Source organism: Furipterus horrens, unplaced genomic scaffold, assembly GCF_987537825.1.
Source record: "Furipterus horrens unplaced genomic scaffold, mFurHor1.1.pri manual_scaffold_3, whole genome shotgun sequence".
NCBI lineage: Eukaryota > Metazoa > Chordata > Mammalia > Chiroptera > Furipteridae > Furipterus > Furipterus horrens.
Window position 1 is genome coordinate 75912945 of NW_028327173.1, and position 1073148 is coordinate 76986092.

The window sequence follows — 1073148 nt, forward strand, 5'->3', positions numbered from 1 at the left end:
AGCATCCAGCACTGTGAACACATTGCAAAACTCTGCCTTAAAGAGACAGCACTCTATAAGAGGAACTTCTTTTCTCATCTGGATCACCAGGAGCATGAAGTTCCTGCCTTGAATAGTTAGAAAGGATCTATGAGATCTGTCTGCCTTGCTAATTGGAATAAGAAGGATGCATAACACTGTCTTGGCCATGATCCTCAAAGTTGGGCTGTAACTGGCAAGTAGGTGATGCTGGCTACCAGGTTTGTGGTGTGAAGCAGAGGTCACCTATGGGGAAAGGAGGGTTGCCTTGGGGAGCAAAAGACCATCTGAAACGTCAGGTGGTAGGGAAGTGGGTAGAGAGAAGGGAAAAAAACTTGAAGAAAAGGGTTAACAATGGAAAAAGATATGAAAGGTCTAGCAGGTTTGGGAGGTGAGAATCTGGAATGTTTCTTTAAGCTATTAATATAGTAGGGAATGGAGACTACAGAAGAATTAGACTAAACATGTGGCGGAACTACTGAGGACACCACGTCAGTTCAGAGGAAAGTAGCAATAACTACCAGGCCTTTAACTTCATTCAGTCTTTATGAGGAAAACAGCAGGTTTTGCTGAGATGTTGAATATGACTCTAATGAGACTTAGATTCATTTTAGGGCTGTCTTATAAAATACGGGATAGTACTGCATGGGAGGGACATATGCGAAAATCATTATTTATTGTTTATTTAGAATTCAATTTTAACTAGGCATCCTGTATTTTTATTTGCTAAGTCTGGCAACCCAGATTGAGTTTACAGTGCACACTATCATTACTTATATAAAATGAATTAGTGAACCCACATAGTGGGTTTTGACACACGCCTCCAATTCTTTTTCCTCTAAGGACCTGGGGGATGGGGAGGAGATAACCTTTTATATGTGTGCCTTCAGAAAGTCTCTCTTTATCTCAAGTCTTGATCCCACTGAATATACCACATGTGGTTTGTGAGCCACAAGTCACACCCACTGTGCTATGGCGGCCCCTTATTGTTTCCAGGTCATTATTGCTAAGTCTTTATCTCCCTTATGCATTTACTCTAAGTGCAGTTGTTCAGTACCAGGTCTGTAAACCTGTATAAATTAACTTCTTCAGAAGGCTTTGTTTGCCTCCAGAATACGCTTCAAAAGGCTTAATAACCTGTATTCCTCCTTAACTTAGGAAAAGCTACACAAATCTACATCCCATCCTTTTTCTGCACCTTAAGCATTCTCTCTGTGGTGTGGCTTCTCAATTGCTCATGCGTGTTCTCCCTCTCCCGCTGCAGGAGATCATCCACACCTTTTAGAGGATTCAAGGGGCTGTGGAATTTTGTTTCCATTTTCCTTCCCCTTGGCTGACAATCTCACTCTCTGCAATGATGTCAACTAATGACTACATAATCAACTGCAAGCTCAACCCTGCCCACACCAGCATGCTTCATCAGAAGAGACAGAAAAACCTTTTGGACCCACTGATTGCAAGCCACTCCTAAAAATGAGTGATGGGAGGTGAAGCACCCTGCAACCACAGGAAGTAGTTTTACACTGGAAAAAAAAAAAAAGAGTACTCTGCAGGTGGTTCCTCTCTAGGGACGTTTGAAGGATAACAGGTTGTGGAATCATGGAAGGGAGTTCTGCTGTGAAGGGATGATGCAGGGAAAATACCCCGTTTTCAGAGACAGTGGGCCAGTGGAGATTATCTGTGGTTCAAGAAAAGTAAGAAAAGTTGCTTGAGGCCTGTTGGAGGATGGGGAGAGAAAAGGGAGAGCTGTTCTGTGGAGGGTGGGTGCCTGCATTAAACTGGAGCTGAGCCTGACTGAGATGGAGCCTTTCCTCCCTTCGTTTCTATGAGCTTACGGTTTTGTGGTTTTCCATAGTCATGGAAGCTAATATTTCATGGGTGGGTACTATACATTCCCATGTCAAGGACAAGAGCAGCAGCGCTTAGCCAGTGGTAAACCTGAGAAGGATGGCCATCTCGTGGGGGAAGCATCTGAAAAGGCAGACTTGGTCAGTGCAGTGCATTCTTTTCACATTAAAGCTTCAAATTAGATGATCGACTAGGTTAATTTTCCATGGGGTATAGGATTCAGTTTGCATTTCAAAATCAGAGTTCATTAAATTTGCATTGCAGTTGATTATCTTCCATTAAGAAGTTTCATTACTGGGAAATGTATGTGCTTTGACACCTCCTTAGTTTCAGCGCTAAGAATGCAAATATAGGAGTTTCCTATTGATTTCATTGAATTTCACAAAAATCCTAAACCCAAATTTTATTTTAAATCCTCATTTCATTTTCTTGAAAAATTAGTACCACTATCCTACCAGTAACTATGAAGTGGGGCAAGTCTAGAAAACTATTATAAATTATATAATGAACAAAGAGCAATTTAATGAATCAAGCTGCTTTAAACAATATTTCTATTTAATTTAGCAAATGCATGATTCAATACTTTTAGGGGATAATTTTACTTATAAATATATTTGGAAGTTAGGTTTTGTTTGTCATATTTTTTTTCAAATGCCACCATATATCTATGCATGTTTTTAAAGCTATGTTTCAGATCGATAACCAAGGGGTGGTACATCAGATCACAGAATCTGAGCTCTGGGCAACCATCAGTCTATATCACAAAAACATTTAAGAAAGAGAGTCCTGACTGGGCAGCTCAGTTGGTTAGAGCCTCATTCCAATATGACAAGGTTGTAGGTTTGATCTCTGACCAGGGCGCATACAAAAATCAACCAATAAGTGCATGGGTAGATGCAGATCAACGTTTCCTCTCTCTCTCTCTCAATCACCCCCCTCCTCTCTCTCTAAAATCAATTTAAAAAACAAAAGGAAAAAAAAAAAAGAAAAAATCCTTTGAAATACCAAGTTAGTTTTGCAGAACTACAAACTTCTCCCAACCAGCTCTGGCTTTGAGTAATATAGGTGACTCCCCCTTTTAAGGCAAGAGAGAATGTTCAAAGGTAAATGAGTTTCCAAGAAAGATTTCATAACTTCTAAACTTTTTTTTTAACCTTTCACTTGCAAGAGACTAGGATTCCTAAAGGTTTTAACCAAAACTGTTGAGATGTGGAAAGTTCTTACTCTTTTTTTAACTCCAACGCCGGTGAGCCAGTGCCTCAGGATAAGAGCTGTAGAGAAGGGGAGATATTTGTGAGGCCTAATAAAAGTTTATGAGCATTCTACCATGTTTCTAAATTTCATTGTAAGCCACAGATTGTCCTTTCTGTTTCCTCAACTGTGAAATGAAGTTTAGACAAGACACGGGAGTCCCAGAGTAGAAGATGGGCACTTGAGAAAGAAAACTGTGTCTCCTTTAGTAGTATTTTACTAAGGCAAAGCATGAACTGTGATCACCCTGTCTATCCACCTGTCTACGGTGTATAACGTTCCAGAATTAAAGTGCTGGCTCTGTGCGGGAGCACTATGGAGGTCACACACACCTTCCAGCTACCTCTTGGTCCTTGACCTCAAGGATCTATGGAAATAGCAAGAACCCTGAAGACATGTTTTCACAGCCTTGGGTTTGTGATCCTAGATGCTGCCACAGCCACATGTTCTCCTTGTGTAGTGTCTCAGAACCAGGAACTGAAGAAGGAACCAGAGAATCATGTCCTCGTCACTAGAAGTAAAGGTTCCACTAAAATGCCTTTTGAAGTGATTGGGTTTTTCTCTGGAAGGGCTTGTGTAGGAGAATCCAAGTAGGTTAGGAGACAAGACAAATAATTACCAATGATTAGAACCTAGGCAAACTGGAGAGTCAATACAATAGAAGTTTATACAGTAGAAGGGTAAGATAAACCTTACACAGAACCCAGATGCAGATTCAGCTTGAAGGGGTTCTCAACACTGGCAATACATTAGAACCACCTGGGCTCTGCTTTAATCTAATTCTAATACCCAACACGTCTTCATACCAGCTGAATCCAGACTTGCAGTATGGAGATAATTATATTTAAAATCCTCCCCAGGTGGCTCTAATTCTTAGACCAAATTGAGAAGCACAGAGTTAAAGATTTCTTAAACAAGTCCAACTGGGACAGGTAATAGTCTCATCCCAAGGACCAGAGCTTACCCATGGTAAGGACAGGGAAGGAAATGGATCACATCTGGGTAGGAAATAGAGTAGAAGGAAGCAGGTGAAGGCAGAACTTGATAAAGAAACTTGGGCAGCTGTAAATACTCTGGTTATAAAACATGTCTTTGGGCTCAGGAAAATGGAAGAGAATCTGATCCTCAGCCTGTGTTAGTCATGTTGCTAACATTCCTTGGTTTACATAATTCCCTCCCAGTGTTGAGTTCACTCCCTCAAGTGCCAAGCTTATCAACAGGGATCATGGCGCTGTGGTCTCCTACTAAACAACCCTTCCCCCCACCACCCTGCCGCCTCAAAGTCCCTGAATATGGGTGGGCTCAATTATCCACTGCTTGAAGTACCTACATACCCACATCGTCCCTTCTAGTCTCCATGAATCCAACACAGAGATATTTCAGATCTGCTCCACATCTCACAGAAGCAAATTTTAGTGCCTTTATGTTTCCCTCAAAAGTATCTTTGAGCATGGTACTAAAAGCTTGGCACCTTCCTTCTTGTCTGATTATAAATATGTTTAAAAGCAATAAATCCTATCAAAGCCATCTTGGAGAAGCTGGTAACCAAGAAGAGATGTATGATATTCTGACCAAGTTCAAAGTACTTAGCAGATGTCATGATTTTCTCTCAGCATGATTGGCTCTATCTTCTTACCATAAACCCAGGTAATTTCTGTTGCTGTAATAATCCTCTTGGATTAATAGATTGTAAGTTCTTCCCACATGATTGGAACTATCCTGTCTGTCACTATTATACCTTCTGAGCACCACTCTGATTAAGCTGGTCTAGTAATTGAAGTTCTGTGTGATAACTCTGGAATCTATTATTAAACCAATTTAGAAACCACCATCTGTTTTGAGTGTTGACGTCAGCAATTTCTAGGTTAGGGGTTCTGGCTGTAATAGTACTCCCAAAATTGACCATTACAGTTAAAACAAAACAGCACTAATCGAATTAGTTTTCCTTTGACAACTATATTCTCTTTCATACTCCTCTCTTGCCTTCACTCTCCTAAACCAATGTTCTTAAAGAAAGCATAATGAAAACACAGCATCTCTCTCACATCACTTTTAACTGAAAACCTTCGTTATGTTTATTGGAAAGAAAGCCTTTCAAATGAGACTTCTTTTTCCCTTTCCTCTTCCTCTTCTTCTTCCTTCTTCTTTCTTCTTCTCCTTCTTTTCTCCTTGTTCTCCTCCTTCTTCTCCCCCTCCCTCTTCTCTTCCCTCCTTCGCTCCTTTTATCTTTCCTTCCTCCTTCCTTCCTTCCTTCCTTCCTTCCTTCCTTTTCTAATGACTCAAGGTCCAGCACACACCCAAACACATACTACTCAGGGTCTGGCATTCCTGGTGTCTGCCAGAAATATCACAACTCAAACATTTAAGTTTTCCCATCCTGAGAATGGTTCTTTAGATCATGAAATCTTTTTATTTTTTTAGAGCAGTTCCCAGCAAAAATCAGGAAAAAGTACCTAGAGTATTCACATATCCCCTGCCCACACATGCACAGCCTCCCCATTATCAACATCCTGCACCAGAGAGGTACATTGTTACAATTTCTAAGCCTACATTGACACAACATTATCACCTAGAGCCCACAGTTTACATTAGGGTTAGCTCTTGGTGAATGGAAGCATTTTAGCAAAGGATTTTACAACACCTGCTATATAATTTGGGCTCTCTTAGGTCTTATAAATTGATGCTTTTCCTATATCCCCCATCAAAGGGCAGACAATATAAGAGCAGGGACCTCAATTCCAAGTTCTGTATAATTCCAACAGCCTTCAATATTCTGTTGTTGGAATATTGTTATGCTATTGTTATGGACTTATATTTATCATAAAGTTCTAGAATAGAAAAAATATACTTACTTTAAAGTTCTGGAATAGGCACGAGCATGACTTTATTATTTTTAATTTTTAATTAAATGTATTGGGGTGACACTGGTTAATAAAATTATATGGGTTTCAGGTAGATATTTCTACAATACCTCAGGCAGAAGCAATGACTTCAAAAAAAGCTATCAGGGTTGTTTTCATGACACCTTATGGGAGAGCTTTCAGGACAGGGATGATTGTCCTGACCCCTAAGGCTATAAGGTGGGCCAATTGGATGTATTGACATCACTTAAGCAGTGCCAGGTTCAGGATATTCAACTCAAACCTGTAGTGTGACAGCATCAAAAACTGGGGTAACAAGTTACAAGTGTTGCTTAATAAGAAGCGTCTTGTTCCTGCTTCTTTTATTACATTTGGATCCTTAATTTATTTCTATAATAGTCTTAGTTCCAAAGCAAACACATTTCAGTTAATGTGTACTTCTTATCCCAACCAGACCCTGACGGTTGCACTTCGTGGAGACTCAGATACACCACAGTTACTGCTGACTTTCTCATGGTGCAATTGGAAGAGGCCTTCATTTTTAAATGATTCCAAAGTTGAATATATTGTAGAGGGCAGTTTCTCAGGGAGCTCATATGGAGCAAACTGTAGCTTATTATTTCATAACCCCTGAAACTCCTGCTAACACGCTGAACTCAGCAAATATAACTTCTTGGACACTGGAATCTAAGACAAGAAGAGGGCAGCTGGTACTTTTTTAAGTTTATGGAAAAGTAGGTTCTCTTTTCGGAAACCATGACTAATTTAAGTGATCATGAGAGCCTGAAAATTAACCTTTCCAATGGCTTGCCACAAGGAATAAGGGCCATTTCAATATAACCAAGAAGACAATGTCTTTTTGTTTGTTTGTTTGTTTGGCTTTCTTAAAAATAAAGCTTGGTCAAGTAACTGTAAAATTCTATTTTAAAACTTACTATCCTTGAAGGGTAAAATTAAGGGTGTTTTTTTCCCATTATTTTTACTTCTCTGTATTGTCTTAATGTTCCCTAATAAGTGTGTGTTGCTCTTATTATTTTTATACCTTGTTTATAAATACATATATATGTGTGTATATATATGTACACACACACAATATATATACATACACAAAGAAGCTTCATGGTTCTCATAACACATATTAAAACTTTCCTTGAGTATCATTATGCACTAAAATAGGAGTAAGCAGGTCGATTTATTTTAGTGATATTGCAAAGCATCCTAAACCAATTGGCCATTCTCGATCAGCCTCCAGAGGCTACAGGAAGTAAGTAGTGTGCAGATAAATGTTTAATGACCAATTTTCCCAGGAAAAATAAAAGTCCTGATTTATAGCATTTGCTTATTTTCATGGTGGATTTCAAGTTACTCTGTGATGTCACAGAATGCAGAGTGAGCACAGTGACCTCCTTGGGACCCATATGGACCAGTGTGAGCAACTTCTACACACCACTAGGACAATGGGTACATATACACGCATACGCATGTGCACACACACTCCCCACCAGCAGCAGTATGTTATAATGAAAGTAAATCTGAGATGGATTCTATAAACAGTTTTGGAAAAGAGGCATACGTGCTCTTAGAAGGCAGGTCAAGTCTAGTCACTGCCCTTTTGGGCACCAACCAGCACTTTCTGGAAAAGGCTCACATGAAGCACATAGCCCCAAACCCTAGTAGCAAGGTTTGGTTTGCTTCCAGTGAGTATCAAATGACAGAATCAGGGCTAAACAAAATGCTATTGCAGGGAGTGTAAGCAACAGGCTCACAGCCTATCTGTGTGAGGGCAGAGGTGTCTTAGACTAGTCCCAGCCAGTCCATGCATATGGAACACAACTGGTCTCAGCAGTCAGAAATGTTTTCTAACATCCCTTACGCAAAATCAGAAAGCCTCTGCTGCTGATGGAGACAGCCAATGAGGGAAGCCTTGAAGGAGCTACCACCTTTGAATTGTGGAACAGAGGACAGCAACCACTAATGAACCACTTCCTGGGAGTGGGTGTTTCTGGTCAGAGTACATAGGAACCAGTTGAGAGCAGAGATGAAAACTAATGTCTGTACACCTTATGAGATGTCTGTCCTTTCAGAGCATGTAAGGTCTTAGGGTTAAGAAAAGCTGGATGCCAGCCTGGTCCCACGCATCCCCCAGGGTCTGCCTGCTGGGGCAGCATCACTCTGCCTAGCCCAGCTCTGCACAGGAAGGGAAAGCCAGGAGCTGAGAAGGCTTTGAGTCCTCTGATTGCTCCATGGCCATGCTGACCTGCTCTCCTGGTCTCCAGATTTGCCTGAGGGACAAGTTCCTATTTGTTCTGAGTCTATTCCCATAATCCTGGGTAAGCAGCTAAGGCTTTGGGAGCACAGAAAGCTGTAGGGCAGAGTACAAGGGTAGTCTTCTTGGGAAAAGGGGAGGCTAAAATGATAGAGGACAGCTGAGCAGCCACAGAGCACTAAGGCTTGAGCATCAACATCCAAGATACATTGTTTCCACCAGTTCATTTTACGGTATGGTGGCCCTTCTCCAGTAGTCATGAGTCATGTGCCCTAGGCAAGTCTTCAGGTCTTTTGAACCTCTGTTTTCTCATCAGTGAAATAGGGAATGTTACCCTTTCCTCAGGGAGATGGTGTAATTAATTGAGTAGTTAACGGAAAAGAGATGCTATTATGCTGCCACATGCATTGCAGGCCACTCAGATTGTCAATATTATTACTAATCTGGACTAACTGATACCAGACTAAAAATCATAGCCAATTTCATGTGACAAGAAACTCTTTAAGGACATGGAAATACTCCTTATTTCCCTAAGTTTTCTTCTTCCTTCTCCTTCATGCCTATCATTTATTCTGAACCCAATTTGTTGAATCACGTTATCAATTTATCAAATTATGATATTCTTTTTTGATTCTTTTTTTTTAATCATTATGTTGATTCCAGACTTGGGAAATATGGGAAGCTCTGGGAAGAAATGGGGAGACAAGGCAATGCTGGCATCATTTTTGCACACTAAATAAAATTTTTAAAAAGCTAAAAATAACTCATGGATTATTCAGAAAAAGATATAGATTTGACAATCTCAGACTGTCATTTTTATTTCTGCAAGACTATTATGCCTCCTACCGTTTTCACATAGTTTTTAAATTTTATTTTACACATGCCAGCAGCAACCTAACTGTCACAAGCAGTTTTTTATTGCTATGCTATCTCATGTCAAGAGATTTGTTGCTGCTGAGAACATCTTCAGGGATAATGTGATTTAATAATTATTATGCCTCTGTAAGTAAATATGTAAGCACAAACATGTGCAAGAACATAGCAGACACTCTCAATGTTAACAAAGATTTTTCAATTTCTAACAATTGGCCCAAATCTCAGGATCTTTCTTTGTTCTTTCTGTTTGTCTAGTTCCCTCTAACGCTCTGATTATACACGCCACAAAAACAGCCAGTGAGGTCTGGCTGGCAGACTTGTGACCACAGCAGCCTCCTACCCTGCCAGCCTGCCTGGGCCTGGGTGACAGGGAGGTGAGCAAGGGCACAGCACCGAGCTGAGCCGGCCAGGGAGGGGGGGAAGCGTGAGCCCATTTGCTCCCTGCCCCCTCTGCCTCTTAGGAAGAAGGCTGTGACACTAGCAGAAGCTCAGGTTTCCCATCACGAGACCCCCTTCCCTGGAGGCCTGGCTCTGCAGGATCTCAGGGCTGTGGTTGCCACAGATGCAACCTTTGTAGCCTTCCTCATGAGCACCTCCTGGGTGACACCTGGGATTGGCTGGCCCCAACCAACAGACAGCTTTCTAACCCAGACTTTTCCCCAAGGCACCCAATTAGGGCCTCAGGACTGAAAGGCAGATGCTAGTCAAATTCCTATTTTTGTCAGAAGAGATGACGAGCACAGTCAAATAAAGAGGGTGATGAGAGAGCTCATTGGAGACATTTAAAAGTCTGCTCAGCCAAAGGCAGGTATATGGGTTCTAACCCACCTCCCAGGTCTGAGCACGTAGGGGCCTTAGGGAGGGGTGGCCAGAGCTGTTACAGCCAGAGGGTATCTGTGTTACTTAGAAGCATCTCAGGATCTCTACCCTCTGCCCATTGAGTGGGGTGAGAGAGCTACACAGCGGGAGGGCTTCATACCTTGCAGAACTTGCTATCTCCGCTAAAGCTACAAGGAACGATTACCCCCACAGCATAGGTTGGGCAGACTAGAGAATGCTCTGAACCTGAGGGAGCAGAGACCATGGCACCCCTCCGTGAGATTCATTCCCAAACATACACAGTTTTCATTTTTAGAGGCAAAGATACCTTCTTGAGAATTGCATAATTAAAAACAGACCCACTAGAACCATAAAGACATAGATGGCCTCTACTAAAGGAGAACATATCCCCCCCCCCCCCCCCCCAATAAAATGGCTTGCTTAGCTCCTGGAACGAGGAGGAAAAGGTAGAAGGTGAGGCAGGGACAGCAGGGATTGTGAGAGGTGAGGAGGCGGGAAGACAGCCTCCGGAAGACAGGGTTTGGCGGTGGGAGGGGAGTTCTGCTGCAGGGAGAAGGGGAAGAGCTCTACTCACAGTCTCCCGTCAGGTCTGACTTCCCTCCGGGGTGTTGAGCGACAGCCCTCCAGGCCCCTGATCCTGCTGCTTTCCTGCTTCAGGTGTGCGGGGAGCAGGCTGCTGAGTTGGGCTCCACCAGGTTCTAGGCTCAAGGGGAGAAAGCGGCCTGTAATCTCACGTGTAAAGACACTCTCTGATTTACCACGGTTCAACTCACAATTTTCGACCTTACGACAGTGTGAAAGTGATACAAATTCAATAGAAGCTGCACTTGGAATTTTGGTTTTTGATCTTCTCTGGAGCGACGACATGCACTAGCTATTTTGTGAGAGGCTGGGCAGTGGCAGCGACTACAGCTCTGAGTCAGCCCCGAAATCACAAGGGGCAACAACAACACTCTATACAGTGTATCAGCTGTGGTGGGTGATTTTGGCAACTGTTGGCTAATGCAGATGTTATGAGCATGTTTAAGGGAGGGAGGCTGGGCCAAGCTATAGTGCTTGCTAGGTTGGGTGTATTAAATGTATTTTTGTGTTATGATATTTTCAAATTACGATGGGTTTATCAGGACATAACCCCATTGTAAACTGAGGAACAACTATAGCCTGTACTTCTCAAATACCCCCAAGACAGTACACACACACACACACACACACACATATGTTTATATATATGAAGATATATATATATACACACACACACATATATGTTTATATATATGAAGATGGTGGTGTATGCAGACATAGCTCACCACTGCATAACCACATCAAAATTACAACTAAAATATAGAACAACCATCAGCCTGAACCGTCAGAAGTCAAGTTAAATGGAATTCTGATGGTTACAGGATTAAAGAAACCACATCCATCGAGTTGGATAGGAGGGGTGCAGATGCAGAACAGGCTAGTCTCTCACCAATGTGTGGTGAATAAAAATTCGGGAGGGATATCTCAGGAGTGAGGAGTCCAAGCCCGACACCAGGCTCCCCAGCCCAGTGTTCCAGTGCCAGGAAGATAAGTCCTCACAAAAACCAGTGGGGATTGAGTTGGTAGAAGAAACTGCTAGAGCCCCAAGCAGTTCCTCTTAAAGAACCCACACACAGACTCACCTACTCAGACTAACTCCCTCTGAGCTCCAGCACCAGGGTAGCAGCTTGAAAGGCGGCAGTGATTTACAGGGAGAAACTCAAGTGTCTGGCATCGAGGCAAGCAGAAGCCATTGTCTCTTTTTTAACACTACAGTATTCCCTCACTTATCGTAGGTATTATGTTCCAGACCCCCCCGCGATAGGTGAAAATCCACAAAGTAGGAACCTTACATTTAGTTTAGTATTTATATATATTTTAAGGCTTTAAAACCCTTCCCACACACTTATAAACTGTTCCCCACTCCCAGTCCCTTATTAACTTCCCCACTCCCTTATTAACATTTTTCACACTTTTATAAACACTACTTATGTTCTTAAACATATTCTACACTCTTAAACCTACATAACTTTAACAGCATATGTATACAGTACTGCAAAATCCCGCAATATAGTGAAAAATCCGCGATAAATTATAATATTTCTTAAAATCCTGTAATACGGTGAAGCCGCGATAAGTGAACCGTGATATAGAGAGGGACTACTGTACACTCACAGAGCCAGCAAGCTGGTGCCATATCTGAGACTCCATCAACCTGGCTAGCAGTGTTTGACCCGCCTTGGAGATCCCCAGAGATTCTGCACCACCCAACTTACAGGCCCACCCAAGATGCTTTTCCATATGAATGGCTGGTCTTGGCTGATACTGTACAACTTCCTAAATCTTACCCAAGCAACACCTGTCCTCAGTGAATTCCAGGCCCAGCACTAGCAGCAGCCTGTCTAGATTCACTGCTTGGCTTCGCCTGGGAATCTCCAAGCCCAGCACAAGTAGGGGCCATCTCAGATTGCTTTACAGTTCAGGCAGGGTGGCCTCAGGCAAAACACAGGTAGGGGCTGACCTTGGCCTGCACTACCCAGGGAATAGTAGAGCCTGAGCACCCAGTGGGCAGCTATAGACCATGTTTAAGTGCCACCACCCTGCTGATGCACAGTTGATCCTCCACAGAGGGTGGAGATTGGTGATGAGTGGTCACAGCCAGTCTTTGCAGCTGACTGGCCTGGGTAAATCGCTGCCATTGAGCTGCCAACACCAACCAAGGCTCAACTACAAGAGGAGGGTATATTCAGCCCACATGAAGGGTACCCAGATTGGGGGATAGGGGAGGTTGTATCACTGGATCCTACAGAACACCTACTACATTAGGCCACATTACCAAGACACAGAGTCAAAGCAGCTCTACCTAATACAAAGAAACAAATACAGGGAGGCTGCCAAATTGAGGAGGCAATGAAACATGGTCCAAATGAAAGAACAGAACAGGACCCCAGAAAAAGAACAAGACAAAATGGCGACAGCCAACATATCAGATACAGAGTGCAAAATACTGGGGATTATGATGTTCAGAGAAATGACTGAGTACAGCCACAAAATAAAGAAAGAAGAAAAGATTATATGAAGTGAAATAAATAAAAATATACAGGAACCAACAGTGATGGGAAGGAAGCCGGATTCAAATCAATAATTTGAAACAAAAGGAATAAATAAACATTCACCCAGAACAGAAAGAAGAAAGAAGAATTGAGAAAAATAAGGATAAGCTTAGGAACCTCTGGGACAACTTTAAACATATCAACATCCAAATCATAGGGATGTCAGAAGCAGAAGAGGAAGAGCAAGATTGAAAACTTATTTGAAAAACAATGAAAGAAAACGCCCCTAATTTGGTGAGGGAAATAGACATACAAGCCCAGGAAGCACCAAGTCCCAAACAAACTGGATCCAAAGAGTACCACACCAAGATACATCATAATTAAAATGCCAAAAGTTAAAGATAAAAAGAGAATCTTAAAAGCAGCAAGAGAAAAGCAGTTACTTACAAAGGAATTCTCACAAGACCATCAGTGGTGTTCTCAAAAGAAACTTTGCAGGCAAGAAGGGACTGGCAAGAAGTATTCAAAGTGATGAAAAGCAAGGACCTACACCCAGGATTACTCTGTCCAGTAAAGCTATCATTTAGAATGGAAGGACAGATAAAGTGCTTCCCAGACAAGGTAAAGCTAAAGGAATTCATCATCACAAAGCCATTATTAAATGAAATGTTAAAGGGACTTATTTATGAAAAAGAAGAAGATCAAAACTATGAACATTAAAATGACAACAAAGTCACAACTATCAACAACTGAATCTAAAAAATAGAAACAAAAACAAGCTACACAAACAACCAGAACAAGGACAGAATCATAGGTATGGGGATCCATTTGGAGGGTTATCAGCTGGGAGGGGAAAGGGGATAAGGGAGGAAAAGATACAGGGATCAAGAAGCATAATTGATAGGAACAAAAAGATGGGGGGATGTTAAGAATAGTATAGGAAAGGGTGAAGCGAAAGAACTTACATGCATGACCCATGGCCTTTAACTAAGAGGGGGCAGGGATTGCTGGAGGGAACGGGGTTACCGAGTGAAGGGGGGCAAAAGGGAAAAATTGGGACTACTGTAACAGCATAATCAATAAAATATACTTTAAAAAAAAAGACAGATGAATGCTGATGGGAAAAAATAAAATTTCTAAGTGAGTAGGAAAAAAATTTTTAAAAAGCACACACACACACATATTTACATATACATAACCAATGTTTATATCTATAAAGATTAATGTTTTATAAAGATCATTTTACTGATTTCTCCTTGGGGCTTTTGCTCAGCCCTTAAAGAAAGAAATGGTATTAAAGACTAACATATAAACCCTCTATTAAAAATGTCTCTTGCTTATAGTTTGAATTGTGTCCCCAAAAAAGAGGTATTGAGGTCCTAACCCCTAGTAGTACCTGTTGAATGTGACCTTATTTGGAAAGAAGGTCTTTGTAGATATAATTAAGATGAGGTCATTAGGCTGGACTCTTAATCCAGTAGAACTGCTGTCTCCGTAAGAGACAGAATGCCATCTGAAGACAGAGACAAACATAAGAAAGGTGCCCATGTGAAGACAGAGGCAGAGATCAGAGTGATACGCCACGAGCCAAAAATCACCCAGGGCTACCAGAAAGCTGAAAGAAGCCAGGAAGGATCCTCCCCTAAAGGATTTTGAGGGAGCATGAACCTGCCGACATCTTGATTTTGGACTTCTAGCCTCCAAAACTGTGAGAACAAATTCCTGTTGTTTTACACCACCTAACTTGTAGTACCTTGTTACTGCAGCCGAGGAAACTAAGAAACCCTTTCTTGTCCAAATATCAACACCCTTTACTCTGTCTTCCCTGAAGGTGAGTTCCTTCCCGAGACACTCCTTGGATCAAATGGAAAAAGGGCCTGATGGGCCTACTCTTGGTTTTCCAGATGCATCTGAGGCCTAGGGTGAATGCAGCTTACTCTCTTTAGCTGGAACTTCTCTGAAGTGTGTCAATTTTTCTAAATGTAGTAGACAAAGAGATCCCTAAAAACTTATGTTCAAAATTCTCATTTTCAGCAGCACTTACTGACAAACTATTATATGCTACTCATGATTTTAGACTGGAAGGATAGACTCAAATGCAGTAGATGTTTTCTGCCTTCAAGTAGTTGATGTTCTTGCTGGAGAGAAGAGAGTAAAATTTACTTTTTAAAGTGTACTCTAAATAATCGTATCAATTAAACATTAAATGTAATTTAAGCAGCATACAGCTTGGTTCTGAGGGAGTTCAGAGAAAGGACTTAGAGCTGTCAGGAAAGGCCTCATGAAAATGGGGTGCAAGGGGAGAAGTGAAGGGCATAGCATAGCCCTGCAAGCATTCCAGGAGAAGGAGAAAGGTGGAATATCTAGGGACAGTAATGCATCCACCTGCCTGCAGTGGAAGGCCAAAGAGTCATGGGGAATACAACTGTTTCCAGATTGCTAAAGGACTTGAAGTCCAAGTGGGAGGAAAGTCCATTTGCCTCTAAATTGCTAAGGAAAGTGGACTGCTCTGCAGGGTAAAATTGGCAGAATGATAATTAGTTAGTCCAACTCCAGGATGTGATTTTTATTCTGTTTCTATGAGTTTCTAAAATCCTTAGGGCCTAGCAGTAAGTATTCACTTGCGAGAGTAATTCTCAAAAGATTAACAGAGCATTGAAATGTCATGGTGACTCTCCAAAACATTTCATCCCTCCCCATCATAAACATAATCACAGCCTACGCCCCCACGCGTGGTGGGGAGGAAGGCTGGAAATATATGAGGTGTCTTAAGTGTGTTCTCAGAGATAGGCTCCACAAATAGCCCTGCAAGCATTCCTCAACCAAGAGTTATGGATGCCAGATGCTGTTAGCAGCTCGTGACTGCGAAGACCAGAAACAGAGGCCTTAGTGATAGCACTACAATCTGGGTCCTGGTGTTAAGGCTCTTATCATGCTATTCACCCACCTACTAAGTGGAGAACATTCTTCTTTCCAGGAACTGCCCACTTATTTTTGTGTTTCGCTGTTTGCATACTCAGTCTGTGAATGCGAAGCAGCCGAGTTTTTTAGGGTCCTGAGCTTCAGAAAATCACTGAGAAGGATTTCCAGAATGTTGATCTCACTTGCGTCCTGGCGTCTGAGAGTGGAGACCCATGGTCCTCAACACCAGCCCACACACCAGGGGAGACCTAAGGATGAAATTTTTGAAAGTGTCACTGTGATGTTTCAATGCTCTATTAATCTTTTGAGAATTGTTTTTGCAAGTGCATACCTGTCTCTGGTCCCTAATGATTTTCAAAACTCATAGAAACACTATGCTCTCAGCTACAATTTTTGGTAAGGCATTTATGACAAACCGTCACTCTGTCCTTTTCAAAGGCCTGGAGCTGCATGTTCTTTGGCTCTTCTTTCTACTCAGGGTGGACTGGGAAACCTTCCAGGATTTGCTACAAGTGTCCAGGCATGTTCATCACTCAAGTTACTATCTGAAGAAAGTCTGTGTGTAGTTATTTTGCCACCTTCATGCTAGGCCTGGAGATCTTACCACCTGAGCCCCCTGGTGAGGGGAATAGCACCACCTGGGCCCCGAGACAAGAATCCAGGTCAGAGCTTTGCCCCGTGTCCGCTTCACAGTTTCCCAAGTGAAGCAGAACCACCTCTGTCATATCTGATCCCCCAGATATAACATAGCCTCAAATATAAATGATTTCTTATTATCAACCAAGGGTTAGTCAACTTGTCCTGTAAAGAACAACATAACAAAAATTGGGGGCTTTCTGAGCCATATGGTCTCTGTTATTACCATTCAATTTGCCATGGTATTGCAACAGCAGCCATGGACAAGATGTGAACAAATAAACATGGCTGTGTTCCAATAAAACTTTATTTACAAAATCAGGTAGTGGGACACAGTCAGTCTATAGGTCATATTCCTGTTATAGATGTATATATACTTAACTATTTTTGAACAACCTGCTATTATTTTAGAAGTTCTTGTTCAGACATCTTTGCTTTTCCTGCCCCTGGTAGACATGGGCCAGTGTTGTGTACACCCATTTTATACATGAGGCGATTGAGGCTCACTAATAACTGGTTCGATGCCAGCAGTTAGAAAATTACAGAGTGGAGATTCAGACACAGGCCTTTTGTTTCAAAGTCTCACACATCTTCTCCCATGCCAGTATTTTGCAAAATGTGTCACTCTCTGTTGATTGGTATTATGGGAACAAGTAATTCTGGAGTTAAATAAGTTTGGAAAACTCCACATTACTCAAAGTTAAGGAGGCTTTCAATGTTTATTATGAAGTTCCAAGAGGGGATTATAGCATGCTGAGTTTTCCAAACTGCACCTCTCTTACTCTGCTTGTCAAAGCAGCTCTTAAAACTCATGCTTCTTGGGTCAAGGTCTAGGAGATACTTCACTAAGCATAAATACAAGCTGCAAAGAAGATATTTCAGAGAAGAAGTATCAGACAGAGATATCAGACAGGTTAAGGCCCCATGGAAGCTTACCTTAAACAAAGCATGGATTTTTTTTATCAAACCTTGACCCAGCAGAGTAATAACTGAGTTAAACAGGGACAATCACACCCTAGACCCAAGTTCAATCCAACCAAGGTAACTGAAAGGAATGGAGAGGGAAATGTACTTGGCTCTTCCCTGACTGCATCTGCCTCTGCTTTTTCTCATCCCTTGAAGGAACTGCTAATCTGATTGGTCACAGTCCAACTTGATGGCTGGGCCTCTTTTCCCTTGTAATCTCTTCAGCAGAGGGCACAGGACCTAGCCAAGATGCAGTATGGGGTTTGGTTATAGTCCATAGTTTCTGGAGAAATACTCTTTTTTATGATACCAGATGCCAATTACAAATGGTATGTTACATTGAGTAAATCAAATAAGTGAGTGTCCCTGAGAGAGGTTTTGATGATCTAAGGCAGGCCCTTTGACTGGGAGCCCAAGAATCTGTGCACCCTGAACCAATTGCTCAAGGTCTGCACTCACCCTCTATCACCAGATTCAAGAATTAGGACCAACACATCTGGACAGGACTGCCGAGAGTGAGAGTTAAAAATGTGACTTCACCCTAAGTGAAATCCTGACTCAGTTTACTAATAGTGTTTCCCTTTGTGGATGAAGATGTGTGGAGGAGAATGGCACCTGAGCTTTGGGGAACAGGGGCAAGAAGCACATGGAAGAAGGGAGCACGGCTTTGGTTTATAACTCAGCCACCATGTCTCACTTGAGTTTGATGTCTGTACTGCCTCTTGCAAGGCAAAGGAGTGTATGCTAGTCAGTCGAGGTCCTCTGTCTCTTCATTTTCTGCTACCTTACCAGGGAAAATTCTGGATGTTGAGGACGTTTCTCCCCTTAACCTCTGTTAAGGAATATGAGTCAATAAGCAGTTAATGAGTGTGTACAATTGCAAGAAGATTGAGAATTATTGCCTGTGAAAGAGATTGTGGGAGAAGTTGACCAGAAGGTGAGGCAAAACTGGGATGACGACGTCCTTGACAGAACACGGACAAGAGAGCAACAGAAGTATCCTCCCCTTCTTTTGTGAGTCAGCGCTCCTTGTGTGGGGAGGGACGGCAAAGGGTTTGCAAACTCCAGAGGCCACAGAGTGTATCTGCAAGAACAGTACAAATCTAGAACACACAGCATTTATTTTCATAAATAATGTATGACCTTATGAATCTATCTTAAAACATTTCTGGAACAAATAATGCACATAAAAGAGAGGAATACGTTTATAATGCATTTATTTCCAAACATCTTCCTATGAGCAAACAATCGGTTTTTGGTACTGTAGTGGGCTATATGATTTGCCCTACCCCCGGCAAATGTTGCCATGTCCTAATCCCCAGAACCTGTGAATGTGACCTTATTTGAAAAAGGGATTTACAGTTGTAATTAAGGGTCTTCAGATGAGGAGATCATTATGTACACCAAAAACACTAAATTTTTAAAAATGTATACTTCTTAAAATTCAAATGCATACAGAGAGTTGAGAGAGAGATCATTCATATCGAGCAGCTGCAACTCTCTACCTCCGTGTACCAAGACCTCACATCAGGCCCTTTAAACAGACCTGATTTCATCTCCTCTCCTGATTCTGGAACAGGCCGAGAGCCCCTCCCTTTGTTTCAGAGAGGAGCATTGTTGGGGTAGGAGGAGGAACGGCAGGTGCAGAGAAAGAGAATCTTTTCACAGAACATACCATCCAACCAACCAACCAACCAACCAAATTAAATGGTGTGGAAGGTGGTCACAGACTTTCACCAGCAATTTGACTTGTGCTTCACAGTGAAAGAATGAAAGTAATGCTACCATACTCAGCTCCATGCTCTCACTCTGCTCCAAACAGTGGGAACATCTCTTCAAACACCTTAGTCCCCACACACTGCGGTGAGATTCTGTCTGGCTAACCTCTTGTGTCTGTACTCTACAGTGCAAACCTCTCTTATCCCTGCCTCCCCATTAACCTTGTACAATATTTTAATTCTCTCTCAGTTTCATCATCTACAAAAAAGCTGCTTGTTTACCCAAGGTTGACTTCTGCCTCGCTTGAGAAACTACAAGGGAGAGGCTGAACCCTGGGGGAGGTCTAGGGAGGACAATTTGGTTGAGAAAATTATCTGGGTTCTTGACTTGCACAATTGGATGGAGGGCTTTTTTTTTGTTTGTTCATTTTAATCAATTAGGTCAAAAGGCACAGCACGTTTTGAAAGAATGAAATGACCAAAATGTACTTTTTCCCCAGGATTTGAATGATCCCAATTCAATTATGTTTCTGACAGGAACTTAATTTTACTAGTAAACAGGTAACCAGCAAGAAGGCAGCAGTAAGCAAGTTCTCGTTAGAAAGCAATAGGCAATGTTCTCAGTAGACACTTCTCAACTTTCAGGGTCTTGTGCTGTATTTTTCCATTATGAAAAAAAAATTACTATGCATAGAAAAAAGAGAAGCTGGAAATTACTGCCAAAACAGATCAGTTCCACCAAAAATGCACCAAAGAGCACTCTTTTCTCTGCCCTGGAAATTATGTGGCTGTCTCCACCCTTCTAAATTACACTGTCCTGATACACTTTATTTTCCCACTAACTATACAGAATGGATATATTAGCTGATAACATGGCCTGTGTTACTTTTAGCAGGACATGTTTTTTTGTTGTTTTGTTTTGGTTTTATTCCCAAGAACACACCCAAGTTCTGCATCACATGGCCTTTAGAAACAATGGCCAGCATTTCTCCATCCTTTGCAAAAACGTGATGCCCATCCCTTGTCTCTTACCAGAGTGGGACCCAAAGGCTTCAGCAAGAATGTATATATGTAATATATACAGTGCTGAAGAAGGGGTAGGTTAATATTGCATTTGGATTTTTCCCAATTTGTGTGTCTTCCTCCCTGTATGCCTTCATAAATATTCCAGAGCCTTAGACAGAGAAAACAGAGACAGTGGAATCAGTTTCTGAGTTAAAAACAGTCACAGCCTCAGCATAAAAACAGCAGCCAACAGCCTCAACACTGGTCATGATTTGGGTCTAGGTTGGCTTGGGAAGAAATCCACCAACATGAGAACCTTAGCTGATCCCAACACTTATTTCCCACTGAAATGGAAGCATTGGACTACTAAATGGTAGTTTAGAATAAAGGCAATAATTTGTTTCCAGCTGGTACAATTGTTTAATTAAATGCCTGCTGGGTCTCCAGAAGTAATATTCTCCTCTCCTCCACAACAATGAAAATTACCCCATCTTGGGAACCACTAACTCAATCCATACAAAATGTTCTCACCTTGAAGTATACGATTTTCAATGACAGTAATTTGCCATATGGAGAAATAAAAAATAATTTCATAGATACATAGTAAACTGGAGGGTGAAAAAAAATCTTAACAGAAGGCTGAAGCCATGGCACTATTGTAATAATTATTCTTCTAATGTTTTAATCAAAGGAAGCAGCCTGTTCTCTCCCCTCATCTATATTCAAGCCACCACACTTCGTAGGTGTTAATCTCCATGCCTTCAGGCTGTTAGAAGACAGCGGAAATTGGCAGTCCCTGAGTTGGAGGACTGTATGATAACAGTACCTGGCACTGCCCTTAATTATCTCAATTATGTAAATGTGTGTTGTTTGTCAACAGCTAGAAAGAGAAGAGACTGTCAGGCAGGTTCAGGCAGTTGTGGAGACGGGTTTTAGGTGTAGTTTTGGGCAATGAAGATTTCCTTTCTGTTATTTATTTATTTATTTTTACTTTTTTAAAGAAGGGATTTTATATTTATGAGAGTGAAAGAAGAAACTAAGAAGTTACCCTTAATCTCAACTAGGATGTATTTTCTTGAAGTCATTGGTCCCATGTTGTTTCGGTAGGTTTTATTCTTCTTCCTAATAAGTGATAAAAAATATTTAAATATATAAAATTGTAAATGAATAATTAAAAATGTTATTCACACAGAAAACAGGGGATGCAAGTGATTTACTTTCCAGGAGCTAAACAAATAAATACAAATTAAATAAAATGTAAAAATCAGTAGACATATTTTCAGATGCAACAGGAAAGCATTTTGGGCTATCCATGTAAAAGAAAACAATACTACTTAGTATTCGAAACCCTAACATTACCTGATCTTTTTCAGAGAAGTATGGAAACTTATATAATAAGAGTCTTGGTCAATTTTCCAGTTTTTTGGCATAAACAACCCCCGAAACCCAGTCTAGTCTATCCATCCAGAGACCACAGAAGTGAATTTGACCACTGGCAATTGAGTTATTACCAGTCACCAAACACACACAGGGCATGTTCCCATATCAGCAACAGAAGAGAGAAAGAAGAGCCTGGGTTGTTTTTCTTAGGCCACTACTAGGGAATGTGTGTGCTCTTGTTACCTACTCTGATTCAAGCTTCTCTGACTGGTTCCCAGCCACGGGGGCTGAGCACAGCCAGAGCAATCACTGGAGGAAGAGGAAGCAGGCAGTGGCTTGCCTGGACATCTAGGCTTGATTTTCAGCAACCTGTGCTGCAGTCTCCTCCTCTGTTGAAATAATGCTCTGCAGGCTGGTTTTTACCAGCCAGTTCTGAAAGCCTTGTGCTGGCCCTTGCTGGAGGGGCCTGGAAAAGTATGGAAGCAGAAAGGAGACTGAGTAGAGACTGATATGTTACCATTCTGCCAAAGCATCGAAAAGAATTGGAGTTTACTTTCTAAACTCCACAGGACTGTTCTGGAAGAGTCCTCACGTAGCAGGACAGCTGAGTAGAAAGAGCAAAGTAACCGAGTTAAGAAGCTGTTTGTTTTTGTTGTTGTCGTTTGTTTTTTCTGACGAGCTTGGGGATTTGGGCAAGTCATTATTCCCTAGCTGGGGAATTTGGGTAAGAATCAACATTTCTAAGCCAAATTCCTTACCTGTAATATGTATTTAATACAACACACCTCTTATTGAGTTATTTGTAAGAATTAAATCAAACAATGTATGGAAAAAAATGTATAATCTAGAAGTGCTGTACACATATAATTTCTCCCCATTTCTTTTTAAGGTAAATACTGCTTGTTTTCACTGAAGTGCTGAGTATGCAATCCTCACAGAGCAAATTTTATTCTTAGATACACAATGCCCAAGATTTTTTGTTCAGCCACCTACCTCCTTGGTCATGTGTTAGAATTTAATTCCATGGGAGAAAAAAAGAAGAATCATCTTATAAGACTTTTGTTGTTGTTGTCTGTTTTCTTGCTCTTAGAGAGAGAGGAAAAGAGAAAGAGAGAGAAATATCAATTGCCTGCCTTCTCATACACACCTTGACCAGGGATCAAACTCCCAACCTGGGTATGTGCCCTGACCAAGAATCAAACCCATTACCTTTCAGTCTATGAGATGATGCTCCAACCAACTGAGCCACATTGGCCAGGGTGAGTTTGGTTTTGTTTTAACGTTAATTGGAAATGAGGCCAAATCAAGTGTGTTTGAGTTTTTCAGCCTTAAGAGTACTGAAGAGAATTTAGTTTGCCATGTCCCTGATCAGAGAAAAGTTGCCTGGGACAGTGGAACCTCTTTCTAGCCTGGCTGAGCCATGAGATGGGGAAAAGGGGACCATTTTCACAGGCCTCTTCTTCTTGCCCCCCCCACCCCCTTGGTGCCTGGGCAAAGAGCAGAGCCAAGATTATCTCTTCTTCTTCTAACAATATTTTAGTAGTTGTAGGGTTGACAGATATAATACATAACACCCAGTTAAATCTGGATTTCAAATAAACAACAAACACTCTTTTAGAATAAATATGTCTCAAATATTGCTAAAGCTGGTAATCCTACCCTGTTGCTTGAGACAGCAGAAACATGGATTCATAGAAATTTTTTTAAAGAAAAACCATTCAAGTGTCTAATTTAATCTGCACTTATTTTTTTTATTTTTTTGTATGAGGAAAAGGAGGCCTGGAGGGGTGAAGCTGCACACCCTCCTAAACAGCAGCAGAGCCTGACATAGAATCACCTAAAAGAGCTGACTTTCTACCTATAGCAACTGTGTAACTGATATTTTCATTTCTATTTTTTTAAAGATTTAATTAATTTATTTCTAGAGAAATGGGAAGGGAGGCAGAAAGAAAGGGAGAGAAACATCGATGTGTGAGAGATGCATCAATCAGTTGCCTCTCCCACATCCGCGACTGGGGGCCTGGCCCGCAACCCAGGTGTGTGCCCTGACTGGGAATTGAACCAGTGACCCTTCAGTTCATAGTTTGGTGCTCAATCCACTGAGCTACATCAGCCAGAGCATGACCGATGTTTTTAAGAGTGATTAAACACACAGTGCCTTCAATATTTTCTGTATATTTGTTCATGCAAACCCAAGAAACTATTGAGCTGTGATCAGTGGCTGCTGCTTCTACACCAAAGCCTTGGAATGTTTGTGGCCAAGAGAAATAGCAAGCACTAAGAGGTTAATGCTGGGATTTGGGTTAAGGTCACTTATTTAACAGAATTTCTACCACAACCTAACTTGATTAGGTCATCAAGCAAGGAAGAGGTAGATTAAAGAGGAGTAAGTAAAAAGGCAGACCAGGATAGGACTTTTACCTCAGAACTCAAAACTAGAGTATGTGTTTTGGCACAGTCTCATCCTTTGACCTTTGTCCTTTGACTTTGACCTGCCTACAGACCAAGGGTTCCCTAGCTTCATTCCCATTCCATAGCTGGTGTACATGTGGGCGTACCCAACCATCACAGGAGCGCCGTTTCTTCCCTAAGAATTGGCACTGGAAATTGTTTGGAAGCCGGTTGCTACCTCAAGGTCAAAGCGTACAACAAAAAAATTGGGCAGCATAATGAAAGCTGGATTTGAGAAACACTGGAACGCTTACTGTGTTTTAGGTAGATACAGGGGGAAAGAGATGATACTCAAAGGCTTCATTTTCATGAATATAAACCAGTACCTTTCTCGGCAAATATTTTCACCTTGTGCTATGAGACGCTGGTACACACAGAACATTTTTAAACGAATGCTAGGAGACAAGCTTTGTCTCATCACCTTTTCCCCACACTTCAGAGCTGGCCAAAACACTCCGACTCTGTAACTGGCCAAACCTCAATGCCTGAGAAGTGTTTTGGAACTGATCGTTATTGTACCGTCTTCCGTGACTTGCCTTTAACAGCACACACTGCCCCCCAAGGGACTCTCCCCTTCGTGTTCAGTTAGCACCGAATCTTCTTGGCAAGGCTCTCAGTGACTGCACAATCTCACACCTGCCAGCACTGGAAAGTTCTGGAAATAAAGACTCTGTGCCAGACATTCCTTTGGAGCACTTCACTCCACCCAGTTCCTCATTCTCTGGTCCATTAGATGGGTAACCGAGTTCTTGAACTTGGTGAAACTGTTTGCAGTGATAGTAGGCAAAGAGCATATCCAAGAACTGAAGTGCATGCCAAGGTCCCCGAGTTCTATTGCTGGCTCTCCTGCTGCCTTTCTTATTGCCTCACTTTTGTATCACACCTCACACTTCCCAAAGCGCCCTCGCATCTGCTCTTCCTTTGTTCTTTATGACAGCTCTATGAGAGTGAGTGGGCAGATTCAGACCAACTAACACATTTGGAGGGTTTCCCTCATGCCAGGTCTTCTGCTAGGCATTTTCATATATTTTATCTCATGTGATTCTGCTGACAATTATGCAGTGTGGGTAATGGGGAAATGCCCACCATGCAGATGAAAGACTTGAGGATCAGAGAGTGAAATGCTCCAGAGCTGAAAGCCGACACTTTTTCTGTGCTACATACAATCTATTTTAAATTCTGTGCCTCTGTTAGAATTATTTCCTTAACTACAGTGACCCCAAGAAATGGCAATACAGTATATGCAATTAAATAATATCTCACAGTATAAAAACCATAACCAGTAATTATGGCCACACCTTGTTCCACACACCCATGCGTGGCATCCTTATTCCTGGATGGGGATCCAGTCACTATATCCCTTCAGGTGGGTAATACATATTGAAGTTGGAGGAATGCTAGGTGTTTCTGCTAAAAGCTCCTGGAACACTCTTAGTCAATCTTCTCTTTAGTATTTTATTAGTAATAAACTACTAATTGTTAAAATTATTTTTTTTTTGATACTTTACAGAAGTAACACACAATAAGGTGTAAAAGAAAGAAGCTAACCATCTACCCAATCCCATCACCCAACACTAACCAATACTGAGAGTTTGCTAGGTATCTTGTGCACAAAATTCTCCTTGATCATATAAATATATAAGCTTATACATATATTTATGAGTTTTCTGGCTTATTTTTCACTGGAAGAGGATCATACAAAAGATAAATGAACAGGAGAAAAAGTTCATTACACACAAACATGGGAATTTCACAGTAAAGAAGGGAAAATCCAAATGGGTGGTTAGGTCCCAGGGCTTACATACCATTTTAACAAGGGGTGATAAAGTGTGGAAAGTGACAAGATAAAGGAAAGGGGATTTTGACTTCTAGAGGTGGTAAATTGTAGGTAGGTAAATACGTAAGAGAAATTAATGCAAGATAATGGTTAACTTAGTAGGTTTACCTATGCAAACTCAAGTTAGTGCTGCCTCCAGCAATGAGTTATGTCTTCTTCCTGCTATGGGAGAGGGGAGAGGGGAGCGGGGATGCCCTTACAAAGGGAAATATCTGTGTTGCTACAAGGCAGAAAGGGGAGGGCAGAGAGTTTCTCCTATGACCTCTCCAGCTCAGAATAATCTTCATGCTAAAGCGTCATATTTGGGGGCAGCATATTTTCATCTCCTTTAAATGCATGTTCTTAAATACTATTTCTGTGGGATAAATTCCCTAGAGTACTGAGTTTAAATATATTTGCATTTTATTTTTTATAGATGTGGCCAGATTACTTTCCTAAAAGACTATAAGAATAGTTCACATTTCAGCCAGAAATATAAATCCATAAACACCCATCTCTTCTCCATCTTGGCTGGCTGTTGGAATTTGTTGGTGTGTTTTGTCAACCGAATGGTGTAAAGTGGCACCATATTGTTATTTTAACTTGCATTTTCCTTCCTACTAGGGAGGTTAAACATCTTTTCAATAGTTTATTAACCAAATGTGTTTTTCTTTGAGTTCCCTGTAATTGTTTAGTTGTTTTCTCTCTCTCTGGAGTGTTAGCTCCACCACAGGTACCATGTATGTCTTGTTATCCTGCCGGTTATTTGTGGTTCCTAAGATAGCTGCTGGCAAACAGTAAAGGCTCAATAAAGTCATTTAAAGAATAAGTGAACATCCTTTGACTCAGCAATTCTCTTCCCAAGAACTATAATTTAAAAAATAGTGCCCTGACTGGCGTGGCTCAGTGGATTGAGCACCAGCCTGCAAACAGAAAGGTCACAGGCTTGATTCCCAGTCAGGGCACATGTCTGGGTTGTGGGCCAGGTCCCCACTTGGGGGCATGTGAGAGGCAACTGATCAATGTTTCTCTCACACATTGATATTTCTTTCCCTCTCTTTCTCCCTCTCTTCCTTTTTCTCTAAAAATAAATAAAATCTTTAAAAAAATAATTTAAAAACATTTAAAAAATAGCAATGGATGTGTGAAAGGATTTATCCATAAAAATATTCATTATAGTATTGCTTATAACTAGAAATAAAATAGGTAATTATATTGGATATGGAAAGAAAATAACTATAACAGCTAACATTTATTTAGTAGGAATTAATAAGCAGTATGTTTAAAGTTTTTTTAAAATAAATTATCCTGTTTAATCCACACAGTATATGGTTAAAAAGCAATTATAACACTGTATGCACAATATAATCCTAATTGCTTAAAGAAATGTTTCCATGTTCATCAACAAATAACTGGAAAGATATATAAGGTCTGTCCGGAAAAAGTCCAGCCATTGCTAATATAAGGAGAGCAATTTGTGCGACATCGATGTAACCTGGCAGCCAAGGAGAGTGGACTGGAATGTGCATGTGTGAACAGTGACAACTTCATTGTATTAGTCAGTGGGGGTGGTTGACACCACTAAGTGAGCATGTGCACTGTGTGGCCATTGCATTCAAAATGACTAAGTAGAGCAAAGAATCATCAACTCTTGCATTAAGCTTGAACATTCCTCCATGGAAACTATTTGGATAATTCAGAAGTCCACAGCTATGGGCAGCTGGTGATTGGCAGCTTCATAATGACATCACACCTGCTCATGGATCACGTCTCATGCAGAGTTTTTAGAGAAGCATCAAATTACCCAGGCGACTCAGCCCCCACTACAGCCCAGACTTGGCACCCTGTAACTTCTGTCTTTTCCCAAAACTGAAATCACCTTTGAAAGCAAAAGAGATTTCAGGCTGTTGATGAGCTTCAGGAAAATATGACAGGGCAGCTGATGGTGACTGGGAGAACTGTGTGAGGTCCTACGGTGCCTACTTTGATGGGGACTGAGGAGTCATTGTCCTATGTACAGTGTTTCTTGTATCTTGTATCTTCTTCAATAACTGTCTATTTTCCATAGTATGTGGCTGGATACCTTCTGGACAGACCTTGTATACTAAATGTTAGGAGTAGTTTCTTTGAGTGATTAAAGAAATATTTTATTTTTTGCTTATACCTACTTTTATCTGTCTTCTCCATTTGTAATAAGAAAAATAATGTAAAAAAAAGCTATCCCTGAAAAACAATCTAGTATCTAGTGCTTTCTTCTTTTTTTTTTAAAGTGTGTATATATACTATATATGTATATGTTTAAAAAGATATATACATATACACATTAGCCCTGGCTGGTTTGGCTCAGTGGATTGAGCGTCGGCCTGCGAGCTAAGTGTCGCTGGTTCGATCTTCCAGTCAGGGCACATCAGAGAAGGAAAACTCTGATTCCAAAAAACCTCCGCTGCCTTGCGGCATACCTCTTCAGGGGAAAGGCTAAGGGAGTAAACCCCGACAGAAAATCCGGAGCCGGAGTCCCTAAGGCGGTTTGACGTTGTAGTCAACACCGGCAACTCCTACGGCGCACCTGAAGCCAAGCTGTATTGACTCCGTCTTTCCCTTGGACCCTTCAGCTGCGAAGAGAGGGGGGGTCTGCTGCATGGGCAACAGCAGACCCTCCATATCACCCTGCCCAGGCTCTGTAGCTTCAGCTTCACTGGAGAGGACACTCCAGCGTCATCGCAAGATGTCGATTCAACACGGGAGGAGACAGATACCGTGTCACTCCCAAGTCGGACTGCACAGCCATTCTCGGCGGTGCAGATAGACTCTTAAGAAGTTACACCATCGTCTCTCGAGACGGACAGCTGCCGGCGACATATACACATATATGTATATAAAAACCAAATAAAGTACTACAATAAAGAATAAAGCTGATAAATATCCAACAAAACACCTCACTGGCCATCTCATTATTCCCAGGTAATATATGTCCTGGGGTTTGTTTCCCCACGAATGAGGTATATTTGTCTCCTTAGTCTTTAGGGTTGTCCCAGAGGGCCATTAATCATTCTTTCTGAAGCTCAGAGAGAACCCTCTGGAAGCAGAGAGAGGTGTAACAAGCCCGCCTGCCTCAGCAGCAGGGATGAAGGTGCTTAGCTACCCGGATGGAAGCAGGCGCAGGTGCTGAAGGAATGATGAAGGGGACCCTGCTTCGTGGACCACACTGTGGGTGAGGCCCCACCCACCCCACTCACACCCTGGAAACAGTACATGCCCCTCTTGTCATGTGAAACTGATTGAGGTGCTTCTCTCTGTGGAAATCAGGACTGGGATCCGGAGAGCAGAGTGTAACATGAAAATGCAGAAGTAACTGATAATAGAACACAAGGAAAATTTTCCCTTAGCAGCAAAGACACCCAGCAAACAAACCAAAAATTAAAATTAAAATGTTAAAAGTGTACTCTGGTTTTCTCATGTGTTTCACCCCGAATTCCCTTTCTGAGTAGCAACAACCTCAACAGAAGCTGCCACAAACAACCTCCCATTCCCTGCCCTCCAAAAACTCATGGGCTGAGTCAACGTGTGTTGATGTAAGCTATTCCTACGGACCTCAAACAAAGCGATGGCCCCATCCAGGGGCTTAAGGAAAGCTGTATAGAGGCACAATGTGAATGCCACAAGGTCAACTTCCAAACGATCAAAGTAAAAGCTTTCACATCAGTATGGAAACCAGTCAAACCAGTCAAGGCTCCTTCATGGAGCCTTGGTCAAAGAGGCCATCATCTCTTCCTGCTGTGCCCCTCTCTGATAGTTCAATGCCAGTGAACTAAGGTCAGGTGTCCATGAAAATCAGCCTAGAGGGTCAGGGCGTATTCATACACATCCTATAAATACTCTTAAAATAATTTTCCTTTGCTCAGGAGACCTGGGTCTGCTGTAAACTAACTAGCTGCCTTGGCAGAGGCAGCGGTGCCCCCTGAGCCCAGGTCCTCACCTAGAGAAGGAGGGATGGATCTACCCTTCCCCCAAAAAGATCCTGTTCGTTTTTCGATGTGTTTATTTATCCCAGCAAGCTGCTCCCTGTTCTCCTACCCCTGACCTGAGAGTGTGCCTTGGCAGGCCTGCTCCTGACTCCAGACACACTGGGAAGGAGGTCACAAAGGGTCCATAATGGCTGAGAAGGCAGGAGGCAGGTGCAGAAGCAGCCAGTTCTCCCTGGAAAGTCTCCCTAGATGTCCAGTCATGGGGATATTTTCCCAAGGTGGCTGCGTATGACACACAGATCATCCCCCAGCACTGACTCAGGAAAGCTGGTGATTCATTTTCAGAAGTTTGGGAGCCAGGTGGCTTCCCACTGGTAGCTTGAAATCAGCCAGAGGGTAATGAACCATGAGGTTAGTTAGCTAAGGTTGCTAACAATGGGGACTCTTTTGGTAGTTGTTCAACTACCCCAGCACACCATCACTACAGGCAGCAAGTCCAGTGTGTGGACGAGAGTGAGGCCTGGGTTCCCCTCCCAGTTCTTCCACACACCACGTGAGAAACTGGGGCAGCTCCTTAACCAGCCTGTGCCTCTGCGTCCTTCTCTGCAGGATAATGATAGAAGCTATAAAAGGACTAAATGAGTTAATTTATTGAGAATGCTAAGAATTGTGCCCAGCACAATGTAAAGTACTTTCCAGTATTATCTGCTTTAATAACCTAGGACACAGAATGGATTGAGAAATAATTATCAAAAAATAAAAGCAGGAAAACCCCAAACACCTGAATTCTTAACAAACTAGTCTCAGGGGTCAAATGTGACTGGCTACTCAAAGATATCTGATGATAGAACTATTCACGATGAGCCAAAAAAAATGAATGGAAACACAAAAACAAGGATTCACCAAATAGGTCGAACGAGTATGTGTAAAAATACGTGATGACTTGAGTGGCTTCATCTGTTGATTTCCTCTCTAACACATAAGTAGGAGTGGAAAGGCAGGGAATCTTGGTAAGCTAACAGACTTTTAATGTCCATCTGAGAGGCCAAATTTCTACATAGCAGTTATTCAGATGATGTTTTCATTGTGTTTAGAAAAACCTCTTAAGAGCATTTAATTCACAGATGCAGAAACCTCTGTAACTTCTCATGTATTTGCAAAGCTGCTGTAGGAGCCAAGAACTACTGCAAGGTAGTAGGGCTTTTTTGATTGTTTGTTTGTTTGTTTTTGTTTTTCCTTCTGAGAAAAGTACTATTCTGTTGAAGGCTTCGCTCAGCCAGGTAATCACAGACAAATATTCACATTTGGATTTCTGTTTCCCGGTTTTCTTCCCAGCACTCTGGGCCCCCTGCCTTCTTTCAGACTCCATGACTTAAGATATTCATTATTTCAGGGACAGACTTTGCCAAGAGCATTTTGGTCTCAAGCAGAAAACAAAAATAGATGCACTTCGAAAGTGATCCAAGTGTTGTTATGTTTCTGATTTTTGGATCCCACCCCCCCCAGCCATTTTATAAGAAACCCCTGCTGCCTGAAATAATCACCTGAATCTCCTGAGAAGCTTTAAGTCATGTTAGACAATTAAACAGATTCCTGGCATAACTCAGGCCAGCTGTGTATGTGGGTAGCACGTAAGCACCCAGTGAAGCCAGAGGTACTTATCGAAGGGCACGCGGCAGGTGTAAGCAGCATTTCAAAGTTGCTTTGATAATATCCCCATGACTTCTTGTCAGCATGATGCTCTCAGCACAGTTTTCTCGAGAAATACCTTTTGTGCTGACAGGGCCACGTGGGCTTTGACCTCAGCCTTGTGTTTTCATATTTAATAAATTTGAAGAAATCGGAGCTAGAGGACATTGCTCCAAAGACATACTTTCTTCTTCTGTGATTCTCTGCAGCATAGGGTGTGCCTGAGAACTCATGCAGGGGTGCTTCTGAAATGGGATAATCCTGGCAACAAGGAGAATAAATGCACTGTCTGGCCTTCAGCACTGACCTTTGCCTAGACAGGGTTCCTTGGAGGCACTGAAAACCCATGAAAGAAGAAACACCATAGTGCATGTAAAAAGAACCCTTTGGCCTTAAATACATGCTGCAGGTGTAGCTCTGTGTCTCTGAAAAACAAGCATATAGAAGCAAATGTGAACTTTGTGTGCCAACATCAGATAGACAAAATGGAATAGTGGGAATGTATGAGCCTTATATATTAATTTGTAAGCAGACTTGTTACAAAAAGGATTTGGGCAGCCCAAATGTTTTACAACAAAAAATATGTAAAACTTAAGACAAGTTGTTTGGGCTTTTCTCTTAACTGTGGTATAATACACATAACACAAATTTACCATATTAACCATTATTAAGTGTATAGTTCAGTAATGTTAAGTACTTCACATTGTTGTGCAAGCAAGCAATCTCCAGAACTTTCTCATCTTACAAAACTGAAACTTTATACTCATTAACAATTCCTCATTAACAAGTTGTTTTTAAAATCAAGTTTGTGTATTAATGAAATAAATACTTTAAAAATTAAGCACATTGAAGAAAGAGATGGAAGAGGACACATAAATGGAAGGATATACTGTGCTCATGGATTAGAAGAATTAGTATAGTCAAAATGTCCTCACTACCTGAAGAAATACACAGATTCAATGCAATTCCTACCAAAATATCAATGAGATTCTTCTCAGAACTAGAAAACAATACTAAAATTTACATCAAACCACAAAAGACCACAAATAGCCAAAGAAATCTTGAGAAAGAAAATATCACACTCCCTTATTTCAATCTATCTTACTAAGTTATAATAATCAAAACAGTATGATACTGGCATAAGAAGAGACATATAGATCAATGGAACAGAATGGAGAGGCCAGAATATGTAGCCAATTAATTGACAACAAAGGAGGTAAGAATATGCAATGGAAAAATGGGAATCTCTTCAATAAGAAGTGTTGGGAAAATTGGGCAGATACATGCAAAAAAAAAAAAAAAAAAGGAAGAAAAGAAAGAAACTGAACCACTCTCTCAATTCCATATATAAAAGTAAACTCAAAATGGATTAAAGACTTAGTTATAAGACTGGAAACCATAAAACTCCTATAAGAAAACCTATGTAGTAAACTCTTTGACATCAGTCTTAGTAATATGTTTTTGGAAATGTCCCCTCTAGCAAGGGAAACAGAAGCAAAAGTAAACAAATTGCAGTACATCAACCAAAAAAGCTTCTGCATAGCAAAGAAAACCATCAACAACACAAAAGACAATCTACAAAGTGGGAGAAGATAGTCATAAATAATATATCCAACAGACATTTCTTTAAAGAAGACGTGTAGATGGCCACCAGATATATGAAAAGATGGTCAATGTCACGAATCATCAGGGTAATGCAAATCAAAACCACAATGAGATATCACCTCACACCTGTCAGAACAGCTGTTATCAAAAAGTCAAAAATAACAACTATTGGCAAGGATGTCGAGAAAAGGGAAACCTCATCTACTCTAGGTGGAATTATAACGTGCTGCAACCACTATGGAAAACAGAATGGAGATTCCAAAAAAAAAAGAACTACCAAATGACCCAGAAATTCCACTTCTGGGTATTTATCTGAAGAAAACAAAACAGGAATTTCAAAAGATATATGCACCCCTATGTTCATTGCAACATTATTTACAACCTCCAAGATATGGAAGCAGCCTAGATGTCCGTCAGTAATAAATGGATAAATGGATAAAGATGTGACACAGACACACACACACACAATGGAATATTTCTCAGCCATAAAAAGGAAATCTTGCTATTTTCAACAATGTGGATAGACCTAGAGAATATTATGCTAAATGAAATAAGGCAGACAGAGAAAGGCAAATACTATATGTGGAATCTAAAATCAAAACAAAACAGACTCATAGAATCAGAGATCAAATTGATGATTGCCAGAGAGGGGGTGAGGATGGGTAAAAAAGGTGAAGAGAAATATAGTCAATCTTTTGATAACTCTGCATAGAGACAGGTGATTATTAGACTTAATGTGATGATCATATCATAAGGTATATAAATGTCAAATCACTATCTTACACACCTGAAATTAATATAATTTTTATGCCACCTGTGCTTAAATAAAAAATTTAAAAATAAATAATGTCCCATATTTTTTTTAATGAGCAAAATCTAATGACCTTTGTTTTTCAAGGACAGATTTTGACATGGAAACATGTAGCCTACCAATCTAACAATTTCTTTTGACACCATGAAAAAGACTGCTGAGGGAATCGGACCAGAATGCCATGAGAGTAGGCAACAGCAGAAAAAGTCTGTGACTTTAGTACATAAAAACCACGTGATGAGGTTCAGTACATTGCAAAAGCCAGGCCACAGTTTCACTGGAGGCCTTCCAGCAGCCACTATGAAGAAAGACTTGCAGTTACAGGAATCAAAAGCAAATTCATTGCTGCTGTCTTGAGACCAGCCAGGAAACGAGTTTCAGGAAAAGCAGAGATTGAAGGGTGTTGGCAAGAGATGTGTGTGAGATTAGGACAAAAAAGGCTGTCAATGAATCAAAATGGGATGAACCGAGGGCAGGAGTTGAGAGAGTCTAAATGGAACTAGAGAATCCTTCCAGAATTCATGGATGGAACGATAGTATGCAATTTACTTGATCTGGGCTGGGAGTGAGGCATGAAGACAGATCAAAAGATCCTAATTATAGAATGCAGAGCAGGAAGTAAGGAGCTAGGTCAGGAGAGAATGCTGTCTCAATGTGGAGAAGTTCCTCTCAGAAATAACCTACTTTATACCCAAGCCTGTGGGTATAAGAAGAAAACTCACCTTAAAGTCTATTTCTAAGCTGAGTGCCTGAAGTCTATAGCCCAATGGATAAGTCACACTTCCATATTCCCCATTCCATAATATACATTGCACTCTAAAGGGTTCCAACATTATATCCTAAAGAGGAACAACCAGAATCTACTAAAAGAAAACAGAGAATTTCTGTTAAATTTCAAGCATAAACAGAGATGAAAATCTGTCTCTTTGGACTGGTAGCATAGATGGTGTGGAAGAGAAAGTTTTCTCGGATTCTCGAAAGACACTTTTAGAGCTACAGAAGAGAAACAGTCAAATGTAGATGTTTCTGACAGCATCTCACAGCTTTACTTGGAAGAATTTTAGCAGTATTTTCTGAAATTTGGAGAGTTTTCAAGCATATTCTATGGCTTTTTAAAATAAAACTCTATCCTATAGAACTAGGATATCACTTATACTTTATAGAAAGGCTCAATTGCACTTTGGCTGTAATAGGTGCCAGGGAGCACGGGTAGGTCCCCGGACAAACTCCATTGTTTACTAGCTACGCAACATTGGGAAAATCACTTACCCTCCGACCTTAAGCTCTCCATCTGTAGCCTGGAGGTGATAATATTGTCTTATGAAAACCACCAGAGAAATGTGAATTGAATTGGATACAAGAAAGTGTTAAATGAATTTAAGAACATAATATTGACCTTCTAGCAACATGGCAGATGAACCTGATGTGGCCTGGATTCCTCCAGTAACACACACACTCAAATGCTGGACAAAATCTAACATTTAAAAATGTAGAGGGAGAACTGAACTTCAAGGAAAATACGGGAAACTGCCAGGTGCCAGAAGTGAAAGAAATCAAAGCCAGAAGAGTGAGTACGAGCTGATGAGAAGCAGCCGCCTGGGTTTCCGCTGGGTTTCCAAGTTCCCAGATGCAGAGCCATGAGTCTCCGTTGCCCCTGAGAGAAGGGGTAGACAGTTTTCATTTAGATAAAGTCCTGAGAAAAGAGCTACCCAGCTATTAAAAGGGGCTGTATTAGTCTGCTCAGGTTACCAAAATGCAACACCATAGACTGGATAGTTTATGAGAAATTTACTTTCTCACAGCTGGGAAGGCTGGAAGTCCAAGATCAAGACACTGGCAGACTTAGTTTCTCCTGAGGTCTCTCATCCTAGCTTGCAAATGGCCAGTTTCTCCTCGCATCCTCACAGGGCCTTTCCTCTGCATGCTCATCCCAGGTGTCTGTTCCTCTTCTTATGAGGATGCCGGTCCTATGGAATCAGAGCCCCATCCTTTCGACCTCATTTAACCCTAATGACCTCTTTAAAGGTGCTGTCTCCAAAAATAGTCACATTCTAGAATATTGGGCATTAGGGCTTTTATATATGAATTTTGGGAGACACAATTCAGTTTGTAACAGGGGCTGACAAAACTCTATACAGGCTCAGAGCAGCAGTAAAAAGCTTAAGAAAGCTTGCCACTTATCAGGGACCTTAGGTGGGAAGAGGGAAAGTCACCAGTGAGAGATAAAGGTCCAAGCTTGTCATATGTATGGGTGTGTACTTTGAGCTTACCCCCGCTGCATGTTGTGGGAGCTGGAAACCAAGAAACTACCATAAGACACTGTTCCAGGGACACTAAAATTTCTAAAACCCCATCAGAAACTTAAAAAAATAACTAATCTGAGCAAAAGTTATTTTATAACCCAGGGCATGACACAGATTGTTTTTAAATCCTGATGACAATTAATTTATAAAGTAAAAAGAAAAAAAAAATACAAACTACATAAAAATACTACGATAAGAGTCGTCAAATGCAATAGATCAATGGTTCTCCAAGTGTGTTCCCTGGACCGGCGGCAGCCTTAGCATCACCTGGGAACTTGTTAGAATGCAAATTCTTGGGCCCCAGCCAGACCCTCTGAATCAGAAACCCTGGGAGTGGGGCCCAGAAATCTGTGCTTTAACAAGCCCTTCGTGGGATTCTGATGGCTGATGAAGTGTGAGGAGCACTGCAACAGAGAACGAGCGTTCCAGCTGCTGCGGAACTGGACACTTCCAAGCGACAGCTGCTGCCCTCTCCCTAGTGGTCAGTGGTGTTGGCACTCATGCCATCAGTCACACCATCCATTGCTTTTCCCTGTGGGCACATATCCAAATCGCAGGTCACCTCCTTTCATTCCTACGAGACTTTCTCCCTGGCTCACTAATTTCTGCCCAGGACTTGGCACATAGTTGGTGCTCAGTATGTTTTTACTGAATGAAAAAGTAAATGAGAACTGCATGTGTTATTGGGCTATGTTCTTTTTAAAAGTCTCTAATCCCACATTTGATCTTTAAGATGAAGGTGGTAGGCTGCTTTCTCCAACATGGCTGGACCTGAAAGCATGTCTATAGGGCATAGAAGGCAGCTTTGCAGAAGGATACTCTTATTGGCTTGCTAGGGCTGCCGTACGAAAGTGCCACAGACCAAGTGGCTTAAATAACAACCATGTATTGTCGCATAGTTTTTTTTTTGTTTGTTTAATTTTTCAATTACAGCTTTTCCAGTCAATACTATTTTGTATTACTTTCAGGTGTACAGCACAGTGACAGTTGTACTTTACAAAGTGATCCCCGCTATTTCCAGTACCCATCTGGTAGCATACACAGTTATTACAATATCACTGACTATATTTCCTATGTTGTACTTTACATTCCCCCCCTGGCTGGTTTGGCTCAGTGGATTGAGCGTCGGCCTGCGAGCTAAGTGTCGCTGGTTCGATCTTCCAGTCAGGGCACATCAGAGAAGGAAAACTCTGATTCCAAAAAACCTCCGCTGCCTTGCGGCATACCTCTTCAGGGGAAAGGCTAAGGGAGTAAACCCCGACAGAAAATCCGGAGCCGGAGTCCCTAAGGCGGTTTGACGTTGTAGTCAACACCGGCAACTCCTGCAGCGCACCTGAAGCCAAGCTGTATTGACTCCATCTTTCCCTTGGATCCTTCAGCTGCGAAGAGAGGGGGGGTCTGCTGCTTGGGCAACAGCAGACCCTCCATATCACCCTGCCCAGGCTCTGTAGCTTCAGCTTCACTGGAGAGGACACTCCAGCGTCATCGCAAGATGTCGATTCAACACGGGAGGAGACAGATACCGTGTCACTCCCGAGTCGGACTGCACAGCCATTCTCGGCGGTGCAGATAGACTCTTAAGAAGCTACACCATCGTCTCTCGAGATGGACGGCTGCCACCGACGACGACTTTACATTCCATGACTTTTGTAACTTCTCAATCCCTTCACCTTTTTTACCCAGTCTCCCAGTCCCCTTCTCCTCTGGAAATCATCAATCTGTTCTATTTTCTCATAGTTTTGGAGGCTGGGAGTCCAAGGTCAAGATGCAGGCAGGTGTGGCTCCTTCTGAGCGCTGTGAGGGAGAACCTGCTCCAGGCCTCTCTCCTGGCCCCTGGTACCTCAGTGTTCCTTGCATTATGATGATGTCTTTACATCATCTTCTCTCTGTAGCTGTTTCTGTTTCTTCCTATGACATTCCTTCTGTAAGGATGCCAGTCACAGGGACTCACCATGTGCAGTATGGCTGCATTGTAACTCAACTAATTATACCTGCAACAGCTCTTTTTCCAAATAAGGTCCCATTCTGAGGTACTGGGGTTTAGGACTTTAACATATGTATTTAGGGGGATAAAATTCAACCCATAACAGATACATTTACCATAATACATAAAGTTTTAAATTATACAAAAATTTTAAAACAATGTGGTATGTAATTTATGGATGCCTGAATACATAGTGAAAGTATAAAAACATGATGGGAGGGAAAAAGCCAACTTTAGCATAGCACTTTCTTCCTGGGAGGGAGAACAGGAGGGGATGGTTGAAAAAGAGATCATAAAGGGCCTGCAATGGTATCTGTACCATTCAGTTCTTTTCCGATATGAAGCAGATATTGCTCAATGTCAACATTTCTTAAATGTCCATGGTGGGTATTATTATTATTGTTATTGCACATTAGAACAAAATAATTTGTCTGTGTATTTGAGAAAGCAGCATTAGGGAAGAGGTGTTTCTTGCTGTAATGAACATGACATTAAGATAAACCCAACTACAAGGCAATATTAAGTGTGTGCAGGTGAAGACATCAAGGTGTGCCAGATGGCAGGTGATTGTATGGAAGGACAACTACAAGGGACTGAAACCAAGAGCCAGGCAGGCTGCAAGGGGGATGGATGTGTCCCATGTTGGGCCACCAGTCACAGGAGATGGTGGATCAGGTAGATTAATACAGACCAACTCCAAGTTCAGCAGAGAAGGCAAGGCTGTGGCAAAGGTGTAGGTGAGATCAAGGGGAGCCAGTCCTAGTATCACAGTTCAAAAAGACAAGCATCCAAGAGTCAAACTTGCTCCAGGCAGGAAGCTAAGATTAGGTGCCAGAATAGGAATTCCACTCTGTCAAGCATGCCTGGATGAGGAATTCTGCCTTAGAATTCTAGGGAAGAGGTTAGATTCCTACAACTTCACAACTGAAGCTTAAAAAGTGAATGACTGCAGTTTAGCAGAGGCACCAAACCAGTTGGCACATGGGTGGTTAGTTTTCCCCACCCCACCCCCCCCATGGCACTGCCAGGAGAAAACTGACCTAAGGGAGGAGGGCAGGGTGTGAGCCCTGACCCATCTGTGCTTAGCTGGGAAGACAATGCTCACCAGGCCAGAACTAAGCACTTTATACACATTCTCTCATTATCCTCTCAACAACTCTATGAAGTTGTTTTTATTACCCCCATTTACAGAGTGGACACTGAGGCTTCAAAAGCAGTATCATTTGCTGGTAACAAGTAGCCAGCAAAACTGGGATGCAATCCAGTCTGTGTGATTTCAGAGCTCATGGTCTCAGTTCCTGTGTTTTAGGGCCTATTTTCATTCACAACAAAAATACTTGCCTGAGTTTGTCTCAGGTGCTGGAGATACAGCATTGATGAACTCTGACAGTCTCTCACTTAATGGTGCTTATGTTCTAGAAAGGAGCTCACCAACCCCATCTTACATAGCAAATGTAGGATGTCCCAATAATCTTAGTCTGACTTCTAAGAAGAATGGGAGTGAGGGTGGGGGAGAATTTGGGGGGAAAGAATTGCAATCAAGAAGTTGTATAGGCAGGAGATCCTGCTACATGGGAAGGCCATGATTTCTAAAAGACACTCCTAATCGTTTTCGATGTGACAAAACTGGAACAATGACCTCTGAGCTAAAAGGAAAAGAAGGAGCCTGGTCCCGATGGAATGCCCACTGACATGGAGAGCCTGGTCTGGCCAAGGCACCCAGTGATTATTATTCCAGCTTGAGCAGAAAAAAGTCAATTCAAAAATTGCTTGTTCATGTCATGGTAAATCCCTAATGCTTTTAATGAAAATTCTTCTCCTTCATGAAATATTTTCTATTTTAAAGAAGAACAGCAAATTAATACAGCATTTCCAATAGCCTTTAAGTCAGGTTTAATTGGGGTAATTCCCTCCAGTGAATCGAAAGATGACATTCGTCTTCATTGCCCGGGTGGAATGTTAAACTGGAAGCAGGGATGAAATGTCAAGGTAAAATAATGCTAATAATTATTCTGAATGTTACATTCTCCTTGACCTTGGAATTTAAAGGGCCAAAATGAAGGCTTTTTGTCAAAAGTCAAGAAGTCATCTAGAGACACTGCTGACATTTATGATTAATGTAATCTGGGATTATTAGGAAAGAAATGCAGAATATGATTAGTTTCTAGTGTCCCAGTAATTCATTTTATATCATTATAGAAACCATATAGTGTAGGGACATAAAAAGAGCTGACATGCTGTGGATAATCCTAATCTCTAGAAATTTAAAAAGGAAACCTCTGAAGACAAGTAACACTTTTTAATTAAAGCAACACTGACCAAATAATTAAATTTATAGGTTTGAAGTAAAGGAGGGAAGAAAATGACCCCAGTCTAAGGGAAAATAATGATTTCTTATGCACAGCACACACACGCACAAAAGAAGTCAGACCTCTATCTGCTGGGTCCTGTCGCTTCAGAGAATTTTCTGGTTCATTTGCAGTGACAAGAGAAAGTGGCGCTCAGGGAAGACTCCCCTGGGCCAGGGCCCCAAGCTGGCAGTTCCAGTGGCCCCTGAAAAATGAGACTCTGAGTGAGAGCGAAGCATGTCTGCAATAGAAAGGATGGCTTTCAATATTTGTGGAGGAAAATATAGATTCTGCTTTAAATAAAACGTTGGCTCCAAAGCTCTAGCTAGAAGTGTGCAAAGGTAAAGGGGAATCCATCTGCTCATTGTGACCTGGTTTCTATGCCCCAGGTGACCCCTTCTCAGCATCTCATCTCATTCCTCACCCCTCCTCTCACTCAGCCTGAAGCAGGGATGTGGCAGGGGTGGAAAATTGATTCCTAGAAAGAAAAATAAGAAACATTCAAACACAACTTTAAAACAAAGCAAAAAAGAAATAAGCCTTTTAATAGAGAAATATAAAATATTTTACCTACTCATTTTAAATTAAAAAATTAGAAATATGAAGTGTTACATGAAGTGATACGTGTATTTAAGCAATATAAATTCTGATATGGGACTAAATCACATATCATATATGTGTATGATGTATATTATATGTATATGATGTCTATCTGGAAAAAGTCCAGCCTTGTTAAAATAATGAGAATGGTTTGTGCTACCTCGATGTAACCTGGCAGCCAAGGAGAGTGGACTGGAATGCACATGCATGAACAATGACAACTTCACTGTACTAGTCAGTGGGGGTGGTAGATGCTGTTGAGTGAGCATTACTGTGTGGCTATTGCATTCAAAATGACTGAACAAGTAGAGTAATGAATCTGCATCAGATTTTGCGTTAAGCTTGAACATTCCTCGATGGAAACTATTTGGATGATTCATAAGGCTTTCAGGGATGGATGCAATGAGTGCCCTGCAAATAAAAGTGTGGCACAAATGCTTCAAAGATGGCAGAGAATCTGTTGAAAGTGATCCACAAGTGCAACAAGCAGAACACCTGAGAATGTTGAACATGTATGGGCCGCAATCAACAAAGATCAGAGACTGAAGCCCTGGCTGCTCTGTCTCAGTGGATTGAGCGTCGGCCTGCGAGCCCAGTGTCGCTGGTTTGGTTCCCAGTCAGGGCACATGACTAGGTTGCATGTCAGGTCCCCATTTGGGGACACAAGTGAGAGGCAACCACACAGTGATGTTTCTCTCCCTCTCTTTCTCCTTTCCTCTCTCTCTCAAAATAAATAAACAAACAAACAAACAAACAAACAAAAAAGATCAGAGACTGACAGTGTGAGAACTAGAGGCTGATCTGGGGAATCCAAAAACAACTGTGTGTGAGATTTTGATGCAGAATCTTAGCATGAAACATGTTGTGGCAAAATTCACTGTGGCTTCTGCTACCAGAGCAAAAGGAACATCATGCTGTAGTTGCTAATGACTTGTTTCAAACTGCTACCAATGAACAAGATTTCTCCAAGGCCATAACCAGTGGTGAATTGTAGGTCTATGGCTATGATCCAGAAACGAAGTCCCGGTCACCCCAATGGAAGTTGCCTGGGTCTCCATGCCCAAGGAAGGCACAGCAAAGTCACAGCAAGATCAAAACCATGTTAACTGTGTTTTCTGGTTGGGAAAGTGTTGTCCATCATGAGTACTCCCCTCCAGGCCAAACAATTAATAAGGAGTACTACCTCAATGTTTTTCGTTGGCTGAGAGACATAATACGATGAAAACAGCCACAGCTATGGGCAACTGGTGACTGGCAGCTTCATCATGACAATGTGCCCGCTAATGCATCATGTCTGGTGTAGAGATTTTGGTGAAACATCAAATCAGCCAGGTGATTCAGTCTCCCTACAGCCTAGATTTGGTGCCCTGTGACTTTTGGCTTTTCCCCAAACTAAAATCACCTTTAAAAGGAAAGAGATTTTAGGCCATTGAGGAGATTCAGGAAAATACAACAGAGCAGCTGATGGTGATTCCAACAAAGGATTTTACAGAGGGTTTTGAACAGTGGAAGAGATACTTGGAGAACTGTGTGAGGTCCCAAGCTGCCTACTTTAAAGGGGACTGAGGTGTCACTGTCCTACATGCAATGTTTCTTATATCTTCTTCAATAAATATCTCTATTTTTCATATCACATGGCTGGATGCCTTCTGGACAGACCTCATATACTTTTTATTTCCTCGATTTCTTCCCCAGAAGGGACAGATGAGAGGTAGTGAGAAAACAGAAAGAAGAAGTGAAAAAAGGTGAGCAGGGAATATAGAGACAGAAATGTGGAAGGGAAAGAAAGGCAGAAAGAGAAAGCATAAAGAACAGACCCACCTGGAGGGGCTTTCCTTATAGCCTAGAGTATATCAGTGGTGCTTTTGATAGTTTTTGATTAGCTCCCTAGAATTTGAGAGCAGATTCTCTGGTTTAAAGTCTCATTCTCATTATCTTGCCAGTCCAGCCCTAAGTACTGGTGGATTTCTGTGTTGGTGCACATATCAATACATTCCTCGATTTACACTGGGCTTACATACCAATAAACCCATCAGAAGTTGAAAATATCACGTCAAAAATGCATTTAATCCACCCAACCTACCAAACATCATAGCTTAGTCTAGTCTACCTTAGACATGCACAGAACACTTTCATTAGTGTACAGTTGGACAAAATCATCTAGCACAATGAATATACTGCAGAGTATCATTGCTGAACCTTGTGATCACAGAGCTGACTGGGAGCTGTGCTCACTGCCACTGCCCAGCATCACGAAGGTGTAGCTACTGCATATCCTAGTCCAGGAAAAGGTCAAAATTCAAAGTATAATTTCTGCTGAATGTTTATTGCTTTCATATCATCATAAAGTCAAAAAATTAATAAGTTGAGCCATCGTTAAGTTGAGCACTGTCTGTATAAAATCTGCGTAGGCAAAAAAAAAAAAAAAAGGCTTGATCTTCTATGGGTTTGTAATTGTCTGCATTTACATCACAGGAATTTAGCATTATAATAAATAAATAATTCAGGGGACGTGAAGAGAATCATTATTTGAAATGAAGTCATATGGGCATTTCTTATGTTATATGGAAGGTACTTGTGAAAACAAATGAAAGTAATGTACTTGTAAAATCCCAATGAGGTTAAGAAAATTACAATAGAAAAGCTCAATAAAACAATGCAGCCAACACAAGAAAAATAGAAGCCTTTAAAGCATCTGGGAGCTGAGATGTGGCAATAATCACAATTTGCTCTACTCATGCCAGCCCCTCAGATGTTGTCTTAAATAAACACACATTTAAAAAGACATCGCCAGCACCTTAAAAGGCATAGCTATGGTCATTGTCAAAAAGATAATAAAGGAAACATTATCTCAATGTCAGAACTTATCCTTGCCACGTGGCAGCTGGGAGGTGTAATGGTGACCACTAAAACCTTGCAGGTAGCTTCATTTCATTTCCATCAACATTCGTTGTGGACCATGTGCAGACATTGTTCTAGGCCTGAAATATGGTGATGAATAAGCCACCACGCTTGCCATCCTCCTGGTCCAACAGGGGAGACAGACAAGCAAATGAGCCATGAAAAGACATTGTTGTGAGTACACAGACATAAGCACGGAGTGCTAAGGGAGGAGGAAGAGAGGCACATACCCAGTGTGTCTCTGGGTGGGAGAGGGGTGATAAGACTTCTCTGAGAAGCTAACTCTTGAACTGAAGGTTTAAAGAAAAGGAGTTAGCCATAACCAAATGGAAGAGGGGGGTGTCTGAGTGGCTGTTGGGGCGGGTAGACTGTGGGGCATGAGTGCGAACTCCTGATAGAGGCAAACACTCCGCCCAAAGGTGTCGCAGCCCACTCCTCAACCATTGTCCACACAGTAACTCTAGTGACAGCCTAGCAGTCACCCTTGATCCCATTTATCTTCCTCACTGCTCACAGCTAATCATGTCATGTTGACTTTATTTCAAAATGCATTCCAAATCTGTCTAGTCCTATCTGCATGTGACCTCCTAGTTACTGATAGAAGCCCGGTTGTCTTGCCTCTGGACTCTGCAGTAGCTTCCTATCTTTTTTTTCTTCTTTTATTTTATTGATTATGCTGTTACAGTTGTCCCAATTTCTTTTCCCCCTACTCCCCTCCACCCTGTGACACCACCTCCCTCCAGTTGCCCCCCCTCCTTAGTCCATGCCCATTGGTTGTGCATATAGTCCTTCTCAACATCTTCCTGTCTACTCCACTCCCTCCTGCGATGCTTCTTAATCCCTGCACCATCTCCCTTCCTTTTCCCCCTTTCCCCTCCCCACTGACCTCCCCCCAATATGTTCCCCATACCTATCATTCTTTTCCCACTCTTGTTGCCTGCTTAGTTTGCCTTTGTTCCCTAGCTTCTGTTGTTGGTTGTTGTGATACAGTGTTTATTTTAATGTTCATAGTTTTGATCCTCCTTTCCTAAACAAGTACCTTTAACATCTCATACAACAGTGGTTCGGACCTAACAAACTCCTTCAGTTTTACTTTGTCCTGGAAACACTTTCTCTGCCTTTCTATCCTAAATGACAGCTTTGCTGAATAGAGTAATCATGGTTGTAGGTTTTTGATTTTCATTACTTTGAATATTTCTTGCCTGTCCCTTCTTGCCTGTAAAGTCTCCTTTGAGAAATCTGCTGATAGTCTGATTGGGACCCCTTTGTACATGAGTCTTCTCTTCTCTCTTGCTGCTTTTAAGATTCTCTCTTTATCCTTAATTTTTGACATTTTGATGATAATATGTCTTGGAGTGGTCCTCCCTGGGTCCAGCCTATCCAGAACTCTCTGTGCTTCCTGAACCTGTAAGTTCATTTCCTTCCCCAAGTTAAGGAAGTTCTGCTTCATTATTTTTTCACATAATTTTTCAATTTCTAATTCTTCTTTTTCACCCTCTGGCAATCCTATAATTCGAATGTTCGTTCACTTATAGCTGTCCCAGAGGTTTCTGACCCTCTCATCACATTCCTCACTCTTCCTTTCCTCTTTCTGCACTGGTTGACTGTTTGTTCCCTCCCTATGTTCCAATTTGTTGATTTGATCCATGGCTTTCCCTTCCTCACCACTTGTCTTGTATGTATTTTTGTTCATTTCAGCAGGACTAGTCTTCTTTCCTTCCCTATCTTGGTTCAGCCCTGGTGTTAGGTCCGTAAGCTGCCTTATGACTATAGCTCTGAACTGAGCCTCAGAAAGATTCACAATTTGTTCATCGGTCAAGGCCTTTATTTGTTTATTCGTTAGCTGTGTGATTGGTATTTCAATCATTAATTCCACCATTCTGACCATTTTGTTTATCTTTCCTTCTTGGGCGGGGCACTGTCACACCTCCTACGCTATATTGGGTGGAGCTTTGTGTGCTCGTCACAACCTGGCGACCTTTCTCACCACACTGTGGTGCTTTGCGTGGGGGCGGGTGTACAAGATGGATTCCTGCTGTTCCTCTCTGCTGAGGAACCGGGAGCCTCCTCTGTCCCCACAGTCCAAGACAGTGGGGTCTGCCTTCCCCGGAGCTGGAATCGCCAGCCGATGGGTCTGGTCTGCAGCCAGGGCCGGCTCCCAGGTGCTTCTCCCCTCCCCCCAAATATGGGTGTGTGCTTACTGGGTCCTGCTGTTTGCTGCCACGGCTGCTGCCTCCAACACAGTTCATTCATCTGCAGTTTCGCCTTTCTTACCTATCCGGATGAACACCACTTGAACTTCTTATTATTTTTGGTTTTGCAGTAGTTGGTAGTCCTTAGTTGTAGAGGGAGACAGAGCGTGTCAGTCTATGCCTCCATCTTGGCCGGAAGTCCCAGTAGCCTCCTATCTTGTTGTTATGGGCTGAATTATGTCTTCCACCCCTCACCAAATTCACATGTGGAAGCCCTAACTCCTAGTACATCAAAATGTGATGGATTTGGAGATAGGGTTTTAATTGATTATGTTAAAATGAGTTTCTTAGGGTGAGCCCTAATCCAATCTGACTGGTGTCCTCATTAGAGGAGGTTAGGACACACAAAGAGACCCCAGGTATATACATACCTGGGGAAAGGCCATGTGAGCTCACAGGGAGAGGGCAGCCCTCTGCATGCCAAGAAGAGAGGCCTCAGAAGAAAACAACTTTGCTAACACCTTGATCTTGAACTTCCAGGCTCCAGAACTGTGAGAAATATTTTTTTTGTTTAAGCCACCCAGTCTGTGCTATTTTGTTATAGCTGCCCTGGCAAACTAATACACTTGTCTTCCTGCTTCTATTCATGTCCCCTAAAATCCAGTATCCAGGAGCAAAATGATACCACATCATTACTCTGCTGAAAATCCTCTAGTGGTTTCCCCTATATTTAGAAGAAAATATAAACCCTTTGTCCTGGTCCAAGAGGTGCACAAGGGGAGCTGACATCCTTCAGATTTCAAATTAAATGTCACTTCCCCAGAGAGGGCTTCCCTGGTCCCTAATGTAAAGGGCCCACCAGATACTCTCAGCATATCAATGTACTTTATTTTCTTCATGGTATCCATTACCATATGATATTTTCTAATTTGTGTGATGGTTTATCTCTATACCTCCCCCACCTTCATTTTACTCCAGAACCTTCATCTGTCACATCTGTCTCTTGAGTTCAGAACACAGTAGATGCTTAAACATTTTTTTTTTTTTTTTTGATAAATGAACAAGAGCAGAGTGCATGACCTAAAGCAAATTGTATGTAATTAAGGTTGGCTGGTGGATAGAAAGGAAGGAGCCTGTAGAGGTAGACAGGAGTCAGAATATAAAAATTCTTATATGAGGTATGCCAACAATATCGTGGCTGAGCAGAGTTAATACTTACCCACCATACCTGGGGTCTACTGTGCATTCTGGTCAGTGTCTCCATAATTGCTATACAGTGTTCAAGGACAACTGAAGCATTATCCACTCACAAACTCTGCTTTATAAGAGGGTTCAGGGGCCCTGTGGAAAAAATAGAAACCCTGAACCCTGTCCACAATTGGGGATCAACACCCACTAACGTAACTGATGGACTCTGTGGAGGAGGGGCAGGGCCGGAGTTTTTAGAAAACAAAGCTGTCAACAAAATATCGCCAAGTCAAATGAACCTGGTGGAACGGGCTAGAGTGGGTGACTGAGCTCGAGTGAGATAAAGGTGGCGGGGGTCGGCATACAGCCTAAGGTTTAAATTTTCACTTTCCCCTACCCCTCCTAGAGTATCTGTGTGCCATGGAGGAGGAGCTTTATGGGAAAATGCCAAAAATGTCTTACTAATGGCCTGGTTCCTCTGTGGTGGGCCTTTCCCCCTCCAAGAGATGGACATCTTCAGCTGTAGAAATGATCAAGGGCTGGAGATGGGAAAATAACAATAACATTTGTAGAGAAAAAATCCCTCAAAAACAGGGAGAGAAGGTGGATACCACAACCAGGCCTGGCAGACCCTTTTAGAGCCCTGGAAATGGAGATGTCAGTGGAGATGGGCTAATGAAGAGAGAGTCCCAGCTGGAAGAGGGGGAGGTGGGGTAGTCATGCTGAATCCATGCAAAGCTGTTCCTCTCCCCTCATTGTTGGAGATCTGAGGAGGACTTGAAAAGTGGAAGACTGGGGACATGTGTAAAAATGACTCTACTTAAAACTCAAGTTAATAGGACAGCTAGACATTTTTTAATTTGAGGAACCAGTGAAAATTTCAAAGTGAGAAAACAGTAACTTCCATTTTAGAATATTACTGGCTGGTGAACAGAAGATGGACTGGAGGAACAAGAGGCCAAATCTTAGCCCCATGTACCTGGGAAGCTCTGGCCCTCTCCAAATTTCAGCTCAGTTTGACCACATAATTTGTATGATTCTCAAGAATTATACAGTAACTAACTGTTAGAATAAAAGATTCCCTTCACTTAGCATCACCAGAAAACTAATCTCCATTAAAAAAAAATAAAAAAGCAATGCTCTAATATCTATAGACACTGCCATTCCTTAAAACAGCTTGTAAATATATCAATACTAAATTTGGATATTCTGTTTTCATTTAAAAATTATATTTTCTAATCTGATAAACTATCTTCATCATTAAATTTGGCCCTGAACCACTTCCAATTATTTGTCAACCTCCAAAAGCAAAGATTTGCCAATTTTACTATTTAAAAAGATCTGAGACAGTCCTAGCTGGTGTGGCTCAGTGGACTGAGCACTGACCTGTGAACTGAAAGGTCGCTCTTTTGATTTGATTCCCAGTCAGGGCACATGCCTGGGTTGCGGGCCAGGTCACCAGTTGGGGGCATGTGAGAGGCATCTGATCGATGTTTCTCTCCCACATCAATGTTTCTCATCCTCACCTTCTCCCCCATTTCCCCTCTCTCTGAAAATAAATAAATAAGATCTGTAAAAATCTAAGACAAGTTTTGTCTGCATTTATTTTAGAGTCAAAACTGGTTTGAGCAACATTGTTTTAATAAGCTTATAGTCTCAAAAAGTGATGAGATGGTATAATTTCTATCATGTGTATTTTTTTAAGTCAGACTTATGATTTTATATCACATGATATTTTTGTGTGCATTGGAATGCTAAAAGGCAGAAAATATGCATATATGTATATATTTCATGCATTGAGGTATAGTCAAGAGTCTAATGGAATACTTCTAGAATCTCATTATTCTTGAGGATATGGGCCAAATAAAATATAACTACAATACATGCAAACTAGCCACATTATAATTAATCATTCTGCTCAGTTTTATTTCAAAAAATAAAGCAAGTGATAGCATTTTTTTGGTTCAGTTTCTAAACTTCCACTGCTTAAAAAAAACGACATTAATTTGGATACATTAGTACACATTAATGCAAGATCCCATTAAACGGTCATAGAGAAAGCCCAATTACTTTTGTTTCTAAGAGCACATCTTTTCCTGGTTAACCCACAATGACTTCAACCAATTCAGAGAAGGACAGATAATAGCTGCAGACCGTAAAGCTGATTCCCCTATTGTCCACTAAATATATATTTTCTACAAAATTGCAAAAGATTATTTCTAAAAATGTACAGTAAAATTCATAAAATATGGGAGTGGTCTTTAAGAAAATTTACTGTTGGAATTAAGTATATTTTAACAGCATTAGTACCAGTTACCCAGTTACACAATATATTTTTGAAATACTGTTGCCCAGGTATACACCACTTATTGCTGTGTAAGAGTTGATGCCAGAACACACTTCAGATAAGTTCAGCATTTTAAAAATCTACTAAGAGACAAACTAGGTTAGAAATTTTTTCCAGCTTTAGTGAGATATAGTTGACATATAACATTGTGTAAGTTTAAGGTGTACAACGTGTTGATTTGGTACATTTATGTACACTTATAGATTATGAAATGATTACAACTATAGTGTTAGTTAACACCTCTGTCATGTCACATAGTACTTAAATGTTCTCGCCACACACACAAATAAAGATAACTACGATTTTGTGTTTGTGTGTGTGTGTGATGAAAACATTTAAGATTTATACTGTTTGCAACTTTTCAAGTATTCTATCCTTCCTGGCTTTTTTCACTTAGCCTAGTGTTTTTAAAGTTCATTCATGATGTAATGTGTATCAATAGTTCATTCCCTTTTTTATTGCTGAATTGAATGGATATGGCATTTTGTCTATTTATTCACCAGTGAATAGACATTTGGATTGTTTCCAGTTTGGGGTTATTGTAAACAATAATGTCATAAATAACACACTCAACTCTTTGGGTGGCCATATGTTTTCATTTCTCTTGGGTAAATACCTAAGAGTGTTATTGCTGAATTTATTTAAGTCTATGTTTAGCCTTTTAAGAAAATGCCAAATTGCTTTCTCAAGTGGCTGTACCATCTTATATGCCCACCAGCGATGCATTAGGGTTCCAGTTTCTCCACATCCTCATTACTTGGTATTGTTGGACTTTTTGATTATAGCTATTTGAGTGGTTGTGTAGTGGTATCTTAATGTGGTTTTAATTTGTATTTCCCCATTAACTAGCAAAGTTAAGCACCTTTTCAAGTACTCATTAGCTATTTACACATCATCTTTGGTGAAACAACTATTTAAATCTCCTGCCAACTTTTAATTGGGTTATTGTCTTATTTAGTTTTAAGAGAATTTTAAAATATATTCCACACATAAGCCTTCCATAAGATACCACAAATATATAATTTGCAGTAAGATATATGTATATTCTGTGTATGTGTCTGTATTTGTATTTTCTGGGTACAATCTTTTATCTGATTTGCAAATATTTTGTCTTAATCTGTGGCTTTTCCTTTTTATTTTCTTAATGGTATCTTTTGAAGAACAAAGGTTTTTAATTTTGATAAAGTTCAGTTCATCAGTTTTTTATGAAAGGGGACTTTGGTGTCTGCTTAAGAAACCATTGGCTAACCAAAGGTCACAAAGACTTTCTCCTACGTTTTCATTTATAACTTTTAGGGCTTTAGGTCTTACATCTGAGCCTATAATCTATTTTAGGTTCATTTTTGTATACGATGTGTGATTTAGGTGAAGACTTTCTTTTTTTTCTATGAAAAAATGTCCTATTATTCCAACACCATTGTTGAAAAGGCTGTCCTTTCTCCCACTTATCTGCCTCATTCTCTTGCCAGAATTCAGTAAACCAAAAATGTAAGAGCTTATTTCTGCATGCTAAATTTTGTTCCATTAATCTATGTTTTTCCCAAGCTAATAATATAGTCTTAGTTGATATTCCTTTATTTTGAGTTTTGAAATTGGGTAGGATAAGTTGTCCAACTTTGTTCTTTTTCAAAATTGTTTTGGCTATTCTAGGTCCTTCATATTTTCATATACATTTAGGATCACTTTGCCAATTCCTACCAAAAAAAAAAAAAAAAGCCTGCTGCTATTTTGATATGGACAATGTGAGTCTATAGTTGAATTTAGGAGAATTGTCAACTTAACAATATTGAATACTCCAATTCATTAACATGAAATATCTCTCCACTTACTTAGATATTACATTTCTATCAGCAATGTTTTTCAGTTTTCAGTGTAAAAACCTTGCTCTTCTTTTGTTACATTTTTCCTAAGTATTTTATTCTTTTAGAGGTTATTGTAAATGAAATTGTTTCCTAATTTCATTTTTGTATTGCCTGTGGCTGAGACATAGAAAACAAATTATTTGTGCATAATGATCTTTTACCCTGGAATGTTGCTAGACACTCTTATTAGTTTTGGTAGCTTTTTTGTAATTTTCTTAGGACATTCTGTATAGGATCATGTGTCCCAATCTAGATGCCTTTAACTTCTTTTTCTTACTTTATTTCATTAGTTAGAACCTTCAGTATGATATTAAATAGGATTAGTGAAAGCATTCAGGTCACTATTAAGAGATTACCATTAATTGATCATGTGAGGGTTTTTTTTATCCTTTATTGTATTAATATGGTATGCTAAGTTAATTAATTTTTGGATGTTAAACCAATTTACTTGGTCATGATGTATCATCATTGTTTTGGATATTTCTGTAATCAGTTTTCTAATATTTTCTAAAGGTTTTTGGATCTATGTTCCTAAGGAAAACTGTCCTGTAGTTTTCTTTTCTTGTGACATCTGTATTTGGCTCTGGTATCAAAGAATCAATTGGGAAATGTTTCTTCTTCTATTTTCTTAAAGGGTTTGTCTGGAATTTATATTATTTCATCTTTAAAGAGCTGATATAATTTACAGTGAAGCTATTTGGGACTGGATTGGGTTTTTTGTGGTCATATTTTTAGTTACTAGCTCAATCATTTTACTTGTAATGCTTTGGTTGAAATTTTTTATTTTTATTTTTTCTTTAGTTAATTTTGGTAACTAAAGCCTGCCTGGGAATTTGTCCATCATATCGAAGTTGTCTAATTTTTTGGCATAAAGTTATATAATATTGGTATAACTTCTTTTCATTTCTGTAGGGTCAGTAGTAATGGCCCTTCATTTATTCCTAATTTGTATCTTCACTCTTTTTTTCTTGGTCAGTCTAACTAAAAGTTTATCAGTTTTCTTCATCTCTTTGATTTCATTGGTTTTTCTCTATTGTGTGTTCACTTTCTTTTCATTAATTTCTACTGTTTATTGTATCTTTCCTTCCATTTGCTCAGGGTTTAATTTTTTTCTTTGTCTGGTTTTGAGACCCTCTTCTCTAACATAGGTATTTAAACCTACAAATTTCCCTCTAACTACTACTTTATAGCTGTACCATAGTTTTTGGTCCTGGCTGGTTTGGCTCAGTGGATTGAGCGTCGGCCTGCGAGCTAAGTGTCGCTGGTTCGATCTTCCAGTCAGGGCACATCAGAGAAGGAAAACTCTGACTCCAAAAAACCTCCGCTGCCTTGCGGCATACCTCTTCAGGGGAAAGGCTAAGGGAGTAAACCCCGACAGAAAATCCGGAGCCGGAGTCCCTAAGGCGGTTTGACGTTGTAGTCAACACCGGCAACTCCTGCGGCGCACCTGAAGCCAAGCTGTATTGACTCCGTCTTTCCCTTGGACCCTTCAGCTGCGAAGAGAGGGGGGGTCTGCTGCATGGGCAACAGCAGACCCTCCATATCACCCTGCCCAGGCTCTGTAGCTTCAGCTTCACTGGAGAGGACACTCCAGCGTCATCGCAAGATGTCGATTCAACACGGGAGGAGACAGATACCGTGTCACTCCCGAGTCGGACTGCACAGCCATTCTCGGCGGTGCAGATAGACTCTTAAGAAGCTACACCATCGTCTCTCGAGACGGACGGCTGCCGACGACGACGAGTTTTTGGTAAGTTGTGTTCTCATTTTCATTCAGTTCAAAATGTTTCTTAGTGTCTCTTTTGATGTCTTCTCCTATCCATGAGGTATTTAGAATCTTATATTGTCTAATTCCCAAATATTAGGTGAACCCCAAAATTTCTTTGTTCTTGATTTCTATTTTAATTCTGTTATAGTTTAATGGTTTCAATCATTCTAAATTTACTAATATTTGTCTCATGGCATAGCATATAGTCTATCCTAGAAAATATTTCTTTTGTACTTGAAAAGAATATATATTATGCTGTTGTTGCATGAAGTGTCTTATTCATGTCATTTTCTTCCATTTAGGTCAAGTTTGATAGCATCATTCAAATCTCCTATATCTTTGCTGATTCTCCATTTAGTTATTCTCTCAATTATTGAAAGAAAAGTTTTGAAAGCTCCATCTTGTATTGTTGAATTTGACATTTCTTTTTTTTCTCTCTCAGATTTTGTTTTGTATATTTTTGGGGCACTGGTATACATGTTATTCTGTATCTACATGTATTGATTCTTTTATCATTGTTAAATGCCCATCTCTGTCTCTAGTAATACTTTTAAAAAAATCCTCACCTGAGGATATATTTATTGATTTGAGAGAGGGGGTTAGAGAGGGAGAGAAACATTGATGTGAGAGAGAAACATTGATCAGTTGCCTCCCCTATGTTCCCTGACTGGGGATCAAACCCTCAACCTAGGTATGTGCCCTGACCAGGGATGGAACCCCCAACCTTTTGGTGTACAGGCTCCAAATGAGACCCCTAGACAGGGCTCTAGTAATGCTTTTTGACTAAAGTCTATTTTGTCTGATATTAATATAACCACTCAAGTTTTACTATGGTTACTATTTGCACAGTATATCTTTTTAAATCTTTTCTTATTCAGTATATTGCCCTTAGACTTTAAAGTGTTCTTGTTGCAGACAGCATATTGTTAGATCTTGCTTTTTCATCCATTCCAGCAATGGCAGCCTTTTTGGGGGGTGTTTAGTCCATTTATTGTAATCACTGATTTGGTTGGATTTACATATGCTATTTTGCTATTTTTTCCATGTGTCGAGTCTTTTTTGTCCCTCTGTTTCTCTTTTACTACTTTATTTTGTGTTAAATAGATATTTTGTACTGTGCTAGTTTATTTCTCTTTATTTTTTAACTCTTTTTAAATCTATTTTCTTAGTGGTTGCTCTGGGGATTACAATATGAATCTTAAATTATAACAACCTACCTCAGTTTGACTGACTTAATTCTGATAAAATATAGAACGTTTGCTTCAATGTAGCTCCATTTCCTCCTCCTCCCTTATGTTATTATTGCCACATATATTACATGTACAGTAAGTCCTCGCTTCATATCATCGATGGGTTCTATGACTTTAAGCAAAACAATGTATAACAGAACCAGTTTTACCACAGGTTAGCTGAGACAAACAGGAGTTAAGTTCCTATGGCCCCTCATCAATGTCATAACATAACATCACCAAAGGAAACAAATTTATTCAAGTACCTGCTCTATGTATATCATGAACCCAACAATACAGTGCTATAATTATTGCTTTATACCATTTTAAATCTTTTAAAGAACTTAGGAGAAGCAAAGAAAAATTTGTATAGCCTTATATATTTACTCATATATTTGCCATTTCTATCCCTTAGTTTTATTTTCTTCCCCTATATTTTCTACCTCAACCTTCTCTAATACTCCCCTCAAAGTAGCCCAGACACAGGAAAACATGATGATACCACAGAAAATATCCTGAAAGCCAGATTTCTGATATAAATTCTGAAAGAAAAGAAAAAAAAACTTGTACAAAAATGATTCAAGTACCATTTTCCTAAATAGCCTCTTCCCATGTAAAATGAAGGAGCATCTTGGCCAACTGTTTCACATTCTTGTGTTGAGGGTAACTTACTACAACTCATGGACCTCATCCTTGAATAGTTACTGATTTACTCCTTCCCAGGCATACTCTTGGCAATCTCATTTGCTGTACATTTCTAAAATCTAGATGTTTCCCTTTACCTATCAATAAGCTAGTTCATTTCCTAGGTATAATTACTTGGAATAAACTTCCTAGATATTTTTAAATGAGGGGGTTAGCTAAAAGATATCTTTCTAGCCTGCAGCAATTGAACTCAGACTGAAATCTATATTCAACACCTCTCTGGGATAAAATCCTTCTGCATTCAAACTGTTTCAACTCTGAGATAATTAATTGAACTCTTAGAATTCTAAGTTTGCATTCCAAAAAGAACAGTAAAATCATCATTCTTGGACCTGTTAAAACATGACTAAATATTTTAGTAAGATATAATTATGGTTTCAGGACATCACTAAAAAAATATTCCTGTATGTCATGTTTGTTTAATTACATGTATAAACCTATGTATGCAAGTGCTTCATAAACATAAACACATATTTTCTTTTTATGTGTTCTTGTTCTTGCTGTTACTGCTAGTGGTTTGGAGTTTCTTAAAAACACTTCCCATATAGCTTCTCACTATTTTAAAATAGAAATCAAATGTTTATAGGTATGAGATCTGTAACAGTAGGGTTTGCTTAATTCACAGTTGGAAGGAAGGAAGGAAGGAAGAAAGGAAGGGAGGGAGAAAGGAGGGATGAGAGGAGGGAAGGAAGGAAGGGAGAGGGAGAGAGAGAGAGAAGAGATGGATGAAGAAGGAGAGAAGAAGAAAGAAGAAAGAAAATATAGGGTAAGAAATGCTAGTGAGAGATGGAAAACAATTACTTGTGTTTCAGTCCTTCAATTGATCTAATTATTACCCAAGAGAGCAAAACCCTGGAGCCTTGAAGAGAAGGAAGTATAGAGAATGGGGTTCAGAGGAAAGTCTAAAGAAATTGTATATTAGTCACCAAGGTGCTTTAATTAAAAAAGGTAAAAAGGACATTCTTCTCCCTCTGAACAAAAGGTCCCTTGAAATGGAAACTAATGATATCTTCAGGAAAATAAAAAGGGTTTGATGCAGAAAATAACTAACATCCTACACAGTAATATTTTGTTATTGGCAAACAGAAAGCAATAGTTCAGAATTTATCAAGCTTATCAGTTCCACCTAATTAAGAATATAGCCAGAGGGTATAGTAAACTGAACTCTAATAACTCACTTCTAAGCTCCTGGCCCCAATGAAATTTAATATCCTTCTTGAAATGTGCATGGTGGTCTCTGCTCATCTTGACCTTCTTCCAAAAGCAACCACAAGGAAACACTCTACTCTGTTAAGGCCAATGATGGAATTATTTAGAGATGATATTTATGTTGTCTATGACAGACTCTTGGGTCCATTCACCCTATTGTCAGAGGATGCATGAAATTTGTATGTGAGTCTTTGAGGGAAGAGGTCTATAGAATCTGGAGGAGGATAATTTAAGAATTTCTATGTCAATTGCTGCCACCAACTCCACTCCATTCGTTTCAAAATGAAGCCCAGTGTTTCCGCAGAAAACATCTCCTTTCAACTTAGAAGATGCTTCAGTGTGAAAGTTACATGTTCATCAGGGTGCTTGAATGAAGGTCAAGAAATTTTCTCTAAAGCTTAAATTATAAACAGTGGAAATAGTTGGCAAATGAAAATTCAAAGACTCTCAGGCTCCCTACTTTTCCCCCTCTTCTATCCTTGTCCCTAACTCTCTCTCTTTTCCTTTGACAGCCACTTCTTATCCCTTTAATCTATGGTCATAGGTGACAGTGTTGTGTCCATATGTTGAAGTCCTTAACCCACAATGTGATGGTGTTTGGAGATGGAGCTTTTGGGAGATAATTAGGATTAGATGAGGTCGTGATGAGAGTGGTATTCCTATAAGAAAAGGAGGAAACCAGACCCCCCTTTTTCTCCACCATGGCACAGAGTGAGCAGGTAGCATCTACAAGCCAAAAAGAGAGCTCCCACCAGAACCCTCCCACCAGCACACTCATATGATTTCCAGCCTCCAGAACTGTGAGAAATAAAGGTCTGTTATTGAAGCATGCAGCCTGTGGAATTCTTTTATGGCAGTCCAAGCAGACCAAGAAAGGAAAATGTCCTGAAGAAGGGATGGTCATTCTCAGACCATAACTATGTGTCCTATTGAGATATGGATGGTCAAAAGAGTTGACAGCAAGAGGAGCAAGACAACATGAGTTAGGCCAGCAAGAAACCTCTGCCAACAGTGGATATAACTAGAAGGGCCAGGTAGATAAGTAAGTCAGAAGCAGGAAATTTACTTCTCAAAGGAAGTGAATGCAGAAGGGTTAGGGATGGGGAAAAAAAGGTGAAAGGATTAAGAAGTACAAATTCCCAGTTATTAAAATAGTCACAGGGATGTAAATAACAGCATAGGGAACATAGACTCAAACTTTGTAATAACTATGAATCGTGTCAGATGGGTACTAGACTTATTGGGGTGATTACTTTGTATAAATGTCTAATTGCTATGTTGTACACCTGAAGCATTATAATATTGTATGTCAACTGTAATTTTAAAACATATTTTAAGGAAACCCACACAAAAAAGGAAGTGAATACAGCAGGGAGTATGCAAATGCTGGGATAAGTGAGTGGGTACGCTTTGGCCAAGGACTCACAGAACCAGAGAAAGGGACCTAGAAAAGGGGAGAATTAGAGGCAGACACTGACTTGTGATGGAAGTTGTCTCTACTCAGAACATCCTTGACCTGCCTCTGGAAAGGTTGTTAGGGTCCTACACTCTATGGTTTGGGATCCTCTACAACGCCCTTGCATTGTAAGTGATCTAATAAATGATCCTGGGAGTGGGTTGTGCCCCACAGGAAGTGGTGATAATCTGGTTTCATAAAGTCTGGAAACTCAGAGGTAAGAGAAATGAGAGATCGCTGAACCACCCTTACTTATGCACATGGGGAAACTGAGGCCCCAAAAGACAAAATAACATGTCGCCCCCTACTGCTGCCCAGAATTATGCAATTAAGAGTAACAAAGCTGATCAAATTACAAACTTACTGCCCACTTCAGCCCTCGCATACTACTTCATGATACCTTCCCTTACGTAGTATCTGGAGACTGTTACACATTACTTTGGCTTAGAACTCACCCTACTGTCCAGGCACAATCTTGTGTCAAAGAATAATTCTTTTTTTAAAAAAAAATACATTTTATTGATTATGCTATTACAGTTGTCTCAAGTTTTCCCACTCTGCCCCTCTGTGCCTGGTACCATGCTTCCCTCCAGCAATCCTCCCAATTAATTCATGTCCATGGGTCATTCATAAAGGTTCTTTGGCTTTCCATTTCCTATACAATTCTTAACATCCCCCTTGTCTATTTTGTACCTACCAGTTATGTTTCTTAATACCTGTACTTCTTCCCCTTTCTCCTCCTTCTCCCTCCCAGCTGAAAACACTCCAAATGATCTCCATATTTATAATTCTATTCCTGTTCTGGTTGTTTGCTTAGTTTATTTGTTATTTTTAGATTCAGTTGTTGATAGTTGTGAATTTGTTGTCATTTTAATGTTCAGTTTGAACTTCTTTTTCATAAATAAGTTCCTTTAACATTTCATATAATAATGTCTTGGTGGTGATGAACTCCTTTAGCTTTATCTTGCCTGCGAAGCACTTTATCTGCCCTTCCATTCTTAATGATAGCTTTGCCGGATAGAGTAATCTCAGTTGCAGGTCCTTGCTTTTAATCACTTTGAATACTTCTTGCCAGTCACTTCTTGCCTGCAAAGTTTCTTTTTAGAAATCGCTGATGGTTTTATGGGAACTCCTTTGTAGGTAACTCTGTTCTTTTCTCTTGCTGCTTTTAAGATTCTCTCTTTATCTTTAACCTTTGGCATTTTAATTATAATGTGTCTTGGTGTGGTCCTCCTTGGGTCCAACTTGTTTGGGACTCTCTGTGCTTCCTGGACTTTATGTCTATTTCCTTTGCCAAATTAGGGACATTTTCCTTAATTATTTTTTCAAGTAAGTTTTCAATTTCTTGTTCTTCCTCTCCTCCTTCTGGGACCCCTATGATTTGGATGTTGGCACATTTGGAAATGCCCTAGAGGCTTCTTATACTATCCTTGTTTTCTTTTTAATTCTTGTTTCTTCTTTTTGTTCTGGTTGAATGTTTATCTCTCCCTTATATTCCAAATCATTGGTTTGAATCCTTGCTCCATCCAATCCACTGTTGGCTCTCTGTAGATCTTCTTTATTTCACTAATTGTAACCTTCATTTCTTCCTCTATGTTGTTGCCATACTCGATGAGTTCTTTGAGCATCCTGATCACCAGCATTTTGAATTCTGCATCTGATAGATTGGCTATCTCCATTTTGTTTAGCTCTTTTTCTGGGGTTTGTTCTGTTCTTTCATTTGGGCCATATTTCTTTGTCTCCTTAATTTGGCAGCCTCCCTGTGTTTGTTTCTGTTTATTATGTTTAACTGCTTTTACTCCCTGTCTTGGTAGCATGGCCTATGTAGAAAAGGCACCTGTAAGTTGTGTGGGGCAGAGACTTAGGTAATCGCCAGGGTGGGGTGACCCACTTCACTGCTCTGTGGCTCTGTGTGTTGGGAGGGCTCAGAGAGGGGACGTGCTGTGGCCTGGCTTCTGGAGGTTTTCCTGGCGCCCTGTTTCCACTCACTTCAGCCACTCCCCATATGTGACTGGCACCCTTTCACCTGTTTCCCTGGTGCTGCATCTCAGAGTGGGTGAGTCTGTGTACATTCTAAGACTGTGCGGGCCCTTTTGAAGCAGAGTCTCCTGAAAATCTGGCACTTTCTCCTGTCCCCTCCAACCCCCACTGATTTTTACAGCCAGGAGTTATGGGGATTTATCTTCCCAGTGCTGGAACCCTGGGATGTGCAGTCTGGCCTGGGGCTGGGATCACCAGCTCCCAAGTTATCCCTCCCGATTTTTATCCACCACCTGTGAATGTGGGATGCCTGTGCTGCCGACTTTGCCACCTCTCCACACCATATCATGTCTCCTTGCCTCTCTGCCTGTTTCCACATCTCTGTCCCTCCTACCCAACTGGATGAATGTAGCATCTTTAAATCCTTGGTTGTCTGACTCCCATGTAGTTCAATTTTCTGACATTTCTGGGTGTTATTTGTTTTGAGATTTAGTTGTAATTCTCTCTGTGGTTGAGCAAGGAGATGAAGTGTGTCCACTATGCCTCCATCTTGATGGAAAGTTCAAAGAATAATTCCTTAATGGAGAAGCACCTTGGGGCAAAATTATAAAGGATCTAGATGAAAGACTATGGAATTGGAATTTGTCCTATAGGTCAAGTTTCTTAACATAAAGTGTTAAAGGTCCCTAAAATTTATAAGTAAAGACTGTACATACATGTGTGCATGCATGCATACACATTTCCCAGGGAAGAGTTTTTGTTTTTTTGTTTAATCTCAAATAGGTAAAGAGCCACCATTTGAGATAAAGGGGCATTCTTAAAGAAAATTTTGAAGCTGGAGCATGTCATAACCTGGAATCTTTTCTCCTGGATTACAAAGAAGTTGGGATTTTGCTTCTAAAGAAATATCTACTTTAAACAACCATCCTTACTTACTTTTAAAGAACCTGGGGATTTTTTGCCCCTTTTACCCTTTCAAAGAATTATTACCTTCCTAACTGCTAGAAACGCTGTGTAGGCAAATACCTCTAGGAATGTAACTTGCATTCCTCCTGAATGCAGCCGCACTGTCAGGACAAGGAGGCCCATTCGTAGTTCTGGACACACCAAGGACAGTGCTCTGGGTGCTCAGCAGAGAAAGCAGAGTTCAGAGTTCACCTGATGTTCTGGGAAGCCACACGCCAGTGTCTTGTCTGCATTTTCACCAAGCGTGGCAAGAGTTTCCTCATTCTAGTTCATCTTTAGGGCTTGCCCTCAGCAAAATTTAAAAGTAGGAAAAGTTTGCCTGCCTTAGTTTTTGCAGCCTTCCTGGCTCTGGGCTTCTAAAAATTGAGTCTGACAGCTAAGTAGTTTGTGGTTTTCAAATCATATTGCTTGTCTCACTATAAAAATCCTCCTTTTAACCAAGCCCTTTCCTCCTGTTTTATTGACATAGCGAGTCCTCCCCTCTGTCACTTATGTGCTGAGAAGTAGATTCGCAATCAGGTCTGGGACATTTGTGCCTTTGGAAATTTACATCAGTGTGTTACTTTTCCCATGGGTGCTGAAGGGTAGGATTTACCTCTAGATGTAGAATAAAAGTCTTTATGGAGAGGGGTAATACTGTCAATAAGCTGTTTGGAGAGGTAGGGACATTTTCTGAGTGCTTAAAATCATACCAGAGGGTCTGCCTCTAGGAAAACGCTGCATGCACCTGTAAGCTGAACTACTGGGAATATTCCTGTACACAAAACAATATTTGGGAGGAAAGTGATGAACCCTAACTCCGAAACAGTTGCACAGTAATCACCACGGAGTCTTCTCAGATACATATTTTAAATCTGTTGACAGTCCTTCTGTAAGTACTAGTGTGTATATATGACGAATCAATCTATTTAGCACTATAAAAAGGCTGAAGAAGAAAATTTCAGTTCTATAAGAAAATGTGTATTAAAAAAAATACAGCTGTTGCTTGGCTCACAGTTGCAACAAGGCATGTGAAAGATCGTTTTACACTAGGACTCCCACAAGGAACTCTGAAGAGCCAGGAATCATGGGCTCATTTTTCATACAAGCACAGAATTGTTTTAAATCGCTTCCATACAATTTGCAGAAGTCCTCTTAATGCAAACCAAACTCTTCTGAGTTCAGTAAATAGCAAACACAAAATAACTAAGCCTTTTCCGAAATACTATTTCTCCACAAACCTTGAAAGCAGGGGAACAGAATACCATTTTGGACCCTAGAGAAGCCCAAAGCCAAGCCCTGGATCATTCCCCTTGGTCACTGGGGAATGTGAGCCTTCACCTTGATTAGCTTCTAAAAAGTGGCAGCAACCTGCCACCCCCAATTTAAACCTGACATGGTTATTCCCATGCTGCTTCATCCTGGCCAGAGAATGCTGCCAAGTTTTCTGTGTTCCTAAAGGCTGAACAAGTATGGCTTACAAAAATTCAGTGTGACAGAGGGCTTCAGATCACATGGTGTGTCTTACTGTAGAATTCTAACGTTGTAATCGAAACAGAATGTTTCTGTGAAATCTAATTTTGCCAAACTAGTTACAAGCAACAGGCATTATCAAACAGGAAATTCCGTAATTCAAATAGACCATTTATTAACTTTCTGCAGTTTGGAAAAATCCTCAGTGGGATTTGAGTTTTTCCAGTTTTCTTCTGCATGCATTGATTCACTTTGTGACGTACAAAGGCCCTCTCCTGACTTTAAATTTCATTATTTCGACAAAACTCAAAACAACTGCCTCCCCCCCAAGGAAGTAGCAAAGCATTCTAAAATGACCTAGATGTATTCTTGGACTCAAGATGGCAGAGTAGACATGTCTGTGGGCCCTTCTCTCAAAAAATAATCCCTCAAACTACCCAAAACAAGAAAGATATGGAAAGACAACATCTCTGTTTAATGAGACAGAAGACATCTGTAACAGAAACAATGATGTAAAAAGACAGAAAGAAATGGAGTAATAGAAAATACTCTGCAGAGGAGGGAGGATTCAAACTACAGTGTTTGTAGGGGTGACAATGCTAAGAAATAAGCCACTTTTTAGGTCAGAAATCCAGAAATGCTCAGGTTTTGAAGACATCAGTTTCAGCAGGAAGGAGGTACATATGAGATAGGAGATAAACTCAGGAAATTCTTTGGAATTCTACATGGAAAACTAGCTGGCCCTGATCTCCTTCTAAATCTCTATTGAGGGAAAACTCCAAAATGGAGAAAACAGCAAACAAATACCACCCCCAATCCCCACCCCACCCCAAATCTTGGAGGAAACAATGCAGAAACCAGAAGAAAACTTCAAAATGTTACATTCATGAAACAAGAATAATATTCTATTTAATAATTATTATAATAATTGACATTTAAGAGCTCATGGAAGTTAAAAATATGAGTCAAACATAAATTCAATAAAGAAATTGGTAGATAAAGCAGACTTTTTAAAAAATGATAAAAATGATCAATAGGAAGAAAAGGCAAAAATATGAAGAGTTAGACAAGAATGTCTAATATCCAAATAATAGGAGTTCCAGAAAGAGAAAACATCAGGGAAAACATCATAATAATACAAAAATAATTCTAGAACTGACGTAAGTAAAGCTGAATCTACAAGTTGAAAATGTCCATTGAGAGAATATTTTTAAATGACCCACATCAAGATACATTATCCTATTTCAGAACACTGGAAACAAGGAGCAGACGTAGCACTTCTAGAGAGGAAACCTGGGTTACACACAAAGGAGTCAGAGCGGCACTAGGCATTGTGTAAGTCTGCATGAGCTGCCATAACAAAAGCCATTGACTGGGTGGCTAAAACAACAGAAGTTTATTTTCTCACAGTTCTGGAGGCTAAAAGTCCAAGATCAGCATGCTGGCATGGCAGATTCTGGTGAAAGCTCTCTTCCTGGCTTATAGACAGCCACCTTCTTGTTGTGTCCCCACTTTCTTCTGTGCATGTGGAGAAAGGGAACTATTTCTCTCATGACCCCATTTAATCTTATATTTAATCCACATCTGAATTTTAGACAGCTTAGACTATAGTTGGCATCTCAACAGCGACATTAGAAGCTAGAAGATAATGGAGAAATGCAGGGGAAACAGTAGGCAGATAATTCCTCACAAACAACAATGATGTTCAAAGGAGACTGCAGTTACAAAACATGGCTAATGACTACCACCCACAAATTTACATAACATAGAAACAAAGGCTTCATACATGGATTTAATTTTTTTAGAGTGATATAACTAAAGTGAGAGTGTAGAGGAGACAAGAGAAAGGGAAGTATAAGAGTTGAAATACTATGTATCAAGGAAGGTACTCGGTAACATCTATAGCTTTACAGGTTGTTGCAGATATACTCTAAGGTGACCTCAGTTCATCATGCCCTTGTATACACCCCTCCCCTTAAGTGTGGGTAGAAGCTGTGACTTGTTTCTAGCCAACAGAATTTTGCAAGGGTGAAGTAATTTTGCAGATGCAATTAAGGTCTCAAATCAGTTGATTTTAAGGTAAACAGAGGAGATTATCCTTGTGCTACAGAATTAATCAGGTGAAAGCTTTCAAAGAGAGATATTCTGCTGAAAAAAATGAGAGGGCCAGGTGGCAAAGAACATCAAGTGGCTTTGAGGAGCTGAGAGCAGGACACAGAAGACAGCCAGCAAGAAAGCAAGGAACCTCAATCCTACAACTTGAAGGAACTGAAATCAGCCCACATGCACATGAGCCTGGAAGAGAATTCTGAACTCAAGAATGGAGCTGTGTACAGCTGTGTGATGCCGTGAGCAGAGGACACAGTGAATCTAGACTCCTGGCCTACTGAAGTAATGAGCTAAGAAATGTATGTTAAATTAAGCCACTAAGTTTTCAGCAACTTATTATCCAGTGATAGAGTTGATTATAGAATGAGGTAAGACTTTGGAGCTATTGGGATGAAATGTATTTTGCATGTGATAAGAACATGAACTTTGGAAAGCCAGGGTCAGAATGCTATGAACTGAATACTCCACCTCCCTCAATCATTTACTGAAGCCCCAACCCCTAGAGTGGCTGTATTTGGAGATGAGGGTCTCTAAGGAAGTTATTAAGGTTAAATGAGGTCATAAGCATGGGGCCCTGATCCAACAAGATTAGTGTCCTTAGAATAAGCGACATCAGAGAGCTCACTTACTCTCCATGTGTGTGCATGCACCTGGAAGAGGCCATGTGAAAACATAGTGAGATGGTGGCTATCTGAAAGCCCAGAAGAGAGTCCTCACCAGAATCTGACTTGGCCAGATCCTTGATCTTAAACTTCTAGCCTCCAGGACTCTGAGAAAAAAATTATATGTGGTTTGTCACCAGTCTATGGTATTTTGTGATGCTAGCCCAAGTCAACTAACACACAGTCCAATGCTCATGTGTTTTGTAGTTGAATATAGTAATTTTAAGTTTGTTCTAGTTACTTAAATTTAAGAAAGGCCTTTTAAAGTATATTTTATTGATTATGTTATTACAGTTGTCCCAGTTTTTATCCCTTTGCTCTGCTACACCTGGTACCCCTCACCCCCCAGCAACCCTACCCTTAGTTTATGTCTATGGGTCATGTGTGTAAGTTCTTTGGCTTCTCCATTTCCTATGCTATTCTTAACTTCCCCCTGTCCATTTTGTTCCTACTGATTATGCTTCTTAATACCTGCACCATTTCCCCATTTCTCACCCTTCCCCCTCCCGGATGATAACTCTCCAAGTGATTCCCTTACCTATGACTTTTCTTATTCTGGTTGTTTGTTTAGTTTTTCTCTTTCTTTCTTTCTTTCTTTCTTTCTTTCTTTCTTTCTTTTTTTTTTTCTTTCTTTCTTCTTTCTTTCTTTCTTTCTTTCTTTCTTTCTTTCTTTCTTTTAAGATTCAGTAGTTGGTGTCTGTGAGTTTCTTGCCTTTTAAATGTTTATGGTTTTGGTCTTCTTCTTTTTCTTAAATAAGTCCCCTTAATGTTTCATGTAACATTGGCTTGGTGGTGATGAACTCCTTTAGCTTTATCTTGTCCGGGAAGCACTTTATCTGCCCTTCCATTCTAAATGATAGTTTTGCTGGATAGAGTAATCTTAGTTGTAGGTCCTTATTCTTCATCACTTTGAATACTTCTTGCAAGCTCTTTCTTGTCTATAAAGTTTCTTTTGAGAAATCAGCTGATAGCCCTATGGGAACTCCTTTGTAGGTAACTCTCTGCCTTTCTCTTGCTGCTTTTAAGATTCTCTATTAACCTTTGGCATTTTAATTATAATGTCTTGGTGTGGTCCTCTTTGGGTTCAACTTATTTGGGACTCTCTGTACTTCCTGGACTTGTATATCTATTTCCTTTGCCAAATTAGGGACATTTTCTTTATTTTTTCAAGTAAGTTTTCAATTTCTTGCTCTTCCTCTTCTCCTTTTGGCAACCCGATGACTCAGATATTGTCATGTTTGGAGATGTTGTAGAGGTTCCTAAGCCTATCTTTGTTTTTTTAATTCTTGTTTTTTTCTTTTTGTCCTGGTTGAATGTTTATCTCTTCTTTATGTTCCAAATAATTGGTTTGAATCCCAGCTTCCTTCCCTCCTCTGTTGGTTTTCTGTGGATTATTCTTTATTTTACTTAATGTAACCTTCATTTCTTCCTTTATTTCTTGGCCATACTCAAGGAGTTCTCTGAGCATCCTTAACACCAGTGTTTTGAACTCTGCATGTGACAGGATGGCTATCTCCGTTTCACTTAGTTCTTTTTCTGGGGTTTTGTTCTGTTCTTTCATTTGGGCCATGTATCTTTGTCTATTCAATTTGGCAGCCTCCCTGTGTTTGTTTCTGTGTATTAGGTAGAGCTGCTTTACTCCCTGTCTTAGTAGTGTGGCCTATGTAGAAAAGGCACCTATAAATTGTGTGGGGCAGAGCCTTAGGTAACTGCCAGGGCAGGTCACCCACTTCACCACTTTGTAGCTTGGTGGGAAGGACTTGGAGAGATGACAACACTGTCACCTGGCTTCTGGCAGTTCACCCAGTGCTTGCTCCATTTCCAGTCACTTTACCCACTTCCCATGTGTGATTAGCGCCCTTCCAGCTGCTGCCCTGGTGGTGGTGAATCCTAAAGTGGGTTGGTTTGTGTATGTTCTAAGATTATGCTGGCCCTTTAAGTGGCAAAAATTTGGTGGTTTCTTCCACTGCCCCAACCCCCATTGATTTTTCCAGCCAAAGGTAATTGGGGTCTATCTTCCTTGTGCTGGAACCCTGGGCTGTGCAGTCTGGCCTGGGGCTGGGATCGCTCGCTCCCAAGGTATCCCTCCCTTTCATTCAGGTGCTACAGCCTCTCTGTGCTATGCCACCTCTCTCCCAGTTCCATGGCTCCGCCCTCCTATCTGTCTGAACGAATGTCGCCTCTTTAAATCCTTGGACTTCCATACAGCTTGATTTTCTGATGGTTCTGAATATTATTAGTTTTAATATCTGGTTTTAATTCTTTCTATGATTGTGCAAGAAGGTAAAGCATGTCCACCTATGCCTCCATCTTTACTGGAAGCCCAAGAAATGCATTTAAAAGAGAAAATATACTTGCTTCATGGAAGGGAGCAAAGAAAATAAGATCTTCCTTAATATAATATATGAGTACAACTTAAGATTGCTATTGCTAGTGAATACTGATGTATTGAGAAAATAGCAAAAATAAGGAAAAAAACTCAATAAAGCAATTTATCTGATAAGGATGCGCACTAGGAGTTTCATACAAGGATGGTGACTGTGGTATTACTTATCATGATGAAAAACTGGAGAAAAGCTAAATGTCCAATAATTAGACAATTAGTTAAACAAACATGTCACAGCCATAGGATGAAATATTATGTAGTCATTTAAAATCAGTTTTAGAGGAATAATTAGCACCTTAATAATACATTAACAATATTGTTAAGGGGAAAATGTTCTGGAACAGTATGAGCAATACAATTCAAATTTGAGTATACATATATTTATGAATGATAAATATCACAATGCCAATGGTTATCACTATGTGGTGGAATTATAAGTAGTTTTATTTTCTTTTAGGACTTTTCTTCATGTTCTAAATATTCTACAATAAACATTTCTTGCTTTTGTACTGCATATGTATACATGTTTTTTATTTAGAGTCCACATTATGATAATTTTGCTCTCATTCATTCTCAGAGAATTTGACAAGTTGGTTCCTATATTTTAGTACAGCAGGTAAGTCCTGATTTCATGGTTCTGTCTAGCATACTCTTTTCTTCTAGTACATAAGAAGTGCCAGTGGGCGCCAAATCTTGCTAATCACAATGGCAAAGGGAATGGTGGTCACCATGACACAACGGGCAGTGTAGGAATCCAACCTGGAGCTTCACAGCTTCTGCTGTGCTAGGTTGCCCACCATGTTCTCCTACTGTGCATTGCTTCCAAGGCTGGGCAGTATGGTAAGAACATAGCAAACTCTTCTATTGTGAACTTCCTTGTTCTTCAGGAACCCTAAGGGTTTAGGCAATGCTTTCTTCCCAAGATTTAAATAGCATTCCTAAAGAAGAGAAAACTATCCCCCAGCTATCCCAGCCTTCCTGTTCACTCAACCCATTTCTTCCTGTTTCTTCTCCATATAGCAAAGAACTGGCTTCACTGAAAGAAGAATAGCAAGTAGTTAAAGAGCCTTTTAAAAGGAAGATTGTACCCAGGAGTTGGAAAAATGGTGAAACTATAGCAGTAATATTGAATTTGTTTTCAGATTTTCTTTCACCAGTGTTAGCTGAAACTATTTCAATAACCATGAGTTTAATTCATTAACTCACAAAATTATCAAAAAATTTTGATACCATTTTAATACCTATTAAAAACAATCTAGCCTCATTAAGAAAGGAAGGTAAATAGTATAGACAGTAATTGATAAGCCTACAGTCAACTGGAAGTGATGTTTTTTACCTCACAAACAAGGCAGATGAATATGCTACAATCAGTGACACCCTAAAGCTTCTGCGTGAACCATCAAATAAATGATGTCTGTCTTTAGACTTTCTCACTAACCAGAGTCCCCAAGCCACCCCAATGTGGGACTCTCTCTTCCCAGTCCACCCAGGGACCAGAAATCCTACCACAGAATGGCCTGGCAAATAACTCAGGCAATAGGGATGTAGGAGTGATCAATGTCTCTAGGAGCCACTCAGATAATCCTGATAGTAAGAGGGCCTTCCCCTCTCCTCACCCTCACTTCCCGCTCGACTGCTCCTCTCCTTCTCCCACCTCCAATCACCTCTTACAAAGCAGCAACCTTAACTAAGCACATGGAGGAGCACCTGTCCTCAGACATGGGATGCAATGTTGTACTGAGATGCAGAGAAGGGTTATAAGCAATGAGCTCTGTGTTCACACCACTCTGAATCCCAGCAGCATATATTACTGCAGCGGACCTCAACAGGGAGAGGAGGAGCATCCCCCTCTCAGAGGAAGATTTCAGAATACAGAGACCAGGCATGGGTAGCTGGCAAAGCATGTTGAATTGATCTAATGTTTATTGACAAAAACTCCAAAACAAAGCTTAATAATAGGTTTAGCAGCTGGGGATACATAGAGGATAAAGTAAAAACATATTAGATGGGTTTGAAAATGTTGACAAACACAGCAGCATTGCAACTCAAACTGAACAAAAGAAAATCTAATAAGAGCTCATAGGGAATAAACCCATAACACTTAGTGAGCAAGCATTTAATCAGCAATGTTGTATCTTTTTGTGAAACCTTTAGTAGTACCACTGGGTATAAGGACTCCAGGCAACATCCCCACAGCTCCCTAGTTCTTAACACTTCTTGAGACATCTTCTCTCTAGAGACTCAGCAGGGTTGAATTCCGTTTTTAATTTTAGTTTTTGAACATGGAAAAATAGACTGAATGGTGTTATGGGTTCATTTGTGTCCTCCCAAAAGATATGTCGACATCCTAACACTTAGCACCTCAGAATGTGACAATCTTTAGCAATAGGGTCATTATAGATGTCATTAGGTTACAATAAGGTCATACTGGGGTATCGTGGGCCCTTCACCCAATATGACTGGAGTCCTTGTAAAAAGAGAAGAGACACAGACTCACAAACACACAGAGAAGAATGTCATGTGACTTCAGAGGCAGAGATTGAAGTGATGCATTTATAAGCCAAGGATCACCAAGGTCTACCACAAGCCAAGAAAGAGTCCTCTGCTAGAGTCTTCAGCAAACATGGTATTGTCAACCCCTTGATTTCAGATGTCCAGCCTCTAGAACTGTAAGACAATACATTCCTGTTGTTTTAAGCCACCCAGTTTGTGGTATTTTGCCACTGTGGCCCTAGGAAAGTAATACAAATGGTAAAAACAAACAAAAACTTATAAGCAACTTTCCTCCAATAATTTATAATTAATGCAAATCATCCACCATGCAGTTGATATGAATGAGAATTATGAGGAATAATGGCAGCTAGTGAGTTTCCTGCACATAAAATACAAACAAGGCAAGTGTTTCATTTCCAGAACTCAGAGTAGTGAGCTCCTCTGGTGAAGATGTTCAAACAGGTGGATGCCTACTCAGCAGAGAGGCTAGAAAGAATTTAAGATTATTTTTGTGAAGAGCTGGACTCTAGAAACACCTTAAATTGTTTCACCAAATTCTATGCCTCTGTCCATATGCTCCCTCATGAGGGGTGTGCAGAACCCATGTGGAATCAGCCTAAACTTGGTCAGTTATCAAAGAAAAATGCAAATGTTTGGCAGGTTGTGCAAAAAAGCCTGGCATATACCTTCATCATTTATATCATTTCCACCTGGAAAATATTCTAGGCCTCCAACATAAACCTCTTCCAATGCATTCCAAATGAAGGGCCACATATTGAGCACCTACTACGTCCAGATTCTGTGTTCTTTTATACTTGTAGTCATACTTAATATGTGCATTTACCCCAGGATGTGCTGCATTATCATGACTAAGGTACTATGATAACCTTTCTAGAAAGACAACATAGCTTCTCTCAAAAACCATCCTCCACGGGCAGATAAATTATGCTCAGGTTTGTGAATCGCTTTGACTTTGACCCACAAGATGTTCACTTGCAGACACAAGCCAACCTGGGATCTTGTTCTCATAGCTGAAGAAGTGGGCCAGGGAGAGGTTCCAATACTAGAAACTGGGGTGGTACTGGCAGCCCACATCTGGGATCGGTAGTGGTGGAGGACGCAGGACATTATTATTCACTCTCACTCATTTAAACTCTCCAGTAAGCACCATGAAAACAGATGCTGTGCAGGATACACAGGGATCTAATTAAGGGCATGGGCTGTTTTCCTAAAAGGAAAAGCTATTATTATCCATTTTAATTGTAACTGCTTGGCTTGTATAGGGCATTTTAAGAATTTCTTACAAAATCAGAAGATATGTGTGATTTTTAATAAAGCTATGGATGGTATAAAGAATCATGCAATTACTAACACCTGTGTTCCCACTTCCCTAGTTTAAAAAGCAACTGGCATTTCCCCCCTCCTCTGATGTAACTCCCAGAGTTTTAGAAGTAACCTGAAAAAAAGACTAATGTAATTCTCCAAATATACAAGGCTGAGTTGACTAAAACTGGCTAAGACCTGTGGAAACTATAGAACAAAATGTGCCCCCATTCCTTTTGTCTGTGACACCTATCCACCCTCAGAAGTTCCCAAATCAGCTTGTTTAAATACAAGGTTTCTGATGACCTAGCAGAACAGCCCTTGTCCTTGTGTGACTATGGGTTGGAGACACCCCTGTCCACCCACACCACCCTCTCCAACTCAAACCCACTGCCGGGTGCTCTACTGGAGGGTTCACCCATCCTACATTCCTTCCCATTCTCCACACTAAACAGTGCCAGGTACAGAAGTAATACTAGGAGGAAAGGTGGTACCCCGGAGTAAAAGAAACCCCAACCCCATAGCATGTCTCTAATAGGCGATGATCATTTGCATGCCCAAAGTAGAATCATGCGTGAACATTAACAAAATTCTAGCCATAATGACACAGGAACAGATCCTGCACATATACATGCCCTAAGCTAGAGCTCCTGGACCTCCATGCTGAACCTCCCAAAAGGCTCCCGTAATCATGCTGCTGGGATCAACTTTTCCCCATAGGAACTCCTGCCTGCCAATGCTAGACTCAGTAAAAATATCCCATGGCATTCAGTAGATCCATTTCCTCAGGATAATTGCATCTTTCAAATACCTTTCTGGCATTTTAAAAGATAAAGATGAATCATACATCTTTGTTTTCAGAAAAAGGAGTCTATTTCTGTGATCTGGTGGCTAAAAAAGTGCTCCATTTTTTTAAGTTGAGTTCGAAATGATCATTATTACTAATAGATATTACTAATATCTATTAATTGGTCCCAGATAGTTAAAATACTTTTTGTTAATGTTATTCATGTTAAAACATTTAACCATCAACTGATGATGAATAAATACACTGTGGTATATCCATACAATGGAATATTATTCAGCCATTAAAAGGGAATGAAATACTGATAAAAGCAGAGACAAAAGGCCACATATCATATGATTCCATTTATACTAAATAAGCAAATCCATAGAGAGAGAAGGCAGATTGGTGGTTTCCAGGGCTGACAATGGAAGGAACGGGAAGTGCCTGCTTAATGGATAATGGGTTTCCTCTTGGGGTGATGAAAAGTTCTGAATTAGATGGTAATGGTCACACAACATTATGAATGCACTTAATGCTACCAAATTGCACACTTTAAGATGGGTAAAACAGTCAATTTTACATTAGATGGTATAGTTTATTACAATAAAAAATTACTTACCCTTGGAGTTTCCATTTTCTCAATTATATTCTCAGATCTATGTTCTTTGGTATGTTAGAGGAAATATATAATAAATTTTTTCATAAAAATATTTGCAAATGAGTATAAGAACCACCATGCTGAGCACACACTCAATGGCTGAAATTGTCTATGGCACCAAAACCCTGGGACGAGATATTAAAGGACAGCTGCATGTCCCCACACATGACAATACTCACAGCTTCTCTTGTTCTCTCTCCACCTCCATCCCCAGAGAAAAACAGGTTGTAAAATAATTTGCTAGTTTCAATTTACAATCAGAACACTATTTAGAAGCATAGGCAGCACTTGTACTTGTTCTTAATGTGTTCTAGGTACTTGATATGCTGAGAGCACAGGATGATTTTTTTCACACAATTGAATTCCTTAGGGCTCTATCTTCTAGACCATTCTGTTAGTTTAAAACACACTATTGTGCAAGCATTGTGAAGTCCGCCTGTGTGCCTGCCTAGTGGGGAAAGAAGGGCAATATGTTTCACTGTGATGAGATTTTTCTTTTATTTAAATCACTTAAATTTCAAACTACATTTTTTATTTCTTTCAACAACATCAAGCCTTAGCAAGCCACTTGCTTCTCTGTTTCTAGGAACGAAGACTAGAAATCCTAACACGAGACATTAGCTCCAGGGAGTTGGTCTGGCAGAGTAATAGATCTTCAGAACTGCAGTGGCAAAACCTTGCCTGAGCCTCCTCAAGTCACAATAGAGCACAGTAATTCTTTTATTGAACCAGTAGCATTGAAGTTGCAAAGATATCTAGGCAGAAAGCAGTCATGGCAGCTCCTGAGACAGATGAGGTAAGGAACCATTCAGTACCTGCCCTGATGGGCCCCAGTGCTAAAGGTCAAAATAATAGGTTGGATTCGAAAAAACAGCTCAGACCCAGAGCATCACTGACACCTCAGAATCGCTTATTTGAGCTGTGATTGCTCTTATTTCACATGCAAAGAGCAGTGCATTAGCAACCCGATGGTGGTGGACCTTTCCTGATGGATTCCTAGGAGTTCTAAAGACTCTTGGCTAAATTAGCTCCCTCTCCAACCAGCCTAATAAGGTTTCAGCTGCCTGACAAGCCCGAATACAAGGAGAAATGAATCCCAACAGAAAAGCACAACTATTTTGGGGGTTTAATGAGAAGAGAGGGGAAAGAAAAAGAAAGAACAGCTTAGACATCAATATAGTTGATACCTTTGAATATCATTTTTTTTAACCCCTGAAAACTCAGAATCCTAGGTCTGGGGGTGATATCAGAGGTCAACTGTTCAACATGCCGGATTAGTTGTCTGCTGCAATATAACAAATCGTTACAAAACACAGTGGCTTGAAACAACAAAATCTATTATCTCACAGTTTCTGTAGGCCAGGAATGCAGGTGCTGTTCACCTGGCTCCTCTGCATCAGGGCCTCTCACAGGCTGCAGTACAATATTGGCAGGGACTGCACTCACCTGAAGGCTGGAGTGGGGAAGGATCTGCTTCCACGCCCACACAGGAGATTATTGGCAGGAGTCAGTTCCTCCTGGGCTGCTGGGCTGTTGGACGGGGGGAGGGAGAGGGGCCTCAGTTCCTCATGAGCTATTGGCCACATTTACACCATGTGAGTCTCTCTATACCAGTTTGTAACTGGGCAAACTGGGGCCCATTCACGTGGTGCCTTGGTGTATGACCCAACAATTAGTGTTGAGAGAAATAGGTCTTTATTTATAATATTCCAACCCTGGGGGTGCTGGTAGCACTCCTACTCGAAGCCCTGTTTTCCCATGACACCCTGTACTTCCCTTGCTCCCCCAAACCAAGCCCAATAGTTCCCCATTCCATATCTGTCAGCTCTCTCCCTCAGGATCTGGGATATGATGTCACCAGCCTCCGTATAATAGTCCAGGAAAGCATGTCCTGTGCTACAGTGGATCATGGTGAAGACCAGGAGAGGCACAAGTCCTAAGAAAGTGTCGTCTCCGTATGTACCGAGTTGCAAGAGTCCAGGAAGAGTTCAGGTCTGCAAGGCAGAATCCTCGGTGGCTTTGGAGTCAGCAAGAGCAGGCACGACCAAAGCAGCAGCGTGCCTGCTTTCTTACCAGCCCAGGCCCCACGGCCAGATCCTGACTACAAACTGCATAGCTGCTTGCTGCGTGCTGCTTCCCACATGGCTCCTTCATTATGGCATCCCCTCTCCGCATCATGGCTGGCTGCCCTAATTTTTCCATGCCGATCCCGAATTTCCTATGTGATCTCCTACTTGGCACTATATGTACTGATTGTACTGCAAGTCAGGTAGACCTTCTACCGGGTGGCAGCACAGCCTCCCTTCAGGAAAGGCATAGCAACCACCTTGCCATTTTTATGAAAAGTATCTTAAGCCCTATCATCTGCTTCCCCTCTTCCCCCAACCACCAACCATGGCCTATGTGGAATATGTGTTCCCCATTTCAAATTCACAATACGGCAGCTGGCTTGACCAAGCAAGCAAAGGAGAGGGCAAGGCAGGAAGTGTGAATGAAACAGAAGTCACATTCTTTTGCAAGCTACTGTCAGAAGTGCTATCCCACTTTTTCTATTTATTAGAAGTCACTGGGTCCATCCCACGCTTCGGGGAATAAATTACACAGGGCATGCACCCCAAGAGGCAGCGCCACCAGTGACCATTACATATTTCTATCTTCTCTCCAGGGTCCTCGCTGGCCTCTGCTCTAACTTCCTCTGCTTGGAGGAGCAACACACTGCCTCCAGAAGCTCCCAGCTCATTTCCATTTCAGAATCCCAACTATTTAAACTGTTCTAAAAGTGAACTGGCCTGCCATTGCTTGGATCCCTGAGTCTATTAAATACCTAGAAACTGTTAAGAGACCCTTGAATTCAGATATTTATAAAGAACATGTTTAGAAATGGTAATTTTGCTCATGAGGTAAGATCTGGGCAGAGAAACCATTCCGTTATCCTAAGGGGAAGTTCTCTCACAACCATTAAAGGTGATTGCAACCATCTCAAAGTATTAGAGGCAGCTGGGAGAAGGGCAAGCAAGCACCACACCAGTCATATGGCCAAGGTCCGCTAATCAGCTCTGACCTGGATTTTTCAAGCCATGTCATGGATGCACATAGGTTTGTCTGCTTGTCCTTACAGCTACTGGGGAGGCTGCAAGCAACTGTGGACGGTGCTGTCCTTAATAGAGGTTCAAAGGGAGGGTGCCAACAGCAGGTGCCTGGGCTCCCAAGCATCCTAGAACAGTCTATAAAAGGTGTGAGGCAGCTCTGGTGATAAGAGAGAAAGGACTTCCAATTGATCAGGAAAGAAAAAGGCCGAAGGATGACAACCCTGAGGACACAGTCACGTTGTAAGCCTCAGAGGTCTTGATTTCCCAGGAGGATGGGTGCTGGTCGGGCTGGGGTAGATAAGCATAAATGTGGAATGAGGATAGGCAGCTGGAAGGATAAGAGGGGATAAGAAGCCTGTGCCCCAAATGCATTCTATTCCTTTCACTTCCATGGTCACATTAGTGTTTTTTGTCACACAGACACGTTTAAAATGAAGAATACATGTGGGAAATGGGTCAGAGTGGGGGGCAGGAGGACTAAAGAGAATCGCATCATGAGTTTGTTTCTCATTCCATCTGCTTTATGTTGTTAAATTCTGTGAATGGCATCCTGAGGCCTATACTAGTGAACAGTAACATTATTCACTAGCTTAGAGTGTGTGCGGTTAAAATGTAGCTAACCAACTTTTTAAAAAGCACCTAATGTATTAGTAAAAATTGACTCAGGCAGATATGGGTCTCAGATGGGAAACTGTATGTAACACTTGTAACCTAGAAGCAGGTGGCACCTGAATCAATCCGCTGGAAAGGTTACTTTTGGTCAGAACAATGGTAAGTAAGATGGTTGCTGGTGGCTGTGTGATCTCGTTTCTGTCACCTTCACTTTTTAGCTTCTCTCTCTGCCTTCAACACTCTTGTCAGAAGTGAACCATGACAGTGACCTCTCCGTTCTGTGTACTTGTCCTGAGCTCCCAGGGTGATGGCCACCACCCACCCAATTGGGGTTCAATTTTTGTTTTAGGCTGAATCGTAAGGATAAGTAATGAAAATACAAGGACTTTATCCATCCCCTGACTCTGGTAGCACATTCACTGTGCTCACTTAGCCTCGAATGCTGGGTCACCAGTAGACAATGAACACAGATTGGACCCAGTGTTAGAAATACCGTTCCTGGACCGCTGAGAGTGCACAGGGGCGTGTCCTCCAAGATATCCTGCCGAGGACCAGTAAGCATTTGCCCTTTAGAGATACATAAATGCTCGTGTGAGCAGGAATATAACAAATATGAACCCAAACTTGCCACTCAAACTCCAAAAGTGCTTTTTAGCAAATCAAAAGTTTTTTGGGAGTACAGAAATATTTGCACAATAAACCTAAATTAACACAGGAGCTGTAGACTGAAGGCTTCCAGAGTCCAAGAGGCCTCCAGGCCAGTGAACTGTCATCGCTGGTCAAAATGGCCAATCCACATCCAACCTTTTCCCCCTCAGTGCAGATCTGCAATATAGGTAAAAAATTCAACAATAGGACATTAAATATTTCATGGCTGAAATTAAAGGAAAATTAAGGTGCCTTCAATTACTCTAATCTTAACTCATATACGTGGTACTGTTTTCTTTTATGAGCCCCATACTCCATGGCTCACACATAACTAATATAGCATTTTGTATTTAAAAAATTTTTTTGCTTTAAAGAAAAACCTATCAGTAAATGAGGAGAAGGGGGTCACAGAATGGTTTCTTCTCCAGTCTTTTTCCACCAGAAAAAAGTACATGGTGGGCTTCTCCAGATGGAGGCTGAATAAATCCTCTACATGGCTCATCAGCTGGTTTCTTGTGCAATTTGAGATTCTAATAAAACCAATCTATGCTTCTGTTTCTGGCCTGACTTAATAACTTACTAATTGTAATTGACTAAACACCAGGCATCAACTCACACATGTCAAGACTCATTTTTATCACCACCTTGGATCTATTGTGTTCTATAGAGAAGCATGTCGGGAAATGTCCAATGGGCCACCAAAACATGGCAGACCTGAGGTCAATATCATGATCGAGAATATGAAGCCAGATGGTCTAAGGGCCAGGGGACAGGAGCAGGGAGCTGAGGTCAAGCAAGCTGAGTGAATGAGGTCATTGAGTCCAGCCACTATGATTGAACGTTTTCAGTGATGAGTAAGTGAGCACAGTTTCTTCGAAGAGCCAGAGCTGGGGCATTAGCAGGGGTTGGAGGGTGTTAAAACAGGACTGATCTCATATATAGGCCAACCACCCAGTACCTCTGAATATCTTCATTTCTGAATGCACCTGGTCTCTCTAATCCCCACAATTGCAGTTCATTGCTTTGGGGGATGAGGGAAGGAGGGTGTGTGACCATCTAAAAATACGAATTTATCTAGATTTAGGGAAGATAAAGATGTAAAGGGGCAACACAGCCGAGAGCACTTTGGCCCATTAATAACCAGTGTCACCATTAACTAGGATCTTCTTGAAGAACTGGCCTGGAGAGAGGTTAAGTATTGTGGCAAAAAGTCTTCTGTATTTAAAAGACCCCACGACTTCTGCTTCCTAATTCCATGCTTTTCCCAAGAATATCCAACTATCTTTATATGCGAATTATTCGGATACAATATCTCTCTCCATTGTGTTTCAGTGACAAATAGAAGATTGTGTCATTTAGGAGCATCTACAAAACTAGCTCCCCCCTCAACCCCCCCAAATCTGTTGAGTAGAGTACTATGTGCCAGGGGCTATTCAAAGAACTAGAATGAGAAAGGCAGATAAGAGCTTGTCCTTGCTCTCAAGAAGCTTGTCCTGAGGGGCAACACACCCCTAATCTAGACCCCTTGTGAAGAGGCATTTTCATACATTCTCCATAGCTCCGTTTTTTTCCTTGGCTTCTCTTTCCTTGCTACATCGTTAACCCCTCAGCAACAGGAAGCCTAATTATTTATGAGCTTAGTTATCTTTTCCTCACCCCCATCCCCTCCTCCTGCTCACATGTGCACTGGGCCCAGCCAACAACCTTTGCCTCAAATCTCTGAGAAGGAAGAGGCTCTTAGCAGAGTCTGTCCCCATCCCCATGAATTTGCTAGGACAGATTTCCTCTCTCAACACTGTATTTATTGCTGGGGCATGAAACACAAATCTACAGATGCCTTTTCTACTCGCCTGCTGTTAAGAGCCTGCTCAATAATTTAGTGCTCTCTCCCTTAAGGACATTGGTTTCTGCTAGCTGTTCCATGAGACATTGTGGGATGAGTTCTGGGGTATCCTGGATCCTTCCCACCCTCTCTCTGCTTCCCTTGCACTTGGCTTTTGCAGGGGTTGGTTTGCAGCTGCAAAGCAGCTCCTTAACTCTTGGGCAGCCACAACCATTACTGCTCTTTCACAGACAAAGTATCATACTGTTCTCTCTCCCCATTAGATTATCACAGCAAATTGACGGTTACTTAAAAAAAAAAAAAAAGAAGAAGAAGAAAAAAGAAAAGAAAAAAAAAGCTATCACAATAGGAGACCAAAGCCTGGCAACAAATAAAACAAAAGGAGCCACCAAGCTCTTTAATTAAGGTTCATGAAGGCATGTGAATCCTCGCTTTTAGTCACCCTGCTGTGCCTCTGCCTGATTAGCTACAATGCATCTGCTGGGTTTCCTGGTATCCATCTGCACTGCTAGGGAGAAATGTATTCGGGTCACCATGATTCTCAATAAGATGGCTCAGAGGCATCAGCTGTAGATAGACTAATGGTTATGCATGTCGACAGAGTGTTTCCTGCACTCCTTGCTGTGTTGACATGCAAGTTCACACCCCCTTACCCATACCTGGGATTAACCCATATCCACACAGATGGCCCAGATGAAATGCTTACTCCCCAGCAATCTGAAGCCATATGATGACTCATTTTGCTGCTGTAATGATTAAAGCTGAAAGGATGTCTTCCACTTATCCATTCTGCAATGACTCAGGCCGCAGAATTCCTCCGTTCATAGATTAAAAAGACACGAAAATTTGGATCTTTCTGCATATGACAATATAAGGGGCTTCATTTCAATGTGTCATGAATGTGTGTCTGTGTATACAAGGATTCTTTCTCACCAAGAAAAGCACAGCCAAGACTGAAGTGGTCAATGGTCAAGCTGTTTAGACAGAGCTTGCTGTGCAACTGAAGTGAGGTTGGCCCTGTGTGATTTTAGTTTCCCCAAAATGCTCATTTGCCTTGCTTATAAAAAGTCGTTAGCACTATGTAGATCCTAAAATTCTTTACTAATATGACATTTTGTGATTCAATAACACTGATCCCTAAACTCAAGCTGATAGAATTTGAATCAGCTGAGCTGACCCCCTATACAGAAACTCAGACATCTGAAACTTAAAAATATTTTCCTAAAACTGGTAAAATGCAATAAAGTCTGGAGTCTAGTTAATAGTAATGTATCAACGTTGATTTCTTAGGTTTGACAAGTGCACTACAATAGTGGAAGATGGTAACGTTAGAGAGAACTGGGTGAGGGGTGTATAGGAGGTCTGTATTATCTTTGCAACTTTTCTATAAATCTGTGATTATTCCAAAATAAAAATTTTTTAAGTTTTTAAATATATATTTTACTCAGTTGGGTATAAATAAAAACAGCATTTAGTTTAAACTGGGTGTTATGAGTAACATCTTGCCAGCCATCTGATTTCAGAAAAGACAAAGTAATAGAGAGACGTGGGTGGAAATGTTGCTCTAGCTATGAATTTAATGCCCGTATTCATTAGATCAGTTAGTCACAGCTTGAACATTTTGTTGTCTCTCCATTGTCTGAGGAGGGGCCTCAGCCTTTGAAGAATTTCACTTTTTTTTTGGAGAATTTCAGATTCCATGCCTGAACTATGAGGAAGGTAACTGGTAAAAAACACTAGGGATAAGATAAACTGCAGGAGGAATTTCCCTTATACAAAGAGACCAAACCAGGAAACCTAAGTGCGGAGCTTTATAAATTCTGAGAGCTTATTGGCAGGAATGAACTAAGAATTGCCACTGCATACTAGGGTTCCTACTAATGTTCACACTAGCGTATCAATTGGGGTTAAATTTGGTGCAATTATCATTAGCCTAGCCCTTCTCGCCCACTGCAACACTTTATAGAACTCATAGTGGTAGCTCCAAAAGACACTTAGAAATGACCTGACCCATTGTCCTCCTGAGGTCCAGAGGTGGGTTTTGAATTAAAAGAGGACACACAGGAGGAAGGACTTTGAATAAGTTGCTGCATAATTATAAGGTATCATTATCATACTATGGATACCATGACCATCCTCTTGTCTAAGATCACACAGCTGCTTAAACCAAAGAAGATTCAAAACTCCAAAGAGCCTAGCATGGGTCCTTGTAATTTAATTATGGACAGTACTGAATCCCACACAAGGAAGTGTTTAATAAATAATCAACTGATTGCAATGTGGATTCTTTAATCCCAAGCCAGCAGAGTCTCACTTTCTTCTTTGGGAAGAGTGAAGCCTGAAGAGAGAAGCCCTTGTTTATCAATTTGAAAAGGGAGCACGGCAAAGCCTGCGTTTATTCCTGGGGGAGGATAATGTAACTGTTATAAGCTGCTGTGTCACATCAATTTAAAAGTAATTTTTCTGAATTAAGAGAAAATTGAGTGGGGAAAATGCATCCTTTTGGAAATTTAATTCCCAGATGAGTATTTATATGCTGATACTCTTCACAAGTACACAAGCAATAAGATTCATGTGCCAATAACATCAACCAGGACAGCAAAAAAAATCAATCTTTAGACAGTCATTTTCCTCCCAGTCTTACTCTTCTACCCACGTACCCCCACTCCTCTTGATCTTACCAAAAGTCAAGCCAACTCCTTTAAAAACAGATAGGCAAAAAATAATCAAGTTCCATGCTGAATATCAACAAAATCCATGGCAATAAATGGGAATAAAGCACATTTCATTTCATATTTAAATGTTAAATTGGGTGCTTATAATACCCCTGATTTAGCTTTTTTAATTAAAAAATTCAAGCTTTACTCAACATTTGCATATTCATGCCTCTATAATGTGCACTGATTGCATTAAAGGCAGAGAAAAAGCATGTAAGTGCAGTACAAATCTAGTTACTCATCAAGGGCACCATCTATGCATGCATAGCTAAATATTTCCAAACAAATTAACATACACCCCAGCACAGGTGCTCTGGCCCCACAGCTCCCACCAGCTATTTCAATCCTACTTTTCCTTCCATCAAGAGCCAGAGCATCAGTTTTGAAATTTTATAATTTGGTGACTTGTAGAATTAGTGGGTCGCTTTGCCAAAGTCACTGATCAGTGACTAACTCATTTACCAGCAATAGTTGTGTAGGGGGGTGGGCTATTCAACTGCACTCTGTTAAAAACCAAAAAGACAGCTTCCATCTTTCAGCAAGACCTCCTCCAGCTGTTTATGGTTGTTAGTCATAGGAAGGGGTAGTTCTCCTGCCTGAGAAGTGAATAGCACTGACCAGGCATGGTAGACACTATTAATAGCCCACCACCAGGCAGTCCCCTCTGACTTCTTGCTCAAAGAATCAAGACTATGGTTGGAGGTACAGGGTGCCTAGCTCTTAGAAGTAGGCCATGTTTTGTCTAGCCAGAGGTTAAAAAACTACCCCAAGGCCAAATCTAGCCTACCATCTGTTTTTTGTTGTTTTTTTTTTTTTAAAGATTTTATTAATTTATTTTTAGAAAGAGGGGAAGGGAGGGAGAAAGAGAGGGAGAGAAACATCGATATGCAAGAAGAACAATTGATTGCCTCTTGCATGCCCCCAAATGGGGACCTGGCCCGCAAACCAGGCATGTGCCCTGACCAGGAATTGAATCAGCATCTTTTGGTTCACAGGCCAGCACACAATCCACTGAGCCACACCAACCAGGGCTACCATCTGGATTTGTAAATAAAATTTTATTAAACATAAACATGACCACTCATTTACCTGTTGTTTATGGCTGCTTTCATACTCCAAGGACAGATTTGAGTAGCTTCAACAGAGAATACATTGCCTATAAAGCCTAAAATACTGACTACCTGGACCTATACAAAAAACATTTGCCAAACTCCAACCAATTTCCCAGCCTCCCTTGCAGCTACAGAGATGTAAGATTGTATACAATAGGTGAGAAAGATGTTACCAAGGGCTACTTTTGGATAACAGAATAAATAATAGACAGAGTCACTAAAATAAGAACCATGAAAAATCATCAGACTTGGGGAGTAGACTACAGGAAGGAAGATGTAAGTTCAGGACAACTGTGTATATGATTTAAGGTACTCTGGGGAAGTCAAGTAAATACTTCAATATTCAAGTCTAGACTCCAAGGTCAATTGCTTCTTTAATTCAAACAGACTCTTCATGAATTTTGTCCCCTCCAAATTGTTATCTCTAATAACTCCTCTTGAACCATTACCTCCTTCTTATAACTCTGTCATAACTTTGTGGCTATGGCACTAGCCTCTGCTGTTTCTCTTACCATTCCCCTCATTGCTCCTTCCCTCTCTTTTGCCTGCCCACATTTGTCCTTCACTCCTTACACCGAGGAACTCCTTTTGTGTTTACCATCAAGCTTTTTTACTTCTTTCAACATTCTCTCACTGAACATACTCATAGATCTTATAACTTTCAAGGAAATAACTCTCAAATTGGCATTTCTAGCCAAGAATTTCTCTAGCTCTTGACCCATCGTTACCTGTTATGTATCCCCAAGTAGGTTCCATGCTAGCAAATCAAGCTCTATGTACTTAAAATATTTATCTTCCCTAAAATAGAGAAAAGACACTGGCCGTAGAGTGGGAATTACTTATTTTGAGTCCTGACTTTGAGCCTTACTAGCTGTGTGACCTTTAGCAAACTTCCTAATTTCTCTGAGCCACGGTTTCATCATTTCCATGTAACTCAGAAGAGGTACAAAGTCCCATTCATGGGTGTACACACGATGAAACAACTGGTTCAGAATAAGTGGTAGGGAAACCAGGAAACACTTTGAGGGGATGACAGTATTTGAGTTTGAAAAATGTGGAAAACTTCAGGAATCCGCAAGTCCTCCTTTCACAGGACCTGTGTAACTTAAACATGAAAATGTGTGTGGGGAGCATACTCTGACTTGCAGCCTTCTGTTAGGGAGGCGGGAAGATCTGAAAGCCAGATTTGCTTTTGTCCTATGCTCCCAGCTTCATTTGATACTTGCTCAGTTCCAGCCTCTGCTTCAGTCTCCATGGCCTGTGGTAAGTGGTGTGTATCTGACTCACTTTATCCTCTGGCTATTCCTGAATCCTGGGCTTCCCAGTGAGCTCAAAGTTGACCTCAGGTTTGCATCTGTTTTTCTTAGGTCTTAACCTCTCTGATAAATAATAATAATAACAAACCACCACCACCAACTGTAAAAAGGAGCTTTACAAAGAAGCACTTAGAGTGGGCTTACATCAAGTAAACCAGAGAATACAGACAAGAAAACAAGAACAATTTTTGAGGGTATTCACGCTGGCAGCAGTCAGGAAGCTGCATTCTGGGCCTTGCTTGCTGTGGTGTGGCTCCTGCTGGTCACCCTGAGACGCCAAGCAGAGGAAGTAATGGAAATGAGTGTCCTTGGCCTCCTTTCTGTTTTCTATACTCCATTTCTATTTCGAGTTTGCTGAAAGATCAGCTTTGAGCCTTCATGTCTGACCTGAGATGAATCCCATACTAAAGAAAGCATTTCATGACTTCATAAACACTCAAAGGCCAGATTCAGAATACTTGATTCATCTCCCTTTAAAAACCTTTTCAAGGGAGCTATCATTTCAGAGACCTGTGATGTGGTCTATCTATTCCTCCTCCTTAAAAACTTGATCTAAGAAAGAACTGGATCAGAGAAAGAAAAAAATAAACAATTTCCAAGCCAGTGTAGTTCCAAGACACAGAAAGTAGAGTTGGAATTCCTTGTCACTCTCTCAGGACTGGGAGCTGCTCAGGAAGATTGAGTTAACCCAGAAGCTGAACTCCTCTACCAGCGTCTTAGGGCAGAGTTCTTCCTTTGTAGTGACGACTAGATAGTTCTGCCAGCTAGCGTAGGGCCGCAGGCCTGGCATTTGAACAGGAAGTGAGGCCAATCCTAAATGAAATCAAACTGTGAATAAAGGAGGATTAAAATAAAAAATGACAGCATCGTTCACAGAACTAGTGCATGGCACAGCTGCCCGAAAGTTGCTGCCACCTTGGACATGAGACATGAAAAATTGCCTAGATAGCAATTGGCTGAGGAGGTTGCGAGAAGCACATTTGTCTGCACTGTGTCGTGCCTATGACGCTGGGAAGGTAAGAGGGGCTGGTGAGAATGTTGACAGGCTGATAAGTTTCTTTGGAAACAGCCTGTAAAGGCTGCCAGGAATGCAGGAAGCTTAATGTTTCAATCCAAAAGCTCTGCTCCCCATGCTTTACAACCACAGCAAGATGATTTTAAAATAACTATTTCAGAAAGGACATTGGATTAGAAATCTGGAACTCTGAGCTCCAGCTCTGGCTCTGGCTCTGCTAATTTGTTGTATGACCTTGACAAAATGTTTCACTTCTGCAGGCACCTGAGGTTAAAAGGGCATTTTCTGCTTGGAGGGGAGAGGACAGGAGGTGGTAGGAGAATGCAGAGGGGGTTGGCAGGGAGGGATGAGACTTGGTTCCTGGGATGCTGGGCCCAGGCTGGGGAGGCCTGAGGCCCAGACAGCAGAGAAATGCAAAGCAGGACCTAGCCAACACTGCTCCAAATCTCAGCTAAAAGATTTCCACCCTAAGTGAGTTGAATGGTGGCTTTCCAAAAGATATGTCCAAGTTCTAAGCACCAAGTCTTGTGAATGTGATCTCATTTACAAGCAAGATTTTTGCAGACATAATTAAGTTAAGGATCTCATGATCAGGTTATTCTGGATTCGGCTTATTCCTAAATCCAATAACAAGTATCTTTATAAGAAAAAAGCAGAGGGAGGTTTGAGAGATTCACACACACAGTGGAGAATACCACAGGAAGACTGCGGAAGAGATTGGATTCTGCAACCCGAGTTAAAGAAACCTGGAGACCCCGGAGCTGGAAGAGGGGTGGGAGATGCACCTGTAGAGACTTTGGAGGAAATGCAGCTCTGCCAACACCTGATTTCAGACTTCTGTCCCCAAAAACTAAGAGAGACTATGTTTCTGGTATATTAAGCTACACAATTTAGGGTAATTTATTATAGCAGACTCAGGAAACTAATACAACACCCTTGTGAAAAGAACAGTCTAGCTTCTCTTCCTGCCCTGGCCAGGTGGGTCAGTTGGTTGGAGCATCATCCCATGCACCAAAAGATTGCAGGTTCAATTCCAGGTCAGGGCACATACCTAGGTTGCAGGTTCGATCCCCCATCAAGGCGCATACAGGAGGAAACTAATTGACGTTTCTCTCTCACATTGATATCTCTCTCTTTCTCTCTCTCTCTCTCTCTCTCCCTTCCTCTCCAAAGGCAATAAAAACATTTCTCCAGGTGAGACAAAAATATATATACAATAAAAAATTAAATAAATAAAAGATTACTTTCCCTTAAAGTCTTGAAGATTTTCATTTTAAGCAACTTTGAGCCCCAGTCTAAATATGGGTAGAGGGCTGAAATGTCTCCCTAACCCTATCAACGCTATGTTGTTCCCAGAAAGAAGAGGACTTGCTGCTTTCCATTGACCCTGAAATGAACACCCATGGGTAGAAGTGCTTGCAGCCACTTGGCGATGGTGCTGGGAGGAGACAGGGCCAGAAAGGCCAGTAATGGGTCATTTTTGGTGTGAGTTCTTCATTACTTGTGAGTGCCATCCTCAGCCAGCACAGGCCCATGTACACTCTGTTTTATAATTAAAACTGCCACTACACGACCATTTATGAGGATGCTGTAGGACTTTTTACACGCCGGTGTTACCACCCATTCTTCACATGGGAGTGAGATTCATCCTCAAGTCTCATTCATTCCTTGATTCATTAATGCAACAAATATTTTCTCAACCCCTATGGTTGGCACTGCCTAATTGGTGGTGACCACCCCCATACTGTCACCCAGTTGCCCTTGTGGTCCGTGATGTGATTTACAAAAGCACCTGGCAGGTATGTGACGGTAAGTAGGAGAAATGAGTATGGCCCTAGTATAACTTAAAGCTAACTGGCTGACCAGCAACTGAAGGGGAGAGAGCGAGCAGGAGAGGGAGAAGAAGAAGGAGAGGGAGAGAGAGAGGGAGAGGGAGATGCTGCAGTATGAAGTTGCAAAGATGTTTCAATTTGTCAAGAAAGTTGACATGATTACTGATGTAAAATGCCCACTAGGTTTTCATTACTGAATTTGCTCTCTGTGTGCCAGGACTAAGAGAACTTCTGCATAGACCTTCATTCAGGTAGAACGATTTTTATAGAAAAGTTCTTGGGAGAGAATGTGGAGGGGAATCAAATGTGGTTCACAATTTAATTGAACTTAAGTGGTTTGAGAAAGGGAACTACAGAGATACTTTAAAAGGCCTCTTCCTTTACCATATAAACAAGTTATTGTGATCTTAATTGCACATTTAAAATTTGGAGAGTTAAATTTTTTATTTTACTTTTTTATTTTTAATTGTGGCAAAGTACAGATAACATAATATTTACCATTTTAACCTTTTAAGTGTACAGTTCAGTAGTGTTAAGAATATTCACATTGTCATGCAACCAATCTCCAGAACTTTTTCATCTTGCAAAACTGAAACTCTATACTCATTAAACAATTCTCTGTTCTCCCCGCACCCCAGCTAGTCCATGTGAACCACCATTCTGCTTTTGTCTTTATGAATATGAGTACTCTACATACCTCATATAAGTGGAATCATACAATATCTGGCTTTTTGTGAATGGCTTAGAATAATGTCCTTAAGGAAATAATAACCTTGACAACTACTTATTGTCATTTGGCATTCTGTCCTCAAGGTTCATCCAAGTTGCAGCATGTGTCAGGATTTCCTTCCTTTTTAAGGCTGAATAATATTTCATTGTACGCATTACTACATTTTATTTATCTATTGACTTGTCAATGGATATTTGGGCTTCTTCCACCTTTGAGGGCACACATAATGAGTTAAATGTTTAATTCTTCTTTTGTGGCTAAAATACTCCCTGTACTTTTCTTTGCATACTTTCATATCTTGTTCAGAACTAAAGTACACCATGTAATTTTAGTTATGAATGACCTTGAAGGTATTCCTGGAGATGTAAACCGATCCTTCTCAAGGGGTTTCTCTGCCACCCATTTTCGGCCCAAGGGCACATTGATGAAACAATTTCTAGCCATTGCACTCCTGTTTGATCGTCAAAAATGCGTGTAGCCTTTACCTCTTCACGAAAGGGCCCTGTTATACACACACCAAAGCTGTAACTGATTCCTGTCACCTAGTCGCAGACATTTAGATTTACTGTGGCAAATACTGTAGTGTTCTAAAATGGTGTTTCCTGGAACTTCCAAACCCTTGGGTCATTCTAATGGATTTTGAGTTGCATGTCCTTTCTGGTACATTTTACAAAAGAAAGGCTATATTTCTCATTCTTGATTTCTAAATGAGGTCCTCTACTACCTCAGCCTAGCCTGAAAGAGAAATTTTTGGGTTCACATTTCCCCCCAAACATGTTCAATAGACCTTTTGAGTATTCTTGCATATCGTGTTGATTTTTAAAGATAGTCATTAATTTCTGTTGAAAGCCTAAAGCCCATTTTTTATGCCATGCAGGTGGTCCCAGCCCAGGGAGAACATGAGACCAACTACTCCACTTCAGAGACTGGGGCGAACACAGAGGCCACTATAGGAATATACGGACCAGTTCCTTCTCTGTCACCACAGCCCTTTGCTAGATTGCCCTAGATGTCACATTAAAAAAGAGGAAGGAGAGTGGTGAAACTACCTAAACTGATCACTTACCTGTGTCATTAAAGAGATTCACACTTTGCAGTTATTCAGTGAGTGACCTTGGGCCTGTCACCAGAGAGGGGACCTGACCCTGAGTGGGTCTGCCTAGGGCCAGCCAGTCGTGTGTGTGTTCTCGACTTTGAGCAGGAAAGATTCTACAATACGAGTCAGATGACTATGAAGGTACATTTATTAAAGCTGGGGACAGTGAAACAAGGACGGGCTTAACATAGGAGAAGCAACAGGGGAGCCTAGGCTGGGTTGCCTTAGCTTACTGGGAAGTCAGAGAGAAGGGGACCTTGGAGACAGGTTCAGGGGATTAGCCTGGATCTAGCTACTGCTATCCACTCCTATTCTGATTGCAAGTCTCCAGGTCCCTTAGAGTTTAGGAGATGCATGCCTGTGGGGGAAGAAGAGGGAAGGAGGAAAAGGGAATGGCACTCCTCAGAGGAGAGAGCATACGCATGCTGGGTCCTTTGTCTTGAAGCTTTTTCTCTCTCTTGCAGGTAGGAATCTTAGGGCAGGTTTCAAGGGAGGGTTTCTGCACTATATTCATCAGTTTTCCAGGTGTGCTTTTTTAGGGTCATGGTCTCCAATACTGGTCAGTGACAGGCCAGGGGGTCATTAGTCATTGCAGCTGGTCCTGCATCGCCCACCTGGTTTTTCTGCTTTTCTGGGCCTGGAGCTGAAATACAGCTGAGGCCTAGATGCTCTCTGCAAGGAGGTGAACTTCTGTATCTGGCTATAAATTCCTTGGCCATTTTGTTCTGCTATTTGTCTGTTTCAGCTGTCCTATCCTACTTTCCAAGGAATCTTCCTAGCTTCTTCCTATCCTGTCTCAGACTCACCAAATAATCCTCAATTTCTTCATATGTAATAAAGGATTGATAGTGGTATCTACAATATTATGTTATAACAATTGAATGAGTTGACATTTATAAAATGCTTAGAATAGTGTTTTGCACACATTTGAATCTCAATACATGCTAGCTATCACATCAATATTACTAGATTACTAGTTTGGACTGGATTAGAACCATTTTCCTATCCTTTCCTTTATCACTTGTTCCCCCTCCCCAAATTACCTATTGAGGTCAGAGCCTTCTAAAGGAGAACAAATAATTTAACAGTAAAATAAATTACCTGCATTTCCTCTAAGTGCATGTGCAAACTATATCGCATCAGGTTCAGTTAGGGTGCTATTAATATTGGGGAGTAATAAGAATGTATTAGTCTTTTCAGGCTGCTATAACAAAATAGCACATACAGGGTAGCTTATAAACAACATAAAATTATTTCTCAGAGTTCTGGAGGCTAGATGTCCAAGATTAGGGTGCTGGCATGGATTCTGGCAAAGAATCAGAGAAAAATGACTTCATCAGAAAAACACAGTAAATTTCCAAAAACTAACCCCAAAGAAATGGAGATATAGGAACTGCCCAGTGAAGAATTCAAAACAGTTGTTCTAAATATGTTCAGAGAGCTACAACAGAACTCAAATTAAACAATATAACAAAAGTAGAAAAACAGTATAAGAACAAAAGGAGAAGTTCAACAAGGAGTTAGAAAACATATTTTAAACATACAAACCAAAAGTTTGGAGGGAAAGAATACAAAGAATTCAACAGAGAACTTCAAGAGCAGACTGTATTGAATAGAAGAAAGAATTGGTAAGCACAAAATATAGATTACACTGGGAAACACAATTTTCGTTGAGTTAGATCTGACACTTGTTTTTGACTAACTTTGGCATCTGAATCCAAAAATGACCCCAGTTTTTCTCTATAACATCAACTTTTTAGGGTACAAGATACCTTCCCTTTGTCCCAAAAATCATACAAAATGTACATACAAAGGGAAAAAAAGAAAAAATTACCTCAATATACTGTTTATTTAGAGTTATTTTATTCATATAAAGGCTATATGTTGTTACTGTAAGTCAAATTGTGTATATGTCGTAAAGTTCTGCTACCAAACATACATATTAAGATATTTTATCTTTTCAAATGACAGGCTAGGAAATGCCAAAATGAGATACTTGAAACAGTCTTCTTCAGTTGGCAAAGCTTTAACAAATTGCTTCATGAGACCCAGTTTTATGTGCATAGGTGGGAATACAATGTTCTTTCTGTCAACAAGTGACTCATGTGGAATGTTTGGATCACCAGGTTTGAGGTCAGACCTTGGAGGCCAATTTGACTCCACCTAATGCTTCTCATGAGCTCTGTTGTCCCACATACATAGCAAACAGGGGTACTTGGTGTATCCATGTTGTTGACCAAGAAGGAAGCAAACCATTTAAGGTCAACGTAGATGATCCAATTGTGCTTGTGATATTGTAACAGATCAATGACTCTCTTTATGTCTTCATATTCTTCAGGAAAACAAACTCAATGGCTAATTGGGACTGCACCAAATAAACTGCCATTGTGGAGGAGGACACACTTCAAGCTCTGCTTTGAGCCATCAATGAACAGTCACCATTCAGTTGCATTACAGATTGGAATTCCCAATTCCTCCATTAAACCATGTATGTTATGGCAATACACAAAGCCACCATCACTTTGAAAGTACTGCAGAAATGTACTTTCTCTTAATCAAAAGTAGGATACCTTCGCTCCTTTTTCAAACAAGTTTTTCTCATGCTGTCTTGATGCTAGGAGTTCTGAAGCCTTTTTGGGTAGTCCCAAATCTCGTGCCAAATCATTCAACTCATGCTGATCAAATCTCTTATCAACTGAGTCATCTTCAATTTCAAAATATTCATCATTGCTGTCACTTAGTTCTTCACCATACTCCTGTTTTTCAAAAGATGGTAGTTCAATGAAAACTGGCACTGGGATTTCAGCTGAATGAGGCACTGGGTGTTTAGCTGATGGTAGACTAGGATCCTCTATTTTACATTTATTTTTCTTGTTGATGTATTCACTCTACAAAAATAACAGTTACTTGAATGATCTCTGGGTTCTCGCCAAACCATAGGCATACCAAATGGCAATTTATCACGTGTTCTCTTCATTCACATCTGTAAATTCTCAACACACTGCTTGCACACCTTGTGAGGGGCCCAAGACTTATCTTGATCACCAAGTTTTACTTTAAAATATGAAAAATAGGCTTGCCTGATAAATGTGCTAATGTTTGTCCTTTGACTGGGAATGGTGAAACTGCCACAGATAGAACAAAATGAATCAGGGTTGTTTAGGCACTTATGACAAGAAATAGCAGAGACAGACATGATATGAAGGAAAGGAAATAAGTATGCATGTAAATTAAAAAATAAATTCTGCTAACTCCTTGTATACAGAACTCGGACTACACTTCGGAATACGATTCACTATATAGAGCGGCACCAACCTCTCACCACACTGTCTCATGTGTAACTGAATAGCCTAGACAAGTATGAACCTGTTGCTGCTTTCCAAGGTCATCCCCCACCCCTCCCCACTCGAGGGAGGTTTGCTCTCAGCCAATAGGAGAGCAGTAGTGCTTCCCTTGATCCAGGCTCAATCCAGCCTACAGTGGTCGCATTAGGATAAACTGTACAGAAAAATTTGACGTAATAGAAGAAAACTAACTGCAGTTTTGAAATCAGTATGCCTATTTTAGTCTAAAACAGCTGAAAAATTGAACTCACCAGGAATTATGTTAAAAATTGTTCCCCTGTGTTATTTGAAATTATCCAATTAGAGAAGCAAAAAGAGAGAAGAATGAAGAAGACTAAAGAAAGCCTACAGGACTTATGGGATACCATTCAGAGAAACAGTTTACATATCACTGCAATATTAAAAGGAGAAGATAAGGAGAAAGGGGTAGAAAGGTTATTTAAAGGAAAAATGAGAACCCCAAACCAAGAGAGAGATTTTGACATCCATGTTCATGAAGCTAATAGGTGACCCCAAAATTTCAATCCAAAATGATCTGCGTAAGATACATTATAATGAAACAATCTAAAGAAAAAGACAAAGAAAAAATTTAAAGCAGCATGAAAAATAAAATCCCTCATACACCAGAACCCCATAGGGTTATCAGTGAATTTCTCAGTAGAAACTTTTGCAGGCCAGGAAAGAGTAGGCTGATATACTCAATGTGCAGAATGAAAAAAAAACAAACAAACAAAAAACCTGCCAACCAAGCATACTTTACCCAGCAAAGTTGTTCTTCAGAATGAAGAGGACGTAAAAATTTTCCCTAAGAAACAAAAGCCGAGGGAGCTTATCACCATCAGACCTGCCTTACCAAGAAATGGTGAAAGGAGTCCTTCTCAAGTTTAAACAAAATGGTACTAACTAGTAACATAAAAACATGAAAATTTACAATACACTGGTAGAGTGAAGTAAATAGATTCAGAACACTCTAAGACTATAATATAAAGGTGTGTTAATTAATTAAATCTAATATAATAATTAAAAGACAAGAGTATTAAAAGAAGCTATAGCAACAATAATTTCTTAGTGAATGCACAACATAGGAAGATGTAATCTATGACATCAAAAATAAATTATAGGAAGAGTAAAAGGATAGGATTTTTATTTTTAAATTATAGGTGGCCTACAATATTATATTAGTTTCAGATATACAATCCCATGATTAGACATATATAATTATAAAGTGATCACCCCAATAAATCCAGTAACCATCTGACACCATATATAGTTATGACAATATTATTGACTATATATCCCATGCTCTACCCTGTATCCTGTGAGTATCCTGTAACTACCAATTTGTACTTCTTAATCTCTTCACCCATTTCACCCATCCTCCCAATACCCCTCCCATCTGTCAACTGTCAAAATGTTCTCTGTATCTATGAATCTGTTGCTGTTCTGATTGTACAGTTTATTTTGCTGTTTAGATTCTACATATAAGTGAATCATCTGGCATTTGGCTTTCTCTGTCTGACTTACTTCACATAGTGTAATACCTTCTAGGTCCATTTGATGGGGGACTCAAATGCTGGAAAATTTTAGTTTTGGATAACAGCTAATAAGCTTTGTAGTCAATGTATGTAAAAAGCAGTCCCACCTTTGTGCCTCAGGAGGGCTGCAAGCAATCAGGATAGTATCTGAGTCATAGTGCTCCAGGGCACAAGGACCTCAGCCCAGGACACAGATGGAAGAATGCTGCTGCTTTTATCTGATTAACTTTTCCCTGAATTCCAAACACCTTATCTACTCTTCTCCTTATAAAAAGGACCCATTTATACTGGAATTTAAGACAGTCTGTTAGGGTACAAACCTGCTGTCTTCTCAGATCACCAACCACCCGAATAAAGCGCCCATAAAGATTCAATCCCTGTCTCTGCTTATTGGGTCTGGTAGGTGACAGGCAGCATGAACACTGGCTTTTCCAGTTTCACGTTCATGTTGCAGATGGCAAGATTTCATTCTCTCTTATGGCTGAATCATATGTCATTGTATTTATACACCACTTCTTCTTTATCCATTCATCTATTGATGGATACTTTGGTTGCTTCCATATCTTGACTATTGTAAATGATGTCAAAATAAACATATGGATGTATATGTCTTTTTGATTTAGTGTTTTGGGTTTCTTCAGATAAATATCAAGAAGTGGAGTTGTTCGGTCCTTCTTTGTACTTTGTTACAGTCTTTGTTTTAAAGTCTATTTTGTCTGGATGAGTATTGCTACCCAAGCTTTTCTTGTTTGTTTCCATTCTCATGAAATATCTTTTTCTATCCCATTACTTTCAGTTTGTGTGTCTTTCCATCTGAAATGTGTCTCTTGTAGACAGAATATGTAAGGGTCTTATTTTGTTATCCATTCAGTCACCGTATGCCTTTTGAGCATTTAATCCGTTTGCATTTTAACTAATTGTTGACAGATAAGTATTTATTGTGATTTTATTGTCCATATATTTTAAAAATCTTTTTTTCTTCTTAAAGATCACCTTTAACATTTCTTGTAATACTGGTTGGGTGGTGATAAATTCTATCTTTTTCTTGTCTGTGAAGCTCTTTATCAGTCCTTTGATTCTAAATAATAGCTTTTCTGGGTAGCGTAATCTTGGTTGTTGGTCCTTGCTTTCTATCACTTGGAATATTTCATGCTAATTCCTTCTGGCCTGCAAAATTTCTTTTGAGAAATCAGCTGGTAGCCTAACGGGATCTCCTTTATAGGTAATTAGTTGTTTTTCTCTTGCTGCTTTTAAGATTAAGATTTTCTCTATGTTTTCAACATTTTAATTTTAATGTGTCTTAGTGTGGGTCTTTTTGGGTACATCTTATTTTGGACTCTGCACTTTCTGGACTTGAATGTCTATTTTATTTATCAGGTTAGGGAAGTTTGCTGTCATTATTTCTTCAAATAGATTTTCAATTTCTTACTTTCTCTCTCTCTTCCCTTTCTGGTCCTCTCATGATGTGAATATTGGTACCCTTGAAGTTGTCCCAGAGGCTCCTTATACCATCCTCGTATTTTTTATTCTTTTTTTTCTTTTTGCTCTTCTGATTGAGTGTTTTCTGCTTCCTTATCTTCCAAATTGCTGATTTGATCCCCTGCTTCCCCTAGTTTACAGTTGATTCCCTGTAATGTTAGAGTTTTTGCATATAAAGTTATCACTTTAAAATAGACCATTATGTCTCTGTTTCAAGTACATCATAGTGTAACCAGAAAACAAAAACCTATGGTAGGATAAAGACACAAGATAAAGAGAAGGGAATCATGATATATCACTATGAATACCATCCATTCACAAAAAAAGGCCAGCAAGAAAAGAAGAAAGAAACAAAGAACCTATAAAACAGCCAGAAAACAGTAAGATGACACTAGTAAGTCCTTACCTTTCATAACTACTTAAATGAAAATGTACTAAATTCTCGAATCAAAGGCACAAAAGAATAAACTATTAAAAAAACAACAACTATATACTGCCTACAAAAGACTCACTTTTTCAAGGACACATGTAGACTATAAGTAAGATATTCTGTGCAAATGGAAACCCAAAAGAGCAGAGACAGCTATACTTATATCAACCAAAATAGTCTTTAAGTCAAACTGGTACAAAAGACAAAGAAGGTCATTATATATAGATAAAGGGGTCAGTCTCTAAAGACACTAGAACAATTGTAAATATATATGTGTCTAACATTGAAGCACCTAATATATTAAGCAAAAACAAACAGACCTGAAGGGAGTAAGAGGCAATATTACAAAAATAATAGAAAAATTCAATACCCCACTTTCAACAATGAGTAGATCATTTAAAAAGAAAATCAATGAGGACACATTTGGACTTGAACCACACTTCCCACCAAATGGACATAACAGATATATACAGAACATTCCATTCAACAGCAAGCAGAATATAATTTTCAAGTGCACACAGAACATTCTCCAGGTTAGAGCACATGTTAAGTCACAAATCAGTCTCAGAAAATTTTAAATGATTGAAATCATACCAAGTAGCTTTTCCTATCACAATAGTATAAAACTAGAAATAAATAACAAAAGGAAAACTGAAAAATTAAGACAGCATGTGAAAATTAACACACCTCTGACCACCCCCTGGCCATGATTACATTAAAATTGAAATATAAAATATCTTGAAACTAACAACAAAGGGACACAACATACCAAAACTTAAAGGATGCAGTAAAAAGCAGTGCTGAGCAAAATGTATAGTGATAAATGCCTAAAGAAAAAAATTTTAAAGATTACACACACACACAAAAACTAACTTGACATTTGAAGGAACTAGGAAAAGAGTAACAAACTAAGCATAGAGTTACCAGAAGGAGGGAGATCACAAAGATCAGAGCAGAAATAAATGAAATAAAGTATATAAAAATAAAAAAGACAGAACTAAAAATTGGTTTTTTAGAAAATATAAATAAAATTGATAAAACTTTAGTTATACTTACCAAGAAAAAAGAGAATTCAAATAAACAAAATTATAAATGACATAGGAGATATTACAACTGATAGCACAGAAATATAAAGGATATCAGAGACTACAGCAAACAATTATATGCCAACAAATTGTACAACCTATAGGAAATTGATAAATTTCTAGAAACATACAAATCTACCAAATCTGAATCATGAAGAAATAGAAAATCTGAGTAGCCCAATAACAAGTAAGGAGATTGAATCAGTAATCAAAAACTTCTCAAAACAGAAAAACTCAGGACAGATGGCTTCACAAATGAATTCTACCAAATATTTAAAAAAAAATTAATGCCAGTTTTTCTCAAAGTCTCCCCAAAAAAAGTGAAGAGAGGAAAACATTACCAAACCTATTTTATAAGGCCAGCATTACCCGATACCATAGCTAGATGAGGGCATTGCAAGAAAAGCAAATTACAGGCCAGTATCCATGGTGAATAAAGATTGCAAAATTCTAGCACACCAAATTCAACACCACATTAAAAGGATCATATACCATGATCAAGTGGGATTTATCCCTGGAATACAAGGATGGTTCAACATATGCAAACCAATAAATGGGATACAACACATTAATAGAATAACATATAAAAATCATGTGATCTTTTCAATAGATGCAGAAAAAGCATGTGACAAAATTCTACATCCATTCAGATAAAAACTCAACAAGTTGGCAATAGAAGTAACATACTTCTATGTGAAAAACCCATAGGTAACATGATACTCAATAATGAAAGGTTAAAAGCTTTCCCTCTAAACAGGAACATGACAAGGTTGCCCACTCTCAACACTACTATTCACATAGTACTGGAAGTCCTGCCATAGCAATTAGGCAAGTAAAATAATAAAAGGGACCCAAATCAGAAGGAAAGAAATAAGTTGTCTCTGTTAAAAATATGACTTTTATATGGAAGATTCTATAGACTCCATCAAAGGACTGCTAGGCCTTATAGAGGAATTCAATAAAGTTGTAGGATATAAAAGCAACATAAAAAAATCAGTTGCATTTCTATACACTAACAATGAACTGTCTGAAAAAGAAATGCATAAAACATTCCTATTTACAATTGCATCAGAAACAATAAAATACTTAGAAATAAATTCAACCAAGTAAGTGAAAGATCTATATACTGAAAACTATAAAACATTGATAAAAGAAATTAAAGAAGACTCAAATAAATGGGAAACTATGCCATGTTCGTGTATCATTAGAATTAATACTATTAAAATATCCATACTACCCAAAACCATCTATAGATTTAATCCAATGCCAATTAAAATTCCAATGGCATTTTTCACAAATAGGAAAAACAGTCTTAAAATTTGTGTGGAATCACAAAAGACACCAAAGAGCCAAAGCAAGCTTGAAAAAGAACAAAGATGGAGGCATCACATTTCTTTATTTCAAAAGTTATTACAACGCTGTAGGAATCAAAACAGTATGGTACTGGGATAAAAAAAAGAATTGAGAGCTCGAAAATAAACCCATTCTTATTTTGTCAACTACAGAGCCATGAATATTCAATGAGAAAAGCACAGTCTCTTCAATAAATGGTTGTAGGAAAACTGGATACCTACACGTAAAAGAATGAAACTGGACTCCTATCTTACACCACCAGTAAAAATTAACCCAGAATAGATAACGGCCTTGAACATAAGATCTGAAACCATAAAACTCCTAGAAGAAAACACACAGAAAAAGCACTTTGATATTAATCTTGGCAATAAATTTTAGGGTATGACATCTAAAGCAATGGCAACAAAAGCAAAGATAAATAAGTGGGATTACATCAAAGTAAAAGGCTTCAGCAAGAAAAAGAAATAATCAACAAAATGAAAAGACAACCTACTAAATGGGAGCAATATTTTGAAAACCATAGATCTGATAAGGGGTTAATATCTAAAATATACAAGAAACTCATACAATTTAATAATAAAAAAACCATCCAATTAAAAATGGGCAGAGGACTTGAACAGACATTTTTCCAAAGAATACATACAAATGGGAAACTGGTACATGAAATGGTGTTTAACATCATTAATCAGGGAATGGCAAATCAAAAACACAATGAGGTATCACCTCACACCTATCAGAATGACTGTTATTTAAAACAAACAAACAAACAAACAAACAAACTAGAGATAACAAATGCTGGGAGAGATGTGAAGATGTACACTGTTGGTGGGAATGTAAATTGGTACAGCCACCATGGAAAAATAGTATGAAATTTCTCCATAAAATAAAAAACAGAACTACCATATGATCCAGTAATCCCAGTTTTAGGTACTTATCCAAAGGAGGTGGAATCACTATCTGGAAGAGACATGTGCCCCTCCATGTTCACTGCAGCATTACCAAGACATGGAAACAACCTAAGTATCCAGCAAAGGATGACTGGATCAAGAAGATGAGATACACACATACATACACACACGTGATGGAATATTATTCAGCCATAAAAAGAAGAAAATCCTGCCAGTTGCGATAATGTGAGTGGACCTTGAGGGCATTATGTTAAGTGAAATAAGTCAGGGAAAGACAAATACTGTATGATCTCACATGTAGAATCTAAAAGCATCAAATGCATAGAAACAAAGAGTAGATAGAACAGTGGTTGCCAGGAGCTGAGGGTGAGGTAGAATGGAGAGATAGATATTGGGCAATGGGAACACACTGTCAGCTATAAGCTGAGTAAGTTCTGGAGCTAATGTACAGCATGGTGACTGTAGTTAACAGTATTGTAATGTATACTTGGAGGTTGCTATAAGAGTAGAGCTTTCATGTTCACACCATAACAACAACAAAATGGTGAGGGATTTGTTAACTCATCTTATTGTGGTAAATATTTTCCTATACATACAGGTATGGAATCATCACGCTGTCTACCTTAAACTTACACAATGTTTTCTGTCTCTTATATCTCAATACACCTGGAAAAATAACACTAATCTCATTCATGAGGGCTCTGTGCTCATGACCTGATTACCTTCCCAAAGCCTCACCTCCAAATACTATCACCTTTGGGGGTCAGGATTCAAGCTATGAATCTTGGGGGCCATATTCAGACTGTAGCAGGGAGCAAGGTTGAAAACACTGAGGAATTATAAAGAAGACCCAGAAAATATGGCTGGCATAGGAACCGGCCTATTTTCCAGTTTTGTCTGGGTGTTGATTGTGCCAAGCTGTGGTGTGCCATCTGGGATGGAAGGCTGTTTGTTAAACCACATGGGGTTAAGGAAGAATGGGGCACCAGCCACAAAGGCCTTTCTTCGTTATGTCCCCCATATTAAGTCTTATCCCACCTTAGTGTGACAGGTGAGTTCTAGAAACAAACAGTCCTCAGCCCTCCGCCCGCAAGCTGCCTGTCTCCATAGTCTGGTCATTTATGTTATAACCAGACTTCCTGTTATTCCTTCCTGCTAGACTCTTCCACTAATTCTCAATGAATACCCTGAGCTGGGCCTTCTCTTATCTTTTACGTAAACAGACTTTAAGGGTAATGAAAGGAAGATGTTGGCTTTTATGGCTCACAAAGCTGCTCACAGATAGCCAATGGAGCACCCCCACTGCTGTGCACTGTCCAGTCAAACACTTCTTTCACACCACGGTGACCTTAAACTTCGGGAGCCAATGATGAACTCTTAAAGAGGCTGTAACATAAAGAGGCATGCTTGTAAATCATAGGTTTGTGTCCCACATCCGAAACCTGACACCTTTTGAAAATGACAAGGATAGTCTTTTGAGTGTCACCACAGAACAATTGCGGAGAGTTATGATGTTTCCAGAGAGTGGAATCAAACTGTGAGGCTGACAGAGAGTCCCTCTTGGCCTCTGTTTTTGCATTTGTAAAATAAGAGGGTTGGAATAGTTGGTCATCCAGCACTTTTCAACTCTTACTTACTATGATTCTGCTAATATTGGAGGTTACATGGGGTTACCAAATCCTTCACAGATCCAGACAAGGAAGAGAATTGCGCACAGGCTAGTTGGCTGGGTGCTCTCCAGGGTGGATCCCACTGGTTCTCACCTAGTAGTTGAGGATACTGGGCATAAACCACATTCATGCCTTCAGTTCATACTTAGTGAGGGTCTGGCCTGGCCTGACTCTCCTGTATTACCATGGCTGATGAAATGACTCTCCCATCTCTAGAAATAAATGCGGAGGTGGAATTATCAGACAAAGAGTTTGAAAAACTAGGCACAGATGGTTCAGCATTTCGCTAACACTTTCTCAGACTTTTCCTCCTTTTTCTTCCTCTTCTTCTTTCTTCAAAGAATGCAATTAAAGGAACGCTTTGAGGTAAGACCTGGTCTCAAATCCCAGCTCTGTCACTTACTGGCTTATGACTTCAGTCAAGTCACAGTATTCCTCTGAACCTGGGTTGTTTTCTATAAAATTGGCTGTTTTAAAAATTAGAGAAGATAATGTATAAGAAGGGCCTAGAACAGCAACTGCACAAAATAAGTTCTTAAAACCCAGTGTCTATTATTATAACAAACTTGTTTTGATACTCTAATCTCTAAAAACTTTGGATGAAGTCAAAGAAGGACCAGCACATATAGTGTGTCAGGGTGATATTTTGGGGAATTATCCAGGGAACTTCCTTCTTATCTTAGGTTGCACCTTGACTCTGACAGCCAAAACTATGTTCTCTGTGTCAAATCTTCCTTTCCCAGTAATCGTCAGTGAGTCTCCAGTTTTATTTTCTTTCATCCTTGCCTAAAACTGGCTGTGTTCCCCCAAAGTGACCTTAGCTTACCCCATCCCTAAAGCAAGCTTTTGGGCCAATCAATGGTCAAGCTCTAGAAATTCTTCTTAAAATCACTAACAAATCCTCTGAAATGATATATTTTGCCATAGATGATCAAATCATCCAGATCAAACATACATGAAGCAATAATATTTAATTTTTAATTGCTATTAATTATAAATGAGTGAGAAGATAATCTCATATCTGTTCTGACCTCATTTTAAATTCAAAGCAAGCAGGTTGTGATCACAACACACTCTCCCACACTTCCAGGATTAGCAGGATACTAAGACAACAGACAAGGATTCATCAAAAACAAAATCCCGAGTAAGAGTTTGAATAACACACAGACCATGTCTGGGATTTAGTAAATCAAGAAGGGTCACTCCCTTACCCTACCCGCCGCACCCTCATAGCCCACTGCTCACACTTAAAGTGTGCAAGTCTCAGCCAGCTGTGGAGAGGGCCCTCCAGAGAAGGGGTGAAATATGTAAAAATGTTGAAGAATGGAAAATTCCTAACAAAGTCCTTTACAAATCTATGTGCATTATTAGTGTTTTACAAGCCTGTACGATTCAATTATTCCTTTTTCTTAATCACTGTCTTTGAACAGCTTCCTCTCAGTGGTTTGCCTACAGGCCCAAGTGACATGGACTCCCAAGTCCCAGCTGCTAAGAACAGGCAGGACAGCCCACAGCTGCTCCCAACCCAGCACCAATGAGCTTTTTGCTAAGAAGGAAGCTTGCCTTGAGAGAGCAGTCCTAAATCTTGGCTGCACATTGCAATCACCTGGAGTGCGTTAAAAACTATTGATGAATGGGTCACAGGTAGCACGATGGTCCCCAAACTTTGCTACATATTAGAATCCTCTGTGGAGCTTTTAAGAGCCCTAATGCCCAGGCTTCACTCCAGACCAATGACTTTCTCTGGAGGTGGCCAGATATTGCCACCAGCGAAAAGGTTTGTCCCCACCACCGCCCCCAAGATAGAAATCAAGAGAAGAGGTGAAACACGCAGAAGAATGGTTTTACTGAAAACAAAGGGGAGGGAAAGGAGAAAAGGAGGCAGCTTGATGCATCAAGGGAGCGCACACTAATAAAGCAAGAACATGGCTCCCGAACGGCTGCAGGGGCTGGCTTACATGGCCTCAGTTCCTCACGCAGGTACTACGTAGGTTTCTTTGCTTTCCAGGTTCCCAGGAGAGCTGCTATCACCGCCCTGAGTCCAAGCAGAGCTCTTTGCTTTTCAGGTTCCTGCCTTTACTTTCCAGGCCCCCGCCCCCGTGAGCTGGTACCCACTGCGCATGCACAGAGCCGAGCTCTTTGGGGAGGGCCTGAAGAGAAACTTTAAACTTATCTAGAAGAGAATCAAAAAAATTGAAAATCACTCCCATCTGTTTACCAGAGGTTCAGCCTCTCTCAGTAGTTCTTAAACTTCTCAGGTGATTCCATTGTGCAGCCAAGATTAAGAACCGGTGTGTTCAAGATTCAGCTGGGAATGGTCAGGGTGCGAGCTGGCAGCGAGATTTTTCAAGTTCCCTGGGAAACTTCCATGGACTGAGCCCTGCACGAATGAAGGCCTGAGCAATGGTCTCAAACAAGGATGAAGGAGATGTGCCGAACCAGACACGCTCACATGGGGAGTACTGCAAAAGGGGAGCCACACTCGTCCTGGACGGGCTGTGGGACTTCAGGCGGATACAGTCTGGCATTCACTGCTAGCTGCCTGCACGACATCCATGCTTCTCTTTATTCTTTGCTAATAGAATACCTATCTTGTTCTGGTGACCATGTGCCCAGTTTTAAACACTACATTTCTCAGCTTCTTTCAACTATGAGTAATGTGATAAACATCTGACCAATGACATAGTAAAGGTCATAGGGTGAGACTCTGGAAAAGCTCTCTTAGAGGAGCCAGCTCAACTAGATGCGTTTTTGGCCTTTGGCCTTCTCATTCCTGCCTGAAGCACAAATGAGAGGCTGGAGATTAGACAGCCATCTCGTAATCAAGAGCACACTGCTGCCACACACTGAGGATGCTGGAGCAGAAAGCTGGAAGGAGTCTGGGATTCTGCACCACAGAGAACCACCATCCCAGCCTATCTACAGTCTTCTTGTCTCTGAGACAAGTACCCCCTAAAGTGTTTAAGATCCCCATCCCTTGCTATGTCTGTACTGGATGAGAAGAGATGGAGGAGATAAGAGAAGAAGGTAGCCACAGCAAAAGTAAAGAGGAAGTCTCAGTGGAAAGTGTGAATTAAAAACAAAGTGGGAAGAGACAGAGGCATTGTGGCAGAGAATATTTATATTTTAAGGATAAATACTGGAAAATGCCATTACTTTTATTTTTCTTCTTCGTTTGTCACTTGTTAGTTCCATGAATCTTTGACATTTTCCTGAATCTGGCTGTCAATTTTCATGACTCTACAATTAAGGACTGCGCCATTTATTGTATGCATATGTAAACTATATACAGATGCAAATAAGTGAAGCCATTGTTTTTCTAGCATTTTTGAGCACAGGACATTTTCTTTAACCCTTGCCCTCAAGTGATAGTTTATAGTTTTCTTTCCTGTTAAAGACTGTTAGTTCCTGTGGATAAGACTGTTTCCTTTACCTTCACATCCCCATCACTTACCCAAGCTTAGGACATAATAGACATCATTAAATATTTGGAAGAAAGAAAGGAGGAAGTATGGGTGTGTCAATAAGGGAGCGGGAAGATTTCCTGATAGGGAGAGAAATTTTAATGGGAAAGAATAGTTTTTAAAGAACTTCCCGTGATGGTCACTAGGTGATGAAGTTGGCTTAAGACAGTGTTTTCACTCAGAATGAAGATAAAATGACTTGTTTTATATGGGACATTTTGAAAGTTGGGTCTTTGTAAATAGTATTGTTTCATTATGGAGTTCAGTTCCTCTCCACTTCTAGGTTTATTCTCTGTGTTTTGTCAAAGATTCCTGGGAAGTTCTTTAAAGAAAATATGGTCACCTTTAATTTGTCTTTGTCTCATTATTAGCAGGTCCTGTCTCAATTCCACATAGATTAGTGAATTATTTCCAAATATTGATAATTCTAAGGAGTTATCAATGAGATGATTCCTGGAGAGCACCTTCTATTGTGCCTGGCAAAATGAAGAAAACATTTTGATTAAGAACAATACATGTCTTCCCAGAGTGGTTTTTTAAATGTCTGTTTTAGCTAGTGGCAAGAATTGAGACTTGTTGAGATATTCTAGTCCTTCCATGTGTTATTTCAAATTCTTTGAAAAATTATCAAAGATAATTATTGCTTTAAGTAGTAAATTGGGTTTGTTTCCATTTTTCCAATGTTTCCCTTTTTCTCCTCTTTATCTCTAATTCTTTCCTTTTGTTGAATCCTTTTTGACAAGAATATGACTGGTCATAATAGGTCACAGTGTGGAAGAGGACGTGGCAGCAGCTGTGAGAACCCTAGTTTTCTGGGCTGTCTTCACGAAGAACAGCGAGCCTGCTCTCACTCTTCTGGTGCTTTCTTATGTGAAGAGGGAGTACACTTATGGCCTCTTTTTTTCCTTTTTTTAAAATTATATTTTATTGGTTATATTGTTACAATAATTTCAATTTTTTCCCCTTTGCTCCCCTCCACCCAGCACCCCACCTCCCCCAGCAATCCCCCACCAAATCCATGCCCATGGTTCGTACATACAAGCTCTCCCGCTTCACCCTTACATATATTCTTCTTTTTTTTTAAATAAATAAATTGATTAATTAATTATTTTAACAATAAAAAATAACAATCCCTCCCTCTCAGATATTAAGACCCTTTATAATCTTATAAAGGACAATGGGCGAAGGTCTCAAGCTCCTCTAACTGCTTCAAGATGGACATGGTCATCTTCCTACCTACCCTTGGGTCCAGAAATCCCTAATAAGAGTAGGGGCGTGGAGGGGAGGGTGGCCTTCCCACATGGGGAAGGATCGTGCAGACTCCAGGTCAGTTGGCTCTCCCCAGACAACGGCGTGCTTGGTTTATGGCCTCTTTTTTTCTTAATGTTTTGTGGCTCATGGTATCAGAAATTTGCTGACAGTGAAGCATCTTAGGAAAAAGCTAACAACACATAGAAAAAGTACATTCATTATTTTGTAAATGCCAGGGAGAATGATCGTGGGAGGATGTGGAGACCCAGGAACCTTAGATACTTTTAGAAAGTAGGTGGAAGAATTAGTATTAAATAAATGAAATGACCTCACAGATAATTCTCCTTGCAAAAACCATAGTTAGATAATAATAGCAAATACTGGTGTAAGTATTATTCTTTGTAACTCTAAAAAAAAAAAAAAAAAAAAAAGAAAGAAAGAAAAGAAACCAAATACTAACATTTAAGAAAACTTACTTTAGTGAATCTAAATAATTTTAAGAGCTTTTCAAACTTAATTTTCTGCCCAGAGAAGTGAATTGCAATTCAAAGCAAATCTCCATTGGTAATTTAAAAGTTATCCCCAAAACTGTTTAAAAGCTTTCCATCAGTTCAAGTGATACATTCATTCTCAGAAGATGAGTTGTAAGATTGGTGTTTGTTAAGTAAAAGTATTTGAATAATTTTGAATGGGGCAATGATTTAACAAATTAAGAAAGGAAGGATAGTTGTTAGGCGATTAACACTATAGCTTTTAACAATAAATGTGGTTTTGTTAAGTTACTTCAAATAACCTGCTACACAACTTTATATTACAATGCCAAGATTTCCAGGATTAGGACACGCACAAAAGCTATAAAACTCTCCCAAACTTTCAAACATTTATAGCTGCTAGTTACAAACACCCAGAAAGGAACATTGGGTATATATCAATACCCAAAATAAGGCATCTGTTGCCTACATTGATTGACTTAACCTATCTATACTCTGGCATTTATTTTAATTTGGAATGAGAGTGAAAATTAGTTAGCTTGGTCAGATGTTGATTTAGCACCCTTTCCAGTGCCTTTTGACCTATTCCATGTGAACATAATAATAAATATAGACAAAATGATAATATCCAGCACACAATAAATCCCACTTTAAGGGAAATAACATATAAGGAAACCAACCGTACCCTGGACTAATTGATAGAAACAAGAGTTAAGTTTCTAGGGTATATTTCTAGTCAAATAAACATCACCAAACTTTTAAATAAGTACCCCACACACTTCTAATATTAAACACGGAAATAAATATGAGATAGACGTACATTTCACCCATTGATTCCAGTTCAGAGTCCAGATGGCTGGAGCCTCTGCCAGCAGCCTAGGGCACAGGTGGGACCATCCTGTACAGGATGCCCTTCCATTGCTGGGCCACTGACTCACACCCACATTCACTCAGATTGGGATAAGGTAGACATGCCAGTTCACCTCACATGCACAGCTTTGGGATGCAGGAGAAGCTGGAGTACCCAGAGAAAATCCACACAAACACGGGGGAAAAGGCAAACCACACAGGACAGCTGCTCCAGGTGGAATCAACTTTTTTCATCAGAGTTGTAACAAAATGTAAAGACGTTATTGGAGGACCTGCTATATGGAGAAGCCCAGTCAGCTGTCCAGGCCTCCCTTCCACAGCTCAAGCCTGAGGAAATCAATACTTTGTCAGGCCCAGGTGGGAACTCAATTTAATCCTTTTATTGAATAATGAATTTGTGGATAACTTCAAGTGTGGTTCAGACAGAACTGTGAATGTTGGGTGCTTATTTCTGGTTTCTCTGAGGTAGCATTACAGTAGCAGCACTCTTATTAAAAGTCAGTTGGTTGGCTCATTGAAATACCTGGTTAAAGTTGAGGAATAAAAAATGACTTTAAATATACAAATGTTCATTTATTTGACAATCTTTTCCTGTAGAACCAGCATTTTCTTTGATCATAGGTCTATTGACTGGAACCATCTTTTTTTTTATAAAAATATTTTAATTTTTTAAAATTACAGCTTCCATTCAATATTATTTTATATTAGTTTCAGGTGTACAGCATAGTAGTTAGACAGTCATATACTTTATGAAGTGTTTCCCCCAATATTACATCCCCATGACTCTTCTGTAACAACCCGTCTGTACTTCCCAATCCCTTCTCCTTTCTCATGACGTCCCCCAACCCCTCCCTTCTGCCAACCATCAGTCTGTTCTCTGTATCTATGAGTCTGTTTCTTTAAAAAAAACTTTATTTATTGATTTGAGAGAGAGGACAAGGGAGGGAGGGAGGGAGAGAGAGAGAGAGAGAGAGAGAGAGAGACATCCATTTGTTGTTCCACTCACCCACACATTCATTGGTTGACTCCTACACGTGCCCTGACTGGCAGGACAATGGTCTAACCAACTGAGCTACCTGGCCAGGGCAGTCTGTTTCTGTTTTGTTTGTCTGTATATATTGGTCTTTAGTGGAATCATCTTTTTGTATAAACCACATCCATAATTACTACCTTCAATTTTCTGTTTCTGTTTCTTTAAAGAGGAGTAAGAATTGAATCAGGTGTGAAGAAATCTGGGTGCCGGATCCTCATGCCCTTGCACAGCTTTTCCCTCTGTTACAGGAATCTTAACGTTTTTGTTAGGAGCTCATCATGGTTACATCTTTACGAAGCATTCAACTTAGTTTCCACTGAAATCAACACCACACATGACGTTCTTTCCAAACTCACATTTCACTTCTCTAATACAATTTAAATAAATTACATAGTTATCCTAAGTAAAGTGTCATGTGTCATTCTGGGGACAACTGATCCATGTTTTGGGAGCAGAAGTCTGGGCACAGTACACAGCAGCTCTCTGGGCCACATGCCATGTAAGCCGTTTCACGCCTTTCAGGGAAGGCCAGCTAGTCAGCGTGCCCATTAAGAGGTGGCTTGCTACCAGAGCTTCTACTGAACATCCTAGTTTGGATATGTGTCTTTTGAGAAGTGGTGTTTATTGCTCTGGGACTTTGTGTTCCATGTGTTTCCTTCACTTTTGATTTTTTTCATTTTTCACTCAGTGTAACAATGATAGAATCATCTGTGCCGGAATCGCTTCAAGTGTGCACAGAGTGAGGGCTGAGAGAGCACTGCTGTCTGAGGGTGGCTCAGTGTGTCCTGGCATCTCCTGGCGTGGTCTGTCATTTGTCACAGCATAAGAGCCTTATCAGGGGAACTGCTATTTAGACAGATGAAAGGGGGCAATTGGGGGCTTTTGTGAGTCTGGAGTGATCTGTGCGATAGGACTATTCTCTCCCATTGGTTACTCTGGTTTTGGCTAATACAATAAAATATCTTCGGACACTTTTATTTTAACGTGTGCCATTTCCCACACATACTCAATAATACATTTTCTTTAGTGATAAACGTTCTCCTCCCTTTGTTTTGTTTGGGGGTGTGAGATGTGAGAGAAGGAGGGCTGTGCGGGGGTCACTTTCCTGTTGATTCATCTTACAGAACTCATGAGTTCTGGTGTGCTCTATGACACAAAAACAATTCTGAGTTGTTTCTCTTTTTAAAGAAATGTTTTAAAACAGCAACGAGATTCCACTATACAACTATTAGAATGGCTAAAATTTTTTAGCAGTAATAATACCAATTGCTGGGGATAGTGTGGAGCAATAGGAACTCCTTTTCATTGTTGATGGGAATACAAAATGGTGTGGCCACTTTGGAAGACACTTTTGCAGTTTCTTACAACACTAAACACTCTCACCATATGATGCAGCAATTGTGCTCTTTGGTATTCATCCAAATCAGTTAAAACTTAAATCCATGCAAAAATCTATATGAAAATGTTTATAGCAGCTTTATATGTAATTGCCAAAATCTGGGAGCAACCAAAATATTCTTTAATAAATAAATGTATAAAAAAGCTGTGGTATATCCATACAATGAAACATTATCCAGTGATAAGAGTAAGCTGCCAGCCACAAAAAGACATGGATGAATTTCAATGCTTATTGCATTCTAGATGAGACAAATATGGAGATGACAAGCAGGCCAGTGGTTGCCAGGGACTCAGGAAATGAGGAACTCAGAGGATCCAAGGACAGGATGCAAAATGTGACCAAAAAAAGAATCTGAATGTGTCCCAAATGCATGAAACAATCTCACTGAAGTGGAATAATCAGGGAGTACCTACCTAATTAACTGTATAAACGAGTGGTTTCTTTAAAACTAAGAACTGAACTCCGGTTGATAAAGTGGCGTCCCACAGTGGTACAGGCTAACAATTCTGACACTGCTGTAAGTGTATCCTGCAACAGAACAGTTAGGTTAATGGATAGTTAATAGGTGGTGGGAGCCAGGTTTCTCACTGCTGGAGTGAGAATTTACATATAAGCAAGGAGAGGAGTCTTGAATAATACATGCAGTAATAGTTTAGAGTTGAAGACATGAGCATGAACTCCTACTTTTTAGTTTAATATAGATACATATTATTACATACAGAAATATTTATAGAAATTCATTTACAGAGGGTGTAGTAGTCTACACATATATTTCTTTGTTCTGTCGGCTGAGAGTATCTAAAAGCAATGACAGCCCCACAGCAATGGGCATACTTAGCACCCAGGTATTGGTTTTAAATGCCATTCTCTAACAAACGGAACCAGGACTCCTTGGGGAAATGGCTGATTCTGCCTGGGACAAGAAATATGCAAAATAAGCCTGGAGCAATTTTCAGTCCCAGAAAGTAAGGAAGTGCTCAGAACAAAACAACAACAGGAACAAGCACCACCAAAACACCACACCTACAGAAGTACATCAGAGAGACAGGAACCAGCTGAAGGAACTCCCAGAGGCCAGAGCTGGACGGTTTGAGCAGGAAAATAAATAAAACAGTATTGGATTATTGCCCAAAATATAAAATAAGTATCCATGAACCCATACTGATATAAATTACTGAGTAAATAAACAAATGGGGAGAAAGAATTCCAGGAGAAGAGCCCTCAGTTCTTCACACAAATGCTGTTTTCAGGCAGTTGGGGTGGGACTCCCTACTCCATTAGTGTGGGCTGTGCATGGTGACTTCTCCCAAAGAGGGCCTCCGCCCCAAGTCGGTAGGCCCCTGGTTGGTTAGCACATCGCCAGAATGATCTCTAGCTGAGCTGGCCAAAGTTGGCCAAACTGTGAAGAGGGTGAAATGTTTTTTTCTTCTCCGCTGGGCTCCTAGGACACTTTTTTGGATGTCCTTCAGCAGAACAGAGCTGTTCCTCTTATCATGGAATGACGGTAAGCTGATAAACTCCATCACCATGATTCTATCTTGTAGAGGGAGCCGCTGACACCCAAACTCCCTGTGGAGCTTGCTGGCATGAGCATCTCTGCACTTCATCCCAGACCCCCTCAGACAGGTGGGGAGGGGGTTCAAGAAAGTGGGAGTCAGGGGCACAGGGCCAGGAATCTGCAGTTGTACAAAACTATTTCAGGTTATTTCTATCATTGGTGTTAAAACTTGAGAGGACAGCTATAGAAATTGGCTATATTGCTACCATGTAAGTTAAATGCTTAATTTAGTAGAGGTTATAAACAATACCACATGGAAAACAATTAGTCTATTTCAGAATGGGGAAATTCTATAAGACACCTAACTTGTTTTCTTTCACAAGACAACAACATAAATAAAAAGAAAAGAAATAAAAACCGACTTTACAGTCATTACCAATGTAAACTAATTAAACACAATGGATCTTGTTTGGATCCTGATGCACACATATCAGAGGCCACACAATATCTTAAGACTGTTGGGGAAATGTAAACACAGACTATATTGATAGTGTTAATTTTGCTCTGGGAGTTATATAAGAAGATGCTGCTCCTTATTTTTAGCTGTACACTTAAGTTGGGGGGGGGGGGTTTCGTGATGTCTGCTATTTGTTTTAAAATGCTCCAGCAAGGTTTAAAAGTGGGCAGTGGGTGTAGGGAAATAGATGAAACACGTGTGGCAGAAGGTTGGTGGCTACTGAAGATGAGTGGTAGGTACGTGTGATTTGTTGTACTCTAAACTTTCGGATATATTTGGAAATTTTTATCGCAAATTGTTCAGAGGATCTAAGGAAATAGGAATGCTACAGAACAAGTTGCCAAAGGTGGACTTCTAGGAAAGCAGTCTGATAGTTCCTCAAAAAGTCAAACATAGAATCAGCATATGACCTAGCACTTCCATTCCCATGTATGGACCCAACAGTATGGAAGACAGGGACTCAAGCAAATGCATGCACATTCGTAGCAGAACTAGTCACAAGAGCCAAAAGAGGGAAACAACCCAAACATCCATCAACCGATAAATGGGTAAGCAAAAGGTGGTATATACCACAATTGAATATTATTCAGCCATAAAAGTTATAAAGTTCTGATACATGTTACAACAAGGATTAAAAACGGTATGCTAAGTGAAATAAACCAGACACAGAAAGACAAATATTGTATGATTTCATTTATATGAGGTATGTAGGATAGACAAATTCATAGAGATGAAAAGAAGAATAGAAGTTACCAGGGGCTGGGGGAAGAGAGAATGAAGAGTTTTTGCTTAATGAGTGTAGAGTTTCTGTCTTTGTGATGAAAATGTTTTGGAAATAGAGGTCGTGACCACACAACATTGTGGATGTATTAAATGCCACTGAAATGTTCACTTTAAAATGGTTAATTTTATGTTATATGAATTTCACCTTAGCTTAAAAATAAAAGGTGGGTTCTAGCCAACAGGAGGGAGGATTCCGAGGGGCAGTGTCAGGGCCCCTCCCATGATCTCCTGCAGCATCGCTGAACTGTGGCGCTAAATCAAGCTATTCTCTCCATAACCGAAGGAAATGCTGTGTGAACAAGGGAAAATGTAACAACTGACGCCCGACATTTATAGGACACCATATTTTATAAGCCTAAACAACATTTTACCCACATGAGCTTCTTTGATTCCTTAGAGAGAATTTTTGTGTGTGATTATATTAACTTGGGTCTAGAGTCTTTACTCCAAGGAAACTTCTGTTGAGGCTTAATTAAATGAAAGCCACAGAATCAGACTGAATTTTACTACATTATAGGTTACCACTGATACCATTATTCTGTTTAGCAATTAGATCCTTGAGATAGTGGAGTAGGGGCAGCAATAACTGTCAGCAAAAACGCCTTCCCTAGTACAAATAAGCCCTCTCTGAAGTCCAGAGAATGTCTCGACACTAAAAGTAAGCCAAAAGTAAGCTGAAAAATAAACGGTGTCCTGCCTCTGTACTCACTGAAAGCACTGGCCCAAGGCACTGCCTGACGTTAAGTGATAATTCTCCATAAAAGATGAATCCAAGGATTACATTCCAACTATGACTGAATTTCAGTAATTTCGTTGTCTTTGTATGCTTTCTTGCAGGACTTTATTATCCCTTTTCCCTTCTAAATCTGATTTTTATTCAATGTCATAAATATTTCCATTCCTTTGCATAATTATTCTCCCCTGGATTCACTTTGAGGGTCAGACTGTGGGTAATATGATTGAGAATGAACAAGCCATACTTTATAAGGGGTTGGCCTTTGTTGGTAGCCTGGGGTGTGTGAGCTGTTGGAGCGGCCCAAGAGGTGACAACATGAGCTAGATGGAAAGGTTGCCTTAGAAAGTTAAATTTCTCACCATCAGAGTCCTCCTTTGTCCCAGGAATATTGAGGCTGTCACCCTAAAGCTAGCCTTGGTCTTTTGCCAGTAGATGATCTTTGCATTAGTTTTGTTGTTGTTATTGTTTTGTTTTTTAATGTAGCTGAAACAGATTTGTCATTCCCAGAATGGACATGGTCTTAGAGGGGAAATTGTAGAAAATTTATTTTTAAAAAGAAAAAAGACTAAATTGAAAAATAAGATGATAAAACCACACAGTGTGATTTGGTAACTATAGAGAAAAAACTACATTATAATTTTCCTTTGGAAAATTGGTCAGAGCGAAACTAACCCAGGGTGTAATTGAACAATATGAAAATGAATGTGAAGCTTCAGCATTCAGGCCTGTATCACAGATCTGGGCATGTAGGAAGGAGGGAATGAAGCCAGGATCTGGGTGAAAGTCTCCCACTCTGCCCCATCAAGGCCCCTGACTCCTGAGAAATTCAGGAGTGGGATGGGTGTTACTGATTACCACCAACTCTCATCCATAGGTGCTGCACTTTTATTCATCAGAAAGAAAGACAATGAGTTTTGCCCGTGTGTTTTCAAACATAAACTCGTATCAGGGTAAAGTTAAAGAAAAACTTGGTAAAGTGACGAACAACACAAACAGAGGCATGGATGCATGGAACAGACAGACAGCCATGGGGGTGGGGTGGTTTGGGGGGTGGGACTAGATGAAAGAAGAGGAAAGGATTAGCCAAAGAACATACATGCATCACCCATGGACACAGACAATGCTGTGGTGATGGCCAGAGGGAAGTGGGGGCAGGGACTGGGAGGAAGAGGGAGAAGGTAGGGGGCATGGAAACATCTATAATAGCATCTGCTATAGAGAAAAGAAAAATTCAGACAGGCTGCCGCACTTTTCTGCTAGATAATGTCTCTTCCTACTTTCAAATGTAAAAATGAGGTGCAGGAAATGGAACAGGTTGTCTAATGGAAACTGACCAGGTCCCTACACACAAACTAGGTGGGAAGCTGCTAAGAAGGGGGACTGAGCCCTCAGCGGGGGAAAGGCTCAGTCTGGGGCAAGTTGGCTTCTGCCACCTCTTTTACTTCTTTAGGTCCTTTTTCTTTGTTTTGGGTTCTAACTCACTGCTGTAAGCCTCAAGTCCAGAGCCTTCTTTAAGCAATGCTAAATGGAATTTATTAACATTAAAATTTTTTTCATTTAAAAAGATGGCAATCTTCTATGTAGGGCAAATGATATACATTTTCCATTTGTGATACAAAATTTTGTTTTAAAATAGATAAATGTATGTTTCCAAAGTGTTTGGTTGAAAGCAAACCAGTAAGTAAACAATTCTGCAGTGGTACTTGGCTGTGACATAAGTCATAAGGTTTGAGACAAAGACTGTTTGTTAATGACAGCTGATATTAAATCAGCATCTACTATGGACAGGCCACTGTGAGGAGCACTGATCCATCATGATCCTGCACGGGAGGTGTAATGAGCCCCATGTGACAGAGAAGGAAGTTGAATCTTTAGCTTAAATTGTGTGGTGAGAGGTCATTCAGTAAGAGAAGCCAGAATCCGATTCAGGTCTAATGGCCAAAGCACTGTGCTTTCTGTCACATGGAATACACTGCTTCTGGGTTCTCCCTTGCAAAGTGGGGGCTGTCCCATCCGAGCTGTGAGAAGAGAACCCCGTGAGGGGTGTTTGCCCTGTGTCCTTCCCAGGCGACATCTCAGAAGTTTCCTCTACTTCCTTCTCTCCTCATTTGGGTCCTACAAGAGCCAGGACCTGTTTTCATTATTTTCATTCCTAGTCTGAACACTTCTTCTTTCTCCCCTGAACCCGACTTCACCTCTGTCATTATGAAAACACCCATCTCCCACCATCTGGTGCTCTAACAAGTTTTGCTGGGAGGAGGCAGTATCTGAGACCTCAGTGCGAATTAAAACATATCAAAGGGTCCAAGTTTCAAAGTCGTCAGACCTTCCTTTCAATGAGGAGGAGCTCTATCTTCAGTCGTGCCCAAGCAAGAGATTAGCAGCTTGAAATCACTTTGACAGTGTCAGTTGCTCTATTGTATACCACAGGGAATTTTAATTCCAATCTGTGAAATTGTAATTGCTTCTCAAGGAGAAGCGAGGAATCCTGGGTAATGGCCACAGCCAAGCTCAATGTCAGAGTTGCCAGTTGCTGCCACATCAGATATTACTTGCTGTTATTCAAAAATCACTCCAGCTTTCCATATGGGAAGTTGAACTGGGAGTGAAAGCAAATTAACAGAAACTGTCAGCTGTTCAGAACAGCACAGACAGCAGTGTGACAGAGGTGGGTGACCTCCCGTGAAAAAGGTAACTTTCTTTCTTTTTATTTTTATTAAGATAAAGAGTTTCGCAAACAAATTTCATCACTTAAGGTATGCCGCTAAATGATGTCATTGTTAAGCAAGAAATTATCTGGTCCGTGACACAATAAGATTAAAAGCTGCCAATTTCTATTCCCTCTTTCCTGGAAAGAGGGGGGGGGGGGCGCGGAAAGTGGCCCTAAAGAGCAATTAAAATAATGAAGATAACAAGTCCATGTCAGATAGATGTTCGCAATGGATTAAAATTACCTGCCATCAAAGTTAAACTGTCTGAGAAATTGCTTCCTGGCTATATTTGGATAAAGAGGATTTGGAGCTACCACATCTGATCACAAAACATTAAGAGACAGAGAAAATTATCTGCAAAGAGAAAGACGCTACCACACTGTGAAGACAGGGGGAGTTCTGAGAAGTACTAAGTGGTTCTGAAATTAATTTTTTTTCTACTGAGGGTTAGAAAGAAAAGAGAGGGGGCTAAATATAATTGATTAAGAAGAAGATAGTCTGTGGCATTTCTTTTTGTTTTAGATATTAGAGAAAATTCAGACTTGGGCTTTACCTTTCATCATTTGATATTTTTAGGGCAAATTTTCATGTATTGAAATTTCATGTCACCTCTCCCTCAATCCTCCAGAACTCAACCCCACCTTTCACCTGGCAGAACCCACTCACCTTTCAGCAATCTGGTTTCTATCCCTTACTTGCCCCACAATTTCATGACACCTGCCCCTGCCCCCTTCCACGTGCTGTACCTCGATCTTCAGTGGGCTCCCCCTTCCTGTAGAAAGCTCCCATGGACCCACCCTGTCTGAGTGAGACGACCCTTCCGGGCTCTGATAATTACTTGTGCTTTCTGCTTCCAGTATGTGGGTTAAAATTGCCCCCAAGCTTCCAAAAGGTGGAGACAGTGTCTATCTTGTTAATCTTTTTTATTTTTTTATCCCAATGCCAAGCACAGTATTTGGCACATATCGAGTGCTTACCACCTAAATATGTCAAGTGGTCTTTTTCTCTTCAAAAGGCTTCATCACAAATCCACAAAGGATCGTGGCTCCCAGTGGCCTCGCGGTACCCCCAGGGCCTCCTAACTGCTGAGCTGCCTCTGTTCATGGACTCAGCGACGTGGCTGATGCCCAGCCCACCCCACTGTGCGACACACAGTCCTGTGTGCTGCAGACCCACTGAGAGCAGTGGAGCAAACTGGTGAAGAACAGGACTCTAGAACCACATTGCCTGGGTCTTGACTCCACCACTTAGCAGCTAATGACCTTGGACAGGTCACCTCTCTATGCCTCCGTTTCCTTCAGGGTGATTATGAGAATTAAATGATCTCATATGTTTAAAGTGCTTGGGAAAGTACCTAGCTCTCTAAATGGTAGCTACTCTGATGATGACAATGATGGTGGCAGTCAGGAGGAGGGGCATGTTATTATTTACTATTACTGTAACTGCTACATGCATCAAAGGTATTTTTGGCTACTGTTTCAGTTTGCCTTTACTATTGTGCTAACAAACAACCCTCAAATATGATTCCCAAAACCAATAATGGCAAATTGCTATGACTTCAGTTTCCTCCAAAATAGTCATACAGGACCCTTCTCCTTATTTCTGTTCTATTCCAGGTCCTCCTACCATCTCCATTCCTGCTCCTGCTCTGACAATAGAACAGAAACTCCAACCCTACAGCTTAGATGTGCCCTCTTGCTGCCTCAGAGAGTGCTTCCTAGCTCCAGTCCCAGGTCCCAAATCTTAACCCCAGCTACCAAGTGCTGAGAAATTGTCCCTACTGATTGAGGAGGAGTTAGGGTGTTATCATCTAAAATTGTATAGCATGAAAGGCAACACTTATGGTGACAGAATGATGGAGTGAGAAACCCTGGGTGGTCCTGGCCCTGGGGGCTGTCAGTGACTCAGTGGGTGGCCCATCGCCTGTATGCACTGAGCAGTCCTAGGCTGCCGCAGGGAACCTCACCCAATCAAAGGTGCCAAAGCTGGTGGAGAGTCAACAGGGCTGTTGAGTCAGTCTTAAGAGGAAAATAGGAAGGGCTGTGCTGTTTCAGTTATGGCGAAGGCAGGGATTCCAGATCCGGTGCCTAAAATCAAGAGTAACGATCACTATGTCACAAAACATAACACAGCTGTAAAAAAGATCTATAAACTCAGGAGTGTAAGAAATAGAAATTCCTTTTTATGACTCCCTAAAGTTTCTTTTTATAACTCAGCTTTTTCTAACCCCATTCCAGGAGAGAGGTAAGAGTCCACCTGGGTCAGTTCCGTACAGCACTGCCTATGCTTTCTTTTGGGGGTTGGGACTAAGAACTCAGAGGTGGAGACAGCTGCAAAGGACACCTGGGGCCCAGGCTGGCGTCAGCTCCACAGGCATTGTCTTCATTGCGAGGGGAGCCTCGCAAGATGCACTGAATTATGATACAGCTCTGGACACAGAGAAGTCCAGAGTTCCACCCAAAAGCATCTCAACACCAAAGAGAACAGTTGGGATGCTTGTTTCAAAATGATGCGAACTACTGCGAATATTCTCGCTGTTCTGATTTTTGTAATAATCAGGGCAGGCTAAAAATTCGCTATATTAAGGCCATGCATGTGTCCCCAGACCAAGTTCTTTCCCTGGGTCTGGTTTTATAAATGCTGGTGATAAAACAAAAACAAAAACAAACAAACAAAAATGATGCGAACTAGAGGAATAGCCTTCAACACGTCACTTGACTCCCTCTAACCTCAGTTTCTCTGTTGATAAAATAAGAGGGTCCAACCCCATGGTCTCCTCGAGCCCCTCTTGCTCTCATTCTAGACTGACCTGCAGGGCTTGCCGCCCCTGCCTTTTCAAGTGAGACTAACTCCCAGGTGAAGAGGAGAGACCCACACGGATTCCCCTTTTACCAAACATTGAGAAAGAGCAGCCTTTCTGTGCAGCCTACTCAGATCTCAACTCAAATGTCCAATATTATTGTAAGAAATTTAAAACTCCCTGACACATTATAGAGAAACAGACTGTTTAGGATTGATTACCAAAGGGCAGCCGGTGGTGACTTCCTGGGAATTTACATTTGTGACTTCATACTGGGTTGCCGTAGGTTTTGCTTTTAATATTAATGAGCACTATGGCAACTCCTCAGATAGACAGCTTGACTTTGCCCCATAGTATGAGGGAAAACTGGCATTAAATAGCTTTCCCCCCCACTTTCCTTCTAATTTGTATGTCTAAAGGCATTAAAAATATCTTTCAATTTGAAATACAATATTGTTAGCTACTGAATTTTCTTTAAAAAAAAAACAACAATTTTATTTATTTATTTTTAGAGAGAGGGAAAGGGAGGGAGAAAGAGAAGGAGAGAAACATCAATGTGTGGTTGCCTCCTGCATGCCCCCAACTGGGGACCTGGCCCACAACCCAGGCGTGTGCCCTGACTGGGAATAGAACCAGTGACCTTTTGGTTCACAGGCTGGTGCTCAATCCACTGAGCCACACCAGCCAGAGCGCTACTGAATGTAACTCTGATTGCCCCATTGCATCCTGGTTTGATAAGATTAAATTTTTTAGACTGGCATCTAACCAACTTTTACTTTTTATAAGATTGTTTTGAAATTTTCAACCTTTCTACTATTAATATCTTGGAGGAGGTTGTGTTAAGAGGGAGAAAGAAAAGAGGGTCTTAATCAGGAGCATGAGAATCTTACCCTACATGGATGGGGTTAGAGATCTTAAACTTAGGAGGAAGGTGTAAGAAGAAAAACTGTTGGAGAATCAGAGATGAAGAAGATATGAGATCATCAAAGCCGAGAAGTGATCAAGGGCAATGGCCATGGTAAACCTTCCTTTGGAAGTTTGCAGACCACTCTTTTCTACGACACAAAACCCAACCCCATCTCAAATGTGTTTCCATTTAAAAGTATATTTTAAAAGATCTTTTTACTTTCTCTAGATGGAAGCAGACTTGGTAAGCTCTATCATTTGGTTTCTATTCTGTTCGACTTCTGGTTGTACTCTCGGATATGGAACCAAATGCGACATGATGTCAACCATATACTCAACGCAGTTTCCTGGGTGAGAGGCTGTGCTGTAGTCAGGATCACTCACTGCCTCAAACAGTGTTGTGATCAAATTAAATTTGGGTTTTTCCAGACCTGTAGACATGACAAGTTTTAACACTTCAATGAGCCAATATTCAGGAATTTAGAGTTGTCCTCTGAAGTTTGGAATCGAGGGCCGTGGGTCATGAATTGGTGTCTTGAGCAGCAGAAATCACACTGGCAACACACACACACACACACACACACACACACACACACACACACCTAATACATTAGAAATGAAAAACCAGGAGCATCTGCTCTCTAGGATCACAGCACAGGTGGCTTTTTGGTTAAGTACTCACATCCATGTATTGAGAATAGAGTATACGAATTCTTAACTGAACAGGCGTATTAACAGAATCTGAGATACAGGAGATCAAAATCAGAAAGCTGAGCCTCTCATTTGAATCACAGTCAATAAGCGGAGAAGGGAGCAGGTGCGGAGGGATAGAGGGTTGCTAGGTTCCCAGAATCTACTCAGTGTGAAAGTGCCGAAGCAAAGATTAAGGGTCAGTGATGCTGAACTAGCAAGATAGGAGCTTGACTCTTACTGAGGCACTTTCTTAATTAAAATAATGGTGGGATCCACACATCGGTTTTAGTTATGTTACGGCAACAACTTTAAAACAAACCCTCAGTGTTAGCAATACTAGTGTCAGCAATAGAATGACAAAAAGCCACCAACAACTGGCTGTGCTGAAGCTTGCTAACAGCTCTCCTGGAAATGGACAGATTTACAAGCTTGGCAGCATTTAAAAAAACTCCAGTGCAGGGGTAGGGATTTAACTCTCCCTAAAACTTGCTTCATGGTCCCTGGGAAAGTGGTCACTGCATTGCCTGTTTCCAACAGTGTCAGTTTAGGGTTAGGTGAGGGATGCCCCTGGGCCTGCAGCAGCAAAGGAAAACAAACCATCCCCCACAGAGTCACTGCTTGTCTTTCCACACAGGAATCTCCTCACGGCCTGCAAGGTTTAGGAGCCTCTTCAGGGGCCTACAGCGACTTTTCCTGACTATTGAAGAAAGTCTTGATTCCTTAGAACGGCATCAAAACCCTTCACAATGTGACGTGAGCTTCGTTCTTAGTCTGATTTCTAGTTACTTCTCTTATAGAGTCTTCACTCTCAACCTCGCCATGCACTTTTATACCAAAATGCCTTCATTCCTTTGGTAAAATATGCGTAACGTAACATTTATCATTTTAACCATTTATAAGTATATAATTCAGTAGCATCAAATATATTTACAGTGTTATGTAATCATCACCATTTTTGATATGTAAAATCTTTTCATGGTACCCATTTCACTATACCCATTACAAAATATGTCCTCCGTCCCTCCTCCCCTCAACTCTCAGTAACCCTTATTCTCCTTTCTGTGAATTTGTCTATTCTAGATATCTCATGCAAGTGGTATCATACCATATTTGTCTCTTGGTGTCCGGTTTATTTTACATAGCATAATGTTTTCAAAATTCATCCACATTGTAGCACGTATCAGAACCCTTTTTAAGGCTGAGTAATATTCTATCGTATTCTATCGTATGCATGAACTACATTTTGTTTATGCATTCATCCCTAATAGACGTTTGTGCCATTTCCACCTTTTGGCTATTGCGAATAATGCTGCTGTTGGGGTAGAGATGTCTGTTTGAGTTCCTGTTTCCAACTTTTTTTTGGATATATAACTAGGAGTGAAATTGCTGGGTCATATGGTAGGTTTAAATTTTGGAGAACTGCCAAACTATTTTCCACAGTGGCTGTACCATTTTACATTTCCACCAACAATGTGTAAGGGTTCCAACTTCCCCACATCCTCATTAACATCTGTTTTTGTTATTTTCCAATTTTTTTTTTTTTTATGGCAGCCACCCTAATGGATGTGAAGCAATATCTCACTATGATTTTTTCTTTTTGCATTTCTCTAATGAGAAATGATGTTGGACATCTTTTCATGTGCTTGTTGGCCATGTGTGTGTATCTTTGAAGAAATGTCTATACAAATCCATTTTTTAGTTGGGTTGTTTGCTTTTTGGTTGATGAGTTATAGTTTTTGATACAAAGGTGGGAAAAGTAGGTTTGTAGTTGTAAGTATGTGAAACACAAGTTTATTCTTGTATTATTTATTAATTATTGTTTTATTTTCCATATGGATAATTATAAACCTACTTTTGCTTACCCCTATATTCTGGATGTTAATTTCTTACCAGAAATATGAATTGCAGATATTTTTTTGTATTATGTACATTGTCCTTTTGCTTTCTTAATGTTGTACTTTGATGCACAAACTTTAATGAGTCTTGTTTATCCATATTTCTCTTTTGTTGCTTGTACTTTTGGTGTCACATCTATGAAATTGTTGCCAAATCCAACATCATGAAGATTTTCCACAGTATTTTATTCTAAGAGGTTTATAATTTTATATCTTAAGTTTATTTAGGTATTTTACCTATTTCAAGTTAATTTTTATGTGATATGAGGTAAGGGTCCAACTTTATTCTTTTGTATGTGTATATCCTGTTTTCCCAACATAGTTCCTTTTATTTATTTATTTATTTATTTATTTATTGCTTTTCTATTACAATTGACCCATCCCCCCCCCCTTGCTCTTCCTCACACCCCGCCCACCCCTTCTACCACAGTCAGTCCCCACCCCACTGTCCATGTCCATGGGTCATTTATCCATGTTCTTTGACTAGACCCTTCGCCCTCTTACCTCCCTTCTCTCCCTTCCCCCTCCCCGCTTGTCACTGTTAGTCTGCTCCTTGTTTACATGTTTCTCGTTCAGTTTTGCTCTTTTGTTTGTGTTGTTCATTAGTTTCCTGTATTAGTTGATATCATACGGTATTTGTCTTTCATTGCCTGGCTTATTTTGCTAAGCATAATACTCTCTAGTTCCATCCATGTTGTCGCAAATGGCAGGAGTTTCTTCTTTCTTTCTGCTGCATAGTATTCCTTTGGGTAAATGTACCACAGTTTTTTGATCCACTCCTTTACAGATGGGCACTTAGGTTGTTTCCAGCACTTGGTTATTGTAAATAGCTCTGCTATGAACATAGGGGTGGATAGGTTTTTTTGAATTGATGTTTCAAGATTCTTCAAGTATAATCCTAGCAGTGGAATTGCTGGGTCAAAAGGCAGTTCCATTTTTAGTTTTTCTGAGGAAATTCCATACTGTTTTCCATAGTGGTTGCAACAGTTTGCATTCTCACCAAAAGTCCACTAAGGTTCCCTTTTCTCCGCATCCTCGCCAGCACTTGTTGTTTGTTGATTTGTTGATGATGGCCATTCTGACTGGTGTAAAGTGGTATCTCATTGTGGTTTTTATTTGCATCTCTCTGATGGCTAGTGATGTTGAGCATTCTTTCATATGCCTATAGACCCTCTGTATGTCCTCTTTGGAGAAGTGTTTGTTCAGGTCCTTTGCCCATTTTTTAATTGGGTTTTCTATCTTCTTGGTGTTGAGTCATATGAGTTCTTTATATATTTTGGAGATCAATCCCTTGTCTGAGGTATCATTGGCAAATATATTTTCCCATATGGTTGGTACCTTTTTCATCTTGCTGATGTTTTCTTTTGCTGAGCAGAAACTCTTTAGTTTGATGTTGTCCCATTGGTTTATTCTTTCCTTTATTTTGCTTGCCTTAGGAGATACATCAGCGAAAATATTGCTATGTGGGACATCTGAAATTTTCCTGCCTATGTTTTCCTCTAGGGCTTTTATGGTGCCACAGCTTACATTTAAATCTTTGATCTATCTTGAATTTATTCTGGTGTAGGGTGTAAATTGGTGGTCTAGTTTCATTTTTTGCACATCCCTGTCCAGTTCTCCCATCACCATTTGTTGAAGAGGCTCTTTTCAGTCCATCTGATATTCCTTCCCCTTTATCAAATATCAGTTGACCATAGAGACCTGGGTTTATTTCTGGGCTCTCTGTTCTGTTCCACTGATCTATATGTCTGTTCTTATGCCAATACCAGACTGTTTTGATTATAGTGGCTTTGTAGTATAGTTTGACATCAGGTATTGTGATTCCTCCTACTGCGTTCTTCCTCAAGATTGCTGTGGCTATTCGGGGTCTTTTTTGGTTACATATAAATTTTTGAAGTATTTGTTCTAGGTCTGTGAAATACGTCACTGGTATTTTAATAGGGATTTATGTTGAATTTATAAATTGCTTTGGGTAGTATGGACATTTTAAAGATGTTGATTTTTCCCATCCATGAGCATGGTATATGCTTCCATTTATTTGTATTTTCCTTAATTTCTTTCTTCAATGTTATATAGTTTTCCAAGAACTGGTCTGTTACCTCCGAGGTTAAGTTTATTCCTAGGTACTTTATTTTTCTTGTTGCTATAGTAAGTGAGATTTTTTTCTAGTTTCTATCTCTGATATTTTATTGTTGGTGTACAGAAATACCTTCAACTTCTGAACACTTACTTTGTACCCTCCTATTTTGCCAAATTCACTTATTAGGTTGAGTAGTTTTTTTGTGGAGTCTATAGGGTTTTCTATGTACACAATCATGTCATCTGCAAATAATGATAGTTTTACTTCCTCTTTTCCAATTTGGATGCCTTTTATATCTTTTTCTTGTCTGATTGCTATGGCTAGAATTTCCAAGACTACATTGAATAGGAGTGGAGCCAACACAGGTCTTAAAAAAACTGACTTTTCTCTATTGATTGGTCTTGGCAGCCTTAAAAAAAAATTTAAATAACCATATATGTAAGGGTTTATTCCTGAAATCTATTTATTTTCTGTTGATCTTTATGTCTATTCTTTTGCTAGTACCATATTGCTTTTTAAAAAGTATATTTTATTGTTTTTATAGTAGTCCCACTTTTTTTCCCCTTTGTTCCCCTTTGCCCATTACCCTCCTTCCCTCCAGCAATCCCACCCCCCTTAGTTCATGTCCATGGGTCATGCACATAAGTTCTTTGGCTTCACCCTTTCCTATATTATTCTTAACTTTCCCCTGTCTATTTTGTACCAAACAATTATGTTTCTTAATCCCTGCACCCTTTCCCTATTTCTCCCCTATCCCCCTCCCAGCTGATAACCCTCCAAATGTTCCCCATACCTATGATTCTGTTCCTATTCTACTTTGCTTAGTTGGAATTTGTTCTTATTTTTTGGATTCAGTTGTTGACAATTGTGAGTTTGTTGTCATTTTAATGTTCATAATTTTGACCTTCTTTTTCTTAAGTAAGTCCTTTTGACATTTCATTTAATAACAGCTTGGTGATGATGAACTCCTTTAGCTTTACCTTGTCCGAGAAGCACTTTTTCTGCCCTTCCATCCTAAATGATAGCTTTGCTGGATAGAGTAATCTTGGTTGTAGGTATTTACTTTTCATCACCTTGAATACTTCTTGCCAGTCACTTCTTGCCTGCAAAGTTTCTTTTGAGAAATCAGCTGATAGTCTTATAGGCACCCTTTTGTAGGTAGCTCTCTTCTTTTCCCTTGCTGCTTTTAGAGTTCTCTCTTTATCTTTCACCTTTGGCATTTTAATTATGATGTGTCTTGGTGTGATCCTCTTTGGGTCTAGATTGTTTGGGACTCTCTGTGCTTCCTGGACTTGTATGTCTATTTCTTTTGCCAAATTTGGGGAGTTTTCATTCATTATTTTTTCACATAAGCTTTCAATTTTGTCCTCATCCTCTTCTCCTTCTGGCACCCCTGTGGTACAGACGTTGGCACATTTAAAGTTGTCCCAGAGGTTCCTAAGCCTTTCCTCATTTTTTTCAATTCCTGTTACCTCATTCTGTACTGGTTGACTTTTTTCTTCCTTATGTTCCAAATCATTGATTTGAACCCCAATTTCCTTCTCTTCACCATTGGTTTTGTGTGGATTTTCCTTCGTTTCATTTGGCGTAGCCTTCACTTCTTCTCTTATGCATTTTCTTTTTTCTTCCTTATGTTCCAAATCATTGATTTGAACCCCAATTTCCTTCTCTTCACCATTGGTTTTGTGTGGATTTTCCTTCGTTTCATTTGGCATAGCCTTCACTTCTTCTCTTATGCATTTGCCATACTTAAGCATATTTGTCAAGCCTGTGAGCATCTTTATCATCAGTGTTTTGAACTCTAGTCTCTTAAGTTGGCTATTTCTTCATCTGTTAGGTTGGCTATTTCCTCGTCGCTTAGTTTTTCCACTGGAACTTTGATCCGTTCCCCCTTTTGGGCCATACTTCTCTGTCTCTTCATCTTGACAGGCTCCTGTGTTTGTTTGCTTCTGTGTCTTAGGTAGAGCTGTTGCACCTGTTATATAGTAAGGTGCAGAGCCTTAGGAATTCATCCATACAGGGTGACCTATTTTACCATGTAGTGGCACTATATGGGGGGGAGGGATCTGAGAGGCAACGATGGCACTTGCTCAGCACTTGCCCCTTTTCCAGGCACTATTCTCACTTCCATATGGGACTGGTGCCTCTTTAGCTCTTTCCCTGGATGTTGTTCCCAGAGTGGGTGGGTCTGCGGACATTTTAGGACTGTGGGGCACTTTAAACAAGTGGACTCTGCTGAGAGACTGGCAGTTACTTCCTCTGCCCCAACCCCCACTGGTTTGCACAGTCAGAAGCAATGAGGCTTTATTTTCCCCAGTTCTGGGATCATGAGCTGCACAGTCTGGTCTGGTACTGGGAGCACTCCCCAGGTGTCCCTCCTGACTTTTTAAAATGTGTGACTTCATTTTCTGCTGTCCTGCCACTGCTGCCACTGCTGCCGCCACCACACTGCATTCTTTCCACCCCGGCTCCACCCCTCCTACCTGTCTGGATGAGTATTTCTTCTTTATATCTTTGTTTGTTGGACTTCCATGCACCTCAATTTTCTGGAACTTCTGGTTGTCTCTAGTTTTGAAGTAGTTGTATCCCTTCTTAGTTGTGGAGGGAGACGCAGCATGTCTGTCTAGGCCTCCATCTTGGCCAGAAGCCCCTACCATATTGTTTTAATAGTGGCCTTGTACATTTTGAACTTGGGAAGTGTTTGTGAGCTTTTCAAGTTTATTCTCCTTTTTCAAGATTGTTTTGGCTATTTGGAGCACACTTAAATTCCATATAAATTTGAGGGTTGGCTGTTCCATTTCTGTGAGAAAGGTGTGTTTTGATAGGGATTGTGTTGAATATGTAGTTTGCTTTGGGTAGGATTAACATTTTAACAATGTTAAGTCTTCCTATCCATGAGTATGTTATTTTTAAAATTTATTTAGGTATTTTAAAATTTCTTACAGTGATGTGTTGTAGTTTAAATATAGAAGTCTTTTAGTCCTTTTGTTAGATTTATTGCTTAGTATTATTTTAGGTGCTATTGTAAGTAAAACTGTTTCTGAAAATTTTTTGAATTGTTCATTCCTGGTGTATAGAAACAATTGATGTTGTGTGTTGATCTTGTAATCAACTCTGCTGAATTTATTAGCTCTAGAAGCTTTCTTGTGGATTTTCTCTCTTTAAAACCAGGTCATATGTAAATATAGCTTTGCCTCCTCCTTTCCTATTTGGATGCCTTTCATTTATTTTTCTTCACTTACAGTTTTACAAACACTTCTAATGTAATGTTGAATAGCAACAGTAAAAGCAAGCATCCTTGCCTTGTTTCTGATCTAGCAGGTAAGCTTTCAGCCTTTCACTACTTGCATATGGTATTAGCTGTGGGTTTTTCATAAATATCCTTTGTGTTGAGGAATTTCCCCTCTACTACTAGTTTTCTAAGGGATTGTGTTATGAAAGGACACTGGACTCTGTTAAATGCCTTTTCTGTGTCAATTGAGGTGATCACAATTTTCCCCCTTCATTCTACCAATGTGTTGCTTTACATTGTGTTGTATTACAATGTGTTGATTTTGTGTCGAACCATCTTTGCATCCCTGGGGTAAATTCCACTTAGTCATGTTTAATAATTCTTTTAATATGCTATTGAAGTAAATTTGCAAATAATTTGTTTATTTTTGACTTATACTCATATAGAACATTTCGGTTTACAATTTTCTTTTCTTATAGTGTCTTATTTGGCTCTGCTATCAGGGAAATGCTGGCCTCAGAATGAGTTAGGCGGTGTTCCTTCCTCTTCAATTTTTCATAAGAGTTTGAGAAGGATCGACGTTAATTATTCTTGAAATGTTTTTAGAATTCACCTGTGAAGCCATTTGGTCCAAGACTTTTCTTTGTGCATGCTGTTTAGGGGAAGGAAAGTCTAGTGTTTATGGGAAGAAAGTCTTGCTGCAAGGCATTTTTTTTTATTGTTGTCTATTACAGTTGTCCCAATTTTCCCCCATTGCTCTTCCCTACCCCACCTGCCCCCTGCTCCCACAGTCAATCCCCACCCTGTTGTCCATGTCCATGAGTCATTTATACCTGTTCCTTGACTAGACCTTTCCCCTTTTCTCCTCCCTTTTCTCTCTCTTCGTTTCCCTCTAGTCGCTGTCAGTCTGTTCCTTGTTTCCATGCCTCTGGTTCTACACAATGGAATACTACACAGCAGAAAGAAGGAACCCCTACCTTTTGCGACAGCATGGGTGGAACTGGAAATTTTTATGCTAAGTGAAATAAGCTGGGCAGTGAAAGACAAATACCACGTGATCTCACCTATAAGAGAAAATTAATGGACAAAACAAACAAATGTGCAAGGCATTCTCTTAAGAGAACCAAGCCTGACAAAAGAATTTTCCTGGGGTCCTCTATCAATACACCTAGTTCAATCTTATGCTTCACTCACCAGATATGTTTAAATTACTTCTGGTAATTTCAAAACAAGTTACACCTCCAAGAGTAGAGATCATCAACCACCCAAATTCTTCCTGCAAGGGCAAAGATTCACAAGATAGTAAGAGGAATTACTTTCAGGATTGTCACCAGAGTCATTCCAAAGTGACTCTTTGAGAGAGATAACACTCAACTTAAGAGGAAGCTGTATTTGTAATTAGATTCATTACTTATGAGAATGGTATGCTTTAGTTCACAAAGGTTAGGTCCAAGTATAATGTGTTGTAAGTGAATATGCTTTATAGGTGCAGTAGCTGAAAAGCTTTAGGTATGTTTAAAAATCATATGTGTTTTACTCCTCTTTATGGAAATGGGGTAAAAACAGAAGTTAAAATCTTGGACCTTGGAATCATATACTCTGGGATAACATCTATTGCTGTTATGATTAATTAGTCATATTAAAAGCAGATAAGATAAACCCAAAAGTAATATTCCTAGTTCTTTGGGCCTTTCTGAACTCCAACTTTTCCCTTACCTTGGTCTAAGTTTTTTCCCCCATAAATGTATATATGGAAAAAATTATATATACATACATACATATACACATATGCATGTATTTTTTCTGGGCACTTGCCTCATCAGTGCACATAAATGTATTCAGATGCCCATATACTAGGAAGACCATAAGAGACCAAATGAAACCCTTTGATTCAACTGCTACACAGTACACAGCTAGGATCTTTTGGCTGTAGAGCTCTAGAAAACAGTACTGGTAGGAAGTAATTGACAGAAAACTAATGAAGAATAATAGTGTCTGCATTTCCTTTTACCCCCAAGGCAGGATGGGGGAGGGCATGACTTTTAGGCCTGCCTATTAATCTATTTGCTCTTTTCATCTTTGGGCATGGAAAACCTCCTTCTTGATCTAAGATCGGCCACCCAAATCTGCTCTGTGCCATTTACTAATTTGAACTCCTCAAATACAGCTGCAATCCATTTTCTTTGAATTTTCCTTCCTTGGCTGCATTTGTGAGAATTAGATTCTGAGCCTTTGAGGAAGGACTCTTTTTATTCCATATATAATTCTTTTGGGTGGTCAGGTGTTAATATCAGAATTTAAAACACCTTAATTATAAAATTGGTTTTCAGGCTTAAGTGGCTAGTCAAATGGGGAGAAATGATATGCCAAAGACACAGGACTTGATATATGATAAGCTGATTTCATCTTTCAATGATCCTACCATGGAATCATGCCCCTATTTTACAGATGGGGCTCAGAAAGAGAAGGTGGCCTGGCTGGAATTAAAACCAAACTTTTGCCGATCTCAAAAATCTCATGTTTTTTCCCTATCTACCTCAAATTTATATTGGAAACAACTGAGATATGAATCCGGTTGATTCAGACCCATAGCTCCTCACACTTCCTTAACTTAAATTTTATGGTTTGAACATCATAAAGATCAAGCTCAGGGGTAAGGCAAGCGCAAATTTACCAAACATCTGCTATTGATAAATTAACTTTAAAAGAAGGAAAAAATATTCTGAGAAGTGATTAAGATCCAAAGATTAAATGTAAGTTTGGCATGAACTCTCTATAATAGATTGTATCATAGAGCAGGTGTTCTCAAGCTTTCTTGTTTCATGGCACCCCTAGGAACTTAATAAATATGTATGTCCTCATATCTTATAAAAACTGTTTAAAAAAGTAATACATGTAAATTGAAAGAAAAATATTTTTGTTTCATTCTAAAGTTGCCATCATTACTTATTAATGGGAGTGTGCATCTGCTGGGCACCGCACAACTCTCAAACCTTGGAGTAGGATCACCTTCACATGTTGTTCCACGTCGATGTTCACTGGATACTTGCGTTCTATTAAAGGAGCTGATGAAAATCCACTCACAAAGATAGAGGATCATAAAAAAAAATGTTGGGAATTCTAACGGTGAAATTATGAACTGTTTTGAGCTAGTAGCAGTTTGCATGAACCTAACAGATGTTGCTGTGATGCCCGTGAGAGTTGAGGATCTCCATGACGTTCCCGCGAATGTACTGCAGCTCCCTGGGCGCCTGGGGGCAGGGCACGTTGTAGAATATCTTTTCCTGTTTCTTTTCCTTCTTTCCTCCCCTTCTCTTCTTCTCTCCCTTCATTTTTTCCTAGTTTATTTTATAATTATAAAACCTCTTGAAGCTTCATTTATAACTCAAATTCTCTCTCCATGACATAATACACACTGAAATTTCACCCAGGAATGAGGTAATAGAAAAGCATATGTTCTGACTGAAAGACATATGGAAATCTGATGTTTATATACACATTTCCCAGCAACAAAGCAAAGTTTTTAGCAAAGAATTCTTTACATTCTCCTATTGACTATCTCACACTTGGTGAAGGAAATAAGACAGAAAGAAAGAAAAAGGGAGGGAGAGGGAAAGTGAGGGAAGGAGGGTGGGAGTAGGGGAGAAAGGCTGGAAGGAGAGAGGGAGGGAGGAGAAACTTGATTAATAAATACCCTTTATTAAGCGCATCAAGTACAGGCACATTCTTGGAGCAGGATAACATGGAGGGAAGAATGGGCTGCATAGAACCCAGGCACCTCCATAGTCAATCCTAAATACAGATCTGTTGGCAAAGGTCAACTTCAGGTGGAAGACAGGGGACAAGGGAGCAGGAAGAGTGTACAGCATAGAGGCATGGGTTTTCGAGTCTGTCTGTTCAAGTCCTGTCTCTAGAGCTTAGCAGCTCTGGGTCCCTGGTAAATTACTTGATCATGTGAGTTTTAGATTTTTTTCCCAGTAAAATGGGAATAATAATACTTATTCCAAAGTTGTTTTTTTCAGAACTGATTAACACTTGTCAAGTGCACATCAAAATATTTGGCACACTTAAGGGATGGACAGTTAATGGTTATCAAAATTATTATTAAAATAGGGCTGACTCACAGATGGGAGACAGGAGAGTAAGGTCTGCCAAAGAATGTCAAGGGTGCAGAGGGAGGAAACAGTGGGGAGAATGGTAGAGTTCATGTCAATAAATAGATTACATTCAGAACTCTCTCTTGGAGGGAATGTAAGTTAATACAACCAATTAAGAAAACCACTTGGCAGTATGTCCTGAAGTAAGCATATGCAGATGACTCAACTCAGCAACTTAACTTCTAGATATATGCTCAGCAAACAAATGCATATATATGTGTACCAAAACATGTTTATAGCAGCACTATTAATAATAGCCAGAAGATGGGAAACAACTCACCTGCAGAATGGTTAAATACTATGTGGTATATTTATACAACAGAATTCTACTTGGCAATGAAAGTGAAGATACTACTGCTACACACAACCACCTGGATGCAACTCACAGGTAATGCTGGGCAAGGGCAGACATAACATGGTGTATGTATATGATGCTATTTACAGTAGTCCCCCTCTATATCGCGGTTCACTTATCGTGGCCTCACTGTATCACAGGATTTTTAAAAATATTATATTTAATTATCTATTGCGGATTTTTAACTATATAGCAGGATTTTGCAGTATGTATACGTATGTTGCTAAAGTTACATAGGTTTAAGGGTGTAGAATATGTTTAAGAAATAAGTAGTGTTTATAAAAGTGTGGAAAAGGTTAATAAGGGAGTGGGAAAGGTTAATAAGGGACTGGGAACGGTTTATAAGTGTATGGGAAGGGTTTATAAAGCCTTAAAACATATATAAATATTGAAATAAATGTAAGGTTCCTACCTCGCAGATTTTCACCTATCGTGGGGGGGGGGGTCTAGAACGTAATACCCGTGATACGTGAGGGAATACTGTATAAAGTTTGCAAACAAGCAAAGCAATCTACAATGTTAGAAATATGGATAGTAGTTGCCTTTTGGAGGGCAAAATTCATGTCTGGGAAGGTGCATGGGAGTCTACTGGGGCTGGTTACAGTATGAGCTCATTTTTTTAAAATCCATCAGGCTGCCCCCCTATGATTTATGTACATTTTCATCTGTATGCTTTCCTGTAATAGAGTTTACCTTTAGAAAAAAAATTTGGCCAAAGTATTGAAAAAAATCCTGCTGTAGATGGAATGTTTGTGTCTCCCCCACACCCACCACCCCCAATTCAAATGTTGAAACTCAATCCCTAATATGATGGTGGGAGGTGGGGCCTTCAGGGGGGTTATTGGGTCATGAGGGTGGACCTCATGGATGGGATTAGTCCCTTTCTGACAAGAGACCCCGAGAGCGCCCTTGGCCCTCTACCACCTGTGGATGCAGCCAGAAAGCAGCCTTCTATGGACCACAATACACCCAGTCTGCTGGTGCCTTGATCTTGGATTTTCCAGCCTCCAAAACTGTGAGAAATAAACATCTATTGCTTATAAGCAACCCAGCCTATGGTATTCTGTTACAGCAGCCTAAGACAGGTATTTTTATAAGTTTCCTTTTTAGCAGAGAGGGCCACATTAAAAAAAAATAAAAGAAAAATTACAAAAGGATTTTTGGTACTAAGGGAAAACATGAAAAGACAATATGAGGCACAATATCAGTTATGTTTACAAAGTGCATGTCAATTGTCCTCTCATGACGGATTCTGTATGATTCACAATCGGCTAGGTTAGGCTGTAGGAATAACTCCCAAATCTCAGTGGCTGGACACAACAAAGCTCCTTCTTGTCCCACACGTCTAGCACATGCTGGCCGGAGGCTCTGCTCCTTGCACTCGCTTGGGGACCCAGGCTGAGGGAGGCTCCACACTGGCGTGTACATCCACAGCTATGGACGTACAGGAAGAGCACAGGAACACTGTACATGGGCTGTTAATATGTCTGCCCCAAAGAAGGACATGACCCATCCACTCCTATCTTCCTGGCCAAAGCAGGATACATGGGCAGGCCTAACGCCAGGGGCTTGGACGTGTGCAGCCCCATGGGGCAGCAGGGAGAGGTGACAGCTCTCCGGATGACCACACTTGCACTCAGGGTTCCCTCTGAGTCACAGGTATGGTCCTGTCCATGAGAGAACTCTGTCGTTGACACCCACTGCTCCCTCTCCCCTCCTGCCCTCTAACAGGGCACCATGGCGAGAAGCATGCTGGATTTCCAGACCACTGCTACCCCCCTCACCACCTGGCACCAATATGGCAACTTACAACCTGCTGCGGGGCAGTGGCCAATTAACTTTCTGGACCGAAGAGCAGAGTGGAGCTGCAGTGGAGTTGGGGCTAAGGAACAGCCAGGGCAGAGTGGAGAGAATCAGGTCTGGGTGGAACAAGCCGAGAATCCCCACCACGGCCAGTCACGGGGGCAGTGGGACTTCTGGGTGGCTGCGGGTATTCTCTCACAGGAAGAACAAAATGAAGGAGAGTGGAGAGAAAGGCAGAGAGCTAGGGGGCAGGATAAGAAACAGACAAGCGGGTGAGAATGGGGAAAACAGTGGGGACAGCATGAGACTGAAGAAACAGAAAAAAACTTCGTGTCTCCAATCAGTGTAAAGCTTTCCTTCTGTCCTATAAAGGGTGACTCTAGGCTTCAGCTGGTATTTTCACTTCTGCTAGGTTTTGTTAAACACGCACCTCACCAGAAACCCACTCTGTTTATTAACTAAGAAATGAGCGCATCTATCTCGAGAAAGGGAGTGCCCGGCAGGTTCCTCCGCTCTGCCAACACTGCTTCCTCTTCCTGCTGCACAGCCAGGGTGACCCCAAGTGGAAGCCCACTGTGGGGCCCCTCAAGGGGCACGGGCAAATCTTTGTTTTTTAAATGTGATTTCCCCTTAGGAGTCACAAACCAATTTTGGGAGAAAGGCACCAACACTAAAGGTGTTTTTTTTTCTTTTTTTTTAACTCACCAACTAATGACATAATTAAATTTTAATTTGGATTCCTTGCAAGACACATAAAAGGCTGAGACATTTTGAGATGAAAGGAAGAGCTGGACAGGGTTGTAGGATTAAAGAAGAAAAATGTCCTGTGGTAACCACAGGGCACCTGATTTCCCTGTGCTGATACAGTCCAAATAACTGTAAATTCTGATGATTTGTTTATTATAGCAATTCCTTTTTATTGTGAAAGAAGTCAGTTCATTTAACAAAGGCCAATGATGTCAGGTAGAAATAAACATCTGATGTAATCGATCAAAATGTCAGAAAAGGGGCACAGCTTGTTTTAGATGAATCCAGTTTTTGAAAGCATGTGGGCGCTGAAGAAGTGGGTGATTCCTCACACTCCTCCCACCATTGCCGAGACTCCTCTAATGGGCAGGCTCCCCTGCGCATTCCAAAAGGATTCAAGGTCCAAAAATGGGTGTTGACATAGACTTTTCAGGAATACATCTGCTGTGAAAAGTAAGATGTTTGTAGCATTGGGACTCCAAGCAAAGCATGAAGAAGGAGATACATTTAAAAATGTTTATTAAAGATTGAAAAGTTTTTCCACGTAAGGAAAAGGTGATCAGAGTCTCTCCACTGTACGTTCGGTTCTGACTTGAAGACTGATGATTTAAAGTAGATGCAGCCACTTGCATTTCTTGCTAAAAATAAACCTAAAGGAGCTTAATTTAAAAGCTATGCTAGGCAGCTGTTATTAGGTTTTAGATCAAATACCAGTGGGCCCAACTCCATGTGAGACAGGGTGAGCCTCATTAAGAAGTGTGGCTAAAGAGGCGGCAAGGAGGCCAGTATAAATTATCGCCCTTTAGAACTGATGTGGTCGCTTGCCTGTTCACTGAAGATTTTAATTAGGAATTTATTCTTCTTCACAGATGCTTCATTTAGTTGTGTTTTAATTATAGACCTTGAGAACAAAAGCAAAAATAACAGCGAACAGAGCCAGGCCCACCGACATCCTCAGCGCCCACTCCCAGGGTAGCCTTCGCCCTCGCAGCGCGGCGCTGGGGCACGCGGGGGCTCGCCACGTTGCAGCAGGGGGATGCGACACGCAGCTCCGGGGCTTCCCAAGCCTATTTTTGAATTCCTATTAAAAACAAATAAGGAAAAAAAATAACTTTAAAATGCGAAGAAAGTCCTATTGTGTTATCAATGTAATGGGTCCCTAGAAAAGAACTTTAAAAAAAAATTGAGATATAACTTTCACTGACTTATAACACTGCATTAGCTTCAGGTGCACAACATAATGATTCCATGTTTGTATATGCTGTGAATGACCAGCACAGTAAGACTACATAGCATCCCTCACCACACATAGTTATGAATTTATTTTTCTTGTCATGAGTAGTTTTAGCGCATATTATCTTTTTGCATTAGTGTTTTCCTTTCCTTTGGATATATTCCTCGAAGTGGAATAGCTGGGTCATATGGTAGTTCTATTTTCAATTTTGTAAGGAAACCCACACTGTTTTCCCTAGTGGTTGCACCAATTCATATTCCTACCAACAGTGCACAAGGGTTCCCTTATCAACACCATTACCAGCCCTTGTTATGTCTGTCTTTTTAACAATAGTCTTTCTAACAGGTGTGAGGTGATGTCTCACTGTGGTTTTGACTTGAATTTCTCTGATGATGAGTGATGTTGAGCATCTTTTTATGTACCGGTTAGCCATCTATGTGGCTCCTTTGGAAAAATGTCTATTCAGAGCCTCTGTTCACCTTATCAGATTTTTTTTTCTTTTTTGCTATTCAGTGGTATGAGTTCTTTATATATTTTGGATATTATCCCCTTATCATATATTATATATGTAATTTGCAAATATTTTGTCCCATTCAGTAGGTTGCCTTTTCCTTTTATTGATGGTTTCCTTAGCTGTGCAGAAGCTTATTAGTTTAATGTAAGAAGGAGCTATCAGATTTCCAGTCAAAATGGTAGTGTAGGCAGACATGGCTTGCCTCTTCGCACAAACAATCAAAATTACAACTAAGATATAGAACCATCATCACTCAGAATCAGCAGAAATTGAGTTAAATTAAAGTCTGACAACTATGGGATTAAAGAAACCACATCCATCCAGACTGGCAGGAGGGGTGGAGACACGGAACAGGTTGGTCTCTCTCACCCATGTGTGGTGGATAAAAATCCACAAGAGATATCTTGGAGCAAGAAGTGCCAGCCCCACACCAGGTCTCCCAGCCCAGGGTTACAGTGCCAGGAAGATAAGTCCCCATAGCTTTTAGCAACAAAAACCAGCAGGGATTGTGTCAGTGGAAGAAACTGCTGGAGCCCCAAGCAGTTCCTCTTAAAGAACCCACACAAGGACTCACCTCCTCAGACTCACACCCTCTGAGCTCCAGCACCAGGGTAGCAGCATGAAAGGCAGCAGTGACATACAGGGAGGAACTGAAGTATCTGGCATCAAGGTGAGCAGAGGCCATTGCCCCTTTTCTAAACCCTCCCCCTATAGAGCCAGCAAGCTGGTGCCCTATCTGAGACTCCATCAACCTGGCTAACACTGACCCACCTTGGAGATCCCCAGAGACTCCAAACCACCCAACTTACAGGCCCACCCAACCTGTTTTTCCATATGAATAGTCTTGGCTCTGCTGCACACCTTTTAAATCCTATCACAGGCCAGGTACCAGTAGCAGCCAGCCTAGATTCACAGCTTGGCATCACCTGGGAATCTCCAAGCCCAGCACAAGTAGAAGCCATCTCAGATTGCTTTATAGCTCAGGCAGGGTGGCCCTGGGCAAAACACAGGTGGGGGCTGACCTTGGCTTGCACCACCCAGGAAATCACATGGCTGGTACCCAATGGAAAGCTACAGACTACATTGGAGAACCACCCTGCCCCTGCAGAGATGATCCTGCACAGAGGGTGGCAGTTGGTGGTCAGTGGTTACAACCAATCCCTGCAGCTGACTAGCCTGGGTAAATCCCTCCCACTGATTTGCCAACAGCAATCACGGCTCAACTACAAGAGGAGGGTGTACTCAGCCCACATGAAGGAAAAACCTTGAGTGCCCAGCTTGGGTGATTAGGGAGGCTGTGACACTGGACCCTACAGGTCATCTAATATATTAGGCCACGTTACCAAGACAGGGAGTCATTGCAGCTCTACTTAATACATAGAAACAAACACAGGGAGGGTGTCAAAATGAGGAGGCAAAAAACATGGCCTAAATGAAAGAATAGATCAGAACTTCAGGAAAGAGTCAAACAAAAGGGAGATAAGAAATCTATCACATGCAGAGTTCAAAACACTGGTTATAAGGATGCTCAAGTAACTTAGTGAGGACTGCAACAGCATAAAAAGATCCAGTCAAAAATGAAGGATTCTCTAATTGAAATAAGGAAGAGATTACAGAGAAATAACAGTAGAGTGGATGACGCCAAGAATCAAAGTGATGATTTGAAATATAAGTGTAAGGGACAAAGAAGCCACTGACTCTCAAATCAGTAGGAGATAATTAAGATGAATCATGGAAAAGGGGCAAGTAAATGTCATTCCGCAGCTCCTCACACATATCTCTGGGATCAAAAGCAGGAAGATTGTCATCACCAAACAGAGAAATGGGAAGATGTAGTTAGATAACTTTGCAAATAAGTTGGAGATAGACTTATAACTAGATTACCCTTAGTTAACACCCTGGCTGGTTTGGCTCAGTGGATTGAGCGTCGGCCTGCGAGCTAAGTGTCGCTGGTTCGATCTTCCAGTCAGGGCACATCAGAGAAGGAAAACTCTGACTCCAAAAAACCTCCGCTGCCTTGCGGCATACCTCTTCAGGGGAAAGGCTAAGGGAGTAAACCCCGACAGAAAATCCGGAGCCGGAGTCCCTAAGGCGGTTTGACGTTGTAGTCAACACCGGCAACTCCTGCGGCGCACCTGAAGCCAAGCTGTATTGACTCCGTCTTTCCCTTGGACCCTTCAGCTGCGAAGAGAGGGGGGGTCTGCTGCATGGGCAACAGCAGACCCTCCATATCACCCTGCCCAGGCTCTGTAGCTTCAGCTTCACTGGAGAGGACACTCCAGCGTCATCGCAAGATGTCGATTCAACACGGGAGGAGACAGATACCGTGTCACTCCCGAGTCGGACTGCACAGCCATTCTCAGCAGTGCAGATAGACTCTTAAGAAGCTACACCATCGTCTCTCGAGACGGATGGCTGCCTTGGCTTGGACCCTTAGTTAATCACACCCTGAGTTAAGTAGTTAATCTCATTAGATTGTGAACCCAGATTAATCAGTAATGGAGAAATGGGGGAGAAGAAGAGGGGAAGGGGAGCTAATGGTGTTAGGGAGGGGGAGCTAATTGAATTAGTATAAAACCAGTTTTCTTTGTTTACTTTGAGCGCACCTGCCCCTGGCTGGCTGTGCACCTGACTCTGTAGACTTGTGAATAAACGCCTCACTTTGCTGCTAAAGTCCATGTCCTGGTATTTTATTGTGAGCATTTCTCACATAAGGAAGAAAAAAAAAAATCAGAACAAGAAGAAGAAAAAGAATAAAAAAAAAAAATGAGGATATTACAAGTGGCCTCTGGGACAACTTCAAGAGATCCAACATTCACATGATAGGGGTGTCAGAAGAAGAGAAAGAGCAAGAAATTGGATATCTATTTGAAAAAATAATGAAAGAAAACTTTCCTAATTTGGTGAAGGAAATAGACATACAAGTCCAGGAAGCACAGAGTCCCAAACAAGATGAATGCAAAGAGGCCCACTCCAAAACACATTATAATTAAAATGCCAAAGGTTAAAGATAAAGAGAGAATCTTAAAAGCAGAAAGAGGAAAGAAGTTAGCTACTACAGCGGAGTTCTCATAAGACTGTCAGTTGATTTCTCAAAAGAAACTTTGCAGGCTACAAGGGATTGGCAAGAAATATTCCAAGTCATGAAAAGCAGAGGCCTAGAGTCAAGATTGCTCTATCTAGCAAAGCTATCATTTAGAATTGAAGGCAGAATAAAGAGCTTCCCAGACAAGAAAAAAACTAAAGGAGTTCATCATCACCAAACCATTATTATATGAAATGTTAAAGGGACTTATTAAGAAAAAGAAGATCAAAACTATAAGCAATAAAATGGCCAAAATACATATCTATCAAAAACTGAATCTAAAAAACTAAGCAAACAAGAACAGAGACAGAATCATGGATATGGAGAGTATTTTGATGGTTGCCAGATGGGAGAGTGGTGTGGGAGAATGGGTGAAGAGGTGAGGGGATGAAGAAGTATAAATAGGTAGTTACAGAATAGCCACAGGGATGTAAAGCATAGTGTATGAAATGAAGTAGCCAAAGAACGTATGTGTATGACCCATGGGCATGAACAGTGGTGCAGGTATTGCCTGAAGAAGTAGGGGGTGCTGGGTGGAGGGGGACATAGAGGGAAAAATCAGGACAACTGTAATAGTATAATCAATAAAATAAAAAAAGGAGCTATCACTCGGTTGCTCCTTCAACCCTCAAATATTCAAACACCCAATACGAGACAGATGGCTGCACGTTAGGTATAAATCAGTTTCTTTCCTTGAAGGGTCAGAATGAGTTCATGATTTTCCATATTATACATAATCTATATGAGAGACAAACAGTACTCATGGAGAAGACAATTAATAAAGGGTAGAATTTGTGTCAAGTGGAGTCGTATCATAAATGTACCCAGTTTTTAGCAATACAAGCATATTTATTCAGCAACAACAGCAACAAAGAAGGGGAGGGAGAGAGAATGAGAGAGAGAGAAAAAAAACCTTGGAAGCCATTTTATTCAGTGAACATATTCCTTACAACAGAGATTCCCAGCCGGGCATTGTTGCAGGAGAGCTGTCCCCAACCCTCGGGGGTCTTGAAGGGGTCTGGGTGGCTAGAGGCATCCACCCAACATGCAGCCTCTCCATTTACGGTGATGCACCACATAACTACTCTCGTTTGCTCTGTGTGCCATGCACGGCAATGGTGGGGAAAGCCCGCTTGGAGGGAGCATGAGAAGCTATGGGACATGACCTCACTACTTTTTAGGAAGCCTCCGTTCCCTGATGCTGTTTAGCGGGTGTGGAGAGGAGCAAACGGGAAACCTGACCACTCTCAGGGTGGTTCTGGTGTTTCAAAATGCAGTTTTGACTCCATTTGTATTTCCACCTTATGTACAGGCTTTAGAATTCGCACCTCCCCTGTTGATACCTGAAGAACATGTTGGGAGATGGTGGTGGGGTGGGGGTGGGGACAGCAAATACTAGACGGAAGAAACAGTGTTGGGGAGGTGGGGCAACCAGAGGCAGTATATACCACAGGCATGTCTGTGGAGGAACAAGAAATCCACAGAAGCACAAAACGTCTTTCAACAACCACTGCACTTTGCTCACTCTTCCCTTCCAAAGCTCTCCAGCAACCTCCTGCCGACGCTGCCGGCCTCGTGTGGAAGTGGGAGCTGCAGCTCACCGTGCACAGTAGAAGCATTGGAACTGCACTTCCAAGAAGTCACTCTGGCAGGAAGATGGAGGGCGGGCTGAAGGGAGCGGAGAGAATGCGGGCAGGGAATCCAGGGGCCAGCAGTGGCGACTGATGAGGTGGGAGACGAAGATACCCTAAGTTAGGATGATGGTAGAACACTGGAAAGATGAAACAAAAGACGTCTGATGTATAATCAACAGAATTTGAGTTCAGATGAGTAGGTCATGAGAGGTAGAAATAGTAGGAATGGGGAAATAAAGATGACTTTTACAAACCAATCTCCACCATCTAATATTTACCTGTAATAGATGTGGAAGAACTCTTGCTTTGACTATAGGAGACTAATTGAAAAATTAATAAAGCTGTTAACCACAAGGGCAAATCTCTCAGTGGGATGGGAGTCAAACCATTATTTGCTTCTGTGCTTCGCAGGCATCTGGGCCTCAGGGCACCCATGGGTGTCTCTGCACTGTGAGCCCCATCCAGGAGGCACAATGCTGGACAGACGGAGTTGCGTCCCCGACAGTGGGACAGGGCTGGGGCTCAGTGGTGCCTCCAACCTGCTGGGCCCTGGGAGACCTCCCTCCTGTAAGACTGGCTTTCTGTCTGATATTTTGGAGCTGGAACTATGTTGACAAGCTTTCATTTTAATTGACTGAAAGAAAATAGCCTCAAAGTCCCACCGAGAGCACTCACAGAAATAGCAACCCTGGGACAGAATGCAGTCCTTCAGCTGAAATGAGAGAAGCAGTGAGCTCCTCAAAAGCAGCGAGGCCGCTGATTCATCTCTGGATTCTGGGAAGCTGCACGGCTGGTTCCAGGGGTACTCAGTACTGTTTAGAAATGAATGAAATGGACCATTGAGTGAATGAATGAATATAAGGTGTGTATTCCAGACGAGATGGAACCGATCAAAAACATGCCTATGTCTGGTGATCAAAGTGTCCAGTGACTCTTTCCACATGAGTCATGAGTTGTTGCCTCTAGCAATCAAACCATTACTTCTTATGTCTGGGTTCACAAGACCAGAACTAAGAGGATGATTAATTTCTCTTGGGCCCAAGTTTAACTTCATTATTTTTTAAGATTTTATTTATTTACTTTTAGAGAAGGGGAAGAGGGAGAAAGAAAGACAGAGAAATATCGACTGGTTGCCTCTTGCATGAGCCCCAACCAGGGACTGGTCTGCAACCCAGGCATGTGCCCTGACTGGGGATTGAACTGGTGACCTTTTGCTCTGCAGAATGACTTTCAACCAACTGAGCCATACCAGTCAGGGCTGGAGTTTAACATTTTTGAGTCACGTGGCTTTGAGACACCGACGAAGACTACAGACTGTCCCCTTGAGAAATGTGGAACTGCTCGAGCACATGTGCACACAGCCACACTCACAGACCTGTGTCTGACTTCAGGAGGTTCACAGACACCCTCACCCAGGGGTGGAGCCAGGTATTGTGGGGCCTGAAGCCTTCTCTTTAACAACAACAACAACAAAAAGAATACAAAATTAGGTAGAGGGCCTTGGAAGGGGGTCCCTCAAAGTGTGAGGCCCTGAAACCTCAGCTCTATTTAGCTTCTGGGAAAATCCACCTCTGCCCCACCCCACCTCACCCCACACTGTTCTGAATGCCAGACCTTGGTTCTGCGCCTGCAATTCAAGAAACTACCGCTCAGTGAGCACTGGTGCCAGGCCAGGAGCAGGCTAACCTGGGCATGCCTAGGGGAGTCTTCAGCATTAAGCATTTGGCTGGGTTCCTAATACATCTGGCTTCACAAAGCCACAGTGCAGGTAATGTGCCTGTGCTCTCAGCCTGAGAACAGCCTCTGGACTTTCGACAATAGTTTCTCAAAATTTCTTCCTTGCTTCCTCCCAATTCATTTGCCATACAATTTTGCTCAAAATGTAAAAGTTACCTATTAAACTACCACAGTGGATTATCTGTGCTTGTGTTCAACATAATCACTTTCCCTTGGGTGCTGATTTTTTCCCTCCACCCCTCAAACATTCAACATATTTGAACACAAGGGAGCCATAAAAAGTATCCTGCTGCTGAACCTCTGTCCTGTTCCTCGTGAACGAGTCTGCGTCACAGGGTCACACGGAGAGCAGCAGCATGCACAGGCAGCCCACAGGAAGCCCGCCCGCCCTGCCACGCCACTCCCCCTGCGCCCACAACAGTCGGAGCTTGACAATAGCAGGAGAGGGAAGCATAGCCTGTCTCCACCGCACTGTGCTTCTTCTGTTGTGTATCTTCACCTTTCACCAATCCAAGGGCTTGGGTAAAGGAGTCTCCTGATATGTTTTAAAATATCAGATTCCAAAAAGTTTCTCAGATGACACAGTAATCAGTAGGCAGCTAGCTTTGTACCTTTCAATTGTCACTTCCACTGAGATGCAGAAGGAAAAGTAATCTATAAATATAGGAAATGCAAGGAGTTTCTCATAAAGTCCAAGATGCTCAAATATCTAAATGTACAACTATAGCAGATTTCCATAGTTAGAAGCAGCATTCATGAGTAGGAAATAACGTAGCATTTCCATAATCTAATGAAAATTAAAAGCCCTTATAGGTAAATTGGTGAAATATAACCAACAGTAAAAGTTTACACACACACACCACGATGTATGTAACTGACTAGGGAAAAACTTACGGTAAATAGTTCTAGAAAGCAAACCGAAGACTTGAACAATCCCTAAACCTCCTAAACAATAATGCACCAAATATGAGAAAGTTGTTGCTTAATAAAACTAACCAGACATCAGCTCTCAAACTTATAATTTTTAAGAAATAAAATTCCATTTAGAAATCCTTTTACAAAACAGAATCTAAACAAGGTAGGAAATGACTTTTGTTAGGTTAGAAATGTCCCCGTATTGGTGACAGTAGACTAAGGACATGCTGATAAAGTGTTAACTGATTAGCACGGGCTTTCTTTCCCTTGTAGATCTCTGCTCTCTAACTGGCGAATTCTTAAACATATTCTACTAATTTTTGAAAGTATAGTTTTATCAAATCTTATTAAAGTAATAAACATGTTACAGTAGAACCAGGTATATACAACAAAAGCAAAACAGAAACAACTTTGATGTTCAGAAACTTTAGGGATCAGATTTCAATCAGTTAAAGATAAATGAAGAGAGTGGAGAAAATTTAGTCTAGTTAGATGATAACAGCAGTCCATCTCTGATTATTCCCCCTTCTCTAACCATTATTTACTTGCTGGGGGAGGGAAAAAGAGGTCTTTAACCTGAGCACTCTGAGCACCCTGAGGTGCACATGGGACCCGTTCTAGGAGTCCTAGGTGCCTGGCTCTGGGCTCTAATCCCAGTTCCATCTGAGGATTTTTGGGCAAATGATCTATCCTCTCTTTGCCTCCCTTCAAAATCACCCCTAAAATGGAGATACCGTTAGTATTTGCAAATCATGTGGTTTTTATGAGTATCAAATGAAATATGTATATTAAGCATCTTAAACATTTAAAACTCAAATAAGATGAACATATTCCATGGTATCTGTGGTTCTCATGGAAGATAAATGGCAGATCCTTTATTTACAAAATTACAAAGTCACTATTTTGCTTTTCAAATATGATTAATTGATTTAAGCGATTTTTGTTCCTTACACATGTCATCAGGAGGCACACAGTACAATGAGGGGATACAGGTTTCAAATTCCACAGACCAGAAACTGACCCCAAGTTCAGACATTCATCAGCTGTGTGACCTTGGGCAGCCGGGTTAAGCTCTCTAACCCTAATCAGCTCTTCTGTGAAGCAGGGATACCAATATCTACCTGAAGATGTTGTTGAAAGGCTTAGATAATATGCCCAGAGCCCAGGCGGAGAGCCTGGAATACAGAATGTTTCAATAAAGGGCTCTGTTCTATTATCTTCCAGGAGCGTGGCTTGGAAAATGGAGAAGGCTTTAAAAACAGATGAAACCCATGTCACTCATCAGCAGTCCCAAGGTGACAATGTCCTGTCCTGGGCACCATCCTCACAAGCACTCACCCGTAAGGGAGAAGCTTTGCGCCTTCTTCCCTGGGCCCTCTCTCTGTGGAGTGAACCTTTTGGAATGACACTAAACTAAAACCATCCCAACATAAGAAGGAAAACCTGGATTCCACAAGTTATGAAGAGGGATTCCACTGTCAGATGTGCCACGGACCCATTTTTACCTGCTTTTCCTATCAATGTCTAACACTATTGTAATGCTGTTTACAAGAGAACTAAAAAGGAAAAAGTCACCGTCAACCCCACAACTATACATAAAACATTTTTGCCCTTGCTCCGTGCCCCGCCTGAACTGGTCCTCCCCCCTCTCCCCACTATCCACTCCCTGCCTTCTGCTCTTACTGTTCTCTCAGGCGTCAGTCACCCTGGACCCCCAGCAGGAAAACCTGTTGGCTGGCTCTCACCACAGCGCTCATCAGCGGTAGTGCACGGCCTGTCTGCCGCTGTCTGCTGCATGATCCCGCATGCACTGCTTCACAGTGGGGCTGGCCTGCCTCTCCAATGCACGCCCAGGGCCAGCACCAGGGAGGGGACGGTGCAAGTTGAAAGGATATTCCTTAGTTACACACACACACACACACACACACACACACACACACACACACACACACATAAGCAAACAGTCTTTCCATATGAACTGCAATTTACCTATCCTTGTATTTATTAGACTGTAAGGTAAATGGGACACAAAATCAAACATCACCAAGGGTACACAGTATAAATATAAAACAGCACCCGAGGGGGATATGAAATTACCAGCAGAGCAGAGTACAGTGTGCTAGTTTTGTATTGCTATTTTAACAAATCAGCACAAACCTGGGGTCTCAAATCCGGCTTCTAGAGGCTGCCTGAATGTGGACCTTTCCCCCATTTTTAAGGCCTCTAGCATAAGCTTTTATATAAATGCCCTTGTGATTTACATTGGACCCAGTGGGATAATACAGGATAATCTCAAGATTTTTAATTTAATCATATCCTTAAAGTCTCTTTGCCCTGTGGGGTGACACATTCACAGGTTCCTGGGATTAGGACATGAATGTCTTGGGCAGGGGGTACATCCTTGTGCCTACTACTCATGGCATGTGTGATCCCCCAAGATCTCATTATCCTGCTAGAAAGTGTGCTTGGTTCAGGCAGCACTGGACTAGCTGTACAGAAGAACGCGTTCCAACAGAAGCCTAATGCTCTACACATTTAGAGGGGAAGGAGCACAGGGCACCCCCAGGGACTCCATGGCTAGTGACCCTGAAGCTCAGGGCTCAGCTTCTGCTAAGTCTTTTTATTTTCTTTGAGCTTAGGCAGACTGGCCGAGGTAGCTGTAATCATACTGAGTTTAGACTTGGTAGTAACCTATCATTTCTAATGCAGTATAAAGAAAGAATCCCCTGGCTGGTTTGGCTCAGTGGATTGAGCGTCGGCCTGCGAGCTAAGTGTCACTGGTTTGATCTTCCAGTCAGGGCACATCAGAGAAGGAAAACTCTGACTCCAAAAAACCTCCGCTGCCTTGCGGCATACCTCTTCAGGGGAAAGGCTAAGGGAGTAAACCCCGACAGAAAATCCGGAGCCGGAGTCCCGAAGGCGGTTTGACGTTGTAGTCAACACCGGCAACTCCTGCGGCGCACCTGAAGCCAAGCTGTATTGACTCCGTCTTTCCCTTGGACCCTTCAGCTGCGAAGAGAGGGGGGGTCTGCTGCATGGGCAACAGCAGACCCTCCATATCACCCTGCCCAGGCTCTGTAGCTTCAGCTTCACTGGAGAGGACACTCCAGCGTCATCGCAAGATGTCGATTCAACACGGGAGGAGACAGATACCGTGTCACTCCCGAGTCGGACTGCACAGCCATTCTCGGCGGTGCAGATAGACTCTTAAGAAGCTACACCATCGTCTCTCGAGACGGACGGCTGCCAACGGAATAAAGAAAGAAGAAAAAATCAAACCACTGCATAATTATTAAAATAACTATCAAGATAAAGATTCCTACCAAACACACTTTACTGCTGCCCAATCTCATGAGGCTAATGGTGTTATTTCTGTGTTTCTCTGCAGAGGACTTTACAGGAAGGCCAGCCTCAGGTCACGCACAAACTCTTCACGCTACCTGTCTTGTAGTTGTGAGCCATGCTGAGAGTTTGTAAATGTGACCTGTAGATGGCACATTGCTGAGTTTTCTCTGAACATACGCACACATACTTGATCTGCTCACATTAGAACATGTTGCAAAATGTGTTTTAATGAGGAACAGTTGGTCTGGTTCTGCTCAAATAAAAGATATCCCTGTAAGAGAGTTGCCACCTGTCTTCCCATCTTGCAGTGCAGCTTCTAAATGAGTTCTTCTGTCCCTGACACCTGCAGGTGTTGCCAGGGCCCTGAAACCACATTCCTCATGCCAGCTCCTTTCCTGAAATTGATAGACAACCTCGGCCCGTGCTTGGTGTCATTACTAGATTACCAGGACATACAGGGGATTCAGGGTGACAAGTTACCTTTCTCTACTCTTCCTCAAATTGGGAGCATCTTAATATCATATAACTAGGATGGCCTAATTACCTCCAAACCAAAGATGTTAGTGTTTTCTAGTTCTAATAGGCTATGCAAATAATGTAACATGAATCGTCCGTTAGCATTATTGGTACTCTGGCATGGAACAGAATCACTAAATTAAACTTGGAATCAATTGCACTTTTTCATTTATTTTGGGAGAACATTTACATTTTAAAACCTCTGTCACAGAGTTACATGGTGACAGCACAGCACTGTCAATCCTTTCTGCATCACTTTTGGGCATTAGCAATTCTAAATCAGACATTATCTATATCTAATTTTCCCTCCCCCTCTCACTTCACATGTGTAATTGCTATCAGGTCATTAGAATTGCGAAGATTATTTTAAACTGGAACGTATACACACACACACACAAATCACTATAATCTTGTTTTTTAATCTTATTTTGGTGATAGCAGAGTAAACACAAGGCTTTGCTAATAAGGCCACACATAAATTATTAAACTACTTACTGTATGATCAAATGCATTTCAGATTCTATTCTGAATAATTTTGCCTTGATGGTCACCCAAGGAAGAGGTCTGACATGTCCCTGCATGATCTTGGTGACCCCTCCCTTTCAGAACACCCAGCTCTCTGACTTGAACTGTGCCAAATGAAAAAAAAAAAAGAAATAATCATATCCAAAACCAAAGCTCAGCATCAGCCCATCAATAAATTATTACTGTAAGATCTCTCTTCATCTGACTCAAGAGATACGAAAACAACTCGGCTTCCAACTTCTTTTAGTGGATTCAAAATAGTTCTTATGTGTACAGTTTTCTCATGGCTTGGAGGCACTGTTAGAGCTTGAAGTGGACGCTAACAGGGATGAAGAAAAAAATAGTTTCATAGCTCCTAACTCAAGATAAATTAGAGTTTAGAATATTTTCTTTAAAAACCTGAACATACGGCCTATGAAGAAAATCTATCAAAACCAAATATATGATCAATGTGAGGGAATTTTCATAGAATATATATTATGCTGTATAGTATATTATCAGAAAAAGAATCTCAAAATCTCCTGATTTTGAAAAGTTTACTTTGAATAGGAAATTATTTTTATATCAGAAGGCTCTCTTGATCATAATCCCATTTTATTGTGGGAAAGATAAACTGAAGGAAGCACCTCTTCAGGTCAGCACCGAACTGCTGCTCCGGTCCCTGAATTCAAGGAGTGAACGAAAGGCGGCTGCTCAGAATTCCTAATGCCTTCCGAACCCCCTAGCTGTGGGGCTTTATCTGAACACCTTCATCTTCCTTAACTTTCTTAATCTTTAACTTAGCACCAATGCGTATTCACATGAGCTTACGCATTCCTAAAACTAAGGGTGGCATGGCAGGGTAGGAGAATCAGATCTAGAATTAATAACACAGTATCAAATCTTTGCCAACAGCACTACATTGTCATTTGTTTATATATAACCTCTCTCGTTCTACTAAAAATGAGAGGTAGCAAGCTTTGCCAAAAGGTATGTTATCAGAGGTCTGGCATCTTCGCTGGAGATACACTTATTTTTACTTGTTCACTATTATTATTATTTTTTCTCAAAAGGGGTTTTCTTACTAGGCATACTTAAGAAAATTACTCTAGAATTTAGGTAGGTCTCTCTTCTGCTAACTAAATATCAGTCATAGATGTACAGACAAATATACACACACAGCCTTGAAATAAAGAAACAACGGAGAGGCCCACTTAGAACTATGAAGTCTGAGCAAATATTTCAAAAATTTATACAAAACTCTGCATAGCAACAGTGATCCTGAGAAAGAAGAACAAAGCTGGAGGAATCATGCTACCTAATATGAAACTATACTATAAGTCCACAGTAATCAAAACAACATGATACTGGCATAAAAATAGACACAAAGGTCAAAGGAACAGAATAGAGAGCCCAGAAATAAACCCACACCTTTATACTCAATTAATATTCGACAATGGAAGCAAGCACATACAGTGGATAAACAGAGTTTATTCAAATGTTACACCAGTAACCATAAAAATCCTAGAAGAAAACAGGCAGCAAAATCTCGTATATTGCTCGTAGAAATTTTTTATTGGATATATCGTCCCAAGCAAGGGAAACAAAAGAAAAAAACAAAAACAAAAACAAATGGGACTACATCAAACTAAAAAGTTTCTGCACAGCAAAGGAAATCATCAACAAAATAAAAAGACAACCCACAGAATGGGAAGACATATTTGCCAAAACATCTGATAAGGGGTTAACATCCAAAATTTATAAAGTAGTCACAAAGCTCAACACCAAAAAAACAAACAACCCAATTAAAACTGGGCAAAAGACCTGAATAGCCTTCAGGTCTTCTCCAAAGAGGACATATAAATGGCCAATAGACACATGAAAAGATTCTCAGTGTCACTAATCAGCAGAGAAATACAAATTAAAACCACAATGAGATACCATCTCACACCTGTCAGATTGTCTATAATCAATAAATCAACAAACAAGTGCTGGCAAGGATGTGGAGACAGGGGAAGCTTTTGCACTGCTGGTGGGAATGCAGACTGGTGCAGCCACTGTGGAAAGCAGTATGGAGACACCTCAAAAAGTTAAAAATGGATCTGCCTTTTGACCCAGTGATCCCACTTCTGGGAATATATCTGAAGGAACCCAAAACACTAATTCCAAAGAACATAAACACCCCTATGTTCATTGCAACGTTATTTACATTTGCCAAGGTATGGAAACAGTCCAAGTGTCCATCAATAAATGAGTAGATAAAACAGCTATGAGATATTTACACATTGGAATTCTACTTGGTTGTAAAAAAGAAGAAAATTTTACCCTTTGTAACAGTATGGACGGACCTGGAGAACATTATGCTAAGTGAAATAAGCCAGTCAGAGAAAAACAAATACCATATGATTTCACTCGTATGTGGAATTGAATGAACAGACTGAACTAACAAGCAAAACAGAGACAGACTCATAGATGGAGAGATGACAGCTAGTTGTCAGGGGGAGTTTAGGTGGTGGAGGGATTGAGCAAAAAGGAAAAAACACTCATTGGCATGGACAACAGTGTGGTGATTGCTGGGGGCGGGGCAGTCTAAGGGGACTAAATGGTAATGGAAAAGAAATATAATATAGATTAAATTTTAAAAAAACAAATAAAAAAGAACTATTAAGTCTGTAATTGCAATGTTCATGATAGTGGCAGAAATATGAACTCATCTATTTCACATTATTGGCTGGTGATAAGCACTAGTACAAACTAAAGCTGCTTTAAAGGTGTAACAAAGCAGAAAGAAGAAAGAAAAAGTTAAATGGGCAAGATACTCTACTGATGATGAAGTCCTTTCAATAATCTCTTAAACCACCCTCAATCCATGGAGTGTACACAGGAAGCTGTGAACCAGGATGTTGAGAAAAATAACAATTGGGTGCCATTAGAGTTAATCTTTATAAGTAATCAATTCAACTCAAATTAATTACTCCTAAGAATTTCTTTCAACTACATAAACATGAGAGTGTGTTGGCAGATGTTTGGGCTTTAAATGAAAAAGAAGCCATGATGTTAACAGCTATTACAATGCAACCCTCTCATCCTATTCTAAGTATCGTTTTCATTGACTGGAGATGCGGATTTAGCACCACTCAGCTCCATAAACTGCATAAAATGAATAAAGGAGATGGCAGGTGTTTTGTTCTGTCTCAAAGATCCTCATAAATGATGAGTTAACATGTAAAATGTTTCTTATAGATCACCATGATAATTATTTAGTTTGGAAAATTGAGATAAAGTAGTTAAGAAAAATTACACGGTACATACTATAACTACGCTGAACTCGGTCACCTGTAGAAAGTTCACCTTTGCCTTTTTTCTGTCACTTCCAAAGTTCCATTACAGGTACTTCCAAAAATCCCTTCCAAGGCATGCCTAATCCCCTTTCTATTGTATTTTTATTTTGAATACGGACAGTTTTTCAATAAGTAAAAATAAGCATCTTATCAAAATTCTCTTAAAAATATTAAGGAACTTAATAAGTTATAAGACTATAAAAGTGTGGCAGGCAGCGTCTAACATGGCCGGCCCCCAGTGATCCTTGCCTCCTGATATTCACATCTTGTGTAATAATACCTTTCTCTTGACTATGGACTAAACTTACTGACATGCTTCTAATTAACACTTGACATAAATGATGGGGTGTCACTCCTGAAATTAGGTTACAAAAACCTGTGGCTTCCCTCATTCTCACTCTGCTTGCTGTTCTGTGGGAAGCCAGCTGCCATGTGTGAGCTGCCCTGTGCAGAAGCCCCCACGGGAAGTCACTTAGGGAGACCCCTGACCAACAGTTAACGAAGCACCAAGACCTCAATTTAATGACCCATGAGAAACAGAATCCTGGCATCAACCCGTAAGTGAACTTAGAAGCACTTCCTCCCCCAGGCGAGCTTTCTGTGGAGACAGCACCCCTGGCTGACACCCCATCTGCCGCCTCAAGCTTGGCATTGCTCTGGAGGCATCCAGCTTAGCGTCCAGATTTCTGACCCGCTGAAGCCCTTGGATAATAAATGTTTGTTGTTCTAGACTGAGGCAATTTGTTATACAGCAAGAGGTAACTAATACAGAAAGATGCCAGGTAGAGGGCTAGAAACTAATTCACATACAAATTGAAGCATTATTCATAACAGGTATTGTAGACCAAGGAAAGGCAGACTTTCAGTAAAATTTTCTGGAACAATTGATTATACACATATAAAACAATGAAACTTAACACCTACCTACCATGCTTAAAAATCAATTACAGGTCGATTAATTACTTACCTAGCAAAGACAAGACTGGAAAAATTTAGAAGACAATACGGGCAGAAAATCTTTCTAATCCACAGGGGTAGGAAAATAATTCTTCAATCACAAAAATACACACAGCTCTATGGGCACCAAAAAGAGGTTAATATACAAACCACAAACTGCAAAAAGACACTTGCTTCCATTATAGCTAACTTTATACAAAGAAATCCTAAAAATCAGTAAGATGGTATCAATTCAATAGAAGAAAATGCGTGAAAGACATACAGACTCTTTCTTGAAGAGGAAATCTGAATAAATATATAAAGAAACCAATAAATATGTAACAATGTGCCCAACCTCGTTTATAATTAGAGAAAAACAAGTTAAAAACACAGTAAGATATAAATTCACATACACCAGCTTGGCAAAAAGTAAGAGGCCTGCCAACATCAAGTGTAGGTGAGAATGCAGAGGCACCAGACCACGTCAGCACTGCTGCAGGTGATGTCCAAATACATCCACAGAACCACTGTGGGAAACAGCGGGGCATTACCTAGTAAAGTGGAAGCTGTGTGCACCTGACAACCCTCACCATCCGAGTGTATTACCCAGACTACAGAAGTCATTGCGAGTATGGGTCAATCTCAAGTCCCCATCATGGTTTATGTGGTTTAAGTTGGAAGCGCTAGCAGGGTTTAGAGTAGAGAGGGGCATGGGGCAGGGTTTGGTCAAAGGTAGAACAAGTAGCCTGCAGGTGTGGGGCTCAAACTGTGGGGTCAGGATTCCCTGAGAACATTAACTCTCCAAGCTGTCTCCCTGACAACCACTTTATTTCCCCAGCTGAGGATTTATTGGCATAAATGTAACCATATAAAAACATAAGTTATGAAAAACACAGTCACGGCTGCACCCTGAGTCCAGGTTGCTAAAGCCTCCTTCTGAGGAAGGGAGAGGAAAGGGGAGCCCTGAGACCACCTAATGCCACAGCCTCTGGGCCTGTGCAAGGCTGGCCCGGCTGGATGGGAGACACCAGGCACCATCTCAGTGTAACTGGTAGTTGGTGGAGCAGGACAGCTCACACAGCTGGCCCTTGAAGTCCAGGTCAATGGTGAAGTCCAGGTTGTGATTATTCTTGGCATTGGGCCGCATGCCAATGGTGCCAACGCTGTCCTTGCCTGTCTTCACTGTCAGGTAGTCAGTCCTTTATGTAGAACACCATCTGCTTCCCGTGCATGTGTGGGGACTCAGGGCTGGTGGAGAAGCGAGTCCTTTGTGACTGTGGGTGAACTGGATGTTGAGATAGACCACTGGGCGTGCCCGTAGTCATTCTGCTTCACTTGCAGGTGGAAAGGAGAGGTGAAGGTCAGCGCTTCCACCTTCACAGCGTAGATGTCCACCTCCTGTATGAGGTAGGCGTTGGCTGCTTGGGACACACACCACATCCACCGGGGCTCCTTGGTGCCCACGTCTTTGATGCAAGATATTTCAAAGCCACACACATGGATCCTGTAGTCTTTTTACTGTGGCCCTCGATGGCCATCACGTACAGCGCAACTTGAACTGGGAAGATGAGGCCATGAGGTGCCAGCCAGTTGTCTCAGGCGCAGAACAGTGTTGAGCATTGACTGTGGAAGAGACGACATTAGCCCATCCACTTGTTGATGATGATGTAAACCTTCTCCACTGGAAGCTCCAGCTCCTCTACCTTCCCCTTGATGGTGGCCACCACATGGTCTAACTTGATGGCTTTGATGCTCTTCACCGCATAATCAGAGATACTGGCACACTCGATCCCGATTACCTCATGGGCCCCAGCCTTGGCAGCAAACATGCAAAGAATCCCTGTGCGGAGCCCACACCCAGCAGCACCTTGTCTTAGAAGAGGTGCTGGCTGTTAAACATCAAGTTGCTGTAGGCGAGGGTGCACACTCTGCTTTCAGCATCTCCTTGTGGATGCCAAAATGAGCATAGGAGTCAAAGTAGTAATCTTCAGCTTTGTGCTTCTCGCTGCTTCCTGCCTGGCCACAGGAGACCTCCCTGGTGCAGTTTGTGGCCATCTTCACTGGCTCCTATTCCTCGAACCACCAAGATCCCCCCTCAACTGTTTTCTTTAAGATTGGTCCCAGTAACTAACCTACCTCTTCTCCTTTAACACTCCTCCTTTTCCATCTCTCAGTTCCTCAGGTGTTCCTACCACCTTTTAAAAAATTACTGGCCAATGTGGAAAACGGATGTGATATAAATGGCGACTCACTTGTCAATAACACATCTTCTCATTTTTTACTTGGGTTCTGTGGGATAAGATCAGTCTCTTTATTCATTTCCTGAGGCCGCTGTAACAAATTATCACAGACTGAGTGGCTTAAAACAACACAAATTTGTCATCTCACCCCTCTGAAGCTCAGCAGTCTGGAATGAGTCTCACTGGACTACAGGTAAATGAGATGTCACCCTCCTTCTGCAGACTCTAGGGGTGATACGTTTTTTTGCCTTTTCAAGATTGGCTCTTGACCCCCTTCCATCTTCCAAAGTTAGACTTCTCTTCACTCTGACCTCTGATGCTCCTGGTGCTCTTTTCCTTTTTTTAAAAATTGTATTTCTTCCATTTCCATTTAGTCCCCTTATTCTCCCTCCCCAGAGCAATCACCACACTGCTGTCCATGTCCATGAGTCCTTTTTCCTTTTTGCTCAGTCCCTCCACCACCTAACTCCCCCTGACAACTAGCTGTCATCTCTCCATCTATGAGTCTGTCTCTGTTTTGCTTGTTAGTTCAGTCTGTTCATTCGATTCCACATATAAGTGAAATCATACGGTATTTGTTTTTCTCTGACTGGCTTATTTTACTTAGCATATTGCTCTCCAGGTCCGTCCATACTGTCGCAAAGGGTAAAATTTTCTTCTTTTTTACAGCTGAGTAGTATTCCATTGTGTTAAGGTCCCATAGTTTTATCTGCTTATCTACTGATGGACACTTGGGCTGCTTCTATATCTTGCCAATTGTAAATAATGCTGCAATGAACAGGGGAGTGCTTATGTTCTTTCAAATTAGTGTTCTGGGCCCCTTCGGATATATTCCCAGAAGTGGGATTGCTGGGTCACAAGGCAGATCCATTTTGGAAATCAGTATGGAGATGCCCTTTTATTTTTAAGGACTATCTTGATTATACTGGACCTACCTGGATAATTCAGGATAATCTATTTTAAGGTCAACTGATAAGCAAATTTAATTTCTTGTACAAATTAATCTCTGGGTCCCACCATGTAACCTAGAAGACTCACAGGTTCTTGGGATTAGGGCATGGACACCTTTGGGGCTGTTTTTCTGCCTAACACAGGCCCTAGGGGTAATAATGTTGAGTTGAACTGTTGGGTACAAACATTTCAGAGAATAACAGCATTCTCTAGATACTTAAAAGTTTCCCAATAGAGGATCATGAAAAAAATCCCTTAACTTCTACTAATTTATATTTTGGATTCTTTATGTGAAAGAGTCTTTTTTTTTTTTTAACCAGATCTAACCCTTCCAGTTCTACAACTCACTGTCTAAAAACAAGACATTGAGTTGCAGAACTGTACAGACTGGATCTAAGATTGAAGCAGAACATGAATTCTTGTGGGGCTAAAAGATGTGCAACCCGTGAGCAACAGAGTGGTAATATCATAGGGTGTGGCAGAATAAATATGTTAAAGGCCTCAGCTCTTTATATCTCCTGTGTCTGTGTCTTCTATCACATATCTATGTAATGCTCTCCCTGGTCTTGACCATGTGACTTACTTTGGCCAGTGGGATGTTATCAAACATAATGTATACTGGGGCTTAAAAAGAACTTAGGCATTTCTGTTTGCTCGTCTTCCTCTGCTTTCATTCACCATGGGAAAATACCCAGGATAGCCTGTTATAGGATGAGATGCCCAGAGCAGAGCAGATTCATCCAAGTCGTCCCAGCTGAGGTGCTCTAGATTTCCCAGCTGCACTATCAGACATGTCAGCAAGTCCACCAAGATTGAAGAACTGCTCGACCACCCTACACCGACTGCAGATACATGACTAAACCTGGTCAAGAATAGCTGAACTCCACTAAGGTTCTGTGATTGTTTATCATGAGGCATTTATAGTATAGCTAACAGATGATACAGAGTGACCATATATTTGGTCCTGCACTCCTTTTTAGTAAGGGATGTACATATATCTCTAGCACAAATACATTCATTCATTTACTCAACAGACATTTACTAAGTATGTACCCCATACCAGGCACTGTTCTAGACATTAAGGACACAGGAGTTAATGAAGCACAACAGACCAGCCCTCATGGATGGGGCTTCCATTTTAATAATTGGAGAAAAAATAACCACATAAACATTTGGTGTGTCTGATGACAAGCTGTATTATGGAGAAAAAGAGAGTATGGATAGTGTGAGAAATGCTCACGATAAATCACTGGGGCACAGGACTTGAGCAGCAAAGCGAGGTGTTTATTCACGAGCCTGCACACCGCCGGCCAAGAGCATGTGTATGTGAAGTAGACAAAGAAAACTGGTTTTATACTAATGCAATTAGCTCCCCTGCCCCTCTCCTTCTCCCCCTTTTCTCCATTACTGGTTAATCCGGGTTCACAATCTAACGCGATTAACTACTTAAATCAGGGTGTGATTAACTAAGGGTAATCTAGTTATAGGTCTATCTCCAACTTATTTGCAAAGTTATTTCGCTACATCTTTCCATTTCTCTGTGTTTGGTGATAACAATCTTCCTGCTTTTGATCCCAGAGATATGTGTGAGAAGCTGTGGAATGTCATTTCCTCGCCCCTTTTCCATGATTCCTCTGTTAATTATCTCTTACTGGTTTGAGAGTCACTGGCTTGCTTCTTTATCCCTAACAATAGGGGTTACCAGGATGTGACAGATGACGGGGATGGCATTTTACAGAGGGCTACTTAGGAAAGTCTCACTGATAAGGTGGTCTTTTGGCAGAGACCTCACTGCAGATGACAGACATGTCGAACAGGCATTGAAGAGAAGTACATTCTAAGTAGAGGGACTAGCAAGTGGAAAGGCCCTCATGAGGAAGGGTACCTGGTGTGTTTAAATTCAAGGAGCAGCACGAAGGCCAGTGTAGCTGGTACAGCATGCCTGAGGGGGAGAAAGATCAATGAACAATGGCAGGCCTAGGTGCTAGGTCTTGTAGGCCATCACAGGGATGCTGGCTTCCACTCTGAACATGACTGCAAAACCCTACATGTTCTTCTTTTTAATTTTAATTTTTTATTTTGTTAAGATATAGATAACATAAAATTTACCATTTTAATAATTTTAAGTGCACAATTCAGTGGCATTAATTACAATCCTGTTATACAGCCACCATCACTGTTGATTCCTAAGACCTTTTCATCACTCCAAATAGAAATTCTGCAACCATTAAGAAGTAACTCTTCATGCCCCTGATGATCTTTAATTTACTTCCTGTTTCTATGAATTTCCCTATTCTATATCTTTCAAATAAATGAAATCATATTATATTTGTTCTTTTGTGTCTGGCTTATTTCATTAAGCATAATGTTTTTCAAGGTTCATCCATGTGGTTGAACATGTATCAGAACTTCATTTCTTTTTACTGATAAATAAAATTCTACCATTTGTATATATCACATTTTGTTTATCAACTCATTTGTTGATGGACACTGGGTTGTTTCTACCTTTTGATTATGTGAATAATCCTGCTATGAACATTGGTATTTAAGTATCTGTTTGAGTGCCTGCTTTCATGTTTTGGGTATATATGCTGGGTCATACAGAATTTTAGATGGGTATGAGCAGAAGAGAGACATGATCTGATCTATATGGAGGGTAGAAACAGGGAGACTGATTTGGTAGACTGCTTGTGTTTATTTTCAAATATAGTACAGTGAACAGAAACTCATCTCCCTAAAGAATATTTAAAAGAAAAAAATCTGTAGCAGATAATGCAAATGGGCACCATAGATGCTGTGTGACTGTTCAGGAACTGGCCTGAAGGACAAAAGAAAAGAAAGAGCAACTCAAAGTCAATCAAAAAGGGGAACTTAATCACAATCACAAAGTATTTATTTTAGGCAACTATGCTTTACAAATGATATTGCTGGTTATAAATGTGCCTGAAAAGACCAGTGAGCAGGTCCTCTTCTCATGGTATATATGTGATTTGGACAAAACACCACCCATGCCCACAGACCTGACATTACTAGGATGTTGATCAACTAGGCCTAGGTAAATCTTCACTGGCTATCTCCATGCCCCAGTTTCACACCACATAGTCATTGATCACTTCCTATATGGCAGGCACTGCTCTGAATGCTTCCCATGCTTTATCTCACTTCACTGTCAAAATCACCCTATCAAATAGATTCTATTACCCCTAAATTATAAAACAGGAAACATACTTAGAGAGTACCTAGCCAATAATCACATAGTAAGGGATAGAGCCAACATTCCAAATCCACACAGCATGCTCCCCAATCTCATGTGCTTAAGGGTTACCTGATTCTTTTGAAATGGATGTTTGCAAGGAAGAAGTCCTGGGAGCTAGGGACCTCTAGAAGGAAAATACTGGTGGTGATAAAGAATACCTACAATAATAGTTCTTTGCTTTTTGGGTCCCTGGATTTCTCTCAAGTGATGGCAAGTCTGAAAGGCACTGTGTCCTATTTTTAAAGGCTGACTTCCTACCAGATAACTGTCAACTTGACATATGGCTTGAATATTTATGTTTGAATTGCATCAGGGAGATAGAGGGACAGGCGAAAATTTGTTTCTCCAAAGCCCTCTAAATTTAAAACACTGCAAACTATGATAGAAAACAAAGATAGTCATGGTTCTATTATTTTAGGCACAACTCAAAGTCAGTACCCTGTGTATGACAGGAGAAACAAGCTATCGCTTTCATCCCTAGAAAGTAAAAAGGAAGAAAACTAAAATTTATGGTTAGAAGCATGCCCAGCTCTAAAGTACACATCCTTACAGTTCCCATGAGAAGAACTGAAATTTGCAAGATTATCATCAATTTAAAAAGCGCCTTTTGCAATCTGCTTATCGAGATGTCAAATGACTTCAAAAAACAGGTTGGGTAGCTTGACTATATTTCTTAGCCCTTGAAAAATGTATTAATTTCCTAATTTGAAATAACAGAAGATTTCAACCTGTTTATGTATTCTCAGCTTCCCAGCCTGTGGTCAAGAAACCATATATTCCACCTTGCATGTCACTGAAAGCCAAGTTCATTCAACAAACAGAACCAACTCTGAGCCATGTACTGTGCTAGGGCCTGAAGCTAGTGATGAAACAGACAGAGAGATAGCCCTGCTCTTCGGAGCTTTTCTTCACTGTTACACTCAGGCTCAGAAACTTTCCAGCATGCATGGTAGAAACATCTAGTATTCACCCACATGTTCTTTATACAGGAGTATGTATTTTCCATACTCTTGATGTTAAGTAGGGCCATATGAATAGTTCTGGCTAATGGATATCAAAGGAAATGCCATGTGCCATTCCAATGCCAAGGCAGTGAAAAGCCTGTTCTTCAGCACTTCTCTTCTTGCAGCCAACCTGGGACCCTGAGTGAGTGTGGAACAGACAATCCCTGATTCCAGACTGCCCACCAAATACTACAGATGTGCTGTAGCAGGAGCAAGAAATACACCTTTGTTTTGCTAAGCTTGAGATTTCAGAGTTAACCTGTCATGGACTAATACATGTGTTTTATTGTCTAAAGTGTTAGCTCTAACTTTTATATGTGACCTCAAAATCCAGAGGCTCCACTCTTCAGAGAACACGATTTTCTACTGCCTGCGAATTGCCCATATGTGCTTACGGATGGCCATATAAAGCCAGATTTATTCCTGGGCATCATGTCACTTTGAGAAAAATTTCTCATTGAGAAATATTTTCTTCTTCATTTGCCTGATTACCCGCTAAATCTAGTTCTAATTTCACCACATCCACAAAACCCACTGTAGTAGAAATTGTTTGAATATTCTCTCCACATTGATAGTTCTCCACATTGTAAATTCTACCTCACTAATAATATAGATTCTAAGGAACATTTCCCATCCACCTTTGTCCCCAAGCGTGCAAACTTGAGACTCAGGTTCCATTCTCAGATACAAAATATGTGAGGCACTGATTATGAGGTCAACTCCATTAAGAAGCAGACAGGGCATGGGACCTCTGCCTTGCTGGGCAGGAAGCAGAAGTAAAATCTCTTGCCAGCAGCCTCTACATGGTTCTGGGTCTTTTTATTCTGAAACACTCATCAGAGAGTTTACGTCCCAGCCCTTTTTAACAATTCTGTGCACTAGCTAGTGTCCCTCTTTAAACCCCTTACTGTTTAAACCAACTGAACTGTTCTCTGTTGTCTGCAAAGAATGTGGACACATACATTTCCTGGTACCATAAGTATTCAGAGGACTCCTATTTTCCAGTCCCTTATGATCTGATGCCATCTGATTTAGCTCTTGCTACACTATAGATTTTCTTTTGTATGCATGTATTTTATCTTCCCAACCAGACCTGCATCTCCTTGAGGGCAAAATCACATCTTAGACCTTCTGTATCCCAAGTAGTGCTTGGCACAGTGCTGGGTCTACTTTAGGATTGACAGGATGACCATATAATTCATCTTCCAAGCCAAGACACTGTAGGGAGTGAAAAGGGACACTATTATTAGTTATATTGGGACAATGGATATAAACTAGGGCTGTTCCAGACAAACTGAGGCATACTGCCACACCTGGCACTTACCGTTATTGACCAAGTAAAAATGAAAGACATTTGAAGGAAAAGTAATATAGTCAAAACCAGAGCAGGAAAGGGCAGTTCTGGACACCTGGGTTTATATCATCACAGGAGACAATATTCTCCTGGAGTATCCCTAGTCCCAGCCACTGGGACATTGGGCTTGATGACCTTGCAGGCTTTGGTGTTCATAAGGAAGCTTTTGTTCCTAATGAATTCATTTAGATTTGGTAAAATTCACCCATAAATCTTTAACCACAAGAGCAATTATGTTACATAGGGCAGCTAGTGTACATCAATAAGACCCTCCCACCCCAATCCCTTCCTAAAAGGGTCACAATAGAATAGCAGTATTAACAGAAAAACATCCAGACTAAAGACTCCTCAAAGGTCAAGATCATTTGTATTGTTTCCATCTCTAATATTAGTCCAGTGCCTAGAAAATATTATGTTTAATGAATGCTAAAACATATCATAAGAAGCCAGGTATTACTTGCATGTTGAACGTGCAGTAATTCAGGCTCAAGTAGCCTGATTCCCTTCTCTTGCCCTCAGCCCTTTTTCGCTCTGGGAGTCTGCTCATGCCTTTGGCTGAGCTCACTGTTCCTTCTATCCCCTCCCTCTACCCATAACGTGGGCAAAGGACAGAGAGGTGGGAAAGCCCAAAGGTGCCTCTTTGTGGGTGAGTACAGTAATGTAAAGAAAACTTCCTGTGTTCTAGCTGCCTTAGCCCAGGTTAGAATAGTAAGATAATATTGGTAAAATGTCTGAACACCAAGCCCATAGCCGTCGTCGGCAGCCGTCCGTCTCGAGAGACGATGGTGTAGCTTCTTAAGAGTCTATCTGCACCGCCGAGAATGGCTGTGCAGTCCGACTCGGGAGTGACACGGTATCTGTCTCCTCCCGTGTTGAATCGACATCTTGCGATGACGCTGGAGTGTCCTCTCCAGTGAAGCTGAAGCTACAGAGCCTGGGCAGGGTGATATTGAGGGTCTGCTGTTGCCCATGCAGCAGACCCCCCCTCTCTTCGCAGCTGAAGGGTCCAAGGGAAAGATGGAGTCGATACAGCTTGGCTTCAGGTGCGCCGCAGGAGTTGCCGGTGTTGACTACAACGTCAAACCGCCTTAGGGACTCCGGCTCCGGATTTTCTGTCGGGGTTTACTCCCTTAGCCTTTCCCCTGAAGAGGTATGCCGCAAGGCAGTGGAGGTTTTGGAGTCAGAGTTTTCCTTCTCTGATGTGCCCTGACTGGAAGATCGAACCAGCAACACTTAGCTCGCAGGCTGACGCTCAATCCACTGAGCCAAACCAGCCAGGGGACAAGCCCATAGTAGAGGCTCACTAAATGGTAGCTATTATCATCAAGTCACAATCACTTCCTTGATGCATGCAATTCCCCTCACCATGCCCCAGCAACAAGCCTCATGAGGAGGAAAATTATCATCAGTGATTGCACAATTAGTAAGGGAAGTGAAATGAAAGCTAACTGTTTAGCAGCAGCTAGCGCTGATGATACTTTGGATGGTACTCACATTGCTACATGAAAGATATTGCAAACATACCAAACACATCTCGAACTGACATAATCATACTAGTTCAACTGTAATATCCAATTAAAACACAGCCCAGCAGCACAGAACAAAAACTGTGTATCTAGACGGTGAAACCCAAATATTTCCTAATGGGCCTGCAAAAGAAACTAATTAGATGCAATATGAAAGAAAGAAATGCACTAAATATTAAATGTATTATGGTATTAATTGTGACAACACTTTAACATATGGGCAATGAAAAAAAAAAAGAAACTACAAAAACTGCTTGGGATTGAAGCCAATATCTTTGGGGTAGAAAGAAAATAGGAAGGAACACACCCTTATTTGCCTCTAACACGGTTAGCTGATCTGTTTGAAATTAGATCCACTTTCAACTGTTTTAACTTAATTATTAAGCCATTTCTTAACCTCATGAATGCAGTGTTCATGTGCTTTCAAATCTGGCCCTGAACTAATAGACCCTTTCACTTCAGTGGTTTTGGAAATGAATGTTAGATTGAGAGGAAAGCATGTTAACGGTGCTTTTCTAAGGGTCAAAGCTCTGAAAATATAGTATAGTTTGTACATAAAACTCAATACACCTGAATATCCTGCTGGCTCTTTGTCTGGTAATGAGGCAAACCATGCCACCCTCGGAAACTTCCGCTTCCTTTCCAAGCGTACTTGGCTGTGCTGGTGCTGAGCTATCTAACTGTTCAAGTGAATCCATGATTAGGATCAAAGTCCCAGTAGATGAGAAACAGGTGGCAGCCAGGACCCCTGGGGCCGCCTTGCCTTCATCTGTGAGAAGCAGAATGGCAGGTCCAGCTCTCTGTTCTAGAATAGTTTTTAAAAAGGGCATAAAGAATAAGAGGAAGAAATGTTTGTCAGTAAGAACAGCTAAAGCTATAAGATTGTTCTTTGAGCCTCTTTCTGTTAATTTGTCACTCTCATTATGTGGAGTAACCCCCTAAGGTAGCCTGCTTTCATTTGCCATTTTGTAGGAAATCATGGCTAATGAGTGCAACAGCTGAAATGATAAAAAAGCTGTACAATTCTTCCCTTTCATTGCTTACAGTAAAACAATGCCTTGGCATGTACCACAAATTAATACTGATAACATTAGTAGTAGCCAGCATTTATTGATTGCTAAGCCATTTCCATGTAAATCCTATCAAGTAGGTACTATTATCTTCATTTATAGAAGACAGAACTGAGGTGGAGAGAGGCTAAGTTGCCCAAGGTCATATTTCTGTAAGTGGTGAAACAAGGATTCAAATCTAGATAATCAAAATTTAGAATCCATGTTTTTAATTGCTATGTAAGCAAAGTACTTTTTAAAAAATGTAAAGTAAAAAAAAAAAATTAAAATAAAAGCCAGGAAATTACTGGTTTTTAAAGTTATACTTATTGAACCCCTTCATCAAATATTAATATAACTACTATGCACCAGGAACTTTGTTCACGTTATCTAATTTAATCCTCTGTGAATCAGTTATGTTTGTTTTACAGATGACAAATCTGTGTTTCAAGAAAGTCAGCTGTACAAGACCACAGGCATTGTAATTGTAATATATATATATTACTGTCCAGAAATGATCAAATAAGACTCTTGTAATTCAAAGGACAAGACAGTAGAGGCCTGGACTTAAAAATCCAGGCCTGACCTCATACCCATCAGGAAGCCTACTACCAAAAACAAACAAAGAAATAAACAAACAAACAAAACCTGCTAGAAAATAACGAGTGTTGGCGAGGATGTGGAGGAACTGGAACGCTGGTGCCCGTTTGTGGGAATGTAAAATGGCACAGCCGCCGTGGAAAATAGTACGGTGATTCCTCAAAACATTAAAAGTAGAACTAGCATATCATTTAGCAGTTCCACTTCTGGGGATGTACCCAAAGGAACTGAAAGCAAGATCTCAAAGAGATATTTGTATAATCACATTCATACCAGCATTGTTACTAAGAGCCAAAAGGCAGGAGCAACCCCAGTGTTCACTGACAAGTAAATGGATGAACAAAGTGGGGTTATATACACACAATGGAATATTACTCAGCCTTTGAATGGAGGAAATCCTGACACATGCTGCACCATGGATGAACCTTGAGGACGTTATGCTACGAGAAATAAGCCAGTCACAAAAAGACAAATGCTCTATGATTCCTCTTATAGGGAGTACCCAGAGGAGTCAAATTCATTAGGAGAGAAAGTAGGGTGGTGGTTGTTAGGGGCTGGGGGAGGGGGTAAACGGGGAGCTGTTTAACGGCACAGAGTTCCCATTGTGCAGGATGAAAACAATTACGGAGATCATCTGCACACCAATGTGAATGTCTTTAACACCGCTGACTGTACACTTAAAAGGAGTTAAGATAGTAAATTTTACATTATAAATACTTTACTGCAATTCAAAAATAAAAACACAGGCTTGAAAGTTGATAAGACCTGGATATAAATACTGGCTTGCCTTGCCCACCCTCTAATTCTGTGACTCTGGATAAGTTAGTTATTAAGTTACTCATGCTCAGATTCCTTATATGTGAAATAAGGATAGTAACAGTAACTTCCTCATAGGGTGACAAGGACGATATGAGTGAATGCATCTAAGATATTCAGCTTAGTACTTGGCCCATAATAAAAACCCCACAATTGTTGGTTTTGAGTCACAGCAGTGGGCATGGAGTAATTAGACAATGGCAGAGTGGATACTGAGGGAGGAAAATCCCTTGCTATCTCTCAAGGGGTTACATGAGGAAGGGAAATCCCCCTTGGGGGGTTTAACATGGCTCAAAGTTTGGCTCATGGCCTTGAAAGCTCTGAAACTGAACTTTACCCACAGAAAAGACCAGATGGATAGGACACAGGAAACCAATTTATTAACAACACACTTACAGAGGGCTGAATAAACCTATTTTCTTCGTGCAAGCAGATTTGCACAGGAAAGCAAATTATAATTACAAGTTTGCCTGGTAAGCATGAACTCAACAAAGGGAAGTAAATGCATCAAACGTATAAAGGTACCAGGCTAAGGTAAATGGGTGCATTCATTCCCAAATCTGGATGGTCTTTAGGCTTTTGGAGGTCCATTGGCCAAAGTGTCCTTTCTTCTGGGATGCATGTGTTCACACTGCCTATGTTTGCTTCTAGACCTTCTTTGTTTTGCTCACATGTCTGACAACTCCTCCCCTCTAAATATCCTTTAGTTTCTGTGACCACCTTAATGCTTTCCAGAATGTTGGAATCAAATCCTGCATGCCTAGGATCTGACAGTATCTTTTAAGATAATTAATTCTGTCTTTTCTTTGACCAAAAAGATGTTGGATCCTCATATAAGGCAATATTATTCACTGATACTAGAGCAATATAGACTTTCATGTATTTTAACAGCTTAACAAAAATCATTTAAAATATTCATTGAATTTCCATATACTTCTAGGCAATAACTGTCAAGATATGTTATTAAGTGAAAACAGCAAAAGTATGTACAACTTATCTAAGAAGGAGGAAACAAACATATACATGTATTTGTTTGTGTTGTTAAAACAGACCATTGAAAGAATAAACAGAAAACAAAAACAAAAACAAATAATTGCTTAAATAGGTAAGGGAGGTAACAGGGTAGAAGGGGCCAGTAATAAGTAGAAGGTGGACTCCTCAAAACAGACTTTTGTAGATTTAATTTTGCAAAAGAATTTACATAATTATAAAACAAAATTGAATTTAAAAATTCTAATAAATTGGAAACAAATGCATTTGTGTGATGGAACAGCTATAGGGAGAGGAATAATTTTAGGTGACTTTAAAACCATTATTTTTGCCTGATCATCCCTGGAGGAATACACCCTAAGAACAAAAACAATGGCAAAACCACAATACCAGCTTAAACTGTGTTTAGCAATCACACTTTGGTGGCAGTGTTGGTGTGGTTATTATTAGACAGTTATACGAATATTACAAGTTAATGCGAGTGAGTACCTCCATTGTGTTATAGGGAACTAGGATCTTCAGCGTGGAAGAGAGACGTTAGTTACAGGTGTAAGAACATTCCTGAAGCTGACTTCGATGACAGCATTTATAGGGGGGAAAAAGGATATTTTCAGCTATCAAAGACTTCAAGATCTGTGTTAAGAGGACTGAGGAATCAATTTGATGAGCTTCCACTGTCCAAAAATGCAACCATTTGAGCACCAATTAAGTATAATAACTGCAATGGATAAAAGCACATCAAATAGAAAGAAATTTATAAGTTTATAGTAATGCTTAAAAAAACCTCATTGATTAGTTTTAGAAGATGCTAAACAATCAACACTAATTTTGAAAACTGGTAAACAGAAAGTATCGATCCCTTTTCTCACCTTTCCTGTATGAACTTGTACCTCATGGTAAACAAAAATTGACAAAAGAAAGTTTGTCTTCAGAACAGTACTCTTAGGTAATACAAGAGGAAGGAGAGACTAAATTAGAAAGCCACTACTGGCAACCCCTAATGACTCAATGACTCTCGGCAATGCTCATCAACCACTAACTTGCTTCATAATGGAAGTGCATGGCATCACACGAAATAATCTAGTCAAAAACTCAAATCTGAATCTGATTAAGCCTCGGAATCTAACTACTAGTTAATAACACAAACAGGCAACACTGAACCCTGGTAAACTGTGTGAGAGAATGCAATTAGCAAATGCTACGCTGTGGGAAATGCCGCAGTACAAACAACCTGGTTTCTTCCACAAATAAACTGCTATACAAAAAAGAGTAAAAAGGGAGCCAGTATATTAAAAACGACTTACAAGACATACAAATAAGAGTAATGAATGGACCTTGCTTGGATCCTGATTCAAATAAACTGTTTTAGGCTCTGGCCAGGTAGCTCAGTTGGTTAGAGTGTCATCCCAATATGCCATGGCTGTGGGTCTGATCCCGGGTAAGGGCACATACAATCAACCAATGAATGCATGAATGTGTGGAATAATAAATTCTCCCCCCCCAAAGTCAATCAATAAAAAAACATAAAATAAACTGCATTAAAAAACTGCAAAATGTGAATATTGCTGGATAAAGAATTAATGTTAATTATTTTTAGGTGTGAAATACATTGTGATTGTGTTTTTTTACAGGACTTGTCATCTTTTAGAGATATTTTCTGCTATCTTTAGATAAAATGGAATGATACATGAGAATTCTTTGAAAATAGCCAGGGCAATGGAGTAAGTAAGAGCACAGGTAACATAAGGTCAGCTATGAGCTGATAACTGTTAAAAGTGGGTGTGGGGCCCTGACTGGTGTGGCTCAGTTGGTTGGGCATCATCTTGCAAAGCGAAGGGTCGCTGATTCAATCCCTGGTCAGGGCACAAGCCTGGGCTGCGGGGGCAGTCCCCAGTCGGGGGCGTACAAAAGGCAACTGATCAATGTTGCTCTCTCACATCAATGTTTCGCTCCCTCTATTTATCCCTCCCTTCCCCACCTCTGTAAATATAAATAAACAATCTTTTAAAAATTAAAAAAAAAGAAAGGGTGATGGGTATGTGAGATTTGTATATGCTTAAAATTTTCAGTAATAGAAAATTTCCATAATAGAGACAAAATAATTCACTGATTCCAATCTTTGATGATGGCTCTCAGATAATTTTTCATATTATCGAATGGTTATGGATTTGGTACAGGTGATGCTAAGTTCTGATTACACATAGGTTTTCTTAAGATGGAATGACTGAACTGCATAGCAATTTTTTAAGGAAACTTCAGTTCTATATAAAGATCATCACATTGAACAGGCTATGGTATCACAAAATTAGGTTCCACAAGAGACCTGGATAACAATATCAATGCTCTTAACATCTTGAAACTATGTTTTTCTCAAGGTTCCTAGTCCTTTGGCACCATTCACGGAACAGGTGTGCCCCCTGATGCCCACCCACACCCACATACCCATTTTCACCACCATTTTTATAATTACCTCCTGAAGAATTACTAACACATAGATGCGAGTCAATCTCCATTATCCAAAGAGATATTAGTTGACTCTTATTTTCTGAAGATGGTACTACGAAAAGTTGGCATTATGACATTAAAATATTGAAAGGGCTTTTATAAATATCAGACATGCTTCTCTACTTGAGAGTCATTTTCCTACAAGACTGGCTCTCAAACTCCAGCATGCATTAGTATTACCTGAGAGCTTGCTAAAACAGATTTTCCTCAGGCCCTCTCAGGGTTTCTGACTCAGGTCTAAGTTTAGGCCCAAGAATTTACATGTTTAACAAGCACCCAGATGTTGCTGAGACCACACTTGAGAATTATCATCCTAGACCATCTTTATTATGGCTTTTTTCCCATCATGTTATGGGCATATACCATTATGTCAAAATACAAGGCCTGTTTTCTATTAATATTTATAGATTTCAAAGTCCTGCCACAGGGAAGGCATCCAATCCATTTTTTTTGTCAAATGAAATATTTCAATCACAGAATCTCAGAGATAACTGAAGTTCAGGGAACCTACGAGATGCACAAAAGGTCACAAAGTCTATAGCCCCAAGCGCAGCATTCTATAATCTGGATCTCAGGACTCCCACCCAGGCTGTGCCGCTCCACAGTTTAATCAAAAGACATCCACTGGGCCTGAAGTGAGACAAAATAAGTCCAAAGTAGCATGGGGCTAAATTCTTAAAGAATAATAATAAAATTCTCAATTAAGAAAATGCATTTACTAAAGAAAATAATTTTTAAATACACTATTTTGCTTTAGATCCTTTGGTCTTTCCAGGTTTGTCTACAAAGTATATAGGGGAGGTTATCATTCCAGAAAACTCAGGAACTCCTAGAAAATCCAGAAAGACATTAATGCTCATAGGCTGGTTCTCAAGCACTGAATAGATACCCTAATAGAGAAATTTACCCCTCCACTGTCTCCGTACAGCATGATCATGGTAAAACAATGAATGAAACTAAAACTGTTATTATTGGCTCATCTTTGGAGTCTACTCTTTCTAGATGTAACTAGATTTGAGCGAAAAGGACAATGACCACTTAGTAACTGTTGACTATATTCCAGAAATAGGATTAGATGGCTTCTAAATACTTTTGAAAGTATTCCCTTCAACAGCCCCATGAGATAGACATTATTGTTCCCCTTAAACAGACTAAAGTTCAGGAATTGCGTGCCTAGGACAAACTGGCAAGTCTCGATGTAAACCCAGGCCTCTCTCACCCCGAGACCGGGCTTCACCCACAGAGTTCAGCTGATGGTTTTCACCCCAGAGTGCCAGCACCTCGATCAGCGTTCAAAGAGCCCAACGCATCTGGGACATGACCTCTACCATCTACTTCTAAATCTTGTAAAAATGGAAGCGATTCTCTTCTTGCTTAATTTACTTTAATTTGTATCAGCAGCCAAAACATTTTAACATCAGGACAAATTCATTAAAGAAGGTTTTTCGACCCTGAGTTTGGCATATCCTTAAAGCTGACAAATAACGACGCGTAAAGCTATGCTGATTAATTTATATGAAGTCACAAATGGTGATAACTGAGTCACCTGATGCTTCCCTTAATGTAGACACCCGACTCAATACTCCTGACTTTGTACTCTCTAAGACTATTTCTAGAGGCCCAGGCGGGCCAGCAGCCGCCTGACCCCCAACCGCATCTCACCTTGGACTTTTGGGCCATCCCAGCTCAGAGGAGGGCTGTGGTCGCAGAGATGACCTCACCTTCTCATAGGCCAGAGGGAGGAAGAGCAGAATAGAAAAGGCTGCCCCATGCCATGTAAATGGGGCTGCTCTTCTAGAAAGTAACACTATAGCTAAGAAACTAATAAAAGGCTACTACTTTTTCTGATTTATGTATCACTAATGATGATGTTTTAAAACACCATCCTTTTTACGAGGTGCACATGAAGGAATTCAGTCAGGCAGGTCTTTGAAATAATAGTTTGCCCACTACCACCATTTGTTGTGATCCTTTTTATTGTGTCAATTTAAAAATCAAGCTTGTAAAACACACTGTGTAGAAAAACAAAAATAAGTCAACTTCCTTTAAAAATGTCTGAAGGAAAAGCCACATTGCTAGCAGCATCATTTAAATGCTGAGTTACACTGTCCCCTCTTGGCCAGGCCTCCCAACCCCCCAAGTACGGTCTCTTTTTTAAATAACAGCAAACATTGATGGTCATGCTTATCGAGTTTTAGAGTTCACTCCTGGCTGAGCAGGATGACACACTTGGCAGGGTCTGGACAAAGGCTGGTCTCTGTCATTCCATTATCAGTCAGATGGCCATGCACACAGATGCCTCGCATGCACTTGTCAAGCCCATGAGAGGGGTCGCTTGTGCTTGGACACCACAGTGTATCACACAGTCAGTGACGATACAGATAATAGCGCCCTCTTTGTCGCTACTCCCGAAGTTTAATTAACATGCCCTTGCAATTTATTTTGGGGGAAAAGATAATATATATATTAAAACAATTTTGGGATTATATGGCCAGATAAATACCACTTATCTCTTTTTCCGTATGTTAAGTCATTGCTATGTAGTACTCTTCTTGGAGTGCTTAACAATTGTGTTAGAGAAAGGACATCAAATGATGCTTAGAAATGTGATACACATTTTCATTTCACACTCCATCAGCTTTTACAACTGTAGCTCAATGAAATGTAAGGGAGAGCCTGGCAAACAGCCATATTTACCAAGGTAGAAAATAGGGGTCAGGTTACTGTTTTATAGAAAGAAAAAAATGTTTAATTTTCACTCCACATGACTAAAGAAGATATTCAGCTAACACCCTGGAGCAGCTATTTTCAACTGTTGTGCTGCAAGAATTTTTAAAACATGCGATACCTGACTATTTAGTTAGGGGCACTGACCTCTTTTCCCTTAGATTGTCAAATTAAAAAAATGTCAACAGCCAACCCAACAATAGTGATACAGTGTGAATGAATCAAAATTGTACTTATCTTTTTGTTAGGCAGGCATAAAATATATTTTTTGGTGTGCCACAGAATGTTAGTAATTAGTTTCTGTGTGCCATGAGATGAGCAAGGATGAAAACCGCTGCCCTAGTGACGCGCACCATAAGCACATTTACTGACGTGCTTTGCGCCTGTTAAACGGTAGGTTTTTACTATATTATAAAACAGCTTTGTAAAGCAAGAAAATATTTCTTCCCTTACTCCCTTCCATTCAGGATCTACTGACACAGAAGCATACTGGGTCAGACTGTCTTTGGTGTTAAATCTTTCACCTGAAAATAATGGCTTTTGCCTTCTGCTTCTAGGCTAGAAGCAGAAAGAGCTTATGCGCTTTACGGGCAGAGGGGAAAAAAGCTAAAGGCATCAGTGAGAATGCATCTTTCTCATTCAGATTTCTATCTGTCAGAAAAGATTAAAGCCTCATGCATACATAAAAAGGGTCCTATAAATGATAACAGAAACATGGTCTGGAATCATTGTGCACCTACAGCTGCTCTTTCACTAGCAGGGAGAGGGAAGGCATCTCTTACTCACCTCTGTTAAACCTGAGACTTCTCCTTTTGCTAATGGTTTGCTGATGGATGGTGTGTATACTTTGGCGTCTGATACCGGCTGCCCTTTCATAAAATGCTTTCCTGATTCATAAATGTCCACTTCGACCATTTTGCCCATGAATGTGGAGTTCTTTGGCACTAAAACCTTAAAAAAAATTTTTTTCAAAGGGTTAATTTTTTAAAATAAACTTTAAATTTTAGAACAGCTTTAAATTTATAGAATTACTGCAAAGAAAGCAGACTTCCTGTGTACCCCACACTCAGTTTCCCTATGAAAACATTTTACATTAGTATGAGAGACGTGTCACAATTAACCATTATTGGTGTATTACCATTAACTAAGTCCATACTTTATTGAGAATTCCTCAGCTGTCAACTAATGTTTTTTTTCTATTCTGGGATCCCATCCCAAGTGGACTCTATCTTCCAGCTGCTCCAGGACCTGGGGAGCTAGCAGGAAGGGAAGACACTGGGGGTGGGGTGGCAGGCTCTTTCATTGCAGGACGCCCACTGTCCTGAGGCATGTGGAAGGCAGACCTGGGAAATCCCCCAGCAGCCAGCCGGTGGCTTTTGGACAGGCCTTTGATATTCTGCTCTTGGCTGTCCCATGCAGTGAAGAAAACGAGACAACACTGATGAAAGCCTCAGACTTTTGATACCTTCCAAGTTAGCTGTCAGAGTACTGGTTTGAGCACACACTTCAAATAGAGGCCTGCATGTTTGCATGTATATATGTATGTATGTGTGTGTGTGTGCGCGCGTGTGTGTATGAGCATGTGTTTTGGGGGAAGAGAAACAACATTTAAAAGCAACCTTTTCAATAACCCATACATGGGTGTTTGGAGGTAAATGGCTCACTTAACTAATGGCAGCCATTCAATTAGTTCGATCTGTTATAAAATGCAGGCATTTGCTAGTTCTTCCTCCATGTAGAATCAGCTACTCTGAAGGGTACTTTGGCTGGTTCACAGGAAACTGTCAGATGGTCTCTTTCCACTGGAGATTTCGGAAAAAAGTACTTGTTTACCTTGAGCAAATGTTTCCCCTGCTTTGGGACTCACAGGTAGTCTGTATGCATTATGTTTCCCTCACACTTTTATTTTAATACTGTAGCTACTTGCCAATCTTTTAAAGTTAGGATCCAAAATAAATAGACTAATTCTAATCCAGCAATACTTTGATATCTTGATACAATCTTTACTTCTGGAACTCATCTTATTAGAAAAATAATTCGTATGAAATCTTTGATACTTAGTTGTAGAGACAAAAGTCAGATGAGAGCCAGAAGTTCCACAGCCAGTTTCTCTGAGAGGCCAGATTGGATCTTGGTCTTTCTGAGTTTGATTTTTTATGACCACCAAGTACACTGCTTCATCAAAGTATAGGAAGAAGGTCACCTGGGTGGTGAATTACTCATGGCAAGCAACTGAACTGAAAGAGCTTTAGTATCAGAATATGAAAGCCCTTTTAAATCAGTTTTTATACAACAAGAAAATCTCTAGAGTAAACTATCCCTGGGAGATTTGGTACTATTCTGGGGGAAAATAATTCGCCTTGATCTGCTGCCTTGATCTGAATGAAGGGCTCAGTGTTTTTCCCCCTCCGGTTTTAATAATTGGAAAAAGCCCGACTGCTTTAAATTGGAGGAAACAGCTAATGAGGCATGCCATTGCCTTTAAAATGAAGGGGAAAAAAGTTCCCTGCTGAGGCAAAAACCCAGATGGCAAGAGAAAGGAGAGGGAAGAGGCAACAAAAATACAATCAAGCTCCTCCCCAGGGCTGAGCAGAAAGTTGGCCTGAATAGAAAAACGGCTCTCTGGAGTCAATTAATGAGATGGAAAATGGGGAAGAGATTCGGCTCAAACATGGAGTGCTGGAAATCCTTCCTCTCCGCTGGGTACTGAGCAGGGCTTGTTTAGTCTGGGTCTTGAAAAGCTTCCGCTACCTCTCCTGGGAACCCAGCGCCCAGAATGAGATCGTTCCACGTGGAGACCTCTTCAGTTACTGCTTCCCTGCTTTCTCACATGCACAGTCCACTGCTCCTGACCATCCCTTACCTGACTTGCCCACACCGGTCTTAAGAGCCTTCCAAAGCTCTAATTCCAGCCGTGACCCATAGAAAAACATTTCACTTCTCATTTAATGAGAAAGGAACCAAAAGGAAGGAAAACCGATTTGATTTTAAAAGTTAATAATCCTGGAATGACCCATGAAATCCCTGTCCCCACGAGAGCCCCCCACCTACGAGGGCACACCCCACCGTAACATCCCAATGCCCCAGAAGGAGGCACGCTGTCTTCTTCATTCACTTCTGAGTTTTTACCACCTGGGGAGGTAGGGTCCAAAATGCTGAAACAGAAGCCTGGCTCCTGGTGGGGTAAGGCAGGCTAGCCTAATGCTAAATGGGCAGGGAAGGATGGCCTTCGGGTTGGCCTCCAAGACAATTCTCAGAGTAAAGTTGGTTTGACCCTTACACTCCCCAGAGGTGTCCACAAAATTTGAGTTGAATCCAAGGAACAGAGACTCTTCTCTCTTTGCTCCCAGCATTTTATCAAGTGGGAGTTAAAAAAAAAAAAAAAAACAAAAACTGAAACTAAACAAAAAACCAAACAACCAACCAATAAACCTGTCTGAGTGCCAGGACAGTAAGAGGAAATCCCTGCCCTCGCACACTGATGTCGCCCATGCAGACATCCTTCCTGTCTTTGGACGGGACTTTCCCCTGGGCCCTGCCAGGCTGTGGGAATTCTGGCAGGGGTAACTGCCTGCGCTCAACTCCCCAAAGCCTAAGGCTGGCCCTGTCAGAGGCTAATGAGGACTAAAACACATGTAATTCCTTTACAGAGAATGTTTTGTAGACTAAGCCACAAAGATAAGCCCTGTGTTAGCCTGGCTGGCTGCATGCTCTAAAATAGCCGTGCTCCAGGATTCTACAACCCTCTGCTCTTTCAAGTTCCTTCTGCTTAAAATGATTTACTTTCAGAAGTCCTTCTCACTTTGGAGAAAACTTAAGAACACAAAAGTATCTCATATCTCTTACCTGCTCATAGAATCTATTGTGTGCAACATAAAACTTGGAATCAAAAGATTCTTCTGTTACTAACACGCGTTGTCTTTCACCGATCTGGGAAGAGGAGAGAAAAAAGGAATGATAAGGGCAAACACTTGATAATTCAAAATAAATGCCAGCCCAAATAATTCTGGACAAGTAAGTAGTCTCCTTCTGAATTTAAAATAGACTACATTGCTAGTTACTTAACAGCTAATACAAAAATCATGGATTCAAATTTCCTGAAAGACATTATTAACTATATGGTAGTATAAAATGAGCATAGTATGAAATCTAATTTTCTTACATAACTATGAAACAAAACTTTATCTTATTTCCTTCTTCAACAGAAGATAATTACAGCTTCTAAGACATACAAAAATCTTCTAAATATCACTTTGTTTCTTAAACAAAGTTGCAAAACAAGCCAGAACAAGCTGCTTCTAATCCAAATTTACGAAAGTATTTTGGCAGTATGAAGGAGTAGTAATAAACATTAATTTGAATTATGAGGGATGTAAAACTAAAGAAAATGCTTCCAAAAAAACTAGTCATTAAGTCCTTGTACCTAAACATTTCATATGCTGCACACTACTCTGAAATTACTGATTAATTCACACAGCTATTTACCTATTATATACGTTTCCTCTGGCACAGGCAATTATCTCTTCTATGTTGCAGCCATGACCCCATATTCATATTTTTAAAGAGAAATACAGCAAAAATATGGGACTGCTAATTCTCTACAGGATTAATCTACATTTATTTATATTTATGATCTAAGCATGCATTTTTAATAACCAAGAAGTTAAATCAGATAAAACATGGGTTAAAGAAATGACTATTCTAAAATATCCTACCATTTCCAAGTTTATTCCACTGTGAAATGTAACATTTAAAGTATCAATTACTTATTTTTACAAGGTTGTCAAAATGTCTGATGTAGCAAACCAGTTGTATTAAATGACTGTGCCCAGAATTATTTTTGCCATTGCTACTCGGTAAATATAACCTTCCATGTTAAAGCACGTTGGCAGGAAGATTTTTAAAAAGCAATCCCTAGTCTCATATGTAGGGACTTGCCACTATGTTCAGGCAATTCCCATTTAGGAAACATAAACACAGCTGCACTGAGGAGACCACCTAACAATTAAGAAAAAACAAAGCAAAACCCAAACCCTCTTCAACATATAATGCCAATACCTAAATACAAGAGTTTACCTTTTTTTTTTTTTTTACTATCTCATTAAAAATGTAGCCCCCTTAGCCAAAGGTTGTATGGTTTCTAGGATGATACTTATTGAAGACTTATTTCACTCTCTGAAAACTAGTAATAGTTCCTGAAACATTAATTTCTTTTAAAAATCAAGTAGCAACAAAAGAAAGGTCCCCCAACTTCTACTTTGAGCTTCGTTCACTAAAAAAGACTGACAAATACTGGGTTTCACAGAAGTATATTTTTCTGCAACAAACCTTAGAATGTTTGCATACATTTCACAGTATGAGTTGCTTCTAACTTAGGATAAGTATCTGTTGATGGTTCTTAAGGAAATCTGCAATTGCACTCCATCTAACATTAAGTTTTCAGAAAACTAATCTAACAATAATATGAGGTAGCAGAGACACTGAAACCATATGCTGCTTCTTTCCTCTTGTTAATGTGGACAGTGGTAGTCATCATTTTGCTCTAGTTTATCTTGAGATAATAAAGATAACATATTAGCACGGAGCTAGAAAGACTTGCTATGTTTATACAATAGAGGGTAGGGGCTTTCCATTCACCATCAGATAACTATTTGTAGGTGAGTATTTAACTCTTACTTGCCAAAGGGATGCAGGAAAACTGCTATGTGCAGTATTTTATAGTGGCAAACAACTCTTCAGTCACCCTTTGGTCCTCTCAGCCATGGATGTTTTATCTCGTTGGTGAGGCTCTTAAAATTCCTCAGAGATACTGGGCAAGAATGAACATAAAAAAGCTAAAGTCTTGACCAAAAGCTGCTATAATCTATTCCCAGCACCTAGAAAAACCCCAACAAAAAGTAAGAAATGCTTTCTTCAATACTTTTTAAAGAATTACGTTATGAGGTGAATATAAAATACAACCTTTACCCTGCTCGCTGTGCCAAAAAAACAAAAAAACAAAACAAAACAAAACAAAACAAAAAAAAATACAACCTTTAAGAGAATCAGCTATTCAAATAGCCTTAAGGACAACAATAATGTTAAGGAAGGGGGAATTCAGGTAGAAATTAGAAAGATGCAACTTTGCCTAGGCGACAATAAGTAAGCTTATAGGCCACGGACATGTATAATAAACTTCACATCATTTTTTTTTTTTAATTAGTTGCCTCCCCCTATACTTTCCAAATGTTTTCTCCTTAACCCCACAAGCTAACCCAGTGTGGTTAAAGACCTGCATATAACAAGATTTAGGTTACTCATCAAGATTTGCCTACCATGAAGGGAGGAGCAATGGGGGAAAAAGTGGGACAACTGTAATAGAAAAACAATACAGCAGTCCCTCTCTATATCGCGGTTTACTTATCACGGCCTCACTGTATTGCGAGATTTAAAAAAATATTATATTTAATTATTTATCGCGGATTTTTTGCTATATTGCAGGATTTTGCAGTACTGTATACGTATGATGTTAAAGTTATGTAGGTTTAAGAGTGTAGAATATGTTTAAGAACATAAGTAGTGTTTATAAAAGTGTGGAAAAGGTTAATAAGGGAGTGGGAAAGGTTAATAAGGGACTGGGAATGGTTTATAAATGTGTGGGAAGGGTTTATAAAGCCTTAAAACATATATAAATACTAAAATAAACGTAAGGTTCCTATTTCGCAGATTTTCACCTTTCACGGGGAGGGCAGGGTCTAGAATGTAATACCCACGATAAATGAGGGAATACTGTGAAGAAAAAGGAAAAAAAAAGAAAAAGATTTGCCTACTAATGTCTCTGCTATTGAGCAAGGAATCCCAATCTAAGAGAAAAAAGGCAGGGCAATTGCAGAAAAAAAGACAAGGCCATGTATGCCCTCAGACAACAACCACCCAGATATGTATAATGCTAATGAGAGAAATAACCCACTGGAAGTGATCAGATCAGCCAGTCTTCTAGTCATGATGGAGATGAGCCGTGTCTCATCTGCCATTCTTCTGATACTCCTCTGAGAAGCTGAGTCAGCTTGCAAGGCCTCCTCACCAACAGAACCTTCCCTAACAACTGCACCCACTGACAGGAATGCAAGGTTATGTCACTGGTATAAGATAAGCCCTTCACAGAAGAAGATAACAAAAAGATTCCTTGTTTAGTTTCAAAATTGGACAAATTCCTGCAGATGTATGAGGTCAGAAATAATGGTTTTTGATAACTTTGTTACTAATAGCACACTCTGGCTGTTCAGCAGAGATGATTAAGATAAAAGTGGAATGACAAACCCAAAGAATGGTCTAGAAGTTGGCTTCAAGATAACCAGAACACTCAAGGACAGGAAGGGGAAGAGGGAACATGCCTCAATGTAATAAAGGCCATATGACAAACCCACAGCCAGCATCAAACTTAATGGGCAAAAACTATAAGAATTTCCCCCAAAATTGGGAACAAGATAGGAATGTCTGCTTTTACCATTTATTCAACATAGTACTGGAAGTCCTAGCCACAGCAATTGGACAAGAAGAAGAAATAAAAGGCATTCAAATTTAAAAAAAGGAAGTAAAACTGTCATTATTTGTAGATGACATGACACTGTATACAGAGAAACCTAAAGATTCCACCAAAAACTACTAGAATTGATTAATAAATTCAGTAAGTACCATGATACAAAATAAATATCCAGAAATCAGTTGCAATTTTACACACCAATAATGAACTATCAGAAAAGGAAACTAAGAAAATAAACCTATTCATAATTGCTTTAAAAAAATACCTAGGAATAAATTTAACCTACGATGTAAAATACCTGTACACAGAAAATTACAAGACACTGAAAAAAGAAACGGAAGATACAAATAAGTGAAAGCATATATCATTTTTATGGATAGGAGGAATTAACATCATTAAAATGTCTATAATACCTAAAGCAATCTATAGATTCAATGCAATTCCTATCAAGATACCAATGGCATATTTCACAGAACTAGAACAAATATTCCAAAAATTTATGTGGAACCTCAAAGACCCCAAATAGCCACAGCAATCTTAAAAAGAATAAAGTTGGAGGAATCATGCTACCTGATAGCCATAGTAATCAAAATGGCATGGTACCAGCATAGATCAATGAATGAGAATAGAGAGCCCAGAAATCAACCCAGCCCTTTATGTTCAATTATTTGACAATGGAAGAAAAAGATGCAATGGGGTAAAGATAAGTCTATTCAATAAATGGTGTTGGAAAAATTGGACGAATACATACAAAAAAATCAAACTAAACAACTTTCTACACCATACACAAGAATAAACTCAAAATGTATTAAAGACTCTTAAGTTAGACTCTAAACCACACAAATCCTAGAAGAAAACACAGACAGCAAAATCTCGGACATTTCCCATAGCAATATTTTTTTCTGATATATCTCCCCAGGCAAGGGAAACAAAAGAAAAAAAGTAAACAAATGGATCTACAACAAATTAAAAAGTTTTGGCATAGCATGGGAAACCATCAACAAAATGAAAAGATAATCTGCTAGATGGGTGAACATATTTGCCAATGATACATCTGAACAAGAGGTTAATATCCAAAATTTATAAAGAATTTATAAAACTTAATACCAAAAACCCTCCAAACAATCCAATTAAAAAAAAAAATGGGGAAAGGACCCGAACAGACACTTCTCTTAAGAAGACATACAGTTTGCCAATAGACATATGAAAAGATGCTCAATGTCACCACTCATCAGAAAGATGCAAACTAAAGCCAGCGAGATATCACCTCACACCTGCCAGAATAGCTATGATCAATAAATCAACAAACAGGTATTGGTGAAGATGTGGAGAAAAGGGAACCCTAGTGCCGGTTGCTTAGAATGCAGACTGATGCATTCACTATAAAAAGCAGTTTGGAGTTACCCCCCCCAAAATTATATATGGAACTGCCTTATGACCCAGCAATTACATTTCTGTGAATATATCCAAAGAAATTGGAAACACTAATTCAAAAGAATATAAGAATATAAGCATGTTCACTGCAGTATTTTTTTAATAGTCAAGATTTGGAAGTAGCCCAAGTGTTGATCAGTTGATGAGTGGATAAAAAAGCTGTGGTACATTTACACAATGGAATACTACTCGGCTGTAAAAAAAGAAGAAAATCTTACCCTTTGCAACAGCATGGATGGACCTGGAGAACACTGTGCTAAGTGAAATAAGCCAGACAGAGAAAGACAAATACCATATGATTTCACTCATACGTGGAACCTAATGAACAAACAGAAACAGACTCATAGATACAGAAAAACCCCGACAACTGTCATAGGGCAGAGATGTTGTGAGGCTGGGTGAAAAAGGGATTAAGTAAAACAAAAACAAAAATGGCTCATAGGCACAGACAATGTCATGGTGATTATCAGAGGGAAAGAGGGTTGGGGAGGCAGAAGAGGGTATAGTGGGGGATAAACGGTAATGGAAGGAGACCTGACTTGGGGCGGTGAACACACAACACAATATACAAACAAAAAGGGGGAAGAAAGGGGAAAGTGATGAGGATTGAGAAGGGATGGTCAGAAGCAGAAATGTATAGTTCTAGCAGAACCCTGGGAGAGAGGAAGCGTTACTCAATAACATCCAATGCCACATATTTGAATTGAACAGGAGGGTGGGAGGACTCAGAGTTTGGGTAGGTTATCTTTAAGATAAAAAGAGGTTTGACTACATTTTGGGCCTTCACATTCCTCACCAGTCTTGTTAGAAGTGACAAGGAGTGGGGGGAGGAGAGTAAAGCTGAGGTAGGATTATAATATTTAAAGAATGTTTCAGTTCCAAAATTCTAAGTCATCATTCATGGTAGAACTGTAGGTTAGGAACTGCTATGCGCACAGGGTTTCAGGTAAAGGAAATATGCACTCTAAATCCAGGCGCTTGTTTCTTACAGTAAATGTATGCTTGGAGCCCTCTGCAAATTACCATCACTTTTTTGTCACACTTCAAGTAACAAGGTAATCTTTAATACCCATCAAGAAACATTTACAAAGTCTCTTAAAAAGCTATGGAGTGACCTGAACCTAAAGAAGCCTGTCAAAATCTTCCCACAGGGGCTGTTTTTTTTTTTTGTTTGTTTGTTTTTGTTTTTGTTCTTTAAATAATCCTAAGGAAGATGTCCCTTTTCCTTTTAATTTGCTATATAGCTATATAACTTATAGTTGATTAAATACAATGCTTATTTAGTTTCTACAACAGTTTAGAGTTTAAGAACTTGGGGTGGGAATTCAACTCCCTGCTATATCATTTCTATGGGAAACTCAAGTTTCCATTGACAAAGTTCGACCCTCAGGACATTTGTCAGGACTTTTGAAAGTGGCTTTCGGTCCTGGCACCTACTTTAACAAGATAGGCATACGCTGTAATTCATTCACCCGAAGTCAGTGGAGAAAATAATTAGGCCATTTTAACCTGACTTTTAAAAAGACGTTTTATGTAAAGTGAATGATAAAAATAGTCTTGTAAAACCATCCCTGCATCTCACAGATCGGGTCACTGGAGTGAGGACAGGTGCAGAATCCCGCCACCTGGTAGAGTCCCTGGGGCCTGGCCTGGCTGTGGAAGGAGGGCAGCATAGCTTCCCAGGCCTTGCTGAAGAAAACAGGAGAAAAGCTCGTATGCGTTTTTGTTTTGGAACCACGCAGGCAGAACATAAAGACACTATGCCCCTAACTGGACAAAGAAGGTAAAAACCTGAAGGGGGTTTAGCAATCTGATATCACAGACAGGAAACTGAGTTCCTGCCCGTTGCGGTGAGTTGCGCAGTGGCAGAGAAGAGGAGGAAGTCTTGGAAGCGCTGCCGCCCCTGGAGGCCTCCTACCGAACTGCTAGCCATAGAAAACAACGTCACGGATCTAATTCTGCAGTGCATGAATTTTCCTTGAGTAGAGAAACATCTGGGACAAACAAAAAGCAATGTTTTTTACATTCCATTTGTGGGTAGATTTTTCAGTACTGTTACATAATCAGCTAAGCTGTGTTATTTGTGTCACATCTATGCTTAAAATTTCCCAAGTGCCTTAAGTTGTGAGAAACATCAGTTCTAACCATATGGCCAGATAACACATACACAAAAACACACTTGCATTTAAAAAAGCAGTGGTTTTCAACAGAATCTGGTTGCTGAATGAATGCTCATTCAAGCACAATCTATTTCTTTATTTTTCCTAAAACAGACAATATTCTACATGGCTATATAAAGATTCAAAGAGAGAAACTAAAAAGAATTGCTTCAAGACATGCAGACAATACCAAAATTAAACAAAGACATTTAGAGTACCTGGGCCTTCACTTTTAGTCCAGTAAGAAATATTACTGGTATAAATACTCCTTGGATCAGAAGAAGAAAAAAGTTTCTTTTAAATTCATATATGACTTTAAATATAAACTTTACATCAAGTTAATTTTCTTTTTACTTCTTTGTTTTTTTCCTCATGTTTGTTTTCCTTAAGCAGAAAAGGCTGAGAAGTGGCTTTAGAAAACAATTTCAATTCAATTTCTTCTCTCAAGGATTAGTTTAGGTTAGAGTTCAATATTTCAATGTAATTTCTCAGAGTATCAAAACAACTTACAAAGGACAGATATATTTGAGGACCAGTGTTAAGAGAAATACTTATTTCCTGGAAACACTTACAAGAAGGTAAAGAAATTATTTTGCTGCCCATGAAAAGTTTCTAGCAATTAATGTTTCTGTCTAATTACCTGAGGAAAAAAATGGAGATTAAAACACACATATCAAATCTCTCATAATCATTTATATCAAGTTCCTAAAAACCTTTGAATTCTACCTCTGTTTATCCTGCAAAATATTCTGACATGCTACTTCTGCAGCTATGTTTTTAAAAAAAATTATAGATAATAAAAAACAATTTCTCTACCTGGCTGGTTTCTGAATGCATGACTCTGGGAAATGTCAAATGTCTTTCTTTACTTCCAGTCAAATTAGCTTTTTTATTTTCCCTCCAAAGCTGCCTGGAACATGTTAAACACAAGGCTGTGACCTTAAACTCTGAAATAATATTTCTAGTGTCTGTGCAAAAGCCTGCCCTCACATACACCTTTAGACTAATTACTGCAGTGTAATGTTGCCAGTGAACCACTGTAATTACACTTGGAGAAAAGTATGGTCTTGTTCTTTCCTAGCTAATGAAAATGATAACCTTTCCATTTTGATCCATCATTCACAACGGGCAGAGCATGCAATGCTGGGTCTCCAGGGTATACAGTAATTTTCCTGACTGTTTATGTACACTTCTGCTTTCTGGCCCTGCAAAAGCGGGAATTAAAGAACCAGGCATACTTATGCTAAAAACAGTCAACAGTAATAATAGCAATAACATTAAAATTTAATATCATCCTTACTCCATAGTGCCATTCAATAATGAAACAGGGCCTTGACACAGGAATGTGTGTCAAAATGATGATAGCATAAAAAACAAGTAATGAGAATCATAGTCCATTGTATTCAAAATGCTTGCCATCAGTTTATTGGTGTAGGTAAGGATGATTGAGAGAAAATGTTGGACAGTTTATTGTCACAGAGGCTGGATTTGTATGACTTTTAAACTATGACATAAAATACATTCTATTAGATTAAAAAAGATAGTGTTAAAAGAAAACACATTCCTCAGCTTTACTTATTAATGCAATTAAAAACATCCAAAAGGGAAAGAATGTCCCTTTAAGTATTTAATCTATATGTATTTATTAATTGCCATGAATATCTTAGTGGCCCTATTATTCCTTCCTCATATTTCAGAAATAATGTAGACATGTAGGAAAACAAAAATAATTTGGCTTTTTAAAGTCCTTCTCAAAGCAATGATATGAGATACAAAGACCAGACCCAAGGTGGTTCTGTTGAATCAAGCCAGACTACGACATTTCTTCTGACAACAGCCTGGGTGCTGTTTTCTTCAATCACTGGCTAATATTTTTTCTAACCACGTGTCCATCCCAGTAAGAGAAAGACAACCCAACTATCTCCATCACTTCCACCTTCCTGATCTTTTTCTTACTGGTCTCCATCAGTCATGACTCAAAAAGTCTGGGCCAATCTTCTTTGATGGGCTTCTCACAAAGGCGACCACACCTACGGCTCAGAACTACTCAACAAGACTGCCTTCTTGGAAAGTGTCTTTACAATTTTTGTCTCACTGAGGAAACAATAAATGAACCAGATTACAAAGAGAAAGACAACCGAGTTTTAGAGATTTAGTGTTCACGTAATCTAGTAATATAAGTAATTCCTTGCTAATTCCCCTCATGCCTTTGCTCAAAAGCCCCCATTCCAAAAGCACTGAGCGATGACTGCTGAGACCCGGGGAACTGCAGTCTCTTCCACGACCAAACAGTGGAAGACACAGAAGAATTCAAAGAGAGATTCAGACACTTGGAAGAAAAAATGTGTGGGTGCGGTATGCGGTGAAAGAAGGCTCCTTTTCAAATATTGAATTATAGGAGAAGATGCATAAGTTGCAGCTCACCTCGCCTCTAAATGTGAATTTTTGGAATCATGAATTCAGAGCTGGCATGGGTGGAATAATTAATAGATCATTTAGTTCAAACTCTCCATTTTACAGAGGAGAAGACTAAGGCCTGTTAGAGATTAAGTGATGTGGTCAAACATACAGATTGCAATATTTATCCACAGACTAAACATGGATTTTATCCTGACATTTGTTTTTAGGTAAGTGAATTCTTCATTGACTCTAAGCCTGCACCATCCTGGACAGTGGCAATGACACGTGACTCTTGAGAACTTAAAATGTGGCAAATCTCAATTGAGATGTGCTGTAAAATACACTCCCGTACAAACACACGCCAGATTTCAAAAACTTAACATGAATACAGAGTGCAAACTATTAATTTTATATTGATTACATGTTGAAATATTTTTGATACATTGAGTTAAATACATTATTAAAATTAATTTCACCTCTTTTTAAAAAAAAACATTTTTAGTGCAGTTACCAGAAAATTTATATAAGTATCTGTGGTTCACACTATATTTCTATTGGAGAGGGCTGCTCTGAAACATTACTATCTAGTTTTTAAGGATTTAACAGAAATCCCCCATTTCACTATTTAGAAAGAACCATATTTGTCATTTAAAAAATATTTTTTAACTCATCCTGAACACTCTTAATTGCAGTAATCATGTAAATGTAACACTTTAATTTTAAGAAAGAATGCATACATATCTATAAATTGTAAAGACAGGAACTTTGAATTGCTAAACTTGTTTTTTGTTTTTTTTTTGATCTTAAAATTATTGCTTCCAACTTTCTGGTTGACCACGGCCGCTCCAAAAGCTAAACCATGATCAACTTGTTTGTTATTTTTAGGGAAATCCGGGCATCCAAGGAGAGTACATATGCATTTTCCAATCTGTCATTTCCCATTTTGTGTAGCTACAAAAACAACCATATAAAAAACAATGGCGTATGGATGAAAAAGGCAAAAGTCGATCATTATCAAATCCATTTTTTCAAAAGCCCTAAAGGAATGTCCAAAATACGTACTGCCTTTGGTAAGATAAATCTTTGGTATTCAACCCTGTTACCAAAGAACTCATCATAGATGTGAGCAATAAATAACACGTGCAGTACACACCGCCATCTTTCAACCATTTGCCAGTCAGAATTGAGGCTGAGGAAGCAGAAAGGATTAAGCTGAAATCAAAGGCAGCCAAGCTCTAATGGTGTCTAATTAGCATAACAAAAACACTGCCACAGTCTTTCAGCAGTGGGCAATACATCTCATTAAAGAAGACTGAATAACAATTATTCTCTTCTGCTCCCCCACCCCACCCCCACACTTCTTGGCTTAGCTCTGGGAGACCCTGGGAGCTCAGCTTGAGAGCTTCTGCTTTATTGGCCTGGCATTCAGGCTGCAGGCTAAAGAGCCCACTTGTATTACTGTGCACCTGCACCTCAATGCTTTATCCAGATTTCCTCTCCTGCTGTGAAAATGCAGCGTCTTCTAGCACACACAAGTCCCGCTATGCAGTCTGTAGGTACATAATTTTGAGAAATGGTAATGATGACCTGCACAGATGAACACTAGTTCCCCCTACAATGTCTTTACTTAAAGAAAAGTGACCTATTTTCTTCTCTTCACCTATTGTTTTTCCCCTTTAATATTACTTCAGTCTCAGAGTTAATGAAGCTAAATTAAAATTCTACCAAATTTTACTGCGACCAGCAATGAGCTGTGAGCATGCACGCGCACGCGCGCGCACCACACATCATGCTGTTTCATGGGAGTAGTTTGATCCTGACCTATTCCCTCTCCCTGTTTCCTTTTGATGACAGACAACTGAGAAAACATGAAACTCAATAAAATAAAATTGAGGTTGCAGGTAAGCACGTGGGTAGTTTTTGTATAAATTTAAGTCAAGAATAAGAGTCGACTTAAACCAAGAATAAAAATACATTCCAGGGTGATTACTAAACAAAGATGCAGGCTTCAAGTAATCCTATGCACTTTTTCATACCAATCTACTTTGGGGGAAGGACTAAGTGGGAAGAGGAGAGAAATGAACCGAGTTATTTAATTCAAACAATTTCCAATTCTGAGTGATATTTTTTGATCACTTTCAAAAGGAATCTAGTTATGAGGACTGCTTTGATTAAAAACATTTAAAAAAAAAATAGATTTCTTGTATGCCCTGACTGGGGATAGAACCGGCAAACTTGGTGTACTGAGATGATGTTTGAACCCACTGAGCACTCGGCCAGGGCCCTGCTTTGATTTCTTTTTTAAGGCTTCCTCTGCCAAACACAATATTACATAGTCTACTTAAACCTGAACACTGCCATGTCTGCAAACTGCTCTAGGACAATCTGTTTATCACAGATGTAGACAGGAACCTCTGCAATTGTTACTGAGACTAAATAGCAGAAATGAGCCAACTCACTGAGTAGCTGGGAAAACCTACTGAACCTCTTTAGTAAGTGGATTTTCCAAACTGCTGTAAAGTTACTGCATTGCAGGAACTTAGAGACCTCGAGACTATTCAAGTCTTTAACATTATAGACTGGAGGCCTGGTGTGAGACATTTTAATGCTATACATACTCTGCATGTGGTAGTACACAGTTAAAATAAAACTTGGCACATCACCCAAATCCTAAAATGCCCTTCTCTATGTGCTGACCTACTCAGCATTCAAAAACCAGCAGGTTTCTTATGCCTTCCATCCTACAAGTAGAGAGAATTTTTAAAAAAATCCTCTGTCTTACTGACTTTCTCATGTTTGACTGATCACACTGTAATTTTTTACTTCTTGCCTACTTCCTCCCTAAAGTTTTACCAAAAGTAGTATCCCAGTGTAACACATTAATATAAATTCCACACTGCTTTATATTTTAAAGTGCAGTAATTCTGTTTTAAATCCCCAGTCAGTGAGAGATCTTTCAGTCTGTGGCCTTATGTCTTACCTACGGGTTTCTGGGTACATTGGTGCAGTCTCCCTCCCTTTCAAGGCAGGGCCTCAGCCTTAAGGGAGAGAAGAGCTGGAAGAGCATTAGTCAGTCAGTCAAGAAGCCTGTAGTTCTGCATCTGCCACTAACTAACCGGCTGTTTGACTCTGAGCAAATCATTTCACTTTGCGGCCCCAGTTTCCTCACCTAAAAAAGCAGGGTATTTTGAAATCAATAACCCTTAAGGCCATTTTGGACTCACATATCCTGTTTCTACATTAAGAGCTGCATCGGGAGGCAGGACCAGCACGGTGGCCTGCAGTGCACATCAGGGCCCCCGAGGGAAGGGAGGTCCTGCTGGCAGGGGCTGGGGTGTCCCCAGGACAGGGCCAGGGGCAGGCCCTGACAGCCTGTCACTGGTCTCATCCCCGCTGTTCCTGCCTTTCACTTCCAGAGCTGACATACAGTCTGGGATTAACTATGGTTGCCGAAGGCAAGGATGAATGAAAGAATGCACAGAAGCAACATTTCAGTGATTGAGTTTACCTGTCTGAAAGAAATAATTAAAATAATGACCACACCTGAATCTTGAGTTGTCTTCAGATTATAACCCAGCTTTTGGGAGCCAGTGTAAGTGCTGGAAAAGCTTGACTACTACTGGTTAACACAGCTGCGAGCACTACTGCTGCCAGGAGGACATTTCAAAACTCCATGCGTCTTCCTTTCCTACCAGAAGATAGCTCTGTGAGTGGAATCACACTCATGACTTCAACATTACTACTGGGTATCTTGATTTAAGAAACAGGAGAAAATTTAATTTTAAGTAGAAAACTGTCTAGGGGCTCTATCCAATTACTGCTTCAGAACAGGAACAAGTTTTAGAAAACAACACTGTACGGATATGTGTGGAGACTAGACCGTTTCTAAACAGCTAAGAAGGCAAAGCGGACGGCCGCGTGAAGAATGTGGCTGTGCTTTAGGGAGCACACTCAGCAGTCCTGCCGGGCCAGCTGCTGTCCCTTTGAGGAATTTTGCCTCAAAAGAAGATAAGTCTTGTGCTCACTCTTCAAAGCCATGACTCAAAAGAGTTCAGAGAAGTACGACAAAGCATATTTAATGGGGAGAAAGGAGGAAAATTGCCAATATTGATAAAGCTACAATTCATTTTCTCAGTAGCTATTGGAAAGATGAATCATGCTGGAAAAAAAACCCTGAACAGCTCTTGTCATTCCTAAAATATGATCCTATGCCTGTGTGAAAGAGTTAAGGGTGTATAAATATTTATCACTCTTTTTTCAAAAGGATAAGAACAATTTCTTTTGCATACATGAATTTCAGATTGCTAAGCAAGCATTAAGATATGGTCATGGGTCCATCATCTTAATGAGGATATGGTAATAACAGTTATGTTTATTTTATTTTTTAATTTGCTTACATATGATTAGAAAAACCCTACAGATTTTGATTTTATACTGAGGCACGCACAGACCCAAGAACAGTGCTGCTTTTAGAGGCATAGGGATGGGATGGGTGACAGAAGACCATCAAGGACTCACAGCGGGACCAGGGTGACAGAGTCACTAGAAGCGATAAATAGGACAGGCCTTTCTTAACGCTTTGCAATTCCATATTCAATAAGGCAGGCCGGTGAATATGCATTTCAACTGTTATTTTTAAGAGAGCTTTCAGATTTTAATTACAGATTAAACAGTTATTTGTAAAGGAACCCCTCTTCATTAACATATCAGAATCACAATAAACAACAATTCTCTGTTACTAAAAGTACAGAGGACAGTGTCAGAGCCTGGTACCATAGCAGGGCAAAATATCCTGTCGACCTTGAGCATGCTGATACCTTAAAATATTTTAAGGGAAATAACCTAGATGAAAACTCACAAGATTTTAAATTCTATGAGGTGAGAGATTTCATTTCTTTTACTTGTGGCTATATCCCTAGTGCCAAACACCATACCTGTCTCATAGTAGGTTTTCAATAAATATTTGTTGAATAAATGAATGAAAGAACCAGCTCATTTAACAAGTATATAGTTGTATTTTGGTAGTTATATTATCATGCATTGATAGTTTTTGAAAAATTGCCAAATAGGAATAAAATCATCAGTGAGGGTATTCTTAAGAATTTAAACTTATAATTTCTTTAGAAGAAAAGCATTTTTTTTGTTATCACCTTCATAACAAATAGCAGCTGTAATAATCTTACTTCACATAGTAATTTGTTTACTTGTTTTTATCAAAGCCTTTATTTTTTAGAGCAGTTTTAAGTTCACAACAAAACTGAGAGGAGGGTGCAGAGATTTCCCATATATCTCCCTGCCCCTAAACATACCCAGCCTCCCGCCCCACTGAAGTGTCAATGTAGGTTCATTAATGGTAACAAATGTGCCACTCAAGTGAGGGATGTTGATAATAGTCCCTTATTTTTCACCTTCACATATACTTTTGTTGTTTCCAAGTCATAGATGAAGAACACAGAAAACTTAAGTAACTGGCTCAAGGCTCCTTTGTGAATTAGACATAGCTCTCAGGTGCCACACTTCCCAGCCTAGTGTTTTCTGTAACATACAATGATGTACTACCTCTGCTACTTATTTTGTGTCTGGTATAAAGCATAAAACAAGCTCCTAAAAGAAAATAAGCAGTGTAATAACCACACAACATAGTAAAGCAGAAAAAGATGAGAAATGGAAGAGGATCATCATTCACTAATCAATAGAGAAAGAAAGAAAAGAATTAAAATATTTTCTCAAAATAGTCACCTAGAAATTCTCTGATTTGTGTTAGGTGACAACATATCAAATGCAGAACTGCTAATGTCAAAATGCAGACTAAGAAAACTGTCTTAAAAATCAGCATAATCTTTTTGTGATTGGATTTCTAACCTGACTTCATCAATATGAAGATGCACTGGACTTTCAGAAATGAGGAGATTTTGGGGAAAAAAAAGTCAGATGTGTGCTATGTGGTTGCTTACAAAATCACAGTCAGAAGACAAAACCACAGGAGGGTCTTCAAAAATGTACTTGTTCCCTTTACAGGAACATACATATTGAATAAAAATTCATAAAGCAAAATTGATAGACCCACAGACCATTCACAACTAGGCAAAAATTACTTGGAAAGAAGTTTAAAATCCAAAATGCTAATCCAGTTTCCTTACCAGCTATTTCAGATTGGTTGAGGTTTTCTAGAAATTAGTAAAAGATTATATAATTACAACTGGGAACAGATGGCTAACTTCTGCTTGCTTCTAAAAACTTCTGGGCTTGTAAATAGCCAACTTTTCCAAGCTATTGGTATATTCCAGTTGATATATTCTTTGGTATTGTTACCGTGGGCATATTAACTAATAATTAATAAGAAAAGGGGAACAAAGAGAACTAGATATTGAGCTTAAGAAACTGAGGAGCATAATAAGCTTGTTTGCTTCAACAGGAAGCTACAGCTTTATACCCCAGGGAGTCATAGCATTGCTCAGCCAAGGGTATTAACACTCCTCCCTTCCCAGTTCAGTACCAGATAGTTGGGGGGGGGGGAGGGCGGGCACATGAGGAAGTGCTGGACCATAGAGACCTGTCACTCTAACTAGAGGGTGTGGACCCACCCAGAACCTGCAAAAACCTAGAAAATCGATTGGCCATTTTGAAAAAGCACCTGATCTGTCCCAAGCCCAAGGTAGCATAATCCCAGAAGAACAGAGAAACTCTCTCTGTCTCTCCTCTGTCTGTCTCTCTCTCATACCAGCACTCCCCAGTGTACTTGCGCACCCTTTCTTCATACTCTACACACAGGCTCCAGGAGGGAGCCTGAACACCGCAGCACAGCTACGGACTGCAGCTAGAAACACTCACTAAACTAGCTGGATGCTGGACTAAACTGTACTTTAACATGAAACAGAAACCCTGGGCAGTGGCCTTCATCCTGGCCCTACTGAAGACAAGATCAGACTTTTTCCATGGCAGGATGGACGGAGATGAGATATTGGAAAGTCAGGAGGGGAGTCCCCTTAATTTTACATCATCAGTAAAATTCACCATGGAACTCCATCTTCCCATGCGGATCTCAGGAAATTCTTTTTCTTGCGATACCACAGGAACTCATTTTCCACCAATAATGGTATCACAAGGACTGGCAAGTGATATAAAACTTAAAGATCACAAAATTTACTGTTTAAAATAATGGTGGGGATGGGTAGGTAGGTGGAAAGGGTTCACAAAAGTTTAAGCAACAGATGGAGAAAATTTGATTCTACTAATTACTTTTATTAACCACGTGGCTATGAGTACTGGTACTGGCCCTTACACTACTTTTATTCCTGTGATAAAACGGATTATTTTATTTCTTCACCAAATACCCTAAGGGGCAGGTACTGACGTATCCTCACTCCACAGATAAGGAAACCAAGACCCAAGGAGGTACTCTTAGATGAAATCATATAGTTACAATGGCAAAGCTGAGTGATTTCATATAAAAAAAAAATCCTAAAATTCAGAGTGACACAAATCTATTACTTGAAATATACATAGAGACTTGTGTAGCAAATTTAAAATGTTGTCTTATGAATTTGATATTAATAGCTTAAAGTATTCGGTCACAAAAATTGTATTTGTTTTTAAACAAATACAATGATATACTATTATGAATAAATGATTGCTTCCAAATTATTGAACTTGCCAGAAAGACAGAAGGTAAAAAGTATTAAATTAATTTTATGCTAAGTATATTAAAATACATTCCCCAACCCAAGCATTTCCTAGAAAACACAGGGGAGGTGCCAGTGAGGAACTACTTGCCCCTAACTAAGCATCTTCACATCCTCAGTGCATGATTTGTTGAGTATTAGTCTTGAGGTTAAATAAGGCCCCAGACTAATAAGCTGATAAGTGAAGAAAACATCTGACTATTAACAAGCAAATGCATGGCAATGAATTGCTGATTCAGGGCAACTAGTTTGATAAGCCTATTGCAAGCAGTGTTTGTATTATGGCCCTGCCCCGTTCATCCTCACTCCTCACTTCTCTCTCCTCTCCCTCCCATCCCTTTCCCCATCATCACCACCCCATTCCATGTGGGCAACCTGAACCTCCCTCACCTCTTTGAAAATCCCAGACCTTGTTTGCAAAGGTATTGCAGCCTTTTCTCATCCTGAAAAGAGGTGAAGGAAGACAAGCAGTGCTACACCAACAGCAGAGAAATTACTTCCCTTCTAATGAGTCTATCCCTTGCTCACTCCTGGGTTAAAAGATAACAGGGATACTGGCAAATAAGAGTTTCTAAACTTGCAAAACTAATTGCAACAGTATTCCTGTCACACTTTTAAGAGTTGATATGTTGTTTAGTTAGAAAAAAAATAAGAAAAATGCGGCATGCTGGAATCACATCACTCCCTGAGCTGTGTGTGCTGCTGGTGAGCAACCACAGTGCTGTAGAAAGAATATGGAACCTGTGCCGGGTGGAGGTGAGGCTTTGAGCTCTCCTGGGCTTGGGGTAAGTCCTCTTGGATCTCAGTTAGATGCAAGGACAGCCAGTTCACTCAACAAATGAGAACAGGTGCCATTTCTTAAGAAACTGACAATTGCTACATAAAAATAGGTTGTTGGTGATATTATTACTGTCAGAACTCAAAAGATCCAGTGATTGGACAAGTAATTAAGTTATTCTCTGGAAACTTTCTTTTTGGTACCATTTTCAATCAGATTACAGTAGTCCCTCTCTATATCACGATTCACTTATCGCGGCCTCACTGTATCGCAGGATTTTTAAAAATATTATATTTAATTATTTATCGCGGATTTTTCGCTATATTGTGGGATTTTGTGGCACTGTATACATATGTTGTTAAAGTTATGTAGGTTTAAGAGTGTAGAATAAATGTAAGGTTCCTACTTCGCGGGGGGTCTAGCATATAATACCCGCGATAAGTGAAGGAATACTGTAGTTCCTTTCATAAAGACTTCTTAACATGATTATCTTTCACAATGTGATCTCTTCTTCCTCCCAATTGAAAAGACTTCTATACAAGTTAAAATTAACATTAAAACCAAGTTTTTTAAAAAGCTAAAAAATATGGTCCTGCACAGGTTGCTCAGGTGGTTGCAGCACTGTCCTGCTACACCAAGGTTGTGGGTTCGATCCCCAGTCGGAGCACATACAGGAATCAACCAATAAATGAATGTATAAGTGTAAAAATGGATTGATGTTTCTCTCTCTCCTACTCCTTTCCTGTCTCTTTCTAAAATCAATTTTAAAAATAAGCTAAAAATATGGCTTCCTCTTCATTATTTTAGTTCAGAATTATGCAGGGAACATCATATTAACGGCACATTCATGTTTTCTCCACCTTCAGTGGAATTACAACATAACTGGTCAAGGATTGACAGAGGAAAAAATAGGCACTGGCTTTCTGCAAGAATTTTATCTTATAAAAGGTCCTCATATATATAACCCCTGTCATATTGTTTAGAATGATGATACAAAATGTAATTTCATGACTGTTTCCTTTTCTCTCTCATCTTACTCTTCCCCATACACTGCCATGGCCTTGGGTACTGTGTGATTGTCCCTTGAATCTCTATTTCTCATCCTCTCTGCTGCCCTATGCTTGCCACTCTGGCTGCTACTTTCTTATCTGGTTGATAGACCAAAGTATCAAGGGATGATAAAACAGGCTGAGTTCATGAGAGAGTCTGACTTTTATTTGGACAAGCTACTCACGTTCACCATCTATAAAACAGGAAAAGCACATATCTAACTACCTTAGAATTAAAGAAACATAAAATATCAGCTAAAATACTACAGCATACATTAAAAAATTTTTACTTTTCACATTGGTTTATTCACATTTCTGGTTATGTTGTTAGGCTCTGAGAAAAAAATTAATAAAAAATTAACTATTACTCTGTATTTACTCTGATTATCTTTTTGGAATATCATCAAATATATCTATAAATGATAATTCTTCAATTTTCGCATAGAACAAATGTTGGAATAGACCCAAGGGTCATTTTTGAGACAATGTATCTCCTTGCTACAGGGGAAAAAAAATCATTTGAAAATCTTAACTACTACCTGGCAAGGTCGAAGATCATATCACACTCTTTAAATCAAGTCTTTCATTTTGTAAATCAAGTGCTCTGGTTTTGTTCAAAACACCTACTATCCTCGTGTATTCACTTTTAGTAGTTAATGAAAAGAGGGTAGAAAAAAATCATATAAATTGAAGCTTTCAAATAGAACTAGGCTGTTAAATCAAATCTATGAAAACTTCATAATCATTACAACTAGAACTAGTTCTTCCTTATATTTGATAACAGATATACTCTACAAATAAAGTGTTTGGGTATGTGCGTATGGGTGATGTTCAATTTATCACAAATAATTATCAAGACATATAAAAACTATCATAAAAATGGAAATAAGCCAGTATATTAAATGGAGAAAAACCCTTCAAAAGTAGAAGGAAAAAGAGCTACCTTTAAAAACATCCCTTTAAAAACAAGGCAGTAGCCCTGGCTGGTGTGGCTCAGTGGAGTGAGCAGCGACCTGCAAACCAAAGGGTCGCCAGTTTGATTCCCAGTCAGGGCACATGCCTGGGTTGCATGCCAGGTCCCCAGTTTAAGGTGTGTGAGAGGCAACCACACATTGATGTTTCTCTCTCTCTGTTCCCCTCTCTCTAAAAATAAATTTAAAAATCTTAAAAAAATAAAAAAAATTTAAAAATGCAGTATTTTATAGATTTTCATCTTGTTCAAATATTCCTAAATTAACTGAGAGTACCCAAAAGTCTAAAAAGCTTATTTCAGTATGATTCTAATTTAAGGAGAAACCTTGCTTATGTAAATAATTCAAATGAACAGCAGAGTTGTGGGTTTTAAAATCACAGTCCTCTCTAATAGTCAGGGGCCTGTGGACTTGCTTTCCAGAAACAAACTTCCCTCCCGTGAGCACATTTCAGACTCTGGGGCCGCTGTCTTGTACTCAAGCCTCTGCATTCTAGCGCGAGCGTCACCTTCATGTACAGGCGGCTCTCTATACATATATATATGAACTCAAAGCAATGATTTTTACTTCTTTCTATAGACTACAATTTACAAAAATAAAAACAAAAACAACCCAAGCATATTAAAAATGCCACCACTGGGGACATAAGTTGCATATGTACCATGTTTGCTGTATTTGTCCATCGCTTTAAATGCCAGCCTTTTCACTGCTGTTTCACTGCCTATCCTTGTCACACACAGAAACACCAGTTTTACCACCAGACACTAATAAACAATCTTTGTTTTTAAATTGATTTATGTATAGGAAAACATTCTTCTCTTTTAGAATCATATTTATATGCATGAAAAACCCAAACCCAAGCTTTAAATCTTTAATGCTCCTCTTATCAGAGTCTTAAACGAAATAAGCTTCTATTCCATCTAAAGATGTATGCTATGAAAGACTCTTCATTTCATTTTTTTTTAACTTAACAAATATCTACAGTGAGCATCCTACAAATAGTGCTAGCTCTATGCTCAAAACAAGTTCATGCAGTTGGGACTTCTTCATGGGAGTCAGAGACCCAGAGGCGCAAGTCCTTTGGTGACAGAACCATAGCTGGTAAGTACTGGCACAGCCCATGTTCAAACCTGGCAGTCTGGCTCCAGAGTCTGAGCTCTTAACTACTATGCTACACTACCTCTTCCATTTTAAAGTCAAGTTACTGTTTTAAAGTCATGTTACAAATGGTTAATTAATCTGAAGGAGCTGATAACTACCATGTAGCCTGCTGTGCAGTTAAAATGGTCCCCTTCTTATTAAAAGAGCTTTGCTACACCAATATGAAATATTCACAACTTTAGGAGATAAAAGTCAAATGATATCTTTAAAGTCACCAAGGGATCAAAGAGACTATGCAGCTAAAATGGTAACTTTAATATCCCCTTATTTATTAGTATTTTAAGCCTGTCAAGTTTTTAAAAAGGCTAAACAGTGCACAAATAAAAGACACACATAACCATGTAGTCTTTGAAAATGGAAAAAAAAAAAAAAGAAAGATAAAATCTATGGAGGAAAAAGTAGAGGCTGATGATAGTAGTAACCACCCCCCTTTTCCTTCATTTGTGGTTTCGCTTTCTGTGGTTTCAGTTACCTGCAGTCAACCATGGCCTGAAAATATTAAATGAATAATTTTAGAAACAAACAATGCATAAGCTTTCAAGCAAGCACCATTCTGAGGAGCATGATGAAATATTGAGCCTTTCTGCTTCATCCCCTTCAGAATGTGAATCATCCCTTTGTTCAGTGTCTCCCCGAAGTGAACTCTCCCTGCCCATCTGTCACTTAGGGGCGGTCTCAGTTATGAGAGGAAGAGCAGACAGAGCCCACATTCACATGACTTTTATTACAGTATATTGTTATGATTGTTCTATTTTATAATTAGTTATTGTTGCTAATTTTTAACTATGTCTAGTGTTAATTAAACTTTATCATTAGGTATGTATATACAGGAAAAAACATAACTTATATAGGGTTCAGTACTATTGCAATTTCAGGTGTGCACTGGGAGTCTTGAAACATATTCCAGGTGGGTCGGGGGGAGCACCGTATACCCTAAACCTGAGCTATATGGTCACTGTAGTTGGGCACTGAATTTGTCTGAGCTTCCTGACAGTCAAGCAAAACCACTAGCATGATTACCAAATGAGCTCCAATGTTTCAAAAAACAGAAATGAAAGGCCTTATTTTGGAAAGCAAACTTAATAAAACTAACAGATTTATAATTTTAAGCAATCAGTAAATAGAGTTTACAGTCAGAGAACGTATGTTATCATCCTTGCCTAGGAAAGTGCTTTGTAAAAAGGAGCTGCCCACTAAGTGTACTTTAAAATATGATGTAAATATATATTGCCGCATAAAAGTATTTTTTGGCTGTGTAACAGCAGTTTTAGCTCTGCTCTATTATGGGGCCACCATCAACGCTCAACTGGATTACCAGCCAATTATAATGAAATTCTTGCCTCTATTTTATGTCTCTCTGGTCCATTTCCCATAACCCACCTAGAGAGGCATTTAAAAACCTCCAGTCTGGTCATGTCACACCTGCACTTAAAACACTACAATGGTTCCCCACGGCTCTCAAGAGAAAGTCGCCACATAAAGACCTACTTTATTTTTTAAATCAGTGCACAGGAGGCCAAATAATGAACATGTCAAAATTCACTTAACTACTTTACTATTAATAGACATTTGGCTTGTTTCCAATTTTTGGCTATTAACAACAACAATCTTCTTGGACACATGGGTGAGCATTTGTCTAAGCGGAATTACTACACTGAAGGCAGAATATTTACATTTATGATTTTAATATATACAACTAAATTGCCCTCTAAAATGGCTTTATCAATTTATATGTTCCCACTTAATACATGAGGGTTTTCTCTCCTACACTTAACACTATATATTATCAAAAAACAAAACACTTTTGTTGTAATTTTAATTTTCCTAACTGTCAGTGAGATGGAGCCCTTTTCACCTGTTTATTCAATGCCCTTCCCCATTTTTCTGTTGAGTTAGTTACTGAATTACAATTGTTACAATTTTTTCCCCGTGGTTTGCTGGTTATCATACACTCAGTATATTGAAGCGTTTACTGTTTTGAAATAAATTTATCAAAAAACCCTGTTGAGGTTTTGATTAAGATTATATAGACTCCATAGAATAATAAGGGGAGAGTTGACATTATCATTATATTAAATTGTCCTATCTAGGAATGTATTATGTTTTATAATCTTCAAAAATGATCAGTTTCATCATAAAGATCTTATACATTTCTTGTTAATTTATTTGTAGATATATATATTTGTTTTGTTTCTACTGTGAATGATATTTTTCTCTTATATCTATTTATTAATCTTCATACTTGTTTATTTACCTCTCAGTCAGGAAAACAAATAAATGTATCCTGTATTACAGAAAAAAACCAGAGAGGGATGGTGGAAGACAGAAAAGTTAGAAATGTGTTTAATTTTTTAATTACTGAAGAGTTATAGTAATAATGAAGAAAACAGTGAAGAAAAAAGGGAAGCTAGAGTTAATAGAAACTAGTTTATAAACTAATTTGATTTTAAAAATTCCAGAGAAAGGCAGTGTTTGGTTTTTAGAGGAAACAGCTTGAGGGTGTCTCTAGGTCTAGCTCCTTATTTAAGTCATCTATATATTTTCTAAAACCATTTTTAAAACTTGTTACACAACTTTCATTAATTGCTAGTTTAGCTTTAAACAGATTTTTCTGACAAAAAAATCTTTTTCAGGTCTCATCAGGGTTCCCCAAACCAAGCTATATACAGTTTGTTTTATGATGTGGCTTCTCCCCCAAAATAGCTCAGACACTCCTGGTGTAAACCAAATTCTATATGCTACATTGCAAACCCTGCGGCCATTTTTTTTTTTTTTTTTTTTAAAGAATAGTATAATGAACCTAATTTGATATCACTTAGTTTCAACAATTAACTCATGGCTAATATTGTTTCATGTATTACCACCTTTTACTTCCCAGATTGTTTTTTTCTTTTTACCTTTTGACCCTTCCGCCCCCCCACCCCCCAACTCATTTCTCTGACTTCTCCAGCTCTTGCCTCTGGCACTCACCAATTTATCATTTTTTGTCTGACTTACTGCACATTAAGGAACATCCATGTTGTTGCAAATGGCAAGATCTCATTTTTATGGCTCAGTAGTATTACTCTGTGTGTGTGTGTGTGTGTGCGTGTGTGTGTGCATTCATCTGTCATGGACACTTAGGCTGCTTCCATAGCTTGGCTATTATAAATAATGCTGCACTGAACATGGGGGTGCATGTATCTTTTCAAATTACTGTGTTCATTTTCTTGAGATAAATACCCAGAACTGGGATTACTGAAACATATGGTAGTTCTATTATTTATTTATTTATATGTTTTTTATTATTTTATTTTTTAATGACTGTTTTTTAAAATTACTTATTTATTTGTTTATTGTTTTGTTTATTTATTTATTTATAGAGAGAGGGGAAAGGAGAAAGAGAGGGAGAGAAACATCACTGTGTGGTTGCCTCTCACTTGTGCCTTGACTGGGAATCGAACCAGCGACACTTGGTTCACAGGCCGACGCTCAATCCATATTTTTTATTTTTTTAGGAACCTCCACACTGCTTTCCACAGTGGCTGGCCCATTTTATATCCCTACCAACAACATTGCACAAGGATTCTCTTTTCTCCACATCGTCAACACTTATTTCCTGTTTTTTTTTTTTTTTTAATAGCCATTTTGACAGGTGGAAGGTGATAGCTTAGTATGGTTTTGAGTTGCATTTCCCTGATGATTAGTGATGTTTTGCATCTTTTCTTGTAGCTGATTAGCCATCTCTATGTCTTCCTTTGAAAAATGTCTAGATCTTCTGTCCATTTTAAAATTGGATTGTCTTTTTGTTGTTGAGTAATACAAGTTCTTTAAATATTTTGGACATTAGCCCTTTTATCAGATATGTGATTTGCAAATATTTTCTTCCATTCAGCAGGTTCCCAATATTTTGTTGGTGGTTTTCTTTGCTGTGCAGGAGTGTTTTAGCTTGCTATGGCCCCACTTGTGTACTTCTGCTTTTTGTGTCAGTTCTAAAACCTATGTCATGAAGTTTACTGCCCGTGTTTACCTCTGGGAGTTTCACGATATTTGGTCTTACATCCTAGTCTTTAATCTATTTTGAGTTAATTTCTGTATATGGTATAAGAGAGTTGTCCATTGTTCCCCCTACAATTTGTTGAAAAAACTGTCCTTTGCCTTTTGTATATTCTTGGCTCCTGTGTCATAAATTAATTGCATGGGTTTATTTCTGGATTCTCTATTCTAGTCTATTGATCTATGTGTCTGTTGTTGTGCTAATACTGTTGTAATTACTACAGCTTTGTAATATGGTTTAAAATGAGGGAGCGTGATGCCTCCAGCTTTATTCATCTTCTTTCTCAAGATTGCTGTGGTTATTCAGGATCTATAATGGTTCCATACAAATTTCAGGGTTATTCGTTTTATTACTGTGAAAAGTACCTTTTGAATTTTGATAAGGACTGCAATGTATATACAGATGTCTATGGATGTTTTGACAACATTGATTTTTTCAGTCCATAAGCATGGAGTAACTTTCCATTTATTTCTTCAATTTCTTTCATTAATGTCTTACAGTTTTTAATATAGATGATCCCTGACTTACAATAAGTTTGACTTACAATGGTGTGAAAATACATGAATTTAGTAGAAATGTACTTTGAATTCTGATTTTTGATCTTTTTCAGGGCTAGCCGTATGCGGTTCAATACAATCTCGTAATGCTGGGCAGAGGCCGTGAGCTGCAGCGCCCAGTCAGCTACATAATTACCAGGGCCAACAACAATACTCTACAGCATATCCACTGTGTAGGATGATAATGCCCAACTGTAGGCTACTGTAAGTAATCCAGCACATATAAGGCAGACTAGGCTAAGCTACTATGTTCAGTATTTTGACTTGTCATACTTTAAATTTACGATGGATTTACTGGGACGTAACCTCATTGAAAGTTGAGAAGCATCTGGGTACAGATCTTTCACTTACTTAGTTCAATTTATTCCTAGGTATTGTATTCTTTTTGATGCAATTGTAGATGGTATTACTGTCTTAATTCTCTCTCTGAAAGTTCATTATTACTGTATAGAAACACAACAGATATTTGTGTATTGATTGTATCCTGAGACTTTACTATATTTGTCGATTAGTTCTAACAAGTCTGATGGAATATTTAGGATTTTCTATATATAATATCATGTAACCTGAGAATGGTGACAATTTTACTCCTTCCTTTTTAATTTGAATGCCTTTTATTTCTTTTTCTTGCCTGACTGCTCTAGTGAGGACATTCAATACAATGCTGAATAAATGTGGCAAGAATGGGACATCCTTGTTTTGTTCTTGATCTTAGAAGAAAAGCTTTCAGCTTTTTATCACTGAGTATGATGTTAGCTGTGAGCTTGTTACATATGGTTGTTATTATGTTGTGGTATATTCTCTCTACTCCCACTTTGTTGAGAGTTTTTTAAATCATAAATTATTGTTGAATATTGTCAAATGCTTTTTCTGCATCTATTGAGAAGTTCATATAATGTTTATCCTCCATTTTGTTAGTGTGGCGTATCTCATTGTCTTATTTGTGAATGTTGAACCATCCTTGTATCCCTGGAATAAATTTGATTTGATGATAGTGTATGATCCTTTTTAAATGTACTGCTGAATTTGATTTGCTAATATTTTGATAATGATTTTTACATCTATTTTCATCAAGGATATTGGTCTATAATTTTCTTTTCTTGTGTCATCCTTGTCTGGTTTTGGTATCAGGATAATGCTGGCCTCATGCTGGGTTTGAAAGAGTTACCTCCTCTTTGATTTTTTGAAGGAGCTTAAGAAGGAGTGATATTAATCTTCTTTGAATGTTTAGAGGAATTCACCAGTGAAGCCATCTGGTCCTGTACTTTTTTGTCTCTTGGGAGCTTTTTGATTACTGATTCAATCTCCTTACTAGCAACCTGTCTGTTCAGATTTTCTATTTCATCATTTATTTAAATTGTCATGTTCTGTTTAGTTTTGATGGGATATTAGAGCTGGATTGAATCAGTTCCCCTATTAGTTTTTAAATTAATTCTCTTATATTTTCTGTAATTGTTTGTATACTTATCTGTATTATTTACTAGACTAAAATTTTCAATGCAAAGGAGACTATTTCTAGCTTTTAACTGTCATATTCCCACTATTTAACACAGTGGGCAATAGATAAATATTTGTTGAACTGAATGGAACTAGGATGTAAATTCAGGTTCTTTTCTTATGTATGGGTGTCAATGGATGTTTATTTCTTTGTACAATGGTCACACTTCTTAAAAAAATTATCTTATGATTCTACTATCCAAAAAATTAATAATTACTCTATGAAAACACACATATAAAAATTTAAAACATTCCTAAATAATCAGTGGATCAAAAAGAAAAAACTCCAAATAAGTTAAAAATAAAAAATATCAGAACACTACACACTAGACATGGAAGAATAAAATAACAAATATTCAACTTTAGCAATTAGAAAATTAAGAACAACAATGCTGACACAGCTATACACTAAGAAATGCAAAAAAAGGAAGAAAAAAAGAAGCAATTAAAAACAGAAATACAAAGTATGAAAACAGAAACAATCAAGCATATTTCTAGGGTGCAGAACCCACACAAACAAAACTCAACAACAAATCAATACTGAAGCAGAGAAAACTTAAGCAAAATGAACTAAAAAAAAAAACCTGAAAAAAGACAAAATGAGGCATGCAAATAAGAAAATATTATACACAAATCTATGCTAAAAATGTAAAATAAAGAAAACCAGTGAAATAGGTAGTTATTGTAGAAACGTATTATTAAAATTGACTCAAAATAATAAAAAAGAAAATGATATGCATATATACAAGGAACTGAAAAGATTATGAAACAATTTCCTCTTAAAAGATTCTAGGCAAGAATCTTCTTAGCAGTGAACTCCTAAACTCTTAAGAAACAGAAAATCTTATGCCACAGAAACAGATCCAGAGCATTAAAAAATATGGCAAACCATCCCATTAGATGTTAGGAAGCCAGAATTACTACTACCAGAAAAAAATGGAACAAAGTAACATGAAAAAATAATAAAGACTAATAAAAGACAGGTTTCTTAACCTTAAGGTAGTGTAATGTCATGGAAAAGAGAGAACAGGTTCTGGAGTTTGGATCTCAGTTTTACTATTCACTAGTTATGCTACTTTGAGCTAGTTTCCTCCATGAAGCCCCAGATTGTGAGGATTGAATGAAATAATTCCTGTAAAGCATTGAGCATCATCTGAGCAACAATATTTGAAGGGGAGGACTGTCCATTGCTTCCTTAAAATATGTAAAAGTTTGCATTTTGTCAGTATGTTCATTTTTCAGAAAGGAGAATTCATGGCTTTCCGGACATTCTCAAATAAATCATGCCCCCCCAACAAAGTTAAGATCCACTGCTATACACTAACCTTACCTCTGAGTATAGATGCAGAACAAGAATCTGAATGTAATATGAGCAAAATAACTACAAGAGCAACAGCATGAAAAGAATCATTCATCAATACAAGTAATTAATCTTTGAAATAGAAGACTACTCTGGGGTGAGTGTACACTGGGCAGTTTTTCTAGAAAGTAATTTGGTTGTATCTATCAAGACCCCTTTAATTTAATAATATCTGTACTCCTTGACTTAACAATTGTGCTTCCACATATAAAGAAAATGGCCACTGAGACAAAAAGAGTGCGCAGAGATGCTTATTATGGAGCAATTTATAATAACAACACATTAGAAACAATATAGTTAAGAAAACGATGTATCCATTCGATGGTATAGTAGGTAGCCAGTAAACACAGGGTTTTTGAGAACTTCGATGACACAAAACAAGGCTTACAATATGATTTTTTAAAAGTAAGTTAACCAGTATATAGATAGTATAAAGCCAACACTGTAAAATAAAATAAACATAGCAACACAGTGTAAAGGAAAGAAATACACTACAAAGGTCAAAATGATTAATTTTGGCAAGCTTAAGAGTGATATATAATACTATATGTACTATAAAATGAGTAATGTAATTTATATCTTTTATGTATTTTATAAAGTAATATATATTTTACTTTTTATATATTCTAAAAGAAGCATTTTAAAAATAATCATAGAGAAGATATTTTTAAAATCCTACTAATAAAGGCGGATAACCGAAAGGATCATCAGAACTACTGCTCTCCACACAATAATACTGTAATTTCTGCTTATAATATTGTTTCAGTTTTCTACAGAGTATTAAGGTAATTTAAGGATACTATAATTAATGATAGAGCTGCTAAATGCAGTCAGCTACAAGCAATGTAATGTTTTGTTAGGTTAGGATACTATCTTTCTCAGCCTCTGGAAATGGCATAAAAGTTTCTCTATCTTCCATATGAAGAGAGCAGTGAAAAATGCTTATTGTATCATTAACATTTTAGAAACTGTCATGATTTCTTTGGTCCAAATTTTATAAAGAAATAAAACCTATAAAAATCATTAGGCAGATAACGCATATGAAATAAGACGACTAATGAAACTCTTGTAATTCACCCCTCCCCCAATTGTGGTATTATATGATATCACATGACTTTCCCAGTCAGCCCACTCCATCTTCTCTAACAGTAAAATACAGTCCCGGTGATCATCCCGGGGGGCATGCCGTGGGCATTTTATCACACAAAGCCAAAGACAGCACACACTAAACGTCACTTGTATGTCCACAGATCATTAGCTGTCTTCACTATCCTTTTGCTTGTCTCACTGGTAGGTATGAATTCATCTACATCAAAAATTTGATGGCTTTCTATCATTTTTCTTCATCCTGTCAGAAAACTGACAAATCCACTGAGGGTTATGCTAGTCAGTAAATATTACTTATAAATTATACAGATTTTCAGTGGAGACACAGTTGCATAACATTTATAATATCTGCTTGGCTCTACTATTATCATGAGGTGGACTTCCTAAAATATTTTAATTGTATTAAAATTTTTTTTTTATTTTTTATTGTTGTTCTATTACAATTGTCCCAATATTTTCCCTGTTGCTCTCCACTGCCCCACCCACCCCCTTGCTTCCACAGTCAACAGTGGATTGGGTGCTGGCCTGTGAACCAAAAGGTCACTGGTTCTATTCCCAGTCAGGGCACATGCCTGGGTTGTGGGCCAGGTCCCCAGCTGGGAGTGTGCAAGATGTAACTACCCGATGTTTCTCTCCCTCTCTTTCTCCCTCCTTTCCCCTCTCTCTAAAAATAAATTTAAAATATCATTTTAAAAAGGCATCGTTTTTAATTATATTTTTAAATGTCAAACTTGTAGACTATCCTATTTGCTTCTTCAAGTATTCCTTTCCTCCGAATAAAAATTATCCTACCCAGGTTTCTACTTTATCTAAATAAATAATTTCTTCCTTGCTTCTCATGTGAATTTCTCATGTCTTCACTGACCTGGAACTTTGTCTTATAACCCAAGAGGCCTATCAACATTAAATCAGCTCCTGTCTTGGGCAGAAAATAACACACTTACATATTTATGTTTCAGTGCAGGAGGATATTTATAAAGAAGGGGGAGAAAGGGGTTTATGAAAAAGAGAGAGGGACAAAAAGAGAGACAGGAACAAGAGGCAATATGCAAAGACACAGAAAAATATTGAAGTGCCATTTGGGGATAAATATATTACCTAAAAGAAAACTGCTAAAATCCTGCTATAACCAGGGTTATGGGTACATTAGAAACTGTTTTTACAGCTCTTTGAATTGCTTTTCAGAATATTCCCTTTAGCCCTTGAAAACAGACGGAATACTTTTATTTTCAAATTACCCCTATCAACCTTTCCCAATAGTGGTATAATACTTTCTGATTTTAAGACAATAGCTCTGAATCCAAGGATATGTACAATTACAGAAAAATTTTTTCCTCATTGTAGCTATGTCAGTGAAGTATTAAAATATTCTTCCCAATAGTGAATCAAAATAAATCTCTGTGCTTCCATATGTTACTTGTAGAGCACCTGCTCAAATGAGTTTTTTTTCCCCTTTTTCCAGGTCGCTTGACATTTCAGACCCTGAAAAAGATCCTAACTTGCTTTAATCTCAAATGTTCTTTCAACACTGATGTTGAACAGATCAAGCACCTGGATGTGACCTGTGTGGAATCTGGTGCTGGCCAGCAGAAGGGTGAGTTCACTGATGTTGGAGGTGGTATATAACCTTTGCAAAGAATACACTGACTTGACTCTACTTTCTGCTTTTGTACTCAAGTCACTAATGAGCATGCTCCTTGTAGTCAATGGCAACCTTTGGCTACACATAGGATATCCCAAACCTGCTCTCGAATATAACCTTACCATTCCTCACATTTACTGTCAAACAATAATGTTCTGCCAACTCTGCAGCTGTTTGAAATCTAGTATACTTTCTTGGGTATGCGTGTCTAGAGTCAATTTATCAGCATGCAACAGTTCTAAGCGTTTCTGAAGACATCTGTAGAATGAAATGAAAGAAGCCCTTAGAAGCTCAGACATATATTCTGACATTAGCTTGCAGGCTCTTGAGTCTCCTTGAGAAAAGCTTATGAACCTTCATGGTAAATACATTTTATTCAATTAAATAAAATGAAATCTATGGCAATCCTGATTTACTTCAATGGCAATGAAGAATATATTAGACAAGGTGCTGTCAATTGGCCATCATGTATATTTAGAATTTTGGTCACTTAATTAGTTTACAGGCTCTGCAGGAGTCATCTGAGAGTGGGCATTCTCATTGTGTCAAAGGAAGGGCACAGAATAGAATAGATACCCTTGCACTTCTCATAAATTTGATGTGAACAGAGTGTATATTCTTTCTTTTTTTTTTTTTTATTGCCCCCTCCTCTTTGGCAACCATTAGCTAGTTCTCTATATCTATGGGTCTATTTATATTTTGTTTCACTTATTCATTTGTTTTTAATTTTTTATATTCCACATGTAACTAAAGTCATATGGTATTTATCTTTCTCTTATTTCCCTGTATGTCTTTCTCTTATTTCACTCAGCATAATACTGTCTAGGTCCATCCATGTTGTCACAAATGGCAAAATGTCATTCCTTCTTATTGCTGAATAACAACCCATTGTACATATGTACCATATCTTTTTTATCTACTTATCTATTTATGGATATCTAGGTTGCTTCCATATCTTAGTTATTACTAGTAATGCTGCAATGAACATAAGGGTGCATATATGTTTTAGAATTAGTGTTTTTATTTTCTTCAGATAAATGCCCAGAGTGGGATTAATTGCTGGATCACATGAAAGTTCTGTTTTTAATTTTTTGAGAAATCTCCTTTCTGGTTTATATAATGGCTGAACTAATTTACAGTTCCACCATTAGGGTTCTCTTTTCTCTGCATTCTTGCAAGAACTTGTTATTTGTTGATTTACTGATGATAGCCCATTCTGACAGGTGTGAGATGGTATCTCATTGTGGTTTTGATTTGTATTTTCTTGATGATTAGTAATGATGTGCATCTTTTGTATGTCTCTTTGGCCATCTTTTTCGTATGTTCTCTTTGGAGAAACGTCTCTTCAGGTCCTCTGCTCATTTTTTATTAGACTGGGTATGTTTTCTTTTTGATGTGAAGTTTCATGAATTCCTTATATGTTATGGATATTAATCCCTTAAGAAGTGTATCATTTGCAAATATTGTTTCCCATTCAGTAGGTTGTCTTTTTGTTTTGTTGATGGTTCAGAGTACATATTCTTGACCACAATGAGGCCAAAGTTGTTAAATAATTCTGGTGACAAAGGCAAAATGATAGAGTTGAGTCATTATTGTTATATAAGGTCCTCATGTCTATTATAAACTAGTTGTCTTTGTTTCTAAGCTAATTGAATATTTTCTGCTATTTATTAACTAGCCCTTCCATAGTTCATATGAATCAGTCATGGTTACTTTTGGTGGAACTTTCATTAAAAGTCATTAAATCAATCAACTATCTGCTTTGACAGTGTATTTGGCAGAAATATTTTGGAAAAGCAAGCCAAACATTAGAATTTAACAGCATGGCTACTCGAACTCCTTCCCACCTGGCTCAAAAAGAGCACAAAACTAAGTCCAAATACTGAAGTTCAACAGGGTAAACAAAAAGCTTGGAACAGCCCGTTTTAGATGCACAGCTTGTCAACCCACAGTGCCTCTGTCGCTTTTCTGATTTCACATCACTTTCACCTGCGTTATCACATTTGTTCCTCTTGATGACTATCGAAGTATCATTATACCCAGAACACAGAAGAGGAAACCAAGGGTCCCAGAGTGTGACAAACTGAAAGCCACCCAGCAGTTTGCACTTTGTTTTCCGCTTTCACACCCACCCTCACAGAACACAAGCCCTGGGTATTCACAGATGTTTAGGAGCAACTCCTGAGACAAAGTGGGGTACGATGTCTTTAGTATCTTCTCCCAGTTATTTGATTATTCCTCTATTAAAACAATCCACACTCCAAATAGTTTATAGTGGTCTAAAATTTTCCCCTTTTAATAAAAATTTTCCACTATGCTCTCTTTGATTAATCTAATAAAGCCTAAGCCTTTTCCATCTAAAGTTTTTCAATACAGGCACACCTCCTTTTATTGTGCTTTGCTTTATTGTGCTCTGCAGGTGTTGCGTTTTTCACAAACAGAAAGCAAGCCCCCCTCCACCAGCAAAAAGATTACAACTCGCTTTATTACACTGGTCTGAAACTGACCTGCAATATCTCTGAGGTATGAGGACAATATGCTTGATTTGGTTGATGACTAATGTACTGAAGGACCTGGCCTAACAAAGGGGTATTAAGGCAATTAACCTCAACAATGCTGCAGGTAGTATCTGCTTCCTGCCCCTCCTGAAGGCCTACACCATTTCTCGCCCAGCACGTTCTACTATCTACTTTATGATATCCTCAGTCTCTCCTTATCTTGCCCTTTTCCAGCCTCAACACTGGTAGGAGGGTGTTCTTTACAAAGTACAACTTCAATTGCCTGAAACCTTTTAACGGGTCCTCTGTCATTTACAGGACAAAGTCCAAATCCCACCTACGTGCACATTTCTCACCTCTTTTTACTCCTATATTAATACCTCCTTGGGGGCAATATTGAAGAAGTACATTAAGTCCTCTGTACATGATATGCTCTCTCATGCCTCTGTACTCCCGTGTTCGGATTCCTTTTTCCTAATTCAGTTATCAGGCCAACTTCTACTAATGGTAAAAAGTAAATCTGCACCAGTCACTGGACAATGTGTCCTTCCTCTCATGAAGCAGAAAACGAAAGGAAGGGGATATGAGATTATCTTTGCTGCTGCCAAAGCTGTGGTCAGTTACTTTGCAACAAGATTTTAGTCAGGAAGGAGGTCTGTTCCTCTGAAGAAATATTTGGGGAGGAGGAAAAAGAGGGTTATTGCTTCCATCCTGATTAACCACACAGTAGCTGTCTATTCCATTTGTTTCAGTTCAAAAAGTTTTTGTACTGTGTACTAAGGTCACAAAGATCAATAAGTCACATCCCTTACCCTGTGGAACCTGTCAGCTTAGCAATGGCAACAGACCTAAGGAAGGGGTCCTTTCCAACATAATGTGTTTAAGATACTGATCAAAGCAGCAGCCCAGGTACAGAGCAAAGGGACTGGCAAACTGACAGTGGAGCTGGTGGTCAAGTTTCAAGGATGAGTAACAATCAGTCAGGTCTATAGAGGTGGGAAGGCTGGTCCAAGCAGAAAATAGCCTGAAAGAGGAGAGGGCATTATGATCTTGTCTTAGGTGTTGAGGATTTTTGACTCTGTATTGATGAATATAAACTTCTTGGTTTACACTATACCATCACTGATGGGTTTTTACCTAGCTAGTACTTTTAGGAGTGAATGCCATTAAGCCAAATGAAATCCAGGAGAGGGAATGGTGGGAGATGATGAAAAGCAGACAGGGGGCCCAGTTCCATCCCTTGTGTGTTATGATGAAGCACCTGGAATTGCTTCAGTAGCTAATGGTGGGTGCTGTAGAGGTTACAACATAGTTCCACTTGTGTTCTGGTTAGATCTATGGCTCCTAGATTTTTGGATTCTAAATGCTAGTAAAATGGGGTGGTGGTGGTGACGGTAAAGCTGTTTTTTAAAAAACAAAAACCCTTAAAAAAATAAAATAAAAAACAAAAACCCATTTTGTTTATAAGATTAATACTTCTATTTTTCAAATAATGACATGCTTTTTCTAAAATTTAGTATTTTTCTATCACAGTCATTTTATAATAGGAAGAAATTTCAAAGAAGAGTCTTTTAAATAGTAAATTTAAACTTACTGTTATTGTATTGCCCTTATTTTTATGTCATATTGCTGAAAGCGTCATCTTGGACAAGAATTTAATAGTCCAATAGTTAGGCACACTTGGATAGGTCATTCTGGGATATAATTTAGACAGAGCCAGATTGGGGACAGGGAGCCCAACTAATAATTAAAATGATGGCATTATTTTAAGACTACAAAGTTTAAGAAAAGATTTGCTTTAGAACTCAATCTCATATACCTTTTTCTGATTTTCTTCTAACAAATGTCTCTGGTTTAGGACCCTCCACAGAACAAGGATTTTGGCTAATTGGTTTGAGAGCCCTTGAAAGAGAATGGAAGTGACAAGGGTAGGAAAGAAATAGAAGGAAAGGGGGAAAGCAGCAACTTGAGATTAAGATATTAAAGCTGTTCTATCGCCAAATTACTGAGGGTTCTCTCTGTGCCACTAATTGGTGATTGTTTTGCATTACTGTGAAGCCTGAAAGGCGAGGATCTAGCTTATGGCAGTGAGTGATGAGCAGTAGGCCTCTGGCCTTCCTGAGAGGGGCGAAGTGGAACAAACCCCAGGGGGGTGGCAGGTGTACCTAGAGCCCAGAGACAACCACTCCAACTCAGTCATCTCAGGAGAAGTAACTTTTTCACAAGGCAGCTCTGAGCAGAGTGGAGAGGAGGTGAAAGGACTGTTTGTTACTTCTTACAGCAGGAAGGAGTGTAAAATCAAATCTGAGTGTTGTGAGGTTGAACAAACCCTAATATCATTCTGTGCGTGACATAAATGCACCCTGATGGATTATAACGGATGGGTACAGGTGTGGTACTAATAAATGAGATATCAAGACAGTCTTATTCCAGGTCCTTAAGAGCAAGAGGCAGAGATGCTAAGCCCGACTGTGCTGGGTGGTTTTCTTATTTTTTTATTTTTTTTAAAGTATATTTTATTGATTATATTGTTAAATAGTTCCAATTTTTCCCTTTTGCTCCCCTCCACCCAAAGCCCCTCCTTCCCCAGCAATCCCTTCCCCCAAGTCCATGCCCATGGGTCGAACATACAAGCTCTCCTGCTTCTCTCTTTCATATATTCTTCTTCTTTTTAAAATTAATTAATTAATTAGTTAGTTAATTATTTTAACAATGAAAAATAACAATCCCTCCCTCTAAGACTTAAGGCCCTTTATAATCTTATAAAGAACAATGGGCGAAGGCCTTGAGCTCCTCTAGATGCTTCAAGCTGGACATGGTCGTCGTCCTACCTGCTCTTGAGTCCAGAAATCCCTAATAAGAGTGGGGGTGTGGAGGGGAGGGTGGCCTTCCCACATGTGCTGGGTGGTTTTGTTTTTATTTTCAATATTAGGGCAAAATCTCCATTCGCTGGAATCCATCCCACTTAAATCCTGGGGCAAGAGCTGGTTCTCAGCAAAGCTGTGGAATGAGCCTCACAGTTCTGAGCCCCACTTATCCTTTTTCCATCAAAGGCACAGTTTTCACTTCTAGAATCTCTTAAATTAAAAACATTGCTTCTGTTGGGGAAATGCTCATTTTGATAATCTCAACGAGATGACCTCTTTGGAGAAATAAGTGTCAATGTGGAGAGAAGACGAGAGGTGTGTAGCCTACCTGTTGTCCTAATGTCACTAGGAAATGTGATCGGGCATTTCCAGACTTTGGGAGAAAGGAGCAAATTATAAAGTTCACAATCAGGGATGTTTTTAAAGACAAAATTTCAAGGAATTTTGTGGGGTCAGGAAACTTTAATACCTTATAGTATCCATAGATAGAATTTCAGTACCAAACAAATTCATATTCAGAAATATTCTAAAGAATCAAAGATACCGTATTCACAAATATATTTTAGACAGAATTTTAAAAACAAAAGTTAGAACTGAAAGAACACCCTGTTTAACCACAAGACGGCTGTCCAATGTTAGAAACCATTCCAGAATCCACCGTGCTGGGTCTGGAACTGTCATAGTGTATTTCTTGAGTCAATAATCAAATTGAAAACCTTTCTACTATTTAATTTGATCTGGCAAATTAGTCAAGTTTTTGGTGTTTGAAACCAATCTCTCCCTTCCTACCAAGGCATATCTCAATCTCAAAATCCTACTTCCTGCAATTAATACTGTTTCAAGAAAATATCAGTACAAAGTAACTCACAGAAGCAGTGTCGGCATTACTTAGCGAAAGCCGCAGGGCAGGCACAACAGACCTTGCATTCCAGTGTGCAGCATTAATGAGCGTGGCGCTTGGCACTTTCCATTCAAATATGCCTTTCCTTAGCACCGCGGTTCAACTTCTTTCCTAATGTAGCTCTTAGTAGAAAATGTCAACAATTATGAGCTCTTTGAGATTTAAAATCTGAAACTCAAATTATCAGGCCTTAATAAAAGCCTAATAAATTCCTCTATGTGTTATATTATGTCGGCTTAATTACTCCAACCCCATAAAGGAAGCAATGTAGAAGCGGAGCTTATATGTTAGCTTTACAGAAGAGTGATTTTTGAGACTCTTTCCTCTAAATTTAATTTTTATGTGTACATTTAAAAACATATATTCAGAAACATTATAAATCTGAAACATAGATCACTCCTATAAATATATTAAATGGATAAATTCTCTTGGAATGCAAAAAGTGATTAAAACCACCAAAAATGTCCTTGATTTTAAATAGTACATTCTCAGTTCAGTGGGCGTCTCATTATTGCTAACAGTTTATCCCTTACACTGATCAATCTTGCTTGTTGGAACTACCATTTCAATGCTGTTTCTACAGAACATAAATAACCTTTTAATGAACCATGAAGTCACTGTTATTTAGAAAATGGTCTTTGTTTATCTGCTGCTGTTTAGAAAAAAATAGCAAGTAACATTATTTTTATTCTGATAATGTTAATCTTAAACAGTGTCTTTGGAGAGAAGGAAAAATGTAGCCTTGTCAAGTGCATAAGGAGGATGGGCCCATATGATATAAGGTTTCCATAACGTCTTTACCTCAGCAGAGCAGCATGATTACTCTGCCCTGACATTCAAGGTCAGCCTGGTGTCACCAGATCATCCTCCCTGTGTACCTGGACTCTACCTTCACCACACCCCCAGCTAACAAGAGGGGCTTCCTATAGTATGATCAATGCTTACTTTTCCTTAATATGCATTTTCTAATTTTCCAGCAGCTAGTTTCTTGACAGAGTTAGCCATTGTTTAAGTTAAAATATGTGTCCCCAAACTGTAGTAAATAAAAAATCATGTTCCCCATCAAAAAACAAAAGATGGAATAAAAACAAAAGGTAGGAGGCTCAGATGTCTTTTCTTTTTTTTTAAATGGAATTTACTGGGGTGACATTGGTTCACAAAACTGGTTTCAAGTGTAACAGGGCAACAAAACATTGTCTGCACACGGCATTGTGCTCCCATCGCCCAAAGCAGAGTCTCTTTCAGTCCCCATTTAGCCCTACTTTGACCACCTCCACCTACCCCCACCCCCTTTCCCTCTGGCTATCACCACACTGTTGTCTGTGTCCGATGCCATTTTAAAGCCAAAAAATTCTTACTGATCTTTTTCTGAAACTTTCAAACCTTGGTATACGTGGTTTAAAGTGGGTTGCACAAATATTTATAGACCATGAATATGCTACACAAATAGACAAAAGCAAAAGGTAATCCAAAACCACAAGAATAAATTCTATACATTTGGTGTCACAGGGTTGTTGTTTTTTGTTTTTACATTTTTGTTCTGAAAATACATGATATGAAAATAATCAGGCCTCAGTGCAAAGATCTTTTTCAAGGTAACTTCCCTTTTTGTCTCTTATGTAAACATATCCTCGAACCGAACCACAGTTGGTGGAGCTAGAGGGAAGTTTTTAAATTCCAAACCCTGCCTGTAGCAGGAGTCTACACTGCTGACCACAAAACAAATACACAAAGGTGAGATCTTAACAGAGTGGTAACGAAGTGAACTAGGTGTCACTGTTAAGAGTCAGTATCTGTGAGAACTGTATAAACCAACAGGACATGCTTTCATAAATTGGAATATATTACAGATACGATTGTCTTCATTTAAATCCTCTGCAAGACTTCACTGAGTTTATTGTACCATATGTCAGGCAATGGGCTGGGCTCTGGAGATGTCATGGTGAGCACAACAGATATGGCCCGTCCATATGAAACTTACAGTCTAGTGAGGGTGATGAACCATGATCAAATAATCACACAAATGTAAAATGGTAATTCTGACGTATGTTAAAGGAGTGTCGCTGTGATTATGAGTGTGTACATGTGGTGATCTGGCCAAATGAGAGAGGATGGAAAAGGTTCTCTCTGAAAGAGCTCGGGCGGGGAGATCTGCTAAATGACCAGGAGGAGCTAACAGTGTGAAGGAGGGCAGGAAGAGCCTTTCAAGTGGAGAAATAGCATGGAGAGGCCCATGGTGGGGAGGAACAGCATTTGCTTGAGGGAAGAGAAAAAGGTGAGTTGTGCCTTGAGTGGAAAGAGCCAGAGGGAGTGTGGGGAGAGATTCAGCCTCACACACAGAAGGGTGTCAGGACATGGCGGCAGCTGGACTGCCTGCCCAGACTTTTGACACATACAAATGAACCGTATGCAAATTAACCTGGTCCCAGCCTCTCCCATAAGAAATAAAAATGGACTTTGCTCTTCCCCAGAAGAAATGTTGATGGACCTAGCACGATATATTGACTGGCCTGGTAGGGGAAAAGCAGGGAGACGTAAATAACCTGCTGAATGTGTTGATGGGTAAATTCACCCAAACAGAAATGTGTGTTTGGCAAAGTGTGGAGACAGTGCCTGCAGATACAGCGATACCTACGGGCCCAAGGGGTGACCAGGAATCTCCACTCCCCCTTCCCCCTTCCTCTTTCCCTTGTTTCTATGGGCCCTCTCAAGTAGCTCCGGGAGTTTCCTCTTCCCTCCAACCCCTTCCCTACTCTTCCCTCAATATACCTGGTGTAAAATCCTAGACTGTTTTCTGGGTGATTTCTCAGAGCAAGGCTACCTGACAAAGGATTTTGCCCTTTCCCTAAAAAGAATGGAAAGTCATTGAGGTGTTTTAAGCAAAGAAGTGATATAATCATATTTGTTGGCATACAGCACCATTCTAGTCGCCGTTTGGCAAATGGATCTGAGAGGGAAACAACAATGAATGTGGAGGAACCAGTTAGAAGGTGGTGGCTGGGTGACTGTTATACTCCAGGCAAGAGAAGCGGGGCCAGCCCTGGCCAGGTGGCTCAGTTAGGTGGGGCCTCATCCCATAGGCCAAAAGGTTGAGGGTTTGATCCCTCGTCAGGGTGTGCTCGGGAGATAACATTGATTTTCTCTCTCACATCAATGTTTCTCTTTCTCTCTTTCTTTCTCCCTTCATCTCGCTCTAAAATCAATAAATATATCTGTTGGTGAAGGTTAAAGAAAAAAAACAACGAGAGAGAAGAGGGGCCAGAATTGATTTTAAGTAGAAACATACAAACATTTCCTAGCCTGTAATCAGTGTGGTGTTTTCATTATTGGCAGATTTTCTCTTATCTGAATAAGAGAAGTTACATTCTATCCAGGAAATGAAACCATCTTTTGGCCCAAGAAATCTTTTTCCTGGAAAGACAAATCATGTATAATCATATATATAATTATAATTATCTAAAACTAAAATACATAATTATGTACACAGGTGTAAAGGTTATAAGTTGAAGATTTAAGAAATTAAATGGGACATTCATGTGCTTGTTTAATTATTTGAGACTATTTTAAAGAATATAGTATTTCTACTTATCTAATTTAAATCAGACTATAGACCACATACTTATAGTTAACAACGAAATTCACAATAAGTATCCAAAACTAAACTGTCAATATGTCTATGAATCCTATCATACATCACTTACTTATAGTAACTCATGTCTCAAAAGAAGAGAAATGGAAATATGTTAGAAACTAATAGGTATCCATAGAACAGAGAGAGTGCATGTCTGTGGTCCAGGAAGGGAAATGGTGGGGCACAAGCCAATCCCAAGCTTCAGCAGAGAAGTTACCCGTGCCTGTAGTTAACTGGCTCACAGCCTTCATCATGATCCTTTGAGCTTTCTCCGCTGAGTGAAGCAGGAATAGCAGCATATCAGATCCCTGCAGATGCTGAAAGCTGAAGGCAGCAGAAAGAACAGCTTTGACATTCTGTCACTGGAATGACAGGACAAAATAGATTGCAATAAACAACAGTTTGAGTAGGATAATTTGATACATTGGGACCTTAAGCTTCTCCAGATGCTGGACTCAGCTTGGTAAATGAGATAAGAGGACTTGAATAAAGTAGGAATGGGGAAAAACAGGAAAAAAGAAACGTCTTCATGTAAACAGAAACCAGTTTGCTAACATGCATGTCCTCAGATACACACATCAATTCACATATGGAACAACAGAATATATACAAGATACATACATGTTACAAACACATGTAAAATATCACTTACACAAATGTATAAAACATAACTTGTCCATTTGCCTAATAAACAACAAGTAAGGCCAGAAAGAAAAAACAAATGCTTGTGAGGAATCTTAACAAGGAAACAGCACTAGGCCAATATTAAGCTCACTTAATATCATATTCTCCACAACTATTACAAATAAAAATGCCTCTGAATAACATTTCTTTTCCAAATAAACAAGCACATGCAGACACAGATTTTGACTGTGAAGATTTAATTCACAACAGAAGGATGTTGCTTATGGAGTGAGAAGTGAAATCACAGTCCCCCTGGGCACATCCAGGTGTCTGCCAGTTTTCTGTAACAAGACTGAGTGATGTGCTCACATTTCAAAGACTGTTTTGTTTCAATAAGGCCAGCATAGGTGTCTGGTGATGTCATAATGAAGCAGAAGTACTACCAACTACTGATTTTGGTTACGATGACTGAGAACTAACAAAACATCTTGAAGATTTTGACTTAGTTTTTCTTAAGTAAAAAATTTACAAAGACAAAAAACAAAACAAGACATCAACACAAGCATATGGTTTTGTAATTATAAGATACATTGTACTTGTGTAAACAAGAACAATGAGAAAAGACAATCTTACGAACAATAGCTAACATTTATTGGCTGTCTACTATTGTAAAAGGCTTTAAGCTAGCGACTTTACATTTATCTTATTGACCCTGCAAGGTGATTGTTACTAGCCTCATTTTAACACTGGCACCAAGCATGGAAGCAAAGTTTGTCCAAGGTCATGGATCTTGTAAGGGATAGAGCAGGAGATCAAACTCATGTCTGTTGAATCCTGCCAAGCTCAAAGGCCCATCTCTTTCCACTCCATTCACTGTCTTTCAAAATATCACTGCAGAACCAAAGAACAATGTTCAGGAAAAGAAATCAATAAACACATTAAGAGCCAATGGAATACATCGCTAAAGTGTACTCAAGTCCTATGCTGAAAAAACCCATCCAGGCCAGTAGGAGACCCCCTTCCCTATGGCAAAGCTTACAAGGCCTCCAGGATCCTGTTTCCTAGAACCTACTTCATAGGGCTTGATACTTTTTAGGAGGATTCCATGACAAAGCAATGACAAAGGCATGCCTGCCAATCTCACCGCTCACGTTCCTAGGGTCTCTCTGCACCTTTCCAGCTACTAATCTCACCATACAAATTCTCCGGTGGCTGCTACTCCTAACTGATGTACCATCCTTACATATACTGCTCTTCCTTCCGCACCGCCCATGCATGTTTCAGGTCCTTCCTCATGGGCTTGTCCCACCATGCTACAAAATGGCACCGGAAAACTTTCTTTTCTTCCTCTCAACTTTACAAAAGCATTAAATGTTTGTTTTAGAAAGTTTCAAAAAACTTAGAAAGGCACAGAAAAAGAACATAAAATCACCAGAGATTCTATCACTTAGAGATAACTACTATTAACAATGTGGTATATATTCTTTCTAAGCAGATGCATAATAATTATTTTAATAAAATTGATATCACATATATGTTATTGTGATACTTTTGAAACATTTTCCTATCATGAAATATTCTTCTACAACATGATTTCAGTGACTGCAAGGCATTATATACATATGAATATAGCATATTTTTCTAACTCATTACATATTATTGGATATTTAGGTTGTTTTAACATTTTAGTATTATAAATAGTTATGCAATGAACATGCTCATAAATTTGTTTTTACCCAGATTCATGGCCATTTCTTTATAACATATTCCTCTCACATTTAAAAGGCCTTGATACGTACTGCCAGGTTGCCCTTCTCACAGATTTTATGAAATGTCATTCCCAGCAACAGCAAGTACTAATGCATGGGAAATGGGTATCTTGAACATAATAGTCACCAACTTGCAAAGTAACTTATAAGTGAATTAACTAATTCATTCAACAAATACGTATTAACCTTCTAAACGTGCCAGGTTCTGGGGATACAGCAAGCAGATACTGTCCTTGCTCTTATAGAGCTTTCTTTGTATCAAGACAGGAAATGAAAGAGTGATAACAATGAACATTAAAAGTGCAAATATGGGACATCAGGAGGATGAACAGAATGACTAGACTGGAACTTGTAGTTTCAGAGGTAGAACTGCAAGTCTTGGGACTGACTGCTCTGCGCAAGTCCAGGCTTTTCCAGGAGTTCCTTAAATCAAGTCCTTCCACAACAACCATTCTCCTTATCCCCCTGCATTTTCTATTTCTATTTCGAGCTTAAGTTGAGGTCAAACAGAATGGAGTTGACCCTTCAACAACACAGGTTTGAACTGGGTCCACTTACACATGGATTCTTTCAACAAATACAGTAAATTTATTTTCTCTTATGATTTTCTTAATAACATTTTCTTTTCTCTAGCTTATTTTATTGTAAGGACTTAGCATATAATACATATAACATACAAAAATATTTGTTAATTGGCTGCTTATATTATGTGTAAGGGTTCCAGTCAACAGTACGCTATTAGTAGTTACATGTTTGGGGGGTCAAAAGTTATACATGAATTTTCAACCCTAGGGGTTGAGCCCTTTACTCCCACACTGTTCAATGGTCAAGTGTTTTTTATTTAAAAAGTCTCTCCCAACTTAAAAGAAATCACTACTAAATATAACAGCTTCTTGAAGTTAATCCCTACCCCTCACACACACATACACACTGATTAAAACCAGAATAATTCCAGAGAAAAATTAGGTAAAAGTAAGCAATTACTTAGGGAAAATGTTTTTCTAGAAGATTATGTAGATCTGAATTATAGTGTATTTCATAGCTAAATTTCTAATTTGGAATCGATATGGTAAACAATTCTCATGAACATAAATGGCTACCAAAATTGGTCAGCAGTAAATGGCCTAGATGTTTTAAAAGGAAGCAATCAAAACACACCGCAACTACATCATCAAAATAACATCGTTCCTGGATTTTACATTTTACACAGTATAGCATTTAGTAACCACTGAAGCTAGCAACTTCTACAAAGAAAAACTACTTTTGCATTTCATGTAGACAAGAGCCAAATGGTTAAAACTTTAGAAATTAGCTAATTAGTATATAGTTATACCATCCCTTTAGAAACAAAGCACTACTTTTTTCTCAAATGTTTTAAGAATATGGAAATATATCAGGACTATGAAAAAATTCTGGTCTTGATTAAGGTGTTACAAAGAAGGAATACTGAATCAATTTTGATTCCTTAGAATGGGTTTTAAATGTATAATTTATTTGTACTTAAGTTTTAAGCATATACATAAAAAAGCAAACCCAAATCTGTCCTATACATGTTTGCATGAGTATGGGTAATGTACAGCATTATTCCGGTGTATATTATGTAATTTTCTAGTATCTTCACATGTATTAATTAATTTCATCATTAAGACAACCCATTGAAAAAATATATTTTTATTATTTCCATTTTATGAATGAGAAAATTTAGGGAGAGAGCACTTAAGTATCTTTTCCAAGGGTACATAGCTAATAAAACGCAGAGCTGGGAATCAAAGTCAGGAATGAATATATATGAAACTCAGATGTCACTGGGGTGTTCCTGCCCCTTTAGCTCTAAGCTCCAACCTTCCACACCTTATCCTATGGAAAAAAGTTCAGTGTCCTTCTCAAAGTAACTTCAAACTCTAGAGAACTTGCCTTCTCAAGGTCATACCTACCTCCCAATTTCTGGTCTTCTGACTCAGTTTTGTAATTAAGTGCACATGGGAAAAAATGCAAACTGAATGTTAGTTATTTCCCCCATTTCTGCCCTCTTTTATCACTTTTTCTCTCATTTACACTGAAAGAAGAATTCCCTACACTTTTCCACTGCAGAGCTGTGAGTTCTATCTTTTATGGCATCCTATCATGGCCTCAGGTTCTATTTCCTTTTCTATAGGGAATTCAGTTGCTAGCTAAGAGAATGATACCCTTCTCCTCATATGTGCACACAAATATGGATGTGAGATATCCTACGTTAAGATTACTAGAAAATATTGCTACAGATGATTACACAGCTGCCACAATAGAACAAATCTGACATATGCTCACTGACTAATCAGAAGAGACACACAAGCAATCCGAGTTCAAATGACATTAGGTTAATTCATTAAAGTCTTAAATAAATCCATATGGGGGTAATTATTTTTCTTTGTATTTGAAAATCCATGGTTAGAAATGACAATACTTAATGATGAAATGAAATCACATACCTCTACCCTGCCAGCGAGGTTGTCATATATATATATATATATATAACAAGTGCTAAAAAGTCTTGTCAAAACACTATTAGAAAAAGCAGGTTAGGAATATAATTGGGGGCATATACAAATTATTAAATCATGTGTGTCTAATACATATAAAGATGAATTTTTAAAACATCACCTACTTCTGAACCAGTGAATATAAATTATTCACATGTCTTTATATACTGAGGGATTAAAAGGAGTTGGAGAAAGAAAGGATTCAGAAATAAGTTTTAGAAAATGAAACAATGCTTTATAAATTACCGATACCATAAGAGTCAAACAAACATATTTTCTGAGCACTGTTAGGTAAGGCCAACTGGACTGTGACATGTCTGGTCTCTTGTGGAGCTGAGCAGGGTACAGCCTGGCTGCTAAATGAGCTGGCCCTTTGTTTAGGGTACTCTGTCAGACAAGGACCATGCAAATTACAAAGTAATTCTGTTTTTGAAAACCAGTCTTTTCCTTCAATATGCTTTCAGAGTAATTGAAGAGAAATTGCAATAAGCATTTAAACTTACTTCTTAATTTACTTCATTAGTTCAGAAAATAAGTACAAGTTCAGAATGAGCAGTATAGCCGGTGTGGGCTTTAAGAATAGCAAGCATATGCTGTGTGCCCCTTGAGAGCAAGGCCTGCCATTAGTAGACACTGTGCCACTTGAATTTGACTCAGTAAATGTTTGCTGAATGAATGTGGAGGGGACAGAAAAGGTTAGCCGTTGAAGGAACTTGGCAGTTGCTGGCTCTTTAAGAGAAGGAAATATATCTTATTCAAGAGTATATACCCTTATTACTTGGCTCAATGCTTGGTACTTATTGAGTGCTCAATTCATGTTTAAAACTTCATATTAATTAGAGAAGACAGAGAATTAAAGTGGAGACTATTACTACGCCTACCTGAAAGCAAAAAGAAAGGAATCCCAGAAAAAGGGAGACCTCAGAACTACTGGGGACAACTGGTGGCGTTCCAGGAAAGCCTGAGGAGACCTGACTGAGAGTAGAGGGAAGGAAGAGAGGGAACTCTTCTGAGACAGGAAGGAAAGAGAAGATCATGAATGCAACACAGAATCATTTGCAAGGGGAAAGGAAAGAATATCAAAAAGTCACAGATGTCTCTACTTTCTCACTTAATGGAAATGATAATACCAATTTAAAAAGCATAGAGGTAACTGTCAGCAAAGACAACTATTATTACTCAATAGGAGCAAGGGTGAAGTGCGTAAGGTCTGAGCCTTGAGAATGGCAAAGGCTGCCAATAATCACTGTGTGTGTTTGGGGGTGCCGTGGCTTCCTAGGGAGGGTGGGAAGTTAAAAAGTACTAGATATGAACCATATGTCTCAAGCCAATGCTTTAATTGTTCAATAAGTTTATCAAGAACTGTACTAGGCACTGTGGAGAATTTCGAGGAATGTAAGATACGGTCCTTGTCCCTGAAAAGTTAAATAACAACCCACAGATGTTTCATGGTAGAATGTGAATATATGCCCCCACCCAAAAAAGTGGAAGAGATGAGGGCAAACATTCCATAACAAGAACTATATTCATTGTTATGTCTCTTTATATTAAATCATAATCATGATCTCCTCTACTGTGCGTGTGTGTGTATTTTGTTGTTTACAGTCAATAACTTTTCTGGCTTTCATAATGAAATAGTTATTTTGGTAGGTACTTGAGTTCTTTGTGAAAAAATGGCTTCTCCTCTAAGTTCACTGAACAAAACAGATCACAAAGCTTTGGCTGAGCACAGGGTCATTTCTTAGGTAGATAGAGTAGATTCTTTTAAGAAATATTCTTTGTGCAAAATAGGCCTGCTTCCTAGAGCTATCCAACCAACAAAAACTGTTATTCCTATCCATCCACACTGAGGTTGAGTCTGAGAGCATTAAACTAAAAATTAAATTATTGTTGCTTCTCTTTTGGTTCGGTACAGCTTTTCTATAATTCTCTAGAGCTAGGCAGCTGACAGCATGGATTTTTATTGAAGAAATGCTGTGACATTTTTCTAAATGTCACATTTCTCCCCCACAAACTAAAAATAGCATGTCAGCATACCCCTACCCCTAATAAAATTGTTGGCTTGGAAATGACATTGATAAGCAAAATGAAGCATATAACCTTTTCTCCCCTTCTCTATAAATGTTTTATTTATTCCCGAGTAACATTTGGTATCTTTTGTAGGCTGAGATCAAAGGGACAAATCAGTTAATTTTACTGCTGAGGTAGTCTTTACAGTATGGAATTGTCATTTTTAAAGCATGTTCCAGGCAGGCACTGCTGTCACTTGAGCAGTGATCTAGTGACTGACAGAAAATATCTGTAGAAATAATGTGTGCTCTCGTAGTAATGTGACATTTTATGAGCAGTTAGACTGTTTTCATTACTCTGATTTTAGTCTGGAGAAGAGTATGTTGGAAAGCCGGCAATGGAACATGGAAAGCCTGTCAGGATGAAGTTGATAGGACAACCTTGAAATTGGGCTGCTGTATTTAATAAGACTTTGTGGCAATTATCTGAAAGCATTTTAAATATTAAGTTGACTTGACTGCTTAATCTGATCAATTCCAAGGTCACTGGTTTTGTTGACAAGAGTGGCTAACTGACACAAAAAGCCAAGTTTCAAGCAAACTTTATGGAAACTTTGGGTATACTTGTCTTCATTATCCTAACTAGGTTTTGTTTTAAGGGTGAAGATTTATTTATATGGAGACTTTCATTACAACAAATTTCATATCTGAATGGTTCTATTCAGTCATAGTATTTTGTTAAAAAGAGTGTATTGCTAGAAAACATGGTTCTGGACTAAAGTCCATGAAGGCAACCTTCTCTGAGGAATCATCAGGAATTTTGATTTCTAGTATGGCAAACAAGGAGTACCTGTATACCTTGCTTATGAATAGCCAATATTAAATTCTTTTACCTTGGTCCTGAGGTGTGTGCTGTTCGGTAAATGTGCAGTTAATGTGGGAGTTCTATAGATCCCCACTACTCATTTGAATTGGGATGTTCAGGACACATATCTATTTGCCATTTTGGTGATGCACAATTTGGAATTCCCAAATTACTTCAAGATTGGTAGAATTTAGAAACTCAAAGAGAGAACTGATCCCACTTCCCAGTATTTTTATTTTCACTTGGCTTCTTTACTGTCAGTGTACACAGGCACTTTCAGAAAGGCCAGATTTTTTTTGAAGGTGTCCTTCTAAATTTTCAATTACTTTTATTATCACAATTTAGGGCTGCAACTTTAAGATATTAGGTTGCTTGGGAATTTGAAGGTTCACAAAGGGTTTAGAATGTATAGCCAACAGAACTGCAAGTATCAAAAGAGCACTATTTACAAATTATTGCAACCAGGTAAGTTAAGTGCTACTTCCAAAGTAATTTTATTAGGCTATAAATGCCCCTTTAAAATGTTTTTGTATGTAAACTACTACATTTCTTATTTTGCTGTAAGTCCTAACTCCCCAAATGCTTTCTTACACAGCAAACTCCTCAAGGGAAGCTTCTGGCTTAATCAGTAGTATCCCTAAGCTCCCAGAATACAGCAGGCACACAATATATACTAATATTTCCTTCACAATACTAAAGTTAATGTCTCTTAAAATTCTAGACATAAGTAAAATTTCATCCTAGTATTCTAGAACTTAACTAAAAATTCAGACTTCATTTCATATAGTTTACAATTTTTTAGTCACGAGTGGTAATATTTTCCTTATGAAAAGCAGGTGTTCTTATTTTTAGTCAATAGTCTGTAGCTTGCTTTGTCTTTCCACCCCACCCCCACCCTTTGTCTCAATTTCATTATCTACTTCTATATTTTTATCAGTATACCACCACACTTTGAAATGACAATCAGATGCTTTAAGGACTCTGGTTGCATACAATGGAATAAAATACCTAGGAATAAATTTAACCGAGAAGGTGAAAGACCTATACTCTAACAACTGTAAGACAATGATAAAAGAAGTTGAAGAAGACACAAAGAAATTGAAGGCTATATCATGCTCATGTATTGGAAGAATTAACATCATTAAAATGTTCATACTACCCAAAGCAATCTACAGATTCTATGTAACCCCTTTTAAAATACCAATGGCATTTTTCAGAGAACTAGAACAAATAATTCTGAAAGTTACATGAAGCCACAAAAGATTCCAAAGAGTTAAAGCAATCTTGAGAAAGATGAACAAAGTTTGAGGTATTATGCACTCAGATTTCAAACCATACTACAGAGCTATAGTAATCAAAACAACATGGTACTGGCACAAAAACAGACCCAGAGATCAATTAGTTATGATAGAAAGCCCAGAAATAAACCTACGCCTATACAGTCAATTAATCTACAACAAAGGAGGCAAGAATATATAGTAAGGAAAAGACAGTCTCTTCAATACATGGTGCAGGAAAAACTGAACAGTTGCATGCAAAAGAAAGAAAGGAAGGAAGGAAGGAAGGAAGGAAGGAAGGAAGGAAGGAAGGAAGGAAGGAAGAAAGAGAAAGAAAGAAAGAAAGAAAGAAAGAAAGAAAGAAAGAAAGAAATTGGACAACTTTTTTATACTATGCACAAAAATAAATTCAAAGATTTAAATTTAAGACCACAAACCATAAAACTCCTAGAAGAAAACATAGGAAGTAAACTCTTAGACACGGGTCTTAGCAATACTTCTTGGATGTCCCCTCAGGCAAGGGCAAGAAAAGCAAAAATGTACAAATGTAACCACATCACACTAAAAGCTTTTGCATAGCAAAGGAAACCATCAACAGAACAAACAGAAAAAAAAAAACCCTACTGAATGGGAGAAGATAATTGCAAATATATCCGATAAGGGGTTAATATCCAATATACATAAAGAACTCATATAACTCAACATCAAAAAACACAAACAATCCCATTAAAAACTGGACAGTAAACCAAAGTAGACATTTCTCCAAAGAAGATAAACAGAGTGATGCTCATCATTACTAATCATCAGGGAAAGGCAAATCAAAACCACAGTGAGACAGCCTATCACACCTATCAGAGTGGCTGCGATAAAAAAGTCAAGAAATAACAAGTGCTGGTAGGAAAGTGAAGACAAAGGAGCCCTCATACATTGCTATTGGGACTGCAAACTGGTGTAGCCACTGGGAAAAAGAATGGAGGTTCTTCAAAAAATTAAAAATGGAACTATCATACAACTCAGCAATTCCACTTCTGGGTAGTTATTTGAAGAAAACAAAAAAACTAATTCAAAAAGAGATATCCATTATGTTCATTATTTACTATAGCCAAGATATGAAAGCAACCCAAGTGTCCATTAATAGATAAATATATAGGAGAATCCAAGATGGCAGCAGAGTAAATGGAAGCTACACTAACCTCTTCCCAAGACCAAACTGGAATTACAACTAAATTATAGAAAAATCATCTTGAATTATCAACTGAACACCTGCTGGAGAAAAGCCTCATAGATGGAGAGCAGGTTGACAGCTCTTGGTGGTGATTGGGGGTGTGTCGGAGGTGAAGGGATCAAGTAAAAAAGAAAAAAGAAAAAGGACTTATGGGCACAGACAACAGTGTGGGAGCGGGGCCAGGAGGAGGGTGGGTGGGTGGAGGTAGAAGCAGGTATAAGGGCAATATATGGTAATGGAAAAATTACATTAAAATAGATCTTGAAGGACTTCTGGCCAAGATGGAGGCTTAGACGGACATGCTCGGCCTCCCTCTACAACTAGAGAGGAATACAACTACTTCACAACAAAAGATAACTAGAAATTCCAGAAAATAAAACTACACGGAAGCCCAACGTATGAAGTTATAAGCCAGCGGCGCTCTTTGGGCAGGTAGGAAGAGCGAAAGTGGGTGGTGCTCAGAGGCTCAGTTCAGGGCCATTGTTATCAGGTGGCTTACAGAATTAACAAAAGATCTGGAAAAAGATGAGAAAGAATCGAAAAACACTCATACTGAAAGGAACAAAACCACATACGAGACAGATGGTGAGGAAATAAAATCCAGAGTTCAAATCAACAAACCAGAACACAGAGAAGGAACAAACAGTCAACCAGTGCAGAGAGAGGAAACGGGAAGCAAGGAAAATGATGAGAGGATCAGAAACCTCTGGGACAGCTATAAAAAGCCCAACATAAGAATCACTGGTTTGCCAGAGGGCGAAGAAGATGAACTAGAAATTGAAAAATTAAGTGAAAATATAATAAAGCAGAACTTCCCAAACTTGAGGAAGGAAATAGACTTACAGGTCCAGGAAGCACAGAGAATTCCAAAAAAACTGGACCCAGGGAGAACCACTCCAAGACACATTATAATCAAAATGTCAAAAGTTAAAGATAAAGAGAGAATCTTAAAAGCAGCAAGAGAGAAGAAAAGAATCATGTACAAAGGGGTCCCAATTAGACTATCAGCTGATTTCTCAAAGGAGACCCTGCAGGCAAGAAGGGACTGGCAAGAAATATTCAAAGTAATGAAAAGCAAAAACCTACAACCACGAATACTCTATCCAGCGAAATTGTCATTCAGAATAGAAGGGCAGAGAAAGTGTTTCCAGGACAAAGTAAAACTGAAGGAGTTCATTAGATCCAAACCACTGTTATATGAGATGTTAAAGGGACTGGTTTAGGAAAAGGAAGATCAAAACTATGAACATTAAAATGAAAACTGCATCACAAGAAACAACAACAGAAGCTAGGGAATTGAAACAAAGGCAAACTAAATAGGCAATGAGAGTGGAAAAAGAACTATAGATATGGGGAGCATATTGGGGGGAGGTCAGCAGGGAGGGGGAAGGGGGAGAGGGAGGGAGATAATATAGGAATTAAGGAGCGTGGTAGGAGGGAATGGAATAGACAGAGAGAGGTTGAGAAGAACTATATGCACAACTAATGGACATGGTCTAAAAGGGGGGGACAACTGGAGGGAGGGGGGCCACCGGGTGGAGGGTAGAAGAGGGAAGGGAAATTGGGACAAATGTAACATTATAATCAATAAAACACATTAAAAAAATAGATCTTGAAGAATAGATAAATGTATTAAGAAGATGCGGTACATATATTCAATGGACTATTACTCAGCCATAAAAAGAATGAAATCTTGCCATTTTTGACATCATGGATGGACCTTCAGGGTATTATGCTAAGTGAAGTAAGTCAGACAAAGACAAATACCATATGATTTCATTTATATGTGGAATCTAAGAAGAAAACAAAACAAACAAATGGACAAATAAAAGAAAACAGAAATAACTCAGAGATATGAAGAACAAACTAGTGGTTGCCAGAGGAAAGGTGGGTGGGAAGATGGGTGAAAAAGGTAGAAAATAAGTGGCTGTGGCTGGGTTGCTCAGTTGGTTCAAGTACAATCCCCAAAAGCCAAAGTTGTGGGTTTGATTCCTTGTCAGGGCGCCTACAAGAATCACCAATGAATGCATAAATGAGTGGAACAACAAATTGATGTTTCACTCTCTAAAATCAATCAATAAAAAAATATTTTAAAGCTAAAGTAAAAAACTAAAAAAAAAGTAAATAAGTGATTGGATGTAAAGTACAGCATAGGGAATATAATCAATAAAACTGAAATAACTATTTACGGTGACAGACGGTCACTAGATTTATGGTGATCATTTTGTAAGGTATATAAATGTCGAATCATTATGTTGTACCCCTGAAACTAATATAATATTGTATGTAAATTATACTTTACTTAAAAAAAAGATATGAATTGAATCATTCAAAATTCAGAACCCATGCTAATAAATTAGTAGGTCAAAATGAATGCCCTGAAAACAAATAAACAAACAACTCTGATCATTCTCTCCAATTCTGAAAACATAATCAGTATGCTTTTAAAAAGCCTGCAGTAGTAGTTAGCAGACTTTCCAGCCCCCCGACCCCCCAAAAAACCCTGCACTTTTTGAATGGATTTGAAACTCAAAACTATACTACTGTAATTCTGTGGACATACAAAACACTGAAAAACAGAAGCTTCTGAATTTCACAATTATATATCCTATATATATTTTGTTATATATGAGTGAGATTATTCATATATAACTAGGTGGTAGTTATATTTTCTATTAGATCAGATTTACTTAAAAAAAAAATGATGAATGAAGATTATGTTCTCATGTAAATGCAGCCACAAGGTGGGTCACAAAAAGGCAACACCACACCCCCAGTGGCAGAAGTCTGGCATCACCTCATGGCCCTCATTTAAGGCACAATCTCTTCCTTTTGTTCATTCATAAACAGTCTGATCTTCTTCTCTGCCTTCCCATCCCCCTCCAAAACAAAACATTTATTAACTGAAGCTTCCAACTGTGACAGAAATTACAGTCATGTTAATGGTACAGATGGTGTAAAAAATGCAATCTAAATACATGATTAGAAAACTCAGGAGCTAGGTAACTCAAGTTCATCTTGGCTATGGCTGACCAGACATCTATGAGGAAGGAAATACACATTTTTGGTTAATTAGTTTGCTTTTATCCATCCCTGTAATTAGAACATGCTTTTTCCCCTTCTTAATCCTAAAACAGTCATTAGATTTAATAAACCTTTCTAGATTGCCACAAATGAGAAAACGAATTAGTTAAAAAGCAAGCATTAAGCTGGTATTAGGAATATGATTATAACATTATATGAATAAAAATGTTTTGTTCAATTATTCAAGATTAAATATATCATTTAACTACAAAAAATATACAGATTTTTCCTATGTTTGTTCATAAGGTAGTAAAATATTAATGCTGTCTCCACAGATTACATTCCTCCAAATGGAAGAGATTATTAATTATTCTTTAAAAAAAAAAACCAACCCCTAATTAGCTGCTTCTCAAGTCAAAGTAGAGTCAGAATCCCACATAACTGAAGGAGAGAGGGTGGTCTTGGTTGCAGGGCGCTACCCAGGAGGCTTGGCTTATATAACTTTCAAGGCTCCTATGAACTGGCTATGGAAACAGAGCTGCAAGTTAGCCTTTGTTGTTCTTATGATTCTAACTGCTAAGCCGTTTTGTGATGGTCTCCTAACTCCGCAGGCTCCACTAATTCCCATCACATGCTACTTGTCAATCTGGTAAGAAAATCAGTTACTCACAAAGTGCTACTTTTCAGATGATTCAAGGTTAAAATCATTTTTAAAAAGTGAAAAAGAATATAATAAAAAGCTGAGGACCCAAACTTTCCAGTCTTTCATCTTGTTGAACATTCTCTGTACTAAATAAAGTTAATCTTTATTGTAGGTCAAGAAACATTTCAATAAAATAACTTTGTGTATTAAAAATAACCCAAATTGGTCTTCACTTGGTTCTTGTGACACACTTACAGCAGAAGACTTTGTTGGATGGCAGGCTCTAAAGCATGGATGTTACCTCCCGACCACCCGTGGCCCGTGTTAAGGCAGCGTTTGCTCACAGCACCCGTGGCCATTGCTGCCGATGGGTTGCCAGCAACGCAGATTTGTGCCTGGGTCAGATGGGAAAGTGCAAAGGAGAGGAGGATTATTTTGATCATAGGACAATGGAGAGATCTGAAGGAGCCCTAGATAGGAACGCAACTTCAAGAATGTCTTAGAGAAACAAGTCTACCTCAGCAATATACTAGAGGCTCTAGAAATGATTCTACATATCATATTTTTACTCCTCACTTCAAAACTCATAAGATTAAGAGGGAAGGAAACTGAGTCCAGCTGGGTCACTCCACATCCAATCTGTAGGATAGACTAGAAAAGTTAGGATCAGAGATCAAAAACATTTTTTCCCTCTGGAATATGGTACCTAAAATAAATTTTGGGTAATTTTTATGGAAGAATGGTATTCCATTATTATTTTAATTTCAGAATAGGGAAAAAAACTCAAGACCCAGAAAAATATATGCTGGAACTCAGGCTAATGCCTGGCCACTGATTCCCAAGGCCTTATGTGACGATAAGTTTTCTTTTACTAGGAAAGACTATCACACACCACCCAGACCCATTAGGATTGCAGAAAGATATAACAGGATACTAGCAGTTCAGAAGTGCACAATCTCCAAGCCAGTTTTCACATGCATTTATTTTAATAAAATGTTACATTCTAGTCCACCTTAACCTTAGGAGATACAGTTCTTTATGTTGTCTAGTGACAAGCACGGAACTGTAGTATCAGCTACAAATCAGCTATGATTTTAGACAGACACTTGGCATCTCTGGGCTGTGGTTGCCTCACTGCAAAATGAAGTGATTAGATAAGATGATCTTTCTAAGTCTTTCTAATGCTAAAATTACTTGAATTCACTCTATTTCCTAATACCACACATTGCAAAATCTGACTTACTGTTCTTTGTTGAGATGAGCTTTGAACGCTCCCTAAAAAGAAGCTAGGAATTAAGAATAAACTGCTTCTTTATAAATAAGGTAGAATTAAAGAGATGTGTGTCAAGATGGATGCTTAACCTAGAAGGTAATAAGAGAATTCCAGTTTTCTGGAGTGTCGCTAACATAGTTTCACAGGAGGAAAAAAAAAATCTTTCCTCTCATAATGTAACAAAAGATTTAGAATTTTTTTTAAAGGAGTGACTACAAAGGAGATATTTATTCTAAATGTGAAAAGATCAGCTTAGTAAATAAAGACATTTACATTATTACTTTAATTTAAAATTTTACAGACTTTGTTCATCAGTAAGAACAAACATGAAAAATCTGCACACTTTCAGCACTTAGGACGCGGCTCTGAGGAGTCAATGCGACTGCCTGAAAGAGGCTGTGAATCCTGCATGCAAATGAGCGCCCTGCCCCCAGCTCAGCTCTGCCGGCCTCACAGAAACATGTGGAAGGCATTAAAACCCTCCGCCCCCAGGTAACCTAAGAGGACATGACCACCTAGCACAATAGGAGAACTAATTCTGGACATCTGATGAAGCTGCAGCCACTTTGTATAAATCATAAGAATAGTTGAGACAGGAAATCTTGGAAGATACGTGCAGTTACGGCTTGCTCCTTGTCTGCCTCTTCTCCCCAACCCCAGCCTGCTTAGTCTTGGTTCCTTTATTTTTAAGAACGAGCAGGTGATTCAGACTGAACAGCCCCCTCACAGAATCCATGCCTACTGCCGGACACAGGCTCCCCGCTCACAGCAGAGTGCTCACCACATGGTTAGGGGCTTTGAAAACTGTTGTTCATGAATGTCTGCGACGTTACTTCAGTGAAGGGAAAATACCTGGCGTTTGCTTGCTTAAGCTCCTTGTCATGTGACCTTCAGAATTCTATGAGGTTAATAAGACAATTTGTAATTTTGTGCCCATTATCACAGATCAGAAAACTGAGGATCAAGGAAGTTAAATAACATTGATGAGAACACAGCTTGGTGGTAAGAAGATTCACATGTAGAGTGCTTTGTATGAAGTACTATACAAATGAAAGTAATTACTATAGCGCTTTGACATATCTTTATAAATCGAGACAAAATTTTAAAACTTCATGTAAAATGGTGCTTTGGTCTTTTCTGCCCACCAAACTTTTGGTGTTTTTCACCTTTGGACTCCTTCTCTTAGCCATAAACGAGGAGATGCTTGTGCTTTAAGCTTGAACAGCAGGCAGTTCAGCAGGTGAAATGCACTGTTCTCTGACCTGAGCTCTTCCAGACAGGCTGTCACTGGGTGTTCAACAGAGGGCAGCAAGACATACAGTTCCTCTCTTGACGAGGGTCCCCAGAGACACAGCTCTGGAGAATCATGGCGTTAAGAAATAGTGTTTGCGGTGTTTGGTACAATCAATAGTCTTTCGTCTTTCGGGCTGACTTAATGTGGAAGGAAAAGAGTATTAAACAATTACGCTGCATATCAGCATTGTATATGAGTGCATAGTTGATCATTTTTATGGTCTAATAAAATGTATTTACTTCTGTTTATTACAAATACATCAGGAAAGTGAAACATCTAACACAGAATGGCAGTTGGTTAGCAAGACCTAGCTGAAAAATAAAACCCTGACAAATATAAAAAATAAAATATCAATCTCTAATTTAAACAACATCAAGCCAATTTTGTTTAAAAACAAGCACAAAGATTTTGCTTGAGGCTGTTAGTCACCCTTGTTTTTCTTCAACAGAAAAATTAACTGAAGAGCTTTTGTGGTGAAATGCTAATATTAAAGGTTATATGGTCCTATTTTACTCAGATGACACTTTTTGTCATTATAGATGACATACTTGCTTTGATGACAAAGCACGTACATAGAGAAGAACAAAACCCTACAACAAGAGAAGTGTGGAGAGAAAAACGCACTTTTTGAAATTTACTACTCTGTGTTTTTAACTTTCCTAATTCAGGGTATACTGACCTATACTACTGGTTGTTTTTATTTTTGACCTTCCAGCAACATTGTGTTTTCAGCTTCTAAGAGATAAAATATGACTAAATGAAATATGAACTTACAGCTCCGTTTCACCATCTGAGAATAAGGATTCGGCTGAATCAGCAAATTAATTATGGTTCCCTACATTTTGAGCCTGATGGAATGATTAGCTGACTACATGCTGCATAGATCATGCATTCTTCTCTGTAACAAGGCAAATTAGATATTTATGCTTCTATTCCAAACAAAGCAGACAGCCTGTCTGGCAGGAGTTTTTTTCTACACTAGTTAGAACTCTTGTAAGTAAAGCTTAGGAGTTTTATCATGTGGCACTTCAGCCCTGCTATATATAAACAATTTTTATGAGGGTCACACTGTTTCTTATTTAACAGTCAATAAATGCACTATTTCCATTACCATCTCTAACTTCTTGTAATAATTTTGTAAAAATAATGTTTCTTTGCTTGAATTTGCACAGAGTAGCTCATATTCCTTCCTAAGACTGCCTTATTACAATTTGTACTTCCGTTTTCTCTCAAAGCATGCTATTTGTACTCTTGCCTATGCTTTTGGTGCAAATTTTCATCACCATGGCCCATCTCTAAATGTTCATAATACCTGGGACAACGCTCCTCCTATTCCAGGCACGGCCGCTGCCAACCAGGCTGCTCAGCCATGAATCCTGCCCACCTCGTCTGCACAGATGTGACTCATCCTCACCACAGACACACTTGCTTTGATGACAAAACACTTAAAAAACCCTACAAAAGAGAGAAATGTGGACAGAGAACAAATTTTCTGAACTTACTACTGTGTGTTGTTAACTTCCCTGAGTCATTTAGTCGGACAGCACGTCGGTGGCCGCCGCTCCCCGGGAGGCTGGTGCTAGAATCCGCTGCACTGCCGCGAGCCTCGCCGCTGGAAGCGAGAACAGGGCGGCCGACACCTGTGGCGTCCCAGCTCTCCTAGAAGTCCTGACAGGCTGGCTTGATCCACACAAGCATAATTTTTCTTTCTTATTTCCTTTTGCTCGGTACTGTGGCTCAGGTCAGGGCAGAACTGCACTTCTGTCTTACCCAGAACTCTAGGTACTCGGGACCCTAATTTATATGGAAAAGATCAAGAAATTGGAACAGAAGAATAAACCCTGTGCTTCAAGTACTCACAACTGTAAACCTACTTTTGTCCCACTCTGTATTTAATAATTCAATATTTCCAAGTATCTAGACTACTGAACATATCAAGTAGTAATTGTTTAGGAGGAAGGGGAAGGAAACAGGTAAGAGATTTTATGAGTACTCAAAACGAATCAGTTTTCAGAGGCTTATTTCTCACAAAAAAGTTATTATTTTCCCTATTTTGACAAATGTGAGGGTCGAACAGATTAGGAAATGTGCCCAAAGCTTCACAGCTGGTAAACAGGAGAATGTATGTTCTAAGCCAGGGTCACTTGCACTGCAAAGCACTTGTTTTTTTCTGATATACACCATACTGCCTATGTGTTTTAGCAAATTTGGATGACAGAAGTGTTAGAAATAAAATTACGTTTGTTGAAGGATGGGCATTTAAAAAGCTCTGGATTGAGGTTGACTGTGGTTGAACTGATAAAATGATGGTTTCACCCCAAACTCTCTGTGACACACACACACACACACACACACACACACACACACACACACCGTGAAAATGTTGGTTATTATGGCTGAGCCACTGAATTTATTTGGAGAAACCATTTTCTTCTGTACAACAAAATACAGATGGCAATAAACTACTAAGGTATTTTGGTGTTGAGGGCTACAAGCATCATTTGAAACAAAAATATGACTTACTAATACATATGAGAGTGAATTGTTTTTATTTTCCAATGTTAAAAGAAGAAAGGGGGAAATGAATAAAACAGCAATAATAAAACTAAAATGAGAAAGGAGGAAGAAGGAAACTCTAAACACAGGCACATGTATATGTTACACAGAGAGCTGTTCCAGAAATGTTTATAAAAAATAAATGTGGGATGCAAGTTGAATAACTGTGATATTAAGACTTTCACTCTTGGGAAAAATATGGGCCTCACGGTCTATAAGTTATTTGATTCTGAAAAGTATTCTCCTATCTTGTCTATTATTTAGTTATATTAACCATATAAGAGGCTTTAATTTTATTATTCTATGTTTCTGCCATCTGGAAATAATGAGCTTAAACACCCTTTACACTGTCATTTTACCCTGTGTATAGATTCTTTTAATGAAGAGTTGTAATAAAATATTCGCTGTAGAAAAGAAAACCAATTTACATTTCTATGTGTTTTATTTTTTAAAAATCTAAATCATAAAAATACTCTTTCAAAAGAAAAGTATCTTATATTTAGAAAAAGACTTTAGCCTATTTACCATTTCAAGCCTTCTTCATGCTTTTAACTACCTTTTGAAAACGGTAACAGGCTGTGGAAAAGAAAATAAGAGTAGTTCCTTTCTTCATATGATAAATCTGACTCTGGTTGTGAAGGTCAAGTAGAGACTGTAAATAACTAAATTAACTTATAACTAGCAATAAAGGTTGACCAACTACTATTAAACATAAATAGCTTTCTTAGCAAGAACAGTATCTTCAACATGAAAATAATTGCAGCATCTAAGGTTAACTACGAAATGAGGAATTCTGAAAAGCAAATGTTCACTCTCCATTACAAATGTGATGAGTCTTGGTAACCCTTTGTTCACATAATGCTGACAAACTCTGCATAATGCATGACTGCCCCACCCTCCAGCCCTTCCTCCTGACAGCGTTTCCTGCTTTATTCCCATCAGTGTATCCTACAGCTATGGACATGGGACAGGACACAATAGTCAAAGAGGGTTGCGGTGGTGAAAGGCAATGGCAGACATTAGTCTGGACTATCTGTAACCTTGCATGCCTTTGAGAAGCGTAGAGGGCAAATAATTTATTGTGCTATAGGAGAGATTGCTAGGAAGTAATCCCTCAGTATTATCTTCATGATCTGAGATAGAGTCAAAAGCAATAATACATGAGAGTGCAGTACTCATAAGGACAATGCACCGGACAGCTACTTGGACAGGTACGAGCTCTGTTTTCTGGTTATAATTTAAGCCAGATGTGAAACCCAAAAAGGTACATTGGGACCATTATGCTCTTGGTGAACTGGCAGGACTACAACGGTGTGGGCAAACTTCTAAATATGGGTTTTAGGGGGAAAATGTGGATATTTTGGGTCTTAGGGGAAAGAGAAACAAAACTTTCAAAATCAAATAATTAGTGAGTCTTGGTTCCTACAACTGATTCCAGGCATGAAGCTAGTACCGAATCCCTTCGGGTTTCAAAGTTCCAAATGACTTTCAGTTAAACTTTTAATAATGTGGTCCTGTTAAAATATATTTATGCTTTGCTACTAATATCATCACTAATAATAGAGTAGTTAATAATAGTGGTGTTAGTGGCATTGTGTCCCTGGCTGGTTTGGCTCAGTGGATTGAGCGTCGGCCTGCGAGCTAAGTGTCGCTGGTTCGATCTTCCAGTCAGGGCACATCAGAGAAGGAAAACTCTGACTCCAAAAAACCTCCGCTGCCTTGCGGCATACCTCTTCAGGGGAAAGGCTAAGGGAGTAAACCCAGACAGAAAATCTGGAGCCGGAGTCCCTAAGGCGGTTTGACGTTGTAGTCAACACCGGCAACTCCTGCGGCGCACCTGAAGCCAAGCTGTATTGACTCCGTCTTTCCCTTGGACCCTTCAGCTGCGAAGAGAGGGGGGGTCTGCTGCATGGGCAACAGCAGACCCTCCATATCACCGTGCCCAGGCTCTGTAGCTTCAGCTTCACTGGAGAGGACACTCCAGCGTCATCGCAAGATGTCGATTCAACACGGGAGGAGACAGATACCGTGTCACTCCCGAGTTGGACTGCACAGCCATTCTCGGCGGTGCAGATAGACTCTTAAGAAGCTACACCATCGTCTCTCGAGACGGACGGCTGCCGACGACGAGTGGCATTATGTAATACTGTTAAAATTAAAACTAGCTGTTCACTTCTATCCTCCCCAACACGCTGTGAGTGTACTGAAACACAGGCCCCAAAACATCTTATTCTTTGTGTTCCTGGTGCCTTGCATACAGTGACTGAATAAACAAACGTGCATGGTATAAAATTTCGTATAATGATAACTGAGTCTCATTTCTAATGCTGGCATCAGAGCAAGACTGTTTACAGACATAAAAATCTGCTCTATGATACTAGGTACAGTGTACAGAGGACATCTGATTTCATCTAACATCAAAGTAAACACAAAATATAGCCTAGAATGGAAGTTACTTTTCCCTGATTTGGAGAACCATACAGATGTCTGGTTGTCCTTAAGACAAGCTGGCGGGTCAAGGTGGTGACGTAGGCAGACATGGCTCACCTCTTCCCACAACCACATCAAAATTACAGCTAAAATACAGAACAACCATCAGCCAGAACCATCAGAAATTCAGTTGAATGGAAGTCTGACAACTACAGAATTAAAGAAACCAGACAAATCAAGACGGGTAGGAGGGGCGCAGATGTGGAACAGGCTGGTCCCTCATCTAGGTGTGAGGGGTAAAAATTCGGGAGGGATATCTTGGGAGTGAGGAGTCTCAGCCCCACACCAGGACCCCCACCTCAGGGTTCCAGTGCCAGGAAGAAAAGTCCCCACAACTTCTGGCTGCATAAACCAGCAGGGATTGAGTCAGAAGAAGAACTGCTGGAGCCCCAAGCAGTTCCTCTTAAAGAACCCACACACGGACACACCTACTCAGACTCATTCCCTCTGAGCTCCAGCACCGGGGTAGCGGCTTGAAAGGCACCAGTGGCATAAAGGGAGGCACTGAAGTGTCTGGCATCAAGGCGAGCAGAAACCATTGTCCCTTTTGTAAATCTTCCCCCCACAGAGCTGGCAGGCTGGTGCTGTATCTGAGACTCCATCAACTGGCTAACACTGTTTGACCTGCCTTGGGGGTCCCCAGAGACTCTACCAACCCAAATATAGGCCCACTCAAGCTCTTTTCCATATGAATGGCTGGTCTTGGCTCATACTGCACAAATTCCTAAATCCTATCAAACAAGAGGCAGTGGCCTCAGTGAGCCCCAGTCCAGGCACTAGCAGCCAGGCTATATTCACAGCTTAGCTTTGCCTGGGAATCTCCAAGCCCAGCACAAGTAGCAGCCATCTCAGACTGCTTTATAGCTCAGGCACGGTGGCCCCAGGCAAAACACAGATTAGGGCTAGGCCTCTAACACCTGGGAAACCCCAGGTCCAGAGCATCCAGTGGACAGCTACAGGCCACACTGGAGCACCATCATCCTGCCCCTGCACAGCTGATCCTCCACAGAGGGCAAGTTAGTGGTCAGTGGTCACAGCCAGTCCTTGTGGCAGACTGGCCTGGATAAATCTCTCCCATTGATCTGCTAACAGCAACCAAGTCTCAACTACATGGGGAGGATGTACTCAGCCCATACAGAGGGTGCACCTCATGTACCCAGCTTGGGTGATAGGGGAGGTTGTGTCACTGGACCCTACAGGACACCTACTACATTAGGCCACACTGCCAAGACATGTAATCAAAGCAACTTTACCTAATACATAGAAACAAACACAGGGAGGCTGCCAAAATGAGACAAAGAAACATGGCCCAAATGAAAGAACAGATCAGAACTTCAGGAAAAGAGCTAAACCAAAGGGAGATAAGCAATCTATCATATGCAGAGTTCAAAACACTGTTTATAAGGATGCTCAAGGAACTTAGTGAGAACCTCAGCAGCATAAATAAGATCCAGTCAAAAATGAAGGATACACTAATTGAAATAAAGAACAATTTACAGGGAAACAGTATAGTGGATGAAGCCAAGAATCAAATCAATGATTTGGAACATGATGAGGCAAAAAACAACCACGGAAAAACAAGAAGAAAAAAGTAGCCAAAAAAATGAGGATAGTGTAAGCAGCCTCTGGGACAACTTCAAGAGATCTAACATTTGCATGTAGGGTGCCAGAAGAGGAGAAAGAGCGAGAAATGGAACTCTATTTGAAGAAATAATGAAAGAAAACTTCCCTAATTTAGTGAAGGAAATAGACATGCAAGTCCAGGAAGCAGAGAGTCCCAAACAAGATGGATGTAAACAAGCCCACTCCAAGACACATCATAATTAAAGTGCCAAAGGTTAAAGATAGAGAGAGAATCTTAAATGCAGCAAGAGAAAACCAGTTCGTTACCTATAGGGGAGTTTCCATAAGACTGTGAACTGATTTCTCAAAAGAAACTTTGCAGGCTAGAGGGGACTAGCAAGAAATACTCAAAGTCATGAAAAGTAGGGACCTATAGCCAAGATTGTTCTACCCAGCAAAGGCATCATTTAGAATCAAAGGGCAGATAAAGAGCTTCCCAGGCAAGAAAAAACTAAAGGAGTTCATCATCACCAAACCATTATTATATAAAATGTTTTAAAAAAAAGATCAAAACTATGAACAATAAAATGGCAAAACTACATATCTCTTCTTGATAGTTGAATCTAAAAAACTAAGCAAACAAGAAGAACAGAGACAGAATCATGGATACGAAGAGCATTCTGATGGCTGCCAGATGGGAGGGGGGTGTGGGGGAATGTGTGAAGAGGTGAGGGGATTAAGAAGTACAATAGGCAGTTACAGAATAGTCATGAGAATGTATAGGAGATGGAGAAGCCAAAGAACTTACATGCATGACCCATGCACATGAACAATGGTGGGGGGATTACCTTAGGGAGTGGGGGGTGCTGGGTGGAGAGGAAAAGGGGGAAAATCAGGACAACTGTAATAGCATAATCAATAAAATATAATTTAAAAAAGATAAGCTGGCAACATTAAAAAGTGCTTACAATTTAGCAATGATGTCAGCATTCATATATTCATGATAATGCAAAACCACAATAGTGTAGATTCAGTAAAATGTTACATATTTTTAAATCTCTTGTGTTTGTATTTGTGCATTTGAAAAAGGTTTATTTGGCATTGTGGGAGTCTACTGCATTTTGAATGTAATGGCGACTTGTGGAGGAAGGGAGAGCTGTCTAGTCTGCTCACTTGCCCATCTGTTCATGCCCTCCCGCCTCCAGGCACAGGTTCTCCATTAGAGAAGTGAAGCACTGGCCCTGGAAAGCTGTCCTCTTGGCATGCCGCGCTGCACTCATAAATATTTTGGTTTAAAAGTCCTCCCCCTTTCAGTCCTGTCCGAGTTTCAGGATAAAAGTCCTTAAGTTTTAGAAGCACAGTCCCGTAGTTTATATGTTGCTTGAAGAAGGAAATTAAATTATGTTGTATTTCACTAGCACACAGTCCTTTACAGGGAAAAAATAGTTTTCAACCCTTGCTGTGAACTCTATAGAACTTTACAAGAAGAGGAGCTTAAGCACCAGGAGACACATATTTTCATCATTTCATTGGTTCTTAAATTTATTGTGAAACAGGAAAAGAACGTATCATTGTGCAAACTCTTATGAATGTAACAGACGAAATTCAGAAATGTTTAATCAACAAAAATGACAATACATATATATTTATAGAACTTGAAACTTTATAACACATGCACATTATCTCATCTGACCCTCACAACTAAAGGTAGTTAGAGTAGGAATAATCTCCATTTTCACAATAAGAAGTCAGGTTTGAGATATTTCTTTTTAGGTACAGGCCTCAATAATACTATATATCTTAGAGAGAGGATTAATCTGGAAATAGGCCAGCCAGTGTTCACCCATTTTCAATATCGTCCAGCTGGTTGAGTGGCAGAGCCAAGACATGAAGCCCACCTTATCATCCACAGCAAAATCAGTGCTGCTCACAGATTCCGGGAATTATGTCAGTGATCTCATGGTCATAAGCCTGTTTACTGTAGATTTTCTACTCTCTAGTTTGTCAATTCAGTGTTCTTGGCAGGGAGTGTATTAAAAAAAATCAATTAATAAAGTGAACTAAGCCATAATGGGATCAAGAGTATTAGAAGAAACAACTAAATATAGTGTTAAAATAAGAAATGGATAGGTTAAATACTTAATTTTACTGAGTTTATTTCTAAAATAATATTTCCATCTTTATATAGAATAGTATCGCTATGTCTTAAACTCTTAAAATGTCAGACTGTACACATCTTCCATTTTATATAGCTTCTACTGGTATTGCTCATAGTGCTTAATGTGACTAAATGTCAATGAAATTATGTTTCAGACAGAAGCTGCAGTTTACTTATATATCAGCAAAAACTAGGATCATCTACCTTGTTTCCCATACATTATTTCATGATTGATTACTGTTACAGTGTGGATTACATTTTGCATTCTATAGCACGCAGCATTAATTTTCACTTGTTTTTCACTAGTATAATTCATTAAAATACATTCTTGAAATTGGGTCACATATGAGAAGACATAACCTCATAGGAATATGTGCTGTTAGGACAAAACATAATTAATAAAGCATAAAAATGTTTTATGAAGTTATGGTTTTAATTTGCTACTTGAAGAATTATGCTCTAGCAATTTTGTACAAGGTAACTTCCCAGGAGAATTTCAAGCCCCTTACCTTCCCTCCTCTAGGTACTGAAGGATTATGATTAATGCACACTAAATCTCTTTTAACTGGAAAATGTCCTAGTAAATTTCTAAAACCAAACTTAAGCTACTGATAAGTATGATGGTCCTAAACCTGGAGCAAACTTGGTTTGACTTGTGAATTCCTATCCTGTCTCTTCTGGCTTCTCTCTTTTCTTTTCTGGACATTATTACACAGCAGGGGACAGAGTGTGTCAAAGTGGGCTCAGCAGGAGGCAGCACAAAAGAGCAGGGCCACATACACCCCCAGAGACCCCAGGCATGGAATGACCTACATTTGATGCAAGCAGTTCACATGAGAAAGAGTGAATCTGTGTTGCAGCTTACATTTAACCTGTATTTTAAGAGGCAATTAGAGACAAAGAGATAAAGTAAATATGGGTATTACAGACATATATCACTCTAAATTCATGAGACGTCAGCAAAACTATATATGTTTATGTAAATGTGCACATGGTCTTCTTTCTCTTAATTCCTCAATCTTCATAAACAAATGTACTAGCGGGAGTAGTACAAGTAAAAACAGCATTAATGGGTCGCATATTAATATTTATGTTTCACTATATAAAGACCTTGCATACATTATGACTCTGTTCTGCAAGCTGAATGAATAACTAATGTAACATTATGTATGGGTACATATTAAACAGACATGTCTACACTTTCTTAGTTCAGGATATGATTAATGCAGCCTATCAGAAGCCAGATGGTGCAGAACCAGAACCATCAATCAAAATGAAAAGACCACTGCATGCTATCCACAATGAGGTTCTCACAAATGGAGATTCTGTTCACAGACCCTAACTGGTAATAGGCAGAAAACGCCAAGAACATAGCTGCACTGTCCCACTGGGATAGAGTCGTGGCTCAGGCTTGGCTAGATAAAAAACCTGGCGCAGGAATGTTCAATGGCTGGAGCCCTGAGCAGCAGAGCTGAGAAAGCCTGAATAAACCCAACAGTCTGTCCTTAAGATAAATATAAAAAAAAAAGATGCTTTTTAATTATTTTAAGATAATGTTTGCATTGATGACAGTATCTGTCAAACAGTATCCATTTCCCATTTGATGTAGGATGGGACAGTGCCACATAGTAACAAAGCAGCTGCCACTGTCTGCCTGACACGTGAGTTGGCATCTTGCTTCTCTTGCACAGGCTTTATTATAAATAACCCCCAATGCTTTAGTGGTACTTTGCAGCCTTTCTCCATGGGAAACAATTTTAGTCTCTGTTATGTTTAATACTAATGACTATTTTGGGGGCATTTGTAGGGAGAAAGGTGGTCGAAAAATGTTTCCTGTTCCTTTAATAGCTTTACATAAAAATAAATATAGAAACACAAGGTGCTTTGTCTTTGTAAATGGATCATGTGTGTCTAGAAAATGTTAAATAACCCACATATGCTGTAGGACCTCAAAAAAAAAAAAATAAAACAAATATATAGGTTCCAAATACCAATAACCACTGAAATACCATCTCAAAATTCTAATTTTGTGGAGTTTTAAGAGGTAGACAAATGTGCAGGCATGGAGAAATTTCCAGGAAATAAAAACTTCTTCCAGAAGAGATATACAGCAAAAGGACATACTTACATCAAAAACCACAATATAAAAGGTTAATGAAAATGAAAATATATGAAAATATAAATGTTATTATCTACAGATATTCTGCTTTAAGATAAAAATTATATTATGATTCTCAAAACTTGACATGTGAGACAATTTGGGAAGAGAACAGCCTCCTTTTACTTTTGTAGCAATAATGAAAAAAGAAGTGAATATGAATATTGTTAAAGATAAGACTTTTAAGTAGAATGGTTGAGCTTAAGAAATTTTTTAAATTTTTGGTATTTCTTTCTGTCTTTATTATTATGTTGTTTTAAAATAAGCCTGATATCCTAACTTATGTAAAATTTTGTTATCACCTTTTCCCTAATAATGTGATCATTTTTCACATTATTATAAATTCTATGCAAATAATATTTATCACTTGGGTATTCCATTGCACATATATACTATGGTTTACTTATATAATAAATTTCCTTACTGATAGACATTTAAAGTTTTTCTCTCTCTCCTGTTATTAATAATACAGTGAATATTTTAATAAAAAATGGTTATTTCTGTCTTTAAGATTATTTCCTTAGAATAGACTTCCAAAGGCTCAGTTGTTGAGCTTAATGATACTAACTTTAAGGCTCTTTCTAAAATTTATATTCTCATCTAACATTTAATTAAAACCAGTCTCAGTAAAAAAAAAAAAAAAAAAACCAGAAATTTTAAAGGTGAAAATAAACCTTTATTGCAATTTAAATTTGTATTATTTTAATTACCAGCTAGGGTAAGAATTTTTCTGTGGTTAAACAACTACATTTACTTTTTAAAGTCTTACTGATGTCTCAGAAAAGATATCAATCTCAACTACTCATTAAAAGAATCACAAAGTACTCCTTGAAATACTAAATTTGTCTTACTTCAAAGTAATAAACTATATTCCTTTAAAATATTAAAAATTAATATTTTTCACTAATTTAGACTTTGCATCATTATGGCTGTTCTACAGCTAAATGAATAACTAATGTTACATATGTATGGGTGCATATTAAACAGACATGGCTATACTTTCTTACTTCAGAATACGACTGATGCAATTTCAGGTCTTCCTTAAAACTACTTCAGAATTAGTGAAAATATAACATAACTAAATGCTCTAAACTAAGCAATAACGTTTTAGAGTGGCTGCCTAATTTTTAGGGGTTTTTCTCGTGTTAGGAATGTTAAATGACAGCTTTCTTGGTGACTTCCTCCCAGGAAATGTATCTCGGCCTTACTTCTAACAAAACTTTAATATTGGGTGGTTAGCGTGAAGTTCCGTTTGATTTGTTTATGCTGACTTTTCTGGCATATACATAACAATATGGGCCATACCAAAGTAATGAAGATGCATTGTATGAAAGAAGAGTTATTGTGATTAAAACATATAAAACCACATGCTCAAAATGGCCCAACAAGAAAGTGGAAATTAAACTGATACAGAAACTATATATCTTTCTAGAACTAGATGTAATTGAGAAAATCACCCAATAAGGCAGTACCTGTCATGAAGAACTGGTATTTCCAAAATTCAGTAATGCTTATATTTAAAGCAGGCAATGCAGCAAAATGATTATAATTATTGTTATTATTATTATTTTTATTGGAGCCGACCAGATTTTGAAAACTCTAGAGTCATCCAAATTTTCTCTGGCCCAGTCACTCCTTTTTAAAAGAAAGTAATATTTACTCCTTTCATTCCTCGTTATAGAAACTGTATTATATAAAAGGTAGACAATTCAGAAGCACAGATAATGTAGCATTGGCATCATACTGAATATACTGTTTTGTGACTGCCCTTTGAACTTTGATATATCAAAAGCACTGCCCAGTGTCATTAATTAGTCTTTGGGAAGACAATACTTTTAGTTACACTGTAGCAGTTCTCACAGAGGGAAAACCAGGGATTAGAAGACTTACAGCATTGCTGACAGAAGAAAATTGGAATTCACTTCTAACTGGCAGGTCCTTTGGTGCTGGCACTGGCGATTTTGGCCACGCCTTCCTCTCACCACCTCTATTTTCCCAACCCCAGATACTTTTTCTTTGGGTGCTGGCTATGCCGGGAGCAAAGGAATCTTGCCCGGCTAATTCTGTGGCTTTCTACCAGTAGAGAAGCAAAAAGGGCAAGCTATAGTTGCTTTCTTTTATACAAACCCACAGCAGGTCTACATAACCTGAGAAGTAGCTGGGTTATGCTGTGCCACTGTAATTTCTCCTGTGATCTGGACGTATGGCCTCTGATAAAAGCCAAGTAACTGGAAATTCACCTTAAGTTGAGCAAATCAAGTTCACTTCAACCTGAGGGGAACGTGGAATGTACTGGAGTTTTGAATCCCAATTTTGGAAGTAAAAGGGGTTCTTATTCTGTAGAATGCAAATATTGAAAATCAACAATAGCTACAAAAAATTACATAAATAATGACCCCCCCCCCAAAAAATAACAAAAGAACAACAAAAACACCTTGTGCTGAAGCTAAACGCCTACCAAACTACAACTCAGCAAATCTGACTTTTAGATACAGTTTTATCATTAATTTAGCCCACTGCCTGTGGAACTTAACCCCTGTGAGCCTAGGTTTATATATCTAAATTTTAAAAAAGAAAAGAAAAAAGAAGAAAATGTCATAAGCTGACTCTACAGTACCCCTCAGTGCTGACATTTGATGATTCTAAGGATCTACCCTATTACTTCGATTATTTAAGGGACAAATGCAAAAACCTACTACCTTCACCAATTTATTAGCATGTACAATATTCTAGGTAATCTTACTTGGGGTTATATCTAGAGTTATCAGTATAATTATTCTACTTTTTTTACCGGTGACTAGAGTTAGAATTTAAAGACAGTATCCTACAGAATACTGTTTATGTACGAGAATGACTAGACCCCGTCAACTAGTCTATGATATGCTAAAGAGTCCACACACATCTAAGTAGAATTCTAAAGTGCAGGTATGGTCAGGTCAGTGAAAGTGTGAATTATAAGGTCTCCTTTGGGTTCACACATATTAGTTAGCTTTATGACCCTCCCCATCACAGTATTTTCATTGTTGTGGCATCTTAAGGGTGCCTCAGTGCTATCAAAAATGATTTGTTAAAAAAAAAATTTAATAAGCTCAGAGAGGACCAGGACAGTATTTTCATTTTTCTACTTTAGATTTCTAGTTGGTTAAATTTTCATCAAGCTGAAGGCCCTTGGTGATTGATATTTCTAGTATCCAATCATATCCATCTTTAATCACAAAATAACCTCACTGCTAATATTCTTTTACAGATATATAATTACAGTAATGTTTATTGATGTAATTTGTAATGATAATTATTCTAACAACTAACATTTATTAAGCACTTATTACATGCAAAGCACTGTACCAATCTCTTTAACACCCATTCTCTTTCTTATTCCTTGTAATAACCTCATAAAGAAGACACGATTTTTTATCTCCATTTTAGAGATGAGAAAGCTGAGCTCAGAGAAGTTTAAGCAAATCACCTACATTACACAGCTAATAAATGACAGATTAAAACCGAAGCTAGAGTGCTTCTCTATTGAAAACTGTCCAAAATAGTTGCAAAGCTTATTGGGTTTTGTAAATTTTATGGTACAATGGTCCATTATGCTGTTCAATGCCCCTTAACAGAAAGATTGATGGGACATATTCTATTTAGAGATTTGCCTTAAGAAAAAGTTGTCAGTCCTCTTGAATGATATACTTTCTGTTATTACAAAATGAAAGCTGTGCATTGAGCTGTTTATGTATTTGCCTCTGCTTCCCAGGAGCTTAGGCTGTTATTCTCAACTGCAGCAATGACTTGGAATTTGTGAGTGAACAACAAAGCTCTTCTTATTTGTCTTAAAATATATTATTGTGAACTTTTAATGTAAGCCACTCTGAGACTTTAGACAAGAACAAAAATAAAAACAAAGCATGTTTTAAGTCATAAAGGCAATGTGTTAGTAAAACAGAATTACATTTTAATTATAATAATGTTTTGTTTGGCCAGGTAAACTCAACCTGACAAGGTAGTGAAGAAATAAATAACAGCTCTGCCTTTTATTATATGCTTTAACATATATTACCTCATGGAGTACAATGAGTGTGTGATTAGTGAGACAGGTATTATTTATATCTGCATCTGGCAGATAACAAAATAAGTGATCTGAGAAAATAACTTTATCCAAATCAAGTGACAAAACATTGACTTGAAATGAGTTCTTCAGACTCTATTTTACCATACTTCTAATGTTTAGTGGAGTAAGTTTTATTATTTGTAAAAAACTAAACATATAAATGCAACGAGTGCTTTCTTACATTGCTTATAAAAGTAGCACATATTATGACTAGTTATTTTGCATTCACTTCACTAGAAATTCAAATGTTCCAATATAACACAGCAATTTTACTACATATACATATATATGACACCTAATTAAATATATATTGTTCACACACTGGTGGAACTACAAACAGATAACAGTAGGGTAATATGCATTATTATGAACATTTGTTGTCTGTTCTTTTCCGCGTTCATTCTTCACTCCTTGGGGAATTCGCCAGCCTTCCCTCACACGGTAGCCAATGTGGTCTGAGTGGGTCAGCTGCACCCCCAGCATCTAGAGTGAGAACGCTGACTGGCTTAAGTCAATCAAGGAAGTGCACACAGCTCAATCAGGCTGGTTTTCGAGGGCAGCGGACTTCTCTCTCCCTTGTATTTGGCAGCACGAGGCGTGAAGGGGAAGGGACACTGCGGAGGTCGCTTTGCGAACCCCAAGGAGGTGAGCCTGAGAACAGCTGACGTAGCTAAGATTGCCGAGTGAGAGAGCAAAGACTGCTACTGACGATGTCACCGGAGTCTTGGATGTAGCCTTATTTAATGCAAAACCTACCTTGACAGTTCAATTGAAGAGGCCAATAAATGATAAATTATCTCTTTAAGCCAGCATGAATTGGGTTATTCACAACATAGTCCTAAATAAAATATCTAATAAGCCAATTAGAATCCTTAGGGATACGTCATATTGTCATATTAAGTACAATATGGATATAACTAGAAATTCAAAATGGTACACCATGTCTGCTGTGAGCAACATAAGCAGAAGACCAGTCACGAAGGGGCTGTATGTGTTTGTGCACACTCAGCACAGGCAGGGGTGAGGTAGGTGGAGGACTAAGGAAATCTGTAAAGGTTTAGGAAAAGTGCCAAGAAAACAGGGAAAAGAAGCCGACTGCGGATGCAAATAAGGATTAAGATTGAGGGCTCGGCTGAGATAGAAATGCATAACTTTATAATGAAGCCAATTAGCATAATTTGCTCATTTAGAACATTTGGAGGCAATGCCACACACATGCATGCACACACATGCACGCGTGCACACACACATGCTGTGCAGACATGTGGGACCCAAGCATCAGTATATTTTAAAGCACCCCCCGTAATTCTAATGGGCCATTGAGTTTGTTACCCTGTGGTACGGAAGCAGCAGCACTCCATTACGAGGAGCTTGTACGCTCTTCAGATGGTTGAAGAAAGCTAACCCTGCTTTCAAATCATTCTCCTTAATTTTACATAATTGTAATGTAACTGCAAATAGAAAAGATGCAGATTCAATACGAAATGTGGAAACTCCAAAGAACCACTGCTTTTTCACACAAGCTTTTTAATTTCCTGTATGTGCATGGAATACAGAAGATGCTTCAGAAACACATATTGGGTACCTGTATACCAGAACCAGACCTTAAACAATGTCATGTTTGTTCCTGAAATTAACTTTTATTGAATATCTACTATGTGCCAGCCACTGCAGACCTGTCCCTGTCCTAATGACACAATCCATACTCAGAAAATCCAGTCACTCAGGAGAGACAGAAAGACAATGAGGTCGGGGGAGCACATAAAAGGGATACCTTTCATAGAGCAGGTGGGGAGTGGAGGAAGACTGGAATGACTTCCCAGAGGGAATGGCTGCATCTGAGTTCTGAAGAGGATGGATGAAGCAGGTGACTGAAACAACCAGTAGCTTCCAGAAACAGAGAACAGCCGGTACACAGACATGGAGCACAGAGGGTGTGTGGAGGATTTGGGAGGGGCATCTAATTTGGTAAGGTGGGGTATAAGGTAGAAGGAAAGGAGCTCCTAGCCATCAAGGGCCTTACACATCGTGCTGGGGCTTTGTTCTATAGGTATCGAGGGCTGTGACAGTATTTCACACAGGGGATTAGCACAATCTGAACTGCATTTTAGAAATATCCCCATCAACACTGTGGGAGAATGAATTGGGATTTGGGAGAACAGTGAGAATGAAAATAGGGAAATCAGTTTGAGACAGAGGAAGAAATCCAGTGGAGAACTGCCAAAGGCCTGCACAAAGGCAAGTGCAATGGAGGTGATGAGGTCAAGTCTAGAGAAATCACAGGAGCGGACGGAGAAATATTTCACCAACCAAAAGTAGTGGGTAAAAAGGGAGGAAGGAGTCCAGGATGACATTCTGGTTTGTAGCTGGAAAGGTGCGTTAATATTCACCACTGTAGTAAATACAGAGCATATGTGTTGGGGAGGGGGGTGAGGTAGAGAGAGGGGACGAGTTCAGTCCGGCATACAGTGGGGCTGAGGTGCCACCCAAAGGTTAATGCCCCAGAGCGTGTTGCAGGTGTGCCTGGGATGCACAGGACCACCCGTGGGCCCTCAAGGAATAGAACACTATTGAGAATGGGGAACAGCCACATCAAAGGGACACAAATGAGGAGAATCCTGGAGAGAGCAATATACTAACATGCATGAATTATGCTATAACTTATTAGCTGAATATTATGTTATATACTTATATGTGTTTCAGAATCCTTGAGGGGAGTTTAAATACATGTCTGTTACGTATTCAAAATTTCTTATGAATACTTAATTTAAAAATATTTTTCATCTGTGAGTTATAACCATTTGTCTTTACTTTTTATTTTTATTGATTTTCAGAGAGAGGAAGGAGGGGGGTGGAAAGAGAGAGAGAGAGAGACATCGATTTGTTGTTCCACTTAGTGATGCATTCATTGGTTGTTTCCTGACTGCGCCCTGACCAGGGATCGAACCCACAACTTTGGTGTATGCGGACAACACTAGCCAACGGAGAGACCTGGCCAGGGCCATGCCTTTATTTGGAAATGAGTACATTTGCAAATTATAACTGAAGTGGAAACTGATCGTCTAAACCTATCAAAGTACATAAAGGGAATGTTGAGTCACTAATTAGACCTGAAGTGTTAGCAGCTGCTGATCTTCTGGGGCACAAATTTAGTGATAGCTTGGCAGCAATTTCAATCTGTTGTCCTAAGTCTAACTGCAGATTGTGAGAGTGTTTCAGTAGGAGATATTAGGTTTGCTTCAATTTTTCACAGCAAACTTTCAGGTGTTGACCTTATGTTCCTTCCAGTAAGTAGAAGGCGAATCACTGTAAAGTCAGATAAACACATCGACAGTCTGTGATAAAAATGGACTTTTATAACACGTGCGAGTGACCTTCATCCACACTGAGATGCTCATACAAGAGCAAGTGTGCTTCAGTTAATTCCACGGAAGGCCTGCGAGCAGGGACATACTATTTGATATAATAAATAGTCTAAGTTTTCAACAAGACTCTGGCTCAAACACTATCAACTAAATTTAAGGCAAAAAGAAATCCAAATTTAATTTTTGAGTACACTTGAAGCTGTTCAAAGAATTTTAGGGTCACTGATAGATGGGAAAAATAATATTAGCCATAAAACATGGGCTATTTGAGAAGAATTAAGTCATCCTAGCTAATCTTGTTATTAGCCAGAGTTTATATTTTAGTTTCCATCCATCCACCTCCTCTTCCTTACTTTCAATGATCCATCTACCTACTTTATATATGTAACATATATACACAAATATTTATATAAACACATATTTGAAGTCTGCATTTCTTTTTTTAAATCCTCACCCAAGGATATGTTGATTTGAGAGACAGAGAGAGAAACATTGATTGGTTGCTTCTTGTATGCACCCAGACCGGGGATTGCACCCCCAACCTACGTATGTGCCCTGACCAGGAATCGAACCCGCATCCTTTTGGTGCAAAGAATGACACTCCAACCAACTGAACCATTTGGCCAGGACTCAAAGTTTATATTTCATATCTACTCTTTTTAAAGCGACAAAATTAGCATTACATTTTAAATTCTTAAAAATTCAAAACAGAACTATGCTGCATGGAAATATTCAAATACTTATAACCAAGTTAAATAAAGCAAAGTCTATAGAGTCAAGCAGATAAAAGAAGAAAGTAATAAAATTCAAACAGCAGAGTATAAAGGATATATACCTTAAAGAATAAAAAAGACTTTCCTAGAGTCTACATCCTTATAGCCAGGAAGAAGGAAAAATTTCTCATAAGAGCTCAGGTTCAGTTAAAAAAATCACGATACTTTCAAAATAAAATGTCTTATTTCTTTATTCTTTCTGTACTGGATATACTACAGAACAAGAATCCAAGACTAGATCAGCTGTAAAAACCAGTATATTGTATTTTACAAATGGAAACTCTAAAATGTAGGACTTACACAAATCTTAAAAAATTCTTGTTAGAATCCTGTACAGATTATATAAAATGTGTTTCGAAAAGAATGTACACAGAAAATATTTTAAAGATTCCTTTCCATTCAAAGTTTTTGAGTTTATGAATAAAGGTTTTCAAATGTTTACACCTAGCTCCATAGGGCTTAGTTATTTTAAAAACTAAGTCGTGTAGTTTGTGATAAGGTCTAGAGTCCCGGTGAGGATGAAGGTGGGCAGAAGAGAGTTAATGATCACTGAACCCTGAGATCCACAACCATTGCATCTCCTACTCAGAAAAACTTAGGATTTCTATGTATACCTCTGCTGAAGTTTTCAAGGAGGAAGCAGATTAATTTCTCCATTCCACAAATATTTATAGAGCACCTTCCATATGCTACTGCTTTAGGGGCTGGAGAAATGGCATGAAATAAAACAGACAAAATCCCTGCTTCCATTCTAATAACCATAATTTTGCATTAATAATAATAGCAGCTGTTATTTATTGAGGGTACTATGTGCTAAGTACTAGTAATGAGGCTGACATTCTTGTAACTATCATTTTACTGCAAGAATAATAACAGACATTTACTGAGCACTTATTGTGTGCTAGATGCTACTCCATATGCTCTCCATATTATCCTTATGGTATTCCCATAGGGCAGATACTAGCAAATTTCATTAATCCTAAAATGCACATTCCTTCTTTACAATTTTAGCACCTCTCAATTTTTGAAGTATCTTCTAATCACTGAGGTCTCAACATTATAATGAGCTGCATTGCTATAATTAATGGCATATCTTATGATAAACAGTGTTTTAGAGTCAGAAAACGTTAAGTATCTTGGCAAGGTCATATAGCTGGTAGGTGTAGGATTCAAAAATTAAAGTTATGAATGTGGAGGTAGTTAAGACCAAATTATTCTACTTCTTGTGGCTATTTCTAACAATGGGGTGGTTACACTCAAAAGGGAAATACAAATTAAAACTATAAGAAGATACTGCTTTTCTCTACTAGGAAAGGATTTTAAAAGGCAGGAGAAGAAGTGGGGGAGGCAAGCACTGTTTTATACTGTTGAAGGGCAGGGACATTACAGCATCTTGCTTAGTGGGTCCTAGCAATCCTTATCATGGTTTAAAATGCACATACCTATAATCCAGCCATTCTGCTTCTAGAGCTTTACCATACAGTTGATATTTATAATGCACAAGTGGCATATTTGTGAGATTCACACTGTAGCACTGCCTATAAGATTAAAAGATCAGAAGCCACCCAAAGATCCATCATTAAGAGTCTAAGGAGGGTAAACACCCAGTATAGGACATAGACATCTATTTAAAACAAAAGAAACAAGGCAGTTCTTCATGTCCTGATTCATACCATCTCCAAGATACACCATAAAATGAAAAAGAAACAGAAGAATTTATAGTATATTAACATTTGAATTAAAAATCATATATCTACATAAAAACACATATATAGGTATGTGTCCATATATACAAAAAATATCTCCAGAGGTATAAACAAAAAACCAGAACTAGTGGTTAGCTCTGGAAAGGAGCAAAGGAATCTGTAAGACAGGGTCAGGAGGGACAATTTCTTTGAACACTGTATTAAGTGCAAGTATTACCTATTTTTATTACTAAAAACCAAAATCATCCTCCCGTAGCTGTGGACATTACTGCTGGAACATTCCGGCTATCTAGTGACATGGATGGAGCCCAAACTGGGAATTAAAACACTGGATTTCAACCATGAATTTGCTGTGAGATATTATGGTATATGGATCAAAAGAAGAAAATACACTTCATATATAATAGCACATTAAAATTTAGTCCATAATTTCAGGGTCTTTCCCTGGAGGGGGAGAAGCAGACAGGATATGATTCTCTCCTAAAGAAATTCACAGTGTAGCAGGGTGAAATAGTTAGGTCAATAATAAATATATAACAGCAAAATATTATAATTACAAAGAGGTGTTTGTTGTCATCTTGCTCTACTGCCTCATGGATTATAAGCATCTTATCCCAGTTACTGTACCTGTCCCCTAAAAAAACCTCATGTTTCTTGAATGGAACTGACTTCTGAGAGCATGAAAAGTGAAATAACAAAGACATACGCATGCCATTGTGGTAGCATGGGAACAATTCTCTGTATCAGAAAAGATGCAAAGAAAGCGAAATTAAACTGGGTCTTTCAGGATGGATTCAGCAGGACAAAGGGGGAGAGCAGTGGGATTACATAAGCTCTAAGGGTCTTCCCAGCTCTATAGTTTAAGACTAAGAAGGCAGAGTGGACGAACCCAGTGTTGGGTTTTTATATTACTGCCTTCAACGGAAGGCAAGTAAGTAACAGAATGCACCATGTTGAAGTCTCTAAAAATTATGCCCACAAGCAGAAATATAACAGAGGGTCAACAGCAAGAATATCTAATAAATTGTGCAGAGAAATGCAAAAGTAAGTGAAATAGTAACAAACATGAATATAAAGAAGGGCTAGGGGGAGACAATCAGCTGGTATTGAGACAAACTAGAAAAAAATGAGAGGAAGTACAAGTGGAGGAAGGAGGGGCAAACCCAGAAACCTTAGCTACATCAACTTAAAACTGTTTTAAATTAAATTAGAAAAAGTGTTTATAAGAAATAAAAGGTTAGGAATAAAGACAAACAAGCTGCTTTAAAATTATCCCTGTCCAAGAAACTCTAAATTGAATTACGAGAGATTTCTGTTTTATGCATAGCAACTGGATTATTATACTTTACAGTAATTAAAAATGAAATAGTCTCCATTCTTGCCCATGTGTTCCATATAATAATAGGATTAAATTTAAAAACTCGAGTTTTTAAAATTCTTTTATTTTTATTTGACACATGTGGATTTAAAATACCTTTGGAATTCTGAAAGGCACCCAAAGGTAGAGTGTTAAATAATGAAAATAGGAAAAATCATTAGAAAAACCTGGGTAACTTATTTTCCTCCCACGTGCTAAAACTCTCTTGTTTTCCAGTTTCAAGAGAAAAGTGTTAATGCACCCATTAAAAAAGCACAATAGATGCTAACTGTAATCATGTCTTCTTAATCTTGCACGAAAACCCTAGAGAGAATGAGTTATTGGCCCACAGAAATACTTTCATTTCACTAATCTTTGTCAAGAGGATTGTGGAATTTGTGCACCTCAGACTCTGCACTGAGCGTTGGTGATCACATGAGATGACACAGAGACTGGGACCCTTTGTGCTGCTGTTAACAATGTGCTGAGGAAGACACAAGCCAGGCCTGGAAGGCCATTCCTCAATCAGCATCAACCCACACTCCACCAATCACAGGGCTCTCGACAGTCGTAAAACTTGGGCAGCAGAGCTAGAGAACGACAGCAGTAACAGCTTCCTCATTTCCCTAATGGAGGCCTATACTACTTGTTTTAAGCACCACTAGCATTACTGCTTCTCAGTACATCTCAAAAAACTAACGTCAGCTACAATGAAGCCATTAATTACATTTTATGATAATGTGTTGCTGTAAAACAGTGTATTTTTCAGGGGGAATATAAAATTCTTCCTTGAAAATAAGGTATGGACACTTTTTAATTTAACTTCTTTGTGCCTTCCAAGCAATTTTCCAGATTTCCCAGGTTACAAAGTTATCATAAGATTTTTTTTAAGTGTTAAATATATTTATTGATTTTAGAGAGAAAGAAAGAAAGAGTTGAGAGAGAGAAACACCGATGTGAGAGAGACACATCAGTTGGTTGCCTGTAGTATACGCCCTGACCGGGAATCGAACCCCCAACCTGGATATGTGCTCTGACAGGGCATCAGACCCCCAGCCTTTGGTGTATGGGATGATGATCCAACCAACTGAGCTACACTGGCCAGAACCTGTCATAAGATTTTAGAGAAGTAAAGCCTAATGAGTAAGTTGTTTTATCTTAAGTTAAATAGTAAATGTCTGCAAAACAACACCCAACAAAAGTGTCAGCCTTTGATGTGGAGGCCAGGCACATTACATAGGATGGAATGAGGAATAGGAACAAATTTTCTCAGGTTGTTCACATTAAATACAGGGAAGAATTTAAAGTAATTTTTAAATTTTTCTCCATTTTGGATGTTTTCCATTTCATCTTTCTGTCTCAACTTGCCGAAGTGAAATATGTAGTGGACGTACAACTAGGGTTGTCAGATAATAACAAGGCATCCAGCTAACCATGAATTTCAGATAAATGAATAAATTTTTAGCATAAATATGTTACGTATATTGTGGGGGTTATATACTAGAAAAACAACATTGCTTATCTGAAATTCAAATTTAACTGGGCATTCTGCATTTTTATTGGCTAACTCTGGCAACGCTGTCCTATCAAGTGGATTGTGTTCTAACCAAGTTTGTTATACAGCTGGATGGAAAAGGTAGGTAAGTGGTAGTGCACACTGGTGGCAAGACACAGAAAAAGGGTATGAATATGGTGCTACGTTTTAATTGGGTGCAAAGACTGAGGAAGTTCTAAATGCTAGCTGGTGTCCTGATAAATAGAACAGGACAGCATTCTACCTGTTTCTAGCCTGCCCTGATGTCATTTTCTCATACCCATGCATCGTGACTCCAGCTGATTCTCTCCTCCACCCTTCTCTGTGCTTTAGGTTTTTCGGTTCTGACTCACCCTGCCCCTCTGGACTGAATATCCCCTATTGCATGGGTCCTAAAGAATTCCAGTCCTGTGGCTGGAACCACTGTGCTGCCCACCGGCCCCAACCTCCCACCCATGATGGGGAGTTGAGGAGAAAAGCAGATCAGACTGGACTCTACTAGAAGCAGAATGTCCGGCAGTGTCTAATCATCACCCGTTAGTCTCTGACGATATTAGCCCTTATGTCCAGCTTAAATCAGGTTTCCTTTGCCCCACGCTGATGGCGAATGAATCAGGTGGGGGAAGAGTGGAGGTGAGGGTGGTGGTTTTTAGGACAAGCTTGGCTGCTCAATCATCTGCTTTACAGGAAGGTCATTCAGTGAATCCTCGATGCTCTTCCCCTTTCTGTTACTGTACTCTGTCTCTCCTTTTTCCTTTTCACACTCCTATTTCCATATAAAGTTTACTGTTTAGATTTAGATTTGGGGTTAGGTGGAGAGAGGCAGGTAAGAAGGCCCACTTCAGCCTTGAGCTTGAGTTGTGTTTGTCAGTCCACCTTTCATTAGAGCGCCTTGCATGTGGGTATTTAGTTACTTGTGGCACAGGGGTGGTGGGCATGGACTCTAGTTAGACATCTCTATCACTTGCCAGATGTGTGACCTTGAGCAGTTACTTAATCTCTCCGTTTCAGTTTCTTCATCTGTAAAAGGGAGATAGTAAGAGTAATAATTTTATAGGTTTCTATAAAGCTCAATGAGTCATGTGTGCATGTAAAGCTTTGAAGATGGTACCAGTTACATAGTGTGCTTTAAAAAGTTGATAACCCCTTGGCTGGTGTGGTTGAGTGTTGGCCTGTGAACCAAAGGGTTGCCAGTTCGATTCCCAGTCAGGGCACATGCTTGGGTTGTGGGCCAGGTCCCAGCTGGGGGCATGTGAGAGGCAAACATACATTGATGTTTCTCTCCTTCTCTTTCTCCTTCCCTTCCCCTCGCTCTAAAAATAAAACCTTTAAAAAATAAAATAAAAAGTTGAATAATAACAATAACAATAATCCACTCAGGTTCAATTTTCCTTGTCAATCCTCAGGGTACCTGGCAGAGCAGAATTCTGGCATCTATGGGTCCCCGGATATACCATTTCAACAACAGCAAATTATCTGCCATTTACACACACTTCTAATACCACACATGTAAAAATGTTTAATTTTTAGAACAATGCCACATTAGAAAGAAAAGAGAAAAACACATTAAAAATAATATCAAAGTTAGGTTCAAAAAAACATGATCTGCTACTCAACTTGAATCACATGTTGAGAAGTGTTAGAAATGAGGAAAATGCTTTTGGATCAGGTTGACATAGATCAGAAAGCAAAAGGGTAGTTCCAGAAATCTGCTGAGGCAGGAAACAGCTGAACTGTGTCTGCATCTTCTGTAACAACTATGTGGTCACCTTGAGAAAGAAGATATTTTAAGAAATGAAAGCACGTATTTTATACTGAGAACTCCTTTATTTTTAGTATGTCCTTTATTTTGAGGCTGAGTTATCCATTTGGCTTTAGAGTGGAGTTGATGGGGCCGATAAATGGGTTTAAGATTTACTAAAGTGCTCACTTCCCTGCGTTTCAAGGCCATAACCTGAGCATGGTTTCAGTATGACATGTGAAAATATAACAGTAAAGGAACTCAATCAATTAAGACATTCATCCAATTGCTCCCGATATTTAGCAACATCCTTAAAATTACTTTTAAAACATTTTTTAGTCTTTGCCAAAGATGGGGAATAGAGTTAAGTGCACAAATGGATTTGGACAACCTGCTGCAGAGAACTGTTTAAGCATGGCATAAACATGCCAAATCAATAACTTGTTTCTTTATCTGCATGTGCCATGAAAATCTGGCTATCATAGAGTGCCGGATCCATTAAAAACTGAATTTGCTATTTCCAGACAGCAGATAACTCAAAGCTCAACAGGGCCAGCAGGCAATAATCCAAATTCCCCTCTCCCTCTCTAGAAGAACAACTCAAAGCACTCTGTTGCTACATTATGTTATTCAAAGCACAGGAGATAATGAAGGCTTGACAATACTGTGGCTGCCTCAGAATTGAGTCAAATGGCCATTATTCTTCAAACACAAAGTGACTTTTATCTTAAATCACTAGACAAATCTGATTAATGGAGAAATGTAAATCAATACATCATTTCCAAAATAAAACCGTTCTTTTTCCTTAAGTTATGATATATGTATTTATGAAGCAATGTCACAGAGACTATTAGTCTCTTAGAAAAGAAAGAGCAGTGGTAGAAATCAAGACTTCTCCCACCCCAGACTTTTGAAATAGTTTTGCTACATGCTTCTATCCAAACAAAACTGAAGAAAATGTTCTGCTTTTTTTTTTTTACTATATATCACTACACACTAGTAGATATGAATTCCCAGCTATGTTTGTATTAACAACAGTTCTTAAGGTTGTTTTAGGAAACGTGGATTATGGAAATGCATATGAGTATTTTTGTATTTTTAATATTGCAATTAAAATGCATTGTACTGCCCTGGCTGACATGGCTCGGTGGCTTGAGCACTGGCCTGCGAGCTAAATAAAGGTCGCCATTTCGATTCCCGGTTACGGTATATGCCTATGTTACAGGCCAGGTCCCCAGTTGGGGGTGTGCAGAGAGGCAACCACACACTGATGTTTCCCACCCTTTCTTTCTCCCTTCCCCTCTCTCTAAAAAGTAAATAAACAAAATCTTAAAAAAAAAAAAAAGCATTGTACTGATACATTAACTTACTATTATTCCACTCAAGTTATGCCTAGAGTATTCTTAAAGATAAAAAAATAATAATTTTCAAAGAGTTCAATATCTGCACAGTATCTAATTATATAATGAATAATCGGTGGGAATGGTGATTCTATCCTCCTCATCTTCTATGCTCATACACAGTTTTTGTCCTTTACACACCTACTGATACATGCTCAGCCACTCTTTCACTATTCCTCTTTTATTAAACAACTCTCTGTAGTAATACTTCCTTTATCCAACCTTAAGAACCAGCTGTTCCTAAGAGAGTTTCAAGATAAATAAAATTTATTCTTAACATATCAATGTTTCTAAAAACAGGTTATACACATCTCTACTACTTTAAAACAAAACATCTGTTTCTTGATGCAATTTAGGCCCAATTATTTTACCCTGGAACTACTAAAATGTGTAGGGATATTTGGGTATCTGGGTCCAAATTAACTGGTCGTGGGCAGCTGCATTTTTTAGAGTTCCTCTGTTAATGACTTCTAGCTTTTATGGCCTTGGCCTTGCCTTTATTTAGTACACTGTCACTTCTTAATGAAGCTCTGACTTCTTAAAGCAATAACCACCCTCTTTTTAACTGCTGCGAAAGGTTGACTGTGGTTTGGGAAACCAGGCATCTTTGTTTGTTAGAACTACTTTCTTTTTTAGGTGGTCTGTTTGTGGATAGAAGACTGAAGAAGTAATGAGGCGGGAGAGAGAGAACTAAACAAAAACTTTGCCAGGCCGGGCCCAGGCTAGCTCACATGCAGACTCGGAGCTGTGTTTAGTCAGCTGACACGGCCGCACAGACGACCTCTGGGTGAGTCAGCACTGATGCTCGTTTTCTGTCTTACTCACACACTGACTTAACAAGAGTCTTCATACATGGCTGTATTTCTGGTACATGAACTTGTTTACAGTTCAGTGATATATGTCTATGCATGTAGAAAATTATTAAAATAATACTAGTCTCCAAAAGAAAAAGAAAAGCTTACTTCACCAATACAGGAGCTATATAATAATGTTACTTCTCTTGTGTGTCCATTGAATTATGTTTTCAAACATAGAAAACTATTAAAATAACAAGTCACTAAAAGAAAATGAGAAATCCACTTCACAAAATACAAAAACAATAATAGTGACAACCGTAAAAGACTCCCTTTAATGGTCTAGTATATATGAATTCACATAGATTAACTGTGCTTTGGAACTTATTCAACTTTGCAGATGTTAAGAAACCACTATAAACCTAAACAACATTTTGTAATCCTTTCTTTCCAAGCATTTTCACATTTATAATAGCTTTTTACATTAGCAGATTATAAACACCTGTGTTTGGCTATTAAACTAGATTTCTTCCTACACACATAACCCTGATCAAATCTAACAAGAAAGAGGAAAGGAAATAAGAGAGAGACATCTTTTACAGGCATAGCAATATTTTCTTCAGGCCAAAGACAGAAAGCACATGCCAATATGCATAGCTTTAATAAAAGTGTTCTAATTATACCCTATTCTACTTACCTGTGACTTATCCAAAGGAAAAACTCACCCTCAAGTTGGCTTTCTGTGACCTAGAAGGCATGTGGCCCTGAACCTTTCCTGGTAGTTAGTATGATGTGTTTTCAGAAATGACAAGCTATGCTTATTAAAATAACAGAATAAACATAATGTACAAAATACCATCAAATTATCTGCTAGTCTGAACTCCCTTTACTAATGGACAGATAAATGGAAATTAGCTTTGGTTAAAGCCTTCCTGCATAAGGCTATACAAACTCCCGAAAAAGTACTTTTTAAATAGACGTGGAACCAGAGATAACAGTCCAAAATGAAATCTTTCCAGTCTCTTGCAAAATTTATCTTAGAGTATAAAAAATAAATCAAGCATTTTCCTTAAGGCTCATTTTGAGTACACATTTTGTTCTAAGCTCTGTTTGCTTTTTGCTACAGCATTTAAGAAAAAACCAACTGACCATTTACAACCCAAACAAAGGCTTTAGAGCAGGACATTAAGAAATGCACCTGGCCTGACTCAAACAACACGTTTGTTTAACCTGTGACTGTCCTGTCTCTGGGGGTCAGGCAGGAGCAATCTTGGTTGGGGGGAAGGAAAGAAGAGCAAATACAACTGACTCACTGAGAACAAAACGGTTGTACTAACTATCCTTTGTAATCACAACTGTTTTAACAGCTTCTGGTAAGCAAGGCTATCATTTAAGTGACCCACTATAATTTGGGATGAAGCCCCAGGAAATTATGCCAACTTTAGGACAGGGGTTGCATTTCTGAGATTACTCAGCAAAATGAACCCACTGAAATGCTGCAGACAGTTCTTCTTTGGTATAAATTTACATTGAAGAAACATTAACAATAAAAGAAATTTAGCTAGAGAGGAAAAGAATACCATAATTCACTACTAGGAGCAGACCGCTTTTGCATCTTTTTTATTATGGAATATTTCAATCATATAGAAAATAGACACAGAATGGAATGATGAACCCCACAAACCCATCATTCAGTTTCAATAACCATCAACACATGGCCAATCTTCTTTTACTCCACCTTACATGCTCCCCTCCTTGAATTCTTTTTTAAAGCAAATCCCACACAGCCTATATTTTATTTTATATACGCTTTCATTTACAATGTATGTACATATTTAACCTAAAGGTCACTTCAGAAATTGAGCATGACATGCTTTAACCAACTATAACCACCACTTCTAAATGTTTTAAACTAAAACCTAGCTGCCTAGAAAACTAATTTGTTTAAATATAATTGGTTAATTAAAAAGACAAAGTAACTTGAATCACAATCCTCTATTATTTTATTTATGGAGGGAAAGGAACATTCTGAGATTGAGAAAGTAGTGCATGTTTCTCAATCCCTGTGATTTTAGTCTTTGTGGACACTGATCAACAAGAGACAAGGTTAAAAGTAACAGATTTGCCTGGAGAGAGCTTAGAAAAATGGGAGGAGGCTGCTAAGGGGCAGGAGAGCTGCCTAGAAGGAAAACTTTCCCTTTTCCTTCACTGCACATACAGAATGAAACAGAATGCCAGTAGGCCAAACCTTGGAAGCTTCAAAAATCACTCATCAAGTAGTCTAGCTACTTATAATAATTTATTACCAATCTTAAAGCAAAGATCAAAAGGAACCCCATCTAGCATTTATATTCAATTCTTCATTGCCTAACAACTAATTTGTAGAGGAATGAAGTCTTCACAAGGGAAGCCAAAATAATCTGAGGTGACTTTGATACAATGCCACAAAGGATATGAAGAGGAAGCCGGTAGAAGCTGCAAATGGCTAAGTTCCATTAAGAGTTCTAATAAAAGAATAGTGGAATTTCCCTTAACTGTGAATTTAAAAAAATGTTAGAAGTGGGCAAATTTCAGAGAAGTCAGGCAAAACATTTGTCACAGCCTTTTGCTGTTGTCGTTAAATGTTAACTTTAGACACTGTTGCATTTGTTTCATTACATGGCTTCATCTAAAAAATGCAACTTTCCCATTAGAAATCCAGCCAATCTCATTTCTTCTGCTTTTGTATACTGCTCAACAGTCTGCACCTTCCGTCTGCATTGTCAGACACTACAGGCTCTCTCAAGCTCTTTCAAACAAATTGCTGTGTTCTGCAGAGTGATTGATTTAGCTTCAAAAAAGTAACTAGATATATAATTTTTAGTCATGTATATAGCCACGGTGACATAGAGGAGCATAAACACATCTTTAAAAAAAAATTTGGTGCTTAAGTCAATTGGTCACTACAGAAACACTAGAAGCTATTCAATTTCTTTCAACTTCTATGAACAACTGGCAAATTATTTTCCTCCTAAATTCAGACATCTCCATGTTCTCAACTGAGGAAAGTAGTTTTCACACTACTTATTTTGGCTAGTTAAAAAATCCCCACCACATGTCTCCTTGTAAATTCATAGATAAAGATTTAAGTTTATATTAGCAATTCAACTGTGCACATTTTTTGTTTGCTTCTGCAGTCACCTCAAATCAACAGATTTACTGGGATCTTACATGCTAAGGAAGTTCTGTACAACTCTCAGAAATCTTGCAATGTACTTTCCTAAGAAGATGTGATATGGAGCATTTTCTTTAAAAAGTTTTTTTTTTTTTTTTAAGAATCCTTATCTTTTACAAACGTATGTTGACATACTCATAAGTGGAAAGATGTCAGGAAGACTCCAAATACAGGGAATGGAGAGCATGGGGTATAAATGAATAAGGACTGGCCATGGGGACACAGAGCTGCGGGACAGGTTCATAGGGCCCCACCACACTATTTGGTTTTGAATGTAGCAAAACTATTGGCAGTGGATATTTCAGACATAACACTACGTGCTGTTTTTTGTTAGGGTTTTTATTTAGAAAAATAATTTTCTACCAGGAGCAATGGAGAACCAAGAGCTGGGAGTTAATATTTCAACTATCTGTACCAATACAAAAGCCAAGTCCATCGCTGCATTGTTTGGCAAGAAAAAAACCAACCAGACCAAAAAAAACACCCCAAAACCTGTCTTTTCAGTCTTTGAAATTTCAGTGACAATATGTAACTAGATTTTAATGTGTATAAAATATAACTATTTTAGTTCAAACTACAAATTTTCTGGTTTCTTTTAAAGACATAGAGTTGAAAACTAAAGTAGAAATAGAAATGAGACTGGTAAGTGTACTACAAAATCACTCTATACCAGGAAAAATTATGCTACATTCAAAAAGACTTTTCTGTTACCCAACACACTAATCACATGCATCTCTTACCTTGTGATCATATGGACTGTAAGAATGAAATATCCGAGAAAGATCTTTTGTTCTTTGCTTTTTCTGTGGAAGAAAACACAAACATTTGAGATAGGTGGCAAAACATACATGTGCATATATATCTACATGTCTGTCTATCTATCTATCCATATTTATTTCTCTGTTTCTCTATCTGCATTAAGATAACATTTATTTAGAGATTCATCTTTGTGCAAGGTGAGGAGCTACAGTTGAATATGGGACATGTGGATGCAATTAGAAACTAAAGCCACTTGATGGTTATGTGGGTCATTGTCACAGACCAGCCAGGCAAACTCTTCCCAGAAGGTTTCATAATTAAAACATTAATGATCAAAAATTCTATTTATAAACACATAACTTAGAGACTAAAATGAAAAAAAAAAAACCACACTGTGAAAACAAACAAAAAAAATCTCTTTGAATTTCATTGTAATACCAACTGCTGTTACTCTGAATTGGGCATTTGCACGTGTCCATTTAAACAATATATGTTCTTCAGGCCTCCTTGTCACAGCTTGCATGTGTCTGCTGGGGTCACTTTTGTTCTGCCACTGCTATATAGTCCAGGTGCCTTGCATGGTGTTTCACACACCATAAGCACTCAAAACATATTTGCTAAATTAATGAATAAATGCAATGCCCAAGTCAGAAAGACATAAAATATAACTACAAGTATCTGTGATGTTGACACCTAAACCTCATACGTAGTTACGAAAAGCAAAGCTTTTTTTCACTTCTAATGATATGTTGTCCTCGAGTTGAACTCAGGCACTACTCAAGTCCCCTCTTCCCCTCCTGCTCCCCCAGTGTTAGAATGAGGAAATGTGGGGTTCCCTTATTATAGCTGACCATAAGAAGCAGCTTGTTTTCTCAAACACCGCAATCTGTATACTTACCATAACCACCATGAACAATTTTATATATGGTTCTAGACCTTCTTCTATGCATATATCTTCACATGCAACTGATTACTATCACTTTCAGAGAAAGGAGATCATTCTGTGTACATTGTTCTGAAGTTTACTTTTTCCACTTCACAATTTATCCTTGCCATACTTAAAGGCTTGTATATCCAGCTCTGCAATCCTTTATACAGAGTTCTCACATCCAAAAACTTCTGAAATCTGAACCTTTTTTTGGCAATTCTTGTCAATTTTTAAAAAATAATGATTATCTTTGCAAAAATATCTGCCAGACTGAGAGTGAAAGTTTTTTAAAAACTAAATTATGGAAGTCCAGCTGCAGGACCAAAGAGCAGGCATGTTTACTGCCTTGACAGCCACTGCCATACTGCTCTCTTCTCACAAACACTGTGCCAATCTGCCTTCTCACCAGGAGTGAATGAGAGAAGAAATTGCAGCTTATGTTGGGAAATCTTAATCTCTCTTTTCTACTTAAATTTGAAACATTTCTAAATTTACAGAACAGATAAAAGATTTTTAAAAGAGATAGTGATCATCTTTCCAGGTGCCAATTATAGAATTTATTTTTTGTACATCATAGGGTTAGACACTACCACATAAATTAAAATTCTGTCAGAAGAGTGGCCCGTTTGTCCTTAATTCTGCCTGTGTTGCTTCTGGTTCTACTTTGTTCATTTTAATCCAATTACCAGGTAAATGAGCTTCTTTGACCTTCACTTGAGAGTGAATCCTTGCCTGGTTCCCATGTTTCCTAGGGAAGCACTTCCTTCCTTTAAGTTCCAGTGTCCGCATTAGCATGTCTATCATACCTCCCCGATGCCAGGGATCTACGCAGATCCCTCTGGGTTCTTCATGATCTTCTGTAGCCACTTGGCTCAGTATTTAAATATGCTATAAATTAAGACCTTGTATCAGAGTCATTTGTATACAATAATGGTTTTCCCATAGACCAGCTTCCCTATTTCAGAACTGTATTTGGAGCCACAATCCCAGTTGGCAGACTTTCCAATCACTAGGCCTTGTTTCCACATTCTGACACCCACAAAGGTATCCTCCCTGCCACTCAGTCAGAATTCCCACCTCCTCTGGCCTACCTCTCAAGTGTGCTTCTGACCATCAAACTCTAAAGTAATGAAACATTCCTTTCCTCCAGAGAGTAGAGATGTATCTAAGTGATTGGAAACAGTCCCTTGGCTCTATGAGCCTTGGCATCTGTTCTGAACAGGTCACTTGCCACCAAAGTTTTCATTAGGTTATAACTTCCTCTTTTCTTCCCATCCATCCACTTAGTTGGTTTAACAGTTCTTGACTTGAACTTCAATCAGAAGAAAAATGAAAGATACTAACAATTCCTTTGGTAGGAGATTAACATAAAATATGGGGGAAATTTTTTTTCAGAAAGGAAATTATGCTAAAGAAGATAAACTAAGGAACAAAGCAGTATTAAACTAAGGAGCTGTGCCCAGGTCTGTTCAGTCCCAGAAACGGTTGAGCTACAGCTTGAGTTGGCAATGGATATGAAATCTTCAGAGGTTGTTTTGTGCCCTTTCTTGTGGGTGTTGATTTTATGTCTATTTTGATAGCTAAAGGTGTCCTTTATTATAAGCTACTCAAATTATTTTGGGAAGCAAGTTGGGTATAAATAATGAATAAAAACACTATTTGGATTAGCCCCCAAAGAAGCCAGTGAGAAAAGAATATATTTTTTTTCTGACAACAAATTTATTAAATACAAATACAGTGAAGTCTTGGCTATGAATATTGAAGGTCATAGGTATTAGTCCAGCTAACTGAAAATTATTGCTGTTTTATATAGACTAGTGGATATCTTCTGGGATCCAGAACAGGGGTTGACAAATGATAGGCATGGAACAACGCAGCTTACCACCTGCTTTTGTAAATGAAGTTTTATTGATACATAGCCACACTCATTCAGTTATGCATTATCTATGAGTGCTTTCATGCTACAACAACAGAGCTGAGTAGTTACAAGAGAGATTGTATGGCTCATAAATCCTAAAGTATTTACTAGCTAGCCCTTTACAGAAAAAGTTAGTTATCCCTGATCTTGACTCTGTATCTTTGACCATGTCTACATCTAACAGTAGTCTGTTGACCCCAAACCAAATGAACAACTAACTATCCAGCAAAATTCCTTGCTCCTTGGAATTGCTTAATGAAGGCAGTTCAAGAACCAATACTAACTATATCTAGACACATTAGGATGAACATACCAGGCCAATTAACAATTAGCCGCCTTGTTTTCAGGATTTTATCTTCTGAGCATTCTATTTTCAGACAGAAAATACTATAAGTTGCTGTCTAAAACACTCTGAAATAGATATGGTACTACTTTCAGAGCCTTCTATATTCACATCAAAACTGCTGATGACAGATACTCTGAAAAGAGACCCTTTACTAAGTTCTAGCACTAAAGCCAAGTGGAGGGTTTCATGTACAAATAACTAGAGTGCGACCATTATTGCTAGTGAGCCAGTTTCTCATATGAAGACTATGTTAAGTGTACTATGCTACTAACCATTCTTGTTGAGCTTTGCTATCAGCAGTTTTAACTGAAACTAAAAGCTGAGTTCCAAATGGAATAATTAGGTATTTTCCTATTGCATCACAGTGTGTGTGTCTAAATTACCTCCCACTTTTTAGCCTGTTAAAACAAACATCTCAGTCATGCAGCCACCTGTTAATTCTCCAAGTGTTTAAAAAGTAAACATGTTAAACAAGTTGCGTGATGAACTTGTAACAAGGATGGCCAAAGTATAGTGAGTACGGCAAACATCTCTCCCAGAGGTGTATGAGGTGCCCACCTTCAAGTCACCTTAACCATTCGTCCCAAGGATCAGGCCACAAAGTTGAGAGCTTATTAAAAAGTAACTATATGTCAAGGCCTGAAGTTACATAGGTTGCAGTTTGGTTTAAAAGATGAGGCAGGATGCAAATTTGGTAAACTTCCAGATTTCTAACAAGCTAAAACATCTGCAGAACTCCAGCCCACCTAGCCCTCCTGTCCCATCTAAGAAACTAAGAAACACTTGTTAAGTTCACAATTCAGAGGCATAGGCTCACTAAGGGATTGAGGTCTAATAAAGGAATATAGAAGGCTAATTTTCCCCTCGCACCTCACCACCACATTACTAAAGGCCAATTTACGAGTATAGCAGTTTTCTTTAACCAGTACATCACGTCCACCTATCCAAAAACATTTTTACAAAGTATGCCAAAAGGCAAAAAACACAATTTGAAGAGACAGAGCAAGTATCAGAACCAGACATGGTAGAGATGCTAGGATTATGAGACTGGGAATTTAAAATAATGACGATCAATATGCTAATGGATAAAATAGACAACATGGAAAGAACAGATATGCAATGTAAGCACGGAGGTGAAAATCCCAAGAAACAACAACAACAGCAAAGCTAGAGCTCAAAAAACACTAAAGGAAACGAGGAATGCCTTTATGGGCTTATTAGTAAACGACACAGCTGAGGAAAAACTCTCTTTGTGCTAAAGGACATTTCAATAGGCTCCTTGAAAACCAAAAGGCAATGAGAAAAAAGACTGAAAACAACAGAATATCCAAGGACTGTGGGACAACTACAAAAGCTGTAACATAACGGGAATACCAGAAGGAAAATAAGGAGAGAAAGGAATGGGAGAAAAAATTGAAACAATAATGACTGAATGTATTATCCAAATTAATGTCAGAAACCAAACCACAGATCCAGGGAGCCTAGAGGACACCACGCCGGAAAAATGCCCAGAAAACGTTGGCATATTATTTTCAAATTATAGTAAATCAAAGAGAAAATCCTGAAAAAAGCCAAGGGGAAAAATACCTTAGCTATAGAGAAACAAAGATAAGAATTATATCCAGCTTTTCCTCAGAAACTATGCAAACAAAAAGAGAATGGAATATTTAGGAATTGAGAGAGAGAGAGAAAAAAAAAAAAAAACAAACAAGCTAGAATTCTGTACCCTTCAAAAGTGAGGGAGAAATACCTTCTCAAAGAAAAACTGAGGGAATTTATTGTCAGTAGACCTCCCTTGCAAGATATGTTAAAAGAAATTCTTTAGAGAATGAAAATAATATAGGTCTGGAATTCAGACCTACGTAAAGAAAAGAGCAAGGAAGAAGGATTAAGTATAGGGAAAATAAAAACTTTTCTTGTTCTTAATTGACCTAAGAGATAAGAGTTTGTTCAAAACACAACAGCAACAATGTATTCAATTATGTATGCTTATTTATACATGAAACGAATAGCAGCAATGATACAAGGGATGAGAGGAAGGAATCAGGATGATTTTATTATAAGGTGCACTGTTTGTGAAGTAGTATTGTTTTATGTGAAAGTGGGTTTTTTTTTTTTTAACTTGGATTAGCTGTAAATGTATATCGCAAACTCTAGGGCAAGTCTGTTTGTTTTTCTAAAGTATAATTGATAGGCTAAGAAAGGAAAGTTTCAACACACTTATTTTTTCCTGCTCTCTTTCTGAAAGAGAGACTAAGAAGTGGTTAACCAATCAAAAGGCAAAAAGCAGCAGGAAAGTAAGAGTGAAAAGATAAGGAACCAAGACAACTCACTAACTGGACGGTTCTGAATAGCTGGCCTTTGCTTCATGCAGGTGCAGCTGAGACACTGATGGTGTGGTGGGGACCAGGAGAGTTAGGCTCTAAACAAACTCCAAAATGCCAGGCAGTAAAGGCTAGAGATCAAGGGCTGGCCAGTTGCTACATGCCAGGGACAGGCATGCAGAAGGGAAGTCAGAGAACCACACCCTCGGCAAAAGGGCCGAAATAGCCAAGAGGTGAGAGAGAAAAACGAATGACCAAGAGCCCAAAGGGTCCTCGGTGAGGAACTAATCAGGAGCTGAATCACTGTGAGGACAGGACTTAGCAAGAAGCAAAAAGAGTTGCTGAAGTCGGGGATAAGAAGTGAAGCAACCAGAAAACATTAAGAGGTAAGTGGCGTAACTACTCAGGATGCGTTCTGATGATCAGGTAGGTCTGAGTTTCTTCGAGGGTTCTTCCATTATATAATACTTCCCGAAGTGGCAGGTTCCAGTCTTTAGGGTGTAGGCAATGCTGACCCTATCAAACCCAGTCTAGAACGGGACACCATTTGGTTGAAGTGCGAAAATATTATAGCTTACTGGGGAGTTTAGTTTCTCATAAAAGCTGAAATAAAAGAACTGAGTCTGGAGATACATTATGACACTTAAATAAACTTTAATAAAGTAGCTCAGGTACAGGTACACAGAGATAAAAAGAAAAGTAGGTACCTCTGTTGAACCAAAGAAATGTCTAAATGATTAGAGCCCATGATGCAAAATATGTGACAGTTTCTTCAAAATGATCAAATTTCAGAAAGAACTTCCTAATGGTGTTAGAAGCAGAACGTGGAAGCTAGGCTAGAGGTTAAAGAGGGTGTGAGAGCATGCTGTCATGGTTGAGAAAAGATAACAACATACCAAATTAAGCTAGGGGCAAGGGGGAAAGGGGAGATGGACTTGAGAAGGAGCTAGGAGGCGGGATGAACAGCACTTGGTGACTGGGCAGGAAGGAGCACAGAGAGGGAAGAGCAGACAAAGATGCCAATATTTCTGGCTGAGAAAGCCAAGGACAGTGAAGTGCCCTGTGCTGATGGAAAGAATCTAAAAAAAAAAAAAAAAAAAAAAAATCAGATTTGGGATTGAGGGGTAGGCAGGGGCATCTGGCTCTAAGACATTTAGAGAGGTAATAAGAAATTGGATAAAGGGTATGGTGCTAGAAGAGAAATATGGATCATAGATTTGGGAGTCATGAACCCATTGATATAATTTAAAGCAGGAGAGGGGATGTGATCACACAGAGAATATATAGAATAAAGGAGCTAAGAAAGAGAAGAACACTGAAGTTAAAATCCAAGCAAATTATAGTTCTTTGACCTGTGGTCCTGTATCTGCTCTGGATTTCTTAAGGAAAATGAGGAAGCTGGATTAGGCCAGTAGTTCTCAGATCTGGTTGCAGGTTAGAATCATTAGGGTGTCTTTAAAATATACCAGTGCTCCAGTCCTAGTGCCCACTAGTACTGATTTAATTGGCATGATGGGATTTAGGCAAGTTGACTATTTAAAAGCTCTTGGGTTTTCCAATGTGCGGCTAAAATTGAGAACTACTAGCAAAGATGATTCCAAAGTTTTTTTCCAACTGATAACATTTATTCTTCTAGGTGGATTCCCTACTATTTTTCAGCTCTTGTCATTCTGAATTCTATCAAGTATTTTCATTCTTAATCTCCACATTATGTTTGAAGCTTTGCCTTATTTCCTAACCTCTTCCTTTACATAAAAATGGACTCTGTGCAGGAATTCTGCTGGGGCATATTGAGGCTTTGGCTGAAGAGAAGAGGCTGCTGTTATATATTTCGTTCTGGACTTGGTGAGTGCTTCTGAAAAATAAATGGAAAGCTAATTTAATAAGCCTGAACCTTTATTTTGTTATCAATGTATAAATCATCAGAGGCTTAATTAAAAGCACTTGACATTATCAGCACTCAATCACAATCTCACTTTCATATTGTACGTATTTGGATTGTGTCCCTAAGGTGATAATCATTCAAGATCACTGAGAAGAAAAAACAGGTCCTTGGAATTTAAACAAACATCAAAATTTAGAAATCAATTTATAAAAATCAATGATGTGAAATATGTTTGGTGATCAAATAACCAAAAATACTTGGGAAAACAGACAACCTCTCCAAGATCTCATCTGCTTTTGCTTTATAAGGCAGATAGTACATACACTTTCATGCTCTATGAGAAAGAACTGGGGATGGTTGAGAAAATGACAAGTCTGCTATGACTCGACTTATTTTTTCACCTCTTTCTTTCTAGTAAGATCTGCAAGATAAGTGAGATGACTATAAATGCTGCTGACTCTGTAGTGTTGAGCTTCCTTCTCTCCCTCCAGTTCTAGCAAATTCAGGGAGAGTTACCAGGTTCTTCAGTTTCTCAAATCTTGTGAGGGATGGGGGTGGGGGTGGGGGGCTGTGTAAGCATTTCTTAGAAGACATTAAAACAGCAGAATTCTAAGAGTGCAAGTTAGAAAATAGATAATAGAATTTGTTCACCCAAATGTAATAGTATTCAAATAAAACAACGTGGCAAACATGGAAATGCACCACTGACTGTGAAACACAGTCAATATCAGTGGGGAAACACCTCTTTACAGCCTTGTGGTTTCTAAAATAACCTTAGTGGACTTGAAGGTGTAACAACCAGCCTCCCATTTTCACAGTGGGGGTGGTGGAGGAGCATGGCACCATTTACCCTGGCAGGTCCTTAACTAGGCAACAGATGCTGGAAGAAAATGCAAGTAGGAAATTCTGCATTAATTCAGTGGTAGCTGATGAGTAAAATATAAGTAGCCACATCTTCCTATATTAAACTCACCTTATTTTCTAGAGAACATTTGTTTGCAAGGAAAGGTCACTCTGGCAACACAGGCAAGGCTGGCACAGAAGAAAGGAAGGAGACTTAACTATGCAGCAACAAATGTTGCTAAAAATGAGTAGCCATTATAAGCAGTTAGAAAGAAACGGCCTTTCACTACAAAACAAATCCCTGCAAAGTGAAAAGTCCAAGTGCCTGGGTTCTGGGTACCACATGCAGCACATCGCTTCATCCCAGGTTCCCTGTGTGACAACTTCTTGGAGCTCAACAGTAGCACACAAGAACGGGAGTTGTTATAAATATCAACTCAATATCACTTACTTTCACCCTGTCCTCATAACAGACCACAAAAGAGAGTTAGCACTACTTCTTATCTGGTTTATTGTAGTCATATTTTTTTCCCCCTGAACTACCTGGGTTCAATTTTCACTCTCTAAATCAAGAGCCAGCAAAAATGATCTATGGGCCACAAACAGCTGGCCACCTATTTTTTTTGTATAGTCTGCGACTGGCTTTTGCATTTTAAAATGGCACAGGAAAAAAGAACCAGATTTACCGGTTTCATGTGAAAATTCCATGAAATTCAAATTTCTGTAAAGTTTATTGGAACACAGCCATGCTCACTCCTTCATGTATTGTCTGCGGCTGGTTTGTGCTACATGGCAGAGCTGAATGGTAACAACAGGAACCGTATGGCTTGTAAAGCCAAAAATATTGACTATCTGGGCCTTTACAGCAAGTTTTCCAAGTCCTGCTCAAAATCACTGGAGTGCACCTCTGGCTGCACACTGGAATCACCGGGGGATTTTAATAACACAGTGTCTGGGTTCCACTACCATAGGTTCTGATTTAGCGGATCTGGGCTGCCGTCTGGGATTTGAAATTTTTACAATCTTTGCAGGTGATTCTTAAGTGAAGCCTGGATGTAGAGCGCTATTGCTTATTAACTCACCTCTGTACTGAGGCCAGAGTAGGTTTCCTAGTGCATGATCATCGAATGTCACTCTCCTCTTCAAAACCCTTCAAGGGCTGCCTAACGCTCAGAGAACCAAGTTTCAGGTACTGCATCAGGGCTTGGCCACACTTCCCTACTAACACTAAAGGCAATGTCTTGCTCCTGACAGATCCTATGCTTCCTTGAGTCCAAGTCTTACTAATGCCTGGAACGCCTTCCCTACCATCTTCATGTGTAAATTCATCCTGAAAAGCCTGGTTCAGAGATTGCCTCTCATGCCGGATCCCCCAAACAGGAAGAACCTTTTTAACTATGTGTTTACACAGATCTCTACCACTTTCACCTTGTGCCAACACCTCTTGGAGGGCAGAAACCACATCTTGGTCAACTGGGTGGTGCCTCTTCCCTCTACAACACTTTATGACAGTGCCTTGCAAATGGGAGCTTTTCAAGAAATACTGCCAACCCTTTTATCCCACAGCATTTTGGTTTTACCTTCATTGAACTGTCTAGTCCCTCAAACAATTCACCCAGGTCACTGTTCTCTCCAGGCTTCAATTTGTGACACAACACTTCAACTTTAGCGATCTCTGTTTGCCTATTCCTTGTTCTTCATTCTCCCTACAGGCTCCTGCTCCCCATCCGGTGTTAACCCAGTTACTTGCCTGGAGCAATTCAGACACCATCTGTGCACTGAGGCCATCTCGGCAGTCCTTGGTCCAGTCCTCTTTGATCAGTCAGCTGGTGCGCTAACGAATGCCTCAGAAAAGCTTTCCAACCAGTCTTTCTGTCTCTGTTCTCCCCCTCTATACCTAAAATCATTCTCTGAGCTCTGAAACTGAATTAGGTATTAACTGAATGGCACATTCATTCATTTGACACATTTACTGCATGCCCATTGTACTAAGGGACTGTACTGAGCCCTGATGAAATGGAAAGCAGGCCACTGGACTTCAACAGAGCTAACAGTCTGCTGGAGAGAACGAACAATTGCTACACTGGGTGGGGCAAAAGTAGATTTACAGTTCTGAGTATGCAAAACACAGTTTATTCTTATATTATTATTTAAATATTGTACTATTTTTCTGTAAAAATAACTGTAAACATTCTTTGCTCTACCGTGTACTTAACCAGCAACCAGCACACAGTAAGGATTTAAATGATGTACTGAATTAATTCTTAAAAATCTGGGTAATAACCTTTGGTATTAGTACTGATCACCAAGTGGCTTTGCCAAGGAATGATTCTTACACAGATAACTAAATCAAATACAAACTTATGTTAACAGTATTTTTATAACTATAAATGGTGTTTCAAGATGATAATTATAAAACTTCCAAAATTTGAAATTTGTTCCCCATGGGATTCTGCTTTTGAATCAATTTATATTTTATGCATGATTTTTAAAAACACATCTTCTCTCCATAAAGTTTGCTCCTTTCTCTGACAAGCTGTATACAGGATAGGGGAATGGTATCTTCCAGAATCTTCTGCTGCAAGAATATTAGGAAAGGAGAAAATCATCAGCTATATAACATGGATTACCCATACCTTACGAATAAATAAGAAAACAACCAATAACAGTTCAGAATGTAGGCAGATTTGTGATTTGCTGTCCACATATTAGATAGTAGATTTTGTAACATTCTAAACACCTGATAGCACAAGAATAAACATTATGTCCTCACCAAGGTCTTCCTCCCTTTATCACTTCTTTGAAGCTAAGCAGTTTGACAAAGCAAAAAAAAAAAAAGAAAGGTTTTAATCTAATTCTTGTTACATTTTCTTTCCCACAATCTTAGTACATCTAGACCAATATATAGACATAAATATTACCTATTCATGAAGAGGTTTCACTTTATTTCTAAAAATTAAAACACCCTTTTAACATATAATAAGATAGTCATTCTCTCAGTGATATTTTAAAAGGATTAGCAGTGACTGTGTTAAAACTCTTTAAGTCTATCCCATCATCACAACCAATAAACAGTGTGGGGTAACAAATTTTCTTCTGTTTAGATACTCCAGTTTTTATTTTTGTCTTCAAAGTCTTATTATGCTAGAAATTGTTCGAAATTAGGGAGAGGCTGGAAACAAGTGGTTTTATTTACCTTTTTCCTATTTGCTTAAGAATCACGTCTGATAATTACTTTAGTAAGACACACTATACAATTAAAAATCAAAAGTAGGAAGTCATATTAGAGGTGTAACTATGAGAGTAATATTTTGCAAGTGGATAAAATAAATGCAGTGTGGGTTTTTCTAATTAGTACCCTGGAATTACGTATATGTATTTCTGTATTGTTATTAAATATATAAAGAGATGGTAACATGCCTTTACTGAATCTAACATTCAGGGAGGATGAAGTGGGGAGTGCATTGTGAAATACAGGGCTGTGCAATCTGGATCTGCAGGAACTCTGTTAATGCTCCGAGCCTCATACCAGCTTCCAGAGGCTAATCCACATAGCCCTTAAGGGGTAAAATGATGAACAAAGAATGGAGAAAAATAAATTTTCCTGACCCACAGATAAGCTACTATATAGTTCTAAAAACTGATCAAAACCAATGCATCTCCTTCATGGCCCTGAATAACCCCTGGTATCACCCCATTTGGAGAGAAGCTTGAAAATTGCTCTGTGCCAGTTATTGCTGTGTCTCTAGATAAGCCCACAACTCGTTTTTATCATGATTCCTCGACCGGGACCTGGAAGGTCAGACATGACAATGTAGGCTTGATAACTCTCCTCCTTTCTACATCTAATTTAGCACCTACTGTAAAAAAATCATTTCTATCAGCAATGCAACCATCACTAATATCTCTCTCTGTTCCATCACACCAATATCAAGAGTCTAAAATTCATTTCAGGGGTGGCTGGGATTTCTGACCTATCTTCTCCTCAAGTACTATGTCAAAAATAGACTTATTTTTGTTCCATATATTAAACATACACATTTTCTTTTTTATCTTTGGCTTTTATGATAAAGGAGTCTTTATTTGATAACCAGAGACAATTTAATACACAGTTCAATCTTCTCCACTCACTCGTCCTCAGGTCGCTTCAGAAATAAGTCGCTTCTTTTTTATGTTGTACAGCAAGTCAGTGAATGAAAACTTCTGAGGTTGGCTCTAAGCCCAGCAATCTTTCCAGTCACTGGCAGGCAGGGTACAGAAATGTATGCGTGGGGGGTGTGGGTGGAGGGGGTGGTTGAGGGCCTAGGAAATTAGAAAAAGGGCAGGCAGGAGGAACATGAAGTAGCTGAGGTTTCCCCTGTGCCCATGCCCACACCTCAAACAACTCCACTTACATAGAATTCATGTCACAAAAGAGCTGTCAGAGAAACTAACCCATGTTCACACAAGAGAGGAAAAAAAAGCCCCAAGAGTATAGGTTTGACCACCTTACGTGATGAGAAAGCAGGGAGAACTGATGCTCCACTAAGCCCACCACCACCGATCTCCTTGGGGGCTTAAGTATTGCCGTGCCACCAGCCAAGCTCTCCATTCTTATGGAGGCCTTTGCCCACCACCTGAAGCATTTCCTCAGGGATTAGAGCAAGCCTGTCTGTCAGCCGTGGGACCGCCCTCACAGGCCCATCAATCTCTCAGCCCCTGCCTCTTTCCTTTCCTTCTCCCTTTAGCAGTGAAGAGCTAAACAAAAATCAAAAGTACGAAGTCAGATTAGAGGTGTAATATGAGAGTAATATCTTGCAAGTGTATTAAAAAAATGGCCCTGCCATCCACTTATTGTGTGCATTGTGTTCTTTCTGCTTTTATTTCTTTTTTTAAATTTATTTGTTTGTTTATTTCATTTTTAGAGAGAGGGAAAAAGAGAAAGAGAGGGAGAGAAACATCACTGTGTGGTTGCCTCTCACTCACGCCCCCAACTGGGGACCTGACGTGCAACCTAGTCATGTGCCCTGACTGGGAATCGAACTAGCGACACTTGGTTCGCAGGCCAATGCTCAATCCACTGAGCCACAGCAGCCAGGGCATATTCTTTCTGCTTTTAATTGGGAGAGGATCCTAAGGTATTTCAAAAAAGACTATAGGTTTAACATACGTGCAAAATGACAAGTGTCTTAGAGGAAGCTGAATAAACTACCTGGCTATGATCATTTTGACAGAATTATGCTTGTCCTGACCAATGTGACTGGCAAAGTGATAGGTCACCAGTTCAATTCCAGGTCAGGGCATATGCCTGGGTTGCAGGTTGGATCTCCAGTTGAGGTGTGTAGGAAAGGCAACCAATCGATGTTTTTCTCCCTTTCTTTCTCCCTCCCTTTTCCTCTCTCTAAAATAAATTTTAAAAATCTTAAAAAAAAAAAAAAAAAGAAATTATTACTTAAAGTAACTTGAATCAATGTCAAGGTCCAAACATTTTTTGATATTTATATAGAGCTTTATATTTTCAAAGTGCTCATAACTATAGTTTAATGATAAGCACTCATCCATTCACTCAAAGATTTACTGCATGTCTGCACTATATATTTCATTAGCAATTCCAGTTGACCCTTGAACAACATGGGACTCAACTGCACAGATTAACTTAAGGAATTTATTTTTCAAAAAATACTGTAAATTTATTTTTCTCCCTTATGATTTTCTTAATAACATTTTCTTTTCTCTAGCTTACTTTATTGTAAGAATACATTATATAATACATATAGCATAAAAAATGTGTTAATTGATTGTTTATATTATTCAGGTCAACAGTAAGCTATTAGTAGTTAAATTTGGGGGAATCAAATAATATACACAATTTATTTTTTATTTATTTTTCTATTATAGTTGACATTCAATATTATATTAGTTTCAGGTGTACAGCAGAGTGGTCAGACACTTACATAACTTACAAAGTGATCCCCCGATAAGTCCAGCACCCCCCTGGCGCCCTGCACAGTCATTACTACACTATGTCCCAGTGCTGCACATACCCTCCATGCTCACTTTATAACTGAAAAACGTGGAACGCTTCATGAATCTGTGCATCATCCTTGAGCAGGGGCCATGCTAATCTTCTCTGTACCATTTCAACTTTAGTATATTGCTGCCACAGGGAGCACTAGACATGTATTTTCGACTGCAGTGGGGGCCAAGACCCCTAACCCCTGCCTCGTTCAGAGGTCCACTGCAACCTCCTTCCTTCACCCAGTAACTGGATCTGCTGCTTTCCTTTACCACCAAGAACAAATGACCACAAACTCCTTTCTTTTTAAAAAAATTTCAGAGCAATGTTGGAAGTTCTTTATCAATCTATTAATTGTAGAGAAATACCATATATTCTTTTCACTGCCAGCCTCTTCCTAGGTCACTATACTCAAGTGCACCTAAACAAGAGTCCAGGGTGGAGAGTTTGCCTTGGTGTAGTCTCCTTTGGGTTATGCTGTTTGGTTCTGGCAACTCGGTTAATCATAAACCCCCTAAGGCATTTGCTTATCCTTTCAGTTGTTTTCCAAAATCAGTTATACATGCATATAGTCTAAGAGTCAACCAGCTCAACAGTTTCCCTGCTTCCTTAGAAGGAACTACCTTCAACTCATGTAGTTTATTCTTTTGGTATTTATACCAGCACATTGCTAAATAACATGACTTCATTACTTTCCTTAATATTTTAGTATTAGACACTATCCACTAATTTCCCACCATGGATGATGAACTTTCTTTCATTGCTTGCCGTGCCTGCCCCATGTACGTGGGTATCTCCCACCTTCACTTCCCAATATAATTATAGCATAGCCATACTATTCAGAATTCATATATGAAATAATTATATGTCCTGTCCTATATAGGATTTCTAAAAGTCATTTTCTTCATTTGCTTAATATGCACTTATCGCTAATTTAATCTCAAATTCTTTTCCATGTATTTAAACCACTGCTCAGGAAATTTCATTTACACTAAGTATTTCTTCTTTTCATTGTCTTGAAGACGTTTCTTCTATAGCTGTCTAGCTTGCTCTGATTTAGTCTGGCTGCTCTTGAGCACTGACGCATAGTGAGCACTCTTACTTACCATCATCCTAGACCTGAAAGTACTGTTTTTAAGACATGGGAATTTTATTTTATTTTTTTTCCTAATAATCACAAAATAGAAGTTTATTTTTTAAATTTATTTTTATTTAAGTTTTAAAATTGTTCATTTCCTAGCCCTTAAAGATTAAAAGATTATTAAGCATAAGTGATTTTAATAATCAAACAATTGATAAAAACAAAAAAACAGGCCCAAAGTGGAGTTGCTTAAGCTAAACTCCACATCAGCAAACCAAGATTTAACTTAATTCCACTTTTGGCTCTCCCAGAAATGGAACCTGAAAGCAGTCAATCAGGAATCACCTGCCCAGTACTAGTTAGGCAGGTAATCAGTCTGATAGGCCCCTGACCTCCCTAATGGAAAATAACCTTGCAATAACCACCGACTTTTTTTGCCCAGTACAACTTCCTTGCTCCTGCTCCCTTCTGCTTATACAAGTCTTCCACCTTTTACAATTCCTCAGAGCTCCTTTCTAGATACTGTATTGGGTGCTGCCTACTTGATGAATCACTGAGTAAAGCCAGTAAGATCCTTAAAATTTACTCAGTTGAATTTTGTTTATTAACACAGATTGTTATTAAACAGCTATTTTCTTTGTTTTCTTTAACTGTTTCTCAACCTTTTGTGGATAAGAATCCCTTTAAGAATCTGATGAAAACCAATGAGTCCCTCCCCCAGGAAAAAATCTGTATAGACTTTAAACTGTTCCACACGACCTCAGTTGGTTTCCAGCGCCTTGGAAGCCTATGGACAGGCTAGCCCATGTTAAGAAACTCCTGGGTAGTTAATTCCCTTGAGACTCTTCTCAAGGTCTGGGAATTTTGGAACATTCATCTTAGGACTAACTGATATTATAAAGAATGCTGATTATTTTTTGCTTTTATTATTTTAAAATCAAGAAAACTAAATGCTACAATTTTATTTCCCAGCAGCACATCATCAGGATGCATAGTGCATGATGCTGTATCCAGAAGTGACAATGTGAAAGGAACCATTTAACATTCTTTAACATACTAACTTTCAAGGAATCCGGTCAAGATGGTGATGTAGGCAGACATGGCTCACTTATTCCCACAACCACATCAAAATTACAACTAAAATATAAAACCACTATCACTCAAAATCATCAGAAATCAAGCTGAATGGATGGAAGTCTGACAACTACAGAATTAAAGAAACCACATCCATTGCATTCGGTAGGAGGGGTGCAGATACGGAACAGGTTGGTCTCTCTCACCCATGTGTGGTGGACAAAAATTCGGGAGGGATAGCTCAGGAGTGAGGAGTCCCAGCCCCACACTAGGCCACCCAGCCCAGGGTGACAGTGCCAGGAAAATAAGTCCCCACAACTTCTGGCTGCAAAAACCAGCAAGGATTGAATTGGTGAAAGAAACAGCTGGAGCCCCTACCAGGTCCTCTTAAAGAACCTACACATGGACTCACCTACTCAGACTCCCTCCCTCTGAAGTCCAGCACAGAGGTAGCAGCTTGAAAGGCACCAGTGGTACACAGGGAGGAACTGAAGTGTCTTGCATCAAGGTGGGCAGAAGCCATTGTCTCTTTTCTAAACCCTCCCTGACAGAGCCAGCAAGCTGGTGCCATATCTGAAACTCCATCAACCTGGCTAACACTGTTTGACCGGCCTTGGAGATCCCCAGAGACTCCACCCCACCCAACTTATGGGCCCTCACAACCTGCTTTTCCATATGAATGGCTGGTCTTGGCTGATGCCTCACAACTTCCTAAATCCTACCAAACAAGCAACAGCTGGCCTCAGTGGACTCCAGGGCCAGCACTAGCAGCAGACAGCTTAGATTCACAGTGTGGCTTTGCCTAGGCATCTCCAAGCCCAGCAGAAGTGGCAGCCATCTAAGATTGCCTTATAGCTCAAGCAGGGTATCCCAGGCAAAACACAGGTGGGGGCTGACCTTAGTCTGCACTACCTGGGAAACCTCAGGGACAGCGCACCCAGTGGACAGCTACAGACAATGCTGGAGCACCACCACCCTGCCCCTGCACAGCTGATCCTCCACAAAGGGTGGAGTTGGTGGTCAGTGGTCACAGTCAGTCTTGCAGCTGACAAACCTGGGCAAATCCCCCCCACTGACCTGCCAATAGCAACCAAGGCTCAACTACAAGAGAAGGGTGTACTCAGCTCACACAAAGGGTGTACCTTGAGTACCCAGCTTAGGTGTAGGGGAGGCTTTGTCACTGGACCCTACAGGACACCTACTACATTAGGTTAAGCTACTGAGACACAGAGTCAAAGCAGATCTACCTAATACACAGAAGTAAACACAGGGAGGCTGCAAAAATGAGGAGACAAAGAAATATGGCCTGAATGAAAGAACAGACCAAAACCCAAGAAAAAGAACAGAATGGAGATAGTCAACTCTATCAGATGCAGAGTTCAAAACACTGGCGATCAGGATGTTCAGAGAATGATTGAGTATAGCCACAAAATAAAGATATGAAGGCTATACAGAGTGAAATACAGAAAAATATACAGGGAACCAACAGTGATGGGAAGGAAGCTGTGATTCAAATCAAGAATTAGAACAAAAGGAAAAAATAAACATTTACCCAAAACAGAAAGAAAAAACAAGAATTGAAAAAAACAAAAAGAAGATTAGAAACCTCTGGGACAACTTTAAATATACCAACATCCGAATCATAGGGGTGCCAGAAAGAGAAGAGGAAGAACAAGAAATTAAAAACTCATTTAAAAAAATTATGAAAGAAAAGTTCCCTAGTTTGGCAAAGGAAATACACATACAGGTCCAGGAAGCACAGAGAGTCCCAAACAAGTTGGACCCCAAGAGGACCACACCAAGATACATACATCATAATTAAAATGCCAAAGGTTCAAGGTAAAGAGAGAATCTTAAAAGCAGCAAGAGAAAAGAAAAGGATTACTTACAAAGGAGTTCCCATAAGACTGTTGATTTCTCAAAAGAAACTTTGCAGGCAAGAATGGACTAGCAAGAAGTATTCAGAGTGATGAAAAGCAAGTACCTACAACTGAGATTACTCTACCCAGCAAAGCTATCGTTTAGAATGGAAGGGCAGATGATGTGCTTCCCCAGACAAGGTAAAGTTAAAGGAGTTCGTCATCACCAAGTCATTATTATATGAAATGTTAAAGAGACTTATTTAAGAAAAAGAAGAAGATCAAAACTATGAACATTAAAATGACAACAAATTCACAACTATCAAAACTGTATCTAAAAAATAAAAACAAAAACAAACTAAGCAAAAAACCAGCACAGAAACATAATCATAGATATGGGGATCATTTGGAGGGTTATCAGCTGCGAGGGGGAGGGTGGAGAATGGGGAAAATAGTGCAGGAATTAAGAAGCATAATTGGTAGGAACAAAACAGACAGGGGGATATTAAGAATGGTATAGGAAAGGGTGAAGCCAAAGAACATATACACAACTCATGGACATGAACTACGGTCGAGGGTGAGATTGCTGGAGGGAAGGGGGCACTGGGAGGAGGGGGTCAAAGGGAATAAAAATTGGGACAACTGTAACAGCATAATCAATAAAATATACTTAAAAAAAAAAAAAAACTTTCAAGATTCTGAGTTACACAGTTTCAATCCCAAGACAAAAACAGTGTTACAGAGCTAAGCATTAATGAGAGAAATTAGTAGGTAATAACTGTAGTTCCTAACTTTTCAACAAGTTATGCTCTTTTTAATCTGGTGGTTTGGGATCAGGCTGCACCCTTTTCATTATAAATAATAACTGTGTTCTGAAAGAACTTATACACCCCCAGAAACCCCAAACAATACACAATGCAATCAATTTTGTAACCTTTAAATACAATTCTTTCAACTGTATTTAAGTACCATTTACAAACTACTTTTATGAATTACTTTTCAGTTTCATTTCATATCATACCAATCTTGTAGTGGTCTCTTTTTTGTTCTGTCCCAGATTTCTGTGAGCACAGATTCTAGAAGTACTACCTTTGTTGTTGACCTTTTCCTTTTCCTCTTAGGTTTATATAAAGCATAGTCACTAACCAGATACTCAAGTTCTCATGAATAAACCAATTTTTCAAAGCTAGTGTCTTGATCCAGCTTCTTTAGCAATTACGTGGTCGGCTTATATTTAATCTTTCATTTCACCCCACAAGCATTCATTGTTGGTGTCTGCCGCCTACAAAGAACTGTCCTAAAGTGGCTGTTCTTTGTGGACAGAAAGTAAGCCATTCAGGTGACACAAATCACTATGCACAATAGTCCTTATCGGGGCCATGGATGGCTTTAGAGTGTCTTTGTACTCCCAAAACATATTCACATTCTGGGGCCAATTTGTTTTTTGCTGGGAAAAGTGTATATGTACGTGTGTCATAAATGTTTTATACATATATAAAGTCAGATTCTCAAACAAATGCTAAGAACCATTGCCTAGACTAGGGATAGGTGAAGGTCTCTTATAATCTACCAATTTGGTGTCCATGACAGCCATTATTCTTTAAATATTTGATGTTTTGAGAGGACCAGCTGAGGACTCTATGGGAGGGAGTAGAGACAGCAACAGTCCTAGCTTGTTCCCTCACTATGTAAATCAAAAGACCTGAAGTGAACTAGGCTCTCCCTCTTCAAAACACAGTTACAAGCATATCCTTTGGAAGTTTGAAGTCCCATTTCAGGTAGCTTCTCAAAGTTTTAGTTGCAACCCACATATAGTCCCTCTCCCTTAGAAGAGTTCTAATAAAAAAGTGTTCCCCACTTCATTGTACATGCAGTGATATTTAGGATCAAGAGTACCAGGTGTGCCTACAGTTTCATGCAGTTTATGCTATTTATTGTTTTCTGAGGCATAGATGTCAAAAGGAAAGCGTCCACAAAACCTTGGAAGGATACATAGACAGGGTCAAGTTAAGGAGCACCATAATTAATAAGCAAGAGAGTCAGCAGGCCAGAGAGATTCAGAATACCATCCCATTCAAGGCCTGACAGGTATTTCCTGAAAACCATTTTTTTAGGACAATGACATCTAGGTCTAGCAAGATAGTTGAGAATTAAAGATGAGTGGCAATAATATTTTTTAACATTTGTAAATTTCCTAAAAGTTTTCATTTTATTTTCTCCTGTTTTCAATAAAAATTAGCAAATAAATAAATAAATAAATAAATAAAGTAGAAAAGGAGTTTGGGCACAACAGGGAAGAGCTTTAACCCTAGACCTTATTTGTAGCTGGTCTTGAAATGAAAGAAAACGGGGACTGTTGGGAAAGCAAAGTGGGATGTCTGGGAGCAGGCTAGAGACGAGACTCAGTGCCAGAGCCTAGCCCTGAACACTCACAGACACTCTTCAAACAGCTGGAACAGTGCTGGTGGTGTTTGCCTGTGGTCCCGTCTGTTCACCCATTTTAGCCAACCGTGGGTGAAGCACTGGGTAAATCATTTTGCCTCTCCAAGCCTCACTGAGCACAGATTTCTACATCTTTAAAGTTGCCACGCCGGGAAAAGCATTTTGCCTTTAAATGAAGAAAAATTTGGCTCTAAAATTCTATACATTTAAAATAGAAATTGAGGATTCTATATGCTAATTAAGTCTCTTAGAGCTTTATTCTAGGCACTGATTTTCTTTCTCTCTTGACATTATAGTTTATTATAGATAGAGTGGCTAGGAATCAGAGTACAGAGACATAATGCTTGGTTTTAGATCCTAACCCCATCACTGGCTATGCAACTTTGAGCAAGTTACTTCTACTCTTTGTGTCTGGTTCCTCAAATGTAAGTTGGGGATAAGAACAGCCATTATCTAGGGCTGTTGTGAAGATCAAATGAATAAATATATGTAAAGCATCCGAAGAGTGCCTGGTCATGGTGAGCACTACAGAAGGTGGAAACTACCAGCACCACGCAGTTTACAGGTCATGGGAGTGTTCCTTCCGAGTCTCTCTCATCCATTCTTTTCTGCATATTCTCATACTTGCCACCAACGCAAAGACCTCCTGACCTCATGGCCACACTATTTTTATCCTCTCAATTTCTGTCTGTGGCCCTTCTTTACTCTGATGCATCCTGTATATTGTTCTTAACTTCATCTTCCTAAAATACTACTGAAATTGTGTCACTATTCTGCTAAGAAAAAATCAAAACGGTGTATGTTGCCTACAGAGTACAGATAACATACTTCCGACGGTTCAGCTTGTGATCATTATCTTGGAACGGTTTCAAGGGCTAATGAGGTTGTGAGTCCCAATGTAATTGCAGTCAAAATTCTCATGACTAGCCCCAAACCTCCTAGTAAACGTCTTTCTCATTATTCACTATAAACCCTGAATTTCAAAAGAACTAAACTTCTTAACATTTTTGTAGAAACAAATTGTACTTCACTCTTAATATTTTTCATATAGTAAAAAGCTAATGGCTGTGGGTTCAATTCCTGGTCAAGGCACATACAAGAATCAGCCAATGAATATATAAATCAGTGGAACAACAAATCAGTGTGTGTGTGACTCTCTCTCAAATCAGTAAATAAATTTTTTTTAAAGTTCCTTTTTTGGACAGTGACCTCAAACATCTCACTCATGAGCCTCCAAGTTTTAACTGGCCTCTGTGTCACTCTTTAAGCATTTGACACACATTCAACATAACACTGTGTTGTATTAATCAACATTTATGCCATCTTCTTCTTCCTTTCTGGACTGTATGCTGAGAGTAAGGAACACCCAGGAGTCATCTTGACATATGGTATAACACCCAGTCTAGGCCATTGCATAGATAGACTTATCTGATACTAGGTAAACTAATTAATGTTACCCTAACTGTAGTTTTAACTATGATTTTTAACATAGTAGTCATTCTGATTACCAAAATGATCAAGAAATTTAATTGACTCCCCAAAGCCGTTTTTTGGGTCATTGTGGGCACTAGGATGGCTGTGGTGAAGGCACAGAGGTGAGGATGGCCATGGTGAAGGCACACAGGTGAGGACTGCTGTGGTGATGGCACACAGGTGAGGACTGCTGTGGTGATGGCACACAGGTGAGGAGTGTGGTGATGGTGCACAGGTGAGGAGTGCTGTGGTGATGGCACACAGGTGGGGACTGCTGTGGTAATGGCACACAGGTGGGGAGTGTGGTGGTGAAGGTACACAGGTGAGGAGTGTGGTGATGGCACACAGGTGAGGAGTGCTGTGGTGATGGCGCACAGGTGAGGAGTGCTGTGGTGATGGCGCACAGGTGAGGAGTGCTGTGGTGATGGCGCACAGGTGAGGAGTGCTGTGATGCAGGCACACAGGTGAGGAGTGCTGTGGTGATGGCGCACAGGTGAGGAGTGCTGTGGTGATGGCGCACAGGTGAGGAGAACCAGAAGTGTCCTTTCACCTTCCAACCTGGCCTGAGTATCTCGACCAGAAGATCACAGCCATCTTTAAGTTCCTTAATGGGGTAGCATTTCAGGTACCTGACAAATCATCTATTTGGATATACTTTTTAAACCTTGGGAGAATACACTGATTTTCATTTTAATAACATCTGACTGATTCTCCATTAACTTGGTATGAAGAATGTGGGCCTCAGGGCTCTGGAGGTTCTGCCATGACTTAACATCAGGCTGGCTGGAATGAGATCCACCAATTACTGCTTTGTATTAACAGTGAAAGGGCCCCAGTGATAACTGTGATGTCATTGTGTTTGAGTTTAGAACCAACTGGAATTTACATGCAAAATTCTTCTTCCATAGTTTTTATGTTTGTCCTAAAATAGCAAGTTCAAAGCTCACAGAAAGTAGTTCAAGGGACTGCTTTATGGTTTTCCCAGATAATAAAGGTTAAGAGGAGAGGCAGTATAGGAATTAGAATATATGTGAATTATTTTTTACTTTAATAGTATGCCTTGATACTGAGTAATATCCAGACAGTGTTGGTGAGTATGATGGTATTTTAGGAGAAATATTTCATTTATGATCTATGAATTCCCCTTAAAAATTAAAGATATTTCATCCATGAGTTTCTCTAATTCCTCTTGACCTCACACAAGTTTTTGATCTGCACAGTTTTTGAACATGAAACTTCTACACGTACGTACTACCTGCTGTATGAGGATACAGGCACTTCAAGAAATAAATTTCTGCCTTTCCAATTTTAGTTTCCTTTGTCACTACACTCAATTTAAAGTATCTTCCTTATAAAAAAAAGTCTAAGAATTAAAAACTGTTAAAAATAACTCAAAGATTTAGAATAGATTAAAACAAAGAAATGAAAAATCTTCTGGACTACATAATTGTGACAATTCAAGCCATCATAAAATCAAAAGTGTGAACTAAACCACTAAGATTTTTGGGTTTTCATGGCCTGCTTTTTCTTTCTTCTGTGATCCAATTAAATAGTTGGGATTAAAAATTATGCTAAGAATGGATAACTACACAGTGGAGAAACCAGACAATGCCTTCACCAAATGATCAAAATTAACATCACCAATAAGGGGCAAACAGACACGTGCCTCCAGATATGATATTCTGAGAAGAACACAACATCGTTTATTTAGTTTCACAGGGAAAAACATATAATATAAATCAAATCATAAGAAAAACTGAAGCCCAAATTGAGGAACACTCCATAAAATAACTGGCCAGTATTATTAAAAAACGTTAATATATCATTAAGGATAAAGCTGAGCAATAGTTGAGATATAGAGATATAATGTTAAATACTAGACCTGATCCTGAACTGAGTTCTGTATCAAAAAACAACAGCTGTAAAGGACAGTATTGTTATCAATGTAAATTTTATGAATTTGGCAACAATATTGTGGTTATATAAAATACTCATTCTTAGGAAATGCACACTAAATATTAGTGTTTGTAATCTGCATGTCTGTAATCTATTCTCAAATTGTTCACAAGAAAATATGTGTAAGTCAGTCTGTCTATCTCTTGAGATAGAACAAATTTAGCAAAATGTTAAAAACTGATGAATATTGATAAATTGTGTACTGGAGATATACTATTCTTAGAAGTTTTCTATAGTTTAAGATCATTTTTAAGAAGTTTATACATTTTCTAGGACCTGTAAAAAAAAGTCACTGTTATAACAGAAAAACAACTTTGGAAACCAACACATTTTTGGTCAAGACGTTCTAGAATTATTTTGAATTTCTGGGATAAATTTTTATTCTACTGTTTATGTCAGCATAGAGCAAAGAGGAAGAATGGTTTTAGTCTCAGGCATTTCACTTAGTCCTATAACCTCTGGCGAAGGTACTTAACTTCTCGGAGGCTCAGTTAACTCATCTGTAAAGTGAAAAAATAAGAGCAGATACTTAAAGCTATCACTAGAAAATTAACATGTGACTAAGCTTATGAAAAAGCACAGGCTCTGTTTGTTTATGGCACATATTAACATTTGAACAATGGAAGCTTCATTTTCCTTCCCTTATAACTTCTAATCTTATATACCACTTACATAAAGGTACTTTTATTTTAAGTAGCAAAAATAAAGGATCAGGACATTCACCTTAGATATAAGATTTTTAGATAGAACATAATTAGCAGGGTACATTTTTATCCATGTAAATGCTTTTCTGCTCATATTTGACTTGTTAGTCCTTAATTATAAAATATACATGGTCTAAGACGCAAGAGTTTAGAAAAAGGTCATGTTAAATTATGTTGACCTAAATACACATTTAACATTAGCTTTAATACTTGGAACTATACGTGTAAGTCCCTTGGGAGGTTATAAATGTGAAGTTATTAATGAACCATAGTTATAGGAAAAATAATAGAAGATCAAATAATAAGATAGATCACTATAAGGTTCTTTATCTTTAGAACTTGCTCCAAGAGTCTACTCACTTCTCAAGTTGTTATTAAGGTAATAAAAGTGAGTTCAAATTCAATATTACAATTTTAATAAATCGAATTCATATAAAGGCATATAAGAATTAAGTAAATCTTTGCAATTTCTCTGAAACTTAAATAAAACAGGGCATGTAATCACTACTGAAAAAAATTCAGATTGAAATATAGTAAAGATGACTTTCCAAAGGATAGAATTTATATTCTCTTTACTTTCTATAAATTCACTCAGTACTTCTCAACCTTAGTACCTTTCACCATCAGAGAGAAAAATTTATAACCACATACCTTCCTACTGCTTTGGTAATTATACCTTCATAAAAGAAGCAGGATAAAAAAATGCCAAAAGGAAAGCAAAAAATTATATAATGATAAGAAACAAGTTGAGTGTAGATTTTCCTACAGAATTTTTTTTTTTAAATAAGATTTTCTATACGTTCACTATGAAGTACAAGTTAAGACTGCTATCATTGAAGCCAAAGCATTCATAACATATCTGACTATTCATTGTCCTACAGCTGGGTTACTTTAGAACATTTGAAATATTAAAGATTCCTAAGACACCATGATCCCAAAACAAAGTCAACCTTGAGTTTTTCTTTCAATGACTTATAATTAACAGAAGAATTGCATGATAGGGCTTTAGATATCAACAAAAATCTGTGTTTTTCTTTTCTTATCTTTACCATCCTGAACAGAAACCAAAACCACAACCACAGTTCCATCCTGTAGGTTCAGTGTACACATGTCTAGCACATGTCTTGTCCTATAGGCCTGACGAAACAGAGCTGATTTCCGTGGTCATGGAATTAAGTTCATTGGCGTCATGTCAGGACTTAATAAAAAGTTAGGCAGTGCTCTGCAGCAGGCAGAGAAGAGGTCAGACTCAGAGGATGGGAAATTAGGAGGCTCGGTGAAGGTTGGGATTTTTCAGAAGGAATAATTCAGGCTAAGAGGGTTCAGGAGCATGCTCTTCAAAAAAAAAACACACCTGTGGCAATAAGATCTGAGAGGTCTCACTGGTGACACCGCCCTCCTGTGGTGTTTCACTGGGCGCTGTGTACAGGCTCCTGGGTGGGGAGGTACTGCATCAGCCCACATCTGTGTACACTTTTTACACCCCCCCCAGAGTACTTCCTTCTTAGAAACAGCATTTATTTTCTTTCATGAGATTGACATGACACTCTGCTTTGGTTTACTCCAAATGAATCACATTTGTTAAATTCTCTAACATTTCAGGTTCAAGATGGTAGACAACCAAAGGACTTGACAGGACTGGCAAGGCCAAGGCATTATCAACATTGGCAAACCTCCTTCTGCACAGCTGAGACTTAACAACTCTTATTTTCACATTCTTCAAAGCTCCAAACATTATCACCCCCTTTTCCTTCTGTCTTGTAGTGTGAGAGTAGGAGAAAAGGGAAGTTGCCTATTCAAAAAGAATTTTTTAAAGAAGAATGATCCAATCAGAGCTCCAGCTTCTTCCAACGTTCTTAAATACAGAGTTTTCTACAGGTTCACACACATTCGCAGTTGATAAGCTTATCCTATGGCGCTTAGAAAAACAAAAGTACAAAGAAAGTAAAGAGGCTACAAGGAAAGAAATTCTGTAACTACCCCGTACACACAGTTTGGGTAGAGATAAGATCATGTAGGAGGAGGGACAGAGAGTAGCCGAGGGTACGGGTCTGGAGCGGTTGGCATTTCTTCTTTGAAGTGGAAGAGGCTCAGGGATGGTCCACTAGCAATCACATGACCATTAGGAAACAGAATATCAGCAGTTACCAGCAAGAGCAAAGGCAGAAACAAGTTGCAATGTCCTAAATGTTAGGCATGTTAAATGATCCTTATAAGATGTTGTGGCCTACCAATATCTGATCTGTGAGCCCAGAGTTTATCAAAAGCCAATTAAATGACCTTCTGTTCTATAGAGTAAATATATTCCATTGAACGTATACTTTGCTGACATGTAGCTAAGCCTAGGACTTAGAACAATTAAGTCCAAAAGGAGAATATTTATTGAAGGTCTCAGGAATGAGTCATGGAGATTTCTTATTTCTTAAATCTACCTATTAGTCTCCAAACCTGTCTTGCAAGATCTCCTGCTTGGGCTTTCTGGTCCTTTTATTCCCTATCTACTGCACCTAAAATAAGCTTTTGAAAACAAATACATGATCGCTGCTCTTCAGTAGCTCCCTACATCCCACGAGATAGTCTAAAGTTCTTTAACATGACTTATAAGGGCACCTTAGTGAAGCTTTGCCTATAGCCCCTGACTTGTTTGTTGACAGTAACCTACACCTGGCAGGTTGCCCTCCAAAAACTGCAACATCTTCCTGCACCAAATATCACGCCTTTTATGCTCATTAAATGTTCCATGTTCTCTTTATTCTCAGTTTTTTTTCACATGCTGATCATCCTAGGAAATCGGAGGTGGAGGAGAGAAACACGAAGGCATGTTGGGAATGATAAGCAGTTGGGTGCCATGGGAGCATTGAGTATGTTAGAGGGCATGGCAAGGTACAGGGGTGGCGAGGGAGGCAGGAACTTCTCTGTGTGCTCCTAAGCAGGGTCATTCATTACACTTAGTCCCCACTTCCTCATGTGCAAAATGGCTGTAATAATGGTGCTTACTTGACAGAGTTGTGAGAATGAAATTAGGTAACAGGTATGAAGTGCTCAGCACAATGTCCAACATACACTGATTGCTAAATAAACGTTAATTCGTACTGTTACTTCTGTGATGTCATTATTATGATTAGGCCTAAAGATTACTGTGCCTGTTGGGTAGCATTAAGTAAAAGTTTTCATAGACCCAGGAATGAACATGTGTCATCTAGTTGCACTGCACACCCTCAAAAGCATAAAGGGCTGAAAGATCAATTATTTTGGCTGTATCAAAAAGTCAGACAATGTTCTCATATCAAATTACTCCACAGTTAGTATGTTAGTTTCCTATTGCTGCAGTAACAAATTATCATAGACTTAGTGTCTTAAAACACACAAATGTATTATGTTATAGTTTTGAAGGACAGACACCTCAAATGGGATTTATGGGCTAAAATCAAGGTGTCAGCAGGGCTGCATTTCTTCATCAGGCTCTAAGGGAGAGCTGTCCTTGCCTCCCCAGCTTCTAGAGGCTGCCTGCATTCTCTAGCTCATGGTCCTGTCCTTAATCTCTACCTCTGTCCTCACATTTCTCCCTCTAATCTTAAGCCTCCTGTGTCCGTCTTCTAAGAACTCCAGTGATTATATTGAGCCCACCCAGATAATCCATTATAATCTCCCCATCGCAAATAATTTAATTTAATCATAGCTGCACAGTCCTCTTTACTATGTGAGGTAAGACCTTCATGGGCTATGAGAAACAGGTGTCTTTGAGGGCCCATTATTTCCTCCACCCAGTGGGGCTCATCATCGCTGCCATTTTTCTGCCCCTTAAGCAACTAATTCAATTAGGTTATAGTATTCCTAGTTCATATTCCAAAAAGATGAGTAAACTGATTATATAAACAAAAGTCATCAGATTTATAATAAAGGAAAAAAGTGAAAAATTTGGAAAATTCAGATAAATTTAGGCCAATGATCTAGGAAAAAATACTCTACCTCAACTTTCTAAATATGGTTTGAAAGGTGGCCTTAAAATCGTATCATAGTAAACAAAAGATTAAGAAAAGTTTCAAAGACCTCAGAATTTATTAAATTCAATTCTCCATTTGTCAAAATTCATACAAGGTAGCAGGGTCCCAACACCCCCTCTGGATTATCATCCCACTCTGACTTCCCAAATGTTACTATAGTCAGCCATCTGAAAGACTGTTAGGTGATCCACTGAAACCTATATACAACAAAACTATGGTGAGGCAAAACAAAATAACTCTAAAAAAATGAAAATAAAAATAAAAATGATACATCCAGAAATGAGTAATTATAAAGACCAACTGGAGTGGTCAAATACAAGTAAGATTCCCAAAATATTCCTTCTAAGAAGAGAAGTCAAAATAAAAAGGATCTTGTGAAAAGGCAGCTTCCCTACAGGTGTATTTGGGAATCAATCTAAGTACCTAAAATTCTTGAAAATATTTTTTCCTCTCCCCCAAAGGATAAAGGTTTACTTTGAAAATCAGGGACTATGTAAATAATGTCACCTAGTAGGTTAAAGGTGTCAGGATTCCTTCCGCTAAGGCAACCTGTTCATTAAAATACTAAGTTGTTAAACTTTAGGAACATACTCAGAAACAACCAAAAGTTTTAAAAACATTTAGAGAAAGTGAATAAGTTCTTTCTATACAATATGTTTATCTGTTTTGCTTTTTAAAATAGTGTGTCATTGAATAAGCTTCTGTATGTGATTTAAGAGCATTCCTCATTCAACGTCTATTCTAAGTGGTCACCTTGCCTTGGTTTGAATACCTCTACAAAAAATCACTTCCTCACAGGGAAAACTACTGTGGACAGTTTCAGTGAAATGGCCTGCTTTATCTCCCCACAGGATGTCCCTCCAGCCCTCTCAGGAATGCACACACTCACTCCTCTGGGTTGAGGCAGGAAGTGTCTATTGTGGCCCCATTATCTTTAGGGTAAATATTCTAGAAATTGCAAGTAAGTGTATTATGATTTTTTTCACACTGACATATATTTAAAGATATATCTGTACACTCTGGTTCCAAGGTGCAAAATGAGCAAGCATGTGGATTTGAAATCACAATGTAACATTTTAAAACAATATGAACATTTCAACAGCCACTCTTATTGCCTAAAGATATTCTTTTCAAGCCATACATCTCTTAAAATAAAGATGTCATTATGTCATTATTTTTCATCTAAATTTTCTTATAAACAAAGTCAGGAATTGATGACTGATAAGGATCAAGAGACTTTTAAACTTAAAGATATTTCTAGGCAGATTAAGAATTTCAACCACAATTTAAAAATACTATTAGAATTATTTATGATTAATGAAGACTAATGAAGGAAGATTCAATGGAATAGAAAATATAAACGTGCAAATCTGACCTTTCATCTAAAAGTCTAAGGTCACTCTCATTTGGTTTAGGTGATTTCAATATTAAATCTCTTACACATTAATAATCTTGCAAATGTTAGGAAAAAATAAATTTTAGTTTATCCGGTTCATGGAAACACATTGTCTAAGTTATTTTCATTATAAATTTAAGAACGTTATACTCTTTTTTAAAAAATTTTTTTTAGCATGATTAGCAAAAGATCTACCCCTGCCACCTATGTAAATGCTAAACCAACTGAATGGTACTTTATCCATTTGGTGATTTAAATGATTAAGAAAAACACATAATTTAGTTAATTTCTCAGAGCTTTATTATGAAACATTAAATACGATGGAACTTATTTATATCAATACTAGTATTCATGGAAAAGTAGTTATAAAGAAAAAATATACTGAAATTATTTATTGTATGTCATTTATATGGGAAGAACATTTTGGGGGCTTGATTTTAGTAGAAATAAATTATATCTAAGGAAACAATACATTTCCATGAAAAGACATTCTAAAGCCAGAATAAAAAGCTGTTGTCTGAAAGCACCTGTTATTGTGTTCTTCTTCCAATAATGGGGTAGAGTCTACTTTCATTGTTGATTTTTTGGGGAAGGAAATGGGAAATACATTAGATAAGAAAGAACTGCTACCCATTTTGTGGCAGTGTTTTCCTTAGTGAACTCTAGTTGCTAAGCAGCTTCATAAACTACCTGAGGCAGATAGACATTAATTTTTGATAAATTTAGGAGAACAAAGAAGACTAAATGCACATCACACACATATCCTCTTTCATGGCAGATCTCTAAAGTTTTATTATTAATGTGTATTTCCCTTTATTTAAGGTTCAGGATATTATAAAGATAAAATTCTTCCAGGCTACAGTTTTTAACTAGAGCATAATTACAGAAATGAGAGAGTATTGTGGATGGAGCTGTATCTTCCCCAAAAGAAATAGGTTTAAGTCTTAACTTCCACATCTCAGAATGTGACCTTATTTGGAAACGGTCACTACAGATATAACTCGTTAAGATGAGGAGTAGGGTGGGTCCCTAATCTGATAGTCCTGGGGTCCTTACAAGAAGACAGGCATGTGAAGATAGAGAAACATAGGGACACTGTGTAACACTGAAGGCAGAGAATGGAATTATGCAGCTGCAAGTGAAAGAAAAAGATTACTGGCAAACCACCCACAGTTATGGAAAGGCAAGAAAGGATTCCTGTACATAGTCCAGAGGGAGCAGGTCCTTTGGACTTTTAGTCTCAAGAAATGTGAGACAATACATTTATGTTGTTTTAAAATGAAATGAGCTATCAAGCCATGTAAAGAAATGGAGGAGTCTGAAAAGCATATTACTAAGTGAAATAAGCCAATCTGAGGAGAATATATACTGTATAATTCCAACTATATGATGTTCTGGAAAAGGGAAGACTAGAAAGACAGTAAAAAAATGAGTGGTTTCCAGCTGTTATGAAAGAGGGAAGGATAAATAGGTGGAGCACAGAGGATTTTTAGAGTAGTGAAATCTGGTACTATAATGATGGGTATATATCATTACACATTTATCCAAACCTATAAAATGTACAACACCAAAGTGAAATGTAATGTAAATTATGGACTTTGGGTGATAAAGATGTGTCAATGTAGGTTCATTAACAAATGTACCACTCTGATATGGGATGATACTTGGGGAGGCTGAATGTGTATGTGAGCAGGGAATACATGCGAACTCTGTGTACTTTCTACTCAGTTCCACTGTCAACCTAACACTGCTCTAAAACATAAAATCTAAAAAAAAAAAAAAAAAGATTCTGCTATGCCAGGACTGGGTGTCTAAAGTCTAAAAATATAAGGAAGACACTAAGGTGCTATGCTTACAAGATCAAAGCAAGAACACTGCCTCTTGGAACCAGAGTCGGAACTGGGTTGCACAACAAAAATGCCTCTGACAACTGATTTGATGCCATGAGTTCTGCTTTGCTTCTGGCTAAAGCAAACTAGCTTGGGTCATATCAATACCTTGCCAAGAACAATAAGAAAAGGTGAATAAAGTTGATAATATGTACCGTTTGAATATCAAGAAGCTACCAAGGCAGTGAGGACTAGAGGGACCAAGATTCCAGAGAGAAGGGAAGTCCATTAGCTCAATAGTTGGAGCCACTTTTCCCTCCCAGGCATTCATCAATTTGTAGGCAGCTGCTGGGAGGCTGAGTAACCAAGTAAAAGCTAAAAGGCTGAGAAACTACTCAGAGCCTTACACATTCTTATGTGTCCAGGGAGACAAAAATTAGTGAAGACCCACCATAAAGAAAGACCCTGGATACTACTACACTACAGAAGAGCTCCATCAGGGGTATGTGGCATCCAGCGTTTTACAGCTGATTGTGTGCATCTCGTCCCAACTCCATGGCCAGTGAGTCCACATTGCTAGTGTGAAACTAGCACAGTGGAAGTATTTGCCTTATGGATACTGGCAAATCCTACAACGCAGAATGCTTCCCACCTGCAGTCTGTTGTTAAACAACAGCACACCACAGGCTGTATTCAAAAAGTAAGGCCAACTGGAAATAAACCAATCCTTAGAAAGACTGAAAAACAGTTTCATAAATCAATCTCAGACCAATTAAAATAATCAGTTTTTACCTTAGAGCTTGGCAGAAGCAAAATTAAATCTTCCGGGAAGAAGATACAGTATAGTCTAGAACCTACAGTTCTTTTTTAAAAAATATATGAACAATGGTTACCATTTAATAAAAATAACCAGGTGCATGGAAAGGAAAGACAACTGGTCAAAGTCAAGAAAAAAAAAAAAAAAGACAACAAAAATGAATCAATGTTAGATCCAGATATGGAGAATTCAGGATGGACTTTAAGATAACTGAGTAATATGTTAAAAAAAATACAAAAGAAAATATGAGAATTTCACTAGAAAACTGGAATTATGAAAAAAATTTTAATTAAAAATAAACTAAAATTAGATATTCCAAAGATGGGTTTGACAGAAAATTAAAAACAGATGAACAGATGATTAGTGAACTATAATAGCACTTCACAAAATTTAATGTATACTCAAATTACCTGGAGATTCAGATTATGATTGGCATTAGTATGAATAAATTGGGATTTATATGCTACAAGGTAGCACAATAGAGCAATGACAATGAATGAACTACGGGTACTTGCAAAAAAAATACTAGCCTCACCAATATAAAGTTTTTAAAAAGTCAAACATTCAACACTGATGAATTCTTTCAGTAATATCAAGTTTAAAACAGATCAAACTAATGTATGGTGTTAACATAAGGTCTAGTGATTTCTGTTGGGGAGTGGGTGAGGATGGTACGGGGAGGAACATAATGGAAGTCCCTCCAGCACTTCAGCTGCCGCCAATGGAAGCCCAGCCAGCCCTCTCTTGTCTCCTCCGCATTCTCTATCAGTCTTTTGTGAAGTGCTTTCCTTTGTCTGTCTTTGGTTATAACACTTCTCTCCAGCTAGTGTTCAGCTGGTTATTCAGAGTGGTTTCTCTACAATTTAGTTGTAATTCCAGATTGGTTCTGGGAGGAGGTCAGTGTAGACTCCACTTACTCCTTTGCCATCTTGGATCTCCCCCCTCTTAAGGCTATTTAATTTTTCCATCTTTAGCTAATGAACCTAAAAACTAAATATGTGTTTAAGACTGTTAATTTCTGGGACATTCTGGGAAACAGTATGCTTTTACTGGGTCTCAAACTTTTCACATTTATTTTAAGTGATCTTACTGTAATGTATCTATGAACATGTAAGGATAAAATTATATTTAGTTGCATTGCAAAAGCAATATATACCTCAGGTGATAGATAAATAGATAGATAGAGCATCAAATCTACACAATGATAACAGGAAAACCATGGGACCCCCTAGAAGTAACAAATTAGGAAAGGGTCTCTTAAAAAGCAGCATAAATATGAGGTTTCCTTTGCTTAGATATTTAAATGTTGCCTGATTTTGAAACATCCAAGAATTTATTTTATAAACATAGGCAAGTACTAGTTTTAGTTAAAATTTTCTTTCCCAGTGTCAACTGAACCTCATTCTTCAAAAAGAAAAACAAAAGGTGATACTTTAGTTGCCCAAGGTCATTTAACTAATACAAAGTCTCCCACCCTGAACCCAGGGAAAACTCCCCATTTTTTATAACTTAAGAGTTATACCATCAGCCAGTTGTGTTAGGAGAGGCAACGCACACATTTTTATAGCTATTGGCTATTGGCTAAATATAAAACCTTACAAGAAAAATATCTTACCACTTGTGCTGGAACTTGTTCCATTTTTGCAGCAGGAGTTCCTGGTCTTGGGTAAAACTGGTTAATAAAGAGGCTTGGAAATTTGTACTCTTCGACAAGTTTCACTGTTTCTTGAAAATCTTGATCTGTTTCTCCAGGAAAACCACAGATAATATCTGTAGCAATAGTTATTCCAGGAACTCTAAAAAATAATGAGACAAAAATGTAAAAACTTGACTACGATCCATAATTATTTTATTTCCCTGACATTTTAAATACCATTATTCCTTTCAAAATTTAATTTAGTTTTAGGAAAGGGACATTTGCAAATAGTTTTAAGGAACTGTAAATACTAAGAGTTTATGAAAAACAGTGGACCCCATCACCCTCAAGAAATATCAGTTTTTAATTCTTTTAGATGTTTCTTTGTTCTTTTCTGTTTTAAGATACTTAATGTGCTATTTCTAGATTTACTGATTTTTAGGCAATATTTACTGACTTCTCCAACATGGTAAATGAGAATTTAGTTCTTTAAACTACTATATCCCTCCCTTCACTATATAATCACTGCACAAATTTCAATTAAATTAATAATATATCCATTGGTAAAACTGCAAAAATACTGTTCATTGCAGAGCCAACTGGTATACTACCATTAAGTTTCTTTTACCACAATGTTGAATTTTTTATGGTTAATAACTGCCTTAAAAATTTTTTTTCTTAATATTCTATGTATCTATGCTAATGTTTTCCAGCTACTCTATCAAGATCTATCAAAAATCGATACTATTTTCTAAGCATTGAATACATATTATTAACCAGTTCCATTCCCCCCTCCCCCCACTCCACAATCCTACTCTTACTTTCTTCAAGTGTGTGTTGCTTCCATATTGAACCAGCGGTAACACTGGACTGTTATTACCCTTGGTCTCCTTATTTTCAATCCCACTTTTTCTGGATCCTATATCTTCCTAATTCTTGAATATTCTATACTCCATAATTCTGTGGGAGCATTATGTTAGAAGCGTCATCAAAAAGAGTGCCAGTCAAATTTTGTAGTTATTGTCTTAGCATCTCTAAACTATCAATTCATGATTGATAGTGGCTGTGTGCAATACTCCAAAATGAAAGGTATTAGCCATCAGAATTTCATACCGCTCCATTTTTTTAACCTGGCAAGGTCGATGAGATGTCCAGATTCACTCTGAGGCATTTGTCTTTACAGGTACTCCACTCTCTTTTTGAATTAAATTTATTCTCAATTATTTTAAATTTAATGATAATAGGCCTTGTTGTAGGTATTTAATAGTTTGTAGAGGGTACAATCTGGAGACTCCTGTTTTTTGATTTAGAAAAATTTATGTTCTTTTTTAAGTCTTTCTTTTTTTCTCTCTGGGATACCCCTCCTTCAAATGTTGAAACTACAGAATTGACTCTCTAAGTTTTTCCACTGTTATTTTCCATCTTTGTCCTTTTGTTCCATTTTCTAGAAGATTTACCTGAGTTCATCTTCCCACTTTTCTATTGAAAACATTTAGTTGAATAACTTATTTTAAATTCTCATTCTCCAATTTTCCTTTTCACAGAATACTGATTTTGTTTTCGAGATGCAACATTTTTCTTATTTCTTAGGATATCAATAAAATGTTTCACAATTGCTCCTCTGCTCAATGCAATTGTGCCTATTTCCTGCAGGTTCTTTTATTTTGATTCCTCTCATTCTTGGTTGAGACTTCCCATCAATAAATAGTGATTCTTGCTGCTGTTTATTTTTTAAAAGTAAAGCACAAAATGCTTTTCATCACAGAGTGACTGGGTAACAAGCTGCCTTTATTTGTGATAGGTCCAAATGTTAGCATCTTGAAAATCATTCCTCAGTGGCCACTGAGTTTCTCAAGTATACTACAATAGTCTACTGTATATTAACAACACAAGAACAACACAACATCAGTAGTATTCAGAAGTCCAATATTATTCTGAATCCATGAACAACAGCAAAAATAGCCTCAAAGACTTCAAATCATAAAATACCTACCTATATTGATTTTTCTATCACATGCAGTTTTATAAGAATGAATAAGACAGTTTATCTCATGAAGACATATTAAATATTTGGGGGCATAAGAGAGAACAAATGGATGTAACAATGAGGAAAATCATATTTCTGGATGCCTAATACAAACTACTTCACTAAAACAACAGCTTTCCATATCTAGTCTGCATAATCCTTTAACGCCTGTGCGAAAGAATCACAGATTTTTTTCTAAAAATATTTCTTTCTTGATTTCTATTTAGTCACATCTAGCTATTAATTTGGCTAAACTTTAATCAGTAAGATAAATTACAAAGACAGGAACTTTTCTCTGTGATGATAAACAGAAAAAGAGACAGAATGCATAGAGAAAAATAACATATTTGAAAAAAACGGCTTTAATTTTTATTCTGATATTAAAACATTTTTTCTTCATTAAGGGTGATGATCAAAACTGTTTGAGAAATCATAAAATATATGCTTTTACACTAAGCTATAAATAATAAGACCCTTTTCTATACTAAAGCATGTGGAATAGAAAATTATATCAATAACTTCAATTAGCCAATTCTTACATTTGACTTATAGCTACTCAATAAAAGAAATCCACAACAAAAAATAAAAGTCATGGATCACAGCAGAAATGACAAAGAAAAGTCTATCTCTCCTAGGAAATTAAAAAAAAAAAAATTCTTAAAACTTCCAGTGAAATACTACAGAAACAAAGACAATTGATTATTGTCCTAGGCTGTGAATTAGAATGAACTTGGCACTAGATTATGGGGTATTCCCAAAGGAAAGTACCTTACTGATTTCTCCCCACCCCCCAATCCTTCTTGATCCAGCATAGTTGAGTTCAGTATTATGCAACATCTGTTTACTTTGGCTTCAAGGTACACAGTGAAAAAGAAAAGACAAACCCTTACACTAGTCATAATAAACATAAAGGAAGGAACTGTTCAATGCACAGGTATATTTGATAATCTACACAAAAAGTTGACTGATAACAGGGGAGGGAGTAGGCTACTATGAAGTAGTGAAAGACCTATGCTAGTCAGAATTTAAAAGTAAAAGCAATTTAATTGGTTTCAAAGTACTTAAGAATATAAACTGATTGTCTATAACATGTTTTCAAAATAGAGACTGAACTTTAATGTTAGATGAGGCTCATCTATACATTAACTTTATATATGCAAATGATGCTACTTATGTTCTTAAGAATAATTCAGCTCCTTAAGTGAACCAACAACAACAAAAAAAAACCTCCTCATATTTACAGTGTTAATTTGCTTGGTAAATAATTCTCTTCAGTACATGAGAAAGTCAAAATTGTTTGAAGTAGACAAAATTCTAAACTACATATGATTTAAGTGGCTATGAAGAAATTATATGGGGTGTAAAATACAATAATATTCCAAATATTTAATATGCTAATTATGAATAAATGCTGTTTTTGAGAGGCTATGAATTTTCAAAATTCTAAAATTAAAAAAAATAACCATTTCCATGAATTTATTAAAGCTGTGAGTCTAAGGAATATAGTTACTAGGCATTATGCATTTTTAAATTTAAAAGACTTTCTACATTTATATTTCCATAATAGTATTAGAGAATAATTCTGGAAGCTGAATGGAGAAATGTTTGATTAGATTAAAAAACAAATTTTGACCCATTATTCTTTCTCACTTATACAAGCTATTTACTGGCAAAATGGGTTCATTAAATTATTTTGAAATAGAATTAATGAGAAATATTCCAATTATGCATCTGCCTTGGTAGAAGTAGTGTTATAAAAAGTTAAGAAAGTCTATCAGGACCTGTAAGTAGAGTACTACCTATCTGCTGTCTTAAGCTAGGGTTTAAAGAAGCTCCCAATATCTTAAGTCTTACTTGTTTACCTTGAATCAAAATATACACATACATATATCCCATACTATATTTGAAATACTATTAAAATGTGTATTTTAATTCATCTCAAGATTTTCAATTGCAATTTGGTATTACACTGGCAAAAATAGAAAAAAGGATGATTCTAGTTCACTCTTTAGATCAATAAATTATTAACTACAAATTGCACATGTGGAAGAACTAAAACTAACACATATACTATTAACTCAAAAGAATAACATATAAATGATCAAAACAAAAGTATTTGACCTATTAAAATTACTGGCATAAACTAAACACACGATTGAAAGAAATATTTTCTAAGTCCTATGGTGATTAATTTCAGGACAATTACTCAATACTTCCAGGAAAAGAAAACAGGAGGTAGGCAAGGGGAAAAAAAATCTTGAACTGAATGAAAATCAATATATCTAAATATATGGGAAGCAGCTAAATCAGTGCTTAAAAGTTTTTTTAGATTTAAATGTTTGTGCTAGAAAGAATTAAACACAATAATCTAAACTTCTACCTCAAGAAGCTAAAAAAAAAAAGAGGAGCAAATCAAGACTAAAGTTAAGACAAAGAAAGGAAATAATTAAGGTACAAGAAGTCAATAGAATAGAAAATAGAAATAAATAAATAAAAGTGCTTCTTTTGAAATAAAAACAAAATTACTAAACTACTAACTAAACTGAGAAGAAAAAAGAAGACACAAATGACCAATTTCAGGCATGAAGGAGATGGCACTACAGATGGGATCAATATTAAAAGGATATTAAGGTTACTTCCAGCCAAGATGGAGGTGTAGACAGACACGCTGCGTCTCCCTCCACAACTAAGATGGAGTACAACTACCTCAAGACTAGAGACAACCGGAAGTTCCAGAAAATCGAGCGGCATGGAAGTCCAACAAAGATATAGAGAAGAAATACTCATCCAGACAGGTAGGAGGGGTGGAGCTGGGGCGGAGAGAACACGGTGTGGTGGCGGCAGCAGCAACAACAGCGGCAGGCCAGCAGAAAGTGCAGTCACACGTTTTAAAAGTAGAGAGGGAAACCTGGGGAGTGCTCCCAGTACCAGACCAGACCACTCAGCTAACAATCCCAGCGCTGGGGAAAATCAAGCCTTATTTCTTCTGACTGTGCAGACCAGTGGTGGTTGGGGCGGAGGAAGAAACTGCCAGTCTCTCAGCAGAGTCCGCTTGTTTAAAGGGCCCCCACGGTCCTAGAACCTATGCAGACTCACCCACTCTGGGAATGACGGCCAGGGCAACAGCTAAAGAAGCACCAGTCCCATATGAGAAGCAGAAGTGCCTAGAAAAGGGGTGAGTGCTGAGAAAGCAGCATTGTTTCCCCTCAGAAACCTCCCCCCCACACAGTGCCATAACATGGTAAAATGGGTCGCCCAAACTGATGAATACCTAAAGCTCCGCCCCTTACAACATAACAGGTGCGAGAGCTCTACCTAAAACACAGAGCCAAACAAACACAGGAGCTTGTCAAAATGAGGGGAGAGAGAGATATGGCCCAAAAGAAGGAGCAGATCAAGGTTCCAGTGGGAGAATTAAGTGACAAGGAGATAGCCAACCTAACAGATGAGGAGATAGTGAACCTAATAGATGTAGAGTTCAAAACACTAATGATAAAGATGCTTATATGCTTGACAGACATACTTAAGTATGGCAAACACATAAGGGAAGAAGTGAAGTTTATGCTAAATGAAACGAAAGAAAATCCACACAAAACCAATGGTGAAAGGAAGGAAACTGAGGTTCAAATCAATGATTTGGAAAACAAGGAAGAAAAAAACAGTCGACCAGTATAGAATGAGGAAACAAGAGTTGAAAAAAATGAGGAGAGGCTTAGGAACCTCTGGGACAACTTTAAACATGCCAACATCCGAATGATAGCGGTGCCAGAAGGAGAAGAGGAAGAGCAAGAAATTGAAATATTGTGAAAAAATAATGAAGGAAAACTTCCAAATTTGGCAAAAGAAATAGATATACAAGTCCAGGAAGCACAGAGTCCCAAACAAGCTAAACCCAAGGAGGACCACACCAAGACACACAATAATTAAAATGCCAAAGGTTAAAGATAAAGACAGCATCTTAAAAGCAGCAAGAGAAAAGCAGAGAGTTACCTACAAAGAGGTGCCTATAAGACTATCAGCTGATCTTTCAAAAGAAACTTTGCAGGCAAGAAGGAACTGGCAAGAAGTATTCAATGTGATGAAAAGCAAGGACCTACAACCAAGATTACTCTATCCAGCAAAGCTATCATTTAGAATGGAAGGGCAGATGAAGTGCTTCCGAGATGAGGTAAAGCTAAAAGAGTTCATCATCACCAAGCCATCATTATATGAAATGTCAAAGGGACTTAAGAAAAAGGAGATCAAAACTATGAACATTAAAATGACAACACACTCACAACTATCAACAACTGAATCTGAAAAATAAAAACAAAATCCAACTAAGCAAACCAGAATAGGAACAGAACCATAGGTATGGGGATCATGTGGAGGGTTATCAGCTGGGAGGGGGAGGGGGAGAAATGGGGATATGGTGCAGGGATTAAGAAGCATAACTGATTGGTACAAAATAGACAGGGCGAAGTTAAGTATAATATAGGAAAGGGTGAGGCCAAAGAACTTATATGCACGACCCATTGATATGAACTAAGGGGGGGGTGGGATTGTTGGAGAAAAGGGGGCTACTGGGCAGAGGGGAGCAAAGGGGAAAAAAATTGGGACTACTGTAACAACATAATCAATAAAATATACTTTAAAAAAAAGAATATTAAGGTTAATCAACCCTCTATGTATGGGTTTTATTTCTGGCTCTCTGCTCCATTCCACTGATCTATGTGTCCATGTTCATGCCAGTACCTTATTGTTTTGATTACTATTTCATTGTAGTATAGTTTGAAATCAGGGAGGGAGGTGATATCTCCCACCCTTGTTTTTCCTTCTAAAGCAGTGGTTCTCAACCTTCTAATGCTGTGACCTTTTAATATAGTTCCTCATGTTGTGGTGACCCCCAACTATTAAATTATTTTTGTTGCTACTTCATAACTGTAATTTTGCTACTGTTATGAATCATAACGTAAATATCTGATATGCAGGATGTGTTTTCATTGTTACAAATTGAACATAATTAAAGCATAGTTATTAATCACAAGAACAATATGTAATTATATATGTGTTTTCCGATGGTCTTAGGCGACCCCTGTGAAAGGGTCGTTCGACCCCCAAAGGGGTCACAACCCACCAGTTGAGAACCGCTGTTCTAAAAATTGCTTTGACTTGTCAGGGTCCTTTGTGGTTCCATAGACATTTTAGAATTCTTTGTTCTAGTTCTGTGAAGATGCCATTGATATATGGACGGGGACTGTACCAAATCTGTGGATTGCTTTGGGGATTACGAACATTTTAACAATATTATTCTTCCAATTCATGAGAATGATCTATCTATACATTCATTTGTATCATCTTCAATTTGCAGCCACTAGAAAAAAAAGTATGGAAATTCTTTAAAAAAATTAAAAACAGAACTACCATAAGATCCAACAATTCCATTTCTGGGTATATGTCCAAAGAAAACAAAAGCACTAATTTGAAGTGATATATGTACCCCAATTCACAATAGCCAAGATATGGAAATAACCTAAGTGTCTGTCAATAGGTGAATGGATAAATATGATGTGGCATATATATTGTAGGGGTTCAGAGCTAGTCACTCCTAAATGTGCCTTTGTTGCATGCAGATTATTTTGAGCTGAAGGTAACTGAGACCCTGTGGGCTCAAAAGAAACTTCTGCCCCTTAACTGTCCAGAAGAATTTAAATTAGGGGCCTTGTCCATAGTAAGAGATTATCAGAGATAATCTTTTGACTTATCTATATGGTAGGACAAACTACTAATTACTGAGTATCTGTTCTTTTTATCATCCTGTAATGACCTTTCTCCTCTCTGAAGCCCCAAGGTGATATTCCTCATCCTTAGTTTAGAATGGCATATATTCTGTAGGGAACTGCTCCTTGCGGTTTAGGGAATTGTAGCCCTGGCCTGAGCATGACCTGCTGCTGGCACCCCAGCTGTGCTTGTCTTTAAGTCTCAACATAAGGCTGTGCGGGAGACATAACTGAAAGCCACTCAGAGGGTTTCCGTGGGAATTGGATTTAAAAAATGCTTATTAGGCTTTAGAACTTGCTCTGCTTTTCTTATCTTTAATGTAACATAAACAATCTCTAGGAAGAAATGTATGAAACCTTGCACCTAATGCCAGTGTGGTGTCAAGATGTTTAATAGAGCCTGACACAGACCGGTCACTGTGCCCTCTGTACTGGTACTTGTAATCTGTTACTGTCAACTGTAATCCAAATGCCTAAAAGCTATTGATGATTCATGAATTTTGACCTTGTATCTCCCATATGTATCCTGCTCAATAAAAGGCATGAGGGACGAAGGTCTAATTGCTGTTCTCCCCTAGAGAGAGCAGCCACCTTCCTTCCACCAGACACAATATATTGTCCTGGGTAGATATGTTCTGCCGTGGTCATGAAACCTCCGCTGGACAGAGTAGTTTCCAACTGAGCCTAGGGTGTTGGAGGCACCTCTGCCTCAATATTCGTCATTTTAACTTATGGTTTCTGAACCTCTCATGTATGCGGTATCTGACACTCATTATGTGAAGTTCTCAATCATATATATGAAATCAAATTTGGTTATTTTCTCCTTGATCTGTCTCATTAGATTTAATTATTAAACCAGCCAAAAAAAACCTTCAAGGGTAAGAAAAAGTTTCCTTCTCTCACATAACACTACAATGGAATATTATTCAGCCATCTGCAACAACATGGATATACCTAGAGCGTATTATGCTAAGTGAATTAAATCAGACACAGAAAGACAAATATGGTTTGATTTCATTATACGTAAAATCAAAAAGTAAACAAACATACAAAACAAAACAGAAACAGATTCACAGATACAGGAAACAAACTAGTAGTTACAAGAGAGAGGGTGGGCAATAGGTGATGGGGATTAAGTGGTAGAAACTTCTAGTTATAAAATAAATCATGGAGACACAATGTATAGCATAAAGAATATAGTTGAGAGTAATTTTGTAAGGTGAAAGATTTAATGTAGGGATCATTTCATAATTTATATACATATTGAAAACTATGATGTATGTCTAATAAGATTTTACGTCAATTTTATATGAAAAAAAGATACTAAGGGTATATTTTACACCAATAAATTAAAAACTTAGATGAAATGGCCAAATTATTTGAAGGACAAATTATAAAAACTGACTCAAGAAGAAAAAGAAAACCTGATGAGTCTTTTACGTATTACAAAAATTGAATTTGTGATTTAAAAATCTTGCCAACAAAAGAAAACAACACAAACAAGCCAGGCCCAGAGGCATCACTGGTGAATTTCATTAAACATTTAAAAAAAGAATAAAACTACTTCTACAGAAACCATTTCAAAGCTAAATGAGAAAGGAACTAATTTTATGAGTCCAGCAGTAGCCTATATGAAAGAGATTTGAAATAAATTCCAGACCAATATCCCTCATGAACATGGAGATAAAAATTTCTCAACAAAATATTGGCAAACTGATCCTAGAAACTTTTAAAGAGGATTACATATCATGACCAAGTTTTTAATCACAAGAACACAAAGTTGGCTTGATATACAAATATCAATTAATACAATAAGCTACATTAAAAGAACAAAGGTGATCTTAGTAGATGCAGAAAACTAGGCTGACAAATCCAATGCTCATTTATGATAAAAACTCTTAGTAAACACAAAACAGAAGGAAGCTACCTCAACCTAATAAAAGATCTACAGCTATTAGCAGAGTGAAAGACTGAATGCTTTCCTGTTAAGATTTCTGTTCTTACTTCTTCTGTTCAACATATTATTGGAGGTTCTACTCAGTGCAGATGAGTGAGGAAAAAAAAAATTTAAGGAGAAAGAATAGGACAGCTTCAAATAAATACATTTAATAAAATTTTCAGCAGCTTTAAATTTATTTTCATAATTTTATGAAAAAAATTCTTAAAGATCCTTGGCTGAAAACAGAAAACACTAAAACACTTAGATAAGGGTTGAAAAAACATTCATTCATCCATTTATGTCTCTTAACTGTGGTATTCACTGTTTAAGTACCTAGAATCACTCTCTCACTGAAAACTCATGACAGGGTGGTATATATCTACAGTATGCATTTCAGGTAGCCAGGCTTATGATGAGTAAAGATTAAAAAAACACATAGAAAAAGTACCAATGCCAACAGTGCCGTTTTTAAATGCCAGTCTAGGGTTTCTTTTCTTGGAGTCCGTGGACCCACTAAAACTACAGGCAAAATTATATGTACATATTTCAGGGAGAAGTGACCATTGTTTTATTCTGATTCTTAAAGGCTTCCGTGGCCCAAATAAAATTAGGAAACCTTTCTGTGACTACTTTTGGATCAACAACAACAACAAAATATATACATATAGGGAAAAATGGACAATAGGTCATCTTTGACACTGTCTGGGTATTAGAAAAAGTAAAATTCTTCTGACCAATGTTAGAGAAGTAATCATCATGGCAGGGACAGGTTTTGTAGAATCTGAAAGCTGAGTCATATGATATTGCTGTTTTATTGGTATGTTTGTTTCGTTTGTTTCCAAGTCAAAATGATCAGGTATCATCAATTTCATAAAGCTTAACCTAACAGAAAATCAGTAGTAACAAAATGGGTCCTACTCTGTCAATTATGGGATGAGAAAAACTGGTGTTATTCCTGATGTCTCTTAGCTTCACAGTCATATATTCTGCACAGTAGGTAAATACTGGGGCTAGAAGTCCAAAAAGTCCATTTGCTTCCTTTGGCAATGGCTTCCTATTAGGTCCTGACAAAGGAGATCTGGACAGGAGATCAGAAGGTGAGAGCAGAAAGAGCTACGGGTGCCTGGAAGAGGTTTCCTCCTGTGGCTGAGGCCGCAACCCCATGGACCTTGCTCCTAGGTTCTAGCAACATAAACTCTTCCTTTTGTTCTCTTAGCCCTAGTGGCAGTAAAAGCTTTCAGTAATTGTTATTCTCTGGTTACCTCACCTCTCAATATTTGCTTTTCCAATATTCTATATAATGACTTTCCAATATTAAATATCCTCTGGTAGAAACACCTAGCATAGTTTTTCCTCCTACAGGGTCCTGATCAAAACAATCAAATTCGCCAATGCACACATTCTACTACTTTAATGAGATCACATTTACACAGACCACATTCTCTTAGAATAAATAACACTGGAAATAAATGATAAAAATATAAGTTGAGAAAAACCTCAACCCTATTTGTTTGGAAACTGAATATAATGAGAATATAGATGTATTCCTACAAGTGAATAGCCATGATCTTTTTCAGAGTAGAACTCATAAAATTTGTGACCTATCGAGAGAAGTTTAAGCCAACTTGTTAGAAGGAATTACTTTCAAGTAGTAACCAAAATCTGCATGCTAACAAAGAATTTATTTACACATTTTAAGTGATATTTATAATCAAAGATAGCCTTTCAAGGTCTCTCCTTGAGAAAAATTTAGTAGCAATTCTTATTTTTCTTTTAAATTATTCCCTCTTTATTTTTTTTAATGTTTTTTATTGATTATATTGTTACAACAGTTCCAATTTTCTCCCCTTTACTCCCCTCCACCCAACATCTCCCTCCCCCAGCAATCCCCCCACCAAGTCCATACCCCTGGTTCATAAAAAATAACTATCCCTCCCTCTCAGATATTAAGACCCTTTGTAATCTTGTAAAGGACAATGGGCGAAGGTCTCAAGCTCCTCTAGCTGCTTCAAGCTGGACATGGTCGTCGTCCTACCTACCCTTGGCTCCAGAAAACCCTAATAATAGTGGGGGTGTGGAGGGGAGGGTGGCCTTCCCACATGGGGAAGGATCGTGCAGACTATTCCCTCTTTAAAAGTAGAAAACTACTTTTACTAAGCTAAAAAAAAAAAAAAAAAAAAAAAAAATTCCAGATACTGTATTTAAATTTGATGCAGAGAAAGAAAGAAGAATATGGCCAAAATGACAAATGATTTGCTGAAGCTTTGGAAATTTTTGTATATCTTGAGAAATCAGAATTTTAAATGGTAAAAAGTAAGTAACTATTAAATATCTGTAGTAAATACTGATCAAGTATATGGGAAAAGTGTTTATTAAATTCAAAAAGAAAAGTGGTTGTCAAGCCAAATATAATAGAGGCATCCAACCAGATTCAGTTGACACCAAAGGATTTAGTGTCACCCATTATGTTTCTAAACCTGGTACAAATCCAAATATGCAGTTTGGCTTCAAGCAAAAATCAAAGAATCATTGCTATTAACTAAAAATTAAATAAGTACAACATAGAACAATTTTTTTATCCTATAATGTTATGCTTGTATTCCACAGCAAATATTTTGGAATAAGCACAAAGCCTTATATAAGATCAAAGATATTGCTTCAAAGATTAAAAGTAAGCATAGTGGATAATATTGTTATAACATTTAAAAGAAACCATATTAAACTCACAGAATTTTAGCACATCTGTTATTAAAATCATTTTATGATATTGCTGGTTAAAGTGAAGGTATTTACTATCTATAGTACTGTTAACACAATCCTTATATGAGTTTTTCTGTTTCTATAGTAACATGAATTATAAGGTTCAGTGCAGACAGATTCAGTAATGTGTATTTTTCTGTTATTCAAGGTGAAAAGGAAATGAAACATTTCTAACATTCATAAACTGCAGCAAACGTCTGAATTCCATTTAGAGATAAGACGATAATTACAAAAGTAATTAGAATTCTTCCTGGATGGAATTATTTTGCACACAGTGGAAATTTAGATTTGGGAATTGAAAGCCGGGGCCAGAGTATATTCAGCATCAGTAATTAATTACAACCAAAACCAATATGCTATTCTTATACCTTGGAACAAACTATACCTTTTTCTGTCTGCCTCTGAGTACAATATGAAAGAAATTGGTTTCCCATCCCCGTCCCTTAAGTCAGAAATATAAAGTGGGTGAAATCATTTTATTCAAGAGAAAAATCCAATTACAGAAATAATCAACTTTTCCTTCTTGCTTTATTTTTTTTCATATTTGAAAGGGCATTCACATTAGCAGAACCAATTAAATGAGTATCAGGACAAGGCAAAAACTACAAAGTTGGACAAGTTCCTTAAATCTTTTAAAATTAAACTTAAAAAACACTCACACACACTTACTGAAATTTTAGAGACTCAAATCCAGATTATAGCACTCTTTCATGGGAAAGCATAATTGGAAGGTGACTACACATTGGGTCTCAGGAAGAATAATTTATAAAGTTATACAATCATAATGCCTCTGATATCCATCCAGTCCACTATAAATAAGAAATTAGGCAGATTTTTACTTTTATGGAAGTGTTGTCATCATCAAGAAACAGCAACTCAGAAGCACTGCATTTCACATCTTATGCTATCCTAAAATGCAATTTGTATAGTATCATCAAAAATAATACTGAGACAGGATGGAGGCCTAGACTGACATGCTCCATCTCCCTCCACAACTAAGAAGGAATACAACTACTGCAAAACCAGAAATAACCAGAAGTTCCAGAAAATAAATGGAAGTCCAACATATGAAGTTATAAAGAAGTGGTGCTCATCTGGACAGGTAGGAGTGGTGAAGCTGGGGCGGAGAGGTCAAACTGTGCTGGTGGCGGCAGCAGTGACGATGGCAGTGGGACAGCAGTAAGCACAGACACCTTTATTTAAGGGGAGGCGAGAAGCGCCTGAGGAACACCCCTGGCTGCAGACCAGACCCATCAGCTTGTCATTCCAACGCCAGGGAAGGCAGACTCCCATTGCCTTGGACTGTGAGGGCTGGAAGGGGTGGGGACAGAGGAGGCAGCTCCCGGTCTCTTAGTGGAGAGTGAATGGCAGGAACCCGTCTTGGACACCCCCCCCACCCCCCCGCTGCAGAAATTACATACAAAGGGGTCCCAATAAGACTCTCAACTGATTTCTCAAAAGAAATTCTGCAGGCAAGAAAGGACTGGCAAGAAATTGTCGAAGTTATGAAAATCAAAAACCGACAACCACGATTACTCTATCCAGCGAAGCTGTCATTCAGAATAGAAGGGCAGAGAAAGTACTTTCAGGGCAAAGTAAAACTGAAGGAGTTCATCAGTTCCAAACCACTGTTATATGAAATGTTAAAGGGACTTGTTTAGGAGAAAGAGAATCAAAACTATGAATATTATAATGAAAACTGTATCACAACAACCAATAACAGAAGCTAGGGAACCGAAGCAAAGGCAAACTAAGTAGGCAACGAGAGTGGGAAACAAATTATAGGTCAGCGGGGAGGGGGAAGGGAAGAAAGGGAGGGAGATGATGCAGGAACTAAGAAGCATAGTAGGAGGAAGGAGTAGACAGGAAGATGCTGAGAAGAACTATATGCACAACCAGTGGGCATGGACTAAGGGTGGGGAGACAACTGGAGGGAGGGGTGTCACAGGGTGGAGGGGAACAAAGGAAAAAGAAATTGGGACAACTGTAACAGCATAATCAATAAAGCATATTTTAAAAATACTGAAAAACACACACGCACACAAGAGAGAAAGAGAGCATCCAATTACATGCCACAGAAGTCATCAAATCTAAACACAGAATTATTCACAATTACATTTTTTATTTATTAGTTGAACTTATGTCTTATTTAAATTCAATTTACCCTAAAAATCAGATCAAGGGTTAGCAAACTATGACTCATGGTCCAAATTCAGCCTGTATTTGTAGATAAAAGTTTTATTGAAATACAGCCACACCCATTCATTTACACAGTGTCTGTGGCTGCTTTGGCAACAAGAGCAGATTTGAGTAATTGTGACAGTTGCAACAGAGACTGTTTACACAAAGCCAAAAATATTACCTGAAGAGATTCTAACCATCCAGGCCCATGACTGAGCTTTGTTAAGTACTCCCAAGGACACCCCAGGGTGAGATTCAGGGGACAGTGGGCATATGATACTCTCCAATATGCAGCCCTAAGTCAACCTTTCTATTATCATGGAATTCTCACTGATCTAATTCAAATCAGAGAACTTCCTCCCTGAGCAATCCTAGTCCACAATCTATTAGCACCTATCCACATTATTCATTCTCTGTGGCCCACTTCTCTGATGAAATTTTTTCCTGGTTTTCTCTCTCCATCTCAACGCATTCAAGTCCCTCCTTTACACACCTCTGTGATGGCCCTGTTATGTTCTGTCTGGTACCTTTCACATTTGTTTTGTTGTCTTAAGGCTCCTTGTAAACTATCCACGCCTGGTGGACTAGGATGGGGCCATATTCATATTCATATTCATATTCTTACACTGCAGCAATGAGGAACAGCCTCAGAGACAGTTGAGGCTCAATAAAGGTACCTATTGAATTAAAGGTGATGGGGGAAAAAATAAGGGCAATGAATAAATGAACAAGTAAAGCAACAGACTTATTCATACCTAATAATCAATCCTGTATTGAGTAATACAAATCTCAATATTTTACTTTAAAGTCCAAGAAGTGAACTTCTAGCCTTTTTCTATCCGGGTAAAGAAGAAGTGATTCCAAGGGCTTCGTGACAGACTCCTCATTGGGCTAAAGGCTCCACAGACGCTGCCCAAACACTGGCCGCCAGAGTTGGCTTTTCACGCTAACAGTTATGGTATCATTTCTCAAATCAGTACTTTAAAAAATATGTTATTAGTTAGCAAACAGATTTTTTCCCCCTAAATTCATATTTTTAGAAAACAAAAACCAAAAAACACTGACATACGGTGAAAGATTATTTTAAATAACCTGAGATCCTTTGCAGCTTTCAGTTTAAAATGTGGGGGGAAGGAATTCAAGCTGGAATCCTTAAAGCTGAAGCAAGATTTCTGAAAATCAAAGGAGAGTTTTCATTCCAATTTTTCATTACAGTGGTCCCTCTCTATATCGCAGTTCACTTATCGCAGCCTCACTGTATCACGGGATTTAAAAAAAATTATATTTAATTATTTATCGCAAATTTTTCACGATATTGTGGGATTTTGCAGTACTGTATACATCTTTATATACGTAGTATTTATGATTTTAATGATATTTGCCTAAAATTTTTCAAAAAATATATTTAAAAATATAATAAATGATTCTAACATTAAAAGAATAGTAAATCGAAATAAAATACTGCACACTGTTTACAGTATGGGTTTTTTTTCTTTTTTTCGGACGAACACATACATTACACTGAAAACAAGATGTATGCTTGAGCTCATTTGCCTATGTGAGATTGTACACGGCACGTGACTGGCTGATTGATGGAAGGTGACCGACCAGCATTGTCTTGTGTGTCCTGGGCGCTGACTGGCTCAGTAACCACAGCATCAGTCTGTCTGCTGTCCCGCACTGTGCGCACAGGTTCAACATCTCACCTTGCTCACTTCACTCCTACCTCCAATCGCTGTGCGTAGTTTTGCTCTGTGGTGTTGTGTTTTGTGAAATTATCCTTAAAGACTGAATTTATTGCAAGCCCTATGATGACACCCAAACGTTCTGCATCTTCTAAGGATTCTGGCAGTGAACCCAAGCGCCAGAGGAAGATGCTTACCATAAAAGAGAAGGTGGAACTTCTCAACATGTTGAAGGAAGGGAGAAGCTATGTGCCTGTTGGCCGCCATTACGGGATCAACGAGTCTATGGTCCACTATATAAAGAAGGATGAGAAGAACATCAGGTCTACAGTATCAGTGACTTACAATAAAACAGCAAAGAGAGTGGTTACTTCCCACAATAAGATCATTGTGAAGATGGAGTCTGCGTTAGCTGTGTGGATAAACGATTGCAGAAAAAAAGAGTATCTCACTGGATACAAACACCATCCGGACGAAGGCTGAGCAACTATATGATCGTTCAGCAGCACAAAGGGATGATCACAAAGGTGATGAGAATAAAGAAGAGGATGATGACGACGATGCTAAATCAGGACCTTCGAGTGCTTCTCCAACCAGACCAACCTCATTCAGTGCCAGCAAGGGCTGGTTTGACAAATTTCATAAATGCTTTGGACTCAAGAGCTTTTCTCTGCATGGAGAGGCTGCCTCTGCGGATAAAGCCGAAGCCGAGGAGTACGTGAACAACACGTTCAAAGACATCATCGAGGAAGGAGGCTATAAGCCTGAACAAGTTTTCAACATGGATGAAATGGGCTTATTCTGGAAGCGGATGCCATCTCACATTTTCATTATGAAGGAAGAAGCAAAAGCCCCTGGTTTCAGGGGCCAAAAAGATAGGGTAACTTTAATTATGTGTGGGAATGTTGCGGGCTTTATGATAAAGCCAGGGCTTATTTATAAGTCCAAGAACCCAAGGGCCCTAAAAAACAAAAATAAGAATGTGTTGCCTGTGTACTGGTTGCACAACCCTAAGCCTTGGATCACGAAACTCCTCACGACTGATTGGTTTCATCAATGTTTTATCCTGGAGGTTAAGGTTTATCCGGCAGAGAAAGGCCTTGATTTCAAAGTGCTTCTGATAATGGGCAATGCTGGGGGCCATGCTGTTGACCTGACATATGATGGCGTCCAGATAGACTTCTTGCCGCTGAACACCACATTGCTCATTCAGCCAATGGATCAAGGTGTTATTTGCACTTTTAAGACTCTCTACACCCAAAATGCCCTGCAAAACCTCATTGAAGCTATGGACTCAGATGAAGACTTCTCGCTAAAGGCGTACTGGCGTGAGTACACAATTGCATCGTGTCTCCAAAATATTCAAAAGGCCATAAAGTAGATGAAAAGTAAGACTTTTAATGCCAGCTGGAAAAAATTGTGGCCAAAAGTGGTCCACGATTACAAGGGATTCTCTCCTGATGAAATCCATCACTCTGTGGTGGATAAGGCTGTGAAGCTGGCAAAAATACTGGGAGGAGAGGGCTTCCGTGACATGACTACTGAAGACGTAAATACCCTGATTGATGTGCACTCTCAACCGTTGATGGATGAAGACCTGGAGGAGCTGACTAAGCCAGCAGGTGAAGAAGAGGATGAGGAACAAAATGAACAATGGGTTGAAGAAGAGGAAGAGGTTGGCCTAACACTTGATCGTCTTGCAACCATGGTCAGAATGACCAAAGAACTTCAACGAGTGGCTGAAGAATGGGACCCCCATATGGTTCATTTGTTGCAGTTTGCAAATTCAATCGAAAGTGCCATGTCAGTTTACAAAAACATTCTCAATCAGAAGAAGCAGCAGCACCAGCACGTCCCCATAACTATGTTCATCACTGGAACGAAGAGGTCAGTTACACCTACGCCTTTAGCGGAAGTAGAAGTTATGGATGAGGCCGAAGATACTACTGCACCACCTGAAGTGCCTGATGAAGTGGTGCCTTTAGAAGAGCTGTAATGCTCTTCTTTGCTGTGCAGTACATTCATCTCATCTTCATCACCTTCATCGTCATCAGTACCGCGCAGCTAATTCATCATCTTCATCATTCGAATTGTAGTATACTTTACTGGTGAGTACCCATATAAAAGTTTACAGTACTGTATGTGTATGATGTTAAAGTTATGTAGGTTTAAGAGTGTAGAATATGTTTAAGAACATAGGTAGTGTTTATAAAAGTGTGGAAAAGGTTAATAAGGGAGTGGAAAAGGTTAATAAGGGACTGGGAACGGTTTATGAGTGTGTGAGAAGGGTTTATAAAGCCTTAAAATATATATAAATACTAAAATAAATGTAAGATTCCTACTTTGCGGATTTTCACTTATCGCAGGGGTGTCTAGAACGTAATACCTGCAATAAGTGAGGGAATACTGTATTGTTGTTCTCTTCTAGTTTTGAAGATGGTAAGTCCCATCATTCAAAACTTGTTGATTAACAGATGGTATGTTCTTGGCAAAGTTCTAGCTACTCAACATCTATGAGGGCTGCCGTGGCAGAGAGGCAGCACATAGCCAACAGTCCTTTCCATATGACAATCTCATGAAATATGGGTATTCATTAGACACTGTAGTCTTTGTGTGGAGGGCCTCTCACTTTCTGTGACACTGCCTATTGGATCCCCATTTGGCCCAAATATCTACCCCTGAAAGGGTAATTCCATTCTGCCTCACGCCACACTTGGCTGGCCTGTCAGCTGCAGTCCACAGCCACAGAACACTGCCTGAGACATGCTTCACCGACCTCTAAAACAGTCCAAGGATCCTCCTGATTGTGAGTAGCCTGATTCAGTTCTTGCCACAAAGCAGCTCCCTGAAGGCTGCCTGCTTCTCACACAGCTGGTTCAACAGTGCTGAGATGCTGGGTATTGCTTTCAGGCTGGTGCTAGCTGATCCTAAACCAAGAAACATTTCAAAACCCCAGAACAAAGCCACTACATCAGGGAACATCAGGACATTGTACAACAATCCCCAAAGTCATTGTTCATGAAAGAAAATAGGCAGGAACCAGCCTCTGTGAGCCTTACTGAGTACTTACTCTGTGCCAGACACTCTTTTACGTGTTTTTCATATATCAACTCATTTACTTCTCAAAGCAGCTAATAAGTAATATTTTCTCCATTTTACATATGTGGCAATGAAAGCACAGAGGGATTATGTAACTTGCCTAAGGTCTTAGAGCTATAAGCAGTAGAATCTGGATCTTAATCCTAACTGTCTGTTTTCAGTCTGTGATCTTAAATGACAAACTGCCTCCCATTGATGGAGGGCAAGAAATACCAAATAGACACACACTTATTCCACAAGTCATCCTTTTTTCAGAAACAATAATACCACGGGTCGCCACGGAGTGGCTTGAGACACTCATTTAGAAGTATGAGTGTCATCTCGTGATTCCACAACTACTAAATAACAAAAAACCCATTTAACAATATCTTTTTAGACATTTCTCAGTTATCTGATTATTAATCTCATGTTAAAAAACAAGGGCGCTAAGGATTAGACCATTTGTCCATGGTTATAGAGCTAGTTAAGAGGAGAGAAAGCAGGGATTAGGTTTTCTGACTCCTAGTGCTTAACTCGTGTACTTATCCTTCTTTCCAAGGAAAAGAAATGTAGGGGAAAATTCTCACCAGATATCTTCTCTATGCTAGTAGCCAACAAAAAGATATTAATGAGAGCCTAGATTTTATCACACACATTCTCAGTGGTGCCAAAGTTACAGAAAGAGAGATAGGATCCCATGAGAACAGAAACATTAATAGACATAGCTAGCCCTTGGCTCAGTGAGGCAGTGAGAAAACAAAAAATCTCGTTAATTTTTAACACTTCACATCATGTCCCCAATCATGCAAGGTCTAGAAAGTAGCCCTGATTACATCATTTTTGGCAAACAAACCTCAGGAATTTAGATAACTACTGTGGTGCTTGACACCAAATCCTGGACAGTTCCTAGCCTGGCACAGAAACCAAAGTATCCCTGTCTTTCATGGAATTCAGATACAACTAAAGGCTATAAAGACCCACAAGCTGATATTCTTTTTCCTATGTTATTCCAGACATCAAAACAACCCTGTGAGAAGGAAGAAGTGAGATGTTTACTTTGCAGAGGTCCAGAGAGGTGACATATTTGCACTGAGGAATCAGAATTTGGACACTCACTACTGCCTCTCAAGTGTGCTAGACTGAATAACTGTCAAGCACAACAGCCCGGTCAAAGGTTTTGTGTTATGATTTAGAGAAGTAAAGGAGAAAACATTTGTCTGTGATCACCAATGTAAACAGCAAATGTGTAAAAGTGTGATGCTGTCTACCAGACATCAAGGCAGTAAGTTCTACTAGATGAAAGCCTGATTTAAAATCAATTTGAGTCAACACAACCAATGATAATTGAATACCTACAACTAAAGGTATTAGAAGCAGAATCAGAGTACACTAGAGGGTTGCCCAGCATTTATAGCCACCAGTGCAGGTGACAATGCCAGGATCAAAGGAGGAAGGTGGAATAATGGGGGGGAGGGTGGAATAAATGGGATTATGAACCTTAGAGAAAAGGAAATTAGGAATAACACCTAATGGGACATAGGGGGTGGGGAGATTAAAAAATAAAACTGCAGAGGTTTGTGGACATGACAAGACATACACTCACAGATTGCCACTTCCTAATGTAGAATCAGGTGAAATGAACTGAAATTAAGGGTAACATCACTAGAATTTATATTCCACTTCAACCTATATGTGTAGTGCCAATCACAGCAAATGCTTCCTTTAGCAAACAGCTTAAAAAAATCAATTTCTGATAAAAAAAAGTAAATGAAGAAACCCCAGGCAGTAAAACACAAGTAATGAGTATTCATCATAGCTGAAGTCCCAGACACAGGGCTGTGCAGTCCGCGACAACAGGCTTCCTGCACAAAGGCATCCTGAAGACAAAGCCACATTCTCCAGGTAGCCTTGAATAAGAACTGTTTTTCGTTCTGTGACAATACTTTTATAAAATGTGAACATAAAGAGTATAAGGGCAATCACAAAAAAATAACACTAAAAGAGAACAAAATGCAAAGGCCAGTACTGATGAACAAAATGATTTCAGATGTATGAAAGTGCAGAGTAATTGGTGAAAACATGTGGACATGACATATTCTGAAGTCAGTCTAAAATCTTTTATGAAAGGAGAGAAGGGCAGTCTTGGATATGTCTCTAGGAGTATTACCAAGGAAGCATCCATGAGGATAGTAAAAACAGAATGAATAAAGAACCATTAGCACCCATATCTCGGAGGCTGAAAGAATCTTAAATGTTCATGTCATTCACCCCTATGTTGAAATAATTTTTGTAAAATGTGGGGAGATAAGTCACTGGGCTTTGATGATTTCCTGAGGCAAATTCAACTCAATCAATATTTTCAATGAACTTGATAATCAATATAATCAGTATTTCCGTCGTCGGCAGCCGTCCGTCTCGAGAGACGATGGTGTAGCTTCTTAAGTGTCTATCTGCACCGCCGAGAATGACTGTGCAGTCCGACTCGGGAGTGACACGGTATCTGTCTTCTCCCGTGTTGAATCGACATCTTATGATGACACCGGAGTGTCCTCTCCAGTGAAGCTGAAGCTACAGAGCCTGGGCAGGGTGATATGGAGGGTCTGCTGTTGCCCATGCAGCAGACCCCCCCTCTCTTCGCAGCTGAAGGGTCCAAGGGAAAGACGGAGTCAATACAGCTTGGCTTCAGGTGCGCCGCAGGAGTTGCCGGTGTTGACTACAACGTCAAACCGCCTTAGGGACTCTGGCTCCGGATTTTCTGTCGGGGTTTACTCCCTTAGCCTTTCCCCTGAAGAGGTATGCCGCAAGGCAGCGGAGGTTTTTTGGAATCAGAGTTAAGCCCTGGCTGGTTTGGCTCAGTGGATTGAGCGTCGGCCTGCGAGCTAAGTGTTGCTGGTTCGATCTTCCAGTCAGGGCACATCAGAGAAGGAAATCAGTATTTAATTGAATCAATATCACAGAAGACAGACTTTCTATACTGTAGCACTGTGCTTTATAAAGACAAGATGTTATACCTGCCTTCAGTGTCTTCAGTCAGAGATAAGTCAGGTACTCTCCACTAGTAGTAGTAACAGTAGCAGTAGTAGGGTATTAATAGTCATAGAAAACACTTACACAGCACTTTGCACCAGGCACAGTTCTAAGTGGTTTCCATACATTAACTCACTCTGTCCTCCAAGTACTCCTAATAAGGTTAAGTACTATTATCAACTCCATTTTACAGATGAGGAAACTGAAGCTCAGAAACGGTAAGTGACTTCCACCAGGTTACAGTTAGTTCAGTAGTCCCGCCTCATCTGTGGTTGCAGTTACCCACAGTCAAACATGGTCTGAAAATATTAAATGGAAAATTCCAGCAATAAACAATTCCTTAGTTTTAAGTTGTGTGCTATTATGAGCATGTGGTGAAATCTCACATGATCCCGTTCTGTCCCACCCTGGACACGAATCATCCTTTAGTCCAGTGTCTCCTGGCTGTCGATGCTCCCACCAATTAGTCACTTAGTAGCCTTCTCAGTTATCAGATCAACTGACAATGGTAACCCAGGCTTATGTTCAAGTAACCTTTACTTTACTTAATAACAGCACCAAGCTGCAAGAGTAGTGACGTCAATCTAGATATGGCAAAGAGAAGCTGTAAAGCACTCCCTTTAAGTGAAAGGGGAGCACAGTACAATAAGACATTTCACAGAGAGACCATATTCACATAACTGTGATTACAGTATATTGTTATACTTGTCCTATTTTATTATTATTGCTGTTAATCTCTTATTGTGCCTAATTTACAAATTAAACTTTATTGTAAGTATATATTTCTAGGGATACATACATCCCACATAGACAGACAACAGTACGGTGACAGCAAGAGGGGAAGGGGTGGGCATAGGTGCAAGTGGGCAAAGGGTGTAAGAATGGGGATGGAAGAGACTCTGCCTCGGGCCATGAGCTCACAGTGCCGTGTGCAGAGGATGTTTTGTTGAGTTGTACACTTAAAACCTATATAACGTTATGCACCGATACCACCCCAATAAATTCAATTAAAAAGAAAAAAGTGTTTGTTGGTAGAGGAGCATGCAGAGGGGTTAATGGTGGTAGTGGTGGTGGAGGAGGGTGTGTAGGAAGTGAGTTTACAGTTAAAAGATAAGCAAAAGGACCAAGTTATAAGAAATGTTGGGGAGGAAACTGGAGCTGATTCAAATGGATTAAGACTTGAGAACTCTGACTCTACATATTCCCTAACAATTAAACACATTAAACGGATGAAAAGAGTGCAAAAAAAAAAAAAACAAAAAAAACCAAAAAAAAACATTTTTTCACCAGAAAGCAAATTATACTCTAGATGAGTATGTTTAGAGGTAAAACTGTGTTATGCATATAATTTATTGCATTAAAATCAGTTTTACTGATGAACATAAAACAATAAAGAAATGTGTCTTTGCACATTGACTATAAGATGTTTACAAGTGTGTATGTTACTAAACATAAAAATTAAAAATTATAACCCAGAAATACATAAAATATTAAGAACCTATTCATCAAAAAATAAAAATGCTACAAAAACCTTTATCAAATTTCAATGGACAAATCAAATATTATAAGCAAGTATTGGAGGTTATGTGTTTTTTTAAAAATATGATATACCAAGAAAAATATAATTTTCAGAGTAATCGTGAAAAATCTAAGATAGAAAGGTAACAATACAAAAATAGTATTAAATTGGAAATTCAGTTAAAAGAAGTTACACTATTTTAAGCCTGAGTTTTTTATTCAAACCTTCTGTTTCCATTACTTTTTACAAATTTCAATCTGCTGATGGTGTGTATATTTCCAATAAATACAACAGCATGAGATGCCATACTAGCAGGACACCTGCTAACATCTTTTATTCATGTACGTGTTCCCAGTGCAAAGCAATTATATTATTTCAAATATTTTAAAATGTTTTCTATTACTGCTTAACATAACTGCAGGTTACCTCACAAATCATCCCTTTCCTTTTGCACTCCCTCTGTTTAAATCTCTGAGAAAAAGATTTAAGTTGTGGTGTCATTTGTAGAAGTCAATAATAACTTGCAAGTAATCTCAGTCTGGTTTACTTGCAGCTGATTGTAGACATGAGCACAGAGCTGTCTATCAAATGTGAGAAAAAGCGTGCATACATAGATTGTGTTTCTTACCCTTGATTCAACTCTTTCAGAACTGGCTTCCAGTACTATAAATTCTGGAGAAGAAAATACGTGTAAAAGCTAGTCATTACGACTCTGAAAGCCTTGCAATAGTCACTGGTCTCCCACCCAGGGCTCATCATCACATGGGCAACTTCAGTCTTGTCAGTTTCTCCGCTACAGGTGCAGGGATCAAGACACACAGGGGCATAGGGAAAGAACAATGTGTGCCTATGTCATATTTCTCTGTATTTACTGAAATGACAATCATTTAGATGTAGCTCACAATTGAAAATAGTAAATCTGAAAGGCAATGAATTTCTGTATATTAACTTTAGGTCATTAGATATAATGGATCTATTATGCCACATATTCTTGGTACAAGTATTTGGGGAATAAAGGTTAGCTTTAAAGATGAATAAGGAAATTTTATTTTAGGCATTGAAATAATGACCCCAAAGTATAGCAATATTTTAATACCTATGAAACTATTCACAGACATGTGCCTCAAGTGAATGAGGAATTTTTTAGTGAAGTCGTTCAGTGTATTTAAATGTATTATTTATATGACTTATAAAGTAGTGATTGTAGCTAGTATCTAATTGTTAATTAGCTATTATTTACTCTATCTCTTTCTCATTTAACTTTCTTGGTGATGGTGACTACTTAACAAAAATATATTTTAAGTCTCAACTTGACTGAGAGACAGTCATCTGAAAGAGAAGAGTCTCACATGAAGCTTTATCTTAGGGGACAGGTCATCAGACCATTATTGTTTTATGACTAAAAAATGAGTGACTTAAGACAAAAAGCTCAACATACTTAAACTTCATTTCTATTCATTCTCTAATAAATACCATCTGGTGTGTACTTTAGGGATATAATAATACCCGTCAAAAACTCCATCGTATTATGAGAACCGGCACCAAGTTGATCTGAAATGCATATTTGAACAGATGTGTTTAAATTACATCTCCATCTATCCACATGCATAAATTCAGAGCAAGCGTGTGTTGATTTAAAATGCATAAAAAAAGGGATTTGGAGATGCATCAAAAGTGAACAGCATCTCAACGGATCAAGGCTCACATTACGAAAGGTCATTACTAAAAATAAAGTTTGCATTTATTAAAGGTTGCACCAGGAGGCTGTTCATGGGAACACACTTAATGTTGCCACACAAAATCAGCCACTGAAACTATACTAATTTTTTACAACTTCTCCATGTACAACATTTAAAACTGTCATGCATGGGCAGAAAAAAAAAAAAAGGAATAGTAGACATCAAAATAGAGACAATTATATGGCACATCTAGTGACTGACATTGGTTGATATGGCTCAGTCCCCTATGTTTCAACCATACTTTGCATTTCTCTAAGAAAATATATCTGAGTAATTTCTGAAGTAGGCACAATGATGTCCTGATTCCTTTTCTTTCTTTCTTTTTTTTTTTTTCCAGATATGCTTCCAAAAGTTAAAATTAACTAGGTCCTTTTTGGAATCATAGAGTTCAATGTTTAGCAAGAAATTAAAAATACAAAAATCCAAGTACAAAGGTACAAACTTTAAATAAGTTCTCTATATTCCACAAGTCACTAATTTCTGTGCTGGCCTTGCACTACCATTACAAAGCTGACTGGTGAGCTGCTAATAGTAGTGCCCATTATCCATTTGGTTAACAGTATAAAAAGAAGAAAACTGATCACTGAGTGACATTCCTAGCTATTAATATCAACAAACATTTAATTAATTTACACTATTTTACATGACATACATGTATAGGCAGCTTCTGTAGACTCAGCTCTCAATGAAGAAACTGAATCTGAGAACAAATGTATAACACTCATTCATTTTTATTCATTCTTAGGTAGTGCTATTACCAGAACCAGTGCTAGATACATTCAGACAATTAATATTTTCTTTATTCATAAATGAGGAAAATGAGGATTCAATGTAAAATAGAAGACAAGCTGTATATACTGGGCATCTTTCAAATAAACGTTTAAGATACTATGATATGTTAGGGTGGTTTAAGAAAAAAAAATCATTTCAAAAGGAACTTCAGATCTGTACAAAAAGGAGTTCTCTAAAGAACAAGAGGAAAATCAGCTTTTTCCAAATATACCCAGTAGTCACTTAAAGGCATAGTCGTTCTCATTGAAAGATCCAGAAAATTCACTGAAGCGTGAGTTAATTAGCCAAGGGATGGCAGTGAGAGCAGCCATTCCTGCCCCCTCAGCCCCGCGTCCTAGAGAAAACCGACCTCCATGGAATGAATGCATCAGGCGGCCTCCTCACCTCACACGCCTGTCCAGCACAACTGGACTTCCATTCTCTTCCTTGAAGCCCCATGCTTTCTAGCCTCACTTTTAAACCAAAATAACTTCAGATTTAATAGTTACATACTGCATTTCCCCTTGAAATTATTTTTTTTTCTCAATACAGGATAGTGAAGCCAAGCAAACAAACAAAGAAAAAGGTGGTTAACAAACAAACAAACCCCACAAAATCTTAGAAGGTAAGTGTCCAGCATTTATGAATGGCAAGCAGGTAAGGTTCATGATAATGTCTCTGGTCTCCTCTCCTCCCATTACCTCCTTCTCAATATCTACCAACACTGAGTTGAGGACGGTGGAGCCCACATCAACAGTCAAGTAGAAAACATTTCAATAATATTGTAATAAATATAGATGATGTTAGGTAGGTACTGGAAATATCAAGGGGAACACTTTGTAGAGGAAATGATCATATTTCAAAATTCATTTAACTGTGTGATTGAAGAGCTTCCACCTAACCTTCAATTGGAAGTGATTGATAGGGTAAAAGGCAAATATTGAAAGAAGGATTTACTAGAATTCTATAAATGCCTTCCAAGTGATGAATATGCTCAATTAAAATCAATATACTTATATCATGAATTGATATCAATATTTGGTATTACATACCCAGGTGAAAAGACATTTTCCAAAAAGAAATGCATAAAATCTCATTTCATATTGGCAATGACAAATGAACATTAGTATCTGATTTTGATGATAGGGAACATTAAACTTTGAAACCAATGAGTGAAATATTGTCTGAAGAAATGTCATTACTCTTATTAGATCTGTATTTTAAACACTGTACTACATTATTATTGTATTTTGAATTCACCAATACGAAATTTGTTTTCCAGATAGACAGAGAGATAATCCTTGGTTTTGTTTCTTGGTCTATAAATTCTAAAATACTATTTGTCCCTTTACCCCTAGACTATGCTTCTCTAATGACCCTAAATAGTTTAAAATATATATAAAACTAAAGTTTTCCTCTCAAATATGAATTATGCTGAAAGCAAAACCTATGGCTACTACATCATTTTTTGAACAGTAAAGAAAAGCATCAAGGTACAGGAAATGCCTAGCAGGGTAATAGGCTAGATGTGCCTTGTCTCAGGGGCTGCCTGTACTTTATTCTGAATAATTCTATAAAGAGAATTTCAGTAGATTTTAAACAAGTCCAGTCTCCGATCATGGGTCTGAGACTTGTTACTGATAACTTAACTCTTGAGGCAGTATCTAATAATGTTCATCACATATTATATGTTCCTGTGATTGCCTAAGATAGCTGTTGATAAAGAATGATGCTGAAATAAAATGCATATTGAATCAGAAGCACAAGCATCAACATGTGCATTCACACAATAAATATTTCCATATGAGAAGTTCTTAATATGCGATGTCAATTTTGTTCTATTTCATTAAAATGAGAACTAGTAAAAGACATTGTCTTTATACATGACAGGTAGGCAATTCACCATATTATAAAACTTACAGATTAAAAGATTTAAAAAATTGAGCTTACAATTCACAAACAAATTTCTTAAAGTGAATTTTTGTACCCTGTGGTGCCTTTTGTTTAGATAGGAAAAATATCATACATGAATTGTTCATATTTGATTTCATTATATTTATCAAGTTAAACCAAAATTGGTTATTTTAAAAATAATAACAAAAATAATTTGATGAGATTAGATTATCCATTTTTTGCTTGGATGAATAAACAGCTGTACCAAACTAACCCTATGTTCACATGAACAAGTCTTTTATGTGTTGAACTTGTAGGCAGTTTGTGTTGGCCTAATAACAAAACAGATGTTTTGCTTAGTGATTTGGCTAGCTTTAGTAGGTCTTGGGATCAAGCTACATGTATGCTTTAAAAAACTGTATTCAACCTGCAAAATAAAACCTATCAGACTAGCTCATCTATAAGCTAATTTAATTTGCCACTATTTGAAATTAAACAGGTGTAATTCCATACACTGATTTTTATTTTATAATTTTTAAATTAAAAATACTTAAGAGATGTTACAATATCCAGAGATAAGACAATGATGGCTCAAAGGCACAGCTGGGGACTCACAAGAGTAAGAGCTGCAAAGCCAGTAAGTGGTGACAGAAGATAAAACACTGGCTTCTTAACTAAGAAGACAGAGACCATCTGGCAACATCAGAATTTTGTCTTCGTCCACATATCTCAAGGTAGTCTGATTTAACTTTCAGTATCTCTCTCATATTTGCAGCTTTCTTCAGAACTGTGCTTTGGATTCCATTTTCCTAGAGTGCTCTGTGGGCTTTCTTGTCCGTAACGCTTCTTTCTCTAGTTCACTGTCACACTCTTCCCTTGTGAGCCAGGCTCACATACACTAAGGGGCAAATGAACAGAGCCTGTCCTGCCTAACTCCTCCATCCCTTTCCCTAACTGGTTCCAAATATTTTCCCTTCTTCATTTCCTGTCTGGACTTTTGGAAGAATAGCCTATCTCTGCTGCTTATGCTTCCTCATTACTAACTTCCTGGTAAGCCATTTATAAACTGGCTCTTGTCCCAACACAGTGATGAAATCATGATCTCATCACTGGCAAATCCACAAATTTTATTTTCTTTCCTAATTCCACTTTACCTACATACTGTATTTGAAACAATTTATTATCCTTTCCTAAACTCTTCATTTGACGAGTGATGTGATGAGGTGAGCTTAAAGTGCATGGGTTGTCAGTGCTTAAATGATACTAGGAGCGGAAAGAGGGGGCTGATAAAGAATGCGCTTGCAGGAGCCTGAATAGTATGAGCAGTGTCTGTATTACTTATTCCCCAAACACAGGCACTGCGGAGTGAAAGTGGGTGCTATAAATACATATGATAGGACAACAGGTTAAATCAGGATGATCCTGGGCAAACAAAGAAAAAGGAGAAACAAAGGCCTAGATGACTCCATACTTTGGGAAACCTTGAGGCGTTAAATCATTTTCCAGACAGCGTTCAAAAGCCATGCAAATAATGCACTAAAAAAGATTGTGCCTTGATATGAGTATAAGTGCGCAGGAGATAAAGGAGCTGCTTGAACTCTCAAGCCTGGAGCTGACTTACATACATACAGATTACAGTTATGGAAACAATCAAATTCACTAGGTTCTACCCACCCTCAATTCTGACTTCAACTCTCCAAGATGCTGTTTTCTACTCTATATTCTAGCCAAGCCTAGTCCTCATAGCCTAAGGCAAAGCACAAAGCAGAGTGTGGCAGGCAAAATTCTAACATAGTACCAAATTCCCAGCTCCCCTTCTCCTAGTTATTGCACCAAACACTAAACTAGGCATTGCTGTGAAGAGATCTTGCAGATGTTATTAAGGTCCCAAATCAATTGACCTTATGATGAGATTATCTTGATGGGCTTTACCTAATTAGGTGTCCTTTACTAAAAGTAGAGAGGTGTTTTTTTGTTTTGTTTGTTTGTTTGTTTGTTTGTTTTCTTGCCATTGCTGGCAGAGGGGAGTGAGAGTACTTGGCCTAGAGGAAAGCAAACGTGCATGCTGTGAACTGGGTAGCTTCAGGAAGCTGAGAATTGTGCCAAGACAACAGTTAGCAGGAATACCAGGACCCCAGTCATCCAACTGAGAGGAAATGGATTCTATCAGTAACCAGTAAGGTTGGAAGTAGATCCCGAGCCCTTAATAAGAACACAGCCTCCCACTAGCATCTGGATTTCAGCCTGGTGAGAGCCTGCACTGAGGACCCAGCCACACTGTGCCAGACTTCGATAGACATAAACTGTGAGATGATACATTTGTGTTATTTTAATCCATTAAGCTTGTGGTAATTTGTACACGATCACAGAAAATGAATAGACAAAAAATGAGATGAGGAAAGTACTAGACATCTACCATTACCCTTTAGCTTTAACGAGAAGAGAATGGGCCATAAGAGTAGTTAAATCAACTCTTCTCCCAAATTAAGAACACCCCAGAGGAGGAGGAACTGATGGCTGCAGTGAATGTGTCCCCTTTATGCTTTCTGAAATTTTTTTCCATGTGTATGCATTCCCTTTTATAAAATAAACGAAAATAAAATTCATCGTGACATGTCAGCACGTAATTTCAGGAAAGCATCAAAAGAAGGGATTTAATGGAAAACTGATGGTTATACCATCACACAACCTTGAAATTCGGACAAGCAACTTACACATCATACCTTAATTATCCTAAGTGGCAAGCACTAACCAGAAGTTCTGGAGAACGTGGGCAAGAAAACAGTGCTTCTCTGTGATCACCTCCATCACCTTGCATCCCAATATTCTTTCCCAACTTCTACTCTCATCTTATCTCCTTTGTTCCTTTGTTCATTCAGAGAGCGATCAACATTATTTAAAAAAAAAGTGAGTGACAACTAGTTAGGTGCTGGATGTAGGCAAGAAGAATAGCATCAGACTCAGTATCTACAAAGTTTAAGTTGTGGCAACTTTAAAAGCATGAGTACAATGAAGAGAAGTAACAGCCTTATAGTGGTGAGGCTGGCTTGGGGAAGAGGATATGATTTCTGTCATAGCTGAAGTTGAAGTGTCAATGGGATATCCAGGTTAAAAAGTCTAGTACGTAGTTGTTAACTAGCTATACGGTCTTGACCTCTAAGCCTCTATGTTTTAGTCTAAAACTGAGGATAATACCCAACTAAGCTGAATGCTGGAAGATCAAACGAGATTAACATCTATGAAGTTTTAAGATATAGCTCAGCACAGAACCAACCCTTATATATAGTAACTGTTATTACTGTTGGCAATGTGGGAGGTGAGTCAGAGTCAGACAAAAGACCTATTAGGAAGCTCTTTCAATAGTTCAGACAAGATGTTTTATTGACATGCTCCCTGGGCTTACGTAACCTCATCACAGTGACTCTATTTGGCCCAGGATCTAACTATCAGACCAGCTTTCTTCGGATTGCCTACTACCCAGGCCTACTTGCTTTTTATCTTGGATTCCTCAATCCCTCCCCAGTTCTTATGCTTAGTCCACTTGTATCTCTTCCTCTCTTGGCCCTATTCAGCATGCTGGGACTGGTTAGCTCCGTCTCGGACTCACGGGCCCCTACTGATTCTGTTCCCCAGAACATGGTCAACATGGGCCTCTCAAAAATCTGGCACTGCCCTTCCCCTCATCTCCCTGCCCATCAGGATTTGCTTTAGTCAGTCTGAAGAGAGAGGAGGGAAACAGAAACCAGCCAGAATATAATGGCATACAGAGCTTGACTAGAAAAGACAACAGCAAAGGGGGCTCAATGAAGATTAAATACCAAGGTTCCTTTAGTAAGGTTTAAGCCAAGCTCCCACAGGCACACTTAGCAATCTGGAGGTGGAAAGTGGATGCAGGTGGTAGGGCGAAGCCTGGGGGTGGGTAGGATTAGAGGTGAAAGAATGCCAAAGCTGTTATCAAAGTACCCCACTCACACAGAGGACCATGGGGTCCAGGCCAGATGGAAGACAAAAGATTTGAGAATTAGGAGAGATCAAGTGATTGGAGTTCATGACAAGGATGAATAACAAGAGAAAGAAAATCTAAGGAGGCTGAAGCTTACTAAAGAGTTACAGTATAGCCCTGGCCAGCTGGCTCAGTTGGTTAGTGTTGTTCTGATATGCCAACGTTGCGGGTTCAATCTCCAGTCAGGACACATACAAGAATCAACCAATAAGGGCATGAATAAGTGTAACAACAGATCAATGTCCTGCCCCATCCTCTCATCAACTATGCAGACCAAGTCTAATAAATAAATGAAACTGGAGAGCATGTATCTTACTATTAGCATCATCTTACTTTTACTATATTATTTTTCTCCCTTCTCTCGTTTTTTTAAATTACAATATTTTATTTATTTATTTTTAGAAAGAGGGGGAGGGAGAGAGAAAGAAAGGGAGAGAAACATGAATGTGTGGTTGCCTCTCACACACCCTCAATGGGGAACCTGGCCTGCAACCCAGGCATGTGCCCTGACTGGGAATTGAACCAGCGACACTGGTTCACAGGCCGGTACTCAATTCACTGAGCTATACAAGCCAGGTCCTTTCTCTTGATTTCTTCATTGGCATTTTTAAAGTGTCAGCATATTTCTCTTTAAACTACTAAATTCTGGAGTGCAGGCATAAATAAACAAGTTATTTTAATGTTTAAAAAACACACTCATGTCACCCAACTAACTATTCTATACTTTGTTCCAGGAAAGAAAACTGTTTCTGATGTTTATACTTTTATTGTCTCATCTGGAAAGTTAATCCCTATAGTAAGTATAATCTAGCAGACATAAACATAAGAAAGTATTATATCTTATCATTTTCCTAGCTAAAATATAACTGCCAAGTCCTGTTATTTTACTATATTTATTTACAAAATTACATATAAGGAAATGTCACAGACTAAAATTCATGAAATATTCTTCAGCTGAGGACAGTTTCCCCTCATTTGAAGACATGTAGGCCAAAGAACAAAACAATCACACCTTCTCTTTTCCATGCCACACCATGTGAGTAACTAACGGGCCCCATGAAAGTGAGGGCTACCGGAGAAAACGATGAAAGAGCCATGATGGATCTGTTCTCTTTTGCTAAGGATAAGCCAAATGGATTGATCTCTGGTAAATAAAAATATATTGTGCCATTCTGTTTACTGTTTTTATCCTTGTGAAAATGCACACTCTGTTCTAAGATAAACAAACATTAAACTGGAAGTTAAAATAAAAACAAGTAAAATTTTAGCAGACATTCTCTAGAAGACAAAATTCTACTCATAGAAAATGGAAGCATCTATCACCGAGAAGCAAATCATTTAATATCTCCAAATCATTGAATGTCTCCATTCAACATTAAAACAGGAAGGAGACTAGGGTACAAAGTTTGATAAAGGTATGAAAGAAGAAAATCTCTTGACATGTATACTTAAAGGACTTGAGCTTTTTGGCTTTCCTACCAAAAACTACTTTACAGAAAGAACACAAAGGCAATTCTTATCAACACACTGCCCTCGAGGTTTCCTGAGACTCAGAGCCAGGTATGAACAGGAGGGTGTGAGGTGACAGTCGTCAGGATCACCCTCCCACGTTCAGCTTCCTCATAGCACCTCACCATTCAAATTAGGTATCCCTTCATGGGCCTACATATGTGCTTTATACCTCAGAGTAAATAGATTTAAACTAGTATCCAAGGGCTAACAAGTTTCCGTTCATGTGTGTGTCTAAATTTTAAATTGCTTTTTCAAAGGCTAATGGTAGAAAAAATATGAATTACAAATTTAGAAACATTTACCTTCAAACTTATAATCCCCCTTCACATTAAACAAACTGCTGTTTTGCCTGTATTTTTCCTTATGCTTTCAATCTTAGATCACTCTTCCAAACATTGTTTAAACTGAATGATCTAATCAAAAGTTAGCAAGAATGATTAATGCTGATGCAATGTAATTCCTACCCTGTCCTAGCCTAAAATATATGAGCTCCCAATGAATACCATGAAATGCTATATAGATGTGGGATATGATAAAGTGAATACTAATGCATTTCTTATTAAACATCACCAACAAAATTTAGAAATGAATAGAAATTACATACAGCACACAGCATATTGGCAGTTCCCTCAGGCAAGTGGCTAGATAAACCAGTGATGGGCATGAAGCTTAGCAAAAGTCACAAAGGTGCAACAGCCAGGCTGTGGAGGCTGCAGGAAGCTGAAGGAGGCACAACGTGACCTGAGGGGTCATCCCATCCCCTCCTCATACAAAAGAAGCATAGTTCACTGGGAATGGTTGATAGCTAAGCCGGCTGACCCAAACTGGTGTCAGGACTAAGAATGAGTCAAGCTCTCTTGACAACTTAAATCAGCAGTTTGGGTGTAGTCAACCCGCCATGTACCCAAGTTCCCGCCATTCTATTGTGTAGAATTAACTGAACCTGATTACATCTCCGAGGATTCTGGGCAGCAGCCAGGCCATGAGAGCATTGAAGATAATCGCCCCCTGTAAATAATGCTCAAAAATTAACCTGGCACTAGGCATGAAACTGTGGAATAACTTTAGACAATATTTTCATGTACTTATTCTTAAACGAAAACTGAAACAAGACACTGTTTTATATTCTTCAAAGATCATAGAACTGGTTCTGATTTTAAATGCAACTGAATTTCATACCTGGGAACTTAGAAAAGGGAAGGCAGCACTAGGAGTCAGCACCATTCCACATACTGGTAGCTTTTCTAAAGTGTACCGGTGGGTCCCTTACAAACACATACAACTTCTGCTCACAGGCAACAGGTGCTGAAATTTCTCCCGGAACAAAAATATTTTGCATATTGGCCCTTCAGAGTTCCTAAGCTATTCTGTGTTATTCCTTCTTTTTCTTTACAGAGCCCAGCCAAATGCAAATTTTTCTAATGGTATGAGAAAATAATGCCATTTTCCTGGCAGTATCAACCACCAATACTTCAACAGTAATGACTTCATACAAAATTAACCACCAGTGACAAGGGCTGTGAGGTGTTCCAGGAAAGCAGAGGTTTACAAGGAAGAGGAAAGACTGAAATGGCTGAAGGGCTAGCACTACTGGGGGTTGAATTAGGGTGTGGAGCAATTAAAGAAGAAAGGTCTAGAAATGGTAATGAGAACTTGGGTCCTGAGAAACTATATTTATTTTCAACCTTGATGACCCCATTTAACAGCATCATTCTTAAAGATGTTAGTGGACCTTGATTAACATGTAACTGTTGCATAATCACTCCGTTTTCTCAATATTTTTGATGTGTTCTGCCAACTCCACTATACTTTTGGCCTAAGAGGACATTTTATAAATTTCTGTTTAAAGAAAATAAAATAAAAGAGTATTTTCTATGTGTTTTTCTTCTTCCAAATAGCCCATGTGCCTTGGGTTCTATGAATCATGTAGCAATTTTTTTTTCTTTTTAGGGTATCACTAATGACTGTGTTCTGTGTTCCAAGTAGCAGCACTTTTTTTTTTTTTTTTCACTGTGTGGTTGCCTCTCACTCGCGTCCCCAATTGGGGACCTGACGTGCAACCTAGTCATGTGCCCTGACTGGGAATCGAACCAGTAACACTTGGCTTGCAGGCCAAGGCTCAATCCACTGAGCCACAGCAGCCAGGGCTTAGCAGCACTTTTTTAACCTATCATATCTTCTTTCATCTCACTTAATTCTCACAACAACATTTAAAAAAGGATACTATTATCCTTATTTTACAGATAAGAAAACTAAGGTCAAAGAGGTTAAGTATCTTGGTCAATATTACAAAAATAGACAGGATTTAATTTGGTTTATTTGACCCTACACCTGTGATCTCAATTATTGGGCTAAATTAAAATTTCTATCATCAGTATTCTGAGTTTGATTACTTCCACACAAAAGTTCTTGCTTGAAATCAAATTACGCAGTACCTCACTTGAATATCTCTACCAGAAGTGGCTGGGTTCATAAGATACTTAAGCTTCAGCATTCTTTTCCTGTGGCTTTTTTTTTTCATCGCAGTACTTGTGAATCTATGAAGCTACTTCTGATATAACCAACTTATCCTCTCTGACATTTCGAGAGAAGCAACTTACATAGTTCTGTTTGATATTTTGAAAGAATGAGCCTTTTAGGCAGCTGGATAATGCCAAGGAAAACTAGACTGACCTGGCCATTAAGAATATGTGCAATAAAAAAACATACTAACTTCTTTGGGCTTTGGCTGAAAATGAGGGGAGATAGACCATGATTTCTAAACTGCTTCTAATTCCATATGTTCATGATCATATTGATTAAATTGCCAAAATACCACATATTTATTCCCTTAATTTTTTTTCTTTTTTCTTGGAGAAAAGAGTAAACCAAAAAAAAAAGAAAGAAACAGGAAAATAATATTTGTTTCTAATAAGATCAGCACCACAGCTTCTAAAACTTCTAAACAATACCATTTGGTATACTGATGTTAGAGAAGCATTTTTACTTTGGAGATAAACTACTTATTGGGTAAAGGAAGGAAAATGAGATAATGGCCACTATAAATACAATGTTTTGAAAAAAGGTAAAAATTAAGCTAGACGCAACTTTTATGATTCTTTCTCAATGCGGGTTGAAAGAAGTAAACTACATGGCCATATTGTTATTTAGCATCTCCTAGTGGCCTGCTGGCATATGAAACATTTTGAAGGATAGTCTTAAGTAGGTTATATTTTGCCTACTGCTGTATGGATGATGATTCCCAGGTACATTAAATTAAATTGAGAAAGGAAAATTAAAAGAAAATCCCTATAATGCACACTGTTCAAGACAGCAGATAATCATTCACAACAGCAGAACTACAGGCTACTGCTACAACTGAATGACTCCTAAGGCTTCTAGCAAAGCTATTATTTAAATTTCATATATCTCATTGTAGCCTAAACCACTAATATTTATGCTATCTAGCCTCCAGTCTACTTTTTAATGCCAAAAAAACACTCCTTTAGGAACTAATTCTACACACAGCACCTGACACAGCAGTAGAAGATTACCACCTGGGATCTTAATTAGGAAAAACATAATACATTCACTGTGTTGTAACAAATGGGTGCCTGTAGAAATATTTCATCTTAAAAACAGGAGAGAAAAGAGAGAAAAGAGGAATGACACAATGATGAGGCAACAGAAACCAATTTGTTAAAAAACATAAAACACCCTAACAACAGGCAAATGACAGGTGACAAAGCAAGAGATAAAATAAAGTGAGCTTGGTACAACGTCTCTTTTGCCGCTAAGAAGAACCTGGTTTATGGGTAGATATAATTTCATTTAAATACTGTGAGGAATTGTAGAATGAAAAGAGTTCACGTCCTATCCTCACAAAGAAAAACCTCACCACAATAAGTAACAAAAAGTATAATGATGAAAACAAAGTAATAAAGATACATACATTATTCAGTTTTAGGCCATTAAAGGTTTGCATGACCTAAGAGTTAGTCTTTACGAAAAGCACCCAGTGCCATAATGTTTCCACAAGAGTACACAATTCTTACATTTTATATCTAAACATAACTTCTATTACATATATAGAAGCTTATTCCAATACTTAGCATATGGTAATTTCATTTTCATAAGAAAACACTTTATTAAGACAAGATGAAATAAACATCAACAAAAATTGCAATATATACATATTTATAATTTTAAAGATCAACTTTGGTTTTAGCACTTTGTTTTAGGTACTTAGCACCAAATTAGTTCATTTGGAATCAACTTTTATTTTTCTCAGCAACTCTCACAGCAAAAAACAGAACTATAAAACCCTGTGCTGAAACACAGTGTGGACCAAGCAGAGCCTGTCTGCATATATCATACTTCACTAAATTATTAGATTTATTTCCCTTGGCTTGATATTATTTCTAGGGAAATAATCTTGGGTTCTGTGTCTAGCTAAGTAAGAAGTACTATTAATCCATACCTCTCTTAAGGGGTAAATAGTCCAGCAATTTGTTGAAAAAGGAGTAAATTCACTCTGCCCTTTCTGCTGGTGCACCAAATACTACACGGCTTACCCAAGGGAGGCTGTACAGAGAAAGCAGAGACTCCTGCTTGACCCCTGCTGGCAATCAATTTATGGCCTCAAGCAATTTTAGTGTGATAGCCCTTGCAATTTTATATTAGCTTTTGCAACTCTTGATATTATTCTTATTCATATAAATGTCAAATTCCTCTTGGTAACCTGACCTAAAAGTGTTCGTAACCTCAGTTTACACCCTTTAAAATATCTCAGAAATAAAGGGATTAAATTAAATTTTATGTATTTTAAATTAAACACCCAAGAAAGGGAATTACAAAGAACAGTTTTTGCTGCTACATGTAGGATACTGTGCAGAGTGAAGGTCGATAGTTTAGGAACCATAAAAGAGCTTGGAAGAAAAGCTATCTTACAACAATAATAATGAAATCAGTGTCTTTCAGTTAAAATGGTCAGCAGTGACAAATCAGACAAACCAGAGCTACAAAGGAAACTGACTTTCCAAGGCTGCTAGTGGCAGGCTGTATGCACTCAACCAAACCACAGAGACAGGCATTTATGTCTGTTCCCAAGTCCTGCTGCTTTCAGGCCCGTACGGCCTAAGGACTTGAAGGAAGGGGCTGCAGAGGGTAGGGCCCTGCCTCCCTTGACCTAGGGCTGATCTCTGCCCAAGCCAGGCAACTCTTTTCTGTCTTTTTAATGAGCTTTTCTACTATAGGATCCTCAAATTTCCATGTCCTATGATAACAACAGAAATCCTTCATTCAATAAAGATATAATGGGTTTATGCTATAGGCACTATCATAGCTGCTGAAGACATACACATGAAAAGACTCATGAAATTATATGGGAGAGTGAGAGTCTCTGGAGGGACACACATATGCACAAACAGAATAGTGTGGTAAGTACCACGATAAACTATGAGGGCAGACCCCAAAAAGACTGGAATTATCTTCTGGAGGGCAGGCCCCTTGTAGTACTGGCTTCCCCCACTAGGTGAGTGTTCCAGGAACCCATCTGCATCAGTGTGCCAGCTGCGTTGTTGTGAGAGGCTGTGTTCAGCTACAGAGAATTTTTTTTGGACTCTTTCAACACATTTGCCCATTTCATGATGGGTGATTTACGAGTGCACCTGCCCACATTGCACTGAGTATTCAGCAGTTTTTGACCCAAAATGGCATGATTCTTGTTCCCCACTCTCCCTATTCACCCTATCTTGCCCTGAATTTTGTTTGTTTGTTTGTTTCCATGGATGAAAGAAGTCCTCAAAGGGGAATGTTTTGCTGATGTGGAAGAGGTGAAACAAAAAACGGCAGAAGCACTAAAAGGCATCAAAATTAATGAGTTCAAAAACTGTTTTGAGAAGTGGGAAAAATGTCTTGATAAGTGTATTGCATCAAATGGATAGTACTGTGAGGGTGACTGAAGTTTAAATGTGTAAGAATAAATATTCAATTTTTTATAAACAAATCCTGGGTTTCTGGGGTGGCCCCTCATATAAAGAGGTTTATACTTTGCACAAGTATCTTGGAAGCTAGTGAAAGTCAGTAAGTGGTAAATTGTATAACTGCTGTTGTTAGTGTTTCATGTATTGAAGGCAATGGGGAGCTATGGAAGAATCTGATTAAAGATATAAAAAGTTTGTATTTTAGAAAGAACATTTATGGCAATTTAACAAGAGTAGTTATAATGAAGGAGAATGAGCAGAAACCAGATTATAGCTGATCAAGAAATGGGTGGGAAGTGGAGACAGGAGGGGAGCTCATTCCTTAGAGAAGCCGGGCCAAGAGGAGGAACGAAGGGAGGCTGTAACAGGTAAAGGCAGGTTCAACATAAGGATTTCTGGAGAAGAGAGATAACTGAAAAATAGAAAAGAAAAAAGCTAAGCAAAGAAAAATATCAGAATGTCTGAGTTAGGCTGTAACTTAAAATAGTTTAGCTCTCCTTTTTATTTTGAAGAAACTGAGGTACTGCTAAATCACATTCTGCCATTATAATTAGAAACTGCAGCAAAAACATCTGAATTTTCCAGTCTAAGAAATATTTACTAATAAGTGAAATTAGGGTAGCCAATAAACATTTAAAGTTAAGAATCTTCTCTAAGAAGAAAAATTATCTTATCAAAGGAGTAAATGACTATGCTGTGCCATTCTTTTTAGGTTTATGGAGTCCTTCATTAAAAAAAACCCAAAACTTAATTCCATCTAAATTCTCATTTACAAGCATAAGAATTTAACAAATTTAAATAAGTAATTAAATGTTCTAATATGAATGTCACCTAGGACAGGAGAATATAGTTTCTATGTGTCACAGAATAAAAAACAGGCTTTGATTTCCAGATCCTCACATACAAACCTTCTCTGATCTTTAGTTTCTCAACCTAACACGTAGTACAAAGCGACATGTACTTTGGAGGGTTACAGTGAGAAGTGAATGAAGCTGTGAATTTAAAAGCACCTAATAGCCAAAAACAAAGAGAAAAGGGCATTCTATTTAGAGCAACGCTTCTTGAATAACCAGTTTTCCCTCCAATCCATTACGGACTGACATTTCTAAAACACAACACGTGAACTACTAAAAAACACATCTAATGTTTCGGAAATGGACAATCTTGTTGTACACTGACGACGAAGAGTGTACCAGTGGGCGCTGGTCTCTGAGCCAACACTGGAGCAGCACTTTCTTAGAGCAGGGCATCCGTGACAGGACAGCCCGACAGAAAACACTAGAGCTCTGGTACCAGGCAACCTCGGCTTGAATTTTTCACTACCACCTATGTAACTTCAAGCTGTGTTTCAGTTGTCTCCCATGTAAAATATCAATGAAGTCTGTCTCATGGGGTTGTTGTAAGAATTACATGTGTTTATATATATAAACCAGTCTGAACAGTGACTACTAAATACGAGTATCGATATAATTATTATTTGAGGGCAGTGAGTATTAACATACAGTAAATCCTCAGTTAACACCATGGCTAGGTTCTTGGAAACCACACCTTTAAGTGAAACAACATATAACAAAACCAATTCTACCCAGGGTAATTGATAAAAATGACTTAGGTTCCTATGGCATATGTCTGGCCACAAAAGCATCACCAAACTTCTAATAGAGATCTAAAACACTTCTAATATTAAACACTGAAATAAATGTGAGCTGTACATACATTTAAGCAGCATTAATAAAACAGGTCAGACAATGATTTTCCAACCCGCTTATCCAGTTCAGGTTCATATGGGCAGAGTCCCTTTCAGCAGCTCAGAGGGCAAGACAGGACCCACCCTGGACAGGACGCCCTTTCATTTTCCACTGTAGGGCCACTCAGCCCCACAGCCGCACTCACTCAGAATGGAACGATGTCCACATGCCAGGTTACCTAGCTGCGTGCCGTTGGGATGTGGGAGGACACTGGAGTACCTGAGAAAACCTGTGCAGCTATGGAGCAAATGTGCAAACTCCGCCCCGACAGTGGCCTCTGCTGGGAATCGGTATTTTTTTTCTTCATCAATGTTATAACATAATGACGTTATTCAAAGACCTGTTGTATATACAGTCATAATTCTAAGGCTAAATATTTTTCTGCTAATGCTGTTATTCTATTTGTATATTCTGGGTTTTTAAAATTTATTTCAACCTACAGAAAGAGAAAACATACTTGTATCTTTTATGTACAAGAAACAGCTTTAAAATTCATTTCAATTTAATCAAGTTTTTAGAAAGCTTCCTATGCAGAAAGATTCCTAAAGTTCTAAAGCATTTCTTATCAAAATTAGCGTCTTTTATCATTTAAATAAACTTCAGGAAATTATACTACAGAAGTTTTCAAGATAGGATTGTGACTTTTTTTATAAATAGCAAAGCAGTCTTAAAAATTTTAGTTACATCATGATTCTTAAGAACAAATTACTTAAAATGGAGAAAAAAGAATGATAAGAGTTTGAACAAACTGGACAATCAAATAAAATTTTTCTAGAAAAAACTCAAAATGTATTTTTCCAATATATGTAATCACAATAAATTAGGGAAAAGTATACATAAAAAAAATGAGTCATTGTTGAACAGTGATATTAAAATGGCATTTTCCAAAAGGAATTTGATGCTTGGTCTTATTTACATGATTATACTAAAAACAATTGCTCTAAATGATAAGGGAAAAGAAATCTGTTTACTTTAAAGGCTTTAACAAGAAACTACTGATTTCATTGATCAAAATAGATTAGTTTATAAGGAGAAAATTCCCTTAAGAATTTAAGACACTTAAAGCAAAAGCATATTATACAAGCAAACCACACAAATTAGAGGAAATACATGGATGGAAAGTTCTGTAAAAATATTCTATTTTTGTTCCAACATAAAATTAGTAATATTTTGGCAGCATGTCAACTCCAATGTACTGGGCATCTTGAAGTGGAGATGGCAGGAAAAGAAATATATGTACGACCTTGCAACTATTTTTTGATCTAGTGTGATGGAATCAGTAGGTAGAGGGATAGGCCCTAGAAGCTGTGAAATCACAAGAAGGAACTGACCTTGAGGCTGAGGCAATTGCTAGGTACACACCACAAAAAGGAAATCAAGAACAAAAAAAATCAACATAATACTGATTCTTGTTTGATATTAGGAAAAAAAAAAACTTGGAGTTAAATTTGTCTTTTATAAAATGGTACTTTTTGATAATTATTCAAAATAAACAACTGATAATATGCCAAAACATTGTTTAGTTTGTGAGATTGTTTCAGTAGAAACAATATATTTTAAAAATGAAAATATCACCACCAGCAAAAAATAAAAAATAAAGAGTATGACTTGGCTTGTGTGCAAAACCAGGTTTGACACCCAAGAGAAAATAACCAGACACTTAGAAGTAGATGATTAGTTGTGATTATAAATTCAATGCTTTCTAGCAGTAGTTATCAAACTGTAATGTGAAAACTTTTAAAAAGTTTTTGTATATTTATTTATATAATAGTTATAGTTTGGTTTGTCTACAAGTGACAGAACAAACATAATAGCATAAGGAAAGTCGAAGTCCATTTTGCAGTCATGTAAATGAAGTCCAGAGCAGGCAATAGGCTGCACAAGGCTCCCACATGTCACGGATGCAGGATACAGCTTCCATCTTGCTGTCTGAGATGGCTTACCTGAGTTCGTCATCAAATTTACATTCCAATCTGTAGGAAGGTGCGGGCAATGAAGAATATGCATTCCTTCCCTTTAAATACTTTCTGAAAGTCACGTGTGTCACTTCAATTACATCCAATTGGTTAGAACCTGATCACATGTCTGCAGTTAGATGAAAGAAAGGCTAAGCAAGGTAGTCTTTAGTTTGAATGGCCTGTGCCCATCTGAAAACAAAGGGCTCTGTTGAAAATAAGGGGAGGTGAGATAGTGGGGACAACTCGTAGTCTCTGCCACAACCTCTCTCATTTGGCTACTCTTCTTGCTTCATACAGAACTTACCATTTGTCTAAGAGAGATAACCCAAGTCCACCTAGTTACCCTGTTGTTATACATCCATGATCAGTGCTTGATGGACTTTTGCAGGAGGTCTAGACATGGCTTTCTGAGAGTTGATGGCCATAAACTAAAGAGCAGCCCCAAGTAACCCATTTAAAATGGAGTAGAAATAATATAGTTATAATATTTAAAACTCTTACTTGAAAAATGGGAGAATGGGAAACTTTCATCAGTTACTATTTGACAGGAGTTTCAAATCCTGCTTTGTAGGAGTCAGGAAGACTTTCTGCCCTGGCATTGAGGGAGTTATAATATCTGATGAAAACTGATTTCCCCCTATGGGTGAAACTCCCTGGTTCATTGTTTTCCACGGCAGCATTGTGGGTAGGCATTAGGGGGCATGCGCTGCTGAGTGTGTTCCATGCCTGCTTCCTTCTGCTGCTGACTTGAGGCCTGGAACTTGCTTTAAGAGCTGCATAATCACAGGTTATGCAGACAATCCTGGTGCATCTTAGGCAACTCAATTCCCCTAAAAACCTAGTATGCTTTTACTCTATTTGTTTCTTGTCAGGTTCACAGAGAAATGTAGTAAAAAATCATGTCTGGATAGTTTTAAACCTGAGGACTCTACCTTTTATTTGTTGGCCTCTGTCTTCTGTTCTATCTGCTGCCCACACTGCCTCTGAATTTACTGATGACCCCCTTGAGGCCACCTGAAACACTCTTAATCTCATCACTGCCAGAAAACTGGACCAATGTATGAGGGGGCACCAATTCTATTTTCCTGGGTGGCTGTGGCATTGTAGCCGATGTTTGTAATTGCTTTGCTAGGCTTTTGTAAGCCTGCAGACCTCAATATCACAGGATTCTCAGTCAAATTAGACTGTAATTAGATTGTAACTCACAAACAGAGACTGATTTTCTGAGCAAAGTTGTGTTTTCTTAAATCTTAGCTTGCAACTGCCTAGCCCTTGTCTGAGTTCCTTGTGGCGAAGAACAGTAACAAGGAGCCAGCTAATATTAGTATTCCCTCACTTATCGCGTTCTAGACCCCCCGCGAAGTAGGAACCTTACATTTATTCTACATTCTTAAACCTATGTAACTTTAACAACATATGTATACAGTCCCACAAAATCCCGCGGTATAGCAAAAACTCGCGATAAATAATTAAATATAATATTTTTAAAAATCCCGCTATACAGTGAGGCCGCGATAAGTGAACTGCGATATACTGTTAGCATATGAAACTTCATGGATACATGATTCGATTGGAATGTTCACAACCAAGATCGAGGCAGAAAAATGTACAAACGATGAAGGGAAGGTAGTGTGTTGGTTTCTGAAAGGAATACTACAATCACATTATAAAGGAAGGATATAAGATAGAAGGAGATTAAGAATGATGAGATTTCTCTCTTGCTCAAGCTAGAAGGGAAATAGAAGATTTAATTGTCTTCAAACTAATGAATCAAATTTGGGATCCCAAATGATACAGAATTTAGCACATGATGTCAAAATCTTCCAAATATAAATATAACATAATGTTCCAAAAGAAAAAAGTAAATGTTTTTTCTACTATGTAAGTATTCCAATGATATGTATTCATTCCACTTAAAAATTTAAAAGTATCAAGGGAGAGTAGGGGAAAGAAAAGAACTTTACTACCTCAGAAAGAAATATGAGAAAAAAATAAAATAGTGAACAAGGCCTTAGGGACAGCAAAAATAACAACCTAAAGATATTAGAAATGAAAAAATAAGGCCAAAAAATATCTTTAAGTAAAGTATTTTCCCTTAATTATTTTGGAGGTGGTTAATCAGTGAACAAAAACACAGTTGGGAATGCATCTGGAACAAAACTTAATTATGTAATTTTTGCTGATTCATTCATTCTCTTTTTTTTCAATTTCTTTTTTTCTATTCTGGCAAATATTGCTACTTATGTCCCCAAGACACTAGAAATATAAGTAAAAAAACCACGCACACACATACACACACCACAGGCCACCCCCGCCAAAAAAAAAAAAAAACCAGAATAAAATACAACTTTAACATAACTTGTCTTCTATGGGATTCTGTTCCAGGACACATGGATGACTGAGACTAATGAAAGGAAGAAAAAGAACTCAAGATGTTAATGAGTTAGCATCATTTTTATTGCAGATAAACTGGAAAAGCAAGTCATGAGATAGGCTGGACAACATGAGATAGCTCAGTGACTCACTCACAGAAATCATCCTGCCAAAGTGACCTGGCTTTGTGCCCTGTGCCCCTTCACTGTCTGAGCATACAGTTAATAGCTCAGAGGGCACAACTTCCTCTGCAAGGCTGCTACTGTTTACGGAACAGCAAGTTGGGGTCCTGCTGCCCACTGCCACCCTCTAAACAAAATTCCAGAGGCAAAGGCTTGGTGACAAAGGAGTCTTTATTCAAAAACAGTTACTTAAGCCTATCAAGTCACAGCTTTAATCACTTAAGCCTACCAATTAAGGCTAAACTCTAACACCTGGGTTCTCCTAGCATTCCCCTGTGAAATTTCAGTTATCAATACTTTATTTCTATAGGGTTAGCTTACAAACTAAACAATATAAGATACTAAAGCTACACAATTTTGAAAGAATGGCAGGCTTCTGCCTCAGAGGTCGACCCCTCTAGAACACCCAAAGAAGAATAAACTTGCCACCCTCTGCCAGGCCAGCCTGACCCGAGGCCATGCCCGGAGTACCTTCAGTGATCTGATCAGACCTCTCTGTATCACTACTTCCCCACTAAAAATTCCCCTTTGCCCCTCAGTGCTCATTAGTTATTGGTTGTGACATTTCACTAGGAAACCTCTGGGTATAGTAAACTCAGGGGTATGTGAATAGATACAACCATGCTAAAAGGGTAAATATTCCATCTCCCATAGATTGTACATTAACAAATGATAATGGCTAATCCTGAGATGAAAAATACCATGGAATTAAATGTCAACACAAAGATGCTCCTTGCAAGTAAAAACAAAAGTGATCATGAATTCACAGTGTATTTACCAAAGGACATGGATCTCTTCTTCTAAGTTTAAGGTCTAGTTAACACAAACCAAAAGACCACTGGATTTCCGACAAAATATTTTGTGTAAACAGTTAGGTCTCAATATATGAGTTTAAACTGTTTCATTTCTTAATAGGACATTCTTACCTATTTCTTTCCCACATTCATGTGTGAATTTGAGGACTCAGAGATCTTTCATTTAGCATTAGAACACATAGTTGAGAGAACTCTGCATGTTGTCATTTTTTAAAACATGTGTAAATATATGGTTTATTTTGGAGAGTGATTGTGTAAATATAATACTGCTTAAATGAGGAGCACCCAAAAAAGTCTATGTCTAAGGTCCCAAGGTCCTGAGAACCCTAAATATATCATCCTGAACATATCAAAGTGAAAATTCCTCTCACTGGGAAGTAACTCTTTCAAAATTACACAAGCAAATAAAAATAAACAATTAAAGCTTTATACTCTTTTTATCCCAGTTGTATGTTATAAAGATAACAGAAGAGGCAGTTAAGTAATGGATAATTAAAGAAGTAAAAATGTTGAGGCATTTATTAAAATTGTAAAAACATAAATCTTTCTAAAACTAGAATTGCACCACTTTCTTTGTTTTAGGCAGTTTTCTTCCATATCCCTAGAAATATCATGTATATATTCCCAGAAATCATCTTATTCATTTTAACAAAAACATCAAATTTCTTAATTTTTTAACTACATTAATAAATCTGAATAGAATAATTTACGTCATATGATTGTCTGTTCATGGCCTGCTGTTTTAAATTAGCATATTAAGTAATTTAGACACTTTTCTTTGCGAAGGTTGTATGATTTAATAAATTCCCACATGCCTCAACATGTGCCAACACTACTAGGTTATCTTCAATCCAGCTGCTGTTATGACAATAGTTGCCAACTTTCAAACAAATGAAAAGAATAATGAATCAGCTTCAAGTTGGCTCATATGTAAACTTATATTGCTTCCAGTTATAACTTGGGCCAATTTCAACTATAAAGAAAATTAATTAAAAAGATTTCACCTCCACTGTTTGAGAAACATGGCACCACAAATACTGCTGAATTAGTAGTTTAAAAGCCTGCAGCATCAGGTAAACTCCGAGAATTTGGATTTCAGTCTTAAGTTCTGTAGGTTGTTTTAAAGATTGGATTTTTCGAGGAAACAGAATAGAAAATGCCTCGCCCCTAATTCATAGCATGAATATTTGAGAAGCCTCACACTGCTGGAAAAAAAATAAATGAGACTCTTATTGGTTAAGGGCTTATTATAAAGAACGCTTCAAAGGCTTCAGATGAAGTAAGATGCAAATGAAAAGGGGCACATTTATACAATAGCTAAAAATAAGAAGGCGAGGAGAGCACCGGACACACCAGGTAGGGTCATTTCCTGATACAGTGTTAGGCACAAAACAAGGCAACATGATAGTATTAGACCTCTTTTCTAAGAATGACAATATATTGTACTGAATTTTAATAAACACTGGACAAAACAATTTTGTGCTGGGTCGGTTATCCAGACGAGAGGTTCCACAGAACCCCTGAAACTTTGCTGTTTCAAATAATTACTAATCTATTTGGCATAAAGCGTGATAGTTTTCATAGAAAGAAATAAGCAGAATATCAGACCAGAGGTTTGTTTAAAAATTTAATTTATTTCTAAGTGTCCATTACAGCCTGGTCGGGGCACATGCCTGGGTTGCAGGCTGGGTCCCCAGTTGAGGACATGCAAGAGGCAACCAGTGGATGTTTCTCTTGCACATAGATGTGTTTTTTTTATACCCCCCTCTCTCCCTTTCCCCTCTATAAAAATAAATAAATAAACTCTTAAAAAAAAATGTCTATTATAGTTGAATTATTCCTTGGATGGGTGCACTTCCATGAGAGGAAAGGAAAACTCTTTCACTGATAAACAAAGCTGGGTTAAAGCATCCTCACAGGAGTGTGGGTATATTATAAGCATTAGGATGGACTGGATTGAATATACAATTTTATGGCTGATGAACAGTATAAAACTGTGCAAGGATTACTGTATTAGTAGTGATAATAAGATTTCTTCTTTTTTCCCAAAGGGTACTAGTAATTTTTTTCAGTCATCAACTCTATATGTCAGGTATATTTTATTGGCTACCTGCTACAGTTTTTCAATGCATCTTATAAATTACAAAATTACAATAAGTGTGAAATTGTATACCGTGGCTGCTTCTTCCCTCACAGCATATACATAATACAGAGTTATTAAAAAAAAAAAAAAAACACTCTTGGAGATGTTAAGTGGCTAGATCATACTCTACAAGTCCAGTGACTGAAAGCACTTGAAATAAAAGCTTTGGATGGATGGTGTGGGATGGGAACACAAGGCATCTCTAATATCCTCTCCAGGGATCTATAGTGCTGGAAATACTGGGGATCCCTGGGTAAAGTACTTGGTTCTGAGGTCTTCCAGCTAGCTGGAATGGTTCAAGAAAAGCTACATGGATACCTCACAGTAACTCAAAACCAAAGAAAGGAAACGAGCTTAGCCCATGAATAAAGACAAGACCCTACTTTCTGATACTTTGACATGCTCATCATTGACCTCTACAAAGCTCATGGATGCTGTTGAAACTGTTCAAGATGCAACGAATTTAACAGGTCCCTCTTGGGAGCAACATAAAAGGCTATAACTTGATGTGAAATTGCTGCCCCGCGAAGCAGCCATAGTAATTTCCCAAACAACTGAGTCAGCACTCACCCAAATGGAGGTAAAAGAGAGGTGCTGATTCCTTAACCTTACTGAATCATATTAATGCAACAAACTATTTGGAAAGCGTTCTAGTCTATTCTGCACAACAGGATGCATGTCTGCACTTGGCAAAATCTTGTGTAATAGGTATGAATTGTGTGCACTTTTATGTTACTGCTCTAGTAAGTGAGAAGCAAGAAATATCACAGGTACAACTATCTTTTTTCAACTTTGAAAACATTCTATTCACTAGTACCAGCATGTCCACAAGGATTCTTTTACATAAGTTTATGTACAATAAGCTAGAATAAATGCAAAGGAGGAATGCAGGCCAACAACAGACAGATCTAATGTAAAAACCCTTATTCTTCAGCCTTGATCTCAGTTCAGAAAGTATTAAGAGGCAATAGAGATAAGTCATTATTCCATTTTCTACTCTGGAGACTGTGTAAACTTAATAATCATAATTATGAAATCCTACAAAAAATATACTTTCTGATTAAATAGTCAAACAATTAGCTGCATTGGTTTGAAAGCCCACTAAGTGTCTTTATTTCTGGTGGTTAGGATAATCAAGAAATGCCTAGAGGTAAAAAATAAATAAATAAATAAATTAGAAAGACACATAAAGGAAAGATGAGGAAGGAAGGGGAAAGTCAAAAGAATAAAAAAAATATTTTAAAAGATTTGCATGTAGTCAGGATAAGTAACTAATTGATAGTGGAAAAAATAATTGCTTACAGTTTGTATAAAGCCACCATATCCATAAACTACATGGTACAAAGGTACATAATTATAAACAAGAAGATGGAAATAAAAAGTTGTCTTACTTAAGAAAAACAACAGAAGAAAAAATTATGGAAAAAAATTATGGAAAGTAGGGAAACCCACGACACAAATATGCCAGAAGAATGACATATCTGCAGAGGGAGACTGCTGCCTTAGAGTTGAGAGAGTTCTGCATGACCTTCGCCAGCACTATGACTTCCTGATAACCACAGAAGGCATCTGATGCTTGGTGAAGATGAGAAGAATGATTTTGAAGAATATAATTATGGATGACAACTGTTTTCTGTGGGACCAAAATTATCATTTATGTCTGAGATTGTGCAAAAAGTCTTAATTTTGGTCACTAACAATTTCAACATAAAAAAATAGAATCCCCCTAACCTCCTTATAAATCACAATTCTTTATGTAAACCACAGGGATGGTGTGTAAAAGCAAAGTTGTTCCAGGTACTCTTTAAGAAATGCCATTTAGTAGAAAATTATCCATTTTGTAGTGACCTGATGTGACCAGATTACAAATTTGAAGAGCCACATTAAAGGAGATTTTAAGCAGAGAAAAGCTTAAAGCAGTTTTCATTTACTAGGTCAGGTATAAAAATGATCACAATGCACACTACCTTAGAAAGATGGGCAATCCTACACAAATTAACGTTGTATCATGTACAGATGGAAAGATGGATATAAACTAAAGAAAAGGAAAAAAACCACATCAAGGTGCCTAAAGAAACTCAAAGGCTTTGAAAACTTCAAAAGTCTCACCTTTATTCTGGTACCTTTAATTGTGGATACAATAAGTGCATTTCGAAAGAAAAAAGAACTGGTTATTTTCTTAAGTGCTAACAGACTTACTTCTCTTTCAGAAAATCCACGACTCTTTTGAAGTCAGCCACGCAGTATTCTCTCTTCATGTCCATGAGCACAGTGTCAGAGGCAGACTGGACTGGTATGTGCAGAAAAGCATAGACTCTGGGATGATTAAGGATTTTAGCCATTTCCTTTAAAAAAATGGAAGGAGAAAACATTAATCATCTTAAGAGATCAGGGAACGGTTTCCCTCAGATCAACACTCACAAGTGGAAGCAAATAAACAGACCTGAAATCAGACCGATCATCTAGGCTGTTAAAAGTGAATGTCAGCTGGCAGTATTCTATGATAGCTTTTGGGGATTTAATATTCCTTCTGGACAATTCCACTTAAGAGTTATTTCCTCACATGCATCATCTATCTTAGGTGGCAAAACAGAGATAAAATCGTGTAATGCCCAAAGACTAAAAACGTTTTTGAGTATTTCAAAATAAACACTTTTCCTTTGCCTCATAGCAGCTTTACATTCTGCCTGTCGCATTAGCAGGAGAAGCCGCAATACAGGGTGGGCAGGAGTAGGTTTAGAGTTGTGAGTATGTAAAACAGAGTTTGTTCTTGTATTATTCAGAGCACATCAGACTTTATTTAATACTGAAGGTGGAAAAATAATCTATAACTCACCTGCTTCTTTTTCAGCTAGTTAATGAACACATTTTTTGAGAATTTACTAAGCAAAAGTCACAGTATCAGACAATGGTGCTTGCCACTGGTCAGTACTCTATGTTTAAGATGCAGTTTCAAACAAGAGAAATAAGGGGAGAACAGGATGAAGAATCTACCTTGCAAACGAGAGCAAATTTGAGTGCAACAAATTAGAAAACCAAGAGATAGTTTTAAAATTCCTCCAAGGATACACAGGGAGCAAGAAAGAGTCATGAAAGGAAAGCTGTGGTAACTTAACCATCTCAGCAAACAATAAGAATATTGGGTAACTGAGTTCTCCTCATCAATGGCGGTGGTTGGGGAGGGAAGGAAAGAAGGTACAGAGGTGAAGGGAAAAAGTAGGGAAGGAAGAGAAGAGGGGGCAGAATGAATGCAAAGAATCTAATAGAGATTTAAATGTCAAGAAAGGAGCTGCTTTTTAATACCCTGTATGAGTCCAATGATTTTTAGTTTTCAAAGTACTGTACTTTGGCATGTTATTTCATTCTACCCTTATAACAATATTTCGACAGATCTTACGGAGTCAAAGAGCAAGATGTATATAGTCATATCCTAGTTATTCAGGGGTAAGTCTTTAATATATATCAACCATGCCCTTTTGTTTCTCCATTTTCTTTCCACTGACTGTGAAAATGAGCATTTTTGCCAAAGTGGAAGAAAAGAGCAATTAACTCAAATCGGTCACCTTCTTGGTAGCAGCTTAGTTATTTAAAAAAACCCTTTTGGCTAAGAAATTCAAATAATCAAACACAATTACTCTTGGATATCCTTTATCTACCTTCCCAACCAGAAATTAACAGTTACAATATATACATATCTCATTATATTTGGTTATTATATTGGAACCGGAGTTGAAGAATTTATTTAGCAGAAAAATAACTGATTAATACATCACCTGAAAATTCCCTCCACAGAACTGGATATTTAGTCAGTAGGCTCTCAGGGTAACTCTGACCATGATGTACTCTATAGGGACTATGCTGGCCTTCTGCTATGATTCTCTGCCCTTCAAGTTTTTCACACCTGAACATCAAGATCCCCAAACAGTGGGGAAAAAAGTAGCTGCACAAAAAATTAGTTTTCTAAAGGGGCAGGATACTCAGCTTTAGTAAATTCTAACATGTCTTAACATGGCCTTAACAACACAACTTGTGAAACAAAATTTCACTCTCAAACTTGGTACCTTGGTTTTCCCATCTATAAAATGGGAACATGGTATCCTCACCTCAGAGACTCCTGACTATTGAGAAAATAAAATAAAACAATCCAGTATGTGCTTATATGTAAATACCTAATCTTTTTATTCCATGAAGAGTATTTAAAGTTCATGGTAACACATTTTCATACAGATTAATGGAAACCTATCAGCTTTTCAATAAGCTAGTTCCCTTAACTAGTAAGGGAGAGAGAATTTGTACTGATTTACATAAAATAACTTTGAAGGGTGTTCCCAGCAAACATGACCCCCAGGCAGAAAGGGTAGCTTCTCTAGGAAACACTCAGGGTGGCCCCTACCATAAACAGGATACTGCCCTGTTACTGTAGGACAATTTACAGATTAAACCGTTAATAGCAAACAAGGGGGATAAATTTGGTGGTTTTTCCCTCTGGCTCTCAGAAGAAGACGTCTCCACTAGCAATTACCACAGCTTCATACTATCGGCTTTGCAACTTTACATAGTAGGCACCAGAACAGAAAAGAAAAATAAACTTACTCCTTCATTAAAATCTGTATTCCTCTCACTAAAAGAACCATGATTTAACATAATGTATCCAAAAGAAACAAAGTACAATTTTTTTTTCTTGTATCCCTGTTCTCATTCGCACTCTTGGTTCAAGGTAACCTTTGATCTCTTCTTCACCTTTCAAAAGTCTTCTCTTTTTAAGGTTCAGCATATAGTTAGCTTCAGGTTCTCTTGTACAAGAGATTACTTCTTCCTCTGTGAATCCTCAGGAACCTGTTCCTGGAGTTACCAAAGTGTTTCCTTGGTTCCCTCTTGTAACATGATAATAAATTGCCAAGATGGAAGCTCTGCGAGAGCAGGGATTATGTTTCCATTCTGTCTCTGGATCTGTACAATGGCTAGTACTGTGCTAAGTATAACCCCAAACATATAAATATAGATGGGTGAGAACCACATCAATACACATAGAAAGAGGTCTAAAATATAAGTGCTATTTGATAGGAATACAACTTTTCAATTAGTAACACTTCAGTTTGGCTTAAGCAGATAAACAAGTGCATGTTTAAGCAGGTAAACAAGCACATAATCAGCCGCCTTGATTTTTGGAACAAGTGAAAAATTATACGTGAATATATAAGTAAAAATCAGATACTTTATAGGTAACCCTACCATGGATTATATTTCTAAAAGTCAGTTGGAGCTTCAGATGGGACCCACAGCATGTTTTGTTATGGACATGTGTACAGGGTCCAGGTTAAGCAGAAAAAGGGGCGGCACTTAGTGCAGTGTAGGTAACAGAGGAACGGCAGTCACGAGCAGCGTGAGCTCTGAGCTGGGTTAGGGAGTCTGAGCAGACAGGCAAGTAGGCGTGTGGACACACAAAGCGCGTGTGCATGTGTGTGTACTGAGGAGCTCTGGTAGCAACCAGCATGCAAATAGTATCTATTTTAACATAAGGACATTTATAATTTAAGGGTTGATGTATCAAGACTGCTTAAAATACAGAGATGGTGACTATTTTATAGGCAGGGACCAGAGAACGGTTAACCAAACAGTGGTATTCCCACCTGGGGCTTTTACATGGAGCTCTCCTATTACAAACTGGTAATCACCTCAAGGTTTGTCATTTTTTAAATAAACTTTAAAAGCAAAGAAAAAATAATGAATTGAATAAAAACTGGCTTAATTTAAAACAGCAATCCTGTGTATCGCAACATTTATTTTTTAAATATTATGTTTCATTTTTATTGCCCTGCAGTCATCAAATTAATCATCATAGTCTATCTACCAGTTTAACACAGTCACCCAGTGTGTGAGAGGATATAAAATAAAATATATTAATACTTGCATTCAGATGTCTTTGCATTCACATTGATAATCAATCAGAAAGCCTTTCGGATCATAGCTTTGTTAGAAAGTATCTGCATATTTAAAGCACTCAACTTTGTTGTTTTAAACTAACCTAAGATATATGACGAAGAAAGACAATATTTCAAAAAGAGAGAGAGAGAAACTATACTATTACCTGTAAGCATTTTAAAAATAGCTTATTTGAGATAAAATTCATTATCAAAAAATCCACCCATTAGAAGTATGCAATTAGATTTTTAAAAAATATTAATAGTAGGGTGCAACCATCACACATTCTAACTTTAGAATATTTTCATTCCTCCCAAACAAACCCTGTACTGATTGGCAGTCTCTTTCCATTGCCCCCATTCCACAGTTCCTTTCCCTGAGGCCTAAACAACCACTAGTCTACTTTCAAGCTCTACAAAATGCCTGTCCTGGACATTTCATATAAACAGAATCATAAAATATGTCTCTTGTACTGGCTTCTTTTATTCATACTGTTTTCAAGGGTCATCCATGGTGAAGTATGTAGGCATTTTTTTTCCAATTAAATAAAACAGGAATTTAGAATTAATTAAATATGTCATTTCATGCAAAGCTATGAGCTTGATTAGAGGAATAGAGATAGGGTTATAAATGATAATGTTTTGGTTCCGATTGTTTTCTGTTTTATTGTGGTAAAATATACGTACAGAAAATTTCCTATTTTGATCCTTTTGGGGTGTATACTTCAGTGACATTAAGAACATGCAGAATGTTGTGCGATCATCACCACCATTCTATCTCCAGAACTTTATCATCGCACACCAAACTCTCTCCTCATTAAACAATGACTCCCAATGCCTGCCAGCTCTCAGCTCTCTTAGTAATCCTATTTACGTCCTCCCTCTATTAACATGCTGTTCTAGGTACCTCATAAAAGTAAAATCATACAATATTTATCCTTTTGTGTCTGGTTTATTTCACTTCGCATGTTTTCAAAGTTCACTCCGTTGTAGCAATATTATGTTATTTTACATATCACTTTTCCAGGCGGTTGGTAGATAGCTCTACTCTCAACGCCAGAGCACTTAGACTTCTATTAGCACTTATTTCCCTGTCCTGCAATTTTACTGTATATGCTCATACTCCAAGAATATACTTGTTTCTCAGGGTCTCCCAATTTCATAGATCAATGCCTGGCCCTTAAATACTTAAACAATAGTTGAATGAATTAATGAATGACAGACACAATCACTTAATCAATATAGTAAGTGTGGAGGAAGTTCTACAAAGACATCTAGCTAAAGGTCAAGATAAAATAAGAGCGAAGTCATATTTTAACCACTATTTCGTTAATGACACTGTACAGCCCCCCTAGGTGAATTGCCAACGCCTACATTTACTCTCAGCAATCTAAAAATAAATTATAATTTAATGGAATCACAGTGAACGAGGGAGCATGAGAAAAGAATATTTCCAATCCTTATATCCCAAATGAAAAGGGTTAGATATTGTGAACAGATGCTAACATAAATTTTATCTATAACTTTATTATAATAGGAAATTCACCTCTAAACTGCAAAGAGTTAACATTTTTAGTATTAAAATAAGTTGAGACCAAATGTTCTATTATCTTTCAAAGAAATGTTAAAAGGATTTCAAAGCTCCTTTACTATTACCACCTTACCTGTCAGAGTCAATAATCAGACATTATATTATGGAGATAAAAATATACATCAAAGATTCAAAGATGGCTGCAGAGTAGGTAGAAGTTACACTCAACTGCTCCTGGTACCAAACTGGATTTACAGCTAAATTACAGAGAAATCGATCTGTTAACCACCTGAAGTCTTGCTAAAGAGAAATATGATAACCAAGGATTTCAGAAGAAGCTGCAGAGAGACTGGTAAGAAAAGTGGAGACAGGGAAAGGGCGGGCCCTGGCAACTACAGGCGTGGCTGAGAAGCCACAGGGATAGCTCAGCTGCAAAATTCCCTCCCCCAAGGAGTGTGGGCTCTTAACCCCAGGCAGGGATACCCAACCTAGAGCAGCAGAGAATGGAAGAGGAGCCCGCATAATATCTGGCGGTGAAAATCAGTGGGGATTCAGTTGGCTTGGGAGAGAAAGGAGTCTGCTAGAGACTCAGAAGCCACCTTCCCGGGGCAGAGCACCCTGTAGTTGCAGCAGCAGCCTGGGGAGCGCACTGCCCGATCCTGCGACTACTGGTGACCCCACTTGGCTGAGTGTTAGTCTTGCAGAGGGGTCCTCCAGCTGCACCTGCCAGGAACTTTGGGGTGCTCTTTTTCTGGAGAAACTCTTGGCAGAGACTCAGACAGTGATTGAAGGGTGTAGCTTTGGAAAAGGGAATATTCTTGCTCACCTCTAGTGCACAGCCAGTGCTCCCCTCAACCCCACCTTCTGAATCACTTGGCCTGCTCTTCCACTCCATGCGGCCCTGCCCGCTGAGTTCAGATGAACAGGGAGATCAGAGTGCTAGGGGAAGAGCTGAGACCTACCAGGGAGGCTTTTGTCCAGGAATCAGACAGGTGGATGGCTGTATGGCTATATCGGGGGTGAGGGGCATGCCTATCTCCCCTGCGAGCTCAGCCCCTGCTATTACCCCAGTGGAAAACTTATTTAACCTGCCTTTCTGGCAGCCACGAGGCCCACCCTGCTGTGCTCAGTTCCACTAAGAGACCTGAGAGCTGCTCAGTGCTGGGACATTTGGTGCATGTCTCCTTCTTAGGGTCTTTCCCAGAAAGGGGTAGAAGTGCCCACCCCACTTCTACAGGTTTGCAGGCACCACCTCTAACAGGAGACTGTCTGGATGTGTGCTTCTAAGTCTCAGTGGCCCTTCCCTTGGGGAGAAAGCAGTGAGGCTCAGAGCTGGGACTTTTGGAGCACATATCCTCTGGAGGCCATTGCCTGGGACCGACAAAAAGTGCTTGACCCCCTTCTGTGGGCTCGGCCAGCACCCCACGCCCGAGAGGAGACTCTTTCTAAAAAAAATTTGTTATTTTTTAGAGAGAAACGTCAATTTTGTTGTTCCACTTATATATGCATTAACACATTAACTGGTTGATGATTGTATGTGCATTGACCAGAGACTGAACCCGCAACCTTGATGTATTGGGATGATGCTCTAACCAACTGAGCTAATTCGCCAGGGCTAACGGAAGGCTCTTTTGATCTCTTCTCCAAGCCCGGGTGGCTCCACCCAGCTAAGCTTACTCCTGCATCCAACTTGCACCTGCGGCACACTCCTACCGGGGCAGCAAGAGATAGGTGGTATGGCTCTGGAGTAGGGGCCACTTTCCCCTAACTGATACCCGACCACACACACCCCTCCCCTCCAAGTAAGGGACCCACTGGCCCCATCCTTCTGATACCAGTTGCCCTGCCCTACTGAACTTGTGACCTGTGGAAGGGTCTATGGGTTTTGGCCTGCCTGGCACCAGTCTTTCTTCGGAAGGCTCTGGAGGAAGACCAGGCAACCTCAGGGGGAGGTGGAGTAGCTGACAGTGGAGGCAGACTTCAGGGATCCCTGAACCTTTTACAGATCTAACCCCAGTTCTAAGCTGTAAGAAACCAACCCTTATACACAGATTGACCCCCCACCCCCCATGCACACCTAGGTCCACTACACACAGACAGAAACAGCGAATAGCATGGTAGCTCCAGATAGGTAGCCCCTGGTCAGTTACACACAATGTCTGACATCAACATGTAAGTGAATACTGCCCAAGTGGATCCAGAACCAGCACAACCAATGGTTGGCTTCAGACGACTCTGACTCTCAACACTACTGACTACACAAGTGACATACTCAATAGGAAATTTCGGAAGGAACCGAACCCTGCTAGGAACAACTCTGCCTCGGGGGGCAGCCCCTGCACTGTAATTCATACATGAGGATTAATGTCAGTCATCCTGAAGGATTAACTCTACCCATGAAAGAACCAACAGACTCAACTACAAGAAAGGGTGCAAGTAACCCACAAGAAACATGCCAAAAGCACCAAGCTCGGGTGATCAGGAAGACTGCGCCATTGAGCCAAACAAGATACCTACAGTATAAAGCCATTATAACAAGTTTGGGAGTCATAACAGATCTACCTAATACACAGAGACAAAAATGGGGAGACAAAGAAATATGCCCCAAATGAAAGAACAAGAGAAATCCCCAGAAAAAGATTAAATGAAATGGAAGCAACCGAGATATCAGATGCAGAGTTTAAAACGATGGTTATAAGGATGCACAAGAACCTCAGTGGAAGAATGGATAATCTCAGTGAGAACTTAAAGAGACAGTAAGCATTAAAAAGGACATAGAAAACATGAAAAAAAAAAGCAGTCAGAAATGAAGGATGCAATATCTGAAGTGAAGAATAAACTAGAAGAAATCAATAACAGGTCAGATGAAGCAGAGGATCAAATCAGCAATTTAGAGGGCAAGAAAACAGTAAGCACCCAAGCAGAGAATCAGAAAGAAAAGATTTTAAAAAATGAGGAAAGTCTAAGGGAACTCTGGGATAACATCAAGCAAGTATCATCTGCATCACAGAAGTATCCAAGGAGAAGAGAGTAAAAGAGCAAAGCCTATTTGAAGGAATAATAGCCAAAAACTTCCCTAACCTGGTGAAGGAAAAAGTCACTCAGGTTCAGGAAGCACAAAGTCCCAATCAAGATAAACCCAAAGAGGCCCACACCAAGACACATCATAACTAAAGTATCAAAGATTAAATACAAAGAGAAAATCTTAAAAGCAGCAAGACAGAGACAGTTAGTTACCAACAAGGCAGCTCCCAAAGGCTGTCAGCTGATTTTTCAATAGAAACACTTCAGGCCAGAAGGGATTGACATAAAATATTCAAGTGATGAAAAGCAAAAACCTACACCCACAATAACTCTACCGAGCAAGACTATCATTTAAAATTGAAGACAAAATAGGAACTTCCAGCCAAGGTGGAGGCGTTTTGTCACTCTCAACAACAATAAGAAATACAATTACCTCAAAACTAAAAACCACCGGAACTACAAGAAAATCAAACTACATGGAAGTCAAACAAACAAAGATATAAAGAAGTAATACTCATCCAGACAGGTAGGAGGGGCAGAAAGGATGTGGTATGGTGGCAACAGCAGGAGCAAAACAGTGGCCAACCAGCAGAAAGCACAGTCACACATTATAAAAGGAGGGACACCTGGGGAGTGATCCCAGTCCCAGGCCGGACCATGCAACTCATGGTTCCATCACAGGGGAAAATAAAGCCTCATTGTTTCTGACTGTGAAAACCAGTGGGTGTTGGGGTGACAGAAGAAATTGTTGGTCTCTCAGCAGAGTCCATTTGTTTAGAGGGCCTCCATGGACCTCCCCACATTTGCGAACCCACCCACTCTGGGAACCATCACCAAGCAACAGCTAGAAGGGTGCCAGTCCCATATGGGAAGTGGGGGAAGTGCCTGGAAAGGGACAAGTGCAGAGGAAGAGGCATTGTTCCATCTCAGACCCCTCCCCTACATATAGCACCACAACATGGTGAAATAGGATGCCTCATACTGATAAATACCTAAGGCTCTGCACCTTACAACATAACAGGTGAGACAGCTTTACCTAAGACACACAAAGGCAAATACAAGAGGCAATCAGATTGAGGAGACAGAGAAGTATGGCCCAAAAGGGGGAACGGATCAAGGTTCCAGTGGGACAACTAAGGGACAAGGAGATAGCCAACTTATAACAGACATAAGAGTTCAAAACACTGGTGATAAAGATGCTCACAGACTGGACAGACATGCTTGAGTATGGCAAACGCATAGGGGAAGAAGTGAAGGCTATGCTAAGTGAAACTAAGAAAAATCCACACAAAACCAATGGTGAAGGGAAGGAAGCCTGGGTTCAAATCTATGATTTGGAGCATAATGAAGAAATAAACAGTCAATCAGTACAAAAATGAAGAAATGAGAACTGAAAAAAAAAAAAAAAATGAGGACAGGCTTAGGAACCTATGGGACTTTAAACTTGCCAACATCCCAATCACAGGGATGCCAGAAGAAGAGGTAAAGCAAGAAATTGAGAACTTATGTGAAAAAATAATGAAGGAAAACTTCCCAAATTTGGTGAAGGAAATAGACATACAAGTCCAGGAAGCACAGAGAGTCCCAAACAAGCTGGACCCAAAGAGGACCACACCAAGACACATCATCATTAAAATACCAAAGGTTAAAGATAAAGAGAGAATCTTAAAAGCAACAAGAGAAAAGAACAGAGTTACCTACAAAGGGGTTCCTATAAGATTATCAGCTGATTTCTCAAAAGGAACTTTGTAGGCAAGAAGGGGCTGGCAAGAAGTATTCAAAGTGATGAAAAGCAAGGACCTATAACCAAGATTACTTTATCCAGCAAAGCTATGATTTGGAATGTAAGGGCAGATAAAGTGCTTCCCAGACAAGGTAAAGCTAAAGGAGTTCATCATCACCAAGCCATTATTATATGAAATGTTAAAGGGACTTATTTAAGAAGAAGAGGATCAAAACTATGAAGATTAAAGGCTGGATCCAGATCAGCAGACGGAGGGAGTACGTGGGCCTGCTAAGCCTTAAGGCCATTGGCCCCATCACCGACTTCCTGCCCACATTCCTGCTGCTGCTCAATACAAGTCATTATGCCTCCCAGTAAGAAGAGGCAGCACCGCCATCAAAATCAAAGCCCTCAGGCCCAAAAAGAGGCTCCAGGCCTGGTGGCTGCACAGGCTTCTGTAAACGAGGAAGCCGCTGCCTCCACTCTTTGTCCTATGACCCAGGATACCACAAATCAAATGAGGGCTCCAGCACCCAAGAAGAGGGTCCAGGCACCTCACAGGCTCCACCAAATCATGAGTCCTTGTTCACTGAAGGGCTACAAAAGGTGTTGGCTGAATTGGTGCAATACCTGAGTATGAAGTATGTAACAAAGGAGCCCACCACAATGGCAGAAATGCTGGAGTGTGTCATCAGAGAGTACAAGGGTCACTTCCCTGTGATCTTCAGTAAAGTCTGTGAGTGCATGGTGCTCGTCTTTGGCATTGAAGTGCAGAAAGTTGAACCCAACAGCCAGATCTATGTGCTTGACAAAATCCTAGACCTCACCTATGATGGCATGAGTGGTGACCAGGGCATGCCCAAGACTGGCCTCCTGGTATTAATCTTGGGCATAATCTTCATGGAGGGTAACCTTGTCTCAGAGGAGAGTCTGGGAAGGGCTGAATATGATTGGGGTGTATGCTGGGAGGAAGGATTTCATCTATGGAGAACTCAGGAAGCTCATTACCCAAGATTTAGTTCAGGAAGGATACCTGAAGTACCAGCAGGTGCCCAACAGTGGTCCTCCATGCTACGAGTTCCTGTGGGGTCCAAGAGCCTATGCTGAAACCACCAAGATGAAAGTCCTGACGTTCTTCACCAGGGTCACTGATTCTGACCCCACCGCCTTCCCACGCTGGTATGAGGATGCTTTGAGAGATGAGAGAGAGAGAGCAGAGGCCAGAGCTGCCACCGGTGATGGCACTACCACCGCGGCTAGTGAAAGTTCCAGTGTCATGCCCAGCAGCTTCTGTGATGAGTAAAGTCTGAGGAAGTTTCTCCACTCTGTGTTTCAAGAGGGGAATTGGGGTTCTAAGTAGTCTAGTGTTGAATTGCAGATTTTGCCTTTTTATTTCTTTTTGCTATGTTTCAAATATTCTTTCTCCTAAAAGATTAGCTTCAGAGTTTAGGTTCACAAATGACATTGGTCATGTATTTAGTGCTGTTTAACAAGTTTAAGGATAAGAATTTTGCTGTTCTGTAAAAAATCTTGGGGACCTTCCATTTCATTTTGTGATCTGGACCAGGATAATATGGTATTGGAATAGTAATTAGGAATGTAAAAGTGCTCAGCAATAAAATAGAGATCAAGAAAGAGGAAAATGTACAAGGTTATCCTAGGATTCCTGTAGCCTATTTAGTCTGCTGCTTTGTAAAACTACAGATGTATTACCTGGGTTTGCTTGGCTAATTAATGTATGCAAAATTATATCTTAATAAATGAGAAAAAAAAAACTATGAAGATTAAAATGACGGCAAACTCACAACTATCAACAGAATCTAAAAAATAAAAACAAAAACAAATTAAGTAAACAACAGGAACAGAGTCATAAGTATGGGGACGATTTGGGAGGTTATTAGCTGGGAGGGGAAAGAGGGAGAAATGGGGAAATGGTGCAAGGATTAAGAAGCATAATTGGTTGGTACAGAATAGACAAGGGAGAGTTAAGACTAATATAGGAAAGGGTGAAACCAAATAATTTATATGCACAACCTATGGAGATGAACTAAGGGAGGTGGGACTGCTGGAGGGAAGAGGGGTACTGGGAGGAGGTGAGCAAAAGGAAAAATATTGGGACAACTGTAATAGCATAATCAAAAAAAAATACTTAAAAAAATAAAATTGAAGACCAAATAAAGAGCTCCCAAACAAACAAAAAAGGGCTAAAGAAGTTCATTAACACCAAACTAGTATTACAAGAAATGTAAAAGGCCTGCTTTAACAAGAAGAAGAAAAAGAGAGAGGATCATAGGTATAAAGAATAAAATGGCAATAAATAAGTACCTATCGATAATAACCTTAAATGTAAACAGATTAAATGCTCCAGTCAAAAGACATAGGGCAGCTGAAATGACAAGAATACATGACCCATGTATATGCTGCCTACAGGTGACCCACCTCAGAGCAAAAGATACACAATGACTAAAGTGAAGAGATGGAGGGAAATATTCTATGCAAATGGAAACTAAAAAAAAATGGTAGGGTCGCAGTACATATATCAGACAAAAGACTTCAAAAATAAATATCATAATAAAATACACAAAAGGTCACTGAATAATTCAAAAGGCATCAATATCCAATGATAGGATATAACCCTTTTAAACATATATGTACCCAATGTAGGAGCATCTAAATATTAAAAAAATAAATAAATCTTGGTGAATATTAAGGGAGCGATCTACAGCAATATAGTCATAGTATGGGACTTTAACACCCCACTAACATCAATGGATAGATCTTCCAGACAAAAAATCAACAAGGCAACAGTGACCTAAAACAACACACTGAATCGGATGGATTTAATTGATATTTACAGAACATTCATCCCAAAGCAGTAAAATATACATTCTTTTCAAGTACACATGGAATATTCTCAAAGATAGACCACATGTTAGGAAACAGAATAAGTCTTAACAAATTCAAAAAGACTGAAACCATCTTCTCTAATTACATTGGAATGAAACTAGAAATCAATTACAATAAAAACTAAAAAACACATGGAGGCTAAATAGCATGTTATTAAACAATTAATGGGTTAGCAATGAAATCAAGGAAGAAATCAAAAGTTACCTTGAAACAAATGAAAATGAACATACACCAACCCCAAATACATGGGATAGAGAGAAAGGAGTCCTGAGAGGGATGCAATAGCATTACAGGTCTACCTCAAGAAGAAAAATCTCAAAATAAACAATCTAACCCTATACCTAAAAGAACTAGAAAAAGAAAAACAAAGCCCAGAGTAAGCAGAAGGAAGAAAGATAATAAAGATTACAGCAGAAATAAATAATATAGAGACAAAAAAAATAATACAAAAAAGATCAATGAAACCAAAAACTGGTTCTTTGAAAAGATAAACAAGATAGACAAGCCTTTAATGAGACTCATAAAGGAAAAAAAAAACAAAAAAGAGAAGACCAAAATAAATAAATTCAGAAATGAAAGAGGAGAAGTTAACAGTTGACACCACAGAAATACAAAAAACTGAACTGGACAACCTGGGCGAAATAAGTAAATTCCTAGAAACATACAATCTTCCAAAACTGTATCAGAAAGAATCAGAAAATCTGAATAGACCAACTACAATTAATGAAGTAGAAGCAGTAATCAAAAGTCTCCCACCAAACAAAAGTCCTGGGCCAAATAGCTTCACAGGTGAATTTTATCAAACATTCAAAGAAGAATTAACACCTATCCTTCTCAAACTAGTCCAAAAAATTCAAGAGGAGGGAAGATCTCCAAGCTTATTTTATAAGGCCAGCATTATCCTAATTCCAAAACCAGAAAGATACTGCAGGAAAAGAAAATGATAAGCCAATATCCCTGATGAGCATAGATTCTAAAAACCTCAACAAAATATTAGCAAACTGGATCTAACAATACATTTAAAAAATCACACACCACAGTCACATGGGATTTATTCTGGGGATTCAAGGTCAGTACAGTATTTGCAAATCAATAAACATGATACATCACATAAACAAAATGAAAGATAAAAAACACACGATCATATCAATAGATGCAGAAAAAGCATTTGATAAAATTCAGCACCTGTTTATGACAAAAACTCTCAGCCAAGTGGGAATAAAGGGATCATACCTCAACACAATAAAGGCCATATATGACAAACCCACACCCAACATGCTACTCAATGGGCAAAAACTACGTGTTTCTTTAACACCAGGAACAAGACAGGGATGACCGCTTTCATCAATCTTATTCAACATAGTACTGAAGATTGCCATAGCAATCAGACAAAAAGAAGAAATAAGAGAAGCATCTAAGTTACAAAGGGGGCAGTAAAACTGTCATTATTTGCAGAGGACATGGTATTGTATATAGAAATCCCTAAGGAGTCCACCAAAAATACTAGTAGACCTAATAAAGGAGTTTGACAAAGTAGCAGGATACAAAATTAATTTGCAGAAATCAGTGGCATTTTTTATATACCAATAATAAACTATTGGGAATGAAAATTAAGAAAACAATCCCATTTACTATTGCAACAACAACAAAAAATTATGTACTAGGAATAAATTTAACCAAGGTAGTAAAAGACCTATACATGGAAAATTATAAAATGTTGAAGGAAGAAACTGAGGGAGATAGTAATAAGTGGAAGCTTATACCATGTTCATGGACAGGAACAATTAACATCACTAAAATGTCCAAACTATCCAAAGCAATCTACAGATTCAACGCAATTCTTATTAAAATACCAAAGGCATATTATCACAGATCTAGAACAAATATTCCAAAAATTCATATGGAACTCAAAATACTCCAAATAATCTAAGCAATTTTGAAAAAGAACAAAGTTGGAGGCATCATGCTAATCAAAACAGCATAGTACTGGCATAAAAACAGATATATAGATCAATGGAACAGAAGAGAAGAGTAGGGAAATAACCCCACACCTTTATGTTCAATAGAATAATTGATAAATGAGGCAAGAACATACAAGGCAGTAAAGACAGTCTCTTCAATACATGGTGTTGGAAAAACTGGACAGATACATGCAAAGGAATGAAACTAGCCCACCTCCTTACACCATACACAAGAATAAACCCAAAATGGATTAAAGAGTTAAATATAAATTCCAAAACCATAAAAATCCCAGAAGAAAACATAGGTGTAAAATTTCAGACATTTCTTGTAGCAGTATTTTTGCCAATATAGCTCCTCAGGCAACGGAAATAAGGAAAAAAAAAACAAAAACAAATGGAACTACATCAAACTAAAAAGCTTTTACACAGCAAAGGAAGCCATCAACAAATGAAAAGACAACCTAGAAAATGGGAGAACATATTTGCCAATGATACATTTGATATGGGATTACTTTCAAAAATATATAAAGAACTTACACTATTCAACACCAAGAAGACACACAGCCCAATTTAAAAATGGGCAAAGGACCTGAATATACACTTCTCCAAAGAGGGACTACAGATGGCCAATAGACAAATGACAAAATGCTCAAAGTCACTAATTATTACAGAGATGCAAATTTAAACCAACGTGATATCACCTCACACTGCTAGAATAGCACTAATCAATAAGTCAACAAAAAAAGAAGTGGCAGGCAAGGATGCGGAGAGAAGGGAACCCTTGTGCACTGTTGGTGGGAATGCAGACTGGTGCAGCCACTGTGGAAACCAGTATGGAGTTCCCTCAAAAAATTAAAAATAGAACTGCCTTTTGACACAGCGACCTCACTTCTGGGATTATACCCTAAGAAACCCAAAACACTAATCTGAAAGGATATATACACCCCTATGCTTATTGCAGCGTTATTTAAAAGAGCCAAGACCTGGAAACAGTGCGACTGCCCTTCACTAGATGAGTGAATAAAAAAGCTGCTGTGCATTTACACAATGGAACAGTATTTGGGAATAAAAAAAATATGAAAATCACCTTTTGCTAGAGCATGGATGGACCTGGAGATTATTATGCTGAGTAAAATAAGCAGTCAGAGAAATACAAACACCATATAATCTCACATGTGAAATTTAACGAACAAAATAAACTGATGAACAAAACAGAAACAGAGGCATTGATACAGGGAAGAGACTGACAGCTGTCAGTGGGGAGCAGGGTTGAAGGGGCTGGATGGAAAAAGGTGACTGGAGTAAGCAAAAAACATATATATAGTCTGTCTGGAAAAAGTCCAGCCATTGTTAATATAACAAGAATGGTTTGCAGGACATTAATGTAACCTGACAGCCAAGCAGAGAGAACTGGAATGCACATCTATGAATAATGATGACTTCACTGTACTAGTCAATAGGAGTGGTAGACCTGTTGAGCAAGCATGTGTACTGTGTAGCCATCGCACGCAAAATGACGAAGCAAGTAGAGCAATGAATCCACATCAAATTCTGCATTAAGCTTGAACATTCTTCCATGGAAACTATTCAGATGATTCAGAAGGCTGCAGCTATGGGCAGCTGGTGACTGGCAGCTTCATCACGACAATGCACCCGCTCATGCATCACGTCTCCTGTAGAGTTTTTTAGTGAAACATTAAATCACCCAGGTGACATCCTACAACTTCTGGCTTTTCTCAAAACTAAAATCATCTTTGAAAGGGAAGACATTTCAGACCATAAATGAAACCCAGGACAATATCACCGGCAGCTGATGGCGATTGGGAGAACCGTGTGAGGTCCCAAGGTGCCTACTTTGAGAAGGGCTGAGGCATCATTGTCCTATGTACAATGTTTCCTATAGCTTGTATCCTCTTCAATAAATGTCTCTAATTTTTATATTACATGGACAGACCATATGTATCGTGCATGCATGTGTGTATGTGTGTGTGTAACAGATAACACAGACACAGACAACACTGTGGTAACAGCTAGAGGGAAAGGGGAGTGGAGCCTAGGTGGAGGTGGGCAAAAGGAGATAAATGGGGACAGAAAGAGACCCTGCTTTGGGCAATGGGCACACAATGCAGTGTGGAGATGATGTTTTGCTGAGTGCACACTTGAAATCTGTGTGGTTTCATGAACTGGTGCCATCCCAATAAATTTAGTTATAAATACATTAATATTAATATTAAAACACAAAGTTATAGTCATACATATATTTATTTTCAATTGATATTACCCATGTTTTGTTTTATTTTGAAATGATGATTCTGCTCTGCTAAGGTCGAGAAATCAAGAGAGAATTCTTGTATCATGATTATGGTAATAGTTACATGAATCTATGCATGTTAAAATTTATAAAACTGAACATAGATGAAAATTTTACTGTACTAATTTTAAAATTAAAAAACAGTAAAATCTGTTTTGATTCAAACACTATATAATATGGATGTGTATATATTTAAAAGGCAAATGTATAATATACATATAGTTGCCTTTTCTTACATTAAAAAAAAAAAAAGAAAGACTGAATGTACTAAGCACTAAAAACACAAATTAATACCTGCTCAATTTAATGGGGAAGGAACTGCCCAGTTAGACTGAGCATTCAGCTCAGACAATTCTATTGGCTTCTCTTAAACATGATGTAAATAATTAAGTTACCCAATGGAAAGGCAGATGTTAAAGATTTATTTAAAAATATTTAAATCATTTATATATGGTCTGATTATCCACAATGAGATTCATTTTAGATAACTTTTCTTTCACATATTAGGCAGTACACCATAGAAAGAATGTTGCAGTGTTATAACTGCCCTAGTTAGGATGACTTAGTATGTAAAATAATGTGGCTAAATAAGTATTTATTAAATATCAAACCCCCTCTGCATTTTATAAACACGCAAACACTCTGTCCCCTTTGACAGTGGAGCACTGCCTTGTGCCAAGCACGCTCCTGAGCATTTATGTCGATCTCACCAGACCCTCTCACTTGAGAACAGAGGTATTTTTATTATTTCTGTGGTAGACTGTATCAATGTTTGCCAAATATTCTGGTTCTGTCCTAGTGGAAGTGTTTTCATCACTGCCTAGTGATACTCAGGAGTAGCTGTGTGACTTGCAACACCAATAAATGGGGCAGAAATGAGAGTCTATTTCTGAGCAAAAGTTTTAAAGCCTGTGATTCTCTACATCTCTTTTCTTCCCCCTCTCACAGTCTAAGTTCTAAAGTGGAGACAACTTAAAACAGAGCTTCAGCCAACCCCTGGCAGATATATAGCATGAACAAGAAATAGATTATCGTTGTCATAAACCACCGAGAGTTTTAGATCATTTTCTATACACCAGAACCTAATGTATCCTACAGATGCATTTTTTTTTGGGGGGGGGGGGAGAAGAAAACCCACATTTGGAGGTGTTTAAAATACTATGTGTACAACAAAGAACAGTATGTGGAATAACTAAACTTAGACTCTAAGTCTATCAGACTACAGCATCATTTTTCTTAACAAATTTTCAATAAATACTGGAATGGAAGTGCATGCTGATTCCAAGGAACAGGGAGGAAGAAATCTATTATATGGGCAACAGGACGTTTCACCCTAAATAGCTTTCAATGCTAAAAAATAAACACAAATTTTCCAGATGAACAGCAATGGTAACATATAACATACCCTACCTGGTAGGTGAGATACAAGGCTGTTCATTTTGTAAAATAACCCAGTGACCTGTCGTATCAGTTCTGTCCTTTTCGAGCCTAATAATATCAATGATGTCTTTAAAAGTACTTTTGGGAAATATAAGAAGTATACTTGGGGATCACTTAAAGATTCTCTACCTATTTACTCTCTTACACATATACTGTAGGGGTTCAGAATGAGTCACTTCAATATATGCCTCTGTGGTATGTGAATTATTTTGAGTTAAGGACAACCAAGATCTTGTGGGCTCAAGAGAGACTTCTGCTCCACTCTTATCCCCTTAACTATCTAGCTGAATTTGAATTAGAAGCCTTGCCCATAATAAGAGATTATCAGAGATAACCAATCATTTTTTAAAATTTATCCATAGGACAGGGCAAACTTCCAATTACTGAACATCCTCTCTTCTTACCCTCCTTCAACGACCCTCTGAAGCCTCAAGGTGCCTCACCTCATCCTTAGCTCAAAATGTAATATTACCTCATTGTCCCTTTTTGTTTTTGAACCTCTCATGGATGTGGGGTCTTGAACTCTCTCACGTATATGAGATTTCCATGCATATAAAATTAAATTTGATTTTCCTTTGTCAATCTATTCCATGTTGATTTGATTATTCAACCAGACAGAAAAGAACCAGAGGAAGAAAGAAGGAGTAGTTCCCTTTTCCCACAATACCAAGGATAACATTCTTTGTTGAAATCATTTTAAAGAGAGAATTGACCATTTGAAGGGTTGGACTTACTGATTTTACAAAGCTGAACCTGTCACATACTTTTAGAAAAAAGATACATAAAATAATTAGTGTACTTAAAATAATGAAAACACAATTATTTTTTAAAAAGAATATTTTCTATCTTGTAGAAGTAATGAATATTCATTTTTGAGATTTTAGAAAACAGAAAAATAGGAGAAAAGCTAATCGTAGTTAAGACAATCACTGTCAAAAAAGAATCATTACTCTTACTATCATCTTGGAACAAGTAGATTAGAAAATTATATCTGATACTATCTAGTAGGTTTAGAAAAAGTGAAATGATTTTCAAAGTCCAAAATATTAAGCTAATAATATTTTTTGATGATCCATCTTTCAGCGCAAGCTCAATTTCTTAAAAAATAAAAAGAAGAAAACCTTTCTTCTAAGGAGGTCCCAAATCACTCAGGTACTTACTCTCAAGGGGCTCAGAACGCTGCCATATTAGCATGAAAATCTGAATATGGAAACAACAAGGAAAAGAGCATCAGAGATAAGAATCATCAAAACATTCCTGAAGAAGTTATTACCATTAGAGCAATGTTGTCCCTGGAATTAAGATGAGGGGGTAGGGATGGGGGAATAGACATGAAAGAAATTTCTTTGTTCAAAAAGAACATAAAAATGAGAATGAAATTAGAAGGGGGAAAAAAAGAACGGGCAATTCTTTCCCCATTCCCAAATTTATTATAAGGTAAGGGAATTCTTAAAGGTCCTTTAAGACATTTGGTCTTAAAAGCATGAACCATAAGCAGTCATTTAATTAGAATGATTATTTCAGGAACTGCAAAAACTCCCAGCCCGTTCCAAATTACAATACTGTTAGTGATGCTGTAACAGTAATAATAATTATAGCAGCAGTTAGCAACTTTTTGTGCTGTCTAGACACTGTGCTGAGTCACACTCATTATCTCACTTAAATTTCTGAACAAACCTAGGAAGCAGTTTTACTCAATCTAAGAATCAGGGAAGTTAACTATTGTACCCCAAGGCACAACAGAGCTGGAATGTAAACAGTCACCCTGACTCTTGAAGGGTGCCAGAATGTGCCACCCCAAAATATGCTTCTTCGGCCTATAAATTATTTTGAGCTAAAGGCCACTGAGAACTAGCAGGCCCAGAAAAAGCTCTAAAACAGTGCTTTTGTTTTCCTTCTGTAAAAAAAAAATTTCTACTTAAAAATAAAAATTTGGGGAAAAAATGATGGAAATATGGAAACTCCATACTAGCATAAAATGGCATATAAACCCAAGTTCTAAATACCAGTTTGGGTTATTGATCTCTGGGTACAATCTCTGTGTGACGCGCATATCAATAAACTCTTGGTTTTCTCCTGTTTATCAGTCGTTGGCCAGTCTAATCTACAGAACCCCACCTGGAGAGCCCAAGAAAGGTAGAGGAAAAAAATTTCCTTCTGTACACACTGCTTCAGTAATGTGTCAAACAAGAGCATCATTCCTGTGGACCGATCTATGATCCTTCTGAAATCCGAAGTCACCCCCGAGGAACAGCACAAGCTAATTCACATGAGATGTTACTGATAGGTAACAGAATTAATAACCCAGAAAGAAAAACAGGAGAGGACAGAACAGAACGACCACAAGAACAAAGGAGAAAAGTGGTTATGGAACACTGAGAACGGACAAAACTACATTCCAGGAGCGGAAAGAATACAGGGCAGGGGTGCTCGGGCGGTGAAACCCCCTAGCCTCACACGCACTAAAATATAGAAAGTAACCAGTAGAAACTTAGTCGACGCACGCTTCCCCTAGCACAGTTTGTTGCTTTAAAAACTAGCATCTGAGCCCCTTTCAGGTGGGAATTGATCCTGATCTGCTAGTTCCCCCTTCGCTGGAGAGTCCCCCAATAAAGCAACTGCTTTGCTATAAGCTCACTGCCTTCTCCTGATTTTCCTGGCGACCCCGGACTCACAGTCACAGTCAGTCATTTCTGCGTGCAGGGCTGGAAGGCAGCAGTGCAAAACAGCCTCCCCAAAACAAGGCATAAACTCAAACACAATTTAATTTTGCTAGTTGGCAAACCTCTCCTTATGTCAGGCTTATTAGAAATGTGCAGATTTTTTCAAATGTCTCAAAATGTATGAATTAAATGGCTTTTATTACATTATTAAAATTAGATAATAAATGAATAGGATCTTTGCAGTCTTTTGCTACTGAACTACATAAAATTTGAGTGTAAAGTGATAAATGGGTATATAATATTTATAAAGCAACAAAGAGGGACATATTGCCTGCTTGTTCTGCTTTAATTGCTTTCCCTTGGTAAAACTGGCTTCACATGTTAGTTCTTTAATTGAAACAAATGAAAACATTACTGCATGGTAGGCTAGCTTGTCTAAGAACACCTTATCTGAATATAATCTGAGATTCTAACCTGCTACTTTTTTAAACACCAAGGCTCCAGTTACAGGGTTAGACAGCTTGACTAGTATGTAAAGAAGGATCAGGAAAAGTTTCCAAGTGATGAGCCAAACTTACATTTTAAGACTTGAGCTCCTTATTACATGTCCTTTTATTTTTAATCAAATGGAAGTTAAAATTCTATACAGACTACTTCAGATTCGAGAGGAAAATGAAGATTTTTAATTTTCCTCCTCTCTGTAAAAGTATGTTGCCTCTACAAATACAAAAAGCCAATGCACCCTTTTGTGCACAATTCTGCTTAGTTATAATATAAGCAATAATTTTATACATAAGTATTTTCAGATCTTAAATGTTGCCATTTTATAGGATTAAAGTATTTTTTTAAAAGGAAAGCAGAGCAGGCATTGAACTTCATCTTTCTAATCATCCTATGTGTTATATATTATTAATACATTATGTTTACCTGGCATCAGAACTGGATAAATATGAGTCTAGACAACAATGATTAAGAAAATATGTTCTATATCACATTATAATAATTTCCTTCTGTCTTAGGTAAGAAAAATTATTTCTAAATCAAGCATTCTGTATTTCTTAATATTTCAAAATTAGCCAGAAATTCAGAATATTAAAGATAGATAGGAAAAGAACTGTGTCAAAGATGAGTTGAACAAAATGTGTAATATGCTGAAGTGAACCAGGATAGAGGGTGATGGTAATGATGAACAGCTTTCTGTCTAATGTGTGGCTCATTTCCTTTTGCTCCAGAGAGGGGTCCCCCCAAATTCCCCACAGCCCACGGTTTGGGGATGGGGAATGGGTCTCAGTGGAGCACCGCCATTTTCCTAAGAAATACCTAGTTTCTTAATATGTAAATAGCCATGGCCATTCCATGCACCAAGGAGATGGGAGGGGCTCTGACCACAGAATCTTCATGAAAAGCTTACGAGGCCCGTGTAAAATTCTACAAGTGGCCACAACTGGTCACCACACACTGACTGCAGCACAGACTTGAGATCAGGAATTTAAAAATAAGGCGGCAGCCATTTGCAGAGAAAGAACTATGTGGTTTTGAAAGGGAAAGAGTCACAAAGGTTGAAAGAGAACAGAAGCACCCCACCAGCCGGCCTTATGGTCAGATGTGTAAGGTGTCACGTAGTTCTGGATTAAGAGTTGAAAAACACTGCGACACAGGCAAAACCTCCCCAGTCAGGCACAGATGAATGGGAGCTGCTAGGAAAGCTGAGCTGTGTCTGGAAATACAAAGCCACGAACTTCTGTTTTCCTAGAGGGAAATGGTACCTCTGACTTTTCTGTTCTAAAATTAGTCTGGTTTGGCAGGGGGAGGCAAAACTATGTGTTTGTGAACTTTGAAAAAAAATAATTTATTTTACTTGTTTATTTATTTTTAGAGAGAGAAGAAAGAGAGGGAGAAAAACATCACTGTGTGGTTGCCTCTCACTTGCGCCCCCAACTGGGGACCTGGCGTGTAACCTAATCATGTGCCCTGACTGGGAATCGAACCAGCGACACTTGGCTCGCAGGCCGACGCTCAATCCACTGATGTGAATGTTTTTTAAAAAGTAATGTTACAGAAACAGGGGAGTCCAAAAACAAACCCCAGAGTTTGCGGCTGGGAGATAGGGAGCAGGAAGCAGCTTTCAGGATGCCCTTGCATGCCTGGAGCTAGTGGCTGGATACACCGTTGCAAAGATCCGCTTTACTTCTGAGATTCAGGAATATGGGAGGGGTCTTGGACTGTGGACTGGTACGGAAGAAGCAGACAGAGCCTATGCAGGGTTCTGTGAATGGTCAGAACTGTTTGCAACACCCACTGTGTGAGAGGACGCAGGGGGAGAGAGGAGGCAGTGAGGAAGAGGGAAGGAGCTGCGGACATTTTTGGGCTGACTCTGGTTCTAGGAGGCTCTCTCTCTCAGGCTCTCTCTGGCCCTCACGCCCTCACTCTCTGGCTCTTGTGGGCTCCCTCCATCTGGCTTGGAGTAGGGGTCTCCAGGCGGCTTTAAGAAGAGGTTCTTGCCAGGCTGCTTTGAGAAGGAGAGGAGATCCATGCGGTTTGCAGGAAGAAGGCAGTTTGCAAGGAGGCTGAGAATCAAGGCGGTTCTGCACTGAGAGCTGGAGGGCACCACAGCACAGAATGGACCTCCCCAATCAGAACTGAGTGATTGGCAGCTACTGGTAAAGCTGAACTGTGCCTAGGAATTACGGAAACGGTGTTTCTGACTTTCCTAAGACTGGCCAGGTCTGGGAGGGGGAGGCAGGACTTTGTATAAATAAACAATTCTTTTTCTTTTCACCAAACTCTGGTATTCAGAGTTATGATTCTGGCGGCGGGCAATCGGGCCCCTAACTAAACAGCCCGTGGGTTCTGTTTCAATTGGAGCAGCCCAGGGGTTCTGTTACAGTAAGACTTAACTGCAGAAACCTGCCATTAATCTAAACCTATATAACCTTTAAATAAACAATTCCTTTCCCTTTCACCAAACTCACATTGGGAGTTACGGTTTTGGGCGGCAAGCAATCAGGCCCCTCATAACTGAACAGTCTGTGGATTCTGCTTCAATCTGGGCAGCCTGTGGGTTCTTTTTCATTTTGTCCCTTCTTCACAGGATACTAACTAATCTCGCCAAAGGATTACCCATTTGGGTAGTTTACAGAGACTATCTAGAAAGAACTGGATGCTATCCCGAAAATGGTAGAACACATTCCAGATGAAGAAATGTATCCCAAGTACAGAGGCTGTCCTTTGTAAAAGGGACACTCTGAAATGTTTCCAGCTGACTAAAATGACAAAAGAAAAAATACAACCCCTTAAAAGTATAAGGATTATACCTTAAAACTGCTTATTAAAAATGTAAAACAAATGAGATATTCCCATCTGTGTGTATGACTTTATTTCCTTAATAAACTATCGAATGACTTTCCACAATGATTTTATATTTATACATATACAAATATAACATATATATATATATATATACACATATATAATGTTTTAAAACAATCTCAGTATGTATGAGTGAATAGAGCAAATGTGATATGCATATACAGTGGAATATTACTCAGCCATAAAAAAAAAATGCCAGCCATTTGTGACAACCTGAATGGACCTTGATGCTAAGTAAACTAAGTCAAACATAGAAAGACAAATATTGTATAATTTTACTTGAGAAATTAAAACAAAACAAACAAAAATTGAGCTCAAAGATAGAGAGCACAGGTTGGCAGCTGCCAAATGCAGAAGGTTGGGAAGTGGGCAAAAGAGATGAAGGAGGTTGAAAGTACAAACTTCCATTTATGAAATAATGAAGTCCTGGGGATGTAATGTACAGCATGCAGACTAGAGTTAATAATCCTGTTTCGTATATTTGAAAGTTGTTTAAAGAGTATATCTTAAAAGTCCTCATCACAAGAAAAATAAATTTATAACTGTGTGGTGAGGGATGTTAACTAGACATTGTGATGATTATTTCAAAATATATGTGAATACAGAATTATGTTCTACACCCAAAACTAATTATGTAATGTTATATCAATTATATTTCAATGAAAAATAATTAACTCAGTATTTTCTTGCAAAAGCCCTACAACCTTTTCCTGACTAGTTACAAAGTTTTAAAATCTCTAAATTTCTCTATCTATTTCTGATATTAATCAACCCTCCGAAGTCTCTGATATTTTGCCACCTCTACCTCCTGAACATAACTTTGTACTATCCATATCACATGCCTCTTTCTTATAAAGCATACTGTAGGTGTGGGTCTTCAAAGGGAGCAGAGTATTCCTAGAGGGAAATAAACTAGCAGGCAAGGGTCATATAAAAACCGATCCATTTCCAGATCTTCAATTTCCATTTGTACTCTTCCCTAACGCTAATTTGTTTCTGGTAGAAGGCTTCATGCTGGATCTCCCTCTCACCTTTACTGAACACCTTCAAGTCACCAAACAAAGTGAAGCTGTCTTTTTCAAAGCAATTTTATGTTCCCAGCCCTGCCCCCCTGACTATCTATTTCATTAAAGACTGCATTTATAGTCAATTCTTACATTTATGCTTAATAAATACTTATAGTTTTCATAAGTAATAATTTAATAATTCAATAAAGTGTTTTTAAAAAATACCTAGACATGTGGTCCCAATAATAATTTATTTTAATTTATGCACATATTCTGATATAGAGAAGAATGGTAAAATGATCAATAAAAGATGTTCAAGCTTAACACATTGCGTACCGGGGTATTTAAATGCCTTTTAGAAATGACGAGAATTCTCGCCACCCGTACAATTTTGTGTTAAAAATGTCAGAATTCTGTGGAAAAAGTAGAAAGGAAATTAAAATTCCAATTAAAAAAAAGATAATGTAAAATTTCCTATTTTTATATTTCATTTAATACATTTGAAAGAGTGATGTAACAATTTTATTTTACAATTTCATATTTAAAATAGGCCAGAGATTGTGTCTATTGAAATTATTTAAACTTATTACGGAAAATTTCAATATCAATCAAAAAATGTATGAGGTGGCACATGATTTAAAAAATTATTTTGGTGTTAATACCAAGCAAAAGTTTCAATACCACTCACTGGTCTACACACAAAATCCCAACACCTTAGTATGGTACTCTTGCTCATGTAGAACTCAGGTTTTCCAATTTCATATCCCATCGATAGCTTCTGTCTCTCCTAACATAGGCCAACTCCAGAGAAACATATTTCCACTCAAAAGATACCTACTGTTTGCATAGCCTGGTTGTAGACTTTCACACTAGTTCAGATGTCATCCTCAGCCTAGAATGCAGCTCCCCACCTCTAAGCCACCACTGCCTACAGTAAAACCCATCCATACTGCAATCATTAATTCTTCCAAATGTAGAAGGTTGGGAAGTGGGCAAAATGGGTGAAGGAGGTCAAAAGTATAAGCTTCCAGTTATGAAATAATGAAGTCCTGGGGATGTTATGTACAGCATGCAGACTAGAGTTAATAATGCTGTTTTGCATATTTGAAAGTTGTTAAAAGTATTCCCCAATGTACACAAAAATTAATAATTTCTTTCCAATTCTCACTTAGAACATTTTGTACCACTACTAGGCAATTACAACATTCTACATTTTAATTAATACCACCCCCCATTCTCCCACTACATCATACATAAAAAATATCTGGCATCTTCTTGTTGACTTGAGTTTAAAAACAGCTCATTTTACCAAGAGCCAATGTGTTTAAGTGGAACAAGGTATAAACTCAGTATTCACAATTCTCATTTTGGGTTTTTCAATGATCCGGTATATGTGCTGCTTTTGGGTAAACCTCAGCTTCAGATCGTTTTTACCTAAATTTCTTGAATTTTAAGCTGGAAGACTATATGTACTCATCTTTTTTAAGTTTGATGATTTTTAAGTAAATCTGTACAATATAACAACAACACCACAATCCAATTTTCAAGTAATTTCTTAAAAATTGAGATATAATTGACATACTGTTTCAAGTGAACATATTACTTGGATATTTTAATATATTTCAAAATTATCACAGTAAGTCCAGTTAATATCCCTCACAAGCAGTTATTAAATTATTTTTCTTATGTTGAAAAATTTTAGGACCTACTCTCTTAGCAACTTTCTAATATACAATATTAAATAGTCTCCATGCTATGCATTACATACTCAGGATGTATTCATTTTATAACTGGAAGCTTGTATCTTTGACCACCTTTGCCATTTTATTAGCCCCCAAACCCCACCTCTGGCAACCACCAAATCTGTTTTCTGTATCTAATAAGATATTTTTGTGTGTATAATTCCACGTATAAATGAGATCATGCAGTATTTGTCTTTCTCTGTCTGATTTAACTCATTTAGCATAATACTGTTTAGGTCCATCAAGTGTGGACCTTATTTTTTTGTGGCTAAATAATATTCCTTTAACTATAGATACGACATCTTCCTTACCCATTCATCCACCAATATCTTAACTTTTTATACGAGAAAAATTTTAGCCAAAATAATCTGTCATCATTTGTAAATATGAAAGACTAATTATGAGTATTACCAAATTATAGTAGCCTAGAGTTAAAACCTTTAACTAGGAGATCATATAACAAAGCAAATCAGTTGAAGAGTGAAGGATATTACTCACACTATGCTAGTCTAGTCCACAAACTTATTGTAAGTTTCCTGCCCCAAACAGATTTTCTAAACAAATAGAATATTTAAACATTTAGAATATTACTATGTTTGTCTCTAAAACAAGAACCAATAATGAAATAATTAGATTCATTTTAACTTTTTAATGAACATTAAAATGCATAACATGACTGGGAAATTCCCACTACTTCAAAAAGAATGTACTACATGTCATCACTCAGTAATAAAACTACTAACTAACATCTGCTTCCTGTTTATATTTTTACAAAGTATTTTGGATTACCAGATAAAATTATATATTCTGTAGTAAGAAAAAATACAATATAAGGCCTCCTTTAGTCCCATCTGGATGTAATAAAGGAATCAAATTTTGAAAGGGCAAGACTTTGAAAGGAAACTCTACCTTTAATCATAACAGAAACAGCTATTGCTCTTTTCCCTACACTGTGGCACCTACTAATAACTGTAAGAACAACACTAACCACATGTGAAGGTCTGAATCAGTGTAGGATCTGAAGAGTCACGGACTGGTTGAATTTGTTTCAAGCTGACTTTACAAAACCCAGTCCAAAGTTGAACCTTTGCAACATTATATGTGGAATGTCCTTTAGGATTTTGATTACGTAGTAGCAGAGTAACCACATCTGTGATACATTACAAAACCAAAGTAGTTGCCAATGAAGTTTTTAGTATTCTATTTTTTAAGAACATACATTTTTGGTTTAGTAAACTCTATATTGTATAGTAATCTAAAATTTAAACTCACTTCATGTCTTTGAGTCTGTAACTACTTAATTTCCTTTAGTAGAAATTACTTTATTAATTAGACATGTAAGGAAATTAGACATATTAAATAATTTTAAATGACTTATTAAAAAATCATGGAAGAAAAAATGGAAAGCACCTAAGCGAAATACAGATCAAACTCTCCTCCCATCACTACTAGGTTCTGGACAAAGATTTAAAAGTGTTACATGATTTAATCTAAGGTCACAGTTATATAGTGTTAGAATTAGGGTTAGAACTAAGGTCTTCAGATTTTCAGGACAGTTTCCTCTTATTGCATTTTATGGTAAGGTTTTATAATAAAATCTTTTTCTCACAAATTTAACTAAATTATATCAGAATGCTCTCTAACAGATTCTAGGGCTCAATTATTCACTCTGAAATCTTATAAATATATCTAACATAGATAAAAACCTGCTATATTTTGAACTTTTCATTCTCTTAAGTAGGCATTACATCAACTACCCATCGGAAAAAACTAACTCACAACCAATCCCAAACACTTCCCCATTTAGGGGGAATATTATACTGGGTCATAGGTTGAAGGGTCTTTACTACTTCACATTCAAGTTATGTAAGAGAATAGTAACAACTCTCAAAAAAGGCTAGCGATTTTATTAAAGCCAAACATATGCCTGCCCTACGTACGACCCAGCAATTCCACTCTTAAGTATATACCTCAGAGAAATTACTGCCTATGTCCACCAAAGGACACATATAATAATGCTCACAGAAGCTTTTATTCATAATTAAAATTTGGAAATCATAAACAAATTGTGTTATATTCACATGATGGCACACTTCACAACAATGGAATAGAAATGAATTCCCAGTACACATAACAAGGATGAATCTCACAGACATCCTGTTGGGCAAAAGACCAAAGGGCAGCACTAAAGCAGAGACCCAGGTGAACAGTGGCCTACCTCTCTATCTGATCACAGTCACTTGTGACCTGTCCACCACTCCTCCTCCCACAGCCCTTGGAAAGTCTCATTCCACCATGAGAGCTGCTTCACTCCCTCGCTAGACAGCTTTCTCCTTCCCTTGGAGGACTCGAGACTTCAGCTTCAGTTTGCTCTGTTAATCATGAGATTTCTGATGAGAAAATACTTAAAATTTGGAAACCTCCAGTCCAAAAGATACGTTTGGATAGGAAAACAAAATACAGATTCTGTACTGTACTTTCAGGTTTGCTGCATTGTTTCACAGTAAAATTACAAAATTATTAAATAATAGCAGTAATAATAGCTGATAAGCCCTGGCTGGTTTGGCTCAGTGGATTGAGCGTCGGCCTGCGAGCTAAGTGTCGCTGGTTCGATCTTCCAGTCAGGGCACATCAGAGAAGGAAAACTCTGACTCCAAAAAACCTCCGCTGCCTTGCGGCATACCTCTTCAGGGGAAAGGCTAAGGGAGTAAACCCCGACAGAAAATCCGGAGCCGGAGTCCCTAAGGCGGTTTGACGTTGTAGTCAACACCGGCAACTCCTGCGGCGCACCTGAAGCCAAGCTGTATTGACTCCGTCTTTCCCTTGGACCCTTCAGCTGCGAAGAGAGGGGGTGTCTGCTGCATGGGCAACAGCAGACCCTCCATATCACCCTGCCCAGGCTCTGTAGCTTCAGCTTCACTGGAGAGGACACTCCAGTGTCATCGCAAGATGTCGAATCAACACGGGTGGAGACAGATACCGTGTCACTCCCGAGTCGGACTGCACAGCCATTCTCGGCGGTGCAGATAGACTCTTAAGAAGCTACACCATCGTCTCTCGAGATGGACGGCTGCCGACGACGAATAGCTGATAACTCCTGAGAACCTCTGTGTGTCAGATACTATTCTAAACATTCTACAAATATTAATTCATTGTTCTACCAATGTTACTCTATTCCAGGGTAAAACAAAATCTTAAAATATTATCTCAAATTAACAGTATCAACAATGCTTACAAAAATACACGGTAACTGCTATTAGCCCCAGTTGATATATGAAAACACGAAGACCCAGAGAAATGTGAAAATTTGTCCCATGTCCCATATAATCAGCCGCACAACTGGGACTACCAAAGAATGGCTCTGGCAACCAGCAGTTTTGTTTTCATGACTCCTTTGAGTTCTAAATCAAGAATGCTTTCTTAAGACAAAAAAGGCCCATAAGATACCAGGGGGGTACCCACCAAAAACACCCCAGAATTTATTTATAAACTGTTGTGTATTTAACCTTACATGTTTAAACTTCAGTCACATTCAAAGTACTCTGCATTGGATGCAATATACCTATCAAGACAGTTTTTTCCACTGCTCAAAAACAGTTTCTGAACTTGTCAATTTTCATGCCTTTTAGTGTTTCTGCTGATTTTTTGTTTCACCTCTTCCACACTGGCAAAATGTTTCCCTTTGAGGACATTTTTCACCCAAGGAAACAAAAAATGTTGCTTATGGCGAGATTGAAGAATAGGAAGGGGTCATGCCATTTTTGGTCAAAAACTGCTGAACACTCTGCACAGTGTGGGCAGGTGCACTCGTAAATCACCCATCATGAAATGGGCCAACATGGTGGAAGAGTTTTCAAAAAACATTCACTAAAGCCAAACACAGCTGGTACACTGATGCAGATGGCTTCCTAGAATATTCACCTACTGGGAAAAGTTTGTACTACAAGGGGCCTGCCCTCCAGAAGATAATTCCAGGTTTTTAAAAAATCTCCCCTCATATATCACACTGAGGTCCGCGTGTTAACTCATCGATAACCGATGTTATCAATGTAAGGACATAAAAAAAGGCTAAAGTGGGCTAGGCTTATGGTAAGAGCAAGAGGAACAGAAGTAGGTTATTATTTATCCTGCTTGGTTTTGAAAACTTCTTTCCAGAAATAGTAAGAACTCTGAAAAGGAGAGATGTAAGGAACTGATAGGCTTCTACTGATAAAGCTGAGTGCACAAAAGATTAGTAGCTGGTGCCTAGGAGACTTATGAAGGCTCACTAAGAGGGTAGAGAGCACACCAAGCCTGGTGTGATGGAGAGTGAAAGCTAGAGGATGTGTCTGAGGCCTCATTGAGACAGCCACCGAAATGATCTTCAATTGCTCTCCAGGACCATATGTGGGGAACAAGAAGAATTTGTTTGCAGAACAATCATTCCACGAACAACAGGGAGATCTTTGTGATATTGTTTGCTGTAAATTTCATTTTTTATACTTTATTATTTGCAATATGAAAAACATTTGCAAGTGTGGAGAGCCATGATATCCAAACGAAATGTTTCTTTCTAAAGTGTTGGGTAAAGGATGCAAGTCAAGCAAGTGATTCCCCATGCTTACTACAAAAACAGCAAGCCTTCTGTTCCAGGACTCTCTGACACAGGGTTATATAAATATGATACAACTATCAATGCAAATGCTACACACCAAATACCAGACAATAAAATAGCACAATTTTTTGAAATGCTATTTTTTTCTTGAATATTCTAAGTCGTATCAAGTAAATTAGTTTGAAAAGATTTTAGAAGGCTCAGAATTAGAGTTCAGATGGAAAATTTAAAAATCTATCTCATTCAGCTCAATCCCTTTTCCAAAAAAACTCAGATGTGGATGGAGTGATCATGACTCAGCAAATTTGCCAGATTAACGACAAAAGACTCAGTTCTACTTCTGTAAACACATCATATTCTCATGACTCATTCAGTTAAAAGGACAACACATAAAAACACCATAAAGATATTTTTAATGAAAATGTTTCTGACAAAACTGAAGCACTTTAAAATCTGTATTTATTTCCATGACAGTAAAACAATGTACTGCAGATTTTGAAATGACTCTTTACTTCCAAGAATTAAATATTCTTGAATCACCAACATTTTCCAGTAGTTTACTAAAAATTTTAGAGTTTACAACTATTGATTACAAGTTTGATGATTTTTTAGTTTAGTAAAGCAGCATCAACAGCAAACATCTACTTCTTGGTTAACAAATGCCTAATCTAGTGATGTATGAAGCTTTTTGGAAGACACAGAGGATGGAACACGGCATTGTAAAGAAGATATCATCTCTCAAGAAAACAAAGTATTTTTATGAACTACGATCAACAGCAGCTTCAACAACATAAAAGATAGTGATTGTGGAATTGAATTATCTATCAGAATAAAAGTAATAAGATAATATTTAATATGGTTTTAAAAATATTATTTAAAAAAAAAGAGGAAAGCAACCAATTGTCATTGGCCAGATCTATCTTTACCTTCCATGTGGTGCCCAGAGCTATGAGTATCTCATGAAGCAAACATTTTGTTCTGTAAATATCTGTGCTTATGTGAGGCTGATGTTTGCTACAAGCCGCTAAGAGACTCAATTAATAGTGATCTTTTGCTGTCCACAATCTACCAATGATATGTGCTCCTCCTCTAAAGCCTGATGAGGGCAGATGCAGCATAAGTGACTAATGGCACCTGTAACATGGAACATAAAAATTCAGCAAGAAAACTGGCTCAACCTCACACACTAATGGCCTGACAGATACAAAGGCAGTCCATTTCAAGGCATAAATACTACATACCAACATTGGGAAGAATGGCAGAATAAAGATCTATGAAACTTTTCTCCTCCATGAAAGCAATGAGGTCAATGACAAAAATGGTCAGAACTCAAAAGTATTAACTAAAGGCTTGCAGCAATCTGAGGAGCAATTGTTTCTTTTTTTTTTTTTTAATGGAGGAATCTAATAACAGTAAACTATGTGGCATTTAAACCTGCCCTTTTTTCACTGCCCCCTCCCTAGTTCTATGATAGCCTTGAAAACCAACAGCCTTCAAATATGGGGAAAATCAGCAGTCTGGCGGGCACTGGAAGAGGCAGAAGACGGCTGGAGCTCCTTCAAGGCCCCAGTCCCAGAAAACTGGCATTATTTGACCTGTCTGCTGGTTCCATGGACACAAGCCTTGCTTACTTAACTTGACCTGGTACCCAGTGAGAACAGCCTTTTTCCCAGGGGCATCTGTCAAAAATAATCAGCTGTAATTGTTTAACAGAATGGCTGTCTCAAGCTGCGAATAACAGTTAAGGCAAAGAGTAAGCAAACCAAAGAGCTTAAAAAGAAATGCTAGGGAATGGACAGACAAAGGGGGCTTTGAAAAACAGACATATTCCTAGAAGGTCATGTGCATACATAAGGCTGTGTGTATGTCCCAGTTGTGCACATGCTCAGTAAAGACCTGAGAAGGCTGTCAGCTCTCACCTCTGGCTCAACCTAAGTATTGTACAAGCAGGAAGTAAAGGTAATGATAGAGTTGTAAGCAACCTAGCTGAGCATTGAAGGCATGCTCCAATATACACATATGGGAAAGACTGAGAAACTTATTCGTTTCAGGCTTTTAAGGAAATCTCTCTCCAATCATTAGCTGACCACTAAGCTAATTGGGTAGAGACTTCACTGGCCACACATAACAAAGAATACAGATTCTTCTGAATTAAGAAAAGTCACTTATTAAATAACATTATATTTAAAAGTATATTCAACTGTTTTCAACAAAAAAATTATAAAATACGCAAAACACAAAAGAAAAAAAGCAGTCAGTAGAAACTGTCCTGTCAAAAGCCCAGATATTGAACTTACTAGACAACAACTTTAAGTCATTGTTTTAAATATGTTCAAAAAAGTAAAGAAAACCACATTTAAAAAACTAAAGGAAAGTGTGAAAATGATGTCTCAACAAAGAGAATATTAATAATGAAATAGAAATTATAAAATAACCAAATAGTAAATCTGGTATGAAAAGTACATGAATTAAAAATTTTAATATTCATTAATTGGGTTCAGCAGGAGATTTAGGCAGGCAGAGGAAAGAATAAGCAAACTTGAAGGGAGGTCAATTGAAGTTACTTGGTCTGAGGAACAAAAAGAAAAAAAGAATGAGTAAAAATTAACAGTATCTCAAAAATCTGTGGGACACCATAAAACATACCAGTGTACACATAATGTGGATTCCAGAAGGAGAAGAAAACGCAGAAATAAGATTCGAAAAATAATAGCCAAAACTCACAAATTTTAAGAAAACCATTAATCTACACACATCCTAAAAGCTTTATAGACTCTATATAGGATAAACTCAAAGAGATCTACATCTAAACATTTCACAATCAAATTGCTGAAAGACAAGGAAAAATGCCTGATAGCAACAAGAGAGTAGTAGCTCATTATGCATCCTCAATAAGATCAAGTTGATTTTACATAAGAAATCAGATAGGCCAGGAAGTAGCAGGATAACAAACATATAGGCACACCTTGTTTTATTGGTCTCTGCTTTTTTACACCTCCGAAGTTGACTTTTTTTTTTTTTTTTAATTAACAAATTGAAGGCAAGATCCTCCACCAATTTAAAAAAAAAAAGTCTTGCTTTAATGTGATACTCACTTTACTGGGGTGGTCTAGATCCAAACCTGCAATATCTCTGACATTTCCCAAAAATATCTTACTTAGAAATAGGGTCTTTGCAGATGAGGAAGTTTGGACACAAAGACAGAAAAGAAAACCATGTGAAAACTGAGGCAGAGATTGCAGTGATGTGTCTACTAGCCAAAGAATGCCAAACATTGCCAGCAACTATCAGAAGCTGGGAGAGAAACGCTGATTCTTCCTCAGAGCCTCAAGAGAGAAATTAACCACCAACAGTGTGATTTGGGACCTCTAGCCTCCAAAACTGTGAAGGAATAAATTTCTGTTATTTTAAGCCACTTGATTCGTGGTACTTTGTTAGAGCAACCTCAGAAAACTAGTACACAAGCTGCAATAGAGGAATAAAGAAACAGAAATAACTAGAGACTGTTGCGGTGGGAAAAATAAAGTCTGAAAATATAGTAGCAAATCAATTAAAAGATGTCTAAAATTTCAACTGATCAAAATGTAGGCTGATATTCCATATGACATTGTATAATAATTGTTGATATAAAACTTACTTTTCAGATATATTTCTAAAAGTTACTTCTTTGTTGCCATATATTATAGACAGACTTATCCACAATATTTTCTCTAATCAAATAATGCTTTATATATAGCAAACTTTTCAGTGATTTTTAAAATTACACACACAAAAAATGCATGCTAGAAAAAGAAATAGAATAGTTTCCCCCCTACTAAATAATGGATACCTGGAGAACTTTCAACATTACCCTAAACAGTTTGAACAGTTTAATTTTCTCTGGCCCAAAAATGATTTAGGACACAAAGTCTATCCATGCCCACTATATTCTATTCAAGAGTTCTGCTACAACACACGAAAATAAAGGAGTTCAGCCCTGGCTGCTGTGGCTCAGTGGATTGAGAATCAGCCTGCGAACCAAGTGTCGCTGGTTAAGATTCCCAGTCAGGGCACATGACTAGGTTGCACGTCAGGTCCCCAGTTGGTGGCGCGAGTGAGAAGCAACCACACAGTGATGTTTCTCTCCCTCTCTTTCTCCTTTCCCCTCTCTCTAAATAAATAAAAAAGAAACAAATAAATAAATAATTTAAAAAAAGTTTTCTGACGCAAAAGTCATTAAAAAAATAAAAGAAAATAAATGAGTTCTTAACACTATTAATTTTAAAACATTTACCTCTCCAATTTAGGATACAATCATTATTTCATGTTAAGTGACATTAAATAATTTTGAACTTAAATTTTGAAAGCTTAACCTTTTCAAATATATTATTTTTGTGAGGGGCCAAGGAAGATGTGAGAAAAAGGACAGATGCACATTAGACCTGAAAACAACAAACAATTTAGTAGATTAGAAAGGAACAGAAGCAAACTAAGAAACTGCACTTTACTTTCTAAAAAACATGCAGAATGTTCCTCAACTATTCTATAAACCATTAACTTCATTACCAACCTTTCTGTTCTACACCATGAATCACCTGAAAATTCCATTACCCACCTGATATAAAATATGAGAATTTCATTTTACTAAGTGCTGAATTAGCAAGTGCCTGAGGTAACCTTTCATAAGCTATCAGAGCAAAGAAATCAATACAGAAACGGTCCTAGAATCAAAAGAAAGTGTAAAGGAAACTATGTTGATTGCCTTATGTGTTAGCTGTCTTCTATGCTTATGAAAGAAAGTCAAAGGCAGCTTTTCAATGGCTTGAGCAGAACTGACTTCCTAAATTAATGAGGAAGATAAAGCCCACACAGCTGGCGTATTGTGGAGTTTGAACTATACTAATTTTGGCAGGTGACAGGGAAACCCTCTCAGATACTCCTGTAAAAAAAATGGGGGGAAAAAAAAAAAGAGGGATTCTGGGGAATGGCAATGTGAAATGCCTTTTAAAATGCAAATTAACCATATACATACCTAATGCCCTCCTTTATAAATGGAAATATACACTAGAATACTAAAAGATGAAACAGGAATATTTGTATGGCACGTATTTGTATGTAAATTTCCAGGCTCCTCATGTATTCTAGAATTACATTAGAATTACATAAATGTGATGTATATATATAGAGAGAAAGAGGGACAGAGAGACAGAGACGTGCCTCCAGATATTTGACTATAACATCAGTTTCCTTATAAAGCATTCGCAGAGTCTTTTTGACTCATCATCTTGACACACGTTTTATCCTTATGTTCTTTTCCTCTCAGAAAAAATGATCATCTCTTTTGGCAATGAATACCCATATGTCACTGGATTTCATGAGCAATATTCAATAACTTAGATCAATGGCCAAAGAAAAAAAAATGATATTAGTGGTTGAGAAGTTCAGGTAGTTTTTACAAAGTGGACTAAAGTATTTTATGATAACCAAAAATGATTTGAGCATTTATATTCTTACACTAGGTCTAGACTCTCATGTATGCTATTTAGTAATTTAGAAATTAGAATTGAAAAAAAAGAGAGGGAAAAGAAAAGAAATTGGAATTGAGAGCAGTAGTCCACAGGGTAGGTCTCTGTATAAACTACTGATGGTCATATGAGTAAAAATCTTTAATGAGGCATTTTCCATTGTGCTGACCAGGAAGACAGACATACCCAATATGTTCAACATGAGAAACATTCATGCACAAAATAGTTCATTTTCCCTGTAAACATACCTGAGACAATAAAAAGAAAGCTCCTGATGAAACTGAGACTGCATCTGTGAGAGCAGCAATGAAGAGTAATCTGTTGATATTGAGGCTATCTATTTATGAATTCATTTCTTTTCTGGGTCCTCTGGTCTGCATGTAATCATGAGGCTTAATCACCCAGAATGAATATTGCAAACTAAGGCTCAGTAATAAGAAGCAATAAGTTATGTAAATTTTTCTGAGGGCTGCTGAGCTCAAGAAAACCTTAAGACATCTTGGCCAAAGCTGGAATTGGGGGCTGAAGCCTGAACAAGCGAACAAATTAGGATCGCAGAAATGAACAGACTGCAGATTTGGAATGTGGCTGAGCCTGCAACCATGCTTATGAGGAGCAGCATGTTAATTTCATTTTTTATCAGAAATAGTCAAGTCATTGGACAAATAAGGCAGGGCATTTTTTCTATCCTTATCTTCACTTCCAGAAGGGCTGTTTGCAGATCTCAGAATTAGGCTTCCAGTAAAGCCTGATAAACTTTTTATTATGGATATGAATCCTTTCAATATTTCATGAAGGTTTTATCCCCCCAAATTTTCAGGTAGGCACAAAGTCTGTTGTTCTGTTTTGGAGGTTTCACTGACCTCTTAAAATCTATTCAGAAATGCCAGGTTAAAAATGAAGTAAAGTGCTGATAATTATAATTAGCAAGAAATTAGATGCCAAGAGTCAGATCAAACCACACACTGCCATGTCCCAAAAGCTATGTGTAGATGGCAGAAATAAAAGGTATTTCCTTTCCATTTCCTTGCTCAAAATAAATCATCTACAATGTCCTTGCATGCATCAAAGGGGGAAAATATTTTGTATACAGCAACACAAAATCTACTTGCATATTTTTCTATTATTCTGAAAAGTATAATCCTTAAGGGAAAAAAATTAAAGACCCCATGTGAACTGTTGACTTCAGTTTGGAAACTCTGTATTGATCTGATGAAACACAAGCACAGCAGGGACTGAATTCGTTCTTATTTTAAAACTATGAGGCATTTCTTAAGTCTGCCAAGCCAAACATACTGTTAATGTCCAGAAATTACCATGCAGCAAAAGTCCTTGACAGATATCTACTGTCTTTTGCTGGATAAATTAATTTTGCTAAATATATACTTAGGTTAGAATATAAGGTCAATTAACTAGAAGTAAATATACAAAAATCAAGGCTAGTGAGAAACTAATTTGCTGTAATAATTACAAGATTGCTCAGCCAAAAACATGGAACATTTAAAATATCACTATTTATGATTAATCTTATATAATATATACCATATATTATAACATGAATATACTAAATATAAATCTTATAGAAAACTACATTTTAATTCAAGCTAAATAAATGTAGTATAATATCAATGTGAATATTAGTGTCAATATTTTTCAGCCATATTTTATAGAGTAAATATAAATTTTAAAATAAGTAATTTGCTTTATTCATAATTTGAAGTGTAAGTCCTTAATACCAAGTATTTGCACTCCTGAACAATTTGCTCTCTGTGGACCAGGATGTATATGACACAAAAAAGTTTTGATATGATGTTAAGATATTCAGGAAACTTAAAGGAAGATAACAGTTATTTTTAGTTATTCATAGCGCAGGGAGAACCAGAATAGTTTAGATAAATAAAATCCAGAGATACTTCCCATATCCCTTACTGGTCAACAGTTTTACAATCTTTTTCCCTACTAGCCAACCCATAAAACTAAAAACAAGACAAGCTGCCTGGTTTTAATTTCTCCTCCTTGACCATTCACTGATGAGTTCTGTAATGGAGATTATAAAGAGCGGAGAAAGCTAAGAAGCAGAATAATAAAGAAGCTAAGGGCCTAACCTACAAATCTGATAATCATACAATCAGCTAAACTGCTCTAGGTAGTCTTAGAGAAACTATCTCTGATATTTTAGCAGAGCAAATAAATAAGACATATCCCTTAGTCACAGAAGTGTGACTCATAATTGAGAAACACATATGACAACCATCCACAAATTCCTCCCAAACTATCATAGATGCTCTGCACAGATAGGAAGATTTTCAAAATGTAAAGGCATGCAATGGAGGAACAGCTAAACTTAGAGCTAACACATTGTTCAATACACATTTAGTAAGTGCACAGTACCACAGGCACTGAAATGCAAAGATGAACAAGACACCCTCCCCCTCAAGAGGATAACAGTGTTGTTGAATTTACATGTAAATAAGTAATCATGACTCACCATGATTTGTGCAGTACAGATATCTTGGACAGAGTGAAAAAGATGGAAGGAACCTGGGAAGCATGTGGAAGGCTTCACAGAAGATGTGGTGCAGTCGAAAGCATTTAGAGTCAGACAAGATTAGAAACCAGTTCAGCTGCTTCCTAATTATGTAATTTGGCCAATTATTAAAGCTTTCTAAGACTTGGCTTCTCAATCAACAAAATGAGAATAATAATGTATTTGCAGCAAGCTTATTATAAGATAGGAAGGAGGTATTGTGTATAAAGCAATCAGAATGGTCTCTTGAAAATAATAAGCACTCAATAAATTGTACACCTATTTTATTATTATTATTATTATTATTATTATTATTATTATTATTATTATTATTATTATTCAGTCTTAAAAGAAGTTACCAGTGATGTCTGGTGACCAGTTAGCAGTAGCTACTGTAGCACGATCATTGGCCTCATCACACCACGTTGGGTTCATGTGTATTATGTTCAGTCTGAATTAATACCTAAGCTATAGGCTACCTACAACTGGGAGGGCAAAACCATGCAATGTAGTTTCAAAAGGAGTCAAAGTCACAAGCCACCTACTTTCTATAAGTCCAGAGTTCATTAAAGAAGAATATGGCAAGGTTATTTCCGTAGTGATATCAACAGGAGAGCAAACACACAGGGAAAATATCTCTTATTTGCCACTTTATGGGCATTATATTAGTCAATACAAATAGCAATTATTAGTAAACCTGATTAACTCATTATTACCAACTGTTAATACGTGGTAAGTATGGAATGAGAAAAAGTAGAACTTTCAGGAGTACAAAATGGCAAAGCAGAACAAAACAAAACAGGTTACACAGGAGGCATCATCAGGGCACTTACTAAAGGGAGGAGAGAGTGGGGACGGATGGAAGAAGCATCCGAGGACCCTGTCATGCCATGCCAAAGAGCTCATTTTTAGCCTAGGGGTAATGAAGAGGCATCACAGACTTTAAGATGAGGTAAAATATTTTGATCTATCATTTGACCTATTGTTTCTACTTTATACCCAAATTTAGTAAATATTACATAAGCTCATTATTATGTTTCTTCAATTCCAGGGTGTTTTTTATATATACTTGAGCTATCTCTTCATTAGCTAGGTAGTCATTTAAAATGAATCCCATACTGTTGCAGACACTTGACTATTTGCCTCCCTATTAGGTATTAAGAATTCTCCCTCCCTTCCATTTATTCACTACACATTTATTTGTTATCTACTATATAATATGCCACATATAATATTAGACTCTTGATAAAACCTTACTAGTGTATCCTATGTTAACTATAATATGCATCTTTTGCTCCTATAATGATTTAATAACATGCATAGAACAGATATATTTTTCCACACCATACTTTTAAATAATGAAAGTTTGGTGTTTTCCTTTAAATGGTTACCCTTTAGACTGTTCAATTTAAAAAAAAAGGTTTTAAGCTGGCAAAAGGGTTTTTAAAAACATCTCAAGAGTGAAGTGAATGGGAACTGAACGGATGAAGAAAGGAAACAGTGACTGAAGTGCTCTGTAATTGAAGCCTGTGGCATGAAGCATCTTCCAGAAACACAGGAAAGCTGGGTGCTACCAATATAATTCTCAAGGAACCCTCACTGTAATGGCATTGAAGCATCAGAGTGGTTATTTCAAGAGTGCGTTCCTTCTAGCCTTGCAGTTTAAAATAATCACCACCTGTCATTCACTGGTGTTTTTTGTTTTGTTTTGTTTTGATCTCTTCTCCTGTTTTCTTTTCTTTCTTTTTTTTTATTAGTGAACTCTCTTCAGCACTCTTTAGATAAGCCAAGTAATTTCTTTAAAGTGGTCTAAGCCTAGCAGGAGGGAAATGGGGAAATACAATGTATTGGTGGGTGCAAGCCTAGGCTCACCAGGTTAGGGCTCCCTTCCCTGATGTCCGTTCCACACTGGGAAGCCAGTGAAGCCTCTAGAAATCAGCGACCTGTCCTGTTACATAAGAATGTGTTTGCGAAGCACTGAAAACTCTGGGCTCTTCCACTCAATGGACGGATGGGAAGAACTGCCAAGGTGTGACGGTTTTGTCACAATGACAAAAGAAGACTTTAAAAACTCTCACTTCTGAACGCTGTAGGTCTTATATTCTCGCACACTTTCACCTGTTTTGTTTTCAACTGTTTCCTTTGGATTTCTTTTTCCCTTTGAGTGGTACAATAGAACCACCTAAAAGTACTCAGAAATATACTCCCTGTTTATAAAGTGCACAGGAATGAGTGGCTTTCTTTGGGACAAACTCTCACCCTTGAAACTCATTTACTTTGTCATCTTCTACTGCCTCTTCTGCCTGGCTGGTTTGGCTCAGTGGATTGAGCGTCGGCCTGCGAGCTAAGTGTCGCTGGTTCGATCTTCCAGTCAGGGCACATCAGAGAAGGAAAACTCTGACTCCAAAAAACCTCCGCTGCCTTGCGGCATACCTCTTCAGGGGAAAGGCTAAGGGAGTAAACCCCGACAGAAAATCCGGAGCCGGAGTCCCTAAGGCGGTTCGACGTTGTAGTCAACACCGGCAACTCCTGCGGCGCACCTGAAGCCAAGCTGTATTGACTCCGTCTTTCCCTTGGACCCTTCAGCTGCGAAGAGAGGGGGGGTCTGCTGCATGGGCAACAGCAGACCCTCCATATCACCCTGCCCAGGCTCTGTAGCTTCAGCTTCACTGGAGAGGACACTCCAGCGTCATCGCAAGATGTCGATTCAACACGGGAGGAGACAGATACCGTGTCACTCCCGAGTCGGACTGCACAGCCATTCTCGGCGGTGCAGATAGACTCTTAAGAAGCTACACCATCGTCTCTCGAGACGGACGGTTGCCGACGACTGCCTCTTCTGGACAGTATGTTAACACTTCAAAGACTATAGAGTGGGAACTATAATTTATTTTATGAAGAAGGCTTTTCTTTTAGTCATTCTTTTTTTTTCACTCTTTAATTGAGCTATTCCTGGGAGGGGTAGAACCAGAGATGGATATGACAAGGTCCTTGACCCAGGAAAATGACAACACAGGAGGAAAGGCCAACATTATAAATACCTTACAGCAAGAATTTTAGAAAAGGTAATATAGCAATCAGAACTGATCATTCTAACCACAATCGAGGAATTAAACATCTGGTGTTTTCCAGGTAAAAGGGAAAGCTGTATTTATCATCTTCTGTTGAGCTTTCAGACACTCTTGGAGCATCTATTCAGAGGTCAACAACTAGCACTATTAAAGGTGCTGAGCATTAGGATTTGCTATAAATATGGTATTAACTTCTGCAGTTTTGCAATTAGTTTAAGCTGTATTTATTGCAAGAAGTATTTGGTTAGTCATCTTAGAGTTAATAAACAATTTTTCCTCCTTACATTCACTCCTTACCTGGACTTCTCTGACTAGTTACTACGGTTCTGTTGACCCTTGACAAAATTACTTATTGATTATATATTGGTAGGGATTACTTCCCTTCCTACCCACCACATATCTAGAGCATGCCCTGGTTTTCATGATGCATGTCTCATATCTACTGCAAATACATCAAGACTGGAGTAGTCTCAGCATATTTGGTTTTTACAGCTATTCACTTACTTTTTCAAGTGCTGAATCAAAAAGTTAATTAAAATTGACATGCCTGAGACTTATTTTTAAATAGCAAATTAAAATTGCCCCACACTATCCAAAGTACCAATGTTAACATATAAATTATATACCGTTACTAAAAAATCTGGCTGGGAAAATGTAAATAACAAAACTGAAGTTGCTAAATTTCTTCATGACATATTTATAATTAACAATCAGGTTGCTATCAACTCTGTTTTCAGAATTTCTAAAATATGTTGTTGATATTAAGGAGGCTTTTCAGCAACAACCTTAACAAGTATAGGCCTCAAATCAAATCAACAGAAACAATCTTTTAAATCTTTGAATATTCATTTGCATTTATGCATTAAATTTCAGCAGTTACACTTGCTTTTAAATTTTTGGAGTGTTATTTTTCTGCACAAACTAAATGCAAAGAACACAAATGATAAAAAATATAAGTGACCTGTTTTTTATATTTTACATATGATTTTCCAACAGCATTTATTAAATTCTTACCCATGACTGTAAACCTAATATAATTATTTTATTCTACATATTATAGTTATGGATCCTAGCATATGCTTTTTCATTTAAATGGTTGCTTCATGTCCATACTCATTACTCATATTTACTGTGGCATTTGTCATTAGGTACCATAGTTACTTGTACACACATCCACTTTTCTAGTTTAATGGTAAGCTGCTTGAAGGGAAGCATCCTGACCCATGGAAGGTATAACTATGAAACCAGAGATCTCACATTATTACAATTCCTCTTTTCACAATGATTACAAGAGAAGCAAATGGAAAAATACCGAACTCCATGTCTCTTTGATTTAACTCACCCATAACTATCTCCTGACAGAGGGATGAAATTTGTAACATCCTCAGACTTACAGCATAGTCTCCTACCGACAGAACTAACAGTCATAAAATAGGTAACGTGATGTTTGCTGTTGGATGCAAAATTAATGCCAACATATTAGCAGACCTAAACTAGATAAGGGTTCTAAATAGAGCAATTGAGGCAAATTTCTGCAATGGAAAACTGAAAGGTTGAAAACACACACACACACACACACACACACACACACACACACACACACACACACACACAGAACTGTGACAGGATGGCAAGTACTGGAAAAGCTAGGCAACAAAAATTAATGGTGAGGAAGGAAAACAGGATGTACAGATGGACAAAGAAGGGGATCTGAAATTCTCCATTCTTGGTAACGTAGGGCCACATAAAAAAAGTCCAAGTGGTTTTAAATGAAGCTCATGTGATAATGCTGAGGCTGCCACACTGTCTGGATTGGTTTGCGTCTGTGTCAGCATGGAAATGGGGTGCTTTTCCTTACCTCCAGATGCTCTAAAATATAGGGCGGATTTGTCATGCCGAGCCTCAGCATTGCTCCCTCAGGAATTACTTCAACCAGTTTCCACAGGAGTGCGGGGAGATCAGTGCCAATATCTCTGCCATAAGCGCCTGTGTCTTCACTGGTCAACCATATCTCACAAACACCCTCTGTGAATCAAAGGAGATAATTAACAAATCTGTTGCAGAACTGTTCCCTTCATCATACAGCTGCTCACTCTTTTTAATACGGTATTTCTCAGCATTATTATGCAGGCAGTCTGGGTATTCAATTGCAGAAAAAAGCAGCTTATCCCATGGTGGCACTGGGTTATTAAGTTCATTTTATGAACAACCAAAGAGTTACAACAGTGCTGTAAATTATCAGTGTGTCCTATGGAACGATTAGCATTCACAGCCAATCAGCTCAACCATGTTTTTTCTTCAAAGCACTTTGATCAAGACGAAAGCTTCAGTCCCATCACAGAGAATACCTATTTTATTGAACACCATAAGCCCTGGAACTGCAGTCACTCTATAGGATAGGTACTATCAGCAGTTAACTCACTATCAGTCTGTCACCAACCCCAGGAAAAATGTCAAGTGTGGTTAAGGTTTACTCACAAATTATTAATTATGAGGTATCTATTTCTCCTGAAGTAACTATTCCAATTTGTCTTTTATAGTCAATTAAGAATAGAGTGCATCATATGGCTTTGTTCAAAGAAGTTGGTTGCTGTTTAAGTATTTGTGTTGGAAAACCTGTTTACTGACAGCTTGCACTCTACTTTCCATCAATCAGACCTTTTGTTGTTATAAACAATCCTGACTTCAAATATTACAGCCTATGATAACTTCCTTCCAAAAATCAAAAGAAAATACTTTTGGATAACCTAGCATTGTTCAAAATGAATAAACAGATTTAGCAAAAGCCACCGGGGGTTGCATGGCACACAGAACGTTTCTGAACGCATATTCAATTAAAGGATTAGACTATTTCAAAGGCCAGATGATTCACAAGTCTCAACAAACAATAAAATGGGTCTGTGAAATTTGTTCATGCTAAAGTGATTTACTGTTTCTGAAGAACCTCAACACACACACAAGGCACACACAAAGAAAGACTACAGCCTCAACCAGAAGTATAAGTTTCTGGAAAGAATCTTAAAATTATAATTTTAAATTGTCTTCAGTTGACGGAACAGAAGATTTTCTAAAATACATTTAAATATGCCTAGCCAAGAAAGATAACAAATAAAACACATGGCTTTTATGTGAATGTGAACTTAAAACTAACAGAATACAGACACAAAAAATAAAGATCTTCACTCTCCTTAATGTGTTCCACAGAGGTGGAAAATAAACATGAAGTGAAGAACTACAATCACTATTCTTTCCTTTAGAATAGAGATGTATTTACTTTACCAAAAACCTAGGCAACTCATACAAAAATATGTTCTCTTCTCCCCACTTGTCTTTCTGAGACATGGACATCCTCACCTACACTTAAACAACATGGAAAATACAAGGATAGAAATAGGATTTTAGTTTCCTGAAATTAAAGAATCAATGACTTGGCAGAGAAAACAGCAGATAACAACAACAAAAACCTCCATATAAGAAGTTGGAGATGTTTGTAGTCTTTGAAATGCAGCTGTGTTATGACTACATGGGTTTTCCTAATTTAAATATGGAGTTCCAGAAATTAATAATCCTTTGCCTAGTTTTAATAATTTAACAAAAAATTGTATACTCAAAATAAACAGTCTAGCATGTTTATAGGCTCCCTTTGTAGTCTTATAAGTTTATAAATATAATTTTATAAATATTCTCTGTCCATGGAGTAAATATCGTTCAATTTTTTAAAAACGGGTTGCAATCAGTGGCATTTACTTTAATATTATATATGCCATCAGCCACTGGACTCATACAACCTTTTTTCTTTTAAATCTTATCACAAAATCCACTCCAGGAAAGGAGATGGCTAAGTAACAACATAAACAGATTTTAAAACACTCTGAAAGAGGTTATAAAAACAGGACATTATCCATGATTTTCCAGTTACTGGCATTTGAGCAACACAATATGAATATTTTAAAATGAACAGAATAATTTTAATTTATAATTTTTCCATCCAAATGGTTCCATGTTACGCCTTTATGTAGAGAGAGCGAGTTCCTGGAACAGTGCCTTGCTGTTGCTGGATGAATACAGAAGGGGAAAAATCACTATGAATAGGAATGGAAATAACATCCAAGCAGAAGCAGCAGCCAGCTCTAAAGCTGCAGAGGTGGGGACCAATAGCCCCCTGGTGGGCTGAAACTTCAAATTAAATCACATAAAGAGGAAGCAGCTGTAACACTAAATCAGTAACAACAGGAATAATGGTCTTGATGTCTCCAAGATCAAGGCTGCTAAAGTGCTCTATATAACAGCAACCTGGCTTAAACGCAATGAAACGAGAGAACGTGTGCAAAATGTGAAACCCACGGACTTCGGGAGAACTGTGCCTGGCCAATTCAATCCAAAATTTTGTCAAAGACGATTTTGCTCTTAATGTGAGAAAGTTCAGATTTTGTAAGGTTATACTACAAGCATGAATTCTAATGAGAGCTGATCCCTCAAATAGTTGGGATATAGAAAGTCATTTCATACTAAAGGTGAAGCTAAATATGGCCTCACCGTGCCTGACATCCTCTTCCCTGGAAAGTCTTGTGATTACTCATAGTACAAGCAGTTCCTGTCAGGTCATGAATTCACCAGGGAAACTGAAGGCTGCAGTCTGTAATCACTAATGGATATTGGGCCACATGCATGCTTCTATCTGCACACTTAATTGGCGATACTTATGGACAGGAGTGCTTGCCTAAACAGCTTCATTCCTTAAGGACTTCAGTTATGAGCTATATTTCTTTTCACATTCATTTCTTTGTTCGTCCATCAAACATTTATGAGGCTGTTACCTACTATGTGCCCTGCAGCAGTTCCAACTCCTGACAGATATAGATTCAACATTAAACTTCTGTGATCTAAGATTGGCTATTATCCAGGAGCTGGCAAGGGGACACTGACAGACATCCTGGGAACTTCACACACATCCCTAATTGTGGTGGGGGTGGGGGTGGGGTGTTATTGAAGAACACAGCCTTATAAACCAAAATGAAGGGCGACTAGGCTGCTGGACTTGGACACGATGTCAGCCCCAATGAGATAGGCCCTGTCTGCAACATGATGTGGACTCTGATTAATACATGTCAGGAAAACAAACACATGGAAATGAAAAAGAGAAGCGAGCAGGAAAAACTGAGATAAGAGAAGTGAATGCCCAGTAAAACCTTCCATGCCTGTAAAAATAAATACATGCAAAAAAAGAAAGTGGCTGGAAAAGTGGGAGACAACAATTAGTTTTCTAAGCAACCAAGGAAAAATTTTACCTTTTCCTAAAATTGTTCATCTACCTGACTTTTGTTCATTTTTCTTAAATTGTTCAGTTGATCTGACTTCTAATGAACCTTAGTTCATCCTTCTATTGTGTTAATTTTGATAAAAAGAAAAGCAAATTCTAGGGAGAAATAAAGCATTTTGCAAGGTAAAAAAGAAACAAAACTGGGAATGTATAGTTATTAGTATCCGTTATCATTTTACCCAAGTAGTTACTGATCAGCCTGTAGGTGAAACACACAGCTCTTTTTCCCTGAACAGAGGGCAACCTCAACAGTTAGATTATGATCTTTGCTCCATAGTAATTTGAGATGACAAAGGATGGAAGAAGTAGGAGACATAAAAGGTTAATAATAAAAGAAAAATAATTTTCTCAATAAGTCTCACAACAAAAAGTCCCTTTTGAAAAATCAAAGTGCTAAACTTCAATTTCAAAAGATTATGATTCACTATCATTTTCTTGTATATGAGTTTAATTGTAATAAATTAAAATACAGGCGAAGATTGATTTCATCTGGTTAGAGAAATGATATTTCTCTAGTAGCTCTTGCTTTATCATAGGGAAAAATTTTCACCATAGTAAGTTGTTACAATTATTCCATAATGAGTAGTGTCTAAAAATAAAGATTATAAAAATGTGAAAACTGTAAACTATGATTAATAAGACTGATAATTAAAGAGCACTACATGGCATGAAAAATCTATCTAAACTAAACACAATAAAGAAAATCACCTCAACATCTCCTAAATCTTTGCCCCGACCTGTGTGGCTCAGTTGGTTGGGTGTTGTCCTGCAAAGTGAAAGGTCACTGGAGATTCCCAGTCAAGGCCCAAGCCTGGGTTGTGGGTTCTGTCCCTGGTCAGGGCATGTACAGGAGGCAACGGATTGATGTTTGTCTCTCACGTCAATGTTTCTCCCCCTCAGTATCCCTCCCTTCCCCTCTCTGTAAAAATAAATAAATAAAATCTTTTTAAAAATTGCACTAAATCTTTCTTCAGAAGATGTGTTCACACCTCTTCTGTCTTCTGCTCTCCACCACTCTCCCCTTGCCTTTCCCTTCCTCCTCTCAATTACATCCCCTATTCTTCTTCGCCAGCCCACAAACCCATTCGAGCCTCACTATCCATTTTCTTCAATAACCAATAAGGAGTATAAATTCAACATATATTATATTTATTTAACGTGCATTAAATTCTTGGCTCTTAATTCCTGATGCTCTTTTCTAAGGGTAACAGTGAATAGTAACTAGATTTTTATAGGTTCAATCTTAAAAATAATCTTAGAAATTCGGAAATAAATATGACCCTCTGTTTAAACACATAAAAGTTCATGAAAATTTATTCAATGGAAATGTTTCTAAGTCTATAGACAGCTTCTAGGTATTTAGCTTATTTATTTAATATAAAATTAGACAATATGACTCCTATGGTCCCTTCTATTACTAGACACTCAAGGGTTTTATGTTTTTCTATGAGATAAAAAAGGACTTTAATAAAAATTTTATTAAAGTTAGCTTCTTAAGAGGATCAACTAAGGCTATCTTTTCTATAACAATGATATGTCACTGATAAAAACCCAATTAATAGGGCACTGTAGAAGACAATTATTCATTACATAATTCATTAATCATATTTACTTTTACAAACTTTTAAAAGATTAGTGACCTTAAGTTTCTTCTTATCTAATGCTTTCTTTTGAGCAATATTGAATTAAGAGGAAAGTTTCAGGAGTCCTACAATGAATACCCATCCCTCCTTCATTGAGACTCATTGTATATAGCATTTTGTCACATTTCTGAGCACTCTCCACACCCAAAAGCACATGTCCTCCCCGCCCCTGAACCCTTTGAAAATTAGTTGCAGATGTGATGACACTTAAAACTAAATAAATTAGCATATATCTTTTAAGATCAAGAACATTCTTGCCCATGATCACAATAAATTACTGCTTTTGACTAATACTGGACAACACTTTCACTATAGCCTGACTGGCTCAATTGTATTTCCTTGTGCAATTCACTCTAGCTCAGACAACTGAGCTTTAGCATATGCTGTTCCCTCTGTCTAAAATGCCTTCCAATCTCCTTTGTATAATGAATACCTCCTCCTGGAAACTTTCTTGAGTACTAAAACTAATTTAGATGTTCCTCTCCTGTGTTCCTAAGTATTCTGTGCAAAATTCTGTATCACAATGCATTATAATTATTGGTTTAAATATTTGTCTACCCTTATAGGATGTAAGCATCTCCCTGGCAGAGGTGCAAAAACCTTATAAAAATACACATATGCCTAGAAAAGAGTATGGTAAATAGCACATAGTAAGCATTCAATAAATTTAGGTTCTATATACATATGTAAACACATAAAACAGTGGTTCTCAACCTTCCTAATGCTGCGACCCTTTAATACAGTTCCTCATATTGTGGTGACCCCCAACCATAAAATTATTTTCATTGCTGCTTCATAACTGTAATTTTGCTACTGTTATGAATTGTAATGTAAATATCTGATATGCAGGATGTATTTTCATTGTTACAAATTGAACATAATTAAAGGATAGCGATTTAATCACAAAAACAATATGTAATGATATATGTGTTTTCCGATGGTCTTAGGTGGACCCTGTGAAAGGGTCATTCGACACCCAAAGGGGTCGCGACCCACAGGTTGGGAACCGCTGATAAAATATATATGTACATGCATACGTACACAGAGTGTGCACAGGAGCCCACATGAGTTCTGTATTAGGCAATGAGAGGAAATATCAAAATGAATTTTCTTTGGACAATATGGAATGCAGCTTGAATGCTGCAAGGTGTGCTACATGGTCTCTTTAAACTTCTACACAGATTAGTAGCCTTGCTTCAAGTTCCCTATTATCCTACAGCGGTAGCTGGAGAGCACAGCACTTATATACAAACCATCTTTTTTATTTAGAAGACTTTCCAATTACAGATAAATTCAGATAGATCAATTACTCATAAAACAATTAAACTTTAAAATTATTATTTTTATTGCTTTAATAACAAGACTTAAAAAAGAGACAATATTTCCGGAGCATCCTGATAGCTGAGATTATAGTGATACAAAGAAAAAAAACCTTGTTGGCATAAATTTATGTTGTTGCTATAAATTTATGTTGTTGCTAAACAAAAATGACTTGTTTTAATTACGTCTTTTGAAAGTTCATAATCAGGAAGAATATTTTTTATTCCCATACTTCTACAAATTTTAGAAATAATGGAAAGCTAAAAACAAAATAAATGCCATAAAAAGAAGACACTTTCTGGAAACAAGGCTCTGATTCCCCAGTGTCCAAAATCTGCAGTAAGCCTCAATGAGACAGATTAAGGTTAACCTAATACCACAGTGTGCTCTGTTCCATATGGGGCTGTTTTAATACCCCTAGAGCAATACAGACAACAGTGTCCATGAGTGGGTCCTCTGGTGTTTCAGCAGGATATGGGAAGACTTGCTATTTTGTCTTTAAAAAATCACAGCAGACTCAAACTTTCAGCAGTCCAAACATTACAAATATAAAAGGAAGTATGCAGTGAAAAAAAGAAAATAGCTAGATGCCTGCTAGAAAAGATTACTATCAGTTGATCATGGAGATTATATTTTAGAAATTTATCTATATTCCAAGAGTTATAACTTAAAGAGTTATAGAGTAGTTTAGAGGATAAAGGAAACTAAAGAACAAATGATTTTGCATTACTTGGGCCACTGAACTCATTTACAGAATAAAGAACAAATAGAACTTAAATATTACCAATATTTAAGACAGACGCCGCATGTCTGTCTATGCCTCCATCTTGGCCAGAAGTCCTCCTAGTGAATATTTTAATTGAATTATTATATTCTTCAATTCCTGAAGTTCTGTTTTTTAAGATATTTTCATTTTGTTCATGCATCATTTTCCTGATTTTCCTTAGTTGTCTGTTTTCTCTCGAAGTTCATTGAACTTATTTAAGATGGTCGTTTTTATTTTTGTCTCATAATTATTAGGTCTTCATTTCTTTAAGGTTGTTTCTGTGCTGGCTTAGGGGAGGGGCTCTCATGGGTGAAATAATTTTTTAACCATTTTAATGTAGCTGGTTTTGGCTTTGCACTTTCCTGGGATATTATGACTTTTTAACTGGTTTCTGGAGTTCTCTTAAAGCGTTTTTAGACAGTATATTGTTAAGTTCGTGTCTCTGTGGAAGAACAAAGTGTGGGGCTTCCTATTTTTCTAAAGGATTGGGCTGGCCTGGCAGAGGGTCCCTGGTTTATTCTTTGGGTGTTCTAGAGGGAACAGGCTATGAGGCAGAAGCCTGTCATTCTTCCAAAGTTGTGTAGTTTTTGTATTTTATGCTGTTTTAGTTTGTAACTAGCCCTATAGAAATAAGGTGATTAAAACAGGGGGAAGTGATAGCAGGGCCCAGGTGTTAGAGTTTAGCCTTAATTGATAGGCTTAAGTAATTGAAGCTGTGACTGGATAGACTTTCTTTATCACCAAACCTTTGCTTCTGGAATTTTGCCTAGAGGGTGGCGGCAGGCAGCAGGACCCCAAATTGCTTTTCGGTAGCATAACTACTATTGAATCAAGATTAAAGCATTTCCATCTCCCTAAAAATTATCCTGTGTCTTGTTGTATCATCCTTTCCTCTAGCCCCATAGCCCAAGGCAACCAGTGATCTACTTTCTGTCTCTATAATTTTGCATTTTCTAGAACTTCATGTAGACTTTTATGCTTTGCTTCTTTCACTTAGCGTAATGCTTTTTGAGATTCATTTGTGTTGTTTTGTGTATCAGTATTTTGATCTTTTTTATTGCTGTGGATGTCTGTGACGTGATATTCTAGCGTCCGCATCGTTTAGAGCTGCGACTCAGAACATGGCGCGTTCCTAGAAGCCGCTTTCGGCATCAGTGGGCGGCGGCGCGTGGACTTGCAAGCGTGGGGCGCGGGACCAACCGACGCCACTTCGTGTTGGACAGTGGAAGCTGGAGAGCCGGGCTATTCGGACTGAGCCAATTGGTTTCCATGGATCTCAATAGTGCCAGCACTGTTGTTCTTCAAGTCTTAACTCAGGCCACCAGTCAGGATACTGCTGTGTTAAAGCCAGCTGAGGAGCAGTTGAAACAGTGGGAAACACAGCCAGGTTTTTATTCAGTGTTGCTGGTAAGTTGCTTAAAAATAGTTATTATTTTTAATAAAATGAGACACTATTCTATTGTTTTAAAAACCTACTTGTGTTGGTGGTTTACTTAGTGAAACTGATCCAAATGTTTGGCTGCCATTGCACTGCCATTTACTAATTCGAGGCATGGCACTTGGAGGACATTTAAGAGATGTTTATTGTTGGGTGAGTATACCCAAGCAGGGTATTGGTAGTATCTGCTTAGAAGGTTACACTGCCAGTTTTCTATTTTAGCCTGTAAATGCTGCCCTCAAGACTGTAAAGGAGGAAAGAGGAAGGACATCTCTAAAATCAGAGAAGGAAAACTCTGACCCCAAAAAACCTCCACTGCCTTGCGGCATACCTCTTCAGGGGAAAGGCTAAGGGAGTAAACCCCGACAGAAAATCCGGAGCCGGAGTCCCTAAGGCGGTTTGACATTGTAGTCAACACCGGCAACTCCTGCGGCGCACCTGAAGCCAAGCTGTATTGACTTTGTCTTTCCCTTGGACCCTTCAGCTGCGAAGAGAGGGGGGGTCTGCTGCATGGGCAACAGCAGACCCTCCATATCACCCTGCCCAGGCTCTGTAGCTTCAGTTTCACTTGAGAGGACACTCCAGCATCATCGCAAGATGTCGACTCAACACGGGAGGAGACAGATACCGGTTATAAGCTCATCCGATTGGCGAAGGAAATGAGCACCAGGGGTCTCCTCTGACAGTGGGAGAGGTCATCGCACCTCACTGGACAGCTACCGTCTCGCCATGGCTCGCCTGCCCCACTGGGTGCGTGGGGATCAGAGAGGCGCCTCTCGAAAAGTGGGCCACAAAACACCCGCACCAGTTAATTCCAAGCAAACAACAAGAAAGAAGCCTCCGGCTCTTCGCCTCGCTAGCTGGAACATCAGGACCATGTGCCCCGGACTTACTGCAGACCTTCCGTGGATCAAGGGTGCCAGGAAAACCGCTGTCATCGATAGGGAACTGGCACGACTAAACATCGACATTGCGGCTCTACAGGAGACCCGGTTGGCCGACAACGGAACTATCAGAGAAACCAACTACACCTTCTACTGGCAAGGGAAGTCTCCGGACCAACCAAGACAGCATGGTGTTGGGTTCGCTGTGAAGAACACGCTTGTTAACTCCATAGAGCCACCCACAGGAGGCACAGAGAGATTACTTACCCTCCGATTGTCAACAACTTTCGGCCCAGTCAGCATTCTTAGCGCGTATGCCCCAACCCTCTGCGCCACCACTGAAGAGAAAGAACAGTTCTACCATGCACTGGACGAAGCGTTATCCAAGATTCCCAGAAGTAACGCTCTCTATCTCCTTGGAGACTTCAACGCAAGAGTAGGAGCCGACCACATGGCCTGGCCCACCTGCCTTGGAAACTTTGGGAGAGGAAAGATCAATGAGAATGGTCAGCGACTGCTTGAGCTTTTGTGTCACCACGGCCTGTGCGTGACAAACACATTCTTCAAGTGCAAAGAGATCCACCAGGTGTCATGGAGGCACCCCCGCTCCCGTCATTGGCACCAGCTTGACCTCGTCATCACCAGAAGAACGGATATTGGCAGCACCCTCCTCACCCGCAGCTACCACAGTGCAGACTGCGACACGGACCATGCCCTCGTGGTAAGCAAGGTGCGCATAATGCCGAAGAGGTTGCATCACTCCAAGATGAAGGGTCGCCCACGCATCAACACCAGTTGTGCCAGCAACCCAGTTAAGACCCAGCAATTCATCAACAAGATGGAAGATGCACTCGGCGAGGGAGTGGCGGCAGATGACATTATCGAATCCAATTGGCCACGTCTCCGCGACGCCATATACAACTCCGCCATTATTGCTTACGGGAAGAAAGAGCGGAAGAACGCTGACTGGTACGAGGCTCACTGGGAAGAAATGGAACCCGTGATCGAGGCTAAGAGGAAGGCCCTACTGGCTTACAAGGTCACGCCCACTCCCAGTACACTTCAAGCTCTACGGGCTGCCAGGAACAAAGTCCAGAAGACCGCCCGCCACTGTGCCAACACCTATTGGCTAAACCTGTGCAGAAGCATTCAGGAAGCCGCCGATATAGGCAACGCACGAGGAATGTATGAGGGTATCAAGAAGGCAACAGGCCCAATCCCCTCCAAGATCGCCCCCCTTAAGTCCAAGACAGGTGAGGTCATCAATGACCAGGTACAGCAAATGCGGCGGTGGACCGAGCACTACCTCGAGCTGTACGCAACGAAGAACACCGTAACAGACACTGCTCTTAACGCCATCCCAGACCTACCAGTCATGGAGGAGCTAGACACCCCACCTACTGCGGCAGAGCTCGGCAAAGCCATCGACCGCCTCGCTTGCGGGAAAGCACCAGGAAGCGACGGAATCCCTCCAGAAATCCTAAAGAGCGGGAAACCAGTCCTGCTACAGCCGCTCCACCATCTACTCTGTCTCTGCTGGAAGGAGGGTTACATCCCCCAGGATATGAGAGACGCCAACATTATCACCATGTACAAGAACAAAGGAGACCGCAGCGACTGCAACAACTACCGGGGCATCTCTCTCCTCAGCGTCGTCGGCAAAGTATTCGCCCGGGTCGCTCTGGCCCGCCTGCAGACCCTTGCTTCCCGTGTCTACCCGGAGTCCCAGTGTGGCTTCAGAGCTGGCCGCTCAACAGTGGACATGATCTTCTCCCTACGCCAGCTGCAGGAGAAGTGTCACGAGCAGCATAAACCACTCTACCTCGCCTTTATCGACCTCACGAAGGCGTTTGATCTGGTCAGTCGAAGCGGTCTCTTCAGCTTGCTACGGAAGATTGGCTGTCCACCACATCTGCTTGCTGTGGTCATGTCCTTTCACGACAACATGCACAGCACGGTGTCCTACAACGGCGCAACCTCTGAGGCCTTCCCAGTCAGCAGCGGAGTAAAGCAGGGCTGCGTCCTCGCGCCTACGCTGTTCGGAATCTTCTTCTCCATGCTCCTCCAATACGCCTTTAAGGACTGCAGCGAGGGTGTCTTCATTCACACCAGATCCGATGGCAAGCTCTACAACCTGGCCCGTCTACGAGCCAAGACCAAAGTCAAAGAGGTGCTCATCCGTGAGATGCTCTTCGCCGACGACGCAGCTTTGACATCACACTCCGAAGAGGGACTCCAGCAGCTAGTCACTTGCCTTTCCCATGCATGCAAGGAGTTCGGACTAGCCATCAGCCTGACGAAGACGAATGTTATGGCTCAAGGCACGGGGACTCCCCCATGCATCACCATCGACGGATACACCCTGGAGGTTGTCAACGACTTCACTTACCTCGGGTCCACCATCTCGAGCTCTCTGTCAGTCGACTTGGAGGTCAACCGGAGAATCGCCAGGGCAGCCACAGTTATGGCCAGACTGAACCGGCGAGCGTGGAACAATTCCAGCCTCACTGAGAAAACCAGACTGCGCATCTACCAAGCCTGCGTACTCAGCACTCTCCTCTATGGCAGCGAGACGTGGACCACCTACGCAAGGCACGAAAGGAAACTCAACAGCTTCCACATGAGGTGCCTGCGACGCGTCCTGCATGTCGCCTGGCAGGATAAGGTCCCCAACACCGAGGTGCTGAAGCGAGCCAATATGAGCAGTTTGCATGCAGTTCTTAGCGAGAGACGCCTCAGGTGGCTTGGCCATGTCAAAAGAATGGATGCAGGCCGTATCCCCAAAGACCTCCTCTACGGCGAGCTAGCAGAAGGCAAGAGGATGACAGGGCGCCCAAAACTGCGGTTCAAAGACATCTGCAAAAAGGACATGACACAATGCTCCATCAATCTCAACACATGGGAAGTTCAAGCAGACGACCGCCTAGCCTGGAGGTTCGCGGTCAGGCAAGGTACGTCACACGCGGAGGCTGCGCGCAACGAGGAGGCGGTCCAGAAAAGATCGAGGCGGAAGCAGCGTCAGCAGCAGCAACAACAGCCATCTGCCTTCACCTGTACCAAGTGCGGCAGGGATTGTCACTCCCGAGTCGGACTGCACAGCCATTCTCGGCGGTGCAGATAGACTCTCAGGAAGCTACGCCATCGTCTCTCCAGACGGACGGCTGCCGACGACGACGACGAGAACTTAAATATTAAAAGAACAGAATATTTTAATAACTAACATTTTATGGACCTAAAAGTCTTTCTCAAAAAAAAAATTAATTAAATTAAATTAAATTAAAAATTAAAAGAAAACTACAGTCAATTCTATAATTCAAATTAGGGAAATCTGGCTAGTAAACACAGAGCTTTATAAATTAATATTTCAAGTATTTAAATAGCAAATATAGTTTTCTACTTTATGTTATATTCTTATGTTCATTTGAAAGGTGCATCAGGTACATAGTATAGTTGTCTTAATACAAATAAAACATCATTCATTCATTCACTCATTCTTCTAGCAAGTATTTGTTGAGTATTACTATGTGCCAGACACGGTTCTAGGTCTTAGAGACAAGAGCTCTGATTTCATGAAATTCATTTAAGTGGAGAGACAAATAAGAGAAATAATATATATTAAGTAAAAATAAGTGCTAATAAAAGTTTTTAAAGCAGAATAAAAGGAATAAATTATGAAGTAGTTGGGAAAGGACATTGCTATTTTGACAGAGAATAATTGGGGAAAACTCACAGTGCACGAAACCTGAATGAACCAAAGTAGTAAGGCACAAAGATCAGCAATCTGAAGGAAGAGCACTGGAAGCAGAGGGAATATAAGTACAAAGACCCAGCATGAGCGTGACTACAGTTCTCAAGGAACCACAAAGAGGTCAGTGTGTTTGAGGTGATGTGAGTGAGGGGTGTGTGGTGAAAAAGAATTATAAGACGGGAGCCAGTGGTGAGGTAAGTTGTGGCATGAGGCTCACACTCAAAGGGAAGAGCTAAGAGAGCAAAAATTACATGTTCATAACCTATTCACTGTCATATAAAATGCATATGCAATATGTATATTATACTTGCTAGTGAACCACTCAATAATTCCATGTTTTAAGATAGTCTGATGTTTCAAGTCCATGAATATTCAATAAGTTTCAGAATTCTCAAATCACTAGATTTGGTATGTAAGAAGGAACAGAAAAAAATAACATCATAAAATTGTCCAGTCTTCCTTAAAAAAAAAAAAAAAGTTTCTTTCACTCTTTTTTGGAGGGGGAATTTATTATAATTGACTGAAATGAGTGAAACAAGTCTAACAAATTTAAATAGAAACAAGTAAAAGAAACTGGAGACCATGAACACATTTATGCTTTCCAGTTGGTAGCACCTACAGGAAAAGGAAGTGGTGCCAACCTTTTACATCTCCTAATTTTTCTCTGTCCTTTCCACCCAACAGAACTTAAGTATTACTCTTGAGCCCCAACTTCTTGCTTAGCATCCTTTAAGCTGACATCCAAAAAACCAACATTTGCCACAAACTCAGAGTCTTCAAAGAGGTTGAACCATTGCTATAACTTCCAAAGAAAAAACAAATAAGAATAAGTAAAATAGAAACCTCTTAAGAGGCAGGAAAAGAAAATGTCACTTTTCCTTCATTAAAGAGGAAATTAGTCTCACCCTTAAGAATCTACTACCCACACACCAAGTAATTATAAAGATGGAATAATTAAAAGTTTGGAAGTTTTATGAAACCGGTAGTTGTGCCTTGACAAAAATTAAAATAATCAGAATAGAAAGTTCTGATACATACCTAAGCTACTTCTTAAATTAAAAAATTTCTATGAACAAAAGCACTACAAAACTTGCAGTTGATATTAATAAAAGGTGATTTTAATATCTATTATAATAGAATAACATATACGCATATACCAATAACCAACTCTATAACTTGACAAAGCTGTGGTAATCGAAATCATAGGTACCAACATGTTTGTTTCTGTGGAGCAATGTGTAATATCCAGTACAAATTATAGACTCTGGTTATATTAGTGACAACACACAATTTTAATTAACCGGAAATACTGTGAGGACTTCCACTTCTACACATGAAGGATTAACTGTTACAGAAGTTGCCTTAATGCCATAAACAACTAGAAAATTTGACTAGATATATGAAGCCATCAGATAGCGAATAACAGGTAGAGCAGGACTGTGATTTTTGAGAGAAGCAAACAAGGTGAAGTCCTACAATTGCCCATCTTACTACCTAGAAACATTTCCTAGGCCACAGTGCACAACAGGAGAAACCAAACAGAGCCTGATGATCTTGTTAAATTGACAAGACAGATATTGTAGTCAGAAAGCTACAATTTACTGGGTTAAATATTAAAAAGGTAAAAGTTGCACAGAGATGAGGCTCTAAGAGCAGCAGTGGGTTCCCCCAAAGTTTTTAGTTGAGTTCTCTCTGGACAGGCATGAGAGGAAACCAAATCCCAAGGCTGGGGAAAGAATCACAGGAAAGAAGCAGATCAAACAATTCCTAAAAGTCTCACAGGACCAGGAAAAGTGAATGTCTTCTTGCAAGACAAAAAAAAAAGGCAGACAAAAAAAAAAAAAAAAAGGCCCTTAGAATACCTGAGTCATTAAATAGAGTCCTCAGAAGGGTATCTGCCTTGGTAGAGAAAAATTCATTTTAAATTAGAAGCTGCTCTGAACCTATACTAACAGACATTTTTAAAAAGCCTCAAAAGATCAAACTAATTTACAATAACTTAACTCTATGACAGAACAAAGTCCAAAACTAGTTCAAGGCAGGGTACTAGTCATCAAGATAAGAGACTGTGTTCTGCATATGGGAAACCTTTGTTTACCAACTATACGACAGAGGCATCATGTGAAGTTTAAGCAGGGCAGGCCCAACCCAGTCTTTTTGTCTAATGCAAATCAAGAACCTATTTCCCTCAACACTGAGTAGAGCTTCCTCATTTAAAGTAGCAAATGTCAGGATGCTTCCAAAAATTGTCATCTTATTTTTAAAAATCCACTAAATGAACATATTCTTCTGCAAATAAGCTTCACGCACTACACTAAAAAGGAATTTTATACAATTAGAAAGTGAAAGAACTATTATGTTCTTCTGAAACATATCATGGTACTGCCATTATCATCATTATAGTATTTAAGTAGTCACCACCAAGCTCTTGATGAAGTTTCCGAAGGCACATATAAACAAAAGTGGTGACAGAGTATGAAAGAGAGCTCAAGAAAACAAATGTACAGAAAGAGTTAACTATTTACAAAAAAAGGCAAATATAATCCTAAGGAGTAGGCCTGGAAGGTGTGAAAATGATAATATCAGCAGGCAATGGGAAAGAATGTGTTTTTGAGACATTACACTTAAATACAATAAATACATGCATGATACATTACATCTATATTCATTATGCATATATACAATAACGTAAAAGAGGAACCATGGGAAGAGGTTCGGTAGTATAAATGAATCAACATAACGTTTATATCTGTAAGAGAGAATCCAATCGTTGGCAGGGAACATGCTCTTCCACAGAAGAGGGCAGGGAAGCAGGTCTGGGGTGTGGCTAGAAGAGTCCGATTCTGCACAGCACACAGGCAGCTTTAACAGTTGGAATAGAAACAGTGGGAATTTGAATAAGGGGGAAAGTATCTGGCTCCCCAACTAATATATTACAATTTAACCTTAGAAAACCATGCCTATCATCACAGGTACCACTAAGACGACAAAAGTTAAGAAATATTCATTATAAATTATGCCTTTTAAAAAGTCATTACCAATAAGCAATGACATTATATACTTAAATTTAATAAAAAGAATGTATGAAGTAGTACTAAGAGTTGTTTTAAAAAACCCAATGGCTTTATAATATGCCTTGAAGGTCAAAGACAGTCTCTATCCAACTAATGAAATGAGAAAGGCAAGTTCACAAATGAAGATAATCTGCAGAATATGATCTTTGAGTCCCTTTTAGTGAACACGTTATCCATACCAATTCCACAAATATTACCTGAGTGAAATCCATGTGCCAGGCACATGTTTAGAGCACAAAGATGAATGAGACATCCAAGAAACACACTGTCTAGTGTCATGCAGCAGCAGAAGTAACTTACATGTACAAAACAAAACAAACAAACAGAACATGCTTTGAATGGGTGACTACTTTCAAAATTCCACTCTCACCAAGAGATGAAATCCCCTCTAGCCCTGACTCTAGAAATGTTTGGTGATATCTGCTGTTATGTGTCAAGTTACAGCCATGCCTTGAACTGCAATGATTTCTCATACCAAGATTCTCCAACTCCCAAAGCTATTTATTTATTTTACCTGTGTCAGTGCAAATAGTCTATTTTTAATCCACTTACTGCTTGCTGGTTTTTTCAAACTACTGTGATCAGAACCGCAGTCCATATAATGCTTTGAACATTACTAGCATCCAGTAAATAACAAACTAGCTATACTATTAAAAATAAATTTAAAAAGAAACAATGAATCTAGACTGAAGGAATCTCTGTTAACCATAGAACTGCTGTCAGTGACACTAAAAACTATTTACATAAAAGGCCCTCAAATTACAAAATATGCAAATTACTTTTATGCAAGAAATGTACCAAATATTCTAAGATTCAGAGTGCTTAAACATATTCATTCAACTGGGATGATTTCAGATTAAAGAAAATAAGGACTGTGTAATTATATATACTTACCTTGACAAATAGAAAGCAATCTATGATTAGAACATAGCAATTAGTTACAAAATGCTTCACATGGATTTAATTACCCATTGGTCTACATGTAGCTTAATTACTTTTATCTCGTTGCATCAGTAAAAGATTTCTGCCTGAGGCAACTGCCAGTCATATATTTATAAGGCTTCTAGACTTTACAGTGAATACATTATAACATTCAGGCAAATGTGCTAAAGCTACAGTAGCAGAGGCAGTCTTAATTTTCAGTCTCTAGTTTTAGTTCATAATATCACTTTCTTAGACTCAACTATCATCTAGCTTTCATATTTACAGTGTCACCTAGTTGGCTAGATAACATTGTTGACATAAACATCAGCTCTGTTAAAGTTAACCTTATAAGAGCCAGAAGGAAATACCTTTAAAACAAAAACAATTATTTTATTACCTTGAGGTAAAGGGTACTATATCCTCAAGGGCAAGGTAAAACATTTAAATTCAGAAAGGAGAGGACCCCTTTTTCAGGACAGCTGAGGAGTGTCCTTTCATTCAGTGGGTGAATATAGGTTCAGAAAGACGGTGGCTTCATGGGATGAATGTTTTCTGATTCAGAGTGGGAATTTTTCTCCCCTTAGGAAGACAGGCCTATAGTTTAAAAATCAGCCAATCAAGGTCTGATTCCTAGCTCCTTTGCTGATTAACTCAACGTCTTCAGGCAAATTGTTTAATTGATATAAGGATAAATAACCATTTCATTTAACATAATTGTTAAAGTCAGTAACACAAAAAATATCTAGTCGAGGGTGGCTCATAGCAAATGTAAAAGTTAATACACTTCCATCCAAGATGGAGGCGTAGGTAGACAGGCTTCGCATCTTCACACAACCATAAGAAGAATCACAACTAACCTCAAAAGAAAAAACCAGAACTGCCAGAAAATCAAACCATATGGAAGTCCAAAGATAAAGGATTTAAAGAAGAAATATTCTTCCAGACGGGTAGAAGGGGCGGAGATGGGGAGCTGGGGTAAAGAGGCTGTGGTGTAGTAGTGGCAAGGCGAATATGGTGGCCAGCAGAATGAGTGGTCCCACACTCACATGTGGTGGCTGAAAGTCAGGAGAGACACCTGGGAAGTGATCCCAGCCCCAGGTAAGACTGCACAGCCCAGGGCTCCAGTGCCTGGAAAATAAAGCCTCATAGCTTCTGACTGTGAAAACCAGTGGATGTTGGGGCAGTGAAAGAAACTGCCTGCCGATCTCTCAAGAGAGTACGTTTAAAGGGCCCCCACTGTCCTAGAACATTTGCAAATCTACCCACTATGGGAACACCATGAGGAAAACAGCTAGAAAGGTGCCAGTGACATACTGGAAATGGGAAGTGACTGGAAATGGGGTGAGTGCCCAGCAAGTAGCATTGTTCCCTCTCTGATGCCTCCCCCACATACAGCATCACAAAGCATTCAAACAGGTAAACAGCCTTGGTGAAAACCTAAGGCTCCACACCTTATAATGTAACAGGTGCGCCAAGACAGGGACTCAAAGCAGCTCTACCTAATACACAGAAACGAACATAGGGAGGATGCCAAATTGAGGAGACAAAGAAATATGGCCAAAATTAAAGAATAGATCAAAAGTCCAGAAAAAGAAATAAGCAAAATGGAAATAGCCAACCTATCGGATTCAGAGTTCAAAACACTGGTGATAAGAATGCTCAGAGAACTCATTGAGTACAGTAAATACATAAGGAAAGAAATGGAGGCTATACTAAGTGAAATTAAGAAAAATCCACAAGGAACTAATATTGAAGGGAAAGACGCTAGAGTTCAAATCAATTAATTGCAACATAAGGAAGAAATAAACAGTCAACCAGTACAGAATTAAGAAACAAAAATTGAAAAGAAAATGGAGAGAATAAGAAGACTCTGGGACATCTCCAAAAGTGCCAACATCTGTATCATAGGAATGCCAGGAGAAGAGGAAGAACAAGAAATTCAAAAATTTTTTGAAAAAATAATGAAAGAAAACTTCCCTGATTTAGTGAAGGAAATGGACATATAAGCCCAGGAAGCACAGAGAATCCCAAACAAGCCAGACCCAAAGAGGACCACACCAAGACATATCATAATTAAAATACCAAAGGTTAAAGATAAAGAGAGAATCTTAAAAGCAGCAAGAGAAAAGAACAGAGTTACCTACAAAGAGGTTCCCATAAGACTTTCAGTTGATTTCTCAAAAGAAACTTTGCAGGCAAGAAGGAGCTGGCAAGAAGTATTCAAAGTGATGAAAAGCAAGGACCTACAACCAAGACTACTCTATTCAGCAAAGCTATCATTTAGAATGGAAGGGCAGATAAAGTGCTTCTCAGACAAGGTAAAGCTAAAGGAGTTCATCATCACCAAGCCCTTATTATATGAAATGTTAAAGGGACTTATTTAAGGAAAAGAAGAAGATCAAAACTACAAACATTAAAATGACAACAAACTCACAACTATCAACAATGAATCTAAAAAACAACAGGAACATAGATATGGAGATTATATGGAGGGTTATCAGTGGGGAGGGGAAAGGGGGAGAATGGGGAAAAGGTACAGGAATTAAGAAACATAATTGGTAGGAACAAAATAGACAGGGGGATGTTAAGAATAGTAAAGGAAATGGAGAAGCCAGAGAACGTATTTGCACGGCCCATGAACATGAACTAAGGGAGGTTGCTGGAGGGAAGGGGCATACCAGGTGGAGGGGGGCAAAGGGAAAAAAATTGGGACAACTGTAATACAATAATCATAAAATATACTTAAAAAGTAAAAGCAGGGGAACCTGTTTTTCAAATGAATTCTCACATCTAACCCCATCTTAAGCCTCTAAGGCTGTGGTTCTCAAACTTAAGCATTTATCAGAATCACCTGGACACAGATGTGGGCCCCACCCTGAAGTGTCTGATTCAGGGGCCTGGGGTAGAGCCCATGACGTTACATTTCTAACAAGATCTCAGGTGATGCTGCTGCTGCTGGCCTGCGGACCACACGAGAACGACTGCTCCAGCGCAGCTGGGTGCTCTTGAGAACAAACGAAAACAGCTGGTTTAGAGGCTGAATACCATGAAGATCTGACACTAAAGATTTTTAAGGGCGTTCTTACTTTTATTTATATATATATGCATATGTATTTATGAAATGCAAGTATTTTCTGATTGTTTCACACACACACACACAAATAGTTAATACAATTTGCTGGGTTCCCCTAAAAGGGGCCTGTACAGATTACATGAATTCATCAGAAAAAGGGGTCTCTATGGAGCTAAGTAGAAAATATTCTCCTTCCATTTTTCTTTAGGGAAACACTTTTGGTTGTTGATTGGGAAAGTAGATTCTCTAAGAAGTGAGAGTTTTTAACACTCTCTAATTGATATTAGGGGAATCTGGCTTCAACCAACTTAAAATTGTTGAAGAAACTCCTTCAGATGGCATTTTGGCAACTCAATTTACAGAAATATAGGAAGGTTTCCTTTAGGAAACCACCAGGAGTCATCAGGAACCCCTCTGGAACTTCCTTTTTACCCAAACCAGAGCTGCTTCTGATTCTGCTCAAATACAAACAAAGAGACAATAAAAAGGGTCTCAAGTAGTATTGTGCTTAAGAATAGCCTATATAGCATTTAAAAATTCAAGTGACAGGCAGGGTGGGCAAGATTCTAATAAAGTATGTCTGTGGTGATAGCTAAGACTGCATCATCTGGTGAAACTGGTAACCACAGTAAGAGAAAGGCTAGTTTTGGGCTCATGAGAGTATACGATGATAACTTAAATATATTTAACTATTAAAAATTTTTTAAAAAATATTTTTATGCCTTAAAATATTTTTTTAATTTCTTCCTTGAGTTTAGTTAACACACTATGACTGATCCATAAAAGGAATACAGCTTCCACATTTTTAAAAGGAGCTTGCAAAATGGCTTGTGTGTCACTATGATGTATAGACTTTCCACCACAGCTGAGAGGAACACACATTTGGAGAGATTAAGTATGTGATACATGACAAGATTTTATGGTTATGTGTGGACACTAAAGCACAGAGAAAGAACTTGATGTTTGAGACGCATATTTAATATAACACATGGAGATAATCTATACTGCAAAATCAATCTCCTGAAGATTCCATGAGTTTTTACTCCTTTATTTGTAAAATTCAAAGCAAGAAGTCCACAGTAATTGCTCAATAATTATTTGGAGGGCTTTCTTGGCTCTCTGAGCAGCACCGTGGCAGTGGGCAAGAACAAGTGCCTAATGAAAGGCAGCAAAAAGGGAGTCAAGAAAAGTGGGTGATCCATTTCCTAAGGAAGATTGGTGTGATGTGAAAGCACCGGCTATGTTCAATGTAAGAAATATTGGGAAAACACTGGTCACGAGAACGCAAGGAACCAAAATCACATCTGATGGTCTCAAGTGTCGTGTTTCTGAAGTGAGCCTGGCTGATCTACAGAATGATGAAGGTGCATTTAGAAAATTCAATCTAATTACTGAGGATATTCAGAGCAAATGCTGCCTGACTAATTTCCATGGCATGGATCTTAGCTGTGACAAAATGTATTCTCTGGTCAAAAAATGGCAACCCGTGACTGAAGTTCACATTGGTGTCAAGACTACTGATGGCTATTTGCTTTGTCTATGCTGTGTTGGTTTTACTGAAAAACACAACAATCAGATTCAGAAGTCCTCTTATGGTCAGCATCAACAAGTCCACCAAAACCAGAAGATGATGATACAACTCATGACCCAAAAGGTGCAAATGACTTAAAAGAAGTGGTTAAAAAAATTTTTTTTTTAAATAATAATAAGGCTCCAGATAACACTGGAAAAGACACAGAAAAGGCTTGCTAATCTTTTTTTGCTCCATGATGTCTTTGTCAGGAAAGTAAAAATGCTGAAGAAGCCCAAGATTGAACTGGAAAACTCACTAGGCTTCATGGTGAAGGTAACAGCTCTGGAAAAACTACTGGGAATGACAGGTGCTGAAGTTGAACAAAAATCTGTTTAAAATCGGACATTTAACGGTGACAAAAAACATCCTATTTCTGATTTAAAAAAGGAGGTTCTTTCAGGTGAGGGTAAATGTTTTATTCATTTAGGTACCTCTAGCTCTTCACAAGATGCACATGATACTAAATATTTGCTAAAGGAAGGAAAGGGATGAGCAGAAAGGAGGGAAATGCTTCGAATACTTAACCTAAGCAAAAGCCAATTTTTTCAAAAAGAAATTTATACTATTATTGCGGGTAGGAAATCACTTTTTCAGAAAGTTTTCTCAATATAATTAGATGTCACAGAAACAAATACCACCATACATTTTCAAAAGGAACTTAATTGCACTTTAATCCCTTTGTGTAGCTTGTCCCCACAGTTCTCACCTAGGAATACAAGAACAGCTTTGTCTGCAGAGAGCCAGCTGCCAGACCAGGGTGACAACCTGTGGGTTGGCTTCTCACTGGCCAATGACAACGAGCACAGTAATATCTCCTAGGACTTGTTTGTAAAATGGACTAGTGACACTAGATGGTTATAATTCAATATAGAAAATTTTCCAGTAAAAAAGTCAGCATAGGACCTGATACCTGGCACAAGGCCAATTATTGCATATAGTTACTTCTCTGAGTTGAAGTGATTTCAAAGATAAATTGCAACTAGAAAAACATTGGATATACACCAATAAATGTACACCCCTATGCATAGAATGGTGGCTCATATTAGAGAGGCAGCTTGGGTTAGAATTGTGGCTCTACCATTTACTTGGGTGAGTTAACTACATGTCTCTGAGCTTAGGTTTCTTCAGCTGTGAGATGAAGATAATCATACCACACCTCATAGAGTAGATGAAAATGAGATAATCCATACAAGCAATTCCCACTCTGCCTGGCAAACAGTAAACAACAAACACTAGCAACTGTTACTATTATGAGATACCAAAGTAACAGTGAGGAGATATGGATCCATTCCAGGTCATGACATGGGCTTTGTTTGCTGGACTGAGGGTCATTGCTTTTGGAAATCGGAAATAACAATATACTTATTAAGACATTTGAGTTACTCTAGAATTCCCATTTGGAGAAGAAAACTACTTCTGTGATAGTAAAGTTACAATAAAAAGGATAATTGTGGCATAGCTTATTCGGACCTGTATGCAGAAATTGCCTCATTTGGATATGGGAACTACCCAAGCACAGAAATAGAGCTTGATTCAGGGCTTTAAAAACAATAAAGTTAATTAAACGAAAAAAAACAACTTTTTATACAGTTCAAAAACAAGTTAATTTTTTCTGAAATTCACATTTATAGTGTTAACAGTCAAGGAGTTAAAAAAAAGTAATAAAATAAATGTTTAAAACTACTTCAACTGACTTCTATTATATGAAGCTTTCATTAGTTTGGTTTGACTCTGCTTTTTAACTCATTAGTGTTTTTAAAATTAGATTTTTTGTTTCAATGCAGCTTTTCATGGTACTTTTTGTCAAGAAAGAAGTCCAAGAATCACTTACACTTTTGACCTGGAAAATAAAATCAACTTGGTAAAAATTTTTCTTGTAAACCAACATTATGAAGATGAGTTAAAATTTATATATATATATATAATATATATATATATATATATTATATATATATATAGTTTCAGAGTATTAAAACAGGTACTAAAGCCATAAACCAGGAGGAAACACCCTTAAAAAAAAACAAAAAAAACAGTGTGTCAAATCTCTAAGCCTTTTTCCTTATATTCTTTGGGTCGAAGGACGAGATGTTGACGTGAGCTGGCATTTGGATGATGTGCAGTAAGGCACCATTAGCAGACCATCTGCCAGTGGGCAAGAACACACCTGCCATTGACCTCTGATGTGGACAGGGGCAGATCTTCAGGGTTGGTGTCAGCCAGCAAAAATTAAAAATAAAACTAGTAAATCAGCCCATGTTCTGCTTCCTACACATACACACACAATTTTGATAATTATGAATATAAAAGGAAAAGCCAAATATAAAGCAAAAAAACACTGCTACTAACATCAAAATGCAGAATGATTATTAAACAGGAAATGTCCAGTCTGCTGTCATTCCTTCCTCATGAATACCTGCCCTTTGTAGAACATCTGCTTCTCACTGCCCTTTTGATGACATCTTTCTTTCCCGACTACTGCTCTTCAGGGATTTCCTTTCCATTTTCTTCTACACTGCGCTGCAATAGACTGCTTTCCTTGCCACCAAGGCTAGCCTTTATTACCAGGAAGAATAGGATAATACCTTTATGTGCCCTCCCCCACAAAGAAGATCTGGAGTACCCCCAAAGAAAACCCAGTGAACGAGTGGCTGCATACATTAAAGCCATCTGTTGTCGCCATCTGCCCAGGAAAGTTATCTCACTAAGCCTGGACCTTGAAGTGATGATCTTCTCTATGTCTACTGGGAACCTTCCATATTGTCTGAAACAGCCAGGATTTATTCTAACAAATGTTAGGAGAAGGAGAGGCTACATTTCCACTGTATAGTGTTAAAATCAGACGTGGCGTGGCGGGGGGAGGCATTAATTTCACTTACAAGATATAATGAATATTGACAGGCTTCTATAAATAACATCTTCAAGCTAAGGTGGAACTCAAAACAATACCCCAGAGATGTTACGAATCCAGGACTCTATTTATATGTATTTGGACTAGAATATATTCTTGTATGGAAAAGGTTCATAATTTTTTAAATTTCAGGTTCTGAACATCAAACTTCTAAAAAATATTGGAAACTTAAGAGACAGTCTACAGGAGACTAAAATATTTTAATTTTAGCACTTCAAATGTTGTCTCACTTTAAATAAGTCACTTGATTTTGTTGAATCTCAATTTCTTCATCTGGAAAACAGATTAGACTGGGCAATTTTGCTCAACTTTTGAGGTTAGAGATCCCTATGATACTGATGGGAGTCATGGATCCCTTTCCAAAAATAGGCGCCTACAACATTTTGCTTGATATTTCAGGGAATTCATAGATTCTTAGGAGCACATCAGTAGAAAAATTCCTGGACCATATGTTAAAATGTGATGCTCAGTGCACACAACAAACCATTAAAAAAAAAAAAAAAATACACACTTTTTACTACTAGATAATCAATTTTTTACATCCCCACTTAATAGCTATTGGATAATTACTTGAAAAATATAAGTTTAATGAGACTGAAGTTACATACCTGTCCATGGAACCCACATATACCATACATTCTGTATAATCATAAAAGAATCACTCTGTCAGCCAAGGATGACCACTATTGATTGGCAAGTGACTTAAGTTCTACCAGAAGAGACATAATTTCTCTGTCTTGAGACTCCCAAAGCTTTCACCAAACATTAATGAAACAGTTGCTCTAAGCAACTATCTCTAAAAAAAGATTTTCAGAAACAATCATTTCCCTTTTATATCAAACATAGGCTGTTCACTTAGAAAAAAAAAGAATAAGACTCTGGCAAAGAAAGAGGCATCTCAACTCTCAATGGTCAAATGACACAGTTAATATATAATCTTCCAAGATTTTAATAAAAAGGTAAATTTTTAATTTTTATATTCAATAAAGCTTATTAAAAATAGTAGCTTTTATGATGACTATCAGAGAAGGTAATATAATTAAAGATGGATAGGCTCTTTGAAGTTTAACTAGGAGACACCATTCTGAAGAGGAAAGAAATAACCATTATTTGTAGATTCAGGCTTATTAGTTACCAAGACAAACAAAAAAATAGCAAAGCAAAAAAGCACACCCCTCCTCTAGGATATGTAGGGCATGATTCCCAAAGTATCTTACAAGTTCTAGAATTCTAGAGTCTAGAATATACCTTTTGGTGGAACATAGTCAAAATTTTGATTTTCCATTTATCTTTGCTAGCATGGTTAAAAATCGATGAAAAGGCAATATTAATGCAAAAGAGGTGTACTCCTATTGAATTATTAATAGGCAATAAAACTGTAAATGTTTTTGTTCACCATTCTTCACTACCCTTGCACAGTTTCAAAATGGGAGCTGCTGAAGCATGAAAATTGTTTGCAGCCATTGCTTTTTGAAATCACAGTGCTGGGAATTGGTTGAATTCTTGCCTCCTTGGGTTATTATCAGACATTGTGAACCTTCTTTGAAAGCAGACTATAAATTTACAAGGGGGTCCCTTTCCTTCAATCAAAGAAATATTTAAAATGACCCCCATCTGCCACTTTAATGTATTCTTCTCAAAGACTGACACAAATATTTAATATAAGAAATACTTAAACACAATGAATAGCTTATGAAATTAAAGTTGGCTGATGAATTACATTGTGTACACAATACACTGTAAATAATGACAAAGAAAATATGAGCAGCATTACTAACCTTCTCTTCTCTTGACATTTCTTAAGGAATATTCAACAGACTTAGATATAAAGGTCAACTTAATTGACATGAAAGGGTGACTAACTCTATAGAGCTATCCTATTCTTGATTCTGTATCTAACATCTTGGTACATTACCCCACTGAAAGGAAACTATTATAGACTGTCCATTTCTCAAGAAGTCTCACTTAACCTGCTCACTGCTTTCACAAAAAGTCACAGAACTAGGAGAATATGTTGTATCTAGTTTCTGGTTTAGTCTCTTGTATTCAAACAGGAATACCTAATGGTCTACTTTTCTATGCAAGAATTCAATATATATTTATCAAACGAGGACATATAGTTACTATCAGATGCAATTATATACTGCATTCAAATTGCTGAGAAATGATGCTTTTCTGGTACTATTACAACAACAAACCTGCATATTTTCTGCTTTCATTAATATCCAGAGAATATTCCTTATTTTGTTTAAAAAGAGAGTGAGAACAGCTGTTACCGCTTCTCCTCATAACACCTAATATCTTAATTCTTTCATTCAAACTGAACAATTTCAATTTCTTTTAATTTTTCTCAGAGATCTCTTAGAATCCATTTTTCAATGAATTTCTCCAGAATGTAATAGAAGAATTATTTCTCAATACTTATATAGTTTAGCCCAAAGTTATGTTTAGTTTAGCCAAAAGTTATGTTAACTCATACAAGAATAACATATCCTGACATAATAAGTGCTGCCCAGAATCTCCTGTGGGATTTCTCAGGTGAGTTCATTGTTTTGTTAAGTTCTTCCCTCATCCCCACAAGACCTTGCCAGGAACCAGGAGTAAGAGGGTAAAGAAAAAAAAAAAAACTTCAAAATGAGGATTTCTTTAGTGGCTAAAATACATACATGTTTTTTACATCTGCATTTTGAATATGTGACTAATTACATCAACTTTTGAATATTGGTGGGGCAATGACTTACCTATTCAAATACAAAGTTTGTTCCTCGAATAGCATAAGAATATTGAAATAAGTTTGATATGATACTTCTCTCTGGCACTGGCTCAGAATGTATGCCTTTATCACAAAACCAGTTTGAATTTTGTTCCAATATGTCATTATAATTTATTCAAAATATTCTGTGCTCTGGAAAACCTGAGGCCTTTCATTCACAGCTACAGCACACCTACCTATTAAAGGTTCTAGAGTAACTGCAAATCAGGCCTGGCATCTCTCAGTATGAGAGAAAAAGTGGAAAAGTTTTGCTAATCCCTTCTTCCTAAAACAAGAAAATAGCAGTGATATCTGCAACTGTTAAAAAACCAATCAAAGAGAGTTTATAAATTTCCACACAGTATTCTCTTACTCATTTGCTGTTTTGGCCATGTGTGAAAATGGGAACTAGAGAAAGAAAAGCTCAAACCTATGAGAAAGTTTCACCGACAGGAACTGAAGTAAAGTGATTCTTAGTAGTCACTACCAGCAGCTAAAAAATAAATAGTCTGTGAAATCAAGCCACGAAATGGTTCAAAGGTCAAGGACAACTATTCTTGGAAGATATAAACTCGGATGAGCCACGGGGCCACTCTACTTAAGGCTCTGAGATCAGGATTAGGATAAGTAACAAAGATTCCTAAGAAAGATACCGTAGTTTCCTTTGTTTCCTTTTAAATTACTCTGAAACATTAATATAAAACAGATCTAAATAGCCATGAGCAAGTCACTTAACTCACTCAGCCTTATTTTCTTTCTAAAATAGGGACAATTTTTCTTGCTAGGTGTTGTATGGTTCAAGATCATGTATGTAAAACATCTAACACAATGACAGAAAGTAGTCGTCATTAGATAAATGAAAGCTATTTTATTATTACCATTTTATTTTTTAGCAAGAAATTTGACATGGAAAATTTCAATTACATATGTATTAAAGGGCTTTAACTAAGACGGCCATCTGAATCTCAAGAAACAGCGCTTAGCAGTCTGGACCGCTATTAAAGTAACACTGTCCCCTGGCTGCCACATTCCCAAATTACTGGGTCAGTAATTCTCTATATAAAGGGTGAGTAAAACTTTCAGTATTAGTATAAATTTATTAAACTAAGAGTATCTGAATAAAAATTTAATAAGTCCATAATTTCTGGAGGTATATTTTCATATTAAGTTTCTCTCTTGGACATAAAACTCAAAGTGGAAATTAAGCATCATTATTTTAATACTAAATGGAAGTGTAGATGATAATACATAATCCTAAAAACAATAAAAATAACTTTTCTTTAGTCACTTATATACACAGGAGACAACTGATTCTTTGAAAGTTCTTAAGACAATCTGGAAATATGACAAAAGGAAGTCAGAATCAAATAATAGTACTTAAATCTAAAATCTAAAACCAAATGAATATTACATATATTTCATCTTATTAATCAAGCATGAATCTAACCTATTCTACTCACTTCACTGCCTTTGATCTCTATCTTTACCTCATCTTTTTCAGCAGTGGGCTTAGTATCTTAAACTCGGCCTTCACTCCTCATTTACAGTTTTACATTTCTAGGTCTAGTTCTAAAACTAATATTCATTCAATGAGCCCAGACCCTACCCGCTGCCCTTACATGTCACTAAAAAACTGCCAGGTCAGATGTAGTCTGGGCACCCTAATGACATACCCCACAGTGCTAACTGAGAATTGATACCATTCAAGGTCTCAGTGGTAAACAGCTGATGCCAAGTAATCATGTAGAAAAGGAATTAAAAGGAGACTGAGAATGAGGCTCAATATTAAGCTTCCAGGAACAATGTAGTGTGAAACACAGACATGGAGGGAAAACTGTCAGTGTTTACGCAGCACCAAGAACTCAAGTCTGCGAACGCGGCCACCCCAAGATCAGCCTGCAGCTACTGCCACTCAGGCTAGCAAAGATGGATTCCGGCGGAGCCTCTGTCCTCAGGTTGCTCACTTCTGAATTTAGGTTTATTGATGGAATCTAGATCACATTCCTGTGCCTTACAACAAAGGGTGTTAGTTTTCTGAATTCTGTCTTAGGGAGGTGATTATGATGAGACTGGAAATGCCCTCAACTATGGGGAAAGTGTTCAAAAGGTGCTGGGCAACCCAAAACACAACTAATGCCAATTGCACAAAGTTCTAAATTGCTAAAACCTAGTGAACATTTACGTAGAGAAGAAAATGAACAGTCTTCATCCCTTGATCCTGGAAAAGAGGTGTGTTTAAATGCAAAAAATTAAATCATAAATATAGTAAACAAATTTGGTTTGGCTACAGCAATGTCTTTATGCCTCTATACTGACTTACAACACACGCTGACTAATTCTGTCACCTTGAATCCTCCCCTTTCTTTCCCCCTTTTCCTTTTAGCTTCAGTAACTCAATGACTACAGACATGTTTTTGCTGAGTTCTCACAGAAGACCACTTTCATCATTAACCATGTGTATTTAAGTAGAACCACCTTTGTCATATAAACTTTGTTCTGACTCAAAAAGTGAAGAATTCCAGGATATGATACATGAAACACTGCTATTGAACAATACTGAAAGGAGGGGATGTCCATGAAAACTAAGTCTGGAATTCTTGCTTATTTCAGCATCTTGTACCGATAAACACAATGAAGATGGTCTGATCACTGTTTCTTAATGTCCCATTTAGTGTCATCTTGTGTAGCCTTCCCTGTGCAAACTACAACTAGGAATAGGAATATAAGTAAACACACTGAGAAGTGAAGTAAGAGAAACAGCATCTCCAGGCTCAAGTCCCAAAACAAACAATATGCAATTATATGCTTTAAAAATGATTAGGAGGATACACACAGAACTTCACAGTGTTTATGTAGAATGAGCATGTCTTATATTTCTTCAATTAGGGGGAAAATAGGCAGATTTACTTATTCAAGAACAGTTCCCCAACTATAACTATCCCATAATCATATCTTCCAACAAAATTCAATTCAAAATTATTAAGAATCTTGTTTTCTTTTTTAAAATACCATATTTACAATTACCCTTTTACTGAAGAAAGTTTTAAATCAGGTGCAGTTTGTGATATTTTAATGACATATTAAATCTCTTTGAAAAATGTGTGGTCAGGTATAAGGCAACCTATTTTCACAAATGCTTTGCAACATCATATTGGAAGTACGAGCTGATGCAATAAGAAAAGGAAACAACCACAGTATTAGTATCAATACTAGGAAATTTACTTTTTGGGGACAGTGGGTGGGTAAGAGGGAAGCAGTTTTATAAATTTTACAGTATGTATAGATTCACGTAACCACCACCTCAATCAACATGCAGATCTGCTCCATCACCCCCTCCCCAAAACTCTCTCATGCTATCCCCCTTTATAGTCATTACTCCTCCCACCCCTAACAGTTATTAAACTACTCTCCATGCCTATAATTTTGTCATTTCAGAAATGTTCTATATAGACTCACACAGTATGTAATCATTTGAGACTGGCTTTTTAAAAAATCTCAACATAATGCTATTGAGATTCAATCAAGTTGCTACATATATCAATACTGTGTTGCGTTTTATTGCCCACAGTCTGTTCATTTATTCACTTGTTGAAAGACATTTGTTTCCAGTTTGGGGATATAAAGTCCCCATGAACATTCCTGTAGAGGTTTTTGTGTAAAGTTAAATTTTCATTTCTTAAGATAAATACCCAGGCGAGGGACTACTGAGTCATATGTTATCTGTAATGATTAATTCCTTTGTGTCAACTTGGCTAGTCCATGGTACACAGATATTTGGTCAAACACCAGTCTCGATGTTGCTATGAAAGTATTTTTTTAGATGTGGTTGACATTTAAATCAGTAACCTTTACATAAAGCAGATCACCTTCCATAAGATGGATGGCTGTCTACTAATTAGTTGGAAGTCTAAAGACAAAAGACCAAGGTTCCCAGAAAAGGAAGGAATTCTGCCTATAAACTGCCTTCAGATTCAACAGATTCAAGACTGCAACATTGGTTCCTGCTAGAATTTCCAGCCTGCTCTAGATCTTTCAGACTTGTCAGTCCCCATAATCATGTGAGCCAATTCATTAAAATCAATCAATCAATCAATCAATCAATCAATGTGTGTGTGCATGTGTGTGTAATTTGTTCTATCTATTTGGGGACCTCTGACTAATACAGTTCCCTGTGATCGAGAAGTAGGAGGAGATATCTGTTCCCAGCATTTCTTTTTAATTTTTTCCCATTATTCAATAATGTGATTTTTAAAATATGAATTAATTTATAATAAATAAAATCCTTTACATATAAATGCATAAATATGTAAGTATATTTATAATACATATAGAAATAAGCATACAGGCTATCTAAGGATTAAGAATTTAATAGAGATTCAGTAAACATGATATGAAAACATCTTATTGAGTATTTTTCAGCAGGTAAATTTTGTAAGTAGTAAAACAGACCACCCTATCCCCAATTTTACACCCACCATGATAAACTAAGTAGAAATATGTTCAGATATATCATGTGAGTTTGGAGGTAAACAATACCTTACATATACAAATGACTACAAATTTTGTCAAAGTGGTTCCAGAATCATGAGAAAATCTACACATTAAAAAGGTGGGAAGACAACTGTTTTAAATACTAATAAAGAAAGACCTATTTAGGGTGCTATATAAAACGACAGAAAACTGTTAGGTCCTAAGTAGTAATAACAGAAAAAAATTTAAATCTACTTTAAATAGTTGTGTTTTAGAAAATAATGGATAAATAGGTAGTGTCAATATCTCTGCCATTAAAGACAGCCATTCGAAAACTGAACAAATTCTATTGAGCATCTACTAAACTGTAGGCTCTGAGGATACATCAATAAAGGAAATACACAGGTTAAACTCTCATGGAATCTATAATGGTTTGTGTGGTGAAAGGAGAAAATGATAAAACATATAATAAGTCAAATCATAATAAATGCTTATGAAGAAAAGTAAGTTGGAATTCCAGCCAAGAAGGAGGCCTAGACAGACATGCTGCGTCTCCCTCCACAAGTAAGAAGAAATACAACTACCTCAAAACTAGAAACAACCAGAAGTTCCAGAAAATCAAGCTGCATGGAATTCTAACAAACGAAGATATAAAAAAGAAACACTCATCCAGACAGGTAGGAGGGGCAGAGCCGGGGCGGAGAGGATATGGTGTGGTGGTGGCAGTGGCACGCCAGCAGAAAGCGCAGTCACATGTTTTAGAAAGTTAGGAGGGACACCTGGGGAGCATTCCCAGCTCCTCATCAGAGCAGCTCACTGTCCCAGCTCCGGGGAAAACCAAGCCTCATTGCTTTTGACTGTGCAAACCAGTGGGGGTTGAGACAGAGGCAGAAACTGCCAGTCTCTCAGCAGAGTCTGCTTGTTTAAAGGGCCCCCATGGACCTAGAACATCCACAGACCCACCCACTCTGGGAATGACAGTCAGGGCAGCAGCTACAGGGGCGCCAGTCCGGTGCAGAAGTGGGAGAAGTGCCTGGACAAGGGTCAAATGCTTGACAAGTGGCATTGTCCCTTCTCAGACCCCTCCCCTGCAGACAGCGCCACAACGTGGTGAAACAGGTCGCCCGTTACTGACGAATCCCTAAGGCTCCGCCCCTTACAACGTAACAGGAGTGACAGATCTCCCTCGGACACGGAAGTAAACAAACACAGGAGACTTCTGGCCAAGAGGGAGGCCTAGACTGACACGCTCTGTCTCCCTCCACAACTAAGAAGGAATACAACTACCGCAAGTCCAGCAACAACCAGAAGTTCCAGAAAATAAATGGAAGTCCAACATATGAAGTTATAAAGAAGTGGTGCTCATCTGGACAGGTAGGAGGGGCGAAGCCGGGGAGGAGAGTTCAAGCTGTGCTGTCCCCGGCAGCAGCAGTGACGGCGGCGGGACGGCGGTGAGCACAGACACCTGTATTTAAGGGGAGGCGAGAAGTGCCTGGGGAGTACCCCAGACTGCAGACCAGACCCGTCAGCTTGCGATTCCAAAGCTAGGGAAGGCAGACCTCCATTGCCTTGGACTGTGAGGCCTAGTGGGGGTGGGGATGGAGAAGGAGGCTCCCGGTCTCTCAGGGGAGATTGAACGGCAAGAATCCATCTTGGACCATCAACCCTGCAGAAAACGCCCAGTTGTGACAGGTGCACAGGGCTTCGCCCCCTATAGTGTAGGAGGTATGACAGCCCTGCCCAGGAAGCAAAGGTAAACACAAAACTGTTCAGAATGGCACAGATCATGATAGAGATCCCTGCTGACCAGACAGCAAATTTCTAATCTAACAAAGCAGCAGATAGGAAACCTTTCTGAGGCTCAGTTCAGAGCTTTGCTTATAAAAGTGCTTACAGACATAATAGCAGATCTTAAACAAGACGGGGAAGGAATGAAGGCTAGTCCTGCTGAAATGAATGAAAACACATACAAAACTAGTGGTGAGGGAAAGAAAACCGGGGACCAAATCAAATCAGAACACAGGGAAGGAATAAACAGTCAACCAGTGCAGAAAGAGGATGCGAGAAGTGAGGAAAATGAGGAGAGACTCAGAAACTTATCGGACAACTATAAGTGGGCCAACATCTGAATCATAGGGTTGCCAGAAGGTGAAGAAGAAGAACTAGAAATTGAAAAATTAAGTGAAAAAATAATGAAGCAGAACTTCCCTAACTTGGGGAAGGAAATAGACTTACAGGTCCAGGGAGCACAGAGAGTTCCAAAAAAACTGGACCCAGGGAGAACCACACCAAGACACATTAAAATCAAAATGTCAAAAATTAAGGATAAAGAGAGAATCTTAAAAGCAGCAAGAGAGAAGAAGAGAATTATGTACAAAGGAGTCCCAATAAGACTGTCAGCTGATTTCTCCAAAGAAACTCTGCAGGCAAGAAGGGACTGGCAAGAAATATTCAAAGTAATGAAAAGCAAAAACCTACAACCACAATTACTCCATCCAGCGAAGCTATCATTCAGAATAGAAGGGCAGAGAAAGTGCTTCCAGGACAAAGTAAAACTGAAGGAGTTCTTCAGATCCAAACCACTGTTATATGAAATGTTAAAGGGACTTGTTTAGGAGAAAGAGGATCAAAACTATGTACATTTAAATGAAAACTGTATCACAACAACCAACAACAGAAGCCAGGGAACTGAAAAAAGGAAAACTAAGTAGGCAACGAGAGAGGGAAAAAAATTACAGGTATGGGGAATACTATGGGGGGAGGTCAGCAGAGAGGGGTAGGGGGGAAAAGGAGGGAGATGGTACAGGAATTAAGAAGCATAGTAGGAGGGAGTAAAGTAGGTAGAAAGATGTTGAGAAGAACTATATGCACAACCAATGGGCATGGACCAAGGGGCGGGGACAACTGGAGGGAGGGATGTCACTGAATGGAGGGGAACAAAGGGAAAAGAAATTGGGACAATTGTAACAGCATAATCAATAAAGCATATTTAAAAATATATATAGTAGGGAGGGACACCTGAGGAGCACTCTCAGCACCAGACCAGACGACCCAGCTCATGGTTCCAGCACTGGGGAAAATAAAAGCTCATTGCTTCTGACCATGAAAACCAGTGGGGTTGGGGCAGAAGAAGAAACTGCCAGTCTCTCATCAGAGTCTGCTTGTTTAAATGGCCCCCATGGTCCTAGAATGTTTGCAGACCCACCCACTCTGGGGATGACAGCCAGGGGAAGAGTTAGAGAGCCACCAGGCCCATAGGAAGTGGGAGAAGTGCATGGAAAAGAAGCAAATGCTGAGCAAAAGCCATTGTCCCCTGTCACACTCCTCCCCCACATACAGCACCACAATATGGTGAAACGGGTCACCCATATTGATGAATACCTAAGGCTCTGCCCCTTACAACATAACAGGTGTGACAGCTCTACCTAAGACACAGAGGTGAACAAACACAGGAGCCTGTCAAGATGAGGAGATGGAGAAGTATGGCCCAAAAGAGGGAATGGACCAGGGTTCCAGTAGGAGAACTAAGTGATGAGGAGATAGCCAACCTAACAGATGTAGAGTTCAAAACACTGGTGATAAAAATGCTCACAGGCTTGACAAATATGCTTAAGTACAGCAAATGCATAAAGAAATAAGTAAAGGCTATGCTAAATGAAATGAAGGAAAATCCACACAAAACCAATGGTGAAGGGACGGAAGTCACGGTTCAAATCAATGATTTGGAATATAAGAAAGAAAAACACAGTCAACCAGTACAGAATGAGGAAACAAGAATTGAAAAAAATGAGGAGAGGCTTAGGAACCTCTGGGACAACTTTAAACATGCCAACATCCGAATCAAATGGGTGCCAGAAGAAAAGAGCAAGAAACTGAAAGCTTATGTGAAAAATAATGAAGGGAAGCTTCTCTAATTATGGGAAGGAAATAGATATACAAGTCCAGGAAGCATAGAGAGTCCCAAACAAGCTGGACCTGAACAGGACCACACCAAGACACATCATAATTAAAATGCCAAAGGTTAAAAATAAAGGAAGAATCTTAAAAGCAGCAAGAGAAAAGAACAGAGATACCTACAAAGGGGTGCCTATAAGACTATCAGCTGATTTCTCTAAATAAACTTTGCAGGCAAGAATGGGCTAGTAAGAAGTATTCAAAGTGATGAAAAGCAAAGACCTACAACCAAGATTACTCTATCCAGCAATGCTATTATTTAGAATGAAATGGCAGATACAGCACTTCCCAGACAAGGTAAACCTAAAGGAGTTCATCATCACCAAACCATTATTATATGAAATGTTAAAGGGACTTATTAAAGAAAGAGAAGATTAAAACTGTGAGCATTAAAATGACAATAAACTCACAACTATCAACAACTGAATCTAAAAAATAAAAATAAAATCCAACTAAGCAAACCAGAATGGGAACAGAATCATAGGTATGGGGATCATTTGGAGGGTTATCAGCTAGGAGGGGGAAAGGGGAGAAATGGGGAAATGGTGCAGGGAATAAGAAGCATAATTGGTTGGTACAAAAAAGACGGGGGTAGTTAAGAATAATATAGGAAAGGGTGAAGCCGAAGAACTTACATGCACAACCCATGGACATGAACTAAGGGGGGTGGGATTGCTGGAGGGAAGTGGGTTACTGGGCTGAGGGGAGCAAAGGGGGAAAAAACTGGAACAACTGTAACAACATAATCAATAAAATATAAAAAAAAAAAACAAAAAAAAAAACAGGAGTACAAATAGGTATCTACAGAATAGCCATGGAGATGTAAAGTATAGTATAGGAAATGGAGTAGTCAAAGAACGTATACACATGACCCAGGGAAATGAACAATGGTGGGGGGATGGCCTGAGTGGGGGTTGTTGGGTGGAAGGGGTTGGAAAGGAAAAAATCAGGACAACTGTAAAGCATAATCAATAAAATATAATTAAAAAATAAAATGTAATATATAGTGATAAACCCAGATCTGTAGTTGTTGAAGTGGAGGGGTGGAAGGAAAAAATTACAAAGGAGCATGAGGAAACTTTTTTGGAGAATGGGTATGTTTTTTATCTTTACTATGTGATGGTTTCATGTATAAAATATCAAAATTAACAAACTGTATACTTTGACATGTTGCAGTTTATTTTACTTGTAGTTCATTGTATGTCAATGATGCCTCAATAAAGCTGTTTTTTTTTTTTTTTTTAAGTAACTCTAGGTAAGCAATTAAAAGATGGACATGTGGGTGGTGATAGTTGCCATTTTAGAGAGGATGAACAGGGAAGACACCCCTGAGAAGGTGACATTTGGGTGAAACATGTGCTCTTTAAAGTTGGGGTGACCTTGGGAAGATGAAAAGAGAGCTCCTCAGATTTCATTCTTGATTACCTGTCTCCACCTGTTCAACCTACGTTCAACAGATTACCCACAGAAACTAGGGAGGAAGCTCATCAACCCAATTTCTGTACTGTCATGTTTATTAGTTTGTTATGGTTGCCCTTACAAAGTACTACAAACTGGTGGCTTAAACAACAGAAATTTCTATTCTGGAGGCCAGAGGTCCAAGACTAGATGTTGACATGGCTGGTTCCTTCCAAAAGCTGTAAGGAAGAATCTGATGCCTTTGTCCCAGCTTCTGATGGGTTGCTGGCAATCTTTGAGGTTCCCTATGGAAGCATCGCCCTGACTGCTGCTTTTATCTTAACATGGCATTCTTCCTATTTGTGTGTCTGTCAACAGACTTTTATAAGGACAGCAGTCATATTGGATCACAGCCCATCCTAATTACTTCATTTCAACTCCATTACTTCTATAAAGACACTATCACCAAGTAAGGTCACACACACTCTGGGGAATTGGGGGTTAGGACTTCAACATAAGAAATTTAGGGGAACACAATTTAACTCATAACACTCTGCTTCATTTAAAAGGCTGCAAATCAGGGTATACACATAGGGGGTTTGAAGTGGTAACTACAGTTGAAGTCCAAGAGAACTCTCTTTTTTAAATAAATTATTTTTTATTGTATTTTTCCCATTACCATTTAACCCCTTTATACCCACTTCTATCTTCACCCCCCAACCCCTCAGCAATCACCACACTGTAGTCAGTGTCCACGAGTGAGAACTCTTAACTCTTGGCTCTAATTCATTGGGCCTCCAGGCTAGAGTTCAAATAGCTGTTTCTGTAGCAAAAATCTATTTTCTCCACAGGAAGGACTGCCACATAGAACACCCAGTTAAATTTGAATCTCAGATAAACAGTGAATAAGTTTTCAGTTAAGAATGGCCCTTAGCCTCCTATATTTTTATTTGGTAAAGGTGACACCCTACCCATTGGTGGGTTGCTGGTGCATTGCTGCACTGAGCTAGCTACTCAAGGTCAAGAAGCATTGCCTACAGTTCCCCTATAGAATTACCCAAGGTACTTGTTATACACCCTGGCTGGTTTGGCTCAGTGGATTGAGCGTCGGCCTGCGAGCTAAGTGTCGCTGGTTCGATCTTCCAGTCAAGGCACATCAGAGAAGGAAAACTCTGACTCCAAAAAACCTCCGCTGCCTTGCGGCATACCTCTTCAGGGGAAAGGCTAAGGGAGTAAACCCCGACAGAAAATCCGGAGCCGGAGTCCCTAAGGCGGTTTGACGTTGTAGTCAACACCGGCAACTCCTGTGGGGCACCTGAAGCCAAGCTGTATTGACTTCGTCTTTCCCTTGGACCCTTCAGCTGCGAAGAGAGGGGGTGTCTGCTGCATGGGCAACAGCAGACCCTCCATATCACCCTGCCCAGGCTCTGTAGCTTCAGCTTCACTGGAGAGGACATTCCAGCGTCATCACAAGATGTCGATTTAACACGGGAGGAGACAGATACCGTGTCACTCCCGAGTCGGACTGCACAGCCATTCTCGGCGGTGCAGATAGACTCTTAAGAAGCTACACCATCGTCTCTCGAGACGGACGGCTGCCGACGACGACGACTTGTTATACACAGAAATTCCCAATCTCCATCCCAGACCCACAGAATCAGACCCTCCCCTGAAGGAGTCTACAAAGCTATAGGTTTAACCAGGAGCCAAGGTGATTCTTATGAAAGACATTTGATAAACAATGGGTTAGATGAGGGTAAAGAACCAATGAAAAGCTGTTAGTACAAAGAAGAATAAAGTAAAATCAGAATCCAGAAATAAACAGCTGGGAATAACAACATGTTTCTAATTTAGAACATGAGAATGTAGGAAATAGGACTACATTACCACAAATAATTAATGCTTACCTTCTGGGGAGGTGGAGTGGGCGTGATAATTGCATTAGTCAGACTGTTTTCCCCTGTGCTTATTCTACCAAGTATGACTCTGCTAAGCTCAAGAGTGCCCTATGACCATGGCCACCTCTGTTGGAAATGAGCTCCTGCTGTTCTGACACTGTCTTTTGGCTCCACCTGAGGCCTGCCCCAGAATGAGCCCCCACTACCCTAGACTCTCACCTCCCTAGCACAGGAAATAACCTTTCTCCCTACAAGTGGAGAATGTGAGGGCAGAACACTGCCTGGTTTATGGGTGGCCTGGGTACAGCTCAAAGTTTTGAAATATGTTTCAAATACTAGGGAAAAAATAACAAGCAAAAGCAAAGCAAGTACCACATAAAAATAAAATCTGTGTTTTAAGTTGATTTTATTTTTTTAATCTTTTTTATTGTTTTTTTTCCATTACCTTTTAGCCCCTTTATACCCCCCTCCCCCCAGCAGTCACCACACTGCTGTCCATGCCCATGAGTCCTATTTCCTTTTTGCTCAATCCCTCCGCCTCCTAACCTCCCCCACTAGCTGTCATCCTGCTCAGTTGATTTTAAATGGAGGATCTAAAGCATTTAAAGAAATCGCATTCAGTGCATATGCAATAATGGTTTAGATATGACTAGAGGCCTTTTTAAGTAGAGTATAATTGGTTTACAAAACTAAATTACAGTTAATAAGCAAAGACTTGCTGGATTAATTCTAAAAGGTGCTGAACTGTGATATATTTTTTGGACAATCAGCCCATTGTTGGTTGCTTCATCAATTCTGATTATCTAATCCCAAATTTCTTCTTGTACTAGATATTTGGAAAGATTTCTGAGCTCTGTAATTTGAATTCAGTCCTATAGAGGCTTAAATTCTACAAGGGCATTATACATATCACATCACACTAACACAAATCATATAGTAATTAATACGACACACATTTTAGTCACATTACAGCTTATTTTAGCTTTTGGATTTTAATTTACAGTATTTGACTTTTACTTAATATAGTTTGGTTTATTAGGAAAGAATGCAGCAACAACAAAGGAGAAACAACCAGAAATTTTCAGAATTCATTAGTATAGATCCAATGTCTAGTATTTTTTCAGATATATTGTAGTGGGACACCCAAAGGATATCATTTCTATGACAAAAATGATACATTCTTATGACTGAGGCTAAACTAGTACTTTCACTGAAAATATCACTGAAGATTTCTCTGAGAAAAATAACCAAGAAATAAAAGTATTTACACTCTAATAAAAATATTCTGTCACATTATAATTGCACTGAGACAGACTTCAGTGAAATCAGACTTAATATGTAAGTCTATTCATTACTAGGTTACTTGGATAAAGATATTTATTATATAAGTTAACTTCTTGTCAATTGGAGGTAACTTCTTTCCTTAAAGCAGCAGTTCTCAACCTGTGAGTCGTGGGGATTGAACAACCCTTTCACAGGGGTCACCTAACACCATCAGAAAACACATATATAATTACATATTGTTTTTGTGATTAATCACTATGCTTTAATTATGTTCAATTTGTAACAATGAAAATACATCCTGCATATCAGATATTTACATTACGATTCATAACAGTAGCAGTTATGAATACAGTTATGAAGTAGCAACAAAAATAATTTTATGGTTGGGGGGTCACCATAATGTGAGGAACTGTATTAAAGGGCTACGGCATTAGGAAGGTTGAGAACTACTGACCTAGAAAATCTTAAAAGCAGCAAGAGAAAAGCTGAGAGTTACTTACAAAGGAGATCCCATAAGACTATCAGCTGGTTTCTCAAAAGAAACTTTTCAGGAAGAAGGTATTGGCAAGAAGTATTCAATGTGATGAAAAGCAAGGACCAACAACCAAGATTACTCTATCCAGCAAAGCTATCATTTGGAATGGAAGGGCAGATAAAGTGCTTCCAAGACAAGGTAAAGCTAAAGGAGTTCATCATCACCAAGCCATTATTATATGAAATGTCAAAGGGACTTACTTAAGAAAAAGAAGATCAAAAGTATGAACATTAAAATGACAACAAACTCACAACTATCAACAACTGAATCTAAAAACAAAGAAAGAAACGACAACAACAAAACACTAACCAAACAACCAGAACAGGAACAGAATCATAGGTATGGAGATCATTTGGAGGGTTATCAGTTGGGAGGATGAAGGGGAAAGGTACAGGGATTAAGAAGTATAACTGGTAGGAATAAACTAGACAGGGGGATGCTAAGAATAGTATAGGAAAGGGTGAAGTCAAAGAACTTACATGCACAACCCATGGACAAGAACTAAGGAGGTGAGTGATTGGAAGGAAAGGGGGGTACCAGGCAGAGGGGGGCAAAGGGGGGCAAATTGGGACAACTATAATAGCATAATAAATAAAATATACTTTTAAAAAACCTAGATTAAGTGATGTCTGTCTGGCCCAGAGTGCCTTTATATTTGCCTACCAATGAAGATTCAGGAAAGAATTCATTGTAATCATTCAATTAAATTTGTATTTATAATTACTGTCTTAAATAAAATATAATATTTTTAATCAATACTAAATATTTTCAAGTAATTATACTTAGACCCATCCAAATCTGATATAGAGAGTACCCAATCCTTATTAAGTTGATCTTGCATATTTAAGATTGTCATTTGTCTTCTAGTGTAAAATCCATTAACATTTCTTTTGTCTCCATTCAATAATTCTGGTAATTTGAAGCAGTAGGAAAAAAATATCAACTTTCAGGAGCTCCTGTTATTCAGTTTCCATATTGTGATAGTTGGCTCTGTGTCAAACAGTTCAGCTAGAATCCTCACAATGCCTCCCTGTGTGGTGAGTTAAAACTGGCCAAAGGAGGAATTCACATGAGATTTGGAAGCAGAAGTGAAACAGCAGCTACTACTCTCTGAAGATCATCAAGATTAGAAGTGGTGACAGAATTTGCAGAGATGCAGCAGGTTCCAGCTTATCCTCACCATCATCCACTGTGCTGCAATCCCGTCCGTTATCAATGGCAGGCCAAGGCTCACCACCAAATTCTTGGCAGCAAACCCACAGAGGCAGCTGCTACACAGAAGCACAGATACTCAAAGCCCTCCATAACCTTCCCTTTCACAATCCACCTGGGTGTATGGCCACCCTTGGCCTTTTTCTGCTACTCCACCTCCCACCTGGACTGGCACTGCCCCCCACACTATGGAAGCTCTAATTCCTGTACTAAATTCCTTATCCCATAACTCACAGTGATACTTCCCTTGACCAACCCTTGACTAATACACACAGCCTTTCAGACAGTGATTGTGAGAGAATTCACCAGTTTTTTTTCCTAATTAGTGTTTTTTTCTTTATAGTCTCTTTTAAGACTACAATTTCTAATGTAAAAGGATTTATGTTTATTATGACAAATAAAGCAAGCCCAACTCTGTGCTGTGATATAAATGCATAGGAGCTTCAAAGTTTCATTTGTTCCTTAAGGGTAGTTGTAAGCTCTTTCAAAAAAAATTTTTTTTTCTATTTAGAAGCAGTACCTTTGCTACCAGAAGTTTCTCTTCTTCTCAGTTACTATGTGCAACTATATTGAAAATACAATCATGATTGAGCAATCAAACTAAAGCATATAGGAGCAGAAAATCATCTCATCTTTTCCAATAATTACATAAGGGTACTGTAAAAGCAATGAAGTTAAAAAAGGAACACCAAGATCGATCTCTGAAGACTTCTAAAATGATGCATATTACTAATGCTCAATTATAAAGTCTCAAAGGAACTCAGGCTGAGTAAAGTAATGAACATGCATTTACCAATATGAGCAGCACTTTATTCAAGAACACATCTCCAAATAATGATGCTTGGTAGATTAAAGGAGATAGTGTTTCAAAGACTAAAATCCGCAGAAAAGCTTTGAAGTCAAAATTAAGATATTCAGCATTAAAGGTGTTCTTTGCATATGTGTATGGAGGGGGTAGGGAAGCCCTGGTTGGGTGGGTCAGTGAATTGAGTGCTAACCTGCAAACCAAAAAGGTTGTCTGTTCGATTCTAGATCAGGTCCCCAGTGAGGCAACCAATCTATGTTTCTCTCCTTCTCTTTCTCCCCCCTTTCCCCTCCCTCTGCAAGTAAATAAATAAAATATTTTTTAAAAGGAAGGGGTGGGGAAAAGGGGAGGTGCATTTAGTTATTCAAATATAAAAATATGACACAGTCTTTTGGTGAGCAGGACTACTAGATATGTTAAAATTAATTTGCTTTTTCCATCCACACATTCAAACTTACTCCTAACCCTAACCCTAATATGCTATTTATTAATCTATAGAATATAATGACAACCATAGTACATGACAGAGAAATGGCTTTTGGGCAAAAAATACCCTGGAATCACTGATGACTGAGTACATCACTACTTTTCTGCACCCCTGGGAGAATTTCACCTCAATATATCCTTCATCCATCCTCCATTTAGACCGCCCAATGGCCTGCTGTCATCACACTGCCAATGGCCGTTGCACCAGGTCAAATCACCATGTGATTTCATTGAATAGTCTCTCTTTTTTTTAAGACTCTGACCCCATTGAGAGAAGGGATTTGGTCTTATTTTTTTACTTATTCATTTATTTAGTATTTTTTTCAATTACAGTTTACACTTAATATTATTTTGTATTAGTTTCAAGTGTACTGTATAGTGGTTAGATAACCACATATTTTATAAAGTGTTCCCCCCAATATTTCCAGTACCCACCTGGCCCCATACATAGGGATTACAATATTACTGACCATATTCCCTACGCTGTACTTTACATCCCTGTGACTATTCTGTAACTACCCATCTGTACTTCCCAATCCCTTCTTCTTTCTCACCCAGATCCCCAACAGCCCTCCCCTCTGGCAACCATCAGTGTGTTCTCTGTATCTGTGAATTTGTTTCTGTTTTGTTTGTTTACATTATCCTTTAGATTCCAGATATCAGTGAAATCAAATAGTATTTGTCTTTCTCTGACTAGTTTATTTTACTTGGCATAATATCTTCCAGGCTATCCATTTTGTCACAAATGGTAAGATTCCATTCTTATTTTATGGCTAATATTACATTGTACACCACAGCCTCTTTATCCACTCATCCTTTGATTGGCATTTGGGTTGCTTCCATAGCTTGGCTATTTTAAATGATGCTGCAATGAACATAAGGGTGCAGCTATTCTTTCTAATTAGTGTTGCGGATTTCTTTGGATAAATTCCCAGAAGTGGAATTGCTGGGTCATAAGGCAGTTCCATTTTTAATTTTTTCAGGAACTTCCATACTGTTTTCCACAGTGGCTGCACCAATTTGCATTCCCACTAAGTGTACACGAGGGTTTCCTTTTCTCCACATCCTTGTCAACACTTCGTTTTTTAGTTATTAATGATGGCCACTTTGACAGGTGTGTCAAATAGCCTCTTATATATGATCCCTTCACTTACACTCAGGACCCCAACAATATGTCCCTACACCAGGCGATGGACTGGTATCGGGCCATGGCCCATCCGGAGCTGGGCCACACAGCAGGAGGTGAGCAGTGGGAGAGTGAGCGAAGCTGCATCTGTACTTACAGCTACTCCCCATCGCTCGCATTACTGCCTGAGCTCCGCCTCCTGTCACGACTGCAGCAGCAATCAATTCTCATAGGAGCAGGAACCCTACTGTGAACAGCACATGGGAAGGACCTAGGTTGTGCGCTCCTATGAGAATCTAATGCCTGATCATCTGAGGTGGAGCCGAGGCGGTGATGCTGGCTCTGGGGAGCGGCTGCAAATACAGATTATCGTTAGCAGAGAGGTTCGCATGCACAGAGACCATAATAAAACAGTTGATTGCAGACTCATATCAAAACCCTATCAGTGAGTTGAAAGTCACAATGAAACTGCATCTGGTGGCAGACTATGAAGCCATCCACCATCCCCCACCCTGATCCACAGAAAAACTGTCTTCCACAAAACTGGTCCCTGGTGCCAGAAAGGTTGGGGACTGCAGCTCTACACTGCAGCTACTAATCTTTTAGAAATGCAAATCAGATGATGTCATCTCACTGCCTCAAACTTTTAATATAACCTCCCATTATTCTTAGAATAACGTTTAAAGTCCTTAATCTGGCCATTCATAAAGGACAAACTAATCCATATTATTAGAAGTCAGGATAGTGGTTAGTTTATGTGAATGGCCAGGGGCTAAGAAACTGGTTTCTCAGTTCCTAGAAATGCCCTGTTTCTTAATCTGAGTGCTGGTTACTTGCTTTCTTATTTCAGTTTTTTAAAAAATTATCAAACTATATACTTAAGATTTGTACTTTTTTTTGTATATATGTTACACTTGAATAAAAATATTAAACAAAAATTCAAGAGAAAAAATAGACTGCAAATAAAGGTAACAATCACAAATTAACACTCCATCTCATATCTGTATATCACTAAAAGGGCTATTAACATGCACATGTCTCCTAGAACACAGCATATTCACACACTAGTCCATCTGCCTTCCCTCCTGCCCCTCCCACACAGCAACCACTAGTGATATACTGGAGCAAGATATTGAAAAAGAGAGTTTGTGTTTTCCTCCTTTACCAAGAAATGTACTAGCAAAAACAAGGTGATTGATTGCATGAAGAGAAAGTTGGAAATTACCCTACAGGTGTTGTTTAGAAGTGACATTTCTGACAAGGAAGCAGATGCTTAGGGAGGAAACTCTTTGAATAAGCATACAGTTAATGACATTCAGTCTCATCATTAAATTTAACAGCAGCCTTTTTCACTCAAGGAGCCTATATGTGATGTGCCATAAGCACTATCTACTTATGGTGCTGGTGCTTTAATTTGTGTATTGTATCAGAGCATGTGATATTTAAACTGTAGACATGGGAGGCCACGTGACATTGCTAATTACAATACAAGTCTTGAGCTTCTTATAATTTACTAAGAAAGCAAAATAATCAGCACTAAAGTATATTACTATAAGAGTTTGGAGACCATCTTTTAAATAGAAAAGATATCAAAAAATTGCCACTCTACTTGTATTGAAATCTGCTTTTAGTATGATTTTTAGGTATATGGTTACCTATCACTTCTCATGAGGACTGGGCCAAACACTCAATATCTGAGGTAGAATGTCAAATTCTACAGGGGCATAAATTAAAAGGGGAGGGACTATTCATCTCAAACTTTCTTTAAATAAAAGTTACTGTAGGTAAAATTTAAGGACTAGAATACTGGAAGGGTCAAGTATAATCTCAGACTGTGTCCTAGGGTATTAAGAGCAGCTGGTCCAGGCAGCATCTCTATAGTCACTGAGCATGTTATCATGCTTAAAGCTAACACAGCTTGGTCATAAAAAGTCAATACGTACTTTACCCTGGTCAAAACTCTCAGGACCTCTTTGCTTCTGTTTCCTCATTGATAAAATGTGAATAATAGTAAAAAACTTCACAGGGTTGATGTAAGAATAAAAGTGAAATTAATGATATGTAAATTGCCTAACACAACACCTGATAAATATTATATCCCTAATAAATGGTTTTAAAAAGCAGCAGCATTCTATTGATAAGATTGCAGCAGGAACAAGATGAAATCTGCTCTGAAAATAACACTCCATTAATAGAATGAATGTGATGTAGTAGCTAAAGAATTAGAAGAGGAAGGACTCCAGGGTTCTGTGTCTAGCTTGTGCTGAGTTTACTACACTAGTTATAGAACATAGGCAAGTCACTTAGCCCCTTGTGCGCTCAATTTCTATACAAATAAAATGTAAAATTTAATAAGATGATGTCCAAAATGCTCCTTGACATTAATATGTTTTATAAGGGAAACCCTGGGAGCCATTTAATCATAGTTTAAGCTACTTTGAGCAAACATAAATTAGGAGGAAATTTATTATATAAACTTTCATCATAGGACTATTATACAGAATGTTATTGTTTATGAGATGAGAAAATATTTATATATAATTAATTTTACAAAACATTATTTTATGCAATAATTCTCATATTACTTAACCAATGTTTAATTTATCAGTACTCTCATTTAGCGTTCTTAATCCTACTTAAAACATAGTATTTAAAAGAGGAATTGGGTTTCTATCTCTTAGATTTCAAATGCCAAGGAAAATAGTCATTAGATAAGAGTAAGCCCTTTATAACAATTATAGTATCCTTATAAAAACAAGTTCACTCCTGAAAAGAACCTAAGGAAGGCCAAATGGGAAGCCACTCTCAGAATGATAGTCTCATTTAGTGAATCTGGAGAGAGAGAGAGAGAGAGAGAGAGAGAGAGAGAGAGAGAGAGAGAGGCAGACAGACAGAGAGAAATGGACAGAGAATGCACCACGGACCAAGAGAGTTATCTACAGGCATTGAGAAAGGCAAGCAGGAGAGGAAGACATACAAATCAACAAAAGAGAAGGGGGAAAAATTCAGAAGCAAATTAAACAAAACTCAGACTAAATAAAAACAGTAAAAAGAACCAATGTAGCCCCTCATTAAAGAATCCAGCTGTCACAAACTAAAATATAGCCAAGAGGAGTAGGGCTATCATTTACCACTTAGAAATAAATGAGTAAAAATCTATTGACTAACAAGACTGTACCTAGAGTAGCGACATTTCCATGTACTCTACAGATTCAGAAACTTAATTTCATCAATCATCAGACCTTGACTTAGTCATTTATATCAATCAATCTTAAATTGATTGATTTATCAGTTCTGAAACTATTTAACAGAAAAAAGAATAAACCACAAAAACATCATAGCTAGCAACACATCCTCCTGCTATCAGTGTAGCATTAATACCAGCCCTGGCTGGCGTGGCTCTGTGGTTTGAGTGCCGGCCGCAGACCGAAAGGTTGCCAGTTCAAATCCCCGTCAGGTCACATGCCTTGGTTGCAGACCAGGTCCCCAGTTGGGGGCGTGCGGGAGGCAACCAATCAATGTTTCACTCCTTTTCTCCTTCCCTCTCTCTCTAAAAATAAATAAATATTTTAAAAAACACTATGTGCTTTAACTATGTATTCTTAAAATTATTTTGTGATTGGGGGGAGTTAATTCATGTTGACTGTAGAAGAAAAAATTATGGACATTCACTGTAAAAATCCCATAGAAAATAAAATTAAAATAACTAAATCTCTCTACTGAGAGATAACCACTTAATATGTTCTATTTCTATCAAGTCTTTTTTCTATACACATATAGAGACACTGTTTTTTCCCTAAGTAACTGAGATAAGATTGTGGTCCCTTACTATACAAGTAGTCATATCTAATAATAAAACTGAAGATTCAGTAGAAAAAAAAGACACAAAATTGGAGTTACTTCTAAGACTTTCCTAACAAATATTTGCCCTTCTATGTTGTAGGTGTATGTAATTTGAGGCATCTGATGGTTCTAGATGCCAAAGGTCAAAGAGGCCATGACATGCACTCTACACTCAATCTGGTTTGGAGCAAGGCTGACAGCCTCCCCTTTAAGGGGCACATGGCATGCTGATCAGCTCTTCATCTGAGCATGCATCTTGCCACCCCCACTTGTGGGTTCTTCATTTCACATGGGGGTTAGGAAATACAGCTGATGTTCTTATGGTGCTCCAGTTGAGTCAACTCATCTCTTACTAAACCTCGACAGCAGAATAATCTTTAATGGAAAACTATAGTTTGTGGCCTTCTTAGAAACCAAGGCTAAACCAACAATATACAATAGCCTAATTAATGTTTCTCCCCTCTTTTCCCCAGGCTGCTGGCATTAGGTGATGAGAGATACAAGACCAACTTTCATTCTCATATACCACTAATATCTTAGTTTTGGTCTGAGGTCATCTTTTCCATAAAGAGAACGCTGTCACCAGTGGAAAGCTAGTTCCTTGTTTAACACTTAAAGTTAATTGTCTGGGACCATTGTGGATCAGTATTACTAGTGTAGGAATCCTGGGAACAATAAAACTTAATAATTAGTTTCCAAATTATTAGATACATTTAGTCAAGACAGCCACTCTTCTCAAAACTCTACCTGGCAGATCATGTCACATCTTTTAAACCTGTTTCAAACAGAAACTTTAAAAAATTCACTTTTACCAACATAAATTCAATGTCTAAAGGCCCTTCTATTTTCCTTTGAAGGTAGCATGACTGAGTGAAATTTCTAAGACTATCTTCTGAACTTGAGAACATCTTGCCCCGATTGAGTTGCAAATACTATGGAGTTCCACAGCCAGGGCTCTCTTTGCAAAGAGAGGTTTATTTTGAAAAAGGTTGGGGCGGGGGAGAGAGCATTTTCATCCTGGTGGTCCCCCCCACACTCCATACTCAGCTTGGTAATATCTAGGAGTCTCAGTCTGGAGTACAGAAAGCTAACCTAAATTGAAATGTTAACTGAAAAATAAAACAACCACATTAATTTGATGAGTTCACATATCATACCCGACCATATATATTTATTTCTAAACCACAAAACCCAATGATTGGCTTTTGATATTGATTTAAAATATTCTTTACTCTTTATTTAATTTAACAGTGAAAAATACTCATCTCAGCAATTGTCAAAATATGCATTTTATACCAAATGGACATAATATAGATATTTTAGTTACTAATTTTTTTTACCAAGACTTTGTTATCTATTCCCTTACATCCTCTTTCACATTTCGTAAAATGATTTCAAAAGAAAAAAGCCACTTCCAAAGCCTGATCTCTTAAATGTTATCTGTCAGTGTTCCCTGTCCGTCATAGCCCAGAATGCTGATTTTTCTCTGGTGTGGCTCCAGTGATGCTGGAGACCGCACTGTACATGGCAGCATGCCAAAAGCTGCAGTGGAGCAAAGGAAATAAGTCTTTCAGCTTCTGTAAAAGGGCCACTGGATTTAAAAAGTTGAGGGACACAATTTTAAGGAGTGACTATTAACTCCATAGGGTAATCATGTACCCAAGTGTGTGTTTGGACAGTGCTGCTCGCACAGGGTAGATTATTAAGGGAAGCCATCCCGTTTCTTTCCAGGAATAATTATAAATAGTAGCAGTTAAACAGAGCCAAAGGGACGGAGACTTGACAGACCTCTCACAACTGCTAATGTTAGATGTTACTTGCAATTCCTGAAATCTAGTAATAGGAATTATAAACACAGTGATGATAAACACCTGCTGAACAAATGCATTTCTGTCTATCTATCAGCTCACACACACACACACACACACACACACAAAAGATATAAGGCCTTTGCATTCATTCTTTTGATAGGCATTTTAGATTCTGAATTTGAAAGAAAAATAAGAATACGGGGAAATGTAAACACTTACAACACTTGTGGACTGTGTATAGGAGAGCATTTAGGTAATATCCAGCAAAGTTTAAAAAAAATAAAAAGTATATTCATTAACCCAGAACTTCACTTAGAGGCAATATACCTTGATGTACTCTCATATCTGTAAGCAAAAAATAAGTACAAAGATGTTCACTGCAATTCCATTATTTGTAATAGAAAATAACCCAAATATCCATCACCAGATGAATAAATTATAAATTTATAAAATGGAATACTATAGAGCTATTAAAATGAGTGAAACAGATAAGATATATGGACCAACATGGATAGCTCTATAAAACAAAATGTTCAAAGAAAATAAAAATTGAAAAATATTTGAGATTATGAAACAATTTTAATATTATAAACTTATAAAACACACACACACACACAATAAACACCAACTTCATGACAGTATTTACTTCTGGTAGAGAAGTGGGTGAATAAAACCTGGTAGGAGATGATAAAAATTTCAACTTTATCTGTAATATTTCACTTCTGAAAAAAAAAAATCTGAAGAGCATGTGACAATACTAACATTTGTTCATTTTCTGTGGAAATTCACCAATTTTTGCTATATTAATTATATATTTTATCTCTTTTATTTGTCAAAACTAAAGTTAGAAAATATGTACAGCATAAAAACAAAAAGTTATCTCTATAAATCAATGATTTATCTCTATAAATGTGAGGTAAGTTATTACATGTGTAACACTCAAACATGAAATAAAATACCTTCTTCAAACTTTCTCAAATAGAAAAAATCTGATTCAGAAGAATAATCTTTACTCAAAATTCTTTTTTTAAAAAACTGCTTAAATTTAAGTCTTTAAAAATATAAGGCGTTAATGTGTTTTGTCCCTGATGGCAGCTGAAGATTTACTATATGTTTAAAGCACAACAAAAAAATAAGTGTAGTTTAAGTCTCCAAAGTGCTAATAATGATACATTTACCATTGTCAAATTAGAAAGACTATTTGAATGATATGATAAAAAAAAGAATTTTTGTTAAATATCTATACTAGTTTACAAAATAACATTTGACTACAAAATAACTGAGTTCACTTTTTAAAGAATTAAATAGTTGAGATCAATGATACACTGAACTGGAAATTACTGCATAAGACTGACTCCAATGTAACATTTTAGATACTTAGTACTCAATCAATAAGTAAATGAACTATCAATATCCTTAATAATTCCAATCTTCCCTTTATTAAAATGTTCACAATTACATGTCAAAAATGACTAAAACATGTTTCTTTTCTATGTATTTATATTTCACTTTTAATCACACTACTTGAATACTTTGATAAGGACTATTGTTAGCATTAAATGTTAATTTCTGTTCTAGTAAGAAATGGTCAGTTATATATCTCATCATTTTGCTCACATACTATCGTCGTCGGCAGCCGTCCATCTCGAGAGACGATGGTGTAGCTTCTTAAGAGTCTATCTGCACCGCCGAGAATGGCTGTGCAGTCCGACTCGGGAGTGACACGGTATCTGTCTCCTCCCGTGTTGAATCGACATCTTGCGATGACGCTGGAGTGTCCTCTCCAGTGAAGCTGAAGCTACAGAGCCTGGGCAGGGTGATATGGAGGGTCTGCTGTTGCCCATGCAGCAGACACCCCCTCTCTTCGCAGCTGAAGGGTCCAAGGGAAAGACGGAGTCAATACAGCTTGGCTTCAGGTGTGCCGCAGGAGTTGCTGGTGTTGACTACAACGTCAAACCGCCTTAGGGACTCCGGCTCCGGATTTTCTGTCGGGGTTTACTCCCTTAGCCTTTCCCCTGAAGAGGTATGCCGCAAGGCAGCGGAGGTTTTTTGGAGTCAGAGTTTTCCTTCTCTGATGTGCCCTGACTGGAAGATCGAACCAGCGACACTTAGCTCGCAGGCCGACGCTCAATCCACTGAGCCAAACCAGCCAGGGTTTCACATACTATACTACTATCAATATTAACCATCACCCTGTTTGAGCACATACTCCAAGTCGAGACCTTTGCTAAAATCCCTTTGCATAATTTCTTCCTCTGGTTCCCACCCCAACTCTATGAAGTTAGTTCTCTCATGACTCTCGCTTTACAGAAAGGCAATTAAGAAGAGAGATGTTAAATAACTTATCCAAAGCCATGTAGATTCAGCAATTGGAGAGCAATGATTCATGTGACTGCATAAGTGAAGTACTTACTGAACCATTATTACATTCTGCGTACAACCAGAAAGAAAACCTTAGAAATAATATAGATAAGTGCAGCTAGGCACACACTAAAAAAATTATGCAATGACGCAAAAACATTTAAAAATTTACATTATTTTCCTCCAAGGTCCTGCCCACTCAAATAATCCAGCCTTAACATATCCTGTAACATATATCCCTTACCCTCTATCATAATTATTGAAAAACAGTTGCCACAGGCACAAGATCTAAACTGAATTTGCCAAGAACCATTTAGTTACATGGTGGGGAGGAAGGTGCATTGAGCCCTACTGTTCTGCTCCGAGGCCAGCAAAAAGCCAGTGAACACCTCATGGCAGCAGGCTGTAAACTGCATCCAGTACAGTGACTTCAATGAATCATGATCATCTGACAGACTGCAGTCAAATCCCAAAGAATTCAGTACCTTATTAAGATATCCTAGTGCACTTCTTTGGTGATGCCAAGTCAAAAATAACAGCTATTAAATATGAGGCTGCACAAAGAGCTGTGTATTTGGGATCATTCCAGACCCACCTACAGGGTAATGTTATTCTGCTTTCAACAGCTGTTTCTCCTTACCTAAGGTGAGGCAGGTGCAGGACAAAAGCAGCAAATGACTCTGCACCTGCTCCTCAAATTTAACTCAGGTAAATCAGTAAAGCTGACCTTTGTGAGCCTGTCACCAGGAGCAGATGTTTAGTGGAAGACCAGGAGGTGCTCATCCACTTGACTTTGCCTCAGTTGGATTCATTCGATTTAACCAATCTGATCAGACTCTACTGACAGATGCTTGAGGCAACTGCTTCCTGAAAGTATGGTTTATCTAGAAAGACCCTATCAGAAAATACTGGAATAAAATCTTAGCAGGCCAACATAGAGACAAGACTCCTTAGGAAGAATCAATTCTAAAGTAAGAATTGCTTTATTCATGCTGAAGGTTTATAAAGATGAAGGGTGATAAAGCACCCTTCATTTTTTTAACTTTTAACTTTTTTAACAGAAATTTTCAAACGTAAGTACACAAAGACAGTATAGTATAATGAATCCTTATGACCCAGCTTCAACAAACACATATAGCCCATGACCATCTATCCTCATGCCCTCTCCCCTACCGTGCCAGGGATTTTAGAGGCAAGTCATAGATATGTCACTTCACCTATAAATATTTCATTATTAACATACCTAAAAAGTTAAAATAATTTTTATATATCTATCAGTATTCAATTTTTTAATTGTCCATTTTTAAAGAGTTTAAATCAGGATCCATATACAGTCCACACAATGCAATTTTCTTTTAGATCCTTTAATCTGTAAGGTCCCCCTTCCATCTCTCTGCCTACCATCTCCTTCTCCCTACTACCTTTCCTTTGCTGAAGAAACTATATCTTTGATACTGTAAAATTTCCCACACTCTGAATCTTACAGCCTACACATGGAGTTTAGCATGTCCCCATGTCTTCTGTATTATCTTAACCAAATTTGAGTGCAACTTTTTTGTAAGGTTCCCTCATGGGTGGTGGTGCTAACAGAGATATACAACAAACCAAAGTGTCAAAGAAGAGGAAAAACAAAAACTAACAGCAAGTCTAAGGATGCTACTAAGTCTAAGTAACTGATAGTAGAGATGGGAAAAAATATCTGGAGATAAAACTAAGCTTAAAAACCAAAAAAGAGATGACCTCTAAAAGCAGAGGAGGCCCATCAGCACACAAGAAACAAGCAGGACAGGCAGCAAAGGCTGGCGTGGGACAGCAGCAGAGGATGACTGAGATCATTTGTCATTACTCCCGCAATTCACGCACCATCGAAGTGTTATTAACTCACAGTAACGGCACACTCAGCATGCCCACAGTGAAGGTGTCACAGCTCAAGCCAAAGCCTTCCAATTCTCTGAAGTTCAAGATCTCTAGTGCTACAAAGTTGGTACAGAGAGAAAGGCTTGAGGTCCTGGTCCACCATTCCACCTCACTGCTCTACCGCAGAAAAACTCCTTCCAACCCTCAAAAAAGAGAAGCCATTTTTCCTGTAACCCATATTTCAGCCAAGCATATTACTAGGTAAAGCATGGGCTCTGTAACCGAAACCTCTGCCTTCAAAGACTGAACTTATCACCTTCTATCTTGTAATTGAGGACATTATTTGGCCTCTCTAGGCCTATTTCGTCATCTGTCATATGAGATAATAAGAGCATCACCTTCTTTTCTGAGGACTCAACAAGGTAATACAAAGCATTTAGAAGAGTGACTAGAATACAGTAACTGTATTATATCAACACTACCTTTGTTTTATCAATATATTGAATTATTAAGCTATTATTGGTCACCACTAAGAATTATAAGAGTACTTCTTTTCTGAAAGTAATGTTTCTAAAACTTTTCATGCAAATTAGCTGGTGTACTTGTTAGAAAGACACATGTAATGACTCCATTCCAGGTCCATGGACATAGACTCTCCAGGCCAACAGTGTAGGAAATATGAGGTCTGTCCAGAAAAAGTCCAGCCATTGTTAATATAACATAACACAGAAAGAGAAGCTGTAAATCAAAGTCAACAGGAGAACAGGGAGAAGCTTATTAAGTAAGAACAGATAAGAGGACTTTTGATCTTGCTGTTCTCAGTTATTTCCTAAAGTCTATTTCACTATCAAAATTTTACTTAGATTGCCTGGAAAAAGCCCAGTCATTGTTAATATAATAAACACAGTTTGCATGACATCAATGTAACCTGGCAGCCAAGGAGAGTGCACTGGAATGCACATGAGTGAACAATGATGACTTCACTGTACTAGTCAGTGGGGGCGGTAGATGCCATTGCGTGAGCATGTGTACTGTGTGGCCATTGCATTCAAAATGACTGAGTAAGTACAGCAACAAGTCTGCACACAATTTTGTGTTAGGCTTGAGCATTCCTCTATGGAAACTATTCAGATGATTCAGAAGGCCGCAGCTATGGGCAACTGGTGACTGGCAGCTTCATCATGACAATGTACTTGCTCATGCATCATGTCTCATGCAAAATGTTTTGGCAAAACATCAGATCATCCAGGTGATTCAGTGCCCCTATAGCCCAGCTCATGTATCACATCTCATGCAGAGTGTTTTGGCAAAATATCAAATCACCCAGGTGACTCAGCCCCCCTACAGCACAGATTTGGTGCCCTGGGACTTCTGACTTTTCCCCAAACTAAAATCACCCCTGAAAGGGAAGAGATTTCAGACCATTGATGAGATTCAAGAAAATATGATGGGGCAGCTGATAGCTATTGGGAGAACTTTGTGAGGTCCCAAGTTGCCTACTTTGAAGGGGACTAAGGCGTCATTGTCCTATGTACAATGTTTCTTGTACCCTGTATCTTTTTCAACAAATGCCTCTATTTTTCATATTACATGGCTGGATACCTTCTGGACAGGCTTTGTATATATGATACACTATATGGGATATGGACAAAAACATTTTCCAGTCTAGTTGGAGTTACAAAAGATAATAAATAACTACAATACAAAGTAGAAAATGACAGTATCAAGTAGGGAGAAATTATTTCTGGTAGGAGAAATCACTGCAAGTTCCAAAACCAATGTGGCAATTTTGAGTGTGGCCTGAAGGAAGGAAGGATCAGCAAAGATCCATCATCTTGGTGGGAAAACCTGAGGAACACAGGGGAAAATGTAAGTAGGTGAGTTTCACAGGAGCAGCAGGAAGTGGGGTGGTTAGGGCTAAAGCTGGAAATAGAGACCACAAATGGCCTAAATTTCCAGGCTAAGGAGCTAGGATTATAGCCATACAGAGCCAAACATAGACACTTCAAACATTCAAGGGCTGAGTCAAAATAGAATAAGTAAGAGATTCTGCTTCGAAAAGAAGGAAGGCTCAATTAAGAGTAATCCCAATGTGCACATTTAAAATGAGTAATGGGCCATGAGTCATGGGTGGATGAGTAACAGTGAGAAATGCACACAGACCCAATTTAGGGTCACAGACAGGTTCTCTGAGTTCACAATGAAGGACAGATGAGGAAGCAGAGTCAGAGCCAACCAGAGTAGTCCACAGTAAGTCACTAGTAAATCAGTGACACAGGTCTTAGCCCTGGGGCAGTGAGCTCAGGCTGGCCTGTATATTGGTCAGATAGGTACATCTTGGGCTGAGTAAGCCTGTCAGAAAACCTGGTGGTCCTGTCTGTGATGGTGGAAACAGAACAGCAATTATAGGCTAAATAAATAAATAAATAAATTCAAAAATTCCCAGATACTTTCACTATATTTGACTAAAAATTCCTTAACTTTAAATCTGGTCAGGTCTCAGATGGCAAACATTTATATTTGACATGCACAATTCTGCCAGGGCCAGAGTCTCAATGCCCATTTAACATCTGATGCATGCGACTATCCCAGAGTCACGACTGCTGTTAAAAATCCATTTCTGGTCACATGTTTCATATTTTGCACCCCTGCCCGCAGGAAAGCTTCCCTAACCACAAGTCCTCTCTATCACACACTGCTCAGACCACAGAGCAAACGCTTGCTTACTCTCCTGTACTAACAGCAGTCCACGCCCTCCATCCTCATTCTAACGTCAGTTCTATGAGGCCAGAATTATAACTGTCACCACTCTGTCTTCCAATACCTAGCACATACTATATGCTAAAAAAACTGTTAATTGAATAAATGCATTGACTTTTTGTTCGCTTTGACTAGCATATAAACTTACATCTAAAACTCTAACTTGCATGACACAAGCAATGTAAAAATTTAAGACACTAAAATGTTTCAATTCTGAAGTGAACAAAAAATTTTTAATTAAGTCTACACCCAAAGAAAAAGTAATAAAACTATACTAACCACAAAAGTAATTTCAAGTTTGTAAAATAAATATACTGCCATTTGGACATATTATAGCAAATGCTAAACATTTGTATCTGTTTCTTGGTTACTATTCACAGTATCACAGCTCTTAACATGCTGTGGGAAATAACATCAGTTGGATATGCCTTATTCCCTCAGAAAGGCAGTGACAAAACCCAGCCACTGTTTTTCTCCCTTTATTTACATATTTTCAGGCCTATAGAAATAGTATCATACTTAGGTGGCTTTCCAAGAAGTATGCATTGTCCTAAATAATTTTACTAGGTATACAGTACCCCTACTTTACAGATGAGGGAATTGAGACTCAGGAAGTTGAAGCAATTTGTATGACAAGATTACACATCTAAGAAGTGACAGTCTGAATTCACATTTAGGTATGTGTGACTTCAAAGTTCAAATTCTTTATGAGAAATTATCTCCTCTATGCTCAAAATAAAATGCTTTGAAAATGAAATACAAGAGGAAAACATACTAATTAATTTAACCTATAGCATAAATTTTCTCAACAACATACAAATATTGCCATTTTGCCTGAAATATGTCTTCAAAATAAGGATGATTACTAGTGTTTTTCTCCAAGGATGACTATACACTCCACAGCTGTGACATCCTCAATGTGCGGACACCTTAGCAGCAAGTAGTAATAGCCCATCCTCTTCTCTTGTATTGGCAACATCTGTATACATCGGTGTCGGCAGCCGTCCGTCTCGAGAGACGATGGTGTAGCTTCTTAAGAGTCTATCTGCACTGCCGAGAATGGCTGTGCAGTCCGACTCGGGAGTGACATGGTATCTGTCTCCTCCCGTGTTGAATCGACATCTTGCGATGACGCTGGAGTGTCCTCTCCAGTGAAGCTGAAGCTACAGAGCCTGGGCAGGGTGATATGGAGGGTCTGCTGTTGCCCATGCAGCAGACCCCCCCCTCTCTTCGCAGCTGAAGGGTCCAAGGGAAAGACGGAGTCAATACAGCTTGGCTTCAGGTGCGCCGCAGGAGTTGCCGGTGTTGACTACAACGTCAAACCGCCTTAGGGACTCCGGCTCCGGATTTTCTGTCGGGGTTTACTCCCTTAGCCTTTCCCCTGAAGAGGTATGCCGCAAGGCAGCGGAGGTTTTTTGGAGTCAGAGTTTTCCTTCTCTGATGTGCCCTGACTGGAAGATCGAACCAGCGACACTTAGCTCGCAGGCCGACGCTCAATCCACTGAGCCAAACCAGCCAGGGTATTTCGTTTGTAAATTAAGTTAATGTTATAGATCTGTGATACATATATAGATTCAACAGAAAATTAATTGTATATTATTTTCATGGAAAATTTGTGTTCTAGTTCAAATAAAAAAGGAAATGAACTTGGAATCATAATCCAGTAATAAGAACTATTTAGTATAAAATTCAAAGACATAGGTAATATTATAGGAGGGGATTAACAAAAGTAGCACTGATGAGCCCACCAATCAAGGGTCTTGGTCAAGGGCCAATATAATGCAAACTTGCTTGTTGGAATCATTTTTGGATTATTCTGTTAATCTTGATAGATCTGTGTATTACTGTCATTGTTATATTGCTCTTATGATAATTATTAGACATATGCAGACATATGGCTGCATGTTATTTAATATAGTGATAAAGAAAAACATCTATTACTGTATCACAAAAATGCCCTTTCAATACACTGAAAATGATAGTTCAATATAATTTTTTAATCCCATATATTTTATTTTATACATTAAAAAGTATCATAATGAGAAAGGATATATAGGTATTTCTCTTAATTAATGTCTTTCAGTTGGCATTTCCTGTCTATTAAATATCTAGAAACTTGTCTTTAAAGAACATGCAGTACTAGTAAAAACAGGATAATGACTTTTGTAAGTTTTTCTGTGTAACGATTTCCGTGAAGATAATACAGTACTAGAGTATAGGTTCTTAATCATATTTGTTAGTGAAAAGAACTCTAACAGCAGCAACCATCTACTGAGTGCCCTGTGCTAGGAATACATTATCATAAATTCTCAGAATTTATGCAAAGTTATTACTTTCAGTTTATCAACAAGAAAACTGAGGCTTAGAAAGGTTAAATTACTTGTTCAGAGTTATATACATAGCCTATAGCCAAGCCAGGGTTCAAAGGGTTTGATCTCATTATCCAGGCTTTTGCTAGCTCACAGCCTGGTAAATAGGTAAGTCAGCTAATGTCTATTAAATGTATGATTAAAAAAATATATCCTGATATTTAAATGCTCTGAACACAAATAGTAAGTTTTAAAAGAAAAACAAAGTGCCAGTGACATATTTTCTGTCTATAACCACACTAGATGCTAAGTAATAAATAATTTATCAAGAGATAACGCAGAGTGAGTTTCAACCTCTTCTCATTTGCTGCCTTGAATGAATTCATATAAATAGAAAGAAGAGGGAAATCAAAGATATTTTATTAACCTTTTAGGAGCCTTAATCAAAGTAAATGTGGAAAAAATTAATTGGACACTTTAAAGTAGTAAATTGTTCATAACTATCTCCTTTCATGGAACCAGAGGTATCTTGACACCAGAATGGGAATCCCTGAATAAATGTTTAGAAGGCAGCACTGTCATCTACAGAAAAGCTCTCCAAGCTTCTGTGCTGCTACATTGACAAACACTGACTGCAGGGACATCACTGGGAGTGTTCGTGCAGATTTTGGAAGAAACCAATGTGTTTTTCTGTCATTTTCTATTTTAGGAAAATTCATGGAAATGGAATGACAAAATGCATGGAGATTCTCTTGGTGGGAAATTTTAATAAAGATATTCCTAGTATCTATAGAAAGCTCTTAAAGAACCACTTATATTTGTATTTATTAAAGAGATTGTGAAATCACTAGTCTAACATCAGTTAAATGCAACCACAGGCTCCAAAGATTGCCCAAATTATTCTGATACACTGTACTTTCTTACTAAATACATAGTATAAAAAAAGTCAGCTACCAAGTGGGTCACTTTATTGTTACTATTTGTGTTCTGTAAATACATATTACAGTCTATTAAAACTTTTCATGATATTAATATTTATATTAGTAAAGAAAGAGGTGATATGTGAACTGCCTACAGACATTTTGCTAGGTGCCTTAAATACGTTATTCTTAATATTATGGGAAAATATTCTTAAAAATTAAGCAAGTTTAAAGCATTTTACTTTCCTACAAAATATTCCACCTCCAATACCATTTTCTTGTTCTTGTCTTAAAAACCATTTTAGCCATTCTTAATTGTGCCTTAAATATATTTATATTCTTGTGCAATATAACCATCATTATCATTTCCTTATTCTTAAGCTTGACTAAAAAATAAGATTTTGTTATATTTGAGGCAAAAACTGCATCAGCCTGTAGAAATAAAACATACAATTTTTTAAATGACAAAAATATATACTTTTTAACTATTTACTCTTTCAGATATGCATTATGTTCCTATTTATAAATTTTTTTGGAAGATAAGGTGCATGTGGCTAATTTGAACAGCTTATTCTATTTTATTAAAAAATGACAAAAGTGGTGAATTATTTAGAATCAGATGGTCATGTGGACCGTGAATTCCAAAAAAAATCAGCTCAATAATTTGTTTTAATATAGTTCACATAGCTGAGATTGTGAATTACATCACATCAATACCACTGTTGAAAGCAGCTCCCAACTAAAATGAGATGAGATACTGAACAGATGAAGTGCTGTTCAAAGTCAATGTAGCCCAGACTTAGGGGACAGAAGAATTAATGAGAAAATGAGAATCTACCAGATGGTGCTGCAGGATTCCTCGCTGCACATCCGCCACCTCAAGCAGCTTCTATACATGCAAAGCCCCAGGGCCCCACCTGGTAGCAGCATAATTACCCTAAATGTGCACTTATGTTTCATTACACCTTGGCCATTACTATGTGCACTGATTACAAGTATCAATCCCTTTCATTTTCATACACCTCTGCAGTTCCATAGCATTCAACTGTGAAAACTCAGCACTCTAGTTGCTTCTAACATGCAGCCCATGCTGATAAAACCGCAGAGGGTAAATTATTTGTCACTCTACAGGGTGCCAATTCAGTCTGATAAGAATGACATCATCCCCATTTTACCAATAACAATGGCACTAACAAGAACTTGTAATCAACAAACCTCAGTCCTCTGCTAGCCCTGGCAGGTGCAACTCTTTTTTTTTTTTTTTGCTAAAAATAAGCCAACATTAGCTGCCAGCTCAAAACTATTTCTTTTATCACAATGCTAAGCAGAAGTTGGCTTCCAGAAGGCAGTGCAGCTGCTGCCGCTGCCACCGCCTCTGCAGATGCCTGCATTAATTGTATCAAGGACATACTGAAATAAGTGCTTATTCAGCACAATGGCTATTGGGGAGCAGCTGGAGGTGCAAGACAAACTGTCTTGAAGAGAATGTACCAACCCAGTGTGTAAATTACAATGATGAAGCACAAAGAGAGTCTAAGTTTAAGGATCTAATATAACTGCAGAACAGCATGAAACTTCAGTGTTACCAATGAAGTCCAAACCAAAGTATTTTCTAAATAAGAACAGACTCTTTCAGAGTTCACTGAAACCACTTTTAAAATGGGGGTGATATTTACCACCGGTTCAACAAAACAGAAATAGGAAAGCCATCATTAAAACTATCAATAGCATTAATACTGCTTTTCTATATATAAATTGTAATATAATCCTGTATGTGCACATGTGTATATTTCAAAGAATTAAACAGCAATATAAGAATAACATTGCCTATTATGCAGAAGCAACATGTGGCTCAATGGAAAAAACTGCTTTGTCTAGCTTTCTCCCTCATCCCCTTACTACTCATTCATGCCCCCTCTAAACATCAGTGTATGTTCTTTAGTCATTTCCCTTCCATTTTCTAACCTTTACATTAGTGGACAAAAATGAATTGATGGTGATTAAAGGATACTCTAGGTAATCGATAATTATGGAGCATTCAATGATACCTACTTGGGTGGAGATTGGGGAAATGAATCAATAAAGATACTGCTGTAACAAAGTGGACGCCTGGAGAGGAATGCAATGTGAAGTGAGAGAAACAGGCTGCGGCTGAGTCCTGCAGTGCCAGAGTCTGTCAGCCTTCACCATGGCCTCCCCAATAATATCGTCTCTAGAAGAATCCTCTCCAGAAGGGGTTGAGAAGGGCCATGCCTGAAAACATATGGTAGGCTTAGTAGTGCATCAAATATAACTCATCCAACTGGCTTGTCACTGAGATCATGACCAAACTGCCTTGTGTTTGCACCGGCACATTGCACCCACGAATGTGTTTTTTGAATTTTCACAAAATGACCCACACTCCTGGTAAAGAATCAGTTTTACAAATTAGAAATGACCTCAAATCCAAACAATTAAGTACTTTTACATTTTTCAAGTATTTAATTATTAATACAGTAGATTCTTATCATCGACAAATCTCCAAATTCACAAAGGTTATACCACTAATAATTGGCTTTCCTTTAGGTGACATCTTGGACACAGAAACAAAGATTTAGTAATTAAAACTAAAGAAAATTCAAGAGATTCACTCTTTATGATGCTGAGATATAAATGCTGAGCTGGTGGCTAAACTCACTCATCAAATGAATGACTTGATCCTTTAGTTAAGCCTCAGAATATTGATATTCAAACCTCAAAAAATCAAATAGCTTGTTTCCATACTTTGAAGGTATCAAGAAATAGTTAAAAGCACAAATCGTCTTGAAGGCCAAGGGTCTACTGTGTATCGCTAATACATGGCAAGTACAGTTTCCTTTAATTTTAGCAAAGTGCAAAACAGGGTATTTTACATGGAGAGACAAGCATGGATTTGTAGAAATACTGTCAAGCACATGTAGGCAATAGTAACTGTACTTGAAATCAGTGCTGGGAACCAACACTCACTGTTTCAGTAATAATGTCGGTTTTTATGCAGCATTTCCTAGCACAATTGCCATGATGCTAAAATGTTATCACTGTCATATTCAAACCATTATATCATCTGCAAGCCCATAAAATAACAATTAACTGTATGTCTTCATTTAAATGTGTACCGGTGAGTTTTAGAGTTTCTAACCAATTTAATCACAATAGACACAACTCAGCAAATCACATTTACTTATGCCTTTACAATCTATAAAACAATATCTCTATGAATATTTAAGTAGTTAGAAAATATAAATTTTCAAAAGAATAAGAACACACTTCTGGTTGTAAACCACAAAGCAAGATAGCCATGCCCAAAAGAGTCTTTATCGCTTTTTCTGAAACTGTGTATTTTTCTTTGAGTGTATCTGATATTTGACAAATATATTAGCTCTCAAGCATCATTTATCATGTTTATTTTTAATAGGTTTCCCTTAGAACAGCTGCCTAAGATGCTAATCTTTTCTTTTTTCTTGGGCCTTTTGTAAATATTTGAAATAGCTATTCATTAACAGTTACACACTTATTCAGTTCTGTTGTATGGCTTGTGAACTGAAATTAGCTTTTATTTTATTTTTTCTATCTGTTGGCCAGACTAGAGAAACCCTGCTGTTTGGGTTCAATCCGTCAAGGTTCAAATTATCCTCCAACTGAGAGCTAATCAAGGGCGTCTGACCTGGTTTGCAAATAAACCAGGAACAAAAGTGAATTTCTTTTTTCTCTTTTTGGAGCACTGGTTCTCAAAAAGTTAAGCAAAACAAGTGTGAGACACAAACACAAGTGCCTGAAATTAAAAACAGGCACAACTGGCAACTACAGATGAACTGGATTAAGGCAGCATTTCTCGTTTCAAGCTCTGAGGACATTTTTTATAGGAATTGGTTTTCAAATGCATTTCAACTTTAAATTCACAGTCTTTTAATGCAAATCAGTGGCATGAGGAGCATGCTGGTTTTAGGTGGTCAAGCTACCCTGATGGGCACATTAGCAGAAACTTTACATACCTTCACTGACCTCAAGCCTCTGATTCACAGGCACATGTCATAGAACTCATCTTTCTGCATCACTGACATCATTACTATATCCATTTTATGTACACTTCTAAAATATAAAATAGTTTTATTTTAAATATTTTTATCTCCAAACTTGAAAAGAATAGGCATTTTTATAAATTATCAGTTTTAAATGTATCTTTATGAATTGTGTAATGAATGCATTTAAATGTATCCTAATTAACTAAAACATTTTCTCTTAGTATATTAAGGTTCCTAGAAACCTAGTTATTGCTTGGATCAGATTTTTAGCATTCTGTTGCATTTAATAAATATCTAATCTTTTCAAACAGCAATGACCAATGAAACTGAAGATCTGTGAAATGTGTAGGTGCCCCCATTCAAGGACATGATGTTTGCAATTCCGCTAAGGGCTTCTCTCAAAATGATCCCAACTGATGAAATGACCCCCATTATCATAATAAACTAAACTGCACTATAGCAACCAATGCTTTTGCAGTATCAAGTATTAGAGTACAACATTTTCCCTGAGGGGGCACATGCTATAGCGCAAAGTGCCCTGGCCCATCAATCAGGAAATCGCTGCTTTAATACTCTTCCTCTGATTTGCAGTGTAACCTCTCTGTGCTTCAGTAAAATAGGAACAACAAGCACCAAAAGCTATAATTCATTCAGTGATTGTAAGAATGAAATGAAAAGCTAGAGATAAAAGCACAAAGAAAATTATTTGATGCGCACATCTTGATCATTTTATTAATAGAATGGCCCATAAAACAGCATAATGTCTGAATTATATTTATAATGATCCCTTTATTCATTAAAAAAAAAAAATCACTATCACAAATAAGAATGAAATAAAACAAGGAATATAATCAGTGATATGTAAAGGTTCCATACTCTGCAGCATATAAAACACATTTTTATTTACCTAGGGATAGCCATTTTGCTTCTTGGAGTTCCTGTTTAAGAATAATTAGCAATATGGTGACTGAATACATGATTAAATGTCAAGAATTAACTGATATGCAATTTGAGAAATATCTAAAATACATTGGTCAAAATTTCCATTTACTTTTCCTTTTATTTAAATTATTCTGAACAAGCCAGTATTCTTTAAGAAGCACCCTATATTTTAGTTAAGTTCTATATTATAGTGAACAAGACTATATATTCATTTTATAACTTGCTATCGTCATAATTACAAATTAGTAATTGTGTCTTCTAATGTTCCAACATTCACTACAGAAAATATAAAATGTAAATAGCATTTCCCTCTCACAAATCCACCACTTAATAGGTACTTGACAAATGTTTGTTAAATAAATAATAGTAATAATAATAATATTAAATTGCATACTAACTTTGGTTAATGTGCTAGAAAAAAACTCAATCATTCTTTTCTAGTTACTCAAAGTAAGCCATTTTAAATATCATTATTTTAACTCAAGAAATATGCAATAAAATGCAAAATGTTAGTCAATCTGAGCAACACATTACAGATTTTTGAAATTCATAGGGAGAGGTATATTTTCAAGTGATTACAAAATGTACAAACTTGCAAAAAAGCACTTACTGATTGAAAATTTAGTTGCAAAAATAATATTGCTGGAAATGTTCAAATGCTGGGCTAATACAGTTAGATAAATTATTTTTAAAATCTTTATTCAATTTATTCTCCACTTAACATAGTGCCAAGTTTCTCCTATCCCTCTTTTGTTACTAAAACTAATTACATAGTGAATTAGGTCTTCAAGGGGGTACAACTATAAGTGAAGGTCAGATCGTTGCATATAAATTATTTCAAGTTTAAAAAATAAAGCACAGATGTAGCCAGAATGAACAAATATAAATATAAAAACAAATTCACTTGAAGACAATATCTAGTAATGCAAATTTTCAAAGAAAATAGGTATTACCTTTTTAATTCCAGTTTTCTTCAACATTTCCTAAGTAAATTACTTTGTTTCACATATTATCTAATTTGTCATTGCTTGCTTATATATATAGTACAACATAGTTTTAATTGCACCCAATCCACATTATCCTTTTTCTAAATTACATCTGTGAACATCCATCTTTCTATCATTACCAATCAAGGGTACTGGCTGACTATTACTTCAAACTCCAGTATCCATAGCCAGACGTTTAGAAGGTTCACTCTGAGAACATTCCCTACTTCCAGTCAGTAAAGAGAAAGTTTACAGTTTAAAGTTGTGAGAATAATAAGGGCATGCATGCATGCATTTAAAATACATTTGAACATTAATTGTGATATCAAGCTAAGTAAGTCCTTATCAAAGAGAAGGTCGTCGGCGGCAGCAGCCGTCAGTCTCGAGAGACGATGGTGTAGCTTCTTAAGAGTCTATCTGCACCGCCGAGAATGGCTGTGCAGTCCAACTCGGGAGTGACACGGTATCTGTCTCCTCCCGTGTTGAATCGACATCTTGCGATGACGCTGGAGTGTCCTCTCCAGTGAAGCTGAAGCTACAGAGCCTGGGCAGGGTGATATGGAGGGTCTGCTGTTGCCCATGCAGCAGACCCCCCCTCTCTTCGCAGCTGAAGGGTCCAAGGGAAAGACGGAGTCAATACAGCTTGGCTTCAGGTGCGCCGCAGGAGTTGCCGGTGTTGACTACAACGTCAAACCACCTTAGGGACTCCGGCTCCGGATTTTCTGTCGGGGTTTACTCCCTTAGCCTTTCCCCTGAAGAGGTATGCAGCAAGGCAGCGGAGGTTTTTTGGAGTCAGACTTTTCCTTTTCTGATGTGCCCTGACTGGAAGATCGAACCAGCGACACTTAGCTCGCAGGCCGACGCTCAATCCACTGAGCCAAACCAGCCAGGGGTCAAAGAGAAGGTAAGGTAGAAGTTATGAACATTTAAACAGATCGCTTTAAACCTGGTAAGCACTATCCTAGTTCTATAAAGAAAAAATTCTGTCACTGAAGAACAGATTATGTGGTGCAGAATTGTGAGAGATTATGGCCAAAATATAAAAGATCATGAATATCACGTCACCCTATAGGCTCTTTCTACTCAGTGTGATCCAAGGACCAGTCAGTATCATTATCTGGGAGCTTAAAATGAAGATTCTCAGGTTTCATCCACAGTTAAGCAACAAAATTTGTATGTGAACAAAATCCCCAGGTCATCTGTATGCACTTTAAAATGTGAGAAGCAGCCCAGGCACAGGCACGTGAAAGCATAAGGCCATGTGCACAAATATACACTGAACAGAGCTGGAAAGAAAAAAGAAATAAAGTAAAATGGCAAGAGCATTTTCTTAGGTGATAACTTATTTTCTCCTGTTCCTCTTCCTCCTTCTTGCCCTCTTATTATTATTGTTACAATAATAATAAGCAATTATTTATTAAGTATGCTCAAAGTATCACAGACTTAGCATTAAGTTATTTTGTTTAATATTCATGCTGATTATCTGATAGGTATGCTTTATCTGTTTTCCAGATGGGAAAACTGAGGCTGAGAGAGAATAAACAGCTTTCTTAAGGCCACAGAGTTAACAAACTATGGAAGCAGAATTTGACCCACTCTGCTCATAACCAAAATGCCTTAGCTTCTTAGGTTTTATCTGAATGACTACTCTTATCACCCAGTGATAAAATGGCTTACTTACTAGATTGCAGACAATAAACTACACAGCTCTATGGTTTTTAGCTCTATCCTTAATAGTTCCTGGTAATATGCCAGTAATTGTTGAAGCCATAATCCTATTATTACCAATGTATTTAGTTTAATGAAAGACAATCCTAGATATATCATATTTGGCTAATCTTAAAAGGTAATGTAAATATCATAAAGGCATTGTGACATTTGAATACTAAATTTTTTAAAAAAATATCTGATATACTTGTTGCTGCATAATACACAACACAAAAAGTTAATGGCTTAAAATAATTTATTATTGCTCACAATTCTGCAACCTAGGCAGTTCTTTTGATCAATGCAGCAGCTGGAACATTCAATATGTCTTCTCCATTCACATGTCAGCTGAGAAGCTAGAATATCTGTGGGCTGCCTATGCATCTCTCTTTGTCCATATGATACTGCCAGTAGTGTAGCCAGACCTGCTTCATGGTGGCGCAAGTCTCCAAGTAACATCCCACAAGAACAAGATCCACTATGCAAGTGCTTATCAAACCTCTGCTCATATCATGTTTTCTAGTGTTCCACTGACCACAGCAAGACACTTGGCCAGGCTGGTAGACAATGTGGAAGGGGTCTAGTTATACAGAGCATGAATAGTTGGAAGCATGATTCAATGAGAGCAGCCAAGTAATAGCCTACAAGATTTTTCAATAGTTTATCCACATGCTATTACAAGAGAAGAAAACAAAGACTATTGATTCTCCAGATCTGTTAAATCTTAGATATTTTAAAATGTTTATGAAATTTATAAGCACTCAACTAAACATAAATATTTCAAATATTTTTAATGCCAAAAGTGGATTTTGTCCATTGCATACATAATCTTTAAACCTCAAGTCCGACATTTTGCAAGTGACAAGCAATATGGCCCCATTTTAATTAATTAGCTGGGACTCTCTCCATTTACCCTTCAGGTGTTTGGGTTTATTTTCTCTCCATTTTTCTGGTTTAATGCTCTAACTTTGAAATATGACTCATATCTCTTTAATGACTTTCTGGGCTACCCTTCTGGGTTTGGACTTTGGGTTCCACCATATTGCTGGGTTCTGAACATTCTATTTATCGTGTACACAGGTGTGCCCATGTGTTTGTGCGGGAACACATGCACCCACAAACACACACCCAGTATCGAGCATGGTTCATAAAACATTGCTACTATCCCTACTCCCAGTACCAAAGCCAGTCACTTCACACCCACTGGAGAGGCTTTTTAGGAAAAGTAAGTATGTTTTTCCTAATAAGATGAAGCAGTAGAAAATCATTTTATATACCTTATGTTATTTATGACTTTCTCTAAAACAGCAGACCTTATTATGAAGAATATTTTTAAATAGATATAAATTTCATAGATCTGTTACAATTTTTATTTATATATTTCTTTAATTACTATTTATTATGGGCCTACTATATGCCCTGTGCTATGCCACACTCTAAACCCCAGTGATGAATTAAACAGACATTCTCACTAACTTCTCAGAATGAAAAGGAACTAAAGAAAAAGGTGAAGGGATTGAGATGTACAGACTGGTAGTTACAAAACAGCCATGGGAATATAAAGTAAGCAAAAGCATAGGAAATACAGTCAATAATATTGTAATAACTATGTATGGTGCCAGGTGGGTACTGGAACTATCAAGGAGGACACTTGGTAAAGTATATGATTGTCTAGCCACTATGCAGTATGTGTACATCTGAAATTAATACAAAATAATATTGCATATAACCTGTGATTGAAAAAAAATTTAATTTTAAAAAAAGAAATGAAGAAACAAGTAGTTATAACGTAGAAATTATAAGTGCTTTGGAGGAAATAAACAGTGATATGATAGAGAATAAAAGGGAAAAGACTCCCTTGAAAGGTTTTTCAGAGATGAGCCCAATGAAGAGGTGATACTTAAGCCGATACTTTAACATAAAAGAGACAGTCATACAAAGACCACAGGTAAAACCTTTCGAAAAAGAGGGAAGAGCAAGTGCTCTGTTCAAGGAACTAAGGAAGAACAGCTGGACGATAAGAGGTCAGACAGAGACAGTGTGACCAGATGACTTTGGAATGGGGAGTGCAGTCAGATTCACGTGGGGCCTCATGGACTTCAATCCAAAGTTGAACTGTATTTTCCTCCAAATGCTAACTGCCCTTCATGCACTTAAGTCTTTCTTCTTCTGAGAAGCCACTACTACTCATTCTTTCAGTCCACAACTTTCCTTTCCCTAAATTTCTCCTACTCACATGTCTTTTTCCTCCGATATGCCCTGAATTGTCTTTCCAAGCAGACTTTTAAGAACTATTACAAGAAGATGAGTGAAGCCACAGTGCAGCGGTAAGAGAACTGAGGTGGTGGAGCGGAGCTTATGGGTGTTACTTATCCTCCTTAGGCTTCCTGTCCTCATCTGGAAATGAAGGGCTAAAGATAATAGCAAAGGCTTCCTCCAATTCTGCAGTTCTTTGATTTACTCATAAAAGTATAATTAAAACTACAGGACTGGTTAGGAAACAAAATAGGGAAAGCCAGCTGGCTTCCAGATTTCTCCTGAAGAAGTCTTCATAAAATAATTTATTATGCTAAAAGTAAATTCTCAGAATATCAGGCTATTCTATGATCAAACAGAATCCACCAATTCCAAAGTTAGGTACATGTAAGTTTCAGTCTATTAAATGTTTCAAATAGTGAGGTTTCTGTTTCCCAGATCTTAAGTCATTTAACAGGTGATATTCTTTCTGGAGTGAAAGGCCCAAGTCAAACTATACAAAATAAAAGTGATTCTTAAAAAGAAAAAAAAACAAAAAACTATATAAACTGATAGATCAACAAGAACTGGACTGGTTTAAAAAAATAAACATTTCCAGTCTTTAGCCTAGCACACAGAATCAGAATACTTTGAGGTGGAGCTTACGAAACTGTATTCAAAAGTACCCCAGTGTAATCTGATGAAAGGCCTGGTGTGGGAAAAGTGGTGTTGGTTTTTCCTTGTACATGGGAAAAGCAGGCCCAGATGTTTACATTATTTCCTCACATAAATAGTACGTTTCTTCTCCACTTCCACTGAATATTTTGATCAAATGACTCAGTATATTTAATCAAGAAAGTTCTCTAGACAAAAGTTTCTAGAAGTGCTTCTCACACACCTGCATCTGAGTTATTTGGATTCACTTGAAAATCATATCCCTGGGCTGATGGCAGACCAACTGAATTGTGAATCTGGCCATATAGTTGCATTTCGAACACACACCCCCACAGGTCCAGAGATTAATCTCAGAAACAGTAAAGTTTAAGATCCACATCCAATAAATGGTTTCTATCTCATCACTGTTCACCTTCCTTAACTGAAATTCAACAAATTAAAAAGAGTGTATGGTCTTCTAATCATCCTCCCTTCCCTTATTCATTCAATTCATTATTTCATCAGATCTTTCGCATTATATCGCAATTATATTTTCCCTGGTTAAATCCTCTTACCCCCAGGTTCTCACCCTTGTTTTGTTGACAGTACCAGAAATGATTAACTAGAGGGAATATTTTTTAAAGTCAGAAATCTAAATTAAACTTTTCTTTCTTATATTACAAATAACAATAAATGTGTTGGAACTCACAAAGAGAAATAAAATATATAACTGAGAGCAACAAATAAAAGAAAAAGAAATTTATAACCTCTGCAGAACAGCCAAGGTCTCACTAACAAACATTTTTTTCATGCAGAAAATTGTGCTCACCGTACCTGACATTGTGCAAGTATGTTTACTGCAATTTAATATCCACACAAGCAGGAGAAGAAATTTAATAATTTTTCAGCTGGAATGAATTGACAGCCAGTGTTAGAAAACTGCAGACTCTGCAGAATCAATAAAAGCTGCTGGCATCATAAAGTAGTACTTTTGCCCAGAAAACATCTTACAAAGGTCAGGTTTACAAACCACCAGGTAGCAGTATCACTTTCACATCTTTCCAGGGCTATTAAAATTCCATTAAACAACCTTCCAAAACTAACATGCAGCCTTTAAAGTTCACCAAAATGATCCCAGAGACAGATCAGCTTCAGTTCAAACTCTAAAAGCAAACCCTTGGTTAACTTTTGTCCCCTTGTCACAAAAAATTGCTTGTAGAATTCTATTCTGTAAAAGAAAAATATCAAAGCAAATACATATATATTTGTGTATAACTGGATCTAAGTGACTCTAATTGGATATACCCATTTAGTGAAATGAGAGATACCTGTTAACATCAGGAAATAATTTCTAAAAGTAAATAAATTTCCTGTTGCAAGTCTTGGAAAGCCATCACCGCTAAATATCTGATGTCATAAAATCAAGCGTGTGTTATAAGACCCAGTACTCAACCGTGTCTGCAGAGTAGCAACACTAAGCAACAGCTCTTATCCACCTTAGACATATAGCTTTTCTAGGCTATATTATTATTATAGGTTCCAAGTTGCACATGGAATTTCATCAGGCATAATCAATTCAGGATTAGCTGCTCATTCAACATTTATTGAGCACCTACTAAACCCATCTACGCACTGTCACAGCTGCTTGACCTCATGCCCTCTGGCTCAGTCTTCAGTGACCTAAAACACAGATGGAAGGAAGGGAAAGCATGTGCTGTGAGGATAATCTCCCTACCTGAGTAGAGACATGTGGCAAGAGTCTTCCTCAAGTACTTCAGTTTTCCTCCAAAGGGCATAAACTTCATTATTTGCTTATTTGATCTCAAAAGCAGATGGATTTGCACTCAATCAAAAGAGAATATAGGCATCTTAGGGCCTTGACAGACAGTAAAGAACTCTGCTGCCCTATTTAGTTCAAATGTCTGGCTGAAAGAGTTAGGTTTATAGTGGGAAATGGGCAAGCTATTCGTTCTCTAAATTAGTGGTCTCCATATTTTGAAAAATCACTTTCCTGAATCAGTTAAAGATTTCAATAATAAGCTTATTTTCTCAAATCTGTTTACTTAAAAATGTATGTAATGACATAATAAGCAATAAAATCTTAATTACACACAAAAAATAACTTAGGATATATCTGCATGCATATATATTAATTCTATACTAGCATACTAATATATTATATATAATATATAGAAAAGAAAGAAATTTTTAAAGGAAGAGAAAATACAAAGACAAATTCTAGTATCTTCTTCCTGCACTCTGGTGTATCACCTCACAAAATGACCTAGTGTATGCAAGCAAACTCCCGAGCTATTATTAGCCTCTATAACAGGACTCCTTTCTGGTACCCTATGGCTATGGAAGTGGGGAAGGATCACTAGAGAGTCACAAATACTTGTTAGAATGTATTGTCTCAGCTTCCCAAGAAATCCTTTCAGAGTGTTATGTTTTTCAGGGCATGGTTACAAGTTTTAACAAGGAATGCCAAAATATACAACTTTAAGAAACACAATATGTGAATTTGAGAGTTAAAGGGATGCTCCTGAGACCTACTACATCTCTCAATACTCACTATATGAAGTCCATGCAAAAATTTTCTTTCAAATCTAATGCCAAGCTGGGTTTTTGTTTTTGTTTTTGTTTTTCCTTATAGACAGTAAGCTTACAAAAAGTTCAGAGTCAAAACTGCCTATGTGACCATAGCCGAATTTCCTGTGTTCTAAACCCACACCAAGCCTTGATTTTGCTATTCTTATCTGTTTTTACCATGTTTCATTATTTTATTTATAATGAGTAAATATATAATACTTATTTGCATATCTACAAGTTGTTTTATAGAACACAATAGAGGAAAAGAATAAAAATCTCCAGTAACAATAGGTGGTTAAATACTCTAGGTTCTCTAAAAATGGATACAAGAAGGTATTCCCAGAAGCTCCAAATTCTCTATATTTTGGATTATATGTACTCTGAACTATGAAAACTTAAGAGAATTTTGAACAAATGTCATTCTGTAAAACAGCCTGGGGACTGAATCCTTGTTTCCCAAAGCAAGGATAAGCTATTCACTCAATTATCAGCAAGCCTGACCAATGGTCTATCTTATTGGAATAAGTAGTCAAAAACTGATTATAATAATGTACTCTTATCCCCACTTTTCTAAAGCATGTGCCTACTAGCAGAAACATTCACTGTTTCTAAATAAATGCTCAATAAATATTTGCTGAATAAATGGAAAATAATTCTATAATTCCAACAGTTACTTCAAGAGTCATTATTTGGTTTCTTTCATAGACGTCTAGCATTGATACAGACAGACAGCCTGTCCGGACCACTGGGACCAGGCTGAGGGTAGAGAACAGGAGGGACCACGCTGGGAGATGGAGCTGAGCCATGGGAATGGAACCTGGGACCCTCTTGTGCACCAAGCCACTCCAGTCAGGGCTGGAGGTCAGAGGTTCAAGCACTGAGGGCATGGTGTGCAGCCAGTCAATGCCTTCTTGAACTGCCCAGGGCCATGGGGAGGACACTGAGTTTCGCTTCCACGTGTGAGGGCCGCCTTGCCTGGGTAATCAAGCTTGTGCCTTGCAGATGTTCCGCCCCTGGTATGGAGGTCGGGCTCCTGGCTGCACATGCCCTGCTCTTCCCGCTGAAGTCACCCTCGGCACTGCCAGAGATGCTATGGGGGTTGCCAGGGTTCCTTTCTCTGCCATGAGCCCCGAGTGCAGGTAACTCACTGCAGTCCGGGACTAGGGCATGGGAGGTGCAGAGCTGACAAAGCACACAGGAATCTCATCTCCCCCATCAGCATGACGGCAGCAGGGAAAGACTTTTACACTAAGTGTGCGAAATGCTAGCAAGGTAATTGGATAAAAGGGAAAAAAGCCCTCCTACCCCCTTCCCATACCAGACTGGGGAGCGGCACTAACCGAAGGCAGGCACATGCGCAACAGAAGTCAAAATGGTGGCAGGGGGAGGTGCTGGACCAAAGAGGCCAGTCAGTGTAGCTTGGGGAAAGAAGGGATTTGTTGGGAGGTGGGCCCACTCAAAAGCACAAAAGTTTGGTAAGTTAATTGGTCATTCTGAGAAAGTCCATCCCACACCTAAAACAGAGGAAGGAAAAAGTGCACTGTTGCTGGGCACTCCCTGCTGGGGACCTGCCTATCCTCTCCATGGGGCCCGTGGCCTATAGGTGGGAGTCTCTCTGTCTGTCTGTCTCTCCCCGCCTCCGTCCCCCTACCCCTCCCTCTCTCCCCTTCCCCCTTCCCCCTCTCTTCCCTCCCCCTCCCCCCTCCCTCTCCCTCCCCCCTCTTTCCCCCTTCCCCCTCCCTCCCTTCCCCCCTCACTCAGGAACAGTAACTCTGGCCACCGCCTTTTGTTTCAGTCTTGCTGAGGACGACTGGGTTTTGTCTAGGTTTTGTGGAGATGAGCTTTGAGACAGGGAGTTCCCCATTCTCCGAGATAATTCAACATTCAAATAAAAACCTCTCCCTTCTCGCCAGCCCCTGCCTTAAGAGTTTGCCTTTTGTAGCAGCAGGCAGCCAAACCCCCACTTTTGTTCAGTAACAGCATAACATAAACCTCAAGATTCGGAATGGCAATTACATTTCATATAGAATCCCAAGCATAATCTAATGGCAGTGGCTAACAAGAACTATGTATTGAGATGATTTCTGAGTCAAAACCTGGCTGATTAGTGAAGAATACCAGGAGGTAGGGAAGGTAGACAGTGTCAATTTGCTGATACCACCCTAGGTAGATAAGGGATGTTTTCAAAACCCAAATGTGCTTATGTAAGTTAAAAGGCTCAATGATTTTGTTATCTAAAGACTTGCTTCCTGCTTCTGTGTCCTTTAATATCATAGTCCAGTTTGCTGCTCTGTCCTTCTAAACTAGGAGGCATTCCTTGAAGACAAGGACCATGGCTTTTTCATTTTTTCAATTCCCACACAGCACAGTTGACCCTTTTCTGATACCTTGGAGATAACAAAAATCACTGAGCCTTTTAACTTAAATAAGCATCTTTGGATTGCAAAACCATCCATTAACTATCAGGGTGGGTGAGCAAACTGACAACGCTGTTGCCCCTCCAGCCTCCCTCACCAAGCTCATTCTGTACTAATCAACCAGGGTTTCTTTCTCACAATCCTTCCCAATAGAAGTTGAAAGAATCAATTTATTTTATAGCTTCAACCAACTTTATCTAAACTAGTGGTTCTCAATTCTTGTTTACAACTCTGCTTTGGATGTATAAATTTGCAAAGTGACTAAAATTAACAGCCAAACTGAGACACTGATCTTTTCTAGAACAACATTAGTTCCTAAAGACTACATCCTTCTCTTATGGACTTATAACCTCTATTAGCATATTAAAGATAACAAAAAGTTCTTCCATAAAAAGTCTTATTTAACTTAGCTTTTCTCAAAGTTGACCATTGAACCTTCTCATCATAAGTCCTATCATAAATGAAGTTTTACTGGAACACAACTGCACCCACTCATTGTCTATGGCTGTTTGCATGCTACAAGAACAGAAACAATTTCAACAAAGACCTTATGGTCTACAAAGCCTAAAATATTTGCTAGCTGTTGTTTCTTTAAGAAAAATATCTGCCACCCCTGGGTTGGTGTGTTAAGGAATGCATCAGAGAAACATAAATCTAAACCAACCAGTTCAGGCTGGACCCTAAAGGTTCTAAGGAAAGGCCTCAGAGGTTAAAATTTTTTTAAGTTTCATTAAATAGGGCTCCACATCTACTTTAACCTTGGCTGTTCTGCTTTCATATTTCAAATTTCATTTGAGGAAAGGTCTGAACACCACTGACTTGGAAATTAAGAGATCTCAACAGACAAAAGCCAAGTAAGTTATACTGTCTTTGCCATGGATAGCTTTAACTTACATTCTCCAAAAATCAAATTTATTAATCTCAGCTTATTTAAATTCAATACCTGATAAACAACTAATTAGGCACCATGTTCCCCTATCAAGTTACATATATTACATGGATTTATTTAGCTCTCCCATTAAAATTCTTTTATAAACTAATATTATTGGGGGTGGGGAGTGTAAGAATCAACAGAAGAAAAGGCCAGGTAGAGACTATATCTTGAATTCCCATATATTAGCAACTAAAGGAATTTCTATTTTATCATTCAATGTCTCTTAGAAAAGGATGTATAAAAATAATTCTTCTTAGTGTCCACAGCCTAGAAACATGTACATTTCTTATTATAAACTATATACTTCCTTTTATACCTGCACTTTAAACTATATAAATCACACTATTTCATTATTCTTCTGGAGGGGCAGGATTTATCAGTAAAATCATCTTCCCTCTTTCCAAACACAATATAGCATTTTATACAGCTTTTATTTTCATGGTCTATTACATACAATCATTTAAGGTAAGCTGCCTGAAATTCTTTTTTTTGGAAGTTGACAATATACAAAAAAATGTAAATTATTAATCCTTTTAGAAGAAACAGATTTTTCCATTTTATTTGAACACAGCACAAATGAAAGAAATAAATGAATAAAAAAGATTTAAAACTACCTTATAAATTAAAAGGATGCAATTATTGGTCTCTTTTTGATCTTAATATATAGTAACCCTTGCTAAAGGTGATCAGTCCAGTGTGACTTGATGTAAACCATACAACTCAACAATGTGAAGTTCATATATCAGAAAATCAAATGTTGTTCATATCCCTTCTGATCTAAAAGGGCAGGAAATAATATTTTCCAGTTGTATTTCATAATTAATCTTATATACAATAGATGGTATCTTTCTTTGCAAGTCTTGAAATAAAACAGAATTCATTTTTTTTAATTCCAATATTAATACCAAGATCACTAAGCATCAAAAAATTTTCTCCCTGCTTTGAATATTTCACCTTAATTTATCTTTCTACAACTGACTTATGCCACTTACCTTGCAGGGTATTTTCAAATTTATGAGGGAGAAAAAAAGTAGCAGCACACAAATAAAATCTAGAAAAGCACACAATCGCTATAAAAACAGCTCATCCATCATCTCTACATTTTGAGTCCAGAGACAGCAGTGAAAGGTGTTGTTTCCACACCACTCAACCAGCACACTTAAAAAGGTTTGTTCCATCACTTATACAACTGAAACTGATTGATTAGCTGCTAGAGAAAAATCAATACAAATATGCTAGAAAACACTAGCTTGTAAATTCATTCTGGCCTCAATAAAATCTTGGTCACTGCTTGACATGTTTTTCTAGATATCTAAAATGCAACCATATCAAACCTCAGCCCCCAGGCACTGCTATGCCTAGAAATTTTTAAAGCCTAAATCTAGGTAAAGGTGAGGAAGTAAGGGTGAAGGTTTGCCAACAGTCTGTTAAAACAATGAAATGATACCCAGAGGTTACCTGGTAAGTCTTATATGCAGAGCTGCCCACAGAAATGATAAACATGTTGGGCAGGCAAAGAGTCGAAGAAAATGTCAAGGGTTCAGTGAGAGGGAAAAAAAATCCAGAAAACTAATTAAGTAGAAATTAAATGCACACATATACAACCATATATATGTACAGAGTAAACTATCATCTCTATTTCAAAATATAAATAATTTTGACTTTAATGCTATCAATACAAAAGTTAATGAGGTACCTTTCTTTCTCCCTGGTTTTTGTTTGTTTGTTTTTGTTTTTGTTTTTTTCCACTTGAATGCATAGTTAGCGTATTTTAGTGCTTTGGGAAACCATTTTACATTCAGAATGATTTCATGACTCTCTTCTCAATGCTCCCTTGCCTTTGGGTTGGCCCTTAGTCTCTGCATTCATTAGACTACAAAAAATACATTTTTATGAGTATAAAATGTTTCATAAATATGTCATTCTGCTATTCAGAAAGTAATTGTGATCTTATTATATTAGGACAGGCAAACTGGGTTCTAATCCCCATTCCACAACTGGTTTCTAGTTTTTAAAAATCACTTTGTATTTCTCCACAAAGTCATTAAAATTTTTAAGAAAAAGAAAGATAGCAAATGTAATTTGCACGATGGGGAATTTAATTTCCATTTACTTTAAACATACTGCTAAAATTTATTAACAGCATATTTAAACTTTTTCATCTTAACATAACCTTTCAAAGAATAATATTTATTATTCATTATTCATTATAGGACAATTTCATAATGATATAATGCAAAATGTAAGGGGTTGTGGCCCAAAGAATATTGCTAACACCTGAGTTACTAAAGAACTAAATACACAAAAATTGCAAAACTACGAAAATGGGTTATTTCTTCTCTTATATTTACCTGCACAATTACTCTTCACAACTTTAAAGCTTCAAAATAGAAATTCTTAAGACCATTAAAATCTCACTGTCTTTTTCAGTAAAAAAAAAAAAAAGAGATAATAAACTAACCCAATATCTTCAAAGTGTGAGCTATAGACTATTATTTCCTACCGTAGAAAGGGATTATAAGATGATTCTTAGCATGAATTTGCTTTTCTGAAATTAAGAAAATGAAAGGTAATTGTAATACTAAATAGTTTCCGTTTATAGACATTTTTCATGAAATATATTTTAAAAGCAAAAGAAAACCTGTCATTTGATTGTAGTCATTAATGTTTGTTACAGATGTTCTATTATTCTCACTCAAAATTAGAGTTCTTTCTTTGGATTCAATTTAAATTCCTTCATCTTAAGTAATGTGTCTTCTTCATAATAAGGACACAGGCAATTATTTCACATACATTATCTCAAGTTTCTATAAGAAATAACACTAAATGTCATAGTAATAGGAAAACCATGGCTTAGAGAGGTCAGGCACCTTGTTCAGATCACATGGCTGGTAAACAGCAGACCACTGTTTCAAATTCAAACTCTCTTAAAGCAAAGGGCATCAAATATTTAACAATTTATAATTTTTCTAAATACAATGGCTTCTCTAGAAAGTTATGACCTCAACATTTTAGTAACAGTACCACATATCAAGCAAATGAGCTCACCAGTCCAAAAACTAGCATTCAATTTCAATTCTAATATACAGATAACAAGACAACAGAAAAACCTTACCTTGCAAACATCCCATGATTGGAAATAAAAAAATAAATATATATCTACTGATGATGATGATGGTGATGATGAAAGTAATGCTAAATAACTATCTTCTAATACTTTCTCTATAAATAGCCACTAAGTCACCCATAACCTGTGATATATAGTCTTTGAACCACTCACTTTAACTCGCCCAACTCACTTTGATATGTCAATGTTAACTACCAAAGTCTGACAGACATAACACACTGTATCTCTGTTGTTCAGTGGGCATTTCTAAAGACAAATCAAAGAGCTAAGTTAGTTGGGTATATTTAGAGTAATTCTATAATCATTTTATAAAAACTGTTTATTCTGTTTTCCCCTCAAGTCACATGTAATATACAAATGTGTCCATACCAAGTTTTAAAGCAATCGTATCCAAGTGTTAGTATAGGTTATAAATGAGGATGGATATGAAGAGGCCAAAAGAATACTTTCACTCCCTACATGCTAATTTAACAGTTTTATATTTCTCAAATAAATTTTCAGAGTAAAATGAGGAGATTTTTAAAAGTTATATGTAGTTGCATTAGAAATGCATAATATTGAAAAAGTGCCTCAAAGAAACTAATTTGTATGCCTTCCAATTTGCAGTGCTTGGTGGACAGATCGTAAGTTTTAGTATCTCCATTAACCAACCGATATATTAAAAAAACAACAACCATGTAAGAATGCCAGAAAAGGCATATTTTTCAAATACACTAGGTTTCTATGCAAATTTATGCCCCTTCTGAAAAATCCTTAAAGTAGTTGTGGCAGAATAGACAAACGCCCAGGCTTGTCCTTAGATAACTACCTCACCCTAAACCAGAACACTGGCAAAGAGTCAATGAGTTTCCTTTCACTTCTTGTTTAACACAAGTTAAATGGGAACAGAAGAGGAGATTGAGCTAAGAATATAAAAGTAGAAAAAAATTATTGGCAGGTGTTAATAAATCAACCAAGGTTATTTTTCTTTCTATTATAAAGAGCAATCTAAATTCATGTTGATAAAAGCTTTACATAGAATAAACAAAGAAATGTGTTTGGAACTCATACTTGCTGAGATTCAGGGTGTGAAGTAATGAAAGTGGCACTCCAAGTTACACACTAAAAGGAAAAGTACATTGCCAATAACTATTAACCCACAAGATTATGAGACAATAGATTATCTCATGTTGGGTGTAAAAGCACACTGATGTTATATACACATATTATAAACAAAGAAGGGAGTTTATAGTTTAAGCAGTTATGTGTCAACCAACACAACTGTGACTCATGTAAAAGATAAGTCTTGCTATGTGCTGAGAGATAGCTAGACAATCACATTTCCAGCAAGTGATGATTCAGAAGTAGCTGGCCACCCACATAAAAGAATCATTCTCTTTAGGGCTCTCTACCAGTACCATTCTTTACTGGTCCAATAGTCCCTATGGAAAAAGAAGGCTATCTTCACTGTATGATAGTAAAATCTACCTTCTTCCAAGACTCTGGGAAACCTTTATTAGCTCCATTTTCCAATGGTCCAGAAATGACCAGAGAAAAGAGGTAGAAATCTTAAAAAGTACACCATTCAGTCCACAAAACTCTTAACACACATTAAAAAGTCATAAATTTCATTTTTGTTTTTTTGTCTTTTCATGGAATCTAAATATAGGTGATAAAATTCAAATAATGTCACTTACCTTAAGAGTCATAAAAAAATGAAAGAGTGGTTAAAGAAAAGTAATATGAATATTATAACCTGATTGCCTGACTCTATCAGATAAGCTTAAATATTAGTAAACACTTCAGAAAGCTAAAGAAGCATGTATGTAAATTAAAAAATATGAGAAGACTACTATGATTTATTAGGAAGACTAAAATTATATATAATTCTAGACACACTTACCTTGAAATGACTGTTTGGCTCTATCTACTAGTTCATCAATTGGATAACTGGCCAAATTTCCTCTAGCGTGTTTAGTTTTGCAATAGGTACAAGCATTGAGACACCTGTTCAAATAATAGCAATAAATAAGGCTTAAATTTTAAAGGCAGTGCATATTTAATATAAAAAAAAACCCACCAAAGTGCTATTTTAGTAATATTTGCAGTTTATACAAGAGATACGAAAAACAAATTATCTATTATACTTCATATTTATTTTATTTCTACCAGGCACAGAAATTTGTAATTATTTATGTTTCGACCATATAAGAATGACTGTACAAATCATGTAATATTATCTCCCAATGCACATATCCATGTGGAACTAAGTTTATAAAGTCTTACAATGATTAATCAAAAGAAATTTAAGATTCACATTGTTTTTAAATCACTGACATTTCTTTGGCTATCATTAAACTAAAATTTTAGTATCTTCTATATTATACCAGATTATTTGGAAATGAAAAAGCATGTTCATTTAACTTTTAACTAACATGATAATAGTCGACACAGCATTTTCATAAAAAATACAACCTTAGAGATCTCAGATATTTTTCCGTTTGAAATCAGAAATAATATATAAACATGTCCACTGTTCAATTTTTCTCACTTTGAAATTTTAAAGCATTTGTAACACAATCTTTTAAAACCTTATTATTCATTACAGCAATTATTTATAATGTCTAAAGACTACTGGGAAATAATTGTTTTTAATTTTAAAATTTATTTTTAATTAATTAAATTTATCATCCTAGAGCAACTGAATCACTGGAGATCTTTCTGTTTGTTTTTCAGTATTGCTGAGGCTTATCTTTTTGGCACAGGTCTATTTTGTTATGTGTTCTTTTATTTTATAATAAGAAAATATATTTAAATGATATTTTTTAATTACAAAAATAAAACCAACATTTCAATTTTTGAAACACTAACTCATAAGCATATATGTTCATTGCAGCATTATTTTACAATAGACAAGATATGGAAACAACCTAAGTGTCCATGGATGGGTTAATGAATTAAAAAATGTGGTACGCACCCACACAATGGAATATTATTCAACCATAAAAAGAAGAAAATCCTGTCATTTGTGACAACATGGATAGTGGGAGGGAGGGGGAGGGGAGGGAGCGGGGAGAAGGAGAGAGAAAGAGAGAGAAACTCAGAAAAATGAAAATTAGGAAATGGATTAGTGGTTGCCGGAAGATAGGATCTGGGGAGTGTTAGTGGGGAAACGGGTGAAGGGTTCTAAGGTACAAATTTCCACTTGTTAGATAAGTAAGTTCTGGGGTGTAACATATAGCATGGTAACTCTGGTTATCGATACCTTATTGTATTTGAAAGATGCTGAGAGAATAAATATTGAAAGTGCTTATTATAAGGGAAAAATATTGTAGATGTTAACTAAACATTGTGGTAAACACTGTACAATATATACATAACTCAGATCATTATGCTGTACACTTTAAACTTAGGCAATGTTAGATGTCAATTATATCTCTGTAAAACCAGGGGTAATGAATGGGGTGGTCAAACAAGTAGCTTGCTCAAGGCCTACGAGGTCTGTCCAGAAGGTATCCAGCCATGTAATATTAAAGAGAGACATTTATTCAAGATACATGATTCAAGAATCATTGTACATAAGACAATGACGCCTCAGCCCCCTTCAAAGTAGGCACCCTGGGACTTCACAAAGTTCTCCCAATTGCCATTAGCTGCCCAATTCTATTTTCCTGAATGTCATCAATGGTCTGAAATCTCTTTCCTTTCAAAGGTGATTTTAGTTTTGGGAAAAGCCAGAAGTCACAGGGCACCAAATCTGGGCTGTAGGGGGGCTGTGAGTCACCTGGGTGATTTGATGTTTTGCAAAAGAACACTGCATGAGACATGATGCATGAGTGGGCGTGTCATCTGATGAAGCTGCCAATCACCAGTTGCCCGTAGCTGCAGCCTTCAGAATCATCCCAATAGTTTTTACCAAGGAATGTTCAAGCTTAACACAAAGTCTGATGCATATTCGTTGCTCTACTCACTGAGTTTTAATGCGACAGTCACACAGTACACATGCTCACTTAACAGGGTCTACTGCCCCCACTGACTAGTACAGTCAAGTCATCATTGTTCACACATGTGCATTGCAGTTCACTCTCCTTGGCTTCCAGGTTAGATTGATGCGATGCAAACCATTATTGTTATATTAACAATGGCTGGACTTTTTTCGGATAGATCTCATAAAACTAAAATCTCAAGAGATGAAATTCAAAGCTGGGCCTATGGAATTTCAAATTCCATGCTGTTTTCATAGCAAGCTGCCTCCCCAGAATAAATGTGTATCAAATATCCTATCTACATACAAATGTAGATAAGACATAACATCAGCAATCATCTGACATGAAATATAAAGTAATCTACCATATATATTCAAAGGTATGGCCAATACTCATCATCTTGTGTATGAAGCTATTTGTTTAAAACATGTATTTCTCTCTTTTATTCTTTGGAAATCTAAGACTAGGCTTCTTGTCCATCCCCTGGCCCAAGCCAGTTATTCCATCATTGCTGTTTACAAGTTCTGTTTTTCATCCTCCTGCTGGCTCTTTAGCAAATTGTATCACCTTGCTTGGCTTGCAGTGCTTTTAAAATTCTATCACTCAGGTTCTCAAAGTAGATTGTTCTGTGTGACCTTCTCCTCAGCTCAGGTGGCTCCACAGTCTGCTTAGTGAAGCAGGCCCCACTGTTCATTCACCTGTGACTCCCCACCATGATGAGCATTCACTCAAGTTAAATCAGCACCTATTCAGTGAATCTGCTTTATCTCCTGATACTACTTAGGTCTCCTGAATCCTTTCTATCTTTTCTCCTATTACCAATGGAGAGGTCCACAAGTTAAGTGGACAATCTTAATAGAAACTACAACTATTTCTTACTTGGTTTATTTCTTAAAAGTAACTGTCTTAAGGGACAGTGGCCTGGAGAGAAAGAAAACAGGAGAGAGGAAGCAAAATAGGTATTTTAAACATGAATGAATTAACACTTGTAAAAAAGCATTTAGAATAGAGTCTGCCCCTAGCAAGTGATCATTAAATGCTGGCTGATAGTTGTTTAATATGACTGTTCTAAACAACTCTGCAAGAAAATAATTATCTATTACCATGTTCCAGGTGTACCTAACTTTATGAAACAGGTGTGTTACTAATAGGTTGGCTTAAAGCAACCATAGAGAACAAATCCTACGTTCCTACTGGCTCACTTAATAAAAATGGAAAGGTATCCCTCATGGAAAATCACTCATGAAAATGTACCTTAAATGTTTAACCAAAACAAAGTGATACTTGGAAACCTTTATAATAAGGAAAATAAGCCCATAACTATAAGTGTTATAATAAGAATTCAAAATATTCTTCACTAAACTGCTCTCTTGAGATTAATTAACGTTGTTGATGTGATATGTTTTTCAAGTTCTAAACTATTGTATAAGATGGCTTCATCCTTATTTGCAATTATCAAGATACTTTATATTACTTCAATAAAGTGAAAATTTCTATAAAGTGTATTTCATTAAGCATGTTAAAACAGCATTAACCAAGCATTAAATCTGCTGTCTTATATTTAATAAGGAAAAAGATTTGTCATAATCCACAATTATATGCATTTCAAAATCAGAAAATAATGTTTTTTTATGGTATTTGGTTTAAAAACAATTTTCTCAATTATCAAAAATTATGATGACCAATCATTTCAACATGACAAGCCTCCAATGAAATAAAGGAAATCATTATAGAAACCATCATAGAGAGTTTCAGTTATCTGTAAACAATTAAATTATTGTCTAAGAGTAACACTGAGCCAGTTTCTTCAACTGTCAGAAAACAAAAGACCTTTGAAGGTAGACTGTTGAAAGCCAAAACCAAGAAGAGGCTGACTGCTGAACTGCAAGAAAGATGGAAAATACCCGGACAGACCTAGACTACCATGATAGAAGAATAAAGCTAGTACACCACACTAATCTTTGCACTGGTTGTTACGTGGCCACCGGCCAAGATGTAACTAAAAACCTCAAAAGCAGAGGCACATTAGGCACTCAATTTAGAAGTTTAACGCTGAGATCTTAAAAAGCATCTGTGGTAGAGTATTTTTAAACTACAGAAACCACACAAATTAAATAATAAATTTTCACAAATTAAAATATTTCACATGGTTCAAATGTATAATACATGTAAACTTTATAACTGAACCACATACAATAAATAAAGATTAAAAGTTTTAATATATTCAGCTTTTTTCTTTTAAAGAGCATCTTCACATATCACAAATTCTGAAGAATTAAAAATCAGAGTTTTGATACAGTTTTTACAGGAGAAAAAAGCTGATTACTGTACTGGTGAATTCTACCAAGCATATAAAGGAAAAAAAAAAAAACTAAACATTCTCAAAATTTTATAAAAAATTGAAGACAAACAGACACTTCCTAACTTATTCTATGAAGGCAGAAAAACCTTAATATTAAAGCCAGATAAAGACACTGCAAGAATAGAAAAGTACAGACCACAGATGCAGAAATCTTCAACCAAATACAAGCAAACAGAATTCAGCAGCATATTAAAAGAACTATATACCATGACCAAGTGAGATATACTCCTGGAATGCAAAGATGGTTCACAATCTAAAAACCAATCAATGTAATATGCCATATCAACAGAATGAAGGAAAACAACACATGATCATTTCAATTAATGCAGAAAAAGCATTTGACAGAATTCAACAGCCTTTCAGTATAAAAACAATCAAACTAGAAACAGAAAGAAACTTCCTCAACTTAATAAAACTCATATATAAAAAACCCACTGTGAACATCATACTCAATGATAAATGCTGGAAGGCTTTTCCTCTAAATTCAGGAACAAGGCAAAGATGTACACTTTCACTACTTCTATTTAACATAGTAGTGGAATGTTCTAGCCTGAATAATGAGACAAGCAAAAGAAATAAAATACATTTAAAGTAAAAAGAAGTAAAATTATCTGTTTGCAGATGATATGATCATATATGTAGAAAATCAATAATTTAAAAAACTGTTAGAACTAATAAATAAATTCAGCAAAGTAGCAAGATACAGAGTAAGAATACCAAAAAAAAGTTACATTTCTATTCATAAACAATGAAAAATTATAAAATCAATTCCATTTATAAGAGCATTAAAAAGAATATACTTTGAACTTAACTTAATCAAAGAGGTGACTTATACAATAAAAACCACAAAACATTTCTGAGCTAAACTGATAAAAACAAATAAATGGCAAAACTGATTAAAAAAAATAAATGGAAACACATCCCATATTCAATGACTAAAAGACTTAATACTGTTAACATGTCAATATTTCCCAAAGTAACCTACAGATTCAATGCAATTCCTATCAAAATTTCAATGATGTTTCTTGCAGAAATAGAAAAGCCTATTCTAAAATTCATACGAAATCTGAAGGGACCTCAAATAGCCAAAACAATATTGGGGGGGAAAAATGGAAGGACTTGCATTTCCTGGTTTCAAAACTTTATTAATCAAAAACAGTGGGGTAAAGGCCTAAGGAGACATATAAGTCGATAGAGAGTCCTAAACTAAGTCCTCACTCATGTGGCAAAATGACTTGTGACAAAGGTTCCAAAATCATTAAAATGAGATAAGGAGAGTCTTTTCAACTAATGGTGCTTGAAAAAGTATATTCAAATGCAAAAGAATAGAATTTGACCTTTATATAATACCATATATAAATATTAAGAATCAAGAATCTATATATAAGACCTAAAACAATAAAACTCTTAGGGGAAAACATAGGACATTTTCATGACATTGGACTTGGCAATGATTTCTTGGATATAACACCAAAGGCACAGAAAACAAACAAAAACAAAACAGAAAAATTGAACTTCAGGAAAAATTTAAAGATTTTTACATCAAAAGACACTATCAAACAGAGTAAAAAGGCAACCCACATAATCAGAGATAATATTTGCAAATCACATATCTGTTAAAGGATAATTTTGAGAATACACAGAGGACTCAAAAGTCATCAATTAAAAAAAAAACAACAAACCCACCAGACTCAAAAGTGGGCTCAGGATTTGAATAGACATTTCTCCAAAGAAGATAAGTGAACAGTAAATAAGTATAGGAAACTACTTCCGGCCAAGATGGAGGCTTAGACTGACACGCTCGGTCTCCTTCTACAACTAGAAAGGAATAGAATTACCTCAAAACAAAAGATAACTAGAAATTCCAGAAAATAAAACTACACTGAAGCCTGACGTACGAAGTTATAAACCAGCGGCGCTCGACGGACAGGTAGGAGGGGCAAAATCGGGTGGTGCTGTTACTGGTAGCAGCGGGAACAGCGGCAGGGGGAGCAATCCCGGCTGCAGTTGAGCCTTGGCAGCTCACGACCCCAATGCAGGGAAAGGCAGCCCCCCCCATTGCCTTGGATGATGAGGCCCAGAGGGCGGGAGGACGGATCCCGGTCTCCCAGTGGAGAATAACGGCAGGAATCCATCTTGGACACCCGACCCCACTCAAAGCGCCACAGCGCCGTGAAAAAGGTTGCAGACAGCCACCGGTCGCCGGGTTGTGACGAGTACACGGGCTCTGCCCCCTACAGCTTACCCAGAAAGCAAAGCAAAACACAAATCTGTCAAAATGAGGCAGACAACTATAGAAATCCTGGTGACACAGCTCACCAGGCAGCAGATGAAGAATCTGACAGACGAACAAATAAGAAACCTGTGAGAGGCTCGGTTCAGAGCTACAGTCATTAGGTGGCTTATAGAATTAACAAAAGATTTGAAACAAGACTGGGAAGGACTGAAAGCCATTCATACTGAAACAAACGAAAATCCATATGAGACAAGTGGTGAGGAAATAAAATCCAGAGATCAAATCAACAAACCGGAACATAGGGAAGGAACAAACAGTCAGCCAGTGTGGAAAGAGGAAACAGAAAGCAAGGAAAGTGAGGAGAGGATCAGAAACCTCTGGGACAGCTATAAGAGATCTAACATACAGATTATAGGATTGCCAGAGGGCGAAGAAGAAGAACTAGAAATTGAAAAATTAAGTGAAAATATAATAAAGCAGAACTTCCCGAACTTGGGGAAGGAAATAGACTTACAGATCCAGGAAGCCCAGAGAGTTCCAGAAAAACTGGACCCAGGGAAAACCACTCCAAGACACATTATAATCAAATTGTCAAAAGTTAAAGATAAAGAATCTTAAAAGCAGTGAGAGAAGAAAAGAATCCTGTACAAAGGGGTCCCAATTAGACTATCAGCTGACTTCTCAAGGGAGACCCTGCAGGCAAGAAGGGACTGGCAAGAAATATTCAAAGTAATGAAAATCCAAAACCTACAGCCACGAATACTCTATCCAGCGAAGCTGTCATTCAGAATAGAAGGGCAGAGAAAGTGCTTCCAGGACAAAGTAAAACTGAAGGAGTTCATTAGATCCAAACCACTATTATATGAGATGTTAAAGGGTCTGGTTTAGAAGAAGGAGGATCAAAACTATGAACATTAAAATGAAAACTGCATCACAAGAACCAACAACAGAATCTAGGGAATTGAAACAAAGGCAAACTAAATAGGCAACGAGAGTGGAAAAAGAACTATAAGTATGGGGAACATACTGGGGGGAGGTCAGCAGGGGAGGGAAGAGGGGGAGGAAGGGAGATAGTACAGGAATGAAGAAGCATAGTAGGAGGGAATGGAGTAGATAGGAAGAGGTTGAGAAGAACTATATGCACAACCAATGGACATGAACTAAAAGGGGGGGACAACTGGAGGGAGGGGGCCACTGGGTAGAGGGGAGCAGAGGGAAGGGAAATTGGGACAACTATAACAGTATAATCAGTAAAATATTTAAAAAATAATAAGTAGAGGAAAACATTAATAGTTAATAGTTAAGGAAATACATACAGGTCAAAACTACAATCAGATACCACCTTACACCTATTAGAATGGCGACTATCAAAAAAAAAAAAAAAAGAAAAAAAAAACAACAAAAACAGAAAACAGCAAGTATTACGAATATGTGGAGAAAATGGAATCCTTGTACACTGCTAGTGGGAATATAAAATGATACAGCAGCTGTGGAAAATAGTATGGTGCTTCCTCAAAAAATTAAAAGTAGAATTACTATATAATCCCACAATCTCACTTCTAGTTATAACCACAGGAACTGACATTCAGGTCTCAGAGAGATATTTGTACAGTCATATTAGTAGCATTATAGAAAACAGGTAAAATGTGGAGTCAACCCAAGTATCTATTAACAAATGAATGGATAAGCAAAATCAGTGGACTATAATTCATCCTTTAAAATGAAAAAACTTCTGCAACATGCTACAAAATGATGGAACTTTGTGGACATTACACTAAGTGAAATATGCCCGTCACCAGAAGGCAAAGACTGCATGATTCCACTTCTATGAGGTATCTGGAGTACAGTCCAATTCAGAGACAGAAAGTAAAATGGTGGCTGCCTGGGGACTCGGGGAGGGGAGAATGGGACATTACTGTTTAACAGGTACAGAGTTTCTGTTTTACAAGGTGAAACAACTTATGGGGATGGATGTTGGTGATGGTTGCACAACAATGTGAATGTACTGTATTTAATCTCACTGAACTGTACACTTACAAATTATTGAATTGGCAACTTTTGTTAATGTGTGTTTTACCAAAATTTTAAAAAGTGGGAAAAAGAATATGTAATTTGGGGGGTGTTTAATATTCTTAGAAGATTACAATTTACTTCAGAATAGGCACATATCTTACTATCTCTGCTGAAGCTTCTAACACAGTGCTTTGTATACTATTAGAATGTCAATAAATACTCAAAGCTATTGGTGGTTTCATAATGGACCACACCAGGCATCAAGCCAATACTTGGTTACAGAGCCAAGACCAGTGCTAAGCAGAAAGATGGGCTGGCAAATATAACTATCTTCCTGGGGGAAAATCCAGTAAGATACAAGAAAGCAGGGAAAGGGAAGTCAGGAATGGAGAAGGCACAGGGTGATAATATGGATTTGCCAGGCCAAAAAATCTGTACTCTTGTCTTCAAGGTCATGCTGCTTAGAACAGAAAATTAAAGCTAGGAAATTAATAAAACTATAAGGCCAGGGTTCCTACACAGCATAGAAACACAATCCAGTGTGTACACCACACCAGACAGCCCACCCAACAAGAGAAATCAAAGGGTCATAGTATCCATCAAGAACATCCATTTTCAATTAACCATACATTTTCTATCAATAGTTCTCAGACTCTGAAATGTCAAAGAGCAATAAATTTAAAATTCACATACTTAAAACTGACCACCAAATAGCGTGCCAACATTTTATTTTAAAAACCTGTACTGTCACTGCTTTATTTGTTTTAAAACAACTTATTTTAACACCAAAAAAGGAGAAGTGCCATGATGAAGGACCACACATACAGCTTCAGGAAAAACTCACTCTATTTACGTTATATTTTTCATTTCACCAGAGATCAGCAAAAATCCATCAAATTTTACAGAAATTACTGCTGTAGATGATTCTATAATATCTACCCAAGTTTCCTTACATTTCTATAATCTTTAGAATTGAAGATGTACAGGTAAAAAATTAAAAAAAAATAGCTTTGACTGAATATTAGCCTAAATTAGGTAACAGAATATAATTAATATATAACAATAATAATAATTCCAGTTAGATATACAAAATGTTCTACAATATTTGTAGCTAGTAGTTTACTCCCTGGGAGACAAAATCCAAAACCCATAATAGTAACAACTGTTTCTGAATGTGTTTACCAAAATAGCATGGTGAAAGATGATTAACTCTGTCAGCCATAAAGCACATACTTGTCTAAAAATGTTCTTCTGTTCCACCTACATTGCTATATTTAGTCTTATAAAACAATGACAGTGGTACAAAAAATTTAAGGCTAACCTATTATTTATACCTTTCAAAGACAGCAGTGGAGATAGCTGCATACAATCACCAAATAATAGCTGCTGGTGAAACAAAAATACTTGATTGGCCATTAGAGATGGAGACCCCATACAAAATGGCTTTGTGCTACAGATTTGAATTAACTTATAAATATCCAAGCTAAAAAAGAAACAGGGACTCTGAAGGCAACTATATCTCCTGGTGTGGTATAAATTATACATATACAAATATACATGATTTACCCTATTAAAATATAATTCTGCCATGTAAGGTATATTCCCTAAATATATTGTAAAGTTTAAAAGGCAGTAACAAATACCCTTTCAAAAATCATTTTAACCAAGTACACACACACACACACACACACAGTTTCCCCACTTCTACTCCTAAAGGTTCTCTACATCTTGGAGTTCGCTTTTTCATTTGTTTGTATGTTTGTTTTTTCATTTTAGATACAGATCCTTGACTCCCTGACCAAGCTTACTGAATCAGGATCTGTAAGAATATAACCAAGGCATATGTATTTGTAAAAAAAAAAAAACTGGTACTATTATTATATGCCTGAATTCAAGCCAAATCTACTGAATGGTAAGATTAGACTTAACCATTTATTTACTTCCTGTGCCTTAACAGTTAACACTTATCTGCTAATAAACTAAAGAAAGACTTACCTAAGGGTTAATCTCCTAAAGGCTTGACTAACCACAGGCTAAATATACCTATCAAAAAAATCTGACTATAGTTTAAAAGTAAAGGAGTCTTAGTGAGGAGAACTATTGTTTTTGCTTCCTCAGTGGTTTTGGAGGCTGACCTCTGCTGGGCTAAAATCTCACAGGAAACACGGGCCACAGCTAATTCTATAACATGTAACAGGTACTGTATTTTGGCGCCTGGGATAAAAGGTATTGTTCTAACACCGGTCAAAACATCCTGAGAAAAAAAAAGAAAATCTTACATTTCAATTATGTTGAAACTAGAAAGCAAAATTCAGATAATTTTCTAACCTGTGTGGGAAAATAAATTGTTGAGGTCAAATAATGGTGTAATTACATAATAAAGAGAGAGAAGGTATTTTAAACTGAGATGGAATAGTGCCTAAGCATTTATGTTATTACGCATCATTTTCATTTCAACAAATTCTCCAAATTTGGAAGCTATAATTCTAATTAAGATTCTAACAATCTAAATAAAATTCAACCCTATCTTTACCTTTAGAAGATCACTACCTAAAACAGGGCCAAGAGATAAAATACCATTTATCAGATAAAATCAGGGAGCTAGCATGTCCTTACTGCACAGTCACTGGCTATCAAGATGACTACCAAACCTCCATTAGAGAAAAGATTGTCCCACTCAGGCCTCAGGTGCACAATAGTTGAGTGTCTTCTCCTTCATGCACCTTACACCTTATTTATTTGACTGCTTGTAGGAATCCCTATTGATTCAATAGCTCTTTACTGAGACGGGGTGGAGCGGGGGAGAATGATAAAATCTACTAACCCCCATTAAATATAGAATTCAATCCTAAAGAACCACACTATTTTCAGAGACATTAGGATGAAAAAAGGGAAAAATTTATCACAGATGGAGAAAATATGTAAGTTTAAGAACTCAAAACAGGAACACTAAAACATTGTGTTTTAGAGATGAGCAATATACCAGTTGAGAAGAACTTCTTTCTCAAGAGAATACCCCTTTCTATGGAGAATACCCCTGAAGGAACTGCTTTTTGATGGAGGCAAAAGTGAATTGTGAGAAACCTCTGGCTCCCCGTTAGGGCCAGACTTACAGGCATACACCAGAAGATGAAAGTTTTTGTTTAAAAGAATCAACTGATGCAATACAGTAAAAGAGTTTATCAGATTTTCAAATAATACCAGGCCAAATACCTGAGTGCTCACAGTTCCCAAATAGTACAAATTACAGGTAACCTCCGTATAACAGGGTTGTTAGGTTCCTAACAAATGCCATGTTATTCAAATCCGTGTTATATGAAACAAAGAACTAGTACAAAAGGGGGGGTTAGGTTCCAAAAATTAAAAAAAAACATACTATTATATTTTATAATTAAGAGAAATATTTTTATTAAAGCAACTTTCATCAAAAGTTTATATATCAATATGAATTAAGTATTATTTTCTTCATCATCACTACTAAGCTCCATTAACTGATTGCATTTTCTTTTTGACAAGATATCCTCAACCTCTGAACTTTCTTCAGCATTATCTTGATTACTATGCTCTACTTTTTGCAAAAAAATCTGTTGTTTTAGATTGCTTGCTTTTAGTTGAGAGATCTTTATAAATTTTGTTATACGGTGCTAAGCACTTTTGGAGTTCTCTCTTAAACTTTGTGCTCCTTTCAGTGCAAGGATCCTCATTTAAGAAATATGACTCTGTTTGGCTAAGTCTAGGCCTTTCTTTAAGCTTTTTAGAGTAAACTGTTTAACTTCTTTTTCATCAGTGCTATCATCCCCTAAGTATCTTGGCACATTCCAGATGTCATTTCCACCAAAATCGCTTCATCAGTTTCTTCTTCTACCAGCAATTCTTGGGTATCTTCTACAGTCATATTGTCAAAACCTTCCCCTCCTAAAGATTTAGCAAGTTCCACTATTGAATCCATCCTGTTTTCTGCTGGCCCAATTAGATTTTCACTTTGAATTAACCCCAGCAATATATTTTTCCAACAAGCATTTAATGTTGTCAGTTTTATTTTTTTGATGGATAAGTTTAATAGATTAATACAGTCAAAATATTATCACATTCAGTGTTGTACTGGGATTTCCCTAATTTCATGTTATACCGGAGTTTTCCCCAATTCTCTAACCATGTTAGAGCGAAACCGTGTTATAGAAGTACCGTGTTATACCAGGGATACCTGTAGAGGGAATACTACTTATTAGCATTTCCCAGGGTAGACTCTTTTCCTACACATAAATGTTACTTTATTGTTTTACAACAGAGCCTATTGAAAAATTCTTCCTTATATTTCCAAATAGCTCCTGTCTTACTTGAATTTTTTTTTCTAGATTAAGTAGAGAAAATTGTTTAACTCTAAAATTTATCAAGATAAAACTATTCCAATTTGGCTTAATAATTCCATTTCTAGGGACTCTCATAGATTACTGATGACAGTAACAATTAGTATCTGCTAATATGTGTTTAAAGTCTCACAATGTTTTCCCCCAATAATGCTGTTACCAAACTAATAAACATTTTACTTTTAAAATGTTCAAACTGTAAATAATGTATGAAGAAACAATCTTTCCAAGTATAGTTTCTTAAAATAAAACACCCTTGCTGGCATAATAATAAATGGTAAGCTAACAGTTACACAATGCTTACTGTGTGCAAGGCACTATTTTAAGCACTTTTCACGCATTAAATCACTTTTAATTCTTGCAGCAACCTCATAAATTCTGGTTTTTTATTATCCCTTTTTTTTTTTTTTTTTACAGATAAACTAAAACAGAATGATCCTCAGTAACTTATTCAAGGCTAGTAATGAGTGGTAAAGCTGGGATTTGACACTAAGAAGGCCTATGTCATACTATTTCAACATACAGAACTCAAAATTTTCTAGATTAATACATGATTCCATTGATCTGATATCCATGACCAAATACAATATCAACCATCTAAATTTCACCATTATAACAGAAATATACCATTAAAAGTAACTAAAACATACATAACACATGGTAAATTCTCAAAGAAACTATATTTAATTACACTGAGAAAAAAACCTTTCTTTGTGCTTCATTTGTTAGCTACACACACACACACACACACACACAAAGTTAACTTGAAACAGCTGTAGAACTCCCCAGAGTCACTATTCATCAGATGCAAACTCCAATGAAACATTTACTCAAGGAACAAGACAATATATTTCTTTCGACTGAAATGCCATTCAACTTACCAAAGAACATAGGCCATTTAAGCTGAGTTTGTAGATATGATTACCTTAGGGGTGCTGCCTTATTAAGAGGAAATGGTTTTATAATATGTAAATTTATTATATTTGTAGAATATAATGGTTGAAATTCAGCAAATCAAACAGCCTTTGTAACTGATCAGTTTGATTTACTTCAAGGCTTTTCTTTTCCCACTTTTATTTCTTGAGAGCACCTCCAAACTGACAACTCAAGTTACTCAACCAATTCACTACCAAAATATGCAGGTGTGGCCCACCCATAGGATACTCTCACTTTCTCTTTCTATCCATATAGGAGGAAAGAAAGGTCAGAGTGGAAACCCATAAAGTATCTTTCAAACACTCAGGAAAGAGAAAGGCAGGGGGAAGAGGACTTAGTTAAAAAGATGTGAAGCACTCTCTTATACACCTCATTTTGATATGCATAGCCTCTTTAAAAGATATTCTTGATACCTATAATAGAAGCTCTGTTTTTTCTGATAAGAAAACTGAAGTTGAAAGACCAATCACACTTCTGGGAATATATCCAAAGGAACCCAAAACACTAATTTGAAAGAACATAAGCACCCCTATGTTCACTGCAGCATTATTTACCATTGCTAAGATATGGAAGCAGCCTAAGTGTCCATCAGTAGATGAGTAGATAAAACAACTATGGGACACTTACACAAGGGAATATTACTCAGCCATAAAAACAGAAGAAAGTTTTACCCTTTGCAACAGCATGAATGGACCTGGAGAACATTATGCTAAGTAAAATAAGCAAGTCAGAGAAAGAGAAATACTATATGATTTCACTCTCATGTGGAATCTAATGAACAAACTGAACTAACAAGGAAAATGGAGATGGACTGACTCATAGAGAACAGGATGACAGCTATGGGGTGGGGGGGACAGGTGAGGGAGTACAGGGATCAAGCAAAAAGCAAAAAGGACTCATGAACATGGACAACAGAATGGCGATTGTGAGGGGGAGAGGGGTATAAGAGGGCTAAATAGTAATGAAAAAAAAAACAATTAAAAAAAAAAGAAAAGAAAAGAGTTCATAGGACACAGACTAAGAGTCAGGACTAATGTTTAAACCCAGATCTTCATACTTATAAAAAACCTCAAGAGATGTGTGGAGCAGAGTAAGGGAGAAGGAAAGACTATATTTGATTGCTTAATATGTACTATTTTAAAGAATAAGTATTTTAATAATCTTAATAGCTGTATTGAAGTAGAATTGACAATAAATTGCACATATTTAAAGAGTGCAATTTGTTAAGTGTTGACATATGAATACATCTGTGAAACAATCACTCCAATCATGATAATGAACATACCCAAGAACCGCCAAGGTTTCTTATGTCTCTGTCACCTTTCCCTGCTGTCATTCCATCAACTCCCCACAATAGTAACCATTGTCTGTTCTCTCACTGTAAATTAGATTTTTTGTGTGACTTCTTTCATTCATGTTGTGCAGCGCATCAACAGTTCAGTGCTTTCTACTTGTGAGTACTATTCCATGGATTCCACACTTTGCCAACTGCTCCCCGTGAGACCTTGACACTAGGGGGCAATAGAGGAGACAGGAAGTCCAGACAATAGAGAAGGGATTTGCTTTTTCTTATTTGCTTCCTACCCCTGTAAGTGACCCTAGTTTCTAACCCTGAAAGGAAGAGCTTAGCATTGGCACTCTCAACCCATGAGCTAATACTTAAAATTTCATGATTACACCAAGCATTTATTGTGGCAGCTTCAAGTAAAAGAAACTTAAATGGTACCACATTAAAAATGATGAAGTGTGTTGCCTACTTCTTCTAGACTAGATCAAGACAAGCTTAGGCTGAGAGGCAAGGAATAGATCTTTGATACAAGAGGCCCTCTCTGCCTCTATAATCCCCAAAAGGTAAAAGTCTAGCAATTTGGATGCCAGTAGGGCTAAAAACAAAAACAGACCAACAAACAAAAAGCCAAGTTGTGGAAACCAAGCTAAGGTTTGTGAAAACAGAGACCAGGAAGTTGGAGATGACACAGGAGATAAGACTGGAGCCCTGAAGACACCTAATTCTCACCACCACCGCTGTTGTTTCCCAAGCACCTCTGGCTAATAGGCATGCCCTTGCCTAACCAAAAAGACAATATATCACCATTGTGAAAATGAGGCTGAGATGCAACATAAAGGTAAAGAACAAGTAGAGACCCATAGAGGGCAGTGGCATAAGATCCCAAGGTATAGGCAGAGGCTTCATGTTCCAACAGGCTCAGAAAGTATGACTAGGCAGTCTCTGACTACGGTTACTGCAAATGGAACTGACCACAAATAGACAGATAGTCCACTTAGTTTTTAAGGAAGTTGATTTGCCAAATCACAAAAATCTGCTCAATGTCTAAGTCAACAGTTCGTAAACTAAAGAGTGTATCTGATACTCTGGGAGGTGTTGTTAAAGGACAGGCTGATGATTCCATAGATCTGGGGCGCCACCCAATAATTTTTTATCCAGGGCACGCTAATGCTGCTGGCGCTGAGACCACACTGAGAACTAATGCTGTGGGGTAACCCAGGACCCTTCCCTCTCAACTTCATATGCACTGTGAAAGAACTACTAGACATTCAAGTTCCCAAATGGATAGCCCTTCACAATGGCCACTGCAGCTGTGCCATGGGAGACAAAGAAAAAGGAGACATTCTCAGAGATCAAAATCGTTTGCTATCAAATACACTAAGAAATTAACTTCCTGCCAGTACCAGGATACTCTATTCCTGGACTATGAAATAGTGGTCAATGTGTGTAGTTTTCCATTACCCTCCTTTAAAAATGAGAATTTTTACTATACTCATCCTGCCCTTGCTCCAGCATTACGAAAAGACATACACAAGTTATTCTTTAGCCACAGGTTGCTAGACCACAAGGAGTTCCACCGGAACCGAGACAGAGGACTGTATATATATCACCCAGAAATCCTGGACTTGGAACTAAAGGAGATTTTGAAATGTCCCTCTTTGAGGTGTAGGGGGTTGGTGAGGTTGTTTCATTTAAGGGCAAATTTTAGTTAAGAGCATGTGTAAAGCTATTTGGGAGTGAAAAGCTACACAGCATGTCCTTAGATCCCTGCCCTGGACTTACTCTCATTCCCCTTCCTGAAAGAACACTGGTTTTGTCGGGGAACCTGCTCTGCTCTTGTGTCATCCGTAAAGATCAAGAGAAACTAACTGGAGCACCAATTCTAGAGTAGGGCATGATCAATCAAAAGAAAATCCCTTTTCTTTTTCTAATAAATGCTTAGTTCAGGAACTAAGACCTAAACCAATCAGCACATGGCATCCTGGAATTAGTTCAGAAATGTACAAGGATAAAATTCCTATCAATGAACTGCACTGAGAGTTTTGGTTAAACATTGGTTTGCTCTTAAAATACAGTCCCCTTCTTTTAGGGATTATAAAATACAGGTTAAAAGCCGGAAGAAGGTATAGCCAAGGAAATCAAAGAATACAGACAAGCTACTGGATTAAGGTGCATTGTTTAAATCTGAGTTATGCAAGTCATTATATTTCATTATCTTTAGGTTATTTCTGATATGGAGTTGAAGTATATTAATCTAAGTAACCACTATACACACCAAAACTCATTAAGAGCTTCAAAGAAGCAATAAAATGGTGTTTCCCACAATAATTTTATACCTTCTTTAACCTGAACAATCTTCTTTGCATTTCCAATCTTTCTAGGTGTCAACTTTGAAAAATACCTTGTACTTGGAGATATGAGATTTATAAGAGGGATCATTCCTGACTTCAAACTAAATAAGAACTATAAGGTAGACATATTATAGAGACCTGTAAAGATTGTTTAGAGAATTTGTTAAGATTTCTGAATTTGGAGTTTTGCTGAGATTCCAGAATCATGCCCCCCTCCCCCCAAATCAAAATTAGAATGAAATTCAAAAAGTACATTCTTCTACTTTTTCAATCATCTAATTTTACAAATAAGAAATGGAAACCAAGTGAATCAGCTAACTAACCTGAAGAAGCAAAATCCAGATTTTCTAAAATCCAGTTTAATACTTCTGTACTGGTTGTCTTCAACCTTTTCTCCTGCCCAAAGTTGACACTGAGATATGCCCCAATCCTATCAACAACAGATCACGAATGAAAGAAAAGGGGAGGCAAGGTGGAATGTAGAGAGCAAAACTGGGGTGCAGGAGAGGAAAAAAGAAGGGGAGTGGAGGAATGTCATCACTTATCTTGGGGGAGACAGCTCCTTTTACTGTAGCCTATGTTAGATGTTACATGTAATTTTCTTTAGCTTATTTAGGAGTTTAAACTTTGGTCCCAAAATATATGATTCCAAAATTTATTTATTAAAAAAATATTTTATAGCAAAAATTCTCTGCCTTAGTAAATAAGGTCTAAGAAACATAATCTTGACTAGAATCTCAAATTATCACGCTCAGCTTTATATAATCAATTTGGAGTGCAATGGGGCTATAGGGTTGCCCCATTGGGTTGCTTTTATTTGTACGAAGGAAGTGAAAGGTGAATCATACTTCTACTATAAATTAACTAATTTATTTTTTAAGTATGTTTTATTGATTATGTTGTTACAGAAGTCCCATTTTTTCCCCTTTGCTCCCCTCCGCCTAGTACCCCCCTTCCCTTCAGGATTCCTACCCCTCTTAGTTCATGTCCGTGGGTTGTGCATATAAGTTCTTAAGCTTCACCCTTTCCTATACTATTCTTAACTTCCCCCTGTCTATTTTGTACCAACCTATTATGCTTCTTAATCTCTGCACTATTTCCTCATTTCTCTCCCTCTCCCCTCCCTGCTGATAACCCTACATATAATCCCCATACCTATGATTCTGTTCCCATTCTGGTTTGCTTAGTTGGATTTTGTTTTTATTTTTTAGATTCAGTTGTTGATAGTTGTGACTTTGTTGTCATTTTAATGTTCATAATTTTGATCTTCTTTTTCTTAAGTAAGTTCCTTTGACATTTCATATACTAGCTTGATGATGATTAACTCCTTTAGCTTCACCTTGTCTGGGAAGCACTTTATCTGCCCTTTCATCCTCAATGATAGCTTTGCTGGATAGAGTAATCTTAATTGTGGGTTCTTGCTTTTCATCACATTGAGTACTTCTTGCCAGTCCCTTCTTGCCTGCAAAGTTTCTTTTGAGAAATCAGCTGATAGTCTTATAGGCACCCCTTTAAGGGTAACTCTCTGCTTTTCTCTTGCTGATCTTGATTCTACCTTTACCTTGAACCTTTGGCATTTTAATTATGATGTGTCTTGGTGTGGTACTCCTTGGGTCTAGCTTGTTTGGGACTCTCTGTGCTTCCTGGACTTGTATGTCTATTTCCTTCATCGAACTTGGAAGTTTTCCTTCATTATTTTTTCACATAAGCTTTCAATTTCTTGCTCTTCCTCTTCTCCTTCAGGCACCCCTATGATTCGGATGTTGGCACGTTTAAAGTTGTCCCAGAGGTTCCGATGCCTCTCCTCATTTTTTTCAATTCTTGTTTCCTCCTTCTGTACTGTTTATTTCTTTCTTATGTTCCAAATCATTGATTTGAACCCCAGTTTCCTTCCTTTCACCATCAGTTTTGTATTTTCCTTCGTTTCATTTAGCATAACCTTCACTTCTTCCCTTATGCATTTGCCATATTTAAGCATATCTGTCAAGCCTGTAAGCGCCTTTATCACCAGTGTTTTGAACTCTACAGCTGTTAGATTGGCTATCTCCTCATTGCTTAGTTCTCCCACTGGAATCTTGATCTGTTCCCTTTTTTGGACCATACTTCGCTGTCTCCTCATTTTGCCAGGCTCCTGTGTTTGTTTGCCTCTGTGTCTTAGGTAGAACTGTCACACCATTACGTTGTAAGGGGTGGAGCCTTAGGTATTCATCAATATGGGCGATCCATTTCACCATTTTGTGGTGCTGTATGTGGGGGAGGAGTCTGAGAGGGGACAATGCCACTTGTTCAGCACTTGCCCCCTTTTCAGGCACTTCTCTCACTTCCATATGGGCCTGGAGCCTCTCTAGCTATTGCCCTGGCCTTCATTCCCAGAGTTGGTGGGTCTGCAAACATTCTAGGACCATGGGGGCCCTTTAAAGAAGCGGACACTGCTGAGATACCAGCAGTTTCTTCCTCCGCCCCAACCCCACTGGTTTTCATGGTCAGAAGCAATGAGGCTTTATTTACTCCAGCACTGGGACCGTGAGCTGTGCGGTCTGGTCTGGTGCTGGGAGCACTCCCTGGGAATCCCTCCCTAGTTTTTAAAACATGTGACTGTGCTTTCTGCCAGACCGCTGCTGCTGCCACTGCTGATGCCACCACACCGCATCCTCTCCACCCTGGCTTTGCCCCTCCTACCTGTCTGAATGAGTATTTTCTCTTTATATCTTTGTTTGTTAGACTTCCATGCAGCTCAGTTTTCTGAAACTTCTGGTTGTCTCTAGTTTTGAGGTAGTTGTATTCCTTCTGAGATGCAGGGGAGATACAGTATGTCTGTCTAGACCTCCATCGTGGCCAAAAGTCTTACCTAATTTATTTTTGCTAGTCATCATTCTAAAATTAGGTGGAAAAACTTCAACTATGATAATGTAATTGGTTAATAATCCATTTATAAGTAAACAACATATTGCTAAAATCTATTTACATAAATAATTCAATATCATATTCACGCTGAAAATAGTTTATCCAAGAACCTAAAGGCACACAGTACTGTTTGCTGACCTGTAGTTTCTTTTCATACCCTGGCTGGTTTGGCTCAGTGGATTGAGCGTCGGCCTGCGAGCTAAGTGTCGCTGGTTCGATCTTCCAGTCAGGGCACATCAGAGAAGGAAAACTCTGATTCCAAAAAACCTCCGCTGCCTTGCGGCATACCTCTTCAGGGGAAAGGCTAAGGGAGTAAACCCCGACAGAAAATCCGGAGCCGGAGTCCCTAAGGCGGTTTGACGTTGTAGTCAATACCGGCAACTCCTGCGGCGCACCTGAAGCCAAGCTGTATTGACTCCGTCTTTCCCTTGGATCCTTCAGCTGCGAAGAGAGGGGGGGGTCTGCTGCATGGGCAACAGCAGACCCTCCATATCACCCTGCCCAGGCTCTGTAGCTTCAGCTTCACTGGAGAGGACACTCCAGCATCATCGCAAGATGTCGATTCAACACGGGAGGAGACAGATACCATGTCACTCCCGAGTCGGACTGCATAGCCATTCTCGGCGGTGCAGATAGACTCTTAAGAAGCTACACCATCGTCTCTCAAGGCTCTGTAGCTTCAGCTTCACTGGAGAGGACACTCCAGCGTCATCGCAAGATGTCGATTCAACACAGGAGGAGACAGATACCCTGTCACTCCCGAGTCGGACTGCACAACCATTCTCGGTGGTGCAGATAGACTCTTAAGAAGCTACACCATCGTCTCTCGAGATGGACGGCTGCCGACGGCGGAGTTTCTTTTCATGCATCTGAAATAAAAACTATTAATGTTCTCACTATAGAAGGACCTGAGATAAAATATTTGATGCCACTTTTTGTGTTTTGTCATCTCAGTCTTTTGGTGAACTTGAAAATTAACACTGGTTCTCAAAACTGCTGAACACAGACTATAAATATCCCGGGGTAAATTATTTTCATGTTAACCTATATGTCTAAGGTTGCAGAATAGTGCCTTGCATTTCATCTAATCAAGGACGTTTTGGTGGAATGAGAAAACAAGTGAATAGGTCTAATATAACTAGTATCTGTAATACAATATTCATTGCATTAAGTGTGCAGGAATTAAAATGAATCTGTTAAGAACTAAATACTATAATAGTGGATCACTTTGAGGCTTTAATAAAATCTAATGACTGAATTTCAAGAAAAATGTACACAACACAAAATTCTATAGACAGTCAAGATATAAAATGGTTTAGCCACTGTAAAAAACACTATGCTGGTTCCTCAAAAAAATTTAAACAAAATTACAATATGATTCAGCAATTCCACTTTTGGGTACTACACAAAAGGACTGACATCAGAGGCTAAAACAGATATTTACGTATCAATGTTTATAGCAGTATTCTGTAATGTATTGAAAATAGCCTAAAAGTAAAATTAACCCAAATGTCCCTTGATGGGGGAATATCTATACAAAATGTGGTAGATACATACAACAGAATGTTATTCAGCCTTTAAAAATGAATTTCTGACACACACTACAACATGGATGAACTGGATGAACAAATATTGCAATATTCCACTAATATGAACTACCAGAGTAGTGAAGTTCATGGAGACAGAATGTAGAATGGTAGTTGCCAGGGGCTGTAGGTGGAGGATGGGAATGGGGAATTATTGTTTAATGTGTATAGAGTTTCAGGTTGGGATGATGAAAAAGTTCTATAGAGAGATAGTGGTAATGGTTACACAAAAATAACATTGTTAAAATGATATATTTTGTGTTATATGTATTTTACTACAATAAAAAATTGGTTAATTATAATAGTGAATCCTAAACATTTCAAAATGAAAATAAAATTCTACAGACAATTTCAAAAGATCATAGGTCACCTAAACTTCAAAATGAATCCCAAGCTATAAACTCCTGCTAAATCTTAACACAAATATAATGAAACAGGCACAATAACAATTTTATAGAAATCAGCTTTCTGTGATCCCTAAAATAATTGCCAAGAAAATCCCATGACTAACTATAATAAAAGTTTATTTAAAAAGCAGAAATTCTCTCCCACTCTAAAGTTCTCTTTCCCACACTAAAATAGAGCAACAGCAATTCCACATTTGTTGTTTGTATTTCATCACTGTTTTCAGACAGAACAAGAGAGCTGCTGCCTACACACCATTTCTCAGCATCAACACCCATTTTCTTATGCAATTTTAAGTTCTGTTGGCAGGTTAAAGACATTTTTTCCAACCACAAACAAAAACTTCTTTTGATAGTCTAAGTAAATGTTCCCAATTAAAAAAATAAAAAAGACTATTTAAAACAATAATGTGGAAGTGTATACACAGTCAAGAAAACTAAGTGGTAACTCAAAAACTTAAGTTCTAGATATAAAACATATAATACGTGATAGCTACTTTGCTGAAAATCAGCTGTCTTGATGTCTTCAAATAGGAACTTATTAGCAAATGTTAAAAGAGCACAGAAGGAGAAAAAAGCAGAAACCACATTGCTTATATTTTCATAACTCCATGGATAACTACTTTTTAGTTTTTAATGATTAAAATAGTACTTTGAAATAGCTCTTGATAATGAAAAGTATTTAGCTTCAATTGTCCATTTCTTAAAAAGTATACATAAAAAGTGGTTTATCCTGTAATTTTTTAGCTTTAAAAACTTAAATCCTAACACATGCTTTTAATATATCATTAATAAAATTTTGTAGCTATTAACAAACCATTTGTCAAACTAAACAGTCACAAGGACTCCCAGTGATAGCTTAGCCTTACATGCACCTCTTAGGCAGTGTCAGGAGCTGTTGTAAGAACTTTACATGTATTATAATAATCCTGAAACAACCTTATAAGGTTGGTACTACTATTATTCCCTATTTTACAGAGATGAAAATGAGGCATGGAGAAATAATGTGATTTCACAAACATGATACAGTTGGTTAAGTGGTGGAACTAATACATAAGCCCAGACAGTCCGGCTCCCACATCCATTCGCTTAGGCATCACACATACTACTACTGGTCATAACACATTGGGGAAATGGAGATGATTTTGATAATGCTTAACAAGCTTTCAGTAACAGGAAATATTTCAGTTGTCATTTTGATCATAAGATTGTTTTTTAAATGTTAAAAAACAACAACAACTATGAGCTCAAGAGTGTAATTCACAGGTTTAAACACATTAATGAAATCTAGATTTTTGAGATTATCCATGATCAAGGAGAAAGTAAATCACAGAGATTGAGGGCTACAGTTTTTCTTTAATCTTCTTCTAAATTTGCAATCAATACACAAGTATAAAAACAAAATTAATGCCTACAAGATTTGTAGTTTACTCAACTACCAATAAGAAATAATTATATTAACCTATAAAGGAATGAAAATGACAGATGACAAATCAAACCTTTACAAACACACAGTTGAAAATTTTAACACATTAGATGTTGAGGTATAGGCAAGTTGTCCAAATCAATTAGAGGATTGGAGGGAGGACATAGTTCACGATAGTATGACTCACATGTGTCTCACAGCAAAACAAAAACCACCAGACATCTATCTCTTAAAAACAGAAGACACTGAGTCTGGCACCAGCCTGCCAAGCAAGAAATACCACGTGCGAGTCAGACACTCGTGCTGTTTAAAAATAAAAAAGAGAGATAGGCAGATGATGACTGATGACTTTTAAACCTGACCTTCTCTAAAGTAAACAGTTCCATTTATAACTCCTTCTCCCTCAAAAAAAAAAAAAAAAAAATGAAAACACCTGAAAATAGCAAGTTTCACAAAAGAACCAAGAGAGAAAAACAAAAAGGAAACTTTCTAAGTAAGAGCATAAAATATCTCACAGAAAGAAACTACTATGTTTAGGAGAGAAAAAAGTAATTGCTTTTGTCACACTAGCGTATTCATTCAGCAGGTTTCCCCCTTCCTTGTATTAACATGAACTCAATGAGGCCAATCACTCTCTCTTCAAGCTGATTGACTGACTAGGTTGAGTCTGCTCGAATGGGAAACTGCTTCCACTTATAGAAACTCATACTCAAAACTCCAGTTTCTAGATGAAAGGAGGGAAACTACAGATAGAAGAAAAGTTGCTACATCTATTTAAATGTGAATTGTACTTGAAGAGGACATTAAGTAATTACATGTAGCGAGAACACCTGTTCCAGCACCAAATTCAGCTCTTGTCTGTGAATAAAGATAAAGTAGTTAATCCCCTACAAATTTAATGCAGTGTAATGTAGTAATTTCTCCAAAAAAATCATGTAAAAAATAGAATGGAGAGGAGATAATAAATCCAACAAAGAAATACCATAAAAATAAGACTGCAGGGGTGGGAGCCGGGGTGGGGGTGCATGGTGGGTCTGTCTATGTAGCCTGCTAATATTTAGAATTTGGCAATACTTTCCAATGAGTCACAACTAATAATCAATTTGGGTTAGTATCAGTAAAGTGGAACCATTTAAAAATTAATTAATTAGACTTGTATTGTAAGCAACAGTTTTTAAAGTATTTACAGTAAATACAGCCTGTCACTAAGGAATATGTTTTCATGTCACAAATATTGCCAAGAAGAATCAGCCATACTTAAGAGGTTTGTGAGAGCTGTCATAAAAGCATTGGATGTGACACAATATAATATTACTTAGAACTAAAGTACCAACAATGAAAACAAAACAAACAAACAAACCTGACAAAAGTTTCTAAGCACTTACTCGCTCTAGCTGTATCTGCTCAGCTTCTCACTTATAACCCCCAAGAACACTGCAATCTCATCAGAACCCAGTTTGAAAACCTCTGGCTTACTAAGTTAAGTTCAGAACTATCCAAATCGTACAGACTTGCTGAGCATATAAAAGGTATATGGGGGATAAAAGCGATTAAACTACAACAATAAAGAAGAAACTATTCCAGGACAGGAGAAGGGCAAGGGACAAAGTTAAAGGAAGGAGAACCCAAAGAGAACCTATTTGGAGGCCAAGGAAAGGGGGATTAAAAAGGGAGGAAACAATCAACAACTTCAGGTTCTATCAAGGTGTCAAGATTTGATTCATCCTCTCTGTACCCTACTTACTCTTTAGGAGAATTGGTAGGAAACAGCAGAAATGTAACAATAAATTCAGCTAGAATTACTAATTAATTACAATCTCTCTCCTAGAAGAGCTTAATATATCTTGCTTCTTTTTTTACTAATTATCAAATAACAGACCATTTTAATAGACAAGAGATTTTAAAACAGAAATATCTCCTCTCGATGGATGTCTCCAATTAAAACGCATTATGCTTGTATGTATGAACCTCTTGATAAAAGATTGTAAAATGAGCCCATAATCTCTGCCTACTGGTACTCATGGCCTTGTCTAGTCTCTTCCCCTTAAGTGTGGTGGAATCTATAACTTGCTTCTAATCAATTAAATATAGCAAAAGTGTAAGATGTCACTCACATAATTACATTATACAGGAGTGGGCAAACATAGGTTTATAATTGTTCATTTGGAAAATACTACTATAATTAATAATGCAAGAATAAGCTTCGTGTTTTTGGGGACTCACAACTATAAACCTACATTTGCCCACACCTGTATAGTATCTATCTTGCAAGAAAACTACTCGCTGGCTTTAAAAAACTGCCACATTGTAAATTCCCCTGTGAAGAAGGACACAAGAGAAGGAACTGAGGGTTGTCTCTGCCTAATAGCCAACTGGAAACTGAGGCCCTCAATCCAAAGACTGCAAGGAACTCAATGCTCCCAACAACGATGTTGAGCTCAGAAGAAGATCCTTCTCCAAACTTTCAGATGGAAACTCAGCCCTCCAGACACCTTGATCACAGTCTTTCAGAGGACTTTAAACTGTGCCCAGACTCCTGACTCCTGATTTTCAAATACAGTGAAATAATAAATGTATGCTATTTTAAATGGCTACATTTCCAGTGATATGTTATACAATCATCCCTCAATATCTGTAGAGGATTCGTTCCAAGACACCTCACAGACACCAAAATGCACAGATGCTCAAGTTCCTTACACAAAATGGCATTGCATATAACTTACGCACATTCTCCTATATACTTTGTTTTTTACTTAATCTTTATTGTATTTTTTTCCATTACCATTTAGTCCCCTTATATCCCCTCCCCCGAGCAACCACCACACTGTTGTCCATGCCCACGAGTCCTTTTTCTTTTCACTCAATCCCTCCACCCCCTCACCCTCCCCAAAAGCTGTCATCCTGCTCTCCCTCTGTGAGTCTGTCCCCATTTTCCTTGTTAGTTCAGTTTGTTCCATATACTTTAAATCATCTCTAGATTACTTATAATACCTAATAAAATGTGTTATATGAATAGTTGTGATATTGTATTGTTTAGGGGCAATGACAAGAAAAAGTCTGTACATGCAACCATCATAGGCCTGACTACACAGTACAGATCAGCAACAATGTAACTTCCCCCCCAAATATTATCAATCTGAGATTGGTTGACTCCACGGTAGCAGTACCTGTGGACATACAAGACTGAGTACACAGCAATAGATAACTAATTCAGGGCCTTTAGAATTTTCAAACCATCTATTTACATGTTCAATCGATAGAAGAACATGGCCCTTCTGACAAAGGAGAAAGAAGACTCACATACTTTCAGCTACACTACAGACCACAGAACCTAAAACATTAGTAAGAGCAGTAAAAGCAGCAGCAGCAATGGATATAAAGTATTCCCTCACTTATCGCGGGTATTACATTCTAGACCCCCACCCCCCGCGATAGGTGAAAATCCGCGAAGTAGAAAGCTTACATTTATTTTAGTATATATATTTTTAAGGCTTTATAAACCCTTCTCACACACTTATAAACCATTCCCAGTCCCTTATTAACCTTTCCCACTCCCTTATTAACTTTTTCTACACTTTTATAAACACTACTTATGTTCTTAAACATATTCTACACTCTTAAACCTATGTAACTTTAACAACATATGTATACAGTACTGCAAAATCCCATGATATAGTCAAAAATCTGTGATAAATAATTGAACATAATATTTTTTTAAATCCCGCAATACGGTGAGGCTGCAATAAGTGAACCGCGATATAGAGAGGGACTACTGTAACCCCTTTGGTAATTCTATCCCATGCTTGAATCCGCTTAAGGGCAGACTCAGATGCAATCTCAAAACTTACCACAATAACCATCCATCTCGGCAACCACAAAAGTTCCTTAAAGCACAGTTTTCAAAATTGTGGGTTGTAATCGGCATTTTATTTTTTAATTACCAAAATAGAATAAAAAATACTAAAGTGCATCACAGGTAAACATCTGTTAGATCAAATCGTTTGAATTCTATAATTATTGAGGACTTATTTTGTACAAAACACTATGCCATCGATTAGAAGAGTCTAGAAGGGAAGAATAAGACAAGTGCACAAGGAATTATGTTAGGAACGATATGACAAGAAACACAGGAATCGCCAAATCAAAGAAGGAAACAATCATGACTGGAATGGGGAACCAGGAAAGCTCTCACAGACTTCCGTCTGCAGCGCTTTAGATCAGGTGGTTAGTAAGAAGGTAAGACCTCCCAAGTGGGTACCAAGCAGGCAAGAAGAGGAATGATACTGTCTCCTCAAGGGCAAATGTCAGAGACTGGGGGTCGGGGTGAGGGGAGAATTAAGAGAGTAAGTGTATAGGAAAGCAAGGGTCGTTAAGATAGAATCAGGCTGGAGAGAAGACTGAACAGCACAGTGAGATGTTTGTATTTTATTTTATTTTATTTTATTTTATTTTATTTTATTTTATTAAAGATCCACAGCAAAATTTTAAACAAACTGGGTCAGAGAAAATGGTGTCCTTCGCCTTTGGCCTTGTGTTGCATGACTCTGGAAGTGCTATCTGGGAAGCATTCTAAGGTTAGACTTCAGTTGTGCATGTTACAGATGAAGAGAGGGACTGAATGGGTACCTAAAATACTGGGTGACCGTTCCATTCCATTAACCACTTGTAGAACTTCCTTCTCAATTCTGCCATTTGATAGTTTACAAATAAATCAATTCTGTCAAGGTAAGTTAATACTGATTCATGAACAAACACATTCTTACTGTTCACTATTTGCTTTCATCAACATTATTTCATTGTAACAACTTTTGAAATGGTATTATGATCTGTACTGTAAAATAACACTACAAACTCAGTTGAATGCTCTATATCAGGATTTGGCAAACTTTCCCTAAAGAGTCAAAGAGTAAATGTTTTAGGCTTTGAGGGCCATACAGTCTCCACTACAACCATTCAGTTCTGCTGCTGCACAGTAAATTAGCCACAGGCATTTCATAAGTGAACAAGTGTGTCTGTGTTGCGATCAAGCTTTATTTACAAAAAGAGGCAACAGGTTGGGTTTGGCTTATGGGTTGTAGACTTCTGACCTGGATCTATATTTTCTTTCATTAATTTACTTTCACATAAAAGAGTAAAATGTAACTCTTTTATGAGCATTGGAGTTATAATAATATAATTATATCAATGTATATCAGGTACCAAGCGAAGTTTATTATCTCCAATCAGAATAATTTCCAGAAATGCACAAGATCATGCACAAGAAAATCCTGTCAGCTTCATCATCAAAAATGCACCCCAAATCCAACTTCTTCTCACCTTCTCCATCACCCAGTGAACCACCCATTTAGTTACTATCTACCTGTCTCACACACCAAGTCAGACTCTGTCCAAGGCACCTGGTAAATATTCGAGAGCAAAACTGAGAAAAATGCCTGCCCTTGGGGAGTTTACATTCTGACAAGTGATGAATGTCAATAAATCATAAACCTAACAAACAAGTAAAGGATATAGTATATTATAAAATGAGGCATGCTACAGAGAAAAGAAATATAGATTTAAAAAAAAAAAAACAAAACAACAAGCATAGGGATGCCAGACACAGTAACAGTGGCAATTTTAAGTAATGTGGTCAGTTTAGGCAACAAGAGTGCCTGGGACTGTAATCCTCCAGGAGGCGCTCACACCAGGAATATGCTTCCATGCCTCACACCTGGACTATTACAGCTTCCTGTTTTCTGGCTCCACTACAGGGATTCTCCACACAAAAGCCAAACCATACTCTCATATGTCCATCACAGTACCCTGCTCACACTGATGCAGACAATGAATCAAGTCCCAAGCCTGACTTGGTTCCTGATCTCCCAGTCTCAAGTCCTAATGCGCTCTCTCTGCACTCCACCCACGGTGGCTTCCCAGTGTCCCAGGTCACACACCTTTCTTCTCAAGGGCCCTGCCTCCCCCTGAGACTCTCCTGCTCAAACACCATGGATCTCTCTCTTACTTTCTTCATATCTCAGATACAATATCATCACTTCAGTGGCTGTTCTAAAACTTCTCTGTCCAAAATAACCTCCTCCATTGCTCTGCATCTCCTCAGCCTGCTTTATTGCCCTCATTACTTATTACAAATAATGTATCACTAAAAGAATTGTCTTTTGTTGACCTGTTTCTCTGTTTCACTCACTAGGAACTGCACTCCATGAAGACAGGGACTTTGTCCCCAACATGACACCCTAACACCTCAAACAGTGTCTGGCATCTACTAGGCCATGAGTAAACAGTCAGAATGAATACATGAAAGTGGTGCTATTTTATAAGAAAGGAATCAGTTTTCCCAAAGGGACAGTGAAAGGAGTGACTAAGCCAGGACCTAAACCTAAGATTGCTGGAAACCAGAGGCAACATGCCTCATAAACAGCCTCTTAAGGTATGTCCTCGTGGAATATGAAATGCAGAAGTCAATAATAAGTCTACACATATAGAGAAAATGCTAAATCACTTTAAGAGTAAATTATCCTTAAAGTTAGAAACACCAACCTGGTGTTTTACTGGCTTTGTGACCTTAAGCAAATAAATTACTTAATCATTCTTTGACTCGTCTATCTATAAATTCAGAATGAGTCCCTACCTCACAACACTGGTGGAAAGAATAAACAAGTTAATATCTGTAACTTACTTAGAAAAGGCCTGGAACAGCATAGTTATCTATTACATTTTATTTAAAACTTTTTTACTTTAAAATCTTTTTAGATAGCCCTGGCTGGTATGCCTCAGTTGGTTGGAGCATCATCCCACAGACCAACAGGTTATGGGTTCCATTCCTGGTCAGGGCACACGTCCAGGTTGCAGGTCTGATCCCCAGTCAGGGCATGAACAACAAGGCAACCAATCAATGTTTCTCTTTCATCTCTCTCTCTTCCACCCCCTCCTCTCTCTCTAAAAAGCAGTGAAAACAAGTGTCCCTGGGTGAAGATAATAAATAAGAAAGTAAGTAAATAGCTAAGTAAACCCCTTCACCCATTTCTTCCCACCCCTTACCCCCTGCTGCTTCTGGCAATTACCAATCTGGTCTCTGTGTTTATGAGTTTGTTTTTATGGATTACACATATAGGAGAGGTCATACAGTATTTGTCTTTCCTGCCTGATTTATTTAACATTATGTCCTCAAGGTCCAACCATGTCACAATTGACAAGGTTTCATTCTTTCATAAGGCTGAATAATATTCCTCAATACATACACCACATTTTCTGCACTCATTCATCTACTGATGGACACACGTTGTTTCCATATCTTCGCTATTGTGAACAATGTTGCAATGAATATGGGGGTGCAAATATAGTTCTGAGTTAGTGTTTTCATTTTCTTCAGATAAATACCCAGAAGGAAGAATGCTGGATCATATGGTAGTTTTTTTTTTTTTTTTTTTTTTTTTTTTAGGAACTTCCATACTGTTTTCTATAGTGGCTCCATCAATTTACATCCCACCAATATTGCACACGGGTTCCATCATCATCATCATCATCATCATCATCATCATCATCATCAGGCAAATGGCTTACAGTAATAAAAACATGACTCCAACCAGATTGAATATACTGATGCAACCACAGGCAGCAAAAGGAGCTGTGATTAGTTAGAAGTCTACACCCTCTTGTGAAGAGATGAGAGAGGAGACAGTGCTGTCAACACATTTTTAGGCCTTTGACCTTGTGTTTACCTTTAGGAATTCTGGGGAGCACCAAGAGGGAGCACCTACAAACTCTTGGAGGGAATCCACTGGTCCCCCTGTGTTAGGCTACCCACTAGACATTGGCCCTGTGAAGTGGCTTTCCCCAGGCAGAGGAAGTGAGGAGTGGCCAGGGGTACAAAGCAGCCACCACGTCTGCATGAGAAATCATCAACAGGGTCAGGTGAGGCCTGTACCTGAGGGGGTGGCCCAGAAATATCTTCTTAAATATTGAACAAAAATGATAATTAACCTTTTTTTATTTATTTTTTGACATGGTATTTACTCTTCCTATTTCTATGGTTTAAAAAATCAATTTTAAGCAGAATATAAATATTCATATACATTTAAAAAATCTTAACACTCTGCATTTATTTTCAAGTAGAGAAAAGCATCTCATTTGTTTAAAAGAGTTCCAGAGCTTTCAATATAGCATAAGATGATTGTGTGTCACAAGCTTTAGATCACTTCATACTTGAGTATCTTAGGATATCTAGTTAGTTGGCCTTTCCTGTCACTAATGGTACAAAGCAAAGTTCTGGTATCAGTTTAACTATCAGGAACACAGGAGACAGAGCCCTAAATGTATAAAAACAAACATACATTTGCCAACAAATAATACAGAGCCACTTCTTTCAAAAATTGAAAATCATGATATTCATAGAGGCTTGGGTCAGGAAAAAACCTACAAGGCACCCCTATCAGATTCTTTAAAAAATGCACTCTAATTCGTTTACCTATCACACTGAAAGAGACGCCTACTTGTAACCCACCTGAAAGGTTTTAGACTAGCACAACGGACTGTCATCTTGGCCAAACTATCCATTATTATAGGCAAAAGTACATACTCTAGATAAACATTTACGCATACAAAATATGGGGAAAAGCAGCACGCATATAAATCAAAGTTCTGTAACAATTTATGCTACACACAGAAGGAACAAAATAAAAAACACCATTTAAAAATGATACTACCAAAAAATTGGTCTAACCAGATCAAGTGAGTAACCTGTACACACAAATAATTCTAGTTCAACCAAATGACTGTCTTAATATAAAGCATAAATCTACCACACACTTGTATCATCCATGAACTGAAGAAACACACATTCCTCTATCAACAACATCTTATAGAGATTGAAGAGATTTTAAAAACATTCTATAAAACCTAGGTTCTAAATATATGAAATAATCTGAAGGTATCACAAGAGGGTGAACAAAGAGCATCCCTCACTGACCCCTGGGGTACCACATGATTTCCCTATGACTACACAGCAACAGTGGCACTTTCAAAAAATATATACCATACTGGGGCCTTGGCTGGTAGCTCAGTTGGTTAGAGCATCATCCTGATACACCAAGGCTGCAGGTTTGATCCCTGGTCAGGATATATACAAGAATCAACCAATGACTGCATAAATAAGTGGAACAATGAATCAACGTTTCTCTCTCTCTCCCCACCTTTCCTCTTTCTCTCTCTAAAATTAAAAAGTTAAATATATATATGCCATACTAGTATAGCATAACGTATTTATAAGAACTTGACTATGAATTGTAAAATGTTTATATAAGTTGAATGCATCTGTTCTAACAAAGCCTGCTCTTCCATTTTGAATGAAGCCTTAAAGTTGATGCCCTGAATGGGCAATTACATAATTGCTCTTATTCTTTTTCAGTGGTCATAATACAGAGCTACAATTTTTTTAAAGTAATTAATTTCACTTATAGGAGATAGATAAGTAATAGCTCAAATTAAATAATAACGTTATCACTCAGCTTAAAGACAAAAAAGATAACTGGTTGATACTGGATTACTTTTATAATGCTGACAATCTGATAGTTATAGTAATAAGTTTATAATAATAATAAATATATTGCTCCATAGTGCATGAGTAATGACTGAGGTAAAAATGTGAGACACATGACATTACTACTATAGAAGTTTATAGGAGTCAATCCAGAAACATTTCCTCAGGTGAAGAAATTCCTAACTCCAGTTTGAGACATGTTATCAAAGATCATAATCTAACAGTTGAGCGTGACAGTGTAACATTTGGTCCCACAAGACCAAACAAGGGACTGTGAGAGCTCTGGAATGAGCCATCATCACAGAAATGACTCATTGGTCTGAGGCAAGCACCTTTGAAAAGGCGGACACCATGACATGAGTCATAGTGTAAATGACTACTTGATAGAGAGGGCTGACTGATGGGGACAGGGAGTGGGGGTGCAGAGCTCGGGAGAGAGTAAAAAGACCCCTCTTCAGGAACAGGAAGCCAGTCTGAGAGCCAGGCACTTGCAGGTTATACTCATGCTCATTACCTCTGCCATCATTTTCACAAAGCATTCTATAAATCAAGGGGTTTTGTTTATTTTTTTTTCCACAAAAATCCTGTGATAAAGTTCCTTGTTGATGTAAACCACAAAAACTCCTACCATAGTAGTGCTTTCATGGGTCACACCAAGCTGATTAGAGAAATGGTGTGTTTGTATGCTTGCAAGAGATGGAGAGCAACGTAATATCACTATAACCTTCAAACAAGTCAATTCTTTTTTTAAATTTTTATTTATTTAATTTGGGGGGGGTGGGGAGAGAAAGAGAGAAAGAACAATGTAAGAGAAACATTGATTGGTTGTCTCTCATACCCCCACCAGGGACTGAACCTGCAACCTAGGCATGTGTCCTGACCAGGAATCAATCCGGAAACCTTTCCCTTTGCAGGGCACAATGTCCAACCAATTGAGCCACATCAGTCAGGGCAATAACTAGTCAATTCTTTTTAGATAGGTTTTTAAAACACCTATAAGTCCCCATATTTTTTAATCTAATAACATAAAACAAATCAGTAGCAGTTTGGGAGTAAGCATGATATCGACTGTCTCTGACCTTCTGACAAACAGAACTTTTTTAAGCCTATAATTACCATGAAGAAATAGGGTATGACTGATAACTTAAAGAATTAAAAAAAAAAAAAAACTATTAGGAAAAATCCAACTTCACCTCTTAAAACTGGGCTGCCTTATAGAAGACTTTATAGAGGATATTTATACTATCTCCTGCCTCTGCACTGAAGCCTGCATATACATGTACCAATAAAAAGAACTAGTGCTATAAGCAAAATCATGGAAAGAAAGGCCTAAATTCTAGTTTCAATTATACTAAAAACTAGTGATATGATTTTGTTTTCATTTTTCCAACATTGAAAATGGGTATAATACTTACCTTTCAGAAAGTTTGAGGGATTAAGCAATAATAATGTAAGTAATGCTACACAGTGCATTACCTATGATATCCTCAAAGAATTTTGGTTCATTGTCCACATCCTGCCTTCTCTAATCTTTTTTTTCTAGACTAGTGATTTTCAACCAGGGTACTGTGGCACACTGATCTGCCACAAGAATTTTTAAAACATGCAATACCTGATAATTTAGTCAGGGGCACTGACCTCTTTTCCTTTAGATCAGTGGTTCTCAACCTTCCTAATGCCGCAGCCCTTTAACACAGTTCCTCATATTGTGGTGATCCCCAACCACAAAATTATTTCTGTTGCTACTTCATAACTGTAATTTTACTACTGTTATGAATCGTAATGTAAATATCTGATATGTAAATATCTGATATGCAGGATATATTTTCATTGTTACAAATTAAACATAACTAAAGCATAGTGATTTATCACAAAAACAATATGTAATTATCTATGTGTTTTCCAATGGTCTTAGGCGACCCCTGTGAAAGGGTTATTTGACCCCCAAAAGGGTCGCGACCCACAGGTTGAGAACCGCTGCCTTAGAATGTCAAATAAAAAAAAAAAAGGAGACAACAGCCAATATAACAGTTGTTCAGTGTGTGAACAAATAAAAATTATACTTATTTTTTATAAGACTGGCATAAAATATAACATATTTTTGGTATGCCACAGAATTTTAATGATTAGTTTATGTGTGCCGTGAGATGAAAAAGGTTGATAATCACTGATTTAGACCAAAGAATGCAAAGTATTAAACAGTAAAGACTTATTAACTCATCATAGTAAGAAATCACCATTAATTCTTATGATACAAAAATAGCACTAGAGATGATAAATCAATATTTCTTAAAGAAATATAGAAGATAACTAGATAATGTTATAGGATATGTGAGGGATGTCATGTAAAAGGTCCAGGAACAGCTTGTTAATCAAACCAACCAAAACAACAAGGGTATGGATGGACCTGGAGAACATTATGTTAAATGAAATAAGCCAGTCAGAGAAAGACAAATACCGTATGATTTCACTCATACATGGAATATAATGAACAAACTGAACAAACAAGAAAAATGGGGACAGACTCCTAAATGGAGAGCACAATGTCAGCTAAGCAGGGAGGTTAGGGGGTGGAGGGATTGAGAAAAAAGGAGAAAGGACTCATGGGCATGGACAACAGTGTGTTGACTGCTAGGGGGAGGGGGGTATTAGGGGACTAAATGGTAATAGGAAAAAATACAATAAAAATTATATTAAAAAAAAAAAAAGGAACCACTCAAGCCACCAGCATAATATTTTAGCTTTCTGATTATATGGTTTGATTAATTTTATTTGCTTTTCTCAAAACTTTGATTTGGGTTTGAAAAACACCACTTTCATTGGATTCATTTATATATAATACAATTAAATAATTGTCAAAAATGATATAAGAAAGAATATTCTCATCTTTTAAAATTAACCGAGGCGTAAGCTCTAAGGAAATTTAATGAGCTCTGCTTCTTTTTTCTATAATGATGCTTTGTTTGGTAACGATAGAAATTTGTGTTTATGGGTAAACTGTAAGTATAGCTAGCTGCTAGTACCTCACAATGCTGACATACTCTAGAAGTGATTTTGCTCAGCAGCAGATCCTAAAATTAATTAATAGAAATAAAAGTACAAAAAACGCCATAAAATAAATAGGAGAAACAGTAACAGATATGGTAGTAGCTTAAATAGTGTACCCCCAAATTCATATCTACCAAAAACCTGTGAAGGTAATCTTTGAAAATAGGATTTTTGCTACATAATCGTTAAAATAAAGTCAAACTGAATTACAATAGGCACTGATCCAATGGCTCCTACCCTTGTAGGAACAGGGTAATTCAGACATAGACACAAGGAAAGAAGGCCACGTGAAAACGAATGGAGGGATTCAAGTTCTGTTCAGAGGGAGCACAGCCTGCCTACACCTTGATTTTAGGTTGCTGGCCTCTTGAACTGTGGGAGAAATTTTCTGTTATTTTAAGCTACCAGTTTGTGGTATCTGCTATGATAGCCCTAGGAAATTAATACAAGTATGGACCCAGAAAACTGGTATCAACTGTGTTAAGTTAACATGCAATTATATGCATACCAACACTGAAATGTTACCAAACTGTTAGCAACAGCTATATCAGGGTGAAACTCAGGCTAATTTTTATACTATTATTTGTGCTTCTTCCAAATTTTCTAAGGTCTTTTTAAATAAGCATGTTTATTTTTAAAATTAGAATAAAAAGCCAATAAAGATGACTTTATGAAAACTGTACAAACACTAATCAGGAAGCAAGGCATAAAAAAAAAAAAAACATACAAATTTTGAAAGGGTAAGGAAGAAATAACTACAAAAACAAAAATTTTTAAAATACAAGACCATTTTACACCAATTTACATAAGTGATTTTGGAAATCTAGATGCAATGGATAATTTTCCAGGAAAACACACCTTAGCAAACTGAAAAGACAAGAAAGACAAAAATATTCAATTACTAGAGTAGAATAGGAAAACTAAAATACTCCCTCCTCTACCAAACTTAAGATCAGATGGTACTACTATACAAACTATTCCTAAAAACAGAAGAACAAGAAAATTATCCAATATTTTTCTTATTAAACAAACATAACAGTAATTCTGAAATCTCACAAATAATTCTAGAACCATTCTTAGGAATACCAATACAAAAATGCTAAATTAAAACACTGGCCAGGATGAACTGATAGGAAACCATATGTATTATTTGCTTTACAATATATAAAACACAAAAATGTACAATGATTGAATCAAGAAGAAAAGGGAGATATAATGATAATATATTTCTGTAAGGTTCTGAAACTGTATCTAAAGTGGTATAATATAATTTGGAAGGAAATTGGAGTTACTTAAATATAAATACTATAAACTGTAGAGCAACCACTAAGAAGATGGAACTAAAATAAATGGAGAGAATTTTTAAAAATCACATTTCAAGTAAAAGAAAAAAACAAAAAACAAAAAACAAAAGTACATGAGATGAATAGAAAACAACAAATTCAAGAATTAAATCCAACATGCCAGTAACCACTTAAAATACAAATGGTCTAAACACTCCAAAAGATGAGGTTGGCATTTCTCTTATATGAAAGCTAGCCTTCAAGAAAACTAAAGGCCAACATTTCCCATGAACATAGATTTTTAAATTATTTGCAAAATTTTAGCAAATTAAAGAAAAATGCATAAATAGATCAAAATCAAGTGGAATTTATACCAGCAAATTAAAATTGATTTAACATTAAAAAAATCTATCAATGTAATTCACCATATTAACAGACTAAGGAAGAAGATGCATATGATCATTTTAATAAAGAGAAAGCATTTGACAAAATTAAGTTGTGATTAAAATTCTTAGTAAATTAGGAACAAAATCAAACTTTCTCAGTCACATAAAACCCATAATTAACACCATACTAATTGGTGAAAGAGCAATATTTTCTACCTGGTATCAGAAAGAATGCCACGTAGCATTCCTATCTTTCTGTTTCACTCTAGGCTGGAGGTCCTAGGCAGTGCAACAAGGCAAGATAAAGAATCTAAAGGCATAGAGATCATAAATACAGAAGTAAAAAAGTCTTTATTTGCAGACATGATTATTTAAGTAGGAAATTCTAAGAAATGTACAAATGACACTATACCTAACAATTTTAGTACAGTGGTAGGATGTATACAAAGATCAATTACATGTCTATATACAAAGTAATGAACATTTGCATATTCAAATTTTTAAACATACCATTTATAATACTTAAAGGCAACTTTAACAAAATATGTGTAAGACCTGTTAACAAAAACTACAGAACACCATCAACATTTAAAAAGATCTAATTAAATGAAGAAATATACCATGTTCATGGATTAGAAAACTCAATATTGTAAAGCTGGCAATCCTCTCCCAAATGATCTATAAGTTCAATATAAGTTTATTAAAAGTCATAAAGGAGGACTTTTTCAATAAAAACTGAAAAGGTGATTCTAAAACTTTAATATGCAATTAATCTATAGTAGTATAACTGACTTTTCAAAACAAGACTAAGTTGAAAGACAAATTGTGACTTCAAGCAACACGGATCAATCAACACAATGTGGCACTGGAGCAAAAAAAGACTATACAATTTTATTTATTAAAAAAACTCAAGAAAATACAAACTACAGTGATAGAAAGGAGATCAGCTATCTGCAGATGGGGAAGGAGAGAAAAATGTATTACAAAGAAGCATGAGAACACTTCTGGGGTAAAATGAGTATTACCATTATTGTGCAAGTGGTCTCATGGGTGTAAACATATGCCAAACCCTTTATTTGGTACTCAGACATATCAAAAAAATCCAGGAGCCAACTGGAAGGAGCCCCCGCTAGCCAATATTACAATAGTTTGAAATACATCTAGTGTTTCTTGGGAAATACTAGTAAGTGTATAATAATTCTTGGTTAAAAATTTAAAACAATGCAAAACTTAATAATTAACTTGGAGGAAACGAGGGAACCAACTCATTTTTTTTAATAACAGTGACTAGGCATTCATCCTGCTTCTTCTAGAGGAGCTGTGCATCATGGTAACCAAATAATTGGGGGAAAAAATATTTTCTAAGGAATTACAACTGCAAGATGAAGAAGCAATTTTAGGGGAATTAAAATCTATCCATTTTGCAATCCTTAATAAAATAATGGATGTAGGATGTACACCAGAGGCCAAGAAACTACAGTTAGCTGGTCAAATCTGGCCCATGATGTTTATATATGACCAAGGACCTAATAATGGCTTTTATATTGGTAAAGGGATGTAAAAAGATACAACAAAAATTATTTGATAGAGATCTTATATAACCCTCAAAGCTTGAAATATTTATCTGTCCCATATGTTCTATCCCTGATCTAACCAACAGTCTGGCCTTTTTGGTTTGTTTGTTTTTGCCATTAAGTAAAAAGCTGATAAAACCTTATAAAGTTTGGATCAAATTATCAAAACATAATCCACATACTATCATCTGAATATGTGTTCCACCAAAATTTCTATGTTGAAATGCTAACCCTGAAAGTGATGGGAGCCTTGGGAAGTGGCTAGGTCATGAGAGCAGAGCCCTCATGAACAGGATTAGCGCGCTTACAATTTTGAGGTTCCGGAGAGATCTTGGCCCTTCCACCATGTGAGGACACAGCAGGACGGTGATGGCTATAAATCAGAAGGAAGACCCTCACCAGAGATGACCATGCCAATGCCTTAATCTTGGACTTCCTAGCCACATAAACTATGCAGTCTGTGATGTTTTGTTATAGCAGCCCAAACAAACTGAGACAGCACAGATTAACAGAAGTTAAGATACCAGACATGAGCCTCCTGATATGATTCAATAAGTAGTACATACCACCTGGTATGAAGTATTTTCTACCAAAACTTTGAACTCTAATCAAGTCTCTAGATCTGATTTCCTGTTTTCAGCAGAAACTGGGGTAAAAGAACACATTAAATAACACTGTGAGGATACAATCAGCAAAATCCAGACTGTGAGAAACTTTAGGACAAATGAAATGGTTCCCTAAAATAAACTGTAAAACAAGAAAGAAAAAAACTCAAACAATAGATGGGAAAATACTTAAGAGACCATGTGAGTAAGGGGTTGACACTGGCCTGTGCTGATGCAGACTTCCCTGGGAAGGACCTCAGTGTCCCTCTTCTCACACTTGTTCCCTTGGAAATATCAGAACTGCCCCTGGACTGAGTAAACTGGGAAATGGTATGCAGGCCTTGGGCCTACATAACAGAACAGTTTAAGGAAAAAGCAGTGAAAAATCGAGGCTGGATCCTTGCTGGGTCAAGGCAGCATCCACACACCTTGGCTCTCGACCATGGTCGTTGAAATTCTTAATTTAGGTGAGGGCGAAAAGGAACTGTATATTAGGGTAGGTTAGGCTAGGCTTTCTGATGAGATGAAGATGCCATATCTGCTATTTTTCTTGCCGTTGGTCCTTCTATGAATCAAAATAAAAGCAGTCTCTTAAGTCTTGTGAGACTGGTGGCCCACTTGGACACATAACCAGTGCTGTGGTAGTACACACAGCAACCAAAAGCAAAGTGTGGATCTCTTTGGATCCTGATTCAAAAGAACCGATTACGGTGAAAGGAGAGAGAGAGAATGAACAAGAGCATCAACTATGAAAGTTTTGAGACTGAGCAGGTATTTGTTGACAGTAAGGAAACCTATGACAAAGATATTGGGTCTCTCGATGTCTGTCCATCTGTCTCTCTTTCTATGAAGGAAAAAGACCCACCAAGATATTTTCTGTAGATATCATAACTGATGTATTTACCAATTAAATAATACAGTGTCTGATATTTGCTTCAAAATAACCCAGTTGTGCTGCGGCAAGAAAGGGTCAGAGGATGGTAGAAGACAGATGAAATAGTATAGACAGCCATCAGTTGATAATTACAGTATTGCAGCCAGAGGAGTACCTGAGGGTTCATTACAGTACTCTCTCTTTTTTGTATGTTTGAAGTTTTCCACAATTAAAAAACATAAAAGAAATGTGGAAGAGTAAAAGGTAGAAAAACAGGATACAAAATAAAGGATGACTATCAGCCTATAGGGATGTCCATTGATAAGTTTAGATCCATCTTTGAACTGACTTGTTGCTTCCCTTTCTATCTTATATTTATTAACCTTTTTATATTATAAAATTGGAATACTAAACATACTAAATATTTCCATGAAATTTCTACTCATGAGAACTCAAAAGTAAAAATATCTTTCTTCAAGGAGAGAAAAGAGAAAAAGAATCAGTTAAGTTTTTTTTTTTTAAAGTATGGATGTGCCAAACCAATCCCCGATTGCTTGTCACTTTATATATTCTTCAAGAAATAGAACGACTCATCTATAAGGGTCTCCTTTCTAAATTTATTTATTCTCTAGTTGACAACCTTCTATTTTGCTGATTTTACTGAGTTCCACTGAACAAATATTTACTGAGTATTAACTAGAATGAAGCATTCTTATGAGAACAACCAAAGACAGAAAGAAAGCAGAGAAGTATGTTGCCTCTTCAGGCCAGTGCTTCAACCCTATGTACTCCAGATATAAAAATTATTCCTAATATACTAAAATATAAAACATAAATTCTCTGCTCAATGTCAGCTAACAGAGAAATACCTAATCAGCATACTGGATTTCTAAATGTGGTTTCAAAAAAGATTTTTTTAAAAATGTAAACCTCATTCATGATATGAAGTAAAATATCTTTCTCTATCATGATATTTAAAAAAAAAAGAAGCATGGTCCCCTCATGCTCACTAATAACTTGAAATACACACTGTATTAAGGAGTGTGTGTGTGTGTGTGTGTGTGTGCATGTGGGTGTGTGTTTGTGTGTGTGTGTGTGTGTAACGAAGAAATGGCTCTGAACGATGGCTGGGACAGGAAGCTCCCGCTGAATAGTCTTAATTAGGAAATACTGACCTTAGATGTCTATTACAGTAAGTTGTTTTGGAAAGAGTCCTCAGGCAAAAGGATCACAGATTTTGTTATGCTTTCCACTGTAAACAAGTTTTTGCTTTCCCCCTGATAAAAACACTGTGGTTTCTAGAAGCAACATTGATGGAGCCAAAGTGCATGTACGCTTTTTGCCTTCAAAACAGATCCTCTGAATTCTATTTCAAGTATTGTAGCTGAGAATTAAAATTATACACACTGAGAGAGAATTACATCATGTAGTCAAGAAGAGAATGTGAAATAACCCCCTTAGTTTAAAACCAAAGAATAGTTATTAGTTACTTAGTAACAAGTGTCTATATTTTAGGAACTCGAGAAAAATTAGCTTTGTTTCATAACAGAAAACATAATAGAAAAAATGCATTTATTTTCTAAAGGCATACAGAATGCACTAAAAATCACACCCATGATTTCTGTTACTATCTCATGCTAATGACAGCACAACTTGCCCCAGTTTCTCTCCTGAAAGCCAGATCAGATTTCCAACTGCCTGCTGAAAACCTCCCACAGGCATCTCAAACACAAGTCCAAACCCCAACTACTCATCTTTGTCTTACCATCACATCTCTTCTCTCTTACCTCCCTATCTGTAAGAACAGTACCACAGAGTCCCAGCCTGAAACTGTGAGCATCATTTCTCCCTGTTGCCGTAACACATCTTTCTGCATTCAGTCAACTTTAAAGGTGTGGCAAATTTTTTCTGAAAAGGACTAGATAGGAAATATTTTTCCAGGCCAGCCTTTCCAGCCAAAAAACAATATCAAGGTTATTATGTAGGTATTTATATAATGAGAGAAAACAAATTTCCATAAGCTTTGTATAGGCAAAATTTAAAACATAATAACAGGGGACTATTGTTTTTGTAATACAAGTCTATTAATGAGAATAATATTTTACTTAATTTGGGTTCAGAGTTCATGTCCCCTATCATCAATATCAGTTATAAATGTTCACCTATTAATACTGATATGTGAAGAGCTCTTGTTTATTTCATCTTTGAAAATGTCTTTCACACAGATGGGTGGTGGCAAATACTGATAGCAACACACCAGCATGTGATTTTAACTGAGCATATTCATCACTTGGAAGGCGTCTACAGAACTCTATTCCAGATTATCTGCCTTTTAGCATGCCATTATGGTGCAGACTCTCATTTCCAATGAAGATTAAGTGGGAGTTCATCAACGCACACTTGGATTTTGCAGTATGGAAATTTCCTTTGCTCTGGCATTGTGGTCTAAAAAGTGCTTCTAGAACTGGTTTGAGCTCAGAAAATTTATCTGCTACAAATTTGGGGGAGAATGAAGAGCTTGCTCCTTGGTTTAAGTTATGATGGCACACAAAGTGTATAGAGAGTAGGCAGATGTACTTGTGATGTAAACATTAGTTGCTATGAAAATAACTTTACCACAAAATGAGTTTTACAAGTAAATTTCAATTTATAATTTTATTTTAGATTAATTTTCATTAAGAAATATCATCAATTTTTTAGCAAAACCTAACTTCCAAAGCCATTTAGTGTTCAGTAACAGTAGTTAAGAGTGGTTTTTCTCATTCCAAAAGATTTCAGTTCTAAGTCCTGGCCTAGAAAACAGTAAAATTCTGCCACTGCGAGGTCATTAACTGCTATATAAATAAGGTCATTAACTGCTGTATAAATAAGACCCTTAGCTTTAGTTACTGACAAAAATTCATGGAACTGACCACACAAGTCTGTGAGAAAATGAAGTTCACCAATGACATTACTGAGTCAATAAATAGTACATCTTCAAATATTTTTTTCAAAGTATCTGCTGATAATGAATAACTATACAATTTAGACATCCCATATTTCCCAATTTGTAAATGCGTCTAACACTTTTCTGTTTTATACAAATTTTTACCATTATTAGTTTTAACACATCTTAGCAGATTCCATTGCAGCTTGTACTGAATTAGTGTTTTCCTAGTTTCTTTGTAAATACTGTCATCTTTAATTGTGCCACACAGGCTATCCAGAGAGGCTAATTCTTCCACCACTTCAAATTCATCTATTGACTCATTTAATAAACAACAATTGAGCAATATTGGAAACATCTGTTGACTAATCAAGAACTAAAGAAAAACACTTGAAATAATTTGTCTCATTTTTTTAAAACTAACTACTAATGTTCCTCCCCATGCCCTCAACTCTTTGAGCAACTATTTTCACCTAATGTTGAATAAAGTTTACTTTCACTGGATACAACTTCAGCTGGTAGAATCAAAACATGATTTAATTAAATCACTATTGATAAGTGGCTTTTCTTGCTTGACTAACAAAAGTGCCAATCAGAAGTTCAACTTAGTTGCAGCCTCATTTTCATTTTTTACTTTTGTAAAGACATTCTGCTGTGAACAAATACTCTATTTTAAATTGTCTAATTTTTGACTGCTGGTTTCCTGTGAATTGGGAATACTGTGATGAATGTTTAGTCTGGAATATTAAGACATTTTGTATTTTTTAGCATAGTTAGGAGTGTCATTGCATAGTAAACATAATGCTTTGGCATCTGATTTGTAACAAAATAATCCACACTCCACTGTGCCTTAAAATGGAAACACTCAAAATAAATTTTTGTCTTCTTTTGTTTTGCAATGATGGATATGTCCTGGTAATAAAAAATAAAGTAAAATGAAAACAGCAATACACATCCACTCAAAACACTGTTGCGTTAGTTATAACTGTACTTTGTAATGTGCTGAATAGCAATGCAATCGCTGAAATCACCTGTTCCAGGGGCCCCAAGGTCACCCACACATTTGGTGATTCACCAAAAGGACTCTCGTAGTCAGGAGACTTGTACCCACTGCTGTAATTTATTAGCACAACCTTCCAGAGAAAAGCACATACCCAGCTGAAGACTGAAGGAATCATTCACAGGTTTCCTGAGTTTTTCCCTCCCAGGAGGGGCTATACAGAATGCACTCTTTCTCCAGCAGTGTAGTAACATACACGCACACTATTTCGGCCTAGGACAGTCCACTTGAGACTCAGACTGCAGAGCTTTTATTTTGGACTGGTCACAGAGGGACAATAATTAGTCACAACTATCAAAACTACACACCTCCAGAAGGAAAAAAAACATGTGTTAAGTACCCCAGGCACACAGAGCAGTCTTATGAACAGAAGTAAAATTCTTAAGCCATATTTGCAGACAGCAGAAAAGGGTCAACCCCACTCCCCACAATTCAACCCCACCCAGGCCATTCTAGAGATGGCAACCCCAGACTCCTATATTAATTCTGTCCTGCTCAGCACCACATGCAGCCTCTGTCATCAGTTCTCAGCTCCACCACTGTAGCATGAAATGCAATCACAGACAATTAAAAAAAAAAAAAAAGAATACATATGGCTCTTTCCCAGTGAAACTGTTTTTATGGTATTGATATCTGAATTACATATAATTTTCATGTGTGACAAAATATTATTCTTCTCTTGATTATTTTCCCCAGCTGTTCCTGAGCACAGCTAGGCAATAAAGGTAGTGGCCAGAGTGGCAGGCAGGCTGTGGCTTTCTAATCCCTGAATTAACCAACCCCTGCATTCTTAATCCCAATGACTCTTCACTCCCTCCTTTTACTGTCTATCCCTGAGTTCATACTAGCATATTTCTTTTCTAAATTATTACAATTCACTCATAAATGCCTCTTTATTCATCAATGAACCCTTATACCTAGCGCTGTAGCTGGCATGCCGTTTTCTTACTGAATGACTAGAGTGCAATTCCTAAACCTTTTAAGGTATTTCCCAAATATGTGGTCACTATAAAATGGTTATGGTGTAGTTATATCCAAAGATTTAACAGAATAAGAGAGATGTAAATAGAATGGAGAATAATAAAAATATAATCTTGGAAAAATTGCCACAAATGATCTAAATATCACATTTTACTTTTTCCTGAACAAGATTAAAAAATTAAAATTCACTCATCTTTTTCTAGTACCCTCTTACCTTTGAGTGAAGAGGATACAGTATTCCCTCACTTATCGTGGGTATTATGTTCTAGACACCCCCCCCCACCGCGATAGGTAAAAATCTGCGAAGTAGGAACCTTATATTTATTTTAGTATTTATATATACTTTAAGGCTTTATAAACCCTTCCCACACACTTATAAACTGTTCCCAGTCCCTTATTAACCTTCCCCACTCCCTTATTAACCTTTTCCACACTTTTATAAACACTACTTATGTTCTTAAACATATTCTACACTCTTAAACCTACGTAATTTTAACAACATACATATACAGTACTGCAAAATCCTGCGATATAGCGGAAAATCTGTGATAAATAATTAAATATAATATTTTTAAAATCCCGCGATACAGTGAGTCTGCAATAAGTGAACCGCGATATATAGAGAGGGACTACTGTACATTATTCTTCTAAGTATTTCCACTTTATGTTCTTGACCCCACATGAACCAGAAACTTACTCTACCAAATAGCCTTGCTTCTCCTTTGGTTTCTCTTTTTCCTGTAGCTATTTCCCCTGAATATGAAATTATCTCCTATCTTACTCATGAGAATTTTTCAGGAAGTATTTCTTTTTCATTTTCTCTTTGTTTGTTTATTGAATAGGATATACAGGATGTCATGTATACATCATAAATATGCTTCATCAGCCTTTTAGCAGTAAAATAAATAAAATTACTTGCTAAAGAAAAATAACACACTTTTTAAAAGAGTTAACAGTACGTACTACAGTGGTAATGGAAATATATCTCTAAAGAAAGCATTATTTTACTAAGTATGTTGTGTAAGGCACAAAACTGGCTAAAGTAATCTATCACTTCCCTCACTTCGTGCAGAAAGGGAGGGCGGGGGAACGGGAGAGAGGAGAGAGAGTTTTACAGCATTTTTCTTAACATTGCAAATACAGAATATTTCCCAACACTTCCTTCGAAATCTGAGGGGTTACTGTACTTGCATTATGAATATTTATGTGAATAATACCTAGGCCAAAGTGTTTTTTAATCTTCACCTGAGGGTAAGTTTCCATTGATGAGTGAGAGAGAGAGAGAGAGAGAGAGAGAGAGAGAGAGAGAGAGAGAGAGAGAGATAGGTTGCCTCCCATACATGACTCTCCAGAGTCAGCTGCAGTGGCTGAATCAGTGATAGCCATGCTCAGTCTGCTAGTTCTAGGCACCTTCCTTTTACTCTTGGAACTTGTGCTATCATGGTCCTAGCATGTCTCATACACAAACCCACCTGGTAATGACAAGTCTGACATTCAGGCAGTATATGCTTTAGATGAGAAAACACAGGAATATGAAAATTGTATTATGTACTTATTGCTTATTTTTCTTTTTTAAAGAATAAGCTAAATTTATTGCAACTTTTTCAGCATAATGTAAATTTGGCAACAATCCTTAGTAAAATCTAAGTTTATACTACATAAGGAAATGTGGGGTAAAAAAACAACTGGCATCAAAATGAAGTCAATTAATCAATGATGATGTCCCTTAGAAAAGTAAGCTTTTAAGAAGGATATTAGGAGGTCTGATTAAGTAAATAGATCAGCCTTTCTCAACCAGTGTTCCAAGATAATTAAGTACTACAAGAAACGGAATCTCAGTGGTGATTTTCTCAGTTCTCTCCAAAATGATACATACTATTTACCAATCGAAATATCTAGGAGAGAAGTTTATTCATTATATACAATGAATGCTTGAAAACATTTAAGTGTAAGTTAGACTTAATTCTCTCCGAGAACGCAAATTGAGAAAGGCTGAAATACAAGGTGAACACTCAGGGAATAGTGAGAGAGACTTCAGAATGAAAACATACCACTAGCATTTGGAAGTTGAGTCATAAAAACTTTTTTATTGAAAGCTTCCATATGGTAGTCACTATTAGGTGCTGAGGATACAAACAGATAAACCTACAGGAAGAAATGGAAAGTACAGAACAGAACCAGAAATATAAATGGGAAAGGCAAATAATGAGCGAATAGAAGAATACAAGGAGATACGAAATCTGGAGATTTTGTGAAGCTTCTCACATATCCGAAGAGAAGTCTTATGTCTCAGTAGCCTCCTTATCCGATGTAATCCAATTCACTTAATAAAAAGATAATTTCACTGTTTTCTATTGTTTGCTCACCAAACATTGGCCAAAGTAATACCATATTCTGGGTTTTGACCTATATATACTTCAATACAAGCTTACACAAAATAGAATTTTTATGATGTCTTGATGACAACAAAAGCTTAATCCTTCCAACAACTTCTAAAATCCTACAGATACAGGTGTACCACCTGTCAAAATAGCCTCTTTCTGTTGTGAGCCAGATTCTCCTACGAGTTATGTGCAATATGCAGCCCATCAGACTTCAGGTGGTAGGGCTCAGCGGGCCTCAGTTTCATCACCTATGAAAAGCTCTTAAATCTCTAAAATCCTTTCCAGCTCTAACAGTTTGAATATATAAATCTTCCAAAAGGATTTTAATGATCTAAAAATAGAACTGTATTAAGAAGATGTGTGGGCAGTTACTATTTGGCCATAGGGCTACAAATAATAAAGGGACTTATGAAATATTTTGCTAAGTCTCTTACTAATTTAAAGTTTTTTTTTTCTGTCCCTTATAAAAAAAGGTCTCACTCCATTCTCTTTAGTTGGCAGATCTTAGCTACTATAACCCATTAATAAACTGCTTAAGTCAAACTGTTTCTCACTATACAAACTATCATGTTACTCTACCCATCCAAATATTTGTTGAAGAAATATTATAAATGACAATTCCATAAATTTATAATACATATATTTAAATTCAACTAGTTCTTTCTTTTCTTTTTTTTTTTTTTTTCAGATTTAATGTGTTTTATTGATTAAAATATTACATTTGTGCCAATTTCCCTTCCCTCTGCTCCCCTCCACCCGGTGGCCCCCCTTCCTCCAGTTGTCCCCCCCTTTTAGATCATGTCCATTAGTTGTGCATACAGTTCCTCCCAACCTCTCTCCGTCTATTCCATTCCCTCCTACCTTGATCCCCAATTCCTATATCATCTCCCTCCCTTTCCCCATTCCCCCTCCCTGTTGACCTCCCCCCAATACGCTTCCCGTACCCACAGTTCCTCTTCCCCTCTCGTTGCCTATTTAGTTTGCCTTTGTTTCATCTCCCTAGCTTCTGTTTTTTTTTTAAACCAGTCCCTTTAACATCTCATATAACAGTGGTTTGGATCTAATGAACTCTTTCAGTTTTATTTTGTCCTGGAAACACTTTCTCTGTCCTTCTATTCTGAATGACAATTTCGCTGGATAGAGTATTCGTGGTTGTAGGTTTTGGATTTTCATTACTTTGAATATTTCTTGCCAGTCTCTTCTTGCCTGTAGGGTTTCCCTTGAGAAGTCAGCTGATAGTCTAATTGGGACCCCTTTGTACATAATTCTTTTCTTCTCTCTTGCTGCTTTTAAGATTCTCTCTTTATCTTTAATTTTTGACATTTTGATTATAATGTGTCTTGGAGTGGTTCTCCCTGGGTCCAGTCTCTTGGGAACTCTCCTTGCTTCCTGGACCTGCAGGTCTATTCCCTTCCCCAAGTCTGGGAAGTTCTCCTTTATTATATTTTCACTCAATTTTTCAAGTTCTAGTTCATCTTCCTCATTCTCTGGCAAACCAATGATTCTTATGTTGGGCCTTTTATAGCTGTCCCAGAGGTTTCTGATCCTTTCATTGTTGCTTCCCATTTCCTCTCGCTGCATTGGTTGACTGCTTGTTCCTTCTCCATATTCCAGTTTGTTGAAATGAACTCTGGATTTTATTTCCTTTCCTTCTGTCTCGTATGCTGTTTTGTTCCTTTTGTTATGAAAGTTTTTCGCTTCTTTCATATCTTTTTCCTGCTCTTTTGTGAATTCTGTAAGCCACCTAATAACAATGGCCCAGAACTGAGCCTCTGACAGGTTTCTTATCTGTTCATCTGTCAGGTTCTCTATCTGCTGCCTGGTGAGTTGTGTTACCGGTATTTCTAAAGTTGCCTGCCTCATTTTGACAGATGCGTTTTGTTTTCTTGGGCCGGCTGTCGGGGGCAGTGCCTGTGTACGCGTCACAAATTAGCGACCGGGGCCTGCTTGTCCGCGACCTATTTCGCAGCCCTGTGGTGCTTTCTTTGGGGGCGGGGGTCCAAGATGGATTCACACAGTTATTCAGCTAGGAGACCGGGATCCGTCCTCCCGCCCCCCTGGGCCTCACTGTTCAAGGCGATGCGGCGGCCGCTCTCCCCAGCGCCGGAGTCGCGCACCGCCAGGGGCTTGGCCGCAGGGACTCCTCGCCGGGGTTGCGCACCGCCAGGGGCTTGGCCGCCGGGACTCCTCGCCGGGGTCGCGCACCGCCAGGGGCTTGCGTAGCCGGGACTCCTCGCCGCCGCCCCTCCGGGTGCGACCGCAAACAGCACTGCCCACTTTAACTCTTACCTGCCCAAATGGCACCGCTGGTTTATAACTTCATATGTTGGGCTTCCGTGTAGTTTTATTTTCTGGAATTTCTAGTTATCCTTTGTTTTGAAGTAGTTGTATTCCTCTATAGTTGTAGAGGGAGACCTAGCGTGTCCGTCTAAGCCTCCATCTTAGTAGTTCTTTCTTTTCTATCACACAAAATAAGGAGGCCTTTAATAAAACAGCATAATTATATAAAAGTGAAAGATGTGAGTTCCCAGCTTGCTCCTTTCTTTTTCCTTCTTTTTCTTTCATTTATTCACTCACTCAAACATTTAAATGGTTCGGTAATTTGATTACCCGAAATACCTACATTGTTTTAGGAAGAATAGACATTCTATGTAGATAAAAAATAAAGAGAATAGAGTCTAATTAATAGTGATGATAATGACAGCAATCACTTATATAATAACTATTATTTGCTAGATGCTAGTCTAAGCTATACATCGATATACTTAACTTCACAACAATCCTTTGAAACAGATATTATAATTCCCATTTTAGAGATGAGAAAACTTATGTACAAAGAAACCTGCCCAGGGTAACACAGTAAGTCCTGAAGCCAAGATTCAGACCCAAGCAGTTTGGCTCCAAACTTATCCTTTTCACACTAGGCCAAATGGCCTCTCACATTCAACAAATGAGGCTGCAAATTATAGCTAATTTCTACTACAATGGTAGCTACATCTATGCTAAGATGGCAGTTCTGGGTACATTATTTAATCTCTTAAACCTCAGTTTCCATAAAATGGGAATAATAATGAAGACTTTATAGTGGAATAGAATATGTATCCTCCTAATTGTTAGCATTATAAATAGCAATGTTTTGGAAAGCAATTTGAGTTTGTATTCCAAGACTCATAAAAAGGTTCTTAACCTTGACATAATAATTCTACTTCTGTGAATTCATCCTAATGAAATACATTTGAAAATCTATGTTTTTAATATATACATGTTAGACAAAGTAAAATTAACTGCACTTAAGGCCATCAGAACAGAAAGAAAATAAAGACAAAAGTAAATTTATGAAGTACTGTACTCTGGAAAGAATAAATAATCTAGTCTAGATCATAAAAGTTCATTTTTAGCTGTTGTCAATATATTTCAATTCAGGAAAAAAGGCTCCACTCTTAGGAAAAAAACTAATGATTCTCTATCAGCTATAGAGGAGGGGAACACGCTGGCGGCTCTGACAAAACTGTTCTAGTAATCTAAGTATCCTGATGACAATGGCACCGCAGGAAAAGACAGGGGAAACAGAAGATGAAAGAATGGAAAGGAAACAAAGCAATAAATTAACGAAGATTGAGACTGCAAGATAAGAGAAATAAGAAAATACAGATATCACAGGATCAATTGATTAAAGTTACCTAGGAACATTAAGATATAAGAAGAGAGCGGTACTGGGGTAAAAAAAAAACAAACTAAGAAATCAGACAAGCCGTACTGATGCTCCTCCAAATAGGAATTTGTGAAGTATATCAGGAAAATATTCTATGTAGGAGTCCTAGTCACAGGAGGATTATGGCTTAGGGTATGCAAAAACAAGATAACTTAATTAAAAATCAAAACCAAAATCCTCAAACATCTACATCATTCTTTCCTCCCTTATTCATCTTTGAAAATCTACCACAAGAATTTAAAGTTAATGGAGTATTCTTTTTCTAAAACAATCTTTTCTTTTTAATTTTAATTGAAATTATTGGGGTGATATTTGTCAACAAAATTATATAGGTTTCAACCCTGACCAGTGTAGGTCAGTAGGTTGGGCGTAGTCCTGCCAGGCAAAAAGTCACTAATTCAATTCCCGGTCAAGGCACAAGCCGGGGTAGCGGGTAGGTCTAGTAGGAGGCGTGAGCAAGGCAACTGTAGATGCTTCCTTCATCGATGTTCTCTCACTCTCTTTCTCCCTCCCTTCCCCTTTGTCTATAAATAAATTTTTAAATATTATACAGGTTTCAAGTGTAATATTCTATATGGTACCCTGGCTGGTTTGGCTCAGTGGATTGAGCGTCGGCCTGCGAGCTAAGTGTCTCTGGTTCGATCTTCCAGTCAGGGCACATCAGAGAAGGAAAACTCTGACTCCAAAAAACCTCCGCTGCCTTGCGGCATACCTCTTCAGGGGAAAGACTAAGGGAGTAAACCCCGACAGAAAATCCGGAGCCGGAGTCCCTAAGGCGGTTTGACGTTGTAGTCAACACCGGCAACTCCTGCGGCGCACCTGAAGCCAAGCTGTATTGACTCCGTCTTTCCCTTGGACCCTTCAGCTGCGAAGAGAGGGGGGGTCTGCTGCATGGGCAACAGCAGACCCTCCATATCACCCTGCCCAGGCTCTGTAGCTTCAGCTTCACTGGAGAGGACACTCCAGCGTCATCGCAAGATGTCGATTCAACACGGGAGGAGACAGATACCGTGTCACTCCCGAGTCGGACTGCACAGCCATTCTCGGCGGTGCAGATAGACTCTTAAGAAGCTACACCATCGTCTCTCGAGACGGACGGCTGCCGACGACAATTCTATATGGCATCTGTATATGGTATTGTGTGTTCACTACACCAACTCAGGTCTCTTTCCATAGCCATTTATTCCCCCTGTTTCTTTTACTTCCCCTACCCCTCTTTCCTTCTGGTAACCACCATACTATTGTCTAAGTCTATGAGATTGCTTTTATTTTTATTTTTCTGTTTAATCCCTTCACCCAACCCCCAATCCCCCTCCCACCTGATAGCTGTCAGTCTGTTCTCTGTATCTATGAATCTGTCTCTATTTTGTTTGTTTGTTTTTATTTTGGTCATTAGATCCCACATATAAATGAAACTATATGGTGTCTGTCTTTCTCTGACTGGCTTATTTCACTTCGCATAACACTCTTAGTCCTATCCATGCTATGGCTAAAGGTAAGAGTTCTTTCTTTTTTATGGCTGAGCAGTATTCCATTGTAGAAGTATACTGCAGTTTTTTCCCAAATAGAATATTTGGACAATAAAGACTCAATAAAAATTTTAGAAATTAATCATCTGATATATAACTCTAAAAAGCAAAATATGTAAGTGCAGGTCAACTCAGTTACACAGGAGATGTGCATTACACTAACCATCACGCAGCCACTACACATCACTGAAATTTGCTTTCAGCAGCAGCAGAACCTCAATTCCCACTCTCTCCTCACAGGCATTTGACACACACAGACATCTTTCTTGAAAAGGTGTTCAATGTGTCAACATTAGTGCTGCTATTGACACTTTGTCTTTATTTTTATTGCTTTACAAGTAATTGAGAATTAAAATAAGAATATGAAAACAAAACAAAACAAAAAGTCCAACAGTAGAAATAAGAATGAGAAAGAAGCTAGAGTGGCACGAAGGAATCTTAAAATTCCATCCTTTGGAAATGAAATCAGAGGTGTTTCATGTAACAGAGTAAGTACAGAATCAACATTCAAAGGAACACGGGTTGCCTGAAATCCAGAGTGTTAACATGTAACAGTGGTGATCGGTAGTCACTTACCAAAGGGGATCCCATTAGCTAACATGTTATACATGTTGTACATGCCCATTTTCAGCCTTCATATTTTATACAAGTTCTATTTTATTCATTCTTCATATTTGTGGTCATTTCTAGGTATAAAAGCTTTAAGTCTCACACATATAAAAAGAATTGATTATTATCTCCTATGAAGACTAAAATAGAATTATTTACCAGTTAACTAAAGTATACTAGACTGTGAGACTCTCAAGGGCAGTAATAAAATAGATAAGCCCTGTTTCTTTTATTGCACTTGCTAGAGTATCTAGTACATACAGATATTCCCAAATGTTCATCGAATAAATGAGTGAATGACTACAAAGAATAAACAAATGAATGTGTGAACAAACTACTGAAAAAAGTAGACCACCAGTCATGATTGGGTATGTATCTCGCTGTCACAAGGGGCTATGTATGGTCCTAATAAATAAATCTAGGCCCTGGCCTGGTAGCTCAGTTGGTTGGAGTGCCATCCAATAGGCCAAGGTTGTGGGTTCAATCTTTAGTCAGGGCACATAAAAGAAATAACCAATGAATACATAAATAAGTTAACCACAAATCAATGTCTCTGTGTCTCTGTCTCTCCCCCCCTTTCCTCTCTCTAAAATAAATAAATTAAAAATTTTATTAAAATAAATCTATCCTTACCTACCCTGCTCTCATAAATTTATATAGATGTGGGTGGAGGAAAAAAGAAAAACAGAGACGAGGGACGTGGAGAAGGAGAACAGACTAGAAATGCCATTTCACACAGTATGTGTTTTTCTCAAAAACAGTGTTCGAAAAATACATAAAAGGTACCTTACAAGGTATAAAGATTTCCCTAAACCCATAATGTCTCTCACAATTATTAACAATTATTATTTGTTTTAAGGATAACCTAAAAAGAACCACAAAAATATGAGGTCTGCTCAAAAAAAGTCCAACCATTGTTAATACAAAAAGAATGGTATATGCAACATTGATGTAACCTGGCAGCCAAGGAGAGTGGACTGGAATGTACATGCATGAACAATGACTTCACTGTACTAGTCAGTGGGGGTGGTAGATGCCTTTGAGTGAGCATGTGTACTGTGTGGCTGTTGCATTCCTTGTAGAACAAGGAATCTGCGTTAAATTTTACATGAAGCCTGAACATTCCTCCACAGAAACTATTCAGATGATTCAGAAGTCCACAGCGATGGACAGCTGGTGACTGGCAGCTTCATCAGGACAATGCACCCACTCACATCTCATGCAGAGTGTTTTGCTGAAACATCAAATCACCCAGGTGACTCAGGCCCCCTACAGCCCATATTTGGTGCCCTGCCACTTCTGGTTTTCCCAAAATTTAAATCACCTTCGAAAGGAAAGAAATTTCAAACCATCAGTGAGATTCAGAAAAAGAGGACAGGGCAGCTGATGGTGACTGAGAGAACTGTGTGAGGTCCAAGGTGCCTACTTTAAAGGAGACTAAGGTGCCACTGTCCTATATACAATGTTTCCTGTATCTTGTATCTTCGTCAATAAATGTCTCTATTTTTCATTGTACGTGGCTGGATACTTTCTGGACAGACCTCGTTGTATACATTACAAAGCACAAAGCTACACACATTGTTTAAAAACAGATATAAGGATTTTACAGAATGACCTTGCCTTAAACCCAGTTTTCTTAGTGGATTTACAGAAAAATAGACATTCTTCAGAGACTGCTTCATCAGATAAAGTAAATGAGGTCTTAACTACATGAACTATTGCCTTTTAAAAAATCCAAACAAAACATTTTGCTTTGTCAGGGTTAGAAAAAGTAAAACAACTGATGTACCATGCTGAGATGAAGTAAAATAAGAGCAAAGTAGTTTCAAAAATAAATGAGATTTATATTATTTTTGTTCTGAAAAAACTGGCAGGCCTTTATCCACAATCACATGTGTATCCAAATATACTTACTTAAAGTTGGGCTACACAGTTTGGGGATATTTTTTCCCTTCCTGATGGAGCTAGAATATAAGTTTTCTTGAAGCAGCAGGAAAATTGACAGATGCTATCTCTTTGGATACATACAACCATTTATGCCCACCATGCCCTCCAAGTGCAATTCATCTTCATGCACCCAAACTCAGTACTGGTTAAAAAGATAATGATAATACAGGAGGGTACAACAGTCATCTATCTCTAAAGCCAAATGATTTAGCAGTCCCATCCTTCAAACCTGATAATAGAATAACTCAAATACCATTCCACTGAATTAATAATGAATCTCAAGAGGGATCTAATACAGTACAATAAAATAATACAGTGAGCCCTGACCAGTGTGGGTTAGTTGGTTGAGCATTGTCCTGCAAAGCGAAAGTTTGCCAGTTCAATTCCTGGTCAGGACACATACCTGGGTTGCAGGCCCAGTCCCCAGGTGGGGTGTGTGTAAGAGGCAACTGATTGATGTTTCTCTCCCTCTCTTTCCCCCTCCCTTCTCCTCTCTCTAAAACTAAATAAAATCTTTATTTAAAAAAGTAAACAGTACAAATTTTCCTAGTCCACCTCCATTTTTCCATTCTCTTTGTGAAAAATCCGGGGCCCAAAGCATCTTTCTCAAGTTTAGTAGGCTGTTTTGTACATTAGCCTCAAACTTTAGCTTTTCCTGGCTTTCCTTTCAACTAACTACAATTCCAATGCAAGGATAGCAAACTGGGATGGAAGTCACCTGTGTTTTATTGGAAAAAGAATTAGTTAGACATCGTGATTCAAGTCATGACTCTGATACTTACTGCTCCATGGTCTTAAGCAAACTGCAATGTAATTAATCCTAAGGTTTGTCTTCTGCAGAATTGTGATGGTAATAAACTTAATAATAATTATGTTGGAACAGATACTCTGAGCCAGGCACTGTGTTAAACAGATGACCTCTTTTACTTCTCATAAGACTAATACATCCCCATTTATAGATGAGAAAACTGAAACCTTTACAATGTCACCCAGCAAATGATAAAATGATGAGGCTCAGTTTGAACTCAAGTAACCTCAAGCTACCTTGTTCTAACACTACCTTGTTCTAACATTTCTCCTACTATTCCATTATCAAAACACGACCACACTGACCCACACTCATTCTCATACAAGACATGGTCTTTTATACTTCAATACCACTACCACTACTCATAGGGGGATGAAGGCTTAACTTGCCTTTGAACCCACCTATGAGATAAACTTGAAACATGGCCAAAATATCTACTTCCTATAGGAGTCCTCTCTAACTCATTCAAACAATCCATCATGGTCCTGAGATAACTGTGTTTACTCCTGTACCATTGTACTTACAATGTTATAATTCAATTGCTTTGTGCCTGTTTCACTCTCTATCCTGGAGGATTCTCAATGGCAGACACCATATGAATGCATTTTTCTATCCTCCGCACTTAGCAAGTAAGTGTTCAACCACCACACTTGTTGAATAAATGAAAGTTCAGAAAGAGGGCTGTTTAGTGTTCTTAAAAGTCAGACAAAGAGGTCTTGTACACATGAAATAAAACAACAAACTTTCTAAACTGTAAGAGCACCTATTACCACTTCTAATTAATGTATATCCTTACCATATAACCTATGAACCAACCTAAAGAAAGTGTTAGCCATCCTACTCAACTTCAATCTAAGGTTTCTTTAATTGTGTGCTTAAATTTGAGTATCTTTTAATTTTTGCTTTTTTATTGAAATTCAAAGTTATTCTCCCTTCCCGAAACTAAATAATTTTGTTTATCAGAAAAGAGGTAAACAAGATGCATTTTTAAGTTAATACAATGGTATACCTTATAACTGTCCCTGGCTGGTTTGGCTCAATGGATTGAGCGTCGGCCTGCGAGCTAAGTGTCGCTGGTTCGATCTTCCAGTCAGGGCACATCAGAGAAGGAAAACTCTGACTCCAAAAAACCTCCGCTGCCTTGCGGCATACCTCTTCAGGGGAAAGGCTAAGGGAGTAAACTCCGACAGAAAATCCGGAGCCGGAGTCCCTAAGGCGGTTTGACGTTGTAGTCAACACCGGCAACTCCTGCGGCGCACCTGAAGCCAAGCTGTATTGACTCCGTCTTTCCCTTGGACCCTTCAGCTGCGAAGAGAGGGGAGGTCTGCTGCATGGGCAACAGCAGACCCTCCATATCACCCTGCCCAGGCTCTGTAGCTTCAGCTTCACTGGAGAGGACACTCCAGCGTCATCGCAAGATGTCGATTCAACACGGGAGGAGACAGATACCGTGTCACTCCCGAGTCGGACTGCACAGCCATTCTCGGCGGTGCAGATAGACTCTTAAGAAGCTACACCATCGTCTCTCGAGATGGACGGCTGCCGACGATACCTTATAACTTGCCAGAATTTGAATTCATTTCAAAGCTTATATAAAATAATGATTACATAAAAAAGAATTTCCAGAATTTAAGATTAAATCCCCCACTCTAATACTGCCCAAAGCTTTTAACAGAGCCACTAATTTAAAGGCATTCATTAGACGAGCATTTGAAACCTCTGCAACTTAACAATAATTACTTCACAGCTATGAGCCAATAGTGCCATCCACTGTTCTGATGAATGATTTTTTCCATATACAGTTTTATAATAAACTAAAAATAAGATTACTTTAAAATTTCATTTGTGTAATATTTCAGTGAAAATAAGGTATTTGGAGATTTCATTGGAAACACCAAAAAAGCTGAAAATTTCAGAATAACTAGTTTTTGGATAAAGCTAAAAATGTAACTAATTCAAAATTACCACAAATATTTCAATTTCACACATTTAATTGTTCGAGACAAGTCTGACTTCATTCATAGTCCAAATTAACATATTCTTTTTTTCCCTACAAAATCATCATCTATAGCAAAAGAGCAGTAATTAGAATTATATTCCAGCTCAGCCAGAAAAAACCTTTCTGCACTTAAGTAACACTGCTGTCACTGAAATACCAAAATATTTATGGAGTGAATACTGCAGCAAGACACTGTACTAAAAGTCATGGGTGAAACTAAGATTAACTTCTTAAGTATATTTTGCATTCACTTAAAACTGAACAAGTAGAAAACTGATGGGTTAGTGATAAATTGGATAAACTCCTGAATGTAAATTCAACTTTCTTGCCTAAATAGTAGAAAGGATGAAAGAAAGAAAGGGGTGTTGGAGATTTGGGGCAGACTATGGAATACAGCAACATCAAAATTCTAAGGAAAACACTTATTAAAGTGCCCATAATGTGTTAGACCATTCACACAGTACTTAGCATATGTCCATGTTAGAAAGGAGGTCACCTGTAAGAGATTATCTAATTTATTATATCACACAGCTAGAAAATAAGTGTCTCTGACTCAAAACCCCAAGCACAGAGCTCTCTCCAATATACCATGGACTCTATCTAGTTCCTTTTCCAGAATAGGCTGGTGACACATTCCAGGCTCATGGCTAAGAGAGAAGATTCTGGACCCCATAAGCTTACAGAAAAACAAGAATAACAATAGGTCTCTACTCAACCCAGGGATGTGCCAAAAGAACAGTTATAATCCCCAAACTCAAGCTACAACTCTAAAACTAGTCTCTTTGCTAATATTTCATCAGAAAGGCTGCCTTTCAGAAAGTACTGGTTAAGTTTTAGCTATCTTTTATCTTTAGTCAAAAGCAGACGCTTTGCAAATTAGCATAATAAATAAATAAATTTTCACTTGTGAAAGTAGTAGTTAACTACTAATCACAGGTGGTTAACTAGTACCAAAAAAGATAGTAGGCATGGGATTTCATTAGTGAAATCATAGCATGATAAAGTAAAGTGAATTAGCTAAAATATTTTCCAGAGTAGGGTAAAGAACTTTAAAGCACCACACTGGCCAAGGCCAGTATATCTCAAACTATCTAGACCAGAATTTTTGTTTCCAACTTCTTGTAAACCAATTTTTTTTTGTAAAATACAATGAAAATAAATTACAAGACACTACAGTAATGGTAAACTGCCTTAAACATTTGTAAGATGTTTGTTCTCAATTTCTATACTTGTCATCAATAGTTAATAACCCAGCACTAGTCCAGACCACTGTTGGGTAGCACTGGCTTGAACCACTAAGAATATAATTCTGGCTTGGTCCCTAACCTAACCTCATGCTAGATGCTATATAGAGGATTCTGGCTGCCTAAAGCTGACGATATTGTCTCATCTGGCTAAAGTGAACTTTTCATGCAAGGTTTGAGTTAATCACCGGTAGGACAGAGAATTAGGTCTTCACTAAGCTTACAAAAACAGCTGGCCTGTACCACCTTGCTTAATAAATTCTTATTGCACATTTTGGACTGAGTCTTGCTTTCATTATAATCTGACAGCTGGGTTATAGGGAAGCAACTTATGCTCATTGGCACCTATTATTCTCTATTTAAAAAAAAAACCTACAAGCTATATATGACAAAATTGGCTTAGGTTAATTTGTAAAGTAATATTGAGCCATAATTTTAAAATAACTGTGTGACTAAAGTATGCTGAATTATTTTAGGAAAATGTTTTATCCTAAGATAGTGACTCTTGGAGAGAGGTATCATGATCTTCTAACAGCTATCTCTGAGGATGGCACCAAGGCTGAAGAAGCTATCCTCAAGAGAGCAGATCCAGAACAGGACCGTGGTTTATTCTTGTATGATCAGGATATGTGAACAACAGTATGGCATGCACTGAAAAACTATGAGTACTTTATTTCTTGACACCATGTTAAGATATAAAGACTCGAGAATCAGTTTTGAATAGAGTAATATATAGTCATTTCAAAGAGATTATAATATAAAATATCCCAAATTTTATCTTCAAAAATATTTAAAAGATTCACCTTAGTGTAAGGATGGTCCCACATATATTCAAACTTCTAACAGGATCTCTTTGGAAATTTAATTCTTTTTAAGAGTACTTCTAGTTAAATACTTCAAAAAAAATTTTTTTAAAGGATATAATTTTCTGAAAAGCTACAATTTAAGAGTAACATAAAAAGACAGCATTTGAGACTTATATTTTCCACTGTGCACTGACAATAACAGTAGAAAATCTTTTTACTGTGTTGTAGCCACTGCATCTCCTAGAGGGTCAGTGAGAGGATACCCAAGTATCTCAAAGCTCTTAAATTCAGAGGTCAGAAGAGTCACTGCCTAGAAAGAGGGCCATGCTGGAACCTAACAGCATTGCCCTGAATATGGAATAGAATGAGATCCAAATCTTCCCCACACAGGAGCTGCAATTAACTCTATGTTCATAACTGCCAGTTTGGATTCAGTCGATGTTAGTTACTTGTTGACCTGGGAAATGTTTATCTTTGTATATATCATAATATCTAACACAATACCTGATAATATGGTAAGCACATAATAATTATATTTTCAAATGTATTATGATTGTATGTAGTTAATAACTATTTAATGGTTTAATAATTAGAACCAGAAGGATAACAAAATGTTATTATTAATAATTATATTTCTCTAAAAACAACTTCACTTAGGAGAAACAAGATGGCGGAGGAGTAAGTGGAAGCTACACTAACTTCCTCCTAGAACTAGTCTGGATTTACAATGTAATTTTGGAGAAATCATCTGGAATAACGAACCGAACACCAGCTGGAGAGAAGTCTTATAACCACGGAGAGACAGAAAAGGCCGCTACATCACAACGTGACCGGTAGGGAGTGCGGAGACGTGGAAGGGCTGGCTGGGCTCCCACGGGTGGCAGCTGAAGGGGCTGAGAAACAGCTCAGCAGCCGGGGATTCCCCCTGAGAAGGGCAGGGTCTAAACCCCCAGCTGGGCTTCCCAGCCTACAGCGACAGAGTGGAAAGTAAAATAGTATCAGCTGTGAAAAGCGAAAAGCCACAGGCTTTCTTGCTAGCCGGAGAGAAACAGCAGGAGAAAAAGAGCTCTTAAGTGGATCACATACGAAAATATTTTGGCCACCACTTACCCTGGGCTCAAGCAGAGGGAAGGCAGAGAGGACTGGAGACACTTGGGGAGAATTTGGCACGGTGGCTTTGAGGGGAGAACTGGAGGAGCAGCTGACTGGGTCCCAGTGCTGACTCATCCCCAGTACTGCGGGTAGACCATTCCCCTCCAAGTGGCGTCAGCCTGAGGGGAAGCAAAAGCCCTGCCTACAGGAATTAAGCTGCCACACCCACAGTCCTTAAGCCTGACAGCTAATCACAGATTGAATAGATTAACAATCAAAGAAGACAGACAACAGCAGTAGATCCCTGGAAGTCTCCAACAGGCTGCCTAGGGCCAGACTGGTACATGATCTGACGCCACCAGAGGCAGATCCAGGAAGTGCAGATCATTCCAAGAAGCACCAACAAACAATAGGAGTCAAAAAAATGGGGAGACAGAGAAACAACCTCCCATCAAAAGGAAAGGTAGAATCCCCAGAAAGAGTGCTAAATGAAATAGAGGGGAGCGAACTATCAGATATGGAATTCAAAACATGGATTATGGAGAAGCTGAATGAGCTCAGCGGAAACTTCAAAGAACTCCAGAAAAACTACAAGGAACTCACAGAAAATTACGTGAGCATGAAAAAGGACATAGAAGCTATCAATAAGAGCCAGGAGGAAATGAAAAATACGATCTCTGAATTGAAGAACACAGTAGAAGGAATTAAAAGCAGGCTAGAGGAAGCAGAAGATCGGATCAGCGAGCTGGAGGACAACCTACACAAAAACTCCCAGACAATGCAACAAAATGAAAAAAGACTGAACAAGACTGAAGAGGTTCTAAGACAGCTGCAGGACAACATGAAACGTAATAATATCCGTATCATAGGAATTCCAGAAGGAGAAGAAGAAGAGCAAGGGATAGAAAACCTCTTTGAAAAACTAATGACAGAAAACTTTCCTAACATGACGAGAGAAAGAGTCACGCAAGTCCAGGAAGCACAGAGGGTCCCAATGAAGATGAACCCCAACAGGCCCACTTCAAGACACATCATAATTAAAATGCCAACATTCAAAGACAAAGAGAGAATCCTAAAAGCAGCAAGAGAGAAACAACTAATAACATACAAGGGAGCTCCAATAAGGCTATCATCAGATTTCTCAGCAGAAACACTACAAGCCAGAAGGGAATGGCAAAAAATATTCCAAGCAATGAAAAACAAAGGCCTACAACCAAGAATACTCTACCCAGCAAGGCTTTCATTCAAAATGGAAGGTGAAATAAGGAGTTTCCAAGACAAAAGAAGGCTAAAAGAATACATCTCCACCAAACCAGCATTGCAAGAGATGCTAAAGGGTCTGCTTTAAGAAGATGAAGAAACAGAGAGACAGAGAGGAACACGAGTACAAAGGGGGAAAATGACAATGAATAAGTACTGAAAGAAAGAAGGAACTTCTACCATTTGCAACAACATGATTGGAACTAGAGAGAATCATGCTTAGCGAAATAAGCCAGGCAACAAAAGAAAATTACCTTATGCTGTCACCTGTTACAGGAAACTAATGAACAACACAAACAAATGAGCAAAATTGAACCAGAGGTATGTAAACAAGGAATAAACTAACAGTAACAAAGGGGGAGATGGGAGGGAGGGAAGGGGTAAGAAGGGGAAGGGTCTAGTCAAAGAACATGTATGAATGACCCATGGACATGGACAACTGGGTGGGGACTGACTGTGGGGGGGGGCAGGGTGCAGGGAAGCAAGAGGGGGAAAAAAAGTGAGACAACTGTAGTGGAAAAACAAACAAACAGAAAATTTTTTAGTGGGGGGGGAATAAAAATATAAGGAATAGAAATGCAAGTTCAGTGAATATTAGAAGGACAAGGATTTTCCTTCCGATAAGACAGTCCTACAGATTTAGAGACTTGTATGTGGGTTATGTTACATAAATTAACATGTGTTTTCTGTTTTCAAAGGGCATAAGCCTACAATCTCATTACCTGAGTGATTATCTGTATGCATAGGCCTCACTTAATCCTGTCTGCATTGCTGCCTCCTGAGACTCAATGGTTTGGCTGAACTAAGTGGCTGGGTGGGTGAAGAACGGGGTGGTCTGTGGGCTTCACTTTAAAACTGGTTTCTCTTTTCTATCCTAATGGCTTGGACAGAAAAAGCCCAGAGGCCTGAGATGGGGGAAACCTAAAATATTTCCCTCAGTCCAAAATAAGTATAATGGGCAAAAGGGTTTTGGACAGGTGAGATGTACCTGGCACACCTTCCTCCAAAGAAGCCCTTCTTTTCCCTAATGTGGGACATTGAAAAATTAATACCTGTCTTTTGTCATCTAGTGGTTACGGATTAAATGATGTCCTTTAACCCTGTTGCCCCCAGAATACAACAAGGATGCCAGCCTGTCAAACCAAGCATGCCGTTGTCCAGAGACAGCCAACCAACCTGGAGTCTGCACGATCCTTCCCCTTGTGGGAAGGCCACCCTCCCCTCCACATCCCCACTCTTATTAGGGATTTCTTGACCCACGGGTAGGTAGGACGACGACCATGTCCAGCTTGAAGCAGCTAGAGGAGCCCGAGACCTTCATCCATTGTCCTTTATAAGATTGTAAAGGGTCTTAAGTCTGAGAGGGAGGAATTGTTATTTTTTATTGTTAAAATATTTAACTAATTAATTAATTAATTTTAAAAAAAGAAGAAGAAGAATATATGAAAGGGTGAGGCGGGAGAGCTTGTATGTACGACCCATGGGCATGGACTTGGAGAGGGGATTGTTGGGGAAGGGGGGTGCTGGGCGGAGGGGAGCAAAGGGGAAAAAAAATTGGAACTATTGTAACAATATAATCAATAAAATATACTTAAAAAAAAAAAAAAAAAAAAAAAACAACTTCACTTATGTAAAATAAATTTACATTCTTGTTCATCCATTCATTCAAATATTTAGAGAGCACCTATGTAACTAGCACTAAAATAGGGACTCATAAATTCTGGACATTACAGAAAGAAAGTGAAAACATGCAAGTTAGTTTGTTTTCCAAGAGCTAAGATGTTACAGGGGAGAAAAAGTAACAGATACTTTTAAACATAATAATAAGTTTAAGTACATAATCTCAAAGAAAATTAGATTCCCCTTAAGGGTTCCCATAAACCACATTCTATGTCTGACAAATAGCAAATAACAAAAAAGACGAGATAAATTTCAAAAGAAAATGTATCAGTAAAGTATTACAGGGTTAGACAGTATTTTTCTAAGATGTGTTTAGCCCAGGGGAGGATTATCCTTCAGACTAGAGATAATCTGATAGTAGTACCTAAAAAATGATATGACTTATATCAGAACTCAACTCTTGTCTTTGGAACAACGAAAGTTGCCACAGTATTGTCAAAAGTGATGACTTTAATAGTGACAGAGAAGGCATAATAAAGCACAGGTTTTCTTTAGGGCCCAATTTCTGATATTTTTATTTTTATCCCTTTCTGTTTCCAGACTCCAGTCTCAGTGCTCAGAAATATAAGGCGATTACACAAATGGGACTCTGACAAAAACTGAGTTTTCAACCTCAGCTCAGTTCTTTTGTTAATGTACGTGTTGGCTCCCTGCCATCTTGATCACAGCACTGGGTGTACACCTCTCTTTGCAAATATCCACACATACCCTCTCGTGTGCATTAGAACACTGATCTTACTCCAACAATTTAATAAGAAGGATGAAGCACTGGCATGAATCTTCAGATTTCGTATCTTTACCACAGAAATCATTATTTTTGGCCAGATATTTCATTAGACTCTAACATGACATGGCTTTCATTTTATGGAGAATACACAGGGTAGCTTCTCAAGGAGATGGGGAGCAGCCTCCCAAGATGATGCAGAGATACAGGTGTCTGTGAGGCCCTGACTGGCAGGACCATCCCACATCTTCAAGGTTGAGCCCACTGACACCACTGAGCGTGTCAAAGCTAAAATCAAGACAAGGTGGGTATCCTGCCCGCCCAGCAGCATCTGGTTTTTGTGGGCAAACAGCTGGAGGATGGCCACTCTCTCAGACTACCCCACTCTGAGAGTCCACCCTGCACTTGGGGCTTTGTCTGCGGGGCGGAACATCGAGTCCCTCCCTCCACCAGCTCGCCCAGAAGTACAGCTGCCACAAGATGATCTGCCTCAAGCGTCATGCCCCCTGCAGCCCTGTGCCGTGAGCTGCTGCAAGAAGACGTGCGGCCCAGTCAACCACCTGCCCCACCAGGGGACGGTTACATAAGGCCCCTCCACCACCTCCTGGGCCTGCAGGGCAGCCTTCAGCCTAAACCCCAAGGCCCTGGAGCCTCAATCAAGTTTCCCTTTCAGTGACTGGAGAAAAAGAAGGAAAGAAAATACATAGGTAGTATAACAACTGAGCATCAATGCCACAGAGAGAAAAGGAGGAAAAGAACATTGACAAATGCTAAACGGGAGGGGCAAGATTCCGGTGACGAACTGACCCTAGCTCAAGTCGGTGTCATCAAAACATTGTAGTATATTAATTAAAGCATAAAGGGACACAGCAGTGAAACACTGCCTTCTGTTTTACCTGACAGCATGAAGAACTTTAAGAAAAATGAGTAAGTTCTGCACTTAAATTTCCTCAAGTCCTTCACTCCTACATCTAAGGAAGCACAAGTGTCCTTCATAATTTCCAAGACTCGCCTCTCTGTCTATATACATGATCCTGTTTAGTTTCTCCCAACAATATATTTCTAATCCTTACCCCTGTCACTAAATAAGCTCACATTAAAACAAACAAAACAAAAACTTTCTATTCCCTAAAGACTCTCTCCATTAATAGTCCAACTCCTCCAGAAAGTAATCTTCCTGTAGCAAAACTTCCTCATTTCTAACCTGCTTTCTAATTTTCCCCCTCTGCCGAAGTACTTTACCTACCCCAGTACCATTTCTCCTGAAGAGAGCTGAAGCAGTGACAGTATTACACTCCACAGTCGTAAAGTCTCCATCTCTGACCACGGTTTGACAGACGATTCCTCTGCCTCCTGTTTCCCAGAGACACTTACCAATCACCTTCCATGACCTCATTCACTCTCACCCCTTCAACTAAAGTTTCTTTTTTACCTTGTATTTCTACCCCCAACCATTCTTTGGAACTTCCAAATCCATGGTTACAAATAACTTCATCGGAGTAGGCCAAAGCCAGTGCTCTTAACCATCCCCACAACTCACTGCCATCCTCGCGTTTCAGTCCCACAACTACCACTTCAGGCCCTCGCTCCTTCCTGACCGGGATGCATTACGACTTGGTCCCAGAATTTCCCTCCTGATGTCTAGCTATGTTTATTTCTCACCTCTTGCAGACTTCAGTGGCTCTCCTTTTCCTTTACCACTGAATTAAGTGTAGATTCTTCACACAAAAAATAACTTACCACACTTCTCTTTTCATATACTGAAAACTCCAGGCACACCAGACAAAACTATCTAGTTCATAAACAACGATATGGCCTACCCCTATGCCTTTGTAGATTCTTTTTTCTACCTATAATCTTCTCATACCCATCCCAACTCTTGGAGTCTGCATGCCAAAGGAAATTAAGGTTGCAAATGATATTAAGATTGCGAATCCACTGACATTAAAATAAGGAGAGTAGGGGTGCCTCAGGATGAAGCTGAACATCTCTTTCCCAGCCACTGGCTGCCAGAAACTCATTGAAGTGGACGATGAATGCAAACTTCGTACCTTTTATGAGAAGCGTATGGCCACAGAAGTTGCCGCTGACGCTCTGGGTGAAGAATGGAAGGGTTATGTGGTTCGAATCAGTGGTGGGAACGACAAACACGGTTTCCCCATGAAGCAGGGGGTCTTGACCCATGGCCGCGTCCGCCTGCTGCTGAGCAAAGGCCATTCCTGTTACAGACCCAGGAGGACTGGAGAGCGAAAGCGCAAATCTGTTCGGGGTTGCATTGTGGACACCAACCTCAGCGTTCTCAACTTGTCATTGTGAAAAAAGGGGAGAAAGATATTCCTGGTCTCACTGATACTACTGTGCCTCGGCGCCTGGGGCCCAAAAGAGCCAGCAGGATCCGCAAGCTTTTCAGCCTCTCTAAAGAAGATGATGTCCGCCAGTATGTTGTGAGAAAGTCCCTGAACAAAGAAGGTAAGAAACCTAGGACTAAAGCACCTAAGATTCAGCGACTCGTCACTCCACGTGTCCTGCAACACAAACGTCAGCGCATTGCTCTGAAGAAACAACGTACTAAGAAAAATAAGGAAGAGGCTGCAGAATATGCTAAACTTTTGGCTAAGAGGATGAAGGAGGCCAAAGAAAAACGCCAGGAACAAATTGCCAAGAGACACAGGCTGTCCTCTCTGAGAGCTTCTACTTCTAAGTCTGAGTCCAGTCAAAAATGAGGTTTTCTAAGAGTAACAAATAAATAAGAACTAGAATAAAAAAATAAATAAATAAGGAGAGTATCCTGTATTATTCCAGTGCCCCCGATGAATCACGATATAATCACTTACAAGAAGGAAAGTCAGAATCAGAGGGAGGATGTGACCTTGAAAGACACAAAGAAATACAATGTTGCTGGCTCTGAAGATGGAAGAAACAGATCATAAGCAGGAAACACGGGTGGCCTATAGATGCTGAAAAAAGCAAGTGAACACATTTCTCCCCAATAGCCTTGATTTTAGCATAGTAAGACAGGGGTTAAGACTTCTGACCTCCAGAACTACAAGAGGAACATATTGAAATATATACTTCAGATAGTTAATAATCAAAACATGGTTTGTATCTTGGGCAATATTTACTATAACCCTATTGAAAAAAGTCCAAAATAATGAGCACATTAACCATTCCCCACAATAAAACTTTAAAAAAAAAAAGATTTTAATCAAGGGCATAGCTGGAAAATGAAATACATGTTATTACCAAGAATAACTTAGAATAATAATAATCAAAGATATAAAACTCTGCTGCAAATGTAAGTGTAATTTGTATACAGGGAACATTTTAGAGGGAACCATAATCATGTGCTTCCGAGCTTTTTGATTTATCTTTCCCATGAAAATGTACAACTACTTTTCTATGTCACAGGTCCAGGAAAAACCAACAACAACGACACTGAATTCATAGACTATAGAGAATATTTTATGAGTACGTTTGAGAGCAGCTTACCCAGTATTGATGGAAATGATTTCTATCAGTGGATTCTTCCTAATCTTCGGCAAATCCAGCGGTGCTCCCCCCAACCGTTTTCCATTATCCTTTTTCTGACCCAGCAGTCTCACAGAGTGACCTTCAAATAAAGCATATGAACATACATTGGCATGAGTCACACGGTTTCACTTTAATTTACTGTTCTCAACAAATGTGTTAACATTTGCATTTAACTTTTTCCTTTATGAGGAAAAAAACTAAAGATGTGATCATTGAACCTAAGAAATACTACCAAAGGGAAAGACAACTGTGTTCATGCCCTGCAGTCAAAAATGCTTTGCTTTGAATATTGTCACATTTTTACTGCACAGATGAGGGAAACAGAAATATCCTCAGAACGTCTTCCCCACAAGGTGTAAATGCTCACTAGCAAAGACCAGATACTTTTATGAAGCAGGAAGGGTTCACCTGGGCACTAGGCCTGCCGGCCAATTTTTGCACTACAGGGTGAAAAAATGCAAAAACAGATTGTCTACTCAAAGTGAATAGTAAATCGAAAATGAATAAACAAGTAGAAATTTAAAAAAAAAAAAAAAAAAGGGAGGGGGTCTTCAGTACAGCTAAAAAAATCATCAGCAAGATGAATAGGGAACCCACTGGATGGGAGAACATTTTTGTCAATGAGATACCTGATAAGGGTTTAATCTCCAAAACATATAAAGAACTAAGAAAGGGCAAAAGACCTGAATAGACACTTCTTCAAAGAGGACATACAGAGGGCCCATAGGCAAAAGAAAAAATGCTCAATATCACTCATTCATCAGAGAAATGCAAATTAAAACCTCAATGAGATACCTACCACCTCACACCTGTCAGAATGACTACCATCAATAAATCAACAAACAAGTGTTAGGGAAGATGTGGAAAAAGGAAACCCTAGTGCACTGTTGGTGGAAATGCAGTCTGGTGCAGCCACTGTGGAAAACAGTATGGAGTGCCCTTAAAAAAGTAAAAATGGAACTGCCTTTTGATCCAGTGATCCCACTTCTGGGAATATATCCCAAAGATCCCAAAACACCAATACAAAAAATATATATGCACCCTTATGTGTATAGCAGCACTATTTATTATAGGCAAGATTTGGAAATATCCTAAGTGCCCATCAGTAGATGAGTGGATAAAAAAGTTATGGTACATTTACACAATGGAATACTATGCAGCAGTAGAAAAGAAGAAACTCTTACATTTTCAATAGCATGGATGGACCTGGAGAAAATTATACTAAGTGAATTAAGCCAGTCACTGAAAGAAAACTACCACATGATCTCACTTATATGTGGAATCTGATGAACACAATAAACTAATAAACAAAATAGTAACAGAAGCTTTGATGCATTAAATAGACTAAGAGCTGCTGGAAAGGAGGCTGCAGAGGTGGGGTGGGGTGTGGGGATATGGGATGGAAGATGGTGAAGGGATTAACCAGAGAAGCTTTCTGCACAACCCATGGACACTGATAACAACATGGGGACCGGCGTGAGGTGGGGAGAGGGTGGGTGTGGGTGGAGATGAGGAAGGTGAGAAAAAGCGGGAACAACTGTAACAGCATAAACAATAAAAATAAAACTAAAAAGAAAAAAATGAAGAGTTAAATTGTTTACCTCTAGGAAGGTGTTAGAATATGCACCATGTCATAAATATTTTAACGATAGAATCCTTTTTTATTTTATATCTATTAACATCTCTGGGAATACTATGAGTGGTATGTACATATGTGCACATATGTATATAAAAATAGTTAGGGAATGCTTTCCTATGCCACAGTATATTAAAGTTAGAAAATACATATATATTGAGGATGATTTAGAAAATACCAAACAGCACAAACAGTAATGAAATCACCATTCTCTGCCAAGTAGATGATAAACCTCTGTATGCATATAAGCATTTATGTATTCATCTACCAATGTCTCTTCCTTTAGTATTCTTACTTGTAAAATGCTGATAGAAATCAAAATTTTACCCAAATATTAAAGGATTAGAAAATCCAGTTTATATCTGAAATGAGAGCAGCACTCTTTCCTCATCTTCTCCTGGATTTGAAGACAGCTGGGCCTGCTCAGAAGGCCAAACTGACTGAGGTTCTTCTAGTCACAGGCGGCAAGGCTAACGGGTCATGGGTCTGCTGATTCAGGCATTGGTTGTCTGCACTTTGTTAGCATGCCTTTTTCTCCTTTAGTAATAATACACTCAGAATGATAAGACTTTTTACTAATGATCTCAATGGCAATTTCTTTCAAAAAGCTTGACTTACATGCTTCACCAGACCAGGGGGATGGGCACATGAATGCAGATAGGCCCATCAGCCTTTGAAACTGAACATTGAGCTGAGTGACTCAAGGAGCTGAGCTATTCTAATGACAACTGCGAAAAACACTCCAATTCCTACTGCCTTGTTTTCTGGAGCCACCCAGGTTTTTTTCCTTACTTTGTATCTTTACAACAGATTTTCTTTTTCCTTAAGTCAGCCAGAGTTGACTAAATCCAAGAGACTTTAATTGCATTGATTGTACTACTTGTATTGCATTTACTTTTGGGAACTACATTTTTAAAGGAATGCTGTCAATAACAGTGATTTCTGAAAGTTAACATAATCGTTAAATGACAAAGAATTTTTAAAAAGTAAAAAATAAAATAAAATAAAAATTTAAAAACCACTTTAGGACTTAGTCTTTAAAAACAAATATATTTGAAATTATTTTTTTTAAAACATTACAAAAGAAAATTAGACCATTTCTAAAGCCATTTCACTTTTTATAATTTTGAGATTTTGAATAGTAAGTTGCAGAACAGATGGAAAAACAGTACAAAGAATTCCATTCCCTTAAGATTTCCCAATTATTATTTTTTATGTTTACTTTGTCATTTGCTCATTATATACGTACATATTTTTATAACTTTACTAAGGTACATTCTATAACATTTACTCATTGTGAATAAACAATTCAATTATTTAAATAAACTTATACAGTCGTGCAATCATCACCAAAAAGACAAACAATTTTAGAACATTTCTATCACCCCCAAATTCCCTCAAGCTTATTTATAGTCTGCTCCTGCTCCCACACCAAATATTCCACACTATTATCTGTTGATCAGCTGATGGCATTTGGATTGTTCCCAATTAATACCTATTGTAATAATGTTTCTATGAAGATTTTTAAACAAATCTTCATGTGGATGTATGTTTTTGATTCTCTCAGATTCCTATGAATGGAATCTCTGGGTCATGTGGTAAATTTATATTTAACATCATAAGAAAAAAACTGTTTTCCAAACTGGTGATACCATTTTATTTCACAACAAGCGATGCATGAGGGTTTCTCCACACTGCTACCAAGATCTCGTTATGTAACTTTTTAAGAACAGCCATTCTCGTGGGTGTGTAGTGGTATATTATTGTGGTTTGAATGAATATGCATAATGACTTACGATGTTGAGTACCTTTTCATGTGATTACTAATTAACTGTAATGTCCTGTTTGGCAACATTTTGTGATAGTTTATTTTATATGGATGCCCAGACCTTTAGCTAAATATAACTTCGGGTGGGTCTGTGATGGTGTTTCTGGATGACAGTAACATTCGAATCAGTACACTAAGTAAAGCAAATTACTTTCCCTAATACTGGTGAGCCTTGCCCAATTAATCGAAGACCTGAATAAAACAAAAAGACTGAGCAGGAGGGAACTCCTCCTGTGTGACCTCAGAGCTGGCTCATTGGTCTCTTCCAGCCTCTGGACTCAAACTGAAATACTGGCTCTTAATTTTCATGCCTGCCCAGTTGTAGACTAGAGCTTACACCATCAGCTCTCCTGATTCTCAGGCTTTTGAACTTGGACTGAAACTAAACATCGGCTCTCCCACATCTTCAGCTTGCTGAACTGAGATGTTGGGTAATTCTCAGCCTCCATAATGGTGTAATTCAATTCCTTAGAACACAGCTCTCTATATAAAAACACACACATACAATTGGTTCTGTTCCTCACTAATAAAAACGTCTACTCCAGTATTTTGCCAGTATTTTAATTGGCATATTTGTCTTATGACCGAGCTTTAAGAACTCTTTATATATACTGCTTACAAAAAAGTAGATATATGATTTGAAAATATTTTCTCACAGTCTATGATTTACAGTTGCACTTTCATGATAACACCCTTTGAAAAGTAAATGCTTTTCAATTAAATGAAATGCAAGTTATTAATTTTGTCTTTTATAGCTCATGCTTTTGCTCTCACATCTGAGAACTCTTTGTCTAGCCCAAGGGCACAAAGATTGCTCCTACATTTTCTTTTAGAAGTTTCCCTATTTCAGTTTTTATATTTAGGTCTAGGATCCTCATTGTTACCTTTTGTTTACAGTAAAAGTTTAAGTTCATTTTTTCCATGTGGATGTTCAATTGTACCATTTCTTTTCCCTCCTCTTCCTTTGTGCTATATGTTTTCACACATATTAATATATAGTTGTATAATTCCAAAAATATATTGCTATAATTATTTTATACAACTGTATGTTTTTAAAGATAAAAATGTGAAAAATAAATATTTATAGAGTACTCTGTATTTCTAATTATCATTTCTAGTGCTCTTCATTTCCTCCTGAGACTCCACGTTATCACTTGGTGCCACTTCCTTTCTGCCTGAAGAGCTTTTAGTATTTCTTGTACAGGAAATTTTATAGTAACAAAATGTTTATTTGGGATTGTTCATATTTTGCTTCATTTGTGAAGGATACCTTTGCTGGATGTAAAACTGTTAGCTGAGTTTTTTTCTGCCTTTGACCTCTCTTGCTTCTGATGAGAAGCAAACTATTAATGTCTACGTTGTTCCTCGGTACATAGTGTCACTTCTTCCTTAAGCTTCCAAAATTTTATCTGTCTTTCAAAAGTTTGAGTATGATGTGTCTAGGTGTGGATCTCTGTGATTTTCCTACATGCAATGCATGTAGATTTTTGCATCCATAATGCTTTTCATCAAGTTTGGGAAGTTTTCATCCAGTATTCTTGGTTCTTTTTTTTGGGGGGGGGGGCACTTTTTCTGTGTCCTCTCCTTCTGTGACTCCCATAACACACCTATTGGTGTGCTAAATGTTCTCCCATAGGTCTCTGAGGCCCTGTTCATGTTCTTCTGTTTTTTAGATTAATTTTCTACTGGTCTATCCTCAAATTTACTGATTTCTTTCTTCCGCCACCTCAAATCTGCAATTGAGCCCCTCTAGATTTCTGCTGGTTCTTTTTTATAATTTCTATCTTTTTTGAATTCTGTACTCAAGTCATTGTCAACATCCTTTTATTAAATGACTGAGCACGTTTCACTTAGTGTTTAGAAGTCTTTGCTAAATCCAACAATCTTGGTTACTCAAAGACGGTTGGTACTGACTGCATCTTTTCTTAACTATGGTTATATTTTTTCTTTGCATGTATCAACACGTTGTTGAATACCGGACATTTTAGTTAATATATTGTAGCAACTCACAATTCAGATTTCCCCACACACCCTAAAGGTTGTTTTTTATTTAGTAACTTACCTGGACTAGATGTATGAACCCTATCGCTCCATAATATGAATGATCACTGATGTCCCTTCTTAGTTTTATTTTGTTAGGTTTTTCTCCCAAGCATGACTTCCCAAGGGTCAACTCTCACACATTTGTTCAAACACCTTCACCAGTAAGATTTCTCCTATTTGCTGACGGATCTCTGTATGAGCTGGTAAAGGCATTCAAAGCTAGGGCCATTTTAAAGTCTGCCCCAACTTTTACTTTCTCCTGGGCTTTCCCAGATCCTCCGCCACCTCCCCTGGATATGTGCAGGCTCCAGCAGGCAGATAAGTACGAGTGGATTGGACCTACTTCAGTCTCTGCTGTGCATGTGCACCACCTCCAGTCAGCCTCCAGTCTGTAGAGATTTACATCAAGCTTCCTATCCCTGTCTCACCCTCCAGAAGTCCCTGTTACACGTCTGGCCAGTCTACCTGTCCACTGTGTGTCAAACAGGCCCGCAACTTCAGGGAAGCAGAATCACAACCCTCCCTGTCACTTGCCATCAAAATCCCCATTTTCACAGTTCTCCAGATCAGCTGAGCTGTCTTGGGAGCAGCAGTAAAGCTGCTGGTTTCCATAGCTTGCTCTGCCCTGTTGAATATCCTTGCCCACAGGGCTGAGGAAGGAAAATGGGAGTAGCCCAAGGAACAAGTACCACAGGACTACACTCAAAATTCAGTTGTTTCCAAAAAGAAAAACTTCTAAATTTGCTGACTGCTTTTACGTGAGTTCCAAGGTGCTGAAATGGTTTGTTTTTAACCGTTTGTCCAGCTTTATCACTGCTTGTGAAAGATTTGTTGGCCTCCTCACACAATCATGCTACAACCAAATCAAAGCCACCTTTTTAAAAGCAACTATGTAAGATAACTTCAAATATGTAATTACTACAGATATAAGATTGTAAGCAATTACATACATGTCTCACCACCCCTCGTTTCAGAAAGGTACATTGCTTAACGATCTCTTATACAGGCAGCTTTTCATGACTAGAAGTAATAAAACCATCAGTCATGGCTTTTTTGCACTAATCACTTTAATAAGAAGTATTATGTACTTCATTCATTCTGAAAATTCTTGCTCTGATGTAGAAACATAGCTCGAGTCAAGCAAGCACTTGGCATACCAAACTTCACAGATTTTTAAGATAAGTTGAACTCTTCAATCAAAAGTCCAGTTAATGAAGAGGTGAGCAAGATCGGCATGATAACATAATAGTTCTCTGAGAAATGCCAAAAGTTCAATAATGACTATGCAAAGGCATGTTATTTTCATACTGGCATGAGACAAACTTCATTATATCCTGCTGAGACTTCAGTAATACGCAGCCTGCACTAATAACATTTGATAAATTATTCATCTTCACTATCTACATGCAAATAAAGGAACATATCTCTGCCTGATGATATAATGAGTTATTTTCCAATCCAATGATTCATTAAAGAGTGGCAGACCTAACAAGTGTCTGTTTTTTTAAAAAGACTGAAAATATAGTACACCAAAGACAAAGTGGGAAATAACATAGAAGTCGCTCATTATATCTAGCCAACAATGAAAGGAACAAAATTCAAGCAACTACAGAAAAATTATCTTTAAAAAAAATTAACTAGCAGAATCAAACATTTTTGTTATATAAAAAATGTTATGCTATTAACCAATGTTACCCTAATCAATTTAACAAATATATAGATAAAAATTATTTCTGAAATAGAATTCCTGTTTCAAATTAACTCCTTAATTCTATAGACGGCAGAATAAAAATATATACTAAAATCATTACCATCTAAAATAAACTCCAATTTGACAGAACGAAGAATAAAACCAAAAGAGATGGCTTCATGATGGCATGTCTTTGGGAAGCAAAGAAGAGGAAATAGGGGCTGAGGAACAGGAAAACATGCTGAGGGAGTAAAGATGTAAAAGTGAAAAGAAAAAATTTCTGTAGCAAATTTTTGCTGAAAATGAACACGCTATATTTATGAAGGGACCATGAAGCAAGGACCATAGTTACATGCACATTGCTTTTTGTCTGGTCCCTTCTGGTGAGCCACTGATGCCTAGCGCTATGATGAAAAATGAATGGCTCTTCTATGAATACTGATTTATTTTGTGACTACTGTGAATTTCATCGCCCTTTGTGGCTCGATTGAAGAGAAAGGGAGGGGGGGAAAAAAAGAAACCAGAACAACAGAGTTTGAAAGAAAAAGAGTGAAAATACCAGTTTTTACATAATTTCAATCACATATAGTAAGAAATTAAAGGAGGTAATAGTAATAGAACAGATGGGAAGAAAGATGCTCAGTGTGACCAGATCAACTGATAACAACATGAGACCACTGAGGAGACAGGGATAAAGATGTAAAGTGATTAAAATAAAGATATGCTAGTTTAATACAAAGAGTAAAAAAGATTGCCTTATGTGTAGAATGGGACTTACTCAAACATTATATTTCTAATATTTTTATCTTTTCCATTTTAAATGTAAATTCACATTTCATCTGCTCTAAAAAATGGTCAAGTATGTCTCAGTGGGTTTCTAACTATCTTTAATAAACATCTAAGTTGTTATTTACAAGTGTCACAAAAAGTTCAGCCCCTTTAAAACAAATTTAATTTTAAGCCTGAGGCTTTCGGCACTTAAATAAATCAACTACAAAAAGCTGATTCTGAGCTAATCCACTAAACTTGATCTAATCTACTAAAGAATGTTAGTAAATCATTTCATTAGCTCAAACAATTATATATTACAAAATTTTGAACGAAAAGCTAGTTTTTTAAATATAATTTACTATTATATGCATATATGTGAATTCATAATACTGAAAAACCTCTGTGAAAAAAAGCAAGCCAGTTACTTGTATCAATATTCAATGTGTTTATGGATGTTCAAGAGCAAAAGTCTCTTTTCCAAACCCTACAGTGCCCACTGCATTGAATATTATTAGAGCTGACGGAAAATATCCCATCCACATATAGAAAGCCCAGTGTACCAACATGTCAGGAAGTCAATTACAATGGTTACTCACAAATAGAAAAGAACCAACCCCTAACCTATAAGCACATATAACAGAAATAAAACTACCTACAAACTACATATTTATTAATTATGTTTCTACACACAGACCAATCTGTCCTCTTTGGTTCCTAAAGGTAAAGTGGTTTGTACAAACTAACACTAGAATATTACAAAAGCACCAGTGATCTGGCAACTTGGACCTCTATGTTTTATTTTTTCCCTTTAATTTCCTTTTCTTTCTTCTAAAGGTGCTATAAACAGCCAGACTTCCCTTCAATACTTTCTTCCCCCCACCTGATTCCAATGGCCATTCATTGTTTCCTGAATATGTGACCACCCACCTCCACCACCACCACAGAGAGAGGCCTCATGCCAAGGTTTCTTGGTCTCTTACTGCTTTCACCTCACACAACTTCAGTCCTATTAAGGACACATTCAGAAGACCTGTCCGAACCCCAAGCTCTGGGCCAGCCTGCTGGAAAACTTCCTAGTAAAGCAATCTATCATGATGTTGGTGTCTGGAGGCAGAGGGCAGGAGAAGACTGGCAGAAAATTCGATCAGGAAGAAGGGGAGCAAAATGCACAGCAGATATCAACTCTCACTTGAATAAATTCAGTCACATCAATTTGAGTATTATTTAATATCAGAAAGGAATGTTCAATTAATCTGTTTTTCTACAAAATGCTTGGAGCTATTAACATATCCTTCATAGGCAGTTTTAACTACTTAATTACCAAGGAAAACAAAAATGTAGCTAGAAGTCTGTTTACTCCACTAAATGTCATTCCTCATATGTGCACACCTCTCAAGAAAGCAAGTATTCTCTGAAATGCAAACTAAAGTGTGACACTCCCTTGAAATGTTTTCATTTTAAAAGAAAAAAGCAAAGTAAAACAAAGAAATTGGGTTAAATGTTAGATGTGGCTTTGTCACAAGTCTGGGTGGGAAAACTTTGTGGGAAAACTTTATGGGAAATGCTAAAATTGACTCAAAAACACAAGGTCATTACTATTCAAGCACCAATTTTAGCTACTAAGATTTCACCACATACTAAGAATTTAAATTTTAACTAGAACAATGATACCTAGAAAAGATATTAAAATAAGGAAGTGATGTTAGGAATCATTGTCCAAAAAGACAGAATTTAAAGCATGAATCAAAGTGTGAGGAGAGCCTACAAAGTTACTTATGTTACCAGTGCACATTCCCAGAGTTTAACAAAACATGCAGAATCCAACACCTTACCTGATAGGCAGCTGGAGAGGAAGCTAAGGTAGGGTCATAATACAGAGTTTAAATGCCTAGAAGTTTAAGTCTTATTTAATATCAAAACTCTTGTGGCACAAAAACACATTCTATTATAATTATAATGATGTGAAATTTATGTATGGTCTAGAACTCTGAAACATAAAAAGTTTGAAACATTTGTTAAAATAAACACTCGGGAATTTTTTTCTCCCATTTGCACAGCATCGCTGATACAACTAATTATGGCAATTATTTTAAGGTCAATATATTAAACAAAGGCTACATATAACAAATAATCTGCATATTAAACAAACGGTTATATATAACAAATAATCCACATAATCAAAATGTCTTCTTACCCTAATGGAGACATCTTCTGGAGACAACTTATTATAAGCATTTAATTTTATATTTTAATTACATCTTTTATAAGCAGATATACTTTTTATGACAATGGGAGATTTGTGTGGTGCCAACTTATTTTTCCCAATCTACATCACGTGTACATCAAAACATTCAAAAGTGAAAGTAGTCAGTATCTCCACATTAGTGAAGACCCTCAAAATAACTCCTCAGATCATTGGCTGTCTTGCTATGCCAGGCATTCTTGAACGCTAAATTCGTTAAGTAGCTCCAAGGCTTTAGTGCTTACAGTAATAAAGCTGTGTATGCTTCAGCTTCGGTATGTAAAGCGTCCATCACAGCGATAAAGAACTTAATCATTGCTCATGCTCAAAACTGTATTCCCAAAATTACTGCACCAGGCGATGAAAGTAAACAAACCTTACAATGGATGACATTCAAGCTGCTAGAAAATAGCATTCAAATGCAAGACATATAGAAGTAATAAGCCATTTAACTTTTAAAAACGGAAGCTCAAATTCCCACATTAAATCTGGAATGAAAATTTCAAGTTTCCTCCAGCTATTATTCAACTCAAGCCACCATAAAGTGTGACAGGAAAGAGATGGGAAGCAAGGAAAGTTAGAGAGTTGTCCCATCTCTGGATCTTAAAAAATTCCTGTCTGTCCTTACTGTGTTTCATTTCATCATTTGATAAGCTGAGCACATTTGCACTGCAGGCAGTACAAAGGCAATCTAGCTAGGAGGTGATTAGGGAAGGGTGCATCTAGAGCTCACTTGTGGGCTTTAAATCACACTCTCTTCTGTAAGTTCTACCACTGCACTTCTATAGTAATGGCAGCAATAAAATCAGTGTAGAAATGTTAAAGAAAAACAAGAGATGAACACTTGATATCATAACATGATACATTAATGCATATGCATAACTGAAACAGGTTTCATACTATAGATGAGCTTTAAAATGGTGTATGAAATATAATTTATCACTATTTACTTACAATAAAAAGACTCCCAAAATAACCTTCCCACCAAAAAAAAAAAACCTATTCTGTCCTGAGCCACCACATAACTGCTGTCCTAAAAAGGGTCTTAAGGTCTCGCAAGGAAAACAGACTTGTTAACAAATAACTGGGACTAAATGTCACTGATGGTCTGGTCAGTGTTTCTAGGAACATGGGGGACATCATGAGAGAGTGGTCAACTTTCCTAGGAAATATGAGGAAAGGCTTCGAGGAGAGGTGACGCTAGTGTGGGAGGCTGAGAAAGCAGGACACAATTTATATCCGTGACTATATATACTTCACAGTGCATTACGACACAATACTATTAGCACAACAAGCATAGCTCTTTAATAGAATTCCTGCTTGCTGTTCATTTTCTACTTCTTAAAAGCAGTCTATTGCTAAAAACAGATTTCACTGAAAAGATTTATTAAAACATGGCATGAAGGTGATCCACTTGAAAAACTACACCTTGAAAAATGAAAATGATTCTAAATATAGTTTAGGAGGTAGAAATTAGGTGGCCCTGAGATAATTTTTACTTCTGATCAACAGACTGATCAAATAGTATTTTTAAAACTTAATTTTAGAAAATTACAATTAATGTTGGTTATGAAATGTTAAATACAGAAAGTTATCTATATCAAAATCCTTCTACTTACAGCTTCAATATTTATCAAGTCTAAATGCAAAACTAGGATTTAGAATATAGGCCATGTCTTTTAAAAATGTGGAAGAATTTTCTTGACTTAACCATATGACAGTAAAAACTGTATGAAGTGTGTTTCACACCAAAGCCATCAAAAATTACCCTTAAAATCTTACCCAGGAGAATTTTTATGTAGAATATCTTCTTCAGCTTTTTATTAGTTGGACTAGCATTTATTGGTTACTACAGTTAAGGAATACTTTTACTCACTCATTACTAAATTCAGCATCTTTATAGCAAGGTAAGACTAATTTTTTTTTTAATATAACAAGTATTTATTAACTCCTTACAAAAAAGTTCTTACATTGGCACAAAAATGGCAAGTAAAACTCAGAGAAAGGACAGGGGAGAAAAGAGATTAGAAGGAAACAAGAAGTGTGAGGGAACAAAATGTATAAGCAAGAATATGAAAGAGAACTAGAAATGGGTGAGCAGTGACCTGAAACAATAGACACAAGAAAAGGAAATAATAATAAACGGTCTCACTTTCTCACTTCCCTCCATTCAAGGTAAGCAGCTTAACCAAACGTAAAGCACATGAGATTAGAGGACTAGGTTTCAAATGATACTACACCGCTGCCTGGCTGTACAATCAGCGATTCCAGGGTTCCTGCAGAGTACAATCAGATTAATGTAAAAGAAAAGCGTAAATTACAAAGAGCTAGAGAGAAGGTAATTACAGTTGCTCCTAAAATTAATGCAATTGTAGTCCTATCAAGACCTATAGTGTTTCTCCAAAACAAGAAGGCCAGGAGATTTTCAAAACTTTCAAACACTGTGGATTCAAGGCAGATCCCATTCATTTTTAAAGCCCCAGAGGGCTGGGAACTAGGTCACAAATAATTGAATTGATAATGATAAATTTGCAAATGATTTTTAAATGTGTAAGTTAAAGGAAACTCAAGGCCATCCCTATTAAATCACTTGCTTGCATTCTGATACAATTTCTTGGATATAAGGGAAGGGAAGAAAGCAGTAGTATGCGAGGAATTGCATGTGCTCCTGGGTAAACCTTAGTGCATGTGCCAAGAGAACAAGGTGGAGAACCGTGGCTGTTTCCCATCCCAGAACATCTAAGCGATGTGATCCTTACCCAGGTGTAACAGGGGCTCACAATGGCAACAAATCTAGGTGAAGGGCCACATGGCAAAATATCCTACCGCCAGCTTCCCTCAGGTTCTGACAAACCACCCTGCCATCTCCCCTCTGTGGCCAGGAGTCCCTTTTGGCTACCATTCCTCTTCCATGAAACACCTTTGAAAATCACTGCTCCAGGTGATTCCTCTCGCCTCACATTAAGTCCTCTCATTTCCTTCTCCAGCAATCCTAGTCACCAAGACTAAAACTGCCTGTCTCAAAGTCCTGAAAACAAACATACCCCAGGGCAGAAATAAAAGTTGTTTTCAATGAAGTAGGAAACTCTTAGGCACTGGCAATAGAGTCTATCACCACGCAGGATGGCGTAACAACCTAACGAAATAAAAGAGAAGCAGAGGGCTGTGCCCTCCTCAAGACCCTCTTCACGGGAGGACACCGAGATACATTTTGTAGGCAAGGGGCAGGAAAAATAAAACGTGGCAAGTGAAGATTAGGACGCAAGAAAAAGCTAGTCCCATTATTCTAATAACTTTTGCTAGAGATCACTGTCCAAAGTCTCAGTATCCCGCTCTAAGGTCAGACTCTGAAACTCGGTTTTATACTGCAAACTCAACACCCCTAGAATTTCTGAGCTGAAGGAGCCTTCCATGTCATACAAGTTCCAACGCAGAAAACCGAGAACCAAAGAGAGATTATGTGGGTTGTTAAATATGACCTGTTAGCAGGAAAACAAGCATTTCAACACAGCACTTCATATTGTCAGACTAGGGTTCTTACCCACCCATCACAGCAGAAGACTTCAGCATAGCTTAAAGCAATGGTGCGCTTAAATTCTCAGTTATAATAAAGATTCAGAGAAGGAAAACTCTGACTCCAAAAAACCTCCGCTGCCTTGCGGCATACCTCTTCAGGGGAAAGGCTAAGGGAGTAAACCCCGACAGAAAATCCGGAGCCGGAGTCCCTAAGGCGGTTTGACGTTGTAGTCAACACCGGCAACTCCTGCGGCGCACCTGAAGCCAAGCTGTATTGACTCCGTCTTTCCCTTGGGCCCTTCAGCTGCGAAGAGAGGGGGGGTCTGCTGCATGGGCAACAGCAGACCCTCCATATCACCCTGCCCAGGCTCTGTAGCTTCAGCTTCACTGGAGAGGACACTCCAGCGTCAACACAAGATGTCGATTCAACAAGGGAGGAGACAGATACCGTGTCACTCCCGAGTCGGACTGCACAACCATTCTCGGCGGTGCAGATAGACTCTTAAGAAGCTACACCATCGTCTCTCGAGACGGATGGCTGCCGACGAATAAAGATTCAGTGTGTTAGAAACCATCTTTTATAAGGACATTTCAATTACTATTTCCTTATAACTCAATACAACATAGGCTTTGTTATAAAACAGCAGTACTGATAAAGTTCTCAAAATCCATTCATAGTTTATATCCTAACTGGAGATTCTACAAATGAGTTTCCCTGCCCTCAAACTAATAAGGAAATGAAATTGGTATTTATTCTCTCAGTCTCGGAAGTAACTGCTACATATACGCTGTATGCTCTGTAGAATGACACAGAGAAAACTTTTTAAAGAAAAGATGGATCTCTCCAAACATTAGATACAAAATGTTAAAGTCAATCCAGTATTCTTTCTCCTTGCAGATTACTAACATTAAATTTTCTAAGGAAAGGTCGAATCACCTAATAAATGCCATTCGACAACTGTCTGATGAAGTAAAATAGGCTATTAAGCAAATTTTTCAAGAAAAAGAGAAATTCAGATTTAAATATTTTGTCTGGTCACATCTGAATCGTCAAATTACTGTTACCAGTTTTCTCACTTGTCTGTGCTGTGTGATGTTACTGACAATAAAATAATTGGTTTCAAATAAATTTTTCAAAGATGATCATAATTTTTCTGTATATTTTATTTTGCTATTGAAGTTTTAGATATTGCACCTCTAAGATGACCTGATTATCACTTTATATTTCTATTTTTAGGGAACTCAGCTATAAAGTACTAAAGGAGGATTACCAATACAACACAATTTCCTATTGTGTTAAGAGCAGTCAAACCAAAACAGAAAGTGCCACAATTAACCTGCAAGTTCACCCTCTATTTGAAAAATGTAATAAAGCTTCTAGTATTATATTCTCTAAGTTTCCAGTCCCAACTATTCTCACTACATTTTACTAAACAAAAATAGATTCTTTCAGTGAAAACTAAAACTTTCCCAGATGAGTACTACAGCATATGACATGCATGCAGAGCATCAAGGCAGCGTACCATGTGCCCATTCTCTTAAGTAAGTCATAATCAAGGACGACCATCATAAGAAAAAAATTTCCTATGTATATGTAAAGTTTTCTTTATATTTATTTTCATATTTTCTATGTGAGCCTCAAAACAGGATTAACTGATCTACCTGGCATTTTTTACTAAATAATTCCTATTACAGTAAATACCAAATACCTGATGAAAATGATTACTATACAAACTTTTAAATCAAATGTTAAAACTTAATAAGCCATTTTATATTTACAATTTTCATAAAAGTCTAGACTACAATAATACATTTTAAGAGAATTCAACAATGCTTGTAGTCTCACTTTCATGCAGTCTGCACAGGCACTCAAGATTTGCAGAGTTAACGTGCAAGCCCCGTTTCACAATAGGTAAGTCCTTGTTAATATTTAAACAAGAAAGGATGGGGCTACTTTACCAGATAGATCAGTGGACCACTAACAAACAGTAGGGCTGGGTCATGGGAAGCCTAAGAGCTTAAAGTAATTTCATTTCCTGTTTTGAACAATCAAATCCAATGAACCATTATAATAGTGGGTTATGTGAAAACTACAGCAAGATCATCAACCTAAGGAACTGTTTAACACTATGCACCCTCCCCAGCCCAGAATAAATAGATCAAAAGTTAATGAAATACCAGTTTTCATATAAACTCCAGTAATAATAAAAGGTAGTTTGAAACCATAAAAAAAAAGCATTTTCAAATAGAAAAGAAAATATAAGTGCTGAACACATTAAAGCAGTGTATTTAAATTTAAGACAAACCAAAACATATAAAACAATTCTGAAGCCATCATAAAGTAGCAGAATCCACCTAGGGGATACATGTCAGCATTTATTTCAGTATAAAAACTTTAATGACTAAAAAGTATTACACAGACTTAAACTTAATTTTTTAAAAAAACAGTAAACATGATGAGCATTTACAACAATTAAAGAAGACTCAAGAGCATCTATTTCATATTTTCTAAAAGATAAATAATACTGTTGCTGCTCAGTATGCATGTGGCTAGAAAACAGGACTGACAATTCGGCTAATAAAGTTATGAAGTCAGAGAAATACAGACAAGAGGTGACATGGTGATTTCACTAACAGAGAGTCCTTTCCAGTCATCATTCCAAACCAAGGTATAGAATAAAGTGATGTGAAAAATCAACTTAAAGTTCTATAATTCTGCTGCTTGGGTATAAAGAAATTTGCCTCTCCTTATATCTGAAAATTTTATGATTTGATATAAGACAGATATAACTAATAAAGATATTCACTCCAGAAATAATGTATGTAGATGTATAGAGGATAAATGACTAAAGGTAGAATCCCATTGTTAATTTGGGGGAACAGATGGAGGGGAAAGGAAAGGATATAAGAAAAGACTTAAAATGACCCATTTAAGAAGGTGGTAAAATGCAATGGTTACCAAACCCTAACCACATATTAGCATGGTACATAAAACAAACAGGCTCATGAAAAAACAACAACAACAAAATCCTAAATAAAAAGCAGCAAAAACATCCTTGCTTCTTGAGTTACTAGAAGTTAGAAGTTAATCCAATGAGACTATTGTGTTCATTATGTAAAACCAAAAGCACAACTTTTTCCACTATATTCAGTCTATAGTAACTGTAGCATAAGTGTTCTTTCAAAGCATATACTGAACAGCAATAAAATTGTTTATTGAAAGAGCAAATATGCCTTTGTAGTCCAATACTGTTGCAGATGTAAAATGCTCCACATTCAAGCTCAATTCACTTATCCATTATGCTTGGAAAACGTCCTCAAGTAAAGCAGTTACTGTATTCATGATTAACACTGATAAAACCACACTTTATATAGTTCTGCCTTCCAGTCAATTTACGAAGAGTTTACGCTCTGAAATAGCATCAAATGCAAAGTACAAAATCAGGCAGAGTGAAGAATAACGGCAAGGTGTTAAATAAGAAAGAGCTGTTTGGTGAAGTACCCTGGGAATTTAGGTAAGTCTAATCCAGGATTCCATCAATTACTAAGAAGTAAGGGAAAACAAAAAATCAATTAAACTAGCAGATTGTACCATACTGGGAAAGACTTGAATTACCAACACTGGAGGCTTTTGGAATTAGACTGAATAAAATACCAGCAAACATGTTAATAACAATAGAGGCCTCTTTTATTAGAGGTTGACTGGGAAAGAAATATGATGTAATAGTAAAAATAGTTTTCTAATTTCAATAGGCAATATTTACTTGCAATCATTTGTCTTAAGTTATCCGGTTAGACATTCACAAAGGATTTTTTTTTAATGTTTTTTGTTTTGAGGACATAATGTACACGTATAAGAAGAAATGAGGATTGGTATTTCCTTCAGAGATTTAAAAAAAATAAATAAAGTTTTAATGACCTTGTAAACCAAAACTAAAATTCATGAGTATCTTTAAAAGAAAGAAATGAATTTAAATCCTTTAAACATTACATTTCTTCCCTTAGATTATGTACCTTGTTGCATTATCAACATTAACAGAAGAAAATCCTAAATTCATATAATCCAGTCTCACAAAACTAATGCTACAAAATGGATAAAAATTTCAAGCCACTATTGAAATAGTGAAGTTTAATTCAAAATAACGTTAAATCTTCTATTTAGTTCCAACTAAGAGAGATACAAATGGAATATGCTTCACACAGTTTTATGTTAAGTATAAGAAATTTAAATGCTTTCAGCATCAATGTGTCTTATTAATACATTTGTTAAAACATCACTTGGTATAGCATCAGGAGCAGTAAGAACGCAAACAGGCTATGGCACAGGCTGTCTGTCCAAATCCCCTCCAAGGAAGACATATGAAGAGAGCCCAACAAAAATCAAATGTGGAAACAAGACAGTTATGGCAAAATCCTCTATATTCCATCTGGCCCTTCTGGGCTGAGTCTCACTTCTCCACAGAGCATGTATCAATCAGGGTCCCAGCAAAGCAGATGGTATACTGTGTAATTGACGAGATTTTAATAAAGGGACTATTTACTAAATTTTGGCAAGGTTAGCAAAACCAAGGAGAGACAATTCGGTACTCAAACAGGAGCGACAATGGGGTGCTGTTTCTATTCCTGAGCCTGAAAAATCAAAGGAAGGGAAGAGTTACAGGAACTTGAATATGTAGATGAATAGAGGGAGCCACCTGACAGAAGTTATGGCCTTTGAGAAAGAAGCAAGCAGGGAGGGAGGGGGTGAGAAGGCAACCCATACTCCTATCTCATGCTCCAGTCACACCGCCAACCTCCAATGGACTAAATCCAGCTAGATGCTAGAGAGCAAGGATCTACTGATGCAGCCCACACAGGTCAGCCTCCATGAACACACATCAGGTGGAGAAGGGTGGAGAATGAATCTCGAGGAACAAACAGACTGTATCCACTCTGTGCAGAACCCTAAGATGAATGTGAAGCAAACTGCAAATAACAGAAGACTGCAAATAACAGAAGAAACAGCAAATAGACAACTGATTAGCGCAAAAGGTGTATGCGTGAAATTAATGAAAAAAACAAGTGAAGATGGCAGAATGGGGTATAAGATAATTAAGATCACAGACAACAGTGTGGTGATAGCCAGAAGGAAGGGGTAGCAGGGGCCTGGAAGAAGGGGGACAAAGGGGAGAAAAACGGGGACATCTGCAATAGTGTCAACAATGAAAGTAATGAAAAAAATTGGTGGGTAACAGGCAACCACTGAAGACACATATGCAGGAGTGTAAAATAATTCAAGGATAATGGCAGGAGTATATATAGTCAGATTGAACCACTACGGTATCATATTGCCCTAAAATATAGTATCACTGCCCTAAAAAATCCTGTCCTCTGTCTATTCATCCCTTCCATGGCCCCCAGTATCAGCTGGTAATCACTGATCTTTTAACTATCTCCACAGTTTTACCTTTTCCAGAATATTATTTAGAATCACAGAGTATATAGCTATAGCCTTTTCAGATTGACTTATTTCACTTAGTAATTTAAGTTTCCTCCACACCTGTTCATGGTTTCATAATTCATTTTCTTTCCAGCACTGTGTAATATCCCACCATTTAAATGTACCAGTTTGTTTATCCATTCACTGAAGGACATTTTGGCTGTGCCCAAGTTTTTGCAATTATGAATAAAATATCTGTAAACATCCACACACAAGTTCTTATGTGGACATAAGTTTTCAACTCCCTTGGCTAAATACCAAGGAGTGCAACAGCTGGATCCTATGGGAAGAGTATGTTTTGTTTTGTACGAAACACCCAAACCCTTTTGTATTCCTACCAGCTACAAATGAGAGTTCCTGTTGCTCCACATTCTCATCTGCATTTGGGGCTGTCAGTGTTTAGTTTTTGGCCATTCTAATGTGTGTGCAATGGTGGCTCATTGTTGTTTCAATTTCCAACTGACTAATGACATAGGACGTTAAACATCTCTTCACATGCCTACTTGCCATTTGTATATGTTCTTTCTTGAAATTTCTGTTCAGGCTATGGGCCCATTTGTTAAGTCAGGTTGTTTATTTTATTACTGAATTTTAAGAGTTCTTTGTGTATTTTCCAAAAGAGTCTTTTATCAGATATATATTTTCCAAATATTTGTCTCACAGTCTATAACTGTCTTCTCCTTCTCTTAACAGTGTATTTTGCAAAGCAAAAGTTTTTAATTTTAATGAAGTCTGGCTTATCGATTATTTCTTTCATGCATCATGGCTTAGGTGTTGCACCTAAAAAAAATCAGTGCCATACTCAAGGTTACCTACATTTTCTCCTGTGTTATCTTCATTACAATTAACTTCTGAAAAAAATTATTGAATGGACAGTACATGTCTGGTACTCAAACAGAAAATAAATAAGGCAACAATATCCTCAAGCATCTTGAAGCAGGGCTTTAACAAGCTCAATCAAACAATCACCAAGGTAGTGATTCTCAGCTGGGAAAGAGCAGGGAAGTCAGCACAGCATGAATACAGCATCAAACTTAGGGGCGCAGGAACTAGAGCCAGAACTTACTCAAATCCCGACTCTGCCACTTACCAGCTGTGAGGCCTGTGTCTCAAATTCCTCATCTAAAAGTGAGAATAATATTTATTCCCACTTCACAGTACTGTTTTGAAGATTAAACGACTTAATCCGTGTGAAGTGTTTAGCACAGTATTTGTAACACTGTAAGTTTATAATAAATGCTACTACTTCTGAATTCTCCAAAATAAGATTGAAAAATGGTTTGGAAAAAAAAAGAACATTTAAAATTATCAGTGCTAAAAATTTTTAATCATGACATTTCATTTTATTTTGGAATTTCAAAAGAAGATTAAGGTATTGTCTCATTCTCATACTCTGAAGTCATCAATTTCTAAATAAATCAAAGGTTCAAAATTAATGAGCATTAATAACAGCATATGGAAGGTAGTAGATACAAGCCAGCAGGAAAAGGATGTGGTTAAAAAACAAAAATCTCAATTTGGGGTAAGTAATCTATTCAGGGTTTTTTTTAATCAAATTATTAATTTTAAAAAGTATGATAAAAATTGTGAGACTGTCAATTTATTTAACTTAATATTTTAATATCATATTACTGGTTTTCGTTTGTGCTAATCTAACAAAGTAAAACGGGCTATAAATATTTAAGAATTAGACCCTGGCCAGGTAGCTCAGTTGGTTAGAGTATCATCACAGTACACCATGGTTGTGTGTTCAATCTCTGGTCAGGGCACGAAGAATCAACTCACAAATGTATAAATAAGTGGAACAACAAATTGATGATTCTCATTCCTTCTCTCCCTCATGCCCACCCCCGCCCCCGTGAAATCAATAAATAAAAAAATTAAGAATTAAACTACAGAATTAAGAATGACTTATTTCTCAATGACATCTGTTTCTCAATAAAAATCTGTTTCAAAGAATATTGGCTAATGAAACAAGCAAAGCATAATTCTATTTTCTAGTGAAACTATAAAAATTACACCTTGAAGAGGAATCAAAATTGAACTTTAAAAAGTGCTTTTAAAAAACAAAGCTATAACTATGTGATAGGAAAACATGCAAATGTCAACTGTATCTCAATAAAACTGAAAAAGTGCAAAAAAATATTTTCTTATTTCATAATTGATTAAATTCTGCCTTCCTGATCTAAAATTTAAATTAAGTCTATTTTAGGCAAAAATAATAAGATTAAAAATAAAAGAACAGGGAGATCCAAGACGATAGTGAAGTAGGTGGATGTTACACACACCTCCTGCCAGGACCAAACTGAAATTACAACTAAAATATAGAGCAATCAACCTGAATAACCAACTGAAGACTAGCCAAAGTCTTAAAAACCACACTGAAACCTGTAGGAAGGGTAGAGACGTGAAAAGGGCTAGCCCCACTCCCACGGGCAGGCAGTAGCAGAGATTCTGGAGGGATATCTCAGCTACAAAGGAACCCCGTGAGGAGCGCAGGGTCTCAACTCCAAGCCAAACTTCTCCAGCCCGGGATCAAGAATCTGTTTGAAAAAATAATGGCTGAAAACTTCCCTAAACTGGTAAAGAAAAAAGACACACAAGTCCAAAAAGTGCCAAGAGTCCCAAACAAGATAAATCTAAAGAGGTCCAGAGCAAGACAAATCATAACTTAAATGGCAAAGGTTAAGGACAACAAAATAACTTTAAAAGCTGCAAGAGAAAGACAGTTATCTACACGGGAACTCTCATAACACTGGAAGCTGATTTCTCAACAGAAACATTTCAGGCCAGAAGGGACTGGCATGAAATATTCAAAGTGATGAAAAACAAGGACCTACAACCAACACTACTTGACCAGCAAGGAATCCAAACTGGAAAGGAAGAAGTAAAACTGTCATTATTTGTGGATAACATGGTCCTGTATATAGAGAACCCAATAGATTTCATTAAAAAAATAAAAATTAAAAAACCTACCAGAACGGATAAATGATTTTAGTGAAGTAGCAGGATACAAAATAAATATCCAGAAGTCAGTTGAATTTTTATACACCAATAATAAAATATCAGAAAGGAAACTAAGAAAACCCATTTACAATTGCATTAAAAAAATTAAAAAAATAAAAAACCCACCTAGGAATAAATTTAACCAAGAATATAAAAGACCTATACTCAAACAATTATAAGTCACTGAAGGAAAAAACTGAAGAAGATACAAATAAGTGGAAGCATATACCATGTTCATGGCTAGGAAGAATTAACATCATTAAAATATCCATACTACCCAAAGCAATCTATAGATTCAATGCAATTCCTATCAAGATACCAATAGTGTATTTCATAGAACTACAACAAACATTTCAAAAAATCTGTATGGAACCACAAAAGAACCAGAATAGCAACAGCAATTTTGAGAAAGAAGAACGAAGTTGGAGGACTCATGCTACCTGATATCAAGCTGTACTACAAGGCCACAGTAAACAAAGCAGCATGGTACTGGCATAAAAATAGACATGTAGCTCAATGGATCAGAATAGAGAGGCCAGGAATCAATCCACCCCTTTATGGTCAATTACTATTTGAGAAAGGAGGCAAAACATACAATGGAGTAAAGTAATCTATTCAATAAGTGGTGTGGGAAAAATTGGATACATGTAAAAAAAATGAAACTAGACCACTTTTTTACACCATACACAAAAATAAAAGAATGGATTAAATACTTAAATGTAAGACTCAAAACTATAAAAACACTAGAAGAAAATATACACAGTTAAACCTCAGACATTTCTTGTAGCAATATTTTTTCTGATATATCTCTCCTCAGGCAAGAGAAACAGAAAAAATAAAATAATGGGAATATATCAAACTAAAAATTTTTTGCACAGCAAAGGAAACCACCAGCAAAATGAAAAGACATATTTGTGGGAGGACATATTTGTCAATGATATATCTGATAAAGGGTTAATATCCAAAATTTATAAAGAACTTATTAAAACTCAACACTAAAAAATAATCCAATTAAAAATGGGCAGAGGGCTCTGGCCTGGTAGCTCAGTTGGTTAGAGCATCATCCTGATATGCCAAGGCTGCAGGTCCAATTTCCAGTTAGGGCACATACAATAAACAACCAATGAATGCATAAATAAGTGGAACAACAAATCGATGTATTGCTCTCTTCCCCTTCCCCTCTCTCTCTTTCTAAAATCAATAATTTTTTTTTAAAGGGCAAAGGACCTAAATAGACATTTCACCAAAGAGGACATACAGATGGCCAACAGACATATGAAAAAATTATCTACATCACTAATCATCAGAGAAATGCAAATTAAACCACAATGAAACATCAGCTCACACTTGTCAAAATGACTATCATCAATAAATCAACAAACAACAAGTGCTGGCAAGGATGTGGTGAAAAGGGAACCCTTGTGCACTGTTGGTGGGAATGCAGATTGGTGCAGCCGCTGTGGAAAGCAGTATGAATTTACCTCAAAAAATTAAAAATGGAACTGCCCTATGACCCAGTGATTCCACTTCTGGGAATATATCTGAAAAGACCCAAACACTAATTTGAAGGAATATATACACTTCTATGTTCACTGCAGTGCCATCTACAATAGTCAAGATTTAGAAAAAGCCTAAGTGCCCATCAGTAGAGGAGAGGATAAAGAAAACCGTGGTTCATTTAAACAATGGAATACTACTCAGCCATAAAAAAGAAAGTTTACCCTTTGCGAGGTGTGGAGGGACCTGGAGAATATTATGCTAAGTGAAATAAGCCAGTCAGAGAAAGACAAGTACCATATTATTTCACTTAGTATGTGGAATCTAATGAAGAAAATAAAGTAACAACTTAAATAGGAACAGACTCATAGAGACAGAGAACAGACTGAGAGCTGTCAGAGGGGAGGGGGTTTGAGGGACTGGGTGAAAAGGGTGAAGGGATTAAGCAAAAAAAGAAAAACCCTCATAGACACAGACAACAGTATTGTGATTACCAGAGGGAAAGGGGAGTGGGGGAGGTAAAAGGGGGGATAAACAGACGGAAGGAGATCTGACATGAGGTGACGAACAGACAATATACAGATGAGGTGTTAATAGAATTATACACCTGAAACCTATATAATTTTATTACCCAATGTGACTCTAATTAAATAAATAAATGTGATCAGACTCACAAGCTAATCAAATACATCTCTAACATGGGATTTGTCAGTGCATGAAGCCATCAGGGACAAAATTTTAAATTTGTATCTAAAACAAAAATTTTCATAAAGATGCTCAGTAAATGTTAACTAAGTAGTATTTTTATAAATATAACCTCACATGCTTTGAAACCCAAAAAATCATTGCAACACCGGAGACTGCCATGGTGGATAACTATCTTTTTCTGTCTAAAAAATGAATAGTAAAATATAAAGAAATAGCTAAGAAGATGGAAACAATGAGAGCTGGTGACTTATCCTCCTTCTTGGAGAGTGATGAGAATAACCAGGCTCTCCAGTGCAGTCCTTCCTCTTTGCACCTCGTCCAGGCTAACTCTGTAAAAGGGAGTTTTATTTACAATACGTATATACCACAGCTTATCTCACTTTCAAGAATTACCTTTAATTGTTTCCTCCACAACTTCTACTACACGATCTATCTGTTGAACCTAAAAAGAAAACAAACTGTTAGAGAAACAGTTCACACAGAAGTATTAATCTGTATTTATCCTTTTGCTTGCATCAATGTTACACATCTAAGTACACAAATCCAGATTTTCTTTAATTAACGCATTTAAGGTATTACTAAAAATATCCTGTATTAGTGTTTTATGTTACAATGAAGTATGAAATTACCACTCTCTTATCCTCTAATAATTTAAAAAATCATATTACATTTAACTAAACTTCCTGGAGTTGTTAGAAGAGCCTATCAACATAAACTCAAAATATCCTGAGATATAAACTGAAGTTTAATTAAAATATGTCTCTTCCAGCCAACTGACCTGGAGTCTGCACAATCCTTCCCCAAGTGGGAAGGCCACCCTCCCCTCCACACCCCCACTATTATTAGGGATTTCTGGACCCAAGGGTAGGTAGGACGACAACCATGTCCAGCTTGAAGCAACTAGAGGAACACGAGACCTTCGCCCATTGTCCTTTACAAGATTACAAAGGGTCTTAATATCTGAGAGGGAGGGATAGTTATTTTTTACGAACCATGGGTATGGACTTGGTGGGGGGATTGCTGGGGGAGGGAGATGCTGGGTGGAGGGGAGTAAAGGGGAGAAAATTGGAACTATTGTAACAATATAATCAATAAAATACATTAAAAAATAATAATAAAAAATAAAACAAAATATGTCTCTTCACACAGAGTTCAAGAAAAATGGCAGAAAATGACAACCTATACAAAAGGACATGCTGATATTAAGGGGATCTACCCCAAATTCCATTCTTTATTATTTTAACACTGAAACCCCTTTTAATGACTTTCTACCCCGTGCTGGATACTGTGCACAAGTCCATGGATTACAAAGTCAAATAATAACAGCTCCTGCCCTACACACCAGTGACTAAGAAAGATTTCCCAGGGGGCCATGAGATCACAGAGGAAGGGTAATAAAATCTGACTGAGTGATCCAGGAATGCTTCTTGAGGGATAAGCAGGATTAGATTAGAAGAAGCCCACTAGGGAGACTGAGTTAGAGTGGCTAGAGTTTAGAAGGAAAATGAAACAAGCAAAGATGGTAGTCCAAGAAGCTAAAGGAATAGAGAAAGTTAAGTAAAAATAGATCATAGGTTGATATTCAGTTCATCATTGTTTTATTACGTGTTCACTGAACAAATTCAAACAAAACAGAAATATAAAGCAGAAATAAAGGAACCCATAACATCCTCCAGCCTGCATTTCCACTCTTCAGATGAAATCACTCATAATAGTTTGAAGAAGAGATACCAAGACATTTTACAGTGCTAAACATTTATATACAGGATGGGGCAAAAGTAGGTATACAATTATGAATATACAAGTTTATTATTGTATTATTACTTATTAATTACTGCATTACTTTCCATATGAACAACTGTAAACCTACTTTTTACCCACCCTGAATACAGAGTCTCCCCTTATCCATAAGGTATATGTTCCAAGACCTACCAGTAGAGATCTGAAATTGCAGATAGCAACAAATCCTTTTTTTTTTCCTATATACACATACCTATACTAAACTTTAATTTATGAATTAGGCACAGTAAGGGATTAATAACAGGAGCCAATAATAAAATAGAACAATTATAACAATGTACTGGTAATCAAAGTTATGTCTCTCTCCCTAATAGCCAATCTGATAAAAGAGATGGCTACTAAGTGACCAGTAAGCATATACCACACAGATACACTGAACAATGGGATGATTCACATCCCAGAGGGCACAGGTGGGACAGCACAGGACAGCATGAGATTTCTTCAGGCTGCTTAGAACAGCACGCAATTTAAAACCTATGAATTGTTTATTTCTGGAACTTTCTGTTTAATACTCCTGCTGTGCTTTGACCACAGGTAAGTGAAACTGCAAAAAGCAAAACAATTTACAAAGGGGTCTAATAGTTCCATAGTTTTTTCTTTTCCTTTTTTCTTTTTTTGGTTCACAAATTATGAAATACATAGATGATATATAAAATAGACATGCCCTTGATTTGTTTTCTATACATCATCAGTACATACAGACTTACTCCGTTCATTTTACTAGCTGCCCAGTATCTCATGTATAGATATACCATAATGGATTAATCCATTCCCCTATTAATGAGCCTTTAGGCTATTTCTAGTTTTTATTATACAACAATGCCGCAATGGCCTCAACTGAGACCAAAAAAAAAGGGCACTTTTCAAAAAACTTTACTAAAAATGGAATGTCAAATCTTTAAAACTATTCCATTGCCTCAGTGTCTTATAAGAAATAAGGAAAGACTTGCGCGAACACACTTATCCAGTTCTGTCTCTGACCAAGACTTAGCACAGCATGGTGTTAGCTGTAGCAATAATTATTGGGAAATTGTCAAAGACAAAGTTAACCTCAGAGAATGAAATATCTTTAATCCCAAACCAACCAATCTAACTGGAGATGGGTTCACCTGGAACCACTGGAAGAATCAGACTTGGTTTTATTAAGAGAGTTCATGTGGTTTCCGTAAAGAATGTGATCAAAGCCAGGATAACAAAACGTTCAAAGAGGAGAAAGCAGCCAACAGTGTCAATTGCTACAAAGATAACAAGGAAATAAAGACTAAAATGGGTATGCCTGATTTAACTGTAAGGGAGGTTAATGGACATAGGGTAGCTGAGAATTCAGTAGAAATGAATCTTAAATATATGAAAATGATGGGCTGGTCATTTCATGAGTTACATAAATGTTCCATCACCTGAAACTAATGTAATATTGTATGTCAACTGCAACAGAAAAATAATATTCTTTATTTTTCTAATTGAAAGAGGACTTCTGGTGGCTAGAAGAAATTGAGTGCATACAAGGTCAGACTGGAAAAAGTCCAGCCATTGTTAATAAAACGAGGACAGTTTCCACAACACCGATGTAATGTGGTAGTCAAGGAGAGTGCACCGGAATGCACATGCGTGAACAATGATGACTTCACTGTACTAATCAGTAGGGGTGGCAGATGCCATTGAGTGAGCATGTGTACTGTGTGGCTGTCGCATTCAAAATGAATGAGCAAATAGAGAAACAAATCTACATCAAATTTTGCATGAAGCCTAAGCATTGCTCTGTGGACACTATTCAGATGATTCAGAAGGCCACAGCTATGGACAACTGGTGATTGGCAGTTTCATCACACACTCATACATCACATCTCATGCAGTTTTTTGGCAAAAATTCAAATCATCCAGGTGACTCAGCGCCCCCTACAGCCTAGATTTGGTGCCCTGTGACTTTTGACTTTTCCCAAAACTAAAATCACCTTTGAAAGGGAAGAGATTTCAGACCATTGATGAGATTCCGGAAAATACGACGAGGCAGCTGATGGTGATTGGGAGCACTGTGTGCGGTCCCAAGGTGCCTACTTTGAAGGGGACTGAGGCATCATTGTCCTATGTACAATGTTCCTTCTACCTTGTATCTTCTTCAATAGGTGTCTCTATTTTTCATATTACATGCCTGGATACCTTCTGGACAGACCTCATATATCCAAAAGAAATGAAAACATATGTCCACACAAAAACTTATAGACAAATGCTCATAGTAGCATTATTCTTTAACAGCAGAAAGGTGGAAACAACCAAAGTGCCATCAACTGACAGAAAAAAAGGCAGTGTATTCATGCAATGAAATATCATTAAGCCATAAAAGAGTAAGAAGTATTGATATGTGCTAAAACATTATGCTAAGTGAAAGAAGCCAGACTAAAAAAGTCAAATATTAAATGATTCCATGTATATGAAATGGCCAGAATAGGGAAATCTTCAGAAGTAGAATTGTAATTGTCTGTAGATGGATGGGGAAAGAAATGGGAGAAATTGGTAAGAAGAATTGGGTTTCCTTTGGAACGATGAAAATACTCTAAAATTTATTGCGGTGATGGTTGCATAACTGTGAATATACTAAAAAACATTGAATGACACATTTGAAATGGGAGAATTGTATGGTATGTGAATTATATCTCAGAATTTTAAAAAGTTGTTACTACCAAAAAAGTGTTGAGGGTAATCAGTCAAATGCTCTAAAGTAAAGGTCATAAAACTGAATGAAACTGAGGAAACTTAAAGGAGATCGAAGAGACCTAATAGCTGAACCCAACTTTGGATCTGGGACAAATGGAAAGATCGAATATGGTCTGCAAACTGACATATAATATTGCATCTATGTTACTTCCTATTTTTATAATTGTACTATGGTGATGTAAAAAATATCTTTGTTTTTGAAATATAGGGGTATTTAGAAGTTAAGGGGCACGATGTTTGCACCTTACTCTCAAAAAGGATCAGAAAAAAATGTGTATATCTAAAAAGAATAATTAGCAAATTTATTAAAAATTGACATTTGGGGAATTTGGGAAGTTATTTCACTTTTCTGTGAATGTAAAATTATGTCAAAATGAAAAATTTTTTAAAGTTAAATACACACAAGTGTGTTTAAGAAAAAGATTTTCTTTCACTCTGCTGGTCACAGAATTTGCATGCATATATACAGCTCAAAATATAGCCTCTGATTTATAAAAGTAATTGATACATTTGCCTTTCTGGCAGAAAAATTAATATTGCCTACACGTGATAATTTAATCACTGAGTGATGTGAGGAAGCACTAGAACTTCAAAAATAAGGGTTAACCAAATTTGAAGAAAAAAAAATTTTACAGCATTTGATTACAAACAAGCAGGGGAGATGTTCATTAATGATTTGGTGAAAATGTTGTGTCATTTTCATTTTCCATAAGTAGAATACTGGAGGAAGGGGAGACAGAAAACAGAGAAGAGGAGGAGTGAGTTAAATGGAAGAAGGAGAAGTTGGGAAGCAAAAAAAAAAAAGTGAGAGAGAGGGAGAGAAGAAAAAACAATCATGAGTGAAAGAACAAACCAAGATTCACATACAGTAAAGAATACATTGAATTTATTCTGGGGTTAAAAGGAAAGCTGTTTTTAATTAATACTATAAATTGTATCCCTGAATACACAAGAGCTTAGTCTCTGGCATATAATTCAAATAAAATAAATAAAACAGTATCTTGTGTCCTTCAGGCACTTAGTTATAAATATACAGGAAAAAAAAGACATGCAGTATGTTCTATTACTGACTCCATATGTTCTTGACAATGAAAAAAGGAGTTGGTGAATAAACAATTCATAAATAACATTAATAAGTAATTCTGGTGCAGAACTTCTAAAAGAAATCCATAAGAATATTTTGTTCAGCTCTTTAGAACCACTCCAAATTTATAACTAAACATATTGAAGAAAAAAAAACTATATTAAGGCACTTAAAGGAAATAAAAGTGCTAGTCAGAAACTTCCTAATTGTTCAGAGCAGTGCAATCCAATAGAATTTTCTACGGTGATGGAAATGCTTATATGCTGTATAATGTCCAACACAGTAGCCTCACTCAGTTATTGCATACTTGCAATGCAGCTACTGTGACTGAGGAACTAAATTTTAATTTTAATTCACTTAATCACGTGTCTATTGGCAACCATACTGGAAAGTGCAGGTTTGTAGTATAGCTAAATAGCCACCCACTTTGTGGCAATTTGTTATGGCAGCCCTAAGAAACTAATATATACCTCAAACACAATTTTGCCAAGTTGTTTAATAAAAAGGTCAATTGTACTCGCTGATACTATTCTGCAGAGGTTCTGCTTTAGTATGTAATGTACTTGAAGTGTCTTTTTTTCTAAACAATCAGCAACTAGATGAGTTAGTGACTGGTAGTAACACAGTGATAACTAACGTTTCTTGAGCAATTACTACATTCCAGGCTCCGTGATAGCACAACACATGTACTATCTCATTTAATCCTCACAACATTCCTAAATACTACTGTTACTTCAGAGGGTTAGGGAACTGAAATGCAAGGATAGTCACCTAAAGTTTTGCCTATCATTTCTAGTAGATCTTATCTAGGCATGGCATACAGGTGAACATTTCATGAGTTTCCCTTCTCCTATACACACGAAGGGCATTACTAAACAATCCCAGAATGCTCTACAACTGAACCTGGACTTTCAAGAGACCCAGGCCAACAACTATTCCTCCACACTCTCTGCTACAAATCACCACTGACATGCATGCATTCACTTGACAAATATCTATTAAAAACATTGCTGACCAGCAGTTTTATACAAAAGCTATTCCATATTACTTGCTTTCTTTTTTGTAATTAAATATGAAAATGAAACCATCTAAATAAACTTCAATATACTTTATTTAAACATAAAGTATTGAAATGAAACTTTGTACATATCTTCTATGTAACATTTTTAATGACTTCTTTTGGTATAATCAACTGTATAGCAGTTTATCATGCTTGAAAACACTAGTTTATTCGTGACCAGTCAACAACGTGTTAAGCACCAACCAAGCACTACACAATGTTCTAAGAATTGGGGATATAATGGTGAAAAATACCAAGTACCTCCTTCATAGACCTTACATTTTAATCAGGGAGACAAACATATAAATAGTTGAAAATGTTCATGTCCTGTCATTACCGATGCTATGAAGAAAATAAAATCTGGGACTGGAAGGAGATGGCGAGAGCAATTTTGCAATAGTGGTCGCAGCTTTAGTCCTGGGACTTGGACCCTAACACGGAAGCATCAGTATGAGGCTCCAGGGGAAGAGTGCATTAAAGGGCTGAGGGTCAAAAATAACAGGGAGTGAAGAGCAGAGTGGCAGGAGACGGAGTCAGGTCATTAAGGAAAGATTACAGGGACGGACAAAAGTAGGTTTACAGTTATTCATAAAGAAAAATACATAATACAAGAAGAAATAATAATACAAAACGAAGGTCTGTGCTTCACAGACTCATAACTGTAAAACCTACTTTTGCCCACCCTCTGTATATGAGACCTTGTAGCTCATGCTATGCAGTTTAGGTGTTATTTTACTAGCAAAAAGAAGTCACTAGGGGGTGAAAAGAACCATCTTAAAAGCATCCTCAGGCTACTCCTATGGAAAATATGCAAAGACTACTCTTTATATTTATGGTGTGAGTTTTTTTATACTTACATGAATCTGGCTGGGGTTTTACTATTCTTTGATTTTATCCCAAGACATCTCAAATCATTTCACAAATAAGAGAGTGTATCTATATTATATATACACATAAACCCAGAGGCAGAAACATTTCTCATTAGCTCTCTTAATTTTGGTTGTATATAAACTAGGACAACCTATCATTATTCTAATTAAGAAGTATACCAAAACTTTAAAACTACCTAAAAACTCTACCAACATTTAAAAGAAAAAAATACCTTTTTAACTCCAATAAGAACCATTCATATAAAAAGCCTTTTCCATCATGTCTTTGCTCAAATTTTTCATGTTTAAGTAATGGAAATTTGGTCCAATAATCAGCATCTGACAGGTTAAAATTCAGTACGACTTCTCTATAAAAATATTTTTCTCTCTAAAGGTGTTTCTCCAAACTTTTAAGATGACTCCTTACCTCTAAAACTGGTATTTATTGGGAGAGAACTTTATTTCCAAACATCTTCAATTTGGAAAAATCCATAGCTGTCACCAAATGAACAACATCTTTCAACTACTAGATGAAAGACTTATTGAAGTCACAAAGTTGTGAACCAATTTGCTAATGAGTTAAAACAAAATACCACTTTATGATACATGTGTTTTAACTTTTTGAACAGAACTTTCTCATCTCCCAGCATGTTTTCTTCTTCTTTCATCTCTTCATTGAGAAAAATTCTTCACCAATAGTAAAAATAGCCCTTTCATCAAAAACTATATGACAGCACATTCCTCACACACGACTAAAAGCATACTTTCTCCCTGAACGGTACCAGTGAGTGACTAACACTTAGTAAGAGATAAAAAATTACTAATTCAAATATGACGCCAGGCTAGATGATGCCAGCAAATGGGTATCAGTATCAGTAACTTCCATCTCTTAAACCCTACTAAAATACCTGAAAAACTTTTCTGTAGTGAAAAACAAAATCTTTCATCAATTATAACAAAGTTCAACATGCTAAACTCAACTATATATAGAAACATTATCTGAGACATTAGAATATTATCATAGTAAATATTAGGACGTTATAAAGTAAAAAACTATTTTCAAAGTGATACTGAAGTTAAAAACAGTAATAGGAAAACTAAAACAGAATACACATTAGAGATGTAAAACATCAATTAATAAACACTACTTTATGCAGCAGGCAGAATAACGGCTCCCAAAAAATGTCCAGATGTCTCAATTCCCAGAAACAGTGAATATGTTACCTGACATGGTAAATGGGTTTTCCAGAAGTGACTAAGGACCTTGAGGTGAGATTAGCCTGGATTATCCAGATGGGCCCAATCTATTCACAGGAGTTCTTAAAAACTGAGGGATGCCGTTGCTCCCTTAGGTTGGAAGGAGGCCACATGTCAAAAGAAGTGAGTGGCCTCTAAAAGCTGAAAAAGGAAAGAAAAAGAACTCTCCTCTAGAGCCAGAAAACAATGTACCCCTGTCTTGACTGGAGTCCAGTAAAACCTGTGTCTAACGTGATCTCCAAAATACGTGTTGTTTTAAGCTACTGTGTTTATGGTAAACTGTTATGGGCCTTACAAAACTAACACACCAATTAACAAAGAAACACACTATTGAGTTAGCATCATAAAAGAGGGAAAGGAAAAATTTAAAAATAAATGCTGCTGGAATAGCTAGGAACAATATGGAAAAATAAAGTTAAATGCATACCTTATATTTAACATTCCCTCAACAAATATTCATTGAGTCAGACACTGTACTGAGCACAGAAAGTAATGTAAAGATGTAAAATAATAGTAAACAAAACCTCTGGCTTTATAGAGCTTAAGTGTCCATCATAGTAAACTGCAAATGGATTGAAGACTTGAATAAATTCTTTCCACTCATTAGAAGTTTTTTAAGAAGAGAGAGAAATAAGATACTTTATCAGACCTGTTCCTAGATTCTGGGGCCATAACTTTTTTAAGTTTTGAAGCCACAAAAGAAATTACCCCCTTATGCCCCACAAAATATTCAAGGCTTCTATTATATCAAAATTTTCAAAGACAGTGAAAAACGATGACAAAAAGAGTTAAATCTTTTCTCCATGTTAAAATAGACTGATTTTCTACCGATGAGTTGTAGGAGTCCCTTATATATTCTGTATATAAACCCTTTTAGGAGCTATGTGTTTTGTAAATATTTTCTCCCAGTCTACAGCTTGTCTTTTCATTTTCTTTCTTTTTTTTTAATATTTTTATTTTTTATGTATATTTTGTTGATTATGCTGTTGCAGTTGTCCCAATTTTCCCCCTTAGCCCCTCTCCACTCAATAGCTCCCTTCCCTCCACCAGGTCATGTCCACAGGTCATGTATGTAAGTTCTTTGGCTTCTCCCTTTCCTATACTATTCTTAACATCTTCCTGTCTATTTTGTACCTACCAATTATGCTTCTTAATCCCTGTACCATTTTACATTTCTCCCCCTTCCCCTTACCAGCTGATGACCCTCCAAATGATCTCAATACCTATTATTCTATTCCTGTTCTGGTTGTTTTCTTAGTTTGTTTTCCATTTTGTTTTTGTTTTAGTTATTTAGATTCAGTTGCTGATAGTTGTGAATCTGCTGTCATTTTAATGTTCATAGTTTCGATTTTCTTCTTTTCCTTAAATAAGTTCCTTTAACATTTCATATAATAAGGGCTTAGTGATGATGAACTCCTTTAGCTTTACCTTGTCTGGGAAGCACTTCATCTGCCCTTCCATTCCAAATGATAGCTTTGCTGGATAGAGTAATCTTGGTTGTAGGTCCTTGGCTTTCATCACTTTGGATACTTGTTGCCTGCCCCTTCTTGCCTGCAGTTTCTTTTGAGAAATCAGCTGGCAGTCTTATGGGAACTCCTATGTAGGTAACTCTCTGCTTTTATCTTGCTGCTTTTAAGATTCTCTCTTTATCTTTAAACTTTTGCATTTAATTACAATGTGTCTTGGTGTGGTCCTCTTTGGGTCTAGCTTGCCTGGGACTCTTTGCTTCCTGGGCTTGCATGTCTATTTCCTTCACCAAATTAGGGAGGTTTTCTTTCTTTATTTTTTCAATTTCTTGTTCTGCCTCTTCTCTTTCTGGCACCCCTATGATTCAGATGTTGGGACATTTAAAGTTGCCCCAGAGGTTCCTAAGGCTCTTCGGGTTTGTCTGTTTATTTGTTTTTTGCATTCTTGTTTCTTCTTTCTGTTCTAGCTGAATGTTTATTTCTTCCTTTTGTCCCAAATCGTTGATTTGAATCCTGGCTTCCTTCCCTTCACTGTTGGTTCCCTGTATATTTTTCTTGATTTCATTTTATGTAACCTTCATTTCTTCCTTTATTTTTTTGCCATATCCTATGAGTTCTCTGAGCATTTTCTTAATAGCATTTGTTGAGGACAAAAGTTCTTAACTTTGAAGAAGTACAATTTATTAACTTCTTTTTCTCACGTCCTAAGAAATAGGACATTTCATGTATATGTGTGTGTCCTACCTAAGAAACAGTTTCCTAACTCAAGCTCACCCTACCCCCAAAAAGGAGAAAATGGTAAAAGATTTGAACACTTTAACAAAGATATACAGATGGCAGATAATCACACAAAAATATGCTCAACACCATTAGTCAACTAAGAAAAGCACACACACTAAGACCACAATGAGATACCACTACATACCTAGTACAATTGCTACAAGTAAAAAACTGGCAGTACCTAATTTAGGTGAGGATATGAAGAAACCGGAACTGCTAGTAGAAATGCAAAATGGTATAGCTGTTTTGGAAAACACTTCCGCAGTTTCTTAAAAGGTTGAGAGATGCTTACCAGGTCACCAAAGAATATCATTCCTAGGAATTTACCCAAGATATTGCAAATACACCCACACAAAAACCTATCAATGAATGTTCACGGGAGCTTTATTTTCAGTAGCCCAAAACTAGAAACAACACAAATTTCCACCAACTGGTGAAAAGATGAAGAAACTGTGGTTCATGATACAGTAAAATAATTACAGGCAATAAAAAGTAATGATTAACAATTACAACAACAGGGATGAATACTGAATGCATTATGCTAAGTGAAAAAAGCAAAACCAAGTAACATATGATTCCATTTATATGACATTCTGAAAAACGCAAGACTACAAGGACAGAAATCAGAACAGTCACTGCCAAGGACTGTGGGTATGTGTGGTTGGCTAGGGGACGGGGTTGAATACAAAAGAACACAAGGAAACTTTTTATGGCAAGGAGAATGTTCTGTTTTTGATTTTGGTGGTGCTTATACAAGAGTATACATTTGTCAGACTTCACTGAAGATGAATTTCACTATGTGCTAATTATACCTCAATGAATCTTCCTCTAAATAAGAAAAAATATTAGTATTAATAGCTTATAAGAAAACAATTAACAGATAATAAATAAAAGGCATACAGAAATAACCACCAGATAGTTCTGTTTCTAACCCTCACCTTTTCATGCTATCTTAACCCCCACTCAGTCTTTCCCCATGTCCTGTTGGGTTTGACTTAAGCATTCGTTGAATACAAAGTCCATCTCTCCACCTGCCCTACTCTATCACTTATCTGCACTACTTCAAACACATCTTTTAAAACTACTCCCTCCAACTCAAGCTGGGACACACACTTCTTGCTCATTTTTCTTAAAAGCTAATACTGAGCCACTTAACTATGTGCCAGGCACCGTGCTAAGCAATTACAGGTATTATACATTTAACCCCTACAAAACTCAGGTTCTATTATTCTCTCCATTCTACAAAGGAAGAAACTGAGGCACAAAGAGGATAAGTAACTGATACAAGATCACACAGCCGATAAGTGGAGCAGCAGACATATAAACCTATGCAATCTAACTCCTGAATCAGGCTCTTAACTACTATGACACATTACATTTTTTATCATTCAACAGGTGAAAAATGTGTATACGTACAGGTAGATAAGAAGAGGCCTTAAAAAAGATAATAGACCTAGGAGGGTACAAACATGAAAGGGCTTTTAAATTTACATGTCACTGTATTATGATAAAGCCTTTTTGGTAATTAAAAGTAAAATAAAAATCTAATATAAAAAAAAGTGTTAGAAGACATGAAGTAGTGAAAAACAGAACACAGTTTTTATCAGGCTTTGCCCTCAATATCAGTGCCACTATTATTGTGACATTGTTTCACTTCATAAATTTATTTACCTTGTATAATATGGTACATAATAGAAATATTCTCAAATATAGCCTCTTTCAAATGCTGTTTTATTTATACAAAAATTTCCAAAATTAAAGTGTCCACATCTGAAATGGTCATCATGCTGCTGGACTTTTCAGGATGAGAGCAACCTGCCTAAGAAGACATTTAAACTGCTGCAAATCAAATGAGAAACAGGCCCTAAGTGGACACCTGTGTTAAATCACATTTCTGTTCAGCTCTCCAAAGAAAACATGCGTCTGTCTGTCTCACAGCTTGCACATCAGGAAGTTTTGTCATCTACACATTTTTAACATCAAATTACATATTCTGCTGTAAACTATGTTTTAGAATGATAAAGCATGTGTATTAATTTGCTATTTAGGATTTCTAGAGAAATTATACAATTACTACAAAGATAAGCCTAATGAATCAATACCAAGACCTAGTTCAAATGTAGTCCTTGTTTAGTAACAGAGAAAATCCAAACAAAATGTACAGGTTTTGTAAACATGCTTTCCTATAACAGAGTAAAAACGCAACCTTCCTAAGAAATGTTATTCCTGTTAATAATGGCTACTGCAATAATTGAGAAATAACAATACCTTAATTAAAACTTAAGCAAATAAATATCATTTCATCCATCTATCCCTAACACAACTCCTAACTGATGGACACAAGTGTATTTCCATCAGAGCCTTACAGAGAAATTCCCAACTAATCAATCGCTCTGTGGTCTAGGGCCCATCCCAGCACATTCTCCAGGAGGCTGGAAATATTCTAGGTTCACCCCAGATGTCTTGCCTCAAAAAACTGAAATGTAAGCTCTATGAAGACAGGACCCCTGATGATTGTATATACTATTGGATGTTATATACTACTGCATCCCTACCACCCAGAACAGTAGCGAGCACATAACAGGCACTCAGTACACACTTGCTAAATCAAAAGAAGAATAATGCAGCAGCCCCAGGATTTGAAGCCAAACTTTCTGAGTCCTGAAGTCTACTATTTTTTTTTTTTTTCTACCAGACTTTATCAGAAATCATCCTACTTTCTGGCTGTTCTAAAAGAAACTTTCCTGCCAGCAAATGAGCTGAAGAAAAGGAAAAGAATGTTCAATAGATAAAGGCACAAGATCATGAAACGACCTACAGCTAGACACAGAGTAACCAATTTAAAAAATAATCAGGAAAAAATGATACTGCATGAAAACTCATTCCAGGGTGGATGGTTAACCATAGCTATCTGCCAAAGAAGAAATGAAAATTTTCACAGTAAAGTAAAATGTTCCAAGATAGTGAAAATTTTAAAAAGATCTTGCATGGTTACCTACAAATACATATATTTTAGACATAAAATATAAACTCCATGTAATCATCCTAGAAAAAAGTTTGGCTAAGAAAAATATTTTTATCCAAGACACCTACATTTTAAATCTGTTCTTGCTCTACTCCCAATGTGAAAAAAATTAAGACAGCGCTGTGCTCCAGAATGGGAGGTTACTGCTACCAAAGCTGGTTCTGGACATAGAGGCTGATGGGTTTTACTTCTATTTTCTTTCCGTGCACCACCACACAAATAATATTAATCACAACTAGACAGTTTCAGGAGACAGCAAGATAGACCATGGAAAAGGTCCAGAGGTCAAATCACCAATTATTATGTACCCTCACCACACTGCTAACTCTAATGATGAAAGCAAATTAAATACACCATTTCTAAAGGCTGATATTGATGGAAATTAACATTTTATGATGGTAGTAATATCCTTCTTACTTACTAAATACCTTCTTAAATGCTAAGAGCATTTGCAAACAAGGGATACTATGTCCTTCTAACTCAGGTGTGCAATAAGTAGCATGCTCACCCACTGACTCCCCCCACCCCCCACCTAAGGGCAGCTTTTTATTTCAATCACCTGATACATTCTCCCTATATTGTGGGGTGAAAGAGATAAATCCTAGCAGAAGAGGAACACAGAATGCAGTTACAGCTGCTCTTCCTTCCACCTCTATTAACACCTTCCATCACAGAAATTCTGTGACGGAAATTCTGTGAGGGAAATTCTGTGAAGGAATAACAGTTTTTACCCAGTCTGTAAATCAAATGTGCAATATAATTCCAGACATCCTCTTAAAAATAGTTTCCAAAATCACTGAATTTAAACATCGTCATATTTTTTCACATTTCAGGACTATTTTTTCTTTGTATAAACCAATATAATTCATTTCTTTATTTCAATGTAACTCATTTTATTTTAGAAGGTTTCAGATTTTATAGCAATTCTAACAATGCTATTCAGAAACAGTCTCTACAAACACCAGTTAGAGATTATTTTGGTATTTTCCCTTAAATTCTTGGTTCTGTGGACATAATTTTTATGAGTCAGTTATGCCTGGTGTGGCTCAGTTGTTTGGGCGTCATCCCGCAAAGCAAAAGGCTGCTGGTTCAATTCCCAGTCAGGACACGAGCCCGAGTTTCAGGTTCGGTCTCTGGTCCGAGCACATACAGTTTGCAACCAATAGATATTTCTTTCTCACATCTATGTTTTCTTCCCCCCTCTTTCTCCCTCCTTTCCCTCGCTCTAAAAAAAATTTTTAAAGAAAAAGAAAATTTTGAAAAGAGTTAGTTTTTATAGATGTCATCTTGCTGTTACAGAAAACTGCTCTACAAAACAATGTTGACAAAGAATAATCATATAGTTTAATAGTAAATGCTGAAAATAAAATTAAATTACAACTGTAAAACATTTCTACTGATAGTATGATTCAACTTTTGGAAACTTTTCACCATATACTGATTTTAAATTAAAGTAAAACCCCTTTGTAGGTATTAATGTGTGCAATATATTTTCTAAAAATCAGAAAAACTGATATCTGACAATTAAGAACAATTAACTAAGTGGATTGAGTGTCAGCCTGTGAACCAAGTGTCGCTGGTTCGATTCCCAGTCAGGGCACATGACAAGGTTGCACATCAGGTCCCCAGTTGGGGGCGTGTGAGAGGCAACCACACAGTGATGTTTCTCTCCCTCTCTTTCTCCCTTCACCTCTCTCTAAAAATAAATAAATAAATAAATAAAAACTTTAAAAAAAAAAGATTCTCTCTTTAAAAAAAAAAGAACAGTTAACTATATCACAGCATATCCTTTAATAGAATATTAATGAAGAATTTTAAATGATTAAAAACCTCATTTAATAACAAAGCTCATGGAAAAATAAGAAGACAAAATAATCTGGAGAGTACAATTTTTAGAAATGTACAAAGATTAAAAACTGAAGAGGATAAGCAAGGTTACAATTATTGTGCTAGGGTGATGGAATCATGAATCTTCTTTCTACTCACTTTTTAAAACATGTATTCTTAAGTTATTTTTCCAATTATAAAGGAGCAGAATAAAATCTAAAGCAGTTTAAAGGTAACATGATGAGACTAGGTGCCAGAACAAAAAGGGTGCTAGATTAAATAGGAAAACAATCTTTAACTGTAGTAACCATGGATTTACATTATCCCTGAAAATCACCTTCCACAGTAAAAGCACTGCGGGTCCTCCCTTACACTATCCTGAGACTCTCCCCTGCATCCTAACATATACTAAGCTCTTTACTGCACACAATGAAGTTTAAGAAAATGTTACCATATATACATAGAGAAGATGCTTTTGTCATACTAAAGAAATCCTACTAATCTGGTACTTAATTCCTTGAGATGAAATCTAAGATGAATCCCAAGCTTTTACCGCATTCCATCTCTAAAACAAAATTCTAACTAGTTTCCTATTTCCCTAACACAGCAGGATTATGTTTATAGAGAAAGTTAGTCTGACATGAAAAGATAACTCAGGAGTCCAATTCATTTCATTCCTTAAACCAAGAGAAATCAAAATGTAAACAGACAAATGATGAAAAAAACTAAGGTTCCCAAACATTCAGGTTCTGTTTGTTTAACACGAGAATGTTTGTTCAAAGATTATTAAATTTGCTAGTGGGGCAAGAACTTCACAGAAGAAATCAAGTTCATTACACTGACAATACAGTACAAGAACCTGTCAATGGTACATCAAATAAGGAAAAATCCAATAAATCTCAATCCAGGTGCCAATTATTCACATAGTTTTTTCTATGAGCATACAGTACTTTTATATTTTTAAAAAACTAAAGAAGTCTTTTTAAAAGATGATTACTGAGCATGCTGAGTACAGCTGCAGTAGAATAATGGAAAGGATGAAGCACCACCATGTGGTCAACAAATACTGACTGAATGGGCATTTTGTGAATAGTGATGCCCACAAGAATAAGAAAGACAGTAGATAGCAGTCTCATGCTTTCACAGAGCTGACTGCCCAACTGGGAAAACAAGTATGCCAACAACAAAAATACAAGGGAAGATAATTTCATTCAGTCAGTCAGCCACCCACCACTTATAGAGTGCCTACTGTATGTCAGGCAACGTGGGAAAGGCTTAAGAAACCCGTTGAGGGTCTTTAAAAAACTGAACAGCTATCATCATGAAGCTAGTAATTTAAATAGAGAGGTAAGCTTTATTGAAAAAAATCATTTACATTAACCCCAAAATCACAACTCTGTGAAAGGCTGAGAGAGCAAATGACAAGAAACCGCACAGTAAGCAAAGAGAACGCAGAGACAGGGTTATTGGGGACTGCTCGGAATTGTCAGAGAAAGTTCTATAGAATGGTAATATTGAAGCTGAGACTTGGGGGTGAGTACAGGGGAAGTGGGACATTCCAAAAATGGCATCTGTGTAGTGGGAGATGACAAGTAATTTAGTGTGGTGGGAAATTTTTAACCCTTTGAGTGCCAACATCGCTGTGAGTGATGCTGACAAATTTTCCCAAAAGTGCCAGCATTGCTCCCAGCAACTCTTTTTACAATTGCTATGAGTGTAAATAACAATGGGATAATTTGTATTTTATGTTTTGTTCTCTTTTTTTGTACCTCAGGTTATATATTGATATCAGTTTTCTCATGTTGATCCAAATTTCGAATTATGCATGGCACTCAAAGGGATAATATAGCAATTCCAGATAGTCAAAGACCAGGTTATTATTAAGGGACTTAATTCTATGCTATGACTTACTTATTCTGTTAAGTGTTCTCTTTTTTTATGAGAAAATCTAGAACATATTTTTGTGCTAAGGTGAAAAAGTTACACAGGCATGACAAAGTTTCATGGCAATAGGGGAAGTATGTTGAGGACAGTCATAAGTATAACATAGCTTGTAAGTAATGCAGAAAGAGAAAATAAGCTGTGGAGTTATAACATGTTTTAAAAATAGAATATCTTCTTTTTTCCCCATCAGGTACTAGCTTACCCCTATGATACTCAGTCCTTTAAGGTAGTCCTGGCGAGGTTGGGCTTGAGGAACACATCCAGCTAGCACTATTTTCTTGTTCTCCTCTTGAGCTTTTCTAGAAGGTTGGAGAGAAGACAGTGTGAAATCTTTTGTTCACAGGTGTACTTGTGGAAACTGATGTTAGTGCATGTTAGTTCTCTAAATAATAACAAAGCCATCTAGCATGAAACTGGATTTTCTTACAACTGTTTAAAAAAATATTATAATAAGACTTATGTATGTGTCTGTTTATCATACCATAAATGGTGTGGTACCGGAAGCATTCAGAGAATGATTAAACAAATGAATGAATAGGCAGAATATAAAATACTATTTTAACAGCACCTGTGAGTGTTTCATTTCAATAACTTAGAACACTTTGGTAGAATTTTCCCACTTGGAATCCTGAAAAACTTATTAACAGAATCAAAAAAGATCTGACTTCTACAGATTGCTTAACATATCCAAGAGAATAATAATTGCCTGTCTCTGCCACCTGGTTTTACTTTTTATCTGTATCAAGCACATCATTGCACACAAATAGTTTTCTTGTAATAAATGTGAAATACCTTATCAAACAAAAACATCTTTCCATTTACATTAACAATCTATACAAAGAAGTAACATCTGGTTTCCACAAGAACTGCAGCTATAACACACAGAATCACTGCCAAACATGCAAGAGAGTTTGTGAGGTCAACAAAATTTAAATTCAAACAAAAAACCTGCTTACTATACAGTGATTCAATTAATTATGGTGGTGAGTGTATAAGAAATAGACTAAAGAAGAAGATGTGTGCCTTGTACTCAATAAGCTTATGGTTTATAAGAGACAAGATAAAAAAGGACATAAGCAACACAGCATTAAAAAAAAAAAACACCCTCAGTGACAAAAAGATGCACAGAAGGCAACATAGCATGGAGAGAAAAAAATATGCCCTTAGGGAAAGACAGTACATAAAAAGTTTCACCAAAAAATCAGGGGAAATTTTAAAGGGAAGAGGATGAAAATGGAGGCAGAGAAAGCTCCGGCCGTTGTTACATCATGGACAAAGACAAGAAGGGAGAGAATAGAAAGAAAATATTTCATTGCAAAAAGAATTTCTGTATAAAGGAGTCTGATAGGGCATATGTTGTGGAAGGAACCTCAAGACAGAGGCTGGATAGTATTTAATTTAGTGGGCATTGGGTAAATCTCTCAACTTTGGGTGGCAGAGTAGACACAGAGTAGAACCAAACTTTAAGAACATGACACTGGTGACAAGGTGTAAAATGAAATAAAAGTGAAAAAGAAGCCAAAAGAGGGGGATATTAATTGAATACCTTTTGCAAAGGGATGTGAGGTCCTGAATGCATGTGAAAAATTCACCAAAGAGAGAAAGACAGAGACAGATGAGAAAGAGGAGGCGGGGGAGTAGCGGGAGGAGGAGATTAGTTCTCTTGCTAAAATTTACTTGGGAAACCCCGAGAAAGAATCAAAAGTGATGCCAAGGTTTTGCGTCTAAGACATGAATTAGCAAACATTTTCTATAAAGGGTCAGATAGTACATACTGTAGGCTTTGCGGGCAATAGGTCCTTAACTATGCCACCTTAGAGCAAATGCAGCCAAAAGCAATACTTAACCAAATGGGTGTGTCTGTGTTCCAATAACATCATTTACAAAAACAAGCAGCAGATCACATTTGACCCAAAGACCAGAGTTTGCTGAACCCTAGCCTAAGAAAATAAAAAGGTAGGCATTAGCTGTCAGGAGAAGACGGCTGATAACTGGAATCATAAGGTAAGAAATTCACATAGGCCACACTAAATCTGAGGATCCACTAACTCTATCAAGCCTGTGGGAATACAAGTCAGCTGGCTAGGAGCGAAGCGTGGGGTAGGTTTTAGGTTCCAAAGTGAGAATCCGATTGAGTACAAAACTTTAATGTTGGTTAGAGATGTGGAAACATTCCAATAGGATAAAAATATTGGTGTGGAAAACAAAAAAAGAGGTAACATCACCACCAAAAATATTACACCAACAATAATCATCATGGTTAGCATCTATATGGCATTTTGTCAAGGTAACCATTATGTAGTTAGTTACATAACACATGTGGAAACAGTACAACCAATATATAACAACTGAGAAAAAAAATGTTCTGTTGACAGTATAAACATTAGATAGGGTCATAAAACAGTCCAAGGACGATTTTAAGGGAGTAAAAAAAACACCAGAAAATAGAGAGGAAAAGTTCAGAATAGAGATGCTTCATTAAGTAACTTATTTAAAATATTATTGATACTTTTACTGACTTTGGCTTAAAATGAGAAAATTGACCAGAACTATAATACCTAAGCCAAAACTCATACCCCAGTTACAGAATATTAATGTCATACTTTTTAAGTACTTTGGTACTTAATGTGACCAAATAAAGTAGCAAAAGCTTTAAGGCACTTTCTCAAAGAGTATTCTTGTTCTAAACATTCTCTTCTTACATCCTATTCTTTTTGTCTAATGAGTTGTGTTCAGGTTAATAAAAGCCTGAAAAAAATACTTTAGAAGCGTATCCAGCACAGGTATATTTTTAAAAGCTGTACCTTTCAAAATATAAATGCTGATAAAAAGAATACCTTAAGAAGTTTTAAAATAGTATGAATTTCCATGTCTTCATTTTAGATAGCCTTGAAATGTTAATTAAAATGAAAATTGAATATAACGTTAATTCATTATATTCATTACTTTTCTATTGAAAAATATTTCTAAATTAAAAGAGGCACTGCCTTGTCTAGAGCTCTAACTTGAGTAATACAGAAAACATAAAGAAATATTTCCCGACTTCCGGCCAAGATGGAGGCTTAGACGGACACGCTAGGTCTCCCTCTACAACTATAGTGGAATACAACTACTTTAAAACAAAGGATAACTAGAAATTCCAGAAAATAAAGCTACACGGAAGCCCAACATATGAAGTTATAAATCAGCGGTGCCATTTGGGCAGGTAAGAGTTAAAGAAGGCAAAGCTGTTTGCGAGCGGCGGGGCGGGGCGGCGAAAAATCCTGGACGTAATCAAGCCCCTGGCGTGCGCGACTCCAATCAAGCCCCTGGCTTGCGCGACTCCGGGCGCTGGGGAGCAGCAGCAGCATCGCCTTGAACAGTGAGGCCCAGGGGGGCGGGAGGACGGATCCCGGTCTCCTAGCTGAATAACTGTGTGAATCCATCTTGGACCCCCGCCCCCACAGAAAGCACCACAGAGCTGCGAAATAGGTCGCGGACAGGCAGGCGCCGGCGGTCGCTGATTTGTGACGCGTACGCAGGCACTGCCCCCTGCCCCCGACAGCCGGCCCAGGAAAACAAAACGCATCTGTCAAAATGAGGCAGGCAACTATAGAGATCCCGGTAACACAACTCACCAGGCAGCAGATAGAGAACCTGACAGATGAACAGATAAGAAACCTGTCAGAGGCTCAGTTCTGGGCCATTGTCATCAGGTGGCTTACAGAATTCACAAAAGAGCAGGAAAAAGATATGAAAGAAGCGAAAAACTTTCATAACGAAAGGAACAAAACCACATACGAGACAGATGGTGAGGAATCCAGAGTCCATTTCAACAAACTGGAATATGGAGAAGGAACAAGCAGTCAACCAATGCAGCGAGAGGAAATGGGAAGCAACAATGAGAGGATCAGAAACCTCTGGGACAGCTATAAAAGGCCCAACATAAGAATCATTGGTTTGCCAGAGAATGAGGAAGATGAACTAGAACTTGAAAAATTGAGTGAAAATATAATAAAGGAGAACTTCCCAGACTTGGGGAAGGGAATAGACTTGCAGATCCAGGAAGCAAGGAGAGTTCCCAAGAGACTGGACCCAGGGAGAACCACTCCAAGACACATTATAATCAAAATGTCAAAAATTAAAGATAAAGAGAGAATCTTAAAAGCAGCAAGAGAGAAGAAAAGAATTATGTACAAAGGGGTCCCAATTAGACTATCAGCTGACTTCTCAAGGGAAACCCTACAGACAAGAAGGGACTGGCAAGAAATATTCAAAGTAATGAAAATCCAAAACCTACAACCACGAATACTCTATCCAGCGAAATTGTCATTCAGAATAGAAGGACAGAGAAAGTGTTTCCAGGACAAAATAAAACTGAAAGAGTTCATTAGATCCAAACCACTGTTATATGAGAAGTTAAAGGGACTGGTTTAAAAAACAGAAGCTAGGGAGATGAAACAAAGGCAAACGAAACAGGCAACGAGAATGGAAAAGGAACTGTGGGTAAGGGAAACATAGTGGGGGGAGGCCAACAGGGAGGGGGAGTGGGGAGAGGGAGGGAGATGATATAGGAATTGGGGATCATGGTAGGAGGGAATGGAATAGACGGAGAGAGGTTGGGAGGAACTGTAAGCACAACTAATGGACATAATCTAAAAGGGGGGGACAACTGGAGGGAGGGGGCCACCGGGTGGAGGGGAGCAGAGGGAAGGGAAAGGGGCACAAATGTAATATTTTAATCAATAAAACACATTAAATCTGAAAAAAAAAAATAAAGAAAGGAAAAAAACTGTTTATTTACTCATATAATCAAAACTTACACATAAATTTCAAATAAAAATTGAGTGGTCTTTTCTTTGTAAAAAAAAAAAAAAAAAAAAAGAAATATTTCCCTCTTTTTGCCAAGTACCAAATGCAAACAATAATTTGTATAGAATCTTATAATTTACAGCATCATAGAAAACACATAAGGATGACAATATCATTCCCTTATTTCGCAAGTGAGAAATTAAGATTCAAGAACATGCAATGATCAAGGCCCAAAGTTCCACACTTTCTGAAATTAGTGGTGGAGCTGGGATGAGTACCCAAGTTCTGCTGGGTCCTTGACTGTTATATTTCTACTATATTTCAGAACATAAATCAAACTTGAGTTTGACTGTGTAATAAACTCTGGAATAAGCATTTCTTGATTAAAACAGCACAGAAATTTACAGAAATAATATATCAAACGTCTTCAAAGTAGAAACACAACTAAATATTTGACACTTCTTATTCCTGAGTCTTATGAACAAAATAACAGTCTAATATAAGAGGAGTTCATGTAAATATCAAGAAAAAACATAGTTCTCTACAAGCAGCAGGTAAGAAAATGTTTCTCCATGTTTCTCTTATTCCTTATCTTTTTCGTGACAATTGATATTTAATCTATATAAAAATACAAAATAACATCTAAGTCTTAAACCAGAAATTTTGTTCATGAAACTGTTTTAAATTATATTTCTGATTTTTTATTTCTAAATGTATAAATACACTCTTAAAAACTTCCTCACAACAACACCAGAAAGAGGGTCATATTAGTCTGCTTCTGTACAAAGCAAGCATACTCTTAACTATTCTGCATGGGATTACTGTCTGCATTCAAATATTCAAGGGAAAGGATACCTATTTTAAGTATTTATTTATTTATGTGCAGGCGTGTAGCTATGTGAAATCCATAAAAAACAACTCAGCGAATAATGTAAGAGAAAACAACTAAGGATCTGTGATTGTGATACACTTCAATAACTATGATGTCCTTCCCAAATTCTGGAACAACCTGTTAAGGATGAAATGGTTTCTCATGGCAATGCAACTCTACTGACCTGGCTATTGCCAGGACTTGTTGAGTTAAGCAAGAAGCTGCCAAACACTGAAAATAAAGTAACTCTAAGGCTTGATGGGATTCACTTATTTGAAAAGTAATCCAAGCAGATATACTGACACCTGTAACCAGAGATATCTTGAGACATTCAAATCAAAGCACTGAAGTGTAATATAATCTCAGGATCACAAGACTGAACATTATCTTAACCAATATTTTATAGGGCACATTTTATGCCCCATAGGAAGAAAGAATGTAGTCTTCATTGCACCTAGAAAGGAGGGGTCCAAAGGGTACAAATGTCTCTATTTCAGTGGCAAAACAGAGTGGTCACCTAAGGCAGATAAAAACCAGTCAAAAAATTCCCACTTGATTCCAGGTCAATAGCTTTTCTTTATTGTGCTTACTACCAATATAAGTTCTTGGTTCACCTATAAAAATGACCGTTTAGGGACTTCTGGCCAAGACACACTACATCTCCCTCCACAACTAAGAAGGAATTTTCAACTACTTCAAAACTAGAGACAACCAAAAGTTTGAGCTGCATGGAAGTCCAAAATACATAAAGAAGAAATACTCATCCATACAGGCAGGAGGGGTGGAGCCAGGGTAGAGGATGTGATGTGGAGGCAGCAGTGTCAACAGCGGCAACAGCTCAGTCACACATGATAAAAGTTAAGAGGGATACCTGGGGAGTGCTCCCAGCCCCAGCACCAGACCAGACCAGACCGTGCAGCTCACAGTTCCAGTGCCAGAGAAAATAAAGCCTCATTGTGTCTGGCTGTGAAAACCAGTGGGGTCGGGAGTGAAGGAAGAAACTGCCAGTATCTCAGCAGAATCTGCTTGTTTAGAGAGCCCCCACAGTCCTAGAACATCCACAGACCCACTCACTCTGGGAACAATGGCCAGGGCAACAGCTAGAGGGGTCCCAGTCCCATACAGAATTGGGAGAAGTACCTGGAAAAGGAATGATTGCTGAGCAAGCGACATTGTTGCCTCTCAGACCCCTCCCGCACATACAGTGCCACAACATGCTAAAATGGATCACCCCATACTGACAAATGCCTAAGGCTCCGCCCATTACAATATAACAGGTGTGACAGCTCTATCTAAGACACAGAAGCAAACACAGGAGGTGTTCAAGAGAAGGAGACAGAGAAGTATGACCCAAAAGAGGAAACAAGTCAAGGTTCTACTGGGAGAACTAAGTGACAAGGAGATAGCCAACCTCACAGACAAGGAGACAGCCAACCTAATAGATGTCAAGTTCTAAACACTGGTGATAATGATACTCACAGCAATTATTGAGTACAGCAAACACATAAGGGAAGAAGGGAAGGCTACACTAAATGAAACCAAAGAAAATCCACGCAAAACCAGTAGTGAAAGAAAGAAAACCGGGGTTCAAATCAATGATTTGGAACATAAGGACAGTCAACCAGTACAGAATGAAAAAACAATAATTGAAAAACATAAGGACAGGCTTAGGAACCTCTGAGACAACTCTAAACATGCCAGCAACTGAATCATAGGGATTCCAGAAGGAGAAGAGAAAGAGCAAGAAATTGAAAGCTTATATGAAAAAATAATGAAGAAAAACTTCCCGTATTTGGTGAAGGAAATACACATACAAGTCCAGAAAGCACAGAGAGTCCCAAACAAGCTAGACCCAAAGAGGACCACACCAAGACACATCATAATTAAAATGCCAAAGGTTAAAAGTAAAGAGAGAATCTTAAAAGCAGCAAGAGAAAAGAACAGTGTTGCTTACAAAGGGGTGCCTATTAAGACTAACAGCTGATCTCTCAAAAGAAATTTTGTAGGCAAGAAGAGACTGTCAGCAAGTATCCAAAGTGATGAAAAGCAAGAACCTATAACCAAGATTACTCTATCCAGCAAAGCTATCATTTAGAATGGAAGGGTAGAAAGAGTACTTCCCAGACAAGGTAAAGCCAAAAGAGTTCACCATCATGAATCCCTTATTATATGAAATGTTAAAGGGACTTATTTAAGAAAAAGAAGATCAGTAGACAGACACGCTGCGTCTCCCTCCACAACTCAGAAGGAATACAACTACCTCAAAACTAGAAACAACCAGAAGTTCCAGCAAACTGCATGGAAGTCCAGCAAACAAAGATATAAAGAAGAAATACTCATCCAGACAGGTAGGGGGGGCGGAACCGGAGCAGAGAGGACACGGTGTGGTAGTGGCAACAGCGGCGGAAGCGGCAGGCCAGCGGAAAGCGCAGTCACACGTTTTTAAAAGTCAGGAGGAACACCTGTGAAGCATTCCCAACTAAACAGTGGTCCTCTCAGCTCACAGTCCCAGCACTGGGGAAAATCAAGCCTCATTGTTTCTGACTGGGCAGACCAGTGAGGTTTGGGGTGGAGGCAGAAACTGCTGGTCTCTTAGCAGAGTTCGCTTGTTTGAAGGGCCCCCACGGTCCTAGAACACCCACAGACCCACCTACTCTGGGAACGACAGCCAGAGCAGCAGATAGAGCGGCACCAGTCCGGTGCGGAAGTGGGAGAGGTGCCTGGAAAAGGGGTGAGTGCTGGGCAGAAGGCATTGTTCCCTCTCAGACCCCTCCCCCACATACAGTGCCACAATGTGGTGAAACAGGTTGCCCTGTACTGAAGAATCCCTAAGGCTCTGCACCTTACAACATACCAGGAGCGACAACTCTACCTGGGACACGGAGACAAACAAAAACAGGAGCCTGTCAGAATGAGGGGACAGAGAAGTACGGCCCAAAAGGGGCAACAAATCAAGGTTGCAGTGGGAGAACTAAGCGACGAGAAGATAGCCAACCTAACAGATGAGGAGACAGACAACCTAACACACAGAATTCAAAACACGGGTGATAAAGATGCTCACAGGCTTGATACATATGCTTGAGTACGGCAAATGCATAAGAGAAGAAGTGAAGGCTATGCTAAGTGAAACCAAGGAAAATCCACAAAAAACCATTGCTGAAGGGAAGGAAACCGGGATTCAAATCAATGATTTGGAACAGAAGGAAGAAAAAAACAGTCAAGCAGTACAGAATGAGGAAGCAAGAATTGAAAAAAATGAGGAAAACTTCCCAAATTTTGCAAAGGAGATGGACATACAGGTCCGGGAAGCCCGGAGGGTCCCAGGCAAGCTGGACCCAGAGGGGACCACACCAGGACACATCATGATTGAGATGCCAAAGGTGAAAGATAAAGACAGAGTCCTGGGGGCAGCAAGAGAGAGGCAGAGAGTTGCCTACAGGGGGATGCTTATAGAACTATCAGCTGATTTCTCAGAGGACACATTGCAGGCAGGAAGGGACTGGCAAGCAGTATTCAATATGATGAAAGGCAACCTGCAACCAGCATTACTCTATCCAGCAAAGCTATCATTTGGAATGGAAGAACAGATAAAGTGCTTCCCAGACAAGGTGAAGCTAAAGGAGTTCATTATCACCAAGCCATTATTATATGAAATGTCAAAGGGACTTACTTAAAAAAAAGATAAAAACTATGAATACTAAAATGACAACAAACTCACAACTATCAACAACCAAATCTGAAAAAATGAAAACAAAATCCAACTAAGCAAACCAGAATAGGAACAGAATCATAGGTATAGGGGTCATTTGGAGGGTTATCAGCTGGGAGAGGGAAGTGGGAGAAATGAGGAAATGGTGCAGGGATTAAGAAGCATAATCAGTTGGTACCATAGACAGGGGTAAGTTAAGACTAATATAGGTAAGGGTGAAACCAAAGAACTGATATGCATGACCCATGGACATGAACTAAGTGGGGTGGGATTGCTGGAGGAAATGGGAGTACTGGGCAGAGGGGAGCAAAGGGGGAAAAATGGAACTACTGTAACAACATAATCAATAAAATATACTTTAAAAAAAGACACATGCAAGTTAATGATCAATAAATTAATAGCATGTGTATCCTTCCAATTGTTCTTTACAAAAATCTTGGAATTATGCTTAATTGTCTTGTTCTCTCACACCCAATCCATCAGCACATCCTTCTGGCTGTACCTTGGAAATATGTCCATGTTCCAACCACTTTTTACTACCCCCACTGCTCCCACCCTGGCTTAAGCCACTAAGATTTTCCCCTGCTTCTTTCCACCTTTGTTCCCTTATAGTCTAGTCTCAACACAGCAGCCAGAATAATCTTTTTAAAATATAAACCAGACCACAGCACTCCTCTCCCTCAAAATCTTCTCTCATTAAAAGTCAAAGATCTTAAAGATGGCCAAAAGGCTCTATATTACCTAGCCATTCCTCCTTTCCTATTTCCCTGCATCTCCTTTAACTACTACTACTCTTTTCCTACCAAGCCTACTGCAGCTACATAGGTCTTCTAAGTGTTCCTGGAAAACGGCAGACAGGCTCCCACTTTAGGTCTTTGCAGTTGCCATTTGCTCTACTGATGCATTTTTGCCCAGGTTTCCTCAAGGCTCACAACTGCTAGGCCTTTGCTCACATGTCATCTTCTAAGCCTGTTTTAAATTGTTACATTACCATAGCCGCACCAAGATTCTCACTGCTGCTTTGTCCTTCTTCATACTACCTCTCACCTTCTCGTACACTATATAATTTTCTTAAATTTTTAATAGTCTGCTCCTCGCCTACCCCTCCCCCCCCACCAAGTGTGATTTTGGTGTGTTTTGGTTCATAAAGGTATGAGTAGACTTAGAACAGAGCCGTACATCGCAGGAGCATAAAATGGGAAGGGAAGGCATTGCAAATCTAACCATGAAGAAGCAGTTAAATGAAGGAGGGCACAGGCATATAAAGGAATGTCACGGTCATTTGAGAAACATAGTAATGAAGTGGTTAAGAAGCAGACTCTGGAGCCAGATTATCTGGGTCCAAATACTGTCTCTTCTATTTACTATGCAATTGTAGGTATGCAAATTATCTCACCTCTCTGTGCTTTAATTTCTGCATTTGTAATATAAGTTTCTACCTCATGAAGTCATTGTGAGAGTTAAATATGTTAGTAAATAAAATGCACTTTAAAAAATGCTAGCACACAGTAAGGACTTTCATAAATGTTTACTATTATTTAAAAGAATGGTGAAAATCTACAAATACTGACATGGATATATGTCTGCAATACATAAGATTATAGAAAACACCAAGTTATAGAACAGAGTGTAAAGTTTATCCCATTTTTATAAAGAAGGTATCAAGAAGGCATATGCACAGAATAAATTCTGAAAGGAAATATTCCAATTTGCATATAACCACTATCTTTGTTAAATAGGAATTAAGAAAATAAAGAAGACACTTAAAAGCCTGACATCAAAATAGGCATGGGAAAGAATTCCCCGGAAGCTGTGGTAAGGCATCACCCCAGGCCTGGGACCATTTAGGATGATGTATATGCCATAACCCTCCCCATATATATTCCATTTTGTTCTAGGTAACTTCAAAGAGCTTCCCAACACTGGTAGAGCTCCTCTTAGATAGAAACGTTTCCCAATTGACCATATTTTACCAAAATGGTCAATATTTTCTATAATATTCCTAATAAGTGGACATGTGACTCCTACTTTATCTCCTCAGAAGCAGAGTTATTTCAAATTTTCCTGTTTAATTAATGAATACCTGTTTTAGCCCATATGTTCTTATTATTAAACTCTACTTCAGATAGCTTCAAATCATTCACCCAAATTTGTCTCCTTTCACCTCCCAAAGCTTTATCCCCTATGCTGGTCTACATCCCAAATCATGTTTGGTCAAAAAAATATGGAACCATTCTAAAGGAAATGTTTCTACAATACATGCTTACATTTCTCATCTGTGTGTCCGTATGTGTGTGTGTCTGTATTAGTCTATCCATAAAGTATCCAGTCATATAATATGAAAAAGAGCCATTAATTGAAGAAGATACCTGATATAAGAAACATTGTACTACACAGGACAATGACGCCTCAGTCCCCTTAAAAGTAGGCCTTGGGACCTACTTGATTGCAGCCCATAAACATTCCACAGTCTCAGGTGTTCTGCTTGTTGAAGGCCTTCCAGAATGTGCATCATTTTCAACAGATTCTCAACCATCTTTGAAGTGTTTGTGCCACACTGTCATTTACTCTGCACTCATTGCATTGTCCCCAAAGGCCATTTTAAATCATTCGAATAGCTTCTGCGGAGGAATGTGGAAGCTTAACGCAAAATTTGATGCAGATCTGCTGCTCTACTTGCTCAGTCATTTTGAATGTGATGGCCACATAGGACACATGCTCACTCAAGGGCGTCTACTGTCCCCACTGACTAGTACAGTAAAGTCATCATTGTTCACACATGCATGTTCCAGTCCACTCTCCTTGGCTGCCAGGTTACAACAATATGCAAACGATTCTCACTATATTAACAACGGCTGGACTTTTTCCAGACAGACCTCATATTATATATATAATGATTATATATTTAATGATTACATAATGTTAGAACCTGGCTGGTTTGGCTCAGTGGATTGAGCGTCGGCCTGCGAGCTAAGTGTCGCTGGTTCGATCTTCCAGTCAGGGCACATCAGAGAAGGAAAACTCTGACTCCAAAAAACCTCCGCTGCCTTGTGGCATACCTCTTCAGGGGAAAGGCTAAGGGAGTAAACCCCGACAGAAAATCCGGAGCCGGAGTCCCTAAGGCGATTTGACGTTGTAGTCAACACCGGCAACTCCTGCGGCGCACCTGAAGCCAAGCTGTATTGACTCGGTCTTTCCCTTGGATCCTTCAGCTGCAAAGAGAGGGGGGGTCTGCTGCATGGGCAACAGCAGACCCTCCATATCACCCTGCCCAGGCTCTGTAGCTTCAGCTTCACTGGAGAGGACACTCCAGCGTCATCGCAAGATGTCGATTCAACACGGGAGGAGACAGATACTGTGTCACTCCCGAGTCAGACTGCACAGCCATTCTCGGCGGTGCAGATAGACTCTTAAGAAGGTACACCATCGTCTCTCGAGACGGACGGCTGCCGACGACGACGACATAATGTTATATATATAGTGAATGTCATCGAATCGCTAGTTGATTACCTTTGATAATCACTGTAGATACAGAATCTGACATCTGTAAGAGATCATCAAAACTTTCCAGCCCTGTCATTTCATATTATGAAAGAGGAAACGGAGGGTAGGCAAGATTAAGTATCTTGCCAGTGGTCAAAATGAAGACAGTACTGGCAGTCATCCATCACTGCCCTTTGTGTAGACATAATGATGTTCTAAGCCAGAGCTTACCAAGATCCATAACGCTGAGTGGCCCCATGGTAAATAACCTCAGTAAGCCAAATTTGGATTCTTCTCTTTTGTGTCAGCTACTACTTCTCAATATGTTATTTAACTTTTTAACTCAATCTACCGCTACCATTTCTAACTGCTATGCAACAAATGTACAAAAATTTCTGGAGTAAGGGGTGACTATCAACAGCTTCATCTTATCTAAGATTTTCACAAATCCATTTATAAAATATTTTCTGCCTATTATGTGTACAATATATACTTAGAGGCCTGTTGAATATTAAGAGGAAGTTGTGCTTCAAGGAATACACACGAAGCTGAAAAAGCTAAAAGAGAAATATGCAAATTGAATAGAAATATAACAGTACACTTTAAGTAAATGGATAGTTCAACAATAAGTACAAGCAAGTTTATAGACTAGTGGACACCAAACTATTTATCAAGGGATCCACCAGTGGAAAAAAGAAAAAAAGAAAGAGAGACAGAAATGTACCCAAATACAAAAATACATACAATTGTATATAAATCATACTAATATACAGTATACATTATAAAGCATACCTTAATATTACTATTTTTAAATGAAATAATGCAAAAGAAAAGTAGTGCTCTGAGTTTGAACAGGGAAGAAGTCACCGCAGACTCAAAAAAAGGATTAGTAGAACCTTCTTTTCTCATTGAAGGGCACCAGAATATGCCATCCCAAAGTATGCCACTTTGGCATAAGGATTATTTGAGCTGAAAGCATTTTAGAAACGGCAGACTCAGTGGGAAAAGCTCTCTCTCCTCCCCAATCTGGCTAAAAGCAAGACATAAATTTCCATTTGGAAAGTTACCTCCCTCTCTAGTACCAGAAAGAGAACTACTCCAGAGACAACTCTGCTCTGCATATCAAACCCCATTAAACAACCAATTACCATGTATGTCCTAATCACCTTCCTATAATCCACCCATCCCCAAGAAACCCAGAACTTTTTCTTTTGTTTAAAGTCTTCTCCACTCTTAATCCCTTTGTAAAAATGGTATATGACCTTCAAATTCTAATTGCCTCCTGTAGTCACATTTCTTTGTGAATTCTCATGCTTACTGAAATTTCCTTTTTCTTTTTTCAGTTTGATTCTCAAGCCCCAACCATTGAACCTAAGAGAAAACATACAAAAAGATTTTCTTTTTCCCTCCCTTATATCATGAAGTTTAAGGTTCAATGGTATTTCCGTGTCACTTTCAGATCCAAAATTGGGGAAAATTAGTGAAAAGCGGAACAATGTACATGATACCTCACTACATTTAACACTGCACTTAAGACTCGCGCAGCACGTAGCATTTGAATCAATCACTTCCTTCTTGTTAAGCTAAAGTAAGTAAAACAACCCTTCCATAAAAGGATTAACATAAAAAAATAACCTAAGTTTATGACATGTGCCTATTTCTATTATGAAGAATATCCCCATAAAATGAAAAGCAAGTCTGTCCATTTCCCCTAAGATAACTATCCTGACACTACTCATAGCCTCAGCAGAGGAAAGAAACAAAAAGTGGAAGGAAAATGAAAAAGAAAGAAAAAGAAAGAAGAAAAGAACTCAAAAGTATATCAGTATATCAGACCTTAATAAAGTGACATTAAGAAGAGTCACCCAATCAGCTGTTACATTTATTTAATTCAATTTGCACATCTCACTGTACTTTAATGACCACATTTACCAAAAAACACTAAAATTATTTTACAACATGAATCCACGTTATATTTTGAGGAAGAAATAAGGAAAATTTACTGTTCTGGTTCTAACTAAAAAATTAATTAAATTAAAAAAAAAATTCTGAAGGAAAATGCATACTTGGGCTCCATCCAGAATAAAATTTGAGCTGGAGTACTATTAGATCCCAACTTTGTTTCTGATGAGAGACCCAGACAAATTTAGAATTTAGAATTGCCTATATAATCTGAATAAAGAGTTGTTTTAAACATTTAATTTATAACAGGTTTCTAAACAGACTTTTTGAGGTTTTTACATCTTTTTCAAAGTTGTTTTTCCAGAGACAGTAGTTAATACAAAAACTGATCTCCTGGAGGTGTAACAAAAAAGTGCTTTGTTATTTTTAAAAAATACAATAAGAAGTGGCCAAGCAAGAGACATATGTAACTAGGAAAGGAAAAAAGTCTGAGAGGATAATATCCTAGGCTAATTTACATGATCATGGAAGTCCCACCTACAGGACAGAGGCAACAGAATAGATTAACTTCCTTCAAAGCTGACATAACTGAGCTTCAGCAAGCAATAACTCCTGTAGGATCAAGAGGTTCCAACGGAGGAGCAAGAAGCAAAGAATACCAGTATTTTAGGGTGATATAAAACACTCATATTTAACACTCCTGTTGAACTAGCTAATTCAAAATGAATCACTATCCCAAATGATCTGTACTGTTCTTATGCCACTGACAGATAATATATAGTTGTTTCAATAGACATCCTTTCCCTATAAGAAGACAAGCTTCTTGAGGACAACGCCTAGATACGATTCATTTTGTGAACCAAAATCAATTTTAGATTACAATAAAGAATAAAAAATCATTTATTTGAGCAAAAGAAGCTGCAGCCCAGCAGACACAGATTCAGGTAGCAACCCAAATTGTTTTCTGCTGGGACAAAGAGGAGGTCACCTTTAACAGTGAAAGTTCCCACTAAGTTACCCATTAGGTCTGTTTTACTGGGAAGGCCAAAAAGTCCGTATGGATTTTTCCTTAAAATAAACGACACATTTTTTCTTTTCTTTCTTTCCTTTTTTTTTTTTTTTTTTTTTTGTTGTTGAATAATGTTTCAATATTTACATCTTTTTTTATATATAAATTTTTATTTTGTTTTTCAATTACAGTTGTCCCATTTTTCCCCCATTGCTCCCCCCCCCACCCAGCCCACCCCTTCCCACAATCATATCCCTCCCCATTGTCCATGTCCATGAGTCATTTATACACGTTCCTTGACTAAACCCTTCCCTTACTTATCCCCCTTCTCTCCCTCCTCCCTCCCCCCTAATAACTGTTATTCTGTTCCTTGTTCTATTTAATTTGTTTGTGTTGTTCCTTCGTTTCCTGTATTAGGTGATATCATAAGGTATTTTTCTTTCATTGCCTGGCTTATTTCACTAAGCATAATTCTCTCTAGTTCCATCCATGTTGTCGCAAATGGCAGGAGTTCCTTCTTTCTCTCTGCTGCATAGTATTCCATTGTGTAAATATACCACAGTTTTTTGATCCACTCATCTACAGATGGGCACTTAGGATGTTTCCAGCACTTAGCTATTGTAAACAGTGCTGCAATGAACATAGGGGTGCATAGGTTCTTTTGAATTAGGGTTTTAGGAGTTTTCAGGTATAATCCAAGCAGTGGTATCGCTGGTTCAAAAGGCAGTTCCATTTTTAGTTTTTTGAGGTAATTCCATACTGTTTTCCATAGTGGCTGCACCAGTCTGCATTCCCACCAACAGTGCAGTAGGGTTCCCATTTCTCCACATCCTCGCCAGCACTTGTTGTTTGTTGATTTGTTGATCATGGCCATTCTGACTGGTGTAAAGTGGTATCTCATTGTGGTTTTTATTTGCATCTCTCTGATGGCTAGTGATGTTGAGGATTCTTTCATGTGACTATGGACCTTCTGTACGAACAACACATTTTTTCATTTTCACCAATAACTTTATTGATTTGGATATTTTGAGTATATCACCTATCTCCTGCTATTGGCTTCTAGCGGGTAGAGGCCAGGGTGCTGCTAAACATCTTGCAATACATAAGACAACCCCTCAGCAAAGAATTATTTGGCCAAAATATCAATAGTACCAAGAAACTTCACAAACCAATTTTGACACGTTTGATCAGTCACAGCATCTTCTCCATATACTGCATAAATGTTTCAGTTACATTTTTACCCTTCTTAAAGTAATAAAGCATATTAAAATGGCGGTACAAAAATTCACCAATTTGGTAAGTTTTTTTTTAATGCACGCTGTTATCACAGCTGTCACAATACACTCTTAACAAAATTGTTTTGAATGAACTTAAAGACAAACTAAGCACTACTAGAGCCAGCACACAGAAAAAATATAACAGACTTTTTGGTCAACCCAATATATAAATGCGGTATCCCAAATCATCACTTACGATTGATCCTAATCACACAGTCCTGACTGGTCAGTATTATGGGTCTAATTGGTAATTATGGAGCAGTTCTGATTGGATGAAGCAGGTCTTATTCCATTGGTTAAAAGACAAAACCAGGAACTCCCTTATAACAGTTGACTCAACCAGCTTAAAGAGTTCAGGCTAGGAGACTTCTGGAGAAGATGGAGGCGTAGACTGACATGCTCCGTCTCCCTCCACAACTAAGAAAGAATACAACTACCACAAAACCAGAAATAACCAGAAGTTCCAGAAAATAAATGGAAGTCCAACGTATGAAGTTATAAAGAAGTGGTGCTCATTCAGACAGGTAGGACGGGTGAAGCCGGGGCAGAGAGGTCAAGCAGTGCTGGCGGGGACACCTGTGGCAATGGTGGCAGGACAGCAGTATGCACAGAAACCCGTATTTAGGGGAGGCGAGAAGCGCCTGAGGAGCACCCCCGGCTGCAGACCAAACCCGTCAACTCACGATTGCAACGCCGGGGAAGGCAGACTCCCATCGCCTCAGACTGTGAAGGCTGCAGGGGGTGGGAACGGAGGAGGAGGCTCCCGGTCTCTCAGCAGACAGTGAACGACAGGAATCCATCTTGGACCCCCGCCCCCACACAAAACGCCACAGGGTGGTGAGAAGGGTCACCCGGTAGTGACGAGTGCACGGGGCTTCACCCCCTTTAGTGTAGGAGGTATGACAACCCCGCACAGGAAGCAAAGGTAAACACAAAACTGTCAAGATGGCACAGATCATGATAGAGATCCCTGTGAGGCAGCTGACCAGACAGCACATATCTAATCTAACAAAGCAGCAAATAAGAAATCTTTCTGAGGCACAGTTCAGAGCTTTGTTTATACGAATGCTTACAGACCTAACAGCAGATCTTAAACAAGACAGGGAAGGAATGAAAGCTAGTCCTGCTGAAATGAGCAAAATCACATACTAAACTAGTGGTGAGGGAAAGAAAACCAGGGATTAAATCAACGAATCAGAACATTAGGAAGGAACAAACAGTCAACCAGTGCAGAAAGAGGAAACAAGAAGTGAGAAAAATGAGGAGAGGCTCAGAAACCTATAGGACAGCTATAAGGAAGCCAACATTCGAATCATAGGGTTGCCAGAAGGTGAAGAAGAAGAACTAGACATTGAAAAATTATGTGAAAAAATAATGAAGCAGAACTTCCCTAACTTGGGAAGCACAGAGAGTTCCAAAAAAACTGGGCCCAGGGAGAACCACACCAAGACACATTATAATCAAAATGTCAAAAATTAAGGATAAAGAGAGGATCTTAAAAGCAGCAAGACAGAAGAAGAGAACTATGTACAAAGGGGTCCCAATGAGACTTTCAGCTGATTTCTCAAAAGAAACTCTGCAGGCAAGAAGGGACTAGCAAGAAATATTCAGAGTAATAAAAAGCAAAAACATACAACCACAATTACTCTATCCAGCGAAGCTGTCATTCAGAATAGAAGAGCAGAAAAAGTACTTTCAGGGCAAAGTAAAACTGAAGGAGTTCATCAGATCCAAACCATTGCTATATAAAATGTTAAAGGGACTTATTTAGAAGGAAGAAAGTCAAAACTATGAACATTAAAATGAAAACTGTATAACAACCAACAGCAGAAGGTAGGGAACTGAAACAAAGGCAAACTAAGTAGGCAAGGAGAGTAGGAAAAGAATAATAGGTATGGGGAACATTTTGGGGGGAGGTCAGTGGGGAGGGGGAGGGGTAATGAAGGGAGATGGTACAGGAATTAAGAAGCATAGTCGGAGGGAGTGGAGTAGACAGGAAGGTGTTAAGAAGAACTATATGCACAACCAATGGACATGGACTAAGCGGGGGGACAACAGGAGGCAGGAGGGTCACTGGGTGGAGGAGAACAAAGGGAAAAGAAATTGAAACAACTGTAACAGCATAATCAATAAAGCATATTTTTAAAAAATAACTGAGAAAAAAAGAAAAAAGATAAAAACTATGAACACTAAAATGACAACAAACTCACAACTATCAACAACTGAATCTAAAAAATAAAAACAAAATCCAACTAAGCAAACCAGAATAGGAACAGAATCATAGGTATGGGGATCATTTAGAGGGTTATCAGCTGGGAGGGGAAGGGAAAGAAATGGGGAAATGGTGCAGGGATTAGGAAGCATAATCGGTTGGTACAAAATAGGAGAAAGTTAAGAATAATATAGGAAAGGGCGAAGCCAAAGAACTTATATGCACAACACATAGACATGAACTAAGAGGGGTGGGATTTCTGGAGGGAAGGGGGTTACGGGGCAGAGGGAAGCAAAGGGAGAAAAAAACTGCAATTACTGTAACAACATAATCAATAAAATATACTTAAAAAAAGCAATTAAAAGGTTGTAGCTATAAATGAAAAACAATACATAGGACTGCAGCGATTAAGAAAGGTTTATATAATTAACTAATATTTACTGAATAGACACTATATAGTAAGTATGAAACACCTGGGGTCAAAAATTACATATGCCAAGACTTCAAAGAAAACAGTTGGTTGGCTTTAACTACATAATCCCATTAATATCCATTTCACTTCATCTATACAAATTACGCTATTCTTGGGATGCTTTTGTAATGATTAAGGAGAGCTGATATCTGTGGTTAATTTAAAAGCTCCATTTCCTTCTAAAGATTTTTGTCTGCATTCTACTAAAATTAATCTATTAATTGGTCCTTCAAGTAACTGTGTATTTTACTAATGCATAGACATGAACAAACACATACACAAGTGAGAGAAAACCGACTCTACTGGATTGATGTTATAATTTTAATCTCAGAACTATTAAACAAAGTACTACATATCTATATTTTACATATTAACAATTAGACTGTTATGGTCACATAAATAGTATAAAAATTCTTAATTTGAAGCTACAAACAAATAGGATGTGTAAGAAATAAGAGAATTAAATTCAGAATTAACACGGAAAAGTTGCTGTGGAGGACCAAGTTACAAATGGAGCCACAAGAGCTGCTGTTACCAGTGTCTTATTTAAAATTTAAAAATATGATGTGTCCCTGACTGGAGTGGCTCAGTTGGTTGGGCATTGCTCTACAAAAGGAGGTTAGTCTCTTGGTCGGAGCACATGCCTCAGCTGCGGGCTGTCCCCAGTCGATGCATGGGAGAAGCAGCGAATCAATGTTCCTTTCTCACATCGATGTTTCTCTACCTCTCTCCCTCCCTTCCCCTCTCTCTAAAAATAATGAAGTATTTTGAAAATAAAAATAAGATGTGTGAATTTACTATCCTCTCAGTACTTCTAAAAGGTAAAGCCAAGTCATGTAGTTTATTACCAGCAGAAGGTTGAGAACACCAAGTGAACAAAGACATTTCTGTTTCTTCCAAAATGCCACAGAGAACACAAATATACATGTAAGTGAGAGCACATCCATAGCATTGATGGAAAACTGGGAAAGGGACTATTAGCAACACAAATAATGAAGCAATTTGTGTATAAAGATAAAAAGTGACTCTTCCATAGAAAACCCAATCAATCCGAGATGAAAGGGGCTGAGGAAAGCTGACTTATATAATCAAAGATGGACGAACACTGATTTGCGACTCCTGGCCCTCAGAACAGTTGGCTTTCCAAGTTACCTACAAGTTAAGGCCACAAGTACAGCTCTCAATACAAAAGGAGAAGGTCCTATTAATACGCCTGTAAGTATTGGAAACTAGCAAGCAAAACAGTGCCACCAAATGACTTAAAGCCATCACAAGGTCCCAAAATCACCACACTTAAAAGACCAGCAAATCCCATATTCCCAAAAGGAATCCATTTCTCAGTCAACTGTGATCTTGCGGTCCTTTTTAATCACTCCCTAAGCAAACAACTAGGCAAAGTTCCTAAAAGAGAACCACATTTACACATAAAGTACTGAAAAAGAAAAACCAAATGATCACCACTAGAGAAGCAGAAAAAGCATTTGACAAAATTCAATATCCATTCAGGAAAAAAAAACCCTCAGCAAACTAAAATTAGAGAACTTCCTTAAACCAATTAAGGTGTATAATAAACCTAGAGCTATCAAAATGTTTTCTCCCTAAGATGAGAAACAAGGAAAGCATATCCACTCTCATCAATTCTATTCAATATTGTACTAGAGGCCCTAGCTAATGTAACAAGGAAAAAAAAAAAAAAAGCATACAACTGACAGGAAAACAAGTTAAAAGGGTTTCTTCATGAGTAAAATGATTGAACATTTATAAAATCCTAAAGGAATTTAATAAAAAGCTACTAGCACTAGTGAGTTAGTTTAGCAAGACAACAGAATGCAAGAGAAAGTGACAAATATTGAAGACTGGTAAAGACTTCATATGAATAAGAGGAGTTCCTAAAGAAGAAAAAAAACCCTAAAGCAGTGATTTTCAAACTTTTTCATCCAATGGCCCACAAAAACTAATCACTAAAATTCTGTGGTACACCAAAAATATATATATTTTGCTGATCTGACCAAGAAAATAGGTATAATTTTGATTCATTCACACCAAATGGCTATTGTTGTGTTGGCTGTTGTCATTTTTTTATTTGACAGTCTAAGGGAAAAGCGGTCAGTGGCCCTGACTAAATAGTCAGATGTTGCATATTTTGAAAATTCTTGTGGCACCTCAGTTGAAAATCACTGCCCTACAGCAATGGAACAGAAAAAACACACTAAAAATTGTAATTCAAGAAAACTGTCATAAAAAAATTTTAAATATATGACTATTCTTTAAAAGATCATACTATGCATGATTATTGTCCCAGAGCAACTAACACCAAATACACATTCTAATAAAACTGAATACTAAAAAAAAAGAAAAAATTCCTTTCGTCATCTTGAAAAAATAAACACATGGCTTATAAGGGAGAAAAAATAATGTGTCACCAAAATTAAGATGTGACCGAAGGATTTTATAGCCAAAAAACCCCTGACTTTCAAGTATAAAGGGCACTGTTAACAAGTCACAACTAAGGGGCTGTTGTTCTCAAGAGCCCCTCCTAAGAAACCTAGTAAGAATACCTTCAAACACCAAACAACTAGGATATTTATGTAAGGTTTGGTGTCAAGCAGTAAATATATAGTTATTTATGGGATGAATATCAAATAAAGGTTAAAAAGGAAAGACTGAATATGTAATGGCTCTATGATTTGACAGTGTAAATATAGAATTCCCATTAAAAATATTTGAGAGGAGAATGAGGATAGCATTAGCAAAAAAAGAAGTTTATTTTATCAGCAATCATGATTGGTGGTGTATACACATGTATTATTATTCTGAAACTACTGTACATGCAAAGTGGCATAAAGCTAATTAATACTATGGGATAATTCTAATCTATCTTCCCATATGTTCTTGAGAACTACAATTCTTGGTGAAGAAGGAATGATATACACGTGTAATATATAAGAGATCAAGTTAAAAACCCTGCGGTCCTAGCCCTGTCTTGTGTGGCTCAGTGGATTGAGCACCAGCCTATGAACCAAGGGGTCGCCAGTTAGATTCCCAGTCAGGGCACACGCCTGGGTTGTGGGCCAGGTCAGGGGCATGCAAGAGACAACCACACACTAATGTTTCTCTCCCTTTCTCCCTCCCTTCTCCTCTCTCTAAAAATTAAATCTTAAAAACAAAAAACCCTGTTGTCCCAAATGTAAATTAGAAATATCAATATGAATTCATGAGGTATTTGATTTTAAATTTTGTGTGTGAGAATGTGTGTGTTTCCACTGAAAAGGGCCTAGAGTCAATAACTCACACAGAAGCAAAGCACCGAGATGTGAGCGTGAAATCCCATTTCCAGTTTTTAAAAAAGGCAAAACTTCTTAGGCAATGGCTGATTCCAAGTCTGGGACAGGAAATGTAGATGAACTTGGAACATCTTATCATACCACCTCAGAGTAACAAAGCTATCATAGACTACCAGTCATGTCAAAAAAAAAACTTGAAGTCAACCTGAAGGGGTTCACAATAGCGAGACACGGGGCAATTGAAACTTGGATAAGAATTTGCAACTGACTGACGTCCAAGCATGTTTAAGTTCCTAAGTTTCTAAGTTTCTAATCATATATTTTTTAAAGAGGTTTTGGGTGATATTCTGAGAATGACAGGAAAATAATTCATTATTTTAGGAACGGGTAAAATTAAAAGAATTTAAATTTTATTTTGTCTTTCTCTATGAACTCTACCATGAGTAAATAGCAGATGAAGGGAAATATCTCCTTATAAAATTATTACAGTTTATTTATGACAAGATGACAAAATAGAATATCACCATTTTCCAAACTCCACAGAAATAATGAATCTGGGCATTAAGCATCAATGGCTGGTTATCACGAAACAAGAAACAACCACTCATTATGAGCCTTCTGACAAAAGAATACAAACAATACAATACAATACAATAACAATGTTCTGCCAAGGCTCTGTAGCCAGTCATCAATGTGCAGAGAAAACAGAGGACTGAGGAACATGTTGAACCGCAGCAAAATCTAGACTTTAGGAAGCCCTCAACATTAAGTTATAAGGAATAGAAAGAGATGGAAGGGAAAAAGATATAGATTAAGAGAGTTTTAAAATACACATGAAGTTTTTGTTTTTTTTTTTTCATGTCTAAGAACAAAACTAAGGTGATAAAGCCCTAAGGGAACATAAATCAAGACAGTGGTCACCTGTGGAGGTGAGGAGGGAGCTGCAATTGTGACGGGGACCATGAAGGGGTTTCCAAAGTGGCTAAGCAGAGTTTTATTTCTTGAACTGAGTGGCAATTACAAGGGTGTTTGACTTAAAATAATTCACTAACATACACTTTTTGCAATTTTTAATTTTTTTATAATTGAATAAATTTATTGTCTTACAAAAATCATTGTCTAGAAAAATAGGAACACAAGAAAAGATATTTGCAGTAGTCAGGTGTCTGGTGGTCAACAGTCAGTACAATTCATAAAGGGGCAAAATCAAATATTCCAAACTCACATGATAAATTCTTCCTAACAGATGTTGAAGCTTTTAACCTAAAAGGTTTATGTTTTCAAGCACATTGCAGAGGATCAGGGATTTATATTTAATAGATTCATCGCCACCAAATGTTTATAATACCACTTTGACTAGAGAGGTACATGATATGAAGCACAGTCAAAACTTAATACATTAAATTGTTACAGAGGCAAATAATATATTTAACATTGTCTTAATATTGTACTGTCTAAAGGCACTTTCTGTAATGTCAGTATGCTTAACTATCAACCAAAAATGCTAAATATTCACCATAACACTGTCCAAAGGTAAAGGAAAAGGAAAAACGAGGAAAGATTCACTTCCACTGGCTTGTCAACGTTCAGGCAGGTAGCATCTGATCGTGAGGTCTATAAACCTCATCGACAAACTTGGAGTTAAAAGTAAATATCTTGATAAAAAATACTCTACAACTAAATAACCAGAGATTTCCAAGTAAGCAAAAAGGGGAAGAGAAGTAAAACTGTGGTAGCCATCTCTAAAGTCTTTTGAAACCTCCCTATATATCTCAGAACCCACATGACAGTGGCTTTAACCCATGGTACACAAACAGGATGTCACAGTTAGCTGGAAGAACCCTGGTGTATGCTTGTAGAAACACAACTGTATCCTGTCCTCTGACCATCCTTGTCAGAATTAACTAGAATGACACTAAAAAGAATAATTCAGAATTATTGCTGAAGAGATTTCAAACACAGAATCGAAAAGAGCTCATTCGTTTTCTATATTTTATGGTAATTAATTAAAATTAACACCTATACCATTGAAACGACTGAATGGAAAATTAAAAGTATGAAGAGTGCTCTCCTTCTGTACTACATATGGGCAACTTCCCTAGTTCTTTCTGAGAACACAATTGTATTAAAAAGGCAGGCTGGTTCAAGAAGGAAAACCCTACACTACCTGTCCAGGGACCTAATGTCAGGCCCTGGCTGTGCCATGAATTGACAGTTAGGCAATCCTTCCTCCCTGAGCCTTAATTTTTTCACATATACAATTCATGAAAATGGTTAAACAAGATGAATTCTGCAGCTTATTCTAACACAAAAAAACCTGTGATTGTGATAGGAAATATTTGCCCCTAAAAGCAGCACTTGCCACCAAAATCCAACAAGGTTAATAAGAAATCCCCAGTAGCAAATGATATCATTAGAAATTATTTTCTTTTCCAAAGAGTAACATTTTTTCATTTGAAAAAGTAAAACATCTTTGAAAACTCCCCCTAAAAGCTGCAATCTATGTTTAATGTTTTACAGTCAGGTGATACAAAAAGAAGCAATCTTTAGTAGATTTCAAAATCAGCAAATGGAAATAAATTCATTTTTAATATTTTAAATTCCAGTTCCTTCTTCTTATATATCCATTTGTAAAACTGTGATAAGAGAGAAAGCTTGTGGTTTTAAAAAGTTAGAATAATATGTTAATAGAAAATAGGCAATAAATTCAGCTTCCTTCCTTTCACCTCCAGTTTTCCATGTTCAAAATTTCAACGATACACATCGATGTCCTCAAAAATACCCAAGTCACTACTTTAAGCCTCTAACAGAGAAAAATAAAATAAATCAAGAAATGAAAATCTCTGTAAGATGAAAGTTAGGAGTCTAAGGGATGGTCCTATGTAACCATCCATGTCTTTTAAAGAATAACAAAAATTATGATCATGACAATAAGATTTTGTTTTTTATACTACGTAGGCTTTTCCAGAGCAATTTTCACATGTATCATATCCTGCCTCTGCGATTCTCAGAAGGAACCTGTGAATTAAAGGTGAAATTCTTACTTTACAAATGAAGAAAATGAGGTTAGAGGGCAAGCTGGAAAATGAAATACAAGAATGAGACTAGTCTCTACTACTTAAAGCAAAAAAGGGGTACCTGGAGTACCCCTAAAAAACAGTATATATGTAGGAGATCTGTACCTGCTGAAGAAGGATGAGACCTCACTCTAAAAACTGAACAACAAAAAAAGGCTCAACTCAAGTCATCCTCCTGAGAGTGGCAGACCACTACAGTCACACAAGCAGAAATACCTCATGCTATAACGTTCAGCTACTCTCCAGTACTGGAAGCAACCAAATGCTGAAAAACAGGTGATGAGGACACTGAACTAAGTGAAACCATCCCCTCTCTCTCTACTATGTCAGCTAAAAAATCAGAGAACTAGAATGAGAAGTCCAAAACATAAGGTTTCTAAATTTCAAATCCTTTTACTCAAAGGAAGGAGGGGAGGGGTGGGGAGGGGCGGGGGCAGGGTATTCTGCTTTATACCATACAAGGCTCAGTGAGAATCAACTCTCCCTGTTTACAGAAAATATATTTGGGCATGGATTGCTAACCACCATAACAACAACAAACAATAGCTAGGGGAGGAATATATTTCTTAAGTATTATTTAGAAAATAAAACAAACATTTTATATTGCTCTAACATGGCCTCTCTCCATTAAGATTCTCAGCAGATGATCTTGCTTCTTATTCCACTGAAATAGAAGTCAGAACAAAGCTGCTGTTTCTTTCTACCACCACATCTATCAACCTGCTCTGTATCAACATACAGTCATGCGCTGCATAACAATGAACTGCCTACACAATGGTGATCCTGTAATATTACTTTTTTTAATCCTCACCCAAGGATATGTTTATTGATTTTAGAAAGGGGGGAGGAGGGAAGAGAGAGAGAGAGAGAGAGAATGAAAGAGAAATATTGATCAGTTGCCTCCCATACAAGCCCTGACCGGAAATCCAACCCACAACCTTTGGTGTATGGGACAATGCTCCAACCAAGTGAGCCACCCAGCCAGGACAGTTTTGTAAGATTATAATGCAGCCAAAAAATTTCACCACGTAGTAACGTCATAGCTCAAAGCATTACTCACGTTTCTGTGGTGATGCTGGTGTAAACAAACCTACAGCTGCCAGTTGTATAAAGGTATAGTACACACAATACTACTATACAATACATACTACTTGATGATGATAATAAATGACTTACTGGCTGACATATTTACTGTATTTTTAAAATTTTTCCTATTGTCTCGTAAACTTTTTTAGTTCACTTATTCAAATCAGAATACAAATAGGTTCATAAATTGCCATCGGTTGATACAATCTTAAGTCCCTCTTTTTAATCACTAGAATACCACTGTAACTTTTTTAAATTTTTACTTAAAAGAAAAAAACTGGTTGATTGTTCTATAAAGTTTCCCTGAGTCTGCAGTCTGAAGATTACTTCTCTGTGGTATCATTTACCCTATTCCATTCCTCATCTTATCCTATACTTCTGTTATTATTTTAGAGTGCACTTTCTACTTATTAAAAAAAAAAAGTTTGCTGTAAAACTGTATGCCATGTTACCCCGGCAGCAGCCTTTCACCTCTCTTGTTTACTGCATCCTCTTGACTGCATCATTTTCTCTTTGCTTGATTTAATCTTGTGTTGTTGTGTACAGTGACATGTTGTATAGGCCTATGGCCAAGGAACATAGGCCTGAGTGTGTAGTAGGCTATGCCATCCAGGTTTGTGTAATTGCACTCAGTGATGTTCACACAATGACAAAATTGACTAAAGACGCATTTCTTAGAATGCATCCCCATTGTTAAGCTGCTTATGACTGTGCTTGTCTTCCCGCCTGTTAAAATACATCAGCTGTCCTTACTCTCGTGTAAATCCAACGTTTTCACTTGTGTGCTAGCATTCCAGCCCCTCTTGCATACTCTGCTCCTGTAATTACCCTTTCCTTCTACTAAGCAATTTTCCCTCTATAATTGATCATACCAATAGCTTACAAATATTCATGTGACATCCCATCTTAAAAATACAAAATGAAAACTCTCCTTTGATTCTACGCCTTTCCCTACTCTGCTCTAGCTTCATATTTGCTTCCCTTTATAACAAACCTCCTATAAAATGCAATCTGTACTGTCTCACTTCCTTGCCTCCCATTCTGTTTTAAATGCACTCAAAGCATTCTTTTATCCCCACGTCTCCACTGAAACTGCTCATCAAGAAAAACCACAAGCTCCCTTGACAAATCCAATGGATCAATTCTCAGTCTTCATCTGACTCAATCTCTCAGCAGCACTTAAACAGCTGATCACTCCCTCTTCTTAAAACACATCCTTCCCTTGGCTTCGGGGACAAAACACTCCTGGTTGCTTCAGCCTTGACTTGAACCTCCTCTGCTGGCTCCTAATCTACTTCTCTCTGTACACCCGAATTCTGTAGGTGATCTTAACCAGTCTCTTGGCTTTACATACCAGGGTTCATATCTGAAGCCCTAACCTCACATTATACAACATATCAAGTCAGGTATCCAGCAAGCAACTCAAATTAAGCATGATCCAAATGGAAGTGCTGGTGTTCTATTCCCATACCTATCCCACATAAAACAAACGGAAAACTCCTCTATTCTTTCTCATCTCAGATAAACGGTACCAGCACACAAGTATATCCAACTAACAACCATCTTCTAACCACTACCCCACACATACACACAACACGGAGGAGTATCCTTATCACACTTTTTAAAATCATACTCCATGTCTATCTACCAAAACAAAGGAGACTGGCTCTACCTTCAAACACAATATAAATCCTTGTTTGTACTTCTGTCCACTAGCATGATAATTTTAAAAGCTCATCTGCCAGCTCTTCACAAAGCTCTGCATTGGCACAAATGCCACTTTCTTCAAAAGACTTTCCCTGACCACACTCTATGAAATAGGCCTCCTTTCACTCCACTCTCCCTATTATCATATGCCTGCCTTATTTTCTTACCATCTAGTCAATAAATCAACAAACAAGTGCTGCTGAAGATGTGGAGAAAGGGGAACCTTCACGTACTGCTGGTAGGAATGCAGATTGGTGCAGCCACTGTGGAAATAAGTATGGAGTTTTCTCAAAAAACTAAAAATGGAAAAGCTGTTTGACCCAGTGATGCCACTTCTGGGAATATATCCTAAGAATCCCAAAACATTAATCAAAAAGAATATATGAACCTCTACATTCATAGCAGTGTTACTGACAATAGCCAAGATCGGGAAACAGACCAAGTGCCCATCAGTAGATGCGTGGATAAAAATACTGTGGTACATTTACACGATGAAAAGAAGGAACTCTTACCTTTGCGACAGCATGGATGGACTTGGAGACTATTATGCTCAGTGAAATAAGCCAGGCAGAGAAAGACAAATATCATGTGATCTCATTCATGTGTGGAATCTAATGAACAAAGTAAACTGACAAACAAAACAAAACCAGAAGCATGAATACATGGAACTGACTGACAGACCACAGAGGGGAGCTGGGTGTGGGAACAGGAAGGGATTAGAGAAAGAACATATATGCATATATGTGTAGCCCATGACATAAGACAACAATGTGGTAAAGGTTGGCGCGGGGACCGGGGGTTGGCAGGGGATGAGTAGAGAGGAGCAAAGGGGGTAAAAATGAGGAACACCTGTAATAATGTCAATAATAAAAAAGCAAAATAAACTCAAAAATCCTGAAATACAGTATTTCATTTTTAAACTTTTATTTACTTCCTCCTTCCCTCTGCAAGGCTAAGAAACTCTCTTAATCAACATATTATCCACATAGCCAGAACAGTGCCTACCTTACTGCAAGATGCGAAATCATATTAGACAAATGACTAAAATTCTAAGTGTACTATCATATGATTTACACATTAGTCTTCTTCCACTTTCTCATTCCTCTTCTCATGTAAGCTAAAAAAATGAAAATTACGAATGGAATAGTAAAAAAATCCATATCACAAATAATAAAATAAACTCACATCAAAATGGTAAAAATCCTTAACATCTCCAATTTTTCAATATGGAGTTTCTTTTAATGCTACTCTTTATTACAAAAGCAACACATGCAACCTAGAGAGGGGGAAAAGGTCAGGAAATACTGGCTATGAAAAATAAGAATGTATTTTAAATGCTTAAAGAATATCCTACAAGTCATTTTCCTTACATTTATGGGTTTTTTTTTAAGAAGAGAGAGGGTAACTTATTAAAATTCCAAAGATGATCAAAATTAGAATCACAGATACATTTTTAAATAGCCTGCTAGTATAGAAGACAGGAAAGTATATTTCTCACATTAGCATTATACACAAAGCAAACTACATAGGTAACTTTAATTTCTTATATGCACCTATCATATAAGAATTATCATTGTACACTGTATGAATCCTCAGATTGCCAAGTCTTTAGTTCTAAAACTATTTACCATACCCTTTTTCTTTACCTGAAAAATCTGCTGTTAGCCTTGCAAACTTTCTTCATGACTATAACTGGGCATTATATACCCAGTAACAAGGGAAAAAAGAAAAGAAAAAAAAAACAAAAAAGAGTATCGAACTCCTCCTAATACAATGTCTATCTGTGGAGAGTAAGGCTAGGAGCCAAAAATGATTCACTTCATGTCTCTTCTTAAGAAGTAGCATCAGAAAGAGAAGCCACACGGTCTGAAAGAGTGTAGACTGGAGTCAGCTAGGAGGTCTGGAGTAAGAAAGAGGAGACGCACTGGGAAACGTGCCTGAGGAACACAGTGGCACGGGTGAGAAGGCTGGAACTGCCGGACCTGCCTATCCAAGCACGGATAGCGAGAGATGCCCAAAATTCTGAACTGTGACCAGGAATACTGAGCCATGGACTTCTGCTTTTCTGAAAGATGGTACCTCTGACCGGTGTATTCTGAAACTGGCCTGGTTTGGCAGGGGGAGGGAGTACTAAGTGTTTTGAGGTGTTTTAAAGGGAGTGGGACACAAAGGTAGAAACCCGCCATTATCTGAATCTGTAAAACTTTTAAATAAACCCCCTTCCCTTTCCCACAAAACAAAAAAGTAGCATCATTTTTGAAAAATTTAAGATACTAGTATCATTTAAAGAGAAGAAAAACATGTAAAAATACCAGTAGAACAGAAAACGGAACTTCATTTCCTCATCATTAGAAGAATAAAACACTTGTTAGACTTAATTTCCTTCTCGATTAATCAATTAATTCAATCAAAACTCAAAAATAAACAGGTAGGTAAATGTGATACTCAAATCCACCCACAACCACATCAAAATTACAACTAAACTAGGGAACAATCCTCATTCAGAATCACCTGAAATCTAACTGAATGAAATTCTACAACTAAGGATTTAGAGAAGAAACCATATTAAGACAGGTGGAGGGGCAGAGACACAGAAAGGGCTGTTCCCACACCACGTGTGGCAGATAAAAACCAGGAAGGATATTTCAGCTGCAGAGGTCCCCTTTAAAGGAATAAGGGGTCCCTGCCCAGGGTTCCAGAGGCAGGAAGAGAAGTCCCTATAACTTCTGGCCATAAACACCAGAAGGGATTGTGGCTGAGTGAGATGGAAGCTTCTGGAATCCCAGGCAGTTCCTCTTAAAGAGCCTTAAGACAGACTTACTCAGACTCACCCTGTCTGAGCTCCAGCACTGGGGCAGCAGCTTGAAAGGCACCAGGGACAAATGGAGAGAAACGAAATTGTCTGGTATCAGGGTGAAGGGGGAACGGGGACCCTTTCTGCCAGACAAAAGTGTTGGCAGAGGCCACTGTTCTCTTCTTGACACCCCCTCACCCTCACAGAGCCAGGAGGCAGGTGCCATACCTGAGTCTCCATCAGCCTGATTCACACTGTTCACACCACCCTGGTGACTCCCCGAGGTCCTGCTCTACCCATCACGCAGGCCCACTCAAGCCATTTCCAGTGGTTTTTCCATATAAATGACCTCTCTCGCTTCATGCTTCGGACTTTTCTTAAGTCTCTCAGTCAAGCAGCATCTGGCCTCCACATGGCCCATACCTCTTGCTAAGTGGTCCCAGGCCCAGCACTAGCAGCGGCCAGCCTCGGTTTGCACCTCGGTTGCTCCAGGGCACCTCCAAGCCCAGTGCTAGGAGCAGCCATTTGCAGACAGCTATGTAGCTCGGGCCAGTGGACCCACGCAGGGCACAGGCGGCGGAACTCTTTTACAGATTAAGGAGTGAGGGCTCATAGAGGTTGAATACAGTATTTTGTTAGAAATCATACAGTTAGTTAGGGCCAGAACCAGAAATTTGAATTCCAATCCCTAGTTCATTGCTTTTTCCACAACATCATAATGCGTGCAGGCTGCTTACCAAACAATGGCTGAGAATTCTTGGCCAAACAAAAATAATCCATTACTGTATATTCAAGTAAGTCAAAAACCTTTTAGTAAGTTAAGGTGACGGATGCACATTGCCTTATATATTGACTTTTTATTTTTCAAATAAGCTTCACTATGTCCTAGTTATCTTTTCTATTTTTCCAGTTAACAGATTTCATTTTATTTAAATAATTTAAATATACCAATTGTTATCAGTTCTAACACACTCGTGGGGGAGTCATAGTTCTGATTTTTACATATCTACATTCTACTTTATAAAAACAATGCCATATTTATTAAGAACTTAGACAAAACAAAAACTGCCACTTAATTTAAATGTTGTGATTTTCCTAATGAAGCAATTATCATGAAAATGCTGAGGTTCATCCAGCATCCTCTTGGTTATGAACCTAATTATTCTAGGAAGTCTTAACCTAAAGTTCAGGAAATCAACAGTCTTCAGAAATTTACTTGTAAAGGTTAATTCATATGGAATTTTAGTAAGTGTTGTACTTGATTTCAACATCTATTTCACTTGAGATGATCAGTTCAAACCAATTGCTGTAATTCCATCTCCTTTGCCAATATTCAGGAAAGAGGCAATTTGGACCAATGAAACATGAAGAAATTCTTGCTTGGGTCTTAAAAGAAAGAAAAGGTAGTTTCTTTCTCACTGTATATATAAGCAAGGAAAATATGGTCTCAACTGTTGTTCCTGTCCTCATCACCACAGAAAAGAACCAGCTTTAAAGATGAAGCCAAGAAAGCAAAAGGGAGAGGAAAAGAATAAACAAACCTGAGTCTCTTATGACAGACAAGACTGAGTTCAATCAACCTACTCTGAAATCTTTCTGGACTTGTGAGAATAATCCACTTCCTTACTGTCTAAGTGAGTTTCAGTTGAGATTTCTATTATTTGCAGCAAAAAGAATGTTCACTGATAAAGTAGTGTAATCAAGTCTAAGGAACAAAAAACACAGGGAAAGGAAAGAACTATAAACCTCAAGTATTATTAAGAAGAAATACTCAAGTACTTTCTCTTCCATTAAATGGTTCAATTACCAGCCAAGGTTAGGGGGGTTTCTATAGAGCAAAGGAACTCCAAGATTCTCCCTAAATAATACGATTTTGTAAACTATCAAGAAGCTAAAACATTTCTACTCGTTTTGAAAAAAGTTATGAGGCATCCAGTACACTTCCAGGCTCTGGAGACATGGCTGCAAACAAAGCCAAATGCCTGTCCTTAAAGCTTATATTGCAAGTAAATAAATATCTTCCTCATGGATTTAGTTCTACAATATAAAAAACATGAAACACCAGCCCTGGCCAGTGTGGCTCAGTGGATTGAGCGCCAGCCTGTCAACAGGAAGGTCAGTGGTTCAATACCTGGTCAGGGCACATGCCTGGGTTTCAGGCCAGGTCTCAAGTTGGGGGCATGCGAGAGGCAGCCAATCCATATATCTCTCGCACATTGATGTTTCCCTCTTTTTCTCCCGCCATTCCCTTCTCTCTAAAAGTAAATAAAATCTAAAAAAATAAAATAAAAAACATGAAACACCAGTATTTGAATATTATGAAAAATTGGGGTTAAAAACAAACCAGACTTCATGAACACTTTCACTCAAGTGAAAAAAATTCTGAAGCAAGACCTGAGAACAAAGAGAAAAGACTAAAAGACCAAAAGGAAAGAAAGAAAGGAAGGAAGGAAGGAAAGAAGGAAGGAAGGAAGGAAGGAAGGAAGGAAGGAAGGAAGGAAGGAAGGAAGGAAGGAAGAAATTGTACAAAAATTGTTGAAAAGAAAAAGGGAAGGGTGCAGAAAAAACAAGATTATTAAATCATCAAGACACATACACACGGAATAAAAACTGGGAATTTAAACAGCATCTGTTTCAACTCTTTCTCACTGGAAACAAGGAGACTAGGACAAATGAGCTGTTAAGCCAATTAACATGGTCTAGAACCCAAGATCTTTTCACACCTCTTTTTAAAAAAATCTACCTCAGACCAGAAGAAAACCCCAAAGTTCCCAGGACACATCATAAATTCCCTCTAAACCACAGATGAGTTTCCAAAACCCACCACACTGTAACCCACAGTCGGAGTAAGCTAAACTCAGTTCTTCGCATGAGATGGCCAGATGGGCAAGAAACCATTTTATGACTTCATATCGAACAGGAAATAAATTCCTATAACCCTTTTCTGTGTATAGTTAGAGCTTATAAAGAAAGAGAAAAAAACTTTAAAGAAAATTTTTATAGTGATAAAATTTTTAGTTAACATTAAATATCCAAAATTCCAATTTCTCCCTAGTATCAAAATCTCTGACTAGGTACTATCAGACAACTAAATTGAATGTCATAGCTTCCTTATTTTCCCAGAAGAAATTTAAGGAATTGCTAAGTAGATATTGAAGAGTTTAACAATTTCAGGTAACAAAGTAAGCAAGTTACTGGAATAAGTCATCAGCACTTGACTAAATGGCTCATTCTTATAGTATGTAATTTAAATTATTTTAGACAGAATAGACAATTGCAACTTTTAAGTGTTTTTATACCCTTATAATATACTATATAATAAAATGGTTTCAGAAGGCAACCCATAGGTGAGCGGGTAATATCACTTTAGGAAAGTCTGAGACTTGGCCTTAATATCAGAAAAATACAGAAAATTTTTAACCCTAAACTTTTAAAATTTACATTTTAAAAGATACTTGGCAGGAAGCTTTAATTTTCTAATATAAACATTTATTCAATTTTTAAATGTTGATTGTTGATGTGTGGTTTGTTTTTTTTTGTATGAGGCACCATAAGAGCCACATTTAATGCAATCTAAACATAGGAATCACTTTTAGACACATATGATATACTTGGTTGTTCTTGATCATAGAGGTTGGTAAAAATGACCATGCCTTATAAATAGACCATATGTCTTTGTCTATGCCTATGCCTCTTATCCCAGCATAATTATTATTGGCTCTCTGTCACTCTCAAAAGTTAGTCTTTGAATTATATGGTTACCCCACCAGAGTGGGTAAGCAGACAGGTGCTATATGGTAGCTAGTTACCATCATGCCAAATACTAGTAATTTCTTTTTTATGTTGTAGATAAGAATAAGCTACCCCAGATAAAATGTAAAGACTTAGATGTTATATCAACACGATAAAAGCATTCTGTGATTGCTGAATAACTTTAAAAGGGGTTTGTTTTCTTAATTCAAACACCCAGTAGTCAAATATTCCATCATTCTGTGCTACCAGATTAATGGTTTGCAGCTAAATCAGACAGATTTCAACAGCCATGTGACCAAGGAAAGAACCAAAACACTGGGGCCACTTGCCAGACTGTTACAAGAACAAAGGCCTAGCAGGTGGCCATCCACTGCTTCAAATTAAATCATGCTGCACAGAACATTATCTTCATCATTGTATAATGTTGTTTCTGTGTAATGTTACTCCTCACATCCAATTTTCAAAATTAAGACAAAATTGTTTTTAATGACAGGCAAACCACAATAGGAAATAACAATGATCCAAATAACATTGTTCAAGACTGAGCAAAAAGGGCCCCTCCCAAGTCACAGAAGTAATCACCAAACCCTACCCAGCCCTCACCCCAATATTTGTTCAATGAAGCAGTGCTGTATCTGGAACAAATCCTGGGCCTGGTTAAACACCAGGTGGTATGCTAGGGTTGTTGTTTTTTTTTTTTTTTTCCAGTAACAGATGGCTCAAACTTTTCATCTTTATGACATGCAGCACAAGACTTACACAAGTAAAACTGTCTTCCCAGTACTTTATACAAGTAACACAATTACTCGTGTGACTCATCATTTCACATCATAAAGAGAGCAGCAGGTGAGACAGATGCTGTGCTCCTGGATTATTTATTACTTTGTACAACAGATATATATACATAAACAAAGATATGCATATATATAGTTACATATTTTGATGTAAAATTAGGGGGCTAAATTAAATGAACACCTTGGTTTGAGTAAAGCAAACTAAAATGTTACAAATCTGAAATAAAGTCAGAGTAAAAAGAAAGGTATATTCAGTTTCATTAAAATTTGCATTGTAGACGTGGCTGGTGTGGCTCAGTGGATTGAGCGTCGGCCTGCGAACCAAGTGTCACTGGTTCGATTCCAAGTCAGAGCACATAACTAGGTTGCATGTCAGGTCCCCAGTTGGGAGCATGAGTGAGAAATACAGTGATGTTTCTCTCCCTCTCTTTCTCCTTTTCCCTCTCTCTAAAAATAAATAAACAAACAAGTAATTTTTTTTAAATTTGCATTGTAGAATACTTTTAATAGAAATTGAAGAGTGGCAAGTAGACAGAAGCTGGTTGGGTCAGCCTATTGGCATGTGATCACTACCTCAAATATACCAAAGAGGAATAAAAATACCTAATGTGAAGTAAAAGAAATTAGGTAAGTGCTTTTTCCTTTCCTTCTTATTTTCCCCCACCACACAACCCTCCAGCCAATACCCAGCACCAAGCAGCTCTGCATCGCCGCCCTAGGTGCAGCTAGTGAGAGGAGCGGGCATCACTTGATACAGCAGAATTATGGCAAAGGAGTTTGCACAGGAAGCACCAGGTGCCTTCAGGTAGAGGAAGCCCACCTGTCCCAAATGGCAGTGCCTAGCCTTCACCACCTCCTATTGTCCTATATAGTAGGGAGCAAACGGGTGGTCAGGGACACTACTGCTCCATCACATCGGCTTTCTTGTGACGAGTAATGATGGGCATGAGTACCCATGGGTAAGACTTGCTGCCCTGGAAGAGCTAGTGACAAGATTAAACATTTTGCCACGTCAGTAACTGCCTCACTTGTAGATCCAAGTCATAAAACAACTCTATGAACACAGACTACCTTACCCAGCACACAGGAAAAAGGGACACACACAAGCAACAAACAAAAAAGTAACTTGAAACTGACTTGAGAAGAGGTGTGCTGCTGAAACAAATGCAGAGAAAAAGAAATGCTACAGATAGATTGTTATTGGAAATTAGATCTGCTCTAAATTATTACGGGAGTCCTCTAAAAACCATGAAATAGATATAGAGATTCCTAATATATTGAATTACCATATATATCATTATTCCTGAGTGAAAAAAAGTCCTGAATTCCAGCAAGCATTTGCGAAAGAACTTTTAAAACCCAACCTATTTATATGTGGGGGCCTTCCCGGTATAATATTGTATTTGTCTGAATGGCACACATTTAATTTGTCTTATCCTTGAATGGCATATAATTATTACTAACCTCTGAGTTCCTTGAATGGCATATCAATAATTATTACTAACCTCTGAGTTTCAAAAACATGTACTGTTTCAAATAGAGCAGCTTTATAATAGCTGAACGATGATGTTTTTATAAAATATATATATTTTATGTAATTATAAGCCAGAAACAAAATTTCATTTATTGATGCCTACCTGTATTAAAATTAAAATTACCATAAAAATATGCTCAGTGATAAAAAAAAAAAAACCATATAAATGGTCATTTGTAAAATTTAAAAAATAAGTAAGCTATTTTTAAATATCTACTTTTGCTAAAGCATTTTATATAAGCCCTTACTTAATTAGTTCACACTGGATGCCAGCTACCTCACATGCCTCACAATTATGAATACCATGATCAGTGTTTCTACAGTTTCAGGAACTTGACCATTTTGTACAACACTTCCAGAAAAAATTAACACTTGGAATAAAACTGACTTTTAAATTTACAAGTACCATTTATCTTTCTACTTCTATCCTCCCCTTAACCCTAGTACAATGAAAAATTATTGCAGGCTATGCACATTTTAATTGAATGTGAATTGGTATTCTCATTTTAGTCAAGCTGGTCTGACCCATTTATTCTAAACCTTATATTTGCTGCAAATTGACCGGATAGCCACCCTGTAATGGATAATGGCACACCATAAATTCAACAACTTATACAGACCTCAGGGCACTGGACTATACCATATAGAATTCCATTTTGAGAGAATAAATCCCAAGGATATTCACAGAAGTAAGATTTAATTTGAGGACCACTGAACAAATTAACTATTATATCCTAACTTCTGGTCCAGAAAAATCTTCCATAGATTCTTATATTCTAGTCTATATGGCTGTCACTCCATATACAATTTAGCCTGGTCCTATGTGACTTTAACTCTATTATACATTCAGAGGCATTCATTACGTACAATAGAAAATAAACATTCTCCCTCTGGCTCCTCCTGCACTAACCACATGTCTCTCCTTGCTGCTCCTTGAACAACTGAGCACAGGACTATCCCAATGCTTTTGCACTGTATTCCCTCTGCCTGGAATATTCTTTCCTCAAATATCCCCACTGCTCACTACTATATTTCATTCAGGTCTCTGTTCAAATGCAGAGATAAGATGTTATTAGAGAAATCCTTCTTGGCCATGCTTATCCAAAATAGCATCCTCCATCTCTCCAAAGAACTTGCTTTCATTTTCTTCACAGCATTTCTTATCCAACTTATATGTTATCTCTCTTCTCCAACTAATGTTGGATAAGCTACATGTAAGCTACATAAAAGATGAAAATGTGCTTTATTCGCTGCTTTTTCTTCAGGACTTAAAAGAGAACTTGGTACAGCTCAATAAATAATTGAATCCATAAATGTTTGTCTCTTCCCTTGCCTATGTAATCTCACTAAGTATTTTGTTTTATTCAGTGCTGCATCCCCAGTACTGGAAGAGTGTTTTAACTCTTGATATTCATCATGCTAAATGAATACCACAATACAGACCTGCTATTTTCAAATGTCAGCAAAATTGAAAACAGTTAGGACATAAGGTGGCACTTCTGGCCAAGATGGGGACCTAGACAGACACGCTGCGTCTCCCTCCACAACTGAGAGGAATACAACTACCTCAAAACTAGAGACAATCAGAAGTTCCTGAAAACCAAGCTGCCTGGAAGTCCAACAAACAAAGATATAAAGAAGAAATACTCATCCAGACAGGTAGGATGGGCAGAGCTGAGGCAGAGAGGACGCAGTGTGGTGGTGGCAGCAGTAGCGGAAGTGGCAGGCTGGCAGAATGCGCAGTCACACATTTTAAAAAGTGGGGAGGGACACCTGGGGAGCACTCCCAGCACCAGACCAGACCACACAGCTCACGGTTCCAGTGCTGGGGAAAATAAAGACTCATTGCTTCTGACTGTGCAGACTGGTGGAGGTTGGGGCGGAGGAACAAAATGCTGGTCTCTCAGCAGAGTCCGCTTGTTTAATGGGCCCCCGCAGTCCTAGAACATCCCCAGACCCACCCACACTGGGAATGACAGCCAGGGCAGCAGCCAGAGGGGTGCCAGTCCAGTGTGGAAGTGGGAGAAGTGCCTAGAAAAGGGGCAAGTGGTGGGCAGGTGGCACTGTTCCCTCTCAGACCCCTCCCCCACATACAGCTCCACAATGTGGTGAAACGGGTCACCCTGTACTGATGAATATCTAAGGCTGCGCCCCTTATAACGTAACAAGTGTGACAGCTCTACCTAAGACACAGAGGCAAACACAGAAATCTGTCAAAATGAGGAGACATAGAGGTATGGCCCAAAAGAGAAAACGAATCAAGTTTTCAATGGGAGAATAAAGCCGTGAGAAGAAAGCCAACCTAACAGATGAGGAGACAGACAATCTAACAGATATAGAGTTAAAAACACTGGTGATGAAGATGCTCACAGACTTGACAAATATGCTTAAGTATGGCAAACGCATAAAAGAAGAAGTGAAAGCTATGCAAAATAAAACAAAGGAAAATCCACACAAAACCAATGGTAAAGGGAAGGACACCAGGGTTCAAATCAATGATTTAGAACATAAGGAAGAAATAAACAGTCAACCAGTAAAGAATGAGGGAACAAGAATTGAAAAAAATGAGAAGCTTAGGAATCTCTGTGACAATTTTAAACGTGCCAACATCCGAATCATAGGGGTGCCAGAAGGAGAAGAGGAAGAGCAAAAAATTGAAAGCTTATGTGAAAAAATAATGAAAGAAGACTCTAATTTGGAAAAGGAGGTAAACATACAAGTCCAGGAAGCACAGAGACCCAAACAAGTTGGATCAAAAGAGGACCACACCAAGACACATCATAATTAAAATGCTAAAGTTTAAAGGTAAAGAGAGAATCTTAAAAGCAGCAAGAGAAAAGCAGAGAGTGTCCTACAAAAGGGTGCCTATAAGACTATCAGACTTCCGGCCAAGATGGAGGCATAAACAGACATGCTGCATCTCCCTCCACAACTAAGAAGGAAGACAACTACCTCAAAACTAGAAATAACCAGAAGTTCCAGAAAATTAAACTGCATGGAAGTCCAGCAAACAAAGATATAAAGAAGAAATACTCATCCAGCCAGGAGCAACAGCTCTATCTGGGACGCAGAGGCAAACAAACACAGGAGCCTGTCAGAATGAGGAAACAGAAAAGTATAACCCAAAAGGGGGAACGGATCAAAGTCCCAGTGGGAGAACTAAGCAACGAGAAGATAGCCAACCTAACAGATGAGGAGACAGACAACCTAACACACAGAATTCAAAACACGGGTGATAAAGATGCTCACAGGCTTGATACATATGCTTGAGTACGGCAAATGCATAAGAGAAGAAGTGAAGGCTATGCTAAGTGAAACCAAGGAAAATCCACAAAAAACCAATGGTGAAGGGAAGGAAACCGGGATTCAAATCAATGATTTGGAACAGAAGGAAGAAAAAAACAGTCAACCAGTGCAGAATGAGGTAGCAAGAATTGAAAAAACTAAGAAAAACTTCCCAAATTTTGTGAAGGCGGTGGACATACAGGTCCGGGAAGCATGGAGGGTCCCTGGTGAGCTGGACCCAGAGGGGACCACACTAGGATGCATCATGATTGAGATGCCAAAGATGAAAGATAAAGACAGAGTCCTGGGGGCAGCAAGAGAGAGGCAGAGAGTTGCCTACAGAGGGGTGTCTATAGGACTATCAGCTGATTTCTCAGAGGACACATTGCAGGCAGGAAGGGACTGGCAAGCAGTATTCAATGTGATGAAAAGCAACCTACAACCAGGATTACTCTATCCAGCAAAGCTATCATTTAGGATGGAAGGACAGATGAAGTGCTTCCCAGACAAGGTGAAGCTAAAGGAGTTCATCATCACTAAGCCTTCATTATATAAAATGTCAAAGGGACTTACTTAAGAAGAGGAAGATCAAACCTATGAACACTAAAATGACAACAAACTCACAACTATCAACAACTGAATCTAAAAAATAAAAACAAAATCCAACTAAGCAAACCAGAATAGGAACAGAATCATAGATATGGGGCTCATGTGAAGGGTTATCAGCTGGGAGTGGGAAGGGGGAGAAATGGTGCAGGGATAAGAAGCATAATTGGTAGGTACAAAATAAACAGGTGGAAGTTAAGAATAATATAGGAAAGGGTGAAGCCAAAGAACTTACATGCACAACCCATCGACATGAACTAAGGGGTGTGGAATTGGTGGAGGGGAGCAAAGGGCAAAAAAATTGGGACTACTGTAACAACATAACCAATAAATATACTTAAAAAAAAAAAAAACATGATGGACCAATTTGTGTGCTAAATATATTCCTGAAAATATTATGTGTAAAACTAACTAAATAACATCATGTTTTATAATTATTGCTATTATATTCTTCCCTCTAAAAATGTTGTAGCACAAAACATAACACAATTTTAACTTACTAGTTTTTACTATTATATTATGCTTTTATTAACTATATTACTTCATGTTTTACTGTTGACTATCATCTTCACCAGAAACAGCTATAATCAATGACATGAAATCAAACCCAACTGTAGTCCTAGACATTATAAACTTTTATTTCATTTAAATAAACAGTAACTCCATAAAATACTTGCAAAATCACCAAAAAATCATAGAAATTTTGAAAACCAATCATATGTTTCATTCCCTTTGTTTCAACAAAAATAACAGTGCATAAAAGGGGCTTGTTTTTTTTTTTTTTCCTTTTGGACAGAATCAGTAATAAATATTCCAAATTTTGAGGGCCATATGATCTCAGTCCCAACTATTCAACTCTGCCCTTACACTGTGAAAGCAGACATAGACAGTATATATAAACTAATGAGTGCAGCCATGTTTCAATAAAACTTTATTTACAAAACAGAGAGCAAGCTACATTTGTCCTACAGGCCATAATTTGCAAAAACCCCTGGTCTACACTACTCCTTCTCTAATAACTTTATTTAACAAAGCTCAGAATCACCCAACTCATGAGTCAGCTATGTGTCAAAAGTCAACTTACAACTAAGGTGAGGTTTTTTTTTTTAATCAAACATTTTACTAGTGAGATTCTTAGACAAGTGAAATTCAACTCTTCCATAGTTCTTCTTCTCCCCTCCTATCTAGGAACAAAGAAAAAGCATATTTATTCCATAGATTCTGGGTTCTGAGAGTTAAAACACCAAATAATACAGAGGTGTGAAAGAGAAGAAGAAGAGAACCATTTGTTCTCTTTCTAGGAAAACTTTTAATTCCTGGGATCTTCTTACTTCTTTTTGTCCACTTTGTAAAGGGTCTCATTGCTGTCAGTCTCTCTTAAGTCATCTACCATGGCGTTATGCCATGATCTGCTTTTTGTTTCTTTTTTGCTCCCTGTTGGGGCATCACACCCAGGTCTCCTACGTGACAGGCAGAGAGACTTTAAATATTTTAAAGGCCAAGGGTAGCCTGAAGCCCTAACTCTTGATATGCCCAGAGCTTTAAAATGTCTATATTCCTTTTTCTTATCAATTCTCATCCTTCAATAAAGCTAATTTCTACCCCCCAAAAAGATAAGAAAAACTACCTGATTTAACTAAAACATATTAATATGTAAATTAAAGGAATAGTAATCATTCAGAAAACTCCTATCCTATCCCAGGTCCTGAGGTATTTACTTTATTAAGGGTACATAACTCTAAGTTCTAGTGGGTATAGTTCTCATGACAGTGAAGAGAAAAAAAACACAGGCATTAAAAGAAATGAGCAGGAGACAGCATAGAGGAAATGTAGCACAAGGCAAACCAGTGCTAACTAGATCAAAGCTTCACAAATCTCTCCTAGAAACTGTTGTTTTCTTCCAGTGTGTCCACTCTTAAACCCACACATCTTCTAGTCCAAGAGTCATCAACTGCAATGTCTACAGGTAAGTCATGGAACTATAATAAACAACAGAGAATGACACGGACAGGAGCAAAGCAAAGAGTGGACAAGGGGCAGCTGCAACTCTCAGTTTCAGCCAATTGCAGGAATGCAGGCCCAGTGCTGCCGTATCATCATTGTGCAAGCCAAAGAAACCCCTCTATAGGTTAGATTGGGCCCACAAGTCATCAGCTTTTAATTCTCTAGCAGAACCCTGTCATTTCTAAACTACAGCTTCCTGCTGTAACGATACAGTATGTGGAAGGGATATGGCAGCAGGCAGCCTTCTTTATTATAGATCAGCAACAAGTCAGGTCATTTGGGGTAGGGAACTGCTTAATGAAATCTGAAGGTGACAAAATGTCATTAAAAAATTGCATTAGTCTCTATGAAGACCTAGAAAAGTACAATTTAGGTATTCCCAAGATATAAATAATTAAGTTGTTTTCCTCTTTACAGAAGTCAGATATGCTCATAAGACTAAAAATTAAAGTATTTTAGAAGTAGATAACATAAGTAACAAAAAACAAAAACAAAAACCAACAACAACAACAAAAAATAAAACCAGACTACCCGCCACAGGTATAATTGCTGTATACCATTTGGTGTTGAGTGATTTATTTCAGTCAACATGTGAATCAATTTTAAAACTCATCAATACAAGTTCCATCTGGTCCTCAAGTTGTACAAAGTGTGACTCAATGGGCAGTTTTTTTTTTCCTCAACATTCTGTATATGTTTCTGCCTTTGCAAGTGATATCTAGTCTCGATCAGTAGAATCTTTCCGTAATAGCAGGTAAATTTCATACTATAAAACAAATCTGAGCTTGCCATGCTGTTTAGGCTACTTAACTCAGGTCAGACCTGTCACAGGTCAGGCATGCCAGCTGCTGTGCAACTTCTGCTCTAGTTTCTGCCCAGGCCTGTAATTATTTACAGTTCTGCACCTGTCAAAATCTTGATATAATAATGACTTTCCTTGTTTCTCAGGGTTTATAGACAGTTAAATGTACTCAGTTTCAAAACTGAACACTTAAGGCACCCATGTTAAAGGAGTCACTATCATTGAGTTTTTACCATTTTTTAAACATAAGTAAAATAGAAATTAAGAGGAAAACATAAATTAGGTTTTGATGGTTAATAGAAATAAAACATTAAAATAGCTATTCTCAGTCTTCATGAATACAGGAGTTACCTTTGAGTTGTTCAAAAAAAAAAAAATACAAATGCTCAATACAAAAGCCAGACCTCCAATATCAAAACTTAGAAATTGGGGGTGATGACTACATTTTTAACATTTGGTTTGGAAAACATGTTTTTAAAAACAGCAAGTACAAATAAGACAACAATATAATAAACCATAACCATCATATGAAAAGACTGATCACTATTTCCACAATGCAATCTACATTTTGGGGTGCTGTTAAATAATTTAGTGGACAGGTAAAATTAAACTTCTATGTAAATCAAAAGAAGGAAAGATAAATACTGTTGGAAGTGGTCCTCTGGGCTAACCTAACCACTCATTAAGAGACGTAAGTGGGTCTTGTCGTCACAGCTGATTGTGTAAACTGAGAGAGATTGAGAGATCTGGCTGGCTGAGCTTTTACTCAATTCTCCTAAGTTATGCAACTCTATCCAGAAGGTGTATATTTCTTTAAGAAATCAGCAGCTCTGGGTAAACAGGGTACATATGGTGAACACATGTCCACGTACAGGTAAACACATGATTTCAGTAATTACTTCCAACACCATCTGTCAAGCAGGTAGTTCAAAACCTACTCAACAGGAAAGGCAGTTTAAAGTAATTTTTAAGCAAGTACACTTGTCATCTGCCTAATACAAGTAAAGATCAAAATACAAACCTAGAAACTTGTCTGCTTTATCCTAAATTTACCCAAGGCAGAGGCAGGGAGGTTCATTCTTGTAACTAAAAAAGATGATAATCCTACACTGATTAAGAAATACATGAATCTGATTATCCTCAAAAGAAATTTTTATGATTAAATATGGCAGTAATTTATTCATTACTAATCAATAACTAACAAGACTAGCCTGTGTAACACATTAAATTGTGTCACTTGTCTGCAAAACCACCTCACCATTAATTAAGGAATAAACTACTCTGAGACAAATGCTTTGAAGTGTTTCTCAGTATCATTAACTTAACTTGAAAAACATAAACCTAAAGGCAAAAGAGCATAGGGAAAGAAAAACCACTGCAGCAGAGGAAAAGCAAAAATATCCAATTAAGAATTTTTCTGACTTCAAAAAAATGGTTAAGAGACTTCGAAAAAATTACTGCAATTCTACCTTGATGTATATCTATATACCATTGGCCTTTCATTTCTCTGCTTTATATCAGTCAAGTGTTTAAATAAAGTAAATAGTAGCAACTCTCAAAGACTCAAAGTGATGCATGAAAGAAAAACCAAAGGCAGAATTCCCCCAGATAAATTTAAATGTTTCTTTTAGATTCAGTTCCTTTGCCTTATCTTTTACCACAACTTTTACCATAGCAAAAGTGATTGATTTAAATTCTACCTTCTTGTTCTCTGCATCTTTCTCTTCTGAGATTAAAATACTAAAAACAAAATTATGTGTATGCACCCCTGATATGATGTAATAAGAATGGTACTTCACACCTCTGTAATCTTCCTCCTAAAAACCCATAACCTACTCTAAATATGAAAAAAACATCAGACAAACCCAAATTGAAGGACAGTATACAAAACGGCTAACGTTCTACAAAAGAGTACTCCTTAAAACTGTCAAAAACAAGGAAAATCTGAGAAACTGTCACAGACTGGATGGGGACTAAGAAGGCATGACAATTAAATGCAATGTGGTACCCTGAATGAGATCCTGGAACAGAAAAAGGACATTAGGGGAAAACTAGTGAAATCTGAATAAAGTGTGGCCTTAGTTAATAGTAATGTACCAATGTTAATTTCTTAGTTGGTAAAATGTAATATAATAATATAAGATGTTAACAGAAGAAGAAACTGGGTAAAGGGTACACAGGAATTTTCACATTATCTTTGCAACTTTTCTGTAAATCTAAAATTATTCTAAAATAAAAAGGTTGTCTAAAAACGTGTTCAATGGGGATTCTGAATGTCCATGCATTCAACCAAAATTTATCAGCCACTATATTACAGCCACGCAAAAGGTGATCCACTGGGGACCCCACCATGAGACAGAGTCAATGTGAATACACACTAGAACACCACAAAACTGGGACTAAAATCCACTACTGACAGGAAGATGATTAAAAAGCAGATGAGTATAAAAAAAAGTAACTAATACATATAAAGCACACAAAGTATTACCTGCTGTTAAAATCTGTCAGTTCCTTTAAAATGCTTGAACATGAAGAATGAAATATGTTTATGTAGTTCAAACTTCAAGTCTAAGCATTATCTACCAATAGCCCTAGTCACGAGTGCAAAGCCCAGAGCACTCCAACCAGAATCCCAATTACAGAGGCAGCTACTATAAATACTTCTATTATCAATATCTTATGCAATTTAAGAACTAAGTTTTTACTGGTAAAAAGAGTGGCTTGTTGACTGGCAGGATTCTTGCTAGAAATGGATTTTTACCTATTGAATGTACACTATTCAAGAAATGTAGATTGACTAAAAGATGTAAAGACATTATTTATCTTATAATTTTCAATTCAGCAAACCCTGGAAAACAGTGGCCAATATTCTTCCTTTTGCACCTCTCTAATGATTTTTTTCCATCTTTAATAAACTGGTACAAGGAAATATCATTCTATAAAGTCACCAGAAATGCTGCCAACAGTCAGATTATCACCTAAGTAACCAAGTTTCTAATAAGGCAATATACAGAAATATTTTTTAATCCTCATGAGAAAACACCAAAAATGCTGAATTTATTACAAATGAACATTTTGAAAAATGACTGCTGAGTACCTACATCATACAAAATATTCCTCAACACATACTGCTTGAATCAAGCCCTATCTGGAGAAAGATGGAAAAAAAGTGAGCAGGAGACAGGGTAGGGTCATGGACTACTTATAATAAGTTAATGGAAGAGTTACACTACATTGACTGAGACTTGTGATTGTTCTTCCATGATAATATCTTTCCATTTAATATATCTTACACTAAAACAGCCTTAGAGATATTTGGTCAAAATTTAAGTACTTTTGTTAAAATACTTATTTTTTAAAAACTATTATATATAGCCCTGACTCGTGTGGCTCAGTGGATTGGGATTGTCCTGCAAAACCAAGAGGTTGCCAGTTCAATTCCTGGTCAGAGCACGTGCCTAGGTTGCACACCAGGTCCCTGGTTGGGGCTGGGGGCATGCGAGAGGCAACCAATCGATGTTTCTCTCATGCATCAATTTTTCTCTCCCTCTCTTCCAATAAATAAATAAACTATTAAATATAAAAATCTTAATATTTTTCTCTAATCCAAGGATGAAATGATGAATAGAGATAAAAAATTCAAAGTAAAAATGTCTGTATACTGGCTTTAGAGAGACAACCAAAGAAAACTGCATTTGCTAACTGTTAGGCTACCTTCTAATTTTTGTTTTCTAAAGGATGGATTTTATTTCCCACACTAACTTCATATGCCTTTAGCTACCTGATTTCTTAAAGAATTCACAGACTAACCTTAAAATCCCCAGAGCCTTCGCACTCTCGATAATTTCTCAGAATTGATCTATATTAAAAGGAGGAGTGTCCATCATTTCTGGGGTCTCTTATATTTTGCTCCCTTTCTCCTAGCTGGCCAGTCAATGTGAAGTGTCTTTGGGACTATATCTAAAAAGAAGAAATGCAAACTTAAGTGGTGATTTAAGCCATGTACTCAAGTGGCAGTGGCTTTTTCAAATCTATTTTTAAAATATCAATGAATCCACATCCACTTACATGCAGTACCTGGAAGTCAAATTCGTAAAGACAGAAAGTAGGATAGTGACTACCAGGAACTGGGGGAGGGAGAGCTATTGCCTAATGGGTACAGAACTTTAGTTTCAAAGATTAAAAAGTTCTGGACACGGATGGTGGTGGTGGCTGCACAGCAGTGTAAATGCACTTAATGCCACTGAACTGTACACTTTAAAGTGATTAAAATGTTAAGTTTTATCTTATGTATATTTTACCACAAGGAAAAAACATATACTTCAATGAAAACCAGGATAGCTGCCCACAGCATCTTGAAGAATGGATAGCAATCCAGAGTATATCTGCATGGACAGAGAAAAGGTGAAAAACAAAAGAATAATGGAAGTAGAAGGAACACATATCAAGAAACTAGGTGGCACAACTGACTTAACAAATATGGAGAAACTAAAGCTTCCTAGTGGGGTAGAAAATCACTTACTCTTATTATAACCATCTGAGTTCATCTCTAAGAGAGAAAACAGTGTGGCCCTGGCTGGGCTGCTCAGTTGGTTAGAGCGTCATCCTGATATGCCAAGGTTGCGGGTTCAATCCCTGGTCAAGGAACAACCAGTGAATGCGTAAGTGCCACAATCTCTCTCTCTCTCTCTCTCTCTCTCTCTCTCTCTCTCTCTTTTCCCCACCCTTCCTCTCTCTCTCAAATAAATTTAAAGAGAAAACAGTGTGTATTTATGAATTTATGAACATCTGGATGGAACTATAATCTGAGTAGTCCTAGAGGATGATTTTGATAGCAAGCTCTTCACCTAAGTGGAACTAAAGAGGAATTTATAAAGAAAATATCCATCCCATGACAAAGGGCCACTGGCTGGTGGGCCAAATGTCCTAGATACGCTTTAAGAAACAATTCTGGATACTCCTATCAGTATCAAATGTTGTGTATAACCACAGACACATCCAATCTGAAGGCACTGGGCAACTTGATTTTTTCCAGAAAGACACATACTTTTTTCCCTAAAAAATACATACTACATTTTCATCTTTCAAAATCACTGACTAGGAAAGAAACAGCTCTGCATTTTATGAAGACTTAAAAACATTTTCTGCTTTTTCACTAGGGGTGAAAAGCAGTGAAAGAGCCTTCATTCTGGTCTTTCTGTATTCAGTACATTGGGGTCATGACATATCTCATTACCCTCATGGGCTGTATGGAGAATGGGAGAAGAAGCCTACTTCTCTAGGCCTGGCATCGATGTAACTATGGTTCCTGCTCCCTCTGCAAAAGATGTTGGAATAGAACCTTCTCTGCACAACTCAAAGAATGGCAATCTGATGCACAGGTAGAGATGTCCATTCTTCTCCTTCCGTGGAAATGAAGGGTTCTTCCTGGATCCAGAATAAAAACTTTGACTCTTATGGAAGCAGCTAAGCAGGTTCTCAGACTTTGTCAAGCATGACACATCACAAGTTATTTAAACTAGGAACTCTCTGAATTAAGCGATCCTAAATTCAAATATAACTAGGTCTCATAAAAAGCTTTTGGTATTAGACATCAGTCATCCTTATTAAGTAGCAAAACATGACAAGAGAAAGTACAGTATTGTTATGATCTCGACCTTTCAGGAATCCATAGGCAAGAAAGTAGGACTGCTGTTTGTATGTCGTGCTGGTTATTTGAAGTCTATTAGCTAAGAAGAGAGCATTTGTCCCTAAAAAGAATGTATCTACCTGTAAAGATAATTTTGTCATTTTTCCTGTTCTTCACTCTGTGTTTCTGGGAAAGATAAAAGTGACACTCTTCCTCCTGATAAAACACCCACAAAAAGTTTATGTAGCTGAAGTTCTGAAAGTTTAGTCTCAAAAGGAAGTCGGTGACCTGGAAGTGAATAACAAGAATTACCTTATCTCAACTGGGTAAATTATCAGAAACAGTTAGTATTTCTAACTAACCAGAAAAGACAATAAATATTTGCACAATTAAAATATAATTGTCAAGTAAATGAGAAGAGAGGAAGCAAGAGGCTGTCTTTAGAACCTGAAGGGCCACCCTCTCCAAAAGCAGCTGAGACACAATCTCTTAATTTCGTAACACTTTGGAGCTCCCATCCTCTTTTAATTGTGACCTCTCAAAATACTGGTCTTCCAAATCAAAGGTTTTGGCCGGCTCAAAACAACTAAAAATGAAGCCTCAAAAAAATGTATACTAAGGGAAAGCATTCAAAAATGATGATTAGTATAAATTCTCATAGTTGAATTTCCCCATTACCAAGCTTTCTGCAGTGGTTTCACTTTAGGTTTCATTATTTTTAAACCACAAGAATAATTAGATTTCAGAGTTCAAAAAAATAACCCCTCTGTGACCCACATGGAAATTCTGTGAAATACCAAATTAAATGACCAGAATGATCTTAAACATTATGGACAAATTGTTAACAGAAGTAAAGATGAAGAAAACCAGAGACAAATGATTATCATTGCACTTTTTTACTAATTGTAGGCAAACTTCACAAGATCTCATGATGTTTGTGGCTCCAAACAGAAAGTTGCCCAAATAGTTATAAAACTCCAAGTTAACTTTGAGATTAAATGAGAAACTGAGAATACTCTATACTAGTCACCTTTATAATCCTCAGTGATTTTGATATTTTAAAATTGAGAATAAAATCCTCCAAAAGTGAGAGTTGCCCTGACTGGCATGGCTCAGTTGGTTGGGCATCATTTTGCAAAGCAAAGGGTCACCAGTTCAATTCCTGAGCAGGGCCTATACCTGGCTTGCAGGGTCAGTCCCCAACTGGGGCAACATAAGAGAGGCAATGGATCAAAGTTTCTCTCACACATCGATGTTTCTCTCCCTCTCTTTCTCCCTCCCTTCCTCTCTTTCTAAAAATAAATAAAATCTTTTTTAAAATTCTCCTTGAAAAAAAAAGAGAATTGTCCTTGACTTCACATGCCCTTCACATGTACTCTATTACATATACTAACTAATCTCTTGACTCACACAAAAACTCTTCATAGGTAAACAGTAATCCATGCTAAAGTCCTAATTTCCTAGTAGTACAGATAAGCAATAGTAGTAAGAATACAACATATGTCTTAAGACATTGTCCTAGAAAATGTAAGACTGCATGCTGTGAAAACAAAGTTAAAAACTAAAAACTTTTGAACATACTTTACCTCCCCAATTTTTATGTATATTTATTTATAAATTATACACTTGTATTAGTATTACAAATTGATTGTGAACATTATGAAAGATATACAGAAGTGGAAATTTTAAAAGAATGAGATAAAAATGAAAGTTTTAGTGCTTTCTTCCAACCTACTCCCAATGCATTGTTTTATCTACCCTAGGGGTATACACACCCTATTTTAAAGACAACTATAAGAAAGACAAATGCCAGACTGTGACACATAATGAGATCCTTTTACACTGCCTGGAGTCCACTCTAAAGCTATGTAAGCATTAACAACTAAGTACCTTCTCCAGCCCATAATAGCTGCTTTGCCCCTTCTGCATCTATTATCACTACCTCCCTAAAAATATACAGATCAAGAGAGGAGGCAAAGAAACAAAACTGCAAACACCAAGGCCATTGGTTAAGAGCACTAATAAGGAAGTCCAATAAAACAACAGATTAAATTAAGTGTGTTTGTTCTTGCCAACTCTGACGTTCATCCAGCCTGGTACTCTTGCTCTCCTTGCCTCAGACCAGTATGTGGAGTAAACTGCATTATCAATCACTTTCTCCAGCACCACCAAGCAGAAGGCAAGCTGGCCCCACCACGCCATCTGCACATGCACCTGCTCTCAGCAGCAATGGCTGCTCAGAATCTGCTGGCCCAGAGATGCCCTGGCCCAAAGGGCACCACTGGGAACTAAGATTTTCTGCAGGAATTACTCCAAAAGATTCAGGAAGAAAAACTGGAGACTTACAAATGTGAGCCACAAAACTCTTGGGAAGAGGGTCATAAAGCATCTTACCCCCTCATAGTTCCTAAAGAATTTTAGTCATTTGCCTATTCCCTTGGATATTTCCTACTTTAAAAAAAAAATCCTTTAATAAAGTATTCGTTGCATGAAATACATATCTTTCACTTTATTTTAAAAACATATTTATCATTATTTATTAGCATAACAATTATAGCATATCATAATCTCAATTTCCTTTTTTCAGACTGAAAGTACTCAAGCAGACAATAGTGGGTACACAGAAATATTATTTTAAAAAATCACATTAAATCTGCAAAACCTCTTGAAAATTGAATGTTGAACTTATTCTTCATTATTGCTTTTGTAAGCCTGTAAAGCAGTCCTGACTTTAAAAGTTTTGTTAGAGCTAATTCTCAATATACAACAAGCTCAAATGAGTATACTGAAAAACATGAACTGTGTAATAAAGACAATATAAATGGTAACTAACCCAAATAAATGTAATAATTCTTGATTGCATTTATAATCAAAGAAATACATGTTAAAACAATGAGCTATCATCCCAATCACCATTAAATCAGCCAAGACAAGATGGTAATTCTAAAAGCACATGAGAGAAACGTGTGTCTCTGTCGCTCTTAGACACTGCTGGTAAGGAGGCTAACTGATATGCTTTTTCTAGGGAACAATGTGACAAAATAAACCTAGATGCTTTAAAATGTTTTTTCTTTCACCCAAAATTTCACCTCAAATCTGATCTATATTTTTAAAAAATCAACACAGACTCATGCCCAAAAATGTTCATCTGTTTATCATACATTTATTATAGTGAATAACAAGTTGAATAAAATCTAAGAATCAGTCAAAAAATATATAGAAGTTATAGTATATTCATTCATAAAATGAAATATTACACAGCCACTTAAAATATATCATGTAATAAACCTACATGTTTTTTAAGTGCGATACAAAAATACTACAAAACAATTTCATCTATGTAAGACAGCAACGAATACAAATATATATACATATATTGGATAGATAAATGCCAGCGTGTTAACCATGGTAGCCACTACATAAGGGGTACAGGTGACTTTTAACTATATTTCCAAATCTACAATCTGCAAGCTACTTTTTTTTAACTGGAAAGAATTATATATATATATATATATATATATATATATATATATATATATATATATATATATTTTAATTGATTTTAGAGAGAGAGGAAGCAGGGGAGAGAGAACGGGAAAGAAACATGGATTTGTTTATCCACTGGTTGATTCTTGTTTGTGCCCTGACCAGAGATTGAACCTGCAGCCTTGGCATATGGGGACAACGCTCTAACCAACTGAGCTACCCAGCCAGGGCCAAAACTAATAGTTTTAAAAGTCTACAGATCAACAACCAATAATATTTCTGATAATCAGCTATTTTTTAACACTAAGATCAGCCTCATGAAATATAGGGCTGATACAGTAAAAATAGAATTCCTTATCATTTAATTCTAAATGATTCTGAGATAAAGTATCTCTGAGTTTGAAAATCAATGTCACAACATAAACCTTTAACAAACAATCAATAACAAAGAAAAGATCATTTACCCCAAAGTGAAATTATACAATAGACTTTAAATGAACATTAGTTTTTGGCCCTTTGATTTTCTTCCCCTAAAAATCACTATGTGAGACATAAAAGAACCCTTTTATTAATTCCAATTTTGAAGAGGATACAACACTATAAGTATTTTTTTCCTAATAGATTAATCTGTAAGTATAAAAAAGCTAGGAATTTAATCAAATGCTAGATTACTACGGTATTCTAATGAACCCATCCTAACTACGGTCATACCTCGTTACTCGTCAGCTTCAGAACTCGTCAAACCCTGTACTCCATCACATTTTGATGAGAAATAAATGTTTCAGCACTTGGCGCTTGCTCAAGACTCATCGCACCTGCTAGAACTTATATGAGTCATGATGCTGCCCCACAAGAGAAAACATTTCATCATTCAGTACTTGTCAGTTTTGGCACATGTCACGAGTTCTGGAACACACTAATGACAAGTACCAAGGTGCCACTGTATAACGAAAATAAACAAAGCCCTGGCTGCTGTGGCTCAGTGGATTGAGCATCGGCCTGCGAGCCAAGTGTCGCTGTTTCAATTCCCAGTCAGGGCACATGACTCGGTTGCACATCAGGTCCCCAGTTGGGGGTACAAGTGAGAGGCAACCACACAGTGATGTTTCTCTCCCTCTCTTTCTCCTTTCCCCTCTCTCTAAAAATAAATAAACAAAGCAACAAACAAATAATTTTTAAAAAAATAAAAATAAAAAAAAATAAACAACAGAAACATACAAAAACAGGAAAAAAAAACTTGCTTAACTTTTAATATCTTCTAAACATTTAAGGATCTTTGGAGTGTGCCGAACACAGATTTAAGAACAAACTACATAATTTCCTAGGTAGGTAAATCTGGGGGCAACATATTTAACCTCTCCAAGAGTACTTGTTTCCTCAACTTTCAATAAGATTAAAGAAGACAAGTATACTGGAGTGCCTCACAGATTACTCAATAAAAGATAGCTGTTATTTTCCCACAGAAACAATGTTTTACTAGGTAGAAGAAAGGGGTGAAGAGCAGAATAGATTTACATTAACTCAGTAAGCATCTGAGAAGCTATGGTAGGCACTGGGTATACTGAACTCACAATTCTCAGGGAGAGGAACACAAGTCAACTAATAATTACAATGCAGCTGTCTGCCCTTACCCACAGTTTCAGTTACCCATAGTTAAACACAATCCAAAAAGATTAAGTGGAAAATTCCAAAAATAAACAATTCATAAGTTTTAAATTATGTGCTATTCTGAGCAGCGTAATAAAATCTCTGCCACCATCCTGCTCCATCCCACCTGGGATGTGAACCATGCCTTTGTTCAGTGCATGTACCCTATATATGCTACCTCAAGCTAGTCAGAGCGTCGCAGAGCTCGTGTTCAAGGGACCCTTATCATCAGATAGCAGCATAACGTTATGTCAGTGCCTAACTCGATCACCTTACTTCATCTCATCACAAAGGCACTGTACCATCTCACATCATCACAAGAACGGTGAGTACGGTATTATATTTTCACAGAGACCACATTCATATAACTTTTTTAACAGCACAATGTTTTAATTGTTCTATTTTATTATTAGTTATTGTTGATAATCTCTTACTATGCCTAGTTTATAAATTAAACTCATCGTAGATTTATCTGTATTAAAAAAAAAAACACACAGAGCACATACAAGGTTTGGTACTATCCACAGTTTTAGGCATCCACTGGAGGTCTTGGAACATATCCCTCATGGATAAAGGGGGATCACTGCAGAGTAAAAAAGGATAATACAGCTGTGGTAAATAAATACAGAATGCTTTAAAGGAATACAGGTTACAAGATGTAACTTGGGCTGGAAGTTTAGGGAAGAATTCCAGAAGGAAATGCTCTTAGATCTGGATAAAAAAGATAAAGGTTTCAATCAGAGAAGGAATGGAAGATCAGCAAAGAACAAATGGTATGGTACAGCTAGAACTAGGGTTCTTGACGGATATGGCGGACAATATCACTGGAAAGGAGGCAGGACCTATACAGTCACATGAGCTTCACCAGGCCTTGAACACACCCACACCTGACTCCTGCAATGAATGAAGAAGGGAGGAGGACCAGGACCAGGAAAAGAAGTGTTTTCCTACTGCTGTGGCCTTGCAATTTCCCTCCAGCACCCTCTACTGACAAAGCTAACACTGTAGCCACTAACAGAGGACAACCATTACAGGACCCAGTCCTGGCCCCATAAAGCAAGGCAAGGAAGGCTGGATTTGGGGCTGAGAAACAAATTAATAACTGCCATACTTTCTTTCCTACCAAATAAAAGACAAGATTCTGCCTTACTTGTTTTTGGTTTGGTTTTTTTTTAAATCCTTGGCCACTAACACACTGCCTGGGATAAAGTACAAATTCAATACGTTTGTAAAACATAGTGAAATGGAAAGAAGACAGAATTTAGACACAGGCCAATGATGGTTTAAGCCCACCCAGTCATGGCGGATGGGGGAGGGCTGACACACTATTAACAGTTGGAAAGAGCTGCATTTCCCAAAGGTCAACACATAGGACAGTTGCTGCCTAAAAAAACTTTATATCCAGGTCACGTTTAGGAATTATAACATCTTTCTATGATGTTCTTTATAGGGATGCATCTTCATAGAGAAGCCATATTTTAGAAGAACTGTAAATGCATTTATGACAACACTGAAATAAATGAGGTGAAGCAAGCCAACAGGAGAGAGGCTTAAGCTAACTGTCCCCAACTACTGTGACCCAACAAACAAAACTGAAACCATGTATCCTTCCTAACCTGTTTTTTCATTTCTCACAAAATACTGATTGTTCATTTCAGACTTTAAATACTTTTGTATCGGTAGTATCAAAACTTGTTATTTTCTGTTCTTAAAATCACATCCTGATGTCTGACAACTTTCAATGATAAAATAAGATACCCCTTCACAGGCTAGGAAACAAGAAACACAGGTTTAATTTTGCTGTTATGAATAGCCTCACCTTGCTGAACAGAACCAACTGTGTTAAACTATATTTTTCAATGTTTTCTAAGACTCAAGATTTAATCCAAAAGTGCCCTGTCATGCCTGCAGAAATATATTCTTTCAATCAGATAATCACAGATGTAGACAGTGACAGACAACACTCGGACTTAATAAAGTCTTGCTAATTGAAAGAACAGTTCCAGACAAGTGACAACCTTTAATGGAGGAAAAATGTAATATCCAACAGTTCTAGTTTCATGTTTTTCTTTACATTATCATTTTAAATTTAAATGATCAATGACACCAAAATCTTTGTTATTTATTGAAATAACATCAAAATAGTAAATTAATCAGTGTTTCAACTATGGATGACCAAAAACTTATTTTTAAAAAATTGAATCAAAGCTTTTTCTTATTTAAAGAAAAACAAGTCTTGCCTTTCAGTAACTACCATAAAATATTCACAGACTTTTAAGGAAAGCATCAAATTAAACATTTCAGTTTTGCCATAAACTTGCTTATCTGATCCCTCTTATACCAAAAAAGAAATTTATGATCTAGAAAGCACATCATTGGTTGGCACAAAGGATAAGCTGTTGATTTCTAAAACATATTGTAAAAGAGATCATTGACATATACTTCAAATTGTATTTTTCCCAAAACAATTTTTACCTATGATTCTGTCACTTTCTGTTTGATGGAATTTTTTGTTTGTTTGTGTTTTGGCGAGTCTTCATTTTATTCATTCTTCATCAAGTGGGAATTGGCCCGCTTTAACATTCATACATAAGATATAATGCCACTTTCTTTCTCTCACATTGAAGAAGGTTCTCTCTGTTTTGCTCTCTCTCACCAAAAAGAAGAAAAACACTACAGAAGGAGCCATTAGGACGACATATGTGTGGGTGGTTCATGACAATGGTTTCGTAGTGTATCTCTGCAGGGACACAAAAAGACACTGTTGCAGAATGTTCAGGTTGCATTCTAGAATTAGAATTTGATATTCTTAACTTTCCTCTAATAATATCCAATGATGCCAACCTACCAAAAATCTACAGAAATTTTTATAGGACTGCTTCCCATTGGTTAGATTTTCACTGGTTATCTAATTTCTCATTTCTTTCAAGTTAAATATAAGACATTAAATTTCCATCTCTGTGAAAAGAAGCATTGTTCTCCAGCTAAAAGAAACTCTTTAGAATTATATAAAATACTGTTTTCTAACATCTATAGAATAAATTTAAGCCTCAACCTGTCCTCCAGTTTAAGACCTTCTTTAATCAATAATTTTAAACTCTGCTTTCTTTAGATAAATTATTTTACAAAATCTAGTTTCTAAACCAGGTTTACAATGATTATATCACAAAACTGAATCTCAAAAACAATGACATGATTTCCTTATAGATACCATTTCAAATATTGTTATTGCAGATCTTAAGAGTGGAAAGTAACTATGTGAAAATCCCAATTATAGTAAGCCCTCACTTAACATCATGGCTAGGTTCTTGGAAACTGCAACTTTAAGCCGAATGATGTAGAACAAAACCAATTTTAGCAGTCTTAATTGACAAAAACAAAAGTTAAGTTTTTACCACATATTTCTGGACACAAAAACACCAAACTTCTAAATAAAGACCCAAAACACTTTCAATATTAAACTTGAAATAAATGTGAGTTCTACATACATCTATTTCCAGTTCCTGGTCTCATGTGACCAGAGCCTCTCCCAGCAGCTCAGGGCACAGGCGGGACCCACCCTGGACAGGGCACCCTCCCACCATGGGCCACTCACACCCCACTCACTTAGACTGGGATCAATTAGATATGCCAATTCACCCCTCACATGCACGGCTCTGCAATGTGGGAGGAAACCAGAGTTCACAGAGAAAACCTACCCAAAATGGGAAGAATTCATGGCCAGGAAGGAATTTCTTTTTCTTCTCATCAATATTAAATAACAAAATGACATTTTTCAAGGACCTATTGTATTCTTTATCATTACTACTACTGCTATTATTTGGGTGTGCAACATGTAAGCTATGAGCTTTTCCTGTGTATTTTGTTGTTATTACTTCATAAGAGATAGCTCAGAATAACCAAAAAGAGGGCAAGTCCTAAATGTCAACTATGTTGTTTTTTAACATTCTGAATAAACAGGAGAAAAAAGGGTCATCTGTTCACAAGAATGTTGAAGACCTCATCTAATACACTGTGCTAACAAACAAGAAAGAGAAATAAAATACGTATCTTGCCCCAAGATTACAACCTGCAGCAGACGTAGCTAGCCCCCAGTGAGCATTTCTTACAACAGAACCCCAATTTTGTTGCGAGTAACAATGTGACCAGTCTAAACCAAATGATAACACACTACATTCTCTAGTCTCCCTTACAAATAGTCATGTAATATGGTTCCGGCCAATGAGATGTAAGCACAGAGTTTTGAATGAGACTTCCAATAAAGTTCCTTAAAGAGACAAAAATCAACTGACATTGTCCCCTTTCATACTTCCTCTTTTTTGGAAAGTACATATGATGGAAGGAAAGTAACAACCATTTAACACCATCATGGAAAGATCAATAAAACTGCAGAGACTCAGCCCTCACATCCTTGAATTACTAAATCAAAGCCAGCAACTTCCTAACTAAGTACTTTGCATTATATAAAGAAAAATAAATCCCCTACCTTATTTAAGCCTCCACTTTTGGGGTTTTCTATGACATGCAGCTGAATTTAATTTCTAAGAATGCAATCTAATAGGAAAGAGAGATACAGAAAAAGCTCTATGAAAAGCTACAAAAGAAGACACTAGTTCTGACAAAGGCATGATGGTGGTAAGGATGGGGGAGTCCAAAGCATAAACTACATAAAAAGCAAACATATGAGTTGGTTCATTAATTTGTTCAACTACCATTGTCAACCACTGTACTAGGTGGAGGGATAAAAGACATAGTGGCTGTCCCTAAGGAACTTTGAAATGGAATACAGACAGAAATTATTAAACTACAAGTATTTACATGGGGCAGCGACACACAGTCATTCTGGGTTATGTCTACAGAACTGGCCTCTTTTTCTAATACCTACGAAGTGGCCATCCAATCATCAAAGCCTGTACTCACAGGCCTCAGCCCTTGAACTATAAAAACAGTTACAGAGGTAAACACAAGGTGCTTTGAACAGGATTTGCATCCATAGATAAGGCTATTAGCTAAAAGCACAACTGCACTTTACCTGTGGATTTGATTTTTCCCTCACTGCCACCCCATTCCAATTTTTTATGATCATAAACAACCATGCCTTGGTGTAATCTAAAATCAAAGTAACTTCTTAAAAATGGCCCAAAGGACACCTAAACCTAAACTGAAGAAACAGAAACAGTTAATGTTCTAGTATCATCTCCTTTGGTTGAAAGGTCATGCGTTTTTATTTCATTTGTTATCAGCGAATTAAACATTACTGAGTGACTAAAAAATAAGGAAGATTACGTTTTTCACACTTAGAGCATAGAGTAAAGGAGAAAGAAACACAAGCATCTTTTTTTCTCTGCTGTTGTATAAACACACACACATCAAGAATAAGTAGAACGTCTTTCAAAACAAAACAATAGGAAATCACTCTTGGCAGAAAACACAGGCTTAGATCATGTTGACTTCTTCTTTAATCCTGCTAAAGCAAGTATCTGCATGCTTTCTGGGGCCTCCACCTACAGAGTTGTTAGGACAACAGCCAACACATATATTTAATTACGTAAGTATTCAATGCTATCAGCCAGCTGTTGCTTGTACATAATACATTGACCTCTTTCATGCACTCCCTTTAAAGTGGCAAAAACAAGGCAACTGTTGATTTAACAGTAATCATAAAATATGCAAAATACTGTTGTTCTCCAAAAAGATTTTAGATAAGTAAAAAACTCAGTTTTGCATTTTAAAATGACTTACTATATCTCAACTTTTTTTTCTGTTCCTGACTTGCAAACTAAGATATCTTTCAACTGTAAATTTAACTATTTCATTTTTTTGAAGTCAACCAGGAATTCAACCTTCAAATATACTTTCTGCTTTATTTCCCATCAAATTTCTCACTGGAATATATCATATAATAATTTCCCTGCATTCCCATTCATATCCATGTGTTTCCATGGTTAGGGGATAAGCAACTAAAACTTGTAACAGGAAATTGGTCAAAATCTGCTCTGAATTATATGTCTCAACCCTCACTTTAGGAATCAACAGAGAGCTCTTCATTTATGTTTCCAGAAAGCATGTTACACCAATACCATTATTAACCCCAGACTAGCTGACAGGGAAAAAAATAATAGAAAGTCCTAGCAACAACAGAATGTAGACTAAACAGAACCATGACTTAAGACTTGAATAATATGAATTCACATATGGTAGACAATAAAAAGACCTAATACATAAACAGTAACTTCTGCAGAGAAGTTAAGTCTTTGTCAAGTGAGCCTTCATTTCACTGAATAACTCAGTGCCAACTGCTTACCAGGCACTGTTCTAGAGACAAAGGGTCTCTGAGTAAACAGGCAAAGCTATGCTGTTGTCTGCATGCATCTTACTGTTTGACTCATTTTACAGAGGTCCTACATCAAATTAACCTTTCTAACGCTTGTACTTCTTCCCCCCAACAGCCATGTTGATTTTTTCCCCCTGCTTTGGTGGGATATCTGATGTTCTTTGCTCATTCATCAAAACTGGACGATTTAACACTCAAATGTAAGACAAGTGCTGTGACAATAACAAAGTTTATAATATACTTAACATAAAATAATACATTAACAATGACTTGGTGATGCACTGGCAGCTAAACTCTCTTCCCAAAAAAGGAAGAACCAATTCAACCTAATTGTACAAACTGTATTAATTATAATTGTGAGTCAAACTCAAGGCTAAACACTACCAGGTTTTTATCTACAACTTTCTTACCCTCTGACTCAAGATGAGATGCTTCAGTTAATCCAATGGCCAAGGTCCTGAAACTGGTCCAGCTCACTTAGTCTGGCAGGAAATCAGGGTCCAGCCATTCACAGCTGAACTTCTGCCATCAAGACCAAGTAACTACTCCAAGAAAGGAGAAGAATTCTTACCCCTTTTACTACTTCCCTCTGGAAAGAAAATGTGGACTAATAGTGACAAACAGACATTTCTTACCTTATTTAGGACTACAAGGAGCAGGTTTCTCCCTAGTCCATAAGCAAAAAATAAATAAATAAATAAAAAACAAAGGTCTTTTAAATGCAATATTTGAAAATTAGAATGTTTATTCCCCTTTTGCAAATACATATAAACAGCCTGTTACTAACTAAGGATTCACACAGGCCTTGGGGCACCATTCTTAGAAAACCTGACAAGCAGTCTTATTCTATTAATGGTATCTGTTTCCCAAGTAAAGGAAAATCATTACATGATAGAGTCAGAGGATCAAAGACTCCATAAAAAAGGATTTTCCTGAGGTCAATCACCTGGCCTCAAGACTCAATCTAGTAAAGAGCCAAATATGTAAACAAATAATAAAATGTAACATGCAACAATAGATGTTTGTATGGGATAAAGAAGAACACAGTATAGAGGGTGATTACCTCTGGAGACCTTGGCAATAAGGGCTGGTCGTTAGAAGGGAGATAACCTTTGATATGAGTTCCAAAGGATGAATGGGTTGCCAGGCAGGATTACACGAGGTATGTGAGCATGCGGGCGGGGGGCGGGGGGAGGGGGTGCCCTTGGGGGAAAGGGAGAGCATATTCCAGGGAAAAGGAAGAATATATAAAAACACATTATGTGTCTGAAAAATCACATAACTTAGGGGAGATGTAAAATTCTATGGAGGAGTGGCAAGAAAAGAGGTCAGAAAAGTAGGCAAGGACTCTGGCTGGTGTGGCTCAGTGGACTGAGCACTTGCCTATGAATCAAAGTATCGCTGGTTTGATTCCCAGTCAGGGCACATGCCTGGGTTGAGGACCAGGTTCCCAGTTGGGAGCATAAGAGAGGCAACCAGCCGATAGATGTTTCTCTCCTTCTCTTTCTTCCTCCCTTCCTCTCTCTCTAAAAATAAATAAATAAAATCTTTTTTTTTTTTAAGGTAGGCAAGGAACAGATTTTTTTTAATGTCTGTTACACTAATATGCTTATCTGTATTCTGTAGCTGAGAAGGAACAGTTTACAGGGCATGAAAGAGAGGAAAGCATGAACTAGAACAGAGAAGAAGCTGAAAAAAGCTAAAAGTCTACTGTAATATTAAGAAATAATGAGGACCATAATTAAGATATTAGTAATAGGGATGGAGTAAAAGAATTAAATTCAAAAGATATGGTCTAGTTTGTGGCAATTCGATGAAACAAGAGTACACAGTGGTTCACTGCAAGTGCCAAGAGGAACATTCTATTACCAAATATACAATAAAACACTAATTAACATTGGACAAAGGGAAAAAGAAGGAAAGGATCAAGAGGAGAAAGAAAAAGATCCTTTAGAAGTAGAATCAGTCCTTGAGAACAGGGAGGAAAAAAAGGAGAAAGAAACAGGGAATCAAGGAACACTCCCAGTCTATTTAGTGGGTGACTACGTAACCAAACAAGATAGGAATGGAAAAACTCCACAGGGGAAAGGTGAAGTAGATAATGAAGAGGTTCTGATGACTTGAAGTGTCGATGACTCTTCTAAATGGGGAAGTGCAGGAAACAGTGGGATACACAAGTCTGGACCTTGGGAGGAGAGAGTGGGTTCAGAAACAGAAATTTGGGAGTAATCTGCCTATAGATAGATCTAAACAATGGAAGTAGATGAGAAATGGTCAGAAAAATGCGTATTAAGCATAGCGCTATTTAGAAAAAAACAATCCCAACAGATAATACCTGACCAATAATACATAGTAAGTCAAACAGTACAATATTTTGAACTAAGTTTCCAAATAGAGGGATACTTTTTGTTGGACAAGGATAACTGAAAAAATGAGATTGTGACTGGAAAAGCATACAATGATTCACTGTATCTGCTACTGACATTTTAAATAACAACATAAAACTGATATTGAATTAAAGCTATTTCATACAACTAGAATAGCTAAAATTAAAATATATAATTTTAAAGAAAAATCTACAACCTGCACTTTAACAAACAGGCTTAAGGAAATAACTTGTGTTACCTAACCTGCCTCTTGCAAAAGGCCAAACTAAATACCAGTGTTTTATCTTCCAATGCCAGGTTTTTTCATTGAAAAAAGAAAAAGATAACCTGATTACTAACAATTCTAGGTAAAAATAAAACCAGTCAATTTTTTTTTTCTTTTAAACTAGGTAAGTACTAACTGAAAGGAAAAGTACTTCTCTATTCTTAATAAGTCAGCTTTTTTTGAGGGCAATTCATTTTACACAAATTCAAGTTGAAATAATATTCTGATGCCTCCCCCAACTTCAATTTATGATAAAGAACTCAAAGTTAAATTTACATAAAGCAAAAAAAAATTTTTTTCATAATAGGAATAGCTATCCAATAAGTTGTTTGCCAACAGAATTCTATATAATGAACCCTCCTGTAGACAGAAGATATTACACTAAGAAGGTATCCTCTGTCTCAACACACCTTTCTTCTCTGTCCATTTCTCTTTATATTTCTAATTGTTCTTTCCAGTAACTTCACTCAGAAAGCTAAATCATTCTTCAATATTATCATTTATTTCTACAGGCAAAGGTGGTTCAAAGAACTAGCAACTCTTGTCTATCTACTATCAGTATGGCTAAATCACAATGCCAATTTGGGTTAATAATGCACAAGGTCAAACAGAGGTTGACAGTCCATGATCAAAGCAAGCTGGCTATTCTTTCTGTCATTTATATAGAACACACAAGATGTGTTTATTTTCACCAGCCTCTGAATGACCTCCCTTAGGTGGCATGGAAAAGATCCCACATTTCTATAAAGCATTAACTAAAGGAGTTTTCTTATTTGATACTCTCATTAAGAGCAAATTTTACTTTTTTGAAACTTTTGATCTCTTTCAAAAACATCTTTGTTTGCTCAAGAACCCCTTAAGTTAAAGGCCATATGTCTAAATCAAATTGGTATAATGAATGAAACAAGGACAGGGCAGTTGGCAAATGCTCAAGAGGAAAAGAGATGCATGTAATAGGCTGCCATCACAAATCATGGGCTCAGTAATTTTTTCAGAATTAGTAAAAGCAATATCACTTAAGATTTCAAAGTCAAAAGGGAGCAAAAAAAAATTTTTTTAACTCCATTTTTGCCATTTAAAACTCCTACTCTTTATAAATCTGAACATCAATTATACAAATACTGTAAACCTTTAGTAATTAGATCAACTAGTAGAAAGCTTAAAGATAATACAGCCTACAGATTAATATAGATATGCATTTTTCATATCAGGTATTTTGACTAGATTAAAGAATTATTTAAAGATAGAATGATTTGTTATTGGCACTAGTTATTATTTCCAAATAATTTTAAGCCAATAGTCTCTCTAACCAAGATTAAATACTCTTCCCAATATTGTTTATACTATGAAGTTGTAAAACTAATATTTTTACCACTACTATTACCAGGAGAAATAGCTTCTCTCTCCCACAAAAATCAGTCCATGGCTCTCTTGTCAGAAATTCATAATCAATTCATGGACCTTAATTAATGAGATTGTATTAATCACATGAAAGAGTAATAAGTACCTCAGAGTTAAGTTTCTTTACTCCTGTTAAAACAAGATGGTCTACTGCCTGGAGGCTCAAGAGAGATAAAATAAGATAGCAAGGAATTCAAGACAAAAAACTATTAAATACATTAGAAGAGGAATAAAAGCAGATAACAAAAATCATGACAAACATGGGAAAGAGTGGCAAAGTGAAGCAATCGTTTTTATAGGGGTTCAGGTTAGAAAGAAATAGGCCCCAGCCCTTCCCTGTAAATCTTTGTATTTGAGTATAAGGGATTGGGTGCAACAAAATGAGAAAGGGAACACCCTATCAGACTCTCCTTGAATTTCTATCTTGCCTCACTGTAATAGGGAGGGGAACTGCTTACAATGGAGTGGCTGAAGGGAAAGGATAGACCTAGGGAATGAGAAGATAAATGGGTAGCATGACAAGGTATAATGCATTTATGAACTATTCATCTTTGTTTTTCTTTGTTAAAATGATGACAAGGGAGAAGCATCTAAATAAAGCAAAATGCTTGACAAGACTAGGAAATCTATCACTGAAAGTTTTTAAGTGTATAAATATCACTTGAATTTGATGTTTTCTCAATGTCAATTGTGCTTTTTACAGCATTGTATTTATTCTAGAAACAACCAAATGTCAGCTTAGTTGTTAAGAACTAGTTGTAATTATCAAAAAGCATGCAAAACAATATTTTTAAAAATACCTAATCACCTATAATATTGTTCTTAAATTATCTTTCAGCAAGCAGAATAGTGCATTTAAAGGAAACTGCTTGACACCACTAGCTCTCTAGTGTTAAAATGACAAACTTCTCTTATATGGTTACCTCACTCAGTCATTCAAACACTGTATCATTACTCTGAACCACATTCACAACATAATTTATATAACAAAACCCATTAAAACAAGTTATATTTGAGTTTCTAAACTTTCAGAAACCACCTAGAAACATATCCATTAACTAGATTATAAAACTGATAATTACAGAAACTAAATTCTCTGAGCTCTGCGCTGAGGGGTATCAGTAGCACTGAAGTACCTTTATATGTTATTTACCTTTCCTATAGGGAAAAGACAGATAATCTGAGAACATGAGAGACTTCTCATAAAATAAAAACCATTCTTTGAAAATCAGCAGCATCTGGTAAATATAATTCTCTGCTCTTGGTTTAATTCTTCCTTCTCCTGCTCCTTAACATGACCTAAATCCCCCTGTTCCAGCCACATCACTACCATCCTCCTCTGCCTCCCACCATAGTTCTAGAAAGAACTCTTCTCTGCTCGTTCTATAATTTACTACGCGAGAATGCCATCACATTCAACTATCACTTCTATGCAAACAACATAGAATCTATATCACTAAGGTGATATCTATGCCCTGGCTGGTTTGGCTCAGTGGATTGAGCGTCGGCCTGCGAGCTAAGTGTCGCTGGTTCGATCTTCCAGTCAGGGCACATCAGAGAAGGAAAACTCTGACTCCAAAAAACCTCCGCTGCCTTGCGGCATACCTCTTCAGGGGAAAGGCTAAGGGAGTAAACCCCGACAGAAAATCCGGAGCCGGAGTCCCTAAGGCGGTTTGACGTTGTAGTCAACACCGGCAACTCCTGCGGCGCACCTGAACCCAAGCTGTATCGACTCCGTCTTTCCCTTGGACCCTTCAGCTGCGAAGAGAGGGGGGGTCTGCTGCATGGTCAACAGCAGACCCTCCATATTACCCTGCCCAGGCTCTGTAGCTTCAGCGTCATCACAAGATGTCGATTCAACACGGGAGGAGACAGATACCATGTCACTCCCGAGTCGGACTGCACAGCCATTCTCGGCGGTGCAGATAGACTCTTAAGAAGCTACACCATCGTCTCTCGAGACGGACGGCTGCCGACGACGACGACGACGAAGGTGATATCTGCCTTAATTATACAACTGCTTATCTGAAATCTTTATCTGAGAAGCACAGTAATAAAATAGCTGAACATATAGACTCCTTGTCAGACTGTCCAGGTTAACATCCCACCTCCCTGGTTGGTGTGGCTCAGTTGGTTGGAGTGTTGTCCGGTAAATCAAAAGGTCATGGGGCTTGATTCCTGGTCGAGCACATGCCTAGGTTGCTGGTTCAGTCCACAGTTGGGGTGTTTAGGAGAGGCAACCAATTTATAGTTTCTCTCTCACAATTTTCTCTTCCTTCCTTCACCTCTCTCTAAAATCAATGAGCATGTCTTGAGTGAGGATTAAAAAGAAAAAGAAAAATCCCATCTCCACCATTTATTAACTGAGCAGCCTTAGAGAGCTTCTTCTATGAAAGACAGGCTGCTTCATCTGTAAAATCAATATAAAATTGAAATCTACAATGTGCTAGCCTGTGAGTATTAAGATAGATAATATCCAAATGCTATAAAGCACTTTGAACAGTGCCTTCCACAAAGAATACAATCAATAAAGATCAAATATTATCTATTACTTTATTACAATATTTAGCTGTGACTTCACATACAATAAGATCAAAACCAAAACATGTCATCCCTCAAATTGAACTCCCTTTCTGGAATTCCCTATATCATTCTTGCAAGAGAACTAAAAGTCATACTTAACAATGCTGAAAGTGTAAATAATTCTTTCTCAAGTCGATTCCTTCCTTCCAACTCTGAATGCCGCCACCCAAAATGAGGCCATCAGTACCTGAACTACCGCAACCCTCTCCCAAATGGACTGCTAGATTTATACTCTTATTTATACCCAACCATTCTTCACACTACTAGATGATGTCTCTGAGACCAAGGAAGTAAACCCATTTAGAAAATGAGGTTTTTCTTTTAATCTACCTTTTATAATAATATAAATATTTTAAAAAATATATTGCACAGGTTAAAGGAGAAAAAACAGATTTTTAAAATAAATGATATTGAAACAATTTGGTATCTACATTGTTAGGGTAAAATATCTAAAAGACACAAGGAGCTACATGAAGAAATTATAATCCTTAGAATGTCAAAGATTACCTAAATACCTTATTCACAGGCTGAAAAACTCACAATGAGACAGTATCAATTCTCCTCTCAATGTAATCACAATCAAAATTGATTGTTGAACTTAAAACATGATATTAAATCTATATGGAAGGGCAAAGGAAAGACAAGACACTTAAAAGAAGAACAAAAACACATTATCATTTTCAAATATCTATACAGTATACTAATTATGACTGTGTAGAAAAAAAAAAAGTGTAAAGAAATAGAGCAATAAAACTAAATAAAACCCAGAGACAGACCCAAGCATCTATGGACATTCAGCATATGATAAAGTAAGTAATACACAGATAAAAGGAGAAAGGGCCAATTTTTCAAAAACAAAACAATAAGTGAATAATAGAAGAATTTGGTTTCTACATGAAAAAAACTAATATTTTTTGAAATTTAAAATAAATTGAGATCCCCTTCCTGACATCATATAGACACACAAATTTTTAAAAAAATCAACTCCAGATGGATTATAAACCTAAACATATGGTGTAAACTCCATAGAACTTTTATTAGAAAATATCAGAGGATATCTTAACTTCAGGGTAAGAAAAGATTTCTTTAGCAATATGAACACAGACCCAAAAGAGAAGACTGATAAATTTTAAACCAGAATTTATCTTCATCATAAAAGATACCACTAAAGAGTGTGAAAATAAGCCACAATCAATATCTGCAACACATGTAACGTGTAAGGATTAGTATCTAGTCTACGTGTAATGTATTCCCACAAATAAATAAGACAAACAATTAAACGGAAAAAAGTTTTTTAAAGCCATTTCACAAAAAAGAAAAAAATCCAAATGGCCAATAAGCATTAAAAATGCTCAACATCATTAGCATCATGGAAATGCAAATTAAAACCACACTGAGATACCATCTTCACCACTAAATTGGCAAAAGTTGGAAGTCTGATGATATCAAGTATCAGCAAGAATTGAAAAAAACAACTACTTCCCTACCCGGGTAGGTCAGCTGGCTGGAGCATCAACCTGTACACCGAAAGGATGTGGGTTCAATCCCCGGTCAGGGCTCATATCTACACCGTGGGTGTGATTCATGGCCAAAGTGTGTACGAGAGGCAACTGATTGGTGTCTGTCTCTGTCTCTGTCTCTATGTCTCTCTCTCTCTCTCTCTCAAATCACTGAACATACTCTCAGGTGAGAATTTTAAAAAAGAAAAAAGGAAAAAACAACTACCCACATCCATTACTACTGATACATGCATTTGGGGAAAGAGCTTCGCATTACCTATTAAAGTTTGAATATGTACACATCCATGACCCAATCATTTAAACTCCAAGTTACATATCTTAAAATAACTATTGCACATGTGCACCAGAAACCATATTCGAATAATATTCATAGTAGCAAAATATTCAAAATAGTCATACAACCAAAGCACTGGAAAAACTCAAAACCTTATCAATAATAAAATGGATAAATTGTGGCAAACACACGCATCAAGTAACCAGAGTAATTTTATATCCATCAACATGGATAAATATAAAAACAGAATGCTTAGGAAAAGAAGCAACTCTGAACACAGTTTAAGTCCAATAAATAAAGTTTAAAACTGGGCAAAACTGTACAACCAATTGTTCAGAGATGTGTTTAACAGATGGTAAATATACTAATAAAAACAATGGAATGACTCGCAGAAACCAGGATAAAAATTACTTTTTAGGGGTATAAATGAAAAATGGAATCATGAGGATTTTTTTATTGTTTTTCTATTACAGTTGTCCCATTTTTCCCCCATTGCTCTCCCCTGTCCACCCCATCCCATCCCCTCTCCTAAAGACAATCCCCATTTAGTTTTCCGTGTCCATGGGTCATTTATACATGTTCCTTGACTAGAGCCTTCCCCTTCTTTCCCCCTTCTCTCCCTCCCCTCTCCCTCAGGTCACTGTCTGTCTGTTCCTTGTTTCCATGCCTCTGGTTCTATTTTGGAGAATTTCTAAGGTCTTGACGTCATACTGTTTATACCTGATGGTGAACATGTTGGTGCTAATTTTATTTTTTAAACTATAGGTTTCATAAATCTTATATATGTGTGTTTCATAACAAAACCAATCTTGGGGGAGAGGGAAATGAGTTTGAAAGTGAAATTAGGAGGTGAAGAATCTTAAGTCGGGCAGGGAAGGCAAGAAGAAATATAGGGCAAGAGCTAAAACGGGCCCATGGAGGTGATTAGACCCGAGCATGTTTAAATACCAATGCAAAGGCACCAGTGAGACTGGAGAAGTTAAAAACATAGGAGAATGAGGAAATAATTTATAAAATGAGATTTCTAAGAAGGTGGGTGGAGTAAGATGCAGAGCACAGGTGAAAAAGATACTTCATTCACTTCAATTTGAGGGAACAAAGCAAGAACAAGGCCTTACGTGCCCTTCTCCCCAACAAACTGTATTTCCCTTGACAGCCAGGCAGCACTAACATCTAGAACAGTGCTAAGGGGCAGGGAAGAGAAAAGAGGTAAGGGCTGCTCTGGGTATTTTCAAAAAGTGCAGAATGGAATCCCTGAGAACAGTACATCGTTCATACTTAACAAATACTCCAATCACGTATGAGCTAACTTCACAAATACTCAAAACACCTATTAGAAAAGTCTATGTTAAAGTTTCATTCTTTGTCAGGTAAATGGAAAACAATAGCATATTAAAAGTCCATCTCATACTTTTTTGATACATTGAATATTTACATTATTAGCAATCTTTTAAAAGCTAATTTCCTTAAAATAACTCTTACCTCACTTATAAAAAAATAAGAAAAAATCAACTTCTACTTACTTAATTGAGTTTCTAAAGTGATCTTCAGCCGGGTTTTTTACAGTACAACTATTCAGGAGCCATAAATCTGCATCTGACGCATTTTCTATTAAAAAAAATGAACACGAGAAAGAAAAGTATCACATTTAATCAGTCAGAAGTACGTAACTGCTTTCTTAGATGTCGCTAGGACTGCTAGGGTCACGCAAGCAGAGAGGCAGAGAACAGTCAAGTAAACAGGCAATTACAATATCATAGCTAACTGCTAGAACATGGAAATATTCATGATAAATATTAAAATGTAAAACCTGTGCTATTATCTTTTCATTTAAAAGATAAAGAGGATCAGCATTTGCTTCCTGTATTTTCAATACTTGAGAGTATTCAATAACTTCCAAAAACTGGAGTGTACCTGTCCTAACCTTACCTCTCAGTATGAAACTGCCCCTTTTGGGTTGCATGGTAATATTTTTTCAAGAACATCTAATATCATACACTGAATATTCTTCAGCTTCAGAGTTATTAAAAATATAATTTGTCTTTGAAAAAAGTTGAAGATTTACCTCAACCTGAGGCTTTTATTCCCCTCAACAATTTGATTAGATACTGTTATGTACTATAATAAATTCACTAGCAGTGCAACAAATCAGCAAAATCCATTGTGTTTAGTGAAATGAATTTATAAATGCCTCATGCTGTTCCAACTACCTTTCTGCCTAAAAGAACTTACACTTTAAAATAGGATTAGCACAATAAAAGGAAAACCAAAATTGAAAACTGCAGCACCTTCAGTGGTATTTCAATAAGAACAGAAGCTAGGGTCAAAAGACGTGAAGAACTAAGAGGACATACAGATGACTGTGTGTACAACCTACGTGAGAGGGAGCTTCACATGCAAGTATTACGTGAGATGGGGGGTGAGCACACCAAAGCTTCTAGTAACTTGGCAAAAACTACCCCCCCCGCGCAACATTTTATTATAAAAATGGTAAAATATTTTTATAAAGAGGCAGGATCCCAAAATTCTTGAAATGCTAAAAAGGCAAGGTAAATTCCTTATTACTATACATCAGCTGAATACTATGATCCATCCTAATGCCTCTTATTCCTCCCATTCATAACCCCACACCACAGTGTATGTCCCACCCAACAGCCAGACTGGCATCTTATAAAACATAAATTTGATTGTCACATCCCTGCTCAAACTCAGAAATGATGAGTATTCACCAACCTCCTCTAGATGCCCTCCTCAAACTATTCCTCACAATGCCACCTGAAAGATACTCCTCTAATTTCAATCTGATTGTAATATTCTTGCAATCTTCCAATGATTCCACATTGATAGTCAAGGCCTATCCAGATCGAGAACCTCCCCAACTTCAATATTCATTTCTCCCTAAATTAATGTGCCCTCCAGCCACACCAAACCACCTGGAGCTCGTAAACCTTGTGCTATGCCAATTGCCTAGAACACCTTCATTTTCTTCAGAATAACAATTAATATAGCCCTTCACCTGCCTGTCCACCTGGCTAACTCCTACTCAGCCTTCAGTTTCAGCTTGAGGTTTGTTAGATGCCTCTTCTCTGCACTTCCATAGTAGACTGTGCACAGACTATTCTGGCACTTTATAATTCTGTATTAAAATAATTCATTTTTCCAGCCTGTACTTATTACTATTTCAAAAATACTTAAGATAACATCTTTACCTGCTGCTCTCTGATGTCCAGGTCCTAACACAGGATGGGCACAAAACAGACATTCAAATAGGCATAGAACACTAAATAACACACAAGTAAGTACAAGAAGAAAGAAAATAGAGTCATAATGTGTGAGACTATCTACATATAGATTTTGGCCTGAGCATCAGTTCTTTGTGGTACAATTTATTCAGACAGGGAGGGTTTGAAAAGAAAGAGTTTGGGGTATGAGAAAATCAATAGGGGTTTTTTTTGTTTGTTTGTTTTGTTTTGTTGTGGTTATTTTTTTTTTCCCATGGTATATTTGAGATCCCTATGAAATATGCAATTGGAAATAATGATCAGTCATTTGTGTATACGAAACCAAAGCTCAGAGGAGTCTTTCAGTCTGGAGACACAAATGGGAGAATCAAAACTCTATAGAGGATATTTAAATTTCTGGGAATGGATGAGTTCGCCTAAGGAGAGGTAGAGGAGAGGTGGAGAAGAAGTGGAGAAAGAACCAAAAAAAGTACAAGACAAAACACTGGGTCATTAAGAGGTCTCGTAGAGAAGTTGAAGTGAGAAAATTACATTGAAAAAAAAAGAGCAGCCAATAAGAGGATAAAAACTAGGGCAGATAAAAGTCACTGAAATCCAGAGAAGAAAATATTAATATCTGAAATAGGAATAATCAATTATGTTAAATGCTGAGAGTTCAAGGACAGATGTCTGTATTAGTATTGGAAACAAAAGAATAAAATGATTGTCCAGACTTTTTTATTTTCCTCTCTCAATTTTGAGTATTTGCTTGTTCTGTGCCAACCCCACAATCACCCAGTAAAGGCCCTTTTTCACTAAGTAACTCAGAAAACAGACTCACTACAAAAGGGGAGTGAGAAGTATCATGTATGGCTACATGCCACTAAAGAAAGCTGATTCCACATTTTTGACCCACTAATAAATACATTTCCTAGGTTCTAAGATGCCTTCGACTATAAAAAAGCACTATCAACCTTGTAACAGCTCTTCAGGAAAAGCAGAACATCACATTCCTGTTCTTACTAATTTTAAGATATACTCCAACTTTGAACAATTAAAACAAGAGGTAGGGTGGAAATAAAATGGATCTGAAACAAAAGAAATCAGAGAGTTTTGCATGTCTGTCTTAGAGCGGTAACATCTAGAACAAACAAGAAATACCAAAACACCTGTCTTTCCAGAACTTTATCACCCAAAATAAAGTAAATGCTCAAATATACTACTACTATTGAATGCATAGGTTATTAAATTAAATATCTGGGAAGAGAAAGTCTTGCCTTAATCAGAGCATTCATCCCAGGTCCTCTGGTGCCTAGGAGGAAGAAGCAGTTTTATAAAAGAGCCCTTAAGAAAAGAAGGACTAGGTTGATGTACAAAAATGGACCAGGGAAGGAAAAGACAGTAAGAATGCACCACATTTGGAGAGAGACTTGGAGAGGAACCAAAAACTATTTTTACCTACTTTGAGATTTGTCCTACAGCACTACTGTTAATTTCCAATATGGAACTGAAAATCATCTGCACATTAGCCAAATATTGCCAATGCCTGAGCTGGGATATGAGAACTGCTTTGGAAGGCTACAAACTTTAGGCTAGTCAGATGGAATCTACACCTCAAGACTTGATTGTTTAGTCTTTCATTATCACACCACAGTGCTGCAATGAATAGCAGTATGCGTGTATCATTCTCTGTTCTTCCCAGATTATCTTTGGAATCAAGTCCAAAAAAGTAGGATTGCTGGGTCAAAGAATGAAGTCATAAGTAATTGCATTATATACTGAAAAATTCTCCTTCCTCAGGGAAGAGCAATGCAAAACATTGCCCATTTATCCAGGCATCACCCACAGAATATGCTATCAAACCTGTGTACTTTTGTCAATCGGGTGAGAAACAGGAAGCCAGGCAAAGTTTGTTTTTTGGGTTTTTTTTTTTTAAGTATATTTTATTGATTATGCTGTTACAGTAGTTCCAATTTCTTTTTCCCCTTTGCTCCTCTCTGCCGAGTACCCCCCTTCCCTCCAGCAATCCCACCCCTCCTCAGTTCATGTCCATGGGTCGTGCATATAAGTTCTTTGGCTTCACCTTTTCCTATATTATTCTTAACATACATAGTTTAACATTTAGATATTTGATCTATTAGGAATTTATCCTAATACACATTGATCTTACCAAATTTTTAAAACAGAAAATGAAATAGGATACTATATTCTCAAATCAAATTGGAAAATGATAAAAAATATGATACTATCTAATGCTAGCAAAGGAATGAGGAAATTGGCAACCTCTTCTGCTGATGGCAGTAGACACTGAGGAAACTCTTTGGAATGCAATGTAGGGATAGCTATCAAAAATTTAAATGCACATTAGAATTTCACCTACACATGCTTATAGGATACTTGCGCCACATGCATATTTATATATATAACTCACATATATGCACACACATATATACATATAATATATATATATATATAGTCATACACATACATTTTTAAATTCGCATTGAAGATTACTGACAAAGCAAAAGACCTAGAAAGCCTACAAGTCCATTATAAGGAGACTGACTAAATAAATTATGAGACTGCAGCTAAAATACTATTTAGCTGTTTTAAAAAAGCAAGATAAATTGGTAAGTACTAATTTATAATAATCTTTGTTATAACATCAGGTGAAACAAAGCAAGGTGCAGAAGAGTAGGCCGTGTGTGTCATTTGTGTTTTAAAAAGGAAAAGAGAAAAAGGGAAATTCTGTTCTAAGCAAAGAAAATTTCTAGAGGCATACATATGACATTGTTTGAGGTGTTTGTCCTTGGAATTACTTCAGCTGTCCTCCTATATAGCATTCATGTGCACCTTTTATGTCTTTTCTCCATTCTTTTTTTTAAATTGCATGGACATTACTTTAATAATTTTATAAAATTTAATCCTGAGAAGGGACACATTAATATTTCATTCATATTCATCTGTACTGTTTTAATTATTAAAAGGATGTACTGCTTTTTAAATTTTCTGTTAAGCTTCCCTTTCCATAGAGCTTAGTCAATAGTGTTCTTTCATTGTAAAGTGAGAACATAAACTATTTTCCTGCTGTGATACATCATGAAAACAGTGACCTGATATACATCTGCCAAGGGACTTTTCTCCCACTGCTAAAAGCTTTTGTACTCACTGAACCAAGAAAATGATGGTCATTGACTCACCACCCACTTTGAGTGTGAAGAGAGAAAAACAAATTATTATTTGTTTTAATCAAAACACATTTACTTTCCAAACTATTTCTTCATAGACACAAAATAAATTAGTTTTAAATCTTAATAAAAATCTAATTAGCAATAACAATAATAGCTAACATTACTGAGAACATGTTATGTGTCCAGCAATGAGTCAAGCAAGTATGTAATATTCCTTTTTTTTCCATTTCATTCACCAAATTTGTGGTGGGTTCATTTTTACTCGAATTTTATAGAGGGGGGAATCTATAGCTTAAGAAGGAAAACAGTAAAAGGAGTCTATCCACATATTTAAGTAAAGCAGTTAAGCATGCCAATATAAAAAAAAATTTACTAAGAACACAACAAAGAGGAAAAAATGTTTGACTGTTTTGGACCCAAGAGCATTTGGTAGGAAAAGGAGGTCTTTACCACAGAACGAACGTCCATTATGCTTATTCATATGCAGGGTGTACATTTATAGTAATACAAATTATTGAATGTCTACTAAAAACTCAGGGAATAGAGTAAGCTTAATAAAAGAACTTAAAAGCACCTCTTGAAAAATAATTTCTTAAAATCAGAGGCCAAATTAAAATAAAAAATTCTAGTCAATGGACTTTTCTTCTACATCTCACTTACTGTTCTTTATAAGAACTGTGCAAAGCACAGCACAGAGTAACCATGTTTTCAAAATCTTTTTACAAGAACAATTAAAGTGATCCACAAGAAGTCATTCTCCCTTTAGGCAGCTAGTGTTGGAAGATTGGGAGGATGAGGAGAAAAGGAAGGTGACAGAAACAGAGGAAGGAGCAGGAGAGGAGAGAAAGGGAAAGAAGTTCCCAGTCTGAAATACTATGAAAAAGAGCTGACCGTCCACTGTGTAGTGCTGGTGATTATTTAGTGTACAGTATTTCTGAATGAAGGAGAACACAGAAGCTCCTGGGGGAAGCACTTACTCTTGGAGATGACTCACACGACTATTCTTCAAAGACACAGGTATCCCCCACTTATAGCAAGTTCGGGTTACACCACTTTACTTTTCTGAAAGACCTACATCAAAACCTGTTTTCACTAATAACTAAAAGAAATCCAAAGAGGATTTTCACTTTTACAAAAAAAGGCAAAAAGTGAAAATAGCATCCAGCATTTGTGATGCACCAAGCCATTAGGGAGGCAAAGTGTGCACTGACAAACTTGCACATGTTCGAGAGCGCACTGCTTTTACTGTATGTTGGTGGTATCATTTTAGGTGTTATGTGTTATTTGATATGATTTGGTAGATTATTTTCTGGATCTTGGAAAACTAAAAAACTTTTCCATACAAATCATTTCTTCAATTTCTGCCACTTCAGCCCAGGAAAGGTTTTATAGGAGTGCTCTACTTCCAGACAGCAGAGAAATGGTAGTCCTGCTAGCGCTTTGCAAAAATAAAATGAGGAATCCACAGGCCAGCTTGAGCTCTGTTCACTCTATAAATTGGGAAAAAAATTATTTTCTTTTAAATGATAAATAAAAGCTGGAAAACTCTACCAATAACTACTGGAAATTAATTACATAGCTAAGTAGGTCTGATAACAATGAGTGTCAGAATGCAAATCAAACATTTTACTTACTATGTAGAATAGAACATTGCTAATATTCCCCTCTCCTCTTTCCAAATTAAACTGCTCTGTTGATCCTGACACATAATTAGGTCAGAAGTTACTGCATCTAAAGAGTCCATAATAGAATATCTACTTCTAAATTTTAAATAGGTTTGTAAACTAAGCGGCAGTATACACACCAAATGGACTTTACAGGGCACTTCATAATCGGTCACCATGCCTCTACCCTAAGCTACTGCTCACCGTGCCCATCTTGCATGTTATGTTCCTGCCACACTGAGCTTTGAGGACCTCAGCATAATAAAACTCCAAAATTGAGAAGATGAAATCTAACCTCCCTCCGCCCCCAAAATGGGCAAAGAATACAAACTGAGAGTTCACCAAAAAAGAAAAGCAGCACATGGCTTTTGAACATACAAAAAAGATACTTGACCCAATTTTTTTAAATTCTCACGCCAATGGTATGTTTGATTTTTTTAATACTTACCAGAGAATATTTTTTAATTGATATCAGAAAGAGAAGATGGGGTGAAGGAAGAGGGAGGAAGGGGCAGAGAAAGAAGCATCGATCAGTTGCCTTACATATGTGCACTGACCAAGAATCAAACCCTCAGCCTTTTGATATACGTGGCGACAATCCAACCAACTGAACCACCTGCCCAGGCTCAACCCTGTTCTTAATAAATGAAAAATAAAAACTGCACTAAGAAAAAAAGAAACCTGTATCATTTATTGTCAAAAAAAAACATTTGTTTGAAAACACATCACGCTGACGTAACTATGAGGAAGCAGGCACTCCCCTGCATTCCTGGTGAAAATGTAAACTGGAATACCACCTCGTGCTGTACACATAACAAAAAGGAAAATACACATCCTCTGCCCGAGAAGTTCTAAGAATACAGCCTACTACAAACATACTTGCACATGTGTAAGGTCATTCATTGCAGTATTATTTATAAGAATAAAGGTGGTTAAAATGATTTTAGCATATTCAGAATTGAGATTCCTATAAAGTTGCTCAAAAAAAAAATTAAGGGACTTCCGGCCAAGATGGAGGCTTAGACGGACACGCTAGGTCTCCCTCTACAACTAGAGAGGAATACAACTACTTCAAAACAAAGGATAACTAGAAATTCCAGAAAATAAAACTACACGGAAGTCCAACATATGAAGTTATAAACCAGCGGTGCCATTTGGGCAGGTAAGAGTTAAAGAGGGCAGTGCTGTTTGCGGTCTTGCGGTCGCACCCGGAGCGGCGGGCGGCGAGGAATCGGCTGCGCAAGCCCCTGGCGGTGCGCGACTCCGGCGCTGGGGAGAGCGGCCGCCGCATCGCCTTGAACAGTGAGGCCCAGGGGGACGGGAGGACGGATCCCTGTCTCCTAGCGGAATAACTGTGTGAATCCATCTTGGACCCCCGCCCCCAAAGAAAGCACCACAGGGCTGCGAAATAGGTCGCGGACAGGCAGGCGCCGGTCGCTGATTTGTGACGCCAAACGGCGCCCGCCGGTCGCTGGGTCATTACGAGTACACAGGCACTGCCCCCGACAGCCGGCCCAAGAAAACAAAACGCATCTGTCAAAATGAGGCAGACAACTATAGAAATCCCGGTGACACAACTCACCAGACAGCAGATAGAGAACCTGACAGATGAACAGATAAGAAACCTGTCAGAGGCTCAGTTCTGGGCCATTGTTATCAGGTGGCTTACAGAATTCACAAAAGAGCAGGAAAAAGATAAGAAAGAAGCGAAAAAATTTCATAACGAAAGGAACAAAACCGCATACGAGATAGAAGGTGAGAAAAAATCCAGAGTTCATTTCAACAAACTGGAATATGGAGAAGGAACAAGCAGTCAACCAATGCAGCGAGAGGAAATGGGAAGCAACAATGAGAGGATCAGAAACCTCTGGGACAGCTATAAAAGGCCCAACATAAGAATCATTGGTTTGCCAGAGAATGAGGAAGATGAACTAGAACTTGAAAAATTGAGTGAAAATATAATAAAGGAGAACTTCCCAGACTTGGGGAAGGGAATAGACTTGCAGGTCCAGGAAGCAAGGAGAGTTCCCAAGAGACTGGACCCAGGGAGAACCACTCCAAGACACATTATAATCAAAATGTCAAAAATTAAAGATAAAGAGAGAATCTTAAAAGCAGCAAGAGAGAAGAAAAGACTTATGTACAAAGGGGTCCCAATTAGACTATCAGCTGACTTCTCAAGGGAGACCCTACAGGCAAGAAGGGACTGGCAAGAAATATTCAAAGTAATGAAAATCCAAAACCTACAACCACAAATACTCTATCCAGCGAAATTGTCATTCAGAATAGAAGGACAGAGAAAGTGTTTCCAGGACAAAATAAAACTGAAAGAGTTCATTAGATCCAAACCACTGTTATATGAGATGTTAAAGGGACTGGTTTAAAAAAACAGAAGCTAGGGAGATGAAACAAAGGCAAACTAAATAGGCAACGAGAGTGGAAAAGGAACTGTGGGTACGGGAAGCGTATTGGGGGGAGGTCAACAGGGAGGGGGAATGGGGAAAGGGAGGGAGACGATATAGGAATTGGGGATCAAGGTAGGAGGGAATGGAATAGATGGAGAGAGGTTGGGAGGAACTGTATGCACAACTAATGGACATAATCTAAAAGGGGGGGACAACTGGAGGGAGGGGGGCCACCGGGTGGAGGGGAGCAGAGGGAAGGGAAATTGGCACAAATGTAATATTTTAATCAATAAAACAAATTAAATCTGAAAAAAAATAATTAATAAAGAATAACCTCTAAGTCCTTATGCAAAAAGATCTCCAGACATTTTCCAGAGGAATAACAATAAGACACTTAAAAAACATATATACTATGCTACCCTGAAACTCTAGTTTCACATTTGCTTGTATTTTTATAAAAAAAACTTGGAGTGTATACCATAAACAAATAACAATGACTGGAACTGGGAAGAGGAATAAGAACAGGATTGATGGCAGACAAGACAAGAGGAAGACTTTCCCTTCTATAAATTTTTTCCTTTTGAACCTATTTTAAAATTACGTATATTCAAAGTAAAAAAAAAGTAATGTAAAAATGTAGCTTGTCTTAATCTTCCTACAATCTCCCCAATCCTTTACTTCCTTCCATAGTCAAGCCTCTTAAACAAACTGTCTCTGTACCAGCACTACATATTCTTTCACCTCCCATTCACTCTTCCACCACTTCATTTTGGTGAAGATCTTCAACCACTCACCATTTCCAGGAAAATACTTTCACTGTGGGAACCGATACCAAATGACACAGACAGCCTAACATTTCTTTCTTTATGGTGTCCATAGAATCACTCTCCTACCTCCCTAGCTTCTCTACGTTACTCATAACCCTCTGCTCTCCATGATTTAGACTTCCTTAGGACCTAGATTTCAGTTCCCTTCTCATCTATTCACTAGATACTTTCAGTCCAGATGTCAATCTGAGCTCACTATTCAACTCACCTAGTAACTTCTCCAATGGACTGCATCAAAGAAATATTAACATTGACACAAAGCATTTCCAAAACTGAACCTTCAGATGTTCACCCTTGTATTCATAAGGTGCTAATTAGGAATGCAGAAACCACTCTAGGCATTACAGAAAAATTAATACAAAAATGTGGTTACATGGGGATGAAAAGACACCAAATGGGGAATGGTAAAGCAACCTTGAGATGAGTAACATCAGGAAACCATGACCAGCCTAAGGGCTAGAGATACCCACTGGGAGAGGTGGAATTATGTGAACAGAAGCTGCAACCATTTGGCAGGGGCCAGACCAACAACTGGTGCTGCCCAGCGTCAAAAGCTGAGACGGCAAAGGAAGAGCTGCCGGATAGGAACTGAAGTCACAGGAATGAAACTGCCACTTGCTAAGACATGAACTAGAGTAAAAAGAGAGTAAAACAATACTCTATCCTCTCTCCACTCCTATCCTGCAGTCCTTCTTCCATCAGTGCCTCCTTTTGGCCAGCTCTTCCCACAAAAGCCAAACATTAGTAAGACTGTGAAGTGCGGCTACATGCAATATACTGTAGTAGACAAAGTCAGAAAATCAAATCTTAGAGCCAACAGGCAAATGACTAAACCTTACCTGTCCCAGTCTTCACTATCTCCATAAATGGCACATTTACCAAAATGTTTAAACCTGGGATCATCTTTAATCATTCCTTTCACCTCATCAGCCCCCACAGCAAATTCAACACCTCCCAGAAGATTTTACCTCCAAAATAACATGAATATGCCCGCTCTTTATCTCCATTGCCACTACCCCTGTAGAAGTTAGAAGTCATCATATCTCACCTGGACAATTGCAACAGTCTCCTGTCCTATGGTTGCCATTAAGGCAACTTAGAAAATTATCAAGAAACCAAAGGAAAACCAGAGTTGATTTGTTTTAATGGTCACCAATAATCTAAATATATGGATAATTGAAAACTGGGTGAATCAGATATATACTATTGGCTTGGCACCTATTCGAAACTGTATTTTGGAAAGATAAATAAATAAGTTTATTATTGAGAATTTACTACACACAAAAAAATGAGAGTTGTTTAAAAATATAATTGTATCTTTCCTTTAAGAACGATTCAGCAAAATAAGATTCCAGTTTATTGTTGGACAACACAGATTCACAAATACATCAAAATAAATATATAGTCCCCTGACTGGTATGGCTCAATGGGTTGGGCATTGTCTCACAAAGTGAAAGGTCACCGGTTCAATTCCCAGTCAGAGCACATGCCTGGGTCGCAGGCCAGGTCCCCAGTTGGGGCATGTGAAAGGCAACTGATAGATGTTTCCTTCTGTCTCCCTTCCCTTTCTTAAAAAAGAAATAAATAAAATATTTAAACAAACAAATTAATAGTGGTTTCAAAGATAATAAAAATAAAAATAAACTCACCCTGGCTGATGTGACTCAGGTGGTTGGAGCACTGTCCATAAACCAAAGGTCATGGGTTCAAATCCCAGTCAGGGCACATACCTAAGTTGTGGGTTGGGTCCCCAGTCGGGGCATATACAGGAAGGAACTGACTGATGTTTCTCTCACATTGATGTTTCTCTCTTTCTCTCTCTCTCTCTCTCTCTCTCTCTCTCTCTGTCTCTGTCTCTCTCTCTCTGTCTCTGTCTCTGTCTCTCTCTCTCTCTCTCTCTCTCTCTCTCTCTCTCTCTCCCTTTCTTTCTCTCTATCAATGAATATATATCCTCAGGTGTGAATTTTTTTAAATAAAATTTTAAAATATTTTATCTTTGGCCTTCTTAACCCTGTCATAAAACAAACTACTTATAATACAGCTAAACACGTACACAAAATGTTACAGGCATTAGACAATAGACAAAAGACTATTTTGTTGTTGTTTTCACTATTCTTTTACAAGTTTTTTTTTCTCCTTTGAAATTATAAAGAACATGATCACACAGCAAGCAGAGTCATTAGTATAACGGAGGACACTCCAAAGGCCGATAAAAATAGCTGCCCCTATGTAAAAAAAAAAAATTTTATGTATATACAAACATATCCAAAATATAAAATGCAAATTAAAAATACAAATTATCCTCCTTAGAATACTTATAAGATAAAAAGCAGGGCCTTATAGGTTCTGGTTCTTTTTTCTCTCCTGTTGCATATTTACCTCACAGAGCTTTGGTTGGGAGAGAGTGTATGTCACCTGTGGGCAGCACTATGCCCATGGGCAGCTGGGCAGGTCTCTCCACTTGAGGTTGACCATGTTTAGATTCTGAGATAGGAGGTAGCAGGAGTAAATGGGTCACGGTGGCCTTCTTTTCTAAACTGTTCTCCTTTTCATTCTCTAGTCCTCTCCTCATCAGTCTTCTGCTTCTTGGGTCAACACTGTCATCCTCACCATCTTCAGTAGCCCGTTGTTTGCCCAAGCTGCTTCCTCAGCCTCCTTTTCTTCATCTCCATCCTCTTCCTCCCACCCTTCTTCCTCTTCATCTACTTCATTAGTCGCCTCCTGTTCCCCATTTTCCTCATTAGTGTTCCTATTAGTGGATGCATCCCTTCCACTCTCCGCCACCTCCACAACTTCCTTCTTCCCCTTTAAGTTCTTGGTGGAGATCTCAGAGCTGGTGTCCACGGCAGCATTTAGCATGATGTGGCACATCAGTGATCCAATTCATGAGAATAAAAAGCAAGCCAGAGTTTGGGAATTCTGGTGATAAAGCTTCCTGAGGCTATTCAGAGCGGGGTGCCCTGAAGAGGTTGCTGCAGGCCCAGGACAATGCAAAAATGCTTTTTCAGAGCAGCCAGTCCAAATGTACTTTAAATTAATGCACTCCATGAAAAATTTCCGTCCTGATTCAAATATTTTTAAAATGATATATGAGAGACTTCTGGTGAAGACAGAGGCATAGGTAGAAACACTTCACCTCCTTGCACAGCCACAGAAAGAATTACAACTAGATCTCACAACAAATAACACCCAGAACCATCAGAAACTTGAGCTGTATGGAAGTCCGACAACCAAGAATTTAAGAAGCTACATTTATCCAGATGGGTAGGAGGGGTGGAGTCATGAAGAAAGGACAAGAGGCACAGTAGGTGACAAAATGGAGAATCACACATTCACGTATGGTGGATAAAAATCGGGAGGGATACCTTGGGAGCTAGTGATCCCAGCCCCAGGCCGGACTGCACAGTCCAGAGTTCCAGTGCCAAGAAGATAAATCCCCATACTTTCTGGCTGTAAAAACCACTGGGTGTTAAGGCAGCAGAGGAAACTGCTGGATCTTTAGGAGACTTGGCTTAAAGGACACACAGGGGCTTAAAATATACATAAACCCACTCACTCTGGGATTCATCACCAGGGCAACAGCTGGAAGGGCGCCAGTCACATACGAAGTGGGTAAAGTGACCGGAAATGGGCAAGTCCCAGGCAAACCTCCAGAAACAAGCAGCGGCACTGTCCCCTCTCTGAGCCCTTACCCCACACAGAGTCACAAAGTGGTAAAGCGCTCTGCCCCACCCTGGTGATTACCTAAGGCTCCATCCCACACAATTTACAGGTGCTTTTTCTACAATAGGTCATGCTACCAAGAAAGGGAGTCAAAGCAGCTCTACCTAATACACAGAAACAAACACAGGGAGGTTGCCAAATTGAGGAGACAAAGAAATATGACACAAATGAAAGAACAGAACAAAACCGCAGAAAAAGAACTAAGTGAAATGAAGATAGCCAACCTATCATATTAAGAGTTCAAAACACCAGTGATCAGGATGCTCAAAGAATTAATTGAGTACAGCAACAATATAAATGAAGAAATGAAGGTTACATGAAGTAAAACTAAGAAAAATCTACAGGGGATCATCAGTGGAGGGGAGGACGCCAGGATTCAAATCAACAATTTGAAACATAAGGAAGAAATAGACATTTGACCAGAACAGCGAGAAGAAAATAGAATTCAAAAAAATAAGGATAGGATGAGGACCCTCTGGGACACCTCCAAATGTACCAACATCCAAATCATAGGGGTGCCAGAACAAGATGAGAAAGAACGAGAAATTGAAAACTTACTTGAAAAAAAAATGAAAGAAAACTTCTTGAATTTGGCCAAGGAAATGCGGATACAAGTCCAGGAAGCACAGAGAGTCCCAAACAAGATGGATGCAAAGAGGCCCACTCCAAGACACATCATAATTAAAATGCCAAAGGTTAAAGATAAAGGAGAATCTTTTAAAAGAAGCAGGAGAAAAGCAGAGAGTTACCTACAAAGGAGTTCCCATAGAAGATTATCGGCTAATTTCTCAAAAGAAACTCTTCAGGCACGAAGGGACTGGCAAGAAGTATCAAAGTGATGAAAAGCAAGGACATACAACCTAGATTACTCTATCCAGCAAAGCTATCATTCAGAATGAAAGAAGAGATAGAGTGCTTCCCAGACAAGGTAAAAGTAAAGGCATGCATCATCAACAAGCCATTATTACATGAAATGTTAAAAAGGCTTATTTAAGAAAAAGAAGATCAAAACTGTAAGCATTAAAATGGCAACAAATTCACAACTACTAACAACTGAATCTAAAAAAGCAAACGAAGGAAACAACTAGAACAGGAACAGAATCATAGATACGAGATCATATGGAGGGTTATTAGTGGGGAGGGGAAAGGGGAAGAACGGGGGGGAAATTGCAGGGATTAAGAAGCATAATTGGTAGGTACAAAATAGACAGGGGGATGTTAAGAATAGTATAAGAAATGCAGAAGCCAAATAACTTATATGCAGGGCCAAAGAACATAAACTAAGGGGGGATTGCTGGGGGGGTGGGGGAACAGGGGTACCAGACAGAGGGGGGCAACAGGGTAAAAATTGGGACAATTGTAATAACATAATCAATAAAATATTTATTTTTTAAAAGATATATGAAAAAGACTTCTATTTAGCCAAGGAGTAAATCATAACCACCAAGAGAATCTACTCACTAGCAAATTTGCTAAACATTTGGTATCTGTTCAGATTATATACAGTCCTCAATTGTTCAGCACAAATCAGTAACTCAAGTCATATGCTAGAAATGGTACATTTCCTGGGCCAATTCCAGAGTACAGAGGTAACTCCTTGAAGGGAAGTTTAGAAATCTGCTGAATATTATCTCCAATATAAGAGCTATCCCTGGATTTGACCCAGCAAACTTACTGAGTCAAAACAATTACCAATTTGGTTATCAAAAGATAAAGACTCAATGGACACTACCAAAAAAGGATGGACCCAAGTGAAAAATAAAGCTACAGACTAGGCTTAGGTTTGCTAGACTTCAAAATGCAAAGAAGAAAAACTTCAAAGATCTATCAATGAAATAATGAAACTGAACATGAGCAAAGTACTTTAAGGCCAGTGCTACTCTGATTTGTCAGTGCCCATGCTACACCAATGTTATTTTGACTATGACTCCCAGAAAGAAACAAAATATACTAACTGTATACCCAGTAGGCATCCAATAATTTTGTTCAATTAACTGAGTCATAAATAATATCCCAAAAAGACAATACCAAACTTTCTCAATTACAAAGATGTTTTACCAATTTGACACAAAAATAAGTAGCTACAAAGAGAGGGAATAATATTGCCTTAAAGGACTCTTTGGGAATGAAAAACGATTAGAAAATATTATTCATTTATCACAGGTGCTGGGGATTTCCTGAGGAAAGAAGAGAATATTTAAATATCTGACAACACTGCATATAGGCAGGGAGAATTATCTTAATTCCCTAATTCCAAATCTACTTTTCAGAATAAAATTTTATTTCTTTTAGATGATTCCAATTTTATTTCGATTATTTAATTCATTTTCTAGTTACAAAATCAAAAATAGTGTATTCTAGTCTTGATTTTGATTTAAAAAACTAGACAAAATATGAAGAACTATTACAACTTAATGATAAAAAGACAACAATCCAATTAAAAATGGGTGGAAGAGATCTGATTCAACATTTCTCCAAAAATATACAAATAACTGTTAACCACATGAAAAGATGTTCTACATCAACAGCAATCAGGAAATGAAAATCAAAACTATATGAGAGCCCTGGCCAGTGTGGCTCAGTTGGTTGGAGCATCATTCAGTAACTGAAAGGTTGCAGGTTCAATTCCCAGTCAGGGCACATACCTAGGTTGTGGGTTTGATCCCTGGTTCTGATGTGGGCACATGTGACCCCACTCCCATCCCCTATCAGGACACATACAATCCCTGGTCTGAGCATCAATTCCTGGTCCGGGTGAGTTCCAGAGTCAACCAGTTGATACTTGTCTCTCACATCAATGTTTCTCTCCCTCCTTTCCTTTCTCATTTACTGTCTCTAAAAAGCAATGGAAAAAAAATGTCCTCAGGTGAGGATTAAAAAAGAAAAAAGAAGAACACTACTAAACTACTATGAGCTACAACTTCACACCTACAAGGATGGCTATAATAATAAAAAAAAAAAATGGAACAAAAAAGTGTTGCTGAGTGTATGTAGAGAAACTGGAACCATCCTACACTGCTGATGGGAATATAAAATAGTACAGCTGATTTACAAAATAATCTAGCAGTTCCTCAAATTGGTAAAGAAAGAGTTAACATATGATCCAGCAACTCTTCTCCTTGGATATACCCTAAAATAATGAAAATGTATGTTCACACAAAAACTTGTACATCATGTTCATAGCAGCATTATTCTAATAGCCAAAAAGTGAGAAAAAAAGATGTCCATCAACTGATAATCAGATAAATAAAATGTGGTATGTCCATGCATAGGAATATTATTAGGCAATAAAAAGAAATGAAATATTTGATACATCTTGAAAACAAGGTGAAAGAGATCAGTTACAAAGTAACAAGTGTTGAAGGATTCCACTTAAATGAAATGTCCAAAGAAACAGAATGGAGAATGGTGATTGCCTAGGCCTGGGAAAGTAGGAAGACTGATAGATAACAACAGTTAAAGAACAGAGATTCTATTTAGGTTAGTGAAAATGTTTTAAGCCCCTGCCAGTGTGGCTCAGTTGATTGGGCATCACCCCGCAGGGTTCCATTCCTGTCAGGGCACATGCCTGAGTTGCGGGTTTGGTCCCAGGTCTGAGCGTGTGCAGGAGGCAACTGATCGACGTTTCTCTCTTACATCAATGTTTCTCTCCCTTTTTTCCCTAAACCCCTCTCAAAAAAAATTAAAATAAATTTTAAAATCATTTTAAATTGACTGTAGTGATGGATGCATAACTCTGTGACTATACTAAATGCTAATGAATTGTGCACATTAAGCAATGTATGGCATGAAGAGTTATTATCTCAAAAAAGATGTTTAAAAAACAAAATAATGAAAAAAACAGAGACAACCTTGAGCCACATGGTTACCACTGTTTTCATTTCTGTAGCCTCTGCCTAAATGTCCCTTCCACCCATCTGCCCTAGAAAACTCCTACGCGTCATTCTCAGCTAGGTTACGAGCCTCTGCCCCTAGGAAGCTTTCTGTACCGTAGTTCTTCAGAAAGAATAGGCACTCTTTTCCCCTGTGCTTACAGATGAACTTGTGACACATTCTGGCAAAGATTCATAAATATGTCCCGCTTTTAATATGGATTATCCATCTTTAAATCCCCAGGGACAAGCACAAGACTTAGAAAGAAATATACCCTTATTGTGGACAGGTAATTGGCAGGTGAGTGGGTGGATGGATGGATGAATGGATGGATGGAGAGAAGAATAGAAGGAAAGGAGAGAAAGGAAGAAACAAAGAGCAAACATGAATAAACAACGAAGCAAAGATCAGGGCATCAGAATGGCATGTTAATGAGTAAGTATGGAAACCAAATGAGGAGGCAAACAGCAGAAGCTGAGGTCAAACTGCTGGAGAATCTGGTATTTATTCCAGGGGATCTTCTTGTTCTGACAAGAACAAAGTCAGCAGCAACCTTTCATTCTATGGAACACTGTGCACTGATTTAAAAAAAAAAAAAGTACATACCAAAATATCATGAAAAAATACTTTTTTCCATTTAACAGAGATTGTGCAATTTAAACTTATAATTATAATTATAAAAAATTAAAAGAGGACTTCCGGCAAGATGGAGGTTAGACTGACAAGCTTCATCTCCCTCCACAACTAAGAAGGAATATATCTACTGCAAAACCAGAAATAACCAGAACTTCCAGAAAATAAAGCTACATGAAAGTCCAACGTATGAAGTGGTGCTCTTCGGACGGGTAGGAGGGGCAAAACCGGGGCAGAGAGGTCAAGCTGTGCCGGTGGTGGCAGCTGCGGCAATGGTGGCGGGATGGCGGTAAGCACAGACACCCGTATTTAAAAAGAGGCAAGAAGCACCTGGTGAGCACCCCCGGCTGCAGACCAGACCTGTCAGCTCGAGATTCCAAAGCCAGGGAAGGCAGATCCCCATTGCCTCGAACTGTGAAGGCCAGAGGGGGTAGGAACAGAGGAAGAAGCTCCCAGTCTCTCAGCAGAGAGTAAATAGGAAGAATTCATCTTGGACTCCCGCCCCCACACAAAGCACCACAGCGTGAGGAGAAGGATCACCCAGTAGTGACAAGTGCACGGGGCTCTGCCCCCTATAGCGTAGGAGGTGTGAAAGCCCTGCCCAGGAAGCAAAGGTAAACAGAAAACTGTCAGGATGGCACAGATCATGATAGAGATCCCAGTGACGCAGCTGACCAGACAGCAAATATCTGATCTAACAGATCAAATAGGAAATCTTTCTGAGGCACAGTTCGGAGCTTTGGTTATAAAAATGCTTGCAGACATAACAGCAGATCTTAAACAAGACAGGGAAGGAATGAAGACTAGTCCTGTTGAAATGAACAAAAAGACATACGAAACAAGTGGTGAGGGAAAGAAAACCAGGGATCAAATCAACCAATTGGAACATAGGGAAAGAACAAACAGTCAACCCATGCAGAAAGAGGAAATGAAAAGTGAGGGAAATGAGGAGAGGCTCAGAAACCTATCGGACAGCTATAAGCAGGCCAACATCTGAATCACAGGGTTGCCAGAAGGTGAAGAAGAAAAACTAGAAATTGAAAAATTATGTGAAAAAATAATGAAGCAGAACTTCCCTTACTTGGGGAAGGAGGCAGACTTACAGGTCCAGGAAGCACAGAGAGTTTCAAAAAAACTGGACCCAGGGAGAACCACACCAACACACATTACAATCAAAATGTCAAAAATTAAGGATAGGGAGAGAATCTTAAAAGCAGCAAGAGAGAAGAAGAGAATTACATACAAAGGGGTCCCAATAAGACTATCAGCTGATATATCAAAAGAAACTCTGCAGGCAAGAAGGGACTGGCAAGAAATATTCAAAATAATGAAAAGCAAAAACCTACAACCACGATTACTCTATCCAGCAAAGCTGTCATTCAGAATAGAAGGGCAGAGAATGTGCTTCCACCACAAAGTAAAACAGAAGGAGTTCATTAGATCCAAACTACTGTTATATGAAATGTTAAAGGGATTTGTTTAGGAGAAAGAGGATCAAAACTATGAACATTAAAATGAAAACTGTATCACAACAACCAACAACAGAAGCTCGGGAACCGAAACACAGGCAAACTAAGTAGGCAACAAGAGTGGGTAAAGAATTATAGGTATGGGGAACATTATGGGGGGAGGTCAACTGGGAGGTAGAAGGAGGGAAAGGGAGGGAGATGGTACAGAAATTAAGAAGCATAGTAGGAGGGAGTGGAGTAGACAGGAAGATGTTGAGAAGAACTATATGCACAACCAATGGGCATGGACTGAGGTGAAGGAACAACTAGAGGGATGGGGGTCACTGGGTGGAGGGGAACAAAGGGGAAAGAAATTGGGACAACTGTAACATAATCAATAAAGCATATTTTTTAAAAAATAGAGAAAAAAACAAAACGCTGTGCATTAAAGATAGATGAGAGGGAACTGTACTGAAATGTTAATAGTAGCTATATAAAGGTCCAGGCACTCCTATTCTAGAGATCAGGTCCTCCTAGATTCCAGAGGCTTTTCAACATGAGTCTGGGCCTGACGAGACACTTCCTCCCAAACCCTATACCCTGCCATCTGGAGGTTCTTACAGGCCTCTGGAGACATGTTCTGTCTCATCCAACTGGCTCATCTAGAAGGGCTGGCTCCTCAGAGCTGGTTTTAGGCCCCAAGGGTCTTCTTCATCCAGTTATTCAAGAGGCCCAGGCTTGGACCTGGCAAGCCAAGGTTCTAACTCTGGCTTTGAAAAAGGCTATTTTGATAGTTCAGAGATTAGGTAACAAGGGCCAGTGATAAGATGAGTAAACGAAGGCTCAAGTGGAAAGGAGATTTTTGCAAAAATAAAAATATTTAGTAACTGACTACATATGGGAAATGACAGCAGGAAGAATGAAAGGTTTCTAACCTAGAAGCTAATTCAAAGCGTGACACCAGTAACATAAGCGGAAGCATTAGGGAGGAGCAGGTCAGAGAAGAGAAGTGTAACTTAAGCATTAGACGTGTTATTCACTTTAAGATACCTACCCAGTGATGTATGCAAGCAGAACTGTGCCACAAGCAATTGTAACTGCAGGAAAGAACTCACAGGAGGTCAATGGCACTGATGTCACCGAAAATGACAGACAACAGACACTGGGGTGAGGAGGACTATTGTGTACCAGGGTTAAAAAACATCAAGAAGATAGAAATATGTCACAAAGTTATGATGGGTGGGCAGGACTTCAAGGAGAAATGTTAGCCTGACTAAATAATGGTGACAGAACAATAGACTTAAAATTTTTTAGTGGAAAGTAAAAACTATGCTGACCTCTTCTCTGCCTTATGCATGAGAGGAAATTTGCCTAGAAGTCACAAGTACAATTAAAATGCTTGACTTAATTTCCTATAGATTTCAATTTGTTTATGCAATAAATTAGAACTAAATAACAATATTTGCATAGCACTATACACTTACAAGGCATTTTCAAATACATTATCTCGTCTGAGCTTGCCAGGAGCCTCATGGGAAAGGTTTTTACAATCCTCATCTCATGGATGAGGAAAAACAGGGAAAGAGGTTGTGACATGCAAAAGGCAATTGTAAAATGGAAACCAGGACACAGGGCCAGGATGGTCTTTGGCTCTAAAGACTGCGCTGAAGCACTTTGAATCTGCACCACCAATTTTCCCTTTGAGTTTAAGTGCTGTGGTGCTGGTTGTCCTTACTATACCAAGTACAGGGACTATTTCTTTCATGATGCCCAAAACAACTAAGTCTGTATATTTATTCACAGTTTATAGCATCTATTTTTCTCTAAGAAAACTAAATTTTACATTGAGAATATTATAACGTATATTTACTCCTCATGAAAAGAGCTATGAAGATGAAAAAGGGGAGACAGCAAACAGCAGGGACAGGGACTAAATATAACAACTAACAGGAGTCTGGATTCCTCTTACGCTCCCCACCCTTCTGTACCATATCAGTATCAAGACATCTGCTGGGGCAGCAGCTGTGCTGTGGGACAGTGGGTGGCAGACTAAGGAGAGCCCACCCAAAGGGGAGAGAGTGTCAGAGCACAAGCAGGCTGAGGAAGGCATCTGTATGGGAGGGTGAATTGGCATGGGATGTCAGTGCTCAAGAAGTAAGGAGGATTGGAGTGATCACAAGGAGAGCGTCAGTCTGAGCAGAGTGAGAGCGTTCACCGAGGCAGGCAGCCTAGCTCAGAGTCTCAGAGTTCAAGCAAAGCAAGGACATACCTGCAGGAGCAGCTGAGTGTAGGGTAGCAGAGCCCGAGCATGTGCACCAAAGGGCAGCCTGGTCTGCACTGCCCAAGCCCAAGGGAGGTGAAGGAGGCACCCACGTGGGGCAGGTGGCAGCAGATACCTGAGGTCTGTTGTCAGAGCAAAAATGAGGTAATGAAAGTATGCACACAGAAGATGGCCCTGCGCAGTCTCAGGGGTGTGTGCCCACAGGGTGCTAGAGTCCAAGAGAGGGGAGAAGAGCATCCTTGCAGAGAGGTACAAGGTGCCAAGTATGGGAGTTCAAGAGACGCGAAAGTCTTATGAAGAACAGAAAATTTACGTAGTCTCAAAAAATTTTCCCACAAAATACACATTAACTACACTGAAAAAGTAAAAAACTTTATAGTAGAGAAACTTGGCAGACATCACCTTAATCAACTGACCAAAGTTAACATCACCAATAATGGGATATATCAAAGTCAGGGCCACTTGATATGGTGCACTGAGAGGAAAACAGCACCACTTCTGAAGATATTCCTGCCAACAAGGCATTAAGTTGAACCTACTCAAGAGAAACATCAGACAAACACAAATCAAGGGACAATCGTTCAAATAACTGGCCTACACTCCTCAAGTAGATCAAAAATTAAAAAGCAAGGAAAGAGAGAAAAACTAGTCCATATTAAAAGTCTTAAAGAGACATGACAACTCCAAGCAAAATGTGATCCCAAAATGGATTCTCTTGCTATAAAGGATATCATGGAAATGGCATGACTGAGGTCTGAGGATTAGATGGGAGTGGTGCCTGTGTTAATTCCCTGGTTTTAAAGACTTTGTGGTTTTGTAGGAGAATAACTTTATAGGAAACTAAAGTATGCAGGGTGATGAAGCATCAAGTGAACAGCTTTACTGTCAAATGGCTTACAAAAAGGAAAAGACATTTTCTGTAATACTCTTGTAACTTTTCTGCAAACACCATTTTTTCCTTCTTTTTACAAGTTTTGAGGAAATTGGATAGGGAGGCTGCTTGGCAATATAAGCATATATAGCTGCCACACACACACACACACACCAAAAAAAAAAAAACCTGCAAAAAAACGAAAAGCACTATAAAACATAGAACCTGACTCTCTATCCACATGGAGGTATTTTTTTCCACCTAATAGGAAATTAGACTTCCAGCCAAGATGGAGGTGTAGACAGACACGCTGCATCTCCCTCCACAACTAAGAAGGAATACAAATACCTCAAAACTAGAGACAATCAGAAGTTCCAGAAAATCAAACTGCATGGAAGTCCAGCAAACAAAGATATAAAGAAGAAACACTCATCCAGACAGGTAGGAGGGGTGGAACCAGGGCGGAGAGCATGCGGTGTGGTGGTGGCAGCGGCAGGCCAGTGGAAAGCACATTTACACATTTTAAAAAGTCAGGAGGGACACCTGGGGAGCGTTCCCAAATCCTCATCAGACTGTGAAGCTCACGGTCCAGCAACGACTGAGGAAAATCAAGCCTCATTGCTTCTGACTGTGCAAACCAGTGGGGTTGGGGTGGAGGCAGAAACTGCCAGTCTCTCAACAGAGTCCACTTATTTAAAGGGCCCCCACAGTCCTAGAACATACACAGACTCACCCACTCTGGGAACGACGGCCAGAGCAACAGCTAGAGGGGCGCCGGTCTGGTGGGGAAGTGAGAGAGGCGCCTGGAAAAGGGGCGAGTGCTGGGCAAGCAGCATTGTTCCCTCTCAGACCCCTGCCCCACATACAGCTCCACAATGTGGTGAAACACGTCGCCCTCTACGACAAATCCCTAAGGCTCTGCCCCTTACAATGTAACAGGTGCGATAGCTCTACCTAAGACACAGAGGCAATCAAACACAGGAGACTGTCAAGATGAGGAGAGAAGCATGTTCCAAAAGGGGGAACGGATCAATGTTCCAATTGGAGAACTAAGTGACGAGGACATAGTGAACCTAACAGATGAGGAGATACCCAATCTAACAGATGCAGAATTCCAAACACTGGTGATAAAGATGCTCACAGGCTTGACAGATATGCTTGAGTACAGCAAATGCATAAGAGAAGAAGTGAAGGCTATGCTAAGTAAAACCAAGGAAAATCCACACAAAACCAATGGTGAAGGGAAGAAAACCGGGTTTCAAATCAATGATTTGGAACATGAGAAAGAAAAAAAGAGTCAACCAGTACAGAATGAGGAAACAAGAATTGAAAATAATGAGGAGAGGCTTGGAAATTAAAGGTCAGTTTTATGGGAACAATATCAGTGGCATGACCAATAAAGATATTGAAAAAGTGAGGCTTTTTAAAATGTTTATATTAAAGGAACATGTATTTTAAAAGCCAAAGAGGAAAGAAAATATTCACATGGAATTATATTCATAAATCTCTCCCTATATATGGTGAAATAAGTGTCGCTGATTGAGAGCCAGGTTCATGTCCTTACTGCTTAAGTACTGTATGCATTGGGTTGGCCAAAAAGTCCATTTGGTTTTTTTCCATAACATAAACTCCAGCACTTAGTTGTCTTTAACTTCATTCAAAACAATTGTTAGGTTGTATTGTCATGTCAGCATGCATTTTTGAAAAAATATATCAAAATTGGTGAATTTTTGTTTAGCCATTTTAATATTGATGATGGAAGGAAATACATGACACTTTACACATATTATGCTTTATTATTTCAAGAAAGGTAAAACTGCAACTGAAACACAAGAAAACATTTATACAGTGTATGGAGAAGGTGCTGTGACTGATCGAATGTGTCAAAAGTGGTTTGAGAAGTTTCGTGCTAGAGAGTTTTCACTGGACAAATCTCCACAGTCTGGTAGACCTGTTGAAGTTGATAGTGATCAAATTGAGACATTAATTGAAAACAATCAATGTTATACAACACAGGAGATAGCAGACATACTCAAAATATCCTAATCAATACAGTTATTGGTGAAAATGAAAAATGTGTCTTTTATTTTAGGGAAAAAAACCATATGGACCTTTTGGCCAACTTAATATTAGATTAACATTCAGACTTCAGCATTCTATTATTCACACAACACCCTATTTCCAACTAAAAAAAAATTGTCCAGTTTCCCTTACAGTATTTTAAAATATCTATAATACACCCAAAATCCATTCATGATTAAAAGAAAACTTTTTTGCTGCCCCGTAGGTGTTGGACCTGCCGACACCACCCATGCAGCTGCTGTGCTGCACAGGTGATATCAGGGCAAAGAGGAAGAGCTATTTCTACACTTGGTGCTCAGAACAGTGAGCACTAAGAATGGTCTGTAGCCTGACATTCCTTAGAACTCCCAGCCAGCAGGTAGTTGGGTGCCATGTGCACTCACAATCAGACCTGTGTTCAGGCTACAGTTAGGAACCTGGGTGAGACCCTCAACACTTTGATCTTCCTTTTCTTCCTGCTAGGTGAGGCTGTTCTGAGGATTGAATGAGATGTGTGTGGATGTGGGTGTGTACATGTGTGTGCATACATGGCAGACTCTGGGCCCAATGGAACTGCCCAGGAGAGGGTCTCCTTCCTGGAAGTGAGGTCTGGGCAGGGCTCTTTAGCAATCCTCGGGCAGGTGTGCCATGCATCCCTAGCTAAGAACCACTACAGTGGTATGAACTCCCTGTGAACAGTCAGGAGCAACCTGCACATGAACACCCCCACTATAGGGACCCTTGAGGCAAGCAGGGCACTTTACGGAGCAGAAGAGGTTTGCTCAGTTTGCCATGGCAGGGGGTAGGGGTGCCAGAGGTTCGCTTCCAGCATTTGCCTGTTGATGAGTCGAAAGTCAGGGTCCATGTGGAACCCCTGAGTGGGCCGACTGGAACTCTGCAAATGATGGCCCAACCAGGGCACTGAGGAGGGGAAAGACCGCTTTTGGTACCCCACTGGCATGGCAGGTATAACCAGCCATGCAGAAAAAAAAGTAGGAATAGATGGTATTTTCCTCAGACACATAAAGAGCATCTGCCAAAAATCCTATAGCCAACATCATACTAAGTGGAAGACTAAACTCTTTCCCTCTTAAGATCAGGAACCAAGTAAAGATGTCCAACCTCACCTGTCATATTCAATATAGTCGAGTCTAGACAGCATAATGAAGAAGGAAAGGAAATATATGCATACAAAGTAGAAAAAAAAAGAAACTGTCCTTTTTTGCAAATAGCATGATTATACATGCAGAAAACCCCAAGGATTTTATTTAAAATTCCTATAACTAATTAGTAAGTTCTGTAATATCAAAGAATGTAAGATCAAGACACAAAAATCAGTTACATTTGTGTATACTAACAATAATAAAAAAAACAGAAATCAAAAAAGCAATAACACTTATCATTGCGTCAAAGAAAATAAAATAGGTATAAATCTAACCAAATCTGTATGGTGAAAATTATAAAATTTTGTTGAAAGAAATTAAAAACCAAATCATTGGAGAGACTTACTATGTTCATGGACTGGAAGACTTGACATAGTAAACATAAATTCTCTTCAAATTGATCTCTAAGTTTAACACAATTTCTATCAACATCCCAGTATGTTTTTTGGTAGACATTAACAAAATTATTCCAAAATTTATATGAAAAGGGAAAGTCCCTAAAATAGCAAAAACAACTTTGAAAAGGAAGAATAAAGTAGAAGGAATCAGTCTACCTGATTTCAAAGCTTCCAGTATAGCTACAGTAATCAAGACAATGAGGAAAGGAGATCCTCCCAGGGAACATAAACAAAGACAGTGGATCAGTTAACAAAGAAATTTCATCCACTGCCAGAACAAGAAGTCTTCAATATTCACGTCCTCACAGAGTTTGGTATATTTGTAGACCAGTGACTATTTTTGAGTTTCTAATTCTCCCCTTTTTTTCAGCTGAGAAGATTTATAGTTACCTTGTTCCTTTATTCAATATAGTTTTCTGAGTATACTGGGAGTACAGGTTTTCTTTTTTGACAAAATTTTAAGTCACCAGAGGACAACAAGCTACAACCAGACCTGATGGAGAAAACTATACATCAAGCGGACATCCTAGGCTCCGAGGCAGATGCAGTCATGGATGAGCATAGGTATCATCTTGCTCAGAGAGGTGATAACGATATTCCCTGTAAAATATATCAATAAGAAAAAGGATATATCTGGATTTTGGCTAGCCAGATCAACAGATTTTGCAGACACTGTTGATTAGCAAACCCGATATCTATTTCCAAACTCCTCCCTTCCTCCACCTCTACCAGAGCCTGGAATAGCTAAAAAACACATTCACAGCCTTCCTTCCAGTTAGGGGTGGCCACGTGAAACAGTTTTGGCCATAACAATTAAGGGGAAGTCTGCTGTGCGACAAGGCCTCCAGGAAGGCCCTTCCATTTCCTGGTAAAAAGAAGAGATGTTCCAGTAAGGCTTTTGGTTTCCTGGTAAAATGAAAAGAGATGCTGCTGTCAATCCATGCCCCTCCATGAAGCCTCAAACAGAAAAGGAGGTGATGCCTAAGAGCAGGGGCAATCATCTTGCAACCACAAAGGAAAGACCAAGAAAATTCAAAACAAAATTCATCACATTCTTGAGCTGCTAAGCCAGTCAGCAGATTCATAACTCTGAACTTATGTAAGAAAAGTAAATCCTCGTTAGTTTAAGCAGCTGTTGATTAGGTGTTCTGTTACATACAATGAAAAGCATCCCTAATAATTACAGAGTATATTATCTAATAATAATTTATTTTTAAGTAAGAATGGTGATTTACTATTGAATTAATACTACTAACAAATGACTGATCTTTCTAAAGCCTTTTCATAACAAATATTAATTTGATAGTATATATTACAACATACATTCCAATATATTATTTCACTTAGTCTCTCTGGACCTCATTTCTTTTCTCTTATTCAACATGTAGTTTAAAGTGCCCACTATGTGTTAGGCATTCTTATAGGTACTGAGAAAACAGAAAGTGATCAAAATTTAGTGAAGGCCACTGCTTCCATTCAGCTTACTTTCTAGCAGAAAATCTGTTTGCAAACTGAGGCAAATAGGAAACAATCTCTCCTAACACCAACATTTATGAGGCAATGAACGTGGGTTCAGCATATAACACAGGCATTGGGGGAAAAAAGCAATAAAGGAAGGGCCTTCTGAATGATACTAGTCTAACTCAGTGAGTCGGGGGGGTGATTGCAGTTATTAACAGTGAAGTTAGAAGTTAAATAATTACAAAATAAGAGAAGTAGGAAGAGAGGTACGTATATACTAAGTCCACATTCCCAAGCCCCACTCTGCCCAATGAAACGGCAGCAAAGAAAGCACAGATCCCAAATGAGGCTTTAATGGCTGGGGAAAGGGGAACACAATTAAGGCAGGTCGTGGAGACAGCACTATTGTTTCAAGTCTAAGCCAGAAAGAAAGTCTGAGAAGCTATAATTGGTCAAAGGAGTGTAGAATCTCCCAATTACAATCTTATAAAATCCACCTTAATTATTTTTTTACATAACAGTCTACCATTTTCTTCTATGACGATAATTTATAATCTTCACTACAGAAAAAAACTGTTTATTTTACACTCAACCCAGAAGCAATTCACTGACTGTAAATGTCTTACTTCTATCTAATCCCCTAGGGAAAATAGATCTAAATATTACAAATCACTTAAGATGGTTAAAATACACAGAATGCATTTGAGCCAAATATGTCTAAATGCTTATTAAACAGTACTTTATAGCAATATATTGATTTTTTTTATACACTACCTATATAACTTGACTCATTACAAAGCCCTAATTTTCAGGAATTTGCCATCTCACAATGACATTCAAAACTTTTCAATTAATTTAGTGAAATTTCACATATTTCCCTGGTGAGAACTATAGGAAACATTGTAGACTAATATACATACCACGGGAAACCTTGTTCAACAGGTCAATGCAGAAAAGGTAAAATGGATGCATACTGACTGAATACTTTAACTTAGCTCGCCTATGAAATTTTCTCTAATAGCTTTTTTTATATTGATGGATAAGAGAACTCAGGTAAATTAAGGCTTTTACAGTATAGTCAAAAGAAATTTGCTGAAGTGGAATAGAAATATGTAACTATTTCTAGGTTATAGTTACAAGAACAGGAACCAGTCTCATCTATGGTTTACGCTCACAAAAAGCTCCAATAGAAATAAAATAATTTTTCCTAGGAATTAACTTTCTGTAATGTATCCAGAATGCTGCAGAGTTTTATCTTATGGCAACCAGAGCAAAGACAAATATTGTCTTTTTGAATTAAGTGTGCTAAGTATTCTGGGAAATCATGTTACTACTACTCAGAAAACAGATGAACAGAGGAAGTGAGAATATTTTATAAACCATAATTGTAGGGTCTATGCCAAAAAGCACAGAAGCATTAGAGAAATTTTGTTTCAACAAAATCATTACTACAAAAAACTATTTCTATTCTATAGCCTATTCTAATAGCAATTGGTGATGTGAATATAATAAACTTAAGCAAACAAACTGGCCTCCATACATTATGTAGATATATAGTACTATACATAATTAAACATAGAAGCGTAGGTAAAAAAAAAACAAAAAAACTTTTAGTCCTAAGTAATCCTGTATTTGAAATACATCTCAAATTTTCATGTCTCATTTGGTTTCCACTAATTTAATGTGGAAATGTTTTTAAATTTTACAATTCAGATCTAATCTAGAAGATTGGAGTCCAGTTTCATCTGAGTTTGTGGGCTCGTGGTGGTGGCGCACTGGTAAGAAAGCATTTACAATAAAGAGAAGTGGGGCTCCTTTTCATGGAGCCTCGGAGGCAGTCAGCAGCTTCAGGATGAAGCTAAACATCTCTTTTCCAACCACTGGCTGCCAGAATCTCATCGAAGTGGACGATGAATGCAAACTTCGTACCTTTTATGAGAAGCGTATGGCCACAGAAGTTGCCGCTGACGCTCTGGGTGAAGAATGGAAGGGTTATGTGGTTCGAATCCATGGTGGGAACGACAAACAAGGCTTCCTCATGAAGCAGGGGGTCTTGACCCACAGCCACGTCTGCCTGCTGCTGAGTAAGGAGCATTCATGTTACAGACCCAGGAGGACTGGAGAGCGAAAGCGCAAATCTGTTCAGGGTTGCAGTGTGTATGCCAATCTCAATGTTCTCAACTTGTCATTGTGAAAAAGGGAAGACAGATATTCCTGGTCTCACTGATTCTGTGCCTCGTTGCCTGGGCCCCATAGAGCTAGGAGAACACACGGACTTCTCAATCTCTTTAAAGAAGATGACATCCAACAACATGCTGTGAGAAAGCCCCTAACACAGTGGTTCTCAACCTGTGGGTCACGACCCTTGTGGGAGTCGAACGACCCTTTCACAGGGTCGCCTAAGACCATCGGAAAACACATATATAATTACACATTGTTTTTGTGATTAATCACTATGCTTTAGTTATGGTTGGGGGTCACCACAACATGAGGAACTGTATTAAAGGGTTGCGGCATCAGGGAGGTTGAGAACCACTGCCCTAAAACAAGAAGGCAAGAAACATACGACCAAAGCACCCAAGATTCAGCATCTTGTTATTCCATGTGTCCTGCAGCACAAGCATCCATATACATTGCTCTGAAGAAACACTAGGAAAAATAAGGAAGAGGCTGCAGAATATGCTAAACTTTTGGCTAAGAGAATTAAGGAGGCCAAAGAAAGATGTCAGGAACAGACCAGCAAGAGACATAGGATGTTCTCTCTGAAAGCTTCTACCTCTGAGTCCAGACAAAAATGAGATTTTTATAAGAGTAACAAATAAATAAGAACAGACATGAGAAAGGGGAGGGGAGAAGGAGGGAGAAAGAGAGAGAGAGAGAGAGAGAGAGAGATCCAACTACATCAAAGGCAAAACTCTCATACTGTACCTACTAGATGAAGCAGCAGCTAGACACCTTATTACCTGCCTGGCCTGTTCCTGAGTTAGAAGATAACAGGAACCATCCTCAGAAGGGAGGAAAAGTCTTAGGAAAACAGACAAACAAAAAACTATGAGGTTTGTTTAATGAGTTCTCTTAACTGACTAATGATGGGGAAGAAAGACTTGGTGGTATGGTGAAGGCAGTTTCCATGGATCTCAGCTCTAAACATTAGGATTACTACACTCCTAAAAAAAGAGTCTCTACCAAAAGTTGACCGACCATTCCGTTTCTCATTCTAGCAGTCACCACAAGCTACCAAATGCCTACTCATAACTTTGAAACAAATCGCATAGGATCTAATCTCCCGAAAAGAATTCTACAATAAACTGCATGTAAAAGGTTCCCCAGTCTCCCAAAGAAAGCACTAATAAACCAATATATATATTTTATTGAGCACTTCTTGTGCCAGGCTCTAGGGGTTTTACATGTATGAATTCAATCAATTCTTATTACAGGTAAGGCAGGAACATGGTTATCTCCATTAAACTGGTGAGTAACTTGATCATAAATAACTTAGCCAATGTCACACATTAGCAAGTAGTAAAACAAGCATTTGACTTTAGCAATCTGGTTCCAGATTCTGCAACCTGAATCACCACTGTTTGTCAAGTGTATTTAAAAGTACATCAAAATATATCAGTAGCAAAATATGGGTATATCTGGAAACAGTCCAAGTGGCCATCAGTAGATACATGGATAAAAAAGCTGCAGTACACTTACACAATGGAATACTACACAGCAGTAAAAAAGAAGGAACTCTTTACCTTATGTAACAGCATGGATGGACCTGGAGTCTATTATGCTAAGTGAAATAAGCCAATCAGTGAAAGACAAATACCATATGATCTCATATGTGATGATCTCACCTTATATGTGGAATCTACTGAACAAACTAATGAGTAAAATAGAATCAGAGGAAAAGAACCACAGAACAGACTGACAGGGGGTAGGTGAGGCTGGTTCTTTGTGTCAGCTATCATGACTTAGAAGCAAAAACATCTATCTGATTCACTTTGTAAAATACATATAGTAAGCATCCTGCATAGCATAAAAAATCTTTGAATCGGTATAATACTCCTGTAAGCTATACCAGTAAGATTTTATTAAATAAGATTTAAGCACAACATAACAATTTCCTTTTCCTACTGGGTTTGGGAAAGTATATTGTAAAGGGTCCTATTTTAAAGCCTTTAATACGCTGAATAACTTAAGTACTATAAAATGAGTCTAAGATGGCAGGCAATGTTATATTATTACATCATAGCTCATTCCTCACGTCCCAAATGGATCACTACATAAACTTAGTAGTTTGCTCTCTTTGTTTACAAAGTTAAAGTATTGATTGTTCTAAGATTTTTCAAAAATTATCATTCTTCCTAATTAGGTTATATATTTCACTATAACTTTCAACTCATTTCAGTTTGTTACTAAAAAACAAATGGGTTTTCTGCAACAACAAAATGTGACTACAACAATTTATTTGAAGGAAAGTTATGCTTGCTTTGCCCTGGAAATATACACTTGTATTTCATTGCCTCACTATCTAAGATCTTTAATATACATTTTTCTTTCCCCAAAAATCCATCAAAAACAATATAATTAGTCCCACAAATATGCTTAGGCACAAAGACATTTTATTGAAGAAGCCTGGCAAATGCAAATGGTCTCCTTACTGTTCCAGCTTAGTTAAAAAAGTAAATCAGTGTGTCAGTTTTGAACACAAATGACAGCTGATTCTAATTAAGTTTCTTTATAAGATGAAAGTTGTACAAAAAACAGCTGAAATAACAATTAGATATTACAACTATACTTAAAGATAAGTAGTAAATTTGAGTAAGCTATAAGGTAGACTGAAAAAAAGCTTTGGGAGAAAGATGTATTCGTTCAGGTAAAAAAAAAACGGGAGAATAATACAGAATCACTGAACCTATCTTTTTCAAATCCCAATGAACTAAACAAAAAAAAATAAAATTAGCAAAGAAAAGAAACACAAGTGTTCTAACCTGGGAAAAGGCCAAACAATCTATAAACTTAAGAAAAATAAAATCTGGAAACAGAATAAACAAATAAAACTAAAAACAAAATATTTCAATTATCAACCCAATGCTATTCTCCTCTCCCTTTGCCCACATTATATAACCAAAATGAAAAAATAATACTATGATAACAGAAAGTTCAGTGGATAAAAGTCTCAAAATGTCTCACTGGTAGAATCCAAAATATTTTTTAAAAACCTTCAAACATGAGTAAAAACTTAGAAAATATAGTATCTATGGACATTTGAGTATAAGAATAAATAAATAATCCATGGAAGAATGAAAATAATTCAGGAATGAAGAAATCCTTAAATGAAACAACTAAAAGTGATCATTGAGTCCATCTAAATATAGAACCAAAACTAAACAACAGGAAAGGGTATCTGTTATGGGATAGGATAACACTGCCATAAACTTGTAAAATGTTTTTAAAAATTACTTACAAATAGGAGATATAAAGAACTAGAGTTGGAAACATAGGTAAGAACTCATGTTTAACAATATAGATACACAGAAATATTTATACATGTGTGTAATATACAGGCTAGTATATATATATACATATATATATATGTATTTCCTTGATGTGCCATCTGAGACAGCCTAAAATAAATCACAAACAGAAGCAATAAGCACACCTAGCACCCAAACCTTGGTTTCTAATCCCTTTCTCCAATAAAAGGAACAAGGACTCTTCGGAGAAATGGCTAATTCTAGAAATGGGGCAGAAAATATACAAATGAGCCTGGAGCACCTTGTAGTGACAAAAAGTGCTAAACAATGAAAAAAGAAAAATAGGAATTGTTAGAAGTATGTCAAAGGGACACAGCCAGCGCTAAAACAATTTAAATAAAGTCGTGTTGGATTATAATCCAGGGTATAAAATAAATATCTATGGATCCATAGTTATATTTCAAAAATGATTGAATAAATTAGTAAAGAAGGAAGAGGAGACAAATCTCCCATGCAGAAAAATTCCAAATACATTATATAGGTACTCTAAAGGAGGGTGAGTGTAACTCCCCACTCCTTCAACATGGGTCGCACATAGTGACTTCCTTCAAAAGAGTACAGTACAAAAGAGGGGGGAAGTAACTTTACAGAGGAGAGACCTGACAAACACTGTTTTTGGCAGCTGATTAAGGTCAACATCAGCAGTAATAAATCATGTTGATATGTTATATCATTATATGATATGATGTTATTAAAATGGCAGTTTACTTTTTATGGTCTTCCTCTCCAAAACTCATAATCCCAATATAATTATAAGAAAAAACACCAGATTAATTCCAAAAGAGGGACATCCTATAATATACAATGACCAGGAGTCCTTAAAACTGTCAACCTCATCAATAACAGGGTAAGTCTAAAAAACTGTGTCAGCAGATGAGCCTACGGAGACATGGCAAGTAAATGTATGTACTGTTACATTCTAGATGACAACCTAAAACTTTAAAGGGACATTAGGTAAAAAAACAAAGGAAAAATGGGGAAAAGGTGAAGGAATTAAGAAGTACAAACTGGTAGTTACAGAACAGACAGGGGGATGTTAAGAGCAAGTATAGGAAATGGAGTTGCCAAAGAACTTATATGCATGACCCATGGAGATGAACAATGGAAGAAGGAATCACTAGAGGGAGTGGGAGGTGCTGGGTGGAGGAGGGCAAAAGGGGAAACACTGAGACAATTGTAATAGCATAAGCAATAAAAAAAATTTTCAAAGAAAATATGAATGAACAATGGACTTCAGTCAATAATAATGTATCAATATTGGCTCACTAATTGTAATAAACATAACATATCAACATAAGATGTTAATAATAGGGGAAGCCATGAGGGAATGGAGGCATAAATAGGAAGTCTATAACATCTGCTCAATTTTTCTTAAAGTTCAAACTATTCAAAATAATAATAATAAAGTCCATTAAAAGAGAAAAAATTTCACCTATTATAAAGTCTAAAGTTCCCTTCCCCCCAAAAATAGGTGCTAGACAGGCAGGAAATATAGGCCCAGGAAATATGCTAGTTTTCTCATCTTCATGAATTCAATAGGAATTATCAGATGTTGAAAAGTAAGAAAAACTTTGTATTCAAAAATATACTTCACTCATCACATACCATCTGTGCCATATTAGCCAAGATACTTAACCTCTGGAGTTCAGTTTCCTCATCTGTAATTTGTGGATAATATTTACTTTGTTGCACAGGTTAAAGATGACACATGCAAAGTTGCTGCTGGGACAGATTCAACACAATGTAGAAGGTTAACAAATAGTACAAAAATTTTAATTTTTAAAAATTTCTTAAGAATCTAGAGTAATAATTATTTTCAAAAATTCTAAATTTAGTAGTCCTAAAAGGAGGTTAAATTTATAAATATAGGAAGTCTTTGGGCTCACTTCAGCAGGGCATACACAAAAGCCTTTTAGCTATCTTTTTAAATATTATACATACTGCCTAGTTAATATTACAGACTTTACCATCTCCCTCCAATAGATTGAAGTGGTTATGATTTCTGTGGGGTTTTTATTCAAATATAAACTATAGTTTCATATAAGATTTTGAGCCCAAATTTTGTTTTATGAATTTAGCCAACACATATGAACGAATAATAGGGCTGAAAGCCTACCAGATGGAAATTGAGATATTCTAACACGGAAAAACTGAGTATACTTGCCATAGGTAATGTGCTTATACTGAACACAAGGAAGAAAAAGAGTCTAATTTATTCAAGTCAAAGAGAGGCATGACCAGCTTTTCATTGATTAAGAAACTGTCCTATAATCTTTCAGTCAGTTGAATACACACAGAAGTTCAAGGGATATTTAAAAGCTAAAGCAAAATATGAAGACTTCATTTTATTCAAATGACTAAAGAGCAAAAGCCAACGAATAAATTTAAAAAGTGGCTCCTCGGATTATGTTTTAGAATTGCAGGGCTCTTTAAGACCTAACCAGTCAAATATCTATGGAACTCACTAGACAGTAACAGACTGTGTAATAAGACATATAAACATGCTGAAACTGAAAGAAATCAAGGAACTGTGGAATTAAAAAAAAAATTCCCAAATTGGATATACAAATTGTGTAAATAATAACTAAAATCTATATTCATTTTATATTACTGCAATTATTTGGTGAATCCTGGGGAATATACCAGTGCTGTGTGATGAAAATGGTTTCTCATTATCAGGAATTTTATACATGTACAAGAATGTGAACCATATTTTAAGTTTCTGAGGCTGTCTTTGAAAACCAAATGAGGATATAATTTAATTATCAAGAACAAACCCTATGAGGTTAGCCCAGTTTTAAGAAGATTAAACTCAAAGAAAACATACGACCCATGGAATGTAAATGAGAAATACTATACCTACACTGAAATTTATAGTTATATAAAATGTATTCATCTGGCATCATGGAAGTATATTTCCTCACATGCAGCTGACAAATCTGAAATTGAGTACTAATTTTAGTGGTACAATCCTATCAAATAGGATTTATGCCCTGACACCCTTATTCTCAAGAATGCAGTCATGAATTTGATCAAAATATTATCAATTTCTAGCATGAAGCCTTCCATAGACTGTCAAAAATAGATTAAGGTATATTTGTGTTCACTCCCCTGCTCCCATCCGTACATTTGGCTACACTTAACCACTGCTTACAATTTTAATTATTCATGCAGCCTACACACAGATTGCTCATTATGTGGCCCACTAGTGAAATTGTCTGAACATCTCTACACTAATAAAATATTCCAATACCCATGCTACACAAAGACGGGCTTCTCCTAAAAATAAGTGCAGGAGGAAACATGGCACCACAACACAAAAGAACGAAATGGCTAAATATGGTATCAACCTCTGAAGCAACTGATTACTAAAAAGAGAACAGAGACATCAAATTCTAGTTCCAAATGTTTGTTCTCTTGAATTTGGAATAACAAGTTAAATAGTTAACATATCTTTTAAAATGTCCATATTTTTAGAGCTCATGCAGAAATTATGTAAGGATCAAATGAGACTGTATCTGAGATTTCTTGAAATTCTTCAGCAAAAACAGAAATAATAAAAGGAAAGAAAGAGATAAATCTTAATTACTGAATTTATTGATAGGTACGGAGGGGTGTCATAGGGTGAATGTGTTTGAACATTTTCATAATAAACAAACATAACACAAATATGAAAAAAGAATACAAATGCATATAGAAATTAATGTATGCTTAAGTTGGCATTCCAAATTAGAGAAAAAACAATAAATAACTCAATAAATGGTGTCAGAAGAACTAGTTACTCACCTTGTGGATGGGGGTTTATATAGAGCAGCATCCCTATGTCACATATAACTCAAAATAAATTATATCTAGCTCAAAGATTTAAATGTAAGAAAATAAAAGCATTAAAGTAACAACAGAAACAATGAATTAGAACCATCAACTTAAAAGTAAAAGAAAACATTGATAAAGTCAAAAGTATAAAAAATAATTCTTCATGACAAAATCAACCACAAACCACATGTACAACAAAGAGGGGGAAGTCTGGAAATCATATCACGAAAGGTTATTTTCCAAGTAGAGAGTGCCTACAGCTCTACCTGCTACACAGTAGCTCTGTCTGGTCCATGGAAGCAGGCACAGGGAGGCTGCTAAATTGAGGAGAAAAAGAAGTATGGCCCAAATGAAGGAACAGATCAAAACTCAAGGAAAAGAACTAAGTAAAAAGGAAATAGCCAGCCTATCAGATGCATAGTTCAAAACACTGTTCTAAAGGATGCTCAGAGAACTCACTGAGTACAGCAAATACATAAGGGAAGAATAAAGGCTACACTAAGTGAAATAAAGAAAAATCCACAGGGAACCAACAGTGAAGGGAAGGAAGCCAGAGTTCAAATCAATGAACTGGAACATAAGAAAGAAATAAACAGTCAACCAGTACAGAATGAAGAAACAAGAATTCGAAAATACAAAGAGAGAAGAAGACCCTGAGACATTTCCAAAAGTGCCAACATCCGTGTCATAGGCACGCCAGAAGGAGAAGATAAAGAGCAAGAAATTGAAAACTCACTTCAAAAAACAGTGAAGGAAAATTTCTCTAATTTGGTGAAGGAAATAGATATACAAGTCCAGGAAGCACAGAGTCCCAAACAAGTTGGATCCAAAGAGGACCACACCAAGACAAATCATCATTAAAATGCTAAAGTTTAAAGGTAAAGAGAGAATCTTAAAAGCAATAAGAGAAAAGCAGAGAGTTACCTACAAAGAGGTGCCTATAAGACTATCAGCTGATTTCTCAAAAAAAACTCTGTAGGCAATAAGGGATTGGCAGGAATTAGTATTCAAAGAGATGAAAAGCAAGGGGCTACAACCAAGATTGTTCTACCCAGCAAAGCTATCATTTAGAATGGAAGGTCAGATAAAGTGCTTCCCAGACAAGGTGAAGCTAAAGGAGTTCATCATCACCAAGCCATTATTATATGAAATGTCAAAGGGACTTATTTAAGAAAAAGAAGATCAAAACTATTAACATTAAAATGACAACAAACTCACAACTATCAACAACTGAATCTAAAAAAAAAAAAAAAAATCCAACTAAGCAAACCAGAATAGCAACAGAATCATAGATATGGGGATCATTTGGAGGATTATCAGCTGGGAGGGGGAAGAGGGAGAAATGGGGAAGCATATTCAGTTGGTACAAAACAGATAGAGGGAGTTAAGAATAATACAGGAAAGGGTGAAAGCAAAGAACTGATATGCACAACCCATGGACATGAACTAAGGGGGATGGGATTGCTGGAGGGAAAGGATGTACTGGGTGGAGGGGAGCAAAGGGAAAATAAATTGGGACTACTATAACAGCATAATCAATAAAATATACTTTAATAAAAACATAACTGGTATGTACAAAATAGACAGGGAGATGTTAAGAATAGTAAAGGAAATAGAGAAGCTGACGAACTTATATGGATGACCCATGGACATAAACTAGGGAAGGGATTGCTGGAGGTAAGGGTGGTATTGGGCAGAGTAGGGCAAAGGGGAAAAAACTGGGACAACTGAATAGCATAATCAATAATTTTTTTTTTTAAGCAGTGGTACAAGATTTGAGTGAAAGTGTCCATCAGGAAGCTGGAGACAGGGGATTTGAAGCATCTGGGAAGAGGGTCTACAGGGCGGCTCCTCCTCTCCTGGTGAGGACCAAAGTGCAAAGGACAGTTCAGAGAGACATCACAAAAAATGTAGCACAAGACATGAAGATATTGAACCGACTCATTGCTCTTGGTGCCTGTAAAGGTGGCCAATGTGTGATGGGTGCTTCATGAAGGACACATGATCTGACAAGGTGGGTGAGGCCCTAAGACTAAGCAGAGCTGGAGACCACAGACCCTCCCTGGAGAAGACAGAGGGAAGGGACCACCCTCAGTGTGCCCTGACAAGTTCTGCCAGAGTCCACCATGTTTGGGTTCTATTAGATTCTTGGAGTTTGTGCCTGAAAACTTGTTTTATCCCTTCATATTTTATTTTCATTATTGTTTCCCTTTAGTCTTCTGGCAAAGTTCTTTTAGGAAATTTTAGACATCGGAGGAAAATGGTTGGGTAGCTCCTGAGTGCTTCTGAAGACCAGATACCTCAGGGTCAGCAGATGCAAGGAAACCTGCAGAGGCTAGGAGAGAGAAAGGTCACCCAGGACCAGGAGTGTCTGACTCCCATTCAGGTCTAAGAAGGCATATTCCCTTGAGAGCAAGATTGAGAATTGGAGTGGCCGAGAATTGAGGAAGCCTATGGAGGACTTTGCAGAGGTGACTAAGAGTGTCAACATTCTTCAGAGATTTCCAGAAGGATGGAAATGAAGAAGAGTCCCTGTGATCTCACAATAAGGAAGCCATGGATGGTTCTCAAGTGGCCAGTCAGTAAAAAGACAATGACAAAACCAAAAGCCTGGGCAAGTGGTTAAAGAGGCAAATACAATTCGCTACTATATTTTTTGTGGAGTCTTTGCTCACACCTAAGATTGGTTTCAACTCAACTTCTTTGTACTATTATTGGATTATTATAGAAGTCAGAATGTCTAAAATGTTCTAATAACATTTCCATACATTACACATTCTAGGTGTTTCTAATGTACTTATATGATATTGAATAAAATCCTAAAAATAAAAAAAAAAGCATGATAGTAATAGTAAACATCAGATTCTTGGTTTCACACACTATTCATTTTAAACTAAATACATAATAAATATATTGTCCTGGGTCACTATCCAAAATATACTAATAAAAGAATTAGCCTCCTGAAACTGATACAACTTTAAAAGTCTTTAATCTCTAATTTGTTCTCATTGAGACTATTAGAATATCTCCGACATCCAGAGAGTAGCAGGCACAATCAACTGTCCCTTATATTTGCTAGTCTATATTATCAAGAAGCAATGTGTAGTTTGCCTGAAATTTTGCTCTGCACTAAAGTAAGATGATGAAATAGTCACAACTAAAAGAAATTATTTGTGGGTGGGTAGATGTGAACTAACTCACTTCCTCTGGCCAGAAAAAAAATCAACAAAAGCAAAAAAATAATCAAGTGGGTAAAAGAAAGTAATTTATAGCAGAGAATTCTGAGAAAATTCCACAGAAGCAAGAAAGATGTGCCCGTAAGTTATTGAAGATAAAATAAAAGAGTATAAAATTAGTATTACATACATATAAATTCAAGAATATATTAATAACATGAAAATATGGCCCTGACTGGTGTGGTTCAGTGGATAGAGCATCGTCCTGCAAACCAAAGGGCTGCAGGTTCGATTCCCAGTCAAGGCACATACTTGGGTTGTTGGCCAGGTCTCTGGTCGGGCTCATGCAAAAGGCAACCAATCAATGTTTTTCTCTCGCACATCAATGTTTCTCTACCTCTCTTTCTCCCTTCTTTCTCCTCTCTCGAAAAATAAATAAAATCTTAAAAAATAATAATATGAAAATATGGACTGCTGAATATAGACTTCTTTAGGCATATATGAATTTGCACTAAAATTAACTATCATGTATATTTTAGTGTACCACTGTCAAGGGAATTACAGAAAGTAAAGCAAAGAGACAAATAGGAAATATAAGAGAGAAGTTAAAAGGCATAGAGAACTAGTCCACAAAACTACCACATAAAACAGAACTGCCAAAAATAAAGGTATGAAAATAAAGAAAAAAGAAAACACTTCCTAGAGCTAAGACATGAGTCTTCTGACTGATAGTCCACAGAGTGCTAAGCACAACAACTGAAAGATCATGTACACATGGAAATAATTACGTTCTGGTATTTCAATCTGAGGCTAAAGATAAGATTTTCTAAAAAGGAAAATAAGAAAAGATACATACAGAGAGAAAGGAAACAGATTGACATTAAGACCTCTAAAAAGAAAGAACGCCTCAAAAATCTAGGAAAATTATTTTTAATTTAAAAAAGTATAACCATTTAACAAGGATGAAACATTTTCAATCATGCACAGCAGAATTATTACTACCATCGACTTCTTCTGACAAAATTATTCAAGACAGATTCTAAACCAATGTTGAATTTTGTTGCTATATTTCCCTACCATTTACATTGTGTTAATTTCTGTTTTCATCATCTAGATTAGGTTACTCAGAGAAGGGAGAAATTTTACAAAGGAGGGGAAGAGAGAAGAAAGGAGAAGGCTGACCTGAAGATCAGTTATTGGTCCTATAATGACTTTGGGCATAAAGGGTGAGTGAAGAGGAAACCAGACCAAAATACAACCATATGTCATTTCAAAGTCAAATATATATATTTTTTTAAATGAAAGTGTTCTGGGGGGAGAGGACTAGATGGAGGTGAAAGAGGGTATAGAGGGATAAATGGTAAAAAATAAAGTAAAATAAAAGTGTTCCAAGAGCCCAGGTAGAGACAGAAAGAGTGGTAACAAACACACTTACTAACACACACACAGCTGTGTTGAACAAACCAGTGACCCACCCACACCACCAGCAATTCTGATATATCCCATGCATGCAACACAAAACTTTATTTCAGCACATAAAGTCACAGACATGGAAAAAATCATTTATAAGTGTCTAATATTTTAAGATTTATTTTATGAGTAGAAAATTATCCCAAATTCAATCCTGTAATAAATCATTCTTGTAAAGGTTTTTGCCTCACTTTGAAAACAATTTTTCCAACTCTTGTGCTGGCTGCAATCGCAAACCAGACACACCAGTAGTTTGACAGCATTAAAAACAAAGCATATTATGCAAATGTTTTGAATAACTTAATTATGTGTTACTTTTTTTTTGCAACACATTATTCTTGCTAAGAGTAGATAAAGGACGCTAAACAAGCATTATCAGGTTCTTTCTTGATCTGGTTTCCCAAGGTAGCACTAGCCCCAACTGTTTGACTAAAACCAGTTGTAAAAACTTTACTGCAGGCAACTTCAGACACATTCTCATTTACTCCATGCTCACAAATTAAAAAATAACTGGCTTCCTCTCTACTGGTTTCAATCATAGTTTTAACAGATAGTGCTGTTAAATGAAGAAGGTATGTTACTGAATATAACTAATGACTACTCATATGCCAGCATGAAAACAGTGTTCATGTTAAGGACATAACACACTGCATTTTATTTACTTGTTTTCGGTTAGAGGAGAACATAATACAATGTAGTTATATAAAATGCTACTAAATTGGAACCAAGAATAACTCTAAAAGGGAGAAGATCTTCAATTTCTTAAAATTTTCAATTTTATGCAGAGTATGCAGAGTATACCAAAAAAAACCAAAAGTACACAAAGTGCCAATTTCACTCTCACAATCAATGAGAATGACTTTTATTAGTTCAAGAATTTTCACAACTTTGGCCACAGGCTTTAGACATTATCAAAGTGAAGATAACAATATCATGGACACTAAACTTTCGTCAGTAATCTTCTGTCTCCAAATGGTGATATAACGGAATCTACTATACATATGTTAATTTACTTCAGGAACAACAGAACACACTCAGATTTAAAGCACTACGAACTGTCTCAATATACCATTACTTAACATTCATAATAATGCAACAAAAAATACATAAAAGCAATGAATGTATTCAACTCTACCCTATTCTTACAACCACTTCCCCCCAAGAAAAAAGGGCAAAATATCTATAGTCACTGTCCCCTTTCCTAATAACTGCTTTTATAGTGTTGCTTAAATAGTGCTTTGGGGTCAGATGATTTTATTTGAGAAAGTGGTTTTCTGAATCTTTCTTCTATAATACTAACATTATGACCTCAAATATCATCTGATATAAAAATCTTGGATAATCTATGGTTCATTTAACAAAATGCATAGTTAACTGATTAAAATATACATTCAAGAATATGTAACAATTTTATTAAAAAGATGTATGCCATTTCAACAAAATAACTGTGGGCATTTCAACCAAAATTATTAGTCACAATAATAGGGAAAACACAAAACGTAGGTTGGACAGGCTACTCAGTCTATACTTCTCTTTTTCTGTTTATTTGGTGACCAGAAGAAACAGATAACCTGAGAACTACTTTCAGTTCTTCAGTTTTTGCTCTTTACCCAGGCAAAGAGATCTTTATCTATTACCTTTAGGAAAAGCAACTAAAAACACAACCAACATGTGTGATGAGATATAAAGAATACTTGCCTGTGAGTCAAAGTCCCAGACACAATACCTGCTTATTACTTGCTAGCAGTGACCTTAAGTAAACATGCCTAAACCCTACAAGCCTCAAAATCTTCATCTTTAAAATGAGATGAATACCATATACCTCATAGGATTTGTCAAAAGGACAAGGTGAGTTAACATAAGTAAAGCAACTGGCAAAGAGTAAAGCCAAATAAATAAAACCTCACTTCATAAGACACAGTCAGAACACCCTTCAAATTGTGAGAGACACAGTTTTGCAATTTTCACCCTAAACTGAAATAGATTCTATGAAAAGTATCATGTAAGTTAGTTTTCTTTCCCATGTCATATCCAACTTTTCTGCAGCATTTTAAGTGTAGCCTGATAAATTTTCTAACACAGACTAAGCAGATCTTAAGTCAACAAACAACAAACGGAAATGTATCCATAAGACGAGACCTCAGGAATATCATGCTTCAAGAGCTCCTCTTTTCAATCTTCTAATCCTGCATTTATTTACAAATGATTCTTTGGTGCTGAGATAAACTCTACTCCCAGACTTCTCTACTACCTTCTTGAAATTCTACACATTCAGCTCCTCTGTGTACACAAACCTGCAGAGGCAATCAGGTTGGTCTTACTGCTTTCTCTCTCTGTTGTACAATTTACAAAGAAAAAATCTGGAGAGACACAAATCTTAAAAAACAAAGTATCTTGCCATGACTAAGAAGGAGTTATAAATGACTAAATATAGGCTCCCATTTATAGAAAGGTTTTCTTTTAACTTTCTAAATAATCAATATGTTTTTTCTGTTTAATCTTAGCCTAGTAATGTTACATCAATATGGGGTCTCAAACACTATACTAAAAACTCCCATTTGAAACAACCAAAAAAGTGCCATATATATAAACCAACCATTTTCAAGACATTGAACATCACGCAATGAAGGACAATAAGCACTGAGAGGGGATACAAATGAGGAATTTCAGCTTACTACTCTGACGGAGTCCGCATTGAGAAGACAAGCATTAATAGTTTGGGGAAACCAGGGTTTACTACAGTTTGCAGGACAGAGTACCAGAGAGAAGAGAGCTACAGAGCAAGAAGGCACTCTTCAAATATTCGGCTGAGTACTGATCAGTGCATACGTGTGAGAAAACTACCAAAAATTAGGAAAGGTTGACCTCAAAAGACCAGGGATAAAGTGTCCAGAGATCACTCAGGAATGGGAATGCTTCCTCTCTCCAGCCAGGTGGGAAAATTTACTTCATTCACGGAACACAGGGTAGAGTGCATAAAAGGGTCTTGCCTCAGTAGTAACCCTTGATTAAGCATGACGCCATCATGCTCAAAAGGATCAAACTGCTTCCAAGCAATTTAACTGCATCCTAGAACAAAACTCAAGAATATTTATAGCAATACAAAAATATCCAGCATCTGACAAGGTAAAGTTTGCATCTAGTATCCAGTCAAAAATTACCAGGTATGCAAAAACTAAGGAAAACAAAATCCCATAGTGAGGAGAAAAATCAATCAGTAAATCAAACTGACACAGATATTAAAATTAGCAGAGAAAAACACTGAAAAGTTATTATTATTAAAACTATATTGGGTATGTTCAAAAAATTAAGCACAGACCTGAAAGACTTTTTGTAAAGACTCAAATTGAAGCTCTCAAAATTAAACTATCTCAGCTGCTCTGGGTTCTTTGCCTGGCAGAGTGACCCAAACCCTTATTCTTGAGTCTAATCATTCTGTCCATTTTTTGGCTAATGTAGTATTCCATTGACCTTTACAATTGGGAAGTGCTACGAAGTATTCCAGAAAATCTCCTGGATTCAAATTTCATCTCTGTGACTCCATTACATAACAGTAACCCAAGTGCCCCTTGGTAATCAGGATCAATCACTCCACCAAGTAAATCAGCCTCTTTTTTATTTATTTATTTATTTATTTATTTTGGCCTTTTGGTTCAAAAGCATAAAGATCCCAAAAGAGCCAACTGGTAACCTCATCTTCCAATTCAATGGAGCCATTGCTGTGCTGACTCCTATCATAAACATTCTTCCATTGGGGACTAAGATCTCCAAATCAGCAGAGCTTAGTATTTCCGGGACAGATAGCAAAAGTTCTGCAAGTGGGTTATTAGGTATAATAGTAAGAAAAGGCACTCTCACTTCCACATGAATTATTAGATATAATAGTGAGAAAAGCTGCTTCCGATGCCTGTCTCCCAGAGCCATGAATTCTGACTATGGGAAAGACAGCACCATCTAATGTAAAGTATCTGCTGCATCCTGTAAAACAAGACCCACATTGTTTCATGGTATTATCTCTCAACTGGTGCTGTCATAGCGTATTCAGCAAGCCATTCCACCCTCCAATCAGGCCAGCTACTGTCAGGTAATGGTGTGTGTGGCAAGACTAGTTAATTCCAATGAGCCAATTCTACACCTTCTTTGTTGTGGAATGAATTCCAATCAGAAGCAATACAATACAGAATGCCATGACAGTGGATAAAGTATTCTGTGAATTGACAAATGGTGGTGCTGACAGAAGCATTATAGGTAGAGAAAACAAATTTATTTGCAGAATATTTGGCTATTCTAGTAAGGATCAATCTTTGTCCTCTCCATAATGGAAGAGGCTCAATGTAATCAACCACTAGCAGAAGGCTGGCTGGCTCCCTTGGAGAATAGTGCTATATATGGAACTCAATGCTGTTGGCAGATTGGGCACTCAGTAATAGTATTAGCCAATCTAGCTCATTAAGAGAAAGTCCATATTGTTGAACCATGAATCCTCCAGTCCTGCCAACATGGCCATTTTTTCATGGGCCCATTGAGCAAGCTCTAGAGTAGCTGGAGAAAGAGGCCCACTGACATCCACAGAGCACACTATTTTATCCATCTCATTAGTAAGTTTCGTTTGCAGTAGGTGCCCTTTGGTGGGCATTAACAAGGGACAAAATCTTTTTTCAGTCTGTGGATATTCAGAGAAGTCCACCACACACCTTTTTTCTAGACTTCCTTGTCTACAGATTCTGTTCCTTCCAATCCTGACCATTCAAACTACCCATTCATCAATGTAGATCTTTATCTCTGGTCATCTCCCACTCCAAACAGAGTAGGCAACAAAATATACTGCTCAAAGTTCTGCCCACTGATAGGATTTTCCTTCACCGCTGCCATTCATGCTTGGTCTTGAGTGGGGCTTTAGTGCTGCAGTGTCTGCTTTTGAGTGATACCAGCATACCATGCAGACTCATTTGTAAACAAAGCTGAAGTTTTTTTCTTCTTTGTTCAACTGGTCATAAGGAACTGCCAGTAAGCCATAAGCACAGATTAAAGGAAAGAAAGCAATGAAACAGAAGTTGACTTCAAAGGCATATAAGCCCCTTACTCATATAACCTACTTATACCTTCCAGATCTGCCCAAGTGTGGTCTCTTATACTACATATACTATTTCCATTTGATAACAAAATGCTGCTGTTCATTCCCAATCTATAGTTAAATGGGTCAGACAACATCCAATTCACAAGTAGAAGCTCAGGCCACATGGTCACCTGGTATCTCATGATTAGGTATTTAGTCTCTAACAAGGCCCAATAGAAGCCAGGAGCTGTTTCTCAAAAGAAGCATCATTATCTGCAAAGACAGCACAGACTGGTCCCCAAATTTTTGAGGTTTTTCCCTGTGCCTCTCTTATTGGTGCTTGCCAGGGGGAAATAATATGGAGAAAAAGGAAATGGAAAAAAGGGAGAAAAAAATCAAAGAATACAACCTTTGCTCACAATATCCTCGTTTCTAACCACACAGAGAACAAGTGGATACCTAAATCTACACCCCTCTGAGATTTAATCAGTACGACAGGACTACAGACCCAATCACTAAAGGAGATCCAGAAAAAAAAGATTAACAGTGAGTTTTTCTTTTTTGCCTTGAGAAACTGGTTGTTCATATTAGAAAAGGATATAGTAAATACAGTTAAAAGGAATTAGAGGCCAAGATGAGTAAGAAGAATAAAGTGCCTCACAGTTCTAAATCCAGCCCAGGTCATTCATATTCCAAGGTTATGAGGCAATAAGCATGTGAAGCTGCTGAATCTATCAGTAATCTCTGAGGAATCATATAGAAAAGAAATATGAAAAGACAAGAGGTAGGCAAGTATTCCAATTTTCCAAGCCAAGGTAAATTGGGTAACTTGTCTATTTACCATCAATCCTCAAAAGACTCTATAAGATTTTAAAGATGGTTTAAAACGACTTCAGAAAGAAATCACTCACCAGTAGGGAAAACTGAAATCCTGAGGACCAAACACTGGCAAGTGAACCTCATTCCTTCCTTTCTAAGGGTTGGTAGACCTTCCTGAATAAACTCTACCATATGAAAAGAGTCTACCCTCTTGGAAGTTGCAGTGAGATCCAATTAACTAATACCTATATTATAATTTTATTTTTAATTTTTTAAGTTAAAATTCAGTGGCCACTGGATGGTAGAGCTGAAAGAAAGCTTTGGATTTGTTCAAAAACTTTTCCTTATATGCTGCCATAGCCATATAATGGGAAGAAGAATGGCATATGATAGCTCACATCTGCCACGCTCAGTAGGTAAGTATCTTCAGCAAATTATTTAATCTCTCTTTAAGACATAGCTTTCGCATTCATAAAATAGTATAATAATACTACCTACTTCATAAATATCTTTTGAAGATTACATGTAAGTACATGAAAAGCTCTTTGCACAGCACCTCTTACACAGCAAGCCCTCCATGTTACATTAGCTACTATTACTAACTATCAGCAGCCCTGGTCTTAAGCAGAACTGGGAAATAAACTTATGCACTATGTCTTTGTACCTCCTTTCTCAATCATATCTAACTATCTAGCAACCCCCCAAAAAAAAACATGGTAGAAGAATAGTAAAGAAAAATGTGCTGGACTGAATAAATAAAATCTGGATTCCAGACTACCACTAACTAGTTCCATAACCTGGCACAAGTCCCCCATTCTCCAAGGGCCTCGGTTTTCTTAGTTGTAAGACACATTTGAGTTAAAGGTGTCACGAGTTCTTTGCTCCATTACAATTCTATAATGCAATAATTCATTTAAAATTTTTTCAGTTTTGTGTTATTAGTATATCTATGCTAGATCCTCCCAGATTTTTGCTTATATCATCATCTTATTCATCTCTATCAACGACCCACTCACTAGCTGAAGAGAAAGATTTGAGAGTGCTGATCTTATCTTCTCCAAGGACAAATTTAAATCAATTCTCAGTTTATTTTTTTTCCTTCCATTCATTAAACTCAACATTTTAATCACCATTTAACGTTCTCCCCCCAAAAAAATTTGTTAAAACTTAATAAAAAAAACTTGTTATCCTCAAATATTACCTTATCTAGAAGAAAAAATAAGATTCATTATGATTTTCATTAGATGGACCCAAGTAGTTCTGTCCCCAAGTGATCAACGACATTGGATTAACCTACATTAACTCAAAATTAAACAAGTTTCCACCATTTGCATTTAATTGTGTTTCTGTCTTTCATAATCATGTACAAGGCATTCATCAATAACACTGATTTTCTCAGTAACATGATCTAAATATGGGCCAAAGGGAGAACAAGTCAGGAAAAAGACTGAAGATTTACCAATACCTTCCAAGGGAGTCTGCCTATTCCCACAGGGGATCCGGGATCAAGCTAAGAACATGATTGTTTATCATTCAGCACACCACAAAATTTGGAAACGAAAAATATGCCAAGTTTCAAAGAGGTGTGTCTCACTTTATACAGTATAACACTCATCCTAATCTAATATTGGACATAAAGTGAATTTTACAAATCGAATACTTTAAATACACTGAGGGTGCTTGCTAGCTAGAAACAATTTATAATACTGTTACAAAAATTTATAAGTACTGTTATATATATTTTATATATATATATACATTCAAGATTTTTTTGTACTTCATTAGATTTGCTCAAGGCAATCAAACCTTCACAAATAAAAGTAAGTATCTTGAATATTACTTAATTACCATGTAATTAGAAACATATTTTCAAAGGCATATACACTAATAATAAAAAGAAAATAATAAGTAGAACTTGTATTATTTAAGAACTGATATTTGTTCATTCACCACCTCGAAAGTGGTATCATCCTCAGGTCCTAAAAAGAATAATGACATCAATGAAAATGACAGAATCAAACCATTCAAATACAGAGGCCTATTCAACGGCCTAACACACTTAACCAATATATTTACCACAGATGGAAAAAGTAAAATAAGAGGTGTGATTTTCCTCTGCCTTTGTAAATCTGAAGCAATCTCTGTTCTAAGAAGTAATTGACCTCTGTAAATAGCCAAGAACTTCATCTGAAAAGGTATGATTTATATCAGCTCACTGCCCCCAGTAAACCATTACATATGCATACACCACACAATATTGAATAAAAAGGTTCACCTTCTCCAAACAACACACACAAAAAATATCAGATGATTGGGAAGTTGCCAGTTAATGCGAGAAATAAAGCAAGAGTCAACATAAAGTGAATTAGTGTAAATTCTTTCAAAATTATAAAACAAATCAGAAGCCACAGTCCCCCTCCTGAATGATCTCCCTTCCAAGAATGAGATTCATATGAAGAGGACTTGATACAGCACAGCTGCTAGGATTTGAAACATGCTATCCACCATTCCCAGTATGCAAACTGTCAAGACATGTTCTGACATTCTGACATGATAACACAGCCAATTTCAAGAAAAGATTATCAGTATACCAAATGTGCTTAGATTAGTTTTTCATCATGACAGTCAGTCAGAGTTGCAAATGCTACATAAGGAATTAGCATTTTGCTCACTATACATAACTTGAGCTATCAAGACCAATTTTATGCAAAATGTTCATCAACTGTAAATAGCGTTGGGTTAATAATCACAGGTCTAGATTCAATATGCAAATTAGGCTTAAATACCTAAGACAGAGTTAGTTATCCTGAGAACATTGGCTGTCACAGCACCTTTTTATTTGGTACACACTATAATCTTCCATATCCACAGCATTTGAACTCTTAACAATATACAAAGCCAAATGAGGCATTTCATTATGCAAATTTTACCAAAAACTCCTTTGAGAAACACAAATAAAAAATACAGGTGGCAATATTTGTATAAAGCACCCAGTGTTTGCATGACTGAGTAAGTTTGCATAGGATGGGTCAAACAGAAACAGTTCCAGAAAGGGTAGGTCTCCTCCAGGAACTTTCTATTCTGAAGATGAAACAAACATGTGCACTTAGTGTGAGCTAGTAGGGGAGGGGAGGGGAAGGGCATGTTACAGAATGAACTAATTTCCAACTATAAAAATACTATGACTTTGTTCTTTCCAAGTTGTTATCTAACACCTAACATTTGCTATCTATACTACCTTATATCTCTGGATTTCTACTTTTTTAAATATGATAGGGGAAGAAAAATAAAGATTTGCATTTGTTTGCATTTTTATAAACTATGGGAGGTTACAAAAAAAACTAATATTTTTTTTTAACCTGGAAAGGCTATGAGATCTGAGCAAATAAAAAATTCAGACAGGAACAAACATTTGCCTGTAAATATTTTTATACATTAGGCATTTTAAACCATATAAAGATATAACCCATTCTAAAACTTAAATCAGCCCTTGGGTGGTGTGGCTCACTGGATCAAGTGCCAGACAGCAAACCAAAGGGTTGAGGGTTCAATTCCCAGTCAGGGCACATGCCTGAGTTGTGGGCCAGATCCCCAGTTGGGGGCATGCAGAGGCAACCAAACATTGATGTTTCTCTTTCTTTCTTCCTCCCTTCCCCTCTAAAAATAAAAATAAAATAAAATAAAAATCTTATTAAAAATTAACAAAAATGTAAATAAAACAATGTGACAATACACCACAGTAGAAGAAAACACTATTAACTACAGAAGTTAAAGATGGGATTTTAACATTCCGAGAGGCAGCAATTAAATTTAGGTAGACTAAAAAGCATTAAAGATATTTTATAATTACAGTTTTATAATTTTTTAAAAACTCAGTAAGTTCTTTTGATATATACAAAACCCCCAGGAACAAAAGTAGAAATGCCAATATTTAAGTATAAGGAAAATAAATGTCCCCTTTCACCTTCCTGAGGCAGAAATCTTATAGCATGTAGTAAATATATTTTAATTATCTTTATTCTCAGTGCTAAAAAACTATTAAGAATTGATAAAATTAGCTATTTGAAATGTTTAATTTGACTCACTTCATATGTATATTTTAATGAACACAGCAGACATTTCTCAGTAGGTCACCATTCATGAATTTAAAACATGTCTATGCTCATGACGGGAGGTCATGTCATTAATGACTTGCTTTAGCCAGACATATCAGACATGTAGCACATGCCAAACTCAATATAAAAGTTCAGATATATTCTCTTCAAAAATGGCTTTAACCTATTTTTCAATCGTCACTCTGCAGCCCTCAAAATCAATATTAAGCTCAGAAGCTGAGGTTTCAGTTTAGAAACAATTTTGCCTTCTGAGGAAAAGAAAATCAGTACGTGAAGGTAGCAAAAGCAAAATTTGACACAAAACTAGTCCACACCACAGAGGGTCCTAGATTCCAAAGTATTCCAGTGCTTTTTATAGCTATTACCATCACAAGAATTTAAGGAAATGCAACTTCATCTTTCTAACAGTGCCTCTGGAACTCTTTTAATTATTTATGTCTTTGCAGCTTCTTGTGGCCTCCACACCATCACTCTAAAATAAAAGGTCTGCCCTACTGTGTCTGCACCATAACTCCAGCCACCTAACAACTCACAACAGATAATGAACAGAGAGGAGGGAACGATAGAAGATAAAGGAGGGAGAAAACGTTGGCTTAACACTCAGTGGTGGAACCTTAAGGATCCCCATCATGTTTCTCTCATAGCTTATAATTGAGACATATATTTCAATCATGTCTAAAGCTCTGAATTCCAAGAGTTCCTCCTTTTAGAAACTCTTTAGATATCCATTTAGCAGTATGCAGTTAAATATTATAATAAATTAAGGCAAAAGTATGGATATCACAGGGTATTCAAGCAGAAAAAATATAAAAACTGCAACTACTATGAAAAAAACTATAGTGCCCTACTTTGTCCATAGCAGCCCATTTACATTTCCCATCTCCAACCCTCACCATGACTTCATTAGGTCCAGCATAATATAATCTTCAATTTAAAGATGAAAACTCAAGACTCAAAGTAAAGTAAGCTGGGAGAGTCCCATAACTAATAAATGACAAAGCAAGGATTCAAACATAGACCTATCCCCTGATACTAGAAAGAACAATAGTATACTAATAGTAGTAGCAGCTACTACTACAATTGCAGTGAGTGCTTCTTCTCAAAACCCTTCTAAGCACTTCTAAATGTCTTAAATATTTTAACTCCATTTATTATTCATAACAAACATATGTAGTAGGTCCTGCTATCCTATTTTACAGATGATAGAACTGGGTACAGAGAAGTTAAACAACTTAAGGTCACACAGCAAGTGAAGAAGTGGCTCTTGAACTTATGCAGCCTAGTGCCATCACACATCCTTACCTACTTTCTTTCTTATAACACCTCTCTAAAGCCTAAAATAAACGAATGCAATTCTACAGTCAGTGGACCGCATTCTTAAAATTTCACCCAAATTTAAAAAAAATAACTACCTAATAAAATAATTAAGTATTTTTCATGTTGTTGTTGTTGTTTTTTTTTTTTTTATGAAATTCAATCTCACTAATGTGAATTAGGAGGCTTGTGACTTTCCTAAGTAACTGAGAGGCAAGTGATGACTAATTTTCTAATCAAACAAGAAGCACTATAAGATCCTGGAGTGTTCCATGCAAATACCCACCAAAAGAAACTTGAGAAACAATCATTATTAATTACAGAATTAAAGAAACAAAAACTCTATTACATAGTTAAGCCTTCAGTTTCATTGGCTTTCAGTAAGAGTATCGATTACATCTAAAATCAAATAGGAAGCAATCTGAAACTACTACTTAGATCATGTGTGTATAAAGGAGAAAACAAGCAAAAATTCATCACTGAATTAAAAGTCTAACATAAATGTGCAAGATATTATGATACATATGTTTCAATGGCTCTGTTTAATGCTATATAGCCTGAACATTCATAACATGTGAATCTGATCACAAAACACAAAGCAACTTTCTCAGTGTAGCAGAATAGATATTCATAGAGACAAAAAGCCTACCAGTAATTTCACACAGGGCTACCTGAGTGAAAAAAATTAAAAGATACCTTTTTGTAGTGAAATTTTTAAATATTATTGCCTGGACCAAGGTTTCGATTCATGTAAAACCACAAAAGAAAATCTCACATTATAAGATTTCAAAATTTTTATTTCATAAAACAAAACAAGTATGAATACTACAAAACAAAAACGGGTAATAGCTAAACTAGACTCAAGACATCTTGATTAACCTGAGCTTTCCAGTCTAGTCAAGGAAAATAACCACTTATTCTTAGGACCATGATATCTACAACAGAAGTAGCAATAAAACGTAAAGTAGATGAAAATACATACTTTAAAAGATCTCTTCGTACCCCAAGCACCTACTTTAGTAGAGAAGCAAAGTTTGAAAATAACAAACAAAGTTCAAAGTACAATTTTACTAATTCTGCCTCTGAACTTTTGAAAGACTGCCAAGGAGACCTAAGTGAAAGGGGGAAATTTTTTTTTGAATAAAAAACCACCTCAGAGCCAATGAAAGTAGGAGTGCTAAAGCTAAAAACTGAAATGGAAAGAAAACTTCAAAGAGATTCTGTAATCGAAGATGCCTTATTCTTGACTGCCTCATCTCAGAGATTAAAGAAGATTTTTAAAGCTGTTCACGGACACAGAGATCAAACATTTACAAATCTTTATAATTTTACAAGTTCTAAATTCAAAGGTGGGCTCAAAGAAACAAGAGTAACATGGGCAGCTACAAGGAAAGATGAATTTTCCTGGGTGAGGGGGGATGTAGAAGGAAGCTTTGAAGAATATACTCTGGGGGTTGTAGAAAAGAAAGAGGATTTTTGAATAGCCCATTCATCAGCCAGAATACCTAAATGAACCACAAAATGCTATGAAAAGGGAACCAAAGCACAGCTTCAACTTATTTCTACTGGACTCTAACAAGTATTAAATTCATCAAGTATTCATACAGTATCTAATCTGTAGCAGTCCAAGATTATCCTATAAACCTAGCTGATGCCTCTTTTTTGAAATGAAAATCTCAACATATCAGATTTACAATTCTTGAAAGTCTGTAGACAATTAATGAATTTTAATGTCTCAGCTTCCTATAGAACTCCCATCCCATAATGACAAAAAGAGGAGGGAAGTGGGTAAAAAATTCAATCCCTATCAGCAACAGCTTGGAAGCCATCAACTGCTAGGAAGTACAATCACATAGGTGCTGATGGAATCAAAGACAACATTTTTCTTAGTATTTTTTTTTATATTAGCAATTTCTTTAATCATTAAGTAATTAAATATACCATTTAAAATGCAGCAGAAATAAAGCAGAACCTAAACTTTTCACTACTTTATTTTCGATCAGTGGACACGACAATATTATCATCTACGCTGAGTTCTCTGATGGAAGTGTGAGCATCTTATAAACCTCATTCATTTTACTCTTACCAGCAACCAGCATAGTGCCCACCATGTAACAGAACACATACGCTCATTTGTGTCACCTAAGTATCACAACTATTCAAAACAAAGTAAAACTAAAATATAAATTAATCATGATTTTAACCTCTCTAGTAAAATCGAACAAATTTCTCTTTATTCTTTGAGGCCTTGTTCAAGCTTCATCTTCTCTATGTAGCTTTCCCAAGTCATGGGGCTGAAGTCAATATTAATTTCCTCTTGTAACTATAAGAAATCTTCATTATATGCCAATAAAGGTTTAACACCTTGACTCCAGCTACTATTCATTAACTAAACATTAACTGAGTCCCTACTATAGGCTGGACTGTTCTAGGCTCTAGATGATAAAACAGTATCACCACAGGAGGCACCTGCTCTCAGAGACCTTACATTCGAGTGGGGTAGAAACAGATCATAAACAAATAAATACATCGAGTGGTCATCGTTACTCGAAGAAAATAAAGAAGGTTAGAGACAGAGAGTGAAGGAAAGATGGCATTTTATTATATAAAATGATCAGGGAAGGATTCTCTGATAAGGTAATTAATATTTGAGCAAAGACCTGTAATGAGGGATCACAGGTGGAGACCTGGAAGAACACTCCAGGCAGAAAGAACAGCAAGTGTGAACATATGTTTGGTTTGTTCAAAGAACAGCAAGAATATTAGGGAGGCAATGCTAGAAGTAGATGAAATCAGAGAGGTAAGAAGAGTTCAGTACATCTAACTCTCAAAAGTCATGATAAAAACTTTGGCTTTCATTCATGTGGTTATTTACATATAATTAAAAATAAGTAAATAAAATCCAGTTCCTCGGTTGCATTAACCAGATTTCAAGTGTTTAATAGCCACATATGGCAATGGCTATCATATTACACAGTGCAAAACAGAATATTTCCATCACTGAGAAAAGTTCTATTGGACAGCATTCTGAGATCTGAGCACAGGAGTGAAATAATCTGGCTTAAGTATTCAGAAAACCTCTGACTGCTGTGTGGAAAACAGACTGGAGCAGGGGAAAAGCAGAGAGATAAATCAGATACCTATTATAATCTAGGCAAGAAGATGTTGGCTTAGACTAAGGTAATTGCCTAAGTAAAAGTGATAAAAAATGGTAGGACTCTGGATAGGCTTTAAAAGTAGAGCCAACAGGATTTGCCAATAGATTCAATGTGGGATGTGAAAACTAGAACAGTTATCCTTGATTCCAAATTTTTGGCCCAAACAACTGAAAAAAAAAAAGAAAAAAAGCAGATTCCTTTAACTGAGATAGGAAGACATGGAGATTTGTCAGAAGACTAGGCATTTTAATCATGTTAAATAGACATGCCTATTAAATATCCAAATACATATTACATATAAGCAGAGAGTACAAGGCTCAAAGGAGAGATTAGATTTGGAAAGATATATTTGGAAAGGGTCAACATACAAAGAGTACTTAAAAGTTGTGATGTTCAATAAAATTTCAAATAAGTGAATGTAGGTGGAGAAGTAAAACAAAGAAGTTTCTTGGGGGTACTTTAGTGAGGAGGAACCAGCAAAGATGATTGAATGAACAGTCAAGAGAAATGGAAAGAGAAGAACCAAGAGGGAGTGGTGCCTAGGAAACCCAGTAAAAGTATTTCAAGAAGATAAGAATAATAAGCTATGTCAAAATGCTAACAGATAAAAACAATAAGGAGTCAGAAGTAACAGTTGCATTTGGCCATACAGAGGTCACTAGTGAATCTGACAAGAGCATTTTAAGTAAAGGTACTTGGTTGGAGTAAACTGAAGACAGAAGGGGAAGCAGGAGGTATAAACAACCACTTGAAAGGAATTTTTCTACAAAAGAAAGAAACGGAATAGTTGGAGAGAAACATGGTGTCAAGGAAGGAGCTTATTTTACAATACAATATGTCACAGAACATTTGATGATAGGAATGATACAGTAAAGAGGGGAAATAATCCAACAGAGAAAGTAAAAACCTGCAGAAGCAATGTCCTCAAGCAGGTGAGAGGGATAAGTGCACCGGTGATAAAGTTGCCCTCAAATGAGAGCATAGACCATTCACTGAGCGGGTCACTAAGCATGTGCAGGAGGCAATATTCATGCAAGCAGGTAGATCTGGTGTTGGGGATGTATGGATATTCTCTTCTGATGGTTCTGAATAGCTATATGCTTCACTAGATTAACGGCTTTTAGTCATCTTTATATTCCTCATACAAGCAAACTGGCACACATTAAATTATTCAGAAGTTCTACTTAACAAATACATCCTTAGGACCACCTAACCGCCAAGGGACCTCAGCTTCAGCCTTAATTTGTGCAGGACTCAGCACCCAGTTCTGTACTGTGAACACTTAGCATTTCACAGAAGAAAAGGTGTCACAGCTATCACCCACCACAGGTCACCCCACAGCGCCTCCCCACGTGGCGCTATTGCTTTCAGATGGGGATGGGAGGTTTGTGTCTCTTTCCAGCCTTCATGGACAGAAAGTCCCTTCTTCCTATTGGAATAATATCCCCAAATGGCAACTATCCACTTTTTTTGACTGACTCTGTGGACACTGGTCTGTTTACTCAGAACAGAACAAATGGTTCCACTCCTTCTTAGAATATAACTGAGTGCCTCCTGGCGCCCCTCCCCCCCCAGCAAATCCCAGTCCTGTGTGGTATTTCCCTCCTAACCTTCCAGACTTACAGACACTGCAGACCCTATTTAGAAAAAGCCTTTATAAATTATACAGATTCTTTTAAGAATGAGACTTAGAAACTAAATATATAAAATGTAATTCAATTTCCTGAGCCCTTTAGGAAGAGTAAGGATATTGAAAAAAAAATCAAATGTGAAATATGAGCAGTAACATTAGCGGAAAAAAAGCAACCAGCAGAACACTGATGTTCATTAAAGAGGCAATGTCATATTCTCTAATCTGAAATACATTTGGGCTGTTTCTTATACTTACTTTCCTAGCTTAAAGTAGCATTTTTAATAAAATAAATTCAGGCTTATTATATCCGTTAAAACTTGACAAAGATAAAAAATATCCTTAGTTTCTCAAAAATTTTGTGAGTAGCTAAAATTGTTGAGAGGACTCGTTCTCTGAGACAAGCAAGCTGAAACTAAAAGGAGGGCGGGGAGCTATTACTAACAAAAGTGTCTGATTAGATAAGATAATGCAGTACTTCTATTATATCTTAACAATACCATTCATACCACTACAGCTAAGACTCTAACCATTTCCATTATAAAAACCTGTTTTTCAACTCTGCCACCTGCCATCCATTTAAAAAAATTGTTCTCCCAGAGCTTTCAAGTCATGTGTTGATCCTAGAAACATTCTACCACCCACCTCCCCCACCAAATGTTTTGTTCTTTGGATTATTGTGTAAATATGTTAAGAATGTATTTTGTCTCTCCACAGGTACGATTTCATATATTAAAGTTCTAATCTGCAAGCAAAGAACATAGAATATTCATTCCAGAAACATACCAATACATACTGGAGGTCAATTTGGTGGAATCCTAACCATCAGAAGATTACTATGAATATAATTCTTCTTATCCTATCTATAATAAGAACTATAGATATTTATGATATTGACTACATCAATTGTGGTGAATGTTCTTCTGACTAAAGGAGGGAAAAAATCAAACAAAGTAATATGAAACAGAAAGGTGAAAATGAAGAAACGGGTTAAAAAATAAAAAAAAACTAAATTCATGGCAAGGAAAAGCAGTATGCAATGCTGACAGCACAGCAAGTAAAAACGGGGCTGCAATACAAGCTATCTACTCCCTCCAAGTGTTAGCTAGCTATGAAGCAAATGCCCAAATGTAAGGCACATTATATTTTTCCCCAAAAAATTATCCCTCAGAAAAGAGACAACTGTTTTATATTTCTAATAAAGTCTTTCTTATTACCAGGCGCTCTTCTTCCCTTGATTCCCTTTTTTTTTTTGAATAAAAGAACATCACTTGGAAAAGAACCGCTGAGCAACAGAATCTCTGGAAGCCTAGAGAAGTCACCTGAATCAATCACTTGAATCAGCAGACAGGGCTGCAATGAGATTTAACCCTGATATTAACTCCCAAGGACATAACTTCACACTGGCAGTACTGTACTGGATTTCACTGTAAACAAGCCTTTCAAAGATTAATTTTTAAAAGTATTATAATAAGTGGTTACACTGAACAGATCCACATATATGCTTCTACAGGAGGAAAGACAAAACCAACTGCTCTTTAATTATGAGAACAGGCACCTGAGAGAAAATTTCCTGGGACCACAAAATATGTTAGGTTTAAAACAAATCAAACAAGTGAAGTCTAGAAAACTGTCAGTCAACTCAAAAAGTGATGCTAGAGAGAGAAAAATCCTTGTTTTGGAGATGCCCTTGAAGAGTTTGAATAAATTGCTTAATGAGATGCTGGGTCTCCCTCCACAACTAAGAAGGAATAAAACTACCTCAAAACTAGAGACAACCAAAAGTTCCAGAAAATCGAACTGCATGAAAGTCCAACAAACAAAGATATAAAGAAGAAATGCTCATCCGGACAGGGCCCTCACGGTCCTAGAACGTCCACAGACCCACCCATTCTGGGAGCGACAGTCAGGGCAACAGCTAGAGAGGTGCCAGTCCCATACAGAAGTGGAAGAAGAGCCTGGAAAAGGCGCGAGTGCTGAGCAAGCAGCATTATTCCCTTTCAATGACACTGTCCCCTCCCCCACATACAGCGCCACAATGTGGTAAAACAAGTCGCCAGTACTGATGAATACTTAAGGCTCCGCCCCTTACAATGTAATAGGTGTGACAGCTCTACCTAAGACACAGAGGCAAATAAACACAGGAGCCTGTCAAGATGAGGAGACAGAGAAGTATGGCCCAAAAGAGGGAACGGATCAAGGTTCCAGTGGGAGAACTAAGCAATGAGAAGATAGCCAACCTGAGGAAATAGTCAACCTAACAGACAGAAAGTTCAAAACACTGGTGATAAGGATACTCACAGGCTTGACAGATATGCTTAGGTACGACTAATGCATAAGGGAAGAAGTGAAGGCTATGCTAAATGAAACAAAGGAAAATCCACACAAAACCAATGGTGAAGGGAAGGAAACCGGGGTCCAAATTGGTGATTTGGGAAATAAGGAACAAAAAAAAAACAGTCAACCAGTACAAAAGGAGGAAACAAGAACTGAAAAAAATGAGGAGAAGTTTAGGAACCTCTGGGAAAACTTTAAACATACCAACATCTGACTCATAGGGGTACCAGAAGGAGAAGAGGAAGAGCAAGAAATTGAAAGCTCATGTGAAAAATATAGCGAAAGAAAACTTCCCAAATTTGGCAAAGAAAATAGACATACAAGTCCAGGAAGCACAGAGAGTCCCAAACAAGCTAGACTCAAAAAGGACCACACCAAGACACATCATAAATAAAATGCCAAAGGTTCAAGATAAAGAGAGAATCTTAAAAGTAGCAAGAGAAAAGCAGAGACTTACCTACAAAGGGGTGCCTATAAGACTATCAGCTGATTTCTCAAAAGAAACTTAACAGGCAAGAAGGGACTGGCAAGAAGTATTCAAGGTGATGAAAAGCAAGGACCTACAACCAAGATTACTCTATCCAGCAAAGCTATCATTTAGAATGGAAGGGCAGATGAAGTGCTTCCCAGACAAGGTAAAGCTAAAGGAGTTCATCATCACCAAGCCATTATTATATGAAATGTCAAAGGGACTTACTTAAGAAAAAGAAGATCAAAACTATTAACATTAAAATGACGACAAACTCACAACTCTCAACAACTGAATCTAAAAAGGAAAAACAAAATCCAACTAAGCAAACCAAAACAGGAACAGAATCATAGGTATGGGGATCATTTGGAGGGTTATCAGCTGGGAGGGGGAAGGAGGAGAAATGGGGAAATGGTGCAGGGATTAAAAAGTATAATTGGTTGGTACAAAATAGACAGGGGGAAGTTAAGAATAATATAGGAAAGGGTGAAGCCAAAGAACTGACATGCATGACCCATGGACATGAACTAAGGGGGGTGGGATTGCTGGAGGGAAGGGGGGTACTGGGCAGAGAGGAGCAAAGGGAAAAAAATTGGGACTACTGTAACAACATAATCAATAAAACACACTTTAAAACAAAATTGCTTAATGAAAAGCCAAGGGCCCTGGCTGGTGTGGCTCAGTGGATTCAATGCAGGCCTGCAAACCAACAGGTCACCAGTTCGATTCCCAGTGAGGGCACATGCCTGGGTTGTGGGCCAGGTCCCCCGGTCAATGTTTCTTTCACACGTTTATGTTCCTCTCCCTCTCTGTCTCTCTCCTTTTCCCTCCCTCTAAAAATAAATGAATAATATCTTTCAAAAAAAAAAAAAGAAAGAAAGCCAAGCCAAGGAAGTAACATTTTAAAATTATTTCATATAATGCAACTTTAATTATGTATGTATAACTTCTCTAAATACAAGATGATTTGACCATTTCATCTTCATTCCTAATATTTATACTTTCCAGTTCATCACAATACTTTAATCTTCTCATTGGGAAAACAAGGACATTCCCATATATTAGGGTCATCCATATTTGCCACTTGTGATAACTAAAAAAATAACCAAATCTTTTCATTTTTAAAATTATTTCCTTCAGCACATAGTATTATAGCTCGTAGTTATGCTGAACAGTTAACCAAGATGTTAAAATTCATAAATATATGAAAATGTCTCTGAAAAATGTCTTATGAATAAACAATATTTTACGGATTTACTTTATGAGGAAAATACTTCCCTGCAAAAAGCAATTATTAATTTGGTATTATGTGTTTTTTAAAAAATATATTTATACATCTGTATGCACATGCTTGTCAGGGGGAAGTTGCTGGGCTTTCCCAACCCAGGGTCCACAAGTCAGCCTTGTTGTATTTTTCCAAAAGACTTAGTACACATTTTTTAAAAACATGATTAATCCTTAACATTAAGTTAATATATGTACAGTACCCAGAAAAATGCCTAGCACACCGTAAAAGCTAAGTGCCTTTTAGATTTTAACCATAAATTGCTAGACCAAAAACTAGGGTGTTAAAGGTTGTGACATTACTTACTGACTTGTATTTTATTACAAAATGCAAAACCTGCAATTTCAAGATATTTTTTATAAACCATAGATAAGTAAAATAATCCCCAAAACTAGAGGTTCTACTTTAACGATTCCTACAGGCACCTTGTATTGGCTGTAAATCTCCCACTGCTCAACTCTGATGGCTAAAGCAGCCATCTCTACTGACCCTGTCACACTATTCGGATCTCTGTAATACCTACACTTCATGAGGAACAGCATTAAAAATGAAGGTTAGTGAAACCTGTGATAAATTAAGATTTTAAAACAGTATATAAAAATTTTCTTCAAATATTTACCTAAACTCTAACAAAAGAAATTATATATGGTTTGCCCAAAACATTAGCTTCACACCTTTCAAGTCTTAAAGGATGAATACTTTATAAGAATGAAGGCCAGAGCTTCATCTCCGTGTCTTCCACAGCCATGTAGCTGAGTACTTTTTACATAGTAAATATACACTAAGTAGACCTTATTAAAATGTCTCCTTACGAAATTCTGAGAATTATAAGGCTTCTTACTAAAAAATTAAATTAAATTAAATTAAAAAGGCTTCTTAAGAAACTAAATACAGTCAACATATCTTATGAAATAGTATATGGAAAAATGTTCCTTTTCAAAAGAAGTCTGTATTTAAAGCAACCTTCACCAAAGAGGAGACATAGTGTAACTTTGTTAAAATATAAATGTGTATAACTTTTTTAAATTACAGTATAGTACAGTAAAATGCAAGTCTGACTTTTAAAAGTGTGTACTACAATAACCCCATTCAAAGTTTTCACAGTATCCAATGTTTCAAGTTAGTAGGAAGCACGAAGCACGATGATCTATTGCATTAAGAGGTGACTGAGGTTCTGGAGACCGAGTTGCAAAAACATCTGGGCTTTTCTAGGAAAAACTAGTAATGTATTTTAAAATGAAAAAGTGAAGGTACAAAAAGTGTCAATGAAACTCACCTAAGAATGAGCTGACGGCAGAGATACAAGGGCTAATGGCCCAGCGATGAAAAGTTAAAATACTATCCAGAATGCTTTAACCCATAGCTAAGAAAGGTGACAGCCATAAACAGCCTACAGTGTAACAGAGAGAGGGGGAGTTAGATAATAAAAATGAAAGAACTTCATCTTTAAAGACAGTAAAAAGTAACTGCTCCATAAAAGACAAAGGGGCAGAAGTGACACTGAAGGCCTTAGTCCAGGGAATAAACTTGCAGGCTCACATGGAAAAGGAGTGGAAACAAGGAGTGACCCCTTAACATGGTAAATGGATACATTCTGAGACTTTCCCAAATTCATGAGTATCAAAAATAAAATAGACAGGTGGGCGTTCTGCCAGGTTCACACACTAACCAAACGACTACAATCTGTACTCTAGCCTTCTAACCGTTAATTCCTACATATATTATTTTTAATTCTCTTAACTCCACAACTCTATGAAACTGATATTACTCTCATAACTAACTACTAAATGTCATAGACCTTCTAAATGTCTGAAAATAATTGAAACCCCAAATGCTAAATTCCCAAAGTCAAGGCCTAGTGCAAGTGTGTCCAGTCTTTCTAAGGAAAGGACCCTGCATGGTGACATAATACTTTCAGTTGCCAATGGCTAAGAAAACACATATTGTACATACATTCAGAGACTTGCCCTGCAATAAGTCAGACGACTCTCTCACCCCCAGGGTCCAGACACAACTAACAGAGAAGCATCAATCCACTATGCATACAAGCTTGAATAAGTACAATGTTGGCCAAGGGATTAGCTTTGTTGAGACTTAAAGTATTCACTCTAGTAGTATCAACACAGATTTCAAATTATTATTCCTCAAAATACTCCCTTGCACCAAAAACAAAGAAACCCTGCAATTTCAAGACCTATTCTGTGAATTATACAAGTCATAAAAGTAAGTCCCCATCATTACCTCTGTTTGGAGGCTGTCAATTGTTACTAACTCTCCCAATACGCACCCAGCATCACCACCAGGATCATAGAAAAGTAAACAGTGTATTAAGGAAGGGGGTTGTGGCAAATGGTGCAGTGGTCTAAAGCACAGGATCTGAAACCAGCCTGCCTGGGTAAGAAGCTCCACCCTCACGCATACTACCTATGTGCCTTTGGTCCAGTCCTTCAACCTCTCACTGCCTCAGCATCCTCAAATGCAAAACAAAGATTAAAAAGAAAAAATTCACCCTTTTCAGATTTCTGAGAATATATATAAAGCAGTAAGGACAGTGTCTGGCACATAGTTGGTATTACTTAAGGGCAAGCAACACAAAATCTACACATAAAAATTTAAGCTGAACTGATACAATTCTGAGCAAAAAGATGGGCACTGTATTATTATGAGCATCTTTGAAAGGCTTAACACAACTTGTCATATATACAAAGGCTATTTCTTTGCAGCCATTATGAAGGGAATTTAGGGAACCACTGCACTGCTTACTTTCCTACCCGGTGCCTCTCTTCCATTGCTCTTTTACACTTTTCCTCTTGGTTCATATATTAGCTTATCAAAATCCACCATAAACAGTGCTTAGACCTGAGGAAAACAGCACAATTTTAGAACACAATACTTTCGGCAAACATCATCCTTCATCAGATGTCAAGACTTCTGCCAAATATGTCTACCAACGAGAAGTAAACAGATAATCACAGAACACAGTAAGAAATGTAAAACACTTAGCATAGGGGCTTAGCACTACACAAATGTCAGTTGCTGTCATTAATCCTATCAACGATACTGATAAAAAACCATTACTCGCCCTGGCTGGTGTGGCTCAGTGGACTGAGTGCCGGCCTGTGAACCAAAACGTCGTGGGTTCGATTACCAGTCAGGGCACATGCCTGGGTTGCTAGCCAGGTCCCCAGTTGGGGGGGTGTGAGAGCAGCAACCAATCAATGTATCTCTTGCACACTGAAGTTTCTTTCCCTTCCTTCCCCTCTCTCTAAAAATAAATAAATAAATAAAATCTTTTAAAAAGATTGATCATTACTCAATCTCTCAGCTTTAAGGTAAAAATAAATTTATATTTGGTTGCTAGTTAGATTTTTGTTAGAATAAAATTGAATTTATACATGCAACCTGAATGGATCTAAAAAAAAAAAAAAAAATTATTTTGAATAAAAGAAGCCAGATACAAAAGGACATATACCATATGAGTCTATTTATATGACTCCCATGAATAAATGGGAACAAATCAGAGAGTGGCTGCTGCAGAGAACATGGGGAAGGGAGGATTTATTGGAAAAGGTACAATAAAAATTTCTAGGGGACTGAAAATATTCTCTATCTTCTTTAGGTGCTGGTACATAAGTGTATACAATGGAAAAAGAATTTATTGACCTGAAACACTTAAGACCTGAACATTTTATTGGATATAAATCACACTTGAGTTTTTAAAATTTTTTAAAGGCAAATGCACCTGTATATACTCTTTGTAATTTAGAGTAGAAATGTTATACATAGGTGATTTAGGAGATGGATGATTAGAATAATTACTTAAGAAGTAAGGGCTCAAAGACTTATGAGTAATGGTCCAGGGAAGACAAATATATGTATGCATTCTTTTTATTAAAACTACATCTAAGAATAAAACCCTTTCCCTATGCATCCTATTTACATCCATCTTCACCCATCTCCTATTGTCTCTCTCAGTCTAATAATTGGCTGATTCTTCCACTATTTCAGAGTTTGCCCTCTGTGCTTACACCACAATACTAAGAGAGTTAACAAAAAGACTGAGTACTCAATCAAAATACCAATGTTTTTATTAAATAGACCAGCAGCTGTGTGAGCAGAGGCTTGTAAATGCATCTGTTCTACAGGATTTTATGTTTAATTCAATTTGTTCAAATCAGAGTAGCAAGGCCCTAGTACTGCAGACCAAACAAGGAAAGTTTTGCTAAACAGACGCTACACTGATACAGAGTTTGTTAGGACGGAACTGCGCCTATTCACTCGTTCGCTCATTCAGGCAGCAGGCACTCACTGAGCACCTATTCCGTTCCCCATTGTGCATGACGCTGGGAACACAAAGATGAAGCACAGCCTGGCAGAGTTGACAGACATTTGAACAGATGGTTATAACACATTGGCAGGTTCAATATACACACAGGCCTGGCTGGGGTAGTACTATGAAAGCACAGCGGAAAGAAAGATTTCCTTTGAAGGCTGCAGCTTTTCTGCAGCAAACAGGCAGAAGGGGAGAATGAAAAGTGTACTCCCACCTAATCCCCACTCCATATATAAGGGAGCTTCAGCTGTATCAGCAATGTTTTATTTATAAATCTAGGTAGTGTATATAGCTGGTCCTTATTTTCTTCTTTTAGTCCTTTTCCCTCTCAAATATTTCATAATAAAAAATTTTAATGCAGTCCACCAACTAGCACTTATAGACTTTGAAAACCTTCAACCAGCAGCAGCTCCTTCTCACATGAAACATAGCATAGATTTGCCAGGTTTAGCTCATCAGAAATGAAGGGAATGGGGAAAAGGACAGAGTTAGGGGTTCTCTGGTGATGGCTGCATAAAAGGCCTAGACAGGTACAAGGGAGTGGACCCAACACATGAAATATGCTGTAAAATTAAAAAGGTACAAAACAGGTATGTAAAACAAATTCCAACTCCATTTTATACATGCACAAAAAAATATATATTAGAATATATACCTTTGTCATAGAAAAAAATTTATCCCAAACAACTAACTCCATTCATTCTGATCACTATTCTCTCAACCACTATGAAATACTTGCTCCATGTCACCTACATACAGAGAAGAGAAAGCTCCTGCTCCCAAGTGCCTGCTGTCAAATGGAAGGAGTCAGGCAGGTTAGCTGACTTCTGGAGAATAAAGGAAAGACTACAACAAGAACTGGCAACAATGCATACAAAGTATGCAACAGGGAGCATGGGAAATGTTCACTAGCTTCATAGGTCACACCAATAAACCTCGGAAATTCTGTAAAATACATACGGGAGAGAAATCAAATATATTTTGAAAATATTTTAATTATTAAAAATTAATTTTAATGTACTCTATAATTTCTGATACCAAAGGGTATGAAATTATGGAACTTATTTAAAAGCTCAAGGTGCCACTATCATGTTGAAATAATACTGCCTTAAGCCAAAAGAACTGATGGGAATGTGCTAGATCCTTTAAGTAAAGATGGCCTTCTCATGACAGAGTAAATGGTGATTATGTTTATATGTTTAATAGAATTCAGTTACTTATTATTCTTTTACTGCTCTTATGCATATTAAATGATCAATCTTCAAATCAATATTTTAGAAATTTTCACTTTTCCAAATCTAAAAAAAATTAACTTGATATGAAAATCATACCTACATGCACACATATACACACTTATATACAAATGTATATATGTAGCTAAGTGAATTTAAGGTACTTGTGAGAATATTTTAATCAACTTTCCTCTCCCTTCTCCAATCCCACTATAATCCAATATGCTAGAACAATGCTGCTGCTTACCCACCTCCTTGTTCTTGCACTTGAAAGTTTAAAGGTAAAAGGCAAGACAGATTTGTGATGTCTTGATAGTGTGTTGCCATGGAAATTACTGGCTTGTTCCTTATGAAGCACCATGACCTCATTGCAAATGAAAAAGGGAAAGGATTTCTGAGGATCCAACTCATAGAAAAATCCAAAAACCCAACAATCTAGAAAATAATGCAATTTCAAGTGCTATACTGAAATATGTTCAAAGAACTTTTAAAAGCTTGACCTCCAAAATAGGAACCATATAACCAAAAAGGAAGATACAATATTAATGTGAAGACAAACCATTCAAATAATATGGACCTGTGATTTCTAAAGAAATACATTACAGCCTCGATTCTGATAGAGTGAGCAAAATCCTATGACTGTGGGCTACATCATAAAATTAAATCCAGATCCTACTTTTCCCTTCCTAAAAGCAGCCTGCTTTTTCTTCCTTTCTCTCTCTCTCTTTTTTTTTTTTTTTTTTTGGTGCCCCTGTTTATACAGCTTATCCCTTATCACACTGACAAGACTGGGAACCACAGCAGATGGTCCCCCCAGACATAATTCTAACAGGTTTTTTGTGCAAACAAAAGATAAAGAAGGCTAGAGCAATGATTTACTGATATCTAAAGTAGAAAACTGAAAAACACAAACTGCTTTCTTCTTACTGTTTGAACTGTTTATCCCTTAAACTACTAAGATAGATATGGCCAAACTTAAACATAATTTCAAAAATACAAAACCAAATACCTAGTTTTAATCACCACTTAGTTCTGTTTTTGAGTTACCAAAATGCCTTAAATCATATTTTTAAAGAACACTACCTACCATTCCTTTTGTATCAGCAAAAGCAAGAAATATTTATAAAATTGTCTTATAAATCTTACTTAGCTGTTATGTTGTGAAATAAAGTATTTATCTGGATTTTGCGTAAGCAAGAAAAATGCATTTGAACTGAAAACTCCAAAATATTTTCACCAAGAACTAACTAAAATCTGGAATCTTGGTTGTACAGCTAAAGTCTATTCTATTTCAAAATAGTCTACCAATTGAATATAGCACAAAACCAAATGGAACGTGTCTCCAAAATTATTCATCCTTCAAGATTAAAGAGTGTTTTCACATCATAAAACAGAAGCTCCCTCATGACAATCTAATAGCAAAGGGCACTAGTTTTATTGTATACCTGAAAATCCAACAAGAGCCCCAAATGATAATATATAATGAAACTGACAAACATCTGAAGTAAACTATCCAGACATCAAGCAAAAATACACCAGACAGACCCACAGGGCTTTTTTAATGTAGGTCATGATTGTCAGACCATAGCAAAAACATAGTGACCCTTGATAAAAATTAACCTTGATTATATGTAATCATGCACACATTTTACTCTGAATAACCAGGCCCTCTCAAGCAAGTCCACAAAGCTGCAAGCAGTGAATATCAGAGTCTGCTGTGAACTACTTTTTACCAAAGAAAATGTCAGCCTGTCTGTCATATCTGTATCAATGGAAGTAAAGGAGTAGCTTCCATCACAATCATCCAGGATCTCTAAGTTAGATTCCATTGTTCTGCTTACTTTTTGAGAGGTCTTCTTACTTCAACAAAATGCTCTTACTCTAAAGTGTGTTTGTACAGATTACTAAGACACCATAAAAACCTACATGTGCACACATTCCACCTAAACTCCTTATTTAATCTTTTTAGAGCTATGTAACATGGCTCTTTTTTCCTGAAAAACTATAAAAGTAAACAAATTAAAATCAGATTAGGGATAATAGGTCCAATCATATTTATATATTCTCTTTTTGTAGAAATGGCTTACAAAGTATCTGGGTGGACAGGAGGTGTTAAAATACTGACTTTTCCAATTAATCTAAACTAACATATCCTTTCATGAAATCTTACAAGAGGACAAAAATTTCCCATGCAGAACACAAATGAGTATGCTCATATGATATAGACAGTTTACCCACAACTAGTTAACTCAGGTAGTGACAGCATAATACCAATCAAGCCAGTGTTGTACATTTGAATCACTATGAGTCAGCTAGGTACATTGCCTTCCACAGCCACAAAACAGATGTTTAATTTGGCCAGACAGCAATCACACAAGAGAACTGAAAACAGGACCAAGTGAGAGACTATGCTCAAATCAGTGCAGATCCATTACTACTAGAAGAGCAGTGGATCAAAAAGTTCATCTCTCTAGGGCATACATCATTCAATGGAAACAATAGGTATTCTCTGTACAATGTTTCCAAATCCAGTCTAAATCCCCTGTACCATCAGTAAAGCATATCTTTTTCTAATGTTAGGGATATCCAAGATTCAGGAAACTATAAATGTATTGAATATAATCTAACAATTGTTGATGGTCTATGTTCTAAAGCAAGATTATTTATTTCTGAACAGAATAAAAATTCTGTCAGACTTAGAAAAAAATCTAATTTTGATTTTTACAAGAAAACATGGCATTTATTACAACTTTAAGACAAAATATAAAGCATCATGCCGATGAAAGAGATATAATTTAAAATAAATGCAGCACATTTTCTTTAAACACATATTAGGTTCACTTCCATCTGCCATCTTTTTGGAGAATAAAAAACTCCCTAGAGCTGAAATATGTTTGCTAATAAATATAACTTGAGGATTTTCTTTGAAATTAAACTGTAAAAGTGTTATGAAAACTGTCTTGTTTTCATATGGTGCCAATAACATACTATTCTCATTATGGTCACTATATACATATTCTTAATATATAAATAACAAACACTGACAAACAAGGTAAAATAGTAACAACATTAAAATCCACAATGGAAATTTTCAATCTGCAAAAGCAAATCTAACATTTTTTTTTAAAAAGGGAAACAGGAAATGTGTAACAATGAGTTGCGCAACATGGTCCTGAAAATTCTGAACTAAATATCATCATATTAGTAGGAGACTCTGGCTACAAGCTAATTTAATACTTAAATGTTAATATAATTTCCCTATTACTACATCTGCCATGAATGTCGTTTTAACCAATAAAAACAAGTTTAGAAAATGGTATGTAAGGAAGAAAAGAAAAATGCTCTAGCAATATTCTTGTTACATGGACAGTCACAAATACACACTATTTCCAAATCTAGTTTATGAAAAATTACTACTATACCTTCAAAATTTGTAATTTGAGCAGAAATAAAGGAATTAGCTTAACTAAAAAAATCTAAAAGTAATATAATTGAAAGTAGGCTACTATCTTGCTAGCATGAATAAATAAAAATCAGTGTAATTATATGTAAAACATGCAAAGACTAAATCCCAAAGTAATTAATTTCTGTAGCCACCGTAAGACAAGGGAGTCACAAAAATAGTACTGGATAAATCTTGTTACAAATACTGCAGTGTGGACCCATACATATAATAAATAAAGTATGAGAAAGCACTCAGCATTTCTATGTAAACTGCTTCTGAAGGATTATTATGGAATGCACACACTGACTGAACCTAAAGTGTTCGGGTTTTAAACATTAATTTACTTTGACTACGTGCATGTCAAAATGAAAGACTGCTGTCTGGATCCAGACATGCCATATTAATATTGAACACAGGCATTCACTTTAGGTCAGTAGTCACTCCAAGACTACTTTGGCAGGTGGTAAAAGTAATGTACTCATTAAAATGTATGTGTTACAAGGTTATCTCCCCAAAACAGCTCTCAAACAGAGGTAGCCCTGAAACTTAAACATTAGATATGCTACAACCAACCTCTAATTGTCTCAGGTCTGGAGAAAATTGAACTTATTCTCACTACCTGACAACCAATAAACTTAGTTGCTTTCATCAGTATCTTTGAAAAAGTCAGAGTTTTAAATTCTATGGAGATAACCTGGCTGCCTACAACACAGTTCAATGTTCTTGAACCAACCTACAAACTAGAATGTCATTTTAGATCGAGAAGCCAAATGGAGGATTTTTTTTTCTTTTTCATTTTAGATGCTTCATTGTATTACTAAAGTAAAATTGTACTCCTTTCATTTTTATTAACTCTACTTGAATTGTTTTCCCTTTTTGTGAAATAATAAACTTCTATTCTCCAGACTAAAGGAATAAAAGATCAAGAGCTGATTCATACCAGAGGTACCCTCCAAAAATTACACCTGACCTTCAGCATATACAAAAGTAAGAGTGGCAACCCCCCAAAAAGCGCAAATATTTTAAAAATTACTTTTCAATGTCAAGGATAAATCTTTCTCCTTTATACCTGGTACACCTAAACTTAAACAAGATCATTCTCTAGCTGAGTCTTTCACTTCTCTCACTCCCATGTTACCCAGTAATTTCTACTAACAGATAATTCACTTCTTCATTTTAATAACATTTTTAATTATATAATGTTCTTTACAAATTGTTTCTTCCCCCAAATGCTGATTCACATTGTAAATAGAAGCAGACTGGTCTCAAAATTTGTAATGAATCATTTCACATTGCTTCATTTCCTCAATATTCACTCAATTACTACATAAGGGAAGGAGCAGAAGAAGGACAGGTCAACAGAGATAGGAAAAAGTCTTCTTACAAGGATGAGACCATATCTGTCTTGTTCACTGCTGAATACACAGCACCACTGGCACATGATAAGTATCTAATGAATAAATGAATTTGTAAAGAACCAGAGAACACGAGTTCAACTCACTCATTTTATATGTAAGTAAATTGAGGCTCAGAAAGACTAAATGGCTTAGCTATGATCACAAGTTAAGTTGGTTGGCCTTGCACAGAATCAAAGTCAACAGAAGCTGCTTTAACAACAAGCTTTCTTATTCTTTCTCCCACCTATATATCACATATTCTTTAGCTCACCACAACTCTCTCTCTAGAGATGTACACAGGTTTCCACCTTATAGAAATATGTACAGAAAGTAGTCCCTCCCCAATAAGGGAGCTAACATCTCCATAAATTCCCATTGCAGGAGAATATATCTGAGGGGACAGGGGATTTTAAGATTTAATGGGAAAATAGAGAAATCAAAGGTAGAAAAAGAACCCATGAAAGCCCCTATAAATGTGTTGTAAATTTACTACAATAAACTGTAGTACTAAAAGAAAGGACCATAAGTGACATTTTACTCTTAAAATGACAGATACTATGCTTTTAAGGTTCTATAAACATCTTGCTTTCTACAAAATTCGGGATTTCCCTTCTATAATTTCATTCAGCCCTAGCTGGGGTGGCTCAGTGGATTAAGTGCCTGCCTGCAAACCAAAGGGTCACTGGTTCAATTCTTAAGTCAGGGCACATTCCTGGGTTGTGGGCCAGGTCCCCAGTTGGGGGCACACAAGAGGCAACCACACACTGATACTTCTTGTCCTTTCTCCCTCCCTTCTCCTCTCTCTAAAAATAAATAAATAAATATATTTTTTAAAGTTTGGTATATAATTTCATTCAATGTCAGTAAATTTCTTTTTACTTGCAAGAAATAAAAATGCTTTCTAAGAAGCTTTCATTGCATCTGAATATTTATAAGTCCTTACTGTAACAGATTCCCATTTTCTGGGGTTCCACAGGTTCCAGGAGTGTCCCAAACAGAGTTCTCAGCTTCCTCCCAGCTTCCAAATACAAGATAATTACCAAAAGTATCTTTTCTAGGCTAAAAGGTTAAAACCTCTAAATATGGCCTATCATTTTTTTTCCTTTTTTAATTCCCAATCCTCAATTTCCTCTTATCTAAATTATTTCAAAAAAGGATGGCTTTTACCTAAGGGGAAAACTATAATGATACTGAAAGACTATAAAAAAGTAAATTAAATACAGTCTACTGGACTTCACACAAAGAGAAATCACACTGAGAATGGGGAAAGAATCTTCAAATTTGATAGCTAGTTTCTTATTTAGGCAAAGGATTTTTCCATCCACCCTAACACCTTTAAGTTTAAAACAGCAGAGCACAAGAATTAAGCATTCTAGTGGCTGGCAGTCAATGCCAAGGAGTATGACATACTTAGACTTAACAGGTGGTCCATGACCTACAACAATAATGAAATCTAACTCCAAATGTTCTTGACCAAAGTAAAAGCATTTCTTTGGCAGGTAGCAAAAAGACTGATGAGTCAGGAAGAAATACTCAACCCTGGCCAGATGCCCTAAGGTATCACCAATAAGAACAGGAAAATTAAAAGAACCAATTGAGGAAACTAACAAAGAACAATATGCCTATTTTATTCAGTCACTTTAAGCATGAAATCTATACCTATCGTTCCCATGAATCACAGCACCTGTTAAGCACCAATAAGGCCACTTACTATGGTCAGGCTCATATGAGGGTCTCAAAAATTTATAAAAGACTACTTAAATAAGAAAAATGCTAAATTTACTTCTTTCAGGAGGAAATAAATCATCAGTCTTCTACACCTAATAGTACAATGAGAAACCAACTCTGTACTCTATTATCACTTAGTAAAGTTTACTTCTCATAAATGACATGCATATTGACAGAAATTCATTCAATAAACACTGAGTGCTTATTATAGGTAAAATATGGTAGTAGGTACTATGAATACAAGAAAAATGGGCTAACTCTGTACTCAAATTCAGTCTAACAGGAGAGACATGTCAACAATTCTAATAGTCTAATAAGTGCAACAAGTAGAGATAATCTTGGTCATAGCAGTGTATTAAGGAGGAGCCTGATTTTAGGGGGTGTTGGGGAAAACAGTAAGGAGGAGTGGAATTAGAAATATTCAAGAAAGATTTCACACCTGACATTTTGTAATGCAGTACTTGACCTCTTTCAAAGTGAAACAAGGTTTAAAAAAAAAAAAAGCATGGCCTGTGCCTCATACTTCTGGAACAGTCAAAATGGGTTATCTTATAGATGAGACTTTAAAAGCTGACAAAACATAAATAAGTTCATTAATAATCAATATCATCTTTGAAGCAAGACTTCAAATCTCCCAACTCCTAAGCTCTTATTCCTTCTATAAAATCACTCTTCTGCCTTACCGGTTCCCCAAAGAAGCCATCTATGAATTATGTGTTACTTCAATATCCTATTTTGCCTTATTTCCTATGTAACATTCACCATCAGAAAAAGATGTGTAAGAATAAAACAGAAAACTGAAAGACATTTAAATAGGTTTAAATGGATTAAATACGTTTAAATCAAATTCCATTAAGTTACCAGATCGTTTGACTCAAATTTAAAATGTTTATATATAATAGTGAATTTTCCTTATTAATACTTAATAATATAACAGCTAACACCTATCAACCATTTATTAATTTTCACAATTCTATAACCCATTTTAGAGACGAGGAGTCACAGGTTCAGAGAGGTTTCAGAAATAGTTATTCAATTATATCAAGTATGCTAATTTCAAAATTATCCCAAGTTTTTCAGAATTTGAGGTGATCAGTCTTTCAGAACCAGCTGAGACCCACTTCAAGGCAAAGCTAAAGAAATGTTACACTTTCAGATGAAGGGCTAAATATAAAATGAGGGCGGGGGGGAATCCCACCTAATAACATTAAAATGAGAAAACAAAAATATCTTATAGGAAGTTTCTGTGGATAAGGAATAAAGGAATCTATTATGTTTAAGTCATACAAATTATTTTCCTTCTATGACATTTTTATTTTAACAAAAATTTTTAAATACTTTAGTTCTCCCATATGTTTTAGACCTGGTTATCCTTACCCTATTTTACCATAAGGTCTTGAAATTCTCAACCACATACAGTATTCTCCCACCATAAGAATTTTTAGACACATAACCCTCAAGATTCAGGAATTAGAAAAATGAATGTAATAAAATGGGTGACTTCTAAAAAACTGCCTATTACATGTATTCCCTATTCTAGTGATAATTTCTCATTGACATTTTTTAAAATTTTTAAAAATATCAAAAGATGTTAACAAGCCCTTGCTTAATAAAACCCAACTCTTTCTTAATTAAAAGCTGACAGTACTTGGAGGACTTAAGTATTTTCAATGAATGTTCATATATAACAGTATTGTTTTAATTGTGTATTTCATAATTTCCTCTATTATTAATACATGCTTAAAGAAAGTGATTCTGAAATACACTTTTTCTTGTTCTTTTCCAGTCCTTGACATAGACTGGTAGGTGGTACTATGGAGTAACAAGCATATTCAACCAAACAGATGACTGAAATTAAAAAACTATAACACATGAACATATCTAGGCCACAAAGAAGGGTCATGAGGTAAGATCATCAGCATAAATTAGCACATTATTATAAAGCATCTAAAGGAGTCTTAAATGGAGGCTACATGAGAGATCTTTTCTTCGTAATAAATACATAATGGTGTTCGGCTGGATTTCTTTTCATCATAAGTATTATTTGGAGAAAAAGTATTGCTTGTATAATATCACATTTGACTACTTCAGCTTCTACCCTGAGAGGCAAATTTGAAATTATGGAGCTCCTGGGTTGGAGGTGGGGGAAAAGAAGAAATCTGATGAAAGCATTTTTATGACACTTTATCTATCTTTCTCCATTTAGTGGCCCAAAACATATTTTTAAAGTCATTTTGAGTGCATTTTTATTTATCATATCCTTAAAACAAAACTGAAAACACAAAGTCATTTATGAAAATAAACCTTTGTTATTTACCATATCCATGGAAATTTACATCTACAAAAAGAATAAGTGAAATAACAGATCATTTTCTTGTTAAATAATTAAAACACTGTTTCTTAATCTCTATAATAAGACTACCCTAACAGTATGGGCTCCAAAGTATTAAAGTGTCACAATACATTCCTTCTATTTTTCATACTACTTATAGCTCACAGAACAATTGTCAAATACTGAAAAAAAATCTCTAAATCATAGTCTTTAGTCACTGGAACAGTTACTGAAAAATCAAATATTCCTTCAATTATGCATTTTTAAACAATTAAAACAAATCACATATGTATCATATTACTAATATCAACAAAGGCAACAACAAGAGTGAGTATTGAAATATAAGCACATAACACACTGACCTGATCCAAAAAACAAACTTCTAACTGCCAAGTGTCTCCCCAACTTACCCCAAACTACATACTTTAGTAACAGGCAATCACTTCAGAGTTATGAAGATGAGTGTTTAATGGAAAAAGATGTAAACTCTTTATTTCTAAGGATTAGCACTACCTTAAAAGTGATGTTTAAGGAAAAATAACAAAAAATGAAATATATGTTATTGTTAAATTGAAATAGTGAAAACACATTTTAAATTATCTTATCCCCAAAACAAAAGTCAAGAATTTATATTAGTAACAGAAGCATTTTGTGCTTTTTTACTTTCAGTAAAAATCACTGGCAAATTCTGCTTGTGTTGAAAAACAACTATAGGTTGGTTTAATTGAACATAAAAATAACCTACTTGTATTATCTTGCTTGGGTCATAAACCACGTTGGATGTAATATACTCCATGAATGAACAAGCTGGAGGTTTTCACCTAACTGTATGGGAAGTTTATTCACTATATCCTGCAATACAAATTATCCTCACTTCAAGTCAAATTCATATTATTTAATTTTGTATTTCTCACCTAGAGAAGCTATTCATGGAATCTAGATTTTCTTTCACCACACCACTGCCAGTAGGAAATTCAAACAATGAAGATTTTGCTAAATTTTCAAAGGTACTTTTAACATAAAATAACACTCCAGAATGGATAAACCTACGTGGTATGACCTAAAAGCCACACAAATCATTTATTTATGGCTGTTATGTTTTAATCACTGGATTGTTTTTAGAGGCTTAAAAAAATTAATGGTTTTTGCTATACAAAAGCAAGTATGTTTTCCATGAAACATTACCTGTCACATTAATACAAGGTTTTATCATTAATTATACTGGATTATACAGGAGTTTATGACTAAAAAATTATTGTTAAATATCTGAAATTCCTAACCATTTCAAAACAAAAATGATACCTGGTCCTAGTAAACCTTATATGAATTAAAGATCCATTTGCAAAACAGAAAATTAAATGTAAAATATAACTTCAATTTAATACATTTGCAGATAAAACATCTAACACATTTTTTTCATCAAAAAGCTTTAGTAAACCTAGGTAAACAGTGCCACCTTTTGGTGTAGTTAGCAGCTGAGCTCCTAAATGGAACAAAAATATCTTGAATGTATGTAACAGATGAAAGAAAGTAAAGAAAGGAATCAGAAACCATCAGTTTACAATCTAATAGCATTAAAGCTTAATAAGTAAATGATTCATTTATTTTTAAATTTATAAATGTTTTCAAGAACTAAAATATTACTTCATGTTTATATGTTTTCATTTCAATTACAAGGTTGGGAGAACATTATCTCATTTCAATGAAAACAGAGGCTTAGAAAATTTTAATGACTGATCCAAACATCCCTCACTTAAGAATGGTTGAGCCATTACTGATTCAAAACTGCTAGTTTTTAAATTCCAACATTAATTCTTTAACCACTGTATAATGAGTCAAATCCCATAATTATCCTATGTTACAAGTAATGTACACCCTTCTTGTTACATAAAATTTTACAAAATAATTTAATTGTTTTTACAATGCACTTTGCATACATTTGCAAGGAAAACATTTATGTTTAAATTATTACACAAAGGATACACATTCACTACATTCATATAGCGGTTTACATTTCACAAATGCAAAAACTCTTAATCTAACACAGTATTCTTCCTATCTTTATGCTAACAGGAAAAAAAAAAAAACTGCATTTAAAACTACAAAGGTTTCTCTCTCTTCTTTTCCCAGGAAAAACAACCTTTGTTTATGGCTTATACATGATTTGTAACATACCTAAGTCATAAGATAAACTGGGACAAATGAGATGGAAATAATAAACGTCAAATGCTCTCCAGCTTCTTTGCCTAAATTTGATCTTATATTTAGATGTCTGTATACCATTTTCAATGTCTTCTACTTTTACATCTCTCACTGATTTCCTGAATGGTTTTATTAGACCATAATATATTTATGCTAGAATATCCTCAGTTCCTTTATTTTTATAAAGCTAGCTAACAATTCAGCTACACATGGAAAAAAGAAAACACTCTCAATGATCTATCTTTATCTTTTATACACTGTTGATATAAATTTTATTCAAATTGCAGACATCAAGTAGTTCTTTTTACAGCAGATTCCAAAACCATAATAAAAAAGTAGATTCCTTCTTAAATTATGTAGCAGCTCAATTAAACAGAAGGAAGACAATAACTAATATGATGGCAGCAAAATGGTTACTGAAAACACTAAGAGAGAAAGCAAAGAGCGAGCCAGAGGGATGGACCATAGTACTACACCTGTGAAACAGAACTCCATGACCAAATGCAATAATTAGACACTAACTCAGAAATGTATTTAGGTCACTAATTAGTCTCACCTCTTGTTCCTAACATATTCAAGGAAAAGCACAGTATAAGACAGAAAATTGGTATACCTAGCTATTTCTAAAAACTGATTTAGTGGGAAAGGTTGAATATAACACTATGAAGATATTTTTGAAGGATATTTGTTTCACTCATAGCTTCTTTTTCATCATTACGAGGGCTGGATGCTCACCCTCAAAAATAAACGACATTCCAGATCTTCTCTAAAGACTCTTAATTTCCTTCCCCTGTTTCTGAATGGATGAAAACTCCCATTTCAAAGACCCTTAGCTTTATTTCTCTCTGCTTTATTCCCTGAGTAGAAACAAGAAAGAAGAATGAGAAAGTGCCGTTCTCACTGCCATCTTTATGCTCTGCTCCCTTAGCCACTGTTGCAAATAATTCAACATCTGAATACAAGTCATACTCCAAGTCACTCCTCTCTACAAGTACACAGGCATACACAAATACATGGAAAAATTATTTAACCAAATTTTATTACATTTGAAGGAACATCAAAATTTCTAATACTGAATTCAATCCCATTAAATCGAAAGCAATTACTTCTTCCAATTTAACAAGAATGAATTAAATTAGATTTCTGATTCAACATAATTTGTAGTGCCCTTGTCAGGAAAAGTGATAGTATGAGGATCTTATCTAAGACACATCAAGACTATTGAGACTGGACTTGACAGCCACCTAAATGGGATTCTACTGAAAAACTCAAGGGATTCACACAGCACAGACGCACGCACCACATTTATTTAACCTTCATATTCTTTTTAAAAATTCTGCTATAAAGAAAAGAACAAAGTTACTTCAAGACATTATGATCAAAAAACTACTTTTACTTCTTCACTAACACGCAACACACACACACAAAGAAAAACCAGTTCCTATTTTGTGCCAGGTACTATGCTTAATGATGGTAATGATAATAACAAACACACACTGAACACTTTACAAGTAGTAGCATTTAATCTTTAGAAAGGACTACTACTGTCATCTTCTTTAAATAAATGAGGATGCTGAAGCACAGAGATATAGTCATTTGCCCAAAGTCATATAGCTAATACAATAGGTGGTTTTACAGTCTAGCTTAATATTAATTAATAGCTGACTACAGTGAGGTGTCAAAGGTAAAGATGACTAAGATAGAAAAAATTCAAATACATAGAGAAGATCATGTAAAACAGATAAATTACTTTAAGATAGTAAGTAGCTAGGATTCCACTCGCTCTGTGTCTGTCTCTAAGTCAGGGGAAATAGGCTGAATAGCAGCAGTAGTAAGCAGAGTTGCACTGTATACAAGGAGTTACAATCTAAAATAATAAGATTAGGTGATCTGATATATAGTCACAATTATCTCAAAACAAAAGCATTTAAATCACCCACATACATATATAATATACATGAATCTGTGTACAGAACACTATACAAAAATTCTCTGAAATTCTTAAATTTGAAAATTATAAAGCTACAATGAAAAAAGAACCAAAAGCAAATTCTCTGAGAATGCCTGGACATTCAAATCAGATCCCCTTAAATTAACTACAATTCATGTAGGCAAAGTGGAAATACGTGGAATATTTTTAAGGGCTGTAGGTTACTCCATTCTGTTTTAATATTAAGCCTCTTTAACCTTAACATATGTTAATAGATTTAAGGATTAATGAGCAATTCACGTTGCATTTCATGCGAAGACTAGTTTTTAGTTAAGTGTGAAAGCAATGTCAGGTAAAGGTAACAAATAACAAATGTTTGTCCTTAGAGTCAAAAACTCCCACCTCAATCAACTCCTGCGGGAAGGAGACAATGACCACATTCTGGAACAAGCACATTCAGGACTACAGAGCAACGAAGATATCAAGTAGTAAGTCAATGAATGCGTTATATCATATCTGGTCTCCAGCATATATATCGTGGGCTGATATCCACACAGGATTATGCTGCCTCTGGAAAGGTCTGTTTGTGCAATTCTTATATGAATACCAGTAAAAAGTTTCAAAAGCAGCAAATCAAAAAAAGTAAAGTGTTAACTAATTGAATGACATCAAATAATTTCATCAGAAGACTATTTGTACCATGAAATTCACTATTCAGGTATATTACAGCTGCAGTGATCATGTAATAAAATACTGCCATCTATTGTCCAACAGCTAAAAAATACATCATGTCTTTAATCCAAACACACTAAAATGTTAAAATTAAGACCAAAATGAACCAACACTATTTTACACAGTCAAGTGTCAACATCTCAAGAGTGTTTATCCCCAAGATCAAATATGACAATACAAAAAATAAGTGACGCTTTCATGGTAATTTATCATCTGGCTATTTTCCTTTTTTTATTAAATTTATTGGGATGACAATGGTTAACAGGATTACATAGGTTTCAAGTGTACATTACATGATACATGACCTGTATATTGCATTGTATGCACACCAACCAAAGTCAAGTCATCTTTTACCTTTACCTTTTATTGTTCCCAACCCTCGTCCCTCTGGTAACCACCATACTGTTACTTGTGTCTTTAAGTTTCTGTTTTATATCCCACATATGAGTGAAATCTTGTGGTTCTTGGCTTTTTCTGACTGACTTATTTCACTTAACATAATATTCTCAGGGCCCATCTATGTTGTTCGCAAATAGCAGTATTTCACCTTTTCTTATGGCTGAGTAGAATTCCATTGTATACATGTATCACATCTTCTTTATCCAATCATCATTTGTCCCCATGTACAAAAATTAAAGCTAAATGGATCAAAGACCTAAATATAAGCCCTGAAACAATAAATTACATAGAAAAAAACATTGGTACTAAACTTATGGACCTTTGTCTTAGAAAAGATTTTATAAATTTGACCCCAAAAGCAAGGGAAGTAAAGGCAAAAATAAATGAACGGAACTATATTAAACTAAAAAGCTTCTGAAAAAAAACCACCAACAAAACAAAAAGGCAACCAACCAAATGGGAGAATATATTTGCAAACAACAACTCTGACAAGGGGTTAATATCCAAATATATGAAGAACACATACAGTTCAACACCAAACAAACAATTCAATTAAAAAATGGGCGGAGGACATGAACAAACACTTCACCCATACAAATGCCCATTTTCTTAAAAAAAATGGAAGGAATTTAAACAGGTTATTTATAAATGAATTATCCAAAAAAATGTTTTATAACATCTCAAAGGGTAATATCAATCATTAAGCAATTAAGCAAATGTCAAGTTTCTAAAAATAGAAAGGTCTATGTTGATTTGTCTCTCATAAAAATTCTAGAAAATACTTTCAGGGGTTCAAGACCAGAATGCCAGTGATTTTGAAAAAATTCATCTTTTTTTTTTTTTTTTTTAGTGAGAAAGGGAAAGGGGGAAAGAGGGAGAAAGGGAGGAACATCAATTTGTTGTTCCACTTATTTATGCATTCATTGGTTGATTTTTTTTTTTCCCCTTTCTTTAATTGATTAGTTGATTCTTGTATATACTCTGACTGGGGATCGAAACCACAACCTTGGCATATGGGACAATGCTCTAACCAACTGAACTACCCAGGCACGGCTAAGACTCATTATCCAACACAATTTAGCACTCTACAGCAGTTTATTGACAAAAATTAATAAAACTACACACAAATTGAAGTACTACTATTTAATGCTACAAGAAATGCAAATAAGAACTCCATGTGACCTAAAAGATCAGGCTAAAGTAGAACAGAATGAAAAATGACCAAGTTCCCAAAGACAGACAATTAAAAAAATAAACTTTTCCCACATCTACTAGTAAGAAAATTGAGAAAAAGAGTTTGAAATTTTTATCAAAATAATTGAATGACCATGCGAGTTATTAATCATTATGGGCGTTAACTTTGGATATACACTAAGAAAAACTAGAACCTGGAACAACAATATTTTAGAATTCACAAGAGTGAACTAGATTTTCTCTGTATCTCTTTAAAAGGTAGAGTCTAGCTCTGGCCAGTGTGGCTCAGCTCGTTGGAGTATCACGCAGTACACTAAAAGGTTGCCAAGTTCGATCCCGAGTCAGGATGCATATGGGAGGCAACAGACCTCTCACATTGATGTTTTTCTCTCTCTCCCTGTTCCTCTCTCTAATATCAATACATATTTTGTAAAAAGATGAGGATTCTAATCAACCATGCAAAGTCACTTTCAAACATAAAGAAAATATTGTTTGAGATTTTTTTTTTTAAGTTGACACTACTTAATTTGTATGGATACAGAATTTAATACAAAATCAAAAATAGTATACTTAATATCAGTGTTCATTCAAACATATAGTTTTATGCTTCCTCTCATGACAAGAGGAGATTCCTGGACCAAAAAGTTGAAAAATAACAGAAACTATATATTTTCATGCTCTGATTTTATTTAGGAAATCAAGTCTGCCCTCCACAATTTCCACTTTAAAAATTATATTTTAACCCCTTAGAAATTGCTGCTAATCTTCTAAAACTTCAGCCAATGCATCTTTTTCTTTGTCACCATTCCCAATCTACTTTCCTCAATAAAAGGGATACATGTGAAGAACAAATTTTCCCTCAACCCCTCCTGAGACCATAACAGAATTTTTCCCAGCTCAGGCTAGCCATTCATTCCGTAACTCCTAGTACTGCATATATCTAAAACACAAGGTCTGGTCAAAGGAAAAACTGTCTGGTTCATACTTTTACTGTTTCAGCCCAATTGTTTATTATATATACTGCAATTCAATGTAGAATTACATTTAAATATCTCCAAATTATATTCTCACCAAATTCTAACTTTGTGAGTTGTTCTGCTTTTTATGTCTGTGGAGATAAAAAGTAGGAAAGCTACCAAACCTCTTTAAAACTTCTATCCTTGAAAGTTGAATTTCTTGGAAAGACTTGACAGAAGGAATACAGCTCAGTGATCCAATCACAATTGTCCTCCCTGCTACAACTGCTACACCACTCCTTTGTTGGGAGCCACACCCTGAAACCTGTGCTGTCAGATCCTCATACAAAGCCAGCTTTTAATAAAATTCTCAACTATGTAAAATAAGTGGCCAAAATCACGAGAAAACATTAAGACTTGTGGAGAATATTCTTAGCAGTTCATGCAAATAAACTGATAAGAATACTTCCAAAGTAACCAGTAAGAGCAGGTGAAAGTGAAATACTGGGAAGTTAAGCAGTACTTTTCAAATTATTATCTTAAGGCAACTTCTAGTTAAGATGACGGCATAGGCAGACACAGCTTGCCTCAACACACAACCACATCAAAAACAACTAAAATATAAAACAACCATCACTCAGAACTACAGGGAATCAAGCTGAATGAAAGTTTGACAACTATGAAATTAAAGAAACCACATCCATCTAGACTGCTAGGAGGGGCACAGACGCTGAAGGGGCTGGTCCCACACCCAAATATGGGTAAAAATTCAGGAGGAATATCTCAGGAGTGAGGTGTCCCAGCTCCACACCAGGACCCCCAGCTTAGGGTTCCAGTGCCAGGAAGAGAAGTCCCCACAACTTCTGGCTGAAAAAAACAGTGGAGATTGAGTCAGTGGAAGAAACTGCTGGAGCCCCAAGCAGTTCCTCTTAAAGAACCCACACACGGACTCACCTCCTCAAATTCACTGCCTCTGAGCTCCAGCACCGGGGTAGCAGCTTAAAAGGGACCAGTGGCATACAGAGAGAAACTGAAGTGTCTGGCATCAAGGCAAGCAGAAGCCACTGACCCTTTTCTAAACCCTCCTCTCAGAGAGTTGGCAAGCTGGTGCCATATCTGAGACTCCATCAACCTGGCTAACACTGTTTGACTCACCTTGGAGATCCCCAGGGACTCTGCCCCACTCAACTAACACCCACCCAAGCTGCTTTCCCACATGAATGGCTGGTTTTGGCTCTTGTTTCACAACTTCCTAAATCCTCTCAAAGAAGCAACATCTGGCCTCAGTGAGCCCCAGGCCCAGCACTACCAGCAGCCAGCCTAGATTCACAGCTTGGCTTTACCTGGGAATCTCCAAGCCCAGCACAAGTAGCAGCCATCTTAGATTGCTTTACAGCTCTGGCAGGGTGGCCCCAGGCAAAACACAGGTCAGAGCCTGCACTAACCAGGAAATCCCAAAGCCAACACACCCACTAGACAGCTACAGACCACATAGGGGCACCACCACCCTGCTCCTGCATTGCAAATCCTCCATGCAGGGCAGAGGTTGGTGGTCAGTGGTCACAGACAATCCTTGCAACTGATAGGCCTGGTAAATCCCTCCCATTGATCTGTCAACAACAACCAAGGCTCAACTACAGAAGGAGGGTATACTCAGCCCATACGAAAGGCGCACCTTGAATACCCAGCTTGGGTGATAGAGGAGGCTGTGCCACTGGACCCTAGAGGACACCTACTAAATTAGGCCACACTACCAAGACATGGAGTCAAAGCAGCTCCACCGAATCCATAGAAACAAACACAAGGAGTCTGTCAAATTAGGGGACAAAGAAATATGGCCATAATGAAGGAACAGAACTCCAGAAAAAAGAGCTAAGCAAAGTGGAGATAAGCAATCTATCAGATGATCAGAATGCTCAGAGATCTCATTGAACATGGCAAAAGCATAAGGGAAAAAAATGAAGGCTACACTAAGTAAAATAAAGAAAAATTCATAGGAAACCAACAGTGAAGGGAACGAAGCTGGGATTCAAATCAATAAATTGGACCATAAAGAAAAAATAAACATTTAACTAGAAAGGAATAAAGAAACAAGAATTCAAAAAAAACTAGAGAATAAGAAGAATCTGGAACATCTCCAAAAGTGTCAACGTCTGAATCATAGGGGTGCCAGAAGGAGAAGAGAAAGAGCAAGAAATTGAAAACTTATGTGAAAAATAATGAAAGAAAACTTCCCTAATTTGGTGAAGGAAATAGACATACAAGTTCAGGAAGAACAGAAAGTCCCAAACAAGGTGGACCCAAAGAGAACCACAACAAGACACATCATAATTAAAATGCCGAAGGTTCAAGATAAAGAATCTTAAAAGCAGCGAGAGAGTTACCTACAAAAGTGTTCCTGTAAGACTGTCAGCTGATTTCTCAAAAGAAACTTTGCAGGCAAGAAGGGGCGAGCAACAAGTATTCACAGTGATGAAAAGCAAGGACCTACAACCTAGATTACTCTATCCAGCAAAGCTATCATTTAGAATGGAAGGGCAGATGAACTGCTTCCCAGACAAGGTAAAGCTAAAGGAGTTCATCATCACCAAGCCATTCTTATATGAAATGTCAAAGGGACTTACTTAAGAAAAAGATCAAACCTATGAATATTAAAGTGACAACAAACTCACAACTATCAACAACTGAATCTAAAAAACAAAAGCAAAAACAACTAAGCAAACAAGTGGAACAAGAACAGAACCATAGATATGGGTGTTATTTGGAGGGTTATCAGCAGGGAGGGGGAAGAGAAATAATGGGGGAAAGGTACAGGGATTAAGCATAACTGGTGAGTACAAAATAAATAGGGGGATGTTAAGAATAGTATAGGAAATGGAGAAGCCAAAGAACTTAAATGCATGACCCATGGACAAGAACTAAGGACAGGGACCACTGGAGGGAAGTGGGGTACCGGGTGGAATGGGTCTAAGGGGGAAATATTTGAACAACTGTAATAGCATAATCAATAAAATATACTTTTTAAAAAAGACAAGTACAAATAGGTAGTTACAGAATAGCCACTGGGATGAAAAGTACACTATAGGAAATGGAGTAGTCCAAGACTTATATGCATGACCCATTGACATGAACAATGGTAGCGGGATTGTCTGAGGGAGAGGCAGATGCTGGATGGAGCAGGGGGAGGGAGGGGTGGATCAGGACAGCTGTAATAGCATAATCAATAAAATACAATTTAAATAAATAAAAATAAAAAATATATAAATTATCTTTAGGCTATAGTTTTCCAGCAGATAGGATATATAGATAGTAGAAGCTTATAAAGTTAGCCTGAAATGCCCAACAAGGAGAACAATTTACAGATCAGAGTTTTTATTTTAATGTACATAAAAGGCTTTGTTTCTCTTTATATAATCTTCATCTGTTTAACTTCTGAGCTTTAGAAATGCTAAGATTCAACTTTATAAGCTGAAGGTCACTACTTGCATTACAGACACGGGAAATGATAAGAATAGAATTTATTTTCACTGTAATTCAGATGGACTTCAGAACCTTCTGATAAAAGGCATCACTTTTGGCTAAAAAATGAAAAATTTCTGCAAGAAAACTCTGGGTTACATTAAGAAAAATGTTCTATTCAGCACATAACTAAATATCTTAGGTTATTACCAATACATATAATTTAACTAAAAAATTAAATACCAGAATAGGTTTAGTAATTTTTTAAGTATATTTTATTGATTATGTTGTTACAGTAGTTCCAATTTTTTTTCCCTTTGCTCCCCTCTGCCCAGTACCCCCCTTCCCTCCAGGAATCCCACCCCAATTAGTTCATATCCATAGATCATGCATATAAGTTCTTTGGCTTCACCCTTTCCTATATTATCCTTAACTTCCCACTGTCTATTTTGTACCAACCAGTTATGCTTCTTAATCCCTACACCATATCCCCACTTCTCCCTATGCCCCCTCCCAGCTAATAACCTCCAAATGATCCCCATACCTGTGATTCTGTTCCTATTCTGGTTTGCTTAGTTGGATTTTGTTTTTATTTTTTAGATTCAGTTGTTGATAGTTGTGACTTTGTTGTCATTTTAGTGTTCATAGTTTTGATCTTTTTCTTAAGTAGGTCCCTTTGACATATCATATAATAATGGCTTGGTGATAATGAACTCCTTTAGCTTTACGTTGTCTGGGAAGCACTTCATCTGCCCTTCCATTCCAAATGGTAGCTTTGCTGGATAGAGTAGTCCTGGTTGCAGGTTGCCTTTCATCACATTGAATACTGCTTGCCAGTCCCTTCCTGCCTGCAAAGTGTCCTCTGAGAAATCAGCTGATAGTCTTATAGGCACCCCCCTGTAGGCAACTCTCCGCCTCTCTCTTGCTGCCCCCAAGACTCTGTCTTTATCTTTCACCTCTGGCATCTCAATCATGATGCATCCTGGTGTGGTCCCCTCTGGGTCCAGCTCACCCGGGACCCTTCGTGCTTCCCAGACCTGTCATGTCCAACTCCTTCACAAAATTTGGGAAGTTTTCCTCATTTTTTTCAATTCTTGCTTCCTCATTCTGCACTGGTTGACTGTTTTTTTCTTCCTTATGTTCCAAATCATTGGTTTGAACCCCGGTTTCCTTCCCTTCGCCACTGGTTTTGTGTGGATTTTCCTTCATTTCATTTAGTATAGCCTTCACGTCTTCTCTTATGCGTTTGCTGTATTCAAGCATAACTGTCAAGCCTGTGAGCATCTTTATTACCAGTGTTTTGAATTCTTCATCTGTTAGGTTGGCTATCTCCTCATCTGTTATGTTGACTATCTCCTCGTTGCTTAGCTCTCCCACTGGAACCTTGATCCATTCCCCCTTTTGGGCCATACTTCTCTGTCTCCTCATTCTGACCGGCTCCTGTATTTGTTTGCCTCCACGTCCCAGGTAGAGCTGTCGCTCCTGTTACATTGTAAGGGGCAGAGCCTTAGGGATTCGTCAGTACAAGGTGACCTGTTTCACCACATTGTGGCGCTCTTTGTGGGGGAAGGATCCGAGAGGGAACAATGCCGCCTGCCCAGCACTCACCCCTTTTCCAGGCACCTCTTCCACTACCACACCACACTGGTGCCCATCTAGCTGCTGCCCTGGCTGTCGTTCCCAGAGTGGGTGGGTCTGCGGATGTTCTAGGACCATAGGGGCCCTTTAAACAAGCGGACTCTGCTGAGACCAGCAGTTTCTGCCTCCACCCCAACCCCCACTGGTCTGCACAGTCAGAAGCAATGAGGCTCGATTTTCCCCAGCGCTGGGACCATGAGTTGCTAGGTCTGGTGAGGAGCTGGGAATGCTCCACAGGTGTCCCTCCTGACTTTAAAACATGTGACTGCACTTTCTGCCAGCCTGCCGCTGCCTACACTGCTGCTGCCACCACACCGCATCCTCTCTGCCCTGGATCCGCCCCTCCTACCTGTCTGGATGAGTATTTCTTCTTTATATCTTTGTTTGCTGGAGCTCCATGAAGTTCGATTTTCTGGAACTTCTGGTTGTTTCTAGTTTCAAGGTAGTTGTATTCCTTCTCAGTTATGGAGGGAGACGCAGCATGTTTGTCTACGCCTCCATCTTGGCTGGAAGTCTTAGTAATTTTTTTAAAGCCTAGGTTAACAAAGTTTTTGTTCTGTCTTTATCCTCAGGTACAATACAAGCTATATAAAATTAACAATAAAACTGAACATATTTTACAAACTTTTAAAACACTATACATACATAAATAGTTATAGTGATGGTGAAAAAACAAGACAACTAGATTAAAAAGGTACATGTGGAAGAAAAGTGAAGAGCCCTGTACAAAGATAGTGGATAATTCTTTCATCTAATTCCACTAGAGATTCAAGAAGAATACAAAATCAAGATGATGATATATAGATATTCCACTGGGAGATCACATCACATTTAAAATTAAAAAGGTGGGAATGAACCAGATAGCTCTCAACTGACACTGCTCTCCATATAACAAAAGAAACAGCTACTTCCCACTCCTCACAGTGTTGAAACTAATAACATGAACATGCTCCTATGGTAGAAGTATGGAGCCCAGTGGTACATATTGTCTTTTCTCTTCCCTCAGAAAAAAGTAAAAAAAGCTTCTAACAAGAGTTTTATATAAAAGACTTCTCAAAAAGAAGAAATTTCACCCTGGCTGGTGTGGCTTAGTGGATTGAGCGTTGGTCTGTGAACCGAAAGGTTATGGTTTGATTCCTAGTCAGGGCACATGCCTGGGCTGTGGGACAGGTTCCCACATGAGGGGGTGCAAAAGGCAACTGATCCGTGTTTCTCTGCCTCTTTCTCCCTCCCTGCCCCCTCTCTAAAAATAAATAAAATCTTTAAAAAATAAGAAATTGCAAAATGTTGTGGAGCAAAAAAATTTACTCTAATAAAAGCCATTAATATTAAATTTCTAACTGAAATTACTTTAAAATATCGACTTGTAGAGACTACACAGCATAGTGCAAAGAAGCAGAGGCTAAGGTGACACTATACAGGTCATGTGTCTTCCTTTTCCCAGTCTCCATCAGCCCGTCTTGAAATATGCAGAAACTTCATGCCAAAGTTATTTCTTTTGATACTTGCAATAATTTACGGGAAATGCATGACACACAGTAACTTTTAACCAATTCAGTTCCCTTTCCTGAAAACGTGCACAAAAATCCTAATTTTATGTAGAACTAACCTGCACAAAATATTATGTCAACTAAGATAAGTATAATATACTTTTTCATTTATTTGTATTTTAGAGAAGCTGAAGTTTACTGCCACAGAATTAATCTACTTCCCACAGAATTATCTACTCCTTATCTTAATATAATTTATTATATAAATAAGCTGAAGATATTGATGTGTAATGTCATGGTCACCAGTTCTTAAAAATTAGATATAAAGCAGGCATTGCTCTTGTTGTATTTATGAAACTTTATGTACACCCATACTTGAGTTATGTACAGTATAATTTCCAAAAATCCAAGTCCAAACACAAAAGTGTAACATTAATGTCCTTAAAATTCTACTGACCACAGTGTGGTCCTTGAATATATTCCTTACACAAATACTTCCATATTATCAATCTAATATAGCCTATTGACCTCAGTCTTAAAATTTAAAACTACTTCAAATTAAATGGCCAGGTCCTAAAAATATGCTTACACTACAGGCATTCCATTATAATACCATCTCCTATACCCAATAAATTAGTGTTTGTTTCTACAAAGAGATACTAATTTTATTAATTCAAATATCTGACTTGACATTATCACCAAGCATTTCTAAAATATAAATTAGAAATGCTCTTTTAATAAAGAAGGCCCTACTTCACTGTATTATTATTATTTTTAAATACATTAAAATGTGACCTTTTACTAAAATTACTAAGAGTTAACATACAACTGAGGGCTTTTTCTTTGGCAAAAACAATAAACTTCTTGTCTGCTGGAACCCAAGTCTAGTTCATTTTCATATCTTCATACCTCCCAGCGCTATACCCTGTAACACGGATCATGTGCAGAGAACATTGGCTGAATGAATAAACTATACACAAATACACAAAGAAACTGTCAAGAATGTAACAGCCCAGCAACTGTAAAATGATTTCTCTGAAACCATGAGCACCCAAGCTAAACACTCTATTCTGACTTAGGTAAGCTTATCACAAATATTTCATATATATCTAACACACATTATTTTCATGTCTTTATGAACTACAACTTCAGTTGATAGCCTTGTGAAGAACTTTTTTCCACTAACCAAAAAGCATGTTATCTTCATTCATAAGCAGACATGACCACAAAATAAACGTATCCTTCCCCCCCCTCTCTCCCCCACCCCCCAACATATCTCTAACATATACCTGCCATATCTATATCTAAATGAAGGTTGTTCCTAAAGCAGTCACTTTGGGAAACTATACCTTACTGGGCTAGGCAATGGTTATGAGTTATTTGCTAAAATTGTGCAAGAGTTGTGAGTCTCTGAAGAAACCCAAAAACTGTTACAGCTACAAGGTCCATGTGTACCAACGCTTCAAAAGAAAAGCCAAAATTCAACAGATAAGAGTTTTGGAGGAAGGAAAGGTTTATTGCTCCAGAAGATCCAAAAAGCCTAGCTCAAGAAGATGGGAGATCTAATTCTCAAATCCATCTTGAGAGCTCAAAATTCAGGCTCTTATAGATATGTCAAGGGAGGAAAGAATAGGTGAAGCAGATGTGGGCAGAGGGAAAGCCACAGACAGCTAGTCACCAAAAAGGAATCCAAAGAAAAGCATGATATTTCTAAATTCCTTTGCTCTTGGATGGTCTGTTGACATCAGCTAATCTGAGTTGGTCCTAGAGACTCCTGTAGGTTTTTGATAAACAGTCATTATTTTGTACATACTTCCCACCTCTGGAGGGGGGCCGCCCTCTGGCAAAGGGCTGCTCTTGTAAAAACTCAAGCCTCAAGCAGAATTCCTCTACTTAATTATCATATTTGTAGCAGGAGCTATTAGCCTGAAGGCCAACAGAGAAGGAAAGCATTTCACTGTTACAAAGTAGAAAAATCACTGCCACAAACATTTTTGACACTAAAATGCCTAAGTTTAACTAAAACAACATCGTTTCATATTATTTCACATACTCTACTCATCAGATTTGGCCTCAAATGACCCGGACCATTCTAACACTAAATGTACTCTCAAGATATGAAGAGTTGCCACCAATGAGGACACTAAAAATGATTAGCCAATGTCTCCAAAAGAAATTATACAAATAATCAAAATCAGCATTATTGTAAATTGTTTACTTGAAGAAGACACTCATTGAATATATGCATTTTACTTTACTTTATTTTTAATCCTCACCCAAGGGTATGTTTATTGATTCGAGAGAGTGAGGAAGGGAGAAAGAGAGAGAGAAACATTGATGTGAGAAGAAACCTTGATGGGTTGCCTCCCGTATGTGCCCCAACTGAGGATCAAACCCACAACCTAGGTGCCCAGAGCAGAGTTTGAACCCACAACCTTTTATTTTTCTGTGTATGGGATGACACTCAAACTGACTTAGCCGTCCAATCACGACATGAGTTGTATGCAGTTAAAACATTTCTTTAAAAAGCCACTGTTCCTACAGGGTCATTTTAATTGCATTCTGTGACATTAATTTAATTGTATCATGCAACCATGTAGTCATGATACAATTATTCTGAGTTTAAGGAAAAGACATCACTTTTCAGTAGTATAACTGTACAAACTTTATTTCTTTAATATGACCTTTTTCTTTTTGTTCAAACTGGCCTCATACAGCACCTAGATTCACCTGTCTCCTTCTCCCTAGTATGTCCAAGCCTCCAGCACAACAGGGTCCTGGTCAGTATCAAACTGTCTTAAGAACAAAGCCTCAAATGTATGTGTTAACCAGGGCAGAGTTTCAGTCAAACTAAAGATAACGTCTTGGGTTTCAGCCCCAGGGCCATGACATCAGAAGGGCCCTACAGACCGCACCCTCACAACACCAGACAGAAAAACGCAATGGCTGACCTCAGGACCTGCCCCAACCAATAAGTAGAGCCCACAACCCCAACTCCTTTAGTCACCATGATTAACAATTTTTCCCCTATATATAACCCATCCCTGGAAGCCATCAGGGAGCCAGGTCCTTTAGCACTAGCTTACCTATGACTCCAGGCTTGGTGCCATTTCCTCAAATAATAAGGCTCTACTCTCTTTGCCACACACCCCTATTCGAGTTTGATTGGGCTTTGAAACATACAGGTGAACTGACCCCTTTAGTCTGGTAACAGCAAGTTTCATTCTTTGAAATGAGAAGCAAGCAGGCACTATTTATAAGTTATGAACCACCTTCTTCCTCATAATAAAAAGAGTCTGAAAGACGTAATGAACAAGCTCTAACAGCCCTCACTAAGTAAGCCTCTGTGAGGTTTTACTAAGATAATTATTTTCCTGGTATCACATAGTTAAAAACAGCAATTTCAAGTATATACCCACAAAATCTCTTTCTTCTCCAAACAATAAAGAAATCTACTATTGGTAATTTTGAATTTTTGTGAATACTGTTTTAAATAATTTCTATATACAATATACATTATCTATATTTTATACCTATTTTAATCACACAGTTAAATGAAAATATTCAGGTCTATATTTGACTAATAAAACACTATAAATTATTAAGCAATAAAACTCTCATAAACTCCCACTATTCCATAATAATGAAAGTCTACTGGCATAGGTAATCCAGAAATCATTTATATCTTATACTGAATCTAAATATAAAATCGGTAGATTTTCTTCTTAAATGTTTTACAGAGCTAATATTGTTCATATTTCCTTGGCCTACAGCACCTAGCCAAGTGAGAAAAGAGGTCCTACAGTCTGCTACATGCAAGCCACACTAAAATTAAAAACTGACTGGACAATCAATAGCGTATAAAATTAATACAAATACATACAAGTAATGCAAGTATATAAAAGTAATATACTACATTAATAAGAAAAATTAATTTCATATTCAAGTCAGTGCTTCCATAATTCTCCCTTTCTACTTATTCCCAAATAGGAAGCCAAAGTTAGGTATACATAACAAAGCTTAATAATCTTGTGTAAACACATCAGGACTGTTATTTTACATAGAAGAGTACTATTATAAGACCAAACACCAACTTCTAATGAACTAAAATTTAAATTAAAAAGTGTTATATAATTAAATCACAGAAAAAAATCAAGCTCTGATGTTTTTTAATGTTTCAAGGCTATTTATTCATAATACTCAAACTAGTACCATCAAAATGTGTTAAGGCAGGCCCAAGCTAAATAATACTAAAAATTACTAATGAATAGATAAATAATTCTAAAACCATACTTCGAGTACTTTACCAAAAGAGCAAAAGTATTAAGACCAATTTTGCTGTCTAAAGAATAAGTTATCTTAAACATTAAGTTAATAACATATGGTCATGCAGTTGCTGAAAAAAAAAATACTGCACTGGCCAATGTGGCTCAGTTGGCTGGAGCGTAGTCCTGTATTACAAAAGGTCGCAGTTTCAATTCCTGGTCAGGGCACATAACTAGGTTGCAGGTTTGATCCCATTCTGGGCACATACGAGAGGCAACCAATCAATGTTTCTCTCTCACATCAATGTTTGCCTTTCTCTCTCTCTCCTTTCCCCTCACTCTAAAATCAATAAGCCTGTCCTTAAACTAAAAACCAAAATACTATAAAAGGAGCAAGTTTCCAGTCCTCCCCAATCCTCACATACTATCTTGAAGCTATGACTTGTCCATTATACAAGCAAAGGCAACTGTGAGGTACAGAAGAGTGGTTAAGAACAGTGTTTGGAGTGACAGAGAATTCATTGCCTGACTGATTTAAGATAAAACACAATCTATCCATTCTCACTTTTAAAGTAGGGATGCCAATATTCCCTCATATCACAAAAACTAAGCAAGATAGCATATATGAAGCACTGGGCCAATGCCTGTCACAAAGAATTCAAACTATCTGCCATTTAATATACATACAGATAGGTACAGTAACAGATACAGATGTGTGTGTGTGTCCGTTAATATGTATTTTTCCTAGCTCAGTCCACATGAGAGCACCTAGAAGCACTGACACTTCACAGTAGCAATGAGTACACCGAGTGTCCACATCTTTGATCTACTTCTAAACACCGTTCTCCTAATGAAAGAGATCAGGGTTCCTTGGAAAAGTGGTTGCGTCCAAGGCTGTGGAAGGAAAAATATGATACTAGAACATCTTGAGGTGCCAGAAAATATGAAAATGCTCAAAAAAGAATGGGGGTATGTTGAGAATGCCCAGGAGCCAGCCTGAATACGGTCCTATGACCAAAGTTGCAATAATGAGCAGCAAAATAAATAATAATAGCACCATATTACATCTCACAGAATAAAAATAAAATCCATGAGTTAATACTGAAAAGGATAGCTCTTTCTTACACATGGATTCCAATTAATAAATGTGGATGAAAGAAAACAGATAATTACCATTAAAACAATGTAGTAGGAACTATTGTAGACAAGATCCACTGACAGATACTAAAATTTAAAATTAGTAGACAAAAAGGCTAAGGAGAAACAGGATAGTTATTCATTACACTGAGAAAAATATTAACTTTACTGTGGAGAAATCTGGCAGACAAGGGTTCGTGCACTCATTATACTGACATCATGAGCCCGCAATAGCATGCACTGAGAAGGATATACTATCACTTCTGTCCTCTTGCCAAAAAATGCATATAACCTTATTATAATTAATGAGGAAACACCAGGCAAAACACAAGCTGAGGGACATTCTACAAAATAATCAGTTTTCTCCAGAAGTTCAAGGACATAAAAAACAAGAAGAAACTGAGGAACTGTCACAGATTGGAGAAGACTAAGGAGACATTACAAATAAATAGAAGGTAGGGTCCTAGATTAGATCCTGGAACAAAAAAGGACATAAATGAGAAAACTGGTGACATTCAAATAAGATTTGCAGCTTAGATAATAATATTGCACTAATGTTAATTTCCTAGTTTATTAATTACACTATAATTATGTATTAAACTATAATTTTGTATATTAGGGAAAGATGAATGAAAGGATATGTGAGCTCTGTAATTTTACAATTTTCTATAAGTTTAAACTTATTTCCAAATAGTTTTTAAAGTTTTTTTAAATATGAAATTCAATTATGTAGGTACTGTATAATAGCTTTTTTTTTTTGCTTGGCCTTAAAATCATTAAGTTTTGCTAAAATATCCCTTAATTCCTGAAGCTAGAATACATATCTCTAAAAACTTAGCTCTGAAAATTTTAATCAATAAAATACATTACAGATCCCATTACCTGTAATTTTATATCCATAAGCAGCTAGTTGTCCAGCCATATATTCTCCATCTGAATTATTATGAGAACAACCCCACGTTCGTATCCAAATTTTCTGTATGCCTGGAATAGTGCTATCAAACAATCAATAAAAGAAAAAAGTAAGTCTCATTAAATGATTTTTTAAATAAAAAGCACTAAATGATTTCTGGGCATATTAAGCAAAAAAAAAAAAAAAACTCACTGCAACCCATTCACAAGCTATTCATTAAATGCACCAACTTAATCCATAATCTGTTGGTACACCAAAAACCTAAAATCAAGACAAAATAACCACAAAATTCTAAGGTAAGACTCTCTACACAAAAATATCTCCTTTTTCTCTGAATTGTATTTTAACTTCAGCACTACTAATGTACTACCACTATTAAGTTCAACTCCTAGAATGGTACATACAAATAAGAAGAGCGGAGAAAATGGTTCCAGTCAACAATAAAAAAGAAAAGAAAAAAACTAAGTACACCCCTCTGCTCGCAAAGAGACTCTATATACTAGTTACAATCTTTATTTTATAACTTAGAGATATAAATAACTGCATCAAAATGGACAAACTGTCATCCCATAGCATTATTAAAGGTAATTCTTATATAAAAATGGAGTTCAAAAATGTAATAGTTTTAGGAAAGAAAAAAAAAGGGCTTTCAACTTGGATTGCCCTTATGATTTATAATTAAACATAAATTACCTTAATGACAAGTTCAGGAGAAATTTGATAAACTTAAGTCATTTCTGAAATAAAAACAAACAGCCCTGGCTGGTGTGGCTCAGTGGATTAAGCACCAGCCCGTAAACCAAGAGGTTGCTGGTTTGATTCCCACTCAGGGCACATACCTGGGTTGTGGGCCAGGTCCCTAGCTAGGGGCATGCAAGAGACAGCTGATTGATGTTTCTCTCACACATGGATGTTTCCCTCCCCCTCTTTCTCTCTCCCTTCCCCTCTCTCTAAAAATAAATAAATAAAATCTTTAATAATAAATTGAAACAAATATTAAGTTCATAGATTTAAAAAGCTTAATGTCCCAAACAAAATAATCAAGTATATTAAAATTTACAACAATACTAAATAAATAAATACAGGCATATTAAACTATACAACTGCATAATCATTTCTGGTTAGGTTGTATTAGAATTTCTCCAGAGACTTAATAATGTAAATAGTGCAATAATTAGTTTGTGCCCAATGCCTTTACCTGAACCATAAGTATGTGTAAATTTGCTAAGAAAAATCAAATGCCCAAACCACCACTGTATCATAAGAACAGCAAATTTCAGTAGAAATTCTAATTTGCAAGTAACACAAAATTATATACCAGATACAGTAATATCAGAGATGGGGGTAGGGTCCCACCTATATGCCAAATACTGTCCTAGGCCCTGCCTTCAAGGAACGTGCAATTTAACTTTTTTTTTTTAAGATTTTATCTATTTACTTTGAGAGAAAGGAGAGGAAGGGTAAAAGGGAGGGAGGGGAACACCCATGTGTGAGAGAAACATCCATTGGTTGCCTCTTGCACACCCCCAATTGGGGACCCAGCCTGCAATCCAGCATGTGCCCTGAACAGGAATCAAACCAGGGACCTTTCAGTTCATAGACCTACACTCAATCCACTGAGCCACACCAGCCACAGCTAACACCTTTTTTATTTTTAACCAATTACTTTGCTAAATTAAATTTAAAAATTTAATCTTTTAATCAAAAGTTAGAAGATTTTTTAAAAGAAATATAATGCATATCACATAGATCACTACTATCAGCTTCTCCCCTGAAATGATATAAAAAAATAAATAAATAAATAAAAAGCTTACCTGTCACTTGGTGGACTCTCTTCCTCTTGCAAATATTTATTTCTTCTTCGCACCTTTGGAACAATGTGCTTTCTTGCAAAATGCCTATCTTGTGGCTTTGAATCTTGCTGTGACACAATATCTTCTATGTCATCCAGTAGTGTATCACAGGATGCAGAAGGCATCTTCTTCATCACATAAAAAGTTATAAATGATACAAGCTTATGAGTCCCTCAGAAAATCTGTTTAACATAGCTTTACCTCTAAGGTTTCTTCGTTGAACTTGAATTCAATAAAGCCTTTCAATTTAACATTATGTTTACAGAAAATGCAGAGATAACGAAACATAAGGAAACAAACTCAAATCCTATTGATAACGGGATACTCCAAGGTTCAAATGGAACTATGTCTTCAACAAATCAGTATCAGGGAAAAAAAGCAGGAAAACTGTTCAAGATCGAAAGAGACTAAAAACGTACCACCTAAATGCAATTCATGTTCTTGTTTAGATCTTACTTTGTCCAACCAGCTGCAAGACATTTGGGGAACAACTAGGGAAATAAGAATGTGAACTGGGTATCAGACAATATTAGGATAGTGTTATAAATCAGCTATTTTCAACCTTTTTCATCTCATGGCACATACAAACTAATTACAAAATTTTGCTGCACACCAAAAAATAGATTACATTTTTTGCAAATCTAATTTTTAAAAAGTATAATTTTGATTGATTTACAAAAAAATAATAAAAATAGTAATTACCTATTCCTTTTGCTCCAAAGTGACTTTTTAAAAAATCAGGTGCCTATACTTGTATATTAGGATTTCTGGTACAAAGAATTAACCAATCCTTATACAACATGACCAGTAAGATGTAACTCAATTATATGACCTATACATTTATGGTTCAAGACAGGGCAGTCACACCACATGGCTGTTGTTGTGTTGTCTGTTGTCATTTTTTTATTTGACAGTCTAAGGGAAAAGAAGTCATGCCCCTGTAAGGTACTGCATGGTTTAAAAACTCTTGAGGCACATCAGTTAAAAATTATTGCTATAAATCATTAAAGTATTGCCCCTATGTTTAAATATCTTATTTTTACACTGAATACATTATTTACACATTATTAAAAATCTTATTTTTTGGAGATGCATATTGAATATTTGGAGGTGAAATATCATTGTCTACAATTTACTAAAACAAAAATTAGATTATGACATATGGGAAAACATTTATGACTCTTAAATTTAGGAAATAGATATATTAGTGTTCATACCCTATTCTACTTTCCTGAATGTTCAAAATTTTTGTGATCAAGAAAAAAAACTGTGTACACAGCTTCCAGGAAGATAAAGTAGACATTCTTCTTCTTTTTTTTTTTAAATTATTTGTTTGTTTGTTTATTTTATTTTTAGAGAGAGGGGAAAGGAGAAAGAGAGGGGGAGAAACATCACTGTGTGATTGCCTCTCACTTGCGCCCCCAACTGCGGACCTGACGTGCAACCTAATAATGTGCCCTGACTGGGAATCGAACCAGCAACACTTGGCTTGCAGCCTGAGGCAGAGTAGACATTCTTAAACCTCTGGACATTACATAGAAAATAAATATAAGAAGACTTTGAAAGGTGGAGAGAAAAAGAAGACAGGCTAGGGACCTTGGAATCCAAAAAAACCACAATGGTGAATTCCTTGGGGGGGGGTTGCCTCTTGTCCTCAGACACGGAGCTAAAGAAGCCAGCAACCCTGAAGTGTCAACACACATAAGACAATAAAAGCCCCCCAAAAAAGGCTGTTTTCTTGTCGAAGAACCAGAGAAGGGGCAGCCTTCCAAGGCAGAAAACTTTTAGACGATAACTATTCTGCTAAAATAAATAAATAAATAACACCCACAAAACACAAAACTCTAGTCCCACCTCCAGACAAGCCACAAAGGCCAAGTAGGGAGCCCTGACATCTCCCTTACGAGGATATGAGGCACCCCTATACACCTAACCAGGATAGAATCAGAAGGCCAAGTAAGGACCCGTGACTTCCAAACCATCCAACGAAGCAGTAATGCATTAATCCCTACTCCACCCACAGTGTCAGTGAAGACGAAACTGACATATAAGTTTAAAATTAAATCCCTATCTGCAGACTGGTGCAGACACTGTGGAAAGCAACGTGGAGATATCTCAAAAAATTAAAAAATGATCTGTCTTTTGACCCAGCAATCCCTCTTCTGGGAATATATCTGAAGGAACCCAAAACAGTAATTCAAAAAACCATAAGCACCCTTATGTTCATTGCAGCATTATTTACAAGATATGGAAGCAGCCCAAGTGTCCATGAGTAGATGAGTGGATAAAACAAGTATGGGGCATTTACACAATGGAATTCTACTCAGCTGTAAAAAAGAAGAAAATTTTACCCTTTCCAAAAGTATGGATGGATCTGGAGAATATTATGCTAAGTGAAATAAGTCAGTAAGAGAAAGACAAATACCATATGGTTTCATTCATATGTGGAATCTAATGAACAAACTGATCTAACAAGCAAAACAGAGGCAGACTCATAGATGGAGAGCAGATGACAGCTATTGGGGGGGATTAGGAGATGGAGGGATTGAGCAAAAAGGAAAAAGGACTCACGGACAACAGTGAGGTGATTGCTGCGGAGTGGGGAACATAAGGGGACTAATTGGTAATGGAAAAAATACAATAAAGATTGAATTTTTAAAAAGAAATCCTTATCAAAATTTAAAACAACTGGTAAAAAAAAAAAATGAATAAAGTGGAAGGAATTAGCCTGACCAATTTTAAGACTTATTAATTAATCAAGACTGTGTAATATTGGTAGAATATAAACATAGATCAACAAAACATAACAGAGAACCTGGAAATAGACCCACACATATATACCCAAATTATTTTCCGAAAAAGTGCAAAAGCAATTCAATGGTGAAAAAACAACTTCAAAAATTAGTGCTGGAGCAATTGAACATTTATAGACAAAACTATAAACTGTAATCTAAGTCTCACGCCTTACACAACAATCAATTCAAAATGTATCATGGACTTAAATGTAAAATGTTAAGACCATAACCTCTAAAAAAATTATAAGAGGACAATTTCTAGACCTAAATCTAGGTGAAGAGTTCTTAGCCTTGACACCAATTTCCATAAAAAGAAAAATTAAATGAAGACATCATCAAAATTAAAAATTTTGCTCTGCAAAAGACCTTTTGGAGAAAATTAAAACTCAAATTACAGAGTGGGAGCAAATAGCTGCAAATATGACAAAGGACTAATATCTTGAATTCAAAACACAATACTGAAAAAAGAAAACCAATCCAGTTAGAAAATGAACAAAAGAAAGACATTTCGCCTAAGAACATATACAGAGTGCACAGGGGAGAGGGAGGAGCGGGTAAAGGGGGAGGAATGGTGATGGAAGGAGACTTGGCTTGGGATGGTGAACACACAATACAATACACACATGAAGTATTACAGAACTGTACCCCTGAAACCTATATAATTTTATTAACCAATGTCACCCCAATATATTCAATTTAAAAATGCAGTAACTACAGATACAAAGGAAGAAGATATACAGAGGGCTAACAAGCATAAGAAAAGAGATTCAACATTACTACACAGCTATCAGAATGGCTAAAATAAAAAATAGTGAGGCCCTGGCCAGGTAGCTCAGTTGGCTAGGCTGTTGTCCCAATACTCCAAGACTGCAGGTTTCATTCCCAGGTCAGAGCACATACAAGAAGCAACAACTGAATGCATAAATAAGGGGAACAACAAGTCAGTGTATCCCTCTCTCTCTCGCTCTCTAATCAAAAAAATTTTTTAAATAGTGAGAACACTAAATGCTGATGAGTATGTAGCTATGCAGTGTAACTGAATCACTCATAGTCCTGATGGGAATATAAAATGGTTTAGTCGCTTGGAGAAAAATGTTTGGCATTTTCTTTAAAAAATTAATCATGTAACTACAATGCAACCTGGCAAGTATATTTCTGAAAGTTTAATCCAAGAGATATAAAGAATTATAATCCAAAAACCCTAAACACAAATGTTTGTAGTACTTTACTTTGTAATAGCAAAAACCTAGAAACAGCCCAAATGCCCTTCAGTAAGTTGACTAGTTAAACAAAACTGTGGTACAGTTACATCCGTACGATAAACTACTACTCAACCTGGGTGAATGTCCAAAGAATTATGCTGAGTGAATACAGCCAATCCCAAAAGGTACATGCTGCATAATTACATTTATGTAACATACTTGAGATTGAAATAAAATTATAGATATGGAGAACAAAATAGTGGTTGCCAGGGATTAAGGAGAGGATAGATGGGAGGAAAGTGAATGTGACTGTAAAAGGACAACATGAGAGAACCTTGTGGTGATAAAAATGTTCTATATCCTGACTACATAAATATCAATATTCCTGGTTGTGATATTATATTATAGTTTTGCAAGATGTTGCCATTGGGGGAAACTGGGTAAAGTGTATAGCATCTCCACATAATTTTTATAACTATAAGTGAATCTACAATTATATTAAAATAAAGTAATTTTTTAAAGAAACTATCTTGAAAAAAAGAAAGTATACCTGAGAGTACACTTCCTGGTAGCACTACTACCAATACTATATCCAGACACTAAGAAAGTGCTCAGAATCATCTCATTAACCATTCACAACTCCATTAGGTAGGCAGGAAATGTTATTAGCCTCACTTTAAAGAGCAATCTGAAACACAGAAAAGCAACTTATCTAAGGAAGCACAGGAAGAATTCCATGCCAAACAGAATAGGGAGCCCAGAAATAAACCCAAGTCTATATGGTCAACTAATATTTGACAAAGGGGAAAGGAACATAAAATGGAGTGAAAAGAGCCTCTTCAACAAATGGTCCTGGGAGAACAGGACAGGGACAAGCAAAAAAATGAAACTAGACCACCAACTTACACCATACACCAGAATAAACTCAAGATGGATAAAAGACTTAAATGTAAGCCGTGGGACCATAAAAGTCCTGGAGGAAAACATAGGCAGGAAAATTTCAGCTATCCTACGTAGCAATATTTTCACTGATATATCTCCTAAGGCAAGGGAAATAAAGGAAAGAATAAACAAATGGGACTACATCAAACTAAAGAGTTTCTGCTCAGCAAAAAAAACATCAGCAAGATGAAAAGGAAACCAACCATAAGGGAAAATATATTTGCCAATGATACCTCAGACAAGGGATTGATCTCCAAAATATATAAAGAACTTATACGACTCAACATCAAGAAGACAGACAACCCAATTAAAAAATGGGTAAAGGACCTGAACAAACACTTCTCCAAAGAGGACATACAGGGGATCCACAGGCAGATGAAAGAATGCTCAACATCACTAGCCATCAGAGAGATGCAAAAAAAACCACAATGAGATACCACCTCACACCAGTCAGAATGGCCATCATCAACAAATCAACAAACAAGTCCGGGCAAGGATGTGGTGAAAAGGGAACCCTAGTGCACTGTTGGTGGGAATGCAGACTGGTGCAGCCACTGTGGAAAACAGCATGGAATTTCCTCAAAAAACTAAAAATGAAACTGCCTTTTGACCCAGCAATTTCATTGCTAGGATTATACTTGAAGAATCTTGAAACATCAATTCAAAAAAACCTATCCACCCGTATGTTCATAACAGCACTATGTTCATAGCTAAGTGCTGGAAACAGCCTAAGTGCCCATCTGTAGATGAGTGGATTAAAAACTGTGGTACATTTACACAATGGAATACTATGCAGCAGAAAGAAAGAAATTCCTACCATTTGTGACAACATGGATGGAACTAGAAAGAATTATGTTTAGTGAAATAAGTCAGGCAGTGAAAGACAAATACCATATGATATCACCTAATACAGGAAACTAATGAACAACACAAACAGACAAGCAAAATAGAACCAGAGGCATGTAAACAAGGAGTAGACTGACAGTGACTGAGGGGGTGGGGGGGGGGAGGAAGGAGGAAAGAAAGAAGAAGGTCTAGTCAAGGAACTAGTGTAAATGACCCATGGACATGGACTATGGGGTACGGATTGACTGTGGGAGAGAGGGTGGGCGGGGTGGGGGGGGAAGCAATGGGGGAAAAAGTGGGACAACTATAATAGGAAAACAACTACATACATACATACATACATACATAGAATTCCATGCCAGGTGAGCCCAAGCCCATATGCTGCATGGCACTCTACTGCCCACTTACTTAATGTATGTACATTGAGTGACTCCTGTTCTCATCCAGGCCACCTAATCCACTGTTAGGAATCCTATACTCTCCTCTTGTCTCAGCCTTTCTGATGAATTTTCCTTCTCTTCATTTGCCAAATTCCCACCTTTCAATTAACAACTTTCAAGTAAGAGTGGCTTCCAGCCCTGACTGGTGTCGACCCGCAAACAGAAAGGTCAACAGTTTGACTGCCGTCAGAGCACATGCCTGGGTTGCAAGCCAGGTGCCCAGCTGGGGGCATGAAAAAAGGCAACCAATAAATATTTCTCTCCCCTTCTTTTCTCCCTCCCTTCCCCTTTCTCTAAAAATAAATAAAATATTTAAAAATAGAAAAAAAAGTGGCTTCCAACTGGACTCATTTTGTGCCCTTTACTGTAATGTACTCTTTACAACTATAACAAATTATGCCCTGTAAATCAGACAAAACTATGTTTAAGCCTCAGCTAGCTTTACATTGTTAATAAGAGAAAAAGAAAAAATTACAATAACCCAAATGGCAAACAATCAAGGACTTGCTAAATTATAGTTAAAATGCATACCACATGGTCATGGAGGAACTGTCAATCACAGGTCTCTTCCTTCCACAGACACAGGAATGGGGCACATGAACCAAGCCTGCCAGAGTAACCCTCCTCCTGCCACAGTGGTTGGTTCAGGATTGGATATGACAAGCCATACCACTAGAACCATCACCAAGACTTCTATGCCAGAGCTAAAAGGAGAAATGGCTTCTTTTTTCACTGAAGTGGCTCAGCTGGGCGAATGTCAGCTTGGTAATGCTGGAGACCATCTGCCAGTCACAGGGCAGAAGGCCACCTAAGGACTGATACTAAGAAGAGCTGAAGAGAGGAGCCATACTGACATTATTTGAGCGCCTGGACCCAACCAATGCCTGAATCCTGATGCTGCCCCACTCTGCCCAATCATGTGAGCCAGTAAGTTTCTTCTGTGGCTTAAATTAGTTTGAGTTGGGTTTTCTGCTTCTGCAAACAAGAGCCCTGGCCAACTCAGCAAACTACGTTAGGTAAAATGAACTGTCTTTCTCAAAATGGTTCTATCTATTTGAGATATTAACTATGAGTGAAAAAAAAATGGATCTGTGGTTAAATTAATATAGGAAATTCTGCCTCCTTATTAAATTCCCAGCATGCACTAGTGTAGAGCAAAAACTGAAGAACTGCTTTCAGTAAAAAAAAAAAAAAAAAAAAAACAACTCATTTACCTTAGAAATTTTCTGAGTTATATTCTCATATCTCCTCTTAATAAGGCTAAAGATGGTATTGAAGACAGAAAACTTGAATGAAGCCAACCTCAGATGCTCCCCCACATTCTGCACAGATGGATGGCTTCCTTCGTTTCCCCAGAAGTGGTTCTTTGCCCATGTACTCAGCCTACCAATATGTTGCTATGAACAACTGTCCACTTCCCTAAGAACAATCCTTGTACTCTGATCTACACAAGGGAAGAAACCCAGTAAAGCTCCTTTCTTCCTGCATCTTCATTGTCTCCTTTCTGAATCATTACTATCTGGATATAAACATTTCTTCCATTTAAAAAACAAAAACCTTATCTTGATCCCACTTCTTGAACTTACTGTCTCCATCACATTTCTCTTCTTTAAAGAAAAACTCCTTGCAAGAGCTATGTACACTTACAATCTCCAGTTTCCCTTCCCATTTTCCCATGAACCAGGCTTTCACCCCCACCACTCCACCAAAATTGCCTGTCATGATTTCAATGGCTTCCAATAATATATCGTCGGCAGCCGTCCGTCTCGAGAGACGATGGTGTAGCTTCTTAAGAGTCTATCTGCACCGCCGAGAATGGCTGTGCAGTCCGACTCGGGAGTGACACGGTATCTGTCTCCTCCCGTGTTGAATCGACATCTTGTGATGACGCTGGAGTGTCCTCTCCAGTGAAGCTGAAGCTACAGAGCCTGGGCAGGGTGATATGGAGGGTCTGCTGTAGCCCATGCAGCAGACCCCCCCTCTCTTCGCAGCTGAAGGGTCCAAGGGAAAGACGGAGTCAATACAGCTTGGCTTCAGGTGCGCCGCAGGAGTTGCCGGTGTTGACTACAACGTCAAACCGCCTTATACAATGATCAATTCTCAGTCATCTTATATGACCTCATCAGTAAGACACCATACCCTCCAAGTTTACCTCCTACCTCATTAGCCACTCCCCAAGTCTCCTTTGCTGGTTTCTCCTTGTCTCTCCAACTTTTCTTCACTGGCATGACCTCATGGCAGTTATAGGACTTCTTCTCCTCTCTAGTTACAGACATACCCTGTTCTCCTCTGATCCCATGGCCTTGAAAATACCAACTATATGCTTATAGAACCAGTCCCAGCCCTCCCCTGAACTTCAGACTCACATGTCTAACTGTCTCTTCAATACCCCTGTTTGAATATCTAATAGTCATTTCAAACTTAAAAAGTCAAAACAAGTCCTGGTTGGTGTGGCTCAGTGAACTGAGCACCAGACTGCAAACCAGAAGGATGCCAGTTCGATTCCCAGTCAGGGCACATGCCCGGGTTGTGGGCCAAGTTCTCAGTTGGGGGCATGCAGAGGCAACTGATGAACGTTTCTCTCCTTCTCTTTCTCCCTCCCTTCCCCTCTCTCTAAAAATAAATAAAATCTTTTTTTTTTTAAGTCAAAATGAGAACACTTGCTCTTCTACCCCACCTTACCCCACATGCAACCACCACCAAACACTACACCAGATCCTTCCACAATTTTCCCCATTCCATTTAAAGGCAATCCCAACCTTCTACCTGCTCAGGCCAAAAATCCTGGACTCCTCTCCCTAATCCAATGCACCAACAAAATCCTGCTGGCTCTATCTTCAAAATATATTCAGAATCTGACCATTTCTGATCCTACCTACTGTTACGGTCTTGGTCCAAACCAAGATCAACTCCTGCCTAGATAACTGGAACTTAGTCTCCCTGCTCTTACCCTTAATTTCCAAAGGACATTTGAGCATAGAAGTTGGGGAAGGATCCCTTTAAAATCTAAGTTCACCTCCAGCTTCTGATCAAAACCTTCCAATGTCTCCCACCTCAGAATAAAAAGCCAAAAGCGCTATAAAAATCTGCAAGAACAGATTTTTCCTGTTACCTTGACTTTATTGCCTACTACTTACTCTCCCAGTCACTACTCTCAGCAACATGGCCTTCCTTGCCGGTTCATGCCTATCAGGTACACAATCATCTCAGGATCTTATTCTTGCCTGAACATCTTCAACCCCTTCAGGACGTTGCTCAAATGTCACCACTGAGACCTTTCTGAACAAATCCCACACCTCACCACATATATACATACACTTCCTAGCCTCATTCCCCACCTTGTTTTCTAACCACTGCTTAGGTTACTTACTACCTATCTCTTTCTCCTAGAATATACGCTGTAAGAAGAAAGGTTTTTGTGTTCTTTGTTCTGTTTTATCTCAGGTACAGCCTAGAACTATGTCTAGCATATTGCAGGTTCTCAGCAAGTATTTTTTTTACTGTAGACTATCCAGTCTAACAAAGTATGGCCCCTAGCTATCCCCTCCGTCACTCCCACTCAGTACCAATTATGCTAACCTTTAGATATTCCCTGAGTACGCCAGATTAGTTTCTGACTCAGGGGTCTTCACAAGTGCTATTCCTCTGCCTGGAATATCATCCCTCAGATACCTCTGTGGCTTGCTGCCCACTTATCTATTCAAATGACACCTCCTTGGAGAAGCCTTTCCTAACTAGCATGTCTAAAATAACCACACACTGACCAAGCATTCCCCCACACACTCTCATTAACCTATAATCCTGCTTTATGCTTAATTTTTCTTCATAGAACTAACCTACCTGATACCATATATGAAATTGTATCTGTCTTTCTCATTACAATGTAAGCTCCACAAGGACAAATGCATCATCTCTTTTTTGCCACTATACCCACACCTATGATAATGTCAACACATAGCAGGCACACAATATTTGTTGATGGAGTGGCTGAATGAATGAATAAAATACTTGTTTAAGCTCACTGTAGCTAGTCTTTCCATAACATAGGAGAAAAGTCTTACTCTGGGTGAAAAGTGGAAGTAAATACCTAATCCCTAGAGTTTCTTCTACCATTATTATTCTATGAAGTAAAAATAAGTGTGGAAGTCTAAGACTAGGTATGCCATAAATGTTACTAAAGAGCTACTGAAGGACAATGAATTGAATGACATAGTAAAAGCCATCTTTTTTACATTACAGGACTTTAACATCCCATAAACAAAAGAAGGAAAATAGAATGGAAGAAGAAAGATGAGAGGGGTCTGCTGCAGTTGACATATGATATCACAGGGTTAGAAAAGTAGGGACCATTGCTAAGCCTCTTACTTTACAGAACTGTAGTCCAGAAAAGCTAAAAGATTTGTACATTGATAGAGCTAGAATTAGAAACTAGGCCATTTCTTAACATCAAGCTCTCCCCACTATGGTTCTGCCGCATTGGCAAAAACAATACAAGAGTTGAATGCGAACCTAAGATATAAACACATACCAGAAAAAAAAATGGGCAAAGGAAAAACATACAACTCACTTTAGTAAATGCAAGTAGCTAATACGCATAAGAAACAATGCTCAAACACACTAATACCAAGTGTTTAAACATGAATTATTTTTCACCCTACTGATAAAAAAGACTGACAAAAACCCTACTGCTAGCTAAAAGCATGGTAAAATTGGCATATCCTTCTGGAGGGCAATTTGAAAGTACATACCAAACTTTAAAACATACACATCCCTTAGCACACCAATTTCACTTCTAGAAATTCACAACAGAGTCAAAAATAATATAATGCAGAGGTTCCTAAATATAGCACCATATCATAGCACCTGAACAATCTCAATCATCAATAGTAATCAGGTTTTTACATATAATAAACAGGCAGAAGGAATTGTTAGCCTTCAGAAATTTTTAAATAAGTGAATAATAAGGAAACAAAAAGCTGAGAACAAAAGGAAAGCAATATAATAGTTAAATGGAAGAAGAGGATCATATAAAGTTTTTTCTCAAAGACAGAGAAAATCAACTTTGGCAAATGGAATAAAAACAGTCAGAGAAAAGGCAGATATTAAAAATTACAAAAAGAAGAGAGAATACAACACTCTAGAGAACTGCAACCTATATAGATGATTTATTAGGAGAGCTTTATAATATCAAACACCCAAGTCCCATTCTGAATTAGAATCTCCAAGAGTGGAACTTAGGGATATGAACATAAACCCTGTTCAAGTGATTCCACTAAACACCCTGACCAAGAACCACTCTTCTGCAGCAGAGATTCTCAATACTGAGTCCTCATTGTATGCATCTGAGGAGCTTTTAAAAATTACAAACAACTGAGCCTCACATCAATTGAATCAGTCTCTGGGAATAGAGCCTGGGCATCAATTTTTTTTTTAACTTTCCAGTAATTCTCATGTGTGTAGCCACAGCTGAGAAAGTTCTACACCACTAGTTTTCACAATGTAGTTCCCAGATCAGCACAACCAGAATTACTGAGGAATTTGTTAGAAATGAAAAGTCTCAAGCCCCATTTTAGATCTACTGAACCAGATATTCTGAGTGAAGCCCAGCAATCTTTATCAAGCTTTCCAGATGATATTGATGTCCACTAAAATCTGAGAATCACTGTCCTAAAGTTATTCTTTCGTAAAAATCAACCAGCATGCTTGTCAAAAATACGTTACCTAGTCACCTGATTTTCAACAAGGGTGCCAAGAAATCTCAATGGGGGAAAGAATAGTGTTCTCAACAAATGATATTGAACAACTGGGGAGCCACATGCAAAGAATGAAGGTGGATTCCTACCTCTTATCATATACAAAAAATTAACTCAAAATGGATCACAGACCTAAATTTAAGAGCTAATAAAACTCTTAGGAGAAAACACAGGTGTAAATCTTCATGATGTTAGACTAAGCACTGGTTTCTTAGGTATAACACCAAAAGAACAAGCAACAAAAGAAAAAACAGATTGGTCTTCATCAATATTTAAAATTTTTATGCTTCAAAGGACACTATCAAGAGACTGAAAAGACAACTCCACACAATGGGAGAAAAGATTTATAAATTGTACATCTGATAAAAAGTCTTACATCAGAATACTTAGAAAAAAACACAATTCAACAACAGAAAGACAAATAACCCAGTGCAAAATAGGGGCAAAGGATTTGAATAGACATTTCTCCAAAGAAGACACACAAATGGCCAATAAGCCCATGAAAAGATGTCAATATCATTAGCTATCAGGGAAATGCAAGTCAAAACTAGGAGATATCACTTCAAACCCACTAGGATGGCAAAAAGACAGAGAATAACATTGTGGATTAGAGCACGGAGCAAGTGAGAACAGAAGAGGGAAGGGTAAAGGACGAAGTCTTGAGGAACTGCAAATGTAATTGCCAAATGAAAGAGAAGCCAAGAAGCAGCGACCACAAAAGGAGTAAATCAGTTGGTCACAGAAAGCAAAGGCAGAGAGCTTGCCAGTGGACACGGTCAGTGAAATCTAATACAGATGAGAAGTTAAGTAAAATGAACGAAAATGTTTCTTGGATTTAGTGATGTGGAGATCATAGCATTTCCATATAGTGATGGTGGGAAAGTTACTAAGAAACTCAGGCTATCGTTTTGCGTATTATAATGTGTAACATGTCTCTGAATCAAAAAAAGTTTAAAATAAATGAGTACCTTGATTAATGCAATTAGTCTCAAATCCTCTTGAAAGATGAGTCTGGAAAATAAAAAGTTGATTAGAAAAAGCAAGCTCACAACAGGTTCACAAAACCACAGTAAGGATTCTTCAAAATTACCGAAAAGAGATTAGCCTCCATAAAAGACTTACACAGCAAGGTTAATTATGTTCCACACTACTTGCAACTTCTTACTGATTAGAACAAGGTGTTGACACCTGCCATATTGGCCACGACTGAGGTCCAGCCATAGTAATAAATACCACCCGGCACTAGAACACGTCTGCGGGATTCAATATCAACAACTACAAAACAGAATTAGGCAATGAAGCAGGTAGGCAATCCGGATCACCTTTCATCCAAAAGACACGTGTGTCGCCCCGAGATTCAAACTGATTTTAAGAGTAAATAAGAAAGCAAAGTGAAAACACAAGACACCTACTCTTATGACTCACTTCAGTGTAAATTCTTAATGAGATACAGCTCTCTGAAAGCTAAGTAACTGCGACAGCCCCCTCCCGTCCTACAAATTCACTAACGCAGAAAGTGGAAGAACGAATAAAGTGAATCTTGACAAAAAGGAACGAGATCCCTTAATAGTCCTTCCAGCCCTGCAGCACCTGAGGGCAACGACCCTGTCCTCACTCGTGGCAGCGCTACCAGCCTCCCTGTTCCCCCATCCCAGGGGGCAAGTCCCCCTTTAACTGCAAAACAAACCAGCGAAGACTGACACTGGGGACACAAGGCTCCGCTATAAAATGAGCTCCGGCAGCACTGTGCCCCACACGGATTCACCCGCCACCCTTACCCAGCAGTCGGGCAATAACAAACCAGAGCATAGTTAAGACTCACCGCTCTCCGGAACCGCACAGACTTCAGATGGAGCTCGCCATGACACCTACGGCCCGCCACGTTCCTGTGCGCATGCTCGGCGACGGTGGCCCGGAGAGATCAAGTTGCATCATTGACGAGCGCGAGTTTGGGTTTAATTTGCTTTAGTAATGATCACGCTAACATTCTTTTGACTACAGATGCAAAAATACACCCCCAAGGTATCAGGTTCTTAGGATCACTTAACAGTTAACTTCTGAGTACTTACGGTGTGTCAGGCACTGTTTTAAAGTAAGGGCTTTAATAAACATCTCCCGACTTATTTATTATCATGTATTATTTTACAAAAGAGGAAACCGGAGTTTTAAGTACTTGCCCAACGTTACTCCCCTAGTAATACTGCTCTCTGTGATAAATCCAGTTCTTCCTGACCCCCAAAGAATCTCCTTTTTATTACGTTTTCTAGCTTACTCAACCTTTTGTGAAAAGGGGTCATATTAGGGAAGAGAGTAGAAAAGGATAGAGAAAGAACGATTGGTGGATTAAATTTAATATAGGTCATTTAACAGCAAGCAAGTTAGCAGCTAAACTGTAAAGCAGTTTACCCAAGAAAGAGAACTTTCGTGGAGTATACTAGTTCTGACCTGTTTGTTTTACATGTGTACTCTCACTTTGTTATTCTTTCTCCCAGACACTGTATTAGACTTTCTGTTCCCCAGAACTTTAAAAAGTGGAGCCATGAGCCATAAACAAAAAATCAGAAATCGTGAGCTTTATGTCTGACTCTAGGTTTCACAGTGCTTTGGAGGAAGTGCCTTGTTTTATAAATGCCTTTCCTAATGCAATTCCCTCATATTAAAACGCCACCCTTTGCTCATCCATATCCATAAAGAACCTGAACTGTGGCCAGGGGTCCACTGCAGTCCTCACCCAGTGAATTAATAATCGCGTGTTTATGTTTTCTCTTCTCTTTCACTAGACCCCAAAAAGCAGGCCCTAGGTTATCTTCTTGGTTGTAATCCCACTGCCTAGCACATAATGCTGCACTTTATAACCACTCAATAAACATATGAATTAATGAACGACTCCACCCCTTTTCCCCAAGATCTATTTAAAATCAGTTAAAGAAATTTTATGGAGTGAACACCACAAGACCTCAAACATTGTGCTTGATGCTAGAGCTAGAAAGGAAAATATCACTTCCACCACTATTTCAGTCTAGTTCAAGGAAATAATTTGAATGGAGAACAGCAATCACCACGGAAAATGAACGCAGATCACAAAAGGGAGGTTTTCCTTCTCTAGCCTGAAGAGGTCAAGACTTCCCACAGGGATGAAGTGAGGGAAATGGATAAAGGTACTCCAGGATGAGAAGACAGTGAAAGCAAATTCATGGAGGCCTAAAACTGTTAACTGTTGTACATCATAAAAGCATAAAAAGTTGGGTAATGGTAGAGAAGGCCGGAAAGAGAAAGTGCAAGGACCAGATTAAGGTGAACCCTGCTTGCTAAAATAGAGACATTAGACCTAGTCCTAAATACATTAGGTAGCATTAAATGAAGTTGGGGCTATGAGGAATTGGAAATGGAATGGAAGGACAGGAAAGTTACAGAGGAGATAATAACATTAGCAAGATTTAGTGATTGATAGGCGCCAAAGAAAATGATACAAAGATGTTTCCAAGTTTTTGGATAAAGTGACTAATACCAATACCACTTTGGTGAAATCTGTCTAGTTAGGGATTTAAATTCTGAGTCATTTGAAAAGCCAGTGACCCTCCCTCCAGGAATTTACATTGCAAACGTGCTCACAATTAACAAAATGACGTGTGTTAGATTATTCTTTGACACTGCTTGAAATAGCAGGACTGGAAACCCTCTCTGGCTTCTAAGTAAGGGATTGGTTAAATATATTGTATTTATGGTATCTACTATATAAGCTCTTAAACAAGAACAAGGGTACATTTAATGTGCTAAGACATTCTTAAGTGAAAAAAGAAAGTTGAAACATTGTGTATACAGTGTATAAATATAGTTATTGGAAGACAGTATCTCTGGTAGAATATATACCCTATTTTTCACTCCATAAAACTCACTTTTTTTCCCCAAAAAGTAGGGGGAAAATGTCAGTGTGTCTTATGGAGCAAATATTGCACCACAGACCGTGATGTGTATTACCTGACCTGTCAGCAGTGGCGACAGCTGTTAGAAGAGGAAGCGGTGGGCCCACGCGAAATCACGGACGCTTAAATGTCCCACTTAACTGCTGAATCTCAGGGCATCTGATCAGTATGAAGATATGAAGAAAGTGATATCAGTGACTGTGAGCAACTGAACTTCATAAATTCTGACACTAGGGTTGATGAGTTCTTGGGGTTCCCAGAAAACTAGAAGAATACTTGAACCTTAAAGTCTCTCCTCATTTGTTAATGACAGTGATGATGGTTCTTAATACCGCTGTTGACTGCTGTTCACTTTACATGGTTGAAAAATAATTCTGTTATATTGTATTAAATATTTTAGTACACCATTTGGTTCAGAATACTTTTTTCTTGTTTTCTTCCTCTAAACCTAGGTGTGTCTTATGGTCAGGTGTATCTTATAGTGCGAAAAATACAGTAAGTAACTGGTAATGGGGTTGTCTCTAGGAAAAGGAACTGAGCAGCAAGAGAAAAATTTATTTTCCCATGTATGCCACTTTGTACCTTTTATTTTTGTACCATGTAAATGTATTATTTATTCATAAAGTAAATGAATATATTTTATTAAGAAAGTTAAAATGACATTTGATAACTTATAGTTTACTGGTTTATCTTTCACATTATAGTGTTGAACTTTAATTTTCCCTAGTATGAATATTTAAATTTTAAATACTTTATTGTACTAAAATATCCAGAACATGAAATTTACCATGTTAATCATTTCTAAGTATATAGTTCAATAGCATCAAGCAAATTCACATTTTTTGTGCAACAATTACCACCATTCACCTCAGAACTTTTTCACCTCCTGAAATGAAACTGGCCTCATGAAATAACCTCCATTTCTCTCTCCCCCAGCCTCTGGCAACCACCATTCTAGTTTCTGTCTATAGGAATTTGACTGTTTTAGGTACCTCATATATTTGTCCTTTTTATAACTGTTTTGTTTTTTCACTTAGCATAATGTCTTTAAGTTCCCTTTATGTTATAGTATGTCATAAGTTCCTTCCTTTTTAAGGCTGAATAACATTCCATTGTATGTTTATACCACATTGTGTTTATAAATTTTAAGTCTTTATCTTTGTCTCTCAAATAAAATTGTAAACTTCACAAGAATAGACACTCTACATTGTTAATGTTTTTTAGCCCATGATATAATATTAAATAGTTTATGAATGTTTAGTGGTAAAGAAACCAATAGGTGTATATTACTAAAAATGCAAATGAATCTAAAACATAATAGTAAAAGCAAATATTTTAATACCTTAAACTTAAAAATGTGTCAGTAACTCTATATTATGCCCTCTATGTAAATTATAAAATTTATTCACCCCAATAACTCTCTGAATAATCTGATAAGTTAGTACTATTTCTTCTCATTATCCTTTTTTTCTTTTTCTTATAAGGGAGGAAACTGAATCTTAGTCTGAATTCAGTATTTTTATTTTTAAAAAATTTTCAATTACAGTTGACATACAATATTTTATTAGTTTCAAGTATACACCCCAGTGATTAGACATTATATAACTTACTAAGTGGTCATCCTGATATATTTTGTACCCAACTGACACCATACATAATTATTAGAATATTATTGACTGTATTTCCTATGCTATACTTTACATCTTCATGACTATTCTTTTTCTTTCTATCTTTTTTTAAATTTAATCTTTATTGTATTTTTTTCCATTACCATTTAGTCCCCTTATACCCCTCTCCCCGCAGCAATCACCACACTGTTGTCCATGCCCATGAGTCCTTTTTCCTTTTTCCCCATGGCTACTCTCTACCAACCAATCTGTACTTCTTAATCCCTTCACCTTTTACACCCACCCACCCCCAATATCCCTCCCATCTAGCAACTGTCAAAATATTCTGTGTATCTATGTATCTGTTTCTGTTCTGCTTGTTCATTTATTTTATTTTTTAGGTTCTGTTGATAAATATGTATTTATTGCCACTTTTTGTTCATATTTTTTATCTTTTTTTTTTTTCTTCTTCTTAAAGAAAAACCTTTAACATTTCATGCAGTACTGGTTTGGTGCTGATGAACTCCTCTAGTTTTTTGGTTCTTTTTTTTTTTTTTTTTTTTTCTTGTCTGGGAAGCTCTTTATATGTCCTTCAATTCTAAAAGATAGCTTTGGTGGGCAGAGTAATCTTGGTTGTAGGTCCTTGCTTTTCATCACTTTGAATTTCTTTTGCTACTCCCTTATGGCCTGTAAAATTTCTGTTGAGAAATCAGCTGACAGTCTTATGAGAGCTCTCTTGTAGGTAATTAACTGCTTTTCTCTTACAGCTTTTAAGATTCTCTCTTTGTCTTTAACCTTTGGCATTTTAATTACATGTTTTGGTGTGGGCCTCTTAGGGTTCATCTTGTTTGGGACTCTGCCCTTCCTGGACTTGTATGTATATTTTGTTTACCAGGTTAGGGATATTTTCTATAATTTTTTCAAATACTCTGCTTTAATTTCTTACTCTTTCTTCTCCTTCCAGCACCCCCATGATGAAGCATGAACCGAACCATTCATATGGAAAAGTCACTGGAAACAACTTGGGTGGGCCCACAAGTTGGGTAGGATGAGTTTCAGGGAATCACCAGGGTGGAATGAACAGTGAGCTGATTTGACTGGAGACTTAGATATAGCCCCTGTCTGCCAACTCTGTTAGGTGTTGGATGCGGATGGTCTCAGAAAAGGAACAAACAATGGCCTCTGCTAGCATTTCTCTCTGGCAGAAGCTGCCCCCATCCCTAACTCTCACCCTGGTTTCTTTCAAGCTGCTGACCCAGCACTGGAACTCAGGGGTAGGGAGTCCAAGTAAGTCCATGTGTGGACCCTTTAAGAGGAGCTCCCTGAGACTCCAGAAGCCCTCCGCCTCTCTCAGCCTCAATTCCAGCTGGTTTTTACATACAGAACCCTGGGCTGGGGGTGGGGAGTGCTGTTGTGGAGCTGGGACCCCTCAATATTCAGGGAGGACCCGCTGCAGCTGAGATATTCCTTCTGATTTTTATCCACCACAGATGGCTGTGGGATCAGTCTGTTCCCCTTCTCCACCTCTCCTACCAATCTCAATGTGGCTTCTTCATTAAATCCCTAGTTGTATGACTTACATTCAGCTAGATTTCAGTCAGTTCTAAATGGTGGTTGCTCTGAAGTTTAATTGTAATTTTGATGTGGTTGTGGGAGGATGTGAGTACCACATTTACCTACACTGCCCTCTTGACCAGAAGTAAGTTCAATTTTTATTTTTAACAACTCTATATGAATACTACAGAAGAAAGAAACTGCATACTTTCATTAAAAACACAATTAGAGAAAAACATTGGAACTAAAAGAATGATAAGGGAAATGTGGAATAATATCAATAAGCCTTCAGCGTTTGACTCAAATTTTGTTAGTATTTACATTGAAAATTGAAGAGAAAATGTGAACAATAATGAAATTAGACAATTCTTACTATCTCAGCCACCAACCACAAAAGAACAAAAAAAATACGAAAATTATGATAATTTAACACATATTTTAGATTTAGCATATTATGATCTGAGCAATTAGCAGTGTGCTTATAAATGTGTACCAAACAGTATCATTTTATGAAAAATAAATTAGGCATTTAATTCACTCAAAAACTGATAAGTATACATGGACTTTTCTGTGTAAAAGAGAAGTTTCATAGAATGAAATTCAAAATGGATTAATCTATTTCATATATAAGAGCTAAGAAAAGTATAAGAAATGTGTTCTCAATTTTTTTTATAGGCTTTTAAAAATTTACTTGTTTTTAGTGAGAGGGGAAGGGAAGGAGAAAAAGAGAGAGAGAAACATTGATGTGAGAGAGAAGCTTTTTTTTTTTAAGTATATTTTATTATGTTGTTACAGTAGTTCCAATTTTTTCCCCTTTGCTCCCCTCTGCCCAGTACCCCCTTCCTTCCAGCAATCCCATCCCCCCTTAGTTGATGTCCATGGGTCGTGCATATAAGATCTTTGGCTTCACCCTTTCCTATATTATTCTTAACATCCCCGTCTCTATTTTGTACCAACCAATTATGCTTCTTAGTCCCTGTACCATTTCCCCATTTCTCCCCCTCCCCACTCCCAGCTGATAACCCTCCTAATGATCCCCATACCTATGATTCTGTTCCTATTCAGGTTTGTTTAGTTGGATTTTGTTTTCATTTTTTCAGATTTGATTGTTGATAGTTGTGAGTTTGTTGTCATTTTAGTGTTCATAATTTTGATCTTCTTTTTCTTAAGTAAGTCCCTTTGACATTTCATATAATAATGGCTTGGTGATGATGAACTCCTTTACCTTCACCTTGTCTGGGAAGCACTTCATCTGCCCTTCCATTCTAAATGATAGCTTTGCTGGATAGAGTAATCCTGGTTGCAGGTTGCTTTTCATCACATTGAATACTGCTTGCCAGTTCCTTCCTGCCTGCAGGAAATCAGCTGAGAAATCAGCTGATAATCCTATAGGCACCCCACTGTAAACAACTCTCCACCTCTCTCTTGCTGCCCCCAGAACTCTGTCTTTATCTTTCACCTTTGGCATCTCAATCATGATGCCTCCTGTTGTGATCCCCTCTGGGTCCAGCTCGCCCGGGACCCTCCGTACTACCCGGACCTGTATGTCCATCTCCTTTGCAAAATTTGGGAAATTTTTCTCATTTTTTTCAATTCTTGTTTCCTCATTCTGCTCTGGTTGACTGTTTTTTTCTTCCTTATGTTCCAAATCATTGATTTGAACCCTGGTTTCCTTCCCTTCACCATTGGTTTTGTGTGGATTTTCCTTCATTTCACTTAGCATAGCCTTCACTTCTTCTCATATGCATTTGCCGTACTCAAGCATATCTGTCAAGCCTGTGAGCATCTTTATCACCAGTGTTTGGAATTCTGCATCTGTTAGATTGTCTATCTCCTCATCTGTTCGGTTGGCTATCTCCTCATCCCTTAGTTCTTCCCCTGGAACCTTGATCCATTTCCCGTTTTGCATCATACATCTCTGTCTCCTCATTCTGACAGGCTCCTGTGTTTGTTTGCCTCCAGTCCCAGGTAGAGATGTCACTCCTGTTATGTTGTAAGGGGCAGAGCCTTAGGGATTGTCAGTACAGGGCGACCTATTTCACCACATTGTGGCGCTGTATGTGGGAGAGGGGTGTGAGAGGGAACAATGCCACCTGCCCAGCACTCGCCCCTTTTCCAGGCATCTCTCCCACTTCCACACTGGACTGGTGCCCCTCTAGCTGCTGCCCTGGCTGTCGTTTCCAGAGTGGGTGGGTCTGAGGACATTCTAGGACCATGAGGGCCCTTTAAACAAGCGGACTCTGCTGAGACCGGCAGTTTCTTCCTCCACCCCAACCCCCACTGGTTTGCACAGTCAGAAGCAATGAGGCTTGATTTTCCCTGGTGGTGGGATTGTGAGCTTCGAGGTCTGGTGAGGAACTGGGAACGCTCCCCAGGTGTCCCTCCTGACTTTTTAAAATGTGTGACTGTGCTTTCTGCCAGCCTGCCACTGCTGCTGCTGCCACCACCACACTGCGTCCTCTCTGCCCTGGCTCCACCCCTCCTACCTGTCTGGATGAGTATTTCTTTATATCTTTGTTTGCTGGACTTCCATGCAGTTTGATTTTCCGGAACTTCTGGTTGTTTCTAGTTTTGAGGTAGACGTATTCATTCTTAGCTGTGGAGAGAAAGACAGTGTGTCTGTCTATGCCTCCATCTTGGCCGGAAGTTTCGAGAGAAGCTTTGATTGGTTGTCCCTCATGTGTGCCCTGACAAGGAACCAAACTTGTAACCCAGGCATGTGCCCTGACCAGGAATCAAACCATCGACCTTTTGCTTTGTGGAATGATGCCCAATCAACTGAGCCACATCGGTTAGGGTAGTGTTCTCAATGTTTTTAATTCAACAGGTCAACATGTATTATGCAAATATACTATTATGCATGTTAGCTTCCCACTGAAAGTGACAGAAAGCTAATTGTATTTTCTCAAGCAAGAAGGATCACGGGGCACATGACAGTTAATGCTAGACCAGGGATTTTTATTGCAGCTGTTAAATTGTCAGAGTAAATTCCCCAGCTGGACACCATACAACTAAAACAATTCTTTAGGAAGATTTTTCAGGTATTGCTTTTCATAAAGTATTTAAGAGGAAATAAATTAGGATACTATCACAGTCGTTTAAATATGAAACCAAGAAGAAAGATGGTGACCACAGAGATATGGGGAAAAGAATTATGGCAAAAGAAAATTTGCCCCAAATTGGTGTAAGCTTCAATGCACAGACTAGAAGAACACTGACGTTCTTTAATAAATTGAAAAAATATATAAAAACATGATTTGAAATAAGTGAACCTGCTGTTGCCTTTGGACTAATAATGCTAGATTTTCTCCATGTAATCTAACCACTAGGGGTCAGAGTGCTATACTTCTAATATCAGCTCTCCAATTCTACAAATTTACACAAATTGATTTCGCTCAATTCTATAATTAATTTCATCTTTTCTTCTCCCTCTCTCAGTATAATTAGTTTGGGGGTTGTGCCAGTAGTTCAGTCCATAGCAATGAGAGCACCACATTCCTTTACCACAGTGTAGGTAACCCACTCCAGGCCAGAGTGAATTCTGGGTTCTCACTCAACCAGGGGAATCTGCAGTGGGGCAGGGCAGTTCTAGGACTACCATATGGAGAACACTTGCCTGAGACCCAAGCCATTTCAGAGGAAAGTAGAATTGAGCAAAAAGGAGAAATCACTAACTTCTGAAGACAATTATAAGCCCCCTACATCCCATATTCCTGGAGCTAGGTTTACTTCTGAGCTGCTCAGTTTTGTGAACATATTACCCCTTTTTAATCCCTTAAGCAAAATAATCCTGGCTAAACTGATGTTTATATATTATTTTGACTTTTAAGAAAATAATTTGTTTCTGTTGTCTGATTGCTTATAATTATCTGTGGGAAAGAGACATGATGTTTTCTCCATCCTTCAGTAATATATGAATCAAATAACAAACACTGAGTTATATAACAATATATGTATTGAGTGCATACAGTATACAAGGACTGTATTAATGGTCAGGAAAAAAAAAAGGCCAATATCTCTGCCCTCTAAAGAGTTTATATGCTAGCACGTAGAGATAAACAATATACAATAAATATTAAAACTGGAAAAGCCTGTGTTCATGCTGCCTTTCATCTACCAGACCCAATAAGCAGAGACAGGGATTGAATCTTCATGGGCGCTTTATTCAAGTGGTCAGTGAGCTGAGAAGATGGCAGGTTTGTACCCTAACAGACCGTCTTAAATTCCATTATAAATGGGTCCTTCTTATAAGGAGAAGAAAGGTGTAGGTAAGGGGTTTGGAATTCAGGAAAGAAGTTAATCAGATAAAAGCTGCAGCATTCTTTCATCTGCATCCTGGGCAGTGGTCCTTGTGCCCTGGGCTGTGGTCATATCACTGGACTATAATAGCTCAAATACCATCTTGATTGCTTGCAGACCTCCTGAGGCACAAAGGTAGAACTACTTCTGGTTTCCTGGAGTCAAGGTGGGTCATACCTCCAGTTCTTTTTACATACATTGATTATTAAGCTTATTAGCTATTACCTGAAACTAACTTTTTCAACATTTGAGTCCCCCATCAATATGATATAAATAAAAATTATAATTTTGCATTCAAAGGTGAATAAAATGGCCAAAAATTGCAGCAAATTAAGGAGAACCAAGAGTGAGTGCTTGTAATTTGTAAAGATGGTGGTCAGAGTAGGCTCACTGAGAAAAAGATCTTTAAGAGAAGGCTTGATAAAGATAAGGAGATTAGCTAGGGAAGTCAGGGGTGGTGGGGTGAAAGGAAATTCGAGGAAAAAAGGACACCTAATGGAGATGCTCTAACAAAGGAGCAGGCTTGGCATAGTCGAGAGAAAGCAGTAAGATTAGAGTGGTTGTAAAGGAATGAGCAATAAGAAAGGAGGTCAAAGATTAACAAATTCAGATCGTATATGGCCCCTGGGCCGTAGTCACAACTTTGGCTTTTACTCTGAAAGAAATGGGAGACTTTATAGAGGGTTCCAGAAGAGGAATGGATCAAGAAGTTAAATTAGAGAGCTTCTGCAATAATCCAGGCAAGTACTGATGGTATTCTGGACTAGGGAGGTTAGAGTAGAGGTGATAATAAATTATTAGATTCTGGAAAATTTAAGGACACACTCATAAATTTTGTGTAGAATGGATTTAGGATATGAGGGGAAAAAGAAATGAAGGATGATTTTAAAGATTTTGGATTGGACTACAAGAATAATGAAATTGCGTCAGTGGAAATGTAATAGATCACTAAAAGATAACCAAGTTCAAGGTTTGTTTTGTTTGTTTTTTTACATTTCCTTATTTTTTAATTTTGAAATAATTTTAGATTTTTTTAAGTGTCAAAAATACTACAATTAATCTTTATGCAACTTTCACCCAGCTCCCTCAGATTACAACATTTTACATAACCAAAGTATAATTATAAACCAGGAAATTAACATTGATATGACGCTATAATAGTCCCAATTTAGGACAGTTTCTCCTTTTTTCTTTGTCCTTCATGATCTTGACATTTTTTAACAGTACTTATCAGTTATTTTATAAAAAGTACCTTAATTTGAGTTGGTCATGGTTATGAATTTTTGGCCATACTACTACAGAAGTGATGCCATGCCAGTCTTAGCCCATTACATCAAGGAGGCACATGATGTTGCTATGTCTTATTACCAGTGATGTACTTTGAACACTATTTCTTCACTATACAGTTACAATTTTTCCCTTTGTTATTAGTAACTGTCTTGTGGGAATCTTTGAGATTATATAAGTATCTTGTTTCTTAGCATGTATTTGCCCACCATTTTTTGCATCCATTAAAGATTCTTATAGGCAAAAATTATTACTGTGCTGTTTGCCAAGTGGTAATTTTGCATTTCCATTGTTCCTTTTACTTGTATTATTAGATAAGCTCTCCATTTTCATAATTATTAATTTGTTCAATAATTTAAATTAGTATTGATATTTATTTTATTCTATGGCTTATAATTTACTAGTGGCATTATTTTGATGTTAAAATTATTCCATATTTGCACATTGACCATCAGGTTGGTTTCTGTGTTCTTTTGACATGTCTCCCTGCCCTCGTTTTTTAAGCACTTTCTTATTTTTTGGAACCACAATATGCTCCAGTATCATCTTGTACTTTCTCTGCCCCATGCCTGGAATCTGGCAGTTCTCCAAGGAGTCGTGGTTCCTTTTAGTAGAAAATGGTATTTAGAAACCAAGATATCACTAGAAGTGCTCATTGCTACTGGGTATCATTGCTTCAGGAACTCAGTTTTAAATATTTTAAATTTGAGATGTCTATTAGACAACCAATGGGATTGTTAACTTGGGAGTTAGATTTATAAATCTAAAATTTAGATGAAAAGTTTGGGATGAAGATATAAATTAGTGAGTCATTGGTGATATAAAAAAACAAAACACTAGATGAGATTTTCTATAAAAAAAATATAAATAGTGAAGTGGATCAAAGACTGAGGCCTGGGCACTCTAATATCAAGATGAGGAAGAAGAGGAAAAGCCGGTAAATACAACTGAGAAGGAGCAACCAGTAAGATAGGAAGAAAAGTAAGAATGTGGTGTCCCAGATGTCAAATGATAAAAGTACATCACAGTGGAGGGAATGATTGACTGTGTCAAATTATGCTGACAAGTCAAGTAAAATGAAGTCTGAGAATTAATCATTAGATTAAACAACTTGAAAGAGTAGTTTTGGAGGAGTGGTATGGTTAAAAATTGAGTTAAGTTGGTTCAAGGGTGAAAAAGGAGACAAGAACTGGAGATAGCACATAAGAAAACTCCTTGAAGATTTACTACAAAGAGTAGCAGAGATATGAGACTACAGCAGTGGAGAATACAGGTTCAAAAAGATGGAATTTTTTTTACCAATATATTTATTATATAATGATTCAGATCAACATACTTTGCAGGAATTTTTTTTTTAAGGTAGAAGAAACAAGAGCATGTTTATATTATAAATTAGAACACTCTGGCCCTGGCCAGTTCACTCAGTTGGTTAGAGTGTAATCCCACTATGCCACGGTTATGGGTTTGATTCCTGATCAGGGCAGATATAAGAAGCAATCGATGAAATGCATAAATATGTAGAACAACAAATTGATGTTTCTCTCTCTCTCTCTCTCTCTCTCTCTCTCTCTTCTCTCTCTCTCCCACCTTTCTTTCTCTCTAAAATAAATTATCCAATAAAAGAGAACAATTCCACGGAGATGGGAAAGTTGTTGATAAAGTTCAGAGCAAACTGCTGAAGTGATACTCCTGAGAAAGGACGGCAACTAAAACCTCAAGTACATTTAGCTGATACTATTTTTAAATATCAAATGTAAAAAAAAGTGACTTTTTAAAACTAGAGCTTCTAATAAGACATTAGCAGTGACTATCAAGAGTCAACTAAAATATTATCCTGGAAATATATTTCACTGGCCAGTATCAAGGTGTGGTTGCTGCCAGGAAGATGTGGAAAGAGACAATCCTTTTCTTCTTCTTTTTTTCTTTTTTAATCATAGGACACTAGAGGCTTCTGCTTAAAAAAAAAAAAAAAAGCATTCAGTAAATGCTGTCTATTAGCCACATTTCTCACTGGCTTTTTTCCAAATATTTTCTTACAAGTGGTAAATCTGTAGGGGAAATTTAGAGATTTGCAATTCCATTGAGAGCAAATTTCTTTGAGACTGACTGGTGGGAATAACAAAGGCTGGAGAGGGCTTCACTAGTCAGAAACTCTGTCAAAGAATGGAACAATTCTTGGAGACTGATTTCATGGGAATTTACTTTCTGAAGCTACATAGAAACTGGGTAACACTGCAACAGTTAGGAGGGGAGAAGGTATTCATTTTTGGTTATTTAATTTATTTGGTTATTCTATATTTCTTGAAGACCCTTTTTGGGGTTGTTGCCCATTCAATAGGAAAGTAAAAGCAGAGATCAAAAGAAAAAGCAAAATAAAGGACAAAATAAAGAAAGCAAGATTTTTTATCCTTATTTTTTGTTGTGTTGTTATATTTGCTCTCTATAATTTCTCAATAAATGATTTATGAAAAAGTAGACAAAAATCTTTAGTATAAAGGTAGTCAGTGAATAATTATAGCATTTCAAAGCACATATTATTTGTTACATATAAATATGGACAAAACTCAGGTTCTAAATGAATTTGACTGAAGCAAAATTGTACACCCTGAAGTTGATTTGTTTTTACATAATTATGATGTATTTTTAGACAAATGACACACATAAGTTTATTTAATTGATTGTTGATTATTTTGGCTAATGGCGTGGTTAATCCAAAATAATCTAAAGTCATTTATATTTGACTTTGAAAAAATATTGTTTGGTATTGAGCAATGAATAAAAATATTTTTAACATTCTAAGGTTCTTTTAAAAGGTCATACAAAGCAATGAAAACATATTGAGTTTCTCAGCTTACTTATCTATTATTTAGCAAATATTTCAGGTCATCATTGTTTTTCCTTATCCAGAAGAACTTACTCTAAGTGTTTCAGGTTGCTTGGACTACTTCAGTCAGATCCTAGTCATCCTCTGACCACATTACTAGATTTCATGAGTACGTATAACTTGGGCAAGCCCCATTAACATATCCTATCTTACTGGCAATAGATTCATGGATGAGCACATGGCATTAAGGGTCTCCAGCTGCCATTTTTATGAAATATGACCATACCTTCCTAGCCCTTGTTGATTGATCTAGAGTTGAGCCCTGACCAAAATTGGACCAATTAGACCTCTTTCTCCATCATTTCAAAAGTGACAGTAAGAAAGTCCATTATCAGTTTTGGCACTTCTGTAACAGAGGAGTTGTATATTACAGTTCTTTCATGGGAAAAGAGAAAGCTGTTCTGGAGAGAGAGAATGAGAGAAGAAAGAAGCAGTCAGGCAGAGATGCAAGGATAAAAATGAGGAGAAATGTCCTGATTCTTGTCCTAAAAGGCTAGGCTTAGTTTTCTGAGGGTAAAATTTGAATCTTCATGTTAATTGGTTCATTTAAAACTAGCTCCAGTTGGTTTCTCATTGTCAATCAAGAAACTTTACTAATTCTGCAGCCCCTGAAAGGGCAACACTAGCAGAGATAGTAGATTAATATAATGACCCAGGGTTGGAAATTTGTAGGACAGATAGAGTAGAAACACAAGAGGGGAAGGAAATTGAAAGTACCAGTGAGAACAAAGTTGGAGTGGCTGAAATGAGGATCAGCTTCAATTGAGAAAAAAGAGGAACCAAAATGAGATAAACCCAGCTAGAAGAAGGAAAAGAGCTGAGGGGCTAGAGGGCATTGTTAGATGAGGTTGAGAAGAAGGATGTGGCCTGAGAGTGAGATATCAAAGGTAGAAGAATCTTAAATTATGACAAGATCTAGGATGTGGCCAGGAGAGAGGGCTATTAAAAGGAAGTAAGAGTTAAAATAGAGATTAAGGAACTCTGATGCTAAGCAATGGAGTATATAATTCATCTATGAAAGCAGCAGAAGTTAGGTAGAGAAGAATGTGAATCAAGTGCCAAAGCCCCAGTTTTTATGTGTTTGTTAGAAATACAGGCAGCTGACAGAACCAAAATTATACTGGAAATTTTAATTCTTCAGTGTCAATATGAGAGACTGAGTAGATAAAGTATTATATAAAAGGTTTTGACATCTTCAAGTGTGGAATTGATGTTTATAATAAATAAATGAGGTAGAGGAACTATAGTGCATACAAGTGTTCTCTAGGTTATCAGTTGTAATAAAAAGAGAAGTAAACAAAAATATGAAACAAAAAACTAATTACATAAAAACAATTTTAATTCTCCTAAATAATAGACTTATCAATGAGAAAATTAAGAACACAATGAAAGTCTTTTTTATTTAAAAAGTTTTTTTAAATAAAAATAGTAATAAAGTACTCAAAATTCTTGAAGTGCAAGAGAACTCATCTTAGAATAAAATATATGCTCTTCAGCCATTTTATTACTAACAGACAATTAATTAAATAGACATTCAATCTCAGGTCATAGAAAAAGAACATTTTAAATCCTGAGGAAAAAAACACTAAAAACAATAAAGCTAATTAGAATTAAAAATACACTTAAAAAATTAAATCAATAGCTACTTTTTAAAGAGACTAATATACTGAAGAAATGTCATAAATAACACAGTAAAGCAAAATAACACAGTAAATAGACACGAGAGGCAAATATAGCAAGCAAATAAAAAGTAATATAAAATTATAAAGGAAATGCTGTAAAATTTTTATAGAAGTTAAGAAATGTTTTTAAAAATTATTCTTTTTTAAGTATATTTTATTGATTATGTTGTTACAGTAGTCTCAATATTTTTTTCCCTTTGCTCCCCTCTGCTCAGTACCCTCCTTCCCTCTAGCAATCCCACCCCAACTAAGTTTATGTCCATGGGTCATGCATATAAGTTCTTTGGCTTCACCCTTTCCTATATTATTCTTAACTTCCCCCTGTCTATTTTGTAGCAACCGATTATGCTTCTTAGTCCCTGCACCATTTCCCAATTCTTACCCTTCCCTGTCCCAGCTGATAACCATCCAAGTGATCCCCAAACCTATGATTTTGTTACTATTCTGGTTTGCTTAATTGGATTTTGTTTTTATCTTTCAGATTCAGTTGTTGATAGTTGTGTTTGTTGTCATTTTAATGTTTATAATTTTGACCTTCTTTTTCTCAAGTAAGTCCCTTTGACATTTTATATAATGATGGCTTGCTGATGACAAACTCCTTTAGCTTCACCTTGTCTGGGAAGCACTTCATCTGCCCTTCTATTCTAAACGATAGCTTTGCCGGATATCGAAATCTTGGTTGTAGGTCCTTTTTTTTTTTTTTTTTATCACATTGAGTACTTCTTGCCAGTCCCTTCTTGCCTGCAAAGTGTCTTTTGAGAAATCAGCTGATAGTCTTATAGGCACCTCTTTGTAGGTAACTCTCTGCTTTTCTCTTGCTGCTTTTAAGATTCTATCTTTATCTTGAACTGTTGGCATTTTAATAATGATGTGTTTTGGTGTGGTCCTCCTTGGGTCTAGCTTGTTTGGGACTCTGTGCTTCCTGGACTTGTATGTTTATTTCCTTTGCCAAATTTGGGAAGTTTTCCTCCATTATTTTTTCATATAAGCTTTGAATTTATTGTTCTTTCTCATCTCCTTCCGGCACCCCTATGATTTGGATGGTGCTATGCTTAAAGTTGTCCCAGAGGTTCCTAAGCCTCTCCTCATTTTTTTCAATTCTTGTTTCCTCATTCTGTACTGGTTGACTGTATTTTTCTTCCTTATATTCCAAATCATTGATCTGAACCCTGGTTTCCTTCCCTTCGCCATTGGTTTTGTGTGGATTTTCTTTTGTTTCATTTAGCATAACCTTCACTTCTTCCCTTATACATTTGCCATACTTAAGCATATCTGTAAAGCCCGTGAGCATTTTTATCACCAGCATTTTTGAACTTTGCATCTCTTAGGTTGACTATCTCCTCGTTGCTTAGTGCTCCCAATGGAACCTTGATATGTTCCCTCTTTTGGGCCATACCTCTCTGTCTCTTCATCTTTACAGGCTCCTGTGTTTGTTTGCTTCTGTCTTAGGTAGAGCTGTTGCACCTATTATCTTGTAAGGGGCAGAGCCTTAGGTATTCATCAGTACAAGCTACTCATTTAACTACGTCATGGCGCTGTGTGTGGGAGAGAGGTCTGAAAGGGAACAATGCCACTTGCTCAGCACTTGCCCCTTTTCCGGGCAGTTCTTCCACTTCTGTATGGGACTGGTACCTCTCTAGCTATTGCCCTGGCTGTCGTTCCCAGAGTGGGTGAGTATCCAGACATTCTGGGACCATGGGGGCCCTTTAAAGAAGCGGACTCTGCTAAGAGACTGGCAGTTTCTGCTTCTGCCCCAACCCCACTGGTTTGCACAGTCAGAAGCAATGAGGCAATATTGTCCCCAGCACTGAAACTGTGAGCTGTGCAGTCTGGTCTGGTGCTGGGTGTGCTCCCCAGGTATCCTGCTCAACTTTTTAAAATGTTTGACTGTGCTTTTTGCCAGCCTGCCACTGCCACTGCTGCCGCCTCTGCTGCCACCACCACACCCTGTCCTCTCCATCCCCGGCTCTGCCCCTCCTGCCTGTCTGGATGAGTATTTCTTCTTTATATCTTTGTTTGTTGGACTTCCATGCAGCTTGATTTTTTGTAACTTCTGGTTGTCTCTAGTTTTGAGGTAGTTGTATTCCTTCTTAGTTGTGGAGGGAGATGCAGTGCATCTGTCTAGGCCTCCATCTTGGCTGGAAATTATAAAAATTATTCTTAAAAATACCAGAAGAAAACTGAAAACAACTCTCCAAAATCTTTATCACCTAGTAGAAAGTTAATCTTTGGGATATACATACAATGAAATATTATGCAGCAATGAAAATGAATGAACTCCTTAACACACAGGAAAATATTCTGCATGAAAAAAGTCAGACTTAAATGGCTATATACTGTATGGCATTTGTATAGCATTTTGGAAAAGTTAAAACGATAGGGACAGAAAACAGATGATTAATTGACAGGAACTGAGGTGGAGGGAGGGCTGTCTATCACTGGCATTAGGGTACATTTTAGGTATTATAAATGTCCTGTATCTTGATAGTGGTGACTATTATATGATTCTGTGCATTTGTCATAACTCAGAACTATGCACTAAAGGTGAATTTTATTCTATACATATTTTAACTCAATAAACCTAGCTTAAAAATCTTTTTTCTGGCTTTACAATGTTTAAATGGACAAACTATTAAAGAATGATATTAAAAATAACAGGTCAAAAACTTTTACAAGAAAGTATTACATAGCAATTCAAATTAAAAAGTGTCATTAGTAGGACATTAATATAAGTAGACTTAAATATAGGTAATAGTTTATTACTATTTCTTTTCCTTCCCTTCCCTTAACTTTTCTTCCCTCCCCTCCATCCCCCTACCCTTCCTGAACAATTTAGTGAAAAAACCAGTAGACTGTGAGAGAGTACAATGCTAGAGCTACTCTGAGAAAGAGCTTGGCAGTCTCCTAAAAAACTAAACATGCCCTTGCCATATGACCCATCAATCACATTTCTGGACATTTATCCCAGAGAACTGATGATCTATGTTCAAACAAAAACATGTACACAACTGTTTTCAGCACCTTTATTTGTAATACCCTACACTACAAATAACCAACACGTCCTTCAGAAGGTGAGTGGTTAAACTATGGTATAGCCATACGGTGGATACTATTCAAGAGTGGTGACCAAGCTTAGGACATCAGTGCCTGAGTTGAGTGAAAAGGATATCAGTATAGGACAGCACCAATACCAGCCTGAGCAAAGTATTAGAGCCCAGGCAGAGTAAGATTAGTGTCTGACAAAGGGGGGTGGATGGTAACTGGTACAGTGTGTGGTGTCAAATTCCAAGTGGGGTGAGGAGGGTATCCATGACAGGAGGAGGCAGAGTGGCCACAATGAGACAGTAGTTACATAGACAAGGAGTAAGCAAATATGTTAATATATTGAGGATAATAGGAGCCAAGTTCTTGTCAAACAAGAATTATAAATAGGAAAAGAAAGAAAATAAGAATAAACTCTGTGATACTAAATTTGAATCAGAGATGTCAGTGTGAACTCATTTGTAATATATAGAAGTAAATATAAATGGAATATCATGTGTATATATGGTATGTGTGTACATACATAATAAGTATGTGGGGGTGATGTATGTGTGAGTGTATGTGTATGTATCTAAAGTAAAAGGGGATGTTTAAATCTTAGGATGGATCATGCTTCAGCAAAAGTGGATTTAAAGCCTCAGATAATTTCACCCAGGACCCATCCCTCTCCATCTCTTGACTTTGTCATTCATCTTCACTTCACTTCATTTTAATTCTCAGACTTTACAGGGTATCAAGATGGTTGCCATTAGCTTCCAGGCCAATTTCCAGATTCAAACCCAGGAGAGAAAAAAAAACACATTCAATAACTTTTTTAAAAAAGGCTTTATTGCGTGCCATCAGCTCTGACTAGGTCTTGTGCTTATCCTTGAAGAACAGGGAATGCAATACATTGCTTTGCTAACGTTGAGCCACACCCACTTCTGGAGGCAAGGGTGGAATAAGCTCTCTACAGCACCTGTTTTGTGGGACAGAGTGGTTCCAAAGAGGAAAATTTGCCTGATTTTGGTAGAACAATGACAAGTGGGTCCTAAGGAGTAAAATGGATTTTTACTACTCAGCTCATTGCTTTTGAAAGCTCAATATTCCCACACACTCATTTCCCCATACATATGTCTTAAAATATGTACACTTCCATTTTGAAATACCTTATGCAACCAAAACATAACCCCTCATTCTCAAAACAAGACAACTCAAAGTCCTATCTGGTTGCTCCATTGAAATACTTGTCTTAAGTTCTTTGGGTAATTCCATATTATCTAGCAAAACTCAACTTAAGTGATAAAATTCTCTCCCCCCCCTCACACACACACACACACACACACACACACCCCAACATACCCAGTATATAATAGTAATGAAAGAATCAGATTTCCTAGATAGTCAGATCAACTGGTCATCACACTGTAGCAGCTGTAGAAGCGCAACCATCAGGTCTGCTCTCAGCAGAGAACATGCTGCCCAGCTATGAAGAATACATGTAACCAACAGCCTCCAAGAGCAGCACCTTCAGGACCTACCCCAGCTTGTCAGCTGAGGTCATGCTCTTCCTGGGCAACCCTGCCAGACAATGATTAAGCATGACAGTCTTATTCATATCTAGCTATTCTGTCCAATACAGCTACTGTAACTTCAGTGTTTGCTAAGGAGTTCTCCATTGCACTGACCCAGGCTTTGTATGATCTGCATTATCCACCAAAGGCTTTCCTTACCCAATCCAATTGCTGCCCCTTTATCTTTTACAGACATTACTCCCAGTAAGTTTTTTTTAGAGTAGCATAATGCTTTTTATGTTTTTTTGATTTTTGGTTTTTGGTTTTTTGCTATGGATTCTTCTGATACCCCCTAATAAACCTTTTGCATTCCTAACTGAATCAGCATCTGCTTCCCAATAGGCTGGAACTGACACAACATTCTATTCCCAATATCAAAGTACCTGCAGAACAGATTAAGAATACAGGGCGGTTGTGAACTCTCAGGCATTTTCTGCTTTTGTTATCCAGCCTCAAGCAGCTCTTCTTGGGAAAAGAGAAGAGTAGGAAAAAACAGACAGTGGTCTCCAATCTATAGTAAAAATCATACACTGCTAAGCAGGACTAGCAATGACTTCAACCTTGGCAATGGAGCAAGTTTCTTAATCAAACTGGTCCCTTTTCCTCCATGGCCACATTTAAGGTGGATATTGCAGAGGATTTCCCTTCCTGAGGTTACACCCCTTTAGCTACTAATAGTGTGGCAAGAGCTTTAAAGATGAAATAACCATTAGCCTTTGTTTGCCGGACTTGGAGTTTAGTTAGCTCTTTTTTCCATGTAATTCTCTGGGCTAATAACCAAAGCCAGACAAAAGTTGAGTCTAGAACTGAACCTATGGGTTTCTGTTTCTTAGCAACAGACTCCAGTGCTCTGTTGTTCTTCAGTAACCCTTAGCTTAATGGCCTTCATCTCCACATCTGTCCAGACTAATTCAAAATGATGTTCAGTGCAGGTAGGTAAGGCTAATCTGCTCCAGGCTTGCAGTTCAGTCACATTTTTCTGTAAATAGTAACTGCCCATTTTGTCAGGCAGAAGTACATTAAGGGAGGTAGTTGGATGGGACCTATGGGATCAAGAATGTTTTTAAAATATTGATGCTAGCTCTTAGATTTCAGATTTTAACCACTTTCAACCTAAGCTCTCCTTTTTAGAGTACCATAACATGGATCACAAGAAATAGCCAACACACACTAAAATGTTGACATTGTTCAACTTTGTTCTCTAACAGTCCATCTTCTGTTAGTAAATTGTTTGAATCCCAAGATAAAATACAGGACAGTCATTTGACCAGCTATTTCCCACTTCATATTAAGGGTTAAGAGTTACCAGTTTAGCCTAGGAAGGAGGGTCTTCAGTCTTATTGAAACTACTCTTAACTTGGATGATTCTACAGCTTAGTGTCTTTTGTACTCCACTTCTGGTATAAACTTCTTCTTCATTTAGAACTCCTTTTTAGTCACAAATAATAGAACAGTCCAAATTTGCTTAAATAAATAAAGATAAATTATTGGCTTATGTTACTAAAAAGTCTTGTTAAGAGCTTGCTTCAATAAAGGCTTGATTAGGACAGCTGGCCAAGATGGAGGCATGGACAGATATGCTGTGTCTCCCTCCACAGCTAGGAGGGAATGCAACTGCCTTGGGACTAGAAAAACCAGAGGTTCTGGAGGGTCGAGCTGCATGGAAGTCCAAGAAACAAAGATGTGGGGAGGAGGTACTCATCCAGACAGGTAGGAGGAGCAGAGCCAGGGCAGACAGGATGCGGTGTGGTGGTGGCAGCAGCGGCGGCAGCAGGGTGGCAGAAAGCACGGTTGCACATTTGGGAAAGGCAGGAGGGACACCTGGGGAGCGTTCCCAGCTTCTCACCAGGCTGCACAGCTCATGATCCCAGAGCTGGGGAAAGTCAAGCCTCATTGCTTTTGACTGTGCAAACCAGTTGGGGTTGGGGCAGAGGCAGAAACTGCTGGTCTCTCAGCAGAGTCCTCTTGTTTAAAGGGCCCCATGGTCCTGGAATGTCAGCAGACCTATCCACTCTAGGAGCAACAGCCAAGGCAACAGCTTGAGAGTCACCAGTCCCATGCAGAAGTGGGAGAGGTGTCTGGAGAGGGGGTGAGTGCTGGGCAGGTGACATTGTTCCTTCTCAGATCCCACCCCCACATACAGCGCCACAATGTGGTGAAACAGGTTACCCTGTACTGATGAATCCCTAAGGCCCTGCCCCTTACAACATAACAAGAGCAACATCTCTACCTAAGACACAGAGGCAAACATACACAGGAGACTTTCGGCCAAGATGGAGGCCTAGACTGACATGCTCCATCTCCCTCCATAACTAAGAAGGAATAAAAGTATCACAAAACCAGAAATAACCAGAAGTTCCAGAAAATAAATGGGAGTCCAATGTTTAAAATTATAAAGAAATGGTGCTCATCTGGATGGGTAGGAGGGGCAATGCTACGGCAGAGAGGTCAAGCTGTGCTGGTGGTGGCAGCAGCGGAGATGGCGGTGGGACAGCGGTAAGCAGAGACACCAGTATTTAACGGGAGGCAAGAAGCGACTGTGGAGCACCCCCTGTTGCAGACCTGACCCATCAGCTTTAATTCCAATGCTGGGGAAGGCAGACCCCCATCGCCTTGGACTTTGAGGCCCAGAGGGGATGGGGATGGAAGAGGAGGCTTCCGGTCTCTCAGCAGACAATGAATGGCAAGAATCCATCTTGGACCCGCACCCCCAAAGAAAACACCACAGCGTGGTGAGAAGGGTCGCCTGGTAGTGATGAGTGCATGGGGCTCTGCCCCCTATAATGTAGGAGGTGTGACAGCCCCGCCCACAAAGAAAAGGTAAACACAAAACTGTCAGGTTGGCATAGATCATGATAGACATCCTGGTGACACAGCTGACCAGACAGCAAATATCTAATCTAACGAAGCAGCAGATAGGAAATCTTTCTGAAGCACAGTTCAGAGCTTTGGTTATAAAAACGCTTACAGACCTAACGGCAGGTCTTAAACAAGATGGAGAAGGAATGAAGGCTAGTTCTGCTGAAACGAATGAAAACATATACGAAACTAATGGTGAGGGAAAGAAACCCAGGGATCAAATCAACAAATCGGAATGTAGGGGAGGAACAAACAGTCAACCAGTGCAGAAGGAGGAAAGGAAAAGTGAGGAAAATAAGGAGAGGCTCAGAAACATATAAGAAGGCCAACATCTGAATCATAGGGTTGCCAGAAAGTGAAGAAAAACTAGAAATTGAAAAATTATGTGAAAAAATAATGAAGCAGAACTTCCCTTACTTGGGGAAGGAAATAGACTTACAGGTCCAGGAAGTACAGAGAGTTTCAAAAAAACTGAACCCAAGGAGAACCACACCAAGACACATTAGCATCAAAATGTCAAAAATTAAGGATAAAGAGAGAATCTTAAAAGCAGCAAGACAGAAGAAGAGAATTACATACAAAGGTTTCCCAATAAGACTGTCAGATGATTTCTCAAAAGAAACTCTGCAGGCAAGAAGGGACTGGCAAGAAATATTCAAAGTAATGAAAAGCAAAAACCTACAACCACAACTACTCTATCCAGTGAAGCTGTCATTCAGAATAGAAGGGCAGAGAAAGTGCTTCCAGGACAAAGTAAACTGAAGGAGTTTATCAGATCTAAACCACTGTTATATGAAATGTTAAAGGGACTTGTTTAGGAGAAAGAGGATCAAAACTATGAACATTAAAATGAAAACTGTATTAAAATGAAAACTGTATCACAACAACCAACAACAGAAGCTAGGGAACCAAAACAAAGGCAAACTAAGTAGGCAACGAGAGTGGGAAAAGAATAATAGGTATGGGGAACATTATGAGGGGAGGCAGTGAGTAGCGGGGAGGGGAAAAGAGAGGGAAATGGTACAGGAATCAAGAAGCATAATAGGAGGGAGTGGAGTAGACAGGAAGATGTTGAGAAGAACTATATACACAACCAATGGGCGTGGACTGAAGGGGGGACAACTGGAGGGAGGGGTGTCTTGGGTAGAGGGGAACAAAGGGAAAAGAAATTGGGACAACTGTAACAGCATGATCAATAAAGCATATTAAAAAAATAAAAATAAAGGCTGGATTAGGAGGAAGGTTAAACAGAAACGTTATCAAAGTACCATTTCAGTTTCTTGTCTTGAAAAGCTTGGTCTTATTCTCTGGCTCTACAGGGTCATGACATGACTGTCTATAAAATTATCTTCCCATATTTAATTCAATAAAGAAAAAAAATTTTAAGTGTTTCTCAGCAACCCCAGCAAAAATCTTATTTCCTTTATTTTTTGTTTGATTTGATTACATAACTGACCCTGAACAAGTTCACTGTAGCCAGGAAAGTGTAATGCAGTGTGGGGCAAAAGTAGGTTTATAGTTGTGGATACATGAAACACAGAGTTTATTCTTGTATTATATTTATTAATGATTATATTATTTTCCATATGAAAAACTGTAAACCTACTTTTGCTCTACCCTGTATTGTAATTAGCCAAACTCAGTCACCATGAATTCTATTATTTAAATAACAGCTTTACTGAAATATAGTTCATATACCTTAAAATTCATCCCACATGAACTTTTTAGAAGTAGGACAGGCTATGAACACTGTCTAAAGTTCATAGACTGAAAGTTGCAGAGATGAGATTTCCCAGAACAAAATGGGCACTGTTATTAAAAGAAGGGTAAATAATACTGGCCAAAAACTCAGCTTAGCTAGTGTGAACTGATTTTGTAAGGATCCCACCTGACATAATGAAGCTTTGTACAATTAACAGGTACTCCCTAGATTATTCCCAAAATGCAGCACTTTGTGGAACTTGGCTTAAAACTTATTTATTGCTTTTCTACAAATGTTGAAAATGTCTAAAGTCCCTGGGTTTTCTCCACAACTCTACCTGGCTCTGTGTTTGGTGTATACTTGACATAAAAGAAAAGTTTTATGAATTTCTTTCTTTAAAACTCACTTTGTGCACTGGCTGGTGTGGCTCAGTTGGTTGGTCATCATCTTGCAAATCAAAAGGTCACTGGTTTAATTGCTGATCACATGCCTTGTTTACAGGTTCAGTCCCCAGGTGAGGCATGTGCAAGAGGCAACTGATCAATGTTTTTCTCTCACATCCATGTTTCTCTTCTTCTCTTTCTTCCTCCAGTTTCCTCTCTCTAGAATCAATAAAAGAAAAACTTATTTAGAAAACTAACTTTGTTTATCTGAGTCCTAGTGTTAATTCTGCAATTTTCCAGCAACATGCTGGGAAGGCTCTATGGCTGACTGGGAAATGACTATACCAGCACTTCGCAGTCAGGACTCAATGACACAGCATGGGTTCACAGGTACACTTGAGACAGGTAAGGATTCAGCGCCCAGGCACAGAATCACATAACCTAGCTTCAAATTCTAGTTATACCATTTTCTAATTCAGTGAATTTGGGAAAGTCATTTAAACTCCCTGAACATCAATTTCCTAATTAGAAAATTGAGATAATATCCCAAATGACTGTTATGAAGATTATAAATGAGATGACATACATATAAGAAGACAGAGGAAATTACATTCTCATGAATTACTCTTGTGATCTAGTGCATGAGTTTAGAAGATACAGTTTGATATGCTTCTTCAGACTAAGACCCTAAGAGTCAAGCTGTGCTATCAGAATATACTGCCTTCTAGGAAAGGTGAATCCTGTTAACTGAAGGCCTTTTGTTCCTCTGAATGTTGGATATGCAAAATTTGATGGGTAGGAGCTGAGGGATGGGGTAACTCTGTGAGGAAGAATAACTAATGGCCCTGACTGGTGTGGCTAAGTTGGTTGGGCATCGTCCTGCAAAGCAAAAGGTTTCCAGTTCAATTCCTGGTCTGGGCACATGCCTGGGTTGCGGCCTGGTACCTGGTTGGGGCGCATGAGAGAGGCAACCAATCAATGTTTCTCTCTCACATTGATATTTTTCTCCCTCTCTTTCACATTCCCTTCCCCCCTAAAGATGAATAAGTAAAATCTTTAAAAAAGAATCAATGAGGTTGGTGTCGAAGGGGTATTAGGGTGTGCTGGAGCTGCTTCCTGTTCTCTTCCAAGGGCTGATTGTGACATCTCTCCCCAATGCCGTGTTCAGTGACATCGTGTTGGTAGTGTGAAACCAAACACGTGAGAATAGTTACACCACAGCAGTTGGTAACTCTACAAATGAGCCCTTCCACCCCTCAAAGAGTGGATTGCTCAACATGCACAGCACAACACTGTATAAAATATTCCTATATAAGAGCAGTGGAGAAAGTTGCTTTGGAACAGGGATATCTAAGGGACATTTTTTCTGGATTGTTTCCTCCTCATTCTTCACTTGACATCTTTAGTAAAGTTCCTTTTAATCACTATTGTTTTTAATTCAAGTGAATTCTTGAAGAAGATGAGGACAAGGGTACAACTGCTATCTAAGTATTGACAAATGGTACCAGTAAATGTTTTTGTTATTATTCATAATAAAAACGGCAGATGGTGACTTTTCTCCCTAATGGGGATGCTAATGGAGCTGCTTCCCTGAGCAGAACAGATTTCTTTTCATGGCAGGACATACATAGCTTAGGCCCCCCAATGCTGAGAGTCCCACCCATGCAGGGAAGTTCTGAGGTGGTGACATGAAAGCTGAAGCCAGGAGTTAGCAGTGGTTAAGGGAGAGTGTGTGAGGAAGCAGGGAAAGCACTCCAGGCAGAGGGAACCGCAAATTCAAAAGCTCCAAGTAGAAAAGAGGGCTGATGAACCTGGAATATATTAATTGGAGAGAGTGGCTTCAAATGAGAGTTAAGAGTGTTACCAATGTGTTTGGGTTCCTGTCTTCTGATATAAAAGAATTTAGACCAGGGACACTAACAAAAGCAAAGGCAAATTTATTGAGGCCCTGCACAGGGTAAGAATCCCAAGACTGGGTCCCAGTTTCTGCACCTGAAATGTGGGGTTTAGGGTTTTTATTCCTTGGGAACGCAGAAGTTGCTGTGGTTAACCAATCATGGTGTAGGTCAACAAGCTTTTCCTTTTTTGGAACACTGATGTCCTGGTAAATGTCAGGTGAGGGGTTCCAGGATTGTGCAACGCTTATTTTGGGATGCAGGAAGAGACATGGCTTGGCTTCGGATCTGAAAAACAAACCTAAAAGGAGTCAGGATTCCTGGACCATTGTTCTATAGCTACCTATTCATAACTGCCGTGGTTCAGGGAGGGCTTAACTTGATGGAGCAATTTGTTCCAGTGGGACTTGACTCGATGGAGCAATTTCTGGAAACATTTTATTCTACCTGTTGCAGAAGTAGGCTGAAATCAGCTATGCTAGGCCTTCTATACCATTAACCACCAAGACTGGTTGACTGGCCTCAAAGAAATTGTCAGAGATTACAATGTCAAATTTCCTGATGTTCAATATTAACCAAATCTTGGTTGACAGATACAATATTAATATAGGGTTGCCTGAAGGGCGTGGAGTGAATGGTTGTCTCTAAAAATCTTTGTGTTAAGTCAGATGAGCTGAGAGCTAGACTGCACTGTGGAAAGGTACTACGACTTAATGCCACAAGGCCAAATTAAAGGACATGTGGCAGCCAGTATCCATAATCACCCTAATGATGCTAACCTTTTTATATGTCCCTCCCACACTGAATCTGGCTGACCCGTACACACAATAGGATATGGCAGTGTGTGTTTTCTGAGACTAGGACATAAAAGTTATTGTAGCTTTTTCTTTCTTGGATCATTCACTCTGGGAAAGTCAGCAGCCATGTCATGAGGAAACTCAAGCAGCCCTATGAAGAGGTCTCCATGGGAAGGAATTGACCAGCACCAATATGCCAACCATGAGAGTGAGACAACTTATAGTGAAGCCTCCACTGCTACTCAAGCCTTCAGTGACCACTAGCCTAGCTGGCATCTAGATCACAACCTCATAAGATACCTCGAACCAAAACTACCTAAACAAGCTACCCCCAAATTCCTGACCACAGAAACTGCATGATATAATAAATGTTTATTATTGTTTTAAGCCAGTAAGTTTTGTTAATTTTTCATGCAGCAATAGGTTAAAGCAGACATTATAAAAGACAGTCATAATCAACTATTAGTTACAATAATAGCATTGTTTAAGAGTATTGTCTGTGAGTTTTGGCAAGTTACTTAGCCCTGCTAGACCTCAGCATTCTGATCTATCAAAAGGGGCTGATTAATGTCCTGGCTGGGTAGCTTAGTTGGTTAGAGCATTGTCCTGATATGCCTAGGTCATGGGTTTAATCCCTCGTCAAAGCAAATACAAGAGACAACCAATGAATGTACGGATAAGTGGAAAAACAAATTGATGTTTCCCTCTCTTTTTCTCTCTCTTTCTCTCTCTCCCTAAAATCAATGAATGAAAAGAAATTTTAAAGGGATTAAAAATATTTATTTTTAGAATGTTTATAGCATTGACTGGAATAATAGATGTAGATATTTTAAAGAATAAAATGAAATCATAAATAGCCTGTAGTAGAAACTCAATTAATTTCACCCATCATTATTATTTGCTGTTATTGTTATCACTATTATTTTTTAATTTTAATTTTAACCAAATCTGCTTATCCTTCTGTTTTTCAAAATTAATTAGTAACAAAATGATCCAGACAGTCAAAACACCAGAAACTTGGACATTATCCTTGACTGTATTCTCATTCTTTTATCCAATTAATCATTATGTTCTAATGATTATATTTATTAAGTGCTTTCATACTATTTTCTTTATCCCTACTTCCATTGCCTTAGTTCAAGCCTCCATCAACTTCCATCTGGGCTATTAAATACATTCCTAAATTGTTTCCTGCCTCTAATCTTATTCCACTTGAAATGATTTTCCACACTGCAGTGACCTGTCCACAACACAAAGATGATAAAGCCATTCCCTGGTGAAAACCTTTCACTGGCCCTCTGACAGCTTTATAAAGTCCAGTCTCCTTAGAATGACCTATAAGGCCTGTCGGGATCTGGACATTGCCTACCTCTCCTCTTATTAACAGTGTGTATCAAGTCTCAGTTCTCTCATTTGTTGTGTTTGGTTCCTCTCTTTCATAGTATTGACTTTCTTTAGGTGTTTGGTAGTTCTTGCTTTGTTTTATTATTTTTTTCTTTCTTGTTAATATTTGCAGCTTATTTCCCTGCTCAAAGTGATACTCTAGTTAACTATCAGTGGATTCAAGTGCTGATCACAGAAAACTATTTCTAATTATTGCTAGTGAGAGCTGGATCAAGGTGAAGAGTAAGGGCATTCACACTTTGAGACCTGGAGATAAAATACTCTGCACAAGAATAAATTATTAAAGAATACATAGATGGCTTTTCCACTCAGGATAGGCACTCAGTCCTGGTACAGCAAGATCTGCATCCCTGTACATCTACTCTCAAGTAGGGCTAACACTGTTCAAGCCCTAGACAAACACTTTCCTTCCCTCATCTCACATCCATGTCCTAGAAACAAACAAAAAAGACAATCCTGTCAAATGACATCAAGATTTTAAGTTGTTCCCTATCACTTTCAGAAATGGGTATTGTTTCAGCTGGGAGGATTTGAAACGCAGAAACATTGAAGAAAGAGAAAATACAAATTAATTATTGTGCCAAATCCTTCCTTTCAATGAATGCAATAGTTTCTTGCATAATGAAGGATTATTTTTTAAGAGGGCTGAGCCTCTATTTTCTTGTTTGCCTTTGTAAATCTGAAGACTCTTTTGAATTAGCTCAATATATGAAACAATTGTACATGAGAGCTCAATAAAATTTTGCAATATTAACTAATTCATGTTGTTCTTACATTTAGACATAACAGAAGTAGCATGATGCTGATTCTATTGACAACTAGATGGACAATGAAAACTGAATTTATGACTATCATTTGGTATATTTATTGTTAAATTAATAACATTAAATTTTTTTCTTAATTTATTGATTTTAGAGAGAGGAAGAGGGGAGCGAGAGACAGAGAAACAGACAGACCTTGATTTGTTATTCCACTTATTTATGCAGTTGTTCATTGATTCTTGTATGTGCTCTGACCAGGAATTGAACCTGCAACCTTGGTGTATTGAAATGATGCTCTAACTAACTTAGCTACCCAGCCAGGGATCCTAAATAAAAATTAAAAAAATTAAATTTATATTTCATTTCTAAAACTTCAATATTTACTAACTGTAATTTGATTTTGTTATTTAACTTCAATAATGTTAAATATTTTAAAAGGAAACACGTTTGAAAACATATGAAAAATAATTTTCACATTTAGGGTATACATTTTGATAAAAAAAATTAAATATTGCCCCTTATAAATATAATTAGATTTTATTTTTAATTCCTCTGATAATTACTGTTAATAGAATAAAAATTATATGAAAATTTTGATTATAATAATATAATGATTTTGCTGAAGTGGCCAAGAAAAATAAATGTTATGAAATCGTCGGCAGCTGTCCGTCTCGAGAGACGATGGTGTAGCTTCTTAAGAGTCTATCTGCACCGCCGAGAATGGCTGTGCAGTCCGACTCAGGAGTGACACGGTATCTGTCTCCTCCCGTGTTGAATCGACATCTTGCGATGACGCTGGAGTGTCCTCTCCAGTGAAGCTGAAGCTACAGAGCCTGGGCAGGGTGATATGGAGGGTCTGCTGTAGCCCATGCAGCAGACCCCCCCTCTCTTCGCAGCTGAAGGGTCCAAGGGAAAGACGGAGTCAATACAGCTTGGCTTCAGGTGCGCCGCAGGAGTTGCCGGTGTTGACTACAACGTCAAACCGCCTTAGGGACTCCGGCTCCGGATTTTCTGTCGGGGTTTACTCCCTTAGCCTTTCCCCTGAAGAGGTATGCCGCAAGGCAGCGGAGGTTTTTTGGAGTCAGAGTTTTCCTTCTCTGATGTGCCCTGACTGGAAGATCGAACCAGGGACACTTAGCTCGCAGGCCGACGCTCAATCCACTGAGCCAAACCAGCCAGGGTAATGTTATGAAATAAATACATAATAATTTATGAATTATAGATATTTACACATATAGACATGATTGACCCATCAGGAGAATATCCAGACAGGTTATTGAGAGAGAGAGACAGACTGAATGTGCCTTGCAGTTATGGTCTCACCTTATTGTCACCTGGGGGCCTGTACATCTTCTGGAAACACAGTTTTTGCTTTCTCTTTAAAGAGAAGTACTTATGACTTTAATGTGGAAGTTTTTGACTTGTATAGTCTTGGACAAAGTCGAGTTACCTCAGACTCTTCCTTACTTTGCTCTCTGACCCAGCAATCCATGCTAATTTTAACTAAGGCCTTCCTTGCCATGTTTAGAAAAAATAACATTCTCAGGTTTTTATTCTGGAAGCAAACTGTGGGCTAGCACAAGGGGCAGGGAGGGGGATCCAATAGAAGCCACTGTTCCAGGGCAGATCATTATGATAATTGTCATAATGATGCGTTAGGGCTCTTATCTTTTCTTCTATTGACAATACAATGAACTTGGGCTTTTTGAAGGAAAATCTGTTCTTACCCTTGAAATATTGCTGAAGAGATTTTTCTCCCATTTTGTGTTTTGGCTACATTTTCTTCATCTTATTTCTTTGCTATTCTGATGCTATAAATATTCTATTTTCCAGGAATTCCTTGACTCTTTTATCTGCTGCCTACAGACCTTCTAAATTTATGGTGTCATTATGAATTACTGTTTTTAAAATATCTTTCCTGACATTCCAATAGGCATATGCACAGGAAGAGAAATCATTATTTGTGGTTAGCATGTCATCTTAATCCCAATACATCTACTGGCATTTTTATTTATGTATTTTTAAATTATATGTTATTGATTATGCCATTACAGTTGTCCTGAGTTTTCCTCTTCTGCCCCCCCTTCACCCACCCCCCCACTCCCTCAGACAATCCCTCCCCCATACCATTGTTCATGCCCGTAGGTCATGCATATAAATTCTTTGACTACTCCTTTTCTTATACTCTACTTTAAATACCCATGGCTATTCTGTAATTACCTATTTGTACTTCTTAATCCCCTCACCTCTTCACCCATTTCCACACACACCCCTCCCATGTGGCATCCATCAAAATGATCTTTATATCCATGATTCTGTTTGTTCTCCTTGTTTGTTTAGTTTGTTTTTTATATTCAATTGTTGATAGATATGTATTTTTGCCATTTTATTGTTCATAGTTTTGATCTTCTTTTTCTTAAATAAGCCCCCTTAATATTTCATATAATAATAGCTTGGTGATGATGAACTCTTTTAGTTTTTTTCTTGTATGGGAAGCTCTTTATCTGCCCTTCAATTCTAAGTGATAGCTTTGCTGGGTAGAGCAATCTTGGCTGTAGGTCCCTGCTTTTCATGACTTTGAATATTTCTTGCCAGTCCCTTCTAGCCTGCAAAGTCTCTTTTGAGAAATTAGCTGACAGTCTTATAGGAACTTCCCTGTAGATAACTAATTGGTTTTCTCTTGCTGCTTTTAAGATTCTCTCTTTATCTTTAACCTTTAACATTTCAATTATGATGTGTCTTAGAGTGGGCCTCTTTACATCCATTTTGTTTGGGACTCTCTGCGCTTCCTGGACTTGCATGTCTATTCCCTTCACCAATAAGGGAATTTTTCTTTCATTATTTTTTCAAACAGATTTCCAATTTCTTGCTCTTTCTCTTCTCCCTCTGGCACCCCTATGATGCAAATGTTGGAATTCTTAAAGTTGTCCATATATTATCCTCATTTTTTTGGGGGGGGGCTTCTTTCTTCTTGTTGTTCTGATTGGTTGTTTTTGCTTCCTTATGTTCCAAATCATTGATTTGATTCATGGCTTCATCTACTCTACTGTACTTTCCCTGTAACTTGTTCTTTATTTCAATTAGTGTATCTTTCATTTCTAACTGGATCTTTCTTATTCTGTTGAGGTCCTCACCAAATTCCTTGAGCATCTTTATAACCAGTATTTTGAACTCTGCATCTGATAGATTGTTTATCTCCACTTTGCTTAGCTCCTTTTCTGGAGTTTTGATCTGTTTTCTCATTTAGGCCATATTTCTTTGTCTCCTCATTTTGGCAGCCTCCCTGTGTTTGTTTCTCTGTATTAGGTAGAGCTGCTTTTACTCTGTGTCTTGGTAGGGTGTCCTAATGTATTAGGTATCCTGTAGGGTCCAGTGGCACAGCTTCCCCTATCACCCAAGCCAGGTACTCAATTTTCACCCTTTGTGTGGGCTGAGTATACCCTCCTATTTTAGTTGAGCCTTGGTTGCTCTTGGCAGATCAATGAGAAGGATTTACGCAGGCCAGTCAGCTGCAAGGTTTGGCTCTGACCACTGATCACCACTCTCTTCCCCCCATGAAGGATCAGCTGTGCAGGGGCAGGGTGATGGTGCTCCAACGCGGTTGGTAGCTGTCCGCTGGGTGCACTGACCTTGGTGTTTCCTAGGTGGTGCAGGCCAAGGTCATCCCCCACCTATGTTTTCCCAGGGGATTCCACGCTTAAGATGTAAAGCAATCTGAGATGGCTGTCACTTGTACTGGGCTTGGAGATTCCCAGGTGAAGCCAAACTGTAAATCTAGGCTGGGTGCTGCTAGTGGCTGGCCTGGAGCTCACTGAGGCCAGCTGTTGTTTCTTTGAGAGGATTTAGGAAGTTGTGCACCATGAGCCAAGACCAGCCATTCATATGAAAAAGCAGCTTGGGTGGGTCTGTAAGTTGCGTGGGACAGTCTCTGGAGATCTCCAAGGTGGGTGAAACAGTGTTAGCCAGTTTGATGGAGTTTCGGATAAGGCACCAGCTCTGTGGCTCTTTTGGGGGAGTGTTTAGGAAAGGGACAATGGCCTCTGCTTGCCTTGATGCCAGACACTTCAGTTTCTTCCAGTATGCCGCTGGTGCCTTTCAAGCTGCTACCCCAGTCCTGGAGCTCAGAGGGAGTGAGTCTGAGTAGGTGAGTCTACGTGTGGGTTCTTTAAGAGGAAGTGCTTGGGGCTCTAGCAGTTTCTTCCACCTGCTCAATCCCCGCTGGTTTTTGCAGCCAGAAGTTGTGGGGACTTCTCTTCCTAACACTGGAACCCTAGGCTGGGCGGCCTGGTGTGGGACTGGGACTCCTTGCTTCCAAGATATTTCTCCCACATTTTTATCCACTACACATGGGTCAGGGCCAGCCTTTTCCACTTCTCTGCCCCTCCTACCAGTCTGGGTGGATGTGGTTTCTTTAATTTCATAGTTGTCAGACTTCCATTTAACTCACTTTCTGAACATTCTGAGTGATAGTTTTTCTATATTTTAGTTATAATTTTTATGTGATTGTGTGAAGAGGTGAGCCAAGTCTTCTTAGGCCACCATCTTGGCCATAAGTACCTCTACTGGCATTTAAATCTCATTGCCTGGCACTGGTAAGCTTTAGTGCTACCAGAATGCTTGAGTTGCTTATACACACACTGCCCTGTCATGTTTCTGTGCCTTGGGACATGTGGTTTTCTCTTTCTCAATCAAATATTCTTCTTACCTTTGTCCACCTGGAAAACTTTCATTTATCCTTCAAAACTTAACCCAAGTATTTGTTACTCTAGGAAAGGACCAACCAAATAAATAAATAAAATAACACTTCTGAGAAACCTTAGTTTGCGTTAGGTCTCCCTTCTCTAATATCTGTATACAGTATATCTCTGAAATTTCCAAATAAAGTTTTTGGGAAATTTCTTCATTGTTATCTGAAATTTGAATTTAACTAGGCATCCTGTTTTTGTTTTTGTTTTCTAATCTAGCCACCCTAAATAGCTCCTCATTTGCCATACTGTATAGATTTTATCTTCTTATGTGAGTACCCTTCCCTTTGGTAATGACAGTTTCTTGCAGGAAGGAACCATGTCTTTTTTGGTGGGGAATAGGGGTACATGTCTTTTTTTAAATCTCTGTTTTCCTAGCAGATGACATATTTTTTGACATACTCAGTTATATTAGTTAGGATCTTTTGGTTGCAAGTAAAACAAACAAAACTGAAACCCAATTAAACAATGGAGAATTTATTATATGGATAATCCCAGAGTAAGAATGCAGCTGGCTTCAGAAGCATGTGGAACTCATTGTTTTCTTTGTTTCTCAATTCTGCTTCTCTCAACCCCTGTGGTACTTTTTTCTCTAATTGCTATGACCTTCTCTGATCCTCAGTTCATGTGAAAGATGGCTACACAATACTCCTGAATGGTTAGTCTTCTCCATTCTAGATATAGATATTAGTTTCTTTTAACTCCAATTCAAAGTCATAGGAGATTGTGTTCAATCAGCTGAGTATGGGAAATAAGGGTCATATAATAAATAACAGAGACTCCACCTGTGACCCTATGGTTTGATCGTAGAAATGAAGGAGGGGTAGATGTTGAAAAGGTTTCTCTATGTAGATGCTGCATTAGTCAGAGTTCTTCAGAAGACAGAATCAATAGGATGTGTGTGTGTGTGTGTGTGTTTGGATGAAGCCCACCCACATTAGGGAGAGCAATGTGCTTTACTCAAAGTCCACAACTTTAAATGTTAACCTCATCTAAAAAAACACACTCACAGAAACATCCAGAAAAACGTTTGACCACATATTTGGATACCATAATCCAGTTAAGTTGATACATAAAATTAACCATCACAGGTATTCGATAAACATTTGCTGAATTGAAGAACTTTTGTTGTTTAATACCTTTAAAGTGTTCTGTCTATGAAGGGTCTCAGAGAAATTGTGAACTTGTGATCTCAGAACTAGGAATAGTTAGACCTTTTCCCGAGTCCAGTTTTGTTTCATCCATGTAAGTGGTCACGTTCATCTCTTCATGTTGGTTCTGAAAACATTGGAGTTGAATTAGTGTTTCTTTTCTACCAAATGTTCAGTGCTCTATAGATGCATTTTTCACACTAATCTCATGCCTATCTGCATATTATCTTTAGGACAACTCTAATGTGGGTCTTCTGGTCAAGATGGAGGTATAGGTAGACATGCTTAACCTCCTCCCTCATCCATAAAAAGAATAAAAGAATTACAACTAAACCTCAAAACAAATAACACTGAGAAATGTCAGAAACTTGAACTGTATGGAAGCCTGACAACCAAGGATTTAAAGAAGCCACAATCATGCAGACTTATAGGCAGGGCAGAGATGTGGATACAGGGTGGAGTGGCAAGGAGACATGGTGTAGCACACAAAAGTGGCAGCAATGGAACAATGGGCGGTGGAGGAATGTGGTCCCACATTCACGTGTGTTGAATAAAAATTGAGAGGGATACCTTGAGAACAAGCGATCCCAGCCCTGGGCCAGACTGCACAGCCAAGAATTCCAGGGCCAGGAAGATAAATCCCCATAACCTCTAGCTGTAAAAATCAGTGGAGGTGGGGCTCCCTCAGACACTGCCAGATTTTCAGCAAACTTCACTTAAAGGGCCCAACATCAGGGCAACAGCTGGAAGGGTGCCAGTCATATACAGGGAGTGAGTGAAGTGACTGGAAATGGGGCAAGTGCTGGACAAAGCCTCTGAAACCATGCAACAGCACAGTTTACTCTCCAAGTTCCCCCTCACACACACAGAGCCACAAAGTGGTGAAGTGGGTAGCTCCAAACTGGCTCCCCACATACAATTGACATGTGCCTTTTATAGGGAGTCAAAGCAGCTCTACCTAATCCATAGAAACAAACAAAGGGAGGCTACCAAAATGAGGAGACAAAGAAACATGGCCCAAATGAAAGAACAGAGCAAGACCCCAGAAAAAGAACTAAATGAAACAAAGATAGTTAACTTATCAGATGAAGGATTCAAAACACTGGTTATCAAGATGCTCAAGGAACTCATTGAGTATGGTAACAACATAAAGGAAGAAGTGAAGGTTACACTAAGTGAAATAAAGAAAAATCTAAGGGTACCAACAGAAAAGGGAAGGAAGCCAGGGCTCAAACCAACAATATTGAACATAAGAAAGAAAGAAATAAACATTCAACCAGAACAGAAAGAAGAAACAAGAATTCAAAAAACAGAAAACAAAAAGTGAGAGTATAAGAAGACTCTGGGAATTCTCCAAACATACCAACATCCAAATCAAAGGGATGCCAGAAAGAGAAGAGAAAGAGCAAGAAATTAAAAACTTATTTATAAAAACAATGAAAGAAAACTGTCCTAATTTGGTGAAGGAAATAGACATACAAGTCCAGGAAGTTCAGAGAGTCCCAAACAAGATGGTTGCAAAGAGGCCCACACCAAGACACATCATAATAAAAATGCCAAAGGTTAAAGATAAAGAGAGAATCTTAAAAGCAGCAAGAGAAAAGCCAAGAGTTACCTACAAAAGAGTACCCATAAGACTATGGGCTGATTTCTCAAAAGAAATTTTGCAGGCAAGAAGGGACTGGCAACAAGTACTCAAAGTGATGAAAAGCAAGGACCTACAACCTAGATTACTCTATACAGCAAAGCTATTATTTAAAACAGAAGGGCAGATAAAATGCTTCCAAGACCAGAAAAAAAACTAAAGAACTTCATCATCACCAAGTCATTATTGCATGAAATTTTAAAGAGACTTATTTAAGAAAAAGTAGAGATCAAAACTATGAACACTGAAAAGGCAATAAATTCACAACTATCAATAACTGAATTTAAAAAAAACACAAAAATAAACTAAGCAAACAATCAGGATAAGAACAGAATCATAGGTATGGAGATCATTTGGAGGGTTATCAGCTGGGAAGGGGAGTAGAGAGAATGAAGGAAATGGTGCAGAGATTAAAAACCATAATTGGTAGGTGCAAAATAGGGAGATGTTGAGAATAGTCTAGGAAATGGAGGAGCCAAAGAACTTATATGCACGACCCATGGACATAAGGAGAGGATTGCAGGAGGGAAGGGGGTATCGAGCAGAGGGGGGCAAATGGGGAAAAATTAGGACAACTCTAATAACATAATCAATAAAATATACTTTAAAAAGTCAACTCTAATACATTTTGCACATTAATCTCACTCCTATATTATCTTTAAGACAACTAAAATTTTTTCATTTCTTTTTAAAAATATTTTATTTTTGAGAGAGAAGGGGATGGAGGGAGACAGAAAGGGAGAGAATATTGGTGTGCGAGAGAAACATGTATCAGTTGCCTCTCGCATGCCCCCAACCAGGGACCTGGCCCACAACCTAGGCATGTGCCCTGACCAAGAATTGAACCAGCAACCCTTTGGTTCACAGGATGGTACTCAATCCACTGAGCCACACCAGCCAGGACTAATTTTTTCATTCTTAATTGCATTACTATGTTGCTTGGAGGAGGTTGTTTTGTTTTTAAAAATTTGTAGTCACCATGTTGTATATTACATCTACAGAACTTACTTATTTTATAAGTGGAAGTTTGTACCTTTTAGTCATTAACCTATTTTACCTCTCTCTCACTCCCTACTTCTGTTCTCTGTGTCTATGAATTTGTTTTCTTATATTCCACATTTAAGTGAAATCATACAATATTTGCCTTTCTTTGACTTATTTCACTTAGTATAGTGCCGTGAAAGTCCATTTTTGTTGTAAATGGCAGGATTTCCTTTTTTAAATAACTGAATAACACTCTAATATATATATATGTATATATATATATAACAATTTATATATTACGTATATAAAATAGTTTTATCCCATTGATCTCTTTTTTTAGTATATTTTAGTGATTATGTTGTTTCAGTAGTCCCAATTTTTTCCCCTTTTGTCCCCTCTTCCCAGTAGCCCTCTTCCCTCCAGCAATCCCACCTCCCCTTAGTTCATGTCCATGGGTCGTGCATATAAGTTCTTTGGCTTCACCCTTTCCTATATTATTCTTAACTTCTCCCTATTTCGTACCAACCAATTATGCTTCTTAATCCCTGCACCATATCCTCATTTCTCCCCCTCTCCCATCCCCACTGATAACCCTCCAAATGATCCCCATACCTATGATTCTGTTCCCATTCTGGTTTGCTTAGTTGGATTTTGTTTTTATTTTTTAGATTCAGTTGTTGATAGTTGTGAGTTTGTTGTCATTTTAATGTTCATAATTTTTATCTATTTTTTCCTTCTTTAAAATGTTTTATTGATTATACTGTTACAGTTGTCCCAATTTCTTTTCCCTCTACTGCCCTCCACCCAATGACCCCTCTCCCTCCAGTTGTCCCCTCCTTTTAGTCCATGTCCATTGGTTGTGCATATAGTTCTTCTCAACCTCTTCCTGTTTACTCCATTCCCTCCTACTATGCTTCTTAATTCCTGTACCATTTCCCTCCCTTTCCCCTTTCCCCTCCCTGCTGATCTCTCTCCAATATGTTCCCCATACCTATAGTTCTTTTTCCACTCTCGTTGCCTACTTAGTTTGCCTTTGTTTTGATTTCCTATCTTCTGTTGTTGGTTGTTGTGATGCAGTTTTCATTTTAATGTTCATAATTTTGATCCTCCTTCTTCTAAACCAGTCCCTCTAACATCTCATATAATAGTGCTTTGGATCTAATGAACACCTTCAGTTTTACTTTGTCCTGGAAGCACTTTCTCTGCCCTTCTATTCTGAATGACAGTTTCACTGAATAGAGTATTTGTGGCTGTAGGTTTTGGATTTTCATTACTTTGAATATTTTTTGCCAGTCCCTTCTTGCCTGCAGGGTCTCCTTTTAGAAATCAGTTGATAGTGTAATTGGGACCACTTTGTATGTAATTCTCTTCTTCTCTCTTGCTGCTTTTAAGATTCTCTCTTTATCTTTAATTTTTGACAATTTGTTTATAATGTGTCTTGGAGTGGTTCTCCCTGGGTCCATTTTTTCTGGAACTCTCTGTGCTTCCTGGACCTGTAAGTCTATTTCCTTCCCCAAGTTTGGGAAGCTCTGCTTCATTATTTTTTCACATAATTTTTCAATTTCTAGTTCTTCTTCTTCGCCCTTTGGCAATCCTATAATTCGAATGTTATTCACTTATAGCTGTCCCAGAGGTTTCTGAGCCTCTCCTCATATTCCTCACTTTTCGTTTCCTCTTTCTGCACTGGTTGACTGTTTGTTCCCTCCCTATGTTTCGATTTGTTGATTTGATCTCTGGTTTTCATTTCCTCACCACTTGTCTCATATGTGTTTTCATTCATTTCAGTATGACTAGCTTTCATTCCTTCCCCATCTTGTTGCAAATCTTTTGTTAATTCTGTGAGCCACCTTATGACTATAGCTCTGAACTGAGCCTCAGAAAGATTTTCTATTTGCTCATCGGTTAGGTCCCTCATCTGCTGCCTGGTGAGATTCATCACTGGAATTTCAATCATGGTCTGCTTCATCCTGAGAGTTTTCTGTTTATCTTTGCTTCTTGGGAGGGCTGTAGGGGGCGGAGTCCTGCGCACTCGTCACTACCAGATGACTGGCGACCTTTTTTCACAGCTCTGTGGCACTTTGTGTGGGGGCAGGGGTCCAAGATGGATCCCTGCCCTTACTCTCTGCTGAGAGACCAGGAGTGTCTCCCTCCATCCTCCTGCCCTCTGGGCCTCACATTGGGGGAAATGGGGGTCTGCCTTCCCCAGCGTTGGAATCGCGAGCTTTAGGGTCTCGACTGCAGCTGGGATTGCTCCCCTGGTGTTTCTTGCAGTCCTGCCGCTATCCCCACTGCTAGCACAGACAGCACCGCCTGACTTTTCCACTCTGGTCGCCCCGCCTGCCCATCCAGACGAGCACCGCTGGTTTATAACTTCACACATTGGGCTTCCATGTAGTTTTATTTTCTGGAATTTCTGGTTATCTTTGGTTTTGAAGTAGTTGTATTCCTACTTAGTTGTGGAGGGAGACAGAGCATGTCAGTCTAAGCCTCCATCTTCGCCGGAAGTCTGATCTTTTTCTTAAGTAAGTAACTTTGACATTTCATATAATAATGGCTTGGTAATGATGAACTCCTTTAGCTTTACCTTGTCTGGGAAGCACTTCATCTGCCCTTCCATTCCAAATGATAGCCTTGCTGGATAGAGTAATCTTGGTTGTAGTTCCTTGCTTTTCATCACATTGAATACTTCTTGCCAGTCCATTCTTGCCCACAGTTTCTTTTGAGAAATCAGCTGATAGTCTTATAGGCATCCCTTTGTAGGTCACTCTCTGCTTTTCTCTTGTTACTTTTAAGATTCTCTCTTTATCTTGCACTGTTGGCATTTTAATTATGATGTGTCTTGGTGTGGTCCTCCTTGGGTCTAGCTTGTTAGGGACTCTCTGTGCTTCCTGGACTTGTATGTCTATTTCTTTCACCAAATCTGGGAAGTTTTCCTTCATTATTTTTTCACATAACCTTTCAGTTTCTTGCTCTTCATCTTTTCTTTCTGGGACCCCTATGATTCAGATGTTGGTATGTTTAAAGTTTTCCCAGAGGTTCCTAAACCTCTCCTCATTTTTTTCAGTTCTTGTTTCCTCATTCTGTACTGGTTGACTATTTTTTTCTTCCTTATGTTCCAAATCGCCGATTTGGACACTGGTTTCCTTTCCTTCACCATTGGTTTTGTGTGGATTTTCCTTCATTTCATTTAGCATAGCCTTCACTTCTTCCCTTATGCATTTGCCATACTTAAGTATATCTGTCAAGCCTGTGAGCATCTATATCACCAGTGTTTTGAACTCTACATCTCTTAGATTTGCTGTCTCTTTGTCTGTTATGTTGGTTATCTCCTCGTCGCATAGTTCTCCCACTGGAACCTTATTCCATTCCTTCCTTTGGGCCATATCTCTCTGTCTCCTCATCTTGACAGGCCTCTGTGTTTGTTTGCCACTGTGTCTTAGGTAGAGGTGTTGCACCTGTGATGTGACGTGTAAGGGGCAGAGCCTTAGGTATTCGTCAGTACGGGACAACCCACTTCATCACGCCGTGGCACTGTGTGTGGAGGAGGGGCCTGAGGGCTAACAGTGCCGCTTACTCAGCACTTCCCCCCTTCCAGGCATTTTTCCCACTTCCCGTATGAGACTGATGCCTCTCTTGCTGTTGCACTGGCCACCGTTACCAGAGCGGGTGGGTCTGCAGATATTCTATGACTATGGGGGTGCTCTAAACAAGTGATCTCTGCTGAGAGACCAGCAGTTTCTGCCTCCGCCCCAACCCCCACTGGTTTACACAGTCAGAAGCAATGAGGCTTTATTTTCTCCTGGTGTTGGAACCATGAGCTGTGCAGTCTGTACTTTTAAAAACATGTGACTGTGCTTTCTACTGGCCTGCCACCACCGCCACCACACTGTGTCCTCTCTGCCCCAGCCTCACCCCTCCTGTCTCAAGTATTTCTTCTTTATATCTTTGCTTGCTGGACTTCCATGCAGCCTGATTTTCTGGAACTTCTGGTTGTCTCTAGTTTTGAGGTAGTTGTATTCCTTCTTAGTTGTGGAGGGAGACTCAGCATGTCTATCTAGGCCTCCATCTTGGCTGGAAGTCTTGTGATGATCTCCATTCATCTCTTGATAAACACTTAGGTTTTTTCCAAGTCTTGGTCATTGTGAATAATGTTACAATGAACATGGGGGTGCAGATATCTTTTTGAGGTAGTAATTTTTTTTTTTAAGATAAATACTCAGAAGTGGAATTGCTGGGTCATATGGTAGTTCTGTGGTTAACTTTTTGAGGAATCTCCATACTGGTTTCCACAGTGGCTGTATCAATTTACATTCCCACCAGCAGTATACAAGGGGTCCCCATAGTAGTTTGCTTTAATTTTATTTAACACCCCTGTTAGGAAATAATATGAATTAGTATAGAAAGAAAGCAAACACTTGTCAAAATTTTTGATCTACTTTTCATGAAGTAAAGACCAGCCTCCTTCATTTTCAATGATTCTGAATGAGCAGTTTATATATTTTGATTTTTAAGTATATTTTATTGATTATGCTGTTACAGTTGTCTCAATTTTTTCCCTTTGCACCCCCCTTTCATTACGCCCTTCCCTCCAGCGATATCCTCTCCCCCCTCCCCCACTAGTTTATGTCCATGAGTTGTGTATGTTAAGGTCTTTGGCTTCACCCTTTCCTATAATATTCTTAACATCCCCTGTCTATTTTGTTCCTACCAATTATGCTTTTTAATCCCTGCACCATTTCGCCCTTTCTCTCCCTTCCCTCTCCCAGCTGATAGTCCTCCAAGTGATCCCCATACCTATGATTCTGTTCCTGGGGATCTCCAAGGTGAGTCAAACAGTGTTAGCCATATTGATTGATTCTCAGATATGGCACCAGCCTGCTGTCTCTGTGGCTCTGTGAAGAGAGGGCTCAGAAAAGGGACAACAGCCTTTGCCATCCCTGCTGCCAGACACTTCAGTTTCTCCTAGTATGCCACTGGTGACTTTCAAGCTGCTACCCCAGTGCTGGATCTCAGAGGGAGTGAGTAGCTGAATCCATGTCTTGGTTCTTTAAGAGGAACTGCTGGGGGTTCCAGCAGTTTCTTCCACCAGCTCAATCCCCACTGGTTTTTGCAGCCAGAAGTTGTGGGGACTTATCTTCCTGGCACTGTAACCCTGGGCTGGGGGGCCTCATGTGGGTCTGGAACTCCTCGCTCCTGAGATATCCCTCCCAAATTTTTAGCCTCCACTCCTCCTACCCATCTTGATGGATGTGGTTTCTTTAATCTCATAGTTGTCAGACTTCCACTCAACTCAATTTCTGATGGTTCTGGCTGATGGTTATTCTATATTTTAGTTGTAATTTTGATGTGGTTGTGCAAAGAGGTGAGCCATGTCTGCTGATGCTGCCATCTTGACTGGATACTCTGCAGTTTATATCTTTTTAAAAGCCATTATATGATCTGATTCCCACCCATTCAGGATTCCTGTTCAGAAATTTAAAATAAACTCAGCACATATCAATATCTTACCATTGACAGTGAAAGGAAAGTCAAATACTCAGTGCTGCGGAAAACACCTCCAGGCATTTTTTAAAAAACAGCTTAAACTGCTCTTATTCTACCATCCAAAAACATATACTCTTTTTCAGATCTTCAAAAAGGCTTCTATAGAAGAGGTCCTTTGCCTAGTGGTGGTAGAGATGAGAAGTGAGGGAAAATAAGAAAGAGTTATTGAGAGAAAAATAGAACTGAGAGAAACATCTTTGTAATATATATAAATCTGTTCAACAAATATGGCTGGCATTAGAACTTTCCTGAACAATCTGGAAGTCTCCTTAATTACACGCTATATACTTAAATTTTGAAGGTTACACTGAAACTGCTATGTTTTGATAATTGCAGCAAAATAAGTTTATTATTACACTCCACTCTGAATTGGGGCTTTCCATGTAATCTTCATTTGGAACCCTGCAAGCAAGCAGCCCTGCATGTGGCAACTTTAAGTGGTAGGCCCTAAAATAAGAAGAGGCCAGAGAATGGTCTCCATTTCTTTTTCTATTATCATGTAAACTCCTTGTTCTGGTAAGAAAAAAGTCATCTAAAACCAGAGATGTTTTCTAAAATGATACAGAATTTCATTGAAAGGTTAGTACTATCAGATGTGATCAAGTGTGGTCAGGGTGATATGGCCATAGACAGGTTAGTACTATCTATTGCAGTTATGCTAAGTAATTACCAGAAGAACTATAAGAGGAAAAAATGGGTAATTTTATCATGTAGGGAATACTTTTGTAACTTTAATTTAAGAAGCTAAATAATTAAAGGATTAAAAGGTCTTAAAGAAGATTTTAAGAGTTGAGTGACTATTTCCAGAAAATATTTAATAGGATATTGTTTTACTGCCTCTGCTCTTTCATTAATTGCATGCTGTGATAGCCAGAACTGGAATAGTAAATCCCAAAATGCCAAATACTAATCCTGGGTGGTAGGTAGGGATTTTGGGGGTGTCAGTGCTGGGCAGATGTATCCGAGTCAAGTTGTGATAGTCTGACCAACAGTGGACCTGAGAGAGGAAAGAAGTAAAAGAAAGCAAAGGAGATATGTAGTAAGCTGTGGAATTTGGAAGTGAGACAGAGGCAAGAAAGAATAAATTAGCAAGAATGGTTCAGAAAGGTCTTCCTTACTCCAATTTTCTTTTCCTGGTATTTTCGTAAAATTATTGCAAAAGGGGCAGGACACACAGCACAGAATCAGTGGAGGTTTCTGCTCCTCAGCTTTTTCTGCTTTTACAGACCCAGACCTTGTTGACACTTAACCACCTTTGAGGTGAGTGAACACAACTGGACAAGGGACCTGGAGGAAGAGCATTTTTAATCAAGGGCAGTTCCTAGTGCTCAGTTGACACATATCTGCTCTTTACAGGTAAATTACTTGGTAGTCCTGTTGCAATAAAACTAAATTTCCTGTCTCCTTGCTTTTTCCTTCTAAGTTTTTGCTTCTGATTTAATTCTTGGATTTTTTAAAAAAAGTAATGAATTATAAAGCTTTGACTGCCTCTTAATTCTACCCAATTTTCTATTTTTATTTCTCTACTAGAAGTCTTCACTGCAATTCACAACAAGGAAAACAAGATAAATTCCATCAATGGTGTGTTATTCTTCTAATGCTAGTTAGCAATACACTGGGCAATGAAATATCACATTTGGAACTCTAAAGGCCAGTTGGTTGTCAAAGAACATGGCAACCCCTAACTTGTATTCTTCTGGCATTTTAGGACCCAAGCTTAAGGAAAAATATTTTAATTGTGTAATCATTTTATGTACAAAAGGTATGTAGCATGAATGTAAAATTTGATGCTTAATAATAAAAGGAGTACCTTTGAACTCACTACCTAACTTAAGAATGAGACAACAATATAATTGTATCAAACGACGTTCAACTTATCAATATTTTTTCATGAATCATGTGTTTGTTGTTGTATGTCAAAAGTCATCACTAAATTCAGGTTGACCTTAATGTCTTTTTATGTTATCTTCTAGAAGTTTTACAGGTTTGTGTTTTACAGTTAGGCCTATGATTCCTTTTGAGTTAATTTTTGTGAAAGATGTAAAGGCTCTGTCCAGATTTTTTTTTTTGCATGTGGTGTCCAGTTGTTCTATGACCATTTGTTGAAAAGACTATTCGTCATTGAACTGCCTTTGCTCCTTTTTCAAAGATCAGTTACTATATTTTTGTGGGTCTATTTCTGGACTCTCTGTTGTGTTTCCCAGATCTGTTTGTCTGTTCTTTCATCAATGCCATACTGACTTGAACACTATAGCTTTATAGGAAGGCTTTAAGTTAGGTAGTGTCTGTCTTTCAGTTTTATTCTTCAGTATTGTGTTGGCTACCACGGGGATTTTCCCTTTTCACATAAACTTTAGAATCAGTTTGTTGATATCCACAAAATAGCTTGCCTGGATTTTAATGGTGATTGAGTTGAATCTATAGATCAACTTGGGAAAAACTGACATCTTAACAATATTGTTTTTTTATCCATGAACGTGGAATAGCTTGCCATTTATATAAGTCTTTGATTTCTTTCATCAGAGCTTTGTAGTTTTCCTCATGTAAATCTTATACATGTTTTGCTCAGTTTAAACCTAAATATTTCCTTTTCTTAGTGCTAATGTAAATTGTATTGTGTTTTAAATTTTAATTATTCTTTATTTCTGGTATAAAGAAATACAATTAATGTTCGTATGTTAACTTTGTATCCTGAATATTACTATTATCTCTTATTAGTTCTGGGAGGCTTTTTGTAGATTCTTTGGAATTCCCTATATAAACAATCATGTCACCTATAAAGGATAGTTTAATTCCTTCCTTGACAATCGGCATACCTTTTATTTACTTTTCTTGTCTTGTGTTACCCAGGATTTTTAGTATATTGTTAAATGGGAGTGGTGAGAGAAATATCCTTGTCCTGTTTCCAATTTTAAGGGGGAAAACATCTAGTTTCTCATTATTAAGTATGATGTTAGCTGTAGGGTGTTAGTAGCTGCTCTTTATCAATTGGAGGAAGTTTTGCTCTATTTCTAGTTTTCTGAGAGTTTTTATCATGAAGAGGTATTAGATTTTGTAAAATGTTCTTTCAGCATTTACTAATATAATTTTTCTTCTTTAACTTGTTGATGTTATGGATAACATTAATTGCTTTTCAAATGTTGAACCAGGCTTGCATACTAGAATAAATTACAGTTAGTTTTAGCACATAATTCTTTTAATACTTTAGGATTTGATTTGGTAATATTGTTGAGGGTTTTTGCGCCTATATTCTTGAGAGATATTGGTCTCTAGTTTTCCTTTTATGTAATATCTTGTCTGGCTTTGGTATTAGAGTAATGTTGGCCTCATAGAATGAGTTGGGAGGTATTCCCTCTGCTTATATTTTCTGGAAAAGATTGCCTACTTTCTACCTTCTCCTTTCATTACACTCCTATGCCTGTTCTTGTCTTTAGCACCCACTGAATTCCCTTAATATATACCCAAACTCTGAGTCAATGATGATGGTACTTTCTCTTTAACTAAAGAAACACCCATTCTTTGGGTTCTTGCCAACAACAGAATTTAGCTTGTTGCTCTTTGAGCATCTTGGGTCTCCTTCTGTCTCCCCCCATTTCTAAGAACACACATTTCTAGTCCTATCCCTAACCCATTTAAACAAGCTCTTTTTGTTGATATGATTTAATTTTTATTTACTGATGTTATTATTTCAGTTCCCTTCTGTGGAACTGCTCCTTGGGTCTCCAGAGTATGGTTTAATGCTAACTGCTTTTCTTCCTCTGTTTACATCACTGCTCACACACTGTTATGTCACTTGTAGGTTGATTAGTTATTGCTGCAGCTGTTGCCATCAGTTACAAAAAGCTTCGGGCGAAGAAACAAGGAATATGAAAATGCTATGTAAACTGTAAAGCCCTGTACAACACTAAGGACTAGGCAGAGATGAGATACAGTGTCTTAAAGGCTTCTGAAGCTGAAAAGTGGTCTGTTCAAGAAGAGAAGCCTGAGTCTTTTATAGGGGAAAATGGAACATTCTATTAAGAACTGCTGCCATTTCGGTTCTTCCTCTATTTAAATAAAACAAGTCTATTTTTATTCAAAGACTAAGGACAAAAGAATCACTGAGAAGTCTTCAAAATGTACACGTCCAGCAGCTTTCATCTCGCCCAATTTGTTGTGCACAACATAGGCACAGAGAGGGGTTAACAGTAGTATGCCCCCATGAAATGTGGTATGGAAGGGTGGAAAGAATTACAATGCTAGTGGACAATATGACAGGAATCTTCCCGAATCTTGTGTTAATTCAAAATGATTAATTAACAGACAGCCAGGCTATGGTTCTAGGGCCGATACTGGGAAGAGGCAGGTTTCTGATGTGTGTATCTGAACAGGGAATGAAGGGACCTTGTGGATATGACAAAAAGAGTGTTGGGCTAGGATTCTAGAGACTGTTTTCTTTGAAAAAAATAAGAATTGATAACTGAATTGTCATATGATGAAACCAGCTTCTTGTTGGATCTGAGGTTGTGTTCCAACTCAAGTTCACTGACTCTGTGATTGTTATTATTTGACATAGCTTTGGCTGAGCTGACAGACTAGGCCTTCATTAATGTTTTTGGTTTATTTGTTTTTCTTAATTCTTGTGGTTTTAATCTCGTTTCTGTGTTCCCAATTTAGGCGTAGTCAGCCATTGAGGTTGAGGTAGGGAAGAAGGTACGTACATCCTCCCTTTCCTCTAGAACTATCTATTCTGTTACGTGGCCTATGCCTAAGTCCTAACACGTCCCAGTATAAGCACTGCTGGAGTTGTGTTGTTCCTGAGGCACATCCCTGGTAACACAGGACTTTGTCCCTTCTCTGCCCCATAGCACTTTCCAGTCACTCCAGCTTAAGCAGCTCTGGAACTTTTTGATAATACTCTTCGGACACAAAATGCATAATAGTAACTTCTAGTATTATAAATGTTACAGGATATTTTAACACATGGTTCTCTTTGTCTTTTAGTCTTCAAGTCCCACATTTAAGGACACAATGAAAAACTTGCTTTTTGCATTCAACTTACGGCTATCAATGTTACTTCTTTTAACTGCTGATTGACTCCTGGATGATTAATTCTAAGTAGCCAATGCAGAAATTCTCAGTAATACCTCAATGCATGATCATTTCATCTTGTCATTTTCCTTCATGAAATTGGGGTGTAGTCTAGATGTAGAGTGAGGCTCCCCAGCTCCTTACATTCTAAAAACTGCACCTATTGATTTACATCTGAGTTGTGCCCACTTGGGTTGTCTTCTTCAAGCCCTTTGCATCGATGCACAGGTCCCTAAACCACTACGATCAGAATCTCCCCTGCTTTGTGAAGGCTTCATCCTCCTTTCATTTCCATTTCAATCTCTGTCTGTCTTTCCAAGTCTTCCAAACATGGCTTCAGAAACAAAAATTACTTACTCAACATCTGGCCCACCGTACTTACTTCTAGCTAAAACTTGTTTCCCCCCCAAATACACTGTAAGCTTCCTTTCACTGTCAGGACTGTGACTTTTCCTATTTGGACTGAAGCACTTACAGCAGTCGCTGGCATATAGTAATCACTTCAGGCTTGTTCAAAGAGTAGAATGAATAAATGAACATCTATTTCTCTTAATGGACACTATGAGTGAACACAATAAACTTTTCTATAATGGTTTCATTTTCTATCTCTTAATAGTATTGAGACTGATTTCTAAATTGTTTCTGAAGCCCACTTCTAAAAAAATATTCAAGTAAGGTTCTGAATTGTAAAAGATTTACACATCCTAGTCATACATTCACCTTTTTAAAGGATGCAGCCCTACATGATTGATTGACATTTATCTTGTCTACATTTTCAACTGCTTTTGTATATGGGCAATGCTTGTTTTATTTGCTAGTTCCCACCACCTCCAGCCTTCAGTAGTCTAACTGCAAGAAGGAATACATCTTTGTATCGTTTTGTTAAGATTTTATCACTGGCCTAACTATAGAATACCTGTTGACCAAAGGTGCAGATCCCTGGGTAGATAGTAGCTATGCTTGATAACAGAAATCAGGTGTCCAAATTCTGGGGAAAATGAGACTCTAGGCAGAACTAAGGATGAAGACAAAAAGGCAAAATAATGAAAATTCCAGTACAAGGTACAAAATGTGGAGGATGACAGCACAGGTGAAAAAGCAGAGTTCATTCTATTACTGTTGCCGTGTTTTGTTTTTTAGAAAAAATTCTCTAATCTCAGACTCTTCACCTATAAAATGGGAATTCATTCAAAAACATATAGGTGTTCATTATGTGCCAAGTACTATTCTAAGAACTGGGGGCATAATGCATTCAGGAAAAGGAGATAAATTAGCAAGTTATGTTTGCTTTGATAAGAGGGCTCAATGAAGTAATTAATAACAGTACCTGGCATTCCAATAGCCTAAAGGTGGGAACAACCTAAATGTTCATCAACTGATAAACAGATAAACAAAAATGTAGTATAACCACACAATGGAATGTTATTTGGGTATAAAAAGGAATGAAATACTGCATGAACCTTGAGGACATTATGCTAAGTAAAAAAAGTCATATATTGTATGATTCTATCCATAGGAAATGTCCGGAACAGGCAAATCCATAGAGCAGATTAGTGGTTGCCAGGGGCTGGGAATATGACATGGGGAGTGATTGCTCACTGGGTATGGAGTTTCCTTTTGGGATGAAAATGTTCTGATCTTACACAACATTGTGAATGTGTTAAACATTCTTAATGGTTAATTTTGTCATTAATGGTATCTTACCTGGCATAATGTAAATAGTACCTGGGTAATATAAGCATTGTTATATATTACTTTATAGCAAAACAAACAAAAATCACTCATAGGAAATTACCTAAATTAAATATACTTTTAATGACTGGAATGCTATGCAGCCTTTGAAGAGAATGAACAAGATCTGTAAGTACACATGGAAAGATGTCGAAGATATAGTTAGTAAAACAAAAAACCAAAACACTCAAGATCAGCACATATTTGTTATATTTGTTAAAATACACATGCACATGCACACATGTTTTTATATATGTAGTAAACAACAGGACTGTGAAGAGAATCCCTCTGGGGTGAATAGACTGGGGCCAGGGGCAGGGAATTTTTTTTGTACACATTTTGAAGTTTTTAGATGACCTTAGAGTTAAGAGTGTGACCAACCTAATACGGCATTACAAGAAATGCAGAATAACAAGGGAGGTAATTACCAATATTGAAAAAGAAAATTTATTGGCTTCATACTCCTTATGAGGAATAAAACTTGACTTGTCACTTTCTCAGTGTAAAAATCCTTCAATACCCAAGAGTGGTCTCTGCAGGTAGACACTGACACGGCAAGTTCTTGTTCTTCCCAAAGTATTCCCACAGGTTCTCCAGAAATACTTGTTCAATGTTCCTGAAATCCCAAATAAAGGGTAAGGTATACAGTGTTTTATTTTAAACTTTTGTTCAAACTGACAGCCTCGGTTCCCGCACCATCCCTCCACCCCCCACCCGCCTGCAGCTGTCTAGGAGCTTCCCATGATAGTGGGGTACATCAACCCGAGCTCCGTTTGGCCTTGATCAGCCCTAGACTCACAGCTGCGAGATAACAACTGAATTCAATAGTTTCTTTTTTCTTCCCCCTATAAAACAGCCCCTCCTTCGCTAGGACCCAAGTCGGGTCATTCGTGGCACGGCTTCCTCCACACTTGCTAATTCCCTCAAATAAACTTCTTGTTCTTCTGCTCGCTGCATCCTCATGGTTCTCTGAGAGACACTGTTCTTACACAACCTTTTTCTCAACTTGTTAAAGCATGTCTTTAAAAATAAAATTAGACAACAAACTCACAACTATCAACAACAGAATCTAAAAAATAAAAACAAAACAAACTAAGCAAACAACCAGAATAGGAATAGAATCATAGGTATGGAGATCATGTGGAGGGTTATCAGCTGGGAGGAGGAAGCAGAAGAAATGGGGAAATGGTGCAAGGACTAAGAAGCATAATTGGTCGGTACAAAATAGACAGGGGGAAGTTAAGAATAATATAGCACATGGAGAAACCAAAAAACTTATATGGACGACCCATGAACCTAAGGGTGGTGGGATTGCTGGAGGGAAGGAGGGTACTGGGCGGAGGGGAGCAAAGGGGGAAAAAATTGGGACAACTCTAATAGTATAATCAATAGTATAATCAATAAAATATACTTAAAATATACTTAAAAATGAAATTAATATAGGAACATAAAACCATAATAAGAAAATCCATGCACAAGTCTGAACTCTTAAAAAAAATCATTTTATTGATTCTTTACCATACAAAATTTATTCAAATTACACCCATTTGAAGTGGTAAGATCACAGCTAGAGAACAGGTTACCCTGTAACAAATCTATTTACAAAATCCATGATAAAAGCTTTTTTTTTTTTTTTACATTATATTACACATTTTTCTTTTTTAAACTAGCATACAACACAAAGCTAAACTGATTAGTAGTTCACCTTCTCCCAATTTTGGGAGAAATACTTCCGTTTGACAAAATCATGTACCCCAGAGGAAAAGAAACTCCCACAATCTGACAATTGCCACCTGACTCACTCTACAAGGCGTCTTCCTTCAAAGCCCCCCTCTCACACACACGCGTTGTCATGCACACGCTGAGTTCTTACTTCTTTTTCCTGAAAGCTAAAGCTTTAAATACTGCAATTTTATTTACAGATCTACACTTAAAACAAAACGAAACAAGAACCACAACAAAAAATATAACACTCTTAAAAAATTACAAACCAGCTAGAAAATATTCTGGCAGTGTTTACAAATTAATTGCTATCTCTGTACAAAATTGCTAGGTAATGAAAATGTGAGTAGACTACATACCAACTTAAATAAAACAATTGCTATGCACAGGTCTGTACATATAAACACACACCTTAACACTGTTTGACAGCTCATGTGTTGCCCTTTATACAGTTTATTTTCTAAGGCTCACGCAGTCATAATTCGCACACTTGTAACTTTTAGCCATTTCGTGTGTGAGCTTTAATAGCAGCAACTCAATGGTACCAGGAAACCGGCATACAAAGTAACACAAATACTGGACACCTAACCCACTCTGTGTGCCGGATACTATGTCAAAAAGAAAATGACTAACTCAAACAGAATACAGTATGGACATTTAATTAATGTACACCAGTTAAACCCATTAACTGGAGAATCTTATGCGTGAAGGAACTTTTAAGACTCATTAGTATTCCTTTCATTAAAAAAAAAAATAAATACGGCATTACATTACGAAAGGTTTAACGAGAAATTCAACAAAACACATTAATAACCTAGCCAGGTGAGCTCAGTCTTTAGACTTTGGAAAAAAATCAGCTCTGTGCAGCTGGCAAAGAGAATCACACAAAGCTGGAAGCAGAGGCAGCTAACCAGATGAGATAAATATGGGAAATGGGGAAACGCTTGGCATAAATGGTTTCCCATACAGGAAAAAACCCCACAGTGCATTTCCAGTAGGCACTTGACACAAAGCTCTCCCCCCCTCCCCCACCCCAATGCTTCATCTCGGACCACATGATATTTGTACCAAGTCCAGTGTGTGTGAGGGGAGGAGGCTGGGGATGGAGGCAGGAAGGTAATCTGCACCTTTGTTTTTCTTCCCAAACACACACCCACGCATACCTACACAAATCATTTAAAGTGCTGGTGTCACGGTTTTGACCCCACCACCACTTTGCATATTGTGGAAATCTACCTAGAGTTTGCGGTTGTTTGTTTTGTGTTTTTCCTAAGGGATATTTTCAGTTCAATTACACATGTGAATCGAGTGCCTACTATGTGCCTACCACTGTGCCAGGCACATAGCATTTCAACGTCTCTGTTTTGAGGTGTTTTTTTTTAATGACTCCCTCATTCCCGTGGTCTTTAGCATCCAAGGAATGGATCTGAGGTGCCATGTCACATTCCAGGCGGGCAATGGCCATATTCCCCGACCAGTGGGAGAGCCTATCTTGGACATAAGTGGTAGGATTTGCAGCTCACACAAAGCCTCCAACTTGGGACACCATACCTGAGGAGTAAAGCGGGGAAAAACCCTGGCATTCTATCACTTCATTTTCTACGTCCGCACTTCCCCTGGTCCAACTTCTTCCTTCATAGAGGAAGGGGGACGGGTTCTGACCAGGAGCACTGCAACCTCCCCCCACCCCAAAGGTGGGAGCTCCCTGTTCTCACCAGCTCGAGGAAATGCCACTGACAGGATGCCGCTCACACAATGGGATGTCTTTCTCCCCAGAGGTCTCTCCAATCTGACCCCATCCTGAGAAGTGGTCTCCCTGAGTGCGTGTAAGAGCCCTTTCCCGGGTCGCCGGGCCCGGGGGAGCCCAAGGACAGAGGGGCCCACACCTGCTGCTCCTCGGGACGGCTATGCCATCTGACCTGGTTCTCCCTTCAAATGGACCACCAAGGTCAGCGAGCTCCAAGACCAACTCGCTCCAAGCTCCCTCTATGGGGAAGGAAGCCGGATGGGGCAATGCTTCTCGCAGAGGCTGTTAAAACCTTAGATCACATGTTTAGATGCTCTGATCAGAGAGGTTCTCTACCTCTGCTTAAATAATTTGAATTAGTAAAAATCACTTCAAAGTAAACAAATTGAAATGGTGATGGTTGCCACAGGAATGCTTAAATGGCGGATAAAAAAATTAAAAAATCTAAAACGATCCACAAAGAACTCCTAAGTAGGCATTTGCTACAAATCAACTTTAAACTCACAAACATGTTGGGGGCAGGGGAGTAGGAGTGGTTTATGGAGAGAGGAAAATCCACAACAGCTTAAGAGTGGCAGAACTTGACTATTCTTCTGTATCTGCAACAAGTATTTGAAAATAGGTTCTTCATCCGAAAGGCTGTGGAGGTTCTCTTGACCTTCTAGTGGGACACACAGTCCATAGCTTACACTGAATTATGACAGTAATTTGAATATTCCTAAGAAGAACTGAAGAAATTCATTTCATACTTTTGCATGACTTCAAGTTTATAGTTCCTGCAGTTCCATTCCATATTAGCATAGCCCAAAGACATGCATTCTGCAGAGAAGGCACGGCTTGAAATGCTATTAAGGAAGATTGCTGTATTCCAGTGGGTCAGGTGGCCAGACCCAATTCTACAGCCCGCCCATCAGGCACAGCAAGCCAATCTGGGAGGGAGGGAGGGTGGGAAAGAGGAAAAGTATGGGTGAGAGACACCTGATTGCACATTTTCTCACTTGCTGACTTACCCAGGAGATTTTGGAGCCTGGAGGGGGGTGGGGGGGAGAAGCAGGGTTTTCCCAAGGGAGCCTGCAACTGTGCGTTTAGACAATTTATTAAAAAAAATTTTTTTTCATTAAAATGTCAGCTTTCTTCTGAAGTTTGTAGTTTACTTCATGATACTATCTTGGAGGAAGAAGGTAGGAAGGGACAACACTGCATGACAGATGTTCTGGTTCCATAATAAAAAAATATTTGTTCATAAGGGGAGTTCACAAAGCATAATCAACTACACATAAAGTCTTCCACCAGCGGGAGCTTTTCCAAATCATAAGCATCAAAGAGATCGCTGATGCCTTCTTCTTCCCCGAGGCTTAGGAGATAGTCTTCTTGGAGCAGGGGAGGCAGTAAGTTCACAAATGGTCCTTCTAGGTTGGAAGGAATTTGGTCCTCAGTCTGCTGTAAAAGGTTGGCTGGGGAGGCCAAAGGAGAAAGGTTTGCCATAGAAATTGAGCAATCGCTATGCCCTGAGTTGGATGAAGCCAAGTCTAAATGGAAAAAATTAGTGAAAACACAAAAATAAGTTAGGAGAAAATAAAAACTATTTTTTTGTTGTTAGAATATAGAAGTTGCTGCTATAAAAGCATTTATCCTCTGCTAACAATTAGACATTATGATACAGGTCACCTCTCAGAAGGCTTTCTTTGTTCTAGCCACTCACTCATCTTTTAAAAGTACCTACTGTTAGCAAACAAGAATGCAAAAAGCTCCAAAGATGAGGTTAACAAGTTAAAAAAACTTCTCTTATATCAATTAAGTCATTATTTAAAAACAAAAAAGCCACAACAAAATATACATGGGTGACAAAAGTAGGTTTACAGCTGTGAGTACACAAAACACAGGATTTAATCTTGTATTATTTATTAATTTCTGTATTATTTTCCAAACCATAAACCTACTTTTGACCTTCCCCCCTGTGCACACTATAAAGTTTGCTCCTTAGTAGAAACTCACTGATTTTAACTTAATCTTTTTTGAACAGCTTATTAAAGATACTTCTAAAAATATTACAAATAATAAGACATTCACTTTGAATATTTATGGGGATAAAGTCTTTTGTTTTACTATTTGATGTACTATACAGTAGTCGCATCTCATCTGAGGTTTTGTTTTCCATGTTTCAGAATTGCCCATAGTCAACTGTATTTCAAAAATATTAAATGGAGTTTCTAGAAATAAACAATTCCTAAGTTTTAAATTGCTATCATTCTGAGTAGGGGATTGAAATCTCATGCTGTACTGCTCCATCCTGCCTGGGATGTGAATCATCCCTTTGTCCAGCATCTCCATGCTGTAGACGCTCCCCGCCCGTCCTGTGAGTTACTTAGGAACCATCTCGGTTATCAGATGGACTGTTGTGGTACCATTGTGTTCAAGTAACCCTTATACTGTCGAACACTACCTCACAATGCCTGTCATCCATCTCGCTTTACCTTACCATGTAGGCACTGTATCATCTCACACCATCACATAAAGAGGGGTGAGCACAGTACAGGGCACTGTGAGAGAGCCCACATTCACATAGCTTTTATCACAGTATATTGTTATAATTGTTCTATTTTATGATTAGTTATTGTGGTTAATTAATCTCTTACTGGGCCTAATTTATAAATTAAACCTTATCACAGGTATGTATGTCTAGGAAAAACAGTATATACAGTCAACCCTTGAACAACATGGCTATACTTAAACTCAGATTTTTTTTTCAATAAATACTTGTTCTGTCTTTGATCAGCAGCTGGGAGTCCACAGGGGTCCTGGAAACAATGCCCGGCCAAACTGAGGGGCAACTTAAGTTTTAGAGGGGTCAAAAGTTTTATGTAGACTTGACTGTGTTGGGGGTTTGGTGCCCCTAACACTGTTGTTGTTCAAGGGTCAACTGTATAGGGTTCAGTACGATCCCCGGTTTCAGGCATCTACTGTAATTTTTTTTTTTTTTTTGCCTCAGTTTGGAATCAGACCTATTCACTTAAATTACCACTATTCTTTTTTTTTTTTTTTAATTTACTTATTGTTTTAAATTACTGCTATTCTTGTTGCTATATATTGGGAGACAGGGGAAAAAAACGAAATACACATCTCCAATCAGAAACTGAAAAAAAAAAAAAAAAAAAAAAGAAAAGAAAGAAAGAAAGAAAGAAAGGAAAAAGACCACAAATACCTTCCTCTGCTCTAGGGATGGTGGAGGAAGAAGAAAGAAGTAGATTTTGCTGGGGGATTCCTCCAATATCCTTTCCCCATCATACTGAAGGGATGGAGGGGAAACTAAGATAAACTTTATTTGATAGAAGGCTTTTCTTTATAAACCCTTTCATTTCTTTCTCTAATGATCTCTGTAGCATCATGCAGAGGTGTGTGGCTAAGTGTAGCCGATGATTCACCCAGCTTCACTCCCCGCTTCAGCTGGCTTTCCAAACACGGTAAGGAAATGGTTTCTGCCAATAGCAAAAGCCTGAGGGACTCCATTAGTGGGTGGAGGAGTCGTTAACTCAAGACCATTATTTTATCCTGCAAACTACTCAGAATGCCTTTTTAAAAATGTTACCTTAATAACAATAAAAACAGAAGATTTTGTGTCCTGCCTAGACTTGTGGTTCTGATACAGGATCCTTCTAGTCACCATCATTTCAAACAGCTTCCAAATGACAGAAACAGAATTTTTACCTTTGGAAGTAGGTTTAGGGATATTCCCATTGTGGTCTTGGTTGTTTGTTTTCACTGGACTGTGTGTTTCAGTCTCTTCCGGACATAAGTAAACCTCAATGGGTCCTTGGGTGCTTGTCAAGTGTATCTGTAGGTTCTACGAACAGAAAAGAGTGAGAAGAGCTCAAAATGAAAGTTCTTTTTGAAATGAAAGCTATAGTCATTTTCATCTAAAAATGTAAAGGGTAATTTTCATAGTTCATTTTGCTTTTCATTGGTAGTCCACCTTTATCAGCAATTGTCATCCTTTGGAGCACGGGTCAGCAAACTAGAGCCCAAGGCCCAAATCCAGGCCGGCAACTGATTTTGTGTTGGGTTGGCAGAAAATTCCTTTGATATTTTTCCATGGCTCTAAAAGCACTTAGTTGTCTTTAACTTTGTTAGATTGTCATATCAGCACGCTTTTCAAAAAAAAAAAAAAAAAAAAAAAAAAAAAAGTGGAATTTTGTATAGCCATTTTAATATTGAAGATGGAAGAAAATAAGCAACATTTTCAGCATATTATGCTTTATTATTTCAAGAAAGGTAAAAACACACTGATACGCAGAAAAAGATTTGTGCAGTGTATGGAGAAGGTGCTGCGAATGTGTCAAAAGTGGTTTGCCAAGTTTTGTGCCGGAGATTTCTCGATGGACGTGCATCCACACTTGGGTAGATCATTTGAAGTTGTCAGCGATCAAATCAAGACAGTCATTAATTGAGAACAATCAACATTACACCATGCAGGAGATAGCTGACATACGCAAAATATCCAAGTCAATAAAGTTATTGGTGAAAATGAAAAACGTGTCCTTCATTTTACAGAAAAAACTGTTCAGACTTTTTGGCCAACCCAATAAATAAAAGTTTTATTGGCACAGTCATGCCTATTTCCATTATTTATGCATTGCCTCTGGCTGTTTTATTTTTCAGGCAATAGTGGCAGAGTCGTGCAGTAGAACAGTCCCAACAGAGACTGTACGGCTCACGAAGCCAACAATATTTACTGTCTGGCCCTTAAAAAACAAATTTGCTGACCTCTGCCCTACAGGAGGTGAATTATGCTCTCTAAATATATTCTTTATTTTTCTTTTGCAAACTATCAAAAGGTCTTTTTAGTATTCCAAATACAGTATTTTCATGTTATTATTCCTTGATGGTAGGACATTTTTATATGGAACTTCAATAACCACTGGAACTGAGTTTAATAAGAGAATGCAACACACTAATATTTAAAATTCCGCTTCATCTAGGTCACAGAGCTATTATTATCACTTAAGGTGAACTCTACCCTAGATGGGAGCTTGCAAATTTCATTCTTTTTTTATTTTCTATGCATATTCATTTTACTACATTTCTTTAACTTAGAGTTGTAGTTGTGGTCTATTATTATCAAACTGTATCTGAAACCAATCACAAAAATATGCCCTTACTTCCTTACAATATTTTAGTCTATCAAATAACCCAAAGTCCCATTTTATTTCTTAAAAGTAAACATAATATAAATGATAAATTCTTAAATATGGTAAGTTAGGGAGATACTTGAAATATTTATATCTCTATTCGTGGTGGGAACAATATCTAGAGTAATCAACTTAAATTAAAATCGCCAGAAGTTCAAATTGATCAGAAGCAACAAATTATGAAAAAAAGGAAGTACAAGAGGGCCAAAGTTATATGCCACTTTGGGCTGAGTGCCCTGTTAATGTTAAAATTAGACTTTTTGGACACTCAATACATCATATTGAACTGTTGGAACGCTTCTAAAGTTAGGATTAAGCAAAACAGATGGGGAAAGAACTTGCAAGTTTTTCAGAGGATACAAACTTGAACATGAATCAATGGTTCTTTAACTTCAGGCATCCCCAAAAAGATCTCTGCAGATGAACAAAGACGTTGTCTCCTTACCTCTATTGGGTCAGGCACTTCAAGTCTTGTTTCTGGAGGGGCTTTCACAACTATAACAGTTTGGTCTTTAAGGCCACTAATTTTTCGAATATCTTGATATGTAACATAAGCTAACGTAATGAATGTTAAGGAAATCTTCCAACTAATTGCCTCAGGTGTAACCATTATAAGGATAACAAAATAGACGCATGGAAAAATTTTGAAGTATTTTTTGATTTACAAGAATATATCTATCTTGCTTTCTAGATCTTTAAATATATGGGATTGCCCATGAATCTTATTTTCTGGGTGACTCTAAACAACAAAAGAAATGTATAATTTTTTCCTGCACATTTTAAAAAAGTCCACGGCTATTTAAAATACTAAAATAAACACAGAAACTGAATAGTTAGAATAAATTATCAAAAGAAAATCAAACTCCAATTTGGTCAGGGATTTTCAAACCGGGTCCCTCTGGAGCTCTAGTATTTTATGAATTCCAAAGAAGTGTGCTGTCACTCAAATTGAATGATGGCAGATCCCAATTTATAGGAAAAACAAATTAAACTCTATTAAACATAATATTTTGGAAATTCCAATAATTTCTATCTCCTACTTGATTATTAGCTAGTGTCAGCAGCTACCCAAATGAATGAATGAATGAGTAGCAAACAGCTGTATTAGTGGAAGAACTCAATACTGCTCAGGTAGGCAACATGTTTTCTTAAGTGTGCCTGGGCTGGTTATGATTATATATTGTCTGCTGGTAGAGTGTCAGTCTTTTCTCTGTTAGGAAAACGATCCTTTGTATGGCATTATTAACTATATCACTATTTCAGTGTTCACAAGGAGGAAAGCAGCTTCCAGATGGTCTGCAACCTGAATGAATTTGAGAAACACTAATTTAGGAGAAGAGTAACATTGTATTTCAGTGCTCTGGGTAGTTACTTCTGAGCACTGAACAGTTCTTTTAAGAGCCCTGGCAGCAGAACCTAAGAGGCTATCATGAGCGACTATGGTACTTATATGATAGAAGTATTCATGCAAGCTTGCCTAGAGAGACAAGCTTTTACTTGGCATAAAGAGAGAACAGGTCTCATGGCTTTCTTATATAAGGACACAGAGTAATACAGTTAATGTACAATGTCTTTAGCCAGCATTTTTCTAAAATTAACCCACAAAAATGCCTATGATAAAATAGCAAATCACAACTCAATAAAGGCATTTCTACAGGCAATATAATGTAGCTAACAGAGTCTGTGATCTAGTATTTTAACACAGAAATAGGCTTTAGAGAGCCTGGAGGAAATAATGTCCCTCAGAATAGTAGCTTTTTATTAGAAATTGAAGGAAGCTATGAACCTACTCATCAGAAAAACAAACACACCTACCCCAAATCAGCACATACATGTAAGGGTATTTATCAAGGCTATCTTCTTTAAGTCTCAATAATTGAGACAATAGCCAATTCAGATTGGAGCTTGACTGGCCAGCTGAAGCAGGATTGCAGGTTTTATGCTACCATTATCTCATCAAGAAAGTCAACTGGTACCCTTATAAAAGTCTTGACAGTTCTGAATTTTTACTGAGAACACTGGGGAAACTGATCAGGTACTTACACCACAGCCCAATGTCAAAAGCAACGTGACAAGAACTCATTAAAATAAAAACTCATCTACAATTACTCAACACGTTACAGGAAAGAAAATTTCAACACATTCGTGAACATGCTGTACCAAATTCGGAACTGAATGGCAAATTGAAATGAATTGTGCAAATATATTCTCTAATCCTAAAAGTGCTTCCACTGTGGCTCCCTCCTGAATTTGCTTCTTGGGTTAGCAGCCCCTTGCAAGGAAGCTTTCATTTTCTGCAACAAAGGCGCCAAAGAAAGCTAATGTAGGTGCCACTGTCAGAAGCCAAAGGCTGCACAGCTTCTTGCCGGGTCTCCCAACTAAACAGTGACTCAAACAGCCCAACTAGAGCTATTCTCGTCTCTTCCCCTGTAAACTCACTCTGGCCATCCCTGGGGGTTCATCTTAGCACACCTCTTTCTCCATTTCACTAGCCATCCGCTGACAAGGTTAAACTTTTGGTCAACAGGAAATGAACAACTGCAGTTTCAAAAAAATGGCCTGAATTGGAAAATAAATGTCCCCATACCCTCCACAGGAAAGCCTATTAGAGAAGAGATACTAAAAGAAACTGAGCAGGACACATTTTATTTCTGTCTCACAAAGGTAAATGTGGAATAATCAGGTTTGGAACTAACGTTAGAGATGGGGTAACTTAAAATATTGCTTTTGTCTTCTATTAATAATAGAATATTGCAAAATCTTCTTGCCAAAACAATGAAGTAATCTCCCTAATTTTTTGTCTAACGTGACACGATGAACAGTAAGCTGTCCTGAGATGATAAACAGATTGTCATGTCAGCCAATTGAGAACAAGAATTGGCTTTTTGTCTTTTTATTCCAAGAACTAATGTTTGTAGATGAGCGGATACACTGACATTTCTCAGGCCTTGCGGTGCTTCTGAAATCAGTTTCTAGTGTTGTGAATCAGCATAATGCTATTTAAGTTACAGAATATTTTTTTTTATTATCTCGATTTTCTCAACCATAGCTCAATCAGACAGATTCAACAAATTCCAATTGCTCCAATATCTGATGAAAAGAAAATAGAATGTGAGAACCCCAACAGTGACAGCTAACACCCACCCAAAATCTGGAAAGCCAAATCTGAACCTGCTGAATGTTATTAATATTAATACTGACACCACAAATATCTTATAATAGTGTTGCCTTACGCTATGAATGTATCCATATGTGTCAACCACACATGAATAAAATAATTAAAAAAACAGGTCCCTTCTTGTTATAAAACACATAATGGGTGATTATCTTTCCATAAATACTGACTTTTAATACAATGGTAAGTGGGTTCAGACACGTGCACACACACACACAAACAACATACACATGAGCATGAACCTGAGCAAAATTCCACCTTGTGCATAAAAGACGGTCAATTCTGGAAATAAACTAGAAGGCACTAACCCCCAATGACCAGGTGGCACAAAGGATATCTTTGATTCTCTGAATCCTCGGTTAACAGTTTGAGGTCCAGGGTGCAGCTTTGGATCAGTTCATCTAATTTCTTCTCTTCCTGACTGAGCTCGGTCACTTCCTTCGACAGGCCTTGACACTGGGCCAGCATGCCCCCATCCTCAGACAGACTGCAGCCCCTAGAAACCCAAACACAGACTCTTCATGGCTACTTGAGAGGCTAAAGGGAGGAGGGAAATGAACAGTCAAGGGAAGGCAGGAAGAAATGATCCTTTGGGTAAATGTCCCCTCTTGATATGGGAGGTCATACTATTTGTTTGCCAAGTGTCAAAATTAAAACATTTATGCATTTTCTAAATAATGCAGACAGTCCTTGACTTTTCACACCATAGAAATTAAAACACTGCTATTTTCAGGTTTATTTTCTACAGGGGAGACTTGTTTATTCAGAAGGCTCAAATTCAAAGGGCAAAGAGAGGCAGCTCCTTCCTGCCACATGCCTCCCACGGAGGAAAAAGCAGATAGAAAAACATAGAAAAATAGAAAAATTTGAAAGAAAGATGGAATGATTCAAAATCCAGCAAAACATCATCCAAAAAGCACAAAAGGCCTAGGTAATTTCTGAGGATCTATACCAACAACTAAAAAGGAAAAGGACGTTAAGGAAACAGATCTATGTGCTATACACAAGAACAGACCAACCCCCAACAGCTTTCTCCTAAACCATAGGCCAAACGATCTTATCACATTTGACATAGTATTTTTTCGAACCTCATAACAGATTTATTCCTTCCAATATGCTTTGAGAGTTCCTTCTAAAGCACTGGCTGTTCAGGTGCTTGTTCATAATTCACAAAAATGTAATCACACACATGGATGTATAAATGATAAGCGTTATCATCTCTGCTTTCCAGAAGGAACTGAGGCATTTAACTCTTAACCTAATTTATTCAGAAAGAGAGTTAATTTGCTATTAGAGCCATGGATAAAGATATCTGGCCACTGTGCACATTCACAGATGTGTTAATACACAGCCATAGTTAATTTCCAAATTCCTACTGGAGTGAAGGCATGTGCCAGCATCTATGAGCCTACACACATGGACCTCACAGCAACAAATGAACAGCATTCTACTCCACAACTGTAGGACTTAATTAATCCCAGGGTCCCCTCACTTGGAGCTAATGAAATACAAAACCTTTTCTCTCTGACAGTATCTAAATAGGTCTCTTCCTAACAAGACTTTGAACAAAGGAGTTGAGGAAGGAAGAGAGGAGACAGAAGAAATGAGGAGAGTGAAGAAAAGAAACGTGGGCATGAATATAAAAGCTGGGACTGGACAAAACCTCAATGTTTGGATGGACCCCATCAGATAAGGGAATGGGGTAGGGGGTGCGACTCATACTCACATCCATTGCACGTTGTTTTTAGACTTCTTCTTAATGAGATGGATGCCTTCCAGTACGTTGGTGATATCATAAATCCTTCTCTTTTGCACTTTCAGCACCTCTGCTGCCTTGTTTAAATCCAAGACCCCATCAGGTGACTGGCTCAGCAGCTGAATGAACTTCTTGGTGAGTAGACCAAGGGATGTATCATACCGTGTTTTTTCTGAGGGAGATTTTGGAGCTTAAAGAAAAACAAAAACCGAGCGGTGGGGAATAGGGGGAAAGGTAAAGAAATGAAGGGTTTCTTTGCAGTTGAGCAAGCCCTCTTTCCCATTGCAGCCCGAGTATTAGTATTGGAAGCAAAGCTGTTGTTGCTGTTGTTTTGTGAAGTTATAGAGAAAGCTATGAAACTGCTTTATTAGAAAAGGAAGAGACAGTATAAATTCCTGTTTGATTTTACTGTGAGTTTCTCAGTAGTTTCTACTTTGGCTTACCCTATTCCCTGGGGCTAGTGAAGTATCCCACACATAGCAGGTGCTCAAAAATGTCTGTTGAATGAATGAAAAAGTGCTGTAGCCACATGGGATTCGCACATGTGGAGCCTAACCTGATGGGGCCAGGTGACAACTCTCTCCAGCATTTCATGACAGGGTGCAGACAGGCCCATTTCAACCGGCCATTCAGGCTCCAGTGTCTGTGTGTATGTACAACTTGCTCACCGATACTTCAAATAATGCTTCATTTGAATGAGGACTACCTGGGACCTGGAAGTCTTTCAATCAAATCTCCCCATCCCTCTTGAATGAAATTTCTTTTTTAGTATTATAACTATTCTTTGATAGGTCACAGGTCAAGGGTTTGATTTAGCAACACACATAATCTGTGGGTTGGTATTTCATAAACTGCAGGTAAGGGGAGAGAGAGAGCAGTCTAACTTAGCGTTTACATTAAATGCCTGGGACTTTAGTAAAGGACTAGTTAGCTACCTCCAACCTACTTTTCTCTCTCCCAGAAGAAATTACGGTATCCATGGAGAGGGAAACTAGCTGCAATTCACTGGTGCCAATCAATTCTTACGCTGCCTCATGCCCAGTCGGAGACACGGGCTGACACAGACAATGGTGACTCTGGCACAGTTCGTTTACACCCAGTCTCTGCAGTAACGTCCATTAAGGATAACAAAGAGCTTATATTCTGAGTAGAAAAATGAAACCGCACACATTTTAAGAGGCCTCCCTTTAAGTCAGTATTTAGGTACTGGAGTGACTCTGTAAACCTTTTGCTGGGTGTCTGCAGATATTGTATTTATTTTTTGGATAGGCACAGAAAGAAATGAAAAAGAACAAAACACGCCAGAATTATGCACACCTTGGCATCCTTCCAGCCACAAGCTTTGACAGTTGGGAACCCACACCACAGAGAATCAGAGATGAAAGAATCCTTACTTTTGGGACTGTCTGGACTTCGCAGTGCAGCTCTCCCTTTGCCCTTAGGGGTTTTTAAACCATCTGAGAGGTACTGATGACCACTTTCTCCTAGCTCCAGCCTTCTCTTGGCCTGGAATAAGAAAGTACAATCATTCGTCCCAGTCGTAAGGACAATCACAAGCGAGGCTCTCACACCTCTGCTCCACTCACTCAGGGACTGGCCGGTCCCCACAGCCAGGGTTCGGACTCTGGGGGCTGAGCTGTAGTGCAAACTCGGTCTTCATCTGCAATGATCATCCGTGCATGTTCAGATGGACAACTCCAGTGATCCTTTAGGATCGGGTCCAGGAGCTACTTTTTTTCATTTATTCATTGATTCTTCAACACATGTGCCAGGCACAGGGCTAGATATTGAGAATAAAGCAGGGACCACGGAACTTAAATGAACAACTCCCTGGTGAAACTTTGCTGCCTCTCTCTATCTCTGACCTGGGTTGGACCCCCTTCCTTGTGCTTCCCCAACCACTATGTTTATTTGTATCATAACACTTATTGGATATGAGTTATTTTGCTAATCTGGTTCTCATTTTCTTCCAGGTGGGGACTGTTTCCCATTTATCTTTGTATACCTAGTGCTTGGCATAGAGCCTGGGTTTCTGTAGGTATTCAATCTCTCTTCCTCTCTTTAAGTGACTGAATGGTAACACAACTAGTCACAGACTACAGACGGTTATTTGTCAGAATAACAAATATTGCAAACACTCAATCTTGGGCTTCAACTACTAATATCACGTCTGCATTTTGTCATCAAACCTGGCAAATGAGAAGTCTTCACCTAAGTTTTTAATTTATTTTCATTTCACCTTAAAAATATCCACTTAATGCCTTCTGTGTACTGGGCACTGGCTGCAGGAAACACAAGTAAGGAAGACAGACGAGTCCTAATCTACCTAGGGCATGGAGTCCATGAGAGAAGACAGATAATTAAAGAAGTAAGTGTATGGGTGTGATGGGTGTTAAGACACAAGTGGCATCAACCAGACACTCCACATGGCAGTGTATATCTCAGTTCACTCTGGGGCAAAAATAACTGCCCGCAAATAGAAACGGAAGTAATAACTTATCAGCTGATGACAAATATCCAATTTGTCTTTGGGAAGTTATCAGCAGTCTGTACTGCTCACTACAGTAAGCAACTAGCCACACATGGCTCCTCTGAACTGACTTGGGCTATAAATTTAAAACAGACACCGGATTTTGAAGACAGTTCGAAAAGGGTAAAATATCTTAATAATTTTAGTATTGATGACATTAAAATGATAGTATTTTGGCTTTATAAAATAAGAGTATTAAAGTTATTATTTCACCTCTTTCCCTCTCTGTCTTCTTTACTATGTGGCTTACATTAGTGGCATAGATTTTCTCTCTATTGGCTAAATATTACTCTAAAGGCCTAGGAATGACAATTCACAAATTTGGTTTCTCAACTTCATTTCTCCCTCCCAAATATTGTGTCCAATCTTTGTGTGGGCCTGTTGTTTTGGTGGGCCCAGCAAAATTCCGTCTTCATTGGGCAAATGTTCCCTGATTGTTCCTTGGGCAGTAACCCCCGCTTCCTCTCACAGTCTAAGTGCACTGCACACAGGTGGCCCAGGTCTGGCTAGTCACTGTGGTCCATTCTTCTGTCCCTCTTCCCTTCACCCCACAGTGACTGGTCAGGGTGGCACACAACCCAAGCTGGGCGAGCAAAGACCAACTTTAGGAATTTTTCTGGAACTAATGGCAAGAAGGGAGTGTACCTTCCCAATCAAGTTATGCTGGAAGCTGGAAGCTACCTGAGAATGGAGCCTTTACAGGGGAAAGCAGAGTGGAGAGATGGAGAGAAAGGGGTCTGAGGCCATCACTCAAAGCGCTGGATCAGGTCGTACCCTGGGACAAGAACTGGTCTTCCCCAGCCTTTTCAGTTAATTAGTCAATAAAATTTCCTTCTCGCTGAAAGCACCGAGTTGAGAACCTGAAAGTGTGGCGCTGCCAGCGGCAGCGTGTGGGGTTAGCAGAGCGGGGCGCAATGGTGGGGCCGGCAAGGCCGCTGAAGAGCTGCAGGGCGCGCCAGCCACTGCTCGTGGCCTTCGGGCAATGGTCACTGAGAGAGCCAAGCTTCATCTGAGGCTGGCTTACCCAAAAATTGAGAAGAAAAGAGCTTTGCCTTGGAGGGCTTTTTTCTCTGTAGAAAGTAATTCAAGAAGATGAGACAGCTGTATTCTCTGCTCATGCTAAAGTGCCCAGAAGGAAGGCAAAAGGGAAGAGAGTCTGTGACCCCCAACTCTTGTGGACCTAAGGCTGTACTCTCCTTGAATCCTCACAACAGAGAACCAACCACTGGCCAGCAGCTGGGGAATTAAGTTTTGCCTCCCCATCCAAGGCTATTGTTTCAAATTGCTTTGAGGCCAAGGCCTATGGAAGCAGTAAACTGGTAGGCTAGGAAAAATTTCCAGAAATCTGTTGCTAAGAAACTGAGATGTAACTTTAAGGACTAGGACTAGTCACAACACGTGACTTAAGTTACCAAGCACCAAACCCTAGAGTTCACTGAATCTGAATACTAGATAGAAAAATCTACTAAATTTTAAAGGCATTTGTATCGCCAGAAAATCTCTATATCCAGAAAACAAAGGTCTATGATGTCTCAGCCTGTAAGACAATCAACCACTAAGCCTATACAGCTACATCAAAAAGATACGAGCTTTGAGAGGGCAGAAATCGAGGTAGCCATATCAACTCCACAAGCAAGTCAGGTCTCCACCAAGGCTCCAAGTGCCAAAGTTCGTGTTGAGAGGACATGATGTGCTACAGAGGCAACCACTGTGTGTTACTTGCCTTTTCCAAATGAATGTTTTCTGTTGGGTTTCCGTGTTACCTTTCTGCCACTGTCTAGTGAGTGGGGGCTGAACTTACCATTCCTAGGTCTGAGGATGGGTGTAATAACGGCTCTCTTTGGGGGAAAGGCTAATAATTTTGGCATACAATATAACAGCATTACTTTAAAAAAAAAGAATCTTTAATTTTTTTATTTATGGATTTTAGAGAAAGAGTACGTGAGAGCGAGGGAGAAAGAGCAAGAGATAAACATCGGTTTGTTGTTCTACTTATTCATGCACTCATTGTATTGTTGATTCTTGTACATGCACTGACCAAGATCAAACCCGCAACCCTGGCACTTTGGGAGGACACTCTAACCAAATGAACTACCTGGCCAGGGCTTGGAGCAGCATTACTTTAATTTAGAAAATTCAGGCACACATGTCTGGTAAGACAAACAAGAACAAACAAAAACTAGAGGGGAGGCTATAAACAGTGCAGGTGGTCTCTGCCTACAGCCCTTTGCTCTGGGTTGAGCACCAGAGCAGATAAAAATCTCTTCTCTTGGTCATCTCAATTTTTGGTTGCTCTTAAGGTGAACACCTTGTTGAACGGAGAGTTCTTCTGTTTATAAACAGATTTTCATACTATGTGGCCCATAAGCAGGAGTCAAGGCTGGACAGGAGATGCTGTGTTGATCACCCATGTGGCACCTTCCTGGAACCTCAGCTCCAACTAAGATCACATTCCTCATATGGAAACAACAGGATTAATGGTCAGGCAGCCAAGCAGTGGGCTGCAGGGAACATCCATGGTTTCCATCTGCTTGGCATCTGAAACAAAAGGTCTGATATGGCTCAGCATCTTAAGCTGACCCTTCCCATCAAGGTTACAAAGGGGAGTACTGTAATCTGGGTTTAGCAATCCGTGCACTCCAGTCTTTTAACTAAAGTGACTGGTTTAGGGATGGGCCCCTTGAAAAAAAGCGGGATGAACCAGTCAATCCTGGGATTTTTGTTGAAAAGTACTGGGTTCTTTTCACTGGGAGTTATTAGGCAGTAGGGTGTAAGCCTGGAGTTACCTGGGAACTGAGCCAACATAGAAGCAAATAGAGGTAAGAGCCAGAGACAGGCTGAGTCCCAATACCCCCAAGGAAGGTGCTAGGTACAGCCATGCCCAAAAGCAGTCCTACCCGACTTTCTTTCACCTGTGTGAGCCAACAAACTCCCTTTTGCATTAGAAGACAACTGAGTTATACTACTACCACCGGCAACCAGGAGTCCTGATAGATCTGGCCCTTTAGTATTAAGTAGAACACAATGAACATTTGAGTGCTTACCATATAGTGTGCACCATGTTAATTGCTTTCCAAATAATTGTTATTTTCATACACCCTCACAAAGTAATTATTGTTATCTCCGATTCTACCAGAGAAAACTAAGATTCATAGTGCTTATATAACTTTTCCAAGACCCCATAGCCATAAGTATGTCTATACCAAATTCCATGCTTATAATTACTTTATTTAAAGAGTTTATTATATTGATACCATCTTTATGATTACACAAAAAGGAATTCTCATAGTCAAAACTTTCCTTTAAATAAATGGACATGGTAATTCAAACAGCACAAATAGGTATATACGGAAAGCATACGTTCTCCTAATCTTGAACCCTAATTCCCCCCCTTAAAGGCAAGCATTATTAAGTTACTTTGATATGCTTTTATATAGTCTATGTAAATATGCATACCACACCTTTAAAAATTTTACACAAATGGTAGCAAACCACATACTATTCTTATAACACATTTCAGGGTTTGAGCCCTATCAGTAAACTTAGAATGATATTATTTTTCATAGCTGCATAATACTGTATTACTATACCACAATTTGTTTACTTAATGAGAAATGTACTTGGCTGGGGTGGTGCCTGTAGCTTCCCTAGGAACCCAGAATTGGGGGTGGGCTCTGAGCAGCTCTCCAGCTGCACCTGCTCAACACCATTCACCTGGATCCCAAATAGCAAGGAGGCAAGAACATGAGCTTCTGGACACCAGGAATCTTGAGCAGTAGGTCAGTGAGAGGTATCCCACAATGTAAACAAGTCTCCTGAAATGCCACTCGGAGACCTTTTTATATTATCACTGGACCAAAGGCTCAGGTCTTTAGCAGCTTAGTTCCCCCAGATCCTTGCACATGACATGCTCTCAGTCAAAATTACTTCTTTATTTTGAATGAACCAAAAAATAAACTCCCAAAGGCTCTTGGCAGGTAAATCATAAAGCTCCAACATTACCAACCTCTAAGAAGAATATTTAAAAAAATGTATGTGTATGTATATATAGATATACATATGTATTTATATATCCTAGAAATTAAATCTCTACATACTAGGTGGGGTAAAATCAGGTTTACAGTTGTGAGTACCTAAAACAGTTTATTCTTGTATTATTATTTACTAATTATTGTATTATTTTCCATATAAAAAACTAAAAACCTAATTTTGCCCCATCCTGTATTTGAGAAGATTTTCAATATAAAAAGGAAAAATAAAAGTTGCAGAAAGCTATGTGTAATATGATCATACAGGAGTAAAAAATTATAAAACTATAGACCTCACTATAAAATTTCCATGTATCTATAGAGAAAAAGGTCTGGAAAGATCCATACTGAGTGTGAGTGGAGGTAATCTCTGAGAACTAAAGTACGGGGTATTGATTTCGTGTTTATAGTTCTGTAGTATCTGATTGTATTTTTAAAAGTGATGTGTCTCTATACCTGTTACATCCTAGCAATTCCACTTCTTGGAGTATATTCTGAGACTATGTTGTTTCTAGGGCTTGTCCATTAAAAATAGCAAGCCAGTTTTTTGAATATTTACACTTTTCCCCATATGTCCAACATAAACACCCAATCTCAGAAGAGTAATTCAGTAAGTTATTGTACATTTATATAAAGGAATGTAATGCAATTAATAATGATGCACACATATATATAAATTGAAAAAAACAGCTGTGAGTATAAAATTGTATTTTTGTAGGGAAATTATATGCATAAAAATAAGGTATCTAAGAATACATACCAAATAGTTTGAGAATTAATTTTTGTATGGTAGGATTATGGTTTTATTTTCTTCTTAGCTTTTTAAATTTCTAAATTAGGGTGAGCGTGGGTTACTTGCGTTACAAGGAAAACAAAAACCACTTCCATTTGAGGCTAAACAAAACAAGACTGGTAATTTATTTTTTAAGACTGTGAAAAATCTCATGAAGCATTCAATGTGTATGCCACTGGGTTCAACACAGAAATGGGCTGTGCTCCAGAAAGAGCATCCCAGCTTCATTGTGGGAAGGCAAGTGGTGTTCTTATCTACCATTCAACTGAGCCACCGGAAAGAATTAAATCAAGAAAAAGGCATGGCCTGCTGTAGGTTAACAAACTGTGAACACTAAAATAAACTCCCTTCACCCCAGTTAACAGGCGATCTGGGCAAGCGAAAGAGCTAGATATATGATACATTTTGTCTCAAAGCCAAACACGAGACAGGCATTTGGAACAGAGGAAGAAGGGAAATAGAAGAAAATGGAAATTAAATAAAAAAAAAAAAAATAAGGACCAGGTTAAGCACATTAGTGAAATAACCCAAAGAAGGAATCTCCAGCTGGAGTCCAGACCACAGCTGAGTCTCACTTGGATTCTGGCCATCAGCTCAGCAGATTAGGGCAGGAGGATTTTAAGAAAATAATACCTAGCTTCCAGTTGTGACTACTATATATGATGCAGATTTGTTGCTCTACTCGTTCAGCCATTTTGAATGTGACGGCCACACAGTACACATGCTCAATCAACGACATCTATCGTTGAGTGTTGAGTGACTGACTAGTACAGTGAAGTCACCATTATTCATGCACGTGCATCTCAGTCTACTCTCCTTGGTTGCCAGGTTACATCGCTGTTATGCAAATCATTCTTGTTACATTAGCAATGGCTGGACTTTTTCTGGACAGACTTAGTATGCATGTTTCAAAAAAAAGAAAAACAAGGAATCTCACACGGACTCGCAACTTTTGGAATAGAAGTAATTTAAAATACTTTAAAACTATTTAAAGATAAATGTACAAGATTTTTAAAAATCCACTAGCTCAGGGAGCTTATGACTACCTCCCCAGGGCCACCACTGTATATCTAAGTAGGAAGCTTACACAGCCATTTCTTGGTTTAGCTATTTTCTTTATTTATGCAGATTTCCTTCATGATACCATAACCAACTCTCTTCCACACTTTTCCCCAATAGTTACATCATTATTTTTGTTTAAATGAAAAGCCAGTGCTGTGTGTTTTGACTGTACAAATACCATTCACTGCAGAGTTAAATAGTATACTGAGATTGTATTTCCTTTTTTGTAAAGCTTGTGTGTTTTCTTGGGAGTTTCCAATTGTCTTTCCTGATTTTTGGCAGCAATTGCCTTAACCACATCCTTAACTTTTCCAATTCTCCATATCACATCAAATGTTCTATTTAGTCTCCACTTTTCCTCCTGCCTGAAACTCTTGGACCTCCAGCTGTCTAGACACTAGACTGACTTCTCCAAGCTTGTTGCACGGCTGTCTTTCTGTAATTTTCCCTCACTGCATGCAGTGTTGATGTCTGAGGTGGACACTTGTCATTTTATTCGACTGCCCAGCCTCTGAACCTGCAGGAGTTCCCCACTTTGTGAGTCTTGGTGGGGCACAGCCATCTTTCTCCCACAGAAACTGAGGACCCCAGTGCCCTTTCTCACTTCCCCGAACCCTGGGCCAGGGCCATTACCTAGGCTGGCTCAGGCAGGCACACCACCCTGGACTTGGAACCTGGAGTTGCTCCTACAAGGAAGCAGACCAGTGGTGACACCTGGGAAGCCTGGAATAAGTGGCGGAGTGATGCTGGCCTCGTTCTGTGGTTTGATTTGTGGTTCAAGCTATTGATCCTTCCCTGTTTCTGCCTGTTCTCCAAGCCTGGTTCTCTAATATTCCTGGCAATTTAGTTAGTTATCCAATATCCTTTCAATAAATTCCCTTTCTGCTTAAAATCAGCCAGAGTTGATCGCACTGTTATCAATTGTTTTCCTGGAACACACTTAAACAGAAGTAAAAAAGAGAAAATTTGCATCCTTATATATCTGAAATACATTATTTCACCCTCCCCCTCGATAGTTGGCAGGCTTAACATCATTTGCCTCAGAATTCTGAAAGGACTACTTCAGTGCTGATGATAAGAAATATAGAATCACTGATTCCACTGGAGAACACAATTTTTGTTGAGTTAGATTGGACACTTGTTTTTGACTAACTTTTGGTATCTGAATCCAAAAATGACCCCAGTTTTTCACTATCGCGTCAACTTTTTAAGGTACGGGCTACCCTCCCTTTCTCCCAAACATCATACAAAATGTACATACAAAGGAAAATAAAGAAAAAAATGACCTGAGTATCCATTTATTTATTTATTCATATAAAGGCTATATATTATTACTGTAAGTCAAATTGTGTACAAGTAGTAAAGTTCTGCTACCAAACATACATATTAAAGTATTTTATCTTTTCAAATGACAGTCTAGGAAATGCCAAAATGAGATACTTGAAACAGTCTCCTTCTGTTGGCAAAGCTTTAACAAATTGCTTCATGTGACCCAGTTTTATGTACAGAGGTGGGAATATAATGTTCTTTCTGTCACCAAGTAGCTCACATAGAATGTTTGGATCACCAGGTTTGAGGTCAGATCTTGGAGGCCAATTTGACTCCACCCGATGCTTCTCACAGGGTCTGCTGTCCCACATACCAAGAAAACAGGGATACTTGGTGCATCTGCGTTGCTGACCAAGAAAGAAGCAGACCATTTGAAGGTCAACACAGATGATCCAATTGTGCTTGTGATATTGCAACAGATCAATGACTCTCTTTATGACTTCATATTCTTCATGAAAACAAACTGAATGGCCAATTGGGACTGCACCAAATAAACTGCCATTGTGGAGGACACACTTCAAGCTCTGCTTTGAGCTATCGATGAACAGTCGCCATTTGGTTGCATTACAGATTGGAATTCCCAATTCCTCCATTAAACCATGTATGTTATGGCAATACACAAAGCCACCGTCACTTCGAAAGTACTGCAGAAATATACTTTCTGTTGATTGAAAGTAGGATGCCTTCACTCCTTTTTCAAGCAAGTTTTTCCTCATGCAAACTTGATGCTAGAAGCTCTGAAGCCTTTTTGGATAGTCCCAAATCTCATGCCAAATCATTCAACTCATGCTTATCAAACTCCTTACAAAATGAGTCATCTTCAATTTCAAAATCTTCAATGTTGCTGTCACTTAGTTCTTCACCATACTCCTGTTTTTCGAAAGAGGGTAGTTCAATGAAAACTGGCACTGGGATTTCAGTTGAATGAGGCACTGGGCATATAGCTGATGGTAGACTAGGATCCCCTATTTTACATTTATTTTTCTTGTTATATCCTGATGTTTTCACTATACAAAAATAACAGTCACTTGAATGATCTCTGGGCTCTTGCCAAACCATAGGTATACCAAATGGCAATTTATCATGTGTTCCCTTCGTCCACATCCGTAAACTCTCGACACGCTGCTTGCACACCTTGTGAGGGGCCCAAGACTTCTCTTGATCACCTAGTTTTATTTTAAAATATGCAAAATAGGCTTGGTGACAAATGTGCTGATGTTTGTCCTTTGGGAATGGTGAAACTGCCACAGATATAGCAAAACGCATCAGGGTTGTTTAGGCACTTGCGATGAGAAACAGCAGAGGCAGATATGATATGAAGGAAAGGAAAGAAGTACATATGTAAATAAAAAAATAAATTCTGCTAACTCCTTGTATACAGACAAGAACTCGGACTACACTTCGGAATATGATTCACTATAGAGCGGCACACAGCCTCTCACCACACTGTCTCATGTGTAACTGAATAGCCTAGACAAGTATGAGCCTGTCGCTGGTCTCCAAGGTCATCCCCCACCCCTCTCCACTCGAGGGAGGTTTGCTCTCAGCCGACAGGAGAGCACTAGTGCTTCCCTCGATCCAGGTTCTATCCAGCCTAGAGTGGCCGCATTAAGATAAGCTGTACAGGAAAAACTTGACGTGATCGAAGAAAACTAACTGCAGTTTTGAAATCCGCATGCCTATTTAAGTCTAAAACAGCTGAAAAAATCGAACTCAACAGGAATTATGTTAAAAATTGTTCCCCTGTGTTTTCATTCCTTTGAAGTGATTTGACTTTAATCTCTCTGTAACTTTCCAGGAGTGTCCTTACATTATGGTAAAAATCTCATAACGCATTGAGGGGTGTATCTTCTTTCACTCAATGAGTAAGGAATTCATGGGCTCCTAAAAAACTACATGTTTTGACTTCAGCGACAAGAAACACTTATGTTGTAAATCATTCCCTTGTTGTCTTGTCTAACCTTTCTAAAATTCCTATTCCTTTTAGATTTATCCTCTAAAGCTCATATGTTCTATTTCTTTCTTTTTTTGGTTCTACTTTCTACTTCCTTGTGTTCTTACATCAAATTTAGCTTCCACTTTGCTAAATTATTTTTTAAAAATTTGGGCAACTCTTTTTAATTTCCAAGAACTTTTATTTTCTGATCAATCCATTTTTATAGCATCTTGCCCTTATTTTATGGCTAGGATAGCCTCTCTGATGCCACTTATTTCCTTTAAAGTTTTCTTTTGTTTCCTGTTCAATCTGTTTTCTTCATAGTCATCTTTCTTATCATTAAAAAAAGAAATCTTGATCTCACTGTATGATGTTGTAGTCTTTTCTCAAACATCTAGTCAAGCTTTCTGTCTGTTCATGTTTAAGAATAAGGCAATACACTGACAACTGGAAGCTGGATGATTCAAGTTGAGGCGATGCCCTTCAATACCAAATGGACCCAATTCATTTATTTTGAGATCTCTCAAAAATTATTAAGTCTGGAAAAAGACTACTAGATTTCAGACACCTATTCTGCATAAAGACTCCCCCATTACTCTTGCTTTGGCCACACTTGAGCTTCTGTGGTTCTAGAGAGCAGACCAACACCCTTCTGGGCCAATCGCGTCTTCTGTTCTGCTATTCCGATGGTCACTCTTCCATCCTTTCCGTTTTCCAGAAATCTCTTGAATTATCTTGTCCACTAAAGGCCTCACTCTCATTTTTAATTATTAAAAAACAAAAACAAAAAACTGTTTACTATTAGTTTCAGAGGGTTTCAAGGAGAAAGAGATAAATATGTATGAAACTGCCTTTCTGAACCACAAATGGCCCTCAATGTATTTAATTTTCATTTACCAGCAAATGGTAATGAATACTTACTATGTGTAAGGCACTGTGCTAGGCACTTTATATTAGTAAATAAACTAGGCAATGATTTCTTTTGCAAACAGAAGCTGAAGCCCTAATATCTTTCCTACCTAGGTCTCTACCCCAATAATTTTATGTTGATCCTAAAAACCAAAAACCTCTGAAAAACTTTTATAGATTAATTCTACATCTATGTAGGTATATATATAATCCATACCAAATTAAGAGTGAAGGGAAAAGTTTCAGAAAAGTCCTGATTAAAAAATTAAATAGACCAATGTTACTCAGACGAAATAAGAGAAAATAAATATTTTTGTACTTCTGATGAAGATGGTGGCGCAGGCAGACATGGCTCGCCTCTTCACACAACCACATCAAAATTACAACTAAGTATAGAACAACCATACTCAGAACCATCAGAAATCGAGTTGAATGTAAGTCTGACAAATACGGAATTAAAGAACCCATATCCATCCAGACTGGTAGGAGGGCCCTGGAAGGGGAACAGGCTAGTCTCTTACCCATGGGTGGTGGATAAAAATTTGGGAGGGATAAGTCAGGAGCAAGGAGTCCCAGCTTCACACCAGGCCCCCAGCCCAGAGTTCCAGTGCCAGGAAGAGAAGTCCCCAAAACTTCTGGCTGCAAAAACCAGCGGGGATTGAGTTGGTGGAAGAAACTGCTGGAGCCCCAAGAAGTTCCTCTTAAAGAACCCACACATGGACTCACCTACTCAGACTCACTCCCTCTGAGTACAGGGATAGCAGCTTGAAAGGAACCAGTGGCATACTGGGAGAAACTGAAGTGACTGGAATCGAAGCAAGGAGTGGCCATTTTCCCTTTTCCAAACTCTCCCCTCACAGAGCCACAGAGTCAGCAAGTGGGTGCCATATCTGAGACTCCATCAACCTGGCTAACACTGACCCACCTTGGAGATCCCCAGAGACTGCCCCACCCAGCTTTTCCATATGAATGGCTGATCTTGTCTCAGGCACCACAACTTCCGAAAACCTCTGAAACAACCAACAGCTGGCCTCAGTGAGCCTAAGTCCCAGCCTTACCAGTGCCTGCCTGGATTCACAGCTTGGCTTTGCCTAGGAATCTCCAAACCTGGCGCAAGTAGCAGCCATCTCAGATTGCTTTATAGCTCAGACGAGATGGCCCTGGGCAAAAGTCAGGTGAGGGCTGACCTTGGCCTGCACCAACCAGGAAACCCTAGGGCCAATGCTCCTAGTGGACAATTATAAACCATGTCAGAGCACCACAACCCTGCCCCTACACAGCTAATCCTCCACAGAGGGCAGAGGTTGGTGGTCAGTGGTCTCAGCCAAACCTTGCAGCTGACTGGCCTGGGTAAATCCCTCCCATTGACCTGCTAACAGTAATCAAGGGTCAACTAGAAGAGGAGGGTGTACTCAGCCCACATGAAGGGCGCACCTTGAGTACCCAGCTTAGATGACAGGGAAGGCTGTGCCACTGGACCCTACAGGACATCTACTACATTACACTACATTTCCATGATATGGAGTCAAAGCAGCTGTACCTAATACATAGAAACAAACACAGGAAGGCTGCCAAAACGAGGAGACACACACACAAAAAAGGTCAAAATAAAAGAACAGATCAAAACTCCAGAAAAAGAGCTAAATAAAATAAGAGATAAGCAGTCTATGAGGTGCAGAGTTCAAAACACTGGTTATAAGGATGCTCAAGGAACTTAATGAGAACCTCAGCAGCATAAAAAAGATCCAGTAAGAAATGAAGGATACACTAATTGAAATCAAGAACAATCTAGAATATAAGGAAGCAAAAAAACAACTAATCAGAAATACAAGAGAAAAGAAGCCAAAAAAAAAAAAAAAAAGAATGTGGATAGTATAAGCAGCCTCTGGGACAACTTCAAGAGATCTAACATTCACAACATAGGGGTGCCAGATGGAGAAGAGCAAGAAATTGGAAATCTGTTTGAAAAAGTAATGAAAGAAAACTTCATAATTTTGTGAAGGAAATAGACATGCAAGTCCAGGAAGCAGAGTCCCAACAGGATGGATGCAAAGAGGCCCACTCTAAGACACACCATAATTAAAATGCCAAAGGTTAAAGATAAAGAGAGAATCTTAAAAGCAGCAAGAGAAAACCAGTTACTTACCTACAAAGGAGTTTCCATAAGACTATCAGCTGACTTCTCAAACGAAACTTTGCAGGCTACCAGGAATTGGCAAGAAATATTCAAAGTCATGAAAAGCAGGGACCTACAGCCAAGATGGCTCTACCCGGCAAAGATATCATTTAGAATCTAAGGGCAGATAAAAGAGCTTCCCAGACAAGAAGAAACTAAAGGAGTTCATCATTAACAAACCATTATTATAGGAAATATTAAAGGGACTTAAGAAAAAGATCAAAACTATGAACAATAAAATGGCAAAAATATACATATCCATCAACAATTGAATCTAAAAGACAAACTAAGCAAACAAGAAGAACAGAGATAGAATCATAGATATGGAGAGCACTTTGATGGTTGCTGGATGGAAAGGGGGTATAGGGGAATGGGTGAAGAGGTGAGAGGATTAAGAAGTACAAACAGGTAGTTGAGAATAGCCATGGGGATGTAAAGTACGGTATAGAAAATGGAGTAGCCAAAGAACTTATACACATGACCCATGGACATGAACAATGGTGGGGGGATTGCCTGAGGGAGTAGGGAGGAGGTGCTGGATGGAGAGGGGCACAAGGAGAAAAATAAGGACAATTCTAATAGCATAGTCAATAAAATATAATTTAAAAATAAAAACAAAAACAAAAAAAGAGAAAATGAGTAATATTTTAAATAAGAGAAATGCTATGATGACTCTTTATATCTGTGAATCATAGTGGTTTCTAAGTCAGTTGGGCAAAAGGTTTTTTATCCCCATACAATGTTTAAGCTTTATTATTATCATCTTTGAACTCTAAATTTTATGTTCTTTTGCAGAAAAATAAACAGCAGAGAGAACTGCAATTAAACCATTAATGTAAGTGTTTTACATTTATTTATATTACCAAATTCATGTGTTTTTCTTTAAGTTATTGCTAACCTTAAATATGTAGTTATTGACCATAAAATGGAATTTAAGAATTCTGCCTTTCAGACCTCTCAACTTCCAGTTTGGAGGCTGGCAAAGTATTTCAAATATATTCAGGGACTGACAGTTATGAAGCTTAGGCTCTAATTCTGCTGCTTAGCTGCCTCCCACAATAGTATACTTGACTCTCCAACCAAAGTACTATTTTGTTTATCCCTACTTCCCTTTCTGATTCCTGGTTTTTGGTCTTAAGATTTTACCTCACTTCAACACCAATGGAATACACCAGAAGTTGACAAACATTTTCTATAAAAGGCCACATAGTAAATATTTTAGACCTTGTGGGACATAGTTCTGTTGTAGCTGCTCAACTCTGCTATTTTAGCAAGAATACATAAATGAATGGGCTTTGCTGTATTCCAATAAAACTTTATTTGCAAAATAGACAGTGGCCAGATTTGGCCAGCAGGCCAGTTTGTGGACTCATGGAATAAATCATTTATCTTGTAATTACTATTGCTTATTAAAGGATATCTATATTGTTCATAACAAATACTAATATTTTATGAAGTGAAAAAGCCAACCATCTTTTTGGATAATGGAATTACACCTTTGACATACTTTGTGGTTTATGTAAGGACTAGAAACAACTACTAAAATAAAAGCAAATTTAAACTATCCATTTGAAAAGTTGGACCTCATCTCATCATCCATAGAAAAGAATGATAATTAAACACATGGAGATACTCCTGTTTATGTCAATGATTCATGGCTGGGAAGATAGTTTTTAGATGCAAGGAGAGCTATAAATAGTCTTACATGGGCTCATCAATTCAGAGAGTAGTAACTCAATTGCTTCATTACTAATACCCCGCCTCCCAAATCTTCTGTCAGTAAACGTTCTCCCATTGAGGTACTGTTGACCAAGGAAGCATGAAAATATGACCTATATTCAGGAGAAATATCAATAATTCAAAACTAATCTAGAACCAGTACAAATACTAGAATTAGTAGATAAGAACATAGAAAAGAGCTAATGTACGTGCATTCCATACGTTCAAAAGGTTAAGTAGACATAGATGATATAAACCTACAGATGCAAGGAACTTAATGAATCCCAAACATAAAAAACACAAAGAGACCTACACCAAGGTACATCACAATCAAACTGCTCAAAATCAGTGACAAAAGGAGAAAATCTTAAAAGCAGCCTGGGGTCAGGTGAAGGGGAGGAAATATTACAAACAAACAAATAAAAATGATAGCAGATATCATCTGTAACAATGTAGCCAGAAGAGAGGGCAACATCTTTAAAAGCATTGAAAGAAACTGTGAGACTACAATTCCATAACCAGCAAGAATATCTTTCAAATATATGTTAACGAAGTCCGAAGGCAAAATATACTTTTTCAGAGATACAAAAGCTGAAAGAAATCATCAGCAGGCCTTGCACTAGAAAAAAATAAAAGAAGTTCTTCAAGCAGAAGGAAATGCCAGATGGAAATATAAAGCTACAAAAAGCAATTAAGAGCATTAGAAATGGTAACTATAAAGGTAGATACATAACCCCCCTCCTCACATTTAACTGAATTTGTGTGTCATCCTTGTGCAGGGGCCATGCTAATCTTCTCTGTATGATTCCAATTTTAGTGTATGTGCTGGGAGCATGCTGCCCCCACCGCCCCCACATTTAAGCCTCTTAAAAAAATAACTATCTAAACAAAAATAGCAAATTGTATTGTGGACTTTATAACAAATGTATAAAATACATGAGAATAATAACATAATGTCTAGAAGGTGAAAAAAGCATATTATTATAAAATAAGTGGTTTAATTTTAAGCAGACGTAAGAATGAATAGGGAAGTGCAAAGAGTCACAAATAAACAAGGGAATTTTGAAGGAAAATGACATGGTAGAGAGCTTGCCTTATCAGATATCGGGACTTTTACTGTGAAACTACAGTTATTACAGAGAAACGCAAATTAAAACCACAATGAGATATCACCTCATTCCTGTGAGAATGGCTATCATCAATAAATCAACAAACAAAAAATACCAGTGAGGATGTGGAGAAAGGGGAACCCTTGCACACTATCGTAGGAATGTGACTGGTGCAGCCACTGGGGGAAAGCAGTATGGAGTTACCTCAAAAAAGTAAAAATGGCCCTGGCTGATATGCCTCAGTGGATTGAGCACTGGACTGTGAACCAAAAGGCTCCAGGTTCAATTCCCAGTCAGGGCACATGCTTGGGTTGTAGGCCATGCCCCTAGTTAGGGGCATGCCAAAGGCAACCAACCGATGTTTCTCTCACATATGGATGTTTCTCTCTCTCTCTCTCTGTCTCCCTCCCTCCCTTCTGCTCTCTCTAAAAATAAATAAATAAAATAGTTTTTAAAAAATTAAAAAATGGATCTGCCTTGTGACCCAGTGATTCCACTTCTGGGAATTTATCTGAAAAAACCCAAAACACTAATTTGAAAGAATATATGCACCCCTATGTTCATTGCAGCGTTATTTACAATAGTCACGATTTGGAAGCAGCCCAAGTGTCCTCTAGTAGATGAGTGAATAAAACAGCTGTGGTACATTTATACAATGGAATACTACTCAGCCATAAAAAAGAAAACTTTACTCTTTGTGGCAGCATGCTTGGGCCAGAAGAATATTATGCTAAGTGAAATCTAATGAACAAACTGAGCTAATAAGCAAAATAGAGACAAACTCATAGATAGAGAGCAGGCTGACAGCTCTGGGGTGGACTGAAGGAGTGAAGGGATTGATCAGAAAAGAAAAGGAAGTCATGGACATGGACAATATTGTGGTCATTGTGGGGGTAGGGTTAGGAGGAAGAGGGTATGGGGGAATAAGTGGTAACAGGAAAAAAAACAACAACCACTATACTAACTAGTGAAATGTATACTAGGCAAATAGATCTAGATCAGAAAAGAAAGCCCTGAAACAACTTCCAGCCAAGATGGAGGCACACAGACAGACATGCTGCATCTCCCTCCACAACTAAGAAGGAATACAACTACCTCAAAAGTAGAAACAACCAGAAGTTCCAGAAAACCAAACTGCATGGAAGTCTAGCAAACAAAGATATAAAGAAGAAATACTCATCCACACAGGTAGGAGGGGCGGAGCAGGGGTGGAGGATGCGGTGTGGTGGGGGCAGCAATGGTGGCAGCAGTGGCATGCCAGCAGAAAGCGCAGTCGCGTTTTAAAAAGTCAGGAGGGACACCTGGGGAGTGTTCCCAGCTCCTCACCGGACCTTGAAGCCCACTGTTCCAGCACAGGAGAAAATCAAGCCTCATTGCCTCTGACTGTGAAGACCAGTGGGGGTTGGGGTGGAGGAAGAAACTGCCGGTCTCGGCGGAGTCTGCTTGTTTGGAGGGCCCCTGTGGTCCTGCAGTGTCCGCAGGCCCACCCACTCTGGGGGGCGACGGCCAGGGCTGATACTGGAGGGGTGATGGTCTGGGGCGGAGGTGGGGGAGGTGCCTGGAAGGGAGGTGAGTGCTGGGCGGGTGGCAGTGTTCCCTCCCCCACATACAGCACCATAATGTGGTGAAACAGGTTGCCCTGTACTGATGAATCCCTAAGGCTCCGCCCCTTACAACGTAACAGGAGCGACAGCTCTACCTGGGATGTGGAAGCAAACAAACACAGGAGCCTGTCAGAATGAGGAGACAGAAAAGTATGGCCCAAAACGGGGAATGGATCAAGGTTCCAGTGAAGAACTAAGCAACGAGGAGATAGCCAACCTAACAGATGAGGAGATAGCCAACCTAACAGATGAGGAGATAGACAACCTAACAGATGCAGGATTCAAAACACTGATGATAAAGATGCTCACAGGCTTGATAGATATGCTTGAGTACGGCAGACAGACAAGAGAAGAATGAAGGCTATGCTAAGTGAAATGAAGGAAAATCCACACAAAACCAATGGTGAAGGGAAGGAAACCGGGGTTCAAATCAATGATTTGGAACATAAGGAAGAAAAAAACAGTCAACCAGTGCAGAATGAGAAAACAAGAACTGAAAAAAAATGAGGAAAACTTTCCTAATTTTGTGAAGGAGATGGACATACAGGTCCTGGAAGCGTGGAGGGTCCTGGGTGAGCTGGACCCAGAGGGGACCACACCAGGATGCATCATGATTGAGATTTCAAAGGTGAAAGATAAAGACAGAGTCCTGGGGACAGAAAGAGAGAGGCGGAGAGTTGCCTACAGGGGGGTGCCTATAAGACTATCAGCTGATTTCTCAGAGGACACTTTGCAGGCAGGAAGGGACTGGCAAGCAGTATTCAATGTGATGAAAGGCAACCTGCAACCAGGACTACTCTATCCAGCAAAGCTACCATTTGGAATGGAAGGGCAGATGAAGTGCTTCCCAGACAACGTAAAGCTAAAGGAGTTCATTATCACCAAGCCATTATTATATGATATGTCAAAGGGACCTACTTAAGAAAAAGATCAAAACTATGAACACTAAAATGACAACAAAGTCACAACTATCAACAACTGAATCTAAAAAATAAAAACAAAATCCAACTAAGCAAACCAGAATAGGAACAGAATCATAGGTATGGGGATCATTTGGAGGGTTATCAGCTGGGAGGGGAGAAGGGGAGAAATGGGGAAATGGTTTAGGGATTAAGAAGCATAACTGGTTGGTACAAAGTAGACAGGGGGAAGTTAAGAATACTATAGGAAAGGGTGAAGCCAAAGAAGTTATATGCACGACCCATGAACATAAACTAAGAGGGGTGGGATTGCTGGAGGGAAGGGGGTACTGGGCAGAGGGGAGCAAAGGGAAAATAATTGGTACTACTGTAACAACATAATCAATAAAATATACAAAAAAAGAGAAAGAAAGCCCTGAAACAATTCCACACATACATGTTAACATTATATATTGCAAATGGGACACTGCAGATTACTGGAAAATATGGACTAGATAATAAACGGTGCTAGGATAACTGTTTATCTGAGAAGAAAAAATATAATTGCATTCCTACCTCAGCCCACATAAAATTCAACTCCAGACCTAAATAACATTTTGCTCCAAACTTTAAAGTTAAAGCTATGAAAAGAAACAAAAAATACTCAACTTCATGGAAGAGAAGGTTTTCTTAAGACAGAAAATGCACAAATCATATATGTAAAAATCATATTAAAATTAACTCTGGACATTAAAAGACCACAAGGAAATTATGAGTTCAAACCACGTATTTGGAAAAGATATGTGCAATGCACATAACCTCCTTGGAATTATTATCCAGAAGAGATAAGAAATTAGTAGTAACTAACAAGGGCATAGAACTCAAGAGAAAAATAGCTAAGAGGTAGGAATTAGGCAATTCCCAGAAGAGGTTAATAATTATCAAAATGTTAAAGTATGTATTCAGGGAAATGTAAATTAAAATGAAATAACTTTTTCATATTCATCAGACTAGTAAAAATTCCAAAGTCTAAAAAGACCAAATGGTGAAAACATGTGGAACTGTTTCATTCTGTTACTGGGATGATGGAGGAATCCCTCTGGAGAAACAGTTCATCAATATCTAGTGAAAACCAACAACTCCTCAGTATGCACCATAAATTCTTACACATATGCACAAAGACATGTGAACAGAATTACAGAGTAGCATTAGTACTGGACCAGTTATCAACATAGACGTATCACACAATAAGTACTGAGTAAAAAAAATATCAAAGAATGTACACAATATCCATGACACTAAGTAGCATTAGAATAATATATGTAGCAAAATAATACATGCATAATACATATAAAGTATGAAAAATACAGGAAAATATAGACAAAAAAGAGCATACAATTGGGGGAGGAAACAACAGTTTTTAACTGAATCGTTAATGTCATTACATGGTGCTGTTCTATCAAAATGCATGATGGGGAAGAGCCTCCATTACTCTAATTGTCCAAAGAAGCATCCTGTTCCCAGGGAACAGATTATTTAAAATGCACTATACACACAAAGAAAATACAAATTTATCCCCTTTGTAACAATAGAATTTTACAAACAGACCTACTTTTTTTTTGTTGAAAAACCCCTAGAATTTAAAGGATAAAATAGAATCCATGGAAAGTGAATCAAATAATAGCAATAAAACATGAACTAGTTCTAAGATAAGAAGTGCATATTCTTAGCCCTGACTGCGTGGCTCAGTGGATCGAGCATCGGCCTGCGAGCCAAGTGTCGCTGGTTTGATTCCCAGTCAGGGCACATTACTAGGTTGCACGTCAGGTCCCCAGTTAGGGGAACGAGTGAGAGGCAACCACACAGTAAAAAAAAAAAAAAAAAAAAAAAGAAGTGCATATTCTTAAAAGAAACAACAAAGAATAGTCCTCTGTCTCCAAACAGGACCACTAGTGGGCTTCCTAAGGCTGAGGAAATGGTTAAGTGGTCTGGGAGGTGGTACAGAGAGGCTGGGTGAACCCGCGAGCTGTTTAGCTGCAATGATTCCACTGGCAGGTACTGCTTGACATAGGATTCCAAGACCCCTCAGTCTGGACAGCACAAAGTGAATCCTCTCATTTTAGATCTTCAGGGCAAAACAACAGGCCAACAACATAGAAAAGGCACAAGTCTCTGAAAGGAGTCAAATTCCTCCACTCCCACATTCTGCATTTTATGACTCCCCAGGTTTTGGCACAAGAGTTGGACTTAACTCCCTGTTATGTGCGCCAATCTTTTGATATAGATCATGATTCAGAAGGCTCTCACCCACTAAAGATTCAGAACGAAGTCTTAGCTTTTTTTCTACTTCATAATGAGCCACTGCCTTTGAGGTACACACACACAAAATCAAACAGAAAGGCCTACGGCAGTGATTGCTAATGAATACGTATGAAATAGCGCTCATTTTCAAGTGCACATAAAAAGAAATTTAAAACATACTATGAATAAATGTTATGATGATGTGGAATGGAATAGTAGTGCTACAACAGCTCTGAAAAACATACAAACTTGATACTGAATTCAATGAACAAAGAAAAATGTTCCTTACCTAAACAAGTTTAGATAAAAAATGCTAATATGTTGTATAGAAAAGGGATGATGATAACACTAACCTTTATTAATGATAAAAACTAATAACAAACTATGAAGTTTATTAAGGACCTGGCTCGATCCAGCAGCTCAAAGATTACATTTTTTTTGAAGAGAACTTGCTCCCATGAGGACCGAACGAGGCTCTCCTAGGGGCAATGGTGAGTGGCAGGTACAGACAGCTATGCTGCTAAACCGAGAGCTTGTTTCCTTTTATTTTTTTGTAAGTGGGTTTTTTTCTAACCCATTTATTTCTTCACTACCTCTAGACTATATATATACCTTACCATACTTCTAGGCACCAGCTGTTATGTCAATAGACGTGTTAACTGGGAGACCAAGGATCTCAAAAAAATACTCTAGTTAGAACCATCAAATTGGAGAAGAATTTCTCCCTAGTCTATAATTAATCCCAGATGTAGGCAAAGGGGACGAGTGAAGGAGAAACACACTCTTTACCTCTGAAGCCCCACATACATCAGATCCTCCTACTCCCTCTCCTTCCACTGGTTCTAAACCTGGGAATCTCACCTCTGGGCAAATGAGTTCACACACCTGAAAGGCATTGCTTTCCCTTTTCTTTTCTTTTTAAGTATATTTTATTGATTATGCTATTACAGTTGTTCCAATTTTCCCCCCTCTGCCTGGAACCCTCCCTTTACTCCAGTAATCCCCCTTTAGTGCATGTCCGTGGGTTGTGCGTCTAAGCCCTTCAGCCTCTCCATTTCCTGTGCCATTCTTAACTGCCCCCTGTCTAGTTTGTTCCTACCAATTATGCTTCTTGATCCCTGCACCATTTCCCCCATTTTCCCCTTCCCCCTCCCAGCTGATAACCCTCCAATGATCCCTATATCTATGATTCTATACCAATTCTGGTTGTTTTCTTATTTTGTTTTTATTTTTACTTTTTAGATTCTGTTGTTGATAGTTGTTAGTTGCCTTTTTGATGTTCATGGTTGTGAGCTTTTCCTTAAATTAGTCCCTTTAACATTTCGTGTAATAATTGCTTGATGATGATGAACTCCTGTAGCTTTACCTTGTTTGAGAAGCACTTTATCTGCCCTTCCATTCTAAGTGATAGTTTTGCTGGATAGAGTAATCTAGGTTGTAGGTTCTTGCTTTTCATCCCTTTGAATACTTGCTGTCAGTTCCTTCTTACCTGCAAATTTCTTTTGAGAAATCAGCTGACAATCTTATGGGAACTCCTTTGTAGGTAACTCTTCTTTTCTCTTGCTGCTTTAAGATTCTCTCTTTACCTTTAACCTTTGGCATTTTAGTTATGATGTGTCTTGGTGTGGTCCTCTTTGGGTTCAACTTGTTTGGGACACTCTGTGCTTCCCGGACTTGTGTTGCCATTTCTTTCGCCAAATTAGGGACATTTTCTTTCATTATTTTTTTCAAATAAGTTTTTAATTTTTTGCTCGTCCTCTTCTCCTTCTGGCACCCCTATGATTCCCATGTTGGCACATTTAAAGTTGTCCCAGAGGTTCCTAAGTCTATCCTTGTTTTTTTAAAAAAATTCTTGTTTATTCTTTCTGTTCTAGTTGAGTGTTTATTACTTCCTGATGTTCCAAATCATTGATTTAAATCCCCGCTTCCTTCCTTCCCTTCACTGTTGGTTCCCTGTGAATTTTTCTTTATCTCACTTAATGTAACTTTCATTTTTCTTCCTTTATGTTATTGCCGTACTCGATGAGTTCTCTAAGCATCCTGGATCACCAGTGATTTGAACTATGCTTCTGATAAGCCGGCTATCTCCATTTCATTCTTTTTCTACAATTTTGTCCTGTTCTTTCATTTGGGCCATACTTCTTTGTCTCGTCAATTTGGCAGCCTCTTTGTGTTTGTTTCTGTGTATTAGGTAGAGTTGCTTGACTCCCTGTCTTAGAGCACCTGTTAAGCCGTGTGGGGTGGAGTCTTAAGGTATTTGCCAGGGTGGGGTGACCCACTTTACTGCTCTGTGGCTCTGTGTGGGGGGAGGGGTCAGAGAGGGGACAATGCCGCTGCCTGGCTTCTGGAGGTTTGCCTGGCACTCACCCCATTTCCAGTCGCTTTACCCACTTCCCATATGTGACTGGCACTCTTCCAGCTGATGCCCTGGTGGTGAAACCCAGAATGGGTGGGTTTTCTTCCATTCTAAGTCTGGGCAAGCAGATCCTTTAAAAGTGGCGAACATCCAGCCGTTTCTTCTGCCACCCCAACTCCCACTGGTTTTTACAGCCAGAAATAATGGGAGTTTATCTTCCTAGTACTGGAACTTTGGGCTGTGGGGGTCTCCTGGGGCTGGGATTGCTCACTCCCAAGATACTCCTCCTAATTGTTATCCACCATATGTGAACGTGGGACTGTCCGTTCTGCTGTCTCCACCTCTCCACCCATTTCTGTGACTCCGCCCCTCCTATTGTCTGGATGAATGTGACTTCTTTAAATCCTTGGTTAGACTTCCATACAGCTCGATTTTCTGATGGTTCTGGCTGTTATTTGTTTTGGGATCTGGCTGTAATTCTTTCTACGGTTGTGGAAGGAGGCCAAGCGTGCCTCCCTACACCTCCATCTTGACTGGAAGTCTGCTTTTCTTGATGAATAACCCCAAGTGAACTTCAAAGAACTCCGAATGAGGTTTTGCCTGAGAATCCACCTAGAGGATCCTATTACCAGTGTTAACATTTTGGTAATTAATCATTGCAAATGCAAAATTAAGTACCTAGTAATTAAAAAGAAAATTATTTGTGTGATAAATAAAACTTCATGACATCTACAAATCAGTTAGTTTACAGATCTGAGAATGTTAGAACTTTATAAAATAATTAACCAACCCATAAAACCCTTTTATTAAATATGATTAATGAATTTTGTGATTACTTTGGTACTTTTTTCAACTAATGGACTGACATTAACTTCTTACAAACCTGTTTCTATTTGTACTCATATGCTGCATTGTTCAATAAAATGTGTATGTGTGGCCAGTCACGTCATAGGAAAAGCAAGGAGGAAAACAGGACCACTTGAATCACAACTTAGGAAAATGCACTTTATGATGTTCTCAGAGTGGTAATTCTTTTTCTCACTTTGCAACCTATAACAAAAAAAATTTTTTTAACTGTGAAATTGTGGAAATGGCAAGAACACTTGGCCAAATTACAGAGCTTTCCTGGGTCTCAGTTTCCTCATTTTTACTAAGTGATTGGAACTAGAAAAATTCCTGGAGTACTTTCTAGGACCTGAACAAATGCCTGGGAGTATCTCTGTGCTTCACCTCCTAATCACGTTTACCACTTAAAAAACAAACAAACAACAAAGCAACTTTTTTTCTTTTATTGATTCCAGAGAGAGGGAAAGGGAGGAAGAGAGGGTGTAAAACCCCGATGTGAGAGGGAAACATTGATTGGTTGCTTCTAGTACGTGCTCCGACTGGGGACTAAACATGCAACACAGGCATGTGCCCTGACCAGAAATCGAACCCATGACCTTTCGGTTTGTTGGACTACACCCAACCAACTGAGCTACATGAGCTAGGGATAAAGTTTACTACTTCTGTCCACCTGTGCTACCATCTCTGAGTAGCATTCCTTGCCTAAATGTGCACTGACCAAAACCTGACAAACACTAAATTCACCAGAAGTTTTAATTAGATTGCAGTTAATAACACAGGTAAGGAAAATACACTTCAAACACCATGACAGAACCCTGAGCAGAAGTTTAATATGAAAAGTGTCTTGACTTGGGACTTGGCCAAACACTTAAACTCTTTCCCCAGCTCCCTCAATTGTTAAACAGGAGGAGTGGTTCATTTCGGCCACTGGGTCATTTCAGGAGAGTTTTCCCTGGGTTCCTAAGGTTTTGGATCTAGAGTTGCCTGCAGTTGTAAAAGGGATGACAATATTTCCTTCAGTCTCCACCCTATTTATGACCAAATGGCACCCTTGTCAGAGAATTAGGGACACCCTGCTCCAGGGCCAATGTGAAAGTATGTTAACTTTATTATGAGCAAGGTCCTATCTCCAGAGGAAGCAGGATGTGTAAGAAAGGTTTGTACTCAATTCTCATCTCCCCTTTCAGCCAACTATGACTTGCAACAGGGAAAATTGTACAGCACAGCCAATTAATAAAATGATGGGCTTTTAGCGGGAACTGCCACCTGTCGTTGTGGACAGAGCAATATCCGATGGACCAGAAGGTGGGAGAAGATCTAAAAAGGACCACAGCTTTCCCAGGAGCTCTCCGAGACAGAAGCTTCTGGTGGTACAAGTTTCCCAAGGGGGCCTGAATCAATGTGCAAAATGCATCAAAGCAGAGACAAAGGGGAAGTTTAGTAATGACCCTTCCTGGTACTTTGTCACTTTCCCTGCAACCAACAAAATTAGCAGACCATGACTATGAAACAGAGAATTCAGAGAGAAACTCAGGTTGCAACAATGGTTCTTCAAACGATGATAAAGTCATGTAAAAAGGAGGCAAATTAAGTTTTAAGCAAGTTGCTATTTAAACTACAAATTCCTTATTCTGATTGTACTTGGCATTTTCAGAACCACATTCTTATAGTCCTGTTACATAGTCCTTCCTGTTGGAACCAAAATCACTCTAAAACAAACACAGAAGTCCTGGTTCTCAAACTTGGATACACACTGAAATCGAATGGGAAATTTAGGAATTTCTTATGCCTGCACCCTGGCCATGATATATTCATTTAATTATAGGAGTGTGGTCTGGGTGGCAGGATTTTAGAATTGGCTGATTCTAAGATCCAGCAAAGTTTCAGAACCACTGCTCTAAGCTGGTTGACAAAGAGACTCAGAAGATACTACTGTTCAGAGGAAGTCTGCTTTATCCTGCGCCAAGTGTAAGCACAATTATGGTGTGGCAAACAGTCATCAGAGGTAAATATGATTCTGTTCTGATATCAAATTATTTTTAAAGGCAGAGGGGCAAGGGACAAGAAGGAACAATGATGCTTTTGTAGGGTAAGAAAAGTTTTCAATGCTCCAAAACTTCCCAGCATATTATAGAAACCAGTTTTGCTGGTTTTTTTATTATATGACAAAGGGAAGCACTGACCCAATCGACAGAATTTTGGATGTAAGATGTACTAGTCCAAAGCACTAGGAAGATATCTTTGTGACTCCTGGAAAAATCCAGAAGTTTTCTACTCTAAGAATACCACTGTCTTAAGAATAGACATTGTCATTTCCTGCTAGTCTACATTTTCCCATGTCAAGAAGATAAGGACTAAACGTATCCAGCACTCTGAAGTTGCAATTTTCTATTAAGGCATTCAATATAACTTGTAAGGTCATGAGCCTCAAACCCGAGCCTGCTCATAATCACCTGCAAGGCCCGTTAAATGCAGATTGCTGGGCTCCACCACACAGGGTCGCTGATTCTGTAGGTCAAGGACAGGAATTTCTCACAAGTTCCCAGGTGCTGCTGCTGCTGCTGGTGTTGGGACCAGAACTCCTGCTCTAAGGACTCACAAATGGCATCTTCTTTGAGTAACTAGAAAGGTTTCTATCATGCTTTAGGCTTTGTGATAAAGAGACTATTTGCTTTGAGTGAAATGAGACATTGTCTTAAGATAAATCTTGAGATTTATGTCACAAGGCAAAATTTTGTCATTACTCTAGAGAGGAACAGATGGGTTCAGTTAACTCCATTTATTCACTCATGAGTAAACATTACCCTTGGAGGAGAAAGTCAAAGAGCTGCTGCCTTTAAGTTAAAAAAGAAGGACCTAAACATTTTCCCCTCAAAAAACCTTGACCCATGGTTTCTTGTTTCACAAGAGAATGGTGGGAATTTTTCATTTACCAAATGTTTATTTTATAATGTGACATTTAAATGGGGGTAGAGTTGGGCCTTTTCACTAAGTAGTTAAATCAATTGAGTAACATCTGGAAAAAAATAAAGCTGAATCTATACGTTACAGAACAGTGTAAGTCTCAAATGGAGCAAATATTTAAATGTAAAATAATACAGAAATTCTGCAAAAAAGAGGGGGTCAATTTCTGTATGTGTCTGTGGAAGGAGGATAGTGGAGGATGTCTTCTGAGATTCAAAATCTGGAAGCCATAAAAAATGTAGAAAAAAAATGCTACATAAAAATTAACTTCTTTATGGAGCAAACAAAAAACTTCAAATATTAAAGAAAATGCTAACCTGAGAAAAATATTTGGAGATCATGTCATGGACTTAAGAGCTAATTAATCACCCTATTAATAAAGAGCCCTACCTATCAATAAGAAAAAAAGACCATGCAAGTGAAGTACAGGAACACAGTTTGCCAAAAAAGGAAATACAAATGGCCTTTAAAAGTATGAGAAGATGTCTGACCTCAAACTTCTTTAAAAAGGCATAGGAATTTAAACCATATCAAGATATTATATTTTTCATATCATACTGGCAAAAATCCAAAAGTGTGATAACCCACTATTGAAGCTCTCCTAAGGTGTTGGCAGGAGTACAAAATAAAATAAGCACCAGTAAAGACAAGTGGTAACATCACGGGTTCATAGCATATACACTGTGGTCAAATTCTAATCTTCCCTGTAGGAAACAACCCTGCAGATATACCTGCACATGTATGAAGGGATGTACATGCAATTTTGTTCATAAAAGTAGAAGGCTGAAAGAATCTAAGAGCCTATTCATAAGATTGGTTTAATAACTATGACACATCCATATAATGGAATATTATACAGCTCGAAAAACAGTATGAGGCAGTGCTGTATGTTCTGACATGGAAAGCTTACTAAAGGATATCATTAAATGTAAAAACAGTACAGAATAGTATATAACTGTCATCTTTTCTAAGGATAGGAAAAATAAAAATATTATTTTTTCAAAAATTCAAAAGAAACTAATGGAAATGATGACATATAAAAGGCATAGGAGGGTGGGGTGGTTGGGAACCGGCCTGAGTGAGATTGTCAAGTATACCTTCTTATAAAACTTCCGTGATAATTGTTACTGAAAACAAATTGCAGAAGTATATAAAAATAAGAAAACTTGGTGTGTATAAACATTTTTTCCCCTTTAGATGTTTTTACTACAATTCAAAGCCAAATTAAAAAAAAAAAAAAATGACTTAGTAAACACGAATCAAGTGGTGCTAGACCACAGTCATTGACCTCCAGGGGGCCAGACATGAGCTGGCAAAGTCCACTTTGCAGGCAAGGGCTTTTCAGAACAGCATTTACTACAGCAGGTCTCTGAAGATGAAAGAAGCCAGGCTTTCCTTTACCGGATCATTCAATTTCTATAAATACTCTCTTCCAATTAAGCCAATAAATTTACATTTCTTTGCAGCCCATGCTTTTAAGAGAAGCTCAGATGTTTGCCACAGAATGTTTTTCACTGTGTGGCAATCTCACCCACCTTTGTTTTAATAAATAAACAATCGACATAAGCGTCTAATTGAACACTTCAAGAGTATAAAATTTTCTAGATGAGACAAGAAATACAATCTACCCTTCCTCCCAACTCTCAAGCCTGTATTTTAGCTAACTCAAAATGAGGGAACATTAGCTATTGCACAAAGCACACCACATGGAGTATACAAATAAGTCTTAGTAACCAAGGGTTTTAGGACCTCTATGTCTACCTGAAGAGATGCCACTTTTACATATTTCCTAAAAAATATCTTACTTTAAAATGATCCCCTATGTTCAGATTCTTGTTACATAAAATTTATAAAAATTTAATATAAACTTTATGTAAGATTTATAAAACTTAAAAAAAGACAAATGCATTTAACTTATTCTCTGGACATGTGAAGGCACCAGAGTTACATTTCTCCGATTGTCTGTCATACGCCAATGAAAGAAAACAAGTCTGTTGACTGCTCCTATACCGACTTGTGTTGCCAGGAATTTACAGAAGGATATTTACCAGCAAGCACAGTAACATGCCAATCGGCACAGTGCTCCTTGGAGAGCTGATTATCGTCCCTGGAGATGTTTCTAAGCTATGCATGGAGAATGCTCATGACAAACAAACTAAAAAAAGCCCACTACACACACTAGTTTTTCAGCATTCCTGGCTCAGTTTCTAAAAGTGCTACCTGTGATATAAGGGAAAATAGGATGAGTTGGACAACTGAAAAACCTTCCACTTCAACCCCAGGAATGAAACTTGAGTAAAATTCTATCCATGTGTCACCAGGAAGCACAGTAGAAAGACCCAGGGACAGGGTATAAAGAATCACTGGTTTTCTAGTTCTTGTTATGTCCCTAACTCAGCATGTGACTCTGGGCAAGTCCCTTTCCCTCTCTGGGCCTCCACCTGCTTATCTCCAAAATGTGGTGGTGGTACTTGAGGCCTCATAAAGGTCTTCCTCAGTGCTCATGAACAGAGTCTGGAACCTTACTCTATCACTTGAAAACCCAATTTATTGGCAAGAACAAATGATGGCAATAACTGTGGGTTCTTCTGTTGCAGAGTGCTCGCAATTAATGAATATGCTGTAACCCAACTCGTGAACAAAACGACTTCACAGCCTAATGCTTTAGATTTTCTGACTCCTGATTATATAGCAATCTCTGCACAACATGACATAATATTAAAATAAATTCTCTTTTCCACCCCATCCCCTATCCTTAGAGGCTGGATCGGGCAACTCACTGACAGTAAGAGAAAGAGAACTGGCAAAGATGGCTGTGGGTGTCAGTCTGGTGCACCAGTGAACTGCCTCCAAGTTCTGCTCTAGTGCAGAGGCCCAAGCAGAGAAAGTAGTGACTCGGGTTTAAGATTATGTTCCCGTGCTGAAGGCTGGTTGTTGGATATAAAGCAAAACGGCAAAACTTATTGGATCTCTGTGTGTGTGTGTGTGTCTATTTCGCTCTGTCACACACACACGTGAGGACGCGCGCACCCCCCCCCCCCCCAATATTGCAGTATTGCTTAGCTCATTTGTACCCTGGGTAAGAAACCACACGAGAGGCACGCCCTTCTCCCATGCCTGTCAAAGCTGCAGAACACCAGGCACTGGCGGGTCCTAGTCCCCTTCAAAATGACATTAAACAGGATAACATCGAAGTTCCTTGCCCCCTATGCTCTGAGGACCTATCTATTTTCCCTGGCAAGAACACATAAGCTAATATGTTAATCTAACTTATTATACTGAAGCCTGATAATGCCCAAGTAATATGATATAAAAAAACTATCACCTTCTGCGTCCAAGGTGGTTGTATTTCTTTATAACGATGTAGTATAACACTGACATTTTATGAAACTGCTTTTGTTTTAAGATTTATTTTTTATTTTACCTTTCTAGGCTCCCTCTAAATGTATGAGTTGTCTATCCTGTCAAAAATAAGACAGAGGGTAGAGAACAATGATCACTTTTCATACCCTAGTCCAGAAACAGGTATTTCACCTCAGGGGTGAGCAATGCTTCTAGCCATTAAGTGCCACCAAGGCCATTACACAACACCTGTATGTGTCAAGTAGGGGCTCCTAATGCCATCAAGAATAAGCCTGAACCTTGGGGTAAAATAATTATATTTAATATGTACTGAGCCTCTGCTGAAAGTCGAACTGCTGTGCTAAGTAATATCACTTCATTTTCCATCAACTTCTCTGTCCCAGATGAAGAAACTTGATGTCATCCAGAAAGTGGCAAAGTGCACACTTGAGAACAAGTCTTTCTAACACCAATATCCCTCCAAGAGTGAATAGACAACCAATTCTTTGGCTCTAAGAAGCTACTGATGGCAAGATGTGATTGCAATGATGTACCCCCACTTTATAAACAAATGAGGGGGGAGATCAACGGTAAGATGCATATGAAAACAGGAAAAAGCATGTCTCAGACTATGGAGAAAAGATAATCATTTTTACACACACACGCACAAATAAATAATTCATCATGTCCTGCTTTCCACTTCCCACCCTTACTGAGGAGGAACTTCAGGCCGAGGAGTAGAGGGACCAAGGCAGTTCAGTTCAAAAGACAAAGGACTGCACTAAGCACCTATCATGTGATAAGAACTGCGCTGGGACAGGGTCCTCGGTGTGACTCCTGCCCCGGGAACACATCATCAGAGCAAATGCCCAGAGGTCCGAATGCCAGAGGTCCACAGCCCAGTCCTTCCACACCTCCACCCCACTGTGCATGACTCAGGGGGGACTTCCCAAGAACTTTGGGCTGACTTGCAACAGTTCTCCAAACTTAATAATAAAGCCTTGAACTGAAGGGTTGAGAAAATGTGTTTTCTCTGTTCTTTATATTATTTTTTGATTTTGACATAACATTTCATTTCTGAGGACCTTGCTTTTAGGGAGGATGTAAAACAAGCTGCGCAGAACTGTAAGGACAGCGCTCACACTGCCTTCCTGCATTCTCTCCCAGATGCAGCCAGAGTGAAGAGCTCACACACGAAGGAATGAAGGGAAACAGACCCACAACTTGACTCAAGGTGGAAACTGATTTTTGAGGGCCCATTAGGGATCACACTAGTGAAGGAATGAACTAAGAAAGAGACAAACTTTTAATCTGTCCAAGATACTAAGTCACTCTATTGAAAAACGGACATCTCAAGGATCTGAGTCAAGTTTATTTCACAAACACTGAATTTGTTCTTACTCACAAATAGCTAATATTAAAAATCTCTTTGCCTAAAAGCAATGTATCAAATCATAATCATATGGTATGTACCTGCAATGTACAAGACACCACAGGGAAACTAATATGTAACTTTTACCCCCCTCAAAACTTACAATTTAGCTGAGAAAAGCATTCTATCATTTTAAAAGCTAACCAATAATAAAATACTTGATAACAATAAAATAAATAAAATAGAACAATTAACTTTCAATTTGATGGCAGATAAGCAATATAGGTAAATACAGTCGTCGTCGTCGTCGGCAGCCGTCCGTCTCGAGAGACGATGGTGTAGCTTCTTAAGTGTCTATCTGCACCGCAGAGAATGGTTGTGCAGTCCGACTCGGGAGTGACACGGTATCTGTCTCCTCCCGTGTTGAATCGACATCTTGCGATGACGCTGGAGTGTCCTCTCCAGTGAAGCTGAAGCTACAGAGCCTGGGCAGGGTGATATGGAGGGTCTGCTGTTGCCCAAGCAGCAGACCCCCCCTCTCTTCGCAGCTGAAGGGTCCAAGGGAAAGACGGAGTCAATACAACTTGGCTTCAGGTGCGCCGCAGGAGTTGCCGGTGTTGACTACAACGTCAAACCGCCTTAGGGACTCCGGCTCCGGATTTTCTGTCGGGGTTTACTCCCCTAGCCTTTCCCCTGAAGAGGTATGCCGCAAGGCAGCGGAGGTTTTTTTTTGGAGTCAGAGTTTTCCTTCTCTGATGTGCCCTGACTGGAAGATCGAACCAGCGACACTTAGCTCGCAGGCCGACGCTCAATCCACTGAGCCAAACCAGCCAGGTAAATACAGTAACAGTCTGGTAATTTCTATAAGCAATAAAGCTATCAGAATCCACACAGGCCAAAGACAATATCGGAAACACTGCAGCTTTCAAAAAAATGTTATTTATAGCCCCATGTGGAATTTTGGATTATGGAAGCATGTATTTTGTAAAAAGTGAAGGTGTGGGGAAATTACGAGTTGAGATGCTGGACAGTTATGTCCACATCCAACACAGTAACTCCAGAAGAGAAAAGGAATGAGGCTCCATAAAGAGCACATTTATGGAGAGAGTCACAGAAATAAAAGCAGACATCTCTATCCCCACTTGTTACCCGCCCCCCACCCCCCGGCAGCGGTGTGCTCCCCACTCTATACTGGCCACTCTCCCACTGCACCCCAAGGAGACTGTGAGGAAGTTCAAGCTTCCCTCATTGACAGACACGTTCATTTCCTTATCTTCCAAAAGAAGATAATGTTGCTCATGAACCACCTACTTTACACAAATGTTTCAGAGGTTAAATTTAAAAAAAAAGGCTTTGAGATTTCTATAAAAATAATTATTCAAGAAACCTAAATGTTCACTAAAGGCTTTGTCTACAGTGGTCAATTAAAAGTCATGTCCAGATACAGACACACACACACACACACACACACACACAGATTTGAAAGCATTTCAGATAATACTAAACTTCTCTTAATAATGATAAAAAGGTATTAAAAAGTTGAATGTTACAGAAACTCAAATAATCCTAAACTTTGCTTTAAAAAATACAAAAGTTATTAAGATAATTGGTAAAACAATATCTGACATGTGAGGAGCCCTACTCTTGGGTAGGCAACACAAAATAAATTTTTCATTTGGATGAACTCGCAGCTAGAAGATGGTTACCAGGAGAATTAAAGACTCAAAGGCATGCTGTTTCTGGAAGAGGCCGTGTAATCTGGCTCCCTTTACAGCGAAGAACACAAAGTGGCCCAGCATGGACGCCACGGCCACAGGAAGCCTTCCTGCACCTCATAAACAGGCTTGTACAGCCAACCAGTAACAACCAAAGAAAAATGCTACTTTCCCAACCAAAGCGAACTCACCAAGCAGCAAAAACAGTCACTCAAGGAAGAGCCAGTGATGAATGAGGTCTTGGTGAGCAACTTGGAGTTAGGTGACATTCAGAGGCATCAAAACAAGGGTTTCTGCCTTGTGCATGGCTAGTGGAAATGTAAAACAGTGCAGCTGCTGTGAAAAAGTTGGGCAGTTCCTCAAAAAATTAAACAAAGAATTATCCTATGATCTAGCAACCCACTTCTAGGTATATACCCAAAGGAGTTGAAAGCAGGAACTCAAACAATATTTCTATACCCATATCCACAGCAGCATTAGTCACAATTGTCCAAAGGTGAAAACAGCCCCAGAGTCCATCAACAGATGAACAGATAAACAACCTGGGGTATGTATACAAAATAGTATTATTAAGCCATAAAAAGTAATGAAATTTTGATATATGCTACAACATCGATGGACCTCTGAGACACATTAAGTGAAATAGGACAGATACCCCTTTTATGAGGCAACTAGAGTCAACAAACTCACAGACATTAAATATGAGTGGTTACCAGGGACTGGGGAGGGAGAGGGGCATGGAGTTACTGTTCAATGGGGACAGAGTTTCTGATAGGGACAGACAACGACAAAATTCTGGAAATGAATAGTGGTGATGGTGGCACAACATTATAAATGTACCTAATGTCATTGAATTACATACCTACAAATGGTAAGTTTCATGTTATGTATATTTTACCACAATAAAACAAATAAAACAAGGATTCCCAAAGGATGCCCTCACTCTTCCCTTGTCTGTCCATGCTGGATTGCAGGTCTTCCCACCCCGACCTCTGACCACTCTCCCTCTCCTTGACCATCTGTTTATTTCCCCACTTAAGATGTCAACTGAAATGACTCCTGGCCAGAATAGGCTCAAATCAATCTGGGAACCAGAGTTTAAGCAAGAGGTTTATGATCTTTACTCTTGATGTTTTACTGTTAGCTCCAAACCTCCCCTTTCAAAGGAATGTAAGTCATTCTTAACAAATTCTCACAGAGATGGGAAATTTCAGTTTCTCCAGTGGATTCCAGAGAGCAGATTAAATCCTAAGGAAAAATAATGGTTTTTTTTCTACTGGTACCACTGACTTCCTACCAACAAACCCAACAGAGCAAAGAGACAAAAAGGGGCCAAGCCTCCATGTGCAGACGGGTGAGTCATTCACTGTCCCCAGCACCAGGGCTCGGGTAAAAATTCACAGCAGCTATTTGTTTCCATCGAATAATTCTGGAAAATGTTCAATATAAGATACTCTTGATGCTATTAATCTAAGTTATTATAATTTTCTGGATTATCAAGTTAAATAACCATGATGATTTCTTTGGTAGTAATGTGCCTACCCCAAAATACGCATTGGTTAGGTATTTGTGGAATGAAGAATAAAAGCAACTCCCTCAAACAAAAGATGAGTTCAAAATATGTGATGAAGCTCACAGTTCAGTAACATGAGTAAATCCCTGAGATACAGTAATGGGAACTGAAGAACCTGTGACGGGGCCAGATGGCATGCAACATTTTGACAAGGAGAGTTGACTGCAGGTGATGAAGCAGCAACGGGCAGGGCACCTCAGCTGGGCAGATGTGCCACTGCTTTGTCCACTGGACTTGATAAACAAAACACAAACATACAGAAAGAACAGTATCAGTACTGGCCATAAATTTAAGTATTTTCCTTATATATACTTAAGTAGGATGATATTTGCAATGTGAGTGAAATGTGATTTCACCTTTCCTTTCCTTTTTTTTTTAAGGAAAAATAAGAGGAAAACAAACAAAAAGATGGTCGTGTAGGGACATGGCACTGAAGTTAAGAACTGCAGTATTAAAATCAGATGCAAGAGAAAAAATGGGCAAATAGATTAGGAAGTAGATAAAGGCACGAACAAAAAGAAAACATCTGAGTAAGCCTCCTCCTCTTCCCCAAAGGGCAGCTTGCTTCATCAACCCAGACTAAAGGGTGGTCTCCACATTCTAGAACTCAGTTCAAAATTTGAGCAATTCTGCATTCTGCTTCACACTGACAAAGTAGTTCTTTGCTGCTACTTATTTATAATTTAATTCCCCTGATAGTTCTAAAAACAAGAAATATTTCAAACAAAAATCATTATTTATACAGCTGGAGTTTCCATTTAGTTAGAAAAATTAGTAGGAAAACGTTTGGTTAGAATTTAAGGTAAGTTTTGAAAGTTTCACAAAATCTCATGCCATCAAAGTCCCAATCTCTTTTACTATGTTTAACTTTTTCCCAAAGTCAACAAGGGAAGCCCCCAAATCAACTAAATTAATGGGTTCTGAATTGGGCCACTCCTTTGGCAAGAAGTGGAGGATCTTGGAATCAGCAGCAAAAATAGCTCAATTAAAATACCATTCTAATATGTAGTTCATTTTTGTTTGAAAATGGAAACCAGCAACTTGCTTGCATGAGTAAACAGAAGACAGGTTTTCAGGCTGGGTTCCACAGAGCAGGAGCAAAGGAGACAGCTGGCAATTATCTGGCTAACTTAACCAGATAATTCATGTCTAAGTATCCACTCTGGTGCCCAAACTGCCCAGACTGACTGTATTCATAGAAGAACTAGAGTATAATTACCAAATCTCCTTCCAATCTGTGCTGCCAAGGCTGTGTGCCTAGGTGGGCTGTTTTATAAGTGATGATCATATCACAAACTATATTTAATCCTCCACTTCCCCAGTGAAGAGCATGCTAGGATTTTCACCATAAATTTGGGTACTTGTTTAAGTGTCCCATGGCCCTAAAGGACACAATGATCATATACTGAATAAAATATCAAAAATTCCATGCTATCATTCCTAGCATAAGAAATTCTAAAGAGAAAAAGTACTCAGTGTAAAAAGAGAATTTTTAAGAATATGTAAATTAGAGAAGCCAAAACTTTAGTCTTTTTAGCCTATCACCAAAGATGTGAGATTAACACCTTGATATTTACTCAGCACTTTATACTTTCACAAAATCCTTTACAACTTATTTTCACAACTGTGTAAGGTAAGTTGGGTATCAGTATTCCCATCTTATGGATTAAGAAAGTAGGGCCCTCAGATTTGCTGAAGCAAAGCTAATGTGAAAGCTGAAACTTGAATCCAAGCCTTTGGGATCCAAGTGGAGTGCCCTTTCCATCATACCATGCTAAAGGCTAAAGTTAACTTAAAGCAAATAAAAAAAAAATCACATTACCCAGTCAAAGCTGTGGTATTCACCATCACAGTCTTAGTGTCAACACATGTCCTTAAATAAATGTTATAACCCAGCTTGGCCTGAAAACACAGGTTGCACAGGAAGGTGGTGATGATGAAGGCTGCTGCCCACTAGCAGCTCTGTGTGAGCTTGGGCAAGGACTTCTGGTAGACCTGATTTCCCAATCAGTAAAGTGAAAGTAGAGAATCTCTCAAGTCCCTTCAGCATCAAGCTGATTATGAAACTAAGTGGCTTCAGTTTTTTTTGTTGTTTGTTCCCGCCTACTCAGAATTAAGTGTCAACTTTCTTCTCCCCACTCTGAATATTAGATGCTTCTCCAAGTCAATGGCTCTCCACTCTCCCCAGCAAAATGAAAACAGGGTTCTAAAATGCATTTTACCAACTTTTGCCTAGCTTAAGTAAGACAATATATACTTTCGAACATTTTTAGAATCACTGAATGTTTTCTGTAGGTTACAACACTGCTGAGTTCCATTTCCACACTCGACTTGCATTAGCCAATTTTTCTACTCTCCAGATAGATCAGGGGTACAAGAAGCCAGAAAATGAAATAGTCTTGTCCTAGACACAAAAACTGCTCCTTTTAAATTGATGCCATTTCAAATGCTGATGAATTCTATTCAGAATTGCCAATCACCTATAATTGGCAATAACAGATGTTATTTTTTATTTTCCAAATAAGCTAGGTCCAACCAAGAGACTTCTATTTCTCACCTGAAAATATTGATTTTTTATGTTTTAAGAGGTATGAAAGACTTTCCCACACCCTAAATGGGCTTAACTGTTACAGTTTCATATAAGTCCATACCAGAACTTTACAGTAGTGTAATCCAAGGGCTTCAATTACAGGCAGCGTGTTCCCTGGGCCTGCTTTCCTACTCCTGCGGGTACTTCTGTTTAAGGGAGGAGGGGAAAGGAGTTAACTACTGAGGGAGAGCATCTTAAAGTATGGAAATAGAGAACCTCCATTCTACTCTAATTGAAGAAAATGCAAACACTCCTTTTTTTGTAAAAACAATTCCGTAGTGTACGATCTTAATTTGATGAAGTTCTTTTTACCCCCAGGGGAGGTTGAGAGGGACGAGAAATCATGGAAAGAACAGGCTATAATACTAGTTATTATTACTGTACTATAATAACAAAAGGAGTCCATTCCTCTTACCTCCTGTATCCCTTTAATTATGGTATTCAGCAAGTCAATGAATTTTGGTAATGCTCATTGTTTCCTCTATTTTTTTTTAGTTGACAAATTGGCTTGGTAAAGTTTTACAACATTCGTTATGCTACAGTGTTCTGGTCTTATTATCGAATCCAAAGGCCAAGCAATACTTAAATCTCGCCAAAATTTGGACTTGACTATTAATTTTTTAAGTGATATTGGACAAGTTATAACCAACTGAGGTCTTCAATTCTACCTCTGCAAATGGACACACCACTAAACTACTTCAAAGAGCTGCTGCTGGGAAGAATAAATAAAAACCACCCTGAAATATTTTAAATAATCCATCAGGACCTCACTCCTCCAGAGCCATGCCCATTTGCACATGGTGCTGTGCAGACACCTGGGGGCAAGTGACAGCTGTTCTGGCTGCGGCAGCAATATATTCCTGTGCCCTCCTCTCCAAGGCCTGTGCCTGGAACTGGTCACTCCAGATTCCCCACCCACTCTCCATCTGTCATGCTGATTATATATATGCATGTCCTTTGCTAATTTTGAAGGGCAGAAGTCATTGGTACTGCTCAGTGTTGCCTCTGGTGCAGTCCCCACTTCTCATTCATACCAGGATGACCACAAGCATCATGAAGCTTGCAGCAGTAAGTGCAGTGACTGGGCAGGGAAGGGATATTCAGCTACCCGGTCACCTTCTAGTCCTAAATGAAATAAAGAAGTGAAGCTCCAATGTTCAACAGTTAATAAAGGCATTTGAAGAAGCCTGTTTCTCTATATACTTTCTAGAAAAAGCAAGAACACTTTTGGTAATACTGAAAAACCCAATGATGTATTTAGATGCTTTCAGTGGGCATAAGATTTGAGTGGCATAGGAGAAGCAAAACAGACGTATTATTTTGAAAGTTTTCTTCTGATACCTTGTAATCACAGTTTAAACTATACCTAAGTATGCAGTAAAGGGTAATATCTTCAAGTTCAGCGTTTCTTAGATCTTAGTGACCAGTCCACCCCCTAATTATATGGACTACAAATCATAAAGTGACCAGCCTGAGGTTTCTTGGCTCCCTTGTGCCAAGTTCGGAATTCAGGCCTTCTGACTCCCACTACAGCGCTCCTTTCTTTATACCACAACAGGGATTTGCTTGTGGTTATTTTAATATAAATTCTTGCTGCAAGTGAATTTAGACTGTTTATAATTAAGGTCTTAACCAGAAGATCATTGGAAAAGCCCTGCCCCTCCCAAGGCAGGACAAGCTTGTTTTGACCAGCTGTCCTGAGATTTTTCTGTTCAATAATCAAAGCTTGTGATATCCTCTTACAGTCCTGACAAGGTGAGTACCTCTTCCAACCAAACTGAAAAAAGAATCTCTCACAAAAGGTACATCCTGAAATTTATAAAAGATCCAAGGGCACAGATTCAAAGGGAATCAATAAATCCAGAGCAGGTGATTTGACAATTTTTGATAGGAACCTTGACTAACATAATTTAACCTGAGATGATAGGACCTCTCTTTTAACATAATTCCACCAGGGCTTTTTGTGCCACAATTCCTTTGGCCCCTGGTGAAACCTACAGACCCCATTTCTCAGACTGATGCTTTTATATACCTAATGTTTGCAAATGCTAATGTTTTTATTTCCTTTGTAACAGAGGAAATAAAATACTTTATTGACGTAGAGCTATTCAAAATATTAAAAAGCAAACTATGAACACAGTGCTCTATGTGCTTTCAATAAAAGATCCAGTAGTGCTGTCAAAAAATTATTGTAATTTTGAAGTTGTGATGAGCATATGCAATGTTTCAATATATCTGCAATGTGTAATGTGATATGAAAATATCTGGAATTCTGTGGTTGACAAAGTTATAGGTACTGCCAATACTACTGTGGTTTACTGCCTACACTAATAATGGGAGAAAATGATAAATTTCAGTTAGAGGTGGTAAAAAATAAAGTAGTAATAGCTAGAACTCTATTCAGGGACCCAGGTTCGGAACCATACACTGGATTATGATCTCCTTAAGGTCTCAGTCATCTTCGATTTTCTGAGATCTAATTAGTACTGAGCATGGCACAAAATAGGTACTGAGTATAAGTTTGAATTGAACTCTATCAATTGAATTCAATCAATCAAAGTCTTGACTTAAAAAAAGAAAGAACCCATCAGGAAGGTGTTGAGAAGTCTAGGGTGGCATTCCAAACTTCCAAATCTCAGCTAGTCCACCACTGCCAATCTACTCTGAGTTCTTCATTCATTTAGCAAACAGTCATGGAGGACCTAGTAAGTGTCAGGCAACATTCTAGGTACTGGGTGAACACACTCCTAACTTCAGATGGCGATTAATGTTAAGAAAATAAAATATGACACACCAAGGGAAAAAAAAACATGAAAATAGGATAAAGAGTGACCAATGGGAGGTGGGCATTTTAGACTGGATGGTGGTAAAAAGAACTTCCTAAAGTTTCAGCTGAGTGTCAGTGATGATAAGAAGCCAAGGTCACACAGGAAGGTGTGGGCCTAAGCCATTCCAGGCAGAGAACCACACTGCAAAGGCTCAGAAGCAGGAAGAAGCTTGGAACAGTTCTTTCTTACCTCATAAAGTATTCTACTCTAAAGAGCTGCTGTCCTCCCTGGCTCTGTCTTCCCTCCAGTGCAACACTGCCCAATATATCTTCCTTAAACATGTTTGCATTGGGGGCCCTTGCTAAAACATATGTCATGTTCCCTATTCCTCAGTACACCTGACCATACTGCACTTTGTTCAACATTTCCTCCTGGTCCTTCACATAAACCCTCTGGTCTCTTCTTAAGACCCTGGAAGAGATTCTATTCATTTTCTCCTATACCCTTCCCTTCTTCCTCTCCATCTCTCACATTTTCAAATACTTCACGTCATACTGATTTCTCAATCAGAGAATTTCAGGTCAGAGGTTTCATAAATCATCTAATTCATCCATACTCATAATATTCTGACCATTCTTTCAGTGATAAGAAACTCAACCCCACTGAAGAGGAATGTCTCCTCTAAACTTACGGTTTGTGCCATACAGCTTGTCTCAAACAAGCCTAACCTGTTCTCTGCTGATAAATGTCTAATAGTCTCAACTTCTTGCATCGATTTTAAGTTACTACAAGCGAGCGGCAGCCTTGCCTTGTGAATCTCCTCCAGAATATACAGAGCAGTACTGGATATACAGACTCCATACATTTAATCCCCCTCTGAGTCTGCGAACCCATCTCCCCAGGGCCCTATAGTAGACGAGACAGAAAAGTTTTGTGAAAAAAGCTACAAAACTTGAGACCAAATAACTATGTTGGGGCAGTTTGTATTCTAGATGGAAGTTTTTCTTCTCCACAGGTGTTACAAGCTGAATTGCATCCACCTCAAAATTCTTATGTTCAAGCTCTAACACCTGCTACCTCAGAATGTGACTGCATTTGGAGACAGGACCATTAAAGAGATGATTAAGCTAAAACAAGGCTCTTAGGGGCAGGCCCTAATCCAATCTGACCGGTGTCCTTATAAAAGCAGAAGACTCGGACACATGGAGGCAGACACTGGGGCCAAATGCACAGAGACTATGCAAAGTGACAGCAAGAGGGTGACAATCTGGAAGCTAAGGACAGAGGCCTCAGAGGAACTGAACCTTAATCACGGACTGCCCAGCCTTTGAAACTGTGAAAAATACATTTGTTTAAGTGCCCCAGTCAGTAGTCTTTTGTTATGTGTCTACATTTCAATTATTTCCAGCCCTGGCCGGGTAGCTCAGGCGCTTAGAGTGTTGTCCTGCTACATCAAGATTGCGGGTTCGATTGCCAGTCAGGGCACATACAAGAATCAACTAATGAATGCATAAATAAGTGGAACAAAAACAAACTGATGTTTCTCTCTCTCTCTCTCTCTTCCTCTCTGAAAATCAATTCTAAAAATTTAATTTCAATATTTCCAAAAACAAAGATGGAGATAAGGACTTGGGAGCAGGTAATTTATTTGGAAGTGTCCATAGGAAGCAGAAGTGAGACAGCAGGGAGAGTAAGGCAGGTGAGTTAATTAAGGGTACATGACTATGGGTAACAGGGGCTTAATTCTGCTGGGGCCTCCCTAGAAGCATCCAGAATGTCCCTAAAACTGTTTTAGGAGAAGGGACATTCACCACTCTTCGGCTTTCTTCTACTCCCAAAGAGAGGAATGCCCCCAGGAGGTAACTGCCTTGACCTGTAGGCTGCAGCAGCACTGGAAGCTCCTCGGGAAAAAGCAAACAAACAGTGTTGCATGCACGTGAGGCAAGCTACTGTCAATGTGGGGCAAGTGGGGGGGATCTGAGCTCCAAGGACATTGAGTCACGCAGCCATGGAGGAGGGCCACAGGATATGATGTGGGACCAGAGAGGGATGTGCAGTTAGCTGACCACAGTTGACATGGTTGGTTCTTTCCCCAGAGGCAAAAACATTGTTAGGGTAGCCAATGGCAGCAAGATTCTCTAATGGACCCATTTTGAGGCCCCAGAGATGTAAAGATGCTGGCATCCTGTGACAGTTGTTTTCCCCCCTGGAAGGTAAATATGGGTGTTATTAGATAATAAAGGAGTTGTTGAAGAACACTTGCTCGGGCATGCTCACTTTCAGCAGACTCTTGCAAATTCGGTATTTTAAATGAGAATTTTGGTTGGTCTTTTTTACTATGTTCCCAAGCTAAATGAATTCTTTTATATTCAACCTGTTACAGCTGTTGTAACTGGCCCTTCAGCTCTAAAATGAATTCTACTGCTTATAAACAGGAGAAAGAGTTTAGATGCTGTATAATTACCTAACTTAAGTTCTAGGTAATTCCTGGAAGCCAACACATTAAGAGGATTCTCTTTCCTATCCAGGTTTTACTCTAGAATTGAGTTTTTAGGTTAAAACATATGGTACTACTAAACATCACGTAACAGATTTCTAATGCCAGGTGATCCAAGCTATCTTTAAAGATCAATGAATGTGATTAGAGAAAAAATTTTCTAAATGACCTTCAGAAAATTATTTCCTTCTTTTGGGCAAATAATTGTCTGAGATTTATTATTTAGCCCATTTGTGAAGTACAACATCCAGGATGAAGTTATGCAGGGAGATGCCAGACATGAGTGGCATTTCTTGGTATTTTCCAATTACTTTAAGTCCTATCTTTAGGGTTGCCAGATTTAGCAAATGAAAATTCAGAACACTCAACTGAATTATAATTTCAAACAAACAACAAGTAACTTTTTATTATAAGCATATCCCAAATATTGCACAGGACATACTTATACTAAATTCAAATTGAACTTGGCATCCTGTATTTTATATGGCAATCCTACCTGTCTTAATATTCCAGAATGGAAGATTAGCAAAATTAGAATTGAAAAGTAGAATTTCTATTTAAAATATAAACTTCCTGTTTTAACTTCAATAAACCACAGCAGAAACTCAAAGCAAAACTAGTTAGAACAAGCTGCTATTCTCATAGAATTCATTTTATAACTGATGGTTTATTCTAACAGTCAGGGTAGCTCAATTTGAAAGAAAGAGTTTAAAAACAAATATTAAATTTCTCCTAGAAATTAACATGTAAGAACAAAAGCCATGTATTATTTATATAAAAAAGAGCAACTAATATGTAGTAAGAATACATTTTGTTTTCATGGCTTGCTATTGTTTACTTAGTGTTTACAAAAACTAAAACATCAATGTGGATTATGTGATATTGGGGAAAAAAATCCACAAAAAAGAAAGCTGTTGAGAAATTTTCTGATTGTAATAAAAAACTTTACCTCAAGCTAGAAGAAATGGTCCTGGATTTTTCAGAATTTTGAAGATTTTTCACATGGAAACCAAATACACCTTGTTTGACTTTGCAATAAGGGGAAAAAGCCTGCCAGGAACAGGAACAGGATTACCTGAGAGCATGGGTCCTGAACCTCAGCACTATTGACATTTGGGGCCCAATAATTCTTTGTTGTGAGGGGGCCTTTGCCCAGGAGATAAGATGCCAGCAGCCTTCCTCCCCATCCCTCCTGGCTCTCCCCTGGCAATCAGTCCTGAGTTCCCAGCAATTTTTAAAAATCTTATGGCAGGGCATCTTAGAATAACAAAATAAGAGAGTAAAAAGAAAAAACAAAAAACCTACAACAAAGTTTCCATCAAATCTATGTTGATTGAAATTGTTCTAAATATATTTATATATAATTAAAATAAACAAGTCTATCTACCTAAAGATGCTTCTAGTTCTCTTTATACACAGGAAATGGTGTGCTAATACAGTTTAGAGCAGAGACCTGTTTTCAATCCCATCTCTCCATCTAATCAACACATATGTGTATAAGAGCTAAACTCTCTGAACACTTTCCATGTTCCAGACATGCATTCTCATTCAGTCCCTCCCTCCATTAATGCTGAGAGGTAGGTCATTAATTGTCCCATGTCATGGATTAGGAAACTCAGGCCTAGCAACATAGTAGGAGGGAGTGGAGTAGATAGGAAGATGTTGAGAAGAACTATATGAACAACCAATGGGCATGGACTAAGGAGGGGGGGCAACTGGAGGGAGGGGCTCACTGGGTGGAGGGGAGCAAAGGGAAAAGAAATTGGGACAACTGTAACAGCATAATCAATAAAGCATATAAAAAAAAAAGAAAAAAAGAACCTGAGCTCCAACACCTGGTGAAATTCTACATCCACGTAAATTCAGAGTCTAACCCCTTAACCGCTAAGAGGTTTCTCTCTTCTTGGGGGGAGAAAGCCACTCAATGTCTCTGACTTTCATTTGGTTTCCTCACCTGTAATCAGAAAGAATGTTTCTCAGTATTTCTCAGAATCGCTGCAAGAACTTAAAGGCAGTTCAGTGAGTTGCTGGAGGGTAAGAACCAAAGTCCTGGCAACCTGCAGGCAGTGATATTCAGATTCTGAAGGACTGTAACATCTCAAACATCAGAAAAACCACACCCTGATTCTGAGATCTACTTAGACTAGAAAATAAACTGGTGCCAACTCACTTTGAAAGAGCACTATCAGGAATGCAAATGTAAACAGTAAACATCATAATTAACCCTTAGGACTTTGAAAAGCCAAGGGAGAGACATCAAGTCTGGATGGAAAGGGGTATGGTAAGTGGTAGGAGGGAGGCTGCTGCCAGTGACACGCCCTTCTTTGCACAAGGTCTGAGTCACCTACAAGGGTCCTCTCTCACAGGGGACAGGGCAGCACAATGAGTGGCTGCCTACATGCCTTGGGGAGTACAGGAAGTCATGGAAGGCCTGAATGGAAGGGGGTCATAAAGATGACTCACATTTGAAAGATAAGAAACTGGAGCCAGACAGGTGAAAGGATTGGTCCACCCCAAACAGGCTGTGACCCCTGGCCAGGCTCCAGATACCCTGGGCCTGACTCCGCCCAGGCCTAGGCCAACCCCTTTCCTAAGCAGCCTCTGGTTCTGGGTAATTGCCCTACGGTCTTGGCCTGCCTCCAGCACAAAGAAAGTCACATTTGCCAGGTATCTATTTTACAGGAGTAGTTTCAGGACCAAATTATTGTTTTTCCTAAGAGAAAAAGGACCAATACAACATGTTTGTTTAATTCAGTCTAAGACGCATAAATGAAATGGTTAATCTTTGGGTTACAAAGCCTCGTCAATAAGGTAAGAAATAGCTGTAGGAGTGAACATAGGGAGGGTTCTTGATTCCTATTACATGATAAGAAATGCAATTAGGTTGAAGTCTATTCAATATGCTTGGGGGAGGCAGGCAGCTATGGTGGTGAACATCTCTCCACTACAGATGCAAAGAAGCAGCAAACTCTGCTCCTTACCTAGAACTTTTCATTCTAAGGCACTTTCAGACACCTATTACCCCATTCCCCCGCCCAATATCACAGCGGAGAAAGAAGGCAGAGATAAAGGATTTAGGATGCCAGGGGACCACAGACTATTTTGAAGAGAAAAATGTCTTACCCATCGTTTCATGAAGCCACATTTAGATTCTAGGTCTAATTTCAACAGATATCAGCACAGTGGAGCTACAGTTACAGCGAACAGATCATTTGTCAAGAATGGAAAAAGCCAGGATGCCAGGGCAGTTGTGTGTGTGTGTTGGGGGGGGGGGGGGGTGGAAAGGAAAAAGTGAAAGTCCATTTTAAAGGAAATATAAAGAAAACTGCTAACAGAGCAGGCAGAGTAAAGCTTCAGCTCTGGCAGAGAGAAAGCCCGGGTCGGCCGAGGCAAAGCCATGGACTCCAGGTTACCAGCACCCACAGTGACTGCCAGCGCAGCCCCAGCAGGCCCACCTGTGAGCATAAACAATCCCTGAGCGACACTGGGTGGTGATCAGAGAGATACCAGGACAGAGAGGCTGGGAATGGAGTAGATGTACCAGCCACAACTGCAGACATAAGAAACAAGGTCGGGCATCAAAAGAAATAATTTTACATTTACCTTTCAACCTGGAAGGAAGCCTGTCTGCCCTCTCAAAATGAAGAGTGTGGCCATGCAGTAAAAAGTAGAATTCCTTTTCTATTTTATTCAAGCGATGTGGACTAATTTAAACAAGTAAGTGAACAAAGTATAACTATATATTTTTATAAAGGTCTATAAGATTAATAGCTATTCCTCTATGCTTACACCAGTGATTGTTGAAGAAAAGATAAATTAAAGGATTTAGGATATGAAAACAAATTTGACCTGCTCATTGCCAATTTAATTACATGCATTCAAGAAATTCACTAAGCATCTAATCATTTATATTCTGGGATAGTATTTCTGCACAGCTCTTCTGTTAGATATTTTAAATTATAATTTCAAATGCACTCATTGTCACAGGCCTCTGAGTCTATTTTTACACACAAAATCAATATACTACTACTAATAAATAGGATTACTTTTCCAAGGCTCCCGGTGGGAGGTCAGTTGGACTTCTGTTTGGGAGGCTGTTTCAAAGTTCTCCAAAGAATATTATTTTCCTGACGTAAGGCACTCAAGAAAAACCGACTCAAAAGGCAACCTGCAGGATGGGGAGGTTTAGACTGGTAGGTAGATTGACTTAGACACAGAGTTTAAATGCCCCTCTCCAGCAAAGTGTTTCCAGACCCACCAAAGACCTTTGTTCCTCCACGAGGGAGCTAACACGTGTTGCCTTTTCTTTGAAAAGGTACAAACCCCTGGGGTTGTGGATGGCTTTTTTCCACTGGAATGCCTGTCCTTTAAAGTCCAGGGCTGCGTCCTTCTCACCTCTGTGGTCCAAACCACAGCCAGACCCAGTGCTCCCAGAGCTGAGGGAGGGCTAAACAAGTGTTGGGCCTAAGAAGCAGCATCTGCTAAATGATTTCTCTCCCCTGCACTTATTTTATACTGTGGTCCTATGTGGACTCATGTCTTACGCTGGAACAACTATCCTTGGCTAAGCTGAATGTTTCAACTCTCGCTGCCACAACATGCAAGTCCTCAGGAGAAGCCTCGGTAGGTCTCCCACTTCACACAATCAGCGCTGCAAATGCCACTCACTGACTGCCCGCAGAATAAAGACACACCTAGTAACCATCCCAGACAAAGGCCTGTGAAGAGATTCTATGTGTCTGGGTAGCATCAGGGTTAAAAGAGAGCTGTGAAATCATTTGGTCTGGAACCCTGGTTCTACCACTGTTGCGAAGAGGAGCCTGAAACAAATGGCTTACCCGCTCACTTTCCTCACCTACAGACGAGAACGGGTGGCAGCATGAGATGAAATAATACACTGAGTACATAAGACGCTCATCCCCGGTGTACACAGCGACCGATAAGGTAGGCAGTTATTATCTTCCTTATTACCCTACAACCACGGTGGATGAGGGAATCTGTACATTTTCAATATAGTATGAAAATAAAAGCATAATGAGGAACACTATAGTTTTAATTAAAAAAAAAAAAAAAGCCAAGTGTAAGATGAAAGGGGGCAGGATTTTCTCTATTTATAGGAAAACATACCACAAAGCGACTGTATTGAAAGCAGCGTGCAGTTTCATTAGAGGCAAAGATATGAACGGAGAAGAGCAGAATGCCCAGATACAGACCAGCAGAGACCCCGCACACACAGGAGTGAATGCTTGCTTCAACGCAATATAAGTGACATTTCAAATTCACAGGAAAAGGCGCTAGTACAATTGGCTATTTATTTGGGAAAAGTATAAAATCAGATCTTTAAAACACACATATCTGTCCAAAGATGTTAAAGGTCAAAATATTAAAATTATGAAGTCAGAAGTAGAAAATATGGAATATTGTTATAATTTGGGGATTAGCAAAGGCTTTCAAAAACAACCACCAAACTCATAAACTGTAAAGATTGTAGTTTTGTGTTTTTAAAAAACAAGCAAAACTTCTGTAGAGGTATACATCTCATAAATAAAATTAAAAGAAAAATGACAAACCGGGAAGAAATATTTACTTTACTACACATACACATCACATCAAGTCCAACACCTATTACTCATGAAAAGTTCCAATAATTCAATATGAAAATTATAAAGTCTTGTAAAACTGATAAAGGATTAAATGTACTAATGCATCTCTTTCATTCTGTGAAATGAAGACAATAATCACACCAAATTCTGTAAAATGAGGACAATAATCCTAACAAATTCACAGGGATGTGGGAGTTTAAATTTCACATAATGCGCTTAAAACAATCCTGGCACATACAAACTGTCAATAAATATTAAGTCAGTAGCAGTAAGACTAGTACCAGTAGTAACAGTAGTGAGCATTAAAGAAACACAAAATAAAAATCAGGAAATACCATCCAGTATCACTATCAAAACTGCAAAAAAGACTATTGTTATCCAGCACTGGAAAGAGTATGAGAAAGCAGGCACTGGTGGTAGGAATAATAATTGGTTCAGCCTTTTTGGAGGACAACTTGGCCTTATCTATCAACATTTTACTGTATATGCTCCGTGACACAAATTCAATATATAGAAATCTAGCCTACAGACATACACATGTGCACAAAAACATATGTACAAAGATATTCAATGTAGCACTGTTTATAATATAGACAGTTAAAATGAGAAATAACAATTAAACGGGAAAAGCTAACTGCAATCTGGCATATCAATATCATGGGTGACAGTGCTGCTATTACCAAGAAGAATGAACATCAGTATGAAAATAGGTCTAATTCCTTGCTAAGTACAAACTGCAAACCACAATTTGCACTTTCATATAAAATATTATATTTGCAAATGGATATAAAAGGGAAAGGCCAAGCTGTCATAGTGGTTACCTCTAGGAAGGAAAGCAGAACTAGGAGGAAGTAGAGGGGTACTTTGAATTTTCCTCTTTTGACATATATTCTTTGATTTCTTTAAATAATTAACAAGTGTGTACTAAAAATAAGTATTTTCTTAAAAAAAAAAAAAAAAAAAAAAAAAAGGTCAGCCAAGCCAGTGTTTCCTAAAAGTCATCGCTGGATCCCTGACTAAATGCCAATGTCCATCATGCCCCTGAAACCTCCAGAGGGACAGCCATCTCTGCAGGTGCACCCCAGAGACGCTGTCACAATTGGAGGCCACTAACAGTCATTCAGTTCAGCTCCTTTATTCTCACTCAACTAAGATTCTTCTGATCGGCAACACAAAGCAATACCAATTTCTGCCACTGCTCACTTAGGTGTTATTGTTCAGATAAATTAATGAGTTCGCATTCCAGTTCATTGGTCTTCAGAACTTTGATTCACACAAAATAGTACCCCAGAGCAATAAATCTGAGTTCCTAATCATGCAAAGTTGGGGTCTATATCTGTTTCTATTGAAATCTCTTCTCTAAGGTACAAAAAATAGCAAGAGACGTACCTTATCTAAAACTAAAACAGGTAGCCACTAGAAGACCATTTTAACAACGTTATTCTAATGTTACAGCAAAGGAAAAGCAAGACTCAGAAGAGCTTAACACTTGCAACCTGTTACTGTCAATGGTGACAATATATATCTAGAAACATCTGCACAAATATTTATAAAACTCAACTATATATACAGCATGGCTCTATTCCAATTCCGTTGACTCCTCAAAGCAGAGGGAAGGTTCACACTCTGGTCTGCAAACCTGGTTTTGAAAAGGATGGCAGTAGCTGAGTCACACTGGAAATCATAAGCGGTGGACATTTAAGGGCCACATCTTGGCCACCCTTGCTATGTAGCACAGCAAACTTGGAAAGTCAAGGACTTGAAATGCTGATCCTCATCCTCTCAAGCAAGGCAGGAAGCAAGAAATGAATACTGCGTGCCTTACTTCCCCAACATCTGTAATATGAACAGCCACAAATGGCAAACTTAAAACTATCACTGTGACCAGAAGTTGTTTTGGCTGAAGGTGAACAGAAAGAAAAAGGAAATGCCCACCATTGGACAGAGCGACATTTTTAGAAGAGAACCACTAGGTCAAACCAAGGTCATAAAGCCTTATTATCTTTCATGTGTGTTTTCAAAGCCTATTGTGAAAGGAACTATCAATCCATCCTAAACACTCCTTTTAACATGATAGTAATTAGTTAGCATTTGTAAACTGAAGATGGCTGCTACATTGACAAGTTACTTGAAAAAAGAGCCAGCTGTGGGTTAGTGCAGAAATAAAGAATTTCCACCAATCTGATTAAGGCCCCCCCAATCCATTTTCATGAAAAAAATCAGGTGACATCTATTTTTTTGAGTGTTTAAGTTCAACGAACTACATATAAATTTAATAAAAAATTTTAAATAATCAAAACTTCTGATTCCATGATTTTAGTTATGATTTATACAATGGTTATTCACACTCATTCAATCTGGGTAGTCGAAAGCTTTTCACACAGAGAGAACACTGTGGTATCTATTCAATGCCTTTATTGGTTTTTATGAAGTGGGGGTAGGGGCAGGAATTGCACCACATCTATAGAGTGGCCTGCCGCTCTGTGCCCAGCTCCAGGCTGGATGCTTTCCATGGTCTCTCATTTCATTCGCTCCTTACAGTATCTTTAAATACCCAAATGACCTAAGGAGCAACCATTTCGTCAGTACATCTGGCTGGCAATTTGCTTATAGATATACAGATTTTTAATGGCGCTAGATAAGAGGATGATTAAGAGAGAAGGAATTAAAAGAGGAAAATAATTGTCAAACATGCCAGCATGTCAACCTTTCTGGAGAAAAGGGAGGGCAGAAGTTTTCCTGTTTACTAGATGATGAAAAGCCCAGAGGTGGCCAAGCATCTGTACAATGACTGAGTCTGTGCTGTGGCACAGAGGATCCTCGCATTTCAAGGAGGGGCTGCAGGCCCAGGAAGAGGTCCTAAGGTATTGCTGGTTTTGAGCTAACCCCATACACCAAAGACTAGCTTTTCTAAGTGCCCTGTTATTAGAATTGTGCTATATGAGCAACACCTTCTTTGATGACACCACATTTAACACTGTAGCCCAATGAAGGCCATGGGCTTTCCCCAGTCCTTGTTGATTAGCAGCTTTTCCCAAACAGTGGCTCTCAAACTTGGTGCATCAGAATGACCTCAGGAGTCCGTTAAACCCTACACTGGGGCTCCATCCCAGAGTTCCTGACTCCGTAGGTCTGGGGAATGACCTGAAATCTTGCATTTTTAACAAGCTCCCAAGTGCTGCTGTTCCAAGCCCACCATATAAGAATCATTGTTCTAAAAAACAAACAAACAAACAAATCCCCCCAAACAAACCAAAATCCATCAAAGACAGAAATAGGACACTTATTATGTGGCAAAATCTTCATCAATTATGACACAAGCCACACAGAGGTAGTGAATCTTGTCTGTGTTGACACTGTTTCCTCAGCCCCTACAACAGGGGCTGGCATATCCTAGATGCCTCATACACATCTGCTAAACAAGTCAAGTGGGTCAGGATGCCCCAGGGCAGAAACAGGCCAGCACTGGACAGATGAGCACCAGCGACAAAGGAAATGGCTGCTAACGCAGAACTCCCCTGCAAGGGAAGCTCAACTTACTAACAATGATGACAACAAACCTTTCGGAGTGTTTAGCACTGACCAGTGTTAGAGCCAGCACTTTATAGGCACTGTGGCATTTAATTCTCCCAACAACCCTATGAGGTGGGAACCCTGATAACCCTCATTGAACAGGTGAGAAAACAGGTTAGAGGGGAGGTGATGTGCCCACATCATCCACTAGCCAAGGTGAAGGTGGGGTCAACAACCATGCCGACATGTTAGTCCTGAGCAGAAGGACTCCTGTAATTACCCACTGAGTAAATGATAAATGCAAAACTTCCTTGTCCTGCTCTGAACTACAGACTTCGACCCTTTCTCCTCCAACTTACAGAGAAGCCTCAAGTGACCTGCTAATAGAATGTAAAATCATAAAACAGACAGGGTGGGCTTCAGCTGGCTACAAAGAGCAGCTGCATCATCTAGAAGAGTGGGATCAGTGAATCACAGCTGTGGGGGTTCCGTGGCATGCCGAAGTTAAAGGTCCAGTTCCTTCGTTCTCAAGGGGAGAAGGTTGATTTTGCCCTCAGGGGACACTTGGCAATGTTCAGAGACAAATTTGATTGTCACCACTGGGGGTGCTACTGGCATCTAGTAAGTGGAGGCCAGGAATGCTCCTGAATATCCCACGATGCACAGGGCAGCCCCCACTACAAAGAACATCAGGCCAAAATGTCAACGGTGCCAAAACCCTGCTCTAGTTTCAAACCCCCAAAAACCTTGTCTGTCACTGCCTCCCCCTCCCCTACCCCAGTTTAGATTCCTAAGACTCCACCAATATTTTCTTAAGGCAATCACTGTCTTTCATATTGTCTTAAGTTCCTGAAGAACAAGTTTCATCTCCCTTATCTCTGGATAAACTTCTTGAGGGTCAGAGCATCTTAGCCCCACTTTAATCCCTAGAATACTGGGAATTGCATTCTGCACAAAACGGGTCGGGTGTTAGTAAGTATTTTCCCAATAGTGTGTTTTCTCTGAAGTGAGTAGAAATGCTGGGAATTTAAACAACAGTCAAGAGTTCTTACCATGGTAGGGGGCACACACTAGTTAGTGTTCCTACCTCATTTAATTCTCTCAACCACTGAAGGAAACAGGGACACTATTTTAGGCAACTACAGCTCCTATAATACAATTTGTAAAACGTCACAGGTCAGTGACAGAGCAGCCTTCTGGAGCCAGATCTTCAAGTCCTACGCTCCTTCCATACCTACCACCCGGTCCCAGTGCTGAAAACCTCATCTCCTAAAGCCTGGTCCCAGAATTAGGGTGTCTGAGATGCAAACAAGGAAAACAGCAACATGAAAGGTTGGAACCTTTACCACATTAGTATTTTGCTAGTCAATACAGCAACAAAATTAGTCAATTCAAGGAGTGCTGCACATAGGGTTAAACACAAGTTACATATTTAAAAATCAATTATAAAGATACTTAGAATTTACAGAGCTCTTTCCTCGAGAGCAGTAATTAAAGACTCTCATTTTTAAACTTTAATATGCTAAAAATTCACGATTTTTAAAAATCACCTAAATCAGAGAGCATAGCACGTAACGGCCAAAAGAGCTATCTTAGTTCAAGACATAATTATGTGACCTTTCTGTATGCACAGCACTCTCCAGCTGGCTCTTGGCTTCGAGAGGCTGCAATCTGTGGGCTTTCGCAGAGCACACAGGAGCCAGCTCAGACCTGGGAGAGCATGTAATAAATAACATCTGATGGCTCATCGCTGGGCGCCCTGACAATATCGATCCCCAAAAGTCAACCTGATGAATCTGTCTCGTTTTCATATCATGGAGGGAGAAGTGGAAATGATGGAAAGATTTTTGTGGCACCACATTTTTTTTTTAAAGCTAGGGAGACCAGTTCTTGGACTCTGATTGCTCATCCAGACTTCTCCTAAAACCTATATGCCAAAGCCACATTTCCACAGCTCAGTACTCGCCTTTTAGAAAGCCCGATGGCCTCTGGTGTCACTCACAACCAACTCAGACCACACTAACCATTCCCCCCACACAGTGCACACCTCACAGAAGAAAAGCTCAACCTCGTCCATTCTTCTAGCCACAGGAGTTGAATGTCTTGGGAGCCAAAGGTTTTATATTTCTTTCCTCCCTTAGCCTGTCCCTCACTTCCATCCTGCCTTTTCACTGTCATAGCTGTCCTGCTTCCAGACCTATCGAATCAATAGCACGCATACTCTAAATGGTATGTCTTGGTTCTCTTCCCAGGGAAATTTCTAGCTTTTTATCCACTTGGAAACCTGTACGTGGCAGGCCCAGACCTGACAGAATGAAAAGCCTTCCTATAATAGGGCAAAGTATACCCTTTGAGAGCAGGGTTTCCAGAGTTATCCCCCGGGGTCCCAGCTGGTGTTGGTGCCTGGAGCACAGCAACAGCGGCTCACTCCAGCCTCTTGAGCTAAGATTCTTCACCCTTGGGGAACCCCTTTTGTTTTACCTCCTTTGGGTTTTGGGCAACCCATAATTGGACGGCTTGCGTTGGCCAAGACCTGGAAATCCAGATGTTGGTATCACAAGGGTGAGTATGGGGCACCAATGCACCCACACAGAGCTGTTCTGTCCAACTGAGGAGGCAGGTGAAGTGAACAAATGCGCGCTGAGTCTGCAGGCAGATCTTGCATCACCTGGTCATTCCAGCCTCAAGAAACCTCTACTTGTGCTCAACTACCTACAGTGGTGCTCCCAAGTGACTACCTGCAGCGGTGCTCCCCAAGTGCTCCAGAAGATCAGAAGACCTTAGTGCTTCTCTGACTGAGGAGGGCAGAGGTGCAGCCTGGAAATGGGCATGTGGAACAAGTGCTATAGACAATTCTTATTATCAGGTAAGCTTTGAAAAACATTGGATTATTTCTTTTGGACAGGTATCTTGCGTTCCTACTATGTAATTAATACAATATCAGAGTACACAAGAGGATAAAAACCAGGAACAAGCTGAGACTTTGGAGCAGTCTCCTGGGATTCAATTTCAGGTGCCCCACTCATCAGTGGAGTAGGCCAGCCTCTTAACCCCTCGGTGTCCGCTTCTTCCTGTGCAGATCAAGCATGGTCATAATACCCTCTTCATAGGTTGTTATGTGGATAATGTGCTGATGCGCGTAAAGCACTTAGTTCAGCACCCTCCATTCACACAGCACTTGATAAACATTAGCTATTATTATCCAAGAGACCAGACGCTGCTGAGTGGCAGCCCTTAAGCCAAATCTGGCCTACAGACCTATTTTGTTTGGCTTTCACATTTTCCTTTTCAATCAAATCAACATTTAAAAACTGGTAGATTTCTGGCACTTTAAGGTTGAAGATGTGGCAACAAATGAGGCTTGCCTTCCCTCTCTGGCAGCAATGCTTGGGACAGGGTCCCACGGCCCCCTTTAAATAGGGAATTTCTTCTTCGTTCAAGCACAATCTCCACACCACTTATTCACTGTCCATCCAACCCCCCCAACCCTCATCATTAATTTCCTGCCTGGCCCTTGTAGGAAGGCAACATCTATTGTAGACCAATTTCACCAACAGAGCCAAAATTAGGTCCTAGCATTTCCCACATATTGACTCCAGTCCAACTGGTCTCTGCTTGTGCTAACCTACTTTCTGCCTCCCTCCCTTCACCTACAGTATCCCTCTCCACCTAGCTCAGTGTTCCATTGACGGCGTGCATTAAAATGATGTGGGACACTTAAAACAAAATACCAATGTCTGGACCCTGCTCCCAAAGATTCTGATTAGTCTGGGTGAGGCCCGAGTATTAGTAACTTTTTAAGTCATCCAGGTGATTGAAATGTGTGCCCTAATATGCTCTAAAACTTATAACCAGGGAGCCATGGCCCCCCATTCTCATGGCTCAGCGGGCACTCTGTTAAAATTGTACAGCTGAGGACTACAGGTGTCTTGCTTTGGAACCAACTTGCATTTAAAGCCTGACTCCCCAAACAGAAGGCAAACTCAACAGTGGGCGGATCACACCTCATACTTCTTTGCATCCTCAACAGAACAACCAGGGCACTAAGCACACTGTAGGTGTCTAATGAAACCGCCTCTGCTTAAATATTTGAGAGTCTACAACGCAGAAGGCATTGCAAGGACTACATGATGAAGATACCAGGCTGATTTCTCTCAGCTTGTAGGTTTGAAGCAGTAAGTCAAAAATGTCAATGGGGAGGATACAAGGCAGACTAGGATGTGCTACAGGAAAGCAGTCATGTGAGGGAAGGTGGGATCCAAGCCCCCAGGGAATCAGGGAAAGCTCTGTGCACATTTCCTTAATGGACTAGTGGGAAGGACAGTGGCCAGAGCCAGGTAGAGGGGGTGGAGAAAGAACTCATGAGTAAATGAATGCACCAGAAGGAAACCTCAGCCACCTAAATCACTGAGCCATGCCAGTATATGGATTAGGAGGAATGGGAAGCAAAATGGCAAAAACGAGATTTCACCTTATATCAAACACTAGGGAAAAGGCTGTAATCAACCTAAGTCACGGAAGCTGTCAGTGAGGGCTGCCATTCCAGCATCCTAAAAGCCAGGCAGAGGCAGGGTGAGGGGTAAGGGGGAAGAACAGGCTAAATACAAAAGAAGGAAGAAGGAGGTGAGAATGGGAAAGGAATGCCCAGAGACAAGTTCCCTGACTCTGGACAGCAGAACAGCCCTCCCCCAATGGGGCCTCCAGGGCTGCCGGGGCCCAAAGACATCAGACACCCTGATTTCTGCCATTCAGTCTTATGCCACAGTTTACTATACAGAAGAGAAATCATGTGCAATTAATATTAATAGTGCAACTGTATTAACACATTTAATCACAGAAATAAAGACTTTAGTCACAACACTGTTACTGCTGAATAGAAAGTTTATTCTTCTCTTCCGTCTCCCAAGTCAATGGACAACACCTTAGAAAGACACACAAATATCCTAAAGAATATGTTAGGATAAAACCAGCCCCATGGTTCACTCCTCCCCATCACCGCCATTTTTAGAAAGGTGTTAAGGGTTTCAGTGTCCACTAGGGTTCGGTCAGAAAAGAAACCACAGAAGGACAGCCCGACAGAGGGCTGCGTAAGGGAAGGGCAGTTCCACCATGTATCCGCTGAACACTCACACCATCCTCCCACGTGGCAGGCACTGGTGCAAGCACTTCACAAATATGAACTCTAATCTTCCTAAGCCTGTGGCGGCAGGTACAATTATTTCCCCATTTTACAGGTGAGGAAATTAAGGCACACAGGGTGATTTGCCTAAAGACACAAAGCTAAGGAAGCAGTGCCAGAATGAGAACAAGGCACTCAGGCCCCAGGCACCACCGTCTGACTCATGCTCAGCTGGCCCCTCACTTCACCTTTTGGGTGGAGGGTGGAGGTCCTGAGCCTGTTCCTCTCTCCTAAGGGCTGCCAGACCCAGAAAGACTCAGATGTATGAGACGACGGGGGTGTCAATCCAGTTAAGTTTTTAAAGCCTTAAAACACCAGAAACAGAAAGGGCAAAGCAGAGATGATATCTGTAGAAGGCGACTTCCTATGACCCCAGTATCCAGAACCACAACCTTCAAGATCCTGAAAACAACCTGGGGAAAGCCTTTCTCAGCAGTCAAAAGCACACTGGAGCCTGAAGGATCCTGGGACAGCCAGGCAGAAGCTGGCTGGGAGGACCAAGGGCATTTAGCTCCTCTGCTCCTTGAAAGATGGACTCTGTCCACCAAAAAAATCTTCCAGTGGAAACCAGCTTCACTGGTAAATGGTGCTCATCATTGCTACTTTACTGCTCACCGGCCGTCAGACCGCATCTACACATGCCACCTTTCCGATTTGTGGGTTACAGACAAGCCATATATCCCTGCCCTTAACGAGTCGGTGAACTACAGCCACCTTGGATTATATTTCACTTTTAGGCTTCAGGACTTGAAGTGATTCTATTTTTAAGCTTTCTCCGTTTGACAAATAAGACATTTTAAGAAAAGTAGTTCCTGGCTTTTAGGGGATAGTGGCTTCTGAAAGAGTTAACAGACCAGCCACTTGGTTCAACCAGAAATCTTCTGCAGGGAAGGGCACAGAGTGTCATGTTGGTAGGCAAGGGTCCAGGGCCCTCTGAAGACCACACCACTCAGGATGTGTATAAGGGCCCATGACAAACCCTCTAATTCCAGAGCTACATTGTGCCTCTCCGAGGTAAGTGCCAAAATCCTTTCAGGTTTAATTCTCTGTGAACTATACTTCACTTTTTGAACACAAGAAAAGTCATTTCTACAGAAGATAATCAAATTTGCATATAACAAATAAAGCTTTAAAAAGACTGTTATGCTACTCTTATAGCCAGTCATTCCTTCCATTAAAAAAATGACCTTGCATTTAACATCTAAAGTAGCTTTGCTTATTTTGCATCTTTGAGAATGAGTTACTCGAAAATTAACTGTTCAAAGGACACTTCTGTATGCAAACCTATTTATTTTTAATAAATGTAACTATTCCTGAAGGCAATCTAAAATGTATTCTATACATCCAAATTTTCACATATAGGGCACATGAGACATAGTTACTATCTCTTGGTGAATGAGGCTGCTTCTAAGAATTCAAGTCTCCAGTTTCAGTTCTGGCTTGGCCACTAGCTAGCTTGTGACCTTGGGCAAGTAACTTAACTGCAGTGGGCCTTAATTTCCTCTCCTAGAAAATGAAGGGGATTGGGTCAGATGATGGCTGTTTCTTTACAGCTCTCAAATGTTATAATTTGAAGACCATTGGTCACATTATTGCCTATACTAACCTAAATTAATTGTTCTTAGGGACTGTCAAGTTATTAGAATGTTGCCTGGACACTACAAAATGGCCTCAGACATTTGGGGTATAGTAATTGAAAGCAGCTAAAGTCAATTGCTTGTATTCTTTTTACCCCCGCCCCCTTTTATTCCATCAACACGGCCATCAACCTCGCACTGACATAAAACCCTGCCTTAGTTTTCAAAGCAAAGCAGTGGCCTGCTTCACTCAGGTTCTCTAATAAAGCCAAGTGCATGGGCTTTGTGATAAAATCTGGCAATCAGCGGGTTTTATTTCTTCTCATTCCAAGTTATATTACAAACTATTGTAGCCACTGCAGCCTCTAGACTGACCCCCGGTTAAGGTTGGGAGGAGAGTGAGAACGCATTCCTGTCTTACGCGTTGTTTTAAAAGCACTGCTTTTGTGGAATAGTGTTTGAAGCTAAAGTGAGAACAGAAGATAAACCAATTTCCTTCCTACTAAAACAAAAACTATATGCCTTATCCCTCTATATTTACCCCCACCTACTCCCTCCAAGTTTCCTGTCCCCATCTCAATTGGTACCTTCTGCTGTGTAACTTTTCTTTGTGTAAGATACATTTTCCAGGTCACTCTTTGAAGCCAGAGAGGATCAGAGTAAGAGGAAGGAGATACCATTAGTGGTTTCCTATATTTACAGCTTTCCCAGTTATCATACCTTCTTAGTCCCATGAAAAATGATTAGTAGGAAAATATGCTTAGTAATTGTAAATATAGTCCCTGAAACACTATTTTAAGCTGCTAACAAGCACGAAAATATGCATTAAACCACATGCTTAGCACCTCAAAGAAGTCAGGGAAGTTCTCTTTAAAAACTACAATGAAACAGATAATCTGGTAAGAACTGAAACCTACCTTCTTTGCCTGGCACTATTAGGGGTGGTTTCATGGGCATCTATGAGGGACTTGATTCAATGAGCATAGGCAATTGATTTACACTCATCCTAATAGAAGATGTCAGTAGAAAGTGGGTGGTTAAGAAGGAATGGGAATTGGTTAGCCTAGAAAGTGGATGTAAACTAGACATACAAATGGAATATATGGAAATCCTATTAAATTATAAAACCAGCCAGAAAATTAACTGAATATTTGACACTTTACCAAATGGGTCCAAGTCCTCTGAGAAGGGGTAAAGGTGTAGATGGTTTATCTATGGGGATGGCAATAAAGACTGAGGAGTTAAAAGAAAACTACTGCACTGAATGTCTGAGAAGAGAGAATAAAAGCAACTTTCCCCCAGTCTTTCCATCCCTAGGTGCTGTTAGTCATGTTTAAGCTTAGAGTATTATTTTCTGTTTCAAGTTAATTTTACACAGCACATTAATCTCAGAATCTACTCTTCCAAGTATTACACAAGGTGGTGATTTATAGAAAAACAACAAAAAATCCTTTCCTGTTCACAAGCTTGGATTCTTTAGCTCATGGCGCCACATGTAAGGGTGCTTTGTTGCAGAGGATGATTCAAGTGGTGCCCTTGGTACTGATTATGGCACTGAGCTATTTGTGCTATCCAGGTCTGGGCTGCATTACATTAAAACTTCCATTTTGGGGTATGTAGTGAGTAAAAATTCTCTCCTAGCTTAAACTTAGCATCAACCATATATCTCAGCAGAAGCAAGATTATTGAGTACTGAAACACAAAAACCCAGCCTTCTTCTTCTTTTATACTTGCAAAGGAAAGAGACCCAGCTGTAGCACCTATGGTTCCTCCATTCTTACACAGAAATTTCAAGCATCGTGGGCTCTTTCGCGAGGTATAACCAGTGGATTGCTATGACTGGATTACATTAAATCAGATGTAACAGGCCATTGTTTCTTGCATTAATAGAGCCCAAGTTTTCTAGAAGTAGAATGAAATAATTTCAGATTCTTTTTATTAGAGGCAAAAAATGAAGACTTTTCTGTTGCAGAAAATAGCACTTCTGACTGGTTTCTCTAGAGCTTCTACGCTGCCAACAGTTCACCAGCTAAAACTGTGTTTAGTGCACGCCTCGGACTTGGTGACAACTGGGAGTTCAGTTCTCTAAAAGCCACTAAGCACAGATGCACTCAAAAGTTGGTAGGTACGTGAGTCATTGAGTGGAGGGAAACTTAGGGGAAAAAAGTGAGGATGAGCAGCTCTAACTTTGTCACAAACTAGGCACAAGCTCATGCTTGGGCAGTTCAACACCGCCATCTCTCTATAGGCCTGTCGTACTGACATGTCCCTATTTTACCCAGTGTTAGGATAGCCATGTTTTATAGATTTAAAAGCCCAAGTAATTAGGTATAAATAATTACATTTCACTCATTCAATCATCCTGTTCACATATGTAACAAAAGGGTAGTTGCACATGTGGTCTTACACTTTCTCTAAGTTATAAAAAATAATATTTCTGCATACTCATTCTATATGGCATCTACTATTTGCCAGGTACTATGCTAAGTGTTTTATGTGGATTGTCATATTGAAACCTAAAAACAAAAACAAACAAACAAAAAACCCTTCACGGTAGCATTGTTACTGTCCCTATTTAATAGAAGAGGAAATGGTTTTGAGAGACATACTTGCTTAAGATCATACAACTTGTAAATGAGAGGCAATCAGCTAGAAAAATAGCACTCATATATATATATAGATATAGATATATCTATATATATATGTATTTTTCTTTTTCTCATTAATATAAAAAGGTAAAGAATTTATTCCTGGTTAAGTTCTCAGATGGTCTTGAGACAGAACATGGACTACGGTGGATCTGCAATTCTGGCCCCTGAACACAAGTTTCAACCACTTCTTGGACGCAGCGTATAAGGGGTCTCTTTGCTCAGCCAATCGCTTAGCTAACCCCAGGTTGTTGTTCCTGCTTAGGGAAAGAACATCAGTAAATTTCAAGAATTAAATAGAAATCTAATGTAGTTTTGATAAGAACAAAGCAAATCAAAGTTTATACTCAGGGCTCATGACTTTGGAATTATATATATTCTCATGGCAAGGAGGACAAAGTTTTGAAATAACTTAGAAAGTGGTGAGGGTACTTTTTTATACTTTAAGTACTTAAATACAATGAACTATATATAAGGTTGGCTAGACAGTTTTGCAGTCCTGCCCAACAAGCAGGCTAAGATTTAAAAAAAAAAAAAAAAAAAATCAATCTGGTTGTCTTACAAATTCCCATTATCAGAACTACCCTCCCATAAATGTGAATCCAATCCAAGAAATATGTCAATAGCTGGTTGTTTAAGATTAGGTTTATGATATAGTAACAGAACTGTTTAGAGGAAAAATATGCTTAAAATATGTCCAAGCATGTTTAGTATTTAATGCTAATATAAGCATGGAATATTCCTGTGACTGAGAATCCAGCAGAGGGATACTCTAGTGCTAAGTGGGTACCTGTATTGCTTATCCCCTGCCGGCAGACCCTAGTCACTAAAAAAACCAAAAACCTAAAAACCTTTGATCGTCTTCTTTGACTGAGACTGTATCAGACATTCCTAGCAAGTATCTCTGGGGCTATAAAACAGTTAAGATTCAACAAGGGAAGAAACTGGGAAGAGTGAAGAAATAAAAATTTTCTTTATTCCAAAACCCATCTTACTTCCCAAAGTAATGTTAATGTGCTGACTTTCTTCAAGACCCCTGCAAAATCTTGACCCTCCCCAAAATAAACCCATTTGGAGCCGAGACAAGGTGAGGTCAGCGATTGGTAATTGTCAACCAACCCTTTATCTGAGTCTGGTTCATTTCTAGCCTCGTGGGGGCCAAGTCTGACCACGAGGGTGAAGACAGGAGGCATGGAGGAAGGGAATGAAGGAGAGAAACGGAGGGGGGGGGGCGGGCCGCCGGGCCACAATTCTAGCACCAACAAAAAGAGAAGCCGAATAGTGACCTAAATCATCTCTCAAAGGCGCTTTATAAATTAAAGGGACAAAGGGAGGGGGTGGCGGGTGGCCTGGGAATCCTACGGACACCCAACCCTCTGACCCGCCCCCTCCCCCTCCAGCACAAGGGAAGGAAGACAGAAAACAGAGCTCAACTCGGCCATTGGTGAGAAGCCCCCTCCCGTTTTCAGTCGCCCATCCACAGGCCCCCTAGAAAAAAAATACACGTAAACACCAAACGAACCTCCTGGGGCGGACACTCGCGCCCAGAGGTCCCTAGAACCGGAGGCCGGGCATTTACTTAGTTAGATTTTTCTTGCTTACTCATTTCCCTCAAGCACCCAACCCCCCGTTCCCACTCCAAAATCCCGCTCAACCGCCTACCCTCTCGGTTCCAGCCCCCAACAGAATCTGGTGCCCCCCGTGGCGGCGGCGGCAGCCCCCGCGCGGTCCCGGTCACTAACCTGCTGCTGTAAGGGCATTTCCGAAACCAGCCTGGCTCCGGGGGAGGTGGGGGGCCGGTTGGAGAGGGGCCCGAAGGGCCGAGCAGACCAGCGGCGCCGGGTGTGGGCGGGCGCCCCTGGGGGGTAGGGAAAGGAGAGGGAGGGTGGCTGTGCGGGTGCGAGGGCGCCGGGACCGTCCCAAGTCAGGGAGCCGGCGAGCAGGAAGAAGTGGGTGCCCCCTCTCCCCTCCAGCGCCCCCTCCCGCCGTCGTCTCCTCCCCAGTCACAGGCGCGTCCTCCGCGCACGTGTGCGAAACGTCACCGGCGGGTCCCGGGGAGAGGGACAGACCCGGGCTGCGGGACGGGAACACGGCTGCACCCGCCCTCCGTCGCCTGGGGGCGGGGAGGGGGACAGGGCGGGGAAGGAAGGGGTAAGGGGAGAGGCGGGTCAAGGGCAGGCCCGGGGCCCGGCGAGGAAGGCCTGGGCGCTCGGGCCACGCGGGCGCCGCCGCTGACACCGCCAGGATGCGCCCAGGCCGGGGCGCCCTCTCACTAGCCCCTCACCCCAAGACACCCCACGCCCCAGCCCGCACCCGCCTGCCAGCTCCACCGCTTCTCCCAACATATCCCCAGTCCGCTGCCCCCAGCCCTTTTGTTGCTCCGAGTTACAGATCCCAAAACGTGACAAGCGCAGCCCGGCAGAATCTCTGCGCTCCGAGCACGCCTTAGGGACCCCGGGTCGCCAACACGCCGCGGACGCTGGTGAAGGGCGACCCACCCAATTCTTCCTCGGTTTACACCCCCCCAAAGCCCCCCACTCCCCAGTTCACTACTCCCTCCTCCACCCCCTTCTCCATCCGGGGCGTGACCCCATCCTACGCCCGAGAAAGAGGAAGCTTCGAGTTAGAGGGGAGGGGAGAGTGGGGGTAGGGAAAAGTGTAGGAAAAGAAGTGGGGGGGCACGAAAAGTTTCAGAGTGTTTGATGTGGTTCATGCCGAGGAGAGCCCCAGGGCCCTGCGCTCCTGGCGCAGCCCCCCGACCCAGCCAGCGCTGGGAGTGCACAAGTCTAACAATAAACCCTCGTTGGAGGGGCAGCCCAGAGGCCCACTGCGCTCGGCCTGCGCTCTCCCGGGACAGTCCGCAGCGTGCCCACCCCCCGCCTGGGCTGGGGACAGTGGGAACAGGAGGGCATTACCGGAGGGCCGCCACCACCGCTGCCGCCGCGTCCCAGCGCTGGTGGCTGCAGCAGCAGCCCGGCTCTGCTTGAGGGTCCGTGCGGCGTGGTGTAGAGGAGGTTGCTGGAGGTCTGCTCCGCGCCGGGGGCACTGGGGAGGATGGGGCCGGCGGCGATGGCGCCGCTTTGGAGGGAGGAGGAACAGGAGGTGGTGGAAGTGTTCGTGGTGAGGATCTGGATGTACGCGCCCGGGGCGGCGGCGGCAGCGGCGGCGGCGGCAGGGAAGCCGGGGCTGGCTAGCAGTGCCCTTTTGTCCATGGAGGCTGCAGCAGCGGCGGCGACGACAGTCGCCCCCTCCCCACCCCCGGCGGTCACCAGGTACTGCTCCAGGGCTGGCCGGATGCCCCTTCTCATCTCTCGCTCCTGCTTTTATTGCTATGATATATTAATGTATTTTTTCAATTTATTATTTGCAGTCGGAGTTTCCAAGTCTCTCCTCCTTCTCTCCTCCCCGCCCGGCGCTTCCGAGCCCCTTCTCTTTATTTTTCGGCACCGCACGGGCCCCGGGGGCCAAAAATAATCGGGGTTCTGGAGAGAGGAGGGTCCCGGCCACACGGATATCGGGCCCCGAGGGGGGATGGAGGCGTCGGGGGCGGCCGATGCAACGGATTGAGAGGCGGCGGTGGCAGCCCGGGTGCTGCGGCCGGCAGCTGAAAAATGGCTCCAGGAAGCTGCTGCTGACAATGAATGAAGGGATACGGTTTACGCGCCAAGGTCCTCCCGCGAAACTCAGATTTCCCGCCGACTTTTCAAACTATATTTGCATACCCCCGCCCCTCAACCCGCCGAGGACTGTTCCCACAGCCCATTGGGCCTCTAGCCCCTTACTTCAGCCCCAATAATAGAGCAGGATCACGACTTGATGGTTTCCATTGGCTGCCGTGCATCATGGTTACCCGGGCGACAGGGGCCCTATTTGCATAGGCCACCTTGATTGGCTAGGGGAGAGCAGGTTTTTTTTTTTTTTCTGTGTGTGTGTGTGTTTTTTTTTTTTTAAAAGGTGGGGCAAAGCTTTCGCTCCCACGGAAGACCACGCCTGATTAATGCTCCGCCCCAGTCCCCGCCCGCCAGAAGGATGGGCGCTGCTGACCTGGGCAGGGACTCCGCGCCCCGCAGACTCAGTGTCGAACTAATCTAGAGCGCAAGTTTCGCTTTTGGATATTGTCAAGGTGACTAAGGAGACATCTTCGGGAACTCCCTTTCCTTTGACCGGTCAGTGTAGTAGAAAAACTACCGGAGATTTTCCCAAATATGTGCCAAAGGCAAGTTGGACCCTGCGGAACGATGACTGGCAGGTGGAAACTGAGCCCTTTAAATCCTGGATTTCTTTCTTCCTGAATCCAACCAATGCCGGGGCGAGAGCTGATCCGAAGGCCGAGACTGATAGACAGAAGCATGTGGGCCAGAGAGAATCGTGGGGGCAGGAGGTTGGACTGACGTGATAGCAGGCACCATTTAGTTAACATTCTAGATCATTCCTGGTAGCTTCATTATTAGCCTGGATTGGAGTTAAGTAAAAATTAACTCAGTGTTTCGTTGAGTAAAATCTCACCACCGGTATGGGTCTGGGTCTAGCAAACACCCTACACTGACCCAGAAACACCCACGTAGTTATTCAGAGCTAACGTAGGACTGATCTGCGGGTTTCTAATCCGCCAAGCAGTAATCCGAAGTACACGTTTCCCACGATGACGTCTTACTCCCAACCAAACCTGCTGCACGTCCGGACACAGGCACTTCACAATCTCGGTTTCCTAGCAAGTTCTCTGATTGAAACCAAACCCGACGACCAAAACTTATTTCAAAATATTTTAAAAGGATTTTTTTATTTAGTAAACTATAAATTGTCACCAGAAATAAAATATTATTGTCAAATGACGTCTGTATTAGTGCAAGTATTATTCATGGGTCCTAAAATTGAAGAATGCTCTGTGAGACTAAACAGGAAAAGGAACCCTTGCAGGAATGTCGGGCACAGTATACGTGTCAAGTAGTAATATACAGTTCCAATCACAGAGAATTATACAAAGTAGCTGCTGAGCTGATGTGTTCATTGTGTGATGAGGAATGCAATACATCGAGCCCTTTCCCAAGACATTGTTATTGTTATTGTTATTATTAATTTCCAAAAGCTAATATACTTAATCTTATGAAAGACCTGAAAAAATGTGTCAGTTCATGCTCAAACTCCTTAATTTTTCAGTCCTATTACCTTATCTGAAACAGAATGAGCTAAGCGTACCATTTAATCTTGTACCAGGTGGAGTATTTGGGACTTGCATCCAAGCTAGCTGAAGATCCATGGCCTAGTACCCAACCATTTATCGAACCAAATATTTATCATAGAACTGACATTATCTTTGGGGCAGATTAGGTAGTATATCAATTCCTGGTTGGGGTAAAGGCTAATGTATTATCAATTTCCTTAATAGTGTTGCATCAATGTTGCTTTCTACTGTAGAAAACTAGTACTGTAATTACTTGGATATTACCACCTGAAAAATATCACTAATCACATGCACTTGGTGGTAGTGGTGAGGGTTTTGGTGTGTGTGTGTGGGGATGCTACAATGTACACAGTCATTATAGACCTGCATCTTCAGATTAGAGACAAACCTAGCTCTTGGGACTGTGTATAAGATCCCAGCTAGAGACTCCACAAGTGACACCCCCACAGGGGAACAAGTGTTCACAATCCATCTCCACACCTCCACAGCTGTGATTCTGGTTTAGAAAGCTTTGAAATATTTACCATTCTACCTTATCCAAGCTATATTCTTTAATGTAAGGTATTTGACCTTTTATGTCTAGTGAATCCCTGGATGAGAAGGTAGAGGGAAGAGTTCAAAGAGAGAAGAGGAGGTGTTGGAAGACAAGATGCTAAAATCTGAGGTAGGCTATTAATATGTGGATATGTAGCATGTTTTAGTAGAAAGATAATGGGCTTTGGAGCCTGAGTAATCTGGGTTTAAATTGTGGCTGTGCCATTTACTAGCTGCGTAACTTTAATCTTTAAAATCCTGTTTTTTTCTGACCCTGGCCAGGTAGCTCAGTTGGTTAGTGTCATCCTGATACAACAAGGTTGTGGGTTCAATGCCCAGTCAGGGCACATACAAGAGTCAACCAATGAATGCATAGATAAGTGAAACAACAAATTCTCTCTCTCTCTCTAAAAAAAAAAAAAAAAAAAAAAAATTCAACCCCGACCAGTGTGGCTCAGTAGGATTAGGTGTTGTCCTGCAAAGCAAAAGGTCGCCAGTTCAATTACTGGTCAGGGCACATGCCTGGGTTGTAGGTTTGGTCTCTGGTTACAGTTGGGACATGCACAAGAGGCAACTGATGGACGTTTCTCTCCTCTTTCTCCCTCTCTTCCCTGCTCTTTAAAAAAAAATAAGAAAATCTTTTAAAAAAATTATAAAATCCTGGTTTTTTTTTCATGTTAGATGGGAACCAATATTACAGTACCCATCTTGAAAGGTTATGATGAAAAGAGGCAATAATAAATGCAAAGTGCCAGACATACAACAGAATCTTAATAAGTGGCAGCTATTTATGATTCTACTTATTTGTATGGTTGTGCTTTGCATCTCTTTGTAGTCCAATCTGATTCCTAGCCTCTAATCTTCCAACTGCCCCTGGATATCCACTTGCTGTGGCAGCTTAGCTTTGTCCACAAGTAGGAACACAGTCCTGTCCTGGTTAGTAGGGATTATAGAATCCTGACTCAGAAGTTTACGGTAATAAAATAAAGTCAGCTCTGCTGCTTATCCTACTCTAACTTTCTCATCTGTCAGTGGCCAGCTTCTGGGTAGTTCCTAAGTCTGAGCCCTCTTGCCCTTTCCTTAAAGGTTAGACTGCTCTAGCCCTAGAGCCAGACTGTTCCCCTTTCCTTTGTTCTGCCAGTGGCCCAGGGCAGCTGGTTGTTCCCGACTTAGTCTTTGTAGTTGGTTGAATAGTGCCTCCCCACCACAACTAAATCTTAATCTCTAAAACCTGTGATTGTGACCTTATTTGAAAAAAGGGTCTTTGTAGGTATAATTAAGTTAAGACTCTCTAGATAAAATCTTTCTGGGTTATCTATATCCAGTGAGAAGATAAAATATACTGGATGGAAAAGGAAGTGTTATCTTGAAGGTGTGCGCTTCCTTGCCTTTTTGTTTTTTTAAATTTTTATTTATTAGAGAGAGAGAGAGAAACATTGATTTGTTGTTCCACCTATTTATGCATTCATTGGTTGATTAAATTTTTTTAAAAAATACGTTTATTGATTTTAGAAAGAGAGAGAAAGAAAGAAATACTGATGTGAGAGAGAAACACTGATTGGTTGCCTCCCATATGCGCCCCAACCGGGGATCAAACCCACAACCTAGGTATATGCCCTGACTGGGAATTGAACCCCCAACCTTTTGGTGTACAGGATGATGCTCCAACCAACTGAACCACATCTGCCAGGACTGATTCTTTTTGTTTTGTTTTGTTTTGTTTTAATTTCATTTATTGACTTTTAGAGGAAGGGAGAGAGAGAGAGAGAAACATCGATTTCTTGTCCCGCTTATTTATGTATTTATTGGTTGATTCTTGTATATGCCCTGGCCAGGGATCAAACCCACAACCAGGGTGTATTGAAAGGATGCTGCTCTGATCAACTGAGCTACTCAGCCAGGGCCTTTTTTGCCTTTTTGAAACAGATCTTAATTGTGAAAAAATTAAAGATCCAGAAAACCAAACAAAACAAATGTATGGATGAATGAATTATTTACAACGTGAATACCCTTGTAACTACACTGATCAAGAAATAGAACTTGATCTGCACCCCTTTTATATGCCCTCATCCTCATCACAATCCTTTCCTTCCCACCAAAAGTAACCATTAGCCTGATATTTCTAGTCTTCATTTTTCTGGTTTTTTTTTTTTTTTTTTAGCTTCATCACCCAGATATATATCTTCAAGCACTTGCTCATTTAGAAAATGTTGGTACTTCTTTTACATCTCTTAATCTATGGTTCCTCATTCATCCTTTTTACTTCCCTTAGAATTTATCCTGAAGAATGTAATGAGTTGAATGGCGGTCCCTTCCAAAATATATTTCCACTGGAAACTGTGAATTTGACTTTATTTAGAAAAGGGGTCTTTGCAGAATAATTAAGGTCCAATGTCAGCTATTTTAGAAGAGGAGAGGAGAAGCACAGAGGAGGTCATGTGAAAGCAGAGGCAGAGACTAAAGCAGTGTGTCTACAGACGAAGGAACACCAATGGTTGCTTGCAGCCACCAGAAACTAGGAGAAAAATAGAATAGATTTTTCCCTGAGAGCCTCTGGAAGGAACCAGCCCTGCTGACACCTCAGTTTCAGACTTTTGACTTCCAAAACTGTGAGAACCACCAAGTTTGCAGTCATTTGTTACAGCAGCTCCAGGAAACTCATTTCATGAGCCTGGCCCATTTAACCTCACGGCCTGAATTTGGCAGACTGCACACGCACGGTGCAGTTGACCATTTTCTTCTGTCCTCTGTATTTCCTGCAGATTTTCAGCTGGATCCAGTCTGGATCAGACTCAGGTTTCATTCCTCTGGCAAATCTGAGGCATGTAATGTTTGCTTGTCGCTTTTCTGTGATCTGAGCAGTCACTCATGCTCCTTACTTTCTTTTTTTCTTATAATACTTCTATGTGATATTTGTCCTCAGTACTTTTCTGTTGCTTATTGGTATGTGGAATGAGTATTCTTGGACTTCTAGAGTGAGGAGTGTTTAGATAAACCTGTCCGCCTTCATAGAGGTCCGTCTTTTATTGTCATGAATATGGAAGTTTATTCTCAGATTTCCTTACCATGCCCCTGCACCCCCTACTTCAGTCTAGTCTAGACCTTCCCTTTCCTTCGTCTCTCTTGTCCCTGTGTTGGTCAGTTTTGGTTCCATCCTTAGCAGTTCCTCCGTGGTGTCTTCCTTATAAGGGAGCCCTGAGGGTCAGTGTTGAGAGGGACATGTGCTAAACTGCTGCAGTCTCTCCTTCCTATCTGGTCCCTTGCTCTCACTGCCTCTGGGAGGGCAAAACCTCTCTCAGGTTCAGCGGCTGTTGCCACTTCAGCCCACTTGCATCGCCACGAAGATCAGATCTGCTGGCTGTTTGGGGCTTCCCCTGTTTTTAGGTCCAACAGGCACCACTCAGTTCTTTCTTTCTCCTCTCACTTGTGGCAATTGGTGGTTTGCCATTACTCAGTCATATTTTGGCATTTGTGGGGCTAGTCTGTCACCAATTTGTGTGGTAAATCTTGCCTGGGAATTTTTGGTTTTCCTTTCTATATGTTCTTGTTTTCACATAAGGGTAAAGAGATGGAACAATGATGCTGCCTTACTGCTGTCTTCAGGCTTATTTTCCCTTTCCTTTTAATTAATTTTGAATCTACCACATTGGATTGTCATTGAAACAATGCCACTGAGGCAAACATTTCCACGAGCTTTAGGAAGAGGAAAGTTATAAGCTACTTTCCAGTTTCTCAGAAAGAACTTGAAAATGCAAGCTGAAGAAGAGAAGCAGAGTCAAGATGCTCAATTCACTCAGGCAATGATTAATTAGAATGAAATCTGAAATAGGAGGAAGCAGAGGAACACAAGCTATCTTTTCATAGTTGGTAGTCTAGCTGTGCCTCTTTCCCGTAGATTTTAAATAGGGAACATTGTTGGCAACATATAAAATGGACCTGTGGGTAGAAAATTACTTTTTCTTCTCCATCTTGGTTTCCTTGACAGCACCCCATCTTGTTTTCTGTCCTTCCCCTTGACTTCCTGCATCTTCTTTAAAAAAAAAAAAAAATTTTATTGATTATGCTATTACAGTTGTCCCAATTTTTTGCCCTTTGCCCCCCTCAACCCAGTGTCCCCATTCCCTCCAGCAACCCACCCCCCCTTAGTTCATGTCCATGGGTTGTGCATCTAAGTTATTCAGCTTCTCCATTTCCTATACCATTCTTAACTTCCCCCTGTCTACTTTGTACCTACCATTTATGCTTCTTAATCCCTGCACCATTTCCCCATTTCTCTCCATTCCCCCTCCCAGCTGATAACCCTCCAACTGATCTCCATATCTTTGATTCTGTTCCTATTCTGGTTGTTTGCTTAGTTTGTTTTTTAGATTCAGTTGCTGATAGTTGTGAACTTGTTGGCATTTTAATGTTCATAGTTTTGATCTTCTGCTTTTTCTTAAATAAGTCGCTTTAACATTTCATATAATAATGGCTTGGTGATGATGAGCTCCTTTAGCTTTACCTGATCTGGGAAGCACTTTATCTGCCCTTCCATTCTAAATGATAACTTTGCTGGATAGAGTAATCTTTGTTTTAGGTCTTTGCTTTTCATCACTTTGGATACGTCTCGCCAGTCCCTTCTTGCCTGCAAAGTTTCTTTTGAGAAATCAGCTGACAGTTTCATGGGAACTCCTTTGTCAGTAACTCTCAGCTTTTCTCTTGCTGCTTTTAAGATTCTCTCGTTATCTTTAACCTTTGGTATTTTAATTATAATGTGTCTTGGTGTGGTTCTCTTTGGGTCCAACTTATTTGAGACTCTGTGCTTCCTGGACTTGTATGTCTATTTCCTTCGTGAAATTAGGGAAGTTTTCTTTCATTATGTTTTCAAATAAGTTTCAGTCTCTTGCTCTTTCTTGTCTTCTTCTGGCATCCCTATGATTCAGATGTTGGTACATTTGGAGATGTCTCAGAGGCTCCTTAGACTATTCTCGTTTTTTTAAAACTCTTTTTTCTTCTTGCTGTTCTGATTGATTGCTTTTTTTCCCCTTATGTTCCAGATCATTGATTTGAATATTGGCTTCATCCCTTCCACTGTTGGTTCCCTGTAGATTTTTCTTTATTTTACTTAGTATAAACTTCATTTCTGCCTGAGTCTTTTTTATGCTATTGTCATACTCAGCGGGTTCTTTGAGCATCCTGATAACCAGTGTTTTGAACTCTACATCTGACAGGTTGGGTATCTCCATTTTGTTTAGTGCTTTTTCTGGGGTTTTGTTTTGTTCTTTCATTTGGGTCATATTTCTTTGCCTCCTCAACTTGGCCACCCTTCTGTGTTTGTTTCTGTGTATTAGATAGAGCTGCTTTGACTCCCTATCTTATTAGCGTGGCCTATGTAGAAAAGGCACCTGTAAATTGTGTGAGGCTAAACCTTAGGTAATCATCAGGGCCAGCAACCCATTTCTCCACTCTGTGGCTCTGTGTGAGGGGAGGGCTTAGAGAGGGGACAATGCTGCTGCCTGGCTTCTGGAGGTTTTTCCAGGAGGAAGTTGTCTCCCAGCACACAACCTGTTTCCAGTCACTTTACTTTCTCCCTATATGCCACTGGTACCCTTTCAGCTGTTGCCCTGGTGCTGAATCCCAGAGGTGATGGGTCTGAGTAAGTCCTAAGTCCATGTATTTCTTTAAGAGGAGTCTCCTGAAAATCCAACAGTTTCTTCTCCTACACCAGCCCTCACTGGTTTTTATAGCCAGAAGTTATGGGGACTTATCTCCTGGCACTGGAACCCTGGGCTGTGTGGTTCTGGCCTGGGGCTGGGATCCCTCACTCTCCAGGTACCCCTCCTGATTTTTATCCACCACATGTGAATTTGGGGCTGCCTCTCTGCACCATACTGTGTCTCTGCGCCATACCACGTCTCCATGCCTCCGATTGTCTCTGCATCTCCACCCCTCCTACCTATCTGGATGAATGTGGCTTTAAATTCTTAGTTGTTGGACTTCTATACAGCTTGATTTTCTGATGGTTCTGGGTGATATTTGTTTTGTGGTCTAGTTGTAATTTTTTCTGTAGTTGTGCAAGGAGGCAAAGTGTGATTACCTATGCTTCCATCTTGACCAGAACCACAAAAGGCTACATCTTCCTGATGGTTTCATTTCCTTCTTTATTCTCTAAAAAATATTTTCTTGATCTTATTATTATAGTAAAATATACATAACACAATACTTATCATTTTAACCACTTGTAAGTTTACATTCACAATGTTGTGTAACCATTACCACTACCCCCAATACTTTTCTTTATCTCTAACAAAATCTCTGTACCCATTAAACAATAACTTCCTACCCCCCCATCCCCCAGTCCCTGGTGATCATTATTCTATTTTCTGTCTCTATGAATTTGACTACTCTAGGTACCTCATATAAATGAATTATACAATATTTGTTCTTCTGTGTTTGGCTTGTTTTACTTAGCATAATGTTTTCAAAGTCCATCCATGTTGTAAGATATATCAAAATTTCATTTATTTTCATGAGCAAATAATATTCCATTGTATGTATATACCATGTTTTGTTTACCCATTCATCTCTTGATGGGCTCTTAGGTTACTTTCACCTTTTGGCTTTTGTCAATAATGTCATGACCTTAGTATACAAATATCTGTTCAAGTGCCTGCTTTCAGTTCTTTTGGATATATCCCTAGTGGACTTTCTGGGTCATATGGTAGTGCTATGTTTAACTTTTGAGTAAGTCCTTGCATAATCTTGATCTTAGCTACAACTTCAACTATAGTCAATATAGTTTTATCTAATAAAGCTTTCTACAATAATGAAAATGTTCTATAATTTTGCAGTATCAAATACAGAAGCCATTGGTCACATGTGGCTGGTGATCACATGAACTGTAGCTAGTTTGACCAGTGAATTGGTCAAAGATTTTTATTTATTTTATTTTTAGAGAGAGGGGAATGGAGGGTGAAAGAGAGGGAGAAAAACATCAATGTGTGGTTGCCTCTTGACACCTCCAACTGGGGACCTGGCCTGCAACCCAGGCATGTGCCCTCACTGGGAATTGAACCAGCAACCCTTTGGTTTGCAAGCTGAAGCTCAATCCACTGAGCCACGCCAATCAGAACTGAATTGATTTTTTAACTTCTACTTGTTTACTTATTTTTTGCAATACAGAATTTTGTAAAATTTTTATTTATTTATTTATTTTTAGAGAGAGGGAAGGGAGGGAGAAAGAGAGGGAGAGAAACATCAATGTGTGAGAAAAGCATCAGTCAGTTGCCTCTCACAGCCCAGGCATGTGCCCTGACTGGAAATCAAAGCAGTGACCTTTCTCTTTGTGGGACAAGACTCAACCAACTGACTCAGGGCCAGAATTATTAACTATAGTCACCATGCTGTATCACACCTCCATGACTTATTTTTTCTTTAACTGGAAATTTGTAGCTTTTGACCCCCTTCACTCATTTAATTAATCTAAATGTTACAGAAACAGGGGAGTCCAAAAATCCCCAGAGTTTGCTGCTGGGGGATGGGGAGAAGTAAGCAGCTTTTCAAATGCTTCCACATGCCTGAGGCTGGTGGCTACTGTTTTTCTTATGCAAATGGCTTTAATGCATCCAAAGCCTCAGGCAGATGGGAGGAGTCTTGAACCAGGGGACTGTATGGAAAGCACACAGAGCCTACGTAAGGTTCTGTGAATGGTCAGAACTGTTTGCAACGCCCACTGCGTCAGATGACGCAGTCAGGGATATATAAGCAGATGCAGACATTTTAGCTGGGACTCAGACTCTCTCAGACTCTCGCTCTGACTCTCTCTGGCATGCTCGGGCTCTCGCTCTGAGACTCTCTCAAGCTCTCATTCGGGCTCTGGCTCTCACTGGCACTCTGGCTCTCGCTCTGGCGCTCTGACTCGGGCTCTCACTCTAGCTCTCGGGCTCTCTCGCTCTCGTGTGCTCCCTCCACGTGGCTTGGTGAAGGGGCCTTCTCCATGTGGCTTGGAGAAGGGGTCTCCAGGCTGCTTTAAGAGGCTCTCGCCATGCAGTTTTGAGAAGGAGAGAAGATCCATGCGGTTTGCAGGAAGAAGGCAGTTTGCAAGGAGGCTGAGAATCCAGGCGGTCCTGCATTGAGAGCTGGAGGGCACCACAGCACAGAAAGGACCTCCCCAATCAGATTGAATTATTGGCAGCTGCTGGTAAAGCTGAACTGTGTTTGGAAAGCAGGGAAATGGTTTCTCTGACTTTCCCAAAACTATCCTGGTTTGGAAGGGGGGGGGAGGCAAGGATATGTGTTTGTGGGTATTTTAAAGAGCATAAGACTTAACAACAGAAATCCGCAAATAATCTAAATCTATATAACTGTTAAATAAACAATTCTTTTTCTTTTCACCGAACTCTGGTATTGAGAGTTATAATTTTGGCGGCGGGCAATCGGGCCCCTAACTAAAGAGCCCGTGGGTTTGTTTTCAACTGGAGCAGCCCAGGGGTTCTGTAACAATTTGGCGACCCAGATGGGACGTTAATAATTGCCCGTGGCAGGTCGACCCCCTTGGGAGACACCTTCTGAGGGCGCCGACCGCCTAAGTACGCCTGTGTGGTGAAAAGAAAACAGAACTGGGAAGAGATTAGAGAAGTAAGGTTGTTTGCTAAAAATTATTTCTGAGCATTTCTGAAATAATGGCATCGTGGATACTAGATTTGTTTGTCCGGTTAGGAGAATTCCTGGACGTAAAAGAATTATGGATGCCGGAGTGGTATATATGTTTTCTAGTCCTTGGGATTGTTTTGGTTATAGCCATTAGCATGTATGTCTGGGTTAATAAAAGCAGTTCTGGGCAAGTCCCTGATGGCAGCCCACTGGAGAGAATTTTGGAAAATTGGGATATGTACTGTCGTTATCCTATGACTAAGAAAATATTAATTTATTATTGTAATACTGTTTGGCCTGAGTATGTTCTGGGTGGTAAGAAAAGGTGGCCTGTGAATGGTACCCTGAATTATCATGTCATTAAGCAATTGAAAAGGTACTGCCTGCAATCAGGAAATTGGGAAGATGTTTATTATCTAAATGCATTTGCAGAGTTGCATAATAAGACCTTAGCAGAAATGGAGGCCCAAATAATGGTGCAGAGGAAAAAAGAGGTCTCAAAGCCTTTTCCTGAGAGTCAAACGCCGGAAGAAAGGGAGAATGAGGAAGTAGCCCTCTTTAATTCTCTAAATCCGGGAGACAAAGGCCCTAATTTGGCACCAAGCCAGGCACATGTGGGGGCGGTTCAGGAGGCCATAGCTTCCGCAGCAGTGGCTCCACCTCCTCTGCAGGAGGCCCAGGCTTCCGGGGCGGCGGTTCCTGTGGCGCAGCGCCCTCTGCAGGTGGAGGTTGCTTCCACCATACCACCTCCAGAGATGGAAGTGGCTTCCGTGGTGCCCGCCCTTTTGCAAACTCAAGGGACTTCTCTCGCACCACCCTTTTTGGAGCCAGCCTCTGAAATGACTGCAAAGTCAATGACTCCACCCTTACATAAGGAGGAGGAGTGGGTCTCCCCCGCCAGAACCCGCCAAGGAACTCAGTATAGTCAGGGGGCCTCCCAATTCGGAGCAAGCCAATTCCCTCTACGGCAGTACCCAATAGGTGGAATAAATCAGCAAGGCCAGCCCTCTGGCTACTATTGGGCCCATACTCCGTTTTCCACTTCAGATTTGCTAAATTGGAAGAATTCTAACCCCTCATATAGGGAAGATCCTCAGAAAATGGCAGAGCTTGTTGCCTCCATTTTTGCCACTCATAACCCGAACTGGGCAGATGTACAGGCTCTCCTAAATATTCTTCTAACTGGGGATGAGAGGCGACTGGTTACAAGTAAGGCTAATGAAGAGGTTCAGCGTCTCCATGGAGAGGATCCCCATGGGACCCCCGACCCAACTGTGGCAATTCCTTGGACAGAGCCTAACTGGGACCCAAATGGTGGAGGCCTAGTTCCTTTGAAACACTACAGGAAGTGTATATTGGAAGGACTTAGAAAAGGGGTACCCAAGCCAAAAAGCCTGAATATGGTACAGACTATTCAGCAAAAACCAGATGAGGATCCTTCTGAGTTCTTAGAGAGGATCTATCAAGCCTATAGAAAGTACACTGATGTTGATCCACAGGCACAAGAGAACTTAAGAATGGTGAACATGACATTTATTGGGCAGAGTGCCCCAGATATTAGACGGAAACTCCAGCGTATAGATGGGGTATTAGGAATGAGCCCCTCTCAGTTAGTGGACATCGCATTTAAAGTTTACCATGCAAGGGGAGTAGAAAGGAGAAGACAGGACCTGATGTTCTTTAAAACAGGCTGGAGAGGCCAAAGGAAGAAACAGGACCCTAAAGAGAGGAGGAAAGAGCCATTGGGCAAGGACCAGTGTGCCTATTGCAGAAAGAAGGGCCATTGGAAGAATGAGTGTCCAGATCGTAAGAAGGGAAGTAGAAATGAGAACCCTTGCACCCATTCGGACCTGGGGACAGAGTCTTACTGAAGACCTGGAAGACGCAAGGTCCTGAACAGCAGCTGGCTGAACAATGGACTGGTCCCTATGATGTTTTGCTAACAACACATTCTTCGCTGAAGCTGGTAGGAATCAAGCCCTGGATACACCACACACGGGTAAAACGAGCACCTCCTGAGGAGGACACAGACCCTGCTGCTGTGACTGACACCGAAAGGGAAAGTTGGACCTGCACTCCGGAAGAAGATTTGAAATTACTCTTTCGAAAAAAAGGACAGTGAACTGAAACACAGATTAAAAGTGTTTCTTTTGCTTTAGGCATGTGCTTGCAAATCTAGAGAATTTTAGCTGCCAAATACTGAGTTTGGGTAGAGTCCTTTACAGTGTGGAAAAGAATTGGAAATGGGTTATGGTTAAATCTGAATGGGTAAATATATAGAAAGGTTGTGAAAGTTTTTAAACCTGGGAAAAGGGAAACCTCAACTACTTGTGGTCTAATTGTATGGTTACTGTACCTCTGTATTGGCATTTAGCCATTGGGGACCTATAAAAGGTTATTTGGAATTCCCTGTGTTGGGATTGGCATTTAGCCATTGGGGACCTATGAAAGGTCATTTGGAATTCCCTGTATTGGTTTGGCATTAGCCACTGGAGACCTATGTAAGGTCTAGAATTCTCTGAGACCTAGGAAGTGTCTGGAATTCTCTGTATTGGTACTGGTCATATAATCTGAAAGGAAAATTGAGGTTTCCCAGAGAAAGTTAAAACTTCACATGTAGAAAAGTGAACAAAAGAAAGTATAAGGCATGAAAATGCAATTTTAGGGAATGTTAGAAGGACAAGGATTTTCCTTCACACTGTGTATTTTTCTCTCTACCTGACCCCTCCAGAATTTGGCAATTTAAAGGAGTAAGTAATTACATTAGGTTTCTTTGCATAAAACTAAAAAGACCAGTTGTTAATAAAGGTATTGTTAACCAAGACTTTTGACTGGAGTGACATGCCTGAAGGAGGCATGCTTGGGCTCTGGTTGTCACCAGAAAGCCCTAAGGAACTGGACTTGACTTTTGAAGCTAAGGAAAGCCCAGAAGGAAAAAGGCCTGACACCTTGGTTGGTTGTGCGGTTCACGGCAGTCTTTCCAGGGAAGGAACGAAGGTTGCTTTCCTGAAAGATGGCTGGAAAGAACCTTAAGGCACAATGGAAAACCCAAAGAACTTGGGAAAGCAGGTGTTTGCAGGCAAGGCTGAATGGCAGGTATGTGGCTCAGCTTCTGTGCCCTGATGGGCAGACAAAAGTCAACATGAAGGTTCCTTGCGTAAGTTCCAGCATAGTAGACTTAAAGATCATATGTGATCAATCACTGCTCTTGTTGTGTTTATGCAAATGAACAGGCTAAATTAAAAACTGGACTTAATGCAGTCCCTTTACTGGCAAGGAGGGTGATCTTAAGGAGAAAAATCATGACTTAAGAAAAATTGCAATGCTCAGTGCAGCTAACTGTCTATAAAGTTTGTTTTTCATTTGAAAGTTAAACCAAGTCTGTGACATTATCAAGGATGCTTTATTTACAGGCAAGAAGAATGTCAAATGCCTTGCAACTGGAGGTTTCCCAATAAGACAGTCTCTCAGATTAAGAGACTGGTTTGTGAACTGTGTTGTGTAAATTAACATGCATGTTCTTTCTGTTTTCATAGGGCATAAGCCTATGATCTCTACCTGAGTGATTATCTGTACATATAGGCCTCACTTAAGAAGCCCATCTGCATTGCCACCTCCTGAGACTCAACAGTTTGGCTGAACTAAGTGGCTGAGTTGGTGAAGTATGGGGTGGTCTGCAGGCTTCACTTTAAAACTGGTTTCTTTTCTGTCCTAATGGCTTGGACAGAAAGGGCCCAGAGGTCTGAGAGGGGGGAAATCCAAAATTTATACCCCTCAACCCAAGCTAAGTATAGTGGGCAAAAGGGCTTTGGACAGGTGTGACATGCCCTGCACACCTTCCTCCAAAGAAGCCATTTCTTTTCCTAACGTGGGGCATTGAAAAATTAACTCCTGCCTTTTGTATATAGTGGTTGTAGGTTGAATTGTGTTTTTTTTTTAACCCTGTTGCCAAATCTGTTGCCCTCAGAATATGACAAGAATGCCAGCTTGTCCAGCAGTACCAGCCCTTGGAAACCAAGCATGCTGCTACCCAGGAATAGCCAACTGACCTGGACTCTGCAAGATTCTTCCCCATGTGGGAAGGGCACCCTCCCCTACATCCCCACTCTTATTAGGGATTTCTAGACCCAAGGGTAGGTAGGACGACGACCACGTTCAGCAGGAAGCAGTTAGAGGAGCATGAGACCTTCGCCCATTGTCCTTTATAAGATTATAAAGGGTCTTAGTCTGAAAGGGGGGAAACTGTTACAGAAACAGGGGAGTCCAAAAATCCCCAGAGTTTGCTGCTGGGGGATGGGGAGAAGTAAGCAGCTTTTCAAATGCTTCCACATGCCTGAGGCTGGTGGCTACTGTTTTTCTTATGCAAATGGCTTTAATGCATCCAAAGCCTCAGGCAGATGGGAGGAGTCTTGAACCAGGGGACTGTATGGAAAGCACACAGAGCCTACGTAAGGTTCTGTGAATGGTCAGAACTGTTTGCAACGCCCACTGCGTCAGATGACGCAGTCAGGGATATATAAGCAGATGCAGACATTTTAGCTGGGACTCAGACTCTCTCAGACTCTCGCTCTGACTCTCTCTGGCATGCTCGGGCTCTCGCTCTGAGACTCTCTCAAGCTCTCATTCGGGCTCTGGCTCTCACTGGCACTCTGGCTCTCGCTCTGGCGCTCTGACTCGGGCTCTCACTCTAGCTCTCGGGCTCTCTCGCTCTCGTGTGCTCCCTCCACGTGGCTTGGTGAAGGGGCCTTCTCCATGTGGCTTGGAGAAGGGGTCTCCAGGCTGCTTTAAGAGGCTCTCGCCATGCAGTTTTGAGAAGGAGAGAAGATCCATGCGGTTTGCAGGAAGAAGGCAGTTTGCAAGGAGGCTGAGAATCCAGGCGGTCCTGCATTGAGAGCTGGAGGGCACCACAGCACAGAAAGGACCTCCCCAATCAGATTGAATTATTGGCAGCTGCTGGTAAAGCTGAACTGTGTTTGGAAAGCAGGGAAATGGTTTCTCTGACTTTCCCAAAACTATCCTGGTTTGGAAGGGGGGGGGAGGCAAGGATATGTGTTTGTGGGTATTTTAAAGAGCATAAGACTTAACAACAGAAATCCGCAAATAATCTAAATCTATATAACTGTTAAATAAACAATTCTTTTTCTTTTCACCGAACTCTGGTATTGAGAGTTATAATTTTGGCGGCGGGCAATCGGGCCCCTAACTAAAGAGCCCGTGGGTTTGTTTTCAACTGGAGCAGCCCAGGGGTTCTGTAACATAAATGCAAATTTAAATAGCCATATGTGGGTTAGTGAATCAGGCAGCTATTATCTGTAAGCTGTGACTTCTGATTCTGCATTTCCAACCTGGCAATTTTTCCTGGGTTTCAAATACACACTTCCACTATGTTTTCACTAACATTTTCATAATTCATGTGGTCTTTATTTCTTATATGAACTGTTGCTGCATATTCTCAATTTATTTCCTAATGCGAAATTGGCATCAAACTCCAGTCAACTCTACTGCCAAAATGATCTTGTCTCTTTTATCCCAGGCACTTTAATTGGATCTAGACTATCTAAGTGGGCAATGAGATCTAAGTGAGCTTTCTAAAATGTAAATTCAACAACCTTGTCTTTCTGAAATGTCCCATTACCTGAAGAGTTAAGACTGACTTCCTTATCTTAGCCTACAAGTTCCCAATTATCTCTTTAGTCTCATTTTACATCATTTTCCAACAGACAACGAGTATCCAGAACTACCTGGAATTCCTCAAATGCTTTCTTCCTCTTCAGGGTCTAATATAGCCATCACTCTGCTTGAAAATACCTGTAAATTCCTGTCAAAATTAGAAACTATTATTCATCTTTTAAGACTCAGGTCATGAAACACCTCTTCTGTGAAGCCTCCTCAGATCACCCTTTCCCAATTCATTTATCTAATAATTGTTTGTTGAGCATCTACTTGGTATCAGAAACTGGATGTAAGTGAGAAACAGGCTTAAGGGTGTCCTTATCAAGCATAGACTAGCAAACAGGGAATTACAATAATAATAATTATTATAATACAGTAATTGCTGCAATGTGAGGAAACACAAAGTGCTATCAGAACACTGCAGAAGGACACCTAACCCAGGCTTAGGACAGAGTTTAGGAAAGGCTTCCCGGAGAAGAAAATAGATAGAGGAATGAGTAGGAATTATTTAGGTAATCTGAATGGGAGCAGGGAACATAAATGCTTGGCTTCTTGAAAGCAATGAAAATGATTTAGCAGGGGATTGTGAAGAATGTTAAAGTAATCATCAAGACATTTGGAATTTATCCTGAAGGCAATGAAAAGCCATTGCGACAGAGTTGAGACATGATAAGATTTGGTCTTAGAAGGATTTCTCTGGCTACAGATATATGGGGAATGTATTGGAGGGGTCAGAACTGAGGCAATTATCTAGGTCAGGAATGGACAAACTGTGGCCCTTGGGCCAAATCTGACCCACAGTCTGCTTTTGCACAGCCTGTAATCAAGAATGATTTTTACACATTTGACATTTGAAAAATACTATTATTATTATTTAGATTTTATTTATTTATCTTAGAGGGAGGAGGAAGGAGGGAGAAAGAGAGGCAGAGAAGTATCAGTGTGCAAGAGAAACATTGATTGGTTGCCTCTTGCACACCCCCAACTGGGACCTAGTCCACAGCCCGGGCATGTGCCCTGAGTGGTAATTGAACCAGGGACCTTTTGGTTCACAGGCTGGAACCCAATCCACTGAGCCACTCTAGCCAGGGCTTGACATTTTTGAATGGTTTAAAAAGGTCAAAAGAAGAATATATCCCATGACATATAAAAAATTAAGTGAAATTCCAAGTTTGGTTTCCATTAATAATGTTTTATTAGATCATAACCAAGAATGTTGGTTTACATATTGTCTATGGTTGCTTTTAGGCTAGTTGGGCAGAGTTGAGTAGTGGTGACAAACAGTTAACCTTTGAAGCTGAAAATACTATGTGGACCTTTACAGGAAGAGTTTACTCACCTCTTCTCTGTCTGAGACATCATAGTGAATTATACCAGACAACCAGGTAAACTTAGATGTCTTCTTCTCTCCTTAATGTGTGAATGAAAATGAAACTCTGTTGATTTCTTGTTTTCTATCTTTTTCTTTTCCACAGTCAATTTTGTCTTTCTGGTGCTTAGTACATAGTACATGCTCAGTGGGTAAATAGATGTATATGGATTATACGGGTGTGACACTCACCTACAGATATACATAAAGCATCCACTGCTTTTGCTTGCTGTTCCCTTGTTCCCACTGCCAGGAACCATGTGATTTAGTTGCAGCTGAGCCCATTGCCCCTACTCTAGCTGTGGGATTGTGCCCCACGCCTAGCTAGTAAGTCTTTTCTAGGTCTTTGGTTTTAACACTTGGAAGCCATCTTTCCCTTTAGTTTGATTTTGCCTAGAGTTGACCTTGCTTTCATCCTGCCCAAAGCTGGAGAGATATCCCTGAAGCAAAGGGAAAGTTTGTCCCTCTAGGTACTTACTAGTTCTGTTCTTGCATGAAACTTGCTCAACACTCCTATACATACGCACAGGAGATGGAACCTATTGTCAAGGGTGGGCATGTAGATTAGAGCCTCCTGTGTGCTTGTAGGAATGCCCTTCAGTGAAGAAGAAGCTCTAAGAGAAACAACAGCAGAAAAGCAGAAGAGCAAATGTGAAAGGTGAAAGGCAAAAAGAGGAAAAAGAAAGAGGTAGAATATGGAACTGTGAGAGTATTATGAACAATGGTCTCCAATGCTTTATTTGCAGAAGTACTTTGGAAAGAATAGTAGTATTTTTAAGACATTGGGTATGATTTATAAAATGTAAGTGTATCTTAATTTGTGACAATCCGATTATAAAGCCTTATGCTTTTTACATTGAAATATTTTAATTTTACAATATATACTCTTGTTTTTAAATTCCTAAAAAATATTCACAATAAACAATCAGGCTACAAGTTTTTACCCTCTGTAATATAACCCTTCACAGAGGGATACAGATATTAAATGCCAAGCTCAAAGTCTCACATCTGCTAGATGGCTGAGCTGAATTTCTAATTCAGATGTTCATACTCTTGATTCAATGATTATCCCACAAAGCTTGCCACTCTAAATGCGAGTGCAGTGGCCTATGGATGACACAACTCTGAAAATGGATCACTGGTGTCAGCTGAGTAGCCAGCTTCTCCAGGCAGCAAGATTTGGATTCCAAGTCATTCTCAAATAAAATTGCAGATCCCAGATGTTATGGGTTGAATTGTGCCCCCACGCCCAAAGATATCTCTATATCCTAACCACAAGTACCTCAGAATGTGTCCCTACTGGAAATAGGGTCATTGCAGATATAATTAATTAAATTAAATGAGGCCACACTGGAATAGAGTGGGCCCTTGATCCCATACAACTGGCGTCCTCATAAGAAGATGGCCGTGCGAAGACAGACACAAGGAGAACGTGATGATGATTAAGGCAGGGATTGGAACATGTAGCTACAAGCCAAGGAATGCTAAAGATTTCCAGTGAACTACCAGATGCTAGAGGAGGCAAGGAAGAATTCCCCTACAGGTTTGAGAGGGCGCATGGTCCTGACAACACCTTAATTCCAGAGTCCTGGCCTCCAGAACTGTGACACAATAAATTCCTATTATTTTAAGCCACGAAGTTACAGTAGCCCTGGGATACTAATATACCAGGTAAATTCCTAACAACTTATTCATAAAAAATGATCACATTCTTTTCGTCAGGATAAAATTTTTTGTTTATATCTTAAATTGCTCAAAATAAAACAAAAGCTCTTATGAAAAGCCACGAATACTATGAGTTTTATCTTTCAGTTACTCAATGATTGTTTAAGAATTAAAAAAAAAAAGTCTTTGGTTTAAGAGCCAATAACTGATATTTAATACCAACATTTTATTAATTCTTTTTTTTTAACTCTGAGGTTATCTTATTGGAAACACATAGAGAAATACTTATACCTCATGGCCGTATGAAAACCTTTTGACTTAATGGCAGAAAACGTGTAAAGCATGAAGGCTACCTGAAGTATATGTTAATTTTTTCTCTTCTTGAAGAAGAGGGCTTGGAAGGTCACTAATTTTTTTTTTATTGAACTATTTTTGGGCTGGGGATGACCTATATGCAATAGTATGTGGTGAGGATCCCTCCAGTTCTAGTATATCTCCCATCCTTTGTACCCTGCCCCCAAATTCCTTCCCTTAGACTCATTTCTTTAGGCTAGAGAACAAAGGTCAGGGCATTGCCCTTAGAGGTTGTAATAATTCACAGATGACACCTGAGAGAGGTAGAGGGTTAGTGTTTAGGTTTTCTGTGGCTATTTTCCTTTTGGCTGATTAGCATGGAACCATTTACCAGCAATGTAAAGGACTCTGGATTGAAGAGGCTAAATTTGGTGGTGGAGAAAGCACAATATGGTCTTGAAGAGTTATTGCAGACACTGGTAGACTCCTTACATGGATAATGGCCATTCTCTATTAGGGAAGGGCATCTTCTCCCTTTGACCAGCCAGCTTTAGGAGGGACATTCTGGAGCAGGGAGCAAGCAAGGTCTATCCATCAAAGAGCAGTGGAATCCACTTTGTTAATGAATGGAGGTCCGGGGTGGGTATGAATGCTACATCCTCATACACTAGTGAAGAGGCAAGACACAGTCGGGCTTTGGGAAACAGTTCTCTAGGAGCAGAAGGATGGGTGTTGGTGCTGATGAGGCCACGAGAAAACCCACCTGAGAGGGAGCAGGAGGAACAAAGGAGAAAAGACACTCAAAGAGCTACCTTCCCTTTGGTTAGTTTTATCTAGAGTTAACCTTATTTTCATCCTGCCCAAAGCTAGTGAGATATCCAGCAGGAATAGTGAGTTTATCCCTCTAGGTACTCTCTAGTCCCTGTTTTTTGCCACAGAATCGAATGTGAAACTGTTCACTCTAAAGCAGTCATTTTGGCTTTGAACTCCAAGAAGAAATAATTTACCTGTAACCTTTAAAAGTCTTTCTTCTCCTCTTCTCAGATTACTGAACAGAGAGGATAGGCCATGAGTACCTTCACCGAATTGTCCCTCACAGGAAGCTTGATATGCTTCTTGAGAATGAAGACATTGTTTTCTTCATTCAGGAATGTTTCCATAAATATTTGTTGACTGACTGCTTGTGTTGCCCATCAAATCATATCTACACAAAGTACGTACATGTAAACATCTTACTCTAAGACATATTTCCCACATGTCATACTGAATATAAAACAGAAGAAAATGAAACAAGGGAACAAGCACATGTTACACAAATGTACTTGTTTTACTGCACTGCCTGGTTTAGAACCAATGGCAGAAATATCAAAGGACTAATATACTTCACATGAACAAATGTTAAAATCTGTGTTTGTGACTAAGTAGAAATGACTTTCTGGAGGGACGAAAGAGTGGCGGAGAGAGGGAGGGGTAAGAAGGAATGTGTGGAATTATGGAAGTAACATCTGGTTCATTTAAAGAGTAAAACCTTAAAAAGAAAAAAAAATGCAAAATCTGGAGGCCTGGATGTCCAGTTTATGTTAGTGACAGCTTCATAAGAGCTGAGACTTTGTTGTTTTCGCTGCTGAGACCCTAGTGCCACAATAAGCATACAACATATATTTGTTGAATGAATAGATGAATGAATTAATCAATGAATGAAACTCTAGAAATAGTATCCTGCTTATAAGAAAACCATGGTTTTTCAATGTCAAAGGTTTATTTTATTTTATTTTATTTTAGATGTTGAATTCTCTGTTCGAACAAAATATTGCTGAACATAAATCCGGGCATATCGACACTGATGCAAGTTCAAATGGGAAGTCAGGGGCGTCATCAGATCGCCTCTACCAGTCCACCGTCTTTATTGCAGATGCTCCCATTCTCTGGACGTGGGAGAGGCACTCTAAGACAGTGTTCATAGGAGGCCGCCTAGACGATTGTGGTGCAGAGCCAGGCTCGGACACCGCAGCGCCAGAGCTCTCCGGGGCACTGGACTGCATGCTCTCTGAGAGCAGGGTATCTACAGTTGTTTCCCTCACGACTAGGGGGCCACATTCACCCTGGACCCCAGCACTACTTTCCTGCTTCTACTACTGTACTTGCGTGTTTGTAGTCTTCTAAGCTACCCGCAGGGCTGACTTGGGAGTTATGACAGACATTCGGTGAATATCTCCTGATTTTATCTAGCTTTCTCAGACCATTTGGGGATAATGAAGAAAGATTTTTTTCTCTCGTCATCTGAGATAGGGCTTTCCTCCTTTGAAATGTGATTCTCTGACATTTTTTTCTTCGGGGCATCCCAGTGGGTGGGGAAAGACAGGCATTTTTATTTTTATTTTATAGATGCAGAAACCGAGGACTCGGAGTATTTATTTTCTCCTTGCCCAAAACACAGTTTGAAGCGAAGCTGAAACTAGCTTCCCTGGACATAAGCAACAAAAATGAAGGCCTTTTCTCAGGAGAGTAAATTAGAAAAGCCCTTATATAAATATCCTGCTTTGCAGGAAACTGGTAATTATGATTACAATACAATCTCATGATTTTGTTGAGCAACAAACACAATCTTATATTTTATTTCAAAGATTATAAATCATTTTTATACACTTTGGGTCCCTCAGCCCTTCACAGTATGACTTAGAATCTTCCTCATTAACAGTATTTCTACACTACATTTCCCACTTATCTTCTTTTTATTATTATTATTTTTAAAAGATTTTATTTATTTACTTTTAGAGAGAGGAGGAGGTATGGAGAAAGAGAGGGACAGAAATATCAATGTGCAAAACCGATCGGCTGCCTCTTGCATGCCCCAGCTGGGGAACCTGGCTCACAACCCAGGCATGTGCCTTGACTGGGAATCAAATGGGCAGCGACCTTTTGGTTTGCAGGCTGATGCTCACGCCACTGAGCCACACCAGCCAGGGCATATTTTCACAGAGACCATTCTCCTAAAGATTTGAATAAGCTTCCCTTGTAACTGAATCCCTCTACTTCCTCCACACTACCTATTACAGAACAGACTTCCTCTGAAAAGCACATTTAATGTATTAGCTTACATTTTGATTCTCAGACCTTTCAAGATAACCTTGAAAGAGCATCAGTTTTTTGGCATTTTCTAATGAATATCATGAGAACATGCACATTTTGACCCAAACCACGAGAGGCGTTCCTTTGGAAGTTATCCCAGATTTGGGTCCGAAGATTGTAAGAATGAGTTTATTTATGGACAACGATTATGTGAATCTGTAAAAATACAGAAAATTCTAATCATTGCCTTACTCTTGAGCATCTCTCCTCAATCTGAGCATAATTTCTTTCAGTTTTGATCAGGATGTGTGATGCATAACTAATGGGCTTCCCACTGCCATCTGGCAGACTGTGGGTTCACAGCTCACACTACGGCAGAGGCAAGACCACAGGCCAAATTTAAAGTAAAAGTGGGCTACGGGACAGCGAGACATGTAAGAATAAATTCTTGTTCAGCTCTATAAATTCTTTTTGGTGGGACCACCACCTTTAACTGTTTGTAAATCTCTGTAGGCTTTCAAACAGTACCCTTTACCTGCTCTGGGAAAGATAAATCTGAGTTTCCAAATTGTTTTGTTACCAAAGAAAATTTGTGGAATTTCAAAGCTTTCTGTTTTCTTCCTGGCTGGTGTGGTTCAGTGGGTTGAGCGCCAGCCTGTGAACCAAAAGGTTGCTGGTTCAATTCCCAGTCAGGGTACATGCCTGGGTTGTAGGCCAGCTCCCTGGTTGGAGGCATGTGATATTTCTCTCCCTTCCTCCCTCCCTCCCTTCCCCTCTCTCTAAAAGGTAATAAAATCTCTTTTTAAAAAGCTTTCTTTTTTTCTTTTTTCAAAGCTTTCTTTAGTTTGAATCATTCTTTTATCACTAATTGTTAGAATACAACTTAATGATATTAGGAGGATGGATTCTGAGTACTAGCTGACTCTTGAGAAGATGCTCATTATATTAACCAATATTCAAAATTATGTTTAAATTTGATGATTATAAGGAAACATCTTAATTCCCTTACATGAAACTATTGTCACTGTGATTAATTCTTCACCTCCAAATGGGTCACTAGAGTGCCTCCAAGTAATACTGGAGCAAATAAGAATACTGGCAATCACAATTACTTTAAGTAATTTATGCTTTTTATAAATCTTGCATGAAATAAAATTTCCCTTAAGAAATACTCACTGCTGTGTCTTTTTCACATTATCTTCTTCCCAGGTTGGAACGTATCTTTGCTTCATATTCACATATGTAAGTCCATACTGTATTAGCTATTCTTGTGCTTCTAAGTCAAGCAAGTCCACTTGAATTTGCTTAGACTCCAAGGATGAGTTGAATAACAATTCTATTTTGTTAATTCTAAAAATTTGCATTACAATTTTATGGTGAGGATGTGGAAAAACCTGAACTTTCCTACACTGTTTGTGGAATTGTAAATCAGTACTACAAAAAACAGTAAGGAGGTTCTTCAAAAAATTAAAAATAGAGTGGGCATGTCATCCCACAACTCCACTTCTGGCTATTTATCTGAAGAAAACAAAAACACTAATTTGAGAAGATATATATACCCTTATGTTCATTGCATCCAAGTAATAGTCAAGATACAAAAGCAGCCTAGATGTCCATCGATATACATCAAGGATTAAGATGTAATATGTATGCAATGGACAGTTATTCAGTGTGAAAAAAGACTGAAATCTTGCTATCTGTGACAATATGGATGGACCTAGAGGGTATTATGCTAAGTAAAATAAGTCAGACAGAGAAAGATAAATACCATATGATTTCACTTATGTGTGAAATCCCCCCCCACCCCCGAAACAAAAAACAAAAAACAAAAATAAAAGAGAAACAGACTGGGAGCCGAAAAAGAGTGAGGGGCTGGGAATTTTAAAAAGTCAGTTGGCATTACAAAACAAAGCAAAACAAAAATAACTAACTTAAATTTGTATTACAATTTAAAAAGTATCTCTGAACTAAAATGAGTAACAATTCATAGCATGTTATACTTTAATTGCAAGAGTACATAAAATTCGTATATAACAGGGTGCATCTTTCAATTGATGGTGTCTTAAACTTGATCAGATATGAGAAGTCACAAGACGTTATAATGCAGCTGAAACTCATGGGCAACCTGAAGCAGAAGCTCAAACACTACTAGAACTTTCTCTCTATGACCATGTTTCCCTCCCTGGGTTTGGCTTCGTTTCTATCACTGCAGACTGGCTTCCTCTATATGCAGAAGAAGGGGCTACCAACAGCTCTTTAGTTTCATCTCTTAATGAGTTCCACCACTTTGAATTTGAACCACAAATTCAAAACTAGTAGTAAAGGCACTTGTCTTAGCTTGGGTCAGGTGCCTACCTAGATTGGTTACATTTGGCTGGGGAGGTTAAAAGTGCTGCAAAAATTATAAAGAGCATAAATAATTAAGGAAGGGCTCATAATAGCCATGGAGATGGGAGTGATGGTGAGGAACAACTTCTCAGAACAGAGACGTCCATGTTGAGGGGACGATGCCACTGACATCCACCATTGCTACATCTCTATCAGCAGGTGATCAGTTATCTTGGGAATGTTTAATCTCTACAACTTTCCAGTTCTGGGCTCTGTTCTTTTCACAGCTGGAGCCACCAGTTCCTAATTATAGCCCTGCCCCCATTTGTATGACAAATTGCAAGAGGGCCAGTCAAGCAAAAATAAAGATATATATAGATCTTTTTATTTCTCATTCAGGGGACAAAACTTTATTGAATCCTTAGAAAAAGTATATGTTCATAGTAGTCCCCCCTTATTCAGGCTTCTTCTTTCTGTGGTGTCAGTTACCCATGGTCAACCAAGGGCCAAAAATATAAAATGGAAAAGTCCAGAAATATACAATTCATTAGTTTAAAATTGTGTGCCATTCCGTGTTACATGATGAAATCTCATGAGGTCCTCCCAGAGACTTGGATCATCCCTTTGTCCAGTGTCTCCATGCTGTATATGCGCTCCTGTTAGTCACTTCGGAGCCAGCTAGGTTACCTCTCCCATGGGGAGAGGCTGCGATTCTCCCAGGGCAGCCAGATGGTGGCACAACTGTCTGGTGGCCAGTGGACTCAGCAGCAGCAGAGAGGCTTCCTGGTGTTAGGCTCCTGCTGAGGTTGGGTGCTTCTCCTGGCAGCATTGCTCCTGCCTCTGTGGCCACCAAACCTGGTCTGGCCTTCTTGGAAATTCTGTAAACTTAGATAGCAATAATATTTGGTTGGCCCAGAAGTCTGTTTAGTTTTTTCCATAAAAGGCAGATTTTTCATTTTCACCAATAACTTAATTGATTTGGATATTTTGAGTATGTCAGCTATCTCCCGTGTGGTGTTACATTGATTATTCTCAATTAATGTCTCGATTTGTTTGCTATCAACTTCAACTGGTCTACCCAACTGTGGAGCATCGTCCAGCAAGAAATCTCCAGTACAAAACTTCACAAACCACTTTTGACATGTTTCATCAGTCACAGCATCATCTCCATACACTGAAAAAATCTTCTTTTGCATTTCAGTTGTATTTTTACCTTTCTTGAAATAATAAAGCATAATGTGCTGAAAATGTGTATTTTCTTCCATCTTCATTGTTAAAATAGCTACATAAAAATTCACCAGTTATGACGTTTTGTTTTTTTTTAATGTATGCTGATACACAGCTGTCACAATACGATCTAACAAAATTGTTTCAGATGATGTTAAAGACAACTAAGTGCTGCTAGAGCCATCTTAAGGAAAAACCCAAATGCAATTTTTGGCCACCCCAATAAATTCTTTTGTGTTGAAACTAGCTACAGTGGATTCTGCTGTCTTCAACTCAGGTCCCCAACTGATACTCCCACACTATCAGCAAGAAAATTAGAACTTTTTGTTTAGTCACAAAAGTATTAAAATCTGCATCAGCTGGAGAAGTAGCCATATGTAGTCAACTCTCTAAGCTTTTATCCTTTACATCCACTTTGAGCTGCCAGCTCATATATTATGTTCACCCACATTAATGACAAAATGCATAAACCCCTATTATTAATAAAGATGTGGGGAAATAGATACCCTTCTTTAGAGAGGCACATGCTTAAGCTCCCATGCCCTGGTATCCAGTTTACATCTCATGATTTTGGTTAAATTATTTGACCTGTCTGTGCTTCAGTTTTTAAATACTATGTAAAACGAAGATAAAAATAGCTACCTGAAAGGGCTGTTTTAAGGAAAAAATTAACCAACCCATGCAGAATAGCTGCGAAGGTGCCTTGGGTACAATACACTCTTAACCAACATTGGCTATCACATTGTTTACCTTTGCTAGGAGTATACAAGTACATTGATATGTCTTTTTTGGAGGACAGTTTGGCGATATCTATCAAACTATTTATATACTTGGCTCAGCAGTTCACTTTGTATCTAATCTACAGAAATATACTTGCTGAAATGTTCATTAGTAGGGAAATATTAAATAGATTATATCATGTGATGGAGCTCTGTGCAGCCAATTAAAAGAATAATGGAAATTTGTATGTTCTGTATGGAAAGATCACCCATGTATTGTTCACTTACTAAACAAATATTTATTGAGGAGTTACTTCATCATTTCTGCTCCAGGTGCTGAAAGTTAAAACTAATAAATTATGGTGTAGTCTATGTAGTATGACTAAACAATATTCTGAACCTGTGTTCAAATGTGTATTGGGCTGTGGTCCCCTCTGTCCAGGCAGTAGAGAGGTCTCAGGCTGACTTCCCTCAGGCTACCCCCTATGGATGCTGGGGCTTGCTTTCTCACATCACCACTTCTTATGGATCCTGGCTGCACCCTCCACCTTAGAGGCCTATAAATGGCCTGGGCATTGAAAAGGGCAAAGTTTTGGGACATGAGCAGACATCGTATCTGCTGCACAGCTGATGGTTGTCTAGGGCTGCTGTTTATAAGGCAGCCAGAAGAACAGCTTCCTTGGCTCTGCTTCTTCCTCCCCATGGCTACTGGGCCTCTGCAGACACTGTCCGGGGCCCCTGGTGGCTCTCTGCTGCTCACAGAAAGGAAGGTGGCATCTCCTCTTGGATAGGTCCGTTTGCTTCATGTCCTGCCTGTCATCCTGATCCACATAGACAACCCCACCCCAACCCCCATCATATCCTGTCTCTTCTATCATTCTGCTTTTTATCTAGTCTCTGGTGGCTAGAAGTTGGACTCTTCATCCATTCTATTTCCAAACTACTTGTTGTGCCATGAGGTTTTAGCCCAAATTATTTCAAGGCTTTTATTTTGACCCATAACATCAAAAACTTGGGAACAGAGAACACCTTTCCTTCAGGTTTTTGGAATCTAAAACTTGGCCATGAGTCATCTTGAAACCTGCAATGTCCCTGCCTTAGGGTCCTTCTTTAATGGCATGTATATGTGAGAAGAATGACTAAAAGAATCAACAAATAAACAAGAATTACCCCCAAAATTATTAAAAGCAACAAATACTGAAGACAAACTATTCTCATTAATATACCAAAATATTATTCCAGCACACATAGAAGAACATCTGGAAAAACTACCTAGCTGTTAGCAGGCTACACCTACTGAGGAAAGGAGGGGGATTGTTAATGAGGTGAAAGCAGATTTTCTATTTTTACTCGGAAAACCAATTTTGGTTTCTTTGAATTATTTATAGACATGCTTTAATGTTATTTTTTTTGTAATTAAAATTAATGATAAAAACAACAGTGTTTTCTAAGCAGGTCATAGGGCTTGGATCTTGGGCGTGAGGTTGGGTGAAGGGGTCTCATGCTTTTTTCCACTTTGACCTTGTCCTCTGCTCACTGTACTTCAAACCTAGGCTGCCTTTCTTCACCTGCCTGACTCTTAGGATAACTCAGAGAGTTCACCTCCTTAGGAATTCTTTCTGGACTTCTTTCCCATTCTCTCTCCATAGCTGGGTTAGATGACCCTTCCTGCTGGCACTCCCCACAGGCTTACCAGGTGGCTTTGAAATGCTCTGTTTATGTGTTTGTCTTCCTGTGTCTAATGTAAACTTTTCAAGGATAGAAATTGTGTCTCATTCATTCCTGTGTCTCCAGATCCTATTACAATCACTGGCATGTGGGAGCATTCAATAGAATGTTTATTTGAATTCTGTTCCTGCATCCAAGTCAGAGAATTGCAAACTGTAAACATATGCAAACACAAAAAACAAAAACCTAACATCAACTCAGCTTTTTTTCTGCTAATTGATAGTTCTTTTTTCTCCATCTTCCATATCTCATCTCTCATATCAATTATTTCAACCTTCTTCACATTCTAAAGGTGAATTTCTTCTAAATCTACCAGGAAGATCTAGGCCATCCCCAATTTTTCTAATCCTAACCAAATTTGAGTGCCGCTGTGGAGACTAATCCCCTACCTCTGCTTTTGGAAGCATTTTCTTCTTCATTATTACCACCACTTTCTGTTTTTTTAATGATTTTTTTCTTTTTTTAGAGCAAGAGAAAGGAGAGAAGAGAGAGAAGCATCAATTTGTTGTTCTACTTATTTATACATTTATTGGTTGATTCTTGTATGTGTCCTGGCCAAGCACTGAACCCACAACCTTGGTGTGCTGGGGACAATGCTCCAACCAACTGGGCTACCCGGCCAGGGAGTCATCACCATCTGTTATCTCAGACATAGTGGGCGATGACGTGGCAAACTTCAGCAGGATGATACATTTTTTCATTATTCATTCAGTCATCATTGAGCATCTACTATATGCCAAGCACTATGCTGGACGTGAGGCTCCAGAAATGGGTAAGAAACCATCTTTGTCCTTATTAGGGTTCCAGCAGAAAACAGATGGCACTTCAAATTGGGTCATTTGAGGAGAATGTAGACAGAATTTAGGGAAACCACATGGGATCGTGTAAGGCTAGTAATAGTGGAGATTACCATCCTTAGACCTGAAATGAGGGTGGGGGCATGGCTACTGGAACATAGGAAGTAAAGGTGGAGTAGAGCTGCTTCCTGATAGGAAGTGGCCTTTAGTCAAAAGCACAGTTAGCAGATGGCAACCTAGCAAGGTGGGAGCAGGGGAATAAACACCGTGACCTCACTCTCCTTACCCCATGGAGCCCTTTCCAAACCAACTGGAAGTGTGTGGGGGATGCAATCTGTACATCACCTTCCTGAAGCAGAGCATGAAGGAGAGGGAGAGAGTGGATCTCGTATCCTGCAAGTCCTCAGGAGATCAGTATCTAACGATATAAAAACAGGCTCTTATAATACCATATGGGATGTAGTGGAGTAGCTGTATAAAGTACACTGGAACAAAGGAACAAGCAAAGTAGAGCCAGAGGCATGGAAACACGGAACAGACTGACAATGACCAAAGGGGAGGCGGGAGGAGGATAAGGGAAGAAAGAAGGGGAAGGGTCTAGTCAAGGAACATGTATAAGTGACCCACAGACATGGAAAACAGGGTGCACCCTGGGAGCAGGGTCGGGGAGCCAGGGGAGAACAATGGGTTAGGGGAGGGACTGGGACAACTGTAAAAGAATAACAATTTTTAAAAGAGGCACTCAGAGAGAAAAATACACTGGAGTGATTATTATATGCCAGCCCCTAAAGCAATCTTACACTATACAAGGTATTGGGGAGAAAACTAGTCCGGAAGCATTGGATGAGCTTTTTGGAGAGAGCAAAATGGAGATGAGACTCAGAGTGTGAGAGTGAGATGCTCAGGCTAAGCTGGGGTTATGAAGGGAGAAGTAAGAGTAGACATATAGAGGAGTAAACTGGCATCCTATGTAACTGGAAATTCATGAAGTTCATTGTTGTTGGAGTTTGGGGAAGGAGCACTGAGAGGAGATTGAAGAGGAAGGCAGGGGCTGGATGATGAAGGGCCCGTTTAGATTTTGTCTAATGGTTGCTGGGCAGCAAATGGATTTTTTTTTTAAAGAAAAGAGATATAATTGACACAGAACATTATATTAGTTTTAAGTGTACAACATAATGATTTGATATTTGTGTATACTGAAATAATCACCACAATAAGTGTAGTTAACACTCATACCATACATAGTTACAATTTTTTTTCTTGCAATGAGAAATTTTAAGATCTACTCTCCTAACAACTTTCAAATATACAATGCAGTTTTATTAACTATAGTGACCATGCTTTACATTATATCTCCATGACTTAATTATTTTATAACTGGAAGTTTGTACCTTTGACCCCTGACACTCATTTTGCCCTACCCCCCAACTCTGGCAATCATCCAATCTGTTCTCTATATCAATAAGCTCATTTTTTTTGATTCCACATATAAATGCGATCATACGATATTTGTCTTTCTCTCTCTGACCTGTTTAACTTCACATAATGCCCTCAAGATCTGTCCATGTTGTCCTAAAGGGCAAGATTTCTTTGTTTTCATTTGTAATGGTAGGGCAACACTCCATTGTATACAACACCACATTTTCTTTATCTGGTCTTTCATCGATGGGCACTTAAGTTCTTTCCATAGTGTTTTAAAGAGGAGAGTGAAATGGTGAGCTTTGCAATTAGGTGACTCTAAGGATGAGGGAGGGATAGATTTGAGGGAGGCAGGACAGAGATGGGGAGACCAGTAACAGAAGACCACAGCGGTGGTGGAAGAGAGAAATGATGTGGCTAAAACTCAGGCTGGAAAAGGGGTGGTGATTTTGAGAAATATTTAGGAACCCAAAGTGGCAAGCCTTAGGATTAGAAGTGAGAGTTGAAGAAGAGGTTACCAAAGGTAGCCCACAGTTTTCCAGCTTGAGTAATTGTTAGGTGATGGTGAATCCAGCTGAGAGTTGCAGACTAAAGGAAAGAATGAATTGGTTCAATCTGTGGGACACCCAGGTGAAAATGCTTAGCAAAAATTAGAAAAAATAAATGAATAAAAATAAAAATAAATAAAATAAAATGCTTAGCAAGTACAGGCCTGCCTCATTTTATTGTGCTTCACTTTATTGCGCTTCATGGATGTTGTGTTTTTTACAAACTGAAGGCGAGACCCTCCAGAGCAAAATGATTACAACTTGCTTTCTTGGGAGACTTGCTTTATTGTGGTGGTCTGGAACCAAACCAGCAATATTTCTGATGTATGCCTATAGATGAAAACAATGGGTCTAAACCTCAGGGGGAGGTCTAGGCAGGAGGAATAGTTTTGGGAGTTTTCACCCTGCACATGGGGAATGGTGGAAACAATGAAGGTAGATAGGATCACTCAGTGACAGGCTGGAGAGTGAGGAGAGGTCTGAGGACTTTTTTTGAGAAAGTGTGTGTGTAGTTGGACAGTAGGTGGGGAGAGATCATGAGGAGAATATGTAGAATCCAGAAAAAAACCCTTTTTCTTTAAGGAGTAAAAAGTTTCAAGAAGCCTAATATTTGACCACCTTTACCTCTCCCCTTCCTTCCTGAAACTGTCCACTGTTCCTGGCTTCTGTGAAACTGTTTTTTTCCAGTCCTTCTTCCAAATTCTTCCACCAGTATACTTCCTTCTTCTGTCCCTAAACATGTGTCCACTTGAAGTATTTATGTACTCAAGATGCTTCTCAGAAATAGTAGTTCTTACTAACATGTTCTGCATTGAATCTACACCCAGAGTTTCTCAAGATGGGAGATCACTTTCTACATTAAGTTTCCCTGGGGAGGGAGTTTGACCTGCATCAATCTAGCTCTATTAGGTCAGTTGTACTCTCCACCTCTCAGCTTCACAATTAACATCTTCACATGTGCCAACCGGTGGGTTGAGAAAGCAATAAAAATAATAATAATAATAATGATAATGTATGATAAATAGTTATAAAGAATAGAACACCAGAGGTAGAGCCATAATCAAATTCTACACCTCCTGTTCTAACAAGTTCTCTATCCACACATACATCAAAAATTTTAGAGAAGGATCAAAGAATAATTAAGATAGATGGGACTAAATCAGGAGGCAAGTATGACATTCGGGCCAAATATTTTTGCTGCCCTTTTGTAGGCATTTCATGTGCCCTCAAGCTCCTGAGCTGTGGCTCCTGGCTTGGTTGCTCTTTCTTATTTTTGATTTGAGGAGTTTGAAGCAATTTAGGTACTTTCTTGATGTTACCAAAATTTGTCATCATTTGCATGTGTAAGTTACTCTAAGCTAATAGATCTAGAACACAAGATATTGAGTCCACAGGGAAAGCATCTAGAGTCACTGGTTTGCAGGCCAAATGCCTCTCTGGAATCAACATTTGGACTTACCATTGAGCTTCTTGTTAATTGGTGGAATATTACTCTTCCCAGAGTGCACTGCCTTCAGGAATTCATTACAATAAATGGCCTATCCTGCTTTCTGTTAAGGTAATCTCCAATCCATTATGCATCATGTTAGCACTGCTCTAGTAAAAATGGATGACATTCACGCTGATGTACCTTCTGGTTGAGTGTTTTGTGCTTCAGCCATGCTTATTTGTGACTCATAATTCTGTCTGTGTCAAAACACTGCTGCAAGCTGTGTGTACCTGTGTGGGTGTTTTATGTTGGGGTGTAGTCTGCAGCCTGGGAAGCTAAACCTGTTGGTGAAGGGATTTTCATTTACCTAAGAGAAAGATCTTAACACTTAATAAAGATCACATTAATTTCAACTGATTGTTTACATATAAAATAAGGTTTGTTAGCAAAAGAAAGTGTAACCAAGTGGCAAATGCATTCCTCCTTCCCAGCTACTCTCTAAGGATAAGAGTGGGAAGGAGAACTGGTTAGTCCTCCTATCTACCTGGTAAACCATATGGGCTCCTCCAGCTCCGGAGGAAGATTAAACCTTTTTCTGAGTCAAGGAGAATAGAGGGATTATAACAGATAAGAGGATACTCTGGCCCACATCACCTTACTAGCTGTGCGGCCTAGGGCAAAAGTTACTCTATCTAGGATGATAATAGTGTTTACGTCTTGGGTTGCTGTAAGGATTAAATGAGCCAGTATGGGAAAAGAGCTTGGTACCTAACCCACAGTGGTGTTCAAATAGCTGCCTTCTTTCTGCAGGGTTTAGTACGGGTCCTCCTGGCTGGTTTGGCTCAGTGGATTGAGCGTCGGCCTGCGAGCTAAGTGTCCCTGGTTCGATCTTCCAGTCAGGGCACATCAGAGAAGGAAAACTCTGACTCCAAAAAACCTCTGCTGCCTTGCGGCATACCTCTTCAGGGGAAAGGCTAAGGGAGTAAACCCCGACAGAAAATCCGGAGCCGGAGTCCCTAAGGCGGTTTGACGTTGTAGTCAACACGGGCAACTCCTGCGGCGCACCTGAAGCCAAGCTGTATTGACTCCGTCTTTCCCTTGGATCCTTCAGCTGCGAAGAGAGGGGGGGTCTGCTGCATGGGCAACAGCAGACCCTCCATATCACCCTGCCCAGGCTCTGTAGCTTCAGCTTCGCTGGAGAGGACACTCCAGCGTCATCGCAAGATGTCGATTCAACACGGGAGGAGACAGATACCGTGTCACTCCCGAGTCGGACTGCACAGCCATTCTCGGTGGTGCAGATAGACTCTTAAGAAGCTACACCATCGTCTCTCGAGACGGACGGCTGCCAACAACGAGTACGGGTCCTAAAGCTGGAGCTGGTTCACGCTGTGGATGTAAGGAACGTCCAAACCTGTAGATAATTTTTAATAGTGTATTTGAGACAAAACTGATGACAGTTGCCAGGAAGTAAGATCTCAAATGCTTCTTTTATGTATTTGGAATTAAGGAGGGAATGTATGGAAGACTGCATGAAGGTGGGAGAAAGCAAGGCGGGGATTGGACAATTAACACAATTATGTACTCTTTTAAGGGTGGTTTCACTTATTTCAAAGGTGTGTTAACCTAGGTGCACAAAACAATGGATAAGGGGACTGAAAGGTAATTTAAAAACACAATAAAGATTAAATTAAAAAACAACAACAATGGCTAGGACTTGCTTAAAACAAAGATAAACCTTTTAGTAAAAAAGCTATATGCCTGAGGCATGACTATCCACGAAGACCTGCCCTGCTACAAATTTTTGGTCAGATCACCCTGTGAGGCTGTTTTCTGTAACCCCCACCCCCTGCCACCCCACCCAACTCCTTTGATTTAAACAAAGGAATCCGGAATCTGGTCTCAGACCTCTCAGGCTGGGCCTTAAGAGCATGTCTCAGGTCTCAGGTGAGAATTTTTTTTTAAAGATTTTATTGATTTTATTTATTCATTTTTAGAAAGAGCAGAAGGAGAGAGCAGAAGGGAGGGAGAAAGAGAGGGAGAGAAACATCAATGTGTTGTTGTCTGTCGTGCACCCCCAACTGAGGACCTGGCCCATAACCCAGGCATGTGCCCTGACTGGGAATCGAACCAGTGACCCTTTGGTTTGCAGGCCGGCACACAATCCACTAAGCCACACAGCCAGGGCAGGTGGGAATATTCTTGTTGGTCCTCTTCTCATTAATTCCCCCTCTTTATGGTAGTCTTCTCCTGAAGGTCCCAACCACCTGGCTGTTTTGCCTTGTCCTTGAAAGTCTGGTAAGGGCAGTTCTTTTTTTCCTTAGAGTTAAATTGCCATGCAGGCGTGTGGTGTGTGTTCCAGTCTGTTCCTTCCACCCCTGCTCCACTCCCCAGCCCTGCAGGCATTGGTGCCTCCTTGCCAGGGTTGATTCTTTTCATCTTGCTCAAGTTGGAGCAGCTCTGTGAACCCCCCTGTTTGCTCTGATGGAGTGTGGGTGACTTCCTGACTGCCTTCCCACTTTGTTTGAGGCCAGTTTGTTTCCCCCAAAGTGACATAATTGGCAGGCTTGATGTCTCCTGTTTTTCTGCACCCTGTATAGTAGGGGGCTTAAGCTGAGGTTGTGTGCACTCTTCATTAGAAACCATAAGCTCTGTGCAGCTCTGTGCTTATTCCTCTCTGAGAATTAATGCCACCTGGTGCACTCCATTTCCACAGGCTTTGGATCCCTCCTCATACTGAAAGGGTAGCCCCACAGCTCTCCCATCCACGTTTTTTTGGTTGACTGCTTCACCGGGTTTTGCCTCGGCAGCCATTTGCATTCACTGCAATTAGAAAACAAAAGATAAGGGTAACCACATAGATTGGCTCTGCAGATTTCAGTATTGATGGGAATGCTTAGGATTTCATGACGTCTGAGAGGACAAGTTGGGGCTGGCAGCCCAACCAAGATGCTGCTGTGTTTGGCTCCCAGATCCTGCGTCCTTCCTGGACTGTCTTTTTGAATTTATGTTATAGAGGGTGTCCTTTTCTCATTTGATTGCTGCTGGTGAATTTTTAAAGGACTTGCTTTGCTTTTTTTTTTTTTTTTTCATTATTTCCTTACAAATTAGCTATGAGGGAGCTCCATTCCTCCACAGCAATCCAGACATTGGATTTCCCCCTCTTTTAATATGAATAAGACCCTACTCCATATATAGTAGAGTCTGATTAGTGTGACCTTATTAGGCTGTAACCCCCTGGCTGGTTTGGCTCAGTGGATTGAGCGTCGGCCTGCGAGCTAAGTGTCGCTGGTTCGATCTTCCAGTCAAGGCACATCAGAGAAGGAAAACTCTGATTCCAAAAAACCTCCGCTGCCTTGCGGCATACCTCTTCAGGGGAAAGGCTAAGGGAGTAAACCCCGACAGAAAATCCGGAGCCGGAGTCCCTAAGGCAGTTTGACGTTGTAGTCAACACCGGCAACTCCTGCGGCGCACCTGAAGCCAAGCTGTATTGACTCCGTCTTTCCCTTGGACTCTTCAGCTGCGAAGAGAGGGGGGGTCTGCTGCATGGGCAACAGCAGACCCTCCATATCACCCTGCCCAGGCTCTGTAGCTTCAGCTTCACTGGAGAGGACACTCCAGCGTCATCACAAGATGTCGATTCAACACGGGAGGAGACAGATACCGTGTCACTCCCGAGTCGAACTGCACAGCCATTCTCGGCGGTGCAGATAGACTCTTAAGAAGCTACACTATCGTCTCTCGAGACGGGCGGCTGCCGCCGCCGCCGCCGACTCTCTCATTAGGCTGTAACACATTTTCCTCTTTTCTGGCGTGGCTCTTTCTTTACAAGGCTCCACACATAAACCAGCAATACTTCTACTTGAGCCATCTGGTAAAATGGCTCCATATATTATCTCCAACATTCAAATATTTTTCCAGTAACTGCAGGGTAATGAAGGATCCTCTGAATTTCCCCAGAAATCAGTCTCCCTCAAGAGCAGTGATGTTATAGAGTGAGTATAAGCATGAACTTTGGAGCCAGACCGATTGGTGTCAATTTTTGTCTACCACTTACTAGTTAACTGTGCAAACTTGAACAAGTCACTTAGTTTCCTGTGCCTCTATTTCCTCATTTGTAAAATGGGATGATAATAACCAATTTTACCTACCTTTTAGAGTTCCTATGAAGTTTAGATGCATTATTATTATGTATGATATGTTTAAAATATTCTTTAGCTTCTTGTAACTATTTTATATGTAGTTGCTAATATCTTATTTTCTTTTTTATTTTTGTTGATTGATTGACTTGAAAGAGAGAGAGAAACATCAACTTTTCATTGCACCTATTTGTGCATTCATTGGTTGATTCTTGTATGTGCTCTGATGGGGAATCGAACCTGTAAATTTGGTGTATCGAGACAACACTCTAACCAACTGCGCTGCCTGGCCAGTGCTTAATATCTTATTCTCATATTCTGTTGGTGTTTATTGTTTAAACTAGCTACTTCTGGAAAGTCCTGGTCTTCATTGATCAAGAGGAGCAAACTTACTTTTATTTAAGAAGAGTAATACAGAAACAAAAAGCTCTGATGACAGAAAAGAGAAGATAGGAATAGGAAGGGGAAGAGATGGAATAGAAATGGGAATTATTGAAGCTGGGCAACGGGTACATGGACCTTTGTTCATACACATCTGTCCAGAAAGGATTCATCCATGTCATATAAAAAATAGAGACATTTATTGAAGAAGATACAAGATATAAGAAACATTGTACATAGGATAATGATGCCTCCTTCCCCTTCAAAGTAGGTACCTTGGAACCTACTCTGGGTTCATTGGCAGTGTTTGAATCAAGTCATCAGCAACTGCAGCTCAATGTTCCTTCTGTTCTGGTAACAGAAGTTGCAGAGCCAATTTTGCCATGACATGTTTTATGCCAAGATCCTGTGTCAAATCTCAGATAAAATAGTTTTTGGAATCCCCAGATCAGCTTCTAGTTCTAGCACTGTCCGTCACTGATCTTTGTTGATTGCAGCCCACACATGTTCAACATTCTCAGGTGTTCTGCTTGTTGCTGGCCTTCCAGAACATGTATTCCTGACCATTTTGAAGGATTTGTGCCATATTTACGCTGCACTCATGGCATCATCCCCCAGAGCCTTCTGAATCAACTGAATAGTTTCCATGGAGGATTGTTCAAGCCTAGCGCAAGATTTGATTCAGATTTGTTACTCAACTCACTCAGTCATTTTAAATGTGATGGCCACAGAGTACACATGCTCACTCAATGGCATCTCCCACCCCCACTGACTAGTACAGTTAAATTGTCATTGTTCAGGTATGTGCATTCCAGTCCACTTTTATTGGCTGCTAGGTTACACTGATGTCGCACAAACTATTCTAGTTATATTAACAATGACTGGACTTTTTCTGGACAGACCTCATATACTATTTTCTCAAATTTGTGAATATTCACTTTCCATATTAAAACTTTTTAAAATTAAATAAGAGATGAACTCTGAAATGTGTCAGTGTGGGTGAAGTGCAATGAGATGGCAGCTCTCATATGCTCTAAATGGGAGGTCAAATTGTTACAATCTGCCTGGAAAACAATTTGACAGGATATATTAAGAGCCTTAAAAGTGTTTGTTCCTATTTACCATTGCTGCATGAAAATTCCCCAGAAACTTGGCTTAAAACTCCATTTTATTAAAGTGCAAAGATTCTCTGAATTGGGAATTCAGAGGAGAAGGCTTGTTTGTTCAATGCCATGTGGGGCCTCAGTTGGTAGGATGTGAAGGCTGGGGGTGACTCGGTGCCTGGGGGCTGGGATCTTCTGAAGGTTAGTTCATTCACAGGTTGGAACCTGGACTGGTGCAATGCAAAGACTAGGACTATCCCCTGGGGTCCCTTACTTAGCCTCTGTGCAGATTCGCTTCCTCATAGCACGGTGGCCTTGGGGTAGTCAGGTTGTTGATAAACTGCTGGCTCAAGTGTGAATGCTCCAAGCCACCGAAGTTTGGAAATCATACAGCATCAGTTCTGCTTACTTTACTGGTTGAAGTTGTCACAAACCTGCTCTGATTCAAGGAGAGAAGAAATAGACCCCAGCTCTCATGGGAGGAGAGCCAAAGAATTTTGAGGTCATGCTTTAAAACTGCCTCCATATTTTTGTCTTTTGACCCAGTGATTTCACATCTAGGAATTTATCTTAATGAAATAATTCAAAATATGTACAAACTGTTATGTTCAATTATACACACACAGTATATACATTCTAGTATAAGTTATAATAATGAAATATTAGAAATTAACTTAATAATTAACAATAGAAAAATGAATAAATAAACATTGGTGAATCACTAAGGTGGTTTAAAGCCATTAAAATAGTGATAGAGGTTTTTAATATGTAAACAAATGTTCATATTTTAATGTAAAAAGTAAATGTAGAATTCATATTGTATATAACAGAATCTAAAATATTTTTAAAAATCTAATTTGTTAAAACTTCCACAGACAAAGACAAGATGAAACTATATCAAATATTAACAGTAGACATCTCCGGGCAGTGAGATTATCAGTACTTAAAATTTTTTCTGTATACTCTGCTTTTCCAATAATTCCTAAAATTTGCATGTACTGCATTTGTAATTAGAAAAAAATGTTTAAAAAATTCCAATATATTTGAGGCATTTGAAAAATAATAATGACTATTAACTATTTTGCTTGTTATATTTGACTGAATAAATAAACACTTGCTGACTTGATGAAAACTTGCATTTACATCATCAAACCCTCTGGATTTCAAAAAGAAGATAGACTAACTGAACAGCAGCAGAATTGGCTGCATTCTCCAAATCCAGCTTGGCCTTGTCCATAGCTCTTCCTTCAGCCTGTCCCTCTACTTTTAGGATTGGGAGATTTTCTCCTCTCCCCTCAGAGTAGGTGAGGGCTGCCAAGAGTGTGTGCTTGACACAGGACATTTTCACCCTTCCTATCTGGGCAGTGAATAGAGGACCAGACCAGGAAGCTAAACCCCAGCCCCTTACCCCTAGCTCAGAGCTTTCCTCTGCAATGTATTTTCATTCTTTGGTATGTCTCTATCCCAGCAAACATCCTTCTCCACTGCCCCATGTGCACAAGTCCTTCCCTGCCCAGGTGCCTTTCCCTGGGTCTCAGGATGTTCTTGCTGTACCTTCCACTGGCTCAGCTCCCCTTTCTGAGAGCTGCATCCTGTTGTTTCTGAAGTCCCACCATTTGTCCCTATTCTTTCTTCCCATGCCAGATGCACATTCACCAGTGAGTTGATGAGGTTGGTTATAAATGAGCATTGGTGTCTAGTCTCAACAGAAGTCATTCCTGGAAATCTGCAGCTTCTACTAGGACTTACCTACCTTTACTTCTATCTCAGCCTCCACCTAAGACACGTAATTATACACTTTTGTTCCAGTGTACCCAGCTTGTTTTTGGCTCAGGTGCCCTCTGGTGATACCTTTCTCTTCCCCAAGGCCACAGTCTCTAGGGACCCATCAATAAATGTAACAGATTGATACACCTTAGATGCACCATATAGTGGCTACAGATACAGTTTTAAGACCTCTAACATTTAATCAGCTAATATATTCAGTAGGCAGCATTGAAATAAACTGGTTCCAAAGCCACATATTATTATTGATCTTATTTTCATAATAGTTTCCTGATTAATTCAATTCCTCAGGATAATTTAAACTATTCATATTTTGTTTTAGATCATGTAGAATGAATAACACAAAATCATCTGCTGTGTGAGTTACCAGCACCAGCTTACTCTCTAGTTTGTGAGACATTATATGAACAGAGGATTTGGGGGAGGGACAAAATATAGTTTGAGATAGAAATGGAAATGGTTTATGATGCAAACTCTGACTAGTATGATTAAATCTTTTGATCCTCTTAAAGGATTTTCAAATTAAGAAAGATTTTATTTTCCATTCCAACCCAATTTCTACTACGACATTGTTTGTAAACTCAAACAAACCAAATGTCATCTTTGCCACATACCACTCACAAATATTGTAATTTTCCTCTGGACATGGTAGGGTCATGTGGAAAGATTGCTTCTCTGGAGTTAGCTTGACCATGGGACCTGCTTTGGTCAATGAACTGTGAGTGGAAGTGAAAAGACGTATCACTTCCGGCTGAAGCTTTGACAACAGGGTGTGTTTTGTCTTATTTGTGCCCCTCCTGGGTTGAAGGGGAGCTTTGATTTCCTTGGTTCCCAAGTGCCTAAATGAGAAGAGTCTCTCCACTCTACATGGGACATATGAGAAATGTACTTACTCAGCCAGGGAAATTTCAGCGTTGTTTATTACTGGATCATAGCTTAGCCCATTGTGACTTGGTAAAGTAGGTAGCTAGGTAGATGATAGGTAGGTGTGTATGTAGGTAGATGGTTATAGAGAGGTGGAAATTCAGATACACAGTAGTAGTTGTTCATGGGTAGGACTATAGGTCTAGGAATCATGACTCCAAAATTCTAATATTGATTAATTAGTCTACTGCTCACTATCTTTGATTATAATTCAAGTCTCCTTACCTTGAATAAAAAATTATATTTATCTTTTATTTGAAACTTGCATAATTTTGTTAACTAATATCACCTTAAAAAAATTTAATAAAAAGAAAAAACTAAAAATTATGTTTCAATCCTGTTGCTATTTATACAGTCTTCAAAAGGTATTTTAAGTAAAAAGGAGCAAATTACAATGCAAAATATACAATACAACTCAATTTTTGCAAGGAAAAATATATGAGAGTAGAGAAATATCTGGAAGGCTATATACCAAAATATGAACTGTGGTGGGAATATAGGTATTTTATTTTTTTTCTGCACACTTCTTTTTATTTAAAAAGTCATAGATGTCATAAACATCTATTATTTTTGTTCTAATCAGAGTCCATTTGTTTGAGTAACTGCCTGCCTTCAGTCGCGTGATTCTGGCCATCCTGCATGTCTCCTTGTTTCTCATCTCCCCTCCCTGTCCTACCCAACATGGAAGTGGATATATAGCATCAGAACTTGGCCAGTCAGATACTCATTGAATCTGAATCTTGATGCAGACTTACAGGAATGGATAGTTTGGAGTCAAGTCTTCTGTTGGCATTGTCAAAAGAGATCCCCAAGACTTCTCTTGGCTCCCATATTTCTTGTGCTTTTAGTGGTTACTTTGATTTTTAGGGTTATCCAGTTTCTCCTATTTGTTTTGCCTTTGGTTTAACTTAGCCTAAATTGATATGGGGATTTGCAACAAATTATCTTCACTGACACAACATGCATTATTTGTTTAGTTTAAAATATTAACAAAAATAAAACATAAAGAATGGATTTATTTTGTCATCTTGCCTATGAAGAGTTAAATGATGGACATTTTTCAGTGTTTTTATTTTTGCTTCTCTTCAAGGTGGTGGTGATTATTACCAAGCTTCTTTTAAGAATAAATGAGACATGTGTAATCAGCTAGTACTAGGTGTATGTGTATGCATGCTTATGAGTACACATTGTGTTATGTGATCACTGGAACTTAAGCTGGTACATATGCACATTAAGACACACTAGTGTGTATGAGTCAAAGTTGTATCGGTTTGGGTGTATGATGATGAGAATAGTGGGCCTATTTCCTTGCATTCTAGCTAGCCACCCACTACTTCACTTATACCTCCTAGTTATATTGTATGGACTTGTTATTTCTGGAGTGCCCCAAGTAAGTACCCACCCTTCCTAGCATTTTGGTCCTGTGCTTTCTAGTCTACAGTACTTTCTTCTTCATCATCATCATTATCATCATCATTATTCTGAGAGTGCATTTATTAAAGCTGACAACAGTGAAACAAGGAAGAGCTTAGTATAGAACAGTGGTTCTCAACCTTCCTAATGCTACGACCCTTTAATACAGTTCCTCATGTTGTGGTGACCCCCAACCATAACTAAAGCATAGTGAAAAATCACAAAACAATAAGTAATTATATATGTGTTTTCCGAAGGTCTTAGGTGACTCCTGTGAAAGGGTCGTTTGACCCCCAAAGGGGTCGCGACCCACAGGTTGAGAACTGCTGGTATAGAAGAAGCAACAGGAGAGAGGTTGCTTTGGCTCGCTAAGAAGTCAGAGGAAAGGGGAATTGGAGATGGGTTCAGGGGGTTAGCATGGAATGAGCTGCCGCTGCCCACTGCTTCTCTGGTTACAAGTCCTTAGAGTTTAGGAGAGACACTCCTGTGGGGGAAGAAGAGGGGGAAGGGAAAGGCACAATCATGCTCCTGAGTGGGAAACCGTGCTACAGTACTTTTTATATAATAGCTATTCCGGGGATGGTATTCCCTGTCTCATTCCTCATTTAAGAAATATTTGCAGAGCAATTGCCACGTGCCAAGAGATATGCCAGGTACTGGGACTCCAATGTACGTAAGGTAAGATTTTGTCTTTAAGGAGCTTGCAGGCTCACAAGGTCCATGGAAAACATGCCTAGACTCTTTAAGAAACTAACCAAGATGACCCTGGAGACTGCTGAAATCTGAAGTCCACACCCCTTTAAAAATTTAATCTTCATTGTATTTTTTCATTACCATTTATCCACCTTACACCCCTCTCCACAGCAATCACCACACTATTATCCATGTCCATGAGCCCTTTTTCCTATTTTGCTCAATCCTTCTACCCCCTAACCTCCCCCCATCAGCTGTCATCTCACCCCCACTTTAGTCATTACTGCTACTCCCCAGTATTTAAGGTTCTCTTCCTTCAGGGCACATAGTAGAATTGCACTTTCCTCCTCCTTGAAGTTAAGTGGAGCCACATAGCACTTGCTTTGTCAATGAGATGCACATGGAAGTAACATATGCCACCTCTGAATGAGTGCATGATTTGCCATGTTAGTGGCTGGCCATGTTCTGGAGGGTGAGGTTCTGTTAGCCTGGATCCCACGCTAAGGGCGACTTGGAGAAGAGCTCCCTACACTGAACCAAGATAGACAATGATGTAAGTATGAAAAAAGAGTTGTTGTTTTAAGTCACTAGGTTACCTCAGCATAACCTAGACTTCTTGACAGATACAGTGGACATCTCCCAGACCTGGCAAGAGGTTTTATGGCCCTGGATAAGGCTATCTAGTCTGACTTAGAACTGGAGGTCCTGGGTGAACTGCAACATTAAATGAATAAAGACAACATTGAACTTTGTTTAGCTCGAATTCCCGGAATAAACAGTCCTTCATATTCTGAGTAATTTCTTTAGTTTCAGAGGTGCTGCCTCACCATAAAATTATTTGAAATGGTAAAACACAATGAAGACCTACTCTGGCAACAGTAGGTTCATACCTGGTGAAAGAAAAGGGACTACCCTGAGAAGCAATATTCTAACTGTCTTTTTTCTTTAAACCACCCTGAGAAACAAGATTAGAACTGTGTTAAAAAAATAAAACTTTTATAAGAGTTTATTTTAGCCAAACTGATGACATATGCCAAGGAGCAAGATTGCAAATGCTTCTCTAGAATTGTCTTTAACAAAACAGCCCTGGAAGATGGTGGACAAGCTGGCATACCCTACTGAGAGTCTATAATGTTGAAATCTGGACTTTCCACTTCACTCTGCATTTAGAATCAATTGCTGAAGTCATTTCTGAGATGTATTGCAACAGAAAAAAAATTGGCGCAAGCATTACTAGAGATTAAGACAATGCAAAATAAAATAGCATGATGATCTTTTTCTTCAGTTATTAATCCTGCAAGATAGATGATTTGTAATCCTCACCCTAGTACATGTTCATTGATTTGAGAGAGAGAGAGGAAGACACACACACACACACACACACACACACACACATCAGTGTGAGAGAGAAACATGGATCGGTTGCCACCCATATGCACCCCCTGCCAGGGATCAAACCTGCACCCTAGGTATGTGCCCGGACCAGAAATTGATCCTACCACCCTTTGGCATAAGGAACTATGCTCCAATGAACTGAGCTGTCCATCCAGGGCTCAGCAAGGTATTTTAAATGTCCTGTGTTGACAGGGTGATGAAAGTATAAATTCCTATAATCTTTCTACAGACCGACAAGGTGGTATATATCAAGAACCTTAAAAAATAGGTATGCATATTAACTGCTTCTTCCATGGTATTAGAATTTTTAGCATGGCTGCTCAGAATATAAATTATATTCCCAGCTTCCCCCGGAGCTAGGAATGGGCACATGGATAAGTGCTGGCCAATAGGATGAAAGCAGATGTTATGCATACAACTTCAGGGTTGAGCCCTAAAAGGGCAGGGGTGTGATCTTTTGTTTCCCCTTTTCCTTGTCTTGCTATCTGCAATACAGATGTGCTTTTAGGTCCCATGAAGAAGAGCAGTATCTAGGGATGGGGCATCCACAAGATAGAAAGAAACTGAGTCTTTTACATCATGGAACAGAATTGTCATACCAACTCTGACATATATATACTGCCTCATGTTATTTAAGCCACTGCATGTCAAACATGGGGCCAAAGATATCCTAACTAATGCACCAGAATTACTACCTTTGGAGATTTAGCCTAAGTCAATAATTGAGCTGATGTGCAAAAACTTAGGTAAAAATGAGATTTATTCTTATGTGAGAGCTGAAAACAAATAGTGGTTTGGTTAAAGAAATTATAATTCATTTATACTGTGAAATAATATGAAGCCATTCAAAAAAATTACATGAAAGAATATTTATTGGTGTAGAAAAACATTCATTTAAAAAATGAACATATAAGACAAGGAAATGACTGGTGGTGCATGCACTCGTAGCTTTCTCCTCTCTCCACCTGCAAAGGAAAATTCCAGCTCTGCCCTGTGGGTTTCTGTCTTTCTCTCATTCTCTGCAGAAGGACTGCCTTGTCAGATGAACTCCCTTTGGTCTGTTCTGATAAGAATTGAGAAGAAAGAAAAAGGGCAAGAAGGAAGGGAGGCACATTAGCTAGGGCCAGAGGCATATTTTCTGAAGGGTTTCAAAAGTGAGAGGTGAGCTGTTGTGTGTGGGGTAGTGGGTGGGGGATGGAAAAGGGTTTTTAAAAAAGAGTGCCTGTGGACCATATGCCTCTTCAAGATATTTGGGCTGAAATTATTTCAGGCTGCTGCAATATGCAGGCATTGAACCTTTTGGCCTCTCATGGACACAGAAATGGGTCCTGATGATATATATCAAATACCCAGGATTTTTACTGGTTTTTCCTCTGGGCGGGTGTAATTCCATTATCTTCTTTTTGGTTTTCTGCTTGTATTTCTCCACTTGTAATTTTAAAAAATACTGATATTTATTCTATCAATGGTTGCTGAGCCCAGCTAATAAAAGTAGAGGCATAAATTCATGTTAGCCTTTTTCCTTAGCACTCGGAGAGGTAAGGGGAGAGGAGGTAAGTTCTTTCCTTCACTGTCCCTAACTCACAGCAACACACCCCAGTCTACTAGAAACAACCATCTGCTACCCGCTAGGCCCTGAACCAGTGAGTCTGGTCAGGTGGTGCTTATCAGCAGCTCCCCGCCCATGGGGGATGGGGGAGGATGAGAGACGCTGGTAATAGTCTGCTGCTTTATTTCTGGGGGACATGGGACCATAGTCATCCCTTGGACATCCCTGCATCTGTCTCTACTTAAAGACACGCCCATCACATGTGGCCCATGCACTGTTTCCATTCTTAGTTTTTATTCTTGGTAGAATTGAAACTCAGCCCAGCTGTCTGGAGACCTAATGATCACTGGGCTTATATTTAGAAAGGGAATGAACTCTGGCTCAGGGGTTCCTAATCTATAGTTAAGGCACAAACCTGATGGCTAGAAAATGATGGCTTTGCACAACATTCTCTTGTTCCCTTTGTCCCACCTCAAGGAGTGTCTGTGGAGGTTCTGGTAACCTTGAAACAGAAAGGGGAAAGAGAATGGTGTTTTGTTTGTCCACATCAGTGAGAATTAATTAAATCACTCCCTTGATCATTTTTACCTATCCATGTCTTCGAGAGACATCCTGAGGTTTTCTGGACAGCTGGAGAGAAGATATATAAAGAGTATGGCAACCAAGGTCATTTCATATATAGAGGATCCTTTTTAATTAGCTGTACCTTTTAAGAGATTTCATATCAATGCTTTTCCCATTAAGTGTGTTTTAGAGATTGACCTGGAGCTTATGCTATATGGATGAGAGAATTTATAATTACTATGGAAGGAATATTTCAGCTGGTCATATGGAAGGTATTAGTCAGCAGAGGCCTCTAAGCTGCCCCATTATCTGGGTGATATGTGGTTTAATTCTTGAGGAATTGATTCACAGGAATCTCAGCCATTTAACCATAGTACTACAGGTGCTGAGCAAAGGGTGCATGAGCTTGAGTGGCAGGGTTTTAATAAGAAGCTGCCAGGAGTCTAACTAGGTTTGCGATCATCTGGCCCAGGACTCCATGGGGCTAGAAAATTTCCAGGACAGAAAAGACCGCTGTCTTGATGGCCATGTCTATATAATGATATGTGCCATGTTTTTAAAAATCAGAGTAAAATAGTGTCCTTAAGACAAAAATCCATTGGTAATAAAAGTCTCTCATTTTCTTCACAAACTGCTCAGAAGACTAAGCTAAAATTGCTTCTCTAATTTTATTCTGATTACTCTTGGACATTTTAAAATCAAATTTTATTCTCAACAAATCTAAGAAATATGAGCAGTAGGGGTCAATTGTATGAGTTGAGAGTGCTTCTAACTCTAAGTAACACATAATCTGGCATACAGGTGACAAACAAACAAGATAAGATAAACAAACAAGAACTTATTTGTTTTTCTCACATCCCAAGAAGTCTGGAGATGGACAGTTGTGGGTGTTGGCTCAGCAGACCAACAATGTCAAGGCCAACATCATGTTTTCACCACATGGTCTTAAGATTTCCCCCACTTTCACCCTGCTCAGCTGCTAGAATCAAAGCTGGAAAAAGGGAGAAAGTCATATCCACATCCCAGATGTAAAATAAATCACCCCAAAGCTAATTAGCATAAAAACAACCATTTTAATATGCTCGCAGATTCTGTGGCATGGGACTTTGTATAGAGCACAGTGGGAAAAGGTTGTCTCCACTCCATGATGTTTGGGGTCTCAGCTAGGCGTACTTGATGGCTGGGTATAATTTAATGGTGGGGTCTGTGATATGTCCCCGTTAACATGTCTTGCGGTTGGTGCTTACTGTTGACTGGGACCTCCTCTGTGTTGTCATCCAGAACATCTAGACATCGTCTCTCCATGTGGTTTCCTGACATAGGCTATTTGGGCTTCCTCACACCATGGGTGCTGGCTTCGAGAAGCAAGTATTCCAAAAGAACAAAGTTGAAATGCATGGCAATTTTATGATCTGGCCATCAGATATCACAATATCACTTCCACTGTACTCTGTTGAATAAGACAATCACAGAGCTCACTCCAGGATGAAGGGAGAGAGGACATGGACCCCATTTCTATTTTTTTCTTTAATTATTTATTTTTAATTTATTTTTCAGGGGGGACCCCCACTCTGTAACAATGCCCCCCTCTCATACTTAAGACCTTTTATTTTTCTTTCTTTCTCTTTTTCTTTTTACAACCAGGTTTTATTTTATTTTTTAAACTTAATTAATTAATTTTTAAAACAATAAAAAATAACAATTCCCCGCTCTCAGACTTAAGACCCTTTATTATCTCATAAAGAACAATGGGCGAAGGTCTCGTGCTCCTCCAGCTGCTTCAAGCTGGACATGGTCATTGTTCTACCTACCCTTGGGTCCAGAAATCCCTAATAAGAGTGGGGGTGTGCAGGGGAGGGTGGCCTTCCCTCATGGGGAAGGATCTTGAAGACTCCAGGTCAGTTGGCTGTCCCCGGACAATGGCCTGCTTGGTTTAACAGGCAGGCACCCTTGTTATATTCTGGGAGCAACAGATTTGACAACAGGGTTAAAAGACATCATTAAATCCATAACTACTAGATGACAAAAGGCAGGGATTAATTTTTCAGTGTCCCACATTAGGAAAAACAAAAGGCTTCTTTGGAGGAAGGTGTGCAAGGCATGTCATATCTGTCCAAAGCCCTTTTGTGCACTATATTGAGTTTGGGCTGAGAGGAATATTTTAGGTTTCCCCCCCTCTCAGACCTCTGGGCCCTTTCTTTCCAAGCCATTAGGATAGAAAAGAAAAACCAGTTTTAAAGTAAAGCCCACAGACCATCCCATACTTCACTAACCCAACCACTTAGTTCAGCCAAACTAATGAGTCTCAGGAGGCAACAATGCAGACAGGGTTAAGTGAGGCCTATACGTACAGACAATCACTCAGGTAATGAGATCATAGGCTTATACCCTTTGAAAACAGAACACACATGTTAAGTTATGCAACATAACCCACAAACCAGTCTCTAAATCTGCGAGACTGTCTTATTGGGAAGACATTCAGTTGTAAGGCATTTGATATTCTTCTTGCCTGTAAATTAAGCATCTTTGATGATGTCACAGACCTAGTTTAACTTTCAAATGAAAACAAACTTTAAATGAAAATAAACTTTAAAGGCAGTTAGCTGCACTAGTTTATAGTCTACCACTGAGCATTGTGATTTTCCTTGAATTGTGACTTTTCTCCTTAAGATTACCCTCCTGGTCATTAAGTCCAGTTTTAATTTATCCTCTTCATTTGCATAAACACAACAAGAGCAGCAAATGATCACATACGATCTTTACGTTTGCTTTGCTGGAACTTACACAAACAAGGAACCTTTAGGGTGATCTTCAGTCTGCCCTTCAGGACACAGAAGCTGAGCCACATACCTGCCACCCAGCCTTTCCTGTAAATATCATGTCTTTTCCAATGGACCCCATTTCTTAATGGAAAGATTAAGATCACATTGTAAGAAGAGCATGTGAGGTGGAAGATACTGTTATGGCCGTCCTTGAAAAATACAATCTGTCATGAGCCCTTTTCTTAAGAAAGAAAAACTTTCCTAGAAACCACCCAGCAACTTTACACATATTTCATTGAACACATCCATGTAACATGCATGCTCAGTAGCTAAGGAGGGTGAGAAAGAGAGGTTTTTTTTTTTTTTTTTTTACTTTAAAGTCTATTTAGTGGGAAGTGATGTGGGAGAAGAGGAAAGGATGATTTTTAGGTAATCAGCAAAGTTTATCATACTCCCTGCCCATGGCTAGACTCAATTGCCCCCTCCTCTGTGCTCTTTCTTCTCCATACATGCTTCTATATAGCACCTATAAAATCATATGCATTTGTTTGTGTTTGGGGGGCAACAAGTCCTTTATAGGCAGGGGCTCTGAATTATTTGCCTCAGCAGCTCCAAGGTCTATTGCTGTGACTGGCCTAGAGAAACATTTAATAAAGCACTAGTTGAATAAATGACTGATAAGGTTTTATAATTTTCTGAGTAGAATAACTATAGTAGAAAAGTAAAGCACATACAATTATGTACAGTACATGCTACTTGATAATGATAGTAAATGATTATGTTATTGGTTTGTGTAGTTACTATACCATACTTTTTATTATTACTGTAGAGTGTACTCTTTACACTTATAAAAAGTTAGCTGTAAAACAGTATGTCATGTTACCCTGGCAGCAGCCTCATACATCTTGTGTTGACCATGTCTCTTTGTTCCAACATTTCTCTTGTGCTTGATTTAATCTCTATTTTATAGTAACGTGCTATATACATGCTGTACAGGCTTGCAGCCTAGGACAATAGGCTATACCACAGAGCCAAGGTGTGTAGTGGGCTATAACAGTTAGGTTTGTGTAAGTGCACTCTGTTGTTCCCCACAACGATGAAACCATCTAATAACACATGTCTCAGAATGTATCACCATTATATTCCCATTGTTAAGTGGCGTGTGACTGTAATGAAGTCACAACTCCCTTGTTTTACAGAAAGTAGTTTTATCAATATAATTCTATTTGTTCCTCATAAACACTTTGAAAGTTTAGAAGGGCAGATACTGTCACTCCTGTTTTGCAAAAATAACTGAGATTTAGGTTCAGTGAGTTGTTAAACTAATATGTGGAGGAAAAAGGTTGTAATCTCTAAGTTAACCCCGCATGCAGTTTAAATCTGGAAGTCTGTGTGACACAAAGCACTTACTGCCTCATTGTAGTCTCCTCTCATTGCAGGTGCAGTTTCTGAAAATAACCATGAAGTCTGAAATTACAAGTTTACACACACACACCCTATATATTCATTAGGATAAACACACATATACATACAGCAGGTCCTCGGATAATGCTATTGTGTTCAATGTTTTTCATTATAACAATATAGGAACCTAACTCTTGTTTATATCAATTAACCTATGGTAAAGTTGCATTAGTTAGGTCATTTCACTTAAAGTCACAGAACCTTTTGACATTGTTAAGTGAAGACTTGCTGTGCATACATTAGGCTACACACAGACAGACACACACACACACATACACATATACAATCAAGTACTATTTACCTTGAAGTTATGTGACAGGATTATGTAAAATGATATTCTAGAGAAATAGCTATAATTTTCCTTGAACACAATTTTTTCTCAAAAGTTGAGGTGGAATGATATCTTTGAAATTTGGTTTCATCCAATTCTTGAATGCCTGGCTTAGAACCTTGACAGTAGTAAAGACATGTAAGAATATTGGTCTCTTTTAAGAGGAAAGAGTGGGAAAGTGTTGGGAAGGATGTTAACTCAGCACCACATAATCTTTGCTAAGATCCTAGGAAGAGCCCTCCGGAGAGGGGAGTCACATGTGTGAATGTTGAAACTTAATGCTTGAAAGCTTCTGGGTAACATGCTGCTGAATTATTGGAACTGGAAATCAAGTAATAAGAGTATAAAAAAGGAATTCTGCAGCTAAAGAAACAAAAGCTACCCAAGTTGATTCTAAAAATGTTCCTGGAATTCCCGAGGAGAAATACCACAATCTTGTTGTGTGAGTTCAAACAAGGGCTCCAGAGGTGGAGGAAGAATGATGGTTACGGGAAGGTGTCTGGGTTAATTATGATGGAAATGACTGAGGTACATAGTACCAAGTTAGTCAGTATTCCTCGTACTCTGTTTAAAGAGCAAGTAATTCAGATCTTTACCATTTTAACTCAATAATTAATGTTGGTAGCTCTTCACATTTATTTTACAGTATTTATCTTAGGTCTTCTGTGTAAGAGTATATGTACATAAACCCTAACTTCTGACACTGTGGCTCTTTGTGTGTAGCAAAGGCCCAGCACAGGGTTTTGTACTTATTAGTAGCTTAGTAAATGTTGTTTGAATTGAATAGCTCTGTGCAGAGGCTGCTAAGGCAGATAACAGAGAGCAAATCCTTGACTTAATTACGTTCAATCAATATATCATAAAATTCCCAGGAAAATTCAATTACAGGTCCAAGCCAGGAAGGTAAGAACAATGTCTAAAACAGCTAGGATTATTATCTATCTCTTTTGGCATTCAGAAGACATTGACCTCCATATCCTGATGTCTACAGGGGGTATAAAAAGGATCTGGCTGTGAACATGAGGGAGAACATTCTATGGTACAGCTTGAAATGCATTTTTAAGAATGCTTTGTACCTTTGGCAGCTTTTCAGCTTTTTAGGTGTAGCAATATCCAACAAAGAAGTACATTTTCTATAGAGCTTTTTACCTGACAAGATCTTTGATATGGCATAAAATAGAATTACCAGTACCTAGAAGTCACGTATGCCACATGCAGAATATCTCTATGCCTCTGACTGATGTTTATTATAATGTGGCATGACAACAGTGATAAGGGTGAGTGAACTTTGAACTGCCTGGCAAATGAAAAATTACTTTCAGTTTTGTGAAAGCTCTGGATAGATGACAATGTCTCTGATTCATGTCTTCATCTTTATTTGATTATGATCCCTGACACCTGAGTATTAGACCAAAGTTTAAAAATCTACTTAACTAGAACTACCTCCTATTATTGTGGAACCCAGCTGATGACAGATCAAACTGTCATCCTTTTAGTTGTCCTATTTATGATGGCTCAACTGCTACCTATGCAAGTGGACTATGAACTCCAAGATCTCCAGCATGAACCTTTTGGCTGAGATCAATCTCATTTATTGGTTCATTTCAAATTTATTTATCAAGAATCTACTTAGTATAATTGGTGCTGGAGACATAATAAGACATGATGTCTTTTCTTAAGAAGTTCACAGACTCTTAGGGAGACAGAAAAGCCAATAATCATGATATAGGGTTATCAGGGCTACAATAGAGGCATAACCAGAGGATCCTGGAAGCACCAGAGTTGGGGAGGGGACTTTCTATAGGAGATAATCTTTCACATGGTCATTGACACTTACATAAAGCTCAACATTTTAAGTAAAGAATTAATATTTTCTCTCCCAAACTCTTACTGCTTCCTAATATGTCCATTTCTGTAAATAGTATTACTATTTATTTTCCCCAGTGACTCAGGTTTAAAACATGGTGTTTCCATTTTCTTTATCCCCTAGAACCATTCAGCCATTAAGTCTAGTCAGTTTTTTATTGCATCTCAGGTCCCCAAACCCTGGGTACAATAATGCCCAGAACCTTTGTTTTCTGTCTCTAGTCATCGCAATTCTAGGCACTTAGTATTGTCAGAGTTAAAAAACAAAACAAAAGCAAAACAACTTTACTAACTCAAACCACTACTAGTCACCTCCCTTATGGAATACTTAACTAGTCTCCTCCATAGTCCAGACCTGAACACCATTTCTCCTGGATACTACTACCAAGAAGGTATTCACCTGGAGTCTGGCTGGCTTGAGCATGTGGCTTTAAGATGAAGAAAGCAAGAAAAAGAAAATACTCTCCCAAACCTTTGCAGTTAGTATTCAATAAATAAGCATGGGTATGAATTCAAGAAAGGTAAGAGTATAGGAAATATCTAGCAAGTCACCAGGAAAGCCAAGAGGGAAGCAATGATGACCTGAAGGGACAAGATGTCAAGGTCAAGAGAAAGGTAATTGTATTAGTTTCTTGTAGCTGTCATAACAAAGCCCCACAGATTTGGAGAGTTAAAGCAACAGAAATGCATACTCTTATTGTTTTGGAGACCCAGAAGCTCTAAATCAGTACCACTGAGCCAAAATCAAGGTGTAAACAGGGTCCCACTCTCTCCAGAGGCTTTAGGAGAGAGTTTGTTTCTTGCCTCTTTCAGTGTTTAGTGGTTGCTTGTATTCCTTGGTGTGTAGATGTATCACTCTAATCTTTGCTTTTCCCTTCTCTGTGTTTTCTCCCCATTTCTCTCTTACAAAGACACATGTGATTATATTTAGGACATACCAAATAATCCAGGATAAGTTCTCCATGTCAAGATCCTTAATTTAGTCACATGTGCGAAGTCTTTTTTTTTTTTTTTGCCACATAAAGTAATATCCCCAGATTCTAGAGATTAGGATGTGGATATCTTATGGGGGAAGGGGAGGGAGGTATTATTCAGCCTACTATAGTAATGAACAAAGTAAATTTCAAATCATGATCCAGGCCTATAAATTTGGTCTCATGGTTATCTTACAACTAGAGCTGGGTTTTAGGTGTGGATGAGGCACAGGGAATTTGTTTCAAGGGAAACAGCATGAGCAAAGGCCCAGGGGCAACTATGAGTATACACAGAAGAGTACAGGGACTAGGCCAATTGGACTGGAAATGTCATATGTGATATTTTGTTATAGTGTGAGATCAGACAGGCCACATAATTAAAAAGGGACTGAATAAAAAAGAACATCTTCAAATGGGATGCTCCTGAGAGAGGGAGAAAGCTTTTGCTTCCTGCAAAGGAAATAGCATCTTGGGAGCCCCGCTACAGGAGGATCAGTCCACACTCTCCTTGTAAAGGCCACTCCATTCCTAACTTAAGAAGATTTGTACAAAACCTTAAGTTAATGGCCTAAAAATCCAAATTCCACCTCTGGATATCTTCTCAGATATTCCTTTCAGCTTGCTACCAGCATGTCTAGCCTTAGACAAAACACCGAGTAAGAGCTAAACTCCACCATACCCCACCAGGGCCTTTACGATTTGTTCTCTGGGTACCTCTTGAACGTCCTCTCTTGTCATTTTTCTCATTACCCCTAGACTCCTTTTAATTCTTTAAAGATGTCAAACTCAGTCCTGCTTTAGGCTCTCTGAATGTCTTATTTTTTCCTTTGAGAATAGTCTTCTTCCACCATTTACAAGGCTGGTCCCATCTCATCGTTCAAATCTCAAACTAAATGTTATTTCTTTCAGAAGATCCCTTTTAACCACCTATTTAAAGTATGTTCTCCCCCGTCGCACCTGTTAGCTTCTTCACAGCACTCATCACACTTGTAATTACACATATTTATTCTTTTACTTGTTTATTGCCTGCCTCTTATAATAATCTGTATGAAGGAAAACCATTTCTTTTTTTTTGAGAGGAAGCCTATTTATTCATTTATTTATTTGTTTATTTATGATTCCAGAGAGAGGAATGGAGTGGGGGAGAGAAACATCAATATGAGAGAAACATTGATCAGTTGCCTCAAACTAGGGATCAAACCCACAACTGAGGCATGTGCCCTGACTGGGAATAGAATCTGCGACCCTTCAGTTCATGGGATGACACTCCAGATCAATTGAGCCACACTGACCAGGGCAAGGAAAACCATTTCTTTACCTTCATATATTCAACAAATATTTATTGAGCACTTAAAACATGTCCAGTGTTGTAGCAGATACTGGGAAGCAACTATGCACAGAAAGATGTTCTCCCTGTTGTCAGAGAACTCACATTCTAATGTGAGGCAGTCAATAAATGGGCAAGAGAATATACAGCATATCAGGCAGTGATGAGTGTCGGGAAAAAAGTTAAGCAGGATAAGACGATGGAAAGGCATGGAGTGGAGTTCTACTTTATAAAAGGTGGTTAGAGGAGGCCTCCTAGAGAAGGGGGCATCTGAGCAGAGACCTGAAGGGAGGAAGAAAGAAAGTCATGCAGATATCGGAGAGCAGAGTTTTCTAGGTAGAGGCAATGGCAAATTCAATATCCCCGAAGAAGGAGCAGTGTGGCTGCTGTGTTTGAGGAAAGCAAGGAGGCTCGAGCAGCTGAATTGGAGAGAGAAGGGAGAGGACGCGAGGCCTAGTAGATGCAGCAAATACTGTGCATTTCACTGAGAGAGAGATGCAAGTTGTTTGAAGGTTTTGAGCAGGAAAACAACATGCTAGAACTTACATTTTTTGAAGATCACTCTGGCTTTTGACTTAAGAATAGACTGTATAGGAATGCAAGGATAATAGAAAGACTGATTAGGAATGACTGCAATAAGTCAATGACAATGACTTATCCCAAGGGAGCAAAGGATGAGATGCAAAGAATGGTCAGATGTGGATAGATTTTGAGTAGAGCTGATAGGACTTGATGACTGATTAGGAGTGAGATGTGAAAGAAAGAGGAGTCAAGGGTAATCCCCAATTTATTTTTATTTTTATTTTTGTTTTTATTTTTTTACCTAGACAACTGGAAGAATGAATTCTCAATATATAGAATTGGAGAAGATTTTGGAGGAGAAACGAGTGTTTAGCTTTGGACATATTTCATTTGTGATACCTAGTAGACATGCAAGTGGAAATGCTGAAGAGGGAGTCTGGGGTCCAAGAGGGAGTCTGGGACCAGGCATTTGGTAATGTCAGTGCACAGAGTATATTTATAACCATTGGAACAGAGGGATAATTTGGAGAGTATGTGCTGATACAAAGGATGAGGCCTAAAGAGAGAGGGAACTCCAATATTCAAAGATCAAGGCAATTAAGAACCAGTTAACGAGATGGAGGAGTGGACAATGAAATAGGAAGAAATAAGAGAAAGGGAAGTCTAGGGACTACATGAGGCAAGTTTTTCAAGAAGGAAAGAAGGATGGACTCATTAGATGCTGCTAGTAGTCAGATGTCTGCTTTGTTATCTCTTCTTTTCAATACTGAGCAGGTAGTAGATGTGACACAAATACGTACTGAATGAATGAAGAAATGAGGTGAAGCTTGTGTCCCTATTAATTCAATAAAGAACAAATGTTCTGGTTTCAAAGGTAGAGCTAGAGTATTTTTTAGATCTAGATGATGGTGTTAACACAGTCTTGAGCTCACTCAGATAGGAAAGCACAAGATGCTTTAATGGAGACCCTGTTCTCCAAAGTACCAGCTGGAGAAAAAGAGAGTTCAGAGTCTCTGCTTTCCAACACAGGTAGGAACCATAAGGTGGTGATGGCAGTGAAGGGTTTGGAGAGATTCTCAACTACCTGAGTACCCTTTGTGTGGAAAGACACAAGTCACCACTTCCCTAACAGACCCCAACAGTAGGGATTAGGGTGAATGTTCAGTTCTCTTTGACTGTCTGCACTCACCACTCTCCCTCTCACCAGGAGAGTCAACCCCTCTGTGACTGGACAGAGGTCAAGTTCCTACCAGATTGACAAATTACAGTGGGAGTGCGCAGACCTTCAGGGCTGGGGCTGCTTGGGCGAAACTAACTCATCAGTTTGTTTAAAACAGTGCTGTTTGATAAGAATCTAATGCAAGTCACATATAAAATTTAAAGATTTTAGTAGTCACTTTTAGAAAGTGGAATTTGAGAATGTGGGGAAAGGTGCAGGGATCAAGAAGCATAACTGGTTGGTACAAAGTAGACAGGGGGAAGTTAATAATATAGGAAAGGGTGAAGCCAAAGGACTTATATGCATGACCCATGGACATGAACTAAGGCGGGTAGGATTGCTGGAGGGAAGGGGGTACTGGGCAGAGGAGGGGCAAAGGGGAAAAACATTGGGACAACTGTAACAGCATAATCAATAAAATATACTTTTAAAAAAGTGGGATTAATTTTAATGATATATTTTATTTAACTCAACGCATCCCCAAAATTGTCATTTTAACATGTAATCAATGTACAAAATTATTAAAGTAACATTTTACATTCTTTTTCCTTTTTAAAATCAGTCTTTGACACCCAGTGTGCATTTATACTTACAGCCCATCTCAGTTTGTAGCAGCCATATTTTAAGGGCTAGGGAACCACACATGGTTTGAGCTACTGTATATTGCACAGCACAAGTCAAAAAGGTAATCTTTGCAAGACAATCAAATCAGCTTTGGTGCCTAAATTCAAAGCTGCCTCAACCAGCTTAATGTCTATGGCTTATAAGGATGAGCTTCTTCAGGGGAGTCTGGAGAGCAAAGGAAGAAGGTCCTGTTAAGGGGTTGGGGCCCCAGGGCAATGAAATTTCACATTTCTAGACCCTCTTCTTTAAGACCAGATCACTGTAGCCCTCATGCTGCTTAGGACCCTCCATTTCACAAAGAGAACTGAATGTGTAAACTAGATCCCATGAAATCCTGTGTGAGCAAGAAGTAGAGAGCACTGTGTGAGCATCCATCTTTACCCAAGTTTTCCCCAAGATTTCATAGGTGCTTCCTCTCTTTCTCTGGTGCTGGCTGCCCTATGTCTGAGGAAGGTCAGTGACCACATGAATCCTCTGGGGGAGTTACAGGCATCTCAGCAGATCAAGGTTTGGATACATAAACCATCAGTAACTCGATGTGTCCACATCCTGTACTGCTTACATTTGGAACAATTATGCCTGGGAAGAAGAATAGTTAATTCATAGAAATGAACATACAATGGTGGAATTTTAGGTACCATTGGTCCTGAATTAAGGAGTCCGGGGGTAGGGGTTGGATGACAGGGTAGGTACACTGGCTCTCAGTGTAACGAGCTATTTGGTTGTCTAATTTCATGCCCCATCCCTCTTTCTACAAAGGTTGTTGGGACCCTGCCTACAGGCTCAGTGCTTCTTGTGCTGGAAACAGAGGCCCATATATCAGTACCTCATTGCTTGTCCTTTTCTGAATCTGAACTCTTTTCTGTTCTTAGAAAACTGACCCTTGCTGTTTCCACAGGATTGAGCCCACACCTTGTCCATGCCTACTCAGGATCATTGGATTTTAAATCTCCAGGCTAGACATCATCCATTTCCTTTGGTGATCTGGACCAGCCTGGCAGTGTATTAAAAGCTTCATCTGCCTCCCTTCCAATAGGTGTGGTTTGGATTTAGACTTAATGATAGTAATAGTTCTGTTTGTGGAGCTTCTATAATGGTGCAAGGCTCCACGCTTGGTGTGTCATACACATTACATCACTTACTGTTCACAGCAACTGCGCCAAGTACATGTTGTCATCCCCATCTTAAAGATGAGGTAACCGCAACTCAGAGATGTTAATTACCTAGCTAATAGTCTCACAGCCAGCAAATGGTAGAATCATTAAAACCCCAATTAGTTTGAGCCCAGAGCATATACTAAATTCTACCACCCTACAGTCTTGCTGTCCCCAGTCAGTATCTGGTAAGCCTGGGGCAGGTCTAGCATGCTCCTGCTTCCTGCCTCACCTCACGTGTGTGTGCCTTGTCTGTGTGCTTGTGCTTCTGTCCTGGACCCTGACTTCTACTCTTGGACTTAAGCCCCAGCCTCACCCCCTAGTCTACTTTGCTGAGGCATCACACCTGCTTGGGTCTTGACAACCTCCTGTGCTGAAGGGCTGCCCCTCTTCCCTCCAGCTGCTAGAAGGAATGTAGTGCTCAGGTGTCCAGACTCTCCCAGAACCATGAACCTCCCTCCAGCTTGACAACATGCATGATCTCTGCCTGGAGGTAGTTGTTGCCATGCACCACCAGTTCTTCTCGCAATGGCTCAAGCACATTTACGCCAGCCCATGTAGGGACTGCTATATGCAAGGCTACCATAGAGGTTTGTACTTTGTCATGAAATTGTTCTGGGAGACGTCCTGTATGCCCTGATCCTCCACTCTTTACCTTTTCGTTTTTCTAGTTTTGTGATCTCCCATTGAGCTCTTTAACTCAAAAACTATTCTCATTCAAACTCTTGTTTTATGACCCAGTTTCAGATCAGCTATCTAAGATCTGGCAGGATTCCCAGTCCCTACTTTCAGCTTCACCCACTTTAACTATTGGCCTGGGGAGGATGTGCTATGCCCAGTGACCTAGCTAACTCGTGGGATTTGCCTTAGTGGTTTTGCTTGGCTTCTGCCTAACAGGAGAAGCTGGGATTGTGCTCCCGCTGGCAGATTTGAACGCTGGCACCAACTCATGTCAGATCCTAGCCTGTGGTTTGGAAAGTTGGCTTCTCTCCTTGGGGCCATGCCCAAGACCAAATTAATCCCTCTTGCGTGGTCACTGCCAATTTTCAGCTCATTCTTTGAGTGCTCACCCACCATTAAGATCCCAGCATGCCCTGTAACCAAGTCAGCCCAGATTATAGCATCCATTTTCCCTGACTTTCAGGAAGTCCCTGCCTAAACTGCTGTGCCCTGTTCTTGCCTCAGGACTCCCTTCCTCCAGGGCTGGAGGCTGCATGGGGTTGCCAGGACCCAGTGGCGGGCTTGCCCCGCCATGTCATCCCTGCTGCTGTCAGTCCATCCACATAGGGACCTTGCTGACACCAGCTGCCTGCCTGAATTGTTGATGATGGCCTCTCTGTGGAGCAATGCCAGCTGACTGGACAGCTCACCAGGCCCACACTCTGCTTCCCTGTCACTCACCACCTTGTAACCCCTGTTGCCCCAGTCTCTTGTTCCTTGTGGTGGTCTGTCTGGTGTCTGGCCCTGGCCTTTCCTCATCTGGCCTCAGTTCTTGGCTCTCATGCTCAGATCTAATGTACTATAATGGGAATGTCTGCCTGCATCCCCTCTTGTTTGTTTAACAAGTTATCCCCTTCGCCACACACTGGTATGTATTGACTTTTAGAAGCTTTATGTGTGTAAGTCATCTTCTCGATTAGATGTTGAGCTCCTTTAGGTTAATAAACATATCTCATCCTGAATTAATTTAATAAACATCAGATCTTTACTATGTCCTTAGCCTTATGCTGGATCCTAGGGAAGGGGGTGATGGGTTAGGATAAAGCAAAAGCATAGCATCATGTACCAAACAGAAGGCTTAGTGCTGGCCAAGTGGCTAAATTTGTTGGCGCGTCATCCTGTAAACCAGAAGATCGCTGGTTTGATTCCCAGTGAGGGCACATACCTAGATTGTGGGTTCAGTCCCTGGCTGGAGAGTGTACAGGAGGCAACTGATCCATGTCTTGCTTTCTCTCTCCCCCTTCCTTTCTCTCTGGAATAAAAAAGAAAGAAAAAAAAAAAAAGGCAGCCTTATATCTACAGAGGTCATGATTGATATGATTAGTCATCCAAATTGGGAGGCTTTTGACAGTGCCCTAAAAAAGTTAAGTTAGTGGTTTACAGCATATGTAAACCAGGACTATCACAGGAGACCAGGAATCATGATCACGTTTCTTATACACTTTGCAGGCCCAGCACACTGAGTGGGCTCTCAGGGAAGGTCCAGCTAGTTGCTGTGTCAGGCCCAGAACCTCCATCTCCTGGCTCCCAGTCCTTGTAATTTCTGTTGTGTTTCATCTGAATCTTTGTCCTTTAGGAGTTTGTAATCTAGTTAGCAAAATCGACAAGAATCCAGAAAACCATTAAGACAATAACTCTGACCAACTGCTGAGTAACTGATATAAGCAAGCATTTTTCATACAGTTTTCTCTGGCAGCCCAGGCCTCCTCCGGCTGCCAACAGAGAGAAGCACAGAACATGACATCTCCACCTCTATAGCCCCTCTGCTTTGTCTGGCTTCCGTATTGGCTTCTGCTGAAGTTTTGTCCTTGATAAAGCATTATACGGTATTAAGAAGTATGAAACCTTTTGATAGATAATAACTACAATGGAAGACCAGGGGAGGGAGAGATCCTTCTTGTGCTGGTAGGCTTTTAGAAGCCATAAGACTTATGTTAGGCCTTGAAAGATGGATGGAATTTAGGTACTTCTAATGTACTTCCAACCACATCCAATTCAATATTGTGATCAAAGTTGTTGCTTAATAGATACTAGTTGACTTTTTTGGCCCTCATATACACGCAAGTACATTTTGTGGTTTTTAAAAAAGTACAATAATAACAGCTAACCAACATTGCCTCATGTTTATTTCTCTGCTTCCTGCTTCCTGAATCATTCCACATCCTCACTCTTCCTACTCTATTCCTAATGTACACTTAGCATGGCTGTCCCCAATAATAATGATGTGAGATTCTTCTTCTAGAAGGACTGCCCACCTCCCCAACATGGAGTCCTATTGATTTGCCTCCTAGTGGTGGCAATGGCCAAAGGCCAAGTGATGTCGATGTGATGGTACTGCAGGTCCACAGGCAGGCCAGCTGGTGAGGGTCAGTGGCTTACAGGTGGTGTGCTCTGACAGGAGCTAACTGATACCTATCAATAGAACATCATGGCCTTGGCTCCATTAACACAGGAAATAAAAGTGCTAATTAGCTCCATCCATGCTGTGAGCACTAGCTCTCTGATCAGCCAGGAATTCACAGGCTCTATATACCTGTAACAGTGATCATGAAGGAAAGAATTGGAGACTCCAGAATAAAGCCCTGATAGCTGCAGCTATTGGTAATTCCAGTGGCCTTGCTGGTTGTAAAGAAGAGCAGATGGGCCACAGGGTTTTCGTGCACATCTGTAAAACACACCAGACAGAAAATGAGATGGAAGAGAAACTGAGTTTGGTTTACATCTAAGCCCTGGTGGCTCAGCTGCCTTATGGCCACAGTGGTGTAAAAGGACACAAAATAAGCCCCAGTTCTAGTTCAGTTTTTGCCTTAACCTTGGAGCTTCAAATTAGAGCATTTGCAAAAACAGTTCAATTCTATCAGATCCACAAAGATTTCCTATTTGAAAAAAGGTAACCAGCACAATTCTCTAATCTTCCAGGATATACCACTACCTCTCTGTGACCCTTGAGGAAGTGGAAGGAAATTGTGTTGCTTCTCTTGGTACAGACAGGAAATTAATTCTCTCATTTCTTATGGAAGCATAAAGCTCTACCACCCATAGATCAGGGAACCGACTGTCTGTTCTCATTCAAATTACAAATGGACGCTTGAGACTTACCGCTTTGGGCCTGACTTAGACCAACACAGGTACACTGGACAGAAAAGGACACAGGGTTCAACTTACCACCAGTCGTCAGTGACAAGTCACTGTGGACACTCTCATACACACAGGGCAATTAGAAGCCTTATTTATTTTTAAATATAGTCTCAAATAATTGCTATTCATTGACTATAATAAGCACTTGATACGCAAAATCTCACTTGAGCATCATCTGGATGCTAGGAAGTGGGCATCATGAGGCTTTATAGGTGAGGAAACAGGAACAGGAAACCAGGTGATTTTCCAAGGCAGCAGAGCTGAGCTCTGAGTCCACATCTCTCTGAAGCCCATGCTGTTAATCAATATGCTCTACCCGCCTATCAAAGGCCTAATCAAATATCGATTCTTTATGCTCTGTACTTAATTTTCAACAATACATTTTCAATTAGGAAGAGAATGCCTCGAACCCCTGCAATTTAGAAGGCAGTTAATGCTAAATCAATGCTTCCCCTCTCAAGGATGCAATAGGTAAGAGCAAATGTCACCAGATATGATCAAGAAAGAGTTAGTATTTAGTGTAAGCCATAAGAAGCATTTTGAACACTTGTTGACTGTCAAAAGCATATGTAAAAACCAAAGATTCAAGTTTTCTGTCACTTAACCATGATAGACAGTGTAAAGACATCTTACTATAACCCCTAAGGGAAGTTATATTCCTGGGAAATAAGTAGTTATTTCAAACTGGCTGAAAAAAGTGAATTTGTCAAATTTAGACTTAATCAGGGAAGGGCAGACATGTGCTTCCTGGAAATCACTGCTAAAGAGCATAAAACCTGTACACTGGAGGGCCTATAAGCCATTTTTGTTTGTTTTTGTAATAACTTGTGCTCCACTTAACAACTTAACTGCATTTCAATGTATGTCACAAGGATTTTGGCTCATGTCCTTTAGCTGGTAAAATAAATGCACTCACAAGCTTCAGGAACACAAGCAGAAACTTGATTTATATTCAGAGAAAATAATAATCAGAAAAAATTTTTTTCTGGTGTCAGGAAGAGAATTTACATGTGGGACAAAATTAAGCACAGGATTTCAAGGAAGACAAAAAGAACAATGGTGTTAGGATAAAAATTAATAACCAAGCCAGGTGGGTCTTAGCATCTAAAAATAGGAGTAGGTGAAGTTCTGGACTGACTGATAATTAAGAGTAGGTTTCATTCCCAGTGTTACCTCTGATGTGTGTGACTTTGAGAAACTCAATTATTCTGTGCCTCAATTTTTTATCTGTAAAGTGGGGACACTGACTGCCTACTGAACTCCCCTTGTGGTTATAAAGATTACCAAGATAAGGATTATGAAAGGCTATGAAGCAATACACTTCACAGATATAGAATACAGCTCTTATTATACACTTTGCTACCTTTTATTTTCAGTTTCCTCTGACTAAACTATACTACGCACCAAAGTTCCCAGTCTTGGATGATTACTTTCTCACTCTCTTTCACAAGTTCTAATTTGGAATGCATAAGAAATCACAAGTTTATTAGTTACTGCAAGCTTCATATATGATGCCTGAACTAAAATACACAGCTACATTCAGTGTCTTAAATTTCAGGCTTATTGAAAAGATGTGGGTAGTGAAACCCAGTGGACAGCTACAGACCACGTCAGACCACCACCACCCTGCCGTCGCACACTACCAAGACAGAGTGAAAGCAGCTCTACCTAATTACATAGAAACAAACACAGGGAGGGGGCCAAAATGAGGAGACAAAAAACATGGCCCAAATGAAAGAACAGATCAAAACTACAGAAAAAGAACTAAACAAAATGGAGATAAGTAATCTAGCAGATGCAGAATTCAAAACACTGGTTATCAGGATGTTCAAGGAACTCAGTGAAGACCTCAGTAGCATAAAAAGATCTGGTCAGAAACAAAGGTTACACTAATTGAAATAAAGAACAATTTACAGGGAAACAAGAGTAGAGTGGATTAAGCCAAGAATCACATCCATGGTTTGAAACATAAGGAAGAAAAAAACAACCAATCAGAACAAGAAGATAAAAGAATCTAAAAAGAAAACAAAACAAACAAACAAACAAAAAAACAAACAAAAACAAAAAACAAGGATAGTGTAAGCAGCCTCTGGGACCACTTCAAGCATTCCAACATTTGCATCATAGGGGTGCCAGAAGGAGAAGAGAAAGAGCAAGAAATTGGAAATCTATCTGAAAAAAATAATGAAATAAAACTTCCTTAATTTGGTGAAGGAAATAGACATGCAAGTTCAGGAAGCACAGAGAGTCCCAAACAAGATGGATACAAAGAGCCCCACTCTAAGATACATCATCATTAAAATGCTAAAGGTTAGAGTTCCGGCCAAGATGGAGGCATAGACCGACACGCTCTGTCTCCCTCCACAACTAAGAAGGAATACAACTACAACAAAACCAAAAATAACCAGAAGTCCCAGAAAATAAAGGCATATGTAAGTCCAACGTACGAAGTCATAAACAAGTGGTGCTTGTCCAGACAGGTAGGAAGGGAAACCGTGGCTGAAAGATCGAACTGTGTTGGAGGCGGCAGCCACAGCAGCAAACAGCGGGACCCGGTAAGCACAGACACCCATATTTGAGGGGAGGACAGAAGCACCTGGGAGCCGGCCCTGGCTGCAGACCAGACCTGTCGCAGACGAAGGCAGACCCCATTGTCTCGGATTGTGAGTCCCGGAGTGCGTGGGGATGGAGAAGGAGGCTCCCAGTTCCTCAGCAGAGAGTAACAGCAGGAATCCATCTTGGACCCCCGCCCCCAAGCGAAGCGCAACAGTGTGGTGAGAAAGGCCACCAGGTTGTGATGAGCACATGGGGCTCTGCTCAATATAGCATAGGAGGTGTGACAGCGCCCTGCCCAAGAAGGAAAGGTAAACAAAATGGTCAGAATGGCAGAATTAATGATTGAAATACCAACCACACAGCTAATGAAAAAACAAATAGAAGACTTGACTGATGAACAAATAGCAAATCTTTCTGAGGCTCAGTTCAGAGCTAGAGTCATAAGGCAGCTTACAGACCTAACAGCCTGGCTGAATCAAGACAGGGAAGGAATGAAGGCTAGTCCTGATGAGATGAACAAAAATACATACAAGTGGTGAGGAAGGGAAAGCCATGGATCAAATCAACAAATTGGAACATAGGGAGGGAACAAACAGTCAACCAGTGCAGAAAGAGGAAACAAAAAGTAAGGAATATGAGGAGAGGCTCAGAAACCTCTGAGACAGCTATAAGCGAACGAACATTTGAACTATAGGATTGCCAGAGGGTGAAGAAGAAGGACTAGAAATTGAAAAATTATGTGAAAAAATAATGAAGCAGAACTTCCCTAAATTGGGGAAGGAAATAGACTTACAGGTCTAGGAAGCACAGAGAGTTCCAGATAAATTGGACCCAGGGAGAACCACTCTGAGACACATTATCACCAAAATGTCAAAAATTAAGGATAAAGAGAGAATCTTAAAAGCAGCAAGAGAGAAGAGAAGAATTATATACAAAGGGGTCCCAATTAGACTATCAGCAGATTTCTCAAAGGAGAATTTACAGGCAAGAAGGAACTGGGAAGAAATATTCAAAGTAATGAAAATCAAAAACCTACAACCACGGTTACTCTATCTAGCAAAGCTGTCATGCAGAATAGAAGGGCAGAGAAAGTGTTTCTAGGACAAAGTAAAACTGAAGGAATTTGTTAGATCCAAACCACTGTTACACGAGATGTTAAAGGGACTTGTTTAAAAGAAGGAGGATCAAAACTATGAACATTAAAATGAAAACTGTATCACAACAACCAACAGCAGAAGCTAGGGAATCGAAACAAAGGCAAACTAAGTAGGGGAAAAAGAATTCTAGGTACGGGGAACATATTGAGGGGAGGTCAGTGGGGAGGGGGAAGGGGGAAAAGGGAGGGAGATGATGCAGGAATTAAGAAGCCTAGTAGGAGGGAGTGGAGTAGACAGGAAGATGTTGAGAAGAACTATATGCACAACCAATGGGCATGGACTAAGGGGATGGACAACTGGAGAGGGGCGTCACAGGGTGGAGGGGAGCAGAGGGAAAGGAAATTGGGAAAACTGTAACAGCATAATCAATAAAATAAAATAAAAAATAAATAAAATGGCTAAAGGTTAAAGATAAAGAGAGAATCTTAAAAGCAGCAAGAGATAAGCAGTTAGTTACCTACAGGGGAGTTCCCATAAGACTGTCAGCTGATTTCTCAAAAGAAACTTTGCAGGCTAGGAGGGATTGACAAGAAATATTCAAAGTCACGAAGAGCAGGGACCTACAGCCAAGATTGCTCTACCTAGCAAAGCTATCATTTAGAATGGAAGGGCAGATAAAGAGCTTCCCAGACAAGAAAAAACTAAAGGAGATCATCATCACCAAACCATTATTACAGTGATACCTTGGCTAGTGAAGATAATTTGTTCTGTAATCACATTTGTTAGCTGGAATCACATTCGTTAGTTGAAATCTTCCTTAGCCAAAATGTAACTTCTCGTAGGTTTCTATAGAAAATCATTTAATTCATTCTGGATGCTGTCCACGGAGTGTGCACCGTACTGACACAGGCATGAGAATAGTTTCTCTCTGTGGGACTCTGGCAGCCCCTCTCTACGAGGTCAAAGTGAGGGCCCTCTCTCACCTTCTGATATATGTCATCATCAAACCCGAAGCAGCTTATGTTATCAGGCGTCTCACTTCTCACAATCTTGAATGTAAACAACCCAGTCGGGTTGGTGGGTCTCCCCTGTGTGATGTGGTCAGCTCATTTCTTTGTCACACACACACAGATGGAAAGGATAAGCTCCTGGAATGGCCCAACCGTTCATGTTTGCTGCTTTATGTTAGCGTGCGCATCCACTAAAACATTCCTTAACTGAGTCCAAAAATCAGCGAGTAAAATCTTTGTTAGCCGAAAAATTCGTTAGCAGGGTCACTCATTAGCCAAGATATCACTGTATATGAAATGGTAAAGGGACTTATTTAAGAAAAAGAAAAAGATAAAAACTATGAACAATAAAATGGCAAAAATACATATATATCAACAATTGAATCTAAAAAAATAAACTAAGCAAATAGAAAGAACAGAGACAGAATCATTGATATGGAGAGCATTTTAATGGTTGCCAAATGGGAGAGGGTTTGGGGAAATTGTTGAAGAGGTGAGGGGATTAAGAAGTACAAATATGTAGTTACAGAATAGCTGTGGGGATATAAAGTACAGTATAGAAAATGGAGTAGACAAAGAACTTATACGTAAGACCCATGGACATGAACAATGGTGTGGGGATTGCCTGAGAGAGTGAGGGGTGCTGGGTAGAGGGGGGGAAAGGGTGAAAACTGGGACAACTGTAATAGCATAATCAATAAAATATAATTTAAAAAATTAAAAATTAAAGATATGGGTGGTGAAAATAAGAAATTGAATTTTTTATCTTCTGGAGCACAATTTTATGATCAGTTTAATCATTGTTATATACAATGTAAATTTTAAAATGAGCACATAGATTAGGAAGAAAGATAGAAAAAAGCAATTACTGCAGGAAAACAAAGAGGATTGCTATCCTCCTGTTATGCTGACTTCAATTTTATAAGACGATTGAGTCAAGTCCAAGTTGTTGGGAGTGATAGAAGACTGCTTCCAAAATCACAGCAACCTGGAAATGAGTGTGTCTTTTCACAGATGCTATACATGGTTTAGTTATTGACTTGCTGTTTCAAGGGCATAATATTTCCTGGCCAATTAGTAAAATACTCTGAGATGAAACTTCACCAGGGCATCTGTAACTGCTTGGACATGAACTGTTGCCATTTTGAAAGGTCACTGGACTTAACTCACAGGATATCACCCAGATAAACTGTGGAAAAGAGGCCACAGATTGCTTGGGAAGAAAATGGAATGGAGAATCTGCAGAACAGAATTTCAGTTCTGGCATTCCTTTACTTCCCATCTTTCATCCTGGTGTCGCAACGCACCCAGCCCAATTAGTGTCCTGTTGAGTTCTGTAGACCAGGAAGGGAGGAAACATGGGTCTTGCCTTCTAAAGGGCTTTTACATTGATGAAAAGAGGGTAGCCCGGTCATGATTGGAAGTAGAAGGCATACTGTGAAACAGGAAATTGTCCAGTATCAAGTGTAGCTTACCAGGCTGGAGTCAGAACTCAGAGGAGAGGAACCCAGGGAAAAGAAAGCCAAAATGGCCACCTCATACCAATATCACAGGGTGCCTGACTCAGGGAGCCACTCCAAACATAGGTCTGCACCAGGCAGCACCTCCTCCTTCAACACTAAACTGAATAAAGACTTCGGAGCTCCTACAATGTACCAAGCACTATGTTAGGCAGTGAGGATACTGCGGGAACAACGTGTTTTTGGTCATTGCTATACTCTTACCTTCTCTGCTCCCTGGCTGGTTTGGCTCAGTGGATTGAGCTTCGGCCTGCGAGCTAAGTGCCGCTGGTTTGATCTTCCAGTCAGGGCACATCAGAGAAGGAAAACTCTGACTCCAAAAAACCTCCGCTGCCTTGCGGCATACCTCTTCAGGGGAAAGGCTAAGGGAGTAAACCCCGACAGAAAATCCGGAGCCGGAGTCCCTAAGGCGGTTTGACGTTGTAGTCAACACCGGCAACTCCTGCGGCGCACCTGAAACCAAGCTGTATTGACTCCGTCTTTCCCTTGGACCCTTCAGCTGCGAAGAGAGGGGGGGTCTGCAGCATGGGCAACAGCAGACCCTCCATATCACCCTGCCCAGGCTCTGTAGCTTCAGCTTCACTGGAGAGGACACTCCAGCGTCATCACAAGATGTCGATTCCATCACAAGATGTCGATTCAACACGGGAGGAGACAGATACCGTGTCACTCCCGAGTTGGACTGCACAGCCATTCTCGGCGGTGCAGATAGACTCTTAAGAAGCTACACCATCGTCTCTCGAGACGGATGGCTGCCGACAACCTTCTCTGCTGGTAAAAAATCTGATTTTTCTATTAGGGAATTACTGCCACCTATCCGCAAAAAGTCCGCGTTGTTTAGAGGCTCTCCCGTCCCAGTAGGGTTAGAGCATGTGCTTCGGGGCTGGCCAATCACCACACTGAATCCCCCGGAATAGTGATTGGTTCAGAGGTGGCTGAGTCAGTCAGGTTCCTCCGATCAGAATGAACCCAGGATTAAAGAGGAAGCATCAGGAAGATAGCCTTTTCCTGGGTTAGTAACAGTAAGAATGAAATGAGCCTGGAATTGCCAGGAGCTACCACCCTGTGGGAGGCAGAACTAAGATGGAGAAATATGGAATTGTGAATATATTGTTAGAGCCTCTGAATCCAGGCTAATTTAGTCTGTCGCTGGCCCTGAACATTCCAATTTTATGAGCTAACAGACTTCCCTTTGTTTACCTCCCCCCCTTGTCTTAAACTAATTGGATTTGTTTTTATGTTCTTTGCACCAAAAATGAAAGTTTTGATACAGAGACATTGATGAAAAAACATCATTCTTAATACTGAGGTGGCAGATGTGTGTGTGGTAAGTGAAAAGTTAGAGGTGTTCCCTGTGTGATGGGGGTAGAGCAGAGAGGGAGCCACTGACTGTCTGGGGGGTGCGGGGGAAGCTTCCTCAGCCTGCAGAGGCTAGCAGTTGGTGCCTAGCCTACACTCCTACGACCAGAAGACCTACAATCTCCCTTCCTACATACCTCAAGCTAATTAGTTCTAGGCGGATCCAGTGCTCTAGAAAAAATTTCTGGCAACTCCTTTCTTTCTCCAGTTTCCCCTAGCCTGTGCATTTCTATTAATTGGTGGATATTGCTGAGGACTCTATAGTTTTAGACTGAGCAGGTGAAAATGTCAAGAGTAATAAATATTTTTCTCTCTTTAAGGAAGTAGTCATTGGCATTAAACCCCCTCCATGGCAAGAATAGTTCATGTAAATTACAAAAAAAAGGGGGCAACTTACTGCACTGTCAACTATTTCTTAGGGCTGGATATACTCTTTAGCAAAATACTACTGAAAAAAACATTAAATTCCTACATTCATATGACTCCTGTGCTCTCCTTCAAGCTGGACAGCCTACTTCAGCCTTCAGCAACAGTTCTTGTAGGATGACTGCTGTGGCTACGTTTTGCATTTGCAAGGTTTGCTTGATAAAGATTGATAATATTCTGTAGGACATACCGTCTTCAGTTGCAGGCTAGCATGGAAGAGGCAGAATAGTGAGGTGGAAAGAGTGTGTCCTAAGAGTCAAATAGATCTATTTTGATTTCTTTCTGTACCCAGTCAAGATAATTTACTTCCCTGAACATTGATCTCTTTTTAAAATAAAGATAATAGTACTTCACTTCCATGGTTTCTGTGAAAAGTGAAAAAGATCAAGTGCCTTGCACATTGCTGTTCACATTCTAGGCTTACTATATAAGAATGGTTATAGTCAGTGTATACTTTAACGGACTTCTGTCTCTAAAACCCAAGATCTTCTAACTATTTAGCCAGTCCTCCACTTCCCCTTCTCCAAGCTCAGTGTATCCCAGCTTACTCTCTTCCATTCCCAGAGTATGAGGGCTGGAGTCTCTATCCACACCTTGCAAAGTAACAGGGACACTGGTGAGCTGTGTGTCCAGCGGGGATCACAGTGGGGAGGACAGATTAGAGAATGACAGCTGGCCTGGGAGAAACCCTCCCTGAAAGGATCAGGAGCTCTATTCCAGGCTGCAGAGCCTTCAGGGCTAAGGCCAGGTGGCAGCTTTCTTCTCCATTTTTTACCTGCATAGTCACCCCCATTCGGCTGGTTCTGTAACATAGCTTACCTTCTTTGCAGAGACCCCATGGGAGTGCATGCTACTTGAGCGGCAAGACCTGACCTTTCACTCGTTGCGGGGCCTCAAGGCCTAAACAGTGCCTGACCTGCAGTCCACATACACTGAATATTTAGGAAACACTGTATAAACAATGAGTCTGGAGCCCTGGCGTCATCCTTTCCTCATTCTTTCCCCAGGGCTGCATCTGGATTTGTGAAAATGTGGACGGACTTGAATCTTCTTGCCAGATAACAGGGCTGTCCTTTACCCTCCTAGCCTGGACTACACAAGCATCCAGAGACCTTAAACTGACTCTGAAGATAAAGAGAGAAAAATTCGATGATTCAAAGATTAGACTGGGCAGGCAAAATGGCCAAGTTGGCCCTAAGAACACACAAAAAGTTTAATTTTCAACTGGATAGTGTGCTACATTAGATTATTAAGGAACGGAGAGCCCCAAATATTAGTAGATTAAGCAAGACAATTTTATGTTCTCTCGCATGATAAGAAGGCTGGAGGCAGGTCGTCAAGGGCTGCTGAAAAGGTAGCACAGTGGTGTCAATACCCAGCCTCCCTGGCTTTCTTCTCTGCCATGCTTAGCATGTGGCCTCCGTCTTCACAGAAGCCTCTGGTGCTGAAAAGCATCCCATCCAAGTTGGAAGAGGAGGACGAGGGAGTGCGACCAGCTGAGTAGACCCCTTTAAAAAACTTTCCTAGAAGACCTGCCCAAAGTCTCTTATTTACCCTCCCGGGCCATTCATTCAGCAAGGAATGGAACTGGAGCATATGTTTTTAGAGCCTGACATGTTTGCACCTCCCAAATATAGAAGTTAGTGAAGAAGAAACTGGGTAGGCAATTAGCAGTTTCTGACCAATTATCGTATCACTCAAGATGAGTAAATGAAGATAAGAGAAGTCATCCTGTAAATTTATGGAGAAATGGTTGAGAGGATGAAAGCATATTTGATGAGGCTGTGCTGGATGAGAAACCCAAGAGCCACACAGAAGGATTGGCCAGCTTCCAGGCCCCAGAACCACACTGCCTATGCACCAACCAGGATGCTACTGGTCTCAGGGTAACCAAGTGCCTTCACCACTGCACTTGGGGAAAAACCCTTCTCCCTGTGCATGGCTTCCTCCTTGCATGGCTTCATTCTTCCTTCCAAGTTTGACAAGGACTACCCTCTCATGTGGAAACCTAGCTGCATGGGAGTCTAGGAAATGGAGTTTTTAGCCTTTGAGTCTGTATACTATATAAAGCAGGTTAGAATGAACATTGAGTAAATCAATTGGCAATACTTGCCCCAATATTTTAACCATTCATATAATACACAAATTTTCCATTTTCAGTAACTATATGTCCATTCCTTTATAAATTCATTCATTTATTTATTGACTTAGTACACATTAACCAAGTGCATGCTTTGTGTTAGGTACCACACTAGGTGCTATGCGTAAAAGACAAAGTTAAGGTCTGCACGGGGGGTGAGAAGATGAGGGCCAATAGTGAAGTGATTTGTGGGGAACTAGAGGGTGCTGGCACCTTTTCTCATCGCCACGCGTTTGTTTCTGTGAAGGGTCACACCCTCAGCATTTTCAGGTCTCCCCACATGTCAAGAAGCCGGAATCTGTACCTTCAAGTAACCTCTTCACATTCTTAAAATCAATGATTTTTAAACACCAGCTGCACATTCCAATAACCTAGGGATCATCCAAAATTGCTGATGCCTACCCCACTCTAATCCTGAGAGAAACATCGAACAATCACCATGTGAAGAACATGCTACAAATACCTGGCCAGTAATCCTCAAGACTGACAGTCACCAAAAACAAGGGCAGTGTGAGAAACTGACAACTAAAAGTAGGCTTAAGAGACATAAGAACAAAGTGTAATGTTACCTGGATAGGATGCTGACACAGAAAAAAAAAAATTAGGGAAAAACCACAAAAGTCTGAATAAAGTGTGACGTTAGTTAATAATAGTGTATAAATATGGTTCATTAAGTGACAAATGTACCATTGTAATGTAAGATGTCAAGACGGGAAACTGGGTGTGGGTATAGGAAAATACTCAGTACTATGGTCACAACTGTAAATTTCAAACTGTTCTAGAATTTAAAAAGTTTATCAAAAACAAATAGTGAAGCTCAAAAGTACTAAACATATGTTAGTCACTTTATTCATGACTGCACAATTTTATATGAATATTTTGTGGGAAATCTAGAGAATACACTGACGATAGAGAACAGAGTGAATTAAGGGCTCAAGTTTTTTTTGTGTGTGTTTTTTTTTGGGGGGGTGATTTTATTGTTATTGTTGTTGCAGTTTTTAGCTTTACAGGCTGACTCAATACTGATAGTAACTCCATTTATTTAAGTAGAACTGGAAGAGGTATAGATTCGCTTGTGAGAAATAATAAAATTTGTACTTAAAATACTGAAAACAAAAACAAATAGTGATGTCTAGGACCCTTCCCTGACAAATTAAAGCAGAATCACTCAGAGGGTAGGACTCCAGTACAGACTTTTTGGGAAATTTTTCAAGGTGATTTTAATGTGCATTTGGGATTGAGAACCAGTGCCTTGCATTTGTCAGCCAATTCATATATTTTAAAAACGCTGTGATGGTAACACAAAACAGCTGTGGGGCTATACGCAGCCTGTTGCTGCTAGTTGGGGGATGCTGTTCTACACTTTCAAGGCAATTATAGTATAGTTAGGAAGAAACACATACAATCAAATACAGGAGCAATGGCTGAAATTTGTATAGCACATAAGGAGTTTCAAAAAACAGTGGGGTTCCAGTGGGAGAGGAAAAGGTGGTGGTGGTTGGTGTGACTGGGATATTTATGCAATACTTCCTGACATATTTTCCCATTGCTACCTATTTTCTTTCCCTATACTTGTCTGCTCTTATTGTCCCAGGAAAGTGGAGTGGGGGAAGCAAATAAAATCCAGTGAAAGAGAATGAGGGGTCATTGGTCTGTTTTGTTGGTGGCACCTGGGAGTTTATTAGAAAAGCAGATTCTCAGGCCCCATTTCAGAGCTGTTGAATTCAACTCTGCATTTTAATAGTATCCTCAGGTGATTTATATTCACACCAACTTTGAGAAGTACAACGTAAATTAGAAACCCATTCCAGCAACAAGAGAAGGAGCTGAGGATAGAGAAGGAGAAGGGCAAGAGTTTAGTCATGAGTGTTGGACTCTATTCAAGGTCGGAAAGAGTATAGAAATAGCCAGATGGTTGTGTAGCAACCAAGAATGTTGGGGTAGATCCTTGTTTGGGGGGTATTATTCAGGGTCAATTCATCACATCATCACATACGAACACAAGTATGAACACAAGACCAATAGAATAGCCTTGGCTGAGCAAGGGTCTCACTTTACGGATCTGAGATGATGCTTCAGGTACCTGCAGCCTGTACCGGGCACTGAGGACATCAAGAGGCTCCATGTGTCTTAGCACATGGCTGTTAAAAGGCGGAAAAACTAGGGGACTGGAAACATCTCTGGGCTCAGAATGAGGAGGCTTCCTCATTGGGGATGATGCCAGATGTCTCAAATTTTTGCAGCTGGTATCATCACAATGTCCAAAAAACCAAGTTGGACAAGCCATATCTCAGCAGCTACCAGTTTATACCTTCAGAAACCTCATAAAGCAAATAACATCTCAGCAAGTCCAGGGAGGAGACGGAGGCATGTGACCCTACCTCAGTGAAGACAGGTAATTCTGTGTATCCAGGCGCCATCCTGGGAAGTGGGGGTGGGGGTGCATGAGTTCCTTTGAAAGGGAAGAAACTGTCTCATGAAGAATTGGAACCTTCCCTGTCTTCCTGAAAGCAACAATTTTAAATCCAAAGACAGTGAATTGCCTTTAGTGAGCAAGTTGGGGTGCTTCCACTCCACAGCCCCCTGTCATTAGGAGGAATAATATAGAGAAAATAAATATAGTAATATGTTTTTGCATATTTGAGATGATGTACATGCATTTCAACCCTGCTATATTAGGAAGGATTAATAAGGAAGTGAAGTTTGAGTTCAGTTAAAAGATGGGGAGTGTTTATCAAGAGGCCAGGAGGCCAGAGGAGGGCATTTTAGGCAAAGGCATAGGGATGTCCACAGCATGATGGACTTAACTGAAAATTGTCCGGATGGTTAGAGAATTGGACGTGTGTGGGATTGTGGGGTGGAGTGGGAAATAAACTGTAGGTAGGGTCAGGTCTTGGAAGATGTTGGATGACAGGCTGTTCGGATTTTATGTTTATGGGCAATTGTGGAGAGAGAAATGGGCACGGTAGGATTTAAAGTAGGTTCAAGTTTCAGAAACAGCATCCTGGCACCACTACAGAAATTGAGTTGGAGAACCATTTAGGAAGCTAATGATAGGGGAAGGGCTGGAATAAGGTACAGAAAGAAGTCTTAGCTTTCTCTGTTGGGTTACTGTGTGGTGGTGCTGTCATTCACTGAGAGAGGGTGTGAAGGAGAGAGAAGATGTCCCATGACATTCCCCATCATCTGGGGAAGCCTCTACTTATTAAGGAAAATTTCGGTTGTTTATAATATCTCACCATGAAAGTGCTGCCATTGAACATTCATATATAAATTGATGTTTTTAAAAATTGGAAATTTGAGGGAAATGAAATTATATCTACAAGTTATGGCTATTTTGTTGACATGCAAAATAATTTAATAATGCTTTTAAACATTGTCAGATTGCTTTCTGGAAAGACATACCACTTCATAGCTATTGTTAGTGCACTGATCTGTACACCATCCCTGTGTATTGGATTTCTATTATGTAAATCAACTGTAGCTCATTTAAAAGGTGGATCCTAGAGTTATTTACATTTTGATTTCCATAATGAATGGTTAGCCTGTGCACTTTGTATGTGCTGTTTTGCTGTATTTTTTCATGCTACTTCAATATCTTATTTTTGATTCACAATAGTGACTACCAACCTTCCATGGCTGTAATTCTATCATAGCTTCAAGCTTTTAAGATGGGCTTTATTTCACTGTGCAACATAAGGTAATAAGTCACATAATTCTTGATATTGATGTCTTTTTGTCCCAATAATATTCATTAAACAGTGACCCCTTTCCTGATTTATATTCTTTTGGGTTATTACTGTTTTCTGATTTCTAGAATAAACATCTATATCTACTTCATTGGTTGTTTTTAAGGCATGTCACTAATTTATGACAATTCAATTAAAATGCATGGGTCTACGCTTTTTTTGTGTCTAGGGCAGCCATGGCTCATGGTCCCAAGAAGCATCTGAAACATGTAGCATCTCCAAAACATTGGGTGTTAGATGAACTGACCAGTGTGTTTGCTCCTTGGCCATTTACCAGTCCCCACAAGCTGAGAGAATGTCTTCCTCTCATCATTTTCTTAAGGAACAGACTTAAGCATGTCCTAACAGGAGATGAAGTAAAGAAGATCTGCATTCAGCATCTTATTAAGATTGATGGTAAGGTCTGAACCAATATAACCTCCCCTGCTGGTTTTTTGAATGTGAACAGCATTAACAAGACTGGAGAGAATTTCTGCGTGGTCTCTAACACCAAGGGTTGCTTTGCCGTTCATCGTATTACACTTGAGGAGACCAAGTACAAGTTGAACAATGTGAGGAAGATCTTTGTGGGCACAAAAGGAATTCCTTACCTGGAAACCCATGATGCTTGCACCATCTCCTACCCTGATGCCCTCATCAAGGTGAATGACACCATTTAAATTGATTTGGAGACTAGCAAAATTACTGATTTCATCAAGTTTGACACTGGTAACCTGTGTGTGGTGACTGGAGATGTTAACCTGGGAAGAATTGGCGTGATCACCAACAGAGCCAGACACCTTGGTTCTTCTTACATAGTTCATGTAAAAGATGCCAATGGCATCAGATTTTCCCCCTGGTTCTCCAACATTTTTGCATGGGCAAGGGCAACAAACCATTGATTTCCTTTCACTATGGAAAGGGTAACTGGCCAAACAGAGCAGTGGGTGAAATGAGCTCTAGGTGACATGATTGGAAGAGTCTTTGTACTTAATTAAAGATAATACAACATGATTAATTGCCTTTTGGGGATGGGGGGAGTGAGGTGTGTTTTCTTTCTTTCTTTATTTTATTTTTTTTTACAGTTTTCTACTATTCTACTTTATAACATGTAAAGCAGATTGAATTTTTCAGGCAAAAATAAATGAATAAAATGTATGGCTCTTCCTTATAACCTACTGCTTTGTGAAATTAATTAATATTTTGTACAAAGTCATATTATATTTCATTTTTTCTATATTTGCTTCTCTTTGATTAAAAAAAAAGACAATGGACAATCTTCCTATATGACAAGTAGAATTAACAACAAAGGGAAATTTGACATATGCCTATTTTTAAGCTGAACCTTTCTAATGTTCTTGCTAAGAGTGAGTTACTGTCAGCTTTAAAAGCGGACACTCTTTACCAAATTAAGAAAGAAAAATTCCTAGAGTTTTAACCAAGAAAATATTTTGTGTTCAATCAAATACTTTCTTTATACCTATTCATATAATTAAATGACCTTTACTCTTTCCTGTTAATACAATGAATCATCTTGAGAATGTTTCATGTGTTATATTAATCTTGCATTCCTGGGATTAAGCCTAACTTGTTTATCAGTGACCATTTGTATTTAGAAGTTTGGAATAATTTAAATATTTTCTTCCTTTCTGCCTTTGCTTCCTTACTTCTTACCTTCCTCCCACCTTTTCCCTCCCTCTCTTTTCTTCTCCCCTTTCTTCCTTTGCATCTATGCTGATAATTATAACTTACTATTTTGATGTTGGCCTTAGGCTTGAAAAACAAATCTATGTTTAACTTATAAAATCACTTGAGAAAACGTATTGCCTTTTCCAGTTTTTAGAAACAATATGTAACAGAATTATTTGAAAGATCTGGCAATTCAGCAGTGCCTTTTTCCTCCTCCTTCTTTCTTTTTATGTTGAAACCCCTTTTTCTATTTCATTCTGTTGGCTGCTTTTTTTTTCTCTCTCTACTATAATAAGGCCATTCAAGTAAACTATCTCTTGTAGTTAATTTTGTACTCGAGGGTGGAGTAACAGAGGTAATTGGTGCCTGTAGACTATTTTTAAAAAATCGTTACCTGAGAATACTTCTTATTGATTCTAGAGAGAGAAGAAAGGACGGAGAGAGCGAGCGAGCGAGAGAGAGAGAGAGAGAAACAGCAATTTGTTGTTTCATTTATCTATGCATTCACTGGTTAATTCTTCTGTGTACCCTGATTGGGGATCAAACCCACAAGTTTGGTGTATTGGGACAATGCTCTAACTAACTGAGCTACTTGGTCAGGGCTGTTTTTTGACATTAAAAAAAAAATTAATCATTAAAATAAGAGGAAAACTCACATTCAATGACAGAATAAAGCTATTACAACTCAAATAAAAAATGTTATCTCACTGAAATGGAGAAATGTTATTTTCAATTATATATTAAGACACTTGATAACCAAAATGAAATGAATGATTTATCAAAAACATAAATAATATAAGTTAACAGAAATAGTAGAAATATAAAGTCTCATTCCTATTGGTGCAGCCTCCTGAAGAACATCTTAGGAGATTTTCTTAGAACTTTTTAAAGAAGTGAAAAATGTCAAAGAACCTTCTTGATATTGATCCTACAACTTTTTCCTACTTTATTTATGCTTAGTTTATTAGTCCTCCTATTTCTAGTTTCTCTTGATGCTTTTCTTCCTTTTTAAAAAGCAGGTAACTTATAAGAAAAATTAGGACTCATTCTTACAACCCAAAGATAATTTTTATGCATTTACTTGCATGTTGTTCACATAATTATGTCAGCCATATGTACAATTTTGTATGTTGTTGCCCATATGTGTGTATTGCACAGTATGAATTGATTGTTTTAAATATATTAGAATTATGTAGCTTATTTCTTCTGATGAAGGCTATTTTTTAAGGTATTAATTAAAATTTTTAATTAATTTTGCTGTTGATCTTTATTTCAAATTGCACTCTTTTTTACTTTGGGAATGTGGTATTGTAGAATCTCTGTTTCTTTTTTTTTCTTCATATGATTTGTTCCTTATTTGATTGACATTTTTGGTGACCCATTACACTGGAAAATATGTCTGTTCATTCTACCTGATTTATTATACTAATCCATTTCACACTTCATTAAATCCTGATCTTCCCAATTTGTCCAGTAGGACACTGATGTTTCAAATTTCAATTCTATTTCTGCCCATTTTTTCCTCACATGGTATTCTGACGTTTTCAGGCTTTTGTTGTGTGTTGTGCCTTTTATTATTATATAATGAGTATTTATTTCTCTTTGAGATAGCAACTCTTATTTTTCTTATAATCAAACAGGCATGCCATGTTCACGCTTTCCTCTGTGTTCCCCCAAGCATGTTCCTGGCATATGAATTAGTTTACTGGGCTGCTATTACAAAGTAGCACACACAGGGGGGGTTAAACAATGGAAATTTGTTGTCTCACAGTTCTGGAAGGTTGAAATCCAAGATCAAGGTGCGGGCATGTTCGTTCCTTCTGAGGTCTGCGAGGGAAGGATCCAGGCCCTTCTCCTCAGCTAGTAGATGACCATCTTCTCCCTAACGTCTCTTTGTGTTATCTTTCTTCTATGTGTAAATCTGTTTCAGAATGTCCCCTCTTTATAAGGACAGCAGTCATATTGGATTAAGGCTCATAGTAATGGCTTCATTTAACTTGATTATCTCTTTAAAGACCCTGCCTCCAAACCAGATCACTTCCTGAGGTACTGGGAGTTGGGACTTTAAAATAAGAATTTAAAAGTTAAACATTCAGTATTTAATATTTTGAGGGGATATTTAATTCAATTCCATGTAATTCCATTCAGTTCCACAAATCTTTATTAAGCACTCAACATGCATTGGGTCTAATAATTGAACTAGTCATGCTCTGTTTTTTGCATCTCTTTTTAAAATCTATCTTTATTTTTGTTATCCATTCTTCTTTCATTCAAAAGTTTTTAAAAAATTTGATTTGAGAGAGAGAATCATTGATTTGTTGTTCCACTTATTTATGCATTTATTGTTTGATTCTTATATGTTCCCTGATTGGGAAATGAATGCGAAACCTTGGCAAACCAGTAGCCTTGGTAGTTCCACTACCTTGGAGAAACAGGATAACGCTCTAACCAGCAGTTAGAGCTAACTGCCTAGGGCCTCATTCATGGTTTTTTGTAAAATTTATTTTTAAAAGATTTTATTTATTAACTTTTAGAGAGAGGGGAAAGGAGGGAGAAAGAGAGGGAGAGAAACATCAGTGTGCAAGACCTGGGGATGTGGCCCGCAACCCAGGCATGTGCCTTGACTGGGAATCGATTTGGTGGCCTTTCGGTTCACAGGCCAGTGCTTAATCCACCGAGTCACACCAGCCAGGGCTCATTCATGGGATTTTAAAAGGATATTTTAAACTCTATGTCTTTTTGAGATAGTAATGATCTTACGTAATTTGTTTAGTTTTCTAACATTTTTAAACACTAATTATTTAACACAACTATAACTGTTTGCCCCTATAGGTTTCTCAAACAGACTGATGAGCTTTCTCTTCTTCAGGGGGTGATAAGCCAAAAGATCTTATGTGAGTGCTTCAGGGACAGAGGCACAGGCAAACCCATCTACCAGGAGTGTGTATGTGTGTGTGTGTACTCTCCTTTACAACTATTAGGCTGACAGGTAATCTTCTTTAAAGAAAGCCATCAGTTTTCTAGATTCCCTTTACCAAGCCTAATGCACCCATCCCTCAGCTGCAGTGAGCATTGGCTGCCTATGACCTACAGCTGTCCTCATCTTCAAAGAATTGCCCTCCTCTTGGGCCTACTTGGAAGTAACAACCCTACTCATCACCCTCAGAAGAGAGCAACTAACTGATGGTACAAAGGCTGCCCTCTCGCCTAGTGGCAATGACTCTGTACTATAGATTGGTTCCTGGCTCCCTCGGGATCAGGATGAAACTGGCTTCAGCTTAGATCATGCCCCTCAGTCAGCTTTTCCACCCTGCTCTGTCCTGCTTCCCCCCACCCCCACCCTCCTTCTCCAGGAGCATTCCTCCACAAATCGCTCGCACAAGAATCTCTATCTCAGGTTCTGTTTCTAGAGAACTTGTCCTTAGACCAAAGGGTTTCACAATGAAATATCATATAAAAATCATGGAGTGAAGATGAAAAATAAAAATATAAAATAATTAAATTGTTAAATATCTTCTCTGGGGAGGATTATATTATTAATCTTTCTTGTTTTCTATGTTTTTAAAAAAATTTTTTATCCTCACCTGAGGATATGTTTTCATTGCTTTTTAGAGAGAAAGGAAGGGAGAGAAACATCGATTGGTTTCCTCCTGTAGCTCATACTGGGGATCGAACTCACAACCTAGGTATGTGTTCCAACCATGAATCAAACTCCCAACCTTTTGGTTATGAGATGATGCTCCAACAAACTGACCCACACCGGCCAGGGCTGTCTTTACTTTTTATTTGCTTCCTTTGATGAGAATTGGGGACCTGAAGTTGGGAGCCTTAGACTCAGGAGACAAAGAGAACAAGGACAAGCAGACAAGCAGGTGAGAGGGGCCAGCGGAGGTGAAGAGAATTATCTCCAACTGGACATCTCACAGGCCCCTCAAACTCAATATGTGCAAAACAGAAGCATCTTGTCCCTAAATCATACCTGCTCTCCCCCCCCACCAGTTCAGTAGACGATGTGACCATTTATCTGTCCACACCTTCTGCTCTCCTCCCAGACTGTTATCCTCTTTTCATTCCAGTCTTCCTCACACCTTCCTCTCCTCAGAAGCCCACATAACATTATTTTGTCAGTCATGTCTTCTAAATATTTCTCAAATCCATTCACTTTTCTCCATCCCCCTGTGCTACCAATCCTGTGTCATTATGTCATCCCTGGAATACATGATAAATTCCTAACTTATGTCTGTAAACCACTCCACACTAAAGCCACAGTGTCTTCTGAACCACAGATCTGAACATGCCATCTTCCTGCTTACAGCCCTTTCAAAGACCTCCATTGGCCTCAGGATGAAGTCTAAAATCCTGATCATGCCAACATGACCCCACTTTATTTGGCCTCTGCCAATTAACATATCTTTTTTCTTTTTGTTACCATTTTAAAATCTCCCTCTTCATATTCACTGTTGCCTCAGTTGAATCGTGTTCCTTTGGTTCCTCCCAGCCATTTTATACACGGTCCCCTCTTCCTGTCCTGCTTGTCCTCCCCACCTAGCTAAGGCCCACTCACCATGCAGCTGTCAGCCTCTCCTGACCACATCCCCACCACCCACTGCTAAGCACTCTTGTCTTAGGTTCCCAGAGCCTCCGCATGCTCCTTCAGACCCATCATTGCACTGCATTGTTCGTCATCTTTCCTCCTCACAGGACTTCAAGAACTATGATGCCAGGAATCACGTTGCTCTTTTCCTCTACCATTTCCCCAGTGCCAGGGCTGCCACTGCTACACAATGAACCTTTGTACGAATCAGAACAAGGCTCCTTTCCAGGTAGGTGAGTTGTAAAATGTTCCTCTCTCTCGTTTTGCCGACAACACCACAAACCTCATCTGCCCCACTTGGTCAGTTCTGCAAAGTACAAGCCACACAGCACTACACAGTGGCCTTGAAAAGCAAAGCCAAGTGCTTTGTGGGACCTAAGAGAAGATGCCCACATCTCTAGTAGATCTGGTCTAGTCACCTCCACAGTGAAACACATAGAGAATCCTTCAGAAAAGATGAAATTGCAAAGCAAGAGATGGGTGTGTCTAATTACAAATCTGATAGGACTACCATGGCATTTTGTTATAGTATAATTGGCAATATGTTTTTCTTCTAAGTTGTGCACAAAATAAAGGTGTATTTTACAATCGGCAGCATCCTAGATTTGATAATATGTGATATGAACAGCAGTTAGCAATTATGTTCAACTGCATGTAAGAGAAACTGAACTCTAGTGGCAAAATCAAATAGTTAATTTTTCTCACATGCCAAGAAACATGGAAGCAGGGCAGTCCGGGGCTGGGCTACCAGCTGTATGATGTCATCAATCACAGTTCCCATTAGTCACCAGGAGCCTTCTATTTTTTTACTCTGTTAGCAGGAGGCCTTTTCCCCTCAGAGTTCATCATGCTCACAAGAGTGGCTATCTAATGGGCAGCTGGCAGTGTCTGGCCAGCCATGGTTTTCATTATGGTGTTATCTGTTTACTTAAGTTCTATTATCCTTAAGTTGGAACTTCTTATTCTTTACTTTCAGGTTGCCATTTATTTTTCTATTCTTATCAACTGTGTGTTGTTTAGCAGTGATTTTCATTTTCTAAGTGCACTATCAATGCTCTATTAATTGCATCCTTTACAATTTCATGGATTAATTTAGCTGTGTCACAGTGTTCACAAGTTTACTGAATTTTTTCTGTATTGCTGCATGTTCTTCTTTTGTAGTCATTTACTTTATCTCTCAGCACCTAGTTAATATCAGGTGATTCCTCTTGCCTTGGAGTCTTTGGGGAGCACAAGCATACCTCGTTTTATTGCCTGCACAGAGGTAACCTTTTATACAAATTGAAGGCAAGACCCTCCGCCAGTAAAAAGATGATGTCTGGCTTTATTGTGGTGGTCTGGAACTGAACCTACAATACCTCCCAGGTATGCCTGTGTTGCCAATTCTACCATTGTGCAAAACTTGTCTCCTGTGATTTTGCTTTCCTCTTCAGCTTTGTAATTCTTTTAATTTAATCCCTGTAATTAAAACATTTAGAGTTGAAAGCTTGCCTTTTTTGCCTTTGATGTTACTGTATTTTTTCAAAGATTTTATTTATTTATTTTTAGAGAGAGGGGAAGAGAGGGAGAAAGAGAGGAAGAGAAACATCAATGTGTGGTTGCCTCTTGCATGCCCCCAACTGGGGACCTGGCCTGCAACCCAGGCATGTGCCCTGACTGGGAATTGAACTGGCAACCCTTTGGTTCACAGGCCAGCACTCAATCCACTGAACCACACCAGTCAAGGCAAACGATTACATTATACAGTTAAAAAAGTGTGTTAAAAATCTATTACATAAACTTTTCCATGTATTTTTTCCCCTAGAAATTACAACTGTGTGTGTTTTATCAAAGGGCTTTATTTTCAGAAATGACCTGCATTGTTATTCATAGAATTCATATAAATATCTAACATGAAGAAATTGTGTAAAAACATATAAACATCTAGGGAAAGACTGGAATCTTTAATTCTTTCTCTTTATATCATCTATTATATTAATTACCTTTATTAAAAAGACTGTGTTTATTACTAGAGTTTTATCATTTATTGATTATATTCTAGAGTAAAATTGTTAAGTTATGGCCAGTGGCTTATCACTTGTTTTAGTGACTAAAATTTTATGGGAACAGAGCTGTGCCCGTTCATGTAAACATCATCTATGGCTGCTTTCATGTGACAAGGGCAGAGCTGAGCAGTTGTGGCAAAGACCTAGTTCACAAAGCCTAAAATATTTACTATCTCACTCTTTAAAAGTAAGTTTGCTGACTCCTGTACTAGAGTCTCATTTAATTCTACAGAAGCCTTGTAAGATATGTATTACAACATTTAAGCTCAGAGAGGTTACATAATTTGCTCAGAGTGACCTAACTAGTAAGCAACAGTGTCAAGATCTGATCCCAAGTCACAGATTCCACACCACTATCTATGCTTTGCCTCTTTTATGTATATACTGGCTGGCCAAAAAGTCCATATGGTTTTTTTTGTTGTTGTTTGGTAAAATAAAAGACACTTTTTTCACTTTCACCAATAATTTATTGCTTTGAATATTTTGAGTATGTCGGCCATCTTCTATGTGGTATAATGTTGATTGTTCTCAATTAATGCGTCAATTTGATCTTTATCAACTTCAACTGGTCTACCTGACCACAGAGCATTGCCCAGCGAGAAATCTCCAGCATAAAACTTTGCAAACCACTTTTGACATGTTTGATTAGTCACAGCATCTTCTCCATATGCTGCACAAGGTATTTTTTTTTTTTTTGGTGTATCAGTTGTGTTTTTACCTTTTTTGAAATAATAAAGCATAATATGATGAAAATGTCACTTATTTTCTTCCATCTTCAATATTAAAGTGGCTAAACAAAAATTCACCAATTTTGATGTTTTTAAAAGAATGCACACTGATATGACAGCTGTCACAATACAATCTAACAAAATTGTTTCGAATGAAGTTAAAGACAACTAAGCACTACTAGAGCCATATTAGAGCCAACAACTTTTTGGCCACCCAATATAATACCTTTTAACCATTTCAACAATCCTCTCATTCCTCTTTTTCAGACATGGAATCCAAGGCTTAGTAATCTGTTCAAGTTCATATGGCTGGTGAGTAACAGAGCCATGATTTGAACATACACCTGTCTAAAGCCTAATTGCTCAGCTCTTTTTACCAGGCAGCACCGTCTCTAAATATTATGTTGTTAAATGCATTACTTCTCAAAGATTGTTTGACAAGCAATGATTTGATTCCAGCTTAAAAAAGTTGGTCACAAAATTAATACTGAGTCCAATTCCTTTCAGAAGTGAAAGTAAGGAGAACTGCTGACAGTGTTGACATTGTTTGACAGATCCATTTTTGTCCCTCCAGCACTAGATTTTTCTAATCCTTAAAGCATCTGAGGGTGTCATTACCTAACAAAGTCACTGCAGGAACATGGTAAGCCTGAGCTAATTCACTGCATTATGGCACTAAAATTCCCCCTACTTCCCCTTGCTTCCCGCCCCCCAGTTTAGCAGGCAATAGATGCAAAATCACTTCTTATGTAAGTTCACTATGTAATCCCATTAGATTGACTGGAAACATACAATTTTAAAAGGACACTAGGCAAAATTCTCTCTCCTATATTTCTTTTTGAGCTTTGACACACACACTAAACTGTAATCATTTTATGATGTTCAAATACTCTCATTGTATCAAAGTACAGATCGGATGTATAGGACAAGTGGGGAACCCACATTCAAACTGTGCAGTGTTGGGCTGTAATTCCATCTGGCCTTGTGGGAAGGAATTGGCAGGCAGCTGGGAGTTAGTAGGACTAGAGAGCCGGCAGCAGCAGCAGGAATAGGAAAAGAGGCAGTGATGAAGACAGAGAGAAACAGAAATTCCCTGTATAGATTTCCATGGGGGTCTTGCAGACAGCAGGCCAGTAAAGTGAAACAGATGTAGACAGTGACATGGCCGTGAGGCCAGTCCAGTCCTCGCTGGCATGCTGGTGCGTGAGGTTAGCATTGTGCTTGTTTCACACCTGGAGGAGCAGAGGCCTCCTGCGAAGTCTCACCCAGGGAAATAAAGGGAGAGAAGGGCACCCAGCATGACTGGTTAGCAGCACTGGATGTGTTTGAGCACCTGCCATCACATGACAGAAGCAGCCTCTAAGATGAACTCTTCCATCCATGATTTCATGCATTTTGGTTACATGTTGGTTTGTTTTTATCTCATAAGAATGAGCAGCATCGGTTTGTTCTGCCTCAGACAAAAATACATTTGCTTGTTAGGCTTCTTCTAAGAGGTAGCCTGTTTAGGCTGGGAGCCCATTCTATAGAGAGCAAGAAAGAAATAGAAAAATACCCATGGGGCAGGAGGTCCCCTTCTAATTATATTCCTGCCAGTCTCCTGTTGTCCTGATTCAGGCCTGGGGTTACTAACAAGCAGCAGGTGAAACTCACACCAGGTAGTATGTGAGGCTGGGAACTGACACCAGTAATTTCCAGTGGGCTCTTTTTGCAAAAGTGTAAAGTTGATTTTCTTAAATTACTTTGAACCCATTTCCTCTGATTTAGAGGAACTAAAACAGTGCCCAAAGGATCTGGCAGAAGGTATGAGAGGAGATGGTGATTATAAGGACTTCTGAAATTAGTTATGACATCACCGTAAGTGACCCACTCACTGCTATTGTAATTGTCATGCTTTTTTCTTCAAACCACTGCAACAGGACAAATACTCCAACAGGCTGCCTACTCCGCCAGCTTCTACATACCACTGGGAAAAATAACTTGCAGAATTAGTGGGGCAGCCTAATGATGCATTTAATTAGAGAACAATCAGGTGATGTTTTATTTATTTATTTATTATTATTATTTTTAATGTATTTTATTGATTATAGTGTTACATTTGTCCCAATTTCCCTTCCTCTGCTCCCCTCCACCCGGTGGCCTCTCTCCCTCCAGTTGTCCCCCCCTTTTAGTCGATGTCCATTGTTTGTGCATATAGTTCTTCTCAACCTCTCTCTGTCTATTCCATTCCCTCTTATTATGCTTCTTAATACCTATACCATCTTCCTCCCTCTCCCCCTTCCCCCTCCCTGCTGACTTCCCCCCAATATGCTCCCCATACCTATAGTTCTTTTTCCACTCTCGTTGCCTATTTAGTTTGCCTTTGCTTCAATTCCCTAGCTTCTGTTGTTGGTTGTTGTGATGCAGTTTTCATTTTAGTGTTCATAGTTTTGAGGCTTTTTCTAAACCAGTCCCTTTAACATCTCATATAACAGTGGTTTGGATCTGATGAACTCTTTCAGTTTTATTTTGTCCTGGAAACACTTTCTCTGCCCTTCTATTCTGAATGATAGTTTCGCTGGATAGAGTATTCGTGGCTGTAGGTTTTGGATTTTCATTACTTTGAATATTTGTTGCCAGTCCCTTCTTGCCTGCAGGGTCTCCCTTGAGAAGTCAGCTGATGGTCTAATTGGGACCCCTTTGTACATGATTCTTCTCTTCTCTCTTGCTGCTTTTAAGATTCTCTCTTTATCTTTGACTTTTGACATTTTGATTATAATGTGTCTTGGAGTGGTTCTCCCTGGGTCCAGTTTTTTTGGAACTCTCTGTAATTCCTGGACCTGTAAGTCTATTTCCTTCCCCAAGTTTGGGAAGTTCTCCTTTATTATATTTTCACTCAATTTTTCAACTTCTAGTTCATCTTCTTCGCCTTCTGGTAAACCAATGATTCTTATATTGGGTCTCTTATAGCTGTCCCAGAGGTTTCTGATCCCCTCATTATTTTCCTTGCTTTCTGTTCCTTCTCTCTGCACTGGTTGACTGTTTGCTCCTTCTCTATGTTCTGGTTTGTCGATTTGAACTCTGGATTTTATTTCCTCACCATCTGTCTCATATGTGGTTTTGTTCCTTTCAGTATGAGTGTTTTTCAATTCTTTCTCATCTTTTTCCAGATCTTTTGTTAATTCTGTAAGCCACCTGATAACAATGGCCCTGAACTGAGCCTCTGATAGGTTTCTTATTTGTTCATCTGTCAGATTCTTCATCTGTTGCCTGGTGAGCTGCGCCACCGGGATTTCTATAGTTGTCTGCCTCATTTTGACAGATGCGTTTTGTTTTCTTGGGCCGGCTATAGGGGGCAGTGCCTGTGTACTCGTCACGACCCAGTGACTAGTGTCAATCTGCAACCTTTTTCGTTGCGCTGTGTGGCTCTTTGTGGTCACTACCCAGCAACCGGCGGCGATCCGCAACCTTTTTCGCTGCGCTGTGGCGCTTTGTGTGGGGGCAGGGGTCCAAGATGGATTCCTGCAGTTATTCTGCTAGGAGACCGGGATCCGTCCTCCCGCCCTCTGGGCCTCACTGTTGGAGGTGATGTGGTGGCTGCTTTTCCGAGCGTTGGGGTCATGAGCTGCCGGAGTTCGACTGCAGTCAGGACTGCTCTCCCTGCCGCTGTCCCTGGTGCTACGGCAAACAGCACCGCCCACTTTCGCTCTTACCTGCCCCAAGAGCACTGCTGGTTTATAACTTTGTACGTTGGGCTTCCGTGTAGTTTTATTTTCTGGAATTTCTAGTTATCTTTTGTTTTGAAGTAGTTGTATTCTTCTCTAGTTGTGGAGGGAGACCGAGCGTGTCTGTCTAAGCCTCCATCTTGGCCGGAAGTCTCAGGTGATGTTTTATTTGTATTGAACAGAATAAAAAAAGAAATTCATTCATGAAACCAAAATGTGGACTAGGTCACAGTAGAGAACATTCCTGTTCTGAGAGACAAGCCAGATGACCTAAGTGACATTGGAGAGAGCTACTGATTTAAAGGGAAGGGACCCAATGGGCTGCTCTTCTGGCTTATTTTGACAGGAAGTGTTGCCTGTGTGTGGTTCCAGTGGTGTGGTATGGGTTGACTTGTTGGGTGAGCTTCTAGGATTTCCACCGCAGTGAGCACTGACACTGTTTTCTAACGTATATGATCAACAAAAGAGATCACTTGATTTAAGAAATAGCTGAGAGGAGGAGGAAGACAAAACACAAACAGATTCTATTTATATTTATTTTGTGATTTTTAAGAGCTAGAGTAATCAGGATGTCTCACAAGAGTGAGAATGCAGAGGCTCCCTCACAAGAGCAGGCTGGGGGCGTTATTGCTGCAGAATGTCTCCCAGCAGCCTGTCGCCAGTGCCCGAAATAGTACCATCAGGTTAATTCCTACAGATTCAGGGTGGTTATTAAAGGGCCAGTGCTCAGATGAGATATGAAAACCTCCAGTCTAGGCTAACTTATTTGTGAGGTGCCACTTTCCTCAATTGTGGCAGATGATTGGCTGGGGTACATGTGTATAGACTTCACAGAGGGTGGTTTTGGCCCGGCAGAGAGTTACCAGGTGGCAGCTGGAAGAAGACCAAGCAATGAGGGTGCTAAGGGGTGTTCTAACAGAGCCAGGAAGGGCCAACTTCACCCATTTACAGTGTTCCCTGGGCTGGCGGTAAATTTAAGAAGGCTGGCAAAATATTGTTCAGACATCTGCTCAGCTATTTCCTGCAAAGCTGGGGAACCAAGGAAATGCCTCTGGATTTTGAAGGCCTACTATCAATGTTATTTTTAAGACTGGGGGGAAAACCACAGAGGATCTAAGAAACAAGCATTGTTGGCAAGGTCTTAACTTTTGAATCAACTGACATTTGTCAATCAGGGAGCTTTGGACTCAGTGTGGTAGAACAGATTGAACCGTGAACTTTGCAGAATGATGGATGTGGGGAAAGCTAGCAGATGGTTTACAGTGATGTGGCCAAGGCACCCACAGCAACGGAACCCAGGGCTCGCAAATGCTTAGTCAGCTGAGACCCGGCATACAGCGCAGACAGGGGAGTGGGCTGCTACAGGGTCATATAAGGACACAAGTGGAGCCTGAATCCGGCTGGACAAAGCAGATTGCCTCTAATCTCCTCCGCACTTGGTCACAAATTCTCTGAGTGTCTCTAATGGTTTTCATAACTTCATGCTCCTGGGATCTGAAATCTTTTGGTATTATTCAGAATTCAGTAAATTAGCAAAGTTTTCATGTGTATGGAAGTTGTTTTCAGATACCAATTTTCTAGGTCTTTTTTCTTTCATAATTGACTGTGGCTATGAAAAAGAGGTGGATGGATTAAGAAAACCTTATACAAGTAGTTCCCTATTGGGAAAGGAGGTATTGGGTGACCTTTAAATGTATATATAAAACTGAGCCCCACCCACAAATATTCTGAAGGGCTTTGTCCCATCCTCCAACTCTTTTGACTTGAGTCCATCAGTGTTTTTGTTACAGTTTTATTTAGATGTGGGAAACAGAAGACATACCTACAGGTGTTTAAGCAAAAATAATAATTTTCTCACCCAAGAAGAAATCTGGAGTTGGTGGATTTGGGCTCAGCAATCAGACAATGGCCGGGCCTACATTGTGTGATTCCCTTGGCCTTTTTCTTCATAAATGCAATGTAGCTGCTATAGCTCAAGCTGTTCTGTCTGTGAGGAGGAAAGGGAACTGTGGAAGAGGCTCCTGCCAGCAGCTGCCTGGGAAGACTTTTCCTTATGTCTCCTGGCTCTTAGTTGGGTCGGTTAACCACTTCCAGCTCCTATAAGGAAGAATCTATAGTAGAAGGGGGCAATAAGAGAGGTTGGGAAGGCTTCGAGATAACCATTCAAAGAATCTGCCACACTTAGTTTCTGCAATGGTCAGAAAAATTACTAGCTCTGGCTAGCTGACCACCACAATTGAAATGTACTTTGTTCTGTCTCTACTGTAAGATTATCACTGCTGGGCTCAGCTGCTAAATTTTGGTCCTTAGGGACAACACCTAAATGCTTTTTCATGATGTAAGAAACTCATTGAAGAAGACCTTTGAGAGGTATCCAAGTCTAGACTTGAAGTTTAGAAGACAGAAATGGCTGTACTTTTTGTAATGTGAAATTTGAACATGCCTCAGGGGTCATATCTTTATTTTCAAACAGTTTCACTGCATATTCAACAGTGAGTTAAATTTTGCTAAAAAGTAATGAAGAGTGAAAACCCAGTGTCTGACAACAGCTTCCCTGGGTGGAACAGATGGGTGAGGGCAGGATACCCAGGTAGCTTTGGACTTGATGAACTGCAATGCAGTTGCGATGTGCAGTTTTGAAAGAGTCCTTCCAAGCAGAGACCAAAACAGAAATCAAAGCAATGTGCCCATAATTATGAACTACTTAGAAACAGAGTAAAAGATCTAGATTCTAGCTCTGACTGTCCAACTTAGGCAGGTCAGTAATGTCTGAGGAATTTTATTTCCAGGTGTGTAAAATAATAAAGTTGAATTAGAAGAGCTCTTTTCAATATAAAGGATAATAATGGTCCCATAAAGACTAACCATTAATTTGTATATTTAATTAGATAGAATACAGAATATATGGCTTGAGGATTGCATATCCTTATTAAAATTGACCCAGTTGCAGTGAAAAAAAAGGTAACATTACTTTAAAAAAAATTTTTTAAACAGAAGTTTCATTTTCTACATCCCATACAGTTTTAAAAATATGACCAGCTTGGCTGACTGTGAAAGGACCTGAGTCTGAAATTAATCGGCAGTGTTGAATATGTACATTCAAGTACTTATCCAAAAAGTATAACCTCCAACTAACTGCTGCTCAACAGTTATCAAAATGACTGGTAGGATTATATTCACGATCTGCTTGATCTACGTTTCTGACCCCCATCTCTCTGTTGCACATCTCTCCCTGCTCCCTGAACATCTCTGGGGGGGTAATCCATTCAATGAGTTTGAAACTGAGTGCATCTCCTCCCACAGATCCTCCCCTCTTGAGTGTTCTAGCTCAGTGAATGAACCACCCAGCCAGCCTCTTGAATCTCACTTCCAAATATCTATCCCCAAATCTCTCTGCGCCCCATCGCCACTCTCCTGGCCACCTCAACTGCTTGTATGACTTCTACAGCAGCCACTCAGCTGGTCTTTCCCCTCCTGGGCTTCCACTGCAGTCCATTTTCACAATCTTTCTAAAACACAAATGTAATTATTTTTTCACTCAGCAATTGTTTATATTCCTGGCATTGTGCCAGTCACTGAGGATTCAGTGCTGTACAAAACATGGAACATGCATTGCAGGAGAGACAGACAATAAACAAATTAATAAACAGATACACAGAAGCTCCTTGACTTACAATCAGTTTACATTATAAATTCAAAGTATAAGTCAAAGATGCATTTAATACACCTAACGTACTGAATATCACAGCTTAGCCTAGCCTACTTTAATCATGCTCAGAACACAATATCCAAAAGACTATGGCAAAAACTGTAGGGTGTTGTTTACCCTCAGTGATTACATAGCTGACTGAGAGCTGTGACTTGCTGCTACTGCCCAGGATCAAGAGAGTGTTGTACTAGGCATCGCTAGTCTGGGAAAAGATCACAATTCAGAACACGATGTATGGTCTTGGCTGGTGAACCGAAAGGTTGCTAGTTCGATTCCCAGTCAGGGCACATGCCTGGGTTGCAGGCCAGATCCTTAGTTGGGGCAAGTGGCAACCACACACATCAATGTTTCTCTCCCTCTCCTCTCTGTAAAAGTAGACAAATAAAATCTAAAAAACAAAACACAAAATATGGTTTCTACTGAATGTGCATCACTTTTGCATTGTCATAAAGTAAAGAAACCCATATATCAAACTATCTTAATTTGGGGACCATCTGTATATTAAAATAACAAGTGGGATAACTGCTATAAAGAAAAGCAGGAAGGAATGTTTTTGGATTGGATGGTGAAAAAAGGTGCCTGATCGGTGATACGGAGTGGAATGCAGAGAGGAAACAAACTAGGGAAATGTCAGAGGAAGGAATGCTGAGGGTGAAAAAGCCCTCAAGTGGGAGCTTGCTTAGTGTGTTCAAAGAGCAGCAAAGAGGCCAGTGGGGCTGGAGGAGGGGAGATGAAGCCCGGGAGGTCATGAGGGACCAGATTACTCGGAGACGACTGGCCACTGAAAGCAAGGGAGTGACATGACCTCATTCATATTTCAAAAATATCACTCTCCCTGCTGTTCAGAAGATAAAAGGTGAGTGATCAAGGATGGTTGCAATGAGATCATTTAGGAAGTTTATGCACCATTTTAGTAGGATGATAGGAGATTTATTTTCTTATTGTGATAAAATATGCATAACATAATAACATTTACCATTTTAAACCTTTAAGTGTACAATTCAATGTTATTAAATACATTGCTGTGCAACCATCAGCAGCATTCATCTCCAGAACTTTTGCATCCTCTCACACTGGAACTGTATCTATTACACAGTAACTCCCCATCATCCCTCACCCCAGTTCCTGGCCACCACCATTATACTTTCTTTTTCTATGAATTTGACTATTGTAAGTACCTCATAGAAGTTAGACCATATATTTGTCTTTTGTCTCTGGCATTCTCTTAGTATAATGCTCTCAAGGTTTAACCATGTTGAAGCATGTGCCATTATTTTCTTCCTTTTTAAGGCTGAGTAGTATTCCACTGTATGTATAGACTACATTTTGTTTAACCATTCATGTGTCGGTGGACACTTGGGTTGTATCTACCTTTTGGCTGTTGAGAATAATGCTGCTGTAAACATGGGTGTGCAAATATGTATTGGAGTACTTGCTTCCAGTTCTTTTGTGTATATGCCCAGATGTGGAATTGCTGAGTCATATGCTAATTCTTGTGGATTTAATTTGAATGTAGAGATGAGAAGAATTTACTCCCCTGCTTAAAAATTATTAGTGCTTTTCTACTGCCGTCAAGACAAAGTTCAAAGTTGGTTTAACAGACTTCAAACATCCTGCATGGTCTCACTCTTGCCAATCTTTAACAATCACCTGCCCACACATTCTAGATTCTAGTGAATTTCTTTGACTCTCAGAACAAGCCATGCTGTTTCCTCTTCTGAGAGCTGTCCCCTGCCCAGCTGACTTGTACTTATTCTTAGTTCTCCCTGACAGGGCTTTTGTCTGTCCCAGCGAGTTCAGGTTAGGTTTTCTAACACCCCGTCCTGAGCACTCCCTGCAGCCCTCACTTTTGCCCCCCACATGTATTGCTTACCCTGCAGTACTGTCCTTGATTGGTCTGTGCCGGCCTTGGGGTGGCAAGCACGGTGTCTGACACAGACCTGATACCTTTCAGGTAGAATATTAATTGAATAAAGGAATGAAAGAAGATATACAATAATATTGTAATCTGTCCATTCCTTGAGACACAGTACTTTCGAACATAAGTTAAAAAAAAAAATCTCCAGGAGCTGGATGACCTAAATGTGTGACACAGAAAATGGAGGTGATTTATAAAGAAGAGAGCCCTGGCTGGTGTGAGAGGATTGAATGCTGGCCTGAAAAATGAAAGGTCACTGGTTCGATTCCCAGTCAGTGCACATGCCTGGGTCGCAGGCAAGATCCCCAGTTGTGGATGTGAAAGAAGCAACCAATCAAATTTTCTCTCACACATTGATGTTTTTCTCACCCTCTCTTTCTCCCTCCCTTCCCCTCTCTCTAAAAATAAGTAAAAATAAAATCTTTAAAAAAATAAAAAAGAAGTGACCTTCTAGACTGGTTCTATGCAGTAGTGCGCCACTAGCCACATGTAACTATTTAAATTAAATTTAGTAAAAATTAAAAAAAAATTAATTCCATTCCCCCATCAAACTTGCCACCATATGTACTCAGTAGGTAGCCCCATGTGACCCTGGACAGTGCAGATACAGGACAATTTCATCACTGCAGAAAGTTTTATTCAATAGGGCCAGTCTAAGAAATGTATGTCCCAACTGCCACATTTAAATGTAAAAAATTTAAACACAGTGCTGGCAAAGCAATATCCTTTGCCATCCCAGTTTCTTACTCCTGCTCTCAAAAACGAGTCTTCTTTTATCACCAAACACTTAGAGACTGCGGCTCGGGGACGCCTCTGTGCGGAGATGAGAGTCAGCCCTGTGCGTGAGAGAACTGGCGTTCAGGATGTTGCTTATTACCCACTGTACACAGTGGCCTCTTTCTGAAAATCCTGGAGGAATATTTCCTCTGATTTTAGTGTCAGGAACAGTTGTATGTTTTTACATCAGTGTAGTTATGTAATTAAACAGATTTTCCTTTTAGCACTGGCTGCTGTAAGTTTCAAGCCAACAGGTGAGCCAAACCTGATTCTGCACATAAAACCCTTAGCTTCATCTTATTTTTCCTATTCTACCTCCCTTTAAAAAAAATCCTGCAGCATGTGTTTTGTAAATACATTTCCCCCCCAGTGAATATAATTTATTTGTTTGGGGGCTACATAGTACTTTGTTGTATACGTGCACTAGAGTTTAATTCTCCACCCCTTTAACTGATAGGTATTGGAGTTGTTTCCATTTTCCCCATTACAGACCATGCTAAGGGATGTCCCTGTGCATAGACGTTTGCCCCAGGGTGGGAGAGCACTGAGAAGTGGAACTTTTGGGTTGTAGAGTATATGCCTGTTTTAACTTTGAGATGTTGCCAAGTTGCCCTCCAGAGCTGTTGTACCAATTTACATTCCCGCCAGCTACGTATGAACATCTTGTTCTCACATCCTGCTGTCATTTGAGATGTTTTATTTTTTGCCAATATAATGAGTTTGAAATATCTCATTGTTGTGATGCTTTGCATTTTCCCCAACCACCCTTGATACTGTGTATGTTTTTATACTTATTTGCCTGATTGTGGTTCCTCCTTTATGAATTTCCAACACATATCCTCTGCCTATTTTCTATTGGGTTGTTTATCATCTTCTTATTTGATGAGAACTATGAAAATACATTAAAAAAACAGCTTTATTGGGATATAATGCACATAACCATAAAATTTACCCTTTTAAAGTGTACACTTCAGTGGTTTCTAGTATAGTCACAGAGTTGTGCAGCTATACCACTACCTAATTTTAAAACACATTCATTATCCCCAAAAGAAACTTTGTACTCCTTAGTGGCCATTCCCCATTCTCTCCCACCTCATCTTCCAGCCCCAGGCAACCACCATCTACTTTCTGTCTCTGCAGATTTGCTTATTTTGGACATTCCATGTAAATGGAATTATATGATAAGATCCATTTTGAAATAAGATGAGGGTATAAATAGTTATTTTAATGAATTATAGGATAATTTTGCTCTTTTGAATTGTATAACTGGCCCTGCCTGCTTAGATGCTTCTTATTTGCATCTAACTCTTATTTTCTCTAACATACATTATGAATGACAAATATTTAGATATTTAAAAATCTTACCTTCCTGATCCTTCCATCTTTCACCCTCAAGGATTCTTAGAGATCAAAATCTTCCCTTTGAAAAGCACTGGCCTGGAGCAAATCATAGTCTAAACACAGTTCTTACAAGAGCAGAGCTAAAATTCTCTTTTGTTTACATTTGGCTGAACTAAAAGGGGTCATTTCAAAAAAGAGTCAAGGACTAGACAGGAAATGGCCTGAAATGAATAAAAAAGATTTGATGTTTAAAATTTGGGGAACTTTAAGGTAAGTTTCAGCTATTATCAACTGCATGATTGGAAAGGACTCATTTGTTAGAATGAGCAGCCAAACCAAGGCTCTTTAAGGGCAAATATCACAGTCTATATTTGTAAGCACATACAATACAGTGTACAGTGTAGGAAGGAGAACACCAACCATGGAGGTCTGCTAGGAAATCCATTCCTTGAGAGTTGCAGCTGGGGGTGGGGAAAAGGGTGGTCCATATTGAATGAAAACCTTGAAATCAGAATTTTCAGCCCACGGGACAGAAAAGATTGGGTTAAATGGAAACAAAAGTTAAATCTAATCTGTAAGTCAAATATAATGTACATATATTTTGTTTATCTAATCTTTCCAAAGCAAACAATAGTGGTAGTTAATTGATTTTCTTTGCACATTCTGATAGGCAAAATGGTGTTTCTAATTTTATGGATTTAAAGTTCAATATTGTGTTATTTTCAGTGGGAGTAGTCTACTAATTTTTAAATGGGTTTTAGAAATGCAAGTTATTCGAACATGTCCTTCAATGTTAATGTGGTATTTTTTCCTCTAAAATGTAAACTCTTAAACTCTTACAGAGGCTTTATAACACATCCAGCATTTCACACATGTCCACAAGGGCTTAACAAATGGTATTTGCTGCCAGACACAGACAATAACCATGGATATTGTTGTACAGGCTGCACCTTCTCCCAGAAAATGTTTGTATAGCAAGATCCTTGGGCACGTGCTAGATCTAAGCATCAGTGGGACTATAAACTGAAAGCAAGCTCTTTTCTTGACTTGAAACTTCCACTTATTTCTCACTGGCTAGCCTCTTCTATTTATCCTGCTTTTAAGGAGAAAATTGCCAAATCCTCTCGTGGTTTTCTGAAGTAAGAGTAAGGAGAGTCATAAAACATAGACTGTAACACTTCAGTAACCTAAGCTAACTGTGGGAGTGCAATCTAAACCCAAGAATATTTTTAAAGAACTGTAGTGTCTGATTTTCAGGGGCACACATCAACTCAGGCTGCAGGCGGGGTGTTTCCAAGTTCAGGGCCTCCTGGTCTGTGTTTATGTCTCCCTGGTGATGGACAGTGCAGACTCTTGATACGCAGTGTGCTAAGACACTTACAGTGGACTGTTTGGGCAAATAGACTTGAAGTATGAGCAACCTCTTATTTTCTTTACTAATATGCATGTCAAGATTTTTAAAAAACATAAGCAATAGTACAGCTTCTTTTGTAGACTTACACACTTCAAAGTGTTTAAATGATCAAGGTTCAGTTAATAATAGCAAAGGTTTGCACCCCAGGCACTAACCAGAGAACTCAGGTCTTAATTGGCTGCCAAAGGCACAGTGGAAGCAATTACTATCAAGAGAAGCAGTTTTAAGGACATGTTAATTATTCATTTTCATAAATTTCTCCATTTTTGTTTCTGCATTATTACATGACCTAAAAGCAAGCATACTTTTCTCTAGATCAGTGATTTTCAATCTTTTTCATCTCATGGCACACATAAACTAATTCCCAAAATTCTGCTGCACACCAAAAAATACACTTTTGCCAATCTGACAATAATTTTGACTTATTCACACTGGACAGCTATTGTTGTGTTGGCTGTTGTCACGTTTTTAATTTGACAATCCAAGGGAAAAGAGGTCAGTGCCCCTAACTAATAGTTGGGTATTGCATGTTTAAAAAAATTTTGTGGTGCACCAGTATGCTGTGGCAGAAAGGTTGAAAATTGTTCCTATTGATGTGTTTCTCCAACTTTAATGTACCTGATTCAGAGAAGGAAAACTCTGACTCCAAAAAACCTCCGCTGCCTTGCGGCATACCTCTTCAGGGGAAAGGCTAAGGGAGTAAACCCCGACAGAAAATCCGGAGCCGGAGTCCCTAAGGCGGTTTGACATTGTAGTCAACACCGGCAACTCCTGCGGCGCACCTGAAGCCAAGCTGTATTGACTCCGTCTTTCCCTTGGACCTTTCAGCTGCGAAGAGAGGGGGGGTCTGCTGCATGGGCAACAGCAGACCCTCCATATCACCCTGCCCAGGCTCTGTAGCTTCAGCTTCACTGGAGAGGACACTCCAGCGTCATCGCAAGATGTCGATTCAACACGGGAGGAGACAGATACCGTGTCACTCCCGAGTTGGACTGCACAGCCATTCTCGGCGGTGCAGATAGACTCTTAAGAAGCTACACCATCGTCTCTCGAGACGGACGGCTGCCGCCGCCGCCGACGAATGTACCTGATTCCTGTCCCCCCAATTTTTGATTTAGTTGGTCCAGGGTAAGTCTTATATATATCTGTATGTGTTAAATAGCCTCACATGATTTTGACCAAGTTGATCCCATTGACTCTGAGAAACTGGATGTGAATACATCAAAATTTCCCACATGCGATGTTCCGATAGGCTAGGCTGAAGGTGGATACAATGCAATTTCCTATGAAGGGATTTTTTGCATCCCTTGGAAAACTCATTTTCATGATGTTATTTAATATACATATTTTTTATATAAGAGATTACATGAAAAGTTTACCTGAGAATTTAGTGACAGGAAAAAGTTTCCCTTTCCTGAAAAATGAATTTTTCTCCAATTCGCAACCAAAAGAATACACATTCTCTTTAACTTGCAATTTATGTGGTCTATCCTGAAAATATAACAAGAATGGCTTGTGTGACATTGATGTAACTTGGCAGCCTAGGAGAGTGGACTGGAGTGTGCATGGGATGACTTCCCTGTACTAGTCAGTGGGGGTGGTAAATGCATTGAGTGAGCATGTGTACTGTGTGGCTGACACATTCAAGGTGACTGAGCAAGTAGAGCAACGAATCTGCATCAAATTTTGCATTAAGCTGAACATTCCACCACAAAAATTATTTGGATGATTCAGAAGGCCACAGCTATGGGCAGCTGGTGATTGGCAGCTTCATCATGACAACATGCCCACTCATGTATCACATCTCACGCAGAGTTTTTTGACAAAACATCAAACCATCCAGGTGACTCAGCCCGCCTACAGCCCAGGTTTGGTGCCCTGGGACTTCTAGCTTTTCCCTAAACTAAAATAATCTCTGAAAGGGAAGAGATTTCAGACCATTGATGAGATTCAGGAAAATTTGATGGGACAGTAGATAGCAACTGGGAGAATTAAGTGAGATCCCAAGCTGGCTACTTTGAAGGTGACTGAGATGTCATTGTCCCATGTACAATGTTTCTTGTATCTTGTATCTTCTTCAATAAATGTCTCTATTTTTCATTTTACATGGCTGGATACCTTCTGGACAGACCTCATATTTTGAAAGCTTAGAGAACAAATAGGCATCTCATTTCAAGGTTCTCAGCTGAATTTGTTCTTGCTTCTTCCTCAATATGTCTTCTGAACTTTCTGATTTAGATTTTAGCTGTTCTGATACAAATAGCTTTTTATTATTATATTGCTTTCTGAGAAGTAAGGCAGAGAAAGTATAAAAATATAAGTAAAATACTTAATATGGTTGTAGCTTCATAATGTTACCAATAGTTCTATTGCATTTCTTGCATTCATCTGCAAGGCAGGGTCCAAGGTTGACCTCGGCTGCCTACCTGGGTTAAAATGCCTGCCCCTCAGACTGATTTTGGTTCCTTTCTCTCCCCAGGGGTTTGTTATCCTGATTGAGATGAACTTTCTCTCTAGTTTCCTGAGAGCACTTCTTCAGTGACTTTCTCAACAACGTTGCTTAAATCTATTGTCTTTAACAATGTCTAATTTTTGTGTTTATTCATTGAGAGAACTGCATTTTATTTTCCAAAAATGTTCATTGCCAAAATCTGGAAACAACTTAAATGTGCTTTAGTGGGCAACTTGATAAACGGTGGTCTATCCATACAACAGACTACTGCTCAGCACTGTGCCATGTGAAGGAGACCAGTCTCAAAAGATCACCTACTATATAAGTTCACTTATTTAAGATACTGAAAAAGGCAAAACTGTAGGAAGAGAGAAAGGGCTGCCAGAAGTTGGGATGGGAAGAGGCTCTGATCAAAGGGGGGACATGAGCGAATTCTTTAAAGTGTTGGAACGTTCTGCACATTGTTTGTGGCAGTGGTTACAAGAATCTATGCAGGTGGCCCTGACTGGTGTGGCTCAGTGGTTTGGGCATTATCCCACAAACCAAAAGGTCAGTTTGACTTCCAGTCAGGGCAGATGCCTGGGTTGCTGGCCAGGTCCCCAGTTAAGGCCATGCAAGAGGCAACCAGTTGTTGTTTCTCTCCCTCCCTTCCCCTCTCTCTAAAACAACAAATAAAATATTTAAAAGAAAAGAACCTATGCAAATGTTAAAACTTACAGGTTGTACACCAGTGTAAATTCTAATGTATGTAAAGTTTTTTAAAAAGACAATTCACAGACTAGGAGAAAATATTTGCAAAACATATATTTGTTAAAATACGTGTAACGAGAATTATAAAGATTTCCCAAAACTCAATAATCAGAAAGCAAACAAAGCAATTAAAAATGAGAAAAGATTTCAATAGACATTTCAACAAGGAACATATACATAGGGCAAGTAAGCACATGAAAAGATGCTCAACACTGTCATTAGGAAAATGCAAATTAGAACCACAAAGAACCATACTGATTGGAATTGGTAAAATAATTTTAAAAAGAAAGAAAACTGACGATATCAAGTGCTAGTGAGAATCTGGAACAACTGGAATGTCCTGTCTTGCTGGTGGGAATGTAAAACGGTTAGAGCTATTTTGGAAAATAGTCTGGCATTTCCTTAAAAAGCTAAGTGTACTATATGCTCCACCAATTCCACTTTTATGTATTTATTGAAGAAAATGAAAACATATGTTCACACAACAACCTGTACATGAATGATTGTAACAGCTTTATTCATAGTTGCCCTTAATTGGAAACAATCTAAATGTTCCTCAGCTGCTAAATTGATAAATAAACTGTGGTCTGTACATACAATGGAAAAAGGAACAAACTATTGATATATGCAACAAAATGGATAAATCTCAAGTACATTATGCTTAGTGAAAGAAACTAGCCTCCGAAGGTCATATATTGGATAATTCCATTTATATGACACGCAGAAAAGGAAAAAACAAAAACAAAAGCTATGGGAACAGAAAACCAATCAGTGATTGCTGGGTCTGGAGGGAGTGCTCAGCTACAAAGGGACATAAGGAAATGTCTTAGACCGCTAAACTCTAACTGTTCTACATCTTGATTATGACCATGGTTATATAACCATATGCATTTGTCAAAGCTTGGAGATTTGTACACTATAAAGAGTAAATCTTACTGTATGTAAATTATACCTTGACAAAACTGATTTAAAAAAATAAAAAAGACAATACAGTCCTCAGAGCTGGAAGAACTTGGTTCCCTGCAAGTTTCACTCCTTTTCTCTTCTTCCCTTTCAATTTCCTTTTCTTTTCAAATCAATTCAACAATTATTGAGTGTTTACATGTATCATTCACCACCCTAAGCATTTCTCAGACTACAACAGAAGTTTAAAACGAGGGTTTTGACTTCAAGTTATTCATAATTATGAGGGCGGCCATTTCAATTTTCATTTTTCTGATAAGTGATAAATAAATGGTCATTACACGTCTTTAAGCAGATGGATGACTAATGAAGGCAGCATTTGAGGAAGGTCAATCAGAAGCTTTTGCGTTGTATAGATTAGAGCTGGGAGGTGCTGGAGGAGGAGACTAGTTAAGGTACGACTGAACTAATTTAGAGGTGGGGTAGATGATAAGATGGCAGTTTTGGATGCCTGAAAGGCAGATTAAGCACATGCTCAGGCACAAGAAAAAGAGAACTTACCTTTAATAAAGGTTTTACAAACCTTTGCAACTTAAAGAAGGGTATCATACATTTTCTAGTCCTAGTGCCAAGTCTTAATTTCTGTGTCATGACAGCAGTGATGGAAGGAAGAGGATAAATCCAAAGACACTAAATAAATAAATAAGTAAAAGAAATAAGGAATGATGTCAAGAAGGAATAAAAATATAACTTCTAAGTTATGATGTTGGAAGAACTTAACATTAATGAGGAAGGAAGCCCTGGCTGGTGTGGCTCAGTGGATTGAGTATTGGCCTGCAAACTGAAAGGTTGCAGGTTCGATTGCCGGTCAGGACACATGCCTGGGTTGCGGGTCAGCACTCCAGCTGGGAGTCTGCAAGAGGCACCCAGTCAGTGTTTCTTCCCCTCTTTTTCTCCCTACCTCTCCTCTCTCTAAAAATAAATGAATAAAACTAAAAACTAAAAAATAAAGAAGAACAATGTGGCAGTAGGCTTGAAAGGGGGAAGACACCATATTTGTTCTGGACCTCATGTAGTTTGATGTGAGAATGGGTCATTCAATTTGGAGATGTTCTCTTTAATCTGGCTGCCCTAGACTCTCTTGCTGTTCTGGAACAAGCCAGAACAAGCCAGGAACATTTCTGTGGCAGAGCCCTTTGCCTGAAAGCCTTCCTCCCTGCAACCCATACATGTCCCATACCTTCTCCGATACTTACTTATGCTCCTTTATGAGGCCTATCTGACCACCCTATTTAAACTGTAAGTGGCCTTCTCTCAGCTTTATCTTATGCACTGCTTCCTTTGTTTTTCATATCATGCATTACTTCTGGCCTCCTAGCATATTTTATTTACTTAGAATGTCTGCCTTCTCTTGCTAGAATGCAAGCCCACAATGGCAGGGATCTTTGCAATTTTCTTCATGGGTGCATCACAAGCACCTAGAATAAATAGTACCTGCACACCTTAGGTGCTCGTTAAGTATCCATGCATATTCTTGAACTAAGCACTTTTAGTTAATCTACACTATTTATCTCATTGAATCCTTGCAATAGCTCTCTGGGGGTAGGTACTATTATTATTCCCATTTTATAGATAAGGAAACAGAGGCTTGGGCAGATTAAAAGACTAACCCAAGGTTATATCTAGCTAGTAAGATGTGGAGGCAGGTTCAAACCCAGAAATGCCTAACCCTGGTGGATAAGGACACGTACCCTCTCTTGGCTGATGAGTGCCTGAAGCCCAGGAGATTCTTGGTTGACAGATCAGATCTATAGGATCTGAGTTATCTGAGAGAAATTCTTTACCGCTGATACGGAGAGACACTGAGGCTGAGACAGCTGTTCTACAAGCTTTTGAAAGGTAATAAAAATGGAATTTGAACTCAAGTTTTTCACCCTCCCCCTTTTTGTTTTCACATCTTTCTTCCTTTCTTAAAGGGAAATGCAGGCTGAAACTCTTGACTTCCCCAGTTTTTGGTGAAATCCACCTAAAATCCATTAATGCTCATGATTAGTAGAATTGTTTTATGTGAGCGGTTCGTTTGGTTTCCGTTTTACCTGACAGACTGGAGAATTTGTCATTCTTTATATAGAGTATCTCTAAGAATTCACTTTAGAAATGGAATTGACAACACAAAAGATCAGTTATTAAAATCTTAATTTGTATCGTTGTTTTACCAATTCTAGCAGCAGTCCCTGATTATAAAAATATTCTCCACTGTTTTAGACAGGGATTTACTCTTCCGGTGCATATTTAGGGCAGGATGACCTTTCACTCCCTTTTGATCAGCGCCCTCTCGTGGCCAATCGTGAGTATGCACGTCTCCATCTTGCTCCGTGGTTCTTTGTGAGACGGAGCAATGTTTTGTCTTGAGCATTCTCTGATATCCCTGGTGAAGAAAAGTACATCCTAAGTAGACTGCTCCTTGAGTCGTCTCTGGTGTTCTTTAAACATAAGGGAAAATATGCTGCTTTTATTTCTACACTTTATTTTTCAGTGTATATTTATATGCCAACTTCTGTTACTGTGACCCATTTCAGTTATAATTATTTTCTTTCTGTCTAATGGAGGATAATTGGTGAATGAGAGTAGAAAAGTATTTTAAATAGGTTTAAAGGGCTTTAATTTTAAATTCTAAATTTATTCCTCATTCAAACAACTCTGCATTTTCTTGTTAAAAGTATAAGCTGACTTTAAGGCTAAGAACTATCGGAATGTTTTGGGATTTTGAGTTCATCTCTTGTCAAAGCTTTTTCTCACGATCAGGGAGAAAATGGCAAGATCTGGGGAGATGTAGGAAGATGACGATTGTGTCAACCCTTAGAATGTGTCTCCCGTGCATAGACACTTGATAATAGGCCTCCTAGAAAATTATAATAGTATGTATAGATCCTTAGTCCTGATTTTAATTCTATGTAGTGGCTGCCATTTTAATTTCACTAAAGCAAAAGACAATGTCTTATGCTTATTTCAAGACACCTTGAAAAGATCTTGGACCTTTGGAGTCAAACAGGACTTAATCTGAATCCAAACTTTGATACTTAGCGTTGTGACTTTAGGTGAATTACTTAATCCTCCTGTTGTAATGAGGGGAAACCAGTTCCCACCTGGAGCAGTCATGGAGCTCAAAGGAGGTCATGAGTGTACAGGGCCTCACCCAGGACCTGTCACTGAGGTATTCCTGTTTGAAAACACCCTCTCATCACAGATTTATTGTAATCTAGTTTGCATGACAAGACACACACTTTGATACTGAACAGACAGGAGATCATAAATTGAAAATTATTTGGTATGTGCATCAGATTTTCCTTATTGTACTATCAATTTTTCTTTATGTTTGGAGGCTATCTCAATAGGAGTATATGAATTTAGAATTACTGTATCCTCCTCATTATTCAAAGCTTTTAAAATATTATTTGGTAACATCTAATAATGTTGTGTGCCTTCAAACCTATTTTTGTTTGATATTGCTACAGGAATACCAGTTCTTTTGGCTCTTTGGTTCATGTCTATAATTCCATGACTGCAGTTCTGAAAACCAGAGAGTTCTAAACGCAGTATTTTTATGATTCATTTGGCAGCAAACCTAATCTGTGCTGATATGAAACTATTTATAGTCTTGATTTATTCTACTTAGTGTGAATATTTATATGTTCTTTCAAAAATATTACTGCTTGGTTATGAGGTGCTGCCTCAAACTTCACTATGGGTATTAACTAATATATAACATATACCCTGTGTTAATTTCTGAAATTAAAATTAATCTGAATTTGGAAACATTCGATTCCAGGGTTTGAGTAATGGATATGAGTGTGTATGTATTTTGTATATATGTATTCCCCCAGCTCCATGTTCTTATATTTTAGATGTATATTTTGAAGTAGATTTCAGCTGGGTTTGTTTTTACATCTATTCCTGATATATTTGGATTTTTTCCTTGTCTTCTCATTTTTTTCCTAATTGTCTGACATTATCTATATTTCCTCTTTTTCAGCATTCTACTGCGTGAATTGAGCTTCCCTTACTCTTTCTTCCAAATTTTTGCTCAGTTAGCTAGGAAGTTATGCCCTTTTTATTTTTAAATTGTTACTTTTGAAATAATTTCAAGCATATTTCATGTATAAAGTTCAAAGTCAATCAGTATCTTTAGCCTATGCCTCAAAAATTCTAAGACAATAGTAGTGCTCTAACTCTGAACATGTTCTCCAAGCTTACTTGCTATTATCCACCTTTTTCTTTTATCGTATTTGTCTTTAACCCCCCAAATTATATATTATTTAATAAAACCGTGTATTTAGATTTATGCCCTATCACCAATTTGTTTGCTCACCAACCATTTATCCAACACGTGTTTTCTGAGCATCTCTGTAGGCCTGGAGACTGAAGCCGTTAACAAAATAAGTCCCTGGCCTTCAAGGACTTCACTACCAGCTCACATAAACCATTTCTCCCTTCACCTCAGATCTTTCTTTAGGGGTCATGTTCCTCCTTCTTCTAGTACATTTTAAAGAAGGTCCTTTATTGGGGTTTGTTGAATCAATTTATTTAAATTTTTAGATAGCTTTTTTGAGATATAATTCATTTGCCATATAATTATCCCATTTAAAGTATATAATTAAATAGTTTATAGTATATTCACAGAAATGTGCAGCCATTTCTACAGTCATTTTTAGGACATTTTCAAAAAGAAGTCCTGTACGTGTTAGCAGTCACTCCTTAGAGTGGGTTTAATAGTGTCCCCTTAAAATTCATGCCTGCCTATGAGCCCTGGCCAGGTAACACAGTTGGTCAGAGCACCATTCTGCTACCCCAAAGTTGTGGGTTTGTCCCCAGGTCAGGGCACATGCAAGAATCAACCAATGAATGCATAAATCAGCAGAACAACATATTGATGTATCTCTCTCTCTCTTCCTTCTTTCTAAAAATCAATAATAAAAAAAAAAAATTCATGCCTACCTGGAGCCTCAGAGTGTGGCCATATTTTGAAATAAGATCTTTGCACATGCACTTAGTTAAGATGAGGTAATACTGAATTAGCCTGGGTCCTAAATGCAATATGAAACAGTACTTTGAAATTACAGTATTGTTCTCTTTGATGCTATTGTAAACGGAATTGTTTTGTTAATAAATTTTCAGATCGTTCACTGTGAAGGCATAGAAATGTAATTGATCTTAGTATCCTAATCACATGTTATACTCTTTGCTGAACTCAAGCCCACCAGGACCTGGCCACAGTTGACCTGTGGGTGACACTGGCCGCTGCAAAAGAGGGAGCTGAGGACCTGGTGTCAGGGGTCAAGGCCCTCCAACCATGAAACAGTCCAGAATGGAACCTAGTTTATTTTTGCATAAGCCCCAGGCCCCAGAACACTGAGGCTGTCTGGGATGTTGACCCCTGAGAACTTGATCATGTGCCTTAATCCCAAGGATCCTATGCCCTGGGCTGGGAAAGAGGAAACAAGCAGGCCAGGGGCCAACTGCACCTAGACTGCCACCAAGCTGTGGAGGCACATTTCCTAATAAAAACTGTTCTTAGAGTGAAGAAATAAAAAGAATTATTAGTTTAATAATTTTTTGGTGGTAGAGAGAAGTGTCAGGATTGTTGATAAATTTAGCTCATGAGCCATTTGTCACCTGGATAAACTCATTTTGCTCTTTGAGTCTCAGCACAAAATCGTTTTCTTTTTGTAAAGCCTTTACCAACTTTCCTACCTAAAAGCAATTCATCCTACATTTATTGAGCACCCTTTATATGCTTGGCTCTTTCCTAGAAGTCTAGGACACAGTATTGAGTAGAGTTTATACTACAATAGAGAACTCACATTTTAGCCAGCTCTCGGCACAGATTCTTCTGATTTTACTTTCAGCTGTAAACCTCCACCACAGTAATTATTATCTCACTAGAATAACACATATGTGGTTTTCTCTCTCATCAGCAATCCCACTGGTTCTACCTTCAAAATATAACCAACATCTGGCCACTTCTCAAGATTCTCAAAACTACTTCCATCTTTTTGGGGTTATGTAATGGCCTCACCTAACCCCTTGTTCCTGCCTTTGTCACCCCCCAAAACAGTCTCTTCTCAGTGCGACACACAAAGTGATTCCTCTAAAATGTAAGTAAGCTCCTGTCACTTCTATGCTTAGAACCTCCAATGGTTCCCATATCACACAAAGGGAAACCCAAAGCCGTCCATGCCTGCTGTCAGGATCTGGCCTGCTCCTCCCCTCCCTTCACAACCCTCACTCCTGAAGCCCAGCCACCCTGAGTCCCTGCTGGTTCTACAACATTCCAGGCGTTCTCTGGCCTGAGGCTCTTTGCTTTTGTGGTTTCCTCAGGCCCAGCCTTCCTACCCCCAGGAACCCATATTCACATGCTTTGAATCCTATTTCTAGTAGATCCTTCTTTAACCAAAAATGAAATAAACAAATAAAATAGAAGTAATAAATAAATAAAAATGTAAAGAATAGCACACACAGACTGACCCTCTATCTCCCTTATCCTAGTTAATTTTTTCCACAGCACTTACCAATATCAAACTTACTATGGATTTTTTCTATTTACCACCACTAGAATATAAGCTTCTTGAGGGCCAGAAACTTTGATTATTCCCTGCTATTTCACCATTGCCTAGAACAGTGCCTACTACATAGTGGGTACCCAAGATATACCTGTTGAATCAATAAATGTGTGTACTTAGGACTGACTGCCTGGAGCATCTAGGAATGAGTGGATAGCAGAAAACTACTGCTGATATTAGAAGAAGAGTAGGTGCAGAGGGGGAAAGAAAGGAATAGGGCAGACACGTTTTTCCCAGTTTGCAATTTTCCTTAGTCTTTGGGGCAGATGATCCCTTCAGCACTGGCTGCCTCTGCTGGCTTTGACATTGGTTTCCTGCCTTAAGGTGGCTCTCAGCAAACACTTCTTGACTGACACCTTACATTATTATAAGAGTTTTTTTTTTTCCACGTGTCACCCAGAAAATGGAGTCACTTTTCAGATTGCTTTGGTGTGCAGGCTTGTCCTCAGAGTCACCAGGAGGAGGGAGGACCAGAAGCTTCCTCTGCTTATATTGAGAACCCTGGAAGATGATTTAATGGAGAGGTGATCTGTTAGGAGAAGACTTCTGCTGGTTTGTTATGTGCAAAGCCATATAAGAAAGTCAGAACCAAAAGAGATGGAACCCAAGATATAGCTCTTAATTCAAAATGGCTGGAAGAAATAATATTGTACAAGTAAATTAAATCTCTTCTTGGTTGTCATCTTTGATTCAGGAATTTATACTTTCAAGTACTTCAATTTTTGTGTATATATTTAGAGACTGTTGTCTACAAGAATGTAAACTGGGGAGAGAGGACTTGCTTATCTGTTAATCAGCTATAGTGTAGGCAAAAAAAAAAAAAAAAAAAAAGAATTGTTATACTGTGGCTCACAACTGCTGGAAATGAAATAGTTAAAAAACAAAACTCTAAAGAGGAAGGACATAGCCAGTTTTTAAGCCCAGATGTCACAACCAAAGACTAGCAAAGGGGCAGACTTCTATAAAAAATTTTTCCAGCCTATACTTTACCTGTAAGTTACTCATTCTCTTTTTAAGGACAAGGATTAAAGCTTTCCATCGTAGGAATGAAAAAGTACCCAAATTTTGTAGCACTTCCTTTACTTCCGCATTTCCTTAGATTTGTGCAATAGCAATTAAAAATGGGGATATATAAATAAAGAAGTGACAATGTGAATACAAACCATGTGTGCCTACCAGGCTAAGCTCTGAGAACAGTAGATGGGAGTCACTGGCCAGAATGCAGATGGTATGGTGTGGACAGGTGCGAATCTGCATAAGATGTGGGCTGACCTGGCATGTGGTCTATGTGGGGTTCAGAAGCACCCCTCAGCTGATCAAGAACCAGGAGAGGGAATGATGGAGTTGCATAATGAGCAAAGAGTGTTCAGACCGGAGACTTGGAGCAGCAAGTGAACAGAAAAGGAACCCAAACTAGGTTGATAAAAAGAATGATTTATGTGAAGGGCAGAGAGATAGCGTAAAGGACCATCAGCAGAACCCAGAACCATTCTGGGGTCCTATGGACTGGAATCAGGAACCCAAATGCTGTTAGTGCTCTCTCAACCTCTCTCTCTCTCTCTCCCCTCAGGCATTCTTTCTATATATCAGTTTTCCTGTTTATAAAATGAAAATAATAATAGTACCAACCCCATGCATTATTAATAGGATGAAATGACTTAAATGTAAAGCCCTTAGAACAAGCCTAGAATATGAAAGTTTAGTTGTCACTATCACTAACATATATGTCACTGGAATAAAACCTTAAAGACGATCCAGTAAATAAGGACATTTTTCATGCTGTCTTCCAGGCCCTTTGCAGACCCTGTGGTCTGTGAAGGTACTTTCTATTTATCATCTTTGCTCACTAGAAGCCTTCCGGGTTCTCGCTGATGATACTCACTGGGGCTCTGAGTCTGCTCAATGTTTTTCCAAGCACTCACCCCAGAGAATCTGTCTTGTTTTATGGTCTGAAACAATTTATTTCTCAAATAAATAAACTTTTATTACAGGGTTCCTATATGGCCTCCGCAGGGGGGGCGGAGGGACGAGAGCCTCACTTAAAAGCTCACAATTGGCAAAAGAGTGTAACCTTTGCTTAGTGTGCTTGACCAGATCAGCTCCATATTTCTGAGCAGCCTCCCTCCACACCCCGCTCTGCAACAATGGTTTCTCCTGCCCTTGGCTTCATGTCAATCAATTGGCCATCAGACATACTTCTACCCATCAGAGACTTTGCTTCTAATAGTGCATTTCTAAAGCCTAGATTTATGTTCCCTCAGCATGTTTTCTTTTTTCTTAATATAAAATCTTTCTTTGTTTCATTACACAAACCTCTATGTCCCTGTCTTGGTCCAGCTAAATTCAGCAAGTGCCATTTGTTGTTTTGCTGTGTACCAGTTACTGGACTTTGCATCACTCATCTCACTTCCTTTTCCTTTTCTCTGCCTTTCATTTTCTCTTAGTCTCCTTGATAGAGGGAATCATGCCTGTTAATGCACAGCTTTTTAATACTTAAAATAAAATTCCCTTAGTGGTGGAAAATATATTAAAAATAAACCTTCTTATATCTGAACTTTGTGTGAGAGCAAATTCCAATTGGGAGGGGGTTATATACACTTGACTATATGTCTGTAGTTAGTAAATTGTATATTGTTCATTCCATTGTATGGGTTCATTATTCTCAATCTTTTGTTAAATTTATAAAGTCCTGAGCTTTGAAGTAATTCTTCATATACTTTTAATGAGAGATACCTGAACCAGGTAGACCTGTCAACATTTATTATGGCCTCTATGTGGTTGCTGAAGGTGGTTAAATCAGTCAAGAACAGACTAACACCTAAAGAAGGTTTCTCATTTAGGTGAGTCTTCTTACCCTTTCATGCCTCTTAAAGTGAGAATAATAATGCCTCATGAATGGAAGATAACAGTTTAATTAGTTGTCAGTAAAACCTATTTAAAGGTGTTACTATGTAACTAAAGAGAGGCATGTTTTAAATAATTTATCAAATAATTATAATCGATGGAAAGGCAAGGATCCACATATAGATACTATATTTGTAGACATTTACCTAATTGTATTGTCTTACATTCTTTTCAGAGAGTGTATTAGAATTCTGAATCAATTTCTATAAAGTAGTTATTTTCTTGGATGACATATTAGGTCTTCTGCAGAATCAGAAGAGAGATGATTGAGGAAGAGGTGAGGGGTCCACAGCTCGAATCATCAATTCAAAAACCACATTTACTATCCGTTCATTAATTCATTAATTGTTTACTGAGTATCTGCTATGTGTCAAATACCAAGCTATGAGCTGAGGAATCAAAGTTTAATAAGATAAAGCTGTGCCCTTGAAAAGCTGACTGTGTATTGGAGGAGACATACCTATAGATGAATAATGCTGTGTGGTAAGTACTAACAGACAAATGTACGCATGTTGTGAGAGGAGGAAGGAATGAATGACTAACTGTGCTTGGTGGAGAGTCAGGAACATCTTTACTCAGGAGTCTTAAGGGATTAATGTTTCAATGAGAAGATAGGAGGCTAGAGAAGGGCATTTCTGGAAAAGAAAATAGGGGCAAAAACCACAGTGGTTTTGAAGAGTGTGGAGTGTTCAGAAGGTAGGAGGGAGGGAGCTCAACGAGACACACAGGTAGGATCGTGAGCCAGAGGAAATCTGGGAGCCAAGAGGAAAAGGTAAATAAATAACTGATTGGGAAAGGCACTGTATTTCATGCTAAGCATTTCAGACTTTTTCGTGGAAAGAATGATTGAATTATATTAAATGGGGGAAATGATTTGATCAGACTCTAACAGGAAATCATAGAAATACTTAGTGAATAAGGCATTGAACCTCCAGAGATAACTGAACAGTGCCCCTCCGAGTGGGATGCTCATTTACAAAAGGAATTTTTGTTCAAAAAAGTTTGAAAAGAGCTACCTACATACTCAATTATTTCTCAGACACATTATGCACCAGAATTTATTAGTATCTCTGTGAAGAAAGCTGTTTAACTCAGTATTTCCCAAACCTATATGGCTATAAACCATGGTTGCCAGATGAAATATTGGACACTCAACTCAAAGGTGAATTTCAGATACACAACAAATAATTTTTTAATATTAGTAAGAGGTATTGCATGGGACATAGTATGTGTAGAATTAGAATTCTGAGGGACACTTGCACACACTTTGAACATCAAAGAGACAAGGAAAGAACTCTACTCCCAGAGCATTCTTGAGAGATTTGTTTGATGGAACATGTTTAAAATGTTTAAAACATTTTTATATTAATTGTGATAGGCTCCAAATACTTGTTGTCATTTTTTTATAATGAGACTTTAAAATCTACTCTATTAGCAACTTTCGAATACATAGTACAGTATTATCACCTGTGCTCACCATGTTCTACCCCACATCCCCATGACTTACCTATTTTATAACCGGAAGTTTGTACCTTTTGACTGTCTTCACCGGTTTTGCCTGCTCCTCAGCCCCTGCCTCTGGCAACCACCAATCGGTTCTCTGTATGAGTTTTGTTTTTTGTTGTGTTTAGATCATACATATGTATGAGATTATATAGTTGTTGTTTTTTTCTGTCTGACTGACTTCACTTAGCATAATGCCCTCAAGGTCTATCCATGTTGTTGCAAATGGTGATATTTCCTTCTTTTTGTGGCTAAATTATATTTTATTGTATATATATATAGTATACCATATTATTGTATCTTTAATTTAAAGTATCTTTTGTATTTTATTTTTCTTCATTCCTCAGTAACTATATGCTAGTGTAAATAAAAGTTGTCCTTGTCCTTGATGAAAAAGTAGTCCCTTCTCAGTGATAGGGCCTAATTAATTAATTAATTGATCAAATACTCAACACACATCTGTTGAGAGGCTACCATGTCCCAGGCACTGAGGATGCAAAAACCTCCAAGGGAGCTGTGCATTCTGCCTGTGGTAGCATTTACAGGACAGTGAACAGCCTATGCTGATCTGTGCTTCTAGCTTCTGTCTTCCCTACTGTCTGGCTCCAGACAATGTTTGTAGCCCCACCTCCCAACAACCCCCAACCTGTTCCTTTCTCTAGCCATGTTTGCAGTCCTAGAACATATCAAGATTTTGTACATCCATGCTTTTGCATATACTTAGGCCTCTCCCCAGAATGCCCCTGCTCTCTCCTCCTCTCTTTATTTTCTTCCTATTGTACTTGGCCTTTAAGATTCAGTCTAAGTATGACACCTGGAAGCATTTCTTGATAACCTCCCTGCCCCAACTCTGATCGGAAGCCCCTTTTTTTGTAGTCCAAATATTATTCCCTATTCAAGTATAAGTCTATCATATCATTTACCAAATAAACTTGCTGTAATTGCTGGTTTATTTAAGTCTTTCTCCCATGTTAAATTATTAACTACTTGAAACATTTTATGTCATTTTATTCTTGCCACCTGACACCACTTCCAGCCAGATATTCCAGAAGTATTTGTTGAATAATAAATTGAGGGTCAATACCTTTTTGTCTTATATCAGTAGAATTTCATCCATTCTCTTCTGCTGTCATCATGATACTAAATTATTGTGAAATTAATTGTCAGTAAGAAAATGTCATTATTTTCTATATTGTGAACTATAGTGCACCTAGTTCAAAGACGAAAGAACAACTTTAAGCACCCTCTGGGAAAAAAAAAGTTAAGTAGTACTACTTGTTGGCTGCTAAAAATTGTAGCCAAGGCCATGCCTGAAGTAGTTAGGAGGAAGCTCTTTGATCCACAAAGGCTCTTTGTCACAGAGACCAGTTTATAAACAATCCTGATGGTTCTGTAAATGGCAACTGTGGCCCCAAATTAAGGAACAATATTTACATCTCCTCAGAGGGGTAACATGGCTGGGCTTGCCTTGGTGGATACAGTCATAGCCCACGCTCAGATACGAATGGTTTTGAGTAGTATCACCCGCAAATGCCAAATGCCAGAAGGAAAGTTAGAATTATCTTGTTAGAAGATAATGGGGTTAAATTTATTTAATTATGACTTTATTCAAACAAGAGTTAAGAATGAACATGTAAGCATACTTCTTATATGTCTTATTCTTCTACTCCATTTCTATAGTACCCATCTCTCTGATCCCATTTTCACCACCCAACAGAGACAGGTGAGTAGACCCAGTGGGACCCTAGTTTGAAGGGTGAAGCCCTTAGAATGGAGAGAATGGCTTCCATGGCAGAGAGCTTATGCTGTGAGAGACATGTGTCCCCCCCCCCCCCCAGTCACATTCCTAATTTGGAGTCATTGTTTTAAAACCTCAGCTACTAGGACTAAAATGCAACCCAGCCATCCAAAACAACCTGCATATGCCCTAGGAGGCTTGGCCTGGAGACCTGGGGGATAATTGGGGTTCTCATTGGTTGTCATTTTAGGTTGTTGGGCTGGGAAGGTGAGTGAAGGCTGGAGTAGAGTGTTAGTAGGCACAGAATGTAGGGTTGAAAAATGCCTATACAGTTTTTGCGCTAAGCTTTTGAGATTCATTTCAGTTTAAGAAAGATTTACAAGAAATTCATGCTGTGGCAAGACCAGGTGCTAGAGATAGAAGAGTTTGCAATGTAGATACAATCCCTGTGGACAAGTAAATCCAAGGAGGTATAGACAAGTGTTATGATAACAGACTTACGAGATGCTTAAAGACCATCCTGGAGGAGAGGCTATAACCGAGCCTGTTGATCAGAGAAAACAAATGGAAATGTCCAGCCCTTTTCTATAGAAGCGTAGGTAGCTGCCTTGACTCATCCTGCTCTGGTGAAAGAGCAATGTCAAGGATCTGCATTGGGCAGCAGAAAATCTATAGCCCCGGTGGCCCTTCTTTTCTCAGCTTCTCCAAGGAACAAATAGCGTGAGAAAGCAAGCAGAGCAGCAGCGATGGTGGAATCAGCGATGGCAGGGGTCAGGGTGAGGAATGGCAGGGCGTGTCTATGGTGCCAGCTGTGACAGCCATGACTGTGGCCTAGCAGTTAGGAAGTAAAGGCCAGCTTGGTGTTGCACCAGAAAGGTGAGGCAATTAGCAGCCAAGAGAAGCTACAGAGAGAGTAAGAGCAACGTGGCACCTCAGGAAGAGCAGCCTGAACAATACCTGGGGTTTGTGAAAGCACTTGCCTGGGGGCACATGCATTCATTGCACAGGGAGAAATGAAGGGGGGTATGTCCCCTTCTCCTGGAGACTTTGGATGGGACTGTGGATGTTTGCCACTGGAAAGAAATTGTCCTTAGAGGGCTGGGTCTCATCTTGTGTGAGTGAACATCTCTTCAAGATGTTCTTGTGCCTCTGTATTTGGAATGATCAAATAAATAAGGTGATGATGTTTAGTATCTATTTTAAAACATTCATTGAATGCACAAAGCCCAAATAATATGGTGATGGAGCTGAGTAAGGAAAGTAAAATATATCCTACTCTCTTTCGGCAAAGACTTTCAAAACATCTATATTTGCAATAATGGGCATTTTACAATGATGCTGTTCCCCAAGATTGCTGATAAGACCAAGCACAAGAAGATCCTGTGATAATGAGGTTCCCTGGCAGCTAGGCCCCTTAACCAGCATTAGAGACATACAGTAAAACAGAACTCTGCATTGTGTCGGGATGCATTTGACAAGACTTTGGTTCTGTTCGCATTTTTATGATTTATAGAGCAGTAAAGCAAGTGAGCATGGCAGCCCAAGTTAGTTACTATACTAGTAGCACAATTTGGGATCTACTAAACATTTTTTGGAATTAAAGATGCTTAAATATTTTGATAGTGCTCTCTCTAACATAAACTGAAATATGGAAAATTCATTAATTTGCTAAATACTCAGACCCCACAATGGTCTATCATAAAATGCTTAGATGCTATCATAAAGTGTCTAGACATTTAAATAAAATGAGCAGCTGTGACTAGAGTTACATCTAGAAATCATAATTCATTTTCCTTCACACTGAAAACTATAGCCCCTCTTCTAGTATTGTCATGAATTATTGGCATTAGGTTGAAAATTGGTTTAGAATATAGAGCATACCAATCTCTTTGACAGACTGAAAAATTGTTATGTGTCAAAGAAATGACCCTTCATTACTGACTAAATTCAAGTCACTCGTCATCACAAAAGCAATAAATAACCAATCTTGGATTGAAATACATGGTGTACTCACCCCACTTCCAACCTTTGCAGGACTCTGGCAAGAGTACAAATGGAGGCCCACGTGTCACAGGCCTGAAATTTATAAACCAAGCTAACAACTTGCTAAACAAAATATGTCCTATTTTCCTGTATTGATGAATACAGTTTCATGATTGGAAGTCAAGGCCAAATTTGGAGTTCTTGGACCACTTAGTGTTGTCCTGCAACCTCCCAGGTCACCCCTCCACCTTTCTCACTACCAGCTTCAACGGTGGGGCCTTATGCCACATGGCATGTGTAGACACCTGAGCCTTGCACATACAAGCTTTGTCCACCTTCCACCACCTCTGCAGGGGTTAGGCGTGGGTTTTCTGCATGTTCTGTCTGCCCTTGGGCCAGATACAGAGAAGAGACCAGTGCAGATCCTGGAAGAAGGCTCAGAGTCATTTGGGAATACCAGGGTCTGGGGTACCCGGGGTGTGATCTAGAGGAGAGGTCTGGAGCTCCAGGTTGGTGTGTTCCTTTGGCCATGAAGAGAAGGCATGGCCAGAGAAGAGCAAGAGTGAGCTCGCTAACATATAGGTCCAGGGCAGAGGCCTTTCTTGCCCATGTCATAGGATGGGTACAAGGTAAATTCCTCACACTTGACTGAGGGCTGAAACTACCCCACTCCTATTTAACAGTGTTCTACTTTCCCAGAGTGTCTTGTTTACTTTCCTAGAATAATTGCTTTTATGGGTTTCTGGATAAGCACCAGGATATGCCATTATCTGTGGGAAAATTACCCAGAAGAAGGCAGAGCGGCTTTCAGGTATTACTGGAAGTTCGGGCTACAGCGAGGCTATTGAAAGCAGGGAACTGAAACTGAAACCACCTGTTTACCTTTTAGGATCCTTCTTCAGACATGGCAGACTTCCTGCAGACCCCTGCCCAACACTGCCTTGCATCGTGCTGCTCTGCCACATCCCCCTTTAAAGGCTACGAGCAGGGCTGGTTGCGCCATATCATCCTCACCTCTCTCTGACAGGCATCTCTTCGCTCTGCCATCTGTATCTCCCTGTCTGACGTCACAGTTTCCTTGTGGTTCAAGGCCTAACCTGGATCTTCTGAAACCCAGTATGTGCCTTTCACCCACATAATGTCAGTTCATCTTCCTCTTTTACCTGCTGTTGAGTGACTCATCTGGGGGTGGAACGGGGAGCCAGACACACCTGGAAAATGTGCCTTTGGATCCTGGAGATTGAATTGCTCTGTACTTTGCATTTCATTTTACTGTTTTAACCAATGTAATCAGAGAGATGAGAACAAAGCTACCTGTTGACATTTCCTCATTTCATACTGGAATTAGAAAATGAAAAGAAGAACTGTCCTTTTTTCTGGTAGGGACAGCTCCCTTTCACTTGTACTGTGCTCTTTAGCTCATTTCCTGCCAGGGCAATTTCAGGTTCAACCTGTTTTTTAAAGTTATGAATCATATCAGTGACTCAAAGTCAATTTTGAGAGAAAAACAAAAAAGCTAAGCTGGCTGTCTATAAAGAATCAAACCTAGTAGAAAATAAGAATGTTATTCCTGGAACTTTTGGCAAATACCCACTAATGTATTATCCATTCATTCATTTCGCAAAAATATGTTGAAGCAAAAATATGTTCAATGGATGGTATCATATATAAAGGCAATTGAATTCTCTTTTCTGAAAGATGCATAGACTTTTTTTTAAGTTGGATTCTTATTTTCTCACAGGGAAAACAAAACTTAGAAGTAGTAGTTACTATATATTTGTCAACTGTGTTGCTATTTTGAAAAAAGAAAAAAGAAAATATGAAGTTCCTTAACCCAGACACACTTTGAGAGTAAACTGATACAATAAACATTTATTTTCTAAATCACAAAGCTGGGAAAAACCTCAAAGATTTCACTAATGAGAAAAGGGGAGTCTCAGAGGGTACATGAATGCTAGAGATCACAAAGCTGGTCAGCCTGTAGCAGAGCCAGGCCTGGAGTCTGGATGTCCGTGAACAAGGCACTTTCTTTGATGCTGTATTACTTAATATTCATACATCTTTATAAGATAGGTATTGTTATCTTTCCTTTAGGAAAAGGGAAAGCAAGGCTAAGAGAAATTGTCATTCAGCCAGTGATTTCCTGACTGGCTAGTAACAGAGGCAGGGTAAGAAAAGGTGACGATCTGATGCCCCAGGCCACATTCTTTCCATGCTAAGTACCATTTCCCCTATGCCACACTGTCAGGGACTGTCTTCTTATGGTTGTCACCTTTCTTTATATAACCAAGACCAAATGGGGATGAATGAGAATCTATTGCCAAATCGATATGTTTGTCTATTTGGTGACTTGTTCTTTCATTCATTCTTCTCTGTGTGAAGCATTGGGTTAGGTGCTATGGAAGGTACACCAAATGGGTAAGATATAAACCTGCCTCTAAGATATCCAATGTCTACAAGGAGATACAGGATTTGTTCACAAATAACTATAATACAAGACAGAATGTAGTTAACAAATTAAAAGAAGCAGAAAGTGTTTCAGGAATTCCTGTGTTGGAGGAAAGTAAGATAACTTCATACAGTTTAGAAAGTTTAAGAATTCTGCATAGGAAATGTCTTGGGACTTCTGGCCAAGATGGAGGCCTAGACAGACATGCTGCATCTCCCTCCACAACTAAAAAGGAATACAACTACCTCAAAACTAGAGACAACCAGAAGTTCCAGAAAATCAAGCTGCATGGAAGTCCAACAAACAAAGATATAAAGAAGAAATACTCATCCATACAGGTAGGAGGGGCGGAGCTTGGGCAGAGAGGATGTGGTATGGTGGTGGCAACAGTGGCAGCAGCAGCAGGCTGGCAGAAAGTGCAGTCATGTTTTTAAAAGTCGGGGGGGACACCTGGGGAGCACTCCCTACACCAGACCAGACAGCACAGCTCACGGTCCCAGCGCTGGGGAAAATAGAGCCTTATTGCTTCTGACTGTGCAAACCGGTGGGGGTTGGGGCAAAGGAAGAATATGCCTATTTCTCAGCAGAATCTGCTTGTTTAAAGGACCCCCATGGTCCTAGAATGTTCATAGACCCACCCATTCTGAGAATGACGGCCAGGGCAACATTTAGAGAGGCACCAGTTTCATATGGAAGTGGGAGAAGTGCCTGGAAAAGGGGCGAGTGCTAAGCAGCTGGCATTGTTCCCTCTCAGGCCCCTCCCCCTCATATAGTGCCACAACATGTGTGAAACGGGTTGCCCTGTACTGACAAATACCTAAGGCTCCACTTCTTACAATGTAACAGGTACAATAGCTCTACCTAAGACACAGAGGCAAATAAACACAGGATCCTGTAAAAAAAAGGAGACAGAAGTATGGCCCAAAAGGGGCAATGGATCAAGGTTCTAGTGGGAAAACAAAGTGATGAGGAGATAGTCAACCTCACAGACAAGGAGATAGCCAAACTAACAGATGGAGAGTTTAAAACACTGGTGATAAAGGTGCTCACAGGCTTGACAGATATGCTTAAGTATGGCAAACACATAAGGCAAGAAGTGAAGGCTATGCTAAATGAAACAAAAGAAAATCCACAGTAAACCAATGGTGAAGGGCAGAACACTGGGGTTCAAATCAATGATTTGGAACATAAGGAAGGAAAAAACAGTCAACCAGTACAGAATGAGGAAACAAGAATTGAAAAACATGAGGAGAGGCTTAGAAACCTCTGGAACAACTTTAAATGTGCCAACATCCAAACTATAGGGGTGCCAGAAGGAAAAGAAGAAGATCAAGAAATTGAAAGCTTATGTGAGAAAATAATGAGGAAAAGCTCCCCAAATTTTGCGAAGGAAATAGACGTACAAGTCCAGGAAGCACAGAGAGTCCCAAACAAGCTAGACCCAAAAAGGACCACACCAAGACACATCATAATTAAAATGTCAAAGGTATAAGATAAAGAGAGAATCTTAAAAGCCTATGAAGGGGTGCCTATAAGACTATCAGCTGATTTCTCAAAAGAAGCTTTGCAGGCAAGAAGGGGCTGGCAAGAAGTATTCAAGATGATGAAAAGCAAGGACCTACAACCAAGATTACTCTATCCAGTAAAGCTATCATTTAGAATGGAAGGGCAGATGAAGTGCTTCCCAGACAAGGTAAAGCTAAAAGAGTTCATCATCATCAAGCTATTATTATATGAAATGTCAAAGGGACTTACTTAAGAAAAAGAAGATCAAAATTATGAACATTAAAATGACAACAAACTCACAACTATCAACAACTAAATCAAAAAATAAAAACAAAATTTAACTAGGGAAACCAGAATAGGAACAGAATCATAGGTATGGGATCATTTGGAAGGTTATCAGCTGGGAGGGGGAAGGAGGAGAAATGGGGAAATGGTGCAGGAATTAAGAAGCATAATTGGTTGGTACAAAATAAACAGGGGGAAGTTAAGAATAATATAGGAAAGGGTGAAGTCAAAGAACTTATATGCATGACCATGGACATGAACTAAGGGGGGTGGGATTGCTGAAAGGAAGGGAGATATTGGGCAGAGGGGAGCAAAGGAAAAAAAAATTGAGAGTACTGTAACAACATAATCAATACAATATACTTAAAAAAAAAAAGAAAATGTCTTGGACAGATTGTGAGTTGTTGTACTCTTTGACCTGTAGGTAAGGAAAGAGAGCACATGCTTAAGGAGATTTCCTCTGACAATGGGCTTAAGATACTTTATTACTCTCTTTCAAATAGTCCCCACCTTCCTCCTCCACTCTTAGAGCTGAAAGAGGGTGAAGGGATTAGTCAAAGAACATATACAAAGGATCCATGGACATGGACAATGGTATGGGGATTGACTATGGGAGTGGGGTGGGGGGTGGACTAGGCAGAAGAGGAAGAAAAGGGAAAATTGGGACAACAGTAACAGCATAAACAATAATAAAAAACACTTTATTAAAAAATAATTTGAATTTATGGACATAAGGGAAAGATGAAGAAATATGAATTTCCAAATTTGTCCTTGGAAAATAACAAAAAACTTCTAAACTTCTGGACAGTGCAGTCCTCTAAGATGTAAAAATTTAGATGCTATCTAAAATTTAGCTAATAGCTAAAAATACAGTCACTTATTACATTTGCTAGGCTCTTATCCTGAGTTCTGTAAATTTGTATGAATTGGTTTATAAGTAAATATTTAGATTTTGATAAAAATGAATAAAAATTCAGTTGAATAGAAAGAGATTCGTTTGGGAAAGAGCAGCACTCAATTATTATTGCTGAGATATTTTTTTTTATTGAATTTTATTTTTGGTCACATTGACTAATAAAATTATATAGGTTTCAGGTATACAGTTCTATAATACATCATCTGTATATTGTATTGTGTGTTCACCACCTGAAGTCAAGTGTCCTACCATCACCACTTAACCCCCCTTTACCCTCTCCTACCTCCCCCAGCTCCCTTTCCCTCTGGTAATTATCATACTGTTATCTGTGTCTATGAGGCTTTCTTTTATTTGCTTAATCCCTTCACCTTTTTCACCCAGTCCTCCAACCCCACCCCCCTGTAACAGCTTTTGGTCTTTTCTCTGTATTATGAGTCTGTTTCTTAGTTTATCTTGTTTACTAGATTCCAGATATAAGTGAAATCATATGGTACTTGTCTTTCTTTGACTGGCTTATTTCACTTAGCATAGTACTTTCTAGGTCCATACATGCAGCCACAAAGGGAAAGATTTTTTCTTTTTTATGGCTGTGTAGTATTCCATTGTGTAAATGTAACACAGCTTTTTATTCACTCATTTACTGATGGGTGCTCGGGCTGCATCCAAACGTTGGCTATTGCAAATGATGCTGCAATGAACATAGGGGATGTATATAGTCTTTCAAATTAGTGTTTCGAGTTTCTTCAGCTATATCCCCAGAAGTGGAATCACTGGGTCATAAAGCAGTTCCATTTTTAATTTTCTTATTAATCCTCACCAAAAGATATTTTTATTGATTTTAGAGAGAGGGGCATGGGGAGAGAGAAAGAGAGATGAGAGAGAAACATTGACTGGCTGCTTCCCATAAGCCCTGACCAAGAATCAAACCTGCAATCTAGGCGTGTGCCCTAATGGGGGATGGAACCCACAACCTTTTGATGTATGAGATGATGCTCCAACCAACTGAGCAACTTGGCCAGGGCCATTTTTAATTTTTTGAGATAACTCCACAATGCTTTCCACAGTGGCTGCACCAATCTGCATTCCCACCAACAGTGCACTAGGGTTCCCTTTTCTCCACATCCTTGCCAACACTTGTTTGTTGATTTATTGATGATATCCATTGATGATGTCTCATTGTGGTTTTAACTTGCATTTCTCTGATGATCAGTGCCATTGAGCATCTTTTCATATGTCTATGGGCAATCTGTACATCCTCCTTGAAGGAGTATCTTATTCAGGTCCTTTGCCCATTTTTTTAATTGAATTTCTTCTTTTATTGGTGTTGAGTTGTATAAACTCTTTATAAATTTCAGATATGAACTCCTTACTAGATGTATCGTTGGTGACTATATTCTCCCATTTAGTAGATTGTCTTCATTTTTTTGATGGGTTCCTTTGCTGTGGAAAACTTTTTGGTTTGATATAGTCCCATTTGTTTATTTTTTCATTTGTTTCCCTTGCCCAAGGAGATACAGCAGAAAAAATATTGCTATGAGAGATGGCTGAGATTTTATTGCCTATGTTTTTCTATAGGATTTTTATGGTTTCAAGCCTTACATTTAAGTCTTCATTCCATTTTGAGTCTATTCCTGTGTACTGTAAGGTGGTCTAGTTTTATTTTTTTGCATGTATTGTTTTTCCAAAACCATTTATTGAATAGACTGTCTCTACCCCATTATATGTTTTTGCCTCCTCTGTCAAATAGTAATTGACCATAAAGGTATGGGTTTATTTCTGGGCTTTCTATTCTGTTTCATTGATCTATATGTCTTTTTTTTTTTTATACCAGTACCATGCTGTTTTGACTACTATGGCTTTGTAGCATAGTTTCATATCAGGTAGCATGATTCCTACAACTTTGTTCTCCTTTCTCAAGATTCTGTGGCTATTTGGGATCTTTAGTGGTTTTATATAAATTTTTGAAATATTTGTTCTAGTTCTGTGTAATATGCCATTGGTATCTTGGTAGGAATTGCCTTCAATCAATAGATTACATTAAGTGGTATGGATATTTTAATGACATTAAATTTTGCTATCCATGAATATAATATATACTTCCACTTATTTGTATTTTCTTCAAATTATTTCTTCAGTGTCATATAATTTTCCAAGTACAGGTCTTTTACATCCTTGGTTAACTTTATTCCTAGGTATTTTTTTGTTGCAATTATAAATGAGATTGTTTTCTTAGTTTCCCTTTCTGATAGCTCGTTATTTGTGTATAAAATTTTGCTTAGATTTTTACAACAATAAATGGCTACTCTGTGGAAAAATAAAATATAAAATTAAACATCTCAACTGTGAAAATACACAACAAATTCATGATGCCTTTGGTGATTTTAAACTTTAATAACTTAGACTGAAAGTAGGTAAAAATTCCAAAGTAAACTTAGATCTGTTCTTTTTTATTCACAACCCAGTTGCACAATGAATTCTAATTCTGCTTTTGAGAGTCTTTGAAAAATGAAAAAGAAAAGCACTATAAACAGGAAGAAAAGCATGCCCTAAGATGAGCTAAATTAAAGCCCATAGCAACATGAGAAGAAAACTTTTTACTTTGTCTTTGAATGTTATTACTACCATGCTTACAACCTAGTATTTAAGGTTAAAGTTAAAGAATAATAGTAATAACTGCAACTTCAAGAAGAAGTACAAAGAGGACTTCAATTACGTCTGTGATATTTCATTTTCTTATGGATATCTGAGGTAAACATGGGGGAGAGGAGAACAATCTGGGTGGTAGTGACTAAGGGCTTATTATTTTGTTCTCTCTTCTTTATGGTCTGTTTGAAGTGCCTCGTAATAAAACACCTGCTCACAGGCTTTATGAAGATGGATCATTTTTATAAGTCATCAAATCATTTTGCACACCCACTCTTATATCAGTGTTTTGATTTGTCGTGGGGGAAGTTACACCACAAAAACAACCGTATAAAGTGACTAGAACTTATAACCAATTAGTGGAAGTAGGGAGGATGACTGGTAGAAGAGTGGGATCTTTGGAGGGTCAAGAACTTGTCTGTTTTTCAGAATTCCCAGAGCTTATTGATGGGGTTGTGGGGAGGCGTGTGGTGGGGGCAGTGCAGGGAGGGATGTTGGGTCATCTGCCCTCAGAGCAGGATCCCTCACTGCTGGGCACTGGCTGGGCTTATTCTGAGTGGATTTGGCTACCAGAAGACCAAATCATGCCTTTTTCAAGGGAAGGTGTCTCACCCACAAAACTTGGGGAACCTCTCATGTACTTTGTGATGTTACATTGAGTTTAGATTTTCAGGGACACAGGGAAGGAAGGCCAAATGTATGATACCTGACCCTATTTTTCTTATGACTTGTCCTTCTGTGATTTGACAGTTCTGCTGAGTATGATTCATTATGTGCTAGTCTTGGGGGCTCCTTGTAGGTATCAGGTAGAATTTCAGGCAGATTTGTAAAATAGGCAAGGAGTGCTCTTAATATCTGGTATGAGAAACTGAGTACTTCTAATGGGACGATTACTGTGCTGAACATTTCTTACTGTGCATTATCTTACTTAATTCTCATACCATACTTTAAGGTAGGAAGTTTCTTTCCAATTTTAATTATAAGAAAATAGGCTCAGGAGTTCACACAACTTGACAAAAGTCACTTAGTAAGTGGTAGAACTTAGGATTTGAACTGAACTCTGTCTGATGCCATAGGTTATGCTATTTGAAAATATTCCACACTACCTCCCTTCCCTTCATAATCCTCTTTCGAGATTTTAAGCTTGCCTTACATAATTTTTGAGAGAGATAGAGGATGGCTAGAGATTTGGAAATGGAGTAGAAAGCGTAGTGACAGCTTTAGAGCTGGAGTAAAATGTCCCTCCTCCTCTCATGTCTTGTCCCTCTGCATCCTATATCCTCACATCTCTTTGACACATTGTTGTCATTGTGTGGTACCCACTGGCCATCTACATCAGCAGCATCCCCTCAGTGTACAATGTGTGCAAGTCTCTCTCATCTCTCGAGAAGCTCCCCTGCGTCCCTGCATTTCCTTTTAGCTACCACCCAGATAGCCACTACTGGGCACATGTGGCTGGTGAGCACTTAAAATATTGCCACTGTTACTGAGAACCTGCATTTTACATTTGATTTAATTTTAATTAACTTTCATTTTAACATAAAAAACTGAAGCAGAGTAAAATATTTTTTATTAAACGCAACAATACCATTCTGGTAGAATTATATTTCACATAAAATACAATTGTACTCTAGTAAATGTATCATGTGTGTGTGATCTAGTATTAAACATAAATACATCACCTAATTGATCAATGGATTAACTACTTGAATTATATTTTTACATGTATCAATATAATACTGTAATGTGTTTATTTGAATATTTTATGCAGAGAGTACAAGTTAGTGATACCTATGATATGAATCATAATTGGCAAATACATTTAAATATTATTATGTTAATATCTTTACTTTTTAATATTTTAAATCAACTTGAAAGAGAAAGAGGGAGGGAAAGAGAAAGGGAGGCAGGGAGGGAGAGAGAGAGTGAGTGAGAAAGAGAGATTTGCCATTTTACTTATTTATGCATACATTGGTTGATTCTGGCATGTACCCTGACCGAGGATCAAACCTGCAACCCTGATATCAGGATGATGTTCTAATGGTTAGAGTCTAACCAACTGAGCTACCTGGCTAGGATCTTAATTATAATACCTTTAAACCTTTTTTAGTAGTCTGCCTTATAGTTATTGGTGACTAAGTCTTATACCCTCTATTAAGCATTGAAAATCTTAAGGAGCAAATCTCTAAATATGGAAAAAATTAAATTAAAAATGAAAGCATACTGCTGATGCAGCGTAGAGATGTAGAAGCCAGTATTACAACTGTAACAGTGATGACAAAAACTGAAAAGAGGTACATGACAAATTTCACAATCAGTGGTAACTGCAATTTGCTGCAGCAGAGAAATGAAAAACCTGTTATGTAAAAAACATGCACACATATTGTTCAGATCATATGACGGTTGAGTAGTATTTCCTAAAGTGAGTTATACAGACCATTAATTGGGAAAGATGTTCATAAAAGAAAAACAAGGATTTGTGTTTAAGTAAGTTTTGGAAGATTAATCCTTTATTAGAGATTCACAATGTTACTTAGCATATTAAAAGCAAGTTTTAAAAACTTGATTAACTTGGTTTTCCTTAAACCCATATTACTGTTAAATCTTACATTTATTTGATCTCCTCAGATCACCTATTGGCGAATGACACTCTAGTGCAGGCAGGTGCAGCGACTCCTATTCTCACGTGGTGCATAAAGCTCCAGCAGGGAGGTCTTGGCTAGTGCCCTGACAAAAGTGGGCTTGCCGTTTTCTAAATAATGCAGGTAGAATTCTCTAACCTTTGATGGGATGTACACAGAAGAATAAATACAATTCAAGTTAAATAAATAAAACATCAGGACATTGAGAATATGGCAACTGCTTTTGGTAGTGTCGCTTTGAGGTGACAGTCATTCTGGAGGGAAACCAGTCAAGGGGCAGCGTGAATCACAGAGAGGATCAGATATTTTGATCCAATGGGAATTTATGTATCTAAGGAAATAGTCCCTAATAGTTTTTTAAGTCTCCATTTTCAAATATAATTATAACAGGGATATGGAAAGCAGGGGAATTTTTAGTTAATTCAAATGCTCAAGAGGAGGGGAAAGCTTAAGTAAATAGATACAATTCTCCATCAACTACTCTGTCATCTTCAAAAGTGATGACCTTGAAGACCACATTGTTACGCAGAAAAGTATATACAACCTGGATATTCATTTCCCCCTTAATTTCATGGGCTCCCTGTCTCAGATATGTGACATCCGAGCCCCAAACCTGGTATCTCTGCACTTTCTCCCAATCATTCTGTTAGATCCAGAGTGTTATTGAACAACGTAAAATTTTCTGACAATCTTGGAAAAATGAAAACTGAGAGCTCCCTTCTCCAATTCTTATTCTTATATTTTATTTTCCATCCTAAAGAAACTTCCTGACACAATGTTTACTGTGTATTCTTCCACACTTTTCCATGCATGTACAAACATATTTATTTTTCTTTTTATATAAATTGGCTTATATTACACACAGCACTCTATAATTTACTTTTTTCATGTAATTATATATCGTAGAGACCTTTGTATACAGGGTGGGACAAAAGTAGGTTTATAGTTGTTCATATGGAAAATAATACAATAATTAAATAATAACATAAGAATAAACTGCATGTACTCATGACTGTAAACCTACTTCTGCCCCACCCTGTATTTATAGACCTATTTCCTTTTAATGTTTGCTTGTTCATTCATGTGGTATTGTTCAGTGATTTATTCAATCATGGGTATTGATGAACATTTAATTATTTCCAATTTTAAATATTTCAAACAGTGCTGTACACACTGATCCATGATATCTGTGGCATCATGGTGACCAGGCAGGATAAATAAGAGGTGCTGAGAAAATTGGAACACTTGGGGACACACGTGTGCACCAGAGGATAAGAATAAACCTGTGCAACCTAGCAGATCTGTGGTGCTGGAGGTATCAGTGATTGGAAAAGCTGCAATGTGAATTTTATGTCAAGCCCTGGAGGGGAGAATCACAAAGCAGGACTCTGGGGTTTGAACTAAGCCTATGCCATTGCCACAGAAAATTATGTGCCTTTTGAGAAACGGTTCCTGACATATTAGTGGGTCCAGATAGGGATGTGACACTTGCATGTGGGGCACCAGGTAACATTTGACTACAACTGCCAATAAGTCAGACAGGTCCAGCTGCAGTCCATCAAAGTATTGAAATAGTGCATTTAGTCTGAACCTGAGCAGGACCAGAGGGAATGTGTAAGCTCAGTAGAAAATGGCCTCAACCTCTTTCATCTGCCACAATGTCATCAAAGTTGTCCCTAGCTCCACCTGTATGGTAGGTTCTATATAGTCAGTTGAAAGAAAAGGGAAAAAGCCCAAGATAGGTTTGTGGGTCATTGGCTCAGCACATGGGTACACCTGAGAGTGGAGAGTAGCTGCATTATAGCCATACTCAGGTTGGCCTTGAAAGAGGAGACCTTAAAGGGGCAAAGCTTGGCATCTATTTTGTGTGGAAGGAGAAGTGGCTCTTTATGACTATTCACATATTCCTGGGCCATGATCAATGGACTGGCCAGATGGTCAGGAGCTTGCAAGGAGAAGAACTGAAAGATCAGAGACAAAAAGGTCTGGGTTTTAGAAGCATGTGGATGGATAGAAAATGTGAAGATTTTGTATCACCTATTAATACTCAACAGGAAGTATCAACCATGAAAGACATTAAACAACCTAGAAGGCAAAATGATTCAGGCTTGTTTACATTAGTAAGGCTCTATTATTGGTCATCACAGGACAGAGCACATGAGTGCTGTGGCCATAATAGAGATGGAGGTTGCACATATGCCCAGCAGCATGGGATTTAGTTCCCCAAGGACAACTGAGATATTGAGTCCTCTGAATGTCCAACTTTGTTGTCTCTAAAAATTGCTTGTGCTATTTTAGATCGCTTGAGCTTCCATATTAGTTCTTTAAGCTTGTAAATTTCAACAAAAAGGCCTCAATTTAGGTGGAAATTTTGTTGAATTCATAGAGCAATTTGGGAAGAATTTCCATGTTAACAATATTTGTGAGTCTTTCAATTCATGAATGAGACATAATCTCTCCATTTATTTAGGTCTTCTTTAATTTTTCTCTGTTTTATGTATATGTATTTTAGTTTTCGGTATAAATATCTCAGACATCTTGGATCAATTTTTACATATCTCTTCTCTTCATTTTCCCCTTTTAGATAACCAGAAAAAACAATTCTCAGAAACTAATTGGGTATCACTGCAGGCTGCAAAGTATAGCTCCCATAAGTATAATAACATGCTGTCAGTAGAGCAGAGACAGAATCTAAGTAACAAATAAAAATATATAATTTTATGTATACATTTATGACCATGATTGTGTGAAATGTTTACAAAAAGAAATAATGGAAAGAATGCAAGAGGGGAAGACGGCAGCAGTGGCAAAATATTTGAAGCTCTCTGAGTTCCTATATAAAAACAGAGACAGAGAGACACAGGAGCCAGCCCAAAGAGCTCCCAATCTGAGTAGCATAACAAATAAAAAATGTTGGATTATAACCCAAAGTATAAAATAAATATATGAGTCCAAAATGATACAAATGATTGAATAAATAAGTGGTAAAGAAGAGACAGATCTCCCTTAGAAAAGAATTCCAAATAATATTATGCATAGGTACTCCCCTCCCGCCACAAGAGGTAGAACTTAATTTCTGCCATTCCTCCCTTCCATTCTTCCCTTTAGAGTGGACTGGAATTAATGAGAATAGATTATGCAATGGGAAAAATAGAAACTTTACAGTGGAGAAACTTGACCCACCTTAACCACGTGATTAGGGTTAACATCACAGTGACGTCATGTGGGTATGGTGTACCTCCTCATGTGGTGTGATGAGAAGGGCTCTTCATCTCTGTGATAGTCTTTTCCCAGACTCATAAACCTAGTATAATAATGGGAAAAATCTCAGACAGACTCATATTGGAGTCTACAGGATATTTGGCCAGTTTTCCTCAATATTCTCAAGGTCATGACCGCCAAAGAAAGACTTGAAACTATCACAAATCTGAGAATAGAGAGACATGGCAACTAAATGCATTTGAATCAAAGTTAGGAGTTTAGTTAAGAGTAATATATCAAGGTCAGTTTCTCTGTTTTGACAAAGGTAAATGATGATGTAAGACCTTAACAAGGGGAACTAGGTGAGTAATATACCAGAATTTTCTGTACTACCTTTGCAAGTTTTCTGTAAATATATAATTACTCCAAGATAAATAAGTTTGTTTAAGAAAAAAGATGGAGAAACAAGATATCAAACCAAAAAACTTATGGACAGCATTTGCACTAAAACTAAATGACAGTTTATCTTCACAAATTCCAAAATATAAGTGAATGAAGTCAAAACATCAACACCAATACCAAAATACAAGATCATCATGATATCAACACCTGCGTAAGAAAAAGCAGTAGAAAGTACTAGGTTACCTAGTGGACTGGAGAGCAGAGAACATCAAAATGGACAGCAGCTGAAGTGAGGAGAGATTTTTTTCATAATTCAATAGCAAATGAATGTAAGGGTCCTGCAGTAAGGTCTGAAGGGGCTGGAGTTATGTGATCTCTCTAAATTAGCACATCAGAACTCCCTTCCAAGACAGCACTCCACATTGAAGAAAACATGCTGCTAGTGGAGAAAGACATGGGGGAGCATGTAAAGAGAACATCCAGATAAATGTCAGGGAGGACACACCCAAAAAAATCTCAGAAAGCCATTTTGTTTTTGAACACTATATTTATCACCTTCTGTTGCTTACAAGCAACAAGAGTAGAAGTCCTGTGAAGTTAGGACAGCTACCCTGAAACATGCCTCCTTCTGAAAGTTCAGTAAATTAGTTTCCTATAAAATGACCAGGGCAAATTTATAGCTATCAAGTCAGAAAAACTCACAATGTGTTGACAGAACTAAGTGAAGGATTAGAAATTAAAGAAATAATTTCTTAAATGAAAACTAAAGTAGAAGAAACAGAAGAGAAAATGCCTTAAGATAAATTGGTGAAGAAGTAAAGAAGATGAAAAGAAAAAAAATTTAAAAATCAAAATATAAATGAAGACATATATAAAAAAGATTTGAAAGAAACTGAAATATATTGAACAGAGACAAGGGAGGTATAAATACAGATAATAGGAGTCCTTGAAGAAAAATACCAGCTAGATAACAGAACAAATATTACAAATTCCAGTTCCAGAAAATGTTCTGAAATAAAAAAGATTTAAAATTATATATTAAAAAGAGCACATTATATACTGGACAAAATCGATCCAGATTGGCCAACACCAGGACATAGTCTATTAAAATTACTAGACTTTAGAGAAAAAATTCCTTTGGACATCTAGCCAAAAATATCATGGTATTTACAAAGGGAAGTTTTTTAGATTATCATCAGATTTTTCAACAATACTTTATACCAGAAGAGAAATGAGTAACATTGTATTTTTTAAAAGATTTTATTTATTTTCAGGTCTGTCAAGATGGAGGTGTAGGTAGATGCACTTTGCCTCCTCACCCAACCACAAAAAGAATTACAACTAAATCTCAGAACAAATAACACCCAGAATTGTCAGAAAATTAAATTGTATGAAAGTCTGACAACCAAGAATTTAAAGAAACCACATCATCCAGACGCGTAGGAGGGGCAGAGAGGCAAGGACACAGGGTGTAGTGTGGAGAGGTGGCAGCAGTGGCAGAATGGGCACAGGCAGTACCACATTCATGTGTGGTGGATAAAAATTGGGAAGGATACCTTGAGACTGAGCAATCCCAGCCCCAAGCAAGACTGCACAGTGCAGAGTTCTATCACCAGGAAGATAAATCCCCATAACTTCTGGCTTTAAAAACCAGTGGGAGTGGTGAAAGAAACTGCCAGATTTTCAGGAAACTCCTCTTAAAGGACCCACACAGTCTTAGAACACATGCAAACCCACCCACTCTGGGATTCAGAACCCAGGCAACAGCTGAAAGCGTGCCAGTTGCATACTGAGTATGGGTGATGTGATTGAAAATGGGGTGAGTGTCACTCAAACCTCCAGAAGCCAGGATATGGCACTGTCCTCTCTCCAAGCTCCCCCCTCACACAGAGCCACAAAGCAGTGAAGTGGATTGCTCTGCCCTGGAAGTCACCTAAGACTCCACCCCACACAATTTACAGTTGCCTTTTATACAATAGGCTATGCTACTAAGACAGGGTGTCAAAGCAGCTCTACCTAATACACAGAGACAAACACAGGGAGGCTGCCAAATTGAGGGGACAAAGAAATATGGCCCAAATGAAAGAATAGAACAAAACCCTGGGAAAAAAATGAAACAAAATGGAGATAACCAACTTATCAGATGCAGAGTTCAAAACACTGGTGATCAGGATGCTCAAAGAACTCACTGAGTATGGCAACAACATAAAGGAAGAGATGAAGATTACACTCAGTGAAAAAAAAAAAAAACTACAGGGAATCAACAGTGAGGAGAAGGAAACCAGGATTCAAATCAATTATTTAAAACTTAAGGAAGAAATAAACATTCAACCAGAACAGAAAGAAGAAACAAGAATTCAAAAAAATGAGGATAGTATAAGAAGACTCTGGGACATATCCAAACATGCCAACATCTGAATCATTGGAATGCCAGAAGGAGAAGAGGAAGAACAAGAAATTGAAAACTTATTTGAAAAAATAATCAAAGAAAACTTCCCTAATCTGGTGAAGGAAATAGACATACAAGTCCAGGAAGCACAGAGAGTCCCAAACAAGCTAGACCCAAGGAGAACCACACCAAGACACATCATAATTAAGATGACAAAGGTTAAAGATTAAGAGAGAATCTTAAAAGCAGCAAGAGGAAAGCAGAGAGTTACCTACAAAGGAATTTCCAAAAAACTATCAGCTGATGTCTCAAAAGAAAGTTTACAGGCAAGAAGGGACTGGCAATAAGCATTCAAAGTGATGAAAAACAAGGACCTACAACCAAGATTCCTCTATCCAGCAAGGCTATCATTTGGAATGGAAGGGCAGATGAAGTGCTTCCCAGACAAGGTAAAGCTAGAGGAGTTCACCATCACCAGGCCATTATTACATGAAATGTTAAAAGGATTTATTTAAGAAAAAGAAGAAGATCAAAACTATAAACATTAAAAAGGCAGAAAATTCACAACTATCAACAACTGAATCTAAAAAATAAAGACAAAATCCAACTAAGAAAACCAGAATAGGAACAGAATCATAGGTATGGGGATCATGTGGAGGGTTATCAGCTGGGAGGGGGAGGGAGGAGAAATGGGGAAATGGTGCAGGGATTAAGAAGCATAATTGGTTGGTACAAAATAGACAGTGGGAAGTTAACAATAATATAGAAAATGGAGAAGCCAAATAACTTATAGGCACGACCCATGGACATGAACTAAGGGTGGGGGGGAGATTGCTGGAGGAAAGGGGGATACCAGATGGAGGGGGGCAAAGAAGGAAAATTGGGACAACTGTAATAGCAAAATCAATAAAATATACTAAAAAAAAAGATTTTATTTATATTCAGAAAGAGGGGAATGGAAAGAGAAAGAGTGTGAGAGAAACATCAATCAATTGCCTCTCACATGCCCCCAACTGGGGACCTGGCCTGCAACCCAGGCGTGTGCCCTGACTGGGAATCTAACTGGCAGCCTTTCAGTTTGCAGGCTGATGCTCAATCCACTGAACCACACCAGTGAGGGCTCAAGTAACATTTTAAATGCACAAAATAAGAACATGAGCGTCAAGGATGTTACATCGGGAATACTAAATTTCAAGTATGACGGGCACAGACAATCTGTTTTCGACCTGTAAGAATTCAGAGAATATTATTTTCATTAGCCCTTCCTAAGGAATCTACTGGAAAACAATCTTCAAAGAACCAAAGTGACTTGGGAGACATTGACCTTAGAACTGATGAAGAACATTAAACAAGTAGCTACTTGTAGGCTGACGAATGAGGGTTGAAATGGAGAGAGTATGGAATGTAACGACTACACACTCAGACAGGGTAGGTATAGTATAACTACAAAAAAAAAAATAAGGTTGTTATTCTGAGATCATCATGTATGATGATATGGGATAAATAAATGGATAATTGTGAAATATTTTAATCTTATCCCTGGTGACCTTAAGAATCAAAATTCTCAGTGTGGAAGAGAGAAGACACAGGTATAGAAAATGTTAAGTAAACTCCTCATAGTCTGGTATTTGAATAGGAAGTATCAGTAGGTACCTGTGAGATGTTTTACCTTAAAAGAATGAAACAAAAAAAACTTTCCTAGTTCTGACCAGTGAAGATGCCTAGAAACAGTGATCAATACAGTAGCAAAGAGCATCCTTAGTGCCCAGATTATAGTCTCGAAATGCCCATGTCCCTTTAAAAGAAAACCAGGGAGCTTCTGATGTAGGAACAATTGAGGAAATAAATTTTGCTTGGATAAATCAATTGCAAAAAAAAAAAATTTTCAAGGAAGATATTGGAGGAAGTAGACTCCATAACATGCAGAACACATACTGTGTGTGTGGCTCTATCAGGGGATAGCTAGGGAAAGGAGACAAATAAATAATTGGTTCTATATAGCAGTCTCTTCATGTTGATTTGTTTGGTCACTAACAACTTAGACACATGCTCTTGGATCCCTTAAGACTGGTGATTTATTTTTGGAAGTGTGCAAACTCTTCCCAGAATTATCTTTCTGGTTTGGATGGTCCTGGGTTTGAAATAGTAAAGTTTCTATGTTTGACTCTGATCAGGAGAGGGATGAACATGCATTGGGCTGAAAAGTTATCTTCTTAAACTGAGAAATTGCTTACGTACAGTTTAAGAATTGTAGAAAAATCTGTAATATTTTAAAACCAATAGCCCTGGCTGGTGTGGTTCTGTGGTTTGAGTGCTGGTCTGAGAACATGAAGGTTGCAGGTTCGATTCCTGGTCAGTGCACATGTCTGGGTTGTGGGCCAGGTCCCCATTTGGGGGCATATGAGAGACAACTGATCCATCTAGCACATGTTTCTCTCCCTCTCTTTCCCCTTCCCTTCCACTCTCTCTAAAAATGAGTAAGTAAAATCTTTAAAAAATAAAAACAGTAAAGATAATTGCAAAATGTGTGCATCACATGTTTTTAAGGACACTTTTGTGCTGCTCACATTTCCTTAAACGTTGTTCCCAGAGGTGTTTGGCCCAGACCCCAGCAGGGATCTCTAGGGAGAGTGGCATAGACAGTGTGGCAGGAGGCAGAGGAAGGAGAAGAAAGTAGCCTTCCAGGTAAAGGTCAGCCTTCAGTTTACAGGTCAGTTTACGCAGGTAGGTGCAAGTGGAGTCTGGAGGGAGCAGCTGAATGCTGGAATGGGGTGCTCCACCGCCGTCAGGTGTAACAAAGTCTGGCCCAGCATCCTCTCTGTTTAGAGATGACTTTCTTTGGTACAGTTCAATTCAGCATCCACATTATCAATTGTCTATTCCAGGTTGGCTGTCCATCTCTTAACAAGCTCATTCTTAGTCTCTGCCAACTTGGATTTAATAATAAGACTCTATCTCTTCCTCATGTCTGCCTTCCTTGGAGTAGGCTGTTCTTCACCAAGCTCATACACTTCAGGTTCTGGTTCACCAGTCTGATCTGTGTGTCTGTCTCTCAACAAGAGCACTTGGCCATTCCAAGTTCACCATGGCCACTGCCATCAAACCCGTCCCCTCCCCTACTTCTGAACTACCTCACCATGTAATGCACTTAGCTTCTGTGAATTAGATTTCCCAGAGCCCCACTTTGCTTGCTTCTCTTTATCATCAGCCCCAGTTTGTGATAACCTTAAACCTCCCTGATGCCTCCAAAGCTTCCTGAACCTCATCTAGTTCTTGCAGGGTGGTAGCCAAGCACTCATGAGCTTTCAAAATAGGTTTTAAAAATAACATGATATGTAATAACAATCAGTATTTTTATCTTTTAATGCTTCACCTGAAGAATCTACAGCAATATTCCAGGATGCTGCCACTGTTCAAATTGTTTGGGATTCTCCTCTTGGGTCTGGAATATTCTTTGGAAATCTTTCAATAGTAAAGGCCATTGTTGGTGGACAGGCATAAATTTTAGAGCAAAAATTACTTTGAGCCCAGAACGGTAAATAAAGTTGGTAATCAAATGGATCAGATGCAGAACAATAATATATAAACAATAAAGTGAGGCATATTATGGAATGTGCCATTACTGCCCGTAGCCCTCATTGTAAAAGGAGCCCCAGTACTGGGCCCATGATTTAGAGGGCCCTGCATGTATCACAAACACCCTGAAAAATAAAGACTACATGGACTGTCTATCACTCACGGTCTAGTGTCCAGCACTGGTACAGTGCAACTCATATCCTTAAAACATCTGCTCTCATGATTAACAATGTTCAGGCCTGGGAAATTACTTCTCAGCAGTTCCTGCACTGTACCCTAGATAAATGATTATCAACTTGTGTGTCACGGTACACTGTTGTGCCACAAGAATGTTTAAAACATGCAACGCCTCACTATTTAGTCAGAGGCACTGACCTCTTTCCCCTTAGATGGTTAAAAAAAGAAATAAGAAAAAAGACAACCACCAGCACAATAGTACAATTTTGAATGAATCAAAATTATACCTATTTTTTTTTTGGTCATATCAGCAAAAAATATAGTATATTTTTTGGTGTGCCGCAGAATTTTAGTTATTGGTTTATGTGTGCCATGAGATGAGGTTGAAAATCGCTGCCCTAGATATCCTTAAAACAGAAAACTGATGCCTGAATGCTGTGAGCTTGTACCTCTGCTCACACTGCTTTGGAGAGCCAGGCCATTTAGAGCTACAGATATGCTTGGATAAAATATAAATTAATACTAGTGAGATACATTTTCTTAGAGTGCTGAATGCAATAGACACACACTTAGAGCAGTATCATTTCCTAGTCACTGTCCACTGTCTATTTTCACCCTTCATGTTAAAATTTGTGACTGTGGAAGCAGTTCACAAGAATTGCACGTGGTGGCTGAAAAAGATTTTGCAATATTTAGCAATTTGTATTATGTTAAAATAGATTTATAGGTCTAGATGTAACATGCATAAATATGACTGATTAGTTACACTAGCTACTAGATGAACATTGAAGACTAAAATTGTGAGTAGCTACATTTGTACAAATATTTAATAAAGTGTAACTAAAATCTAAAAAAATACAAAAAATTCAACTTTACTTTGAGAGTTTTTTTTTTTTTTTTAGATTTTATTTATTTACTTTTAGAGAGAGGGGAAGGGAGGGAGAAAGAAAGCAAGAGAAACATCAATGTGTGGTTGCCTCTCTCATGCCCCCAACTGGGGACCTGGTCCACAACCCAGGCATGTGCCCTGACTGGGAATCAAACTGGTGACCCTTTGGTTCACAAGGTGGCACTCAATCCACTGAGCCACACCAGCCAGGGCTGACTTAAGTGTTAATATTTATTAATTATAATTGGTAATCTGCCACTGTTTTAATAGGTGATTTTAAAAATTTGGAAGAAAAATTACTTGTTTGGAAAGTATATATATATAAATAATTTCAATTTTTTATTTTAATGGTTACTTTACATTTTTTATGAAAATTCACTTTAATTACATACACTTTGATTACAAATAGATTTCATTTTCTAACCCTTTAAACCATTACCATCAATAGAATACAAATTATGTGAAAATCTTAACTAGTACAACATAACCAGTGATTTTTACTTAATTTTTTTACTCATGCAAGTTTGCTAATCCATCAGCCAACTATCCAAACTTAGGCAGTAGTAATTCAACTCAGTTGCCTTTGATATTTTCTGAATTTCCATAATATAAAAACCATTGCTTTGCATGTAGTTTTTTCCCTTTTCTTTTATGCAGGCATTTTTGTCAAGTGAGAAGGATGGAACATATTTTATTTTAACTGTTAGTTTGACTTCTAATGTTTAATTCTTTAGGCATATGATATGATATGTGGGTCTTAGCTTGTACTCTTGTTCCAATCTCTCCGAATGATAGTGATGGGTCTGGAGCTTTCCAACAAAGAGGTTGTGATACTGTTTTGAATACTGTTATCATATTGGTAATATTTCCAAAGATGACCACTAAGGACAGCACTCAACTGCAGACATACACCTACTTAGAAGCCTCTTGTTTTCCTTTATAGCAAAACCTCCCTCTCACTGTCATGTGCTTAAGCATGAACAATGGAAAGATGTGTCCCTGAAAGGTAATGTGTACCTTAGATTTCTTGAGTGATTTACAGGGCTCACTATTTGGAAGACTGTTATTGGTCAATTTTATGTTCTAGAGCAAAGATTTTTTTATAAAGCAAGTTATCATCTTCTTAACTTACACATTTTTAGAAATCTATGCTTACTTAATACAGTGGTTAAACCTGAATGCACATTAGAATCATCTGGAAAGGGTTTAAAAAACATTGATGTCCTGTCCCACCCCAGGGAATTTTCATCTAATTGTTCTGGAATAGGACTCAGGCAGCAGTATTTTATTAGTGTTCTTTACATATGCTCATGTATGTGTATGTGTTTCCATGCAATTTTACCACATGTGTGGATTCATGGAACCACCATCACAATCAACATACAGAACTGTGCCATAACCAAAAAGCTCCCATATGCCATCCTCCCATCTCTGAACCCTGTTAACCACTAATCTGTTCTCCATCCCTCTAACTTGGTATTTCAAGAATGTCATGTAAATGGGATCATACAGTGTGTAACATTTTGAAACTGTTTTTTTTTCACTCAGCATAATTTTCTTGAAATTTATTTAATTTGTTGCATATATCAACTTGTGTAGTATTACTTGGTATGGATCTACAATGTTTTACTTAGCCATTCACCTATTGAAGGATATTTGGGTGATTTCCAATTTGGAGCTGTTATAAATAAAGCTGCTATAAATGTTCATGTACAAATATTTGTTTGAACCTCAGTTTTCATTTCTCTTGGATAGATGACCACATGTCGAATTGCTGGGTCATATGGTAAGTGTGCACTTCGTTTTATAAGAAGTTGCCAAACTATTTTCCAGAGTGACCATACCATTTTACCTATCCACCAGTTTCTTCCCATCCTTGCCAGCATTTGATGGCTTCATTATTTTTTTGTTAGCCATTCCAAATGGGTGTGTAGTGATAATTCATGGTTTTAATTTTTTAAATTGAATTTATTGGGGTGATACTGGTTAATAAATTATGTGGGTTTCAGGTGCACAGTTCTATAACACATCATCTATACACTGCCTTGTGTGTTCACCAACCCAAGCAAGTCTCCGTCCATCACCATTTCCACCCCAATACCTTCCCCTCCTCCCACCATCCCCCCTCCCCCCAGCAATTACCATAATGTTGTCTACGTTCATGAGTTTTTTCTCTGTTCTTTTCTTTTTAACTCTGGTTTTAATTTGCAATTACCTTATCACTAATAATGTTGAACATCTTTTCGTGTGCTTCTTCATCACCTGTATATCCCCTTGGGTGAAATGTGCCTTCATGAATTTTGCCCATTTTTAAATGGAGACTTTGCTTTTTTACTATGAGTTTTAAGAGCTCTTTATATTTTCTAGAAGCAATCCTTTTGTTGGATATAACTTGTAAATGTTTTTTCACTCTGTAGTTTGTATTTTTATTCTCTTATTAGCATCTTCCACAGAGTAAAAGTTTTAATTTCGATGAGATTCAATTTTCCCATTTTTTCTTTTATGGATCATGCTTTTAGTACCAAGTCTAAGAATGCTTCATTTAGTTCTGGGTTCTGAAAATTTTCTCTTATTTTTTCCTAAAACACTTATAGTTTTATATTTTATATTGTCTGTGATCCATTTTGTGTTAATTTTTGCATAAGGTATGAGGTTTAATCTGAGATCCATTTTTGCCTACGCACATTCAATTGTTTCAGCACTATTGCTTGAAAAGGCTATTTTTTCCCAATTAAATTATTCTTCTGTCTTTGTCATAAATTGGTTGATCATAGATAGGTGGGTCTGTTTCTAGATTCTAGTTTCTGTTCCATTGATCTATGTATCTATCCCTCCATCAGTACCACACTGTCTTGATTACTGTAGATTTTACAAAACCCAGCCTATGCTGTTCTGGAACAGCTGTGGGGTCCAATTGTCTGCCACCAAGAAGCAGACTTCCAATACAAAAGTGTGGTGGAAAAGGAAAGGGGATTTATTTAAAAGTTTTACAAATTCAGAGTAGCGGCAGGTTTCTACCATTACGTCCCACTCCCTTTAAAACACCCCAAAACACTTAGTACTGCCTCCCCCTGCCAAACCAGGTCAGTTTCAGAATACGCCAGTCAGATATACCATCTTTCAGAAAAGCAGAAGTCCATGGTTCAGTATTCCCCATCACAGTTCAGTATTTCAGTCATCTCCTGCTAATCCATGCTTGGTTAGGCAGGTCCCCACAATTCCATCCTCACCAGTTGTGCTGCCATGTTCTCTAGGCAGGTTTCCCAGTGGGTCTCCTCTTTTCTCACTCCAAACCATGTGGCTTCTCCCTAACACACCAGACCTCCTAGCCAACTCCTGTCTACACCCCTTTTCAGACTGTGTGGCTTCTCTCTCCTTTTATCCTTATGGCTCTCCCTGATTTTAAATGCTGACCCCAAGCACCATAGGTCATTGTTATGAAAAGTATCTTAAGCCTGTCATCGACCTATTGCCCTGGGCTGCAGCAAGGCTATTTACTTACCAACTTGCCATAGATATGCAAAGTACCTTAAGAGCTGTATTATCTCCTTTCCCCATCCCTAAAATCATGAGCTGTGTGGACTTTGGAGACCCCTCCCCTGCTTGGTTACAGAGCTATATTGCCTCAATATCAGCTGAAGTGATTCCTTCCTCTTTCTGTAACAGAACCCACAGGCTGTTCAGTTATGAGGGGTCTGATTGCCCATTGCCAGAAGCATAAGTCTCCATACCGGAGTTCGATGAGAAGAAAAAGAATTGTTTATTTAAAGGTTATACAGATTTAGATTATTGGCGGATTTCTGCTGTTAAGCCTTATTTTCTTTAAAACACCCACAAACACATAGTTCTGCCTCCCCCTGCCAAACCAGGCTAGTTTTAGAAAAGTCAGAGATACTGTTTCCCTACTTCCCAGACACAGTTCAGTTTTACCAGCTGCTCCCAATCATCCAAGCCTGATTGGGGAGGTTTTGCCTGTGTTGCGGTGCCCTCCAGCTCTTAATGCAGAACCATGTGGAGTTTTCAGCCTCCTTGTAAACCGCATGCATCTCTCCTCTCTGCAAACCACATGCTTCTCCTTCTACTCTCTCTCTAAAAGTGGCTGCCACCTTATTTTTAAATACCTGACTGTGTGTGGCCTGTGACACAGTGGTCGTGGTAACCAGTTCTGAACATTCACAGAACCTTGTGCAGGCCCCATACACTCTTTCCTCACCATTCTATTGGTTAAAACCCCTCCCATCTCCTTGGGGCCTTGGAAGAACTAAAACCATTTGCACAACTAAGACACTAGCTACCGGCCATAGATATACAAAGGCATCTTGAAAGCTGTCCTTTCCCCCTCACCCCCCAACCCACAGGCTCTGGAGATCTTGGGGGACCCCACTTTGTAACATTTATTCTTCTTCTTCAATTATTTTAAAAAAAAAACTGTCTTAGTTATTCTAGGTCCTTTGTCTTTTAATACAGATTTTAGAATAAGCTTGTCTATGTCTTGCAAGGGATCACATTAGGAGATTTTAATTTAATTGGTCTGGAATAGAGCCCTGGTATCAGTAATTTATAAAAGTCCCCAGGTAATTCTGACGTTTAGCCAAGATTGTGAATTTTGGTTTAAAGCTAGACACACCTAAACCAAAATTACCCTTAGAGAATACATGACTCAAGCGTTGGCTTGAAAGTTTGAAGAATAGTTGGGATCTTCTAAGAAAATGGACCATGAAATGAAATTTTAAAAAGTCAAAGAAGAGAGAAATAGCAATTTCTTAATGGTCCCATAGTTTCCTTAAATGTCCTACGAAGTAGGTGGGAGTCTAGGTTTTAAAAAGTATCTGAACTCATCTTGATCAATGAGGCACCAAAAAATGTAAATAATTGTTCTTCAGCCACAGAATTCTCACTCAGCCTGAACATACAAAAGACTGAGGTGTAGCCTTAGCCACACCTATTAGAGGCAAATACTCTTGATAGGTGTGGTGCAATTTCATAACATGAAGGCATTTTTTTCTCTGTGTAGAAGATGATAAAAAGAAGTGTTGAAAGTTTAAAGGATTTTAAAAGTTGGGTCAGCTCAATAAAATGTTTTGAATTCAGAGCCCCATTCAGAAGCTCAACTGGAATAAAATCAATAATGGTAAAATGTCGGATATATAATACCATGTTAACATAGGTTCATGCTCTTTTAAAAGCAGAAGATAACTGTTTCAACAGGACAATATTTTTTAAACTTTTAAGTTGGTTCTGTTATACAGACATATATAAAGTGAAATCTTCAGGCATATATTTGTCAGGAGAAAATATGTAAGGACTGATTTTACACACAGTTCATAACCATTTCAGTGTAAGTGTTTAATGATGAGCAAGTAAGTATATGAAATATAGATAAAATAATTGTGGCATATAGAATTAAACAAATACCTGTTAAAAGAGACTTTTTTGTGTATAAATAAACTTGAGCTCCTGATTTAAAAATAATAATGGCAGGAATAATACTACATTTGTTGTTTTGTTTCTTTTCTTTATTCTTAAACTAAAAACCCTTTTTGTTGTATCAGGAAACGTGTTATTACTTTCCTTACAATTCAGCTATAATTTATAGCAGCCATTGGTGAGTATATGATTGAGGGAAGATCTACTCCCTTTAAATGCTGTTGATAATCTTCCTTCCACTGCAATTAACACATGTTCTTCTCATAGCTATAGAAAAGGCAAAACGATTAAAATAATACCATTGCAAAACAAAATATGGTCCTTTTTTTAATCTTCCACAGCTTATCAAGTAGCTGACTCCACAAAATTTTAGGTCTGAGAATAGTTTAGGGAGGCTGAAGGCTTGTTAGCAACCACATCTCCATTTCTCAGAGCTGCTTTCTGCAGTGGCCACAGTTCCAGGAACACAAATCTTTTTCTTCAGTTGCTTCCTCTTGCCCCAGTTCATTGACATTTACCTGATTGTATTAACTTACCGTGGATTTAAAAAAAAAAAAAAAGTGTTCTGTGGAAAGTAACCTCACAGGGTGACCTAGTCATAAATTCCTAACTCAGCAGGTCATGGAGGGTAGTCATGCCTCAGGTCTATAACTCCTTTAGTGAAAGGGTTTAAGCCAGCCCTGTCCATTGTTCTTGTGCATCTAGGTTGACACACCTTTGATGTGCCAGAAGTAATACCCCTCAAAGGGGGTATTAACCCTCAAGAGAGCACATAATCTTGGTAACTATCCTGTAATCCAATCCCCACCTTGCTTTCTCCAGTCTTCCTTTATGTTTTCTTCTGAAGTTAAGGAGGGAATGTAACATATAAAAGAAGTTGCAGCCCTGGTTGGTGTGGCTCATTTGGTTGGAGTGTCATCCCCTAGACCAAAAAATCATGGGTTTAATTTCCTGTCAGGGCACATACCCAGGTTACAGGTTGGATCCCAAGTTGGGGCATGTACGAGAAGGCAACCAATCGATGTTTCTCTCTCACATCGATGCCCTCCTCCCCCACCAAAAGCAATGAAAAAATGTCCTGAGGTGAGGAGTAAAAGAAAAAAGAAAACAAAACATGTCCTGGACACTGTGGCTCAGTTTGTTGGAGCATTGTCCAATTAACCGAAAGATCACTGGTTTAATTCCTGGGTTTGATTCTGGGTCAGGATACATGCCTGGGTTGCAGGTTTGGTCCCCAGTCAGGGTGTATGCAAGAGGCAACACATCGATGTTTCTCTCCCTCTCTCCCCTTCTTCCCCTCTCTCTGTAATCAATAAGCATGTCCTCGAGTGAGGGGAAAAAAAGAAGAAGCTGCAAAACTGTTATTCTCAGGAGTATTTAATGTCTTGCTTCCTGCCATATGTTGACAGTTTGGCTCAAATAAACTTACAGAATTTTTTTACAGGTTTGGACGTTTCCTGTGCCAACACTATTTTCAGTGATCTCTCTCACAGAGCCACCACGACTCTCAATTTTATCCCCTGGAAGAATCTAGCCCATCTGACTTGGAAGGTCTGACACAAAGACCCTCAAACGTCCAGTTTTAACAGGTACCTTAAATAATGCTGGTACTGTCAGTGAATGAGCCTGCTCTGAGGCTTGCAGCAGCTGAGTGCTGGTTAGGATAAAGATGCTCTTAAAATACACTTGGCTCAGGAATGCAAAGTGACAACTGGGATTGGAAGAGCCTGCAGGGAGGGGCTCTCAGACCTTTTCCTTCCAGTGCATCTCCATGGCTCACTGTCTCTTCTCTCAGCAGCCGCAGCAGTCCTCTTCCTTTGGTTCTCATGGTGTCAGTGAGAGTTTGGCGACTTTGTTCTATGTGGATATCCCCCTTTTCTAGACTTGCTACAGTCACAGTGAGTGAAACAGCAGCAAGCTGAGGGGGTGCCTCTTGTCTGCAATTTTATGCAGAGGGCTCCAGGCTCTGGCCTGTCCAGGAGGCATCTGTACTGAAAAACTGTTCTTCCCCTTGAGACATCTCATGCTGCCACCTCTTCTGTCCCCTCTGCAGTTCCTCTCCTTTGGTCACCCTCCCTGGGCCTTGGCTGCCTCTGTGACTTCACCCTGTTACTTCCTCCTCAGCATGTGTACTTTTTCCCCTGTTAGGGGGACATTGCTTTCTCTGTGCTGCCCAGCCCCCAAGTCAGTTCTGGGCCCTCCCCATTCGCATTCAAGAAATTAAAAAGTTGTTTTCTGAGCACAGCAGTGATAGGACTAAAAATTGGTGCTAGATTTCCACAGCCAGAGATTTTGTAAACTGAGGTCTAGCTGTGGTGTCTATTATGGCTTTGTCAATTGCGGACCCAACTGAGTGCTACACTTTACATGGTTAGTCTTGCCACTCCAACTTCACTGGAATCTCCTTAAGAGTAGAGACGATGTTTTCTATTTTTCTCCACATTTTGTATAAACCTCATGGAGAACTGAAAAGGACTTTAGAGATGCATAAGAAGGGAGTATGCTGTAAAGAAAAGAGCAAGGGCCATGAAGTCTGGGTGGGTAGAATAATAGCCCCACAAGGATGTCCACATCCTAAGTCCTGGAACCTGTGAATATTAGGTTGCTTAGCAAGGGGGAATTAGGGTTGCAGATGGAGTTAAGGTAGTTAATTGGCTGACTTGAAAGTAGGACTATTACCCAATGTAATCATGAGGATTCTTAAAGATGAAAGAAGGAGGCAGAAGAGTCAGTATCAGTCATGGGATGTGCGAAATACATGACCAGCCATTGTTGGCTTCAAAGATGGAAGGGCCCATGGGCCAAAGAGTGTAGGCAGCTTCTAGAAGAAGGAAAAAGCAAGCAAATAGATTCCCCTCTGGTCTCCAGAAAGGAGAGTGGCCCTGCTGACGCTTTGGTTTTAGCCCACAGAAACCCATTTTGGACTTGTGATCTACAGAACTGTAAGATGAAAATTTTCTGTTATTTGAAGCCACAAAGTTTGTGGTAATCGATTACAGCACAATAGGAAATGAATACAGAGTCTGACCATCTCTTCATTGCTACTTATTAGCTCTACATGAATTTTGAAAAGTACTTGACCACCTCATCTTTAAAATAGGGATAATGACACAAACTTTGATGGATTCTTATTAGGATTCAATGAAATAACAGTATGTGAACTTCTAGCACAATACCCAGCACATAGTTGGTACTTAAACATTAACTCTTTCTTATAGAGATGATCAATCCTAAGTTTTACTTGATCTAGAGATTCCTTCATTGATGATGAATCAGTTTTTCTTGACTCTCCCAAAGGACAGGGAACTCACTCTATTCATTTGGTTTTCAAAGTTATAATTATTATCATTATGATGTTTATTGTTGGGTGAGTATACCCAAGCAGGGTATTGGTAGTATCTGCTTAGAAGGTTACACTGCCAGTTTTCTATTTTAGCCTGTAAATGCTGCCCTCAAGACTGTAAAGGAGGAAAGAGGAAGGACATCTCTAAAATCAGAGAAGGAAAACTCTGACTCCAAAAAACCTCCGCTGCCTTGCGGCATACCTCTTCAGGGGAAAGGCTAAGGGAGTAAACCCCGACAGAAAATCCGGAGCCGGAGTCCCTAAGGCGGTTTGACATTGTAGTCAACACCGGCAACTCCTGCGGCGCACCTGAAGCCAAGCTGTATTGACTTTGTCTTTCCCTTGGACCCTTCAGCTGCGAAGAGAGGGGGGGTCTGCTGCATGGGCAACAGCAGACCCTCCATATCACCCTGCCCAGGCTCTGTAGCTTCAGTTTCACTTGAGAGGACACTCCAGCGTCATCGCAAGATGTCGACTCAACATGGGAGGAGACAGATACCGGTTATAAGCTCATCCGATTGGCGAAGGAAACGAGCGCCAGGGGTCTCCTCTGACGGTGGGAGAGGTCATCGCACCTCACTGGACAGCTACCGTCTCGCCATGGCTCGCCTGCCCCACTGGGTGCGTGGGGATCAGAGAGGCACCTCTCGAAAAGCGGGCCACAAAACACCCGCACCAGTTAATTCCAAGCAAACAACAAGAAAGAAGCCTCCGGCTCTTCGCCTCGCTAGCTGGAACATCAGGACCATGTGCCCCGGACTTACTGCAGACCTTCTGTGGATCAAGGGTGCCAGGAAAACCGCTGTCATCGATAGGGAACTGGCACGACTAAACATCGACATTGCGGCTCTACAGGAGACCCGGTTGGCCGACAACGGAACTATCAGAGAAACCAACTACACCTTCTACTGGCAAGGGAAGTCTCCGGACCAACCAAGACAGCACGGTGTTGGGTTCACTGTGAAGAACACGCTTGTTAACTCCATAGAGCCACCCACAGGAGGCACAGAGAGATTACTTACCCTCCGATTGTCAACAACTTTCGGCCCAGTCAGCATTCTTAGCGCGTATGCCCCAACCCTCTGCGCCACCACCGAAGAGAAAGAACAGTTCTACCATGCACTGGACGAAGCGTTATCCAAGATTCCCAGAAGTAACGCTCTCTATCTCCTTGGAGACTTCAACGCAAGAGTAGGAGCCGACCACATGGCCTGGCCCACCTGCCTTGGAAACTTTGGGAGAGGAAAGATCAATGAGAATGGTCAGCGACTGCTTGAGCTTTTGTGTCACCACGGCCTGTGCGTGACAAACACATTCTTCAAGTGCAAAGAGATCCACCAGGTGTCATGGAGGCACCCCCGCTCCCGCCATTGGCACCAGCTTGACCTCGTCATCACCAGAAGAACGGATATTGGCAGCACCCTCCTCACCCGCAGCTACCACAGTGCAGACTGCGACACGGACCATGCCCTCGTGGTAAGCAAGGTGCGCATAATGCCGAAGAGGTTGCACCACTCCAAGATGAAGGGTCGCCCACGCATCAACACCAGTTGTGCCAGCAACCCAGTTAAGACCCAGCAATTCATCAACAAGATGGAAGATGCACTCGGCGAGGGAGTGGCGGCAGATGACATTATCGAATCCAATTGGCCACGTCTCCGCGACGCCATATACAACTCCGCCATTATTGCTTACGGGAAGAAAGAGCGGAAGAACGCTGACTGGTACGAGGCTCACTGGGAAGAAATGGAACCCGTGATCGAGGCTAAGAGGAAGGCCCTACTGGCTTACAAGGTCACGCCCACTCCCAGTACACTTCAAGCTCTACGGGCTGCCAGGAACAAAGTCCAGAAGACCGCCCGCCACTGTGCCAACACCTATTGGCTAAACCTGTGCAGAAGCATTCAGGAAGCCGCCGATATAGGCAACGCACGAGGAATGTATGAGGGTATCAAGAAGGCAACAGGCCCAATCCCCTCCAAGATCGCCCCCCTTAAGTCCAAGACAGGTGAGGTCATCACTGACCAGGAACAGCAAATGCGGTGGTGGACCGAGCACTACCTCAAGCTGTACGCAACGAAGAACACCGTAACAGACACTGCTCTTAAAGCCATCCCAGACCTACCAGTCATGGAGGAGCTAGACACCCCACCTACTGCGGCAGAGCTCGGCAAAGCCATCGACCGCCTCGCTTGCGGGAAAGCACCAGGAAGCGACGGAATCCCTCCAGAAATCCTAAAGAGCGGGAAACCAGTCCTGCTACAGCCGCTCCACCATCTACTCTGTCTCTGCTGGAAGGAGGGTTACATCCCCCAGGATATGAGAGATGCCAACATTATCACCATGTACAAGAACAAAGGAGACCGCAGCGACTGCAACAACTACCGGGGCATCTCTCTCCTCAGCGTCGTCGGCAAAGTATTCGCCCAGGTCGCTCTTGCCCGCCTGCAGACCCTTGCTTCCCGCGTCTACCCAGAGTCCCAGTGTGGCTTCAGAGCTGGCCGATCAACAGTGGACATGATCTTCTCCCTACGCCAGCTGCAGGAGAAGTGTCACGAGCAGTATAAACCACTCTACCTCGCCTTTATTGACCTCACGAAGGCGTTTGATCTGGTCAGTCGAAGCGGACTCTTCAGCTTGCTACGGAAGATTGGCTGTCCACCACATCTGCTTGCTGTGGTCATGTCCTTTCACGACAACATGCACAGCACGGTGTCCTACAACGGCGCAACCTCTGAGGCCTTCCCAGTCAGCAGCGGAGTAAAGCAGGGCTGCGTCCTCGCGCCTACGCTGTTCGGAATCTTCTTCTCCATGCTCCTCCAATACGCCTTTAAGGACTGCAGCGAGGGTGTCTTCATTCACACCAGATCCGATGGCAAGCTCTACAACCTGGCCCGTCTACGAGCCAAGACCAAAGTCAAAGAGGTGCTCATCCGTGAGATGCTCTTCGCTGACGACGCAGCTTTGACATACACTCCGAAGGGGGACTCCAGCAGCTAGTCACTTGCCTTTCCCACGCATGCAAGGAGTTCGGACTAGCCATCAGCCTGACGAAGACGAATGTTATGGCTCAAGGCACGGGGACTCCCCCATGCATCACCATCGACGGGTACACCCTGGAGGTTGTCAACGACTTCACTTACCTCAGGTCCACCATCTCGAGCTCTCTGTCAGTCGACTTGGAGGTCAACCGGAGAATCGCCAGGGCAGCCACAGTTATGGCCAGACTGAACCGGCGAGCGTGGAACAATTCCAGCCTCACTGAGAAAACCAGACTGCGCATCTACCAAGCCTGCGTACTCAGCACTCTCCTCTATGGCAGCGAGACGTGGACCACCTACGCAAGGCACGAAAGGAAACTCAACAGCTTCCACATGAGGTGCCTGCGACGTGTACTGCATGTCGCCTGGCAGGATAAGGTCCCCAACACCGAGGTGCTGAAGCGAGCCAATATGAGCAGTTTGCATGCAGTTCTTAGCGAGAGACGCCTCAGGTGGCTCGGCCATGTCAAAAGAATGGATGCAGGCCGTATCCCCAAAGACCTCCTCTACGGCGAGCTAGCAGAAGGCAAGAGGATGACAGGGCGCCCAAAACTGCGGTTCAAAGACATCTGCAAAAAGGACATGACACAATGCTCCATCAATCTCAACACATGGGAAGTTCAAGCAGACGACCGCCTAGCCTGGAGGCTCGCGGTCAGGCAAGGTACGTCACGTGCAGAGGCTGCGCGCAACGAGGAGGCGGTCCAGAAAAGATCGAGGCGGAAGCAGCGTCAACAGCAGCAACAACGGCCATCTGCCTTCACCTGTAACAAGTGCGGCAGGGATTGTCACTCCCGAGTCGGACTGCACAGCCATTCTCGGCGGTGCAGATAGACTCTCAAGAAGCTACGCCATCGTCTCTCGAGACGGACGGCTGCCGACGACGGAATTATTATCAAGACTCTTCCCCATAGTTTTCATGTATTCGTTTTATTCTGTCATTTGGGGTTAATTGAAACACTAGCCACAGGGATACTGCTTGCCTACAAAGTACTTTAGTGAAAGTTAGAATAAAAGGCACTCCTTTTTCAAGGCAATTTACTTTTTTTCTGTTGGGAATTTGTTATAATGTACCATTTTGTAGCACAAGGTGTTTGCTGCCACCAGTCAGAAAATTGTTGCACTGGAGGTAGAAATCTGTGATGTCTGGGAGGTGAATGGGATCCCCTGAAACGCAGCCCTTGTGCAGGGCACCGCTTTCACATCTAATCTCAGCACCTTCAGTGACCGCCGATTTATACAGTGCTTTATTTTTACACAAGTTTTCCCAAAAGTGATTTAATTTGCTCTTTGCAATAATTTGTAAAACAGCTAAATATAATTATCTTAATTTTATAGAGGTTCAAATTCTTTAACAAATGCCGAAGATCACATAGCAAGGTATAGGAAAACTTTCTGAATTCCACCTTTCATCTAATATGTAAATAATTCCTATTCCTTTATTTCATATCATTTGTGATACTAAGATGTCTCCATGATTCAGACAAGTCATTAATAAAAAATTTGCACAGGGTCAGGGCTGTTGGAGAAAGAGGGGAATCTATTGAGTGACTGTTTGATGCTTACAGCCTTATTTGATATAGTAATCCCATTCTCCTGAAGAAAAATCATTATATTTATTTTAAAGATTGGGAAATAGACTCAGATGTGTTAATAAGTTGCTCAAATTCCCAAAACCACTAGTAAATAGTAGGTGCAGAGATAGCATTTACACCCTTTTTTTTTTTAATAGAGAGGGGAAGGGAAGGAGAAAGGTAGAGAAACATCAATGTGAGAAAGAAACATCAATCTGTTACCTCTCGCATGTACCCCTTCCAAAGATCTAACCCACAACCTAGGGATGTGCCCTGACTAGGAATCGAACCAATGACCTTTGGCTTTGTAGGATGACACCCAACCAACTGAGCCACACTGAGCAGGGCTACACACAATTCTTTCTGCATTCAAGGCCCCTGTTTCCCTTCTCTATACCCTGACACATCTCACAAGGCAAGCCTCAAATAATTCTGGATTTTGGACTTCCTGTTATTTCTTATAGGTCCACCTCCTATTTTGCTTGTGTTTGGTTGTTTCCTTCCTTCTATCTTTCTTTAATATGTTTTAAAAAATCCGAGTTAAGTAGGGCATGCAATTGAAACTATTTCTTTAGGTCCCCACCACTACTTTCTATTTTGGTGATCATTTGCCATTTCGAAATCAGAATTCCTCTCTTGAATACTTCCCAAGAGCCTTTTTCCATTTAGAGGAGTACTTGCTGATTAATTGATAGTAGGCACTCAATGAATATTTTTAGAATTTAATTTAGGGATTCCCAGGGAGCTAGCATACTTGATAAACTTTATAGTCACAGGAATTTAAATTTAATCATTGCTTTCATTTGAGAATATATTCTACTTTTTAGCTGAAATAGCTTTATTTTTAAGGCATAGCACAAAGGTTTAGGATTTGTATGTTTGCTTGTGTGCTTTCTTTTAGTGAGATTTTTTAAGTCACAAAACACTCCCAGTTTATGATGGCTTCCAGAATAAACACATGCTGAATGTTCACTATTCTTAATAATTACAGGACAAATGCATGCAAACAAACAAGACCATCCATGCATACATTGTAGAGAACACTTCATAAATGCACGGACCTAGAAAGTCGACCATCTGCAGTTGCTATCTGAGCAAGTTACAAAAAAATACACTTCAGCAGAGCAAAACTAACACTCAGAACAAAGACATTTGTTTCAAAAAGAAACAAAAAGTCCTAGTGGAAAAATGAGGAAAGCCGTGAACAGATAGTCTTGTTCCTCAAAGATGAAATACAAATGAGCAATAAATAAGAGGCTCAACTTCATCAGTAATGAGGGAATGCAAGTTGAAACAAAGAAATATAATTTTTACTCATCGGAGGGGCAAACTCATCATACCAAATATTGATGGTGATGTAAAGACATGGGTCTTTACTTACTGTTTTTTTTAGTGTAAATTTTTATAGCTACTCCACAGTACAGTTTTGGCAGTGTTTGTGTATATGTAAAATATATACAATCTACAACTCAGTAACTCCATGTCTGTTTCTAGGTACATTTGCATGTGGCCAGTGTGAAAGCACAAATACACTCACTGCAGCAGTGCTGGTCGCAGGCAGAACTGGAAATGTCAGCATGGGAATAAACACACCTCAGGATATCCAGATTATGCAGCACACACCAGAAAATGGGGCAGACCTATGTGTACCAATGTGGAAAGGTCTTCAATAGATATTGTTAGGTGACAAAAATAGAATTTTCCAAACAAGAAGTAAAATATAACAAGATTGAGATATAAAATCAACCCTTCGTACATATAAAACACATAGAGAAATAGACATGAACACACAGACACACACACGTTTAAATTCAAACTAAAGATATGTTTGGATACATATCAAATTGGGAGCAATTTCCTCTAGAAGGAAGACTGAGATCTTGAGTGGTGCCAAAGGAAACTTTATCTTGTATTTTTGATGTTTTAAAAAATGAGAATATATTCATGTTTTACTTTTGAATTAAAAAGTAAATGTTTTTAAAAGTATAATCCAGCCTCAGGATGGAAAACTGAAAAACAACAACAATAACAACAAAGAAAAAATAAAGGAAAAAAATCTCTAAGCCTGCGACATGGAGAATATATTTTAAAGTCCTGTTTTCCTCTATTCGCTTAACATATATATCATGAAATGAGGGAATTCAGAGTAGAAATAGCTTTAGTGATTAGTTTACCTCCTTCTCTCCTTCATTTTACAGAGGAAATAAACTCAAAGAGTTAAGTGTTTAAACCAAAACTATGCTGCTAGGTAGTGAAGACGTCAACAGTAAATGTGGGTTTGATTTAATAGGGATAAATTTGTCCGACATTTTAGAGCTGAAGCGTACATTTGCTTTTACTGAAAACCTGACAACGACAACCATTCCCCCTTCCTTTGACAGCAGAAACCCCATTCTTTCCTTATAAAATTGCTCCTGCCCCACATTCAGTCAATGGGCATGTGGTAGGCCTGGCCAATCAGAGCGGCTCACTCGCTGAGAGACTCAGAGTCGGGCACGTCACCAGTCCTGAGCCAATGAGATTCAACACTGAGGTTTCCGTTCGGAGGACAGAACGCCTCTGCTTATGGAGTGGGTGGGCCCTTAGCGGGATTGCTGGCTGCCATCTTGCCGTCTTAGGGAACGTTGCACGAGAATGGAGCCATCACAGAGAGAACGCAAGGTCTGGAGACGGTAAAAGATCAATCCTGAAAACACTGAGATTGTGGGTCTAGATACATCTGAAGTGCAAGAACTCTTGGACTTCTCAGGGACCTAATTAGTTATGCAAACCAATAAATCTCTGCCTTAAAAAATTTTTTTTCTAAGGATACTTTAATGGGATTTCTGTTATTTGCAACTGAAAGAAGCAATAAAAACATGATTAAAAAGCTACTTGATAGGTATAGGATTCAGGAGACATGACCTAATAGCTATTCCTGTGGAAGTGGCTCTTAGTAGAAGTTCTTACTTATATTAAGTTGAAATCTGATTTCCTGAAATATATAACAATAGGTCTTAATTCTATACCAAGGAACCAAATCAAGTAATGTAAATTTACTTCTTTTTTTTCTCTTAGTAGTATTTTTTGTATGTGTTATTGATTACGCTGTTACAGTTGTCCTAATTTCATTTCCCCTTTGCTCCCCTCCACCCAATACCCCCCTCCCTCCAGCAGTCCCACCCGCCTTAGTCCATGAGTCGTGCATATAAGCTCTTCTCTACATCCCCCTGTCTATTCTGCACCTCCTACTATGCTTCTTAATTCCTGCACCATTTCCCCCCTCCCCACACCCCGCTCCCAGATGATACCCCTCCATATGTTCCCCATATCTATGATTCTGTTCCCTCTCTGGTTGTCTGCTTAGTTTGCCTTTGTTTCCATTCCCTAGCTTCTGTTTTTGATAGCTGTGATTCTGTTGTCATTTTAGTGTTCATAGTTTTGGTCTTCTTTTTCTTAAATAAGTCCCTTTAACATTTCATATAATAATGGCTTGGTGATGATAAACTACTTTAGCTTTACCTGGTCTGGGAAGCACTTTATCTGCCCTTCCATTCTAAATAATAGCTTTGCTGGATAGAGTAATCTAGGTTGTAGGTCCTTGCTTTTCATCACTTTGAATACTTGTTGCCAGTTCCTTCTTGCCTGCAAAGTTTCTTTTGAGAAATCAGCTGATAGTCTTATAGACAACTCTCTTCTTTTCTCTTGCTGCTTTTAAGATTCTCTCTTTATCCTTAACCTTTGGCATTTTGATTATGATGTGTCTTGGTGTGGTCCTCCCTGGATCTAGTTTGTTTGGGACTCTCTGTGCTTCCTGGGGACTTCTGGCCAAGATGGAGGCATAGATAGAAATGCTACATCTCCCTCACAACTAAGAAGGAATTTACAACCACTTCAAAACTAAAATAACCCAGAAAATTCAGAAAATCAAAACTAACAGGGAAGTTTGGCAAAGAAAATGAAGAAGAAATATCCATCCAGAAAGATAGGAGAGGTGGGGCCAAGATGGAGAGAAAGAGAAGCAGAGCAGTAGCTGGGGGGGTGGTGCTTGGTGTCCGCAGCTGGTGGTGGGGTGCTGCTGGTGGTGCGGCTAGCAGTACAGCAACTATAGCCATGGCGAAAATCACAATCATACATTTTAAACCTGGGAAGTGATCCGAACCCCAGACCAGACTGTGCAGCTTGTGGTTCCAGCTCTGGGAAAAATAGAGCTGTGAAAGCCAGTTGGGGATTGGGGCAGAGGAAGAAACTGCCAGTCTCTCAGCAGAGTCCACTTGTTTAAAGGGCTCCCACAGTCCTAGAACATCCACAGACCCACTCATTTTGGGAACAATGGCCAGGGCAATAGCTAGAGGGGTGCCAGTCCCATATGGAAAGTGGGAGAAGTGCCTGGAAAAGGGACCAAGTGCTGAGCAAGAGGCATTGTTCCCTCTCAGGCCTCTCCCCCACCTACAGCACCGCAACGTGTTGAAATGGGTCACACATACTGATGAATAACTAAGATTCAGACCCTTATAATGTAAGAGTTGCAACAGCTCTACCAAGACACAGAGGCAAATAAACACAGGAGCCTATCAAGATGAGGAGACAGAAACATATGGCTCCAAAGGGGGGTCAGATCAAGGTTCCAGTGAGAGAACTAAGTGACAAGGAAATAGCAAACCTAACAGATGAGGTGACAGCCAACCTAACAGACAAAGAGATAGACAAATTAATAGATGCACTGCTCAAAGTACTGGTGATAAAGATGCTCACAGACCTGACAGAAAAGATTAAATATGACAGGGAAGAAATGAAGGCTATACTAAGTGAAATGAAGGAAAATCCACATGAAACTAGTGGTGAAGGAAAGGAAACCATGGCTCAAATCAATGAATTGTAACATAAGGGAGAAATAAACAGTCAACCAGTATAGAAGGCGGAAACAAGAAGTTAAAAAATGGCAAGAGGCTTAGAAACCTCTGGGACAGCTTTAAACGTGCCAACATCGGAATCATAGGGGGTGCCAGAAGGAGAAGAGGAAGAGCAAGAAATTGAAAAACTATGTGAAAAAATAATGAAGGAAAACTTCCCTAATTTGGGGAAGGAAATGGACATACAGGTCCAGGAAGCACAGAGAGTCCCAAACAAACTAAATTTACTTCTTTATGGCAGAGGTATTTTTAACTTCTAGAAATAGCTGAGGGTAGGCTCCACCTACACTGCACTGTCATTTCTGAATTGGAAGATTATTTTCAGTTGTGTGTAATGGGTTTTGAGAGAGGCAGGGAAAAACCATAGGAACTCAGGAGAAGTGTGGCTGGGATGATACCGTGTCTTAAAATCACATTGTTATTGAAGGAATGGAAGTTTAGGCAAGAAAAGTGAAGTCTTAGAAGAGGGAGAAGGAAATGGGACTTTGGGTGGTGAGCACACAGTGGAGTATACAGATATAGTATTATAAAGTTTTACACCTGAAATTTATATAATGTTATTAACCAATTATACCCAATAAATTTAATTTTAAAAAAAAGAAGAGAGAGAAAAAGGGATGTTTTCACAGACTTTAACTACTGTCAATTGGAAGAAAATACATTTTATTTCATCATTTTCTTTGGCAGAACCAGGAATAACGGTTAAAAGCTTTAGAAAGGCAGCTTTTAGCTCAATATGAGCAAAATTATAAACCCATATGCTCTTCCCACAATGTCATGAATTATGTGTGAGCCCTATATAATGGTTATTATTTTGGAAGACCCAACCGACAAAAATTTTTCACTATTTAAACACAGTCCCTCCCCCTTTCCCAGTTAATAACTGAGAGCTGTGTTTGTACATAATTATATTTGTATGATCCGGGACAATGTCTGGTAAAGGCATTATCTTTAATATGTACATATGTTCAATACAGTAGATGTTCAATAAAGGTATGAATAAAATGATTGATGGTTTTTAAAATCTATCTTCTCACTTCAAAGACAATGCTTTATCTGTCTTAAGACTTGGTAAATGCTTATATAATTGACTTCAATTAGCAAAATATTAATTTATACTTTTAAGCTACAATGACAAACATGTGGCAGGAACTGACGTCTATCTACTAAGGAGGAATTAAATGTGACCTTAGTTTTTATACACTTTGTATAAATGATGCCTATGTCCTGTCACACTGTGTCATATTGATATTTAGTTTTTCCAATAAAACATTCAAGGATAAGACTATGTCTTATCAAACTCTGTATGAAAATACTAGCAGTTCTAGCCATCTCAATAGGGTAAGAAAAAGAAACAAATGTAAGGATTAGAAAGGAGGACATAAACTTTAACCTTTTTAAGAAAGTGGTATGATTTTCTACCTAGAAATCTCAAAAGAATCTATATATAAATAAATAAAATTAAGAATACAAATTTAAAAGACTACTGCATATAAGATAGATTGCTTTCAAAAGTAAAGTGCAATAAACAAGATGTGTAATGTAAAAAATACTAAGAACAAAAAATATAATGTACCTGGAATAAATCTAATAAAAATAATCAAGTCATTTATATAGAAAATGATAAAACTTTATTAAAAATCTTAAGGTCTGAATACATAGAAAGAGATACTGTACTCATGGAGCAAAAAGCTCTCTAAATAAAGATTTCAGTTCATTACAAAGTGAGAATCTCTCCACAAATTAAGAAATAGAATCAATGTAATTCTAGCCAAACTCGGTGGAATTTTTCATGGACTCAAAAAATGGGTTTTAACATTTATATGGAAGAAGAAGGTCCTGGGGTTAGCCAAAAGGCTCTTGAAAAACTATGTGATGGAACATGCCCTACTAGGTACCCAGACTTGTAACACATGTATTGTAATTGTGACAATGTGGTATTGGCCCAGGGGAGACAGACAGACCAGTAGAATAAAATAGTGGGCTTAGAAACAGATCAATGCAAAAGTAAAAACTTGGTATAAGACAGCTGGATAAGTGAAGAAAAGACTGAAAGGTTGATAAAAGGTTCTGGAATATTTGATAATCCATATGGGGAGAAAAATGAAACCTGAATTCTATCTTACATCATACCCAGGAATTAATTTCAGATGAGACAAGTACTTTAGTATAAAACCGAACTTTAAAAAGTTTTAGGCAACCAAGATGGCTTTCATTAGGTGAAATATATAAATAACTGTAGTGTATCCATATAATGGAATATTATTCAGTGATGAAATAAATTCTTAAGTCATGAAAAAAACATGAAGGAAACTTTAAAGCATATTGCTAAATGAAAAGGACTTATTTGAAAAGATTAGATAGTGTATGATTTCAACCGTATAACATTCTGGAGTAGTTACAACTACAGAGTCTGTGGATGGGGGAGGGGTAGAGAGGGAGAGATGAAGTGGAGCATAGAATACATTTAGATAGTGAAACAATACTGTTTGATACAGTGATGATGAACACATATCATTATACATTTGTCAAAACCCATAGAATATACAACACAAAGAGTAAACTCTAATGTATACTCTGAACTTCAGTTAAAAATAACATAGCAATATTGGCTCATCAAGTCTAACAAGTGCACCACACTAATACAAGATGTAAATAATAGAGGAAACTGTGGGGATGGGGTATGTAGCAAATCTGTGCACTTTCCAATAAATTTTTCTGTAAACCTAAAACTGCTCAAAAAATAAATCTATTAATTTTTTAAAAGTAGGAGACAATAGAGAATAGGTTTCTCTGTGAATTCCAGGTAAGATAGATTTCTTAAGTAAGATGCAACAATAAAGAAAAAAGATGGATAAGTGGCTAAATTTAAATTAAGAGGATTTATTTTAAAATACTGTAAAGAGAGCAAAACACAAGCTATAGGCTGGGAGAAGATATTTGCTACAATTATGATTGATAAATGTTCAGTACTAGCATCCAGAACATATATAATACTCCTAAAATAGAAATGAAATAGACAAAACACAAAAATTATAGAGAGATAGGCAAAAGGCATGAGTAGATATTTCAGAAGAAGGGCATATGGATGGTCCCCAGACAAATGAAAACATGCTCAACTTCATTACTAATAAGACAAAATAATAAAAGTACTTCACCCTCACCAGTTTGAGAAAAAAATACTGAGAAGGCTGCCAATACAAATTGTGATAGTACAGCCACTTAGCGAAATGCCTTCGCCTTACCTTGGAATGTTGAATGTTCATTAAGCTTATGAGTCAGCAATATTCACTTCTAAGTCTACACTACAGGGAAATTCTTACATGTGTTTTACCAGAGGTCAAGCATATTCATAACAGCATTTTATGTTAGTGTTTTTAAAAGCAAAAACCTGAAATAAGTTGTTTTCAGATGTCAGATGGACCAGATAATTGTTAAATAAATTGTGGTACATTTTATGCAAATGAACGCTATACAGTAATGAAAATGAAAAGGTTAGTCTAACATATCTCTAAATGAATTAATCTCAAAAACATTATGAGTGAAAAACCCACAAGAATGAGGGGATTCCTATACAGAGCTTAAAACCAGCTAAACCTAAGAAGATATGCTTAGAGATATATACATATGTGGGAAAGCTACAAAAAGAAGCAAGTACACATCAAACATATCATTCAAGTAATTGTTAAGTTGTGAGATGGTGATGCACTGAGAAGGGTCACATAGGGCTTCTTAAGGCAAACATTTTCTTCACTTATTCCCTTAAAGAATCGAGAAAAACCATGTATTTGCTTCTACATTTCAAGTTAACACTGTAAATTTTTACTGTAAGTTGAAATAGCTGCAAAGAGTATAATTTTAAGCATGTTATAAATATTAACATTTATGAATGATACTGTGATACATTGCTTTTAAAAGTATTTAATAGAACATATTATAAATTTTGATACTGTCAGCAACCAACCAGTTAGAACACACACAAACAAGCTTTTTCACATAAAAATATGTAAATCTTGAATCATATCTCTATTCTATTTCATTTACATACTGTTGTCCTTATACATTATTATACTTGAAAGTGATCTATTGGTTACCCCATCATTCTTATCCAAAACAAAATATGCATATAAAGGTAATTCTTAACAATTAGCTAATTTCCTGAAGTCATAGGCTCTAAGATTTAAAAATAATTCTTCTAGACTGAACTATCCTTATTTTATTTATTTAAAAATGTATCTTTATTTAATTTATTGAGGTTACATTGGTTAATTAAATGACATAGATTTCAAGTGTACAGTTCTATAATACATCATCTGTATACTGTATTGTGTGTTCACCACCCAAAGTCTAGTCTGTTTCCATCATCATTTATCCATCCACCACCGTCTTCTACCATCCCTATTTCCCTCTAGTAATCACCATACTGTTATCTGCATCTATGAGTTGTTTTTTTCTTAGTCCTTTCACCTATTTCACCCAGCCCCACAACCTTCCTCCCCTCTGACAGCTAGCAGCCTGTTCTCTGTATCTGTCAGTCTGTTTCTATTTAGTTTGTTTGTTTATTTAGTTCATTAGACTGCAGATATAAGTGAGATTATATGTTGTCTTTCTCTGACTGGCTTATTAGCATAATATCCTCTAGGTCCATTCATGCTGTCAGAAAATGTAAGGTTTTCCTTTTTTTTATGACTGAGTAGTATTCTATTATATCAATGCACCACAGCTTTTATCCTCGCATCTGCTGATGGGCACTTGGGTTGCTTCCAAATCTTGGCTATTGTAAATAACACTGCAATGAATATACAAGGTCAGTCCAGGAGGTATCCAGCCATGTAAAATGAAAAATAGCGACATATATTGAAGAAGATACAAGATACAAGCAAGGAACATTGTACATAGGACAATGATGCCCCAGTCTCCTTCAAAGTAAGCACTTTGGAACCTCACACAGTTTGCCTAACCTCTGTCAGCTACTCCATCATATTTTCCTGAATCTCATCAATGGTCTGAAATCTCTTCCCTTTCAAAGGTGATTTTAGTTTTGGGAAAAGCCAGAAGTCACAGGGCACCAAATCTGGGCTGTAGGGCAGCTGAGTGACCTGGGTGATTTGATGTTTCACAAAAATATTCTGCATGAGACTGGATGCACGAACTGGTGTATTGTTGTGATGAAGCTGCCAATCACAAGGTGCCCATAGCTGTGGCCTTCTGAATTATTCTAATAGTTTCTGCAGAGGAATGTTCAAGCTTAATGCAAAATTGGATGCAAATTTTTTGCTCTACTTGTTCAGTCACTTTGAATGTGACAGCTTCACAGTACATAGGCTCACTCAACAGTGTCTACCACCCCCACTGACTAGTACAGTGAAGTCATCATTGTTCATGCATACACATTCCAGTCCACTCTCCTTGGCTGCCAGACTACATCAATATTGCACAAACTGTTCTTGTTATATTAACAATGGCTGGACTTTTTCTGGACAGAACTTCTAGGGGAGCATATGTTTTTTTGAATCAGTGTTTCAGGTGTCTTTGGATATGTTCCCAAAAGTGGAATCACTGTCATAAGACAGTTCTATTTTTAATTTTTTGAGGAAATTTCATACTGTTTTTCATGGTGGCTGCACCAGTCTGCTTTCCCACCAACAGTGCAGTAAGGTTCCTTTTCTCCACATCCTCACTAGCACTTGTTGTTTGTTGATTTATTAATGATGGCCAGTCTGACAGGTGTGAGGTAACATCTCATTGTGGTTTTAATCTGCATCTCTCTGATGGTTAGTGATGTTGAGCATTTTTTCATATGTCTATGGGTCATCTGTTTGTCTTCCTTGGAGAAGTGTCAGTTCAGGTCCTTTGCCAATTTTTTAATTTGGTTGTTTGTCTTCTTGGTGTTGAGTCATATGAGTTCTTTATATATTTTGCAGATCAAACCCTTGTCTACTGTATCATTGGTAAATATGTTCTGCTATATAGTCAGTTCCTTTTTCATTTTGATAATGGTTTCTTTAGCTTTACAGAAACTTTTTAATTTGATAGAGTCCCATTTGTTTACTTTTTCCTTTATTTCCCTTGCCCTAGGAGATTTATTGGCAAAAATATTGCTACATGGGATATCTGAAATTTTCCAGTAGGACTGTTATGGTGTCATGGCTTACATTTAAGACTGTTTCATCTTGAGTTTATTCTGATGTATGGTGCAAGTTGGTGGTCTAGTTTCATTTTTTTTGCATGTACCAGTTCAGTTCTCCTAACACTATTTATTAAAGAGACTGCTTTTACTCCATTGTATACCTATCCCCCCTTTGTTGAATATTAATTGACAATAGAGACATAGGTTTATTTCTGGGCTCTCTATTCTGTTCCATTGATCTATGCGTCTGTTCTTATGCCAGTACCAGACTTTTCTAATTACAATGGCTTGATATCAGGTATTGTGATTCCTCCAACTTTGTTCTTCTTCTCAGGATTGCTAAGGCTATTTGGGGGTCTTTGTTGGTTCCATGTAAGTGTGTGAATATTTTTTCTAGATCTGTGAAATATACCATTGGTATTTTAATAAGAATTGCATTGAATCTATAGATTATTTTGGGTAGTATGCACATTTTAATGATGTTTATTCTTTCAATCCATGAGCACAGCATATGCTTCCATTTATTTGTATCTTCCTCAATTTCTTTCTTAGTTTTCCAAGTTTAGGTCTTTTATATCCTTGGTGAAGTTTATTTGTACTTTATTTTTCTTGTTGCTTTAGTAAATGGGATATTTTCCTTAGTTTCTTTTATATTATTGATACTATGTGTCTCTCCTCCTCCACCTTAATTTCTTTTTTTTTTTTTTTTTTGATTTTCTAATTGGGTACTTTTTGCTTCCTTATATTCTAAATCACTAATATGGTTCTTGAGTTCACATCTGTAAATTATTCTTCATTCAGTTAGTGTACCCTTCATTTGACTTGTACTTTTTTATGGTTTCCATGACCTTTTTAATGGTTTCCATGTTATTTTTTATGCTGTTGAAGTTCTCTTTAAGTTCAGCTACTCTTCCCCTAAGTTCATTCAGTATCCTTATAACAAGTGTTTTGAACTCTCCATCTAAGTATAATGCTTGTCTCGGCTTTTTTTAGTTTCTTTTTTTTCCTGGAAGTTTGTTCTGTTCTTTCATTTGGGATGTTTCTTTTTCTCTCCATAATGGCAGCCTCCCTGTGGTTTCTTTTTTAAAAAATTTCTTTACAAATTTATTTATTTATTTATTTGAGAGAGGGAGGGAGGGAGAAGGAGAGGGAAAGAAATATCCATCAGTTGCTTCTAGTTCACTCCCTGACCTGGGACTAAACCTGCATCCTGGGCATGTGCCCTGATGGGAATCAAACCAGTGACCTTTCTCTTTGTGGGACAGTGCGCTACCAACTGAGCCACATTGGTCAGAGCAGCCTTCCTGTGTTTGTTTCTATGTGTTAGATAGAGCTCCTATGTCTCCCAGGTTTGGTAGAGTGGCCTAATGTAGAAGATGTCCTAAAGGGTACAATGGCACCATCTCTCTGATCACCCAAGCTAGGCATTCCAGTTGTACCCCCTCCTTGTGTGGGCTGTGTACACCCTACATTTGTATTTGTCCCATGATGACTGTTGATATGATAATGGGAGATATTTATCCCCAGGCCAATTTACTATATGGACTGGCTGTGCCCACTGATCACCATGAAGGATCAGTTGTGCAGGGGCCCATCCTACAGAGCAAGACTTACTTCAGCAGGGCTCTGGTGCTTTTCTTAGAGATTGACAACTGACAGTACCTGCTAAGTTGCAGAAATGGCACAATAAGAGTATAGGAAAAGAACCAAAGCAATAGGGGCAAATACCTACTTTGGTCCTATAAATAACAGATTGTATACTCAGCATTTAGGGCTATCGAGTGTAATGTGCTGACCGAAGGTCACACAGGCTCCAAACAACAAGCTGGATCATGAGGATTTAAGTGAGAAAAGAAGAGATAGTCATGAGTCCCGTTGGCTGCATTGATTGCCAGGAAACCATCCATCCGTTCATTCTGAAATATTGTTGTGCTTGGCACTTTCACTGGGCCAGGGTGCAGAACAGAGAGTGAAGAGTAAGGTAAAAAATACAAGAGCTGACAGACATTCCAAGTGGCCTTCAAGATGACTATATGAGTAAAGGGTTATTGCTATGGAGCTCCCAGAAGCCAAAGATGACAGTGGCCTCAGCACCAATACGGATGGTAGGATAGGGGTGGAGGGTGGAGGGGGTGGAGGCCAAGCATCTCAGGATGCCAGAGGCCCTAGGGGTATCAGGCTAGACTCTCCGACTCTTTCTTCTCTCTTACCTGCCAACTACACCTCTTCTCTCTCTCTCTCTCTGTCTCTCTCTCTCTCTCTCTCCCTCTCTTTCTCCTGCAGCCAACCAGAAAATCCTGGCAGCATAAGCAGTTAGGATTTGGCTTATCTCTGTATTCTCCAATATTCTTTTCAATCACACTTTATTATATAGGACACTTCTTTGGCAAGAGTAACTACACATTTGGAACACAGCCAAAGAAGCAGGAAGGGGAAAAAGCCTCTGAATATCCAAGATAGCATAGCTTTACTTAAAATTGAAGTACTTCACTTCTTTAAGAACTCCTTAGGCATTCAGCTCTCAAAGCCTAGTGATTCTACAGCAATCTATAGAGTTCCCTAGATCACAGGAGAACCAAAATAGCAGGCAAGGCAGTGAAAACTGAAATATGAGAGCAGAAGAGGAGACTGAAAACTAGAAAGTAGACGCAGTAATTGAGAAAGCTTACCTCTTCGGGCATAGTTTAGTGCAAGGACAAACTCTTGACACATCAGTGGACTCCAAGGCATCACTATTGCAGGATGGTCCATGTTCGAAATAATGCCCAGCTCATCACTAAAAATTCAGTTATGAGTACTAACTCCATTGAAGTACGCAGGGATACATTTTAGGAAGGTCTACTTCTTAAAGACCAAAGTTAAAAGTAAAATGTTATCTCTGGCTGGGTGGCTCAATTGGTTGGAGCATTGTCCCCATACAACAAAAGGTTGCAGGCTGGATGCCCCCCATCAGGGCATATATTTAGGTTCTGGGTTCAATCCCTAGTCGGGGCACGAACGGGAGACAACTGATTGATGTTTGTCCCCCCCCACCCCCCTGCCCTTTCTCTCTCTCTCTCTCAACTAATCAATAAATATATCTTCAGGTGAGGATCAAAATATAATAAATAAAATAAAATGTTAGCTAGGCAGTTAATATTTATTGAACCATTACTTTGTGATAGGTTATTTTATATGTAATTTTTCCTTCAGTTCTTATACCAGCCGCAAGAGATCATAATCCTTATTCACACTTGATAAAGGAGAAAATTGAGACTTAAGGAAGTTAATTGATTTGCTCAGAGTCACAATGCCAGACAGTAAAAGGCAATATTAGCTTTCAGATCCAGTTTTGTTTTGTTTTGAAGGCTGGGTTCTTTACATTTTTGTTATCGTTTTCTCTTCTAGGTTTTAGGCTCCAGTTCTGACCACTCAGAAGTTGTACAAAATCATATTTATAAATATTGTTCTGGGTATTTTTAATTCATGGAGTTTTGTTAGCAAGTTTTATTTCTGCACTCAGTTATCAGTCACTAATTTCTGCTTTGCATTTCTCATAACTGGTTTCTTTCAGAGGTTGGTATAGTATCTTGGATTCTTTTGTCTTTAGACATATCAGCATCTCCTTGATGTATGTACAGAAGTTAGGACACTGAGCTGATTTGTGTTGATTTATCTTAAGTGACTAAGCAATGTGATATTCTTAGGAAAACATGGTATTAGCAGTAAAAACTAAATCTGGTTGGTGTTCAGTTATATTTCTTCATTTTCTGAACATATACAATGCAATCACTGTGACTGCAACCTTAAAAAATGTTATGCAGGTAGGTGGCGATATATGTTCCAAGCAAACACAGATTGGTTGAGCTAAAATTTTAAAAAACTAACTACTGATTAAAAAATCTATATTCCCTAAGGTTCTGTGGAATATGCTTAAAAAAACTACTTAAAAACCAAGAGTGGGACTTGCGGCCAAGACAGAGGCATAAACAGACATGCTGTGTCTCCCTCCACAATTAAGAAGGAATACAACTACCTCAAAACTAGAAATAACCAGAAGTCACAGAAAATCAAACTGCATGGAAGTCCAGCAAACAAAGATATAAAGAAGAAATACTCATCCAGACAGGTAGGAGGGGTGGAACCGGGGTGGAGAGGATATGGTAAGGTGGTGGCAGCAGTGGTGGCAGCGGCAGGCTGGTGGAGAGCACAGTTACACATTTAAAAAAGTGAGGAGGGACACTTGGGGAGCATTTCCAGCTCCTGACCAGAATGTGTAGCTCATGGTCGGAAAATCAAGCCTCATTGCTTCTGACTGTGCAGGCCAGTGGGGGTTGGGGTGGAGGCAGAAACTGCTGGTCTCTCAGCAGAGTCCACTTGTTTAAAGGGCCCCCTTGGTCCTAGGACATCTGCAGACCCATCCACTCTGGGAACAATGGCCAGGGCAACAGCTAGAAAGGCACCAGTCCCATACAGAAGTGGGAGAAGTGCCTGGAAAATCGGCAAGTGCAAGACAGGTGGCATTGTTCCCTCTCAGACCCTTCCCCCACATACAGCACAACAATGTGGTGTTGCCCTGTATAGCAAATCCTTTAGGCTCTGTCCCTTACAATGTAACAGGAGCGACAGCTCTACCTAAGACACAGAGGCAAACAAACACAGGAGCCTGTCACGATGAGGAGACAGAGAACTATGGCCTAAAAGAGGGAACGAATCAAGGTTCCAGTGGGAGAACTAAGTGATGAGGAGATAGCCAACCTCACAGATGAGGAGGTAGACAACCTAACAGACACAGAATTCAAAACACTAGTGATAAAGATGCTCATAGGCTTGACATATATACTTGAGTATGGCAAATGCATAAGAGAAGAAGTGAAGGCTATGCTAAGTGAAATGAAGGACAGTCCACACAAAACCAATGGTGAAAGGAAGGAAACCAGGGTTCAAATCAGAGATTTGGAACACAAGGAAGAAAAAAACAGTCAAACAGTACAGAATGAGGAAATAGGAATTGAAAATAATGAGGAGAGGCTTGGGAACCTCTGGGACAACTTTAAATGTGTCAACATCCAAATCATGGGGGTGCCAGAAGGAGAAGAGGAAGAGCAAGACATTGAAAACTTATGTGAAAAAATAATAGAAGAAAACTTCCCAAATTTTGTGAAGGAAATAGACATACAAGTCCAGGAAGCACGGAGTCCCAGGCAAGCTGGGCCCAGAGGGGACCATACCAAGACACATCATGATTAAAATGCCAAAGTTTCAAGATAAAGAGAGAATCCTAAAAGCAGCAAAAGAGAAATGGAGAGTTGCCTACAAAGGGGTGCCTATAAGACTATCAGTTGATTTCTCAAAAGATACTTTGCAGGCAAGAAGGGACAGGCAAACAGTATTCAATAAGATGAAAAGCAAGGATCTACAACCAAGATTCATCTATCCAGCAAAACTATCATTTAGAATGGAAGGGCAGATAAAGTGCTTCCCAGACAAGGTAAAGCCCAAAGAGTTCATCATCACCAAGCCATTATTATATGAAATGTCAAAGGGACTTACTTAAGAAAAAGAAGGTCAAAACTATGAACACTAAAACAACAACTAACTCACAACTATCAACAACTGAATCTAAAAACTGAAAACAAAATCCAAGTAAGCAAACCAGAATAGGAACAGAATCATAGATATGGGGATCATTTGGAGGGTTATCAGCTAGGAGGGGGAAAGGGGAGAAATGGGGAAATGGTACAGAGATTATGAAGCATAATTGGTTGGTACAAAATAGACAGGGGGAAGTTAAGAATAATATAGGAAAGGGTGAAGCCAAAGAACGTACATGCATGACCTATGGACATGAACTAAGGGGGGTGGGATTGCTGGAGGGAAGGGTGGTACTGGGCAGAGGGGAGCAAAGGGGAAAAAAAAATTGGAACTACTGTAACAACATAATCAATAAAATATACTTTAAAATAAAGAAGAAGAAAAAAGCAAGAGTGATACCCATCGCGGGTCAATTTAAACCATTCCTCCAATCAGCTCTTAAATGTTCAGCATGGAGTTTAATGTCCTAGGCAGGCAACACTTTCTCCAGTTTTCCTGAAGGTGGACTCCTAGCATAATAAAAAAATTTCTGTATAATACAAAGAAAAAGAGAATGGCCAAATTTGAATCCTACTTTTGCTCTTTACTAACTGTATAAAGTAACTGCAAATTACCAGAAATTAATATTCTAATGTATAAAAATGGAGAGAATGATGGCATAATAATAAAATGATAATACCTGTTTTTTCAACTTCATAAAGTTGTTGGAAGAATCAAAAGGATGATATAAATGAATATGCTCTCTTAATATACAGTGTCAATAAATAAATGTGTAGTATTATTAAAGTGGTAATTCCATTTTTACATG

General features: G+C 38.6%; 2 protein-coding genes, 4 non-coding genes and 4 pseudogenes across 11 annotated transcripts; 5 read left to right on the forward strand and 5 right to left on the reverse strand.

The window, feature by feature from the left end:
* The first annotated feature begins 117992 nt into the window (after positions 1-117992).
* Positions 117993-118125, forward strand: LOC150015339 (small nucleolar RNA SNORA72). The gene has a single exon (XR_016510214.1). It is a non-coding gene; the product is annotated as a small nucleolar RNA SNORA72 (small nucleolar RNA).
* A 16161-nt stretch (positions 118126-134286) lies between these two features.
* CDKAL1 (CDKAL1 threonylcarbamoyladenosine tRNA methylthiotransferase) lies at positions 134287-772829 on the reverse strand. 4 transcript variants are annotated; one of them, XM_090271743.1, is made up of 16 exons: positions 772814-772829; positions 771960-772002; positions 758975-759141; positions 757130-757242; positions 660506-660590; positions 589207-589303; positions 571574-571622; positions 546723-546843; positions 477212-477315; positions 395105-395271; positions 350151-350296; positions 298857-299037; positions 264349-264411; positions 174767-174850; positions 171707-171871; positions 134287-135222 (listed from the first exon to the last, which is right to left on the reverse strand). In XM_090271743.1, exons 3-16 carry the CDS (start codon positions 759136-759138, stop codon positions 135031-135033), a joined length of 1731 nt encoding a protein of 576 aa, XP_090127869.1. In that variant the 5' UTR covers positions 759139-759141; positions 771960-772002; positions 772814-772829; the 3' UTR covers positions 134287-135030. The 4 variants fall into 4 exon arrangements, with proteins under 4 accessions (XP_090127869.1, XP_090127870.1, XP_090127868.1 ...); XM_090271744.1 differs by lacking the exon at positions 772814-772829 and having other exon boundaries at positions 758975-759138; XM_090271742.1 differs by lacking the exons at positions 771960-772002; positions 772814-772829 and having other exon boundaries at positions 758975-759147.
* Positions 152942-153957, reverse strand: LOC150015341 (protein arginine N-methyltransferase 1 pseudogene; annotated as a pseudogene).
* On the reverse strand, positions 278658-278762 carry LOC150015342 (U6 spliceosomal RNA). Its single transcript, XR_016510160.1, has one exon. It is a non-coding gene; the product is annotated as a U6 spliceosomal RNA (small nuclear RNA).
* LOC150015343 (melanoma-associated antigen 10-like) lies at positions 360515-361453 on the forward strand (annotated as a pseudogene).
* Positions 545202-545983, forward strand: LOC150015344 (small ribosomal subunit protein eS6 pseudogene; annotated as a pseudogene).
* On the forward strand, positions 685404-685538 carry LOC150015345 (small nucleolar RNA SNORA43). The gene has a single exon (XR_016510321.1). It is a non-coding gene; the product is annotated as a small nucleolar RNA SNORA43 (small nucleolar RNA).
* A 55213-nt stretch (positions 772830-828042) lies between the features above and the next one.
* E2F3 (E2F transcription factor 3) lies at positions 828043-903336 on the reverse strand. Of its 3 annotated transcripts, none has more exons than XM_090269767.1 (7): positions 902933-903336; positions 838474-838585; positions 837050-837251; positions 835661-835819; positions 832594-832708; positions 830668-830803; positions 828043-828491 (listed from the first exon to the last, which is right to left on the reverse strand). In XM_090269767.1, the coding sequence occupies exons 1-7, from the start codon at positions 903323-903325 to the stop codon at positions 828229-828231; spliced, it is 1380 nt and encodes a 459-aa protein (XP_090125893.1). In that variant the 5' UTR covers positions 903326-903336; the 3' UTR covers positions 828043-828228. The 3 variants fall into 3 exon arrangements, with proteins under 3 accessions (XP_090125893.1, XP_090125892.1, XP_090125894.1); XM_090269766.1 differs by having other exon boundaries at positions 837050-837269; XM_090269768.1 differs by lacking the exon at positions 902933-903336 and adding an exon at positions 901760-901965 and having other exon boundaries at positions 837050-837269.
* Positions 854285-854396, reverse strand: LOC150015347 (U6 spliceosomal RNA). The gene has a single exon (XR_016510206.1). It is a non-coding gene; the product is annotated as a U6 spliceosomal RNA (small nuclear RNA).
* A 77373-nt stretch (positions 903337-980709) lies between the features above and the next one.
* On the forward strand, positions 980710-981479 carry LOC150015348 (small ribosomal subunit protein eS4-like; annotated as a pseudogene).
* The last annotated feature ends 91669 nt before the right edge of the window (positions 981480-1073148 follow it).

Coding starts and splice junctions, on each gene's coding strand:
- CDKAL1 (XM_090271742.1), bottom strand. CDS start 759,147: ATGAAGAAGATGCCTTCTGCATCCTGTGATACACTACTGGATGACATA. Junction 660,591..757,129: donor TTATGGATATAAAATTACAG/GTAATGGGATCT, acceptor TTTTTTTAATAG/AAAATGCGTCAGATGCAGAT. Junction 174,851..264,348: donor ACAGTCCATATGATCACAAG/GTAAGAGATGCA, acceptor TCCTCTTCCCAG/ATCGGTGAAAGACAACGCGT.
- E2F3 (XM_090269766.1), bottom strand. CDS start 903,325: ATGAGAAGGGGCATCCGGCCAGCCCTGGAGCAGTACCTGGTGACCGCC. Junction 838,586..902,932: donor GCGGTGGTGGCGGCCCTCCG/GTAATGCCCTCC, acceptor TTCTTATTCCAG/GCCAAGAGAAGGCTGGAGCT. Junction 828,492..830,667: donor CCCTAAACCTACTTCCAAAG/GTAAAAATTCTG, acceptor TTTTCCATTTAG/ACTTGGCTTCATCCAACTCA.